We start from the raw sequence: 1051107 nt of genomic DNA, 5'->3' as shown, positions 1-1051107 counted from the left end.
GCGTATTCTAGTTATCGTAGAGGTACGTCCAAGTGTTTACTCGTAGTCCTATATACAATTTCGAACAAGGACGCGAAACATTCTAAAAACCGAGCACGGATTCCCTTCGAAGCGTTATATGTCGCGTATTCTTGCGGTCAGTAAATACGCTGCTCCGGTGACAGTGTATACATCGTGCTCGCTACACTCTGTTTTTCCCGAATGTAACTTCTCTCGTGTGTACTCTCGCTTCCAGGGATCACCGGTATGAAACACAACCGTATGCGTTTCACGAGGTGTAAATATTTACGCCGCTGGCCCTTGGATATATTACTTCGAAATTCTAGAGAGAACGGTCGCGATTCTTTTTGCGTTGCCAACTTCACCTCGAATGTACGCGTCGTATTTTCGCGACACGAGTTTTTTACGCTGTTCGCGCCTTAATATCGTACTCGTCGTAAATTTCGATGACACACCGAGCGTAACGTTCGTTTTTGACGCGATCGCGAATCTCTTTCGAATATATACGTGGACGCGAACTCGTGTGTACTGTTTGTGAGAATAAAAATTCGTGGACAACGATCCCGCAATAGGTATGTAAGCAAGCTTAGAGGTTAATTCGACGATTTTTAAATTTAACCAAGGTCGCGGTCGTCCCGTCTTTCTAACGTATCTGACATTTATTTTTATTTTCAGCGTCATTTTTAATGTCGCAGTCGTACCAACTGTTCGAGAAAGAATGCAGTCACACGATCAAATTTATTTGGAATCGAAACGCTATTCTGGACTTGTGACGCGATCACGTGAATACGTAGTCCGCAGCTGGTAAGTAAATACATACATACTTTCATACTTATTGGAACCACTCTAAGATTCAAGATTATTACGTGTAACGAGAGAAATCGCTCGGATGCTCGCATAACGAACGTCGAGAGCGCATCGAAGCCATCTTTCGACCAGTACGAAAACAGCATTATGTTTACTTCGTTCTGTCCGCGATCTGAAAATATCGTGAATGCGTTTATTGATAAATAAATCCCAGCTCCCGGTATCTATATCGTAGCCCGCGATTTATTCCGTTGCTTTCTGTCTCACTCTCACGGTGTTTATCGAAATTCTTGACAAGCGAATTGCACAAACAACGCGCAGATATACAACAGGCAAGTGTGTTGCGCTCGCTTCTTATCGTATGCGTCCCGCTTATCTACAGCGAAGGTCATTAATGGCAGAGATTTCAGTCGTTGGTGGGTGAAATAAGAATTCATCGATACAAAAATAAACCGTATGAAAAATCCGTGGCGTAAATCGTTGCCCCGCATCTCTACGTGGTTACCGAACTTTCTGTCCGGTTCCCTTTTATCGACGACGTCGCGGTTCCTACAAAAAAGTATATTGGTCACAGGCGAGAAATAAAGAGAAAAGAAAGAAAGAGGAGAGGCACGGTTATCGAGAATGCCAACGGCTGCGAATTTTTATCACCCATGTGCACGTGTTTGCGTGTGCACGCATATTGCGAGCGATTATCGACACCCACGCACACGTGTCTCCTGGGAAAGATCGCCGCCGCGGTCGAAAGTTCCTCATACTGATATTAACTAGAGATGGTTGGCAACGTGATTTCTAGATTCGCGAAATACGCATCCAAAGCTTCCCGAGATCTTAATTTTCTTATTCTCTTCGTTAGATAATGTAAACAGTTGTGGTGGATTCGTAACGTGAAATCGTTCCGATCGCGGTAAGTCGTAACAATCGAAGGGAGCATAAAATTTAAACGCAAACTCGATTGGATCGTTATTAGTTGGAAAAGGATATGCCACGATATTCTCGTAAATTAGCGGTACAAATTATCATTTACCTAGATTTCTAGAGTTTCAAATTACAAAAGTAGCACAAAGTCTGGCGTAAATAAACGTAACGTTAATACGTAAACTTGGTGTTATTACAAAATAATAAACTTGGTAATATACAGATCGATCGTTCGCATAAATATTATCGAGTGCTGACAAATCATGACCTCGATGTCATCGATGGGATGTAGGAAATTTTGTCGTAATTTTTCGAGCATTCCCACGGGCATCGACGTCACATCAAGAGAGGAACACGCTCTATCTGGAACACAATAACAAAGAGTCGATTTTGCCCGGCTGTCAGCTCGCGTGTGCTCGTGTGAGCGAAAAGCACGCGGCAGCGAGCTGGCTCCTGGGACACCAGCGAAACGAGATACGTATTAGATTACGTTGCATAATTTTATCGGCGATCGTAAAGCTGTTACGAAACGTGAGACTCCCAATTCTCTAACGACATGAGCCATAAATAACGCGTGTTGATCAAAATAACGTCAAGCAATCCTTAACTGCAGCTCCATGCTACCGTACTCGCATCAATCGATGTTCGAAAGATGCGTAATTTGATTTATATTAGTCATAGGTCTATCAATAATTTAGCAAAGATTACAGTGAGATTGTTTTCACAAATTACTATCTGCGTAGAGATATATGTGTTCCGGATATAGTAGCTCATCAAAATGATCACGAAGCCCGTTAGCACGACCTTCGAGGTAAACACAGTAGATTTCTTTGCTTCGTTTTCCTTTTTTTTTTTTTTTTTTTTGTCTAAACATTCCATGAGCGTGACGAGGAGGACAGGCCGATGTTTTACGACTATTCTCACGTGACGAACACTCAGCCGTGGCATTAAATAAAGCGTAATTGTAAAGCAGGAAGAAATACGACGTCTTCTCTTCTGTGAATCTCGAGAGCGTACATAAATATTCACACGATACCAGAGAGGTGAATTCAGTTCGTTTGTGACAATGCATTTCCGCTGTTTAGACGGAAACCGTGTAAATATTGTAGCGCGGTGGTAAGGGGCATAGAATAACGGGGAATCCAGGTCAGTCGGTGGTTGAATTTCGCCATGGCTTTACGCAAACTGCGTAGGGTAAACGGGGGACCATAACCGAGGGGGGTGCCACCCCGGTAACACGAGGTCGAGGCATCCGAAAAAGGATAATCCAGCATCCTCGAGAGGACCCCGCATGAAAAAGTTGTTTTGATCGTTTCGGGTTTCTAGGACGGTGACCGTGAATGAGGCTTTAGCTGGTATACGACTCGTTCGAGGGGGGCTTTCGGATGCAGGGAGAACCAGATGTCACTGAAAGGAACACGGCCTATCCCGTTTGGTTCGCGCGCTCGAGGAGTGCCAGGGTGCGCGATTAAAAAATTTGGACGGCGCGCCTGAAGGGGATAGGAACGGAACCAAGGCAGAGACAATTGGACGGAAGAAAAATTCCTTTTGTTCGAAAACCAACCGGCCCCCTGGCATTGTGTCGCCTTTCCTTTCTTCCGAGAAAGGAGTAACGAAGATTAATAATTTCCTCGTCGACTCCGCTGCCTTCCTTAACTAGCTTAAAGTCGCCCTGTAGACGTCTGTTACTCGTTGGCAAACAAATAACAATGAAATAGAAACGATATCGTAGGTTTCTGTTTTGCAATTCAGCGCGTCTCGTATCATTCGTCTGAACGTTTAAAAAATACCAACAACATTAGTTATGTATCTAGATTATCGTTAATTAATTTATAGCCAACGTTAAAATTAAACTGATATCGTTCGTTTCTTACAAAACGTTACTACGCTTATCTTCAAAAGATTTTTCAAAAATTTTCTAATCTATTAGCTTATTCGACCATGTCGTGTTAAAACACTCTTCTTTAAGCACAAAGTAGAGTATAATCACTCGGTAGGACAGTTTTATCCATATAATCAAGGCAGCCGGGCCTCTAAAACGTTTCATAACAGACGATATGTACATAAAATATTTCTATGAGTAACTGTTCAAATTCTTTCACGAGTACGAGCGTACGAGCGTACGAGCGTACGTATTCGTTCTTTGTAAATACGTGTAGCGGTGTAGGAGTATAGAAGAGCGCGATGGTACGAAAGGGTGACTCGCTGGCACAGGCGAAGATTCAAAGTCCCGGGTACACATACACATACAGAGAGTTTCATGCGGCGCTAGGTGAACGGGTGGAGGTGGTGGCGGCTGTTCGCGAGGTGGCTGGGGTTTTGAAGGTTGGGGGCACCAGGTTGACCGTGGGGTGCTGGAAAGCGGGGGTGTAGGTCTAGGTTCAGGGGCGGCATTGCCCGGGTGGGCGTGCACTTTCGGTTTCAAGCTGCGCATGCTCGTTGCATACTCGTTCTCTCCCTCTGCAGTCGTAGTCCGTATTCGCTCATAAAGTTTCTAGCCACGTAAAATTCACTACCACAACGTCACGCGTCGCCGCTCGTTGTTCCTGTACGAGGAACGAACGTGTTCTCGATGGAGCCGGCACGGCGCCTCCGTCTGGATCCGTCCTTGTCTCGTCAGAATCGAAAATTACAGAGCGTGGACGAATAAGTTCCAACTACCAACGCATCCTTGCCGATATCTCCACTCTCGAATTCCGCCGGTTCACCCCGTTTCTCGGACTTGTTACGCACCCTTCGTGCCTTTCCTGCGCCGCTAGCTCGAATAGTAAACGCGCCCCTTTAGGTTCCGCGAATTCAGGCTCGCGATGCTGACGCGAGAAACTTCTCTTTGGGAGAATAAAATTATTTTTTCGCCAGTTTGTCTAAAAATGGACGGCGGTAGTCGATACGTGGCTTACATAATTTTTTCAGTACTTAGAATAAGAATAATTTGATCGGAAACAAAGGCTTCCCGTACGTTTCTCTTCCATCTGTGATCAACCACGCCCTGTTTGAATAAACGTGGCCAGAGGACGGTTCTCGACTTTGGGCTCCTAAATATCAAGGGTTACGCGATAATTAATTTCACTCCATAATTCAAGTTGGTCCATGCAGACAATTAGTTTGCCGTTAGAAGGCAGTTACAAATGTTCCACGAGATGCCTTGTTGTCTGAGTTTACCGAGAAAATTTCGTTACTCGCGCCAAGATGCAATTTTCAACGCGAGTTTCCACCGTGCTTGATAGAACGCTGCAATTCGTAATCTCATTGACTACCAGAATACGTGTAAAGCTACGATTGCATTGGTCGTGTTTCCACCAATTCTTACGAGCAGATTCTTACGAGCGTATTGCAAAGTTTCGTGCAAACTTAAAAATTGCAAAAAGTAATAACGTATGCGCGCGGAAATATACATAAATATGGATATAAAATATCCAAAATACAGTGCTCGTTATAATATTTCATAGGTGAAACAGATAACAGGCATACGTTCAATTTTTCCATTCACGAAAGAAGAACAACTGGTCAGAACACGCATCCACTGTAACCGTAGCTTAATGGGTAGACTACGGATGTTCATGCAAATGCATGTTTTTACACAGCACAAGTAGGGAAATGAAACCTTGATAAAAATTTGTCACGCGACACAGAAGATTATAAAAACATGTTTCTTATTTTACATCTTTGTATATGCTCTGCATATTTATGTTAAAGAACCTATGCAGGAACGTATTACGTTATGTACGTATACTTATATAACAAATTGATACAATTCATCGGAACTGTGTAAAATGCTAATGCCGATAACGTAACTTACATTTCAACTAGTCTGAAAAAATTTGAAAATCGGATAACGACTGCAAACTTATACAAAGCGTCTGTAATTTATTATAACCATTATTATAGCTCCAATTATGCCAGAATAGTTGCAAAATTACAGTTAAATATCTATTATTAAATATCGTAGATAGTATTGGACATATTAAATTAATATCAATCATATCGCTCGCATATTCTCTATATTTCTCGTGCACATAGGTTTGCATACTTTTCACGTACAAATATCATATCTTTTTGTATATTTAAGACGCATAAACGTTCGCGTTCTACTAATGGGTAATAGCGGGAATAACACGATGAATCGTTGGAGAAATACAATGTTCGTGATTTATGAATCCCGCGTGCAAGGAGAACAAGGACCGTACACCATTGTCGTGCGGTGCGCTTCAAGACGAAACCTTTCCACGACACGTTCAATTTCTGTTAAACGCGATTCACAATAGCCTGGTAAGCTGCTATTGCGCAATTTTGCTCGTCCCAACGGCGCGCTTCTCTCACCGACTCTTGATTTTTGCGATTACAGCCAGCCGCACAAGCGAACAATGATAACGAAGTTAGCACAGGATTTATCCCGCTATTTTCTTTCATCGCGAGAATCTGCTTTTACGTATGAAGACTACGCGGAAAGGCCACGGTGAGTCGTATTTCGTATCTTTTCGGGAAAAATAGGAAAGCCCTTTTAAAATTCAACACGTTGTCAACCAATCTCGCGTTACCAAAATTGTCTTCTTAGTCTGGTTTGGAGCGAGACATGGACAAAAGTATACCTTTCGTGTTTTCCTCCTGGGATCTTCGTACGCTTTTGTAGAATTAAAATGTCGCGGCAACGGTCGTACTTTTTACGAGCGCGTTCTCCGCGAACGAGATGTAACAACAACGGATATATCCAGTTTCGTAATTTTTTCGCGGGTTTCAATTCCGCGGCCAGTCGTGTAACTATAAACGAGTTCGGTGCAATGAACGGAAATTGATATATTATTCGAGCATGTAGCGGAAACAGGTTTAATTAAGAGGCTTCGATAAACGAGCTGTTCTCCACGATGACCAATGTTATACGATCGTCGACCGATAAAAATCGGCAACAGCCACCAAGTATAAAGTATTTACTCGCCTTGAATAATCGTTGTTCGCGTTACGGCTTACTCACTTATGTGAAAACTAAATTTCCCGAATGACGAGTAATTCGATTATCCGATTTGACGTAAGAATTATCAGGTTGCTCCAAAAGTAACGTAATACAATACCGAAATAGAGAAGTCTGTATAAAGTAAAATTTGCGACTCATCGATTTACTGACATTATTAGCCGATAAGTTATCGCGCAAGAGAGCCACGGAATGTATACAGTTTTTTGAGGTTAGAATTTGTTCATGATAGACTGGACTTATTTCCGTCGCTAGGCAAAGAGCTATTCATAGCGTACCGACATGCAATTGCATAAAGCTAGTGGATACGTTGACCCTAAGTGTTACGTAACTCGCGTCTAGTAGCAGCTATCAGCACAACGATAACACAACGACTCGATACGCCGTAGTCGTTGTGTCGTCGTATATCTATGAGTGCATTTCTGCCTAGATCGTTGTATTATTCGCAATCTACCCATGCTGTTATCTTTCGGTAACGTCCATCGACTTTCGAAACAAGCGTTCCATTCGTATGCCGTTACCGAACGACCGCGACGAGGAGAGAGACTCGCACGTTCTTCCATCCGGAAACCTGGTACGTTTCTACGTGTACGTGAGAACGGTACGAGTAAATGACCTAGGAAGGATATCGATGCTTGCGGTAATATGGGATTGTCTTCGATAAATCAATAGATACAGCAAGTCTGTAGAGAATAAAAAATTCTGAGGCGGGCGTGTGCAGTTGGATTAAAGTCTCGATGTGGGTCATGCGATAAGAACAAGACTGTCAGATAATTTGGACGTATTTGTCGATTGCGATATATCAGAAAGATATAGCTTTTACGTGGAATAGTCACCGTTAAACGTAGATGATGTTTCATTATGGGGATTCGTCTTCTTTAATCTCCAGGGAGAGATATTTGTAAATGTATAAAGTTGATGACTCCTATTGGAATTTATAGGTATATCGTCTCGACGTTCGTCTACTTTGACAATTCTACGAAGGAAATTCTGCTACAGACGCTAACAGCGTTAAATTTAAAAAAAGATCCTTATTAACTTGGTCATGCCGTGTGTAACGTATCTCTTGGTGGTCGCGATTCTCGCATTCTGGCATGTGACAGCGCGTCGTAGGATTACGGAACGTTCAGTCGGATCGTAAAGTTTGCCTGCAGCGAATGGTAGAAACTGTCAGGCGTGGAGCAAAGTTTCCAACAAAGCCAACGACGGTTCGATGGCTTCGGTACGCTCGCCAAGATCGAAACTGGGTTACGTACGATGCGCTCCCGGCTTCGAAATAAGCGGACAGAGATCCCCGCGACGATCACGCGACAAAGCCACGGTCAACTCGCTTCTGTCGATGCTGCTGTTGCATCTTCCGTACGTGTGCACGCGTTTTATTTGAAAACTGGTCGCACGAAAAGATACGTGTCCAATCTGGATCCTTTTGTGAGCATCTGCAGGCTCACGCGCTGCCGCTATTCAGTCAGCTGAACCGGCATATCTCTGACCGCGAACCTCCTTTCAGGGATCTCCTCGGATAAAATCCGATTCAAACGGGACGACTCACTCTGACTGGTTCGCGAACACGTTTTTAAGGGTGTGTGTGTGTGTGTGTATATGTGTTTTTGAGATTCGTACCGTTCGAAGGGACACGTGCCTTCGTTAAAAATTTTCCACTGAATGTTTTCCTCCCTGATCTGTGTTTTAATCAAAGTCAGCGTATATCTTATTCTAACGTAATATACAAACGCGCAAATGTACGAAACAAATAAGAACAAGTACGCGAAAGAAAGTACGTACTCGTTACGACATTTAGAAGGTGAGATATAAATTCCTACCTAAATTCCATTTGCTCGGACATATTCGTAACGTAAATTTGCATAAACATTCGCAGTCTGGTAATTCAGACAGCTCCGTATCTTACTCACGATCAAATGGAAGGAATCGCGTGCTTTTCTGCACGGTTCTTGAACGAAATCGCATCCTTTAGCTGTCTGTCGAATAGATTCGCGTGCACGTACGCGCCGGCAGCTATAACCGCGGTGTGTACACGCTAATTGCGCAACGGTGATTCACGGCACACATTTGTTTCGCCAGTCCGAAGAAAACGGTCGCCTTAATTGCTAAGCGAACGGATTTATGCTAACGTCCGTGCACCTTGCCTCGCCGGGTAAATTTAATTACGTTCATATCCAGACACCGTGAGCGAGGGTAATTAAAATATTCGGCCGTAACGCGCGGTCGCTTCTTTGGTAACGAACCTCTTACGCGGTTAGAGAAAAGTTTGAATCTTCTCCGTTTCTGCCTTTCTTAGTTAAAATATTCTCTCCGATACGTTTTTTATCTTTGATAGAAATTTTTTAATTTGAGAAACTTAATCTTTCGATATGCCTCTAACAGGAAGAAAAATCTTCTAGAATTTGCTAGACCTACTTTGCCCGAGGAATACGTATCTTATCGATCTCTAGGATCAATCTGCGCACGTTAATTTCAGCGTCAAACACATAAGTTTAGTGTCAATTTACGACACTCGATAGTGTACGTGATCTCGATAAAACTTCGTCAAAGGGTTGCAATTACCGTACGATATAGCGTAGCTCGAAGCCATCGACTCGATTCGACTCGCAAGCCAAAGCCTTGACTCGATCTCCGCTAAATTCGAAAACGTGATCTTCCATCTTATCTAGCGGCACCGATGATTTACGATACGTTCGTATACACAATTCGACCGATAACTGGATAGTCCGAACACCGTGTTCTTCGTGCTACGAGAGACAGACAGAGAGAGAGAGAGAGAGAGAGAGAGAAAGAAAGAGAGATCCAAGTGTCGGCCGATCACCGATAACATCGGCCATCAAACTGCTTTCTAAGATCTCTCCGTGGGGTCAGAAGTGGGGCCAGCGACGATTTACGACGCTTATTATTGATAGAGCTATTCGACCCTCGGTACGAGGTTTGCGATCTTCTCGCGAGGTGTTATTGTTAGTTATCTCGTCTTTTGTATCGTGCGACACTAACGTGTCGTCGCGTAAAAACTTCCATACAAGTTTGAAATTTCGAGTTTCCTCTATTAGATTCGATGTAGACGAGCACATTCGGAATAACACGCTCTTTTACGAGGGTGTACAAAGACTTTTACGAGCCACTATATACATTTATCTACACTTGTAGGATACTCACACATCCGACAATGAGCGTTATTTCGTTGTTACGTACATGTATTACTCGCGCTGCTTTCTAACAGTGCGATAGCACGCGAAACAGAGAATCGCTCGTCTATATTTGGTGTTCTAACGGAATTCTGGATAAAAGAGAGTATGATACGTTTCACGGAGCTTGTTGTCTCGACGATTCGACCAGGTCGATGTTCTAGGAACATTCCTTACAGCGAACCGGCATTACTTTTCTCGAGTGGTTTCCAGGCTTACGTAAGCCACGTGTTCGCCGCGACTGATAGACCTCGTTCGCGATAATCGTTCGCTGTGCGAACGAGAAGGTACCATTAAGCCCTAATTAACGCGTCAGACAGGATGGCAGAGAGTTTCTGCGAACAGAAACCGCGGCGTTCGAGCTGCGACGAGGAATCGCTGCAATCGCTTTCTCTCCCACGTATCGAGCCGCGAGCTTTCGCGATTAGATATCGGGAATCGGCCGACGACCATTTCTAGCTACTAACACCGATTAGATAGGGGCAATAATTGCGGAACAATGACCGACCGTCGGCCGTTACCACCGGCACGTTGCGTCGCCCGCGAGAGAACGTTCGCGAATTCTCGTTCAGAGAATCGATACCAAGTTCGGTCTACCCCGCGCCAAGCATAATTTCCACGCTGCACAAACAGCAATTACGGACGTATACCTGTCTGCTACGTGGCTGCGAACCTGAAATTTACAATCACGACTTTAATACTAGTTACGTTTCCCATTTTTTCTCGTCTCCTTCGCGGTACTCTTGTTCTTTCCAACTGTTTGCTTTTCTTTATTACGTGAACTACGATTAACTTGTAACTGACATAGTAATCGTTTAATTACGCCAACGGAAATGTTAAAAAATTTATGAATAGTGGTACTGCGCGTGGAACGGGATAATCGGTTGTTTCGTAATTGACTTATTAAATAAAATTCACTTGTATACTTGCCACTTGGTAAGTTATACAGGGTGCGCCGTTAGAATCCGGACAAAAGAAGTTTTGTGCAGAAAGTTGTTTATTTAAGTCAATACACAAAAACACATGAAAATGTTGTTATATCTCATTTAAAGGGTCCTTGCTGAGAACTTTTATTCTATGTAACCACCCTCTGCCTCTATGACCTGCTCTATTCTTGCTCTAAAGCGCGAGCACGCTGACTTCAACTGGTCGCGTTTAATTGTCGCGAATTCTGACTCGATAGCAGCTCGTAGGGAGTTGACGTTGGGGTGCCTGCATTTATTAGTTTGTCTCTCGATAACGCCCCACACGTAATAGTCCAATGGGTTTAGGTCGGGACTGTTAGGAGGCCAGAAATCTTTCGACCAAAACATGTCCACATTGTCAGAGAGCCAATTTTGAACAAGATGACTTGTGTGAGCAGGTGCGCCATCTTGTTGAAATAAATACGGCCTTCCAGAAGCCGTAATTTCCATCCACGGCTTTATTACTGTCTTCAGGACCTCCAAATAAACCTCCTTTGTGATTCTTTCGCCTTTTTGGAAGAAGTGCGGAGGCATGACGTCGCCCTCACTTGAGACAACGCTCAAAACGTGAACACTTGCTGGAAATTTGGTTTTGCCCACAACAAAATTAAATTACCGTCGATCTTGGGTAGCTAAAGAATTTTATAATTTCGACCGGCGTTCTCCCGGCGCGAAGACTTTCTATAATCGCCGCTCTTCTATCGTATTCCGGGTTTTGCTTAACGAGTTCTGTCATTTTGAGGTTATAGAAGACTTATTGACATATTTAACTAACTTCAGAGTCAATCAGCACAAACATCTGAATTCTAATATGGTGGGAACTACAAATTGAATTCTGTCCGAATTCTAACGGCGCACCCTGTATATTTTCCTTGCAAACAAGATACATTGGTTTAAACCTATTTTTATTCCTTCGTTTATTTTCTTCGTACGCGTATTAACGAGAGTAACGAGTGTTGCTCGTCCAGCGGTAATTTCAATTTCACGGAGACTGCCCTGGAAGCTAAAACGAAATGCTCTTCTACCCCTTTACAACACTTAACGCTGTATTCAGCGTAGAATTTACTTTTCGCCAAAGTCGTTTACCATTTAAGCTTCTCGATTAGGGTCGATTCGTAGCAAGCTGTACGCGTCGGTCTATTGAAATTTCTACGGGATACTTTGCCGATATCGACGGATGCTAGAGACGTTGGTTTCGATATGGTAAAGAAATTCCGCTCGTAAACGAAGCTCCACGGTCTATAGAAAGAGTCTGGTTTGCGTACGGAACAGACGGTATTCGGTATCGATCAGGCTTCACGGGGAACGGATTGAAAGGCGAAGCAGACAGGTACACACGTTGTGTCGGCAGAACGCGTACGTAACAGTCGTTACGTTAATGACCAGCCGCGGCAAAGTACGTAACCGTGCTTTCGGCCAATAATGAGTACTGCGTTAGCAAACGAGAGGCCCGGGTCGTCCCGAAGCTAATCAATGTTGCTGCCCGGTGAATCGATTCTTTTTTCCCCCGCCGTTCGCGGGGATATGAACCCTCGTAGAAAAATTGATGCTCCTCTAACCCTTCCGACCAATTTCTCACTCGACACACTTAACCAACCGTCGTTCTGGCATCGTTCACCGCTGTCCGAATCGATACCAACATCCTACGTATAGTAGAAAAAAGAATATCCTATATCCTTGTCGAGTGTCCTTATTATATGAAAGAAGTTAGAACAATCTATAACTCGTAAGTTGTCATTTCGCTAATATTATTGATAAATTATTAGCGTAAAAGGGTGCAGGTGTATAAGAAAGTATAATTTCGTTTCGACATCGATTGATGGAAACCTTATATTTGGGCGCCGCGCCGCTGAAATTCGAGTGGCTTGTGAACGTTGTACACGCCGCCGTCACGCTATGGCTTTCTTCCTTCTATGAATTAGTGAAAAGGAAACTCTTCGGAGACAGAGACGATTCCAGGTTGGCCGATGGTTTCGTGCTGCTATTCCAGGAACGCGAATACGTCCCGTCGTTACGTGGGAACGGCCAGTATGATTTCAACCGAACCAGTAATTTTTGGAAACGAGTATCGTACATGATTCTTTGGGGTTATCGTTCTTCAAGCTTCGCGACCCGATTCTCTTACAATTTTCTTAACGCCTTCACTGCCACGCGAATTTCGCATATTATACATGTATATATCATTTTATCGAAATACGCTCGGTACACGGCGACGTTTAATTTTTGTCAGATATTCTATCGTATTTGCGCGCTTCTGCCGTGAAATTCGTCTTATTCCAATCAGGCTAAAAAAAATTTAGTAACGCGGCTTACCACTGACCTCAGCGGTGATCAACGTTAAGAATCCGCGATGCGCGAATGGATGCTCGTTCTTTACGAGTCGGATGAAAACAGTGACGTCATAACTTACGAAGTTATAGCGCTATTTTCGGTTTATGGCTACCGGCTGCTTCGACGATATCCAAGTTATTACGGTTACCCGAGAATCACGCCCGGAATTGAAAAGAAAGGAAGAATTATAGATAACTCTGCCGCGTTTGACCAGACTTTGTAACTTGTTAAATGGGAAAGACAAATCACGTAATATTTTCGTTCGAATTTCCAATCTGTCAGACGTAATAATTAATTAAGACGTAATAAAAATGTTAGTTTAGACGGTAATCTATGTCTGTTTCTCTTCCTTCTTTTTTTTTTTTTTTTTTTTTTTATCCAATAAAATGAAGAAACAGTCGAGTGTCTTCCATCTCTGTTCAGTACGTTTCAATTGTATTAACATAACATTTGTTTATACCGTATACACAATTGCTGTCTCTCGTTACGTCACAGAAGAATTGTGTTTAATTAAATCGTAAATATTATCGAAGAGTTAGAAGCGCTTGTGTTCGTTTAAACAACGAGCGAGATTGAGACAGGAAAATTCGAGAACTGCGGAGCTGAAGCGAACGATCGTGACGTGGAACGGCGAATCGTGGAATGACGCGTGCACACGAGGCTTCCTTCGAAATTCTTGCCAAAAATTACAGGAACGCGTTACGGTTACTCGTGTATTTTTACGCGCGCCGTAAAGGCCCGTTATAAATTTTCTGAAACAGAAGGCAGCGACAGACGACGTAACCGTGTTTCTCCTCGTTTCCATGAAAAGGAAGAGGAAGGCGAGGAAAAAAATAAGGAGAACAAAGATCATCGGCGCAACGTGTGCTGTTCCAGCTACGCTCGTTAAATCGCGCGGCGATTTTTCAATCGCACGCGTATCGTTCGAACGACTTCTCGGTGCCGCGTAGATAAAGAAAACGCCAACATTTACGAGCTCGTAAAAAGCGCGCGCGTTTCGTATTGCCAATGTAGAGAAGGAAAAAGAGAGAGACAGAACTCGCGGTAGGGTTCCCTCGTTGAGGAACTTTGTCGTTTACTCGCCCGTGCGCACGCGCACTATGGTTCGCACGGAAACCGAGTTCACTAGACCATTCACGCCGGCCACCAGGTTTGTTTTGGATTTTAAAACTAGGCCGATGGGTCGTTGCCCTCCGACAAATCCTTTCTGCCTTCGTCCCCTTCTTTTCCTCGGCCCCTCTATTTCTTTTCTTAGGTTAGCTTACCACGAACACATGCTACCTACTGTAGCGTCGATTAGTTATGCTACACAGCATCTATAGCTCTACCAATGGCACCAATTTGTGCACCAATACCGACCAACGTGTTTACGCGCAATCTCGCGTTTGATTGATTTCGTTGCCGTGATTTATCTGTTACACCTGTTTACGTTAACGTTGTTGCAACGAGTAATCGTATATATCGATAATAGGAAGGATTTCTTATTTCGATTTCCTACTGGCAATAAAGTTCAGTATAAAAACGTTTGAATAATTATCAGGTGCAGTTGTAAGAAAGCAGATGCTATTCCAGGTTAAGTAACGATCATCGAAATTGACGGAATATATTCGAACGGTCTGGTGGCTGTTTTTCGCGATCGTTCGAACCCTCGTGATGTTCGTGTCTCCGATCGTTGTATAATCGTCGGAACGTCAATACCATCGAAAACTATAGGATTATCAGTTGTAGATCGTAAACAAAATCTCCAATGATATAATCCGAATCGTACGATTACAGCAGAATGGGCTAGACGCTATTATAATGCCAGATGGATCAATATTTATTCTCGGGAGAGTTTATCGATAGACTACACTTTCAACAAAGATTCGTCTGTTAAATGTAAACAGTGATTCAGAAATCGGCGTAGAATTTATTTATGAATGGTAATAGGATTTCATTGTTTGTAGGAGAAGAGAAGTAGAGCCGGAGGTAGTCTGATTATGTAAATTACCCGACATTCATTGGACCGTATTGTTAAATATCGTTGGAAACGTAGTTCCAAAAAGGTTCGATCGATGAATCGGAACGCGTGTCGCCGATTTAACGAAACAATTTTGGCCGATTCGAGGGTGCTGCCTGGTCTTGCGTTTTTGTTGTTCCAACAAAAGGCGACTATGGGGCCCTCCGATGTGGGGCGATCAGGCCTGTGCTATCGCAGCTATAGGCTGATTTACTACCACGCGTGACACGCATTGACATACATCGCTTAAGGCTGACATTTATAAACAGCGTGCCGCGAAGACATACACAGAAGTCTCCATTCAACTTTCGTTTGATTACGCGGAACCCAACTTATCACAGAACCAGCTTGCGAAATAGAATGCGTTCGTTTCTCGCGAACGTGTCGTAAAAATAAAGAAAAAGCTACGTTTAACGCGAGTAAGCAGTTAAGAGAAATCTCCTCGCAGGTTTTGCTCTTGGTCTTGCTTGTTTAATATTTGCTGAAATAAATCTTTCATCCCCTACTGAAACGAAACTTTTCGTTCGAGGGTTGTTTTCACTTTGTAAATGCGAATTAGAGTATCGAAAAAACGATACGATCGTGCCAAAGAGCACAAAGCGTTGGGTCTCGTAACGTTTTATTATTTTTCGTTGTAACAAAGCGTAAACGTTCGATTTTGCTGCGTAGTTGTTACAATACATAGTCGTCTTAATAAACGGTGAAATGATTAAGATCTGCAACCACGAATTATCGATGTTCCTTCTTAATTTCCGCCCTTGACGACGTTTGAACGAATTCGAAGCTCGAAACGGTCGATCAAGAATAATTATGTCGTTATGTGGTAAGAATATACAATTTTTTTTATTTATGTGGGAGAATTTGACAGATTTTAAATTAGAATTTTTGGGACAAGTGGTACTATAAATTGGATAATAAGTGTTTATCGTATGTTTGATTCTAGTTGAATCTAATGTTTAAATCTAGAGGGTAATGTCTTTTTAGCCTGCGAATCTGATCCGTCGTGTCGAGTAATTGAGTAACTAGTGGGTTTTGGTGGTTGTTAACTCTTATGTTATATCTGTTACTGAATTTGGATATTTCTTCTTTAACTGTGGGTATCTTAAGGTCGCGATGTATCGTTTCGTTGGTAACGTACCAAAGTGCATCTACTAAGGATCTTAGAGTTTTCGATTGGAATTGTTGAAGAATTTCTACGTTGGAATTACTTGTTGTTCCCCCATAGTTGGATCCCATGGGACCAAACAGGTTTTAATATGGCCTTATATAGCATTATTTTACTCTGCACGTTTAAGTTGGAACGTCTGCCAATGAGCCAGTAGAATTTTTAAAATTTTGATTTAATTTGTTTGGATTTATCAACGATGCGTCGTTTCCATGTCATTCTTCTGTCCAGAATCATGCCCAGATATCTGACTGAATCTTTGTTTCGAATTGGAATATTATTTATGGTCACCTGCGGGCAGGTAAAATATAAAATAGGATAGGAACTATCGATACACAAAATCTATTTGGACGACCATGCACGGTACATCGTTCTGTCATAAATTACACAGGATAGGCAACAATTATCGCAGTGGCCCCGATCAATTATCGCCCGACGTCGCGTCAGGTACGTCGCGTTCTCACGATGCGAACGCAACTCTTAGAAAGAAAGTACCGTTTGTCCTATAACCTGATTCCTGTATTTATAATTCGATTTTCGAATCGTCGCGCTGCGTCGGTATTTTTCATCCGCTCATAAACGATCCAGTTTTGTATAATAATAATACCACCACGGAAGTTGTTCCTAGAAATATTCGTTTACGTCGACCGAAACTTCGCTATCACTGTCGTTCGCCTCTTTTATCGAGCTGGCTCCTCCAACCAACGAGTGCGTCCGGCTGTTGAGACCGTTTTCTGAGAAACTTTACGATCACGACAAGCTGCTAACGACTCTCGTTTCATGGTCTCGAACCGTTTTATATGGAAACATCTGCCGACTCGAACGACAGTGTTCGGTACAAGAGCGAAAAATTGTTAAACGAGGAAGGCGCGTGATGGCTGACCAAAATGTATCTCCTTCGATTCACTGATATTATTTCGAACTCTTATCAAATTGTTTGATCTTACATATCTTTGTAAACATCTGATCGTATAGACAGCACATTGATAGATAAGACACGATCAAAGTGGGAAACGCGACGCAACCGAGTAGCGCAAACGTACTTCGAAGCTTCCTTTGGCGAACATCGAAAGATAGAATCCTTATCAAGTTCAGGCTGAAACTTTAAATCATTCGGAATCAGTCGATACTCTGCTGATCGTTCTATATATTAAAGATTCTATCGGCACTACGACTTCGGCAAATACGTTCTCTTTATATAAACTATTCCTGCAAACGTTGCAGACTTTTGATCGATAGTTTCGAAGCATAAAACCAGAAACCTCCTAACAGTCGGCTATTCTAGCTGTCGTAGATTTTGTCCACGCGTATTTTCTTTGTCCGCCGAAGACGAGTGTACCTTTTTACACCACTGGACAACGTTTCAAGCTCGCGTGTACTCTCAGACGGAACGGTAAAAGCACGCTAATCGCATTAGCGTCTACGGTGTATGCAGCGTCGTCTTCGGCCTTGAAAAACATTCTGTAGGGTGCTCCAGAGAAAAGACTCGCCGTCTCCTCGAGTCGCGGAGACAAACGTGAAACGCTTAGTGGGACTTTGGCGGTTGGCGCGCCTTCTTTCGTGCAGGCCCTTCTTCGTGGTCCCTTTTTTCAGTATTGACGTCATCGTACGTGGAATGTAAATAACGGTCGGCCCACCTACCAGGCCCTCTCGACGTCTCTTGTGTTTTAATGTGGTAAAGGGTTGCGACAGATGCGACTGCGCGCGACAAACGCACGCTGGTCCCATCCGCGTCCTCTTCGACCACGTGCTTTTTCTTCCAGACATTGTTCCATATCCTCGAGCGTACAGCCTTTGTCTACCAGCCAAGTTCCTGGAGATTCTCTCTTTAGCTTGCTTTTTATTTTCGTCCTTGTTGTTTCGAGGGGATAACCGGTGAAAACCGTCATTTTTAACCCATGCGAGAACCAGTGACTCAGACGTTGAGTCACTGGATGCATCGTTTCAGCGAACAAAAATCCTGTGGTTGATCCGCCCAGAGAGGAATTACTTGCAGTTTACTCGTAAAACTTTGTTTACTTTATCGCGAAACTTGTTCACTGTTACGCAAAGATGTTGATATAATCGATAAGTTGCGGTTCGGTACTTGTAGGATGTTGTCAATGAGATTCATTTATTAAAACAGTAGTTACGATCGTGCAAAGCACTCGGTCGTTAAGAAAATCTTCCGAATTTCGAAATACACGAGTCTCGAATGTTTCAAGTAAATGGAATGTTGTAGTTCGTTGGTTATTTCTGTCGTAACTAGCGCTGTCAAGCTGCGGCTTTTACGATCGAAATTTTAAGGGTCTGATTAGTAAGTCTCGAAGAGTTAAGAACCATCCTGGCGGACCAATTAACTCGAATTAAGGGTACTAATTAATCGAGAACTCGTACGGTCGAAAAGAAACTGGTAGTCGTCGGCATCAATGAATCATAGGAAAGAAAAATTTCAGCGGTGCGGTAATTAACAACGAGTCGGTTTTAATCGATCGGTAGGATTATTCTCGTTGGTGCAGGAGAGCTACCGGTTTCGGAGATCGCGATCTAGTGCCGTTTTAATCGCAGACGGGCTCCAGCCGGGCGCAGAATCCAGTTCAAGCACCATGAAAACCAGTCATTGACGTTGAATGGAAGCCAAGATCTAGTCTCATCGCTCAAACTCGATCCCAGCAGATGCGTTCCTCCGACGCGTTTTACTCTGGTGCAACCAAACGAAAAAAGAAATCCGGAACGTTAGACCCGCCTCTACCGTTAGGTAATGTTCGGTTCTCCAGTTTGCGACCAAAACGAGCGTCACTCCTGTTTTCAGGCCTTCCTTACCTGCATCCTAATGAATAACCACTCCTTCCATCGCCTTTTTCGTATCCCGATGTAGATGAGAACTCTCCGCGTCGTATCTCCGGCTCTGACAATCGATGTAACGCGTGCGTGCGAAATTGTTTTCTTCGATTTTCGTTACAGCGATTCGTGAAACCGTTCCAACACTCGTAAACAATTTTTATTTTATTTTATCTCTTTCGTATTAGATATTGGATATTAGATATTAGATATTAGGCGCGTTATACATTTGAAACCATTTTGAAATTTCATTAGTTACGAGACTCGATTATTACGTCGTTCGTTACGTCGTTGATCGAGTCTCGTAACGTAGCTAATAGAATTTACTTTTATGTAAAGCAAACGTGCTTATGTAATGAAGCTGAGAGATCGACGTAAAGTGGAGTTGATCGGTTTGGTTCGTGAGAATATTTTATATGGAACCTTCTGTCGTCCGATGGTTAATCTCGATACAGATTAATCCCCTTATTCTATTTTTCCTCTGTCTTCGAATTAATGAAACGATGATCCAACGTTTTCTTTCGAGAGGTACATAGATTATTGGGCAAATCGATGAGGGGAACAAAGACGGCTTAATCGAGAGCGAGCGAACGTGGGAGAAAGCGGGTGAAAAGAGGACTGCTCGGTCGAAATGTCGGCGTGACTAACGATCCATGCGAAGAGTGGGTCATCGAATAGAGCAGTCTCGCGTAAGAAAGGACACGATCCATTCATACATCCCAAATTCGGTGAATCTTGGCTGTGCGATCGCATCTCGGCATTTCCTTGTACGGAACGGAAGATTGCGTAACGTAACGAAAGCGGGATCGTGTGTTGCGCGAACGTGGATCGACGAACGTGTCGCTGAAGAGACAGAGAGGGAGCGAAGGGGATCACGAAAACGCCGTTTCGAGTATATCGAACGATCGCGCATTTTTTTTCTCTCCTCTCTTTTATGGTCTCCGCTCTGGCAGTTCGCCGGTGGAATAAAACGGCGGGGCCATTACCGTAGCTCCAGGTACATGGATTTCGGATCGTTTCGTGCACGGACGTAGGAAATGAATCGCTTCGAAGCTGCTCGTAAATCGAATTTCGTAAGCGTCCACCACCGACACTCTGCTCCGTATTCTCAGGCAAAATTAAATTTCCATAGACTTTGTTGTTCGAACACCTTTGTTTCGTTAATATCGCGTGTATGTACTTCTTGCGTGTCTTTTACCTAGGAATATATAGATGTACTATATATATGACAGCAATTAAAGTGCGCGTTACGAAATAAAAAATTAATTAAAAAAGATCACGGGCAGGAAACGTTGTAATAACTCGCATCGAATACGTATAGTCGATAAACGAGGCTATATACTCGAATCTGAATTTTGTACGTAGAATTTTACGATATAGGAAACTAGGAAACTATAATACAAATGTAAAAAAGATAAAAGAAGCGGCATCGTTTCCCGTCGCTAAGAATTTCACCAGCAGCCACATGCGACGAAGCTCGTCGCAACAGTAAGAAAAGCACCGCGCCGGGCCGTCGCACAGGCGATACTCGAAAAAAGCGATCCGCTTTCGTGAGAAGAGTATCTTCGCGCCACATGCTGTAACGAAACGAATTCCAGCCTGACATGCACAGGTCCGCGTTCCGTCCACATTTCCGTCGAAATCATTTTCATCGAATCCCACTAGACGCTGTACGATCGTTATGGCGAATTAAGAGACATTAAACAGATGCGTTATTACTGGAATCCCGCGATATTATCTTAATTACATAATGATTAACGACCCAACACGAAACGATGATTTTCATTTCGCCTGCCACGAGAAACGAGCAACGTATTATATGCTTTCGCATCATTTATTACGTCCGATGGTAGTCGGTATTACGATTTACGATTATTATCGCGAACGAGCTTTTCGACCCGATGCAAAAATACAAAGGAGGTACTGTATGCGCGAGTTATTTATAGCGCCAACCTCGACGAGAAAGCGGATTTTTAAATATCTAATTCAGTCGGTTATGTTAAACAAGATATACGATTACCCACCTACACTGGCTCGCGAAAGTACTCCGACATCGCATAAAAATTATATAAAACGTTAGAAATAACTGCGTTCGTATTGTAACGAAACGTGACGTTCGTGTCCGTAACGTTTGGAACTAACCCGAAAATGTGTACAGGAAGTTTGAAAGTGCAAGATGGCACAGAACGCGCGTAATATATTTTTCTTTTTATTATTTAATTTATACAATTTGTCCAGCTGGACATTCGGTAAATTTTTCTACCTTAATTGCTAAGTAACCCGCGGGTGGCTGCCTCCGGCGGGATACCATCCTCGAGTGCGCGTAATGTGAAAAAAATATATAAATATCCATATGGTGCTTCAAACAATATTATACTTGGCGGATAAATTAATTTTTCGACCAGGTTCCATTTTCCCAAGTACATCCTCGAGGATACGAATCCGTGATTTACACGGAAATTTCAAAATGTTTCTCACAGCACGCATGGTATGTATGTTCGTAAAAGATGTCTACAAGCGTTGGAGCATTTTCGCGAGCCTGTACAGACGTTCCCCTCGATTATCTCGAGAGCGTTACGTTGCGAAGGGCGGTTCGGGGCGGAACCGATATAAAATATTTTCTTTACCGCGGCGATTGTTCGTCGAAGCGTAATCCAAAGTCGCGATAAACCACGTTTCTCTGTGTTCCTCCCGCAGCATTCGCGTTATCGATCGCGCAGAAAGAGGACACAATCGTCAGCTATGATCTACTACGGTCCCGGGACGATTTTCCTTTTTCCCCAACAAAATACATGCGTATACCTATACGTATACGTTTTCCCCGATACGTACGGCAAACACTGTAATTTCTTCCGAGCACGTTCTTATCGTAGCACCGTGTCGCGCGATGCCGGACGTGACGTCATACCGACTCGAACATTCTGTCAGTCACGATTAGGAAGCCCTTGTTGAAGCTATCGACCTTCGTCGACGACGTTCGAGATCCCGTTCCATCGAAACCCCGACATCTCGTAACCTTTTATTGAAGTGGTGGGGAAGTAACGTCGGCTTTCCATCGTACTAAGAAAAACAATTTCAATGGCTCGTACGTTACAGTTCGCGATAAAATCATTTTATTAGAAAGACGTTCTGCCTTTGTGAAATACTTGTCCCTCGTATAAGCTTCGAGATCGGCGTGGATCGGTGTAATTCCAATAATTGGACGTGGAACGCGAAAAAGTCTGTTTTTGGTCAATTGCGTTAGGAATTGGTACTTCGAGTTTCGGTGAATTTAAAGTAATTTACATTATATAAATGTTTTCTCGCGCTTTCTAACGTTCAGCACCATCGGACTGTCGTTATTTCGGGTCATAGGAAATGTGACCTATCGTGTTCTTCTCTTATAGTCGTCGTATATAGAGTCGATCGTTGAGCTCCAAGAAGGACAGCCATTTTCATTTCCGGAGGGGCACGAGCTGGTTTGGAAGTTACGCCACTGGGGCGCAACTCGCTTGAACGCATGCTCTTTTTTACATCCTCCACCTCTTTTATTTGAATCCCTTCCACGTGCTAGCACAGCCTGTCCCCTTCCATTGTGCGCTGTAGCTTGTTTCGACTATGCCAGCCTCTCTCCACGTCATTCTCTTTCCTTCTTTCCTCCCTACGTTTTCTTTTTTCGTCCTACCATGCTTCGCTCCTCTTTTCTCCCTTTCGGTATATACATACCTCTGGCTTGCACTGCAGCGGACTGCATCATCCAGAGACGCAATATATACGAGTTTGACCTTCGCTTTGTCCTCCCTGCCGTGACCGCACCCACACAGTAGAAGGCCGATTATAAAGGCCGCTCGATACTCGATACACGACGCCCTTCGTTCCACGCTGCTCTCGATACGTCGAAACTGCGTCGATTCGATTCGAAAACCCTTTAACACTCAGGTTCCCAAATGAGAATTGTTTCGCCAACTCCGAAGCATTTCTTTCTTTTAGTCTTTTTCGGTAAAATACGTTTCTCTATCGTTAACCGACCTCGGGGGTCGAAGAAAAGACGGACGTAATTTTTACCAACGTAGCAGGCCTCTAAAATCTATACGTCGTTAAAAGTTTCTTAGTTAAAGAGTCTTGAGAAGGTTGGCGCATAAAATTCGACGACTACGGTCGGATTAAATAATTGCATCGGCGCCAACGAGGATGAACATGTCGACCAAATGTCCCAACGTTTCTTTGATGTCGCGTTATCTCGCTTCGAGAAGCAGCGTCTCGCGTTCGAAAGCGCTAACAACGTCGGATCTCAGCTTCGTTCGATCGTCGATTATCGTCGTCACCGTTCTCTCGACGAACGTGTCAAAAACGGAACGTAGTTCGAAGAAATTCAATTCGATGGTGCAGCGTGACGTTTGGTTGAAAGGGCGACTGAATCGCGAAGAACGCTCGTCAAGAGGGAAGCTTTGAATCTATCGGCCACTCGAAGCTACGAACGTGGTCCGCGTGAGTGCAGTTAAATGTGACTCGAAGCATTGCTCAAGGTCGCTTCGAGGAGGTATGCAACGTTAATGGCGTCTAGAGCAAACTCGTTCCGTGGAGAGTAATGGCTTTGACCAGGCAGCCTTAATATGCGGACTTCGATTGAAAGATGGTTACGAGAGCCTATAATTCCTGCTGTACCAAACACAGCAGTCTTTTTACCACCGTGGCTCGTGCATTTAATTAAATCGTTCGACCGTCGTGCATGTCCGTGTCTGTGTTTTACATCGTTTTCAGCTTCAACGTTTCAATCCCTACGTTGTCCGATTAATTTCTTCCATTATTTTCCGGTAGTTTCGATCTTGACTCTTAAACGCACGATCTTTTCGACTCTTGCGTAATTTCTCTCAATTTTCAATTTTTTTTTCTTTTTTTTACATTTCTTACGTCACTAACGCGTTATACGGATTCTCTAGTAACATTCCTTTCTCGTATAAATAGAAAGTCACTAATTTGCTTATCTTCGAGTAGAAAACAAATTCGTTCTGATAAAACGACGAGTCGAAGGCGCCGCGGCGAAGAAAATAAACGAGCTTCTGGAACATTCGTCGTTTTGATCGATGATCGTCAAAGGGCTGACAACGTTTGTTTTCTTTGCGCCGATATCAACGTATTCGTGTACATTTTTTTCGTGTACTCGTTTATAAACGTTTTAAATATTCGACGTATCGACGATAAACTCGAGTAGGCAATACAAGGAGCAATTAGATTACAGTGCTTGCCAATGAGTTACGAGGATCGTCGATTGTTTCGCATAGTTCTAACGATGACGTGTCGTATTTGCGATTTTCCTTTCATGAAACGATAATAAGTTTCCTATTGTATTTATATTTATTACTATGACACGAATCTTAGTATCCTTTGGTAAGCCGCTAGGAAAAATAACGAGGCGAAATAATTATACAGATACGAATATCATATCCGAGAGTAAAAAATTCTCGAAGCTACTGTCAAATAAATGTACGATTTCACGGTAACTATCGTGTAAGATTCTCAAATTGAAACCTACATTTACATACAGCTATGCAACATCGCGTGGACATGCGAAACAGCGTGACAAATGTTGCAACGATACTCGGAAAACGAATTAAAAAAAAGAAAAGAAACTGACGTCTGTGAATCACTCTCGCATACTGAATGACTAAAATGACTCTAAATCCGGAATGGGTGTGTCCGTGTGAAACAGCAACGAAAGAGAGATAGTCGAGTCTGTCGTTCCTTTTTTCTCTTCCCAGAGAGTACACTGACTCGTGAAAATACGTATATGTATATTTGGATACTTAAAATATTCAAAAAACTTCATTGAAATTACGATCAGAACGAGCCACACGATCATATCGGAGAAATCTCGAAGCAGCACACGCGCAACGTATTTATTTATATTTTTAAGTTCTTACGGACGAGTTTAAATACTTTGGTGAGCCACTGTGCGATCGTGATTCACGAGCTGACTAAAAGTGGCGCAGAAGAACGAATTCGCGTAACGCGCGTGGTATCCCTCCGTGTGTTCCCTTTTCGAAATGTACGTAAGCAACCGCTTACGCGGAATCAAAGAAATTCCAGACTGGAACATGGCGCGTTACGCGTTCCACCATCACGTCATTAATAACCGATGTCGAGGGAACAAAGGTCAATCGAGTCAGCGATCGTAGAAATAGACGGGATGATTTACACGTCGCGCGAATCTAACGGCGATCGGCGAGCGGAAAAGCTGGTCGACGCGTGAGCAACGTGAACGGTAACTTGCTGTTCAGTTGTAACTAATTGTAACTGTAATTGTAGACTGCAAGCGGTATACTTATAATGCGAATAAAAGGCGGTGCAATCCAGAGACAAAGGGAAAATTCAGACGTGTCTGGATCAACCGATCGAAAATATCGACATTGTCGTTTGCGTGAAATTTTGTTGTCAAACTTTCGAGTATATCGTTTTTCTATCGTTGTATGTCGATCGGAGAGCATCATCGCACAGATGATCAAATTTTAGACGAGTAACCGCATAAAGCATGGCGGGCGGGAAGTCGTTTAGAGCGGCGTAAATAAAATTAACGACCATCTACCAATCAAATTTTCGTTCTCAGATAATAGATATCGCGTCGACTGGGTTTCCTTCTCCAGAAAGATACGAAAAGGGTCTGGATTCGACGTCACGCACGGGAAACAAAAGGAGGAGAGGCTCCAGGATCCGGTCTCTCTGATTAACGTTCGCTCGGTAGCATGGCCGTGTTAATTATCTTGGTTATACGTTATATCCGATTTTAGCGGCTACCGCCGAAAAGTGCAGGGCCGCGTGCAGCCGAGCGTGTTTCAAAGAGTATACATCGGCTTGTGTAAATTAACTGCCGTTACAATGGCCGACAGACGTGCCCCTGTCCGTTCTTTCCGCTTTTCTCCCTTCGTTTAATCGAACAGAGCACAGAGAACGTCAGCTCGCGTGATCGGCAGACGCGAAACATGCAAATTCGGGGGATTCGCGTTCGATTGGAAACGAAGGGGTTAAAAGTGCATCGATGTTTGCAAGATCCGGCGGAAAACATCAGGATTTCACGGTCCGATCGTTCGGCAAACGCCGAAACAACGAACGAACGAACGAACTCTGATGGTTTATCGATGTTAGCTAAGCACGGTGCAGCGATACGATGATGCGATCGGAGAGAAAAATGATTGGGGAATGATGATTCTCGAAGCTTCGTGAAACTTATCTTGCGCCACGTTGAGAACGGATGTCTCGTTTCTCCACGATGAGCTCCATAATTCCGATAATCCAAGGATCACTGGTTCCATGGAACTTACTCACTTTGATCGTTCCATTAGTCGCAAATCGCTAGATCTCGCAGATATCGCGACGTAATTGGTAGATTACGGCTACGAAGCAAATAAAAAAGATTTTACCTAAAGAATGGAAAAAAGAATTGCGATTGGGTAGCTTAACAGACGACAAAAAATGTATCACGAAAGTAAAGGTGGGATGTATACATAGCTGAAAAATTAAGAGGAGATAGGACAACTTTATCAAAGTTCGGGTATAAACGGAAATCTCTTGGCAATGCGTTGAAGGAAGGACGGAAATTGGGCGTGCATAGCGAAACGACGATTGCAAAGGGTTTAGGAAGAACGTAAAAATATGACGACAAAGCTGTGGAAACGCTCGATAAGGGAGAGGTTAATGCGTAGTTGTTTGATGTTGCTGACAGAAGTTGAAATCACAGTTTACATAACAAACATTAATCATATCTATTTTTTCCAACTGAATTTCTATCCCGAACGTGTGGGTATTGGTAACGGCGTCGCGTCGATAGTTGTACCAACTGGACACCCGTGTATTTTTCTCTTTTTATTGCAGCACCGTATTTCTTTGCTCTTGAGCCAAACCGACGATAGCCGATTATCACGAAATCTCCGATAAACGCGATGAATTCTGTTCACAGCGGCTCGTTTCACAGGTTACTGCGTGAAACACGATTTTCGCGAGAATGCAGAAAATTGCAAGGCGTCGCGGATACCGAGGTAGCTGAGCGAATCGCAGATGGCTGCCGGAGACCCACTGGCCCAGTTCCGCCCAGTTCGCTTCATCCCCTTGCATCGCTGCACCCTGCTGCATCTTGCGTGACGTCATTGCCCACCCTCGACCCTCCGTCACTGCAGAGGCTACCCCTTCCGCGGTGCTACCACCTCCACCCTCGATCCCTCTCGCCTCTCGAGCTCGTTGCTCGAGTCTGCTCGGTTCTATTCGGATCCGCGCCCCTCTCTATTCTTCCTCTTCGTTCCTTTCGCTGGAAAAACGCACTCTTTTGAATCAATGTTTTCACCGATCGATTTTATTTCATTTCAATTACGTTATCTGCGCCGTCGTGTTACGATTTCTCGATCTTCCGTCGCATTTATGGCGATTCCGAAGCCAGGATGCTTGCGTTTTTAACTCATCGTCGACAGGAGACGTTGTAAGGCTCGATCCTACCAAGTATAATGGAAAATGCATTGGTTGTCAGAAACGCTGCGAATTTTTCTGGCGCTCGTGCGTGTACAGAGTATGAAACGGTCTCTAAAATTGCAGAACTTTCAAAGCTCACGCAAACGGGTTCCGCAAAGGGTTTCCTTCGTACGATTATTTCATTTTAATTGGTTGGTAATTTAGGAGTTAGGGTAAAAAGGAGTGATAAAACGTGTTTGCCTCTATAGCTCGGCATCGTCCTAGTGTACATACATATACAGCAATAAGGACGTAACTGCGCAACTACGATACGTGCAGCTGGCGCGGAAGCGAGTATTTGAGTTGTGATAATGCGCGCGCGCCGTGATAAGAGCAACGACGAAAGTTCGACAAAGTATCGCACGGAGGCGCCACCGAACAGGAATCCATCACGATCCTATGGTACTAGTTGGAAACCGTTTCGCGATCAGCACAAAACGGAAATCGCGTTCTAGCAGTCGGTTCGATTTCACGCTACCTTTGATCGAACCTTTTCCAGGGGTCGAGTCAGCTCGTTTTAATAAAATGTAGATCATCGGGCCGCTCATTGTGATTTAAGTCGCTTCCCTGAGGGAAATTATACCGTCAACGATATTTCAAGCGCACGACCTTTCCGCCATCGTTATTTATACGTTCCCTAGTCAGCCACTTGGGACTTTCCCGGTTCCTCCCACGGTAACTCAAACAGCGTCCCGATCGACGTCCCTCGAAAACCGTTCCCCATTAACTGCACGCCCGTGATTCCCACACGGTTCACGACTCGTGAATAAGTTCCTCTAATGTACTCTAAAATTTCCATGTTAGAGCTAATCAAACACCGTTAGGAATTAGCCGCAATACGCGTTTACGGCTGAAACGTCCGACCGTATTCTTCCGTTTGATCGATGTGCCAGCTAACAGGGAAAGAGGAAAAAAAATAACAGGGATTCGCCGCCTTTTTAACTTTCTGCTGCGACGATCGTTAACTTGACACGTTGCGAATCGCGCGAAACAGCTTCAACGTTGCACCCTGACTAACTTTCTAGCTGTCGAATACTGCCAATGGTATTCTGTGCGCTTAACCGGTTGAAAAATCGCAAACGTCGCGAGAAGCTGGTTCCTCCGACCATCCTCGTCCTCGCTATTATTTTTCGAGATCCGCGCGCTCGGCTTACCTACGTGTTTCAACCGGACCCGATATATACGCGTGCGTTCGTGCACACGGAGCGAAATACACGAAGGGAGAAAGATAGCGGAGGAACGCGTTACACCAACGTTGCTCCTAATGAAACTGACAGGCTACGAGCCCGATATAGAGAGGCGAGCACTGCGTGCAAGGGAGGTGATTTACGATGGGACGCGTGTGTTTTAAGCTGGTTGCATACGGGAGAGCGGAATGTGCGCTTTTTATGGCCAGAAAAGAATAGGCCAAGTATAAAGGCATCGCGCAAGACCCATTGAAATTCAGCGGGCCTTTATGCGTTGCACGCCACTGGTCGAGTTCGTGGACTAGCTGGTTGCCTGCTACCGGTTCCTCGTACCACGCGGCCCTTTCGTGGGACTATCGGGGCCCATTGCGCATCACCGTAACATAGTCCAACCAGGGGAAACCGGTACGCAACCCGGTACGAGGTAGATATACACGCGTGTGCATCGGTGCAAGCATGTGGACAGGTCGAAGTGCAGCCCCCGGCTGCACCGGAGCAAGCACTGTGAATACGAACAGGAACCCATTCCCAGGATGCCTCTTTGGATCGTTTGATTTAAAGTTTCGCGTGCCTCCAAGTGGAATTCCGTCACTTCTCGCTAACGGGGTTGAAATGTTTTTAGATGGAATTATTCGAAGATGAATTTGCCTTCGAGATGCGGTAGATTAGGTTCTGGACTAGTCGGCTCGGTGTCTACAAAGTTTCTGACGTTTTGACAAGTTTATAAGGAAAAGGAAAATACCTCGCGATATACGCCTGCGTTCTCCGGTATTAGGAAACTCGGACAAACCGAGAATATTATTAGGAATTTATTAAGAATTTAAAGCCGCGAATAACGTAATTAAATTTTGTCTTCTCGTAAGTATATCTTTCTCTTCCATGTATTTTATAAACTGTTTCGCGAGCCAAATTCAAAGTTTTCGTCGAGTCGACGCAGAAACGTGCCAGGTGTCCGAATATTTATGAACAGAACCGAATACGCGGTAAATTTTGAATTAAAAAATTCGCGAGATATCTCAGTTATAGCGCTGTCGAGTGGTGTTACCTTCGACCGATAATCCACAGGAAAGAAACGATGTCGTAAAAAGATTCTGCACGGATGGAAACGATCGAAATTGATAGGACCGGGGAATGGCATCTGCGTGCACCATACGCATTAATACGCACACGAACCTGGCAAAGTTATAGCTGGGCGCCGGTGCAGCATGTGGCACAGAGTTACTACCTATATTTTATAGCCATGAATGGTTAAGCTCCTTTCAGCGGAAGGAGATGCACCGGGTCTATCTTTATTTCTCGGGCTCGAGCTATAAAGGGGCGACGCGATTTCGCAAAGCTCAGGGACGAAATTTAGGCCAACAAGGTCGATGGTACATCTGTGGCCCCGACTACTCGTCCTATAGATTACTGAGGGTAATACTTGTCTCTACAACTGTGTACTCTTAGCTTCGTGTACTCAGGTTCCTTCCATCCGATCGATAAGGGTGGGGTGTAGAGATCTACAACCGAGTAGATAATGCACGATATTCTGGGTACGATATTCAAGAAACAGGGAAAATGTCCGATCTCATCTTATTTCAAGCTATTTAACCCTTTTTGGGCACAGCACAGGTGAATTTTTCACTCAATTTTTCATATTTGGAAAATATCCAAATACTTGAAGAAATTGTAGCGATACGTGAGTCGTAGGACGATTGGAAGTGACTCTGTTGTTGTTTTGCCTCGAGGTATTGACACTCTTACGATGTACGGAATTTAAAAGTAAACAAACTCTGGACGAAACAATTTAAACTTCCCGGTACCCCGACCAGTGTAAATAGACGGACATGCTCTCTAGGAATTCAGTATTCGGTAATCATTGTCTAGCATCCTTATATCGAGTAGCATCGAGCAAGCGACGAATAAGACGTACTGTATTAACTCTGTATTCTGTACTCATAACGATTTTAAATACAAGTATTAACTCGTTTCACCATTTGGAGCAACCGTTTAATATCCGCCACAAAATTAACTCCGGAAGTATAATATTTTTTAACGGAGTTGTATCAATCCGTAAAACGTCGATGGTACGAAAACACAGTGGATCTGTGGACGCGCAAGTCGCACGATTGAGAAATCAACGAGTACGAGTTGACCCACATCCTATCGACAGATGCGTGTCCCCCCTATTCCAAGCTCGTTTCGTCTAATTTAAATTTTAAAAGCCTCCACTTTGTTAAATTATTCGAACAGCCTGTTACGTTGGCGTTTTCTTCGCGATTCACGAAACGTTACGCTCCAGTAAATCCGTTGCCGCTCATAATTTCGACTTTAATAGAATAACAAAACGAATCGGAAGCGTGGTCGATCGAAGAGCTTGAGAAAGCGGGAGAGCAAGGGAGAGAAGGAACTCCTTCGCGATGGAATGCGACGAAAAAAGCCGTCCCAAGAGGCTAGCCTTCTTACTTATAGTCCCGTCGATCGGGAATTTCATCCGTCGTTACTTACGATCGCGCGCCATCGTTTCGACGTCGGCGCCTTCCTCTTCTCCTTTTTTCTTCCCTCACTCGAAATTCCCTTCTTTCCAGAGTTGCTGGAAGGTACGCGAGCCAAGAGAAACGCGCCGCGCCCGAACAAAGAACGGACATAAATAATCCAGAGTTTCCAGCGAACGTACTAATAATTAGATTCCAAGGACCGCCTATTTTGGCCGGCAGTTACGCTAGAAAAAGAGTCTTCGACTGCGTTCAGAGTCGGTCGCCCTCCTGCCTCTCTCTCTACGTTCTCTTCGCCCTCGCTCTTCACCCTCGCTCTTCGCCCTCACTGTCACGACGTCACGACCCACTTTCATCCGACCGTCCTTTTTTTCCATCTCCGGTGTCGTCCTCCATTTTCGCCGCTCGTTTCCTCTTTTCGTGTTCCCTTCTCCGGCCGCGAACTTTGCCAGCAGGAGCAAACAAAGAACAGACTCCCACCCCTTGCAGTGCGCGTAGCATATTTATGGTCGAAAAGCATGGTACACGCTTATAGCGACGAACGAGGAGAGTTGGAGCCCCGACGACCGCAAATGGGGCACGAGAAGTGCCATGAAAAAGTATACGATAAACGTCCGTTCTATCGTCCGCACAATTGGCCACTGGTCACCGAAAGGCGAACCCAAGGAACGCTATATAGCCGGTGGATTTCTGGCCGAGAATTGGCACGATTTTACGACACTCACCTGTCCCTCGTTTTTACGAGCTCGAGAAAATTTGCCAACACGAGACGAATCGCGTTTCTCTTCGCACCGGAAAGAGACACGTCCCTTCGTCGTTTGAGAAACTTTTCCATGCACGGACTCCACCGTGAATTCTCTGATGAATTTTGCGATCGAATTTCTATCCAGAGTGGAAATAAGCAGGAGAAAGGAGACGACGGAGAGGCACGGTTTGACGATATAATTCCACGCCACTATCGCTATTTTTAACTGCGTATTTCTCAATAGACAGCGGGATCCGAGGGCCATACAAAACGTTATAGAACGACCTTTGCGGTACTCCATTGAACGAGGAAGAAATAAAGTGGAGGAACTCGAGAACTGCTCCACTTCTGCACAATGGGGCGCAGGTAGCCCGAATCCTATCCCTATGCCGTCGTCTCCCTCCGTTTCTAGAAACGTCTCTTTCTTTCTTCCGCGCGACAGTTGTAAAAAGATGCGTCCGTAAAAATTGTTGTGGCATAATGGCGCAGTAGCTTGGCTTGGCAGGGACCGCTACCGGTGTTCCGGTTGCGGCGTGGAACGCAATCGTCATAAATCCAACGTGCGAACAGTGGCACAATGCGCGTTAAATCATCCCCGATCGCTTTTAAAACGGGCCCTGAATTATTGCTACAGCGAAACGCGGCCATTTTTCAACCGATTGTGAGAACGCTCGTCTTTCGGTCATCTTCTTCCGGAAACTTTTGTTTGATCCATCGCACGACCAAACGAAATCGCGTAGAAGGAAATTTGAAATGAAACGCGTGGCAGTGGAAGTTGTTGTCCAATTTCTTCTCGGAGCGATTCGCTGTTGGCGAAGGAAGCTTCCGGATCTTCGAGTGGAAGCTTCGGGATCTGTGACAGAAGCGTGGAGAATAAAATGCCCGTAGATAAACGAAATGGCGGATTAAACGGCACGTCTCTCGTAGCCGGGTATTGATTTTCCTTTCTCTGGCACGAGCCAGCCGGGTGTAATAAAGGGCCATTAAAATCGGTGATTCTTCACTCCGGGTCCCTTCGAGTCTCGTTTCTGTTCCGCGGATGCTATCTCCCGCGCGGATCTACGCGAGTCGAGTATTGTTATCGTAATAGAAAAACTTTCTCCGCGAGTATATCGGTCGTGAAAGACAGGACCCTTGGCAGAGCGAGACGACGATGTCGCGCACACGCGTACGCTCGCTCGCGACGATATTCGAATACTTTCTTATGTATCATATATATTGCGTATCTTGTACAAAACATTCTGAGATATCATTAGCTTTATCGCCAGACACTGCTATGATAATTGCATCGATAAAATTTGAAGATGTAATATCGTATATAGAAATGCTTTACCATAACAACGTATGGATATTACCATAACAAGATATCCCCATAACAATTTGTTTTAAGTATTCGACTACATTGATGAAGCGTTACGCGCAGTTACGTACGTAATTAACGTGTAAACGCATTAAGCAACTGCCACACCCGTTTTAGTCGTGCCCCGTTACAATAACAATGAAACTTCAAATTGTTTTGTATATGTTAGAATTTAATCTTAAAGTTAAGATTAATAATCTGTGGAAGACACGATGTTTACGTTAAAATAATATTCAGCGATGTTTATCAAACAGAACTATAGAACCAAATGTATATAGACGAGTGATATAATTAACAAAGTATGCAAGAATTGTTGATCGTTAGCCAGTTACTTTCAGACTAGTCGTAGGTAGTGACCCACGATCCCTTAAATATTTTGAACCCCACTCTCTACACAGTAATGAGTATGATCTGTTCAAATGTGGATGTCTGTGTAAGAGTGTTTGCGCCTATGCGTGTAACATCGTTGTATTCCAACAATATATAAAGCACTCGATAAGTACGTAAGAATTTTCGATGGTAACTGTTGGAACATTTTGACTGAGCCACTGTAGCTAAAAGGAATATCGGCAAACTGATCAGGAACGTTCCATTCGTGCCGGAAATTTCCTTCGTCTGCCATCGGAGGCGCGGGTATTGGAGAATACACGGTGGAGACGGAAGAGCGAAAATATGAAAGGTGCCTGGAAAGTCAGAAAGAACGACATCCGACGAGAACGAAAGTGATTTAGCCATAAACATACGTGACACTCGGAGCTAGGGGTGGCTGCAGGGACGAGAAGGGGTTTGAGTTACACGACACGTCGCGCTTCTCGGGGGTTGCGCGCGATATTTCGCCGTTGGAACTCACCCGGGCCACATTTCTCTTGATTTAGCGAAACAATCCGAGCATCTGAATTTCAAATATGGCGTCTACGACCTTACTCCGTCTATGCAGAGACCTCATCCTCTGGATGACCCGCGACAGACTGCACGAGACGCTCGCGAATTAGTTCGCGGAAGAATTTACCCCTGCCGAACCTCCATTTATCCCGACCTCCCCTGTAAGCCTGGAATCGGGCAATTTCCACGGGGAAACATCTTTCTTGCCAGATCTCCTTTTGACGCCCTCCTTCTTTACCTTTTTCCACGCGATCCTCCAGGATTTTTAGGTTCATCTTGCGGCTGATGATCTTAGATGTTGGGATCTTCTGAAGGGGAGAAAGTGTAGGCGGCTTTACGGAATCATCAAGGGAAAAAGTGGGTATATAGTAAAGGGAGTTGAAGCATAGTTCTTCTTTTTTACGTGGTGTTTACAGGAAAGGTAGCAACTTGTCCGGAATTTCGTTTAAATGCGCTGTTTCTTGTTGTACGAGGTATAAGGTACGAGGTGATTTTGAATGCGCTCTTTATGCCGAATACGAGTGCGTAACGAGTTTTTTTCTACCTTACAAGATTCTTTAGCGATACGCTGTTTAACATTTAGCGCGTATAATCGCACGTAACTGCAAATTGTGAAACGTTATCTGCTATAAGAAGAGATAATTTATAATTTTCTGAAATGTTTGGCTTGGCTAACATCCTGTTTAAGGGTCTAACAGTACGAAATCAGCACATTAACATATCACTCGTCCTCGTGTTGCTATTTCATGCTCGAAATATTCCGATGAAATCGCTCACCGTGTTCGTCCTTTACAATTATCTTTTCCAACAAAACGTTCACGTGTAAAATTAAAATTCAACATGTACGAACAACGTTCGCTACGAATATTCACCGCGACAAAATCTTCGTTGACCGATATTGTCCCAACACAAACGTAATTGTTATATATCTCTGGGATCGAACGGAATCACGATATCTTACATTTTCCGGGCAGGTATCTCGTTCGAACGTCTACCATCGAACGAACCGTACAACCGCCAACAGACATCGATGCGCGCGACATACGCACGTGCTCGTTCCTGGTTATCCGCGATATTTGATCGGTCGCCGTCGTGGTTTTGACTCTGTCATATATTCGAAGCTCGCAGGGGGTTTACGAGCTAGCCGCGGTTCTCGCTTACTCATGCTTTTTTTCCCGATGTCCAGCGATTTGTCGAGCGAACCGTTGTATCCCGAAGAGCTGTCCCGATTAAGGGCAGATTCGTAATATCGTCGATCGCCGCGTGAGGGATTGCGGCCCATTGAGCAGCCGCCTCCCGTGAAAATAATGATCCAACGCCCCCGGGGTCCTTTAGAGGACCGTTCGTCGTCCCATAATTCCCGTATACCCTCGATCTCTCCAACTATCTTCGTCCATCGCCTAGCCCGAGGGGCCTCTAAGACGCATCGAAAACACTTTGCCAAGCGGGGACATCGCCAACCCTTCGTACTTTCCTTTTAATTAATTCCCTAGTAGCACGAGGTAACCGTGCTCTCGCAAAAATTAAAGCGGTCCTTTCGGATATTTCTTTTGTCACCTTTAAACGATTTCTTATTCGGAAGAGATCTGAATCACGTTGCAAAAGAGCCGTGGTGCGTAAAAGCGCCGTGGCTATCGAGCATGTCCTTCGACAAAAAAAAAAAAAAAAAAAAAAAAAAAAAAAAAAAACCCGATTCTTTTTTTATCCTTTGCCGTTTCAGATTCTACGCTTTTATTTGCTGTTTCCAAGAGGTCGCGCCTTGTTACCAGCGAACGACGATATAGCGGAGAAACGAAAGGTTACGGCGTAAATAAAAATTTGCGCGAACGAAACGTTACGGCGTAGTATATTTGAATCTATCGCGGCTATCAGGGGAAAATATATAAAACTGGCGTGACAGTGTGCGTGTTAAATAAGCTACAAAGTTTATCCAGCTAATGTGCAACACGTTTACAAGCTTTTACTCGCAGTCGATCTTCGGATTAAACCCTGAAAACGGGGATTTAAAATTCCACGCAGTTGGAACACGTTCTGGCATACAGAAAAGACCGCACGTGCAGTTCCTGGTCGGCCGTGGAGGATCCAAGGTCGCGATAATTTGCAAGGGAGAGGTAGAGTTGCGGTGCGTGTTATGCGCGAACGGCAGCTGGAAGGCAGAGCCAGTTAGGTTGGTTATGCGGGGCCCAAGGTCTCCCTCGCTCGCTAAGGGCCCCTATTACGTATCGAGTCTCTCTCGCACGCACACTTACACGCGCTTGCACCAACAATTTACATTCGTGCCTGCCTGGATAAAAAGGGAAGACGCGCGTTTCGCCTCGACCTTCCCGCGCGGATTCGCACACGTGCGCGTATGTGGGTCAAACCGCGCGGCGGAAACTAGTCTGCTCTTGGGCAGCCGGAATCGAAGGCGTAGAACAGGTCGTTCTTCTCGTTTTTTTCGCTATCCTCGTTCTCTTCCTCCTTCTCTTTCTCCAGCGTCCTTGGTCGTTTCTCGTTTTTGGTTCCATCAAAGAGAGGTGGTGGAAGGGAGGTGGAACCGAGCAGAGACAACAGGCGCCGCTCTGCTGAATTTCACCACGTGCTCGATCTCTCTCTTTTTAGTTCACGAAGATCGTAAAAGAGCTGGGAACCACGCGACGATTTCGCTGAAATATTTTACTCTCGGTCCCAAAGCGGAACACGTTCTTCGAAACAGATGCCTATTTACGATTCCCTTGACACCAGGCTTCCTTCGCTTATTATCTTCCAGTTCCAAGAATTATTATTTAACATGAATCTTGTTACGTAGCGGTCGTACACGAGCCGTTCTACGTATCTTTGCGCATTTAAATGACCCACGAATGCGCAAACATCCGCACGACTATCCGTCGCGATATTCCATTTGCCAATACCAAGATCCAAGAAGTAAACTCCCCGTTTGAAAAAGTTCGTAGTTTCCAAAATTTCCTCCTTTTTCTTCTGTACGATTCTTCGTTCGACTACGAGTACGAGAAACAAATCGCCCGATCGAAGACTCTCGTAACTTTGCAAAATTTCTTATCCGTGATTCTATTCGATCGACAAACATCAAAATGAAATGAATTATTCGTCCGTAGACTTTCATAGGCTTCGAAAATTTCTGTCGTTTACCGCCGCGTAGTCCTCGGCTGCCCGATACGCTCTTGATAAATTCCCGAGCCAGAAATCCCGGATCGGTTGCTCTACTTGATAAATGTCGGGATCCGCATAACGCGGGCAGATGCCTAATTTACCAGTCGTGATTTTTGCTCGCACCCTACGAGAAAGCGAGTCCCGTGGAGAACGATGGCGGAATATAGAGAGGCTCGCCGATGAATCTGTATATCCAAATCCCCTCGTTCCATCCGTGTACGTGCACACGTGTGTATAAGCTTTTTCCATATGACGTATCGTCGTGATTACCTTGATGTAGATCCGTCGCTGCGTTTCGAAGCCGATAACGCATCGAGAATATACGGGTCCCTTTTCTCTGTTCTCTCCTCGGTCCTGTATCGGCGAACACATCGATCATCGTTGCGCCCGTGATTTTTCATCGGCATTCCCGAGCACAAAAAAAAAATCAGTCCGACGAGATTGAAAAGCCATTCCGTCGTCTGGGAACACAAAACGGAACCTCTTTCTATCCTACCATTGCTCGTCATCGTCCACTTCCCCTTTGAAACTCGTTTTCTATGTCTGGACTCACCGTAGAATAGCATGTACCAACTATTCTACTATTGGGAGAGGAAGAAATGCTTTATCGTCGAAACGGAGATCGTTTCTTCGTACGAGTAATATCGCGCCAGTTTGGAAATTTCTACGGTTCTTCGTTTTCACTCGGCTTTAATACTGTTTCAAGTACTGTACAAATATGCTTAGATATATTTGTACTTGTTTCGTTTAAAGTAACAATTAGCTGATTTTCGTCGTTCAAACGGACTTTAAATTTAAAGCTTTCGAAGAAGATTTTGGTATAGGATGTTCAATTGTAAAATAGTAAAATAGTAAAATCGTGTACGTGTCTTCGAAATGAAGGTTTTAAAATTACGAAATCTCTCGGCGCGACCTAGTTTCGGCGCGAGTATTTCGCTATCGCAATATCCCTTATTTCGCCAATGATTTACTCCACATGGTCGATTTTATAGAAGACGGTTCCTGTTTCTGGTCGAGGGATTTCACGTTCCGGAAGCACGCGTCGATTCTCCTCAAATCGTCCGTGTCCAGGAATTATTGCCGAAAATTATACGTTTCGCGTGACGTTCCGTGCTACCTAGAAAAACGTACGTCACCCCCAATCACGATGCCACTCCCAGCGATCCCTTTTTCGATCATTGTACACCCTCTGCCGATTCGATGATCGAGCACGCGATTTTGCCCGTGAAGAAAGAGCCCGCAGGAAACTCGAGAGCTCTGCTTCGCCTCCTTTCCCATCCTGGAAACCAACGAATCGCTGTTCATCGATGGAAGTACGACAAACATCTGTCGTTTCTAAGTACTTTGAAAATCAACGCGGCTAAACTTTGTTTCAGAGCTCCTTCGCTAATCTCCTATTGTACGAACTGTCGATTGTGTAAACTGTTTGTCCACGACAAATTCAAGGAAACGCAGTTCTGCCGTATAATCGACAGACACAGCGATTGACAAAAAAGTCTATGGCGTTAGAACAAAGTTCGATCGTCGGACACGATTAGATCTTATCAAGCTGGCTGGAGTCGTAATTTCGTGATCTCATTTGCGAATACGCCAGCTGCTGGTACTTCGGTACGCCTCTGTTGCGATATCAATCTTAGAAATTGAAAGCGTACGCTGCTCAAGTATTCGGTGTAAGTACATCTCGTTGAAAATCGTGTCCGCTCTAATGATTTCGCAGCGGCGTTAGAAGGAAAGGAGAGAGGCGAGTGACTGATGCGAAAATTCAAAGGGAATTTGTTTCCCAACGCGTTCGAATCGCGATCGCAGCACGTCGTTTCGGGTTATGACGTCGCTTTACGGTTCTCCATATTTCACTTTTTCGAACGGTCGATTTGAACCGAAGAATGCCAAGGTATCCGGGTTCATTTGGCGCGCGGTAAAAAACGACCTCGCTTACGGGACCAGCTTTGATATATTCACTTCTTCCGAAGAGAAATACTCCAAGTTCACGCGAGCCGAAAGCTGCGTCCTCGTCGAAGCGACAATAAGGAACTTCTTATCGACGTCTCGTGTTCCTCCAGAAGGTTGTCGCTTGCTGACTCTTTCTCGTCTCACGACACACGTAAATTACCTACTAAAACAACAATCGCCAAGGACAAGGCGTTCACGCTGGATGACTATACGCGACTAAAGTATACGTTTTAGCGGCATTGCGCGTTTCGCGGCACACCGATCGAAAATGGCAAGGAAATTTGTTGCCTTTTGCGTGCTTTCGCTTGGGGCGTTACAGAGATCGAAAAGAAATAAGAAACGCGTGACTTAAACGGCTACACTTTACGCTGCTTTCAATATGCAGCGACAACAGCCAGCTAAAAGGTGCTCGAGCGAGAACGTGATCCTCGTGTCACATTACCGCGATCGGAGCATTTTCACGCGTTATCCGAACGTTACATATAACAAGAAGAAGGAAAAGGGATGCGCAGCGCGGGAGTTACTGGATGGAACGCGTCATAAACGTGGTTTCCCCCTTGCAAAGAGATTCAAGATGGAGTCATCTGTGTCGTCGGTCGTCAAAGAGACAGGAGAGAAGCTGTCAACGTCTGGCGAGATTGATGCCCCGGGCTTTGAATCCGAAGGAAGATCGAGGGAATCGCGCGACCAGAGGGATCTCGAACGAATAGAGAATAGAAAATTTAAACAAACTAAAGAACGAAGCTAGCGAGTAAGACCGGACGAGCTATTCGATCGGCGCGCGAAGCTAGTCAACGGTTAGACCATGATGCAGACAAATCGTTACGATCCTCTGAATCGTCGAGTCTCGATTTATCTCCGGCGGGCAATTCCATAAAGTGCTGCTGGCACGGCAGCCGGAAGAAAGACAACCACAAATTACAATGGTGCCCGGTAATGGAGGGTTACACGTCGCAGTTGCCTCCATTAAATTCATTTCGCCATTAGCTTCGATCGAGCGTTGCGTATGGCACGTTAGACGCCGAGGATGCTATACGGGTTATCGAAAATCGCTTCCGCGCGAGTTACAGGAACAAAGGGATAAGGTACGCTCGAGTTCGCAAGTATTAGGATATTTACGAAAACTTGCAAAAGTTATCTATCAGCTTTCTTCGAGCGTTACTACGCTGGCTTGAGAGTTTAAAGCGTAAAGGAATGAAATCTCTCTTTTATTCGTATCTGGTCTCTCGGTAACTGTTTGGAGTAGTGCTCGAAACACGACACTCGAATACTGTAGCGAATATTTGTATTATTTATATATACGTACTTCCGAGCGAGTGGGTGTACTTGTGTAAGTACGAATGAAATCGATTTCCGGGACAGATGGTCTCCTACTACTCGGTTCCACCGGTGACTCATTGTTCTTTTCCTCGGTTTCTTAGGTGGGCCGTTTTCCAAGGAAGCGCGCCATTAATTTCTGTATTACGTAGCGATCGGTGGACGCGGGCGCTGTTATCGAGAAGCCGGTCCTCGTAATTACAGGGCTTTCGCGTGCCGACAAATTTTTATTAGATCGCGTATGGATCGCCACGTGGCACCACTTTATTTATATCGGCAATGGCGTTAGAACTCGTGAAACGATCGTCCGTGAATTTTCGTGACTTAATGCCGTACGTTTCGCGAAGCTGCCAAGTCGTTTGCTATCCTGTTCATCTACCCCTGTTGTTTAGGCCAATCTATTCCTCCGGCGACCTCGTTTAACCGCCACGGTTCATCGCCGTGAAGAACGGCTCTGCATTCTTTACCGCGTGTTCACCCTGCGTGTTAACTTTCCTGTCGGCGTTAAGTATCGCTTTTTACCCTTAAGTGCACAGCCTTGCTGTTTGCAATATATATTCTCGACCATTGCTACCAGGACATTTTATTGGAAAATTCTAACACATTTTACTTTCTTTTGCTATCTTACGTTAGAAAAAACACGCGTTACTCTCTTTCGACAATTTACGCGGTAAAAAGCATATAGCGCGAGCGAAAGGGTCAAGAGGCAATCGTCTTCGGTACGTAGATGCGCACGGGAAAACACAGGATCGCGATTTCGATTAGGAGAATTACCGGACAGGAATCGAAGTAGCGGATGGTGGTCGTAATTTCTTTGGATTCTTCCCTTCGTTTCCACATGCACGCTCGAGTCGCCACCTGCGTAAACGGTTCTTCTTTTCGGGTGATCACGTGGTCGCCCAAGGGCGAAACTTTCCAGCAACAGGAAATGGAGAGGCGAAACGAGGCAGAGGCCGGCCCTTTCGCTCCCTTCGGGCGCCGACTTAATGGCGACCGATCGGCCATACCGTTGTTTACGATTAGGATCGTAACTGCTAGTCGAGACAGATAGGATCCAGGGGCCCTAACTTGACACTGGGGAGGCAGGCAGACAGGTGGAACGCTTCCTGGAATCTAGAATAGCCGCGTAACCCGTTTTATGGATTTCGTTATCGTCGATTCGGCCGGTTATTATACGCCGTTAGGACGAAACCGCGATAGCTCCAACCGATTGCGTTCCAACGATTTACGAGTCTAATAGAGGAGGCGACACGTGAAAATGGCGGCCCGGCACCCCTCCATTTTTGTTTCCATATCAGCCTTTCAGGCAATTTTCCCTCAAAAGGATTCCCCTCCAATTTTCTTCCATTAATTTATTCGCCTTTTACTCCAAACGAAGAAAAATACTGAAACGTATCGGCGTAGCAAATTACGGCGTAGAACAAAGCGCGCCATTGAAATTAAAAGACACTCTGGTCAGGCTGTTCGTCGCAACGGTGAATCTTTTTTACATCGGCACGTTTCAGGCTCTTTCGTCGATCCGACGAGAAAGTCTTTCGAGCAAAAGTCAGCGTTCGGGTGGAAACAAATCGAAGAACTCGCGAGAAGAACCGCGACAAGCGCGTTTAATCGATGTCCAGCAACTCGTTAGATTCAGAGATATAAATTTTCTACCTTGGATCGAGGCGATCGTCGGAGAATCGACAGAGAGAAAAATCAAAGCAAAACTGTGCATGCAGGCCGAAGCGGAGCGTCTCTTGGAAATTTTCATGCAAACGGTGCGGAGTTTCGAGGCGGTGATTTTATTTCTCGAAAGCCAATGCCGTTCCCCTGGCCTCTGGCCATGATTGACACGGGCCTCCTGGTACACGCGTGTGTCGTCCAGCCCCACGTAGAGCTCTATTGGGGTGGCGAGTAGCGGAGAAGGGGTGTGCTAGCAACGGTGGCAATGGCGACTCGTCGAGGGTTCTTCAACGTTGCCACCCTAGTCATTACTTCGGCATTAACGGGGGATGATTCTCCCTCTCTTCTTGGCGGATTCACTGGTTCATCGGGACAATCGGACAGAGAACGAACGAGTTGAGGGATAAAGAGTAAAAGAGTAAGGGCGACAAGGGGAAGGAAGGAGTTCTCCAGGGAACGAGCGTCGGCCAAAGTTAAATCGTTGGATTTACGAGTATGGTCGTCGTTTTCCAGTTTCTCGCGTTTCTCTGTGTTTTGCGCTTGTATCGCCGATCTTTGGCCGTCGAGCAGGAACTTCGAAGCATCGAGCAACGCTTAATTACGCAGTGTCGAACCGCGCTGATTTTCGCTAATTACCGTGCTAATGAGCAGATCGCTTTTTACGTTTTTATATACTTCTGCGTAACGCGAGTGGTCTACAGTCGCTCGTCGATTCAACACGTTCGAAAGTAAACAAATCGAAAGTGTAAACAAACGTATCGGAAAATGCGAGTATACGGATGGGTAATGTAAACAACCAAACGGAAAGTAACAAAGGAAGCGGGAAATTAGGTCAGCGAGACGCGTCATAACCGAATAAACAATATGAAAGACGATTATTTGGCAAGCAACCTACTTTTTCTGCCTCTAGACGGAAATTGCAGAACAAAGAAAACCGCGGTTGTGTCGGAGTTTGTCCTTCGATTAATTTTCTCCGAAGGCGGCATTAAAGCGGCGCCTGGGAGACGCGTGACGCATCGTTCATCCAGGAACCTTTAATCCGACACGCCGTGCTCGTCCTCTAATTCCGTCCGTGTCCATTGTTTCGCAAGAGTCTGCGAGCTGTCGCCAGCAGATCGTAGGATTCGTGGACGCATATTGCGTACCGGATCGCCACAGCTGCTGCGGTTTCCGGGCCCGATCGCCAGTTGGCCGAATCGTTGCCAAAATTACCTTCTTCTTTTCTTTCCTACGCTATACTTCCACGCAACACTCCCACGGCGCATCTTTCACTTATTCGCGTTTCAAATATTCGCGCAGCTTCGTTACTATCGTGCACGGTTTGGGAAACCTGCTTATCTCCGTATCGTCTGCATAGTTCTCGAAAACGCGGATCGAATAAGAAACGTTCCTCTAAATTTATTAACGCGTTACCGTGATTCGTTCGACCAGCTATTCCAGCAAGATATTTCAAACCAGTAGGTTATCGATCGAAGGAAATGCGTAATGAATTTTAATATACCGTTGGTCAATGTTTATACGAGTAATTAAAATTTATTAGCCGCTGATTCTAGAAAAAGCTCATGAATATTGCTTTCAGTCGTTGGTTTATTCATAGATTTTTATTCACAGTTTATTCATAGACTGGTTAATTCATAGATGTATTTCACTACTCGTAGAGTCTTGCTATAAAGAGAATCCATTGGTCTCGCCACTTCTTCGCGCTTTCGCGATCGCGATTCTGTAAAATTCGTTCTTGAATCGCGACTCGCATCCTTGCGATCCGTCCGTCTGCCAGCTACAAACAAGGATACATCAGCGTCCGTGGGTATTCGAACGTGTTTCCCTGGCTTGTTCCCTCGAAAAAAACGATCCAAGGGATCGTTCTCCTTTCACGAGCCTCTTCTCTTCTCTTCGCGCTCGCTCCTTCGCCGACTCGGAGAAGAGGCGATGGATTATTGACCGGTACGGTAATACGACGCTAGACACGCGCACTATTGCGAAATACAACGAACCGAGAGGTCCTTGGACTCCATTCTGGATAGAAATGTTCGCGCTCCTTGGACGGTAGCTACTGCTGCTACTGGCTACTACAGCGACCCGGTGAAAGGCTGCGAAAATGTCAGATCGCGAGTCGGTGGACACGATCGACGCCGACTTCCTTGTTTAGAGATAAATTGATCGCGATTCGCGTAACTTTGGCCCAATCTCGCGTCCTAATTGTCTTAGCGTATCCGGTGCTTTTACCTTTAACGCGCCGTGTACATCGCCTTTAGTCTTTGGTATTTCACGGAATCTTACGCGTTAAGTGTAAATATTTTTCGCAATTTGCTTAGGAGATCGTAGAAATCGTACTTTTAAGAATCGCGTGATTCTTAGCTTACCACGGTCAGAGTAGGATCGTAGTAAACACGATGCAAAAGTATCGAAAGCAACGGACGAACGGAGATAATGCTGCGTCAGAATATTAATGCGAGTAACAGTACACGATATTACAATGTAGCAGTCTTGTTACGAAGAATTTAATAAATCCTCGAAGCAGTTTAAAGCCTCGCGTTTACTAGATATCGATCAAACGATTACGCGAGCATTTGACACGCGTGTAGGTACCGTGCTAAAGATCCCTATCGTATTTACCATTAGCCTTGTTACAAACACGGAACACCGATAAGCGAATATAGAAACGGAGATCTGATTTTTCCGTGAGAAACTAAATCTGCAATTGTCAACATATCTTTTTTCGCCGACCTACGTACGTAAATTATTTATACGACGTTGTATCTATCTTCTCGCGATTGCCTTATCTTTCCCCATTTTTTTCCATTCGAAAACAAATATTCTCTAGCTTCTTCCAATATAAGTATCAAAATCGTACATAACGAATCTTCTTTGGAGGATGTATCGTTGCCGGTCGTCGAATTAGCACGACACCAGTTTCAGTTTCCTAATTACTATTGCGAAGACTACAGAAAAAAGACACGACGGGTCAGATTTTTCACAATTTTAAAATTTCCTACGCGGATTAAACGATTTTACATTTCCGATCGGATAAGTACGTATTTTCGTATAGCTCGATCGTTCTTCCGAACATTTCGAAACGTATCGAAGGTTCCGAGCAACGCTAATTCGTCGAACGTATCACGCCGTATTTTCCTTCGATGCATAAAAGGCTCGCGACTGATCCGACGTCGATCCGCGTGTCCATCGGCTCGCGAGAGGCAGGTTCACGAACCTCGAAGCGGCTCAAGGATGCACGTGGTTCTCGTCGCCTGGAAATACGTGCTGGTACGCGCTCGCGCGATTGCATCGCGAGAGGATCGAGCCGCGCGAGTGCAAGCGACGGTGAACGCTTCTATTCCGATACTTTATGCCAAGTGGGACGGTTCGCCTGGCGAATTCGCACGCGAACCTACGTTCGTAACTAGGTGTATCGTCCAAGGGAGGCCGAACCGACCGACTCCCGAGAGAGAAAGGCCAACGTATCGCGAGGAAGTGTAAACGAATTGCGAGTTTTTCCGCCAGTCCGTGTTCTACTCTTTTTTATAAATCAGACATTAAGAGCAAACGCAGACCAAGCCACGTCTTTGTAGCGTTAACTTATTCCAATAAGCTGTACGTTAATCGTACAAAAGGACAAATCCAGATAATATATCGAAATCGTTGTACCGGATATTTTGCGCTTACGTTTGTTTCGGTTAGCGAATTGGGTAAGTTTGCTTTACAGATCTAAATAGGTTATTTGCTTCGCGGAAGACACTTTTATCGGTGATTATCTGCTAGTCTGGAGATCGACCTCCGCTTCCATAAATCACAGAACTGTTTGCAGAAACAAATTGGCTAGAAACCGTTCGAGCAGATATAATACGTATCTTGACGAGTTGAACCTGTTACCCGAGGCGAATTCGTCAAGCTTGCGATCTCTCGTTGAACGAGGAGATTGGCAATAATAAAGCAAACGAGATGGGTGGTCTCAATTTTAATTTTAGCAAAAGTCACGCCTCGGGGCTTCATCCCGTAGAACTTAAATATAGAAGCGGTTAAGTCGAACAGTTGTTAGCGAATAATTAACGTTCCACGAGGTACGCGAATAGTCCCTCTCCCTTCTTCGTGTTCCATCGGCCGTGTACAGGTAGAATCGCGTGTCGCGAGTCGGAGAATGGCGCGTGCAACATTTTACAAACGTCTGGAAACGCGTTCGGAATTAACGAAGGAGAAACTGCACGCGTTAAGAGCGTACTGTTTGGTGTTATTAGCCGGATCTAACGGTGCGAAGCGACGTTGAAAATATACGTCGACTGCCTCCGAGCGGAAAGAACAATCGGACTTGCGAGCCAGTAATTTTCGCACTTGACGAACGTCTACAGTTTTCCTCCCTCTACCTTCAAAGTATCCGGACAGTTGCTTATCTTTAACGAGACGAATCTTAATCGCACAATAATCCTTTTCCTCTTTTAGAACGCTCATATACCTTGAAAAAGATTTCGACCAACATTTGCCGAATCGATCTCAGTCCGCGTCCTGAATTTCGGTACACGCGTATCACCAACAACGATTCTCTCGTCCCTCGACTCGTGTGCCGTCAGGAAAATACGACGACAGTTATCGTGGTTGCCGGACTCGCGAAAGGGGTTTTCACGTTCCCCTCGTAAAATCGTGCACATGTTTCCTTGGCAACCATAAATAGGTGCCTTGAAATTTGGCCCAGCATCGTCGCAGGTGGAGCGTTTATTCCGAACCAGCAACGAGCGTAACAGCGAACGCGTGTTCCGACGAGCCGTCGTTCCGACGAATACGACGGAGCAATCAAACGCGATGCACTGTCGTTTGTTCGGTCCCGCTGAGATCACATTTTTGTTCAGACGAAAACGATAATCGCGCGGCAGAAAAATCGTCGACGCGTTTCGTCATCGTTTCTTTTTCTGCAAATAAATCGTGCGAGTTATCCGATTGTTCTATGCGACTGAGAAAGAAGTCTGTTACGTACTACCCGTGTAACCAGTTTATTAACGCTATTACTCGATAAATCACACCGCAAGGAAGTCATGGATATCCGCTCGCTTAGAACGATAGTTCTATGTAATCCACTGTAATCGTAGCCTAATGGTAAAGTTTGCTATCTCGCGGATTTTTGTCGCAGCTTGGTCCTTTTCTCTCTTCGCACGGAGAAAGAGAGCCTGCTCGTGATGATCTTCCTAGGATCTCCGCGAAAGAAACTAGAAAGCTTTTTTGTACGGTTGAAAGCATCCCCTTCGCAGTCCATCGTGAGAAGCGTCGAAAGGACATTCGCTGAAAGCAGAGAGACGCGAAAGGCAATCGGCAAATCTACACCCTGCGTTCCCGCGCCGCCCCAGCGAGGAATCCAATTTGCCAAATGCTTTAATTCGTTCAAAGGCAACGCATCGGCCAGCATACGCGAAGCCGCCGCGTCCAAGGCTGGGTCGAAAGCGCGTCACGGATGGACATGCGAGAGAATCCCCTTGTCGATGCGGGCGCGTGCACCGGTGTTTCCCTGGCAACCGTAAACAGGCGTGCGTGATATTCTAACGGATACGATGGCCAGGTGAGGCAACCCTTCCGCGTACGCGAAATACAACCATCGCGTCTCTCATTTTTCACGGACGCGTCGATTCGCATTAATTCGCAATATAGTCGGTCGTATTCTCCACGCGAAAGCTTTCGAGGATACTTCGTATCGTCGGAAACGTAATCTTCTTGATCGACCGTGTTCGTCGAGGTTTTACTACATTTGCTATGTTACTTTCGCGCAGAACAAGCGCAATCTTCGTAATGGAAAGGAATCTGTCCCGCGACGCCATGGACACCGTCTCCTTCTCCGGAATGGGGATTGGGGATCGATCACGGATAGGGAACGATTAAACGACGATCAGAGCAGAGTGAACGAAAAGTCGTGGAAAATGGCCATTTAGAGTATTGGCTAGAGGGTTGTTTTTTTGGCCTTCGACTAAACGTAGTTCGAGAATTTCTTCTCTACGTACCGTGCGATACAAGAGCAACGAGTAAACCGTACATGTTTATGCAAATTTATACTTTTATTAATACGAGCAACAGATACTTATTTCCTTCTCTAAGCATCCTGACAAGTATACATTATTTTCAATACTTTGCGTGTTTTTTCACATTGCGCGTGTGTCCTTAGACATTTTAATTTTCTGTAAATGTATGAACATTCGCGGACTAGTAAGAAGACTATGTTTATAAACGTCGATGGATCTCTTTCAAAGTAATTCTCTTGAGAAGTAACACGTCCATGGAGATTTCTGAATCGGATTAGAGACAGATAGAATCTACAAAGTACAAGCCGATCGTGGCCTTTTTTCGTGCAATCAGTCTGGGGTCTCGTCGACGATAATCGTCGCGTTTGCTCGAAGAACACTGGCAGGTAATCGAAGCGCACCGACCAAACGATAAAGCGACCCCTAACAGCTAGGTCGATTCACGGATTTCACGATGATCTTATTGGAGCGTTAACGCGAATAGACATTCGCTAACTGGAATACGTTTCACAGTGTTCGAGGCGAAAGTTCGAGAAAGCTAGGAGGTTCGATTGATGATTCAAAGAAAACGCTATTTTACGGCCGCGTTTTAATTGAGATATAAATCGCCGGTTCTGCGACCCGAACCACGGTCCAGTTTTATTACGAAATTTAATGGTAGCCATCTACCTAACGACCTCCGCCTCTTTCTCCGCTAAATTTTACGTTTAATTCTCCTTTGATCCGTCTAGTCTCGGGAATAGCTAATTAGTCACAGGTGGTAATCAATGATTGTTAAAAATTTTATTGGTATAAATATTTCCTTAAGCTGCTTTCTATTTTCCTTTATCGGTTTTTGCTTCTTGCACGGAATTAACTTGTCGATATTGCACGGATTCATGTATTAATACCGTTAATGCGCGAGGTTATCTTATCGTTTATTCGAGTCTATTAAAAAATTTATTGCTTCGTGACACAAGTCGTGTAATCTGGACCACGATGTTTACATTTAGGTGTTATTTGCTCGTATCGATTATTTCGGTAGATAACGAGTTGGGATCACGTATTTGTACTTTATTCTCTTTTGCTAATATCGGTTCCTTTCGCTTTTAAAATCTATTTTAACGGCGAATGCGACGATATAATAGTACAGTTTGTAACGTAGTAAAAAATTACAACAATCCAAATATTTTCCTAAAAATTACTTTGAGACGTATGGTACGAGTAAAAGTTAAACAAGAAGTAAAGCGTCGGGAAAGTTCCTGGCGACTGGCAACCAGCCTAACACAGTCGTACACCGAGTCGTATTCGATAAGGCGTGTACCTTTTACCGACAGTGGTACGCTACATGTAATTAGACAAATGCTCTTCTACCTAATCGCTTATTTTCTAATTCGTTATATCGTTTTTGCTCGAGCACCTGTGTTTTATCATTGCGTAAATTTTCACCGATTATTTATCAACTGTAATATTCGTCGATCGTTTATTCGTTAATCAACGTTATGGACGAAATTCACGCGTAAAACGAAATAAAACAAAGTTTGATACTTACCATTCAGTGCCTAAGAAACGTTACATTTTTGGCGAGAAGGATGTCTAGACGCGAAATAGACGATGATCCAGCGAAAGATTTGTAACAACTCTGCTATAGAGATGTTCAATTTCCATAAATCTCATCGCGCCAGAGCCTCGTTCGTTGAGATTTTATGTGCTGCCGGTGCACTAAATTTTCGACCGTAAATGGACCGTTTGAGACAAGGATCCTTTATATCGCGAGACTAAATCTCGCAATAGAAGCAGCGCTATGAATATTTTTCAAATTTCCAATGATATATCCTTTTTCTCCTAATCTTAATCTCTTCTCCTTTATTTATCATTAGCTAATCGATCGTTGATTAACGATTGCCCGATAAACATGCTCAATAGCGTTAATAATCGAGCATCATCAGGATGCTTAAATGGAGGACAGTCGTGAATCGCTGCTAACTCGAGTTACAGTCGGTAAAATTCCAATTTTGAGAAAATGACTTGTAACGTAAATAAAAGACTAGACATTTGGTAACTAGAAATAGGTTCAAACGATCGATTATACTAGGAAGAGCCGCTAATATTCCTCCCAATAGAAATTATCGTATCCCTCGTTTTCAATGCGTTTCAACATCTTCGATACGAACACGCGAAGAAATAGAAAACGCACGATGATCTTTCTTTATCTTCCTAATCTCGAAATCTCGTTCGTCGAACAAGGAACAGAATTTGGCTATATCTTGGCCGCTCCATTCCGCGGGATCGTCGATCGAGATATTCCATTCGCGTTCATGGAACCACGGGATTCATTCGGAAAAGTGTATTGTCCATAGCCTGGCTGGAGTTCCGTTTTACCCGGATGGAACATATTGAATCAACCAGCCGGAAGGAAACTCGGTTTCAGCGAAATATGGCAGGAATTTCGGTTGCCTTCGATTCACCCTCGACCGCTTCTCCTGCTGCTTCGTCCGACGATTTCGCTTCGTCCCGAGGGTCCTCGAAACACGTTTCGAGAAATTCGTGCCGATGAAACTGTTTGGATCCAGATGCAAAACGTAAAATCCAAGTATACCGTTTAAAACTATATCACACATGTAACGCGTTCGTCCTTCTTCGGATTTCGATCGCGTTTTATCAGTAGTTGCGCTTTGTTCCGATGTTTCGTAAAGCCGGTTCGTTTCTGACAGAACGTTCAGTTTGCCCTAAAGCGAGTCCGAAGAAAATACCATCTAAGAAAAGTTGAAAGATGCGCGAGATACGCTGAAAAATGGACGCACACAATTCGGTGGAGAAATGACTTTCTGCGAGCAGCATTTCGCAAGTGGTTTTTCGGTTTTCCTGCTGTCTTTCGTTCGGTTCACGTGCAACCCATTTTCCCACCTTCTGGATATTTCCCATGGCTTTCGAACGTATGGAGACGGCTTCTCGTGTCACGTTTAATCGATCAGCGAGTTGTTGTTGCGTTTGACCGTCGTCCTCATCCAACGATGCTTGCAATTCGCTGTCTTGAAACTTTTTCGGTGGCCTTCCACGTCCTTCGTTCCTCGCATCAAAATTGCCACTTCCGAAATTTTTAAACCACTCAAAGCACTGTGATTTGCCAAGAGCATGCTCGCCGTAAGCTTCGACAAGCATTCGATGCGATTCTGCGGCAGTTTTCTTCAAATGGTAACGGAAAATCAATGCTGTCCGCAAATCGTAGTTTCCAGGCACAAAATTCGACATGTTCAACGCCATTACAAACTATGCTGTTGTATGAAACTTGTATCGTTGTAAGTCGAAAATGTTTGTGAGATGTCAACAAAGACTTTTGGCATCAGTGACGCAGTTTAGTGATAACTACATTATCAGCTAGGGCCATCTATAGGCAAATTCCGGTTTCATACTTACAGACCTGATATAACGAGCAGAAACACACGAAATATCTGCAGTATAATTATTTTTACAATATTTAGAAAACGAGCCTTTGCGTACGTCCTATTCGTTAGTCGTATTCGTAGAAATATAAATTTGAATCAACATCCTACTGTCTACTGATCGATGTAGGCGGATCGAGCGATTCGACGGCGTTTCCTCGTTGATGGAAATTGCTCGTTCGTTAAAATCAACGTCTCGCGCTTCGAAAATATTCAAGATATTCGAAACGTTTAAGAAGATTTTCCTTAATCACTAATCAAAGTTATTTATCGCGAGATTGCGATTTTACGCCAAGGGAGCGGCTGAGTTGTTAAAAAGTTGTAACGAGCTGAACGAAGCAAGACTTTTCGATTGTTCCAAAGGGTAAGCAAGTTTTAATTGGACCGGCGTGTTTTCACGGGCGGCCGGTTATACCTGGGGAATCGGTAATCGAGGCGATTCCAGAGCTTATTTGCCGGAGGCGTTAGTTACGCGAGAAAAGTCACGTTTGCGGGAATTCAATGCGATTGCGATTAAACGCCGCCTGTTTGTGTACACGGCGAATAGACAAGCTGCCTGCTGCACAGCCACTGACCACTGTACGCAACATTAGCCGCCCCTGTACCCCGATAATTTACCATCCGGCCCCCTTGATAAACGCCACTGCGTCAGAATGAACTTGCTCGTTATACAGTCGTTGCCGTAGTTTCCCGTTCCAGACGATATATTAACAGCCAATTAACCGTTCGACCTCTCACGCAGTCGACTTATCCTCGATAACTCGATGTTCTTCCGATTTGCTCGAATGGTTCACGGACGATCGAATGGTTCTCGACATCTTCCGACTACTCTTTCGTCCATTAATGCGATAAATCGCTTTTGAATATGGGTTGCTCGTTAGAAGACGCAAGATCGACGATTTAATACGCTTCAAGACGGAGATCGTGGATAAGAGATTAGCAGATCGAGATGCGAATACGCTGTTCCGAATAATCAGGGAATTTTTTAACGCCTTGCTTTTTATCTCGTTCTCGTTGCTCGCGTCTACGCATCTTTTTACACGATCCTTCTGAATTTTTACTACGTGATCGCGCGAACGATAGATACGTCAATTTATCAAGCTCGTTTTGCGATCTCGACAAATATTTTTTAAATTATTTTACGTCAGATCAAGATTATTTTTCTAGATGAGTATACGTACAATCTTGAGTGATTATTTATAGGAGGCGAATCGAAAGTAAAAGCGATAAGGGAATAATAAGCGGTTTTATCAGTTTCGAAGGACGAAGGTGTTGCTATAAATAAGCTTCTTTGAAAGATTACCTTACATTTGGAACTACCGTCGAGGAAAAGCATAAAACATGTCTCGTGTTATGGTTCTTCTCTTATTCGTCGTCGTTGTTTACGTCAGCTGTAAGTATTTGACGATCGAATAGAATTTTTTTAGTTCTAAAGAAATTTCTTAATTCCATATTATAATCGCTTAGCGATCAACGCTGGCATAATCTGTCCACCTAACCAGGTGTTCAAACTTTGCGGTACTGCGTGCGAGCCTCGATGTGGAATACCCCAACAACCAAACTGTATCAGCGTTAGTGTCTTCATAAAAGTTTCCTTATGGAGAAATTTTGTATGTAATTCCACGGTGAATTAAAATTCGTTTGTTTCTTTTAGAAATGCGTGACGGATTGTCAATGCATAGACGGATACTTGAAGAATTCGCTGAACGAATGCGTGTTGCCGGACGAATGTTGAGGTTTACGCGTCGTATAATTTATTGATTTATTAAATTATTGCCTGGCAGCGAAAAAGAAGTCGTGTAACTTTCCACGAGAGAAAATAAACGATCGCCTTTCTCGATAACCTACTGTTTGACTTTACTCACCCATTCCGCTAAAATCGACTAACCTCGCGGCTGCTTTGTTTGAGAATGAACTAACATTTGCTCGATTAACCGCAAGGTGTGTGACGCGTTATCAATGAACCTACATTATCGATGAGTCATTCGGTACGTATCAGAGACTAAAAACAAATTAGACGTATAGACTGAATCGCGATGATTCAACCTTGTATCTTTAATTTTCGAGTGGAAATATATCGAAAGTACGAAAAGGTAGAAAATATAAAACATCGCTTGGCATTGATCGATCGATTCGAACATCGACGTTTAATTCTTTAATTTTGTAATCGCGAAACATTTTTCCGTTTGGTTGCAATAGCGTCCGTGATTATGAATGATCGATACGGTTGCTTATTAGATATCACGTTATTGTACAAAGTATTGGTAAAGATACCTTTCGTAAAAGACTTTTATCCAGAGAAATAAAATAATAGGTGGGAATCTCTATCTACGAGCGTTAAAGAAATTAATTGGCGATAAGACTGATATCCGACGTATGTATAGGCGTGTAATCAAATATTTGTATATATCGGTTTTTATTCTTGGTTAACATCTCGATGCTTCTGTTGACACTGAATTGCGTCAGTCAATCTTTATTTTTGACCCTTTCGTTCCTAACGTCCACTGTAGTCTGTGATTACAAGTGTTTACTATAGTCGGAGCGCAATGTTTCCATCGCCGCTAATTATAAGATCGTAGGTATTGTTTTGATTCTGGGTTCGATTACATGCTACAAATACGGCCTTTTGGAAAAAATGAAAGGAGATGAGCTATTTGCGGATACAGTCGCTTCCAACGCTTTGAAATTAACTTTTTTTAAATTGGGTCAAACGGCTTAGGTTTTTTTTTCTTTGAAAAGTGAAGAGCATTAGTTTGCTGGATGATTCATGAAAAAATTAAAAAAAAGTTGCAATTGGAACAGCGAAGAAAGAAGCAAAGGTGGCACATTTTGATTTTTATTTTATCTTTTATGTAAAGAAAATTTCATCGATACATCGCGAACGTGTCTATCGCAACGTTGATGCGCAAACAGACGATAGATTTCGTTGGCTAGGTAAGAGACGTAGCTTTTAGGCCGAAAGTTACGTGATTTTTGCTATTTTTAACCCTTTATAGCTTATAGCAACGTTAACCGAGTTCTGAGTGCTAAACACCGATCGACCATGAATCAGTCGATAACCGAACTTTCGTTTAACATATTCTCAATGAGTTCTCCGCGTAACGCGTAGAGGAAGCGTTAATAACAACATTGATAAGTATCTGAGAAATATTCCAGATTTTTTTAAGAGACGTAGAACAGTCAAAGAAGTAGGTTCGTACATAAACAATTCAGTTGATCTACGTGATATAACAAAATATATTTGTTCACGGTGTGTTAATTGTCCTCGGTAATACGAAAAGTTTAAGTTCAAATTTTAATTAAATTTTAATTAAATACCATTCGTGAATTTGCTTGTTTCAAGTTAAATATAACTTAAACGTTTGTAGTTACGATTTCACCTAATATGATAAACACGATGTTCCTTCTTGAAAATTCTTTTCATTAATCGTTTGCACTGTTTAGCTGACATATATTTTCGAGTATAAAAATTTATCGTTGAAACTCCGTTGGTGTTAAAAAGAAGAATACGGGATTAATAAAGATGAAGAAGAAGAAGTAAATATCTTTACGTGTATTTCATTGGAAATGTAACAAAGCTTAACATAAATAAGCAGTACAATAGTTGCAGTTGTTCAGTGGGTACCACTAACGATAAGTAATAATACAACAAATTACGCAGGAAGCATTCTACCGTGCATAATTATTGCGAGCGTTACGTTGATCTTTCAACCAGAAAAATCGATTGCCGATTGTATTTCGTTAAAATTTAACAATTGCGAGTGAGCACACACTTGTTCTCCTTGTTCCTTACGAAACCTGGTTTACACTGGCAACCGATTACGCATTTCTGCAACAGAAAATTCGTGGAATCGTCAAGACATTGATCGCTTCTTCAAGCAATCGATGATATAAATCGAAGAGTTCAAATTTTATTCAAATGTATATATCACGAGACACTGACCATAGTGCAGATAGGCGATGCTGGTTTCTCACAGGTGTCCACACACGCGGATCCACAAGAATTGAACTCCTCGTTTGGACCGCATTCCTGATTAACCTCCGACCCTTGAGGATACGCGCCTGTAATTAATCGTTGAATGGATAGATTCGATAAAGTTTGATAAATAATCGCGGTGTAATCGTACGGCGAAATAAAAATTAAAAACTGAAGAAAATTCTTTTTACATTCTTTTCTTATATCTGAGATACTTTATTTTTCAATTTCTATTCTTTACATTTTATATTAATTATATTACTACATTACGTCAATGACACTACTTTATTTTTAATATCCAAGTAAAATATAATATTATTTTTAATTAAAAAAATTAAGAGACAAAGGTAAAGGAAAGGTAATAAGCCTCGCGTTGAATGAAAACGTAACGTAATTTCTGTTTACTTACTGCTGTACGCGACAGCTACGACGAGTAGGAGAAGAACTACTGCACGAGTCATGGCGATTATCGTCGTGGAAACAACGTTGAGATTTGAAGAACTACGATGGACCTACGTTGCGTCTGTTACGATTGAGTTGTTCCTTCTGTCGCTCGCGCTTTTATACAATCCGACGCATGACTTTCACACTCCACTCCCCCTTTTCGCTTACCGTGCTTCCAAAATTTTTGTCGTAACCGACTCACGCTATTCTCCCGATTCATCGTTTAACTACTTCGTCATATCCAGACTAGCGATAGCTCGTGGCAATCTTTTCGCTGATTATCGGTGCCGATATCTCGTCTATCGATGAAATATACGCGTAGCAAACAACGAACGAGGTGATGCAAATCTCACAGTGACACTTTTGCGCTTAATCGCTGAATCCGTACGATTGGAATCCGTGTAATCAGCTGTTCGACGAGAAAATCAAATCCTCTCGTGACTAAATTCTTGTTCCGTGCAACAAGCATTCTTTATTCTTTAAAATTTGAAACCAATTCGAAAATGTATATAGAAACTTATTGTAAACATATAATTGCGAAAAATATAATTAGCGTTAAAAATGGTCTCGTTAATTATCCCAATTTATTAATGTAACGAATAACTGACTGTCCGCACTTTGCCAGTTTCCACAAGCGCGATATTCTTTCGCGATCCGCTGCAACTATTCGGATAGTTTTGCTCGTTAGCGTACCTATCGTTCTCGCGTATCTTATTAGCACGTTATTCCGTTAGATCACCTGAGCGAGGTCCAGGAAAAACTTCAATACTTTAAGGAAATAACCGACGTCGTTTCCTACGTAATGTTATCGTTTATTTATCGAAGAGTCGAGTACCTGTTCGCTTCTAATCTTTGCCTGTACCATTAATCGTTGCTCGTTGATACGAACAAGCTTCTCTTTCGCCATATCGTCCCCGTCGTGATCTCGAAGGAAAGTTGGCGTCGTTTCGGTGAACGAAATCATTGGAAAAACCATATTCGAAATTCGTAAAACGAGATTACGGATAACGACCTTTGCCATCCAATTCTGGCTATTTCGACTCGTGTTTACCGTACAATCTCCTTTCTTCCAAGAAGTCGCCCGTGGCTGTCGCGTCTTTCCACGGTTCCCGTCGTTTCGCAAGTTTAGTCGCGAATTCGTTTCGCCTAAGCGTAACAAAAGAGATTGACGATCGCGCGCACCGAAATTTAGCAAGCAATACTTAGTCGAGTGTCGATGTTAGTATCCTTTCTGGTATTTTTTCTCTCCTCTTTTAATAGAATTCCTTTTGGTAAAGCAGGCAAGGGACGTTTTGCGATCGTCGTAGCTCATTTCATGGCACAAATATCGCCATTCGCCGTCGCTACGCATCCTTATCTTTTACGCAACGTTTTTTTGTCAAACTCCTAATTTCATTTCCGCAGCATTAAATTTTTGTAGCCATAGGAAAGTGGCGTGCAAATACTTATCGTGGTCGCTAATTTGACCATTTGCGTGCATCTTCGTACATCTTTATACATCAGGACAAGAAGCTGCGAATTTAGTAGGTTGTTAGGTCTTCGAACGATCGCGATAGTATCGAGAGAAACAGATCGCGCCTTTGATAGCAGTGGGAGTGCTTATCTTCGGCAAATGTCCTCGTATCCCTAGCTCGTCGTTGGTTGACTTTACGCTATTTGATCTTTGCCGAGATCTTCTTAGAAACGAACAGAGTATATTCGAGAAAGATGGCTGTTTTCTCTGAGCCATTTGAATTTTTCAAGCTTCTGGAATATTTAGAGAAGTCGCAGCAGTTTGGTCAAGACTCGGCTCTGCCGCAGAGAAATAATATTTAACGTTTAACAAAAATTTTTGTCTCGTCGTTTCTAAGTCACGATCTTTTCTAATTCTCCTCGAATTTAAGAAATATCCTAACGACAGAAATGTAGGAAAGAAAGAGATGTCTTTGAAAAAGCTCCAACTGGTCGGAGGATGCTTCTAGAAGCGTACGTTAGATGTTGATCGATAAATCGACGGTACTTGACCCGGAGTACCATTCGAAGTAAATACACCGTTGATTAGAAAATTGTCATGCGATTAGATAATTGTACAATAATCTTTAATCGGTGGCAAATGCACCTTGTTTTGGCAATTAAATAAATTTAAGTACAACGATTCCATAGTAAATATTTTCTTCGAATTATTCTTCGATGTAACGTGTGTTTTGAAAAAATAAGTATCGTGAGATAATATCGGTATCGTTCAAGACGAGCAATTAACAAAATTATAATCTGGAGAGGTCGTGGTCTTTGACATCGGTCAAGATTCGCAGAAATTCATACGACTGACTGTACTTCGCTTAAAGTATGTACATATGGGAAACATTTATATACATATCAAGAGATATACTGCGACAGATGTTATTAAAATCGAACAAGCAACAGCAGATAAATATTTATTTTTCTTCCCGAATATGGTACACAATACGCGTAATTCTCGTTCTACTTGTACACTTTAAACTTCCTCCTTCCAAACATGGATAAACACCTGTTCGATTTTAGCACCTTGGCTATGACGTATTCGTCGAAGAGGAATCGCTTCGCTCTGTTACCCGTGGAACTACGAAAAGAATAATTATTTCAGGAGATTTCTCATTTCTTGTTTCTTCTAACGATTAGAAACTGTGCATCCTTGTCTGTATCCATATTTTTCTATATTTTTATAAATAAGAATACAAAAGTGGAATCTCGTTTTTCATTCACCAAATATAACGAGAATCGTATCTTGCATATTTGATACAGTTCTGTATATTCTGCGTATATCGGTGATTACTCACTTCGATTTCTGATACTATCGACGATGCAAGCTATGATAGACACGCACACGCCCCCACTGTCCTTGTAGTATCCCGATTTACATTTACAAGCCTTTATGCAAGACTGAAACAGAGACAACGAATCTCCGTTTTAATTAATTCTTGCATAATAAAACGTTGATTTTCCAGTAACTTTGTCTTTTTCCTCTAATCGGTGTTCTGACGATCAAGATCCTGCTATATTTTATTCTTCTTGCTTACCTTTGACGAGCAAATTTCTCGAAAGGGATTTTCGCAATTTTTTGCACAAAGATCGCACGTCGTGTACTCTTCGTTCTGGCCACATTTCGTCGGTTCTTCTAAACAGAAACTAACGTTAACGTTGTAAATCGAGAAGCAAAAGATATATACGAAGGTTTAATTATTATTTAACGTATTTACCAGACTCGGTGTTTTCGTCGGTAGCGATGAAAATTCTATCGGGGGCGACTGAAAGAGTAATAACTCTAATTTCGGTTTCGTTGGAAATTTTTGAAAATGCCAGTGTTTCGCGTCGAATAGTTAATCATCTTTCCACACTAATATTTTAATCATCCTTTTATGGTAATAAGAGAGTGATAGCGCGCGGAAGTCAAAGAGAATAAATTATGGTTTATCATTTGACAGCGAAGATAAACGAATAGAGATTTAGAACGAAGATTTGGAACGAAATTTCACGACGAAAGAACCGGAAACTGCGACTTGGAGATTTTTCTAAGAAACAGCAAATTTGTAGATACGTAGATGCTCGATGAATTTTCCAGTCAAACAGACGAATTACTTTTTATTTAGTTTGTAAATATGAAAAAATAATGTTTCTTAAGAGCCGTTATATTCATCAGGTGAAACGTAGCTAATATCAAATACCTAGAACCAAAACTTAATTCGTTTAAATCGTCATTTTGTCTTATGGGTACTTTTTTCAAAAAGCTGCTCGATCTCACAAAGCAAACGCACTTACGTATGAGATAAAGAGTCAACGTGGCAAAAGTTGTTGTTATTAGGTCCATTTTGTCGATTAAATTTCTACAAAACGTAGATTAAGTAGAATAAAACATTGTGCGCGTGCACTGTGCAGCGATGACGATCATTCCTTTTATATATCAACACCTTGGCTCGTTCAAAGAGAGCGTAATTCATTTCCGACGTTTATAATCGTTGTTCAAGCGAGTTTGTGCTTATCTGTAAGTTTATTCTTCAAATGTATACTTGTATCTTACGCAGATTTCAACGACTTTAAATTATAATGCATTCGAATTATATTTTACGAATTTTCGATATTTATAATAACGAAATAACGTTATACGGTGACTTTTGGTATAGTTGTTAATGATATGACACGTAAGACAAATTATACGAGCTTCGGATAATTTGTAAATTATTCATAACGTGTAAATTTCTTCGTAACTTATAATTAGTGACACGATCGAATAAGCGTACGGCGAATACATTGACAAACGTAACAGATGAAGATAGCAATTTTTAGAAGGACGAATTATCGAGTATAAAAACAGCCCGCTGTTACGAATTTTAATCAGAAGCGCACGAAAATTTGTACAATTAGTCAAACAGTGATCGAAGGTTTCGCTCCAACATGTCTCGCACCGCTGTTATGTTTCTCCTCGTCGTCGTTGCTTATATTTGTAGTAAGTACAATTATATTCATCGTCTGTATAATTTCACTGTCTTTAATACGTACAACTATAGCGACGCGTGTATAGACAGAAATTTACATTTTATACTAAACTGAACCTACGCTTGATTCGGAATAATTATTTAAAAATAAAAATTGGAATAAACGAATGGAAGAACGGTAAAAGACCAAAATTCACCGTTTATAAGTAGTTTTAAAATTGAAATAGAATTGGAAATAGAAACAAAACTTTGTGAAATTTAAAAACTAAATTTGTAGAAGTAATACGATTACATAGTTGAGTAATCATATCCTATTTATTTATATCGTCGCCGTTACACGTATTGTTTGGACGGTAGAAGACCAAAATTCACCGTTTCTAAGTAGTTTTAAAATTGAAATAGAATTAAAAATAGAAACAAAACTTTGTGAAATTTAAAAACGAAATTTGTAGACGTAATACGATTACATAGTTGAGTAATCATATCCTATTTATTTATATCGTCGCCGTTACACGTATTGTTTGGACGGTAGAAGACCAAAATTCACCGTTTCTAAGTAGTTTTAAAATTGAAATAGAATTAAAAATAGAAACAAAACTTTGTGAAATTTAAAAACGAAATTTGTAGACGTAATACGATTACATAGTTAAGTATTTCCTATTTATTTATATCTTCGCTGTTACACGTATCGTTCGTTCGATCGTTGTTTTATTTCAAGATTTATTATTCTATGTGCATATAGTAAGTAGCGTCAGCTCTGCCTGTGGTCCGAACGAAGAATTCAAGATGTGTGGACCTTCTCCTTCTTGCGAACCTACGTGTGCTAGGCCTCACGTAGATTGTCCTGAGGTCAGTATACACCGTGGCTTCTCTCGATCGTGAAAATTATCTCGTCTTCGTTACTCTCGGTTTAATTGTAACGCGTTACTCGTTTATTCCCATCAGGAGTGCGTTCGTGGCTGCCACTGTGTTAAAGGACATGTGAGAAACGCAGCTAAACACTGTGTCCCAGTTAGCCAATGTAAAGGACATTGATTGGACTGGATCAACGGGTAATTAGTTCTTAAAAAATGCTAGTTTTTAAATGAAATAATAAAGTATATCAGATGTATGCGTATATCCTTCTTTATTCGTTCCTTCTTACATAATTATTATATCTCGTGATATCATGTGTGATTCGTGGCATTAAAACGACTGTTCGAAAGTAAATAACGAATGTCGATGGAAACTTAGCGAAATGACTCGTTATGAGACTATACTGATATTAGTATTAATAGTATCGATATAATAATACCAAGCATAGGACATATTCGCACTGTTGACCGAAGAAACGACACAAATTCATCGCGGTGTTTTTCACTGTATTTCCGCTCGTTTCAGTGTCTAATAATCGCGTGCTTTTATGAATAATTAATTACCTTCTTTTGTAATCGATTCGACCATGAGTCTGAATAGTTTACAAAATCGTAGGCTGATGATAATTTTAAATGGGCGAAAGATTAGACCGATAAATACGTAAGAAGCAAAGATAGCGTCTTTTAAAAAGACGAATTATCGAGCATAAAAGCAGGCAATTACAATTATAATTGCAGTCAAATTGTGATCGAAGGTTTCGTTCAAACACGTCTCGTATTTTGTTATTTTACTCTTCGTCGTCGTTGCTTATCTTCGTGGTAAGTACATTTAACGTTTTTAGGATTTCGCAGTCTTCTTACGGAGAATTATAACGACGAGCGCATAAATAGAAAACCGAACGTTTTACTAAAAATTGAACGTAATTTAATTTGAAATTATTACTGGAAATAAAAGTTTGAACAACGAGAATCTATGCAAATTTTAAGTGATTCGTTGTGCGACTCTATATGTGTGCTCATTTCCAAAAGATATTAACCTGTGTTTGTAACTTCAATCTTGCGTCAAGAGTACTCACTTACACCTAACACGACGTTGCAAACGACACTGAAATCTTAATTTCTCTTCTCTAAACATCGAATTTGCTTACCGAGAACGATCGATGAACTTTAAGTGGGTATTTAAGACACCAATTTGATAGTATCGTTATAGTCTTTATTTAGGTAAGCTTGTGACTAATACCAATCCATGAACAGATAGTGTAATACATTTCCATTTTGTATTTTCATTAAAAATTGGTAAAGTAAAAAAAAAAAAAAAAATAGCAGCGAAGAGATTGCAAACGCCAGCGAGAGAGTGAAGAATGGGTTTCAAATAAGTTAAACGAGGAAGTTAACAATTTTCTGGAAGAACGCACGTTCCTTCGCCGTTTCTCAAATATCCGCTCTTACATTGACAACCGATCTTACATTCCTAAAAAAATGAAAAAACAAAGATTAGTATACACGTGGAACAGAGAAAAGCATAAAAATGGAAGCAAATGAATGTAACGTAATTAAATTTACATAAATACAAATGAAAACCACAAGCGAGACACACGGTAACTACTTTTAAAACTCAACAATCTATTCCACGATACAGAAACTTTATTGGCTTTGGAATTTGTTAAGTGTGTATTTTCGTAATCCTATTGAATATTCCGAGAATGATTCTCTATTCAATTGTTTACAAAATTTCATAGATTTATTACGTGCTTTTAAGGAAGTTGCATTTGTAAATCGAACGAGTTAAGAAAAATCGATTCATCGTGTGCTTCTGACGCATTTTTCAAATGTTAATACTAACCATGGTACAAACGGTGACACGTGGCTTGGCACAAGTGGGCTCGCACGATCCACAGGATTTAAACTCTTCATTCAGTCCACATTGCTGACCAAACGAAGCTGTAGCAATACGATATCATTGTATTATTTTTCGCTGTATCTCCGATCGACCCGCTAACGATTAGATTTTTATATAAATTCGTATTTTTATGAAAACAATTAAAAGAGTAAAATCTAGGCGCTGAATCAGTTCATATCAATTCGTACCACTGACAAAACCGAATGTCGAAAGCGACCAAATTGGATATTTCGACGTATACAAGGATTGAAATATGCTGTTACAGAAATAAATAATCGAGTCAAGAAGCGAACGGATTCGTAGTGTGAATGAGCTATTCGTACTTCTTGAGAATTGAAAATACAGAAATATGTGACTGTACCCGGTGGAAGACTAAACAAAGAGAGTTGCTCTCTACAGTTTGAATAGATTCTATGTTTTGCTTTTAATGGCGTAAAATTATATGAAATATCGCGTTAATCTTTAACAGAAGTTACTTACTGGAGAAGATAGCCATAACGGCGAGGAGGACGAAGAGGATGCGAGACATTATCGATTCCTTTACGAGACAGCTTACGGCTGACACTACTGACAAACTTATCGAAATACTTGGCTTTATATACTACTGTTACGAAACCTAGATACGGCTTCTCGTTTCTTTCATCTGATCACGTCGATGATCTTTGTTCATCCTCTCGCATCTCCGTTTCTCTTTACGTCATTTTCCTCTTCTTCGCCAGCTCTTCGTCCGTTCGTTCGCTCGACGACGTTCGCAGATGACCCATAGATGCAGAGGCGTCGTCTCTTTGCGAACTATTTAACGGTATCTCGATTCGATTTATCCTGATAATTATTTATTTGTTTATTTTATTATCCGCGACCCAGTGTTACGTAAAAATTACGTTAAAACGAGGACTGCCGCGACGGGTCAGATATTAAGCTCTTAACTAGTTACGCAACTCTAAGAATAATTACCATCGTAATATTAACCGGATCCAATTACCAAGTACACATTAGAACGAGGAAAATATCTCTAAGACGAAGTATACGTATGGAAAATCTCCGATCTTGCTACGCAAAATACCAAGTTTCGCGAAGTACGACAATCGTAAATTGCACTAATCGCTCGTTTCCGAATGTTCGTGCAAATTCCTATCTGTATATTTACAGTTGGTCACGAGAATATTCGAACACTAGCATAGACTTTGACTTTGTCAGGAGCATCCCTTTTATTCGACAACGTGTTTTAAGCAGTTTACTATTTTTTAATTATATTTTTGTTAATAGTCGATCGCGTACTTTATTTCTCCATCAGTCTCCTCTAGTGTTTACTATTGTTTTATAGTGATTCTACCGTCTAGTTCATTGCATACGGATGGTCATACTTGTGTAAAAAGCTGGCAGTTTCTTTTTACTTTCTGACATCTATATACTATGGTTGGATACACGGCAAAACATTTTTGTTAATTTTCCTGTATTTATTTTTAAATTATAATTGCCAATTATAACGAATTTACTTTAACCTTATGGCCGTAAATTATCTGCGATATAAAATCGGAAAGTTAAATAAATACGCACAAAAGAGGTGCTATAGGAAAAGCTAACAGGACAAACGTTTCCTTTCGCGTAATCTCGATCTCGATGGGAATCGCTGCGTCGACTCGACGATTCTTGCCGTATCGATCGGTCAATCGCGAGGTATTGCGAGGACTCTGCAATTAGCGACGATTCGAACGGGTGAAAAGGGTCGAGGTTCGTTCGATTCGACTGGCAAATTTTAGAGTCGCGAGTTCACTTTGTCAAGCGCAGCGATCAATCCAGCCGAGCTTCTCCTATCGACGTTTGCTTTTATCTTAAATGCCATTACGTTGTCGGCCGAGACAACGAGCCAGGAATTCGAAGTTTCCTCTCTGTCGCGCTCGAGGGTCGAGTTCCTCTTTTCCCGCGTTTTATTCAGCGAAACCCAGCGCTTACGATCGAATATCCGACAGTCAAAATGCTATTTATTATTGAGCACTCAGCACCGACTTTCTCCATTTCGCTTCCTTTCTACGCTCACCCCTCCTGTCCAATAATTCGTTTTTCTAGAATCGAACGCCCTTTTATCAAATTTATTACCTCGTTTCTTTCTATTTCTTATCGATAATTCCTTTCTTTTTTTTTTTTCGTATCTCATTCAGCAAGAAAGCAACGGTACAGCAATTGTACGTATTAATCGCAGTTCCTCGCAACGTTTAACTTTAATCGCTCGAGGAGAACCATCGATAAATCCTGCCATTTTTCGATATCGATCCGTTCCATGTACTTAGCGTTTTCATTGGACGCTGTCAAGCTGAAAGAAAACCTGGTTTCTCGTCAGCAAGGACCGGTAGTCACTGACAGCGGAAAACTTGATTGAAATTGCTCGAGTTACCCTCCTCGGCTAGCGTTTCCCCTCTTCCTTGCACACCGACCTCCCTTCGTTCTTTACTCCACTTCGCACCCCTCTGTAATGTCACGTCACAGGAGGCAGGCATGGTTCCTTTGTACCAACCCGAGGACCACCATTTTGCCCCCCGTGAAACGCCCGCTCTGACACACTGACCTGGTATTAACGCGTCCAATCAGCGTCTCTCTGCTTCGATACTAAACGTTTTCTATTCATTCGAACAAGTTTTTCTAAACAACTTTATACGCCAGGCGTTTCTATTCCCACTGGATAGATCGACATCTGTAACATATACATATGCACGATTTTCTCTGAGAAAATAGCCTTGGCAGAGATAATCTCTGAACTTGGTGCGATAACGTTAGAAAAATTTCAATGACTCGCTCAGATTGAATTTATACGCAAAATATATGAATTTTCTACGTCGCTTCGGCTTTTTTTTTATTAAATTCTCTGTTTCGTTGTTCTTGGTTCCTTTGCGCGATAATTTACCGATTAAATTTTATAAATATGATAATAACAAGTTTCAAAGTAAATTATAAAACATAATTGGTACGCTCATAGGTGCGTGCTAATTGCTGTTTATCTGCAAACTTGCATGTTGTATCTATCGTGATTACTCATAATCATTCAACAGGATTTCCATTTTTTACGGCTTGAATTGTATCATTGAGGCGCGATGTCCTCCATGATATGACGCGTAAAGCTCGATAATTTATATATAATATAATAGATATTTATACAAACAGAGATCGTTCTGGTAGTGGTATTATTACGTCGTAACATCAGCGATTCTTTAAAAATATAAATCATCAACTTTAACGCGTTTACATCTACAGAAAGCCGTATCGTAGAGGACATCGCGATTCGAGCCACGAAAAAGCGAGTCTCCCTAAATGGTCATGCACGATAAATATGACAGGGAATTTTTTAGATAAAGAATAATTCGCCTGCATGCACGAACGTAGGAATACCCGACGTTGAGTTAAGCGGAACAATATTCGTGAAAACGATAAACGAAGCTTCCTGGTATTTTTACAAGTAAAAAGTAATGTCATTTTCACGACCACTTCGGACCTGTTATCTCGTTTATTTGGAACAGAAAGTGAGTCACTTTCGATTCTTACACGGCGATAGAGTGCGAGCGTTTATGCAAATTCATATTTGTAAATACATGCAAGAAATGATTATGAAAGTCACCAGCAACGTAAAATACCACTTAAAAATACCAAGAAAGGAAAGAGTTACGATGGTAGAAAGATAGAAGCGACGGAACGATAAGAGGAAAGAAATCTCGACAATAAAAAAGAAGGCGAGGTTATAATATATTTATATTTATATTATATTCGGGGGATTTAAGGGAAATTTATTCGCGCAATCAATTCGATGATTAATTCGTATTGATAATCGTCTATTTATCTATGTACGTGCATCAACTATTGCGACTGTATCTAATAGAAAGAAAAAGGGAAATCACGCACATAAAAACGTGAAGCCATACTATATTGCCATAGTTACTTTGTGTTTATCTCGACTGAATACGGTATGCGGGGAAAAACATATATGTAACGTGTATTATAATACGTATATAAGCTGCCATTGTCGCCTGTATTCGCCAGTTCTGAGTCGAATAAGATTACTAACAAACTAACGGTACATATTTCTCTAACATGTTTCGATTCGTTTGTGTATTGTTCATCGCTTTAACGGTGCTTTGTACCGGTAAGTCTTATGGTGTCTATTTATTTGCGCAGGTGTAACTGTGCTTAGTATTGTAAGTTTTCAATCTACAATGCTTGCAATAAAAAATAAATAAACGAATCTATCAGTTGAAAATTTTAAGAATTATTCCAATAATATTAGGTCGTTAGATAGAGGATATTTAATAACGATAATCAATTTAATAATTAATAAATTAATTTTTTTAGCTACATCCGCTGGAAAAGTAGCCTGTAACAGGCCACACGAGGAATATCGTTGTGGGTCGGCCTGTCAAACAACTTGCGCTACTTTAGGTCTACGTTGTCCCATTAAGAATATCGTGAGTTGAAATTAATCGAGAAATCAGTTTCGTTCAATGAGTTTAGGAAAATGGACCTCATCGATGTTATGTTTGTAGAGATGTAACGATGCCTGTTATTGCAAAGAAGGATACGCCAGATATGGCGGTGATACTAGCGCGTGTGTTCCCATAAGCCAGTGTAATAGCAGACGTTCGATGATCATTCAGGCTTTACGATCGGAAAAAATCTCTAGATATTCTGGCTTTTAATAGTGGCACTTACAGGAACACATACAGGAACCATCATCGTTGATTTTCTATCTAGTAAAAATGTAGATAACACGGTGCTGAACTTTCCTCTACATATTTTCTTGTTCTTCGAGTGTGAAGTTCGATTCGTTATAAAAATAAGAAAGCGTCATCGTGCGATAGACGTAAAGTATTGAATAAGAGTACAAATGTTGCCTTCTTTCTTAAAAAATTCTTAATTTCTTGCTTACATATATTATCTTAATAGTTCCGTCTTCCAATCAACGGATATTCGAATTATTTTTATTTTATTTGTATTAAAATAAAAAATGGATTAAAAAGTCAAACGCTAGAACTTTCATTTCAAACGATTTAGCTTTTGTGAAAACAATGTTGCGTTGCAGAGACTCTGATCAGAAGCGTAGGTACCGAGAACGATACAAATTATCGTGCGCATTATTGCCTGGCGGCGAACTCTCGATTTCTTCTAAAGATTGTAAAACTTCGCAGCTCGTTCCATCGTCCGGAACCTAACAAAAACATTTGCTTCGAGCCGTTAGCGGGAACAGCCATCGTCCGACTGCTGACGAGCCAGACGTTGCGGTACGAAAGCGAGTTCCGTGCGCAAGAACAAGTTGCAAAGTCAAACAGTTTGACCCGTCTCGAGGAGAGAAGAGGCGCTCCAATATTTGGACGCGTAATGTAATTTACGCACAAGTCGAAAACGCTCGGACCTCGTAACATCTCCCCCTCTTTCCTTCCTTTTCTCGTTCCGTGTTCCAGTGAAACGAGTCGCGAGATCGCGATAAACTAAGAAAGGTCCACCGATAATGTCAATTGAAATAAAAGTTTATCGCATCGTAGCGTTCGAGCCTCTGTCGTCTTCGAACGCTTCTCGTCACAAGTAGAAGGGTTATCTGCGTCAGAGACCGCTGTTTGCGTTTCGCTTTCTCGGACTCGACGAAAGATCTATTTACCATACCGCCATGGCGTTTTGTTTGCGGAGAAATCTTCGTTTAGGAGCGTTTGCCAGACCGATTAACCATCTTTCTTCCATCAGCAGGTATCACGCGACTTACGCACGATGAGATGGATGAAATACGTTACGATATAAGCATCGAATCTTACGTTTTACAGAAAAACATATTTTTTAAAACGTCCGATTATCTCGTAACGTTAGCGTCGTTATCGATATCGAGTTCAGAGCTTCACAGTTTCTTGTACGAAGCACGTACCAAAAAAAGCTAGAGGGAATATCTCCCGCCAAGCTTCTGTTATCGGAACTAATTTGGCCCTCGTTCTATTCTGATAATAAACCAAGTTCCATTTTATGTATTCGATTCTTTCGAAATATTCGGAAAATGCATTTGCCGTAGCTGCATCCAAACGATTATAAAACATCGATAAACGAAACGACATCGTATCAATATCAAGCTTCTTTCCGATAAGACGACAGTCCGTAAACGATGGCTAATTAGAAATGCCATGCACGTGCAGGCGATTGCACGCGTGTGGCAACGCTCGCGACGTACCGGCAACGATTCGCGCGTGTGTAACGCACTCGAGAGATGAAAGGCAGAGCGTATGTAAACGCATACACTGGCGAGCAACCAGCCTCGATTCGAATTTCGCATGCTGCTCGACACGTGCGCTCCGCCGATTCCCCTTCTGCGGTTGAACCAAGAACGATAGACCATCTGCGAGAGAGAGAGAGAGAGAGAGAGAGAGAGACGTAGCAAGCCTGGCTCGAGGGGTTGCTCGAGTTTCCAGCGGGCATTTGTTTAATTGGGAACCGACATGGCCGCTGGAGCTCACCCCTGCGTTCGACCGCCCCATCTGTACGATCACATCGTTGCGAAAATGCGTCGCATGCCACGTGCGCTCCGTTTTTCGCCCTGTGACCTTGATTCCCTTGTTGCATGCCCAACGACGACGCGTTGCACCGCATTCCGTCGATTGCGTACGCGTTTGCGTAAGATCGATGCGATCTACGAGGCTCGGTAAACGAGCGGTGGCAGTTTTGCGATTTTACAAATTTTATGCGTCGTGCGTAGATTTATTAAATTTATGAAATTTGAAGATGCAAAAGTACGAAGGATGCAGGAATAAAATTTCGCTAACGATCACGCTGAGAGAATTCGTGCGATTTCATGTTTTTGCAAAGATCTCTCGGTTCTTAGGCGAAAGAACCGTATAGCGGTTTAGCAGCGCTCTTGTGCCACAAAGCTGCAAAAAAGTTTCAACAGAGAGCTTACGTAGATTGCCGAAAGACCGTGGGCAGAAATTCCGCAGGCGAATTTCCAGGACGCAGATTACTCCCCTTTGTTAGTTCACTTGTCGTGCAAGCTGTTATCGGGAGAGGACCGACAAGGGGGTGACTGCGAAATTTCCGCAGCGAGCAACATGGCCGCGGCCGGATCAACTACGTCGTGCCAAGTTTCTCGTATCTTTGTCAGGCAGACGAAACAGAAAGAGGACGAGATACAGAGTCATATTCCGGTTGCGTTTTACGCACTGCGTATATTATTATCGCAGGCTTATTCCTTCCTCTTGGCCAACGCTCCATTTGCTCCAACGAACACTGGATCAAAGCGACATTCCGCTATGAAATTCCACCACCTATAATTCGGTCTTTGCGGGATTTCCTACCAGATCTACGAGGGCAACTGTCTCTTTGTTCCTTCTATTGTAAAGTATATACGGTTTTTGGGTGCGACATACGTACAATTACGAACCTATCATTTGAAACACGGACTTTTCGTTCGAGGCTACTATTTCGTTACGCGTAGTAGATTGACGGTTCGAATAACAGTCGGCAGGTAACGGGGGAACTTGCAGCTGGACCGCGGACGTTCGATCAAATTCATAGTTTTATAAGCACGAGTAAAGAAACGTAATCTAATTCGATTCAACCGCAGAAAGTTGTACTCGCCCGTTTTTTTTTTTAGGAAACGTTGGTATTTTTACCGGTGGACTTTGATCGCGTAATACGATACGATGAATATTTTGTCGAAGAGATGGAAATGCGGAAATTAAAGACGTTAGTTAAAATATTCTTTGCCGGGTAAAGACAAACATAGACAAGGGCCGTTTTTGTCGCGAACACTTCGATTGGAACACGATTTTTTATCGAACTGTAAAGAAATCCGAAGCGTGTGTTTTACGTGCTTAACACGGAACACGAGGGGATGTAGTTGGAATATAGTAGAGCCGGGCTAAAAAAGCTTCACCCCTAATGTTAGGGGTATTATGAAGCGTACGAGGATACTTTCTAGGCAAATGCTTGACGGTGGTTCCGGTGGATTAGGAAATACTGCCTGAAGGGCTTTGCCGTGGCTTCTTGGCTGAACGAGAAGGGGCTAGCGCGTGTAGAGAGAAGCAGGCTGTTCAATCGGCTCGTATTTATCCTGGGCTAATTAATGAAAAGGAGGGTAGATGGGAAAAAAGCCGGGTAAACAGAGGCAAGCAAACTCTCGCGAGGCTATTCGATCCAATACCATTTTGACCCGTGAAAACCAAGACTCTTCCTCTTCTTTCCATCTTACTTTCGCGTGTTCGCACAGGGTAATACTTACGAATTTCCTGGAACGACCTAAGCTAGAAAATTTCGTGATGGAATTCGGAATGGTACGCGTGTTTTAGGAAAATCCGCCGAAACGATAATCCCGAAGAAAAATTTTCTTTAAACAGCGGACTTTGTACGAATATTCGATGCGGGTGAAACGGGTACGCCTGTTTATTCGCGTTAACCGACCGCGTTAAATTATATAAAAACGTAATTATAGAACCTCTAAAAAGGTAAATTTATGGTTACATGGTGCGTTAAATATATTTGTACTCCGAGTTGTGTAACTTTCAGTACACACGTGTTAATGGATATACTTCATATTCGCAAAAACGCGTTAACGAATATGTTTCGTGTGTGTAGCACGTATTTTTAAGAGATATCTTAAAATATATATAAAAATAAAAATAAAAATATGTAGATTTTTCCAACACGTTTGTCCATTACGAGACTTTTCACTCGCTCTGCATGCTGCAGTAGATACAATGACACGATTATTCACGCGGAAGGATCAGGTTTACAGGTGACCAACACAGGACCAGCGAGGATATATTCCGCTGGATGTTCGTTATCGTTCGTGACTCGATCGCGACGAACGCGCGAAAGTACTCGATCGTTGCTCGATCTCTTAGCTGGCTCGTTACGGCGATCGAAGAACGAAAACCGAGAAGTTTGTCGAGCATAGAGATCCTTGTCGAGGCTAATAGAAATCTCTGTCGTTTCTTTATCATGCCCCCTCTGCCGAGGAACGTATTTATCTTGCTCACGGCCGTTATTTCGTTCGTCCCGCTCGACGGATCCGACGATTCTGTCCGACATGCCACCCAATCATTTTTCCAATCGATTTCCCGATCATTCGTACGAACGAACGCCCATTTCGGGAAATAGTCGATGGGGGTTCGTTCGGAGGAAAAAAGGGGAGGAAAAAAGAAGGCCCGAGTAACGAGCCACTTGTGGGCTCAATGAAAATTTCTGTCCCAACTCGAGGAACTCGACGAACGATCTCTCCTCGTGTTCTCCACCGTCTCTCGAATTCTAAGAACACTCTGGTAATTCTAAGAATAGAGTCGAAAGTGAGTTTGTTCCATGGATTCGCACGTAGGCAAATTTTAGGCGCAAAAAAGATGAACGCTCCTTTCCAGCAAGTTTGATAGCTTTAGTGATCGTTCGATGGGTTAACTTTAGAACACGCACGTATACGGTTTTATTTAATCTTTTATACATTGCGCGGTAAAGATTACTATCGATAATTTCTATCTCATAAAATTAAATTACCAACACCGCGTTTCTTTGTAATCTCCTGTAACTGTGGGATCGATAGCAAATAAATTTCATATACGTACAGAGAATAAAAAGTAAGATTAGATATCTTAAAATGAAATTTCTTAACCCAACGATGTCGGTCGAAGGTTACACTTGACCTAAATCCTCTTCTAACCTGAATCGAAAGTCGTCAAAGAGAACTCGGTTAAGAAGAACGATTCCTTGGACGTGAGCGAGAAGAAACGGATTCCGTTTCGATGGAAATCGATCGACTGGAAGGTACTTTTGCTCGACCCCGAAGCGCTAAGAGGATTCAAAGGGGATGGAAGGAGAGAACGTTAAGAGAATTCACCCTCTGTAAAGTGGACCTCGTCCGCGAGGATCGGCTGACGCGGGCGTTTGTTTGCGCTGGTATAGCGGAAGTCTGCGAATGATATCGATAGCTCGGGGCATCGACTAACCCGTGAGAAAAATGACATTCGCCGTGCCGGTCAAAGAAACCATCTCCGCTGGCGGAGATTTAACGGGCTCACGGCCCCTTTCGCCATCGAGATTCAACGCTGAAGAATTCCGGAAACAGCGCAAGCACCGAAAGAGCCCGTGAGTGGATATATATCACGGATGCTAACAAATTCGAACGAAAAGGAAGCGCGTGAAATAACTTGCTGTTTCTCATGGATATTTGCCGTGAAAAAAATACACCGCGATATTTTACGACAGGTACTTCCCGCGATTTATCGCCACTGTTTGCGCTTTGTTTAATGGCCGCACTCGCCTAAATTATTACCGCGCCTGTACGTAACTTATTATCGTTCGATTTTCCCGCTTCGTTTTTTATACAATCTTTCTTTCTGTTTGTTTTTCCGATATAACGCAGCTTGGTAAATCGTAATCCTAGAATCGATGAGTCTGCCGTTTCGAATCGCCGATTCCCCTATATTATTCCAACTTTTACTCGATATCGAACTTTCAACGATTTAACAACGACTTTAGTGTATTTTTTATCTTTATTTGCCCTATCGTTAGAAATGTAAATATCAATGGCCATAAATGATAATTTCTGAGTTTCCATTGTCTGCCTATACTTTACCAGTTACGAGGTAGATTTGTTTCTCATTAACATCGTCGATGTATCGAGTCTCGAGCGACGTATCCTATGTTCGAACGTCGAGATCCCGTTGGCCCTTCCTTATCCATCAATTTCAGGAAAATCCGTAGAATCGATCGTCCTTGGACCTTTGCCCGTCCTCCATAGAGGATTGTTCGCTCGTGCACGCTCGAAATCCCCGCGAGATCCATTCGCGGAGTCACGCATGCCGCTAACTACGAAGGGAGTCGGGATCGAGAGGAACAGAGGCGCATCGAGCGGGCCGAAAATCCCGGCATTGTCTCGACACCGCGTGCTTCGCTCCCCAATACGGATAATCTCGGGAGGCCGGTCGCGTTCCCTGCGGGAGACGCGATAACGTCCTGAAACAGAGAGAATGGCCTGCCGAAGGGTTGCCACCGCTTTTCGCCGCTCCATCCATGGAATTTACAGTCCTTCATCCTCCCGTTTGGTATTAAACACTGGCTATAAATCGACGAATTTCGGGTCGCGTCGCGTGCACAGGTATATTCATGATCGCTACGCTCTTCATTTCCATACATAGACCATAGTACGGTATATTTATCGTGAAAACATCGTTGTATACTTGTACGGACTATCGACGACTCGTATCAAAGGCATTTTATGTTATTTCATACACGTATAATATGCTACACGAATTTTAATATCAGCAAAAAAAAAGTCAAGGAGCGAGAAACACTTTCGACGCTGCTAGGAATTCCATGTGCACCTTAGGGATGCGCTACACCGATCGAAAGATGATCATCTTTTTCAAAAATTATTCACAGCAATAGCGTTAAATAAAATAAAAGCAGCGTCGAAGGATAAAAATTAACGCGCGAATATCTTTATTATATTTCCGTTTCGGTGGAATGTTATTCGTGCAAATATTGAAAAAACGATAATTGCCGAGTTATCTCAAGATCAAGAACAGAGGGTAAAAAAGACGAACGATTTGCCCGTGTATTTCGAAAATTCGATAATTCTCGGCTCACGTTCGCCAACGTTATTGTCAACGTTATTAACTTCTACTCCGAAGCGAATCACGCGTCTGCTTAATCGCATTAACGATAAACGATTCGCGGTAAGAATGCTCCTTCGCAATCGTAGTGCTGTCGGTGGGTAAATATTAGCCAACGATATTTTTCCTTCGTACGTTAGACTCGGCTGAGCAAGAACTCGCGTTTACGCCGGTATTCCCAGCTTCTCTGCGAACGATCCTCGAGGAACTGGCCTTTGTCTGTTTCCTCGAGCGACGATAAGAGAGGAGGAGACAGACGTATATAGCACATTAGCGAACGATTTGCCTGGCGAAAGTTACGTCACCGGCTATTTCCAAGCCACTCCGAAATCAGCGAATTTTACGATCAAACAGTACGTTGTTTTTCAAGGAAAATCCTCATCCTGTTTTACGATGTTTGACTTGGGTTTCGGTGTAAATAATTTCCAAGGAGACGCTAACATTAAGTCTTTCGTTGAATTATTATTATCGTAGAAGTATTGGGTTATAGGAAAGTTCCACGGAGAGTACACAAAAAGTAGACAAACTTCTAGCGAAGCTACATTGACCGCTAGAATATACTCGAGGAAAGCAACAGACGAATTTTTAAATATTTACAAATTATATCTTTTTACTCGTGCGTTTTTTCAGTTTCACCAAATTCTTATCTCTTCGACAAAATAAGAAATAATTACGCGTGGTCAGAGCATCGTTTTCCTTGTCGTTACGGTCGGTTGGAAACCGATGGTATTTCGATGGCAATTCGAACGATAACGCGACCTGGCCGCGACAGATCGGACGACGCCGTGTCGATAATCGCAACGAACCATCTAATTGCGACAATAGATAGGCCTTGGAAATCCTGCAATCCTCTGGCGTAGAGAGAACAGGGAAAACGCAGAATCGGAGATGTTTGGTCACGCTCGAATCTATCGAATAGCTCGAACTCCATCCCGAGAATATTTCCGCGGTGGAAGAGAGCAACGCGTGTGGATTATCGTAGCAAAAATTTAGCGGCCGTATATTGTCTTCGCCGTGTTCTCCTTCCAATCTTCCGAGGGCCACACCGATCCACGTGTACGCGCTTTATTTCTAACCTGACGCGAACGACTGCTACGGTGATTATATTACGTGCGTTGTTTTTCTTAAAAAATCGAAATTTAAGCAGTCACAGTGGTAAAGAAAAATCCTGCTGAAAAGGAAAGTAAATAAAGAACGACGTTTAGGGGAGGTTGGAACGAGAAAAATCAATGTCGAAGAAACGTGTCCTAAATGTCAGCGCCGAATCCATCGTCAATGGACCGATCTACGTGATCGGAATGTTGGGGTTGGTACCACCTTGACACAGACGAGCGGCCACGGGGCGCTAACTAACGCCATAATCAAGTAAGCAGTTTAGTCGAGCGATCCGGTTACGCCGACTTAGCCTTACGTATCGACGAGGCGTCACTGATTGGTTTACAGATCTGCTGAGCCGAACTCAGACGCTCAAAGGCCTCTCTAGTTAGCCAGAGACTCCCAGAACGAACCACCTTTACCCCATCCCTTTTATTCTCTCTCTCCCTCTCTCTCTCTCTCTTTCTCTCTCTGTCGCGCGCGCGCGACCCTTTCCTCGGTGTTTCATTAATTTTCCTCCGATTCCGCTTCGTCTGCGAAGGCTTTGCACCTTTGATTTCGCAAAGCGGACCTCGACAGCTTGGTCTATAAATAAGTTACGCTTAATTGCAAAGATTCTCCCCCTATCTTTTTCAATTTTTCTCCCTCTTGTAACTCGATTCCCATGGAGAATCGGAAGGGAAATGGCTCGCGCGGTGAATCGCGGCCTGCAATGCGGCAAATTCGAGACAAAAAGCTATCGCGTGGAACCGTTGCATTCGCGACGATTAATATGCGCCACCGAAGAGGGTGGTGCTCGAAAACGTAGGATAGGCGGTGACGAAGGGCGACGAATTTATCGGTGGCGGGTGCTCGCGACGAGAGAGAGAAAAAAAATGCTCGCTGTTGGCACAACATTAGCGAGGAAATTCACGGGGGTAAGTGCAAGAGTTATGGCGGACATGCCTGGATACCTGACTATTATTCTTCAGGTATCTACCGGTGTTTAGACACCAGGCAGAATGTAACGCATATAAAGAGAATTAACGATCGTCGTCCATGTAATAACGAGGCTAGATACGTACTGGTATCTTTTTACATATTTTAATTTGCAACGTTAATTTACGTAATTTCTTGAAAGTATTTGAACGCTTAACGTAGAACTGTCCACGTTGTATGCGTCGTATAAAAAATTTTGGAATTTCACTGGCGCTTTCAACGCGTTTCAACGAATAGAACAAAATGTTTATCGAACGTACGATGGATCGAAGTCGAGCGAAGAAACCTATCGTACTTTTACGTTTCTCAGGCGCAAGGGAAAGGTAAGAGAGATTTTTAACGAAAGCAACCGAGTTGTTGGTCTCGCGATTTACGTATACCTTTGCACTTGCGCGTAAGTGTCGAACTTTCTGAACCTCGAGAAGCGTAACCACGACACCGGGAAGATTTCGTTGATTTGTCAAGTGGACCCTAACCCCCGATATCTTCCTCCCTTGAATAAAGTAAAGGAAAAAATGCAGGAGCGCGCACTATTCGCGTTTTTCACAGTGGAAGCAGGTTTGGAGGGCGGTAATCGGTGGCATGGATCGCGAGAGACGGTTCTCTAATTTCGAATAGGGGAGCACCGGGTCGCGTCAGATTCTTGACAGACGTGAAAAATGTCACTCGTATGCAAAGCAAGTTGCGCCAGCCCGTTCGTTTCATTATTTCGCTGCTGCGTGTCTCTACACAGGGGATTTCCCTCTCTCGCGAAAAATTTAATTCTCAGCCGGAAACCACCTCGATCGTATGCCTACGAAATTCGAACCCTTCGTCGTTCCTTTCTTTTCTTTTCTCCGTCCCTCTCCTTGTTTAATATAAGATCACGAGAAGGGACACCTGCGGTCGGCTCTTTAAAAATGATTAACTTGACTGAAGAAACGAGTCGCGAGCCCATAGCGACGTCCTCGATGAAAAATGAACGTAGCTCGGCTTTTACGATGGCTAAAGGCGTCGTTAACTCTTCCTAACCGCTCATTTTTAATGATTTCACCCGTGGCTAGAATTACCCTTCTTAGACAGGCTGCTGGGGTACATACGTAAGCAGCGTCGTTGCGCTCTAAATATGGTAAATTAGGATTCCTGTGCCAAGATGGTTTTATTACGATCTACATTTTCCGCTATTTAAGCCTATGACTCCTGCGTTTAAAATGTACTTTCCACATAAATTATAGTCGCTGAGAAGTCCCTTAATGTATTTTACTTTTAATTTATTCAGAGGCACATCGCTACAGTAGTTTAGAAAGATGAAATCTTTCTTTAATTTTCATGAGGCATTAGAAACGTTAAGACGCAATATGGTTTATCCTCGTTTTCTAACATACGTTGAGATATCTTCAAACACGTTGAAGGTTCCACGCGTTTCCTATCTTTCGAGTAAAGTTACATTATAGGCGAAATAGTATTTTTCGGAACGATAGATAGGACATGTTCGCCGAGGAGGGCGACGTATCCCGTGATCTTTTAGAGGCTGATCTTCTGTTTATTAAACTCATCCATACGTGTCAACGTATCAAATTGTAATTTCACTTGGGCGTAGTAAAATGTATGTATCTGAGAGTCGATCGTCGAAGGTCGATCAATATAATCACGGAGACGAGGACAAAGGTTAATCCAAAGCATAGGAGGCAGGGAGGCGCGACACGTCGTCTTGACAAGCGATTTGTCACGTTAACGAGCAACCAGCGTTAACGATCGCGTTCTAAGCGGATGCGAAATACACGAAACGGCCACGTGCGTGTACAGTACGAAATCCGTTCGAAGGCAGGAATTTCCTGCGAATTAAATTCGAAAGTCGCGAGGGCGAGAGCCTCGAAGATCCAACCACGCCATCCAAATTAGCATTCCGAGGGGAAGATTACCGGTTGGCAAGAATTCTTTGACAAAGAGGAACTCCCGGTTCTTGCAGGCTTCTCGACTTCTGCGTCCTTATTATATTCCCCGAGTATCGATCGCTCATTATACGCGAGATACCCTCCGAAATGCGTTCCGATGCTCGTGTGTAACGTAATCGTTCGGCTCGATGTTAAATTGCCTCGTTAAGCTGTCGTCGGGATACGTTTTAGCCGGAAATTAATCGCGGTTTTACGGCCAGACCGATATCCCACGCCTAATCAATTTCCCAACGATATTCCATTTTAAAATCCAGCAGCAACAATCGGTGAAAATTCTCCTCTCGTTCCTCGAAAATTTTCCGCTTCGTTTTATTTCTTCGTTTCTTTATTACGCGCGGAAATTAACTCGAGAATCAACTCGGAAAAAGATCGCGTACGCGTCTTTTCTTCCAGAATTTTTACGACATTCTCCGAAATGTATAGGTTAATGAAAAACGAACGAACTTGTCGTTCGATTCGGTATGCGGAAGTTAATCGACTCCTCGCCATTTCAGAATTTTAAAAGTACTTATCTTTGAACGAGGAAATTGTACAGGTGATAGGACGAATGATAGATAGAAGGAGATCGATCGCAACGAGTGGTTGATCTTTAATCGGTCGAAGTTTCTGCCGTGATCGATGTCGAAAGTGGAAACGCCACGAAAGCAGCTTCCTCCGGTTGACGCACGGAACGCCGGACATTCGATCTCGGTTTCTCTCTTTCTCTTTTAGCCGCCGTTGTCCGGCGAGGCTTAATGAAAACCGTGATTGAAGCCGATGCAGTGGGGCCGATCGATCGACAGGAATCACGAAGAGGGTGTTTGGCAGCCAATCACCGACCTCTCTGCAAGGGACCGACACTTTTTTCCTCTCTCCCTTTGGTTCGATGGGATTCGTGAGTCGACTCTGCGCGGGACACGCACCATCGGACTTTACTTTTGTATCGGGTTAAACAAACGTTTATAACGTTGATACGTCCTACAAGTAAAATTTATCGTAGCATCGATCGAAACACGAGTACAACTACTTGAATTTAGATCTTTCGAGAAATAGTACGACGTATAATGTGCAAACTAATTTTGCTTTCCTTAATTACAGCGTACTGTCTCTTATTTCGAAAGAGTTTCCTGTCCGAAGAAACTGCGTATTTCTTTTCATTCGATTAAAGCTCGAGCTACGTCGTCGTTAAAAAGTACTCGAAATAAATAATCGACGATTGGAGTTGTACTCGTTAAACGCTTTGAGACACAAATAATTTCTACGGACAAGGAAGCTAAATTAACATACGAGGGACTATTACCGAGGGAACCTTAGTTTCTGATCAGCCCTTATAAAATGTTTATAAGGCGAGACTGTGAAGCGGACGAAAATTTGGTACTTTGAACAGGAACTTTAAAACGTAGCTCGTTATCTTCGAAAGAGCAGACTTTCAAAGGAAACTTGCCGCATTAAAGAATCCACGGTTGCCGGAGAAAGAAACGGTTGGAGACAAGCGGCGCGCCTGCATTAGTTAACAAGTTGATCAACAAGAGTTTATCGTCCCTGTGTTTTAAAGGGAGGCTTGACGAAAGGCTGGATAAAATCCAGCCAGAAACGGTGGAACCTGGGGAAAGTTGGAGGGTAAACATTTTTCCGTTCTCCTTCGAGAGCTAATAACCTCTGCATATTTGATAGGATTCCATTCTCCGCTCGCGGAAGAAAGAGATCGTTTCTGCTTGCGCGCGGTTCCACGTTCCCGCGGAAAGGAAATCTAATTTCTCTCGCTAACACGATACAATTTTGATCCCGTGCCGCAATCTGAAAGCTTTTATGTCCCCGAGGTGGGCAAACCTTGTATCCTCTATGCGTTTTCACCTTTACAAGGCTCGCTCCATACCGTTTTCCCTTTCTCTCTCTCTCTCTCTCTCTCTCTCCGACCCTTCGCTCCCTCTTTTCTGCTTCGTATATTAAATTGACCAACGTACACGGTCCTGTTTTGTCTCTGGAGCCGCGAGTATCGATCCTTTCGAAGGGCAAACCTTCGAGGGACCTTTTGTTTCGTCGAATAACGGATAATTTCTTCCTCTTCCACGGATCACGGAATACTCTGTCCCTCGAACGAAACGGAAACCGAACGATCCACCGCGTCGATTTTCTATCGTCTTACGGTTTATTAACTCTCGGCCGATTAGCCCATCCCGTGATATCCCGTTTCGTTCGATGGGTCCTTCGAGATTCACGCTCGAATTATTCTCTTCTTTCTCCGCCGCAATTGCCCGGCCTGGTATTTATGGGAATCAGTGATCGAATGGTTGTTTGGGGTTTCCTTTAACGCGCCTCTACTGACATCTTCTACTAAAATCTACATCGTAAATTTTATTCACCCTCTCCTGTTTTAATTATTTATTCGTAGAAACTCTTGTCGTCAGTATCTTACGAGTATTCAAGTTTGAAGCAACAACGCTACACCTGCCAACGTCCACTTTGCAGCCTTATCTTTGGTCTTCAAATTGAAAGTCCACACGTAAGTAGGTCCTCGAGTTCTCGTTTTATAAACAGGACACTCGTACATATTCCTCAAGTCTTGTTTATCTTGTGTAATCGCCCTTACGTTGATCACCGGCATCACGGGAAACAGTTCCTTCGGTTTCGAATCGACCAGAATGCCAGACTGCACGTCCCATCGTGCTCCCTCCATAAATATCCCATGAATATATGCACCGTCTCTGGGAGCTGCCCTGATGTATAAAAAAAGACAACAGTCAATGTTGACCCTTCGGAAGGGTGCTAAAATGACGAAGAACTTGAAATAAGCAATTTTAAACGTAATTGTCCGTGCAACGATCTCGTTCGGTTTCCGTTCCTTTCTTCTTCAGTCGTTTTTTTACGAAGAACGGTTAAATAATTTAACGTATTAAAAAATTGTGCCTTGAAACGATCAGATCGACTAACTTAATTCGTCGATAATTCTAAATTCCAAATAAATAAGATGAAATTCACGCACGTGAATTCCTCCTTGTTCTTCTTCGTCACGTCGCATTGCAAGCACATTTTATCGAGCGGAAGTTCCTGTCTCCTAGCTGTCGATTGCATGATGGCCGTGAGCAACGACTGAGGATTGAAGAATCCGGCCAACCAGACCGATGGTGGCAACTGAAACGATGATTCACTCGTAATAACGATAACTTAAAAGGATAACCGATACGTTAATTTTCCTATCTTACGACAAAGTCAGTGGACCACGTTTCCAATTCTCTGATCCGCAGTAACAGGTCGACGAACCAAGCTGCCAGTCCTAATAAAGATGGATAAGCCCTTTGAGCCCAAACAGGTGGCACTTGGTCAAAGAACAACGCGTTCTCCAAGTCCTCCATATCTGAAGTGATCGTTAGTTCTCCCTTCAGACCTAAATCCAGTTCGCGCAACGACCGTTTTATTTCCGTGGTCAGATGATTCATTCGTTCGCACTCTTGGAATGCTACGATCACGTACGGAGTCCTTTCTTCCACTTTGCCCATTATTTCGGTCATGTTGAACTCCTCTGGAAGTTTCTCCATTATTTCGTCCAGTGTTTGCTTCACCTTTCAACACAGCCAAGTTATCGTCCGATGATTAATATGGAACGGATTAAACGACTACCTTTTCTTCCCTGGTCACTGTTTGTCCTCCGGAGCTACCCGCGTCCCTCGGTTGCATCTCAAACACGGTTTTAAAGAGATTCTCTGCGGTCATCGTTAAGAAACCTATTTCTGCATTCGGATGTAGACCGTACAAATAGGGTGATTCCGCAGGCATCGCTTCGTCGATGTAGGCATGGTAACCGGCTAAATCTGTATTTGGTGGCGCTGGGAATCCTTTGCAATATTTAAATCGTTAATTGCTCTCCAATTACGAGAAGAACCATCGATAAAAATGTTGGAACTCTAACGGGAGTCTTGTTACCTGGCGCTAAGTGCAATTCTCCGTCGACCAATTCGGGTTGCATTAATTCCTCGAGATAGGAGACACACAGCCTTCTGTCCCAGTCGTCGGTTATATGCCCGCCGTACATAATTTCGCCGAAAAGATACCTTTACGAACGTGCACGAGTGCGTTGTGAAAAGAATGTGACAAACGACCGGTTAGAATTGCTCAGTCTGCTAAAAAATAACGAAAGAAATCGAGACGAACCTCAAATCCTCCCAAGGCACCTTCGACGTAGCTTCCAAGTAATTGTACAACACGCTAACACTGATGTGAAGATCGCCTACGTTGAAGGGATAGATTTTATTCCAGCCCTGTGGGCCGAATTTCCGGCGCTCCGCGACCACCGCGTGGAAGTAACAGAGGGAAAATAGAATGGCCTTGAACTCTGCCTCCTTGCTGCACATCTCCAACGTCTCTTGGGTGAAATTGTCCAGAGCTTTGTGCAGATTCGCCTGCATCCCCGTGGGTGGTTCGTTCGTAATCTTAATGGACGACTCGAGGATCCCCTAATTAATCTTTCATTAACCTCTTAGTATTCTACAGCATCGAATCGCATATCGTTGTGCCTCGAGCTGAAAACTCTGTAAACTTTCAGCTTTTTCTACGCTCTGGAATTTTATCTCCTACGATCCTATATTCGTACTCGAGGACGCAACGATATTAAGCATAAAATATTACTTGAGGAATGATGTGCCCTGCTGGTGTACTAGCTGGTTCCGCGCTCATAAACACCCTGTAATTCTCGTGCGAGCCCTCTGCGGCCATTTCTAATTTCTTTTCCAACAATGGCAGCCATTTTTTCACCAAATGAATATTCTGCAAAATCACCCAATGGCCGTTCTTCGCGGCCACGTCCATAGCTTCTTCTGCAACGGATTCCTGTCCCTGACCCAGCGACACGTTGTGGAAATTTTGATTATCCAACGTGTAACCCAAGCGGCGACCCAGGTCCTCTACATCCTGATTAAATGAAAATTCATAGGTTTGTCAGATAAAAGGCGAATGCTTTTATTCATTGCGGAAATGTTCCTTTACCTTCAGAGGATTCACGCCAGGAGAAAGGATAAAGAAGATGGGCGTAGAAGGACTAGTTTCTTCGTAAGATTTCGCGAACTCGACGGTTCTGCCCTCGATATACCTTGGACCAAGCTTCTCTTCGATGAATGCCGCGATTGCGTAGGTCATTCTATCGGGTCGCAGTGCCCTGAGCATGCACAGACGCTGAATAGTCGTTTTGTTCTTCCATTCCTGCGGGAATTTCTCTCGTTCCGGACATTCGCATTCCACCAACTTTTTCCATCTCTTTGCCGAACTCTCTATGTCTCTGTCCAAATTGCTGCGCAAAGGAAACATCGCCGTACGCAACCAGTAACGATATTTCCGCGCTATCGTATTTCTTTATCACAAAATAAAAATAAAAATAAAGCTATAACGCTACCAATCAAATGGAACTAAATCGCTAACATTGCTCGTTCGAGAGTTGAAATTTCTGATTAAATCTAAATTCTCTAAATTTTTACTCGCGTCATTACGATTTGTAACCTGTTACGGACGATTTAAGATAAAAAAAAGTACGTGAAATTTCGATTACCGAAATTCTTCTCTACTAGCGAGACTCCTAATTCCACCCCAGCTGATATTGGAAAGGAAATCAACGGGGGATGTAACGTGCGGCGTGATGGGGAACCGTAAGAGAAAGTCCAACTCTGCTGCAGTCACCTCGTTCCTAGCGAGTAGTATCTGAAACGCCATCTGCGACGCGAAGATCAGTTTGTCGCACTCGAACAACCCTCTGCTAGTGTACATGAACACGGAATAGGTGATGCACTCGATCAGATTCTTCACTCTCGCGGACACGTCTGGGGCGGGATCGGCCTTCGAGATGGCTTTTTGAAACACCACGCTGAAAGCTTTCAAGGAAAATTGATAGATTGGATTGATGGTGTTCAGATCGTTCAGGATGAAGTAGAGGAGAGAAGCTCTGGCTGCCGCTGGTCGATACAATTCTCTCGCGGCGTCGATCTCACGGCTGGTGCCGCGGGCTTCCGTCACCTTCGACTCGATTTCTGCCGCGGTCCTCTTCGTCGTCTCCAGATTCTCCACCAACGACGTGTCTCCTAAAACGTTGCTGCCCGCTGAAGACAATCTGTCCACGAAATTGTTATTTTATCGTTCAAATCGAATTGTATTTCCATCGCTGTAAATCCTTTGAAATTCGCTCAGAAACAAGACGATAGAACAAGAGGATAGATAGGCTAACTATAGAGTTCGAGTTCCCAACCTGTGTACCACTTTCCATAAGAAGATTAGAAGGGGGAATAAACGATAATGTTTCCTTTTTAATCGTAAAATGACAGTGAAACGAAGCAATCGATAAAAATATACTTATCGCGTTTTTATCGGTAATCTTGGTATATAATTACATAGAAGGGAGGGTTTCGGGTTATCTGGCTAATACGAAAGGGAGTGGTGACTGAGAAAAGGTTGGGAAACACTGACGCTGAGAGTAAAGGAAATGGAAATTGTTGTGAAAGGTCGAACGAGCAACGTACCTCGATAAAAGGGAATCTTCCAAACTGTTGAGCGTAATCTTGAAATCGTTCTGCTGTCTGGTGAGCTCAGCCTTCAGCTCCTCGAGATCCGGTCGCTCGGCTTTCACTACCTCCGCTAGTAATTGATCCTCGAGACCGTCCCTCGTTACGGTGAAATTAATTAGAGTAGTTTGAGCCTGCATCTCGGGTTTGTAATGGGGATTAGCCAGCTTCGTGTGCAATAATAATCTGAACAGCGGATTGTATTCGACCTCCTTGTCGCCGATCTTAATCGCCCGACCCTTCTTAATCAAGTTTCTGCCTAACAGTGGATCCAACACCGGATCGACCGTTTCGCCGATGTTCTCGACGAGCACGGTCGACCCGGTTGCTAGACATTGCTCGATGACATCCAAGTAACCCTTCTGCCCGAGCCTAATGACACGAAGTTCCTCCCCGTATTTCTGCTTGATCCATTTAATTCCCTGCAGCTAAGGAAAAATAATGATGGAGATCCGAGTGACGTTAGGCGACCTCGTGACAGATAGACCTATACCTGAGGGTCGATCATTAAGGGCCATCGGTCGGAACTCGTCAGAATAGTTGCGTTTTCCGTCGACATTCTATCGTTTGGAAGTCCTTCGTTGTTCCACTTGGCTATCTGTGTGTCGTTCGTCAGTAACGACAGAGGGTCCAGCCCCTCCGTGATTGGAATCGTCGGTTCTACGTTACGTAAAAACGGTAGCCATTGCTTGTGTAGCAGATCCTGGCGAAATTGTTTCGTGAAACATCCCACGTAAGATATGAACGATGTCACCAGGAGAACGTCACCGGGTAGGGTGGACGTTTGTTGCATGAAACTTTAAAAATTTTTCTTTAAAGGATCTGTACAATCGCGTTCGTAAGTGTTAAGATGTGAACTTTTAGAATTTGTTAAATTAGCTGTATATGGCTATAAATTTGGACATACTTGGCTACGGAATCCGCCCATCGTATATTTTCCGACGCCAAACCACCGACCAGCCTGTTAGCCAGAGCAATCGTAGCGTTGGTCGCGTCCGCCTCTTGTTGACACTTGAGCTTCTCGGACGTTGCCTGCTCGAAGTCCGCCGTCAGCTTCGCCAATTGCTCTTCCAACGACTGTTCCAGAAACAGCACTCTAACTAAACCTGTTTGGAATCACGTTTAACAGAGTTTACGTACAACAACTTTGCGTTTGATCACGCTTAACTTCTCCTGAGCAGCGGCCAAATCTGCGTTCGCCTGTGCCAACGCTTTCCTCTTTGGCTCCACGTCGCAGAACACCTCGTAAAACTTGATAATGTTGATCACCCAGGCACAGAGACCCGCAGCTGCCGCTGATTTCGATCTCACGAATTCTGGCTCGAATTCCGAGTCTTTCAGATACGGTTGAATCGCCTTGATTACTTCCGGATGTATATTTTCTTTGTCGTAGTTGATTAGTGAGTCCAAGAACGTGTCGACCTTCGCCATCATGATCTGAAGAAACAACGCGGATGAAATAATCTCACGCAGAGCGATATGATTCGCTAAAACTCGCAGTGACTGTTTTCCTTCGGTGATTTTCTCGCGTGTTTCCGAGCTTCTCTCGACACGTTAAATTAGCTCGGACGGTAAGTTTTCAAAGGGATATGGAAAACTAATAAAGAAAAAGACAGCGGTGATGGTGGACTAAAGATTTGCAGCCAAAAGATTTTGAGAAATCTACCATACCATAGTCCGTTCTATGCGTTTATAACTATCCAGTTTAGGTGTACGGTGGAGCACGGACTAGCGATGACCTTGTTCCAAGTACCTTGGCAGCCTTCCAGCTCCTGTCCTTGGGTATTTTGCCAGCTGGAGCCAAGAGAACCATCACAGCGGCAGTTACGTTCGTTACAGCACCTGGTGGCGAACCAAACGACTTCAATTCCGTCAGATTCGCCTTGTTCAGTGTATTCAGAGCCTCTTGGGCAGCCAAGAGAGCCGGTTCTGCCTTCATCAAGTCCACTTCGCAGTCCCTCTGTTTCTTCGATACCTCTTCAGCTATTATAGCAACCTTCGACTCTTCCTCGTCCGCTATACGAAACACGAAACGTGAAATACAAGCAAAAAGGACTGGTTTACCTAAAGGATTTACCTATAGCTTTCTCCTTTTGTACTTTGTCCGTCTCGATACCAACAATGGCGATCAGAGCATCGGCTGCGTCGTTCTTCTGTTGCAATTCTACCTCTTGCATCGCCAGTTTCTCTTTCAATTTATCCACCTGTACCGCGGTCGAACGAAGCTTTTCCAAACCGTTCTCCAGCCTAGCTACTCGACCACGAAGCTCGCAAGCCTTCGTTTTCAACAATCTAGTGTACAAACTGATCTGCTCGAGGAAGGACTTTGGCGTGGTATAGTTGTATCGGCGCTCGCTGGCCAAATAATGTCTGCTGGCTGCGTTGACGGTCGTGTGAGCGTGGGCCATAAATTTCGCCGCAGCCTCCCTGTATCGAAAGCATCCGTATATTTATTGCTCAGCATCCTCTCCGCTATTGAAGGCGCGTACCACGCATTTTAGGGGCGTCCCGATCGATATTCTCCGCTCTACCTGTAATTTTCCGGAAGTTCGTCCAACTCCTGCAGAAACCTCTTCGACACAGACATCAAAGCTTCTTGCGGCCATTCGTGGAACCAGTTTATCGCCGTGCAATTTATTATGGCCGGGAATTTCCTCGAGCGAATCCTTAAAGTGGATCCGACAGGGGAGAAGCAGAGAACTATCCGAAGCTGGCGGCGCACCCGGTCGATGAAGAACTTCCAACAATTCTCGCGGGTATCTAACATACCAGCGCCCTTCACCTCGTTACGAACTCCTGTGACCGAGTATTTCGATCGTCAAAAATACTTTAGCCGATTAAATCGTACGAATTTTACGTACGTGATAATCCTTATTGTAAAAAGACAAAAGTAAACGAATGACTTAGGCGTCGTGTTTCAAATAGAAATCCATTTGGAATGGTTTCAAGAGAAAAAGAGAAAAAAAGAACGAGTCGAATCACAGGGATTTTGAAGTTGATGATCCTTGTTCCGAAAGAAAAGACAAACAACCTGAAATATTCATCGACCTGCTATTATGTTCTCCACTTCGTCCTCGGCGAAGAGATCTGGAACCTCGCCAGAAGCAAGCATGTCGTTGATCAGCACGAGGAATTGTTCGTTCGCCACTTGAGCGTCGGTCATCAAAAACACGATGCCCAGATTCTTCAGACCCGACTTGTTATACAGGACGGCGAGCTCCAATTTCAGATCGACGATTCCATAACCCTTCTTCAACTGAATTTGGAATACCTCCAGCGAGCTTATGAAAGCAGCCAATCGTGACAAGCTTTGTTTGCCAGAACCTCCCACACCGACGAGGAGAGCGCTGCCTCGAGGCGACTCCAGGATCCTGTTTATCCGGCACACGTGCATCATGGCGTCCTCGAACAGCACCAGATTCATAGCAGCTACCAGATCGTTGTAGCTCACCATTGCTTCCGATAGCAATCGATGCAGATTCGACCACTCCTTTACCGGCATGTACTTTGGCTCTCCGACTCCACCTTGCAATATAACAAACTTATGCAACTTTTTCTTTCTCGTGGCGTGTTTGAGATCCAAGAAATATTTCCAAGCGTCCGCGCACCTGCAAAATGACAGTAGATATTAGGCTTCTCCAAAATGGCGCCCTCGTCAATTTCCTCCACGTTCTTCTTCAAAATATCCAATTGCAGTTTAGAAAAGCTCTCTATGTCCTTTTCATCTGTAAGCTTATCTCCGTAAACGCGATGCGTCTCGTGGAGCCATAATCTGATCAAGTCTATAGAAGACTGTAGACACTCGTTCCCACTGAATAATAATCCTTGAAAGCAGTTCGACAAGTCACGAAGATTGAAGATATAATGGAATTTCACTGCTGTTGGGAGGAACATTTGAGCGCAACGATGATGCAGCTGAATCGACGCTTGAACAATGCTGTTACACATTTCGACGACAGAAATGGGAAACCTGCGAAATGCGTTAATTATCATACAACGATCGAACAACGAAGATACTTTCATTTTGTTGTACCGCTTCGCTTCGTACGATAATTTATTTTCGAGGCTTACCTGTGTTCCATGTTGGACAAATGCTGCCTCAAGATAGACGAATAAATAGTCGTCAACGAATCGCTGTTAGGAAAACTGACCGCAAACACGGAAAAGTGCCTCTGCAGTCTAGGATTGACGGTGAAAGATCCAGCCGTAGGATTCATACAGCTAACGTATTGACAGTTGTGAATATCCTTCAGGGTTAGCTTCGTTCTGTCGTACCAGTGACCGTAATCCAAATGCTGACGGATCAAAGTATGCGGTTGGACAGTTCCATAAGCGTCAACTTCTGGCATATTCAGATCATCGATGAAATACACCAAAGTTTTATTCCCAGGTGGGCCGTAATTTCTACCAGCTTTCTTCTCCAGAGACTTCTCCAGAATCTTCTGCAGCATCTCCGAAGAAGTGTAAAAATTAAAGGGTACATTGGATACTGTGTAATTTTCAGGTAACTGTAAAAGTTTCTCTGCTACGAGAACGGTCTTCCCGCAACCAGCTGTCCCAACCAACATCACTGGATGTTTCTCGGCCATTAATAAATCTAAAAAGTACCTAATTCGAATAGACTCGGCGGTGTAAACCAAAACAGCTTGCAGAGGTATTTCAGGGTCCAATTCGAACTTTGGCAAACGCTGAGACCACGGAACGAAGTTCTTTGTCTCAGAGTCTATATAATAATCAAACACGGTGCCTTGCGAGGGAAACTTGATCTGTTTAAATTCATTTATCCACCACTTACTAAATTCCACGCGATAATCTATCGTTTGATCTTGGAACATGGAGGAACCAAAAGCCCAAACGGCAGCGAAAACAAAGTACAGTTCGTAATGTTCCTTCAAAAAATCAGCGGAGGTTAATTCTGGCTTGAGAAGACAGTGAAGAAGATGACATAGCATCTGTACGTGCGCCATATCTGCGATCGGTGTTATCTTTTTGAATCTTGTTCTTAATGTTTCCAAGCAAGCAGGGATGTACTTGTCGAATAACATAACCAGGTTGGATTTTTCAACCGGCGACGTTCTTTTCTCCACCCAGCTCGTGACGTAAGGATTCCAGCCTAGATCCTGAGGATTGATATACAAAATCCCTGCTCTGGATACGGTAGCTGGAGTAGCAGTTCTCAAATTAGAGATCTCAAAGAGCAGCCTCATCACGGGAGTCAAAGCTATTCTCTCGTTACTAGCTAAAGTCAGAACCTTGTTATCGTCCATGACAGTGTTCAACGACTCGATCCACATGGGATCGATATCGCCATCTAAAACTATCCACTTAGGATTCTCTCCGCCTAAGTTAGCCTGTTCTCTCATAATAACCGAGAACAAGCCATCCTTCCATTCTCTGGTCGCTGGATTAATTATTCCAAACAGTTCGTCATTCGTTACAGCTTTCGGATTCAAATCGTTGTACACGGGCTTTCTCTTCATGTTCTGATACGTTCTAAACAACGACTTCCAAACTTGAGTCTTTCCGGATCCTGCAGTTCCCACGATGAAAACCGAGTGTCGTACTTCTAATAGTTCCTCCAATTGAACGACTTTGAGGATGAAGCCGTCTTCCGGTTGCAGCCTCAAATCAGCTGCTGCCTGTTTAACCATTTTCTCGAATTCCACGTCGCGTTTTCTGGGAACGTCCAAGGCGGGGAACAGGTCGGCTATCAAACCCATAAACACAGGCAAGTCGTCGGAAACCACTTTGGGAATGTTGAAGTCTCGAAGAGCTCTCATGAGCACTTGTTCCTCCGGTCTGCCGGGGTCTCCTCTCTTCAGACTTCCGGCGACCACGAGGACCGACTTTATCGCGCGCAATCCCCAGTCATAATGGTCCTGCTTTGATAACAGCTCCTTGCATAGAGTATACAGCGTAATGAACTTTCTCGCTAGAATTCTCGCATCCTGCAATTTTGAGAACCCTATTTCGTATGTTTTTAATATTATAGAAAGATCAGAGAATGACCGGTGAGACGATAGAGGGGCAGGGGAAGTATACGCAGAGTTGGAAAGATAAAAAATTTAAAATTCTCCCTCGTGTAAAAAATATCTTCCAAGAGACCTCTTCAAGATCTTTAAAAGGTAACGTAGAAAAACTGTTATAAATAGAGCTTCGTTACTCTCGAAGTAGACGACGTAAATGTACCTGTACACGTGTATTCGAATAAATTTTGTTAGTGGATGCGGTACTAGTATTTATTTTTATATTTGTAACGTGGAAATGTTGCATAATCGTATTTTCCTTCCGCAAATTCCTAGCTTAACCAAAGTTCGTAGTTGTAGGAATCGCACGAATCAATATAATCACGTGAAATAATACAAAAGATGCATAGATCAAAGTATAGGCGTAGCTTTGGTACACGAATTTGTTTGATACAACATACGAAACCATGATCCCTACCTGGAATCCCTCTGCCACTAACATAATCTCGCAGATGAGTTCAAAATCGGGAACTACCATGGCACACGGTCGAAATAATGCTTTTAAATTCTCCGGTAACTCTGTTCGTCCTGCGTAACCTGGATTCATCGTGATGAATATGCCGACCGTTGGTTCCAGGCTGATTATTTCTCCCATGAAGTTGAATTTCTCTTTCTTATCTCGAATGGCGTCCTGAATCGATTTCACTTGGACAGCTACTACGGAGAGTACTTCTACCGTGATTCGGTTGAACTCGTCGAAACAACCCCAGGCGCCAGTTTGGGCTAATCCTTTATAGATGTTACCGCAGGATTTGTAGTCCATCTGCTCGGAACAGTTGAACACGTAGACCATTATGCCGAGAGCTCTGCCTAGATCTTTGGTGGTTTCGGTTTTTCCAGTGCCCGCTGGGCCTGCTGGCCCGCCACCCATTATTAAATGAAGAGATTGGGTCAGGGTTATGTAACATCTATCCGTCAACGGTGTTATGACCAATCTGCATAGGAAAGACACGATTTAGTGGGAATTGGGAAACTTTTAAGGAATCCTGTCTAATTATAATTATTAATTCTCATGTTATTACTGCCTGGTTATTGTTTCGACCGTTGAGAAGCCACGTCGATCTGCTCCGTAAATTGAAAAGTATAGATACTAATCGTGCACTTATGTATCTAATTAAAAGATTAAAAAAGAAATATGGAGACGATCAAGTCGGGCTTCTCAGGCACCGTTGCTTTTTTTTAATCATTTATGATATTTATCATAGCGTTTATGGGAAAATATTAGGCTATTAACTGAATCGATCTTTGACAAGACACTTCTATGATTACTCGATTAAAAACGAATAGAGAAAAATCGATTTTATCCGAGGAATTAAAAATTCAAACGACGAGTAAAATATGAAGCGTATAAGGAACAGTAATGAGCAATATTTTAACGCGAGTGTCAATGAACCAGTCGCTAGATTCCATAATCCCTACTGCGAAAATTAACAGAGATGCAAAGGAGAGGAGACGAAGAACCATCGGACCTGGGAGTATTTCCCAAGTATTCGTGAGAGTATTTAAACTGCGCGTCGCAAATATTAGCAAAGCAATCCTTCTCCTTTTCGTCCCAACGATGGCGAAGTTGACTCTGCCATTGGAACGCCTGCGACGTCTCCACCTTGGACTGCACTAGCTTCGCCACCACGTCTCGAGAATGTACATCGATAGTGCAGATCGTCATCACCTTTTGTCTCTCCTGTTTCGTTAGCTCTCCGATCAATAGCGTGATCAGTGTACTTAATTGAGAGATCTGTTTCTTTAGATAGTCTTTCAGAGAATTATCGTAACCCTCTTCCAGTCTGGCGAACGCGATGTTCACCTCGGTCGTCCACCAAATTTGCGTTCCACAGAGAGAAACTTGAGCTGGATAGTCGAACAGCCATTGTTCTCGGGACTTCTCCTCGTAAGTTATCACAGCCTCGCTGAAATAGTATCTTATTGTGACTCTCATCGCTTGTTGCAAACGATTTAACCATGCCTCCACTGCGCCCTCGCAGCTCATCTCGCAGTTTGCGAACTCCACGTACTCTCCATCTTTCGCGAACATACCTTGAAACAGGAGTATTTCATTGCATAAGATGTATGAAAAATTAAACGTTTTGGCGTAGTGGAATTTAATTTGTCGCGGCTCCCAGGGCGAAATATATAATAGTCGCGTGACGGTCCATGTGTTCGAAAGATACGAGACTTCTACACGGCACGAACTAACAAAGGTTTGTTACTATAAAAATATTTTGTCGCGCGTGATACGTGCAAAGAAGATCAGTGGTACGCTTAGAGCGACAGACGAAATTCTTTGAGACAAAAAGCTTCGTGGCTATTGTATGTTCTATGATAATGATATCTCCCAACATATAGATCTATGAAGGATCGAAAGTGGAGTTGAATAAATATGTACTTAAAGTCTCTTTACAATTTATAGTATAATTTATATCACGGTAAGTTTCTCGGACGAAGAATCTTCGAAAAATCAACTTTTATTCCTTGCAGAGATCTACTTACCCAATACGCGTTTTGGCGAGCCAGCAGCCGCGTCATCGAATTTCAATCGAGCCATGGAGTCGAATAGTTTTGTCAGATGCTTGGCCACGATCTCCGGCTGATTTCCATTCGACAAAATATCCAACAGATCGCTGGACGAAACGAAGTAGAATCTCGGGAACGCGAGACGCTTCGTTTCCAAATATTCTGCCAAGGCTTTCTCGCAGAGAACCAATTCCTTTTGGAGGATATCGAGAGAAGACACCAGACCATCTCTGTTCGTTGCTTGCACGACGTTTGGCGTCTTCGCTAGTTCCTCTGTCATTTGCTTGAATTCCTTGTCGATTCGATCGAACCTCTCGGCATCCACCGGCAATTGTCTTCTTATATCTTCCGAGGAGGTGAAGATGCTCTCGAGGTGCATCCAGGTTCGTTGCACCTCGAACCAGATTGTAGTAACTTGATCGGCGATGCTCAGCTTTCGTTGCCAGCTGGAGACTTCTTCTAGGAAGTGGGCGATGAACTTCGAAGTGATAAGGTTTTGTAGCTGAACCTATGAAAAGCAAACAAGGTGCCCCTAATCGAGTCGATTTTCTCCAAAATCGATCGCACTGTGCCTCGAGTCGCTATAATATCTCTCCGAACTTTCATCGTCGAATCGCTCGTGTCTCTTTAAATTTTCACCAAGTACGATCTCTGCTGGTTTGTTCTATGTAAAACGAATCACATTGTGCAAATCTAACTGACGAGTGCGATAAAAACCAATTCTGTAATTTGTTCAAAAGTCACTAAATCTCTGCGATTCTTGCAACATTCGTGCTCGAGTGCGTAACAAGCGATCCGTGTAGAAAGTACCTGGTTCTCTTCCAACGTTTCGATCAATTCCTCGCTGGCTCTTATTAGGGTAGCGCCAGTTCTAGCGTGAATTTCTTTCTCGAATTCCATTTTCGACCAGGTGGCGTTCAATTCTCTCATGTACTTTTCCATAGACATTTCTTTCACCGCTTTGTCCACGATGTTCTTCACTTCTTCCTCGCACTCGTGAAGATTTAGCTCCAGAAGATCGGCCAACGTGGTAGACTCGTCCATAACGAATCGTACCTAAGCGCATTCGTCTTTACTGGCTATGTCTCTAAGTATGTAGCATTTATAATTATGAATATCGTGTATCATTATGAATCATGTATGGTTTAAAATTATCGCGAACGTATTTGAGATTTATGCAATGTGAACATTGACGAAGAATCTGAAGAAATAAACGTAAAGCCAGGTGTACGAAGAATTAAACGTTTCGGATGCAAAATCAATTTATTCGATGAAATATATACAGTGAGTGATACATAGAACGAACGAAAAACGATGATAAAAATATAGTACAAATTATTTGATCGCATACATACGTGATACGTGCACTGATGAGTAACTAATAATGCATTTTTTGATTAATCGTGACGGTGATTTGAATATTCGTGCTTAAAAATTTCGGAAATAATTATTTAGAGAACAAAGTGCCAGTATTTACAGTGGACTTACGGTCATTTCTGGAGTCATGTCGCCCAGTTTCTGCAACACCGATAGCGTATATACAGCGGTGCAACTAACTCTAAACATCTTGGTGAATTTTTATAAAAATATGCTGATCTGAATTCTTATGTAGAACTATTTTTCGTATAAAATTCATCAAAAACTGTTTCATGTACAACGATACAAAAAATTCTTACAAAAATATATATATATATATATATATGTACAGTCTTTCATAAAAAATTGGATATCATGTAAAACGTAATATAAAACGTATCTAAATTATTTTCAATCCTTTTCGTAAACCTATTCTTCGTTTTTTAACCTCCGCCGATACCTTGGTGCTGTTCATTAATTGCCTCCAATGTCTTTCCCTTATAGCTGGATTCTGGAGTTCTGCTACGGCCCTCAAGGACGTCAACATATTCTTCACGGTTGCCTCCAACGATACGAAAGTGTCCCACGATCTCATTTCCTTGTCCAGGGCTGATTCATTGCAATTAGTATATTAAAGACACGTTTGGAAATAGCTTGCTCGTTTTAGTAACAAACGACACGGGTTTCTAATATTCTTTTTCCATATTTTGCTCAAACACGAGATATCTTTTAACGTGATAAAGATGCAACTGAAAGAACGCGGTAGAGTTAATATCGTGTCACCAACCTCGTATCTCCTTGGAAAATTTCTTGCACTCGATGTCCATGTTCTCTACGTCGATTTTCCTCCAAGGCGTAGTCTTCCATCCTTCTATACAGCTTCTAACGATATTCACGTAGTCCCATAGTTGCTTCAACATCTTCAACTCTCTTCTACATTGCTTCAACACTTTGAATTCTGGCACCATAACTTCGAACAACGATGCAGACTCTTGGATGTCCTTCATTTGACGTTCCAGCATCAGAATCTCCTTGTGTCCTTCGTCTAGCAGTTCGTAAGGATTCGAACAGTCGTGTTTGAAGAAACTGTAGCGTCGAAAAGCTTCGCGGTAGTGAGTTATGGTCGTGTCAAACGCGGAGATTCGTCCTCGTATTCTGGACACTTCGCCTGTTTTATTTCGTAGAAAATTAGCAGTTGTCCTAATATCTACGAATGTGGATGTATGTACCTGCTTGCAGGGGTGCCACTTGCTGTTTAACCATAAGCGCAAGTTTCTTCGTACTGGACCATTGCTCGGGCAGTTCTTGAAGCAGAACGTTTACTTCCTCTGGGATATCCTGATCGTAAAATTTCAACAATTCGATCGTCTCTTCCAACGGCTGGAACATTTCATCCGTAGTCGGTTGTCTTTCTTTCACTTGCAAGAGATAACCCATCACGCTAACGAGTCCGACGTAGTCACCTGGTTGTATCGGTTGAAGCAAACCCTCGTCTGCTCGTCTATGAATAAAATATACATTGAAGAATCCATCGAAAAGCGGCCCCTTCCTTTTTCCTTATATTGGCTCTCTGGGTAGCCATTTTTACTCTTTCGGGAAATTTCTCAATTTCAGAAAAATACGAAAGCCAGACGTTCCTTCTACGTGCGATCTAAGGAAAGAGATCCGATCTATAGAGACGAATAAAAGTAGCCAAGTACGCGAGTAGCCCGAGATTATGGAACGTGCAACGAATATCGCGATCGCCGGCATAGCTATCGATCTACGAACAGTTGAAATCGTTCTTCGTTTGCTCGTACAAAGAATAGTAACTCGTAAGAGAAAACACCTTATAAACGATCCCAAATCCGAGAGGCTGCTGGTAACGCGATCGACCAGATGTCTCTTGAACATGCTGGACCATTTGCAGACCATGTTCAGCACCGACTGTCTGAAGGGTCTGAGGTTTACCCTGAACCAGCCACAAAACACTTTCGATGGTTCCATTTCCTCGATCTCGAGATAGAGGCCCTCGTAAAGGTCGATTTGCTCGCGGAATTGCTCCATTTTCGGCGGTGACCGTGTCGGCCCCTTGGGATCCTGCGCGGCCACCATCTCCATTTCCTCCATCGTCAATTGTCGGCTATACTCGAGAAACTGTTGCATCACCATGTCTCTATCGTCTAACCAGAGATAGGCGTATCCTGATAAAATAAGACGACTAAGAACGAGGGTGGATCATAGAGTAGACCAAACGTAGAAACATTCTCTGATGTTCGTTGATTCTATTATAATTCGTAGGCAGTAGATTTTTATACGTTTGCGAAAGGTTTGAAGATGTACAACGCGTATTGCTATTAGTAAATTATTGTTATTAGCTATTAGCCCGCATTTTGCTATATTTTATGTACTTTTTCCACATTACGCGAATTCTATGCATTTAGATTAGTATCTCGTGGTATTTATACCTTCGAAGTTGCTGCAGAATTCGGTAGCTTCCTCTACCGCGGTCGAAACGTTATTCATAATTTCATTTTTCATCCCCTTTATATCCGGATCTTCCTCTAGTTCTTTGCTGTATCCTACGGCATCTCTTTTTAATCGTGGCACCAGTGCAGCCATCCCTATGATATCGTTCAAAAGTGCCAAGATTAATTGATCCAGACCATCCGGATCGTCAGGTTCCAATGAAGGCACGTAATAGAGATCTGGTTCCCTGAGTTCTAACTTCGCTTCTAACAGCGGCTCGGTTTCTTCGTTGGAATCCATATTGTCTACCAAATAGCCTGGTACGATTAAAAGAGAAAAGGAAATCTTACATGGACGGTTAACAGAATCAGAAGCAACGTACTTAAATAGAATCGTAACGATACGGAAGAAACGATTATAAAAAATCTGTACGTAAAAGTTTATTTAATTCTAGAAATCGCAGACCATTGATTCGCCGTTTGCAATGAATCGACTAAAACGGGAAACTTAAAGAGATTCCATAATTTGAGAATTTAAAGAAATGGCGACGAAAGCCTGAAACAATAATTGTACGAAAAATATCGAGAGCCCATTCACCTAACGAACACCCCACAGCTCTTCGAAGGGACTCCATCACGATCCTGTCGATGTAATCTACGTATTTTTGCCACGGTTCCTCCATTTCGTCGGAAACTTGAAAAAGCAGCCTGTTCTCTTCCAACAACGAATGAATCTGTTCGGCGGCCCTCTCGACCTCGCCGTAACGTCTTGATACTTTTTCTGGCCGCTCGTCGAACGACAATAAAGCGTCCTTACGACGATCCTTCCTCTCGATGAGAGGCGTCCTCGTCCAGGCGTCCAGCACCGCTTTGATCTTCTCGGCGTTCGTCTGGGTCGATTTGATTCGCTTCCACAGCCCCTCCACGAGTTCACCCAATTCCACGATGTACTCCAGAACGCCGTCCGACTTCCAGCATAATTCTGTTTCTCCTCGAGACACCAACGAATCGATCCTAGTTATCTCCTTCTCGATCAGCTGCAACTCCACTCGCCTGGTCGTCTTGCACACGTTGTTGTACGAACACACCGTGGCTGCTAGCAGCGTGCGGAACTTTCGGAACGTTTCTACGTTTTCCGACACCTACATATCGAAGACTATTAACGAACCTTGACTTGTCACACTTTGACAACGAAAAGAGCTGAACGACAAAATTGCCGCCAAATGTTTATTTAGTTCTTTCGAATGTTCTTTAGTTTTTTCGAATAGCAATTTTATTATGCCACGTTACACTGCGTTACATGCAACGGCTGTAACAATGTCATTTTGCAGTTAAATCAAGTTTAGCCTAAATACTTTGCTGTGGTGGTATACGTATAGAGATACATAGGAGAAACGTCAAGCGAATAGATACCTTTATTGCCTCTTGGGGAATGTCTGATCGAGACATTTGCTTCAGATAGTTCACTTCCTTTAAAACACACAAAAGTTGGGGATCAAAGTTGAGCAGTAACGTGGAATCCTTCTCGCGATAGAGAATATTGCGATTCAGTCCAATATCGACTGCGTCAGGTACGGTTCGTGCCCATTCCGTGAACAATTCAGTCTCTTTATCCTTAAAGATCTGGATAAGCCTCTCATAACGTTTTTCTATATTCTGGCCCTCTTCGCTGTTCACTATTCTACGATCGGTATAATTATTTTGTAATTAAATTGTTCTAGGAAATATAAATCTCTATTTAAACAACTTACGGATGTTGAATAGCTTTGAAAGATTGAACGGGAAGATCGATGCGTTGTCTGAGCATGCTGATAAATGTCAAGGCCGCGGCTAAAGGTGGAAGATTAATTAGAGCGCCTCTGGTGCCACGATTAAACAGAACTTCGACTACAGTCAGCTCCACGTTCAATAGATCCAAAATTCTGGTGTAGCGATTTGCGAACTGTTTGCTTATCATTGGTCTGTCTAGCACCGTTCCGACGATATTTATCAACTGAAACGAAAAATTTGTAAGAATTTTAGTTGTTAAAATTATCGTATAAAAATTAGTTTTTATTTGTTATAAAATATAGTTGCTTTTGTCGGAATACAACGATATTTCACGCATAGGCACGAATATTCTTACACAGGCATTTGAACAGGACACTTACACAGGTCATACTCGTTACTGTATAGAGAGTTTTTTTAGTTTATTTTGTTTTTTTTTACAATTTGTCCTGAAGGACATTTGGTAAAGTGTTATATCTCATTGGTAAAAAAAAAAAAATAAAATAAAAATAAACATAGCATGTGGGTGGCTACACCCAGAGGGGTGCCATCTTCGTGTTTGCTAGGTTATATCTTTTATGAGGTCTATTGGGTGTTTCCTTTTTAGTCTTCTTGCGATGTTTGTTGCGTTGTTCGTTTCCGCTGCCAGCTGGTTCGTATAGAGAGTGGGGTTCAAAATATTTAAGGGATCGTGGGTCACTACCTACGTCTAGTCTGAGAGTAACTAGTCAATAATCAACAATCTTCATACGTTGTTAATTATATCACTCGCTTATATACATCTGATTCTGTAGTTCTGTTTAATAAACATCACTGAATATTATTTCAACGTAAACATCGTGTCTTCCACAAATTATTAATCTTAACTTTAAGATTAAATTCTAACAGTTTTTATTTGAAGTTATGCGTCTGTCGCATCCAGAAACTGAGGAAATCTCGAAGATCGTTATTTTTGGAATTTGTTTTATTACACTGTCAAAGCAGATCGATAGAAGAATTGTAGTTTTTTGAAAAATGGCCCGTTCCCCCGCCACTTATCCTACCACTTATCCTACCACACTTGTTCAAGGCTACCAGATACGGTACCTTGAAAACGCTCTCGAGGTTGCCGCAATCGTCGAAAGCCTGGCAAAGAATGGCCGCCAATTTACAATCGAGATCGGTGATGGACTCGTTGAACTTGGCACAGTCTACGGTGAAAGATTCGTCGTCTGGCTCGAGCGCGTCGTTTGCCCGCACCGTGAAAGAAACGAACAGCTGCTGGAACTCTTTGTACACATTGACGATCCTGGTGCTGAGGGATCGGCCGAGGATCCCACCGATTTCTATCTTCTCCAGCTTCGAAAATTCCATCACGGTGTTAAATAGCCACTCGATGTCGCTCAGTCGTTTCAAGAAAGCATCCAGGCGAGCGAAAACGGCGCTGGAATTGAAGGTCCACGGTGGCGCATCGGGTTTCATCGCTGGCATGTCTTTCCTAAGTTCGAATTGTCGTTTGAACTCTTCCAAGATGCCTGCAAGAAAGAGCCTGTGATGCTTTTGATCTACGAAGTCTCCGAAAGAGACGAAACAAAGTCTGAAAATTTTATTCCAGCAGTGTCGATGCTGAAAAAATTTTAATTAAGAACAACGTTAAATTTAATTAAAACAACAAAGTAAAATTAAAAAAGGCTTACAAGTTGAAGAAATGGAATCGCGATAGAAAGATAGTGCTCGAACGATGAGAACGATCTTTTGATCGATTCTAACCTCGAGATATCTGCACACGCTGTAAAGCCTCGTCGACGTCGCTCTGGAAAATGGAGGTCGGGTCGAGGAATCGACGAGCCTCCTGTATCAACAGGTTGGAAATCTGTCGAAACATGATGATCACCTTGGTGGAGCTCTGATAGTAGCTAGATTTCGACCAGGCTAATCCGACCGAGTGTATCAGCGTGGCCATTAGCGGCTTAGCCTCGGAGAAGTCGACCTCTTCGACCGCTTTGAAACACTTGGCCAATGGAGATAGATACAGAGATATCTCTTTCGCCTCTGCCATCGAGGATACCACGTTATCGAAAAGGGTGCGAAAGCAGGGGAAATAGGCGCTGTCTGTCGTTTCCAAAATGCTCGCCATTTTCTTCACGCGATCCTCTTGCAATTGATCGTAGATATATCTGGAAAACGATCCTTCTTCTATAATGATCAACCTTTGGATACTGTAATTTGTTAGACTTGGAGAATATTACTACCCTACCGCTCAGGTTTCCTACATTTTTCGTGTCTGATAGAAAAAATACTTATTTTCAACTTTTTTATCAGAAATAAATTAATGCCGGGATGGACACTCGATATCCTCTACCTTAAATTAGCTAGTCTCGTGGACCAATAGTCAAGCTCGACATAGGGAGTGGGATTTTGACCATTCTCGAAAGCAGCGCCAGATTCCTGAGTGACAACGTCGTTCACCAAGTAGGCCCACTTTATCACGACACCCTCGATGGCGCTCTTCAAATACAGATCGACGGCTTGGGGACCTTCTGTTCGCACCAGCTTCTCCACTTCCGTTGCCCTCTCCATTCCGGCTGGCATTGGGAGCACCGTTCTGCCGTTTACCTGGCCTTTCACCTGTATTTCGACGGAAAATATTCGTACGATTTCGTTCTGCCAACACCATTGTGGAATCTACCATTTCGAATCTAAATATACAGCATGTCCCTTGTTCTTTCTTCCCGGTTTTTTCCAAAATGAAACAGAAACAAATAAATCTTATCGATATTCTACGCGCTCCCGAATCTCTGACCTTGAAATCGGGGACACCCTGTATATCATAAACTGAGAACACGCGTATGAAAACTAAATCTTTACGGAAGAGAAGGAAAGTTTACTTGATACAGAGTACCGCGAAGAGAATGAACGTGTCTACAGATGTCCTGAATCGCGACGTCAGGCAAATCCTTGTGATTCTCTGCTTTGCTCAACAGAGGCGCGAATAAATTGTCCACCAAAGTAGCTAATTGATCGACAACTCGAGACGACAGGTCTCCTAATATCAGCGACGATGAACAAACGTCTTTCTCCTTGGATAACGGCGCCTGTTCTATCTTCACCGCGTAAATACCTGAATAGCGATGGAGAAGAATTTTCAAGATTTTGCTTTAGGCGGATATTTTGGAAAGTTTTCGTTATCGTACTCACCTTTGGTTCTCTGGCATGGTATAGGGAACGAGGTTGAAGCCACCAATTGCGCGTTCGGCGTCAAAGCTACGAAAAGCGCAGCTGGCAGAGGATTATCAACAAAATCCAGCACAGCGTTTCTGTATTCCTCCGTGAGGAGTAACCTGGCCCACTTCTCCGGCTTCAGTTTCAGCGACTTCTGCACGAAACCACCGATGTACTCCAAACGAAAATCCGCTGGTCCATCGGGAGTAGCCATTTCTACTTATACAAATTCCACATAAGTTATTTAGATTCTCAGTTTATACGTTTAGATTCGGAATTTTTAACTCTCGACGTAAGATGTTATTTTTATATTTATCGCATTTATTATTTTCTCTATTGACATACTTGGGTCGAAAGTTTTGTATCCGATTGGGACTCGACTGTAGATTCTAAATCTTGACGTAAGATTTACATTTTTATTTGTTAATGACGACTTCGCCGTCGAGAAATTAATTTATCAAAGACGTTAAATCGTAGGAAACGTGAGAATTTGAAAGAGACGTCGGCTTAACTTCGAACGACAGGATTTCCTCTTCAAAGAACTACGCTAGGACTCTCGTGACGCGACCAAGCAAGCGTAACACAATGCTGGCGTATCTCAAAGGATGGAAAATATGTAAAAGGCTGACGTGACCACGAAAGGGGGAGTGGTGACGCGGGGTAAAAATGCCAATCGTTTGGTGGCCGTCGTGCAAGCAGGTCAAGAGACCAGGCACCGACTGAACCGAACGGAACTACGTTCTGGCATTGGAGGCTCGTGTCTTTTAGACGACCCTATGCCTTCGTTGCCTACCTATTGTCACGGGACGCACGGAATATCCTCGAGAACGACTGACATCGCACGCGATACCGCCTTTCGCGTACTGGCAGGTACCATTTTACTCTTTCGTACTCGCTGAGGACGTTAGTCGGAGTTTCGCGTCCACGGATTACGTTCGTTGTAAACTTTCGATCGAGCACTTTGTCGCGAGATCGTTTCACTTTCGACGTGGCTCACTGTGGACAATATGCAGCTGATAAAATACGACAAATAACTTTTTTAATATGTCGACGATCAATGATACTCATCGGGGATGTCGAAGCTCCTCGTCCACGGATGAATCGACCGAACGTTTCCTTGTGTGACATGATACAGTTTAGAAGAATTTTTCCAGCGATTGTGGTACTTAATTATCGTTTGAAGATTTAGTATTTTTCTTGTGAATTTCATTTCTTCCAAGTTTTCGAAATTACCTCTAGTTTTTTCTACGTTAACTCGATTCTTTTATCGAACGTTTTATATTTGTTTCCGACGTTGGTAGGTTGACGAGCATGTGTAAAATTATGGACAAAAGTGATAAATGCGATTCATTGGAAGAAGAATCTACGTACAACCTGTTCTTCGATCGAACAAGCGGATTGCGAGCGAAATCGTAGATCGTAATTGCCAGAGAGTCTTACGATTAGAAAATGGCAGCGATAAGAAGTGGCTTTCTGCATGACGGTGGTGAGTTTCGATAAAGTAAAAGACGTCGTCGATTGATCGCGTCGCTTACAATGCAAGAGACAAATTGGCCCGATCAGTTCGATCGATCGGTCGTAAAAACGAGGAAATTGCGCTGACGTAAAAATAGGAAGGCGCGGAAAGACACTGCAGCTGTTTGTCCTTGGATTTCAGCCAGTAAAAGCGGTGCCATTTGCTGGCAGGGGGATTTAGAACGCAACGTTGATAGCGCGAGTTCTTGAAAAAAGGACGTTCGTTTCGTTCTCTAATCGGCTTATCGATCAAGTACACGCAATATACGTATACGTATTGCTGCCATTGTTCGGTTGCACCCTGCACAATACGATCGAAAGCTGCCAAAAAGCTATAGAAAAATGGAAAAAATGGAGCAGCTTGCGAGAACATCTGGCCATCGAACGTACAAGAGTCTCGAGTATCCCCGATCAAACGTCAGAACTAATTTCTCTCGACGGATTAGCCGTCTGCCGTTTCCCGAAAGCCAGCAGATTTTCCGCTCCTCGAGCATCTCCGGAACGGCTTCCACACGCACCAACGAACCGCGCGTATAACTTGAAAAATTTGACCCATGCACGCTGCTCGCAAAGAGGAGGGTGTGCCTTTCGTTTCGTGAACGCTCACCCTTCGTTCGAATGAGCGAAGAGAAGAGATGAAAATTTTCGTAGCTGTACGAATTTCATCTTCGTTGAATACTCTATTATAGGGTGTAAATTAGATGTGACGCGAGAGGGGCGCAGTTTCTTCGATCTCTCAGTTTCTTCAATAAGAGCTGATTAGTCCACGTTCCGAACATCGAAGTTACATGCAAGTTAACGAAGTTGAATAAATTCTCTCGTATACATACGCTCGCTTGTAGATATCTTTTACGAATATAATACGAAATATTTCGAGATTTCACTAGACTCCACTGTCGCGATTACTTTAGGCAACAAGTTTGAAACCAATTTGAAAGTACGTGTTTAAAAAGATTTCTCTAAATAGTATTCGAGCATTTAGTTACCTGGATTACGATTCAATGAATATCGTATGGATAGCGACACGGGTACAAAAGTTCGGTGGCACCAAACATGTCGACTCGTTAAAACTCATTGGAAACGTTTAACATGCCTGATTCGTAATCCCTCAACAGGTGACCCAAGAATCGCCTGCTCCTTAATACATAATCAAACCTTGTCACCCTTCGTTCGAACGATCAATCCACAGCCGCGTTTCGGAGAATCAACAGCATTCTCTTAATCAATTCATACTCTCTAGAAGGCTACCCCTTGCACAGCGCGGTACTCGGTCGATCATCAATCACTTTTCCTTCGAACATCCGTCCCCAAATTGAAACGGTAGGGCGTAGGCGGAAAAAAAAGGAGACTGCCTTCGAGCTGCGTCGGCCAAACAATTTGCACGGGGTGTTGGTAATGATTTCGGACGTTATCTACCCCAGGGCGAAATTTGTCCTGGTTGCTCGCCATTCGTCATCCACTGCACGGCTTCTTTTATCGCGGTGCAAAACGCGGAGGATCGCGAGCGAGCAACTGCGAGCCGGAAGTCGAGGACTCCGGACTCTCGAGACGCCCTTTTTGCTGCGCGCTGACACGCTGAAAATTGATGATCGGCCGCGAGTCCCGCGGCTATTTTCGCTCTCACTTCGAAGGGTTCCAGCGGATGCGGCCACGATTTCTTATTTAGGGAGCTTTTCAAGCTCGTGTCATTTTTCACGCATGCCTCGTTTCACGATACACGCGTCTGACGTCCAAAGTCACAGCAACGTTCTTTCTTCTTCGAATGGCGCAACGTTTCGTAATATTTTTATACAGAATGCTTGAAGAAGTTGGGGTTAAGCTTTAAGGGCACGTAATAATCGTCGAGTTTTTGTAGCCGACGTATTTTTCTGCCCACGCTACCACAGCTAGTCGAAACAATAAATATTTAACGTCGTCATAGTGGCACCATTCGACTTTTAAGTATCTTGCCGCTTTATCTTTGCAGCATTCGTATACGTATAGAGTTATTCCACCGAGTTTTACTTTTAGCATTATTTAAACAACGATTGTACGAGGAAACGTGGCAAAGTGCTTTCTGCTTCTTCCACGAGTGTGCAGAGTATGCCCCTGAAGTTCAACTCCAACTTTTCATAACACCCTGTATAGAAAAAGGTGAACAGAAGTCGAAGGTAACGGAAACGATTTCGAAGGTGGAGAGAAGCCGAGTTTCTTAGGGGATCCGATGAACTTTTGACTCGGAAAAATTGATAATCCTGTCGGTTCCACGACGCTCCGATCGTTCGTCATTCTTATCCGAGGCTCGCTATGCATCGAGATAAACGATCCACATACTGAAAACGATTTGATATCCATCTCCGCTGAAGTCTACGTTCATCGGTAACCTCCCTCGTTCCATGGGAAATTTCAATTTGTTAGATTATTTTCAATGCGAGAAGCTTTCGAACGTACGGTCCATTTTCATTTCTCGGAATACGTGTGATTCGAATTCCAAATTTAAACGTATCTTGTATTATTCGTAAAGATGCTTTTATTGCGTTTTCCGATCCAAGACAGTTAGGACGTAGCCAGAAAAACTGGTTTCGATCAGGAGGCCATTCGGCGACTCTCTTCTGGAAATCCAAGCGTCGCGGGAACGCTTTTCGTAAATCTAATAGCGCAATTCCGAAAACGAGGCAGACCGTGAGATCGAATTGGCTGGTAGCCAGAAACGACGCAGAGCGTAGGCTCCGTTAAAATCTCTCATCCTCCGTACTCGCACAAGAATTTCCTTACATCGAAGCGAATGGCAACGCCCTCGTTGCCATTTATAATTCAAAGTATCGTCGTTTGCGGGCCGAGAAACGGGCAGTGTCGCGGCCTTCCGGCCGATGTGCCGCTAATTTCCAGCGAAAACGCGAGCTGGCAATTTATTATTTTAATCATGCGCGCGAGTCTGACACCATCGCGCCGGAAATTGCACGGAATGCACGTTCGAAGGCGCGCCGGAACGTTTCCGCGGAGGACGTTTAATTAAAGTTTGTATTAATCGATGCTGCGGCTACGGGGTTCTAACTAAACGGGGGCGCTGTCTAAACCAGATTCCAAGCTTTAAGAAGCTCTCAACTATCCCTGATATAAGCTCTACGTAATCGAAAGCCAAAATACAAAAGTCTTTCGATGCTCGTCGTACAAAACTTTTATGTTCGTGTCGCTTTCACTATATCATATATAAAACATTTTGAAGTTTCCTTAGAATTATAATAATACGCGATTATACTACGATTATGATGGAATTATATTGCAGTTTCTTGTAACGTAATTGCACAAACATAATTGTTTGAAATAAAATTATAGATACACTTGTGTGTTTGCAGATTTCGCATAATTGCCTAGCAATAGTAAAGATAAGGTTGCTTTGATTTCTTTTATCGTTTTTGCTACGTCGTTCTACAACCTTGACGTTACTTTCGGTCAATATCGAGCGATGCTTAAACCGAACGAATTAACCAGGCAAATTAAACCAAACTTGAGAACAAGTTTTTCAAGTAGGAAAGAATCGCGCGTAAGTAACTAAACCATGATTAAATACAGTGTCTGCGTGTTCCAAGGCAGCCACGAAATCATGTTTCCAAGATTTACGTTGATATCGCGTCGTATAATTCCGGGACCGGGTTCCGAACGTTCGTGTCGGACCCGGACGTTTTATGAGTTTAATTTGGAACACCACGCGGGACAACGGCGTTTCGGTTTCCACGGAAATTCAGCAGGAAATTTAGGACTGGGCCATCGAGAGGCCAAGAACTCGCCGCGACGACTCGAATTTGGCAACAGCTGCGGTTCGCTCGGAAAACATTCGCATCGCACCGTTACCTTCCTCCTGTTAAATCTACACGGTGTATCGTAATTAAACAAATTATCGTTAGCCTTGCACATCTTCGTGACGTTGCTCGAAGAAAGCTTTCGCGTTGTTACGGCTTAATTACCAAGTATACGAATGTTATGACGAGTACTATGGTGTGAGAATACTTTTTCTAGCCAATATGCGTGTGTACGTGTTACAGAGGCGAGCTACTCTACATAAGCGACAATGATTTTTCCCACACGCTTTTTCGTTTAATATACGAATCGTAACGAGCTTCTTGGTATAACAAGAACATGCTGGTATCGCCAGTGTGTTAAAAAGCGGCAGCCACAAACTTGTGTAGAAAACTCGTAAAAGATATAACTTAGAAAACACGAAGCTGGGGGTAGCCACCCACATGCTATATTTATTTTATTTTATTTTTTTTATTTACCAATGAGATATAACACTTTACTAAATGTCCTTCAAGACAAATTGTAAAACCAAAAAAAAAAAAAAAAAAACTTGTGTAGAATCACTCAGATACAGATACAAAGACGAAAATATAAAGATTCTGATATATTATATTATATTAAATATTATATAGAATATTATATAGAATAGCAATAGACTCTCGTATCGGTAAAAGTATATCGATACGTGGAATTTAGAGAAGGAGAAAGAACGACGCGCGAAATATTCGCAACTGAACGATGTCTGATCAAGCGCGTCCCATTCTACTGCGGCACCGGAGGGCGACCGCTGTCACGTCCAGTTAATATTTCGATTTCCGCGGCGATCGTTAATTCTGCTCGCGTACGCCACGGCCAGACTGCCCGCGGCTTTCTTCCGTGGAATAATTTTTCTACCCCTGATGGAGTTAATGTTTCGTCCGGCCGCTTCGAGCGATCTCCAGAGACCATCGTGCTTTCCCCAAATCGACGATTCGGCGGGCAAGATTAACAGCAAAGAAAAACAACGGATTCTCGTTCGAACTATCTATCAAGAATCCACGAAACGTTAGAGAAAAACATTGCCAAGTAATTCCACTCCTTCAAGAGCTTCTCGAATAAAACCCAACGTATTATTACAATAAGAAGCTCGTCAATTTGATATCATAAAATCTATACTTTTCTCCACTGTATCTGTCGCGTCGTTTCGTTATCGTTTACAACAATTTTGATAATCATGTTACTATCGTATTTATCGTTATTCGGTATCACGAACGCTACAAACAAATTTATAAGGTAGCTGATGGTACGTTAAAGTGGAAAAACTAATATTCTTGCGTCTTTCTCCGGTGATATCGGAACGCGAACGCGGTCGAGCAAGAGTCGAGAAAAAATCTTTCTGTCTATTTTTCTCCGAGTCGTTGGAGTTCACAACGACGTCGACAACGATTACGACGAGGAAAGAATACAAAAGCGAAGAGCTCCCGGCGAGCAAGTTCTACCGGTCGCTAATTTCCGGCGGCTCTGTCCAGCCACGAAAAAGATCATTAAAGTTCGCGTTACCATCTAGTTGCCGCGTGCTCGCCGTGAAAGCGGCAGAATAAGAATAGAAACTGTGGGCTGGGGAGATAAAAGACGAAAGCTGGTGAGACGTTTCAGCCGCGAGGCGGAACTTAATCCCCGGGGCCAGAGAAATTTCTTCGCTGTCGGAAAGCGCCCCGACTGCCAACCAACCAACCAGCCAGCCACTTTCCCTGCAAATGCCCTTGGCGAGCGTCTGGGAAATTCTCCGAGTTAAGCTGCATCAAGCTCTCCATTTTCGCCTACTCCAGGCTCTCTCAACAGGTTACCTGAGTTTCCACTGCGAAACTGCATCCCTTGGCCCTCGCCCTTTTCCTTCGTCCCTTCTCGTCGCTCCACCTTTTAGAAGAACGAGCCAGTGTTTCTCGGAACTAGGGGGATCCACCATAGACGAACCTCCCTTCTTTCTCTTCGCGTATCTTCTAAAACCCGACTACGTCAAGAGTCGTCGTCGTAACGTCGGCCCATCTCCGGCTGTATAACGAACCTAAGCCCAACCTAATCCCTGCCTATGCACAACCTAAATATCCCTCTTGGATTTCTATTCTAAGCAGTATTCCAGCTGCAGGAAAAATGGTCAGCATGCTTGCTGGAAAGTGATACGATAAGAGGAGGTCCTTTTTTAGCGCTACGTTGCTTTAATCCTGAATCTTATCGCTTTAGCGAATCCTAAGAAGCGTAAATACGTACGTAAGTCTGGAAACTTGTGCCTCTTAGTTACAAACCGCTGTACTTTTTGTAATCGTAAATTCTGGTAGGTTTTACGCTAAAGGGTGGAAAGTAAGAAGGGTTGGATGCTCGCGCAGAAAGACCTTTTTCAGAACGAACTTGGCGTTTTGTGGCTTACTCGGAAGCTTTCTCGAGGAAAAAAAAATGAAACGATAATTGGAGCGGGACGGCTTTGTTTTAGCCCCTGTCGGCATTAAGGGGTCAGAGTTAGCCCTCGGCAGAGTCCTCTGTGCATTACGATGCCCTTTCTCAGCCTTTTTCAGTCTCTTTCGAGCAAAAACGCTAAATTAAACGCGTCTTGTTCTACGCACTGGCAACGAATTTTTACCAAACATCCTGCAAAACACGCAGATTACATTTAAGTTTATACCAGGATATTCCATTCGCTGACTTTATTTTCCTATCTTTTCTTTTTCTCTGAGAAAGTTAAGCTCCGTTCAGATTAGTCAGATTACCTGACTTGGAGGAATTTGTACTGAAAACAATTTGTTCTTTCGCTCTTTCACGTTTCTACGCATACTATACGTATTGTACGAGTATTAGAATATCGCTTGGCCTGAAAATAAGTTTCGCCGTGTACTAAAATCGGCACGCGTTACAGACATCGTAGCGAACAAGGACGAACCTATCTTCTTCTCGATCTCGTTCTCTTCCGCTTCCTCCTCCTCCTCCTCCTCCTGCGACGGTGTGCGAGAAGGTAAAATCGTTTGAAGCAGCTTCTCGAATTCCTCGAGCTTGTCACCGTCCGCATTCTGCCGATTCGGCAGCGAGACGATCGTTTCCTCGCGCGCCGTCGAATTCTCCGAACCGCGGACGCTCTCCGCGCTACCCTCCGAATCCAACATCCTCCCCAGGTCGCCGGGACAGTCGATGGAAGTCTCGGGACGCGGCAGACCCCTGGAAAACATCCACCGGTACAATGCGACACGCGCCAACTACTCCGAAAGAGAATCGAGAGGAGAGAAGCTTCTCTTGCGGATACTTTTCTCTTTTAGGGTGCAGGGATCGATGAGAGGGTATATGGAATATTCCGCCACTGTGATTCGTCGTTCTAGAAGGTCTTTCGCGAAGATTCCGGTAATAATGTTTCACGGAGTTTGTTAAGAGAAATGGAAAGACATCTTCTTATATGCCAAGGTATAGGATGACTCGGGTTATTTCTGTATACAGCGACTCGCGAACGTATCCGAACGCCCTTCGAAAGAAAATAACTTTTTTTAAAATTGGACCAAACGACTTAAGTTTGTCCGACTAGATGACACGTACAAAAATTTACTGGAATCGCGAGGGAGAAAGGAATTTATCATACCAACCACGCCCATTCTGCCGTCTAAATTCGCAAAATCTATCAGTAGTGAGACAAACGACGAGGATTATAGTAATTCCGTTCCCGACTATGTTACCGCGAAACCATCTAATCATCCGTGGACCGTGTTCTCGTAAACGCGTATCAAACTCCGCTATCTCGTACCCTACGTCGCTTGGCGCAATAATTTTTAGCTCGTTTTCCAAGACACCGGATTCTCAGGGAACGAACTGTGCAGAAACAGAGGAGGAAAAAGTTGGTCGACAAAGCCGTCACGTCTTGGATGTTAGCGCGGCAGCCACGGAAAATTGAGCCATCCGCATTCATATCCGCGTGGGTTTACGAGCGCGCCGGTGTTCGCGTTCCGCCTTCAATATTCGAATATTATTCGAAGCTTGTATGCAGCCGAATCGTTCGTTCCCCGTTCTTTTTCCTCTCGACCTTTTCTAATACCCGCAGCCGTCGCAGAAAAACGGAACCTTCGATCTGCTGACGTCGAATCTCTCTCTCTCTCTCTCTCTCTCGTTTTCGCTTTCTTCGCTTTTCTTCGACCCCCGCGAGCTTCCCTCTCGTGTCTGCAGCCCCTTCGACTCGAGAAACACTTTGCCTACGACGTCCTCTTATCGCGTGTGACGACGACTTCTCGTCATGCGAGAACGTTCGAGAAACAAGCCGAGGCACATCGACGGGATCGAAGATCCCTGCCTGATGGAAGTTTGCAGTTCGCTTGAGTTTAAGGCAAGGAACAGAGGGAGACACGCGTGGGAGGATCGAAAAGCGAAAGTTCGCGTAGCTAGGTGCTTTCTTCCGTGTTACCGTGTATTTCTTTCACAGCAACGATTTATCTTTTTACGGAGACTGCCTTAACTCGGCACCTTGTCGCTCTTTGGCAAAGCTTCGGCTATTTACCATGGTCGCGCAATGTCGAAGAAACGTACGAAACACGCTACATAATTTCTATATCTGCTGCCGATCAAGAATTTGCTTTTACGTAGCTTTGTTTTCCGATAGAAACATTACGGCATATTTGCTTTTAATTTGCGTTTAAATTGCTCGAAACATCAAACCTGTTTTCCAAATGCAATTCTTTCGTCGGTTTACTCGCAAAACATCGCGATTTCGAAAAAATCTAACAAGTGGGAGATCTTCGTAAGAATGGAGTTTTCAAAAATTCTGGTATCCCTCTCCCCTTAGAATTAATTATCGTGATTTTCAGCCGTCGATCGACGAACCATCGAGAATACGTAGGTCGTCTTGATAAACAATCCCTAGCAACCAGGTGTTGCCTCGCGATGGCATAAACATTTTCCAACCCTTGTTCGCGAGGGTCTCGTCCATCGAGAAAGAAAAATAAGAATCGCTGTACTCGTATCGAGCTGTGGGTAATAAATACAAACTGGAAGCGGAAAACGGCCGATCTCGTGCCACTTTATCCCTCGTTCCAGTGTCTGACTGTCGTTTCTCCCCGTGTTGTTTACGTTCCATAAACCACGAGAAAGCTCGTTCGTCGAATTCACGAGAAGGCTGCTCGTTCAATTTTTACCCGAGTTTTTCCAACTTTGGTCGTTTCGTAAAAACTCACCCCCGGTATGTTCCTGTGTTTTTCTGTTTGTGGATAGTAGCTGCGCTGGACACCTGCTCCGCGAAACACTGACAAAACAGCGAGTGTCCCTCGTGGCGCCACTTGCCAACCCCTTTTCCAAACAGAAGGTAAAAAATGTTACGCTGTACTACGCCAACGTTTCCACCCCGATGAAATTAGCTACGATTATCTTGAAATACGAATCTCCATAACATCGTAGGGTTTTTTATTACGTTACGAAACAGTTTCGATCGTTTTAGAACTAAAAACCACTGTGACTGAAGCATGAAATTTAACGAAGTACATAGAACATAACATATCGCACGTAGTAAGGGGTTGTTTCTAACAAAACATGAGATTTCGCGTTATTCGTTATATTTTTATTCATTTTCATAACGATTCACTCAAACAATAATACATTAATTATTCAGATTAGAATTATCGATAATAAAAACGAGTGTAGAGCCACTTAGAAACCGACGTAAAGGTAAAATTATCATTTGGAAACGATACAAGAGCGACGTGGAAATTACAAACAAGACAGAAATTTCGATTTCGTATAACAATCATCGAGAACAACGAATGTACACTTTTTAAGAACTGAAATATCACAATCGTTTCCAACCGTCGGTTATCATAATTTACAAATAAATTAAACGAAGAGTAATACGTTTCGGAAATTCACGCAGCATTTTCGAAGAAAAGCACATAAAACCGTGTCCTTCGGCGAGGAGGAAAAGAGTACAGCGGCGAGTCGATAAAATGCCGCCTAATTAAAATCTGTCTAATGGAATCTCGGGGATTTCCACGAGGTCGTAGTATATATACGTCGTAAAGTTTCGCCAGTCGAGCCCCATGCATAATTCATAGCCATCGCGAGGATGCTGTTCGCTTTCCGTCGAGTTTTTCGCCATGGTTTCCGCGCGACATGCTCGAGATAACGCGGACGTCTCTCTTCCTGTCATCTTCCATTCTTTCTTCGTTCCCTTTCCGCGAAGAGTTTCCGTAGAGGGGTGTCTTGGTGGAACGATTCCCGTCGTCACGCTGCGTAATTTCTCGGTGGAATCGCATTACGAGGGCTGGTTTCTGATACAGAGACAATAATTCAGCCGCAGCCGTGAGCCGGCAACGAGGGAACGCTAATTCTCAGTTGGTGTTCCACGCACGGGGCAATAGATCGCACAGATTAAAGGATTAAAGGGATGTTCCGTGCGTGGTGCCACTCGGTATTTATCTTTTGTTTATCTTCAACGCGTCAGGATTAATCGAGTATGGTTTTACCGATTGCCAGAGTACAAAGATTTGCTTTAAATTAATTCCAAGTTCGAACCTTCGATATTCCCTAAACCATCGAGGACCATGCGGTGAAATAATTGATAAAGTAGAACAGTTTAGAAGCATCTGAAAGAGTCGGTTAACAGTCGAGTGTAGAAGAAAGTGCTGAGACGCGTGCAAGTGTGTATCGATGAATATATGAGAAATCGTCCGTGAAATAAATATATTATTATTTTAATATTAATCCTCAATGTATATTCAGTGTTCCTATAACATTATTTCGGCTCCAAAGATCCACAATTCTCAACGGTATTCCTTCTTGTATTTACGCTTCTGTATTAAAATATATTTTCTACCTTACAATTTATCCACGCGCTCCGTTGTTCGCACGTCTAACAACCTCAACGTATAATATAGCTATAAAAAGAAGGAAATATATAGAATATCGTATTAGGATAGGAAAATAACGTCGACGCAGTCCGACGTTCGTCGTTGAATCAGTGCTGCGTTGCGGACGACGAAAAATGAGTTGTGTACGACAATCCAACCAAACCACGGTGATTACCCCCAAATGAAACACCGAGAGCAACTCGAAAATCGAGCATTGTTCATGGAAATAAAACGTTGTCGCGTGTATGATCGAATTTGCAAGGAGTTATTCGTTTTGAGCTTTCAAAGCCCGGAAATGCCGTCGATGATGTCGTTTATCGTGAACAAACGACACGTTTGGGCGGTGCAACTGGACAAAAACGTCGTGCAGTTGCGAAGAAAAAGTAAAAGAATCGGAGAACTTGACAGGGAAACTTTGGCATATCCGCCGTTCTCTTCAAATTACCTACAGTACAACTTAAATGGCAAAAGATTTCCAAATTACTAGGATGTGAAAACTGGTTGAGAAATTATTCTAGCGCAAAATGAAAGAACCCAAGGTTTCTAAAAAGACGCTGTATCGAAACTAGTTTCCAGATGGCGAAGGCTCGCAGAGAATGATTCCAGTTCCCGTCTCAGCTATTAGGTGTTTCGCGTTTACGATTGGAAAAATTTCAAGAAACTTCGAAAAACGATTTTCCCGTCTTTGTTTCAAACCACTGCCACGTAATTTTCCATTTTTTCGATGAAATTGCAGGATCGGCTAAAGAGGCAGAAGAAAGGAAGAAGGAAGAAGCTTGGCAGAGGTGCAGAATCCGAAGAATGCTTCGTCATCTTGAAGAACCGCTCCAGAGATTCATGCCGGACGTAGACAAACGCGCGGTTACCGATCCTGATTCGACGATATAGCTGGCGAAGTCGGAAAGTCAGGAACGTCGATTACAAAAGGAATCCGAAGGATGGAGTGACGACGAGCCTCGCGGTAATTGGATTTTTTTCCCGCTTTCGAATAGCAAGCAATTCATTAGGGGTCTGTTTGCGCGGCGTGGTTCAAGAACCCTCGATCAAACCTCTTTCTCTGTCGCTCCGTCTCGACGAAAACGAGAGTGGAAATTTACACGTGCTCCTGGTCGCGAACTGGCTACTCAAACAGGCCCTTGTGTACAGCCGGCCGGTAAACACGGATGCCATTAATTGCCATTAATTCGGCCGCGTTATGGAGAAGTTTCGACGAACCCGCCCACTGAAAATTCAGACTTCTCCAACCCCTTGCACGCCCTTTCGTAGCCGGCGTTTAGATTGGATCGGTTCCAGGTACTCCGGGGTCTGTCTAAAGGCTACGTCGCGCCTGCCCTTCGACCGACTTTGTCCAAACGTGCTTCTCGAATTTTGCAACTCGAAATTTACGTTAGACAATCCAAATTTTCCAAACTCAAAATAGATTTGAGAATTCTCTGGATTTGTGAAATACAGTTAGAGAAACTGGGACATGAACAACGGGGATCCTTAGAGATCGTAGATTTAGTGGCAGATAATGAGAGCATTAGTATTATAAAATACGAGAGAGAACACTGTTGCAATATTAGAATTTAATCTTAAACTTAAGTGGAAGACGCAGTGTTTATGTTGAAATAATATTCAGTGATGTTTATTAAACAGAACTGCAGAACCAAATGTATATAAGCGAGTGATATAATTAACAACGTATGGAGATTGTTGATCGTTGGCCAGTTACTCTCAGATTAGATGTAGGTCACTACCCATGTTCCCTTAAATATTTTAAACCCCACTGTCTATACAGTAACGAGTATGACCTGTGTAAGTGTCCTGTTCAAATGCCTGAGTGGGTGTCTGTGTAATAATCGTGAACTATCGTTGTATTCCAACATGCCGTCAAATATATTTGGAATAAATTAAATAAATAAATAAATACCGTCGATAGACGCTTGTACAACGTATTCGCCAAGATAGAGTATGAACGCTCGCGGATAACTCGATAACTCGTATACTCCGTTAATCGCAGATAATAGCGCGGATAAGTAACTCGTGTAATAACTCAGGTAATGGCTCGGTAATAATTCGAGAATAATAATTCGCACTCGCGATCGTGTCCGTTTATTAATACTGGTCGAGGGGGAGTCGGAAGATTCGAATTTGTCTTAGAACGACGGTTGCCCTCAACGGCGACATTGTTTTTTATTGGAATGCAACGATATTTCACGCATAGGGATAAGTGCCCTTACATAGACACCCACACAGGCATTTGTACAGGACACTTACACAGGTCATACTCGTTACTGTATAGAGAGTGGGGCTCATAGTATTTAAGGGAGCATGGGTCGCTACCTAAGTCTAGTCTGACAGTAACTGGCCAACGATCAACAATTCTTGTATACGTTGTTAATTATACCACTCGCTTATATACATTTGGCTCTGTAGTTCTGTTTAATAAACATCACTGAATATTATTTCGACACAAACATCGTGTCTTCTTAACTTCAAGATTAAATTCTAACATTTTTGCCTAGAGATAATCTAGCGCTAATTTCGTGCGTCGAAGCAACACGAGTCGCTCTCGCTTCGCCTCGTCCTGCGACTCACGTGACGCTACAATTTTGTAATTTGACGGTATTGCAAGCTGTAGTTTACGCGAGAAATTTCCAAGTATCCGTTTAATTTACAAAATTTCTACTAACGCTGTGAAAGAAACTCTGATAGCGCTAAAGTCTGAAAAAATAAAAAGGCGAAACGGTGATGCAGTCTACCGAGATAACCATAATCGGCGAATAGCGTGAAATTAAGCACGGTCAAAGTCTTCCATCCCTAGCTCGTACGTTCTTTTTCGAGCTATTACGACGAACTGACTCCGACCCTGACAATAATAACAGTAACAATAACACGAAATCGTGGAGAGGTCTGATATGAATATGTATCAGGTACATCTGTTGCCTCGTAGACCTTTCGCCGTTATGAGACGAGAAAGGGTGCAGACGCGATTCAATATCAGTCCGGCATCTTCGCCAGAAGTTGCCAACGCGGGACTAATTTCCAGCCAGCGGAATTTTATCTCCGACTCGTCCAACCTGCATGAACAACCACGTCCCACCATCGACGTTTCGATCGACGTTCGATATCCTGCGATCGAAGGGACGTTATATAGCATTTAATTAAGCGATTTCGATAAATAATCACGGTGGGGTAAGCGTAAAGGGTGCAAGGGGTTCGTACTTCGTCTTTTACGCTTCGTATTTGGAGGGTGAGAACGAGGGCAATTTTGTCTTGCTGATATGCAAATCGAGTTTATGCAGATGCGGCTATAATCGCTGTCAATTTGTTTTCGCACGTTTCCACTCGTGTTCGAGCTACCAAGTGGTAAAGTAAATTTAACGAAACAGAAAGTCAAATCTGATTCCTGCGTTGACTATTTTTAAGATTCGTCGGATCGAGGAGGCCACGTTCATCGACTTTTCCCCTCCGAAAAATTATCTTTTTAAACGTCTTTCGACAAGGACGGAAGGCGCACCGCGGAAAGATTTTATCGAAGCGGGGGATAGGAGGCTTCGTCGTCGGCCTTTCGGCAACAAATTAAGGATTTTAAGCCGAAAGTAATTAGTCCCAGCGAACAAGGTGTCACTCCGTGAAAACGAGGAGACGGCGAGTCAGCCTTCATTGTTCTCGCCATAATCCCCAGGGAGGACGTTCATAAGTTCCTTCTTCTCTTAGTCCTCGGCGAAGAAAACGGCTGGAAAGGATGATTTCGCTTTCCGGCCGGATTAATCGCCCTATCGACCGTCTCCTCTTTTTTCCCCTTTTTCTCGTCTGCTTCCCGAACAAAGTGGAGGACGTATCTCGGCACGTTGGCTCGAAAACGACTTCTTATTAACCTTCTTAGTTACACTGGCTCCCGCGTTGCATTGGTCCGACACTCGTCTTAAAAAACGCAAACAACGCGTACTGTATCAACGCCACGACTTTAGTATTTCAGACTTTGATCTTTACGAAACGACGATCAACGAAAAATACCGATCGGTCGATAGTATCGAAGCTTTTAAACGTTCGTCGATATCTTGAACGAGCAATTAGACGCTCGAGTAGCACGGACGAATTTACTTTGGTCCATCGACTGGACGCAAAAGAGATAAGAATCGCGGAGAACAAGAGGATTCCGGAGAACCGTGCGATCGGTTACGCGTGGAGGAATCACGATCGATTACTGCGAAACTGGAAATTGAATTACCAGATACGATCTTTCCCTCTCTATTGTTCTCTCTTGTAGAGCGGCGGGACTTGACGCGATAATCTTATTTAGCCTTTCTACTCGGCCAAATGGATTATTTCGGCCGGCGATGAAAGCCTGCCGTTCGAAAATCGCGGATCCTCTTTAGTTACTCCGTCGACGCAGTTAGTTAATTAAAAGGTAAAGAGGGAGAGGGAGAAAACCGGCAACGATAGAGAGAAGAGGAACGAAGAGATAAAAGGCTGGCCAGACAGCTTGGAATTTGTATCCCGATCGCGGCGTACGACCCTTTCTGCTTCGAACCGCTGCGATTGCATCGGGACGGCGAGTGTTTGCACCGGTTTATTTGCGATTTCCACGTGTCCCAAGTTAATTCGAAATGCGCTCGTCTATCCTGCGCAGTTATTACCACCGCCTTTCCCTTTAAAGCCGATGGCATCTGTTGGAATACAACGATATTTCACGCATAGGCACTGTTACGCCACGAGGCTTCGTATAGGTCGTATTTCTAATCGTCGCTCGTGTCACGTCAGAGACGCAAAAGATCGCGAAATCAATGGATCGCCGGTGATCTCCTCGCGTCGCGGTTCGAACGAAACGATTCTTTCACGAATAGGGTGAAGAAAATAGAACTTCGTACGCGACAATGAGATTAATTGCAGAAATCTGACAGAGCGACGTTTGCAACAGCGTGGTTCGGAATGTTAAGACAGACTGACTCGAGATGCTGCGACGGACTGTTTTAGCGCTGGTTAGGAAGGTCCTTCTACCGAGGGTCTAGTCCCTTTGGAGGGGCCTTTTTAATTATTGTTTCGACAGATGTGGCATGCAGGGTGTTCGGTCTATCTGGTTACTGAGCGGATGGTTTTTTTTTTTTTAAATCGTTTATTTTGCCAAGATTTGTTTTTTTTTGATACATTTTTGAAATTCACAATAAACAATGAATTTGAGTAAAGTGTGTTAGGCAAAAGTACCGATACGCGACGGTACGACGTAGCCATGCTATATTATGTGTCGTGGTTTTACGGTTTTTGTGTTTATTTTTGTTTTTTGGATTTAAGCCGCAGGGAGCGGAGCTTTCGTGTATTCTTGTTTGTGTTGTATTTTTTGTCCTGAAACTTGGCCGCAAAACAGGACTCTTCGGTAGATATAATTAACAACGTATACAAGAATTGTTGATCGTTGGCCAGTTACTTTCAGACTAGACTTAGGTAGTGACCCATGATCCCTTAAATACTATCCCCGCTCTCTATGTAAGTGTCCTGTTCAAATGCCTGTGTGGGTGTCTGTGTAATAATCGTGAAATATCGTTGTATCCAACATGCAGCCGTCAAATATATTTGGAATTGTTGAAGTGATCGCCACTTCTGAGAAAACTCTACATCTGGTCTTCGGTTTTCTCAAGCGCTGAGGCCATCGATAACGCATAGACAAAAGAATGCGTCGAGGACAGACCATAAGCGGTACATGTGCGACGTTGGCTTCAGGATTCTTTTAGTCTCAGGGTAACGTTGCTAGCAAGAGGATCTGGATCGGCTTACATTGTATTTCACATTTTGTACTTTATTATTCACAATATATATACTTTCAATACCTTACAATTTACCCACGCATTTCTTTAATTCCATATATACCGAATAACCTTAACAGGAATAAATTAAATAAATAAATAAATACCGTCGATAGACGCTTGTACAACGTATTCGCGAAGATAGAGTATGAACGCTCGCGGATAACTCGATACTCACTGAATATTATTTCAACGTAAACATCGTGTCTTCCACGGATTATTAATCTTAACTTTAAGATTAAATTCTAATTTAAAGGTCGACATACGTACAGAGATTAATGTATCGCCCTTGTACGCTAATATACGTGTTTTTAAACGAATGTTTGTATATACCAGAGGTCGACGAGAAAAAGGGGGAACGTCAGTTTTGACGAATTTCGAGCTTAATATTTTTTTCGCACGCTCTTGCCTGCGCTCTTTGCCACTGGTTACGTCGCATTAATTTCAATCAACATTTTCAGGCTTTCTACTGTGGCTATAAGAAATTGAGGTGTACAACGTGCTTCTCATATTTTGCAGTTTAATACGTATACACGTAATATGATAATAATAAAATTTAAAATTGTTAAGGTTATTGGATGTATGTGAATACAAAGCAACGCGTGGATAAATTGCAAGGTAGAAAATATATATATTTTAAATATTAAAGTGCAAGTACAAAATTTAGAACACAATATGAGCTGATCCAGATCCGCTCGCTAGCAGCGTTACCCTATGATTGAAAAACCCTTAAGCCAACGTTGCGTGTGTACCGTTTATGGTTTGCCTTCGACGCAGTCTTTTGTCTGTCGATGGCTTGAGAAAATTAAAGACCAGATGTAGTTTTCTTAGAAGTGGCGACCACTTCAACAAAAATTTTTTTTTTTTTTGGTTTTTTACAAAAATAAAATAAAAATAAATATAGCATGTGGGTGGCTACCCCCAGCGGGGTGCCATCTTCGTGTTTGCTAGGTTGTATCTTTTATGAGTTCAACAAAAATAATACAGAATAAAATGTATCTTCATGTATCTACGAGGAAATACGAGATTATGATTATCTTCGAAATTACATATCGAAAAGCAAATTTTCGTTCTCTGGCAAGTGCCAAAATATGAAACCGTTCCCTCTGTCTCGCTGCGATAAAAATAAAACTCAAATCGATTCGTCGAGTGACTCTTAAACAAATTCTCAACAAAGTGATGTTTCCCACGAGCTCAAAAACATATTCTTCTTTAACGTTGACCAAACTTCGTTTTACTTTTTCCCATTTTACTCAACACTGCAGAATCGTTGTACGATCAAAAAATATTAATAATTTTACAAGAGAGGAATCGATAGAACTCGCGAGGAATATGACGAGCCATCGCGAGGCAACCCTTCGAGGAGGGCACCCTTTCAAATGCTACAGTCGAGCCGCTTAACTATGTATTTCACCCTCCCTAAAACTCAACGAATTTTACGAAGAATCCGCCAACTGTGCCTGCCGGTAATATATGCGGAAGCCTGACAAAGGCACATTAACATTTATATTTGCGAAGACGCGGCCGATCGCGAGTCCCCGATACCGTTACAACTTCCGTTATGGAATTGCTAATGATAAGCACCGTGGAAGGGCTGACAAACGTTTATTTCATGGGTGTAACACGAGTCGCTGTATTGGCCAAATAGCGCGAGTAAAATATTCGACGCCTGGAATGCCATGTTTTTTCTGAGGGAATAAAAAGAGGTATGGCAGTGTAGTAACGTAGCGATTCAGAGGAGTGTAATCGAATTCCATTCGCTATTTTCGCGGCTACGCTCGGTTACATGGTCGGTAATGGCTTCGGCAAAAAGCTTGTCCAACGAAAAGCAGTCTGAAATTAAATTATCTCGTGTCGAGACGCTAACGATGATAAACTCTGGGGGAATGAAAACTTTGCAGACATGACAAATTTTTTACGTATTTCGTATGGATCGATAGACGAGAATGTAAATTATAAAAATGAAAAATACAAAAAAGAAATGACACGCGAAAATATACGTAAATAAATAATAGGAATCTGCTGTAAGAAAAATGAAGGAGAAGGAGAGTATTGCGTATCGCGATCGACTCTTTAAATATTGCATAGGAGAATCGGTTGGATCGCAGGCGCGTGCAAATGCATCGGAACGAGAGTGGACGAGAGGAAAGAGAATGGCGAAAAAGGAATAGCAGGGCTCCGACGTTGAAAATAAGCGGCTGGTTCAAGGGATTGCGTTTATAAGCCACGGGCTTTTTTGTAGTGCAAATGAATAGGTCCGACCCTCGTTCGTCGTAGGGAGCCGAGTGTCCGAAACTTTTGCAATTTTACGCGGCGGCTGCTCGGTGCATTTATTTTCCTGAAAAATTTAAACTCCCTCTCTGCTGCTCCTACATATGTGTGCGAGAGGTATTCTGCGTTTTTTCTCTTCCAATTACGAAACGAACGAGACGAAAAGGATCTTGAAAGCAGATCGCGCGCGATGAAAGCTCGATGACGCTCGCTACGCCACGTTTTGTTCCCTCTGGAAAAGCCAGATCGTATCGCCAAGGATAATCCCAGCGGAGACGGATAAGACAGCGGGAAGACACGGAGGCTGCTTCTACATCGATGAGTTGCGAATCTATTTGGCTTATCTTTTAAACGGAGTATCGCATCCAGATAAAGAGAGAACGCCTCATCCATATCAATGCAGAGAAGTTGGATAGACGATGAAAAAGGAACGCCGACCCCTCGAACCGATCACGTATACTCGTCTCCCCCGGGTTTCGACCCTTTCGCCTTTGGGAATCGCTCTGGCTCCTCGTTTACTTTCGATTTCAATTAAACGTCGCTATTTTTTTACTATCGAAACTTCCTCGTCGTTCTCTGACTAGAGACGGTAAGGTTGGAAAATCAAGGACAACGTGCTTTCTTCTTGCCGGAATCTTTATTACAAATTTCAGCTTGCTAGAATAACAAGAATAATTAGTCTTATCAAATACAGCGAATGAAAACAGTAATGTGAAACCGTCTTAACAATTAAGCCGATGTATCTCGTTCGAGACGATATCTTTTATTATTTACGATCGTTCGAACATTTCGGTGACAATATTCGCTGAATAATGTTCTCCTATTAATTATGCTATGTAATAGTTGCTCAACAATTTGTAGAATATTCCTCAAAATAATTAGAGGATTAAATTTCAGGTATCAACTATAAAAAGTTAAAATTCTATTCTATTTAAAATAGTAATAATTACTATAAATAAAAGAATATGCAACGTGTAATACGTGGAGCAAAATTTTATATTCTTTCAATATATGTGTATCCACTAATTCGCAATAGCTATAATCCCCCAATTATTTTGACCTTAATTGTAACGATAAATATGAAACGAAACATCACGTGTATCCCTGATGCGATTAGGCACTTATTTCAATTGACTGGCATGATTATGCTGCATTATTGCGATGGAAGTCAAAATGGAAGTATCAGAAAACGCGATTCATTCGTGTTCTATACAATGTGTATAAAGGAAGCATAAATTTTCAAAGAAAAAAGTCACATACAAAGCGTGAAATTTGCGATTATATAAAAATTTGTATCTACAAAAGTCTATTAAATTCAAGGCGCTTGATTAATAGCGAATATCCGTTATATAAACTATAAGAAGCACTTTATGAAACTACGCAAGAACTCTTCGCATAAAATAAATGTTTTCGTGTGTATCTAGGAAGACGCTTAATCATTGCTCATGAAATATAGAATTACCAACAACAAAAACGTTTTCTCATTTGCGAATAATAAATATTTTCTCTTGTACTACTACACTGGTTTGTAAGGCACTACGATCGTTTGTTTCTCTGTTCGTTATCGTCTAAGACTCTTCTTTCGATGCTTAATTGTACAGAACAAAGAAGAAACCAGTCAACATTTCGCAGAACACGAAAGCACAAAACAACTCCCTACATGTACATATTTCTTTTCAGTAATATCAGTTTTACTGTGGCAGTAATGTCAAATTTCTGAGAACATAAATATTACTTTGAATTCTCGAATCTTTAAACTTTTAATTTAAGTAACAATCGGAATATCATTTTCGTAAACTTGGCAAGATTAATATTATAGATTAACAAGTCGAGTGAAATTGATGATTTCCAAATATACAAATTTTGCATATTATCATAATACATATAGTTACTCGACATAGCAATACTGATTTCTGTACAATATAGTTGTTAAATGTACTTCCAAGAGATTGTAAAGTTCCGCGTGTAACGAATTCATCTTGAAACGAGTCAATATATGCAAAATTTGTTATATATACACACCTATCTCTTATATATAACTAGTAAATACTCTACAATTAGGAACTACAGAACTAATAATATCATTGTGCATTTAAAACCTTCCGTGTAAATTCATTTTACGGATAATATTGTAACAAACGACACAGGTATTTCATTCGACATTAAAATTTAGTTATTCCGCTCTCCTTGGTCGCTGCTATATGTACTAGCAGTTTAACCAGTCCTTTACCCTGCATGAAGTTAACCATTCGCAAACAAACCAATTTCAATGTGGTACACGATTTAACTACTCGTTCTTTTCCATTTCGTTATTGCTTTGTCGATATTTTAATATAGCTTGCCATATCCTCAATTCAATTCCTCCTCTAAAAAGTTATAATATTTGTTAAATATTCTCTATATATAGTCTAAAGGAATCCTCTTATCTACCTGAGATTAAGTCTGCGAATGTCCTCACGTGTAACGTGATTTAAAACATCATCCAGTGTGTACTGCTCGTATAGGAACTGTAAAAAGTGATATCAGTTAGTACAATCCTTTATTCGCTAGGAGAAAAATATCAATATAAATTGTGCAATATTCACCCTTTCGATCGACATTTCATCCACCTGAAGACTTTGTAACCACCCGATAAGAGCTTGGTTACTGCACGAAGTTGTACTAGAAGGTGTATCGCTAATAACCAATGAAATTGGCTGTTGCACTATGTTTCCAGATATTGATGAATTATATCTATAACAGGGACGCAAGTTAATTGCAACATATCGTATTATGCATTCCAAATTAAAATTACGAACACAATTAAATCTTACCCTGATTCTTGTCTCATAGTTCGTCTATTTATACCTTCGCAAAGTCGTGTTAATGCATTAACCTGAGTTCTTTGTTCCTCAAGAACCTGTTGCAATAAAGCTTGATACGATTTCTGACTTTCGATCAGTTCTTGCAGCAATCTCAAATTCTCCATTTTTAAAGCCCCCATTTGATCTCGATATTCTTTCCAGTACTTGTTATCCAAAGAGTCACCGGTTTTCTGCGATTTTACAGAATTTACGGTCGATACACCGGATGTAGATCCTTCTTCTGGACCTTGATCACCGGTTTGTACGCGTTCTTGACCAAGTAAATTGGCGCCGAGTTCTGTAAATAATGTATTAAGAATTTCTGTAAATAATATATTAATGTATAAAATGATGTTAGAAATGTTACTTTACACAAAAAAATGACCATAATATTACCAGGGGAAAGTACAGTGATGGCAGCTTGTACAGCATTTCTCACTAAATTATCCAGTGCAAACATCCAATGAGGCTTTATGCTATGCATTCGTAGAACCTCGTTCACCGCCGTTTGAAATAAATAAATTGCTAAGTTGAGATGATTAATGGCGATAGAGTCAAAATCTAATTCTTCTTTCAATGTTCTAATGGCTGTCACGATCACTCCTTGATTTTGTTCCACGATATAATCTCTCAAAGCCCGCATTAATAATATTAGATGGTTCTGAAAACATAAAAACTCGGTATTAATTAAAATACGTAATTTACATTCATGGAAATTTAGAAATAATTACCATTTGAAGAACAGTTTGACCCTCCGCCTGACATATACCTCTCATCCATACTTCGCAAATTTTTGCCTCGTCTTGATTAAGAACTCTGGTTAATGTCATTCTTCTTTGACTATCTTTTTTCAGCAGATAAAAACCCTCTTGTTCTTCGCCAGTCTTCTGACCGGGTTGACCTATTAGTAATATAAGAACACGTTAAAGTTAAACGATTCTCAAACGCATTACAAAATTAATTATAATCAATCACCTCCTAATTCAACTTCTGGCGATAATAAACCACCAGAAGAACTTCTCCTAGTCATAGAGGCTCCTGCTGTGTCACTTTCACTTGTCTCTATAGAAGGTGTATTTCCTATTGTACTGAAAATATGTTAAATCGATGTTATATCTAAATGTTATTTACATTCCCATCATTGTGCTTTGAATTTAAAGTTTGCATTATACACGTGTCACAAGGGCAAGAACATTTCCTGGAAGATATTTTGATTGAAAATAAACCTGAATACATAGGGCAATCACTGATGCTATGAGTATATTCTACAAGCACTATCTCAAATTTCCTATCAATAATCTGAAGAACTTAAAGTTGAAAAGCATATGAATAGTGTTACATAAACCAAGTTTGTAATAAATTTCCATTGAACTTGTTTAGGACATCAAACTTCAGTTTTTACAGTATCATTAGCTTAAGACTAGTACAAGGAAGATTAAAATGACACAGGGATCTTAGTCTTCCTCCTTACTACATAGAAAAATATACCAAATTACACATATTACAATTAAACAGGAAGCTCCATTGCCCACAACACATGAACGTTTAGCAACATAAAGCAACACAAATATTAATAAATTATATAGCCTAACTACTATTAATCATAATTAATTCCTTGCTTGTATGAAGATAGATTTTTCTGTTTTTTGTCAATAACATGTATCACTATTATTTGTTACATTTTTGACAGCTATAACCATCTATAGCGTTAGTACCATACCTGTTAAAAGAAAGGGTTGCACTGGGCATTCTAATGGGGGACAGAAGGTGTGCTGGACTGCGCTCCCTCAGTGGGCTTGACTTTGTTAGCCCTCCACTGTACGTGACACTTTTCGATTATATTTCATCATAAGAAAATGGAATTTAATGACAAAATAGAAAATAAAGAAGAAAGAAAGTTAAACCGCTAACCACGTATTCAAATACATTGCGTGCAATGTATTCAGATTTATTACCCGAAAAAAGCTATTTACTAACTGCTATACATTTCTTTGAAACGCAAAATGTATCTCTATATAAAAATTGCTTTCAGCAGCAAAACAACAAAAATCAGACGATTCATAAATAAGTTAGAACATGAATATTTGCATATAAATACATTAATATAAATGACATATTTACGTTACCTATCGTCTGACTGTGAAGTTTGAATAGGAGAAGCGGAAACAATATGATTATTATTGGTTTTATCAGATTTCCCTAAGCGTTCTAATCTGTCGGCAGGTACTGAAATGCTTCTACTAAAATCAGGTACTGCGGCCAATCGATTGGTTTTCTTTTTTCTATGCACATAAAAAACAATATTATTGTATCTATTTACTTATGTAAGATGGAGTTTGTATGTTCGTGTGTGTGTGCGCGTGTGTGTGTGCGCGCGTGTATATGTAAATATATATATATATATATGTATCACGTACTCATTTAGAAATGGATCTTCTAATAATTCAGCTGCAGTTGCTCTTATGTCAGGATTGGGTTCAAAACAGCGTAATATAAAATTCTTTGCCCTTTCAGATAATTCTGATGGAATTTCAGGGTGCATTTTGTAATACCCAACCTGTTAGAATGAACTTTTTAAATATATATAAGATTGTCTTCAGTAGAAATTAACTCTAATATTTTACCTTAAACACTGCAGCTTGAGGGGAACCTAATTCAATGAACGGTGGTTTACCAGTCGCCATTTCAACTATTGTGCAACCCAAGGACCAAATATCTGCCTACATCGTATATCATAATATAATAATTTTCCTTTTGTAAATAAACAATATGTATAACTTACAGGAGCACCATATCCACGCTGTCCCTTATCAATAACTTCCGGTGCCATATATTGCAAAGTCCCGGTAAACGTTTCTGTACTTGGACATAAACCAGCTAATCGTTTCGACATACCGAAGTCTGAAATCTTTACTACGCCACTATACGTATTGACTAAAACATTATCGCCTAAAAGCAATAATTAAAGTAAAAATACTGAAGACTTCATAAATAAAATATTTCGTACATTATACTTTACCCTTAATATCTCTGTGGACGATTTTTTGATCATGTAGATATTTGAGACCTTCTAGGATTTGTTTAGTGTAATAAGCAATTGTAGATTCATTTTCTTTCAGAGGACCCCATTTTGACCTTAGTAAAGCTGATAAACTACCTAAGAGAATTAAAGAAAAGAATAAAAAGAAATATAGTAAATATATACTATTCCCCTTTATACTCTTTCATTCTATTTATTTACCTCCAGGGACTTGCTCCATGAAAATTTTAAAGTATCCTTCTTCACTTACAGAACCTAAGTATTGCACAATATTTCTATGCCTCAATTGGCTATGTAATTTAATTTCCTCGTGTAAGGGTTGCACATCTCCCAAATTCCGTTCTCGAATTTCTTTGACGGCAATTCTAACTTGCGTGTTTAAATCTCGAGCAGCATAGACAATCCCGTATGTACCTTTACCCAGCATTATTCGTTTGTTTTGGTCGTCCAATTCATATTCAAACTGTGAAGAAATAAATGTTAATGAAATAAATTTATTTAAAAACTGATATTAACTAACAATAATTTACAAACCTTCATCCTATCATCAGTCATATATGCATCCAAATCTGTAACCATACCCTCCTGATCCCTGGTCATCTCCAAGATTAAATCATAAAATCTTTGTCTGCATTGAACAGACGGGAAATACATTTGGAAATCATCGGAGTTTTGGTGGACGTATAAAAAAAGACAGCGTTCGTCTCTTTTATACAAGCTTACACTGCGTATCATGTTCGCGGTAAATAACCAATCGTGAACTTGTTTACAACTATTCTTCATATTGTCCAAGCAATGATTCCAAATTTGCACCGATTTCTCTTCTGCCCCAAGGTTAACGTTTACATAGCTCGGCATCAAGATCTTCGTTGGCTCCAACACTAAGAGCTAAAATAGAAAGATTAGTGACTAATCCCTCTTTTCACTGCAGAACATCGTAATAGAATCTTGATTCATTAAAGTCAGTCTAAGAACCTGCACTAAGAGCAGTTTTATATTGTTCTTACTTTGACCCAAAATGTACAGAAGTAAGCTGGATTGGTAACACAATATTATAAGCCATAGTCTCCCGAATTGGAAACTGGATCCTTTGTAGAACGATTCCATTTATCAACTTACTGGAAACCGTATACTATCTCCAACTTCCGATTTTGTAGCTTCAACAAAGTAGTCCATCCAAAAACTAAATATTTGCTCCTCTGGCGAAACCTCGGCTTCCTCATTCTTTTTACGAAACCTATCTATCAGCGATATGTTCCCTATTGTTGATTTCAGGTACCTAATTAAGAAACAATACAATTAATATTCTAACACTTTCTATTTTAACATACATATAGCTTCAATGATAACAAGTACATACCAGTTTGGCGGCTTCAGTTTAAACATGCACTCGGCGGCTTGAATAGCTTTCGAATAGTCTTCGGCAAGTACACTGATTTCAAAAAACGTTGCCACATCCCAATAATCCTTTAGGCTGGATAAGCTACCTTTCTTGCCAATGAGATTGTTCAATACCATGCCTATGTGTTGTAATTCTTCACTTCTGGAAAATTCGTTCCCTGCTATAACGAGTAACGTAGCAAGATTGATACCGGCATATTCATTTGGTTGCACCTGAATATAGAAGTTGTACTTAGAAGAAGTTGTGCGGTTCAAGTGTTTATTATATTACAAAATGAAGAAAATAACATACCTCGAAACCTTTCCTATACCAATGAATAGCATTTTTTAAACTTTCTTCGTCAGTGTGTCTACTTTCTACGAATTTATCTTTATATATTCTTCCACACAAACATAACATATCAGGAACATGGTTTTCTTTCTTCTCTAGTGCTTTTTCTATAACTTTTAATGCTCTCTCCCTATCACCTTCTTTATTTCGTCGATTTAACGCAAATGCGTATAGATACCGAATAGCTGGCGTGTTGATGTAATTCTTATGAGTCGGTATCGTTCTTAAATCATCAACTAATTGTACCATTGCATCGTAATCCTACACATACATAATTCTAATTAGTAAAGAAATATTTTTCGAAACAAAAATCATAACTGCATTACCTGTATTTCACGGAAGGAAATCAGAACGTTTAAAACAACCTCTCCAGACAAAACGTTTGGGTCATCTAAGCGTTTACGCATATTGTTCAAAGCTTTCGATAGTTCTTCTCCAGAATATGTTTCACGAGCTTTCCGCAAATCCGCGAGGAACTTTTCTTTCATATGTGCTCTAAAAATTGTATAATTTATTGTGGAAATCGATAATGAGAATGGCATTATTATCACACTATTACAATAAGTTCAAGTTCGTTGCAAACTGTTAGCAAGATTCTCAAATTATAGATATGCTCGAATGCTATAACTCAATTTTATGTACAAAATGATAAGATAAGAAAATATTCACTTTGTTACTATGACATAATTTGGGTAAAAAAATGATGTACTTATCTATAAAAATAAGATATGATAACAATGTAGTGAAAACTCAAAACATACTTAGATTGTACTTCAACATCTTGAAATAACTTTTTGAGCTTCAATGTAAGATGTTGCTTCGGGTCTATGACTTCTTCGCCAGTGATCCTGGTAGTAGCTGGATTAGTTGCCACACATGAACCGCATTCCACCACACGGTAGGATACAAATGTATAGTTACCACATGATAACTGCACATTGTGAAATTATATGTTAAAAGATAATTTTTAAATATAATGTATTAAAACAATATAAATGTACCTTAATTCTGATTGTTGTTTCTGTATCTATGTCATTATGTAATAGAATATTTTCTTTCATGCCGAAACTTTCTCTGACACCAAGGTGATAAAACAAGGCAGACTGTTGCAATTGAATACTTAAATCTACAACAGCTACATCTGCATTATAGAATGTATCAAGTACATTTGTTTCGCCAAAATCCAATTTTTCAAACTAGAAAAATAATAATAAAAAATATTTAAAGATTGTAACTTTTAGCAATAAAAAATATTTATACCTGAATATGATGCATATTGGCATTAACTAGATTGCAGGCTTGTCTAACTTCCTCTAAGGCTCTTCTTCTCTGAGCCAAATGTTCTGGTTGTTGTAAGTCTAAAACACAAGCTACATCCATTCTGGGTCTTCCTGAAATGGTGGTGTGCCCAGAAATATCACTATATGTACCAATGCTGTCAGTACTAGAAATACCTTCTGCGATATTTGATTGTGCAGTCACTGTAAAATGTTATTAATGACTAACAGTACCAAATACTTTCTTAATGAATTGAATATAACAAGAAATTACCAGTCATGTCAACTGTATCCCCACAAACCGATGGCATGTTGTATAATTGTCGAATGGAAATGGTATTCTTAATTCTTACTTAATAAGTGTTTGGAAGTATCAATGAACAAAAGACTTGTAAATTCACCTGTTTGAAAAAATAAAATACATAGCATAGTAATAAATTATAAATTTGTATTATTATACCATTAAACATATTTTAATTACCATAAAGTATAAATTTATAACTTTTCAGAACATTACGAATTATATGTAAAAACTAAAACATATGAAGTTTTAAGAAAGTTGTACAATTCATACAACTTTCAAAGAATGTTTTAAACAATTGTCGTAAAGAAACATTACTAGTCTACAGAAGACTTTGAACTACAACGAAACAACAAAACGTAATAAAATCTTGAACAAAAATTCGCTTGTGACATTGGCTTGCAAAAAACTAATGCATAGTGAAAATAATGCACGTCGCATCACGAACGCTACCATGGGATTCTCGTAAGGGAATTATTGTTTAATTGGACCAGGATACGCGAAATACCTTTTACACTGCACATTATAGATACAATCTTCCATTTCTTCTAGAACACACAAATCCGGAGTCGAGGTCGTGCTCGTGCTGTACAACTCACATAAAGAAGTTTCTTGTTAGTTCACAGATGGCAGAAAGATCAGTCGCTCTGCCGGTATAAAAATAGAAGCTCTTAAGATAGAACGCATTATAATAAGAATGAAATGATAATTGCGATTAGAATCGTGGAAGTAAAAATCACAACCACGCAAATCATTTAATAATCCTCGAACGCAATAGTGGAAATAGATACTAGAAGCACACAGTAATCAGGTTGACTTTAAGTTATTAGAAAGATGATTTAATTCGTGGAATACATGATATTTATAAAAAAAATGTGTACAAAATAAAAGAATTTAATTAATTTGTATGTCAACTATGAAACATCTTCCAGCATGGTTGCCAACGTGATATTAAATAAATTAATCTTCAAATGCATATCTTTGATGATAAAGCGTGGTCATTGTTCACGAGATTTATACTCTGTAGAGTTAAAACATCCGACACAAGATAGCCTGAATGCTACTACCGCAAAACACTTTTGTCGATCGACTAGAATCGACCATTTATTCGGAGAACATACTAGCTGAAGAGGTTCGGCAACACGTAAATGCGAATAATGAGTTTGTAGGTCTCGATTGGACTGAATGTTAAAGTACAGAGGCATAGTACCAATGAACTCCACACGAACAGGATATTAGAAACAGGAAGAGCGATCATAGTTACGTAGATTGTCGGAAGCCATGACTTTTCTACTCGCGTGCCTATGACTGTTAACTGCTGTTAAATAGAATAAGAGATCTCAATTTCGCTCCTTTATTCGTCAGAGCAACTTTGCCCATCAGATTTAATATCTGGGTTAATATGTAAAGACTACTTCTACTTGTTAAATATTAACTTCCTTATTCTTTACTTAATCACATAGAATATTATGCAATTGGATAGATCACAAATATGATCGCAATGCAAATAATAAATGCGTAAATGCATTCTTTATTTGCTCTATATGTATATTGTTATATTCTGTCTTAATTTATTTCTGACAAAATTTATAAATAAACTTAGTCTAACTTTGTCACTTAGTAAAAAAATGTTATATAATAAATAAAATAAAATTAATATCTAGAAATTTAAAAAGTAAGTAATTATTACTATCACATTGTAAGTTTCTCAGTATATAATCAATATCGACTTACTCGAATGACAAGAAATCAATATCCCCCGATAAACGGCAAAGTTGTAGAAACTACGTGATCCTATCGCTGGATAGTCGATTACGCGATCCGTATTGAATACCAAGAGTAACTACAATAACAGCAGAAAGGGTCCAAAAGGTGATCATGATTCGTATGTACGCGGTTTACGAGTGCGTGAAGAATAGTGGGGTGCAGTGATGCGCGGAGCGGCCACTCCGCAGCGCTCCCCTTTCATTAGGAACACAGCAAAAGCAAGAAGCTATTGTCATCTTAATTTAGAAGTATACATACCCCTTCTTTTCATTCAATCCGCGTAATAAACCGTATTTTGTAACTAGCAACGTAGAATGCAAGAAGGCCGCACGATGGCCGTACATGCGCGACAGTATTATTATACTTCTTCGTAACTTATGTTATTTTATCACGGGGGGACCCCAAGAACTGGCCTGCCCCACGATCGCGATCGACCGACAAGACAAATACGTCATTTCTTGCGATCAAGAAACGCTGAGATTTTCTCTCTTCGTTCCATATTAATTCTTCTTTATTATACAGGAATTCTCAGAAATAGAAATACAGAAGGAGTAACAACTGTTCTTAATCAGTATTATTATAATTATGGCGTATAAATATATATATTTATGATTATAGATTAAGAAAATGAACTATCCTATAACATTTAATAATAATAACCTAATGTGTATGAGCATACCTATTATAAGCTATATATACAAGTACATATAAATGTATAAATTTTATAGTATCTAATTTTATGTAGTACCGATTGAACAGTATAGATATATAAAATGTTTATGTGTATTGATATTCAAGTTTTCTATCAGCAAGTTTTCTTCGATAACCAACGTGGAGCCGTGTGTGAATGAAACAACGAAAGATATGTAATGGTCCATAGATATCCTAACTCGAGATACTTGCCTGATCATTGGGGAGCCTCGCGGTGTAGAAACCGCTCGAAGAATGCGTGTAATGCGTGTACATACACGTCACTTCCACTTATCGTCGCTGTCACGTACGAGGCTCATCGTCATGTATGTGCCTCTCTACCTGCATACGTACGCCAGTAAGTACAAGTACACTGTATGTGACTTTACGTGTCGATCTTAAAAATGTATTCGTTCTCGGACATATCTATATCGATATCTTGTACCAATGTATGCAAGTACTTACTCGCGTACACAAATTCGTGCAAAACAGTGAAAAAAAATGTCGGATATGTAGCTTCAGGGTATTAACACAATCAGATGAATTTATTGAATTAGCCTGTTACAATGAAAAATTGTTGTTATTTTATATTACATCCATGAATCTTATTAACGACAATTATTCGTATCAAATAATTGATCTCCACCTTTTATGCGCTATAATCGATTACAGTACACAACAAATTAAGGAGTCCAACGTAATTCTTTGTTAATACGATTAATTATGATTCGACATCTGTTCTAAGACATCGATGAATATTCTGTTTAAAATTAATTTCGAACTATTTCTAAAGAAATCTTAAGAGTATTACGAAATACTATGTAGAAATATTATTTTCCGAGGAGAATCTTTCTTGTTGCTCCAAAGTTTTGACCAGCTTGAGTCGCGCCCTTATTGGTACCAGCTTGAAGACCAATATAACCTTCGCCAGCTCTTAGTTGCTCTTCCGTGAAATTCCGCTTATTCTCTTCTGCCGGTCTTGGACCTAGCCATGGTCCGCGCCATTCTGGATGTCTATATGTCTGCAAATTTATATCGTTTTATTATTTTTCTTGCAATTATATACATTTAACGATAATGGAAAATAGGCGTATTTGATCAAAATTATTACAGTGCGGCCAATGGCAAAGATGGTGTTGGTCACTTGCGCGATATTTTTTCTTTCCATAAGATCAACTGCTTGGAACAAATCTACATCAGGTACTCCGTATTTCACGCAAGCCTTCTGGAATCTGAAATAACAATACATTATAATTACATTGCTTGAATAAAGTATGTATGTGTATATTTTCTCAGAATACCTAGGAATTAACACGTCTCGTGTCTTTGATTAACAGGACAGCAGGATAGCTTGATCGACTTTTGAATAATTGGTCTAGACATGCACGATGATCATTGAAATCTCTTTAATCCGTAAATAACCGTGCTACATCAAGCAATAATAGGTAACAGTTTTCCATGAAATTTACAGTCAAACAATTAGAATGCTGAAGTTAATAATGCAAAACAAAATAACCATATTTTTATTCGATTAAATATCATAAATTACAAGCATGAATTTAGCCCTATAGCAAACAATAAACATATGCTCAAAAGCCGCCATTTCGTTGGCTGTGATGCAACGTGCCACGTAACGCAAGAAACGTGAGGCAGGCCAGTATTAATGAACTCTCTGGGTATTAGGAATGTAAGAACGAAAGAAGCGCACACGATAAATATTCTTAACCTCTACGTTACTTATGTATTCCGCATAAAAAGGGAGTAATGCGGAGTGGCCGCGCTGCGCATCGTTCACCCCACTACTGAGGAAAGCGCTCTTAAACATTGAAAACGCGCCAATTGTCGACATGCGCACGCGATATCGTGGTCAGATTGTCAGACGCCGCAAATGTCATACATGGTTACTGTACTTTGCAGAAAGCCTCTTACTAAATATCTTCCTTATACGTTTCGTCTCTCTAATGACATTTTGTTTGGACATAATCTTGTTCAGCTCAAACAATAATTTCCAATGATAATAATTTTCAGTTTTTGTAATTTGTTCTATTATCTAAGAAATATAACATATACATATAAGTACACATGATAAACGCAAAGTATTCTTATCAGAATGTATTTGATTAATCGCGTTTATCATCAGTATAAACTATATATTGTTATGTTGTCGAAAATTTTGTGTAAGATGTCGAGTATAGGTAAAAGACAAGGTTCTTCGGTTTATTTTTATGAAATGATTGCGACGATTCCGACTTGGGACTTTCTTGATACTTATTTATCAGGCTTTCAGGTAACACGAGGAACAGTGACACAATCGAAATTTCGCGGCAATTGCGCTAGCGATTCCAAGTCAATAATCGCGTATCGTTTGATCTCTCGATCTCAACGACTCCGTGACTCTTCGACTTCGATAGATTCGAGTCGAGAATCGTTCCGTAGTAAAACACTGTCGATTGCGTAAACTTGACTGAATAACAGGAAAGCATGAGATGAAAGAAAGCTTGATAGTAGGTAACAAAAATTAGCGAGTTTGCCTTCTCTACAAGCATTTACGTTTTGTTCCATTCTTGTTTTATACACGGATATCATAATATGGGATGTGTTTACTAAATATTATTATTGTATATGCAATAAATGATACAATAATATTTAGTCAATGAAATAATACAGTTTACACGCAATCCACAGATAATGTTGTTATTTACAACTTACACACTAATTATGTATTCATGCGATATAAAAGCATTTTTTGCGATACATACTGATTAAGATTGTCCATCATCTTATAATCACCACCAGACGTATTAATTTTGGTGATGAGTCCCGGCTGCAGTTTGTTCATAAGTTTACAAAGCAGTACACCATCCCGCAAAGCATCTTCATAACTCACACCTAAAAACATATCATTTCCCTTGTGTTAATAAGCGTAACAAAAATGAGAACCTGTAATAAATATAATATTTATTTTGGTTATAAATCTCTTGATATAAAATATATATTTGTGTACGTGTGTTACACGAGGCATTAAAAGGTTAATTATTATGCAATTCCTTAATCCATCGAACCCAACCACCAATCATTCACGTAAGACCTAAATATCCCAAAAAATTCGTGACAAAAAGGAGAGCTAGTGAGCGAGCAATGAAAAGAATGCCAAGTACCACAGTAGCATCAGGATAGCAGAAAAATAAATCTGGCTTCCCTCGGGATAAAGCGTTGCTTCGAAAGTTCCGCGGTCGAACGACATGCGCACTCCATGTCGGCCATTGATTTTCATTGTCAGGTGGGCTATTATCGGTTCGAATGAATGGCAGCTGTCGTTTCTCTTGTTTTATTCTCCTCCTCCCTGTTCATCGCTGCGGACGAGATTGCCGCGAAATAATAACAGAGGCTGCGTGCACCAGCACTCGTTTATAGCGCCCCATTATGCCAAGAGGCGCGCCAAGGGGGCATGGCATTTTTTGTCAGTCGGTCGAAGGATCAGAAAAGACCGCCTCCGTCTTCCGTTGCTCGCTTTTTTTTCTACTCTTCAACTCTGGTGTTTCTCGATCAGCGCCATCATTGTCTTGCAGTCGTCGTGACTCGCGGCGTAGAAGCAATCCCGTCGCCATTCGAAAGACACGCTGCATCTCAAATTGCCAGGAGGCTAGCAACCAACAGGAGTTTAACATTGATGTCAAGCATGTATCGTTTATTGTCAAGTTCCTCTCCCGGTTAACGTTTCGATATATTGAACGTATTGACATGCCACGCACTCTGGCGAGCGACTTTATAAATTGTATCGATACGCGAGCCATGAGCGGAAGCGCTGCGGTCGACGTACGGCAACGACTGGCGCTCTTCCTATATGCGTATATCACTTACATATTTAATCATGTACATATAGATATTTTCAAAGCATCAAATTGTCAAAATGATTTATATATTGGATAAAAGGTATCTTGAAAGAAGATAGAAGTAGGAATGCCAGCGATGGATGTTTAAATAGGTAAGTGATTTATCAAGGGTTTCTCAGCCAAGTACAACTCAACGATTAATATATCATTCTATAGGATATGTTACGGTTACGCGTGGTTGTACCAATGGATAATATATGCAGCATCTATGAATATGAAAGTTACAGAGTTACTAAGAAAACATACTAAGCTTCAAGTAGTTCTCCAGTTGTGTCTTTTATATGGAACTATATAATTTGTGAAACTCTACGTACCAGGCTGAAACAGGCCATTGCAAAAAATTATGAATAACGATAATGAACTTATTTTCTAACTCTTGTTTTGTAGTAAATATTAGAATATAAATACATACTGTTTGTAACTATACATCTATTTGTGATTTGTTACATATTTGTTATAAAAACCACTAGTTATTTTGAAACATTTTTAGATAAAGAGACACGGACTAACCGTTCAAAGGACTACTATCCTGATCCTGTAAGGACGATATGTCACGTGGTTTTGCAATAGAGGGGATACTATTACACGCTTACCCCAAAATCTGCTCGCCTAATACAAAACTGGTCGTCTGCTTGAATTTTCGATTGACGAGTATTCGACAGCCGATCAACAGCAACTAATATATTCTTCAAGTAATTCTTTATTGATTCCTAACTTTCAAACAAAAACGACAGCTATCAATTATACGATTAGGAGAATAAGCATTATTTAGAACAATCATGAATGAAATTACAATCAAGCAGGAAAAAATTTCTAATAAACAGTTTGCATCCAACATTTAAAAAATTGACCTAATTTATTTAAGACAAGATATATAATTTTCTGTGGCCTAGATTATTATCAAAGTCGCTAAAGAACTAACTAACTTATTAAATAATTTCCTTGGAAGAAATGAAAGTAATATTTCTGTCTTGAAAAATATAGAAGAAACTCGTTCTTTACAGAAATAATTATATGACAGGGAGTGATACTGGTGTACGTGACTCAGCTACGCATGTCAAGCGGATCGAGCGAACCAGTTGCTTTTCCACAATATCCAGGCAACAGGCCGGAGGCTACAGCTTCCAGCATCCACCTCTGGATCAACGCGGGCATATGGAGTAAACAAGCGTGACATGGTATACATTCCTGGTAGCATCGAAACACAATGAGATGTCGTAAACGCAAGAAGATGACAGAAAATCGATAGAACGCCTTGCAGATCTGAACCGACTTGCTCCTTACGATTCTTCGCTGCTTTCTTTCGTGCTCGAGTAAACACAGTAACGTGATGCTGACCTGATATTTTTCAGACGTTGCGTGTCTTACTGCTCTCTTCCTTCGTACTCGATACTATGCGTCAAAAAAATATCGAGTCGCAATAATATGTATTGGTGAATCGGAAACTATTACTACCCTCGATACTATCCTGTTACGGTGACACGTCATAGTCGTCATGTCTCGACAATTTGATGTGAAATCGATAAATTGCTCGAGGCCTGTTTCCTTTACCAATACACATTGCACACATGTCATTTTTCCGTAATTCCGTGCGAGAATATATTATTGCGTTTATCAGACAGGTGGATAAAACCCATGCGAGACAGTAGTGCAAAGAACGCACATCTTATATATAATTTTTTCAAATAAATATCTTGATTAGCAAAGATTAAACAAATAATTTTTTTGGAGTGGGAAAGTACATAACATTACGTGGTACAACGATAAGAAGAAAAGAAATCTTGAGACGGAATGGTTCGGCCTAGCTTCGACAAACACGCTTGCGTGTCTTGGTATCGATTTCACGTCAGTTTCATGTCATAAAGACGTCAAACACACGGTTTTCATCAGGACAACATCCTCGGCTTGAATTTACGACCGCTGGCAAGCAACAGGTCCCGCGGGAACGAGTCCTCTTACACGCAAAGAGAATCCAATTTCCCTCCACTTTTGTCAAACTAAGACTTTTTTCATACAACGCATTTGTTTGTTAATGAACCAACACTCTGTTCCATATTTAAATTCCTAGAATTTAAACAACACCAATGAAAAATAGAAATTAAAAAATATGCGATAGAATTGATATTTCAAATAAAATTTCATTTTTAAATGTGTAAATATATTATAATTTTGTACGCCCCTGTAAATCTACCCTACTTTAAGCAACAAGGAGTTTACATGAAATTACAGGATTAACAAAAACAGAGAGCACACTCCTTACGGGCATCCCAAATGAAACACGACCCGAGGCAACAACTTGTTGCTTTCGGTCGTAAATCTACCCTCGGGCTGTAATCCTGATAAGCTCTTCTCAGAATGACGTCATTGACGATCTTTTGATGGACAACTGGCACCCGTTGACATATCTCCAGAACCTTTCGATCGTACGAATATCCAATACGCGATTTCTTCCGGAGGAAATGCTCTTATTCTTCGAACGAACACATCGAAGTCTACGCGAATAATAGGTGCTGCCCTTCGTCGGCAAGAAAGCCATAAATTCATCTACTGCCCCTCTTTGCTACCCTAGTAACTGCGAGCTTTCGTGACGTCACGTAACGTCTCGTGACGAGCAGTTCGACATATCGACATTCTATCGCGTAAAGTTACACCTCGAGAAGGAGAGGAGAAGACTACGAACTGTGAAAAGCTTAGGGTTCAAAGTGCACAAGGATCGATACGTCGACGTTGACGTCAACGTGGCGGGCAAGCCATAAATCCCTCAAACATCTGCTAGTACCCTGGTGCGAGCAAGCTAGTTGTGCCTCCGTGACGAACGGATGACTGACACTTGCCTCCCTCGTAACTCGTAACCCTTCTTCCTGACGAGCTTTAAGGAGCGTTCACAATAGCATACGGTGATAAAATTTCTGCAATTAGAGCAGGAAATTAATTGCGCTGTGGTTTGTTTAATAAATTTTGACGAAGGTCACTTATGCGTAGAATAAATTGTTTAAAAATATACAAAATATGAATATTATAAAAATTTTAATTAAAGTACGTATGTTGAATGAATAACACGGTGTTGGATATGTACAACTTTGTAAAAAATTGATCAGTATGATATTGGACATTTTGTTGCAATAAATCAGCCGAAACAAGAAAAATTTAGGCGGACGAATTCTTAATGTAATTCATTCCACGAGAAGGAAACCGGAAGGTGTGTAAGAAGGAGGAAACAAGAAATGACATAATGCGATATTTCACTTGACTATCCGGGCTCTCGTATGCGGCCCTGATACGTTGGCGTCCTTACGACGTAACATGATGAACAGATGACGCTAAATCAATACGTGTCGTCGGCAAAAGATTGCTAAAGACCGTTTGACGATTTCCTCAGCGGAGTTTTTTCCTTCCTACGGTATCAACAACAGAGCACTTCATTCTCACTCGTGTAAATATTTCTAATCTTATAAAGAAACTACTTTTGTCATCGTTTTAATATTTTACAATCTCATCTTTCACTAATTAATTCTCAATTTTTTTTTTAACAAACAACAAACTAATCAAGTTTCTCTAAAAAAAATTTCACTTAAATATTCAGTATCTTTTACTCAAACAGTCGTGAACGTTTCCAGAAATTGTATGTAAATGCGAATATTTAAATAAAATACAATTTCCTACCCTTGTCTAAGAAATATTTGGTAGTATGCAAACTGGTATACAAAGGTCGTGTCCAGCATGCCACGCGAGCTTCCAGGAACAGGCTAACATCCAGAATGGAAAGATTCGAGGATTCTGAAACGCATCGAATTCCAATTGCGCGTTATCGTAAAGGTGAGCGACGTTAAGGGCGAATCGGAAAAATAGGAAAGTGGGCGGTAGCGATCGAACGAGGCGGTAGTTCAAGTTCAATTTTAAATGAGTCAATAACATCAAAAGCTTCGTATACCCGGATCACATCATCGTGTAGAGCTGCTGCTTGCTGTGGGTGGAACTAACACTGCGTAACGCTCAAGGGATAGTCTGTAATATGACATAAAGTCTAACTATATGATGTTCCAAGTTTAAACACCCTCCACTTATTCTGACACGAAAATCTATCATAGAGATCAAACTCGCTCAATAAAAATTTCCACCGAGAGAATATAATTTTTTTAACTTTGATAGTGTTTCAATAGGGTGCTAGAGAAGCGCGAAGGATCTTTTAAAAATATTAGTTTGTCTTAATTCGAGTACTATTCTGTGTCGTTATACCATCGTTCGTTCAGCATAGCAATTGCGTCGACGCCTGGCGTATTTCACCAACCAGGGGTACACGTTGACGTAGGGGTCGCTACCCACTTTTCGTTCAATAGGGTGACTCGAATGACGCAACAAAGCGCGCGTTTTATTAGGAGAACATCAGCAGCAAGAGGATATAGCTACCCCTAACAAGCATCTGCAACCATTCACCCTCCGCACTCTACTCAGGATCTTACGTGCTTCGGTATCAGTTTCTCACAACCAATAAACGACCTTTCACTAAAATTTAGATTTATAGATATTAAGTATAACCAGTAAATTTATTAATTAAGTCGTCAAAATTACCACATTTATAAATATTAAACGTACCATTTTTATTATACGTGACAATATATCTAGTTGTCCGTCTTCTTCGCTCTAGTAAATTTTCCTCAAATTTCCAATTATCCTTTCCTTTTACTCCTCGACTTGTCGCCTCTCATTAGACATCCCAATAACTGACCCAGTCAACAAGCTTAACCTTTACGACATCACGCGGCCTGACATTCGTACCCGGGAATTATAGGATCGCAGCTAGCTTTTGGACGCGTTGCACTGGTCCTGAACGGGGGTGGTGATATTGACACGCTTTTCGAACTGCACCACCTCCGTAGAACAGGAGTTCATATACGAGAGCACGTGTATCAAAGGAGTAGGTAGTATCATCGATAAACTTTAATCGATTGTATTTATGACTGTCCCAGCCACAGTACACATTTATAATACGTAAATCGATGAAAGTCAAAGTTTAATATTGCTTCACGATCATACCTGAAGGAAATCTCTCTCCGACCACTTGCTCGATCCATTGCTGAGCCTCGGCTTCCTGGCTTGGTTCTCGTTTCCCAGCAACCTACGATCAAAGAACTATTTTAATACGTGTTTTTTATGCTATCGGCAAACTTCACATGTGGCACGCTAATAGCTGCTGAAAGTGATTAATGTCGGACAATATTTTTTGTGCAAGATGAGGTCTGGAAATAGCCATTACACATGTGCGCCGTATTCATTAAATTCTATCTTGAAAGCTCAAGTCCAGAGTCGCTACACTTGAAGCACTGATAAAGTTCAGAGTTCTTATATCGAGCTGATCGTGCGTATAACGTCATACTTCCTCGCTAAGGTTTAAAAATGAAGTTGAAAGTCTGAAAACTACTTTACATTACACTTAACAGCAGGGCTCTCTACCTTCAAGCAATGCCCCCCTAACAAAACTTCAATTCTGTCTCAAATAAAACATTTGAAGCGAAGCGATTTCTGAAATTCTTAGTTTTCGAGAAAACTTATCAGTTTCCGCAGAAACTTTCAAAAATTGCCGTAGCCGATGGTATTTCACATCGTCATGGCGGGGTATTGGTAAAAGTTTTCAACTAGCAATAATCGCACCTCGGTAGAACCTCATTGGTTACGATATCGCCACTGCGCAAAGCTGATGATACTATGTTCCACACTCCTACTAATAACACTCGCGTCATCTTTCGACAGTGAGAATCCTTTCTTCTTCGACACCACCTAGTGGCGAGTCGACGCACTAACGCGTCGAGTGCGCGTAGGTACAAACCGGTAGAAAGTAAGCTATTTTAAAAGTGAAATATAGTTAAATAAACGTATTAAAATCATATAAAATAAATAAAAATCTATTAAACGTTAAGAAATTAATAGAAACGCTTCTTATAATATACTACTATTGCAAATGTCCGTCGGATAAATCCACGAATCGTCTAGAAAGCGATGCTTTCTGGGAATTCAGTTTTCTTTTAGATACCACCTACATGTGAACGATATTTACAACTGAATGCAAGTAGAGATGCATTAAGTATTTGCTGGAAATGCATTATCGCAGGAAAACAGGAAAGTAAGAGGTGATACGTTAAGTACACGTGGAAGGACGCGACGTAATGAAGTCTTACTCCAGTCATTCCTCCTCTGCAGATAAGTATGTAAATACTTTTTCTATCTACTTGTTGCTCTCAAACCTTGATAGAACGAAGCGATTTAAACATTTATTAGCTAATTTCTAAAATTTCAGAGTCGACGATATTTGTATCGTTAAAAATAATTACGTTTCAAATGAAAATGAGATACACAAACTGATAAAAGATCGCTTCATCGATCGATCATCGACTAAGGATCGCGTAAAGGGACAACCTCCTCGTTGATGCGATTAATCTAATTTTTGTTACGTAATTCGATCTCGATGTATCGGATGTGAATACGTATTCGCTCCAGGCGTCTACGCAATTCCGCGGTGTTACGGTTACGATAAACTTGGAAACAGCGTCAATTGACGGAATCTAAACTCGGCGGTGGCCTCACCCTTCGAAGTGGCCAGCATCCAGAAATTACGAGCGTATTGCTTATCGGTTTCTTTCATCTGGCGTCCGTCCACCGACCGGCTAACCATCGTTCGTTAGAAAACACACCCACTTGTTCGAACTTTTCCACTTCGTCCACGGATTTCCCCCGTTTATTTGCGACGTCAGCATTCAACAATAAACGACACATAGCTGTGGCCAACGATACGTACATCCGCTTTTAACGTAACTGATCCGTGACCTATTTTTGACACCTTTCGTCAAACGCAGAACGAAACAGCTGAAAGATACCTCTCGCTAGAAACATCGGAGCTTTAATTCGAGTTCCAGACGATCCCCTCGCGTATTCACAAAATTGCACATGCTATTTTCGATGCTTAGTCACGTATTTTCGGAATTCTGTAATTAATTGCCTTGGGGATGTACGTAATGTTGCTCGTGGCTACGAAGGATTGTGAAGCTTCAAAGAGGGACTGTTTGTAAGAAAGTTAGGAGGTGAAGGAAGAGGAAGAAGAAGGTGCAAAAATAAGCAGTCTGCTCTTGTGCACGAGCAAAATTGAGAAGCAGTTATCATGTATGGCGAAACGGTCTTCGAACCTGAGGGAGAGGCCATTAGACGAATTATTATAGCTAGATCGCGAATATTTACGCAAATTGAGAAGCGGTTATCATATATGGCGAAACGGTCTTCGAACCTGAGGGAGAGGCCATTAGACGAATTATTATAGCTAGATCGCGAATATTTACGAAAATTCCAATTTTTCTGAACACGACTAAAAAGACAGAACCTCGACGAAAATTTCTTTCGTCTACTAAATATTGTTACGCTAACGTGTTTCCAGAGAGAATTAAAGTAGCGTAGACATTTAACCGTCGATAGTTTTGAAACACAATTACATCAGAAATGAGAAAATCTTTAATTTTATCAATGGCAAGGAAATTGCAAGCTATTATTAATTCTGACGATGAATCAACAAGATATTACTCTGATATTAAACCTATTTCTCTTTACTTGAACTAGATTTACTTAAACACGATTATGAAAATCGGATCGCCGGTGAACCTACATATTAAACCTGTTGATCGTACTTTGCAAACAAATTATAACTTACAATCGTATAAATATCTATTTAAACCAAAAGATCGCGAAACGCGTTAAAATTGCGATCCCAAAAAACATTCACGATAGCATAGAAGAAATTTTGCTCGTTTACTAAGAACGTTACAAGCACATTTCTTGTTTCTTTTTGTAAATAGGACTGCAGTGTCAAGATCTGGTTACGAGCGGGGGTGTGGGAATACCCACTGGGCACTCGGCCAAAAAATATTCGTTCTCTGAATGTCGGGAAATGATACGGCGGAGGGGAGACCGGCATATAGCGTCGCGATGCACGGCGTCCGACTTAGTCTCTAGTCAGCGTCATCGTTCAAAAGTCGCTCTCCTAAACTGCGGTAAAACTCAGTCTCCGTGGCAACGTCTACAGTGTCGAAGGAAAGAAAAGAAGAAGAAAGATGCCGGTACGTGTTCACTATCCCGTCGGAAATCAAGTGTTCGTTGAAAATAGCGATTAATGGACGCTTAATCGCCTATACATTGATCATACCATGCCAATTAACGATAAGCCAAGCTATACTGATTATAAATTTGATATACGAATAATTTCTTATCGCTACGTTAGCAGGCGAAAACCGTGGTTATTCGTAGAATCCTAATTACGATAGACCTTGGGCTATTTCGTTTTGGCGATTTTCCCAGATTGCTGGATTAATCTTGACACGTAGCAGTAACGTTTGAAGTTGCAAAAGAAAAGACAGATATTGGAAATAAAAGGAAGAAGGAGGATTTTGTAAGACCGTAGGATATTCGTTCTTAGTTTTATTTAACGAATGTCGGCCGGATTATTGACACGATGGAACTGGTAACTACGAAATGGCAATTTGTACCGCTGATCGACTTTGACGCGCATCTCCTCCCCCGTCTCATCCGGAGTCGGAGTATTTATACCCTAAGATAAATATCCTTACGTAATACATCTTGACGGTGTTTTCGAGAGGAAATGCCAATTCGAAAAATTGATAGATCGATTTCTGCGACAAGATTAATATCCTGCTATTAGATCTTCTTTCGAAAAGATTGAACCGTCGACTTACAATTACAACACTCTGCTAATTTCCCAATCATCGTCACCTATCGTATTCGCGTAACACTGTTTGCTCGTTAATTCCATTTCAAACATTTGACACGACTGAATATCAAATGTATTAGCGAAAAAATTATGTCATTTATGAATTTCCAAAAGCGAAATCTTCAGCGCAGGCGTTCGATTCGAATCGCCGGAAGGAAGACTCGAGAGGATTCGATCGGTTTAACTTTTAACTTGGTGAATCGTTGCACCAGGTGTTACGTTCACGAAACGTCCTCGAAAGTTAGATCTGAACGAAAACGTCACGTCCCTTGAGAATAGGTAGCTTAAAATACATCTCGAGAGCATTCGAGAAGGAACACATTGCTTCAAAAGGCTTGACATTTCGCAGATATGTTGAAAATTTCTCTTCTGTACTACCACTGATCTTTCACGAACGTTTCTCAACCAGACATAAGATAATGCACTCGTTGAAATAGCCGAGGCAAAACTGTATATAAATCGTGAAGTAAGAATTTAATAAAACTTAGAAACTTGTTTACGAACATAGAGTCAGATTTCATTTACGTCAATTGTTCCTTGGCATTGTAAATCATCGTAAAAGGAGTTTATAAATTACTTATGCTTACTACGAGGCAACACGTTCGAAACACGTTACGTGTTGATTCTCGATATTCGTCTACTTGTAAGTCGTATGATGCACTCGTTGAAATATTTGAGGCAAAATTGTATATAAATCGGCAATCGTAAAATAACAACTGATAAAGAAAGCTTCTTGTTACTATAAATACTAATTTATCGCGAACATAGAGCCAGATTTCATCTACGTCAATTGTTCGTTGGCATTGTAAATTATTCTAAAAGGATTTTATAAATTACCTATATTTACTACGAGGCAACACGTTCGAAATATGTTACGTGTTGATTGTCGGCATTCGCCCATTTGTAAGTCGATTCAAAGGAGAAAGATGTCGAATGAAATAGAATTACCTTTGCGATGAAAAGTAACTGTTCAACGATCCAGTCGTGATAAAAATTAAAATATGAGAATAGTTTACACGTTCATTGGGAGAGTTTACTCGTCGAGAATCATCGAGAACAATTCCAAGTTGACTCAGTTAAAGAGCACAGTTAAAGGTCACAGAACTACTATTTTCTAGTCGCCCTGTTTCTCTCGGCTGAGATCTATGAACTGTTTATCGATCAATTGTCGACAGCAGTTACATCCCGTATAACCTTCGACTAGGTCGTGAAAATGGGTCTCTCGGCTCATAAAAGTTTGGGAAACCCTACCCTAAAAGATAAAAGACGTGTTTCGTCGATACAGACGCCGCGAGAAGGAACTCACGGAGGTGAAAGAATTGTCAGGATGCCAGAAGCATAATTTCGTCTTATTGACGATTTTACTAGAAATCAGTAAAACTCGGGATTCACACGGCACGGAAACAGGTGGCCGAAACGTTGCTGCCTCTTGCCAGTTTTAATAAAAGCCAACAGATCGGTCGTCGTATTTTATTTTCGACGTTCGTTTTACGCCCGCGGTAACATAACACCGTCGCGGTCTATTTTCGTTCCTGACATTTTTAAATTCCCCGGCAACACTTTGCTGGACCATCCCTGACTCTCGAGACGACATCGAGTGTCGTAGCATCCACCATCCTACGATTCTAATTCCGCACCATGCAATTGACGAAGAAACTTCCGCTTTCTAGGCCCGAAACAAGGAACAAGAGACTGAAGTTATGGTCTGGATCGAGGCTGTTTTAGGAGAGAAACTTCCACCTGGAAATTACGAGGATATTCTCAAAGATGGGGTCATCCTGTGCAAGCTTATCAATAAATTGGCACCTGGCTCGGTGAAGAAGATTCAGGCCAAGGGAACCAACTTCCAACTTATGGAAAACGTTCAAAGGTATTTTATAAATATAAAAAAGAAACAAAGTTTCTTTAAGAAATATTGTAATTATCAATTAAAACGTAGCTAATTCTAAGAATCTAAAATTGCGGCAGACCTTCCAAATTTACTCGTGAAATTTACTCATCGTTTTATCTCATGGCTGTCTCTATATATTCCTTTTTCCAAAAAGCCTCTCAATTGTACTTTAGTCTAGATACAATTTCGTTTTATCAATTTGTAATTAGTGGATACTATTGTGGATTCTTTTTCGGACAGATTTCAAGCAGCCATTAAAGAATACGGTGTCCCACAAGAAGAAATCTTTCAGACAGCTGACCTCTTCGAAAGACGTAATATCCCACAAGTTACATTATGTCTCTATGCCCTTGGAAGAATTGTACGTATCATAAAATCAAGCAGAGATTTTGAAGTTTAAAGAAAGCATTAACAGAATTGTCGTATGTATCTCTTTCTTCCACACAGACGCAGAAGCATCCGGAATATAATGGACCGCGTCTAGGACCAAAAATGGCCGAAGAAAATAAGAGAATATTTACGGAAGACCAGCTTCGAGCCAGCGAGGGTCAGCTCAATTTGCAGATGGGTTACAACAAAGGAGCCAGTCAAGCTGGTCACGGTGGATTCGGCAACACTCGACACATGTAAACATTCTACAACACGTAAAACACGCGACATCGAAACTTTATATAGATCCAAATAATAATGTACTAAAGATTTGCTACCAAATTGTCGATTTCGAAGTACTCAAAGAACGCAACTATCGACCAATTCGAAGTATTCTAGTCACGAGTCTATGACGCTGAATTCGACCAAGCTATAAAATTGCTTTCTCATCGAATGTCTGCGAAAATGTATCCTAGATACACTGCGATAATGTAGTGACCTTTTTTTCCCTAGGATATGATACTGAAACGTCGTTGTACTCTTGTATACGCAAATGCGAAACCCTGTCGATAAACTATAATTAAGTCAAAAGCAAACACACTAAATAAATACACTACACGCTACGTTATAATCACACATAACATATTACGTACACACGTCACATTCACAAACAATTTATCTACACACCTAGTATACACACGAAAATACTGAACAATTTTGTAAGATAATGACACCTACACCTATACTATACATGACACGACAAACATATACTTACCTATATAAATAAAATGTGAAAAATACGTTTCTTAACGCATCGAATATCAATCTATCTTTCACGAGAATTTATTAAAGAAAACAGAGAACATGATATAGAATGCCAACAAAAGCTCATCAATTATGTCATATCGCGTAGCACGGGAAAGGTTTATATATAACAAGCAGGATTTTCTAGTTATTTTAACATGTAAATGTAAGATTTTATCCGAGTCTCTACGTCGAAGATTATTTTGTCAATTCGAACGAATAGTCTAATGCCTTTTCTAAGATTTGTAATTATCCTAGCACAATTTGCTAACATAATGTACAAATTAATAATGTATAAATAACAAATGTACAAAATAAAAAGGCAACGCTGCTATTTTCTATTATCTGTATTATTGTACATTGCTGACATCTGTAGTCAGAATTATTAAGAACAATGTACCTTAAATCGATTACAAGAATGGAACATTTTGACCATCAATTGTTACTATTTTCTCTAAAATATTAAAAGCAGAATGGTCGAAGTATATTGAAAATTCTACTGATGTTAAGTTCTTGGCAAACGTTAGCACAAATAATAAAACAATAGTGAGTGTATCTCTGAAATATGACATATGATGGTAAAGTCGATTGCGAATGTTTATGCAACTAAAGAAATGAGTCCTAAATAAAAATTTATTTCACTTACTAAATATTATGGGTAGCAGCATTACTATTATTACTGGTAGCAGTTTCAAATTTCATTGTGATGAAATTTTCCTATTAGTAGATATTTATTTTTCATATTTTATATATTTGTGTACATATGTGTGTGTATATTATGTACTATCTGTATTTACCTGTCATAGATTTTTATCATTTCACCCTAATGGAAATTTTTTTTAGTATTATCGCCCTCTAACAATATTATCGAATATTATTATTTATAACCTGTGCAAACAATAACTTTTTTTATTCCCCATTTATTATTAGGCAGTAACAAAACGTATATGACTCCACTTTGTTAACTGTATTAATCTTTTAATTTAGAAAAAATATGTTGCAGTGAACTTTCATCTGTAATAGTCTTTGAGGATAAATGTTGATTATTCTTGTTCTTAATTTTTAAAAACAGATAATTTATTCTGACTACTGAAACTGTTATTTAATTTGGAAAATCATTCGACTTTCCAGAAATCTTTTGGTGAAAATCATTTGAATCCGTTTGGTTTTAAGGAACTTAAACATAAAATTATTTTCAGATCAGATGCTAGAATATTCACGACTTCTTTGTAAATAAAGTTTGCACCGTACTTGATATCATCGTCATGACACAAATTCTTCTTTCTTTTACTTTTTCCTCCTTTTAATATGACCATACCATAGGATTCGATTGAAACTTTCGCTTAGCTTGGCAAGCCTTTGCGTTATTTTTGGAAGTCCACGGTATACCAGCAGACAGCCAATACTGGACTCGTGTTATGATATCGCATTAACATACCAAACATTTATACTTCACGTTACGATATCATACGAAATATTCTATATCGTCTAATTACTAAAAAATCCTATGAAAAATTATCTAGGCATCCAAAATTTGTTTTATTTAAAACGAATGATATAACGTGGAAATGTAATCTCGTTTACATGAAAGAGATATGAGTCAAATGTAAATTAAATTAGTGTAGATGACGGTGCATCGAATGATTCATAGTTTATAACCTGTACAGAATTAGAAGCACTTCAACGAAAATTTGGAAAAAGTATTGCAAAAATGTATCCTGAGTCAGACGTTTGAAATAGATGGATTTTCAGTATATAAAGCAGTCAACATTTCTTCTACGTCTGTCAAGATCATCGTCTATCAAGAATATTCCATTTTTCGAAAAAAATTATGTTTTTGCTATCTATTGATCTATAATGTCTTGCAATTATAATTCACGGTGTAAACAAATATATGATATTGAACAAACACTATGAATCACATTATCGCATGGCGCAGCATACATAGTGATTTTGAAATGCAGGTTAATATGGAGAATATACAGTTAAAAGAAGATTACCTTGAGAACTTTTACAACATAAGATATAAAATCACTTGATCGTTAAAAATCAATAGCCTAATGTGGATTACAATTTACAGGTTATACTAATTGGCGCGAGCAACTCCGTAGCGTCCATACTTTAATGGCGCGAATTTGTATAAGTATGTTAAATGCGCGACAATGTCAGTAGGTAAAAATGAAAATTTTTCGAACGCAATTTACCTGCCAAAGCGGACGTCCAGGCATGATGAACGCTGATTGTAACTGTTATTTTGCAATACCCAAAACGTAGAGACGTGAAGCCGGCAGAGCTTTAACCAACTCAAGCTCAAAAAGTGTGCGCCTCGGCCCTCGTGCTGCGTATATATGCGTGACAGGTGTGTGCTCGTGTTGGTAAATGTGGGGGCGCTTCTATATATGGACCACTTACTCACCACCCACCCTAGTTTACCCGCGAGCACCTCCGCCGGTATCTTTTGGAAAGCGTTCTTAAAAGAATCACGTGAACATGATGTTTTTATTAACTGAAAGCAATTCAACAAGCTTTTCTAATTCTCCATAGAAATACTTCCCTTTGGAGATACTTTTCATACATCTCTGTAAGATAATGATAATTGATCATTAAACAAATAATGAGAATGGTTGAAGTTTGATTTGTGACACATCGAATTTGTAACCTATTTCTTTCTCATATGATAGTTTTTGACAAATAGGGTGGAAAAATTCCAGTTTTAAAACACGAAGATCATTATTTTAAAAGCATATAAAGTTCACGCATAGTTTATTTGGTTACTACAATATATTATACTATAAATTAAACCTAACCCAAACCAAAATTACTTCTGTTAATCGAACTCCTGACGATGCATATAAATCATAAAACATGTATGTCTAAGATAATTGTATAATATACACCAACTTTAAAAGTAATTTAAAAGTAAAAAGTAAAGCACGTATAACCTTTAAAATGATGATCTCCTTAGAATTAGTATTTATGAATTCTTCTTGTTAAAGACTGTCATGTGTTATAACAAAAATTAACAGATTTAGAGTACCGAATGAAGACCAGCCACGGAAACATGACAATAACTTGATATTATATATAAAACATGACTTTATTTTAAGAAGGTTACTAAGACTCTTTATGAAATCTACGTAAGAATTGTGGGTATCACTGGTAGCGTGGCCGAGCGGTCTAAGGCGCTGGTTTAAGGCACCAGTCTCTTCGGAGGCGTGGGTTCGAATCCCACCGCTGCCATTTCTTTTTGCCTTCTTTTGTAATATTTTAACACGTGATAAGTTCGTGGATTGTATTTCGACCAACCTTCATAAATCAACGACGCGTAATTAATGAAGAAGACGGTGGTAGCAACTCCCTTGAAGGTCCAATGGGTTGCGTCGGCACGCGGCGCCGTGGTTCACACCTATTAGGAAACTATGTATTAGAAGGAGGTTATCTCCTCTTCATCACAGTCAGCGACACCTATGATTTCTCTCATGTACTTTCTTACTCCGGATAGAAAGATTACCTTTTATGTCATACGGAGTTTATTTTACCGATGTAACTAGAATGTGACAATGCTTCTGAATAATATGTTAGCCTAATAGATGTTTCATTCTGAAGATGCCACCACAAGCCACACCCAATGAATAGATACAAAAGATTCAATACCATTCCTTATATTTATACGCGTAGAATATAATTTAACAGAAGCTGTATACATAAACCCTCTATACTTTCCCTAAAAATGACAGCCCTCACATATTTTTATTATATTTAACTATTGCATTATATATTGTTTAACATTTTGTAAGGCTTTTTCTTACTGAAATATTTATTAATCAAGACATCATTTATTAAGAACTAATATTCAAATGATTCTCACAGTAATTGTATATAAAAGACTGTTATTCAAAAATCTACATAAACAAGTAAAATTTCGCTAATTATTAAATAATTAAAACACTTATTAGGTTAATGTTAATATATGTTGCGAATTCTCGACTAAAGAGCAACCGGTCAAGTCAAATCGATCGGTCGATATCACGTACCTCGAATGAATTAACGCTCAAGGTGGAGCAGATTTACTAGATCGAGTGTTAGATTAATCTAGAACTGTATTTGCACTTGTATACAAGTAACGCGTGATGTTATGAACACGGCGGTGGTAGGATCTTATTGGGATTGAAGTATTTCACTCGCATGGTACGAAGTCTGTTGATAAACTATCCTCCTATGTTGCTAATTCTCCCTACCAGCCGTTGCGTTTCGTCTGTCCATCGTGCCTTCCCGGTTAGAGTTTTTAACTGACCTCGGAATCCTTAAGTTTACAGCTCGGGGAGGACATGCACTTCGTAATTTTCTAAAGAAAGGATAAGGCCCGTACGAGCCATAAACGGACGGCCACTGAAAATTCTCAACAATATATTAATGCCAAGTATAATCAAGAAAATGTACAAAAGATTTTCCTTGCGTGATTAGATAAACAGGGATTTTTCAAATTTTATTAATTTAATTATTTATGCTGAAGTTAATTAAAGATTACTCGAGCGACAGTTAATTTTAAAAGTCATCGAGATCAGTTTAGCCTAGCGCTATTAGGCTGTGGAACACTTTTATTATAGATGCATATGGATTACATATGACTTGTGAAAGTACAAATGGGGATGAGTTTGCCTAAAAAATTTGTTAACAAACAGAATAACCATTAATATCACAATCTTATATATTTACTTTGAAAATATCAAATAGTTAAGTGTTTAAGATTTGGAACTATATCTCACCCGAATCCTCTGTTTACTTGAATAGTAAAAATCTTTGTAAAATCGTTTATATATGAAAGATCTTTGCCTAGCAACATGAAAAACTTTAATATAATACAAAAAAAATGTTGATCTTTGTTGTTATATACATATGTTATTATTCTAGTAAATAAAAGCGAGGCAAAACAAAGACTCCGTGGCGCAACGGTAGCGCGTCTGACTCCAGATCAGAAGGTTGCGTGTTCAAATCACGTCGGGGTCAAAAATCGTTTATCTTTTCCTTTTTTTGAATTTAAGTATAAATTAATCTACCTTTATCTTCCTAATAATTTATTTGAAATATTTAAAAAGTAGGCGCACAGTTATATCAATATATTAGAATCCCCATAAAATAACTATTAATAGAAATAGAATGAAATTTTTGGTTACAATACAGTCCCTTAAAAATTTCTATTCATACTCCCTTTTTATGTTCTTTAGACAATTTTGCTCTATTAAATTAGAGATATATACGTATACTACTTTTTATATGAATTCCATAACGTATATATAAGTACTTACGCATTTCCTTTACATCAAAATGCGGTGCGTGCTCACATCCCGCACACAAGACGTGAAATATTAGGATAACATGAATGAATCACCTTTCTCCTCTCTCGTACAGTTGAGCGACATTCGCGCGGGCTGTCTCATTTAGCCCCTCCTAAGATTAGGCTAACATGTTAGTCGAGGAAGCTACTTTACCGTGACCTACCCGTCTCCTATTTCCATATATTACACACTGCTTCCGTCCTCGAGTTTGATTTTTGGGTTTTCATAATAATAATCAATAAATATTTTTATACATAACTACATTTATTATTGTACAAACTAATTGCGTAAAAGTTGATAAATTATTTTTGCTTTTGATAGCAATAGTTTACTGCTCCATGATTATATGCAGTGGCGATCGCTACATGAGACCAGCTCGAGTTCATTTGTCACGCAAGTACTTATCGTATCGAACATTAGTTACACATGTATGTACAGTTGTATGAATGTTAAATTATTTACATTCATACTTATAATCCTCCAGTAAATCTGTAGTTAGTAGGTAGAATGGACATAATCAACAATTTAACCGATTCATGAACAGGAACGCATGATCTACGGTAGATGTCAAACGCAGTAGATGATACCTCTATGCGTGTTATGTTAGCCGCGGATTGGAAAGACACAATTTTGAGGAAGAGCCGAGCGGGCCTTAAGCACCTCTGTGACGTAGCAGTACTTCATTGGGTCACACAGCTTCTTTTCATTGTTTATTGATTCGTTAACCCTGTATGATTAGAAATTTTGGTAAATTTGTGGTTCCAATATGTCTCCAATGTCGATACGCATCTTACCGCTTTAGAATTTTGCTTGATAATGCATTGTGCCAATGTCCTAACCTTACCTGAACAATATAAAGTGGAATCACGGGACAGTGACACCGTTTTTCCCCAAAATTGGAATTAATAATGTGCTTCTTACGTGTGCGTGTACGTACAGACAAAATTCTTCTGTAAATCTTAATCATTTCTTCGTTATATTTCATAAGAATAATACGTAGCAATACTCTTCCAGCAGGTATTCGTCAATGGATCAAATCTTATTACGCTTTCCCCTAAAATTAACATGTGATTCGGAACACTGGTGGGGGATTTGCCTCTACATACATAGTTAAAGCTTTCAATATGTATATAGGAACCTGCGTATACACATATACAATTCAATGCTTACACTAGCGCTTCTATCGGTGGCGTCATGAAATTACTGTTGGCTGCATGCGTTCCTGTTGAAAAAATTCCTCACGGGCGAAAGTCAAGGTATGACGGAATATCGTAACAGCATATGCGCCGGTAACATTGCAATCACTGTATGATATCCTGATGCTAGGAGGGGCTTTGTGAGACAACCCGCGCGAAACTCTTTTCAACGTAGGGAGAATGGTAGCTTCCTGGTAGACATGTTTCTCGGATAATTCGAGGCTTGCATGCGGGATGTGAGCACAAACCACGTGCTTATTAAAAATTAATACGTGCACATTAAGAAGACGACATCAGAAACGATTGAGTTGTTTGAAGATATTTCAGAATTTTTTTCTTTGCACTAAAGATCTCTTCATAAATACATAAGAAAAACTATATTTCATTCCCATGTTTCGTTTTTATGTTTTCATTCATGCTTTAATTAATGATAATCTTCAAATCTGTTCTGTACAAAACGTGCATACTAGGTCATGTTCTATTTAATGCATGATATGTATAAATAAATAAATTATTATATCATATGTAATATTAATTGTTCAAAAAATGACGTATTCAATTTCATTTATATTTCAATATCAATTTTATATGAAAATTCAATGTTCTGTATATATATCATAAAAGATAACCTATTGTATTATGTATTGAAGCAATCGATGACACCAACGACTCCGTGGCGCAACGGTAGCGCGTCTGACTCCAGATCAGAAGGTTGCGTGTTCAAATCACGTCGGGGTCAAATATTTTTTTATTTTGTAGCAATTGTAATACAATAATAATATTTATATTATTAACAATATTTAAACAAATTTCAGTGTTGTAAAAAAAATACGATATATTTTGCTTTTATATAGAATTAAGTTTACAATATTTTTCGTCGATGGTAGTCTTCGGTCCCTTCAAGTCCGCACATAGCCGAAGGCAATGTCCCAAAAGAGAAACATGCTATTTCTATAAAATTTTTTCTCGTGATGGCGAATGGTCTGCATCGTATTGTAGCCAAAGATTAGCTGAGCGTCTTAAAATAGCATCAGGAAGCATAGTTGTAATTACACGTACGAAATACAGTACTTTGTAAAGCGTATATCTCTTACTCTTTAAATGTAATTTGAATTTAATTTTGAATTCTGAATCTTGACTTTTGTAATATAATAAGCTTGACTTCAAGCAGTCGTGGCCGAGTGGTTAAGGCGTCTGACTAGAAATCAGATTCCCTCTGGGAGCGTAGGTTCGAGTCCTACCGACTGCGTTGTGTTGTACAAAAAGTAAGTACTCTTTTTTGCTTTTGCATGAAATGAAATATAATAGTAACAAATAATAAAAATGAGCTCTTTCTATGTAAATTTTATATTAGAACGTAACATGATGTTATTTTGTTATACCTTTTATTCTATTTATATCGTAATTTTATTATATTTCTACACTTAAGCAGAAAATATAATTCGTAGAAAGCAATATGGAAATATTTCATTGTATTAAAAAAGAAATGAAATCAGTGTTTATGATAGAAATTCCCTCAAGCGTGGCGCCGTGGCTTAGCTGGTTAAAGCGCCTGTCTAGTAAACAGGAGATCGGGGGTTCGAATCCCCCCGGGGCCTTTGTAGTTGAATTTTTCTTTTGCGATTCAATGAAATTATTATAATTCTATAAAATACATGAGACCTATATAAAGATAATAAGATAAACGACAGGGAGTAAAAATGATTTGAATATTTTCAGATCAATTTATTTAGTTGCTGTAACGTACAAAAATGTTCATATTTGCACTGTAAATAAATAAATAAAATATAAAGATATAAAATATGGAACTTTTATCATACAATGCACTTAAGCCTTATTCAGATTAATCAAGTTATATGAATTAAGCAACTTGAAATCAAGTAGCTAATAAGGAAGATTATAGAAACTTAAAGAAATGTTTCAAGTCGCTTCAATTCACGTAATTTGACTAATATGAAATGAGATTTTACATATCTTAGAAATCGAATTTATAACCATTTCCGGAAACTTTTACCCGGGCTACCGAAGGTGCTGCGGAATAAGAAATTCCTAATAAATTCTGAGCTTGGTGTTGTTGTTCTTGCTGCAACTGAATCTGTTCAGGTACCTGTAGATGATTACTATTAAACAAAAATCATATTTAAATTTTATATAATGTAGGATTCGATATAGCTTTAGCATATCATTCTTACTTGTTGTGCTTGTGCTTGCACATGTTCTTGAACTTGCGCTTGAGCTTGAGCTTGTGCTTGAGCTTGAGCTTGAGCTTGAGCTTGCCGTAATGCAAGTAATTGCGCTAATTGTGCTTGATATGCATTAGGTGCAGGATAACCATGTAACTGGGCTTGCTGATATTGCTGTAACTGTTGATAATAAGCTAGTGCAGTAGTTGGATCAACTGAGGTTTGATAGGGTAGCGGTGCAGGTGCAGGAGAAACAAAAGTGGGTGCAACTGGTGCAGTTGCATAACCATGTGCGACAGGACCAACCGGAAATACACCTGATATGATAAATGTATGCCAGTTACAACTAGTTTCTAAAAGTATCTAATATTTTGAATGTGCTACAAACCTAAGCCAGGATTTTTGTAAGCAAGTGCATTAGCAACATTTGGAAGAACCCTTTGTGCTAAATGAGGATTTCCAATACTGGAACTAAACGATTGATGAGAGCTAGGGCCACTAAAAGCAAAGGCTGTTTGTGTTAAACCCGGTCTGATAAAGCTGAAAGATGCATGCTGATCAGAAGTGCCAAGTACATTTGTTGGTTTTACACCTTGAATGGGTGGTTCGGCACATACCGAAAGAAGCATAATACAAGAAAGTACTACGTATTTCTGAAAATAATAACTTTCATTAAAACATGCAATGAAAATAGTAACATAGCGGTACTTACCAACATTTTGCAATTTTATAAGAACTTTCAAAGTTTTTCACTAGAATAAACGATAGTATTATCACCGACGAAAATCAAGCAGCTATTCTGACGCTAAGATACTCTGTGGGGAGTTATATATCGCGGAAGCAGCCTGGTTGATACGTGAGTAGCATAGCATCGGCACATTTTGAATACGTTGAATCACACTTTCTCCAAAATACCGAGATGGCACAGTCCATGAATAACAATTACTCGATATAGTTTTCCCTTTTATAGAACATCGTAATTTTATGCAGTATACAATAATTAGGTTTGTAAAGAACAAAAGAGACAGGGAGAAAAACTTCGTTCAAATTTAGGCAATGGTCATTAGAGATCACAAAACATCGACGATAAAATTATTAATTCTTGTACATAAAATTTTAATGAGCACTTTGTACAGAAATATATACAAGATTTTAATTAAATACTATTAAAGCGAATACGTACAAGGCAGTAAAATATCTCTGTTTGATCCGCTTATGATCGTAACATTATTGATGAAAGTTACTTTCATCTAGCCTAACGTCGAACTGATACGCAAACGATTTATTAATTGTAATCAGTTAGTCGTTCGTCGAATATTAAATAGGTTATTTTACTGGCAGTGATTCGATTCATTTATGTCTCGTACTCATTCGGAAGCCTTACTTATTTTTAATTGTAAAACACTTTTAAATTCCTTTTCATTTTTTTAAATTTATAATACTTGGTATGATAAAATGTTCTAAATTTTTATATAAATATTATATATTATATACAGTATCCAATAAAAAAATCGCAATGCAAAGACGTAGTTATCTTAGATTTTATAATTTCGATATAGCATTCATACATATTATAATTGTAAGATTTTTTATTGCTATGCATATTATAAAATTTTTTTAATTAGTATTAACATTTCCATTAGACAGCCAGTATTGTGCGTACCTTAATGTAGGTACAATTTTCAAAATAAGTCATTTTTAAGATACATTTTTTAAATAATCCAATGGTCTTAGCATTGATAAACCAACTAACGACATAAATTTGTGCGAAGTGACAACAAATGCTGCCTGCCGTAGCTTTGTTTTACATATTAGAGAAGTATGACTGATAAAACATACCCATAGCGGTAGTTGCAAACAATGCAAAACAACTCCACCATGTTGCTAAACCAAATAACCCTCTATACACATCCACAGTGAATATCTGTTATATAAGAAATATTCTTAGTATATATGTTAACATTATTAACGTTATTATTAAAGTTAAGTATATATTAACATTACGTATATATTAACACAAGAACTACATTGCAACTGTTACCTGCTTTAAGGAACTCAGAGCAAGTTGAAAATCTTGCGCCGTTTGCGCAACAGTTTTTTCATAATCATGGGCATTCATTATGTTTGATAAAGATTTTGGTGGCTCATCAGCTGGACATTCTTCAAGTGATGGTCCTTTTAAAATTCCTTCCCATGTATAACCACCTGATATATAAAAGTAATTAGAAAATCATAATTGCAATTAATATAATATTCTATTGATATCTGTATTACCTAGAGTTTTATACATGAATGTAAAAAATAAACATATGATCATCGGAACAATAAACTGCAAAGCCACAACGCACAAATAGTAGAATACCGCTGCAATCTGAAATTAAATATAAAAAAGGTATTTCGTATTGAGTAATTAATTATATTTCCCCTTACTTAATACTTAGCCAACCGAATAGGTAGTCTCTTTTTGACTTTTGTAACGCGTTTTCCTTTTTTTTTTTTTTTTTTTTTTTTTTTCAGTTATTATTTACCTGGAATTGCTCCCGATTAATTGCGCCACTTTTTCTGCTTTTATAAAGTACAGTATATAATAAAATACTCCAATTTAATGGTGTTAAAATTAATTAAAAAATTACACTATCAGTTATAACTAAATAGAATATAATAACCACATTGTAAAAAAATATTAAAATGAATTATGAATTTTTAATTTCACGTTCAAGTCGTGCTATTTATCTTTAGTCATCTTTAATGTTTTTAATTTTACCTATATTTTTTTTATACTTTTAATATATACTTTTAATTTGATGTTTTCTATAAACAATATGTGAAATCGTTGAATAAAATCATTACCGCAAAATATAATTGACAATTTAAGTAATTTTTAGACTTCTTTGTTTTTTAAGTAGTGAATATTAGTCCTCGATACTTGGAAAAATGCGCGATGGACAGCGTATAGGTTGGCTAGTTCGAACGCGGTGGAAAATGTATACCTCACTGTGACAGGCGCGGTTGGCTAAGTGTTAATATTATATATCGCTTAATTTTGATACCTTTTTCTGCAAATCAACATTCGTAATTCTACCAGCTTCTTTCTTTTGATTCTCTAACCGTTGCACAGCTAAATTGAGATACGATTGCAAGTACATTGGCATTAATACAAATTTTAATAGAACTGCAACAATAATTGCAATTAATCTCATACTCTCAAAAGCTGAAGTTGTCATCCTGCAAAAATACATCTAGAAAGAAAAACTTGTATGGATAAGTATATTGTAGTAATCATTATTTCTTAACTTACAATGGTCCATTCATACCACTAAATATTCTGACTGTAAGATAATCTCTGCTTACAGGCTTAATCCATAAACTTACTAATAGAAGTGGGGAGGCATAACTGATGTTTGCTATTAACAACAACAACTTTTGATCTTTATAATATCTGAAATATATAATTTTTTTTTAAATTGCATAATTTAAAGATTTATTTAATTTTAATACCTCAATGCATCCCAATGCATTCTTGACACTCTCAATCCTGGGAAAGTAAACAAAGAACCAACTAAACCACACCACAAAGCAAGGAAGAACTTTACTACAATTTTTGATGCTGGTCCTCTATGAAAGAAAAGTTATTTCATGACTTTATTCAAATAAAATAAAAATATGATAATTTACAAACATTCTTTCATGAATTTTAAACTTACGTAGAAGAAAGACCTTGATTATCTAGAAAAAGAGACGCACTATGATTGAAACTTGCATAAGCTTTATCCAATCCAATTTCAAGGTTGTTTTCATCAACAATAAGAACCATCATAGCTATGAGAAGATAAGCAAATCCAGTTACAATACATGTAGACCTTTCACCTATACTCTCCTCTCCCTTAAAGTATTGCACCCAAAGAGAAAGTAACACTTTACTAAATATTCAATAAGGAACATACTTTTTGAAGAGATCTATGTGCTATTATAATAATATAAATCAACTATAAAAAGGATACAATGCAAAACCCAGAACTAGTGAGCACCAAAGCATGCTTAGATTAATTTCATCTTTGATTGGATATAAATAATTATATATCTGTGAAATGGCAAATAAATACAACTACAAAGTATCAATGGAAATACAGATCTGAAGGAAAAGAAGGTATAATTACCAACCTCTGTCATGATATAAACTGCAGTAGCATAGATAGAAAAGTCCAATAACCACTGACACTCTGTATAATATTTTAAATGCACTACATCTAGCGTAGTTATCTTAGCACTTTCAAGCGTGATATCCAAATTTCTAGGAACATGAAAAACATCTCCAACCTTCCCATTCTCAGTATGTTTACCTTTCTTGGGTTTCTCTTTAGGCACACCAGCAAGAGTTCTAAGCTGTTGATCAGTTGGATACAAGTAACGTGTCAACCTATTGGTTATAATATCTTTCGTTAATTCTAAATATCATATATAGTCAATATTCTCATTATTTAAAGCATTACCCAGTAGAACATAAAATCCATCTTGCCAAAGAAAAATGTGGAGTTACTTTTTGGATAACACTGACCATAATCAGTGTTATAACTAATTGAGCACCTAAGAGAGCCTAAAACATTTAATTATTTTGAATATAAAATTTGTACATATTTCTTAAATGTTGTATAATGACATATAAATTACCATGATTGAATAGATGAAAATTGAAAATAAAGGTGGAATCACCGATCTCACAAAAGTATTTGTTCCATCACGGAATTAGTAATTTCTTGGTAAATTGTTAATTAATGCTGAAAGACACAGCAATGAATTATCTTGTGTTTAACGGCGTTAATGTGTATTCGACCATTTTAAATGGCACATAATGGAATAGCTCATTTTATAAATAGTTGTAACCCCAAAAAACCAAAAACATCATAATCCCTTGCATAGGATATGAGGTTATTTCCAGTTTCACCTATTCTATCTATAGAAAGGGACAGTTTTGGTCAGTATTCGACGGTAGTAAGAACATCTAGCGGAGGAGCACCGAAATATATTAACGTTACCAAATCGCTCAGGACCGAATCGAACTTGTGTAATCATTAATACCCGCAGGTGAACATGAATTATGTAAATTGTTTGGAGGAAATGCTGGTCCCGCGATAACATAAACTAGAAAATGAGTAATCAAAAATGAGGAAATACTTAATAGCAGTTTTATGTATAAATACCAATGTACATATAACAATTTTACGTACAAGTACCTGACATATTTCACGTATCTCTATTTAACTAAAAAACATCAAATTAAACGCTAATTGAATGACTAATTTTGTATATTTTTTTACGAAACTTGATCTTTTTTTAGCATATGTAAATTAGATTGGTACATTGTCAATATTTATGCACTTCTGCTGATCGACATCATCGTATTAATGCGAAACAATAACACCATCAATTATCGATCTACGTATGTTTTCAGGATCTGATGCGATCTCGCGTCTTGGAATTTCCATTCAATTGATTACGTAATAACATAATTATAAATAGACGATCTTTTGTTGAATTTATCATTTACATACGTCGATTATATGATTCATATCGCATTAAATTTATTAAAAGAAGATCGCAGAAATTAATTACTTATTGCGTATTTTTTTATGATGTCGAGTATAAATTACTTTGATCGATAAGTTACCGTTTCTTTATATTAAAATAAAATACTCTGTATCACACAATTACTTTTAAAAATACATTTTTAGAGTATAATGCAATTAATTTGACACATACAGAGGTGCGTCAAACGGAAGTCTTATTTTGATCAAAAATACGCGCGAACCGTTTGTTTGGAGGAATAAAAGAAGCGGAGAAGCTGCTGATATAAAGAGAGACCATCGATTTGTGCGATCAAATGTGAACAAGTGTTTGCCGACTGCAGACTGTATACAAGATTCGTAAGTGTTCGCGCATATGTACTTACATACAGTTTTATAATATTCTCAATTCTTTTTTTAAACGAAAAAGGAGGAAAGCGAACAGGAAAAACTGGTGTTCGCGATTAAAAAGTGTTTCAGATTAATTAAACGTGATTACGAATGGTTGTATTTGTAAACGTAACACTATAGACTCGCTATCTTTGAAGTTTGTAAAAAATACTTTGTCCATAGCTGCTTTGTCCACTATTTTTGTAAAAACACTGTGGTCCATTGAAATTTTAAACACAACCATTTAACTAAATTAATTTTCTTATTAAAATTTCTATTATAATTATATACAATTTTTACGATATTGTCGATATTTTTGTACGATATTTTAATTGTCTCGAATGCAACTTAACGAATTCCAATTCCATTGTTATTCTGATTTTTAATTTCAAATCATTCACAACTTCACACTTCGAGGTTTGACACATCACGATAACTGTGGACTATCTCTTCAAAACAATTTAGTTTATTACACTATTCAGAGAAATTGTGTAATTTATAGTGACATATTATCACGAATGAAAGAAAGTTGAAGGTCGCGGTAATCAAATAGCATAATGCGATATCTCTGGAACATCGAAATTAAGACAAGTATTAAATACAGTTTGAATACTGCATCCTCTATCTATATTTTAACTTTACGATCAACGCGTGACTATCATGACTAATCGTGAAATTCTGACAAAGATAGCTCCATATAAGACGATCCTATGTAACGTTATTTATGTACTTCCTAAGATATATCATTTAAAACAATATCTATAATTGTAAAATTAAATCGTGCATGAGGAATGAAAAAAGATATCGCGTTAAAATAATGAGTACAGTCGATCCTACAGATAATTATTTTTATTAAATCATATGTGATTTATATATCATGTTGGATTTATTGTGAATAATAAAAAAAAAAAAAAAAACAGGAGATGCGTTTTCGTTGCAGGAGTCAGCGAGCAAAAATAACAATGATGACGCCAATTTTTGTGATTTCTGTTTTTTTATTCGCATTGACATGTCCCTGCAACGCGCAAGCTGATAGATCGGATGATATACGTTGTCAGAGCAACACAGAATGTCAACCAGGCCATTGTTGTACCATAGGTATTTATTGCTTTTCAATAAGATGTTAGTAAACTAATCAAAGGTTAGTGGTCAACGTGTAATTCTAGGGCCAATGAGGTATAGTATACCACAATGTAAAGCTATGCAAAAAGAGGGAGAAGTTTGTAGACCAGGTAACGTTTCAACACTTAACGTGACCCTTGGATATCCAGATGGTTCTCAATTGACATTAAAGGATGTCCATTACATCTTTTGTCCTTGCGCCGACGGACTATCATGCGATATGAAAGAAGGTGTTTGCAACAAATTAAGCGAAAAACGTGATCCAAATCGATTATCCGATGAAAATAAGAAACAAGATGGCTAATACAAAACTAAAAGGAAATATGTAATCGTATATTATGAAGAACGACTGCAAAGAGTTGACTATAGTGAATGGTGATGAATACCCGGGTCGTAAATTATCATAAACTGTATAATTAAATTATGTACCAAAGGATTAAATTATTTTTCTAATTAAAACTTATTGATAATTTGGAATTTCTTTAATAAGTGTAATCATAAAATAATAACTTTAAACAATTTAAATAATAGTATTATTAGTACAACTGAAATTGTTTTAAGTATCTTAATGTAAAAATGTTGGATAAAAATAAAATATGTATGCATTTTAGTAAATTTTGATACATAATATCCTCTCTGATAATACTACTTATTTCTTGATCGTGAAATCTTCTTAATCGACGGTAGCAGGCGATTGCAACATTTAGTATACGATCTTAGACATAGGGTTGGCTATCTTTATTACGCTATGACAGTGACAAAGATTATTCAATGTTATTAAATTTATTATAATTGATAATCGAATATATTATTTTGTTAGTTCGTTTTTATATAAATAGAAGAAAATATTGAAAAAATATTATATTTTGCGGTATGGACAGTCAAGTGTGCAGAGATGGTAGATTATTAGATTTAATTGATGAGATTTGGCATAAAGAGCGTTTGCCTATTGACGATATTGTAGTGCCAAATCAAGAGTTACCTGATCCTGAAAGTGACAACGGTGATTCTCATATGACACTGAAGGAATTAGAACAAAAGTGGAATAATCTAGCTTTAGGAACTCTCAGTGAAAACCATTTACATTCACCAACGCCGTCTCATAATTAAATATAGGCAATAATTTATTATATACATATAACGACTGGACACAAGTAACACATTACTAATTTATTTAGATTATTTTTCTGCTATAGTGTACGTATTGTACGTATCTTGTATTATAGATTTAAAAATGGAGTTTCCAAATGTTGGGGAGAGATGTTCAATCAAAGATTGCAAACAATTAAATTTTTTACCATTTGAATGCAATCATTGCCACGACTTATTTTGCAAGGAGCATTTTCATATAGGTTCTCATAAGTGTTTAGGTTTGAAAGATAAGATCACATATACCAAAATAAGGGCACCAAATTATACATGTTCAGATGAATCGTGCAAAGAAACTTCACCCATTGAAATGCAATGCATCAAATGTAAGAAACACTTTTGTCTACAACATAGATATCATGGCTGCCTGGAATATACTAATGAAGAAAAAACAACAAAGTTGAAAAAATGGCAAATTCCAAAAAAACAATTTGCTGAAGCAAAAGCTATAGTAGATCAAGAAATTTCAAATACTTTGAAGAAATCTAAAAATACTACAATGGCCAATAAAGTATGTTATATCATTTAAATAGTTAACAAAAAATGTTGCATATTTGTATATTTAATTATTATTTAATTAGGTAAGACTTATGCGTGTAAAGGGTTCTGCTGTTGGTTCAAAAAATGTACCATTAAATGAAAGATGTTATTTTCTTGTATATCCCCCAACTACAATATCTAACAAACATATAGGACCATCTAAAGGTATTTATGTGAACATGAACTGGACAATTGGGAAAGCTATAGATTCAATAGCTGATATATTAAAAGTATCCAACAATAATAATGTAGCAGGAGCATCTAAACTGCAATTATTTCATCATATAACTGGTGCACTAATATGTAATGAAATGGATACACCATTAATAAAATTGCTTGAAAATTCGGAACTTATAGATGGACAAAGTGTTATTTTAGAATATTCAGATAGTATGTTTGTAGATACTACTTTATATAAATAAATATTTACAAGAAGTAATAACAATTTCTTTTCTTTTGGTCTATACATTCTTAAAATATGATTTATAAGTATACAACAATTTATTGATAGTGGTAAGAACACAGTTTTAGAATAATATTTGTTTATTACAAACTAGATGGTTTTATATATATCAATTTTACATTTACTCTTGATAAAAAGACACGCAGATGTACTATGTATGTACTTAATAAACAAATCATTTACACCAGATTATTGTCAAGTTTGTTTCAAATAAAACAATGATGATACTTTGGCACTGGACGTTCATTCCTTTTTTGACTTACTTCAATTACACTAATATAGCATAATAAAAGAATCAACAATATCGATTTAGAAACAACTATATACTTACTAATATCTTGTAATATGCTTATATAAATGTTAAAAAAGATAAATATAGATAGCAAGAGAGATATTGAATAATAGTTTTAACCATGTGCGTGTTTTAACCGTATCATTATTTTATTACATTTTGGCGAATTGAGTAATTGATACGTTATGAAATTATAAAAGTTTCACGTAGTGACACACACGGTGAAATTTTTCACAAATAATTATGTAAATATATAAAAAAAATATTAATATAAAAATCATGAATCTCTTATGAATTGAATCTACTTCTTAAACTATTTAATGTAAGTCTTTCGTAGGATATTTAAAGGTTTGATATTTTTAATACTTATAATATTATTACATATAATGTGCGAATAATGGTTTAAAGTTTTGATGCAAAAATTACCAACATATGAAATTTTGTATTATAAATACATATATATGTAATAAATTATGTATAACGAAAGAATTAATATTTTTATAAAATCAATTCCATCTTATACATGATTAATAGTATTAATTTAATTAATCTTATGTCAATGTCTTCATATGTGAATAAGTTTTGCAACAAATTTTATATGTAACTAAATGTATAGATTGAATGATATTCACTTTCAGATATCCTACTTTAGGTTGAATTACTGTACTTTAAAAGTAACCAGCCTATGATTATGCAAGTTATATAAAATTTCAAGAAAGAAAATATATAATTATCACTTAACAATTTATCGATATAGATTCGATAAAGATATAAGATAAGTTAGTAATGGAGATAAAAGAAAATAGTTATAAAAATAGAATAATATATAAAAGAAAATAAAAGCTAGCCTTTGCTTAAATATACATGAAAATAGTTTTTGAAGTAAAGTACAAGTCTGATCAAAGAAAGAATACAAAGTATGTATACAGAGATTGCAAAAAGAACAAGTAAAGTCATCCGGACATTTACATTTGTTTCATTATCTTGGCCTCTCATTCGGCCACTGGCCACCTGCCTGCTGGGAGGAGAATGAATCTGATAGCGGTAGGTGGCCTGAAGTCAAGCTCAGGAATGCCAACGAGACTTTTGCAATTCAATTTGACCTTCCAATGTCTTGGCAAGATAAATGACAAAAAGTTGACTAAGAGCTATACCTAAAGCAATACCAGCTATTGTGTACAAATTGCGTTCTGCCCAACTTCGTACAATTTCAATGCAACCGCTAGTCCATACTTTCTTGCCTGCTTCAGATACTGGTAACATTTGCACTTTATAGCCACACATTATATTCACAAGACCACTCTAAACATTTCAATAATGTTTTAAATTCTAATATGTTCTCATTAACAAAATGTAAAAAATATGTACTTACTGATATGTCTGTAGCATTAATGCAACATGAAAATGGTGCACCACAACGTTCAACACTAGGACTGGAGCAATTAAAATATTCATTCTTTCCCCAATCCAAATATCCTTCTTGGCTTAAACCACAACATCTAAACTGTTCATGGAAATATAGATTTGTTAAATATTATTAATTATAATAATATACCTTAATAAATGTTTATAGGAATTTTTACTTTTTGTTGCCCAAAATCAATAAAATTTTGTAGATCAGGATCTTCCCTATATGTTTGTATGATTTTATCTGTAAATGACTCCTCCAATAATGATTGCAATGTATGTGGGAATACAAAACCAACAATTGCAATACCCATCTCAAGCAAGAAAAATACCAATAGACATAGTGAATACTGCAATAAATAAGTATTACTCGTGTGTTAATAAATTGCTTAATATAACGATATATCTGATAATACTAACAAATTTAAGAAGACAAGTATTTTCGCGTAATGCTCCAACACATCCTGCAAAGCTAACAACAAAGACTACTCCTCCAGCAATAACCATCACAAGTGAAATATTAAGGATCACATCATATACATTTTCTACTCTAACGGAACCAGTTGCTTGCCATTTATCCACAAATGCATATAAACCTACTCCAATTAAAAGTCCTCCAAATAACTGTACAACAAAATAAAACATTTAAAATTTCATTCACTTAAGATTTCTCTACATATAATAAGATTTTTTCATAAGATTTATCTATAAATAACAAATACATGTAATACATAATTTTCTGCTTACTGTTTGCTTATATTCTATTTATTAGTGATAATAATGATAAGATAATTAATAGGATGAGAAATATAAAATATTTACTAACCCAGAAAACAAAATTGAGCATAAATATCATGTACTTCACACAAGAACTAACATAAGTGAAGTTATTTGTTCGCCGCCGATTATTCATCATGGTAAAGTAGAAATTGTTTTAAGAGTTATTAATTGGTATATACAAGAAATTCTCACTTTTAGTTATATATACAAATTACATAGATTGCATTACTTATTTCATAATTTCACTTATTTAACGCATATTTGCTACCTTCTTACTTAATCTTCGATGAACTATATTTAATCGTTCATGAAAAGGAAAAATATAATGCACCATACTTTGACAGCTTACTTTGCATCCGCCATTACAATTCTGTTTCTCGTGTTCCTCGCATCCAAGTTTGAAATCAGCTGTCTGCGCATTCCACATTTCAATAGAATATCTACATGCAAAAGAGAACTCTCAAACGCAAAAAATTCTAAACGAGACAAAATTTCTAATGTTTGATTTGTTTAGAAATTTTTGATATTTATGCTATACATATTCGAAAATATAAGATACCCGTTTTAAAAAATATGACATCAGTACAAGACAGTAAGTTTGTTATTGTGTACTATAGTTCATAATTTAGAGGTTAACAGGATTATATTAATACATACTTTTATATTTAATTAATAATAGATTACTGTAGTGTCACATTATAAATATTTTACCATAATGATAAATGATGTAATATATTACTATTTGCTTTTATATGATTACATAAAAAATAAATCGTTGCTTCTTAACCTATATAATGTAAACAATCAATTAATACTTGAAAACATAAATATTACATGCTTACAATAGTATTGAAAGTGTCGATTATATAAAATTTAATTGATTAAATATTGTATTATTTGCAGGATTAAAATTAAAAAGATCATATGATACTTGGAGTACTCGTGAACAACTATGTTTAGCTTCTAGTGTATTGAAGTCAGGAGATCAAAATTGGATGAGTGTATCACGATCATTAAAAGCATTTGTTGAAAAAGAAACATTAAGACCACCTGATTGGTTTTCTCAAAAATCTTGTGCCATTCAATATGCACATTTATTGGAAAATGCAGATACTCCCAAGAGGAAGAAAAGGGAAAGTGGAGAAACTACTGGTGAATCGATAGTTAGAAGGTTAACGCAAGAAAGGATAGTTGAACTAGGGCAAATATTAGCTTTTCAAAGGGACGAATACCAACAGTTTAAAGCTGAAATAAATATGTTAAAATCTGGATCAATATCAGAGGACAAGTTACAAAAAATGTGGCTTGCAATGGAACAAGAAGAACGGGAACAAGAACAAAAGGCAAGAGCACATTCTGCATGGTTAGCAAAACGACAACAGAAGCAAGAATTAAATTCATCACAAACAGGAACTACTATAATTCAACGTAAATCTACTGAAAATACAATGGAAATTCAAGAAACAATGGAAAATACAGATGAAGATGAAAAGAAAGCTAGGGGGGGAAGGTCACCATTGTTAACAAGTCTATTGAAATCACCAAGTCCAACAACACAAATTCAAACCACGACTACTACAGCACAAGTAAGCTCTCCTACGATCACAAGCCTACTTAGTTCTAGTCCTAAAGTACCAAATTCTCAATTGACGCAAAATGTAACTCCACAATTGCACCAGTTAGTTACTTCTGCAATTTCAAATATATCATCAGAAAGACCATCAGTTGGTGCACCAACCTTATCTATGTTATTAGAAATGCCTGCTAATGCACATAGGGGTCCTCTACCTAATTTACAATCAACTCCAAGTGTGGTCTCTCAACAAAATGTTCCTACTGAAGTTCACAGTCTTCAACCGCAACCTATGCATCAAGTTACAATACAAAATGAAACATCTGTATCTGCTCAGCCTCTTGCAATTAGCACTCCAAATATGCCATCTACAGAAAGTATGGTACAGATTATAGATCATATAGATGATGTAATACGTAAAGATATAATGGCAGATGTAATAGACAAAGATGAAATCAATGAAATTATTGGAGATATAGAAGAATTGATAAAAGAAGAAATTACTGGTAGTCCACAAACTATAGATACAACTACATCAACAATTAATACCCTTACTGTACCTCAAATTCAAGAAGTACCAGTGGTAACAGAACGGCCAGAACCCAGAGATGTAGATGAAGTTGTATCGCTTTCTAATTCACCAGAAAGTGAAATGGCTATTGAAGAAATCGATTCCAGTACATCAAATATTGCAGAAATTATAGGGACAGTTGCTATTGAACCACAAGAACATAAAGTTATTGTTACGGAAGTATCTGAAACCATACCAAGTGCATCAGAGGAAGTGAAATCTGAAGAAAGTTATGAAAGAGTAACATTGAATGAAGAGCTTGTTCCTGAATTAGACACTCAGGATGGTGAAAATAGCAAAGATATTCCAATAGAAGAAAAACAAATCATTGAGGAATTTGATACTATGGATTCTACTTCAAATGTAGAAACTGAAGAAAATGATTCAAAAGTACCTACAAAAGAGTTAATAGAAGAAATGGCAGAAGATGAAGTTGAAGAAGAAGAAGAAACCGAAGTAATTGTACCAGAAATTAAAGAGTCACCTACTAATAAACTACAAAGAGTGTCCTCTGAAGAGTTAGAAAATAAAGGCAATATGGAATTGGATCAATTAGAAATGCATCTTGCTAAAATTACAGGTGAACAGCAAGATGTTCCATCAGCAGAAGTTGTTAGTGTTTCATCTGAAGTAACAAATGATCTTCCTAGTACCGAGGATACAGAAAAATCACAAGATATTAGTTTAATTTTAGAAGATGATGAAAGTAGTTCTGATGATAAAAAGAAGATAACAGAAGAACAAATAATAGAAAATACAATTGAGAGCACAGAATCTATTGACCTATCATTCAAAGAAGACCCTATAATTGTAGTTAAAGAAAAAACTATTATAGAAGTAAGTGAAGAATCTCCAGAAAAATCTCAAGAGGAACAAACAGAAGAAACTTTAGAAATTTATACAGATGAATTTAAAAAAGAAGATACAAAAGATTCTTCGGAAGATACAACAAGCTCTATTCTGCAAGATATAGAAATAAAAGAAGAGGAAATAGAGGAAACAGCAATTGTGGAAGATTGGTCAATCAAAGTCAAGGAAGATCAACTGGTATCTCCGGAAGATATAGAAACTTCAAAAACAGAACCTGCAGATCCTATTAAATCTGAGTTTGACATTTCCATTGTAAAGAAAGAAGAAAGTACATATGAAGACTCAAAAGGTGAAGAAGAAACGAAAAGTCAATTGGAAAATTCTGTAATATCAGAAGTTCAAAAAGAAGTTCAAATAAAAGAAGAGAAAGAAGAGAAAAAAGGTATAGATACTGAACAAAATGTAAAGAAAGAACTAGAATCTATAATAAGTGCTGGAGAAGATACTGCTGAATTAGATGAAGAAGAATCATCATTAAGCAAGTTAAGTGGAGGACGTGCTATGAAAACTTATTCAAAAAAACAAAATGTTTGTATTGATAGTGAACCTGAGAATGAAGGCACTGGAGAAGGTGCAGATTATAGGGCATGGAAGAAGGCAGTCATGTTGGTTTATAATCGACTTGCTACACATAAGTATGCATCTATATTTTTGAGACCTATTACAGAAGATCAAGCACCTGGATATCATTCAGTTATCTTTAGACCTATGGACTTATCCACTATTAAAAAAAATATAGACAATGGAACAATTAGATCTACGATGCATTTTCAACGTGATGTCATGTTAATGTTTCAAAATGCCATTATGTATAATAAACATGATACATTTATTTACAAAATGGCAGTTTCAATGCAGGAAGAATGTTTACAGCATATGCAGGTAAATATATAAATATAATATTATTTTCTATGCATAATTACTATTTTCAAGAAATCTAACATTATTTAATTTTGTTTAGATATTAGTACAAGTTACAGGGGAGGGAACACTCAGGAGAGAAACAAGAACTGCAGCAAGTAGTAGTAGTGAGGCTAGTGAAAGTAGTATAAAAAGAAAAAGAAGTCACATCACTCCAAGTCCTCATGATACAGACAGTCCACGTTCAAAAAAACGTAGAAAATCAGAGAATGATTAAGGACATTTTTATATTTATGTATATACTTATGTGTAATGTGATACACATTAAAGTTTTAAAGAACTTTACTGGGAAGGATAAAAGAAATGATAAATTTATCTTATCAGCATTAAAGGATGATACTGGACATCTAAGATATTTGAGACATATGAAAAGAAATACAGTGACTTGAAATTCTATCTGTTAGAATTATTTTTAAATTATAGTAAAAAATACAAAAATACATTTTGTATTAATAATTCAAAGGTTTATTCAATTTACTTTTTAAGACGTTATTACAACTATGTACTATATATACTATAGTATAATGAATAACAAAAATAATTATTTGTAATATATATTATTTTAAAGAAAATTTAACATTTTTATTTTAAGGAAGATATAATAAAGACATTTTATAAACTTACTTAACTTCCTATTAATATTAAAAAACCAAAAAATGTACTAAATAAATATTCCAAATTATAACTTATAATGCAACTTGTTCTACCATAATAAAAAAAGCCTGCCATTTATTTCCAATGGCTCTTCTAAACATTTAAATTTCAGACACAAAGTACAAAAAATCATCAGTGTAATCAAACATATGTAGAAAATTTAAATTTTATAATTGTATAACTTATCAAAATTTAAACAAAATTGATAATGGGTTATTATGCTAGCGGTGATACTCGTAAAACGATACAAAATTCCGAGGATGAAGGTTATGAAAATCAATCATCTTGTACCACAATATCTGTTGGGGTATTAAATCAATTAGATGTTAATAACAAACAATATTTTACATTTAGAATTTCTTAAGATATTGTAAGTTACTATTATCAAAAATATGCTTTTATTTAAAGAGAAATGTCTTTATTTTTAAGTCACCGGCACCAACAACACCACCAATATCCGATGACACTGATCGACCGTTTTGGGCTGAAGATGAATTAAGTAGTTCAGAATCAAAGCAGCAATTAAACGAAAAACAGAAACGTAGGCGCAGTTTGTCTTATCGTAATCGTGTTGTGATACACAGAAGCCGGTCTTTACTTTTTCAATCATCAAGTTCTAGTTTAGATTCGCTATCTGAACAAATTTCACCTGGAGGTACTTATTAATATAAATATTATACATGTATTTATATATATAAGTATTTTTATTTATTTTAATATTTTAAAGAAACACAAGAATCATAGGTTCTTTGTAATTTTAACATAATTATCATAGTTCTCAAGCAGGAACAATTTACGAGCCAATTCAGTATAGAACAACACGGCTACAATAATAGAAAGAAAAAATATACACGTAAAAGAGGAGCTCCTTTTTTAAATAACGATAAAATTATTTATACAAAATGTAAAACTTCCAATCGAAAATAAATGCAGAAACATCACCCATTTTTAATAGATAAAATGTTTCACTAGTAAATCGTTTAACATCACTTAAATTGTTTAAATTACTGCATATATATTTATCATTCTGTTTATTTTAACAAATTTATGATAGTAATGTTCTTTATATTTAATCTTTATATTTTTATAAGTATAATTATTATTCTATTTATATAATTTATAGTGATTATAAACGAAACTAATCATAGTACTTGATAAACCTGTTTGATTCCTATCACAAATCAAATAAGAATTGTATGCATAAAATTATTTTGAAATATATATATAGATAATTAAGAACCTGAACAAATTATGAGCTACTTTATAACCAACGAACAAGGAAAAAATGAGTATGGGAAGTTTGGAAAACTTCGAATCCGTAAGTTCTTTCATTGAAATTAATAGAATTTATTTTTAATAATTATCCGTTTTAATACTCTTTGCATAAATTATTTCTATACGCAAATAATATTGTTAAAATGCACATGCATATATATAGTATATATACAATATTATCGCCATATTGCATGTTTTATTACGCATGGAATATTTAAAATTTGAATTTCAAGTACGCCCAATAGATTACTTACACAACTATAATATCTACACGTTCATATTCTTCTTTAAATTTCAGAATCAACAATACATCCCACTTTTAGTTTGATTCTTCTGGGTTTTTGTATGATATTTTTAATATTATCAGCATGGAATTTCAATAATACGATAAACCAGGCAGTTAATAATCACGTCCTTCACTTATATTCAAGACAGCCACTTTTACACACAGTGTCAGACAAATTTTTGTCATTCGGTCTTGATACATCATTACTTCGTGATATGAAAAGTCTTCCAATAAAGGATAGCAAATTTATAAATTTAGCTCGGCTTCTTGAGCCAGCCTATGTTCGGGTAGGCGGTACGTCTGCAGATTGTCTACACTTTAATCAAGTTGGTATATTATTGTGTTATTTATGAAATTATCATATATAATATATATATACACATATTTATTTAAAAACACTTAGATAATAATTTATATGAATTATATTGCACAGACAAAAATAGTTTCCGAAGAAGTAATTAATCCGGTAGACGGCCAAGATATAAGTAATTTTACTATTAATGAGATAGACTTTGAGAATTTATACAACTTTGCAACAGAATCAAAATTGCGAATGATATTCGATTTAAATGTATTGATTAGAAATGTTAATGACTCTTGGAATGATGTTAATGCTAAAAATATAATCTCATTTGCCAAAAATAAAGGCATGACTCTAGACTGGCAATTAGGAAATGGTAAATGTTTTATTTACTATTTTTTTTTTTTTAATATCATATTTTATTATTCAATCTGCTTATCGTTTAAATAGATTTGATACATAATAATAATAAAATTTCAGAACCAAATTCTTTTCATCATGTATTTAATAGAAATGTTAATGCAACTCAACTTGCACATGATTATCGTCACTTGAGGGAATTATTAGATGAAATAGGATATTATAAAAGTCTCCTTGTGGGACCAGAAGTAAATCATGTAGAAGATACAGTTCATATGGGGGAAGAATATGCGAAAACATTTTTAGAAAATGATAAAAATAGTGTAAACTATGTTACTTGGCATCAATATTATCTTAATGGAAGGGAAGCTCAACTAACTGATTTTATAAATATTTCAACTTTTAATTATTTGCCAAAGCAAATTAAATCCATGCAAAAAGCAATTATATCATCAGGAGAACTTATTCCTATGTGGTTATGTATGTAATCATATTAGTCTCTTTGAAATAAAATTTCAAATTTAAGTGATGGAAAAGAATTTTTTTGTAGCAGAAACAAGTACAGCTTATGGTGGAGGTGCACCAAAGCTATCAGATAGATTTGTAGCTGGATTTTTATGGCTTGACAAATTGGGATACAGTGCCAGTACAGGAGTAAATGTTGTTACCAGGCAATCATTGTTTGGTGGAAACTATGCTATGATTGGATCTGATCTTATACCAAATCCTGACTGGTGGGTTAGTATAGTTTATAAGAAATTTGTTTCAGAAAAAGTTTTAAAGTTATCACCAATACCTCTTGAGTATTTACGATTGTATGCACATTGCACTCCAAGAAAAGCATGGACTGGCAGAGTTCCAGCAATTACAATATATGGAATTAATCTAGCTAACTTCCCTGTTCATGTTACTATTCAAGGAATTCCTGTATTTCACAGAAATGCTAAAGTTTATTTATATGCACTTACTTCTGACAAACTACAATCAAGGTATGTAATAATTACTTTACATGAAAATAGATTATGTAACATTTTATTTCAATTTTTTTTAGGACTATAAAAATGAATGGAGAATTATTGAAATTGGAATCTAATGGAAATTTACCACCATTCCGACCTATAGTATTAGAACCTACAGAACAAATTACTTTACCACCTTATTCCATGATATTTATTATAATACATAATGCAAAGGTTCCAGCATGTTATACATAGATAATATGCAACAACTTCAATTAAATTATATCATATATTATGTATACGTTTCCTATACATTAAAAATTTATATTATAGAATCTCATAAAACATTTTTACAATCATCACTAGCTAGAATAAAGAAAAATTAATAAAAGAATTAAACAACTAAATAATTTTTTATAAGATATTACTATATCTTATATATATGCATATATGCATTTGTGTGAGCTCGCGTGTGCGTATTATATATATGCGAACAATTATATTAACATTATTCAATATATGTATCTTATTACGATTAACGCATAATATATTATAATACAAAGCATGATATATAAGATTTTTTTTATAAACCTTATGCATGTTTCAATCAACTATCAATATATCACAACGTTGTTCTATTGTTGAAAGATACATATTTAAAGTACTTACTTATTTATTCACTAGTGCATAGTATTGTGTTCTTTGATAATTATAAAACAAAATTTTCTTAGAAATTATATATTGCAAATACTACAGAAAGAAATACTATAATACACAAAAAATATATAAATACTGAAAGCAGTATGATATTAGGTAAATGGAATGATTAAATTCACTATTATCTAATAGCAAAATGTTATTGTATCAATGTTATAATTGTTAAATGAAAAATTGATAGCATTAACAGCATTAATAAATTTTAATGTACATACATTCTACATGTACAAATTACCAACATAACACTGAAAATCTATTTGACAATTGATTAGATTACGGGATACTATGGTATGTATGTACATAATATCTTTAATAATTTAATATTATTATATTATTCCTGAGCTGAAATAGTAATTGTTTTTCCTTTAGGGTCATCAAATCTATCCATTGTACGAATATCCATAATCATAGTAAGAGCCCAAATCATAATTAAAGCTAATATTGCGGTAACAAATATTCCTGTCCAAATTGGAATTGTAGTAAAACCTACACAATCATATGCATCATTAAATGCAAATATTTTTGTGCCATTAGTCTTTTTGTCCGGTTGTGGATCAAGTTGCACTTGTAAACCTGTTATATTTAAGGCTGTATCGCCGTTTTTGAATGTAATAATTTGTGAACAATGATAAGAGAAATTAAATGGAAAAACAATATCTGTATCTGTTGTTAAAATTTGTGGATTGCCAGTAGAATTTACATTACTATAATGTGAGTAATTAATTTTTTTGAGTGTATAATATCCTGCAGTTCTAACTTTAAATATAAAAACAAGTTCATTTTTTATGATAGCACCAGATCCTGTAAATGTCATAGTTAAATTATATGTTTTTGGATCCGACTCTTCAGTAATTGTAGGCTTAAGTGGAAGATTTATTACAGCTTCGTCTTTATCAGGCTATCAAATAAAAGAATTATTATTCACAAAAATTAGATTAATTATGGTCATAAAGATCATTAGGTAAAATACTAATAATTAAAATTACCTGCAATGATAATGATCGATTAGCATATAATAACACTCTTGCTCCTGAAATGACAAAAGATGTAGTGGTATTGTCTGCATCAATGTCCCTTTTTACTCGTTCAGAACGTCTATAACTACAGGCTTTCCCTGTGAGCATAGCTATCAAATTAGGGCTAGAATCCTTTATTGTCTTGTATGTATCTGGGATAACATCCAAATTACTAATTGGCATAATCAGTAATTGTCCATCAGATACAGAATCCACATAATCATTATAAGTTTGGTTGTATAAAGGTAAGTCTTCAACAGTATTTACTGCTTTCTCAACAGCAGGAAAATAACGTAAAGAATCACCATTAATAACTTCCTGAAGATGCTGAAAGATTGTACAAATTATATTAATATTTAAGACAACAAGAAAATGAGTTCAACTATATAACATTATAAAGTATATTACAATAACCTGTTTGTATTTTACTAAATCTTCAATACACAGATTATCTTTTATATAAAGAAGAACTGGAGGTGAATTTTCTAATTTTTTACGCAGATAAAGACCAAATTCTTCGCTGGTAGTCTTTAAAAAGGGGTTCACTGCACTTGTTAAATCAGAATTAACTGACTCACCCCATAGCAATACAGGTACTGCATTATCAGCGCGTGAAGGTAAAATTTGAAATGCAACGTTTAAGATAAAAACGAAACAGAAAACATTACAAAATTGTGTCATGATAGTTTTAGTCAAACACAACTGGGCGAGTCAGATAAGTACTGATTGACTGCGATCGAGCAGAATGTAAAGTAACAGAGCACCTGACTAGGCTAGAATCATATGACAGACGTCACGTGATAACTTTGTTTCCGGTTTTCAAATAAACCTTCATTCCAAATTAAACCATTTCATTTTAAGAAGTTATTCATCAAGCCAAGTGAAATGTGAACAATTATTTCGTAGAGATAAAATTTTTGTCAGTATTAGTTCCTTTTAATATAAACTTGAACAATGGAGAGTACTAAAATTGAGGGACAACAAGGAACTATTATGTACTCGGTTTGTACTCGTGAATTTAAATAACAAATTATGCTACTAATTTACTATTTTAATATTAGCAACTTCAACCATGGACTACGGTGGGTGTTCTACCATGTATGGAACAAATTATTGGTCCACCGATTCCGGTTAGAGTTGGAGAATTTCACAAAACTCCAAAACCACATCCATGGCGTCCTACTTTAGGATATGAAATCGTAGAAGCATCTCCACTGTAATATTCTTATTAAATTCCATTCAATCTCGAAAATTCACTTTAAATCGCTTGTATCTTATTGTTAGTTTATCTTGAAAAATTATTTGTCCTTTTATAATTATTTCAGACCTGCACAACCTATGACAAATTTACTTGCTAATACCTGTTATATGCCAAAAGGAATGGCTACGGAACCGTTACGATTTCCTAATCTGGTAACTGGTTTCGATAGAAATCCTGCACATGCCGCACGAGCTGCACTTTTTACAAGATATGGCCCATACGAATGGGTGGAGAATCAGCTAAAACTTTATAATGAATCTGACAGCAACAGAAATTTCTCTGAAAATTTAAGAGCAGATACTGTTCGAATGATGCGGTAAAATGATTATAATATTTTGTTATATATATATTTTTTGTTACAATACATTACAAACAATAATTAATCTAATTTTAGAGAGACCGATGAGAAAGTACAGAATGGCCAAACTGAAAGCGGTCGTAAATTGGGAGAAAGAATTACGGATACTACTTTTTGGAGAAACGAAGTGGCTTCAGAACTGGAAAGATTAATAATAGAAAATACAAGAATGCAAGAGTGCCGTCGAAACTTACAAACAACGATACAAAGTTTAGAGGGTCAACTGCACATAGCGCAGGAATGTTTATATTATCGTGAAGCTAGGACAGGTTTATAATATTTATCTCCATAAATTAATAAATCTCACCAACGTTCATAAAATATCTTATATCCTTTAAAATACAGGTTCTGATTTGGTACATGACCAAGCTGAGCACGCTCTTTTAAAAGAGGTCGAGGTAGTCAGAAATTGTCAAAATAAGTTAGAACACTTTACGGACAAATGTATTAATCAGGTAAGTAGAAAATCATAATTTCATACTAATCATTGCAATCTCTTGCTTTATATTCAGCTTACAAACAGTAGAGCAGTACAAAATCAGTTAGAAATTGATATAAAAAATAAAGAAACTGCACTTGGAATTGATATTACTTGTCACCAAATGAACAATTTCAGTCGTGGATTAAAATATTACGGTGGTATTGAAAAATATGACCCAAGGTAAGTTCATATTAAACTGTGATTTACGATCATAATTTATTTCGTATATCTTAAGTGTTACAGAAGCCGAATCATGGGCTGAAGTTTCCAATAATATAGTAAAAAAATCACAAAAAGAACGGGAGAAATCTAATCAATTACGAAGCGATATAGAAGTCGCGATAGATGCAGTTGGTCATGAGATGTGGGAAGCATGGGGAAATACAAATAATGCATTAGCTAGGAGAGCTGCAGAAATGCTTGAAGCAAAAGAAAAATTACAAATACATTTACATAAAGTAATTAAAACTATCGTGATCTTTAAACTTTTTTTATATAATTGATGTATGCAACTGCAGATCCAACAAGAAATTTTTGCAATTGAAAAAAATCTACAATTAATGCAAAAAGCCATCACAGATAAAAGTTCTGCTCTTAAAGTCGCACATACTCGATTAGAAAGCAGAATACATCGACCAGCTGCAGAATTATGTAAAGATCATGCTCAACTTAGGTATAGTCAAGAAGTTTATGTAAAATTTAATGATAGTAATCGTAAACATCTTTAAATTTTCAAACAAATTTCCACTTACGTAGGATGATTGAGGAAGTAGAAACAATAAATACAATGATACATGATATGAATTTAAAATTACAAAGATTTGAAGCACAACATCAACAACTTTTACGCACTAGGTCTAATTTAGAAAGTGATCTAAAATCCAAAGTTGATTCATTATTTATTGATAGGGAAAAGTGTATGGGCATGCGAAGAAGTTATCCGATTGCGTCAGTTATAAAGTTTTGAATCATATATGCAACACGTTTCTAACTGTAAATATATCAAAGACGATGTGATTTATTTGTTCTATTTATTCTTTTTTATAATATCATACATAAAAAAACTTATTTTATCATTCGATGTTTTGTAAAAGTGTAATAAAAATAGCTTTTTACTCTTTTAAGTATATCTCTGCTTTTAACATTAACAAAAAAAGTTATTAGCACTGAATTTAATAGTACATAAGATTACTTTATTAACGAAATAAATCTAATATGTTTAATATATTGTAATATCACATTAGCCATTCTGCTATTGAATTCTTACATATAGTTAATAACCCAAATCTAAACTTTCTCTGTTTCTGCTATAAATTTTAGAACTATTTACGCAGAGCAATAAATATTTAACCTACATTTTTTAATGTATAAAGGGATTAACACGTTTGCTGTCAGTATCATATATGTATGTGTTAATTTAGATATAATCTTAACATGTGGGATAAATATTAGGTTGTACGAAAAGTTTCTTTCGTTTTATAAGGAAATTTAGACACACAATGTTTTTTGTTTTATATTAGTTTATTGAATTATGCACGAACATAATAGAAATATAACGAAATGGATCATACCTAATTCAATAAAATAATATAAAACAGAAATTATCTCAGAATTATTACTCATCTATTATCACCTTATGAAACTAAAGGAACTTTTCGGACAACTTAATAGATATATTATACTTAGCATGCTTGGATGAAAAAATTCGCAATTATTGATCAGTGATGGATGTTTTGTTCTAATGCACTATAGAAACAAACGTGTTAAGTGATACTTCTTATTTGTAAACCATTATTTACAAAGTTTTTCATAGCAAGTTATTCGTTGATATAAAAAAGTAGTACATTATAGACATTAATTCAAAATCATCTTTTTGTTTTCATTTATATTTTTAGTCCATCTGAAAGCTGCTATTGTATCATAGATTTTCATTACAGCTGAGTCTGTATCATATTCATCTTTCAGGTAGAAAATTTTAACATTTTCTTGTGGATAACATTCTAAGATATTCCATTTTTCAAATAATTTGAGGGCATTCTTTATCGAATCAATAGATATACATTCACCTATATCAAAATAAAATTAATGATACATTACTTTATAATACAATATATGTACATATATGTATATATTATAAAAATATAATTATTTGCCATTACTTACTGTATTTTATTATGCCATTATCTACATTCGTCTTTATGTCATTTAAAATATGTTGAATTAAATCTTTCTCGCTTAGCGATTGACCTACTAATCCTTTAAGAGACAAAATAGTAAAAGTATAAACATCTACTAAAGGTTGCAACATTGTGTGAAGATATTCCGTATGTTTTGCATATTCCGATATTAAGTTTAACTAGAACAAACAATTAAATTATATCACAATCCCATTATTAGAAAATATGTCTAAATTAAAGAGTAACTTACTTTGTACCGAATACTTTTAGAGCTATTCTTATTACGATATTCTTCATCTGAACTATCATCAAAATTTTTTGCAAATCTTTTACTCCATAGTTCTTCTTCTAAATAAGATTCCTATCAAATAATTTATACGAGTAACCTATTAGTAATAGTGATAAACAATAATAAACCTATTAGAATAACTTTATGTTAAGTATACACTACCTCTTGTAAAATAATAACCTCTTTATGTGAGAGATTTATTACAGTGTCTAAAATGACGCGTTCTAATTCCTGACATGGCTTGCAGAAAATAAATTCGTATTTAAAAATATCACAAAGTTTAAGTGATTTTTCTACCAAAAGATCTTGGGACACTATAATATTGTTTTGAGCAATAGCTATAGGATCATTGATTTGTGATTGTAATTCAGCATACAAAGCTGTTACTGCAAATATAGTAAACAAATTATTAAATTGAATAAATTAATATAATTTATGAAACGATATGTTCTCTTACCCACTATGCTATCCACAGCAAAAAATGTTACCACTGTATTACTATAATAAGATAGTTCGATTACATTTGGTAGAAACGACATAGGACGGATTACGGTAACGAATTTTGATTGAGTTAGCTGACTATCAGCTGTTTCTATAATTTTTTGATTTTCTAGTTTTACTAAATCTGGACCTAAGATGTCTAACTAAAAGAATGAGTCAATATATATTCTTTTATCATAATAAAATATTTATAACATAATTATCTTACTAACAGCATGATTTACGATATCAATAGTTTCTCCACAAAATGCAATGTTTTTAGTATGACGTTCTATCTGCTGTTTTATGAAATCAAATGCTTCAACTAATTCATCCAAGGTACAACCATCTCGAAATATATATAGAAGGATGAATGCAACAACGTTAGTCGACATTACTGGCATTGCATGACTACAATCTAAAAAATATTGTACATTAACATTGAACAAAGAAACAAATTAATGCTTTTAGAGGTGTTTTATCCTTACTATACACAACATGCCGCGCAAGACTGTCAACTAGTTGACGGTATTCTTCTGCAACTACATCTGTACCATATAGCGATGAGCTAGATACTGTAGACTTTAAAGGCTTTTCAACAGGAAGTGTTTTTACTCCATTCAATTTTGATTGATTTTGGAAAGACTTTAACATTTCCTTTTCAGAAAGCAATAAAATTATGAAATTTAGTGATAAATGTCATCCATGACATTAAAAAGAATTTAAATATCTTACCTTAAGTGAGAAGGGTTGACAAATATCAACTTTCATAACTCCATAATTTGTTAATAAAGTAGAAAACATGGCTTTCATTGTAGATATAAATGTTTCTTTCCTCTTTGGTTGACCTAGATGCTCTTGAACAAAATTCCCATCAATAAGACGTTCATAATTTGGTACGACAGGTACTATCATTGCATCTTCAATAATCCCCTCCATGTATGCATCAAGAATGACACTCAAAATGCCACCTTTTGGCATGCATGGTTTACCAGTTCTTGTACGTGTACCTTCTAAAAAGAATTCTATAATATGACCCTCTTTTAATTTTTGCACTATGTATGTCTGAAGAATGGCACGATAAAGAATATCTTTGCGGCCTATGACAGGATCAATTCGACGTTTTATAAAGAATGCGCCCAAACCTCGCAAAAGCTTCCTGTTTGACACATAAAATTTCGATAATAATAACATGGTATTGTAATAAGATTTAATACTCTATATATATATTTATAACATACCCAAAAAATGGTATTTTTAAATTATCCCCAGCTGCAATTAATGGACATTTAATACCATACATTACATGAAGGAAGGTAATTATAGAATAATCCATATGACTACGATGTAAAGGAAGTAATATCACAGGAAGACCAGTCTCATTTGCTTTCTTTAACATTTCTATTTGAGATGGTAATATTATAACAGATTGTATAAAACATGGGAACAGTACATAAGTAATCCATGCTGTAAGTCTAATGAAAAGATTGTTTGGTTTGCTTTCCATTTGTGTTAGTATGGTCTTGGCTCTCTCTTTTGCTTTTTCCAGGGCAACTGTTTCACTACAACCCTCATCCTTAATTATTTCAGAAGCAACCAGTTTTGTTGCTTCTTTTAAATTATCACTCTCTAGGATCTATAAAGGAGAAAAGTTATGTGCAAAATCGACATAAAATTAAATTTTTACTTCAATAAATGTAATTATTTTAAGATTTATATCTTACTGAATCCCTTGAATAATCGTGTTCTTTAAAAGAACAAACGCGTATCGCACGAGGTAATATTCTATGGAATAGCGATTGATGTGACTCCATTAATAGAACATTTGTACCAAAAGGCGCATATTGCTTACTAACAATATTTACTAATGAATTCTGTAAGAAATATAATTAAATGAAAAAAATATATTTAGTAAAAGCTTATACTCTAATTATTTATCGATATGCTTTAATTGTATGTATTTTATATATTACATTTCCTTAATATTCATGTTGCCACCACAATAATAGTTGCGTAATTAATAATTTAATAAACATTGCTTTTAATTATTACGCATTTGTGAAATTTATTTAACAGTAATAATCATTCATATATTAGCGATTACATTTAAACTTCGTTGATGTTTAGTACATAGATATCAAAATAATAAAATGATTAATTTAACTGTGAGGAAGATCAATTTTTATCATCAGAGATACATATGTGGCCTTCATTAATAACTATCATTATTCGATGAATATATATGGCAATTCACTTTATATGACTTCTTTTATCTAATTATATTAAAGAGAAACCAGTACCGCTACATGCAATATTTTCATATTTATATTAAACGGTATACAAAAATCATGTGGTATGTGCAACAATATGCAATAACTAAATTACGCATCGAAACTTTTGCATAATGGATAATATATCAATATCAATAAACTTGTTATGTAACTACATTAGTTATGTAAGTAATTAGTCTTATAGCTTCGCGTCTTTTTGCACAATATTTAATATTTAAAATATACTATCAGAAGATTTCATTTTATTGAAGATCACATAAAGATATAGATATTTTTTGTAGCCACAGATAATACTCTTCTTTTAATACTATCAAATTTAGGGTGAAATATATTGATTATCAAAAATATTACGAATTTTCTAAACAACACTACATATAAACCAAGCTACCACTGAAAAATACTTATTACAAATGGTTCTAGATAATGATCTAAAATCTATACTAAATAAAAGAATGGTTACGCGATCATCTTATGAGAAAGTTATGGCACATTAAACATACACTAGATATAAGCGGTACGTTGAATATTTTTGTTAAAGAACGAATAATAAAATCATTTTATTTTTCATTTACATCAACGTTAAAGAATATGTAATATATGCAGAACCTACTCTAGATGACGGAGTGCAATTGCTGCAGCAATAGTGTAGAAATAAAGAGCTCTCTGCAACAGTAGGGATTAATGGTTCAGACTCTTTGATTTGAAATAAAGAAGTTTCCCGAACTTTTCTTGCTTGTTCCTTGTCTTGTAACTTTTTTTTATACATTTGTTGACCAGTTCGCCGAAGTTCTAAACCATGTGAATATTCGATTAAAATCCTTTCTTAATCAGTTTTCTGCCTTTGATAGAAATGTATATATTTTACATCGTTTATGCACTGAATGAAAGTCTTACCTTTTATTGAAAACCGAGCTGTACTCGATTCTGGGTCTCGCTTTATCTCCGTTCTGCGGTTCCATTTTGCATACACTTCTTGCAAACGTGTTGCAACTATATCGATCATACTGGAAGCCCTGTTATTACAGATACTATTTAAAAATATTATTTTTATGAAGTGCAAAGAAATTTTCTTCCATAGAATTTATTACATTTTACTGCATGGTAATTAAAGGTCGCAGTATAATTTTTGGTAAAATCTATATTAAAGCAAGTAAATTCTATGGAAAATAGTATAACGTAGAACGTAGCTCGAAGCTTTGGAAAAGGGATTGATCAAACATCAGTCAACATTATGGTTTCAATAAAAATAATTCAATGTAAACTTGTGTAAATATTACTGAATGAAATCATAATAAAAATATAATTCATAATGTTGGTATATCACGAACATAATTTCAGGGTTGTTGGTTTTTAATGCAATCATGCACTATTTACGCTCCATTTCCAACGCGTTTAACGGATCGATGCAGTCGAGTGAAATTGCAACTAACGGATGAGATTTCCTTTTTTACAAACGTATCGCTTTAAATTCAGTATCAGCACATTCATACATGATTCAAGGATAGATAAATAAAAATATATTAATAAAAGAATTTCTCAGCTTGTTACAAAACAGATAATTATAATAATAATTACATAATTAATACTAATAAATAAAGTTTCTCAATAATACGTAAAAAATAAAAAAACAAAAAACGAAGACCAAAGCAGCTATGTGAAGTTAAGAAATTACAACCATTTATTCATCTTTCAGCTTATTATAATTCAACTTATGCCATTTTACTATTCAGCTTATTAATGAATTTTTCATTCATGATTTTTGGTATAATGGATTTATTTCTTTAAATTGTCAAGAAGTAAAAAATACTTGTAATGTATATGAAATAAATGTATGTGAATAAATAAATATATATGAACATACATTCTTTAGAAAAAATGTTTTAAACTTTAATTTGTAGATGGAAGTAAAACAAACTGATGATAAAATCAGTCCAGTTAGAAATTATAAATGTATATATTTAGAAATATGTGCCTTAATCCATTACGAACCAACGTTGGGTTAGCGTAAAATTTCACTTGCAACTTTCTTTTTACATTGTCGAATTATGTTCATTAAAATCGTAACTATGAAAAGGAATTCCAAGGATTCGCTTAATATTTTCTTCGTCATTATTTCTTTCATTTGGATTCTACAATTTTATGAAATTTAAAAGAGTGGAAGTATTTATAAAATTATGATAAACTATTGAGCGGTCTTTAATGGATTAAGAAATTTTGATACAGATAAGGGAACAGCATCACAATGCTGATGTCACATCGGTTATCGCCTCTTGATATAATAATTTACGATCTTTCACCATTTCATCATCAAGAATTTACATTCAATCGGAAAAAATTCAAGGACCCTCTTCATAACTACATATAAAGGGTAGACCATCTAAATTGCATCACCTACATGTTTGGCTTATTTTTTGCAATAGGAAAAATTTTCTCAAGACAAAATTTCATTTCATCCCAAGACACACGTGTAAGGATAATTTTTTCTCATGGTCATTTGTTATACGAGATTTCAGAGCCATTAGTATTTTTATTTATATTCGTCTTCGATATTCTTGTAGAACGTGAAAAAAAGAAATTCAATGACTTTAACAATCATATTATTCAGATTATTTAATCTTGAAATATTTGTGTCTGAAAAGAATTAAAGATTGATATCCAAAGATAAGCATTGGCTGTTATTTAAAATAGATAGGATAGCAGAAAATACTCAATATATGCTAATCATAATATATGATAATATGCTAAATATATGATAATAATCAATAGATACTCAAAATGATGGCTCTTTGGTTCAATACATAGTTGGAATCTTTGAACCTCGGCTAACGGAGACAGGTTCGTTTTAACCCAACGGTATTCGTTGCTCTGCTTTTTGTTTTAATCAATTCTTCATGCACATTTTCTATTTCCTGCGATTTTATGGATGTACATGCAGCTACAATTTTTTGCTTGATATTCTCCGGCGTTGTTGTTTCGTTATGATACGCTGTATATTTTAGTTTATCCCATTGATAAAAATTTAACGGAAAGAGGTCAAACAGCCAACAGTCCCACAATCTTCTGTTTAATCACTGTCTTTATACATATCCAATAATGTGCTGAATAGTCATCATGTTGATACCATATATCATAATACATAAATGGTAACATTCGACCAAGGTTGCAGTATATCATATATTACCTAATACATCATCCATCCACCTCAGCATTTCTTATACAAAAGTATTAACCTAATTACATCGATAATTTATTACTCTAGCAGATACTTCTAACATGTCTGTAATGTCGTACGAAAGGCAAGGAAAGATGCGAAGAGATACCCTTATCTTTACGTTTTAACGTATAAAAGACAAAGACAAACATTCTTCATACGACAAATTAAAACCAAAATATCTGTCAGATTAATAGTTTTTCGACATAAATAGATTAATACCTTTTTATAGACAATTCCAAGATGTATGGCTAATGTATTACAAAATATATGATTCCATTTAACAAAATAAAGTTAACTTTAAAATCCCTGCACTACTCTAATCTGTCAGAAATAATTTCAACCAGAAGATGTCATCTTTCGAATCAAGCAACTTTTGTTAAAACATTTTTTTAATAACCAACCCCTTATGAGATATTCCACTGTTCTTACTTAAACGGAACGCCCTGTATAGATGTTCTTACAAGTCCAGAATAATTTTCGAAAAAGGAAAAAAATTGCGATACTCGTTTCTGTTCCGAAAGTATAAATAAATATCTAACAAATGGCAACGCTATACAGTCTGACCGATGAACATGTAAAAACGGGCACGTAAAAGCGTAACAATAAGTCGAAAATGTAGAATAAAATTCTTTCATAAGGAGCTTTGTTTCCGAGGAAAAATTATTTGGAAATTTATCATACGCAAATTGACACATTTTATTCTACATTTTCAACTTATTTTCACACGTGGAACGAGCGTGGAACACGTGAAATATGCCATGTTCAAGAATACTTGATAAATCTTCAAACTTAATTTTCTCGAAAACTAAACTGAAAATGAAAAAATTTTATTTTATACTTTTTTCTTATTTTTACACAAGGAATCACATTGTGCTCATTTTTACATGTTATTCGGTCTGACCCTGTAAGCACAATAAGTATCCGTACAGGATATCGCTTCATAGGATAAAATATACATCGTAGATGTTTTAAAAAATAATCTACAGTAAAGCGCAGAAAAAATAACTCTGAACAACAATTTCATCATGATGTAAGATAACGAACCAAAGCATAATGTTACTAATACACGAGCGTGAATCTTACATAATGTTCGGAAACATTTAAAAGCAGCTTCATAGTCTCCAAATACAAATATTATAGAAAATGTACGGGGCCACCTGACAGAACAGATTTGTAATTATCATATTTCATCAAGAAATGATTTGGGGGAACTCTTTTAGAAAAATGGAAAAAATATTTCAAGTAAACAACATACAATTTGATAAATTCAATTCCACAACGGTTTCAAACTATAATAAAATCGAAAGAAAGCTCCATTAGGTATTAATATAATTAAACCTAGTGATTTCCTCTCCAAGATATTGTCTTATTAGTTTTTCCTATTAAACCGTGACTATACGAATATTTATTACACTTATATTTTTAGATATCCATCGTTTCATCGCATCCTCTAGGTATTTGTTAATATTTCCCCAAAGGATATAGATATCCCATTTTTTTTTTTTTTTTATGAAAATTATTTTGTGAATTTGTAAGAAAAAGTACATATTTCTTATTTGTTTAAATTTTGTTATTAAACGATCTATAATATTTTTGTTCAAATTAATTATTGTACGAACATTTTTTAAACTGACTGTATTTACAATTTTCACAGTTATACGTATCGCCTGAGATAATATAACTTTGTCCTGAGAAGATTTTTCATACAGCAACAGATAAGGCAGATGTTCAAGATCATTTAGCTGATCCACTCTGTATAAAAATCGTCTTGAATAAAACAAATCTAAAGTAACAAAGCTAAATAAATCATAACGTGCAACGTAACGCGAAACTTATTGTCCAGAAGGTTGAATATTATAAGCTTACGAAACAATCAAATCTTATACCACTCGAGAAAAGAGATACTTGCCACATGATCTAAACTGCACCTAAAGCCACACATGGACGTATCGTATGTCGGTTATATAAATAAATATTGAACGTTATGTTTCACGTTTAATATAAGTAATTTTACTATTTTGAATATTACGAGCACTGTTATAAGAATAGTGCATAGGTTTCCAGAATAAATAATTAATTCTATGTTGATAATGGACTATATTATCGAATAGTAATTCAACGATGGCATAGTTTTGGCTACTTTTTCAGGTAATGTCGCACCTTGCTCCGCGAGTCTCGCATTATATTGTAAATGTTATACCAATGTTAGATGTATATAAGAAGATCCAGTAATAATAATCCGGTTAGGTTATTTCAATTTCTTTTTACTATAATTGTCAAAGTCCATGATGATAAGATAGAAGGTCCAGAAACATACAGATTAATAAATGATTAATTCATCAGAATTATAATAAACTACGCACGAATGATTATGTGTTTTATCTTTTCTATACTTTTTGATTTGCCTCGTGTAATATGCTAATGAAATTCCAAATAACCAGCATATATATGTATTTCGCAACTATGCTTTTAAATTAAAAATGTTAGCAAAAAAAGATGAGAGATAAATCACACTAAAGATCTAAGAAATAACTTTCAAAGTTGAGTAATAAAACTCGGAATATCTTCACAAAAATACGTATTACGAAATTGTACGGCTTTTACATTATTCATACTGTTTTAATACGAACGCGAACATTTGATTAAATAATTAAATTACATGTATTACATGTCGTTATTATATTACATATTTTTATGCATTTATAGAAAATTTGAAAGTGAAGAAATGGATATAAATAATATACAAAAATATATAAAACACTTAAAATATAATACTCTTTATGGTGTTCATTAGACACTAAAGTTTTATCTTTTTAATCATATTACTGAGCAATACAAGAGCATGATTGATTGAATTATACAACGCGTACTACTGTAACGATAATTTACTTTTGTTATTCTTTCTTCGTAATGAAATTTTGAACAACGTTGCACATCCATCGTGATTCATTATATTATCGTTAATACGCCGAATTCTACAATTTATTCAATGATCGTTCTATAATAAAATAATTCTAAAAATATTTCTACAAAGATGCCAATCAAAGTTTCAAGATTAACGATAAAATTAATTAGATTTAGTCGATTTTATTTAGTCGATGGATCTCTTCTTTTTTATATCGTTAAACTTACATACGTATGAATAACTAGGTTTGCAGAAACAAACACGGAAGAAGATAATTTACAGGATGAAACAATTCCATAGCGTGCATGCCAGTAACAAAGAAAATATACGTTACCCGAAGTTGAAGAAATAGAAGAGGACTCCGAAAAAAAGGAAAAATTCAATAAGACCACCCATTTTCCGTGTGGAGGGAGACCGCGTGGCTCTTTTTCTCACCGAACCAAGACTTCAAAACAATGCTACAATTCTCGTTTAGATTGTTCCTAAAAGCGTAAATGATCAACTGCTCGTTTTCATGCTTTTAATCACCATTTATCTACTTCGTTTGATCACGGATGTTAATGTCGTGCAAACTTTGATCCAACACGTCAATTACCGTGAGAGGAAATTCACAGATCACTTCATCGAGATCCATAAATTCAATTAATTCGATGATTATTATCTTGGCGTCGTTTGTGAATGTTGCGCTTTGTCACAATTTGTCGATTAGAATTTTTGTCAAAAAGCTGTACTCTTGCCGCGGCAAACGCCGATTTTCTACTGCAACACGTTAAGTAACTGCGGGCAATATACGACGCTGACGACGGTTCAATGACTCGCTTAGCTAACGATATAGTACGTTAGGATGTTCGGTATGTTATAACAACAGAAATATGGTTTTAAGACCAAATTTAAATATCTAGTATTACATAAACTTGTAGATAATCCGCAGCATTTATCTTTCTACAAATAACTTCAAACGGTATACGTGTTTGAAGGCAACATGGCAATCGTTCATTCGATATTCTTTTCTTTTTTCTTTCTTTTTTCCTACTGGAAAATGTAAATTCTATATTGTACTAAAATAATAATTTAATAGTTTTTTTACGAATTTTTCGCTTGCGATCGCGATCCATTGAAGTAACAATAGCTTATAACTGCCTGCTTAAGATTCCTGATGTTCCAGAGCTATATTAAGATAATTAAACTGACCGGTGAACGAAAGAGAAATGATAATACCTGAAACGAACATCATGCAATGAAATTTTATCATCGATTATGGTCTATAATATCTATTTCCACGAATTTATGAGAATGGCAAAGAATAATAGAATGAGTTGCGAAAATATTTGGATACATACAGAAAACATTTATGAATATGTTATACGTGCCATACGAAACATTTTGAAATTTCATTAACGCTGTAGCGAGATATACTATCGTAATTATATTAGTAAAATTTGAAACAAAGTTGAAAATGTACACAAAAGCTACAAAATATTCTGTACAACTGATCATTCACTACGTCAATAAACTTCAATATTTAAAGATATGGGACATCTCTGACACTAATTATGCACTTAGATCGATTATTCATGGCATTACGTACATATGTATATTAATTTTTTGCTAAATACATACTTATTCATAATAAACATCTTGTAATTTCTATTTCAATTTTACTTTTACTTTGGTATAATCATGATGATCTGAGATTTAAAAATGTTTTATATAATACATAAAATATGCGTAAAAATTTTCGATGACAAGTATCCAAATACTTTTCTGAGCCGCTGCAAATGAACAAACAGACACTTATAAGGACATATGTCGTATTTTATGAGATGTAATCAACCTCGACATCTTCGTGTATATTTTTTCATTTTGTAATTAAGATTCGAGTTAAAAGTGGAAAATTAACTCGTTAATGCGTGTAGGAAGAGATACCTTAATTCCAATGACGTTCGTCAATTTTAATCGAAACAATTCGAATTTTACGAAGAGAAGTATAATTCCACTTGTTGTGAAAAAGCGTAATAACGAAGATCATATTAATTATCTCTTATAAAATCAGATAAATGTTCATGTACAGAAAAATATTACAAAGAAAACAATGAAAAAATATATCCGCTTCCAGTTTAATCACTGGATTATCCACATAGTTGCCGCAAAGGTCGATACACAATTCCATACATATACTGAACAAACACAGAATAATCAGTTTGACGGTACTGATTTTCTGTTTGCCATAAAACATAGTTGCTGATTAATGTTAATTTAGGAATGATAAGATTAAAATTTGAAAATATTACATAACGCCTATTATAATCCTCCATAAAATTGTAGATATAGTATACGATAGCTAGGGTATCTGTGGCGTTACTCTACAGCGGCCAATAGCATCTTCGCAATAATTTTACTATTCAAATTACGACATAATTAAAATATCGTTTAGAAATCCGCCACTCGAACTTTCTTTATTACGTAAATAAAACATATACCATAAATTACACTTGGGATGACTTCATGCACACTGATTTATTATAATCACATATTAGTTCGGTGAAAAATTTTTGGAAATTTAACAATTACATGTTTTAAGTGCTGATGTAATTTATAAATAAAAAGACACCCGATGTTGTTTTATGTGTATTCGGTACGTTTACACGATGCACTATATGATAAACAGCATCTTGAGCTGTAAAATCGGTGTGACCTAAGGTCCGGTTAGTTCCATGCAACTCATAAATTAATCCTATTGAAAGCCATTAACGTTTAGTGTTGGATTTTATTGTACATCAATTTGTAAGAGTGCATTAAGATTCTCTGTCTGTATATTCAGGGAGTTTCATTGGTAGTTCAAGTACTTACGAAAGAATGATTTCATGCGTGACTTATTGTTACACACTTTCTTTTTTGTAATGCGCGCTACTTTCACAAGATGGAAATAGCACATGAAAGGAATGGCAATTTTTATCAACATTTAATTATAAGCATTACCTCCTTTTCTATGTATTATTTTTGTGCTTTTTCGTGGTTTTTTCTTTTATTGTGTATTATCGTTATTATTAAGGTATTTTTAACTATTTAATAACATATTGTTGAGTATGCGTACATGTGCGCACGCGTGCTTACATGTATCTGTTTATATATAATTATGTAATTTAATACATAATAGCAATTATGTAATATATTGCTAAATATTACTTGTTGTAAATTGTTTTTTATATATGTAAAAAGTTGTATGCAGGCTAACATACATACATGCACACATATATGAATATATAACCTGGTATAACCATATAAGATTTATAGATGGAGCGAAAAATTGTTAACTTTATTTTAGGATTATAATAATATTTACAATAAATTATTAAAAAATTCAGATTTCATTCAGTAGTCTAGTCCACCTCATCTTTATTACGATCTTAGTAGAATTTACAAAACATAAGCTTAATTTGTTAAATACGTTGAGTTTAATTGATAACTACAAAAATCATAACTTACCCGATATCGATATATAAAGAAAGTCTTTATATTAACACAGAATATTACAATAATTACTTAATATACTAAAGTACAATATGCACGATATCGCACGCCACTACGCTATGCCATATTTGTATACATATTAACCTATTTTTTTAACTATATGTATATGATAAAGTCATTGTATATAAAAATGTAATGTTAGATATTTAAAGGTTCACTACTATAATAAAAACGTAATTTGTATTATTAATTTGTATTAAAGTCTTTTTAATAAAATATTTTAATTATAAACGCTCCATGTTCGTGACATGCTTTGTAACCACATGTATATTTGACTTTGAAGATATAATAATAAAATATTCAAATAAGAAGATTATTCAATAAATCGTAAAAGTTACATAAAGACAAAGTCATTTATTTAAAATTAATTTAATATCTATCATATAGAAAAGATTATTATTTCTAATACAATACATATATATATATATATATATATATGTATTGTATATGTATTGTATATATATATATATATATACATGCAATTGTGTTAGAAAGATATGGCCCGTCTACGTGCATAATGTACACAACGCAACACGTGTAACTTAAGAGGTTATCTTAGGATATCTTACAGGAATGATTTTTTGGTTGTAAGGGAACAATAATTGTTTAATTAATTTAACAAATACTTTCATTTGAAGTAGCCTAAAGTAATCAAAACTACAGCGAAATGGCGGTAAGTAAATATAGTTTTACTTAATTTAGAACTAATAAAATTGTTAAATTATGAACATGTATATGTCATATAGTATCATCTGTTTTAAATACAATAAAAAATATTTCCTTAATTATGTAATTCTGTATTTTTTAATTTTGTATTTTATAATTATGTATTTTTTAAATTCTTAATCAAATAGAAAAAACTAAAGATCAGTGCAGTTAAAAGAAGTAATCAAAAAAGAACCAAACTTACACGGCAAGGGAAACTTAAAACAAAGAGGCATAAACCAATGAAGAAACATATTCAAAACAAAATAATTCCACATGCAGAAATTGTGGAAGAAGAAGAAAGTGATCAGGGTGAAGATCTGATGAACATGGTCGAAGAAGATGATTTAAACTTTTTAGGAGAAGCCATTTCTAACAAATCATATAATTTGTTGAAACAAATACATTTAAATGAGTATGAATATTGTAATAGGTAATGAATATATTTTAATTCAAAATAATTTAAATGATATGTATATTTTTTAGAACAGGCGATGATAAAGTAAAATATAATAAGAAGGAAAAGAAAAGTAATGACACATTGGAAGATAGATATGAAAATAGTATATCAAAAATAGTTGAGATAGAAGGTACGAAAAAGGTTCGTATGTTACTTCCTATAAAAACTCAAAATGGAATTATAGAAAAAAGGATAATTCAAGAAAATCATGCAGAAGTTAATGAAAACATGCCTCATGAAGAACATAATATAGAGAAAAATAACATGGAAATAAAATTCAATTTTCAAGTAAGATTTCATTGAAATTTATGAAACACTATTGTAAAAAATCTTTTTCATGTATTAATATTATTAACATATATTAATTTTTTTAGAATGAAGATAAAGATATGAAACCTGTGTCTATGATAGAACTTTTAGCATTTCGTGAAGAAGTATTAAGATCTAAACGTTTAAAAATTGGATTGTTATCTAGCAGTCTTCTCGAAACACCAGAAACTAAATGTGATAATTTTAAAATACTATTAGAATTAATGGAAGAAACCAATCCAGAAGTATATATTACCGTAAGAAAATTGGCAACTATTTCTTTGTTAGAAATTTTCAAAGATTTGTTGCCATCTTATCAAATTCTTCAAATTCAACAAGAAGGAGTAAGATGTATGTACCTATAATAATATGTAAATATCATGATTATTGTAGAAATTATAGGTTTTTTACTTTCTTTTTAGTAAAGAAAGAAACACTTGCATTACAAAATTATGAAGCTACATTATTAAGATATTATAAACGTTATCTACAAAAGTTAGAAAAAATGACTAATATACTAAGAAGAAAAAAGGGAGATACACGACAAATAAAAGAACAAGAAAGTGAACTAGGAAAAGTTGCATTAACATGCATGTGTGATCTTCTAACAACTCATCCCTACTTTAACTATTCTATTAATATAGCAAATTTTCTTATACCATTGTTAGATAATAAACATGAGCTTATAAGGCAGGAAGTCTTAAAATGCATTTCCCAAGTATTCAAGGAAGACAAACGCGCTGAATTATCTTTAAAAGTGAGACATTTAAATTATTGTATTTCATTTAACCTGTATTCTAGGAATATAATGTTTATTAATAAATATTTTAGATAGTACGCAAATTAAACCAATACATAAAATTAAAAGCTCATTCCGTTCATTCTGAGGTTCTATCAGTACTTTTATCACTTCGTATAAAAGATGTAAATTTAGATAAAGAAAAAGAAGAAGAGACTAAACAAAAAAAGCTTACGTCTCATAAACAAAGAATTCTTGCCTTAAGTAAGCGTGAAAGGAAGAAAAATAAGAAACTTGAAGAAGTAGAGAAAGAATTACTTGAAACTAAGGCAGAAGAGAATAAGCAAACTAAACAAAAATTACTCACTGAAATAACAAGTGTAGTATTTACAATTTATTTTAGAATTTTAAAACAAGCTCCAAATAGTAAGATTCTATCTATTTGCTTGGAAGGATTAGCAAAGTATGACAGATTTTTACTAAATTTAATTATATATAAAATTATATGATATCTAACAACACTCAATTACAGATTTGCACAATGCATAAACTTAGATTTTTATCAAGATTTAGTAACTGCCATAGATAAACTAATGGAAGAGGGTAATTTAAATTTGAAAGATCAATTACATTGTATTCAGTGTGTATTTACAATATTATCAGGACAAGGTTCAGCAGTAAATCTTGATCCTTACAGGTTTGTATTGAAAAAGAATAAATATCGTAAATAAAAAAACTAAAATTAAATTTATAATCACATGTTATATTTATACAGGTTTTATGCACATTTATACAAAAATTTACTAAATATTCATTGTGGTAAGACTCATATAGAAATGGAAGTTCTTATAAAGATTTTACTTCAAGCTCTAATTCATCGAAGAAAAAGAATTACACAAAGGCGTTTTGTAGCATTTATCAAAAGAATAGCTATTCTAGCCTTACAATTGCAACATAATTCGATACTTGGCATTCTCGGTATTATAAAGCAAAGTATGCAACTTGGAAAAATGCTAGATATTTTGTTGGATACTGATAGTACGACTGGAGATGGTTTTTATCAAGCAGAGCTAGAGGAACCTGAGTATTGCAATGCACACTGTTCAGCATTATGGGAACTTACAGCTTTACAAGTATATATTCATATATTAAGTTATATAATCTTAATATTAATTAGTTCAACTAATTATTATTAAACATACTTTTATCTTTCATTACTAGCGACATTATCACAGTATTGTACAAAAGATGGCAAAAAACATAGCTTGGAATGTGCCACCAACAGGTGAAGGCAGTTTATCTCCAGAAATTGCTAAGCTGTAGGTTTCAATTTTTTGTTATATTTAATACAATCATATTTCTATATTGGTGATTTACTGCTATCCGATGACCTTCATTATAAAATATCTTGCAATAACACATTTTTTCATTGCTCACAAGCAATAAATGAGCTATGCTAGAATATATTTCTTTATTTGTTCCAGTTCTCCAGAAGAACTTTATACTGAATTTGATCCTACTGGTGTCGTATTTAAACCAGCAGTACCAGTTCCAAAAAATACAAATGCTAAGAGAATAATAACAACCCATCATTTTATAAATAGTGAATTCAAAGAATATATTAATACTATATATAATACTGAATTATTTGCAGATGGATACATAGATTTTTATAAAGCTTGTCATAGTTAATACTGTATGTAACACAAATTATAGAATGGATTGTAAGAATAAAACGAAATTTGATATAAAACATTAAACACTGTACGTATTTTCTAAATAGTAACAATTACTTCTTATAACCATTTTGTTATTTTAAATAACATATTAGATTTACAACGCCAAGTATCTTAACTATTAAACAGATATTCTCAAATGAAATGATTAGAAAACGAAATGTTAGGGTAATTACGATTTTTAACCAGAAAATGGATATCTGTATCTACAATATTTATCATTTGTTTTGCATTTACAATACCAAAAAGATTGTTTTTTTAGCACAGATATACATCTTCCATTAAGATAGAACATTTTATATCTGCAAATTTATTACATCATCGATTTCAGTACATTCTGAATTATCTTCTTTTGTTACATTTAATTTAACTTCAGTCAAACTTTCTTTTGCCTTGTCATTTGTCTGTGATGATAAGTCAACTCTTTGCAAAGGTATATGTTTACGCTCTATAATATTCATTTTTATAGCATCTTCTATTTCTAATGCCTCATCTACTATATTATCTTCATTCTTTGCCGTTTGCTTTATCGCGATTTGTGCATATCGATGCTCATTTTTATCGAAATTTAGCAACTTAGATGCATTAATTTTGTCAACTGTCTTTGTTACAATGACTTGTTCATTTTTATCATTTTGATGTACTGATTGAGAACTTCTCTTTGCAAGAATTATCTTGGTGTATTTAACAGTGGGTTGATTTGAACGAGTTTGTATTGGAATTGTAGTTTTAGTTTTAGACAAAGTGGAAGTTTGAGGGTTTGTCTGTAGTATCACATGATTTAAATTTTGTACAGCTACATTAGGACATAGAACAGCTTGGGTACATGGTGTTACAAATTTATTACTTTGCTGTAACTTATCTTGCTTGTTACTTATGAGCACAACTTTGGTATTACTGTTCAATTTAGGTATAGTCTTTTCATGAATATCTACAGCCATTGTCTGAGATAAAGATGTACTTTTCTCAATAGAGTTTAAGTTATCATCATCTTTTGCAAAAATTATTGGTATATCTAATATATTTCCCAATTCATCGTCAATCTCGTTTACAAGAGAATTCTTCTGTACTGTTTGAGATTTATGAATTCTTTGTAAATTAGACGCATTGACTGTTATCTTTGGCATAGATTTGGTCGATTTTTGAGTAACTTTTAGTTTATTAGACAGTGGTAAAATAGTTCCTGAATTATGATTGCTTAATGGTACTATTACGGATGAACAAGTAGGTTTAGTACTAAGGGAACTTTCAACCATGATTATATTCCCACATACTGTATTATGAGAGATATCATTGTTATTACAAGTTGTTACTTGTCGAGGTATTTGTGACATCTTGAATGTGTCCAAGGAATGAGTAGAACTGAGCATCAAATGTGAAGAGCTATTGGTTGTTGCCATGTTGTCCATCACTATAAAACACATATACATGTTTGAACAATTTTCTGAGATATAAATAAATTCAAATAATATTCATTGCGTTGTTATGAACATCATGTAAAAATAAACATCTTTTTTTCTACATGAGTTATGTGAATATATCTTTAAAACTAGTTATAATTATAACAAAAACCATGCATAAATCTATTATATGTGATAAAAAATTTGGTTTTTAAATTTCACTTTATCTATGTTGTTAAAAATAACATAGATAATTGATTAAGTAATTACATAATAAAAATTATAATTTATGTATTTTAAACCAAAAAGATTCTCAGATTATATTAATAATATTTAAATAACATTTTGTTTGACAATGTAAAATATGTGATAAAAAAACATTAAATGATAAATGTAAGAAATAAAAGTTGTAATATCTTTAATTTAATTCCAAATTGCTTGGACACAGTTAATATCAAACAGGATTGGGGCAAGGAGACAAATAAATTCAAATCACATGGAAAAATATTTATTTAACACAAAATAAAAGATAGTAGTGATGTATTTACAACATTATTTTAGATGCTTCTAAATATAAACTTATATTAATTGTAAAATAATATAAATACATGCTACGTTTGGACACATGTTACATCACATGCTAAACAAATACATACATTTACTGATGACTTAGTCTAATGACTTTTATATATAATAAAAATAATATATAAAGAATATTTTCTATATATACAATTGCAAAAGAGAATGCAAACAAGCTAGAAATAAGAAAAAAGTTCTATGGCTAGAAAACATAAAATCTATTAGGTTTATTAGACTATTTTAATTATTCTACAATAAAAAACATAATTAAAATCAAATTTAAAATCCATTATTATTGATCTATATAGTCTCAAAAATATGAACAAAATGATTTTTTTGCTTAGTGGATATATTTTCTATAAGAAACTTATTTTATCATATTAATGATATTCATGCACAATACATTTTGTTTTTGCATGTATGAATATGATCCACATGGTTCCATATAAAGATGCATGTATATTTTGAAATCAAAATAGCAAATCATAAAAATATGCTAAATACTAAGAAATTTATTTTGCTATTTAACATGTTATGCTTTGTTATTGTATTTATGTGTAATATCCTAATCTTTTTCTATCGTTTATTTTGAAATTTCAACAATCCAATATTTTTTCCACTTTTCACGTTTTTTATGTATGAATATATTAAATATATTTCAAATATATATATTACAGCTGTATAATTTTTATATACATATATATAGAAATTGTGTTACAAAATTTGGAAAATAGAATTAAGGCTTGTTCTATTTTTAAAAAGTTATTTTATAAAATACGAGATTTCTAGTATTCAAAATAACTTCCCAAAATAATAATAATTTGGATCAACTTAATAATTTCCTTTTTATTGGTGATGTACCTTTCGTTCGTAAAAATTATATACATTCGATCAAGAAGTAAAAAACGATTACGGTGTAGGTAAATTATTTAATAGCTGATTAGATAATAATATTCTACCTTTTGGTATTATCGATGTGGTTGATGCTGTATTAGTTGCCACAGAATTGTTTGGTGTTAGTAAAATGCTGGAAGCTGCCGATATACGCGCAGACGATGAACTAGTAGTGAGTGTAAGAGAAGTTTTACCATTTTGTAAAATATTTGATAAAGTTCCATTTGATGTACCAATCGTAGGTTTATTGTGCAGCGCTATAAAATAAAGAAAAATGTATATTATACAAAATATGTGAGAATAAAAAGAAACAAGAAGTAATTTTTCATGTAAAATGTACCTGCTGCAGTTGAAGTATTCACTCTAATCTGATTTCCTGACGATGTTAAAACGTTAACAAGTTTTGTATCTCCATTCTTGTCAGGAATATTGAGATGCCTATAATTGTTTGATATTACTTTAGAAAAGCCTTTACCTGATGATACAATGGCTTTCATTTTTGGCATGTTCTGTAACTGTACATTCGTTGATACAATTTTAGGCACTTTAGTTGACGCAATCGAAGATTTAGGAATATTTTTTATTGGTGTAGATACAACTTGACCTGATGATGCTGGAGCTAAACGTATTGGTCCAATTGGTGCTAAACTTGCCAATGACCCAATGTTTAATGTTATACCACCATTATCTGAACCCGAGTTTGGCTAAAAAAATGCATATATTATTAGATGCTTCCTTTTTAATAAAAATTAAGGTTGTAACTTACTTGTCCGGAAAGTCTAGATGTTATCAAGTGTTCCACAAAATGACTTTTCTGGTTATTAACAACTCGAGGTTTCCGTTTCACGCTCTGTACATGATTTGTATGTATTCCACTCACTGCGATTATATTCTGTTGCGTACTAAATGCTCCTACTCGGGAAATCGTAGCTGATTGTGTGTTTTGTCCAATAGATATTACTGAAGAGATTGGTGTATTTGGTCGAGACTTTTTTATTGTTGGAGAATTTGGTTCACTTTCAACAGAGCTGCTTGTTGAATTTCTTCGCTTCCGTGATTCTTTTCTGTTATTTTTATTTTCATAATTTGACAATGATGTTGATCTCAATGGTAGTGGATGTGGTTGCAAAAGAATAGTTCCCACAAAATCTCCGACTTCATCCAAGATACATCTATCTACCATGTTTTGTGTAATACCCTCTGATATCTTTTTAGCAGTAGAAATTCTTAAATGGTCATCAGCAGTTCCAACCACTACCAAACTTGTTTCAACCATCATTCTTTCTCTAAGATCCTCTATATCATCAGGTCTTACAAGTGTAGCATTTTGTCCAATAACAAACATAACTGGGCATCGAATATCCATTAATGTATCATCAGGTGTACCCCTTTTTCCTTCAACCGTAAGAAATGAAAACCCAAGACAAATAACTGCAGTTACATGTTCCATTTGTGCTACCTATAAATATCAAAAGATAAGAATGAATATCTCAAATCACATTAAAGTTTTCTAACTACTTCGAATTATACTAATAAATTTGCTCAGGTAAATTATACTAATGCGTTATACTAATGCTTATACTATACATCATGTGTATATATGTACATATAAATGCTATACCTGACATGCAAGAGCAGCACCAGTATTAAATCCAACAAGAATAATTGGTCTACCAGGACAATCACTTCTAATATCTTGTATCTTAGTTCTAGTAGCTTGAAGTAATTGATCAATGCATACCATCATGGTCATTCTATTAGCTGCTAAACCTAAGTGTGTGTGAACAGTAACAACCATTCCTAAAGCTCCTAATTGTGAAATCCATTTATGTTGCCTTGTAGACATACTAGATCCCACTCCAGAAGGAACTATTATTAAGATTGGATTTCCTGGTAATTTTTTCTGCAATACCAATAATTATCTATAAATAAATATATATATGTAAAATAATATTATAATAAATTATGCAATAAAATATACTTACAAGTCTATTACTATTTAAACTAGGAGTAATTGGATCCCATGTACGTTTAAGGAGTGATCCAAGTGTTTCCCATGTTATAGAACCTGTTTTTGCATTAATATTTGGTTGTATAGCAATCATTTTATCAATAAGTTGAGGAATTTTCAGTCTTAAAGATTGTAATATATCAAGATAAATCCCAAGATACTCTTGAGGAAGATGGTCAAACAATAAATTATGCAACCATTGTGCAAGTCTCCAATCCCACCCAACTGAAGCTAATGTTTCTCGAAACCTCCTTGCTGCTGTATCAACTGATGTTCTTCGATAAATTGGTTCTATTGAACTGTCTACTTTAGCTAATCTTGTAAGTCTTTCTGAATTTAATATTTTAAGAACTTTGGTGAATATTCGATTTTGAACCGGTGTCCATAAAATTTTATCAAGCTTTTCTTCCCAATCTTCATTTTCATCAGGTCTAGCAAAATTTGCTAACCTTTGTAATTCATCCATTTGATGTCGAACTCTAGTAAAATCTATTGGTGGTACTAATGGCTCGTTATTAATTTCTTCTATATTAATTTCTTCATCCTGAGCAACTTTTTCCCTAATATATAAAAAGATGTAATGTAGTTTTATGTTTAATAATTATATTTATAATTTACTTCTATTACTTACGTTAATAAATTTTTCTTTGAGAAAAACAACTTTTTTATTGGCTTTACATAAACATTCTCTGGTTTCCAATTCCATGGACGTGCATAACAATGATCTTTTGCAAGCACATTAATTTCAGTTTCATAGCACCCAGCAAGCTGATGTAAATATGTAGTTAATCTACTAGGATTATCATCAAATGTATCACTGATGGGACTTGGAATTCTAGAAGTGTTTATCGATGTAGATGGCATTGTTAATGTTGAAGTTGACATTACTTATACTCAATATATTTATAATTATAATTAATTCTTTCAAGACATAACACTGTAATCACTTATAGTTTTCCTCATATGGCTATCACTTCATATCTTGAATCTGTATCACAAAAATTAATAAGATTATTATGTAAGTAACAAATATGAATTATTTTTAAAAGTTGAAACTACTTAACATTTCACAAAACTATTTCTAACCCTTTGCGCTCGAGAGGCCACTCTCAATTGCCACCACATTTTGTGTGACAACTCCATTGACAAGTGAGAGACAACAGTCCTCATTTATGTTAAATTTCAACATCTCCAATTGATGAAACAGCAGTATTGGTTTGTAAATAGGTTCCTTAGCTCTTTATGGTCTTTGTTAGAAGGTGTGAAGTGTTACACTTTAAAATGGAAATAAAATATTTAATCCCAAATCCCTCTGTAACTATGGTTCTGACATCTCTAATGTTAGTTTGGATTTGACGATCATGGCAAAAGTATTATAGTTTAGAAGCCCTAAAAAAATGGCTTTCATAAGTGAAATTAGCTCAAATGAAGATAAACTTGATTTTGAACTGTTGAAAAATGAGATCAATTGTATTCAAGAATGCATTTTGGTAAATGCTTTATAAATTATCATACAAAAAAATACAGAAATTAATATTACAAAATTATATTTTCAAAGATGTAAGTATAGGTTAATTATTAGAATATAATGTTTTTGTAAGTTAATTTGTATATAAAATCATTTTACGCTACCTGTAAGACGCGCGTCACATATACGCTAAATCATCTGGAGTTGCTACTTCGCCCGACTGAAAAAGTCCTCGAACGCAAAGAGCTAACATATAACAATAATAAAAAAATTGCTAAATGATATATATAAAAATTAAACCTCTGAATATAAAATTTATACATATATGTATAAATAATTGTTCCTATTACATAAATTATTTCTATGATGAAACTAACCTTTAAACTATTCTAGGTTGTAATATCACAATAGTAATTATCTTGCAATGATATACAGCTCTGTTCCAAACAACAAAAAGTGATGTATTGCGATTTAATACAAGAAAATGGAAGAACACATGTGGAGCAAGGACATTGTAAATGTATAGATAGGTACATACAGATGTATATTGCATCAATTTTAGAATAATTATTTTATTGAGACAATGTGTTATTATGCATTGATTTCCATGATATGTAATTTGACAAAATGCAAGAAATAAAAGAAATAAAATTAATAAGATTAAATGTACCTACCTACCTGGTAGATACACAGAATTCCAATTTATGTAATGCATAGTATTCAAAACAATGAATGTCTAGTGACATCTATGATGCGCTAACCAATCAATCTACAATTGTAAGGTTAAGCTAAATTTTTACGTTTTCTTAAAATTTCTTCGACGATTCCAAAAATAATTTTACAAACAGCCTATAGGAAAAGAACATATTTTACATGGAAAATATTTTTAAAAATTCAAGCATTTAATGTGAAGTATAATATATTTTACAATAAAGTCCAATTTTCAAGAAACTTTCAATTTATAGCTATGTTACTATCATTACAAAAAAAATGAATATACCATAATATACATAGTACATAGTATATTCTACAGTGATATCAAATTGAATGTTAGTATTCAAATCGAAATAGTGTAATTAAAGTTTAATGTTTTATATATTGGGATTGAAATGTTATACAGCGTTAACATACAATTTAAAAAAATTAATGTCTTAAATTATCTGTAAACGATCGATTAATATTTACTTTTTAGAAAGAAGTGTCTCAGCTTCAATCCAATGTTGAAGGAGGTTGGCGATGAAACTGAATTGCTCATATATTTCCAGTGGAATTTCTGTAATAATTAGAAACATACACTTTTTTAGATAATTTTAAAACCAATGAGTATATAATAACAATTAATAATTTATTCTATTCAAATATACAACTGTATACATACACATTTGCATACTTGTATAATGAATCATCTGAATTTGTGTAATTTACTATTTGTTTGTACATATTTGTACAATATTTATACTGCATTCACTTTGAATTCATAATGGCTATGACACGTGGTAAAGATTTCTTAGCAGAATATTGGTTTGACATATTATTGCGAATTGTCTTAGTGGGATTATTTATGTAAGTTAAATTTAGTCTACTATAGCAATGTAATGGTTATACATATAAATGTACTACTTTTTTATGTGAACAGTGAATTAGAAAATGCCGAACCATTTACTAGGAAAATTCATGAAGATGAATTATGGTTGTATAAAAATCCAAGGACTGAATCATATGTTCCAACCACCATATTATGGGTAATATATTCCATATGAAAAAGCATTATTATACATATTTTAAAATTATAGTTATATTTTATATAAATTAATTTATATATTTATTTTTAGCCTCTGGTTTTTATAATGCCTGCTATAGTAATCTTATTTGTCTTTTCGGTTTATAAAGACAAAACTGACATTTATCAAGCAGTATTATCTGTAACTTTAGCATTAGGATTTAATGGTGTCATTACAGATATTATAAAACTTGTTGTTGGTAAGAATTGCGAAATGTTGATTCTGTTTTGAAAGTATCATTATTTTTATAGATAATACCTTTTGCTAGGTCGCCCCAGACCAGATTTCTTTTGGAGATGTTTTCCTGATGGACAAACAAATCCAGATTTTAAATGTAATGGAAATCCAGTTCTTATAAAAGATGGAAAGAAATCATTTCCAAGTGGTCATTCCTCATGTATGTTAAAAGATAAAGTATAAACTATCAAGTTATATAAACTATATAGAAAACCTCACATTTTATTGAAAAATCTATTTATCTTTCAGTTGCATTTGCAAGTTTTGGTTTCATTGCGCTGTATATAGCTGGTAAATTACATACATTTAGTTTAATGGGTAAAGGACAATCATGGAAATTATGTGCATTTGTATTACCAATTTGTATTGCTCTCTTAATTGCATTGAGTAGAACTTGCGATTATCATCACCACTGGCAAGGTAAGCATATTTATTTATTGCATCAATAAATAAATATTTTAATTCCAAAAATATTAGATGTGGTTGCAGGCTCAATAATAGGATACATTTTGGCATATATGTGTTATAGACACTATTATCCACCATTAGATTCACAGGTATGCCATAAACCATATGCTGCCCTTACTCATCAAATTCAGTTGGAAAATGCAAGAAACAAAAATGAACAAATCAAATGGATTTAATGAATAAAAGAATCTAAAGTATTAAAATTATTACAATAATTTAAATCACAATAATTCTATGATTTTATTTTTTACTTGTTGATTTTTCCCTTTTATGAGTTATTTATAAATACGATAAATAATATAAATATATACATTTATATTGTAAATATGCACCTTGTATCATTTAAAAATATCAATTTAATCAATAAAAAAGGACTTGTTCTAATGGAAATGAGGTTTATTTAAAACAGTTCGAAATAGTGTTTTTGAAATATGCGCGGGTACAACAGAGATGGATATATTGTGCATATGCGCCATTTTGGAAATTTTGCGTATGGTGCGCCATCAAGTTGATTTTAAGTTAAACAGAAGCAGTGATGAAGTCGGTGGTGTAAAGTGGTGTTAGTGCTTCTCGTGAGCTTCTTATCTTGATGGTTGGTCGTGCATATATCTTGATGAATTTTGGAATTCATTTGGATATTTCGTACGTTTCTGAAGGAGATTAACATTAAATTTCTCATATTGTTTACGTATAGGATTTTAATACACATTTTCCATATAAATTAATGGTTATATCAGGTTTCTTGGATTTGTGAAGTGACATAGTTATTTACGAGCTGTTGTGTTGGTGAAATGTTGTCTCAACTTCCTGTACATGGCGAAGACTCATGAGCGTCGTCAGTCGTGTTGAATAGTCAAACGCTAGTGTTCAAACGGTGTTTTATCCTTTTTACAAGAATTTTTCCAGCCAAATTGATCCGGTTGTATCGTCTGAATCAATTATATTGTGCCAGTTGCATGTGAAAATGATAAACATGGAAACGGATGAGATTATCGAAGACACAAACACGAATCTTCAGGTACGCAACACATAGTAGTATTTTTGACCTGAAACCTACCGCCATCTTATGTTTCCTTATGATGGAGAAATTCACTAATATTTTATGATCGACCGTTATTTTCTGCAAAGCTTATATCTGTTAATATGCACTTCCCAAAGAAAATTATTAATTGTAGAAATATCTTATGTATACGAGAGGTTATAGAATACGATTGTGTGCTGTCATATATGATCGTGGTCATTTCTCTAAACTCTTTTATATCAAGATATTTATGTACATCTAATGACAGTTACCTTATTATCTTGACGGAAATTAAGATTGCATCACTTTTAATTTCTTTTATTTGATCAAATCAATACTAGTATATATTATGTTATTTACAGAATATTACAAATATTTAAGATTTGATTAGAATCACAGATATATCTTAAACAATATGACTCGAAATATTTATATATTCTTATTTAAACAAAGTATAAATTATACTTACTATGCCATCGTATGATTATTATTAAATTTTACTATAAATATTTCAATATTTATTCGTATATTCGATTCATATTATTACTTTTGTTTGAACAATACCTTTTCTTAAATTTTTTATTTTTGTAAATTTCTAACATAAAATAAGAATATTTACAGCATAAAATGTAATGATTTTATTTTCGGATTGCTAGAAAATCGTAATATTAACTTGTTATTTACTAATTTATTTTTTAATTTGTTATGTTATTGTACAGTTGCCACATATATTTGATCGAAAAATTATTAGTTAGTTAATATTGAATAGCATAAACTTGACCGGACACGATTGTCTTCGTTGTCAGAACAAAGGATAGATCGTTTAAACATAATCCTAATCTCCAAGCTTTGCAGACTGGAAACAACCTACTACATGATCAATGTTTTAATTCCCTTTTTACCTTTCCTCTCTTGTTTCTCCTCTTTTACAATCTTTATTTTTTTTAGCTCCCCTTTTTAAATTTTGTGCTAAGTTGCATTACACTCATCGTAACAGTATTGTAAACGATTGAGTAGAATCTACAGTTTAATTCCCTTAAATTTATTTCTTTATACGAGTCACAATCGTTATAAAAATTAACGATTAATCTTTATTGTCCTTTTTTTCGTTTAATGTTACAGTGATATTGATTTGTACGTACAATTGGATATAAGCCAAAACTGTCTAGGAATGAATAGTTTGCAATTTTTATATTCAACTGCTGGAATAATTTTAAAAAAATTTGTTGTTTTAATATTTGTTTGATACGCATTATTTGTTACAATAATGATTAATTATCTTCAAGATAAAATATAAAACGATTAGTGTGTAGATGAATACAAAGATTTAACGATCCATCCGTGTATTGTGTTTAAGTTAAACTATAACACGTGTACTTCGAGGAGACCGCCAGAGAGAAAGAGGAATCGATTGCAATCCTTGCGTCAGATCTTGTGAATTTATGTAGTATCGTTTTTATCAATACATCTTTTACTTTGTATATAGATACAAATATAGGAATTTTTAAAGATAAATGTAAATTTTTTTTTACATATTTCACATATTTACATAATCTTTAATAGAGTTTATATTGATAGAAAAAGACATACGAGATAGATATACGAGTATATTTGTATTATAATTAAAGTTATATCTATCATTATCTTATTAAAGTACGTCTGTCGTTGGCCAATGTAAATGAACTTTATATTGTGTTGTCAAGTTATAAGTACGTGACTTGCCGAAAAAAAGTATTACTCTTCTATTTAGTGCTAGTGACTCATCATTCCGGTTTCACTCGTTACTACATTACCATGCGCATTTTTAATTTTCTTTATCGTTTTATTCTCATTCAAATGTGTATAAAAAAATAAAATGGTAATAACTACTTAAGAATAACGAGAAAGTGATGCATCGCGATTATCAATTTGCGATCTTTATAAAATTTTATAAACTCAAATATACGTGAATTTTTGTATATTTTATTCTAGAAACTTATTGTTCTTAGAACTTTCCTTTGTTTTATATTTATGGGGACAAAAAAGTGTTCTGAAATTTAATGCCGTAAGTATTCATAATCAAGGACGACAGGAAATTTCGAAACGTTCCCGTGATTCATTGTTACATATTTCGAAGTGTACATTATTTTTCATGGGTTTTTTCCACTAATAAACTTTATGTTTCTATTGATTGATGCGTCTCACTTTCACGTTTAAAAATATTTTTCTAATCATATGTGCATACACGTAAATATGTCATGCATCGATTTCAACATGCCTATGATATTTATTATTGATAAACGATAAAAAACAAAGCACTAAAAACTACAAAGTATACGAACATCTTTTCCCACAATTCATTCTTGATTGTCTTTTATTTATAATCTGGCGCATATGCGAATGCCAGTGATAATAAGTTAGATAGTATTTCGAAGAACTACCGACCAATATGCTTTGCTGTTATCGATATCAGAATATTATTTTTTTATCCTATATACGACCGTATTAATCTGTAAAAACTAAGAAAGGATGCTTTACCAGCATTCCAGTGCATGTAGGTATATTAGTATTAATTTCTTGAAAATTTTAAATTTATTATAATATTTGTATTATACATTTACTTGGAAGTTTTCGCGTTTTGCGTGACTACTTGCTAAAATGGAGAGAACACGTAAGGGGTACGAAGACAAAGAGATACAAAGAGCATAGATTCGACACGAGTTCGCGATCCCGTTATACTGGAACACCGTACTGAGAAACATTTTCAGATGATCGAGGTGTACTCCTCGGTCGCCAGGACTCTTCAATGTTGCTATGCTACCTTTTACAGTCGAGTGATCATGAGATCTCAAATCGAAGAATCATACTATGCACAATACACACATGTATATTTATATATATATAATAATATTAATATATATATATATATATATATATTTATATATATTTATGCATTTTATAGAGTTTCGTGTGTTGGTCTTTATAAAAAGACACATTGATGGATGTTTTATTTTTATCATTGAAGAAATACGAAAAATCAAACTTGAGTTTCTGGTGAATGATATTACGGGGATACATAATCTTGAGGCATCTAAAAATAACTTCAGATTGCGAATAATCTTTTTATAAGTAATTAAATAGTAAAAAATTCAGATTCCTGTGGATGATACAAATCTAGCCTTTAATTTTAGTTTGTAGTTTTTTTTTTTTAAATCTGTTGCAAAATGGTGAAGTTATTTGTCATATTCGAGACCTCTTCTGCTAGAACGTCGATGGCTAGCCATCACTTCGGGGGAAACAAGAACATTTAAAATAAAAAAATAATAAAGATAAATTTTTAATTTTTTCAGTCAGCTATTGGTTCATACAGCAATATCTCATAGTACATATGATATAATTTGAATTATATTTTCTTGTGGGAGACAAAAGATTGCCTTGATTATCTTATTTCTTTTACTTTGTGAAACTATTTTGCATGACAGGATTTGCCTATTCATCTCTGTAACTTCATCAGGAGCTTTAATTTTGATAAATTTTTTTGGCACAATATTTTACGTGCTTAAAACTCGAAGAAACTTAAAACAAAAAAGAAAGTTTCTTTTTCTTGAAACTATTAGAGTGATTTATGCCCTTAAAGGTAGCGAGAGATGATATATTTCTTCACTATTGCCATTAGGATGTTGCAAACGAGTTTCAATCGTTTGAATTTTCAAATATAAATGTTTAACTTCTATTGCGAAATACTTAATAAGATATGCGTCTATTATGAGTTTTCGCTTCCAGAAGTAAATGGCAAGCGCTAACAAGTAGGCCAGACACGAAATATTGGATTAGTGCAGGTCACGGTCCGTTGATACAATTTTCTTTATACAAATCGTTCGCTAATACGAATTAAGTAGCAAGCCATTTTCTTTTCTCCTCTTTTCTTCTAATTATAAATTTTATTACAAATTTCAAATATTGCAATGAATTATTTAAATCAAAAAAAATAACAGTATTACTGTTCCGTATTTTGCTACAAATAATTGTGTATTTAGTTAATAATTTCTAAGTATTTTATTTGCGATTTTATTTTAAAGCATGATCATCAATAAATTATATTTATAGAAAGTACCGTGATTCAAAAAGGACAACTTGCATGTTCGAACGTCAATTTCTGTGAGCGTTTAATATTGTTTTGTATAGTGTAGTCTATCTGAGGTCAAGAACCTGATACCACACTCTATCTTAAAATACATGTGTCACCTAATAGTTTTGCTGCTGTTTTATATAATACTTATAACTATTACGATTTAATTGTATTATGTATTAAACAGTTTTTAAATATACAATAAAAAATATATCTGAGTATCTTTATATGCATCCCTCAAAGTATATAAAATATTTACAGTATAATTGATCAAGGTATATCTTCGCATTCTTATCAAATCTGAAATAAATTTAAATAAAATAATGTTTTAAAAGTATACTTTTTCAATTAGAAAAATCTTTATAATGTGTACAATTTTTATAATGTTTTTACAGTATCCAATAACAATACTTTATGACCCTACTCGCAAGAAAGAACTGCCATCTGGGGTATCTGCACAATATAGGCAAGAAAAGGAAACTTGTATGAAACTCTTTGAGAAGTGGAGTGAACCCGAACAAGTTAACTTTGTTGAACAATTGTTAACAAGAATGTGTCACTATCAGCATGGTCATATCAATGCATATCTGAAACCAATGTTGCAGAGAGATTTTATTTCTCTATTACCAAGTGAGTATTTCTGTCGAGATAATTTTATTTAAATATTGGAATATATATATATATATATATATATATATATATATATATATATATATATATATATATATATATAAATTAGACCTTTTATAACTTATATTTCTATTATCAGAAAAAGGATTGGACCATGTGGCAGAAAGTATTCTTTCCTATCTAGATGCTGATTCATTAATTGCTGCTGAATTAGTATGTAAAGAATGGCTCAGAGTAATTAGCGAAGGAATGCTTTGGAAGAAATTAATTGAATGCAAAGTTCGGACTGATTCAATATGGAGAGGTCTTGCAGAAAGGAGAGGATGGTTAGTTAATACATTCTATGAAATCTCATTCTGTGGTATCTGCTTATTTATTAATGTTTTTAGGATTCAGTATCTGTTCAAGCCAAGGCCGGGGGAAAGCCACCCAAATCACAATTTCTATAGATCTCTTTATCCCAAAATAGTTAAAGATATTGATAGTATAGATAACAATTGGAGAATGGGAAGATTTAATCTTCAACGAATAAATTGTAGAAGTGAAAATTCAAAAGGTGTTTACTGTTTACAATATGATGACCAAAAAATTGTCTCTGGTCTTAGAGACAATACAATTAAAATCTGGGACAGAAGTACACTACAGTGCATTAAAGTCTTAACAGGACACACTGGTTCTGTTTTATGTTTACAGTATGATGACAAAGCAATAATATCTGGTTCCTCTGATAGCACTGTAAGAGTTTGGGATGCTAATACTGGAGAAATGGTTAATACATTGATACACCATTGTGAGGCAGTTCTACATCTCAGATTTAATAATGGCATGATGGTCACTTGTTCAAAGGTCAATAAACTTTTTATATATTTAGCTTATATTTTAATACATCATATTTCTATATTAAATTAACATATTTTTGTATCCCATAAATTACAAAAATAACTATTTGTTAATTTTATTTAGGATCGTTCAATTGCTGTATGGGATATGACATCACAAACGGAAATTGCATTAAGAAGGGTATTAGTGGGGCATAGGGCAGCAGTAAATGTTGTTGATTTCGATGAAAAATATATCGTTTCTGCTAGTGGTGATAGGACTATTAAAGTATGGAAAACATCTACTTGCGAATTTGTGCGAACATTAAATGGACATAAACGGGGTATAGCGTGTTTGCAATATAAGGATTGCTTAGTAGTTAGTGGTAGCAGTGATAATACAATCAGATTATGGGATATTGAATGTGGTGCGTGCTTACGCGTCCTAGAAGGACATGACGAATTGGTCAGATGTATTAGATTTGATAGCAAGCACATAGTTAGTGGAGCTTATGATGGGTGAGTAAAGAAATTTTTTAAATTGTATGTTATGTTGTCTTTTACGGTATTACAATAACATGTTTATTGCTTCATGTTATAGAAAAATTAAAGTATGGGATTTGGTGGCTGCACTGGATCCACGTGCTCTAACTAACTCGCTTTGTATACGTACATTAGTGGTGAGATATTTTACATACTTTATTTGATTCTGTTCTATAAAAAGGCTTTAATAGTAATAAGATATATCTGCAATATAGGAACACACAGGTCGTGTATTTCGTCTTCAGTTCGATGAGTTCCAGATAGTATCGTCGTCGCACGATGATACAATATTAATATGGGATTTTCTGAATTTTAATCCATCAAATGGATCTGTATCATCTTGTGGGCCTATAACAATAAGTGCATCAGGTGTGAATCAATCTGATACTAGATCTCCATCTCGTAAGTACGATGAGAAAGATCTTTTTTCCGTGTATTTGTTATTTTCTAACATTATGAATTATTTTTATAGCATTTGAGTGACGCATCCGTATAAATATTCCTTCATTGTGATATAATTGTAAGTTTAATATATTGTTTAAGATAAACTCATATATGAGTTTCTTTCTTATAATTTCTTTTTTATAATTATAAAATATTTCTTGCTTGTTACTATACTTTGTAGAGATATGTTATATTCGTATGTTTGTTTCAGACAAGTGATTAGTGAGCGAGTTCAATGTGTTCACGGTAGTGTACGCAGGAAATGAAGAATCAGTGTCCAGTGTGAACAGCGCCTAGAAAAAAAAGAAAATCTCAGCAAAACACGGTCATTGATTTTGGTTTATTATTTGCTGTGAAAAGCAAAAGAAATTCTCTCAATAATAGGATATATATGGGGTGACACATAAAACTACGAATTAATTTATATGCGCTTGACGCACTGCGTTTAGTAACGAACAGTATAATTAAAAATCACATAAATACATCCCATGGATGTAAACAATTGTTTGCTTTGGCCATATTTGGAATTCTTCTACGCTCTATGACATGATAGAAGTTGACCACTTTCCTACTACTATGAAAAAAAGACTTACGATACGTAAAGAAAATGAAAACGTTTTTAGGCTGGATACACTTAATAAGATGGTAGCTGTATTATAGTAAATTAATAATTTCTTTTTTTTAATGTAATTAATTTATAGTAAGGAGATTGTAAAATGCCGTTTGATTGGAGTACTTATCTGGTGTGAATGTGGACATTCAAGTCTTGATATGTGGAAGGATTATTATAACTATCATATTTCATTACTTTTTAAATCTAGCTAATGTGAATTACTATACCCATGTTTAGTATTATAGATGTACAGCCGTTAATCGAAGACATAGTAGTTTCCATGGACATTAATTTTATGAAATTTATATTATATATTGAAAAGTAAATGGAAAGCTAATAACCTCTGCACAGTCATTGATATAAAATACCATTTGCATTTAAAATATAAAGTTTCATTATACCGAGATGTAAATATTGATTCATAAAAAAGCAATATAGTGACTCTGAGGTAATCTTAGCTGCTGTGAAGAAATTATTGTGTTTTGACTAATGATCTCGGATCATATGTTTCAACTTTTGTTTAAGCTACATCACATTTTCAATTATAAGTTATAAGTGTGCTCTGAACAATATTATATGAGTTAAAATATAATTGTCATTTTCGAGATTTTATAAATGCTATCAACGACATTATTTTTATTCCTATAGTAGTAGTAGCACTAAGGAAAATATGTTTACTTATTGATATATTGAATAATAGAATAAACATGATATCTTCTCAAATTTTTCACGAAATAGTAATATATATATAAATATATATACATATATATTTCAGTAAATATTGCGACAGTGATTCGATATTTTGACCACATTGAAAAATTCAAAGCCAAGCTTACAAATATGTAATCCTTGATATTGATTTCAATACATATATTTTAAATTTTATACATCATAGATTTTGCATGAGAATTAAATTGTGAATATGTGCTTAAAAAAAGAAAAAAGAAAGGAATTAAATATCACAGATAAAATATGTCAAGTTACTTGACTTTTGCATTACATAAGTAACAGATAGTATATTTAGTAGTACTTGTACATTATTCTAATATTATACAAATTTTTACATTAAAAGTATAAAATATTATGCAAAATTATGAACTGCATGTAGTCAAATCGGGTACAAAGAATTGTGATTTTTAAGCTAGAATGGTGGCATGAAAAATTTTCTATAACTTTATGGTATGTATATATGGGACTCCAGTGCAAACATTACTTTTGTAGTATGCAGCATGTTCTCAATTCATAAAATTTAATGAAAAACATAGAGCATAATAGAGAAAAATAGTGTAGCTGTGACAGTTATTAAGATAATCTCTTTGTAAGCACATACTTCATTATATTACAGCTATCTAAATACGTACATATATAGGTAGTATTAATTATATATTGCTGTTTCTTGGATTCCATTTTGGAATGTAAAAATATAAGTATATATATTTTTTATTTAGATTGGGGTCTTAAAATACTTCAATGAATCCAATATGTAAAATTTCTTTATACAAAAAATTGTTTATTTCATAGAAATTATGATAATTATTTAGAGATAGAAAATACAAAGCCCTGAGATATTTAATTTCTAAAAGTTTCGTAAAGAGCGACAATGTGTCTTATACATAATTTAGTTTTGATCATAACGTGAATGTTACATTTGTTCAAAATAATATTATGACAAGAAGTATCTTTAAGAAAACATTGTGATGTTTATTGTTAATATTAACATAAAGTTTCATGTATGAAATTAATTACACAAGAATAATATGAAGGCTGTGGAAAAGCTATACTTGAAATACAATATCTATGCAAGAAGATGCAATTTTAATGGAAACAGTATCCATCATTATCCCTTAAATTTAACATACTTTCGTCAAAATCAGATTATGATTAATAGAAAATTTATTTTGAAATGTCATATTTTTTATAAACATATTGAAGCTGTAATCTTTTTGAATTTAAAAGTGCAAAGTTTACTGGAAGAATATGTACTATGCTAGTGTTAATGATCAAAGCTATTATATATTAATAAAATTAATATTTGCATTACAGATTTAGGTAACATTTTCAATATTTATGGTCGATCTGTTACCTGCATTTAATTATTTTTCGTTAAAACTAGTATTTCACGATACAGTTCCTGATAAATTTTGTCAGATTATTATTACTTACATTATTCCAGATTTGAATACATTACATATATATAATATTACAAGATTTTACCTACAGAATTATGAGAAAAGGTATTTCATATATATTTGAAGTTAATATATTAATTTTGTATGTAACAGCACGAAATAACGTATCGCTTTACCAGAGATAAAGTTTTACAAAATTTTGTGAACATTTAGAAATTACTTTGGCAAAAAGGGCCCCAATCTGAATATTATATTTTCATTTTATTATTTATGCATTATGTATCGTCATAACACAATGCTACATAGTATACAAAAATTAGATGCATAGTCAATCATAAATCATCATTAAGTCACTTTTTATCCAATCCCAATTGTTTCTTATTTCATGTCATTATACTATTGCAAAAAATTCAAGCTGAAACAAAAAATATATAACACAATTATCAAATTATTTATGTATAATTTTGTTAAAAAAGGAACAACGATATTTTATTATATATCTTTCTATCATTTAAAATATTGGAAAGTTGTTCAAAGAATTATTTAGTTTCAAGAAGTGCATTGTCTCACTTAATATGTTTCATGTTTTGTCATATTTAATTTTATAATAATTCTTGCAAATTGTAAATTTTTATTTTTGTAATGAACGTTTTATAAAAATTATTCAAAAAATTATTTATGATATATATATATCCAAACAATAAAACACTAGAAATCTTTTATAACTACATATTAAAGAGCTCCATAAAATTATTGTTAATTACAGCATCTTTTATTTGAAAAAATATACGCTTGTATTTTGTTTTTCATCGAAAATTTTTTTTAGATTTCGCGCGAAATAAGTACAAATTGTTGACTTTTCATCCTACTTTTTTTTTTTTATTATACCGAAGAATACTATAATGTCTATTATAAAATTTTATTCTTTATTTTATACAATATAAATACATTATAAATATAAAATTTTTATTATTTATAATAAATACTAGACAAAGACAATGATCAACGACAGAACTAGTTCCCACAGTAGCTTCTTCAATTGAATCACGAAACGTAACTAAATATATTCTAACGTAATATAATCGGTAATTTATCTGTAATTTCTACAATGAAAATAATGAAGATTTGGCTTAATTTTTCTTCCATCTTTGTAAGGCAGGGGGGTATGAATTTTGTTTCTTTTGTTAATAAAGGTGGCGTTGTTGATGCTTCCGATGTAGGAAAACGTCGCTTCTACATAACATGTTGTGGCAGTCGAATTTAAAGCATGTGATCCTGCCTTCATTGTAGATAATACAAAGCTGCGAAAATGGCGGACGAACAGGTGAGTTACCCATCAAAATAATGTGCAAACCTCAACCAAAAAAGTGGAGTTATTTATGATGAAGTGATTTCAAAAATCGTGTGGTAAGCCAGCCGGTGGTAAATCTGTTGCAAGTTATGTGGTGTCGACGTGTGTCCCAAACATTTTGCTGCTGGGAAACTTAAGTATTTCTTGGAAGCTACGTTGTTTGTTGCCGGACCATAGTGATAATTTTATCGCACTGTCAATAAAAATGCAATCATAAATTAACAGATTTTCCCGCTTTAGCTTTATTGACATCTTGTTGTACAAACAAAATCATGTAGCCGATATGTAAAACTTTAACCTTGTTTTCGTAAATACTATTTTGTGTAGATATAGTTCTGAAGTTTCAAAAGATAATTAATGGATGAGAACATCATCTAAATCTTGAATTTTAAGTTTGAATATTATTATTTAAAAGAAATTTTGTTTGTTTACATCGTAATGAAATCAAACTATTATTTGAAATTATTTACAAAAATATGGCATAACCTATCCACTTTAATTTTATAACATAAACTAAGATGTTTTTTCTGTTACTTTATACTTAGCTCGTACTGTTTATCTCACGTTAGTTATAAATGTCTTTTTTATTAATCACAATCTTTCGATTAAATAAAAAATAATACGAAAATACGTTGGTATACGTTTGTAATTTTTTTAAGCAAGTGGCGGTTTGGAATTCCGATAATTAATATGTGCTGTACATTTATAAAATTTAAATAAATGTGTAACCTCTAAAATACCTAAAAGTTAAAAACATTAATTATCACATTGATTTTATAATATGGAATAAAACTGTGATTATTATAATCCTATCTAATTTCTATTTATGTATTTAAAAAATGAAAATATCTATAGGTTTATAATTATTATATTTACTTGTATTGTTTTAGTTCTAAAAAATGTTAATAGATAGTAATTAGTTTAATATTTTTATGCATCTTTTTAAAATTTTAATTTGATACATTTTTTAAATATTAATCATGTTTGTTGATATTAGTAAGAAAAATATATTATAAATAAATTACATGATTTTAAAGTATTGCCTATTTGTTATAATATAATTGAGAAATATTTAAATGACAGTTTTTATATATCCAAAATAAGTGATTAAATTTATTAAAGAACTTGGGAAGTAAAATAATATTTTTGAAGTATATAAAATAAAAATAACTACACAGAAATATTGTTTATTTGGGATGAATTATATCATTAAGAATGGATCACATACAGGAAGTACGGCAGCTGGAGTTGCTATGCAAGCAGTTGTATGAATCACAAGATTCTACACATCGTGCAGAGGCTGAAAAAGCACTTGTTGCTTTTCAAAATACTCCAGATACTCTTACAAAATGTCAGCTTCTACTTGATCGAGGAGATTCTCCATATGCTCAATTATTGGCAGCTACCACTTTAACAAAATTGGCTTCCCGTTCATCAGGACTTAGTTTACGACAGAGGCTTGACATACGTAAGTGTATTTATTCTATCATAAAGCAAAACAATTAAACATACTTAGGTCTAATATTTATAATTTTATTTTAGGAAATTACATTCTCAATTATTTAGCAACTCAGCCAAAGTTACCAAACTTTGTAATACAAGCTCTGGTTACACTGTTTGCCAGGATATCAAAGTTTGGGTGGTTTGATATTGATAAAGAAAGAAATGTGGTCAGTGATGTAACAAAGTTTCTTCAGGTTAGTTATTATTTTCTTTGTTCCAAAATGTTTATTTTTTATAATTATACCCTATTTTGATATAATATACAGGGATCGGTAGAACATTGTATGATAGGAGTCCAATTACTTTCTCAATTAACGTGTGAAATGAATCAAGTGTCGGATGCAGATGCAACCAGATCTATTACAAAACATAGAAAAATTGCTAGCCACTTCAGAGATACACAACTTTTTGAAATATTTAGGTTATCATATACTTTATTAAGTACAGCTCGAGAAAATTGTAAAAACTTAAATTTTAATGATGAAGCACAGGTATATCTCTTGCTACTTTTTTCTGTATTTATGATAATATCCTACATTAATATTATTATTATTGTTTTATTTTTTTAGCATGGTCTGATCAGACAACTTTTAAAACTAGCACAAAATTGTTTGACATTTGACTTTATTGGGACTTCAACAGATGAAAGTTCTGATGATCTTAGTACAGTACAAATTCCGACCTGTTGGAGACCTGTATTTTTGGATTTTACATCACTGAAACTTTTCTTTGATTTATATCATAGTTTACCTAACTCACTGTCATCTTTGGCTCTTTCATGTTTGGTCCAAATAGCATCTGTTAGAAGGAGTTTATTTTCAAATCCAGAAAGGGCACAATTTTTAACACACTTAGTTAGTGGTATAAAACACATACTACAAAACCCTCAAGGTCTCAGTGATCCTGAAAATTACCATGAATTTTGTAGACTATTATCAAGGCTAAAGAGCAATTTTCAGCTTGGGGAATTGGTCTTAGTCAAAGACTACCCAGAAGCTATACAATTAATTGCAAAATTTACAATCCAAAGTTTACAGATGTGGCAGTTTGCACCAAACAGTTTACATTATTTACTAACATTGTGGCAAAGAATGGTATCATCCATGCCATATGTAAAAGCAGGTGATCCACACCTGTTAAATACATATACTCCAGAAATTGTAAATGCATATATTACTTCAAGACTTGAATCAGTTGCAATAGTAGTCAGAGAGGGTTTAGAAGACCCACTTGATGATTTAGGAATAGTTCATCAGCAATTGGAGCAAATATCTGTAATTGTAAGGTGTGAATATCAAAAGACATGTACTTTATTAGTACAACTTTTTGATCAGGCTGCTAGGACATACCAAGAATTAATGACACAAACAGCATCTCCAACACAACGAATGGATATCACTATACAAGAGGGTCAACTCACTTGGCTTGTATATATCATAGGTAAGTAAATTTGTAAATCATACAGAAAAGTAAACATGTTTAATAGTGAATTATTACATTGATATTTAAAAAATAGGTGGTGTTATTGGTGGAAAAGTAACATTTAACAGCAATGAAGAGTATGATGCAATGGATGGTGAATTAGTTTGCAGAGTACTCCAATTGATGAATTTGACTGATTCAAGACTTGCACAAGGTGGCTGTGAGAAATTGGAATTAGCAATGTTGAGCTTCTTTGAACAATTTCGTAAAGTATATGTAGGTGATCAAGTTCAAAAAAATTCTAAAGTATATAGAAGACTGTCAGATGTTTTAGGAGTTAATGACGAATCCATGGTACTTGGTATTCTTATCCGGAAAATGTAAGTAGGAAGTTACTTTCAGGAATATTATTTATACTATTTCAAGATTTATGATCTTAATTTTGCATTTACAGAATAACAAATTTGAAGTATTGGGGTCGCAGTAAACAAATTATTTCAAAAACATTACAATTATTAAATGATTTATCTGTAGGATATAGTTGTGTCCGTAAACTTGTAAAATTAGAGGAAGTACAATTTATGCTCAATAATCACACAGTGTGTATATATAAAAATATGTAAAATTTACTTACAAAAAATTAAGAATATAACTGCATATATTCTTTTTTTTTTTCACTAACAGAGAGAGCATTTTCCATTTTTGGGAAACAATGTTGCTGTAACAGAAATGCGTTGTAGATCAATGTTTTACACATCCTTGGGTAGATTATTGATGGTAGATCTAGGAGAAGATGAGGAAAGGTTTCATACATTTATGTTACCTTTAACAAGTATGGAAAGCTTTTTTGTATCCAAAATTCTACTACATACTTATTTAATATTTACACTTACGTTCTCCACCTATAGATGCATTTGAAAGTTTAGGACAGTTAATTGGGCCAGCTGACCCTTCACTTTTTACAGCAGAGGAAGCAAAAAAGGCATTGATCGGTTTAGCAAGAGATCTAAGAGGTTTAGCTTATGCATTCAACACAAAAACATCTTATATGATGCTCTTTGATTGGATGTATCCTTTTTTAAAAATATAATTTGATAAATGATTAAGAGTCATTAATACATAATAACTTGCCATAATTTTTGATAAATGTGAAGTACCTTAATTTACACATAGTTATCCTAATTATACACCGATTTTATTACATGCTGTGGAATTGTGGCATTATGAGCCGCAAGTTACTACACCCGTCCTAAAATTATTTGCCGAATTAGTACAAAATAGGAGTCAACGATTACAGTTTGATGCATCTTCTCCAAATGGAATTTTATTATTTCGTGAAGCTAGTAAAGTGATATGTAGTTATGGTAATCGTATATTAAACGTTGAAGTTCCAAAGGATCAAATATACCCCTTAAAGCTTAAAGGAATAAGTATATGCTTCAGTATGTTAAAAGCAGCTTTATGTGGAAGTTACGTAAATTTTGGTGTGTTCAGATTATATGGTGACGAGGCATTAGATAATGCACTCAACACATTTGTAAAATTACTTCTTAGTATACCACAAAGTGATTTATTGGTATGCATCAATTAACTTATGTTTATATTCAAAAGATGTAAAGATAGATATCTTACAACTTAATATTGCTCTTTTTTTTGTAGGATTATCCGAAATTATCTACAACATATTTTGTGTTACTCGAGTGTTTAGCTCAAGATCACATGGTGTTCCTTTCTACTTTGGAACCAAGAGTATTCTTATACATTCTATCAAGCATCAGTGAAGGCCTTACAGCACTAGGTGCGCAAAAAGACTACTATACAGGTCTGTGCGGCTGATTCTATTTTATTATCATTCTCTTATCCTCTATGCCATGCCACAGGATTATAAGACCCAAATCATTTAAAATTCCTTTTTTATAAGAAAAATGTTTGTTAAATATTTTGTATTCTATTTCTGTAAAATATTAGTAAATTATGAATAATTACTTATAATTGAAGTATAGTAAAGATTTCAATCGCAATTAAACAAAATTTAATAGTATATTTATATATATCGGATTTGTTTTTAATGAAAAAAAAAATATATACATAAGTAATCTTGTATCATGCATGTTCGAATTCTTATTTGGCGATATTAATACAATTTTATATATGAAGCATAAAAAAATCGGGAGAAATATTAGTTAATAAGAATGTTTAATTTTGTTTATGTTTATTTGCTTTTTGCATTGTTGCTTGGAATGTAAACCTGCATTTAGGTATATTAGTTACTGCTATAGTTTCGAAATTACAGAAACAAATGTATGCTGAGTAATATTTATGCATATAAGGAGAATGATTGAATCACCATAATCATATAGGCAATGAGAGGATTGGAGTTTGTAGAATCTAGACCCTAATTGCTATTGTTCTATTGCCTTTTTCGTTTTCTTCCTTTTTCAAATTTTTATTCCTATTTTTAATGTTGTATTAAACAACTTATGAATTCTTCATTTCTTTAAAATTAAATTACATAGCACAGATAGGGTCTAGCACACATAGTCAGCCGCACAGCTGGCATGCTACTAAAATATATTACTATTCATAGTCATAAGTTCTTAAGTTACTAATTTACTAATCTTTATGTGTTGTTTTCACATTTTATGCTTTATTTTCCATTCAATATATGACATGCAAAATTATGAACAACAAACGAATACTTCAAATATGAATGATTATTGTTTGTTCATTTACTTTTTCAAAATTGATAAAAATTATGTTTTGATTCAATAAGTCATCATTTATAATGACAGATTCTTCTAACTTTTTTTATATATAAGTAAAATTGTGTTTTGATAAATTAACTAGCCAACATAATAAGTGAACAAATAATTTTACAGAATTTACATTATTTTCAAGGTAGGTTTCTATATTAAATTCCACGATAGACACCGATTATATTTATATATTTTTTTATATTATTTTTTTAATGGTTACTTTTATTTAACAGTTCCTATTTTACTTCAGATAAATATAAAATATGAAATGTAAATAACAAAACTTCATTGCAGATACAATGGTCTGTACTGGTTGTTGCGCAACACTTGATCATATTGTGACTTACATATTTAAACAATTATATCAAAAAGGTATTTATCTCATGTATCTACTACTATTTACTAGTATTCAACTCATGTATCTACATTAATGTATTTGAATACATGTTCCCTTTTTGTCAGGGGGTTACCCGGGCAGGAAAAATACTGTAGTTCCAGGAGGTGGAGACTTATTCTTACAAGTTTTAAAGCAACACCCTGAAATTCTTCAACAAATGTTAAGTACTGTTTTAAATGTGATAATGTTTGAAGATTGTAGAAATCAGTGGAGTATGTCACGTCCTCTTTTGGGATTAATTCTTTTAAATGAAGAAGTAAGTATTTTTCATTTATTATAAAAATTATGCTAAGAGATCACAAAAATTTTATAATTTTACACTGAAATTAAATATTTATTGTTACAGTATTTTAATCAGTTACGAGAAAATATTATTAGAAGTCAACCAGTTGATAAACAAACAACAATGGCACACTGGTTTGAACATTTAATGGAAGGAATCGAAAGAAACTTACTCACAAAAAATAGAGATAGGTAAGAGGAATTAAAAAACAAAAGATACGAAATTATATATGGACATTTATCCATGTTTATGTATGTATTTTTCTTTTCTCAGGTTTACACAAAATTTATCATTGTTTAGAAGAGATATAAATGATATTTTAAAAGGACCTAATACAACTTCAAATCCTATCGGTGATATGATGACCTTAACCTTCAATTAGATTCTCCTAGGTTCTTGCCTGCCAAATGCTTGAATGTGTGTGCGAGTGAATTATAAATTATGGTGGAATTAAAATTGATTTTAGCTGAGTATAAAGATAATAAATTACATACTGTTATTTTACAAAAGCATTATTGTTTGGCTTCCTATTCTTTTATACTTTTAACTTTTGTTTTTTCAATTTTGTTGAATATAATTGTTTCCAAATTTAAGATATTGAAACCTATATATAAAGTGTATACAATTCATTCTAAAAATTCGTAAACAAAACAGACTAAATCCTTCTTATTACCTTTATACTCCAGTTGCTTTGATTTAATATAATATTGGAACATAAATATTCGTACACATATATTTTAAGTATAAAAATTCATTGGTAATAAATATATTAAATTTCATAAATCAACGATTATCAAGCAACTTTGTATGGATAAAAAATTGGATTTATTTCAATTGCCTTTTGTAAATGTTTATAATGTTATCAATTTAAGATTACAATATTTTTATCTTATGTTGATATTAAAGCATGTATTTCGGACATGAATGATTTGTTTCATACTATAATATAGTAAAAATTTAAGTTTCAGTAAAAAGAATTATCTTTTTCGACATATTATTCAATATATATATACATATATATATATATATATATATATATATATATATATATATATACATCCACATTTTATTTTAAACAAACAACAAACTATTATTTTGATTGCTAAATAATATGTTAAAGATACAGTGTAGAATAGGAAGCCAACTTCATAAACTATTATCGTAGTTTTTATTCCATTATTTTTACACGCAACCGACTTCCATTTATATGTTAAAATGTTTGATTATCAACATTTTTTATTGTAACATAAATTATAATTTTAAGGTTGTTTTATCAAATTAAAAAAAATTGATGAGGCATAAAAAAAATATTAATGTTCAATTATTAGTATTCTTTAACTAAAAAGTTAAATTGTTTAAATAAATATTATTGAATAAATCATTCATAATGTTAATGATATTAGAAAGAAATATGACGCTAATAATGCATAATTTACTTATAATAATCGGTATTATCATTATTATTATTATTATTATTACTATCATCATCATCATCACCATTATTATTATGAAATTATAATTTTCATTAATAGTTAATTAAAACAAGATTGAAAACTGTCAACATGCATTTTTAATATTCATTGTAGTTTATATGTTTTTAAATTGGAATGAAAAAGTTTCTAACAAATTTTTGTATTGTATTCATAAAAAAGATATATATGTGTATTATTAGCACATACATATAGTAAAAATATTCATCAGTCAACATTATATCATTCATTTAATAGAATGCATGTTAACAGAAGAAGAGATTAAAAAGTATCAATATTCTTAACTAATGTTAAATGTACTACACTTAAACTTTATTAATTTAGAATCTAAATTTTCAACCTGAACGTTTTAATCACTTTACGCATACAGTATTTTATATTTTATTACGATTTATCTTGTAATATTTACAATATATGACACTTTCAAAAGAGAGTTCGAAAACAAAAAATTAACTTTCCTTTTTTTATTCAATTTTTAAAATTATTTCAAATTTCAAAAAATTTAGTAATAATAACAATTATAATATATCTTGATATGCATATATATATATATATATATATATATATATATATATATATATATACACGTAAATGTGTGAAATTTTTATCAAAGCATCTGAAGTTTACACTCCCGATTAAATCAATCGTTAAACAAACATATATCATATTTTTTTTTTCTAAAAGCTATTTGTAACATTAAACAGTGAGAATCAAATGTATGAGGAATGCGTGTAAAAAATTTCATGTGAGAGTTATGTAATATTAGTCTGTATACAGTTAATAATAATTTAGTGGAAGTTATGAATATTTACAAACAATTTCGTTTAGATTGCATTTAATCATTTATATATTTTTTACTGTAAGATAGTAGAAAAAGTTGATATGAGGTGGTTTGAATCTTTTTTCTTTTTATAACAAATTTTTAGATATCTTATGTTTAATAAATACTTGTAAAAATGTTAGAAAATTACTTTTATTAACCGACTATCATAGTTGAATTTGCCGTAAACAAATGTATTGTATATACCTTTGGTATAGTAAAAATGTTATATTTCATATCATATAAGATATCCAAAAATATCTAGCGCAAAATTAGACTAAATAAATAAATTTAAGGAATGTATCTGTATAACTATAAAACAGGTTTTGTCATTCAATTGTGTTTTTGCATTCAGTCAAATTGTGCGCTAGATTTTTAAATAATTAATACATAAAAAGTTATTAAAGCTTTTATATGTACTTAATATTATTCATTTGTACAATATATAGGCACGAATAATTTCCTAGTTTTTTATATTCATGAAATAAGTAGAAAACTATATTATTATAAAATAGTTAATTTATTATTACTTTTCAGTGGACATTAGATGAATGAAAATAGAATAACAAAGAGCCATCTGCTAACTATAATATTTCTATTTGTACATTTATTGAACTTTGTTAAAAATATAATTCAACTTAATACCTTTTCACCATTTTTAGATGAGAACATTAAATAGATTTTTTTACTTAATTCTGGGCCAACTTTACGTACAGTTGTAAGAGGTCCAGCTGCTCTTCTAATCTGTAAAGTATTAAAAATATATTTATGAAGTGTAAGTAAAAATAACAGTATTAAACTATAATCATTCTTTAATTTATTGTATACATAAATTATTTTTTTGAAAGCTCATCTTATTTGAAACATTGTAATAAATATTTTTTATTTACCGGAATATCTTTCAACAAATTTACTCCTTCAGTATCTGTACAGTTCATATAAGCCTGGAAAAAAAGAAAAGAAAGATAGTAAAAGGAAATAATTCATATATTTGGTATATATCAATATTTACTTCTATCAAATGTACAGGGCTTGGATACACAGAACAAATTGCCTCTGCAATTTCAAGACTGCTCAAATTAAATTGACAAAGCTGCTGTTGCCATAATCTTTTCAATCCATTTCCATTTTTATCTACTTTAACAGTGTTTCTATTATCTCCCATTACATACCAATCAAATTTATTTGTTAAATTTTTATTCTTTTCTAATTTATGTGGTATCTCTGCTATAGCTTTTGTATATTGATATATCATTAATGCTAAATCTTGAGAGTTGTTAATTAATCTACTGCTACAATCTGTAATAATTTGTATTTCATTGAGACATGTTTCAAGATGTTTCCTTGATATTGTGTGAGGATATGTAGACATTTGATGATACTTTTCGATGTAGGTTTTTTTTTTTGTTCTACTTTCCTTTGAATTTCTTCTTTGTTCTTTACATGCAAAATAATACTCTATTCCAAAAATTACGAGTGTTATTTTGTAATCTGATAATGAAGATTTAATGCTAGAGATAGATGTACAAAAGCTACCATCTGTTACTTTTGTTACTGCTTCATCCCAATTCCAAATTATCAATATTTGACTAATTTTTTCAACATCAGTTACTGTACATATTTTATTGGTGTCATCAATATAGCTATTTTCAATACTTCTTTTCCATGTAATGCTATTTGAAATAAATTCTGTTTTAACAGTATATTTTACACCAGCATTTCTTAATGTATCTATTATATCTGTAATAGGAGCAACATTTTTAATATCATTGTCAAGAACAACTTCTATAAATTTCATACATTCACCAGGTTTTATATCTTTTGATTTTTTAACTGCAATTGCTTTCAGTGCTTTTTCTCTCATTAAGTGCTCTTGTTTTTTTAATTTTTCTTCATTTAGTTCAATTCTACTTTTCTTTCTTATAGTACCTTTACCTTTCCTTTGTCTTTCTGTATTGCTACTCTTTTCATCTGAGTCAGATGAATTAGAAACATCGTACGAAAATTTTCTAACATTATATTGTTTGAAATTTTTGCTATTGGCAGTATGTTTATCATCAGTCTGATATGATGATCCATTTGTGTTAAAATTAGATGAACAGCTTGCAATGTCAATATTCTGTGAATTATTTACATTGTCTTCGTTAATAATATGATAAAAATTTATTGCAGGAAATTCAAAATCACTTGAATTATAATTATGAGATAAAGATCTATTATTCGAATTCGATTGAACGGATAAAGAAGATTCGTTTGAATCACTTAAAACAACAACATCTGTAATCATTTTATTAAAGTATCTGTAAGAAAATTATACAAACTTTCTATAAGATTCAATTCACCTTTCTAGTTAAGATTCAAATATCTGTATTTCATAGTATATATCACACAAACACGCGTAACAGAAATGACAAAAGCTTATACGAATATACAGTGAATGTGTAAGGATAGATACAATCACCAATGAAATAATCTGACGATATATAACTCTGTGAAACTTCAAAAAAGATATTCTTTGATTGGCTGTTGCATTCTCACGGCAAGTTGCATGCACATATACATATATGTATGTATATGTATATATAAGTATCGCTTTAGTATTCGTGTTTCGAGCTTCGGGCGTAGACCGGTTCTCTGGAGGTGTCGTTCATTTTCTAACTTCAGCGGAAATAATGACGTCATGAATGAAGAGTAAATGGCAAATAGGTGATACATCGAAGTGATATGGGATTGTTTGTGTTAAAATTTTGATTTCCAATGTGAATGATTTTTCAAACAAACGTGTTGCTTTACGTGGATTTTATTAACGATCTATACATTTTCTTTTCAACTGTAAATTTTTCATGAAGGTAAGAAAATTGTTACAGTTAATGTATTGTATCGCGAGCAGGAATTCTGTACGCTATCTTCACCATTACTTAAAACTGCTTTCGTAGAGTAAGAGTTCTTGCGATATGTATGTAACATAAACAAATGCAACCGCCAGTACCGCCACTGACTCACTCTCACTCTATCCATCTATTTCACGCCGAGTCAGAATTCCTGGTATAGACCCTCCCTTGCATTCTGACCAGATTCGGCCCCGAACTGTGGCCAGAACACAAAGCAGTAGTGTATCTCATACTAAATATTTTCTATGTGTGAATCTTTTGTGAATAATCAGACCTGACGCACCCTGATTTTTTCAAATATTCATATCTTCTAATCAAAGTTATATCGTCTAGTCGCTTTCGTTTTATAGATAAGTGGAAAAGTGGAATTTTATTCTATTAGTATTATATATTATTTAAATAAATGTTACAAATATAATGATAATAAAAAAATAATTGATAAGGAAAAAGGTTTAATTTACATTAGTTTGATAAATTATCTGTACTATATTATAAGAGCACAGGTAATATTGTATTATACTGTAGAAATGTATTAATTATTTGTGTATTACTATTTTGGTTTACAGAATTAATTTGTTTGAAATAACAAAAATGTCTGATCACTTTGGTCCAATAACTTTGAAATGGGATCCCAAGAATTTGGAGATCCGTACCATGTCTGTAGAAAAGACATTGGAACCCTTGGTTCTACAAGTTACTACGCTTGTAAATACAAAGGGTCCTAGCAAGAAAAAGAAAGGAAAATCAAAAAGGGCTAGTGCTTTAGTTGGAACTGTTGAGAAAGCAACTAGCAATTTTATTGAGAAAGGTGAACAAATAGCTTATGAAAATCCTGACATTACTGCAGAAATGTTAAGTGCTGTTGAGGAAGTAAAAAAGACAGGTGCTGCAATGAGCATTGCTGCTAGGTATTATATTTGTTTTATATTTTTCTAGTATATACATAGAATGTTACGTAAATTTTAACGTTATTATTGATTAATTACAGAGAGTTTTCTGAAGATCCTTGTTCTTCTTTAAAAAGAGGGAACATGGTTCGTGCAGCAAGGAACTTGTTATCTGCAGTAACACGTTTGCTTATTTTAGCAGATATGGTTGATGTGCATTTGTTACTGAAATCACTTCATGTAGTAGAAGATGATTTAAAAAAATTGAAGAATGCGTCTTCACAAGGAGAATTATTAGAAAACATAAAACAATTTGGGAGAAATGCATCAGAACTTATGAATCAAGCTGCAAAACGTCAGCAAGAGTTAAAAGATCCTCAATTAAGAGATGACTTAGCTGCAGCAAGAGCTGTTCTTAAAAAGCATTCTACTATGCTTCTTACTGCCTCCAAAGTTTATGTTCGACATCCTGAACTAGCTGCAGCAAAAGCAAACCGTGACTATGTTTTGAAGCAAGTATGTGAAGCTGTAAATACCATTAATGATGTAGCACAAGGAAAGACTCCAGTTGATAGCCAACATCCTTACGAAGGACCTGGAGAATTAGCTGCTGCATTAGATGATTTTGATGAAAGGATGGTAATGTCTCCACTTGCATATAATGAAGTACGTACAAGACCTAGTCTTGAGGAAAGGTTGGAAAGTATCATCAGTGGTGCTGCATTGATGGCGGATTCTTCATGCACTCGAGATGAACGCAGAGAACGCATTGTTGCAGAATGTAATGCAGTTAGGCAAGCACTTCAGGATTTGTTGAGTGAATATATGAATAATGTAAGTACTTCGTGGATTTTTGTACTTCCATGACTTAACATATACTTTGTATGTATATAAGTTATGTATACATACAATAACACATATTTAAATAAATTTTAATAATTGAAGCAATGTAGAGAAATTTAATATTATATTTATTTTATATAATTTATTTTAGTTTGTATCTTACTCTGTAACATATAGCATTTAAACGTACAATACGTAATAATACATTCGTTATATGATGCATTTATAAGAAAATATATACAAAAACAAATATATCCAGAAACACATTTAAAACACATAAATAATTATATTATTATTTACCACAATTGATTTATGTATGATTGGTATGTTCATTTTACTCATTTATTTTTTATTTTTGATGACTGCAGTTACAGCTTGCTCGGGGTGGGAAACGGGTAAATATGAAAATCTTGTGTTATTATTCTTGCATATAATTTACAAATTAAGCAAGAAGTTTTTATATTATTAAAATATTGTACTTTTCCACACATGATTTATATATTATTTAACAACGAGCACTAATCAAATAATTTTTAATAACTCAGTGTACATTTTGCAGTTATCCTCTAAATTGCACAATTGTATATATTATGTAGATATATAAAATAGACAACATTACAAGGCACCAAATGTAATATAATTACATTTTCATAGAAATTAAATAAATAAAATAGTGTAGACAAATAGTTTATAGTTCAGACATAACTTAAGATTTGCAATGTAAAATTAAATAGATATAAAATTATTTTTAAGTTGATTTTAACTGTATACATATATATTTTTTATTTACAAGATTCTTTTCACAATGAAGCCAATCATTGCTTTCTTTATATCATACTACAATGTACTATAGTATATTACTATACTATATTATGTTTTTATGTTTGCTTATGTACATAGCTTCTTTTGAGAAAGGTTTATTTTCATTAAATTAAATAGAAATGTAATTTTCATAACTAGTATGTTAATTTGTAAGATATATATATATATATATATATATATTAAAATACTTGCATTGAAGAAATATAGATACATCTAGATTAGAATACATCTCCCAAATAATAAAATAAAATAATCTCTTAGCTAATTATCATTTATCCTTTTAACAATTATTAAAAAAAGAGTTCGATCTTACACTTTAATACTATTAGTAAAGAAATAGCTTAGATCTTACTTGAATGCTCATAAAACATTTGTTTTTATTGTTTCTATTTTTAATTGTACATGTATTTTAACAGATGGGTGTCAAGGAACAATCCGAAGGTTTAGAAAGAGCAATTGATCATATGTGCAGAAAAACTCGCGATCTTCGTAGACAATTACGAAAAGCCGTAGTAGATCATGTATCTGATAGTTTTTTGGAAACAAGTGTACCTTTATTGGTCCTCATTGAAGCTGCAAGAAATGGTCGTGATAAAGAAGTGGAAGAATATGCACTTGTTTTTACAGAGCATGCCAATAAGCTAGTTGAGGTATATTATTAAACTACATATATCTAAAATATTAATTTTATTATAATGACTTTAATATGATATTGACTGTTCAGGTTGCCAATTTAGTATGTAGTATGTCCGGAAACGAAGATGGTGTAAAAATGGTTCGATATGCGGCAGCACAAATTGGAAACCTGTGTCCACAAGTAATCAATGCAGCCCGTGTTCTTGCAGCTCGTAATCGATCTAAAGTAGCGTTAGATAATATGGAAGTATTTCGACAAGCGTGGGAGAATCAAGTAAGAGTATTAACAGAAGCTGTCGATGATATTACTACCATTGATGATTTCTTAGCTGTATCTGAAAATCATATCTTGGAAGACGTAAATAAATGTGTATTGGCATTACAAGAAGGTGATGCTGATACTTTAGATAGAACCGCGGGTGCAATCCGTGGACGATCTGCCAGAGTGTGTAACGTTGTTCAAGCAGAAATGGATAATTATGAGCCTTGTATCTATACGAAACGAGTTTTAGAAGCCGTGAAAGTTTTAAGGGAACAAGTGATGCCAAAATTTGCACAGAGAGTAGAAGTCGCGGTAGATGCATTGGGTAGTAATCCTGCTAAAGATGTGGATGAAAATGATTTTATAGATGCTTCGAGATTGGTTTATGACGGTGTTCGTGAAATTAGACGCGCCGTACTGATGAACAGAGTAAGAAAATGCAGTTTGTAAACTTGTAGTTTGCAAACTTCTAGTTTGTATCTTTATTACTACATTCACTTTATTTATATATGCTATATTTTAGGCGGATGAGGATTTGGATCCAGAAGACGTGGAACTTGATGAACATTATACATTAGAAACTCGTAGTAAATCGAGTGCTCAAACTGGTGAACATGGTGTTGATGAATATCCAGAAATTAGCGGAATTACTACGGCTCGTGAGGCTATGCGTAAAATGCCAGAAGAAGATAAACAAAAAATCTTACAGCAAGTGGAATACTTCAAGAGTGAAAAACTAAAGTTCGATAAAGAAGTTGCCAAGTGGGACGATGCAGGAAACGATATTATTGTTCTTGCTAAGCACATGTGTATGATCATGATGGAAATGACTGATTTCACTAGAGGTCGTGGACCTTTAAAGACAACTATGGATGTCATCAATGCTGCGAAGAAAATTTCTGAAGCCGGGACTAAATTAGATAAATTAACGAGACAAATAGCAGATCAGTGTCCAGAAAGTTCTACTAAAAAAGATCTGTTAGCATACTTACAACGCATAGCATTATATTGTCATCAAATGAATATTACAAGCAAAGTTAAAGCAGACGTACAAAATATTAGTGGAGAATTAATTGTATCTGGACTTGATAGTGCAACTTCTCTCATTCAGGCAGCTAAAAATCTAATGAATGCAGTTGTACTAACTGTTAAGGCTTCGTATGTTGCATCAACCAAATATCCTCGACAATCTACAGTAACTGTAAGTAGCTTTCATACATTAAAATCACTTCCTCGATTTCTCTATTTTACGTTCTATACTAGTGTGTATTACATATATACGATTCATATACTTAATTAATATTAATGTTAAAACTTTCTTACTGACTAACTATTGGATTTTGTAGTACGTAAGTATCTATGTAACAAATACATATTTACAGTTTTAAATATCGGAGAAACCATAGTTATTATCTTCCTCATACATTCGTAATTGATATTTTTTCTGTTTATATAGTCTCCAATTGTTGTATGGAAAATGAAAGCACCAGAAAAGAAACCATTGGTACGTCCTGAAAGACCAGAAGAGGTCAGGGCAAAAGTACGTAAAGGTTCACAGAAAAAGGTGCAAAACCCGATACATGCACTTTCCGAATTTCAGAGTCCTACAGAAAGCGTTTAAGATTTTATGTGTAAGTAATTTAATAAAGATAGAGTCTAGTATACAGCATCACCTTTAAAAAATTGTACGAATAAAATGTTTTATTTTCTACTAAGTATAAAATTAAAACACAAAATCTATGTTTATTGTTAATTTATTGTCATGAACAGGGTGCTCCAGCAATCGTGGTATAACCGGGCAGGAAGTAATTTCTCATATAAAAATAAATAAAAAGAGCAGAATAAGATTTTTGCATGTAAGGCTTCATTTTCAAGAAAAATGACCTAATTATACTACCATTGTTGGAATATCTTGTATTTTTTGCAAACGAAATTCACAATTTGAACATTTCTATAATATTTAATTGTACAATAAAATTTGTATTATTGACTAAGTATCAATTCTAGAGAAATGCTATCCTTTTTATTATTATTTATAAAAGATAAAAATTTAAATTAAACGCATAACAATTTTTTAATCAAATTTTATTAAGTGGTATTAAATGATAAGCGACGTATATATATTACGTGCGTACATACATACATAAGCTTATCAAAGATCTCATATTTTTGTTGTAATATCAAAAATTTGTATTGGACTGAAATTGGTAATTATTTTTCTGTTTTGTTAATATATAGATCACCCTATTCAACGATTTTATAACCAGCACACATTCTTATACATATCCAGCAATAAGGTCTCTAACAATAAAAAGATGTATAAGGCTGTTATTTTAAGTAATGTTAATAACAATTACAGGCCTTAAATTTTTGCTACTATGTTACACGGAGGTCAGTTTCTTACTATAATGAATTTTTTGACAATAATATTGATAAATACTTTGCTATGATTTTACAAAAAGAAAAAAACAACTAAGATACAAATAATAATGTTAGCATTCTTCCAAATGGTAATTATATTAATATTTCCAAGTAATCAATATGAGAGAATAAGAATTCATTTGTATAAATATATTTGATGTAACAAATTATATTTTTTCTATACATAAATCTTTTACTTACATAATTTAACTTTATATATCTGTCTTGCATACATGTTTTAATATATTTTACGTTTTCCTAGATAATTTGATTAAAAATTGGACTTTTTGTTATTCAATATCATATTCGTAATTAGGTGGAAGACGTGTTATTGTGTGTCAACAAAACTTGCATAAAAGCAATATAAATAAGACAGTATTGCATTGGAATAAAGAGACTGCAGATCAAAGTATTTAATGATTGTATATAAGTAAATATGATTATAATTATACATTTAAAAAAAATCTTCTTTATGATGATTTTATATTACCTATAGCATATAAGAAATAATTGTAAAAAAACTGATACCAATTTCATACTTTATATAATGAGTGAAATATTATATTCGAAAAACAATTGAAATTTATTACATTTACAAATTTTGTAGCAAATATTAAATAATGATTCTCTGGTTATTACAAAAATAACATGTTGTACGTATGGAAAATACACAATAGAAATATATAATTGCGCTTAACGTTATAATATGTATCGTTTTATTTGTATTAGTATAGTTATTGTAGTAAATGTTACATTGGAATATATTAAAAGGTTTGCAGAATATATGGAATAAAAACATTTCACATTTCATAGCTTTTAATGCAATATGTATTGGTATCAATTTTTTACTATTGTAAAACTGATACTAATTTATATAGAAATAATTGTAAGATTTAATTGTAGTTATATATATACTGATATGCTGCCAAATACAAGGTGATGCTTTTAACAAATGTTTCTTTTTTTACTATTACTAATATTTTATGCATTATATTCACAAATAAATTGTTTATTCCACATAAGAAATTATAATAATCACTATTATAAATCAATAGGAAAGGATATCATAAATGCAATACATAAATTTATATTTTATATAATTCATTTATATACTAAATATTACAGAAATAATAATACAATACAGGAAATTGCAAATGCAAATGATTAATGGCAATGATATAATAATACACACTTGCTTAAACAATATAATTATTTTTATCTTAATCCGCTACACGTTACTTTCGTAGTGGCACTTAAAAAAAGATTTATTGCTACAAAAAGTTTATCTGTATTTTTTACATTTTAAATTTTTTGTTTTTTTTCGTTTTGTATTAACATAAAATTGAAAAAAATATATATTCTGCACAACCACATAAATTAAATAAAAGCAAAATAGTATTTGTGCTTGTTGATCTAAATATTTAAATTATCCATACTACTGAATAGTAATTTTTTTTCATAATTTTTAAAGTATTTTTCATCGTACATAATATGAAATGATTATAATCGCTCACTTCTTAAAATTTAAATTATCTTATTATTATTAGTACGAATATAATGAAACACCAAATAAATACAGGTACTATTGAAATAACTCATAAAAAATGTGATATTTATTTTCAGACATTATTTAAGTTTGAGATAATTTAAGTGTTGGAAAACACGAAGTATTATGCAATAATAAGTTATATGGTGTTTATATAGTTAGATAGCATAACCAGATGAGTTTTGTTATATTTTTCTACTGATAAAATACAGTTTTTATTGATATACATGACACGCTACTAAAAATGTTAATAATATGATTGATATAAACATTGCATGTCATTTGAATTGACACATATTTAATGACTACAAGATATATATTTATATGACTATTAGTAATGTTTCATACTTACATTTTTTTTTCTTTTTTTAATTTTATCGCAGAAAGTGAAATTATATAAACTAAATAGGTGCTTTTAATTGATATATTTTACCGATATTATTTAACAAATTGGTAAAGAATTAAATATACATCAGATCCTGTTAAAGAAATAAGCTTATATCTAGAAAACAGTCTCTTTTCATACTAAAATAAATTTAAAAGTTAAAAGAAATTGCTGTTTCATATGATTAATGCACCACTAAATTTGAATCTTTTAAATAAATCTATAAGTATCTGTTTCTTCACTCTACTTTTAACTAAATATGTTATTCTGTTTTTCTTCTATTTTTTTTATTTTTATTTTTTTTATGAGGATCCATAAGTAGAAGAGATACATAGAAAAAGAATTAAAAGCATGTGAAACATCATGAAATCAATGCAAGGTTCTTTAACTGTGAATAATCTATATGATAAATCTATTTAATTTGCTTCATAATCACAGTTGCTGCATTTATAGTAAAGTATGTTGTGACTAAAGTAATACAAATTTAGTTCATGCAATCTTATAAAATCCTGACGGTATGTATCTATCACAATGCAAAAAATATTAATAGAATTTGTACATAAATACGTGTATCCAAAGAGCACATATAAGTGGCGTGTATAATTAACATTATTAAAATATAATTTTATTCCTTAAAAGTTTCATTATTATGGAATTTATAAGGTGGTTGACAAAATGTAAACAGATAACACGGTAATGAAAAGGGTTGAAAAATTTATACTTGTACCATTTGTATCAGCTGAATTTTGGTTAACAATTGAAAATACAATCACCACTTATAGTATTTTTCAATAATATTACATTTCATATCCATATCCTAATCAGTTTCAAAATATTATATTTTATAGAAATTTTATTACTTAATTAAAGTAAGTAATACATTGACTCTCAACATTATAAAAGAGAGTCAGAAAAATTGTCCTTCACAGCCTGTGTAAGACTTTCACTTGAGATCTTCAAGTCTTTCAAGACATATGCTGATAGAGGACGAGAATTATGACATAGGTATTTTTAAATAAAAGAACTGACAATAAAAATAAAGATTAAAATTGTTCTCGTATAATTAGATGCGTTAAGTATTATTTTATCAACGAAATATGTATTGGATGCAATACAATTTTTAATGCAACATTTTACTTACATCAGTCTTAACGACTTCAGTAGATATTCTTAATTCGTGTTAATGATTACAGAAGATGTATACCAGTATAAAATAAGTGTTACAAAAGGAACTCTTAGAAAAGTGTTTCATTCAGAAACGCATACTATAGTATATAAAAACTCTCAGATCAGAATAAAAGGAGTATTCTGAAAGTATTAAAAAAAAAAAGGTAGTGTTCACTTGGATGCAACAATTCATTGTTGAATGTGTATACATATAACTTATGAAACTTCGTATATGTATTCTTTTCTTCCAACCAAATGTATAAATTATATAGATCACATGTGAATATATTTTTCTTCAGTTAAAAATAAAAACAATAAATTGGAAATTTCCATAACAAGTGATTTTGGCATATCACGTTGTTCAGTATATCGCCGAAAAATATATATGTAAAATTAAATGTTTATAATATTATGCAATATCTCACGACTATAAAAATTTGAATATATATTTTTCAATTTATGGTTATGCAACTGACTTCATTACTCGTAAATATCATATAACAGCATTATGTATTATCTGCTTTGATGATCATTATACCTTTGTACGTGTAGGGACAGTCATTTAACTTTTAATGCAATTCAGTTAATACAACTGTGTTACTGAAATTGGTAAACATTAGCCATATATATAGCCTATGTTTTATTCAGTTAAACAAATGAATATATGGCTTCTATGATGATTCTGCAGTAACTTCTGGTGGTGTACTTACAGATGTTACTGCTGATTTGAATGCTGGAACAAATTCAGCTGCATTTGGATTCAATGTACTCTGAAAACAAATTACCTGTATGAAATTCTGTATATATAAAATATAGTATAATATTCTTTATCTATACAGTATTCGTATGTAATTAAATTTTTATTAAAAGATAAATTCAGATATACCTGCTTAGCAAGGTCATCATGCATTTTTAGATTGTTAAGTTGCTGACAAAGTTCCGCACCATTCTCAGGCATGCTCGTAGCTGTGGACCAAGCAATAGAATTTGTATTTCGTTCATGTTGTCTTTCATCTTCCCACATTGCTTTTAAACATTCCTCTGTCAACTCCTCTTCCATTAATTGTTGGATCACCTATGATTTTTAATTACTATCATGTTATCAAAATCTTATAAAAAAAAAAGTTTCATGTCTGAATACTTCAATCATTATTGAAACAATAGTTACAAAACCTCTTTATCAAATTCTTCCTCATTTTCCATCCAAAGATATTCAGAAAAATCGCTTTCTTCCGTTCCTTGTACATCGATTTCAGATTCAAAACTATTATCCATATAGGAAATAATCCCTGTTTCATTCCCATAATCGTTCCCCGAACGATTGTTTGGAATCTTCATTTTCATTCCAGATATGTGTTTAACAATACAGCGAATGATCTATAAAAATATCAATTTACTTTTTAATTTTTTATGAAGATTTCATATCTATATAGTTATATTTACATTTTCTTCATAAATAATTCTTACATATTAGTTTTTAATAATGAAGTTATTTAGGTAATTTTATTAGCTATTATTAGCATTAGCACAATATTTAAGAATTATAAAATGTTTATGAGAGAGAAGCTTAAACTCTGTTACATGAACGAAGCTTGTGAACGAAATAAATATACAATAGCTTCGTTTACGCATATGGCAGCATCAACTACGAAATTACATTTTATGTCGTAGAAACTGGTTAGTTCTTGCATCTACTTTAAATTTATCGTCGAACACGCTGACAACTAAAAATTTAGAGTTATGATATTTACTGCATCATAACGATCGGATACGGTAAAATATTGCTTGACAGATCTGTTACAAGGCGACCATTTTTAACTGTCTACTTTTAGTATCGACAAAGCAATATTTATTAATCTTTATTCATAATTATACCGCCTATCCGTTGTTATTACAGGAAGAGATGATAATTTCACAAATGTAAAGTATAGATATACCTTTTAATGGTGTAGTTTCGAACAATTTGTGATAGAAAATACGATTTACGCAGTTCATGGATAAAATACGTGTCGTGCAACACAAATTAACCCTTGAAGTAAAACTGGGATGGTGCTGCCACCACATATAAAAGGAGCAATGTGCTTTGTGCTCTAAAACTTGATAAATATATATAATTTTCATAATCTATTCCGATCTAAATGTTACAATGATTAAATATACTTAATCAGATCTTAAACCTTTTAATTATTATTTTAATTATTAATCTATGTTCTTACATTTTAGGTAATTTAGATGATTTATTATGATTTTATAATAAATTTCTAGCAGACAGACTAGATATAAGAGAATAATTTTATTTTATCAACAAATAAAACATCAATCGGATAAATTTTATTCTACAATTCATTTGTTACTTTTTGTTGGCATATGTTTGTATCGTATCCTATGAGAAAAAGTAAGCTATGCTATCGTATATGTAATCTTTAGTGGATGCGTAAATAGAAAGATTATTAAAATTTGAGTTTTCTAATATAGGTGGAAATGCGTACTATGAATCCTACATAGCTAAATTCAATGTTTCTTAAATTCAAATTTTAAAACAAATAACTCGGTTAATTTTTGTTTCAAATTTTTGAGATATTTGTTCAGAGTTTCAGCAGCAAACCAAGTGGTAAGAACGTGTAGTGAGTCACGTAGTGCTTGCTTTGACTCACATAGTTGTATTTACATTGAAGCCGCAAATCGCGTGATTGGTCGGCTTGGTTGACGTACGTGTGTTGATGTTCCATCAAAACAAAGCACAGTCGCGCGTCTCACCGAGCATTCTATCACGGTGATTCGTTGTGAATGCGTCGTCTTTCGTTAACGTGTCTCGCGAAAGTGTTGGCCGATCACTCGTGTTTGTTTTAATCGTATTCTAAGTGAGTTAATGTGTGGATCCCAATGTCGTCCACAGGAAAATCCAGCTCAGACGAGATCCTGGGCGGTAAGTAAATATTCGTTTCTTCGAACGACGCGAGCAGCTGTCTATCGAACGTTGCGGCCATTTCGCATGCCGCGGCTGACGCATAAACAAATACGATCTTCCTTCCTTTTACGCTGTAGGCGTATTTTTCTTTGCAAGGATACCTTATCTCAGATACTTTCTATAACAATAGCCGTTTTCTTTAAAACGAACGCGAGCGTATTATTGCATCATTATCAATATAAAATGATGTAAATTTCAAAGATTTTGGCGCCATCATCTGTTTGACTTTAAATTGGTCGTGCCGGTGTTTTATTACAGAGCATTATTCGTGCCTAAAAATTTCACGCGAGTCAATTATTTGCATTTATTTATCGTATGCTATTGTTTTTTATGATCGTAACTTGTAGCAATTTCGTCATTCGTAATTTTATTTTTATTTTGTTTAAAAAATTATATGAAAATATGAAAATTCTATTCTTCGGTGGACATCCATTGAAAATCGCTGAAAAATGAATCGCTTTGTAACATCTGGTTGGCTGCTCACTTTGCTGTACAAGGGGGAAGCACAAAGGGGAAAGAACGCATCAAGAAACATATTTATGTTTCACCGACGCTCGTGAAGCTTTTGAACTCGATTTGGCTATGTTTTAAACTTACTTTCAGAAGATACAATAAATCAATTTTTTAAAGCAATAAATTATAACAATTTAATTATATCAAACAATTTTGTAACAAATTAGAAGTCGTTAAGAATTTTGGTTTATTCTAACACGGTGTAAAATCCAAAATCACGTTTCCATCAGCTCCGCTTAAAAAGTGAGTCTCCTTGGTAATTCCCCAACGTCGAACCGCGTGGCAAACAATTGGGTCAGTGTTCTATAAAACGCTCGAGTCGTTTAAATCAGTTCAAAAAGATTCAAACGAATATGACAGGCGGTTAAGTTCAAGAACATCTCTTGACTACGTATTTTCTTTCTATTCGGAATCGTCCATCCATAAATATCCATATCATCCATCCATATCATAAATGCAAACAGATTGCTTTCGTATAATTGAAGAAACGTGAATGTGATCGATGTCAGGAAAGCGTCGTCAACTTATTATCGTGACGTAACCTGTTTTTCCCCGTTGTACGTTCAACAGGTATCTTTGTGTATAATTGAAAAAAAATAGAAATGGTTGAGACAAATATAGCGGATATAAGTTAAAAGAGTTCATGGGACGATTAGACACAAACCCAACGGCCGATACGGTATCCCGTTAGTGATTATCGCATCCTAACAAAACAGTCCTTTCCAAGAACATCGAATGGCTTCGGACTTGATGTTATAGTTACGTGATCTTCATCAGGAACGCAGCTATGTGACGTCAGTCGTTCGATGCCACTTTCCTTGAAGAAGGTTAACCTGCGTTAAAAGCTAACCTAACATTAACAGTAACGTTCTGGAACGTGACTCAGCTCAGGAGCGCATTGTCCCTACAGTGGTAGCGTGACTGAAACTTCGTATCTGGGAATTTATCTTTTCATCTAGGTAGGGCCGTCAGATAGGGCACCCTCGAATAGTTTTTCTCTTATTTTAACTCGTACATTGTTAGAAATATGATTCTTACGTTTTTTTAACGTTATTATGGAATTTTTTTTATTTTTTGTTTACCATCGAATTAAATTTCGTTTTAGATTTCTATGAAAAATATTATTCTAACAGATATTATTTTCTGTGCAATTTAGAGTCGAACAATAATTCGACGAAAGAGTATTTGAGGCAATCTAATGCAAATTTATTCATTCATGAATAAACGTGTTTACAAATGGATCTTTTATTCGTCCATATATAAACGTTCACTGTTAATTGTGAAAATAATAAGCATTATTGCACCCCGTGCATCAAACTTTCTTTCGAACACAGTCCGAAGGAGATTCGTAATCGAAACTAAGGGTCTGTTCGTATGTAGCGTCGTTTGACTTTGGACGTTTGATTAAAATTACGGACCGATGAAAGGGGGTCACGTTCGCTTCTATTTTTAACCATAACGCTCGTTGGTGGACTTTAATTCAATTCATTAAGTCCACCTACCCGTCGTGATTTCGTGGCACGTGACGCTTCCTGGCCATTTTCGTGCGTTCGTCGGGTCATCATCGGGATCCTTTTGTCGTCTATGTTTCATATAAATTGATACGTTGTCGACATATTAATTCACACTATACTAGTCGATTTTATTTTGTGATTTTCTTACTAGAATAGCAGTCTTTACTTTTAATAAGAATCCATCAGACATTAAAGGGAGCTGTCACGAAATATTGGAATATGGAATATTCATGGAAATGCTCTTAATTACAGAGCTTAAAACTCAAATGAGTATCTTACTGTGTATATATATACATTTATTTATTTATTTATTTTGTTATATATGTAATATTACATGTTATATTACACAATAAATATTACATTTGATATTAATTTGACAAAAGTATCAAATGTCCATAGACAAAGAAAGGGAAACTGAAACCCGTCATTTTGAGAGGTTCACTAGAACAACCATATGGCGGCTTTGTTGCTAGTGTTCAGTGTTAACCCTTGCATTGCTTTATTATACCTATGTACACGATGCGAACAACAATCTTATACCTCGATATACAAAAAATGTATTTTTTAATTTCAATAATTATATCAGATTAAATAACAAATCAAAAATCGTCATTCTTTATATATTTCTATTTCTATATATATTCTTTATATTAGTTCTCTACCATTGTTTCAATCTAATAGGGAGAAACAAATTAAGTTGGTAAAATGAGTAGGCGGATAAGGGTCAATTCGGAAGCCATCAGCGACTCTTAATTAAACGTTCACTCGTCTTACGGAAGTCGAAGAATGATATTAAACACCAGTCGTCCCGGAAACGAATGAGCCTTTTTAAACGACATTTCTCAAGTTGAATATTATCGCGTCGAATGGGTTACGCGCTAACAAACATTAAGCTGCGCGCGCACCATTTGATGATTAATGCGGTTCCCCGTGCAGATCCATCCGGAAAAAAATTAATTCACTATCTCACCTAATTATCTTATCTTTATTTTTTTAACATTATTTGAAGGAAATAGCATGACTGATTGTTTTATGACACGAATGTATAGAGCTTAAACGTTAAACGTCAGGATATAAAGTCGATAATCGAATGCATAAGTAAACGACTACGTCAAAGAGTTGCATTTGCTTATCGTGCTTTAACTTCAAGCAGCAGCTTGTAAACCTTATCGTCGACGTTTGTTGACAAAAAATATCCGAGTGTTTTATAAATTGATCGCTCGGAGTACGCTAACAGGCGTCTTCTTTCGGTCATTCATGCATCTTTTGCCATCGTTATTATACAATAGCGAGCATATAGATAGGGAAAGACCTTACACTCGATTCTATTTAATTCAATTTGTAATTATTCCTCGGGATACAAATTTCAAAGGTTTTTTATATTTATGATACTTTGAACTATTGTGAAATTTACAAGAAATGTATTTTTAAATATTATATTATAGAAATGAAATTTTTTATAAAGCAATTTCTTGAATTTACAAGAAATATATTTTTAAATTTTATCTATACAAATATATAAAATACAATAGAAATAAAACCTTTCGTAATACGATAATAGAATACAATACAACACGCTCGTTGCTGCGTCTTTCAACCATTTTTGGTACATGAAATTGCAGAAATTTCATTCCTTTCCGATATGAAAATTATCAAGCAACAAAAGATACAAGGTAATAAACGCATTAAAATTACCAGATGTTTGAAAACGTAGATACGAAGGATTATATAATTTCCATATTGAGAATTATTAAATTTTATCTAACGATTACGTTATTCCAACGCTTGAGTAAGGTTTCTAGAAAAAGTTATTCAGAGTTATTGTAACATAGTCAGATGATTTACATATTTAATCGCGTATTATGATTATTATTAATATTCTTCGTAAGTGAATGTATTTGCGCAGGAAAATATCGAGAAGAGAGGCGTAAAAGAACCACGTTATTCTTTTTTGCGCGGTACATTCTGTAAAATCATCGCGATGCATTCGTTAAGTCAACACGTGTGACCTTGCTTTGCACGTGCTTATTTATTTCGATTAAACAGAGTAGCTCCTTTATGGTACGTCTTGTAAAACGAATTTGATCGTTTCACCGCCTTCCTTGCTGTTTCTATATCTGATACTTGTCCCTTAAAGGGAAGCTTTCCAAAGTTTTTCAAATGTTCTGCACGAAACTATCGATCGTTCTCAATTGAGGCGTTTGAGGTAATAAATAGTCAGCTACGATATTTAAATGTATTTATTGAAAGAGAAAGAAAGATGTAGATTTGATATTTAAAAGTGTAGAAGTTTATCTCTAACATTATTTGACTATGAATTTGTAATGCGTTAAAAAGTAGTTAAATTTGTATCCATTTTGAATTGGTTCTCACTTCTCGCTTAAATTTGTGAGAAACAAAGTTACCTCCTTATTGCAGCAGTTCCTTTAATCGCGTTCAATGTGCTGGAAATTCTTGACGAAGCTATCGATCGTTCTCAATCGCGTTGGTAATTGATTTGCAGTATCAGAGGTTGAAAAAAATAAGTTAATCGTATTCTGCGACAGCAGAGCGATGCTTCTTATCCAATTTCTTTCTCCTTTTTGCCCGTAGTTCGCTTAACTTGCCATATTTCGCTCGAATCTGGTGTCTAACGAAGTTCGATAACTCGACCAACTGCCACAATCTGCTCATATTTATTCGGACCAGATCACGAGTATATACATAGCGACATTTCTTTATTTCTTCCAAATCCACCTTATTCTTATAACACGGTTTAATCACCATTTCCTCCCCCCTTTCTCTCTGTTTAAACATAAAAATTTAATTCCAATTAATTACAATCGTATTGACGTTTCAAGCGAACGGGAACGCGTGAACGTTGCGGAATAAAAGACGATAGGAGAACAGTCGTCGATTAAATTTGTCGTATATACCGAATGCAAAAGTTTTCGTTGTACACAAAGTTATCGTTATACATATTTGCCATTGATGATAAAACGGATTATGCTTACATTGGGTTTATACTTGTACGCGTTTATGTATGCCACGGTTTATCACGTTACCACACACGCCTGGCGCGAAGTTAACAAAACAGAGTAGTAAATGATGTCATTCGATGACCGCCAGCTTGCCGCACTTTTTTAACCTGATAATGAAATCAGCTGTTTAAAAATCTTGCCGCCGAGTCCATTTACTGTCGTTTTGATTTACACGTTGATTGAGCAATTAAATTTTGTGGATGATTTTTCTATAGCAAACCCACATTCGGGTAAGACGAACGGATGAAAAAGATTTTGCTGTATGATTTATATTTTTACTTCTCCTATTGATTTAACAGATACTTGAGTTTTAAGAGTTCGTTGATACAATGCAAATGAACGTTTAGTTTCTCCCTTCTAATCTCTGATCTATAACTAATTGGACGAAAGTTTTGCGCCATACGATACAGAACATAAGATTCTACTATCTTTGCTATTCATTTTTAGAACGTTCATAGTGTAATAATAATTTATTGAAAGCCTTTTTTTATTTTATCTAGGAACATAATTTAGTAGAATAAGAGGTTCCTCGTTATTGCGAATTCTGGTTCACATGGAACAATGTTGTAATTTGAAGCGCATAGAATTTCTCTTGTTTTCACACAAGATTTCCAATGCGTTATATTTCATCGGAGAAAATAGCTAATGACTTAGAATACTCTATATCGTGCAACTTTGCCAAATTTCAGCAATTTCCTTGGTAATTTCAACGAAACATTAATTATACCTATATGCAAATCGTTCGATATACGATTTATTTCGACGATCGATCGGTATTTCATTGTAATTGTCTACCATTACGTGAAGCGGTTGCGTTATTCAAGAGGTGTTCCTGTAATTCGCTTAATTGGCGCATGCGGAAATGCGGATGCGAAGGAGAATTCACTGTTCCTTGAAATTCAAATAGACGACCCGTTAAGCTGTTTTAAAGCGGATGCATAGCGAAGAACAAAAATGTTGGTCAAATATCGACTTATTAAAATCGACGCGTTAATATTGAGCTGGCAACTAAGTGATTGCGGATGTTGTCAATAACACCTAATGACAAAATCTGCAATCACTTAGTTGCCAACCCAATACGTATTCTCATTCATCGCTGTATGTTTGAAAAAGAAGGATTTTTTTTTTATTATTTGCGTTTATTTTACAATCAATTCTCTAACGAGAATTTTAAGTAAATTCATCTGGCGTGGTACTATGACATGGTTAATAAGTGTTCATAGTATGTTTGATTCTACTTGAATCTAGTGCCTAGGTCTAAGGTATGTAATATCTTTTTAGCCTGCGGATCTGTTCCGACGTGTCGAGTAGTCGAGTAATTAGAGGGTTTTGCTGGTTGTTAACTCTTGTGCTATGTCTATTGCTGAATTTGGATAATTCTTCTTCGACTGTGGGTATCTCGAGGTCGTGATGTATCGTTTCGTTGGTGACGTACCAAGGTGCATCTATCAGGGATCTTAAGGCTTTTGATTGGAATCGTTGAAGAATTTCTACGTTGGAATTACTCGCTGTTCCCCATAGTTGGATTCCATAGGTCCAAAGGGGTTTTAACATGGCTTTGTATAGTGTAATTTTACTTGGCGTGTTTGAGTTGAAACGTCGGCCGATCAGCCAGTGGAATCTTTTAAATTTTGCTTCGAGTCGTTTGGTTTTATCTATGACATGTTGTTTCCGTGTCTTCTGTCCAGAATCATGCCCAGATATCTGACCGACTCTTTATCTGGAATAGGTATATCGTTTATCGTCACCTGTGGGCAAGTTTGTTCTCGTAGCGCGAAAGTTACGTGGCTGGATTGGTTTTCGCTGACTTTGAAGCACCATTTGTCGAACCACTCTTTCATAGAGTCGAAACCTCGCTGGAGAGTAGAGGAGGCAATTGTCGGGTCTGAGTGCAAGGCTAATAAGGCTGTATCATCGGCAAATGTCGCTGTGGTTATATCTATCGAAGCTGGTAAGTCTGCAGTGTAGATGTTGAACAGCAGGGGTTCGAGAACACTGTCTTGGGATGTGTCAGCTTCTATTGGAAATGTTGAGGTTAATAGCGTCTAAGTGTTTTACCACGAAGAAAAAGAAAGATGAATGGAAAAATAGGACAGAGACGCTTGGCGTTACTCTTTGAAGCTGTGCAATTAAGCACATCGTGTATTTTACCATCTGATTTCTTACTACAGTGCGTACAATCCCCTGTACGAAAATCTATCGAACGAAAGCTGCGATTCTCGGACCAAGAAACTTTTATCTTGTATCGAATGTCGCGATTCGATAATTTTCTTTAAATACATAGAAGCGTGCTGAAATTACATTGATTCAGAATTGGAACGCTGCATATCGTATCGACGTTTATATATAATTTATGCGTAAATATAACTCCGTAATAAATATAAATATAATATAATTAGTTATATTACTAAATATAGCGTAAATAAATAGTTATATTACTAAATATAGCGTAAATAAATATAATTAGTTTTTATTTCTTATTTTCTTATTTGAGTCATAGATAAGGAGCAAACGAATGATGATGATGATTCATTAATTGGAAAATATACATACCACACGAGAATATTTCTTTATTCCATCGTGCACGTGACGTTGTCAGCTAATCGCGTAGAAACTAAATAGAAAACGTGGAAGAGAAACGTATTTCTAATGACTCACGAAAGTATCCGGTCATTTAGCATAGAAAATCTTTATCTGCATATTTAGTTATATAAAACATTTTAGAATTTTAATAACATTTTAATGAAACGCGATTATCATGATTATATCGATAAGTTTCTGTTTTATCGTTCGTTTAATTACCGTGCTGGAGCTTTCGAATACTATCCTATGCTCGTTGCGAAGATATTTAATAAATACAATTTTAATTGTAGACTTTGTTTTGAAGATAAGTTAAAACGTTAAGATTACAAACGCGAAGGAGAAGCCTAACATTGCCAACTTTGAAAATACGAAAGAAAAATAACGCGCAGTCTTTCCATACGTTTAAAAATATTTTGCTTTTTAAAAACATATTTCATCGTTTATTTGCGTTCAGTCACGTTCGCTGGAGTAGGTGCGTGTATACTTTATTCTTCGTAAAATGTCCTTCGTAATAAAAATTAGTAATAAAATTAAATTAAATAAAAAGATTCCAAGATCGAGTAGTTCAGTTCTGGATGATCATGATCTTTAAATGGTCCAACGAGTAAAAGTTAAATTATGCACATGTCCTGTCGAAGAGAAACGAGTTATTTAAATACTTTTGAACGACAGTCCACACACGATCCTAGAACTTGTTCGTGGCTTTTCATCACGGAATCGCTGTTAGATTTGCAAACAAAGAAATTGCACCCGGAAGATATCGTAGAGTCGTCGATTTCCAGAATAATTGATAATAAATTCCACGTTTTTCTCCGGAAATACGAAATAAATTTTATATTATGATTGCGTTAAGTCATTCATGTATTCGTGTTCTCTAATGACGCAGAACGCTCTATATATGTATATATATGTGTGTGTGTGTGTATACATACATATACGTTAGGGAACGTCAAAGCTAACGAACCTTGGCCGTCAACCTCCTTGGGTAATCGAGTCGATGATTCCTCGACAAATATTATCGCTTCATCGCGTTTTACGTTTATATAAACGCTGTATCGACTAGGATATGTTAGGCTTGTTCTCGCTTTTACCAGGAAATCCTGTTTCCTTTGTTTTTACTGTTAGCGTGCAGGTTTCCATGGAAACATACGATTCTACGTTAAGTATCCTGTTTTCAGACAAACTTTGATACTCTTTCAACGAATGTATCGTGTATCGTGCAAACGAACGTTATTATGTCAACAAATAACTACGCAACAAGGAAATATCGTCTTTAAAGATCGATACAGAGATAAAGCTATACAAGAATGCTTTACCGGCAAGAATATAGAAACAAACTGAACATTTAAAATGGAAGAGATTTTTTTATTTAATTTAAAATTAATCGGGAATATTTGAAATTCAACTCGTTGTCTTTCTATCATTTATTTATTTTTATACAATTTGGTATCGTTTTTCAAAAATAATTCTAGCTAATTTGATAGAACGATTTGGTAAATAATATGGTAAAACGAGGTGCCATCAAAATTTTCATACCCGTCACACGGATTTATTTCATGGTTTTTATTTGTCCTTTTACAGAGTCATGGGTGGAATTGAATCCCGTGCCCGACAGGGTGACACCGTTACCGTTCAGTAGTGGCGGAGAAGAATATTTGCGACTTCTTAGGGAAGCGCAAAGGGATTCTCTGCCCTCGTCCGCTAGGCATTCTTTGGCATCTTCCCGTAGAGGCACACCGAGAGATAGGTAAAATTATTTACTTTATTATTAGATTGCGGATTATGCCTATTTATATTTTATAATAGCCATATAAGACGCATTGTAACGTAAATTAGAACCGAAGCTAAAATTTCTCTTCGATTTATCGCGAGGCGTTTGAAAGCAACTTTCTAAAATTTATTCAAATTTTTCCATTCCAGCCATCGATATCTAATCTAATCTTACGAGTATCGTTCGACATAGGAATCGAACAAATTTGTAATTCGATTAAATTTAATCTAAAAACTCCGAAACGTTGCTCGAGTTGTCTAAAATTCGTGTTGCTCCTAATATGCTTCGAAACTCTATCGTGTTACGAATCTTTTTTTTCCGAGACGACAAATCTCAACAGCCTGCGCTTGAGTCCTCGAAAAGGGCCATTAGAACGAGTCTGGTTTATCTTGTTCCTCGTGTACAAGTACGATGGAGCTGAGGAAGAAAAGAAAAAAAGAAAGCATGAGTCAGATGCCGGTTCCGAAGAAAGCGAGGGAGAAGTCTTTTTCTGGCCAGTTTCTTTGTGCTCGTAGGCGTTGGAACGTCTCAAGGACTATGAGCTGAAAGAGGAAGGAAAAGTCAAACAACCGCGCTTTCATCGCGACTCTGATCTGACGTACAATACGAAAGAATCGTACAAAAAACGAATTTTCCAAATCTTTTGTACGTTTTTTCCCTGATGCCTGCGACGCTAAAAATTTGCACGTTAAGTCTTTTCAAACGATTTTTTTTTTTTTTTTTTTTTTTTTAGTTTATTTTAGTTTTTACAATTTGTCCCGAAGGACATTTGGTAAAGTATTATATCTTATTGGTAAAAAAAAATAAAAATAAAATATAGCATGTAGGTGCTACCCCCAACGGAGTGCCATCTTTGTGTTTGCTAGGTTATATCTTTTATGTTTCAAAGTATTTAACAGTATTTTTAGATTCAGAATGAATACGCGGTGGACATAAATAATGCTACAAATAAAATCAGGAAGTTTCTAAATAAATCATATCTTTGTGAGAAATAAACATACGTCCAGATACGTTCAGACGTTAGCGTGTTGCTTGTATCCTTAATCTTTACTATTTGCGACGTTTGATTTGAAGTGTGGCGCAAATATTCGATAAGCTCATCTATTATCATTTGTAATTCCGCGTGAAATATATAGAAGAAAAAAGACATCGTACGATGCGGAGGTCATATGATCGAAAGTGTTTTATATTAGTGTACATCGAGTTATATTAGCGATAAGAAAATCGGAGTCGAAATGAGCAAAGAAGATTCTTATTATTTTAATTTTCTCTCTGAACGACGCTGTTTGCTATATTTAATTCTTTCACGTTCGATATTGCGAATACATGACATATTTACTTTAGTAACTTTCATAAAGTTCATGAAATAAAATTTTTAGTAACATCTTTACTTTAGTACTTTAGTAAATCACTAATCGATTAAGCAAAAATATATGTCCATTTTCGGGAAATCTGCTCTGAAATGTTACTCTATTGCACACGAAAATCTATTTTTCCTAACTGATAAAGAAACAATCTTTTTTCACGGGCTAAACAAAAATTTAATTCTGCAAATTTATGAATCTGGTTTGCTGCTAAAACTTCTTAGCCGAAATCTGTTTAATGAAAATCTCGGAGCGCAAAAATATTTTGAACGCTCCAAAAGTAAAAAAAAAATGTGTGAAATTTGTGAAATCTTTTCTTACAGCCCAAAGAGTCCTCCGAACAGTCCGAACACAGAATTATCTACCGAAGATGAGCTCAAAGGAGTCTATATAAATTACTGCTGCAACAAGGTCAGTTTCATAATCGATTTCTAATACCGTGTGCCTGTGTGGTTCACCATCACATAAGATTTCACGTATTCGTATTTCGTTCGTTCAATTTATCAAACTACATTCATCGTGGAATCGAGTCGAGTGATCTTTGTTCAACAGCCAATTATACATCTAAACCTTGTTACGTGATATTCAATATATATCGTTTTAAGAATAGCACAGCACGAGCGAAAAGTCACGTAAAAGAGATCGTGTAATTGTTACACCATTTGCTCTATGGCGCATGCCTAAGTGAAGTATGTACTTGGAAACGGAGACCTGTGCAACTGGTTTTATCGAACGAAACAAAACAGGGGCTACATTTTCCATGTAAGGTCTATGGATCAACGACTCTTTTAGCGTGCCCCTCCTAGCGTGCATTGTGGGTCATAGAACACGCAAGGTGCTTTATGTGAATTCGTGGAAAACCGCGGTGTCTTCGTGCGCGGCGAATACCGAGCGATAATTTCGCATCGACGAAACTGCGAAACGTAGTCGAGGAGTTTAACGAGAAAGTGCTAAAGCTGACGGTTTTGAAAAAACTTACCTCATCTTCGAAGAAGATGTATTTATACCATTTCACCACTGAATTTCTCAACTATAGAACGCAATATGTATAGAAAATTTCAAGCCATTTACATGTTTATTGTTTTGTCCGTTCAAATTCTACGTATCTGCCCGAAAACCAACAAAGCTCTAGCGATTAGACAAGTCTATATTCAAATCAGTACGATAACTGCAGCGAAGCTCCTTCTTTTATTAATGGTTTGTGTGCTGGTTACTTATTTATCCACGTCGGTAAAGAGTCCTCGTGAAAGAACAGCTATTATCTTTGCTATATTTTTCGAACTACGCGCAACTCGTTGGAAAACATTGTTAAATGGACAGGTATGTTCGCTAATTCGTCCTTGAGGAGGGAAATCAGTGAGGTTATCAACGAAGTAAGATGGTGGAAAAATACGACGTCGACGATGAGAATGATAAAAACAATCGGTACGAGACAAGGGCAAAATGAGTTAGGTCGATAACGAGTCGTGAGAGGCGAGGATTTTCCATGAGTCAGTTGCCCGACCGTGTTTTTAACGCAAGCTCTCCTCCTTTATGTTCCACCGTCTCTCTTTGTAAAGAGACAAGGTCTTGAAAAGCTAAACTGTATTCTGGAGTCTTCTTTGAGAATCCTCGGTTTCTCGATTCAACCGCTTAGATAACGCATTAAAAATAGAATATCTTCAGAAGCTTCTGTTTTCCAGGCTCTGTACGTCTTATCTCCGATGCGACAGTCTTTTTCGTCTCTCGTTCTCCTCGCCGAGTTTCACGATCTCTGAACGTGTTGTGTCGATTCGTTCGTCTTTGCTTTATTTCTATCAACGATCGTGTTGACAAACGATAAAGTCAAGGTGAACGAACGACCTTGATATTCACAGCCACGAGAAAAATAATAGAAGGAAAGGAAATGGAAGAAAACATGCCTGTGTTGATTGATACCGAGTCGCTGAATCGAGACTCGACGGATTGCGCATTATCCGTAATCATAGGCGCGCGTTTTGCACCTAGTATCGCAATCCACTTATAGATACCCAAGGATACCCGGATTCGAAACACCGGTTATAGTTTCGTACTTTTGCAACTACGTATGTTTGTATGTGCCTTCGTTGGGAACCTTGGCAAACTTTTCATCGTGTCGTTATCGATCCTACTTTGCTTTTAAAGGAGAAACACGAGGAACGCATAGAAAGCATATCGCCAGTTTAGCTGGAAGAGTGACGCGCGTAGAAAATCGTCGCTTTTGAAATATTGCATAAAAATCAGATTTAAAAGCTGTTCTGCTATTTTTGTAGCTATTATTTGTCGCGTCGGTCGAATATGATTTACGCTGTTATTTCTTTTTTATTTAAATGCTATGCTTTCATGAAATTTGTTGGAATTGAAATACTTCATAACATCGTGTTAACTATTTCTTTTTTTATTTTTAAATTATATAACTTCTGTTTGTGTCTTCAGTTTGAATAACGAACTTCTGCGATACATACATTGTTTTTTATATCCATTACTCTAACATACCTTTCGTATCGTGACAGAACAGTAACTCAACAACAGTAATTGTTTGAACGCTTATAACAAAAATTTCAAAATAGAAAATTACGAATTACTCGATCATTTGACAGTAAGAAAATTTGCATAGTCGCTGAATCATTGAATAAACATAATTTTCTATTTTGAAATTTTTGTTATTTCAAACAATTTAATGAGCTATTACACGCAACTCCAATATAAATAAAAAGTTCCACGGTTTTACCAAAGAACGAACACAGAAGTATGCCGCTTTGCTGTGCTAGTTCGTTCACCTGAGTTTGTGTTTATTGATGTAACGCGCGTGTTCCGCTGTTACCGCGGACAGATCACGCGATCACGAACGAGCGAATCGGCGGCGTTCTCTACGGTTACGCTTACGTGTCTCATCTTGGGCAGAAACCGGTCCTCTCACGCGGTGCGCATTGCATTCGAGAAACGGGTTCCACTTCGCGGTGAGTTAACGAACGAGAAAAACACGAGGAGTAAGAAGGCAGACATTCGATATACGTAGCCGATGTACGATGCATTACGCTTCTATTGGATTAAGTCGAACAGCCGTTATGCTCATTCCAACCGAGCGCGTTCGCGCTGTTCCGTGGAATGCGATAAATACAGGTATAAACGAACGATTACGCATTACAGAAATGCTCAATGATGATCTGTCGTACGTAGCGTCGAACAGGTTCGAGCATGTTTGACTTGCAGTAGAAATAAACGAATAGAAAATTTAAATGTCGAATCCTTCCAATTATTGTTATTTTCCTTTTAGAAACAACGTAGGAAAAATTACTTTGTTTGTAACGAAGTTAAAAGATATTGGTTTCAAATAATTCCTTTTAGCTGCTTTATTAATTTTATTTTAGATATAACACAGGGAAAGAAATAGTATTTACATATGAGATACTTCCGACTGTCTCTCTTAACACGTTCGTCGCCCAGCGTGATTCGGCTAAGTTTCCTGCGGGGCCCAAATCCGACCGCCGGCACGCAGAACGTAAATAGAGCGACAAATTAATTAATCCTAAAATTCATCGTTTATCGCCTTCGATTCATTATAAAGAGAAGATTATTTATTTCCGAAACGGAGAAAGCGACAAGCCCCTCAGCTGGAGTATTCCGAGGGATCTCATGGCAGATATCTCAGATCATTCATTTAATCGGGAAGCATACTTGTGAGACGTACATCGGTGATTTTTTCATTCTCAGTGTTGAATAAACAGCGTGAAAATATATTTGAAATTGAGGGGAGTAGTCATAACGCAGTCTATTTTTCAAAGTGCCCAAAATCACCCCAGATGTGTTTGGAATGTTTTAACGAATACCATGCGACATAGGATATTGTAATATATTATCCAGAATATAAATTAATAAAAGTTATGGTCTAATGTGTTATTAATATTTTTATGTTGTATATCCTATATATAATATCGTATATTTAATTAATTAACTCGAACAAGAAGAGCGTCACCGTCATTTGGTGACGGGGCCCCCACGGAAGTATACGTCGCATAGATATGTGCGACGTGGCGACGAACGTGTTAAATTACATAATTGCTCATTAAGTAAAATGTCTGAACTGTTTTCGACAAAAATAAAAATTCCTGGAGGATGAAATTCGATGTTGAATCTGTTGCAAAGGATTCATGTTAAGACGAAAGCGCTTCGAAAGATCAAAAGTCCCAAGTTTCTTATTAGTACCTCGTTAAGTAAGTTTTCCTTATATATATATTCGATTGTTCGCAAAATAATTGCGTAGAAAGTTAGCATTCGCGAATTCTCAGGAAATATAATACGGAAACGTGACGCGAAAAGGAGAACGTGCGATAAAAACATCTCTAGAATCTGTTACGCGACTGTCTTATTGGTATGTCGATGTGTTTTACTTGCAAGTCATTTCCAAGAGAAATTACATTTCCGAATAGTACGATTTTTATCCAACTCCGTCAATCGTCTTTAAAATAAAATTCTAAAAGGCGTAAAATTCCTGTGTAGGTAATTCCATAAAAAGAAACAGAATTGTAAGTATTTATTTGGATATTAATGCCTAACATAAAATAGCAAGTGTTATTTCAACATACCAATCCGGCTGCTGAACCACGCACGTTCCACGGCCGTAGTTTATTTATATTTCTACTCTCGTTGATCGTACACGAGCAGTATCCGTTTCGCTTGCTAATAAAAACCATCTTTCTATCCAGTCACCCTGTTTCGCGAAATAACTCTTCTCGTGCTATGTTGGGATACCAACAATTTCGTCATGGTTAAACCGAAAATGCAAATTCAGATCTTTATAGTTACAACCAGGCGCGATAACCGTTTTAATTCAAATCAAACAAGTTGTATCTACCGAATTCATTTTTCTAATTTAAATAACCGTAGTCTTCCTCAATGACATTTTACGTAAGAAGTTTAAAAATAATTTATTCTTGGTTCCTGGTTTCATCCTCTAAATATTATAATTCCTGCATTCGTTATGTATTCTGCGCGATCTTGAACATTTAAATTTCCAAGAAATGCACAAGTATCTGCGGTCTGATGGCACCGCATGATATTCGATCGTTCTCCATCGACTTCTAAAGTTTCCGCAGGATAATTTTTAATGGAGGACGAATTAGATTCCGGTTTGATTCCCAAGAGATTGCCCCGGTTGTCACGATTAATATCAAGAGAGCCATTCCCAAGCTCTGTAAGTCGTTAATGTCATATTTCAGCGACGTTCTTTCTCCAACATCTTCTTGAAATATTGCCAAAAAAGTAATATCGTGTGAGACGAGCTTAGACGAGAGGAATAGGAGAGTGTCGATACTGTTTATAGTTTATACTCCGTTTTCTATGTGTATGATTTATTCTAAACATAAATTAGTTCTCGTCTCGTTCCTGGATTAGAACTATTCGATACTAAAGAAAAAGAAAAAAAAAAAGAAAACCGTTAGTGTTAAGGTCGTGAGAGTTGAACGTTAGTTATCGATTTCAGGATTATGTTTCTCGTATTCTACTACCATTTTACACGTTCTGTTGGCACGATATATGTACGTTAGAAAAAAAGGTAATAAAGTAAATGTTTGATTTCGACGTTCGAAATAGAACGACTTTCGTCGTGTATCTAAAAAAAAGTAGATGCTGTTTTTTTCAAGCTGTCGAAGATGAGCTGGATTTTACTCCTCTTAACAATGTTCCAATCGACAGTGACAAATTAATCCAGATTGCGATATACAGCAGATTAGTCAGCACAAAGGCGGTCAATTATAAGAAGGCGATTGGAGAGGAGGGATAAGGACCGTGCCAACTGTCACGTATACCATCCTGCACGATCGCATAAAATATTGCTACGTATGTGATCCCTGTCACGTTCCCAACAACGCATCGCTTATATATCAATGCAATGATTTGCATTTGATTTCTGATATCTTTTGTGTTTAACGACAAAGGAACAATTGATTTCGATAAACGTGCAGCGTTCATTTTAACGCTTTACAAAGATATATGTTCTCGTTACTAATAAGATCAAATATATTATACGTTGCCAATAGATGTAAACATCGACTTTGTAAATTTTCTATAGGTCAATATTATTCAAAGATTATTCGAAGATTATTCAAAGTGCATTTACTGTCGAGAGTTTATTGATAAGCACTTTAAGCTTCATTCGATGTAAACTACGAGCTGGGAGAAGCTAAACGGAAACGGTAATCCTCTCGTGATTTCTAGCTAAATCGACGTTAAATAATTTATCCGACGATTCACGATAAGTAAATTTTAATATTTAACGCGATTCACGGAAAATCAACTTGATAGTGGAATTAATCTGTAAAGTACACATTGAACTTCTTTCCATGACTACCTGTCGTGTTAGATTTAAACGAAGAAGAGCTAGCTGGTTCTTATTAGACTCTGAAATTGCACAGTCTCGAGACAGAATAGAATAATGGGGCTATATACAGAAGGCGTAGCTCGTCATTGACCCTCTCGAGCCAGCGCTGTAAAGCTACACAGTGAAATGTCGTCGGTAGCTGGGGGTTTCCTCGTTGAATGAATCCGAAACACGCCGGCAGTGGACGTAATTCGCTGTTATTACGTCCGCCAAAGGGAAGTAAGGGACGCGCCGAAGAAACTTACGAGCAATTGCAACTAGAAAAGACCGAGATAAAGCGTAGATCGCTCTTCAACGTCGCTGGTCAGTGGTTAGTGGTCTGTCCGTAAACCAATCCGAAACCGTTCCGACATAACGTGCTGCGTGATATCGAATGAATTCTTCGAATTTGGCCGAGCCAACTGCCGTCCACAGAGGACACAAAGCACGCGTGGCCTGCTTTTTCTTCGACCGTATCGTACGTTCGTATTGATCCTTTTTCCGTCCCGAACTTATACCTCAATCGTAGTGTCGAAGTCCGATGCGCAGTTGAATCGACTTGAATTTTTTTTTTGTGGAGTTAGTCTTTATTGAAATTATTAGAAGATTTACGAATGGCTACTTGATTAATTTGAATGTAGAAAAAATTAATTTAATTTAATTTTTTTTTTAATTAAAGAATAAAATTGTTTAATCGTTTTATTGTACTTTGCATTATTACTGCGACGTTAAAGATATTACAAACTGTTATTTAATTTATATATTTCGATTAATTCGCTCGTGGTCAGCCATGTTTTCTCTTACTTCGTAGCTTCGGTAACAAGTCAAATGCCAGTCGCCAATAAAAACCCCCATAATATTCAACGTGTTAAAGCAGGGGGATCGAAATACGTCAATTTACACTCGATATAGAACACGTTGAAGATTCTACAAATGCCGGAACAATGAAACGGAGTGTCCGCTTGAATCATGTTCTTAATTTTCAGCGATTAAGTATTTATGTATGCGAGAATGAAATTGGAGAAGCGAATATCTTTCGTTGCCACTTCTTTGCGAATGACCTGAATACCAAAGAGTATTGCGACTCGTATTCGTCTAAGCAGTACGGGGGCTGCCAGTCACTTATGGATGTAAATAAAATGAAATTTACTTTGGTTCAGTTTATTTTCATATGCATATAATCGCTCATAAATATTTAGGTACCTGACGTAATTTAATAAAAAAAAATTCATTACTATTACACTTTCAAAGCTATGGATTGATTGCAGAACGTTTCTCTACTGTTATTTTTTTATTACCTTTATCAAGACAAATTAAGTCAAGTTAAGACGAATATAATATTACAGTTAGTAAAAGTACATATCACATACTCGTTGAAATAAGAAACAACGCATTATATATGCCCACATTTTGAAATTAATGCCACCGTATATACCGTAAGCATTACAACTACTGCAAAAATACATGAAGTCTTTTATTACACAAAATCGTTATCCTGAAGCCCTGAAGTATTATTAGACATTGTTTGATTCGTCGATCTAGCTCAAGTCATGCGTGGGAAGATAAACAGTTCCGATTGCTTGTGCCATGCGATTATTTCTCGATGAAATCACCCGACGAAGACCCTTTTAAGGTCGTTCTTCGTGAGTCGTAACCTAGTTATAAGTCCTTGGTTCGCTTGTACGTTGCAATGTTTATTCCAAGTGCGTTGAACTCGCGAGTTAACCTCGTATATAATCATTTCTCTATCTAGATTCTATTTCTATCTTTAAAATAGAGTCACCGCGTTGTTTACTAAATCTGGCCCGGTTCACGATATGTCTTTTTTTCGTGGAGCAATAAAAAGATCAACGCGAAGATTCTACGAATAATTCGGCGTTCTAAATTAGTCCAATAGGAGGACAGAACACTAATAAAAGTGATTTAGAAGTATGCTACGATTTTTCTCTTAGCACGTTCACGAGAATTCGAAACTATCTTGTTTAGAGAGTAACAATGTCTTTGAGCGTAAATCTGGTTAGGATGAGTCGCGCTTGTTCACATTCGAGGTTTATTACGCATTACCTAAAACGCTATTTCGAGAAATAGAACAGACGGTGCTTAGCGGACTCGTTGACGAACTTGGCAAAACATTTGGATAATTTGGATTTTGGATCATGGATAACAAACGCAAAATATCTATTATTATCTAGTATCGAAATATCTACGTTTCGTCGTTGCTGTATGTTTCAATACTTTGTAATTTCATACGACACGTATCCATAAAAAATTGTTATTGTAAGAGTTCCAATATTTTCATGAGTCACTCTATGTTCGAATTAATTGTGACAATATTTGTCCAACGTTTGTTTGAGCGAGCAAATATGGATGTAGATATGGGATGAGCTCTTAATTTCAGAAGCCGCCTATGTATTTAAATTATCGTATTATATTAGGTTAGGTTAGGACATACTATCAATCGGGTCGCCGTTAGTCTTGAATTAAAGTACTAGTCTTTAACTCGAACTAAAGCTAATCTAAACCTAACCTAAACTTAACCTAAATCTATTTCAAACGTTAGAAACCTAATATACATTTGTACATGACTTGTCAAGTAAAGACGATGGAGGGGGGGGGGGTCATATGTACATAAAATACACGAAAAAATTACTGAAAATAGTATCGTTGATAATATACGTCGAGTCTATAAAAATCCGCGAGACCACATTTTTACATAATTATCGTAACTTATTGCCACAATAAATTATATATAATTATATATTTTGCCACAACATAATTATATCGATAGTAATTCACGTGGCATCCACTTTATTGCATGATTCATTCGAATGAATGCGCAAATCACTTTCCTTTTTAAAGTAGCTGAATTGTTTACAAACAGACGTACGCCTTGTTTGATACGCATTATAGTATACATATGTATATCGTAATATAACGATACGACAGTAGCGCTCGTGACGTGATTGGCTGATTGCCTGGCGAGTTATCCTTGGCTATTCTTCGAGTCATTCACAGATAAGAGGTTTATAAGTATTTCACTGAAACGAGAATCGTGACACAAGTACTCACATTTTTCTTTCCTCTTATATTTCAGTAATTCTATAATTTCTTTTACTCGTGGATAAAATCGTGGATTTTTAATCGAAGCTAAAATTATTCGAGTACCCGAGATTTACGATAGAACGACACTTTTTTGCTATTTTTTTACATTGATATATAATATCGTATCAATTACCAAGTTATTCACGACACTCTGGGAAAAAAGCGAACGTTATATTTAGTAATTTATCGAGCAATTTGGTTTCCGCGATGAACTCTGGTAAATCGAAGGCTTTTTGTCTTCTAAATTATCTTCGACGTTGTATTTCGGGCAATTTAAAATCAGGTCATACTGTTAGCAGTAAGTCGTATTGTATGAAACAGGTTCTCTCTGCAACAGATACGAATGTATGAACTTGAGAATATTCTATTCTGTAATATGTGTATGCAAATAATAGTTACTTGATCCTTCAAGGTGATTGTCTTCCGTCATTCCCGAAAAGCTTCTTATCTTCGATTAAAAATCATCGATAACAGGCAATCATTCTTTAACGCCTATCGCTGTTTATCCCTTGTCGTTAGAAGTTGTTTCTCACTAGATTATTTTCTCGCAGGGTCGTTGACAACGATCGTTCGATAAATATACTCTACTTTTTCATTTCCGCGATAACGATTCACTGCGATTGTGAAGCAAAAGTATTTGATCCGCTTGTGCAAGGAAAGCGCGATTGATTTACAGCGATTAACGAGTTCTCATACACAGACACAAGTCTGAGCTTGATGATTTTTGAGTTAGACACGTTGCGTAGTGAAAACCAAACATCTGGCATTATGTTGCTCGTGTGAAGATTCTCGTTTGGTAAACTGATCCTCGGCTACGATCGACGGTCAACGTAGAAACCGCGAGTATCTTCAATTTCACCATACGATAGAGGATTCATCTGTCTGCACTGCTTAAACACTTTTAAATCGGTTTACCAGGGATTACAGGGACAACTCGTAGCGAAGCCAGATACGACGCTCTTTATTCATAAGAATATTCTTTTCGTACGATCAAAAGATTTAGCAAATCGTTACTTTTTCTCTGCGCAGGAAGCCGCCGAGCTTTTGGAGAAGAACACCGATTGGATTTACGAATGGAGCTCGCGTCCAGATCAAGCACCACCGAAGTAAGAGAATATTCTACTTTTGACTCTTTGACGGTGTAATGAAATAACGAAGAATTTAGAATGAACTATTTATCTGTTTATCTTTGAGATTTCCTGCATTTAAGAGTATGACGAGAAGAATATACGGTTCTAAATAATTTCATGAGAAATAAAAGTATTAACAAGTTAAATAATTTCATAGGAAATACATAGTTTAGATATAATGATGTTTAAGATGTAAAGCTTGTAGTGTTATATTCGAGTCATTCTCGGGTTACATTGTCGAAGTTACATTGTCGAAGTTACATTGTTAATTAATAAAAGGACATCCGATCGTGCAGCAGGTTTCTTATCGATTCTTTTATTTTTTATTACAGAGACTGGAAGTTCAAGCATCCTCAGAGAGTGAATAAAAAGAAATCTTATAGCATTCGTACGGCAAAAGTGGGCAAGGTTGGGTTGTTCTCAAAAGAAGTCCTTTATACTCTTTTTATCACAAACATTCTTTCTGTCTTGGTCGGAGCTGGCCTGGGGTAAGAGAAACTTCCTAAAACATATATCTAAATCTTTTCTCTAAAAGTAAGGGTAGATAAATGGAAAACTTTTAAAACGATGTACCGTTGTTTCAGGGTTTGGTGGTCCAGGCGAGGATCGATAACGTCCAGCGTGACCATCGAATGAAAGAAAAGAACAGTCAAGGACGCAAGAGTCAAGATTGCTGCGCTAGAGTTTGCAAGAAAACGGAGTAATGGATTGTCGTTTATGTGGAGCCGCTAGAAAGACTGAAATGCCAAGAGATAAAGGGTCGATCGAGCCTAACGAAACACGCAACATATTGTTTCGATTACCACAATTTAATATTAGCACTTTTTATTCTATTCTTCCTTATCCGAAAGAAACTTAACGGTATACTTCTTGAAACGCCGTATTATTGTGTAAAGTGTAAGTCATATGCGATTATATGATTAAACGAGAAAACGACAAAAAAAAAAAAAAAAAGGAAAAGATACGAAGAAAAGAAAAAAAAATATAATATGATTTATATATTTAGTGTTGTTGAAAAGGTGAAAAATGTCCATTTTATACCGTTTGTAATGCGTTTCTATCAGTGATAGTCTATAGGTATAGCCTGGGTAGTATTTATCGATAATAATAATTATTAGTCGTTAATTGAACAAAAAATAAAGGTTTGAGAGAAAGAGAGAGGGAGAGAAAGAGAGAAGAAAGTAACGAAGAATGTTTGCGCAAGAAGAGATTTATCGTTTTATGTGTTTTATAAAATGATCCAAGAAGATTAATCTATGAAACAAAAGGGAAGCTTTTTACAGTGAGAGAACAACAATACACATAGCAACAGTTATACCTCCGTTTAGATTACGTATGCCCTACTGTATTGAGTTTTCTGTTGGTATATCGAATACCTTTATCGTTAGTATGAATCCGGAAAAGTCTCTTTTGCCATTTACTTCAGAGTGCAATGTGATGGAAAAAGTAGGCGCTGTATTTAATTAATGGAAATTCATCTTTTTACAAAATTGCAAGCAGCGACTTCTAATTTTAAGTTTTAATAACGTATGATACAGTTGTTTAAGTAACTGAGAAAGGTTTAATAATTATCGTTAGATTCTCATACCTTTTGATTTGTAAAGTTAAGATTCTAAAGATGGTGTATAGGAAAGAGTATAATACAGCATATTCTTAGTTTTTAATTTTTCATTCGTTACCAATTAAATGCCGAATTGATTACTTGAATACAATCACTTGTTGATTGGTATTTCTTTGATTTTAGGTATATATAATATATATTTTGAATGCTCGACGGAAATTTTATACGGCATGAATAATTTGATATTTAACAATGGATAAGGATTTTTTAAAAATTGTGATAAGCAGTAAAAATGAAAAAAAAAAAAGAATACAAAAAGAAAGTAAAGTGTAATGTCGTGTGATGTGATAAATTTTATTTGTAATCGAAGAAATCGTCTGTAACTTTCGTATTCCAAGGTCTTTGAATGAGTTTGAGTTTTTATTTCATTGAAAGATAAGCATATTATTAATTTATAATTTTATGTGTTAAATAAAGTTACAATTTTTTCGTATAGTTAATATACGAGTCGCTTTGCGTAATAGCACAATGTGTGATTTGTATTCGGCTATTACGAAATAAAAGACTCGATATTAATCGTACTAAGTTGACGATTTTCCGATATAACATTTTTCACAGAATATGAAATAAATATACATATGTATTAAGTGTAAGATGCTGTATATTGTAAGAATAATACGTAATCAATGTACGTAGAAATTAGAATTGCAAGTCTTTTGTATTTTCAATATAATTCTATATATTCTAAATGCAAATTATTGTTCTCGAAAACCCACAAAACTGAAATTACACAAGCATATGTTATTATCGGTATTTCTTTTTTTTTTTTTTTCTTTTGTAAAATATCTGTCACAATATGTCATCAATTACCCTCCATTCGTTAGGGTTACACCAATCAACTCTGCAAAATGTTACGGTAACAAAAAAATAGAAATTCCCCGAAAAAATGAATGTCCAGAAGAAAGCCTTTAATCATTCATAACTTCGCACCATCGACAAAATAATCGTAACGCAATAGCCTCAAACGAATAGCTTTCTCTTGAGCATGACGGATTACGACGATGCGAATGTTAACGAGAAAAACATGAAGATTTTCATCAGAATTCTTCCAGTTGAGAGACCGTGTAAATCGTGCGTGAGAATCGACATGGGACGCAAGGTAATGCAATTTCTCTTCCACCTGAGATATGACTATTCTTTTCGATAATTGGATATTAGAAAGGAACAATTTCTTCCTGACTCGATGCAGAAGGTCTACGTACGATGTCTACAAGAAATGCAACCAAATAGAATAGCCGTTTCGAAGAAACCAACTTACTGGTGCTTCCAAACAGATGGAATATTTTGTGATTCTTCGCAAGAGGAGGTTTACCATGTTACAACGGAAGACCTCGCGCCAAAGTAAAGAAAGATGTACAGCGGCTCGTGAAAGTATTTAGACACTTATCATAGAATCAATTCGTGAATATATTACGTGTGTTTTATAAAAACGAATAAAAGGTAAAATCCTTATAATACTTAATAAGCAAAAGAACCTTCTACTTAAATGTCATTTTTGTAATTATCTTTAAAAAAAAGTATGAAATTGCATGTAAATTACTAGTTTAGTGATCATGATAGTCGTATCGTGTGTACGTGTCATAAAAGTCTTTTATATAAGATACACGATACGTTAAAATAATGTTTCTGTTAATGTTCCAACGCTTTCACGAGTCACTGCGTTATCTTCTGGTTAATGCTGTTCCGGACTTCCGTTATACACCATCGAGTTAATAATTTTTCAAACAACGGAAGTCTTAAACGGTATCGATTATAAACAGGAAGCGTATATAATATATAGCCGGAGAACCGCGATTTAAGAATTTTAGACGGTGTGAGCTGTATTTTGATGGGCTACGGACAAAGTGGTTCAGGAAAGAGTTTCACCATGAGCGGTCTGAGAAACAACTGGGAAGTACGATTATGTCGAATATTTTGTATTTTCGATTTTAAGAAGCTCGTAACAACAACAATTCTTCTCGATGTTCATGATTTTTTACATAATTCTAAATATGACGAATTTAAAAGAAAGAAATCGAAGATCCTAGAATATTCTTTCTCTTTCTCGAAGAAGAGAAATCTAGACGAGGACCGTTTTTGCTACGAGTTCATCAATCGTGCAAACACAGTGATGACATGCGTTTTCTCAGCACAGAGGCCTGGTCACTCGACTTCTGTCCCGAATGTTCGCTGAAAAAGCGAACAGAACGAAAGTCAGCAAGATAGAGTACCGTGTCAGCTTCGTCGAGTTGTACGGGAAAGAAGCGAGAGATTTACTGGTCCCTGACGCGGATAACAATAAAGTCAAGATAAACGATCGAGAACCCTTCAAGGTGTTATAAAATATTTTACGAAAAAATGCGACGAGACGTCCGATAGAATTTTAGTGAGAAAAATTCCAGGATATCTCCGTGGTGTGCATGGATAACGAAAAAGAAGGTTTGAAGAGAATTTTCGAAGGGGAAGTGAGAAGATCGATCGCGAAAGAATCGGCTTATCCGGCGTCTCATTTAGCCACGTCTGTGATTACATTTCACGTGTCTAACACGAGCCTAATTACATCCTGGGGCATTGTAACCACAGCCAAAGTAATTGTTCGACTCGCGATCCGTCTACAAACTTTACGAGACGAAGCATTGAGAATCGTAGAACTCGAAATGCTTGCTCGTTAATCTCGCTTTAATCTTCGAAAGTCATCGTGAAAGGAAATCGCGATATTATCGATGAAATTTCACTGCATTTGCATTTTTTCATTTTAGATATCGATAAGTTCGATCGAATCCAATTATTGTGGTATTGAGATAAAATTTTCGCACGACGTAAAGTTTTAATCTGACGATAGTTTTTAATGATTAATTAGGAATTTGATTAAAACGTTAGGTACATATCGTGGAAGCAGCTGGCACAGGAACAGTGGGAAGAAATAATTGTGGGAAACCGGCCGTGGATGTAGGTGTGGCGAATTTAATGAAGACTGAGCTCGAGCAATTCTTTTCCTATGTAGGAAGATCAAGATCATCCGTCGTTAACGTGATACGCTCCAGTAATTTGTTGAAGATATTGGGCAATACTCTTTTGGTTTCTTCCATAATTCGGTAATCAAAATTTCATTTGTATCATAAATTTCAAGCCCCGGTACATAATGTGATTAAAATAGGTTGATATCTCACATTCGGATCACAAGAGAAGATCTTGACATCACATTGTCGACCTTAAAATTCACCGCGAAAATTGCAAGATTAAAACCGGTCAGGATAAAAGAAGATATTAAACATCGATCGGATTTGATAGTGCATAGGCTCCGGGAGGATGTTAATGCTTTGAAGAAGGAACTTATGTTGAACGATATGCTTCTGCATCAAGAAGCATTCATGAATATCTCGAAGGCTCGGATGGAACAGATTAATCGCAGTATTCTTCTATTTTTAAACGGCAAGATTTCGGACTTTACGTTGTTTAGCGTGTCTCAGGCTCAAGTATTGCTAAAGAATATCAAGGATCTATATAACAGGTTACACGATCTGTATTATCTATGAGATAATTTTGGGTTCGATTTCTAAACGATTGAATTGTTAGGTTAAGTGTCAAGGAAGTCGAAGTTGACAAGTTAAAGGAGACGTACGAGGGTTTAGTGAAAAGTATAGCGGAAGCTACTTCGGCTGAAAGTCTACTTAAGGTTTGATTATGAGATTAATGAGATTGCGAATATTTATGCAACAATTTATGTCTTTTAAATGTAACTAAAGAAATGAAAACACACGACGCGGAACACACAAAAACATGATGCGCGCATCCGTGCTATGTATATTGAAATACTTACAGGAAACTGAATTATCCGATGATGAAGTGAGTAAACGGAAACGAATTAGGAGTTCCGCAGAAGATCTTAAAACTGAAGAAGATACGAAAATGTTAGAAGAAAGAGTTGGTAGTTTAGATAAATCTAGTAAGCCAACACTTACTCGACTAATATAATTATAAAGAATATTCATAAGAAAAGTAAAATTTAACGTTGAATAGCGATAGGCGTGACTTTAGGCCCCTATGCAGATGCACTCTCTCCCGACAAAAGTTTAGAATACAAACATTCAGCAATGTATAAACAAATTCTGAAAATTGATAGCGAGAATATTACGACGGTTAGACTTTATTATATTATATTTCTCCGAACCATCTGCATGTGTCACTAATTTACATATATTGAAAAAAGGTTCGACGTTTATTTGACTCTTTCTTAAAAGAGGAACTAAAATATGCGAAAATTAAGGAAATATTTGATAGAAACGAAAAGACTCTTGTCGTTGTTCGGCAAAGATTTACAAACATGGTTGAGAAATATTTCCAGGTATATCGCAGTTTGCTATCAATGTTTAAACAAATTTTCTTCAAAGATTTGAAATTATTAATTCTTCGAAATTATTCGTTAGGCAAAGAGAAATTTAGACGATGCGCGTGATAAACTTAGCAAACATCAGCAAATTCGACAGATAATGAAATTAGAAAGTCCAGAGAAGATGAAAACAATATCCGAAATCGAAAGAACGATCGAGCGAGATATTTTGTGTTATCAAAAAGTGTTAATCAATTTAGAAGAAGAAGTCGATCAAGCTCGTAATGAAATTGTCACGTTATTCAATCAACACCTTGAAATGAAATCGAAATTAGAATCCGGTTTTCGAGACTATAGTGAAAGAAATGCCTATTTATTGCATTATACTGATAAATCGATGAAAGCATTATTAAAATCTGAAAAAAAATCTTTCGATGTGATTCGGCGCAAGTTTAACAAGTTTCAACGAGAAATATTGCGTAAAACAGAGGTAAATTTTTCATTCTAAATTCAAATATTTTGTAATTAATATTATTATTATTATTTTCAAAAATTTATCTTTTTGAATTTTTATAAATTTTTTAAACTTCCATATTAGGAAAGAGAGAAAAGGAAGAAAGCACGACTTGACAATAAAGGGATGTGCACTAGTACTAATATGTAGCTAACAAAAATATTATCTTCTTAGCAATAAGTACTAATATTTAATAAATCAATAAACGCATTTTTTAGTAAATTTAAACTTTATTTCGAACTTAAAACGAAAACGCTAATTTACCGCCAAAATGAACGAATACCATCTATCGATGTCATATTGAACTATGTCAATGATACATACCGACAGGAACAAACTCATTTTCGCCGGTTAAAAGTCACTGTTTACGGTGATCATCAGATTTTCATCGATATTGTGAAAATTACGCCATATTAGGAAATTTTCCGTACAGAAGGTAATTTATAATCATTTACTTTAATGGCGCATTATGTATAATTCAACAAGTACTACTAACATCAATTTAATATCTGTTTGTCTTCGACTTGATCTATAAGTTTTATTTTTTATATACAGATTATATCAATTAGAACTATCACGATCAATTCAGCATTTAGCCTAAAACTTAATAATCACGCGCACATTAACTGTCTCGATACATTTCTATTCAAATACAATTGATTACACGTTGTTATGTACGTATAATCACTAGGCATCACAATGTTTCTTAAGATTATACATTCTAAGATTAATCTGATCATCTAAATTAACCAATTTCTATAAGATAGAAAAATTTACTACGTTTAGGGCATTAACTTACGAGTAATAGGAAAAGGAACCAAGACACTTTACTAACATCGGTTTGATCTTCATATTTGTGGACCGTTGTTGGCCAAATCGTCTTATCCGACTGTTAGTGTCACGTTACAAAATTGTAAACAGAAATTCAGTTAACCGTTCGACAGCAGTCGGAGATAGATTTTGTTAGCTGTCAATTGTTTCAGTTGTGAATAGTGTATGAAACATTCCGAGAAAATCAAAGGCATGTAATCGACAGTGTCGGCTGTATCACTTGTTTTGTATACATTTAAGTTACTTTCGGTTTACGTGTAATTCAAAAAGCTTACAATGGAATTTGTGTTTCGTTTAGTTTTATAAAATATTTGGCTCTAGGATAAAAAGTGTGTGTACTTGGCGCTGGTGTCCAAGGATATTAACGAAAGTTGCCATACCTTACTTGTTAGAATGACAAGTAAAAAGGTAGTAAGTACGCTATATACAGACTGTCACAGCAATCATGGTATAATAGGCGAGGGAGTAATTTTACGTGGAAGACACATCGGAAATATAGGATAAATTATCTTCACGGCCCTCCGTTTTCAAGAAAATCGAATTTGAAAATTTATCAAGAATATTCTGATTTGACCTGTTCTTTGCCGGACAAGAATAAATAATCGACACGAGGTTATTCTACGTGTGAGAATTTGAAAAAATCAAATCAAAATAAACCTTAAAAATTTATCAAGTACACGTGTACCAGGTCAATTCTTAACTTCTTTTTTCATTATTGTAATTTCCGTGTGTACAATCTATCATACAATGATAATCGGCTCAGACTATGATAACTTAAATTATAATATAATAATATTATATATCATTATGATATTATTTAATTTATGTATTCTTAACCTATTTAAATGTAGTTTTTTAAAAACGATACCTTAGATGGAAAAATTTTATTCTACGTTTCTTACTTGCTTCTGCATATAGAACAACCTTCTGTTTACCTGTTGTTTACTAGTATCCAGTAATCAATTAACCAAATTTACATATGTTATAAACGAATACTATACACTATTATAAATAAATTTTCAAATTCGATTTTAATGAAAATGAAGTGCAATATGAACAAATTTTATTCTATATTTTTGACCTATTTTGCCATGCAGTATCGTTTGTCGATTGTATCATGATTATTACTAGGGTACCCTGTATAAAATCTTCTTTATCGATCCTTTTACATCGAAAATCAATTTGCGTGTTTGTAGTTAATACGGAAGGAAACATTTCTTGAGAGATTATTAAAGGAAGGAAAAGAATATTTATGTACAATGGAAGAATTGCACAACTGTTTGAAAAGACATTCGTACGAATACAAAAAGATGCTATTCGTTATAGATCGCTACTCTCGAGTAAGTTTGACGTATAAAATAATGTGCATTCGTGTTACTGGTACTTTTGTACATTTGTAGAAGATTCAAAAATACAAAACATGGTAACTGTTATAATATTTGCTATAAATAAGATAAGAATAATATAATAAAATGAATAAGCCATTCTTTGACTAAATTCCATTTTTTTAATTCCATTCATGAAAACATAAATTTTTAAATTCCATTCATAAAAATATTCACAGTTGTTCTAATTATACTCTAGTTATTAAACAATTCTTGAATACTTCTTAAATTTAGTATAAGACACAATTAAAGGAGAATCTGGAGGAATTGCTAGTGTACGATAGTGACGTTCTGGACGATGATGACGAAGATATAGAAGATGCCGATGAAGCGGAATATATGGAGATAGAGATGGAAGAATATGAAAATGAGGAAGATTTAGTACTCTTCGAAGAATATTTTCGCAATTTTGATAGCATTGCATATCAAAGGAATATCCTCGCTAACTTGGAGATGTTAATTTTGCGCATGTTATTAGTGGATGGATCTCTCGTAAATATTGAGTTTTCGGTGCATTCGAAGTTGAAGATCCTTTTGAAAGATTATTATCAAAGAGTTGAAAAGTTTTTGGAACGAAACAAGATGCTGGTAGAATTGCAGGATAATTTTGAAAAAAAACAACGGACCAAGAGCTTTGAAATGAAATACAACCAACTGCGGCAGCTTTTACTTAAGATTACCGAGGTATGGTTAAACTATTACAATTTCATTTGTGCTACTACGATCGGTGCTGATCGAACTTCATGATTGTTAAAAATAATTTTTTTGTAATATAGAAACAAATATTTCTTGTGGAAACTATGGTGCAACCGCGTGTGGTTAAGAATAACGGGGAAAACGTAAATAATTAAAATTCGTAACGTGATGTCAGTATATATATGCACAAGAAAAAGAATTTAATTATCGCATTTTTACATTTATATGAGTTCTATGTGTCAAAAATAAATACATTTTGATTAGAACGTGAATTACGTTCTTTATTTTGATTAGTATATATTTTAAACATTCAGTATGTATTTAAAAATTTGTTAGGACAGAGTCAACAAGCAAAGTTCTGTCACAGATGAGTTGCAAAATAGGCGTGATATATAATGCTTTTTCGTATCTCATGAATCTCCATTAGTGTTGCTATTGTCACTTCACCATTTTCGTGTCAAATGCGATGTTACCGATTCAGTATAGTACATACCGGATCTCATCTGTGTTACTGGCACAGACGAGTTTGCTTCGTCTGTGATGTCGATTTATCCTGTCCTTGGCCAATGGTCAGTAATCAGTGATTCAGTGCACAAACATATTTCAAATCGTACGTGCAGATAACACAAACACTCCGATAGATGTCTCCAATTTATTTTGTACTTGCGCTATAGATCGTTTAGATCTCTACCGACGTTCGATGTCGGCAGATCGCGCATTTACGATATTTGTTCTCTCTTGCTTCCATTTGTGACATATATGTTAATATCGAAGATGTTTGTTTAAATACGAAAAAGAGTACTAAACAAAATCTAATTCTTGGTGTCTTTACTGGCGAATGGCAAATAATTGATGTAATATTATGTCGACGTTAAACGAATATACTTGTCAACTATCTACCGAGGAGAAAGCGTACATGGCGGCTAATTTGAACGAAACAGACGAAATCAGGCCAATTAAAATTGCTGAAATAAGACAATGGATAACGGAGAATGAAGATTTACACGCACCTACTGGTATTCATCAATCGTTTTAAACATTCACCATTAACTTCTCCTTCTTTTTATTACTTTGTTACTAAGGAAATATGCATTTTATATTTTCATAGATGACTTTTTTATTCTACGTTTCTTGAGGGCATGCAAATTTAATATCGAGAAGACAAAATCTAAATTGTGGAATTATTACAAGCAGAGGGCGAATCTTCCAGAATGGTACAGCAACAGGAATCCATTTCTACCAGAGTTGCAAGAACTCTTTGATTTGGGGTAATGTCTATAAAAATATTTAAATATATTTTTATATATCTTCATTAATAATTTTTACATGCTTTTAAATAATATTTAGGAAATTAATATATTTCAATAGCGTCTTAACTTTCTTGAATATTGCTATTTCTAAAAATTAAATATAGTGAAAACAATGCTTAATATTTATATTACCGATATCTCTAGCCTTCTTGGACATATTTAGCATTATAATTGTGAGTATCTTTTCGTAAGCTTGAGGTTAGGTATAGCGCCAATGTTGATACCTTATCTGAGTATGATAAATCGTAACACGCGCTTTGCAATTGACTATTGTTTCAGTTTCGATTCTGTATATCAGCCATACTTACTTCAAACATTACTAACGATGTAATATCTATGTACTTCTAAAATCACTTCTTTGCAATATTTTTTGCACGTTCATGTATAACGTTCTAAAGTAATTTCTTTGTAACATTTTTTACAATTAACGTACACGTTTAACGTGCGATTTACATAATATAATTCAAAAAATTCACTTTGTGTGTAAGAAAAATTGTTCCTTTTTAAGCTTAATTTTTCAGGGTGTTTTTGCCTTTAAGAAAATTAGATAACGAGGGCAGAATGGTTGTGATAATACGTGCTGCAGCACATTCTCCTAATAGACACAAAATGTCAGACATGTTGAAGGTATAAAAGACATTGAATATTAGCGATGGTAGGGCGGAATTGCAGCTTGCAAATGAAATAACAAAGTAGTTGCATTTTGATAATTTTGCTAAATTCGTAGGTATAATCGCGAAGGAAATTTTTGCTTTGTATACAGGAACGAAATTCAAAATTAATTTATTTTGTGAGACAATAAAGTAACTTTTCTTTTTTTTTAGGCATCGTTGATGATTTTGGATCTGGCGTTACGAGACCACGAATCCGTAACGATTCACGGTATAACGGCTATCTTGGATATAAGTGGAATTACATATGAGCATGTATTTCAGTTACCACCGAATGTTATTAAAAATCTGGTTCACGCGTGGCAAGGCTGTTATCCTGTTAGAATTTACTCGTTGGATTTTATCAATACTCACAAATTCATAAATACAGTCTTAAACGTTTTCAGAAGCTTTATGACTACAAAGTTGAAACAAAGAGTGCATGTTCATGCACGTGATAAATTAAAGTTATACGAAACTTTGCCAGTGAATATGTTGCCAAAGGAATATGGCGGTATGAATGGAACAGTGAAGGAATTAAGTGGTATATTTTTATTTGACAAGGTCTTGGTATGTAGGTAGTTAAGGTGAATGATAATTGTGCCAGTTTAATTACATTTCAGAGTATTGGAAGCGTATGGTTATAGAGAACGGAGAATGGTTCGCCGAGCAAGAAAAATACAAATTGACGTTGATTAAGTAACTAGATTGAGACTAATTTGCAATAACGAGGGATTGCACATGCAATTGTTGAGATGGTTAATAAAGAACTACGCGATAGACATCTCGAAATATTTTTTATTTTTTTTGTAAATGATTTTTAAACAGAAAATAGAGAACGGAAAACGGAAATATACAGTGCTTCTGTTCTTTTGTTCTAAAACATGCTTCCTATGTATTCCTTGCAGAATAATTTTATTCAAACTAACCGCTTCTCTAAAATACGAATAAATCAAGAAGATCGATAAAGTATAAAATATAATTGCTATAATTTACATTCTACAATATGGTACATATTTCGTATCTTAGAACCGTATCGCACACTAGCGCGTATTAATTATTCTAATTATGTATATATATATATCCATCCGGTAATTATGTCGGTCAAAGTTTGCTTTTATACATAATTTCATATATACCTCTCGTGATATACGAAAGGTATTTCCATTCCACGCTTAGAGAAACATACGCTTTCTCCGTTCCCCGTTTAACTACATAATTCCTCTTGACGTCAGAAGATAAATAAAACATACATTTAAGTTATGGGCAAGTAAAACTGTCCTATATCTAATTTGCTATTCGTTAACTTAACCACTTACAACAAATTTACGACAAATACCAGGGCACATTGTATCGGATTTAAGTAAAGATCGTCTCATTCATCGCCAAGCAATCTGTACAGCATATTTTCTCTTAATAGGTGGATTTAAACGAGACGATGAATACTTGTGGATATCCATAGTAAAATGCATCTTCGTGCGAATAAATGTTATATTACAGACGTTGAATTAAAAAAAGAAGGATAAAAAGAGAGGATAAAAGAGAAGAAATCCCTAAGGATCAGATATACAGTCATTCGTTCCTGATTCACACGTAAAAGATACCAAGCGCACAAATAGCATCACATGTATCTGAAGATTCACGCACAGAGGGTACTACGAGATCGTCTCGAGGAAGCTGTTGAAGCGATCTTTCCTCGCTTCGAGTTTCCACCAACGCGATGGCTGACCGTGGTTGCTCGAGTCGAACCAACGTGTCGTTAGCTTGATTTCTCTCTTTCACGTGGTAATAACGATATGAAAATGCTACGATCAAGTCTTATCCGCGCTTCAGCCTCAGTACCACTATGCTTATCGTGAGGAAGAGGACTATCCAGACGATGGTTGCGATGAAGCCGTAATGAACATCCGATTCCGACATGGTCCAGCCACGTGTCAGCATTGCACGTAGCGATGTCGTTGCCATTGTCAGTGGAAGACACTGAGCTAGGATTCGAAGCAACTTTGGCATACCTTCTATCGGCCAAATCACACCTAAAATTCGGTAAATAAATCAACATTACGTGTTGCATGTAAATTGGATGTAATTGACACGATGGTAAATACAAGGAAAGTAGTTTCTTGGAACGAATAAATTGTGGAAGTTTATGCATGGGAAATTCGAAGTTCCAATTACAAACAGATACCTATAAATATTTAAATTATAGCGCTTGGAATATTCAGTAGGTACATCAAATTTCCAGCAAGGATCCATTTTCTATTATATAACATAAAAATATGAATTTGCACAAATATTCGCCGTTTAGTAACGGCGAATTACTTTTTAATTATTGGACAGTCAAAGGTTAACATACGTTGTACGTCGTATGTTTCTTAAATGTAAATGTACGAACCGAGCATCTTCGAGTGAAACATAATTAAGAATGCGAATAACTTTCACTTTTACCAGCTGACACTTGATCACAATGATCGTTGCTAAATTCGCCTGTTTTCTACGTTAAGAAATTTTCTAACGGAAATGTTGTGCTTTTCACTGCGACAAGAGGTTCCGCAGCTCGAAGAAAACATTTCATTGCATCATCGACTATATCTTTTTACTTTACTTGTTTTTATCCTATGCATTAAATGCTTTCAATTTATATAACACACGTACCGCTTAACAGAAGCGTTGGATAGAAACTGCCCAAAGCCAGCTGGATTGCATTCCTTTCAAGTTCGCAAATCGCTGAAATTACAAACCCTAGAAACAAGAAGAAAAACATAAATGAGTTCCGTTGACTTATCTTAAGGAAAAATCGATCAATATGTTTCGTAAGACGGACGATGTTGAAATAGAAAATGAAATACAGGAACGATTTTAAGACGCGAATAATCCTCTCAGGCTAGGCTGTACAAACTTATTTTTATTTGAGTAAATAGCGACCAAAATTTGTCCAAATCTACCTTTAACCCTCGTCTAGTAGAGGTTGAATAATCGTCGTAAATACCGAATGTTTTATTTTAATAACACAATACTTGTAGAAAGTAATAAATCTTGGAACGAGACGTCTGCATTAACCCAGCTTTTGTTATCCGATGGTTGATCTTTATACACAGAAATTCCAAGGATTAATTATGCACTATGAACTCACCGAAGCACATGCCACAAAGACCCTGAAGAATCGTCAATACGATCACCCAGCCGAGTTGTCCTTGACATTCGACGTCAAAGACAGCGAGCATGAAGATGAGTACCAATGCGGTTTGTCCGCACATCACCACGAATTGCGTAATCACATGAGAGAAAAGAACCTCTGCCGGTGTAACTCCAGCTACCCAGCTTCTATCCAAAAGACCCTCCATTCTCTCGATGATCAAAACAGAAGAAGTGAGAGCCACAGCCAAGAAGAAGACAATACTGCGAGCAAAGTATTCCGACGATGATGCCGATGATAAAATTAACAACGCGGTGTATTGATCTTTACTCACGTTAAAATTACTCCTGGTGCTACGAAATCGGTGAAACTGGGTTCTTTAGTGCCATAAATCGGATCCTTAAACTGAATCGGTACGTCGCCTAGCTTCGTGTTCTGTTTGCAGGATGATAGAAGATCTTTGGCAAAGTCTCTGTACGAATATTGAAATTCTCTGGCTAACATCAAACCTATTTGTTGATCTGTAATAATAAATCGTAGTAATTGGTTGCTTAATTGGCCTTAAAATTTGGGGAAATACAGCGATATGCAAAAGTTTCTGGCTAGCTATATTTTTCAGTTTGTATTTCGGAAGCGATATATCCGAGAGAATTTTCATTAATACTAAATTCACATTGATATAAAGTATAGCTCTTGAAACACGAGTAGTGCTGCATATCGTCGCAATGAAAACTTACTGGACATATCCAGCCAGACTCTGATCTCGCTTTGATCTAACGTCTCGTCGTCAGCTTCTCTTCCCAAGGCCATTCGCGCAACGAGAGCGTCGGTGAAGTTCTCCGTAAAATACAGAGTTCCCCAAGCGTCTCCATCGCGAACTGCCTCTCTGGCTGATTCCGGATCAGGATAATATTTCTGAAACATAAATGTTCCTTTTAGTAACTGCAAATTAAAACCACAAAGCCACTCATATATATATATATCTTACTATCTTTATCATATCTTCGTCCAGAAATTTTAGATATCGACAACTAAGATGCGAAAAGTTACAGTCCTCCGTTGTCGGACAAGATTTGTTTCCATAGACCATTTCGTGATTGACTATCGCTATTTGCAAATCTTTTGGATCCCTACCAATTGCCAAACAAAATAGGACCACTTGCATTACTGGCAGCGCAAAGATGAACAGCATCACTCTGTGAATATAAAAGACAGTTTTATTATCTTCGTCCAAGAAGCAGCAGAATATAACGTTGTCTTTATGCCGTGTAACGCAAGAAAAACTTACCCCACGTTTCTCCACATGCGCAAGAAGTTCTTCTGCAATAACGCTTTCATTTTGCCACTGTTCGTTATACCGTAGCACTCGCTTATGTCGGAGCAATCGTTAACAAACGACGAGTTCTTCATTCCGGATAGCGGCCTTCCGTTTATCTATTTCACAGAAAAAAAGAAGACACGCGATTCAAGGAAGTCGAAGGAAAACTTGCTTCGTATATCGTAGATACTGTAGACAAACAGAAGTGCTCTTACATCGTAGTGGTTTCCGATACCATTCGTCGAGTCATGAATGAGGATCTCTTTACTTTGGTGGAAGTTCAAGCCAACGACGCCTGACTCTTCCGTCACATACACCGGCTCGTTCTTCTTGCCCCAGTTCAAAGATGCCTGCAAAATACGCGATCAAGATCAGCTCTTTGCGTCTTCCGTGAAATTCCAAGGTCTTAAGTTTAAATCTAAAAGTTTGTCTAAATTTTCAAGTTTTAGGAAATATAGTATCTTTTTTCGTATGGCAAATAGTTTAGGTGATAATATTTTAGCAACGTACGATCTGGTCTTTCTTACCAGACTAATATTATTCGTGATATTTAATTCCGTCGGTGGTTGACTGTTTTGTCCTTCCTGTCGCGATAGTTTCAGGAAAGCTTCTTCGAGAGAAGTGCAGTTGAACATCGTGAGGAGAGCCCTGGGCGATTCCTCGGCTAGCAGGCGACCGCTCCTCATCAGTCCGATCTGTCGACAGAGAATTTTTACGGATACTCGTACGACCGAACAAAGTCGAATTTTCTCGAAACGAGTAATAACTTGCGATTTTCATTAACAGAGTCTGTGGATTGTGGGAAAATTGGAATATGCAAAAATGTACAAAATTCGTAATATTCGTGAAAATCTAAAATTTGCGTAAACGTACTATTTATCAAACGATTTAATCGTTCCCGCGACACTCGTCTAATTGTCATTTCCTCGATTTTACTTCGTCTCCTACGTATTATCGCTATGTTTATTTATTATATTTTATATTTGCTAATCGCAGCGTTTCGATCGAATTTCTTTTTTTAGGGTAAAGCCAAAGAGAGCTACGTAAAGCTATTGAAACGACAAAAGTCTTAGAACTTGCAATAATTATCATTGCAAATGATTTCATTGAAATTCTTTATTCGAACAGCGGCAATAGGATTTTATACTGAACTTCGATAAATCCTCGTGGATATTTCTTCTTCGCATAAATTATAATCGAGGTCATAAAGCTGTCTGTTTGAAAATGTAATAGGATATTTTTCAACGATGTCGAGAAACGTAAAATCGGCGATCAAAGAATGTCGGAAACTAATAGGCTTGTAATTTATATAATATTTAAACGAATCAGCTATTAATTAAGTAGCCATTGGGTGGACGTCGTAATATGTCAATTTTTTCTTCATCCTTGTAGAAATAATTGCAGAATTTTTTAAGAATTCACAAACTACAAAGCATCAACTATAAAATTCAACGTGCGATAATTTTACGGAAATTAATTTCAGATTACACTCTCGAGTTTCCAAAGCATCTTTTCCGCTTCCCGCGAGTCTCTTCTTTCCCTTCGATTTCCTCGATTTCTAATAATTATCGATTTAGCAGAAATTTACAAAATTTTACTAGTTTAGGTTTCCTTAAAATTGTCTTCTCTCCTTTCTTTCTTTCACTTAAAAGCGCGACGTACGATCGTCGAAAGGAAACCAGAAGATCGCGCAATTTCAATGCGCGATCGTTATCGTAATCGTCGGACGATTTTGTTTAGCAACGACTCCAGTTGCATCGCGATTTGTATTCCCACGTATGCACCGATATTGTGCTCCGAATATTTTTATTACGCAGCAACGATCGCATTACGTAAGTTTTGACGTACAGTGTGTGCCTGTCGGGCCTCCTCGATGTAGTGCGTGGTTATGATGACGGTCTTGAAACCATCCTTCGTGATTTGGACCAAGTGGTTCCAGATGCTGCAACAGAGAACACGTAGTAGTCGCGAGAATCATAATACGTGACGCGAATACAAAAGAATCAGCGATCGAATCGTTTTATAGGATCTTAACGACGGAACCTATTTTCTAAAAACCTACTTTTACGCTCTTCTGCTTAAACCTTCTCGTTAAACCTTAACGCTCCAAGTTGTGTCTCTCGAGCACCACCGATGCGCGGTGTTCTGCTCCAAATGTATTTTTGGGTCGTTATCGGTAATCGTTTACAAATAAAAAATAATAAAAATAATACTCCCCGGTTTGCATCCCAGCGAATGTTTTAAAAAATTCCACACATTACTCAATTATAATTAACATAAATATCGTAGCCAAAATTACATTACTTCCGAGATGAATAAACAAGATTGTTTAGAGTGACTTTAATATTATTATTTACACGTCGTGGTGGCATTTAAAATCTGACACTTAAAAACTTAAAAAAAAAGTCGAGGTATGACGAGAATAAGTTGGAGTTGCAGGACGATGTTCGGAATTAAAAATCGCAGCGTTAAGGGTCAACTATTTTATCCAATTACGATTATAACTAATTATCCGATAATTAGTCTACCGATTTACAAATACAAGCGATTATCCGATAGTTTATTTAATTACAACTATAAGCGATTATTTGATAATTGCTTTATTTAATTGTAATTACTTGGTTATTTGCCTTTCTTCGTTCCATTATTTTACGTTAGAAAACGATCGACGTTCGCTTCATCGGAGAAGCAAAGGAAACTTTCGGTGAGTTGGGCAAAATTTCAGCGTACGTTTTAGGAAGCCACCGAGAGAATTAATTCGCCGATCAATCGAGCTACTACGTTCGTACGAGAAAGCGCGGAAGAGGATCTCTTCTCCGTCGTTCGTTACTCGAATTTCGAGAAACTCGATTTTAAATAAACTTTCTCGCCGCTAATTAGTCCTTCTATTTGTCGTCGTTTGCTGTTCTATCGGAAAAAGAACAGGCAGATTGGACGGAACTATCGGAAGATGCGAGCAACGCGAACATTAACGGTAGTTGGCCGAGGTCTTTTTCTCTAAACGAGGTAATTGACTCGAACGGCGCATCTGCTGGAAATTTACGAGCATCTCCGTCGAACTTTAAGCTTCCGCGAAAGATTTGTTCGTAGAAGGACGAGGTACGATAAATTACGACGACAGTGGAGAAGATTTAGTTGACGTGGCGCGTCGATAAGTTTCAGTTTCTATCAACAGACTGATCATCTGCTCTTTGTTTAAATAAATGCTCGACCTTAAACGTCGACTCTTTGAAATAAAACTACGTATTTTTGTTAATCGTTGTGGATACGTAGCTTCGTTTGTCCAAATTCGTAAGGATTCAAAGTTGACCGTAGAAAACAAATTTTCCATTAAGATCAGAAATTTTTATCTACGATCGTCTCTATCTTTCTGAGCAGAACGAATCACAGGTAAATCTGCAATGCCATTATGCATGAAAAATTCCATGTAATCTGTGTCGTCGCAATGTGCAGGAAAGCGGTCGATCGTGGTTCGCTTCGATTTCCTATTTTTTTTTTAACAGATTAGCAACGTCGTTAAGTTCATTATGCTCGTATGTGCATAGATTGCGAAATTTTTGGAGTTACGACACGTGAAAGCTTCGAAGTAGATTAACGCGTTCCCGCGTATCAGCGCTTTGATTGTAAATATATTCTACCTGGCGTAAACGAGTTGTCTCTTAAAAGTATTCGGATACTTTATATCAACGGTATGTAAATTTACCAGTGCTTAAAAGAACGATGAATTATTAATTAGAAGCAACATTTAGCGCTCTTCCGAGAAAGAAAACATTTAGGAAACATTTTCATAAGCCATGGCAGTTACGACTCTAATTTTGTTATAGCATTTTGACTTTCAAGAACAAATTTAATTGTCGTATAACCTTGCACCTAGTAACGATCATTTGGAAGAAAATCGTTGCGCTACGACTTATTCGCGATTTCCTATAGCGTTTTGACTTTCAAGAATAAATTTAGTTAACTGTCGTATAACGTTGCACCTAGCTACGATTATTTGGAAGAAGAAAATCGTTGCGCTACGACTTATCCGCGATTTTCTGTAGTATTTTGACTTTTAAGAATAAATTTAATCAATTATCGTATAACGTTGTATCTAGCAACGATCACTCGGAAGAAGAAAATCGTTGCGCTACGACTTATCCACGATTTTCTATAGCGTTTTGACTTTCAAGAACAAATTTAATAAAGCTGTCGTATAACGTTGCATCTAGCAACGATCACTCAGAAGAAGAAAATCGTTGCGTTACGACTTATCCGCGATTTTCTGTAGTATTTTGACTTTTAAGAATTAATTTAATAAAACTGTCGTATAACGTTGCATCTAGTAACGATAATTTGGAAGAAAATCATTGCGCTACAACTTATCCGCGATTTTCTATGGCGTTTTGACTTTCAAGAACAAATTTAATAAAGCTGTCGTATAACGTTGCATCTAGTAACGATCATTTGGAAGAAGAAAATCGTTGCGCTACGACTTATCCGCGATTTTCTATAGCGTTTTGACTTTCAAGAATTAATTTAACAAACTGTCGTATAACGTTGCATCTAGTAACGATCATTTGGAAGAAGAAAATCGTTGCGCTACAACTTATCCGCGATTTTCTATGGCGTTTTGACTTTCAAGAATAAATTTAACAAAACTGTCGTATAACGTTGCATCTAGCAACGATTATTTGGAAGAAGAAAATCGTTGCGCTACGACTTATCCGCGATTTTCTATAGCGTTTTGACTTTCAAGAACAAATTTAATAAAGCTGTCGTATAACGTTGCATCTAGTAACGATAATTTGGAAGAAAATCGTTGCGCTACAACTTATTCGCGATTTCCTAATTAAAATTCATCGTGCCAGAGATAACTAATTGCCTGGATACGTTCGATTCTTAAAGACATCGGCTCTTAAAAATTAATCTGATTCGATCACGATATATCACTGTCGTACGTAGCTGTAGCGATTATGAAAAATAAACGCATTATCGTTTCACTGGATCGTAATGTCATAATCAAAGCAAAGAGCAAAGAACGATAGCGTAATTTTACAGCGAAATTTTACAACGAAAGTGAATCCTTTTAGCCCGGAGCTAACAAGATCGTGCAACATAGTTTCACGTATACGAAAGTATATCGAGCATCGTAAAATATCGCTGAGAATGTAAATTACGAATACGGTCGATGTTGGTGAGAGCGGTGGTCAGTAGTAAAACGAAGCCAGCGTACTTTTCCACGTTCTTAGCGATGGTAATTGAAAAGCGGCCTGTCACCGCCATTTCATAACGCGAACGAAATTCGTTTGCCTCGACGGAATCGTTTCTCTGCTCTTTAATGTTCCTTTCTGGATATTTATCGCTACAGCCGACGGCTTCTTGGCAGACCATGACGCGCCGTGAATTTTCCTCGTTAACTCAGCGAAGACTTGAGCAGCGAAACAACGTATAAAAGTTGCTTAAACGTATATCGTGCGAGAAACATAAGTACGATCTTTATACGTTGGTTTATCGAGACAGAAAAATATATCAGAATAGTAGAAAATATATCAGAATAGTAGAAGCCGATTGCACGAATCAGAATCAATTAAAAAATCGTTTGAAATCTATTTATTTATATATTTATCAATTGACTATGATTCTATTTACTCCTATTTAATAACAATTATTACCACGAATTAGTTTATCACAATGGTAGAAACACTTAAATTTCTTTAACACATCGATGCAACGTTTTATTTGTCATCTTTTTTAGTCGGTTAACGTTGTCGAATATATTTCGCGTTGCTACTTTTTCTTCCAGCCAAGTCGAACAATTTTACAAAATTTGAAGAAATCGAAGTATTCTGCATCGCTGTGAGAGACTATCTTTTTCGAATTACACGAACCCTTCTTGTACGTGCAATTTTCGTAACGAGCTTCTCTGACGCAACTATCGTTCTATATTAAATTTAAATTCCAGAGAAGCGGAGAATTATCCTAGAAAACGGTACAGAAAAATTCTTTTAAAACGTCTGCAAATTTTCGTTCGGCTGGATATTGTACGCGGTTTAAGAAGCGCGATCTCCCGAGAGGACAGATATTTAAGGAGATTGCGTGGAAATTAGTTCCAGGGGCGTTTATCTTTGCCGTGGCAATTGGCACGTGGAAACAAAAGGTCGTTGAGATGCAAAAGTCCGCGTTCAGTCACCTTCGCTTCTAATTTCGGCCAGGCAAACGGTACTTTCACTTAAAAGTGAATCCTAGAAGCGTATCTGGCAACGTTACAGCTCTCCTGTTACGCTCTATATACTCTTGCTATTGCACCCTAACCGACGAGGATAAAATTCCTGTCTATTCCCTGGTCCTTGCACGCATTTCGACCTTCCAAGACCTTTCCCGTTCAAGAAATTTCCAGACGCGCGAATCTGGTTTTACCGGGTATCGCCTCACTTTTATTCGTCATTGGGTCTTTGGCCTTGGATATCTTTCGGTCGAAAGCTCGGTTTAGCGATCGGTAGATTTTTACGAATTCATTTTCACGAATCTGAATGCGCACTGCGTGCAAAAATATTTTTAACACGAATTTGATATATCTGTATATAATATTTAATGTGTATAAATATTTAACTCTCTATAAACTCTTTAATTTTCTATGGAAGTTGTACCTTTTGAATTACATTCTCAAAAATATGAACTTGTACAAAGATCAGCAGCGCGTAGATTACGCGCAATCACCTAAACGACCTCCTACTGTACCTTATGGTAGTGATTTACTATAACGGTGCTCGGAATGGATGCGCAAAACCTGCGAGGCGAGCCTTGCCTATTGGATTTCATTTGAATTCACAAATACGCGATGTACTTGATCCCGTTACCGATACACATTATAAAACAATCGTCCAAGTATAGTAGCCCTGGTAACGGTATTCGGAAGGTGCGTTCAAATCCTGCGAAGCGAACCTCGATTGCCGGATTTTTGATATAAATTATGCGAAAGTCCTGTCGTTCGAACGAACAGATCCACTCAAATCCTCTCGATATACGCCGAGAGGAACGAGTTTTCGATGGACGTCTTCTTTCGATCTAGCTCGTACGTCGTCGGACACCCACCTTTGTCGCAGCAGTGGATCCACACCTACTGTTGGCTCATCGAGGATCAAGAGCTCCGGGTCGTGCATCAGAGCAACCGCGAAGGACACTCGACGCTGCTGGCCACCGCTGCAATCGGAAAACAATTCCGTCGTTAGCAAATGAAAAGTCGGACGATTTCGTAAGTGTCCGCTCTAAACGCAAGGAAAATGAAAGAACTCGTTGAACCGATCCGAAACTGGCGACGCATCGTGTGCGTCGTGTAAGGGAATTATTCGTCTTTGCTTTGTTATTATCGGAGAAACGAGAGTACGAAACGTCGAGGAGATGGTATCAGCTTTCGAACGAAGAAAACGGAACAGGTAGTTTGCGAGAAGGATCACAGACGATAACGATAACGAAAGTCGTTACCCTTAACTCGTTTACTCGCCAAACCGTAGATAAGCTTCTTCCAAATCGATAGATCAACCCGATCGACTCTAGTCAAGTTCTTTCGATTCGAATTGACGATATTTGGAAACGATTAACGCTTCTATTAAGCATCGCGGATCGAGCGCTTTGGCGCTAGAATTTCAAAGATCGCGGAAAACCCAGCTGGTCGTTTAGATAATCGTTTCGATGCGCGACCAGCCGACGTATCGATCGGAATTAATTACACTTACCTGAGATTCTTCACCAATCGGTTCTGCGTGGGTAGGTCCAGGAATTGCAAGAGGAATCGAAGTCTCTCTTGAATCTCCTCGGTGCACATGCCGAATATCCAACCAAAGTACATCATGGTTTCTCGAATACTGAATTCACCGTAGAGAGCAATCTCCTGCGGCATATAGCCGACTCTTCTTCCAGGAACTCCTGATCCTTTGGTGCCTGGCTTGCCACCGAGAACCCAGATCTCTCCGGCGTTCAATTTTCTTCGACCAACGATGCAAGAGAGCAGCGTGGTTTTCCCGCATCCGCTGGCACCGAGGAGTCCGTAGCTGATTCGGAGAAACAGCAGGACGAAAGGTATAAATAGGAATCAGATGCAAGAAGAAGTCGATACAAAGATTTGAAAAACGAGACGAGTACGAGAAATTGGACGAGATATCGCGGTACACGATGTTTACGAGTTTGACAAGTTTCTTCGTACACGTCTACAGGAAGCTTCAAAATAGAAACGTGCGTGAGATGTAGATAATACGAAGAAATACGCGACGTACGCAAATTATAGTTCATCGCGTAAACATCCGCATTGTAATTACGGTAAAAAACGCGTTTTATTTGTTTTTTAGTTCTTTACACGAGTTCAGCCAATAGCAAAGTCTTTCGAAGATTCTCGTTTCTTGGAATCACCGTAAAAACGTACGTTTATCTGTTTCGCAAACAGATCGATTTGCCATGAGCAGGCGTTTCTTTGGAAGAGTCGCCAAGACGTACGGTACGGCTCTGTCTAACGGCGAGATCGGCGCGACGATTTCTTAGGCGAGTTGGTTCGCGTAATCGGCCGCCAGTTACGTGCTCCCTTGGCATAAAGGCCGATATTCGTAATAGCAGCCAAGATAATGGCCAGCGTGCGTAATGAAATTACGCAACGACGATTTCGCGAATTTGTTTTATCCCGGAAACTTTGAACTCGATTAGAAATTCTCGCTCGAGTTTCCGTATACAAATAGAATTCTCTACTGGAGCGGAACGAATTTTACTCCGAAGAGAACGGCACGAGGAACGTCGAACGTTAACGAGAGATGGTCACGTTCCGTTGATTATCTTTGGCCGTTGCTTTCTAAGAAAGCTGCCTTTCGTTTAAGACTCTTCTCTAACAAATTCGTTCTTCGCCGGTTTGCTCTCGGAATTTTTCCCTACATTTTGCGAAAAATTTGCTCCGTCGATCGTCCAATTTTTCTGCATCGATCCGGAGAAGAAAATGTGGAAAATAACCAGACGCGATTGGGTTTGTCGTTTGATAATTCAGTCAATAACTCGTAAACTGTGTATAGTGGCGCGAACTGCGAATAGAAGGAATTTTATAGTTTATATATTCATAAATCGCGACATGAAATTCTATGAGTCGAGGTTGCACTGATTTCGTCACAGTTGCAGCGATTAACGCAATCAAGGATTACCTGTTGCCAGTCTTTTTTTGCGTAGTTTCTCAGCTCGATGAATAAATAATTCAGTATCATATGGTACGTGGAGTGTGCAAAAGATTTTCTAATATCGATAAGTCCTACCTATTGCTCGTAGTATCCCGATCGCTTTCACCGACGATTCAAACCGACAATTACGCCTTTAGGAAATGAGATCGACTTTGAACGCGTAGGCAGATAAGAACGAAAGCTTATTGTTCGGTGAAATTATTTGTAAAATTGCCGCGATCGTCTACAGGTGTACGCTGTAATTTCGAGGAAGCGATCCAAGTTCCGAGTGAATTTTTTAAAAGACGAGACATGAAAGATATAACTTAGAAAAAACGAAGCTGGCACCCCGCTGGGGGTAGCCACCCACATGCTATATTTATTTTTATTTTATTTTTTTTTTCACCAATATGATATAACACTTTACCAAATGTCCATAAGGACAAATTGTAAAAAATCAAAATAAAAAAAAAAATAAAGACGAGATACTTTGTTTTTCTTACAACGTTTTCTTTGTTCTTACTTACATGGATCCCTTGGGTACGGTCATGTTGAGATTTTGCAGGATGTGGTTTGGATTTTTACTGTTTCCGTAGCTTTTGAAGGCGTTTCTTACGCTCACTGCCTGCTGTCGGTTCCACGCCGGATTGTTCAAGCCTGGCGTGGCCAATGCCGGATTCGGTGGTATCGTCATGTCCACGCCGGTGTCCGTATTGTTCTGCATATTGTTCGCGTTTATTAGACCACCGTCACCTCCCGCTGTTGCGTCACTGAAATAAAAAAGAAGACGAAATTTTCGATAATTTGTCGCATACATTTTTCTAACTTATTTATTTTATTATTTGTTTATCGTACTCTCGCTTTCCAGTTTTACCAACTGCGTATAATCGAGACTAACGTAACGACGAATCAAACATAATACAAAGTTCCACTTTGCTTGGACGAACATAAACGACGAATCAAAAATATCCTTCGGCAAACTAAAGTTCCTGCGAGTTTCTATTCTCAACATTTCTCGCATATCTTCTAAATTTACGGTAACGATTCTTTGATCATTTTCAATATTTTCATGTCCGTTTAGATTTGCTGCATTCGAAGAAACAAATTAATTTATAATGATGCAAGTAACGCAGGTGAAAAAGTACGCATTTTAAAGGAGATAGCACGCAAATCGGAGCATTTATGACGCAAATCATACTAATTGTGCATGACGGATGAAACCTCGAATTGTTAGCTTATGCGATGACGTGCACCTCAACTTCCGAGCAAAGAAACGCACGAACCAGGGTCCAAAGTTTTTCCACTCAACGTTCTATGCAAATGCATCCACAGTTTTGCAAATTATCGCCGCTATATAATAGTTTCTCGATCGCGTTCCAGAAGCAAATTTTCAAACGCTGGATATTTGTACGATTTGCGTCTAACGCGGTGAATATTCCAAAATCAGTTGCGAGAAAGTTGCGTTCAAAGGAAGAGCAACGACAAAGTTTAAAGAACGTTGGAACGATACCGAAGTTAGAAGCTTTTGTCGCAGATAACGCAACAATCAACGGCACGAACTTGGCTAATGCAGTTACGTTCGTCTGTTCTCCAAAGAAACGCGAAAAAGTAAAGAAGAGATAGCCGCAACGCGGAGCCAACTCTATTTTCCAGTGATTCGAGTGAAGCGACGAAAACCGACTCGAAATCCATCAAAATCAGATCGCTTTTTAAAACTCGCCACAAATCGGTATTCGACTAACATTCGTAGTATCAAAGTTTTGTACCTCCGAATGCGATTTAGATGCCGTAGCTGCCTCCCGAATCCTCCGCGCTCTGAATTTTATTTCGATTTCGTTGGTAGCAGCGTTTGGAGCGTTTTATTTGAAATTTACTTTAACTAAAAAATAAGACGATTTAAATAAATAAAGGAAGAGATTCGCTCAAATAGCAGTTTTATTCGCACTATTGTTGTATTTTGAAATTCTTAAGCGTATGATATATCTTGAAACAATTTCCAGGATGCGATCCTGCTTTTCCTTCGCACGTTTCACAAAAACAGGTGGACGCGAAAAATGTCCAGCGGGACTCGACAATCTCTCGTTGGTCTTTCGAGCAAAAGTTTTCCATTTACGAAAGATCGCGTCGGCACGATTCGTTCGAGATAAAAAGGACGCATCGATCGAGTCGCTGTTGTGCGAGAAAAGGAATCTGGACGATCCGAAACTACGAAAATCTGCGACGGATTCGTAATCGAGTCACGGTCGTGTCGTAAAAGCGTCTGCTGCAAAGTGTTCTCGAGAATCGTCTGGGTATTTATAAAGGAATCATTGAATGCAGAGAAAAGCATGGAACGAGTCACAGGGAAGTCTCGAAGCAAAGAAAGGACGACTATGTGGCGATTAGTAGGTTCGCGTGCAGGTTAATCGGCCACCGAATTACGCGTCTCGTTCGTCCGACATTCTATCGCGACGTTTCTCTCCAGTTCGCGATTCTTCTCGGAAAATCTGACGTTTTTCTCAAACAAATTATTCCGCTAGACTGGCCGAGGTTCCGTAATTCATCGTTCGCAAGGAAAGTTACACGCGAGTTGCAACTTGAAAGTAATTCGAAATTGCCAGCTCCGTTTATTCGACGATCTGCTTCGACATTTTCGCGCTTCCAGTTCACGGTCTCTCGTCCTTTTCGAACGTTATTCATTTTCGAACAGATTTTAAACAGACGTTAACAACGATCCATCATTCCCGAATTAAAATATTCCATTTACCATTTCGAAACATTGGACAGAGTGGAAAAGGTCTTCCGTGCTATTTCTTTTTCTCATTCGATTAAAAATATTTCTTCCCTAACAGTTCGAACAACGTAATTTCGCTCGAGAGACAAGAAACAACACGGGAATCTTCGGTATTTAAATATATCGAGATACGTATGATTTTGCGTGCTAGATCAAATCGACTATGTAGTAGTGACACGCGTATGTGAATATGAGTGTGCGCGGCGTCTCGAAAAACAGACGAATGCAACTGTCCCGTTGGCGGTGTGGTATGGAAGATGGCGAGACGGAGCGCCGAGACGCGTGCAAATGTATATCGACGAATATCCTGGAAATCGTTTGTCGAATAAATTTAAAACTATTTTAATATGAATTCCAAGTGTAACCTTAGCGTTCCTTTGCTTTTATTTCGGCGATTGAGATCCCGAACAATTCTCAACAAAATACATCTCGAAACACGGGAAAATACAAAGTAGAACGTATTATCTAAGAAGGTTTATTACGCGCAAGTTGCCTCGATAGCAATTGCAAATTACGCGTACCATTCTCTCTTTCAGCAATTCCCTCCGCTTCGAGATTTTCCAAGGAAACTTACGCGTCAAACGCATTTTCCCGTTAAAATCAAATTCTATTTGCGAGTTAAAAAAAGAATACTCCGGAGGTGGGTGACGGCGACAAAATTGAAACTAAGAGGAATAGACAGCTGGGAGAAGCCGTAAGACGCGAAATCCGCGTTAGATGGCTTACGTGCGTCGCGACAGACTTGGGTCAGTCAGGATCGTTTAGAAAGAGCGAGTAAACTGGCTTACGTAAGAAAGCGGCTTTCTTTTCGCTTACGCTCGCCGGTTCATTGGGCAACGCGTATCGACGTAGATACCTGTTCACCGGCATGCGGCGATAATATGTCGTTTACACCGGCGAAATGTATATAACCCGTTTCTCTGAAACGTATCGCCGACCAAGGCCGTGCAAACATTTCTCCACGATCCGTTGACGTTTTCTCCGGATTTGCGAGAGATGCTTGCTTCGCGAACCGAGTGCTCGCACAATTTTTCTTCCTTTTACGGTTACGATCGGTTAGGACAGATTCGCACGGACAAAGTTGTTCGTCGTCGAACCAGTGAAATTTTGCATCTTAAAATAGATCGGAGTAAGTTCCACCGGATAGTTTCGTTTAGAGACAAAGCGTTCTTCCATGGCGTAATAAACTGACGAGAAATTCAGCAGATTTGCACGATCTTGCTTTTTCCATACGGAATAATCGAGCTGTTCCACGTTATTCGATGAAATTTTGCATTTGAAGATAGAAAATAGAAATAAGAACGAGCAGCAGATTTAGTTACATCTGGACAGAAAATACTCTTCGATGATGCAACAAACTGAGGAAAAATTCCGGCTGAACGATCTTGTTACTTACGGGATATGGACTAATTGATTCGTTTGTCGTTATTCCATGAAATTTTGGATCTTAAAATAGGTCGGAGTAAGTTCCACCGGATAGTTACGTTTGGAGACAGAGCGTTCTTTCATGGCGCGATAAACTGACGAGAAATTCAGCAGATTTGCACGATCTTGCTTTTTCCATACGGAATAATCGAGCTGTTCCACGTTATTCGATGAAATTTTGCATTTGAGGATAGAAAATAGAAATGAAAACGAGCGGCAGATTTAGTTACATCTGGACAGAAAATACTCTTCGATGATGCAACAAACTGAGGAAAAATTCCGGCTGAACGATCTTGTTACTTACGGGATATGGACTAATTGATTCGTTTGTCGTTATTCCATGAAATTTTGGATCTTAAAATAGATCGGAGTAAGTTCCACCGGATAGTTACGTTTGGAGACAAAGCGTTCTTCCATGGCGCGATAAACTGACGAGAAATTCAACAGATTCGCACGATCTTGCCTTTTCCGTACGGAATAATCGAGCTGTTCCACGTTATTCGATGAAATTTTGCATTCGAGGATAGAAAATAGAAATAAGAACGAGCGGCAGATTTAGTTACATCTGGACAGAAAATACTCTTCGATGATGCAACAAACTGAGGAAAAATTCCGGCTGAACGATCTTGTTACTTACGGGATATGGACTAATTGATTCGTTCGTCGTTATTCCATGAAATTTTAGATCTTACGACGGATTAATCGTATTTAGAGACGCGTGCATATACAGACATATAAATTTTATCATTATTTATTTTTCATTATTATCAATCCTTTAATATTTGGATAACTTGAGATGCAAGTAACCATCATGAGTTATATTATCGATTAATGAACGACGAATATATTAGCACTGATAAGAATCGCGTATCGGCACGAAAATCATCGAAGCGAAGAAGGAATTGAAAATTCCATTCAAATATTATCATAAATACACATGCTTTAAGAAAATTGATTTACGACGTTGTGTAAAGAATTTGTTTACAGACTGAGATACTCGTTAATCGGATACGTTCGACTAGTCTTTGATCGACGATTTCGATCGACGATCGACAAGATCGTGGAGATCGCACGAAACAAGATCGTATCGCGCACCGCCGTATGCACGAAGATCGCGTAGAAGATATTTTTATTATTTGAAGGAGCACGAGCTTGCACGCACGATACGTTTGTTTGTGCGTTTACGCGAAAAGAAGTGTTTGTTTAACCACGCGATGAAAAAAGTATTTACGCATAAATACACGATGAGTCGTGGAATAATAAAGCGATATATAGTCTGTGTCGATCGTTGCATAACGTTGTTGGACCATGTTTTCTTTAATCTGTAAAACCGTAAACGCGTGATCGTAAAACGATGCCAATCTACTTAGAAACGATCGGCCGTCGAACGGCCAATAAATAAATCAGCGATACTGCTTTCTCGCGAATTTAGTCGATTTCCAATGTGGTTAAATTACGAGAGACGGCCAGCTCGAGGAATTGCACGTGCTGGCGAACGAGGAAAAGCCAACAAACCGTTTCGTAACGTCTCTCGTGAGTAGACATCGACCCGAAGAAGAAAGCAACTGCCGCGAAGACGTTTCTATGACTTTTAGTAGCCTATCTTCGACAGTGACCGATGATCGTCGAAGCAAGCAATGCCGAACGTGCCACTGAAATGTCATCGAACGACAAACAGTGGATACGACGCAAGGTAACGCGAAGATGATCGTTCGATGAATACATGTCGCGATGCTTATAAATCCTCGTAATTATCGTAGCATTGCTGACGTTCCTCCAAGTGTTCAGACGTGACTTTGTTACCTCCGCTCTCGAATCGCCCAGTTCATTAACGCACAAACTTCCTTCTGTCTTTATCGGTGAACATTTTTCACGATAAAAATCTTTTACGTTCACGACTTACGTGCAGAATACGGAAAACGTATTTTTGACAAGATACGCGGATACTTTGGTATGTAAAACCGGCCGTGTTTTGTCAATTCGCATAAAGATCGAAGATCCAGCGATTCTATAGAGATCTTCTTCCTTCCGCGACGTAATCGCGAATGCAAGAGTTCTGCGATATATAATGAACGGAAACGAGAAGTAAAAGTCTCACGGACGAGTATGGATAAATCGCTGAAATCGTTCAAATTTCATAATTCGTCTTTCCTTTGTAAACAAATTGCCTCGTTATTCGAACGACCAACATCGTGAAATTTCTTGTCGGACAGCTGCTTTAAGTGACGCGATACAAGATAACGTGGATGATTATTCCAAGAATGCACTCGAGGAATATCACGATACACATGATCGTTCGCAATTATCGTAGCATACCTTTTGTCGGGATGTCGAGACGTGACTTTATTATCCGCATTATGCGCATTGGCTGGAATCGCGCAGGTACACGAACGCTTTCGACGTTTCACGTAACTTCCTTGGAGACGAGAGGAAGTCGACGAGGCGATCCATCGAGGAAACGGTTATCGACACGCGTGTGCATACAGTGGCTCACGAAAGTATTTGAACACTTGCCATAGAAACCTTTTATGTACATATTATGTTATATAAAGCATTTTCAGATTTTATTAACGCCGTAATAAGATACGACTACGTACGTAAAACTAGATGCCAATTTGAGAATTTACGTACAAGTTAAGATACGTAAACCGCGGACATAATTTAGAAAAAAATTAATATATAGCGTCTTAAACAGATAATAAGCGTCAAAGATATTTATTACCGAGCATATTTATTCGTACGTTACATTTATTTCAATGTAATGGATAATCGACGGTCTGTCTGTGCGATCTGTGCGAAACGTAATATCAGGTTGTCCGAAAAGTTTCTTTCGTTTTATAAGGAAATAAATTAAATTAGTTTATCGAATTATACACGAACGTAATAACAAAAATATGACCTATCATAAAATCATACCTAATTTAATAAAATAATATAAAAGAGAAACTGCTGTTCATCTATTATCGTCTTATGCAACGAAAGATACTTTTCGGACAACCTAATACTTGATCGTACGAAGACCGATAATTGCGTCTTATTACGGTGCTAGTGAAATGTAAAAATCGTAATATATCGATAGAAGATTTCCATAAGCATCGAAGAGCCACTGCGTATCTCACGTGCTGCCAGCGAGTAGCGGTTTAAAGCACGGTAACGCTGGGCGAACGTGCGATAATTAGCAGCCAGGAATTTGCCAAGAGGGAAGACAGAGAATCGGAGGCTCTGGCAGAAATTAAATAGAAAGGAGAAATGTTTCGCGGCTGGGAAAATGTTACTCAAGCCGTAAAAGCGTACGGCTCGTTGTTATCCAATTTCTTAGGAGGGTTAAGCAACGAGATAAGTATCGGACTTTTCGCTAATATACGCGCGTTTAATGGTCTGTCGTTCGATTACGAACTACCTCGAATACGCTTCACTTTGTTACTAAAAATAATTAATCCTTGTACGATCGTAAAAGCACGATCGTTATCGTCACGAGCGTCGACTATTTTGTTTTATAGCGGTAAAGTAGAACGAAAAAGGCTGTCTATCTGTGCGTAACGTAACGATCGTGAGGATTAAGCGTGACATATCAAGATCGACCCAGTCTTCTTTATTCGAGAGTCGATAAAAAGGATTATTACGTTAAATTATCGTAAAGAACGCAATTGTTGATTTTAGAGGACGATGCGCGCGCGTCGATCAACGAGGCAGGAACGTGACATTCGGCGAAGCAGACACGCAAGTAGATAATGGCCGTAGTAGTCAGACCGAGCAGCCTGAACTAATTTACGGTTAGATTACTTGATGTACCGTCGTTCCGAGGTGACGCGCGCATCGTTGTCGCGTATGCTCTTCGTCTTCGAACGTACAAAAGTCTAACAACCACGACGAACGGTAGTTGTAGCCACTGTGCATCTCGTCAACGCTATGAACGTTATACGCAACTTTCTATCACTCGAGACGTTGCGTTTAATTTCTCGAGGCTCGTCGTTCGTTCCACTTCGTTAATCGCATAGAACGGATCGTTGCAGCGACTGGTCAGATTCGTATTACGATCAACGGCCAAGCGATATCGTATATAGATAACGGCGTTTAGTATTCGAAAATCGAAGAGATGTCTCGACGCGAGCAATTGCGTAAGCTGGCATTCCAGAGGACGACGTACCGCGAGGACGCGTGTGGAAAGACCTGACCACGTGAGTCTTCGTGTTCTGGGCCATGGTCGATGATCCAAGCGCCGATTCTGCGCTCCTCCCATTTCTCTGTTCGTGCTTTCTCCAAAGCTTTCTTTCCTCTCGCTTCTTCTTTCCCCGATCGTCTTCTTTGTCGTCGTCGTCGATGCAGTTTCACGATATCGTAGACATTTACGACTCCAACTTTCGCACAATTTCCGAATAGTTTTGATCATTTCGTATTCAAATTTCTAACGTAGAAGACACGATGTCGGGTCTTGTTTCTATACTCTCGCTCGCGTGGTGCTTCGAGCATCGCGATCCTACGGATCAGAGGTACGGAGCGAAGGTCGCTATTAATCCCAGGACTAATCCCTGTTTGCGGCTGTCTTTGAACGTTGGCGTACACCTCGAGGTGCTGCCTCGTCAGTGATTGATGTTTTACGTGGTTGTATCTATTTTATATAGACTACTTTTTAAATATACAGTATACTTACACTCACGCATCTCGTTAGACAGCTAACAGAATTACAAAGTGTTTCAGGTGATTTCTACAGTAAGGGTTGGAGTACTTTCGCGGCCACTGTATATCCGGTAATTTAAAAGTGTCTAAACGCGTATACGCGGTAGCGTATTATCATCGTGACCTGTTTTCATGGCAAAATGCGAATTATTAATTACCGTTGATTTAATGTTGGACGTGTTTCCTAATCGTCGTTGTTACAGCAGCGTCTCTAATGGTATTACCGCACACCCGGTCATTTCATAACTGTATTCGAAGCCGTGTATCGTCATGCAATAGTCGTTCCGGCGATACCATCTAATCGGCATTAATAATAGGAAAAAAAAGAAAGAAAAATTATTATTACGTCTGCGAATTTGCACACGCGTTTCTCTCTTGTTACGGCCTTTTGCTTCCCTTCGTGTCTTTAGGGGTGATAAATTCTTAATTACACGTACTTGGATAATATCTACGGCAAATTATTCAATTTCAAAAATTGATACTTGACGTTTGAAATATGACGAATTTGATCGCGGCTGTTTATGCGTTTGTAGGAAATTTCAAAGTTTGCAGGCGTATAATATGAAAAATATCAAGAAGAAAACACCTTAGTCGTTATGATATCGAGCAAACGAAGCAAATTTTTATCTTTAGTCGTGAAAATATAGGTGTGTATAAAGAGTCACTTTTTACTAACGAGAATAATTAATTTCTAACGATTGCTTGTGTAAATTTGTATAAACAAGCGTAATAAACTTGAATCATTCGAGATGACTGGAGCTCGTACTTAATATGTGCATAATTTTTAGAGAATACGACCGGATAAATAGATAATTTAGCGAATTAACGACAAGTAGATGTAGCAAGCGCTGCGAAATCTGCACCGAGTTGGCTGTACGTACGTTCGATGCTTTAAGTCGATGGTAAAATAGTTTCCAAAGGGATTTCTTTGACGAGTCTTTCTTTATATTTCACTTTATAAATTGTTATGTATTTTTTCATATTAAAGTTCTACAATTTATTTCGTTAAATCTTTGATTATTCTTAATTATCCTTCGTATTTTTGCAATTTTCCCTCGTAAAATTGCAGTAAAAGCATTTAAAGCGTAAGAAATTACCGCGCTAGGAACGTAATTTTTCGATTAATTTTTCAAAAACAAAGTGCCATGCATTCGAGTGTCACTCGAAGCATGGAATGCACGTACATTCAAATTGCTCGAGATTTTGTACTTTTTGCTATATCCTTTCAAGTAACGACGGTAATAATAAATTTTATTTAACCGCAGGCAGTTCGCCGTACCTTGGTTACCAGACAGTGCTTCAACTTAATCATCGTAGTATATTTATGACAAGGATAAGAAGCAGCTCCGGAGACGGCGTAAGTCAGCGAAAATCGAGACGGATCAACGAGCTCCAGTGATTTCTCAACGACGCGTTAAATCGTATAAAACGACACGAAGCAACGTGTAGAGAATGACCGCGATTCAAATTAGAATTTTATTTCTTCTTTGAACTTTGCCATTAACACTTTCACGCCCTTTAGTTTCTTTTCCGAATTTTTCGCCAAATTTATCGACTAATTTTTCAAGTTTTTATTCTTTAAAAAGGGCTCGAATCCCTTTCTCCTTTTACTTTCTGTTACTTCCTTTCTCGATCATGTCGCATCAAATACGGCAGATCCTGCGTTATCCGAACTAACGAGGAGACAAAATCGTTCGGATAATGGAATTTTCGGATAATAGAAGAATCAGTTTCTTATGTGAAATTTCATTTATTCAAATACAGATTACGATTATCCAATTGACAGATTCTTTAAATGCTTATAGATCTTCTTGGCTGCTAAGTCACGCAATTTCTGCAACCAAAGTAACTGCGTAGTTACATTCTTTTCGTACTTTGAATCGTCGAAACTTTTTTTTCGAATGACACGAATACTTTGACGCGAGAACACACTTGCCCATTACCAGTTACGCGCGTATAAATTGTTGTACGTTGTTTCCATTTATGTAATTTCCACATATAATGTCCTCATTATCACCTTCATCGCATTTCGTTACGTCAGTAGATTTACAGTTTTTCTATTGTCGCTAGCGTCCGAGCGATCTACGCGCTTTAGATAATTTATCTCCCATGTCTCTGATCCTCACACTTTTTCCACGTTATGTATCATTGCTAAATTCCCTTCCATTTACACCGCTTTCCAGCTTTCTTAATTACGTCGTATGTCGTTTCGATAGTTGTTAGTTTCATATCAAATTCTTACGATCAGAATCCACTCGATCGAACAAAGAAAAGTATACGTCGTGCACGAGCTTACATATCCGAAATGGAAAAAGGGAAATTTGCTGGGAAATGCTACGTTCGGATAATAGAACGTTCGAATAACGAGTGTTGTCTGACAACAGAGACTCTATCGTATCTTCTCTCGCGCGTATTAAAGTCGAAATAATATCGAAAATGGTGTTGTCACGTCCATTGTTCGACCTTCGAGCGTGGCAGTTTGCCGAATAAATTTCAAAAAAGTTACGATATAAAATCGGTAAATGTAAGACGTTGGAATATAGACACTCGGATTTCTTGATCGAAGGAAACACTGGAATATTAAAAACGGATGTTGCTTGTTTATCTTCGCGACAAATAAACTTCATCTTGGTCGCGACATCTTACGATTGTCTATTACGCGTCTAATGCAACAGTAGCGTATAAAAAATGTTAATTATCTAATACGACGATAACACGTGGCATATGCGCGTGGCAACGCGCGTAAATTATCGATTGGTCGCGACATTCGTACACGTACGTCCCATATATCGATCGGCCTTGCGAGTCGAACGTATCGCACGCTTCGCCATTTCGAGGTTCCAACCCCTTTCTTGTTCTTTCCTTTTTTCCATAATCGAACCGTCAGCCTTCACCTTGACTCAATTTCCAAGTGACATCTGGTCGATCCGTCATCGACGTCGATTTCGTGCGTGACTCTCATGACAAGCGCGAGTCTTTGACAAACAATTCGCTGTTCGTTAAATACCTGACCTTCGTCGCTTCTCTTTCGCAATCGAGTTTCCCTTCGATCTGATTTTCGTGTCATGCGATTGGAGTTCCGTGCTACTGGATCTTTCCGAACGCATGATTATCAAACGAACCTTGGTGACGTTTCGCGATTCCGAAGTTGAAACGATAAAAAAAAAAAGACACAAAAAAGATAGGAATTTCCAACATAAGCAGTTGAATATTTTTACGAACGTAAATTTCAACTTTTATGATTTTTATCCGATCGTTATCCGATGAATTCATTGATTCGAGAAGAAGATTGAGAATTTTTAATCGTTACGGTACCGTTGAGACGGAAACGTCTCGTTGATGGTAAAAACAGTTTCTTTGATATTTCTCTTGAAACTATTTTTCTCGAGAGATTCGTCGAACGATAGAAAAGAATGCGATGGAGTAAAAGATATTTGGATCGACGAATACAAAATACAACGTTGCTTTTTACGCTTTCGTTATAGCTAACCAAAATTTTCCTCTGCTTCTTGCTTATTGAATACCAGTCGTCTATCTTTTATTAGTTATACAACGCTATTTTTTATATAGCCTTCTACGCGACACGACTATCGAGCAAACATGTTTTTGCTCGAGTTTTTCTTGTCTCCGTACGTAGTAAAACGCGCAAATCACGTAAGAAAGTCAAGATGTTACGCGATAAGACGGCCGCAACAGTGTTTCAACTTCCTCCGCGAACTCGTCGATTTATCGTTTCAGAGGCAGATGTACTTTGATCCTTGTTAGAAGAATACGACGATTATAGAAACTCAAGCAAACCGAATGCACCTAGTTTGCGGGAACGAAATCCACTTTTTCCAACAACAAATTTTTCGAATCACCATCGATATTGTCAAAGTTGAGCGTACATAATTAAATACAAAAATTATATAAACAATGGATGGGCACAGCCCAAGTATTTCTTAATAAAAATGTAAAAAATCAACGATAATTAACTTGAAAGCCACGTTCAAAATATCACGTAACTTCTTTCGTCCAAGTTGAAACGTTTTCAAATAATTTAATACGCTGCGTGAAATATTCGATTCTACGATAATTCGTAAAAAAGCTCGTGATGCGACTAACGTTTTCTTAAGAAGAGCGTGGAAAGAAGGAAGACAGTAGCGCGTTTCGATCGAAAGAGCGATCAAAGGGTGTCGATGAATAAATCGTGACTTATCACGAAACAATCTGCAGCCGTGGTAACAGGTTGAACCGCGTCGTTCAAACCAGTCCGATTATGGAGAACAATTGCACTTTAGAACCCGACGACTGCCACGGTTCGTCGATCAGCGCGATTATAGCGACCATGATTCATGTGGCTCGTGACGATTGTCGTTAATAAATCGTATATCAGCGATCTGATTAGCCGTAATGTACTTTGTAGATTGATACTTGAAGAGTATCGCTAGTAATTTAATAATGTTGAGAACATGGCAACGGAAATCTTTATTGGTTTAACTAGATTTTAGATCGAGATATTCGTTTTATAGATCATTGACTTTCTTCGATGGATATTAAGATGTCGCTTAACGAAATTATGTCACGTAGAAGATCAAATATGTTTGAATAATTCGGGTTATTTGATTTTCCGCTAATTCGATCAATTCTAATGTAAATTTTAGATTCATGAAATAGTATCGCTTTGAAAATAACAAAACTAAACTCGCGGTCGTTGAAAGCGACATTGCATTGATATAGCAACTACCGAACTAGTTAAAATCACTGGTTATTCAGGCTTCTTATTTTCACTATTATTCGAAATACGCAAGCGTTTGTTTCTTCTCTTTGCGACATTAATATATGTATATATATGCACTTTCATTGGGACAAAAAGTGCTTGCGTCAATTAGTCGCCATTTTAAGTGGTTAAATGGCAAGATCGAATCGCTATAAATAAAAGTCGCTTTAAGAAATTTGATCTTCTCCTGATTCGATTAACGGCAATAAAAATTTCGAATTCGTCGGTGCCTGATTTAGAAACAAAGTGACAAAAAGTTTCGCGATCGAAAGCGACGCAACGTTAAATTTATCGCAACTTTAAAGACAACTTAAAAGACACTTTAAAGAACGAAATGGTTCGATCTTCAAGGTTACTTGACTTTCTGTTCGCCACAGTTCATCAACCTGAGATTACGCGATTTTGAAATCGCGTACATCACGCGGAGAGATGAGAAAATCAGTGGACCTACGATCGAGAAAATGAGAAGAGAAAGCATTGGACGGCTGCGGGGCAAGTAAAAGTTAATAATGTTATAGGAATCGTGCGGCAGATTGGTTTTCGTGACTGCCTATGGAAAAACAAAGAAAAAGGGAGCAAGGAAACGAAGATCATCGATTTCACCGCGTTTCATTGTTATTAATCGTACGAAATATTCGCGTTGATTTTGTTATTTGTAACGCAAGCTTACCATGTTAGGGGAACGTAGGCGAACGACTGCGTAACCACTTTATGATGACGTTTCGATTTGCTTCTCCAGTAGCCGGCCGACATACTTAGTAAAATCGTTGGAATAAGCATTTCTTTTTTTCGCGGCCTCGTACCTAATTGTAATTGGTGCTCTGTCGAGGAAAGTCGACTGCCCGCCGCGGATTTACGCTTTTACTCGCTGCTCTATTGTGCGCAGTGCATTAACTTTCGTTGAAACACGAATTTCTTCTTCGATTACGAGCAACGAACGTTCAGTTTTTTCCCCCAATTTTAATTATTCTTGGAAATATACTCTGGTTTATTTACAATACTATCGTCGTATCGTTACACGCATCTCTCGATTACGAGGAACAAGAGCACCGACATCTTTTCGATTTTATTTATTTGCATACTATACGGCACTTGGATATACCTACCTACCTACCGTGTATCATACTATTTGCTACATGTTATACGTATATTTGTTTCACCACGGAGAATAAGAATGCCGGCGAGGATTGCCTCGAGGTGGCAAGAAATATATAGTTTCTTCGTAAAAACGATAGACCGAAAGAAGTTCGGATTTATCAATGGGATAATTAAGAAGCGGCAAGGCAGAGATTAATACGATCGAGATTTCTACAGAGAAAAGAACAATGCCCCACAAAATTCTTGCGCATGGAAACCTGGATAGTCAAGCCACGCTTTTTAATAACAAGCAAGAAGACTTTCATCCGGCGAGAGGGGAGATTCGATCTGCTCCGATACGCGACTACGTAGAATTGATAACGCTCGTAGCTGAGTCAAGAGAAATTTGGAATTTCAATTTGTAGAAACCGAACGAAATTGGAACAGAACTCGAACAAGACTATAAAGACGAACCTGGCAAACACGGATAACAGTCTTTGTTCCACGGAACCTTTGTACAGTTTCGCCGCGCTGTTTAATCTTGCTATTCGAATGCAGCCCGCGGGAATGCCAGTCAATTATCGACACGACGTGAAAATCCGCAGCAGGCGTCTATCGGTGATTTCGATGTTTCGATCGACGAAACGATAACCCGATACGATCGGTGGAGTCGTCGCGATACGCAAAAATTGTCCTATGAAATTCGCACGAAAATTAATCGATAGCAAATGGAAGCATCGTCGTCGATCGACCTTATTCGGACAAGGGAACATCAAAATAATCGAAGAATACCAAGAGAATTTACTTTCACTGACAGTACTGTCCTTTGGATTCGTTAATTAGAATATTAGAAGAAATTCGACTCGAGCCTCTTCATCTTCAAAAATGCAACTACACAGCGAAGATCGGCGATTTTAAAGAAAACGACACTTTCACTCGTTATTAGACTGCGAATCTTCATGCAAATTCACATTTTACGAACGCGGTCGATGAAATGAAAGCCGAATAAAGATTTGTTTCGCTCTTTGAATATTATAACGAGCGTACTATACTTTGAATATTTTTTATACGTTAAGATAGGGAAAGATACGGAAAGACAGATGTGAAAATACACTTGATATCCGTACGTACACTATGAAAAATTCTATAAAATGGTAATAGTCAAAGTACTCGTTATAATAATTTATATTCTAGACAAACACCACCTTCTTGGTATTCACAAATATTTGAATTTGAATAAACATCTGCAGTCTACTCGTTACTACCGTCCACTTTCCGACGATTTTAAAGAAAATGACACTCTCGCTCATTACCAACGCAACGTCGCGCTTACTTACTGATCGTGAGTGACTTCGACGCCCGCACAGCAGCTACAATTTCGCTTATGAGACGAAACGCGTCGCGCAATCGAAATCGTCACGGGAAAACATACGTACGTCTCGATTCGCTGATCTTTTCGTTCCTTCGTTACACAATATTCGTCGGTCCTTCGTAAAATTATGCGATTGCGCAAGCGAGCAGGACGGTTTTCCATCGGGCGGGGATTACGTTTACGATAACACGAAATTACACAACGATGGCGTGCGCGTCACGATGCCGAACGTGGCCCGAAAAGTAACGAGGTTGTCCATCCATGCTGTTTCATCCATCCGTGAGTAGCGATGGGACCGAGAAATTCCAATTGAATTTAATACCCGAAACTCGTCCTATAAATTTCGCATATCGCTGTAAGATACGGTGACTCACGCAAAGATTTGGATATTTGTCGTAGAACATGTTTGAAATACGATTATAAAATTACGTATTACTAAAATATTAATAAATAAAATCGTACGACGTAACTTGATTTTAAACCGAACCGCGATGTTGTTATTTTTCGTAATCGTCGTACGGTGGCTCGGGAAAAGGTATTCGAACGTTTATTACAGAAAATTTCCACGATTATATTATTACGTGTCGTGTGATGCTTCGAGTACCGAAGTGTGTAACCTTTTGTCTTCTTTTTTCTTTTTTTTTTTTTGTCATTTTCAAAATACTCGTAGAAGATTTAAATTTGTTTGGTCAACGTTCGAATCTACTCATCGCATACTTGAAGCTATCGCTCGGAGATTTTCAGCAGCTCCTTCCCTGTTTCTCGCTGACTTTTAGTCAGACTTTGTCGCGTTGCTGTCGTTTGGTTACGCGTTTGACCAGCTCGTTTTACTTTCTAGAATCATTCCGGATAGCGATTAATCTTTCCATCGAACGCGCGAAATTCGTTCTCTCGCGAAATTTATCGTCATTTGGCGACATTTGGCGAGAGAGTCGGCGCTCGATCCTGTATTTCGCGAGTTTCGTTTTCCCTTCCATTCGACAAACCGCCGAGATTTCACGTCACCGATCTATTCTCGATTTCACGTTGCATGGGATTACGAGGAACCTAGGTTTATACGATCTAGATAACTGGCGCTTCAATCCGATTCGAATCATAGGTATCAGACGAATGTGAGAGGAATTTTCTCTCGAAGAAGACGAATAACGAAAGATTAGCAATCGTAAGAGTAAAAACAGACATAACATCAAACGTCGTAATTGTCGTTTTTAAGGCAAATTCACAGCGACGACGATTCTTCGATCACGACAGTCCTATCGTTTTAGACATTTTCCTTTGTATCGTCGAGAAAATATATCACCCTAGCTACTATTATGCGTTTTCTTCCTACAAAACTGTTCTATAGACCGGTGACTGGTGCCAACGAAACGATGATTAACTTTTCCCACGCACCATTTGTCTTTTATCTGACAATGAGAACATCGTCGTTGAACTTGCTCGCGTTACACGGCGAAAGATTCATCTTGCGTGAACCTGGTGCATGAATCATAAAGAGAACAAAAGACGCTGCACCTTCTGCGTTCTACGCATTCCTTCCTCGATCTTGATCGACAGATACCGCGAAATTCCTATTTAACATTCGATCGTCAACTTTGGTACGAAAAATTCTTTTTCTTCTGGAATTTTAAAGTAGTCGAGATGGAAATTCGATTGGTCTCGACGAAGGTACATTTGCCGCATTCTCCATCGATTAAAGCAGCAAGAAATCGTTTGCAGACAATCGCGCGATGGGTTTTATACGCCGAGACGCGAGTTTCCGACGCTGATTCTTGTACGCTGGTCCGTAGAACACGCAGGATTCGTGAGTTGGAAGATATCCGAGGCGAGGAAAGAAAATTGTAGGAAAACACGCGTGCGAAGTAACGTGGGAATGCGTTCGATTTCACTGCGTGTGCATTCCAGGATTGTCAAAATGCTGCAATTCTTCCATATAACTTTCTATTTCGTGCGTACGAGGAAACCGCTGAGTCACTTTGAATGCTAGTAAAATTATGAGAAACGATCGTTTCTGACGGTCTAATAAAACAAGGAAGAACTAATAACGAATAATTTTGAAAATACGTAATTGTTTTTTTATTCTTACGATTTCTTCGATTTCTAATAGTATCGGATACGAACGGTACACTCAGGTTTTCAGAACAGATGAATATTAATGAACAAAGACTGTAGATAAGAAATTCTTATCTCAATGTAAATATATTTCTCGCTTTTTCTAGCAACGGGATAAGATTCGATGGATTGGAAAAATTGTTCCCCTATTCGATGTTGAGGATAAAAATGTTTTTTCAAAACTCGTTAGTCGAAGTGTCAAAGATTGTTTCGTCGTAGTGTTAAAATATTTTTTGTCTCAACAGTTGTGTTTTTCTTTTCTATAGAATTTTGTCAAACATACCTTTGCACCTCCCAGGACTTTGCACTTTTTGCTTTTTTATTTTGAAATTTGTTTCTTTGGTTGCAAGATCGTATTAACATGATATATCACTATGGTCGTTATGCGAATATTTAAAAAATATGATTGATATTTTTAAAAAATTTCACACGCATAAATGTATATGTAACAGACTGTTTAATCTGTGGATTTCAAGTAAGGAATTATAATAAATTTACCATTTCTCTTTCCTCTGTCAGTTTCAGTGTGTATACATACGTAATAACGTATATTTCAATAATTCACGATGTTTAAAACATAAATTTCATAACATCGTATTCGATACTCTTGTGCTACGCTGTGAACATCACGATCAATTCGATAATTGAACGTTGGTTTACGCGATTGTTTGTACGAGCAGGATGTGAACACGGCTGTATACTTGTAATTACAGAGAAAACAGTAGAATCAAATTTCTCAGAGCCGAAACGTAGAAAACAAAGTTGCTCCACGGGTGATAATTTCATGATCGTGGAAAAAACGAATCAGTCGCTGATCTCGCCGCTTTTTACTTTTCCTCTACCTTCGTAACTAGCGTGAAAGTAAGGATTATCGGATAAGTCGATGATCTATCGTTTCTTCGTCGTATCGTACAACGATGGATACGTAACAGTCGAATAATAGAAGAAACTTAGAAGAAACGTACGCACGTGAAATCGAATCACCGTACAATTCATGAAATTCACTATGGTTTACGTGGGCATCGATCGTGGTTGGTTAAGATCGCGATTTTGCCATCATCGCTTTCGAATTTCCTGCGGCGAATCCGGCTTTGCTAAAGTCCACGCGTTTTCTCACTTTTCAACGGAAGCGAAGGGGCGCCGGACGTTCGACTAATGGTCACCTTACGCGACCTCCAACTCTTTTATTCTTCGCCGAACGTTCTCGATGCCACGCGATCGTATCGTTCGTTGTTCCGTGATAAATCAAATTTGTTCGAGTTCCGATCGAATAAACTCGCGAGACGCGACAAATGCAAATGTCATACCTTGGATCGAACTCGGCCACGATCTGTCCTCTTCTCTCGATGTATTATTTCTTGTATTGTATCTTGGACAGAGTATCCTGTAGGTGTAATCCTGGCCAGATATCACCGACGTTTTACAACTAGGTATTATCGGGCGCGCATAAGCGAATTCGTATGGTAGATCTTTGCGACCATGTATAAGAAGAAGGTACGAAAATTGGAGGAAAATCGAAGAAAAAGTCACCAACACACAACACGACAAAGTTGTATCAAGATCGAGAGGCACATATACGATTGCACGTTCTACACTGGACGTTGATCTATGAGATGGATTTGAGCCGCGAGGACGTGTCAGCTGGAGAGGATGCCTAGTACTGTGGCAGGATCGTCGTGCCCTCCGCACCTTTCGAGTCCTGACGCGAGACTGAAGCGGTCAGAAGCGAGTAAAATCGAGCTCACTCGCCACTTAACGAGCCGACCTGCGTCCTTCTCTCCCTCTCTCTCGCTCTCACACACCGTTGTCGTGCTCCTCCACTCCAACATCCAATCACGAGGTCTGTCCTCGTTCGACCGATCGGCTTTCTTTCTTCCGTCGCGAGCTCACCTTCCCTCTACCTGTCGTCCTTCGACCGTCCCGCATTTTCGTTCACGCGTGCTCCTGCCTATTAATCCACGCCGATGGTATCCGTCAATCGTCCCTTTCTTGGATCGCTTGATCGTTCAATTTCCCTCACTACTTCCATGCCAATTCTCCTTTTCTTCTTTTTGTTTTTTCCTTTACACCGCGCTAAATGCTATTCTCGTAGACAAAATTAAGGCGCACTTGGAAGGAAAATTTAGACTAAGAAACGATACAAAAACCATACGAAGAAATATGCCACGGTATGAAATGGTATATCGCGCTTGTTCTCGCGATCGATGAAAAAGATCTGTCGATTTAGCAATTACGTTTCTTCGTATCGAATCGTTCGCCGATATTTCCAGCAACGTATCACTTTTTTCCAAATATAATCTGTAAACGTGTATTGATATTTTTACTTAATTTAGTCGATGTTATTTATGAAATAAAAACTGGAGAAACGACATTCCGTACGTAACTTTTTGTTTTTCTTTTTTTTTTTCTTTTTCACAAAGAATCTTTTCGACGACTAAATGGTACGCTATATATAACGAAAACATTAACAAAATCTTAGTTCGTTAAATCGTTTTGCAGATTCCTCTACCAATTTACAATCTAGTGGTTTTCGTGCACTTTGAGCTTTTTGTACGACCAAGCTTGCTTGCACGCAAGCATCGTACAGCTTCCAAGTATACGCACGAGTTCCGGGAAGAAACGCGTGTTGTAGTTGGTGATCGGTGACCATGAAGAAGTTGATCGTCCAAGTACTTCTAGATTACCATTTTCTTTCTCTGTACTTGTCCTATCATTATCAGACGAATCTTGTACAATTAGGCGCAAAAATCACTGGCTGGTTAATGGACCAGATGTCTTGGTGAGTGAGGACGTAATAGTCACGATGATTTCCACCGATTAACCGAGACAAATCTATCATTGTTCGATCGTCGTCGTTGTGATATAAAATGTGTATTTTGATAAATTTATAATTACTATCGTTAGTAATTATACTAATGAATCATCGATTGAAAGTATAATAGTCACGCTGATCTCTCGTGTCACGTTTCCAAAAATAACCTCGTTCGTCGAATACCATTAACGCTTTGCACTCCTATGTCAAGTGTGACTCGATTCAGGTTTTATCTCAGGAGCTCCTTTGTCGAGTTCTTCTCGAAATTCTTCCATGTCCACCTATTTTTGTGAAACGTGCGAAGGAAAAGCAGGATCGCATCCTGGAAATTGCTGAAGAATTACAAAATACAACAATAGTGCGAATAAAGCTGCTATTTAAATGAATTTCTTTCCTCCTTCATTTATTTAAATCGTCTTATTTTCTGACTCAAGTAAATTTCAAATAAAACGCTTCAAAGCGTTGCGAGCTGCTGGTAATGAAATTGAAATAAAATTCAGAGTGCAAAGGGTTAATTTTTACGACCTAATACAACGATCTAATACATAATATTCGTCGAAAAGTCGATTTAATTTACGCGAACGAAGATCGCGACAGGATATGTTTTACGATTGTGGACGAACGGTAGATTTTCGCGAAACAGCGTCATCGCGGAGGCGAGGCAATTGAGAGCAATTTTTCATGCAAAACGTCTCCTCGCGTCAACGCGTTTAAACGTCAAGCAAAATACGGAATCATCTCGTCGCGTATTACGAACAAAGACGCTTGTAACCATTCCAGACATTATACTTGCAAAATCCTCGACGATTTTTTATCGCGTTCACGCGATTTTACGCTATTTCTTGCGTCGGCAAATAGACAAAAATTAATTAGGACGAACAAACTGCCATACAATAGCGTCGCAAGTTTTTCAGTTCATGTCGATTCAACTTCGTACTTAGTCGTCGTGTTATTTACGTGCAGCTTTTTCTGTTGCTCAATGCAATTTTTTTTAACTTTCGCGCCATTGCAAATGTCCTTAGTTATTAATTCTTTCAGTATTCAAAGGAATTTTCCAGATATCTTTTTATAAAAGTGGCCAGAGCACAGCAGAAGCGTAACATTGTCGTTTTGTTTGCTTTCCAGGGTAAACGTTTGTGTTGCCACTTTGTTCGTAATTTCAAAAATATCGTCTTCTATAACGTGAAATTTCGAATAACAGAATAGTCAAGGCATCGTTATTTTCACCGATAAATTACCACGCGACAGTTTCCGCGAAAACGTGCAAGTGATTTGCGGCGAATTCACGATTTACGAATTCGTGGAGTACTATTTCATCGCATATTTATTTTCTTTGCTCGTAATCTCATTGTCCAGCTAAGCAAAGACTCTCGATAATCTGATAAATATAAATAAGACGTTTGTCTCTGAAGAAAACAAGAAACTCCACTTTTTTTCTTTTTATTTAGTAAATTATTTAGAATATCAAACTATTATTTACAATAGTAGACTATTTAGTAGATTATTTACAATCAATTATCATACAGAATTTTAAGTAAATTTTTTAGGCGTGTTACTGTAACTCGGATTATAAAAATTTATAGTATGTTTGATTCTAGTACGTTGAATCTAATGCTTCGATCCAAGGGGTATTTCCTTTTCAGTCTGCGGATCCGATCCGTCGTGTCGAATAATTGGGCAACTAATGGGTTTTGGTGGTTGTTAACTCTTATATTATATCTGTTTCTGAACTTGGATATTTTTTCTTTGACTGTATCTTGAGGTCGCGATGTTTTGTTTCAAAAAAGAAGTAAGAAACTCTACTTGAAAATATCGTCAACGATCGATCTCTTAAACGTTTCAATTTATCGTTGGACAAGCCGCGAGTCTGGATGAAAAACGCGCTACTCTTTGCAGATCACATTTTCTTCTTTTTGTTTTCATCGATTCAATGAAATGTCTTGCGTCACGATTCTATGAGACGGTAATTCACTTTGCTCGCAATTAACGTTCAGCACAATCATGTAAATGTATTCATGAGACACTACGTTCTATCGTACCATATTAGAGTCTGTATTTTCATTAACGAGAAACTACACTGTCAAGGCAATCGGTTCACATTCGATTCACCGTGTTTGATAGAGAAATTATTCGAACGTCTGCTACGTAACGATTTTCGAATTGAATTCTTCGTTAGAGATTTCTTTCCCTAGAAATTTCGTGCAACGTAATCGTCGACCATTCGAAAGGCGATCGGAGTCGTCACGCTCCATCGAACGTTTCGTTTTGTTAGTATAAACTATAGGATAGCGAATAAATCGTTTAATTAGTCGGCAAAGTTTAGACGAGATTGCCAATGGCTATCGATAAACAATTTTGTTCCATATCGAGAAATAGCAAGCGTAATAGTGGTCAAGACGGTTTGCACTTTCCCCAGCATTGCGTAACACGGCTACAGTTCCTGACGTAATGTAAGCCTGATTAAATAACAGGAAATTATGCATCTTTTTTCTCTCGAAAATTGCTGCCATGATTCTACGAATTATCGATACCTTTGAACATACGGAGCAAGCCTCGTTGCATTGTATTTATCCGACGAGACTATAAAATGCCAGTCTAACGTATATTTATATTATACATTTAAACATAAATTAGGAATATTGCAATGTTGTAGCGTATGCTCGTCGCATTGATTTTCCTTTCGATTTAAGGCATTTAAGGCTTTATTTTCAAATTTTTATAATCGGGATCGGTTGATTTAAGTTGCTGCAAACGTCACGAAATTTCGCATTCACTTGCAAGTACTAAGAAATCGCGAGGCCGGAGACCGACGATCGTACGATGAAAATGTTATCGTTAACGTTAGGAAAACTTCGATAATAGAAGGAAAATAATAATAATAATAAAAATTTAACAACGGAGAACGTTCCTTGGTACCCCGAGTCAGATCACGAGCTTTCAGTTTGTGTTGTTTAAGGAATTTACGCTGTTGAAATGCCGCCCACGAAATTCGTGATATTTTTAGAATATATCGGCAGGAAGAAGTACAGAGCAAAGATCGTTCCTTCTTTTTTACTCGTATTTTTGTATAAAGAGTTTCCTAAAGACGAAATATTCCAACGATTTCTGATAGAAACCTTTCTACACTGCAGAAATTGCACGTGGAACGCGATTAACGAATATTCTACAAATTTTCACGAAATAGATTACCGTAGAAAATTAGTTTACGAGTGTGCGGTAAAATTTAACTCGAGGAAACCTTTTGGGTTCTTCTTGGTTGGTTTCTTCCTCTCTTCGTTGCAGCCGTCGTTTACAAATTTTAGCCTGTTTACGTGGTTCGAGGGATCGTCGAATGTGCTTAGGTCTCAGCGATTTAGGTTTAGGACTAAGCCTTTAGATTTGGAACTGAAATTGCAGATTTATTACAGAATGTATTCGGTGCGTCCTTTGCCAAAAAATTGGCTCGTGCCAAACGCGTAAGAAACAAAAATAAAAAAGAATCTCCTACGTTGTGATTCTGACAAGTCGTACGATGATTTTTTATTTCGTCCCTCTAGAAGGCTAATTAATTAATTAAGTTTAATATTATCAATGACTCATGTACCTAATTATTAGCTCGTCATTAGCCTATTAGATTACTATCTGTAGAACGTAGAAAGCTGATTAATAGCTTGTCGTTGGATGGTACAATTTTTCGTGATGAAAGTCGTCGAAGATAAAACTCTGTCGATTCGAATCTTCGAAGATGAAGATTATTCGTAAAATCGCGTTTCGTTTCATTAAAAGCTGAAATATTTCATCAAGATGTATCTTTTCTTTATGCCAAGAAGCCAGAAATAAATGACTTGTTACGAGAAACCTATCGCGATATACGAAATATAAAGCTTAAGATTCTGAAATATAGCAAGTTTAACATTAAATTAGTCAATAGCGAAAAGAACAGCCGCTTCGTTTTCCAGTTGTTTCTTACGTTTTCTCAAAGTAGCAGCCTTCAGCCCCGATTCTCCACACTAATTACCATAATTCCGCAAGTGTACCGACGTTAAAGGCTATAAGAGTAATCGCAGAAAAACGAAAACGATAACGATCTGTCATTTTTCCGTGTCGATTCAGCTATCCCGAAAAGTGAAAGCGATTTACCGTTCTTCGATCCGTGGGCCATCGGATGTCAGAGTACGTCGGTTCCATCATCGACCGAGAATCGAGTTGATAAAAATATCTACCGACTGGAAAAAGGGAGGACGATAATCGAACAGCGTTACTTTACATAACCGTCGTTGCTAGCAAGAACCGAGCCATTTGGCCAAAAGTAGATGAAATACGATTCTGACCGATCCATTAAGTTATCGAAATATCAGTTTGATAACTTTCTACATTTTTTACTCGACTATTGTCATTACCCTTCGATCGTTTTCACCAGAGGCCGTCTTAAATTTTCCACTGATCTGTTCTTTAATAATCGATCGTTCCGATAACGAGATTCTACTAATGAAAAGATTCTAATTACCGATATCTAGAGACATTTTCTGTTTATTCGCTAAATAAGTTAAACAGACGCGTAAATGAGCGTCCTACGATGAGCATGTACATAATCAGTGTGACGTAACAGGTATGTGGAAAAGTGTATCCGTTAATGTCACGGCTCGATGCAAAGTGGACGAGGCAGTTGCAGTTTATTCGGTATGCGTAGTTCGTTTAACGCAGACACATCTTCTTATCGATGGCAGGTTAATCCAAGATGGAGGGGAAGGTCTTTGCAAGGTCTCGCGTCGAGTTAGTGTCAGCCATCTTCGCGGGCTTCTTCGAGTAAAAGCGAAAGTGTGGATCGGTGCGCGTGCACTCGTCGATCGCCGTTGTCGCGTTTCGTGCGTACAACGAGGTCGAATTTTATCCACTTTTCTCATCTATTTCCTACACGCTCTACGTAAGATCGAATCAAGCGCTCGATTTTCCACACATTTGTACCTATTAATCGACGCTAGATGAGAAATAGAAGCGTTATCGTTGGCCGACTCACGAACAGTGTTTGCAAATAATAGCGCGATGTTATTGCGGAACGATCGTTAGAAACGGAATTCCCATACAGTGAAATTTCACCTGTAGCAGCCTTTATGCGGTAGTATTCGAGCCACCTGTATTTGTTTTCGTGTTGTCAAATGTCTCGTTTCTGATTCTTCGTAAATAGGCAACGTTTCGTATAGTTGAATTTTATCGAGTTCGGAGGAATCGCGCGATCCACGTGCGTGCGTAGGCTGCTGTTAGACGCACTAGAATTGGGTAAACACGCTAATGATACTGTCAGAGACTGAAAACAGCGTGTGTGGAATTTTTTTACCGTAATCGCGAGACGCAAATACGATTCTACCCTTTGCGCAGAGTTTTCCTATTTTCCGCTATTCTTGGCGAAACCACTTTTACGAATTTTTGTGCAGTTGTGAGAAATATAAATCTGCAAAACTGCACACGTAAAAATGGTAATTTAGACGTATTCTTAAAGAACAGAAATTTTTGGAAAAATCCTGAATCCGTTCGTCGGATACCATTTGGAAATTGGAAAGATTAATTGCAAAAGGCTGTAACGATGGAACAATTTTTAATGTTAAAGGACTAGCGAGCCAGAGTTCGAAGGCTGAAGACGACGCGACAAGTCAAAAGTGTATTGGGTAAGCAGATCGGTGAATTTAACCCTGAAATAACCGTTCTGGGAAAGAAGGACGGGCCAGACTTGAGAAACCACTACGAGACATTATCGAAGCGGGTCGTTAAATGCGGCCAAAGGTACGTTATAGACGTGAAAGCGGTCAGTCCGGCTGCTGTGTTACGTAAATGCCAGGAAGAGCGTTCAAACGTTGATACATCGATGATCGTGCATCAGTCACTGAAAGACAGGGGTTTTCCCTTCGTGCGAGCCTCTTCGTTTCGTAGCCTTGTGCCACTTTTCGTTGGCCTAACTGCAATTCCGTCGATAGAACTCGGTGATTTTCAATTAACCGCTCGCGTGTCTTGTCTCGATGAATCCAGACGATCATCGTATCGAGGAGAAACAAATAGTTAGATCGGACCGTTTGCTTAACGAAGCTCGTATCGTTACGAATCGTTGAATCGCTGGAACAGCGATACGTACGAATGAAAAATTGAAAATTTTGAGATATTTATAAAAATTACGAACAGTGTTTACAAATAATAGCGCGATGTTATTGCGGAACGATCGTTAAAAACAGTGAAATTTCACCTGTGGCAGCCTTTATGCGGTAGAACTCGAGCCACCTGTATTTGTTCTCATAGCGTCAAATATCTCGTTTCTGATTCTTCGTAAATAGGCTTCGTAAATAAAAATAAATTGGAAGTTTGAATTACTTTTTATAAGACAGGTGTCGTTTCACTTGTTATTATCGTGATATTTAAGAAGAATGTCGTAACTCAAAAGTCCTCCTAATTCTTTCTTTAACGCTAGAACTATTAAATTGGACAGAACGACCAGTTTATAACTCCTAACAATAATTTTATTCTTCTACAACGATACATTGTATCGTTGATGAATTGAACGATGTTTGACAAATAAGGTTCGATAAGTTATATAAATTGTATTTTATTAGAAATTCTTGAAACTGAAATGAAATAAAGTAGCGATATAATATATATGCATATACATATAACGCACGTTATATACACTGTGTGGAATAAAACGAATAAGAAAATATCTTAGTGGCAAATGGTCGAGCTATTAATAATTTTCTACTTTAAACTTACTGTTTCTAATCGATTTCGCCAAAAATTTACTTTTTTTAGTTCCCTGTCAAGTTTCTGGCGAACCAACGTACGTTTCCTCTTCGCAATGGTACACGAGCTATAGAAGTACCAAAAGTTTGTTAACCTTAAACGAAAAGATTAAAAAATCGTTAGAAAAATATCAGGTAGATTTTGAGAATCGATTATCAAAGAAAGTGACTACGTTAGAATTCGTCGGATAATGTCAGATGGTAGTTTCGTAGGAAGTGAAATTAACGATTAAAGATAATCGTGACAGATACAGGATATTACAGAATATTTTGGCGATAAATTGTTTTTGTCAAATTCCACGAAACTTATATATGGTTGGCAAGTTGCGTTAAAAAAGTATGTGCGTGATATCATTCGCGATAAATATCCATAGAATTCTGTAATATAAAGAACGTCGTTATATTTTAATCTCTCTCTTTACTATAATTTATTTCAAGAATCTTCTCGCGACAGCTTTGTGGCGATTAAAATTCCACGGACGAACGTGACGTTGAATATTTTATTAAATCAATATCATAAAGAAGAATTTGCATTAAAAAGGAAGGCGAGCGAAGGAAAGATGTTCGAGCACGAAGAGGCGAGAAGATTTCGTATTTAATTGCGCTATCGATAAATGCATTCAACGAGCGTTCGTTCGTTTTGAAACGAACGTCGAAGCGTGGCACGCGTCGCGCGTGTTTGTCGCGTTAACAATTATTGCGATAATATTTTGCGAGATGCGCGAATCACAATCGTTTCGTCGAATTATCACATTTAGACCATCTTACTAATTTTTCTTTTCTTTGTTCCTCGATAGAGACATTTTATTCCTCGTTTTCCTTCTAACAGATTTTCTAACAGACAAGTCTATCGTTATACCATTTATCGTTGCTATTCATTATTTGCCATTCTAAAAGAAAAAAAAAAAAAAATAATTATGCACTGTGACTTCAATGTTCTTTGTTAACGTCCTCTGTTTTTTTACCATTTAATAACATCGACTTTATGTATTTATCGTTAAATATGTTGCTCGTGTTGTCCTCGTTTTATTTTCAATAAAAAGGGGGGTGAAAAAATTGACGCAGCTATTATAATTGATCGCGTAAAAAATGAAATTATACTTATGTAATGCTCCGATGCTGAGTCACCGGGCAACGTATATTGTCTCTTTAATAATTATTAGTCGATGCTCGTTTTCATGCAAACGAGACACCCGTGTCTCGTTGAATTATGCTAATTTCCCTTGTCTTTCGACACGTAACAGAAATGGCAAGCGTGGTGCCATCTCTCGAGGTGTCTTCAGACTTCCTTTCCTTCTGATTCTCGCGACAAGAATCGGTACATAAGGGAACGGCAAAACGTAATTTGCATTTAACAGTTTTTTAAATAAATGAATCATCTGGTTTAAAATGACTACGCACTTTGAAATTTAATGACGCAATATATCGCGTAAGTGATTCATTTATTTCTACCATCATTAACGAATCCAATTCTTTCTCAATAATAACTGAGTCAGCTCGTTCATCTACACGTAACCCTTTTCTCTTTGCTTCTTTACCGCGAGCATTTGAATCTGATAATTTTCAATGTGAAAGACGTTTCGTATTAACGCAGACTATATCTAGTTCAAAATATATTGCACAACCACTTGCCGCTAATTGCGATTCATAGTACAAGCGTAACTCGTCGATTTACTTTTACTTAACGATGCTACCGTTGCTCGTTAGTACGATAATTCCATTTGATAATTAATAAAATAATAAGATCGGGCAGCTCACGATAAAAACGATGTTCGTCGAACTTTCGAATCTCGACGAAATCGGTTCTGATTTATCATCCAATGAAAATGAAACGCTTCCAACGAAAACAAATTTTATCAGTTTCACGAGCATAGTTCTTCCAATTACCGATACGCTTACAGCGATCGTACGACGCGATGAATATTTTCTTACGAGATAAAAACTATCAGTACCAGAGTATTCGTTCGTTTTTCTGGGACAAAAAAGACAAACGCGTACAAAGATCGTGTTCGTTACGAGCCTGTCGATTCTTCCAGGAAAATAGGTGGAAAGAACGGATATCGTGGAAAATAATTCCGTCGAAGAGTTCACGATGGAAGATCCTCTACGAAGGAGAGATCGGTGTCAGGTCGATCTGACACAGCGTCGTATCGAGGATGCGTCGGTCGCGATCGTTCGTGTGTTTTGCCTACATTTTACCCTTTCACTGTGTAACGATAAAACGAACGAACCACGAGCGGACAAGTCTATTCACCGATACTTGCAGCTCCTCGTCAGCCACTTTCACGCGCGATTGCGAACTCCGTGGCGAAGCGAAGTGGTCTCGTACCAGCGCGCAGTGGCTCTTGCAAAATTTGCCTCGCGCTTGCTCGTTCGTTGGCCGACTTTTCCGAATCGTTCCACCGCTTTTCTCTCTCATTGAATATTTCTGCAAAACGGTACCCTCCTTCTTTCTTCCTTCTTCTTTTCGTTACACTTTTCTACATTGTTCCGTCGACTTACGAGGAAAAATTTCCAGTCGATTCGAAAGATTAAAAATACATAAAAGAGAGAGTACACGACCAAGTTTTCGAACACGCGTCGAAGAAAGAGATCGTACTTGGTCTTCCATTTTCTTTAGAATTCTTTCAATTACCAGGGGAATTAGAATTAGAATAGAATACAAGAAACAGATGGATGATTTTTTGAGAAAAAGCATAGGTCGAAGGAAAGGGGTCGTGATTTTTCGCCCGTTACGTTTTATGTTTTCTTAGGAAATCTTTGTTAGATTCAGAAATACCTGTCGTTTTTTGGTCCCTGGATGCCTAGCTTGTACCTGCTCGGTATTCTTCGTACGATATGATATAAATTTGCATAAAGATAACGATCTGTAGTGTAATGATTCAGAAAGAAAAACTTGATTCGTCCGCGTAGGATGAACAGAAAACTGGAATGCAAGTTACCATAAAATAGCTATATGTATTCAGTCGAATTGGTAGATTTCATGCAACGCTCACGTTCTTGCAACAGATTACAAAACCATGATCGTGGCTTTATCGCATAAACACGTGTGCTTTTTGTCGTGTCTAAATTACGATACTAACGAGCATTACCTTCTATTACTCTTGAAGATATCTCGTTATACTTTTAATGCCGTGCTATTGTATGGAGATACTAAACGTTTACTTTGCAATTCATCCTAGTTAATTGACTTAACACGACTTTCTTTAAATCCACTTTAATTAATACCTACATTCCCAGCTTTTTATTCCTCACTATACTCTTCGTATTAAAATAATTTCAGCTTCGAATCTCGACATAACGATAAGTTTAGCCTATTGCTTTTTCATTTCTATCTCTTACTACGTTATTTAGTATTATTTGTTTATACAAAACACGTGATGTAAAAACAGAGGGGGAAATTGTAATCTACGTTTCTTCGGAATTTCAATTTACATCGTGTTGTACGCTCCAGTGAACTTTCACCTATGACACTTTTTAAGTATTAAGAATGCCGGTATGTTACTCTGTACATTGTTCGTCGTAGCAGTATCAAATATAATTTGCATAATTGTTACGGTGACCAATATAATCGCAGGAGAGTTGAGCACGGAGCGAAGCCAGTTGGTTGGTTTCTCCGATAGACGAAAGCAAAGTAAAAGTGGAAGCGAGTACAAACAAATTTCAAGCGTGCTACTCACGGGGTCAGTCCGTCGCTCCAGCTGAACATCTTCTTGATCTTTTCTCTCGCTTTTGGGTCGCTTTTATCCTCCATCTTGATCGGCGTTGCTCTTGTCACTTCCGTACAAATTGGTCGAAGGACCTTGCAAAAGGTGTCTCTTGTTGAGATTCTTCAATGACGACGCATCCTCTTCGTCGTACGGCTTTAACGGCTCACTGAAAAAAATCGAATACGTTTGACAAATATGGGAGAATAATATTAATATGGACTTTAACTTGGAGATTTTCTTTTTTAGAGAATAAGTCTGACCTTTGTTTTTTCAATTCTCGTCAAAAATTCGTAAGAAAGATGATAAAATAAAAGCAGATTTACGTCACAGCACGTGTTTTGTAAGCATATCCCACGCCTTTTCAAATATTTCCGTGTAATTTGCAATGCAAAGCTGTTGATAAAGTAGTAACGTATACTTATTTCGATTTTTGGCTGTGACAATGATTCATTCAAATCCTTAAGACATTTTCACGAACTACGAAATACACAATTTAAATGCAAATGAACGTGCAATATTTCTTGAATTAAAAACCATACACAATTATTCGTCGATATGCACAATTTTATTATCGAACGGCGAGTTACACTACCAAGAATTTTTAAAACATTTTCATTAACCTCTAATTACAATTTACACGAAAATATATTCGACGACGTCTGGTATTTCGTGAGATTAAAATCAAGAGTACACATATCCCGATCATCGAATGACGATTATGACTCGCCGATAATCTTTACAACTTTACGCTCATCGAGTTGATAATTTGAACGTAAATGAATCTTTCGCGAGATTAAAAGATTTATCTCGACCATCAGGATGGTTACCACATTTACGACATCTTTTTCAAGAATAAGTTCCAACCGGATGGAAAGATTTTTCCCCAGCGAGAGAAACCTAAACGCTGGTTCTTTTAACCAAGATGTACCGATCTCTAAATTGTGTTTAGAAACCAATACTATTTCTCCACGCTTTCGCAGACCCAGAAAAGCGATCCGTTTCTTCGAAGGATGAGGCATAAGCCTGGTGGAAAGAGCCGCGTGCCCATTCGTGACAATGGCGGAAAGTGAAACTGTTTTACAGCGACTACGTATCCTGCGAACAACGTCGTGTGCCTTAGATCATTACGAAGAAAGCGTGCTGTATAATAATTTGTCAATGGAATAGAAAATGTGACGAGCCAAGAATAGCATGCGCATTTTCCTTGGCGCGCTACTGTCACGGAATCTTCTCCTCGTCGCTCTTCAACAAATAACTTCTAACTTCGTTCCACCAATGGCATTGCTGTTTGAATTATTAATCAAACTAAATATTGTTTCTCCTTGTGAACGAATATCCAGGCCATTAATTATGAGATTGATGTCAAGGTTAAGAAAAGAAGGAGATGATCTCTTATGCAAGGATCGGCAAATGTCGACCTCCGAGGTTACTGGAATGGAAAAATCGGCGTTCGAGTGGAGGATAGGAAAAAAGAATCGCAAGATCTTTGATCGAATCGAAAATATTCCAAAAATTCATCGAGCAAATCTTTCCAAGTAGGAATTTCGTTATGCTGTTGGACGATCGAGATCGTTACCACTCGATCGTGAAACCTCGGACGGATCTTCGATCTAAAAACGACGGAAATTATGAATCAAGATCTCCGCTTGATGTTTCTTCAACATGCGAGTCATTTAATTGGTACCGTACGGAGTTGTTCGTGCAGATTCAAACGTTAATTCTGTTGTTATTTATCGATATGCAAGTAGCAGTACAGAGATTATGTATAATTATTCCTGGAAATTTATGGAGATTTAATAAATACTGGATAGGTACAGCAATTCCATTGACATCTTTTTTGAAACCAAAGCAGAAGGATTGTTTTCGAGTTCTATTTCTTCTCGTGCAACTGGATTGTCTAACTGTTCAGATAATCGTCCTATTGTATCCACGAGCGGCGTACGCGTCGTTGACCGCGCAAGAAAGTGGAGCTCCGTCGATCTAAGCGGAAGTGCCACCAAAATGATCGCTGGATGCGGTCGATGTTAATTTCATTTGGTATTCAACATGTTGCATCCACCTACTCCATTAATTAGTTTCGTTTCATTGAGATTTCGATGCAGTCACGATTTTATTCTCAAAACTATGTAAAGTAAGAAGATCGTATTCCACTGTTTTTGAATATTTCGTATTTTAACGTTTGTAATTTACGTTTTAAAATCTTTAACGCGTAATCCTAATGAGAAACCAATAACGATTCTATAACGTAGCAAGATTAATAGCAGTATTATAATATAAAATAGCAGGTTAATAGCAGAGCGATTAAAAGACAATCTACAGATTAAAAAATGGAAGATAAAAAGTTGGAAGATAATTTAAGGAGACAAAAAGTATCCGTCCATTGAAAAGGCTCATAAAATAACCGTATTATTTGCACTTGTTGCGATTAGAATATAAATCTTCCGTTTAATATTCTCAGTTTGCTAATTCGTTGCAATAATATATTGTTAGAATAATGGTAAATTGCGATGACGCGAATAGTGTGGATAATTAAGGAGGTTTTTATTCGATGGAACGGAGACGTTTAAATAGGGGAACGAATTCTCGAAACGATTCGATTTCCTGTATAATAAATTTGTCCGAATTTTTTTTAAATCGTGAACGCAGCTGCGAAACCCGGTCTTCTCCGGACAACGATGCGTGTTCGCAATATAAAGCGAGTAATTGGCTATCGAGTCAGGTTAACAACTTCTGTTTTCAGGACAAAGAGTAGCTATATGAACGATGGGAGTTGAAATAAAACTGCGTAAGGTTAACAAGTTCGTTTTAATAAAATATGATATTTAATAAAATATAATGTTTAATGCGGTCTACGAGTTATACCTAAGTATCTAGATTACGAAAATCTAGAAAAAGATGTCGCTCCAGTTACGCGTGGACCATGTGATGCGGCGTTTTTCTACAGTTTACGTGTTCCTGTTATGTGAAAGTGTTGCGCGTGCGTCACTCGACGAGTTCTAATTGCTATTCCGTACCGTTCGGCAAATTCCCTTCCGTCACTTCTTACGTCTTATGTAAAACTGGTAAAAGTCGAGATTTCGTTAAAGTCGAAACCATGATCCGTTCTCTCTGTTGATCTGTGCGATCATCGACCAGTTATTCGCAAAGAAAAAAATAGTACCGTTAGAGACCGTGAACGGTTCTGAGGGATCTGCTATCGGCTCTCTCGGTCTGTCCAGCGCTATGTGGATAAACGATACGAATGACTAAAATACTTGATAGAAATGCACCTCTCGTGCTACACACGTAACTTGGATTATTCAAGTCTTATTTGGGTTGCTCGTGTCGTATGTAAAAAAATCGAAAGTGCACACCGATCTACTCTCATCGAGATTAAATCCTTGTCTTATGATCTTTCTTAGCGGCTAAAGTAACCGTTAATATCCCACTATTTTGGTACCTTATTAAGTATCAAAATAGCAAATTATCGAGTGCAATTATTGTACGAAATTAGTATTTGATAATTTTTAATTAAGGGAGCGAAAAATCTTTCTCTAGCTAAGACAGTGGTTCGAATTAAAAATGACATTTAGAAATATAACCTACTTTCGTTGAATCAAAGCCATAATCCGTGTCGCGAATGCCAGGCAATATTATAAGAGACTTTCGCATCTTTTAAAAATATTTTTCTAGGCCATTCAAAAACTTCAGCTGACCACGTGATCATGTGGCAGGTGATCTTCACACTTTTGAAATATACTGTACTAAACTGAGAAATATGAGAGGTCAATTCGAATGGATACCTGCTTCGTATTTTCAAATTAAATCAAATGGCAGTTGCTGATTTGCTTTCCATTAATATCGAAGATGAATATCCTTATACATAATGTATTATTGTACCAGATATACAACTTGTACGTACATACGACAAATACGTGCAACATATAACTTGGCTCATAGAGAAGTGTATCATAGAGTTTGATATAAGCGATGGTTTTATTTAGAGCAGAAAGAACGTATTTTTAAAAGAACGTATGCTTTCATTTACTAGCCTCGAACGAAAGTAGGTCAACCATAAAGGGTTTTGTGAAATATTATGTAAATTTCTACATTTCAAACTGTAAGATGTATACATACAACTAACGAGATTACACATATGGCGAATTGAGAATTTAATACCCGTACAGCTTTTCCATTGCTTCCTCGTTACACTTCCCCGACTTCACTCGTCACCTCTTTGATTTCATAAGACCGAGCACGCGTCTACATCGTAACACGCATGAAACCAGCGATACGTTGCTACCACTGGCATTTTTACATGTTAAAAAGGAAGTACTATATACAATACAGGAAGTGCACATATACATTTTGTCAGAAACTTCGAGAATCGAAATATAATACATGGTTACTCTTGCAACTGGACGCTTTCATAGAATCGAACGGATGACATGGGTTTCTCGCGCGATTTCTGCAGCACGGTATTACATTGCGCGATGCACCTATTTTAAAATGTTGGCAAAGTTACCTTGGCGATATCGTGTCTCCGCGCCTGATTTATATCTTGACAAATGCTTTAACGTACGACGAATAAGTATAATTGTATGTGTATTTCAGGTCCTTGCCAATTCTTGATAACACATGTACGATAAAACGATGTTGTTACTTTTGAACATGTCTGTTCACAACGTGAATCAAATCAGGTGTCTTCGCACGTAAGTGAGGAAATTGATATTGATACAAAGTTACTGTATATTTGTCACACTTGTCACACATTCAGTGATACGAAAATAACCTTGCATTCCAATGCAAGTTGCGAAAATGCGTCTGCGGGCCGTGTTCGGATATTCCTCTGTGTATTTCTAGGTTACATGAGGGGAACGGATGGACCGTCGCGAGATGAGACAAAGGGAATCAAACGAAATATGCACCGTGGCAGTTCACGGAGAAGGAAGGACGAGGTTTGAATGCACGGATGAGGACGCCCGAACGGTTTGAACGTCTTTCTCGCACTGAGAGACGAGTCCAGTTGAGCAATAACGCACAGCCACCGGCAGTCGAGCGTTCACGTACCAACACACATTCTCTAGGCCGACGCACCTTACAGGGGTATGCGCGCGCGTCTACCACTTGCCGGTAAATACATACGCTCTCCGCTGGTCAACTTATGGGCGACGAAGCAGTTGGCAACATTGCTAAAAAATCTCGACCCCTTGATCCTTCGTGCCAGATTCCAATGATCGTGTTTTTCTTTACCGCTTCCGCAGGTAAGAAACTTGTACGTCGACTTTAAACGATCGATTACTAGATTATTCATTTGCACAGGACTTTCAGATCGACGGTGATTCTGTCTGTAAGTGAACAATACTGGAGATTATTCGAACGACAGATCGAATGGCTGATTTGTCATTGCGCGCCATTTGGTTTTCGGTGAGTGACAAAGTTTAATCGTTTCTTTTATGGTAGAACTATCAGAGCGGTTAATTATGTAACACACTTGTTATACTTCGTAGGAATTTTGTGAATTTACAGTGGTACAGTTTTTATGAATCATTATTTCCACTATGTAGTTTTCGTGTACAATGGTTCGTGAAAGTATAATATTTGAATACTCACAATAGAAAGCTTTTATCGATAACATCATGTTATACACTTGTTCGTTTTATACACGTAACGAGGCATTGGTATCACGATTATATTGATACAATTTGAGGCCAATCTGAAAATGTATATGAGTAATTAGTAAAAAATTATAAAAATTATAAATATCCTCACTGAATATCGTGGCTTACTAATATATTAAATAATGGACAATTTAAATACTTTTATGATCTCTGAAAAATATGTATTTGCACTAAACATCCTGTAGCTTCTATATACATTTTCACATCTGTTTCAAACTTTATCAATATAACCCTACATATATAATAACAATGATGGGTGTGTCTTATCAAAGAACGAAAGAAAATTGAAAAACATTTTATAGAATACACATAGTACATACAGTCATAACAAGTTCTACAAGTGATGGTAATACTTTGGTTTCTTCGATATAAGTTTTATACTTTAATAAGTAGGCTAGTTTTAGTATTAACCAATCTCGTAGCATTGATAAATTATTCGATTAACAATTAATCTTACATTTAGTCTCGTATTTCTTTTACGCCGATAAATTTCAAAGAATTGCTGGAAATCTGCGCAAAAAGGAAGTCCTATTTTCTATTGTCTACACATTATCCAATTAATAATCAATCGTGTGACATGCCTCTATATCGATGAGCATTGAAAGATGGTTAGCAATGTACATAGAACACAGAAATTTCTTGCGAAACTGGATATTAACGTTAGGTTTTGAAATAAGTGTTTCCCTCTCGATCGTTTCTACCTTCCGAGGTTATTTTCAAATTCCCGTTCACTGATGGCAACGCGCGCGCACACACACACAATCAAGCATGTTTGTGATTGCACCACGAAACCATAAATGCGTTACGAACGTATACATCGATTCCGTGCTCGTGTGTGTTCCCTTACATGTATATACGTGTCAAGTAGCTTTCGATTCCACAGACCCAATGCGAGTGTGCGTGCATGTACGCATTTTTCCTCACGTTGCCCCGTAAATCGAAAGTGTACGGTCTGCAGTTGGTCGCTAGTGCCGTCATCTTCCGCATGCGAGGACCCCTTATGCACCGACCTGTTACGCAAATCTTTGCAATTCGAAATTAGTCGCAAAGATATTCGTCGCGAAATTATTGCATCGCTTGCGACACCCGTGCCTCTTGAGCGATCTATGAGAACCCGCCATTATGATACTATGCAACTAGCCACTTCAAGTTGAACGCATAATTTTTGTTGAGATCGATCGAAATGTTAACTCATTAAGGATTAAACGATAAAATAAGGTAAAAGTTGTAATATTATAAGATATTAATTGGACATTACAATATCAATGGGAAATGTAATATTTTTAGGAAATATAAATGAAGTGATTTACGTACAGTGAAGTACAAGAGTATTCGTACAATTGAAACGTAAAAATAAAAATGGCTGATATAAAACAATCAGGTGACTTGTAATTGTGGACGTACAATTTCGTTTGTTTTATTACCAAGCTTATTGTGATTATGCAAGGGAATTTAATAGTGTCGGTAACGTGTGACCTGTAACTTGTAATATCTTACTAATGATACTAATTCAATTGTGCAAGAGGACCTTGTTAGTGTTTATGGGATTTGGAGGATTCAAATTTCATGTTTAATGGTATACTAACAATTAATATGGATGTACATACGTACAGTTTATGGTAGAGCATATATTATTGATGTTAGGGTAATGATTAATTAAAAATTAATTTTTAAAGAGAAGTTATGATGAAATGTAGACTCCGAGAGAAGACTCTCCGCGAGTTAACTTTCTGCATACATAAAGAAGGACGTCGAGATAATTTCAAAGGTTCTGAATCATCGAATGATTGTTCTCTATTCTTCGCGACAGAATAGGCAATCCTTTCTCATACATAATTTCCAACGCGTAACATAGATTCCACTTATTCTATGTACTGTGAAACCATTACGATTTAAACGCGGATGATAATGACATCTGCTGAACTTATTGTGCAGAAGAATACGTTTGCACTTTAAGGATATTTGTATTAATATTACAGTGTCTAATCGAAATAGGAGATTATATTTTTATAAAATCACAATACTAGCATTTCACTTATTCTTTCATACAAGTATTTATTTATATAACTTACATTATTAATTTAATTTTGCTCTTACGCGCTTTTTCGTACCTTTAATCGTCGTATTTTTTCTCGATTTCGCACTTTACTGAACAGTAGATATTGCAATTTACGTTCAAACGTGATTCGACATTTTATCAATTTTTATTGAGATTGAAATTGATGTACAGACAATTTGAAACATCTTTTTTTCTAATATAGAGTTGTAAAAATTTTTTGATAAATATTCCATTATTCGTTAGTGTTTTTGACACATAGAATTATTGAAAGTGTTAATAAAATCATGAAAATCATGAAAATCGTATTCAAAAAACAACTGGAATAGTTCGAACCATTTCTTCTACCATTTGTTTGTCAGTCACCATGATACAAGTTTCTTTATTAGCGCCAATTTTAACTCTATTTGTACCATGCGAAGTTATCATCTTTCTAGCAGATGCATGAAATTCTTCCGCTCCAGATGCCATTTTTATTTTTAAGATATTATCTTTAGTGATACCAGAACCTGGCATCACAATAATTCTATTTTGAGCTTCTTGAACGAGCTTCTGTATTAATTCCAACCCCTCCTCGGCAGTATCCTTCTGGCCAGAAGTCAGAACCCTTTTAAAACCGAGGTTTATTAAAATTTGCAAGGATTTTAAGGGATCGTTGACTTCGTCGAAGGCTCGATGAAAGGTCACTGGTAATGGTCGAGCAGCAGAAAGAACGTCTTGACAAGATTTTACATCAATTTCGTTGTCCGGTGTCAATGCACCAAAAACGAATCCACTGGCACCGTGTTCTTTCAATAGTTTTAAATCCAGTAGCATAACGTCCATTTCTTCCTTCGTGTATATAAAATTTCCAGAACGTGTTCGAAGCATAGCGTAGAGTGGTAACGGTGAAATGACTTTAAGTAATCGCAAAAAGCCAGGAGTGGGCGTTAAACCACCCTCGGAAAGGGCAGAACAAACTTCGAGTCTCGTTGCGCCACCTCCGATCGCGTTTTTCGCTGATTCTATAGAATCGATGCAGATTTCCATCTGAAACGTCGATCGTGTTGCAAAAGGATACGTAGGAAGAACAGTTATTTAATCCATCAACGACCAAGCAATGAAATAATACGTAAAAATACAATATTACTGCACGATAACGAATCAAAAGATTTGAGAACTTAAAAATTTGATAATTAGAAAATCTGAGCACGTGAAAATTCGACGTAAATTTGAAATTTAGGAACTTTAGAAATTAAAAAGTTGGAAATATAATGCGAGGAAACAATTAATGGGTCTTGAATGGATTAAATAATCATAGTGAATGCTTACTGTTCCTGTTTGAAAGCGTTGCCAATTTCCCGCTAGAGGGTACAACGAAGAAAGTAACTAGCTGGTTGTACTTTGGTACTCTCTGTTTGAAACAAACAATGATAACAACCGAGAGGAAATTAGGGCGCTCACGCTTATTGTTCTAGTTGTTCCACGGTATAGGTGCTGCCATTGCCACGCAGCCAAGTGTCGAAAGTATTCCACGCCAGCATATACAAGAACCTATTCGATTCCACCATAAACGAGGTATACTAGGCTCCACGCTACAAGAGCCTATTCCGTTGTACGGTTCTACTGTTCTGTTCATGCTTTTCTATCCGAGATATATAGGTATGAGAATAAGAAAATCACGCGATAATTAAGGAACGCCTGAGAAAGAGAAATTAATTGTTTATTATAATCTTTTTAAGCGAGAAACGAAAATATTTTTAAACGAGAATGAAAGAGCTAGAGGGACTGAGAGTCGAAGCGTTCGGCAACATGTAAAGATCTGAGACAAGCTGAGATTTTTTACTCAAAACTCAAACTTTCTTTTGTTTTATTTATTACGGAAATGCAATGCGGTAACTTTAGAATACAACGAAGCGTCTTTACGTTAATCGTCATCGTTGGTAGTTGCTGGTTGTCGTCTTTGGGGTTGGTTCCCCCTGGCCGAACGCTGGAGTTTGTGAACTGTTCCCGTACAAATTCTCCAGTGGAAATCCTCTGTTCGTTTCCAGTTCGCGAACAGCTCTAAGGACTGTCGACGATTCGAGATTACAGAGGATGTTCCCACTGGCGGATATTTCCATTGTGGACATTGTGGATCTACCTTTGCCGACATATTATGACGTTGATTGGGGTTCGGAAATTTTAATTATCAGCGTTCGCGAGTAGCAGTCATAAAAGTTTACTTAAATGTGCAAGAGCATGTTCGTAAACAGCGTTCTTGAATGTTACTCATCACCGAGCTCTACTCGTGATACGTAGTCGTAACAAAGCAAATACTTGCTTGTCATCTCCAGTTGATTCTCATTATTGCTAGTTTGCTTGCACTCGTTGTTAGCACTCGTTTCAATAGCTTTTTCCCACAATAGTGGATGGTTCTTCGAGCTAACTGGTTTTATTAGTCCGCGGACTACTTGCAAATGACAACCAACCCCAAACGATCACATCATTCGATCAACCACGGGTGATGACGACCATGCGATTATCGAGAGGTTCTTTTTCTGCAGGTACATCACCTCAGATATGTTATTCGTAGCCTATTAATTACTGAAATTACTATTAAAATGAAATTTATTTCTAATTATAACAACGACATCATCGCGAGGAAAATAAATTTAATATTAAATCTAAAAACTTATCATGTATAGAGAAGACATTAAAGCTACTGCGTCATTCCTCTGATTTATTATCGTTTGGAAGGAAATATTATCTTTTTCCTCTAAAAAAATGTAATAAACAAATAATTTCTTTTTCCGAGGTAACTAGGTTTAATTATTGCGTCATTTTATTATTCTCATACTTGTCTATCTCGGATGGAAAAGTATGCGCTTTTTCGTAGAATCATACAATGAAATAGGCTCTTGTAGCGTGGAATCACAGCGAGTATACTTTGTTTGAAGTAGAACTAAGTAGGTTCTTGTATATGCTAGCGCGGAACACTTTCAACGCTTCGCCGCTGAGGGCAGTACCAGTCTGGGAACAACTAGAATCATAAACACGACCACTCACATTTCCTCTCTGATACCACGTTATCACTGTGATAGTTTCTTATTTTGAAAATAACACCGTATTATTTATGACGAAAGATTCATGTTGGAATTACACGGATTCTCTGATCATTTTCTTTAAGAAACACGATACTTAATAAATTGAGATAAACAAAAGAAAAACACAAAGATGCGAATAGTTAAGACACGTGGATGGTAACGATCGCTAGCGATGTGTCATTAATACGACTATTACGCCATCTGTAGAGATGCACTGTATTACTTGCAACGTTACGTAATCGTGAAAGATAATTAATAGAGTATTTTTCTTGCTGTCAGCTCGGGAGAAGAATAGACGGAAATAAAAGGAGACATACGACAAGTAATTAATGTTAAGATGTAAAAGTATGTAAAAGAAAAAGGTGCCTCAGGGCATTTCCAGGAAATGAAACGAGATAAAAGGTAAGCTCGTGGGGCAATGTATCCATTGGCCATTCGCCTGCCTCTCCGATGATCCCTGAAGCGCCTTCTCCTAAAAGGGTAGCTGCGTGCAATGCCGTGGAATATCTCTAAAAATTCTTATCCCAATATAGTATCGATTTATTTACTAGAACCTAGTTGAGAATGCGGCAAGGATTTCTGCGATTAATAAAATAATACATCATTTTGAAACAAAAATACCGAATATACAAATTTAAACGATTAATAATATGTACTGTTAAAATAATACTAATTGCTGTCTTAGATACGTAATATCAGAAATTATATTTTACTTAAGGAGGTACTTTTTGATTTTTCACGTGGAATATTAATGCCAAATTGCTTGGGTTCTGGAGGATTCGTTCTTCGTTCTTCTTCGGTAGTTGCAATATTCTATCACTCGTCGAAGTTAAAGAATTCGTTATACAGGACACTTACCTTCGCTTTATATACGAAAAGAGCACGATGTATGAAAGACCGTTTCAAAAAATCTTCAAAAGGTGAATGAATGATCGCGATATTTTATAAAGCGCAATGAAATTCTGTATTATACAACATATATAATAAAATAATACCAAGAGTTATACAAGTAAAAAATAATAATAATATTAATAATAATAATAATAATAATAATTTTAATAAATGTAACAAATATTTAAGCGGAATTTAAAATAGGGCATTGGCAAATAGGGGTGTCTACAAGTCTAAAAAATAAAATACTTAAAAATGACAGCAAGGAAATAGGGAGGACGATAGACGAAATGAAATCTTCGTCGCGAGTCTTGTCGATTAATAACGTGATTAGGACGCGATTAGTTACATAATTCGAAAGGAATCTAAAAACGATTCGCGGTCTGTTTGATCGACTCGCAAGTGGATGCGGCAGTTGTCTTTGGAAAATTCAAGTATCCATGGATCTTTCTCTGCTGCTGCCCGACCAATTCGGATCTTGCTTCGTTCGTATAAACAGCAGTTGTATAGCCGCCGGGGGCTTTTGTTTCATCGTTTTCTCCCTTCTTCTTTTAATTACAACACGCGAGAATCCGCGAGAAATCAAAGATCGCCGTTCGACACGGCGATCGGCGATGGACTCGTCGGATTGCTCGAGCTGGTCGTCCATTTATTCTTGTGTGGATCGACGCCGAAACCTTCGTCGTAGTTTCCTCGTGTGATGAACAGCTGCTTGAAGTGCGGGATGCAGTAGAGTTTACCATTATTTAAGGTGAACGTGTCCATCCTGTATGGAAAAAACGATCGTTTATTTTCCTTGTTCCACCTATACAGGGTGTTAAAAAAAGAATGGCCGATATTTATAAAATACGATTCTAGAAATCGTATCTTGCAAATATCGCCTCTTGTTTTTTTAACGTCTTACAAATGATATTATGGTATTTGTAATATATCGGTTGGTGCTGAAGGAGGAGAGAACAGAGACGGTGGAGGGGGTTTAGGTTGGTTACAGGGAGAAAAGGGAATAAGTTTCAGCGAAGATTGCAAACGTTACCTTAGCACGCAATTGCACTGCTGACACCGGAAGCACTGTTTGTGAAATATTTTGTTATTTGTCTCCACTTTTTCTAGGGGGTACACTTTCTTTTCGCAGCTCTCGCACACGTCCGTACAGCTCGCTTGAATCTCCTGCGTCGATTTTAGATTGGAAGAAAGCAAAATGAGTGGTGAACAAAAAAGTGCTGGATGAGAAGTGTGTGATGGATTAATGAGGAAAAGAGATGAACATGTGCATGTGATCGTTATTACGTTTTCGAAAGAGATCTTCGATAAGAAGAATTCCAAAGGCCGACTGTCGTTGATAGATGAAACTGAAAGAACTTAGGTATACATTTGCACTGCGCCTTTTATATAGAATATCTGTGAAAGTGTTTCTTCACGCAATTTCTATCACGCAATTCACACCATACGTATTTTCATTTCAGGATGTGCCTTTTTTATTTATCATTTGTAATATGGTCGTAATAAATTGTTACACGTGAAAGGTAAAGAACAAGAATATGATACCTCGCTAAAAATGATACAATCCAAAGACGCAACGAAAGTCTACACGTGAAAATCATCGCATAGTAGGCCGTGAAAGAATTAAGCGATCGATCGATTAACTAATTGCTTACATAAATATTTCTCTCACCGATTAACAACAAACAATCGCGTGTTTTCGTTCTCGATAACCCTTAAAATTATTGCACTTAAATTTCATCGTCGATTAAGAGAATCCCTCGATCGGTATATCATCAACGAAGGATAGGAGATATCAAGTCGCGTAGAGAATATATATACCTTTTCGATCTTGTTCTCTCTATTATAATACTTAAGTTTGTTTTTGATTAAAAAAAAGTTTGCTAATGCCTCTAAAACATTGCACCTCCTTCGACATCCTCTGATTGACGTAGGAAGAAAAAGGAATAGGTTTCCAGAGAACCCCAAAATTGTACTTCGATTCGCTTTTCACTGTTAATTCGTCGTTTCTTTCTCTCTCGCGCTTTCATTCTCTCTCGTTGCAATTCCTGTGGCGAACAAAGAATTAGAAAATTAAATCCTATTTTCACCTGGTCGTCTCTGGCCAGTCTACGTAACAATTTCTTTGCCTAAAAGATCCTTACGTTTTTACTTGTTGTTTCGTTTTTGTTAAAAATAAATGATATAATATTTACATTTGTGCAGAGATTAAAACCGATCCAATTGCAATTGATTCGTTATTTGTTAACGTTTAATTATACGAGTTACCGGTCAAAGAATAGCCTGGTTAACAGTCTAACTTAAACGCAATTTCATCCGGAAAATACCATTAGAATATCGACGAATGAAACGCCATGCGCCAACGTCCCGTTTCCAACGCGATCGAAATCAATTTCAGGGGCTGTTCCCTTTCTCCTTCTGAATGGGGTGCGCTCGTCTAAATAGATCATGGGGGATTCGATACACGTCGTTCTTCTATGATAAACATATATATATTTATATGTATACGTATATGAATGCGTACTGTGCGTCCGCGTTGGCAATGGTGAAGGAATTAATATTTGCCCTCTCTTTCCTTCTTTCTTTCTTTCTTTTCTTTCTTTTTTTAGCTTCGTCGTGTAACGCCATCGTACAAGACCCTAACCCTAACGGCTACGACGAGGCTCCCTAGTATCGTTCATCGACAGAACATTATAAAAATTATATAAAAAGCCTATTCGATAACGTTCGTGTGAGACTCGAGGTCGGTTTATCTCTTACGTAAGGAACGAAGATTTTCGTACGTTCAATTCACTGGCTGGATCGTACGATACGAAGCTCTGACGTTCGATTTTTCACACTCTCTCGTTGCACTGGAAAATCTGGAAAATTCTTCACCAATTTTGGAACCTTGACGATAGTACGTGAACCCTTTGAATGCAAGCGTTCAATTATTAGAGTCCCTTTGCACAATATTTTTTTTATTAACAATAGCATCGATGGATAGAGAAGAGAGTCGTAGATCGTGGATTTGTTTTTTACGATTCGACTATTTTGTGATAATCGGATGATTTATAATTAGCGAAATTCGCTTGTAATATTTCATTTAGTTTATGACGAAACGCAATACCACTATATTACGTATATGAGTATGAAATGTTTCTTCGACGATCGAATTTGGTGGAATGATGTCATCGATTCTAGAAAATTTATTCGTATCGGTAATTTATTACTCGTAGCTCGAGAAATTGTAAGAACAAGGTTGGTTCGATTATGCAAAAGGACTCACAGGCAGCTGATCGTATTATGCTAAACTTTTGTCTCGTAAATACGTACAAATGTATATATAATGTAAATTTATCTTTGTAAAAACGATACTACGATTTTTTGGGACGTATCGGTGAGAAGATCCGTCGAGTTCCAGGCAACGATGAATCGATGATTAGTTTTTTTCGTTCTTCGATCATTTCTATCGGTAGATAGCGATGACGATCTACCGCGCGACATGCTGTAAAAAGACTCGAAACTCTGTAAAGCAGTCGAAAAGCTCGTAGATCCTAAATAAGTCTAGCTCGGATCTTGATTCTACGGTGCAATCTTAATCTCTTGATTCGATGCTTCGAATTTGTATTTCCAGGATTCCTGTTGCGAATTCGCTGCTTATTGCGTTTCACTAGAAACTTAGATCGCACTGATACAGTACACGCGATGAAACGGCACAGATATCTTTCCCAAAATGCCATGAAAAACGTTCGTTACAATTCTCAAAGGCCGTCTTTCCTAAGGTCTTCGACTTTCTTATCCTATCGCCTCTGATTTTCTCTTGGCACTCGCAAAAAATGAGAATGTCGGTTAAGCGTGGAAAATGTAAACGATGCAGGTAGACAAGATAGAAATAGCCGTCGTTTGAATAAATTTGGCACCCTTTCTTCGTTTCCTAAAACAACGTTGAAACAATGTAAATTACTCGCTTATCGAACAAACGATAAGTTCCATATGATACGTAGGCTATCGCTCACAAGGGTACACGAACATCGGCAAAGTGGAAAATCAATGAGAAACTAGCGGCTAAAATCGATACTTGTTTCCTTATAAGATCAATGAATACTACTCTTCGGTCATTCGTTTAAAAATGGACCAGCAACAAGTGATCTAACGGTGCAATTCGAACCTCCGTTTGGCACGCGATACGAAATGTTTCGTTGCTATTGTTCTCGTTTCTACCTGCATCGAAGATAGAATATCACCGGCCAGCCACGTACATATTTCTGTCGTACAAACTTTCGTATATCCGTCGAAAAGTATATCGTTTGGTGTAAAAGTTTGACTGGAAGAATGCCACTTGGTAACCGAGCGACAACGACACGTTCATGCGGCGGGGAAACGAGTTAACGAGAGCGTTAAAACGATCGTCAAGTATTTCATGGACACGTCGAGCACATGGATCGGAGCGCACAGGTAACTACGGAACACAGGCGACGCTTAAAATAATTACGAGTTTCAATTCCATCGATCGATCCGCTTAAATTACTTCGCCAGGCCTAGGTTTTTCTTTTAACGCACGCGGTGTGCTCGACGTATCCGATATCTTTCGTTCGTTGCCTCTCGCGATAATACGATACAATATGATACAATCTACGCTAGATTCACTAACAGAACGCTTTGTTAGAAAAAGACTTCTAAAAAAACGTAAAAACCGCACAATGATCCGAACAACGAAGCTGTCGACTGTCATCTTTTCCATTGCAGCGCAAGATTTCTACGAATTCGTGATCCACATTGTGTGTGTAATCGTGTGCTTGTTTCGCGTATCCTTTAATTCTATTCGCTCCATTTTTCTCAGGCTCCTCGGTCCATCCTCTTGGGCCGTATCGATCCTCCGTTTCCGCTCCACCATTTACTGTTCGCGTTCAACAGAGAATAGTATCACTAGATGATAGTCGAATGAAAGCTTGGTCAACGCTTTGCAGGCGGCAATCTCAAGACCAAAATTACCAGACACATCGGCACACGTCACAGGTATCACGCTAACTAGTCATGCTGTGTAGAATTTGTTTTTTTTTTTTTTTTTTTTTTTTGTGCGGTTACCATTCTTGGGAGGAATAATTGTTATGCTCTTTTTTTTTGGCTTGCCGAGGTCCAGTTTCTATGTTTCCTCTTTTAGATGCTTTTGTCAGCGGCTCGCGTTAGTTCGTGTAACTACTGATAACGAAACTGAAATTCCTGATACACTGCTCAAGCTGATTAGAGGATATTACGAATAGCTTTACCATATCGATTAGTAGAATACAGGTGGATAATTGAATACAGATGGAGAATTCGAGCAAACAAACGTTTTATCGATACGATCTCTTTAAACAGAGATTGATTTTAAGCTATTAAAACGAAAGACGAGTCGCTTTCGAATCACTTCGAATCGTTACGTACGTTTCAATCTCGTTCTTTGCTCAGCTTTGTCAATTTCTAATTTTATGATCCGTAGAAGTTTTTGATTAACGATGCGATCGATAGATTTAGTTAGTCGATAAAAAAGATGTAGAAACGTCAGAACGAGAGGAAAAACGATCCTCTAACTGTTTTTGAACAGTGTACGGTATATGTTGTGTACGTTCAAAGAATCATCAAATATTTCACGAGGTATAAAACGAAGCAGGTTATTTCTATCGCTGGACATTCCGGTAATTACTATAGTTGATAAATTCGTTGAGCGTACAGTTATATTACAACGACCCATACAAAGTAACTCGTCGTGGAAAGAAATTAAAAATAAAAATATCGTAACTAAACATAAATAGCGTTATGTTGCTGTCGTCGTAGGACAAGTAGATCGTGCTTTGATAGAAAATTCACACATTTTACGCATACAATGGCAAGAGAAAATAAAAAATATACCAAGGTTTTGTACAAAATTGGGTAACAGAGAGAATCGACCCTTAAGAGCTATCATCGAAGAAACTCGCGTCTACGGCTACGTTTGTGTAAAACTTGGCAGTCTAATAATTACAAACAGAATAACGTCGTGACGTTTTTACTGCGTGGCGATAATATTTTCAAAACAAACTTCCTACGGGCTGTAAAATTTTACCCATGATAGCTTCCAAGGGTTAAACAACGATTATCAAGGCACACCATGCGATAAACGAGCCACGCTTCACACCAAAAAGATAATGAAAAAAAAAAGAAAAAAAAAAAGAAAATTATACATCGAACACGCAGGAGAAAAAGAAAAAAAAAAGTGGTTTCTATCATATGCAGTGCGATTGGAAATCAAATGGATATTTTTGATACACCAAAAGAGAGAAAAAAATTCCACAGCTGTCATTCGAGTCTCGATCAATGAGCTGCTCGGATGAGGATGAATGGATATGAACGAAGTAGTCGCTACGAAAGTGTACTCACCACGAATCGATTGACTTTGACCTTCGGTGTGCGCGGCGACTCGTTCGTTTGCGAGCCGAGCGACTCGAAACGGGCTCTCAGACTGCTGGCAGACTCTATGCTCTGCTGTTCTCCGGTGGTGTTTTGAGCAATTTCCATCTCCGCGATATGTTGATTACTCGACGTCGTCTTTCCGTCCGTTTCCTCCCAGTGCTCGAATTTCGCGCACAAGGTTTTTGCGCGGGCTGCGTTCTGCGCTTGCTTCAGAAACTCGTCTTCTACCTGAAATACGTGTTTCCATAATTTCTACGTATAACACGATGCCTGTGGTATTTCGTTAGTTAATTTAGCTTGACGTGTTTATCTTTCTTTTGGATTTTGTCTTGTTAACGTAGGTTGTGACGTTAGATCAATTCATCGTGGTCCCCTTGCAATTTTTGCTAACAATTCAGCGATCAATTTTTTCTTTTTTCTTTATAAAGACACTTTTAAACAAGCCGACGATAACTCGTCGATTGATTTAATAGAAAATCCTTCCTCGTTTTCGCGTTTCTATTAAGAGTTTCTAGACGATATTCTTTAGAAATGGACAAGATTCTCGCGACAGATTCACGATGCCTCTGTCAATGTAATTTCACGTTATTCGAGAGGCAGCGACAGGTGTCTTTCATCCGCATATCTGCGTCGCTATCAGACGTCTTACAGCCACTCTTCCCACGATTCTTCGTGCATATTCATAACGTAGGAATCTCAAGGACCGGGTACCTTGACCTCGTGTTAATAAACGCTACCATTTATTGCGTTCGAGAACAATGACACCTATCCACGTATACCGTATACGAACCTTGTCGGAAGCTCGTACGTAGTTTGGATCCCTTTCCTCGGTGCTGTCTTCACCTTCGGACTCGTCGCCATCTTCGTCCTCTACCTCTTCGGAGTCCGAGGCTGTTGGTTTCGCGTATTTGTCCTCTGGTGGTGGTGTGAAACGTTTCAAAGGTTTGGGTCCATTTGGAAGCTCTTTCTTGCACGCGTTCTCTTCCATTTGCCGGAAGATCGACAGCATCTTTCTGGCGGTGTCCGTGTGCACCACTTCGTTTACCCTGTCTTCAGCTCTGACTACGTCCGGGTCACGATAGATCTCACGTTCCGGGGAGTCCATCTGTCGAAACGAATCTTTTATAAACGTTGAGAAAACACAAAGATCTTAAGTTTCTGTGGTTCTCTGGCTCTACGTTGAACCGAACTCGACGCTATCTTTTTCACGTTGGAATTCCATTCGATAAAAATATGTTAACGCACTGTAGCGTGCAAAAGTGCTGGATCGCGAACAACGACGATTATGATAATGGCAACTAATCGTAGGTGTAGCTATTCTTCTTCGGAAGATCCCACGTTGAAGTTTATATTAAAAAAACAAAAAAAAAACTGCAAACTATCTAAAGAATGAAAAACTAGAAAACTGATTCCTCGATTATGAGCGAAATAAGGGAAAATATCAAAAATGCAATTGGAACCACATAGGGTTAACACACCGATGGTTAATTCTTGTCTAACTTTAGAAATCAACAGAAAGAAACGTGTCGTCCATGAATAAACACGAGATACGACTGCAATAGCTATTACTTGCGTTCGATTGTTATTGGCTATTCAAGTGGTTGGTTAAAGCGAGAACACGCGAGGCTAGGCAGGAAATCAAGGGAATAAAGGTATTTCTTTCCACGAATCGCAGCACCTCTGAGTCAGCTCGAATGGTTTTATACGTGTACAGCGTCTCCGTTGAATTTCTACCTGAGCAGCAGGTAAGCCGAAGACGCGATGACAATGCAGAATCGACTGGGGTTCTGTTGGCCGTCCCTACGATGCACACGATTCGCGGAGGAACGTGTTTCACGGGATATTACCTGCCAGACACGTCGACCAGGAAAATACCAGAGTTGCGAGATAGAATGTTGCGAGAATAAAGAAGGAAAAAAAAAGAAGAGAATAGTCGCAGCGACCACGTATCTTTCGTTGTAGTTACAACCGATGCAAAACGTGAACAAGAGTAAGGTTTCACCGTGCAACGATCGGAGATTTATAGGTTTACGCCGGGAGAAAGCTAATTAGTTCGAGTTGCCCCGTACGAATCTTTATTAATGACGTTTCGCTACTTTTTATTTAAAACAAGATGGAGCATCGCGTTGAGAAGGTGATTTATTTCGCCTTTCGTTCCATTCATTTATTGCCTCACGCGAGATAACACGGACAATGACGACAATTAAAGAGCAACATTTTTATCGCTTCGTACGGGAAGATTCAATAACACGGTGTGTAATTAAGGAGACATTTCGCTTTAAACGATCTCGTTTGTTTTCACACTGATTCGCCCGAGATATACAATGTCTACGTGTGTTTTCTATACATTCTTTGACGCGTTCCTTTGTATTCTACCGGTGGCCGACTAAAAGCGTAGGCCACGAGGCGAACGAAAAAGAAGAAAGTTTTTCTTTCGCAAACCGATCGATAGTTCTGTTCAAAAGGAAAGCGTATGCATTTGCATTGCACGTCAACTATATCGACGGTGTTTGTACCGTTATTGCGGATAAGTGGATTCGAGAAAGCGGGCAATTTTCTACACCGATCATATATTTTTTCAATATTTCATGCTATCGGTCAGCGAACACCGGCAATTTGACTACCGCCGATCGCGCAAGCTTCGTTCAACGTTTGTCTCAACTTTTTCAAAGATCCAGCGGAAAACTCGATGATCGATATCGTCGTTTCATAAACGGCCTTCTTCCGCGAGTTCTTCTTAATCGCTTCCCGTTCCATTACCGAGTTCCAACAACAAATCCCATTATCATTTATAAAGCGGCGCAAAAACGAGAGTCGGACGACGAAGGAACATACCCGGGAACCAACGTTTGCGAAAAACGATTTTTCAGAAATTCTTCTTGATCGCGTTACGTCGCGTTACGAGATATTTGCGACGAGTAAGCTGTAACACGTATAAAACAGCGCAAAACGAGAGCCGGAGAATATTTAACCGCTTCTTCCTGTTCGCTTGCCTATCCCGAGTGGCCTTGGACCACGGGACGTCGAAACATAAAAACTAACCGTGTAAAAAGCGGGTTTAACAGAGTCGAAGCACGAGAGACGCATAGCGGCTCGTAAAAATATATGAGAACGCTTACCACAGGAAACTTTTACGGGTATAATACGCGCGTTATGCAAAACATCGAACAATTTCATCGGTTAATTTCAACAGCCATCGTAAATGCATAGTTCTAAGAAGTCTAATTACCGAATATCGTGAACACGCTAGATAATTTCGTTAAACGCGTATTTGCGCCAGATATCTCGTAACATTTTCAAATTTCTTTGCTAAGGTAATCGCGATAACGGTACCTTCTTACAGTTCACAGAGTTCCAAAATGTTTCGTAAAACACACACGATGCGTTCGTATAAAATTTGTCTAGAAGCATTGGAATATGTTGGTGCGCCACGGCGTATCCATCCATTCACGCGTACGTTCTACAAGTCGTGCAGCAATATTTCGTCGTTCTATCGCACGTAACGCGATGATTTTACTCACTTTTAATTTTCCTTGTCCCTGGGACGGCGAAGCAATACCGGGAAAATGCAGCTTCCACGGCGACGGCGTCGCGAACGAGGGAAAAAAATGGGAAATGGAAACGAAGAGACGAAGAGAGAGACGTCGCGAGGGAACCTTTTGTTTCGTTGGCCCCGGCAAACTCCGAACTGGCAGCGGCGTGTCGGCGGTTGCTATGCCGTTCACACGAAGAGGACGCACGGCTCTTACTGTGTTCCCCCTTCGTGAGTTACTGGGAGGGCCACACGGTGGTGTGCTCGCCTCTGCATCGGCCTGTTCTCTCTCTTCACGAATGGAAGGATGTAGGAATACTAACGGTAAAAGTATGGCTGCTGACCACTCGAGGGGGTTCAAGGACAGCCATGGAATCAAGTGGCACTGTACGTTGTATTCGCGGGCTCCGAGCTTTCACGAGCTTCGTCGGCCTCTTTTATCAAGCACCGATCTCGTTAACTACGATCCCGCCGTTGATAGTTCGAAGAAAGATCGATAAGCTCGAGAAAGTGAAATATTTTTCACGCGAGATAGGTTGCGTGAACGCGGACGAATACGCCTGGTAATTCTTGTCGCGATTTTACATCGACGAGTGGCAAGCGATCGGTCGAGCGACTACGGTTCGATGATTTAAGGAATTCGGAGATATAGACGGTGATTACGTCGGTGATTATCCATGCAACGCGATTTTTATCGAGGTGCAGAGATTCCATGCGATAAGCTGTTGAGTCACGTTACGGGGATATTAGTCTTTGAATGGAAAAAATCACACGCTAGAATTATATTAACCCTTTCACCATGAGTTGAAACGTCGTGGCAAACGCGTTGCGATAACAGCGTCGAACGATTTGCAACAAAAGTAACGCGTATTCTTCGTATGTCAGCTTTTAAAACGGTGAACACGTAATCGTTAAAAAATGTGTGTCATCGCGGTAATTATACGACAGAACTCGATCAGTTTTTTTTACGCGAACCTGTCCGGGGATAAGCAAGTTTATACAACTGCGGTTCGCCAATAAACGCTCTCTGATCTTCTACCTGTGGCTTTTCGTTTACACGATATAATTTCAATAATTTCAAATAATCGTTTCGAATAATCGGAATGTTTCTACGGAGAAAATTTTACCGCAAACCTCGACACTCGGCGAGTAAATGAAATTCGTATGTAACGACGTACGAACTCAGCGTTGAAAGGGTCGATAAGAATTAGAGTTACTTTTCACTCAACGCAATCTTCGTTAGAACATTAAGACACACTCTTCGATCAAGAACACTTTGCACTCGAGAACAGCCTCGAACCTTAACTTGACCATCGCGCGGAGGGGTAATTCGGAACTGCTTGCGTTGTTTTTCCGGTTCCTTGTAGGACTCGAAAAATTTGAATTTATTCGAAATGTCCGAGGTCTCCACCTGAACTTCCTCGGTGGTGTCCGAGCTGCGCACCACGTCATCCGAGACTTGTCGTCCCATGAATGCCTTCGTTCGGAGATTTCAAACCGTTAACCTTGTCGATCACGAATTCAAAATGCGCGCCCCTCCCCACCACCGGCAGACGTACAACATCAAAAATCGATCACGTTACTTAACGCTCTTGCAAAGTTGGACAAACATCTTCCAACTTACCACGTAAGGATAAGATGTTTCGAATCGACGAACGTCTCTACGATTACGAGAAAGACATATTCTGTTCTACGGAAATAACCGGTCGTTGTAACGTTAAAAGTCTTCTTGTTCGTCGAAACAAGAGCGAGATAAAAATTTGGGAATTTTAACACATTCGAGACCGATATGACTTTGAGCGATACTCTCTCGAATGACCGAAAGCTTTTCTACGTTTGTGATGAAAAAAAAAAAAAAAAAAATACGCGGTTGATCAACGTAAGAATACAAAAATCACGTGCTAGACAATTTTTATTTATAAATACGTCGTGACACACACTGTACAAGTACGTCGTCGGGTGTCCGCAATAATTTTGACGTCGAACGTTAAAAATTAAATTAAAATTCGAAAAAGACAAACGCACAATAGCTAAGGATATTTATTTCAAAAATGAGAAAGTTATGTAACAGGTACGTTATAAGTATGAACGTTATCTACGCTCGTAATTGTCCGAGAATTAACCAAAGATACAGATAACGCGCGTACGTAGGTTGTCGTCGGTCATTGCGACGAGATATCGCACGGCATATGTACTATACCATCGGTTTCGAACGTGTCAACAGAGTCGATCGACGAGTAGAAACGAATAAAAGGAAAACTTACGTCTCTGGCACGTCGTGGGGCTTCGGCCGGTGTCTTCGGATTCACCGGAGTCACCGGTCGCCCAGTCTTCGCCGCCGTGGCGTCCAGTTCGAGGAACAGCGACCGAGACTTCCTGCTGATCCCTGTGTAACATCGATCGATTTATCTCGAAACAGTGTTCGCAAAGTATCGGTTCGCAAGAGCAAATAACAGATACAGAGTAAAGAAGATGCCTAGAGCTAGCGCACTTCCACTTATACGACCTATACGATATCTATCTTGAGAGCACGCTCTAGGTACGATCTTTCTAGCGCACATGGTAGCAAATTCAGCGGTCAGTCGCCGCTGGCAGTTTTCGACCGCCGATCCATGTGGCTAATTACATTTAACGGGTTCTAAATATACGTTGGTTCGCGGGGCAAAATGCACCTGCTGCGATCACTTCCTCGTCAGCCTTCTCCGGTTTCGGTTTGCTGTCCGTCTCGTCGTCGGACGCAGCGATGGGCTCGCCTCGTTCGAATCGTTCTTTGATGGAACGAGCGTGGGTCGAGTGTTGGATCTCCTCGGCCGCATTGATCTTCGTCACGCGTTCGCTTCCGGCTACCGCTTGCTGATACATCTCCTTCATTTTACCCTGTTTGCCCTGCAACAGAAATCGAGTCTTCCGTTAGCTACACGAAATACCCTTTGATCTCGTTTCTCCGAGACGATGATAAATCTTTCCACAAAGATATATTATAGTACTGTTCAAAATTGTCCGGACACTCGCGTATTTTTGGCAACGCGTAACGCAATTACAGAATCGCGGGTAGGAATTACGCGTTGATAAACGATTTTCTCGCGCGTTTAGAGATAGATATTGACAATTTACGCGTTTCGATTCATACGTTTCACCAACGATTCGTACAACGTTGCTACAAACCTATCAAAGCGTTCGAATACTTACGAGCGATACCTTCTCTCTTTGTATGGAAAAAATTGTCAATTTTCACTTTCTACCTTCTTTCTATCAGTTCAGACTTTTATTATTTCTACGTTCTCTTTATCAACCGATCACCAAATCGTTCTCTTCCTCCATCGATAGCTAGTTTCCTGTTTCTCTGTTCCTTTTCCTACTTCGCTGCCATATCGTTATCTTTCCTCTTGTTAATTAATCGTCAGCTTCTATGACTTTTCGTCGATCGATCGCTAGGTTGTCGTTTCTATTGCCTCTTGCCGATCGTTAAAACCAATCGTTAAGTCGATGGCGCTTCGTCTCGAAGATATCGGATCGACGATGGTTCATCGAGCAACCGACCAAACGAGCAAATCATTCGCAGTCGCGATGCGTTCCTCCGTAATCGTTACAGTGCACATGTTACTCGGCGTTAAAGCGCGTTGTAAAGAGAGAATGCGTGCGCTACATTTCCTTCTCTCCAAGTTTTTCTGCGTCTACGTCTAATGGGCTCGATGCCATTACCCCCGCACTACATCGCCGACGATTTAGATGCTCTGGAAACGATGTCGAACGCCCCGCGCTCATCGCTTCTTCCTCGAAACGCGGAATTAAACGAATGGTAACGGTTCAACGAGCCCGAAAACGAACGCGATTTTACCATGAACAATCTCGAACGAATTCCAGCGATCTCCTCCTTCCTCGCCTCCCGCTGTACTTCGCGTCTCCCTTGCTGACTGGTCGTCTCCCAGCGATTCTTTATGTCGTCCATTTTTGTGAAGCTGATCGGACGCTCGCGGGTCGCGCGTTTCGCCTTCACGATCTCGCTGTCCAGCTCTGTGAAACACGAATAATTTGAGAACTTACGCTTCCGTTTGCAATTAATCGCACGCTATTGTTCGACCTTACAACTGCGAGTTATACTTTGACGTTGTTATTCGAAGATTGCGATCGAATGTTGTAGTTCGTCGTTCGAACATTGCGATGGCACAATAAATGATAACTCGGTGTTATCATTGAAACTTGTACGTAATTCGTAGTTATAATTCGAAGTTGTAATTCGTCGTCGTGGTTGGAACTTGTCATTCGAGGGAGAAGATTATACGTAATGCTTTCAGGATTGTTGGACGTTGTTTGACTAATTCAGATTCGTTAAATTCGTTCAAGCGATTGGAAATTTCCAAATACTGCAGCAATTAATAATTCCGACGTTAATATCGTGGTAAATATTCCAATATCGTAGACACGAACAGAAATGTTTTTCGAATTCGATAAAGAGTTTAGAGAAGGTCGTATGAAGGAACAATACGACTAAGGAAGGAAAGATCGTATAAAGAAAATAATTTCATCGGCTAAGGAATTCCTCCACCGATCGAATTTAATTCGCTCGATCTTATGGAAAATCGCTTGTAGCACTTGACTTATAAAACGTTATTTCGTAGCTGTGAAACCGCTACTCGAAGCTTTTCCGATCACGCTATTTCCATCGAGTACAAGGAGAAAGCTCGCAAAAAGAGCTGCCTCTCTCGCGGAAATACAGCAGCCTTACATCGAGGCAAAGGGATCGCGGTGAGAGAGGGGAAAAAGCTGAGAGAAGAGCTCGAAACATCGGACTACGTAAAGTCTCGATTTCAATTAAACGTTTCTTCGTTTCCTCACCCTCCGTTTCCTCCGCTTCTTCTTCCTCCTCGCTCTCGCTCGACTCTTCGTAAGGGATTCCGTTCAGAGATTCGTCCGCTACTCCGATATCCATGCCCTTGGCTTGGAATCTGGACAAAAAGACGTACAAAGTAGTCACAAACATTCCGACGAATTTTAATTGCCTGGCGCACGAACAACGCCGACACACGTGCCTGTTCACCGTGTTCTTTTATGCACTGGCTTACGGTCACGAGAAAAGATCGCTGATCGATCAAACACGACTTGTCGCAATCACGGGCGCGTTAGCAAATTCGCCCTACTATTTTACGTTCGTAAAGTCTGTGCTTGCACATTCTCCAGCGATGCAGATATTTAGCAGATATTTAGTACGTTTGATATTTCATCGCGTTACTTAATCGCCAGTCTTTCGCGTTTGCGATACTTTCTTCGGTTAACGAGCTACGTCGTTTCTTTCTTCGATTCTAGGAATTCTCAGTCTATTGGAACATCGAGTCGTATTTACGATACGCGTTTCCAGTATCGGCTTTAATTTTTCAATTAGTTTCGATCGTTTAGCGAGGGACAAATTGCACGGAGAAATTCTTTCCGACGTCCGGCTTCTAAACGAGAATGAGAAAGGCCACGTTAAAGGATATTTAAAAAGCTACAATGCTGCACGTACTTTTATCATTTGAGCCATCGATCTTTCAAGCTACGGATAATATTTTTACGTACTTTATATCTAAATAGCTTCGTCTAACCAACTCGCTATCGAGACGAATCGTAAAGTAAAAAGTTGGAAACGCGAAATAAATGAAAAAGAAGAATTCGATTAAAAAGAAGGATGATAAGTTGAAAGATTATCAGCGTTCCGAGAAAAACGTCGAGTGGTTGGAGTCACAGAGTCCTCGTTGTGTCCAACTGGTGGAAACGAATGTGTGTCACGGCTGAGAACCATCTCCTCGACCCACGATGCCATCGTATATGGTCGTTGGAACAAGAGAGGAGAGAGTGAGGTCGGGAGAACGATACGACGAGCTGAATAACGTAGGTGACTCTACCGAAACGATGGATTACTCACTTGGCGAGCTTGCTTAAGATACTGGGAGACCTCTTGACAGCGATCTGCGACGGCGACCTTTCGATCTCGTTGGTCTCCGTGCCGGCCTTCTCGAACACTTGAAACCGGGACTTCACGTTCAGGCTCGACAACTCCTCGAGACCCAGGTCCGGTTTGTCTGAGGCTGTAACGGAGATTAAATAATATTTTTCTTTCGTCCGATATTCTCGTAAGACGGTAATCCCGCCACTATATTTCGCGTACATCGATGATACGCTGTTGTCGATGCGATGGTTATGATTTCTAATGGCCCGGTAGGCGACTCTGTTCTCTGAATGCGTTCGGGAGTCTAGTCAAGCTGTGATAAAATCGTTGAGTTCGCTCTAAAGAGGTTTTACCGAGCGAGTTAGTCGTTTGGCAACGGAGTGAATCGGTTCACGACGATCTCGCGTCCGCTGTGCTCGAGAAACAACTCTTATTCGTCGATCGTACGTGTCTCGTGACGCATTCGCAGCTAATAATTTGAATCTTAATAGTTTCAATGTCAAGGAATTCTCGTCGTGGAAAGGCAACGTTTCCGCTGTTAGGATAAAGACGCGATAAGACAGATACGAGAAATTCGTCATCCTCGATCGATAATCGAACGTATGCTAATCACGAATTCGCTTGATATTCGCATTTAAGTATTTTTTACGATCGTTTCACCGCGGACTCGAGATCGTCGTCATGCAACGATGATTTTGTCTCGCTACTCGACGTTACAGCATCCTCGCACTCCACAACGAAATGAGGAATTAATCAAACCAAAGAACCGATTAGGGTATGAAAGAAGAAAAACAAAATAAAAAATTATGATTATACAAATGCGTATGTCGTTGTTAACGATAAATCAGCGGTATTAAAATGGGTGCAATCTGCAAAACGGTTAGGCAAAAAGGTTAGAAAATCCACTCTTGGACGACTTTAGTCGTCGCTTGGTCGCACACTACCACCAGTCAGAACTATTACCTCTGACCACATCAGGCGGCAGCTCTTTCGGCTCGTTCTCCCGTATGATCAGCTCCGGCTTTCGAGGTCGCACTACGAAGTTCACAAGACATCTCTTTGTTGCATTAACGATCTCTCTGCATTTACGTGTAATTATATAGAGGGAGGAAACGACTGGAGGAACGGGAGAATAGAGGGGAAGGAGAGCAATTTTCAGTGACTACGTTAAAGAGGGGGACCCGAGCGTTGGGTGCCGCGCGCGATATACGAGAGTTTATTTCACCCATTCGTCCGTAACGTCGATCGTATTTCCTTCGACCAAAGGCAAACCCTCTATTTTTTTCTCATCGTTATTTGCTTTACGACGCGTGATCTATCGTTTCGTTATTCTCTGTGGAAAATTGGAAAAACAGATCTCGTTCGTTCCTGTTCTTTCAATCCTTTGACGGTACGATAACAAAGTAACCAAGAGTTTAGAACGAACCACTTGGAAATAAATAACTCGTCCTGTTGTTCCCGTGTGATTTTCCTACGATACGATATTTTTCTTTTTATTTGGAAGTAGTTTACAATCAATTCTCATTGGGAATTGTAAGTAAATTATTCCAGCGTGGTACTATGACGCGAATAATAAACGATTCTAGCTGAATCTAACGTTTAAATCCAGAGGGTAATGTCTTTTTAGCCTGCGGATCTGATCCGTCGTGTTACGTAATTGAGTCACTTTCATGGTTGTTAATTCTCACGTTATATCTCTCTGAATTTGGATATTTCTTCTTTAACTATAGGCATCTATATATATATAGCGCGATATTTGTATCGTATATTTACTTGCTGTTGAAGGGTTAACCTCGCGAATCTTTAAAATCTACAGCGACGACGCATCGTAAGGATCCGTCTGTTACGATTCTCTAAATACAACGTTCGTGTCACGAGTGCAGGGGAAAAAAGAGGTACGCACTTAAGAGGAAAGAGGAAAGAAATTGTCACGTAGTGGTGATTTCGAGCGAGGGGAGGCGGTGATATCAAAGCGACGAGAAAGATTCGCGGAGATTAGATCGGAGGCTATTTTAAGGCGAGTTCCGCCTACGACTAGCAGAGCTTGAGGTGAACGTGGCGTAAACGGTGTGGTGTGATCGACTTACCAGGCTCGTCGGACTCTTCAACCGGTTTCGGTTGGAAGAGTTCCTTGAAGTGTGGCTTACAGTAAAGCGTGCTCTCGTGGCTCTCGTAATTGTCCACGTTAAGCTGCTTGCTACACTGCACGCACCGGAAGCAATTCTTGTGCCAAACTAGACCCTCGGCCTTTGTCTGTTCCATTTGGAAGACGACCTTGCCGCAGCTACGGCAATTGGGATTCGTGTCGCCGTTTTGACCCACCTGCCGTCAAATTCCATTATTCCTTTACCGATCCTCCGCTTTTTCCTCGCTCTTTTATTTTTCATCCGTATCATCATCTCGTTCCCTTTAACCGGCCAGTTTTCCTTGTCCCAATTATTCCGATCGGAGCCGAGCAAACTGGCAGATCGCGGGAACGAGTTGACAACTCGAACGCGATACCACAGTCTTTAAAGAGGATATTTACATCTTTATGCTCTGCGTTGTATCATTTCTGAGAAGCGTATCGTGCCGTTACGCGTTATTAAAGCGACAATTTTCCAATAATTCGAGTAAACCAACAGAGAGACTAACCAAAGTACTTGCTCGGACGTGTCGTAAACCGAACCACGGATATTCGCGGTAAGAAACTTTTGTACTTTTCGATACGAGATCGATAGATTTTCTTCTCTTCTGGCAAGTACGATCTAAATATTACCGCTTCGATTATCTACACTTTGGTTAAGCCGACGATAAAGATCTTGCTTTGAGACGAAGATGAAAGAAAGATGTAGCCAGCGTGTACTCGTATATTAATAGCACCGGATGCCGTAACTTCCTGTGACAAACTAATATTTCGAAGAAGACAGTGGTAGCTTTTTATAATTAAAAAGTTAATCCTTCAGCCGGGATTTTCTTTTCGACCGATCAGCTCCTTTGTGTTTGCTCGGCTATGAGAGAGGAAAAGTGGGCGAGCTGAAACGATCGATTCCACGCCAACAGCTCGAAACAGGAAGGCTATTTACGCGCTCTTCGCGGCTGAAGGGTTAAGTACGTCAATGTTAAAGTATCCAGAGGAAGAGAGAAAGAGAGAGAGAGAGAGAGAGTGTGTGCGGGAGCTTACGGCGTTCAGCTGCTGTTGCACTTTGCCCGCGTCGATCGAACGCACATGCAGCACCGTCTTCTTGCTGAGGGCGTCGAATTTATTGAAGCTCGACTTCTGTAAACACAAACAGTGCACGCGTCAAACGAGAAGTGCTCGAAAGCCTTCAGCCCTGGTCTTGTCGTCGAGGGAGAACACCTCGTGAATGTGTGCGCGCTTCGATCTAGTCCGAAGCTTGTTCAGCGTGAGCATGAAAGCGTGTCTCGCTGATCGGAGAAAAGTATAAGCGGAGTTTCCTTTATTTCGTTTGTTTTATGCCAATAGTTTTAGTTTTCTGCGAATTTAAAGGATATGCGAATTTTCAAAGATAAACCGTGCCCACGGTGAACGTTCTTATTACGTGGTAAAACTAGGACGCTTCGTGCGAGTGTTGGGTGCGCTCCAAAAAGCTTCCCAAACGGTACAGAACGAGAGGACTAAAGGTAGTTTCACACGGAGACAGGCTACGACACTCAAAGTAAAATACGAGAGTCTGCTGTTCGTCGTTACAGCTACCGTCAAAAATATTCGAACAATAAAAAAATTGAACTACGACAGCATCGAGCCGTGTCTTTTTTCGCAACGTTATTTGTCACGTTTATTTATACAGCATACAGCGTGACATAGATTAAACGAAATCGCATTCCGTTGTTCCACGCCTTCAGAGCTAATACACGTGCCATCTGTATCATACGCGAATCACGATCCACGTATCTCCGTGTGAAAGTAGCTTAAGGAATCGTCCAATCGTTCGCAGACCGAGCAGATTGAAACGAAAGTCGCGGAAACATCTAATTTTTACAACGTCTACTACATATCAACGCTACGTCGAATAACAAACCGAAATGATAAACCGAACGAAATAAAACTTTCGTTTCAATCGAATCGCGAGATAGACTCGAGCAATCTGTAAGGGGCACTACGATCTTGTTCAACGAAATGATGAAAAGTAGAAGCAAGACCTGTTTGTCAAACATTTGGCGGAGAAATAATAATAGATGGATGCCGAGAAGTGAAGCTGCGTTGGAAGAACGGCGTGGCAGGCGAGAAGCGTTGGAGAATAAGAAGAAAAGTGAGGATAGATAAAACCTTGGTGCGAATCGACCGTATTTGTGGTTACGTGTTTCGGGGGTCTTACCTCGAGCTTCGGTCGATCCGTGTCCTTACCCTCGCTCGTTAAGTTTGCCAAACTACAGTAGGAAGCCCTCTGTCCCGAGGTCGGTTTCGTAAGTTTTCGATTAAGGTTTCATGCATTCCGGGGCCGGGGAAGGCACCGAACAAAAAGAAAGAAACAGCACGGGCTGCGGGTTAGTGTCGTGTGGTAAATATTCGAAGCGCTACCTTCGTTCTAGAGTTGGAGAGATTCAGCGGTTGGCGGTCTCTGCAATTCCCCTTCTCCCCTTTCTTTTTTTGCTTGCCAGACGCAAGGCGAATTACTTGAGCTAATATTCTACAGCTGTTTACCTTCCACCACGCTTCCTATTGTTATCTCTTTGAATTCTTTACTTTTCCAGATATTTTCTGTTGTTCTTTCTGCTTCTTTCTTTGCTTTTCGTCACGTCTCCTTCTTTTATCTTTTACATTGTATTTGCTTTCGAAGATTTTATTCTTGAAGCGTGGTAGGAAGCAGGCGAGTATACGCACATCGATACAAAAGTAGCGTAGACGTAGATTTTCGCGTTTGAAAAACGTTGTTGGAAGAGACGCGAGTATTCTATAACGCGTAGAGATAGCTGCGATTTACGTTTACACCGCGCACTCTTATGCGTTCACGCGAAAGCGCAGAAATGCACGCGCCGCAGGTGATATTCCCGGATCGCGTGTAACGTTCGAGTATAATACCTTTTGCAGCGTTTATCGCGTAAAACGATTCTCCAACTGTGTTTCGTATTTTTAACTTCTAACTGTGTTTCGTGAAAATGTGAACGCGCGCGAAACGACCGCGATCTACCAAGCTCCATCGAAGCTGCTAGATTTTAAACTTGTATCGGATCTTCTTTTCTTTTCGGATCCGACGGATCGACTTTTCTTTTAGCTTTACCGTTGCATCGTTCGGTACATAGAAGATCCATAGAATATTCTGCTACTGGAGAAAAAGCGTTGACCGAAGGAATTAGACTGAGCCAGCTCGCAGACGAAATCTTAGCGTACCACAGGCCTGTGTTAACTAAATTTCCAGTCGAGAAAGAGAATCGTTAACTGATAAACAAACCACAGCGCCGGGTACGCGCTAACGTGACCGAATTGGCAGAGAAGCGCCTTAAAAGGTTGTCGGTCGCCAATTGGTCGATACAAAATCGTCGCCAACCGCTGCATCGCCAAAGAGAAAGAAAAGAGGACGAAGGAGAGAGAAGAAGAAAAGAAACGAGAGGGGCGAACCACGGAGACAGCTGGAATTGTTTCCCGGGCTTGAGCTTCGCTCGAGTAGCCTTTCTTTTTGGCACCGACCCGGCCCGATGCTTTCTCCGACACGACGCGAATACGTCCTTCTCGTCCGTTCTCCAGCCGGATCTATGCAAATTGAAATTTCAAGTTTCTCCGCCAATTTCGTCGACACGCACTGTTACGTAGTCGATAATCGTAAATTATTGAAAATAAGAGAAAAGAAAAGACGATAGAAATCTATGAAAGAATTAAAAAACGTTATTGCTTCTTGGTGCTCGTTAAAAAGAAAGAAAAAGAAAAAAGAAAGAGCGATAGAACGAGTCGGAACTGAGACGATTTCACTGAGTATGTGCAGCGGAGGCTACGATGCCAAGGAATTATGTCACTCGTCTCGAAATCCGTAACCGGATAACCGATAAACGACGGATACACGCGGCGAAAAACTCGTAAGACCTCGATTCTCGGCCATTGCTGGCTGCGCAAAGTGGGGCAAATGAGTAGTAGGTTATTATCAAAGCCGGCCCTCCCTTAAATGGAGAGACAGCATTCGCGGCGTTACGGCGACCGACTGCACGGCAAAACGCTTCGGTATCTTCGACGACGGCGCGGCGTACTCGAGCGAATCGCTCACGTGCACTCGGGAAATTCTTCGATCCATCCTTTGCACGCGTTGCTTATTTTTGGCACAGCACGAGTATACGATGATTCTATAACATTATAATTACGAAATCGTAAAAGAGAAAATTAAACGTCGAACTGTAGCGACGTTATTCTCTGTACCCGTCGTACAGCGGCGCATGAAAATATTTGAACGTTTATCGCGGAGGATTTTCATAGATCGAGAATTTCAACGATCGAAGATAATCTGTAGGTGTACGCGGTATCGGGTCGTTCTTTTTAATTTTTCTCCTTTGTGTTCTTTTTGTTTGACGAGAATAGCAAAGATGAGACATTCCAGCAGTCCCCGATGTCGTCCAACAGGTTCACGAAAGGTACTTACGAGGGCCTTGACCGACACCCCGGTGAAGACTAGCGCGTCTTTGGTGAACTTCGAGTAACCCTTCTCGCATACTCGCAGATCACCCAGCGACCTTGCTTTCTACGATCGTTGGGAGCGTCAATGGGAAGTCAGATTAGCAGCGAGTTGCGGATAGTTTCGCGGAGTGGCGAGCTTCGTGAATTTGTTTATCTCGGAAAACCTTCTCGTCCGTGCATCTCCCAATTTTTATAAATTCAACCCCGAAACTTTATCACGCGGCAAAGTTTTGCTTCGATACTGTCATCTTGCAACGATACCATCGCAACGTTGTTCGCGGTGTTAACCAAACGATAACCTTGCCATTTTTCTAACAAAACGTGTTATCGTATCTGTTCGACGTTATTGCATTCCGAAAGAGATACAAACGTACCGAGACGAAACATCATGCGCGATAACGATATGTTACGAAAGTTTTTCAGGATTAAAGAGACAGAGAGGTTTTAACGAACGTCACGAAGCTCGCACTCGTTATGCGATTAGTATGCTGTTACGATAATCAGGATAAATTATTTGTTTGTCGTTCGGTTAATCCTATTGCCACACATCGCGAAGCGAAATAACGGAAGTTCGAAGTAGCTCATGCAGTAATGACTGTTAATAGGGCTGTCATTCCTCTGTCGTACCACGAAACATCGAATGCCGAGCAACATGCTCGCGAACAACTCCAATTACGCTCGAGAGCGAATTGAATCGATTCAACGTTTCTACTTTTCCATCGACGCGGCCAGCCAAAATAAAAAAAAAGAACTCAAAAATAAGGGCTTATGCTACGTAGCGATTTTTCAGGGAAGACAAAAAGAAAAAAAAAAAAAAAACACGAAGAACTTTGTCGATCTATCGTTGCGAAATTGACCATGGGTTCTCGTTACATGCTCGTTAACCCTCGACTACGAAGGTTCTTCTCTCGGATACCGAATCATCTTTTCAAATTAGCCACACTATCTCGGTCAGGCTCGCCTTCCGTCGTTCCGTTAGGAAGTTAGAAGGTTAACAAAGCGAAGGAAACACCTGACAAGTGGCAACGGGTTATTTTCCATACGTGCCGCGAATATTTTTAGGCAATTAGAGTCCATGTGTCGAGGGTTAAAGCTGCTCTCTTCCAAGTGTATTACTTAAGGCAGTAGTTCACACAGAATACGCGAGATAATACGCGAAGCGAGTCGAAAATTTATTTGAAATTTACGTCTGTGGTATCTAACAGATTCTACGATTTTCTACGTAGATGCCACCGTGTTAATTCTGTGAATGAAATTTGCGTAGGAATATCCGCGATCTGATTATAACTTCCACTCGCCAGGGGTGAACTACCCTCTTAAAATGGTCGCTTACGGATTAATTATTATTAACGTCTGAGCTAGAAATAACGAAAATCGAGACGCGAAAATGGGTGGCAAGATGATAAAATATACAAACCTCTTCGGTGTCCATGGCGTGATTGGTTTTCCCGTACGCAGTCTGATCGCCGTCGCTCATGTTCGAGATGTCGCCAAAGCTACGACACTGTTAGTGACAAAATGACAACTGACAAAGTGTAATTCGACAGCCATTAAAGCGGTTTTCTTTTGTCGTTTCAGCCGCGCGAACAAGCGTTCGTTATATAAAAAGACGGTCGTTAAAAGAGTGACAACGAGTAAATCTGATAAATGACGCTAATTGTCAATCACGCGACATAAAATAGTCGATTAGAAGATACGTACGAAAAATTAGAAAGACTAAAAGTAAGTGGTTTAATTATGGGTTTTTTTTTTCATACTTACCAACTGTTTGATCGACACGCCAGTCGCGATCTTTTCCTTCGTACATCGATCTTGCTCGTTTCGAGTCGCCTCCGATACATAATTCTGTGTCTGCATGCACAAAATACAATGCACAGGGTACAAAGCTAATCACATGCGACTGGATATACGGTGATTCATAGTCTACTTGGGCTATTTCGATCGGACTTCTACTATCGTCGTTGCAGAGAAACCTCGATATATCACGATACTCGTGGGTGATTACATCGTTACATTCGCTATACATGCAGCATAATTTACGAGTAACAATTTAACAAAGGAATTGATTAGCAATTTCTCTACCTCTGCTGTTTCTATACCAGAGAACGCCCGAAGCGTTCTCTTTGTACTTTTCGATAGGATCGATAAATCAATGGTACTATTATGCGAATAAATACTTATCGACAAATTTATACAAGATTAATCTTCCTTGTTCCTCGACTATGTATCGGCAATAAATTAAGCTACGAATTTTCATATTTCAACTTTCTTAATTTGATCGACGTTTACGGTCTCCGTTCCTACGACCGGTTCTAATCTGACGTTCTTCGTCGCTATACGTCGATCTCGATCTCGAACAAATCGTAAAAGTATCTCGTCGAGTTTACGGTTTTTCCACTTGGGACCGCGTTTCCTCGCTCGGACGATCACCGAACGAAGGAGAAAAAAAGACGCGAAGAAAGAGTGGACGCACGCGAGACGAATTCCTCTTTGGCCGGTCGCGTGAACGGGACACGCGAGCCACGTGGCGAATTTACGTCGATCGTGGCTCGTGTAGCGGCCAACCACGGGCTGAATCGAATCCGATCACGGACGATTTACCGGATCGCGACCGACTGTGCGACGAGGAAAAATTGCAGCCACTTTACGCGCTCGCGTGGAAAGTGTCGGAGACTTCACCGTCTTGAGTCCCTGGCCGACGAAACTTACCAGAGATTTCACGTTCACGTTCGATAGATCGTCCTCGTCGGAGAAATCAAGGGTTTCCGGGTTCGTCTGCCGGGGACCGGGGTGCATGCTCGGCTCTTGCAAGTTAGAATTCTAACAAACAGACAAACACGCGCACACTGTACATGCAACACGGTTATACATTATCGTATCGTAGACAGAAACGATACAACGTGTTCCTTAGATCGTCCGAAAAGTTTCTTTCGTTTCGTAAGACGATAAAACGATTTCTGTGTTGTATAATTTTATGGAATTAGGTATGATCCATTTCGTTGTATTTCTATTATCATGTTCGTGCCTAATTCAATAAACTGACATAAAACAAAAAAACATCGCGCGTCTATTATTTTCTTATAAAACGAAAGAAACTTTTTGGACAATCTAATACTAGCGCGACAAGTAGTTGAGATATTTGTAGGTAGATCAATTTTCCAAAGCGTACCACTTTTCACGATTAAGAATTAATTTTTACTAATGCGAGTATTGTTACTAAATCAAAATATTGCATATACGCGTACGAATAATAACTACGATATAAAAGTAACAAGATACAACGTGTATACGATGCGATATAAATTATTAGTCGGTTAAACCTCCCATTTAAAACTACGTTATATCGTTTCCATCTGCTGTGCGTAGACGGTTAGAAGGATCAAGCTTGGTATTTCTGTAAAGGAATACTTTGACTTTTCGAGTCTTTGCGCTTCGAAAATCCCCTTTCGGCATTCCATAGTTGGACAAGTTCTCGCGAGCGTCGAGAACTATCGGACTTTATCAGAAGGCAAAGAAGAGGCGGAACTTTAAATATCGATCTCCGGAAATGTTCAACTTCCGAGGAGCTTTCCTCTTAGAAGGAACTTTTACCGAAACTTCTTTGCAGACGGTCCATGTTCTTCGTCCGTGGACAACGAGCGAGTTGTTTTTCGACTTGGAGGAGAACTTTTCCGTGGACGAATCGAATTACTCGGAAACTCGCGACAAAAGGATACCGAAAAGGCTGCTCTTACGAGAAAATTCTTAGCGAATGCTCGAAAAAGAAATTCGTCTCTTAAGAATGTCGTTGCTTGGAAAGATAGACCGATGCGAGCGGAAAATGTAAATGGAAAACGTAAATAGAAAATGTAAATGGAGAAGTAGAGGTACCGTTCTCGGCGCCGATTAAAGTGAAAAGCCTGGAAACTATTGCTCGGAATCGGAAGCATGCAAATAAGGATTAAACAGGCACTTCCGGTTTCTGCCAAGACCATCGTCTATCGACGTGGATGCTTCTTCGACGTCGCTAATTAACACGACATAACGGTTCATGCACATCGTGTGTTTCTACCGGGTTTCTTCGTCAGTCGCGGGTTCCTCGGTCTCGATTCGATCGTCTCGACATCCGGCTGGCACCTTTTCTCGTCCGCAGGAAGAAAGAACATGCTCGCGAGCGCGCGACTTTTCTCGTTTGCGATTCGTCGACACAAGGTGTTAACAAGAAAAAAAAAAAAAAAAAAAAAAAAAAAGAAAAAAGTGGACGAGACGAATGAAAGAAACGAAATTCAATGGCCGAAATTCTATCGTTACTTGGTTCCTCGGTACGTGAGAAATATAAAGTACGAGCGAGATACAAAGCCGACTCGCCTATTCACGACAATTGCTAGTTTATCGGATCGTCGGAAAAGTTCGCGCAGAGTTCGCGTTATAAATTTCTATCGAACGTTCACTCTTTTTTAACACTTTGTAGATGGCTGTACGGCGTTGTAGAAAATTTAAGGAACACGCTACGGTGCGTTCACTCACCACAGAGATGTTCTCCTTTTCAAGCTCGTTCTTCTTGCTCTTTTTGGTCTTCTTTGTGCGAGGAGTGAGATTCGGAGAAGCATCGTTACCGGCGACGCCCTCGATCTTCTTCTTCTTCGTCTTGGTACCAACCTTCGTGCCCGGCGAGGTCACCACGCTCGTGCTCGTTGTTATCGTTTCCTCTCGGCTTTCGCTCTGTGTTAACAGGCAGAAACAGATTTTTATTGCTTTATCGGTAGGGTTACCGACGGTCATTTCTATTGGCTGCGTCCACGATAGTACGCGTATCGAAATTCGCATCGAAATATCTACGTCTGTATCCGTATTGGAATAGAACGATCGTGTTAACTATAATAACTTCTTCTGCCTCTATCCACGCATCGTCTTGGTTTTCTCTTAATACGCGTCCTCTGGCGGATAAAAACTTCGCGTAATCTGTAATCTCGGCTAAATTAGAGGATGTCGCTCCAACAGTTCCCCTAATGATATCCTGCGTGTTCCTTCGTGCGTCTTCTATCGACGCGCATCCGCAGGGAGAAACTCGAAAGTTACGAAATATCGAAAGTAGTATCGTTAATAACGATGTTCCGACGATACTGATATATACTCGCGCGGTAATTCGATCCTGTTATTCTTTCGAAAGTTTACAAATAAACGAATTTCTGATCAACAGTCGTAAACCGAGCAGCGATCGAGGAGCTTCTTTTTTTTTCTCTAAAAAATCGAGTAAATTGCATCGGATTTTAATCGGTAGTCTGATGGCCTACTAATTTGCATAGCGGAAAAGCAACGCCGAGGATAATTTCGAGGCTCGAAAAATAGCTAATCTTGGAAAGTGGATCGATCGTAAGTGTAACAGCACGCACATTCGTGGAAACCGCTTTCCTTCGATCTCAGATAGTTTATGGAGATCGAGGATCGCGACGACGCTCCTGCCGATATCTCTGGAATCTTGAATATTATTACGAATATCATTAACGAGGATATATGGAGATATATGGTGGTGGATTTTTTCCCGTAAAATTCTTAATGTATTCTCTTAATACGTATACGACGCGCAGCAATGTGCGTTGCATGGCGATCAATGAGCAAACTGGACGAGGAAGGGCGAATCCTCGAGTTAACTAGATATTAACGATCGGCCAGATACGAATCGCGCAACAGAGCGATTTTACCGTGTAACAAGCGAATCGTGAAACAGGTGCACGAACCCTAGGAAGCGCTAGAACTGACAAATCTTCTCCGCGAGAAACATTCTGTAGAAACTCGTTGGAACGTAAAATTTATTTCGTACGCGATTTGACGATAGTTTGGTTAGAAAGAGATGTTAAAATTAACGTGGTGGGCGTATTGGAATCGAAAGAAAGAATCGTCGGGTTGTCGTATTTTATCAGAAGCGGATCGCATTTGCGTCTTGAAGTTTACGTTTACGCTTGGCGTTATTACGTGGCAAATATTCTTCTCTCGGGACGTAGGCTTATCGAATAACGTAATTGAAATAGAGCGAACCCGATGGAAAGATTCTGTAAACTGTGGCTGCCATAGTTTCGAAGATAAGCAAACGACACGTTTACTGGCGTTTTAAATACAACGCTGATCTTCTCACGGCAATTTGTGTTCGCGGTCGTTGTGTCTAATGAATTTCCGGTTCTCGCGCCCGTAGCTCGCCACTGTCCTCTCGGTAAATCGATAAGAAAATCGTCCGAGTCCAAGCATGCAATTTACGAAGGCTACGTTTTATGGTGATTTTAAGGAACTCTGCTTTAATTGACACGACTGGCGGTACAGCAATTAAATCTCTGATAAATATTCATAGACGGAGCCGAGCGGATCAGATCAGAACGCTATCTTAAACAAGATGTTAGTAAACATCGCACACTTTCCACACGATTAACATCTGATGCGTAAGATTCGTCCGATGTTCTCTTCTTCTGCTTTTTAAATCCATTATAAATCTTTTTCAAACAGATATTCGAATTCCGAATTGCTAATTAAAGGAAAGATACATAGGAGTATAATTTAACAACTTTTCAAACATCATGATTAATCGATTCATGCCGCCTGAAACGTTCCCACGGTTCCTTTTCATTGATCCTTCGATTACAAAGACACAAAATCACTTCAATTTTTATGAAAGATACGATTCTACGTTTAACGGTCTCTCGTACGTAGTTCTTTCTCCGTCGAACTGTCAGAACCGATTTAAATATGGCAATTTATCCACGAAGCGTTGCGTTTTACTTTCAAAAACGATATCCAAACAGATGGAAATTAATATTCGATACGAGGCCAAGATAACAAATAAACGCTGTTACGTATGCGAGATTAGTTAGAATTAAAATTAACTCCACTCAACGTACAAATTTCTCGCGATCATTTCTCCAACTGTCCGTTCCGATTCGATAAAATCTCTGTGAAATCTTCATCTTCTGTCTCGTCGAACATCGCATAAATAATTCTTAAAGAGGCAGTAGCATCTCGATTTGTAAATTAAAAACGATCCAGGCTTGCGAAGAACTGGCCATATACAAATTCCTCGCGATAATACGCAAACCGCTCCTTCGAATCTCAATCTCGATCAATGCAGCGTTTAATCGCGCACGATTGTTAATTACGCGAACAGCGAAAGTAGCAAGGCGAACCTCGACGATTCCTTTTGCTCCGGTTGCCCCCGGTGAGCTTAATGAAGAGATCCCGACGTGAAATTAGTTACGACGATCGCGGCGCGTTCTCCGCTGCCCCGGTGATAACTTTATCGCGATCCTCTTACTAGACGACGCTGATCGACGCGATGCTTCGTTGCGAGCGTCGCTCCGACCCGACACACGTAATTACACGGTCACGTAACTCTCGCAAACCCGATTCAGCCGACGATTACGCGGCGTTCACGCCGAACGCAACCAGCAAAGATCTTTGGAAAATCGCGCGCCAACGTTTCCCGGACTCTGACTATATCTCTTAATTAGCACCGCGACGACTGGTGACGATGCGGCAACGTCACGCGAGTGTTAATGACTCATATATATACATATAGAAATATAAATAGAAAAATTACGCAAAACGATTCCTCGTCGGATCTGTCTCTACGTTTAATTTTGAATTTTTAATAATTTTTATCAAGCAGAGAAATATTTTGCGACGACGATGACATTGGACGTGCGAACGATCGAGTTACGTACGACGATGATTTAAAAAGTGAAATGTATAATGTTGTATTCGCGACGATACGCTTAAATCTTTCTGCAGCTACAGGTTAATATCTTCCTCGTTTTCTCGAGGATCGAACGGCGAGAATAAAAATGGAAAAAAGGCGAGCCTCGCGTGATCGGCAAATTCGATGAATAATAAGATGGTCACGGTGAGCGGGAACAGCGACGAACTTTCGTAAACCTCGAGACTTTCTAATTCGGAGACTTCCGATTCACTTTCACAATTTTTGGCTGAAATCTCTCGATCTTCGTTGCCTTCCGATCGTCCCAGCACGCGATCGTTCGACCGACACACCGGCTATTTTCTCGTTAAGAGCAGCGAAGATGCGAGGTAATTTTCAGAAGGAAAGGAACGTTCGCACGTACCGTGGAAAATCGTTGCTTCCTTCGCGCGAGTTTCTTTCACGCTGATCCTAATCTGCCTCACTTTCTCGCGACCACCGAGCAATTCAAATTCGTTCGATTTAGAAAGTAAACGATAAACGTTCGTTAAACGAGCTTCGAAGATCACCACAAACACCAGTAATAACAATTTCGATAATTCTCGTCGAAAACTTTGGAAAATTTCGAAGAAATCGAACGATTCTTCCTGGACGAAGATCGGCTAGTCGCCGAGGACGACGACGCGCGTCTACCTTGGTAACGAGGTCGACGAAAGCTGACGGAAGAACCACAAGGAACAGACGAGAGGGAAGGAGAGAGTGCAAGGGAATGCAAAGAGAAGGGGAACGCGTTCGTGGAGCGCCCTGGGGCCGGGGCTCCCTTAGCGCTAGAGCTCGGGCAGACAGACATCGCGATACCGATCAGAAAAATTCTATGCAAACGGGAAACGTTCAGGAAGAGCGTGGTCGCGCCTGATAAAACAGTAACCGCGGGATAAATCACTCGAGGATGCAATTAAACCAACGATACATCTCCCCTTTCGGTAACAAAAGTCCGGCTAAGTATTGGCAGATTGGATTTGTGCGACGATCAAACGTATTTTTTGTTACAACAAAATTCAAACGGATAAGAGAGACAGAAAAGGAATACGTAATTGTAGGACGAGGAAATTGCAGGACTTTGAGTTGCGCTTAAATCGAGATTGACTTTACAAGAAGACGAACGTTGAAGATCGAAAAAGTTGAAAAAGACGAAGAGACAAGAAAGTAGATACGATTAGATGTTCTATTATACAGCTGTATGTAACTATCTGAACGATTTTCGCGCGTATTGGTCCGTGAATCGCGAGTTGTATAGATCGAATTTACGCGATAAGCAAAGATAGTACAAAGAACAAAACCCCGAACAGACAAGAGAGACGCTTGAAAGATGTTAAAGAGATGGAAATAGACGAAGAGGTAGAAAGGTATAGCCAGTGATTTTCGTTGGATGACCTCGTAGCGAGTTGACCCAAGTCCTACCTGACCGAAGATCATCCTCGTGGAGATTCGCAGCGAGGATCGAGACGTTTGAGCGACCGCTAGATCCACGACTCTAAAGCTGTCTGGCAACGTTTGGAAGAACCTGACCAGGTTCAGAAAACTCGGTGCTCTCCAAAGCGTGGACAGCGAGGAGGAAACCGTGGGGATACGTTGGATTTCCGCGATTGGCCGTTTCCACCGGACACGGGGAGACGGTTGGCCGCGTATGGGTGGCCAGGTGAAACACGAGGGGAGCAGACGGTGTTCAGAATAGCAGAACGAAAGGTAGCAAACCGATCCAACAGTAAACAGAGTCTCAGGATTGGCCGGTGGTTCTTCGTCCAAGATCGACCTCGATCTACTCTTCGTCGTGCTTTCGATGTAACGCGTTCGTTTGGTTTTTTCAACGTCACTCGGCTACGTTTCACGCGTATCTACGCGTGTTTCTGTGTGTGTGTGGGGGAGTCGTTTCGTGACACGTGATCGAGGAAACCGGTATTCGAATAGCGATAACTGGAAACTTTGGTCGCTTGACATATAGGAAGTATATCGTGATCTTGATCGAGTGTGGAAATTATGGAAGTTGCGCGTATGGAAAAGACCGACCTTGGTAGCTCGGTGTCCGAGAGTTGCGACCTTGAAAGTTCAACGTACGAGACTCGCGATGTTTGAATTTCGACGTAGCAATTTTTAAGCGAAGGTATTCGTTTAAATTTCATTCGGACGCTCGCAACGACGAATTATCGAAAGTTTAAAGTTGAAAATTCCAAAAGGTTACGCAGAGAATTCACCGTCGAAAATAACGTCGAAACGCTCGTTGTCCTAATTTGAGTGCTCCGAGTTTGAAAGTTCAACGACGTTAATAAAAACTGAGATTTCTAAATTTCAGCTTTAAAACTATTCAACCGTCGAACATTTTCATCTAAATTCGATTTCACAGTCTATTACGAGCTTCGAAATTTCGTGGCCACTGTCAAGGAATTTTCACGCAAAAAATGGGAAGAAGCTCTGCTTTCTGAAACTCGGTCGAAACTTTTAACTGGAATTTGTCTGAATTCGATTAAAAAGTTCGTCATGGCCCCGATCTCGGTCGTGCTCGTTCCTAGCGGAATAGGTTATACGGCATGGGCGGTAGTCGTTGAACCGGCTGTCCGATAACTCGGTTTCGTAGCGTCGTCTTGATAAACGAGCGGATTGCTTCCGGTACGCGTTCATCTGTTCACGTGAAGCCCGTGAATTATCGTTGTCGCTTCTATTCGTGTCGTCGAGGTACGTTCAACTCGTTGTTTCTCGTTCCACCAACACGCAACGTTATTTCCGGAGCCCTGCACTTGCTAATTAATTTCGGACATACAACGAGTTTGGTCGAAACACGGCTGTACGCTTTCTTCTTCGGTGCAGTCGATGCTCTTTCGAAAGTAAAAGCCCCGATAACTTTTATCTCGCTGTTCGTAAAAGTGAATCGTAAAAGCGAAATTTATGTTTGCAAGCAAGAAATATCCTGATATTTCGGATCTAGCGAAAGCACTATAGGTTTGTTCACGGTTTTCGTCCGAGGATCTAAAAATCAAATCCGAAAAGTCGATTCCGAACCGGTCAAACGCTAGATGCGAATAAAATTACGCGACTTGGAGAGAATAATGTTACGACTTGAAATGGGACTGTTTTTGAAAATAGTAAGCGATACCCACGAAGATAGCGAGCTGTTGACGAGCGGATAGCAAGATGGAATCGTCGTAATTATTCGGTGAAATTATTCTATTTAACTAGGATTACGCGTTACCAAATTCGTTGCACGATTGTTCGTCTTCATCAGGTAGGCCACGAGTTTCGATACTTGTCAGGAACGTGATTTATGCGGCGTATGAAACGCGATTTAATTGCCGGCTTGTCGAGTTTCGGTTCGCGTTACCAGGTAGTCGTAATTCCGTTCATAGCCGTGAACTACATTCGTTCATACTCTCACTGGACCTCGTCGTGGAATAAAGGAGCGCGGGCTCGCGTGTCGTATTCTTCGCCGGTGTCAATGAAGAGAAATAACGGAGAATGAAAGTGGTTACGCATCGTTGCTCGGTGTCAACGAGCCAATTAGGCCTTTGTTATTTAATTAAACGCGCCAACGTTTACGCTACAACGCCTTGCCGCTTCGACGTTTCCTTTTCATCTCTGTATTTGTTTTTTCTTTAGCTTTCAGAAAAAAAGTAACACAAAAAAGAAAAGAATAAAGAAGTCAAAAGCGCGAAGAGTTTTATGGTGAATCGAACGGAACGTCGGCTTACCTGGTTAACGAGATTAATTATCACCGCCACGAAATATGCGTGGGAGCAGAAGCAACGGTGTAATTAGTGCCGCGGTGTACCGGCAGGAAAAGCGGAATGGCTCGTTTGCAAGAATTACTCAACACTCGGCAGGAACGCGAATAACACTGCCTCTTTGCAACGCGACGAGCTGGTACCATCGGTTCGCTACGAAATAGCTTTGCCGGAAACAACGTAGCCGGCCAATTACTCTCAAGCTGTGTCTACCGTATTTTCTACCTTAAATTCCACCTAATAAAATCTTCTCTATCAACATTCCGCGTCATTTATCCGACGAAAAAAGGCTAAATACCGATTACTCTCAAGCTGCGTGCTGACCTTTTACTCGAAATTTAATTCAACTTTTACTTCAGCTAAAATTCTTCGCGTAAACGTGTCGGCCGCGTTATTTGGTCAGTGAAACACGACACACATCACTCAACGTCAAATAACAACAACGGAATCATTCCTTCTAACGTATTATATAATATAATATAGAAGGTACCATTTAGTTGACGATAGAATCGCATAGATTTTTCAATATGAACCGGAAGAGTGTGTGCTATAAAGGTAAGTTACACCGAGCTACGCTGGAATTATATGAAGCGAATCTCTGCGATCTCATCGTCGATTAAACAACATCCTTCGTACGAACGAGTATCAAGCGTTTTGTCAGAAAAGTTAGAAGGGTTGATAGAACTCTCAACGTTTCAAACTGTCAAGCGCGTCCTACCTTGATGTAGCTCGCTCTTACGTCTTAACAAAGGTCCGTGCGGTTGATTAGTCGCAAACGAAGCAACACTTACGTCACCCACGTTAGAAACGTCGCTGGTCTCGTCGTCGGGGGTTGCAAGAGGTGCGCGAGCCGGTGACTCGAGCTCGTGGTTTCGAAGTTGTTCCTCGTTGACTGGTTCCGCGTCGTTGTCGATCTCGAGGCACTGCGTCTCGGAGACTATCTTCACGCTGCTCTCGGATATCACCACTTCTGTTTTCTCGATGAAAGTGGGCTCCGATACGGACAGTTCGCTGGACGATTCCGTTATCGCGTTTTGCTCGTCCATGTTATCGTTTGCTTCCTCTTTCGTTTCTTCCTCCTTAATTCGCCCCTCATCCTCCTCCTCCTCCTCCTGGTCCTCCTCTTCCTCCAGCAAATTCCCAATCGAAGGATCGATCTTTTCGGTCGACAGGGTCTCGCGAGCCTGAATATCTTCTGAAAGATATTGGTCGCAATTTTCTTCGCTTAGCACTCGACGTTCCGTGTCCAGGAACTCCTGAGTACTAGCTGCATCTGCCGAGCTTTCCGAGTGGCTCAACGTTACGTCGTCGAAGCTTCTGAACTGCATCGTCGGCGTGCCTCGGGCCTCTTCTTCCGATTCCTCGATCGGCTTCCCTGGAACGGATAGTTCCTCGACATCTTCGGGAATTTTCTCCTCCATCGAGGAGGAAGATTTATCGTTCGCCGATACCTTCGACTCCTCGTCCACCGAGAACTCTTTCACCTCCTCCCTTTCCCTGTCACGCTCACTGTCTACAAGCTCGAAAGTATCAGCTAGTTTCTTACTCTCCGGTACGGTTTCTTTGGCGAATTCTTCGGTGGTACGAGGCCCTACGTCCTCCTGACACAAGGACTGATCGAAATTATCAGAAAACTGACCAGTTTGTCGATCCTCCGTATCGACCATCTGCTCTGACCACGTGTCAATCGCGTCTCTCTTTCGCGAACGGTTCTCTTCCATCGTTACAGCGTCTTTCACGATATCTGTTTCCGTAGATTCGAAGATCATGCCCTGAACCTCTTGCTCTTGTTGGTACTTGTCCGCGTAACTCGCAGACACGGTTGTGGTTACCTGGTCTTGCTCGTGTTCGTAAGACGACTCGAACGATTCCTGGTTCGTAGTCGTCACTTCCGATAGCCTCTCGGTGACCTCCGTGGGTCGAAGGACGGGATAATTTGGACGCGGGTCTTCGTCGTCCTCGTTCTGCGGGAATTTGCCATCGTTGGACGTGTCACGCGCCAGCTGATCGATCTCACGAGTCGTTGTTTCTTCGACCAATATCGCGCTACCAACTTCCGACTGCTCCTGCTCCTCCTCCTCCTCGTCCCGAAAACCTGTGATCGGTTCTGGCTTCACCTTCTCCTCGTACGAAGAATTCGAGATTTTCGTCTCCGGTGACATGTGACCATTTTGATAACTGTACGACTTGTCGACCAACGCGGAATGTTCCGTTTCCGCCACGATGAATTTCGCGTTTACATCGAGGACGTCCTCCTCCTGATGTATATCCAAGACGATCCTCTTGACCGCTTCTGGCTCGTTCATCGTTTCTTGTTGCTCGTCAGACTCGATACCGGCCTCCTCTTCGGTGCTGGAGCAAATTCTCAAGGCTAGCTCGCTCTCGATTAATTCCTGAAGACTCTTGTCGTCGGTGTCCAACTCGTTACGCGTGTTGTTAGTCAGGATTAGGTCGTCCTCGTCGTCGTTGTTGTCACACAACGAGATTAGTTGCTTGTTACTCGCGGTTAAGTTATCCAACTGGATCAAACCGTTGTTAGATTGAACACTACACACCTCGCTCTTTTTGCTACTTACGACGTTGATCGACTTCTTGGTCGCCACCTCCGCCATCGTGGTGCGCCTGGATCGTCGGAAAGTCGCACCCTGGACACCTGCGATCACAAAATTGTATTATCGTTATTGTTACGCCGCGCATGTTTACGCAAATTTCTAATTCCACAGACTTGGCTACGAATTTGAAGATAAACAAAGATACGCGTCTTTTCTGTCCTTTATGAAATATCAATACGCACGCAGTGTTTCATGGCGACTAGAGAAGTTATCAGGCGCACCGTTACGTTTCTCATAACACTTAATTAATTAATTAATTAATTAGCTGCGCGTATATTAAATTTCGCATCCGTATACTGCGAGGATCGCGCGTAGAATCGATGGAAGATAAAGATGCGTAGAAATATTTTCCATAGCTACCGTACGCGGAGGAAATAGAGAACGAAATAAAGGGAGATCGCGAAGGAAATCGCGAGTGACCTGTGAACGCTGAATATGCCGGTCGAAGCAGCCGGCAGCGGTAGTTTTATGGTTATGCGAAGGCAAAGCTTGCTTTAGTAGCCCCATAAAGTGAACGGCCGAAGAAACGCGTTCGTTGTTCGTCGACTTCACGACGGGACAACGAGTTCGACCTCGGTCAGGAAATTAACGACGAGAATTCGAGAGAAACTCCGCGCCCTCGCATCGTGACTCGCCATTGATTTACGCGACGTAAATAACAGATTAACGTTCTGTTTGGTAATTCGCGCGCTCTTTCCCGTCGAATTATCTCCTGTCTGTACAACTGGATAACCGATCGACGTTGCGCAGTTTCGTGCCTCCTTTGCGAGCCATTCGGAAGAAGGTCACTGGGTATTTCTGGACCGACGATTTTCCTGGTCTTATTCCAGGGACGACTAGGAAGAGAGATTCGTTTAATTCCACGACAGAGTTAGATTACACGACGATCGTGTTTTCATTTTGGACGCGAAAGCAGACGCGCCGTGCATATCGCTAAAAATCGCCAAGTACGTACGATGCCGCGGAGAAGTAACAAGAGAAATTTCCCTTCTCGAAACAGTTACTCGAAATATCGTAATTACGAAAGACCGAATTGATTTGTACAGTTTTTCTCAAAGGCTGTGTTTTTGTTTATCGTTCGTGTAATCGTTCCCAAGTAATCTCTTCCGGCACTGTGTATGATTTCTTGCGCGTTGGATCGTCCTTTAAAAGCCAGCAAAGGTTATTAATATATCCGTACATTTGGATGTGTTCCCCTCGGTATAAACATTCGCGATCTGACGATTACGAAAATATGCGGGGGCAAACCGGAGATGGTAGGTCGTAGCAGAGAAGAGAAGGCACGCTCTATTCTTAGATTGCTCCGAATTCGGTGAACAACGAGATCCGCTGTCCTTCTGGGAGAGACGCCGCGTAATTCGCGCCACTCCGTACGACCGCAGGGATGCTAACCAGAGAGACCACTCCCTCCCTTTGGCTCTAATTTCCGTGATGTCCTCTCGGTGCGCGTGCATCGAAATTAACGGAAGATGCGGCCGTATGGAACTCAGGAAGCGGTTGCAGCGCTGCCGCGTTGTTGGCTGCCAACTTGAATCCTCCTATTATTAGCTATTCCGTGCGTTCGCGTATTTATGCCATAGCGACCGAACGTATTTCGAAAATGAAATCTGAAACTGCTCAAGGATACCACGCTGGCTGCTTCCTGGAATCCTCTTGTTTCGCAAATTGAAAGATTTTTCCGAGCCATCGCGAAACAACAAATATCGTACTGGTCGCGCCAGTTTGCTACAGGTTTCGGTTTGCTGCGTTTCGAGCTTCTATTTTCGCAAAAATTGATCCTAAAAGTAAATGACGCGCTAAGAATCAGATCGCTGAAAGAAAACAATCTTTTACAACTCAAAATATAATAGGACTGTTTCGGTTCTTCGTTAAGTATCGCTAAACCATACGTACAAGCACTGTACAGCGAGCTAGTTCCTAGGATGATAGGTTACGTTCTCGAACTTCAAATTTATCTTGAGGCAACGTTAGATACGTATTGGTACACGTCAAAGTTATTAACACTCTGACGACTTTGTATCTACTAGGCCATACTCGCAAGAACTTTAGACGCTTCAAAGAATCACGTTCCACGAACATATCCTTGAACAGTATGCAAACAGATGACAAAGTGGCAACAGATTGTTCACCGGTGAGAACGCACCTTTAAAGGCTCTGAAAGATTCTGTTTGCGTCACGTCTTCTTGTTGCACACGTTTCTAAATTCGTCACGTGCAGTTTATTCCGGGAGCATTTCGTGCAAAAATTTATGGCCACCGAAACGAGCGTTAATCGATGTTCTTTGGCTCGTTAAAGTTGCCGTGGGTCAGGCTTGTGTTTGGAATTAGAAAGAATAAGACGCGCGTGCAGATACGGTAAATTATATCAACTACGAATTAGTCGAGTGCGATGATCGGACTGGGCATGATCAAACAGCTTCTAAACGTCTTTTTAATAGTCACAATTATTATTCCGGTCGGTGGCTGCGTCGCGTGGATGTTTTTAGCGAATCACGCGGCGAAACGACGCGGAACTCTATGTATATTGATTTAAAGTGGTCGTTAAGGAATTCCTAACTGTCTCGTCCGCGTCGATATATCGTAACGTTGCGCGTATCGTAGCACGATTTTATCGATGCCGCACACGGCTCTGTATTTATAAGCAAATGTTTCAGTGCGATCCGCTCGTGCGAACGCGAACTCTTACTCGCTAAATTCGTAAATTGCGGACAGAATTAAGTGGACTCTTGTTACGCGAGCGACTTATTCGTACGTGCGAACCTGCTTCTTCTTCGTCAAATCCGTACAAATTCGCGCAATCTGTACATCATATACACGATATATGATGAAAGGTGTATCGAAATCGTACTCGAGAGACTGGCAATGATTGGATGGAGTTGATTTATGTTCACCGATTAACGGATTAATTTTATCCTTTATCCCTACCGAGAAAACAATCCAAGCAAACTACCGTCAAAAATTGCTTGACAAATTCCAGCATATCGTGGCCCGAACAGAGCACGATTTATAAACAGAGAAAGAGAACGGTCGGGCTGACTCTAACATAAACTAAGTCGCGCCGCAGTAAAATTAGAAAGTGGTTCGAAGCGCGCATGCGCCCGTGCTTCGGCGTCCCTGTAGCGCGCATGCGCGTTCGCCAGTTTTTCCATGCTCCACGGCACAACGTGATATTTAAAAGCGCGCAGAACGTTTTCAAGTCCGTGGTCGTCGTGCTTCTCAAATCTTTCGCGCGCTGTCTCTTTAATTCGATCTTTCTCCCTCTCCTCCTCCTCCTCCACCTCCACCTCCTCCTCTTCCTCCTCCACCACCTCTTTTTCCTCTTCGTTTTCGTTTTCTCCTTCTAGGTTCGCTCGTATTCTCTTTCTTCCCTACCCTTTCTATCCGTTCGTCGATCTTTTTCTCCCGCTTTCTCGATCTCTTTCGCTCGATCCAGTCTCTTCTTTTCTCTCTCGTCCCTCTCGTTGGCCGGCGTTTCTCCGAGGTCGTTCTTCGGGTTCACGACCGGGACTATAGGAGATCCCTTCTCTCTTTCTCCCGGATCGTGGCTAACTCTCTCGTTTCAACCTATCCTCTATTTTTAGAATGACACACTACCGCGATTCAACGACGCTCGCACGCCACGAGACTCGCCGCCGCAGCCGGGAAATCCTCTGCCCAAAAGCGGTCGCGAACGAAAGCGACAGCGCCACTTTTCGTTTCGATTCACGCGACGTTCCCGTGCCGTTCCACCTTCGTCGATTCCTTTTCAACCACGTCCGCCGTGCACCATGATAAACCAGACTCGTTCGCGATGAAATCGTCGCGTCTATCTACGTTTCATAAATTCTACGTCATCCAACTTCTGATCTACGAATTTCCATTAATCAAAATACACTTTAAATACTACTAAGCAACGAATAATACCAAAAGCGAATAATTTTACGATCGTTAGTCCGTAGCAAACCGAAGGAGAAATGAACGAACAAACGAATATTCTAAAACTCTCTGTGTATTTTGATACTATTCGTTTTGCCTCGTACATACTCGACTCGCTTGACGCGAGTAAATTATTTTCTCTTTGTGTGAGAAGCGATTTACGAAAGGTTTCCCAGAGAATAAAATCCGAAGAAAATTGATGACAACGTTCGCGCAGCAAGGGCTGTTCTCCTTCGTTCCTTAGTCACGATTTCTTGAATTCAGAAAGGGAAGAGGGAAGAGCGTCTCGTAATTAAACCACGACTTTACGACGATGATTCGCGAGACGGGAGAGCACCGGAGCCCGTCCAAACGAAAGCGCAAGGTTCACCCGTAAATTGCAGTATCATGTAGTATTTGCACAATCATTCCGGACGCGTAGTACGTGCTGAAGTCAACGGCGAGTGAACGTACGCGAGGGTGTGCTTTTGTCTTTCGCTCGTGCACCCACTTGCACTGTTGCGACAGCCTCGATAATTGCGTCAATTTGCGTATCCTGTGCGTTTATCGATTTTCCACCGTCGTATCATTTTCACCCAGTTCGTGCTTATCCCTTTAGACTTGCGTAAGAATTTCTATTTTTCTTGCATTTTACAAAGTATCTTTTTTTTTTTTTCGAATTCCTAAACGTTTCCGTCTCGGTTATCCATTAAGAAGTCTTCCGACGACAAAGGAATACAATTCGGTCGAGAGTGAGACAAAAGACGCGGCAGGGTTCAATTTTTGGTAAACGCGCGAGCGCTGTCAGGCAACTGTCGTAATTACGGTGAAAGATAGATAAAATATTATTCGAGGAAAGATCGGCGAACGAGGTCCGATTAATGCGTGTTAATCGTCGAATTTATGTAACGCGAATTGATGTGACAAGTGAAAGGGATCGATTACCGGTGTCGTCGAATAACCGTGCGTCGTTCCATGGGTTTATAACCGCGCAGAGACCGCGCTCGAGACCAACGAAGACGTAATCGATAAAGGAAACTTTGCTTCCTCGATTCGCGTCCACGCCTCTTGTCCACGATCTCGATAGATTCCCTTCTTCTGTATTTCTGAAACTATCGGTCGAAATAGAATCGTACGATAGTTGGGGTCGGGGAAATCTCTTTCCGGGTATTACACCAAATTCGTATCGTTGCAATTGCGGATGAGACAGCGGGGCGCTCGTAAGTCCTCGACGGATATACACTGGCGAAATTGTTGCGTCATGATCGCTCTATTGACCCTAAATGATGGTTTATAGTGTTCGGGAATATAGCCAATTGAAATCTCTCTGTACGTTTGCTTTCAGGAATAGCAAACCTAGTTGGTTAATGCCAGGCATTAATCAACGTCGAATCTTTTAGAGGTGGGATTGAAATGGTTGGATTCGTGCATTCTTGGGGAAGATTAGATTCTAAACAACGTAAGTGGCTGGTAAGTGTAACGATGTTCGATCGAACCTGATCCAATGCCTCCGCTTCTAGTTCGTAATACTTTTTCAATGTCTGACAGGGACGAACCCTACCGACGTACAATACATCGTACTTGAAAATCGAACGAGGAGATATCTCCGAGATGGAATCGTTAACAAACGTATGGAATTTTAAAATCGATCTTCCATGAAAGACATCGAACGTAATTTATCAAACATTTGTGTCTCGTGCAGGCGATTATTTGGAAAAGAACGATTGGCGTTCCTCGTCATCGAAGAGCTAAGGATAGCGAACCAGATTTTTCATTTGCGAGAGGAAAAAGGAGAAAAGATTTGGTCGGAAAATAAAGGAAAATACTGGGAACGGGAGTCTCGAGGTTTATCCGGAAGTTGCGGCGGCGCACGCACGCAAGCGTGCACGCAAAGAATCTTCCGCGTGCGTGCGTGCGCGCGGGCGTCTGTCGCACGTTTTCACTGCAACCCGAGTTGCCGAAGGCGCGGCCCGATCTGTCGCGGTGTCCCCTTACAGATTTCTATGCAACTATAATTAGGTAACTGACACCAGTCCCCGTAGGAATCCCTGTTAGCTGCGAAGCTATGCCGGCGCGGAAAGTGGCGCGAATATTTTCGGCGCGAGGAAAGCCGAAATTAAACGCGGCGTCGTACTTTTACAAGCGCGCTCACAGCCTCGTATACTTAACCGGTGTTACTCACGGGTGCTTCCTCCTCTCGTCTATTCTCCTAGTAGTTACGCTTTGTTTCTGTCTTATTCTTTTCTTCTGGCCAGCCAGAGAGGTGTTTCTTCGTTTTACGCTCGCGCGAACCAGAGGTCACGCCTGGCTTTCTGTCACCGATGCCCCCCACTCTTTCCCGTGCTCTTTCAACGAATCTTTCTTCCAACTCTTCCTCCACACACGATCGTTAAAATCAATTTGTCACGGTACGAACCATTCAGACAGAGCCACGTTGATTAAGAAATTAGAAAGTGGAGCTGTGACGATGTTGGGATTATTATTTGGCAAATTTACCTTCCGATTTACTATTATTCGTATTATTTACTATTATGCGTCTTTGAAGAATTAAATATCAAACAAAATTTCAGATTTACGAAAAGTCGATCAACTTGACTCGCGTCTATTAAAATATGGAAGTCGTGGTTGACGTTTTATTTACACCGCGATAATCGATTAAAGTGGAACTCTGCTGCACACTCGTTCCGCGTGTGGCTAAAATTAATTCTTCATTGCGGGGATCGATGACTAACGAGGTACAGCCTTCCTCTTTTCCCCTTCTAGGATTGCAAAATCTCGAGAATATAAGATAATATAACGAGCAAGGAACAATCGTATTGATCGCTTAGAATTTTGATTTAAGATCGGTAGAAATGCGCGGAGATAACGGAAAAATTAGAAATGTAAGGTTGCAATGCTGGTGCAATAGTATTTCACCAGCGACGCGTTAATAATATCAAGATGAAACATGGAGTCTGTGGATAATAAAACGAATGATTTCATAGTTATTTACACCTGTCGTCGGCCGATGTTTATTCGAGCGCGTGCATGGAAAATATGGCCGTTTACATTCCTGCGCCATTTTTACCACGACCCTAAGCGTTTCTTCATTCTCCAAATACTTGACTCAACGCCAAACGGTTTTCGTTAGTCTCGCTGCTGCCGTGCGAGCTTTCCATTGGTTTTATATAAATCTGGGCACAGGTTGCGCTTCGTCTCGCCCCTGCAAATAATTAATTTGTTCCTTTGTAACGCGAACAAAGTTCCAGCGACGAAACGGCGACGAGAAGATGACACTTGTTATCGAAACGCGCGTGTCTTTCGTTCGATAGTTGTTAGACAAATCTTGAATATGTTCGCTGGTGATATTTTATCGACGACACAGTATCGAGTGAAAATGAGAAAGAACGTGGGAAGCGGAGAATCCGCGCGGTAGAAAACATCGAACCGATGGAAATGTGCCAAAGAGCGTGGTTTCAAAGGCACCATTTGTCATCCTTGTAAGCCGCAGGAAAGTGACTCTTTCCATCTGTTTCCCTCGGGCAAAAGTCATTCGAAACCGGTAACGTTTGCATTCGAGACGTTCCTACGACGGTCGTCTGTTCATTGTGTGGAAAACGAGAACAAGGGACGCGAGAAAGGGCGGAAATTATTTCGCTACAGTTTAACGATAAACGCTTGATTCCTTGTGTCAGGAATTTTCAGGCAACTCGGTTAAACCAGTTTAACGAGAGTTTCTAAAGAGGCAAAGCTTTCGTAGTTTCTTCTACCATTTCTTTTATCAAGTGCTACACACTTCACTTACGTAGCATCAACCTTTCGCGATCCTTCGAAACGTCAGTAAATGATACAAAATTTAACGTGTTTAAACCTAATTAACACGGTGAATGCCACGGGGGTCACCGTGACCGGCACTCGACTTGGCCGTGGCGCCGTGGGGGGCACCAAGATTAGTAGAAATACATAATTTGAACAAATGTCAATAGTTATAAATTTTTTATCATTACCATCGTTACTACGATGGTGTGGCGAAATTAATGCGGTATAAAAGATGTAAAAATAGTTTTGTTTATACATGAGATATAGATCTACTATGTGCGCCCCTCACCAGTGGCTGTCGAACATGGAAAAAAACTGCCTTTTTCGTGTTTTATCTTAACGAACAATAATATTAAGGAACGTTTCGAATTGAAGGCTGTTCGATGACAATTAAGGGCCTTGGCAGTAAAGTGAAAAACGCTAAATCTTGTGACGGTTCTTTAGGATTATTGTCCGAATAAGTATAACCAAGACATGGATTATGGGTTATGGTAGGTCCTGGGACGCAATAATATAGAACAATTATTCAGCAACGCGAAGAAACAGTATAAGATAATTGCTAATCGCAAAAAATAAGCGAATCGAGCGAAATTGTACTAAAGCGCCATGGGGGTCACCGGTGACCTCGTTGAGATAAATTCATTAATGATGATTATACACCGTAACGTATCTCTTGTAAGTAACATTTCAACGTTATATATATCGCGTAATAAAAAATTCAGGCCAAACTTTGTAAACCTAGCGTGCCATTCATAGCGTGTTAACTATAATTGGTATTACAAATAGCACTAATTATAATTAATTATAACAAGTACAACGATGCGCCGATACTTTCTCCAACCATCGCGTGTAAATTGGCCGCTCGCAGCTCGTATTATTAATTCGAGTGAAGCGATTTTGACAAATTTTCAGCCATCCAAAATTTCCATTTTCCCGTCTTCTCGAAGCTACAGCGGCCAAGTACTGTACATTGTTTGTTGGCAAGTTACGGTCGACGGAGCAGTAGGAAGAGACGGCAGGCTTAATGAAGACGGAACGTTGTTTCGCAGAAGCGTGACAAATTTATCCTACGGCCACGCTGTTCGTTATCGTGATTAATAATGGCGCAACAATGATCGCGAACTGTCGCGCGAGCTACCAAGAAAGCAGACGGGGCCTTGTCGTTCGACAATTGCCTTGGCAGACGGCAGACGTCAGCGTGTACGCCTTGCCCGATTCCTCCATATGCCTGCGTCAGGTCAGCAAACTGTTCTTAACGAGAACGAAGCGGAGAAACTCCCGCGAGACTCTGCTTTCGCATCCATCGATTTCATCCAGCTTCTTTGTTTTCTCTAGGGGGATGTTGACGAGAGCGAAAGGATTTTACGATTTTTCCAGAATTAGGCGTTGGAATGCCGACTGTTATTTCCAGGCCGTGCAACTATCGATTTCTTTCGCTGAAAACCTACCGTTCCAGCATTCAAATTTAGACGAGAATTTCTCACAGGCTAAATCGATTAAAAATTTATACCACAGTTCGAATTTACGTTAAAAATAACGTTCGATTAATTCGATATTATGCCGGAAAATTATATTATGTATACCCAAGTTAGTTAGATTTGACATGCACGCGTATAGAATTTTCTGTACGATATTACGGTTGAAACGTGGGTTCCATGGATACCACGAAAATAACATTTGGTAAATTCTACTTTACATTGTAAATTTGTATCATGTACGGCAAATTTAACGAAATTCGATGCGTCTATACAATATCGAATCACCGTCTCGTTTTAATCCACCAAACATCGAGCGAGATTACGTATCCGTCAGTATCGAAAAAGGCCTGATCGTTTCTATCGTGGGTGGAGATTTACACGGATAATTGAGAAACTTTCAGATATTTCTCGCCTCTGAAAAAGGTGGCTGATCTCGAACCGGCCTGTCTCTCTTCCTCTTCAAACTACCGAATCGACCTGTTCTTTCTCTTTTGATACGTAAATTTCGCGGGCCACCGCTTGCTGGAATCGCTGTATTTGCATTTAATGGACTCTCGTATTTTTCGACTACCCAGCCCCGCAGAGAGTGGCTTCCCCGTGGGTTCTCTTCCAGCTACCATAACCTACAGCCAGCAGGCCAATAAACGTGCAAATATCTGCCGCTAATGTCGCGATTACAATTAAAAACAAGCTTTTTCGATCGCGGTATCGACGTTAATTCCACTTCACAATGAGAGACCTCCGATCCCCGTCTCGAAACCGAGATTCACCGGGAACCGCAAGGGAACCAGGTAACCGCAATTAAAACAGGCCGATCGACTCGATTTCGCTTTCCACGCCTTCCTTCCTTACTCTCGTTGTTTTTTCATAACCGTGCAAAACACGAGGATCACCATGATCTACCGGTTCTTTTCAAAACTTCAGACCTGAAAATCCTCTGCGACGTCTCTCGCATTTCCACCGATATCGAAGGAAGAGAATTACAATCGATGGAACGATCCTTTGGATTATTATTTCTATTACTTTATAGAGTATCGTCGAGTCAGCTTCTGCCTTTATTTTATAATATCGCGTGGTACCCGTGGCGTGGATTAAAAGGGTTATACACAAATGTACATGTCGGCGTAGAAGATGGTAAATCAAACGGTTAAACGCATCGGCCGCATTTTGCGAAAAGAGGCTGGTAATTTATCCAAAGACGTGGGATGAATTTTTGGAAAGGAACACGATTATAGAACGAGTTCTCGGTTTTCTACGAGGCCGAGGCGAGCAAACAGGAACGAGGAGAGAGTGGAGTCGCGGAGGGCGGGTGAACGACCTGCGGGGAATCGGTATTTGCGGCATTCCGGCGAGAACGATGAGGATGACCGAGTGCTCGCTCCCCCGATTATCCTCTTCGCTACCCTGCAACACAATGAATGAGAGAGTTTGCCTCTCGGTTTCTTTCTTCGTAAGTGCACCGGTAGCCAAGGTCACCGGAAGCCCCGGGAAAATTAACCTGCTTCTCCGGCTTCGACCGAGAACCCCGGCAACACGCGATCCTCGGATTCCTTCGTCTCTTTTTACACGCTCCTCATCCACCTTTTACGACTCCGACAACTGCTCTCCCTCGAACTCGTTCCACTCGATGAAAACTTCGCCTTGCAAAACGGTGATTCCGATCTCTCTACGATACAGGCAATCCCTACGAAACTGTATATTCAAGGCTGAAGATCTACGATCGATGAAATTTTCAATTTCACCTACGATTATTCCGAATTTATGAAAGAAACCGCGAAATGAAAATTTCGCTTAGCCAAACAAACACGCCTTCGTAGCGAACGTGAAATAAGCGAAATAGAATTCGATGGAGACGATATACGTTCAACCTCGCTATACGATCTTGTACAGGTTCCTACGATATAGAGTACGGTGTCATTGGCGTTTGAAACACGGTTATTTCGCAGTTGGAAGGCGCGAAAGTATCGTCGACCGTTTCGTTGGATCGCGTAATTTCGCCTGGCACGTTTGCCGCAACCTTTGTCGGCCCGTTGCTTTTTAAATCGTTGTGCAAAATGGCAATTTACGCAGGAAAGATCGGTTCTCTGCGCTGCGTTATCGGATGTTGCAACGTGCTCTCTGTTCGGTGGCTAGCCTGCGCCAGGACTAGAAGGAATATTTATTTTCATCGGCGAGATCCGCATGGAGAGAGAACACAACGGGTGACCACGTGTTCCGTTCTGCAGCTGCAGTTCACATGGTCGGCGAGAAAGTCAGCGTTGCGTTGCATTTGTGCGTGACGCTCGATTATCCTCCTACTGGTTGCAACACGTTGCCTCGTCAGACCTTTCTTGTTCGTTCTTCCATCAAACTTGGTATTTTCCGTCGTTTGACAAAACTTTGTAACAAATCAGCTGTTCAGAAGCGACATCCGTCAACTCCGTATATTGGAAAGTAGAGAAAGAAGGTGGTACTATAAATATTATTGTTTTTAGTTTACGCCATTTCTCCAATCTATCCTTCGTATTGCGAATTCTTATTTTGTACGAAAAAATAATTCTAACCAATGAATCTCTAACGATCTGGATCGCGTATCTCAATTAGCGTAAGATTAATTTACGAACAGGGGCTGTACATTGTCACAAAATGTTTTAATTTCGCACTTTGTGTCAGCTCGTGTCTTTTTACGACGTTTCAACTCAAAACGCCGCGCATTTTTCTATCATTTTCCATTAGTCTGCTCAATGGGATCAGGTCAATTTCAATTTCTCAGGACGTTTAGCGTTTTGTTAAGCTTCATCGAAATTCCTGGAATTTTTCGGGGATTGGGGTTGGTTTGGCTCAAAGTCGCACGGTTATGCAAATCAGCGCCACGTTTGTTTCTCTAAATCGAGCAAATTACTTTCTTCGCGGGCCGAAGAAGGCGAATCGATCAAACCGCCGGAACTCGGAGAACTGGGAAACGCCAGGCCGGAACTCATTTCCCCGGAACACTGGCGAAGAATGCGCGCAAGATCGTAACTACGTCCACCGAAGCAAAACGCGATCGTTACATCGCTAGGGGATTTAATGAAGCGAGATATTCGGACTAACGTTGCACTTAAGAATCCGCCGTAAAGTGTTTCACGATAAGTGCGCTTGAAACTAAAACATTTCGCGTCGCGCCAAGCTGTTTCGTAAAGTTCAAGTTCTCGGATGGAAGAACATCCGATCTAAAATATGCAAATGTATTTGTTATTTTAAGTTTGTAAAATAAATTCGTTCGATCGTTATAGGTGCCGTTTAATCGACAAATTAATTATAATTTACTATGTAACTAGAATTTTTTCAAATAATTTTACACACATCGATTAGAACGTTCGAACATCATTCCAAAATTCTAATTAAATAAATTTCTAGCAACTTTAATAATAGTCGTGACAATAGTAATTTAGCTTTAATATACTAAAACAAATATCGTAACTGATTTTTTTTTTTTTTTTTTTTTTTATTTTATTTTGGTTATTTTACAATTTGTCCTTGCGGACATTTGGTAAAGTGTTATATCTTGTTGGTGAAGAAAAAAAAAATATAAATAAAAAATAATATAGCATGTGGGCGGCTACTCCCAGCGGGGTGCCAGCTTCGTTTTTTTTTTCTAAGTTATATCTTTTATGAGGTCTATTGGGTGTTATATCGTAACTGATGGACGTATTTTTCTCAAGCAAGAGACAATAAACCAAACGATTTCGAAATTTCACTAAATGTCCGAATAGGCATCGAATCGCGACTTGGTTAATCGTTTTCGACGTACATTATTGTTACAACGTTTCAAGCTATGAAATTGACAGATGTCCTAATACATATGAAAAGCAGTGTACCCTAGATGGAATTCCATAGAATTCTTCGTTCTTCCAAGCTTCGTTTACTCTTCAATTGCTATGGAAACGTGTAAACCGTTAAGCGATTCTCCGTGAAATCTCACGAATTCTATTCAACTCCGAAACAGGATACCTGCGTTTACTCGCACTTAAAATTCTCCAACGTTTCAACGAGACGACGAAGGGAAGTGGCATTAGCGGTTCTCGCGAAAAAAAGGGCCGCGAAGGCGGACGGCTGATACGCGCGCGAAATCGATGCAAAAAGAGCTCGACGAAAGCTTTGTATGGAAAGCGAGGCGACGCTGAGAATTTTCCCGCGGCTGCCAACTCTTGCCAGCCGGCCGATTTCAGCGTTCGGCTAAATAGCTGCCCATATAAATATAAATAGCCGCCTGTCCTCGATTTCTCGATGGCCAGAACCAGCCGGATGCCGAGTACTACTCGACGTTCTCGCAGATGCCTTCTGTATACAACAGTTCGATTCAGTATCGAGGCGAAAAACTTTGCGGCGTTCACCCACTTGTCTTTCGGCCTCTTCATCGTCCTTCGTTTCGCGCGACTCGACGACTTGTTTGTCCGGCGAATCTCGTCGATCGAAACCGCGATACGATCGAACGAAATCAATGCAGCACTTTGTGCAGAAGCCGCTTTTTTCTTGCGCAAATATAATAATCTAAAAGCGATACTCGATAACTGTCGCGCACCGGTAATTTGTATTTCGCGAAAAGTGCCACGAAACTGAAACATTTCGCGTCGCGCCAAGCTGTTCAAGTTCTCGGATGAGAGAACATCCGATCTAAAATGTGCAAATGTCTCTGTTGCTTTAAGCTTGTAGAAGAAATTCGTTCGATCGTTATAGGTGCCGTTTAATCGGCAAATTAATCAATACAAAATATTCGATAAAATATTCGTACGACTAAGACGACACGGAAACAAGTCCCGGTTAACCGTGCAGCATCTAGGAAGAACTCCAAAAGCGGATACGGAGGATTTTACGCGCAAAGATCGTCAACCTTGCATTTTCCTTCGGCGAGTGGCCGAGTTACAGGACATGGCAGAAAGGATTATTAATATCGGAGCGGGTTAATGACGGCGCGACTCGTTCGTCGAGACGGTGATTTATCAACGCCGTAAACACTGCCCTGGAATTTCCCTGTTTGCTCCGCCGTCTCTCATTAGGCTTGTAACGCGTGGAAATCGTAGCTTGGTGTAAAATTAGATTTGCGAGGACGAGTCGCGAGCGTTGTGCAATTCGGCTGACGGAGGAGAGAGAACATCGGTGTAGGGCAACCCGATATGTCAGGATCTTCGAGTTTCGTTGCTTCCAAACTCGGAGTCATTGTAAAAAATTGTAACTCTTTAGACACCTTGTTGGTGATGTCGATTCTCGATGACTCGTTCACGTCGAAAGGATCGAACAGAAGCGGTTTTGTCGTGCTAACGATATCGATTCAGTTGCGCGATAATTTCCGTGTCTAAAGTTAATCGAAAGGAACGTTGTGTCGATAGCGTTACGACAGAATTACAAGATTATACAAACACAGATATAATACGACAGGATTGATGGAAGAAGGTAGAAAGCTTGCTGCGTTAAAAGTAACCGGGATACGTCAACACCTTATGCGCCTTGCAATTTACTCGGAACGATAGAATCAGCTTCGTATATGGTAGAAATTTGACGCGTTCGTATCATCGTAAGATCCCACGCGGTTATTTAAGAATCATAAAAACGAATCGCGCGCGCGTGGGACGATACACCGGAAACGTTTCGCTCGCCGTCCTCACCGTCTATCGTTCCGATGAATCTGCAAATTCTCCGAGCTCGTCTCGATGGAACAGGTTCGCGATCTTCTCTCGCCTACATTCCTCTCGTTACGACAATCGCGTTATTTGACGTAACTTTTCCATTCACGGTACGTTGCACGAGGGCCGAAGGTTACAGAATCCATCGGAAGAGAATAAAACGCCAACGAGCAGAACTGTAACACGCGCGTCGAGGAGAAAACGAAGCGTGGCAAAAAGTCGGCGACGTGAATTACGAACAAGTCATGCGGTGTAAATCGATTTGTTCTAATACGAATATCGAAAGTCGTTGCTAATTGCCTTGCCTCTGTTCCGCGTCTTTTTCTGTCTTTTCCATTTGATTTCGCTCTGTAGAAATTCAATTTCGCAAGCGCACAGTACAAGAATTGTTGATTCGATGAATCGATATATCCCTGTGAAGTCAATGTCGTTTTAAAATTAGAAGAGCTTTCGAGTTAGAGTTAATCGGAGACCGGCTAATAATAAAATCGTCGAACGACGACCGACGTTGTATCGAGTGATGCAAAACCAGCGTAATCCCATATTTCGACACGCGAACGATACGGAGAGATACTTTTACAGAACAAGAGTCGTTTGATCGACGTATCGCGAACATTTGTTCGGAGAATTTTCTTCTTTTAATCCAACGATAAAGTTTCGACTTGGTCGTAACGAAATTATTTCATATCCGACGAATAGCAGGCACGACATTTGGCATTTTAGCTTGTAAATCTAAAGACGTACGCGGTTAATGTATTTTGCTGTTGCGTGGTGTACTCCTTTACGATGTTTCCACGCGAATCGAAACGATACACGAGACAAGAAAGAAACGAAAGATCGTTTTCCACGAGGCAAGGTGGAACGCGAGTGGATGGAAACGCGGCAGCGTTCTTTGTGAATCAATTGCGATCGACGACGCTGATTGTAACAGTAAAACGATGAATTGCGCGCGTATCGCGTGCACGCAGCTTGGAATCGTTTGAAAGGCGGCGATTCGCAATCGCCACACCAATTAAACCGGCATCTTCTCTTCGCCATTCCACATCGCTACCAGCTTTATCCCGTTTGAAATTCGCACCCGCCTCGATTCCGTTAGAAAAAGAGATTCTCGAAATACCGTTCTATGATATTTTCCCGATTTAATAAATTTCAGCTCCGCGGAGTAATAAGTTGTATCAAAATCAACGCTCCAATTAGATGAGTAATTACGCTCTAGTATTTAGTTATAGCGCAGTGAATGAGTTCGTTACGTTTTCTCTGTTTAGCCAGCCATTGCTCTCCGAATTCCTTCGGTTTTTGCCATGTAAAGATATTTTATTTCTTACGCACTTGCGGTAGAATCGGACGAACTGGAATTCGTTGCATCGAAAGAAGAAATTTTTATTTATAAGAAAACTTTCTATCGAATCTTTCCGTTTAAATTCCGAGTAATTTTAGCCGCGCGTTACTTCCAATCGTCTTTGATAAGCGTCGATATTGCACGCGAATCAGAGAAGAAGACCACTGCAGGAAGTGAAACGACACACCGGTGGATTACTTCGTTGCAACTTCGCGGGGTTATCGTCGATAAGGCGCGCGCTGACCCACGCGACACGATAATTTCAAGATGCCGCTTCGCGTCCAGTTAGTTTCCGTGAAATCTTAATCGTACACGCTTAAAATTGATTTATACCCCTTTGTTCCGCGGGAACGAAGCGAAATCTGGGTCGTGCCGCGTAACTTTTTACGAGCGTGCTGCTTTCGATTCTTTTGCCTCCCTTAATGCTACATTTACTTCGAACAGAGAGCACGCTATATTAACTATGAGAATTTTCAAAGACACGAGTCATCTAGCTCGGTTTAACCGACGGACGTTGGCGCAAACGGTTCGGACAATTCAATATTCTTGCTTTAACGCTTGCGTAACGCACGTAATCGCCGTCGAGAACGATCGTAAATCAACGGTGTGAACGAACTTCGATCTCTAACGATCAACGTTTATGATGCATAGATTGATTTCACGGTCATATTCCGATTAATATCGTCGTGTTTTCTTTAATAGAACTTGTTCATCGTCCGGTTCGAAGAATACGGACGGAATCGTACTGCTTTCAGCCAAAGTAAACCTGCAACGGAAGTCTCTCGTTTCCTCCGCCCAACTCGTTTAAGTCTCCTTGTTTTCAAGATGGAACACAGTTCGCTGGTCGTGTCTTGACACCCGAACATGCTCGTAAACGCATGATTCGCGTGGCCGATGAACGATCAGCGCGTTAAGCAAAACTGCTCGCCAACTACTCGCGCAACATAAAACATATAACTTAGAAAACACGAAGTTGGCACCCCGCTGGGGGTAGCCACCCACATGCTATATTTATTTTATTTTTTTTTTTTTTATTACCAATGAGATATAACACTTTACCAAATGTCCCTCAGGACAAATTGTAAAAACCAAAATAAACTAAAAAAAAAAAAAAAAAAAATCTACTCGCGCAACGAACGTGAACAAAAGTAAATAACATCGCGTCTTGAACCTCCCGAACGGAACACCAGCAGCGGTTACGTCGAACAGTTCTTCGATGTTTGAGGCTGGATGTTCGATGAAACGCACGATTTTTAAAGTATTTCCGACAATGTAACTAAAAAACGTTTCGAACGAAAGTTCGCCTGTTTCGAATCAGCTACAAATTGCTTCGTCCGAAGATCATAGTATTGCACTTGGTATCGGTTATGATTCTATGAAATCAAAGATACGCCGTTTAAAAAAGACGAGACGAATTGTTAGAGGAAGAAGAACTTTCTGGAAATTGTAAGTGGTTCAATTTGTAGATTATTTATTATTAAAAGTGCCTTAAAAATCGTGCATACTATCTCGCTGTACGGTATGAGACAGGATGCAACGAGGTTTAAATTAAATCATTAAAACGTAATATAAGGCTGGAGGTCCGTTTGGAAAAGTATATTCTGTTTTAAGATTCTGCACGATGTAAAAGATAATAATTTACAACTAGACTGTGAATCTTTATGCACGGATGAGGAATTCAAAGCGCTGTAATTTTTCTGCTATTAGCGTTGTTGTCATAATTTATTATTATAAAAATTATCTAAAACGCTTCGAACGCGATAAATTTCTACTTCTGTTGCGTTTCTAGATTGTGTTTGTAAAAGTAGGAGTTTGCACTAACATTCATGGCCTACTTATGATTAACAGTATTTCACTCGCAAGTAGAAAAGCTGGAAATGTTAATCGCTGTCTTAGTATGTTCGGTTGGAAACGGCAAGGTACAAACTCTTCTTTCCATATTCCGCACATGGAAAATTTCGTTCTATGTCCATAGCTTTGCCTCTATAGCTCGTTGGCTCTATTTTCTTTGTACCAGTCGATGCTTCGCGATTTGCACGATATCCTGACTACGCCTGGACCATTTCTTTGCTCGTCAACAGACCATAGATTTCTATGCAGCTATTGGAAATTTGAAGATGCAAATATATACAGGACGCACGTGACGTAGAGAAATATACGAAATTTTTAGGGAATAATACTCGTTCTAAATAATACTCGTAAAATAATTCCCCACCTGCATTCCATTTTTCTAATTATCTTCGTAATTTTATCATTTCATCGCACAAATATCCGCAGCCTCCTAACGAGACTGACCGTCGACGAAGGAACTTTGCAACCCATTCGTACGCATAGTAACGTTGGCAAAGTATAAAACAGAACCATCGATCTCTTTTGAAACTCGATCGAGGTGAATCGTCCACGTGGCTCTGAATAAATATATAAAGTTAATCGGAATCGATAGCAACGTTGGTTCGCGGCATGGAACCGATTGCAGGGGATCGTGGAACGGGAAGCTTGTTAAAAATGTTGCTGATCGACCGCGAGGGAACCGAGGCGACGCAAATTCCTGGGAAAAAGACGAGTCGAACGAAGCATCTTGCCGCGCCGGGATTAATTGAGAGGCCGGAGGAGAACAATCCGTTGGATGAATATCCTGATTGTTGAGCGGAGCCACAGCCGCGGAAAATGATATTCCCCGGGTAATGAGACGAGCCAACGAGTGATTTAAGTAAATCTTCGGTGTATCCTGAAGGAGGAGAGGTTTGATTATCCGTGAAGAATAGTTCCTTTGAATTTCGCGATGGATTTGATGCACGACACGACGAATATAATTTGATAATTCTCTAGAAAGTTAGGAAATTAAGGAAATAAAATAATGACTCAGCGAGGGAAATCAAGCGTTTAAAAGCGAACAGTGTAAAGAGGATGACTCATATGCGATACGATAAAATAATTCGATAATTTTCGATAAACGTTAAGAAGTTAGCGGAAGGGAATAAAGATCCAGAGATAAGATCGATAAAACGGCAAGTATTTTTAAGTTGACACGCTGCACTGATAAAATTTAATCGTGAAAAATTTCTTCCAATTTTGATATCGACCTGCTACACGATACGACGACATAATACGTACGATAATTCAGGATAGAACTAAGAAATTGGCCAAAGAGAGTGAAGATCGAAGAATAAAATCGATAAATCGTGGAGATAGGCGCGAGCCGTTCTATCGGAAAAGGAAACTTCTACTCTAGAAAATTTCTATTCATCGACCGCTCGTGAAATTCCATGCAAGAAGTTCTCCATTGAATTTAGGTCGTATCTTTCTGAGGAATCGCGTTAAACAAGGCTGATTATTCGCTGGGACCAGCATTCTTCGAGGCTGCTTCCGCGGTCTCGTAATCGCTTGATGGAGCACATGCGCGAGCGCGTGCATACGTATGCGCAACGGATTCTCCGGACAGCCACGTACTCGCGCTCTATCGAAACGCAGCCCGAGGAATCGGGCGGCCGTGAACGAGGCAACGATCTCCGAGGCTGGTGAATCGAACCGAGGAATGCGAGGGAGCTGCTCGATTCGAGAGTGTCGCCTGCCGAAGAAAGAAACGGATGAAAAAAGAAATTATCTTTTGGCCGTGGTGGAACTCGATCGATCGACTGAAAAGCGTCTTTGTGGCCAGCTTTATGATCTTGCCTCGATTTATGATCTCGATCGTTGCTTCTCGCTCAGAAGTACTTGCTCGAGATAAGGCTTGAAACGTGCGAGTCGCGATGTTTATACGACGATTTATTATTCGTGCTTTGACGCTTTGAGTTCTGGATCGCGTTAAGTATCGTCGTTCTTTTACAGACATCTTACTTTACATTTAACGATAGCAGAAGCTCTTCGTGCAATTATACGGATTAACGACTTTCCTCGGCTCGAACTGTTTCAGCTTTCCAGCATCTCTTTTACGAGATAGGGACACGTTTGAGAAACGTAATATTTTTCCACGTTAATCTTGACTCGATGCCCAAAATTTGCCAGAAGGGATCAAGTTAGATCGGATTATGTTTGGGTGAACAAGCTCTTAAAGGGAAACACCGCTAAAGCGATTACAGTTTCTCGTTAAGGTGTGACCCAATTAGCAGTTTGAACGCTTAGATCCGAGGTAAGAATTTGCGGTAAGCTCTTAAATATCGTATCAATTAGAAAGTGGATATTAAGCAGTCGGGAAAATGTTACGAGCAACGCGCATAAACGCAAACGTTGGCCAGGTATGTAATTAGCGGTGCGTCCGGATGTCTTTAAGAAACGCTTTAGGTCGCAGGAATTTTAAGTACACGAAGTAATAAAGCGTACGTAAACGACGCATAATGAACGAACCATAGTGACTGGAATATTTTGAATGGATGTGGGCTTGGTTCGCCACGAAAATAATGAATAAGCGATTGAACGAGTCGAACATAATTTTGGAAAATCCAGACACGTACACTTCGACCCAAAGACAACGTCGTTATAAATTAACCCGTTGCTCCCTAACGATATTTCTTTTTCAGTTTATTTCAAAGTGGTCACGTTAACAATGGAATCATTAGCGACCACTTATACCACTTATCCCCGTACAGTGGTTACATGGGTGGATATTTGGTTACTAAGCGTTCATAATCTTACGAACATCTAACCTATGCGTATAATTTGATACTCGTTATCGTTTATAAGGAGATTTCCTATTCCGATGTATGTGAAGATGTTACTCTTGGTAAACACGTTTTATTTCTATCAAACCTTGGAAAGATTCGCGGAAAACGATGCACGTTACCCACTAAAATAGTTATCGAGCGTTAAAAATAGAGCATAAATTTAAAATACACGTGGAGAGGAAAGTATAATAGAATTTTTAATAAAGTTAGAGTTTCGAATTAAATTACGAGCGATAGGTAATTCTTGGAGAGAAGTCGGTACGCGTTTAGCCAAGTGGTTAATGGGTTAAAGCGTGGCGAACCGAGACGCGTAGCAGCCTCGTGATTCCGTGTGCCTAAATTTACGCACGGCAGATGTAATAAAGCGTGTGCACGCCGTTTTACGGTATCCTCTATCCGGGATTCCGAATAAGCAGCGACGCAACCGGCCGATTACGTCGCTTTGAACCGATGCCAGCCACCTTTCTGCGATTCTCCGAACGCACCAAGGTGCGACCGCGCCGTGGAGGAACGTTCCTGGGGCAACGTTTCTCGAATCGAGGAATTCGCCTCCCCGTCCTTCGATTCTCTGCATTTTTTCCCCATGAACGTTCGTATTATCCGAATACTTTGACGTCTATACTCCGATATACAACGTGTATCGCGTAATACGATTTTCCGACTCGTTTCAACGACCACCTCGATGTAACAAGAACAGAGATACGTCGGTATATCCCGAAGAAAGTAATTATCGAGAGATTTGGAATTCGAACGACGAACGAACGCATCCGTCTTGGTTTCTTTCTTTCGTTCTGTTGTTGGATCGGAGCATCCTTTACGAGTGACGAACAAGATGCAGACGTAAACTTTTACGAAGTGAAATAACAAGCGAAAATGTCGATTACGCTGAAACGTTGGAGGTATTTCAGGCACAAAGAGAATGTAACGCTAGAGGTTTATTTGCGTTAAAAAATTTAGCTAATTCAGCAGTAAGAAATATATAGAACTCTGGAGTACTAAAACAAACTGACAATACGCTTGATCTCTATTTAAATAAATGAAATTTAATACCATCAAAGTACCAGACATTTTATTCTCCTATTTTAGCTCTAGCGTATTTTCAGAAGACTCTGTCGGTGGTTAACTTAGGCTACGTAACCCGGTTGTTTCATTCGTACATAAAAAAAAAAAAAAACTCCACATTCGCAATCTAGAATCCTTTCTCGTTCGGCTTTCACTGGGTATCGTCGTTTCGAGTGTCTGAAATTATACCCTGGGACGAAGATTGCTTGTAAATCGAATAGAAATTGAGACAACTGGGTGTTCTAGTCTTCTTCCACGGGATAGAAAGCCGGACGAATGTATCCATAACTCACCACCGTATCAATTCCAACGGAACTTGTTTCGCCACTTTTAATTTTCCTCAAACTTCTATCGACCATCGTATCGTTAAAACGTAGAAAAAATTTAATTAAATTTCCTGCTGAAAATAATTATCTTCAAAGTCATCGTACGTCCTCTCGTCGAAGATCGAGAAAGCGATGGATCGTGTACGATGCGTCAGAATGTACACTATCGTCCATAAGTATTTAGACGTCGAATAACTACAGAAATACGTATTTCTATCATTCGAAAACCCTAATATCGAAGAAACCTAGTGTTTGTCAAAACTTGTTGTTAAGTTGATTATTGTCACGATTATCGAACATTATCAGGCAAACTGCAAGAATGCGAAAGAACACGTCCAAAGAAATCTGAAACATTCGTTTGAACGTATACAGCCCTAATTATTTGGCTAGCTGAAATTTTATAGAAAGTTGAAAATGTTTTCTAATAAAATACATAAAATAAAATGTAATACATAAAATTCACTGTATTTGCAGTAAGCGTGCGAGTATTCAAAAGTCTCGAATACTTATGAACGGTAGTGTATCACGAGTATGTGGCGGAGCACGTCGTTGCTTTCGCGGCAGATCGAGCCTCGTTCAAGGCTACCAGCTTCTAACTTCGCGTGTTTACCGACGTCAAGTCAGGACCAGGCATCTCCGCAAGTAGGCTCCATCGGGTGAAATTCGAGAGAGGAGATCACGAACGGGCGAACGGTTATTCTCGATGAATGATCGCAACTCGATGTGACTTATTGCCAGCAGATTCTCGCATTCGACGAACCAGCCAACGTACAAACCGAGTAATCCTGTCGATTCATACGTTATCGACCACCATTAGCGATTCGTCCTCGTCCAACGAGAATTAATGACGCTCCTAGACCGCCACGTGTCTTTTTAGTTTCATTTATTCTTCGCTTATTTCCTTTCGTTTACTCCAACGAAACGTCGCTCCGCTAACGTCGTCGTTCGTCATGTACATTGACGCTCGTAAGCAACTGGACATTTCGGTAGATTCGTGGCGATAGCGTAGATTTCAACGAATCTCCAAAGCAACGACGAGTTAACGACTAGAAATAATCATACGCTTATTAGCCGCAACCGGAGTTAGCGATTTATACGTTCAGATTTCGTTAAAGAAGATTAGAAATATGCGCATAGAACGTTTCAGACAATTTGCTCGAAGCTTCGGTAGAAGATGGAAGAAAGTTTCGTCAGGCAAAATCAGATAAGAAGCGAAGAAGGTATCTTTTTATCGGTATTAGTCAGAAATAGTTGAAAGGATTAATCGCGTAGCGTGAAAGTACGACGTTGCCGAGGGACAAGCAGTAACACGTTTCGAAGCAACGGATTTCCATAAACGTCAACTCGCACAATTTTTCGTGATTTGTTGGCAGGTCGCGTCACGTTTCCGGTCGGTCGCTTCGATGGATTCTGCGGAATGCTCGCGTGACTCACGAGGAATACTAGTTGGGCTTCTGGTAGTCGGATTTCGGGCTCAGCAGACTACACGGTGTCTCGAAATCGAAGGTTATGTGGTTCTTCGATTCGTTCTGGGTCAATCTGTTCCACGAGAAATAGTTAATAAAAGACCGAACGCGTATTCGATTGGCTTCGAGCTTGAAATTAACGCTCAATAAGCATCATTGGAGGAAAAACCTCGCACACTCGTAATTTGTATATTTCCACATTATCCATACGCTCTGACTTTGACGCACGGAAGAAAGCAATTCTTAGAAAGATTTAAAGGACGATCGAACGGCGCTAATCTGAGGAAATCGACGTTCGATGATTTACCTACACGCGGACAACGCACAAATTGTCGTACGTTTTAAATTAGCTACTATTCCGCGGTTGGTCGAGAAGAAAAAAGGCTGCAAAGTGTCTTCCCTTATGAATAATGCAGCATCCATGAATCTCCGGTCGGCTAATAGGTGATCCCGGCCAAGAGCCGCCTTTCTACTCTCCGAGAAGCTGGTGTCGTGACGAGAAACCGTATCTTCCTGCGATTTTATCTGGACGGTGGATCTTTCCACGCGAACAGACGCTTTCGATCTATGCGGGCATGCAAAACGACCGGCATCCCGTCGCTCGCTGCCTACGAATCTACCGAAGAGGATCGTTCCGAGCTTAACGAACGTTCGAAATAACCTTAGATTTCAGTAACCGACCGCCTCCCGCGGTTCTTACGTCGTTTTTCAACCGAGCAAAGGCAAAGAAAACAGACAACCTTCGCGTGGGTGTACTTTTAATTCCCTTTGAGTCTTTCTGGAAATACAGAATTTCTTAATTTCCCGATATAGAATCTACAGGGTCGAAACGTTGGTGAAGTTGAAGCGTACGATCGAATGGATGCGAGTAAATTAACTTTCGGCTAAATAAATTCTTTCTATCGTTGAAAAGTATTTTTAAGCGTCGTACGGGCCGGTTAAAATCAACTGTTTACGAGATCCAACCGGTTCCAATTATTTGGCGTGAAATTACAATCTTAGAACGTGTCGGTTCAAATCCATCGGAACGTGTACGTCGCAGTTTTTGAAATTTTACGAGCATAGCTCGAGCTACGAGAACATCGAGCGACGACAGAAATTGGACCTGTTCCTGTTTTGGAACGATCCAAGCTTAGAATAGATCGTCACGGAACAGCTTTTGGTTGCCTGCCACTGGCGAACAAGCGATTACGTTTTCCTCTTTCTCCGCTATTCTCGTTGGAACGCGATCCTTCGCGAGTTTACACCGTCGTTCGTTAATCCTGCTCGTCCGTAGCCTGCAGCGGCTTCACGGACGTTTCAATGCTACGACCACTATGATCGGCTTTCTTAAGTTTCATCGTTGATCGACGGTTTTCGTCGACAACCAACGACGGAGCTTTGCTACATTCACAAAAGAAAAATTCCGTAATCTCAAACTGTAGTATACAAAGCGACAGGGAAGACTAAATTATAACGTTAAGATTCTCGCAGAATTGGATCACGACGAATTTCAAACGTATGTTGCAACACGATGAGAACGTGTTCTCACAATGTTTGGCCAACACCGAGATCCTACACGCACAACCGCCAGACTAACTGTAATTAATTGATTAAATTCGTTTTCCTAGATTGTACGGCTCCGTTGTTCTATTCTATTCATTTTCGAGTAGACGGCGATAAAATCTCGGACAATGGTTGACGAAACGAGGGCTCCGAGCTGCGACGACCACCCGGTGCATGCAGTTTCGGGATTTCGTGGTTGACTCAGCGCGAAATACTTCCTTCTGACGAGAACCACTCGACCCGCCGAAATATATACGAGCTGAGTCACCCCGTGCCGTGAGCACAGGTACCCTCTCCTTTAAGCTGGTCGAACAAATATATCGAGTGAACATTCGGTGGCACTATGCGCCCAAGGAAAATAGACCGACCGTCAGCCGGAAGAGACCACAGAATGATCCATTCGGAACGTGTTACTTTAAAACGAAAAGTCTTTTTCCTCTTAGGCATTCTTGTTCATCTTTTCGTTTTCAAAGCGACCCCGGTTAAAAATGTGGTCGTCGAAACGGAGAACGAGTTCAGCGGTTTTAGATAGTTTAAGGTATCCAGTTGGTATCTGGGCAGCTCGGAAGCCATACGGAACCTATAACGTGATTAGGGGAACTCCGATATCTTCGTTTCGCCACCTACCAATATTGGATTCGTTCGTTTCATTGTGTCGTAGTCGAGTAAGACTGGTCCTATGTTTCCGCAAGCTCTTTGCAGCTACGTCCAAGTCTGTTCTTCTTTTTACGTTGATATCACGAGTGTACGATTCGTTGGATTATTACGAAAAGTCAGAATTGAGTTTGGAATAATCGGATAATTCTGACGACGAGCGAAGCTCGCGGTATTAGGCAATACATTCCCATCTAAAAATAATCGAACTCTTTTACTGAAAAAGTCAAAATTTACAGATTTATCTCCCTGACATTACTCGCGCCACAAAATTCGTTCATTCTACGCGTTGTTCTAATTTCAAGCTAATTTGAATGCTATATAGCGTGGAAAGACGTCAGCGAAAGTTTTCCAGAATATTCGCTTTGCAATAAAAATCCATACGTCGAATATCATAAGACGAATAAACGACGAGGGCCGTTAACGATGGCTAATGTTCTAAACTCAATCGATTCGTTTATCGATAGTTGCAAACGATTAAATAACGCGATCGCTTCGTCATCGCGAGAATGCAACTACACAGACACGTGTAGCTTAAGAACAGGAAGTCAGAATTGTCAGTGCCGTCCCGTCAATTGACAGCTCTCTGCGCAACATTGGCGCCATGCGCAACTTGTCTCGCCTATTTTATCGAACAACCGTACGTTTGCCAAACGACTTAACGATTTACAGCACGTTTGCTTTCCTTTAAACATTCAACGCTATTTCTCTTCCACGAACTTGCGAATCTTTCGTCGTGGAAGATCGACGATAAGAAATGTGAAGATCATCGAGATCGAAACGAGAGTTCCTCTCTTCGGACGTTATTTCGTTGTGAAAAATCGACGTTGGGAATTCGAAAGGAATTTAGAGGAGAAGATAATCGAGATTGAAACGAGCCACAGAAGGATACGAGGCACATGGCGCGCCTCTGCCCGCAGCATGTGCTTCAATAAGCTTTTGAAAAAAGATCAAGCCGCCCTCGAACAGCTGTCTGATCCACAGCGCACGCTATATACGATATAGCTTACAGTGTATAGTATGTATAGCAAGTAGGAAAATCTACGAAACTTGGACATTGAACTTTATTCGGACCAAATTCATATAAATTTATATAAATTCGTGTTTCCAGAGAACGATATTTTTACCGATTCGTGCAACGACTCGAGGAACGGTAGATCCAACGGCGGACGGAGATAAGGCAAGGCACTTGGCTCGGTGACCACCTAAACCACAAATTCCTTCTAGCTTTCGTTTTCGTCCACGCGCAAGACGCAAAACCATATTTCTGCTACTAACAAGGAAACCTGCTTCAACCAGGAATATGGACTTTTATAAATTGTCGGTTTGTTTGGTCTCCTTGCTTCGTGCTTTGCTTCCTCGATTCCACGAACGCGCTGATTAATTCTAATCTCAATCAACACGCCATCGTTTCTCTCTTTGCTTAATACTCCGCTTTTGTCTCAACACGTACCGATGTTATTAGCGGAAGAAAAGCGTTGGAAGAATCTTGACAAAGTTGACATTTCGAACAGTTTCGTCGAAAAATTCGACCAATTAGTATCGTTAGCTATCTCTTAGGTGTATCTGTCAAACTCTCAGCTTAAATTAGTCCTTGATCGGTATATGAAATCGTAAGCTAAAACGATCGATCGTGAGACGAGATCTTCGTTCGATCGTTTCTAATCCTTGCTCAGCTGTCGATGTAGGCCAGTAGGCTCTTCTCGAGGATTTTCTTAAAAATCCAGCTTCTCTGTAGTACGCGAGGCTTTTTATCAGCGACGATCAGAGCCGCGTTTAGTCGGATGCAAGCATGTCACGAGCAGCGTACAGCTTTGACGTGATAATTTGCATAAATCTTTGATATCCATCCATGGGATCGACCGGGCAACTGGAGGAAGAATACCGTGTCAACCAGTCACTTTCTCCGCTTGCAGCATCCATCTCTGCGTATGGATTCGCTATTCTTCTGTCGTTGCTTCCAGCCGATCGATGATTACAATAGCGAGCGATCGTGAACGATTAAAAGGATAACGTTAACGTGTACCGAGGTACGAACGTTCGTGTCGATGCATCGATAGCTGAGACATAGATTTATCTTGTTCCTCGAACCGAGGATAATTTTAAGAAATCGACGAGCATCTATGAATGATTTCACTTCCATAACAGTTGCGGAGTAGTGTTCGGTTAACGATCGAAAACGTTACGAAAGCAGCTTCGAATTATGACACTGTACGACGGAAATATCGCACTCGGATAAAAGTAATTACAATTCTGTGAGAAACTGTCTCTTAAATATTATTATAACACGTGTATATCTCAAATTTATGCAAAAAAAGATATCCGAATACAATGCGAAGAAGAAGCTTAAAGAACAGCAGGATTAAATAGAAATAAATTTCGAGAGTTATCGTATAACGAATTATATGATAAAAGGACATTGCTAGCGAAAGAAAATTAGAGGAAACGCTGCTCTATCGTATCTTTGAATTCCTGTCAACAGAGAATCGCGTATAACAACAGGTTATAGAGAATTCCTCGGAAAGAATTGAGAAAGATACGAACCGAGTGGACGAGAGTAACGCTTGCGGAATAATTGCAGGGCGAGTCGCGGTACTCTTCCAGTCGTTTCGTCGGCAGTAATTTAAATGGTCTCGCGCGTGCATGTGGGCGTTACATTAACGCTTCCGTGGCAAATTACACGAAAGAAAAAGAAAAGAAAAAAAGAAAACAAGAGAGATAGAAAGAAGACGCGAGCTAAGAGGAAACAATAAGAGCGGAGTAATTTATTAAGAATCAACATCGTGCCGTCCTTCCTTCGTGGAAAATTCCAATTTATCCCTCGAAGAATATCACCGTTGGTTTTTACCTTTCCCTTTTCCTTCGAATCGCCGATCGTTCGTAAGAATAATAAAAATCCTTCTTGTCGAGTAATTGGATACACGGATCGCGTGAATCGAGGCAGATCTTGTCGGTAACGTTGTTGCTCCACCTTCTACATATGTCTGACCTTTTCCGCGAATGTACCGTTCTGAACACAAGAAGAAAAGGCGATTCCACAACCAACTGGCAGACTTTCCTTCCTCGAGTCGCGATTACGTTCCCATCGATATATTAACTCTTAAGTAGCACCGTTTGCCTCAGCTTTCGAGCATATATAATACCTCAAGAGATAAGTCGCGATCCTGGGCCACGCCCATTCGCTATCCTCTTACTTCCTTACTTCGAATAGGATCGTTAACGATAGTATTTTTCACGAAATATTTCCCATCTGGTGCAATTACTGCGAGTTTGGCTCGTTCGGTAATCTCGAAAGGGCTAATCTTCGAAAACGTTGTTTCCTCTTAGCGATGGTAAAGCTGTCGCAGCCAATAGAACGGATCAATTCGTATTTTTTACAGACGATATTTTTTTAACAAATAAAATTACTTTAGTCGAGTTTTAACAAGCTATCGGTATATAAATATTTTATCGAACAGGCTATCATTCGCTGGAACGTTTACTCTTTCTCCGATACCGATAAAACTATCAGAGTATCGAAACGATCGTAATTTCTCATTGAAATTCTATAGATCTCGTGGAATATAAATTTTCATAGAAATTTCATAGATCTTTTAACGGTGTAGTTTTACCGGTTTAAGTGGCTTCTCTGTAAAGTACATACATAGATAAGGGTGTGTTTCTCCCTTGCATTATACAGGGCGTGGCAGCGCTCGTGGTGTAACTCAATAGAGCAGGTTATTCTATACGTGAAAATAAGTCGGCTATGTAGAAAGAATTTTATTTTTTAAATAAAGAATCGTTTTAAAACGTTAATTATTTTAAGGACGAGGGCTTAAGTTTTGCAAGAACGAATCTACCAGAGTCGGAAGTAGATAATTATGTCGTGTTGCTCTAAAAGTAAGAGAAATAATGTACACGCATGTTAGTCATTGATCGAAAACTACCTCTGAAACGCTTTTTGCCTCGATATTTCTCAGCAGATTAAACGTCAAACTTTCGTTGGACATTTGTGATTGATTTTCGCAAGTAGAACAACTTTCTGTCAATCATCCATTCGTAGAAAGCGAATTAAATTCACGTGTACTCGACAAGTTTTTAAACCGAGTTCTCTCGAAAACGAAGCTTCGTTTTTAAAATCAAAGTTTTCGAAGTATCGTTGATGGTTCTAACATTAACATTATCAGTAAGCAATCTTTTAACGACTCGTGGTCGATACCCGATGGATCGAAGTTTTCCATGGAAACGCAATTACAGCTCTCGCGATCGGATCTGCCTCGTAGTATAAGCGTTTCGGTCACAGATGGTTTGTCGTTTCACTCGTCACATTTTCCCTCAAACATTCCATTCTTATCGACGGTCGAAATCTATGGGCCATGGTCGTTAACATAATGCGACGCATATACGTGGCAGTCTCACATTTTTCCTCCCTGAAACGTTCCAACGCGTGCTCATCACGGCGAGGTATCTAGCGCGGATACGACGATAACGTAGAGCGCAGATAACGCTCAATTATTTCGTGGTTGATTCCTCGAGGTCGTTTCGTAATTTCCGTGAATCACACGATCCTCGAACTTTGCTCTGGAAAATGGAAATTATTGCTGCGGTGATCGTACGTATGTTCGTTAATCATCGTTCGGGAAAGCCAGGATTAACGCGCAAGTTGCTACCAACGTATATATAATCGATTACTTAATTAATTAGTTACGTACGTGTGTAGCTTAGTTACTAGACTTTCAACGATAATGTAATTACCGATGAAATTGTTCGGTTTTTGCCCTCGCGCGTTTGAAAAAGTAAAAGTCTGCTTTTGTGTGTTCGTTAGAAATCCTTTTTAAATATGCAATCACGTTCTACAGATCACGGAATCGAGAATAAAGGAGCGCTAAGAAGCTTGGATCGCGGAACGGCTGATCTCACGAAGGAAAGTGTATCGTGGTAGCCTTTTACTGTTACCTAGGAGCACCGTGTCCCTTCTTCCCGTTCGTTCGACTCGCTATCGACGCGTTACTTTCACGGACGTAAGCGGTCGAGCAATTCGCATCGATGCCAATAGCCCAGGCATTGTTGTCGAAGCTTTTTATCGGGCTGATTTCAGTGCTGGCTCCGCGTCGTTCTATTTTAGCGTCGATGATTCACAACCTCCGTTCGTCACGACACGCTGCATTTTTATTTCCATTTCTCGCCGCAACGTAAGACGACCTGGCTCGGGGCCGCGGTTCCGATGATTCGCGCGAAAGTGATTCAATATTCGCGAAACGTCATCGTACGGAGTTATTTCACCCGCAGAGATCTTCTGTTCTTCTTCTTCTTAGCTTCTGCTTAGATTTCCTCGCTCGAACGCAAGACGTAATAGCGTCGCGTTAATTGGTTGGGAGTTTCGCCTTTTTAACCGACCATTGCTATCGCCATCGGCTCCTTTGCAGTTGATTTTCCGGTGCGTCGTTTTCAAATTTTAGAAAATCAACGAAATTTATTTGCGAATCATAAAATTTCGTACTCAACGAAGAATAAAATCTCGTAGAAATATAAATACACGCTCTTCTGACCAACTTGCTACACGTAATAGAATTCTTCTCGATATTCTTCTCTGGAAGAACGCCGGTTTCGTATAAATCCTCCTACACACGCCAGGAACAAGAGGCAATCTTCTGGGCTAGATTCCTGGGAAAGATCACCGCGATTGCCCGGATCGTTTCCTTGTAATCTGCAGCGTTGCGTTTCTTCCACATCCTCGTGTCTGTCTGTTTACAATTAACATCGAACAGTCTAATGCAAGATAATGGTCCGATCGGATGAAAGTCTGGTTCGCAGAAACCCGAGGATGCCTTATTATACTTTCATGATTCCGCTGGGAACCGACGAGTTCGAGTTGCACGCTCGCGCGTTGCCTAGCTTCCTCGCGACACGCATAAGCGTACGTACATCCATAATTCGTCGGCGAAAATTAACGCGGTTGTCGTTTATTTATCGCCCTTTAAGCACGCAAGCCAGAAAACGAATATGCGATTCGCTAGCCGGGCTCCCTGGCGAAATTAAACTAATATCAATAGCGAAATTTACGAGACACGAGTCGACAAATTGCCGGTACTAATAGATTTTCTCGTATAACTGTGAGAAATTTTACTCGAAAGGCGCGATTATTAGAGAATACCGTGAAATATCCGAGAAAGATAACTTTCTAATTAATTAATTTGTAGAATCCCCTCGAACAACGATCTATCGACTAATAAATCTACTTATTTAAGTTAGCGCGTTGAAGAAGGTTTGAAAAATCCAACAACGTTGTTTTTCACCCTCTCTCACCCTGTTTTTACGCGAGTCGACGTCGACTACGAACAAAGGCAGCACTGTCTTTCTCTCGGTCTCTTTGACATCTCAATTCTTTCGGAGAAACGAGTCTCGTGGAAAATGAAAGTCGAAAACGAACGAGCCGATTTGGGCTCCCTCTCGCTTTTCACCAGGCATAATCGCCCACGCAAGGCTCTCCTTCGTGAAAATTCCCCTTTGCAAGACGACGCGAGACGACTTCCGCGATTAGGATGTTTATCCGAATGACTCTCCACGCTCTTACGTTCGCTGAAAGCTAACAGAAGAAGAGTACTTCACAGAGACGATAGGACGATCGCTTGTTCCTACTTACACGCGTTGCAAATTACATCTTTCGTTGATCGATTACGTTGTTGCAGCTTAGTTCATCGACCGACGAAGGAACTTTCGAATTATTATGATTGAAACTCTGACTAAACGTTCCTCTGTGATCGAGGTAAGTCGACTTGAAGAGTAATTATCATTGTGATCGCGAGGAGACGAGAATCTATTCGACGATGATCGATAATTACATCAACGCGATATAATCGCTGTAGCACTCGAGAGCAAGCGTTTCAAATTCTTGCTCCTTTAATCGCAGAACCTTATTATTTCGTTTTTCGATAAAATTATCGACTAGGACAGCGTGTCCTAACGTCAACCGCGTCAACGGACCACCAATTTTAAGAATACGCTTTTACGTTGAAAATTGTCAGAAGGAAAATCGGTTCTCGACTACGGAGCGATCATCCGCATCGATCGAAATTCTCGCCTTATCTTAATCGCGGAACCTCGTCATTTTATACTTGCAGCTTTCGATCGAATCTAACCGCACCTGTCCAAACCTAAGCAAACTTAATCCGACGGCGAAAGAATACACCGGTAGCCCTAAAACTGCCACACAGCCTCTTAAAGCACGTTCGAACCCATCCGATATCGACAAGAAAAATCAGTTGCCTGCTGCAATAGCTGACTCGACCGAGAGGGCCTCGACCGTGTTCGATAGGTTCGAGTGCGCTCCAGGTGATCGTCCGCGACGCGAAAGTGGCTAGATCGGCCGGGGACGTTCTCTCGACGGGTTCCCTCGATCGCTTTGGAGAACTCGGCGTTCCAGCCGCGAGCGTTCAATAATTCATATTCAATCTATCGATAGCAGCTGCCCCCGCGGTGAATCCGATAATTCAGCCTCTATCTAGTCCCTGGTGTACTTTCATCTGTCGCGAGCATCCTACGGAAAATTTGCGACCAAACCAGCCAGAGAAAAGAAAGGGAAGGGAAGAGAGAGAGAGAGACGGCGATCGTCGTTCGGGTCTTGGGTCTTGGACGAGTCACGAGCGCGTTATAACGTGGCGAAGGACACGGAGAGAGCAGGAGAAACGGAAGGATCGCGAATGCATCGGGCCAGGACTCGACCGGCTACACCCTTGTCTGCCACCTACCAGTCGAGGAGCTACGTTTTCAGCACGCGCAGTATCCAATAGGAGCCATAAATTCAACGATCCTGTTTCGGACGTGCACGAAAATATTTCACGAGCACGCCGCTACGTTATTGATCAAAATTCTGGAATCGGTACGTGTTTTACCAAGTTTGGCTTGGAATTCCGTTACCTTGGAAAAGTTGCATCTCTTCGACGAGCGAGCGTAGGATAAATTAGCGTAGGAGTGCAAAAAAACTCGATCAAGAAGCGTCGAAGAGAGCGGATGTTTCTAAGTTTGACTGGTTGCATCTTCCGTTCGGTTCTTCGAGCAACAAAGTTGGTCGACTGTTAGAATTTACAATACCTATTAAAATAGAAATATGGTAAAATAATTTACCTTGACACCTCGCCTATTCAATTTTTCCCTGATATCGATACGGAAAATTATTCGATCGGTAGGCACTTTGTCAGAGCGAAGAATTTGATCGGTGTCTTTCAACAAAGTATTTCTACTTCTGGTTTAGCATACAGTAACTCAAGATAGCGATACGATATTCAATCGTTCGCGAAACACATTTGCAATGCTAACGCGTGGTAATCGTCACTGGGTAAGAACAATGAACGCAGTTGGCGAAAATTCGTCACCGCCGATCCTCCTTAATAGGATTGTCGATAAAATAAAATAGAAAGAATAGGAAGAAACACGTCGATGGTTAATCTCTTCGCTGATGGGTTCGCAAAGACGAAAGAAAGCCAATGGGCCAGGCGGAAATCGAATTTTTTCACGATGCTTTTACACGACACGTTGCTTTCTCCGACGATTGGCTCGTTAAGTCGTAACAGAAGCCATTTGACAGCAACTGGGACAATAGTTCGAGGTGACTCCCGGCTTCGAAGCAGGAAAAGTGTCCGACTCGAGTGAAATCGATGCGGGTGCAGTCGCTAGAACCGCCATGGATCACCGTGTCGCGTTATTCTGCCTACCGAGAGGATATCGCGGGATTAGAGGCGGCGTTTCGCAACGAAAAAGCGACACGCGGAATGCGTGTTTGCATGGGCAAACGGTGTTTGCAGGCTGTAACGTTGAAATATTCATCGGCCGGCTACGTGTGACTAATACCGTATGAAAGCATGGCCGTTCGAGGTCGACGATTCGTGCTTCTCGATTTCCAGGCTCGCGTTCGAGCCAAACGATAAGCGCGGACACGTATTATACCTGAACGAGTGGTCGAGTTAAACGAAACGTATCGGATCGAGCAAATGCATCCGAGCGATATTTGTTATCGCCGTACGTGAACAAACAAGCCTTCGAGTACGTGATCGAATGGGTCTTCCCACGAAAATATCGGGAAGCGCGAAGGAAATTTCGAGCTTCGTGGTCGAGCACCAGTTTTCGAGCGGCAAAGTATCGCTTCAATGTCTACGTATGGGAGAAAAATTGTAGTTTGTTAGGTACAGTAGCGTTGATCACCGAATCAGGACGATGAAAACCTCTCGTTCGACCATGGCATTAGATACTTACTTTTGCAGCAGACCGAAAGTCTCGAAAACGTCAATCGTCGTAACTTAATTCTCTGCGCCGAAGAGACGCATGTGGACTAGAAGCAGCATTTATATTATTCGCTATGATTTCACAGTAAAAACGCTATGAACTTTCCGAACGACCGAATAGAATTTTATCTTTACGATGCACAAACACGGAGAACGTCTATCTGTTAGGAGAAAATTTTCCCAAAAGGCAGGATTTCCTGCGAAATCCGAAATTTTATCCCTTCGGATCCACCGTGTCTTCTCTTTCTATTTAAACGCTCGTTCAAAGCAAACACTCTTGCTTTTACAGCACTGGTAAACAGAGACGCGTGCGAGAAGACGGAACAACCATGGTTTCTAACCGTGTAAATAAACGGTGGCCTGTTTATAAATAGAGATATCTTAATCACGTCGCTTCTCGTACGGAAGCTACGATATTACAAACGAGCGAAGAATGGAGCTGCGAACCGAACAAGGAACATGGTGGTTTTTTGGTCGGTCGATACCGGAATTCGACGTTTCGAGGCACACCGCGATTCGTGATCGTATTCTTAAAACCTCTGGCCGCGTTTCGACGCCCCTGAACACTGTCGGGACCAGCCTCGAACCGACAGTTCCAGCAGCGTTCAAGGTTGCCAGAGTTTCGCGTGAAATTACGCTGCAGCGTGCCGGAGAAACTCGTTCCTCCGCTTGCGCGCTTTTCGTCTCGGCCACGCCACAAACGCGAAGAATCGACGAGTTCTTCTGGAACTGTGCAAACAAACGTTCTTCGACCCCCCTGCAACGTTTCGTGCACCAAAACGCTCACCCTGCGTTCCTTTTCCAGCCAAATGTTCGGGCTTCGGAGAATAACGAGAGCCTCCCCACCCACCCATCCTTCTACTACGTACACGATGCTCTTTTTTTCCTTTCTTCGACTTTTGGTTCGGATTTTCGGCAGCCACGACATATCACACACTTGTTAGTCGATTTGCGAGAATCGGCGAGTACGCATTCGCTGGAATTTCGTTCGATTTTAAGGGCTGAGAGATTGCGATCGTGCGTACACGTTGGGAAGGGAAGGGCGAGCGGCCGGCGCGAGAGAACGGGAGGAGGAAATCAATGCCACCGTCTGCCGCGGGAGAAGAGAAACTCGTCGCGTATCGGTGAGTTTTCGCCGGTGTCTGTTGCGCGTGACACAAGACACAGGTCAAGCAGAAAGATACACGCGACACGCGTTTTACTCGTATGGTCGATCGTACGACAAAGATTATGGACGCGCGCAGGAGAACCGATAAAGACGAGCTGATCGAACCGGAACGAGAGAACAGGGGCAAAGAGAAGAGGGCAGAGTGGAGGCTCGGCGAACTGTAATACTCACTCGACCGCTAGCGTAGCGTATCCGCCACTGTCTTCGGTTCTTTCTAGGGGATTCTTGCTCGGTCTTATCGGCAGAAACTCCTTCGTGACTCCTTCCTGAGGCAACTCCTGCTTTCCTTTCACGCCGCTTCGATCGTTGGCCGGTCTCTCTACCAGAGTACGTAGCTCCACCGATGAATTTGCTTCGAACGCGGCACAAATCGAAACACGGCGGGGGTGGGGGGGTTGCGAATAGAAAATACGAAACACCGGTCTCTGCGAAGAAGGGAAGCGAACAGGCGGACCAATATACTCCTCGTACGACACTCTGCGCGACACTGCCTCGATAGACGAGACTCCTGTTAGGTAGGCAGGGGGTGATGGAGGGGACACATTGAATGTACGTACCGAATAAGGGAGGCAACCACCGCTCCGTTCTCGCGGGTGTCTCGAGCCTGACTGACGCACCAGCCAAGCCTGCCGGCCGACCGAATCCCCTACTATTCTCTCCTTCTCTTTCTCCATACACCACCACTCGTCCCTTCTTTCTTTATCGCTCTCTTTACTCCTCGTTTCTCGCGACGTCCCACCAAAGCTTCGCTTCGTTCCTCCTTCGATCACTCGGTGCTTCTCGTCGCGTTGCCTGGCCTCTCTATATCTCCCTCTCTTCTCTTTCTTTGCTCCGTTTCCACGTTTCTCCTTCTCGCCTGCCTTCGTCTTCTCCGTTCTCGCTGCGCGACACTCTGCCGTTCGTTTTCGTTCTTCTTCGATTTTCACTCTCTCCCCTTTTCGCCGTCTCTCCATTTTTCTAGCCTCTCTTTCTAATTTTATCTGCTCGCCGTCTCTCTCGATCCTCCATGCCCTCCCTCTCCGTGTAACCTCCGTCTCGAGTAGCTTTATCTCTTTTATGCGAAAGGTTCGGGTTAGGTTCGCGTTTCTCAGTCGATAGCTGGCTCTCTGCTCCTCCAACGCCCACCACGCACCTATACACAGGGTGGCATCGCCGAGACGGCGCTCTGCCCTTCGCCAGGACCTTCCACCGCGAGAATCGTAGGATCGCGAGAGTCGTGCTTTTCGATTTGTCGCGGTCAGCTATACCTGCAACCTTCCGTCCAAAATACGCTCCCTTCGTCCTCCTTCCAACTATTTTCTTCCTCACCTTTGTTCTCCGTAGTACGCTCCGTCTCTCTCTCTCTCTCTCTCTCTATGTAACCATCTCGACGCGACCGAAATTGCGGATAATTCTTCGGGTGTGCCGATCGATCGTGGTCGCGTTTCCAGACGCAGAACGCGCCAACCGTATTATTTTTCCAGGCCAAACCTTCCTCTTCGTTGCATCATCTGACATACTCGACCTTGTCTTCCGCTATATTTTCGCGATAACCGACCATTGCATAACCACATACCGATTCTATCGATTCGTATTCCCTTCGCGTTATTCTCTCTGCATCCAGTCTAGCGACGCGACGTCAATTTTTCGAAACGATCGCAGAAGAAACAACGAAGTACTTGTTGAATGGAGTACGCGTTCTTACGCCGATGAAGTCATCATAGGCTCCGACGAATGCATAGGCTCGAATGAAAGCCGCTCGTACGAGTCTTTTACGAATATGTTACGCGGGTTGTACGAAACACAGCGAAACCTTTCGTTACCGTTGTTACGAGACGCTTCTAAAAGTAAAAGTTCTCTAGCGATCAAATTATTTCCCGAGACTCTGTAGAATAAGAACGAATAGCGTTATCTATCGTTAGCGCGACTGATTGATCGTGCCTGGCAGATATTAACGAGAGGCTATTCGATAATGATAAGGATACGACGCATCGTTGCCTGATATCGTGATTCGGCACCGCTCCTCTTGGCGGAGAAAGGAAACGCGGAAGAGCAGGCGCGAAAAACTGTCTACGTCTCGCGGCGTGACTCTTTATTACTCTCGTAAGAAGCTGACTGACCAGGATAAACTTTGAAATTCACCGGGCTTTCTCTATTCTATCTCTGTTACTCCGCTGTGATGATACTTGACAGCGTTACGCTAACGCCGTTGCTAGTTACTTCTTGCAAGGCGGTATTTAACCGCCTGTGTTTTATTTGCCGAAGATCGTAAGTTAAATCCGCGAGTTTGCTACTTATACGACTAATTACCGATTCGTTTTGCTCCAGCTGCTACACGTTCCTATATGTTGGCTTTTACTTTTATGCTCTCGGCTTGTTATTCCCTTTTCTACAGCTATCGAATGACATTAAAAGCATAAATTGTAGCGTCGAAGGAAGTTGAAAAAGGGACGAAACGTTGGTTTTGTCGCATATATTCTTTATTCCATAGTATTGGATAATTATAGGACGCTATTGTACAAACGATGGCTACGGGTGAGATCTGCATGCAGTTTTGCTAGAAACGAGTTTCTCGTCGAACGATTCGCTTTCGTTTAGCTTGCAGTGGTGATCGATAGCATCGGATTCCTAGAATCATTAACCTACTTCAAGTATGTCGGACCGTTCGTTTTAACACTTGCCAAGATATCATCGTTAATCAGCCTATCATCCTCCGATCGTTCTTTCACTCTCAAAAAAAAAAAAAAAAAAAAAAGGAAAAGAAAGCCTCGTCGTGCTGCGAATATACTTCGTCTCTGATCTCTATTTCAATTATATATGATAACTTATTGCTTCCAACGACGGTAATTAGTACCCTCTGGAAATCTCTCGAGCATCTAAATACACGGCATCGGACTATAGAAACAATTGAATTCTCGATAAAAGAACAGAACATGTTAGCATCTGAGGATTATGTGGTTCCACCGTGCAAGTTGAGATTCTCTGGTTGAACGTTAGCCAGCGAGTGTCTGATGCACCCACTGCTCCTCGGTCACGTGTATCGTTTTTCTAGCTGCTGATCGGCTTCACCTTCTCCTCCGTAGTGTCCTCCACCTCCAAGTTGTCCGCATTTACCACCTTGATCCGGTCCACGGGCTTCGGTCGCATCAGAATGAACGGCAGCTCCGCGGAGAGCTCTCCGCTCAGTGCACCTAAATACAGCTTCACCTTGACAGCGTAAGAAACTACAATGCCAAAGGAATCACGGACATCGGGTGAAACGAGCAAAGTGCTCGATGCGAGTTCGCTTTCCTCCTTCTTCAACCCTCCGTCCAAAGCGATGCCTCTACGATGCTTGTTGTTCTCCAATTCTGGCTTCAGATATAGAACTTTGGTTAAATTGGAGCCAGGGCTAATGGGACAGCCGTCCTGCGTCTCTATCGCGTCAATCACCGTTCTGAACTGGCCATTTTGGAAAATTACCACGTCGATACCCTGCTGTACCAGCGCTTTGATCTTCTTCACCACCTTGTTGCTGTTGTTCCTCACGCATACGTTCACCGCTATTCTCTCTCCGTGATGGTACAGCTGTTTGTCCAGGGTCACCTCGAGTTCTAGATCGCCAGGGCTGAGTAAGAAATCCTTTCGTACCACGGTGCAAGGCTGTCGACCTTGTTTCGTCGGTGCGTACTGAATCTTCCTGATGCCCATAGTTATCGTGCTTCTCTTATGAGTAATATCGGTCTCCGTGTCCCCGGAGTAGATCTTGACGTAGTACGTCACTCCGCAAGGTTCGCCCGTTTCATCTTCTCCTGATTGCAGAATCACGCTAGACGGAGCCGTCTGGGGGAACTTGAAGGTAAACGGAATCGCGTTTGGTCCTAGTTTTCGGAGCAGTCGTTCCTGTAGCCTGGTCAGGCTATCCTCCGTTTTCTTGGTCGTTGGGAACACCTGTTCCGAGACCAGGTACAGATCCTTTTGAAAGTTCAAGCCCATCACCTCGTCCTCTTCTCGACCGTAGCGAAAGCTACACACCAGCTGTCCCCATATTTTCCTACCGGTGTCCACGTAGTTTTGGTCCAGAAGAATTACGCCGTCTACTGGCTCGATTCCGGATAGATAGTCGATGTAGTCTCGTTTACCCAGGTACAACGAAATTTTGCCGTTTGGCGAGCATTTCTTGAACACCTTGAAGTTCACCACCATGTCTGCGTGAGCGCAACAAAGTATCCTTCGATCTTATCACCACCGGTTGTCGACTGATTTGAGAGGGTAGTGGTCGACGGTCTTATATAGGAACGCGGTACCAGTGACGTCAAGATTTTTCAGGGCTTCCGAATCCGCTCAGCGTCGCGGATAAACCGTGCCTTTCTGCACGCCTTTCGATCCTAACCGTTTCGCGATATTTTTTCCCAGTTCTATGCCAGAGGGGATAGGGGTGTGTTGTTTCTTCGACGTAGGAACACGCCATGCTTCTGACACGCTGATTTTCGCGGGCTTCGTTTTGTCGTTACGTATAATCTGCCTATCGTGTCTTGCTGCTTCAAACCCTTCTTTACGTTCGAGGATCAGAAATAAATGTTGTGGTATAAGCCACTTACGAGGAAAGACGATGGATGGATGGACATGATGATGCGAATTATTAGATTCTTTTATCGCTTCATATTTCTCATATTTCTTGTATTTGTGTTACTCTAACTTTAACTTCCAGATCCTTTATTTTCGTAAAAGAGGTGGGAGAATTTATTTCATGATTCGAATATCCTATTCTGTGCTTTTATCGTGCGGAAAATATTTATTTAATAATTGTAGTCGTATAATCATGCCAGTTGATTCAGTATTTATCAATACATAATTTTCATTTTTAATGCTAATACGTTATCATCGGAGCACAAAATATATTAATTATATTTTGATCCACCTTTTTTTTAGCTGGTAATGCAGAACAAAGTTGATAAGGTAGAAAGCTGTTTCTAAATCGTCGTGACGCCCCTGCATATATCGTATACTCAGTGGTTTTACGTTAGGCGAGATTTCGATCTGCTACACTCTGGTTCCTTCTAGAAATTTTAGAACAGAGCGACAAGTCTTGAGAGACGCGAGTGACACTATTCGAATTTAGAAATGTCAGAATGTACGAATACCAAGCTTGATACGGTAAGTGATACCTCGTTTTGGCATAGTTATTTTATTACGAGTTTTCTTTTATCCTATACTAAAGGGGCTTTGTAACGATGCTATTCGCAAACAACACATAGAATACGTTAGCAATGTTGTCTGTCGTAGAATCAAGTCAACGATAAATTCATTAGGTACAAATGTGATGTTGGAATTTTAATGTGACGTATTCGTCAAACTTTTAATTGTAGGTCAAGCCTATGCCTGTGGCCATACCATCTGATTCATCCAAGAAACCAGTCAAGTCAACCGCCGTTGTAAAATACTCGGTCGTCCAAACACCAGCAACTTATGCTCAATTACAATGCAACACAGACTTAAATTTACCACCGAGCAACTGGCTCAGCAGTTCTGCAGAAAGTTACGGCCTGCAGAGTGTATGGTCTCAGACCTCTGGATTTTCCAGTTTTCGTATGGCACACATGTTCCCTGATTGCGTAGGGGAAGTTGATGTTGTGTCGGACGCAGAGAATATAAAGAAACTGCTGAAATTGCCTTACAATCACGGAGTCATATCGATGGTGGTACACAGAATAGAGAACACTTTGTTGCTAGATGACTTTGATATTCACAAGTACTTACTTAGACAAGCGGAAAACGACTGGGAATGGTTAAAGAAATTTTTTTACGAGCATATTTTCCAGAATCTGGGAGATAAAGAAAAGCGTCTGTTTCATAAGACAAACAGTAGAAATACTTTGCAACAGAGGAACCTAGTATCCAAATTTTTGTATCGCTCGATAGTAGTAGCAGACAGCAAAGAGCAACATACTAAGCCGCAGTTACCTGTGAAAACATTGAAGCCGTGCTTGCCAGAACCTTCTCAGGAAGAAAAAGTCCCAGATCCTAATTATAATCATAATTTTGCGAGAAATATCGTCTGGACCTTTGAGAACATACAGATGCTAATTGGTACTGATATGCCGATATTCGGAGGGCAAACTCACCCATGTATAAGCCTTAGATTAAGAGATATGACTAAACCTATTAACGTGTTAACTGGTATAGATTATTGGCTGGACAATTTGATGTGTAACGTACCAGAAGTGGTAATGTGTTATCATTTGGACGGTATTGTACAAAAGTATGAATTAATTAAAACAGAAGATCTTCCTAATTTAGATCACTCTAAGTTCAGTCCCAAAGTTATCCGAGATGTAGCGCAGAATATTTTAAGTTTCTTAAAGAACAATTCGACCAAGGCTGGGCATACTTACTGGTTGTTCAAAGGCAAAGACGACGATGTTGTAAAGTTGTATGACTTGACTTCTTTGTGTAATGATGTATCGGATGAAAAGGGTCAGAATCCGTTTACCGTACCTGTTGCTATGTTACTATATAGAGTGGCCCGTAACATGAAATACTCTTCTGATTATCGTAGGCAGCAGGGTACTATTAGAATGCTATTAAGAAATTGCATACAACTATTGACTAAAGAAAAGTACCCACAGATTGTAACATCCGCACATTTTATGCTGTCTGATTTGTATATACCATCTGATACCGATCCTGCTAGTCCAGCGTTGTCGGATCAGAGTGACGAAGAGGATACGCAAAGTGAATCCAGTATAAACAACGAGAACGAGAAGGATTTAACAGACGAAATCGAAGAAGCTGCAATTAAGTCTTTAACGTTAGCTAACAGTAAGTCAAGAATATATTTTAAATACTTCGATATCTTTAATATATAAATAAGTGAACTAAATAATATATATATGTATATATATATTCTTTTAGTTAAGGAGCACGCAGAATGCGAAGAACCTAAATATAAACCGCCACCAATTTCGGGCACCATCGAAGAAAGATGTTTAGCCGCTCTAGATCACGTTTATCACGGACTCGAATGTCTACAGTATTTTCCGATCGAAGATAATTCCGAAGATGAACGGAAGAAAGAGGAGGAAGAAGAAAAGAAGAAAAGAGTATACGAAGAGAATCATTTAAATATGGCTAAACCATTCCAGGCAATTCCTATGCCTTATATTTCCTTGAAGGAAAATAAGAAAGAAGTTGACGTCGAAGTGAGTTCAGCAAACAATAGTCCTATGCATAAAAAGAAATCCAAGCAAAAGAAGATGAAGAAACTTGAAAAAATTATTTCAAAAATGGGCTCTCACGAGAACGAACCAAAAGCACTGTTACGTAAGCTTAAAAATGAAACCTTACCTACATGGCAGGCACCTCAAAAAAGTGATAATATCAGTTGGAACGTTCATTTAAAGACATTATTATACGAAAAGGCCTCGTTGATTTTTGCCGTGCTCGCTGAAAATGAATATGCCAATAGAAATTACGGAGCGTCGTTAAGATATATGTTAGCAGTCCTACGTTGTCAGAAGATGTTGGAAATATTTTGTGATATACGGAACGATAAATCAATAAGCTATTTATTGGGACGTGCTGGAGACTGTTGTTTCATGGCTGTACAAGACTGGTGTAATGTCGAGAAACACAGGAGAGATTACGAGATGAAGAACGAAATTGAAGAAAACATTGTCGAGGAGATATATCGAATGGAAGATATAGACATGAGTATGTTTATAGCTAAAAAATATACAAAAGACTATCTTGTTACAGTTCTCTATTTAAAATACTTTGATTTACAGATATTGAATTATTGCCACAACGTTTAGAAAGTTTAGAGTCTACCTTAGTAGCATCTTATAAGTGCTATGAGAAAGCATTGTCGTTAGAACTGATGGATATGGATAGAAACAATCTCTTGAGGCGATTAGGAAACATTCATAACGAGTTAGGTGTACTTTACATGAATCAAGCTGGAAGTAAGTATTTTTTGCATATTATTGTATTTGTAGAAGGTACTTGCTTGGATGTTAAACCATGATACACCTTTACAGCGCGGTACCAGCAAGAGAATTTAGCGGAAGAAACATCAACCTCTTCGGAAGAGGTAAGAACACTACTTACACGGTCGCTAACTCATTTAGAAGCAGGTGTGAAAGCGTTCGAAACTGTCCATGACGAAGCAAATTTAGCACTTTTACATTCAAATACCGGAAGACTTATGCGACTTTGTGCACATATGCACGTTAAACAGAACACTCAAGAACGTCACTTTTACAATAAAGCGCTTGCAAGTTATCAGAAAGCCTTGCAAGTTTTAGGTTCGAAGAAGTCAAACCCCGTAATTTGGGATACTATTACATGGGATCTGTCCACTACTTTGTTCACTATGGCTACATTACTACAGGATTATCCTACAACTGGATGCAAAGTATGTTCATTTATATTATTGATAGAAACATTTTGTTACATACATTTGATCGTAATTTTAGACTGAAGAAGAATTGGAACGGGAAGTCGTCGATATCCTACAGAAAGCTCTGAAGCATTGTGATACTGAAACTGCCGGGCCAAGGCAACCGGTATATCAATTTCGCGCTGCAATAATTCAACATCGACTCGCATCGTTATATCATCGTGTGTATAGAGAATATGAACCGGATACGGACAATATTAAAAGAAAAACAAGCTTGCAGCTTTGCAAGCTGTATTACGATAAAGCTGCGAAGCTTTTATTAGCTTTGGAACAAACTACGGAGTTTTTGACGGTGCAGATGGAAAGAGTTGCTTTAGCTGAACATCAAGCGCGTTGTACGCATTTATATTCAATTTAATTTAATAGATAGTTTCTTAATTTCTTTTCTTATTAATTAACATCATATTTCAGGTGCCACAACCTTTAACAGTAAATTAAAAGCATATCAGAATGGTCTTCATTTAATTCTACAATGTAGACCGATTATCGATATATTATGCGATAGAAACAATTCTCAGAAACAGAATGCTATTAGCAATAAGATAGGGAAAGAAAGTATCGAGGAAGGAAAACCAACTGATGAACAGAAATTGATAGAGGATGAAGAAAGTCTAGTGATATTGTTGGAACAGCGATTACAATTTATCTTGCGATCTTTGACGAAATTATTCGTTACTAAGAATAGCAACAGTAGCAAAAAAGAGTACGTTTGCTTAGATACATATTGCTTTGATATATTTTTCATATTGACATAAAATTTATCGTATTTATCTATACGTTTCAGGTCAGAAACACTTACCAATTTGTACAAACAGTGTTACAGTAAAACATTACGGCCGGTCACGATGTCTGGTTTCAAGTTAATACAGCATATTGTACAACTTTTGCGGGAGTTGGAAAAGATGTTACCACCTATAGAAACTTGAATGGTTAATTGTATATATTGTTTGTGTGCCAGTTTAAAAATAATTTATAAAGTTTCAACCAACGAACACGAGTCCTTCCCCGAGATCGATGGAATTTGGTCGACGTTGAATTATCGATTCTCTTGGCCCTCTAAAAGGTCCTTCGTAATTTGGTTACTAACGCTGGTCGTTGTTTCATTTACGAGATAAAGCTTTAACGAGGGTAACGTTCTTTAACTCATGTATGAGATAGAGACTTTTTTTTATTCTAGTGTGTACATAGTGAGATGGAAGCTTTTATTTATATATGATTTATAAGCGAGAAATAAAAAGCTTATACGAATCATATTTTCGATTTGTTCAGTGAACCTCCGTACACACTATAATGATTACAAAAAATAGTGGCACCATTATTTCTCAATAAAGAGTATTTTTATCCACATTTGATTTTTTGTAATTTGACACATCGATCGAATCAGTTTTATAAATTTTCATAAACTGAAAATGCTACTAAATGATACGAAGTTTAATATACTCAAACCTAATTATTTAGTACATAAACGTAACCTATAATGACGCGCTAATACCTTTTATAGCCGCTATAAAATATATTCTCATTCCCAATTTAAATTTGAAACACGCTTCTTGTTCAATAAATCGCTCACAGATGGCGCATAACTTCGCTTTAGCACGTCCATAGATCGAACGACGTGACGTTTCAAACAATCGCATGCTTGTCTATTAATTTTGAGGAAGCCGCAGAGACATTTGACCCTGTTGTTTCTTTGAGAATCGAACGGTGTTCAGCTGTTGGGCGTATAACAATTCCAGCTGTCACTTGCACCTCACGTTCGACCGGATTTGTACCCTCTTAAGGAGATGGGGTAAGAAGATGTGTCAAAGACAAAACAAAGAAGCGTAAAGAAAGGTTGGTCTCGATTCCTTCCTCTTTATCTTTTTTCCTGTCCAATTCCCCAGTGTTGCATCGTCCCCTCCGGATATCCGTGGTCTGACCTTTTCATTTTATCCTCCAGACCTCCCGCTACGGCGCCGGACGTTTCTCGACAACTGCTTCCTCTTACAACGTCCCAAGGATGTCATTTGACGGTTTACATCTACCCTGCTTCATTTGCTGTCCACCATTTTGGACCAGAAATTTCGATAAGTCTAAAGTTAATAAACATTAATATTTTAGTTAGTAGAAGATTATCTCGAAACTGAGATAAAAGTTCTTCAATTTTATGCTCGCAACTTTTAGACTCTTATATATATAGGGTGATCGTTAAGTTAAATTTTCCACACCAACATGTTTATAAGAGATACGTAAAAATGAAATTTGATCAAAGGTAGGCAAAGTAATACTATATTATTTAACAAATAACTACCAAATAACTTTTACAGATATAATATACTTAAAGTCGAAACTAATGTCTGTTACGAACACAATTTGCCTTTGTTAAATCGTAGCCAAATTCCGTATCGCGAGTATAATACGATAATATGAGGTAAGAGGTTAACTTTTATGCCCGTTGACTTCCATATTCTACACTGTGATTATCGAATACATGCAAGAGTACGATTTGAAAGGATCACCCTATACACCTGAGGTTGGCAACGTATCACTAAATAACCAGCTTCTACCGGGGAGGAAGTTCGGGCACGCCTTTAATAAACAATCTGAAAAGTAGCCCGGGGCGGCATTGAAAAATTTCAAAATCAAGGGTCGGCTCGCTTCCCCACGGTTGTATCCGCATTTTTCCCTGGACGTATCCAATATCCACGCTCGTATTTCCAGCCGAGTTGCAAGACGGTCGGGTCTGACTCCGCTGCGGAAGCATTTTCTTTTTTTCAACAACTGTCGCCGAACCGCGTTTCCGCGGGGATGTCGCGTTTCTCGGGATTAAATTCACACCGCGTGTCTGCAACTTGGTCCGTTATTTGCTCTGCTCCATCGAGTAGTTCGCCATGGATTCTTTCGATGGTGGAAATATTAATTCGTGAAAAAATTCGCCAAAGGATGATCGAACGTTCTATGTACCATCGTTCTTCTCTTCTATATCCGCCTATGATCTTCCTTCGGTCGATGACTTTCCGACTGTCCGCAAGTCGATAGTCCACTTCTAGAACCACTTGCAGAAGTTCTTGATCGATGAGTACGAAGTTTCCATCCGAAGAAGTAGTTAAGCGTACTATTGGTTGTTTTTGCGTTTTTAACTTTGAACGCAGACTATTCGTGACCAAGTGAAGATGAAGCAATCTGATCAGGAAGAAGACAGGATAAAAGAAGAAAGAAGTAGAATCTTCTTCTCTCGTTGTCAACGAAGAACAAGTTGCTAAATAAAGAACTAAGTAGAAATAGTTAGAAATTCCATACGATTGTTTCTACATCTTCAACTTCAAATTGGCCACGCTTTATTATCAATGGGGCGCAGATGCAGCAACGCGGTGAAAGAAAACTACAGAACGTAGCAACAAAGGGTTACGATCTTTCTCTCTCAATGGAGAGTGCGTCGTTAAATAAACAAAAAGGGCTTGAATGCGCGAACAGTGACGGTAGAAGGTCGGATTTAATAAACCGTGAGCGTAGACACGTTATAAAGCCAAGGAAGGCCAAACTTGGAAAAACGAGGGAAAGCAAAGAAAAAAAGAAAGAGGATAGTTCTTTCCGGATTTAACCACGGCGATACGCAGTCTCTTGCAAACTACGCAATAAACGAAATTGCCAAGTAGAGTAGCCGCTTTGAAAGGTCGCCGTGGGAGAGAGGTCTGGGTATTATTTTCTCTGGTCGCTGGCTCCCGTATAGCCTGGCTTCTGCCATAGACGGCGTCTTTTGCGCCAGTTTGAACACTCACTTGCGGAGGACGCACTTACACACGTGAAACGCTCACACATGCAGCGTGTTAAAAGAAGAAGGTAATATTTGCTTGTAGGTGTTCGGACGCTTCGACCTCGACGCTCGATTTATAGCGACCATATGTAAATTTGATCAAAGTGTACGAATTAACGACGAGTTAATCGTTAGAAGCAACGTTAGTCTTTTATGGAATAAACAGACTATAGGTTTAAATTATCCATAAAAGAACACAGCACTAATACATTTTAGCACGATATTAGTCAGCATCGACTTGTTCGTACAAACGAGGTTCCACAAATTAGGTTTTAATTTCGTGCATTCGTCTGAGACTGAGATACGAGTAAAATAGAGAGGAAGGTTCGTCAGTCGATTCCTTGACCTACGCAGCTATCGACGTATGTATTCCTAAAACTAAATTATTTATAATTCTTCATTGTCTCGATGTGTAAAATCACATGTTATATATATATAAGATACGATATACGTAATTTATATATATACACATTGCTCACTTATTTTTGACCAACCTGTATAGGAGAGGGATGGAGGGAAGAAGAAAGTGACATAGGAGAAAAAGAGAAAAAGCTTTCTTTTCTCACCCTCTTCGGTCCCCATCGTCGCAGTTTCCACGACTTTGAAACAATTGAATTCCGAGACGTCTTGAGAAGGGGTGGCTCGATGAGGCCGCCATTACGCGAATTACATAATGAATCCGTCAGACGTGAAAGAAAAGGAAAAAATACCGGTTGACAGTCTAGGCTCGTCCGAAGTCGGTTGCCTTTTCTTTGCGGCGACCGATGGAATTTCGGCTCGAACAAAGAGAGAATTCCGCGAGGATGCTTCCCCCTCCTCTCTCCTTCCGTTCGTCCCCCGACTCCTTCTCGCTTTCACGTGTCTTCGAGCCGTTCGAATTCAAGCCGCGTTCCTATCTCCTTCGAGCCTCTTATCTGGTTATATCAATTATGGTCGGTGCCTTTCTGTTCCAACCGCGTTTGCATTCTTTTCGTCCCCTCGCTCGAACGCGTTCCTCCACTTGGGCAGAACCAAGTCGCAACGATTCGAACTCGTCATTGATAGTTCCCTTGAACTGGACTCTTAGCTCGAGACGACAATCCGTACGTATCGACCGTCGTCTTCTTTTTTAAATTATGTAATTACTACGCTCTGGAAGTGGACTTGGAGAAATGTACATTTCATAAGGAACGAATTTTAAAAGATGGGAGAAAGTCCCATAATAAACGTGTAAACGTAGTAAGTTTGAGAATTAAGGACTTATACTTAAGGAAAAACGGCACTTCAGCCGTAGAAGGAACGATCGAACGATATTGCAAATGAGAAAAACTGAGAAAATGAGAAGAAAAAACGAAGAGAGGATAATAAGAAAGTATAAGAAACACTTAAGTATATTACGATACTTCCAAACGCAAACGATCTTATAATCCCTATAATATTCTATAGGATTCCAAGCAGAATATGCGAGGAACGGAGCCAGGAAATATTTATTCGCCAAGTTTTAATTATATATCCTGTGTAGATTGGAGTTCGGGTCCGGAGTCGTTGTGGAAGGTTACAAAGCGAACGCGTGCTGTGTTTCGGTGCACATCGCGAGTGTCATAAATAATCAGGTGCATATTCCTGTTCCCGAATGCCCAGCGTGTTCATGGGACCGATAATAAATTACTGGGTATGCAAACACCGGCGTGAATTATATTTGCTCGCCGGAGTTATTCCGTGACTGTCGATAATCAGCTCTTGGTGACCGAACGGCTGCCAGAACTCATCCCGTCGAGTCACGGGAACAACCACGATTTCTGTAAACAGAATTCCTTAGCTCCGTTATCCTGATCGATCGATTTCACCGTTCGTTGTTCGCTTGGACGACAGAAATAGGATCGGCCGTTGTTAATTTAAATCAAAAACTGTACAAGAAGCAATTTAAAATACGCTTCGTTACGTTTTAATAGTTCTCCTGTTAGAAGAAACTCGTTAAAGAAGAATGTAAATTTTATTCTAGAATTTCAACGTTTTCAATTGTTTCATTATCGATGAGCGCTTTTTATCGGCGTTCCAATATGCTTTTTATGGAAATGACGGAAGAAGAAGAAGAAGAAGTAGAGAGATTTGTGGCGTGGACGTGCTCTCCTTCAATCGGTTGCGTGTATGTATTAAATGGTTAATTCATTATTTTCCAAAATACCAAAATTTTGTCAAATAGTTTTCTTACTATACAATTTCGATCGTTTTCAATCGTCTCATTATCGATGAGTGCTTTTTATCGGCGTTCCAATATGCTTTTTATGCAAACGATAGAAGAAGAAGAAATGGAAAGATTTGTAGCGTGGATGCGCTCTCCTTCAATCGGTTGCGTGTATGTATTAAATGGTTAATTCATTATTTTCCAAAATACCAAAATTCATTGAAATAGTTTTTTTACCATACAATTTCGATCGTTTTCAATTGACTCATTATCGATGAGTGCTTTTTATCGGCGTTCCAATATGCTTTTTATGCAAACGACAGAAGAAGAAGAAATGGAAAGATTTGTAGCGTGGATGCGCTCTCCTTCAATCGGTTGCGTGTATGTATTAAATGGTTAATTCATTATTTTCCAAAATTCCAAAATTCATTGAAATAGTTTTTTTATCATACAATTTCGATCGTTTTCAATTGACTCATTATCGATGAGTGCTTTTTATCGGCGTTTCAATATGCTTTTTATGCAAACGATAGAAGAAGAAGAAATGGAAAGATTTGTAGCGTGGACGCACTCTCCTTCAATCGGTTGCGTGTATATATTAAATGGTTAATTCATTATTTTCCAAAATACCAAAATTTTGTCAAATAGTTTCCTTACCATACAATTTCGATCGTTTTCAATTGACTCATTATCGATGAGCGCTTTTTACCGGCGATCCAATGTGCTTTTTATGGAAACGTCGAAAGAAGAAGTGGAATGATTTGTAGCGTAGACGCGCTCTCCTTCAATCGGTTGCGTGTATGTATTAAGTGGTTAATTCATTATTTTCCAAAATACCAAAATTTTGTCAAATAGTTTTCTTACCATACAATTTCGATTGTTATTTTATACAAATACAAAATTCTAGTCGATCGCTTATTTTCCTAATGGTTGTAAATTGCTATGCAAAACGTATCAGTTGGTGTCCTGATACTTAGAATCAACATATGTATATGTACAACAAGCTGTGAAATATCGAATCGATCGCTAGGCAATCATGTTACGAGACGCGAGAATCGAGCAATATGAAATGGCCTAGGTTTCATATGCGGCGGAAGTTTGAACAAACAGACGCTACGTGGCTGGTTTTAAAGATCACCCTGTTCTGTGGAGGAGGACGAGAAGGACACGTCGCCTAATCCGTCGAAATTCGCCGATGCTGGAAAAGTTACGGACGAACGACCGGAACCTAGGGTGTATCGATCATCCAAGATGGATTTGCAATTCAATTTCGTGGGTCATCCTGGAGCTCCGCGTGGCTGGTCGAGTGTTTGCGGTGAACAGAACGGTGTCAATAAGGAACGAGTTGTTTGAGTTACAATTTCGGACGTTACAGTCTGTTTCACATTTAACGAACGCTCGAGATCATTTTCTGCATCTTTTGATATATAGTTTTCGATCGATGCTGACGTTTTTACTCGCGTACAATTTATTCTTTCAACTCCCATATAATTTATTTATTTCTTAAAACAACGAGTCGACGTAGAAGCAGATTAATCTCGCAAAAGAGTCGTTAGAGTAACAACTACAAGTACCACAGTGTTTGAACGCTTATTGTGGCAACATAATCTTTATACACATCTCTATACTTGTTTCAAACTTTACCTATACAACTACGATAATCGTATTTCGTTATAGCGCTAATGAAATTTCAAAATGTAACACACACACACAATATATCTATTCATAAAAGGTCTCGAAAGTGCTGCAATACTATACGTGGCCCAAATAATCCAGAATAACGAAAACAGAAGAATAAAGAGCCGATGAAAGATAGGTATTGCGCGAGATACCTCGAAGCAATCTTGCAGGAGATAAGGAAGCCACGGTAGTAGCAAGTTCTCGATACCGAAATCTAACGCGTTTTTAACGAGTACATCGGGGCGAATGATTTATGCCTCTAGTCTCGGGATTGCCGCAGCCGCTGTGTACCATTTCGAGGTAAAACTTGGAAGATTACCGCGGCGAGACCGTAAAGCTCGCAATGTAAACGCGGAGGGAACGTAAAATCGGGGATTCTATTTGCTCGGCCCGATGCCTGGGATATTTATACGCCGAGAATCTCATCGTTGAATCAGGAACGTGGCTTTTTAATAAACTTAAAAGCTCCGTCGCCGTCTAAAGAAGGATCGTCCGAGCGAACTTTCGGACGTCCCCTAGCTAATTGCACTTGTAATTTCGCGTCTGTGTCTTAAACGCGCGTGCCCTTATCAACAGCGAGTTCCATCGTTTCCTTCGTCTCGCGATTTATCTTCGTTTCGTGGAACGTGAAAACCGAGCAGGTTTTGGAAATTTACCTATAATTACTTTGATATTTGAACGAATGTAAGCTTTTATGAGCAGTAATCGAATCACGAGCATGAAAGAGGCATTGCCATTCCATTTATTTATGGAAAGTGAGAAAGATTTGGGAAGATTTGATAATTCATATTGAAGATTGTTTTATAGAATTCCTTAAACGAGAAAGATTTAATTCTTTGGACGTCTTGACACCTACGTGTAAAAATCTAAAAACGTTTCAAAAAGATGGGATTCTAAAATTACCAGAATACTGGTCAGAGGTCATTGAACAAAACGGTACATTGTATATTGGAAGTAACTTGTTTTCCAAGATATAATCTTTTAAACGAATCGTTTAAAAATCTATACGAATCCGTGAAACGAAATAATACATTCTCGTGCTTCTTAAAATATCAAATTTTAATTCTTTGTCCCAAAGCTGCAGTTCGACGGCATCGTGATAATTCTTTCTGCACGGTGTATTTGCAGAAGGATCAATGACGTTACGGTTCCTTACAGTTGCAGTTACTTTTATTGGAACGTGGCCGAATTTTCGATTTACAATGTAGGATTAAGAAGCTTTGTTCTTGGTCCCTATTTTAGCACGACCGGTCGGCTAGATTCCGATTTATATCAAGCAACGTGGAAATCTGTTTGCTCAGGGGAACGTCAACGTATTTTATCGCGACGGAACGTGATTTGAGGAAGACGAGAAGGATCAGGTATGAAGGCTGGAGACATCGTGAAACGAGTAATTTGGTCAGAAGGGAAGCAATATCGTTACTTTACAACGAAAATCGCTTAGAGAATTAGGAGATACAAATAACACGGGTATCGAGATACCTCGACTGCTATCGCATCGTTGCTGGCTTAATTGCAATTAACTATACGTAAGGTACAGGAGTACACGTAAGGTACAGCAATAAAAATTAGGTTTAAATAGCTGAAAATTAAATCTATCTCGAACTCGTCTAGATCTAACGCAGCAGCCTGGTAGCAGACATCTATGACGCAACGATTCCAATTAAAGATTAAATTAGCGATACACGATAAAGGAGTCGTAACTGGGACGGAAATCCATGAAATTCATTAATATAAATCTATTACCAATGCGAGGCTAACTGGTCGATGAGAAAATACGAGAAAGTCCTCATCCCTAAGGAGGTTCCTTCGGGTTGAACCCATTACCGTACTTGCCCGGACCCGACCAACAAATTCTAATTTCCAAGCCTGGAGAAACTGGAATTAATTAATAACCCGAACGAGGTCGTATAGTTGCTTTTTCGTTCTGCGTAGTTGTACAGTTGCCCATCCGTCTATTTGCGCGCCTATCTACCACGAATATCTCTCTTGGGAATGTTTCTGTCGCGATAAAAGGCCGAGGATGAAACGTTCCCGCGTTTCAAATGCAACTTGATGTTATGCCGTCTTCGACGACGAAGAATTTCGAATTTTTCCGACGGGGACAGACATAACGCGAGGGCGCGTCGAAACGACGCACAAAGCAGCGATCGCGTGTAACGCTACGTTTCTCTTAAATTTCAAAATTTCGTTACGATTAGCTGACGTATTTCTGTTTCTCCGGGCTTCGATCGTGTCGCTTATCGATACGTTGCCCTTTGTTCCGTGTTGAAATTTTTAGATACTGATGCAACATGTGCGAGGACGCAAAAACGTTTTATGGAAATCTAAATGACGGAATTCTCAAACTGTTGTATCAGAATAATAGAAAGGGGTGAACAAAACGGGAGCGTATATATTTTATTGAAAATAAATCTATTTTCCAATACACGGTATCGTAAATCATCCTGAACGCCCGAACTTGTCGAACAACTCGCTGGTATATATCTGTATTTTTTAAAACGTTACATTTGATTTATCTATTACAAAACTCCGGATTTTAGCGATGTCGTGACGATCAATTTCACAGCTATCTTCTCACGAAATCATTCTGAAATCGAGTACATTTAAACCGTACTTGCATCGATCGAATGCCTTATCCATCTTGTATTCACCGTCGTGTTTGTCGTGCCTAGTGGATTCGCCTCGATATCCACGTTTATAACTCAGCCTCCTTTCCTCCTTCTACGTAGGTCGCCTGATTCTTCGCAGAATCTACGTTTCTTCCTTCGTTTCTCACCATATTATCGAGAAAACATTCCCCTTTCAAGCACAGTGTGTTTGACAGTTTCTGGTCGAATTAGAAGCACACGCAGACATCTCGTTTCTCGCGATAGCGCGTTAAATTCGAAACTTCGAAGAAGCACTACGTCTCGTATACACCATCTTAATACAACGCTTTCGCAATTGACGAGCTTTGCTGTTTGAATTTCCTCGCGCCTCTCAATTCTGCCAAAGACAAAGACGAAAGTGACAAATATTTATGACGTGGAAAATATTTAAACACTTCGGATGATCTTCGTTCGACGAGAATCGGGATAGAATTGACTTACAGCTTCTCCGAGGTTCGGTAAACATTCGAAAGGTCGCAATTTCGGACTATGCGTCGCGCGTGGAGAACAGGAATCCTCTCGACCAGTTTTTTTTCCTTCGGTGGCAGCAATTATTTCTCGTTTAGCACGTTGCCGTATATCAGATCGACGAAAGCGGCCAACTGGATACCGACGGTCACGTACAAGCGTGCCCCGGCAATATCGTCGACCAGGATCTTTATTCTTTCTTATTACTTAATATCCCCGGTAACGAGGATAAATGTGCTGGCCCGGGCCCTCGCTAATTGCCGCGATACCGCACACTCTCCTCTCATCAATCTATCGCCGAGGCCAGTCCTTCGAAACGCCACGTGGAACAACTTTGAAATAACATCCGCCGGAATATACATTCCGTTCACTATTACTACTGTTTTCTGTTTCCTTGGTTTCTCCAAGGTATCCTTCGTTGTATATGGATTTCTGGGCTTCCTTTTATTCCAACGCCAGCTATAACGTATTCTTTATGATGTGTACATTTCTTGTATAAATATTTTATTCTATAGCGAAGCCGCACCTTTATCCCGTTTTTTGGTCCGCGTCACCTATATTCTTTGAACCTTGGTTTATCCCATCTTTCCTATCCCGTCTGAATTATTTCCTAAAATTGTTACCAAAATTTCGGGTTATTTACATATACATATATATAGTTACATCGAAATACTTGGTATCGTTTTTCTTCTTTTTGGTAATTTTTTATTTTCCTTGTATCTTTGTTTAAATATTGCTTCGTTTAAAAAAATATGGTAACCCGTGGCAGTAGAAACTATTGGACGATATTCTGGAAACTTGGAAGAGCATTCAAGAATTTTTGGGGAAGCTTTTAAAACAGGAACACGTAAAATGAACTATTGCATGGATTTAAACGACCCAGTACACAGGTGACGTCGTAAAAATAAACGTAAAACGTAAAAATAAAGTTGCAAGCGGAGGATTAAATAGAAACGTGATTATACAGGTTATCACTAAATTTATAAAGGCGATTCGACACGAAGTACGAGCGAGAAAAAGAGAAAGATTCGTCGGTTGATTCATTGACATCGATATATTTCGAGCGTAAAATACTGTCTTTTGTAATGTAGAAAGAGCAACGATGAATCTAGAAATGCAGGCGTATTATTTTTAATTTAATTTTAATTTTAATCGTTTTAGATACATCGATTGCTCGGAATGTTTTTTTTTTTTTGCAATTGCAAAATTGCAGAATAAAGGTATTATGATAATTTGAATTAGAACGTTAACTAATAGTACATACATTAAAAATATTGTAGTCCCAGTGTCGTGTAATCGAATGTCAGTAATCATCGTGGAGACAAAGTTTGGATAAAAAAATTTGAGCTTTCCATTTTAAACTTGCTGGTAGTACTTATCGAAACGATTATGCACATAAATTCAAAGTTTCTACGTCACTAAGTCTCTTAATTGTTGGAGTACCCAGCAGAGTTGGTAGTCTTTGTTCGCTTAAGTTAGTAGTTCGACTCTCGAATTTGTACTTCTTTTCTCTAGTTCATTGCCACCATAATCCATATCGTTCGTCAGTGATCGAGACATTTTCTAGATGTTGCACATCCTGCAATGGAACTTCAATAGGAAAATACCGACTTTGCAACACAGAATAATAAAAACTACAACTGCACACGAAGCGCGCAACAGTTCAAAAGCGAAAAAGCTTCTTGCAGGTGTATTTTCGAGGTTTATTTACAGCGTTTCGAAACAGCTACGTGGCCGCAAAAAGGTCATCGGATACTCTGCAGATTAGAATACTACAGGACAGGTGACTGTCACCGATGTGGTAAAAAACTTCTGCTACAAAGATTATTAAAATTCATAGCGTAGCCGTTTAAACTTTCATTTGTCCCTGTGTACGTAACAAGAAAATTGAAGACGACGAAATCGAGGAATAACGACGATCGAAACATTCGACGTTTTGTAGACGCTGTGCTTGATAGATGTTGGACGACGTTAATGTACGATCGATCGTCGGAATTTCGCGAGATCGATGACTTCTCTGCCGATACGCGCGCGTTCCTACGAGGTATTGGCAAAAATCAAGCGTGGTCCGATTGAATGAATAAACGGGACAAGGGGGGAAGGAGTTTCCGGTTTCCGGGGTAATTCGTGATCGTAGAGAGAAAACACGGGGCGGGACCGGTTGGTTGCGGTTACCAGCCATTCGTACAATGTCCCGAATGAGAGGCCGCCTAACTAAATTATTCCACCAGGCTGACATTCAAACGCATTTACATTCGGCCGACCGTGAACTCCCTCTTCCTTCCCTCACCCCAGCTCGTTCTAACTGCTTTATAATTATTAAACTTATGGGGTGCTAAATAAGAGCCGACAAGCGGCCGCGATCGGGAATTAGCGCGTCGAACGAAATAATCTTTCGACCTCTTCCTTTTGCTCCCATTTTCATAATAATATTCGATGTTGTATAGAGAGAATATTATCATCTATGCACTCACTACGCACTTTACGCATCTATTCGCGTAAATTCTATTAAATCTCACAACATTATCATTATTATTATTATTGTTGAGGTTGTTAGATGCGTGAACAGAGGAACGCGTGGATAAATTGAAAAGTAGAAAATATATTTTAATACAGAAGAGTAAATACAAATAGGAATATAATTTGAGCTGGTCCAGATCCTGAAGCCATCGTCGTCTGTCTACTGTTTTTGGTCTGCCTTCGTCCCAGTCTTTTGTCTATACGCTGTCGATGGCTTCGGTGCTTGAGAAAAGTAAGAAGACCAGATGTAGAGTTTTCTTAGAAGTGGTGACCACTTCAACAATTATTATTATTATTATTATCATTATCATTATTATTATTAGACCATGCATGTTCGTGGAAGATATTTATGAACGCAGTCAATTATCTTAGATATTGATCCGGAACCGTTCGAATGGCGCCAAACTCCGGAACAAACACGTCTTATCGATAACGCATCGTCGTTATAACAACGCTCGTTCTTTCTTCTTTTCCCGTTCGTCTTCCTGCCGCTCTATCATTCAGTAGTTAACATACGCGTATGGTCAGCCACGAGGAGCCGCGTGATAAATTCAACCTGCCTTCTAGCCGGACGCGTTCGCTTTCCCCAAAAATGTTACGATCAGCCGCGCGAAATCTCGTTCTTGTCGAAAACTCGCGTTCGTGTAAATTCGCTCGTCGTGTCTTTTCACCCGCGGAAATTTATCTTTGATAATTACACAGCGGGTATAGCAAAGGGCACGTTCAAATCATTTCATCGAACTTGACGCGCATCGTCAAGATCACCGAAAATTGTTTGGCTACGCAAGACAAAAGCTGAGCAAATTGATCGACAGATGTTAACGAAGACGGGTACGTTTGGCGATGAAGATTTTTACGAGCGAAAGTGAAGGTTCCTTAAGAGCGTGGTTTCCTGATATAACGATCGTCCCTAGTCATAGTTTCTGAAGCACGAACGTATTTCGAACGTTTCGTTTAATCCAATTATACAGCAAGTTGCTAATTTCATCGTAATTTCGTCTAGTTAAAGAGTTGGTAGAAAAAAATTCCCCTCCTCTCGTTATTACCACCGACACGGTAGAAAGAGTGGAACGATCGATGGTAGTAAGAGTTACCGAAGGCAATCGCAAATTATTTCAGGCGTACCTGAGCTCTTTGATGTCTTGGCAGGGATTTTATTATGAAAATGATGTCGGGGCCTCTCTGACGAGAGCTCTTTCATTTTCACTAATACCAGCCAGGTTTGCTTCTGGTATTCGTGCTCTGATAATTTCTGCCGCTATTCACGCCCCAGTTATCGCTGCTTCCACGCGGAACGCTCTAAATCGTTATCTTTTCCCGAGACGCCACAAAAGGATCCACCGTGCTCGCCAATTTTTAATTACAACGACCGAATTTCGAAATTGGTCTGCTCTAATCTTCTGTTCCTCCTTGTAGATTTTAGTCCCTGTTTATTCCATTTTCCAAGGGAAGGTTTTAGCATCGTTTATCGTTCTTGAATATTACACGACCGCGTATATGTCAAGTTCAACGAGATGGATGAGGTTCCGTATGAGTAGCTTCGATGGACGTCTAAAATTCTTTCGCTAATTCGAACGACTACACTCGAGATGATGAATTTGACGACGATGAGTGATCGTGTAAATTCAGATATCGTCGCTAGAAATCGACCAAAAGATTCGAATACTTAAGCGAGCAATAACGAACGTTTAGAAAATATACGCATCGCATATCGTTATGTTTAATGTTTCTAATTTATCTCACGGAATCTTTAGTTTGCTCGTTTCCAAAATTTTCTAAGACGACACTCCGAAATCCTTGGCGCGAGGATCCCTCCAGTTCCGTCCCACGACTAAATCGCGATAAAAGTCATCAAGACTGTTCGTCGAACTTTTATAACATTATATTGCTTTAGAGGGGCGGAGTAAATAGAAGGCAGCACGAAGCGCTGATAGATGGTGTTCCTAAGTGTGTCTTTCGAGTTTTCACCAACTTGCCTTGTTCTCTGTCTACCATCCGTTTACATTCAACCTTCTCTTCTCTCTCGTCAGGTAGTATACTCTTGCCTGGACCACCGACGACGGTGCTCGTCCCTTCTGCTCCCGGAACTTCTCCCTCGAAAATAGTCCACGTTCTCCCGTTTAATGTTTAATCGGGCCCAACCGCGAGTCAAGATAATGCTCGGAGAAATACAAGCGGACGACAAACAGGCGGGAAGAGAGCGTGCATCAAAGAAATTGCAGACCAAGAAGAACAGGTGGAAAACGCGAGCGATATAGGAAAAAAGAATCGCGAGCTATGAGAAGAGACGAGAAGCTAGTTCGAATTAGCTACAATTCTCTTTTTTCTCGTGCTCCTTGCGTTCTTTCTGTAATAGTTTTCGTCTTTCCTTCTCTGTCACACTGCCTCATTTTCTTACTGTCGTCTCCATGCACTTAGGCCACGCTCCTTCTTTCGATTTCAATTTAAACGCGATACGACCTTCGTCTTCGTTGGAATACTCTCGTCGCAAAAAAGATCCTCTTTCGTTCCTTCGTTCTCGTTACGGATGTACAATGTACAGCGTATCGTGAAAGTATACGAACATACCGTACCATAGCATACCATAGAAAATGTATATTATTTGTCTTATATATATATATATTACGTATTATTATTATGTGTTACGTAAAACATTTCGAGATTTCATCGTCACTGTAGCGACGTACGGCTGTCACGATAATATCGGTAAATTTGAGAGCAGTGGGAAAATGTACGCAGAGATTACAAGATGTTTAGCGCATAACATTCAATTGTCATTTTATGCACACGAATGTCAAATATGGTACTTGTCGATGTTCTCGACGGTTAATTGATTTGTTAAATACTTTTGTGATCTTTATGAGACATAAACCTACAGCAAATATCTTGTAGCTTCTATGTATACGTCTTCGGATTTGCTTAAAATTCTACTTATGCGATCATCATCGACCGATACAGTTGTTGCGAATTCTCAACTAGGTGACGATCAGTTGATATCGCGAATCGTGAACGCTATGAACGTACAAGGTGGAGGTAGGTTCAGATTATATTCGAATCGTTTCTTGATCACTTTTACATTTTCTCGGAAGCCTCCCGCGCAGCAAAGAAGCGCGAAACTTACGTGCCACCGATATTCATTACGAAACTTCGTATCCAGACTGCTTTAAAGGGTACGTTTAGGTTGACTAATAATTAATCATCGTCAAGGTGAGTTTCTAATTAATTTCGAGGACCAATCTGTCAGCCGATGACTGGCTGGCCACATCCTGGTAATACTACTTCCTTCGTCGTTCTTGAGAAATGCGTTCTTCCGGCACGACAGATCGGTCTTTCCTCGTCTCAGCTACCGTTCCGTCGTCTCAGCTATCTTCTTCCGTCATCGCGTTGTGTCAAAGACATTATAACCAACCTTAACTGTGAACCCTTCTCTCAAGCGAATCTGCCTCGAAGCAAGCTCAACGGCAGCCTCTGATGACGTCGTAAAATATGCAAGCTTTCAGCAACGGCGCGGTTAGTTAACCTCGGTCTCGTGGAGTACTCCCTGTGTTTCTCCTGTTTCTTGCTTTCCGTCGCGACTTCGCTGCTCGCGGTTCGCTTTTCGCGGAAGAAGAAAGTGCTTCGATCCTTCCACGTGTCTTTTCCTTCCCGAGCATCGAGTAACCTAGTCTGCTAGCTTCGAATGTTTATTTGCGAGCGAAGAGGAACAGAAGTGGTAATTTTAATTTTATAAAAGAAGATTACTCGAGTCTTCGACGCTTGACGATCAAACGCGCACGAAGAAATTATATCCGAGCTACGAAGATGCCTTGATATTCGATCAACGTTTAACGACTAAACGTTCGGAAGATATTTTCTTGTTTGTTCATGAGCGAATACAGTGCTTTCGATGAAGTTGGACTTGCGATATCTGTGAAAAATGATTTTAAACTATTCTCGAAACACGGATATTTTTATTTTGCCCGTGCAAATCGATAAAATTAACCGCGGTTGATCCATGCCATTCGAGCAACGGTTAAAATTTCCTCGCGTATTATCTTGGATAGCTTTGGAAAGAATTTGTGTCGTAAAGTTGAAAGCAAATCGATTAATTAAAGGATAAGATGACAGAGTTCGAGATTCTTCCGAGATCTAAAGATTCTTTTAACATTTTACGACGTCTCGACGCCTAGCATAGTGATCCATGAATATATCCAGCTGTTCTTTTACGACCGGCATCGTAAAATGGGAAGCTATAGCGAAATAGAATTGTCCATGGTAATCCCCGTCGTTGTAAATACCAGAGAGAAAACGGAGAAATGAAAGTGGATCTTACTTTGATTTTCATATTTCTCCTCGGAAATAGAGGATTAAGAAGCAGAATAATGCTGTTATCGCATTAAGTGTGGCAGATTCCTTGCAATCCTGATACTCGATTAATTCCTTAGTACCGTCCGTGGAAGCGATCTTCCGATTGACTCGAGTACTGTATAATAAGCATTATTTCCTACATCATAGCGTTATTTATTTAGTTTTCATGACGTAATTTAAAGCAGACTAAAGCAGCTTGTTAAAGAGACTTTATTTAGAGTTTCCTCTTCTGGGAGATGGAATGGCGGTATGAACAAGGACATCTTGTCTTTACAACCAGCGTGAAATGATTCAGTTTTCATAAAAGTGCTTCAACATTGAACATTTATAGAAACATTTTATGAATATATCGCGCGCACTTATAATAGTTCCACGCGTTTTACATTCAGTTCTGAGACTTTTTATTATTGGATGTATATTCGGATATTCTCTATATTTTCACACGTTTAATTGCATTCTCTGTCTATAGTTTACTCGCGTTATCTTCACCGAGATGGATGCGGCTGACTTTTGCACAGTACTCTGGTCTTCAATTCGCGCTCTCCAAAATGTGACTATTTAACTAAACGAACGTTTCACGCAACGTTTCTCGTCGAAATGTTTCAATTTCACCGAGGTCATTAAAATTCGTTCGTTCCAAGCGACTTGATTACGAATGCCACGCGAAACCCCTCGTTAAACGAAGAACCATTGCATAGGGGGACCGTCAAGCACACGCACACTTTCGTTCTTCTCCCTTTTGCACGGTTTCAAACTTGGCGACAAACGAAGAGAAACGAGAGATCTGCGTGAAGAGATCTCGACACAATCCTTCCGACGTTACGCAAAAATTGAATCTCTTTTAATTGGACGCAGTTTCAATGGACACTCGACGTGCAAAGGAAGAAGATAGGAAGAAGATGGTCGATTTATCATCCTCTATTTCCAGCAATGCCTTCGTAATAGGTGTCACCGCGATGAAAGATCGTTCTCGATGAATCTGTACTTAATTCAGCTGAAATTCCACGATTCCAAGAGCAGATTCTCTCGAGAGATTAAACGATCCGACGGGGCGCGATCCGTGGATTCTTCGGCTATCCGCAACCGGGCTCTATTCTTCTTCCTTTAACCTACTCCTTTCCTTCCTTCTCCCTCTCGTTCGTTGCGCGAAACTTTTTCATTCGATCGCGATAATGGCAATCGTCGTTGTCGAACCTTATTCGAAAAACAATGACTTCGTAACCTCCATCTAGTTATTAAGCCGTTCACAATCACGTTCTTTTAGTCCTTTTAGATAGTTTCTTGGAATTCTCCGAGTTTCATCCAAAACGGGATGCGCGTTGTTGCTTCTTCATTCTCTATGCGATTATCTTATGTTCTTTGGTCGATGAAGGCTTGGTTGTCGTCGTTGGTAGATCAGATTTTCAATCTACGGATAGACATGAAATATCCTTACGATTAATCCAAATTATTTCAAGTTATATTCGCCCAGAAAACTGTTCTTCGTTTGATCCTCGACTGGTGGAAATCTACTTAAAAAGATTGTCTCACGGAAATCAGAGGCCTCTCTTTCCGTGCTCTCCGTTCGTCCTCGAGATTTATTCGAGCAAAGAAAACGGATGATGACTGGAACAACGAACATCTTCGATGGTTCGTTCCAATTTCGTCCCGTCACGAGAAGAACGGCCGAGAATGAAAAGGTTCGAGGATCGAGGTAAGATCGCGAGACATCGCACGAAATACACATACTCAGACGTGTCTGCTTGTCAGGGTTGAAATTCGCTTCGTATAACCAAGACAGAAATCCTTTGGTTTCTTCCTCTTCTTCTTTTCCTCTTTGCCTCTGCCGAGCCAGCACTTACGAGAATTATAATTTTCCTGATTCGATGAAAGTTTCGTGACTAAGCTATCGAGGAAAAGCTCTGCCCCTATTCGTCCTTTTCGGAGCCGATCCGTCTCGAATTCACTTGGTTTACCTTGTTAAGACTGGTCGTCAGCCTCGACAGGTCGTTTTTTGATGAAGATGAAAGCAGACAGATGATAACGGGTTTCGAGTAAGTTTTAATTATCATCATCTAACATATATAAAGTTCAAAATCCAAACGGACTAAATTATACGAAGATTATAAATGAAAAGTCTGAGTCTGAAATTCGGTATGTTCGTAAGCAATTTCACGTAGAAACTATCGTTCCGTTTAAATACCTTGAATACTGTAGCGGAAAAGTTAATTAAGAATTAAGTCGAAAATATCGACGGACTTTCGGTGTACGTATGAGCAATTGTTTCGAGTATATTTTTGTGGTATCTGTTCGTAACTTGTGCCGCGAGATGTACAACAACCCTCGTGCAAGCTTCCCAAGCTACGTATATTGGTGATTCGCGTTAAGCGAATCCTTACTGTCACACAATCTCAATATTCTTATTCTTTCCTTTGCTCTGACTTTTACCACCTTTCACTCGAGTCTACCCCCATTTTCATCAGGACTTTTTTACGATAAGGCGTGTAACTGAACGGACAGTAACTTGTTTCATACTGGCGCGTTAATAAAAGACGTTGTAAAACGTAGGTAGGGGTGCCACACGATCAGTCCGGCCAGCCTTCTTTTACGCGTACCGGGAGCGTAATATTGTGCTGAATTATATCTAGGCTCTGACACTAGCCGGGGATGCGTCGCTTTAATATTTTCGCAGCTCGTGTCGGCGCTCACGGGGTGGTCTGTGTTGGGCGCTGGCTCGAAACCGCCCGTTAGGGGTGAGTTTTTCCATGTTTCATCACCGAGGGCTCGAGGCCGTAGCTGCTCCGTTAACTTGGCGTGTACAACCGGCCGCGATAATGAACGTCGTCCCGATCTCTGTATTCTCATAACAATCGTCCCTGGCGGCGAGAGCCATTTCAACCCATTCCAACGTAAATATTAAAACACAGGGTGTTTGTTTAATCCATTTTCAGCGCGTGTCCGGAATATCGTAATGGAAGCGAGCCGTATCCTCGAAAGGCAAACGAACCGCTCTGATTTCCAAGCTGAATCAATTGTTCCGGACGTTAAACGCGTTATTTCTATTTATTTGCTCGATACATCCGGACAGGAATTATGTGTACTGCAGTTCGAAAGTATTTGAACGTTCGTTTGTCTCTGACGTGGTATAATTTAATCACCGGATTATGGACACAGGATCTGTATTGCTGCTTGCGATTGTGACAATCGTGTATGATGGTACATTGTAACGCGATGAAATTAATCCTAAATGCTGGATGTGTTAGCACGATAAAAACGAGCAATTCACGAGTCTTTACAGTAGAGTTTCGATTAACAGAGTACTATCGTTAGTATCTATCGTGAACGATTAATTCTTTAACGCGAATGCCCGTGCTAGACACCCTCAACCAACTGTTTCTTGTATCAATAAACACAATCACGTTTTCGCTTTTGTTTCGTTTTTTTATTTTTGTTGTTCGCTTCGTACTTTATGTTTGGCTCCTTTCTTAGCTTCTCGTTGTATCAGGGACGTAAGATGTAGCACTAGAATCGGTTATTATATAGCCAGAAGACGATTCCTTCAAAAACAAAATTCTTTGAAAAATTGTACGTTAAGGTGTTCAACCGATATTGTCGATAAAATTTGATTAAAGCGATAGAAACGAGCAATTCGTATAATATAGTAGTAATTCCATTCTTGTACTATTAAAGTAATATTACCAGTGAAATTTTTACGAATTATAAATTATAAACATTACAGATATTGATAGATTCTTTTAGATAGCCGGAACAAGTTTGATCATAAAACAAACGAAATTTTACAGATAAAATATTATGCTTCTACCCTATTGGAACGTTTGTCTAATGTTATCACGAATCCACCAAAATATCCTAATATTTATGAACAGTAGCGATACCCGCACAGAGCGCACACAGTAGAAACTGACGATCGCAGTCAGACACGGTAGAATCGTCGAATTCCGATCGTGATAAGGAAAGAGACGTAGAAATCGTAATTTTTCCATGTGAATTCTACGAAATCGAGTATCGATCGTAAAGTTTTGTCGTTCGAAACCCATGGACTCTCGACGAATATTTCACGAATGCGTGGGATATTTTTCCTTGGTAAGTTGAAAGCATCGTTGCGGTTGAATGTACACCGGAAGGCAACGAACACTGTTCGTGAATCGAGGCTGTGTTTTGCGGTGGCCTCTGTGTCTCCGTAGATATACAGGAGGGATGATACTCGCCAGGCCGAAGTACCTGTCCTCCATAAAAGCTTTAAAAGCAGTCCCATGCCCGGCAAAGAAGTATCTATGCGACACCGGAGAAATGTTTCATTGTTCTCCGACGGCGATTCGCTAAGCATTAAAAACTAACGAAAAAAAGGCGAACAGAGTCTCCCCCGTACTGCGCTCCATTATCTCGCATACTCTTGCGCTTTAATTTTCTCGTCGTTGGTGGCGAATATTTTTTCCGCCCCTCTAGCTGTAAATCTTCATCGCAGGAAACGTTTAAAGCGATGAAATTGAAAAGAGACAAATCACCGGATGATTTTCCTTGGATTATCTTTCTTAATCGCCTCGTCAACCATTAACGAAGCGTCCATCTTAAGATCGTCGTTTCGCGATCGTACTCTGGAACAAATAACGAACCAAGTCCTTGAGTAGGAAAAAACACGATGGGCATGAAATAACGTAACGAGCTTTTATTTCAGATACTACTTTTTATCCAATCGAGTTATTAAATTTTGTATATGGACCATCGCGGATGGCGAAGGAAACGAATAACGAGCTGACACGTTTCGCATCGATTCTCGAAGTCTGTAGCGCTGCGCTCGCGTTAATGATCCTTCCCACGGGCACCTCGACCTGGTTGCTGTCCGACAATCGAAACTTTGGCCTGCTTTTTGCCAGAATGCGCCGCAAATGAAGAGGAACTCGCGCATATTTGTAGCCTTCGTCATAACCATGCAATCCACGTCGCTGCTTTATCGTCGAGAAATCATCGGCGTAGTACCCGCCGTTGTTGCGAAAATAAAAGAGAAGAAAAAAAGGAGGTGGAAAATTACAAGTACGAAGAGAAAAGAAAGAGGAGAAGAATGGGAAGAAGTGGAACTGCAAAGACGGAAGGGCGTATATTCGAAACACAAGCGAAAGAAAGTCACTGGGAAGCCACTTAGGCGGCTTTCGCCGCTGAAAGAGAGAAAGTCATACAGAGGGTGGAATTCCGGTCATAAGAGGACCCTTTCAACTTTCAGTTGCTCATTGTTGCATCACGCATAGAGACTCGCGGAGTCAGAAGTAAGATATTAGCCGCGGAACAATTCGCGATCTTCGTTCTTACGGTGGATCATGGTGAAAGTTCAACAGGAAGAATCGAGGGCGCAGATTTTCCGCGTGCAACGCCTCTTGACGAAGAAACTGCCTTTCGTTCGCTTCCGAAAAACTGGCTGCTCATCGAGCAACTTGTTTCCTCGTAATCGCGATATAACAGAAGCCAGAAACGAACGCAAGAAAATCTTTTCGAGAGAAGATCGTTTGCTTCGTTCGAATTTCAGTTAGAACGTTCCATTTTCGCTCGGCGTCGATTGTAATTTGTCCCGTTCCATTTGAAATCGTTTCATTACGAATGATGAAAGCTGAAAAGGGATCGTGTCTGGATAGAAAGTTGACGCCGAGCGTAGGACATTTTGTAGAGGGTCGTGACCTCCTCGATCGGGGTTAGATCGCGTAGGTGGCCATAGTAGGGATCTGAATAGAGTTTGCCCCGGTGAATTCAATTTCGCAGATAGAAAGAACCACGAACGCTTGGCTCGATCGTCTATGCACGCATGGGATGCGACGCGATCAACACACTGCTATGGTCATGGTGAAATAGGGGAAATCGATCCCACTCTTGTTCGATATTATCGACACGAACGAATAGCCCTGGCACGTTTTTAGCACGCGATATACAAATAAATACATCCGATTGACGAATGTTCGAACATACAGCCGATAAACAGTGACTATTCAGGGCTATTGTTATTGGAATTTGCTGGTGTAGTTGGTGGCTGACCTTTATGGCCAAACACGAACGATCAGTGTTTCACGCAGATAATAAGTTGCTCGACTCTAATGGCTATCACTGATCGGGATACAGCACATTGCGTTTTTCGAATTTTCGAACGCTTTTGTTTCCGTACGATCGTTTCACGATCCGATTAACTGTCATTTTGACGAATGAAATCTGTGAAAACAGAAATGCAATCAAAATCTACGTCGAGATTTGAATTTACTCTGACGTATTCGTATTCGCCAGGACGAAGGTTGTTACCTAGAATTAAAATCCATTCATCCCCTGAAAGGGACCACGATATCCCGCAGCAAAGACGCACAATATGGCGCAAATTAAGGGACAGCCAGCCAGACAATACAAGTGTGAGATTACATTTTATCAAAAGCAAAAGCGTTATGCGTCCGCGGGACTCATTTAGTCCGTTGCTACGTTTTATCAGCGAAACGAGAGAAACGGGCGTATCTTGGTGGACAAGCTTTTCCCAGAGAACTCGCTCGAGAGATCAGCTCGATATTTACCTAGACCGGTGAACACGCTGGTCTGTTAATTCGTTGAATAAACTTTTTCCATCGCCATTGGGCCAGAAAAGGCCACTTTGCCGCGGGGAATTGGAATCTTGCAAGAACTTTCGATCGACTTTGCCACGAGAACGCCGCTTCTTCGCTCGTCGCCGCCTCATTCTCCAGCATCCTTTGCTTCTCCAACGATTGTTCCGTTCAAAAGCGATTCCACTTTGAAGGCGCCTGAATTACTTGCTGCTAGTGGCCGGCTAGTGGCGTTTATTGATTAACAAATGACATAAGCATTTCTTTGTTCAAGTCGCTCATCGAGTAACTTCGTACACCTGAAAGTAGGGAAAAGTAATTACATCAAAAAACTTCTTTTTCGTAATTTTACTCGCAATTTAGACTTCTTTATACCGTCTCATACGTCACATGCAATCAAATATCAAAGTGAAGTAAGTAATCGTTTATTCTCTAGGAAATTGAATCGTCTGGATAAAAGCAAAAAATGCAGTATGGAACTGGAGTGTTTGATTATTGATATTATCGATAAAACAAAGGTTAGCAATAGGAATAAAAAAAGCAAAATTAAGAGAATAGCTAGAGCGAGTACGTCGTATATTGTACATATATTTTTCTGATACTATTATAGCTAATTTTAATTCTATTCTAGCGTCAAATCATTATCAAACTTTGATCGCTACTGGAACGTGTAGCATCCTTCATCGAGAAACAATTGTTTCCGAGTTTCCGGTTAGCTAGCGCAGACAGGAAGCGGTAACACGAGGCGCCGTGTTTCTTCTTGTTCTATCTTACACGGTTTTTAACGCGACTAGCTTTTAATAGCACTTAACCCCTGTTAACGCGCCAGTGCCTTCGAGCTTATCGACGTATTCCTTTGTCGCGGGACACGTTAACGATTCCATCGATTCGAGCGATTCCCGTGGCGCTACGCGTTTACCAGTCATCCATTAACGTCGATGATTAATCGGTAACGATTGATCGATGTCTCGTTCGCGAGCCGTCCAACGATCGAACTACGCGGCGTATCCCTTTGTTAAGAAAATGTTTAACGTTTAATTATCTGATCGATCGAGCAATAATCGGCCTAGCTAGTGCAGTGATTTGGAAAACGACGTTTCGTGAACAAAAATCAATTCTTTAACTTTGATATTAGAAATCGGTTTCGAATACAGCCTTGAGAAGGCAAAACTATGAAATTTTTCATAAAACTAATTAATTAAATTATTTATTATAAAATCGGAATACAGGTTTTGAATTATATCGTTGTATAGATGATTTGTACTGTTTTATAGCTATTTGTATAAGTCATAAGGAGCTTTTAATTCACGTATAAACAGTGCAAAAGATTGTAATAGTTTAAGCTGTGAGAAAGTGTAAGAAGGAAGACAAATGATTTCTCTGACACTCGGAATTCAATTATTCGCTACAAAAAATCGCCAAAATCTCCACTCTCATCTTATCCTTTTAATCTTCTTAAACATGCTTCGATGGTAATCGAAGTCGAATGAAACAACGCGCATCGATTCACTCGGTCGGCTTGCTTTACGAGCGGAACAATTAAAATCGACCCTTTGCGTATTCCGCTCGCGCGTTCTAGCGTCTGCTCGCGAAAGAAACGATTTCCGTAACCATTCGTGCGCACAGGATTCTTCCTCGGTGTGGAAAAACGTGTTCCTCGCCATGATTCTGAAAAACACGTAGCTGACGAAAACCATCCCGATCTCTTGTCAACTTTTTCCTTATAATTCTTGGAAAGCAGCCGGAGGAAGCGGCTATGACCTCGAGAAACCGACGAACAGACGAGAAGGGGTCGAGGGTTGAACGAAGCCAGCATTGACATTGACTTTCCCTCGAGGGTGAAAGGCACGAGAGGACGAGGTCGTAGAGGAAGGTGGAAAAAGGGGATATTCTCGCAGGTGGCAGCCGTGGAAAAGGTCCGTTGGACGGAAACAGGGATATAACGCGAAGCGGCCAATTGCGCGGAAGAAAATTATGACTGGCCAACGTGTACCTTCGTAGGGGCTACGTAATTTCATCGGGAGAACTGCTGCGACATCGCTTTGCTAATAAGGGGACAATGAACCAATATCAGGGTAGGTTCATTGTCTTCTTCGTAGATGGAGTAACAGATTCTTGGGAAAAGGGGTTGGTAAAGGTTGTTAGGTAGTTGAAGGTACTCGGATGTGTGGGACCAAGGAAAAGTGAAAATAACGAACGGAGATTAGTTTAATTAATCGTGGAGATCGAAGTAGTTGATGTTGTGTGGTTTCTTATTATTAACAATATTTATTGTTTTGCGATACTTTAAGACTGGTTAAACGAAAATAATTCGACGCTAAAAATGTATGAATTTATCAATATAGGGGAAGTGGGATATAATGGAATAAATGTTGTAATAAGAGGATCATCGCTGTTATAGAATCGCAAGGACGGATTTCTCGTTTACAACAGGCTTCGAACGTCGGAGTAACAGAATGGAGGCGAATTGGTCGTTGAGTGAGTCGCGTTATCGGTTGTCTTGATTGGTCGATCGTCGAGTTTTCGAGGATATCGTTCGGTTTAGGATCGGCTCATCTATCACTAAAGAACGATATAGGCGCAACATTGGAGATACCCGCGAGTATGTCTCTAGTATGTATCGATAATTCATCGCGTACCATGGGATACTCGTTCAAGATGAATTTCGTGCTTCGCGACCGATAATCCATCATTCCAACGAAATTCGATAAGCCGGCTATCGTCCAACCAGGTGATAAAGTTTGTCCTACAGCCTGAGTAATCTGTCTGCGAATGATGCTGGTCGGTCTGCTTACTATTTTGTGAAAAAACGAGGTATGGAATTGGAAATGTAGTTAGATACGAATTCATGAAAATTCATGGAAAATGTATAAATGCAAAAATACAAAAAACGTGCAGATTATACAAAAATATGTGACATATCTAGGGCATGATAGGTACTCGTTATACTATAGCATACGCGTGAAATCTTTATTTAGATTCTATTTCTCTACTTATATCTCTAAAAGTATGAATTTGCATAAACATACGCAATTTAGTCATAAAATAATGAATTTAATTTTTTATTTGAATTTTAATCCATCATGACTGCCACCGCAAATACGTTTTATTGGGAGAAACGAAGCGCAAAAGTATGCTTTGTCGCGTGTCTTTCGTTCTTCAGTTACATCTAGAGTTCTGTCTCCAATGCGTTTATATGGAACGTCGTTGGGTTTAATTGCACGCGCAGATTACAGCGAACTAGATGCGTTTGTAAATAATTAGAACTGAGGTGTATATCGAGCGGTTCGATACAGAGAGCAAGAGAAACAACAGTCAGCTTGTTTAAACAATTATATTTCCTTGGATCTCATTAATACTCATGCTCTGCGAGCGTTCGAGCGCGTTATCGTTCCCGGAATTACCGAAGGAGCCATTGTTACCTGAAAGTGTTTATTTTCACTCAACAAGCTTTAAAGTAAACAATTTGAAGTAAATATCCACCTCTCCTTCGCTGAATGGTTGCTTTTTGAGAACCTATTGTTGGATATTATGCTCGTACGAAAAACAGGATTTTACCTTTCGAAAGCGAATACCGATTTAAATCTTTATTTTATGGTTTCAACAAAGAGCAGAGAACGAACGATTGATAAAATGTTACGATGAAAATGTTAAACGTATGGCCATGTGTCCTGTAAAATCTGAAATCCGGCAATCACGCCAAAAATCTACTTATCGTGTTTTTCTTTCGTGACCTTTGTTTGATAATACAGTTCTTATTTCCCCAAGTACTCATACATGGTTTGAATCCATTTACGACGTGCTTGGGCCTCTTGCTAGCCCATCGAGGATAGGATCGAAATCCGTTTGAATTTTCTAGGCCATGTAACTTGCAAATTATTCAGACATTTTTACATAAGTGCATCAATTCACATCAGCTGCATTGCGCGTCTCAGCTGTTTGGTTCGTCGTTGTGCACTTCTCTGTGGATAGAAAGAACGTTCCACGTGCTCGGTCAGGGTACAAACACGGGTCTGAGAGCAGTGACATGCACTCATGCTACCGCATGAAATATTCCAGTGGCCCAGCTACGTGATATTCGCAGACGCACGGAATATTCCTTTGTATCTTTGTCTACAGGTGACACGGCTAAAGTGCACTTTTCTCCGAGCGACGAATGAAAAATGAGAGGACCAGCGGACAGATAACGGAGAAGAAACAGCCAGAGACGCGGGTCGCGGATACAAGTTTTTCCTGGGCAGGAAGAAAAGAATTAATGAGGCCGGGTCGAATGGTTGATTCTCATTTAAAAAAGAAGGAAAAAGAAGAAGAAGAAGAAGTGAAAAAACGATGGTTGGTACAAGGAAAAAGAGAAATATCGAGCAAACGAAAGTTTCTCTTTCAACTGTGCAAGTGCATCCTCACGGTTCAAAGTCACGTGAACCGTTCGACGACTTTTTCCTCTTTCCTCTTCCTCTTCCTCCTCTCTTTGAATTCTCCGTTAGTAAAGAGGAACAGCCAGCGTTGTTTCGTGCTAACTTTCTAAATTTCCTTCCGGAAATTTTCTTTCCAACATCCGTTCTAAAGAATAAAATCGATGTGAGTAAAACAAATATTCTTTGTCCACGAACTTTGGTTAAGATATTTTCACGACATTGGTAGTTCGTCCTTGAAGGAATTTATGTTCGTTTTCACCTACCCTGTATATTGTTTTGCATATTCAATCTTCCACACGATTACATAGCAATAAGGTGTATTTACGATCAGCTACAAAACGATGAATTGGTTTCGAGCAACCGAACTCGATCATCGTTAGAAAGCCTTATCATCGATTGGTATCACGAAACACTCGCAAATCAAGATTACGTGCACAGCGTCGTTCTCGACTCATGATCGTTCCTCTTTCTTGCCACTCATCTATGTCGGATCGAGTAATTTCGGTTAAGTAGCCCCGTGAAAAACGATCGAGGCAACCGGGTGTTCCGTTAAACAATGCTATCAACGTTATCCGATTCCTTGGGTTTGTAACATCGATCTTGTAATTTCAGCAAGAACGTGCGAAACGAGCGCGAACCTTCGTCGAATTACCACTCTTTCTTTTTCGTGTGTGTCAATCCCCTCTTCCGTTTCCACTCCGTGCTTTTCTGCTCTAGTTTCATCAACAAAAATCATGGTACAAAATAGTGAAGTAATTGTTAAATATCGGATGTAACAATCCTTATTTTTCTTTAAGCAATTATTAAAGAAATTTGATCTCTCTTCTGTTCTATCAAAATTCTAGATAGGGGAATTCAAAATGATAAAAAATTATTAGTTACGTTAATTTCATAACATTCGATTTAGCGTAAGTCAAAGAGAATTGAAAACAGCGAAGTACGTTCCTTCTATAGTTGGTATGCTGCATTTGAAATAATAAAAAGTCGTTAGTTAATTTTATTTTGTTACGTTTAATCTATACACATAAATCAAAGAGAATAGATTTAACAGGGTGTGCCCGAATAGAACAGCGTCAACAATAAAGGGGTTGGGTGGCAACTAGTATTATAATTGTGTCTGGGAAATTACACTCTCGAATGTAGTGCCGTGCCGCTATAGAAACGTTTACAATTACCGCAGACAGAGTCGCAATTTCATTTTGCATAACTGAGCTCTGCCCGTGTTACGTTCGCAAACTGAGCAAAGAAAGGCGCGCATCTTTTATACAGTGACATGAATCGTTAATACAGCCATTGTGTTCTTTATTAAAAAAACGAGGATATTATTTATCCGCCTGATTCTCCGCCGCGTCGTGCTAAGTTTCAAGCGGAAGTAAGACGCGTGCGCGGCTTCGAACCCACCAATGGTAGCGCGCGGCGCGAACGTCTCGGCCAATCGGAGCGCTCGACTGTGAACAAGCAGCTACGCGATGCACGAGTCAAGCGCCGAGTGGCGCGGTGCTCGCAGTACCGCGGCAACCCTCGAGCTAAGAGCATCGTGTTCGATGCTGTCAGTGACCCGTGCGTGAGCCGTGTCGTGAAACGTGAGAAGCTCTCCTTCCCTTTTCCTTCTCGTGGCTCGTACGCGCGACCAAATTCGTGCGCTTGCCGTGTCTGTGCGCCGCCTCTCCCTCGATATATCTATTTCTCTCTCCGGCTTTCGTTGTCGCACGCCCGGAAACTCGCGTGAATTCCGCGGTGGAACGTTTAACGGTCTGAAAAACGATTTCGCGCCATTACGTGTTCCCCCTCGTACCACGTTCGTTTTATCAACGAAAACAATCCCTCTCACGGGTAATCCTTCCGACCACGAGTTTCCCCACGATGCCTGTGTGTGATATGTGAGTTGTGTTCTCGCCACGTTCTTTACCACTGACACTGGTCGTCCTTCTCGGAAGGAGGGAGGCAGCGACGAGCCGAAGAAACGTCAAACATCACGAATAAGGTAAGAATGAAACGATAAATTCTTTATTAGATGTAATTGCAAGAGTGGGAATTAGAGCGTAGGTGGCTGCGCCAGGGGGCGGGGTGTCGTGCATTTAGGACTTTGTAGGTTATGTATTCATAAAAATACGCGTGGAATATAGGTGGCATGCGGATACATATCGGCAGACCGTAATTAATGGTATGAGAGTAAATAAGATGAAAATAAGGAATATTAGAATTACGTTGGATGTTTCGTTTCAAAAGAATATAATTCGAAAATTCGTCGATTACGTGTATAATATTTTTAATTAAATACGTTCAAATGCAAGTTACTTATCGCAAATGAAACCTTAAAGTAGAACATATATGTTTGACGTATGTTCACATGTAACATAACCTTCTTCCAATCGTCTATGAAAAATTAATCAAATTCACGTATACTTGGGAAGTTTTAACATTCGATCTTTTTAAAACGAAGTTTCCAATGCAATATTCTTATCTTTGATTTTCACCTTATTTTGAGTCATAGAATCAGCCAGATTTCTTCGCGTATGCTTATATTTTATATAAAATATCCAAGATATAGTACTCGTTACGATATTTAGTGAGCGAAACGAGTCTCTATCTGGAAATACGAATTTGTGCGAATATTCACTCGATTAAATTCCATTTCTTTAGTTGTGTTCATAAAAATATGAATCTATACGAACATTCGCAGTTTACTCGTAACACAAGGACGTAAATAACATTATAGAAATTACGAGCAATTTTGATCTGAGATACCTATGTTGCTATACGGATTGTTGATATCCGAATTTCGTTCAACTCTGTTATACCCAAGGAACATTGAAGGGTGGGGCAAGTGTTTACGAACGTGTGTATATTCTCGCTGATTCTTCTATATATGTGTTTCTGTATTTTCACAATAACACGGGAAATCTGGTTGTTTTTGTTGACTAGTCGGCACGTAGTTCGTTGCGTAATATTTAACGCACTACAGAAGTAGGATACGTTGGAACACGCGTAATGGAGACTATGTGGTCGCAAAAATAAAAACCGATACGCTTTTTATGACTCGCGATTCTTTTGGTCGTCTTTCACAAACAATGCGTTCTATTACGTCAATAGGAGCTTTACGTAATACGTACTAGATTGTTATACACGAAAACTACAGCAAAAGAATATTTTAAGTCACATTTTAAGAAAACCATCTTTTATTTGATCTTCGGGTTAAATATATATGCCTACCATTTATTTAATTTTCCAACATTTATTCTACCGCATAATTTAAAAATAAAAATTTGAAATTTCAGTAGAAACTATTCGCTATATATTATTTTATTACAGACCTCTGGTGTACATCCATTCAATGCTAACGAATTATAATGTATTTAAATTTTAGACTCGAAAGTTAAATCCCATAAAAATTTCCGCAGATTTATGCAGGACGTTGCAGAAGAATTTGCGTCAAAAATAAAAATGAATATTTCGGTGATTTTAGTGGGTCCATTTATAGCTATGAAATATACCTTATTTATAGTCTCTAAATCGATCGATGCACGCGTGAAAGTAAAAAACAACTAACTTGAGAAAATAGCCCCAGTAATGAATATCATTAGATGAAACACGAGCGAATAGCGGAAGTGTACGGGTGCGCGTGATGTTCTGCGGTAGATTTGTGGATTTGTTGCCGGAGGTTTGTAACCTGAAACAATTACGCCCCAAATGGGGCGTCCTACGTGCATGCCTCTGTCAATAAACTCTACAGTTACCGTATTATCGTCGCGTATGAGGCGCTTACGGTTCGAGATTCAACAAAAGAGAATCCAACAACCTTAAAAAAAAAAAAGAAAAAATCATTAACGGCCGAATAGCTCTACTTGCAATTTTCGACATTTTTCCTCGTAATTGTTGGGTAGTCCAGCTTCGAGCAACATTCTTCTTTTTCCTACCCTCGTTTTCGAAAGTTGGGAGAGCGAAAGTTTGTTTTCGTAATAATTTTCATGCCGCTGGAAGCGTAATTGCCCCAGTTTTTCACCCTTTAAATCGTTTGAATACACAACAATGTCGCGAAACGTTTCTCGATTGTCCATGGAAAAACGAACGTTGATCGTTGGTTACGTAGGCTTTAGACGATTATCGAGCTTTGATACTCCAAAAAGGAACACGAGTGGTTTCAGGAACCTGGCATATTGTGTCGATACAGGGTGTCGAGGGATTTAACAGCCAAGCTTTGCGAGTGTAGTTGCTCACGGAAATATTGGTGCGCCTGTAAGAATTTCTTACGGATATTTTACGCGTATTATACGAAACATTTCGAAATTTCATTGGCATTACAACGAGACTCTCCTATCGTGATCGTATGGATAAAGTTTAAAACGAATCTGAAATTGTATATAAAAGTCAGAAAATACAGTACAAGTATATACTTCATAGAGATGAATTTTGATTTCTCTTTGTTTCGGTGCACGAATCAGCTATTAATATCGTGATATCATTACGTGTATTAATGACTCGACATACTTCCACTTAAAAGTCTTACAATACCAAACTGGTTTTAACAAACCAAACTTCTATTTCTATAGAACGTACAAATGATAAACTTTGGTCGTTACACTCTAGGACACCCTGTACACGTACGTATCGTGAAAAAGTATCAGAGAAATTGAGAATTTGACGAGACGAAAGTTGATTAATCGAACGGAAAGCACAGAGTCGAGTTTGAACGTTTTCTACGAGTAGCGCCAGGTTAACGCGATTGTTAATGCTTGTGAACAACGATCGATCATTTTATCGTGGAAATAACAACATTAGAGATACGGCAAGCTTATAACTTTAATACACGTTCACCAATCAAACCATCCATCTCGATATTTTTCAAGAGATATACTGCAGGCGTTCGATTTCACGTTAACGTGATTATTAATCGATTCTCAATCAATTATTTCCCTATTGGAAATTATAATATATTCGCCGGAATGCAACTCTCCGCTGTGGCTCTCATTACCATTTTCCCATTTAATTATCGAGAATGTATTAATTAATTGTTATCATTGTTAATTCATTCAGCCGGTCTCCCATGATTATTCACGTACGTTCACTCATCTACGTCTTTTCATTTTTCCTATCAACGATATTATATCTCATTATGAACAATTACGTACGGTCATTCGTACTGCTCTTGCAAACTCGTAGAAATTCAAAAAATTCAGCCGGCAAAAAAATACTTGTTCGTATGGTAAATTAGTGGAATAATTAGCGAATAATTAGCGAATAATGTTGCAAAAACCACGGAGGGCTAACTGAAACCGCACTCGTCGGACATATCTCTAACTCTTATAATCGCATATAACAATCGTGAAAATTTGTCTCCTTCGATTCGTAGACCGAAACTTTCCTAATACGAAGGGGTTTGGCGGAAAGATAACTTCTTCTTCGGAAAGAAACGTTTCAATTTGTCTCGGAATTCTTCGAGAGTCGAAGGAAGCAACGATACTTCTTGGTGCGCGGCATCGCTTTAAATAATGTTTGAATAAAAAGCTCGAAAAAGTTTTTCGGTTAGACTTACTGCTCGAAGCAGGATTTACAACGAAGGGAGAGAATAACCAACCATTCACTGGCTCGTCTGCCATGTAGTCGAGGCAATAATAAAGTGAGACGTCGATGAGGGTGCGGGAACCGGAATCGAGAAGTGAAAGGAACAGCGAGGAAGACGAAGTTGCTCTCTCTCTCTGGATATTCAATTTCAATCGGATTCCTTGAGAGCTTCATCCCTAGAATCTGTTACAAAAGTTCGGTTTGCGACGTGGACGAACGAAGCAGACCGATTTCGACCGCTTCCACTTGGACGGGGGTGTGTTTTAAAAGTACACGAGAGGAGGTAGAACTTGTTTCCCCTTTTCTTTCGACGAGTCGTTAACTTTGCTCGAAAGCATAACCCATCCTCGGTCTTGACCCTTCTTCTTCCTCCTCTTCTTCCTCTTCTTCTTTTTCCTATTCTAGTTTTACTCCGATGTGACTGCTGTTTGTCGGGGAACACGTGTTTAGAAATGTTCGGAATGTTTCTGGATGAGCTACACCGTGACTTAAAAGTATGCGTATACTTGAGTGGATTTTTATTAACGACATATATTATGATTGTTACCAAAGAACGAATATTACCAAGATACGCGAATTAATTAAAAAACGACGATCAAAAGCAATGGTTAATATTTTCTCGTGAAATCGATAAATCGTAGGAAACTTGAATTGCTCGTTCGAAACGTCAACTCGTATCGTAAAATGGTACGTTAAAAGTGAATATAGAAATATAGAAATCGAAGACTTAAACAATTTAAAAAATGTACGATGGTATCTCTAGTGGTCCAAATTAGAAGAATCTTTTGTATCTTATCTGCAGCTTGTCGAGCAAATGAGCTGTCCAGTTATGAAAACCAGATGCTTCCTTTTCCACGATATCTCGGATATATCGGTTCAGGATTTCACTTTTACTATCGCGTTTTTTGAAAAGTTCGCATAAATCAGCGCTGACGATGCATAAGCTTGCGGCCAAGCTGAAATATCGTGTTCCGAAGAGCGTACGAATACACGTAGTCTCGATCGTTTTATGACCGACAGAATGGTGCCAGAATTGTGCCAGAATTTTTCGTTTTATTCGTTGGTAGAAAAGCGCCGTCGTCTCCCGGAAGTCCGCGCGTATATAGAGCTGCGCGCTGTCCTGGAGCACAGAACCATCGTTTAAATTTATGTAAAATCTGCTCGCGGCCAACGCTGAAAGAGAAAGAGAGAGACGTTGCAGCTGCTTTTCATTATTTACGAGCCAACAAGTAATCGCGTTCACGACAACTTGTTGCTTACTAGAAAACTCTGAACTTGGCGGCCGCGGGACCATCGGTTCGTTTGTTCGCCAAGGTAATCGCGTGGTATCGCGCGCACGCGAGATTTCCTCTTCGATTTGCGCGATTAACCGTGGGATTAGTTTTCGATTGCACGCCAGAGAACAATTCCCGCGACGAGAACCGACTGATACTCTGGTAGAAAAATCGTCTGTGACTTCCATCGGTGTAACTCTCCTTCGTCGAGTTTATCTTTTCCAGCGTTTAAACTTTTAGCTATTTACGCCCGTGGCATGTACAGCTACAGCGTTCTCGTGTTGAGTGAAAAGGACGTATCTGCAACTTTGTCCGGTTGTTAAGTATTACGAGCCATTTTTCTTCAGCTTTCGACCAGATACGCCTATTTGAATTAACCCAATATCCCACAGTAGTATCCCTGCTGTTTAATAATTTCGTGATTTTAGCTATTGATCTTTATAGGCTTAAGCAACATTTTGTATTAAAATATATGAATATTACAGGGAAGAAATATGATTAATTATACCTTCGGGTTGTTATAGAAAAGCAATTATGGTATTCCGCTATTTATTTATCCCTGAATATTTTAAAACTATCGATTGTGGCAACGGTACTTTTACATATTTCATACATTTCCAGATTGATTGTTAATTCGTCCAGTATAATTACGATTATCATATCTCGTTACTGTACTAATGAAATTTCAAAGAGTTACGCACAATGCGTATAACATATTCGTAAAAATTGTCTATAGTAAATGTTCAATTACTTTTATAAGCCACTGTGCGTATAATATTTATAAACAAAAAGAGAGTATGAATAAAAGATGAATATGACGATAAAAGAAATCGTAACAATGTCCTTTGGCGTGTTATTCGTCGTCTGTTAGCAAAATAAATTTCCTAATATCGTGATTATTCGATATCCGATGTTCCCCTTGACGCTGATTCAGATTGAAACAAGCGAACCAAACGATCGTCTTTGGATTGAATTAAAGACAAATGTTGGATGATAAATTCGAACGGGGAGCTGTTTTCGTTCCTCGGGCTTTTCGTGCGTTTTCTCGAACGTTCTTCTTCGATATAAGTTAAGGGCCAGAAATTGGGTCAATGGTGTCGACGGACAAACGGTCCGACACGTAAGCGAAATCCGGCTCTCGTCCGGCAACGTTCGCGCTACGGAATATTCCAACGGCAGAGGGTAATGAGACGCAAGGAAATGTGAGGAAAAAATACGAGGGAGAGGAAAGCGAGCCGATGAGAAAGCCGAAAGCGTGAGAAAGAGGGTAGTTTTCGGTTAGGTGGATCTCTGTAGCAAGAGTCCACAGTCGTGGGAACCTCTTTGTCCGGTGACAGTAAACGACGTACGACTTGGCTGGTGAAATAACGTCCTCGTACTTTCGTTTATCCTGGCACGAAAATGTTCTCAGATGTACAAATAACGCAGAAACAAGAGCATCTCTCATAAATTTCCAAAACAAATGTTAATTTTTTATTTTTCAGACACTCTGCGAGTTAACGTTAGATCAGGTTTTGCATTTCCGAGATCGAGATAAACGATATAAATGTGATTTCATTTTTAAAACTGGTGAACAGAAAAAAATGAAGTTTCGTAAGGTCTTGAGGAAATAATAGAGTAATATTAAATGAACGTTTAAAATTAACGATCACATATGTACATTTTAACGATAAAAATTCATACCAAAATTCTCGGGTTTGATCTCGGAGAGACGTTAAAATCAAAAAATCAACAAGGACCAGCTTATCGTGTTCTTCTCGCGTGATTTTCCTGCGCTACTTGTATCGTGTCTGTACATGTACGATTCATACTACTGAAAAAGTTAAATAAAGGAAAACTAACACGCAAAGAATTATTCTTTCGAGTAAGTTTTTTAATTCTGTAATTGATAATTCTTATAAATCCGAAATAATGGAACTAGTTAGTCGTTGGAAGATCGCATTGAATCAAATTACTTTGATCAACTAAACGATGTTTGAAAGAAATGAACCGTGCGCGGTTCAACTTTTATTTGAATAAACGACACTTCGTATATACCAAGCTAATACTTAAATACATTTTTCCTTTATATCAGGAGAAGACTTTTATAATTCATATCCCGCGGAGAAGAAATAATTTTTAATCAGCGTGGCCGCATAACGATTATCGTTCGATTTATCAGAGCAGCCGGATTTTTCCGCGACACGGCAAGGTGCATTTAATTTGCATCCCGCTGGGAGAGTTTCATTATCATTTTTGTTCCTCTATTAGCCGGTTAATTAGTGTTCAATGAATATTTTTAATAACGTGGAATCCGTTTGGAACTCGGTGAACCGTTAGCCTCGTGATTTTACACCATTTTAGTTTTATTCCCTGTTAACGTAAAACGAAATTCATTTTTTCTTTCGTGATATCGATGTTGTTTAGATTATACCCTCGTGGATACAGAGGTTTCAATGTCATCGTTACTTTATTATAGCTTTCAATACAATATATTAACTGTAAAACCATCCAAAAATTGTTAATTTTTATAAATTACATATTTATAACATATATTCTTATACCTTAATGTATTAGGTTGTCGGAAAAGTGTCTTTCTTCTACAGACACGTCTTTTACAACAACGTATCTTTATACAAACACGAAACCTAATCCGTCGAACGTTGCGATCTTTAGTTTGATAGAACAAAATGGATTATACGTGATCGGATAAAATAATATAAAACGAGAAACGTTGGGCATCCATTATTTCCTTATAAAACGAAAGAAACTTCTCGGACCACCTAATAATAAGAAACAAAGTCATTGGTTAAAGAAAAGCGCACAACGAAAATCATATTCGAAGAGTATTATTGCGTTTCTTGTTAACAAAAACTTCGTCTGGAAAAAGTCAAATATCGCGTGTACACACTTGCAGAGACAAGTCGCTGTAGAAAAAGTTGCCTCTGGCAGTGGACAAACGCGTAGATAGAGACGTCTCTAGACAGCATCGAGGACCGCGTCAGTTTTATTTTAGTTTCTTAGTGAGAAAGTAATTACTTAGTTTCCTCTGATTTGGCAACTGGTTGCCGGGAAAACGTGGTGGAACTTTCGGATGTATGCGGTTCGTTAACGAGTTGTGTTAATACGCCAGCCGCTCGGTCACTCGGTTTATTTGTGTTTGTGAAGCGAATTAACACGCCAACCAACTCGTTTCAAACTTTTGCTACTTGCACGACCGACAGATAGAAAGATTTCGTCGGTTTTTAATACGAACCATCCGACTTCGAGATCCGCTTGTAATCCTGTACACGTAGTTTGTTTTCCTGTTTTTCAAGGAAATCTTATAATTGCTTCAAATCGAGTATTCCGATATTTAAAATCCGATATACATCGTCGCACGTCGACCATAAGTATCGCAGCATCTGCCCGTTACATTTATTGGAAAACTCTGACGAATTTTATTTTATTTCGCACTGGATTGTTGGTAAAGTTTTATAACGCTTTTGATAATTACTATGTGCGTCCTGTAATTGATTTTTGTATTTGATATTTGAATTGTAAGAAGATTATTTTATTATGAATTTTAGCAAAATGTAATCTCTCTCTCGTTAAACTGAAATAAATTTTGTCCCTAGTTAACGTGTTTTATTCGATAAAATATATTCGATAAAATATGGAAATATTCGCGTTCTTTAAATACACGTAATAATTCGAATAGACTTTGGTGAGACACTATGCAAGTACGTATTATACTTGATCCTACAGTTAAACGAAATACAAAGATTTTCCTCTTGGTTTATATCGGACGGTTTTTTTGAAAGCGTTCCAAACGTAGAATTTGCGTCGATATTAGTATTCTATTCGGTTTTAGTAGTCTTACGAGAGGTATTTAATCGCGACTTGATTACGATGTTTAAGCAACGTATGCTATGGCGCGAGATTGAAAAAGTTTTGCGAGTGAAATGCAAACAGGACGATATGCTTTTTTTCCGGTAATTAAACATGGAAAACCGTGGATAAATTGAGCGTTGTTCGTTCATCTTTTCATTTTCTATTTATAATAATCGTACAAACCATGACGCGCTATTTTGCAAATTTTCCGCGACCTCGTTGTTACTTTGACTCCTAGAGCGAAATAAAAGAAAAAAAGAGAATAAAAAAGAAACGCCCGAAACAGGAAATTGTAATTACTGTTCCGGTTTAGGAAATTAAAATATTTTCGAGAAATTTCCGAACGCGCGATTGAAATTTCCATCGACGTTTATTCACTCGTAAACGTTACTGCATATTTTCACATTGTCGGAATATTCGCGATTCTGCTTCTGACAGTGTATTCGTGTATTTTGAATACTTTAACACGATGTCCGTGCTGTGAACGCCGAAATCACGCTTTAGCACTTCGAAAAAGAAATTACTTTGCAAACAGGCAGGCTTTTTAATTGGCAGGATTATTCGATTTTCTATCAACTTCGCTATACCAACCGCGTGGAAACGCTTGTGACACGATCAACGGGTAAATGATGTCTCTCCTCCTAGTGAAACTATGGATGTTCCATTTCATCCGGTTATTTCTTCGCGTTGCTGACAAACTCGAACGCCTTCTCACCTAACTTTTATAGAGTAGCTCTGCTACCCTATAAAATTTTTCTGAAGAACTAAACTGAAAAAGACAACTTAGAGTAGTCCTCGAATCCCTTTGAAAAAAGTTCCAAGTAGCCTTTATTTGTTCTTGTTGCTAGCGCTTGACAACGCTTATTTTTCAATGTTTCAATCGATGTTCGGAGAAAGTTGTGTTTTGACCCAAGATACGACGATCGTTCACACGTGTGTTTAGTAAAAAATAATTTCCAAAAAAATCGTATCGTTATTTAGTAAAAAGAATTAACAGCATCAATTACTATAGAATTATCTTAAGCGTAATAAACGTCAAACGCGATGTCCGCGAATATCGAGATTCATTATCGTAACGGATAACCGATTGTTTAAACACTTTTGTGATTTCTGCGAGATGTGTACTCGCACTAAATATCTCGCAATTTCTACCTACGTTTTCATGTTGAACGGTACTAAACTTTGCCGATATGATTACGACAGTTTGCTCTCGTTACGATGTTAATGAATGTTTAAAATATTTCGTATACCACGAATAACATACGTGCGTGTAAAACGTATCTACAAGTGTCGGAATGTTTTCACGAACCTGTGTACAAGAGGGTAATTACTGGAAAATCCATGAGTATTTACAGCAAGGTAGAGTAGGGTGGCGTGGACCGGCGGAAAATCACACGTCGTGAAATTTGGACGAGTAGCAGCGGCGACGAGCGATCGGAAGCGAATCGAATGCGATTTGAATTTTGAGTACACTCGCGAATCTGCATATGTAAACACCGCGGCCGCGTCGCTGCATACCGGCCTGCGATAGCATCGCCGATTCCAAAACGTTTTCCCGCGCGTACGTGCAATCATGCCACCTATACAATGTGCCCCGTTCGTTGAACGAGACGATTCCGTAGGTGTTCATTATTAAAGCAGCGGCGCAAGCTCACCGAAAAAGCCCCGGTTACATTCGCTCGTGTACCGTGTAACGGCCGATTTTTGGTTTGCATTCACCCTTCCCCCGCCTTTGTGATGCCGCGTAGCTTTATTGCACGAACGAATATCATCGCGTTGCTCTCTCCGCAAACCCCTAGATATTGCAATTAAGAGCGAAACAAGCTGCCGTAATTATTATTTGTAGTTCGATTAATGACGTGAAATTATCTCTCTTTCTCTCGTGAAACGTTGCTTGGTTTTGTAATAACGAAGGATATTTCTGATCGATGACGAGTTTCTCTGTACAAGGTTCCACCGGAACCAACATCCTGCGTCAATTTCACGTAGAATTTTCCCCTACGTAGCAATATATGTATACGCTCGGCACGCGAGGACAATTCGTTCGCTACGGTGTAATTGCGAGAAACACGTCGACTGATCCATCCTCCGATCGAAAGATCGTCGGGATTGAGAGCCACTTGAAATTTACATCGCACGTCGGACTTTGCGACCGTGTGATTCCGCGCGCGTATGCTCGTCCGTGTTCCTTTTTTATCGAACGTTATTAAGCATTTAGTTAGCGCTGGCGTGGGAAATGGGTAGTCTTTAGTAAGTTTTCTTAGTAATTCTCGATGCATCGTAACGAGTGTTTGATATTTTCTTTATGATGTTGATAGATGTTTCACGGGACGTGGCTGCAGTGGTCGACGCTGCTGTTGCTGCTGCTAGGAACGCGGCTGCTGTTCGTGGTCGCACAATGTGGATCGTTCGCTCAGGATAGACAGGAAAGAGAGGACAAACAGGATAAACTGGCGCTGTACAAAGTCACTTTAAGGACTTACTGGTCGAGGGTGCGATTTCCACGTCATTATCCGGAATGGAAACCACCGGCGCAGTTCGGCAAACTAATCGGTGAGTCAATTTAAACGTGTTTTCTAACGGATATTCCAAAATATTTCTCCACGTCCACGTAGCCTATGAAAGATTCGTAGTAACATTTTCATAGCGTAGCGCAAAGACAGTTCTGCCAAGCTGTCAAATATGATATTACAAATTGTATGAAACCAAAAAGAATAGAAGATGTTTTATCATGTTTATACGATAAATTTATCATTTACGTATTCAATTTACATTTTTAAATTATGGAAATACTTTTTGTTCCTTCTATTCGTATAATGGGCTCGTGTAATATGCTTTTTAATTGATATCGATTTAATTGATTTTTTTTAACTCGACGAAATAATAATTTACCGTATTTGTAGTTTCTTTAATAACGTTGCGTTTACCCAACTTTTACACGTTATTCCGCTGGAACGTAATGAATTAAGGAATGTCCCGATTGTGTTATTAAAAAATATTTTAACGTGAAATCTCCAGGATAAAGAATCAATTAATTTTTAAATTGTTCGTTCTAAATTCTTCGTGTTGTCGCATTGCGAAACGACTCAACGCGATACAAAACGAAGAAAAGAATTTGAACGCGATTCTATTAGCAAAAATACCATTCTTGGAAGAATCAATTAACGAACGAAGACGTTCGAACTTTAGTCGAGATTCGAGAAAATTCGTAGAATCATCTCGACGTCGAGACTCCTGGAAATTCGTTCCGCACGGTTTCGATGATCGGCGAATACTTATTTCTGAGCCGTGGCGCATTTCGAGCAACGTCAGCCAGCGGAACACGCCATTTCCGAGGTTTATTCTCTTCGACCTCCTTTCCCAGCCGACGTGAGAAACGATAATTGGAGAAGTTGGAAATTATCGGACGTCGACGCGTATGTCGTCGTTTCCAACGATGTCGGAGCTTTCCTCTGTCGCCTGATATACCGAATCTCGTAACAACGCCGCGTCATCTACCACGCTTATTTCGTATTTTCAAAGACCATTATATATTCTTTCTTTTTTTTTTTTTTTAGAAAAAGAAACGCAAGGTAGACTTAAAAATTAATTTTCATCATATTATATTAATATCGCTGTGTATGTTTTATCTTGTAGACCGTAATTGTTGCAACATCTTCTACGCTGTTCTTTTCTTTGAAATAATTTTTGAAGAATTTTTATTCAAATAGCTTTTTATAACCATTATACGACACAATTTATCCAACAAATGTGTCGACTATAAATACCTTTATGCGTAATGTAGTCTCCACGTTCTCTTATTTTCTAATTTACAAGATTATATCGCGTATATCGAATGCCAAATTACACGATGTTTCCGCAGCAACAAGCAGTTATCGAATAACAAATCAGGTGAAATTTTCGCAATAATAGCCATATCGAACGACAGGTTACGTAAAATTTTCCCAACAACGCGTTAAATAAATCTCCAAATACCTGTTTCTTCTATTCGCTTTAATTTCCCAGAATTCCACCCACGGATACCTATAACACTCGCACGTTGTAAAATTCAACGAGACCGTTTCAATCGCGACGCAATCCACCGTTGAGAAAGAAATTCTCGTCTTTGTGCAGGTTGGTAGCGCGATCCAGGGGACGGAAGGGCGTTGTAGTAGGTCCATAAACAAGGGGAATATTTCAGATGGTAATGCGAGCGCGGGAACAGGTGTCGTGACTCCCTGACGGTCTATAAATTTTCCTGGCGCCTCGTAACTCCGCGCGGTTTCGCGCTTTCGATTCGTGGCTGTGACCACCACGCACCATCCAACGAGATCGAGGGTGGTTTGGTAAGCGTAGCTGGTGGGTAGGAAATCGAGGGTCGAATAAATCCGCGAAGCACGTTGGTTCGCGAAGGGAAACGTCAAATTCGAATTAGAAAGGCACGCGGCGTTCGGGGAAATTCAATTTCACTTTAAAGACCGTCCTCGTATTCACGCTGAGTAAACGTCTAGGGTTTGGAATACGGGGGATGAAGCGAGCCATGGGTCACGAAAGCGAGAGGAGAGCGACGAGGAAAGCGAAGAAAACTGAAAAGAGAAAAGGCGAGGATATGCGGGGAATGCGAATGCGCGCGGCATTTTGTTTTACGCTCGTAGAAAGAACTCGTGAATCGTTAGAACTCGTCGAATTTCCACCCTCGAACGGATACGAGCGTTTCGCGGAAAGTTGCCGTGTCATCCGCCGAATTTGCCGCTTGTATTCGTTAAGACGACGACTCGTCGATTTTACGCGGAAATTCGACCGGTTGACTCCGTGTCTTCTCCGTCGTTGTCGAGCAGGCTAAACCGTCGTGTAACGCGGTTAAGAATCGCTGCGATGCTCGTACAACGCGTTGAAAAATTGCTGCGGCTTTTGCGTAGCGTGGCGGGTATTATGAATTTCAGAGTGAGGCAGAAATAGAAGGTCGTTACTCGCGTAGGAATTTTTCTCTTGATAAGTATGCTTCATACATACGTGTACTTCCGTTCGGATATTTGGTTACAAATGAAGACGACGAGTGAAAAACGTAATAAATGATTTTGTCTGTTTCTTTATGCAAGAATAATTCAGATATTGAACACGCTGTGGATCGATTTCACGCGAAAACTATCTTTCCGTTTCCGACAACGAATTAATTATGCATCTACGCGCTTGATAATTCTGCTTCAGTTTTTTGCGCTCGTCCTAATAATTTATTCACGAAGAAGAGCGACGAGATTTAGTTTCATGCTGGCTGTATAAAATCGCATGCAACGGTATACAGTCAACGTTCGCTACATTGTTGCAACTACGATTCGGCGCGTCTGACCACGAGCGTCCACGACTACTGTCCCTCCATTCTCCAAGCGTGCGATCAAAGCGAGGCCTATTTTCTCTTCGTTTCCTGGCATTACAAAAGCAATTAAAAGAAACTTCCGGAAAGGAAGCTGGAACTGGGTCACGTTTTCCTTTGCGGACGGGCAGAAGAGAAAATAGAAGGTGCTAGCGGTAGTACGCGACTAGCGATAAACATCGAAGAGGTTGCGAAGGATAAAAAGAAAGGGAAGGGGAGCGAAACTCGAAGTCGTTGCGAACACGGCTACAAAACGTAATCGAAAATCCTTTACGACGATTCGTCGTACGACGGGCATTTTTAGCTATCAAGGAAGGTTCTCGCTCTCTCTCTCTCCCTCTTTCTGCTTTCCGCATTCCGCAGAAACTCGACGAGAAAACCTTTCCAGGATATATCCTGCGTATACAGACGAACGGGCACGTTCGATCGTTAACGGGCGACTAATGGAATGGAATTCGCATCCAGATCGTCGGTTCCATCTCTCGACCTTCGACTCCACCTCCGCAATGGGGTTGCTCTTTTCTTTCTCCTCTCGTTTTCCTTCACCCCCTTGCTACCCGAGAAATCGTAAAATCGGCACCGACGTTCGCGTTGTTTTCCTCCCTGCAATCCCTAGCCTGCTAGACTTAATTCGATTTTTCCATTCCTAATCCTTCTCTTTTTTTTCTCCTCGTTTTCTTCGATCGGTTTTAACGTGTTCCAACTTCTCGTTCGTATTTTATTTGTTTTTTCTTTGTCTTCTATCGCGGAAGAATGTGTCCTTTCGTACGACGGTGGTATCTTCACGCTGGTTGAGGTGGAAATGATAAGAACGTTACCGCGTGTCTGTAATGTAGCGATCTGGTTGGAAATATCGACAGTCACGTAGACTATTGCTGTATTTCTTGGGATATTGTCTTGGTTAGATAGAGGCCGGCTCTTGCATTAGCCGAGATATTTCGTCGAAGCGAATTCAGGAAATTGTCGTTGCCAGAAATACGCGAGACGCGAACACCCAAGTTCCTCTGTACAGAAATTAATAAAACATCCCTCCGATCCGTGGCTAGTCTTTATTTAATCGAGAGATCGTTGGATTCTTTTATCGGAGTGTGTTCGATCGATAACTCTCAGCTTGGAAGAAATAATTTCATTCCAGATATCCCAGGCGCGAGAGAATCTTTGTTTTCTAAATCACTCTTGTTACCAGATCGTTATTAGATCACATTTATTTTACATTTCCCGTGTCAATCTTCTGCAACCTGGAATTCGCGCAATACCTTCTCCATTTTCCATCAGCCAGTCAGAGTCATGTGCAGGAAAATCCAAAAATCGTTGTCTCGTTAATCCGCTGCATACGCCTGGTGGCGGAATTCTCGAGTGGTTGAATTCTAGCTGGCAAAAAGGCTCATCGCATATTCACGCGGGTTTCCGGATCGAAGAAATCTTTGACGACGCGAGAAAATCTAGACACACGGTGGAAGAGAACGTAGAGAAGAAAATACAGAGGCTAAGGAGAGGAGAGAGAACGCTTTAGACCGAGGAGTTTTCTCTTCTGTGGACGCTCCAAGGGCCGCTTCTAATTATTCTTCTCTCGAGACACCCGCAGCGCGCACGGTGTTCTCGTTATTTTTTTTTTTTTTTTTATTTATAGCCGGGGAGCGACGGTTTGGAGCTAGCGCGAAGCGGAAGGACAGAGACGGGTGGATAGAGCGAAGAGTCGAGTAGCGAGCTAGTGGAAAGAGACACGTAGAAAGAACGAGAGAGACTCAGGGTGTGCCCGAGAGCGAAGGAGCCGTAGGTAAAGAGGAGAGGTATTTTTAGCCTGAACCGAGAGAGTCGGGCTTCTCGTTTTGCTCCCGTTTCCTCGTCTCTCCTTTCTCGTGTACCAGCTGCGCTCGAATCGACGCTGAAAAGCAACAGAATCGGGAAAAAATGATGCACTTAGCGGCGCGTTTCGCGACGCTGATATATCCGTGTGTTGCGCGCTCGTCTCTCCCGTTTAATTTTCACCGAGACCCTCGTTTTTCTCGCCTGTGTAAAATATTTCGATCTAACGAACCGCTCTGTTCTTTCTTTTTTTTCTTTTTTTTTTTTTTTTAGCCTTCCTTTCCTTTATCGACAAAATCGATCACGCTCGTAGATCGTTAGAATAATTGTTTTTCGATATATGGTAAAACCTGTGCGACGAACGGTGTCGTCCGATTCTACTTACAGTTGGAGAATACTCGACGGTCAGGTGTTATTGTTGCTGCTTTCTCTTTTATCCAGGAAATTGATCACGCTCATAGATAGACTAATTGTTTCTCGATATACGATACAGACCGTCTGCCAAGGTAGCATCCGATTCTACTTGCGATTCGAGAATACTTCGCGACGAGTTCTATTATAGTCGTTTTTCTTTATCGAGAGAATTGATGGTTCTCGCGGGTCGTTGGAATAATTGTTTGTTAGTTTATGGTAACGACTGTCCGACAAGGTATCGGCAGCTTCTACTTGCAATTGGAGGATACTACGCGGCGAAATATATTATAGTTGTGCGCGTTCTGTAGTCGGTCTCGAGCTCTTCCACTCGAGAATCGAAAGTACTAAACGCGTGACAAGTTCCGTGGGCGGGAAAAACATCACCGGGCAATTTTTAGTCCACGAGATTCCACGACCCTCTTCCTGTTTCTATGAGAAGATACATCTCTGGTTATAGTCGTATACAGGGTGGCCGACGAATTAGTCACCACGATATTGCGGCTGGATTTGACAAAACCGATTACGTAGGAACTAATTTATATCGTTGTGTTACGTATCGGCGATGAAGTTCTAAATTACAGTTCAAAAACAAGTTATATTTATTTTGTATCAGATAATTGAAACGACGCACGTTATTATAACAATACCGAACTCGTCTTCTATTTTAAAATTAATTAAATTTTTATTTTATAAAAAGAAAAGATAATGGGCTTTTGTTCGAAGAATTTTCTTACTAAAGGCACGATTTTCGGAATAAAACTAGTATTTCTGCGGCACGTGGAGGTCAGAGTGCGATCCTTCCACGGAACTACGAGTCTCTGGTTCTTCTCGAGCTCCGTGTTTTCAGTGTCGATGGAACGATTCCCCGAGCATCCTTTTTCCCTTAGTGAAATTCTCACGTGTCTCGTATCGCGATGCAAAAAGCAAAAAGAGCTTTCGAAAAGGGTTCTTTGCCCGTCGCCCTGGTATTCTTCGCGATTCGTTCCTTTTCTCGCGATGACACGTCTCGTCCCTGCTGTCCTCTTGCGTTTCTAGCGCGTTGGTCGACCGGCGAATGAAAAACCTCGGTCTTGCAACGCAACCGGCCGTGCACACGTTTATTAGGCCTCGTAGTTAATTAAAGCGAAGCGCGCAGGGTCCTTGGAATTGAAATTCCAGGTAATATGAATAGCAGCGTTCCTCTCGTCGTCGGCTCGTATCAAAGCGCTACATCTTTCCGGAGCATCTAGCTGTTTCGTAATTGCGCGCCGCTTGTTGTCCACTTCTTCTTGCACTTTCCGTTGCTCCCGCTTCCTCCTTCTTCTTCGCCCTGGTTAACAAGCATCGCTGATTTCTTTAATCGAGCAACCAGCCTCGCGTTGATTTCTTCGCCGCGACAAGCGTTTCTTCGTACATGAAGTTTGCTTGAAACCTACCAACGTAATTTTGACATTTAATTTCGATTCTTTGGAATTTCTTTCGATAAAAGAATTATCTTTATGCCCTGAAATTTCTCTTTTATCAATTATCGATACATTTTTGTAACGATTCACAAAGGTGCATATATATTCAAATGGATTTAACAGTAGAACTATCGCACCAATCAAATCGACTGGTTTTACAATTTTATTTTATAATTCCTACTTTTTTTATTTTGTTTTTTTTTCTTTTTATGTATTCAAATCCAAAATAATTTTGTGTCAAAGCTACTTATAACCAATACCAGTGAAAATGCTCAAAATTAACCAGTTTCCTCGTTTTCTACAACTTGCCACACGTTTTCAAAATTTTTACCGCCTATCATTCTATATGATGATATCAGTTATCAGGAAAATTCCGGATCGATCGCTAGCTGCTAACACTAAAAATACCACACCAGTCTGACTGGCTCTACAATTTTATAAATGCGTCAACCTTCGTTTAGGAAGGTATTTATGCGTCCCAGATGGATGAATAAAATTCTACTATATAACATGAAATTGCTTCTGTAAGAAAGTTAATATTCTATTATTACGTATTTTTTAAAGACCAGTTACTTTCACTGGTTTTGGTAGAAATAGCTTCCTGTTAACTATCGGTGGTTCTAGTGTTAAAACTCATTTGTAAACGTTGTTTGTCTTAACTTAAATTCGTTTGTTGCGCTATACTAATTATGAGAAATATCTACGTATAAAATATACGTAGAGTTTTGAAGGATTTAGAATAAAAATGTTAGTATAAAATAAAATAATTGAGGGCATAACAGGTTGAAACGATAATAACGTAATGTGACTGCGCTATAAAGGCGTTCCAATATTTTTAGCCGATAATAAGGATCCCATCTGGCTCGTTCCATCCGTCTTAACGAGTCTCCTCGAACGTCAGACGCATTAAGCCCCGGTCTTCTTGTCCCGATCGGCTCGCTTTGCGGTCGATTCATCTTTTTAGACCATCTCGATCCACGTCGTTTACGTCGTGTCCGCTTTCCCGTTTGCAACGCCTCGTTTGTTTCCTTTGGCGATAATAACGAGAGAAATTCTGCCAGCCAAGACCGACTTCTCGTCACGTTTATTTCAAAGACCAAAGTCAAAGTATCGAAACTCAATTTTAATTAAACCCTTCTTGATCTAATAGCGTTGGGTAAAAACTCAAATGTTTTACTCGCTTAAATAACCCTTTCTTACTGTATAGGTCGTGTGACTTTCCAGCCGATCGATTTTAATCGAAAAGCTGTGTTTTAGAACGTCGAATTCGATCACGGCACGCGTGTCGCGTTTCCTCCAAGAACGTCGCGCGGAATTGAAATTGAAATTTGTTTACGCGCACGAACTCCATCGATTCGCTTTGATTGCGCGGTGTAAACACATTCGGCACGATTCATCGACGACGCCACGAATAATTTGCGGCTGCGCGAAGCGGTGGCTGCACCAGACGCAAAATGCTCGTTATTTTTTTTAATTGCTTCATTGACGGAATTTCATTGTTTCCGCGATCTGTGACATTTCGCAGAGAAATATACCGCTGACGAAAAAATGTGACGCCGTTATACGTCGCATAAATTCGAATAATTTAAAAGAAGAGGAGATGGCTTTAGAATTGTATTACTTTAGAGAATCGTGTAATCAAGATTCTACTTTGAATCGGATGAAGAAAATTGCCACTGAAATCCGAAGTGTAGCATGTGGAAATCTGAAACGAATTGGCAACAAAATTGGTAGGAAATTTAATGTATTAATTCCATAGATTCTAAGAATCGAACAAAAATTCAACTCCGAGTGTTATCACTTAACAAAATTCTTTAACCAAATATCTCTTGAAAGAAAGGACATTACTATCGAAGTCGATCTTATAAACGTTCAACCAATAACAAAATTCACAAGGAAATTAGTATAAATACACGTAAGAAGATGATCCTAGATTTCAAAGTCCAAAGTGCGTTAAGATACGAACGATTTGATTCGTCGATATCTTTCGATCCATAGGCTTTTCAAAATCGCGCAATCGGAACAGACGTTTCACTTTGAGCATGCGAAACGATGAGCCTGGAATATCCGTCGTGGACAGATATCGTAGATCGTAGATCTTTAAAAGGCTACAGAGACTAGTGAACCGACGAGAATTCAGCAGATTCAATTGGGCAACAGATAAAGCTGGACGAAGCGAGGAAGAAACAAGTTGCAAGTCTCTCAAAGACGATCAACGTTCCGTCTAATTTGTAGTTTGATCCGCGTAGCTCCGTCGATTTGCTTTAAAATTAGTCGCGTTTTACCTACTACGCGATGTTCTGCGAAACAAAACCACCCTCTGCATGCATCTCCCTTGAATATGGACTTTCCCCTGGTGTCATTATCGCGAGCACAGGCAACGTACAAGCCACAATGGGCGGTGAGCTGGAGTGGCAGGATAGAGGCAGATAAATAAATAGAGAGATAAAGAGTAGGAGGACGAGTACGACGGAAAGCTTTCTGTAGCGGATGTACTGCTCGCGTCTGAAAACCATCCCCCGTGGGGCTTTTGTTGATTTAATAAACGCGAACCCTCAAGCTCACCGCTTCGACTACGCATTGTCGTGCACTGGCTGCACCCCTCTGTTCGTTTTATCTCCTCCTTGATGTCTCCTTCTATCCACCTCCGCCACTTATTTACCCTCTTTCCTTATGCGCGCGTCTCACCTTCCTTTTCTGTTCAATTTATTTGCCGCGCTTTCGTCTCGCCTTCTTATTGCTCCTTTTCTTTTTCTCCTTTTGTCTCTCCTGAACTACGCGTGATTTGTTCGACTATGGAACGTTCTTCACGCGATTTCAGAACGAGCACGGCGAGAGTAATCGTAAATGAAAGCGAAGGAAGGTGGAGGAACTAGGCGGAGGAAAATAATCGTTGATGATACAGGGGAGCGAGAACGCGGTTGCTTCCGGGTGGATTCGCGGAATAAAAGTCGAGAAAGAGATGGAGAAATCGTGTTGCGTGATACGTTACGCTCGTTCGTACACTGCTCTTCGTGAGTATTGGACATCTGACGGTGTACACAACGTGGCAATCGGTGGTTCAGATTGTTAGGGAAACATCGATCGATCGCTTGAAATTTTCCATTCGTACAAGGCGAAGAAAATATATGAATTTGTCGTAAAACGATCGATAGTCGACGACTATTTTCGCATAATTGGTTCCCAACTTTTCTTTCAGGCCCGAACAGTGTCTGTGCTTCTTTCGCTTTTTACCATGCTGCTTGTTACGTAATTTTTGGATGTTTCGTAAAACATTTGAAAATAAAGAAGATGCTGGTCACAGAGTCTCGAATGTCGCTGAAATCGCAGAGTGGGAGTATCGGAGAAGGAAGGTCGCGGAGGAACGTTCAAGGGTATCCGGTTTCGCGTCAGCATGTCCCATGGAATGTGTAATTTCGTAGATGCCCCATGATTTTATAGAATTTGCCGCACTTTGCCCGTAAATCCGGATCCGTTTGTGAATTTCTGGTACGCCCAGCATGGTTCAAAGGTGAAAGAGCAACCGGTGTCAAACGCTAATTTCCTGTGAAATTATTCAAATACCTTTCTCCGTTCGACCATTTGATGGTTCTAGCGTTTTGCTCGTCTCATCCGGCGCGCTCCTCCATTACCGTTATAGGCTTCGTTCGCTTTAAAATGTCTTGTCGCTGCTCTCGAATGTCTTTCCTCGTTTAAAGTCGATTCAACGCGTAACAGTTTCCTAAGAGTTTCCATTTCTAGCCAATTCCTTGGGAAATTTTTACACGCCTTTGCCTCTCTGTGTTGGGGTATATAATCGTTCACGATGACGCAAAGTAGACTATCAGCGGCGATTTAGCGGCACACGGATAGAATTTCGTATCGGCGATTAACCAGGTTATCTGCCCATCCGCGTCGCTACCGGTTCGATTCGTTGATATCGACGGGGAGACAGACCGGGCAGCGTTAAAAATTTTCCACTCTGTTTTCCCCGGGCACCGGCGTGCTCCGAGCACGGACATACTGGGAAAGTAATTTGCCAGAGAGGGAAAGAGAGAGAGAGAGAAATAAAAATTACGTTTCAATGTTCGCACGGTGCCGCCAATTATTGCAATTTGCCCCGGCATTTCGCCCGGCAATCTCGGCAAATTGGAAAGCTAGTTGTCAGGCGAAAATATATAGCGCAGCGTACGTGTACCAGCAGGTCGAATAAAATGGTACCAACTATCAGTTTGTATAATATAAATAAAAAAAAAAGAACATGATAAACTATCGAAGAGACAGCGACAAAATCGAGAGCGAAATAGGGAGAATAAGGGTTCAGGTGTGGCTGTACCTGTGACGATATTCGTTACGCTAGTTACCAATGTACAAAGGTGTTGGTTAGAATTTCACCAAGTTCTTCGATTATATTGGGTTGGCAACTAAGTGATTGGGGATTTTGTCATTACCATCTAATGACAAAATCCGCAGTGACTTAGTTGCTGAACCAATATATAGATTACTAGTTCAGGCATCGACTTCTCGAGGCTTCGAAGGTATAGTAACGCGTTGAAGGGAAAAAGAAAATTTCAGGAGGCTGAAGAAATTCAAAAAGTTTGCCTGTGATGACAAAATTCTCTGTTGCAACGAAGAGATTATTTTCCAAAATATACAGAACTTGCGAATTGTGGGAAGAAAGGGCGAATAAGTGGAGGAGTCGCTTGCAGGGCAAAGAAAAAGGGGAAATGTATGTAGCAAACAGAAAGAAAAATCCTAGACACAAGGGAGGAATGGAATGATTAGGCGTGAGAGGGCGTCGTGTGTTCGCTGATGAAAGGAGAGAAAAATAGCGTATTCAAATAGAAAAATATATAAGCATCGGGAAACGACGCTTAATCGCGAAAACCAGTAACACAGTCGAGTAAATACGAAAGTACGTAATCCGAGAATCGATCGTAACACTAGCTGCGTTTCAGCATCGGTGCGAAAATTTACAGGGAAGGAAAAACAAAATGTCGTTGCATTTCGCGTCACGCGGATTATTCATATCCGATTTCGTCTATCCTTCGAGCTTCGTACCGTGTCGTTTCTTCCATCGAGCAAAACGTGTACCATTATAGTTTGTTTCAAAAGGAAAAGTCCAAATCGTATACAACGCCTCTGAATACGTGCTATTCCATTCTATATGCATCCGTGCGTACATTTTTGAAAATTGATCGACTGTATTTACAGGAATATTTTTTCCCTCAAATGTTTCGGGTTATATATCACCGATTTGAAAACATTGTATATATCGCTGTGTATTAAAAGATTTGTAATCGCAGTAGCATAACTCTATATCGCTTTCAACCCACACTCCACACAATATACATATAGACGTTCTCTGTGGTAAATGTTCAAACACGTAGGTAGTATTCGTGTACGATACGTTTCTTGAAAACGCGACTGTTGTCAAAAGGATCTGACGCGTGTGAGTCGCCACTGTACTCATCCGTGTGCGATACGTTTCTTGAAAACGCGACTGTTGTCAAAAAGATCTGACGCGCGTGAGTCGCCACTGTATTCATCCGTGTGCGATACGTTTGTTGAAAACGCGACTGGTGATCTTGCGAGTTCGAGTCGCATAGGAACAAACGAGCAAAGTAAGTCGCCTAACTGCAAATACTCTTTGGAATCTTCGGCGATACCGCTAACAAGTATAAAGCTGGACTTGCTCCATTTGCCGAAGCTGTTTTCACGTACCGACCAACCAGCGGTTCGCAACACGCTGCATCCGAGAATTTACTTTGAAAGTTAAACACCTAGACTTAGGTGCAATCGATAGAGGGTGTACACGATGCTTGTAATGTTGATGCCGATCGTTTCGTACAGCCAGTTTCCAACAGACGGTTCGTAAACGAGTCGTAAAATTAAAGTACGATCGTAAGCAAAGCACGATCCCTCCAGACTCGTCTATATACTTCATTGGCTTCTTATTACGTTCCTGCGTGTAGTTTTAAAAGAACACGGCGTTCTTCGGCGTTAGATCGTTGCCCTGTAACCTTCGTATGGAATGATCAATTTCATAATCGCACGAAACTCGAGTTTCTTTCAAAACTCGCCCATTTCATCCGTAACAACCTGATAGTCGAGTCTTCTTTACTTTTCACGCTATAAACACTCGAAGGAGTTTACGCCAGAAGAATCGGATAATTTTCGAGGTACGAGGTTTATCTTAACAGGTTCACAGTTGTGTCTTCTATATTGCACTTTCCTTTCAAACCAACCCCCTGGATCCTTTCTGTATACGCAACTGAGAATCTTAAGTTAAACGGAGAGTTTTAATTAGACCCTTCCCTGCACAAGCTCCGGTACACTGACCGTACTCGAAGGTCCACTAAAATTCCCGATTAACATCTTCCTGTGAGTCTTGGAAGCAGGAGTTTCGGTAGGGCCGTTAACATTCTCCGCAAATCTCTTCGAGGTCTCTTCTCGAGGATTAGCCGAGCTTCCTGCAACCCTATGTGTCGTGCAACGTTTCCCTCCCGTTACAGTACCTTTCGCGTTTGAAAATTCGAAGCAACGTCGCCTGTCACGACTCGAGATTAATCCTTGCTATTGGATTTACGCAACAGCCAGATTTCGTTATTTACAGCATGGAAATAGAAAAACTATAAAACCGAGAGGGGAAAGCCTGGCGAGACGTTTCGCCGTTACTTTGAAAGCGACTGACTTTTCCTGGCGGCGTTTGCCCGTGTTTCTCGCCGGAGTGCCGCGCACGATTTCATGAATAAATTGCGCGAGGGGTTGCGTCGAGACGGCGGAGCCAGGTGCGGACGAACAAACCTGTAACGTCGGAACGCGATCTTTCGCCGTCTGAGTAGCGGCTTCTTATTAACCAATAACAAAGCCTGGAAAAGCTAAGCTAGAAATCGCGATGGATGAGAGAGGGGGATAGGAATCGCGAGAGCAAAAGCGGGCAAACTTAAATTATGCAAAGTGGTTCGATAACTCAACTTCCTTGCCTTCGACTTCGGGACCAACTTGGCTTTTGCTTAATATTTCTTTTAAAAGTTCCACGAGCCAAACGCTCGTGTTTGCGAGCTGCTGCCTCTGAAAACCACTTTCACTGGTAGCCTCGTTGAATGGTCGACTGCAGGGGCTCGGTGCAGCCTCGTTTGTTTCAAAAGCTGGCCGAGCACGCCGTCTTGAGACGAATTGCCAGCGAGTAATAGGAAACGGAAGAGGGAAAGTAGAGAATGACCGCGACCAAGGTGGAGAAACGGTTGGAACTTTCTTAGCGTTATTCCGGTGCGCATAGACGCAAGTTGAAAAGATTTTCCTTCGTAGTAGCCCGTTCAGTGTTATATTTCTACTCGACGGTAAGAATTTTTGGTGTTTATTCGAAGAAAGAGAAATTTCTCAATTCTCTCTTTACGATACACCGAGTAATTCTCGATCGATTTTCATAGCCGCAGAGTCGCATCGATTACATTCGATTTACTCACTATAGGTACATTCTCTTACTACAGCCTTATACGAATATAGAGAAATAAGAAATTTCTCAGCGAGAAAGAGGATCTTTGACCTTTTTCGCGATAGCGCGACGACCAATGCTCGATGGATTTCTGTAGTTTTCGCAATATATTGTTGAGATGCGACATCTCTTCAATTAAGGATCTTCTTGTTTATTTAAATAAAAAAATGTTCGATTTTCATCGCAACACGATTACCAATGCCGAGTCGATTTACGTAATGTTTAAACCGTGTTAATTGGGCGTAACTCATTGAGAAACGAAAGGTTGCATCACGCCGATCGAAAATACAAGTTTCACAAATGATGGGTCGTTCCATGAAACTTTCCTTCTCTTTTCCTCTGCTGGCGACGCGAGAGCAATTAAAAGTTTTATCGACGTAGCCCGTCGTTCGGCCCCGGAGAGAGCCAAGACGGATACCATCCCCTTGGTGCAGCAGGCGAGAAGATTGCCGGTTAATGTAGCGTTATAAAGCGGCCCGGTTTTCGCGGCTCGTGCGAGAATTTCTCCAGGATCCACCCTTCCGTCCCTCGCCTCTTTCGCCTTCCTTTCGCAGAGGAAGATCGTCCCATGCTTCTGGGATCGAGTTTGATCCCCGTGGCTCAAATAGTCTGTTCGCTACGTGCCTCGAATGTGGCCCGCGTTATCGTCCAACTTTCTCCTTTCTAGCGATTGGCCCCCATCGTGTCGTCCAGACTTGTGCGAAATTAGTCAAGCAACCGGCTAATTTCGTGCGAATTAGGTTTACGGTTATTAAGGTCTGCGTTCGAAGCGTTTATTTGTTTGTAGTTTCGAGAAATATTCGAAACGGTGTTGAAGTTTCTGCGAGAGAAATTTTGTCCGATTATGAGAGAAGAGATTCCAATCTTTTGCTCTTATTCCGGCACGAACGAACGCGATAGAAGTTCGCGGGAACGATATTTTCAAGCGAAATTCTATTTTCGTAATTGAAACGTTAAAAGATATGGATAAGTGGCGTGTAACTTCTCAATGAAGTTGGTGTTATAGAGAAGGAGGATTGATAGCTTATTTGCTTCGGTTTACTTGTGTTTATTCTACGCGAATCTCAGAGTCGAGGAATAATATCTGCAAGAAGCCTCGGTCTATGATACAGCGATAAACTGCTGTTGAATAAACATACGAAATCTGTTGGTGCAACCTTAATCGAATTATCGCCATCGTCTAGGAACCCTGGCAAGAGAGAATAATAAACACAGAGACCAGCCTCTAAAATAGCTTCCAGCTGTTCATTCCCGTAACGGATCGTCCAATGACTCTAATAAAACACTGTAGGAGTCTTTGTTTCGACGATAATATTCCTATTACTCTTTACGTTCTAACATTCTTGTTATGTTTATTAACGTTCCTCGCGGGGATGTTCTAGCGACGAAACATCGCGGTAATGTCCGTCGGCGTTACTTGAAAATGAATATCGATCGGAAAGCTGTTAAGGCAGCGCGGTTTCGGGATCGAAGATTTAAAGAGGAAAGTGCCGGAGTGAGAAAAGTTTAATGCACGGTTCCCGTAGTGTGCAGGCTGAAATTCACAGCGCGAGACAAAGATTGCTCTCTCAGATGGGATCGTGGCGGAACATTTGCATAAGAATTGAACGGGCTGCACTCGCGCGCGGCAAACATTTTTCCAAGGCGAAGCGGGGAACCGAGCGGGTCGCGACACAGGCAGATATTAAAATCGAATGTCGCAGCGCGATTGTCGAGACCGCTTAGTAATTTCGGCTAATTACCAGCCGCCACGTCCATCATGCAAATCAGCTTCTGTCGCCGCTACGTTCCCCTTCTGCTATGCTTCTCGTTGCTCTCGATAATCTGCTTCGTCGTTCGCGAGTTAAAGTCTCTTCGTCGTACGAATAAATCGACACACCGAGCGTTTTCTTCGTCGTAATCGATCGTCGAATTAAAACAAATCGACCGTTCTAACAATTGCGGGAGTTTCTCGAAGACCAGAAACTCGCAATTCTTGTTCTCATACGGTTCTTGTTGCATCGTTTTGAAAAGTTCCGATACATATTCGCACGCCTACTCGAACGTTTTAGAGCAGTCGTTTCGTTTTGCGGAAATTCGATAGAAAAAGGAAGGAGAAAGAAGAAAGAGAAGGAAGATGGATAAATTATAATTGTTCGAGTTTGGTGACAGTAACGATTTCAAGTAGCATTTTAATTCCACCACATTAAGGAGTAAGAAGGGCATTTTCCAACGACAGAGAAATTACTTAAATATCCAAGGATCTTGCATAGACTTGGAAGATGTCAGTGGACCGACAGGAGAATTTGCATGAAAATATTATTGCACCGAGCTACGGCACATAAATTATGGCGCATCTGTTCCTGGTCCGCTTCTGTCTCGCTAGAGGGACATGCGGCAAGGTGTTTCAACCGAGGCGAGGTCAGGTCAGCCAAGCACTAGAAATTGTATCCGGAGCATGGCCCATTAGTCGAAATCACCACGTTGGCATCGTATCCCCGTTGAATAACTACGACGATTTGAATGCGGAAACAAAGAGAGGCTAGTCCAATATTTTCGCGTTAATTGTCACCTCGATCTTCCCTCTTCTTTCTCGAAGGAAACGGCGTCCCTCGTTGGTCCTTCTCTTCGTCTTTTTGTGTTTCGTCTCTGGAATAAATCGTTTCTTTAGCGGCTGGTTAGCAGGATAAGATGAACAGTCGAGAATTCGTCAAAGTCTCGGCGATACCGAGAATTTCGTATTATACAACGAATGCGTTGAACGAATCGTCTGGTTAAATTATTTTGTTTTTGAACGTTTTGACTCGTAGCCGAAGACGATCGAATTATTTTTGATACGTGAATTTTTCGGTTATATTTTATGGCATTGCTTCATTGGATAATTCACGAAATTACAAATGTATAGTTTGTGATTTTGGTAAATAACAAACGTTAAAGTAAACGAACAGTTTCGAAAACGAGAATAAAGAAAAATTCTTCTAATGTCAGGCTTCCTCGGTCGAAATGAAGCTTTACAGACGATTGAGAAATGTCACGAAACTGTATTATTACTTCGTTAAAAATTACAAAATGGAATCTTGTACTTAACGTTCGCCCCTGGTTCTCTCGTTTCGTGGAAAGTTGGCTGCTGAAACGACCCAGTAATAGACAGCCCAGGGCTAAAAACATCCTCTTATAGGTAGAAGGATTTGGATAAAGTTTGCAGGTGTTCAGGGTATGATAATTCGAAAACCTAACGGGAGTTTCGCTTTAGTATGCGGGCCAAAAAGCGCCGATAAAATTTCTGCCGGCGAATTTATTCGGGAAACTATCCCACGGCTCCCACGTGCCCCAGAATTATCGGAAGTTTCCAACTGTAAAATGTCGACGTTCGCGTCGGTCGTTCTTCTATCCCTTGCACTTTGAATGATGGAGAAAGTGGCGCGAATCTGATCGATTCGATTTCGGAAAACACGCTGCTCGCGCGCCGAGAAAACGGTAGGAGTGTGCGACCTAAATAAATTAGAAGTTGAAATCCACGAGATGGATTCGTTTTTACTGGAATCCGTGTCCGATATCGGACTTTTATTCGCTCGCTTTCGACTCGGCTTATCGATATCACTCGAGGCATCGTCAAGTTGACGAACGACGAAATGTAAAAAAAGAAAGAAAAAAAAAAATAGAAGAGAAAAAGGGAAAGAAAATTCAGTGAATCGGTTCGTTGAATTTAATGTCGCTACTAAGTGGCAGGAAATGGTACAGCGATGTTAAGAGGCTTACGTTTGATCGGGAAAATGCCCAAATTGCTTTGCCTCGTCCACTTGTAACTCGTATCGATTTCGAACTTGAGAATCGAAAAGAAGGCTCGTTAATTACGCGACATTCGTTGTCCATTCGAGGATCATCCAGTGCTGGTTACGTTAATTAATTTTTTTTTCTTTTGGCAATAACATGAAAGATCGAAGAGTTTATTTTAAATTGTACGTTAAATTTAAATTGTACGTTTGAATATCGCGATGATGGCGTTGATCTTGTTTTATCGTATATATTGAGTTGATGTAAATAATTAAATGGCAAACTTCCCGGAGAAGGGGGATGGTACGATAAATTTCGATCGGGAATGAAAGCTCCTATGTAAGTCGGGGATCGTTTCGTGGCTACGTATTAATCGTCGACGCGTAAATTACAGATTTAATTAAATTAAATTTGCGGCGTGTAATTGCGTGGTCGAAAATGCCGGCTCGCGGAATAAACATTCGAATACAAATACCCCGGAAGGGATTATCGTAAGAAGCATGGCGCGTTCGATATTATCTGTTGCAATTTAGAGTGTTAATCTCTCGTATTTGTATCAGTCTCAGTTTCGTTGTTAATTCGTGTAATTTGCGAATTGTGAACATTAAAAATTACAGAGATACAGCGACAAAATCCTTTACTCGAAGTAAGGTAGATTAGAATAGAATAAATATACATTTAATAAGTATATAAAACAATAATAATAAAATTAGTATCTTCGATATATTCCTCCTTCGGTATGACAGCTCAGGTTCAACGTTCCACGAGAAATAATTTTTCATCTCAATCGGGTGCAGTCGTTTTTATTTTCTAATTTCCTTTGGTCAACCAAATAATACCGTGTCCAACATAATCAAAATTTGCTTAAACCCTAACAATTCCCCTGCTCCATACAAATATGCAAACTCCTACTCATCCACTACACATTTTCAAAATATGAATCGTTCCCTGTGAAACACATAATGTATCCATACTCGGAAAGTTCGTGTACTACACTGAAAAGGCTTGCTGAACCCTTCAATTTCAGAGGGAATATGACGTATAATTCCTGCGAGGAGCGTGTGCGCCATTGACTGTTGAATTTCAAAGGGCGGTTTTGGATGAACTTTTCAAAGGGTGGCTGGTTTTCAACCCTAAAAAGAGACTCGCACAGATTTGCCTACCATCCGTGGCGTAAATAATAGAAGGGTCAAATGTACTCCCTTTACTCCGGGGGTTTGAAAGCGTGATTCGTTTCCGAGTTACTTTGGAAAATTTGCGCGGAAACTTGCCCGATAAACTATGTCATTAAAGATGTAGATTAGAGGCCGGTGATGGTTGCTGTTGGATCTCGTACGCCGTTCATCGAGTAGATCTCTTCTCCGGTGGTAGCAGCTGTCACTTGTTTTCCCTTTGTCCCTCTCCTCCCTCTTTCTCTTTCTCCCAAGTGGCAAGAGGAACTTCGTAGTCGTTGCAGCGAGTGTCGTTAGAGAGGCTGTAATAATAGCGATGAATTGTTGATAGGCATCGCGCTACTCTGTATTTATGTACAGAGGCATGCCAGCATCCCCCGAGTCGCTTCACCCTTCGCGAATTCCTCTCTCATCACGTCACGCGGCTGCCCGCTATGTCTATCTTGCTTGCATCGTAGCTATGGCTCACGATGCTTTTCCACCCGTAAAATATGCAAGGAACGATGCTCTCATTACGACGAATTCATCCTCGAAATTTGTATATCGACACCCGAGCGCCACGCGCCAAAGGGTTTCCTGGAAGGGTGCATTTTTGATGGAGCTACACGACCGTGAGACTTGATTAAGTTACTACCGGCATAAACGAACCTGCGAATATTTCGTCGGTGACTGGCGTCACGTCCTTTGAAGATTTCATAGTCCCTTGAAAACATCTGAGTGTGGGAAAAATGATACAGATGGTAGAATAGCGAGATGATAAAAATGGTTAGAAATTGAAGTTTACATGTTTCGAGAAACCAGACAAATAGGAGAGAGAGAGTAGGATTTTGTGTTATTCTTGGGCCAGAGTCGGGAAAAATCAAAATTTAAAAAATGAGTTTATAGTACGAAAGGAAGTTAACAAGAGGAGGGAAATTAATTTTGTGAAATTCGATAATAGGAATTGATAATTTGCAAGAGTAAAAATATTGTAATTTGTAGTGCCGACCTACTCAATTAGTAGATTTTTTGGTCTGAATGATTAATAATATTAAGGAAAAAAAAAACAGTTGACGTTAGGATACACATTTTTGTCCAAATTTTATCTTTACATATATCACAAGCAAAATAATTGATATCTTCATGGTCTGTGTGGATTCGGCGTGTGCCAAGCTTTCACATTCGTCCTTTTTGGAACATTGAAAGCCTGAGCAGCCACAGTCTCGTTCAAAGTCTGTCTCTGGGTCATTTTATCTTCGAGGAATAGCTTCAAAGCCGCATTCATGTTCTCCTCTGTCCATTTTCCTCCTGCTTGCTTTAGAATTTCAGACATTTTGCCACGAGAAGAGGTAGGAAAAAGATTAAATGAACGTCTGCTAATTCAATTTCAATCGCTAACAGATTAAATTTACACATAAAAGAATTTGGTCTGCTCTGGTCGACGGCTGATTGTTAGTAGCGGACGATAAAAGTAGTGGACGCTAGTGGACGATAAACAAACGCTTTAGATTATAATGCATGTAATGTACGAAGAAAATTGCAGAACTGGGGCTGATAATTACGTTTAATAGACTAGACATAGTGTACATAGTAGGAAAAGAAATCATTTACTTACCCCAGGAATAAAATATCTCTAGAAAATAGCTCTTAACAGTCGAAATATCAACATATTCGTCTAACCTGTCAGAAAAGCGAAAACAATGGAATAAACAACGTGGCTCTGAAATTGTTATATTCAGACGTTTCCACAACTAATTTCGTTGGTCGGTACCGTATGCCAGTCAGTACACTGCAGGACTCTTCGTTTGTGAGGGACATAAATATCCAGAGTTTCATCCAAGATCATATAATGTTAACTGAAGATCATTTCTTCTTTCGCGGTATAATTTTTTACAAAATTATCTTTTCTTTCCATTCCATCGTCGCTATCAATGAAATTTCCTCGTCTCTGTTATTTCTCGCGCTACTATTACGTCCGAAATCTACAAACACCATGGGTGTTTCCATGACAGAAGGAGATTACGTGTAACATCAGTAAACTCTGCCTCATCGAAAGAATCGATTAAACGAATGAAAAATCACGATATAATAAGCTACTGTATATGAAAACGGTGGTTTTTATTATGTTCGAATTGGAAGAAGCAATATGAAATATCGAACAGGATGCTAAATATGCAGTACATGTTTCGTATCGAAATTCCTAAGGGAGATTTGGCATCCAAGCAGACCACCCTACACATTATACGCGTAGAGAGTCGGCAAGCAAGGCAAATAGAGAGGAGTAGACGCGGTCCAGAATTCGATATCATAATCACAATAACGAAACCCCACAGGTATTCCCTTTATTCTCTGGTTTAAAGGGTAACCAGCGTGGCTCTTTCGAGTTACAAAGAGTATCAAAGTCGAGTTTAAACAACGCAATGGTTTCCTTCGGTCCATAATTGGAAACACGAGCCACAGTCTGTCGCTAGCAACACAACTCTGTTCATCAGCATCGAATTTCCACGGGCGTCTAAGTAGCTTAAATCGCGACGTTAATGCCTTCTCCGTTCTGTTTCCAGTTGTAGCTCGCGTCTACCCCGTACAGAGCACCGATAATCGATCGCGATATCGATGGAAGCTAGAGATAGGCTCGAGCACATAGGCGAACGCTTGTACACAACTTTTCGCGAATATGATACACGCATTGGACGAAACGTTTCGTATTGTTACCGCAACGAGAGACGATTGTCGTGGAATTATTGATAAAATTAGAAAGAAATCTGAAAATGTATGTAAAAAGTTGCAAGACTTTTGCTGGAAAAGTAACAAGCGTCAAAGATACCAGGTATGTAAATATGAAACCGGAATTTTTATATAGAAAATACACGGTTATTGTATGAAAATGATTAAAAATATTTTATTCGAAGTATTGCCCATCGCTAGCTATACATTTTTCCCACCTGTCTGGCAATTGGTGGATGCCACGCCAAAAAAACTGTCTCTCTTTTGAGGCAAACCACTCATCGAGCCATTTTCGTACATTTTCGTAAGAAGCGAGTGCTGTTCAGAAAGTGCGTGTCCCATCGATGCAAATAAATAGTAAGAGAGAGATAGTGAGATAGAGATAGAGATAGAGATAGTAATAGCGAGATGTCAACAAAGACTTTTGGCATCAATGACGCAGTTTAGTGATAACTACTTTATCAGCTAGGGCTATGTATAGGCAAATTCCGGTTTCATACTTACAGGCCTGATAATCACAGCGAGAAATTTATTTATCAATATGATATACCTGCAGCGAATATCTATGCAGCGAACCTTGCCGAATTTCATTCAAACTTGTAAATACACGTTGAACTTGATCCTATCGCTAATGTACGCGTCGTCTCTTGGTTCGCGATTCACGTCTTCCAAGTATTCGCGTGTCACTACTAATGAAATTTCCTCATCTCTGTTATTTCTCGCGCTGCTATTACGCCCGAGATTACGCCCGTCGTCGAAACTATAACGCACGAACGTGCGTTCCGGCTTATGGAAAATTCAGGGAGTTTGACAGATTGGACGAAACAGAGATTAGATATTCCGTAACAACCACAGAATTCTGATAGGAAGTTTCGAATAGCGCTTGCACGAATCGTTCTTGACAATGATTTTTTATTTGCTTTCGGACCTGTTGCTTCGACTCGGTTCTAAAGCTACGTTTCTTTGATTTATCAAGCCTGTCCGTGTCGCGTGTTCCATTAAGAAATTGTACGGGACCCGCGTATCGCAGTTTTTAAAATTGATGCACAAATACAGTCATATAGTTCAGCGTTATCGATTTCTTGCACGTACAAAGAAAAGTAAAAACTGAGTAGAAGAAATTAATTCTCAGACAAATGCTGAGAGAGAATCCGGTTTCTTTACCGTTAATTGAAAAAATGGGAATTAAAGCGCGAAGAGGGATTCAGAGACATTCCAGCTGGGAGAATCTCGAGCGGACGAAACTCGACCGAGTATCGTCTCTGATTTGCGCGAGTAAATCGGCTTACGTGACGTCCCGTCCTTCTCCTCCTGTGTCGTCGATGTCGTCCTCGTCTCGATGGATAATGCGAACGGTACACAACGTCGTCGTCGAGATGAGTTCCAAAGGCAGTTAATGCACCAGTAACCCTTTAAAGGTTCCAGTGCCCCTTTTCTCAGGTAGCTGTTTCTTGTGTATATCTTGGGTCAAAAGCGCCCTCTCAAAACGAAACGTTCGATGAAGCTCTTCCAATTATGGATATACAGCTCTAGAGCAGAAGAGTTCGTCTTTGACGATACCGTCCCAGTTTGTCAATTAAACGTTGCATCAACGCTACTATTCAGCTCCGCTCTGTCTATTCGGCTGTGTATTTTTATTTTTTATTTCTTTACGCGCGGTCAATGGACGTGCAAAGAACGCCGCGTATTCTTTCAAGGCTTCCTTTAATCCCTTAATCGAATAGAGGTAGATCGTGTTGCTGTCTTTTTTAAGCTGCCTGAAAATTGGCGGAATTAATTAGATGCTCAAGGCGTTTAGATATGAAAGAAGAATCTGGGTCAACGCTGCAGCAAAGGATTAATCGCCCTGGTTTTCATTTTTTTCCTTTTTTTATATCTTAGCAAGTTAAAGTGTCTTCGTTTTTCACGTTACCTTGGAATATCTTAATTACCAACCGCAATACTCCAAGACGATGACGAATTCCGAGATAAGGCGAATCTGGGTCGATCCTCTCGTCCGCAGAAAGGTTATTTCGCGTAAAGTGATCTCGCGACTATTCGCGTATCTCGCACTGAAACTAGGGACGGCTTGATATTGTCGGGTCCTTTGGAATATCTTGATCGATCAGCGTAAAATCTTCCAACGTTTTGTTACCGTGCACTGAATTTAATCACCTAACGTCACCAGTAAGCACGTGAACACTTTGCGTTAACGACACGTGAACGTGGAAAATGTAGGACGAAAAGCAAATACATACAAACAAAAATTTCTTATCTCAAACCTTGTCAACGACGTCTCGAAATTGAATAGAATTTGTAAAATTAAAGACAATTTGTCGAGCCTGTTGAAGTTCTAGGAATTTCTAGGACAACCCTACTTTTCTAGTGTTTAGTTTTTGGCACAACGATTCTCTTCACAGCGGCTTCTTTGGTCTCTGTCATAGTACCGCGGAAAGATCGACGATATACAGACAATGTCGACGATAAAGCGCAAATGCCGACAAGCCGAAAGGGTAGGAAAGCTTCAATAGGCCTAACGGTTATCGATGTATTTCAGCACCGCAGCAGTTGATGTTCAGTTAGCCATTGAAGAGTCAAGAGTCAAGAGCCGTTAATCGAGAGTTGTCATATCGCACTACTGTATTAAGTTCAAGTTGAATAATCATCGTTTTCTGTTTAATCCACTGTAACAAATTCATCTATCGATACATTATCATATATAATAGAAACCATTGGAAATGCTAATTTCTAACGTTTCTAAATAAAGAATTTCTATGATACATTGATCCACGCGTTTGTTGTCTCTATTCCGAGATATATAAAACCTCAATAGAATCGTTAATCGGTTTCAAATATTATCGCTAAAATAAAAAACGACCGCCACTCGATATTATCGGAGAAGTAACTAATGAAACCGAGAAATATTTCTATTAGAGTAACTTTCTCCTGTCTCGCACGTTCTACGTAAATTTTTTGCTAAGTAAATTTTTTACGATAACCGGAAAAAGCGAGAACGTTACCCAAGTATCTGCGGAATTCGCCACCGCGTATTACTCCATAGCGTCTTTACTCCTTTCATCGTTCCACAATCGTTGGTCGGAAACGACGATTCCCTTCCTCCGTCGACTATTTCTCAGTTTCTACTTTCTTCGAGTGTGCCATCAAAATTGACCGCAATTTCGCGAAATCCTAACCGACTTTCCAGGGATAAACTTGGCGAAACGATAAACGATAAATGGTAAACTCGGCAATCAACGGATCGACGCGGATCGCTGGAAAATTATACAGGGGTCACACGACCGTAAATTCACCGTGTACTATACCATAGCAACGTGACCAAAATTGCGAGCGAATTACCTCGGCAATGACGCGTTCCGCTTCCCTCCGCGTCGCGGCTACCGTTTCCCGTTTTATTAGATAACTTCTCCTATAAACGACCACCGCTCGTTTTCGGCTGGATATTTATTATAATTTTACAGCCGTGCACGCGTTCGTGGTTGGCCGAGAGTGCCACTGCAACCTGCTCGAGGATGCGACGAAGCGAACGACCGATGAGAGAGGTCGCGAGCTGAAAACCCGTGGCTTCCATTAATTTCTTCTCTTCCCATCGGAAATCTTCTCTCTTTTATCGCCATCTTCGCTTCTTTACAGCGATCGCTTTTCTCGAATTAACCCCGAACACGAATAAAATCGCAGTTATAGACGAGAAATCGTAACGAAGGACTTTTGCCTTAAGATTCGTCGTAAAACTACCAACCACAAATGCATTAAAAATAAACTAGAATAAACGGAACGAGATGCGCTATTTCGACTAGATGGCCGAGCAGCTAATTGGCCCAGACGATCCGCGAGGGCCAAGCAGCCTAATAGCGAGCTAATTCAAAGTTCTCTCGACGACAGTCGTCTAGTTAGCGTACGGTACACTATTCGTGGAACACGACGCCGACGTCGAACTATTTCACCGACAGGGGTGAAAGAAGCACGCGTGGGATGCTGGTTGAAGAGGGCACCATGGAGTTCCGCGCGGAGAGTCGTTGAGAAAGTCGTTAGACTGCGAGAATAGTCGAGTAGAACGTAGGTTTAAATTCGGCTAGTCGTTGAAGGCGTATGATAAAAGGAAAATATAAAAGAGAAGAAAAACTGGAAATAAACGAACCGCGAAAAATATAAAAGAGAAATCGAAAAGGAGGGACGGGGGAGGAACAGAAAACAAACGAAATTGTTACAACGATTCGGTAAATTCTATCTTCCGAGGAAATTTATACAAACGGCTTTGGTCGTAATAGCGTTTTGCTAAACCTCGACTAGCTCGCACCTTTACTGTTTAACGACGCGTTATTTGTCCGGTTACGAGGTACTTGCGAACTTAACTTATCCAAAATGCACTAGATACACTAAGGTTAATAGTGTCCGCGCCATTCTACAGTATCGTACTTGATATATTCGCTAACGTCCGGGTTAACAGCTATTGCGATAGCCATTGTGGCTACGTAATGTTCCGAGGATACTAGGAAGAATTCCCAAGTATATCGTATCTGTCGTTCGAGCTGGAAAAGAGATCGATGGAATGGACGCGGATTCTGATCGGTTCGACGACCATATTTTGTCGATACAATTTTTAAAATCTTTATTATTCGTCCAGACGATCGCATTTCAGAATTTGTCGTCTATGTTTAGAAAATGAAAAGAAGATCTTTTCGATTGTTCGCTATAGAATATTTATACTCTTACGAACGCAATTAAGAAAAAAGAACCTAGGTATGAATTTGTTTCGCGTACCAAATACTCCGCCAACATCCACAGTTTAGCGATTAGCGTTTCGTGATGAAAACGCAGTTAGCATATAGGGTAACCAATTACCACAATATTACAGTTTCAACGTGTTATTGGATCCCCTGAAAAAGCTAGCCGCGATGTTGGAAAACGGTTTTATACTCGGAAATTTGAAGTAGTAATAAGAGTAGAGTGTCGATTAACGAGTAAATACGTACCAATAGCGCGAGCGAAACCAGTAGAATCAGAAATATGTCGTGGAATCAGAATTTTTATTGTTGCGTTGCTCGTTCGAACGTTCCTCGATATCGGTCAATTAGGAGGACTAAACGACCACGAAAGATTCACGAGACTCGCGAGTGAAGCACTGTCTAAAACGACGAACGTTGCCGGTAATTCGAGGCAGCCATACGATTAGTCAAGAGCAACAACTTGTTCCTCGAAGGATCCACGAAACGTTATCGCAACAGCCTGTGTTTCTAGCCGTGCGATAGATCACGGGTAGCTCGAAAGATCTCGCAGCAAGAATCACGGCGATTTCCACGAGGCCAAGATCAACGGGACCGTAGTCGTTGGCCGCAACCTCGAGGAATACGGGAGCCATGTTGGTAGCGTAAAGTACCGCGTACACTGGTGTTGTTGATGTAAAGTTACGAGGATCGTCGCGGGAGAAGCCTTCTAGAAACAAAGAGAGAGAGAGAGAGAAGGGAGGAAGGAGAGATTTTGCACAGATGTGCAAGCGGAATTAATACATAGAGAGGATCCAAGAGCTGTGCATAGTTGGCTGCGTGCAGATATGGTTATGGCGCGTGCGGTTCGAAATTGGTTACATGCATCAGGAGATGCAACACTACCGCAGCCTGGCATCTTCCATTCTCTTCGTATCTCTGTCCAACGCGTAGCACACTGACGATAATACCGCCCCTCCTTGTCGGTATCGATTAAGCATTATCTCTTAACTATAACGTTGGAAACCCACGTCTCTCGTTAGCCTACGCCTGGTATAGTGGCCGAGTCTCTCCTTTGCTTGGAAACCTAGACATCTCCTGAGACAGTCGGCCAGATTTCGTCGTAAGAGACAGCGCAGTTGAATCCACCAAGACCGCTATCGATAAACCTATTGAATATGCTGTCTCGCCTAGTTCGCGTTGATCGGGCCTAGATGCGCTCTCCTTAATTAGAAACGTTTGGTTTTGAGAATAATAATAAGGAGAATAATAATAGGATTGGCGGATTTGAGTAGGTGGAACGTGTTTAACTCTCCGGAGAAAGATTTTTAGTAGTATAATATCGTAGTGTAGAGTATAATACACTTAAGTTTGGAAAAATATGTAAGTTCGTTATAATTACTAAAACACGATTTATAATGGAATTTTATGGTCCAACCGGTACTGATAGCGCTAGGAAATTGTAACTGTTGAAGTGATCGCCACTTTTGAGAAAACTCTACATCTGGTCTTCGGTTTCTCAAGCGCTAAGGTCATCGATAGCGTGTAGACAGAAGAATGCGTCGATGGCAGACCATAAGCGGTACACGTGCGACGTTGGTTTCGGCGGTTCTTTTAGTCTCAGGGTAACATTGCTAGCGAGAGAATCTACTTATAATACCTTGCAATTTACCCACGCATTTCTTTAATTCCACATACACCGAATAACCTTAACAGTAACAACCTGGCAATTCATAATTTCTACGTAGGATACGTAATTTTCATCCCTGATGAGTTCTTACGTAGAATGGCCGTGAAATGTATTCACACGCCACTGTATTTGTTAGAACATTTACAGAGTAATCAATTACGTAGGCGAATTAAGACGCACGCCTTGAATCTCCTTGCGAAAGTATCTTCCCTCAGAAATCACCACCTCAGTTCACACCAATTACACGCGCGTATTCACTTATAACCTAGCACCGGTTGCACAGTTTCGCGAATTCACAAGGACGCGTGAAAGAAGGAAGCAAGAAGCTTACCGGGCTAACGAATCCGTGAGTCCTGCCACGCACTCGAATTTCGTTTCCACTCTGACGAACAGTTTTCCCTCTGGTCCGCAGACCTTATCATCTTCATCGTCTTCGTCGTCGTCGTCGTCGTCGTCGTCGTCGTCGTTGTGCTCACTGGGTCGAGTGCACGGTTAAGAGGACCTCGTTTATGTATAATAAGCTCAGGTTAGGTATCCACGTCTCTTCTAGGCTCCACTTAAGTACGACTCGTCCCTTCTCTATCTTCTCCGTCTTCGGTTATACGAAGACCCGAACGAAGAGATAGAGAGAATAGGCCGAGAGATCTCGTTGCGAAGAGACCCTTTAACGAATAGACCATAAGCACGAGCACTCGGAAGGAATAATTTTAGCTTCGGATGACGTCGATGCTCGGGGCACGTGCCATCAGACTTGTTAGCAAAATTTTCCTTCTGTCCAGTGCTTTATCTTTTGATGCAGCGGGATTTGTTGCATCACTGTCAGCTTTTTGTTCGTTAAATATAAAATGGATAAATTATATTTAAAAACGAAGAGAAAGAGAAATATTCTATCAGTCATATTCGATATTCAATTTCCGTTTTCGCAATAATAATCCGCAAAAATAGTGGTCTCCTTTTAATCAAATAATTTCTTTGGCCAAATTGGAGATACTGGCGAATGACACGCGAGCAAGGACAAACGAGTATGAAAGAAGGTCGAAATTCGCTAGGTAGTCCGCTAGTTTCCCGAAAGAAAGGTGGATTTGAATTCCACTGGATGGGATTATTGGTAGTCCTCGAAGAAAAACGAACCATTGGTTGGATTAGAATTCCGTTCGGTGGAAGCTGCTCGAAGAGTAGAGTCGGACCATTTCGGTGGATTTGAATTCTGCTCGGGCTTCGTCGAGGTTACCGGGAAAAATCGACTTCGGATTCATTCCTGTCACCTTCTCTACGAAAATTTTACCTCCGAGTTTTTCCATCGGTGTTATCTTTTTCTCCTTTTTTTTCTTTTTTTTTTTTTTTTTTTTTGCTTGTGGACTCTGCGCCTCCCAAAGTCCTATCCCTCTTTACTCCCGCAGCTGGGAACATTTTCTGGCAATGTCAGTAGCAGCTTCATGGTATTTTCATGCATCGTAAAAATACGTAAGCTCCTACTCCCTTTCATCCCCGTTCCCTTCTCAGATTTCATAATTCAGGGCGACTGCTGCGATCGAAGTGCGAGCTCGTTTATTTTTTATCACGTTCGATTACGCTTCGTCCTTCTTTTTCCGTTTCTATCGTCTCTTTCCATCTTTGCTTTTCCCTCATCTGCGCATTGAATTATTAATTCGATCTCAGTAACGTCAACACTATTATTTTCTTCCTTTATTTTTACGACGATAAACGGTTGGTCGTTGTAAGTTATGGACAAAACGTAATGAAAATGGACGACAGCGTTTCCTTTTTATAAAACGCATTGTTTCCTTATTCAGATGTAATTAACATTTCCTCGACGAAACAAAAATTTACGTACGACTGTACTAACTGTTTCGTTTGATATAAAATGTTTGTGCGATAGAATTCTGCGTCATAGACCTGTCGCTCGTAAATTCACTTTCGATATTATTCAAATTATTAATCGTTACTAATAAACTCATTAGCTGGTAAATTATTGTGCAATGGGATTCAAGTATCCTGACATGTACGGACGAGAGTTTATAAAAACAAATTCACCAAATCACGAAAAATTGAAGATGTAGGGCGAAATTCTCGAAGACGCTCGCTCGTATGTATCATTCCCCTTTTTCATTTTCGAACGATGGAAACTCTTCATCGATCGTGCAAAGCTTACGGAAGTTCTCGTTGAGCCTTCGCAAAGTCCCGGAAGCCTGGTCGACGAGACAGCTTCCTGGATTCGTTCCTCGTTGGCCCACCATGATTGGAGACATCGTGGCCGTATCCCGTAAAAGCGACAAACACGGGAAGGGTTTCGTAAGGGTTTGCGTAAGTCGAGATTTTCCTCAGACATGCTTTCGGAAGCGAGTAAATCAAAATATCGGCAAGCTGCGAACAGCATGAAAAAATGACGAACAGATCGATCTCGCTTTGGGTCCATAAACGTCTGAAAGCTTTTAGGGGTCTTCCTGTTGATGACGTCCTTCGCCCAATGAATGTTTATCGATTCTTCGATACTGGATACCATTCCTTTACTCTTTTGAAAGAAGACGAGCGTAAACAATGATAATTCTTATCACGAGCACTTTAATTTCACTAAATTTATTTCTAATTAAATCTGAAAGTCGTTAAAGCCAAGAAACGCATAGGACCGAGTGCGAGACTAAGCGTGCTGGCCATTTTTGCCACGAGAACAGCTGTCGCGAAATTAACTATAACACGTTGTCCCTAATATGCTCTTGAAAATAATTCATGAACGAAATGACAGACGCGTCGCGGTTATGGACCGTAATACGTAATATCGCGTAAAGAAAGGAAAATAAAGCGGACGAAGGAGAAAATAAAGCAGGGACAACGGGACGACCTATCGGTACGCAGTACCGGAGGGAAATATCGTAGGATCGGCGTTATGTTGGCGGGAAATGCCGTTATGAATTTTATGCTTATCGATCCGTAGGATATTGCTAATAAAAGGTACCGGTGTTACACTCCGCCCTGCTCATTCCTGCCTTTCCATCTGGTTTCCGACTGTTGTTCGCACCCCGAGCCATCCATGCGTTCCACGTTCGGCTCTTCCGTGCTTCATGGCGGCTCTTCTCCCTCTCATCGATCTACAGTGGTAACACGTTTCCATCCTGGTCCCGGGAAATCTGCGCCTCGTCACCTTTACGTGCTATCATGTCCAGAATGTTACTTTTACGTTAAGCCATTTCCACCGTACGATTAAGAAGAATACTCCCTTATTGCCAAACGTTTGTTTATTATATTTTTGTACATGGTCATTTATACAGTTTAACAATACAATCGACAACAAACAATACAATAAATTCGACAACAGCGAGAATAACGGCAATACAGAATTCACAATCGACGATAACATAGAATTTTTAGTAACCGGATACTTTGATGACTAACGATAGAATTAAAGTATTAGGTCGTCCGAAAAGTTCCTTTCATTTCGTTTCATAAGGAAATAGATCACAACGTTCGACAGATTAGGTTTCATGCTTGTACAAAGTGTTGTAAAAGACGGGTCTGTAAAAGAGAGACGCTTTTCGGACAAGCTGATACGCTGGTATTTTACAAACAGTATTTTAAAAGTTATACACATAGTTCATCTTATACATAGACGATATTTTTCCAATTTATCCTACTTGAGGATAGAAAGAATTTTTCAATCGAAAAAAGCCTTACTTTTATACCAACTTTGCTAATGTCTAGTGTACGAAACATCTTTTAAAATATAAAAGTAGCATTCGGTTTCCGGTACTCGAAACGAAGTGCGAGTCTCGTCTGGAAGAAAATCGTGTCGCGTCGAATTAAACTCAGCAACCGTGTTGCCCCTTAAGAAACTCGCCAGCGACGCCAGCTCGAGATTCGTTTCTTAACTAAGTCAACAACACGGGGAATGGCACTCGAGGCAAGGAAACGGAACGGTTAGACAAGAACATCGACCGCGAACAGGCGCGAAGAGTCGACCCCCTCGAAGAAGATGCTCTTTCTAGTCGCGAGCACGAATATACACGTCCTGTTCCTACCCTCTGTACACCTGCTTCCCTTTTTCTCTTCGTTCTCTTCTTTCTTTCTTCTTTTTCTTTTTTTTGCTCCGCCTTATTCCGCCCGAGACGTAATGGAACTTCCAACTAGAACAGGCGAGTTGGACCTGTCGCCGAGAGAAAACGCGAGATTTCGTCGTCTCCGGCATAGGAGGAGGACGAGGAATCGAAAAAGAGACGCTCGTACGCGCTCAAATAGCTAGAAACTGGGTTTCCAATCTGTGAGTGGCGACCTTCAAAGAGGTCGTGCAATTTATTGAAAGATTTTTCAAATATTAGCGAAACGTTAAATTTAAATTGCAGTCTTTGGTCATGGAATTTAGATTATTCAAAACTTGCAACTATTTTCACGTTTTTGTAAGTGAGATTGCGAGCTACGAGCGAATTCAAGCATCAACATTTATTAACTTTGCAACACGGAAGTTGTTAAATAAATTGTGCAACGCAGATATAAGTTCGTCGTGGGTTATCCGATCGCTGTAATAGCAGGTGGGAACTTAAGAAAGATCTGAGAAAGAGAACGGTCTGCTCGTCTTTTTCTAAGATTCGCGTTGGACTGTTTTATTTTATAATCTCACCGGGGAGCAACGCGTTTGTGCAGAGAAAGTGTATCTAAAACGAGATTCAACCGGGAAAGGAATCGATTCGATTCTCTTGACCGAACCTTTAATTCCTTCTACAACTGAATTCTCTTGAAAATCCCTGCTCCAATTATCGCCAAGGAGGTTCTCGTACCAAGCGTTCCAGTCACCTCTGATTTCTTCTTTTCGCATAGAACACTCGTTACAATAATCAGAACCGATCTGTTTCGAGAATCGAAATCAATCGAGAATCAAATGTGGGGAAAAATGTTACACTCCGTTTCTTGCATTCTTTTCCGTACTCGCTCGATTCTCTTGAAATTTCCGTTTTCTCATTCGCCCTGATTCACCCTCGATCTTTCCAGAATCGCAGCCCAGTTCCGAAAGACACGACGAAAGCACTCGACGAAGATCGCGACGATCGTTTAATTCCATACTCATATCCCTTGTTTACTTTCGAATTCCCCTCGGTTTGTATCCAGCAGATCCATTGCATCGTCCCAAAAGCGTTCGACAAGAAGCCATTCGGTGCCAAAGTCCTCTATCTTCCTTCAACCCTCGCTACGTATAGACGAAAAGGGAACAAAGGAGTGGAGCAAACATCGGACGAATAGAAGAAGTCCCCTCGCGGTGTCTCGATGCTTGGACAGCTTTTCTCTTCCGGGCAGCGCGAGGGTGCGTTCTTTCAATTGCATCCCTTCTCGTCGAGTATACGACTTGCGCACGATTCTGCATCCTTTGGACCCTTCGCGTTTACCCCGTTGATATCTTCGGCTTAATCAAGCGTAGATTCTCCCTTCAAACTCGCCATATCAGTTTTGCCCGCTGTGCTCCTTCCTCTTTCCTGCTCTTCTCTCGTTTCCTGCTTCGGACTGTTCCTTCCGCGATCGTATACCTAGACTACGACTTAAGAATCGCGCTAATCCTGTTTGCTGTTCTAACGGGAAATTCCAGGGATAGCGTTAATTCCAGAGACGGTAGTTAAAGAAACACGCAGCTAGATTGATAATTAAAATCGCGCAGACACGATAAGAGCTAGGTAGGTTGTGCGATTAACTCGTTAACTGGGTTATCTTTCAACTGAAAATTTGTATAGATACGGAGATGGATGAAAGTTGATAAGGCACATCGGTTTCGGTTAGACAAGTCTCAGCGTTGATAACATCGATCTTAAAAGAAAATGTCGAATTTAAAGCGAGTAGCTTCGGAATCTGCGTCGACTTTAACTTTAACTTTATTACCTGATTTCCACGTTTCCACGCTATCGCCAAATTCCGTGTCCTCGGGGCTGCTTTACCGAGGTGAAAAAATATACATCGTTCGGAACTCCGGAAAGCTCCCTAAGGGAGAGAGACGGTTCGATCGTTTGCATTCGAAGGGAGGCCAATTTTCCTTTACGTCCTGGTGGAACGTGCTTAAGAAGGTCGACAAGGTACGCGTACGAGGATTCGTTTGTCGCAGTTCCGCCTAACAAGCTCATGAAGGGGGTGGAATAAGGAAAAAAAGGTCGAAGAAGGCAGGAGAACGTGTACGAAGAGTCGAAAATAGTGGGCTATTTTTTGGCAAACCTAATTTGGCGGAGACAGACGCTGCTCTGGCTGGAGGCTGCCCACTGGGCATATTTCGCGTACAGTCCAGAAAAGCTAGGAAAACAACAAGAGCGAATAGTGGAATACGAGGATGATAACGAAAAGATGAAATACAACGCAACTACGCTTGTTTATTATGACGAGACGTAACTTGATCGTGGAATCGCTGACAAACAATAGGGTTATTTGGATGACCTGAAAAATTGCTCGCAATCGAATTTCGCTAAAGACACTGGTTTGCGTTTGGGGTTGAAAAGAATGAAAGGAAGGGAGAAGAGAGGAGGAAGGGTGGTGGTGCGAAATAGGACGAAATCAGAATCAGGTGGGGTTCTTCAAATGCGTAATTGAAAATTTCGTTATGGAACGGGCCGACTCTATTTATACAGCGTTGCAGGATTATTTTCGCGGAATTCTCGCGGCGCCTGCGTCCCCGGGACACCTTACGTAACCACGAAAATTGCATTACTCAAAACGCATTTGCATTTCAACAGGAATTACCCGGCCGTGTCTGCTCGGAACAACGGCCAGGCCACCGCTGTATATTCTTTTTTCCCTTCTCGCCGTTGTTAATAAACGTAGACGGACGGAAGAAAAGATGAAGAGGGTTGGGTACCGGTATCAATTTTCTGGAATAGGAGATTACAAATCTTCGAGAATCTCGAATAATATTCGAGCTGCGCGCCGTAGAACATTTCAGAATTTCACGCTTTGATCGACGATCGAAAGATTTTCCGTTTGACCCGAGATAGTTCGCGTTAGCTTGGCGTAACTTAGGCTTAACTTCCGTTAAACCAGCCGTCTCACGTATTAGGTAGCAGGTACGCAAAACTGGCGAATTAACAGCTCCTTTTAAAACAGTAAGTTTTGCCTCGCAGTCGTTAATTTACCGTCAATTTGTTCAGTTTTTGATGAAATACAAATATGACGTTACTACTGATCGATGAGAATGTACTTCTGCGCTCTTGGCTACTCGGCGACAATTTATCATGCGACGAAGATTGCGCGAAAAGGAGCAGCTGTTTTTCCTGGCAGTGCGGTGTGTCGTAATATATTCGCGCAGCGTGCAAACGAGCGGGGGAAGGATGGCACACGGTTTGCGGCGTTTTTAAAAATTCCGCGTCGTCGGCAAAAATATCCGCGCGGCATGGAACGTAAGTCGACGGTGTGTTGGCGCGGACGGAAAAGTAAAAAAACGAAAAACCAAAACGTTGTCTCGCGTCCGGTACTATCGTAACGGGGTGCGTCGTACGAGAAAAACGGATTAAAAACGGACCGCGGTTTGCTTGCATGGCAATCCATTTCGAGAGCCGGATGCCTCCGCTCCGATCTTTTTTTTTTTCACCGCATTACGCTGATTCCGTTAAAAACTTTCTCGACGGCCAGGTCATTTGAAATGCAGATACGGTGTAACGTATGACGTTCGTCCTGCAATTTCATCTGTTATGCTATTTAGATTTCATAGAGGGGAATTTCAGCGTAGTAGAAAGAGTCAGAGTGGCGAGCATTTCGTTCTGTTCCCTTTCTTGCACTCTTAATGTGTTTCGTGCGCGAAACCACGATCGGCCGACATTTGTCTGTTTGTAAAGATTATTATCGTATTTCCGGATGAATCCGAAATAATTTTATGTATATGAAATTTCCTCTCGTCGCTATCGTCTCGTATTTCTTTCCTTTCGTAACGAATTTGAAATATCTGAAGCAGATGATGCGTGGCACAGTATCCGTAGCATTTTTCGAGTTTTCGAGCGACGATGTTCGACGGGCGTGTGTCGAAACGATACGATTATAAACAGAAGTTGGAAACCGGCCACCTCTCGAATCGCGATATTTACCCTACGGGAAAATATATTTTTCGTCTCTATTCTCATCTGTGTTTTTTTCTTCCCCTTTTTGGGGTCTTTTTAGCTCGTTGCCTGCGCATTTCTATTTTGTACCGACACGTTTCTCGGAGACCGATGAAAATTTAACGACTGATCGATCGATCGAGCGCCGTGTCGCAAAAGTTAACGCAGTTCCGTCCGAGCCAGCTCGCCTTAAAGCTTGTCATCTGCTGGACCAGTTTTACCGCAATCCCGGAAACGTTTCGTTCGGTATTTCCCCTCGGACGAGTTTTCTTGTTACCTGTGGCGCGAAATTAAAAACGAGAATCGACGATTTTAGAAGGGGCTTTGGAGGAAAGGAAAACGAGAAGGTGTTAAGTATTCCTCGATGGAAATCGAAGAAAATATTTTCGACCGTTACGAGTAAACGTTTTGAACGGAAGTTGGATGAAACGTGCCACGTGTTTGCGAACAAATCGGAAGGAAAATACCGGGGCAAACTTGTTCCCCGAGTTTACCCCTAACCAACCCTTTCCCCAAACGCAAACTATCGTCCCAGGATCGCCCACTCTTTCCCATAACCCTAAGCGCGTTCTCTCGCGCAAGATCGTACACAACCGCGATAAAACAAAGCGATATGTTTCGAACGATATGCATCGAACCAACCAGCGATAGCGATACGATCGATGTTCCTTGTTGAATTTAATGCCGATTAGAATTCTATACGTTTAAATCCGATAAGCAACGATCATAAAAGCATAAACTAATTCGAAGTTGAATTTCTGACGATCTTACAAACTGGGTATCCCATAGACGTAATAGCATTTTACGAGGAGATGGCTTCTTTTTTCCCGATCGGCGACAAAACTACCGGTAGAAGAAGTGTCGGAGGTCAGCGAGGGCCGAGAAAAGGGAGAATAAATTTGAATGCGGTGTTCTGGCTGGCAGAAGCAGCCAAGGTGGCAGCGTAATCGAATGATATTCAAATTTAAATGGCCAGCGCAATAAAGTGTTTAAGAATTTAAAACTTTATTTGACTTTCAAAGTGACTTCTTCCCGCCCCTACGTTGCCACCCCCTCGGCCAAGACTCCCCCCCCCCCCCCCCCCACGCCCTCCTGCCGACTTACCCACCGACCCGAGAACGAAGAGTTCCCAGTTAATTTCGCATTTCGTCGCTTTTACCGGCTTCCTACCACTCGTTCCAAGGCTTCTTCTTCTTCCTCTTCTCCTTCTTATACAACGGAACGTTAATGGGTCCACCGAGCGGAAATGGCGAGCTTGTTCTTGCGAGTATCGTGTTATTTCCTTACCTCCGCCAGACACTGTTCCCCCTCGGTCTTACTCGATGCGTTCATGATTGTTGTATCGTCTGGAATTTAGTTGGAAACTTGTTAGCCGACTCGTTTACGACCCCTCCGACTTCATGGTAATCTATAATCGTAAACTCTGGGTAGTAGATTTTATTAGGCAGTTTTGTCTTTGACTTCTATTCTACGCTCGCGTTCCACCGAGCCTCCGATTATTCCGAAAACAGATGTTTTGAAATTGATCAGCGTGGTCGATCAGCTTCCCCTTATATTCTTAACGTGCTTCGTCTCCGTTAGTGAAATGTTCCTATCGAGGTATATATAATTTTGTGTGCTAGACTAGATTAGCCGCGTAGTAGTGACACACATATATGAGTATGAGTGTGTGGAAGTATGTACGTGCACAGCGTCTCGAAAAACAAACGAATGCAACTGTTCCGTTAGCGTTGTGGTATAGAAGATGATGAGACAAAGAGAGCGCTGAGACGCGTGCAAATTTATATCGACGAAGATCCTGGAAATCGTTTATTAAATAAATCTAAAAGTATTTTCATATAAATTCCAAATGTAATCTCAGTGTTCCTTTACTTTTATTTCGGCGATTAAGATCCACAATTCTCGACAATTCCATTTCGATTTTATAAAACTCCGGTAGTATAAAACTCGGAAAATGTCATTTTTTATATGATCGCCTAATATATACCCAATCTATATATTTAGATTTGAATTTTAACCATTTTAACAACCGCTTCTGCAAAAAATATCTCCGATTTATTTCCACGCTCGAGACGCGTAAACTATAATTCCTTGCTGATTTTATTCGCTGTAGCAATACCTCTGTCCCTTCAATTTTCAGAAATTTTACCAATTTCCTAGAAATTAGCTTTCCTTCGCCCACTATTACGCATTTATAGCAGCACAATCGACGTGGAAGAGGACACGCGAAACTCTGCCGCGTGAAATAAAATTAGACACGTGGATGTCGGCGTTCGGACGTGACGATATATAGACGCAAATAAAATTATTCCTTATTACGTTATCTCTACCGTAGTCCGGGGCTGGATGCGTCTGTCGGAAAAACTCGACGTGGACGTTGATTGGCTCCGGCTGCAGCTTTCTCCCTTTTACTTTTCACCCCGTCGCCGGCCTCGGCCGCTTTCCTTTTTCGCCTCTTGAGCGAACTCCGCGGAGATATTTCCGCGTGCTCGACGAGAAGAGGAACGCGGCCTTGGAATTTTTCGACGTCTCTTCCCGTCTGCTTCTTCCCCCTTCCCCTCCCCCTCCTCCAGTTGTGTTTCTGAGACCGAATCTCTCGAAAAATGCGTTTCTTCGTGGGGTGAAACTTTCCTGGTCGTTATTGTGACGGATACCTCGATTACGCGGCGTCCACGGGAACCAGAGAATTTCATTTCGCCTTGGCTCGATTGGATCATCCTTTAAAAACTGTTCTTTTCAAAGACCTCGACAATTTTACTTCCACCACTCGAATATTCTTCCTGTTTCTTCTGTTAGCTTCAAACGATTCGTGGATGATCTTTGAACGTTCGCTTGTGGAAATTATTGATAATTTTGGATCTTAATCGCCGAAATAACGCTATAGGAACACTAAATTTACACTTGGAATTTATATTCAAATAGTTATATATTTATTTGATGAACGATTTCAAAGATATTCATCGATACACACTTGCACGCGTCTCGCCGCTTTCTTCCATACCAGACTCTTAACTGAACAGTTTACATCCCTTTGTTTTCGAGACGTCGCGCACACACATACTTCACACGCTCATATTCACATACATGTATAGGTACTACGCGGTCAATCTTGTAGCACATAAAATTGTACGTATCTCAATAGAAATATTTGCACACGTAGATTGACGTGTGACTAATAACGGCCATGATAAAAGAAAGAATGGCGAGCAGGAAATTGTATTTCGTCACTAAGATACTCTAAAACTGTAAGAAGACTAACTCGAAACTGCATACGTACATTTATGTCGCGAAACTATTCGGGAACCAATTCGAAACAGTATGCAGCTAAAACTATTCGTGCTCTGAAAGGAAGAACGTCTATAATTACATGGATGCTGCTGCGTTCACTCTTGTTGATCTATTCGAATTTACCGGGAAATAGAGCTGCCTCCTTACTACAATGGCTCTCACATTCTCAATCGTTCCAACCGCGTGATAATTCAAAATCGAAATCCTCGATATCGATATTCTCTCGGTACAACGCGAGGATCAACGAGCTCGTTCCAAGCGAATCTTCTCCCTTTACTTTAGAGAAATTCTTGCAACACGGAGATCTAGAAAGAAAAAAAAACATCGACCGGAAGTCTCGATGAGCCAAGAGGGGCGAGATAGCAATCTCGAGGACTGGGTTGAAATAAAAAGTAAGAAAAAAGAAAAGTAAACGAGCCGGTAGCGCCTTATTACCGACTCGAGACAACTTGGTCCAGACGATGAGAGTTGATACGCAGAAGCAGAGTGGATTTCGAGGTGAAACGAGATCGCAACCGAGTCCCGCGGTGCATCTCGAAATCCCGCAGGAAACAGACACCGCGTCTGCCGTTTAATTTCACTTCCTTATCTCGGACTCTGTATAATCTGAAGGTCAGCGCAATATTCCGAAGATCCTCGAGATTTCTCACAGCAGTGCATTTCGTTCGAAGGTTGTGTAAGGGAAAAGTGTTGAAGCGATCGCCACTTCTAAGAAAACTCTACATTTGGTCTTCGGTTTTCTCAAGCGTTAAGGTCATCGATAGCGCACAGACAAAAGAATGCGTAGATGACAGATCATAAGCGGTATACGTGCGACGTTGGCTTCAGGGTTCTTTTAGTCTCAGGGTAACATTGCTAGCGTGCGGATCTGGACCAGCTTACATTGTATTCCACACTTTGTACTTTAATATTCACAATATATATACTTACTGTTAAGAATTGTGGATCTTTGGTGCCGAAATAATGTTACAGGAACATTGAATATACACTGAGGTCTAATATTAAAATAATAATATATTTATTACAAGAAGGATTTCTCATATATTCATCGATTCACACTTGCACGCGTCCCCGCACTTTCTTCACACACGACCGTTAACCGACTCTCTTTCCAGATGCTTCCAAACTCCCGCCGATCGTCATTTGTCCTAACAAAAGCCTGGACGCTCTTCGACGCTTACACACATGTATCCGCACACTGATACTCACACACAAGTAACTCTAATACGCATTTAACCCAGTCCAGCACGGAAAATTATACATACCTCAACACTTACAATACCTTACAATTTACCCACGCGTTTCTTTAATTCCACATACATCGAATAACCTTAACAAGAAGGATACGAGCGTCGAACGTACAAGGCGGAAGACGAAGACGATACTTCACTTCGCACGATTAAATGCTGGTAAAATGCCTGTGGACTCGTGTTTACGTAACCCGGTTCTCTTATCCGAGCTTATGAATATCGTCGAGTTTCTTGGAAGTCGTCGTGGTGAACGTATCGCAATTAAAGGATCGTTGGAAATCGACTTGGATAAGTGGAAAGACTCGGTACGTTGCTACTGCACTTGCGAGTCCATTTAAGTTAGTGTCGTCACGATTAGCCGTAAGTCTCCAATATGTAAAGATCAAAGTTCTTACTGTTCCATTACGGATCTTTCTGTCAAATATCTTTTATATGTTAACACGTTCGAACCAACGCGATTAACGCCATTTATTCGTCCAATTTTAATTTATTAAAATGACGAGATTAGGCGCGTATTAAAAAGCACGCCGGCTTGAACGTGTTAAAGTTGGTCGTACAGGATTAGTCTTTCTTCGATTGTTTATGGGATTGTACTTGTAAAATAGAACGTAATACGTCGCGAAGAACATAATACCATTAGACGATCTACATCCTACGGATAGTCAGTTTCCGACTGACCAAACGATCGAAGATTATCTAATTAACTTGAAAGAGGTGGGTAACAAGGCACGGAAGAATTTTCTAAATTTCACGCGAGTAGTTTGATCGAAGATCGAGTCGATACACCGCAACGTCTCGTAAATATCGAATCCACGGAACGTCTCGTCGATACCGAGGGCGCGAGGCGTGACTTAAAAACCAAGAGATAGATTGAAAAAGCCCGATAGGTTGGTGGCGTTCCCATTTGCTCTGTTGCGTAGAGCGCGACCGAAAAACGAGACTCGAAGAAAAGTCGACGGAAGAAATGAAACGTGGTTGCCGCGTCTGTTGAAACGTCGAAGGCGGAGGAAAAGGCCTTTGCACGGAACACAAGGGATATACTACGGGGTCTGAAAGCGGCTTCCGGGTGAAATCGAACAGTATAATAATGGCTACCCGAACGGAGGGGTTCAATTTCGAAAATGGATGTGCTTACGATTCTCCTCGCCTTGCGAATCAGCCGCAAAAATATATAGAAAATACCGTCGTGTGTGGTACGAAAAATGAAAAAAAATGTCGAACACGTCTTTCTTTTTACGAAAATGTAAGTTGTACTCGCGAGAGGTTAAAAAAGACAAATTAAGAAGATTCGTTAGACGTCCGATACGACGACTTAAATTAGTTCGCTGGAATTCGATGGAACTAAAATCGAACTGATTTACAGAGCACATTCTCTTTCTCCCTAACGATGTTAGTTAGACGGTCGGTTGGTATTCGGCTGGCAACGCGACGGCCACGATAAACAAATTTAATCGCGGCTTACACATCGGGATTACTCGGGGACCGCGATCGCGATTCGGTTTTCGCGCGCGAGATTTGTCAAGAGGCCAGTTGCAACGTGCGCAAATCCGCGTCGTTCCGAATCGAGTTTATTCGCGGCACAGCCGGGATCCGTGGATTTTCGGAAAATCACGCTCAGCCTAGAGTTCCCCCTGGATTTCGAATATTACGACGAATCCTTGCGATTATCGTCCCTCCATGAACGTCCCTTGTGCTTTGCTTCTCCATTTCATTTCCGTGGAATTATCGTTCGATAAATGGCGATACGACGTGGAATTATAGAACCTTCACGATGGAAGACGTTCTGGGTATTATGTATCTCCTCGAAAACGTTAAACTGTTCGAAGGAAATTGAGTCTCCTTCTAGGAGATGTTAACTTCGGTCCACGATGTCTGGAATCGATGTTTTAACACGGTTTTTTTTTTATAGAAAATCGTTTGATGTTATAAACTACCGATTGTAACGACAGATTGGATTTATTCGTTTGAAACTCGCTAGGAAAGAACGATAAGAGACATAGGAACACAGAAACAACGTTTTAATAAAATATCGCTTCCTTCGTATTACCATCTACATCGAAATCGACTTCAAGTAGATTAACTCGACAAGAATCTCGAAGTACACTCAGTCTGTATGGGCTTGAGGTGGATCGTGTAGAACGTGTAGGGTGCCAAAGCAATACTTGGCGGTGTTTAGCAGTATATTTACTAACAATTCTCGTTTTCGACTTTTTACGTACGACTCTCCGTTTCGACCGATCAATCTCGCTTCTCCGTCACAACTCAACTGTTTTGTTAATCCGATTCGTTTCCTTTCGTCGCCTCTCAATATCCCAACTACGCACGCGTTCGTTAAGCGACCATTTCCACGTGCACCTTCTTTCAAGTATTCGGCGGAAGAATCGTAAGGATATCGATGGCTCATTAAGTGCTGTCGGCACTTACGCTTCGGTAATATACTTTGTCGTCGAGTGCCGCTACAGGCTTATGAAATTCTCATATCTGTACCAATCTGCCAAACGTAGAAAATTTCACTCCTCGCGACATCCTCTCAAAGGCAAGTTTCGTCCATTCAGACATTTTGCCCGGTCCATTGAATCGCTCCGTTTAGTCAGTCGCGTACCGCTCTACCACCAGAAGAAACAGAAACAGCGAGGAGCTCTCATAAGAGATATTGAGACAGAGGTAATTTTGTGTGCTAGACAAGATTGGCTGCGTAGTAGTGACACACGTATGTGAATACGAGTGTGGGGAAGTGATATGGAAGATGGTGAGACAAAGAGAGTCCTGAGACGCGTGCAAATGTATATCGACGAAGATCCTGGAAATCGTTTATTAAATAAATCTAAAACTATTTTAACACGTCCGTCGTCACCAAAGGATGGTGACGCTCTTCTTGTTCGAGTTAATTAAATATACGATATTATATATAGGATATACAACATAAAAATATTAAAAACACATTATACCATACTTTTTATTAATTTATATTCTGGATAATATATTACATTATTCTATATCGTATGGTATTCGTTAAAACATTCCAAACACATCTGGGGTGATTTTGGGCACTTTGAAAAATAGTTATAGACTCCGTTATGATTACTCTCCTCACTTTCAAATATATTTTCACGCTGTTTACTGGACATTTTGAGGAGGAAAAAGTCACCGATGTACGTCTCACGAGTATGCTTCTCGACTAAATGAAAGATCTAAGATATATGCCATGAGATCCCTCGGAATACTCTAGCTGGATAGCTTATCGCTTTCTCCATTTCAGAAATAAATAATCTTTCCTTTATAATGAATCGAAGGCGATAAACGATGAATTCCTGCTTGTCACTCTATTTACGTTCTGCGTACCGTTCGGATTCGGGCCCCGCAGGAAACTAGCCGAATCACGCTGGGAGACGAACGTGTTAATATGAATTCTAAACGTAACCTTAGTGTTCCTTTGCTTTTATTTCGGCAATTAAGATCCACAATTTTCAACAAAAGAAACACTATAGACGAGTGTAGCGAGCACGTGATCGAATGTACTATTCACGGTGGTACGAAATCTTCGCGTCATCGCACGATGGTCGAACCATGCTCGTGCAGTATTGTCGCGTAAATTCCACGATTCGTGTTTCATTGCACGAGTGTTGGACGAAGAGAGCGCGATCGTAACACCGTCGAATAGAGGTTAATTCGAGAATTCGAGACCGGTATGGATCGGAGGCGAGAATGAATACGCCGTTGGAGGATACCAATGCGCGAGCAATTCCGCATCGTCAAGCAAATTGTACGCTTGTTGACGGCACGTCCGTTTCCGTCGTCGGCCGATTGTTACCGCTTTTCAATGATAGCCGCCCTTTCGGCAGCCATTCGCCATCAGGAAACGCCACACCGCTTCCGATCCCACACCCCCTTTTTATTTTCACCTGCTTATTTGGTGGTTTAGCAGCAACCTATCCTACTTGTATTTCCTGCCATTTATCGTTAGAAAGTCGAATACTTTGTTGCTGCAGAAATTCACCACGAGACTTTGATAATTCTTATGAAATGAATATTTCGTTAGGAGCTCTCTGTGTATCGAAGAATTTCTCGCCTTTTCCAACGATGAATTATTCCAACCTGTTTTTACAAGATTATAAAATATTCTGTTGCGTTTAATTAAAAAAGAGTTCCGTAAAGGTTTCATACACACGTACATAGGTACAGGTGGATGTAGAGCACAGGAAAAATGTTGGACCTGAGCTGCAATGTACGATACAGCGAAAGAAAAAAGAATTCTTACGGTCGAGTTGTAGAAACGGAAAAACTATAATATTTTCTACGTTATTACTCTTATATCGTATGTCGTGATATATAGTTAGGTGTATCGAAATACACGTACGAAATACCTACAGTGATAATGCCACACAGACGAAAGTAAATTACGTTGTCTGGTAATTTGCAACGAGACAAGATTCGCACGATGGTAACGTTTTATCGAGACACGAGTATTTCTATAAACTACGTTCGACCAAGTAACGTAGAACGAAGAAGAAGCAGCGCTCCGAGTTGATTTTTAAACAGAGTCGTTTGGCACGAGCCAGATAGAAGTTGAAATAATAACAAGGGAAGAGGCTCGTAATAAGAAGTTATCTCGCCCGCTTAAAAATTCTCGGCATTCTTAGAACGCTAGCGGAGCAGGAGGCGGTACGGTGGTTTCCGGCGCGCCGTATTCTTCGCTCGACTCTTGATCCGCCCCGTTTCCCTTTTTTCGCGGCATTCCACCGCCAACAAAATCTCGTGGCTGATAAATTATTTCCCCTCTGACAAATGTACAGCTGTAATCGAATTAAGGAACCGGTGGATGAAGTTGCGATTCGGTTCCCTCTGTAGTCGGTTCATTATCCGCAAAATTAAGTCTCTAGACGAGGAGATGATTCTGTTGCGGTTACGTCGTTCCGGTATAGCTTCCATTGTTCAAGTTAAAGTCGCGAAGATCTCGCGGACACGCGTTATTAACGACTTGGAACGTCTCGAGTTCTTCCTCGCCCACCGTTTCGCGTTTAATTAATTTACGATCCTCCCCTAATTAATTTACGATCGACCAGGGTGACTAATCGAGACAGATACTTGACGTCTACTTTCTCGTGCTACTTCCATTATGTTCGCGCTATATTATGCAGGTGGTCTTTGTGATTACGACGCGATAGGCACGAGAGGCGACTCTAAGTAAAAATAAATCGAAAATATCAAGTAAACTTCGTACGACGTTTCATTTTCCGAGATTAGCGTATCCAACGTAAATGTTTTATATCTCAACGAAGCAATCTTATCTTTGCACATTTATTCGCCGTAAGACGATAGCGAGAGACTGTAAATTTTAAGGAAAATTAAAAAGAGAAGTAACGTATATAATTATCGTTCATTTATTCGTTTCGCTTAAGCGCAATCGATCAGCGTATCTTCTAAACGATTCAATTGCTGCTACTATAATAATAATTATTATCGCTGTAATAACAATTGATTCTACGATTACGAAAGTTTCTTATAATTATGAAACGACTCGGTTAACAGGTTAAATCTCTCCGGTTTCTCAAGATTCGTAAGAGACAATTTAGTCACCGTGTGGGGAACAGAGAATAGCAGATAAGGGTGAAATCTAACGAGCCGCTAGGCCGGTCGACCTCGAATGAAGATAATTTCCATCTCGGGACACCGGCCACCCCTCTACTCAGTCGGGTTTATGAGATTTGCAATTCACTTTCTCGCGCGCGCGGCCTGGCTGCCACGGGCCAATTTAATCTGCACGCGGATATCTTGGTCAATTAATGAAAGCTTGGAATATTCAAACCCCGAGGCCGGAGCGCGGGGCGGGGATCGTTAAGTGGCTCTCCCTTTCCCGTGCCACGATATCAGACGTTACTTTCGAGATTCAATTAATCACCGGGGCGAAATTTATCGTTCCGCCGTCTTGGACCCGCCGCGGAAAACCTCGTAATGCCGATGAAGACGCTCGAAAGTCGAATTCACCCTCTTCGCTATGAGGTTTCTCGATCTCGAGGAACTCGATCGGTTTATATATATATATATAATATATATAATATATTATATTATATATTATATATATTATATATATATTATATTATATTATATTATATTATATTATATTATATTATATTATATTATATTATATATTATATTATATTATATATATATATATATATATATATATATATATATATACATGCGTTTGTTTCTACCTTTAGGAAGAATCTTGTAATATTTCTTTATCCCATGAAATATATTATGACAGGTGGAGCTCCGTAAATTGGAACGTACAGGAAAGCGACGATGTTACGAAGGCTATTTCGTAAATTTATCTTAAGAAAATTCGTAGAATTATTTGTCATATACTTGGGACTTATAAAAGTAAATCGTATGTTTCTCGAAGATGGAATATCTATCATCGTCGGATGATATTAATCGTAATATCGTCTGTGTAAGGAATAGACGTAAGAATATGAACGTAAGAATGGAGGATGGAGGAAAAGGTGTTAATGATCATTAGGAACGCGACTTACCTAGTTCTATTTTCGCGCCGTGAAAGTGATTCCACGTAGCTATAAAACGCGGGCTTGAAAGAGCGAATTAAAATCCATGTTCTCTTTTTCGAATAACAAGAGTCGAGTCCATCAACTATGGAGGACTATAAATCGAGTCGAAATAGCCGATAAAAGTCGAACAAATTGCCCCTGTATCCGCAACAATCGAGGCTGGGCCGGTATTCGACGAAAGGAAAGACTCGACGCTGGTCGATTCCGTAATATTTTCACGAGGGGGGTGGTTGGAATCGGTGTTGGTAAGCCAATCGACGTGTTCCCTTCGTAATTGGTCGGTTCTGGTGCCTTTAACTGACAAATAAATTTACCCTGGACGGTGGAGGGTCAGCCTCTCGGGCTTCTTTAATTGAAGAACGTACAATAAAGAAGTCAGTCGTCCCGTGGCGATTCTTTTATTTACGATCTTCCTTCGGCATCGTTGATAAAAAATCTTGAAAGTTGAAACGAGGTAAATAACGAGGCCCCCGTGTCTGCCTCGGGCCTCAAACCAATCAAATTATGTTTGCTCGTTCGATTCGGAGGCTAATCAAAAATATTTCCGGCATATCGATTCTAACCAACGTTCGGAATATTTAAATTGAAAAAGTACCCCGATCTAAGTTTTTTGAGGTACTGGGAAAACGAGGCAATATTCGTATTGGACGAAACTTATCGCCCATGTTTCTGTTTTAACTCTGTGATTCGCCAGATTTTTATATCTCAATCTCAAATATATTTATTGACATACGTATAGTTTTATGTGCTAGACTAGATTAGCTGCGTAGTAGTAATACTTGTATGCGAATATCAGCGTGTGGAAGTATGTGTCTCGAAAACAAACGAACGTAAACTGTTCGGTTTTAACAGTCTGGTATGGAAGGAGGTGAGACGCGTGCAAGTGCGTATCGATGAATATCTTTGAAATCGTTTATCAAATAAATATATAATTATTCGGATATAAATTCTAAGTGTAAATTTAGCGTTCCTATACCATTATTTCGGCTATTAAGATCCAAAATAAGATCAACAATATTTTTAACGTTTTAAGAATATGTCTAGCGTACGATTGAAACAATAAACCACGTATACTTATTTCGATATAACGATTCTCTTACATTGCCCGTAAAAAGAGGCTTCCCGATGATAGAAAATACGACTCGGTGGAAAATAATGTACAAAACACAGCGGGGTTAAAACCATTGGTAGAAATCCAAGGGGAACAGGGGCTCGTTTTTCTCTCGTTCGCACCACTGTTTTCCAACTTGCAGACTGGCTTCAACCCTCGTCGAAAACCTCCTCCGTGATCTCCTTAAGCGAAAACGTCTCACGCATTCCTGAAGATTCTCCCTCCGTCTTTTTTTCACCCTTAAACCTTAACCTAACCGTTTCTCGGTTTTCCCAGTTGGCTGAAAATTTTCGTCGAATACAGCAACTGCATCCGCGGACAGAATTCGAAATCTGCTAACAGATCGACAAATTCCACTCGTTTACGCGAGAATAATAGGCGGCCAGGGGAAACTCGTCGCTTCGTTCCCTTTTAATTCAAGCTTTTCCATTTCCCTCTTCGTTCACTTTCAACTTGGACTTTTGTTCCATCGAAAATCACGTGTCGCGGGATTGTAGAAAATTACCATAGCAGTTGTATCACGAATTTTGCTTGTTTACAACGACCACGGAACAACCGGCACCACCTGGTGCGCCATACCGCATTCTGTTTGTAGCTAGAACGAAATATAAACGAAAAAGAATAAAGAAGAACCGGGGTCGTTATTTCAATATGATTCTACGGAACTGTAACAGCCAGTGGAATTTACGAAAACGCGATTTACGAGGAAAGATTTTTCGAAAAGTTTCGAAGATCGATCGAAACCATAAATCGGCCGAAAAAAATATATAAGAATTAAAAGAAACGGTTCTCCGTTTTAATTATTACAGTTAACATTTACTTTTTGGCAATAAATAAAAAACAAGCTTGCAGTTTGTATCTCGAAACATTCTGCATGCAGATATCAGCTGGAAGAAGGGAACGAGAAAAAATGAACTGTTATTCTGCCGTGGAATTTTTGTGTAGCAACAACAGACTAGCTTTTTGTAAATATCATTCGACGACGTAGCAGTATTTTTTTAAACGGCTCGCAGCGCCGGTAACAGGGCAATCCGGTCCTCGAAACAAAATCTATGGCGTACTGTAGCTTTCCCGAAACACAATGTCGTGTCGATTCGCTTGTTTATGGAACAGTTTATCCAGGAGACGACAGCCGCGAGCTTGCAACGCGAATTTGATTTCCCGTTTTGTATATTTCATTCCAAACTCTCTCGCTCTTTCCACGGTACGTCGACCCTTGTCCCATCGGTGGCACCGACAATTTCGCGCTTTATTCGTCGCGCTGCTCTCATATATTTTCGGATTAGCTTAATGAAAATCGCTTCGTCGAGCGTATTAATAAGGTTACAAGCGTCATAGGCTTTGGTCCGTTGGCTCGGTTTGAATTTTCCATTTTAAATCATCGTCCCCTGACCCAATCCCCTCTCGCCCCTGCCCCATAGTACCATTATCAGAGGCTGGCTCTGGCCAGAATGTCGAGATAATTACAACGATCGAAGCATAAAACGAAACGAACGCGAACAAAGGGAAACGGAGACAGCGAAAACAGCCGAAGGACAAACATATTTCGAATAGAGGAACAGTGCGATAGACACGCGGTGAAACACGCCTCTGTGTAATCATTTTTACCCTGCCCCTTCCCTCTCTTTGCAATGTCCCTTTATTCCTTCGTTTATTTAATCCGCCATTGTGCATCGATCGACGATAAATACCATAGAGATTCGTTCACAGTGACTCATAGCGGTATTTGGATACTTATCATAAAAAAACTTTTACGCGTACGTTGTTTGTGTCGTATAAAGCATTTTGAAAGTTCGTTATTACTCTTGTCTCGTTACGCTGATGATAATAACGCGCCTGATACACCCACGAAAGGTTTCTACGGGCGATCCAATACTTTCGTAAGTTGTTGTACGTATTTGGACAAAAGAATGGAATATTTCTACGAGACAGAATGATCGGTACGTTTTTCTACGGAAGGAAGTAAATTACTAAAATAATATGAAATAGTTTGGCGATATCGTCGCACCGAAGTAGCTTTTAACGTTATAAAGCTTACTTTATACCACTGGTCGGAAAATCGTTTGGAAAAGTGTAGCACGGAATTTTCCAACGGATTGACCCGGTCAGATCGATCGTTCTTTCCCTGGGAACTTTCTCTCGTTTCCACGAATGGTCGCGAACTTTTAAAAGCATCCGCCACTAGCGATGGGATCAAGCTCGATACGTAATTACAAATCCAAACCAGATACAACGTTCAAGATTTATTTCTGCAGATTTGAACGTTACTCGTAAAATATAGCGACTCGTTCGTTGTACTTACAAGTTTGTTGGCTCTTACGAGATTAAACGCGAACAAACGATCGTTCGTATTACTATTTGCATAAATGGAGAGAATCGTTTGTCACGAATAAACAGTAATTGTTATGCGGATAAAATATTCAATGCTTTGATCATAACCATAACACCGACAGGCAATCATTCTGCACTGCGTGGAATATGCTACGCTCCGGAAGAAGCACACATTGAAATCCCTCGCCACGGACAAATTGGATGACACAAGAAAAGCCACGACCCATTCAACTTTTTAGGAGCAAGCAATTTGTTCAACGGAATATCGCAAAGAAAACAGAAAACGCCTCTTATGGCGTCGCTAATAACGTAGCAGTCGATCCGACGTTAAACTCGTAAATTAATTTTAAGAATCGTGGATCTTAATCGCCGAAATAAATGTATAGGATCACTTGGATTACACTTAGAATTGATATAAAAATAGTTTCAGATTTATTTAATACGCGATTTACAAGATCTTCGTCGATATACATTTGCACGCGTCTCAGCGCTCTTATTATCTCACCATCTTCTATATCACACTACCAACGAAACAGTTGTATTCGTCTGTTTTACGAGACACTGTGCACGCATATACTCATATATATGTGTCACTACTACGCGGCTAATCTAGCGTAGCACACAAAATTACACGTATCTCAATAATTAAAAAAGGGAATATTCGACTGAAATAAGTATTTATTGAAATATGTATAATTTTATGTGCTAGATATTGAGTTAGCTGCGAAGTAGTAATACTTGTATGTGAATATCAGCATGTGGAAGTATGTGTCTCGAAAACAAATGAATGTAAACTGTTCAGTTAACAGTCTGGTAAAGAGGCGTGCAAATGTGTATCGATGAATATCTTTGAAATCGTTTATCAAATAAATATACAACTATTTGAGTATAAATTCTAAGTGTAAATTTAGCATTCTTATACCAATATTTCGGCTATTAAGATCCAAAATTCTCAACAGTATTTATTCGAAACAATTCGAATAATGCTGAACGCCGACCGTAGTCATGGAAATTTGTGCTCGTCGCTGCTCGCGACGAGGGGGAACGCCCTTTATCCGGAAAATTTGGAACTACGCGAATTCGGATTGACGGGAAAGGACAGCGTATCCATCGAGAAGACACCTGCAGCCCGTCGTCATTTTTTATAATAATTGTCAGGCAACACATACGCAGCCACGGTTCGTGTTCCCTTCATCGTCACCGACGTCGAACCAGCAGGGAGATTGATAGACACGTTCGAAATGCGTGTGCTGCTTCTGCGAAGAAATAATCCGTCTCCTGGGATGGTCCCGGGATATTTTTTGGTAAAGGACGAGGGAACAATGGAGTCCCCCGAACGACGTCTTCTAGAGTTGCGCCACGATTTCTTTCAGACGACCTCGAAGCTAGATGGATCGATATTGCGGATAAGATAAGTTCGAATTCGTCCGTGGGAAGGCATGGAGAAATGATTGGATTTGTGGCTCGACGACTGTCCCATGTTGTAAGTCGCGATACTATTATCGGAAGATTCCCAAAGATGTAGCGAGTTAAGTCTGTCGTTTTAACGCTACGCTTGTACCGAACCTGTCAAAACGATAAAATCTTTCAGCTTGCTTTTTTAAGTCTGTTGCTTTTACAATTACTGAAAGCGTACAAGCGCGCTTGGCAAGATTAACGTTGATTTTTATTAACTCGTCAGAAATCAAATCGATACTCGTCACATTTTACATTTACGCGTTTCTCAATTCCTATTACCTAGGTGATATAATTAACATTTTATTGAAATATGTATAATTTTGTGTGCTAGACTAGATTGGCCGCGTAGTAGTGACACGCGTATGTGAATACGAGTGTGTGGAAGTGCCTACGTGCGTTGTGTCTCGAAAAACAGATAAATGTAACTGTCCCGTCGGCGATGTGGTATGGAAGATAGTGAGACAAATAGAGCGCTGAGACGCGTGCAAATGTATATCGACGAGGATCCTGGAAATCGTTTATCAAATGAATCTAAAACTATTTTAGTATGAATTCTAAGTGTAACCTTAGCGTTCCTTTACTTTTATTTCGACAATTAAGATCCACAATTATCAACACATGTAATTTTTGAAAACAGTATCAACAGTAACAGCGCGAGGGTGGATCGAACTCGTTCAGTAGTACGAGCCGTGCGTGTACGGCCCGGTTTGTGCAGACCGAATACAGTAGAAACGTACGTAACTGATCGTCCACTCGTTGATCGCTTCGTCTAATTATTATTCTTTCTTTAAGACTAAACGCAATACATTTTGCAGCTTCTGCATACATCTTTGGACGAGTTTCAAATGTTAGCAGTATAATCCTGACGATCGTATCTCGTTACAGCGACAATGAAATTGCGAGATATTTTATGGAAAATGTTCAAATAGTTTCACGAGTCGTTATATATACATTTGTAAAGTCCGCTTACCATTCGGAATATTAGTATCGTATTAAAGGGCCTTGAAATATTACGCGCAATTTCTACTTGATAATCCACGATCTTATTAAGCGAAAAGCTGAAATACCTGCGATGAATACGATATTAAACAGCAAGGGATTAAGGCGTATTCTTCGAGTTACTCGTTAGTGGCGAACATATAATACTGTGGATCGATGAAAGCACGGAAGAGTTGTGAAATCACGGGCATTCATGTCGTTCGATGATCGACTGTTTTCTGATGGAATATTCGACACTCACCAATTTCTTTCGCGCAATCAATAGCCATTGTTCAGAATTCGCGTACAATTCGCCGCATGCTGGCGTGCCTCGTCGCGGTCGCTATTGATTTCTGCACTCTCTCCTAGAGAGCCTCTCGAACCAATTCGTCCGTGCCCTTCTCTCAACCTTCCTACTTTCTTCCTTCTTTTTACCTCATCCGCAGGAAATTGTGAGTCTAATGCCGCGAACGTCCTAAACATGTCATCGTTACACGATTTGCCTACGAAACGTTGTTGATCCAAACGGTTGAAGCTCTCGCGCTTGCCTGGAATAAAAGATAGAAGGGAGAATAATTATCTAGAAATATTAAAAATATAGAAAAGTCGGATGTTAGCAGCAATCGCTGTGTATACTTGCTGCTGCACGACTGCTTTTATTATCACGCGAAACACTTTATTTACGTAAATTTAGTTAGGTAAATCCGAATCCTCGAATCTCGATTGTTCACGCAGAGCGGAAAGCAAACTAGGAAATAAGCGCATAAAAAGATTAAGAATTGCGCGTGGAAGGCTGAAATCCTAGCAATGAAAGTTTCCTTCGTAATGATCGTTACGCAACCATCGTCGCGCCGTGAGTCGCGTTTGAGGCGCACCCCAACTTCCGCACCGACGCGTCTTCCTCTTCCTCGTTGTTTGTACAGCCGTGAAAATTCGCCACGTAGGAAGAAGCAATTAGAAGCGTATTCGTAAAGCGCGACGATTGCACGGCTCGGTCCATCCTCCCTGTCTGCCGTGGCGCTCCTGTTGCAGTTTCACGGTGCGCGTAATCTGGCCGAATGAAATGAATTATTCATCGACTCGGGACACGACAAAACTTGGTCCTGACGAGAAAGCGGGAGCGAGGTGAAAAATACGAGCAGCTTGTTTGTTTCGTAAAATCGAACGCATCGCTCTATCCTCCTGTACAAGGTACCCGAGTGATCATGGCGCGATTCACAGACAGGTGATTTTACAGGTGGAAAGTTTAAAGTACAGAGCAACATTTTTCGCACGGTGCTTCGTTTTCGAGAAAATCGTACTTGAACATTTTTTAAACACGATCGAATTTGGTTGATTTCTGATTGGATGGCGGTAAATAATAAATAATAAAAATTGTCTGGAAAAGGTGAAACCGTACGAAAAACTCCTTTTATATTTTCGGTTCATTTGCTTTTTTCTTTTCGCGTACAGTCATCCTTCTTTTATCAGTTTTATGGTTGCAATCTGTATAGTCAGCTTCCGTTTTCTGCTTCTTCCCTCGATCGACCGTACCTTGCAATTAAACAATTTTTTAAAGGTATAAGCGAATTCGAAATCTCCTTCTCGCCGGGTAATGATCAAACACAGACTTACTTCTATGGGATAATTCCGCTGAAATCAGCGAAGGAAGGAACAAAGGATGAAGTAGCTGCGCTCCAGCGAGGAAATTGGGTCTGTTTTTGTTAAAGGGAGAACGATTTTTAACGAGAAAACGGGCGCGGTGTTCTAGTTGCATGCGCTTTCACGGTTAGTTTCCAGGTGGCTGGAGATGATCCAGGAAAGAGTAAAGAGACAACTCGTTCCCTGGGAAAGTAATTCGCGACAGACGGTCCACGGTAAATTACCCTTTCGAGGTCCGCGGGTTAGACCCGGTTACTGGCTCGCTTCGCAAGAAACGCGCAGATATAATTACGGGAACAATTCTGGCCGGTTAAGCGGTCTATTATCTCGAATCGAAAAACGATCCTTTCTACCTTGTCCCCGTTAACATCTCGATTAACGTGCTTCCCGCTGTAAAAATTCCAACTATTGTCGGAGATAATGTGTTACACCGGCGTATCGTGTTTCACAGTCTGAACTTTGATTCTGGCTTACGAAAGTATTTGTATGAAAGATCTTGTAATTAGAGGAGAAACGTGAGGTGGAGAAAAAGCGAAGGAGCAAAGGAAAGAACGACGGAGAAGGAAGGAAAACAAGAAGGGGAAGAAGAAATAGCTGTGGGAGAAAAACAGAGGGAAAAAGGGGGGACGCAGCGAGCGAAAGAAGAACGCGGAAGAAAAGAAGAAAAACAAGGACAAGGATGACGTGGAGAAGAAAGAAGAAAAAGAAGAAAAGAATGACCACCGTCGCTTTGATCCTGTTTTTAAGCACAATTCCAGACAGAACACGGTATTCGATTCGACGTTAAAGATCGGCGACTTAAAAAGAAAATCCAGCCAGGAAAGATTCCCCAGCTGAAGGCAATTAGGGTGTCAGACGGTTTAACGGATAGAACGTTTCTTTGGCAATTAGAACGGAGATCTCACAGGCCGTTATCTACGGAACCTGAATCGATGAAAAAACTACTTGGTCCGATCCCTATCCTGAAGATTTCTCCCTGATGCACTTTCTACCCCTTGGCAAGGGGTTGCTTCTCCTCCGGAGTAACCTACGAATCAAGAGCTAACCACCACCGAGGATCTCGAAAATCCCTCGAAATTAACTACTTCCAAGTAATGAGCATTCCACGAAGCGAAGCTCTCCGTTTTTCGAAATTATTTACGAGCGTTTACTTTGATCGTGGCGATAATTGGACAGCGAGCGTTTCAGTCCTCTGCTTATCTTGGACGCAGGTTGATTCAATAAGAAGGAGTCCAATAAACGTAGGTTTAAGTCGTCGCGTGAAAAAAAAGGGGACGTAGAAATATGGGTTCGAATTTTCTCGAGGTCCAGGCGACGCAATTACGTCCCCGTGAACGAATAGGGCTCGTAATTGGACCGGATGAAAAAAGATGCTGCGTAGAACCCCCATGACGATTAAGTTGTGGTCAGTTGCAACTACGCCTGTATATTATTTCGCGGAGAAAATGCTCGTGTTCGCGTTCATACGTGTACGAACTTGTGTAATAGCTCATAATTAATTCCAAACAGTGGGTGGGGCATGTAAAATGTCCACGTATACTACCGTACGTAAATATCTGGAAACTTTAACCGATTGGTACGAAGCAGTATACGATACGTTTCGTTAAGCTATATCTATAAATTAACGAGGAAATTAACGAGGAAATTAATGAGGGGATGCGTAAGTAGCAACAAAGTGCCGGTATTTCTAGCGACTCTGAAAAATATAATTTTGCAGCATCCTATCCTATCCTGGTGTCTAAGGTGTGCAGATCCTGGACGAAACCCCCTGTTCGTCTTTCCTCATCTATTAGGTTTCTTTCGTTTTATAAGGAAATAATGGATGCACAACGTTTCTCGTTTTATATTATTTTATCGAATTACGTATGATCCATTTTGTTCTATCGAGACAAAGATTAGGTTTCATGTTTGTATAAAGGTGCATCGTTGTAAAAGACGTGTCTGTAAAAGAAAGACACATTTCGGACAACCTGATACATCGTCTCTTTTGCTTCTAGCTCAGTCCCCCGCGTTGAGCTACGCGGGGTTAACGATGATCAAATAACGAAGCACAATGCTGGCCAGTTAATTAATGTCCTTGCTCGTGGTAGTATTCAGAAAAAAGAGAAACAAAAACGGGGGAGTATAAAAATGAAACGATGAACTCTTGCAGTGCAGAAGAGGACCCACAAAGTTTCAAATTGCAGCCAGGCAAACACGGTAACAGCCCTTGCCCGCGAAAGCTTACGATTGATAATGTTAAAAGCGAGCGGAGATTGCATAAAATGCATTCTTTGCGGCTGGGTTGCATCGCGCAGCTCGGGACGGTGTATTCTCAACCGGAAAGCAGAGGAGGTCGTTTCACGTGCATCCTTTGAACTACATAAAACGGCAACACATCGTTCTCTCTCTCTCTCTCTTTCTCCCTCCTTCGTTCAGGGTTCTCCTCGAACGGTTCATCGTGGAAAGAAACCACAAAGGAAACTGGAACGTTAATCAATTATCAAGTCTTCCGATCCTTTGGCGTCCTCGAGTTTGGCTGCAGATCGTTGATCACTGCACGGCAGTGTGCAGTTGCTCGATCGCAAACTCTCCTTTGGAACCTACGTTTTTCCCTCGTCCTTTGGACGTTTTCAATTATCACGAGTGTCTTCGATACTCGTCGTAATCCGATGTTCGCCCATCAGAAGAGACGGATTTCGACGGATTAACGTGATTAAGAGCTCTATATACGTGGTTTATGATCGGATATAGATTTCGAACGAACACTTCCGACTGTTCCGGCCTTTTGTTCTCTCATTGATTCTTGACTTGTCAGACGAAGAAATTGTAAAACTTATAATTATTAACCTATTGTCTTTCTTTAACTGTTGCAGGTAAGTTTTCTACATGCTGCTGTGTCTACTTCGGATCTTTGACTTGCAGAAACGAAATCCCGATTCGATTAATGCTTTTCCCGATAACGTAAGTTCAAATTACCAAGTTTCCTAATGCTCGCGAAAAAGGCAGTAAAGTAATGGAATAATCGTATCGGGTATACAAGTGTCCCATTTGTTAGAAGTGTATTCCCGATAATTAGTCGAATGAAATTCCGATTCTTGGTAGAATTAACAAAACACTACGATATTTCCAGCGCGTATTGTTTTACGATTCCCTGCTTATTTTGAATGCTAATTACAACCTACGTTTCGTTTGATGTAGTCATAGATATATCAGAAGATATACCGGTAAAGTAATTATGGCAATTATTAAATGTAAAGTAATATTTAACGCAGAGTAATTACCAAAAGAGTAATTAGAAGTTTCAAGAAACCGAGTCAAAGTTCGGAAACTGCATCGAGAAACAAGGTTTTCATGGCGTCTCATTCCCGATGCTTTTAGTCCACTGAAGTATTTAAAAGCTCGCCAACGGAGAAGTCGGTAGAGCTACGATGAAAAACCAGGCCGCTAGTTTTCACTAGATTTTTCGCTGAATATTTCGCGACTCAAACGAACCGATCAACTCGCGAGTGTCTTCCTAAATCTTTTATCCGCGTCGAACGATACAATGGCTCGCGAAAATATTTAAACGCTTACCATTATGTATGTATATATTACGCGTGATATATCGAACGGTTATTGATCGAAACATTTTGAAATCTCATTTGTATCGTGGTGAAATACGATTATCGCGATAACATTGGCGAAACTTCGAACGCGTGAGCTTTTTCGTCTTCCAAAAATTATCATCGAGATGCTTGGGCCCTCCTGCTCGATCGTTTATTTAAAGGATGACGAACGGAACGTGAAAACTGGAATCGCCGGACGATTTTTTAACCGATGCCTTATTTCGTCAGACGAGCCGTGACTCGATCCAAACGCGAGTTCTTCCGAAGCGAATAATAGTTTGACGGTGACTCATGGCGCCAGAGGATTACGACTTGGAGTTATTTTCGCTCTCGATTCGCCTCTATTTCTGACCCGGTTCCTCTCCGCGATCGCCACCTCTCGATCCCGGAAAACGCGTTCATCCTTCTCCTCGATATCTCTGACAATTTAACGATCTGATGGGAAACTAGGAGTGGGTGGACGTCATGGAAGAAGAAGCATTGTTTCCGCTACGGTTTGCCGACAATGTCGAACAGAAGGTGACACCTGACGCGAGAAAATCAACGAATAATTTCATTTCTTCTGTTTCTTCCTCGGTATTTATACAGTAGCTGAGAAAAGTATCTAAATGTTTGTACAAATGTTCATGATTCTGTCGTGTGCGTTACGCGAGACATTTTCAAGCCTCGTTAGTACAATAACGAGACACGAATGTCATAATTCTATTGGCAAAATTTGAAACAAATTTGAAAATGTCTGTAGAAACTACAAGATATTTGGTGCAAGTAAACTACACACAGATCGCAACGATAAATATTTCACAGAGAGATATAAACGGTCAGTTATTCGTTACATTAACCCTTTGCACTCGCATGTCGAATGTGACTCGACATCAGTTTTTATCTCAGGAGCTCCTATGTCGAGTTACGCTCGACGTTCTTTCAGTCGCAGCTTTTTTCGTGAAACGTGCGAAAGAAAAGCAGGATTGCATCCTGGAAATTGTTTCAAGATATATCATACGCTTAAAAGTTACAAAATACAACAATAGCGTGAATAAAACTGGTATTTGAGCGAATTCTTTCTTTATTTATTTAAATTGTCTCATTTTTCAGTTAAAATAAATTTCAAATAAAACGCTTAAAAGCGTTGGTAACGAAATTGAAATAAAATTCGGAGTGCAAAGGGTTAATAAGCATCTTTAACGTTTATTATTCCATGCCTAAGATAACTATTCGTGCCATATACTAACCGTTTACCAAATACGTGTTCGCAGTAAATATCTTACAACTTCGAAATAAGAGAAACGGCACATGAAAGCAGAGATTACTAAAATAGGAAATTTTAAAAGCGCTGCTAAGTAGTCGCAAATGTGACGGTGGTTACCTAAATGATTCACTTGCCGCGTCTAACTCGGAACCTTTGATATAATTAGTCGTTGTTGTCCGTATTAATAGGTTTGCTTACAGACGTGGTCGAACACGAGTCCTCAGGGTGAACGCGTTGATCGTTAGTCAGCGCGTGTTGCAACGAACATGGGTTTTTCGAGCTGGTCTCTAGTCGCACCCTTTGGCTGTTAATTTTATCGTATCGAACGCGGAAGGTCACCCTTTTACGATCATTTCCCTCCCTATATAGGCACAGATCATCCCTCTGCCCCGTACAAGCGTTTTGTTCGCGCTCGTTACAAAAGCGAGACGGACAAAAGGGTTGAACGAGTCGCGCAGTGTGTTATCGCGACAGTGTCGATATCGATACGATAACGTTATCGAGTGGCTGCGTAACGAGACTGAAGGGGGCTCGTTCTCCAGCCGCTTTGCGTAATTCAGCGAAATTAGCAAAATTGCTGCCGATCGGGCCGGATCCACTCTCACCATAACCTTCGTCCCTACCCATTTTAGTAGAAATACGTTGCCATCGTCCCTTCCCGATCAGTTCCCATCCCACGACTGACGTGCTGGCGCAGATTTTCCCCATGGAGCTGACTAGAATCGACGGGAACAGATGGAAACGGATGGAAGTCCAGGGGAATGGTCTTTAGAGTCAACGTGGACAGCCATGAATAAATCACGCGGGTAATTAACGAAAATAAGCTTTAGTTTAGTGTAATTGGACCAGATCCATTCGGAATGAGAATTTTCTGTGGAAAATTATTATATGGGAATAATAATCCATAGTTTCTGAACGAGGCACGTACCTAGTTTCTATTTATAATAGGATCCTCGATAGCGAATAGTGGCCGCGGTAAATATTGCTATGTCATTGTATCAAATGTATTGTTATAGCATTTACGTACTAATTAATTGGATCTATTTGTATGAAATTTCGTATCTAATTTATAAATCTCGTATTTAGTTGGTGGTAGTTTGGCATGGCCATAGAAAAGAAACCTTCTGAAAAGCCAAACTAATTAATTCTATTTTTAGTTGTATAACAGGGTTCGTATATACGTAATTGCTGTTTGTGTAAAAAAAAAAAAACGTGCTAATTGTCTGCGATTGTCTGCAAAGGGAGAACGCAAGTGAATCAGCGAAGTTGTTAATAGTCTGCTTCGAGGTAACTAGATTAACGGAATGCCGAGCTATTAAAGTTCTAGCGATCTTGTAGGCTGACCGTTATCGACCGACTAGCGACTGGTGAATGGCCTTGTTCATGAAATTATAATTCTTGATAATTAGGATCGATCGGCTGACAAGCAACCGCCGCACTGTCCTTTGCGCGCGTGTATCTCGAGTTACGAGGAGAACGTGCGCACGCATATTATTATCCAAGCTGTTTATCTCACAGCTAGGCTGTCTTTGTGATTTTCCATGAAATATAGGAGCCTCTGTTTTAGAGGAAATTTAACCGAGTACGAGTTTCTCGATTTTCTTTGTTGAAACTATAATTTAGATTAAGTTACCGTGAAAGTTCCTGCTGCTTTTGATAGACTGCTGCTTTAAAGAATATAATTGCAATGAAACTGAATACTTTTATTCAACGTACAGTTCATAGCATTTGACAGACTTCTGTCGATGTATTACAAGTACTTTAACCCCGAGTGCATAAAATTGAAATATTACAAATATGCCATTGCTGCTGTTTCCTAAATTCTTTTCTCGTAAAGAATCTATTAAGCGAATATTATCGAAAAGAATAAATCGGCTGGAAATAAATTTGAAACGTACAAGCGATGAAACAGAGTTTCAAATATCCAATCGATACAATTGTTTATTATGTTTGTTGGATTTTTCAAATTGTTACGTTTGATCTTTGAACTAGGATGTGCTCACTGGTCGACGAGATTCAAGCGTATTACATTTCGTACCATTTAATGGCACTTTCATCGAAGTACAAAAATTCGATTCTCTGCAAATTTGATACTTTGAATGAAATGCAGCATTTGATTTAAAAACGTTCTATTAGAAAATAAAGCTATACACAAATATCTTTTGTAGCCACTGTTTGCAATTTGTTCCGGTGAAACCACCTTGCATATCATTTTCAATCACGTTTATGACGCTTGAAGCGTACGGTATGTCCGTTTCAAATGTATGCGCGCAATTATTTCTGTAAATATGAAAACGGGGAAAAATGTTTGAGATAAAAGTTGTAAGATATCAAAGGAAATGTAATTTGATGTAATTAGCCTTCTTTGTAAGTGGCCAAGTAAAAGTTGTACAAGGTGATGTACGTAATTTTACATGGAATCAGTTTTATATGAAATAGTTTTAAATACAGTAATCGATCTGTATATTCTCTAATTAAAAGCATTAACCTGTTTATGTCAAAAATCATTACTTTAAATTAACGTAAATTACGTTATGTACGTAGAATACGTTTGTCTCTCATACGTCAAATTTGATAAATTAAAGTTAAAATATCTTGTAAAGCAATGATTTTTCGACATAAATAGGTTAATGCTTGCTTGTAGGGAATACCCAGACGGATCAATCATTGTATTTAGAACTGCGTGTTTCCATTGAAATATCAACCTATGCCATCATCGTACGACTTCTGTCTAGTCATCCACGAGAAAACTAATCGCTCCGGATTATGTCTCCTTTGCTACCATACGATTTTCGTCTGAAACATTTAAAACGATCATACTGTATATATAACGTTAATCTCACAAACAATAGAATCACCCAGTACAAGATAGAGTCGCGGACAGAAAATCAACGCGCGACCAAAGATCTAAAGCCTGGAGTTCCTTTAGCCTGTCGTGTTAGTAAAATCTATCTGAGATAGAACGAAGCGAAACGCTGTTGGTGATAAAAGAGGAAAATAAAGTTTGGCGAAACCGCGATCGAACAAATCACCGCAGCGGAACTCGCATCCGCGCGCGGGAGTCGACGCGCGAAACGGAGGAAAGCGACAGGACACGGGTTCTGGGTGGCCACGGTCGAGGCCATATCTCTCTTACACTCGAACGCGAGCGAATCCCCACAAATTTATACGAACGGTTAGTTCCGGACTAGTTTCGAGCGTAACCGGAGCTTTCCATCCCTTTTGGTCGTGATTCGAAGCGCATGGCTCTTGCTCTTATCCACGATCGTGGCTCGACCTAAGCGAGTCCGGTGTCTCGAATGGTTCAGCTAGGTCGGTCGTAGGTTAAGCCGGGATAAATACAGTCTCATAACTCGCTGCAGCACCGTTCCTTCCTTCCTTCCTTCCTTCCTTTGCCCCCTCTCTAACCATTTCTCTTCCCTTCTCGTCCCTGCCAAGAAATCGTTCGATGGTCATCTTCCTTCAATCCCATTCTATCCGAAGAGATTTCGATCGGTCTTCCAGATTCTCCGTTGGTTTCCCTCCAAAGCGTCGTATCCTTCGGCTTCCCAGATTTCCTCCGGTCTAATTTCTCTTCGTTGTTCTTTTGTCGAGCTTGTCCAGCTTCATCGCCATTGTTTGCAAGACCTCGAGACTTCGATCACCTGTCCGCTCGGCGGAACTTCTCCGATGCAATCTCCGTGCCTCTAGCTCGAAGAAACGCCGTGTCTCCTTTGTTCCAGACTTTCGACCGTCGCCGCCTGATTTTCTTTTTTTCGCTTTTTCTTCTTTTCTTTTCTTTTTATTTAAAGCAGACTAAACTTAGCTTGCTTTGCAACTTACAAATTTCTCCGATAGAACATAATCCTCTTTCTCACGTTTGCTGGCCTACGATCTTCGTGCGATCGTTTCTTGGATCTTCTGAACGCACACTGATTTTTCCAATTCAACTTGACTTCTCGTCTCGGATTTCCAAGCTAACGGTGGGATTTTTTGACAATTCGAAAGTTCGTGTCGCGTGCACGAGTCGGAGCTCGATCTGTTTCCACTGTGGTGTCCTCTTCGTCGCTCTGGCAGAGGCCAGCGGTGCCAACTCGGACGGATTTCCTCGTGAAGATCTCTAGGGCGCGTTAGGGTGTTCTTGGCACGGCGCGCGGGCCGCTCGAGCGGAAAAGTGGCGTTTGAGGCGCGCAACGTGCTCTGCGAGACAAATTAAGGCTGGTCCGGAGGCTCGTAGGAAAACGAGCGAGGGGATTTAGCGACGTCAAAGTGGCTGTCGACCACTCGACCGTGAATTATGCAGAGTTTTCTTGAGACTTCTTTCACGGTGAAGCTTTAGCCGCTCCATCGGATCGCTTCCTTTGGGATTATGCTCCGACGATTAAAGGAGCTCGCGTATGTGTGTAACACGCGCGACTTGCTACTCCGGAAGAATATTTTTAGTATAAAATCAAAGAATTAGGGTACACATAGCAATTTATATCTTTTACAATTTTTATATAGTTTCCTTATTATAAGCAATTGCAGTAAATACGAATAGCAGCATATGTCACGTCGATGCAAGTATTAGGTCGTCTGAAAAGTTTCTTTCGTTTTATAAGGAAATAATGAATGCACAACATTTTCCGGTTTTTTTATTATTTTATCGAATTACGCATGATCCATTTTGTTCTATCGAACCAAAAATCACAACGTTCGATAGATTAGGTTTCACGTTTGTATAAAGATACGTCGTTGTAAAGGACGTGTCTGTAAAAGAAAGACGCTTTCCGGACAACCTAATATTACGTAAAACCAGGGAACCAGATAATACTATAATTTATGTTATTAATAGCCAAAACGTGTTTCCACCGTTCATAATGATCATCGATAAACATAAGCGACTTCCGTCATTGGTAACGATTTAAGGAAATTTAACGAAAATGATCCAAACGTAGAGTTAATTACACGATTGTTCGTGGAATCACATTCTCGCGAACGTTTCTCTGCGCGGACAAAATTACAGGCAAAGAAAATTCGTCGAGCAGCCAGTGGAGGAATAATCGAGCGTGCAAGCTGAAAACGAGACAAAGAAACGCGTTCGGGCTGCAGCGGTTTAATTTCTTCGGGTTTCAGGCGCCAAGGAGAGAACGTTGATGGAATCGCTAGTCCGGAAACGAGGCTTGTTTCTTTGGCCGTTAAAACGTGCGCAGCCCGTTGTAAAACCGGAATAATTCCCGCGTTTGAAATTAACGATTCCAACTCTCCCCTTTGCTCTCATCCTCCTTGCAACCCACTCCGGTCATTTACTCTTTTCCTTTCTTGGTTCCATATAAAATAAAAGATTTAGCCTGGGCAAAACGCGTCAAAATTTTGTCGTACCGGGCAAATTCGGGCTGACCTATAAACAAAAGGCTGGCTACGGCGAGGGACCGCGTCGCACCGCCAGCAAACGAACTATTAAATTATTTAACTTCCGCCGAATTAGGTCTTACCGCTGGCGGGACGCGTTTCCCGCTTGGAACTCGACGCTGCCTTTTCCCTCGAATTTCAAAGAGTTTTGCCTCTTCTCCGACAAAAATGAGTCGGTTCTCGGCTCGCTTGGGAATCAGACGAACCTAATTTACTCGCCAAATCCTTGGCCCTGCGCAATTACCGATGACAATTGCGTTTGGATTCGTTCAATCTGTAGGCTGAAATCAGATATTTTTTGGCAGGCGGGGGGCAAGTGTTAGATGCACAGGGGGCAAGTTGTACACACGCTCTGGTCTATAAGACAGACTCGATGATTTTAAAACAAAATTTCGAGCGCCGTATCTTTCCGCGCGTACGACAGAGGACAAACTGTGACACCTGTAGAGTAATCGTCAGGTCTTCGTGATAATGAGAATGGTCTATCGAAAGGAGAGCTTGCGTTAGAGATGATAAAGAGACTGTTTAACAGGATCAGGAAAGGCACAACACCAACTTAGAAGATGGGACGTGCATGATTAAAGACTTGGAGTAGAGAAACTTCGAGGAAGCTCGCAATGCACCTTGACACCAAATAAGAGACACGGTAAATCTTATTTAAATTAAATTATTCCCTTGTCTAAATTACCGATCGAGAAACTAATCAAACGCGAAAGAAAGCAGATGTTAGGAAGAAAAGAGAGAAGAATAAATTGGTTTAGCCATATGGGTATAGTAGAAGTGATTTTTGATCGTTAGAAGGGGGAAGAAAAGCTCGATGGCCTGGATAGTTCGATTGCTGGAAGCAAGATCCGGCTTCGAATTCTGCTTCGTAGTCCGACAATCCAATCGACTGATCCTCTTTACAAAAGGAATCAATGGAATTGATTGGAAGTTCAAAAGGGATGGTTCGTAGGTGAAATCTAATGGTCGAATCTAGATGATCGTTCGGAGAATATTTTGCACCGTATCTAACGACAAACTTTTGTACAATCCGTGACAAGCATTCTCGCTCAGAAAGTTTATGCTGCTTACAGTAAATGTTTCAATTAAAACTCTTAATTTCTTCGTTTTAAGACTGTTTTCTTCGTTCATTTTTATATCGACGTACGAAATTTGTAACAAACTTTGCAAATTGTTGTTCAATGCTCGAGGTCTTATCAAGCATATCGTTTTTCTACTGGCGTCGCTGCAGTTTCCAAATTTGTTATTTTTATCTCGATTTTGGCCAACGAACGAGAAGACGTTTAATATTTCAAGAGATAAAATTACGCTACTGTGTGATATATAACCAACGTAATAAAATTACACAGATGTAAATAATTTTGTGAGAAAATGCAAGTTTCAGTTTCTCTGATACGTTAGATAAACAAAATTAGATAGCCGTGTTTAAACTTGCGCGACTGACTATGCGTATATTTACGTATATGGAAGAAGGATGCCTAGCAAACGACGAGGGAAACTTTCGTTCTTCGCGAGAACGATGTCGCGGTAGTAATCGCAGCTGCATCCATCCGGAAACTTTGGCGGAAGGATCGCATTGCTTCGCAAGATGACGAAGGAAACTAGCGGGATGGTGCGACAGCCGCGGATAATTTCTGACCTCGTCGGAATCTCCGGCGGCGATTAAATTAAACGCCGCCCTAGCATACCGAACCCGCCCTTCCTCCATTTTGATATGTGGCTACGTGTGCACGGAATGCAACAAGGTGCTCGTTCGCGAGCCGCGCCATGTTCGACACTGCGTTCGCTAAATGCCATTACGGAGGACCAGATTTCTTGAGGTGCTCGGAAATATCCTTTGTAAAACTATCCTTTAAGTTACTCTATGTTACTACTATGAGTTTGCGCTAACTGTGTCAGATTTATGTGTATTTTATTTGTTGTACATTGTTGTACATTGTTCTTAATGATATTTGAATATCGCGATGTTCGCACGCATATAGAATGTATACAGCGACGGATAAAATAAAGTTAAAAGTTAATACATTATGAATTTTAGCAAAATCTTGTTACTATTAAAAATTCTTTACCACATTGGTAACATCTATTCTATATATATGTCGGGTTAGCATTGGGCGTATAACGAATCTCCATGTGAATTGGCCATCGTTGTTGTATACTATAGATGATATATATTGACACGAATGTGAGTATTACAGAGTTTAACAATAGCGGTGATTGGATAATCGAGATGTCGATGACAATGAATTTAGGTTCGATAACGAATACACGGTCAATCGGATGACGAGTGTGATTTCATACAGGATTCTGGTGACACTCGACGTACTTGTTCGCTGGACTAGTCGAACTTATCGAACTGAACCTCTGTCCAAGTGGAACTGCCCTTATATATCCCCTTCGTACCTCTTTGTATCCCTCGGGTCAATCTTTGTTTCTAAGGAGAGCTATTTAATTACTAAATACTTTTGTTAGGTACACGTCCCTCCCGTGACCGTGACTACGTTCAGCGACCCGTTATGTCACTTCGAGTCCAAGCCCACTGCCATAAATCTCGGGCAAACATAACTGGATTAAATGATAAACAGCTATTTCTCAGTTTTATTATGTAAGTTCGGCTATAATAAAAAGTCTGGACTAAAGTATTGGGGACCTTCCCAAACGTTCCAAAAGAAAAACCCCGATGTCCTTTCATCTCCGACATATATATATTGTATTTATTTATTGCTCTTGTTAAACGTAAATCCATTTAGTGGGATTATGGCGTCTTTTTATATTTATTTTATAAACTTTTATCCGCCACTGTATAACTTGCATTTACGTCGACGAGTCCTTTTCCTTTTCTTCTATCCTTGTTTCTTTCCTTCCCAACGCTATAGAGTATCGTAATATCAACCGAAAAATCCATATTTACTTCGGTATCAGTCGTTCGACCGATCTTTTAATCGATAATTCCAAGATGTTCGCTTTCGTTTACCTTTTATCGCGCTCAAGAACTCGTAGTCTTTACGACGAAGCCATTCTGGCCACCTAAAGCGAGCAAAAGGACAATATAACCTATACATTCTTTATATTTCGGCGGTGTAACTAATGTTGGCTGGTTTTACGACGTCCCTAAAGGGCGGCTACATGTTCTTCGAGGTGGCTAGCATCGGTAAACTTTGGGCCACGCGCGCTAGGAAAATATTTCACGAGGCAGCCGCGTTCTCGTTCCCATGCACTCGAGTTCGCGATGCCAACACGAAAAATCGGCTGGTTCGCTGCCTGCTTCGCGAATATTTCATCGTACGCGCGAGTATTCTTGATATCTTCCGGAAAACACATCTCTTCTTGACCGAGCGCCTTTCGAGTGGCTGGAAAAATTCTGTTTCCCTAAATTATTTCCAACACACTAGCTCCACACTGTTGCGTGCATCGTGTTAAGGTGTTTCCGAGTTTACGCGTGTGATTTGCCCATTTTCCTCGTACACTCGTACCTTGTATATTTTATGTTTTCTACTCGAGACACTGAATTTTTGGCTCCATTCTCGAAGACACATTTTTCGCCATCGTTTTTAAATATTTTTTGTCACGGTACATGGTATCTTTCTTCACTGAATTCGGTACAAAGAATCGAGAGAGTATGCTCATACACATCAACGTTTCACAGTTAAACAAACTATTTCAATGTACGAGGTAATTACGAGATAATTATAACGCATTGTCATTGCCAGAACTTAACTTGCAAGCTGCACAGCTGAAAAATACTATACACGGGAGCTGCGTACGACTACAGTTAGCTACGGGTCGTTTCCAGACAAAGTAACGAAATCGCCGCGACCTAATTTTCGCCTGGAAGTTTTGGCACGCAGCCGGTGATGTACGACTTTCCTCGCGCAGCCCTTCGCGGCAGTTAAACGGCGAATTCCTCTCGTACCGCGAAGGTCTTTCAACTGGCTGGATAACATTTATGAGCTTGGTCGACCGGAGACCTCGCGTTCGATCCTCCTGTTTCCATGTAACTCGCAGTAGTCGTTGCCAGACTTTGATCGGACAATATTCTAGCGCCGCGTTCATCGATCCGCCACCGGGTTCATTTTACGGTGAATCGACGACTCGCCGTGATTCACGGTGAAAGAGTCGCGTCGAACTGTTTCTCAGCGAGAAACGGGTTCGTTCAACGAGTTTGCAACTACCACGGTCGCGAGATTATGGACTTTAACGGATATGGAGGAATTTTTGCGACTTGAAAGGAAACAAGAGACCTGTCTGGTTTAGACGTGTACACGAGTTTCTGTCTACAGAGTCCTAGATCGCTTTGGGTCTGTAAAAACGTGATTATTTTGGCGAATATTTGAAGAAAGAATGTTGGATATCTTTGACAAAAGCGTTTACGATTCTGCGTAAAGCTGTAAATCTATTCGAGCTGGTGCTGTAAAGGGGCATGTTTTGCATTCTTTATGAAAAATCTCTTCTCGTGTAATACGCGTTAAATGTAACTGATTTATGTATCGTATATAATAATTTAGTAATTAATAATTGTTATATAGGAAAATTATTATGTGCGATGGGAATCATTTCGAGCTTCGAATTGATTTAAACTCATCACTGATTAAATATGACCCGTTACAGGGCACGTTCGATTTCCATCGCCAAGTATCCACTAAAAGCTTAATTTGAAGCGACAATTAACTTCCATCACGACGGAGAATGTATGTGCTACGGAAGAGCCGTATAGGAATAATAAGATGGGCAAACGTAATATAGCTGTATTAGTAATTATACAACGTTTAGCTGAGAGTGCAGTAGTAATGGTCAGGTTACAGTCAGGCTAAGGTTAGCCAGAGCAAAGGCTGTCATCCTAGAAAATTGGCTGCAATTCCATGGCCATACCTGAAAGTTTACTCTCACGTTCCCTTTGCGTTCTCTCGGTGAATGTATTTTGCCCGACTTGCTAATTAAATCTGACTTCGACTCGTTGCTAATGTAAAGTTACTGCCGAGAGAATTGGCTGCAGCGATCGACCTATTAGCACTCGAAGATTTTATGCCTCTACCCTAATCTCGCGTGTTCTCGAAAAATATTACCTTGCAACGCTAGAAATTAAATTCCGTGCCATTAAACTTGTCAAAATGACGAACTGCTGGCTCTTGCTTCTGGAATTATTAAAAATGCTCGCTGTTGACAATTCTAACGTTGACTTTCGTTAATATGGAAACGCGACTATACGTATCTACATTTACGACACTATGAATTATCATTTTTCATAAAAATTCTATAGATTTTTCCAACAGAAAAACATTTACGTATCCTTCGTTCTAATTTCTACGATGCAAATTCTATGCCTCTATCGGTTCTGACAACAAATACGTCAATAGGTCAGTAGTTCTACCGATTGCAGATATAATTTCACACCGTGTCGAGAACAGGAAAGCACAGATGGCGATAATTTCGAAGATTTTCTTTGACATAATATCCAGTGACGTAAAAGGCCCCTGTTCGCCACCGTAAATGAAACGTAAACCCTTGTACCTATCGAAGGATCTCTTCGGGGATGCCGCACAGACTCGGCGTGTGTTTTATCAGAGAAACGGTCACAGGGTGCTAACTGTTGGGAGAAAGGTATAAAAACGATCGGTTAATTATTTAATCAAACCGGAAAAGAGGCAGTGTCCCTTTGGCCGCGGTGATCTGTACAGGCCCGATAACTTTCATACCCGGTTGGCTGGCAGTGTAGCAGAATTAAACCATTAATCGATATCGGAAAGTGCTTGGGGCAATATTGCCTCGCAGGATATGGCGGGAACGGTCGTTACTCTGTCAGACGTACCGAGCAGAAATCGCGGCAGTTTCATCCAGCCAACGGTGGCTGCTTCCCTGACAATCTCTTGTAGGCATTGTGTTAAGAATTAAGTAACGTGATCAGGAAATGGAAACGGTGATCGACGTTACGAGGACCTAAAGAAAATCTATGGACTTCTCAAAGCTTCTTCGATGCTCTCGGTTAGGCGTATCGTTGTAGTTTCGAGAAATATTCTTGAGACGAACGGTAAGACTGGACATCGCGATTTTAAAGATGTTTTATTCGTTACAATCTACGATGGTCGTGTCTGTTTGATACAGAGACACGGACTTCTCTGAAATATTTATATCGTACGATATATTACACCGAACGTTTATATTAATCATTAGATACGCCAGCGATGGATTATAAACCACCGGAATATTTTGGATCGGGTTGTTAAATTTTCATTGGCATTCTATGTTTTATAGGATAAAAGCGATTAACTACGATGCGTGTACGGTAGGAAACAAAATTAAACGATACGATCCGAACGATCCTGCTCATCTACGATCGAACAATATCAATTTAGGATTAAAAGGAATTTCTCTCGAAGAAGATTATATCGCGGGTCTATCCTCGGTCCTTAAATTCCAACAATCGTACGAACGTCGAAGCAAAGAGAGCAAAGCTCGCAGAAACGGTATATTAGATGGTGGTACTGCTTTAGACCCAAAGGAATAATTACGCGTCGAGTAATACGATTCTTCTGTATCCACGAACTGAAAATCCCTATCCTCCGCGCAAAACGACGAAAAAAAAAAAGGAAATAGCGGGATAAGAGCTGAAAGACAGGAGCCAGTAAAGTCGAAGAGGTCAGATTGGAAGGTTTAGCGATCTAGTAGCGAAGGTGAATGGTCGAGCAGCCAAGCGTGTGAGACTCCATTTTGGCTGGATATCGCATCGGCACAGCATCAGTTAATACCAGATCCTCGATTTCGACGTAGGAAATTACAAGAGAACGTCGGTCGCGTTACCTGTGACCCACTTGCGAAACTGCCGATCTCCAACGATTTTGGGCACAAACAAAGTGCCGGGTGGTTGCTGGCGAATCAAGCGAGCTATCGGCCGATTAATATTGGCAAGATCCTTGTTTTCGCATAGCCCGCGATAAATCAAACAATCCAACGGCCGGAACGACTTCCGACCGAAATTTCCGCCGATTCTGCGGACCCAAACCCTTTCTTCCGACTGGTAAACAGTCGGCAACATCTGGATCGGCGATTCTCTGTACGAAGGCTTCTTGTTTGCACTTGCTTTTGACGACGACAATTTCGAACTCTATTGGATAGATGGAACAATAGAACCACGCTCTCCTTAGTATATGTTCCCTTATATATAGCTTGTAATAGAATCGACGAACGTCCTTTGTCAACCATATCGTGGCTGCAGAAGGTAATGCATCTCCATCGCGTTGTTTACGTTTCGTGTTTGTTCATCGAATTGTTTGTTCATCTTGTCTCTTATATTTCAACTTAGCACTTGTTTTCGACAAGGACAATTTGGCGCTCTATCGGGCAGATGATCTTGATCTCTTTGGTATACGCTCCTCCGCGTATAGTAACGGACGAACGTTTTTAGTGAACCATATCGTGGCTGTAAAAAGTACGCACCTCCGTCCCGTTGTTTACATTTCTATCTTGTTTATTTGGATTTACATCTTGTTGTTTACTCTGGCAGTTTATTTAAAGTTCCATCGCGTCGTATACGTTTCAACTTGGTGCGTTTGCATTTCCATCTGATCCTTTGGACTTCGATCCTCCTTATTTACGTCTTTATCTCGCCGTTTACATTTCAACTTTGTCCACACACATTCCCATACGTTGTTTAATATCATCGAAAGAACATCATCCAGAAATCCCCGAGATAAGAGGACAAATCTCCCAAGAGAATTCTGCGACCCTCGAACTTTTCAATTACAGTTTGTCGCTGGATTCGAGTTTCGGTTACGAGCTGATCCTCCGTCAGCTTTAAAAGACAGAACGAAAAGAGGCCGGAAGAAATGCCACCAAAGGGTGGTACAGAGAGTGGGGAAACGGTGGACGGAGGCATGTAAATGCTCGCGACACCGATGCTTAAGGCGAACGTCGGGGATGCTCGAGAGCTCATACGGGGGTGACAGGCGACCCTAATATTTTCTTTGGATGGTGCTTTAAGCCCACGCCTCGCCACGGCTGAAGAGTTGAAGTGGCGGTACGAGTGGCACGGCAACGATACGCGAGACTCTCGGGCCTTGCGGATAGTTGAAGAGTTACAGAACGTTTCAAAAGGACCGACTCGTCGAGATGCTAAAAACTGTCGCGGACCTTTCGCATCTTCTCTTTGGCCCGCGGCACGCGGCTTTCGTAACTCTATTCAGACATCGCCACGCTAAGCGAACCGCCCTTTCGAGAAACTACGAAAGCGTACCGGCAACGAATTGGGAAAAGGAATTATTCCACTCGTTTCGCGACCACTCCGCGTTTGTTCCACTTTTTGCACCGATCCAATAAACTTCTCTCTGGTTGAAATTCTTTTTTCTTTCATCTTCGATCGGTTAATTGGATACGTTTGAAACGCGTTTACAAAGCTCAACTTATCGGTGGAATCGACCGACTAGTTTATCTCGAGTTCGTAAATACAGCATAAAACTGACCGAAAAATTTCGACTCTTACGTAACGCGATCGACATGGCAAACTGGAAAAAGGAACGCTATGTTCGAAATCGCGTGGAAAAAACATTTATCCTTTTCTTTTTCGAAAAAGGGTACAACGGTGGATACGATAAAATGGAATTACAAGAATGACCTAGTAACCCTATTTGCCATAAGTTTAATCGCTTCATTTTTTATCGTATATTCTCAAATAGATTTTGTCGCGTTGTATCTTGAACCACCGACCTGTGTATTGGAAATTTTCGGGCGATTCTACAGCTATCGATCGATCGATGTACCTACGATTGAATCTACTTAAAAAAAGAATGTCGACGATCTTGGAAATTCGAAGAGAGAAATGATTTTCAAGGGAGAGACTGACGAATCACGATACGAGGTATGTAAATATGAAACCGGAATTTTTATATAGAGAATACACGTTTATCGTATGAAAATGATTAAAAATATTTTATTCGAAGTATTGCCCATCGCTAGCTATACATTTTCCCCACCTGTCTGGCAATTGGTGGATGCCACGCCACAAAAACTGTCTCTCTTTTGAGGCAAACCAGTCATCGAGCCATTTTCGTACATTTTCGTAAGAAGTCAAGTGTCAAGTGTCTTTCGTGTCAAGTTCGCTTCGACGAAAGTTTCTTCTATCGATCAAAGTAACTAACATATTCGGAAATCCAACATGGACGAAACGTTCGATAGACGCGAAGACGAGAATGGTGGAAAATTGAGATCAATGTGTTTTTCTTTAAAGCAAAGCGAAGCTTTTGAGCCGAGCTATATACTTGGAAGACGCCAAGTGCCATCGAGGCAAAAACCACCGACGATGGTCCGTTTGCCAGCGTCTCGTTCTTTGAAGCAAACCCTCCTATCCTCGCCTCTCATCACTTAGTCCGTCACGCAAAAAGTATTTGCAGGCATCATCGTTTACGACTGGCCATAGCCACAATCGTTCACAGTAGACACTCGATTTTTTGCCACAGTTATCTGGAAAGTCGATGGTCGAAACGTTTCCAAAAAAAGAATCCAATCAAGAGAGTCTCACACGTGTCTCACAAAGTGGCAGGGTGTCGAAAAATCGCTCGAATAGGTCCACTCAAAAGTTCATCGGATCGGACGTTCTTCGAGTGCCAATTGAATTTATCTGGAACTCTGGAACTGAAAAATAGTCGAAAGTAAACTCTGGGGACTAATTCTTGCAAGAGCGAATCGCCAGAATTATCCGTTGTTGGATTATCGCTGATTTAGAATTCGTGATTAGCCTTGCTCCATTATGCAAATAATAAGTTACTTTACTGTTACGTTACAAAAGCTATGTTAATACCATCTATTTTTTTCACGTTTTTTTCATTTGAGATTTCGTAAAATATTTTATATTATAAAATATTTCTAAAAATTCGAGAAGCTGAAGAATGTACAATAAGCGACATTTGCCATTGAATTTTCGAAGGATTCGACTATGAAGCTTTCGATAAACCGATGATTGGTCGAGAGTGTCGGCTGGTCCCAAAGCGGAGTCGAACCTGTAGAAACGCGTATCTCCAAGCGGATGTGCGTTTGACGCGGTTATTCAGGAACGAATGTCGAAGCGAGTGATATTTCACGTGGAAAAAAAGAGTGGCAGCTTCGAAACAAACGATTCGTCGCGTCGCCTCCGCCTCCATTGCTACATTGTGCTCTTTTCAGGTTGCTTTTCAGTGGTCACGTCCATTGTACATTCGCAGACTTTGCGTCATATCCCACTTTTCACGAAGAAAATTTCTTCGGTTATCGTTTAACGAGAAATCGCGATCTCGACTCAGTTTAGAAATTCGTCGCATCGATCGCTGGATCGAACCAAGCCAATGGCCTTGTCGTAACTGAAATTCTGTTTCTTGAGACTCGTCGATTCGCCAACTCGGCGGTCAACTTCGAGCTGTCAGCGTGTTAAGGAGAAACGTAAGAAATTGCGAGAGAAGTAGAAGATGATGATGTATACGTGGCATCGGTGCGTGAGTCACGGCTGGATGGCTGTATTTTGGGAGAAAAAGTGGGTTAACGAGAGACGCTATGCAATATCCGCTATTGTTGGATCGCTCAACTTTTCTAACTCCGTCTTAAATCACCGCGAACTCGTGAAATAACGGTAACAGACTCGATCGTTAATTAGTAGTATTGAATAAAATAAATGAAACAGACCAGCGACGAGGTTAAAATTCTATTCTTAGTTGAATTAAAGATGTCCATGAAAAATAGATGTCCGTGCTACTCCCGAGAAGAAGCTACATTTCAATATGTACGTTTGAGTAGCAGCGAGCAAGGCGAATACATTTCCATTAAATTTGCGACGCGAAGTTTGACATCAGCGTGTTAGAAGATTGTTAATTTATTATACGCTTTAATATTCAACGCAAAGAAAGAAAAGGGAAGCTGTACAACGTGACGTACGACATATAACGAACAAGTATCTGGTTACGATCTATCCTTAGTAGGAAATGAAAACCGCAAAAGCTATTCACCCACAGGCTAACATAATATTAACCGTTACTGTTATCAATATTTATGGACCAATGTATCGTACATCGCAGCAAAACCAAGAAAATGATGGGTTGTTAGCCACATTTGGAATATCGATTACATACTGGACGCAGTTAGTCCAATTTCCATAATCTTCAAAACAGACGTATTCGATCGATCGCTACTAAATATTCTCGCATTGTAATTCATTTCGTCGCGGCACGCTATTACGCGTCGCATCGCGATTTTTCTATTGGATTGAGCGATGTTCGTGATAAAACAATGCGAGACATAAATTTCCGCGATTTTGTACACGATATGCAAATCGCCGGCGGCTGGGGCGTTAATTTTATCGTCATATTTTTCGCGAGAAGATCACTGAAAAATTGAGAAACCGAAGAAAGCGCGGGAATTTTCAAACGATTCGCGCGCAATCCTCTCGCAAGAGGGTTAGGCAGAGTAATAAATTCGCAACGACGGAAAGCCGGGATTCGGCAAGGGTCACGGGCGACCCTCGTCCATCTGGCCGATAGTCCCTTGGATTTTGCCGAGGACACGAGTGCGGGGGACGCCGAGAGCGCGATTGGTCGTCGACGACCGCAACGCGACCGCCATCACCGCGATCATCGCCATCCTCTCCGAGTTCCAGCACGTTAATGGGTATTGCGATTGGTCCGGAAGATCCGATCCTGATTTCCCCGAGCCTACCACCAAGGCGAATTGTTCGCTGGCAATAATAACGAGGATATGTGGCTTTAAAGCCGATCCATCCAGCCTCCACGCGTTATTGTGTGTGATAGATAATGGTATGTCAGCTGGCAACGTTAGATGGATGAGAAGAGGGATTCGAAATTGAGAATTATCATCCAGTGGATTCTATTTGTTCGAAATGAAAGAATCGTCGAAGATCGCGTAGCCTCTTCTGCTCGCTGGAACTAGAACAGTATGTGGAATATTTTTGAATGGTTATGCGAATAGGAATTATAATTGTAATTCAGATACGAAACTGGCATCTATACGTGGCACGCTTTAGGGTATCATAGGATCAGCGATGTTGCCTAAATGTCCATCGTTATGGCGGCATTTAATGGCTAGACGGCATTGTTGTGTAAATACAGTTTGATGGTTGTCTTGTTGCAGCTAGTTTATTAAAGGCTAACAGCATAACTGAAACTCTTAGGTAGAACGCGATCATTGCTATTATAGGAAGTTCATTGTTCTGCGTTGTAAATAGGATGTTCATGGAAATTCAGACTTTTACGAACGTTACCTAAAAGAAATAGAGTTTGGACGCGTCTTTCAATTTATCTGCACGAAAGAAGTAAAAGAAACGAGAGGAAGAAGTCGATAAAGAAGACGGGAAGTTTCGATAAAAACTGTCCACTAATGGAATTCGCTCAAAACTCTGCAAATATCCTCGTACCAATCTTTCTGATTTTTGTCAGTGTCGATTCGACGCCACATTTTCCGAATATTCGACGCGCTTCTTCCTAGCTAATCACCTAATCGTATCGACGAACGTAAAGGTATCCCCGCAACCGTGTTAACGCGATTTTTAACCCGATTCGTCGCGGATGACGACAACCCTCTGCCAAGGGAATAGATCGTTCATTGGCCCCTGAAATCGGCGTGCATCGTCGAACGCCTATGGGATTCCCAAGATTCTTCGTCTACTGTTAGTTCCGCGCGCCAGGCTCGAAATTTCGCGAGGAGATTCAGCGGTCCCGCGGCACCGATTCGTTCCGCCCCTTAGAGGCTTCCACCCCCGCGTAAATAATTTCCAAGAAGCCGACGGGGTTTCGTGGATTCGTGCAACGAGCCAGGAATCGTCTGTCGTTCGAAGACTCGGTTATTCGTGGAACACGATCGCGAAGAACAGTCGACTCTCGATGAAATCATCTGCCTATTTCTGAAACTTGGTCCACTTTTTTCCTCTCATCCGCTCGCTGTTCTGGTTATTTAACAATTTAACCGACGTCTACATCGCGAATTGCAGTCTGCGCAGTTATTGGAAAATTGTTTTCCCGCTGATTAATTTAACGTTCGTACAAACTCTAAAAAATGTATGAAAGATAGACAAGCCGGTGGTTTATCTTCGTCTATAAAGATAGTCGACCGATCGATCGTCGTTTGCAAACAAACATGTTAAGGTTGTTCCATGTATGTGGAATTAAAGTATAAGTATATATATATATATATTGTGAATATTAAAATACAAAGTGTGGCTGTAAGCTGGTCCAGATCCGCACGCTAGCAATGTTACCCTGAGACTAAAAGAACCCTGAAACCAACGTCGCACGTGTACCGCTTATGGTCTGTCATCGACGCATTTTTTCGTCTATGCTCTATCGATGGCCTCGGCGCTTGAGAAAACCGAAGACCAGATGTAGAATTTTCCTAGAAGTGCCAACCACTTCAACAAAACAAAATGCATCAAATTTAGCATCGTTTGATATCACGAACCCAATGAGAGAATTCTCTAACGTTCGTTATATTTATTTTACTGCGTCCTCTTTTTGTGTTGAAGAGTCTTTTGTTACGACAAACTTAAGGAATAAAAATTAAAATTCCTAGTTAATTGGTACTTATTTACGTTATTTTCATAAATACTAATTATTATTTCTAATATTTTCCGTCCTGATCATGCTACATACAGTAATGTACCTATAAATAAGTACACTACGTCTTAAAAAATGTTAAAATTATACCAACGACAGTAAAGGATAATACTAGTCGGCGCATCTATAACAAAACTATCAAATAACCAAAATACACCACGTTGGATCACGCGAATCACGAAGAATCAGCACGGTGCTCTTTTAACTATAACGTCACAAAGCTACGAATCCTTTTATAACGCTCTATATTGGGTAAATACAAATCCACGATACTGATCCGAAACAGAAGCAAAGAATCGAGAATCGAAATATACTACGAGGAAACATAAAATAAACACCACGTCGATATCTCAACAGAACAAGAAACCCAGCGTCTTTTTCGCCGAATCTCCAGCGTCCCGTATCCAGTGCGCGGCCAATTCCAACTGCAATCTCTCCGCCGAGGAAACTCCATTTCCCGAAATTCTCGCGATCCCAGCTATATCCGTTTATAATGACGCCGCCTAATGTTATTCATGAGGGAGTCGATCGAGCCCGAGTAATAAGTTTCCCCTGCGATCCTGGAGCGTCGTCGTGGCGAGTCTTGGCGAGAATCGGAAGCAGTTTGTCGCGAGGGGAACCCGCCTCTCGACGTTCTCTCTCTCTCCTTCTCTGTCTCTCATGCAGTAGACGAAGTAGATCGAGTTACCTGTGTCGGCCGGCCATATTGGAGGTGGCAGAATTTAATAAAGCCAATTGGTAAATTGCCACCGAGAACCCAGAAGCAGAGGCGTCCTCATGGAACACACAGAGACCCATGTAACGACTCGACTCCACGACGACACTTGCGTACAGTCTTGCTTATAAGTCTCACGGTATGTTTGCTAGTTTCAAGCACGAGCTTTCGTAACATAGATCTTTGATACAATCTTCAAAGGATAGGATTTAACCAATAGGTATATTCTGTATTATATTTGGTAGCATTGGAAGAGTTATTATTCACGATGAATTTTCGTCCAATACGTAGATGTTACGTCCGAGGCAAGTAATTTGCCTCTTATTGGAGAAGGAAAGTTGGATTAATCGATTAAAACGATTACGTTTATTTACGGGATGTTGAAGAATATCCGGAGTATTCAATTGCATTTGCACCATTCGCTAAATATGGTACGATGTCGCGATCGTTTGTTTTCTGTTTCTACCCAAATTTTCGGTGATAAAAGATGAAATATTTGTGAGATCCCGAGGGAACTCGTTGTTGAAGAAGACGAGTAGTTTCTTTAAAAAAGTAAAGCTGCCCCATACGTGGCGAGAAGTAATGGAAATTCGATTAATAAAACGAAATATTAATTTTATAAAAATACATTGTCTCGTAATCTTTGCGTTGAATTTCACGCGGTTGGTAAACAACTTCGCTTTTGTTCGCTTCCCAACGTTCGTTTATGCCTATCCCAAGTGTACTAATAATAAGTGTGCCGTGACTTATGGACGACAGCGTACAAACACGTACGTTCGACCCTTCGACCAACGATACACAGCCTCCAGAAAAGAGGAATAGGGTCGTCGCTTTACCCTAACGGGCCTATGGTAATTAGCAGGAGCCGTGAACTCGAGGCTGGGGATCTTTTTTACGTAACAGCTAACAGCACGTGATTAGTTTCGTCGTTGCGGGGTGGAGAGCTCAGTTGACTCCTGTTTGATGTTGGATAGCGTTCGAGGGGCTCGCCTCCTTTGAATTCATCGAAGGGGAACCTTTGCCAGAGCGTTTAGGATGTATTAGGTGATTGAGAATTTGAGAATGCTGGTGTAGAAGGTAAGAGTTCCTTCTATTTTTTGAATTTTCAAACGACGAATGCACGTACGTGGTCGAATTCTTTCGTTCGATCCTGTGAAACGAACAACGCGCTGTTCAACGACTAACGACGTTCGTTCTAACGTAATAATTAAAAATGTCGAAGTGGTAGTCACTTCTAAGAAAACTCTACGTCTGGTCTTTGAGTTTTCTCAAGCACCGAAGCCATCGACAGCGTATAGACAAAAGATTGCGTCGAAGGCAGACCGTAAACTGTAGACAGGCGACGATTGCTTCAGGGTTTTCAGTCATAGGGTAACACTGTCAGCGCGCGGATCTGGACCAGTTAAATTATATTCCGACTTGTATTTACACCTCGGTATTTAAAATATATTTTCTACCTTGCAATTTATCCACGCGTTCCTTTGTTCACATACGTCTGATAACCTCAACAAACAAGATCAAATGCCGTGACCTATAAGTAGAAATAGATCTCGCGTAGCGTCAAAAATTATGCGATAGAAGACCGTACATCTTGCGTTTCTTCTGTTTCTAATGGAAGATCCATGTTGGAAGGGAACATTGGCAATAACGTAATTTAATATTTCGTGGTGGATATGTAGGTTCGGTCGCGAAATAGACAGCCGATATAATAATTTTGACAACGGGACGGTAGAGAGAGACTGGTGGAAACGATCGAAGGCACTCGGCCACGAAAAGAGGCGAAACCGCAAATTGGTCGAGCGTAGCAGGACGCCCGACGTGGCCGCGCGTGGTCTGACACTCGAGCACGCGCGCGTTCCGCTCGATCGATACCCTCCAGTTGTATCTAATCGGCGATTTGCAATATACGTATTACGTACGTACGGACGATTTCGAGGGTGTGCGATGCTACAAATTACGCGAGTACTCCCTCGGTGAGATTATCTTCCGGTCGGGCGATCGATGTTTATGAAAAACCGGCTACGATAGTGGAATCCGAAATAGGGTCGATTTACATGCTGGCTCGTATGCAAACTACGTCGTCATGCACGATTAACTATCGAATTGCGCACAAAAGCTCCATTCGCCTCTGTTGTTTTGTCTTTGAAGCCGCCGATAAATTACGATTAATTTGCTCTTTGCGTAATTGCCTAAATCTGTTTTAAATATGTTTGAATTAATTTGTGGAATTGATCAATTGGAATTAGATAATTTTGTTCGACTAATAACATTAATCCTGATTTAATTTTACGTTTCGCTAGGCCGAAATTGTATGTTATTTATCCGGCACTACATTCTGTCGGCATACGTTGGAAAAGAATCGATCAATTTGAAAATTGCCTATTAAATACGTACGTTTAAGTTCGTTCACCCGATTCTTATTCGAATTTATATTTCATACGTTTCTCCGTCTGTAAAATATTGCCGTAGTACTAATTGAATAAGTTGATATAATATTCTAATCTTCTAACTTCGTTCAAATTTGCTCGAGCAATTTCACGTGGCAAAACGCGAATATTTACTGGCGAAACACCCTGTATAGGGCAGGTTAAGCATCCACGGCGTCTTGTCGGCCCAAGCCCATCGGGAAATCATCCCCTAGGCCTCCGACTCCAGCCAGTCACCCATTCTACCTCCGATATTCACTCCTCTCCCCCTTCTCGTGAATTGCTTCTCCAGCCGTGCTCGCCCTTCGGCGATTGATACACGGAGCTTAAATTATACATGGACCTGATCCCCGACGCGCCTTAGGCGGCTATCGTGCGCGGCTTCGCGTTGGATTCCGCGCGATCATGCGAACGCCGCTGCGATTCTGATGCGTCGCCACTTTTCGCACCCTTCGACGAACCTTGGACAGCTATCGACAGGTAACGCAAATAGAAAATCACAGACATCTATAAAAGACATGGCCCCGTAATTCGAGAATCGATAAAACAAAGTGATCGGTGAGTGGAATCACGATTTAAAAAAATCGACAGATTCGTAAGCAGAAATAAATCGAAATAACGTTGGTAGATTTAATTTTGGTAGACTTAATGAGATTCGTTAAGGATCGAGGTTGGAAAAATACCTAATTGTCACTTGGTGACTTTTATCGTTAAAAAGAGGATACCGTTTGCTCGGAGCGTTCGATAAATAAGTTGAAAGTGGACGATGTTGATTGTATTTTCGATGCGCGGTAGTCGATCATCGTATATGGGGATCGGCGATGCTCGTAATTTTGATACGTTGCCACTTTCCACGTCGTGGAATAAATCTTGCAGCCGCGATCGATACGTTGGCGAACGAAAGATCGAAGAAATGCATAAAGAAGATGGAATCGCTTATCGTCTAAAACAGATCCGACGGAGTTCGCTTACGAGCTGAAGATGTAAGAAACGAATCGACGATTTATAGGATAAAGTTGCGCCTTCCTCGAATATCCGATAAATAAATTGAAACGGGGATACTTGGATTTTAATTTTAATATCGTCCGGCAGACAATCAGAAAGAAGTATTAACAGGAAAAAGAAAAGACGAGATTCGTGCCGTCGGATATTAAATTTCTGGGATAAAATATTGACAGACAGAGAAAACGCCCACGGTTGGAGCAAGTGCACGGAAGTTCGGACTTTGTTCGTGATTATCGTAATCCTGGCAAACGACCGTCGGTATCCCGCGGTACTTCATCAAAGAGACTGCATTCAACTGGAAACCGCTAGGTACACTCCAATCGCTCGAAAGGAGGCTTCCCTGGAGACATCAAACCCATGGGCAAACTAGAACCTTGGCGCTCGAATCGGCGAACGTTAGACTGCCGAATAATCCTCCCTATCATACTACTTGAACGGATAAATTTATTATCTGACCGTCTCTGACACTGTTGGATATCTCCGCGTCTTCGCTATTAATCTGGAAGCTCGAACGGAACATTCGCTGCAATCACCGAGTAAAAACTGATCGTCTCTTGGCTGTACTTTCGGATGCTAGTAGATCGATGGTATGATTTCCGTGGTGCGGCTGGTTCGCGGTCTGCAAGACAAGGCTTTGTCCTACATCCGTGGGAATTGGGTAGATGCTTGAAACTTCTGTGCCGCTGCAAGAGCCCGAGGAGAGTAGAAGCTTCGTTGGGATCAACGAACGCGGTCTGCTTTTTCCTTTCTGTCCTCAAGGCACGACGTTAAGTGGAATTGGACGGTATTTGGTTGAGCTTTCGTCGCGGGAAATTTAATAATACGAAATGCTGTATGCCTGCTGGACGTCAGCTTGGCACGAGCAACAGATACGTATCTGTTCGCTGTCTATCGTTGAAAATTCCTTTGACAGCGACTCTGCGTCTAGGCGAAGCGTTAAGCGGAATAGGTCAGTGTATAGTCAGACAACACACGCGGATTATTTAATCATGTGGCAAACCTGTAAGTCCAATAACAGATGCTTATCCATTCCTTATCTGCCATCGAAAGTAGCTTTTACAGCGAATATAGGTTGGAACAAAGCGTTCAGTGGAATAGAACGATATTTGATCAGACACTCTGTGCCAGAAATTTAATAACGAGAAATTCGACGATAATATTAAGCAGAAACTTGCCTATTCGCTATTAGTTGTTGAAACTGTCTTCCTAGCGAATCTAGCTCGAGGCAAAGTGTTAAATAGAATAACGTAGTGCTTGGTCTGGCACTCTTCTCGGCAAATTTAATTACTTATCTATTCTCTATCAGACGTAGAAAATTCGTCTAGCAGCGACTCCACGCTATATAAATTACAGCGAAGAAACAGCTTTTAACTAATTTATCAACCGTGAAATTGCAATGGCTGCCGACTCGAAGGAAAGTAGAAACAGCCGTTGACGAGGTTGACGTCGCGTAATTTGACATTCTGAGTGATCTTCATAGCGTGAAAATCCTAGCTGAACCGTTAACAGCGATGACTGACGACGCGTCGTCGTCGACGACGACGACGACGACGACGACGACGACGACGACGAGAGGTCCTTTGCACCTTTAACTGCCGATGTAGACGTCGCCGGCGTCGCGTCGTTCCGGTGTTGTCGCTCGAGACGCAGCGGAGGAAGAGGCCTCATCTGTTACCTGGCATCGACTAGACGTCGAAGTTGGCGCGTACGCGCACCCATGGCGTTGGACGTGCAGCTAATTTCACCTGTGCGGATCGATCGCAACGCAGCTTCTGCTTTAACCTTACTTTACGTAACGCGTTACTTCACCGTGGCCGGAGAACCTTTTAGTTCGTAGGAAAATCTCGATGCGAGAATCGAGGATGCGACTCAAAGGCTCAAAGAGAAACGCTCAAAGAAAAATGTAGACGTAGAACGTAAACGTTGCATAAATCTTTCTCGAAAAGCTGTTCCTTCGCTTTCGCTAGCGCTGCTTTCCTATCATATTGTAAGCTATATTACCGACCAAAAGATTAGAATCGCTACGTGCTTCGTAGATTTCGCGTGTTCCAAGAATTTAAAGGCAAATTAACTTACAACTCCGTTATCGTGAAGAACACTTGTTGAGAATTGCGGATCTTAATCGCCGAAATAAACGTATGGCAACGCTTGGATTACACTTGGAATTAATATCAAAATAGTTTCACATTTATTTAATACGTGATTTACAAGATATTGTCTCATCATCTTCTATACCACACTACCAACGAAACAGTTGCATTCGTCTGATTTACGAGACGCTGTGCACGCACATACTCATATATATGTGTCACTACTACGCGGCTAATTTAGCGTAGCACGCAAAATTACATGTATCTCAATAACGCTGTCTTAAAATAAACGGTGGAAAAGCGGATTCGCAGATTCCAAGAATTCGTCTTAGAATTCCTTAGAAAATTCTTTAACCATAAATCTGTAGGGATAAAACAGATTACCATTGATATTCGTAGAATTCGGATGAACAACGAAATTTTTAAATCCAGAAGATTGGACGTTAGTGAAAGTGGAACGACGGATGAAACATTTTTGCCGGAACTGTATAACGTAAGCTCAACAAGTAGAAGTTGCCAGTTTCGGTGGGAAAAGCTTTGGGTTTAATGGAACTAGTGGAGAGGGTGTCAAGGTGACGATTTGACGATGGACGATAACGCATCGATTCAGAGGCCGCGAATTCGGCAGCCGTAAGTTAAGACGATTAGCTGCGGATTACGCGACCCCTATCCGAATAGACCCTCCTAATGGATGCATACCGAAGCGCATCCCTTGAATTTCGATTAAGAGCAGGCCATCGAAATCGCGAATGAAGCAGAGAACGCAGCGGCGTTTCACGCGCGCGCATGCCGCGCCGCTTCGATTACAACTTTAAATTAGTTTCGTTAAGTTCATTACGCGATTACATATCGCGACGCATTCTTAGTACGCGCTAATTAAGCTGTCTTGCGAACCGAGGCTCGCAGCCGTTTAAAGTTTTTCCCGTTACGTTGGAACGCGTACTTTAACGTCGAGATAAGTTGCCTTGAAAGCAACGTCCGTTTGCCTTGATAACGAAGACTGCGTATACAAAGAGATTTCCTTAACCGTTATGTTGTGAAACGCGCTTATTTTTGCTTTTCCTTTAACAATTTGCCGGTACGTTGAGTTACAAGCTTTTACTCCTTGATTATAAACTAAAACAAACGATGTTACATCTAAGAACTTGAAGCGTATTATTCAACGTAAGTCGTATAAATATTTGCTATATAATTTTACCTCGCTATACAAATAGAACAAGTGAAACTAATTGTATGTATAATGTACGGAAGCAAGACGTTAAACAAGCGTGAATATTTTCCTTGTTGACATAAGGGTTGAGAGGAATTAAATTAAGCAACGTCTAATTCCATTCGAGTAGAAGAGAGAAGCTAAATGCAAGACTATTGGATTTAGTGTATTAAATTCTATCACGTTGAATCGGAAGGGACACCAAATTTGAAGCTCGTTCAAGGGACCATTAGGCCATAAAGAGAGAAGGGTCGAAGGGCTGCAGTTGAACGCGTCAAATATAAAGCGTAGCAAATTTACCGAATACCGAGTTACGCGAGCTCGATTCGAGGGTTCCAAGTCAACGAATACCGAAGCAGGCTCCATCCATCATTCTCGTCCCATTGAATCCGTTTTGTTCATTTAAACACCTTCCACCTTCGGCTCATCCTTCCTCGTATCGACAAAAATTCTCACTTTTCCAAACATCCCAAGTACCACGCCCGGACGATTATTAAAAGATCCATTTTTATTTTGTCGCGCTAAATTATTATCAAACAATTACCTAATCCACTAGCCGTCTAATAAACCTAACTCAACGACCAGCCTAATCCAACCACAAACTTTGTAAACGCAGTCTTAGCCAATTGTAAACGCTGACCCTCGAACTATCTAACTACCTTGCGCTTCGATAGCGCTAGGACTCGTCGAAACAAAAAACAGGCAACAGCTGAACCAATCCATTGAAAGCGAAAGCTGATTCGCCAGGCGGAACGTCAAAGTCCCCGGCCGGATTTTCGATTAAGCGAACTATCAAAATCATGGAGACGGCGTCGCCGTTGGCCTCGGATCAGAAGTTTAAATTAGTTTTGTCGAGTTGGCCGCGCACGGCTATACTCGCGCGGCAACCCGAAGCCCTAATGCGTTGCCTGTGATTTTGAATTATTGGATGTACATAATTCCCCCGGTGATGGATGCTGGGAAAGGAGAGGGGGCAGGGCGAAGCGTCATAAGGAGAGGAGAGGAGAGCGGACGATCTACCTCACGGTCCCTCCTAATGGATACATACCAAAGTACATCCCCCTCAATTTCGATTAAGTGCTCCATCAAAATGGCAAGCCCTGAGAGGGCAAACAGTTAGAGGGCACCGTCTACGTAGCGCCTTGTAATTGGTTACCTTGGTCTTGGCGAACCGGTCCGTCCGAGGTGTTCTTAATTGCGTGCCAGTGTAATTTTTTAATTGATCGAATTAGAGGTGACGCTGAGTAGAGGAGGCGACTTTTGTCGCCTTTTGACGCCTTCTTCGCTGTTACCTTTTGACGTTGCGCAGCTGTTAATGACTTTCTTTGTTAGCTCTCCCAGGGCTAAAAACTCACTTTCCGACGTTTGTCGAGGTTATTAACAATACCAGGAATTTGATACGGTTATTGAATTCTGTTGCCCGCCACGATTCGATCTATTTGCCGTAATACAGCCATACAGTAGTATTGGAAAAGTAGTCAGACATACGAAGTCACGCAATAGGAACGTTGTGGAGAAAGTTTTGGGAAATTGACGACTGATATCGATGGGCTCGTAATACGGAAAAATGTGACTTGCCCCTAATCGATACCGAGCCGACGCTTCAAAACGATGCTTCCGGAAATTATGTTTATCGAATTAGCTACTTGTCATACAGAGCGTTCATTATCGCACGACGTTTCTCTTGAAGTGTATTAGAAAAAGACGAAAGAGGAGATGGTTTTGCAGTTGTCTATGGCCAATGCGATACCGTATGTCATTTTCTCGAAAAACGTTGACTGGCAATAGCGTGTTGTTATTTCCATTCGTGGACATTTCCGTACTGCAACTAGAAAAGTCATTAAGTTGAAGAAGTAAATTGTAGAATAAACGTAAAACAGCAGTTCCGCTGTAGAATGAAATAAAAAACGAGCATCCCGATGTGGAAACCTCGTCGAAATACGCAAACCAGTGTCAAAAATATTGAAACAAGGTAAACTTGGCGATTCACGAAAAAGAAATACGGAAGCAAAGTTAGACGTACGTATATATCTCGATTTCTTGAGCCTCGGCTTTGCTTCTCGATAGTTTGGATATAAATGAGCGACGTTGTGCTATCCTCGTCGGGATAAATAGCCAAATGACGGGAAACGAAGGAAGAGGGAGAAGAAAAAAATATGGAAAGGCCAGCAGCTTTGCTTTCGAAGCTTTTCGGCGTGCTCTTTTTACCGAGGAACCGCAACGAGCAACGTCTTTGGAGAAAATCAAAGGGAATCTCGCTTCCGCGGTCTGACCTAGCCGCCCTTTCACAGATTTCTCAAACTCCCCGCCGAGTTCTGATTTACGATCGCCTATCGACCTCCCCGCGGCGCGCACCGTACCGAATACAAATCTCAAAAAATTTATATCGCAACTGTGCTTGCGAGGGAATTATTCCTGTCGATCCGGATATTGGTCGACGCAAAAATCATATGTACGTAGTATCCAGGCAAATCTACAGGGAAAAACTTATATTGGAAAAAATGTAATGGAATAAGAGGATCGTATTTCTACGATCGAATCGTTAAAATTTTCGTACGAGCGACGTATGGATCCCGTGATACTGCACATTAATTTCCGGGCTTTCCAATCTGGATATTTGTGGAGGAAAAATGTCTTGTAACGTCGATTAGACGTTAGAAATATTATACGTTTCTATTCGACGATATGTTATATTATATATACGGGTGAATCGTGAAATATCATTGACGAGATTGCCCCTTTATGGTTTAGTCTGATAGATTTTTGCGACATTGTTAGACCGGAAAAATATTTTTCTACCGAAAGCGAAATATTTGTCGAAGATTCTTGCCTGTCGTAATAGCGTTCGTGTCACGACTGTAGAATAAAAACAACCCGAAAATAATCCTTCTGTTAATTCCTAGAAACGAAATATTTCTCTTCGTTGGATAATCCAGTGTTTTTCGGAGTACCGTGAGTGTTTCTCGCTCTTAAATCCAGATATCTATCGTCCCCATGCAAACAAAGATGAATCACGAATTCCCAAGACTCTTCGTTCGAGCTTCTTCTTGAAATTCAGCTAAGAAAGCGGGTTCTTTTCTAAGGGCTCCATCGTTGATCCAGGATCTGCAGGATCAGCCGTGAAAAAAGAATTTCGCAAGGATCCAAGAACTGTAGATGCTCGCGCGATTTCCCATTCGACGTACGCAGAACGCGACACGTGCCCTCGTAAGATCTCGCAGCAAGGGTCGACCTGTAATTATTTCTTCGGCAAATATTCCTGTCCGCCGGTTGGCTAGCCCGACCGCGCTTGTTTCGCTTTTATTAAACTCGCGCTCTGCCGTCGTTCGCTCGTTTCCTCCTCCCGATTCAACGTCACCCCTCAGGCTTTTAATAAAAGCCGATATTAAAGGTATTAAGTGCGGAGTCATCGTGGCTCCGGCAAAAAGACTCGGACTAGTCGCGACATTCTTCCATTTATCTTTTCTCTGTCCCACTACAATGAAATTCATCAAATTATTACCATTTTTACGGTTCGTTAAATCACCTCTTTCTTTCGATGCTTTATTTTCACCTTGCTAATCGCAAAATGCGAAAACCACACAGGAAAATACAGCGAATTCACTTTTAAAGATACCAACTTTTATTCAAATTTATTTTGTATCGTTATTTTATTTTTGTTTTGTAGCTTAAACGCATAAAATGTTCGTCAACACTGCTAGCGATGCTGGAATTTTTATATCTCGATCTCTTGCTCCGGTCTCGGCAAAAAAGAAAGGAATTTGTAACGTTTGAAGAACACGTTTAACATAAAATAACATTTCCGTACAATGTGTTAGTAATTGAGAAGCTTCGCTGCTAGAGTTGGCTCGCGCCTTTCAACTTGGCGAGAACGGTTAAACGTTATTGGAAGTTCTAAGCGATCGCGATTCAATGACCAAAATCTGTATTTATTGCTATTACGAAGGTCTCTCTTTAAACTTCGAATTTCCAGCGCATTATTTTCTTCCACGATACGAGTTCCAGTCTGTATCACAGTTGAACGAGCCAGAAAGCCTGCACCAGGTGCATTCCATCCCTTGAGAGCTCCCAATAGCTGCCCACTTTCCAACACTGTCGAGTCGATCAAAATGCCATCAATAGCCACTAGTTCGGTCGGACAATTTCAAAACAATCATCGAGCACAGCTGAAACAACGAGATATCTTCTATAAGAGAAAATCGATTCGTTCTATATCGTTTTCCTCCGATAAGAAGAAAATCCTGGTTCTTACTTTGAAAAAACATCCGACTATACACCCTGTTCTTCTTCTTTGACCTGAAAATCGTCTCGCGAAAGCATAGCCGCTGGTGGAACTCGTCGACGATAAAACGCCAACTCTTTTTGCCTATCCTCGAGACCAGGGCCAATCCTCTTTCTCTTCTATTCTCGAGTCTGTAAATTTTCGGCTGGCATCTTACTTGGTTCGATTGCACGTCGTTAATATCGGAACTGGGAAGATGGAGAAGGTTGGGATTAGATGTATAGCTTGCTCGGGGCAAGGTTTGATAAGAAATCGTGGCGAGGATCGGGTTTTCTCATCCAGTTTTGTGCTGTACACTTTTCTGCCTTTGAAGCACGAGAATCTACGTTATACATACTCTGTTTGCGGCGATAAACGATTAACGATAACTGTAATTTCCAAACATCGAGCGATTGGAAACTTGCAGCTACAGGGAAGACACGTTTAAGTAGAACGGGACGTACTTGGTCAGACGTCCCGCCGCTCCAGGACAAGAAATATCGCTGTCAGTTTTAAAGTGCCGCGGGAGATAGAAACGCTCGTGACCAGACACGAGAACGTATTAGGTTTCATACATGCTGCATATAAAGAAATTTTTGTTATTTTAAATAAAATTTAAGTTCCGTATAGTTCATTTATAATATCGTACATGTCACAGCGTGTATTCAATCAAAGTAGCTTGCGCACGATTCGATGCATTTCTGCTTAGCTTCGTTATTCTATGTTTCAACTATTGGATCTGAAATTAGAAAATATTTGCAGCGAAAGTGTTGCGGATTCTTTTAACATTTACCGCGGAGAAAACGTAGTAGTCCTGACAAAGCTATTTCTCAAAATTTATTTTATAGCGTAAGATTCCGTATACTTGGAAACATTCGACGCTAATTATGCAGTCAAGTAGAAAGAAAAATAATGCATTTGAGCGATTTACTTTGCGAAAGGAAAACTCAATCAACGATCAAAGTTTAACGGATGCTATGCACTCGTCAAATTGAAATTCAAACGTTTCGTATGCACCAGTCTAGTACTTTGGAAAGTACCTCGTCTTTCACGTACTATCATTCTTGACAACGACCTATCAGGCTTACAGACGCCGAATTCCATTTTCATGGAGCAATTGCAGAGAGGCGGATCAAGGACCGCGTTAATTCCCCGCTCGAAGATCTCGATTAGAAACTAAACGCACGCCAGTGTGTACACACTCGGTCGCTGTTAATGATTCGGTTACAAAGCCTGTCGAAGGATCCGCGGCTCAGACGGAGCGCGGCAACTAGCTGGCTCCCCTGCCGGATCAAGGGTTATATGCGTTCGACGTGCACCGACGAGCCATCGGCTGAAGGGGAAACCCGTAGGCCCAGAATCAGCCAAACGAAGAGGAATTAGCGAAGAGGAAGGATCGTTAAAGAGGCGCTCGAAGAATTTCGAATCGCGAGACCTTTCTCGTCGTCGTAAGATAATACACGCTGTGGATCTAAAAGATTAATAAGGAAACACCGTGCGTTCCGTACGTTTGGAGAATTTAAAAGAGTTCGCAGAATACAGAAGAAGAGATAGTCGAGAAATTTGTTATTTTAGGAAATGGTATTTTAATAAAGCGAAGAAGATTACCATTGATATTTGTTTCGTCGATATTTAGTATTTATTTTGAACTCATAACAAAGATAGTAAGAAATTTAGTGGTGGTAGCTTTGATTAGCTTAGAAGCTTTGATTTAAAATTCAAAAATTTATCGACAATTCAGGAAAATAATCATCGATATCCGTGGCATTAACTTCATATCGGTATCGAAACGAGAAAAACACTTTCACGCAACTACAAATAAAAGAGTTACTGTAAATATTTGACCGGTAGCAGAGCTACGTGAATGTGGAATAGCGAAAAGAAAGTACACAGAGGATTTAAAATTCCAAAGAAGAGAAACGAATATGAAAATGCGACAAGTAAATACAAACTTACGGATGCTACAAATCAAATTTCGACGAGCTATTATTCGAAGAGCAACTGCAAATTTCCAGAATGAAAAGACAACTGAAAAGACAACCGAAAAGAAACAAAGGAATATTGAATGTGGAATTCAAAGGATAAAGTATCTAAATGAAGACAAAGATGGATAGAGAAGGGGACGAAAGAAATTTTGAGTTGAAAACTTACGGATGCTACGAATCAAATTTCGACGAGCTACTATTCGAAGAGAAACTGCAAATTTCCAGAATGAAACTGAGAAGAAACAAATGAATATTAAACGTGGAATTCAAAGGATGAAGTATCTAAACGAAGACAAAGATGGATAGAGAAGAGGACGAAAGAAATTTTGGATTGAAAATCGATGGTAAAGCGCGAATAGATAGGAAGGGAACGGTGCAACAGGAAGCAGACTGCCATGAATCACTTAGCGGGAATTGACAATCGACAAACAAAACTCGTTTTGAAATCCCGCAGCGCCGGGGATACTTCTTTCTTGAGCCGATTCACGCTCTTTGCTCTTGTCTGAGTCTCGTTGTTGGCGGCCTTGTATTTTCCTCGTCCTATCCGTCTATGTATTCGTTTGTCACTGGTGCTGGGGCTGTGTCTCTTCTCGTATTCCATCGTCGTTCTCGTGGACTGCTTTCAAGAGTAAAAATACGTTTCGAGCGGCTCTCCTCTCATCGTGCTCTTTTCTTCGCCATTGCAAATGGCTAGAAGTCTATTTATAAAGGTGATCCTTCAAGAGTTTCTACAGTCAGCGCACGACATGCAAATTTCGCTGCAAGATCCGGCCAGTCGCCAAATCAACCACTGCTATTAACGGCCCTTTGACATCGATGCCACTTCGTTATTCTCTTCGTTAATGCTATTTCCTCTGTAAACACCCTGAATCCAAGCGATATTTCGCAAAGGCCTGTCGACCGCGACAGTTTCAATCTCAAAGGAAGCAACGCCTATAAAGAATTCTCTGCCTGTGCCGTGACGACGAGCGAATGAATTTTTTATAGAAACTCGCCGGCACGCAAAATGCAAGAGGATGAACCACGCGCACGTCCGAACACACTCTGACTCGCGATCTTTTCCTTTCCAGGGGATCCTCTTTTTCCCATAAATTCCAGCTCGTCTGGTCGCGTCACGGCACTGTTTCCATACCCCTTTTTCGTCCCTTCTGTCCGCGGAACATGTCGTCATAAATTTTCATCGGCGTTCCCGCACGCCGAGAGTCAAGGCCAAATAATTTATTCGTCCGCCGCCACCCCCGTCCAGGGGTAGAGGGGCAGAGGGGGAAGGACAGAGAAGCAACCCCGCGATGCTAGGCCAATTGTTATGCAGATTGAAGTAACAGCAGCCGCCGGTTACCGCGGCAATTTCGACCGATACTTAGCTGGACGAAGTTAGCCGATTCAAGCTGACCCCGTAAATAATGACGTTCCCGACTGATGAACATCCCGTGCAATCCGGTCTTAATTACTCCAACGACTCGTTAATTAGCTAAAGGTGATTAATCGTGGAACACCGATTAACTGCGTACGAACTGGAACGAATTGGAATTCATTCGCCGGATTCGAATAAATTGTTCGACGAAGTGTGATCGCTGGATATTGAATTGGGATCACGCGAAATTTCACTTTTCCCACTGTGATACCCGTTGCTCGATTTTGCCGAAACGCTGAAAAATATCGAAAATTTCGAACGATAAATCGGATAGCCAGCTACTCTGGCCAAGGGAATATCCTTATTTCTAAATAATTATCGACGGTGCGCGATACAGTTGACGGGAACAACGGAACATCTGAAAGCTAGGAATAGGCTAGGTCGCCGATGTAATCCACGTTTCAGTTGTAATTGCCAGGATGCTTATTGTTAATCAGCACAAAGACGGTTACCGTTGAAGATGCAGAGGGTTCTATTGTTACAAGGACGTCGGTATACGTTTATATAATCACGAACCTGTAATAGCTGGCAGTGTTAATTGCAATTATATCAGCGAACAGTTGCAGTCTGTTGCGATCTTCGTATCCAATAAGTATTGATTTCTCTATTATTCGACCGTCTTTGTACCGGCTAACAATAGTACTTAATTAATTAGTTCTCTCATTCTCATGAAATATAATGCAACGTTCGATCGTGTCGTTGAAAATTTCACCTGATTTAGCCTTCCTTTAAGCTGGTAATTATTTCTCAATAAGCGTCGGTCTGTTGGTTAATCAAGGCTAAGAACGATCATTTCCATTCTCAACGACGTCATCGTTCTTCAAATTGAAGCAATCAGCTATCTGGACTTACATCTACGTTCTTTTATTTTGTCTACGCAAAGAATCCAAGAATGGTAATAAATTATTATCCTCGTTACTTACATTTTATCGAGCGATTAATTGCACACAATGTCGTAACAACGATTCGTCGAATGTCCCTATCGGAGAAACTATAAATCTCCTTGGCAACGATGAAAAGTTGATTGAAAATCGAGAGAAATAAAAAAAAAAAATAATAAAATTGACGGATAGTTGAGACTCGCGCGAGTTCGTTAAAAAACAGAAACTTCCAATTACTCAAAGATCGGATCTTTTTCTTCGTAAGACGATAGTGGACGTGGACAGCGAAGAAAACAAACTTTAGAGTGTAATAACAAGGCGACAGTGATTATAACAGGATTAATTAGGTTCCATGATGAAAATGGACACCGCGATAACCGTTCACGACGTCTCGATCGGATCGCGTTTCCGCCGAAAGAAACGTCCCTCGAAGAAGAGCGAAAGAGCCGAAGGGACGAAGATTAATGACGACTTTCGTCAGATTACGCGTAATGAGCGAACCTTCCACTGGTGATCGCCCCTCTGAAAAACTGTTCGATCCATCGGCCAGAACTGTGGCCAGAGATTATTTCGTGTCCCTTAAAATGGCACTCGAGAGGGAAGCCGGACTGGCCAATGTCCAGATAAACGTTCCATTTACCGGACGCGGTTTTTCGTCCCCTCGGCCTTGCCCGCCAAGGAACGATATCTACCTTTCCTCTAGTTCTTTCATAAAATTTCTAGGGCGAGAAAAAAAGCATCCTCCGTTCGAGGGATATTAATTTTGTGGAAACATGACAAGATTACAGCTGCGGTAAAATTAATTATAAAAATTAAAGGCTTCGTTTGACTTTTTTTTCTAAAGTATTATCTAAAATATTACACAACTTAGAGGGCGAAACAAGTCTTTGTCCGGGTTCTATTTCTTTAACTCTGTTTGTGAAAATATTAATTTACATAAACATCTGTAATCTACCTATATCGTATTATGCATATAGATGGATATAATGGGAGAAATGGCGTGATTTATGGTTTTCCGTGATCGCGCTTGATTAGTGGAGAGCATAAATGTTCTTTGCACGCATCGTACAACCTGTATATTTTATATTAACGTTATCAGACGCATATTACGACGAATATAACATTTCAAGATACAGATATGAAACGAAGAAAAGAAGATTGAATTATTTTTCATTTCTAACATCGAACAATGTAAATTTGCTGGAGGTATTTTTATGCAAACCACGTTGCAGTATTTCATAAGAAATAATTCGATGAAGAATTACGACCGTAGTAGGCAAATTCACTCGACGTAAAAATATCGCGATCATTGCGATAAATCACGGTCAGCGATCCCTGACACTCTTCGCGTTTTCTTGCAAACGATAAAAAAAATCGTTAGAAATTGATATTCCTCGCGATCTATATGGAAGATCACACAGGTGGAAACACGCGTAAGCTCGCACCTGAATCGCGAAAAAAAAAGACGCGGAGTCCGGTCACAAAGGAGTCGAGAGGGGCAGGGGTGGCCGTAGTCGCTCAGCCGATGGGATATTAATTACGCGGCGCGTCTGTGCACGGGGGTGGCAAGGAGAAACGATGAAAATCGGGCCGCGTTGGTGCGCGTGCAAAGGGTTGCAACGCGTCGACAGAGGGCCGTTTGGCCGACTTAAAAATAGCCAGGGCTCGGGTTAATTTTCCAGCAGCCGGAAAAGGGGCTGGAAAGGAAGGGGTGCGTTTGAAGAGTCGGCTGCGTATGCCGCCGTTTAAAGTTCCGGTGCAACCTCGAGAAGTCAAAGCCCAACGCGACAGGGCTTTGACTGGAAGCTCGACGGGTCGCCTGTCGGTCGGTTATAAGGAACGCGCGTTGAAAACGAGGGACGAAAGCAAGAAGGGAGAGAGGGTTTGGTCCTCGGTTTTCGCTCCGTCGCCTCTCACGTTCCCCGGGGATCGCGTCGTTCAACGGTGACCGGCCGGCCAACTGACCGGAAACGCCTGGAAATCGATCAGAAAAAGGTGTTACACGCGTCCATTTTGCCACCCGCTACGACGAACTTTCGGCAACCACAAAAAAGGCTGGGTGTTGCTTTCACATTCGTTATTCGTCATATTTTTGGACGTTGTAGGAGCTGGCCCAAGCTCGCGGGAGTCGATGGCGATTCGATGTTTCTGTCGAGGGAATTCCTCGTCGCTGCTTGACACTATGGCCATGTAGAGCGAAAGCTTTATAGAGATCGTTCTTTGGTAGTGACGTTTGGCAGGGTGACGCGCGATGGCTGTTTCGCAAAGGTAATTAAAATGACAAAGAATTAATGCAGATGGTACGTGTGACGGACGATTCGCAGCAACTCTTTCGGCTTATTTATCTTCGAATAGAGAAGCTCAGACTCGTCCATTACTCTGGCAAGACACGCAACGAAAACGAAAAACAAAGGAACTAATTAACGAATTCACGAACGACCCGTACCACGCAGACGATCGTCGTTGACGGAGAAATCCGTTTCTATTCCCGAAAGGTGGGAAGATGGATTGGATAGAGGAGGCAATATTTAATTGTACCATTGAAAACTCTACATCTGGTCTTTTAGTTTTCTCAAACACCGAAGCCATCGACAGCGTAAAGACAAAAGACTGCGTCGAAGGCAAACCATAAACAGTAGACAAGCGACGATGACTTCACGGTTTCAGTAACACTGTTAGCGTGCGAATCTGGATCAGCTCATATTATATTCCGACTTGTATTTACTCCTTAGTTTTTTTTTTTTTTTAATTTTATTTTGGTTATTTTACAATTTGTCCTTATGGACATTTGGTAAAGTGTTATATCTTGTTGGTGAAGAAAAAAGAAATAAAAATAAAAAATAAATATAGCATGTGGGCGGCTACCCCCAGCGGGGTGCCAGCTTCGTTTTTTCTAAGTTATATCTTTTATGCGCAAGGACAAATTGTAAAATAACCAAAATAAAATAAAAAAAAAAAATATCTTTTATGAGGTCTATTGGGTGTTTCCTTTTTAGTCTTCTTGCGATATTTGTTGTGTTGCACGTTTCAGCTGCCAGCTGATTCGGGTGTGTTTCTATTCTTACTCTGTATCTTGTTGCGAATCTGGTAATCTCTTCCTTGACCGTTGGTATTCCCAGGTCCTTCCGTATGTCCTCGTTTCTAACGTACCACGGGGCGTTTACCATTGTTCTAAGGATTTTGGCTTGGATTGTTTCTATTTTGTTTATATGGCTCATTGCTGCTGTTCCCCATAGTGGAATTCCGTATGTCCAGATTGGCTTTATGATTATTTTGTATATTTTCAGTTTGTTTTCTGTGCTTAGTTTGGATTTTCGGCTTGTTAGCCAGTTTACTCCTTAGTATTTTAATTTTCTACCTTACAATTTATCCACGCGCTCCTTTGTATTCGCATACGTCTAATAACCTCAACATGTACAACGAATCGGAAAGCATTCGTAAGATGGCGAGCAGACTTTATCGACTCACCGTCGACGAGAAGGCAGTAGGCTCGCTAATTACGAACCTCTGGAAAACGATGTTTCGCCTTGCACCGTGCCATTGTATCAATGGCACGCTCGTCGCTTTCGCTTAATCGGAGAGCCGACTCGTAGCTACTGTCAAATTTAGCGGCGAGATGGTCGAGAAATTAATCTCCATTTCGATGCGAAAACAAGCAACCCTCGCGGCCTGGACGAAGCTAAATCGATGCCACGAGGTAAATTGTAAGCAACGATCTCTGCGATAAGAACGTGGCGATATCGCGTGGCGAAGAATTGTCTCGCGAGTGTAATAAATATCGTGGTGTTTCGTGAGAAAAACGAACGAGAAATATGAGATACGTTGCTCGGATACGGTTTGGCTCAGTGTTCGTCTAGTGTATAACCGAAGTGAGGATGTATAGGACGTTACAAAGGTAACTAGAGCTACAGATTCCATTATAGATATAGATTAGGCTGTAGGACTGTTGTATTCTTTTGTATTAATTGTCCAAGTTTATCTGGTTTTCCGAAAGTGTTGGAAACAGCGGTGTACGGCGTGCTGAATCAAAACGCAATCAACTCGACCGGAATTTTCACATTTCCTAATATTCTCTTGCTACTTTTAAAAACTGAAAATCGCGTTATTTCTACAGCAGCGAATTTTCTGTTTCGATTATTCGGTTCGAAGTTGCGAAGAATTCCATCGCGCGTTGCTACGAAATCCTTTACACGCGTGTCAAGAGAAAGTTGACATGGAAAATAAAAGAGCGGCTAGAATACACAGAAACGTGGAGTTATAAGTGAGATAACCGGAGAATGTAGAAACAGCAGGCCTGAGAGGTAATTTGAAACAGTCGCTCCAAGCACGGTCGTAGGTTCTACAATGTCAGGTAGACAAAGTTCACGGACGTCTGCCAACCCGAACCATCCCCGCTGCGAAACATGGAAAGGGCTCAAGGGCAGGAGAAAAGAAGAAACTTTTCCATTCGGCGGAGGATGCCTCTGTGGTTGGCTAACGATAGAAAACGAGCTCGACCTTCCGTCGTAAATCCGTCGCGCCAGGAAACCGGAAGCTGAGGGTAACCGAATCGTCCTTGGAATTGCTCGAGGAAGAAGAGCGCGAAGCAATAAAGAAATGGAAAGAGAGGAAGAGAAGATTCTTGTTAATCCGTGAGTGATTTTACCGTGAAAGGACGACAGGAAACAGTGGACGATGCGTGATGCATGAACCGGAAGTCGGGAACGCGTGTCTGACGTTTCTGGCGGCTCTCTTTGTTCTTCGATCGTTTAAAGACAGTAAGAGATACTCGTCGTTTTTCTATGAGAACGTGAAACGAAGATCCGAGTATGTGCCACGAAATCGATTACCTTTGCCATCTTTTTGCTGCTTAACAAAAAGAAAATGTTACGCGCTTTTTTCACTTATCGTTGGTTTATCAATATTTAGCGATTTCTTACCATCGTAAATCCAAATCAGCGTATCTCTATTTCTCAATTACTGTCAGACATACTGCCGATAGATTCAAACTTTTAAAGATTTAGTTATTTCATTTGGAGGATTTTCTCTCTATCTCGAGGCAAATATCGCGTCTTAATTTCACTCGATCATTTCCGCAGTACACTTTCTCCCATACTAATTAATGACGGTAACGCGAGATTCCTTTGTACGGTGTACATCGCCGGATAAAACGAATGAAAAATCACGTAACGTTCTCTGCGATACTTTTTCTATGCCATGTCGTAACATCGATATATCGCCGACTTTTTCCAATAATAACAAATAACCGTAACGCGAACTGCTTTACGGGGCGCACGCGACGCGTCGCTAATTAAATTTCGAATTTCTAACGTCAATTTTCACTCGATTGAAAAACATAATCCGTAGAAAGGGAAAAGAGATAGGAGCGAACTCGATGGAACAATAGGAACTGGAAGGAGCAGTCAGGAATTACAGCATCGAGGATCGGTATTAAACGCAAACTGCTCGAAGAAGTTGGAATCGGCGAGATCAGACGAGAAGCAGGAGAAGGAGCGAGCAACGAGGGATATCTGGATGGTTCCCGCGGGAAAAACGAGCCGATCTCTCGCGCACTGATCAGCGGCGGATCTCTTTCCTCCTCGTTTCCCTCGTTTCAGTCTGGTAGTTTACCCCGACTTCGAGATGCGTGGAAAATTGACCGGAAAATGTATTCGGATATCCCGCAGAACTCTCCTAGAATACCGAGCCGATAATAGTTCACCGATACGTACATATTTCTATTAAACAATCTATAGGGATTTTATTTGTATTATCTTTGGAAGGCTGGCAAGCTATCGAGTAATTTCGACGCCAAAGTAAAACTCGAATTAGTCGTAAGTCGTGGGATTTAACTTTAGCTTCAAACATGTCGACGTTGCCTGATAGAATAACGAGCGGATGAATTTGTAATAGAAAAGTATATTGAAATAAATAAAGGTGTAAGTATTAGTGTATAGCGTATGCTGATCCAAATCCTCGCTCTTACAGTGTTACGATACAATAGAATTGTGATAGGGAGCACGTTCATATATTTATAGCAAAGAACATTAGCATAAAGTGAAGGCTACAAGAAACAGCAATAGAAATCTACTTGTAGCTCTTTTGTTTCTAGACCTTGTAACCCAAAATATAATTTATATTCAAGGGCACGATAGAATATGGACCTCTGGTTATTTCGAATTTTTTGGTTCGTTAAATTCTATTCTCTTCGTAACGGCGGTCAAGGATATACAAAAGTAAAGATGTAGAGTTTTTCTTGAAGCAATTACTCGAACAAAACGTACGCTTTAATGAAATAAATCTGTAACAAAATGTTCAAGAGAAAGTACGATCTGATCGTTCGTGTAATTCAATGTCGTTTTGTAATTGAAACATCAATTTATGCCTATCCTACGTGTGTACTATGTGTTTTATGATCGTTTTATGATCGTTTTATGATTTACGAATGGCGGTATCTAATGCTCGCGATACGATCGCTGGAAAATTCAGATGAAATTCTGAATACGATAACACGACAAAATATCTGAATTATTCCCTCTCCATAAAGATATAATTGCTGCGCCATGAGTTTAAAAACCGCACGCCGCGCTGTGTTCCCAATTATCGAATGGTCAACTTAAACGAAACTAATTGGATTTATTAATTGTACGAACGCGTGCGCGAGTGCGTTGACCGCCATTAACGGGCACACAGTGCAGACATAGAAGAGACATTTGGAGACAGAAGTTTGTAGAGTGGCGGACGAAACAGGAGTCGAGCCGGCATGGAAAACCATTAACGCTAAGGGGTTGTTGCCTGAGGATGTCCAGGACCTGGATCGGGTTAAGGATGGACAGGATGTCTAGTTGGCCGCTTGTCCGCTGCATAAACAGCCAGCGAGTCAATTTACAAATGACTCGCCTCGCTTTGCTTCTATATTTACGATTCGTTGCACACCCTTGATGGATCCAACGCTCTGCTAACAATTACTTTAATCAGGAGGCAGAAATTTATCGCGAATGGAAAAAGACCGGAGTAAATGGAGTAACTCGACTAGTAGAATAATCCAATGCTGCTCAGACCGAAGTTGCACACGAGTTAAGCGCGTGGTTTACAATTAATTCGTGTCTCTAATTTCAGAATGCTGTCAAGAATTCCCTGTGTAACGTTCTCCTGCGGGTATCTAACCCCAAGTATTTACATATTTACCGCAAACGCTAATATTTTACAAGATACCCAACAACGAAACGCACGCTTCTCTGTGCGACGAACATTTCTCCGTGTAAAACGACTACTCTCGACTCGGTTGCCATTTGTCAAAGTTTACATTTGTACGAATTTAAGAGAAAGATCTATACAGGCGCTTGACAATAACCGAACGAAGCTTAACGGTTAAGCAACAATGTTGAATATATCGTTACACTTTTAAAATGTTTCTTTTTTTTTCAAATCTGCGCGAAGAAACGTAAAACGCTATTTTATGGAGATTTGCGCCGGATCGAATCACGTCGCTATAATTAACAATCATTGACACACCGGTTTAACTGGTTTAAGCTGCAACAAATTCGTTGAAATTTCTAAACCAATGTCATGGATTCGCGACGTTCCTTTATTAAAATTTGTTGCTTCATCGTGGAAGAGGGAACGAGAAAGGAAAAGACACTTGCCCTTGCAAGAAAGGGGCGGCAGGTGGTTGCGATATTTCTCGTAGTCTGACGTTCCACCTTTAAGAATTCACCTGAAACGATCGAGACGAGGAAACGCGCGTAGCTTCTCCTCGTCGTCTGCCTCCACGTAAATGGGATTGGACGAGGGGAATTCGACGCCGAACAAACCAATTTGTGCAAGCAAACAATTCCGCGGTGATGTAAGTAAGCCAGCTGCACGGGGCGCAGATTTCCTTTTAATTCGTCTCTGAGCCTGCGAAACTAGGGATGAGACCTTGTGTTCCGCGAAAGAATAAAAGAATCGTCGGACTGGTCGTTGAAATACGATACAAACGAGCTAGAACCATCCCCTCGAACAAGTATCTTGCGCTTCGTAGCTGTGTGCGTCTTCTAATCGACGCCCTCTCGACGTTCCTCCACGTTCTTCCACGTTCCTCCACGTTCCTTTCCTTTTTCCTCCGTTCCTTTCCGGGATATTTGCTCGCGAAGTTGGCGCGCCAAGGGAGCACGGAGAGTTCCTTAAAACTTGCGCTTGTTTCCCCCCCGTAGTGACTCGAGATTCCCCCGAGACTCGCAGAAAGAAACGCGTCATTAGCGCCGGCGCGGCAAGTTTTGATCACATTCCCGTTGGAATTCCCTTTCGTTTCTTGTTTTTCTTCTCCCTCAGCCTCGAAACAAACCACCCCCGTCCCTCCGGCGAATATGTAATTCAATTGTCCTCGGAGGATTATGCAAAATTAGAGGACTCGGGTTCTTTGAAACCGGTTCAAACAGTTGGTTAATTATTATTCGAAAGACTGGTCTAGCGTGGATGAAGAGCAGGACTAAGTCTTCAGCTTGCCTTGATCTTCTTCGAGGAGATGACTGGCTTCTGTGATATCTTCTCGGTGGAAGCGAGAGCGTATCCCTTTGTTGGCCAATCTTTTACGTGATTGCTTCTCCACGATGTTCGCGACTTTTCACGTGAATTAATTTTCTGCGCGAAATTGTCCTGGTATACGAGAATATCGTTATTATTTGTTTAGTAAGTTTCGGGTAAGTTCCGATGGGAACGGACAAAGAAAATACAAGTTTTAGGTTGTACAGAACTTGTAAGAAATAAGAATGAACGTTTTCTCATGAAGGGAACAAATATTTTGTTCGTCGATGTTCAAAAAATTGCGAATTATTCTAATAAATATCGTAATATAACGTTATTCGACGTATAGTACTACAACAACGATATTAAATAATTAGCACAGTTAAATTGATATTCTGAACATGTTATTTACCTGTAATATTTATGCAGAATTCTGAAATCGAAGATAACTGTTTATTTCAATCGCTGAAAAAACCACTACATTGGAGTTGTTGCTTGTAATCGTAACATAAATTCGATGACGCGACACACGTCTAAGGCAGTTGGTCCTTGACGCGTTACAATTATGCTATTCTTAACGCGTTATCGTCTTCAAAGGCGCATTATATAAAAACTCTCTTTAACAGACGCGCGCAAAGCGTCGATAATTCTTTGCATGGGAAACAAAGCTTAAACGTGGTGGAGTACGAAATGGAGCGCGACCTCGTTTTCTTTCAACGCCACTTCCGGCCTTTTTCGCGTTTCAACGCGCCACGCTTGCAATCGCGCGAATATCGCGATCGCTTGGACTTGCTCGTTTAGGCCGGCGGCAAAATCATAGTTAGAGACGCGATGATGGATAGGCACGACGATGACAGCTCCGGGATGTTTCTCGCAAAAGGGGGACGACCCTTTGCGCGGTTCGACGCAAAAGCTCGGTGAACAGGAGACGAACAAAGAATTGTACGCGCCTGGAGGGTGCTTGGCGACCTCCCCGCTCGCATTACCATGCGAATTCGTATATCGATGCGCATACGAATAGGCACCCGTGCTGGGTATCCTCGGCCCTCGTGCGCTTCCCCATAAACGCGACTGTGTCGTATACAGTGTGTCTGTAAAATATTGAGTTACTCTGAAAGTTCGTAGAGTGGAAGAAAATTACAGGCGATATATTTTTATGCAGGACGCTGCGAAAACAATATATTTCTGTGTAACATGACATTTGTTTTAAAATGTATATATTGTTTCGAACATTCTTTTTACATCATCGATAGTTTTCGAGAGATTTACGTGTTTCCGGATAAACTGTACATTTCCTTATCGATAATTTATCGAACAATTTCAATTACGCGTAAACAATGACGTCGAAACGGCTATTACCGCTTTGCGAACGCATAGCCCATCACTGACGTTTCTCGTAACATTTTCACGTATTTCTTACGTTTTCCAACGCAGTTGTCTCAATCTCCTGACGAATATAATCCACTTTAGTTTTGAGTTAGGTCTACAAGAGCGGAGAATATAAGTAATTGGCCTGATTTCTCCCCTGTGGCCACAAATCGTTACGTTTAATGTCCAAGCAGGATCGTTGTTTGTCTCGATTCGATGTTTCATTTGTCTGGAAGTTCGTAATAGACGATTAGCTATCCAGTCTCGAGAGATACGCGATAGAATACACGGACGGTGAAAAGGGCGATGAACTGTCCGAACAGGCCAATATCTTCTCTGGTAGGAAATTTCCGAGGGAGTTTCTGGTAGCTGAAAAAGCAGGAAACTTTGCAGGGTGGTCTGCACGGCGTGAATTAGATGGCACTAAGGTTGAATAGGAATTGCGGCGGTACAAACAGAGAAGAATGAAAAAATAAAGAAACGTTCTTTTGTTTTCTACCAGGTACACCCTGTAGACGAACATTGGCGAGAGAAAAAAAGATGGTGGACGCGACGGACGCAACGCGGCCTTCTGAAATATACAGGGGGATGCCTATAAACCGCGACTGGAGTTTTCAATTGCTTCGTTCGCTCTTTTATGACCGAGGAGGCCAGCCAGCGTCGCGCCACGTGTGTGGAAAAATTCAAACGTGACCTGCGAGACTGGCCTCCGCTATTGCGGATCGACGTGCGTGCTTTCATTGCCTGAAAGTATCAATCGTGTTGAGGTTTGAATAAACGAGACGCGCTAAAAATCACGATTTCTTTTACGTCGAGCTCGAGTCTCGTTGCCTGCATCGGAAAATAAAATTCTATCGCACGTTGATATTTCCGTTGCCTCCAGTCTACTACTTTTGCCTCTTCTTTGACAATTTTCCATCTACCTATATATCGCAGAATTAATTTGAATTGCCATTCGCGACAGTTTCTTCAAGTCGTATAATACGATTGAAAATTGTTTATATTTCGAGAATTGTCTTATGTAGAAGCGTTAAATTTAAAAGAATTAAAAAAGGAACGGGTAATTTGTTAATTAATCAGTTAATTAATTAAAATGTACATTATCGACGAAACCACAACGTATCGTCGATCGCGGACAATGTAATTGAAATTCCGTGTCTGATTTATGGGAGCAAATATTAAAGTGAACAGCCAGGATAGCCGAGTAACCCAGTTATTAATTAAGCGTAAATATCGTGCTTGCCAACGTGTAACGTGGAAAATTCGACAACACACTCTTTCGTAGCGAATCGTAAAGAATTCGTCGAGTGTCGCAACCACGCGATCGATCGACGTTGGACGCATCGAGCCGAACGATATCGTAACACTAACAATTTTATAATAATATATTCGATTCGACATACGCTGCATTATCGTTAATTGCGACGAGGACCGATCGACCCGTTGCGTCGAGACCGGCATATTAATTACATAAATGGAATTAATGCGTTCGCGTACGATTTTCGACAGCAACAGTAGCAGCCTGATGCAATTAACAATTACGGATATCGGTTCTATCGACTATCGATCGTTTCGCCCTTGTTTTTACGTGACTATTCGAAAAAGAAGCAAGGAATTTCCAATGGCGGTTCAGTTCCTGTAGAGAAAGCGTGCGCAACATGTTACAAATTTGAACGAAATTGCAGATTTTGAATGGTAGACGATATTTAAACCTGCTTAATGTTCCTTGAAGTGTGTGATGGTAAGTTTCAAGTAGAAATTTAATTCAGAAAGATGCGTGTACGATATGAAAACATTAGATAAATTCAATCGATCCGTTACATCTTTTGCCATTTATCTTCCCTCTAAATTTATAGAGATGATAAATGCCGAAAGTTTATCGCGTTGAAATGATAAATGACGTAAATGCAATTTTTATTTATATTGTAAATCATCCGCCGTTTCTATCGTCTACGCGTTGACTCTACGATTCATCGAGCGTTGATAACCGATATAAATCGCAGAATTAATAAATAAATTCTTCTCCGTGTTAGAGATCTTTCCTTCTGTGTCTCCCTCTCTCATTTGCCATTTCAACGCCACGATTCGTTAAGCGTTCCGTGGAAAATATGAAATTACGACGAGGTTTAAGAAACGTGGCAACAGCCGTCTACGTAGTAACATCGAACGGACACACGAGAAACTTTCTTATCTTCGTTTGAAAATGGACGAAAAGCAAGAAAGACGTCAGCTTTCTTCGCGGCGAGGCAACCAGTCCGATGCCGACATTAGAGAACATTGCGGCACCGCATGTGATATTCAACTGTCTAGTCTCACGTGTCAAGGGAAGCTTCTCTTTACCGAAACTTCCGCGAACTTGCGCAATATTACATTACACATGGCTGGGTACCGAGTTTCCCGCGATCTGCATTTCCAGCAATTCCCTGACGTTTCCAGGGAACTGTTGTTTGCAACTTGCTGAAAAATAACAACTGTGACAATGCATCGTCTACATTTATCTGGGTTAAGAGTGCTCAAAACAGAGAAGTTAACTGCTTCTCGGGTAACCCACAAACGTCTGAAATTACAAATAATACGCTACCTCTCGAAACTATCCGAACGATTAATTAATTTAATTACTAAATCGTCCATCAACCTGTCTGCGTTCATCTGTTTCTTTTTCTCCTTTTCACGATGTTCTGACAGATACTTGTGCGTTCGTGGAAGGTTTAAAACTGAGACGATATATAAAATACTTGAATCGTTGTTCTTTGGCAACTTGTTAGAGGAATCTGCGAGGAATCCCTTTTTAGTCTCTAAACGATGTGTTTTTCTTGGACTCTCGCGGAAGACGCTGGCTCCTCCTAAGGTTCACAAGTATTTCCTGGACGAATGGAGCTGCAGCTACTTCGTTTTCCAAAAACTACGCAAAATTGATTCTTTTGGTAGGCTTCGTCGCGGGTTCGCGCTCGTTGAGAATCCCGGAAGTTTTCGAAAAATTATGTTTGTGCCTCGCTATTGTCCCAAACATACACACGCACGACGATATGAAAAAATATGTAAAACATTAAAAAGCATAGTACTATGGTCGGCATTGCTATTCGACTTGAGCTGGAAAACGATCGATATCGATGGACGATCGATTACATCGTCGAACGTGGCGGAGCGTCGATCGACACACGCTGAGAACGTCGGTGAAGCGAAAGAAGGGTCGTCCAGTGATATATCGTTGCGACGACTGTCCATACCGGAGAAAGAAGAGAGCCGTCGACATAAATCAGTGTCTGTCGAAACGGTCGATGAGAATGTAGCGACAAATTGGAGGTCGAAGGCCTCGTCTTGGATTTCATTTCGTAGCCACGGCCACGCAGAAGCTTCGTGCTCCTCGTGACGGAATTTAATTTGCCCGACCGGAAGTAATCCTGCGGCACGGCTCGATCCTTCGCGTCAACCGTCGGCAACACGTTCGATCAGACGTTGACTCGATCTACTGCGCGGCCGCATCTTCCGCGTGATTTATAGCAGCTTGGTGCGGTCGTACGAAGTTGGAAGATACTACGAAGCCTCGTAAACGTATTCTTTTGTCATTTTAATAAGATTAATCGTTTTGGCGATTTATTTTACGTCGGTAAAACGTATGGTAAATACAGTGGCTGGAAAAAGTATCCGCTCGTAGCGTTATTTTTCAACGAAACGTTTTCTTTTCAGCAGGTTCTGCTCGATCGTTGCGCGAGATCGCCATGGCGATTTTATTTTAATGGAACGATATATTATTCGCTGTTACCGGCTGATTTTATCTCGCAAACTCGAAATTTAAAACGAGAGACGAAATTACTTACCGAACAGGTCTGATAGAATTGAGGTTAAATTAAACGAGTCTTTTATACGCGGGAAAATTGCCTTTGGAAATATGAAGTTGCATTACGATTCTGACATCCGAACTCTATGTTTCCTTTTAACGAGGAGAGTATCCGCTTTTCAGCCAGCTGGCAGCATTAATCATAAATATCCCAACGAGACAAGCGTCCGTATCAAAGGGACGTCGGCCAGAAGCAGCCTGAGAAAAATGATCCTGCACGCTCGATTTTTTAAACGCATCCTCGGCATACAAATTATCTCGTGTATTCTTCTCCACGCGTACGGTACTGTGTCGACGATCGAAGGATGCGTACAAGATAAAGTGTCTCCTTATAGCGCCGATAAAATTTCAAAATATTTTATACGACACACACGTGGCGCGTTACGAAAGCTCTCTATGGTACATAGGTTTCAACACTTTCGTACTAGAAAAGCTACCACGAATACTAATTCCGACGACAAGCCGCTCGTGCTCGTTCGGTGTTATCGATACAGCTGCATCGCCTGTGAGTCAACTAGCCGAAGGATGAACCTGTATCAGATTCGAGGATTCGAAGAGTCGTTCCCCTCGACGACGACCATCTAGGAAGGGTTCTGAAAAATTTGTGAATCAGTTTCACCCTTGTAACTCGTGATCTCCTCGAGGATAGGGTGACGCGAATACGATAATCCTCTCCCTCTGCCGAATCAATCCCCGTGATCCTGTTGCCGGTCGTTGTCAATCAACGTTGCATTATTCATCTCGTGGAGCGAATTTATGAGTCGCGAATTGCCCCGTTGTAATCTCGGAATCCATTTAGTCGATTCCTTCTCGTTGGACGCGAGACAGGGAGAAAGGGGACAGCGGGGACGATTAATTCTGTCCGGTTTTAATCGATTTCTTTTTAACCGGCTACCATTGGAAAATAGCGGAGGAATTTCTGGTCGATTTCTTTTATTTCGAATGACCGCGATCGAGAGAGATTGCTGGATGCCAAGGGATACACGGACTGAAAATGGAATTTAAAATTAACAAATACAGAGAACGAATTCCAAAGCGTTGCGAATCATCAGATTTCGTCTTGTAGAGAGTTTAATTGAAATTCTTCGTTTGAGAAAAGAAGAAAAGTCGAGCGTATCTCGCGCGAACGCTCGTAATTCGATGCAATAACATTTTGTACGCTGCGCGACACTCGATTATCAGCAAAAGTTGCTAATGCATGCTTCTATCGCTAACAACCGCTACAACTGGCATCGTCGTTTGATTATCGGGAAAACCAGACAGTACCGTTATATGCCGATACATCGAACGTCTCTTCCATAGATAAATTACCGATCGAACGTAACAAATCCTTTCGCGTACCTAAATTTGTACCCGCTAGTGACATTTTTTCCGCTATTTGTCAGTCCATGCAGATTCAACCGATCGATTCTCGAAATATACCTACCGACGTACGGTGCGATACGCGCTACACACGCGTACCACGATCGTCACAGTCGCGAAGATTTCGCGTTATTTCGTGAAAGATTCTATCTTCGATGTTTTCTTAACATCGAAGCTACCGACGAATCAGATGGCAAACTCTTATCGAAAGAAATCGGAATGAGAGATACGCGAGAGGGTGCGTGATACAAGCGAACATAGTTGGTGAAAAATGATCGAAATCGCTAAACACGCACCGTTGTAAATTCATAAAGTTTCTATAAAGATACAAAGACTTGGAAACGCTCGTACGACGTCAATTTCTAAACTAGCGCGATATACTTTTTCGCTGTTGTTTGTAACATTGAGAAGAGTGATCCGATAAATTCATACATATAACCGTGGTTGACAATGAAAAGAAAGGAACGAGTGGCGGCCAGGCAAATGGTTTCTCGTTTTCAAATATCTAGTCTGACGTTTCGCGTTACAGTCGCATCGTACACGCGTGCATGGGTGGAGGGACACGCAACAAAAGCAGCCAGGAACCCACGTCCGTGCAAATTCCCCAAATAACTCGAAAAGCGAACTTTTATAATCCGACGAAATTCTTGGCAGAGATTCCACGCCGAGAGGAAAAACGAGCCGCGTTGCAACGTTGGCTGATATTTCGGGGTTACGTGGGGAGAAAAAAAATACTCGAGCTTCTCGTCAGAAATACCTTTCGGGGGGGCTGACCGGGGAACCGGAACCAGCCCCGGCCTTCGAACGATGTTTTTTCGACCGCGCAAAAATCCGGCGGTTTCAGGCTCGCGTCCAAAACGGTTCGATTTGAAGTCTGTTAATTCGCCGTGACAGGTCGGGGCCAATCGATCCGCTCGCCCGGAATTAATGCGGTGTGCTCTCGCGTGTCTGGCAGATGTTTCGCGAAAAATTTCCCTGCGACAGCCGTACCTCGGACTAGTTTTCGCGTTCGAGCCGGTGCACGTGGATGGCAATCGATTTTACTGTTCACGAGCGAATCAAGCGATCGTGTACACCTGATTCCTCTGATCCCCTTGCACGTTTCGATTGATACTATTAGTGAAATTTTGTAAGTTTCAAAACACAAGCATCGAATGATTTCGAAGCGGCGCAGTAGATAAGAGCGTTTATAGTCAGACACGAGAACGTGCCAATTGGATCACTGAGCATCTTCTATATGCTGTCTCGTGTATCTTCTTTATGCCGTTGAGTACGAAATGTTCCACCTCGTTGTATCGATTTTCTTTTTTTCAACTTTTTTCAACAAACTCGCTTTTCCTTTTTTTTTTTTCAACGAATATTTGTTTCCTTCTGTAAATCACTTTATATATTGTTTTAAAACTGAAACCTTCCACTTTCACGTACAAATTGATTTGTTAACTTTTGAATTTTTTTTTCTTTTTTTTTTTTTTTCACAGACCAAGAGAGGATTTAAAAACTCGATAAATAACATTGGCTTTGGAGAAACTTGACGCGTCGTTTTCTATCGTTCGTTATGAATCTTTCTTAAAAAGTTGAAACTAAAGTTACTTTAATTCTGCGTCGTCCTTTAAAATAGGCACGGTTACCGAACCTCGTAGAAATAAAGATCTTTCGACTATTTCCGTTTAAAATTAAATTTGCCAGGGCGCGGGTAAGAAACAGAAGCGGAGATCGCCGTGTAACGGGTGGTACAGTTTACTCGCCTTGATGGAAGATCCGTGACACAGTAAACTGTCCTGATTCTCGCGGCGGTCCGAGGCCGCTGCCGAGTAATCTGCAAATCAAACACTCGAACGTTTGCCGGCACGGAGTTGCTGCGAAAAATCCTGCGCTTCTCCGACCTCACGCAATAAAGCAATATCAATTATCGAAACCGACCGACCCATTTTCGACTGTTTATGCAGCCGGCCGTTTCAATTACTCATTGCTACAGAACTATTTCGTTTGATCAGCTGAAAACATGCTTTGCTCGCGATATATTTAAAAATCGTCAAAGAATTCTCTTGCGTTATTCAAACGAGATCGTTATACAGACCGATCGTTATAATCAGCGAGATAATTGCGTATAATACGTGGAAAATATGTATCCGCGTGTCGTATCGATTCATTTTAATGTAGAGTCGAAATCTCGAATCGAGAATCGAAAGCCACGTTTCATCCAGATAAAGTAAAAAGGAAATACAACGTTAACGCGCGCTTTATTCGCTGTCGTTTCTGAGTAAAACGATTTACCGTCATTTTTTGATTAGGCCACAGACAAAACGCTGAAAAAGCGCCATTCGTAAATTTACACACATAAATTTCGAAACTTACACGGTGAATTTTTGCATACTGAAAGATCGGTCGAGATTAACCACGGACTATAATACACGAGCACTGAGAAACCACATTGATAAATTTCAAAGTCGAGTAGAGAAAAATGATAATACAGCGAGCGTTATTTTTTCTAATTTATCTCGAAATATACCGTTTTCTTTGCGTCGTGTTTCCCATAAACGAACTTACTTACGGTCAGCGTGTATTTTCCTGCTTCTTCGAAGAGAAACCTTCGCCTTATGATCAACCGTGTCCCTCGGACCTTATGAAACTTTATTGCTCGACAGGCGTATCGGGATTAATTCGAGGGAAAAGAGTAGCCAAGTAAACAGGATGTCTACGCGATACGACGTAGGTAGGAAGGTATCGAGGAAAACGACGTTCCCTCCGAGTATCCTGTATCTCGTCCACTCGTGTATCAACCCTTGCTAACGATACATAGGCGGCGAACAATGCGGAGGAATAGAACGTTTGTACCGAACGATAGACGTAGGCGGCTCGCAATGTGACTGTACGCGTACGTTTAGCTCGCTGTATGGCCGAGAGGAAAGTGTTCGTTTATATTCGTGCACGAGAAACGTCGGAGAAATGATGTATTGCGACGTGGCCGCCTGGCCAGAAGAGAAACGAATGATAAAGCTGTGGCTGCGGCGAGGAGCAAAATTTGCCCAGCCATGCTGCGTGGCGCCCATGATTCGAACTTTGCTCTCGTCCAGCGATTATCTTCGATCGAACGAACGGCTCCGTCGTTGAAATTTCCAATTCGTGGAAGCGAAATTTATGAATCGCGACCTTAACGAACGTTCGACGAGTTTTCGCTGATATTGGGTAACACGGTGAAGTTGAGAGGCGAAGCGCAATGCCGAAAAGAGAAACGATAATGTTTTCAGAGGCGCGAATTTCGGAAATACAGGGAAAATTGCTCAAAGGGGACATAATCAAGCGACGTGACGCGGAAGGATAAGGTGGAGTATATAGGTCCGATAATGAGCGCGCGAATAAAAAATTCGGAAAAAATTGAACGGTAATTGAGTTTCGCCTCCGTTGCTCGCGGAACGGTGGAAAAAAAGAAGGAAGAGGCCGGAAAATTGCTGGAGTCCGGGGGAAACAAACGTGACGAGCTGGCAGGTCGGCTTTGTCGTTGCGGTTTCAATTTACTTCGTAACTCGACTATCGACCCTCTCGCGTCTCGTCGAGTCGCTTCATACCGTCGTCGTTTACAGCTTACAACCGGAAGAAAGGCCGACAAGCAGTCGACACGTCGGGAAATTTCAATAATCTCTCGCGAGACTTTCTTCGCATCGACGTTTCCATCGTGTATTCGTAAAACGTGATACCTTTTCACGCGGAGAGCTGCGAGTTCTCCTCGTTGATAATTCGCATTCGTTATCGGCTAATCGATACCGTTTCTTGTCACGGTAGAACTGTTCAAATAAAACGCTTAAAGGCTATCGTGCTGAAGTAACGGTATATCTCTTTTAAATTAAACAATTAACAGAATCGAGCAAATGTTACGTGAAAACAAGTAAGCGATATTTAAAATGTACTCGTCAATTTCTTTTTTTTTTTTTTTTCTTCTGTCAGCTCGAAACAATATTATCGCGAATGAATGTTCTGTATTACGGAACGATAATATCGAAAGAAAATTAAAATTCGTATGGGACGAAACGATAATACTCTTCGTGCACGACGAACTTCGGAAGGTTAACATCCTGATAAATCTGTTCATACTTATCCTTTATTTATCCTGCTAGGAAATTGGACTGTCCGAAACGCGTCGAATTCCTATTTTTTCGAAAATTCCGGCTGATGCGCGTCGCTGCTCGGAACCTATCCGCATCCGTGGTCTCTCTTTCCACGGTTCTCGTTAACGCGCGAACAAAAGATTGATTACCCTAGTTGTGTATCGCAGCGAGTTGCACTCGACCAGGCCTGCTGGCCTCTGTTCCAACCAGCCGATTCATCGAGCGTATTGCGACACGGCTGTCGAATTACACACGATCGGCCACTTGGTCGAATGTTTGCCTCGCTATTGCTGTTTGCGACCGATGAAAAGACCTTCGCTCGCTGGAGTACGATTTCATTGATTGCAAAATTACGTTCGTTAGACCGCTCATAACGTGCAAGCGACCATAACCTCCAAACGCGACCTCGTTCACCGTCACGACCTTCAAAAATCGCATACCATGGAAATTCAGGAATTGGCAAAAATGGAAAGCAGCGTATTTGAACTGCGATCGAATCGAACGGTCGATTTAATGTCAAATGCAAATAGTAGGTTTACGTTTCATCTATCGCGAATACGTTGTTTTAACGGGAAAAAATCGGCGACGACGATACGCGACGAGACTCGGTTATAGTCTCTTCGATAATTCGACGAGACTGGCTGTCGAGTAATTACTATAGACGCAGTCGACTTCCGCCTACTCTCGATACAACCGACTTTTGCTATTCAGACGAACGCTCCGTCAAGCACACGGCCCATCATGGATGCTAATGGGCTCGAGTCGACGTAGTCTCATTAGTTTGAAGGAGGCACGCGCACAATGCTCGTGATGCGTCTGTTGACCTCGCGAAACGCTACGAAGTGTTATCGAGCTTAACAACGGCTCACCGTAGACACGCTCGCTCGTTGCCTGTCCACAATAGACGCGCTGCGCGATCGTTCATTGAATTACGATTCATTGAAACTTGATATTTGTCAATGAAACCGCCAACGGAAATAGTAATCTTCGACTGATAACGCAAGTTGAGTCGCGAGTGCCCTCGACAAATCGAACGTCGGATTTATTATTTACCCTGAGATTTATCCTGATTTATCCTGAATATTTTATCAAGTATCCTTTTTTATTAAGATTAACTTAATCTCAGGATACTTGATTTGCTTTTAAGTGGAAATTCGTTCGAACGGTAGGCAAATGGATTATGATAAAAGTGATAAAAATTTGTAACCACGAGACGTTCTATAGTAGGAGCCAAGAGGCCGAGCCAAGATTTTGAAGAAACCCGTTAGCTTGGAATATCGTTAGCTTACAGAGTCTCTTTCGTCAAACTTAGTCTCGAATTAATGGTAAGATCGACAGAACGTTCGTCGTTTTACGACTAATTAATTCCACGCTCTTCGTCGTTCGTGCAATCTCTTTTCTTATTTCACATTCTCTGCGTGGAAGAAAGATGAAGGTGGAAAAGTAGCCAAATAACGTCTAAAATAAGAGACGTAAAACACGGTTAACGTTCGTCGTAAAATTCCAAGCGAAACGTTACCTTTACCACTGCTGTTAATTATCGATATCGATCTATCGCCGGACTGTTCAACGCGAAAATCTCGGCGAGATATTTTAACGAGAATTTTAAACGGACCGAAGGAACTCGTCCATTGTAAAAAGTTAGAAGCCGTAGAAACGACTCTGGTAACTAGGATGGAAGGTTGTGCGAATATTTACGTTCCGCGAGCGGAACTCTCGTAAAAGTGATGTTGATCTTTTAACTTTCAATAATCGAGCGAAGAAAAACGAGGAAAAGGAGAGAATGGAAGAGGTATCCGAAATTGTTCTCGGTTTATTAATTTCCTAGCCGGAAAATAATTCGAGACTTTCGCGGATATACGCGGACCGCAGCCGGGCAAGTGTTTATCGAGAAGCGCTGGAAAAATTCGTGGCGGACGAGAACGAAATGGCCGGTGCTTCGGTTTATCGGGCAGCGAGCGCGATGAAGTGCTTAATTGAAAAGCGCTTGTGTCGAAGCTCGGTACGCATACCGCAATATCAATTGCTTTGTTCAAGGTAGATCCCCTGGTCAACTATATCGAAATAACCGTATCGGTCATAGTAATGAAATTCCCAGAGAAAAAGCTACCGCTGTTGTACGAATCATCTTCCGTATGCTTCCATCTTCTGTTTGTCCGAACAATCGTAATCTATCTTTTTACATTTTCGTACGAGAAACACACGATGGATCGACGAACTCGGCGGATGATACGTAGTTTCTTAACGAAAATCGTTCATTCTCTGCCATACTGTGCTCGTCGACTTTCCGAAGCTGATTAGTTCCGTCGTGAACGATAAGAAATTCTACAAAGGCGGAATCGAGAAAATATTGAGCTTGTAAATTATCCCTTTAAATTTACAGCGATTAGCTATCTTACACGCAAATATTTCCTTATCGTAGGTTCGTTTCAAAGGAACGCAATTTCATAAAAATTCGAAATTACTTTCACCGTGCAAACACGATACAGATACGCCGATATCCTTATTTCCATTTCGATATACAAATATTAATAGCAACGAACAGAGGGAAGAACTATAAAAAGCGACAGCCGCGTTGCTAGAACGGGAAACATTGATACGTTAAATATCTCGGTTAATCGATAGACGTGCACAGGCGGCCATCGTGATCGACAAATTGAAACCGCTTTTCCGGTTGTCCGGCTCGAACTATGACTGCCGGAGTGATGTTGACGTTTCGACCGACGAATACATATCGCAGGAAAATGGAGACCATTTGTTGGCCATGCCATACGTTCGAGCGAGTCGCTGATGATCCATGAACGCTGGCTGTGTCGTTTCTGAGCTCGCTTTCCTGGCTTTGCCGTCGCCACGACCAACTTTCCGACAGCCACAACGAGACGCGTTGCTCGATCATCGCGACCGTATTCTATAAATTGAAAGGTTCGTGAAATAGAGCAACGTTGGAAGAAGCTTGTGGTCGTTTCACGAGACGTAAGATGATCGATTAAGAGGGCACAACTTTTTGTCGTTTGATCGATCGGTCGAAGAAATTGATACGTAGGAGGAGTTTAATTACATAATTCCGGGACTTAATCTCAGAAAGTCGTTAAATACAGTAATCCGTTGCTTAATTAGTCCAACATTGACCGATAGTTGGCTTGTTTCTCGCGGCGATTAATCATCCGTTGGTTTGGACAATCTCCTACCACGAAAGTGTGTCTTTCGCTGCGAAAAACTTGCTGCACGATCTTAATCGCCATTAGCGTCCGCCAATGGAGGAACGCGGCTGATTTGTGTAGAATAATTTCCTTGAATAATGCATCAAAAGGGATAGAAGCAAACGTAACGAGGGTTGGGACGCGAGGTAAACTCGTCGGTGAACAGGAATAACGACGATGGAGAGGGAAAGGGGGAATAAAGGGTCGGGTAGAGTGGGGGGAAAAAAGGGGAAGAGAGAGAGAAAGAGAGAGTGAAAACACATCTGGGAGTTCAAAGGAGAGAAAAAAAAACACGTAAAGTCACGCTGCCACGTTGGGAACAAGCAAACGAAGAGGAACGCCGGAGAAGAGAAAAAGGATGCATGCAGTGCAGCCTGCGGATGAAGGAAATTGAATCAAGCAAAGGTGTCTTGAAGACCCGTACCTTCCGAGGAAGAACGAAGTAGAGGAAATCGATAAGAGAGCTCTCGCCGAAAGGAAAGGATTGTGTAAAAAATGATGGTGAGTGAAAATTAATTTCTTGATGGAAGAATGTATTAAGGTAAAAGAAATATGGTTGCTTTTTTTCCTTTCTTTCTGAGAAATAACTGTTGTCAGTCACGAACATCTTCGTACACAACGTGGAAAGATTATTTTTATTAAAATAGCGTTGAGTCGTGAATTTCACCGCAAAGCTAGCGTGTACCGTACCGCAAGGACCGTTTAACAACTACTTTAAAAAAGGAAGACTGCTGAAAAAGATTAGTTCTGCGAAACAGAAATTTAACGACGGAGGGAGAGAGAGAAGAGGCGAGCTATCGACATTGTCCGAAGACATATCCAAATCGGCAACTTTTTCAGCGTGAAACCTTTCGAGGAAAGAGAAGTTTCCAGATGTCATAAAGTATATTTCCATAAAAAAAAAAAAAAAAAAAAAAAGAACCAAAGAGAACAGAGACAGTCATAAAGCTTCCACACACGGATGGCAGCTTCTTCTCACGATCCGAGCATTTCGGCTGGATCGATGCCGCCATTACGTGTCCCGTCTTCTGACCTTCCTCCGCTCTCTATCGACAGTTCCGCCGGAGAATTGGGTCGTTTTAGGGCGGAGGGAGCTTGGTCTCGTTATCCCGAAAGCTCTCTGACAAATACACAGAGACGTATAGTATAGTAGGCCGACCCGTTTTTGCCATTTCTGGTCCGTGTAAAATCTTTTCAATCTTATCGTTCCGTGCAATGGCGAACGGATGAAACCGAAGATTCCAAGGTGTGGAGAATAAAGGTGCGGATCGAAGAGAAACCGGATCGATCAGGATGGCGACGTGTCTTCGAAGGAACGTGCGCTCTCTCGTCCGAATCGATTCGTCGGCGAAAATTTGTTTGGAAACGGAAACGAAGACAGAGAGGGCTGCGATCAAAAGGATTCGCGAGCGATCAGTCGCGTTACAGCGAAAAGAAACTATCTGCCGCTCCATTTGCTCGCTTTCAAAGTCAAACGAAAAAGCAGTCGGAGGCCGGTGCACGACACGGATAAAGGTAAAAAGGTGAAAGAACTCGGGTCCGCAGACGCTCGCTGTCTCGCAAAAAGCAACTAGCGCGCGTACAAATGACGGCCACGATAACGTCGTGCACTGCCTATGACTCGGGTTAATCACGTAACTGGCATATAACAAGCGAGGTCGGGCGAATGGCGATACTGCAAAATCATTTCGCAAATGGGCTCTCGCGAGAGGGGTCGAGGCTTTCAGTGGAATCACAGGCTCTTTTGAGACGCAGACACGAGCTTCGCCTGGCAATGCCAATGGATAATCCGACTCTGTCTTTGTCCGGATGCTTGTCCAAGAGGTACGAGAGGAAACATGAAATTCCCTGTGGCATTAGTTCCGGCGAAAGCACTCGTCGATATACGCCAACGATTGTTCCACGAGCTCGCGTTCAGAGAACAGAGTATGAAATAGGATTCGATGCGTTCTCCAGGCGTTCTAGCCTAACGTCGGACAAACACATCCGCAAACTGCACGGGTTTCCGTGCGTTTTTCTAATTGCAAGCCGCGTATAGGCAAAGGACGTTTAAACGACTCGATACTTTTAGATCGACGAAGGATAAATTATTCCGTTGGTCGCTTGGAATGCCGGATCGAAGCTGCGGAAGAAATTTATTCGATTCGAAAGAGACTGCTCGCGGTGTTGTTCGTTGCAGGGGATCAAAGGCGCGATCCGACTGCCATCGCGAAACTAAGAAAACAGAATGCATAATCGGATGTCTAGCTTGGGTATCGCGCACGATTGGCTAACCTAGTAATGCGTTTGATCCGGGCAAACACGTCCGAGGATAATTCATCGATCGGTGGAAGTTTCTTTGAGGTCTGTTGTGACGTGCGTAGAATCGATCGAAAGCAGGATACGTACACCTCGTACGGCGTGAAGAAGAGTTTCCATCGATGGGAAATAATGAGTCGAACGCGACAAACGAAATTCGATCTGCCGTTGAAATCCTACTTCTTCCAATTAGCTAACGAAATATGTAGCTACAGCGAGGATAAATCCGCAGCTTCCCCTCCGATTCAATTATCGAAGATAAATCACGGTTTCTCGCATTCGGGATTTAGCCAAGATAACGAAGTGACCTAGTTCGACGCCGGTTTCTCGTGGCCAACGTCGAAACGACGCGAAACCACGAGGCCAAACACGACGAACGATCGAGGATGAACGTTTCATAGTTTGATCGCGAGTAAATAAGGTAAATAAGGAACGAAGGTAATCGGTCGATTAATTGGACGTCGGGTTCGTGGAAGCGTAGTCGAAGGATTTCTTTCGGCCATCGAATCGTTCGTCGTTGGAAAGTGGCCGTCGTTTCGAGACGATCGTTAAACGGCAGTCGGCTTATCCCTCGAGATAAGGCGATATAACGTCGATCGAAACGGGCCCGACTATTTACGTTTGCTCGTTTCCAACGAGACAACACGATCCGTGATTCCTTCCTCGCGACGTCGTCCTTGTCGAAAGTGATAAATTATCGACTTTCGATCTCGTTCGGTACTCCAACTACGGTCGCTTATTTTCACCTGTTCCACGCGATACTTTCTTCGCACGATGCACGTGTTGCGAGTTCATTCGTTTTCCTTTTCGTTCTCCGTCGCGTTCTTAGGTTATTTATTCGTGATTTTAGGAAACGTCGTAAATAGAAATGCGAGAAGAAAAACATGTTCGTGTTAGGAAGATCTGGAAATTGAGTAATTGTAATAACAATGGCGCGATCGGATCGATAAAACTTGAGAGCAATCTGGAAATGTATATAAAAATTGCGAGACATTTAGTAAAACGTCGGTATACGGTATATAGTAGCTGTCTTAAATAGGTATAACGAACTGTAGTATCGTGGACCAATGGTCTAAGAAATATCGGGTGAACCATAAACAATGTTGCGAGAAAGCCTAAGTGCCGAGAGGCCTATCAGTGTGTCATCGGTCCTTCGGTCGAATAGTTACGCGGAAAAAAGGCCTATTTACGTGGTGAGGTTATGAGAAAAGACAAATGGATGCTCAAGGGAGAAAGACGAATTAACAGGCTGTCGTGAGTTGAGGAGTCAGAGAGTGTGGTCAGCGTTGTCGAGGAGGGAGGCCCGCGTGAAAGAGAGCGTTGGAACCGTGGTGACGAGAGTTATAAATTAACTATTTAGTTGTCTTAGTTATAGCAGGTTACTGTATTTAGTTCACGTTACATCGCTATCGCTTCCTGTTTAATTCGTTCTAAATAAGTAAAAAAAATCCTACAGAATGTTAGAGACAGTCTCGCTGAATATCGAGGCTTCTTCGCATTACGAATAATTAACCGATCAAGTAATTTTATTCTCTATGCGACCGTCTGTTGCGCCGAATATCTTGCAATTTCTACGTACATTTCCAGATTTGTTTCAAAGCTTCGTTATCACGCTGTTAACGAAACTTCAAAATTGTCGAGATAACACACGTGGCGTATTCGTAAGATGTTTGCGTAAGTGTTCAGAAAGTTTTCGCAAGCCGTTGTATATTCGTTGAAAGAATTCGCGATTTAAAGAGATAAATAGACACGAAGAAGAGTACTGCAATTTGTCGGCCCCTTTCGTCGCGAAATACCCTGTTGAGACCCGGTCTGAATGACGAATACAAAAATGCTGGTTGCCAAAAGCGACGGTTACTCACCTCTGCGCGTTAATTTTGTCGCTGTCGGACACGGGCTGGGAAAAACGAACCCTAGAAACGCGACGACGCATTCGCGAAAAGCCGTGGCTCGAGGCTAGCGCGACCTCTTTGCTCCTCCTCGTCTTTTCTCTCCGTCTGCTCAGCTTGTTTTACAATTTCGCCGTGAGATTGGGTCAGCCTATAAATACGAGGCGCCAAACTGACCGAGTCGCACGAAACTGACCGTTCAACGCTACCGTTGCGTAATTATCGAAAACTTCTTCGTTCTCCTTTTTCACGAAAAGTATCTCGAAACACGAACATCGCAGGAGAAAAACACGATAGGTACGTTTTTGTCGATTCTCTGATCCTTTTTATCGCTTTGCGATTAAACGGTAAATTTTAATACGACGTAATTGAGAACGAAGATAATCCAAAGATAGAACGAGAGATACGAATGTCTTACAAATATCTGATAAATCGGCGAAGTTTTATGAAAGCGAAAGATGTAATCGTTAAGAGGAGATGTACTTTAATAATCTTTGGTATTGCGATATTACGAGGAGAAAAATATCTTCGAAATTTTAGAGCGAAAGACGCGTGCTTAGTTGGGAAAACGAATATGAAAACAGCTTTCGTAATACGAGATCGATGGACAAGGTGAATGAATCTTAAAACTGCTTGCCTGTTAAAAATAGGAAACGCGATGTATCGTGTTCCTGTTCTCTTTACATGGAAACGGGAATTCCTATCGGTAGTCGGACGAGGAGAAATGTTTATCAGGTATTTCTGATTACCTTGAAATCCAATAAAACGCGATATTGATGGATGAACGCGGAATGGCCACTCGATTTTACCGATAACCCAAAAACATGCGAATTTTTTCATTATTCGTGATCGAAGCAAACGTATATTTTTTCATAGTATTTACCTTCGTTGTTGGAACCTGTGTTTCAGCCGCGAGTCTCGTACGAACGTGTTTCAATTTATCAAAAACGCGATGAATGAGATGGATGTTGGAAATGTTCAAAAATAGGAAAAATGAAAATGTTTTACTGCATCGAAACGACATCACGAGGAATTATTTCGATTTTGCCAGCGACCGTAAAGAGGCTAAATGTAAATCTGATTATCTCGGAGATTATTGACGAAGCGAAAAGGCAAGTTGTGCCACCGAGCACCCAATATTCTCTGAATATTCACAGACGCGTCATATATAAAACTTACTCGAATGTCCAGTCTCGACAATATCATTTTAATCCATTGTGCGAGCACTCACTCGCGGCAACTATCAACCGATTGCATTCGCGAGCGTATTCTCGACTAACTTTATCAATCGGCCATTGTCTGTGCTCGAACGAACCGAAAAATGTGCTCGATGTTTCCAGCGTTTTCTTCGGCTACGATTTCGTTTCCTATTATCGATCGCACTTTCTTTCGATCTGTCGTCTTCCGTTCCCTTTCTCTAGGACGAAACTTTAATTTTCCTTGATCATCGATAGACTACGAATCTTTATCCGCTTGTCAACAATCGAGGGATGCGAAAATGCATAAAATACATCGGAAATGCGATATAGTAATCTTTGTAACATTTATAAATTAACATTCGACGAAACAAATCTCTGCGTAGATCGTATCTGTTCAGTTGCGTTCGTAAAAATTCCAATTGGCACAGACCCCCGCTGTTTATTCATTGAGAATCTTTTTCTTTTTTCTTTTTTTTTTTTCAAATTTCTGTTTTCAGTCAAAGAAGAAATATTCAAATACAGTAATGGATATAGCATAAGAATTAACAACCACAGAAACCTACTAGTCGCTCATTTACTTGACACGACTGATCAGATCCGCAGACTAAAAAGACATTACCCTTCAGATTTTGTTGAAGCGATCATCACTTCTAAGAAGACTCTACATCTGGTCTTTTAGTTTTCTCAAGCACCGAAACCATCGACAGCGTATAGACAAAAGACTGGGTCGAAGGCAAACCATAAACTGTAGACAGGCGACGATGGCTTCAGGGTTTTCAGTCATAGGGTAACACTGCCAGCGCGCGGATCTGGACCAGCTCAATTATATTCCGACTCTGTATTTACACGTCAGTAATTAAAATATATTTTCTATCTTACAATTTATCCGTTCCTTTGTTCACATACATCTAATAACCTCGATTTAAGATTTAAGCACTAGATTCAACTAGAATCAAACACACGATAAACACTTATTAAACACGACATAGTACCACGCTAGAAAAATTTACTTATAATTCTCAATGAGAATTAATTGTAAAGTTCGTCCAAATAAAAAAAAAAATTTCTGTTCAGAGGACGCTTCCGCAGGAGTACGAACTTTAGTTATACTTTTTTCGTTATCGTTAGGCGCGACGTGTGCCACCCTTTCACTGGCTCATGCAGGGAAGCCAAACTTTCGTATAATATCCGCGATACGACGCGATGGAAACAAAAGGCGTATATTCGCCAATGGATAGGCGCACCATAACGCAAACTGCGATGACTATATTAAATAAACCGTATCCTTTATTTCGCGATGAAAAGCCGACTCGATATATCGATTTGGCGAAACAGAAGATCGCCTTCAATTCTCTGGAAACGGATTTTGCAGTTAATGACTGGTATATTGTGGTATAATATTGTAGTATCGGGAATACTACTTAATAATTAATAATTTATTTAAGAATATATGGATCGATACAGATGTTGATTAGACGGGAAACGATGGTTGTTTAACGTGAACTAATCGCAATAACGTACTACACTTTAAACAACTCAATAATTAATTTGCAACTCTCGTCACAGCGGATCCAACGCCTCTCTCTCTTTCTCACGCGGAACACGCTCTCTCGACAACGTAAAATAAAAAAGAGAAATCGAAGAGGAAAAATAAAAGACAAAAATAAAGAAATAAAAAGAGAGAAATTATTTCTTAGCAATTTGTTTACTACAATTCACTTCCCAACTCCAGACGCGACTTTTCAACACCGAAGCTCTTACAACTACTTGACTTTCGGCGGAATCCGATTCTTTATCTTTGTCATCCCTCGATATCCCCACTATCCACGCGTTTGTTAGGCGTTCTCGAAGATTCGGCGAAAGGACCGTTGGGATATCGAGGGTTCATTAAGCACCTCGCTCCGGCGACATACATCGTCGCCGAGTGCCGCCACATCTTTATTTTCGTCATCAGCCCATCGGTTCCGAAACGCGGCCTGGTCCCCGATGCGGACTGGGATGTGATTGATGTTACACTAGCAACACTATCTCGACAACGCAACTCGCACCCTCTGACTTCTCCACTGACACTGACTGTCAATTTGTCTCTCTGCCTTAGCATCCCTTTTGTCCCTTTGTCTTAGTCTCACCACGCACGTGTTACGCAACCGCTCGTGGCCAGAATCGCGTAGGCTTTTTTTCTATGAAACTCATCAACCGAAGAACCGACGACACATTGATGGGCCTGTCGGCACCTCGGCTCGCGACACTGTCTATGGTTTGCCCCATAATTTTAGGCCTTTTTGGCCGATATTTTTATCCACGATACCACAATATCGATTATGATTCGAAAAGAGTAAAGTCGAAAAGAGTAGACGAAACTACGTAACGTAAGAAGTAAGTATATATGAAGTTTAAAAAGAGATACAGCAATTGCTGTTTCCAATATCGAGGTTCGCAAAAGCGTGGGCGACTGTAGATTTGTCAAGATGAATTTTCAAATGCAATTGCTGAATTTTCGATTTCCTGCGACTACGAAAATGTTCGAGTCTGGCTTGCTTTATCGACTATCCCGTGCTCGAATACTTGATATGGACAGCGACTACCCAGTGGTTGACCAATGGTCGCTAGTGGTCACTTTCTCCAAAATGGTTGCTGACAGCTATCTGACCTGTATCGGGCGTTTCTGGTGGTTCCTTTACGGTTCATTATTTTCCTGGACGTTAACCATTGCCGATCGATAGTGGGAACTAACGTATCATTGCACGGTCGTTGTTTCGAAGATAGCTGCACTGTGATAAGATTGAAACTTTAAACAAGGCAGCATGCGAAGGAGGAATTTTCTAAGAGAAAAGATTCTATCAGGAATTCTAGTAACGAGGAAAATTCAATCATTTCGAGGAATGAGAAAGTCCAGCGAGAAGCATGCAAAGACGGCAGAAAAGAAATTCCATCGATATACACGGCTATTTGAGAATGCCAAAAGAGAAAGCAGCGTACAATAATGAACGAAGGAATTCCATTATATCAATAAAACAGCAGTGTGCACAGAACGCTAAAGGAGAATTTCCAACGACTGATGATAACTCGGGATATTAAAACATGGAATTTCAATAATTGAAAAAAAAAAGACAATTCACAGGGATATTGAAACAGTACGCGATATAAAAAACGGTAGATGGAAAGTAAAACTAAAGTTAAAGTACTGTACAACGATCGGAAGGAATATGCAAAATGCGATAGTCAAAAAGAAAAGAAAATAAATAAATTCCAGCAAGTTATACGACTGCGCGAAGAAAAAATTCTGGTAGAAAGAGAAACGCAGCGCAAGGGTATCAAACGAGAGTCCCAGCAACAGAAAAAAGCTTTCCGTGAACAGGAAACTGCGGTAATTTAAACAGTTGCACAACAGATACTAAGAAGGAAAAGTCGCAACGCCGAAGAAAGGAGGAATTCTTGGAGAAAAATATATAATACCTCGAGTTTCTCAATGATATCATATAACGGAAACGTAACGATAAAGTCGAACTACAAAAGTATCTGTATGAAAATGTGGACTGAGATAAGCTCAACCACACCACGATTATTACATGCAGGATGCAATGGTAATTGTAGTGCGATCGAGAAAGGGGTGATTCCATGCGAAAAAATGAGAAAAGTTACTGGATATAACATTTGTTTATCCGAGACTTGATCTTCGAGAAAATCGACTTTAAAGATTCGACAAATGTACCTTAACTTGGCCTGTTCCGCACCGAACAAGAGTAAATAATCGACGGTTTTAAACCAAGGTTTTAACTACGTTTAAAAGTAAATCAAAAAGGTAGAATAAGAATTTCTCATAAGATGCTTCATTTTCCGGAGAAATAAATTTGAACGTGTATTAAACATGTTTGAACTTTCTTGAAAGTGAAATCGTAAAGGAAAAAGTTTCAAATTTTATGTTACGTTTTCGCCTCATTTTTACACGTGTAACAAACCTTCTGTTTATCGTTTACTCAAACTTAGTCGGTACTCGGACGAGTTAGTGCGTACTTTGCAAATTTTCAAAGTCAATTTTCTTAGAAACAGAACGTCGTGCGAAAAAAAAGTTATTCCATATTTTCGACTTATTTTTTCGCGTAAAATCCTTCGTTGCCTGCGCTGCGATTACCGCCCTACCCTGTATTACGATAGGAAGAATGTGACACGGCCTGGAATAGGTCGAGTTTAAGAGGACAATTCGGTTGATCTAATTAAAAATAATAATTAATAAGGCCAAGGGAGAGAAATAGTCGACGAAACTGCTCGAGTTTCGTAAGCGTTGCCTGGAAAGTAACCAGTGGCGGATACGACTTGCAAGAACCTTCGTTTCCTTCGTCACAGCGGAAGTACACTTGACCCAGAAAAACTCGGCACCGTTATCTGGCCGAGATGGAGAGAAATCTTGACGAATCGCGGGCACGATCTCGCGTCTCTTAGCGAGGAAAAATTCGCCACGAAAACGAAAGCTCTAGCGGCTGCCGTGCTAACGTAATTTCACGCGGTCGCCTTTCTCTTAACAAAAGAGTTCGAAATTCTGGTCGGGCGAAAAAGCTTGCGCGATATTGAATCGAATTTGCATTTTATTAGCCGCCGCGCTTCGTCGACCGGCTACGAGCGAAGCTGCCACGATTATTTTCGAACGCCATTTTGAATATGGAATTAGGAATTGCTGCAACAATCGTGCCTTCTTCCCTTCAGTTCTAACTTTTTCAACGCCAATGATATAAGAATCGTTTAAAAATCGATCGTACAACTCGAATAAACCACCTTCTTAACGAGAATGTAAATTTCCGATTTGCCCTGTGTATCTAGCGAGAGCCATAATTCGTTGCTCGAACACGTACGATCGAGTTCTATTTCTTTGGCGATGAGAATTTGAAAGTCAAGAAGAACTTTTTCAACTTATCTTTATATATAGAATAATATATTCTTTCTATGCTCTTGTAGTATCGTGAACGAGGGGTCTGGGGAGTTGTCGGGCGAATTATAAACAAGCGGTTGCGGAGCGTGTGTGTGGTGAGGCTAAGACGAAAGACAAGTGGTTGCTAAGAGACATAAACGAATTAACAGCATTACAAGTTGAGAAGTCAGAGAGTGCGAATTGCGTTATCGAGACTGTTGAGGTTATTAGATGCATGTGAAGAAAGGAACGCGTGGATAAATTGTAAGGTAGAAAATTGTTGTAAAGATTTACAAACATTCTTGTACGATCGACGATCGGTCAAATTCACAAACACTTGACAACGTCGGTTTTCCTAAAGATGAAGCTTTCAACGTAATTTCGACATTCTCAATTTTCGTCCTATTTGTAGTTCCAGTATAGCAAGTTTTCCTGGCTTCGTTCGTGGCACGAGTCGCGACGCGACGACCACGATGTATATGGGGAAGCAAGGGAAGGGAAAACTGTGTCCTTAGGCGTTGTCGCCAGTCGCTACTTACAAAGTGTATCGAGTTTCGGCCCCGTCTCATGTAGCAACTTGCGCGGATCCATTATTTGCGAAGCCATTTTGCCATCCATCGAGCTGTCCGTCGTTCGTTGACGATAACGCGGTCCTCGAAGCGGAACGAGGATAGACGGGTTGGCTTTTTGTCTTGGAGAAGTTGATCTTTCCATGGACGAAGGACGAGACAGGATCCTTCTTCAGGGCGGACAGGGTAACGAAGCGTCGTAATCCTGCCGCGACGCTGTTTGACTTTCAGCTTGAAAAGCTGTGCTAACGAAGTGCTCGCGACTTCTGACCCCTTCCGTCGAAGCTTCTCAGGCGAGTACGAAATTTCCGCGTCGCGTCGCGCCAAACGAACCTGCATCGTTTGCTTAATTTCCGCGACACCCGTTACTCGACCAATACGAAACGCTAAATTACGCGATGCTTTTATATCGCTCTCGGTTTATCGTATTACGTACAAGGTAAAATAATAGTCGATTTACGAAGCTGCGGATTTAGCAATAACGAAGTAAACGTCGAGGAGATGATCGTATATTCCGAAGGTCGACGATTAAAAGTCGGCTATCGATTGGGACGTACAATGGCTCTCTTTTCGATCGTTAATCTACAACTATCGAAAGCTCTCACCGACACCTTTTACGACCCTCGAGTCTCTTCGCTCCGCGTAACACCCTGTGCGCGCGCTACGAGCCAGCCAAGCATTTATTAGCCCCTCAGGATGGAGTTCATTTTCAAACGGTCGGGTTGATTGCAAAAATGTCAAGTGTTCCCGATCTTCCTCCTCTCCCTCTTACATCCCTCGTTCTCGCTTCGGCTGGTTCGATAGCGTCGAGTAGTACGTATGTTGGGGTGTTGTTCAATGGAAGACCTTGAATGAAGAAACACGCACGGTGCAACAAGCTTACGACGACTCCTCTTACACTCGTCACTCAAGAGTCTTCCATTGATTCTTCGTTAGAGTCTCCCTCGCCTTAACGAGCTTCCAGATCATCCAGGTTCAAGGAAATTGAGTATCGCAAACTATCCACGATCTTGTCTATGCAAATTCTCCAGCAACTTGAGCTCTCGCCGTACCACGTCTACCCGATACTTCGTTGCGCGAAACGCGAACGAGCGACGCTGGACGTTACACAGGTGCGCGCGTGCCCTCGAAACGCGTGAATCGCGCACACAACCGCCGTGAATGGAAAGCTTCACGCACGAGGAAATGGCCGCTCACGTGCGCCAACGCCAGGGAATAGGAGTTATTCGCGGATGGCGTGCACCTGAATATAAATGGACGTGCTCGCTCGCGGGCCATATAATATCGTGTACAAGCTCGATTCACCGGGCACAGGCTGTTGGAAGAATCTCTCCGCGGTTTTCCACGGATGAAACGCTCTCAAAATACGATCGTCGAAAGTGCTGCGAATAGGATCCCGTGCACGACGGGACGAAGGAACGTCGATTGGAAATTTCACGCCAGCTAATCCTTGGACAATGAACGCGGCAAATTTGCCATGGCGAATCCCGAAAAGAACATGCTCGTCCGGTGACCGCGAACGTTTGGCTTTCCCCTCTAACAGGATCGTGACAAGAAGGGGAAGGGACGTGGTTGCGGGAGTATTAGGGCAAAAGTGGCCAGCGCGGGCGAACAATCCGCTGGCATTACCGGCCGGTTACGTTTCAGCTTCGAAATCCTGCGAAATGACCGGCAGGAAGCGTCACCGCGGCTAATGCGTGCCATTTAAACGTTTCACGGTACATTGTGCCGGAACACGGTACTTGGCGCGAACACGCTAGTTCGTTAGAGCGCCGTTTGTTTGCACGGCTTCGAAACACTCGTTTCCCCGACTGCAGTCCTGAACGATCCTGCTCCGGCCTCGTCCACGAATTTTGTGTCATCCATCGAACGTCGAGAGGCCAAGTCGAGACGCTTCAACGAGCTATCAAGCGCGTTGAATAGTTTTCGGCATCGTAGCACGGCATTGCGTGGCTAATGAACGTTCGTTTGACAGCGTATCGCGTATTAAGAATCCTCGGAATTGCCGACCATTGTCTCTCTTCGGTTCGTTTGCTTCTTGCTAAGCGTATCGCAGGCGACGCGACGGTGAGAAATATTACGACTCGATAAGGTAGAAGAGGAAGGTTCGACGTAATTGTTTCAGCCGATGCGTCGTACACCGTTGTTCGTAGGTTAAAATTCGGACGATCATCAGCGCTTCTTAGGATCACGAGCGACTCTTATCTCGCTGTAAATGTAAATCTTACGCTACGAAAAATTCATCGTTTACGATTAAATTGAATTTCTTTCTCGTGCGTATTCGCTTCGTCCGCCGATGACGGCATCGACGAATCTCTTGCACGAGTACTGTAAATACTTTTATAAATTTCGATGCAAACGTTTCCAACGAGCTTGGACGCGAGAAATTACGACACCGGTGCATAATTCTTAATTCATTAACGTTCCTGTAACTCGGACGGACAGTTTTTGCCAAGTACGGTTATTTATTCACAGATCGTAGACGCTACGTACGTATGTATGTATATTAGTACTATTACTAACAGTTAACACCTGCATGTCGCGTCACAAATCATTCTGATATTAAAAAAACGATACTATACTATCTGCAAATTACGATCGAAACTTGTCAAAAGACAATTTCTGTGTGTCATAAATATCAAATATTTCTCCTATATGGAATTGGAAAAACTACGCGTCTATGTTGGTAAATAAAACCCTGTGCGCCATACATCAAGAGATATCAGAGAGAGAAAAAAGGGGAAATAGAGTGCGGGTGAGACGGAAGGGGAGAGAATCGAAAGGGACGAGGGTCGCACCGAGTTATCGGGAAATGGAGAGCGGCGGCATTCATAATTTATGCGGCTTTACGGCAAATTAGTTATTGTTCCCAATAAATCCGACGGCCGGTTAACTGCATTACGTCGCGTTTCGTTGATGCCTTCGAACGTTCGGGGACACAACCCTCTCCCTCTGCCTCTGCTAGGCTGTTTGCTGATGTTTGCGGTCCACGTTAACGCGTGCACGAGCGCGTTAATACTTCATTGTAACGTCACTTTGCCTATCTTCTAGCGGTTTGTCCCGTCTCTCTGGCAGCTTTGCGCCAGCCCGTATATTGCCGCTTCGATTATTTCACCGATACGCTCGTGGATTTACAACCAGACGATTATACGACTCGAACATTTGCGAGTATGACGGAATAAAAGTTATTTTTAGAAAATGGAAGGAACGTTGAAACGTTCGCTTTTCGTTTAACGGTAAAAACTAGCGACGTAAAATGTTGCACAACGCGACTAAATATACAGACTAACTAGACACACCTTGGACCGCACCCTCTTTGACGCAAAATGTACCTAATATCAATCGCCGATAGCGTAGAGCAAGCGACATTTGATCATTATGTATATTACCATAGTAGTTGGGACCAGTACAGTAGCCAGCACGTGTTGGAGTTTGTTTTTCCTTGGGCGGCGATATCGATCGGCCGGTTCGATGCAAACTAATTGCCGTTCCCGATAAATTCATTAGTAATCCAATTATATCTCGTGCGACCCCTCGACTCCAGGAAATCCACCGGTCCTCCACTCTCTGTGTGACGTACCGTTCGGTTACTTGTCCAATAATCACTCGTTTCCCGTGGAATCTGGCCAAGTGAATTTTCATTTCCTCCCTCGACGACGCCCCCTAATCCTTTCGCCGTGTAATTTTCAAGCTCGAAAGTGTCACTGGAAACGATGTTGTTCCATCCACTCGTTACCAAATTCCTATCCTTCGGTGAATTCCAAATTTCAAAAGAGAATTGAAATATCCCGTATTTCTGAATACATCGTGTTAGTATCGAAATACTGCGTTCTATATTCTGGCGCATCTTCGATTGATTCTCGTAAAATATGGCAACAAATGTAAACGAAAGAGCGTTCCATTCGCTACGTTTCAAATTTCAGATGGTAGAAAATTCTCGATCGCTTTGCAGTTTTCCAGTACAGCGTTTAGATTATTCTAATCTTTCTGGAATAGAGAAATACGAAAGCATTGGGATGGGAAACTTGATAGCAGAATTCCTTCGAAAACAATCGGCTAAAATTTTGATCTCGCGAAAGGTAACAGTCTACACAGTGGGACGGTTCGCGGGAAATCGTCGGTGAATCGTAGCGTCAAAACAAGGAAAGGTCAGCGACCAGAGGTTTTGGCCCGATGTGCACGCGAAACGACGTCAGCACTCCCTGTGCAACAAAAGCAGCCCGAGAAAATTGGGTTATCCACTTCTCCGGGAACACGTCTCGGTTACTCGCGTTTCGAGCGACTGCCAGCAGAGCTAAGACACTGGCCAGACTCTCCACATGGAAACGCGGTAACACGTGCTATATAGGCAACTCGCGGTTGCAGCAAGTTAGCATCGACTTGTTACGAAAGTTCTATTAAGTTGGATCACCGAGTACAGAGATTCTCAGCTATGGTTCAGTGCCTACGATGTTTCTTCGTCTGACCCTTTCAACGCGTCTTTCGTCGCTAGTTTTCTCTTCCCTGAGATTCCGTCGACACTCGACGATCTTATAAACCGAGTCTCGTTTTATCCCGTTTCCTTCTTCCTATTTGTAACGCGTTCGAAGTACGTTACTTGCGTGTTATCAATTTATAATTACGATTAAATCGCGAATAGCTTTTGAATTCGATCTGTTAAATATAATTGTCGTAGGAAGTTAACATTCTAAAAGGACAAGACCAATTAAATTTTTAATATATGTACCAATCGATAATGCGGGAGTAAGCTATCGCTATATATAGAACATCTGCTATCCATAAACAATTAAACGAGTAACTGGAAGTCAATTATCGACCGTCTGACAGCTTCAACAATTCATAACCACGAAGCTCTTCGCGACAGACACGCAATTTATTTAACGCAACGTTTGATTAAACTCGAGGGCGTGTTCCATAAACACGATTCAATTTCTGGTCGATCCTCGTGCAACATTCATCCTATCGATTACCCACTTACACAGGGTCAGTCTTCGATTATTAACGAGCCTCGTATCGGCGAATCCACGTGAAAATTTCAGTAACTATCGTCTAAAGATCCGTTTAGATCAAACGAGCAACAACAGTTTGCTCGTACTCGTTCAACGTAAATCGCCACCGAGCAATCTGTTCGTAAACTCGCTTGCATCGAAAAATCTACTATATTTCTTTCGTCGTTTCCTTCTTTGGCTATCTAAGGAAAAGTGATCACTGCGCTTGACGAAATAGGAAAAAAATATATATATATATCTGTCGAGTTATCATCGGGGTTAGGGGCGTTTAACGAATCTTCATTTGGATTAGCCATTGTTGTTATACAATATAGATGATAGTTAATGGTACAAATATGATCACTACAGAATTTGATTAGATACTCGAGATGCTAATGACAATGATCTTAGATTCGATAACGAATACACGGTCAGTGGGATAGCAAATGCGTTTTCTTCCAAAGTCTAAGTCGAACTGAACTTACTTGCCCACGGTACAAGCAGAGCTCAACTTACGGGTCTCGGTCCAAGTGGTCACTCTTCTCTGTACCTCTCTGTATCCCTCGGGTCAACTATATTTTTAAGCAGAGCATACAACTACTCCATACGTCTGTTAGGTAAAAACGTGCATCCCGTGAGCGTGGCTACGTTTAGCGACCAGATGTGTCACTTCGAACCCAAGCCCACTGTCATAAATCTCGGGCAAACATAATCGCATTAAATCATAAACAACTAGTTCCAAGTGTTGTTATTTAAGTACAGCTATAATAAAAAGTCTATACTAAAGTATGGGGATGTTTCCAAAAATTGCGAAAGAAACATATATATATAGATATATGTGTGTGGCAGTTATAGAGCATTCGGATGTTTGATTTCCCATCTGACGAACAAACGCTCGTTTACGCTTTCGTTTAACTAGAGTGGAGGAAGAAGGAGCATTTATTCGCTTGATGTAAACGCACATTAAGGGTCGATCGAACACATTCCGTTCGCCATTGAACGCGCCTACACGTGTGTGCGGATTTGTCGGTATTATCCTCGATAGTTTGGCATCTGTGCCGGAAACAAGAGGTTCTACGGAGGTCCATTAAGTTCCTGGAAGACGGCTGTACCGGGAGTTTGTTGTAGTCGAGGCCGGATAAGGCAGAGTTTCCCTTCGCGCGGACGAGATATCACGGCACCAGTGTAAGAGGGAACTTGTTCTCCCTGGGACTTTGTCGGCGGACCAACCGGCTAACGGATGTGACTTTCCTCGGCTATTCGTAAAAGCTCAACAGAATTTGTCGACTGGTAGCTGGACGCGTCCCAGTTTTCCGCAACTTCGTCTGGACCATTCGCACGATCGTTTATTATCCCCCACTTTCGCCGAAAACCCGTGTCTCTTCGATCGAAAAATCGAGCTGATCGTAAACTTGTCGCTTAACTTGTTTATGCCATATGTCGGTGTGCTCCATCGTTTAGACAGAAACTCGTAGATCTAGAAATGATACGTGAGCAAGAATCCATGTGGACTGATTTAACAAGTTAGTGGTAAATTATTGCAGCGTGTTCTGAAGGTTAAATGGAATGAAAAAGGTTCGTACGGACACATATTTGAAAATGATTTATCGTGCAGTCATAGGGAATGGAAGGATCCTTTTTCATAAGAAGTCTATTATGGCAAGACCGATATGTGTATAAATAAAGAAGATTTCACCCCTCGTAGATGGCCTGCGTTCCTTTCTTCGAAGCGAACTTTTATTTTTCCTAAGAAATCTATTAAACGTTTCGTGTAAAAATTGATCTTAGAATATAGGACGAGAACAAGTCCAATTTGTAGGTCATCGGGCTGAAACGAATACAATGCAATGCGATATCTATTGTACAACAATGTAGAAGAAGCTGCAGTGGGTATCGCACAACTTTCTCAAACCTTTTTACAGCAAAAGACAGCAGGGAAAAATTAGACGTTGACAAAAATGTGCCAGTTTGTCCCAGAATGTCGTGGAAATACGCTAGTCGACGGAAAATTTAAAAAAGATTTTATAAAAAATTACTTCTCCATAGACGGATACTCTGTCGAGTATCGGTTGTTAATTGTCGTCGATCATACATACAGCGTTACTCAAGGAACAATTATACTTCCATGTCTTACGACTCCGTGATAAACCGTAATTTTCCAGCGTAGATTCGCATAAATCTTTTCCATTCGCTCTAAACACCGTATCAATTTAGTATCGATCTATGGAAACATCGGATCGATGAATACGTTATGAAACAAAAAGCACGTTGAAGGTGTAAAATGCAGCAAGATCGTATTGAATGATAATGGCTGGCGTGCAACATCGGAACTCGGGGAAATTCCACGGCCGTGAGATATAAATTTCTTTGTCGTGTGCAGCCGGAATGCATAATCGTCGAACGAGCCGATGGCGGGACCGATTCGGTCGAAGACAAATGGTTCTGGCCTGGAAAATGTCCCACGGACGATTTGTCAGAGCGGACTCCGTTGTTTCACGCTCTCGATATCGGGAGCTGGGTGAAAACGAAAGGGCCTGAGCGCGTGCACCGACACAGCTACTAATTAAAAAGGTTCGGTATTGTCAACGACTAGCATTGTTCGGGTCAGATCGAGGGTAGTGGAATTCCCGCGAGCCAACGGTGAAAGCAGCTTTGTTCTTGGCACGTTGACTCGCCTGGTCTGATGGATTTAGAGCGAAAAGCCTCGCAGCGCTGAGCCTGAATCCAGCGTACGTCGTAGCTCCTTTGAATTCGAACGCCGTAGGGAGCTTAATCAAATTTCTTACTTCTTTAGGGAGCCGCGAGCCTTTCCCAGCCGTAGGAATTGCCGAATAATGTGCGTATTCGACTGGCAGCCGCCTCCGCCAGCAAGTGGAAACTTCGGCAGCTGAAAGTTTGATCGCGAGAGCGAAGATTTGTATAGATAACGAATAGACCGGATTTTGACGTGCTTATAGGAAATTTAAAGGTACGAAATTTCTCCAAATGCACGTGATACGAAAGAACGTATAAAGCGTGCAAAATATAGCGCTTGTTGTAACGTTTGGTAAACGAAACAATTTCCTAACAAAGTTCAACGCTCTTAATTATTTTCTGAAAAGCGTGAATTTGCATAAAAATCGACGGTCTAATAACGAGTAACTGGTAAAATGTTCATGCCGGAGTGTAGAGTCTTGTTGGACCGGCGGAAAACTCATAACGATAGATAGAATTCAGTGGATAGAAGCAAACGGCCACTGCCGAGGTAATTAGCTTGTTAATGCGATTGTTCGCTTCGAAGCTTCGATTAAAAAATGGAAGTTGTTTATTATCGGGAATATAGAGAAAAAAAAGAAAGTATCTGTGTTCATTTACGAGAAAATTATATTCGCCCGAGGGGTGGAGCAGAAGTAGGGAGGGGGGAGAGATACAAGAGCGAAAAAATGGTCGGTAGAGGGGAATAATGGCCAAACGACGTTATTAATTAATCTAATGAACGGAACAATTCGAGCGACACGTTGACACGACTGGCTCGCTTCCCAGGATAAACGATATTTTTTTTTATTTTTCCCAGCAAAATAAACTCTCCAGGCTGCAGCATAAAAAGCAGAAAGGAATAAAACAAACTGCGTAATCGTTTTCATCGGGACCGCGAACAATGAAGAGACGCGGCAACGGGGAAACGGGAAATAATCTGAAATTTATGAAGCGTGGAATAAACGCGGTATCTGTTTTTTCTAGTAACGTTATAAAATTCAATGATACGCACGGAAACGGAATACGTCACTAACGAACATCTCGCAGTTAAAACAAAAAATGTGCATCCTCTGGCGATTCGCTTTCCTGACGAAAGCTTGCTTCGCGGTCCAGCCTCGCCATCGATTTATTCATCGCGCATACGTGATCGCGGAGATAAACAACCGAATCGATGAATATTCGAGCAAGTATTCGCATCCACCGATATCCCGATCGAAGTCCAAGGATCCTCCGACTAATCCTTATTTTCCTTTGCTCCTTTTCTATCGAGAATCTCTCGTTGTTTCTCGTTGGTTGCTTCCAGATCGTTTATTTTTATCTTTTGCCTGTACCAACGGTGGCATCGATTGATTTCTCAACTCGAATCTCACGCGGTGCTAGACAAAGCGTTGCAACGCTATCGCGTGGAAAATGGTAGCGTTTCCAATTATCGAAAATTCAAAAGTTAAATAACTTCGATCTAATTGACGCAATGCCCCCAAGGTCCTGCGACTAAGATCCAAATTCCCCTTTCGATAGTTTTCCGCGTGACAACCGCGAACAACTTCCGGCGTACGGACCATTTCTCCCGTGGTTTTCGCTAATTTTGCAACTAATTAAGTCACTCTGGAACTCGATAGAATTAAGGGTGGCAGCGTGTGCGACAGATGATAGAAGGGGCCAGAGTACCCTTTGAAAAGCAAACTTTAACCAACCAGACGGAGAAACCGCAACCACAGTTGCCGTTTTGTCGGATAGCTTGACAAATTGAAAACGCATGTTGAAAACGCCGACTTTTTCCCGGCGTCGTCCGCGTGATCGTCCTTCCACGCCGGCAAAGCTATCGTTCGTCCACCTCGAAAATGGTTGGAATCGAAGAATCGGTTCGATTCCGGGCCGTATTAATGCGTGCGGGCACGTAAAAACGAAATTACACGGACGGTCCTCATGAATTTTAATGGCGGTCTGTGATCCTGAATCGCAATGCCCGACGGTGTACACACCGGCCATTTGAATAACGTTTATGTCGTCGATTATACGTGTGTCTACGAGCTTTAATAGGTTGGCGGCAGCGTTTCTCAAACTGGAGCACGTGATTCGCCTGTGTACACAAGAATTTTTTGGAGCGACTGTTGTACACGACGACGCTTTGCTTTTGCATTAAATGTATTCCCTTGTAGAATAATTCAGAGAGAAACGGACCACCCTTTTTAACGATCGAATCATCTGTCTATAAATTAAATTATCTATCTACAAATAATACGGCAAACTTTTATTCAGTCGTGGTATTTCAGTCTGTTTATTTCTCATTTCAATGGAAATCGCACAACTTTTGCAAAAAATTATAAAAAGATTCAACCAGTTTATGACTTCCTGCGATATTTCTCAATTGATATTTTTACGGCGTAAAACAAAGTATATAAATAAAATGTATAGCGATCAAATTGACATATTTGTCATTCGAAAGTTATCGACGATATTTGACAACTATTTCTCACACGTACTCGCTGACACAGCGATTCCAGCGAGCAAACTCTCACGGTTGAAAGTTCTCCCTTTCTCCAAGCGCCTAATGATTCTCTGAAATTTCTGTTCCTGGGCTCCTTACATCAAGATTTCGTTAATCCTCTTTGCGACTGGAAATCGTCGACGCCGCGAAGTTTGCCAGACCAAGGGATTGAATTACGAACGCTTGTAATCGAAAGTTCTTCGAGCCGAAAAATTATATTCCATTAAACAGCAGGCTGCCTCTTCCGGGAATGAGCTTTAACGATACCATTGGCAGAACAACGTGGTGTTTCGTTGTTCTCAAACTCGATCTCAATTAAAGCTCCGGTACTTGGAAATGAGGAAGTTGAATAGAACGATGACGTTAATCCTTCCACGTTCAACTTCCAACTAGGAGCATTCCAAGTTCAATCCTTTCGTCCCTGCTTAACCATCGAAGGCTGTACTTCCGACACAGGATTTAAAGTTTGCTACACGCGACAGGATCAACGAAATATATCGTCTTAAAAATATCTGTTGATGGTCGTCAAAGTGGCGCGACTCGGGCCGATGATCGTCACGAAAGAGGTAAAGTCTTGAAACTTGATCTATCACCGTGACGTATCAGCAGACGTGCAAACAGCTTTCTACTCGCGAACAAACGACATTCCTCTACGCTTTACTTGCGCCACGTTACGTGAAACATTTGTTCGGAATGACGTCTTGACGAATATTGGTCAACGAACGCTTTCTAACTTCGTGGACGTGAAAGTGTTTTAGCGATCTTTGAAAAATGCAAATCGCCGAATAGAATCATCGTAGAATTATAGTTTAACGAAACATCTCGTATTACAAAAATTATTGTAACGGAAACACCAAGTTTCGAGAATTTGAAAGGAACGTTTAGTTTTCGGATTTAGAAATTTTATAAATTCTGCTCGATCGGACCCTGTATGTTCGTTCGGTTAGGAGTAATCCAAAAATCTCTGCAAAAATTAAAAACCTTCGATAGGAGTTTGTGCATCGTTGTTGCAAGTTATTCGCTAAAACAATTCGAGTAGTGGCATGCTGATCTGTGAAAGATATTCAAATGCTCTGGAACATATTAAAGCCTTTCTGAGCAAAGAAGAAAAAAAAAGGACGAACGCAGTTCGGAATCATCGTCCGTATTCTAAGAATCCTACCGCTCCTACCTGTGTTGTCGAATTCTTGATAAAACGAGAACTTATAGTCGACGCCTCGGCTCAACCTGAGATGAGAAACGCCTTCCTGTTTTCGCGCACGAGTTCCGCAAAGAAGCTACGTGCCCGGCATGCCGAGCACGGCTTTTATATTTTATTATGCTTTACGATATGTTCTTATCTTATTTCGTCCACGTGTCGAGTACGAATTCACGCCGGGGAATTTTTATCGACGTCGATCAATGAGAAACTCGTGGTGGCATGGGATGCAGAAAATCTCGATTGCCCGATTCGCTTTTTGATTTTGCTATTTTTTTCTTCTTCCGTGAAATAAAAATACCAACGTTTCGCGCAGCTTGTATATCGGCTTTGAAACTGGCAGCGGCGGAAATTTTGAATACGTCAGACCCAAACGCGAATCAGTAGCTTTGTCGACGGACGCGTTCATTGACCATAAATTCGCTGTCTCGTGTAAATTTCACCATTTCGTCGAAAGGGTTGCTGTTAACGATCCCTATAACCGTTTAGTCCGATCCTCCACGCTCGCCACAGACTGACCGATGTGTTTCATAAAAAGAGAAAAGAAAAAACCGTCGATGTACGCGTATCAAGGACGACGCGTTTAATTGCCGTACTATGTCAATTAACTGTCCGTTATTTCCTTCGTTAATTAACTCCACGTTGATCAAAGAACTCAGTCGTGAGTCAGTTGCAGCAAAGCTGCAGCAAACACGCGATGATTGGAATCCGATAATGTCGTTAAATATATTTTTCCTGTTTCTTGTTACAGGTCGAACGCACGACTCTACATATACGCTGTACAGATTAGGAGAAAGGCTTTCCAGTGGAATAAGATTGTACGTGGAAACGGGAAGAACGGATGGAATGGACGCGGATGGAGACTCGCCAAACAGTCTTCACTCGTTCACGGGCCCTCCGGTGCCACAGGGAGAGGGAACGAGTATCGCGAGAGCATTTTTGGATGGAAATCACACTCTAATAAGCATCATGGCTCGTATAAACCCCAGCCCCGACTGGTTCGTTGGGGTCGATTCCTTCCAACTGTGCGTCGAGGGTAATTGGGTCGACACAGTAACCGTTGAGGTAATTATCGTCGACAGGGATCATTGATTTCGACGTGTACGGTAGAAATATATCGGCTTGCTTTCTCCGCAACGGCCAGCCAACAATTTCAATCGGACGCGCTTTAATAACGACGGCTCGAATTAGGCCGCGCGCAACATATGGAAAATTAGATCGAAGCCCCGGCTGGATTTTGCATTCATTCTCGTCGAAGCACCGGTCTATCGAACAAAAGCTAGTCCGGCTATAGAAAAGAACTTTTTTACCATTCGGATACACGGTGCGCCGTATTAGCGATCTTTCGCTCGTTAAAGCGGCTGGTAGTTTGGCTGCCAAAAGGTTTCGAGAGAGAGAAAAAATAAGGTGATCGTGAAGCATGACGAAGGCTCGACGATCGGAGAAGAAAAATATATAGGTCGCGTTCCATTTCAACAGCGAGGAATTTCGACCGATCCGAAGCATACGGCTCCTCTGTGCCATCTCATTAAAATCCAACGAAGGCCCATTGAAAGGCCGACTCATCGTCTATGTTCGTCTCTCTTTTTTCAGCTGGATCCGCTGGACGGTGGAACCGATAACGGATTCACATTCACGGCTGCCAACTGGCCGACGCAACCCCAAGGAATCGCCTACAGGATCACGTCACGGTACCCGGCACATCCCGCGGGAAGCTTTTATTATCCGAATCTACCTCGTCTGCCACCGATAGCCACCCTCACCTTCACCAAGGTAACCGGCCGCTTTCTTTCGTGAATGCGATCATTATCGTTCGATCGGTTACTTGGCAATGGCTTTTGGTCGATTGTCGTATTCGACTGGGAGGAATATGTGCCATTTAACTTTAAAACAACGTGTCGCTAACGCGTCCTATATATATATATATGTCGGAGATGAAGGGTCGCCAAAGCCTTTCTTTCGGAATATTTGGGAAGATCCCCAATACTCTAGTCCAGACTTTTTATTATAGTCGTACTTAAACAATAAAACTGAGAAATAGCCGTTTACGAGTTAAGTCAATTTTGATGGTCCGAGATTTACGACAGTGGGTTTGGGCTCGAAGTGACGTAATGGATCGCTGAACGTAGCCACGGTCACGGGAGGGACGTGTACCTAACGGAGGTGTAAAGTAGTTGAATAACTCTCCTTAAAAACAGGGATTGACCCGAGGAATACGGAGAGGAGTATATAAGGGCAGTTCCACTTGGACCGAGGGGCAATCCGATAAGTTCGACTAGCCCAGTGAACACGTACGTCGAGTTCCTAATCGCAATCGTCAGCTCGTTGACCGTGTATTCGTTATCGAACCCAAATTCATCGTCATAGACATCTCGATCACTCGATCATCGATGTCGCTTGTTAACTTTTGTAATACATTCCCATAAACGAACATCGTCTGGTATAAGACAACTATGGACAACTAGCAGCAAGACTCGTTACACGCGCCGTTTTCCAAAAATGATCCGACATACATATTACGATCTATTCTAATACAACGACTAGTCCAAGTATTTCGACGATCTCTGCAAAGTGTTTGCTTGCGATAAATATGATGTAACTTCTGTATACGTTTTCGCTTGATTCGCTTGAAAATTTTACCGTATTGATCGAGTTTCGAGCCGTTTTCTGTGTAAAAAATTTCTACAAGGGTCAATTAGATGTAAATCGGAACTTTTTACTACGGTAGAATGTTTTAAGAAGAAGAATCTAGTTACTTTTCTATATATTTTCCGTTTCTCTCTATATACTTTTGCCAGCGGATTGGTCATTTTTTTATACCAGTTTCGTAGTAAGTAGAGGGCTGAGTCAGAAGCTAATTGCGCACAAATTGCTCTACTTCTTCGTTGCTGTTGGAACATTGTGCTCCTAATGCCTCTTTAAGTGGCCGTGATTCTGCGGAATTTTAACTGCTTCCGAACGATGGAAACCACGCTTCTATAACTAATGTTAACTTTCGAGCAAATTTCGTCGTTTGTTATGCGTCGATCATGCTCGATCAGTTCTCGAACAGCTTCGACGTTCGCTGACGTTACACTTATCTTGGATGCGATGTGTTTTAAACGTCCATCGACGTCCACTGGAAAATGATTTATACCGCGCAAACGCTTGGATTCCTGATAATTTTTCATCCCCAAACGGTCAGTCGCGACCCATGCAAAATTTCAATGGATTTTGTGGCCTGAACGGTTAAAAATTTAAATAATCTTCCTCGTTCATCGCGTTATCTATCGAAGAAACGATAAGTAGAGCACCGCGTCTTCGAGGCACGTCTATTTAAACACCCACGCAGTGTCCATCTGAATAAACGACACTACGAAGATGTACCAGGCTCAGTCCGGTTAATGTTTGACCGACGTGTAAGCGTTCAAATACTTTCACGAGCCACTGCGTATCTCGTTAATACACGCGGAGAAAAATTAATACCTTTAAAAAATTATCTCTAATACTTGAACCGGTAAATTTGATATAAAAACGTGGTCTGTGTAATACGGGTCATATCTCCTGCATCGTCTATCTTACTTAAACCGTTGTTGCGTGGTTACTCCACCGATTCATCGTGTGCGGAACTTTTCTACCTATGCATCCGCGTGCTTCTTTGTTACGAAAATTCCTAACTCGCCAAAACCTCGACACCGCCGTTGTTAATCTAGCAAAAGAGGCTGGAAGTGGAAGCCTCGTCGATATTTATTCGCTACGGCCTCGTCGAGATCCTCGGCAACTTCTACTTTTACCGGCCAGCTGCTACTTCCGCGAATTTCAGCCATCTGGAAGAAACTTCTTTTTCCTCTCGGTGACTTCATCTCGAGGAGGACTCGATTCTCTCGCGCTACGATGTTCGAACGAAAAGCGACAGCGGCGGTAACGAGATTCGAGAGACAGCGACTCGTGTTAAACTTGCTAATTATGTCTTCCCGACTTCCTGTCCTCCTTTCTCTCCAACTTCCTTTTTGGTCGTGACTGCTGCTCGCCCATTCGCGTCCCTACCTCGTAGGATCTTCGTCTCAGCTAGTGACAAGTCGCTTTCACCATCGCGACAGTCGCTGTCCCCTGTCCTCCGTTCATGCGATTCCTCTTACCGAGCAGGAAAGCCTGACCCGCTTACCGTATAATTATCAAACTTTCCTCGCTAATCCCATAGACCCGTCGCTATTCCTCGCCATTTTTCCACTCCCTTCCATCCCATTCTCTACTTGCCACCTTCGCGTAATCCAGGCTAATTTGTTTCCTGGAAGATGCCTCGTCAGCTGTTTCAACGAGCATCTGCTCCAACAATTTGTCCGGTTTCTCGAAATGTGCGCAGAAAATACATATTCGTGGGCGAGATCTTTCTTCCGTCTTCTGTCTTCTTGGCACGATCTTCTTTCGCACGAATCGGGCAATTTTTAACAAATTTTCCTGGGCATGTACGACTCGTTACTTTGTAATTAATCGTATCGGAATTTACGCGTTTCGAATTACCAATGTTCGCGATGGTTTTGATTTTCAACTTTTGAAATTCGATCGGTAACTTCTGACTCGTATTTCGTTACGTTACATCGCCATACACTTTTCTTTTTAATTATAATTTTATTCCAATGTCGAAACCAACCTGCTTTAATTACCTTGTCTCCTTTTTTCTTCTAAAGGTAATACAATTAAAAAATTCATACGTAACGGCTACTTTATCTAGAATATTTTCTACGTTTTATGCGTGTTCTGTGTGATTTCGCACGTTTAAATTTCCCATAAAAATATAAACATCCGCAGCCTCTAGATAACTCGACTACCACGAGTCTGCCTGTATCGAGGGTAGCTTACCTGGGTTACACGATACACCTATGCTCATTAGCAAAGGTACTGTGTTCCATTGCCGATAAAATTCTCCGTTAACGCATAACTCACCCTGCCAGCTAACGCGATCCACCTCGACCTGTTTTTCGTTCGTACGTGTGTTTTAACCAACCGTGGTAAATTCGACGGACGTCGATGCTGGTCGTATGATTTTTCAGAAAACCGGTTCGACGTTCGATCGGACACTTTTTCACAGCGAACCGCGGTTTGTCGGCCAACGATGTCACCAGTCGCCGGCGCCACGACGTAATTTACAGCTGATTAAGCTTGGTCGCGCTCTTTCCACCACTCTACCAGACAGACAATCATTTCGCGCGTTTATCGAGCCTGTACGCAATCACCGAACCGTGCAACGTTAATTCACCGCTCTTCTGCCTGTAATTCGCGGCCACCATTACGGTTAATGGGCAACGACGACGCGTACTCTGTGTTACGACGATAGAAAAAAAAGAGAAAGAGAGGGGGAGGAAGGGAGAAAAAAGAAATAGAACGACCGGAGAAACGGTTCCATTACGACCGAGCATCTTAGGTACTCCATTAAGCTGGAAATTGGAACGCGCAGCGTAATGTTCGCCCCGTATCGCGACGACCTCCATTGCCGTGTACCGATTCCTAGGATCGATAATGTTTATGTCCTCGGACAGGATGGAAAACGCGCCACTCTGTGCCGGTTCGATTGGTCGGCGAATACTCTGCAACGATTACGAATCCTTGTATAAATCCGTGTCGTCTGTGCTGATCGAAACGAGGAAGAAGATGAGTGGAACAGCTGGCAGTTGCTAAATTATTTCCAAACGAAATTAAAAGAGCGTACGGGATTAACGAAACGTTTCGCGTTATTTGATATTTTCGTGCATCTCAGTGGAGACGTATACGTCGTACAATCGTACGTTGCGAGCTCGCAGTGTAGTCGTTGACTCTTTCGCTGAAATAACCGAATATTGTCGAGAAAGATATTCAACGTTTCGCGCATATTTTGATTTCTTTTACCGAATCTACTCGTCTAAACGCGGACACCGAAAACACGAAGAAGAAAGATCACGAGTCGCGAAAAGAATCGGTGAATTCGTATCGCGCGTACTTTGTTCGGAAATTTTGTATAAATAATGTTATTAAAGTTGTCCTGCTCATTTCGAAAAATATCACGTGCCTGCGAAGTTTGAATTCGGCTGTTTAAAATACCTCGTAGAAAGGATAATTGGAGATTTTGCCTAATGTTCGCGCGGATTCGTTCTCCATGACCCAGTTGCTGGGACGCGTGTGTACAACGTTCTGAATATTAATATCGTAAGAGCTGGCGGCATAAATAGCGGGCGTCGTGGTTGGGAATCAGCCGCGATACGCTCAGGGACCGTGGATTCGGCCGAGAAAACCTACGTTATCATTTATGCCAATTAAGTTGGCTCGGTGTAATGCGACGATATTAGCCTAACAAAGTGGCCATAGTCGCTCGCGCGTTTGTTTTCTCTCGTGCCGTTTAATGCCTCGGACGGAATATTAAAGTGGCGTTCGCGGGAACTGGAGAACATCGGAAACGCAGTTACGGCACATTAGTATTAGGGGATTGCCAGCTCTCCGCGCTGTTTTCTCCTCCGTTCTCTATTTATTATTCGTACAGTCTCGTTTGTTACACAGCCTGCACTCTGCGACTATTTAATTCGGCGCTGCGTACAATCGTCAAAAGTAAATAATAATTTGCCAACGTGTTTGAACAGAACTTGGTGTTTGTTCGTCGAGTAGAGGGCGGTTTAACGAAATTAATCCCCTGCCTTGTAATTTTTTTCCGTGTATATAACGGCGAGCGCATAAATAGCACGAGTTCTTATAGCAAGTTTAATTTAGTTTAAAATTGTATATTCCTATAATCCTGTTTCTTATCTGTGTCCTTTCGTTCCTACGTTTCTAGTTTTATTTTATTTACGTTTAGGATACGTGGAAATAAAAGAACAGCTAGGAAATTTTAGAAACTTGGATCGACGAAGCTCTACGTTGTTTTTCAAATTCTTAAATAAACTCTTTGCGAGATGTTCGAGTATGTAACTCGGGCCGCGACGAGTCGAATTAGAACCTCGATATAAGCACAGATCATCCTGATAACGTTTGATTCGCAATATTCCATCGAGTCTGTCTCGGTGTTTTAACGCGAGCGATGAAAAATTGAAGAGTTTAAATTAAGCGAAGCGCTCGATAACGCATCGAACATGTCGATCGTTGCCGATTATAATTGTTCCCCGGAGTACAGGCTGGTACCTCGCGAGGCTCGTTATCGTTCGTAACCAGTGAGTTAGTATCACCGGTGGAAGATAAAGGGGGAGAGAGTTAGTTGGCAAAGCGGCGCCGACCGGATTATCCCAAGTTGGCTGAAAGCAATAGGGCTTGGTTAACCGTGACACGAACGCATACAGCCGCATATTTCGATGTTCGCGCGTACTTTACGTAATTACCAACTATTCATAGCCGGTCGATTATCTCGGCTGTTCTCGATTACTCCCTTCTGCTACGGAGTAATTTGTCTCCTCAGCACGGGGGATTCGAGGGACGAGATCGGGCTGCGAATTAATTCGAATCGACTCTCTCCGCTAACCTCTCTTGCCCCGTGAATACCTGTTAATTATGAATGCCCGAGAGAAACTTTCGTCTACCTGTGCTTTCGCAACGAAAGAACACGTCGTAGGTGCTCGAGAATTTTCTCGTTGCGTCGAACCACGTTCCCCTGGAACGTTCGTAACTTCCACGCCCGTGTTAACAAACCAACCAGGAACAGTCTTCGTCGACTAATTTGAATTAAAGAAGAGTTACGGACAGAGTCGGGGCAAATATATACGAGGGTGGATTATTCGGATTAAGGCCGAGGCAATTGGGATGATCGTGACCAATTCGACTCTGAGATGCCAGTGTCAACGCGATGATGCCGAGATAAGCGACGTTGTTTCGAAGACGAAGGCGAGAGGCCAGCGACTCGGCTCGCCCCTAGAATCTCGATGCGGCTGTTTATCGACGAGACTGTTTATTCGACGCGTATCGCAGTCCTGAAGTCTGTTCCACAAAGATAAGCGTATCGATGCTTCTCGTCTTCCGGCTATCAATCCATATCCGTCCGCGATGATCCTTCGACGTCCTCGATCCCGATTCACCTTTCCATTTTGGCATCCTACCAACTTTTCGCTCGCAATTTTCCTCGCACGATCTGCCCCGAACGATCGTATCCAGCTAAGAAGAAATGCTCGGACCATCGTGTCCGCTTTCGATCGACCAGCTTCCGATCGATTCGACTAAAAGGATGCGCGCAACCAGAAAATAAAAAAGGGTTCGAACAATATTTTTCCCTCGACCGCGTAATACCGGACGAGATGTTTTGTTCCGGTCAAAGTGTTCCTCGCTCGAAACCCCACGGGGATTCGATTCCAGAGAGGAGAAAGCGCGTGCACACGAGTAGATAGAACTACGAGACGAGCCGGAAGATAGAGCAACATTTCATTCGGCAAAATTAAATGGTTTTTGATGTAATGTACAGCGCTGCGAATGATCGCACAGTGCTTGTAGAAAGAAAAGACCGTAAGTGGCAAGAAACAAGTTTTCCAGGAGGAAAAGCAGACTTACGCGTCGATGTAATCGAAATTGATGAAAAAGAAAAGTTTGCGCGTCGAAAATTCTGCATTTGCCACCTCTCGGTTGTAGAGGAAACGCAATGTTTCGCTCGTTTGGATGGATGGCATAGTTACGATCGGGAGAAACAACTTATAGAAAATATCATTGAACTTTTAAAAAAGGAATACGATCGCCGTAGGCGGAGATTATCCAAACGAAACTTTGAACGACCTACAACACGCAGATTTTTATACTTGAAGACAAAGATTACACCGTTTCATAACTAAAAATTCAGCGTTACGCTCTTGGTCTAGCCGATAGTGTAGCCTGATTTGGTCACGTGCAACAATCTGTATACACGTGTGCGTGCATGTGAAAGAGCAGAGGATATGAAGCATAGTAAGTATTCCGAGCACGCAATTTTGAAGTAAACAGCGACGCTCTCGCGTCGAAAGAGTCTCGACTTGGGTGCTTTTCGAGGGCCGTGAAAGGGCTCGTTATTATTTCGCCTCCTCGCATAGGTACGTAAATAAGCAGGTATATTAGATTTGGCCGGGTGAATGGCAGGAAAAGTGTGTGCCTCGCGTGAAAATATCGGAACACCTCCCATCCTCGGCGAGAATCTTATTTTCCAGGCCAATTTCCGAAGAATTCCATCGATGCTGAATATAATAAAAGGCGGCTAAGAACGCGTACGCTATATTCTCGAGGAGCTTCAGCGACGTATCCGTGAATAATGAGTCGTCGCGTGGCTGAAATCTTACATCGAACAGACTCAAGCGGATATCTCGTGGAAATACGAATTTCCTGCGCAGAGAGAATCGAACACATTCAGAGAGTCGTGTTCCATCTCGTAATCGAACACGTTCTATCTAGGTGAAAAAAACAGTCGGACGAAAAGCGAAGAAACTTGGGTGTTCCTCGGCAAGCTCGTTCAAAGCGGATCTAAGCGCGATCAAAAGATCGCTCGTCATTTCGAGAACTAACTGGGAAGTTGCACGAGATGCCGGATCCAGCCGAGAAGAATTAAGATTTCTCATAGCTGTAGAGCGATTTTTCAAAGAAGACGGATGAAACTGCGGATAGAAATATCCTGCAAGAAGGAAATAAAATGCATCTTCGTAATAACACCGGAAATCGATGAACTGCGGATTTTTATGCGCGTTGAAAATCTAATGTTAAAAGATCGACCTGAATGTCGATTTCTTTTACCTGCCAAATATTACAGCGACTTTACTTTGCCTTTGTCTCTTATAATCTCGCGTGTTATGTGCTTTCTGTACATTTTTTCACATTTCACGATAATCATTTAATATCGAATATGTATTACAAATCGTAGATTCGCTCCAATGAAAATTACGCGTGTTCCAAGAAACGATGATAATTCCGACGATGCCGATTACTTGACGATAGTTGATAATAATCGACCAAGTAACAGAAGCAAAGATAATTTATCTTTCTATCGAGAGAAAGGTTAACCTTTGGAGCGGTCGATGGGCGGGAAGATGAAGATGTGGAAAAAATTCGCGGGAAGAAAAATTGGACAAATCGTGGACTCGCTCCAATAAAAATTGTGTGTTCCAAGAAACGATGATAATTCCGACGATGCCAATTACTTGACGATAGTTGATAATAATCGACCAAGTAACAGAAGCAAAGATAATTTATCTTTCTATCGAGAGAAAGGTTAACCTTTGGAGCGGTCGATGGGCGGGAAGATGAAGATGTGGAAAAAATTCGCGGGAAGAAAAATTGGACAAATCGTGGACTCGCTTCAATGAAAATTGTGTTCTTTCCAAGAAACGATGATAATTCCGACGATGCAAATTACTTGACGATAGTTGATAATAATCGACCAAGTAACAGAAGCAAAGATAATTTATCTTTCTATCGAGAGAAAGGTTAACCTTTGGAGCGATCGATGGGCGGGAAGATGAAGATGTGAAAAAAATTCACGGGAAGAAACATTGGACAAATCGTGGACTCGCTCCAATGAAAATTGTGTTCTTTCCAAGAAACGATGATAATTCCGACGATGCCGATTACTTGACGATAGTTGATAATAATCGACCAAGTAACAAAAGCAAAGATAATTTATCTTTCTATCGAGAGAAAGGTTAACCTTTGGAGCGGTCGATGAGCGGGAAGATGAAGATGTGGAAAAAATTCGCGGGAAGAAACATTGGACAAATCGTGGACTCGCTCCAATGAAAATTGTGTGTTCCAAGAAACGATGATAATTCCGACGATGCCAATTACTTGACGATAGTTGATAATAATCGACCAAGTAACAGAAGCAAAGATAATTTATCTTTCTATCGAGAGAAAGGTTAACCTTTGGAGCGATCGATGGGCGGAAAGATGGAGATGTGGAAAAAATTTGCGGGAAGAAAGTTGGTTCGGCTGCGGTATAAAGAAAGATGAAATCTCAATTCCCATGGAGGCGGTGCTCGAAGGTGGAAAACGGGTACGCAAGAAGCCGAAAGAGGGTGCAGTGACAGAGGACCGCGAACTCCCTTCCGTTCACCACCACTATTTCAAACTGCGGCGGAAACGTAAGAATTTATAACTGGTGACACGTTATGGGCTTCTCCCCCGCGAAACCCGGTCAAAGATTTATTTCCCGCGGCCGCTTTTTCATCCACTACCGACGCTTTCCAACCGGTCGGAAAGCCAGTGCACCGCGACTTTCTTTCGTCGCCAGGTGGAGAGGCGGGCGCAGAAAATGCATTTCACCGCTCCTTTCTACCGCCGTAGACAAACGCGAAATATCCTCGTGAAAGTATTTCTTCTGCTTTTTTAGAAGGTTGCTTGAAAAGAGTTCTGAAACGACCAATACAATCTCTCGATACGAATATTCACTGCCACGACCAAAGTATTGCGACTTACTTGTAGAAATCTTTTACGAATACGTCGCGTGTTTTATACGAAACATTTTGACATTTTATTACGTTGGTGAAGTTTCGAACAAACGTGAAAGTGTACGTGGAAGGTACAGGTTAGTTAGCGTGAGCGTATGTACTCGAACGACGGAATAATCCGTGGCGTGTATTGCGCTTAGCGTCGATCTTCGATGTCTGGGAACGTTTGCAATATATCGATGAAAAATTTCTGCGACAAGCGTCGGTATTCTTTCGCGAGCCTATGCACAAAGTGAAAGATTCGACAGAGAAGGAAAGTGAGACGAAGGATCTTACGAAAGAAAGATATCGAACACAAAGGGATACTTGCGATTAATAAACGACGATAAATATTTCATAAGCACGCGGTCGTTTTCGAGGGGATCAAAGAGCTCCTCCCTTGAAAATTCGAGATTCGTCGCAATATTCGCAAAGACACGCTTTCACGACACGTCCTCCTTCTCTCGTTAAAGTTTGAGTACGAAAGAGTTCGTGGTTTTATTACCAAGGGCCAGAAGTAATCTCGTCGTGTCTCAGAGTGTCGTAATTTGACTTATTATATCTGTCGTTTCCCGACATTTTAACCTAACGTCTCGTCGCAGAAGAGCTTTCGTTTACCTGAACACCGTCGTGTTATACAACTTGGACTACAAAATTTACGGACACTCGGGATACTTCGTCGACATCAAAAAATGAAAGTTCCAAGTTGCGTCGTTAACGATATTATAAATAAATTTCCAAAAGTAGAACGCTAGTTCTAGCGGTCTACCGCTGTGTCCGACCATGTGCGCTCCTCTACTACTTAACCGTATCTGCAGCGAAACTCCTTTCGCTCTAAGATCGCAGTAGAATCGGAACGTTTGAAGTCAGACTTCGTTCCTTTTGTCTCTGCGTTTCGTAAATTTTGATTTTCTAAAAACCGGTATGCGATCATCGCGGTGCAGCCGCGCGTGATATCCAGTTTATTATATTTAGAAACCACGGAAACGTATCGATGCGTTTCTCCCCTTGTGGAATTTCACATTCACACGAGCTTGTGAAATACGAGCGGGACAACTGGCGTAACTCTAACGGTGAAAAAATTTGTGGAATCAGCAGAATGTTGTTCTATTTCGTTGAATACTACGGTTCGTAAAGAGCGAAACGTATGTATTCGACGGAGTCGAGGCTTCGAAGCCCCGGAAATCGGAATAGCGAGCCGACGTGTATCCACAGGAGCTTTTTATCGTTCAGCTGCAGCTGTACCGCTCGCAACGCCGGAACAAACTGTTAAAAGTTTGCTTCGTTTTGCAACGAACTGCAGTCCGGCCGACAAACACTGTTCTATTCTTTCGCGAGTCGTTGTTTTGCTTTTCCACGGTATCGATTAATCCTATCAGTCGCCCTTTATTCGAAAAACGGAAATGAAATACCATTGCGCTCGCGTCTTTTAACGATAAACAGCGTTAATTATATTTAGTCTCGCCGATAGCTTCTACAATGACAAAATTTGTTCTATCGTATAACGAATCGGTGAGCGAAGAAATTATTGTAAAATTCGCGTTTAATCAGCGAGCAGACCGACGAGTTCATCAAACCGTAAATGTAGAACTTGGAAAGCCAATCCTCCTAATATCGATGAACGCCTGAAATCATGTTTTAAATCCGACTGGATCCGGGATAATCTCCCGACGAACGCGATTCGCGGAAAATTTCTTCAATGGCAAAAATTTCGTACCATCTATTTTCAGATTAATAAACCGTCGCACAAAGTAACTTGGCTCGTTAATTTCTCGCGATTAAACGCGTCAGACTTGCGATTCCTCGTCGATCGCGCGTTGTCCTCGATGTCTTTGATTCTCGGTGGATCGATACCAAACCCTACAAATTAACAAGGTCTTGTCGAATCAGTCGTATAACATAATTATAACGAGCTCCAAGTACCCTCGATAGAACCACTTACGAGAACACCTGAGACTACTCCAAATAATAATGTTCTCGTTAAAAGTCAAAGTAACCGATCCATTCGTCCCACTAGACGAGACTAGTTCGTTCTAAGTATCAAAGTGTAGCAATTTCTTGTACAAAGTTCGTCAGCTTTTCTCATCTCTAATCTCGTTTTTCTTTCGATTCTATCGATTTAACCAAAAGAGGATTCAGATAAATTTCTCTTTCTACTCTCGTCGAGTTTCATTTACAAATATCAGAACCAAATTCTCGTTGGCATTTAATATCGACATTCACAGCCTACAGCATTTTCAAAACGAAATATGAAAAGCCAATTTTTTTAACTTCGTTTCACCTTCTTTGCAATTCCATCGGTCTGACCCGGCACAAAATTTGCTCATTTTTCCTGGCACTCGTGTTGCGGCTTCTTCATTGACCATATTCGCTGTCCCCGTCTCTATCACGTGGACAGGCCGAGTCTGTCCCGGCATTGGTTTGTCACGCTTGTCCGATTATCGACGGATTAACCAGCGGCTCGCGGTGGTCGGTGGCGATGCAAGCGATGCGGTCGGCCACCTATACGTGCCTCTTGCCAACGTAAAACGACCGGCCCGTGGTTCAACGGTAATTATAAAATCGCGATAATCAAGCGAACGATCAGTACTTTAATTACTCGTGGCCGCATAGCCGTGCTCGTTTTCATACCCCTTCTTCCGGTTTATCAGAGAATTCAAAGTCAAGTGGAATCGGTTGGGACTGGGAAACGTTGGGAAGAGACGGCCAGACGAGGAGAGAAAGGATCGCTGAAAATTTCATTCGGCAATCGGAACGTTGATTAAATCACACGATCGACTTTCCATCGGATCTCGGAGCTATTTTCCGCCGTATTTTCTACCGATCGAGTCTCGCAGAGGAGAAAAAGTCTCAAGACCGCGTTACACGATGGGGCGTTTTTCTGCTAGTCGAGCAGAAATCGAGTTACGCCGCGCAGTCTGCCTTATGAAGGTATCGATATCAATAACAGGATAATCGAATTCCTTCGCTCTGTCGAGCTCGTCCTGAAACGAAATCCTGCTCGTCGTCGGTTTAAACGTTGCCGGGAGATCCTGCTGGAATTGATTAGCCGCTATAGCGAAATTGATCAACGATGCACGGCCTCGAAGGAAGGTAATCCGCAGTTTGTTCACCGTGGAACGCGAACGCTAACGCGATAATCCGAAGAAATATCGATCGTTCGCCGACGGGGCATAGCCGGTAAAATATCATCGAGCCAATAGCGGCGTGCACACGGGTTGAGGATAAAACGAAGCGGGCACGTTTAACGCCCGGGCCACCGGGCTTCTAATTACAGGCTGAGCGGAAAAGTTTCGGTGTAAAATTAAGTTGGCGGTTTACGAGGTGCTCGTGGAAACTATTCGACGTGTAACGGGCTAATAAAGATGAGCATTCGGAAGAAAAGAAGTCTCGCGGAGGAGAAGTTCCAGCGTTCGCGCTGGACCCCCAGTATCGATCTGTCGCGGTACTAAAACACGTGGCTGAACCTGGCCGTGTTGCTGCGGCACAGCGAGCTAGTTTAAACGAGAGTAACAACGAAACGCAATTCCGCGGATGCACCTTCGCGCAAATGTTTGCCCTTCGCGCTTATACATTCGTAATCGCGTATTACGAACTACCACCTTTCGCTCGCTAACGAAGGCAACGCGAGCAACGATCTTGTAAAATTGATCTGGCGAGCAAACTGCTTTAAAAAGGCTGGCTAATTATGGAGCAAGCTTGTAGCTTGATAACAAAACGTGACACGCGTTTCTTTGTGTTTTTGAATAATTGTGCACACTTGGATTTCGCGTGAAATTGCATAAAGTACGATATTCTTTTAAAAGAATGTAATTAGAGCTTCGCCGTCCTTCGGTCTTCCTAACGAAACACCATCCCTGAATTTGTCCTCCACGTTCATCGATAATCCATCATTTTATTAATCCGTTGATCGAATACTATGTAACACGCGATAACATTAACCCGATAATCGAGAATCTACCGTATCCTTGTTTATAGCGTCGATGATCAAAGTTGTTAAAGGTTGCATCGATTTGTCAATTGGTTATTCCGCAAACACTATCATCCTCGGTTGGACATTACCCTTGCCGTGCCATAATATTACAGCGACAACAGCAATAACATCTCCGCCGCGTCTTATCTTAATAAAATCCAGGAAATAACGAGATTGCAAGGGGCAAGAGTAAAGGATGTCGTGGCTCATTAACACAGACGATAATAACGGGACCAGTAAATCTTGTCGCGTGTAGCCCACAAAAAAGAATCGACTTAATACACACTCTCCGCTGCGGTATCCCATGCGTATCTCTGGCCGTATAATTGCACGTCGCAGACCCCTCTATTCCAGTGAAATAGGTAGGGATTTCGCGAACACTCTGCACCACCATGGCAATCTGTAAATTCCCTGCGGAGGAGAGAAGAGCAGCGCGTATCGAGAGAGAGAAAGAGAGAGAGAGAGAGAGAAGTGGGGTTGGTTTTCGAGGTTCTCGATTCCCGAAAATTCGCAGCGAGCGATGTTCGATCGGATATCGAATCGGCTGGCCGGTCGCAATTTGTCACGATTCCCTGGCCGTCGATCGTATTAACCAGCGACGGAGGCCAGCACGAGGACACCCCCCGCCAGAATTTCTAGCGCGGAAGTAAACGACACGAAATTACCGCGAATTATTAAATTACTGCGACGACTGTCGCGGTAATTATCGCTGCCAGGATTATAGATTTTACGCCGGATAAATCCGTTTAACGTCGACCGAACGCGTGTACGTTCGCAGCATCCTGTATCCTGCGTTCCTCTCTTTACCCTCGGCGAAAAACCGTCATATCGATCGGCCAGGCTCGTTACGCGCGACAAAAACGAACGATATCTATTCCTTTTTTTCCCTGCGACGAGGCATCGCGCGTGCACTCACGACTGCACCGTAATTCCAGCTTGCGTCCGCGTCGAGAAGCGTCCTGACGTTCTTTATTAACGGCGTAAAGAACGGTATTGCCCCGAAACCTATCTCCGGCTGCGAGTCGAAATGAATTACGCGGTTCGCGTATGCTAACGTGAAACTGGACAGAGGGGCGCGATTAACGATTATTGCGAGGAACGGGCGCGAGCGAAAAGCACGAAGCGACCGATTTAACGAGATCAGAGGTTTGTATACAACGCGGCTTTCGCCTCGTTGCTCTACGCAACTATCGTATCGCGTTATGAACGAAGTAATTAACCGGCCGCGTACTCTACGATTAGCCTGACGGTTACAAAATTTTGGGAAATACGAGCCGCGCGATCGCTCATCGATAACGTTACGATGTAGCTACTTTAATTAGTATGTACGTATCCAGTTCATTACGAGTTAACAAGTCGGTGAATAGCCACTCGGCTAATTGCATCGCGCCTCCTGGCGTCCCCGTTTTCTCCAACGAGACCTCTCTCCTTCGTTGTCTACGTTTTTTACGACAGGCGACCCGAGAGCCTCTGATTAATTAGAACGTATTAATTATTCAAGGGCTGGGCGGATAGATTCGTACGCCTGCGTTGCGTCACTTTCGTCCTCGGATTGAAACACGGATACAGCCGACCATACATTTTCCTTTCTCTCTGCTCGCGTTTTCTTAGTATCTGATCGCGCGAACGATCGTAGGTCGCGTATAATCGAAACGCTTAATTTGGATATCCATTGGAAGGGAATATACACGCAGAACAGACGACGACGCGGGAATAGAAAAAAAAAAAATAATAAAAAGCTCGAGATCCCCGCGGCGGCGAGCAATTACTTTTGCAATTATTTTTAATAAACTCTCGAGAATTAATTGCGCTAACCCGCTGGGCCGGCCGTTAACGAAACACGACCGGGTCGCACAAAGCATTTCCACGCGGTCGAATGTGAGGAATTCTCTTGGTCCACACCGTTTTTCGACTCCTGCAAATTGCATTCGAACACCTGTCTATCGCGTTCACCGTTCCACTTTGGCGCAAACCAATGGAACGAAAAGAAACGGCTTGTTTATGCTTCGGTAATTGAACGATCGTGACGAATGGGACGCGTCATTATCGTGGCATCGCGTGCGAGGATCGAGTTTAATGAACGAATTATCGAATCCGATTCTCAGACTCTGCTCCTATCGCGTTAATCGTAATATGCCAATTAAATATATTTATGGCCATGGTGGTATACGTAATAATAGTCGAATACAGACGCTCGTAGCGATAAATTGGCCACAGTTTCCCGTAATCGATGGATCGTTTCTCGCTGGCAGATTTTATAAAGTCACTTTGATTTCACGTAGGTTACGAAATTCGCAAATCGTCGGTAGTTCGATTACGATGAAAGATGGCGAAATTATCGGGATAGATCGTGCAGAACGAACCGCGGATTTGGTCAGGACGGAAACCACGGCCACTAGGCTAGGTTTCCGCTGTCACGTTTCTCTCGGCGAGTCAGCTCGGGACACGTTCGCGGCACAGCTGCACGTGGATGCACTCGAAAAGAGCCTCGCAGCGAGTTATTGGTTTTGAACAAATACAATAGACGAGCGCGATTGACATAAAGATACTCGATCCTCTTCTTTGCCTCCTGCTGAACAAATTGCGAGGCAATTCCAAGTTATTTTTCCTTCAAATTAATGTTAATTTACAAACAGCGAATTACGAAAATAAAATATACCTTGTTATTTATACAGACCACGCGTGATCGTTGTAAATGTATACAAGTGTTTGTATAGTATCTATCATAATCGACAAGTATATCACTTTGCTCCACCTTCGTATTTCTTACTTACGAATATTTCTTTTCCATATACGTATGTACTTATCTGTCAGAGATTTACCGTTTTGTCTGGTCAGAACGCGATTTATCTACTTTTATGCATCGCTCACAACGGACACGTACACGTATACGTGTGTGTTATACGATGTGTACGCTACGAAGTAGCAGGAAAGAATATGTAAAAAGCCAGATATCCATCTATCGAACCCAAGTCATTAAGTGTTCGTGCGTTGAACTTATCGCAGAGGAAAAATCCGGTGCATTTAAATACCAGAAACACGCAGCCAGTTTTTTATTGCATCGATACATCGCGATGGAGTAAAAACCGTGCCGATGAACGATAAACGAGCAAAACGGCAAAAAGTGAAGCAGTTTGATCGCGTACATCGGCGAATCCCGACTCGAACATCGACGAATAAAATCGACGCTCTGCCTTGCATATATCCGAAGCATTAAATTCTCGCGACGAACGCATAAAAAGATCTGCAACCGCTATTTACGTGCATTGATAATGATAAACTCGTCGATCGGTAGAACGGACTTCCAGAGAATGAAACTGACTCGCGTGTACGTTCATAATACTCGGCGTGTTGTGGCCGTTGCTAGTTTCACGTTGTCATTCTAATCGATCGAGGGTCGTTCAATTATTCCACCGGCATCGATGTAATTACACGGCCGGCTTCGATCGTTCGCTACCATTCTCTGTTTTCGTTATTACGGGCGGTGATCGCGTTGTTCTCGCCCGTTCTACCGAATCGACGGCGTTTCGTGAAATCGGCTCGCCCCTGGGCAAAAAAATTCAGCGAAACCTTTATCGCGGCAGATGAAACGAACAGTTGGACGTCGAACTGCTGCTTGACACGCGAGTATGGTAATAATAAAAGGAAACCAGACTAAACGAAAATTGCGGATAACCAAATGTATAAACGAATATAGGTGGAAAAAAATAAATACTGAATTTTAAAATTGCTTCGCCGCAAAATGAAGCAAGAAACGTGACTTACCGTATTCTTTCCCCGTAGTGCTCATATTGAATCCACCGTACTTCGTCAGCTTTATACCACGCTAAATCCGTGAAAAATCTGCGGAAAATGGAAACCAGGAAACCCTAGATCCGTAGTTTTGACTATAAACGAATGTAGGGAGAAAAAACAAGAAAAAGTATCAAGAGCATTCGAAAGTTTCTAAATCGGATCCACCGTACTTCGTCACTTTCGCATCGCCCTAAATCCACGAAAACTCTTCGAAAAATGGAAACGAGAAAAAACATAGATTCAGAATACGGTAGAAAAAAAATAGAAGCATCAAAAGAATTCCAAATTTTCCAAATCTTTCAAAAATACACACGTGGCAAGTTCATAAAATGTTTCCACGAGTTGTCGAAAGACTCGCGAGCCGCTCTAAAGTTAACGAATGTGTATAAATATTCTCCAGTTGTTTCGTCGACTGACGACCAGTAGCATTCCCCCCATTCCTCCTCGGTCGCTGGCCACTAAACCTTCCAAGCCTCGTCTTGCTAGCTGGTCGCGAATTCTCAGAAACGTGACGCGTAGCCTTCAACTAACAATGTAATATAATTATTCCTTATTTTAAACTACAAATGAAACAACATAATTTCATCTGCGTTTTAATTCGGCATAGTTTCTCAATGTTTTCATTGATCCTTTCGAGTGTCTTCTACCCAGTGTCGTCTCTCAAAATCGCAAAAGACCATTCGACCTATCGTGTCCATAGCGCGTGAAACAGGTAAAAACGCACCGTGTTATACGAAAATCTGTCATTTTCTCGCTGTATTCTTCCGTAAAACGTTTCCAGTTGCTTTGTACTGTTTCATCGTTAGCCACTCGGTAGCCGCAGACGGACGTTATTTTCGAATCAATTATCCGCGAAAGTAATTAAACCGGCGACGCGCTCAAGCACACTATTTTCCACTGGTAACGCCGCAAAACATTCGAAATTCTCGTCGTAATGGTGAACCCGGTCCTCATAAATCTGTGGTCACCCAGGTCCACCGAGTGTCCTGCGACCGCCATTCCTCTTCGGACGAGATCCCCCTCGGCATTGCAGTCTGTCTGCAGATTCGCGTATGCACTTCCTTCGAAAACCTAACCCACCCACGCGACGCGCTCTCTCTCTCTCTCTCTCTCTCTCTCATTCTGCACGTGTTACATGTTTCCGACGCCCAACTTGCCCAACCAAAGATACTTCCGCCTGATGGTTCGACTAATCGTCCGCCCAGCTGCTGGCCTCTACCAGATTCCATCCGAGGCAAGAACATCTATTCGACTGGATGAACTGTTGCGAATAAACAGCCGTTCATAAATATGTCACCTACTGATTTCGTACGAAACGCGACAATTTATCTAAATTATGAACGAAACTACCAATCGATTAAAATGTTAAATGTAATTATATAAGAATGGCGTAAAAGGTATAAATTATATAAATTATTAAGCTTGATACAGAGTAGCTGATACAGCTGAAGAGTTTCTATAAGTTTCAGAAAGAAAGTTTATGCAATGACACTTTTCGTTTAATTGTCAGCGACAGTGTAACCAAACGTTTATATTCGAGAGAGCCGACGAGGATTTGCATCGAAAAGGAAAAATCTCATTGACGCTGAAGCCGCATTAACCGTTCCGCCAGGCCGAAAGAAACAAAGGAAAGAATGATTTAATCCGCAGACGCAATTAAAAAAGAAAAGTTATCACGTTCTTGCCACAAACCGGTGGTATCCAAAAGGCAGAAGCCGCGAAACTTTAGCGCTTTACTTCCACTTCGTATTAATAGGAATATTAGAATATCGCGATATTACGAGCCAAAATTCCTTCAGAAGGTAAATAGAAGCTGGTGGCAAAAAATGTTGTAGAATTTGAAATAAGCCTAAAAAGCGACACTCCGAATCAAAAGGCTCTTTAAAATATTAAATGGAAATTCCGCGATTTTATCTCCTGGAAATATTATGTTTCCTCTAGAGTTTAGACTAACTTTGGATCAAAGAGCTTAAAATCAAAATCAATGAGCCTAGCTAGGCGAAAGTTTTGTCGAAACTAGTTATCTGCAGCACACGATCGCACGTGCATCGACTCTATAGAGGCGTATTCGTCGAATCGTTCGTCTCATTTCGACTGCATATCGCATTTTCCAGTTGGAAAACTAAAGCTCGTGACCGGTGCAAGTTCGGAATAGAAATTGTTAATGTCAGATGACCGACGAGCGTGTCCAAAAACCGAACGGGGAAATTTATGCGAGTTATTCGAGTTATTCGCAAACTAAATTTTCCACCAGCTGTTCTACCCTCCGTCCCTTGCGCTCACGTTCGTGATCGAACTTTCCGATCACAGTCGCCGCCGTTGTAACCGAATCACGAACCTTTTTTTCCTTCGGTGAAAACCTCTGCCAAAGGGGCAAAAAAAAAACATTTCTCGAATAATCGTGTTCGCCACGTGAGTTGTTTCGATCGATTAACTCGCCTCGATAGACCTCGGAATTGCTCGTCTATCGTGAGTCATTCAATCGCCTGTACTACTGTTCCGCGGTATGCCGACACGTACTTATTTTTGACGCGATATACACGTTGCCGACTGTTGAGAATTTTGGGTCTCGATAGCCGAAATAATGCTATAGGAACGCTAAATTTACGCTTAGAATTTATATCAGAATAATTATGTATTTATTTGATAAACGATCTCAAAGATATTCATCGATACGCACTTGCACGCGTCTCACCACTTTCTTCCATACCCGACTGTTAACCGACTGAACACTTCACATTCGTTTGTTTTCGAGACACATACTTGCACACGCTGATATTCACATACAAGTATTACTACTACGCAGCTAATCTAGTCTAGCACATAAAATTATACTTATCTCAATACCGACAATGCGTAAAACGCTTTAAAAATCTAATGTAATGTAAAATAAAAATAAATTATTCGAACGCCGTAAGACCGATACTAACGCATACGCTGTCACGGACGTACAATTATACGTAGAATTCGGTGTGGCGGTGGTAGTGACGGCGTTTCCCGAATATCTCGGAGACTAAGACGTAGGAAAAAGTTGTTCGGAATGTTGAATTTTACAACATACTTGAATTTCGTCGAAATCAGCGAAGTGTACCCTTTTATGCACAATTACCGTCCTTTTCTTTCAGTAAGAAAGTCTCGTGCTTTACTTTGCATTTTACTTCTTTTTCTAAAGGCTTTTTCATAACTCTCTTCTCGTACTTTGTCTAAATATTACTTCTCGTTCTATATATTCTTTAGGTATTGTATATACAATGCCTAGGGAAAAAAAAGCTATAAAATATATTAAAGTAGCACGGACGTTTCATGCTTTAGCGCACGACGTATAAAACGACGCGCATTCTACAAATTTTCTAGGCATTATATAAAATTCCAGTATTTTACACTGCACGTTAAATTTGATTTAATTGAATCAAATCGTAGAGAATCTGTAATGGTAATCCAAATAAAATGATTTAACTATCTCAAATATATTATTACCGTCTTTCAACTGGATAATCTAAATTTACACCGATTCGATGAAAGGGTAGCAATCGCTGCTTCTAATTATTAATTCGCCATTAATCCGCACGCTCTGATCAAATTCGAACACCGTTGCTACAAATCAACCGAAATTCTCGGTCAATCACGAGCAACGTAATATATTCCATCGCTAAATAGGTTGCTCAACATCGATAGTCTCCTCTTACAAAATTAGTTCTTCCGTCGAAACGGTAAATAGGACCATTCGTCAAAGAGAATGGAAGTTAAATGGCGTGGTAAAAAAAGAAATCTACGATACACGACACAAGTTATGAAAAAAATGCGCCCGAGTTGGTCCCAGAGCCGCGTGCACGGAACTTTGTGTGCCAGTGAAATTTCTTGGGAAGTTGGTTCTCGGAGAAAAATTCATTTTCGAAGTGAAAACCCATCGCGAGAGGCGGCGAGGAATTATGCAAATGAAGAGCAGCGAGGTTGATTGCGCTAATGCAACGTCGTTTTCTAAACGAAGCGGACCGGATTAGCGAAGAGCGGAGAGATCGTATAAAAATTTTTTACGACATCCAGTTACTTGATGGATTTATACTTCCGGCTTATAGAAACTCCTTATTTTTACATTTGCCTGAAGAACTCGGTCGCACGATCGTCTACTTATCCGCTGGCAGAATCATCGGCGCGAAATCGAATAAAAACTTTTGAGAGACTGCGTTCCATGCAATTTCGAGGTATTCGATTCGAAGTTTCGTAACGGATCTACAGTCGATGCAAGCACGAACGAATGGAAACGAATCGAATCGACATTTGTTTAGCAGGGCACGTTCCAAAGTTTACGACACGGATGAAAATATTTCCTGTTTTTTGGAAACTTTGATATTTAGTTTATTACGGGCGTATTATAGCTGACGAAAATGTACGAACGATTACCATAAACGTTTCCGTGTATATAGCGTATGTGTTACACGAAGTATCTGGAAATTTCATTGACACGTAGAATAGCGTGGAAGGGTTTAACAACATTCGCGAAACTCGTCCTTATTATTTCGATTACTCTGCGTCATCGAATTCGATCATCGACTGCAGCACTTGGTTATGGTAATTATCAGTAAAAACACTCAAATATTTATCGATAATAACGAGCCATTATCGTTGCATGACGAAAGCGTTGTCCGTAACGCCAGACGAGCGTGTTAATGCGCGATTGCGCGAAAATTAATACACACGGAAAGATAATTTTACAGCAACGGCTATGGTAAAATACGAAACGCTCGTGTAACCATTTACTGGCCATTTCGTGTAAAATTGTGTAAAACTTGACACCATACGTAACTATTACTTACACGAGGGAACATAGGCGAAGCTTCTCTTTCAAAGCATCGACCAACACGAAAAAGCTTCGATCTCTAAAATACGAATTCTCTTTGCATTCCTCTCGTTCTTTGCTTAATTCCTTAACAACTAAGCAGCTTACTCGGCAAGTTAAAAATCCGACTACCAAAACCTTTGAAACCGCCAATCAGGACGAAAGGATTTCGATCTGCAAAATACGAACTCTTCGCATTCTTCTTGTTCTTTGAACAATTCTTCGATAGTTAAGGTACTTATTGCAAGATACACGTTGCAGTACGAAAACTGGAAACTTGTATAAGCCCCCGTATGTAGTTACATTATGTTCCAAGCACCAACAAAGTTGGAGTATCGTTACGTGTGTATCGGTTTGCATCCAACTCCCACGAATATGGGAAATAACTCTCGTTCCGCGGATAACACGATTAGCCTGATCGAAAACGTTTCAACTTTGCAAGTCAATCAGCCAACTATTCGGCCTGGTTGAAACCGCCACGAGAACCATACAAATTCGGACCGTCCCATTGGAGACGATTCCGGTGAAAGTCACCGCTGCTAGATCACGCCAATATCGAGCGACTAATAAATTCATATTACTAACAAATATAGTATGGTCGTAATGGATGATGTACATGACGCATAGTGTATCAAAGCCTTACTGGCAATTTTCATGGGCAAACTACGGATTTCTATACAAATTCGCATTTTTATGAATATAACTTTAACACTAGAACTACCACACCGGTCAAATTGGCTGGTTTTACAATTTTATTTTAAAATTCCTACTTCATGTTATATTTCTGATGTAATGACTTTTGCAACGATAAAAATAATATAATGAATTTTATTTTGTTTTTTATGCATTCAAACTCAAAATAACGTTGTATTAAGGCAACCAGTTTCCTCGTTTTCTACAACTTGCCACACGTTTTCAAAATTTTTCCCGCCTATCATTCTATACGACGATATCAATTATCAGGAAAATTCCGGACCGATCGCTAACACTAGAAACACCACACCGATCAAAATGACTGGCTCTACAATTTTATAAATTGTTAGAATTTAATTTTAAAGTTAAGATTAATAAAGACACGATGTTTATGTTAAAATAATATTCAGTGATGTTTATTAAACAAAACTACAGAACCAACTGTATATAAGCGAGTGATATAATTAACAACGTATGGAGATCGTTGATCGTTGACCAGTTACTCTCAGACTAGACGTGGATAGTGACCCATGATCCCTTAAATATTTGAACACCACTCTCTATACAGTAATGAGTATGACCTGGTAAGTGTCCTGTTCAAATGCCTGTGTAAGGGTGTTTGTGCCTATGCGTGAAATTCCAACATATGTATAAACATATTCCAATATAAATGTGTCAACTTTCGTTTAAGGATCCCAGATGGATTAATGATACAAGAAATCTACTGCATAACGTGGAATTCCTTCTGTGAGAAAGTAATAAATGAATAAATATAAAAATATTCTATTAATACGTATTTTTTAAAGACCAGTTATTTTCACTGGTTGTGGTAGAAATAGCTTCCTGTTAACTATCGGTAGTTTTAGTGTTAAGCATGCAACTTGGAAGATTTCAACGTCGTTCTGTGGCGTACAGGCTGGAACTGAGGATGGCAATTACTGACCTTAACTTTGAAATTTTTGAAAACTCGAAGAGCCTCTGTCGATTTACTGTAAACAGTGGTTCGCTCCGTTATTCTCAGCTTCTAAGATTTGTCAACCTGTACGCAGCTGTAAAATCGCTCAGAACCTGGCAGTCCTGTTACACAGATATAACTCAAATTTCTCTTTATCTGACTGCGTTCATCGAGTTTGCAAAATCGCAAATGCTCTCAGTGGTGATTCGAATTTGTTCGCGGGTTCTATCCATTTTTTTAAAATGTAAATCCACAAAGCTCTGGATAATAACTATTGATCTTGATTTCATATATACGTCCGCTATACACGTGTACCCTGTATTATGCATTATATGCTTCTTTTTGTTCATTTTTATCTTGCATATTAATGGGAATTTTTCTGTCCAATATATACAATATATACAGGGTGCGCCGTTAGAATCCGGACAAAAGAAGTTTTGTGCAGAAAGTTGTTTATTTAAGTCAATACACAAAAACACATGAAAATGTTGTTATATCTCATTTAAAGGGTCCTTGCTGAGAACTTTTATTCTATGTAACCACCCTCTGCCTCTATGACCTGCTCTATTCTTGCTCTAAAGCGCGAGCACGCTGACTTCAACTGGTCGCGTTTAATTGTCGCGAATTCTGACTCGATAGCAGCTCGTAGGGAGTTGACGTTGGGGTGCCTGCATTTATTAGTTTGTCTCTCGATAACGCCCCACACGTAATAGTCCAATGGGTTTAGGTCGGGACTGTTAGGAGGCCAGAAATCTTTCGACCAAAACATGTCCACATTGTCAGAGAGCCAATTTTGAACAAGATGACTTGTGTGAGCAGGTGCGCCATCTTGTTGAAATAAATACGGCCTTCCAGAAGCCGTAATTTCCATCCACGGCTTTATTACTGTCTTCAGGACCTCCAAATAAACCTCCTTTGTGATTCTTTCGCCTTTTTGGAAGAAGTGCGGAGGCATGACGTCGCCCTCACTTGAGACAACGCTCAAAACGTGAACACTTGCTGGAAATTTGGTTTTGCCCACAACAGGAACATCTTCGAGATTGTGGGCCAGCCAACGGTCGTTCCTCCGATTCACTTTGGCATCCACCCGGCGCGAAGACTTTCTATAATCGCCGCTCTTCTATCGTATTCCGGGTTTTGCTTAACGAGTTCTGTCATTTTGAGGTTATAGAAGACTTATTGACATATTTAACTAACTTCAGAGTCAATCAGCACAAACATCTGAATTCTAATATGGTGGGAACTACAAATTGAATTCTGTCCGAATTCTAACGGCGCACCCTGTATATATATACAACGTATATAATTATTGATAATAAAATAGAATTAAATAATATACATTAGGTTGTCCGAAAAGTTTCTTTCGTTTCATAAGGTGATGATAGGTGAACAACAATTTCTCTTTTATATTATTTTATTTAATTAGGTATCATCCATTTCGTTATTATGATCGTGCATAATTCAATAAACTGATATAAAACAAAAAACATTGTGCGTCTATTATTTCCTTATAAAACGAAGGAAATTTTTCGGACAACCTAATATACATATATAAAATAACGAATTATTATTAATGTTATTACTGAAATTGCTCTACTTGCTAAACGTTATAAAAACTACTATACTCTGGATACTTTGTACATCTTTATAAATTATTTGCATCCCGCTTTTCACTTTCAAATTTCTCATAAGCGCGTAAAACGTGCATAGTCTGTTAATGAATATAAAAAACCGTTATCATGGCAAGTAGGTTAAGATGATAAAACGTAGCTGAAAAACGCTCTTTCTCCCTTCAACACTGGGGAAAATCATCTTACTACCGTACTTAATAAGCTTCTGTTTACTTGCTACGAAGTTCCCTTTCTCATCAACCATGCAACTATTATAAAGTCAATGGTAGAAGCAGTTTCTACGAAAGCCAAGTTTTTCCCCGTGTAAATAAATGTCTGGGAATGCGGTGGGCAAAATTCGTTACAGATACCTTTATAAGCGAATAAGTTTCCGGTTGACGACGACGCAAACAGTTGTTGGACGAACCAGCGGAGGATACGATGGTAGTTCATCCGGGGTGAGAGAGAGAGAGAGAGAAAGATAGAGAGAAAGACAGAGACAGAGAGAGGAAGTTCCGGAGAGATGCGGAGAAAGCTCGGGAAAAGACGAGTTTGGCCTCTACGTTACACACGTGCGTCATCGTCTAATTCTGAATTCTCGAAGCGCAACCGAGGATCACGTGATCCAGCGACATGCACCTTCGTCGTTCGAGCAGAGCAAACCACCTTTCGAGGAGCGCGATACCCGGCCGCAACGCGTTGCGCCCCTGTTCCGGAAGTAATAACACTGCCGAAACTCGTGTTGCCGCGTACCATGAGCTTGATTCACGCACACCCTCTCACCCCCGTAGTCAGATTCTGAAACGCGGGACTGTTCGGGGCAGATGGAAATTCGCGGTCGGACAAGCAGAAAAGGGTTGTTTGCGAAAAGGGAAAAATGAAAATTCACGAGCATTCGTTCGTGCTTAAAAAAGGGTGGCCCTTTCAAAGGGATATCGTTCAAATGGAGGGTACGCGGATTGGTTGATAGCGTTGGTACGGGGATTTCGCGTGATTGTTTAGTGCAAACGACTAGATTTCGAGCGCTACAACTATCGGCTTGTCCAAAAGTTTCTTTCGTTTTATACGGAAATACCAGATGCACGATTCTTCCTATTATTTGCTTCATATTGTTTTATTCGATTACGTGCGATCCATTTTCTTCTATTAAGACAAAGACCGTAACGTTTGACAGATTAGGTTTCACGCTCGTATAAAGATACGTTGCTGTAGAAGATTGCAAACAAAATTGTATATTTAATTCTATTGTATTTAATATCATGCTTTTGAATAATTTTTCCATACTGTTTTATCTTGCACTATATCGTACTGTATATTTTAAAAGCTACTACGGCAGTTTTATTTCGCGGTCGAAACTGTTCTATATTCTTATCATCCACCCTTCTGTATATTGTGTATGTATATTAAAAATGGTTATGGTTAGCGGTTATAATAAAAATTCCTACAATAGGGGAATGAACGAGACTAAGAGCGTACTAGAGGCTGGCACAATAACATTGATATACATAAAGGATTTATCCCTGGGACGCTTAATGACGCGATAAACAAAACAGTAGACTATCGCCAAATTAAGCAGAATCCTACAGGCACGAAAGTGGTTTTCGTTTTTGCTCAGCAACAAATTATTAATTCGTTCTAGCAGAGACAATAGGACACGTAAACTGCATAATTTATAATATTGCAGAATTCCCTGTATTTGAACAGTTCGTACAAGCCGTATAAATGCCTAGTAATAGTATTATTACGTAAACCCTGGTCTGGCTGCAGGTTCAGCGTGCATTGAAAATTCATCGGGCGAAGAGTGGTCACGTGTTGCACGTTTATTACGAATTTCCGGAACACGGTGTTAAAACAAACGAAACGTTCTCACCCGCAAAATCCGAAACCGAGCACAGCTTCGAGAATTACCCTTAGAAGCGCCATAGTGCGCATACCAAACATCGTATCTGCATCGCGGTTCATACGGAATTTCTGTGTCCATTCGATGGACTTCGCGCACGTCCATACGATAGAAGCGAATATCGAGAAGTGGAACTTTATGAGTGCTGAAATCTTCGAGTGTACGCTGCGCGAAGAAAAATTCAACTTTGCTTTCGCGAATTTCACGAACAAAGGAATATCGTCGAGTATCGGAAGCTCTCGTAAAGCGAAGGGAAGAGCGGAATATTAAATGGTTCGTGCGCGATAATAAACAAGTTAGCTCCGATTCGAAAAGGGAACCTGCTAAAAGAAAGGTTTATAAATCCATCGGTGGCTGGTGTTTAGCATTTTTCATGTATAGAGCAAAGCTGAACTGGCAACAATCTTCAGGTATATCTTTAATCTTTTCTTTCTCTTCCCATAAGTACGATCGAAGTTGTCTTCTCAGTGAAGAACCCTTCAATTAACCCTTCGATTAAGGAAACGCTTCGATCGATGAGAAAAAGCCACGATGATCGATGGATCTCGCTTCGACTCGAAGATGTCTCAGTACGTTCGAACAACAGCCGTTTTAAGAAAAGATTGGAAAAAATTTCAACCAAATAACCGTGTCTCGGGGTTGATTAAAAGAGAAAGAAGAAAAGGCTGGAGCCACGAATCTGGCTAAAGCAAATATCGCGAAATTCGGATAAAGGGGGCTGGGAGCAAAGCAATTTGCATTCCAATCTCTCACATCTCCGGTGCTCGTCGGCAGCTGAAAAAGCAGCAACAACGAGAAGGTTACAACGAGAAAGTAGCACGTGGAAGGGTCATTCGCTGGGCGGCCGCCGACCCAAAAACTGATCGTCGAAATTTATGCGAGTTGTTCGAGTTGCTGAGGGGTAAATAGCGGTACAACGTTACGCTTTCTCTCTCTCGTTTGTTACAACAGGATGAGCCGAGGCCACCTGCACGATCCATTGGTTTTGCGTGACCGTTTTTGTGTAGCCGATGTATATTCGTGTAGATTAGGTTTCGCGCGACACGGAGCGTTAATGAACGAGGAAGTGTCGTTTGCACGGGACCCAGGAGGGGAGAAAATTTTCAAATTTGTGTTTACGCCCCGAAGCCAACCAACCCCTTGCTCTCTGCCCTCTACGTTACCAGTTCCTCCGCCACTCTCGTTCACCGAAGCCCCGAGCTAATGAACGCGTAAATGTACCGCTCGCAAATACGCGAGAAATTTATACTCCACGCGCTTCGTCCTCTTCGATTCTTTTTACTCTGTCTATTTCGCTTTGGTCCGCGCTTTTTTTCGTTCTATTCTCCTCACTCTCACAGATCAACCGGTTCAGATCAAACGCAGGATACAGCAATCATCCTCTGTTCATGCACGCGTTACATTTTGCCTCGTGATTTCTACGTGTTCTAGAGATTCCAAGTCTTCGTTAACGCTACGCTGATTTTGATGTTATTCGATCGTTCGGCTGTACTTTGATACAACATGGTTTTAAAAATTCGGTTCAAAGAATTAAGGATGTACCTAGCAGATAAAATATAACTGCTACTTCTGAGAACGATATTTCTCAAGAAAGTGGAAATCAGAACTTTTGCAGAGAACTCGACGAGCCTAATGAACGAAGACGCGGTTTTAGTAATTCACTGATCAATTGGATACTAAAATTGTTTCTATATGAAAGACGAAAACAGTTGGCAATGCTTCGTCAAAAAATCAAACGTATTTTTCCTTACGTTTCGTAGATGACATTCTAGAAAATCCGATAGCTAACGAGCATTTCTCTCGAGAATTTTCACGCGCGTTACTCCCTCATTTTAATTAAAAAAAGGTATTCGACTTACAATAAGCGTGAATCGACTGGCTTCCCTGGCGTCGAGGCGTCTCCACTTACGAACAGCTGCGCCGAAAGAAACCCGTGCATTTATTGTCACGTCGTTCCTCCAAAGAGACGAAAGGATCACGCGACGAGAGAAAGGGACGAAGAAGGCGGTGGATCGAAATAAGCAAGCGAGAGAGCGAATCGCGTGAAAAGGCAAAAGAGAGCATCGGTGTGTGCAAAGCATAGGGAGAATTGCATATAGAAAAAGATATTACCGCGAGCCATGCAATGTATATACAAGGTAATTTTCTCAGTCGCACAGATAGGTACGTTTCGGTTGGGTGCGACCCGCTGCCACCAGCCACAACCTCCATTCGCGGCTTCCCTTTCTCCCTGACCAGCCACCCTTAGCCTTTCGGTCCGTCGAACCTCGTTCACTTCCGACCGTAACGGGGAAAAAGAAAAGCACGGGCGAAAGAGAGGAGATTCGGTCTCGTAACAAGAAAGCGCAACCAACTTTCGTCCATGCTTTGCTTCTGTCTACCAAATTCGCGCGAGTAAAGGAGAACCGATCGAGAAGTACAGTTTCTCTCTTTTTCTGCTGTTCGTTACTACCTGACTGTGTACCGGTGTTGCGGTCGAACGAGACAAAGGCGGAACAAGTTCTTTGTTCCGTTCTTTATTCACCTGCGAGGCTAAGGGTCGTCACGACACCCGTCACGTTTACAGTCGCGTTAATTCGACGTCGAGTCCTAAAAAGATTTACGCGCGACGCAACTTGCGACGACGAATTCGAGTCATAGTCGCTCTCGACTACAAAAACGATGCACGCAGCTCGCATACAACGGGTGTGAGGCAACTGAAACCAGTCGATGGTACTTGTTTGCGTGGGTTGAGTCGCGCGTGTGTATTCGGATTTCAAAAGACTCGGTGAACTGGGATAATGGATAGCTAGCGAACTCGATCATAGGATCCCAGCCATTATCTATGCGGGCGAGTTATCCAGTGAAATTGGAAATTTTCACGGCTGCGATCCACATTCCGTTACGTACATATTTCCAGAGAAAGTAGAACTCTGGTAACGTGTGTTCCCTGAGTTTACGGAAGAGGTTTGTTCAGAACGCGTTCTCCAGTACCTAACGTTATTGGCGACCCCGAGTATAACGCTTTATTAGATTCTTTTCCGCCGAGTATGAGATATCCAGGCAGAGAAAGTTGGCGCTCTTATTGCAAAACTACGCGAGTCTGACGACCTACTCGAGCCTCGTTACCGATTAATTAGACGATCGTCTTTCCAACAACGATGTTAATTAGAGATTATTGCTAATCGAGCGTCCTCGTTTTACAAGGAGAAACTGGTTGATCCTAGGAAGTATCTTGAGAAGCGTATTAGAGGAAGGAAAACGGACTGGTCTCCTCGTTCCTGTTTCGGTCTAGTCTCTTTCCAACTATCGAGCTGTCTTATAAGTTCGCATAAGATCTACATATTTAATCAACGAAGCGTACTTCCGTTCGCAAGCATTAGTATACGTGCGGAAACTCGGATAAAGCTGCAAAATCGTTAAAAGACTTGTTAAACCCTTCGTTATCTTGTTTGAAACTACGAGCTATAACGAATCCATATATTCTACGTTATGATAAGAGTCTCGTAAATAATCCTTGTCGGATTATTAAATATTTTTATCGGTCGATGCTCCGTTGATCATCTAACCCCTCTAAGTAGCTAACGCAAATGACACATCCGTGATTGTTGAGAATCATGGATCTTAATCGCCGAAATAAATGTATAGGAACCCTTGGATTACACTTGGAATTGATATCAAAATAGTTTTAGATTTATTTAATATGCGATTTACAAGATATTCGTCGATACATGTTTGCACTTTCTTTGTCTCATCATCTTCTTTACCACGCTACCATCGAAACAGTTGTATTCATACGTTTTACGAGATGCTGTGCACACACTCCCACACTCTCATACTCATAAATGCGTGTCACTACTACGCGGCTAGCCTAGCGTAGCACACATAATTACACGTATCTCAATAGTGATATTTATAAAAAAATAGCTAGTGGGAAGCGAGCGATGTTGTTTGAACAACCTGATAGATTCGTCCATTCCCGAGGACCGTGAAATTCTTTTCGCTTCGTTTTGTCCTTTTCTTCTTCTTCTTTTCCTTTTTCGCTATTAGCGTTCGTGTTTCGTTCGATAGAAACCCGGTACTTTTGCCACAGACGCTGATAATCGATTGGAAACCATAATTGGAAGCTGCCACCGTACGTGAAACAATTAATTAGACCTTAATTAGCGCTCGGCCCAGTTTCAAAGCTCCGACAGTGGGTAGGTTCCAGAGGAAGCTGCAACTTCGACATCGTATTACCCTCGAAAACTCGCGAAGGAGATAAAAGAACAGGTTTCGTCGCTATTCTATTTGATCCTTTTCTGTCGCTCGTTGACAAGACCTTATCGGTGTGTAATTATCTTGCCGCGTTCTAGGATACGATACGGCTCTAATTGCCCTTTTGCGATAAAGTTAATTCATTTAATCTACGCGTCACCTGGACACGCGCAATTAGCGTGTATCGTGTTACATTAACTTCCAGGTTCCACGCTTACAATCTCACGATATCGTAGAATTCAAATTCGTTTTTCTACGAAGATATCTTGAAACGTTTGTACCTTCTTCCTTTCTCTCTTTAACTTTCCCTCTCTAAAAAGAACGAAACTCTAAACCCTTCCTACAGAGGGGACGTATAAAACGACGATTGTGTTCAAAAAATATTTCAATTCTATATAATCGTGTATCTTCGCGTAAGGATATTACGTAGCGATGTTCTAAATGCAAGAAAATAACCGATAAAGAAATCCGATTGCACGACGACGATTTAATTTAAAAGTTTCGCTGTATCGTGAGAGATATCAGCCTTATCGAATTGCCATTTTCCAGCAGCACAAAAACCCAGAAATATTTCATAAAATCGGATGTCTACTCGCTTCCACGTAGGAAAACACGTGGCAAGAATACTCTGTCCCATATCTATCAGCCCTAGTAGGATATGGAAGGCGTTCCGATAAGATAGAGAAAAATATTCAAAGTTATCGGCGTGCCAGGTACCGTCTTTTATGCCGTTCACGGCGTGCGTTCACCTCGATAACCATAGCGAACTTTTGCCCGCTTTTTGGTCGGCTTCCGGTATACATTCGACAAAAGCAGCCTGTCATCCGGCTCGCTTTTCTCCCGCTGAATGAAAAAGAAAGCGCGGACGAGCCACGGAGAATGGCAGAGCAGAAACGTGGAAGCAGAATGAAGGCACATGCCCACGGAACCGCCATAAAGTCTCGTTCCCTTTAATCCGGTTGAACCGATCGACCTGATCAATCGCGACTGTGGACCCGATACTTCGTCGATGTACGTCCCTCGGGATATCCTCCGCGGCAGAGAACTAATCACGGAGTGGAAACTCGACGCAGTTCGAGACTGGTGGCTCGGTTGGATTGTCGCGTTTGAAAATTTCATTCGACAACGTTGGCCAAGCATTTCCGCGACCGACGCGCGAAATTGAGTTTCATACGTACTCGTGAATCCGAATGAATCGGACGCCAAGGCATTGTCTCGTATCGAGATCGTGTAACGTTCGTGAAAATCTGCCATTCTCGTTACCGATACTCGGCACACGCGTATTAATCGTATCGAACGTGGATATTCAATTCAGAAGTATTCCACCAATATACCTATCGAGTTTCTCAATTTCTCTATAACGTATGCGAAATGGAATTTCAAGGACGTTTATAAAACGTCGAGCAATTCGCCATTCGTGTTCCGTTTATTTCGCCTAGCTATTACCCGACGTTATTATCGGCTAATTTAAACGAGCTTTGTCGCCCGAGAATGCCCAAGTTTGACGCTGAACCCAACTTGAATCCGGCTATTGGATCCCGTTGCGTCGATACGAATTTCTGAACCGATAACGAAGCAACATGGCGCGCGCCAGTTGCACCAGCTTCCAACGGCTGCTTTAGCGGCACTGTAACCATATTCTCGTATATCTGACCGTGTCGCAAATTTATTACGAACCCGCTTTCGAAGAAATAGCAGCGAAGCTCTGTGGCGAATCTGCTTCGCAATTTGCTACGTAATACGGCGTATACGCGATCGTGAAGATACAAACGACAAGCTTAATTTGGAAAAAATGAATTTTCTCGCTTTTCCTTCTCGTCGATTGATACAGCTGATCGAAATACGCTAGTCGATACTATAAATCGACGTTCGTGGAAAGAACGTAGCTTGGTATTATAATTCCACGTAATCGTATCTCAGGACGTTCTTCGTACTCACCACGTTCTTCGTGCGTTACAGCTGCGAGAGTACACGCTAACCGAAACTTATCACGAAGACGACGTCGAGGTGGAGTTCGTCAGCAACGACAATCTACTAGCGAACAGTCCGACCCCTAGGGGGATCGACCCGAACAGGGACCTGAACGAGGCCATCGCCGAGGAACGGAAGGAAATGGACACTCAGAGATACAGGTACGTTGCTCGCTCGTTCGTTTTTATCGAATTCCTCTTCTCCAGTTGTCTTAGCAACGCGAATAGCAAGGGACCAGGAAATACGAAACACGAGGGACAATTTCAAAATTTCGTCACGACAATGAAAATCCTTCGAGTATATAGTTGGCGATAGAGTCGGACAAGAGAATCTAGTTGATGGCGAAAAACAATATCGACAGACGTACCGACGTTAAAAGATACGAAAATATGACAGTCGAGTTTGATACTCGCATAAATAACGGTCGAATCTGGTCGACTAACAAACGCGTGACGGTGTCCAGACAGGATAGGAGAACTTGAAATAGCACATCGTAGAGAAAAAGCAAAGAGTGGGAAGAGATAGTTTCTTAACCTTTCCAAGGTTCTTCATAGATAATATCTATCTTACGTTCTTTTGGCTTTTGTAACTGCGATTCTGCTCTACCTCTCGTTCCCATTCGTATCATTACGAAATCCTTTGGCCTTCCTTTCCACTTTTCGTTTTTCGCTCTATTTCTCTCTTTAACTTTTACGATCAAGCTGGGCCAGTTTCATAGAGGAAGTTCATCTTTCCCCATCTCTGCAATCCCGCTGGCGAGCTGGCTTTGTGCAACGAGAAATGCACGCAGAATCGTTATTTCCCTCTACTTTCTCACGTAGCGCAGGCATTTGAAAAACTTTCCTGAAAGTTGGGCAAATTTTTCACTGCAACCTCCCTTTTAACCCCATTGAGAAATCTGACCTGGTATTTCTCTAGGCGCTTGCTGAATTAGAGTAATTGCGCTGTGTAAACACGTAAAACGCGATCGACCGGCTACACCCGCGTTTCGCTGTTTTATCCGGAATGCGTGCGTTAACACTCGACGAACTCTTGCAACGCGAAACGAAAGCTATACACGCTTTAACGTGTAACTGTACAGTCTGGAAACACGCCGGAAATCATAAACATCCTCGTAACTTTGTTCTCAAGTTGTAATCTGCGAGTCGTAATTCTAACCGCGATATTCGATAATTTCCAGACGTATCTGATAACGAGTTTCTGTTTTATCAAACGCTTCGATATGATAGAAAGTAATATCTCGAATTAATTATGTTGAAGTGATCGCCACTTCTAAGAAAACTCTGCATCTGGTCTTTGGTTTTCTCAAGCGCTAAGGTCATCGATAGATGACAGACCATAAGCGGTACACGTGCGACGTTGGCTTCAGGGTCTTTTAGTCTCAGGGTAACATTGCTAGCGTGAGGATCTGGACCAGCTTACATCGTATTCCACACTTTTTACTTTAATATTCACAATATATATACTTACAATACCTTACAATTTACCCACGCGTTTCTTTAATTCCACATACACCGAATAACCTTAACAAATTACGAAGATAATTTAAACTCTAATTCTAAACGAATTTTCCAGCTTACGACTACCCAAAAGTAAATGTATTTTCATTTGTACGATACCAGTTAAAAGCGAGACTAAAGTAGAGTGGCGAACGAATTTATCCAAGTGCACGTGCGAAACATTCTGGTATCGATTTACGAAGACGATGCACACGCTTGTGAAACTATTTCGTAACAGGTAGACCATAAGTCTCGTACATTTTCACGCGATCCGTTTAACACACGACCGCCAACTTCCATCTTCTATGCCGGATATTATTCTTGCGGATACTATTTATCCGCCGTAAAACGAAACCCATGAAAATGCAATAAGAGACGACCGCGAATCAGATGCGCTTCCGGCCGTCGATTCTCTTGGGTCAGCGTATACATTTGACATCTGATGCTCGATAACGATATTACTTTTCGCGGACTTGGCAGATTCTTAGTGGCAATTTCTGCGATACTCCCAGTACAAAGTAGAGTGCCCTTATCGTCGTAATATCCGGCCCGGGCCAGTCCGCCGACACGATCATCTCGAAACGAACGATCTCGTCGTAACTTTTCCCTTACTTTATACTTTCCCCTATACTTTACCTCGCTTCCACTCTCCTCCATCTTCGCTTTCCTTTCCGATCTTTCGTTCGCTCCACCGTCCCTTTTTCGGGGATAGCAATTTTTATCGAATCAAGGTCTCCGTACGACAGGCACGACTAGAGTCTTTCGTCTTGTCGAATCGAATCGCGACCACTCGACATAACGTTCCACGTGGAAATTATCGATTTAAGTCGATGAAATTTCATTTTTACGAAAGCACAGGTCCGTGTTCCCTTTTCTAAATCGCTAAGTCCATGCGTATTTAAGTTTCCTTCTTCCAGGATTTGAATTTCCCGGGTCGATAATATTTGTTAGATTTTGTTCTGTTAAATACGTTATCGACTAAGAAAGTTAGGAAGATTTGTAATAAAAATATCAAAATTCTGTTATCCACTGTCACGAATAATCGAAATAGCAGAATAATTTTCTCGTATAAGCTTAAACTTGGCAAGGAATTTTCACCTGTACGACTTTTTAAGGTGTAAATTATTCGCGATGAAAAGTATAAGTGGGCAGACAACTTGATTCCAAGAACGTTTAATTCTAAAATAATTGTTCTAAATTCGAGATAACGTGTGATGGACACTCAAATCCTTCGTGACAGTGAGAACGTATCGGTACCTGTTAATCGGTTGACAGACGGTAACTGACTTTCCCTTCTTCGGTCACACCGTATCGTTTAGATCTACAGATCGGAAAATGTCTATATCCTTCGCGTCTATGTCAGCAGTTCAACACCCTTCGTCCACCATGCGTCCACGTATCGCGGAAATCTCAAAACAGCAAGAATTCGACAATTAGATCGACTGGAATCAATAAACGAGAGAATCGCGATACAAACGTTATTGGGAGGAAAACGCTGTATCGATCGGTGGAATAAATTTTTCAGCCGAGCTGCGGGCAATTGTTTCAGCTCCCCTCGTCGAAACAGTGTGATACCTGCGACCAACGTCGCTGCAGACCAACGACAAGCGTAAAATACGTTGCTTCGGGTGCGAAACTTTTAACCAAATTGGAACAACGTGCAGACGAATTTACTTTTTTCCGGCGTATACACGCAGCTACCTTGAATTCGATGCCTCGAAAACGTGAAACGCCTGATCAAGCTTATGCCGTACTGCACAGCCTCGAAACTTTTCAATCTACGCTGTGAAAAACCGATCACCGATCTTGAACCAACATTTTTTCGCAGTTTGATCGATCGGTCGTGAAAGCTGCCCTTTCGTCTCGCTAGTCTCGGAACAAAAATACCGAAATTGCCGAATCGTATTTTAAGAGCCGCTATCTTATGTATTTTACTTGAGCGCGTGTTTCTGCGTGTACAGAACGTTAATGACAAGTTCCATAGAGAAGCTGTCACGACAGGTGCAACAGCTCATCGAGGAAACAGCTTTAGAAACGTTTCTATAGACGTCGGCTACCCCGAACAATGTCGCTCGACGTTGAAAAAGAAGTGTGTCGCTGGCCAACTACGACGCTATATTGAATAATACTGCGTACAATATCCTAGATGCCATTCACTCGAGTGACCCACTTTCCTTTTTCAAATGTAATCGCGAAAAAGAAGATGCTGCCGATTATTAGAACGACGAATTCCAAGCGAGTTATAGCAGGTGAGCAAAGTATAGCGAGATCGTAAAATAAAGCGTTAAGTAGATTTCTGAATCGGACACAATTTAACAAGAAGAATCGTCTTGCTATCCGTATCTCTTTAACGTGCTTAATTTCCGTGCAACGCATTTAAACGGTTTCTTAATGTTGATAATTTTGGATCTTAATTGCCGAAATAATGGCAAAGGAACACTGAGATTACACTTAGTATTTATATTAAAATAGTTATAGATTCGTTTGATAAAGGATTTCAAAGATATTCGTCGATACACACTTGCACGCTTCTCACCACTTTCTTCCATACTCGACTGTTAACCGACTGAACAGTTTACATTCGTTTGTTTTCGAGACACGTACTTCCACACACTCGTATTCACATACATGTATCACTACTACGCGACCAATCTAGTCTAGCACACAAAATTATACATGTCTCAATACTTAACAAAGTATTCGAAACTAGAAAAAGTCAAGTAATCGTTAGACGATACGAAGGAATATCATTTAACTCGATACCTTATACGAGAAAAAAACTATCCGCTGTATGAGATACGTATTTTGAAATTTGTACTGTAAAATACGCGTAGTTGAAAGTTCGCAAACCGCGTTAAACTCTGAAGCTTTATTAAAGATAAAACGTGTTCCAAGCTTTTAGCGGTACTGTACAGCGTCATCGGAACGAATCTCGGATATTTTACATGTTAGAATTTAATCTTAAAGTTAAGATTAATAATCTGTGGAAGACACGATGTTTATGTTAAAATAATATTCAGCGATATTTATTAAACAGAACTACAGAACCAAATGTATATAAGCGAGTGATATAATTAACAACGTATGCAGATTGTTGACAATTGGCCAGTTACTCTCAGACTAGATATAGATAGTGACCCATGATCCTTTAAATATTTTGAACCCCGCTCTCTATACAGTAACGAGTATGTGAGTGTCCTGTTCAAATGCCTGTGTAGGTGTCTGTGTAAGAGTATTTGTGCCTATGCGTGTAATATCGTTGTATTCCAACATTACAGTTTTTACTTTTACAGAGAAATATATTTATTTTTATTTTATTTTTTTTTTTCTTCGCCAATAAGATATAACACTTTACCAAATGTCCATAAGAACAAATTGTAAAATAACCAAAATAAAATAAAAAAAAATTAGCGATGCGCTTAAACCAAAGTATACACAGTAGGTACGTTTAAAGCTTCTCTAGTTCGATCCTGATCAAACGTTACGGATCTCCACTCGTTACGCTCCTCTCGAACTAGATTCCAAGTGGAAAACGAACAGTAACTCGTCGACTAACCGATTCTCCATATCTTGCATTTTACTGGTAATAAAGTAACGACGTGTACGCACCGTTTCCAATCGAATGGGAGAATAGACGCTGATGAAAACAGAGACGAGAGAAAAATAGACGAAGATGCAGATTACGGTGATCGTCGGGATACGGTTGGAAGGCCGGCGATTCAAGCCCAAGGGTACGAGGCCGATTACCAGAAACGACGATCGGCACTCGAACTCAGAGTGGCCAGATAGCACCGTGTGCGATCGAATCTCGGACGTTCTTGCGTTTCGTCGACTCGCGTCCTTATTGATACGTACCTTTCTCCGCCCCGATTCGATAGATCATTCGTAAGACTACGAAAAGCGCGATAATTGCAAACTCGATCGCACTTATCTTCCGAAGGAACGTTGCAATTACTGCGATCGAGGAATGTTGCCACTCTGCGAGAAATTCTTGGAACGAATGATAGTTGCGGAATGTTGGACGATTTTGGGAAGATATTTAAATTAGGTCAAACGTGGATGTGGAATTTTTATTGCTTTCGGGTGGGGGAAAACGAGGCAACTTTAAAACGATGTCACGGATAGATGCAACGATTCGTAGAATTTGAACGGTTATTGTAAAAATGTCTTTGCGGATATGGAAATTTATGCGCGTTATTAAAATAAAATGGTTGGAAATTTCCTCGCTGCCGTAATTGGATACGACAGTGATGGTATTGGTGAAACGAATTGAGAAACGTAGCTTTTGGTAAATGTACTTTAAGCGAATTTACCGTCAATAACGTTAAATGTCTTGTAACTTTTACGTGGATTTTCCGATTTGTTTGAAACTTTATCAAGATAACAAGGATAGTCGTGTCTCGTTATATCGCTAATGAAGTTTCACCAAGTTCTATGAAACACGTATAACGTACCCGTAAAGAGTTTTCCAAGGTAAATGTTCAACTACTTTTCTAAATCGCATAAATAAGCATTGACACCGTAAAGTAAATATTATAGGAATAAATAAAAGCACAATAACGAACGAACCGCGGTTTCGACCGTGCGTGGCAGCTGTGGTGGTTGAAAAAAAATTTCAGGCACCGACGGTTGTCCCGGCTTCACGCTCCTCGCATTCGAAGATCCAACATAAACAAACAGCTTTATTTACTCAGTTCCCAGAGAGAGAGAAAGAGAGACTTTTTTTAAATTAGAAAGGTTGCTCTTTTTCCATGAATACAGAATGAAACTCAATTACTTCGTAAAGAAGAGCCAGCTTTCCTGCGAATGTTCGATCAGATTACGATTAATTACTACTCGTGATGAGTGTCCTTTGACGATGCAGCAAATCAAATATCGCGAATATCGTATCCGTTTCTGTTATCAAACGTATTCCGCTTTTTCGCAGAATTAACATTAATTCCGTAGCGTGTTACGTCACGTACGAATTATCGCTGGAATTTCAATAGAAAAAGACGAGAAAAACAAAAAGATAGAAATATTCGAGCGAAACAGCAAACAAGGATTCGTCGATGGGTCGTACTAAAAGAAAAAATTCTGTAAGCTTCGCGATGGACTACTTTCCTCGACATATCCACCGAACGTCCTCATATTTTTTGCAGAGTCGTCGAAAGCAGCAGAAACCGGAATTTAGCGTCGGCTGGCGGACGCGAATTTATGCCTCCGTGAGCATTTGCATTTTAAAATTGTCAAGCTCCGGCTGTGCACGGTAATGAGCTATCTGAATTGCAAATTCAGATATAATAACGCGCTTTCGTAAATATATTTTCAATTACCCGCGAAGGTGACGTTACGCTTAATTGACCTTTCCGTTTACGCGAGCAAATCGCCCATCGAGTTTTCGAAAACGCTCCCCTGGCTACATCGGCCAATTTTCCTATCAAACGGTCGGTTCAAACTTCCGAACAGGCTGTTGCGCGTCCCAGCCACCGGCTGTAATTTCGTTTCGCGGATCCTACGTGAAACGCTCACCCTGTTTACAATCTTGCTTTTCTACATCAAAGTCACGATCATGGAATTAATTTTCCAACTAAAAATCCCAGAACATTACTATCATCGTTGATATAAAACGAGAATGATTGGAAACGATAAGTTGCCCGTAGATGTTTGCGCATTTGTAGCCACTTTAAATGAGAACAAATTTTACGTTCCACTTTTAAACTCGACGCTCGTTGCGTGTCGAAACTTTGCATCATTTTTTTCCTTTTTCCTTTCTTCGTACCGGTTGTGCGATCCTCAGACATTTTGTCATTTTTTGATCGTCGTTACACGCTAATGTTTGCAATAACGATGATTTGCACGAATATTCGCAGTTTTACGATAGAAAATTACACCTTACATCCATCACACGGTGAAAAATAACTGTTCTTTCGCAGCCTATTTCGCCTTGAAGTAAAAGATGAGAAACTTCCTAAGCCTAACGAGCCACGAAAGCTTCATTGTTGACGTTAGCTGGTTTTTCCAAGAAAATGCAAAATTATCGCCCCTCTCAGGATGCTTCTATGCCAAAAGCTTCTCGGCCCGGCTTCTTACATCCCACGGTTTAATGTGCGCGGCAATTAAGACAGAGGGTAAGATTATCGTGCGGCAACGCATTAAAAATGTTATAACCGGCGAGAAATTAGCGAGAACTGGGTCAACGCTAATGTCGCGCGGATGAAACGATTCTCGGAAAAACGAGAGGATGGATCGTGTTTCGATGCCGGTTAACGTCGATAAATACCGCGAAAATTTCGAGCGTTTTCCTCTTCGTTCGTTCGTACCTTTTCCACCAGAGCGGAGAGAAACGGGGGAATAATTTAATTCTGACGGAACGCTGGTCTTATTTTCTCGCTGTGTATCGCGACAAGTTCTTTTTTCACAACCTTCGGTGTACTGCGATGCTCGGCGGAGATTAGGCGAAAAAAGGCGTGAAAAATAGTCGCGCCAGATCCACCGTGACTATAAATAATCGCGCAAAGCGAATAACGACGACGTTAATAAATTTGAATATTAACGAGACCATTAATAGCAAGGACGGCGCAAATGAGCTTCGGGGAATCTTCCTTTTTCCCACGACGAGCAGCGGTGCTTTTATCGAAATAGTTATCTGGCGACGTACGTCGTGTGAAAAATTCATTTTCACGACACGATCGCTTCGTCGAGACGTCGAGACTCGTCGACCGAGAAAATCGCGTCTCGATCGATCCTCCGAGGACTGCGCTGCGTCGAAGTGCTTGCCTCAAAAGGCGAATCTCCGGTTATTTTCGAGCCTTCTGACGAACGAACGACTCGTAACTCACGACGAACGATCAGAGAAGGAATAAACCGGCGAAACAAAAATCTCAGGCGAGATTTTGCCACGAGAACCGTTCGCGAGAGCCAATTCGCCGGTGTATCCCGAGGCCTGGCGAGTGTCTCCACGGCGGAATTGTCGGACGAAATTGAAATCATGCAAATGCTAGGGAAATAAATTAAAAACGTACACAGCAGCGCGTCAGCCTGCCTGTCTACCTGATCCCCGTAAATTGGAAAAAGCTACGCGGTGGACTTAAACTTCTCGGGTTAGGTTTATTTTCCGAATGGGCAACCATCGGCGAGTGAGATTGCACCGTCTACTCTGGTCGATGAGGAGAACTCGTTTCGCCGATGATTTTCAGTTCTGGGTTGCTCGTCGGGAAACTCGAGCTCGCTCAAGACCGACATCGTCTAATACTAAGAAACACGAGAAGATCGAAAATTCCAGAGCGCAGAGTAGAAGGATAGGGGAACGAGCAAAGCGGGATGAATAAGTTTCGGTTTGTGAAACAGAAATCTCGCTTCTTCTCTCTTCTCTCGACACCTTTTTTCTTTCTCGACCTCTCTCTCTCTCTCTTTCTGTTTTTCCTGCGGACTAAGGGTCTCGTCGCGTACAAACGTAGACACGGCATTCGTAAATCAACTCTCGAAATTGTTTTCGAGTGGGCCACACCTCCCACGCTTCGGCAAACTCCGCGTCTAGAAATCCAAGCAACGACCGATGGACTGACTACGTGGACACGCCGTTTCCGATAATTTTCCTCCTCGTGGGAAAGTGTCCGGCTGGCGACCGATGCGTTTTGATACGCGGCGAGCATCGCGGTTGTTTGAACAGATCTCGTACTGGAACGCGATGGAAGAAGTTTGTGGGAATTTCGATGCGTGTAAACTTTTCTTTCGTCCGTTGGCGTAAAACGCGCCACTTTTCCAGCGGCGTTGTAACACAGAAAAGCTCGTCGGTTAATTATCGAAGTTAAACCACGACATAATTAAATACCTTCGTGACCGACTTGGAACTGATGCGCCGGATGACGAAAGAGTAAAGCGATAGAAAAGTTAGTAGTTTTTTCGCAGGCACAACTTTTTGAAATATAAGCAAGTTTCGAAATTGTAAATTTATATGATGCCACGAGATGGAGGACAAATATTTTTGAACGTGCGTTTTTTCCGTTTGAATCTTTTTCTTCGGGAAAATAGGTTATAACGTACATAAGCAAATTAAGTTTTTTAGTTTTCTCAAGCACTGAAGCCATCGACAGCGTATAGACAAAAGACTGTGGGACGAAGGCAGATCGCAAACTATAGACAGGCGACGATGGCTTTGTCACGTAATAAATAACGAAGTTTTATAAAAAGGCGAATGAGCAATAGCCCATTCGTATACTTTATTAACTGCAGAGTACAGACTGACTTACCGACTAAAGGACTGGGGTTTTTATCTACTCATTGTGACTCACATATCTTATTGGTGGGAGTCCGGCTATTGTCTTTTCTTATTGCTATCGCATGACTAAATGTTATTGGCATGTCCCATATCCCCAGATGTCTGGATCTTGGGTGGCGTCACAGCTCCAGGGTTTTCAGTCATACGGTAACACTGCTAGCGTGCTGGATCATCTGGACCAGCTCAAATTATATTCCGACTTGTATTTACGCTTCTGTATTAAAATATATTTTCCACCTTACAATTTCCCCACGCGTTCCTTTGTTCACACATCTAATAACCTCAACGTTAATACATCGAAACGGCATATATACTTTCGTATGTAATTCCATAGAATTTCGTAGAATTCGTAAGAATCTTGAATTAATGTAACAGATGAAACAAATTTCTGTGCAGATCTCATTTTTCTAATCGTCTTTACAAAGATACGAATCTGCCAAAGTATCCGTAGTCTGTTAACGATAAATTATAAGAATCTATAGAAAAAAATTCCATAGAATGTTGGAATAAAACGATCGATTCTCGTATATTACAGATATTGGACGACGACCGGAAGTGGTCAGATGATAACCGAGCTTCCACGAGACAATAAAGCAGCGATCATGGACAGCATAGCTTCGTCGTATGCGTTACAAAGACCCAGATTCAATGCGACACCTCCGCCCAAACTTTCGAAAGTCGATGGAAAGATCGGCTGGCCTTACTATCAAAAGTACAAACAAACAGCGGAAGCGCAGAAGGCACAAATCTTCGAGGATATTCAGAGGAAAATGGCAAACGCGACTAGCGGCAACAATCTCGGTCGTTCGTGGAATTCCACCGACATCACGACCCAGCGTCAGCACAGGCTCAGAATGAAACATCATCGACTAACGTCTAAAGGAAAACGCTTGAGAACGCGTGAGTAGAAGATCTTGGTCCTGTGTATTCAGCTTCTCCTTGAAAACCTTTCTCAGCTGCTTCAAAAGCGACGTGACACGGTTCGTGCCAACAATGACTCGACCACGTTGATGCGATCTTTTCATTCGTGGAAATTAATGATAAAACAGAGCTTAACAACGATGTGTTCCGCGCAAATGCTCAAAGAACGTTCTCTTTCGCGCCTCTCTGACTCGCTGCATTTAGAATCGCGGTCTTTGTCGCCGCGTCGATTATCTTTTTATATTTTCCGTTTCGTTTCATCTCTTCTGTTGCGTGTAAATACCGGTCTAACGCTTGTTTTCCGACGACTTGAATTTATTTAAAACCAGCGACAAAGCTCGTCATAAACGGACACAAGCGCGCATTCTGTTCTAATCTCTCGGTTCTCGATTACGCTCGTTCATTTAATCCCTCGCTCTACGATTTTTCCCGAAACTATTTCATCCGCGTCTATTTCAATCCATAGATCTTTATATTGCTATCTTGCTTTATCTCGTCGAATCTCTGTTCGAGTCTTTTCCTTCGCTACGTTTCATTTTCGTAGCGTCGAATTTTCCTATTCGTACGAAACGATGCATACGTAATCTGATATGCTAAAGTCTAACGCGTAAATAGATCGTATAGCCATCTGATGACTCATTTGCTTGGCAAACGCTGACAAATGTCTCTTAAACGAATAAATTTGCAAATGCCCATTTTCGACCAACTAATTTCCACGACAAACCCAGTTTCCATTTAATCGAGACGATCGCACGATGATTAATGGCGTTGTTCGATGATCGTAGGTCCTCCGAGGGATTGCAAGGTCGGAGAATGGGGTCCATGGAGCGCCTGTAGTCGTAGCTGCGGCGTAGGAGAGACGCAGAGGACGCGGAAGATCACGATAAAGCCACGCCGTGGCGGATCAGCGTGTCCGCCTCTGAAAGAGACCAAGTGGTGCGGCAGCGCGAGCCCTTGCTCCGACGGCAAATCCATCGTGGACAGCTATCAATGGTAGTCGTGTGGTCGTCGGTGAAACGATCCCGTGAACGACGAAGCCGTCGACTCGAGATGATTTACCCTGAACGATCGGAAGGGAAGGATTCGAGGGACCCAGTGGGTCTCGACGAAATAGACGAAAACGGCTGGATCGTTAGCGGTCCGCTAGATTGCGTCAATAACGTTATCGTAGTCGTAGCACCAAAGATTTCGCACGGGCAGAGACGGCGTCGATAATATCACGATCGATCGTTTATCGATCGATCGAGTCAATAATTATTTGTCTATCGGCAGCTAAATATCAAACGTAACGAGAAAAAAAAATGAGAATCGCGCCGCGTGTCGGGAAAATAGAGATGCAAAGATAGAGGAGTAGGCGAGTCGTGCGTTACCGTGTAAACGGATGCGACATGGGAATAGAAGAAGAAAAGCCGCGCAAGGAAGCTCCTTCTGTCTTTGTCCAACAAGGCACTCACAATGCGCACCGATGCAGTTGGTTTGCACGGTGTTGCACTTACGTATTTATCGTACGAATGTGAATGCGTTATTAGACAAGGACACGAGGGATTTCTGCGCAGCGTTCTATCGCTATGTCGCTTTTTCAGCTCGCTCTCGCGTACACGCTATCCTTGTATCTCTGTGGCGAGAAGAAACATCGTCCGTTCCGAACCTTGGCCTACAAACCGAGTTTCCTGCTCTGCATAAAACTCGTTCGTGTTCGACCCTCGGTCGGATCGACATATTTTCTGGATAGAGCGTTTGGAAACTCCGTTGGAAAGGGGCCGAAAGGACGAAGGTATAAAAATGCAACACGAACGAGTTAAGAGGGATCGTTGGAGCGTAGAATGGCGCTTAATTTTCGACGACTTTCGCGCACGGACGCTTTTCAATACGCCGTCGATCGATCGCCAATCGACGTCGCGTTTCCTACGCTATATTTTCTGCGTTAGTTCGCAGCGCGAAAAATTCGTATCTCGATCTAGCTTGCTTCTCGGTTTAAACGTCGGTCGACCCAGCGTCGTATCGACACGCGGCGATAATCGTCGCAACGCGTTTTCAAACTTGGACGCGCGGAAGAACGAACGAGAAGGGAGGAACGCCTCTTTCTGTCGACGACCACATCTGTCCTTGTTGAAACGTCGAGGCGTACGCGTTTATCATTCGTGGACTCGACCGATCGGAAACGAGATAAAGGTTGTCGCGATTCGAACTGTGAAATTCCACGAGAATTCGAGCCGGTTTACGGATTATCCTGGCGGGATAAAGCGAATTCCCGAACGCGATCCGCTGAAACTCGGATACGGGCGTCCCAGTTCCCACCGTTGTCGGATATCCCGTCGACGCGATCCAGTCTCGTGGTTTGGCAACGACCGAAAAAAAAAAAAAAAAGAAAAAAAAACGAGGAAAAAAGGAGAAGAAGAAGGAAACGAGGGAAGTACAGAGTTTTCCGAAGGTTCGAAAAATTGCCGGCAATTCCCCGAGCGGCTAAGGCGTTGAACGCAATTAGTCCACTGGTCTTGCACGATGGAACGTCGTCTCCAGTATGTATGTGCTAGTTACTGTGTGTATGTGTATGTGTATCGCGTGTGTACGTGCGACGAACGAAGAAGCCGGTGGATGAGAAAGTTTCTCGGTAGAAATCCAACGGGTGGTTCGCGTGTCGATCGACGGTCTTAGAGGGACTTAGTAACCGGTCGCCGGATATCCTACCATCCGAAACTAGCTTTGCATTTCTTCGCGATTCGTGTCCGGGACACGTATCCCGGAACCTGAAAGCGTCTATTGATTCTACGCCAGCGCCAGTAGTTCAGAGTGAAGGGAACATCGAGGGGATTATGGAGATGCTACGTTTGAATTTTTTTAAAGAGAGAACCTGCATCTTGTGACTTATAATCAGGAAAAAAGCATCTATTACTTGTACGTGTGTGTATCGAGCAAAGTGAAATCGATAGTTGCGCTCTCGAATTTATGGACGACGTTGTATATTTCCGCGTTTGCATCGCTTCGCTGCTGCTACGGTTCTATTAACCTTTTAACCGAGTGCACTTCTCGTTCGAGTGGTGTTCGCGTTTTCATTTGAACGGTGCAAGAATTTATCGATCCCAGCCCCTCTTCCAACGTTTCTACTTGGCAAATGGTGTATATGAAAATAGCAAATACCGCGTGCTTCGGTCTCTATTATCGCTATAAAATGATTAAATACTCGGTTAAGGGGTTGAAAGTACGCTCTTCGACGGATCGATACCGACACATGCAACAACATCTTACGACGCTCATCTCGCCCTGTCGAATTCGTAAGAGATTTACAAAGAGAGAAAAGGGAGAGCGCGAGAGAAAAATAACGAGAGAAAATGAAAGAAGGTTCGTTCCGCGAAAGATCTTTCCCCCGCGCCAATGTTACGGTATTCGTTCTCATGGCGTGATAGGGAAATTTTTATAAAAAAAAAAAAAAAGATATCATCAGGTACATACTTAGGTGAGTGTATTATATCTTAGGCGTAAATTTAACGATAATAATTAATAACTAACGTTTAATCGTAATTCGTTAATTAATAGGCTCTGGTATTACGACGCCCGTCGAGGGCTGCACGCGCAACGGCTTGTCCTCCTCACGTAATGTAATGTTATTTCGTAACGGGCAACGCTGCAATTATGCGGCGCGCTATCCGTCGAGGGACACCCTGTCGTGCGTAGTCAACTATCGTTTCGAGTAATTAAAACGATCGAACGTGGTAAAGGGTTGGAAACGAGGGGAAAGAACGACGTAACGTAACCGTATTCGTTTGAATTTCATCGACTCGTTCTGTAAAAATAGAATTCTAAAAGAAACATTTCGCTATTGATCTATCAGGTTATTCCACGAGTAATATCGTCCCTTATCAATCGCCGGAACTCGTAATTAGTCGAAAAACGAGAACGATCTGTTAGATGTAGAAGCGTGTTCCCTCAAAAATAACCGATGAATCGACGAAGTTTCCCGAATGTCGGATATGTATATAGCACGATTATTAAAGCAAGAGACATCGTAATATTTCCAATATTTTCATGCTACGATCAACGATCGTAATTAATTTGAAAAATTAGATCGTATAGAAAATCGTACGTTTAGTTTCAAAAACAAATTGCAAAATAGGAAACATATGTCGCGCTGTTCCTCCCTCCCTGTAGCTTCCGTGTACAGGCACGGAATTACTTATGGAATGTCCGAATGAAAATAGATTAAAAAAGAAAGAATCGATAGAGTACAAAAAGAAAAAAAAAAAGAAAGAAAGAGATTCGTAGCCAATTTCGACTACGCAAGATACGCGTAATAATACGCGAGATAAACAGGAGCAAGGTTTCGCTTATATCCACGGAACGAGAAAGTTGTTCGGTGGATTGTAAAATTTCTCGCGGTACAATACGCGCATTACGATAGAACCGACGAAAGGGAGGGCCTTTTATTTCAACCGGGAAGAAGGACCAAGCCGTCGCAGTTTTAGCAGCATTAAGAGAAAGGGGATGAACGTTTTATAAACTAAACGCTCGAGGGGACGCTTTCTTAACGAAAGTTTCAACGACACTGAGAGAGAGAAGGAGTAGCCGTACTTTGCCTAAGAAATAAAAGCGCGAGATAACAAGGAGAGGAGACGTTACCAAAGAAAACGCTCGTGTAAATGTATATCTTATCCTTTCCTGTATTTCCCACTTGCCAACCCCTTTGCATTTCCCCTCGAAAAACTTTTTCCTGCCCAACCTCCTCTTGAATCTTCCGTTGTCCTCCATCTTTGTACCCACAAGCGTGTCTGTGTCATTTTTCTTCCTCCCTCTTCTTCAAACCTGTCGCAGACGCATAAACGCTTCTCCTCTCTTTCTCTCTTCTCCCTAACGCGTGAGCGGCTCACGGAAGACAATGACAAATCAATGAGAGACCGACCGAAGGGAAGGAAGGAGGATGATTCTGTACAAGTCACTGTGCATTCTAGCCTCTAAGGACCTAGCCGATAGGACTAGCCGTTAAGCAAGAATATGTAGCAATGTATAACACATAAGTTTATATTACATAATAAAATCTGTCGATAAAATCCGTTCGAACGATATTTTTCACTTGTGACGTATGATGAATGGTATTCGTATCGTAATAAAGTAGCTATTATTTCAGGAATGGTCGTACGATTTTCGTATCCCGCTCTGGTCTCCTCAATCTGTAAGATTCGCAACGAAACGGACAACCGTCTAAGTCTAATCGAATTCCATGAACGAACGATCGAAACGTCGTAGGTTTCGTTCGATCCTCCGTGAAATCGTTTGCTATCACAGTCAACCACTCGTTGCAGACAAACATACTCGAGCGACGTTTACCTTGTTTTAATTTAATCTTCTGTACGAAATGTTATCAGCTGATTGAACGATAAATGTATTCTTTTTCTACGTTCTGCAAGACCGATCCCATCGGTGTTAACGCGTTATATTTTTCTTACAGAGAAGTAAGAGAAGATGGAAAGGATTAAATTTAGCGGACCATTCGATGGCAGTTATCGTAGCAAGAGGTAAAAAAACGTAACGGTAGAGAAACATTCTTCGATCGTAAGGTGAAAATGCAACAAAAATATCGGTCCTTTGATCGAATCGCGCCACGTATATATGTATCTCATGTACCTTGCGTATAAGGGGTAGTGTACACGTTTATACTAGCGGTAGAGAAGCCACGGTTCAGCCATTGTTCCCTGGAAAAATCAGCAAGCGAAACCTCGTGGATAGAACGCTTTCTGTTAACGATCCGATCCCTCTTCGCAAGCCAACCGACAATATTAATAATCGTCCCGGCGGAGCAATTCCAGAGTCGGAGGGTAGAGAAAGCTGCCACCGTTGGTTGTTATCACGCAACATTACCCGAAAATAAAGGACGCGGTGCGGTTTGCTGGGAGAAAGACGAGTACGAAGGACAGGTAGCCAGAATACAATACCTACAAGGCGTACGGATCTTGGAACCCCACAGTCAGATAAGAGGGTGGAGGCAAACCCACAGCCGCCCTTTGCTCGACCCTCGACTTTCGAGGACGAGCCGAGTGCAATGATGCTGCACGAAATCCAACCTCGTCCCCCTTTTACCCATTCAGCCGCACTTTACCGAACCCTTCTTTATCTCTTCGCGTACAGTTAATCGCATTAACGTCGCCCGTTTCTTTCGCTCCAGACTTTTTGCCGTTGCTTACTCGAACGTAGTATTTATTCCCGGGGAAGAGAAATTAATCGTGGAGTGCTTTTCAAAGAGACCGTCTGTATACGATGTCGTATAACCAAGAAAAAGACTGGAATTGCCTATGAGAGCGATATCGTGGGGAGAATTAATTATATTTAAGGAAATATTTTCGTAGAATAACATTTTCCTATTTGGGGCTTCGAGAAAATAGCTTGAACGTGTTTAGGTGAGAATCAGCCTGGTACGCGCGTATGATAAATTTGTAAACTTCCTTTTCTCGGAAGCAGAACGTCTCGTGGAAAATTTGATTGTTCGTTTTCGACTTATTTTCACACGCAGAATGAACTTCTGTCGATTATTTAGTCCTGTCCAACCAAGAACGACAAAGTTTTATTTCGTATCTTTTTCTTATCTTTACACGTGTTATTTTCTACGTGTTATTCGGTCGGACTCTGTGCGATATAGTTTGCTCTTAGATTTCCCGAATTCACAAATTTTGTAGAGATACTTTTACAAATAACGCGGCGAATGGCGGGTACAAAAAGAGTGAACGAACAAATAAATCGTTTGAACGACGATGACCGTGAGAAAAATTTTCAAAATTTTCTTCGCGCCAACTATCAACGTGTCAGGTGCCAAAAAATCGTCTCGATGCAGGATGGATTAAAACTCGGAATAAATCAGGTCACTACGAATTCTACTCGTCAAAATCCACGAGCCTATTGTTCGCCGGTACCTGAGGCAAGTTCCGAACTCGACAGTGCAAATGTTTAAACGAGATAAATCAAAGGACCAGTGGGTGTCTTCTGGCTTGTTAGACCAACCCTCGACGCGTAAACGTTTCCAAACGAGCGAGTCTTAGACCAAAGATACTCTCTCTCTCTCTTTCTCGCTTCCATCTTGGAGAGACGAGCCGTGGATTAATTATATTAACGTTTCAATTAATCAAGCTTGGACCTCGAGAAGAGAAAGAAAGATAGTTGTACGATCTGGAGGACTTGAAACGCCGATTGAAACGAAGCTTCTCTCGTTATCGTGTTTATCTTAGTTTCGTCGATCTTTCGCCAAGAAATAAGCGTAGCTTTATTAGAGAAACTTAAAGAAAATAGGCGCGAAAGTTCGTTGGTTCTCGTGCTTCTTGCTGGTTCGTTGAGAGAAAACGGTTCCAGTCAAGGATTTATACTGGCCGCTCTTCGAAAGTTAATGAAACAGAAACACTCTACAACGATAACGATGAAGAAACATTTTCCTTCATTTGGAAATGTAATTAACGAAAATATTAATCGGTACTGTATCTGGGTCGTTGGTCGATAAAATTGAAACCAAAGGCCATGAATGATTTTTCTTTTTTTTTTTTTTATTTATCTAACCTGAAATATTTTCAGACCATCGGAGAAACATAATTGGCCGGAAGAATGCAGCCAGGTTAAATTAATCTCTTTTTAAGAGGTAAAAGAACGGATTTAAAATAATATCAAGCATTGCCGTGTTCGTTCGTGAAACCAGAAAGTGACCTCGTTCACCGCTGACGCAAAAATAATAAAGAGCGATTCTGAAGCGTTCCACGTTCTGATGTAATCTACGTCGTCTCTCAGCAACCAAAGATATATCACCAAGATTCTCGAAGCATTTCAATCTTACTCTAGCCATCAAAATTTACCAGCCAAACTAATATCTCGGAAGATCCGCAGCTTCTGTCGCGCGTTTCAAGTAATTCGGAGCAAGTCGAAATGAATGCCAGCCAGTTTCCCACCGACTCCAGACACTGTAGCAATTAAAACGATGGTTCTCGTCATGTCGGTACTCGTGCACATCGACCGTGTATATGTTCATGGAAGAGACCGGTAAAACCGCGGTTCAAATGAGAGATAATTGAGCGTGAAGAGCGGAGAGATGACGATAATATAATGGGAGAAGACGTGTAAGGCGTATCTGGTCGCACGGCAGATCGCTCGTAGTCCGTTGTAAGTGAGATATTGTTAGTGGAACACGTGCGCCTGGTTAGAGGCTAAGACAGTCCCGGGGTTCATAAAATTAATAACCCATAAATCCAGGGGAATATCACCGAGAAAATTGCCCGAACATATATTACGTCGTCGTGCCGACTCGCTTTCGCTCCGCCCTTTCCTGTCGCCGAAATTCGACGAGGGGACGTCCGCTTTGAGGGTTCGTATAATCAAAGAAAACCGCCCTTTTCTCTTGGAATACGTCGATACATCGAAGAGAGTTCAAATACTGCTGCTTTTCAAAAGCGGGATAAAAATAACAATCGAATCACCGAGAAATTTGTTTTTTAAGAAAAGACACCTTGATCTAATAATAACTTAGCTTAACGATAATCAGAGGACAAGGACAGCGAGAAAAGAAATTTCTATAAAATAACACGTTCTGTCCAAACAGAAGCAGTAGAATTTCGGGTTAGTATAAACTAAAAGTAAAATTAACAGCGGGGATTGTAAATGGCGCGGATATATCGGTTCGTTCTACTTGAACCGGGCGGAAGGAACGTGAGAATCAATGTTTAGTCTGCAAACAAAACTGTACATGACTGCGTTCCTCTGTTAGCAGCGTGCATCTGTTACGATCACATTGTTCTAAACAATGCCCAGAGGTCTCGCTGCTCTCAATCACACGGTGTGTAACTATCCGGCAAGGTTACTTCCTGCCCTGCTGAATCTCTCATTTTCCACCTCCCACCTTCGCCACCAACGTTCCCTTCGGTGCGGTGTTTTCGAACCAGGGAAACCGCTACGCTGTTTATCCAACAAAGAAAATCTCATCTTTCTCGTATAAAACGATCTGCCGCTCGTCCAAGTAGTTTAACCTCGTAATGGTCAGACATCTCGAAACTCGACTTATCCGAATTTATCGAGGGACGAAGAATTTATACGATAGAAGTTTACCACTTTTTCCATTTATCTACGATTTTTCGTTCGTACAAATAAATTCGATCGGCAGAGATTTTCTTGCATAACTGAATTAATATTATCGGCGAAATCGTAAGAGTTGCCGATAAACTGCAATGCGCTAGGCAATTACGCAACTCGTGTTTGATTATTTAGAACGAAAATACGAGAAAGCATCGACGATATATTATTCAAGCCAGTAGATCTTGATCTCAAAGTTCCCAGCAAATTCCTCAAGATTCTAGACTACCTTCAATCAGTTAGTAACTCTTTGGGTTGCTAGTCACGATCCGGTAAACCGTACAAGACTCTCGATACTCGGAAACTGCGAGGTAGAAACCATACGTAAAACGAAGAAAAAGAATAAATATGGGAGAAACGATAGTTTTTCGAAAGCTAAGATCAACGAAAGGCTACACTGTAGACCAAGCTTCCGGTAAGACGTTCCAAAGCACCAACGTCGAAGCTTCCATAGATTAGGATTAGTCTTTGCAGCAGCTTCGTTCGTGCGCGCAACACGAGCAACTCGTTCGTGTTTTATGGTACGTTTACGTGGTTAGGTTTCTTGTTGTTCTCTCCATTGGTGTTGCGGCATTGCAAGTAAGTCAGCTAACGGCTAACGATAACGCAGATATACCAGCCCCGTCGTCGCTACCTGTTCCGTTGTAGTTAGACTTTGCATTCCTCGGATTCGTTCGCGAATGCCTTTCGAAGACTAGACGAACCGGGTCAGAAATCAACAAGCGGAGCTATCAGAGAGAAGAATCCGACAAAGTTAAAGACTTTGCGTTTAAAGATATTTAATCGAAATTTCAGCGGTACGAAGGTGACGTAAAGGGAGAGCGACAAATGGCAGAATTTATGAAAGAACGTGGAACGACCAGCAAGTAAGTCAGTTTCGAAATATTAATAATTATTCTCACGATGCTACCTGGTAGGATAACACTGCGAATATCGAAGGAAGAAAATGAAATAAAGCAAAGGTAGCGAGGAATTCCGAAAAAATAGAGAATAGAAAATTTCGGGACTGCAATCGAATGGACTCGACTGTACGTTTGTCTGAACGCGTCTTCCTTCAAATATTTGCATCTTTCCCCTCGCAAGAAAATACGAATCGAATCGCAAGCAGTGGCCTGAATTCCCTTCGATAATCTTCCACGTCGTTCGAACCTCGTCATTTTACGATCGTCCTCGGTAAACTTTCCAATCGACGTAACCTCCTACCTAGAAATATTCCGATAGATATTTCAGCCGCTCGCGTGTACATAAACGCACGTGTGTGTCGCGTTCCAGCGTAATACGTCGTCCTTATAGGAAATTCATAAGATAGTCGAAGAGCCGTAAACAGTTGCAAGGTATTTCCCAAACACGCAATATACCCGCGCATATTGAATATCGCGCGAACGGAGGTGACAATCGCAAAGGAAATCGCTTCGACTTGCAGCCATCCTGTTACCAGACGAGCCAAAGCTTCTCGGTGACAAGCAGGGATTAATTTGACGGCTCGGTTGAAAGTAATATCGGCCCTCGTGAATAATGAACCGAAACGCGGTCGCACGTACACGGACGAAAATACACTCGATTTAACTTTTAATTAATGGATTCGTTAGGGTAATTGAATCGACCCTGTACCGGTGTAACTTTTATCACCGCACCGACAGACCCGACATTCAGCCTGACTTTGCGGCTTTCAAACTTTCTACGATGTTTCAAACAGTCTACGCTGCTAGTTACTATACCGTTTCCAATTATTTAGTCATTTTTCTGCACGAGTGAAATATGTTAGGAGACAAGTTAAATTTGACGGTATTACCTAAACGCTAACCTTTCACTTTGCTTTACGTTTTTGACCAGCGGAAACTTATTCGCCGACCTAACGTTCTTAAACACGGCATACGAGAATTAAACGAAAGAACAGAAGGACGAAGGATATAATCGACCCTTGCAAGATAGAGAAACGAATCGACGATTGTGTGTTTCGCAGTCGGAGCAGTGATCAATATGTCGAGGCGCAGAATCGACGGAAATTCGTTGAATCGGCAGGTACTGCGGATGAGTAAACGACAAAGGCTGGCTTTGTCGTGTGCCGTGCATAGCGCCGGCCGGAAGAGGAAATCGAAAGTGTGATAGACCCTCTGGGATGCAGCGAAGCCTGTATGTAGTCTGTCTAGCGCAGTCGGTGCATTAATGCGGCCCGATCAGCGAAAAGCTGAATATCAGACCAACTTCTCTCTGATCTTTCTCTTTCTTTTTCCATCTTCAGGCTAGACAGAGTTTATCGTCGTGTCAGCATCTTCCTACCTTTGCTCTTCGACTAAAAAGCTTCAACACCTAGTCGAACTCGTGATTACTTTGTTTTCTCGAGCTTTATCAATCGTCAAAAGGTGGAACCGATTAAATCAAACGTCAGCACAGTCAAATATAAATATTTGAGGTAGTAAGAGCAAAGATGCACCGAGTTAAATTGTTTTCTAAATCGGTTCATAGCGTTGATTTAGTGCAATAAATGGGTAGTAGTCGTGCAAAAGACGAAGAAATTCGTTTATGCAAGAAATAATACATTTTATTCTTCATTTTCAACTTATTTCCACGCGTAGAATAATTTCCTCTCGATTAGCTTGCCACGCTCGATCCAGAATTAACTATTATACGTTCGAGTATACTCGATAGATTTTCACGCTCGATTTTCTCGAGAACTGAGCGAACGAAAAGATGTTATTTCCTGTCCATTTTGTTACTTTTTCGCAAGGTATCAGTTTGCACATATCTTTGGACCGCTCGAAATTCAGCTTATTAAAATTCATTACGACGAAATGAAATCACGAGTAACACATAGGTTTTACGTGTTTCCAACTGGTGTCAGGTCCGCGTGTCTCGCACTGTTGCATCATATATGTAAAGCTACTTAAACAAGGTACTTAAAAGATTACGCAAACGCGACGCTAATCGAGTTTTATTAATTCATCGAATCAACCGAAGACCAATTGACCGTTACAGTGTTATTCTCGGCAGTGTTTCTACTATCTTTGATTATAACAGATCCTCTCCGTGAATATCGTCGAGACGCGCCACCCTTTAGTCTCGATAACCCTTCAGCAGCCTCTTAATCAACGCGATCCAACGAGTTGGAGGATGGGAGATGAAAGAAGGAAACGAGAACGAAAGCGAACAACGAGCGATGACACGCGGAATGAGAGAGAAAGGGAAAGCACGGCCGGAAATGAAATCGAAATTATTTTTCTCTTTTTCCCTTTCTCCCCTTTTCTCTCCGTTCTCACACGCACACGCACGTACCCATACACACACACACACGTGTACAACGGATCGAATGGCTGGAAAATACCATCGAACGAGAAAACAGCAGTAACGAAAGACAAAAAAAGACGAGAAAGAAAAAGGGGAAAAAGCAACGAGCCGAGAGGCTGGAACGTTAGCCGTTCTCTTTTTCCTTTCTTTTTTCCCTTTCGCAGCCGGCAAAAGCGCGTTATGTAACCACTCGTGGAATCCGGACTACTCCGGGTTATTCTGCGTGACTCGGCTGCGTTTCATCGGCGTGTACGCTTAACCCACGAATAACACGCCTCGAACGAGCGAACGGCGCGTACACGCGTTTACGGACAGGCGGCTGTGGGCCATAACATGCCATAAAGATGCAAATAGCCGATTGCCTCTCGAAATGAGAAGTATCGAACACTATTCGGCCCGTAGCCCGTTCGATCGCTAGACCTCTACCTCTCGATCTGTGAAACAATCTCTCTACGATGTAACCGAAAAGAGTGTGATCGAAGCGTTGCGTTCTTCGGCCAGAGATTCGATAATATCCGCGTAGATGTTCAAAGGAAAATATTCGCTAAAATATTTATCGAGCGGCAGAAATCCCTGTTTAAATTCCGTTGCTTTATCTCGCTAAAGATACGAATTTGCATAAACCTGGCCAATCTAGCGATTACGAACCAACCATTCTTCATCTGTGGATAATACATGCAACCCGCTCACGCGCTTAACAAACTTCCATTACAGTAATTGCAACGGATACACGTAGTTCAGACTTTCCCTTGTATCTACCGCAGCGTTATCCGATATGTTGTTAACGTTATACCTGTAGAACCACAATAACGAAGAAGAATGGAAGCAGACGTTTATCGAACGGATTTAACGAACGTACCGTCTGGAATAAAATAAAACGGTGGTAGAACGACCTCGAACTTGCGAAGCGAGTTGAAGATAGCGACCATGACGAGAATCGATGGATTACAGCGACGAGTATATGGACTTACGATCTCCCAGGAAGGCCAGACAAGAAAAGAAACTCGGCGGAAACAACTTTTCCTCGTAGTCGAATGCAGTTTCACGCAACCGAGGAAAGAAACGAGGGGAACCGTTGCCAGGATACGATATAGCGAAAGGCGAGCAAGCCAAAACGAGATCTCGCAGCGAGCAATGTAAATTACAATGAACTATGTAAATTACAATGGGCTGGTGGCGTTCGCCATGGGAAGTACGTCGTCTCGTGCGATTAATTCAAACTTACGGTAGATTCGGCTGCTTCCCGTCAAATTTTAACGAAACCCCGAGGAAAGAATCTGATTCGTCCGGTGGCGAGTCACCCTCGCTGATTTTCCGGCACGCGCGTAAACGAACGCGCTTTAAATATTCCCAACGCGGACACTTTCATTTCCGACCGCTTCCTGTCTCGAGAAATATCATCGTAGGAAATTGTCCGCGAGCGCAACGGCTAAGAATAAGCCGAAGCATGACCGAGTTTCGCTCTTATCGTCAACTTGTTCCCTGTGTGTACTTTCGGTGGGCTCGCGACAAACGTTCCAAACGCTGCCAGACACTCGATACCACGGAATTGAATTTTAAAACGTGTAAATTCCACGTTATTAACTCTCATGGTACGTTTGACGCGTTATTTTCCATTTTTGTGTTCGCGGAACATGGGTAGCATTTTACATCGGAAGAGAAATTCTGCTCATCTTTATGATATTACGAATATCGTAAACGAATTATGTTAATAATTACGTTAATAAAACAGCCTTAAACTTTCGTGTATTCTTCTAACAGAACACAATGTGTAAGGCTCCAAGTTTTCTAAAAGAAATACGACTTTTGCGTCGTCCGTGGAATCGTACAGACCGTGGCAATTAGCTGGATAGTTGATTACTTGCTAAATAACAACGCTAACTAACTGAGACAACTGTACCAAACTAAGCATATAAACGTTAACATTTATATATATTTGCAGAATACGTGTAACTGAATGTCACTGATGCCTTACCAAGGGATGGTGACGATAAACGATAAATAAAAATAAGAAAGCTTTAATACATTGTGTTTTCTTCGTAAAAACGTTAGAAAAACTGTATTTCTGTTATTAACATCGACGACACAGTGGACGAAAAATATATTTTTAACGCGAGGCGAAAGAAGGTCAGACTTGAAAGGGGTAAAAGCTCTGTCATTAAGGGAAATGACGTTACCGTGGAACATTAAACGTTGTTTCTGGATTGAAACTAAAGCCAGATTGGGACATAAAATGTTGGAGGGGAGATGAGATATAAGAGACAAGGGTTAAAATTTTCATCGACATCTATAAAGCAAAAGCATCGTACATGGGCATCGAAGCAGTAAAAACGGTAGGAAAACGTAAATAATTCGTCGATTACGTTCTTAGAAAGATGTTCCCGGCCGTTTTCCCTCCTTCTGTTCTACCCTCGAGAATCGACATGACAAAGCCACAGCCTTCGCAAGACGTACCGCCCTATTCCTGCTCGCATTGGCAGCTCATTTAAATAAGAGAGACATCTCTGACGAGATAGAGATAACATGAAAGGGACCGAAGCAAGCCCTCCTCTCTCAATTCTATTGGGTGATAATCCTCCTATCCTGAATTTTTCCCGATGTTCTTCGATTATCCCATAAAACATTGCCGTGTATAGTACACCATAAATAATCGATAATACTTTCAGGCCTTTTCTTCCCTCTGATCTAACAGTAGTTCGTCATGGAATATGTTTTGTGAAAAAGAAATATAAATCTAGTTTGAAAGCTTCGTAGCGTCTACTATATTAATAATAATTCACCTGGTTTGTATCAAATTTCGTCACAACTACCAAGCGTTGTACTAACAGTTATTTAGACGTTACGTTGTTACATAGACGTTATACCGTTCCAAGAAAATATACGAACAAGTCTGGGAAATTATATGAGAGGAAATAACATTTAGTACATAGCAAGTTAGTAAATAGAAAATTAGCGAGCTCGAAGACACGAGTCGTAGGCATGAGACAGGACAGAAATTCGTTACTACCACTTTGTAGGAGGGTGCTAGACGACGAGAAGGACGAGAGATACTGGTTTGGCATCTACGCAATTTCCTTCATTAGCATCGAATTTCCGCAAGATACCCTTCCCTGGCTTTAACCCATCCCCTCTGATTTTACAGCGAGCTCCTACCAACAGCTCTTTCCCCTACCACGACTTATCCCTTGCGTAAACCAAATCTCTAGTTGAACAGAGATACGAGGTATCCACCAGGCTGCCACTAGTCATTAGTAAACCAAATCTTATATAAATCGATCGATTGACCCTTGATTGGGGATCATTACGTAAATGCATCGAGCGGCCTGACAAGTGCAATGATATCGCAGACTAAATATTAAAGCTGCATGGAGTTACATCGACACACGGAAGTATTATACGTGTCGCGTGATACTGTTTGAAATTTCAATGAAACTTGCCGAAAATATACGTTTGAATATCACAGGGGAAAATATGTACAGTTTTGTTGATCTTCCGATTTGTCTGTTATTTCATGGTTAAAGCGGTAAACTTTGATACAACGTAACTAAAAAGAAATTCGATCCAAAGACGCACTTAAATACATTTAAAGAGATTTCTATGAATGTTTGAATACATTTGCGTAAATAAATTTTCAGACTGGTTTCAAATTTTACCAATTTAATCATAGCGGTGGAGCCTCGTTACGCTGCTGTTTCAAAATGTTTTGTGCAATGTATATAATTAATATATCCACGAAAAGTTTCTATAAGTATGAAATACTTTTGCGAGCCACTGTAGTTGGACATCGTCTCTCTATACCTTTTCCTATCATCCACTCATTTCACATCGGTCAGCGAACAAAAATAACGCGCTCTTACAATGCAAATACGTTCTATATATTTTACGAATTCCATGCCGAGCCAAAATAAACGAACTGCCGTGACCGTCGATATATCGGACATCAAGCTGTCTCGTCCAAGACAGTCGCGGTGCATTTCGACGTATACTCTGATCGCTGTTGAACTTCCTTCTTTACAATATTGTTCGTCCAACGGACATCAAGATCTAGTTATGTACTCGATTAGCTCGAAAGAACAGTTGAAGAGACTGGAAAAGTAACGTCGATGTATCTTCCCTGTAAATCATGTCGTCGTTTCCATATTCAACACGCAGGACGCGTAGTTAACCCCGTTGGCTATCCTGTTCGCGATCAAATTTCATTTAGCTCGATTCTCAGCAAGCAAAATGTAATTTCCATGCAAACTCCCGACCAACAGCGTAAACTTTCCTCGCTAACTAGAAGTCGAGCAGAAACGACTGGATCATCCGGGTGTACCACGAGCCAGGATAAAGGGGTGAAAGTTGCATTCGGCCATCAGCCTTTTTTATCGAGGCTGGAATGACGGCGAATCAGGCCGAACCAAGATAAAGGTCGCTATAGACCGCAACTTTACAACTTTATGGCTGGCCAGGTAACTAAGCAAATTTTACGCTTCTGCACTTTATGTGCCAAGCGACGAATGATACTTTTTTCACGATCTCAACTTCGCTCAGATCGTAAAACTCCGCTTAATCACTTTGTCCTCTAATAGATCGGCTAAGCGAGTTATCTGCTTAATCCAGCTTCGTTCTGATTAAAAGTTACCCATCCTTCATCAAGAATCCAACTACATTTTGTTCAGTCTTCCCTGCTTCGTTTCCTTTAATTACTCGACGGCTGGCAAATTTTTAAATCTTAAAAATAACCGTATAACGTATAAATACATTAAATATTTTTCATGTTAGAGTACAAAATACTGCTTGCCTGAATCGTTCTAACATATATGCAATTTCCAAGTTCCAGGTAAAGTCCATGCTGTTTCACGCAATCCTAACGAACGTAGTTCCTCCTTTTTCAGACAACTACAGCGGTTGACCAAACGATATTTCCGTTCGAGCCATCGATATTTTCCTAAACTTTTAACCGTCGAATCATCCATATTTCCGTAAACTTTCTCCGAGTTAGCCTTTTCGAATTTAAACTGTGTTTGTTAAAATCCCCGCTACAGTTTTAAGTTATATAGGTAGCAAGACAGCAGAAACGCAAAGTTTAGTTTTTACAATAGCTATTGTTGAGCATCTACACATCCTTACTCCCACTTACACCGGTTACACGCAGTCCAGTTACTTGTCATAAATTCTCCCGAATAGCATCGGACTAACTTGTTCTGGTTATCTTTAAAAATACGTCGTCGCTAATAAATACGCTTTAGCGATATCATCCTTTGTGCACAGACATCTCGTCTATGTTTTATGGTGGTAGACGTTGCTCTTATCGGTAGAAAACTTCTATCGATCTCTATTTCCAAAAGTTCTAGTCATTGATCCTTGCTAAGAGTACTTTGTCCTATCGCAAAATGCTCTTACACCGAAAGTGCGGATCTAGGAAGTACTGCAGCTAGCTATACCGATAAGCTCGGTATTACGATAGACCAGGAATGACATCTATATTCTCTGATTACTCGAATTCTCTTCAACGACTGCGTTACCTTTCTTTCCGCTCACACATATCGCAAAACTGATTTAATTCGATATGATCTCCACCATATTGGGTAATACTAACCTAATATTATTGTAGTTCAGAGTGAACGAAATTTAGGAAGGAATATTTAGTGAGTGACACGATTAAGAGTGACTAGATACACGTTTGAAGAGAAAACAGTATGTCGAGAGTCATATAGTGACAAATTCCGAAAAAGCTAATCCTAGAGGGATCCAGATCGCGAAAGGAGCATTTACTATTAAATAATACGCATATATCAATTATGTATTGAATGCTTGTTACCTATGGTCCATTTAGGAAATAATAGAAAAAACGAAATAGCAATTTTACTCACGTATGTACATCTGCCTCAGTTATCAAAAATCAGACATCGTCAAATCTGCATGAAAAACTTTCCACTAGACCATTATTAATTGCCATAGCCTCCATATATCTCCATTGTTTGAAGTGATATCCGCAATCAATCAATAATCTGCAGAAGAAGACCAAAGATTCAAAATAAACGTTAATAAATCTAAGACCGGTTATATTACAATGAAGAAACAATAAAACTCAAATTTTGTCTCAAAATATTGCAATACAAGGTATTGGTGATGGTCTAACAGTGAAATAAGAGGCCAACGAAAACCGATTACGAAAAGTTCGAGACACTGTTTAATTTTGTTATAAATTCGTCTAACAAATGATTAAATAAACGTACATTGATCAAACGAATCTAATAGTACTCTAGTAGAAAGTGAGAAAGCACTCTATAGTTGAAATCTTGCTGTTCAAACAGGTAATACGTCTTGACATCACGCTTTTCGACACTACAGTAATTCGTCATCCCGCCGAAAGTTGCCTAGCTGCTTTCTGATTGGCTGAGGCGGCGTGGCGCGTTTCTTGCAAAATAATTCGCGCGAAATTGAAATGTCTCTAGTAAACGATAACGAACTCTGAAATTTTAGACAAGATAATAATGAGAAATTTTTAATGTTTTGTCTTTTACTTAATAAAAGGCACGTACATTTAGATGAAGAAATGACTTTTTGTAAAAAATCAAGGGTTTACGAATCATTCTATAAATCTCGTCGCTCACGCCACGGATACAGAGTTGTCATTACGCCGATAATGCTCGAGTATACGGACGAACCTGGCGCGAAGTCAGCAGTAATGATCTGCACCTTAGAGTGTAAGAACACTTTGATTAAATAATCTTTGAATAATTTATTTATCTTTCGTTAATCTAGTAGAATTTTATATGGTGACTAGAACAGGCTCGTAGAATTACGGCCAACATTATTTATTTTTGTTTCTAATCCATCAGTAATTGTACAAACAGCACACATCAAACTTATTATATCAAACTTTATAAAACTTAGGATAATAGTTACATACATAGATAATAAAAAGCAATGAAAATTTACTTGTTGACTTTAATAGTGATAAAACGTAGTATCTATATTACTTTATTGAATTTTTATAATAACATTGTAACGCGCCGCAGATTGTGTTACAGAGGTAGATATTCGAGAATATGACGATAACTTAGACAACCGGTGTATTAACATGTGAATGTGGAAGTTGGACGGAGTGATGTGAAGCGGGCAGTGATAACAAATGTCCGCGTTCCATCTCATTTACTTCCTGCTGTTCGGTTCCTCCTATTGAACCAGTGGAACGTGCAAGACTGTTTCGTTGTCTGCACATGTATGGTGTTTCTCCAGGTGATGGAGTTTCACGACCCTGTAAGAAACACAGATTATATTCATATTTATTACAAGAAAGTATACCTATAATCTTTAATTTAAAGATTATAACATTCGATTCAAAATATATCAAAACATAGTAAGTATCTGGGAGTTTGGAAACCCACTCCATCTAATGCCATCCTATACGTATATACATATACGAAATAAATAAATCGCATATCATGTTTCATTTTATAAAAAGGGGAAATTATATTAGGCCCATTGATATTTTTCTGAATGCATAATTATTTTAAAAGTTGACGGTAAGTTTTTGGATGACCAAGTAGAAGCAAAAAAGAAGAAGATATAAATAATTAAAACTTTTCTATCAAATTTATTAGCGCTTACATTAAGAGCTTGTTTTTCAATATTCATAGATATTCTTACGTTACATAATATTACACTTTCAAGAATGACTTTGCTCCAGTCCAATAAGAAATGAAAAGATCTCACTATCTCTAACAGATAATTACCATTTGGCTGTATAATATTAATTGCATAACACTGGAATAATCAAACATAAGCAGCAAATAACAGTTACCTATAACTGTATTTGAATCTGATCTAATAGCTTCTACGCATTGTCCAAGACATTTTGATTTAGGGCAGGCAGAGCGGGAATTTGTATCTCTCTTCCAATCAGACTGCAGAAGGGATGGGTATATTTTAAATCAACCAAACGTACATCGAAGAACAGAAAGCACATACCTGTTTAGAAGGACCACAACATGTTGCATGATTACAAGGCTTGTCAGTCTTTGGACAATCTAGTACACAATCTTCCGTCGGTGTTTCCTTGACCTCGCTGTTAGAGTGGTACTAGAATATTAATAATAGTTCCTCAGTCAATTATCAATTATATTTTATATCTTTTTATAGTTTCGTTATTTTATTACCACTAAAATCCTACATTTATCCAATTTTTATGTAGAATATACACTCACGTTAATACAACAGTATAAAAAACGTCAAATTAAATAGATCACTTTCTGTATTGATCACTAATACGTAATACTTATATGTACGATGCAAATTACTTACATCGATAAATTCAGGCTGAATTGTTGTAGAATGTATGCCCTCATTATGAAAAAATTCTTTCACTTGCTCAGCTATTTTCATATATTCGGACAAATTTCTGCATTTTATATGCGCTGAAGCGATAATACGATCACCAGCTAATTGCCACACATGGAATTCATGTACAGCCAAAACACCGTCTACGTTTTCTAGTAAACGTTGCTGAATAGCATCCACCTAAAATAACATTTTCTGTTTAGATTTGTAACAGCTAAACAGTATGAAAATTAAAATTACACCATGAAAATTAATCAACGACCAATTAGCTAAAAAATGCGATAACAAAAATAGCAAAAACCTTTTTATTTGATATAGATCCTTTTATAGAAATTTGAAAATCCCGGTAACGGATATTACTACTGACGCTATTCTTATTACTTCTCGTATATTATTTAGAATCTAGAATGATTCAAATTACCTGAATATGTGTAGGTACAGTCTGCAATAAAATCAGTGCAGATTCTTGGAGTAATGGCCATACCGATTGTAAAATAAGAATAACTATTAAGAGCGAGAGAGCTGGATCAATGTAAAATCTGTGAAAAGAAACAAACATTAAGAGTACTACCGAAGATATTAGATCGTAAAATAGAAATAAAACTTTACATTAGTATACTATTTATATTATATCTTAAGTAATTTATACGATATTTACCTGTATTTCCATTCTGTCAACCAAACAATTAAAGCAGAGACTATCACAATCACAGATCCTAGTGCATCCGAGAGTACATGAAGAAACACACCGCGCATATTCATTTGACTCGCATCGTGTACATGACCGTGTGTCCTTTTGACTTGTGGCGTCGATGGCCTATAACTATCATCATTTTCATTGTCATCCGTTCCTACTAGAGTACTCAATCGGTTGTGACTTCGAGATATACCATGCGAATGTGCATGGGAACTCCTATGTTCTGCAACCAGAATTATATGACTACACGTAAGGAAAGATATTAATTTCTTAATAACATTTACCATGAAAGAGACACAGTCCAATAATATTCACTAATAAGCCAAGTGCTCCAACCCCTACAAGCAATTTCGCTTCATGTATTTCTTCTACTTCGATAAATCTTTTACACGCCTCCACGGTAATACTGAAACACAATGCGACTAAAAAAACGGCGTTGACTAAAGCTCCTAAAACTTCGGCTCTGGCCCAACCAAATGTGTTTTTGGACCATTTCTTTGGTGACATCTGTAAAAATAATGGAATTTCTAAAATAATGTTCTCAAATATATTCAGAAAAACAATCAAAGGGAAGGATTTGAGGAAACGCACGATATAAAATTTATTATTGCGATGAGCTTTATAATGTTAATTACAAATTAGCAAATTACGATGCTAAATAAATTCTTGCCGAAAGTCGATATAATTACTTGATATTTATCTTGTTCTACCTACCTTGACGGAAAGAAATGCAACGACCAAAGCTGCTACGTCAGACAACATATGAAAACTGTCAGCTATCAAAGCCATACAGTTTGTTAGGTAGCCCACAACTATTTCGACTAGGAAAAATAGACCGGTGAGCCATAACATCGTTAATAAACGACATTTCTTTCCTGTATAACGACCCATAGTAACGTTGGTACCTAAAAATAATATTTCAATTTTATAGAAAAATAACTAAACAATATAAATTTGTATACAGTCAGAATTATTACACGATTATTAACCTAACTTCTTTGTGTCAAAAGTTCAATCTAGAAAAACATATAGTAAATACAGAATAGAGGGAAAAAACACAAGATTTTTAATATACAAAGTGTGAAAACAATTGAGAAAATGTAAAAACTGTATTTTCAAAATTCATAAACAACTCTATTTTTTCAATTTGCTTTCCTCTTTAGATATCATTAAAGATATACTTTGATCGTAATATTAACGCGTTCTTGCAATACCTATATTTATCGAGTATATTCGTTTTAGAAAATTTATTACCGATTAGAAATCAGCAATAGGCATTCTAAGCATCGACGATACTTTCCACAGAATTTTATCGGTTGAAACGTCTTCTATAACTAAAATTTCATCAAAACGTCCCTTACAAATATTGCATGCTATTATGTTATACTCAACAGTGGATACCAACGACAGAATTTTATCCCGCGTTGAATATAATTTTAACGAGGTAAAAGAATCAGCTATGTTTCGCCAAATGTAACTATATTTTACTCTTCGAAAACGAGTTATGATAATAAGAAATTAATTGACAATTTTTCATGTAGTTTATCCTCCAACGTGATCAACGATGTAACATCGTTAAGGATAAACGTCTGCGGTATATTTACGTTATATATATACGTTATTCTTGGAAAAAAAAATGTTTTGCTAACTGACCCGCCACGACCAATTTATTTCTCGTGAAACTTATTATTAATCACTTATTATTATTAACCGATTCCGAACTAGTACGTCATAACGAGGAGCAGCGACATCATGTTGAAACCAGAGATGTTGCCTTAGTGTTATCGACGTGTCGTCTAAAAAATATTAAATAAATACACGTGGTCCTGAAGAAACGTCGTTGCACGGTGAAAAACACCTGTGTTCTCTGTACAACAATTTTACTTAACAGGTTCAGAACACGCTATATGGACTTGGAATAACAAGGTTTGATTTCGACTCACGCGAACTAGCCTCTGATTTTCTAGTTCCTTGAAACTCCTATAAATGCTCCTATTGTTCCCTAAAATTGATGGAAATCAAATCATTAGGAAAGAATAAGACGACGCGACGCAAACACTGAAAGGCCTAATGTTCATTCTTATCTTTTTGAGCACAAGGTTGCGCTTTTATCCCTTATCTGAAATGGCGACATCTAGGAAAAAATTTAAGGTGCATAGGTAGGCTGGTTAACAACTCTGCAAATCTCGATTGTTATTTCTATCTAGATTAGCGCGTAAAACTACGATCCGGACATATCCGGAACCAGTTTTTTACGCGTTCCGATCATAAACCATTATCAAATGTAACTCACCCTGAAGTACAAGCAACTCGTCAATAAAATTTTATAATCGCGAAAAAAAGCACTGAATTATTAATTATTTACAAATATCAGATGGTCCGAAAAATTTCCTTCGTTTTATAAGGAAACAATGGATGCACAATATTTTTCGTTTTGTATTATTTTATCGAATTACGTACGGTCCGTTTCGTTCTATCAAAATAAAAACCATAACGTTCGACAGATTAGGTTTCACGTTTGTATAAAGATACATCGTTGTAAAAGACGTGTCTGTAAAAGGATACTTTTCGGACGACCTAATACTAATACGTACACGAGAGCACACGTAAGTACAACTAAGCACAAGAGAGTATGTAAATACTTTTGTGAACGCATAATAACCATCGTCCTTCACACCTGTCACTGTAAAGTAACATTGATTGTAACTTCACAAAAACAACGTATGTGTAGATTTCGTACGTAATTCTTCGCAATAAAACTTCGATGTAATGTGCAGAGATACATAGAAAGATATATGTACGATCTACACGGTTCTCTTCTCACGGTCTACAATTTTCGCCTTATATCGTGCGACGAGGAAAAACACTTGCGAATAATAAAGCTATTCTAGTCGTTTAATGTTATTTATCTTTCTGTCCAACTTTACTATCAGCAATGGTCTGAAAGTATTTCACTGTAGTAACTGATTCCTATCATTTAATTGAGTCCTGTTTACTTTAGGTCAAGAACTTATATGTAACAACTTTCAATACTAACATACCACTTGACCAGGGATAACGGACACATGATACAATGCCAAGGGAACAGAAAAGAACATATTCGTAAGAATTTCGTTACGTTTTTTGGCAACGGTAAATATTTCCAAGGAAATAAGAACTCGTACAGTCGTAAAAAAGCGAAAGATCGCAACACGGTTATCACCGAGATGTAAAAATTACTTTTCACTAAATCTCCCACCGATAGCAACATTTTTCTTTGTTAAATCACGCGCATTCACCACGCTAACAGTCATATTTTATAATTAATACGTGTACTTTGTGGAGGAAGAATGAATATAAAGTGAGCAAACGAACCGAACGAATATCGCGAATAAATTCAATGAAACATCTTAAGCCACCAGTTTTGCAATAATCCTCTTCTCCTTTTTGTTCCAATATCAAACGAAACTTGGTTCTTCAACTTTTAATTATCGAAATATCATCAACCCTCAAAATCTAAAAGCCTAGTACCAACTTATCGCTACTCGCTCCACACTAAATATTCAAAAAGTACTAAGCGGAGTAATTAAAGCCATAAAAAAGAAAGTAAACAGACCTTAGTCGCCATCAAGGATAACACGGTATATAATTTAAACGAATTTAAAGAAAAACAATTATAGAAGCATTCCTAACCACGACTGAAAGTATAAAAGAATCCTCCGTGGTAGAACGAAAAATATAAAACTGTAATTAAAGATATTAAATACACGTATAATTTGTATGCATATTATGTACGTGTTTATGTATATATATATACACTTGTATGTATATTAAGCATAACACATAAGCAATCAACCGTAGTACGAGAGATTAGGAATGATATATTGCAAAATAATCGAGTAAAGCAAATAGAGCACGTCCAGACAAAAGCTTGGACGTTTCAGTAAAATAAAGGATTATATATACAACGTGTCCAACATTCGAAATAAAAGAAACAATGTTATATCAGATTTGCAACAAGTCACTAACTTTCCTGCTCACACTTTCGTCAAGAACTAGAGCAATTGAAATTTTGACCGAGATTTCCTCAAGGTAAAACAGGAAATAGATGGACAACAATGGCACAGAACTTACAGGCAATTATTAAAAACAATTACATGAATTAATCTCAAGTCTAAGTCTATGCAACATATCAAGTCCAGATCCGAACGAAATAGATATATCAAGTATGTTGTTATTAAAAGATTATGTACCAGAAAAAACATGAAAATACCTGCTGAAGCTATATAAGTGTATATGGAGCAACATTTTCCCAAACAAATGACATGAAGCCATTGTAATACCCATTTTGAAACCTGGAAAAGAAAAACATCTCACATACAGTTACCGGCCCATCGTTCTTACATAATACTTATACGAATTAATTAAAAGAATATAAAAGACTCCGATGATACTTAAAAAATATAACATTATCGCGAATTACCAAAATGGTTTCAGATCTGATCGATCGATAACCACGTAACATTAATATCCAGCATATGGAACGATTTCATCGACCAGCGTTTAATCGATAATAATTTATGCTGGTATCGAACACAGAACAGGCGAATATAAGTTTTAAGAAATTATCTTAACACGAGATATAAGTTGGAGTAGTGTTAAAGGATCTTCGTCCGATTGCTAAGAAATATTAAGAGGAGCCTTATAAAATTCAAACCTAAACGTTGCCACGTTCCCAATGTTTCATAGTCACAGACGATATTGTAATGGCTACAAGTAAAGATCTCCAAATATCAATAGCATCGCTTCGAAACACATGGAACAAACCTCAGAAGTTTGCAAAGAGAACTGGGTACAAATTCTTACAATACAAAACTGTCGTTATCGTTGGGCTAAGCCTCTGACTAAGAATACAAACGCTATCAGTCTTAATTGAAATAACAATTTCTGCATTAATATCCAGATAAGCTAAGAAAATATTGTCTTACTTCCCAGTTAGGATTTTCGAGTAAAGAGAATTTGGCGAACGAAGACGACTTGAAGAGGCTTTGTACAAGGATTGATATTCTTCGAATAGAACTCAAAAAGAAGCAAGTTCAACTTTTAAAGGCATATGTTCTATCTTCGAAGAGAAATTGCTGGACCAACCTGTTTATCAGTGCTCCGAGGTATAGTTGCAAATTGTGTTGAAAAGAACTATACGTAACAGGAATAAGAGGACAATATTGAAGATTCTATGGCTGCTCCAATTGTCAGATCTCGATGCTACTAAACATTTATGGGATCTGGTGGATAAGAACTAAAAGTAAAACCTCTTCTTCTACAAAGGAAAGCATGTGAAAGAAACTGCAAGAAACACAAGTTACAACATCTGCGAAACGCTCGAAATCATGCTAAATTGGACAAATGAACACCAAATATGCCAAGCACCAATCAAGACAAGGAACTAAAACACAATCGATGAAACAAACAATTAATTTGCGAAATATATATGGTTATTTTTAATAACATTTAACGATATCAATAACATAAAGGGAGAGGAAGAGAATAATTTGGATTGATAAATATTTTACTTACCAGCTTTAACGCCCTATTTATTGAAATTATAGAATACGTCTAGGGTACCTACAGGAGTGTACTCTTTAAAGAAGTCTCCTTAGTGTAAGATTCTTTTGGAGATTAACTTTATAACATCTCGTATGGTCCATCTCCATCTCACTGATCTAAACCTCGTTAAGTCGGGATAGAAAGTTAGAGTAAATTGTAAAATCTGGAAAAGCGAAGGAAGACCGATGGAATTCGGTGAGGATACGGTGACAGGAACAGCTAAACAGAATTTAATTGTTAGAGTCTCAAAGAACCGATCGAGAAACTTAGCTCGAATCATTCTATCGTTCATTGGTGCCTGAAGCGTCTGGGAAAGATATTGTACAGAAAATATAAAAATGATCTCATACGAATTGTCCGAAGAAATCTTCAGAAGAATTAGTGCGTGATCTTCTCTCCTGATTCATCTAACTCGTGTGTCATCTTTGATCGGATCGTGGCAGCGATCTAAAGGAACTTCATAGAACATTATCGAACATTGAAGGAAATAGGAACTGTAGGAAATAGAAACTACTGGTATCGATGATCTGCCATAAATATAAAAGAAACCTGGCATTTCTTATGAGATGTCCCAATATTGAAAATTTGGAGAAAAATCTCGAAAGTTTAAGTCTCTGATTAAAATAATAGAATAATTTGAAAACAAAAGACATGGAAATTATGTTTTTCTTATTATCAGCCGTTGTTAACCGAGATATCGGTGATGACGCGTAAGAGATAGCAAAGACGCTCGCTCTGACGAATCAGTTTCGGCTAATGGTGGGGTTAACTCTGCATCTATTAACGAAGCAAGAAATGCATCTATTAACGAGGCAATACTATACTTGACATAATACAGTAAAGACTACTCAATGCTGAGTTCATCTGCAGTGAAAGGATACTTTTGTGAGCAACAAATAACGTATGACGAACTCGTCAGCGAACACAGCAGCTAGACGTTCCATCTAAAGATTCACTCGCAAAAGATCTGCTCGTATCTGGCTCATGAATTGTCAGCTCTAGTATGAATACAATGATATTTCTGTTTATGAATAGTCTGTAGCAGCTCGCGAATTGATCGTGAACCGCTGGCAAATAGTTCTGGCCAATTGTGGATCCAATATATCTGCTACGGAACAGCCAGCGAGTACGAGTGGTAGACACAACTCTTCAAGGTCTTTATACTTATTTTGTTGACGGTTTGACAAATGAAATTAATGTAACTAAACTTTAGGATAATATCGAGCTTGATTTTATTTTAATCGGAAGGATATCATCAAGATATTGAACAATTCTTTGTTAACAAAAAAATAAAAATTAAAAATTTTCTATCGTTACTTTAATATTGTCTTACCGATGTGAAGGTGTTACGGATCTTGAAAAGGAAAACACTGGCACGTCAAATTACTCGCTTGACTAATCCCCCCTTGAGATAGCCCCCACCCCATTTATGGGGATGCAACAAATAAAATACAGTCCTTTGTAAACATTTGTGGAGTCTTGTTGATAATATTTATGTTATAAAAAGATACTAACATAATATTTTCTAGAATACTACTTTTCATATTAAAATGCAATACATGTTTTAAATATAAAAATAAACTCTTCTTTTAATTAAAATACTTAGTACTTATGTAATTATTTATAAATTATAAATTATAAATAAATTATAAACTATTTTATTAATTTTAATATTTTTAATACATCTCGATAACTAATAGCAATACGGTTCTACTACCAAAAATATAATAGATGCGTGACATATCTTCTCATTTCAGATTATTAATTTAGATTAAATTAACAAGAACTAGTTATGATATCAACGTTATACATAAGTACCTATATACATGATGCTATAAGATGATGTCATTGAGTGGTTCGTGACCACATGAAAATATTGTCACTTTTCTGGTGATAAGTACAGATAACAAATAACACTTCCAAATTCATTTTTGTTATCATAGAAGGATCACATCTCTGGATTTTTCAACACGAAATATCAATAAAAGTATCTATCAATGTCTTAATAAATTGAGGTATTAATATTTTGTACATTGTGATATTTCTTATATGTCCTACTTTGTTACATCCTGAATAAAAATGTGATAACTGGAATCGTAAATTATGATTCAACGTTGCATTCAATAAAACTACATTACACTCATTCTAGAAAAATGAAGGCTATAATTCCAACTTTTTATAATGTATAGTGCAAAAAAGCAGCAATACATTTCTAGAATGATCGTGGTGAGTCATGAAATGTCCTATCTAAAACAGATCTTATACACTTGACATGAACAACCATAAATTTATGATTGAAGCAATTTTTCTCAAAAACTTTAAAAATATCAAACACGTTGTTTAGATCACAATTTATATGTTAGATCACAATGAGCATTCTGTATACACAAAATGTTCTTTTGTAACTTATAACATTCATGCATGTACGTTAATATTGTTCTTAGATTATTTACTATTTAATTTTACGTGTATATTAAAATGTTAGTTTCAAGTAACATAAATACACAATAACAATGTAGTTTAAGATAAAGAAGATCAATAGATTAGTAAAGTACCTTGCAAATACATGGTAACGAATGATCATTATTTTGACATTATATAACTAAATAAAATCGCTTAGACTAGTTGTATTAAAAACATGTTATTAATAAAGAAACATTTAAAGACAAGTTAGGTGGTTCATCTTATCTAGGTTAGATAAAGAATAATTTCCTGTTTCTTTGTGAATAACATGCTATTTGCTTTATATCTGACTGTCAAATGTAAACCTACTGTAAGTAAAATAAGTGTGAAAGCTAATGGTTCTTTAACATCATTTTTAACAGAATGGTTCAATGGCAATGTATGATTTCTTTGATTAATTTGGCCCTTATGATGATTACAATATAGGTAAAAAGATTTGGCTATTGATATTATATCACATGTAATACTTTTTATCAGTAGTATTTTTGAATTATTTGATAATATTATTGTTTTATATAATTTATTAATAATGAATTATATTTAATTGTACAAATGTTTTAGTAATAATGTTAAACTTTCATAAGAAAAACATCACAATAATAAGATCAGCAGAAATAATAATATTCTCAAATATTTTATGCATTATGTGAATTAATAGTTGTTTTAATATATTCTGTCTCTCCACATAAATAGAACATATATATTATACAATTTATGAGAAATTAAGGATAATGTTGTCACATACAACATTCATCTTTATTGTAACATTTGAAATTATATTTTGTAAAAAAGTTTTTATTTTACGAATGTTGATGATTGCCACTATGTATTACAAACATGATAGTAAATATAATCACAAAAATTAATAATGAATATGTTTTATTATGTTATTAATGTAACATATCAATCTGTTTTACACATTTAATAATAATAATAAAATTTATAATCTTTAGAACACAACCTTATTCAACAACAAAAAATATTATTACATATATTTAGAGAGGATAATCGTAAAACAATATTTAAAAACAACATTTAAATACTTCATAAGTTAATAACAACATTATTTGCTCCATTCTTATGAGATTCATTATAAATATTATAAACACGATATTATGAACACAATAGTTGTACTTACTTTATAATAAAATATTATAATTCTTGCTATAATGTATCAAAATTGCATCGAGTAACACCAACACGAACTGTTTATGGACATGTTACACAGTACTGATGTGTATTCACGAGTACAAGAACTAATAAAAACTGACATTAGATTTTTTTTAAATACTCCAAAACACTAACTATTTCAATTCATTTTTAAAAAACTAATGTGTACGAAACATTCACGTCTAATCCCAGTTTAACAAAATTCTTGTATAACGTTACGTTACAAAACCACTAACAAAGTAACAATAAAGATAGATAATCAAATATCACTATACTTTTTTGAAACTACCAACAGTAGCCATAATGATACATTATGTTCTGAAATTGACTAGCAAAAATGAACTGAGTTGTTTCTTCTTTAATCTATGTTTATATACTTTGTATAGAAGGTAAACTTCGCTTGCTGTTGTTTCTAAGCATATATATGTATATTTTCAAATCTCTAAACTGCAGAATGACATAAAAAAAACCTACCAAAACCAAATTTATTCGTTTAGAATTAAGTCAAAAATTAACTCACAAAGTATATGTTTCTTAATTGCGTAAACATTTTATTTATTTCAAATATCGTAACTTGTATTTTGAAATTTGAGATTTCTTATACCATAGACAAAGCGATACCAAGAGATGGTTAAATAGATATAATTTATATTTTTCTTGCATATTGTGCGTGAAATATCAATTAATACGTTTAAGTTATGATAACTAGAATAATAATAATAATTGCATAAATATTTTAATATTTTTTACATATATAATATATTGACAAACAAGAAATTCAGTTTCTTAGATATTAAAATATTTAGTAATACACAAATGTTTCTGAAAATTACAGAGAAGAAAACTGGTTCTACATTTATTCCCTAGTTACTGTACTTATTCCCTATGTTCCTTCCATTTTTTAATTTTAGTTCCAGTTTCAGTTCCGTACTTCTACTACATATGTCTTATCTTGTCTTCTCAAAGTAAATTTTTGGACCAGTGATAGTAGGTGGTGTTTACATTTGGGAAGTGTGTGCTTTTCATAGTTTATAATGTATACAGATTAAATACATAATTATTATCAAATTTACAAGATGTAATTATTAGTTACAGACAGTTAAACAAAATTAAGATAAAATGAATTTAATTACCGCATTAAAATTTTATATTACTCGTATGACAGAAGAAAGTGGACCTGGCATGAAAGTTCTTTTGATGGATAAACAAACGGTAAATCCAAGATATTTTATAATAAATAATATTTAAAAATTACAAACTGAAATATAATTACATGGAACAACTTGAATTATGAACATTTATAATATATTTATTCATCTTATGTATGCAGATAATAAAATACATTGTATTATTGTTTGTAAAAAATGAAAAATGTAAATTTTTAAAGTTACTACAATTGTATTGAATTCTCTTTCTTTTTTTGTTATACTTATTGAATCTTATAGTATTTTGATTTCTATTAATATTAATTTTAATTGATATATTTTCCTTCTTCGTGGAATTTTTTCTTTATATAAATAATTCAAGAATTCTATAAATAAATTTTATCTACATATAAACAAATCTTGAGCTTCTATGATAGCATTGACCTATATGGACATTTTCATTGACATACTTCTAAGAAATGAAATTTATAGCGATTAGATTATAAGATTTTGATCATTACTTTAAATTTTTATTGAGATAATGTTAGTTAATTATAAAACTGCTATTATGTTAAATATTGTTATGATTTACCTATTTTAATATTTGAGTAAAACATCATGTATTTTCTCTTTTTTTGTCTATAAATTCTTTGCTAATGGTTGAGATCTATATGTGTATATTTGTAGATATGTTGATTTTATATATTTTTATTTATTATAAATTTGTTGAACATCTGCAGTTTATGAATAATATTGATAAATACATAATAATAGTAATAAGAAGAAATATTCTTTTTAATTTTATATAAAATATAACCCATTATGTATATTAAATCAAGGTGGAATATATGGCAAACAATATTACAATTAAAAAACATAGCAACAAATAGTTTTTATTAATAAAATTATGGTATTACAACAAATGTTGTAACGATTGCAACTTATCCCTTCTTTAAATGTTAGATTATTCATGGCTTTTGTTAGAAAAAGTTTATTTATGACATTAATCATGACATTAACATGCATAGAAAATATAGTTAAATAAATTGATTATTTTTATTATCTACATGTTATTTGTATCAAATGATAACTTTGCCTGGAGTGGAATTCCCTTAAATGTATATATCAATATAAATATTAGAAGATTCACATACTTTATATATACTACAATGAATGGATGCTGTAATAAACAACCAACATTCAGCTTAAACAAAATCTAACACAAAGTGCATAATAAAACAGTATTTTATGAGAAGCAGGAATAGACTGACCTAGGCCACTATGATTCTCAGTCCACCATATAAAAAATATGTTAAAGACAGAACATTTGATGTAGAATTTAAACTGGATTTTAATCTTTAATATACTTAAATTACATTATTTATTCATATTCTTGTCTACAAATATTAAATTTGAAGTATACCTTAGCCAAAATATATGCTAGAACTGTGAAATTTTTATTTACAGTACAGTCTACATTCTGTAGTTAGTAGGAGATCTTCAACGTTTGTCTAATCATATAGTTTCCTCTGTATTGTAACTTTACTACTGCATGTAAATATGTTAAAATTTAAATTAACAATGGAAGCTCCAATTTTTTAAAGATTAAAATCCTTGTTTGAATATTGATAAATTTGACTTACTTTCCTCAATTTCAATGACTAGCAAATAATTTGGTTTGAGATATTTTCACTCGCTAATTGTTTCATGTCTTTATTACAAATAATATAATATAATATAATAAAATTCATTGGTCGCTTAAACAGTCACAATTCGGAACCGAGCTTTACTAAATAGTCGGACAGGCGAATTTTCCTGAATTAGTCACCATTATCTGATTTTCACTCGTCCTGTAATAAAAAAGCAGAGAATCAGATCAAGATATAGGAAAAGCATGTGAAATATAGCAAAATGTATACAACAAATAGAAAATATCATTTTAATCCTAAAAAACCTTAACAATCTGATTAAAGCAATCTTACAACGATTTATTAGTAATTAAGTAATTGATGATACCCAAGATAAGCAAGTTACGTAAAAACAAATACATATATAAATTCAAAGGAAAGTTTATAATTTGTATATTTCCAGACAAGTATCGTGAGTTTATTATATAGTCAATCGGAAATATTTCTTAAAGAAGTTTATTTATTCGAAAGGATTGACACAAATGTTCGTAACGAAGGATTAAAGCATTTGAAATGTATAGTTTTCATAAGGCCAACCAAAGAAAATATCGAATACCTCTGCAACGAATTAAGGTGTCCCAAATATGGCACATACTATATTTGTAAGTAATTACAAAAAATTTTGTATCCTTAAAATCAGTATTCCATTATTTTAAAATGTATCAAATTAAAATATACCAAACTTATCAGCAGAATATACACATCAAAGCATATGTATTAGAACAGGAAGTAAAACTATGTACCACAGTATTTATATAGCACTTGTTAAAATTAACATAATGCAAGAATGATTTATTATAGCATTTTTTGATTTTTAGATAGTAAATTTTTTTAATATCTACTGTTCCATGCATGTATTTCTCGTATTATTTGACGATATTTCTCGTATTGTTTTGTGTTCTCACCTTATTTCTCTACAAAGTGCTAATCTGTATATCATACTACTTTAGATGACCTGTAACTAAATATAGATAAATGAAAAGAGAGGAGATTACTCGTTATTATTTCCATAATTCCCAATTATTTTGAAATTGTAAAATGCTAATAATAATTATATCAATCAACTATTAGGCTATAATCGCTATATTGTCATTTAGATTTCAGTAATATTATCGCAAAGGCTGATATCAAACTTCTAGCTGAAAGTGATGAACAAGAAGTAGTAAGAGAAGTTCATGAATATTACGCAGATTATTTAGCTATCAGTCCGCATTTGTTTTCACTTGGAATTAATACATGCTCGCAAGGTACCGAATTTTTTATAACAACTAATTAATTAATTGAGAATCCTTACGTGAAAAAATGATTAAGAAATCTATTATAAAGTTTCGGATAATAAACATTGCACCAAATTGGTGAAATGAAAGCAAAATAAAGAGCGAAAAATGTAAAAAAATAAAATAAAAATAATTTGTTTTTCTAAGGTTTACTATGGAATCCAGTACATTTACACAGAACCGTCCTAGGCTTAATTTCAGTCTTATTATCAATTAAAAGATGCCCTTATATACGTTATCAAAATAGTTCTGAGATGGCAAAGAGATTATCAGAAAAAATACGCGAAGTATTAAGTAAAGAATCGAATTCGTTCGAATTTAGACAGGATTCTAGTCCGATTTTACTAATAGTTGATCGAAGAGACGATCCTGTTACACCCTTATTAAATCAATGGACTTATCAAGCAATGGTTCATGAATTATTAACTATTAACAACAATCGTGTTAATTTATCACATGTGAAGGGTATCTCGAAGGAATTAAAAGAAGTTGTTCTTAGTGCAGAACATGATGAATTTTATGCAAGTGTAAGACTATGTCTATTATCGTTTTATTGATGATTTTATATATGTGTATATAGATACATATAATAGGATTCCTTATGTACGTTCAACGAAAGGTACATTCCGCGTTATATGGGATTCCGCTATATGTATAATAATAATTTTCTAATTGTTATTAGTATAATTTATATTTAAAACAGAAATATTTTTGAATAGAATTTATATCTTAACTTTGGCGAAATTGGCCAAACAATAAAAGAATTGATGGATGAATTTCAAAAGAAAGCTAAGAAACATCAGAAAGTAGAAAGTATAGCCGATATGAAAAATTTCGTAGAAACTTATCCGTTATTTAAAAAGTTATCTGGTACTGTATCGAAGCATGTGACAGTAGTTGGCGAATTATCATCCCTTGTGGAAAAACATCATTTACTGCAAGTATCGGAATTAGAACAGGAACTTAGTTGTCAAAGTGACCATTCTATGCAGGTGTAGTAAATTTAGCAAGTTGTTAATTGTGCTTGCAAATTATTATGCCTTTATAAAGGTTATTTAACAATAAATAATTATACGTTTTTCTTTACTATCAAAGCTACAAAAAATAAGGGAGCTTATTAATAATCAACAAACACGAGAAATCGATGCTGTGAGATTGGTCATGCTTTATGCGCTTCATTATGAGAAATATGCAAGTAATGATATCAATGGTTTATTGAACTTATTAAAAAGCAGAGGTGTTTCGGAAAGATTTCTGAAGGTATATGAAAATGAATAGACTTTTATTAGTGAGTTTGGCATAAGCTTCGAATCTATTGTAATTTCAAAATGATATTGCAGTTAGTATACAACATACTAGAATATAGCGGAATTAATGCAAGGCAAAATAACTTATTTGATCGAGAAGCAGTAGCCAAGATTACTAAAAAGTTATTTAAAGGTTTAAGTGGGGTAGATAATATTTATACTCAACATACGCCATTACTGAATGAAACACTTGAAGATTTAATAAAAGGAAAGTTAAGTTTGCAAACATTTCCGTATCTTGGAAATACAATGATGTCAAAAAGGTAAATTGTATGTGATATATTTTATGGAATTCAAAATAGAAAATTAATTAATAAATTTATAATTAGGAATTTGTGCGTGTGTATGTACGCGCGCACTATTGTGCATATTAATAACTGTGTATTTGTTATTCCACAGGCCACAAGATATCATCGTTTTTATGATCGGAGGAACAACATACGAAGAAAGTTTAACAGTCCATAATTTAAATAAACAAAATCCTGGGATAAAAATTATTTTAGGTGGCACTACTATCCATAATTCTACAAGTTTCTTAGAGGAGATTCAACAAGCTACTTCAGGCATTTTATCGCGATACAAGAACAATAATAATTGAAACACTGTTTGTACATAACTTGGTTTTAACTATTTATTTATATAACTTGGGATCATTTGTAATAGTTACAATCATATTCCACTGGTAACAATATTAAAAACAAATTGTAGTATAAAAAAAAATAGGGAATTATATTAATGTTAAGTAAAACTTGTGTTTCCAATGAAGTAATTTTCCCGATTTCTTCATTTTATTTATCGCAGGTAAAAGCATCTTGAACAGGTACGTTTGCAATTTCATTCTCCTTTACCGGTACCTTTAACATATATAACGTTAACATAACATAAATGTCAATAATTAAAATTACACGTTACAATCTGCTGGAGAGAATATCTCTGATTTTTATTGCATTCAGTTGTATAAGTAATGAAAATGAATCAAAATATTTACATGATTAATTAAAATTCGGTCTTATTTTACATACGTGTAACTTCTTCTTATCTTAAACTCAAATCCATGAATATAGAACTTCTGATATTTTATTCCCTTATATGTTTCAGAGGAATTCTTACCAGCTTCCATTTCTAAAATCATTTTTACGATAAAATACACTTATTTTTACTAAATATTGCATGTCTTAAAATAGTAATTTATTATAATCGTTCAAATAAATAGAATGTAATTTATTTATAGAACTTTACACATGTATGTATTATCTTACTTATAAACAGGAAAAGTGCAAATATCTTACTTGTATCAAATTTTTAAAATTTGTAAGTATAATTAAAATATAGAGTATTATTTGAAAACCTTTTATAAATACATCATAATTTGTTTCTTATATATATATATATATAAATGTTTTTAAAACTGTATTTAATAATTCGTTCGTGGAAGTTTACTGAATCTCAAAAATATTTTAATTAATTTTTAAATTTCAGCAATTAAGAAAGGAAAAACCCAAATGCAATTTTATATTTTCGTCTTATTTTAGTTTATAGAAGCTTCCCTTAAGTTACCTATCAAGCACTTTTCATAAAAAATGTTTCATACGATATACATGTACTTTTTAATTCTATAGATAGTAAATATTGCTTTTGATAATTGGTTCGCTATTAATTTACGTATTTCCATAACATTCATGCATTATTAATACAAATCGGCCAAAATGCGCAAATAATTACAGCAGCAAAGTAAGTACTTACTTACCTTGAGCAACAAAGATGTATCAATACGAAATATCCGTTGGTTAACCGCCTAATAACTTCAGGCTGGGTTTTGAAAGAAACGATACGAATTAAACTTAACAATACGAGTATATTCTAACAAAGAATCAAAACTACAATGTAACTTAAAATAATCTAAGTTACAAGAATTATAAAGCCTCGATTTAGCGATGATTCTTGCTCAATTTTACGTAATGAGTGACGCGGGGTGTTCTTCGGCACTTACTGAATATTCGAATACGATGATTCGTCAGTACGTTTGAAAGGGAATATAACCCGTACATTATAATGCCTGACACAATACAAAGTACGAAATTATTCAAAATGTACGTGAATCCGAACGCAATGTTCTATATTAATTTGAGGAATTGCATGTAGAATTTCAAAACGCCGCTCCTTTTATATCCTAGAATTCCATAATTTTAATTACGAAGTAGACTATGATCTTATACGAACTATTGCGATATATGTACTTGCATATTACGTTGTGAGTCAACCACACGAAGGAGATACGCTAGTCTAAACGTGCATTTTGGCTCCGTGCAGGATGCGTATGTACCGCTATATTATTAAAATAAACATAAGTATATTCCACTTTCATAGCGCATATTCCTCCTAATAATTAATTTCATAGTTTCGCAAATGTAAGTTATACTGTATAAATATATATATTATTGGCCCATTAGATCTGAAAGTCATGTGAAATAGGTGCAGTAATTATTGTAATTATAGTTATCTTCTGACTATCGTTAGCGCTTATTATATTCGACGTCACTGTGTATTATGGTCGGCACTTTCTTATACTTTCGTTTTCAATAATCTAAATGCTGTAGATATATTACTTAATTTATATATGTATATGCATTTATCTTTATTTATCAAAAAGTGGTCCATTAGATGAAATTTAAAACACTGGCTATAAAAAATTATATGATCTTATTTAAAAAAGTGAGTGACTTTTTCATTGAAAAAGCGCTTTCTACAATTTTTTATATTCGATCTATTTTTAAGTAATTTTTCTTAAGAAAATTTTTCTGTCAGATTATCGGTAATGTTTAGGAAATCATGATTGTCATTATGACAAATACCACATGTATGTCATCCCTATAACTAAACCTTAGCTATACATAATTAGTGTAAATATTATGATCACGATTTAGAAGTAAATACTAATCTTTGCTTGAAGAAATGTATACAAAAAAAAATAAGTAGCGTAAAATTTCGTCAGAAATAAAAATTGTTTATGAATTATAATTCATTAATGATCTACGACAATACGGAAACTACACATACTTACTGTATTATGCAAACCATTACCGCTAAAACACAAATATCTACTATATTTGTAAAGAAATTATTGCTATCTATGTTATTCACTGTATTGCGTCAAAAGTATTTACCTCTAATATTCCAGTTGAGAATGCGTAAGTTGCCATCACCAAAGTAGCAAAAAATCCAGCAAAGAACTGATTTCGTCTCTTGTTAGGAAATTCATTTTGTGCATATTTTTTTATACTTTGAGCACTTTCTTTGGTTTTATATTCGCAACATTCGTTCGAAAAGTATCTTTCCGATATGCGGGACGTGTACGACATTAGGTTTGTGCAGGCTTTTAAATGATTTTGTAATGCTGGATTTGGTAAAGGAGCTTTGAGCAATGGTGCTAAGTAAGAATATACAATAGCATCCAATAGAGTAGGTTCTTCACCCAGAAAATATACTGAATCCCCAAGACTTGTGGATAGCAGTGTCAAACATTTCTGTGCTTCAGAATAAACCTATTACATATATAATATCAGAATCATATATAAGATGAAAAATCCTGTACTTTAAGTAATTAACAAAGATATATACAGTTGACAAAATTGATTTTATGCGATAACTTAATATTTATCACTATAAATATTAAGAGTAGTAAAGAATAACTACCACAAATATGCAGATTTATATTAAAATATTGTATGTATATATAAGTATATTAAATTCACTTATTAAATTTTAATATTAAGAGTGAAATGTTAGTATTATCATTTGTGAAATCAGTCTACTTAATTTATCTAACTACCTTATTTTCTATGATGCTTATATTATCTTCTACAGGATACAAAGTTTCAAATATAGCCCGAGCTTGTCGTTCAAATTTTCCTGGATAGTAAAAATTTAATGGAAAGGGCAGTGTTTTACAATACCACGGTCTTATTAATTCATTCACATTTTTCTCATCTATCCACCTGAAGGTAATAATATTTCGTTGTTAATTAATACAATTCAGTTGTATTTTATTTCACATGCTCTTGCCTTGTAGTAAGAGAATGTACATACCAAATGAACTGCAATGCTGGGAATAATTTTTCTTTCAACATTGTATCATAAGCCATAATTTTTGCACATTCTTTTCGACTTAAATTCTGTTCTGTATTATAATTCTTTCCTCTAAAATATTCTATTATATCCTTGGTTTCATTAAATGTACCATCATTAGTTTTTAGTATAGGTAAGTTGCCATTAAATGGATTATTAGTTGCATTAATTTTCAAAGGTATATCATTAAATTTGGCATAAACCTAAAACGACAAGAAATATGGTACCGATCAACATATAGAAATCCATGACTGATAAATGATAATAAGAAAAAATTATTAAAAAACTAAAGTAAGTTCAAATTATCTTATTAAACCATTGTGGCTTTTGTTATGAGCAGCCGGCGAGAAGTATTTTATAGAATATGATCGTAAATGTGTTAACAAGCACGAAGACCGAATGCTCAATACATATTTATAAACAATACTCAAATAATGAAAAATTAAGTATCATACATATTGTTTATTAAAATACTGAAATTACCATCCATCTTGTTTACAAGATGTAAGAGTAATTAAAATATTCCATAACGTTTTCTGACAATGAGAATATATTATAACCTATACACAAATTACATACCAAAACCTGCAAACATTCCGTGTCAACTGAAGGTAAACCCCAATCACCTTTCCAAATAGTTAATTCAAACGTGTCCATTGTCAAAAAATAAAAAAAATTAATCACTTATTCCATAAATTAAAGTACACTATAATCACACGTGCTTCTTCTCACTATACAGTAAACAAAGATTTTTGTCGTTATCGAACCAGATATAAGATTTGGTATGCTTCTCAGAAAATAATCAATGAATTAATTTTAAATCAACAAAAGAAGATTAACTCAAATTTACTTATTTATTTGTACGAATATTTATATATATACACATTATATATATTGTTACATATATAGATTAATATAATATAATAACAATTACTGTAATAAATATAATACTTAATAATTATTATATATACATATGTTACTAATTTATGAAATGAAAATTAAATTTTCATTGAAAGACATCTATAGGTATTTCTGTTACAAAGAAACAGTGTAATAATGAGCGGTTTGGGTAGTATCTCCGATTTTTTCAAACTTTAATATATCAACAAGGGAATTATTGCTATTTAAATGAGCAAAATATTACAAAAAAGTATCTTAAACAATTATAAGTATTCTTAATCTTACTTTACAACTAAACCTAAACCTAATTCCAATCTAACAAAAATCCTAGAAAATTTCGCTATTTTTATTTTGTGATTCATTTTGAAATATGTCGATACATTTCATAGATTTTGAAATATGTCATAAAGCTCAACACTTTCAATGACTTTTATCTATACATATAACCGCCGCTCGACCTTGGTTTTCAAACTGGATTGGATTAATACTAGTATTAAGTCGGTTACCGTGAAGCGGTTGGACAGCATTTCACTACTTAGTTCCTTTAAAGAATAACTGAATAAATTCGTTGGACCTCAGTTAGGTAAAGCAGCGGAATGCTGGCCAACCGCCACACAACGGCCGAATTAAGACGACTATTCACCCGACCCAGTTTGAATGATTGAGAAATGGTTTACGTTAGCGTTAGATTTAACTCTAGTAAGCAAACTACGAAATAAAAATGATGAAATTTTCTGGGGTTTTTCTACATTGCGGATAGGTTAGGTTTAGTTCTAAAATACAATTAAAAGTAATCATAATTGTTTTACGTAACTCTTTTTTATGATATCTTGCTTATTCAAGCAGCTTTCTTAATATATTTAAGTTTAAACAAAATCGTAGGTATTGAACAAATTGCTCACTATTATATTAGTAAATCAGTTAGTAATATTAGTCGCTGATCACTTCTAATATTTATTTCTAAATAATAAGAAATGTACATTTGTTGAAATTAACAATGAAATTAGAGCTTATATTCTTTTTGTTTGCAAGTATTATATATAAATAATATTTAATAATACCTATTAAAAAAGAAGACTGATATTTCTTTAAAGAATAAACCGCACCGGCATGAGAACTTAGATGGCGGTATGTACATACTACAGATGGCGCATGTAGTCTTCTTCGATTGCGGTTGCAAATATTACTACGTATATTCTACTGGAACCAATTACCATTCACATACTTCTTGTGAGAGAGTTCACTTGATTTTACGTATAAAATACGAAGTAAGTAGACTTTTATTACAAAGCGAAAAATTATAATTGTATGCAATTGTTATTCTAGGGTAGTATTTATATTTAATTCATTTTGGAATATTTTCAATCGTTATTCAGTTGTTTTTATAAATACTTTAACAATATTTGTAAGCGTAAATTTAATAATTGTTAAATATTATAAATATTTATAGATAAGCATTAAGGATAAGAATTATATTTTATTATTCCATTAAACTTAGATTGAAATGGTTTGTATTTGACTTCTTTTTGCAAAGATCTATATATTCTGTTCCTTCCTTCGGAAGGTTCTCGATGGTTCAAAATCATACAAAAAAGATACTGTAGTAAGCCTTGAATATCGACGTTACTACTAGAAATCAATTCATTAGTTTCACAGGTAGTATTTAATTGTATTATATGAAATATGTGCTACAATATGTATTTCGAAAGGTCGATGATTGTGTGGTACTTGCATAAAAATGTTATACTTGCAAAATAAATCTATAATCTTTTACGTTTAAATCTGGACAGTCAGCATAATTGAAATAAAGTTTTCTTTCGAATGTAAATATCTAATATAGACTATTTTACATAATTGTGCCAATTTTTAACATTTTATAAAACACCTTAATTATATGTTTATATTTTTTATAATTTGAAATGCTTGACCTTACCGGTCTATTATTTCATCAGTTCTAGAAGATTCATTGCTTTTAATAATCAATCATGTTATTCATCTACTATTATTCAGCTAATTTTCAAATACATTAATTAGTAATAACTTTTGATATTTCATTTTCTAAAATCATTTATATATTAATTTCATAAAAAATGTGAAATATTACGAAATATATTTTTTTCTTATTTTTAAACAAATTTATACGTAATATTTAGATAACAAAGAAGGGAATTCGAATTTATGTAATAGCGATAAGCCGAAGGTTAAAGATATAACGGAAAAAATTCGTTACTCTTCTTTATAGGTAAGATAAATTCGACTATAATAACGTTATAAAATTTGAGACATACGATAAAATGATCTTTAATTAAAAATATTATATTATATATATTATAAATTCTTATTTATATAACTTTACTATAAGTAAATAATTGCATCATATTGTTCATACAAGTATATAAATTTGTTACACTTGTTTTGTTAGATTGTGTTGTTTTGTAGATTGTGTTAAAATATATTAATATTATTTTAAATCAAATGACTTGGCTATGGATTTTGTATACTTAAAGGTTTAAAATACAAATATTTACAACTTTATGAATATCTACATTTTTCATATATTTCATATAAAGAAATAATTGTTATATATAATTTGTTTATAACAAGCCACTATACAGAAAAACTTTCTTTTTTTTACAAGCTCAACAAAGTTCTACAATTTGCTCCATAAAGTAATTTCAATATTATTGATAGAAATCTTCTTTTTGTCGCAGTAATACAAAACATAATCATGCCAGTCCCAGCACTTCAGAAACCTGCTCCTGCTTTCCATGGTACTGCAGTTGTAAAGGGAGAATTTAAAGAAATTTCCCTTTCTGACTACAAAGGGAAATATGTTGTACTGTTCTTCTATCCATTGGACTTGTAAATATATCATTTTATAATTTTTATATTTGGCATTATATGTATAGTTTAACATGTCATATACTGATACGTGATCACTTGCTTTGCAGTACATTTGTTTGCCCAACTGAAATCATTGCCTTTTCTGATCGTGCCGAAGAATTTGAGAAAATTGGTTGTAAACTCATTGCTGCATCTACTGATTCTCACTTCAGTCACTTGGCATGGGTAAATACACCACGTAAACAGGGTGGTCTTGGTGAAATGAACATTCCCCTTCTTGCTGACAAAAGCACTAAAATTGCACGCGATTATGGCGTGCTTGATGAAGAAAGCGGAATTCCATTCCGTGGTCTCTTTATCATAGATGACAAACAAAAGCTACGTCAAGTTACTATTAATGATTTACCAGTTGGCAGGTAAAATAGATGTGATAAAATAATGTTTTTATATATAACATATAGTTTGTAATGCTGTTCTACATAACAAATTCATATATTTGTAGATCTGTTGATGAGACTCTGCGTTTAGTTCAAGCATTCCAGTATACTGATAAACATGGAGAAGTATGTCCTGCTGGTTGGAAACCAGGAAAGAAGACTATGAAGCCTGATGTGGCTGCTTCTAAGGAATACTTCAAGGATACATAAATGCATCAATTAAAAAGATTCCTACATCTTATTAAAGCTGTCATTTGTGTATAATACTTTATCCGTACTAAAACCCAGTATATTATTTTGTAATGAATAGGATGTTATTTAAATATCAATGCTAATTATATTTTCAATATGAACTATTTTCATTCCCTATAATAAATGTATTTCATATATTGTGTACTTAAATTATTTATTTAGTATTCTCCATTATTTTTGTTTAATGTTTCTATGTGTATAATTGTGTGTCTTCAAAGTGAAGATTGTTATTTTCAATTATTAAATAGTTTTTGTTAGCAACTTAATTTTGAAAGTATGAATTTGAAATTACTGAATTGATGTTATTACGGTAAGATGATAAATGTATGTCTCAATAACTTCTCAGTGTAGCAAATGGAATTCTGTAAATCAGTATCTACCAAATTCTATAATATATGATGACTAATAACTGTGAAAAGGTTATAGCTAAAGCAGGTTAAGAAATTTAAATAATTCATTTATTTACTATGTTAAAAACTGATCAATACATAATTTACGAAATATGTTCTTGATGGAGCACTGAATAGAAATATTTCACTTTTTCATATCATATTTTTCAGACTATTAAGATGTTTTTGATGTAAATGTATTTAGTATTATATCATAGCCTACAAAATAACGAATTCAATAATAACGTTTTGAAATTATTATTAATCTTAAAATATAGAGAGAATGTATCAAGAATAACTATAATTTATTTGTATTTGTACAATACTTTCTATTATGATGGTACAATATTTTTTGAAATTAGACTACTTCAACATTTCTTTATTATAAGTTATTGAATTCTTTTTATCGGCTGCAACGTAACACTAGAAAATGAGAAACGTAAAATTAGAAAATGATTCATTAGAATGGTTAGGAAATTCAAGGCTAGCTTAATAACTCAAGGCACAGAAAAAAAGAGAAATCTTTTTATTCAACAACCAATATGGAATAAAACATTAAAACATTATAACTATATTCATAAAATTTGATATTTAATTACAGGATGTGGGCTTTGTCATTGCTTTATTGTTGGATTATGTGGTATGTGTGCATTTGCAGAAGCTTGCGTTCTTCCAATTATTTTAGTTATAATTCCATTTATGGCATGTGATTTAAGCCTAAATACAAGCCAAGTGACTACTGTGTATGCTATGTTAACTTTAGGTACATATACATACATATATGTATAAAATTTTACGTATGTAAATACAAGTAAATCAAAATTATATACAATTGAATAAGGTGAAATATGATTCCAACGCTATTTAGTACCTCTACTACCATAAAAACAAAGATAAAGAAATCTCATAAGTTAGGCAAGATAGAAAAAGAGATTATGAAACAATGATAAAAAAAAGCATATTGCTTATTAGATAGGATTTATCGGTGTTGAGAAATAACGAAGAAATCTTGAATAAGTGATCATGAAAGGGGTTCTTCCTTACTATTTTTTTTAACAATATTAGTAACTAAATGACGTCACAGGTCAATTATATGTAAATATAAATTACAATAATAGTATAACCAGAGTTGTACCAACTAACCAAATTTCTCGTCTGGTATAACTAATTCAGTAAGGTCATCAAGCGAAGTTCTCTTGCCATTACTTTAACAATAAACGGAAAATAATCTGATCACATATCAGGCAATTACTGGTTACATAAACCCTGTAGTCTCCTTGGTAGAATGAAAAATAACTGGTTAGCAGAGACCGTTTTAAAACCTCATTGATCCTAATTCAACGATGTTATAAATTTTTTTACTTTGTGTCTTTACATTTCCAAATAAAATATATTTAAAATAAATGATAAAATATTTTATATTTAGATAATTTATAATATTTTATGAAAATAAGATTGTGTATAGGAATGGCTGTAGGAGCATTTGTATTCGGAATAATAATCGATGCAAGTGGACGTAAAGGATCGATTCCCGCCACTATGATCGCTGTGTTTTGCGCCAGTATCAGTTTATCCTTTGCGCAAACTACTTTCTTGATATACCTTTCAATATTTGTACTTGGACTGGGGTAAGTCCAATTACTATCTATGAAATCACATATGTAATTGTCATGCATAATAAATTAAGTATGTATACACGTAAAGCTAAATATATCTGCTCGTTACATATGTATAACAATGTATATTTTTTTAGATTAGCTGGTAATAACGTGGTTTTAAGAGTATATGTAATCGAATTTTTGCCCATGAAACGAAGAGGCTTCTGTTTAGTTGTTTTGGATGTATTAGGAGTTATTGGTTATGTGTCTGCTTTAGGTAAAGATTATAAAGGAGTACGAAAGTCTTAAAGTCATTGAACGTTTTTTGAAAATAGGATTGTCATGGCTACTGATGCCTTCGATCGTGCGATTACAAAATAAAAAATTTCGACCAAATTCTTGGCGAGTCCTTATAGGATTAGGAGGTATACCGAATTTGATCATGGCATGTGCGACTAGTTTATTACCGGCAAGTCCTAGATACTTGCTTTATCGGCGTCGGTACGAAGAAGCGCTAACTGTGTTACGGCAGATCTATGCAATTAATAATTCGAAGCATGCCGATACTTATACAGTACGATTATCTTATATTAAATCATCTCTCTCTTTTTATAAGTGCAGCTTTTTTCAGTGAGTCAAATTTCAGATAACAACATTGAAACATTACAACCATTTCCAAGCTGCAAACCTTTTATATATAATGTCAGCGACTGAAATATATAATATACAGTAATACATTTTATTATTCCAGTTACGTACTTTAGACAATTGTGTTCGACCAGACGAGGAAGATGAAGAAGATACAGGAAATGTGAGTAAAATAGTACGGACATTCTGTATAAAAACACGCAAACGAATCCACAAGATATGCAGCACACCGTTTAAATGTACCACCATATTAGGACTTTGTATCAATCTTTTACAATTTCCAGGGTAACATATCGTTTTCTATTAAACGTAATCGCGTTAAATACGCTCTATCATTTGTTTTGATAATATGATTACGATAACTAGAATCATTTGGGTTGCTCTTTGGAATACGCAATTGTTTCAAGAAACAGAAAACTTTAACAAATCAGCAAAGAAGAATTCTACATGCGTTGTCGATATAGAGAACTTGGCATTAGGATTTTTGCAAAATTGTCAAGAAATAGACACGGATCGTTTTAGAATTCTTTTCTATTTATCTTTGAGCTACATATTAGGAGAAATTTTGTTGCTAATTGGCATCGATGTTATTGGTAGAAAAATATTTCTAGGTAAGCGTATCGTTAGTATACTATTCATTCTAACGTTGCTGTGTTATTAAGGACAAATCTTTTCGATTTTATTTTTTAGTACTTTCAGGATTAGCGGGAACAGCCGCGTGTCTTGGTTTATTATTTACAGTTCATAATATAGTACAAATCGTTCTTTCATTGATCATACTAGCAGCTTACGCGATCGGTCGTACGACAGCTTCGATACTTTTACTGGAAAATTATTTTACCGGCGTAAGGTTAATTATGAAACAGTTTCTGTAATTAGACGCATATTTTTTTGTTAGTAACGTATAGAAAGATATATGAAATTTTTAGTGAATTTAGTATAATTTCAGGGGCACGATTATCGGTTTATCCAGAATGTTTCCATACTTGGTTGGTAGTTTTACTAAACTCTTTCTAAATATACAGTGTCTTACCAGTATCTACATTATGTCAGGAATTTTGTTGAGTAAGTAAACTGGGTGATTAAAAATGTTGAACGAATTTAACGAGTTAATGGTTTCAGGTGCTGCTGTTGCAGGGTCACGAATGCCTGACCTAACCCGATTACCGATGCAAGAATAACTTCTTAATGTTCATATTTTTATAATCTCGATAAATTATAAATAATTCTCTATGGACTATAGTTGTGTTGTAAAAAAACAGAGCAGATCGTTATTCATATTTCGGTAGCAGTCATAAATGTTTCTATAGTACATTATATAGAGAATTAGGCAAATTTCTTTCGTGTATGGTATGGTAGAAAATATAATAAAAAATATGGCGGTAAAGGTGTAGGAAAAAATAGTTGTATTGCAATCAGTGCATGGCATGCAGACGCATATAAATACAAACGTGGGCGGCTATTCGAGAGTATACGCCATAGTCTTTCCACCGTCTATTTTCGACGAGAACAGGAAGACCGTCTCTTTTACGTGGTTATCGTGGACATGCTCTCGCGCATGCTCTTCGAACGTGGTGGAAAGCCTCGTCGTCACGAATACGCTCTTGTATTCGTTGTAAATACGAATGCCGAATGCTCGCTACCGAAAATAATCACGCGAGGACGTTGTTGCGATTTCAGGCCGCTTCTTCCGCGGCTCTCTTGACGCCGCCAAACGTAAAAAATGCATTCCCACCGCGAACCTTCGAGATATTCGCCGCAAGACCTAGCGATATCCCTTAACACGAATATTTGTAATAATATCGGTTTCATTAATAATTAAAAGTACGGTAAAATACCATCGGTCGTGTGTTTACTTCGTGTTGGATCAGCGATAGAGGATCAACCAAGTAAATTGTTACTGATGTGTAACGAAAGAGTGATACAAAATTTGGTGCTGTTCGTTGTTCGTCCCCGTTACCTTGACTTCAGCATCGAAGATAAAAGACATTATAGTTAAATACCTCAGCAGTGACTGTCATTCTGTATCGTGTTAATTTCAAATTAAATAAATAGATGTTACAATTTCTAAATATTCCAAACTTTGTTACCAGAGGTGTCTAAACTCGATTCGGTGCTACGCCTATAATGTCCATGAAAAAAGATGTATTCTAAAATTAGAGTACTCTGATATATTTAGAATATTAATAATTCAATTGACAAACCCGAGAGAAAGAGAGAGAGAGAACAGCTTAAAACGCACATGTAAAACGCGTTGGTAAACGTATTAGATAAAACTAGCCAAATGGTGGATAATGAGAAGTTCACTGATCACAGCGGTCAAAAGACCGAAAGGAATATCGGTCGACCATGCACGAGCCGTGTTAACGAACAAAAGACATTATCCAAGGCTAAACACAAAGTGGATGAGAGTGATTTACCTGTACCTCCACCGGATCCATGGGCGAGCCTATGGCGTCTGCAAAATACGCGAAATCAGGCGGAAATAGGACAGAGTCGAAACGTCGATGAAGACGAAGACATAATCGCCTACTTGACGGATTTCGGGACGTTGCCGTTCGAAGGTCAAACCTCGGAGTGTCCTTCGAGAAATTCTGCTATGTCTGCAATGGCTATTTCAAGTCTTTACGCGGAAGACGCCTTCGAGCAGTTGGATCGTCTGTATGCTTTCGCCGAGGAAATTCTCGAGCTCAGGGATCGCAATTCCAAATTTTTTAGACGCGTCAGGAATTTAGAGCGGCTGAAGGTACTTCGTAATGCCAATCAGAAGTTGGAAAATGCTTTCGAGCGAGACAAGGACGCGACGATCAACGTTTGCGAGGAGGATACTGGATTCGCAGAATCCTTGTTAGACGCTATGTTGTCAAATTGCAGGGATTCGCCGTTTCAAAAGCGGAATATCCGATCGTCCTCGTCCAGACAAACGAGAAATAAATTCGACGTCGATAAGCAAACGTCGACGGATGAAATTTCTGGGAGCGCACCGAAAGTTTCAAAGTGGACCAGGGTTAAAGCTGCTTTCAAGTGGGAAAGGGCTTACACGAACGATACGGAAACAATGGATCCATCGATGACAACGAGCACGTCATCGACGACCACCGCCTCTCCCTCCACTCCAACGACTAAATATCACAGAAATGCAGATGTTGAAATTAAGGAATCGAACAATACGGCCACTTCGTCACCCGTTAACGAACCTTGTAACACAGGCCCGCTCTTTGGCTCATCTCCATCTTCTTTCAACGAAGGATTTTATGACTGTACGAAATTCGTAAACTTTTGTTTACATATATATATATATATGTATATATATGTATTCGTTACAAATATTTTTGCCATTACAGTTGGTCGAATATCATCTTTTTGCAAATTAATCGTTTAAATGAAAGACACGAGGATCATTTGTAACTAAATCACTCGGACAAATTTTGAAACTCGGTCTTGATAGACGATCGTATATCCATGTTCTTTCGTAATTCGTTACGTTTTTTTAGGTTCACAGAAAAGTGCTTTAAGTCATTTAGATTATCAATCCTTAAAGAGAAAATCTAATAAAGAGGCAGATTATGGAAATTGGCACAGCAAATCTCTCGACGATAATATCCTTATACTGGACACTTTGCAAGTTAATGAAACGGGTCTAACAAACGAGGTAAATAAAATATTATCGTTACTTATTAAATTATATTTTATTGTCTATTATCTTTACACATTTGGATGCAGTTTAATTAGCTAAATATCCGCTAACTTTTGTTTTCCACATACTTTATCTTTGCGATATATGTATTTACGAACGTAATATTTACTTTCGTACACCAATTCTCACAAATAAATTTTACTCGAACAAAAATCATTAGCTGTTATCGTATCGATAACGACAGATACGAAAGTAATATAATATAGTTCGGATCGTGATTCGCTTTACTATAAAATATTTACTCGATATAAATCTTTCCATTATCAAAATACAATTTTTATACAAAACTAGATCGGACAAGGAAAACCATTAATTCGGATTACATCGGATAACGATCACGCGATGTTATCGTCGAATAAAATAGACGAAAAAGATACAGAATCGACATCAAAGAGATCAACGCCAACTTTAACTATCACGATACCTTCACACGATGAGGACAACAGATACGTATCTTCCCCGGAATCAAACTCGCCACTCTTTTTCAATACGAACACCTCTGCCGGAAATTCTCCACAGCCCAGGAAGACGTACCGAGACCTGTCTATAAACAAGGATTTTAAACGACAGGTTAATATTGTCTTCCTCTAGAAATGAAAAATTAATCTCTTCTTATATTTCGAAGATACATTTTGTCCACGAATTATTTACCTTAATTATTGATTTAGTTAATTTCGATTAATCAACTTTTTAAACTTGACACGTTTTTATTACAATGTAACAGCGATCATACGGTGGAGAATCAGCGATTCTTTCGTCAAAAGCACAGAGGTCAGACTCCAAATGGAACAAAGTCAGACGAGCGTTTCTAACGAATTCAACTTCCAGCATCTCATCGAATTTCATCAACGTCGTTTCCAGACAGATGCTTTTTCAAGACGGTAATTTAATAATTTACCTATTCGTACAACGATATTTCTTTCAAAGAGGACCACTTTCACGATGATCGCCGTTTCTGTTCGTTTTTAGCAGCAGCGACACAATTGTTTAGGTGTTTCAAGAATGCTTCGCCCCTTTTGCGACACGTTTGCGAAACATTCGTTAACGATGCCTTGTGATATTCCAAAATTCCACGTTGCAGCGATTCGATTTTATCCAAACCAGATTGCGCGTTCTGAGACGTTTTGTCCAATATCTTCCCCGCGTAGACTGCGTTTTCTTCGATGCATTTGGCCAACGCTTGCGGAGTTTTGCATTTGCGACAGGAGAGTATCAGAGATTTGGCACGATCGATGCAAACTAGCACGTCGCGTTCTAAATACTCGATATTTACTTTTATTCGTTTTATTCGGGGTACGACATCGTGTTCCACGTTCTCGAAAGCCTGGCGAACCTCGTGATTCAGCGACATAGCAGATTTGCGTTTCATAGAACCGAACGATGGATCCACTGCCAGCAACTTCTGAAGCGTTTTCTTGATGTCGTGCAAAATTCCTTTCACCATTACCTGCTCGTTATTTTTCGATATTTCTATATCTTTCGTTAATTGCACGAACATAGATTTTGATTCGTTTTGAATGTTATTCAAGATAGCGTTGGCCTGTTTCGTAACATTCTCGTACGCTTTCTGATAAACATCCACGACGCTTCTTTCTTTGCACTGAAATGTAAATTACAAATCGTTGTCGACGATCATTGCGTTAACGCGATAGAATAATGTACGCGTTTATTACTTTTGGTGGAGGTTTTGCAAACAGTTTCTTACAACATCGCTGTTCCTTAGATAGTTTTGGACATTTAGCAAGTTTCTCTTGATATTCTTTACATTTCGGTAATATCGTTTCCTTTTTAACGTTTTGCGGTCTCTTACATAGTGCCTTGCCGCATTGCTTACCCTGTACAGAATATTTGATAATATTGCTATGAATTCTACGAGTGACAGGGACGATAAATTTTGCGACCAACATGCCAAATATACGAATAGAAAGTAATCAAACAGCCGATCTCCGTGCGACAAAAGAAGACGATTTTTGATATTGGAATGGTCGAAAAGTTCGTAGTAGTTCTGATAATCGATATAAACGATAATAACACAAAGTCTTGCTTTATATTCGACGAGATCGAGAAGAGTACAATTTATTATAAACTTTTGCCAATCAACGAATCACTAAGGTCAGATAAATGCTGTTTTTCATGCATTAATTAATTAACGAGCACTTCCATGATCGATTGCACTAAAATTCAACATCGATGACAATTCTTTTTCTTACTCACCAGGACTGGAAGCATCGATCGGCTGTAATCATAACGACAGCGTGGAAAATATCGAGAAGGCAACACCATCGAACGCACAAGTGGGCGCACGACGAGATTACCGAGTTCTTAGGGAAAAACTGGGAACCGAATTCTATCAAAAACTGATCGAATGGGAACGTTTAAAAAATCTTCCGCCTCGCGTTGCCACGAAAGAAGTTCGCGAAATTTCGCCCAGTTTGCCAAGTCCCCGAGAAAGTTTATTGTCTGAGGAAAGATTAGCTCCTGAATTTAGGAAGAAGCTGCAGGACTGGAAACGCGCAAAGAAAGTACGACGAGGAAGTGCTCCCTTTGAACAACAGAGGATCAAACGACGTCGTTTGACCGACTGGCAGCTTTGGAGATCTCCTTCGAAAACCGAGCACAGAAATAGAGAGATCGCGACTCCGCAAGTTAACAGTGAATGCGGAGACATCGTTAACGAGGGGAAGTCTCAGCTCTGCGAAGATTTTGCACGAAAAGTAGAAAATTCGAAGAGAACGAACGAGACTGGCAATCATGATTCCCAATACTCGATACGATCGAAATCGCATCAACATAGAATCGCGTCTGGGATAGATGAGACCGAATTTTTCGTTCTAGAAAGGTTACTATCATTTTTTAATAATAATACGATTAAGGAGAGACGGGGGTGTGACGCTCAACGGTTGGAAGAGTGTTTTGATGCAGATTCAAGGTATAACGCAAATATATATTTCATTTATTAAGATTGACATTAAATGTAAACTAACCGTAAATAGAAATTCTACTCTACTCTTTTCTTCTAACATTTCAATTAAAAATAATAACGATAATACCAATAATTGAAGAAATATTCACAAAAATGTGTAAGTCTACTAATTTTCATGTTTACGTGAAATCAAACAGCCTGGCAATGGCACGCATCTTACTAATTTTTTTTTTATAGTTTATTTTGTTTTTTTATAATTTGTCCTGAAGGACATTTGGTAAAGTGTTATATCTCATTGGCAATAAAAAATAAAATAGAATAAAATAAATGTAGCATGTGGGTGGCTACCCCCAGCGGGGTGCCAACTTCGTGTTTTCTAAGTTATATCTTTTATGTCATCTTACTAATGTGTATATTTTATTTAAGATCATATGCCGATGGAACGCAGAGTCTAAACGATAGCAACGAAGTTTTCGTACGAACGTCCGTCGGATCCTACCGATTCGAAGGTATTTCACGAGAATTCACAAGAAAACTATACGATTGGGAACGGTATCGTGGAATATCGCCCACGTCCTCGACCTTCCGCCTCCTAGGACCACCTTATATACCTTCTCTGAGACGATCGACTATCGAAACATCAACGAATTCACCCACAAGTAAGATTCTAATTTATCGTTCACCGATAGGGCAGTTTTCTCCATACGATCGTTTCAATAGGTAATTATTCAGAAGTTGGAAGCAACGAACCGGTATTGTTGAAAGGTGGCTGTTTGAAGAGATCGAAATCTGTCGGCGCCATGATCGAGAAAACTGATCAAACTGCGTTTTTTGTACGCCGTTCGAACAGCTTACGGTCATTGGATCGTCTCACGAACAGATCGAAAGATTTGGATCGCGTCGATATCTTGCCAGATACTAGTAAGTATTATCGTTTATAGGTGTTTCGTTTCAACAGCCGTGTTGACACTAGAGCTATCAAAGTAATCAAAATGTACAATTTATAATTATTCGCAGAAATTTTATAAATTTATAGCGATGCATCTTTAGGAATTGGAATGATTTTTGGTGAAGTATGCGAATAAAGATTTTCCTGTACGTTACGTACATATACATGTATATTTTTATATACTCGTCATTGGTAACTCTGGTGTGAAAATAGGCGTAGCCTGTTAATCAATATCGTCGTAATTTCAAAATTTCTTTTTTTCAGTCGATTCTCGGAGAACAGAGGACGTAGCCGAAGATATAATGGATGACTCCGAACCGGAGGCGATGATCGTAGACATCGAAGACGTTATCGAGGAAACTGCGAGTCCCCTGGAGAGGGTGCAACCTCATCAAACGCCGGTATATTCGGTTGCAGCGAGCGAAACCACTAGTATCGCCGTACCACTCGGTACAGTCACTTCCAGTCACGAACCATCCCCGGTATTTTTGATCGAGATCGAGGAAAATTCCGATCACAATCTTTGGAAATCTAACAAGTGGAGTCAAAGGAAAAGTTTCTCGAGCGAAGACAGTCTGAGTCTGGAACAATCTGAAACGACGAAATCTTGGAATAATGAAAAAATCTCCCCGAACAACGAAGAACCAGAGCATTGGTTCTCCGCGAGTTCAACGACTAAAAAGCAGATGTCTGGTATTAAAGAAGAGTTGGACAAAGATTCTGTCAAATCAAGTAGTTCGATTTGTTCGACAGACGGAGATACGGAATCTAACGTTATGAAAGAAGAAAAGAAAATAAAAGATCAAAGTCGCGTTAATTTCGAAAGGTACATGAAATCAACGTTTGTTCTGCAAGAACTTGCCGTACGAAGAAACGAATCACACCTTCACAAATTTTTCCATTTTTAGAGAAGACGTTCCTGTAACATCGGCAGTCGATAAAGAAGCAATTGGAAGAGACGCCGAGAAGCACGTGTCTGATGGTAAGTTTAATAAGGTAATTAACGAAGCTTCTGATAGGTTTTGAGGTTGGTGACGAAAGCCAAGTAAAGAATACCTTGTTTTCCGTTCTAGAAACGAACGAAAACAAAACTATCCGTGAATGGAATCTTGGAAATCGTTCTATTTTTGGTGCAGGCATAAAAGAAACAATGGTAGATTTTGTGAAATTTTATAGCGCAGTTTGTCATTCTGCCTTCCAAATATTTTTTATTTTATTTCGTTACTTGTTTTCCTTACGATTGGTGACAAATTGGTGTAAATACAACTTAGAGAAAATTCAATGTGAAAGCTCGAAGATTAATTCGTTTAAAAAATCTTAGTTTGTTTCTAATGTTCGAACCGATTCTTCGAGGGAAAGTAAAAAAATGAAAGTAACGACGAAAGAAAGATCATTGTCTTCAGAATAAAGTTTTATCATAGAGCAATCAAAAATAGCGACCTGTCGGTACAACCAGGAGTTATCGAGCGAGAAGGAGCACGAGCAACGATCTGATAACCAAGCGGTAGGAAAGGATGAGAGCGGCAATAGTGGAAAAGACGGTGCTGAAACAACGAATAAGCTCGACAACGAATACGAGGAAATAATCCTGGCAACCAGCGATCCTCCTCGTTGCTCTTTAACGAATACGCAGTCAATGGCGAATTGTAAAAAAGAAACGACCCCAGGTTTACCAAAAACACCGAACGTTTGTGAATTAGGTACGTTCCAATTGGTTAATAAATATAATAATTAACATTTGTAATTTAATGCGCAATTTATTCGTGTCAAGTATTTTAAGAAATTCTATAAGCGTGGTAAAAAGGTTCAAATCAGAGATAAAAATATCATAATTACTCTTAGATGAAGTCAAGCCTGCCACGCGTGAAGTAGATCTTTTTTACGCCAATCGGAGGGACGACAGTTTAAAGAAAATCGAAGAAAATTACAGTATAGTCGAGGAAGAACTAGATATCGGTCATGATTCGTCCGAGACGAAATTACACTTAAACAACTATAAATCCTGCAATTCATTCGTCGAGTATTCGAACCGTGAGAAACAAGATTGTTCGATAGACGCTACAACGAGCGCACGATCGGTTGAGAGAAGAAACTGGCGAGAGTATCGTAATATGGAAAACGTTTCGACGTCTTCACAGTCATCCAGTACAAATTCCTGCACACGCGAATGTCGTCGCGAACCGACCATCGAAACAACAGCTTACACGGTCGCGCCAAGCAGCGAGGAACGTTGTTTCGAGAGAATCATCATCAACGAGGAAACCTTGAACAAGATAGTCGTGCCCACAGCTAGTACAGGCTGCGTCGAAAAAACGAAATCCTCGAAGACACCGGTGGAACGTGCTACGACTGAGAATTCCGAGAGCAGTCGTCGATCGAGCAGCGATCACGACGTTCCGACTAATCAAGAATCGAACGTTAAAAAACAAGTTTCCAGCTCACCGACGCGAAACGTTTTCATTAGGACGAAACGTATAATATTTTCTCCGTTTCGACGCTCGGAAGAGCATTCGGCTAAAAAGGAGGACGCTTGCGAGGACGATCAGGTATTTACGAGGAAAAGCAAAAGCAAATCCAGATCAGGATCCCCTAAAGTAAATCGTCAAGATGCGCTGTTGAGGATGTCCCTTTCGTTGCCTTGGCCTCTTCGCCCATCCTCGAAGGATCGCGAAGCCAAGGAAACGAAGGTGGAAGGAAATGGCAAGGAAGAACGGGCATCTATCGAGAAACCGAGCTTCGAACGGTGCAAATCCGTGGAGAGCTCGAGAAAATCGTCGACCAGCGAGAGCAACGCGTTTCCGAGAGAAACGAAGCGAGATAGAGCTTCGTCGACCGAATTGCCAGGAAGAAATGGCGAGTTTAATCAAGCAGCCGTACAGAAGAGTCAACGAGCAGACGTCTCGGTGCAAGCAAAGCCAGGCGAACAACAAAATCAAGCCTCTTTCGGAATTAGCTTGCCCAGTTTGAAGACCCAGGTCGACGAGAAGATCAAAGACGCGTCTTCCTCGAAATTCGATCCGCAGTCTTCCGATCTTATTCATAAACTGACGATTCTGTCCAACGTGGTAGCGAGAAGAGACGGTCGAACGAACACGATTTCCGAAGATACGTCTCTGGAATCGCACTCGTTGAGGGTACGTCGTGCGAAGGAAGATTTCTTGTCGCGTCGCGGTGGCCCGCTTTGTCATTCCGTGCTAGAACCTCCGTCGATCAAACATCAAATTTCTCCAAGGACGTTTCCTCATCGTTACGAGCAGATCTCGGAAAATCAAGAGAAAGCGACGAACAAAAGCGTATCGGATGTAAATCGTACGCCGAACTCGTCGTCGAACGAGGCATCGGACGATCGTGGTGCACAAGAGGAAGCAACGAACGAGAAAAAGGTGGAACAATTTATAAAAGAATACAATGCGAACGAGTTGTCGAACAGTCCAGTTTCTCGTCCCGATCGTGTAAAATCTGCCAGTGCCGGAATGATAAACGTGGATCCAGATACTTTCGTACGTCTCACGGAAACTAGTCGTGGATGCGAGTCTCTTCCGAGGTCGATCTCGAAGCAGCAACAGCCGTTAGGATCGTTCGCGAAAATCGTTAACAAATTTAAATTTACACGATTGATACGTGGCAAGGATATACAGGAGGAGAATATGAGCACTATTTCGAAATTGTGCAGACAAAGTTTGTTGATCGACGTTCGAAACGATTTTGATAAGTGCTGGGAATCCAGCGATCGTGAGAAGGCTTCCAAACAGGATAGTGTAGGGAGAAGTAAGAAAAATGAATAATTACGGCTTCGAAATTTCATTTTCCAATTAGTAGGAAGACAGACGAGCGTTCGAAGAAAAGAATTTTTCGGATAGGATTGTCATCCTTTCTTACAGCGATTATCTTAAATACCATAAATAATTCAAATCGAGTTTCAACTTTTGCGACACTTTTACTGCCTTCTAACTTTCAAAGTATCGCTTATTTCGTGTCAATAGTTATGTCTTCTTCTCCATAGTATTATACAGAAAATGATAACACACGCGATAACAGTATCGCGTGAAACTAATAAAGAAAATATACGGTGTTAATGATAATAGGACGTTTAAATAGTTGATCGTTCGAATAGTAGCCTGTATCAAATACCGTTGATGGATAGTTATAGTGCTAAAGGAACAGTGTACGTTAGACAGGATGTTGTTAAATGTTATAAAGCATCGTAAGATTAACCCATTTACGTAAAATGATAGCGACGAAATTGTACCAGAATTGCTACGTCACAGTGTATTAGATAGAAGGAACAAAACTATAAAAAATTTGTTCATACAAATGTGTAATTAAATATATTTAAAAAACAACTAACTTTTGGTAAATATTATTCGTTAAATTTATTTCCCGCGATATTCGCCTGTTTAAAAAATGCATTATGTTTCCCTTTGTGCCTATTAGGCAACTTATTACTTGTAACTTTCTATTCGTAAAGTAATCTGTACTATAAATTAATTTCAAGCAAGGTACGCGTAAAATGGCAATTAATTACCGTCGGATTTGATCCAACTCGCAGCAACCCCGAACAAATAAAATATTTTTTCCTATGAGAACTCTCACCATCTTAAAAACTTAAACGTGTACGTATCGCGCGTAATTGAAGAGTAAGAGCAAACAAAAACGGAGGGTCGTTCCAAGTATTAGCGTTGTTTGATAAAATGAAATTAATACCCCTGGGGTAGTTTCGAGTGGTGTACGGAAACTAAAAGTAAGCTCGTGTCGTGTGCGTCCATGCTGCCCCTTTTCTTTCTCTTGCCCTCCCTTTTTAACTTTCCCATCCTGTTTTCTGTTTAACCCTCGCACCCGCTTCGAAGCTTCCAACGATCCTTTCACGTGTTTTCATACCCGTGATACCTCTCACGGACGCGAAAACTCTTCGATCGCATTAAGCGGATTTCACTCGATCACGAAGCGGTCGAACAAACAAATCGGTCGAGCGAGCGCATTTCGTTTCGTTGTCTGTGATTGTGTGCCGTTGCCATTGTGCTATCGTGCCGCTCAAGAATAGGTCTACCTTGGGAAGAGTTTTGATTTATAACGAGTTTAAGCCGGCCCAGATCATGGGATATCTGTTTTCTTCCTGCGACTGAAGAGTTTTCGTTTTCTGTTTTCTTAGTAACGCGAAATCACTGTCTATGCGATAATATATGATTAAAATCTAAAAACAACCTGTTATTAATTTCTTATAAAATCTGTCCAAACGTCGAAAGTATCTGCAGCCTAAAAACAAATAATCTTTTAAAAGAAGAAAAGAGGTTGGCAGGAAAACAATAAACAAAACAAACGATACACTTTACGATAGACTGCTTTAATTCTTTCAAGGTGTAAAAATATCAGGACAAAGCAACGTGCTTTCTCAAGATGTTTCAAAGAAGAAAAATTGTTACCAGTATATACATATACATATATATATACACGTGTGTGCGCGTTGTGGCAATGGAATACGTAAGATCTCTGAGTCTTGGAAAACAACTTGGGAAAAGTCAGGAACGTAATGTAGCGGATAGCCTGCTCTTATTCCGACATCCTGATCACAGGTAGGGGATCTTTTACCGATTTACGAGCTGAACGTCAAGCTCGCAGGATCATCGAATCCCTCACAATGGGCGGTCGTGTTTTTCGTTGCATCCACCAGGATCGACCACACCTTTTACCTGCGCTTATAATCCGGAAGCATTCGCGAGAGCACGCACCAAGGTTCGAAACATTAAACAGATATTGTATCGACACCTTTCAAGAATATAACAGAAATATTCCAATACGATTCTCTTCTCATCGAACAATTCGGCTTATCGTTAACATCGATCCTCCTTTGAATCTACGAGAAATCGTACATCCGACAATAGGCTAAAGTTTTAAAGATAATATGCAATTTGTGATTAAATTTTGCGTAAATTTTCTTCTCTCGATTTCAGGAAATTTGATTTCTTATTTATTTTCTCGACTGGTGCTCGTCTCTTGCTCTTTCCTTGCCTTTCGAATTCATATATGCAGCTTTACCTCTCATTGTAAACCGATGAATATTTTGATATTGCCTTGTAAAGAGGACCGATCTCTTGAATAAATCATGCATCTGCAACTTTTATATTGGACGTATGGGCCGAGTTGCACAAGTTTGTCACGCGAATGAGTCGAAGCGACTGTCGCTGATGGAACGTCATTGATTTATGCGCACCAGTTTATATTCGACGCGATTTTCGTACGGCGAATAGCATAAATAGCCATGCGTTCTACAAGCACCAAGCTTGCTTCATTTTTATGTCTCAATTCTGATTTCGTCGAATAGAAATACAAATAGATTATGTTTCTCCGTCTGTAATATCGATAAACTTGAATTTTATAATACCAAGATCGAATATAGAAATTGCCATATATCGTATAAAAAGATGTAAAATGTAACGCTCGACAGCGCAGGTTCGGTAGTAAAATTTCGTCTCAATTTGTCGAGAGTCGATTCGATACACGTTGCCTCTCTCCATATAGTTGCAGCATACGTGTAATTAATCTTGATACAGCGAAGGTACACATCGGTGCAGCGAATATATGCAGCGGAGTGCTCGTCACCTGACAAATTTCCGCCAGCCGATTATATTTATCGCCTGATTTCAGCCGGCAGATTACATTATTTTAATGCTTAATGCGTTACGCCTGTGGCTCGGCTTCCATGGCAAAGACGGGTGGTTGCATGTGGTAGCGGCTACGACAAAATATTCGGCAGGGTTTCGAGATCTCTACGCTAAATGTACTCAAATAAAGCAATCTCCACGATCAGACAACGACAACGCGGCGGCGTTTGTCTTTTATCCTCCGTTTTACCCCTTCCCTTTACCTCGGTCAGCTTCCTCCCCAACCCCATCGAGTATTTTGATGACAGTGGCCACTGGTCACTGCTGGCGGTTCCAGCTTCCTCTTCTTTGTCAAGGCAAACCCTTCTGACAAAGCGAAGGTGGTAGTCCGCCGGAGAATTAATTGCTTTGAACAATATTTACGTTCTCTCGTCTAAGAGATTCCTTCCTTTCTTTTATTCCTCAGCTTCATTTTTGTTCTTTACGAAGGTCTGACCGAGGATACCCCAACCCCTAACCGCCAAGGAAGATGTCGCGCGATTTTTATCAAGTTTCCGAGGAATCTCGAGGAAGCCGGCCCTCGAGAGTACGAATCCTCGTCCGCTAGCATGAGAACGCGGACGAGAAGGGTCTCGCGAGACGAGTCAACATCGCCACGCGACATCCATTCCAATTTTTATGGGATCTTTACGCATCGTTCGATGATCCAATCGTAAAACGATTCTTCTTTTTTTTGCGTTTTTACGAAAGACTTGACGACGTTCTTCGCTTTCGAAACTGTATCCAACATTTGCAGCGAGAACTGTAAAAATGTAATACAAACGTAAATCTTCATCCACCGAGAACGAAGAAGGGGGAGGAAATAAAAACGGTCAAAGTGATATAAAGTAAATACAAAATGCAGTGTTTATAAATATTTCAATTTCTTCAAACCTCGTAGTACTAACTGACGAAGGAAGACGTCAAGGAGAAGAAGCTGTTACACGATAAAAGCGTTACATTAGGGTCCTTTCGAGCACAGTGTATTTTACTACCGTTTCGTGTATCTTTCTACTTTTTATGTAAAAAAAAAAAAAAATACGCGTTGTTTGTATACTCATGCTCGACAAATTTTCCAGTTTCCGTACAACAAGGGTTCGCGCAACATCGCCCTTCGAACGTTCACGCTAACCAAATATGTAGTGCTAATCACCAGGATGATGTCACGTCCCATCCTTCTTCTCTCTGCACCGTGTTAATTATAGTTTATTCGACGTTGAACGTGCTAGACGATGTTTGTACGGATGCTGGTCGCGCGCCCATATTTTTCACAAAATATCAAACGTTGGGCATAAAATCGTAAAAGAAACGGTAAAAGTAAACGAGATTTTCGTCTCTTAAGGCGATGAAAGCAATTCTTCCGCAGCGAATTAATAGCACGTAGGTGAATTATTTTATCGCTGTTTGCAAAAGATGCGATCGCCCTTGGCTATCTATCTAGCGATTAAATGCTTTTACGTGGGAAACAGTAGTGGAATGAAATGGAGCAAAGTGCGATGACGATGGCAAAGAATCGAAGGTGAAAAGAGCGAAAAGAAAAATAAAAAGAGAAGAGTCATCGTTAAAGAAAGGAGGCTGCAGGTTCTCAAATTGCAATGAAACCGGGCACCGACGCGTCGCGTGGGTTTCGTATGACGACCAGACCACCGATGACGATGCTGTTTTTCTTTCGCCCCGAATATACTTTTCATCCCTTATGATACAACTTTGTTCGTTGAACGAAATTAAACCCGATTCAAGCAATTACAAGGAAACTTTATTCCATTGCGCGACTCTTGGAACAGTCAAGTAAGGAACGTTCGAAGAGTAGACGTTTATAGAGGCGAAAAAATATTCTACTATGCTCCGAAGAGAGCATCGAAGTCTCTTTGGAGTTTGGAGTTTGAGCTAAACTGGCCAGGTCCTCTTGTAAGACTTCGAATTGTAAGACTTCGCTTTACGAAATTTGGCGAGGGAAGGATATTCGAAAACTACGAGAATGTATAAAATAATTATATTTTTCAACACATGCAGTTTCAGTCTCAAAGAGCGCATTGATATTTATAATACAATAAATTATAAGTACGTAACTTGGTCCGCCTTTATAATACAATATCGAGTTAACGATTTATCCATTAAAATATCGTTACTTTACAAAATTTACAAAGTTTCTAGTATTTACAGAAATCTTGGAAATGCGTGTCTAAACCTTTCTCGTTGCGTTTCGCACGATAAATATTACGATAATAATACTAAAACAATATAAACTATAAGACGATGGTCAATATCGTTTTACAAAAGATAAACGAGCGAATGGTACGCAGTTATAAGAATCATCGGATAACTCAAATGATATTCTGTAATTACAGCTGTAAATATCTACAAGAAAATGATAATGGATCGTTCCTACGTTTCAAACGCAATTCCTATAATTCGACTAAACAACGTAAACGTGATTCGTAACTCGTACATTTGGACGAAACATCTGTTTTATACACGAGCCAAAATTCGACTATTTCGGTCCTCGGGTTAATTCCACTAGACACTTTCGTTCAATTTCAACGACCGATTTTACCAGTTCGTTGACTAACACGATCTTCGGAAAAATCTTAAAACAAAAAAAGAAAAAGAAAAAGAGAAAAAAATGTTATTGCAACAAATCGTACAACGCCGTGATGTAAGACTGTGCCATTTGAAGCGTTTCGTATTTCGAGAGCTGCCGGTCGTTACCCAAAGACGGAAGATACGCTCTCAATCTATCGAACGCTTTATTCAGGTTCTGCATTCTTCTCCGTTCTCTGGCGTTCGCCGCCAGTCTGCGTTTCCTCACGATCGTCGAGCTAACGTATTTACCTCTCCTTCTCACCACGTTTCGATCGTTCCCGTTTCCATCGATCTCGGATCCTATGTGATCGGCACTGTCGCTCATTTCGGCATCGTCCTCGCTGTCAGCGTCTACGATTCTGTCGGAGAAACTGCTGGAATTGCTGATGACACTGCCTCGAGACGACTGCGCCTTTTCGTGCTCCGTTTCAGCCTCAGGATCCGCGGTTCCATCGGTATCCGCGTCCATACTGTTTACTTCCTCCGTCAGATCGATCATGTTCATAGCGTGTTGCGTTGCCTCGCTGTTGATCGTGGCGAGGCTCCTCTTCGTAGCGTACCTCTTGTTCAGTTCCTCCATCGAGCCTAACAAACGGTACGTAACCGGAGTACTTATCGTGTCAGGCTCCGACGATACAGACAAAGTTGTGGCAGGACTAACCGATCGTAAACTCGCGGTTGGACTCGGCGTGTGCCAGCCATCGCTGCGATTTCCGTCGTACACGATGCACTGCGGTATGCTGATACTGCTTACTGGTGGAAGATCGGACTTGCTCTTGGAATAAGCGTAGCTCGGTAAATCCAGATACGTGCAGGATACGACCTCGTCCTCTCTCGGTGGGAACATGTATCCGTATCGAAACATCTCCTGCAGTTCCATGCCGGTAATTTTTTGATCGAAATAGTACACAGAATTTGGAAATGGAAATTCCTCACTGGATCGGTAGGGTCGATAAGCAGGCCTCTTACTCTCTTCGATGTCTTCACTGAATTTCCACTGTATTTTCACGGAAACACCAGTTGCGAAACAAGCTCTTTTTATCGACTACGATGTGCGTGTATGTGATTGTTTAGAGCAGTTTGTGATGCACGCACGCCGACTCCGCTGTCGGGGTGATTCTAAAGTCGACTGGTACACCGCCGAGGGATTTATGCGTTTTTGGAGCGAGGCACCCTCGTGCAGCACGTGCCGCCCGACCAATGAAAACTCGCCGTCGGTCCCCACTATTTCTGCGGTGAGGTAAAGCCAACCAGCCCCGAGTATGCGAACGGCTAGCGTAACAGGTGGCATCGGCGCCTCCATCCTATACGATCGCGTATAAAATCGCACAGCTATTACCTGGCCCTTCGGTGACATACGTATGTATTAATACTAATACATATGTAAGTGCGTGCGTGATCATATACCAGCTCCATTCAATGCATATCACGTACAAGTTTGTATCATTTACTTAGGATTCACGGTAAACACAGACGCGAGACTCTCTTTGATCACGATGCACCGAAACTACCTGTTATTGAGATACTTGGTTGATAATTTACGACGGTATTAAAAAGTGGCGTGGAACACGCGGAAAATGATATTCAACGAATAATAATAATAAAACTCGCGATAATGTAACTCGACGACGCGATGTGATTTACGAGTATATTACGTCCCCTAGTATTTTTAAATATTATCGGATTAATCTCTTTGCCACTATATCGGGCTACATATTTCTCTCTTTAATTCTCCTTGTGGAGGATTGACACGTATTTCGACGTTGAGGATCAACGAAAACGCGTGAATATACTTGCACGAACCAATGCTATTTTTTGACGAAACGTAAGGGCAAGTGGGAAATCAGATAAGAAAATGAGGGAATATTATTCCGTGTGAATAATGCGAAGTTATTTAAATAAATAATGGTAATTTGGAGTACAAGCTTAAGCAATCTGACCGGGTAAACCGATCGGTTGAAGCGATTGTGGAACGAGGAACGCGGTCCAGCGCAAAATCTTGGGAAAAGAACGGATCGTATCTTGGAAAGGGTGCAAATACCTCAGGGGCGTAAGGTCCAGTTACATTTTTACTCGCTCAATTAGCGAAAACAGGTAGGATAAAGTTTGCGGCGAGCACGAAGGTGGTCCGAAGCAACCCGATCTCTGTCATTCCCTTCGGACACAGCCGTCTTGGATTTCGGGATCGTCCCGCCATTGCCTTAAAATTCTTCCTAAGTAGCGACACGATAATCCTTTGGTCGAAAACCTTTGGTACTTTTCGTACTTTTAACGAGAACAACCGCGTGATCGGAGTCCTCTCAACTTTTTTAGGAACGGGAAACATCGTCTTTCAAGGTCAGCGGAACTTCCGTAAATTCTCTTCGTTGGCACAACTTACCGTGAACACAATTTTGGGAGAAACATGTTATCGCGCTCTTACGAAACAGAATTCGAGCTTATAAATTGATTGGAGAAAAATACAGACGAAACGTTAGCCTAACGCGCGGCGTTGAATATGACATTAGGTCGTCTGAAAAGTTTCTCTCGTTTTATATTGTTTTATCGATTACGTACGATCCGTTTTATTCTATGGAGACAAAGATCGCGACAGATTAGGTTTCATGTTTGTGTAAAGATGCATCGTTGGAAAGACGCGTCTGTAAAAGAAAGACACTTTTCGGACAACCTAATATAACATAAAGTCTTTCGTTAGGCATCGAGTGTCTGAACGTGTTTACGAGAAAGTTAACATAAAAATGAATATAATTAAAATTAATCGATGCAGAATACGTTCTTCTTTACATCTAAATATGTTGGCCATTTTCACGCGAGAATATTCTTCCGTCGAATTGGGATGTAATTTAAAAATTGATTGCTTCCATTTATTATATTCTTGTTCCAGAACGGAACTGGGTCGGAACCAATAATTAGGGCTACGAAATGTACGCTTGTCTGTGTCTATCCTTGCTCTATTCACCAACGGCATTACCTCTACCTTCTGCCTTTTGTTTTCACCTTTTTGCTTACCTGCTCACCCCGTCGGTGCATCGGTTCAACCCACTCATCCTGTCTTTGCTTGTCAAAATCTTGCCAAAGAATTCTCGATTTTTCTATTAATTACCCTTGGTGAAACGAAAAACGAACGAAGAGACTCGTTAAATAAATAACATCGCCGATCGTTACTCCGCGAGGAAGAAGAAATAATCGACAACAATTAAGAATAAAAATATTACAAAAAGTATTTCTAATTGCGGACGAAATAAAATATCGTTCTTCGGTAACTAAACAACGTAATTATTAATTGCTGCAATTAATCATATTACTTACGAGGAATAAAATATGGAAAAAAGATATAAAAGAAAAAAAAAGAAACGAGGTGAAGATTCGACAAGGTAGTAAGCGAAGAGGAGGGAAGAGAAGAAAGTGTGAGAAAGGAAAAATGGATCAACAGAAGGGATATTCCTTGGGTAAAAATGATCTGAGGTAGGCCCGTCATGAGGATGCGCCCTGGGCGTGAGTCGAGTAATTAAATACAAAGTGCACTCATTTGTGAGCTCAGTGGCAAATAACATGTTATCCGACTAGTGGTAATTTACGAGAGCACCGTATGACGCTGTTCGTCCGACCCTCCACGAAGTTGACTCCAAACGATATCTATATAGAATACACATAGATATATTCAATGAATATGTATTTGGAAATAGAGACGTAAACTTTCGCAGACAGGCTAAATAACGAGGAATGCAGGCTTGGAGATCGACTAATTATCATTTGTTTCATCTCATTCGCTATTCTTCTCCTCCCATTTTCCCTTTCGTTTCTCAACATTTTCCGTCTTATTAATAATTCATCGGGAGGAGTATTCACGTTCGAAATCGGCCGGAACGATCGATCGATTCCCGAGCCGAAATTCTGGCATCAAAATTTGAGAAGATCGATCGTAGAATGATTTATTATTCGATATTAATAATTTCATTGCACAGACACAATTATCTAGAATTTTTAACGTTTATTTCATTCGCTTATCGCTGTGTTATTGTACTCTGTTACATCGTCGTAATGATTATTTTATCTTGCCGCGACAATGTCAATTTCCCACTAGGTTTTAAGTTTATGTTGAAATCTTATCCATCGTATCACGAGCAGAGTTAAGAACGTGGAAAACAAAGTCGTCGTGATAACATCGATCGATCTATTTTTCTACGATCAAATAGATAGTCAACAGACATCGCGCGCTACCGTATGAAAATAGAATTGTTAAAAAAACAGAATCCTTAGTTGGTATATTTTTCATATCCTTGAATCGCAATAACCGTTTCCTGAAAATCGTGACAGATGACAAGTTAGCGAGTCGTGTTAGCAAGACGAGCTCTCGATGATAATTGATCAGCTCGGACGTGACAGCCGTGACTCTGACACCTGTGCTTCCGAAAAGAAATCACGCGCTATCAAAAAGATAGATCCGAGTATTGTATACCACAACGAACTGACCGTTCGTCTATGCTGTTCAACTTGCCGTGTCTAGAACCAGACAGGGGAGCCGCGTCGAAGCTTGTTAAGGAGTGCGTGCCGAACTGATTCCCAGAATACAATTACCACATTATCCGGTTCCGCTTTCGAATTCCTCATTTTGTCCTTCCAGGCTGGCCCGACGTCGTCCCGCCGCTATTCGTGTTTAAGCATCATCGACTATTACGAACCGCCCGGCTTACTCCTTGAAAGGCGAGATGAAAACCGCATCCTCCTGTTTCATCCAAGAAACGGTAAACTTCGAAGATGTGGCTTTTACAATTTTTACAAATTCTTTCAGATATTTAATAATGTTTACGCGCGTCCGTGGATAATACTCGATAATTTACGCGATAATTTAGAAAACTTTCCATCCGAAAATTCACCTTCTTCTTTTCGAGGTTGCTACCGATCGCCTTTCATCTTTTTCGCAGGTACTCCGTTTTGAAATTGCACCATGACGGAAGATTTAGAAATGTTAGGATTCTTAAAGGACGAAACTTTGATTCTTGAAAGAAACATCGGCGCTAATGGCAAATGGTAAAAGTCTTGATAACGTTAGCGCTTGAAAATTTGTCATCGGTAGCGCGCGTGTATCTAAACGCGTATATCGAGCATATGGTATTAAGTAACGATTGCGTAAGAACGTTCTGAATTTTGTCAAAGGACGAAAATTGCGATTTCCTTGGAGAGGGAACGTAGTTTCGTAGAAACCGTAAAATCAGCCAACAAGCGTAGTTATATAGAGCTTCGGTGGTCGAAGCGGCGCATCCCAAAACCGAAGTAACGTTCGAAACTAGTCTTTATTTGTGACTTTGTCCCTTTCTTTGAAATCGGACGAGTGATTAGCGATTACGCTCTGGAAATGGTATATCGGAGGGTGCTCAAATAACTAGGCGGCGTGTCGGTATGTTCAAACGCCAACAAGTAACAGAACCTGGAGCCAGAAGAAAATAAAGTTATTGTCCGTAATCGTGGTCGCAAGACAACAATAGGTTCGTTGGTGGTCAAGATGTTCTACGTATTAAATTTACAAATCTTAACTTTAGCTACTTCTATGGTAATTTATAATTCATCTCGTAAATAATAATTCAGAAGCCAACGAAGAAGCCAATATTTTAAATATTGCCATAGAAAAATAACGATACTTATTGCCGTTATCTCTTAGATGATATCGTTGAAGTAATTACTCGAAGAAAATCTCTACACCTTCTCTTTTGCATATCCGTGACCTGGAGATAGTCGTTACGAAGAGAATAGAATTTAGTGAATTCTAGTGAATTTAGTGAATTAGCGAACAGATTGAAAGTGCCCTTGAATATAAATTTTGTTTTAGGTTACAAGGTCTAGAAACAAAGGAGCTATAAGTAGATTTCTATTGTTGTTTCTTGTAGCTTTCAGCCAGAGCTACGCACCAAGTTTAACTTTTTGCTAATGTCCTTTGCTATAAATATATGAACGTGCTCCCTATCATAATTATATTGTATTGTAACACTGAAGAAGTGAGAATCTGGATCAACGTATGCTATATCTGTACTTATACCTATACTTATTTCAATATATTTTTCTACTACAAATTCTATTGTATTGTAACAGTGAAAAAGTGAGGATCTGGATCAGCATGCACTGTACCTGTACTTTTGCCTATACTTATTTCAATATATTTTCCTATTACAAATTCTATTGTATTTTAACAGTGAAAAAGTGAGGATCTCAATCAGCATATGCTGTACCTGTACTTATACCTATACTTATTTCAATACATTTTTCTATTACAAATTCTATTGTATTGTAACAGTGAAAAAGTGAGAATCTGGATCAGTGTACGCTATACCTGTACTTATACCTATACTTATATCAATATATTTTCCTATTACAAATTCTATTGTATTGTAACATTGAAAAAGTGAGAATCTGGATCAGCATGTGCTGTACCTGTACTTTTGGCCATACTTATTTCAATATATTTTTCTACTACAAATTCTATTGTATTGTAACAGTGAAAAAGTGAGAATCTGGATCAGCATACACTGTACCTGTACTTATACCATTACTTGTTTCAATATATTTTTCTATTACAAATTCTATTGTATTGTAACATTGAAAAAGTGAGAATCTGGATCAGCATACACTGTACCTGTACTTATATCATTACTTATTTCAATATATTTTTCTACTACAAATTCTATTGTATTGTAACAATGAAATAGGGAGGATCTGAATCAGCATACACTGTACCTGTACTTATACCATTACTTATTTCAATATATTTTTCTATTACAAATTCATCCACTCGTTCCTCTGTCAGTCAACCTCAACAGATATAAACGCGTTGACAGTAACAAAAAAAAAATCTCCTATGCTTTTTATGATCGTCGCTTGTCCAAATTTAATGCAAAAGCGGTTGGCATCGTTAAGAACGTAATATATGTACCGTAATATGGTAACGATCGCGTCGAACCAACCCACAAGAAGGTAGTCTCGTAATTAACTTAAGCCTAATAGAGCGTTTAGTAGAAGATACTTTGAGGTAGGTCCATTGTATTAGCATAAATCATGGAGGCAAATCTCGGAACCGTAGATGAGCAGCAGTTTATCATAGTTCACAAATGAAGGGGTTACCACACTGTTATAAGTCGCTCGTAATTACGACAGTCGATGTTTCAAAGGTTTTTCCGCCGTGACGGTCAGTCGTAAACGCGTTAAAATTTTTCTACGCGCCGGATACCTGAACTCCGTTGAATCTCTGAACGAAGAAAAAAAAAAAAGAAGGAGAAAGAGAAAGAAAATTCAGAGTAGTGGAGCAAAGACTATACATATTACGTATAAAAGAGAACCTTACGTCTATAGGTTTAATATAGGTTATGATACTAATATATAGAAATCGACATTGTAATTTCGAATATGGTCGATAATTTCAAATTGATAAATATGATTGAGAACATCGTAATTGTCTTTGCTAGGTTTGATCGTGAGAATATAAAATTCGGATAAGGATTGAAGCAGTTACCGGTAACATGATACGACGCTGCTTAATATTCAGTATAAAAATTGAATATAGCGTTACCATTGATTGTCGGTAGAATCTGCATGCAGAAGTTAATATGCCTCGGCTACCTGTGTGGTCCTGAATATAAAAACATTACTTTACAGTAGTTTTCAAAGATTCGATACGAGATGAATGGAATGCATCGTTTATTACCTAAGATTATCGTATTTATGTTACGTTAGATTCGCATAATAGCAGCAAAGTGTGTTACGATGAATTTTAATTACTTAATCTTTTATTATCTACCATTTTGTCCAGTATGAAAATTATGAAATTACGATAGACTGAAATTTACATAGATTTCGATAACATTATTAAAATATATTCTATCGATACGATCGAAATAATATATTAAGAAAATTACTCTAAACAATATCGGCATATTACTATAGAATTACATAGAATGGCCACTATCGCACGGGTGAACCAGATCGGACCATTCGAAAGAAACAAAAGTTTATAGAAAAATATATTTTCACGTTACCGCCCCTTCGACTGTTTATCAAATTTCCTTCCCTAAAAACGGATTTTAACCCTAAACGTAGGTAAAACGCAAAGGGAACGCTATTTGGATCCTATGAGATTTCATGGTATCTATTTCCGTAGCATATATCTATGGCCAGCTTCATCTGAGCCCATAAAACCCTCGTTTTTAGATTAAAATCGTTGCGATGGGTAACCTGGTTTCCAGGTTTTGGAGAATACTTAATAATTATACCGAAGGGCAGTCACGGTTTTTAGTAGAAGATTAAGTAGCAAGGAAGAATCGGTGATTAAAAATGTATTAAAAATTTGGAAAACTTTGATGAAGAAAAGAAGCAAGGCAAGTAACTAGGATAAATTCGTTGTCGAACAGATTATTAAGAAATTAATTAGAATAATTTCTTCGTATATTTATATCGACAAATAGGAATATAAGATACTCTGTACACATATACACGTGCATCGATCATATTACGTATAAGCGTGACAAACCAAATTATATGGATCCTTGCAAAAGATCTCTGCCGAGGCCGAAATCGCTCTGATTAACGTCAATGACGAGATAAATGGTTAAACAGGCCAACGTATCCAACAAACGTAACACAATGGTGACGCGATACCAACGATTTTTGGCGCTTCGGTAAAACGGACCAAAGCAATTCAACGCCATAGAAATGCTAACGCGCCTTAGGAATTATCAAAGAAGCCGCTCTTGCCAATAATCTACCGTGTCAGATGGAAAAAAACGTTGGCGTATAGCCTCGCGTGCCAAGCAATTCATTCTTGCAAACTTTCAGAATGTTACAAATTAGTACTTAAAACGTGTACCTTTCTTCTCTTTTCTTCACCGTCTATTCCTCCTATTTTCTTTTTTCCCACAATATTTTAAGAAATCCATTTTACCTAACAACGCTTCACAATGGCAGGTCTGTTTGTGAAAATTGACAAAAGGCTTTACCTTTCCATACGAATATCATTATATCGATAAACGTTACTACGATAGTTACGTGTATCGGGATATTTTTAATTAATTCGCGACGATAACGAATTTTACGTTAAATAAGGTATTTCGGATGGAGTAGCTTAGAAGAGAAAAATATTCGTGACGGTGAAAAGTGAATAGTTAAAAGTTGCAAATTAGCGTTATATCATCTTCTGGTTGGTTCGAAAATCACTGTGTTTATGCAAATTTACCGCCGAAAGGAACAAACAACTTACATTTCAAATTTCCATAATAATGTTCCAGCATGAATAACACAAATTTCCACTTCTGTTATACATAAACAGTTTCGTCAAAGCAATCAACGACGATTCTATTTCCCTTACCATCGGTTTGTTTCATTCCCTTTCCCCATAAAATCTATCAAACCGATATTCCAAGAAATATGTCAACGAATATCGACGTATAGAATGTAAGCATTCGATCTAAACATCTTCGATATAAAATTAAAAAAAAAATTGTTTAATATATTTTACGAAGGAAATAAACGGAGAATTGCGATTACGAGGAATAATAAGGCTGGAAGTAAGAACAAAGAAAATAAGAACGAAATAAGAAAAAAAGGGAGGAAATACGATACGATTTCCGTGGGTATGAAGGCATGAAAGCTCGCCTCGCGTATTTAAAAAGCGTGACCGTAGCTGTTGAGGTGGTGGTGGCGGCGGCAGTGGTGATGCTGATTATGGCAGACAACGATCGGAAGCAACTTAAGGGCGGGGAAACGGAATCGGGGACTAGCAGCACGCGCCAGCCACACGCCTCGAGTCTTCTTGGGCCTTTTGCCTTCATCCTCGGACACGTACACCTGGGACAGTTGGCAAGCGAGAGACAAAACCCGGGAATGTCTACTAGACAGTGTCTGCTTTTCTTCGACGAAAACCGAAAGAATCGAATTAAAAAAAGCCAAGTCTTTACACGGAACCATAATATAAAGACAACAACAACGACGACGAAACACGGTATTTCTTATGTTTTGCCGTATTTTACAACAACGAACCGCACTTTATTTCACCCGTAAACAAATTTGAAATCCACGAACGGACATACAGCGTATCGATAAGTAGAAACAAAGTCGAGTGTTCTTTCGCTAAACTAATGGGCCTCGTGGTACCTATTCTTATGCGGTAAAGTCAGTAATAACGGAAACGTCGTCACAGCGATCTTTCGAGGATACACGATTTCCTCGGATGGTAATTTGGCGGACGGTAGGTAGATTAAACCCTCGAGGCAGCGGGTGCAGCAGCCTGCTTACCGTATGCTCCCCATATGGCTCGTCCTCCCTCGAAAAAGCGACCCGCGTAGGCTCGAGCGCCTTATTCACCCTGCCCCGTTGGCCCACCTTCTCACTACCCTTTACCTGCAAATCGTTGTAATAGGTGCAACCATATTTTCACTACTAATGCTCGTGATTATGCCAAATCACGCTATCATTCGTCCACCACGATAATTCGAAGATCAAAAGCGGATCGATTCGATTTCCAGAACCTGAAAAGGATAAATAAAATAAACCTAAACGAACCTAAAAATAAACGAATAAAAAAAAATAAGACTATAGGTATTACGTGGTAATTGAAACGCGATACGCGTGCATATTCGTACATAATATACACGATGATGTTAATGTTACGCAAGCCTAATGCATATCGAATAATACGTTACAAGCGTTAGATATTACGAACTGTACGAGAGTATACAATTTTATTAAGTATAATTTTCTACTCTTTTCGTTCGCATTATGCATGTTCCAGTTCGCACGCTGTTCGATCGTAAGTCACGTTTATCCGAAAATTATAAAGTCGGACAGAATTTATAAGGACGACCCAATTTACGATAAAGGTTCAGATCACTCTGGATAAATGCGAGTTAAGTAGGTAAAACCAAGGAACGCGTTACACCGATCACTGATCAACCTGATCGCACCACCATCGCTAACAGTATATGCCTCCTCCGGATGTGGGCGGCGCTGTTTTTGGATAGTCTCGTCAGACGTTATCGTGAATTACTCGTTAATTCGTGAGAACTGCTTAAATTTCCGTTCTTACCTTGTATCGATTTAGTATTATAATTTATATACCGGAAACAAACATCCGTAAGACTTTGAACAAGTACGCTGCGCGGTACGGATCCTTCGATCGAACGAAAGTTCTTTTTAAACGTTCGTCCAATTTATTAGAACGGATTTAGATGAAAAATGTATCTGGTGTTTATCGTATCGATGCGTAATTTGATTCGTTCGATATTCAACGACCTGTAACAGATCGAACGAAAAAAGCAATGTAATTTCCGATTAAAACCAACCTGCCGCCGATTCATTATACGTTTTGTTTCCAACGCGTTTTCTTCCTACACGACAAATAACTCGAGATGCGAATCAGTGAAAAATGCTAGACGAGAAACCGTGAACTGTCGTTGGAAGTTTTTGTTCGAAAAATAAATACCTGCTGATCCGATCTCTCGATAATACATGCGCGTTAAAATAGGTGCGAAGAGCATTTCTGAGACAACACTGCGAAGATCGGCAAACGATTACAAGCTTCTACCTTTCCTTTTTCTTCTACCGCACTACGCGCGTACTTTTTCCTTCCATTTTGTCTACTTTTATCTCTGTTTTTCTCGTGGGAATAGGTACGATCAGATTGTCAACGGCATCAGAACCGAATCTCGAAAAAGGAGAAAAAAAGTTTAAGGAAATTTACTGGCACCTACCTCTTCTAGTGAGATATTCCAGTTAGCTGAAACACACCGAGACAAAATTCACGGCCTTCCTCTGGGAATGCATAGTCAATGAGAGGATGACGGTTCGCGATAAGATTTACTAAGCTTCGCCTTAGTTGTACTTTTACTTCTTCTTCATTAGTAAGTTTCTGCTCTATTCACGGAAAGCGTAGCCTCCAAAGCTCGTAGCGATTGTTATCGTCTTCGTACGAAGTTCCATGCGATTTTAATGGGGCGTTTTATTTCTAACACCATTTCGAACGATCTTGCTCACCGATTAATTTCTAGAGACGATGATGACTAATTTTTAACGATGTCTTATCTGTATCTAGAACCATTTTTGGAACCATTAGGAATTCTTACCTCTGTTATCTTTCTCCACGTGTGATAAATTGTTGTTGGAATTTAATCTTAAAGTTAAGATTAATAATCTGTGGAAGACACGATGTTTATGTTAAAATAATATTCTAGAATAATATTCTAATGTATATAAGCGAGCGATATAATTAACAACGTATAGAGATTGTTGATCGTTGGCCAGTTACTCCGACTAGACTCAGGTAGCGACCCACGATCCCTTAAATATTTTGAACCCCACTCTCTATACAGTAACGAGTATGACCTATGTAGGTGTCTGTGTCTGTGTATTATACGTGAAATATCGTTGTATTCGAACAATTGTTGTAAATAATTGTAATGAATTCGTAACGTAAAAACTAAAAAAAAAGTGGAAAAATCGAACGTATTCTATCGACAGTCGTGCTCAAGTTGCCATTACCATCGTGCGTTGAGACCAACGCGCAACCTGCCACTGATTCCAATGTTCCATCAGCGCTTACAGGTGTCAACATTCTCGATGAGACATCCGACACCAATGTCATGGTTCTTCGTGTTCTAAATAGACCGGGTGGTCCTCTCACCTCTTTTCATCCTATCTTCGGACGATCTCAGACCGACAAGCTTACCGCTACTTACCGAAACGACACACGGACGAGGAGCGGATGACTGCGGTGAAATCGTCCGCGTGTAACACGAAAGAATTACACGCCTCGCAAGCGTCCCGCGAGTGTCTGATACCAGTTATGCGCTTTTTATGGAAAGAAAAGAGAAGAAGAGAAAAGCGAAATCATAGGAAGAAAGAGAGAAAGAAATAGTTTCTCTTTCGCAATTTCTTTCTCTGTAAGATGAAACAAAAGTACAAAACTGAAAGTTGTTTGCCGAATTTTTTCGCATTTCTACGTCGAACGCGTTTACTCGTTGCGCCTGAAGGGCAACGTCGGTGGACAAGAGGCGTGTAACGAAGTAAAACGGGACGCTTAATTTTACGCGATCGTCGTTCATTCTGCTTTTCGAATTATTCTACCGGTTACCAGAATGTTTTTACAGCCTTTTACGTTCTCATCGCTGGTACAGCTATAACCGTTTCGAGGGTCGTATTGTAAAGTCATGCCGCTCTCGAGCGGTCACGTGCGCATTGAGCCATCAAGACAAATATATTGAGGAAGAGGCGGTACGCTTATTACAGACGAACGACTCTTTCTCGGCCACAAATCAAATAACATTTTGGTGTTGGTTACAACAGAGACGTAACGTTTATTCGACGATCTTGCTTACGTTTATAATTTCTAAAATAAATGCACGTTTCGAAGATATTGAGAGGAAACGGGAAGAATCGTGCGACAGATTCGATACAATTCAAAGATACCCGATAGACAGAAACCTGATAAATAATCGTCGTTCCGTTTGTTATTATCGTCGAGAGAAACGAATCGGAATTGTAGTAAAAATAAAAGATCGGTTTAGGCAATCAGACTACCTACTTTTATACGATGCCTCTGGAAGGATGAACGAACGATATGGACGGTGAAGAAGGGATAAGCCAGAAGAGAAAATTATCCCGTCAGAGTAGAAGGTGAAACGTGTCTCGCACTTACGTCCGCCCACGCTTGCAACTCGTTACGACTCTAAAGGAATTCACAATACACGTTTCGTGACCCTGTCAGCGTTTTACCACCTTTAGTATCTTTACATTGTAATCTGATGATAGCAGACCAGGCCGTAATGTTAACTGGATTGGACTTTAACAAGATACGGTTCCCTCTTATTGCGTACGGAAATTGTATAAAACAAGAAAAAGGTTGGTAATAGTAACTAACTGCGTATATTTTGGCTGTCAGTTAAAGTATTAAAGATTAAGTCATTCGTAATTCAAAAGCATACTCGAGTGAACTTAGTTATACGGATTTTTTACTCGATTAATATTTTAGGAAATTAAACTCGTCGTAAAATTCTCGAAATAAAAATTATTTAGTTTAACTTATAAGCTGCAAACTTAAATTATTATGTGTATACATATTTCTTTTTTTTTTTTTTTTTATAGTAAAGTTTATTTCAATCTGTAGGAATTCATTGGTATTCTACTAAAATATGATTTATCGTTTCTATTGGTACTATTAATCGATTTAAAGGCGGAGGAAGGAAACGATTACGGCGAATTTATACCACCGATTCTCCGCCTCTCGACGCATCTTCGGTCGCTTAATCTAATAAAGCAATTAATAACTAATAACTTAATACCGCTCGTCTTCGATAAAGTCCGTAATTACATACTCTTTAATTACGTGTATCCTGTGTCCGATCGATTCGGCGTTATTTGATTATCGTTTCGAGAGCATGCACGAATTAACGAAGAGGCGGAACTGTTTGTTTTCGGAAGACTGATTAACCTTCAGCGAGAGTAAATTTATAACTCTGAAATTCTTGATCGGCGTTTGATCAGCCGTTTAGACATCCATGTACGTATCTGCCATAGCCTGTGTAGCAAAAGTATACGAATTGCGAATCGTTAAAATAGAAGAACACGTATGATCATTGAAATAAAAATAAATCAAATTCCTTTTACCACGAGGGAAACTCTTACCTCGCTATTTCGAATTTATTTTACCGTGAAATAGCGGAGAAGAAAATAAAGAAATAAAGAAAGATGGACAGAATCTCGCGTATCTTCTCGACGATACAAATTGACGACTTAAGAATAAAGACGAAGAGGAAGAGAAAAGTTCGAATCTGTGATCGACGAATACGTGTGCCCGAAATGCAACCATAGGTTTGTTGATGCGGATTCTCTCGAAAGAATCGTTCGATATAAAAATCTTCTGAAACGTGAACGCGCCGGTTCAACGTGACTCGAAGCACAACACTCGAGCACCAGGACGAGTTCGATCGATTCTCCTTCGAATTTCTAGCCGTACCCTATATATTTAGCATATCCCCCATAACTGACAGCATGTTATTTCACCAACAAATAATACGCAAGAACCATTGTGTATCCGGCGAAGAGCACTTGAGATTGGAGGGCACCCTTAAACGCTTTTAAATACACGCGGAATGGGTAGAAAGGGTGTTGGAGGGCGTCCAAGAGAGAGCCGAGGACAGAGGGTGAACATGGCCACGTAGAAACGTGCGGTCCCGCTACCTGCTAAATTACTACGAACAACTACAGCCGACAAGGAACGAGAAAGAATACTTTCCTCTCGGGACTCCAATTATCGCGCATCGAAAGGTCTTGCCGATGACGAGAACACAACAGATCTAAAGACGTACACGGTATTCGTCCTTTCTTGAACATTGCGATCGTTGCATAAGCGGTTTCCTGTATTTAAAATGCAACAAGTAAAAGTAAGTTTTGCTGGACAAGCGATGTATCTACGAGTATTGAAAATAACTATGAAAGAGAGATATAACGCGACGAATGAACGTCGATATAAAAATATTTATAATTTGACGCGATCGAAAATTATATCGTAATATTTAGCAAGTTGGACAGGAATTCTGTTATAATGTTATAATTATACAATTTTATGATTATTATTTGAAATTTCTATGCTTCGCCGAATAAACAACCGTTTCATTTGTAATTATAATTTTATACGTTGCTATAACGTTGCGAGTAAGTAAGCAGGTTGTAGAGAACAAGTAGTTAAATACAAGGATACGTCGTTAATCGATGTTCGTAAATAGAAGAGGATATACATCGAATTTACGTTATTTGGAATGAAAACGCTCGCATTGTATCACGAATTTTTGCTTGGAATCAGAACCAACGATCTCATCCCATCGTTCAAACTTTGCTCGGCTTTACCTTCCTTCGCTTTCTTCTCTTTTCTCTTTTGTATCTTCCACCAAGATTCTTCGTTTCCTTCTCCTACCTTCCTACGTCGTCCGTTCTTCTATTCTATCAAAACGGTTCCCACGACTTTCGACTGAAACCGAACTACCAACACTTTTGCTTTTTTATCTTTTATCATATCATATACTACGATCGCGTTTGAGTTATATAAATTAAGTTAAGTTGAATTAAGCTAAGTTACATAAATATTCCAATTATATTCTAATTAGTTAACGTTAAACGAAACATGGAAGGAACGATCGAATGGAAAAAGAAACGAATTTTGTCGTCATTTTACAAAGATCTCTGATCCGTTAAACGTTAACTGTTCGATGCTAACTATGTTAAAAGATGATGAAGCTGCGTGCGTGATAGCGTCAGATTATGACATTCTAGTATATAAAAGAGTAAACGTCACATCGAAGCATATCGTCCGAATGAATAGGATCGGTATTAGTCGCCATTTAGTAGATATTAGTCGGTAGGATAGACAAGGATAATATGTTTTAATTCAAACGCACCGTGGCCGTCGTGGCTCGTTATTCGCGCATATATTTCACAAGATTAGGATTCATCAAAACTCTCCTAACTAGCCGGTATCCACGGTCTATCGTGATTTAAGCTTTTGTGCGACTTTCGTCTCGTCGCGACGACTGTGCATCAATTTGTTGAAAAGGAGATAAATAGGTAGAAAGAGAAAAAGATAGTAGGCACGTTTTCCTGGATTCAGTCAACTAAATGTATATAAGCCGATTATATTCTTCCCATCGTATTGAATGGAAGACCAAATTAGAAACTTCAGATAAATTCACGATACTTCTACGAATGTGTCTACTAATAACTTTGCTTCGTTAAGATTTACGATATCGTTACTCCGCTATATCTGTTCGAGCAGACTTTGGAAAATAGAAGATAATATGAAAAATAAAAGTAAACGAAGCGTTTATTTAAAAAATATTTCAAGCACGAGATAACTAAAGAGAAAATGCATTGTTTTAATTCGTTTTTTCGTCGTTGATACGATAATAGATCGTGAGAATGAATTCGACAAATTATATTGGCTGAGCTGAAGCGAGGAAAAAGGAAAACGGAAGGAGCGATTAACTTTCCCAAAGTTAAAGTTTGAAACTACCATGCGCCGAAGGACCTACGTCGAAGTTGAGAAAATTCTGGTTAATTGGCGCCAGAGGGGAAAAATTGATTTCCAGAAGCCTCGAACGACCCACGTAGAAAATAGCTTCGAAATCATGGTGGCCCGAACCATCCCAGTGATTCGTATTACGACCGGGAAAAACGATTTGTGCCACCATTTCGTTGAAGAATTTCTCGAAACGTAAACGACAAGCAGCAGAAATTGAAACAATTTCAAAAATGACCATCGTGCGACTGTCTCGCAAGATGTTAAGGAACAAGGTGTCTCGCGATTCTCGCTGAAAGGTAGGATTCCGTGCATTTCCTTTCTAAAACTTTCATTAACAATTTCATAGACTCTTAATAGCTGTACATTCGATACGCTACTATCGGTAAATAGCAGAACATCAAAGAGGAGGAAGCTAAAAAAAAAAAGAAAAAAAGAAGATGAAACAATCGTGCTTTCTTTTTGAAAACAATCCGCGCATTGAAATAAGCGATACAATAGGCCGTCTGCCGAGGCTAAAGAGTCCTCGTAAAACAACGGTTGATCCAAACCAGAGGAAAAGATTATGGAAGAAGAAAGAAATAAAGAAGAAGAGAGAATGGTTAGAACGTAACAATATGGCACCCTCCTGTGTGATCGAGTGGCTCTCTGATTGAGAGTAAAATTTCATTTTCCTCCTACTGTTAGGTTGCTGCCACTACACCAACTCTGTCAATTTTCGCTCATCGATAACCTTAATCTCCGATACTTTGTTTTAATAACGACCAATTAATATTAAATAACATCTTGAAAGTGAAAAATGTACACGTGTCTTGAGATTACGTATAGGTGTAATTAAAATATACGTAAAGATTTGGAAGCCTTAGGAAAGGATACCTGTAGGAAATGCACACGTTAGAAGATTTCCGTATAAATATAAAGGAAATTAAACGAATCTAATTCTTTGACTAACATAAAGAAATTTAACGAAGAACACGATTGTTCTTCTCGCGATTGAAGCACGACGCGATTATCGTATTACGATAGGTTGAAATTTTTATGTGGAAACAGATTATCGTGAAAAACTCACGCAAAATAAATTCGAAATTCAGCGTTAAAATCTACCGCCAGTATCCACGCGAGATGTATACATACATTCAACATAAATTACATGGTACGCATTGACGACCTGGCGCCCCACATTCTGACGCTTACCAAATTTCAACGTTCAACGAACAGTTCGCCGATTCCCAATGATTATCCACTTAAATCCTGAAGTCGCGAGTAATTATGTGAGGGTGCGAGGGTCAATTTGATAATTGCGTTATTCCGTTGCAAATAATTACCACCTTTCTCAAATGCAAATCTTACGTGGCCAGTTTCTACGTTCTTCTTCTCTTAATTGCCTAAAACAAGGCTCATTATTCTCTTCGATAACGATGCTTGCAAGAGCTATTAATTTGCATTATAAAGGCTTCTCTTTTTTGTCTCTTCCATCATTTACGCGTTTCTATTTAACCTTAAAGCGACTTGGATCGTAAAGATCTATGTTTATCTGTGTTTAATAGATACTAAGTGATTTGTTCCATCCACGTTGCGTCTAAAAGATAAATATTTAAAGTCTAAACTATATAACAGAAAAATAATATATAGGAAAACGAAATTAACCTATTTGTCTGTGAAATAAACGTTCTCGTATCTCAGATAACTTTCAGGATCTATTTCTTCTACAAAGATCTCGAATCCACTTGAAACACAAATGAAATTTCCCAGGCTGTATGATATTTATTTTAAATTATTTTATAGCACATATATTAATATATATATACATAGAAAGAATGAAAAAGCATGAGAAAGCAACTGCGTTCGGCTGAGGTTAAAGAGGGGAGAAGCACGCGTCTGCCACGCTCCCAGTGTACACACCTGGGACCAGTTGGCCAGCGAGAGAAATCTTTTTCACCCTAAGTACAAACAATATCCAATTATTAACAAATTACGATTACGAAATTGGAAATATTTCAGAAATCTACAAACCAAATCGTTATACGTCGATTAGAAGTTTCTTGTTATAAACAAACGTGCTTTGATCCATCCATCGGTATGTTCGTACTCTGCTGTATTCAGCAAGTTTATGTTCTTATCAAAAGTATTACTTTCACGGACAATATACTTCGTTGGCACTGAAATCGATCTCGCTTGTCAAGGACGAACTTCAGGCTATTTGTCACAAAGTCAACCATAGAGATTAGACACATGGAATCGCCAGAATGATCCAATATTTCGTTTTCCTAGTTTTGTGCGTAACAAGGCTCGAGGGAACTCGTACGAATTCATACCACGGAGGAAGTAAAATTATTCGAGCGAATGTCCTTTGAGTTTCGGTGGAAGAGCACCCGTTCGAAGTTCCTTCCTCCACGGGTTTCAAAGATATCGTCCTTAAAAATATATACTTATTATATAGTGTAACGTAACGTTTCACGGATAGATCGCATATTATTGAAAAAGTAAATTGTGAAAGACGAGTAGGAAATAAGGTGTATACTTATTTAACGATATAGAATTTCACGGAACATTAGAGAATGCCGAAAACACAGGGCAATGCATAAGCTTAACCATCGAGAAGAAAATCGGCAAACCGCTAATTGCACCGCAAGGTAAATAAAACGAAAACGCCGACAGGAAACTGAAAATAGGCGGAAAACCCGAAATGGTATTAAAGTCGCATTAAACACATCGGTCGTAACTTCCGGTACATTTCTGAAAATACCGATTTATTCGAAATTAATATATAGGGTGTTTTATTTTTGTCCTGCCAAACGATGTTAGCATATTGTACGATTAAAAATAAAAAAAATATGTTACGTAAAATGAAATAAAAATAATTAATGGAAAATCTTAATTTATCTATATTTTAATACAAAAGCAACGAAGTTTCTAATTTCCTTTGTGATTTTACGATTACGAGATATAAAACATATAAATTAACGAAGAATATAGTTTTGCATAGTTTTGATGGAGGTAGTAACGAAGCTCCTTTGAGTAAACAACTATATTAAAAAAGGAAATAAAAGTGAGCAGCAGGCTGGTGCCGGTTTTGGCGCTCTCTAAAACGCCTGAACCGATGATCATATTCCCAGATAACCTGGTTAACCCCTCTAGCCCGTTATTATAATATTTGCCAAGCCAAAACATAGTAATTGCTTATTTGCTCGAGCCCAATTACCACAGCCTCCATATACATCCATGAATTTTTCGTACTACGTGACGAGAAAGATATCTATAGAGCTCGTCTTTATTATTCATTTTAGATGTCTACATCACACTATCGTGATATCTGTATGCTGCGTGTATCTTCTTTCTAAAATCTTTAAACATCTGAATTTCTACTTTTGTGTTACTTCCCGTCGGTAATTTTATCGTAATCGTAAATTATAATTTTTTATGAACGAATAAAGTATTATATCGTATAAGTTTCAATAATCTATAAACGTAGACACATGTATCCCTATATTCACATCGTTCTAAATTTAATTTTGTTAAGCGCGTAATCTTCAATGTACTCATTTAAAGATGATAAGTATATTAACGCATTATAGAAATAGATAAAATAACGTAAAGATTATGGAATCGAACGAACAAATAGTAGTAGTTTTATCTATATTCCATTGCTAACATAATGAGAACCGTAACAATTAACTATTACTAATAATATAATGTTATTTCTCATATAAATAATTTATTTTATCTTATTTTATTATACGATAAAATTGAATTGGTAGTTTCGGATGCGTACTTTGCTAGCCGCGCTCGTATCGTTACCGATAATGCGTATTCCTACCTTATTGACTATTCCTACCTTATCAACGTTATAGCAGTTCTGTTTTAGCCGTCGCTTCGTATCGAAAATACGTTCCCTGTTAATTGATCGCGCCTGATCAAATTTACAGAATTCATCAATCAATCATCGAATATCGTATCAAGTATGTACAACATATATATCTGTTCCTGTTGTTCAGTATCGTTATCCTTGCCACACAGTAGCATTCTCTTTGTGCAGCACGATACATATGTATATCTGTCTTTGTCGTACATAAATACATTCCTTGCCTATGACTAAATCATGTGCTGCCATCAATTGAAGACAGAAAAACATCGACTTGTAACATGTGAGGATAGATGGCAACACATAGCTTACGTTTGAGCAAGAGGTATACGCTCTTGTGTTGAATAAGGAACGCAATACTGTGTGACAAGGACGGAGATACGAGCGGCGCTAGACAGAGAGGGTGACACTGTGCGACAAGGACGGAGATACGAGCGGCACTAGACAGAGAGGGTGACACTGTGCGACAAGGACGGAGATACGAACGGCGCTGGACAGAGAGGGTGACACTGTGCAACAAGGATGGAGATACGAGCGGCACTAGACAGAGAGGGCGACACTGTACGACAAGGACGGAGATACGAGCGGCGCTAGACAGAGGGGCGACCCTGTGCGACAAGGACGGAGATATAAGTGGCGCTAGACAGAGAGAACGACACTGTGCCACAAGGACAGACACACGAGCGGTGCTAGACAGAAAGGACGATAACGTGTAAACTGTTTCATATAAATCTATGCTATCCTAAATCGCGGCGACAGATCGTCGCGGTGATGATGCTGCCACAAGCCTATTTTATGCACCAGACCTCGAAGTATTTATTGCAGATAAAACCGGTATTCTCAATGAAAATGACTCCTGGTATGGCTTTGTTCGTTTCAAATATGTAAAGGAACCATACACGATGAATAATGCATTTTTATCCTGCAGTTCATTGACTAACATATCGTTACAGTACGGGAGGTCATTCGTGCAAATTATTATTCGACTGTTTCGAAGTGCAACTTAATGCAATTGCAAAGAACCAGAATAAACGCAGACCTTCAGAAAAAATGCGTATTTAGCTGTTGAGGTGTTTCTACAGATTGATACTGGAGAAAGGTTCTGAACGAACCATGAGCGACATTCGAATGTCCGACTTTAACGATCCGCAATAAAATAATAACACGCTTAGCTTAAGGAAAAAAGGAAAGATATGCTTTGTCATAGATTTTGAAAAAATTTCTTTAAATTACGGTAATTTATCTATACATTGAATCTTTGTGTTGCATTTAGAAATTATTATGGCATTGTAGTTGATTCACGTAGAGAACCAAAACAGTCGTGATTGTTGATCACATGTATAAAATATATCTAAGATCACATGTATATGTATAAAATGTTACATTCGAGCCGGTTAATAATATTTTAATTGTTCCTTAAATGGCAATTTTAATTTGCATCATTGCATGCTTCTTTATCGTCTATGCATCAATTTTCATTTGTAATAGTTGCATTCAGATGGCGCAATGATATCCATCAGCTGATTCACATTTGTAAATTCACACGTATGCTCTCTATTGAATCTTATAAAATACTTAGTAATTTAATAAACAACTTCATACACTATTTAAAATACTAACTTTGCAACAACATAATATTTCTAACAATATATATAATAATGTTCACTAATCGTTCACTCGAAGCAGTGAGTTTCAACTCACAATTATCTACTACGAAGTACGTGCCTAAAATTTCATATTCTTTCATTTATATGATCACAATTTTTTTTATTCATTTTAATTGTTTAATATTTTCCAGATCGCATCAATCTACGAACGTTCAAACAACAGAAATTGTTTATAATCAGAATCCCGTGCAAACCGTCGAAACAAGAACTGTCGAGGTATTTGTAAATATATCTTAAAAATATGACCAAATTTGATTTTAATAATTTTGCATTGTTTAGACTCAAACTATAACCGAAGAGAAGAAGAAGCCAGAAGTGAACTATGAAAGACTTGCCCAATTTTTAAATAGAGTTACGCCTTGTATATTAGAAGCATTAGATGAATCTTATGGAACCAATGCATTTGAAGATTATGAACCAAAAATTGACGAAGATTTATTGACAAGCACACAGCTTCTGCAAAAAATTCATAGCACTGAATCTGATTCTCAGGCATTTATTGTCTTTTATAGTTATTACTTCCTTTCGTTCCCTTGTGTTATTTAATAATATTTTTAGATGAAAGTAAGTGATATGAGTTGGAGTATTGGAGGAGGAACATTGGCAGTTTCTTTTGGTATTCCTTACCACGAAACATGGTGTGACCATCTGTCTAAACTGCAATTGTACAATCAAACAAAAGAGGGTAGTTTTACAGATAATCCAAATAAAACACTGGAAACAAATGCCTGTATAACAACGTTGGCTTATCATCCAACTGAACCATCCATTATAGCTGCTGGTTTATTCAATGGTAGTTTACTTAATTGTAAAATTTCTAGAAAAAGCATGTTATTTATAAACTAAGAACTAATTGTAAATATTATTTATACCAAGGTGATGTTCTTGTATGGAATTTAAGAGACAATGTATCAGTGGCACCAACAACAATTTGTACCCATGGGGATTGTGTGTCTCAAGTGTACTGGAAAGCAAGAACTATAAATGATGTGTCTTTGCTTGTAAGCTCCAGCAAAGATGGATATATTTTTATACACAAGATGATGGCTAATTTTACAGTTGCCCGTGAATATAAACGGTAATTCTTTTAATACTATCAACACGTTTTTACAAACACTTATTTATAATCATATATGTTGTATATTTTTAGACTGAAATTAACCAAAGAATATAATCCAATAGAAAATTCAAGGCCACGCAGCGCAGGTGGCACACGTGAACGCGCTATGGAATCGGGATTATGTATTACTGCCTTTGATTTTTCCTCCAGGGATCCCATATTTTTTATCGTGGGTACCTTATGCGGTGGAATATACAAATGTAGCTTAGATCGTGTTGCTCCTATCGAAGGTATGGATTTTTCTAATAAATTCTTAAACTTTATTTTATACTATGAAAGCAATAATCAATTTTTAATTTTAGATGATGAAACTCTAATGGATCCTGTAGTAGACGAGTATGAAAGGCACGAAGGTAGTATTACGTGCATTAAATGTTCTCCAATGCGTAATCTTTTCGTCACTGCTGGCACTGACAAAGAAATTCGTATATATCACTTTGAAGAGGTAATAATTTTACCGTTTATTTTTGTATTTTGAACGCCATAACAGATTAAAATCTTTATATAATCTAGCATACGAACTTGAGGTCGATCTCTTGTGAAAATACAATCGTGGGTTTAGCATGGATGTTCGGAAATCAAGACATATTCGCAACTTATGGTGCTGGCTCGGAGATTAGACTGTATAACGTCACTGATGGAAAATCTGTGACAAATATAAATTTTGAGACCACCGATAGACAAAACACTAGCTGCTTACGTGTGAATTTAAGAAAGTAAGCATTCGTAGTACATATGATTTGTGATAATATGTAATTTGCATTATATTGTTTGTAATACTTGTTTTATAGAAATATGGTAGCCATTGGTGACACACATGGAATTATAGAAATTTGGAAAATCCCAAGGCAATTATTATAAAGATATTAAATAATATGCATTATAAAATTGCTTTTTTATGTATTCATTGTATTATCAATGTTATTATCTTGTAACCCACATAAAAACATGTATATATTTATTGTGTAACAGCATATATTACTTTTATAAGAAAAGGCAATCACGTACGCACGCATTTTCAATATACACTGTTCTATTTCCGACTTCCTCTTCCTAATAAATATAATAACATGCAACAAAATTAGGCACGATATTAATAGCATATGATTATTACATCAGATATTCTATGATTTAAATAGTTTAACACGTATTTTAAACTAGACTTCGTTGAGTAAAAATAACTTGAGAAATTTATTGCGAAAATGTATGAAAGAAGCAATAATGCCTCGCATCCGATTATAAGTTAATATTTAAGACGGCACCAATTCAAAACACAACGAAACTAAAATATTTTAATTTTCAGATTTAATCACAAAGTGCAGTTTTTTAAATTTTCGTATAAATTTAACCTTTTTCTATTTATGCTATAGTAACATTTTTCGATAATTTAGGGGGAAATAAACAATTCAGAGAATTGTTTACGATTGTAAATTAGAGTGAATAAATGAATACTTCCACATTATATAAACATATATTTATTAATATTATACAATAACCAAATAAATACTTGAATTCACTCAACAAATTATTTCATAGCTATTTACTCGGTTCCTTTAAGTTCCGTTACCTTTTATTTTGCTGATTCATTCAAATATCTGACATCACAACCGTGTGTAATTATAAAATTTAAAAACCTGACTAAGTCAACACAACTAAGTCAACATGACTAAGTGCAAACCGTGCGTCGTCGTATAAATCCTCTTATTTGTATCTTTCAAATGGAAAAATAAAAGACACGAATTTCCATGCGTAACATAACAATCTTTCATTTTGGTACGTAAATTCAAAGTACATATACACAATCAGATTTGAAAATAACTGATATAGGACAAAGATTACGGCCATAATAAAAAAATTAAGTGAAGAAAATAAAAATAATCATGTTTCACTACAAAGAAAGAAACATCACTTCGACTAAATAAATATAGACAAATATAATTCTCCTTCTTGCCTGTATCTTCAATAGGTTATCTTATTTCATTTAAATTCTTGTCATTCTGTTGCTTCATACTAGTGAGGAATTAGATAAATAGAAAGAATGTCACGCAGAGAAGTAGAACAAACTTGATTTGTATCTGAAAATTATATTGGAATCAAATTTCTTATTTTTAAAACGTCTTGTTCATAAAATGACTTATAATTCTTTCGTATTTTACATGTGTACAACAAATTTCAATTATGAAGTCTCTATTAACACGTTCGTCGCCACGTCGCACATATCTATGCGACGGGTATACTTCCGTGGGGGCCCCGTTACCAAATGATGGTGACGCTCTTCTTGTTCGAGTTAATTAATTAAATATACAGTATTATATATAGGATATGCAACATAAAAATATTAAAAACACATTATACTTATATTATATTTTTATCAATTTATATTCTAGATAATATATTACATTATCCTATATCGTACGGTATTCGTTAAAACATTCCAAACACATTTGGGGTGATTTTGGGCACTTTGAAAAATAGTTAGACTCCGTTATGACTACTCTCCTCACTTTCAAATATATTTTCACGCTGTTTACCGAACATTTTGAGGATGAAAAAATCACCGATGTACGTCTCACAAGTATGCTTCCCGATTAAATGAAAGATCTGAGATATCTGCCATGAGATCCCTCGGAATACTCTAGCTGGATAGCTTATCGCTTTCTCTATTTCAGAAATAAATAATCTTTTCTTTATAATGAATCGAAGGCGATAAACAATGAATCAAAGGGGATAAACAATGAATCAAAGGGGATAAACAATGGATCGAAGGCGATAAACAATGAATAGAAGGCGATAAACAATGAATCGAAGGCGATAAAGGATGAATACCTGCTTGTCGCTCTATTTACATTCTGCGTACCGGCGATCGGATTTGGGCCCCGCAGGAGCTTAGCCGAATCACGTTGAGTGACGAACGTGTTAAATGCTCATAGATTGCAATTGTTCAGGTCAAGATTACATTTTTGTGAGTCATTGGCATATAGTGAAATGTACAGTAATAAATTTAAAACTGCTAGATCTACCATTTAGATATGAATTTGTACTATTTTATTCCTATTGCATATCACGTAAACGGATACATACGTCTTATGACTAATTTTCAAAGAAGGTGGTTCATATAAATAAGTATATAATTCTTTGTTGAGAAATAATAAAGTGCTTAAGGATTATTTCAACACACTTCTTTCATAATGAAATGTATGACGAAGAAACCAAAGAAATCGTAAAATTTATTTGCTTTTCTAGTGAAACGTGACACACTTAATCTTCCTGAACGTTCTATAGCGGATTTCTTCCATAATCTTCTTCGATACTTATGCAGATACATTGAACAATACTTTACCGGATGCTATACTTAAAACATAATTACTCTGCAAACATTATGTTAATGAATATACATACCCAACACAATTATAAATCCAAGTAAAATCCAATAACGTTGCAATAAAATGAAAAACAAGCTGCTAATAATTCAAATGTTTTCAACCATACATTTAGGGGTTTCTCCTGAAAAGAGGTGTGGCATTTTTGTACTAAAAAGAACGGTTTTTAATCTTCCTTCTGAAAATAATGGTTCTTAATCTTCGTTCTGAAAAGAACGGTTTTTAATCTTCCTTCTGAAAATAATGAGTTTTAATTTTCGTTCTGAAAAGAACGGTTTTTAATTTTCGTTCTGAAAAGAACGGTTTTTAATTTTCGTCCTCAAAAGGACTTTTTTAAATTTTCGTCCTCAAAAGGACTTTTTTAAAATTTTCGTCCTGAAAAGGACGGATTATCGTCGATGTTTAGTTCATCCGAGAAATAGTTACTCCATGATTGAAACGTTTGCGGGCCCTGAAAAGGGCCCTAAAGAAAAAAGAATAATAAAGAGGAAATGTGGACGGGATATGCGCAATGTGTGTATAGTATAAGGTAGAAACGGGATTAGTAATATTATCGTCGAAGAGTATTGGAGAACAAAGCTGAGCGCTTCTTTGCTGCATACACTTTCGGCCGGTAGTTCTTCGTCATTATTAAAAGGAAAGGACGATGAAAGCGAAAGAAATTAAGGGGAAAAAATATAAAAGGAAAGAATAGGTAGAAAGAAAAGACAGGATTGTCTACGATACCAGGAAACGTTAAAAATTTTCTCTTGCTGCTCTACTTTCTTCTTCTGACTTTTTTTTTTTTTTCGAAGGAGCAGATCCATTCATACGATAGATGGAGATCAAAGAAGCTTCAACTTGTGGTGTGTTTTTGTATACACGTGTGTATGTATATATTCGTCCTCTGAAGTCTGGTGAAACGGTATATAGGTTTTCGGTTACTGAGAAAATTTTCAGGCGTTCCGCCACTTATCAACTTTTTTCCTCGTTCGTTTCAATGTATCTTCACATTCATTCTCTCAAAGGTTCTCGAACTTTTGCGTTTACTCTCGTTAACATATACCGCGTGATATACAGATAGTAGCGGTGGTAGTAATAAATGTGCGTCCAGTGTTCATTCAATTCGAATTTTACACACATGACTCACATAAGCGCGCATTTTTTCTGACCTTAAACCTCTTAGTTCTGCTTCTTTCGTTTTCTTCTTATGTACATATGTTTGTATATGAATGAACTATATGCATGTATATGTATGTATGCTTCCGTGTGTGTAGTGTGTGTGCCTGTATTTGTGCTGTATCGAGATACTTTCCAAATAAAGTCAATTCTGACTTTTATCTCACGAATCCCGTCAGAAATTTCTGCTTCAAAACTTTCTACAAAAAAGATCCTCACATCAAATCCTTGTCTCTAGACGGAAGAGGATTCAAGAATCTTTTTCTTTTTCTGTTTTTAAGTCTTCTCGGCTTGATCTTCACCTTCCTCGACGACTATTGCACACTAACACTTTCAGTTCTACGTGTACATTTTGCTTTGTCTCTTGATATCATCTGCGTTCATTGCTGTCTTTTGTAAAATTTGCCTCGCGTCGATACTTCCTTACTTTTATCTTCAATCATTCTTTCCACTCGCACTGTTTCTCACGCATACTCTTCACTGGTTGTATACATTGATTTTTTTGGCGCTTTTTGTTCTCAAAAAGACATTTTTTCTGATGGTTTTTTAGAAATCCTCTTACATTCGCTCCAATCTCGTTCAAATCCACTTTCTCGCTTCTTCTTCATCAATAATAATCAATCTTGAAAGACATTATTATACTTCCTCTTTTACTCGTGATTAATCTTCCATTTCATAATGCAGCTACGCTCCTTCTTCTCCTTCTTCTTTCTATTATTTTATTATCGTCGACAACCTTTTCCTTTTGTTTCTTCGTACTTTCTACTCCTCTTCCTCCTCCTCCTCTTCCATTGGTCACGCGTCTACTACACTTTCTTCGAAAAAAAACGCGTGTATACGTACTCGAATAACAGTACCAAAACTACGATATATAAATGATTACGCTTTAGGTACGACTTGGATATATATTCCTTCGCCATATTGTTCTCCAAGTACTTACTGGCTATCTGTTTCAGTATCTTTTAGCTTTCCTGGAGGATCATCGTTATATTATCATCATCGCCGTTCGCAATAATTATCTCGCTGTGTCGTAGCTGGCCCATCGCTCTAGCGATGAAACCTCGAGATGTTTCTTTCTCTGATAGGAGAAAAAACGGCAAAAAATAATTGTTCCTCTGTCGAACCTCATAGTGGACGATTATTAATTATTTATTATATCATCGAAAAAATTTCGAGTCTTTTCTTTACCCGCACGAGAGCCTGCCTCTCGTGTACGTAATATCCTGATTTCTTCTTCTTCTGTTTCTTCATTACAAATAACAGCCCTGGTTTTCACGTCGGACGCGCAAACACGAGACGATTGTTTCGCCAAGGAAACAACGGGATGCGCGTCGAAAGGTGGCCAATCGATAATCCTTATCTATTCTGGTCGATCGCGCAATCGTTAAATTTCCCGTTATCCCCTTGCCTCGATATTATTTCTCCCTTGTTTCTTCTTCTTGGTCCTCTCTCGATCTTCGTCTTCTACTTTCATTCGTTCGAAGAAATAAAAATTCGACAGGAGTTGCGTCCAGTCGAGATTCTCTCTCCTCTTCGGTATAATATATACCATGATGCGAATGATTTGTTGGTAAATCGTACAATCGCCATTTTGAGAAAAATCGGCGATTTATTGTGAACCGGAATGTACTTTTCTTTATGATTCTTCTTACTTTTTAAATATGAAAGTGACCAAGTTATAAGTCCATCTGTCGGAATGATAAAGAAATCTCGTTCCTGCGCGTAACGACGCCGTACATTTTGCTTCTTGTTGCCACCATTCTTCTTTCCTACCTTTCTTCTTCTTCTTCTTCTTCTTCTTTTTCGTCTTCGTCGCTTTATTCTTCTCTACAAGCTTGAGGCCGCAAAAAAGATTCATATGTATATCGATCAGACGATAACTCGAAACGTGCGTTCGAAAATATGCTGCAGCCACATTGTATCCCAAAAATGAATCTCTCTTCTTCTTCTTCTTCATCTCAGTCGTTTTTTTTTCTTTTTTACATAACAAAATATTCTCTTTCACGCGCTCGCCATGGCTGGCACGATCGAATTTCGCTTCACGCATTTATATACAATTGCTTGCGGATCCTTATCTTTTTTCCCTTTCTTTCGCTTAGATCCGTTTTTCTTTTTCATCGATCGGTCCTCGTCCAAAAAAAACTTGTTATTTGCGAAACGGTCATTCTTATTACGATATTTTTATAATACAGTGTTCCTTATGTATGCGCACGATTCGAATCTTAAACGTACTGCTTCTGCGTGTTTTACGTACAATAATAGATATATATATATATTATATAACCTCTATTTTCTTATGTACCCTAAAACTTGACAGCAAATTGCATCGTGTCCACGACGGAGTTTTATCAAAGAGACACGAATGGGAAATTCCATCGCTTTATCGTTTTATACATTGTTATCTTACGTCGTTTCTATCCCTGCATCGTTCATACGACTCTCATCCATTTTTTACTTCTTAACTTCGTTTAATCTTATCGTCTTGTATCGCAGAAATCGCGACTCGGTGAAGTTTGCTTATACCTATATAATTTACTGTCTAACGATAAACTCGTCGCCACTATTTCGTTGGGGAACGACAGAACAAAAGTTCTGATCTTCTGTGTTTTTTTTGTTTTTTGTATAATCTTACCGGACTCGCGAAGCTTGTACTCTCGAACACGACAGGTTGATAATCCATATTGTTCATCGATTTTTCGCTTCTTTTCTTTTTTATGCTTGTCGCTCTTTCTTTCTTTCTTTCTTTTTTTTTTTCTAGATTCAAAATATATTTTTTAATGCTGTTATCAAGAAGATGAATTCGAAAAAAGGTAACACGAGAAAATCGTAGATTTCTCGTGAACGCGAATAAATAAAGACCTGTCGTTCCTTGAGTACAAGCTTCCTCGAATGGATAGTGCCCTTTGGTGCACCGTACAAGTCTACCTCGTTCGTTTTAGCATTTTTTTTTTTAAATACTTCTACATTTTCATTCGGTTTAAAGCAGACCAGAGTTTCGTAGAACAATGCTCTGTACAGCGATGCTCGGTTGTAAAATTGTAAGCTTACGATAGGACAAAAAAGAAAAAAGAAAAAAAAAAGAAGGTAAGAGAAATGATTCGAAGAAGAAATGCCACATGGTTTGTAGAACGCAACTCTTAAACGGAGAAGAAACATTTGCGCGATAGAGAAAGGTCATTTTCGTTAGATCTTATTTATTCTTATATATCTTCGAAACAATTTCTTTTGCGATCCGAAGTACTAGTTCCCAAAATCTTGGAAGAAGAAAGGAAGAAACGAAAATCCTCCTGCTTGAAAAATTTAGATCGCTTGTAAATTGCATTTAAAAGATGATAGAGAGACTGCTGCATAATTTGCATAACGATAACTTAGCTATAAGAGCAGCTGTCACTACATCAAATTACTTAAATTTTTACAATAAACTAAAATACTGATCATAGGTACAGCTGTAAAATTCATTAAAATAGAAAAAGGCAGTCAATCGGTTAAACAACATCAAATTATGATACACAGAGTCGATCTACTCTTACAGTTAAAATTTACTGGTAGTTACTAAGTTGATGGTCTGAGTAGCATGGAAACTAGGTCTACGGCTCAACATGGTCGCTGATCAAACATGGAATGGACATCTAGTAGTCCCGTTAATTTAGCAATTGACTAGATTCGAAACGTATGTGTACGAGTAGCATACAATTTTACTTCCTACGCAGGAAATTTCTATCTTGCAAAATTTCAGGATTTACCGCGCAAACGTTATTCCCCTCGTTGAGTCTTGAAACAAAAAGGAGAAGAAAGAAACTAAAGTTACTTCGCACACCGGCTATACGTAGGAAAAATTATTGTCGCGCACGTGCGGGCGATGGCATGATTATCTTTCTAAATGCTTCTTTCTTCAAACTACACACACACACACACGGTTATATGCCAATATGTGTGTGTTGCTTTGCTTTCTCCTTAGTATCGACCGCACAATGACGCACAAACCGCTCTGCACGTGCGAGAAATCGAGAGAAGTTGAACGGGCGCGTTCTTCCAGGTAAATTCCTTTTATGATTTTTTCGTCGTTTCTTCTCTTTGTTTAAACTATTCGTTTTACGAATCGCTCGAATGATTATAACCATATACGAGGTTTGCGTTAACAATGCACAGGATAAAACGCGTCCGTTTCTCTTCTTCTTCAAGAGCGAGAGTCTCTCCCTCCTGTTTCGTATATAATATATTTAATATATATATTTTTATATTTATTCTGTCTCGCACGTTCTTAAACTCACACAATTTTTCTTTTGGCACGCTCGCATACACGCACACGCTTGCATTCTCGCTCTCTCTCTCACTCTCTCTCACACACACGCACACACACAGTATCACCGACGCACACATACTTTCTGAAAACACGCTCAAGGTATATATCAAGGTACATGGTCGAATCTCGATTCGCTAAAATAGTCAGTGCGTTTTTCTTTTACTTGCCGCTATTGCGACCAATCCGTTTCCCCTACTATTTAATAGTATAGCCGCACATCAGAACGACACGGATACTTGTTCTATCATAATACGTAATAATTTCATGCCATTTGTTTTGCGTCGTTTACCACGATCCGCGTGATTTTTGCAATTACATATTTTTTTTCAAGCTAGTTTCCTCAAATAAGATATAAGAAAAGAAAAAAAAAAAAGAAAGAATAACGTTATGTATGTTTTGTGGTCACGCATAGCGCTGACGTACGGCTGGACTTTCACGAGCAGCAGCAGGAAGAAGGATAAAAAATATTGTCATCGACAGGCTCGTCAGAGATGCGTTATGGAATTTACACGAGTAAACAATCGATAGATTACGAGAAACTTCTCCTTGCTACCGTAGGTAAAAATCGTACTCTCCTTAACAATGGTCTAGCTCTTCGAAAATGTCTTTTTTCTTTTTTCGATCGATATATAAATACGTGTCGTAGAATCACGCAGTTAACGTGATCTTTATTTCTTTTCTTTCGTTATCATTCGGTGACATGGAAGAGAATGTCGCCTCGAATTCGATTCAACTCTATTCGAATGCAAAGCGACACTTAATCTACCAATCCTTTACTATCGAACAGCGAATGAAAATGATGGATTTCGAATGATTTCCGCGTGATTCTACGACCACTAGATTCCCTTGGTATCGAAATAAAACGAAAAGAAAGTGTTTCTTTCGCAAGAACGGTTGAGATCAAAGCGCATGCCTCGAATTTTGACGATTATTTCAACGAGAATGATTTAAAAATTGTAAATGAAACACGAACAATCCCCGAATACGATATATATACGAAGTTGAAATGAAAGAGAAAAGGAGGGACGATTTAGATCAGAATAATAACATCAATCGATTTACCCACTAAAATCATACATGTGTTTAAAATATATTGATTCGAATATATAGTCATTGATCATGGCGCTTCAAAAAGACAGAGCTTTCTTTCATTTTTCTCCCTCTCTCTCCCTTTTTTTCTTCCTATCTCTGGTTTTTCATCACACCTCTCAACTTAATTCTAAATTTAAGGCTTAATTAATTAATCGACATAGTGTTTCGTGTGGTTGTGGTTTGTGTCCCTGTATAATGATCAGTGCTTCGTATGAAATCGATGAGCTGTTGATTTTCACTCTCTTGCATAAAAGATCAATTTTTTAAAACGACATTACATCGTATATTGGTAAACGATGTCGCGCTTCGAACTCACCTCGTGACAAAATACTTTTGAGGCTAAAACGATTCGATGCGCGACACACGACTTCATCGTTCGTTTTTTCTTATTGTTTGACGTTGTCGTTCGAAGACGTTGGTTCCATTTTGTTTTCTTTTATATGTTTCTTCTTTAATTATTCCGATAAGCGGGTTCATTCTCATTTTTTCCCCCCGATTCATTGTTTTATTTACGAATTTTCTTTTTTTTAAGAATGGTTCGCCGGTATTCTTTCCCTAACGAGAAGTAGTACAGATATGCAAAAATTCGTATCGATTCATTTTTTTCGTCTGCTCTTTAACATCACTTTCGCACGTGAGAATTTTTCAGATACACATGACAAAAAGAAAGAAGAGAACTCTAAAACATGAATAGAAAAAACTCTTTCCATGTACTTACATAAAATTTCACCCTAAACCAAAAACATACGCACACCTATGAGGACGAATTATTTATAAAGCTACATGAAACAAAGTAAATCATGAACCATGGAAATAGAATAAGTAGCAAGCGGTTGATATGTCCTTCCTGATGTCATTAACCTAAAAGTACGTAGACTTGTAATTTAAAAAGAAAAAGAAAAAGGAAAAGGAAAAAAAAAAGAGAAAACGAGCACAGCTTTATTAATCTAATTAAAACTTAACTTTTAAAAAAAGAAAAATATGAAAATAAGAAGAAAAAATATAACATTCATTTTTCAAAAAATAACAATTTATTTGCCTAATTAATTAATAATATTTAAATATGCCCATTGAACATGCAAAAGAACCTTCCAAAGAAACCACAACCAGAATTATCTAAGAATTCGTCGTTTAGTTGGAAAAAGAAAAGAAAAAATAAACGAAATTTCGATCGGAAGAATCCGAATGAGTGCTTCTCCTCGCATAAGCTTCACCGAAGAATCCGATAACACGTCGAAGAGACGGGGTGTATCCCGTCGGTTTTCATGGAAGCTCAAAAGCTGATTTACACATCCAGAAAAGATACAACACACCTAGTCCGATGCAATGACGAATGAAAAAAATATTTCTTTCAAGGAACTGATCAAAACAGCGAACAAATATACAATTTCGACGCGTTTCCTTTTTCTGTACAATAATTATTATACTTTTTCCTTCCCATAACGTTCAGTGTCCCTACGTTAGAGTTATGCGAAATTAAAGTAGAATTAGAATTATTAATTGCGGTTGACCCTTTCCTTTTTCCAAAAGAGACCAGCAAAAGAAATTATTCAAAAGGTATAAAGATATACGTGTGTATAGATTGAAACAGGACATGCGACGGCACGTAGCTATTTTCTACGTACATTCGTATGTCACACGGTGTTCGTCGAAGGATGCATCACGGTGTATAAGTGGAGTCGATGATGCCGCACTCGCGTTAACATATAAAGAATGACTACTTTTTACGAAACTTTTGTTCGTGAATATTTAGCGAAAAGTTTTTCTTAGTAACTTAATAGTACAATATGTACAGAGAACGAATTTCATAGAAAATTTCTGGAAAAATAAAGATAATTAAACGTAAACTTTTAACCTAAAGCGATTCTACTCGAGTTTCCTTTTTGCACAAATCTCGTTAAATAGATATCTGGAGGTATTGTTTTATCCTTACAAATAAGTATAATAAAGGTCATAATGTCATCGACATTAAAATTATTAGCTATAATCTAACCCAAGAAACAAACTCCTAAAATTTTCAGTAAGAGTGATATTTTCTTTTACAAAATGAACGCGTGATACATCCATAAAGTATTCACGAGAATCTTAATTTTGTCTTATTGATTATACTTCGATTTTTCGTGTAACTCGCGACGAACGATTTTGTACGTTACCATATCACAATAAATGCCAGTGGAGAATGGATCGCCTCGTATTATTCCTGTGTTGTTATCGGCATTTCATGCCCTACTTTTACCATTTGTCATAAAAATGAAAACGAATTGAAAACGAAAAATAAAAAACGCTTGCAACTTCTTTTCGTTTAAACTGTACATTTTAAATTGATCGCGTAGAAAATATTCGCGAAAATCTCAAACGGAAAGAAGCGTATCTAGCTACGTTCCCGCGTCTCTCGGACCGGAAACGCGTTCGAACATAAAATTCCCGCCCGACCTCGATCTCATTTTTCGAAACGATCCAAGTTCTCGTTGGCTCTTATAATTAGAACTACTAGCTAGCTATATTCTCATCTTAAAGTCACGAAGGTGGATTACGACACACAAGATGGACGTACTCGAAAGAGTTCCTAAATAATATTAATTTCTTTGCTTTTGTCACGAAAACATTGCACCCTACATTTTATTTCTCATTACTTTTCTATTTCCCATTTTGCATTATGCTTTCGAGCATTGTTTCGTTTTATTCTTATTTGTGTTCCACGATCGCGCGCACGTACATCGCTAATTACTAAGTTTTTTGGATAATTAATAGCAATACGTCGGAGTGCGCGGCAAACCCCGCATTTTGTGACAAAGAAAAACATGTTCCTTCTCCCACTTATGTTCTCTTATCCTCCCGACTTGATATACAAATCACACACAGCGTGTACGTGTGTGTTTAATATTTCTCTCGTATCGGCATTTGCGTTTTTCTCTCTCGAAAAAGGCGGTAATTATCTTGTTTTCATATATTCATCGTACTTGCACGTTCCTTAAATTATCCCACCTTATCGTTTAATCATATACATATAATATATAATATATATATATATATAATATATATATATGTATGTGTGTGTGTATATATATATATGTTGATCAATTACCAATTAAAAATTAGTAGTACCTATAGAGTCATCATCACAGCTAATTTCTTATCATCTTTTAAATTAATATTATCGATTGGTTGATTATTCACTTTGTAATTCGTGCCCTTTTTGCTTTGGCGCCGCTTTCTTTTCTCGGACGCCGTATTTCTTCTCCTTTCATATATTTTCTCCCACTTTTACCACGCAATAGCGTTCTTTCTTCTCCCGCTACATTTCGTTCGTCTCAAACATCGCTTCAACCGAGTCTGGCAACCTTCAACTGTTTACTTTTCTTTTTTTTTTTTTACGTTTTCTGTATTTTTTTTTTTTTTACGTTGCACTTTTGCACATACTGACTATTTTTTGCACTTCTCCGAGACTCGAGCAGGTAATTACTCATATTGCTGTTACTTGAAGTTTCAAACTTTTTTCAAGATTTATGCTCTCAATCGGAACGGAACAAAACGCCGTTAACACCGAGATATTTCGATTAATTTACCCTTTATGTATATGCGATATACATAATACACATCGTCCGTCTGAGTTCTCTTTCGCCGTATATACACTAATTCCTCTCCCTCTTTTTTTTTTTTGTTTTTGTTTTTACAATACATTTACAGATGTTGTTTGAGATTTACAACTTCTTTGTCAACGTTCGTCTGTCTATTTACACGATTCGCAAAGGATATCGCGTCTGTGCGATAATCTCCATACGTTCCACAATCCCCAAAGCTAATCGATTCCATCGATCTCTCACAGGACGGCAGTGCTTAATTCGTTTTACTTCACGCCCAATGAGGTCTTAAGAAAAAACTCGTACCGAATTTGAAAATTTTCCATTCGAATCCTGGCACGTATTTACAACTATCGTTCGAATACCATATCTAATATAATTATAAATATACAATTAAAAGCCAATTAATAAAATAATAATCACTGGACTAAATACTGAAATCTGTGTAAAACAGATCGTTGTACTTTCTCCTTCGAATCCAAAACACCAAACGAACGAAATTCGAAGTATTTCATTCAGCGAAGACCCTCAATAGAAAGCCCTTTCCTTAAAAAATCTTTGGAACTTATGCGTATATTGCTAGCAACGAAACTATGTATGCGATAAGAACGATTCTCTATCGATGCGATCCTATCTCTGTATTTGAGATTGCTTCTTCTTCTGACCAATTACGACAATTCCTCTTCCGTCGAGAGCAGAAACTATTTAGCAACAAGTATGCCGACCAACCTTTATCTTCGAGTTTAAACCTTATCACACATGTGCTATCATAAAGAAACAACTATTTTTCTCTATGGAAACTTAGACGAACAGAAATTTGAAACTGTCAAAAAACCTTGAACAAGTACGATGAACAAGTACGAAGAAAGGGAGACGAATTCAAAGAACCTGATCTTACTGGAAACATATTTATACCCATCAAATTCTTATGGAATCTTTATGGAAGTAAAAGAAATGAAGAATGGATATTAAATAATATAATTATTTCCTTTTTTCTCGGAACTGTAACTCTCTTTCGCTTTCTGCGAATCGCCACGCAGTGACGATTCCCAAAAAGGAAAAAGAGAACGGATCGAGATAGTGTTCATTGCCGACCGTTGGTAAATTCGCAAACCAATGAAACTTCTCTCGATTTTATATCAGAATTTCTATCAATCAATCAATTAATCATTCCACTCATCAGACACACACCGCTGTTAGATGCTATAGATACGATTAAAAATTTATTTTGCCTTACGAGACTATAAAGATGGAGAAAGTAATTGAAAGTTCGAAATTGCACATTTCTGCTATCTTTTCTCTCTTTCTTTCACACTCCTTTACACAGGATATATACATTCACACGCATGGATACACTCTATAGCTTTTTCTTGAGATCTGCATATATATACACCGAAACATACTTCGTAATTCATCTTAAAAATTAAAGTAATTACTAAAGAAAGAATGAAACTAACATAATTTAAGAAAAGAAAAAAGAAAGAAAAGAAAAAACAGTGCCTCCTTTTAGATAAAAAGAAAAAAACGTATTAGTTAAAACACCACTTCAAATAATTTGGTCAGTCTACTTGATTAAATATATGATCGTATTTTAGGTAAAAAAAAAAAAAAAAAAAAAAAAAAAAAGAGAAATAAAAATAAAAAAAAGAAAGAAAAATGGAAGAAAAATTAAAAATCATTGTTACTATCTTTGTCATGTAACGAGTGCAACGTTAGAAAGAAAAAAATCATTTATAACAGTATAAAATCAGCAAAAATTTTACTTTTCAGATATATATGTTTAGAACTGAACCAAAAAATTGTGTTAACTCATAATTTTAGTATTAAATAATAAACTATATCCGATTCTAAATTTAAATAAAATCACTTTATAATGATATCTCATGACAAGCTTCTGACCACATTTTTTATATTAGATAAAAATTAAATTTGTCACTTAAAGGAAACCTTCGTAAAAATTTTGTTAACTTAAGCAGAAGCATTGCTTAATCTCGAATTTACTGAGAAATAGAGAACAAAAATTAATAAACACTCATCAAGCATATATCAGATTATTTTCACTATCATTCATTTTACATTTTCACACAATTTAATCCCATTTTTTCATTGATGAATTATGGGATCTCACCTGTATGCACGCTGGAAACACGTCACTTAAATCTTACGTAATGCTTTGCAGAACTATTGCAAAGCTGCGAAATGAGTAAGAATATCTTCGATAGCAAAAGAAGATAAACAGAAACCAAAAAATTTTGCTCCGATAAATCTTTAAAGGATAATTTCATTATGTCCTTACGATTCATTGAACATTGGATTCTACCAAAACTATCGACAACTTAACTGAACCTGGGAGGCAAGCAGTTACATAGGAATAATAATTAGTCTGATATACACTTAATTGATACTTAGGTTTATGCTAAAGAGCAGTAGATGAATATATATATTACTTAAAGTTTACCACTTATGTTGTAAATATAAAGTATCTTTCAATGAGGGAAAAAAAGCAATTAGCATACATCTTGTGTAAAGATTTATATAACTATTTTGGAAAGAATTCCGGGTTGCAATTGAAAAAAGAATAAAACATACTGTCAATAATCAACAGTGCTAGGATGTAGCAATTTTGATTTAAAAAAAAAAAAAAAAAAAGAAAAATAAAGAGTATATAGCTATTGTTTCTAAAAATAGCTAATGCAGCTTTGCCTATGTCTTCGTACCATTTCGTCAAACAGATAATATAATAGAGTTTATGTGTTTGTGTATGTGTATGCGTCTCTGCAAGTTAATCATATATAATAATAATCTAAAATACATACGTTTATATCTTCATAGACGGCGCATAATAGAATTGTTACAAGTTACCATATACTTGAATCATGGTTCTGGGCAGACGCACCTGCGTCTTTCATATTCAATGTTCAAAGGTTTGTATAGTTTTAAACAAGGAATCCTGGTTTGTTTTTTCTTCGTCCTCTCAGCATCTAATACCATGAAACTGAAGACGCTGGTGCCCTGTTTTTCTTGTTGCAATATTAATCAAGTATCGTTCTTAAGAGATTGTGTTATCGCGCAGTTATAAACACTTCTGTTCTTTTGTTTGTTATGTTTAAAACGAACAGCTTGACATCACATACAAGAGAAAAAATACATCCTTAAATCCAAGAGTAGGGCAACGATAATATCGTACCTGTCTCTTTGCTTTTAGCAGTTGGTAACCGTTTTTAGCGGTTTGTTGGTCTTTACGTATCAGGCTTGGACGTTTAGTATCATCTTTAGATGATTTGAAATATCGCAACTCCTGTCGGATTGTTGACAACTGCTCATCAGTCTCTTAGTCCAATGGCTCGGTGGTTTCGGAAGGCTCGCAGGAGATGGCGGTTCGGAAAACTTTGCACCAGCATAAAAACTACTTGTTGGACTGCCGCGCGGACTGTACTCGTATCGCAACGGCGAATTTCTTGAACCCTTTGACAAACTGTGTGGGCTGCAGGATAGTCTGCCGGTTGAATTTCTGCCATGAAATCTTCCATTGTTGTGGAAATATGTTGATGATTTGATTGCACTTGAACGGTGATGATGATATCGTTCCACACCGACATTCGGCGAACACTGCCGGTCTACTTTGTTTTTCATTTTCGGTACCGAATTCGTCATGGCTTCTTTATAATACACTTTCGTCTCTCCTATTACTCGCAAAGTCAACCAACCCGTCTGAAAAATTAATTCCACTATTAGCTTTTTAACGCTTCAAAAAATGTTATTAATCGTGAATTCGATATTTTTAACATTTATCAGCATACAATTACGTCAACATGCAGTATTTTGAAAAGAAGATAAGAAAATGTTTGATTTTATTTTATGGCAAAACAATTTGGTATGCGTCATTCGAAGATATTACAATTTTATCACCAAGCAATATGAAACATGTTTTACTCAAATTCAATACGCAACTGCTATAAGTCTGACCCCATACTGATCGATCATAAAAGTAACATACATAAAACATAACACTGTCTAACTCCATGTCTTACCATTTTTTGCGTAAAAAATATATTTCTCTACATATATATTGACATCAGATGATTACTGTCTCAATGTCATATTTAAAATAAAACTAAAATATATACTGAATTTGTACAATTCTATAAATTAGACTTATAGTTTGGAATTAAAATTAGGGTTAAAATTAACACATTCTGCGCCCGTTCCGGACTTTCCGTTCGAACCATTTTGGTTATAAAACGAAACAAAAGTATCAAATATTTTCTGACAACATCTGACGCTAAATTATGATGTGTATACATTACGATAGTCTATATATTAGGCTTTCTTCTTCAATAAAAATTTAATTTTTATAATTTGGTAACAATAATGGAATATAATTTAATTAATAAATATATAATATAATAAACATAGTGCTTGTGTGAGTCACTGGAGATTCCACATAATATATTGATAATAAAATTGACGCGGCACAGAGTATCTTAAACTCTGATATAAATACAGTTTCCTTTCGTTGTATATAGCTTGTTAACCTACGCTACGAATGTGACTCGACACTATTGTAAGGCAAGAAGTTGTTACAAAAATTGATTTTATTATTACTGTTGTAATAAATAAAGATATATATATATAATAAATATATATATATAAATATAACAAATATAGAAAAGTAAATAACAAGAAAATAAAATCAAACACATTGCATTGAAATTACAACAGCAAACATAGGAGGGGGCGATAAATAATTAATTTTGGAGTTATATCAAAAGACTTACCATATAATGTCCGCGGGCCACTTTCTAAAGATGCAACCAAGTTTTCGGCGGTCTTTATATTCAATGAATTTTCTAACTGCGCAATAATCTCGGGATTCAGGGCAAAAGGGTAGGGGCAATAAATGGTGGGGTGCCCTACGAACCTCCTTCTGAGCACAATGCTACCTCGCCTGTCTTACTTCGAGTTCTTTCGCAGTCCTCCCTATTCGTGTATTTTGCGAATTTGACCACATTCGGTGACCGTTGGTCACCTCTGCTTACACTTTTTTTCTCTCTCACCAAATAAAAATCACACGCGTCGCTCCCCGGAATTCACACTCACTCACTCCTTCTCTCTCTTTCTCTCCCTCTCTCACACTCTCACTTCCTTTTTTTGACGCAGCTGGAGAGGCACAAGATGGCGGACACGAGTTGTTTGTTTTCGCTATTCCGCACGGATTTTTCACAATACAATCACCGTTCGACAGCGAAATTTTACATATCCGTACCTTCGCAACGCGCATGCGCATGTACACATATGTTCATAAAACGTGAAATTAACTTTTATCAGCAATATCTCGTACGTTCTGTATACATACGCGCACTCAAATGACGTTTATTCTATTTTGAAAACTGATATTTTATCATATCCGTGTTCAGCAACGTCTGTCAAATTTCTGGCTCTCTTTTACAATTCTTTTCCTTCTCTCTTCTTCTGTCTCACTTTTAAACTCACATTCATTATTTTACTAATCCACACTAAACACTCGCTGAAACCGGATATGTACTGCGATCGAACTCGTAAACTGTGTCCCTAAGAATGATCCTTCTCCCGTTCTCTCTCTTGCCTTTATGAAGGTGCAAGCGAAACTCACGGACTATAAATGTCCCCCACCAGAGTCGTCTGAACCAATAGTTGACAACGTCACATGACTCATCAGCCAATCGCGTAGCTTCTGTCTCGGCTTGTTTCGGCTTTTGTCGTATGAGTCATTAGGTTTCTTTTGAAATCTTTACAGAATGAACAATTAAAAGCCTTCTTAACATTAGAAATTTCTATGCCTTTTGTGAAGTCGGATACTATTAGCGTTTTGTATATTTTATATTGACATTACTAAATAAACTAATTTGTATATAACGATCGGAAGGTAGGGCACGCTGATTGGTGGAATACAGCGAGGCACGACCACGACAGCTCATAATACTGAATTTAAGGAATGATTTTACACCCTTTATTGTTTCTCTCTTTGTTTATCAGATCATCTTTAGTAAAGATGAATGGAAAATTACAAAATGTAACGTTCTATACCTTGAAACGAAACACGTAGGGGAAGATGTACATAAAAAAATGAATGGTAATGTCGATAACTACAATTTCAAACCACTTCTCCATAACTTACACGCTTATAATTTGAATTTTTGAAAAATTATAGTAGAATTTAAAAGTAATGTTAAATAATGCAAAATCTTATAATTGCAATGTCTTTCTATATATATATGTAATCTCAAAAAAAATGAAGAATACATGTAGTCTTTAGATGGAATCCGATGAAATCTGAAGTAAGTTATAAAACATTACGACGCAAGAACTGAAGAAGAAATAGTCTATGGAGGTGGTTGGTGCGGAAAGCGATTAGCGTGTTCTCCCACCGTAGACATGTTTTTAAACTTACCAAAGTCTACATGTATCTGTACACATTTGTATACACCGACAGCGCGCTTATACAAAGTCCAAATGCTCAGACATTAAGGAAAACAAAAACAAGCTTATTTTTATAATATCAATGGAAATTTGTTGTGAATTATTGGTCAAAGTTTCAAAGATAAGCGGTATTAAATGAAAAGAGAAAATAGAATAAAATTATCATGGATTAGAATGCGACGAAACTATGTTATTTAATCGAGGCTTTTCTCCGTCGATATTGGTGGATAACAACGCGACCACTATGAGGCAAGCAAGTGGTGCCGCCATTAACCTACGGCGAAATAAGCGAAGTTCGTGAAAGCGTTTGACTTGACGTCAGTGGCCAAGAACGCTGATAATCTTACGACGTAGATATTGCTACGCGGAATATCATACAATATTTTTGGTGGTTTACGGGCGAGATTAATTAAACATATGAACGTACTTGGTGGTTTATGGTTTAACATACGGCCTCGAGAATATCAGTAGGCCCATAATGGGCGGGGTCGTGGCTTGGGTCGAGTGAGAGACATGGAGCGACCTCAGTGTTCTCAGTGGTGAGCTGCACGGCCATCGCCGACCGTCGGTTTCGCCTAGCGCAACCAACGTACTCTGCTATGACATCGCTCTGAAAATCCCAGATTATCCCAGTAAAAGGTAGGAGTTTTCCCTCCGAAATTTGGATGCGCGCTGTCTCTCTCTCTCTATTTCTCTCGCTCGCTCGACCCCTGTCTTTATTTCACCCCCGGACGGTGTGCTGTTGCCAGACATTTCCCATTGCTTTTTCGTAGATTTCCCAAATGCGTTTCTCCGATGACTGAATACACATACATATATATAATTTTTCTTAACTTTCCCTATCCGAAAAAGTTTTCTGTAGCAGTCCACCGTGATAATCCTCCCCCTTTAGATTTCCTTTCGCGTTATCCTTTCTACGTCTCCCACCATTCGATATACGCATTTGCCCAGCGTTCTTTGTTCGCTCGGTTTCGTATTTGGCTTTCATTGTGGTATACCACCTTCAATTTTCAATAAGTGCCCTTTCGTAAACAGAGGATGCACACAAAGCGTGGAAACGTGCCCCTTACTCGCACATGGAAAGATAATTATATATGTATAATATATTAATATATATATAAATATATACATATAATTATACATATGAAACTGTGTATAGATATATATATATATATTACGTTTGTTTGCACTGATATGCACCTATGATATAGACTTTTTCAATTTTTCTTCCATTACGCCCCTCCATGTTTAACCCACCTTCTTTTTCCTTTTTCCCGTTCATATTCAGATATGTGTATATATTAACATGTTACATGTATGATCATACCGAACGTGTATCTGTACACATGGGACGCAAGTTTGTTTGTATATGTGCGTACATCACTTATACGTGAAAGTACGTGTACGTAGCAAAAGCTTTCTTCTTAAATTTCTTAAACTGAGCTTCGCTGTTTCGTTATACTTGCGCAACATAGCCACGGTACGTTGTACCCCATATACGTACCTTTATTGCTAATAAGTACAGATCAGAAAGCGACAATCATCAAAACTGGAGAACGTATAAAAACGAAATCTTTTCTTATTATTGCATCCCTATGTAGTTACAAAAATTGTTATGATTATCATCGATTTCTCATAGGAAACTGCCTGTCTTTTGAATTTAAACGCATGTGACATGCAATTGATTATTCGCTTAGTTTATATGTACATATGAAGCAACACTAGTTTTCCATACATAGTTGATAGTGAAATTTCGTAGCTTCGACCAATATACGCACGTATAATGATACAATATAACAATACCAACATCATAATAATGACGCTTTCTTCGTTCATGTGTTTTTAACAAAAATGCGAAATCAAATTGCAATTTTCTCGTTACATTAAACTAACTTTACCGATAAACCAATATATTTAAAACTTTTTAATTTTCATGATAACATGTAGATATATGTAAAAATTAAAGTGCGTTTCCTTCGTTTACTCAGATGGCCAAAAGTTATAAGCAACAATCATGGTTTTCTTACGGTTCCATAAAGTCCGCTCATAAACGCATAGGATTTTGCAACATTTCTTCTAACAGATTCTACTCATACATAAAACTTGGTACGTTGGTGACTAAAATATATTACATGCAATTACAATTTTATTAATTTCAATGTTAAATAATATATTTTTGTATAATAAACAAAACTATGGTACTAAAATAAATAATCGCATGTTAACCTAAAAATTATTTCATACGTCATATCCTATCGAACATTGTCGCGCGGTATATTTAAAGCATCGTGAAACCGATGATAATTTAGACATATGGATATCTTCTGCGGCCAGCTTATTTGATTATAGTCCAATATAAATTTACTGCGTGGAGAACATCATTCCCTGTAGCTCCGCGGCTAACTCTATACTTATACAAGCTTTTAAACATCGGATAAAAGTTTCCTGAAAAATAGGTTTCTAGAAGCGAGAGAAAAAAAGCTTCAATGAAAATTTATAAGAATTCCACAGTGAATACTTCTTCAATAATGTTCCACAGGAAATTACAAGTGAATAATTGAATATGTCAAGACAGATATTAACTCGAATAAGATATATATGTATGTTCGAATGATATATGTATATAACAATTCACAGGTGAAGATTAGAAAACGTCTCCAATTCATGTCTAACTCATTTCTATTTGTTCTGTTTATCATTTGCACAGTAATTTCTGAATCATCAATCCCCGTAGAGAGTTGACACCGACAGAGACCCGATTTCGTCAGGATGAAAGACCCAGATTTTGCGAGGACGGGGCGGACCCGCAGTATGGGAACCGTATCGACGATAACACGGGCCGTCGCGTCATGGCATTAGGGCTACGGAGTTCTCTCGAGTTCTTGTGTCAACACATTCCCGACGCCCACGATGAGTGACGCATGCGCCCTAGACGTCTGAGTCGCTCTTCTTCCGTTCCTTACTGACGTTCGTTCCTCTCCGTACTCTTTCTCGCTGATTCACTTGCTGGTTCTTTCGGTTTCTCTCACAACGTGCACACAAAGATCCTCCCATCCTATTCCTTGGATACGCCCCTGCTTTTTGTACCGAACATCCCTTCCCTTTCGCTACCAGGTTTGGCCGCTACGAAATTCCTAATTCGGCGAGGGTGCATAGACGATGCAGGTCGTTAAAATAATTTCTGACTTTAAAGGATTCTTCGAAAGGCGAAATTGATGAAAGTACAAGAACGAAAATTGTATCTGAACTAATATTCCCTGTATATAGTAGCCCCTACGTCGACCCTTTGATATGTACGCCCCTAGCAGGCGCGTAAACCTAATCGTTCTTCCCCCACCAAATCGAGTTGAACGTAGTCGAATCCCCTCCTCTTCCGCTCCCACTGCACACACCAATTTTCCAATTGATAAGGGTGCACAGTTGATACAGACTAACCCTATCCCTCCATCCTCTCTTTCGTTGTCAATCCCTCTTTATTTCTTCACTGGCTCCTGGTCTGTTCGGTGCTTTCGTTGAAAAGTTAACATCGCTGCGCCGAGATAACGTTAGTTTGTTTTTCGAACACACCGTCGCAGTCTGTACCGCAACTTGTTTCAACAACAAAGAGAGGGAGAGAGAGAGAGAGAGAGAGAACGAAGATTATGCTCACGGAGAGCGTGAGAATTGCAGCGGGAAATTCAAAAGAAGCACATAACCTCGCTTTTTTATTCATCGAGAAATTACAGTCGAGAAAATTCAAGTTGGATATCGAACGGAGATCTGGGTAAAAGCAGGAGGGGAAACTTGTTCCTAGTGAGCAACCGAGTCGTACGTTACGTAAAATTAACAATCATGTTCCGAAACTCACTTTCCCGTCTGGGATTTCGGGAGAGGGAAGTTGATGGCATGAGAATGTTACGAGGTAACGCTGGGTAGCCCCAAACACAGAGCCAGTAGCATGTACTCTGACCGTACAATGCTGTCCTTTAACGGAGAAATGATTTTTCCTACCGATCAAAAAGTCGGACAAAGAGCGTGCAACTTCTTCCCAGTCATAGTCGTTTTCGTTTCGTATCGCGTAACGGGAGGGACAGATCTCTCCTCGACCAACTCTTATAAAACACTTATGTAGAATAAGTTGAGCTTTGACTCGATGCGTGACGTGTATGACAGCTGTAGCGCGGCGTTGCCACGTGTTGACTTTGGCTTAACCTAAGCGACCAACTCGCTAGCCAAGCATGTGCATTCTGATTATCTTACGTTCAAGTATTGTTATAATATAACTGTTATGACACAGGCAAATGTGAATTTGCCTTAAAGGCAAGGTGAAGATGTTGCACAGTAAAAACGTAGCGCAACTTCGTCGATATTATGCAAGTGTCATAAGATTGGAGTAACGATTTATTCGTTCTACGTTTTTCGCGCTTTATACATGAAAATAACCTATCTCGACTTAATCTATCAATTTACAATTTTGAAACTTTTTTCTTTACAATTTCCAATATATATTCTGTTCTTATTGCGTGTATTATTTCGTTTCCCATAATGGTCGAATCGAAAGGCTTTCTATGAATTTACATGAGTGACCAGCATTCGTGTTTCACGAGGGATATCCAACCTTGTGGAAAATGTTCGCTCCATGTTCAAGTACTAGAACTTTGGCGTGTTTACTTACACGCTCAGGGCTGTGCCAGCGGGGACCCAACATGATCTTCAAGAACTGCGTGGGTGCGGCCTTTCCCTGGTCTCGAAAGAAGGGGGACCGGATTCTCTTTCCTTTTCTTTCTCTCTCTCTTGTTCGCTCGCTCGCTCAGTAGGTCCTATCTTTTTTTTATTTGAAGGTCCCTTCATGCTCGCGGCTTTAGCATCAGCACTCCCTCGCTTTAGGGTCGTCCCTATCTTCCTTCCTCTCGACTACCCTTCACGATATTAAACCCTGTAGGACCCAGGGATGTACATACCTGAATCCATTCGCTATACGTGGATGACTAATTTTCCCTTTTTTATTTATATTCTTTCTTAACAAATAACTGATATATGACGTATCGATATGATTCACGATCACAGTGAACAATACGTAAATTATACGTAGGAACTCAATCTACTTACCTACTAATACAATTGCTGTACAGTTTTACATTTAATGTCGATCGATAGTATCATTATGTATACGAGTGTGCATTGGTTACGTGGTATGAAATTCGCAATTCAAAGCATGTTTGCGCTCTTTTCCATCGAATGGGAAAAGTTACACGTTTGCTAGACACAATAGCCAGTCTGATTTGTACCTTCATTGATTTTCGATTGATTTTAATCGCGTGTAAGCAACCTTATATTTCTTTATGGACATATCGTAAAAATAATTACTCAAAACATATTGTCTACATGCTATCTTCTGCGATTATACTATACTATACTATATTATACTATACTATATTACTGTGAATAATACAATTGTTTCGTAATTTAATTCTCCTGGGACCCCGTTTGTTCCGTTAATCTTTTAAGATAATAAATCGATCAGTATCCTTTTGCTAATATTTAACAACGTAATCTTCTTCGTTCACGAATACAGATAAATCAAAATAAAGGAAAAAGTAAACTCTTATCACGTGGTCGAGAGAGCACGTATCGACCGTATCGCCGCAAAGCGAAAGTGCGGGGCCCCTTTGTCATGGTGTACATCTATGCGGCTGGTCTCCCCCACCACTGCCAATTTTTCCCACCACGCGGCCAACTCCCCTTCTAGTCTAGCGTGAGCCGCGTTTCGCCTCAGTCTGTCGCGCGCCACGAACGGGTGAATTTCGCATACGTTTCGTGTGTGTCACAAGCGGTGGTGGTTGTTTTACGTACGTGCGTGTGTGTTTCGACAGTGCGCGCGTGCGTGCATACATGCGTGTGCCTTTTACGGTGTCACACACAGTGTATACGTGCGTCTGATACTATCATCGTGGTCTCTGCTTTCGAACGCTCGAACACAGCAACGGTGACATCGAGCATGACAGCGACGCGGGAGTGTTACCCCATACGGTAGGAAAAACTTTCTTCCACTGTTTTTCTCTCGATTACTAACGTTCGTCTCTATTATATCTCAGATACAGCCTTAGTAGAAAAAACGTAAGCCTTGGAACAGTTACTACTAGACATACTAGGACACGCTCGGAAACGTATACAATAACGTCGCGTTAGCTGTTCAGAATTCTCTCTTTTTAACCGACCGTCGCTATCCCCACCGCTTCTTGGAACTGATTTCTTCAACTACGATTAAGATACTAATATTTGGCACATTTGTTTATTTTGCATATATAGGTGACATCAACGATTCGTTTCATTAAGTCAGTTCTGATTGGTGGGGATAACTACAGTCAGTTCACAAGGCAAGACTGTACATGTAATTCGACTCAGATTTAACAGGAAAGAGAGATATTAGACTTTTTCTAATGATACATACATGCATGTACCTGCCTCGATAATTGACCAGATAAGATCTTGACCTGTGGCCAGTTAGCGAGAGCATTACTGTACTTGGCCACAAATGTTTTGTTCGAATCGATACGCCCTCCGGCGGGCATTTCGTATCTCGTAGAACGTACACCGGAAACGCTTTTCTCTGTACACACGACTTGCAAGCGATTTACGGAACAATGTATACCGCTGCTTTTTAATCTGATAGATAGGCGCTGTCAGACCACCTTTTCCTTTTCCGCTGTTATCTGCTCCGATCGTTTCGCTCGATTCTTTCTCGGCTACGTCAATGCTTCTCTAGCGACTCATGCTCGTCACGCGTTCGGAGTGAGCAAACAGGGACTTTAATAGGGAAAATCGTGCGGTTACTATCTTTCGCACGACTACGTGGATACTTACGTATATACCCGTGTGACGATAAATAAGTACTTACGTATTTTTCATATATCTAAGGTCTACTGGCAAGCTATTTTGCCGACTGTCTTGTCTTCGTACGTCAAGGTCTCGCGCTTTGTATTGCAGTAAAAACGTTACGGAGAAACACCGATACAAGTGATACACCGTATTTAAGGCTACCTTCGCACTTGTATCCATGTATAGCTCGTTCCTCTTAGTACAATTACAGGATAAAATTGCGATTTAGGAATTTAATACTGTTCTAAACATAGTACACATACCAAAATTAAACTTGTATAGAAATTTTCTTAAAATTGACATATCATTGTTATTTATGAACAAATTTTTTCAACGATGACAAAGAAATTTAACAATTTTAATAGTTTTTAACGCCATCTTTTCCCTATTATACCGATACGATACGATGCTACATAGATAATCGCAGTTATTTTGAGGTTATGTATTTTCTTCTCCTGTCAGATGGCAGATAACGATTTAAATTTCGTTCGATATCCGGTTGACTGTACACACAACAGAATTTAAAGCCGTATTCTGTTAAAATCGAGGAAATTGACGTTGTTGGCGATCGTCCTTATTTCTGCCGATAAACCAAGCACTGAATCGAACCGATCGTGTGCGTTGTCGACTGACATGGAGCTGAAAGGTTAGTTACGACTATATTCCAGCCCGGGGTATTTCCATCATCTTTGAAAATGCTTCGCCGAAGGAATCGTAACCATTGTTCTCACTAATGAAAAACAACCGCGATTTAGATGGTTAGGTCCGCTTGGCGAACGAAATTATCACGAAACATATTGTCGAAGCTGTAGCCTGTAACCATCGAATAGCGTAATTTTTAACGTATAGAAGTCGTTCTATCTAACGTTTGGAAACAAATTCGTATTAATCGAATTAAATTTTGTTGCCCAATATTATCGAGATAATAATATGAAGATGTTAAATACTAAAATACGTAATATTGTATAATATTTTTCTCTATCCTTTTCTTTGGAGATTTCTTCTTTTCGTTTTTCTTCGAGAAAGATTTTACCGAACGATAGCCTGTCCATCCAGCATCTACCAAGAGAGAAATGTGATACCAATGCGATAAACAATATTTTTCTTTCTTCCACTTATTGTCTTTTCGTGTCGCTCTGTCTCTTCTGTTTCGCATGTCGTCGTATTTGCTAGATTAGAATCTTTTTACTGTGGCGTTTCGTGTTCGTTCTAGTAACCGAGAGAAGGAGAATCACAGAAAAAGACCATTTCTTACTCTATTCAGAAACGACGAATTTGTGCACAATATTAAAGTGTATTTCTTAACGAATAAAAGATACTATAATTATTTATTTGGGAAGCGGACGAGTAATTTAAAAAATGAAATGTCACATTTAAATAGTAATAACGTTCTATGGTTGTTAAAAGGTATGCTTTAATATCTTGATCAAAATTTTTTGTTTTTTGGCCTTGAAGTTAGAAAATTTATTTCTTTATTCGTAGTAGAGAATCGGAAATAAAATATAAGGAATAAATTGAATCATTGTTGCAATAGTTTCGTACTATTCTTTTTTTCCTTACTATTTTTCAAGAAATGTAAGGTTATGTTTGCTGCTTCGACGTAGAAACGTTTTGTTTAGCTCATCAGTTTGCTTTGGTCACTGGTTACGTTGCAACCACCTTGAACTCGAAACTCTATTGTATATCTTATTTTACGTTTGTCTTAAAATCTATTATCATAAATTAAAGTTACATTTTCAAGTAATTTACTCGGTTTCAATCTTTTTATAAGAAATGTATTATTCCTACATGAATTTAACATTGTTATACAGAAAATATTGATAATGAAAACTTCTTTTTAATTAGATAAATACATATCAGAGAGAAGAGTAAAATAATATATAATCTAAAAGATAAGAAAAATTGAGTTACATGGAATATATCACGTTCCAAACATTAATTTCCGGAAACGAGGAAAAATTGACTTAAGCCTCGTTTACCTTAATTTTTTTTATCTTCAGAATACACATTTCACAATCCCAATAAGAAAATGTTAATCTTTTTTACGTAATTTTATTTCATTCTTTCTCAACGATTTGAAAGAAAATTTATTAACTTTAAATTTTGATTTGAAGTAGATATAGCAATGATTAACTTTAAAGTTTTGGTACGTACTACAGATTTGAAATATGTATTTGAGATAATAAGGGAAAGTTTTGAAATTTCGTTTAACAGTTCGCAGTCCTTCAAATTGCATGTAGGCGGAGTCTTAAAATTTAGAACATACACCTATATCCTATGGAAAATATAATTCGGTGTAGAACTTAACCTAACTTTAGACATTTCTACAGCAATCATCTTTTTCTATTTCTAATCGTTAATCTTTCATAAAAACAGTCGAAACGGTTATTGTTATTATTATCAATCAAATTATTAGGGATACCTAGAATACAGCGAAAGCAAAGAAGCTGTTCAATGTTATATCCTGAATATAATTTAAAAAAAATATGATATATATTATACAAAACCGAGAAACACAATGAATCATCAGAATTTCTCAAGACGTCACGCGATGCATCGTCCAACTCGATGTTTCGTTACATCCGTGCGGGCACCGTTTCCGGTCGTCGCTTTCCGTAAAACGTCGTTGGAATCGAAAGCTTCGTTTTCTTTGCGAATCGCATGGAATTACGGCTCACGTATTCTCGTTTCGAAATCAACCAGCTAAGCCAGCCTACCGTTTTTCGCTGCTATCTACCTGAGAGTATGTTCAGGAAAACGATGTATGCGAGGAGTTCAAGACTTGTTGCGAGGGACTGAAACCAGCCAGAGGCAGGTGGTGCCTGAAGAAAGGCAGCAGGTCCACCTGGGTTTTTTCAGGAAGTGCACTTCGCCCGTACACCGAACGGTACCTTCGTATATCCTTAGTTGGAAGGGTCCCTTCTATGGAATTGTACTATATATAAGTACTGTATCGCGAATGATGGGAACGTGGCAATTGGTACGAGGGTTGTAAATCAACCCTTACGATACTAAGAATTTTGTTGGCATAAATATTGGACTATAAAAATTGTTAATCGTTATTGTTACAGAATTCTATAGATTTTTCATGGTTCTTCGAGGTATACAGTGTATTATATTATACATAAATATAATATACTACATTTGATGGAAATACAGCATTTTGTAATTTTAGAAATCAACCCTTACGATACTAAGAATTTTGTTAGCATCAATATTGGACTATAAAAATTGTTAGTCGTTATTGTTATAGAATTCTATAGATTTTTCATGGTTCATCGAGGTATGCAGTGTATTATATTATACATAAATATAATATACTACATTTGATGGAAATACAGCATTTTGTAATTTTAGAAATCAAACATTACAGTAGTAAAAAGCTTATCGATGAAGATGTTGGTAATATAAGAATCGTTCGTCGAAATTATTATGGAATTTTCTATTGATTTTCTTTTGGGTATTTATTTTAAACACGTAAGCGATGAGTATAGAGGCAGAGGATTTCACTACGGTGCAGGGACGACATATTACTGTGTGCACTAAAACTTTTCTGAGGATTAAACGGTATATAAAGTAAGAATTCTTAAATTATATTTAATTACCGTTGCACTTTGTAGATATTTGTTAAATACAATTTCGAAGGTTTTCCGTTCTCGACAGCCTTTATTATAGTAGTCTAGATAGACCAATTCTAAGAACTTTTCTATATTTTTACCGTTGCTGTTTATTAATCGAGAAGAACCTTTCAACCTTTCGTATTGTTTTGTGTCCGTAATCTTTTAATTTTCCATGTTCGTAAGCGTTTCCAGTTGATTTCATATCTTTTGAAACTAAGAAATGTGAACAATTTGAACAAGCCTGAGTCAGAGTCATAGCTCTCCATCGTTCCTAATTTTCGACGACGACCCTGCGGAAGTGGAAAAATTCCCTTGAACGCGGTCGTTGGACTTTGGGTCTTTCCATGTACTTCGCGGTCTTGTTTTTCGTGAAAGTGACGTGTATCGTCGTTGTTCGTGACGTATTATTAATCTTGCCGATGACGTGACGTCTTTCGATCCTCGAAGCGGATCGAACGTTCGGGGAAGAATGCGTGTTCTTCTGTGGAAAGCTGATGAAATCGTCGATATAAATCCGTGAAATGGTCGTTTATATACAGATCCATACGTATACGGTTTGTCGAGGATTTCCCTTTTCTTTTCTTTCTGATTTCTTCCATTTTGATCGAATACCGGCGAATAGAAATAGGATTTAATTACAAAATATTCAAAAAGTGAAATTGAAAAATTTGCGTAGCTAGTATTTCACATCGTAGAGAAATAAGTTGGAATATTATCGGATTGTAGATTCACGTTTGTAACTAGAAGATAGAAAATAGGCAAAGGTGTTAAAGTAATTTTAAAAGTAATTTTAAAAGACATCGTAAAGAAAGAAATTAGGATATTATATATAGAATTGCAGATTTAAATTTGAGGGAAGGATTAAGAATGAAGAATAGGATAAAGTCTAAGTAATTTACGAGCTTCGTGGTTGTGGTAAGTGCAAATTTGACTTGAAAAATCGATAGAGTAACTAACGAATGATAGTTTAAATTACACGAAGACGAACCGTAATGAAATTGTATCTTGGAATTTGAATAAAATAAATTTACGTGTTTGTGGGAGAAAATTAACGCAAACAATTAATTAATAATTCTTTTTCCAAGTCTAAACTACAGTAGACTTTTCAACATGAAATTTAATTTATAGACGATCAATGACGGCGATGTTTATGCAAATTCGTATTTTTTTTTATTCGTCTAAGGAAACGAAGAAATCTTCGAGAATACAAATAAAACAATCGTTTCGTATGTTGCTCGAACTTGAGACAAGTTTCAGTGTCAGAAAAATGCAATGGGATAGAAAAAAACCGATAGAACGCAGATAGAAATTGTAGTCGAGTTTGATTAAAGGCAAATGGAATTTAAATAATGAACAAACGAATATCATAACGGTATAAACGTAGAATACGAATAGAATATTCGAATTCGATCGAGTATCTTGTAAAACAGCTTCGAAATATCCTTTGATAAAACTCTGTCCATACCTTTGATAAAAATATGCAGAAAGACGTAAAAGATACGATGGCATTGAAGGAATCAAAAAGCGATTTCGCAAGGTAATGCTTTGTTGCAAAGGACAATGTTGATCGATCAAACGTCGTACAGAGTTGTACGTTGAACTTGGATGGATTTCGTATAAGAAACATTTGTTTTCAAATTTTCTTCGCGTCCGTGATCAATTTTTAAAAATTTACGTCACTGGAATATATATCGCTGCTTTATTGCGATAGCGGCGCAACTTAAAAAATGCAAACTTCAAAGTAGAAGCGTTTTAACACTTACAAAGAAATCTTCGTGAGTCATTCGAACGACGGACGTTACGAGGCTGACTTAACGCGAGATATGCCACTATTCGCGAAAGCGGTACGAGCTTGCACTCGAAGCGTCGCAAAATTACCGAAGATGAGCGAGTGTTGTAAAATTAAGGCCAGGTTTATAAGTAATAATTTTGCTCTGTGACGCGAAACCGATGAACTTACGAATATACCGTTTCGCGTGATAAATATAGAAACACAATGTAAGCCTTCTATCGAACGAAAGCAAATTTCAAATTTTTTTATTCCTGTTACCATCGAAACAAAGAAGCTATATATATATAACTAAATACGTAACAGAATCATGAAAATCCTCTAGTAATAATACGTACATTGTTGATACTTGGTTAGAGAAAAAGAGGATTCCTTGTTTATTGTAATATAATCATTACGAACGATATATACATAAATAATAATTGTACGATATACAAAACTATAAATATAAAATATAACTAATACAAAAAGATTAAATTTATCGGATTGTTAAGACGATCGCAACAAATTATCGTAATGAAATATCTCGGCATTTTTTTTATTATGTATATCGAAGGAACAACGAGGCTAGGTTAATACACCAGCCTTCCACGGCCACATATTCTCATCGATATGGAAATGAAGCAGTTCGTGTATTTCTACGCGTCGTAGTATTGTCATCGAAGATCTTGCAGGAATCGTCTTTTGTCAATGCGTCACGTTCAAAAATAAGTACTCTAGATTTCTTTTCGTTGCAAAGGGAGCTGTATACAACAACGTGCATCGCGATTTGCTCGACAACTTTTGCCGCGTACGATTTCTTTACCTCGAAATCTCTCTACGTCGATTCTACAAAATTCTTCATTTTTTTCCTCTTGTAAATTATATTCGTCGTCTTTAATTTTATTTTTCTTCGTTCAATCGTGATATTTCCTAATCTTAATATAGAAAAATTCCTAGCAGCGTTGATAATTATTACAACTTTACGAACGTTAATAGCTTGATCCATTGAAATCTGTTGTAATTTTCTTTGGACTATCGCAAATATCTCCGTTCGATGTTTTTCTTTAACGAATTAAATCGCGATATTCGTATTATTTTGTTGTACCGTGCGTATTGTATTTCTCTTTGGGATACGCGCGTGAGTTCTTGTACAAGAAATTCGTTTGCATCATCGTTCTTCCACTGGTAGATAGAGATACCGTGGTATTTGTCAATAACGCGATAAAAAGTTGCGCTGGAGTCGGCCATTAACGTTTCGTGTTTCGATCAAGTTTCTGTGGATGCGTGGATATGGAATTGTTTAAATAAGTCATGGATTCCGGAGCTTCTTCTTCGACTTTGTCGGTCGTTCTCAAACCTTATTTTTAATCGGAAATTGGAAACACAAAGTTCGGACGAGGATAGATTCAGTGATACTTGTATACGCGATACGAGGCATATAATCTTGATTTTTTTATCAGACGAAGTATAGTCTAGAGTTGAGAAATCGACTATTCAGAACTTTACTAGGCTACGTACATCAGACGTTCGATGGAATTCTTCGATTCAGAGTTCATCATTTTTTCTCTTTGAAGTTTATTTTCATATAGCTACATACTGAATTTAAATATATATATATATATATATTTATATCTTCAAAATTCACAGTACTATATTATAAGATTCTATCGGTAGTTCGATCTTTTAAAAATAAAGAAACAATTGTAATTTGTAATATTTTTTTTTATTTTATTTTGGTTTTTTACAATTTGTCCTTATGGACATTTGGTAAAGTGTTATATCTTATTGGTGAAAAAAAAATAAAATAAAAATAAATATAGCATGTGGGTAGCTACCCCCGCGGGGTGCCAGCTTCGTTTTTTCTAAGTTATATCTTTTATGATAATTTGTAATATATATATATATATATATATATCTTTAAAATTCATACTACTATATTATAAGATTCTATCGATAGTTCGATCTTTTATAAAATAAAGAAACAATTGTAATTTGCAAAACGCGTAACGTTATGACGGTTGAAGTCATTCGTCATCGTTACACATAGAGGAAAGGCAGGCCACTTTCAATTTTTTGTTAGCTATACCAAGTTGTATCTAAAATCTTTTCCAACGGATTTTAAAATCCTTAGACAAAATTGTCTAAGGACAAAATTGTGCAGCAATTGTACGCCTATTTTACAGCCGTCTAGTAAACGTATAATTCGTATTGTATCCTAATATCAATCCTATTATCTCGGGTTAAACGGTCTTCCATCCCTTAGATTTATTACTTACGCAGCACTAGCGTTCAATTTTCTACTTTCAAACGTACAAGCTACGTACAAAGATAAGAATCTTTCTGAAACTGTCAAAAGGACTTAGGATCCATTTGGTACAATGTACGTACTTGACGTGTAGATATAAATAAATTTTTGTTTATTTTACTGACATAAAATATCTATAGCCCATCTCTTTAGAGGATTAAAAGTAAATTTTTGAAGTAACTTGGACATCTGTGTTGATTTATAGTCACGAGTTGATAACCAGGGTCTTATTTCTATTCCAATATGAGATACGACAGTTTCGCTTAAAAAGTGCACCCGTTTTTATGATTCTATCGATTGTATCGAGCGTATAGGAAATAGAAAAGATCAGATCTACGTACCTTTGCTTATCCATTTTCTCATCCCTCTATGAAACATTATGCGAAGAGGCGATTTTCCAAGTCTCTCTTCTAATCTCTCCTCCTTACCTGGCTACGATTGTGGATCGTCGAGAGATCGAGTTCCCTCGGGGACTGGCCACAATATCCATCATTACAGGGGACGTTAGAGGAGGTGTAGTGGCGAGGAGGGATGGTTGTAATTCGCCGCTGCGGTATGCGGGCACGGTGACGCATACGGGCTCTCTCTCTTCGGCTCCGAGAACTCCTCCGCTGTTGCCTTGCGTCGGTTTCGCGAAGAAAAACCCGCGGGGACGAAAAACGATGGATAAAATACTCCTAAGCTCGGCAAAAGCCTGCCCTCGACGCCATATGCGGGCGCGTGCACGCGTTTTACGAGTTTACTGGCTAAATTGGCTCGGATCATGGGTGACACGGTTAATAGAGGTTCGTTAACCGCTTTTATATCGACGAATTATGCCTCGTATAGAAAATTACACGTAAAGTGGGTAGGTTTGTTATTTTCGTGGTTAGGGCTCGATTTGTTTGGTTAATATGACTTTGATAAGATTTTGATAAGATGGTTTTTGTATTCTCGTAGAATCTTCCAGAGTAGAGAAAACTAACCTCAAAACTGGCGTAGCGTACTGGCTTTGGCGTGCAGTGATACAGGGGGCACAGCCACGCGCTTTCAAACCCCATTATGTCAAAAGCGGCAGTTGCCAGGAGAAAAGACTCGCTGCTGCATTTTCTACTTGCTTTTCTCGCGAAGAATTTCGTGCTTCAACCTGATCTGTATACCTTCCGTTTGTCTACGCTCGAAGCAAGATTCCCTTCGCGTTGATCTACGACAAAAATTCGAAACTTTTCCTTATATTATTGACGTCTAGCACGCAGCGATTACAAACCGAATCGCGATGATTCAACGGAAAGCGAAAAAAGCGAGAAATACGAAACCATGGTCGTTGGAGTCGCACGAACAAGTCATGCGACTAATTTCTCAAAGCGAGACAGGCGAATATGGACTCGTTCGTTAGTCATCGGTTTGTCTGTGTTTGCCAACACCGACTAACAATAAGAGACCAGGGGCAGCACGGCGTGTACGGATGTTGTACGCCAGTTTTTCGTCCGTGGTCCTCATCGTTGTGTTCGCATAAACAAACGCGGATGCACAACTACGAAGGCCACGGTATAATACCGTACGATAGAGGCAGAACAGGCTCCCGTTTCCGGATTGTTGCTTTTAATTCTATTTGTTTATTTCGAACCAGTAGGTCCAGTTCAGCAGGGCTAAGCGTAGGTACCTGTTACCGTACGTACGTACGCATAAATTAAAGCGTCGCTGGTCGTCGTCGTCGTCGTGATCTACGAGGAAAGGGTTCGAGCGAAGGACGAACATGCCCCAAATACAGAGCAACGGTGGTCGATTAAATTTCGATACAGTAGTGTCAGCCAAATTCAAATCTTCTTCGAATCTACCGAACAATCCTAAATTTAAAAATCAAATCCTGTCGATAGAGTGCGAGTCTTTACGCGCTTTTGGGAAGATATACAGAACGTGGACAATACGCAAAAGTCTATAAAATATCCAACGTATAGCGCGCGTTACTTATAATAACGAGACTATTTTGACGAATCGTTGAGATTATACCGACGAAAAAGCAGCCAAACGTACGTCGTCTTTTAGCATTATTTTATTTTTTTTTAGTATCGTTCTGGAAGGAATTTTTCAATTTCTATATATGTACACGGATTATTTGAGCGCAGGAACTAACGGAATAAATGGAATAAGGTTAAGAAGAGGGAGTTTATTCGAGAAGCTTAGTATGAAGTGAGAATATAAGCTATTTTAGAAGGTTGGCGTGGGGTGGTGAGAAAATGAAATGGGCCATCCGAGGAAGGTTTGTTAATCCTTTAAGAATTTTATTTGCGCCTGTACTGGATACTGTGTTTTGTTTTTGTATCCATTTCGCTAGCATACTTTTAATATAACAAAATTGGTTGAATTTATGAAGGTATATTTCGTGGTTTAGTATGAATCGAATTATTAACAGCTTAATACCAAGATATATCTTATACGAAACTATAATCACATAATGTTCCATGAGATAATTAAATTCAAAGTTTAATACAAGTTGAACTACATCTCTGATATAAGATTACGATCAAATTGTGGTCTGTTTTTGGAACCTGGAGATGTATTTGAAGAGTTCCTTGAAGATTTCTACAGGATTATTTCTACGTGTAAAATTTCTCCATAAGATTTCTTTAATCTTACTTACTATTGAATTATGGTCGTGAAATATGGTATTGTGTCCACACGATACATTCTTATAATATTTTTAGAAAAGCTAAGAAGAAAAATTCGCCTTCTTTTTACGACCGAAGAAACAATCCGGTAAACTTTCACCGGTATCTAAGCTCGATTATTTCAATGGTCTCGTTATTTATCGATACGTAGCACAGTTGGATTTCGCGTCTCTCTTATTAGGGGTTGCATCATAGTAGCGCTTGTATCAAATTAACCCCCTGTGTCTTACAAGTTACACTTGTCGCGTGGAAAACACAGTCCAGAGGTGATAACGAGTCACACTCGTGATGCTGGGTGCGCTCCAAATGTAAATATACAGGGTGTCCCAAATAGCACGTTAATCACCTTACGCGTTAACTAGAAAACCAAACTATAAATTCCATCGTCGAGAAAGATAAATTCTAATATCACGAAAAATCACTATTCTCCATTTTTATTACATTCTAATCAAATTATCCCACCCATAGGATATATCATAGTATTTTTTTTTTTTTTTTAATCAGAGGACATCGAATGTTTTTTTCACGAGAGTTCTCTTCGATAATTTATTACGGCTATTTATTAAATTATACTTTAATTTTTGAAAGCATACAGATTTTTCTAACCGAATCTAATTTTATCCAGAAATTCCTTTTTGTTTTTTCTAAAATATATCTTTCGTATAACGTTACGGTAAAATTCGCGATATTCGAACAAAATGACAAAGCTCCTAAAATATTACTGAAAATACATGGCATCGTTGTTTGATCGATTCCAATCCACGATAATAATATTTTACGTAATAAGAATCGAAATAACTCTATCGAAAGTCGAAATTATTCAGACTGAAACGAACGTTACTCGCTCCCCGGAAACTCGTTAGGTCTCTTGCATCGCGAGGAAACGCACCATCCTCCAGAAGTCGAATGTTCTTTACCCAGAGTGGACCTTGAATATTTTAACGCATCCTCGTTTCTTCTCGAAGGCTGCTGGTCGATCGTTCCCGCTTCACAATCGTTCGCCTCTGCTATCTGTTCGTCTCATCTTCGTTCGAAAGCGAAAGAACTTGTTCATCTAACGCATCGAAACCGACTCCATTGTTATTTCTTTACCTCTTTTTTTTTTTTTAAGGAAATAGAAAATTCTAGAGACTTCACTTTCAGTGTTATCGTCTACCTAGTTACTCGGTTTCTCAAAACGAATTATATTAATTAATTAATTAATCAGAATTATAAGTTACGGTTATTTCTCCATAGCGTTGGTATCATAGTCGTTGGGAGGCTTTGCAATTTTCTACTTGATTCATTTACGTGTAGGTATAAAATAAGGAAATAAAACAAAGAAGAATGGTGGAACGAACGATTTAAGAGCGATGGATACTTGAGCGAATCGACAAATGTAATACAATGTCATAAATGTCACATATATTGAATCTTATTGTACGTTGTTAATAATTTGCCATAGGCAAATATATTTTTTTGACATTTCGATTTATATCCAAGCTTACATTTCTTTTTATTGTTCTATGCTTTCAAAATATACGTGTGGAGTTTATAAAATACCTATCGAGTCTCTGCTATATTACGTAAACTTTGATCGAGTCAAGCGTTTGAAACCTTTTTCACCAAAAATAAAAATCTCCCAGTCTCTCTTTGTTTATATCGTCGACGATCCAATCTGCATATAAAGAGTTGAAATTTATTATTGATAAAATGCTACAAGTATATATGTATATGTATTTCTTCTTATATATAGCGTGAGAAATTGGAGAAATTTTATTGAGAAAAAAACAGTTATATTTGAAATCGTTCGTTCATTTTCTTGCTTTTATTACATCGTGAAAGGGCTGTGCAGGTCAAGTATGTACCTCGATTTTTATTAACTGTACGCTTATCTTTTAGTTGTTTTACGTGTAATAAATTTCGACAATTATATATGTGTACGATCGTGAATCGTGGATCGCGTACCATGAAAGAGTTAATTCCGATTTACTACCCTATACTACTCTAGACTAGGTTACCGAATACTCTTCTCCTCTACCGGTACTTGTAATTTCTCATAACATAATAAATAACATAATAAATCATTGGCCCTACAAGATGCAAAAACAACATCGAAATAAAACTCGTTTTCGACCAGTCCATTCACTATCAACTCCACAGAGAAAAAGAGAGAGAGAGAGAGTGAGAGAGTTGTCTGATCGTTTCCAGTTCAATCAATAGCGGCCATGTTGCCATAAATCCGAACGAACTGTACACCTCTGTATCTATTAGATTGCTTCATATCAAATGTCCCTTTTTTCGAAACGAAACTTTAACTATACGTTCTTTGGAACAACAACGTGTATTTGATCAAAGTTGTCTCTACACTACGTCCAATTAATACGCGTTTCCCATACATTTGTTATATTCTTATCGTAGGAAAAACGATCGTGAAGGAAAGTATCGATAAACTCCATCTTTTTCTTAATATTTCGGTTTTAGCAAGGGAACACGCGATGGGTGTAATTCATCAGAAAGTAAGCGATCAAAAATGTTAGTAGCTCGATTGACGATAGAACAAAATCGAACGAATCATCAAGAATGACTGTACACGTTTCGATCTGCCAATCTGTTTCTCAGAGTAGAACGCCTGAGCTAATATATAAAATACACGATCGAACGTATTACGATACGTAAAACGTTGGAATAACAATCAGCGGGAACAATAACGAGAAAAGAGAATTGGTCCGCGAAGAAAGTTCGATAGAAAATAGAAAATCCAGCGAGTCCATCCCGTGCATCCTTTGAGGAGAGCGAAGTGGAAATTTCTCTATCCCTCTTCCTCTCTATTCCTCGTTCGTTCGCTTCGTCTTCCCTCCCTTTCGTCTCTTGGTCGCTCTCTCCAGGGTGCCAGCCAGTTTCGTGATACGAAGCGGCCTGGATCGATAGAGAGCAGCTCAAGCTCCTTGGTGCTCCTCTCTCTCTCTCTCTCTCTCTCTCTCTCTCTCTCTCTCTCTCTCTCTCTCTCTCTCGTTGAGTTCCCTGATTCCTCGAGGACTCCTGAAGGTGTACCAAAAGCATTTTCTCTCGATTCGAACGAACAGGAACCAAGCACGTAGAAGGAGAAAAGGGGTGATACGTAGAAAAGAGAGAGAAGGATAAAAAGAGGGAACAAGGTCTCGACCTGTACTGCCACCGCCCTAGGGACCACCTTTTGTGCGTTTCGGCTTTTTAAGGGCTAGTCGAGTGGACGAACGAAGGTCTACGGCCCTGCCCGTGAGACACCGTGCCAACAGCTGGTGGAAAAATCGAAAACGCAGCTGCCGTCTTCTCGAGCGGCATAAATTCGAGCCTTTGTACATACTCTGGTCGACGCTGGCCACGTCTTCCATCCGCCTTGATCATCAACCTCGGAGTTTTCGGTCGAGAATATAATCGTGGGAGGCTTTGGTTCCTACGTTACAACTTTGCTCGCCCGGAACTGGTTGGCTTGCTCGCTCCGCCATCAGCCGCTCATCCTGGTTCGGCCAGGTTGCTAAAAAAATGCATCGAGTTGAGAGTTATGAAATGGAGAATGAATCTCTTGCAGTCTTGCGGTTTTTAGTACAGGTGGTTTGGCTTGAGTTTTCGCTCTTTGATGTCTTTTTATTCTTCCTCTTTTTCTTCTTCTTCCTCTTCCTCTTCTTCTTCTTCTTCTCGAACCTTCTTTTATTTATTCGATATTTTGGTTGTGCGTGGCAAAGTGCCGCCGAGTTGAGAATTTTGAAACGGAGAATAATTCCAAGAAAATTGTGAGTTTAGCTTCTCGAATAGAGAACCAGGCCTCTCGAGAATCCCTAACATAGCGTCATTGGATAGAAAATTAGAAAAGACACGTGGAAGCTTCGAAATGAACGATTGGAAGAAACGGAAAATGAAAATCCTTACGACAACAATCTCCTATTTCCAAATATAAGAAAAATGTGCTTGTAAGTTACCGGCCATAACACTTTCAACGCTTGATATGATATCGAGGTAACCTTCAAACTTCCAACCGTTTTCGAAATAGACGAAGATTCACTTTATGCTCTTACACGTGTCACGAAAAGAACAGGTGTTTTGACAGTAAACTAGACGACTTCAATGTACATACACCTACGTTTATGGGTATTACAACGCTTATAGGAAACGCGACGAAGTTTAGAAATTATTAGAAAATTACTGTATCCTTCGTACAGTGTATATATACACCCACGTTCGTAGATGTTGCGTGAAAATACTTAAACCTTTGTAATTCGACGATCGGATGTTAAAATTTGTCGTAGAAAAAATATCAGCTACAATTTCTACGTACTCTAAACTTGGAAAGTAAATTTAAAAAACTGTCTACGCCTCTGATTCGATAATTAAACGCAGGAATAAAATTTTCCAAAATACCTCGATTCCTTTCTCGTCTTTTACATCTTCCGTTTAAAAAAAGAAAAAAATTAAAACGTAAAATTTGCGTTAGGAAAATATGGAACGACGTTTACGCGCATCCTACAAACCTAAATTTTTAAGAATACTTAAATCTTCGGACCGTCGATTAAAAGGTAAAATCCATTAGAATTCCATGGAATCGTGATGGTCCGGGTATCGTGACCCCGTTCACGCCAGCTTTTGATCACGTCGCCGCGCCGTCCGGAACGGTGTACGCGTTTCTCGCCGCGATTCCTTCGTCCTCGTCTCAGACGGTTTTTGCGTCGGCCGCGTCTCGATAGAGTCGCTACCACGAGAGAGGAGTTTAAAGGTAAACGGGTTTCTCGCAGACGCGCACATCGCCACATCACCAGGAGCTCTGGCCTCTCTCGATCAGATCCACCAGCACTAACGTACGTGTACGAGGTTTCAGCGACCAGACACTAACGTTTGAAATTTTGAACTATGATTGCCCGTTTTGAGAGAACCAACCGCGATTCAACTCTAATTTCACGCATATATCAAAGATCGGAACGTTTAAAAACGTAAACTGTAATTTAAAAAATTCGTACGGCAATTTTAAAGAGTCTAACGAATTTAATAAATCAAATATCGGCAGATTTTTACAAAGTTACAATCTGTGATGTATAGAGGGAAATTACTCTTCGAGGCAAGGCCGAATTAGAATCTGTATAAAAAATTTGTTGAAATTGAATCAACATCCGAGTGCTCGAACGTCGAAGGTTACATCCTTTGTTCGAAGCATAAGCGCCGTCCCTCCTCGTCTAACGAAAATGGACCTCTGCCATCGCCGGCTACAAAGCCACCGAGACGTTCTTATTATTGCGTCAAAGAGACGTATTAGACGTTAAGTAGCGTTTAATAGCACCTGTTACGTTACTTCGCCCATTGCCTTACCTCTGTTAATGATATACAACACCCAAGACATAGTAAATATCCAGCATATGGTACATTTACAGTAACTGCTCACCGGTGCACGTGCACCGTTATCCCTTTAAAGGAAGGAATAAATGCCAGTGTAGTAGATAAAAAGAAAGATATCTGCCGCAATAAATAATAAATAATTACGTAAATAGCGATAAAATGACATTTTTGTGCAATTTCATGTAAAATATGAAATAAATATTTTAGTTTTGAAACGAATGTTCGGTACAGGATGATTCAAAATATGAAAGATGTGTTTTTACTTATTTCGTGGAGTAATCGTTTATGGAACACATGCTTTTTTCTTGTAAGATAATATACGATTATCCTATGATCTTATATCTGTAGTTGATTAAATATTGGTTTAGTAAGGGGTATATAAAGTGCAAAATTTTCCATCTTTATTACTTTATCTTCTGAAAGATTCTTCGTTATTCCATAAGGAAAATTTTGGGTTTGCTAGTATTAAAGCGGAGAGTTACTTTGTTTTCCTCTTGGATTAACTATTTCATGAATTTCGGTTGTTAATAAGAATTAAAAGATCAGACAAAAATTAAACGTATTTGTTCGCTATCTTGTATTAGATACTCTTATCTCCCCGCGTGACATATGGCACGTTCACCTGGCGCCCTTGTGCAACCCATCTACTCTCTCGATACCAAGATCGACGGTTGTTGCTAAAAATTCTGCCCGACCAACAGATAGTTCCATTATTCATTTTTATTTACAGTTTAATGCATCGTCTACCTTCTTCGGTTAAATATCTATTTGGAGTTGTAGTATTTCTTTAAATACCCCGTTGCAAGGTCCTTTCTACTATCCTGTCGAAAAAATACGACGAAATTTATTTATTGGTCCTTCAGAATTTACATTTGAAAAATTACTTCACGTATGACATAAATTTTGATTCCAGAAATATTTTAAAAATATATTAAGTTCGACGAACGTTAGTCCAAAAAGAATTACGTTTCGCAAAATTTGCAAATAATGTACTCCAATTTTAAATTATTAAAAAAAAAAAAAAAAAAAACTACCATCTTCAAGGTAGGATGTTCGTTTTAACTCTTAAGAAATATGGTCCTTCTTCGACGACATGATAAAAATTTCTTTAAACGTTATCTATCCAATTATATACTCCGTATAAAATGAACTGTTCTATTAAATTTTCTTCTCTCAATATAAAAACATTGAAAACGCGCGAGCGAGAATTACATGCACTTGAATCGCCATATTGTATAGCATAAACTTTACCATCACCTAACCAGCCAGTGTTGACATAAATTCCATGCCAAGAACATCAATTCCACCATCGTATAACCAAGTAATCGTTAGCTATCGCGACATTTCCCGTCCACTCGCTAACAGAAGTTCCACGAGCGCTAGCGCAAGGAGAACATGTGCCATCAGGCTCAGGAAAGCGAAGAGACTCCATGTCCGCTGCGATGCACGTCCAGCAAAACTATCCTCTTCAGTCCCAATGTCTTGATGATACTTAATTTCATACTTAACATCGTTCCAACAAATCTTCTATATCTCGACTTCAATGAGAATCTTAAATCCTATAAATGAGAATTTTCGATACAGAGAAGCACGGTATCGAAAGTTTATTTCAAAAGACAAAAAGCAAAAACCGTATTTGTATTTGACTACGATGAGAATTTTCGGTAAAAAAAGCCTATTCCTGTGTTATGTCGGACTTGCATAAAAACCTCATCTACCATCGGCGAGAATCTTTTTATAGAACGCAGAACTCCAGAAGAAGGAATGGTATCCTTGCTCAGGTCAAAAATTTGCTACAATCGGAGGCTTATTTCCAGTCGTCCAGGATACACATATTTTTATTTTGCCTGGGCTGTGCGGGGCCATGGCCTGCACAAAAGCAAAGAGAGAGGTTGGCCCAAAGCAACGGGGCCTGGATATTCCGGTTCATTTAATCGTTTCTTCGGACTTCGTGGTCAGGACCCTGGTCTCTCGTTCCTCTCTGGTTCTTCACGAGATGAGAAATCGAAAGAAAAAAATGACGACGATGTGCCGTGGGTACACAAAGGAACCAGAAAATGGTACCTCTAGACAGCGTCATAGGACGCTACCACCCAAATTGCCTCTCGATCCCATGAAATATCTTCTTTCGACGAAAAGAAACGTGTTTTTTTTTTTTCGAGTTTTACGAAATTCGACGATTCTTGTAACGATATATGCAACGATTAACACGTCGGAAGTATTATGAGATAAAAGCCATTAATGGCTAATGTTGTGCTTACTTAAAAGAACTCGTTGTTCTCTTTTTTTTTTTTTTTTTAATCTTGTAGCATGCCCGAATCTTTTGAAGGGGAATGTACATGCTACAATTTCACGAAATACTTGATATATTTTGTATATTTTTCCATATTATGTGCATTCTTCCATCTCCGAATTTCTCATAAATGGATAAAAATTGCCAATCTAAGAATAAACTATTTTCTTTTGAAGTTCTAATATATTGTTTGTACGTGGACGAAACGGTATATTGTTACTCTAGATTTTAAATCCGAAGAGCCACAATTATATCGATATTTTGTTATGTAGATAAAGCTATGTATAATATATATTTATTCATAAATTTCCCAATAATATTGCGTAACTTTTAAAAATTATTTTACAGTTTGTTCCTTAATGGATTGATCGGTAGCATTGCTGTTATCATAGAATCCATCAGAAATCCACGTCTGTTAACTATTGTGCATCCTCTGTGCTCTTTGCATGAAACGCTTCTCCTTCTTCTTCTACGCTATTCTGCTTCCAGTATTTACTTATCAAATCAGTTTAATCTCCTTTTTTAAAATTTCCACTGCTTCATGGACAACTAAAAAATAGCTAATTAATGATTCTTAATTATCGTAGTGTGTAGGTAGCTTTGTATGCTTGATGAATTTGTTACCGTCTGTTTCGTATGCTCCTGTAGCTTTTCACGCTTGAACGTCAGAACGTGGCTCGCGTGTCGACGGCCCATCGAAGAGGAGCGATTTCGACGAACACATTTTTTCCTTCGGAACGTATGCTCAGGCTGATTGAATTGATGAACGACAGGAGAACGAGAGAAGAGGACGTCGTGGTCTCGAAGGAGGCAATGACTTGGTCGTTGATCGTCAACGTTTAACGCATCTGGACCTGTCGTAACTTTAACGAACTCCGAATCTACAGGATGTTTCAAAATTTAACGCTACATCGAAATATTTATCCTTCGAAAACTGAATTTTCCCCACTTTTAGTCTGCGTATAAAATTATTTTTTTATTAGTTACTAGTAACAAAGGCATATTTTCTAATTTGGCATGATTTTGTAAAGAAGACATTAATGTACTAAAATTTGAGTCTAGTTTTACAGAGAACAAAGTACATTTCTCGTTTAGTTAATTAATGATTATACTCGACGATCTTTTTTTCTCGCGAAGTAGCAAAATTAATAAAAATACGGAATAATCTTACGGCGAGTGGAAAAAGGAACCAAGATTTTGAAACACCCTGTATAAAATCAAGCGAGTAGTATAACGTCGCTCGTGCATCGCTAGACCAAACAGAGGTTAACAAATGATAATTTAAATTTCAATGATTATCAATTTTCATCTTAGCATCGAATCCCGCAATTCTTTTTTTCTTTCTCTGCCCCTTTTTTCCCCTCTTATCTCTTTTCTTGGATTTCGACGACAACGTCAACGTGTGCATAAACGAGCAATAAAATCGACGAACGGTGATTTCATAAATATTCCTACGGAATTATTAAACGCGATTTGCATACGTTGCAAGCGCGAACCGCGATTCGCTCCTTTTCATGACGGGATACGCGAGCACGATGACGAGAGCGTGAACGTTTGCTAACGGCGAGCGAGAGAAACAAACATCAATGGCAGTATTATCCTTTCACGAAAAAAAAAATAAAAAAAATCAAACAAGTAAACGAGTAAAATGAAAGTTTAAAAAAATAAGAGAGAAATTAAGATCAACGAGATCGTGGTTTTTGTAAAGAAAGAAATTGAACACACAAAAGAGTAACAAAGATTAAACTAAGCATAAGAGAGACATAAAATTATTTTTAGCTTTGTTACATAGATATTAAATGACGCAATCTAGACCAGAGTCGAAAATTAACAGTTCAAAACCTTAACTGAAATAATTAAAGTTTGAAAGCGTCTTTTAAAACTGTACTGCTGTGTTATATCGAGTAGCTTGAATTCATTGAAACGTAATTAATATTATCTTTCTTGAATCATTGAACCGCTGAAATTCGATTCTGGACCAGTAGGTGGCGGGGAGATTTTTTTTCTCACACCGGAAACATATCCGAACTCGTCGCCACTCGGAGCTCTAGTTGCTCGGAAAAAGCATGCGAATGTTCATTCAAACTTTGCCAACAAATACGAGCACGTAGTTTAACAAAGATGATATTTCGAAATAGAAATCGCTGTGTTTCTATCGTTAATTATAATTGAACTATTTCAGTCGCGAACTCCGCGAGATTCGCCAGATGTAGCTTTAGTAAAACAATTAATTATTCCTCTCGTATATATGTATATATATATATATATATATATATATATATATATTATATATATCTATACATTTTCTTTATTCTTATATACAATTATCACAATGTATTACTGCATGGTATGTTTGTTTCTAAGACACATTCTCTGTTCTTATTATCGGCTGTTACTACTTTGTACGTGACGAAAAATCATTCCGCGATATCATACATATTTAGATCACGTCGCCGCTTGTTCGTCTTCACACTACCTATCGAAAATTACACATTTTTTTTTCTTTCTTTCATAATCTGTTTTATATTTACGTTATGGTTGCAACGTTAAAGAGATAAAAAATTCGCAATTCCATTTCTCTTCAAAAACAAGTACGCGACGCGACAAAAGTACGGGGCTCCTGAGATCAGCGGCGTCGTCTCTGGCGTTTCGAGCAACACTCGAACATGGCGGCGAGCTCGGATGTTCTCTCGACATTTCGAAAGAACGGCGCGCGAGGTGGAAATCGCCTCTCGATCATCTAGCCTCTTCTCGCCGTGTAACGTTCGAATATCTCGCCAGGTTCTCTCTCGATAGCCGGAGTCGGAGGAGTTAACGTGCGGCGTGCACGTTTCGAACTGAAGGGGGCCAGAAACGTGTACGAGGTCGGGCGAAATCACGAGGCGAGGTTAACCTCCTCCGCCTTGCCGTGTCGTGTCCTCCCGTTTCAACCACGAAAACGAAACCAGCAGGGAGAAAAAAAAGAGGTGGAGCGATACCGTGTGGCTCTCGTTGTGAAAGAGAGAAAACGAAAAGAAAAAGAAAAAAGGAAAAGTAAGAGTGACGGAAAAGGAAGAAAGAGAACGAAAGGGTAGAATAATAGGATCGAAACGAGACAGAGCAAAGGGGGAGGGAATGAACGGCCCTGGGAGTCATCAGCATCGCGGCTTGGGCATGCAGGGACGTTATAGGGCCGTAGTAACTGCTGGCACCCCGGCAGGGCCCCACTCTCGACCCCCAGCGCCTCCTCACGCCCGCGGTGGATGGCACCCTCATAATCAGCACCCTCAGCACGCCCAGATACCTCAGCAATACACCGGCAACAAGGAATACCCGTATCGACAATGTCCACCACCACGCTTCCATAACGGGTATACCATTGCAATAACGAACCTGGTGCACCTTCTGTGCATATTCTCTTATATCACAAAATTTTGCAATATCATTCGTTTTTTTCTTTACATGTTACATTTCTACATAAACTTCGTATTTTGCAAACATCCTTCTGCTTTTTCTTTAGGTTTTTGTGAAAGATATTTTTCTTTAGATTTTCGTACACCTAATCGTTATTTTATTCTGTACTATGTTCGTGCGACTATCTACTACGTATAGGACATTTCATAATATTGGAAAACTAAAGAAAAGTTCGATATTCTAAAGTTATTTTGTACTTTACTCTCTACAGACGGTTTAAAATTTCGCGGGGTTGATGACTCCACGGTCGACTCTACAGCCAAGTTAAAAATTCTCGAGAAGATGCGATAGAGTCTTTTCAGAGTTAGCATCGTATGATGCTGCGCAACCCATTCGTATACGAAACTACACTTTACGAAGTAATCGAAAGTGTTACGATTTGTTATCGCTAGACTTTTTTTATTTGCCTATATGGTTACATAACTGTTCGTAACGTCGAGAATTACGTATACATCGGTGTAATTCTTGAGAAGGTCACTTTGTTACGCTATCGATCGATCGAGAATCGAACATTCGTCGATAGGTTTTCGCATTTACCAACGTGAATGATCGATATGGAAGGGAGTGATCGTCGCGAAAGTTTTCTGTTCGAGTTACGCGTTACGCCTAGTAAGTGTGTATTTAATTTTCAGAGTAACCGACATTGAAGAGTCGACCATTCTAATCGACGATAATAAACGCGCATAACGTTGTCCTCGAGTTGCGACGCTACAGATGCAACCGTGGTGCTTTTTCGTTTTCACATGCACGGTTTAGTGTCCGTGTCAGTCCGTCGAAACTTTCGTTTTTCTTTCCCTCTCGATTTCATCGAATTTCGGGACTTGCCTTTCGAGTTTGTTACTGTGATTAACGTTCCGCGAGTTGGAAATACGGTATCTCTAGTCTATAGACCACGCGACACATAAACACACGTGTGCATGCGAAAAATACAGATGTTAGCTTGTTCGATTGAGATGATTTTGTGATACTGCTCCTGTACATACACCCATGTTGTACGTATGTAATATAGAAGGATGAATATATATCGATTTGCTAAAAGAACGACACCAACAAATAGTAGAAGTAAACTTTAAAGTTTAAAATGGAAAATTATTAATTACATATTCTAACACTCGATAATGAGAATATTTGCTTTCTTTTACAAATTGATCTTTACGTAATTATGATACTCGTACTCTAATAAAGAGCTAAGTAATTGCTCGGCTAATTTTATAAATATCTCGAAATTGATAATCTTTTTATGTGTTATTCTTGTAGTAAATCGACGATATGTAAACATGACACATGTTCACACAAATAAATATATGGCACGATTAAATACACTTGTAAGAATATATTGCGCGGCTAATTATTTTTCTTCAATATGATATCTTTCCTGCAAAATTTATATTTCGCGAGTTTGTGATGAAACTGTTCATAGCTGCATGAGACACCATACAGCACGCGACCTTGAAGGTATTATGTATATACAGATCAATAACAATCTTTAGCATTCGTTAACAGAATATGTAACTATGATCTTTTTCTGTGCCATAACGAATGCTTGTTCTTGTTTGAATTATTATTTTCTTCTTCATTCTCCTCGTTTCTATTTTCTCTGTACTCTACATATCATGTTTAAATCTTCTCTTCACTGGTTATCTTGTTTAGCATGCCACCGAATGACTACTATTTTTTAAATAATTATAAGTATTGTCAACTTGTTTGAAAAGTGACACAATTATTTTAATATATTCCTTTTCCAGCAAATTGACGATATATACAGTTCGTTACTTCGTATTGCGTATACTTGGTTGTCACGTGTTTTTTTTCTTTTTTTTTTTTTTTCTTTTTTTTTTATTATCTTGTCTAGAAACTTCCGTAAAAGTAAGACTACGTTTTACAATGGATTCGTCCCATATCGCTATTTTATTGATATCGTACACGATTCATGTAAACACGCCCATAATATGGAATTTATTCAGCTACGCGTTACTAACAATAATATTATTCCCGTTTCGTATCTAGTCAAACGAACATTGTTTTATTTTAAATCGGTAAACGTATTAGCATTACAGATGATATCGTTGATTAAAATATAAACCTCGTATATGTCGAAAGATCAAAATGGCAGTTACATAAAGAGTATATTTTAAAATCAAATATTGCTTCGTATAATTTATAAAAACTCATCGAAATCCGTAAAAATGCAAATCCAATTCTTTGCAAATCTACGAAAAAGATTTATGAAATTTCTATAAAGAATTGTAATTTGTTATTTTGACGACTCTGATAGCTCTAGTATTAAGATTGATACAGCAGGTGTGTTGTCGTCACGATTGTAATATTCTATATTCTACAGTAGAATAATTATTATTATTACATCAAATTGTGTCATATATTAAGGAATCGTCCGATCAGCAGCACTCGTATTAATTGTTCGATAGATCGATACACGTGAATGATCAAGAGTTGACGTAAATCGTGATCAAGGAGGAAAAATGAACTCCAAGTTATGCGTATATCGACGTTACGGTGAAAGTACTTGTAATTCAATGTAATGTAATTCAATGATTCTAAACGATCTATAAGAATTTCTGTGGAATTATTGGAATTGTTAATTACTATAAATTTCGAATAATTCTAATTATCTGCATTAACTCCGCTACGATCTTGAAATTTTTCTTTTTCAATTTTCAAATTGAATCTAATAAATGTAAGGAAAGATCTAGGTCTAATAAATTGTAATTCCGATCTACTACGAATTAATTGTTATTTATTATTTATTTTAAATCTGATATAAAACTTTACACAGCTATAGTCTAAGAAATGTTCAAAAAATATTTTCCAAAAGTTCTGCAGAATCTTATGCACCAGTGTCTTATGCAATGCGATGCCAAACACCTCGATTTCATGGTAACGTCGACACTCGTCGTCCTTTCTAATATGACCGCTAACAATTTTCTATGTATTTAGGGATTGTCCTGGAGTCGGTACATCTTCCGGGCCAAACGGCAAGGAAGTTTCGTATCACGGGAACGTAGGCGGGTCTAGCGTGGGGTACAAACCACCCCCGCAGCACAGTCCACAATCAAGAGGTCCACAGGCTCATTTTCCACAAGAGTCCGTGGGCCCACCGGCCAATTCTCCACCGTTGCATATTAACATTTGCGGGCAAGTAAGTACCCCTTCTTCTGTCCTATCTACGAGTCAGTATCTGTGTGTTTTCTTTCTTAAAACATATATGTACTCGCAGGAGAACGCAATGCGTGGTCCATTATTGAACATGAGTCCAGGTCTTGGAGCTAGCGGCGTCGATATGGAATATCGTAGGAGTTCTCAAGGTATCCTTAGACTTTCGATTATACATAGTACAAACATATATTATTATATATGCTATACTATATGCTATACATGCATATATGATAGTATGCACATATAAAGTAGTATATACACACATATATGCATGTATGCATTAAATATTGCGACACACGTTGATATTTAGTACAGATCGAATTTCTATGTTTTTATCTCTCAGTTATTCCATTATTAAACTGCGAATGTTTATGCAAATTCATATTCTTATGGTGCAACTAGGAAAATAAAATCTAAGAAGAGATTGAAATTTCAACAACTAAACGTCGTAAGGGCTACTATTTTGTTATGTTATGTATGTTTTGTGCATTTTTACACCTTTCAGTTTCTCATAAATGCATAAACATCCGCAATCTGTTTATCATAAATCTGTGTTCTATTTATGATACGAAATATTAAATGAAATAAAATTTATTAGAATCTCCTAATAGATGTAACCGGTAGGTGTCTTATTACTTCTGGCTGTTAGGTAGTGTGCTGTTTATAGATTTTTGATGTAGTGTACGACCATTGTATACATATACATAGCTTCTTTGACCCTATGGCTGAAAGTGAATGAGAGGTTATTTCTTGTATCTTTATTTCAGCAACAAACCAGCTACCTCTGAGTCCTGTACAAATCCAGCCATCGCCGCCATATTACAGACAGCCTAGTCAAGACGATGGTAGAAAGGTATACGTCCGTGCACTTTACCAAAATTTCCATTCGATCGTTCCGTCACAATTTTTTACTTTCAATGCAAAATCGATATCGGTATAATTTTAGAGCGAATCTCCTTCGAGGAAACGCCGTCGAATATCCCGCAACGGTGCCGTCTCTGGAATAGAAGTTCGTGAAACTACGCCACCGTCGCCTACACCATCGTTGCACACTACTCCGCCGCCATGGGAATTCTCAACGGCGCCCCAGAGGCGATCACCTCGAAATCACATGTCGACACGCGGCAGTCCAACTATCAGAAATCGTTATCAACGATACACAGACTCGTTCGGCTTGTCTTATCCTTTCGTACCCGGTCATACCCCTCATCCGCCCATTCACAACTCCCACCATGGGATTCACAATTCTCATCACAACATTTCGCACCATAATATACATAATTCGCATCATAATATGCATAACGCGCATCAGACACATCCCCATCATCCACCTGGTACGGGACACCATCCCGCGCAAGGAGCAAACGGACCTGTGGTCGTAGACGTTGGGCAAGTCGGTGTTTCCGGTTTGGGGGTTGCCGTTAGCGGGGAACCAATCTGGCATCCTCAGGCGACAGGTTACAGGATCCCTTGCCAGCTGCACGGTATATACACACCGACCGGAGCACACGCGTTCGCACATTCGTGTCAGGTAAATGTTTTATAAAATCAATATCGCAACTAATTTTATAATAGTCAATAATCTTGAACAAATTCAGGAATTAATCCTCTATAAAAATATGACATCATATTCCTTCTGTATGATCTTCGTATATATTATCCATTGCAGAAAAAACGTAAATTTTGTTGTGTTTAAACAATTTCAATTTTTATGGTATTTCTTGTTAAGATATTAAATTTATATGTATATAAAATTTGAGTAATGATATATATATAAAAATCTAAACATTTAATTTAAACTTTAATTAAATGTTATAGCATTTTTGTATTAAATTCCTAAACGAGTTTGAGATACTTAGAATGTTATAATAGATGAATTTATATTTCCCCAGGTTACCCACCATCATAGTCACTATTCAGCGGCTCATCCGACCCACCCAGGCCACAGTCTGGTCGGTTCAATAGTTGGCGCTGCATCCAGAGGATACCCAACACCAACCGGAGGTCCTGTAGCGGCTCTTCATCACGCTCACGCGCCTCCTCCACCCGTCCATACTACTCATTACACTGCGCACCATCAACTTTCCCAACAGGTACGATTCAACGGTTCAGACAAATTATTATAGTATACAGGATATTTTATCATTGCTAAGAGAAAACATTTATCTAACGTTCTTCATTTTTTCTTTGTTACAGCGAGAAGTTGAATTAGAGTTAATAGAGTCCCATCATCATCATAGAGTGGGAGCTACAGCCGGTGCCCCATTACCATTACCACACTCGTATTCACCGCCAGCTCTGACTCAAGTTACCACTCCTACTCCTACGCCTATATTTTTATCAGAAACAAGGAACAGTCAATTGGAAATGATTCAAACCAGAACTCGGCGCACACCGTCCAACGTTCATCACACGCTCAGACGACCAAGGTCGAGTAGATGGAGAGGTACGCCTCCGATAGCACCGGCTACTTATTCAGGATTCCTGTTACACTTTTTGTAAGTATCACTTTGTCGTTACTATTGATACCAACGCCAAAATGACCTTTAGTTTTATATATATATTAGATATAATATAATATCCAAAGTATAATGCTCTCGGGTTCCATTATTTTAGTTGCAATCACAAAAATATGAATTTACATCTACGGTCTATTGATATTAATAAAAGATATAGACTAAACAAATAGAAAAGAATTATTATAAGATTTGTAAAAAATCTCTACTATGAATAGTTATGATTCAACCTCATTTATGACGAGTTGGTCTAATTTACAAAATTTTGCAATTTACAGCGCAATGCTCAGCAATCCACCATTATCTCCGTACAGTCAGGCGGAATTATCCTCGCCGGACTCGGCGACCGAAAATTACGAAGCACTGCTCTCTTTGGCAGAGAGACTAGGAGAGGCTAAGCCACGAGGACTGACTCGGGCTGAAGTGGAGCAGTTACCCTCGTATAAATTCAACGCGGAAACGCACCAAGGAGACCAAACTAACTGCGTGGTCTGTATGTGCGACTTTGAAGCTCTGCAGTCACTGCGTGTTCTACCGTGCTCGCACGAATTCCATTCTAAATGCATCGACAAGTGGCTTAAAGTAAGTTTATTGAGAATAATACGATTCTATATAGACCATTAGCGATCCACTATATACATCGAGGCTGATTCTTTTGTGGTGGATCATCGATTTATTCTATTACATGCTAAACTAACGGTTGAAGAGCTTCCTGAAATTAATTATTATATAATCATCCATAAACTAAGAATACCGTTTGATGTTTGAGACTCGCTTAAATGAAATTTTAATTAACTATAATTTATTAATTTTTTGATTACAGTCAAATCGAACGTGCCCAATATGTCGCGGGGATGCCGGAGAATACTTTGGAAACAGCGGGACCGGTAGCGACTGACGCCAAGCCGCTCAAGTACACTAGCGCCAACTGTCACGAATCTCAGGGACGCTAGTCGACACAGAGCTTCCAGCGATCACGTTGCTGGTTTGTGTAAATTTCTGTTGACAAGCATTTCTCGCCTTTTCTCTGACCGAGTCGTTAGTTACGTCACGGTTGATCACCTCGATTTTGCGAAGAGGAGAGGATTGGGAATGAATGAAACACTTAAAATAAAAAAAATATAACGGGGATAAAAAAAACATAGTAAAATTCAGGGTATGTTGTCAGGGTGTTTGGTGTCGAGAAATGGACCACACACACGCAATAAAAGTACACGATTTAAAATTGCAGCATGCAACATTTTTACAATGCGAATTAACGTTTCTGCGTTTATTCCATTATTTTTTTTCTCGAGAATAGACAAGTCTGACAAGTTTGAGAAAGAAAGAGTGTATAGTAACAAGTAATGAGCAAATCAATCAAGACCGAAAGCAATTAAGAAAATTTCAGAGATTTGTTAAAAGCTATGAAGCATTTCAGATCAAGATTAAAGTCTGACTTAATGTATTTGTTTTGTTTCATCGATGCGCTTCGAGTTTAATCGTGTTTAATGCTCGTTTGTTGTTTTTTCCTTTTCATATTATTACTTTGTCAAATTGTCAAGTTTATTCTGTACATAATTACGTAATACGCAAAACTATAATCGCTACTTTCCATTAACGTTCCAATTTTTATTACTATTACGAGTACTATTATTATTATTATTATTATCATTATTATTATTATTATCATTATCATTATTATTATTATTATTATTATTATTATTAATATTAATATTATAGTGATAGTTGTATTTTTAATCCTACGAATTGTACATATATACTCGCATAAACGCGCTCCTATCTCAATGAAACATACACTACAGCCAATTTGATTTTGTAAGTGATTTTTTTTTTTTTGTATTTTTTCTCTTTGGGCACATAACCAAATGTAGCGTGAACATTCTTTTCTTTTCTTTTTCTCGCGGCAAACAAGTTAAGATATATCATTATGTGGAGTAAACCGATTAGAGGAAAGAAAAGATTCGATCTTTCTAACCTATATATATATATATGCTTTACGTGTCTTTTTACGTAGATCGGATAATCACTCATTTGTCACGTCGAACTCGTAAATGTTTTTCTATAGCGACTAGGGATTGTAGATAAAAAAAAAGAAAAATTATTAAATTATTTTGTCAGATGACGTAAATATTTTGTAAATAATCTGGCGAAACATTCGATGTTCGTTTTGAGGAACACAAAAGGTAGTAGATCCGTTTTTCATTGTACTCACTTCGTCGCGGATCGTTTTCTTTCGCCCGAAAGATAAGTTTCCCTGATACTATTACTGATTCACAGGCTATCGTAGAACGTAGGATTAACGGGGGGAAGGGAAAGGAAAAGTAAATACATCAAATATTGTTCGAAACGTGACGAAGATTTAAAAAAAAAAAAAAAAAGAAGAAAAGTCAGGCTCTTCAGCAATAGTTTTCATGCAAAAAAAAAAAAAGAAGGAAAGAAAGCTGCGTAAAGAAGATACAAAACTGAACAAAAAAAAAAAAAGAAAGATAAGAACACTGCTTCTGTTTCCTGTGTATCTACCTCTAAATAGAAGAAATGAAACGATTCATATTTTTTTATACACACATCTCATAAACAATAAACGTACGTACGCTAAGAAAACCAAAAAAAGAAAGAAAGAAAGAGAAAGAGAGAGGGAGGGAGGGAGACAGAGAAAGAAAAACCGCTGGATAGAAGAAAAAGAGAAAAACGAATTGACCGCGATTTTTCGAATTTCCACAAATATTAACCATAACTAACTAAATTAAAGATTAAGATTTACCTGGTATATAAAAAGAAATAAGATAACTTGTATTTAGAAGTCTCTAACAGAAGAAAAAACAGAGTTTATGAATTAGAATACTATTGGATTAGACAGGTATTTAAAAATAAATGAAAGATTGATTCGTTTTGGAAAAAAACGTACGTTCCCAAGGTTTTTCGTAAAGGGCTTTCATATTAATCTCAGCTGAGCGATACCACGTGGAAAGAGAGCGATTTTGTTATCGGAAAATTTGAAATAATCTTTCTCGTTATTCATGAGGCTCTTCATACTTGCACAGGTATGATCAATTAGCAAATTTCTGTTGCGCTTTATAGTTAAATGAAATTGTTATGTAAAGAGTTTCTTACGCAATTGCTATAATAATCTATAATAAAATTTACTTGTAATCGATTTGTTCTAGATTAGTAAAAATTTTCCGAACTTAATTCTTTTTTCTCTTCTTGTACTCTTTAATAATCCGTTCTTTTGCGAAAGATATACATAGTAAGTAGTTGGTAAATAATTATATTAATTAAAAATTCTATTTGTTCTCGGTTTTTTGCGTTAGTTAGTTTTTAATGTAATCGATCGATGAGATAAAAATCACGTGGTGCGTCGTGCAGTGAAAGGTAACGGTCGGACATCATCAAATGTAATGGAAAGGCGGAAAAACGCATGACATCGCGATCATGTTCGTACCTCTTTGACTTATCCTTCCATTTCTTATCGCGTGCCTTTACTTTATTGACCGTGTATCGGGAAAAAGACTATGGGAGTTCTCATGCGAAAAGTCGACGAAGGGAAGAGATATGGGTTATTATCATAAAGGAAAGCCGAATCGACGCGAATCATGTTCGTTATTTCAGAGAAACAAATGTAAAAGAAAAGAATGGAACGACTATCGAGCGTTCCGAAAAAGAAGTTTCGAAAAAGCGGAGAAATATGTATTTAAAGCACAAAAAGAAAACCATGTGGTGACAAACGTGTCTGATAAATCGAAATGCTCCGTCGTTGTGCATCTGCTGCCTATAGTTTACTACAAGATAGAACATCAATAGCGCTTCAATATTAAAAAATCGTTCGAATATAGTTTTTGTTAAATTTTGAAACGTTCCAATTAGAATTCGATACTGGAAAGAATTTCTCGATTTATTTGAATATTCTATAATTTTGTTTTTTAAATTTTATATCATCTAAATCCGCTGATCTATAATTCGTTCTCGGATGAACACGATAAACAGTTCGATTTATCCATAAACGAAACTCGTCCGTGCAAACGCATATACGTAAAACATGTACTTTTTAGTAGCTTTGTACAGGTCTAAGGCTGCGTTCGCGAAAAGTTACCAGATGCAAGTGACGTGCGTCGGAAACAAGCAACAGCTCGTTTAAAATTAGTAGGCCTGCACGAGGTTGCCGACATCTCGTTCCTCCTCTATTCGTTTCGTTATTCCACCACTCAGCTTCTATCTTCTTATCAATTTTCTCGGACAGAGAATCGAAATCAGCAATCGTATATTCTCTGTCGCTTTTAAAAAGCAAAAATAATACCTATAGAACGATCGATATACACATACTCGTATATAAATATAGAGGGGAAAGCGGCTTTGTGCGGCAGCGGACGTCGAACGAAGCGATGCAAATCAAAAGTCGATTTCCTTACCGGTTACAATCATCTCTCGTTCAAACTGCGTTTCGTTTCTATCAATCGCGCGCTTTTTTTCCATCCGCGTCATTTGCATCGATGTAACGCGTCGCGTAAACCCAGCTCATTATCGAACACAATATCAAAAGCTCGTGTGCGTGTGTGTGTTCGTGTTGCTGTGTGTATATTGAAAGAGGAAAGAGAAGGAAAAAGAAAGAAGAGCGAGGAAGGTAAAGACAAATGAAAGAGCGTTGGTTTTTCCTAGATGCGTTATAAGAGAACACATATCACTTTTCTCCATCGTATATCCACGCGTCTCGCACGCTCGCCCTCTTTGTCGCATTTTACACCCGGGAAGGAGAGGAAATAGGAAAGGCTCACATTTTTTTACTAGTTTAAGACCACGAGAGTGAGAACGAGATGAAGAGAGAAAGAGAGAGAGTGAGTGTGAGATTGTCAAAAGGGACGAGCGTTCGATTGGAAGGAGCTGATGCCGAAGATATCATCTCTATCAAGGGATTAAGAATATTTTCCATTCCGATTTTCCGTAATGTTATAATCTGAAAAAGAATTATGAACTTTAGCATCTCTTTATCTTACTTATGAAATATTATATTATAAATACGACCGTTAAACGTTAAATCTGTACAACCCGTGTATGTATATAAAATTTCAAATGGGAAAGGATATAACCAAATGTTGTAGAAATAATATGAAACAGTATCAGAATTAAACCATACTTGTAATCGCTGTTTCCGTAGAGACGAGTTTCTCTTCTTTTCTTTTCGGCTTTTAAATCGCCGATACGATAACGTCGATTTTCGGCTGTAGTAACCTTGGCCCGTCCAACGCTCCGTCCCTTGATACGCTTAGACTAAGGTAGCATAACGAAATCCATAATGCGTACCTTAAACACACCCTGAATCCTAGTGTACCAGTTGCAGCAGAAAAACCTATGATCGGTTCCTGGAACGTCCTGTATCATCTTAACGCCAATAGTTAAATTCAATTCGAAGAAGATGCTCTTTGAAGCATCGTTTCCTGGTTAATTACCGAGAGGCGATTTTTTAATAATGCAGAGCATGAAAAGAGAAAGAGATGATGAGAATTTTATTTGAATGCATGTTCGAAGAACCGGTCACGAAACAGTACCAAAAGTAATTGTTCCGACGTATGAGTTCGCCCAAGTTGCTTTTAGATATAAACGATATAAACCCTTATATCATTTGTATATAGAAAGAGAAACATGTATTCGTTTATACATACTGTACATTAGACACGTATCACGTGTTGAAATCGCAGAAAGAAAAAAAGAAAAAAAAAAAAAGAAAACAAAGGAAGAACGTGCAATACGTTGCTTCGAGTCTCAATTACTTGGAGGATGAAGAAAGTAGCTGGCTTTAAAACGCGTAATATTGAAGTTGCGCGTTAACTCGACTGTTGCGTCGGCGTTGCTGAGGCCAGCTGCGCGTTCAACTGATTTATGCATATCGAAGGCCGCCGTTGAAGAATTCATCTTCTAAAAGCCGAACGTGTACTGGACGCAGCGGTGTGAAAGCCCTCGCTCAAGTAACAACGATCGATTTCGGCCTCTTTTTCTTCCCCTTGTTTCGCCTTTCGCGTTACTCTTTAAAACGAATTTCTATTTATCCTGCTTTTTCTGTTTTTCTTCTGTATTATTTTGGAAAAGTCAACGAATTCGATTCAGTATTATAATAATAATAATAATAATAGATTCGCGTTACCCGAGAATCGTAATAAGTACGTATAGCAGTTTTCGCACGGTTGGCCCAACAGCAGACGACGTTTCATGAATCAAAATATCATTTTTAAAGAATGTCGTGATCCAAACCGAAAACCATATCCAGTGACCTGACGTCTTGTTTCCAATTGTCGATAAATCCGGAGAAACAGCAATAAATCAAACGATCTATAGAAAGAAAAAAAAAAAATACATTGATATTTCGCATTCAAAATGTACGAACGCATAACTTCATTGTTTGCGGTTTACCATTCGTTTCATTTAACAGCTCCTTTGAGACAACGATGAAGAAGCACAATACGTTCACTGAATCACTTCACGACATATAGTACAAGCATGCCATTAGTTTAGAATAATTTGTTTCTCGTTTCCATTTTTTTTCTTTTTTTTTTTCTTCACGACGGGAAAGTATTCCCTCCTGCGAGTGGTGCTCTCTTATCGTACGTTTGTTCGTTTTTCCAAACTTATGGGTAGCGTATATAATTAACCTAACATGGAGATTTCTGAAATGAATCGCCACATTGGAAAGAATTTGGAACGCGCTTAATTTAAGAAATAAAAATTAATTGTATTAATTCCTACTTACCATGATATACATATTAAGTTTTCTAATTTTTTTATGGGAAAGATTTTCCTCTCTCTTTTCCTTCTTATTTATTAATATTAATTTCCATATGTTATCATTTTTCAAGAAGCACGTGGCTAGAAGCATTTTATACGTCTTCTTCAACGACGCGTTAAGATTATAAATCTCGTTGAAAATCGATATCGTCTAACAATAAAGATTCTTTTTCGCTCCTATACACGATGTACCACAAATAACTATATCACACTTAAAAAATACATTAACGTCCCTCCCTTAGCTCCTTCGTATTATTTCTTTTTCATTTTTCTCTTTTATTGGCGTGGCTAAGTAGATTTCTCGCTCTGTTAATAAAATAAATAGCGTGTAACAATTGGGATAGTTGAAGATGTTGTCCTCGGCAGCGCGGACTTGTGTAACAATTTTTATATATTTTATTCGTAGTATTGAATATGTCGCCGCTGCAACTGCTGCTGCTGCTGCTGCTGCTGCTGCTGCTGCTGATACCACTACTTCTTTGTTAACATATACGTATATACCAGAAATACGTTAGACGCTTTTATACGAACTCGATTTTTAGTTGTACTCGATTTGTAGCAATATTTAATTTGTTCGATAATCATTGTTGTTATTAGTTATTATTATATATCATTACCATTAGCAATATTATTATTATTATTATTATGTTATTATTAACTTACCGTATCGGTTCATTAAATTTATCGATATATAGATTGTAATATCGCTAATATCGGAGGAGCACATTGTTAAATAACCAAAATGCGACACGAATTTCTGTATACGAATCAGAAATGGGGAAGTTTCGATGATTAAAAAACATCGAAGTGAGCTGTGTATCGGTAAACTATTGTACAGACGCGAAGATAACGATGCCAAACATTATATATTATTAATACGGATACTGCTGCTACTACTATCGCTATCGTCTACTATCATTTTCATTATCATTATCATTATCATTATTATTATTATTATTATTATTATACTTATTATTATTAATGTTAATATTATTATTATTATTATTATTATTATTATTATTATTATTATTATTATTATTGAAATATTATCGATCATTATTATTCTGAGATTACACGATCTTTTTTTTCACGTTATACTCCGAATGAATTTCTTTTCTCCGTTCATGCGTCTATTCATTCATCAACATATCCTTGTTATTTGTCATATGTAATTTCCATGAATCGTTAAGTACGATTGTCGTAATTGATTCGCTCTAACATCGTATTATGCGTTTCGAGTGTATCGGCAGGATTTCCAAGCGAACAAGTACGCGGTTTCTCCTCTTGTAAATTGCGAACCTCGGTCGATACGCCGAACCACATCCGTACACGTTTATCTTTTTTTCTCTTTTATACATTATACAGTCAACACTATACGCGAGCAAATTTTCTATTACTCGTACGTAATGTGGTAAAAAAGCTTCGGGACCAAGTTACGTCGACTAGAGCGTTAAAAAAGTCTTTCAGAATGAGAAACGTATCAATACCTGTACGTTTTTGTCTAAATAAGTCGTAAAATATCCATAATTACAGATAGTATAAGGTTTGAAACCATGCTTTGGTAAATTAGAAAGTGACATTTTTTACTTCCACCAGACAAGTGCTATCGAAAGAAAAACAGTGGGCCAAAAATTTGAATTGGCTGCTTTAAAACGAAATTTAGTTGTAAGTCCTAAACTCGTAACGGTTCGTTCTCGCTGGCATAATATTCCATCGGCTTCGGTTGAACGTTGCGGAGACGCGTTATCGATCGCGGTATTACTGATCGATCCGTAACGCTGCCGTGGTTACCAGGCCCCCCTTGATCATGTCGCAGAATCCCGTAATACAGCATTGCCTCAGCCAAAGGGAGTAGCCTCTAATTTGCGACGATGCCATTCCCATCGACGAGGATCCCTGCAGCGTTCTCGACACCCTCGGTGTTTGTGCGATTCGCGAGCATCAGAGACGCGTCTCTACACGAGGGTCGCAAGGGTAACGAGAGAAAAGAGCAACAAAAAGAAAGAAAGATGAAAAAAAGAAGGAGAAATTGCACGAAGAAGATGGGGGTAATCCATGAGGGTCTGTACGAGATGCGATAGAATTCGACTTGCTTTAAAGCGAGATATGCTCATATCTTCGTGACCCTATAGGTTAGGTTGGAACGTTCCATCCAACTTTAAGTTGCTCGACAGAAACACTCCCGCAATGACAGTTTCCCTTTAATGGAAAGCCCCCTAGCTGAATTTATAGGGGGTGGGTTGTAGGCTTTAGAACACAAACCTCTCTGCGTGTTCTCTCTATCTCTCACGTACCATTACTTCTCTCTGTTTTTCCTTCTCCCACCTTGTCTCTATCTGTTCGCATTTTCATTCCTCCACTCTATCGTTTTTTACGTGCTCTCGCTCTGTTAATCTTTTATTTTGTCTTTCGCTTTTCTTTATTTTCCATTTCGCTCTGTTCCTTTTGTCCGCTACATTCACAAATGTCGTTTTCCTTGTATAACTCTCGAGTCTCTTCCTATCATGAAATATAGAATCGGAATGTAACTTAGTAAGTACTTAGGTGGGAATAAAACTCACCTAAGAGGGTTTCTAATCATACTTAATCAGTTACTTCTCGATTAATTGCATATTCTGTATCGCAAATTATCAAGGACATTAGTCACAGATTAACACGAATGCCTAGATGTTTAAATCCTTTCTAAAAAAATTGCTCTTAGATGATAATACTATTAAAATTTATAAAATTTGAAAGAAAAGATTCGAGTATAAAGTAATTTATGTTTTACGTTTTAAATAAGAAAAATGAAGCATCTTTCGCTTTCACTGTTTATATTCAGTGTTTTGTAATAGACGATAAATGTATACACCTACGTGCATTACAAACAGTTTCTAATAAAAATTAGGCACAATTTCCTCGATAGACCTATCCTACGATAATTTACATGCTAGGTCTCTGTATTCCTAGGTCCAAGATACCTATCTTCTATGATATCTATCTATATCTTCTATCTTCTCCTTTAAATTTTTCCACTAAGATCTCTTTTATTCTTCTTTTTCAATTCTCCTTGATTTCGTCTCGTTGTGACTGCGTTTGGTCCTAGTAAAACATCTTTCTCGTTCTTTTTTTCATTTCCATTCGACCTGTACGTTTTGTTTCTTTTCTCTTTCTCCCCGCCCCCATCGTGCAGCCATAACCTCTCTAAAGCTCACATAGCTAACACGTTCCCTTTAAACCACGTATCTCTCTTGTTCCCTCCCTCGTTCTCCGGCTCTCGTTCCTCTTGCTGATCCCGGGGCTCTCCCTCTTGGCGGTTCGCAACTTCGATCTAACTGGGCAGAGTTAATGCAGGAACGGGCTGCGACTGCGAGAGCGAACGGCTATAGCCATGGCAGGGTCAAAATCAATTCGCCTGGCAAAATTAACGCGCTCCAGAGCCGGCGTGCTTTAAGGGTGGCAAATTTACGTGGGGGAATTTCGAAATCTTGCGTTACGACAGTTAAAAGTACGGGAACTCTTTCTATTCTTTTTAAAGGTTAGGAGAGCTGCAAGTATATACGATCGATCTGGTGGAACGGCAATGAGCAACGGGCAACGGTTAATAATTTGGAGTGTTTCTTGTGTTGTCTATCGAAACAGGTATTTTAAACCAGACGAAGGCAGACGAAGGACATGATAAGTTACATTTTGTTATTTTTATATGAAGACCACAGGAAAAGAAACAAAAAATCAGATACATTTCTCAGTTTTTAACGGGGCAGCAATTTTAAAATTCAGTATGTTATTACATTAATCCAAATGTGTCTTTTTATTTGGCTTCTAGGCTAAACATGATTTTTTCGTGCTTTTTATGACCTTAAAAATATTGTTCGTTGGAATATTAAAATAGTATTTATGTTAACAATCACAAATTTAGCTTTTGCAAAATATTATTAACTATATCTCTGAACTTAAGAGATACTCTCTATCTTTTGCTATTTTATGTTGAAATATATCTTTTTAATTATTAAATGCCATAAAAATAGAAACGTCAACAAAAATGTACTCATGTTTCTTCCTTATGATCTTCATACGAGAGCAATTTTAAAATCAAATATCTTGTAAACCATTTACATATTATCAAATCTATCTTTTTATTAAATTTAGTTACAGGATTCTCAAAAGATATTTACATCGAAAATATTAGTTTCAAAAGTACTTTCAAGATATTTTAGCCAAATATGCCGTTTCTAATCGTGTCTAGTATTCAGTTTTGTTAAACACTAACATACAAATCATTCACACTTTCTTTAACGATCTTCATCTGTCTCAAAGCTTGATTTATATCGATTATGAATTTAAATTGAATTGCAAGTATATATTTATATGAATCGACTGGATCAATGACGTAAATCAATTTTAAAATTAAAATTTACTTTTGATTATGTTGTTTCATAAAGTCTGTACAAAAAGGAGGAAGGATTTCGTAGCTGTTAAAAGGCACCAAAACCACAAGGCATAGTAAAACGACAAATGTAGTGTTATTCGATTCAAGAGAGAGGATTAATTGAAATAAACTGTGTAGAAATTTGTTAAATACCGCGGAAGGTATGATTATTTTCAGGTCAAGTCGTAAGAAGCTAAAAGAGCAACAAATTATTTTTCGCCCTAGTAGTCACGATCAAACTCACATGTATATGTATATAGATTCCGATTAAGTTGTGACACTGTTTGCTAATTTGCGAAACGATAATCGTACCGTGACTAATGAACGGAGCCGTGTTAGTAGTTGGACAAAACAGAGCATCATTATTATATATTCATAACGTTTTTGTAAATCATCGCTTGAGATTGTCCAAACTGCGAATTAATCGGTGATTCTTCAGAGTAAGATGATCCTTAAGAATAAGGTGAAATGTAGCATGTAAGTTCACGTACATGTGTATACATACCACGATACAATGTACAAAAAGCAATATTCATTACATATATATACACATATACATATGTGATTGTTATATATATATAGACACACAGGCACACAAGTGCAAACACATAAGCACATACATATGTACTATGTACACGCGAGATACGTAAGAACTAAACATATACACCTACTTTTGATTAAATCGCAATTTAAATGGTAATTTATTTACTCGATTGTAAATTTCGGTAGTAAAATGCTTTGTAAAATTATAAATGCTGTGCATAGTGTATATACAGAATGAAGATGCCATTAAAAAAGAGAGTAAAGAAGAAGGGAGAACAAAACACAAGTTTAAAAAGAAAATTATTTGTCCGAAGGAATAAAATGTGTCTTATATATATGGCAAATAACGGGAGGTACTTCTCGAAAAAAAGAACTTGCTATGAAGTAATAGGTGTGTTCCTCTTATTAGATGGAGTAAAAGTAATATAATAGTTTCATAATTATCTGACGACAAGAAAAGAAAATGGAAAGATACAAGAAAAATATAATTATAAAATCACAAGGTCTGCTTCGCCTTGTTATAATCAAATACTTTATATTATGTAGTACAGGTTATCATTAAATGTGTGAACAAACCTACTTCATTCAAATCTTTTTTTATTATTATTATTGTAAAATTATTGCATTAGAAGTAATTAGAATCTTTTTCTTCTCATATATTTCGTGTAATACGGGGTCTTTATGTTCTTATGGTTTATTGCGAATAAATTTATAAAAAATGTAAGTTTTTCGATTATTATTTTTATATGTTTGATATGTATTCGTTTATGACAAATAAGGGATATACATACGGTAAGTGAATCATTCTTTATGATATTCAAATGAAAATAATTTACAAGAAATTTCAAATTTGTCCATTTAGAATAAATTGGAATATTTTTTTAATTATTTTGTACAATACCATGTCATATTTTGTTTCTATAGAGGTTTACAATTTTTACATCAGATATAATATATATAATGCTTAATTACTATTGTAGCATACTTATTTAATAAATTAAATGTATCATACGTACATAAAACTAATAAAATATTAACAAGTTCTTACTAAACATTTTCATTGGCATGTGTTACAAATTCTTAATGATATCAAAAACATGGAATGTCCTTTAAAAAACAGAAATTTGTATAGAATAATTAAGTAAATAAACAGGGGTTCACGTGAAGAACAAATGATTTTTACACGTTACAATACAATGCCAATATTTATCAAAAATATTCTATATTCTGCATTTAACACTTTAATGAATTCTTTTAAGTAACAACATTTTTGACTAGATATAATAAAGCTGTTTTTTTATACTGAAACACAATATCAGTTGTAATGGAAATCAACTATCAGTTAAATAACAAAGGAACTAAAATAATATACCAAAGTACCTTTTTTACAATATATATGTGATAAAAACTACTATATAATACATGAAAAATACATTAAAAGCATTCAGATGAAAAAGTAATCACGAAATTATTATATCCATTTTGAATTAAAAAAGAATATATCTTTCAAATTATTTTGAAAGATTAATTTTACTTAAAATGATGACTTTTTATGTGTATTTTATAGAAAAAAATGTAACTTTATGTATATTCAGTATAAGACATTAAAGTTAATATTAGTATATGTATATATATACCAAGTTTCTTAATCGATAATTTGCCTATCTCCGCGTTTTTAACACATGCACTTGATATTTCGTTATCTTTACAATATAAGTACAAGTATGTTGTCCTAATATACTTTTAGTGTGTATTTTGCCTTTGTTGGTTCTGCATCGTTAACCTTGCTATTTCTTCACCGAGAGTATCGATATTATCCTAAAAGGATAACAATGAGTTAGAATAACAAGTTCATTTATAGATATAATATGTCGTACATTTTTACATTTACCTTTAGAGTAATATTCTTAAATAATGCATCTTCGAGAACCGCTTGGAGTTTTTGATTTATTTCTAGTGATAATTCAAGAGTCATATTATCATCCGAGACTCGTTGATTGTAGACAGAGGCCATTATTCCTCCATGTCTTGCTAATTCAGCCTGCAATTCAATAACAATTAAAACTAAACGAAACTTATAATTATTTAGATTTATAAATTACCACGAAAGTTACAATGATAGTTTAAATTTTTCTTGTTAAACTTACTGCATTTCTCCTGCTCTTGATATGCTTGTAAATAAAAAGTGAAATGTAATATAATATAAAATTCAGAATATTTATAATGTAGTATAACTCCGTTTATATAAACCTGTTGGGAAACAAATTAGTCCATATAATCAGATCGTTCATATAATAGGAAATGTCCTATTTTTGTTCACTACCTATGACTTTTCATACAGTTAATAAGAGTTCATGTTCATATAAGAAGATTCCACGAAACATTTGTTCTTAAATACATAATAATGTGAGAATATACCACAAAATATGGGAGTGTGCCACATAGCTAAATTTCAGTTAATCAGGCACTATTAAAATTTCGTTTATATAAATGGAGTTCCACTGCATCTATAAGATTCAAAAGTCTAAAGATGAAATTTACCTTGTATTTATCTCTCTCGTTGCCACCCATGGCACCAATATTCTCATGTAAAATATAAGTTTGTATGATTTTCTTTTTCTTCTGCAATTCTTCAACTAATATTCGAGTATGTTCCTCAAAAAAATCTAGTTTCTCTGCTTTCCTAGCATTACTCTCTTGTAACTTTATAATACGATCTATTAACAATTGTCTACTAGGCTCTGTAGGCTGAATACTTTGGTCACCATTGATACTGTTATCGGATAAGGCACCATTTAAAGCATCTCCTAAAATAATAATAAAAAATAAAGTAATAATAATAATAAATATTAACACAATAACATGTCAAAACATGTATAAATATTTAAATCTCGTATTTAAAAACCTGTATTTAATGAAATATTTGATCCAGTTCTAGATGCAACACTCAACGAATTATAAGGTATTGATGTTTCAAACGCATCTAATTTTTTCCGACACTGTTGAAGCTCACGCGTCATTTCCTTCATACTTAGTTGTTGTTTCCTCTTTAACACCGCATTTTCTCCTTGACTATCTTCCAATTGCTGAGCAAGATTTTTCGCTGCCTGCGTTTGTTCCGTAAGACACCTTTCTAAAACTTCGCTTTCTTCAATTCTCGCTTTCTTTTCTCGAGCAAGATTTTCTTCCAATGCTTTCACTTTATCAATTAATTCACTTATACGTTGATATAATGGTCCATGCTCTTGTTCTAATTGTTTTGCTTTGGCTTCAATGGCTGTAAACTCCGATTGTAGCCGTACATTTTTATCAGTCAATTTTTGCGTGAAGTCCAGCATCTCCGCTTCTTTCTGTTGGCATGCAGACATATCGGCCTGTAATTCTTCATTAGCCAAACGTAAATGTTGGATCTCTACTTCCGTTGATGCTAAGTATTGATTCTTGCTATGTTGAAAAAAAGAAACAAATTACTAATAAGATAAACATAAAACAAACTAAAATCATAACTTTACAAGAGTGATACCCACTGTTGAAGCTGAGTCTTCAATGATTCTAACTCAGATACTTTACTTAATAGTTCTGTAATTTCTTTTTGACGTTGATCTGTTATAATCTTCAAATTATTCAGATTACTTTCATAGTTTAACCGGTTTTTTTCAACATCCTGTATCTTTAAACTAAGCGTGTTGTTTTCTTCAATTAGAACTTGTTGTCTGTGTTTCAATGTATCTACTTCCTTTTGTAATTGAACCCTCAACATTTCTTTATCTTCAGTGACGTGTCTTTCTAAAATTAAACGTGCCTGTTGTTCCTTTAATTGCTGATCTAATGTAACTGCTTTATTCTCTTCCGATTGTTGAAATTTTCGCATTGTTTCTTGTGTTTCTTTGCGGACTTGTTCGCATTCTTCCTTCATTTCGTTAATCCTGATCTACAAAAAGAAAAAAAAAAAAGAATAGAACTGATATAAAATTATATACAAAACAATAAACTGCCTTCTCTTAGCGTTATTACCGTGGCTTTGTCTAATTTTTGTTGAGTTTCCTTCTGCAAATCCATTTCTGTTTTCAATTTGTTCTGAGTCCATTGTAACTTTATATCCCTCATCTTTACATCTTCCTTTAATTTTTCAACTTCTCTCTGAAGATCATTTACTTCGCGATGTTTTCCGGTTAGAATATTACATATTCTACCTCGTTCCCCTTGCATTTCTCGTAATTTACTATGCAGTGTCTCTTGTTGCATTGTCATTTCTTTTACTTTACGTTCTGCAGATTCCTTCGCCCTAATGACAGTAAGATAAGAAAAGGAGATATTAAATAATTATAAAATATATTGATAAAAGCTATACAAATTTCGATGTACCTTTGTGTATCAATAAGTTGTTTCTCACTAACTGCGTATTTCATTACCATGCTTTCCCTTTCTTTATTTGCAGCACTGTACTCTTTTTTATACATTTCTTGTGCTTCTAATGATGTGTGCAATTCAAGTGTAAGTCTGTTTATTGTCTTTTCTAATGTTTCTATTTGCACAGAAAAGATCTCTCCTTTGTTTTCTGCTTCCAAAATTCGATTCCTTTCTTCCAGGTGTTCAACTTTTTCTTGTAACTTCAAGTGCTTAGATTTTAAATCCGCATAGTCTTTTAATAAAGTAAGATAAACTGGATGTTGCAATAAACTCTGTTTTAATTCTTCAAAATCAGCACTTGCTTCTTCTTTTTTATATATTGTATCAGTAACAGCTTCCTCTATATTGTTGCCTCCAGGATTTGATACTACAAAATTAAGATTGTGATTCCTATTTGTATTTGCACAAAATACATTATCATTTGTTTTATTAACATTGTTACTGATGGAAGAGGATTCTGACTGTTTTGAATCTTTTAATTTAGGGGAATGATCAATGACATTATTATGATCAAAGATGTATTCATTTGTAATTAAATATTTACTATTTTGTTCAATATTTCCACTTATAGTTTCATTCGAACTTAACATGAAAGTGTTTTTATTTTCATCATTTTTTACATATTCATTTTCTACACTTTGCGCATCCACTTGACCTTTGGTTACATAAGAAATATTTTTTGTTTTTAAAAACGAATCTGATGTATTATTAAATGCTGATCCTGTCAAAGAGGATTCCATGCCAGAAGATTCTTCTGTATACCTTTTCTCATTACAAATATTATCTACAGATTTCATTACTGAATTATATCTCATTGCTATATGTTGTGGTAACAGTGCTTTTTCCATGATGTTTGTTGATTTTTCTGTAATAAAATTTAAAAAGTTACGACTTTTGTTTAGAAACTGAGCATTTGATTGCATTATGTTAATTGGATTTGTTGGCAGTGAAATTTTCACCAATTTGCTGTCATCGACCAAAGTTGGTCTAGATATTACATTGCTCTGTGTCTTAGTATCCTTGATAATTTCACATAGTTTTTGTTCTTTATTAAAATTCTTTTCATATTTAACTAAATTTCTTGGAGTTTGACCATTATTTACTAGTAATTTTCCATTTGCATTAGAATGATATACTTCTTCTTCCGTTTCTCCAATACTTTCTTTAACTTCACAGTTTTCATGTGTGTCTATACCAACAATATTTTTCAACGATTTTGTTTCATGTTCCTTCATATACAATTTGGTATTAAAAATTATTTCTTCTTCATCATTACATATTGTATTTGGTGATATAGACCTTACGTTATGATTAGAAATTTTATCTGAAGATATACACAACAATGTATCATATAATGTTGTTGAAGATAATCTAATATCATTACAGGAAGATGATTTCTGAAGACACTTTTCTTGTGGAAGGATTGTATCAACAGATGTCTGACATTTTATAAACTCATTTGTAAAATTACTTAAAGAAGTGGAACTTTTTACAGTTGTGTCAATATTGTTTCTCTCTATCAATTGATATTTCCTTTCATCACTGTTCTTTACTAATACTGAATCTCCTCTAATTTCATCAGTACTGTCTTGTATAAGCTCCTCATGAATCGGCATTGTTTCTTCATGTATTTTTATATCTTGTTGGGTTAAAGGATTATTATCTAAAAATGTTAATCAAAGAAGCAATATTAAAAGTTTTAAACAGTTGCCATTTGAAATATTTTTATTTAGGCAACTCGAGAAATAATTTTTATTAGATTTTCATTAAACAAAACTCCTTAAATCGTACCTTCTGCAATCGAAACATCTGATTTTACACTGGAATCGGCCTGATTGACATTTTCAGAAAGGATTTCATCTTGGAAAGATAATTCCAATTTCTTTCCCTCCATTTCACCAACTGTAAATTCCATTTGTTTCGGATCAACTTGACCCTATTTCGTGGTGTTACATTTTCTGACGAAAACTATAGGAATTGAGAAATTTTCTCAAACCGACAACAAACTCGCGATTACAGCATTAAGCAACAATCGTGGAGAAAGAAATTAAAATCAAAGAAAATAACATAAAAGCTGAAAAATTTGAGAGAATCTATCTGTCATTCTTTGGATTGTTTAGTCTGTTTCTAATTTTCTAACCATTATTACGAACATGATTAGTGTATCCACGAACCATATATCACTGGAGCTAAAAACATCGACCAAGAACGTGTGTAGTTGATGCGAATGTAGTAAACTCAGAGAGTAAGATACACTTATTCTAATGTATTGTATATGCATTTAATTAAAATATTTTATCCAAGATTATTTCAATATGTCAAATTTACCGATTCGTAATATAAACAAATTATCGTATTTATTTCAACCGACTACATCTACGATCTCAACCAGTAAAAAAGCGGAACTTTCTTCGAAAAGCTACGAAGTACTTTTTCTATTTTATCGTTTGTTTTTATTTATTAATTATAATGTATATTTTTTATATCATTAATTGCAGAACTTAATTAAATATGGGTTGATTAAACAAGTTAACAGTGGAATGTACGCATTTCTACCTTTAGGTTTACGTGTTTTAAATAAATTAATAGTACTCGTTGATACCGAAATGGAAAAGATTGGAGCTCAAAAGTTATTACTTCCAGCTTTAACATCTACACAGCTATGGAGAAAATCAAATAGGTTTAATGACAATATAAATGAATTGTTTAAGTTACGAGACAGATCTCATAGGGAATATATACTTAGTCCAGTGAGTATAATTATTGAAGATATCAGATAGTAGATCAATAAGTTGAAGAATAAAAAATAATTCAATAAATTTGTCATGTCTCTATAGACACATGAAGAAGCAATTTGTTCTGTAGTATCATCAGTAGGATCATTATCACCAAGAATGTTTCCTTTAAGATTATATCAAATTTCTAACAAATGGAGGGACGAAATAAAACCAAAATTGGGATTCTTGAGAAGTAGAGAATTTATCATGAAAGATTTGTACACGTTTGATAAAGATTTGGACGGAGCAAAAGAAACATATGCACTAGTATGTGAAACTTATGAGAATATATTTAAGAAAATAGGAATAACATATATAAAAGGTAATGAAATAAATAATGCAATTTCATGTTTCTTTTATTAATATTATTCATATTTGCAGCTATTGGTGATCCAGGAACGACTGGAGGTTTAATGTCTCATGAATATCATTATATAAGTAGTATTGGTGAAGATAATGTTTATACATGCTCATCTTGTCAGTACAGCATTAATAAAGTAATGTCCAAGGAATCACAATGTCCGGAATGTGGGAGTGTACTTAAGCAAAATAGAACTGCTGAGGTAATGGGAAAAATTAATTTTCGAACTAATCTGAGATTCTATAATAAATGATTAACTTTTATTCAAGGTGGGACATACATTTCTATTAGATACAAAGTATACAATACCTTTAGAGGTAACATTGAGGGTAAAAAACGAAACAAAACCCGCAGTAATGGGTTGTTATGGACTTGGTTTGAGTCGTATTTTTACAGTCATGACTGAATTATTATCTACCAAAGAAGAATTACGATGGCCAAAAAATTTAGCACCATATACTGTTTGCATTATACTACCAAAGGTATACACTATACAATATTTTTTACAAATAATAAATATTAAAAACTCATTATAATTTACAGGTAGGTAGCAAGGAAGAAAGCGCATTACAATATGTGAAAGACATAATAGAGATTTTCAATCAATTAAAAACTGATATTATACTTGATGATAGAACACACTTAACTATTGGAAATCGTCTTATACACGCCCGCATAACAGGATTCCCATATGTTGTTATAATTGGTAAATCCGCAATACAATCTCCACCTTTGATTGAAATTCATGATATAAATAGTTCGACAAATTGTCAAATACCTTTGGGTGACATATCTAGTTATTTCAATAGAGAAGGTATTAACATTTAAATATATGAAATACGTTATACTATTGTAAAAAGCACATTTATTACAAACACATGTTTTGTAATGAAAAAAAAATTGTTATTTATTTCTTATTATGTAAGTTTTTACCGTATTGAGTTGTTATTATAACTTCTCTAAGTAACTCTAGTGTTCTAATTTAACTTTAACTCTGTGATATGCATTACAAAGGAAACCTCGTAAATTCCAGATATTTTTGAAACTTTCTGGTTGGACATTATATGATGCATCTACAGCTTTTGCCCAAATTTCTATTTCTTTACTTCCCTCTTTAACAGGGAGATCTATACTCCACAATGTCCAGCTCCAATATCGACCTTCTTTAGCGTTCTTATCTTCCGCATTTAAATCAGCCGTATACCAAGTTTTACCTTGGTTATTTGTTATATCAACCCGAATGATTTTTCGACCCCCTCCTGACCAAGCATATCCTGCAAAAACGTTTTGGTCAAGGTATAATTACAATATTAGTGTTGTAAAGATAAATGAAATCTTAAAAACTATACTTTACCCTTCACATTTATCTTTCCATTTACTACTTTGATTGTTTCTGCATGTTCTGGTTTGCAAATTGCAGAAATTACAGGCATTTCCTGTATAGCAGGCGCCTTAGAAAAATCTACATTATCCCAATCAGTACTGGGAGAGAAACCTTTATAGTCACCTTGTTGCCATTGTGATGGGCTTTCATCTTTCGAAACAATTATTCTGGCTATAAAAATTACAGACAAGCTTACAAAATTATTTTACTGTTTGATTATAATATTTATTACTCAGTACCAAGCCATTTTACATTCCTAGCACCCACAACACCTGGCACAATTACTCTAACAGGAAAACCATGATCTCTTGGTATTGATTGTCCATTCATTTCATAAGCTAAAATTATATCTGCTCTAGGGTCCATAGCTTTGCTAATGGGTATACTTGCACCATATGGTGTACCAGAAGGATCTAAGTCATACCCTTCAAACTTGTTCCATGAAATTATTTATATTTCTAAATATTTTTTCATAACTTTCAATATTTAATAAACCTCTCTTTTTCGCTTATACATTAATACCTGTATATGGTTGTAATTATCCTCATTAATTCCTAAATCTTTCAATACATCACATAGCCTTGTACCAGTCCATGTAGCATTACCAACAGCACCTACACCCCAACTAAGTCCTCTCAATTGTCTTTCCTGTGATAAATTAAAAAATATATAATGCATAATAAAAAATATTTAAAAAATACCTTTTTAAAAAAGGAAGAATATGTCAACTCACTTGTGCCATTTCTGATCTTCTATTTCCTCCACACATTATAGCGCTTGTTATTGTGTACTTGGGATATTTCTTTATGTCTTCAAATTTGAGAGTCTTTTTTATTATTTCTTCTATAGCTAATTCTAAACTATAAGTCTTCAAGTCTATTTCAGGAACAGGAAGATGATTTCTTACATAAAATGTTTCCCTAAAATGAAATGATATTTTGAAAATAAATTTTTTGACACATAAAATTTCTAAAAATTATATTCAAATTTACTTTGGTGTAATGAAACTTTCTATTAATAAAGAAGGTGGTGGTTCAGCACAAAAGGGTTTCTGTCCATTTATCTTTAAAACTTTGTGCCTTATGGGTTCTTTTGAATATGGATCATTTTCATTAATTGCATTAGAGGCAGCATCATCCTTAGATATGTTTCCAATTCTCATTGATTCAAGGAGCTCATATATTTCTTCTGTATTATGGTTAGCAAAAATTACCCAAAATGGTTCGATTGAACTGCCAGCTGCCATTATTATTTTAGAAGGACCGCCCGGATGTTTTTCAATAAAATCTGTTATGTCATATACTCCTTGTTTAAATGTTACCCAAATCCGATTTTGTTTATTATCATGTTTGCCTACTTCTTCTAGATTGTATGTCTTTAAATCTGCTCTAAACTCTCCGCATAAAGTAGATTTCTTATCCAAAGCTTGAGCTTTTTTATAAAATATGTAATAATGTAAACCTAATATAGATGTAGCAACAGTAATATATGCTGCATATTTTGCATAAGAATTATATTTGACTCTATTTTGTTTAATATACTGTTCATTATAAGATGAATATTGCCTAAATGGTTCAAGATAGTACTGGATATAAACACTTGTCGCTGGTGACAAAGATCTAAAATAATTAATATTTTTATCACATTTACATAATATTTTATTTCATTATAAAATAAGATAATTTTATTTTATTATTTATTTATATAGAATTATTAATATTTTTAACGTATAAATATTATTATATCACTATGAAATATAACAATGAAATTCAAAGTAATAAGAACCTATTTCTTAGATGATTTAAGATCCTCGAATGTAAAATCATAGTTCGAAATTTTTATGTTTTATAGTTGACACAACAGTATGCAAATAGTACCAGAAGATTTTCTCATAAATTAGATGAATTGTATATACATATGTGTGTAATAATGGATTACGTATTTAATCGTATGTTAAGGAACCATACGTTAATGATTTATATAAGCAAATCATTATGTATATATGAACTTGATTTTATCTTTAAGATGTAAGTTTTGAACGGAGATATCACAATAAGTATAATGTGTATAATGGACATATGTTCATGATGTGTATGTTATGTATATATCAATTTTTTATTCCATGATGGCTCCCTGTCATTCTTGTGCATGGATGTTTTCGTAATTATTTGCGTCATTATTTCATTTTCAGTACTTAGAGTCTCGTCTCAATGAAACCCAAACTCAAAAATTAGATAAACAAGAATAATAGTTAAAACATACATAAAAAAAACATACTTTTAGTATTGCCTTTTCAAATAATACAGAAATTATTTATATGACATCAAGAAGTTATCTGCTTTATTAGTAAGTAAATACTTGACGTCCCTCTTTCCAAAATTTTTATTGTTATATATTTTTATAGTTTTAAAACGTGCGATTACATAAACATTTTTATCTGAAAGATGTTGTATCTATCAAAGTATTATTTATTCATTTAAAATCATTGAAAATTCAGTATAGAGGTTATAGGTATGGTGTATGGTGTATAGGTGTATTGAAAGATAAGAATTTACGAATTTTAAATAAGGCAATATATTGTTATATAAAACAATGTATCTAAAATTTATAAGATTGTATAAATTCTGGATATAATTATTATTAAAATCAACGCATTTTTTTTAGTTAAAGGAAATGATAAAAATTGAATAATCAATTATGGCAATGGCTATGAGAAAACGGAGCGGTTCTGGCTCCAAACGCCAACATAAAGGAAAACTTGTACCTATTTATGAGAGCTTTTTCAAAGGAGAGGATTTAACACTGGCTCATCCAAATTTTTGGAATGAATTGTTCTTAATTAAACCTATGGTCAGTACCTTCATTATTTTCAAATATTAAACGTTATTTAATATTTTATACAAATACAATTAATAAAAGATAAACGTTTCTGAAACTTTTTTGTAATTTTGAGAGAATGTCGCAGAGGTTCCAAACTAAGAATTCTTCTAATCTACCATGAAAATCATTGAGCACGTTTTACCTGCAATTAAAATTTTTCATTAAAAGAAGAAGAATTCATTAATAGTAAAGATTATAATTAAATTGTACTTTTCTTTCTTTCTTTGTCACATAATCTTCATGTATAGGATATTTGTTATTTTCTTGATATCCCTTCTTTCCTTGCTTTTTCTGCTTTTTTGAATCTATTAATTCATCAATAATGTAATTATCTTTTAATTTCTTGAGTGAAGTTGGTAAGCTTTTATGATCCTTTGCATTATATTGAACTTTATCTTGCGATTCTGTCTCAGATGACACTTTTGGTTGTTCTTTCTGTCGTTTAGACTTACTGCTAACTAGAAATTTATTTGTAGTTATTGTTTATAAATAGATAACTTTATGAAAAAAGTAAAATATGTATTTCTGATTTTTAACATGTACCTTTGGGTTCAACATAATCTTCACATTCTATTTCTTTACGCAAGCTACCTGGCATAAATTTGCATTTAAAATTAAACCATGCTTCACTTGTTTGAACTCTATATTTTAAACATTTTAATTGATATATACACACTCTCCCATAATATTTAGTTACTTCCCATGTTGGCAATGACTATAACATTAAATAAATACAAACTTGTTGAATTATTGTTGAATTATAGATATACATTTGTAACATGCTTTTACACTCACTTGTATTAATTTTGTAACAAATTTACCAAACATGATGTATTAAGACACATTTATATAAACAAGAGTCAGTTTTTAAATATTGGAATCATAAGTTTGGAATATCATTCTTTCAGTGAAAAAAAGTTTTTAGTAAATTAAATAAAATGAAAATCTTTAGTACTTCTTGTTTACAACAAATTTTCTGATGAATCCTTTCTGTCAAAGAAAAAACAAATGAATCATTATATTAAGTACCTTGTGGTTAAATTCACATTCAGTATTTAATTGTTTTAACAATATATGTTCTTTCCTCTATTTTTAGGTTCCACATATTGAAAGTGAAATTTTACATATGACTGCAGAGCAGTTAAATGCAAGCAGAGAAAACTTAAATGCTTTAGTCTGCCATTGTGTAGATACGTTAGTTGATGAACATCCTTTCAGAGTTGTATATGCTTTACAAACTTTAGCAGCTGTTATTCAGTCCATGTATAAAAAAGCTAGTCAAGGTGATTGTGGATTTAATTTAATAGATATTTTAGTAGGTTTTGATTCTGCAGAACAGAGGATGACAACATTAATGCAACATTGTAATAATTTCTTAACAGGTATATGCATTTTAATACATAATAGGTAATTACTAATTCATTTATGTTAAGAAATCAAAGATTCAAATATACATTTAACATTTAAATAATCTACAGTTTTTCAAAAGATACAAACCGATTATTAAAATTTTCCATGATTCTAGGTGAATACCCTGATAGTTTAAAAGCTTTGTGCTTGAAATTGTTGTTAATTATTGTAACTGGCATGGACAATGTTAGTCAGAACACTTTGTTGGAATATGTTATGCTTAATAGTGTTTTTGAATCTCTGGTTCAAGTAGGTGTTACTTTAGTATGACTGTTATAATTGTTGACAATGATTCCCATTAAGCATTAATGTTTTCTATTTTTTTTTTATATAGCTTTTAAGAGATACAACAGCTAGAAGCCGTCACGGACATGACGCAGTGTTACTTTTAACACTTCTAGTCAATTATAGAAAGCATGAAAGGGCAAATCCTTATATTGTTAAGTTATCAATTTTAGATGATGAATTAGCTCTTAATGGCTATGGGCAAGTTATATCAAGTTCATTGATGGACTTCTGCAGACAGTTTGTTCAACAAAGAGCAGGTATATAACATTCATAATTATATTTTTAAATCATTTACTATAAATGTATTAATAAGAATTATGTTATATAGAAATACAAGCATCCTGGTTATCTTCCTTAACTAGTATAGTCGGAAGTATGTTCGTTGGAGAAGAAGAAGCGAAAACGCAACAAGTCCGTGCAAATAATGCATTGTTATTAGCACTTTATGAAGCAACACATTTAAATCGTAATTTTGTAACAACTTTGGCATATACACAAAGTGATACTAGTGCACCACCTTCTCCAAATAATACATTGGGACCAAATGCGGTAGCTCCCGGAACACAACTATCTGACGTGATGGCTCAGCCATTTAATTTGCTGGCCACATTCTTACAGTATTGGTGAGGAGCAAAGTATTGTTGTAAAAAGAATAATGCGCGCAAATGTGTTGTATTTTTTATTGTAAGAAACTTGAATTATTTCAGTTCAATAGTTATGCAGGTGATCAGAACAGAGGCAATAATGAATAACGTTAAATTGTGCTTCCTCATATTAAGTTGTATTGCCGAGGATCAATATGCAAACAGTTTAATGCATGATGCAAATTTGGCGTTTAGAGTACAACTCCATCGAGTACCGATGCATCATAGAAAGATACAAGATAAAGCAGCACCAGCACAACCATTAGCAGCTACCTTACTTGGTATTTATAATTGTCATATGTATCTAGTACGAAAGTTTGAATCGTTTAAATAATTATCACAATATTGTAGATTTACTTGTCGAATTTGTTACATCGCATATGATGAAAAAATTTCCATTGGAACTTTATCATCAATGTATTGGAGTTCTACAGAGGTTGCTTTGTTACCAAAAAAGATGTAGAGTTAGGCTTGGATATCAATGGAGAGATCTTTGGACTGCACTAATTAATTTACTCAAATTTTTAACAACTCATGAGAGTCACCTTATTAAGAAAATGAATATCTTTCCATTAGCTATTCAGGTAAATTAATGATTTATTTAATTTTCGTATCAAGTATAAATTTAAAAAATGAATTTAATTTTTTTAGGTTGTGAATATCTTAAATTTGTTTATTACGTACGGAGATACATTCTTATCCTCCCCTAGCAGTTATGACGAATTATTTTACGAAATAATACGAATGAGGCTTATTTTCACAAATTTGAATGCAATGGGTATATATTAAACAAATCCTTCACATTACTTTAATTTAATTAAAACTCATATTTTTTATTGTTTTAGTCATATAATAGTTAATAATAAAAATACTTTATTTATATGTTCAAGCTCTCCGTTATTCAACAAGCGAATCTTACGAGTATAAAGAACATGCATTAAAATTAACAAATTGTTTGGTGAATATGAGAGACATAGTAAATCATTTTCCACCAAAAATAGCAGCGTGGTTAGCTAGTGAAAGTTTGTCCACTCCAACAGAACAACAAATTTTAGCTATCATAATACAAAATTATGATAGTCTTACTTTAAAATTGCAAGATAATTTAGATCAATATGAAAGATATTCTGAGAAACCTAATCATGTTGCATTCTTCGAGGAAATGGTAATGCTCAATTAAATAAAATTATGATTCTAAATGTTTTTGTCATGACATGATTATCTTTTAGGTAACTGGAGTTGTAATTGATACTCGAGGATCGATAGATTTGAGTACGTTAGACACACAGGCTATATTACAAGAACTATCGAATATTTCGTAACATAGGTTCTACGTAAAATGTGAATCAAATACTGTGTGTCATTCTGTTGTCATGTATTATAATGTATTTTTTTTAATAAAATCAGCTTTATATGTATGTTCTTAATATCACAAAGAACATATAGCTAGTTACGAAAGTAACACATTGTAGTGTGTTCGATCGTTGCGCCATATTTCTATGGATTGTGTATACAAGATTAAAAAGGATCATTAAAATTTAAGAAGTATAAGATAGAATCCTTCCATTACTATCCATGCTTTTTTTCACAGATTCATATTCTTCGTTATTCTACTATTTTTTTTTCAAGGTATTATTAAAACAGTTACGGTCTTAACATTTTTTTGCTAAAATCGCAATACCTGCTTTGGATTGATTTTGTCTTTGAAGCTGACTACTGATAAATTCTCCTATTTTTACTATTTCATTAAGATTTATTCCAGTTTCTAAACCTTGTTCATGTAAAAGATAGAGTAAATCTTCCGTAGCAACATTTCCAGAGGCTCCAACTGCATATGGACAACCTCCTAGACCAGCTACAGATGAGTCAAAAATTCTTATTCCATGTTCAAGGCTAGCATAAATGTTTACTAGTGCCTGTCCGTAAGTATCATGACAATGAATTGCAAATTCATGCATGTCATTTGATACATATCCCAATTCATGTAATACATTCTTTATTTTGTTAGGTGATCCTACACCAATAGTATCTCCTAAAGAAATTTCATAACATCCACATTGTAACATGAATGTAGCTAAATTGGCTACAACTGTTGCTTGAATTTGACCTTCGTAAGGACAACCAATGATACATGATATATATCCTCTGACTTTAATATCATATTTTAAGGCTTCTTCAATAACTGCTCTAGCGTTTTTCATACTATCATCAATGGAACAGTTGATATTCTTCCTTGAAAAAGTTTCTGATGCAGCCAAAAAGATAGCTATTTCTTTTACATTTACTTCCAATGCAGCTTTCAAGCCTTTTATGTTTGGTACCAATGCTGGATAAGAAATATCTGGTTTCTTATTAATCTTTTGGTATACCTCTGCATTATCTGCCATTTGGGGAACCCATTTTGGAGACACAAAACTGGTAACTTCTATATTCTTTAATCCAGTTTCTGATAGTTTGTTAATGAACTCAACTTTGACTTTGCTTGGGACAATATTTCTTTCATTTTGTAATCCATCTCGAGGTCCAACTTCAACTACTTTTACAAAGTTACTAATTGATCTCATCCTTTTTACAGAAAAATTAATTACATTATTGTTACTGATAATTTTAAACATCATTAATTTAAAAATGTACATATCAATATATTCTACTTTTATTTTCTTTTTCTTATAAAAGAAATGCAATACTATACTTAAGAGAAATGTATTTAATATGCAGTGAAAAATATCCACAATACATTGCTCAATATAGAGTGATAAAGTGTGCCGATAAAAAAATTATGATAATAAAGTGAGGTAAATTCGTAAAATTACTTGAATTAATGTTCAATTACGTGAAATATTAAAATACAAAACAAATCAAAGTTGTATTAAAATAATATAGAACGCACAATAAAATAGTGTTCAAATTTCTGGGAATTTTTATTTATAAATATATAGAATTTCTGTTTTTCTCATTGTTAAATCTGTTATAATGGCGCTAGTCTCTACCGCGACACCATTTTTAAAAGTACTTCGTAATAGCGTGAGAAATACATGTGTATGTACTATATATTTAAGTAATTTCGAATATCTTTGATATCAACGTATTTTCCAAAAAGAGAATGTGAATTATATATTTATGTTTAGTGAAATAATATTTGTTCTTCTTATCATTCTTTTTGATTGATATGTCTCGTGTAGTGTCGTGTACATTTTAATTAATACTTCATCGTTACACATCGAACTAGAAATAAAACCAGTCTGTGCTAAGAAGAAACATGTTTCCAGCTTATGCCTACTTGTCAGCTTATGACAGACACAAAAAACTTATAAATGATTATTTCACATTGTACGGAGGTTCAGTGTCATCTTTGAAACGGGATACGTATGTTAAATTTTTTAATTGGTTTTCATATGTTATAACTTGATATCATAACCATATTGTATTATTAATATATTAAATTGGCGTCTCATAATTAGTAAGTTAAAGTTAACTTACGTTTATTCAAAATATGAAAGTTTGGTAAAAAAAGCATTTTTACCAAATGTTATAAATATTAATATTAGAAGGGTATTTAAAAGAAATGTGCATTACATAGAAATAAACAATTAAAAAAAATGAAAGCTTTGTAAACTCTAAAACAAGCAGTTCTTGATGTTTCGGTCTGTGTTTCGAGGTCCCGAGATAAGACTGACTATGACGTTATTAGAGAAAACCATAGATTTCTGTGGGATCAAGATAATGAACCAGAAACATGGGGTGCTCGTTTGGCAAAGAAATATTATGACAAATTGTTTAAAGAATACTGTATAGCTGACTTAACATATTACAAACAAAATAAGGTAGATTATAATATACATTTCAATATATAATGAAGTATTCTGAAATTAAATCCTGGAGGTCAATATTAAATAGGTTGCCTTAAGATGGAGAACAGAGAAGGAAGTTATCGTTGGTAAGGGACAGTTTGAGTGTGGAAATAAAAAATGTAAAGAAAAGGAAGGCCTTAAATCTTGGGAAGTAAATTTTGGTTACATAGAGCATGGTCAGAAGAAAAATGCTCTTGTCAAATTAAGTAAGTCGTTTTATAGTTTGTTTAAGTTGTTACATTTAGAATACAGGCTTATTATTGATATGCACTTTAAGGACTGTGCCCTGAATGTTCTATAAGGTTGAATTATAAATCTCAAAAACGCGAAGCAAAGAAACATAAAACATTAAAGAGATTAGGTACAAATACTGAAACACCCAGTAGTATGCCTAGTACATCAACAGTTTCAATTAAAATTGAAGAGGATAAAGGTGCAAGTAATGTTGGGAAACCGATTGAAGATACAGAAAAAGATGAAGATGAATCTAAAATTTGGAAAGAAAAACCAATTGAAAATCTGGAAAAAACAAGAGAGGAGGAATTTGAAGAATATCTAGCAGATTTGCTAATGTGAGAAACAAAATTAAAGTTTCTTATAAAATCATCTGTTATGAATAATGTTTAAAAAAATACGATAATTTCTATACACAACAGGAGTCATGTTCAAATAAATATAACATTTGCAGTTATTGTATCTTTATTTTGATTGATGCGTAACTCATGTTCTATCCTTATATTGCATGATAACAAGACTTAGTACATATTTTTTAACTTTTACACACTTAGATAACTGTTGTTATTTTTTACTTACATTTACAACAAAACCTTGTTGTGAAAAAATCTAGCACCACAGGTAATAATGTGTATATATATACATATATGTGTATATTGTATAATAAATACAACTATTTATTTTTATTGCAGTCAAATATTTTCAACAACCACGTACATTATTGACAATAAAGTAAATTTTTGAGTTAGCCATAAGATTTAAATAATTTTAATGCACAATTTTTATTTCTTTTATTATTGTTGATATATCCTATTTCATTGAGAAAAGAGTAAAACTTCCATTTTTATACATAATACAAATCATTTCATAAATTACATTGATTGAAATTTGCAAATGAAAGCATAAACTGAAGTTTCTAGTTTATAATATTTATGAGTTGTACAAATTATATTATTCTTTGATTCGTATATATGTATATAATGAATATGGGGGTTTATCTTTTGTAAAACAGTTTAGTAATCTTGTACTTCTAAATTTTGTTTGATGGTAATAAAGTTATACATCTATATAGATACAAAAAAAAAGCACATTTTATATGCATTCAATTTATATAACAAAAAATGAATAACAGTTCAAGTCAATTTTTTTACTTTAAATTTTACTATATCATTCTTTTTGTATAATTAAAATTTCATGTAAAAAGACTAGCCTACTACTCAAACTTACACTATTTTCAATAATTACAACATTTATATACAATACATAACAGGTTTATAATTATATCGTATAAGATTGAACTTATAAAACATATAGTACACACATTACTAGAAAAATTCAATATTAGGATATATTTCTTCAATATTGTGTCTATTTAATATCTCTATAAACGCCAATTTCTTGTGCGAGAATCATTCACGTTGAAAATAACATACAATCAAAAAACGTTATTCTGTTGTTAATAATCAATAAAACACCAATTCTATTGTCCTTTATAAAAAAATACGTTATTGATATAAATAGATGAATAACTATATTATATTTGAATAGGTTCTAGTACAATATACAATATACAGTAGAACTTCGTTTATCCAAAAAAGTTAATGCTGAACCCCAATTATCCGAACTACGGTCGAGCGTAATTTCATAATACATATAAACACTTATTCTTATAACGAATATACGTGTGAACGTCTATTATTGGAACTGTTTGGTTATCCGAACTGTTATGTCCTCCGACATGTTCGAACAAACGAGGTTCAACTGTACTAACTTATGAACTTGTATACGAGTACCTAAATCTTTTTGTTATACCTTGTACTATTTTACATATATTTAAATAAATATTGAATTAAATCAACGAAAAAATATATATGTGTAAACTAATTTACACTGATATCTATAATAATTTATATTTTGTAACTTCTCGACTCGTATTTTGTGTGATAATAAAAAAAATTTAGTTTCCATAATGATAAGGGTAAGAAACGAGGAATGTCACAAAATAACTTTATTGAAAAAATTAAGTTTTAATATTTTAGTCCACTAGAGAAGGAACAATGTTGAATGAATTAAGTTTTTATCTTACTTAAAAATCATAAAAAAGAATAATTAATAAAATATTCATCATTTTTATCCATGTTTCATTCTAATACAGAGTAAACATTTTCTGTGTTTAGCCAGCATATCAAATTGTTAATGCTATCTTATGGAGACATTTTGAACATTATAATTTTATGAGAACTGGGGCTACAAAACTATCAAATCAGAACAATGTGTTATAAAATGGAAAATCAAGAAAAATTAACATTCTTCGTTTTTTACCCTTTCTCTTTATATGTATTAATATTATATATTATAATCATTCGGGAATATATATTTTATGAATGTGATGGAAACTTAATGCAATTACAATAATTTTTCTCATGCAAACAAAGGAATGAGATATATTATTGATTAATTTCAATAGATTTGATCAAGATTTTTAAACATAGATGTTTATATAGCAAGATTCTACTGAATCCTTGCGTGATATTAGTAAATGGTCAAAAAAGAATGCAAGAACAAAATGTAACCAAATGAAATGTCAGTGAAGGTAATTCATTTACAATTAGAATTCCTTGTACACGATCTTATGTGGTTTGCTTGTTTCTGAGAATCACTGTCTTCATCACTACAATCTTCATCGTGGGTATGCGTTACATTACGTGGAGTTTCTGGCCTTGGGTGTGGTATTTGATTATTCGGACAATCCACGTACAAAGTTTTCTAATAATTAGTAACATAACCACTTTAAATTGTGTTCTGCATATACATATAAATAATATTAAAGTAAAAAGCAAACTTTTCAACACATACAGTAGGTTTATTCTCTTCTTCTTCTTCATCAGTAAGTTTGAATGTCCGAGATCGACTAATCATTGGCGTTTCCATAACAAATCTCTGTTCATGAGCAACTGTACTCTCGTGAGGCATCTTAATAATATGAAATAGAAACATTCAATCAAATAAAAGTTAAAAAATTTTACAGTAATAAATAAAAGGTCCTAATTAACTTACCAACATAGCAGGAGCTCGAAACATGTATGAAAATGGATAATAAATGAGGTTTAAGAAGGTTGCTGCATAAAGATCAGCATACCTTACTACTTGACTACTGAAAAATGTTTGCCTACTTCCGCTGCGGAATAACGAACCCATCATTCCATAAGATAAATCCATTTTGTGCGTGACGTCTCTTATAGATGCTCGCAACTTGGAAATATCAGGTTTTTCTTTTGTGCTGCTATCTAAATTTCTGTATAGAAAAAAGGAATGAAATTATGATCCATAAAAATTATTATAATCTTAATTACAGTAATTTTTTCTTACTTGTACATTTCTCCTAGCATAACGTCTAAATTCTGTAACTCGGCAAATAATTGACATTTGTCCGTCCAAACATGAAGCTCTTGCACCAGTTCAGGCACTATTAAAAATGTTCGCCATCCTCTGATCTTCTTACTCTTCAATATATCACCGAAGATATGATCACCAACATATAATACGTCTTTACCCTTTGCACCTATCAATTCGGTGAATACGTCACAGGAACCTCCTGAGTAAACTTCTCCTGTTTTACATAGAACGTTTTATTATAATTTTTTTATCAGATTGAAATATTAATTTATAGGATATATAAATTAATTTAATAGCGTTGATTTAATATATATTAAACAAAAATAATTCTTCATATTTTATAAAAACATATTTTATCAAATACCTGTATGAAGTGGGCCCTTGTGTGTTCCAAGTTTCAAAGCTCCAGTTTTGGTATCTACTTGCCGCAAAATGGTACCCTCGCCAAAAAATAATGGTTTCCTAGCATCTACTACGATAGTATCAAAATACGTTTTCCAATTTCTATGCGGTTCATCAGGCTTTGAAAAAAATTAACTTTTTAAAATAACTTATGCCTATTAAAAAATAGACTTTTATAAATTAAAATTAAAATTAAATACCTTTGCACCATGTGGAAAATCGAAAAGATAAGTCATAATTTTATCAGTAAAGACGTAGTCGCTATTCGTTAAAAGAAATATTTTTGCTCCACTTTCTCTGATTCTATTAAGAAACATCGGCAATCTCTTGTCTTTCTTCACGTATTCGTCCAAATTCTCGATAGTTTTCGTTTTTAAATTACCGTGAAGGTGTATCCAATCTACAGCGTTTCGTACATCTTGGAATATGCTTTTAAAGCTCATTGTAAGCTCTCCCTCTTTTACCCCTGTCTTTTCTCGCGTGTATTGCGGTGAATTCGTGAAAAAGTCTATCAAACAGGCTAATAAATATGTCTCAGGAAGATTGAACAATGTATTGAGCACGTATACCCTGGACTCGTCTAATTGTAAAAATTTATTCGGATAAAGTTCGTATACTTGTGAACTAAAACATACAAGGAAAAATGTATTAAATAATTTACGTCTACTTTTTCAAATTACAAAATTAGACTGTGGATTTTACATGGGAAATTTGAAGATGGAAAAATACAAAGAATGTACATAACACGCTAAGATATATAAAATATCCAAAATAAAACGTCTGTGACAATATCAAGTAATGTTATATGTCATGTTTATATGTATATAATCCTCAGTTTACAAATAAGCTGTGTGCTAGGACTTACTGTTTCAAAAATTCAAAACCATGAACGCAAACTAGGATGTTTCCATAGGCATCTACTTTAAGGAGGTTCCCATAAAGAGTGTCGAACCAAAGTCCTCGCACCGGGAAACTGGGATCATATTCGAATGCTTTAATTTCCTGTGGATATCCCAGGGACACTAGACGATCTTTCAACAGTGTAAAACCCAGTTGTTCATATTGTGGCGACTTGTATTCTAAAATATTTCAAATAATGTTTTAATAATATTACAACGTAACAAAAATACGTTTTTAATTTTTCTAAATATATTTCCTTAAATTCGATTATTATACAAGAAATAATATATGTTTTTATTTACCTGCTAACGTGTAATCCATGTCGAATCCATAGAACTTGATATTTTCTAAATGAAGGCTACGATTCACAAAAATTCTGCAACAGAAGTAAATGATAATAAATTTTTATCGCTCGTTTTTTTATTTTCTGCGTGGTTACATTTAATGAATTAAAGCATTCATTTATGAAGATATGAAAAATATATTTTTTATTAGTATGTCACAGTCGTGAATTATAAAAATGTGATATGTCAGAGCTTAGAAGAACGAAACTTCTTCCTTAAATCTTTAATTAAAAAAAATTATTCAGAAAATCGAATTTCTTCGAAATTGACTTAATTTTTTTATTTAAAATTACATCAAACCTGTTTACAGCAATTTCCCGAGCCTTAAGAAAGATTTCTGAAGTGGCAACTAATTCGTCTGAATAAATTGACACGCGTGGAATTCTCATTATATCGGAATCGCTAATTCTCCTCGTTGCATCTATTTTATCTTCTGAATCATTCATTTTTGCTTTAAATAAAAGCTTTCTTATTAATGAAATATTCTACGCCCTTTTATCACGAACATACAGAAAAAGATTTATTTGGAGGCTATGAATAATCCATTTCAATTGTTATTACCGTTGTGCTATAGAAACGTTTTCTTTTATTTCTTTCTTTTCTTTTTTTAATTTAAAATAAAAAAGAATTTCGTCACCGATCTGTTAATATTACTCAATTCTGTATATGTTATCAAATCTCTATTCTTTGCAAGTATTTTAACAAAGATTCTGCTTTTATCGATTGCAAATATTTTTGCGTTGTATAAAAATTGCAAAGAAAATATACGCTTGACATAAAAAATAATGTAAAACTAACTTCCTTCATAGCACATAACAAATATAAATTTATGGAAATATTATAATTAAAGGATAGGGGACGAAGTGTTGAATAAGTAAGACAAGAAAAGATTTATTATATACATCAACTCAGTTTTATAAAATAGTGATTGATGTTATCCGATCGATAATCGTATCTATTTATATAAGATTCACAACTTCAACGACGGTGCACTTAATTACAGTGAAAAATAATTTATTAAATCGATGATAAAGGTTAGCGAAGTAACGCAACTTGTTTTTGCTTCGATATTTTTCACATAATTTATGCAAAATATATGCAATTTCAATTCTTTGAATCGAAACCTTTCGATTACATAAAGTCTCTTTAATAACAAAAAATGGATAACAATGTTATTAGATCGATCTGAATTATGTATTTTCGATCTATATTAAATACTGTTAATATCAATGAGAGTAAAGTAGATACATCCCGGATGCGTGATAATTATGTCTATGTTAGACAACATTTCTGGAAGAAAATTATAAAATAAATCTATGATACATATTATCAAGAATATAAATACCGTCCAATAAAATTGTTGCTTTAAAGTTATTTTACGGTGTTTTTTGTACGATGTGACCAAACGTGGTTTAATTGGACTTACGAATATTATTACACGATTTTCACAAAAATAAATATTTTTAAATATTTGTATGTATCTGTTTTTTTTTTTTTTTTTTTTTTTTTTAATAATAGAATAGTAGATAAAAAAACTTTGCTTTTATGTTCTGATCTATATCATATTGTAACAGTCGTACGTACACCCTAGCTGGATGATAACCATAAAAACACATATTGAGAAATAATATTATGGAATAAGCGTAGTCACTTTGTTAAACAGTTATCTTTGTAATGCTAATATGTACCATAAGTGACAAAACAAATACAATTATGATTTACTTTATAACTTCTCACTTCGAAAGTTGTCAATGATATCAATAATTTTCACGTGTCTGAGATGAATTACCCTCTTAATTAAGTTATACCAAAGTGTGCCTAGTTTCCACTTGTAATAACTGAAGTTCATTTGATAGAATGATACTTTAGAAATTATCAGGAGCATTAAACACGATGAATGTTCAATGTAACATTGGATGAGGTACGTTAAAAGCGAATAAAAATCGTCACTGGTGTATATTAATAATACTCAACATTTATTCGTAAATTACTAATACTAGTTGTGTGTTATTATATCTCTTACGTTAACGATATAGATGATAGCTTATAGACTGATCTTGATAACGGACAAATTTCTAACACAAGAGAAAAAACGAGGAACTTACTCGTTTTGGACGCTGCGTCGCGAGTTCACGAAATTCGCAGCCAGTAAGGCGTCGTCATGCACATCCTTCAGCCACATTTTTTCCTATTTTCAAATAATCATCAGCACCTCGTGATAGATATGCGTACCTGTTAGTCGGTAATAACAGCTTCGATAGAATGGGAATCGGAAAAAAATGGACATACGTGTGAAGTATAACGAACTTAAGTCGAAAACAAGACATATCACCTTCGTTTCGTAAGTTTATCGCGAGACATCGGCTTCCTTTCTAGTCATGACGCGATTTGTGTGTTATTTGTGAAACAACACTGTTATTAAAAGTGTTTTATCGCTTATAATAGAATTAATTCTTTCATAAATACAAATCGATACAGTTGTAGAATTTATGAGGTTTTAAAATTGTATTAGGTATAGTGACGATTATGTCTATTATTAAATTACAGAGAACAAAGGATCCGTTGCATTTCGTTATTCCTATGAAAATTCATTTACTGGAAGGTAAATAGGTAATGAATTATTCCAAACAACCGGTTTTCCATAAGAAAAATAATGCGACAGTTCAATGAACAAGAATACATCGTGGGTGTACAAATGAAATTCGTGTTATGATTGAAGTTAGGAAGATCCTATGGCTCGAAACAAGACAGAAATCAATAATAATAATAATAATAAAATTATGTTGAATACTTTATTAAGTCTTCACTGCAATTTTACTACTCTTGATCTCTGTTCTTGATCCGTTTTTCGAGCCATAGAATTTTGCTGACTTTCCTTGCACTACGAATTATGATAGAAAAATGATCGAATCATCGGTATGTTGATACGAATATCAAGAAAGATAGCAGAATAATTCAAAAATATATATCCTACGACATGATCATCGAATATCATTTTGAAATAAATTATCATGGATTTTGTTTTAAATAATTTATTATGGATTCAAGTTCAAAGAATGATTTTGGGAATTTCATTTCTTTCGAATGATAATAATGATTATAAAGAATAAAATCATTGTTCAATTTAGCCACAATTCTATTATTAAAATACATCTTGTAAAAAATCATTAAACATTTAGATACTTCGAAACGGTAGTATAGTCGACATAAAAATAATAATTAATTGTAAACAATCTTGTATAATTACGCGTGAGACATGTAATTTATGTTATCAGTGGCACGATGAATGCATTAATTCCAAGAAGCGGTATTTATAAAAGCAGCGAACTTTATGAACGCTATTTATTCGCATTATCTCGGTTAAATGTGCCTTTTCAAGAAGATCAAAGGTTCCATTCAGATCAAACTTAAGAATGCATACACGACGTGATAAATATTCGTTAAGGAACTCTTGGTGAGCAATTTGACTGTTAAATCGGAATAAAAATTACGCTTTAATTAGTTTTATTCGAAGCAATCTTAATAATGTATCCGGATCATGTATATAACGGATAACAAAATGTTCGATTCGAAATTCGGTGCCAATAAGAAACGAGAAAAGCAGATCGTATACATTACGAGAGATACATGTGTCACGTATACTAACTCTGAAGAAAAAAGAAATTAAAGTTTCGTTACTTGATAAAAACAGGCTTTAATTATCGTTTAATACAATTTTGATAACCAAGAATATATCTTAAGTCCACATGACGTCGTATTATACTCATTTTTTTAATTAATCGAGCTTTAACGTAGATAATATTAAGAGTTTCTGACATGCACAATTTTTAGTTGGCTTTACCGTATCACTGAAGTTTGTACTTGAAAGATAATTCACCTTAATTATTGTCGTAATTATTTATCAATTTTATTGATCCACTGATTTTATTTAATCGATCTTTTTCTTTTTAGAAAAATTTCACTAATTTAAAGACCACTGTTCTTTTGTTAAAAATGTTACACGCGTAAAGGCACGGAAAAGATGATCACAGTAATTAATAAAAAGAAAAATATAGGCCTGATAATACACGTGAGAACCGCGTGGCTAAAACCTACGATCCGATCCCCACGATGATAGAACGTTAACTGATCCTTGACTTGCCGAGTTACCAGTTAATACGCGCAGATAGCAATTGATTCACCGACTTCCGGACAAAAATCCGGACGAACACCTCACTTGCTGTCGTTCTAGTAAGACACGAAGATCTCTTTAACAGTACAGAGTAGGTATAACGAAACACTTAAAATAGGAATGAATATCGTTGCAATTAAAATTTCATGGTCACACTCGGTATTTACATATATATGTTACCTCATACTGATGCCCGGTATTTGGGAATAACTATGAATAGTAACTATCTTAATACACAACTATGAACTACCATCTATCGTTATCACGTAATTAATAATACTGATCTCAATAATATTGTTTTTACTTAATTAATTATTGGTTTGTTAATATACACGCTGCATCGTCTGTATCGCCTATATTTTACAATATAAGAAACAACATTTTTGTCATGATCCGGTGTTTCGAAGCTTAAATAAATAAAAGAAATTCATTATAAATTTCAAAATATGATAGGATAAAAGATTTTTAACAATTTGTCAGAGTAATATATTTTTCGCGTTTCGTTCATCACTTTTTAAATATTTTACAGAATTTTTACATATTTATCGGTCATGAAATTCTCCTAAAATTCTGTTAATTTATAGACGTTACTGTGCATGTGGAATTAACGTGAGATTTAACGAGGAATGCTTGTTTTATCTTGCTGAGTGTCGCAATGCTGTATAACAAGATTTATTGCATTTCTATACTATCATTTATACTTTATGGAGTAAATCTATAAATGCAATTCAAAGAGCAGGGTGATCCGAGCATCACAGCTTGGAGTACAGCGAGTACCAGCACGATCAAACCTAGAACTTTCTTGACGGCTAGTTTTTAGAAAAATTTCATCTCTTGACTAATTCAAGACACGTACAAATAATCCGTACGTGAAATGTCCTTACCAATTGAATCTTTTATGCCTTCTTTTAACAACCTTCTTTGCTAAAAATTACTTGAAACGTGAAACGTTATTTAATTTCTAAAAAGAAATGAATTTTTTAACGATATATACGAGTTTGTTATCAAACAATCATTTATGACTATCATAAACTTTATGTTAAATCATTTTTATAGGATATGTTATGATATGTACACATTATAGTATTCCTGCACTCAAAATACACGCTTATATTTTTTCAAACACAATCTTACTCAACGACCATACAAAACAGTAAGTCGTACATTCATCCATCACCGTACCCAGTACCCATGCATCATGAGTCGCGTTAGCCTGGTTCGTCGTAGTATATAGGAGCCGCTTTGTTACTGATCTAGACCCAACCTTTACCATGCAATCTACATTTTGTTGAAACTTCCAATCTACCTTATCATCTACCTTATATATATATATATAACACACATACATAGATAAGTGTACTAATTGTTACTACGTTTCGAGGAACTCTTTCAGTTATTCATCGATTGTATAGTCAGATTGTATACTCGGATAAAGCATTGTATACGGACTACAGCGCCGTAATTGAGAAATTCCAACTGGTTAATCATCGTAGCTGGAGAATATCGTAGGAAATTAATTCCTCGTGTATTTCATAAGATGAAGAAATATGTTATTCGAAATAATGTGAAAACATGTTGTATCGTTTCTAGAACGATTAAAATCGAAGATCGTTATTCGCGTGAGTCAATCGAGGAATTCGTATTATATCAATTTTTGTCTTTTTCCAGAAGAAAAAATTTTTTATTTTTACTGTTAAAATATTCATTAAATATTCATAAAAATATAAAAAATATTCATTATGTTACGCAACTGCTTATTACATTAAATATATTACATTACGTACATTAAATATTACACATTAATTAATTACTTATATCGATTATTTTTTATAATACTAATCCGACAATGTTGTAAGTCTAACATCTATATCTCTATAAAATGTGTTATTATTAGAAAGATTGGAAAATATAATATCTCATTGTTTACGCGATGAACCCTTCGATTCTCGACCACCATGAAGGTTTAAGATCAACGTAATTCAACGCGGACTTTAATTGTTCTAATGTGAATTTCTTCTGCTGGGTGTTTCGCATTATCGACTTTCGGTTAAGTCGGTCAAGCATTGTACGAGGATCCACGTATCTATATGTGTTTCTGCTAAGGTATGCATCGTTCACACTTTCACTCTACTTATTCACTGTCTGCACCATCACCACAGAGTTAGCCAACGAAAATGATGTGACTAAGCGATTTAGGAAATTCAAAATCTAGACAATAAATTCCTCGTAAAGGTGGGACAAATTTCTTATTAAAGGAAATTATGTTTTTTAAATAGATACGAATAACGTATAAAGAGAGAAAACATCTCTTTTCTTAGATACTTTGTTTTTAAGTTTTACTACATTCCAATGCAAATGAAACATTTTACGCGCCAGGTATTATGTTATATATATATATATATATATTATTACATAATATAATACATTTGCGTTTTGAGTAATAGATATTTTCACTTCGTCACTTTATCGATACAAAATGTACAATATCGTGTAAAGTAACTCACGAAAGTATTTAAACGCTTATCATAAAAGATGTATATGAATACATTATGTATTTTATACGAAATTCTTTAAAATATTATTTTACCATTATAACAAATCGCGAGTATCAAACAGTAAAATTTAATTAATAAAATGAAACATTTGAGATGCACATAGGAGTTACAAGATGTTTATTGCAAGCATGTCTTTGATAAAAAATTAATATATTATATTAATATTATTATACTGTAAAATTATTTAAACCTTCGTCTTTTATATGAACAGAAGTACGAAATACTGCAGTTATAAAACTTACGAATCGTTGGAAAATTGAACTTCTAAGAACAAATTAAGAAAAGAAAGATCTTAATACTGAATGTAATAAAGAATAGCGTAAGCTCCTTCCACTGAATGTTTCAAAGAAGATATCATATACTTAAATCGAAACTTGACTTGTCACTGTACTTGAACCATGTACTTGTGGCGAGAAAATTGCTTAAGAATTTCTGAAAATTCAATTTCCACGAACAGATGAAAAAGAAAAGAATCTCGACAAAAAATATGATAACGAAACGCACCTTGATAATTTTGCTTCATCGAATGATTTCATATACCACTGATAAGAAAGAAAATTGATTAACGAGTGGAACATCACGATACAAGCTTCTATTATTCTTATTGAAAAAAATAATTTCACACGGGCCGAAATTAAGATCTCTGTTTCGATCGTAATTCAAACACGCGTGCACGCGTTCGTCTACTTATTTAGTTAGATGTGCCAGCTAAAATTAAATTCTAAACATAACTAAAAGCGCATTTCCCAGTCGCATTTTGCTTTGTTCGAGCAACGACTTGCACCTGATAATATGACATACATGTACGACGTTGCGACATTTTAATAATTAATGCTAATTAATATTATAATGAAAATTATAATTAACGTATATCGAAATCGTAATTATCATGTCTTGGTGAAAATTTTTTAAATAGATTGCACCCGTGTCTTAATGCGATATACTTAGAATCTATTGGGACATATCGAATAGAAACAATGAAGTCTAACGCACTTCGACGCGTATACTATCTATAACATAGGCGTGAATCAACTGCGTAGTACACATCATTCAACACGGAACATATTTTTGTGTATCAAAGAAACGCTCGTGCATATGTTTGACCTGCTTATGAAAAATGCATGAGACCTCTCTCTCCTAAATATGGTACGTAATATGGTCGAAGAACTCGCATAAGTCACGATACAAAAAAGAGGACGGTTGCCTCTTTGTCCCAAGGTAGCTTCAACGTGAGAATAAGCACGTATTACATATAGCTATGCTCTTCGAATTTCTTTTTCAAATTTCTCTACCCGAGGCGCTCCGAAGCTTGAAGCACGTTGTGAATGGCACATAACACACGGTACGAAGAAGAAGAGTATTTGAACGATCGAAAGAGACGAGCAAACTGAATCGAGATCAGAGTTCCACTTCTGTAACCTAGTCGAGGTCGAAGTCTTATTATAAGATCTGCACTTTGCGGAAGTTTCAAATCCTAAGACCTGAAACGAAATAATCGATGAAATATCGAATTAGGTCGAGTGATGTAATTTTTTGGAAGTTAAGCGAAGAACTCCGACTAGAGGAAATTTCCGTAGGTGGAACGTGGCATTCGAACTGAGATAAAAGAACAGGCCACACCGGACTGACTTAATGAGGCATGGAGGGGCATTGCGAAATATCGTATTTTGCAATATATTTAGCGTTTCCATCTTGCATTCGGAAAGATATCGGCTAATGGTACGATGGAATTCGTTTTTAGCTTATTATCATAGATATCTAAACGGATAGGAGATATAAATAGTATTTACTATTATATGGATATATATGGATATACTCATATATGGATGTTTAAAAAACGAAGTCTGCATAAATAAAGATAAATAATTCTTATCACATCATATTTTGATAATTCTGATCACGTATCGTCGATACAAATTTTATCCAGTTATGGAATAAAGGTACTATATACATAATTTCTTTTTATTCAAATTTATAGAGGTATTATAAATTCTTGTATGCTTTCGAGCATTGCATCATCTGCATTGCAGTGAGAAGAAGTTAAAATATAGTCTACAGATGCGAACAAAGAAGTTTTCCATATTTACGTAAAAATTAGTGAATAGATACATACGGGTAAGAATCGAATGCTTTAAAAATTAGCAGTCCATCTTTTAAATCATCTTGCAGGAATTATACGACGAGATGCAGATCGTTGCAGATACGCGCGCGCGCATTATTATCATAGTAGAGAGAGAGAGAGAGAGAGAGAGAGAGAGAGAGAGAGAGAGAGGGGGAGGAGAGGGAAACACAACACTCAAATCTCGTCTCTCAAAAATGATTAAAAACTTCATCAGTAAATTAAATCTATGAAATCTGCAAACGCACACATTTCTGAGATTATCATCGCTGACATTGAAAATGATTAATATTCTATCTATTAATAAAATTTGGTAATGAATATTTTTGGAAAGTAATGTAATCGCAGATGAGTGATGAATTGTAAGAGATACCACAATCGTAAAGTAGATATGATAAAATATGAAAAGAAATTTACCTGTGACCTAATTCACGCTTATCTGTTCGTAGGCCACTCTCATTGTAGTTATCCAGGTCTTGTTCGCTACAATTGTTCTTGGTCATTTCTATACCGTGATTTAAAGGGAAGCCAAGCACTGATCGATAAAAGGATTCTTCGTAAAAGATGTTTGACTCATCCGGCAATCGAACTTTGCACCCTGCTTCAGAACATTCGAATGCTGGTTACTGGTCGAAGAAACATCGTCACGTGAGTAAAATTGTGTGAAAAATATCATAAAAAGTATTTAATCCGTGATTATTAACAAAGTTCCCGTCCTCTTAACGGTCCTTTTCGTTTCAGGGAAATTGGACAAAATAGAAAATAAATAATGATTCGGTAGAAGACTGAAATTTCACGAAATCTAATTTTAGCCAGTTAAACACGTTCCGTTGGCATATTAATAGCATATTGTACTTTATTGTTCGATTAAAAAAACGCACAGTACGGTGTACCATGCGTGTAAGCTCGATAAGAGGTACAAATAGAAATAGGAGAAGAATTACCAGTTCTGCCTGGCGTAATCAGCACGTCCACATTTTCACAGCTCATAACAGATCGATTGAAACTGAACCGTCGGAAAATCGATCATAGAACGTTCCGAAAAGAGAACGCAGGGAAAGAGAAAGAAACAGAGAATGAAATCCAGAGTTATTTACGCGGCTCATTAACTTACCAACGCGAATGACAACGACGTACTGAGTTCAATGAAAATTCTCAAATCGAGTTACACGCGAGCAAACAACACGAAAATATGGCGAGAATAGCAACGACGATAAGAAGGCTGCAGGGGTCATTCGCGTGACGATGATAGATTAGAAGGAAAAGTACACGGAGAAATTTGATATAATCAAGAATCAATTAAACTAAAATATCCTTTACAGTTTCATGAATGAAAGAGAAAATATAAATTTTCTGGAAAAATGGATTTTTATCCTATGAAAGAGGATGATGGTAACATTACAATTTCAATAATTTATCATTTGAATTTTTATTTTTTGTATCACTCTTTATAAAACACTCATTCATTATGATGCGTATTTTATAAATTGCAGAGTAATCTGCGTTATATATTAGGTCATGTAAAGTTAATAACGATTAGAAATTCCAGATATAAATTTAATACAACCGATGACAGACCATATACGTCTTAGAAAAAAATTGTCCACAACATGTTGGTAAGAAATTGGCCAATTAAAAAGATAACCTTGTATATAAAAATGAAATAATGAAAACAATAGAAAAGAAAATAAATAACTGGAAATTAACATTTATGAATTTAAGAAGACGATCCTCTGATTTCAGAAACAATAATAAAAGGAAAAAAGAAGATAAATGAATAAAGATTGATGTGGAATTAAAGTATAAAATAATCTTGAATATCTCTATAATAAAACTCGAATTTGAAATAAGATGGATACTTCTTAATCCACGGAACCAAATAACTCGGGACAGATAAAAAGCGATAAAAAAGCTTTTTAATCTTGAAATATATTAGCTCCTTGGTAATGATTAAAAACACAAGTCTTTATGACAGAATAGGAAATATACTGTTATCAGTAAGATGTTTTGACAGTCGTTATCTATGTAAGTCTCGATAGCATGGATGAAGGAAGTGTATAGAAAAATATCACACGCGATTCTCTTGAGTAATTCTGATCAAACGAGCATCAAAACATAAACTGTAATCGTTCAAATGTGAAAAACTATGGTACAACGGCGAAAATGCAGAAGTTTACTTTTTCAAGACCCTAAGAGCACTAACGATCATCATGGAAATATATAAAGTTGAACCAGTTATTTTCACGTAGTATGATCGAGCCGCCTCTGATAGTGCGTAGGCTGTTAGTACGGCCTTGGCGATCTTGTGAATACCGTAAAATTTTGTGCTTTAGGATCGGGTGGCTCGTCTGAGATAATAATAAGTGAACTGCAGATGTTCGTGCAAATTCATATTTCTGTGAATACATATAATTAAAAAAAATAAAAACTAAATACACATTCATTTCATCAGTTACATATTGTAATTATCTTGAATATTTTATGTATTTTTATATATCATGTGCATTTTTTACACCTTTATGTTTCCCATAAATGAATAAACTTCCACAGTATAATAAAGCACTTCATTTATTATAATATATTAACCATTATAAGATAGTGAATTCTACATATGTTTCATGGGCATATTGCGTATGCATTTAATGATACACTGCCTAAAATAATTGGACAATAATTTAGTCTATTGAAAATAATTAAATTTCTTATAACGACCAATAATGCTTTCCAATAAGTAAAATATACGATAAAATAAACAAATTTAAAAACATTAAATATACGTATATAGATAGTAATTATAGAGTGAAAATAATCTTTTATTATTAAGAATTAAATTTGGATAGAAAATTAATTATTATTCTATTAATATTTTTCAAAACATTGCTCTGGTTTATCAATTTTTTAATCAAGCTTTAGCGAATTTTAAACGTTTGTCAGATACAGTTAACCAGATATTAATCACTAACCTTTGACTAGCTTGTCGATACCACTTTTTATTTCCACTAGGATCATTTTCGTGTTGAGGTGTAGTAGGAACATGATCCCCGTGCGAATTACAATTCTCCAATTCCATGATTAACTAGAAAGATAGAAAAAAAAAAATTTGTCAATTTATCGATAAAATAAATTTCTAAATATTTTCGCACATAATAATCTTTTACCACGATAAATTTTTATGCAAAATATTATTTTAAAAACTATGACTTAACATATCATCAGAATTATTATTGTATCATTGAATCATTGAATCATTTAATAATTAAAAACATTTTTAAAAATGAAATTAATCCAAACATATTATAATTAAAATTTCTTTTTGATAACAGTGAACATTTGCGTGTTATACAAAAGATATACTTTTAAGCAAATTGTAAACAGCAAAAACTGCAAATAGTTATAAAGCAGAAGATAACAATAAAATAATCATGTCACGAAACAATGATAATTATCAGTTGCAATAATATTATTTTAAAATATCAAATTGTCACCTGCTAAATTGTTTTATCGATATAAAAATCCAAAACAAATTGTCGCAAAATAATATTATTCGGAAAAATGATAAAAAGTTATTCAGCCATTGGTATCAAGTATCCGCCAATCGAATTCGTTATCGGAAGTTTAAAGAGAACGTACCTAATAAGCTCGAAATTTTCAGTGCTATATTCAATGTTTTATATAAATACAGACACAGAATAATTTTGAAATATTCTTGTTACTTAACTTGAATACTAACACACAGCACGACAACCTGTCATTCGAGTACCAATTCCACACTATCACCACAATGCGAACCTCACCGCAAACTATAAGATCTATTCACTGAATAGGGTTAACGTATAGGCAGGTATGCCAATGCAGAAAATCAAACTATTCCTATGCTGGTTTCGGCTACTCATATATTCATGACGAGACTGCATATGTTTATACATTTATAGGAAATTTCAACGTGCAAAAATGTACATAATATGCAAAAATATATAACAAAATATAGTATTCGTTATAATTAGACTGGATACTTAAGAAATTAATTTATATTTTATGAACAAAAGAAACAGAATCTATGAAAGATTTGATTCATCTACTAAATATTATTACTAGACTACGGATATTTATGTATTTAATATTTATGAAAAATACATATTCAAAGACTATGTATACTCGTAATTTTACCATAGTATATATTGTAATATTTAAAATATTATATCATTATAATATTTGACACAAGAAATCTTTGTTTAGGCTCTATTTCTTCAATTATATTCATAGTATATGAATTTACATAAACATATCCGCAACCTATTCATGACACATGTGCCTAAAATTCATTTAGACTGAAATATTATAAATAGATGAGATACATTGAAAATGCATTGCAATTTATAATAAAGTAATTTCTTCTTTATATAGTGAATAATTTAACAATGGATACGATACACGATTTACAATGTAATAGATTTAAGTCAAATTGCAGGATGTGCAGTATTCAGTGATGAGATTCAGAGGTTCAGTTGAGATGAAAATAGTTAAGATTTTAGTATTCCGTAGCATCTATTAATAATGAAAATCTTTGTTAAGTGACGTATATGAAAGAAAGTGATTACGTAATATCATCGTAATATTCAAGAGAACAACTATAAGTCGGTGCGCGCGCGTGTGTTTGTGCATGCATGCGTGCGTGTGTCATAAATATTTAATGGAGCTAGATCGATGAATTTGAAGGTTTATGTAAAATTGTAACAGATTTATTACGAGATTTTAACAAAAAATTATAGAAGATTATAAAGTTACTATAAAAAATATAAAGTTTCCAAATATAAATGCAAACGTTAAGTAAAAAAGATTTAAATGCAATAAAGTAATTTTGTGCGAGGTAATATTTTAATACTATTTTTATGCTGATAATATTACAACAACCTATTTTCATTTTACGTAGATTATATATGCATAAAGTATTACAATCGCTAAATAAAGAAAAGCAACATAAATATTTGTCGAAAAAAAAAGGAAGACCAAATAATAGACATTAAGATAATTTTAAGGAACTATTTGCGTATGAATTTTTAAACAATTTTTAAAATTATTATAAGAAAGTTGATAAAATTACACTACATACTTAAAAAATCGCTGATTCTGCGCTACATTTCCATTTTTCGTATCAGCATGTGATGATCGATGATTTTTCAATGGGAAGGAGGTAACAAGGTAATTATCAGTAAATGATGCACCTGCCGGATAGTTGAGTTGTAAGTTGTATGCGAATCACTTTGACCTGTAAAGGCGGCGAACGAATTCGTTCGTAGCGCCGTGCGTAACCCGTCCGTCCGCTGTCGCCTGAACGCCATAATTCGAGGTAAAATCCCGTAATTCGTAAATTTCGCTATTCTCCACGCGTCCGCGGTACACATCGTGTAACTAATGACAATTAAAACGCAGTCCTGAGTCCCCTGTGGCCAAACAATTACGTTGCATTCTCTCTTATTGCGTAAAATTAATCCGATTTAGGTGACCTCGACACGACATAACCTCTAACAACCTGTCGTCTGCTGACAATTCCCGATGACCACGGCGACACAGGTCGTGTGTATATTTGCTCAATTCAAGTTCCGTTAAATGCGCGTATGAAATATTACGGTTCGGAGTCTTTGGAATGCGTCAGGTAGTGCATGATCATCAAGTGCACCGCCAGCACACGAATATTTCATCGTAGCCCAACCCATTTTCTTATTCTATGATATATCGTTTATTACACCGTTCCACGAAAATGTGTCATTCGAATCAACCTTTTTTTTTATTTACTTGTTTGCTAGCTTTTAACAGAACTTTAGATATTATAACTATTTATTTTTTTCTCATTTTTTTTTGTGAATAGTGTTTTAATCCGTACATAATAAAAGTACATAACCTTTACATCGATGTTGAATTTGTTGTATTTTGTTAGATTCGTTTAAATAAACAACAGCGCGTTCGTTTTTTGATTTTATGTGATACTGATGTTTATGGTTACTTAATGATTTTTCGCTATTTAATTAATTTTTATTCATATTCTATGAAATTATGTAATATTATATTTTCGCACTGTATTTTTTTTCTGAAATATAGTTACGAATATTTATTGATATACAAATGTGATTTTATATATTTTTTTAAGTTGCATATATATCTTTTTGATTTGTAATTAGCTTTTGCATGTTAAAATATTAATGTATGATTTTTTGTATCCATATATTTGACATTTTAATAAATTTCATTTTTATATGGAAACTTTGTTTTCTTTTCTATAATACCATCAACATTGTTGCACCTTCTATTTACATAAAGATCATTCATGGAGCAATATCTTTTATTCAAGTATAATATAATTTTGTATTAAATGTTTATGCATTCGAATATCATAAAAGAATATTTTTAAATAAAGTTGTATCATTTTCTTGTATTGTATAATGAGCATTTCATGTTCATATTATCTGTAGATTAATAATTATTCTAATCATTTGATATTAATTATTAAAAGCAATGCTGTGCTAAGACATCAAACTTTCTAATATTTCTGGCCTAAGTGTGTGAAAGAATTAAATAAATCAAGAAGATGAATAATCAGGCATTCAGTTTAGCTGAAAGACTTATTCCTTCAACCTATGTACAACAAGGTTTAAATGCAAAAAAAGCACGTGAAAATCTTATAAGACACTTCATCGAACATGTAAGATTTCAATTAATATTCTGACAATATCATTTAAATACTAATATATTAATATAATTGTATTATATCATTTAATTACTAATATAAATTGTTTTAAAATAGCAAAAATGGCCAGAAGAGGGTTGGGATGATGCAACAATAGAAGCTTTTCTCTCAGATCTGTCACAAATGGACAGCAACAATTTTCCTTCCAATTGTAGTGTTGGAGAACGTGAAGCAAGAATTGTATCAAACATTGTTGCAAGGCGACATTTTCGAATGGGTCATGGCATAGGAAGATCAAGTGATTTAGAAGAAGTACAACCAAAAGCTGCAGGAAGTAGCCTAATGTATAAATTAACCAATGCTTTAGTACTTGAAGTCATTCGATATATGGGTAAGATCAATAATTTTAAACTAAGATTGCTCAATTTTATTAAAGCTCTTAAAATTTTTGTTATCTACGTGCTACATTAAACATTTTTTCATTGCAGGTGTAAAAAGCATAGCAGGTTGTTTTCTATCACCAATGGCTACAGGCATGAGTTTGGTATTATGTATGTTAACATTTAAACAGGATAGACCACGAGCCAAGTATGTCCTGTGGCCTAGAATTGATCAAAAATCAAGCTTTAAATCGATAATCACAGCTGGATTAGAACCGATTGTTATTGAAACCAAGATAGTTGGAGATGAATTAAAGACAGATATGCAAAGACTTGAATCTCAAATGGCAGCTTTAGGTGAAAGTGTTGCTTGTGTGCTCACAACAACTAGTTGCTTTGCACCCAGGGCATGTGATTCTATTGATTCTATTGCAGCGCTTTGTACTCAATATAACATTCCACATTTAGTAAATAATGCGTATGGGTATGTTTGTACATTATATATATACTATAGCATTTTAAACATATTATATTTGAACAGATGTTATATTATACTTTGTCAATAGCTTACAGAGTACGAGATGTATGCATTTGATTCAAGAAGCATCGCGTAAGGGCCGCGTCGATGCTTTCGTTCAAAGCACGGATAAAAATTTTCTAGTACCAGTTGGTGGTGCAATTATTGGCTCTTTTGACAAAAATCTGTTAGATCGCATATCAAAAATGTACCCAGGTCGTGCAAGTGCCAGCTCCATTATGGATGTAATGATAACATTACTAAGCTTAGGAATGGCGGGTTACAAACAATTAATAACGCAACGTAAAGAAATGTATTCATATTTAAAGGAAGAACTTGGCAAATTAGCAACAAGACATGATGAAAGATTGCTAGACACTAAAGGAAATCCTATATCAATGGGAATGACTCTTCAGTGTTTAAGTCATCAGCATGATAATAAACAAGTTACAATGTTAGGTTTGATGTTATTTCTCCGCAATGTTAGTGGTACAAGAGTAATAACAACAACAGAAACTAAGCATATTGTTTCATATAAGTTTGAAGGTATGTGACCAAAAGTATGTATGTGTCTAGTATATTTTAATGACACTTTCAAATTCATTATATTTTTCATTCATTTAATTTAAATTAGGTTGGGGAGCTCATAATAGTAATTATCCAGTACCATACTTAACTGCTGCTGCAGCTTTAGGTATGAAGAAATCAGATGTGGACATGTTTATACAACGATTAGATAAAGCTCTGACAAAAGTAAGGAGGCGTTCAGCTCCAGTTACACCGACAGCATCTCTTGCTGGATCCAGCATTAATGGAGATGCAGTAGGTACTGGTGGTCCTGGAGAATCAAGTACAGCTTCAACTAGCCGAGCAAGTAGTAAGGATAGTTTGAGAAAATGAACCGTAATCAACGCAACTGGCCAGTTGAATCAATACATTAATTTGTAAGTAAATTATTACTTGCAATTAACACATGTTGCATATTTCTGAGGAACGTTTTACATCTTTATTTTTAACTGAAATAGTTAATATTCTTGTAATGTAGTTACTCAAAATTTTTATTGAAATATTTGAATTTAATATATAATTTTATTTCTCTAGATTAAGTTAAATTACTTCTTAGATATTTATTTATATGTTTAAAATAAAAAAAATAATATTTTATAACAAAAATATATTCTAAAGAGATACGCAACAGCAAAATGTGCTGATTCGTCTGTCCATTTGCGTTGTAACAGTGTCAATTGTCATGAAATAAAGGAAGAGAGTTCAAACAATATTAACATTGGAATATCTAAGCTAATATTCGAGGAGGAAGCAAATGTTAGTGTATTCTACACATTCATTAAAAGATATTAACTGGTAAGCGCTGGCCACAAGAATATCTGTTATACTTGTTCTATGTTACAATATATACGTAGTTACTTTTTAAACAAAGCATGTCTCATATATCTGATAAATATCTGTTGTTTATCTTTTAGAATATCATTGCAATACAAAATTAATTTTCTGTAAAAGCATATTTCTGCTTAAATTCATTATTCCACAAATTACAAACTGTAATCCCACTAAAATTAGTTTAATATTCTTATGCTGATCATTTGTATGTTTTAAAGCAATTACAACTTCATATTTTAAATTTAAAGTCACCAGTTAGCATTCTTTTGTGTAATTTATTTGTGCTAGAATATTAAGATACTATAAAAAAATTCACTTCTTTTCACTTAGAAATAATATAATTCTATCAATGATCATAGAAAAAGGACATGTTATTACTAAGAGAGATTTATAGTAGATACAGTATTTGCTTAATCACACTATTATAGAAAGTGTGTACAAAAATTAGAAGCACTATATATGAAAAAAAGATACTCCATAACCTGTATAAATTGAATACAGATATAAACATGCTATTTATGATTTTAAACTCTTTTTGTTATTTATTTTGTGAATGTTCATTTGTAGATTACATTATAATTTCCTGTACTAATAATATCTAAACTTTATTATTATCAAATGCAATATTTTGCACAAAACAACAGTATTATCTTTTCAATATTTTTAAAGAAGTAATGAATATAAGTAAATTTAAACAGCATATTATATTACTAAACACAATCATTTTCTAAATGTCTATACAAATTTTTGTGTGCATTTGTATTGCACATAATAACTTGCATATGCACATTTAAAAAAAGGCATGTATTTGAAGATTCACCTTTGGATAAATTATTTTGACAGTGTTATCTTTTGATATGTCAATATGCATATTGCTTCAAATATAGTAAGATAAGTCAATTAATATTTAGTACAATATTTAATAAAATCAGAGAAAATATCAAAAATTAAAAAACAATTTTAAAGCATTTAGATGATTCTGATAATTATTTTTAAAATATTACTGTTGACAATATTATTTATATTTAAAAATTATTTATTGTTGACTTTTATTTTAAAAGTTTATAAAATACAATATGTATTTTAATAGTTGCAAAATCTTACTATTTAGCCACCTGTTGTATATTTTTTAATAATATAATATAATGTTTGTTGGTAATATATTAATATTAACTCAGAAGAAAGCAATATAATGTACAAAATTAATTGTCAGATTATATAGGTTGTTAAATCCACAGAAAAAGATCAAAGATAGAAAATTGATACAGTGTTATTGTACTTAGTATATTTATTATATTTGTTAACCTATAAATGAATTTTGAATAATTTCAGGAAAATGGATAATTTCTGAATTAATGAAATGTTATAAAAAATGTTATTCGGGGTGAATCATATATGCTACTATAGGATGTATTATCATTATAAAATTATCAGTAAACAAAGGTAACATAGTAAAGATTATAAGAAGATATACATTATAGAATAGTACATTGTATTTTAGTATCGTACTTTATGCTAATGAAATTCCTATGTATGTACATACAGATGTTTCTCATTTCTGTATTATGTACTTTAATATTAGTTGTAGCATATGCATTATTTTATTTCATTAGTTTTGTATATTATAATTTTATATCAAAAAGGCCAGCTCACATATACATATATATTACAAAACCTGCCTTTTACATGAAACAACGATTTTTAAGGTCCTACTTTATCAATATTTTTTAATTATTTTTGTATCTATACCTTTCAATTTTGGTCAGTCATTGTATGAAAGAAAAAAATCATATTTCTAAACAGACACAATAGACACATTATTTATTAAAAGTGTCTCACTATCAAAACAAAGTATTACAAACAAAATTATATAAAACTTATTGAGTATGTCCCACCTGTTACATTTTTAAGTTTATTGCAGTTAATGTGTACTATTGGCTGTGAAATATTTTACCTAATATATGTTGTAAATTAAGGGAAAAATTAATTATTCGCAATTTCATTTGAGTTACAATTTTGAGAAGGAATATTTTGTTGTTTACTCTTAATATTCAAGAAAAAATCTATATATTGCTGATATTGTATATACATAATTGTTTTAACATTTTTAAAAATAAATATATATATATATACATATAAGATATTGGAGATACTAAATGTAAACAAATTATACACGTCTTGAATTATATATAAGAAACCGCTAATCCCAATGTTACATTTTCCTGATCATGATAGATACATATGTACTTACTTAATTATGTTGTATTATCTAAATAACCATTTTACACTTACTTTACTTGGTTAAAATTCAAATGGAAATTAAAACACCAATTCTACTTATAAAAGAATTGCATTTATCTTACTTATTTAAATATTTATTAAATAATTTCCATTTGAAAATTTAAACAACGTACACCAATATGGTAGTATATACATACATATGTACTACTAATCAAAGGTATATGTAGGAATGCTTTATTTGTAAAATATGCAACTATTGGGTAAATAAAAGTAAAAATGTTAAATAGAATTGTTTTATTCAGTTCATAGTATTACCACAGACGAGTCAATGGTATTACTAGGTATAAACTCAGACGACTATACGTGCTGTGACATTATTTTCAAATATGTATGGAATGCTTTTATCATTCACTGATAAGGTCGGTAAAAATAAATGATGTAACTTGGGAGCACTGTAGCTTTATTTTTTGCACAGGATTTTTTAATATATAGGTGTGTTTTATATTCTAATTTTTATTTAGTATCTAATAAAGGAATCATTAAATATAACCTGTAAGAATTCAAATATACCGAGTATAGCGATGAATTGAGAATTAATGTATTGTTTAATTTTACTGCTGTTTTACATCAATAGAAATTATTGTTGTTACAATAAAACACATTTATTGTTGATTAAGGTATTTATTATCACGTTATCATATTATCTTTTTAATGATTTACGTTTGCAATTCTATGAAATTATAAACATGGAAATACCAGAAAATAATAATATTTATGATTTATTTCAGAGTACATAGAATGGCAAAAAATAAAATACAAGATAAATTTACAAAACCAAAACCTAAACCTGTTATTTCAAAAAAAGAAAGTAAATTTAAAATGTCCATGTTAAACATTTCAGTTATGGTTTTATGTATTGCTGTTGCTATTTGGTTCAGTTATAGAGGATACTTAGAAACAAGAGTGAATACTCCATATGATGTAAAAAAGGTATGTTGTATTCTTTTATTTTTATTTATTATTTTGTTTCAAATAAGTTATTAAAAATATCTTTACTTTCATACAAAAATTCTATCAAAACTAATAATGGCATTATTTACTTATGAAAAATAGCTAGTTACAGCCTCTGGATTGGATGTTGCAGACAGATATTGGGGTACCTATAGATCAGGTGTTTATTTTGGATTAAAAACTCGAGATCCACATTCTTTAATAACAGGATTAATGTGGTATTTCCCACATTTATTGCGTCAGGATAGAAGTGGCCTTAGACATTGGTGTGAACAAAGTGACAGACTAGATAGGTAAATAAAACTTATTTCATTCAATGGTATTTTGACAACTTTTTGTATAATAATTGTTATTTAATTTGTATTTAGATATGCATGGATGGAACATGATGGAAGAACATTTGGTGTTCAAGAAATAGTGGATAATTCAGTTATTTTAACTACTACATTTGTTAAAAGACCTGGTGGTAAACATGGTGGAGATTGGACTGCAAGAATTTCTGTAACTTCTAAGGATAAGATACGAGATGGTGAAGAAATTTCATTACTTTTCTATACTGCCATTGAAGAGAATGTTAAAGGATGGGTTAAAGTTAATCTTGGTGATGGAAAACAGTTAACAGGTGTAGAGGGGAATACCCAAGGTTTAGGTTCATTTACTATAAATCTTAATATGATACGTGGAACTGTAGAGGAGCACTCTTTTCTAGCAACTGTTGCCCCTGGCTTAAATGCCTTGAAAGAAACAGTTCTCCAAAATCTAAGGATAGCATTTCATAAAGGATCATCAAAGGAATACATAGTTCTAGCGGGTGAACAAATACCATTATCGGTAGATGGAAAAAGAAGAGATGCAAATTTTATTGCAACACAAATAACAGGAAAAATTCCCTTTGAAATTGAAATTAGTTATGAATCAGGTAGTTTTATTAACAGAATCAACAAATTAATTGGTCAAAATTATGACCGTACTTTAGAAATGCACCGAAAATTATTTGATGACAAGTTTGAGAAGGTGTTTAAATTAAAGTCGAAAGGTTATACGGAAGAAGAAATTAAATTTGCAAAAATGACGCTATCGAATATGATGGGCTCTATAGGCTACTTCTATGGAAGTTCACAAGTTCAAAGTCAATATACTAAAGGTCCTGTGCCTTACTGGAAAGCACCTTTATATACTGCTGTACCTAGTAGAAGCTTTTTTCCACGAGGATTTCTATGGGACGAAGGTTTTCATGGCTTGCTTATATCAGTTTGGGATTTAGAAATCGAACTAGATATTATAAATCATTGGTTCGACTTAATGAACGTCGAAGGATGGATTCCGAGAGAAATGATTTTGGGTCAGGAAGCTCTAGCAAAAGTTCCAGAAGAGTTCATAACTCAAATAAATACAAATGCAAATCCACCTACATTTTTTTTAACGTTGCATTTTATACTTAAACACAAAAAAGAAGAGGTATTAGAAAAACATTTCCAATTTTTTGATAATTTGTACCCTCGTCTTCAGACATGGTTTAATTGGTTTAATACTACGCAAATTGGAGATATACCGAGTACGTATAGATGGAGAGGTAGAGATGGAACAACTAACAAAGAATTAAATCCAAAAACGCTCACATCTGGATTAGATGATTATCCAAGAGCTTCTCATCCAAATGTCGATGAACGACATGTCGATTTACGTTGCTGGATTGCATTTGCCGCTGATATTATGCATCAGATCAGTGAAATGTTAAGTCACTCTAATAATAAATATCAAGAGACCTATCAGTACTTATCTGATAATAGTTTATTAAATAAACTACATTGGTCACCAAGTACACAAACGTATGCTGATTTCGGATTGCATACAGATAAAGTAATTCTACGAAAAGTAACTTCGTCTTCAAGATCACGTCTACAACCGTCGGAAACAATACGAGTTGTAATGGAAGATCCAACTCTAAGATACGTTGATTCTTCCTTCGGATATGTCTCGTTATTTCCATTTATTTTACAAATTATCAATCCTAGTTCTCCACAGTTAGGCAAAGTACTACAGGATTTAACCAATCCTGACCTATTGTGGACTAAATATGGCTTACGATCACTCGCAAAGATATCACCACTTTACATGGAATATAATACTGAACACGATGCTCCTTACTGGAGAGGAGCTATTTGGATGAATTTGAATTATTTGACAGTACGAGCAACGCACTATTATTCTAACATTGAAGGTCCATATCAAGACAAAGCGAGAAAAATTTATCAGAATTTAAGAAAGAATTTAATACAAAACGTTATTAAGCAATATAAAAAAACTGGATACGTATGGGAAAATTATGGAGATGTTCATGGAGAAGCAAAAGGCAGTCATCCATTCACTGGTTGGACATCTCTAGTTTTATTACTTATGGCAGAAATTTATTAATCATAGAATCGTATTGTAAATAGTTTCATTTATAAGTATATCATTTGACTACAAACAGAATCAAAAGATATTACTGATATTCATATATGGTAAATGCTGTGAATATTGACTATTTTGTTGTTATGCATAAAAATGTGATAATATCTGTAAATTATCATAAACATTTATAGGAATGTATACTTTTTTATATAATAGAATGATACTGATTAAATACAAACATAAATTTTAAGAAATAACAATAGTACAGAACCCTTATCTACATGTATTGTAATCACATAAAATTAATTATGTACGAAATCTATTTTAATAGAGATCTTAAATAACATCAACAATTTACATATTTTTAGATTAACTTCCTAACTATTTCTACAATATAGTGATTATAATTTAAGTAAATAAGAATTAAAATAAATTTTCTGTTCTTATCTAGATTATATTTGATTTTTATATTTTATTTATAATTATTATCTTATAATATCCCAACGTGGAATAATCAAATAAAACATTCTTCAAGGTTGACTATGACTAAATGAAACAGAATATACTTAATTATTGTTAATATTTTTGTTGTATACATTATATATCTTAACAAATATTTAATAAGATTTATATATGTATATATAAAAATGTGATTTACGATAAGTAATCGATAAGAATGATCACATTTAAATATGTATTTTCAAACATGTCAGAAAAATTGAATGAACAATTGGTAAACCTGTTTGTGACTAGTAACAAGTAATTTTATTTCGCTAAGCTGTCAATAACTCCCTCCAAAACTCACCAGAGGATAGGTGTGCAACTGTGGGGTTACAGTTGTGAATTTCCAAAGTTCTTACATAAAATAGTACGATTTTTTAGATAACTATGGAACCGTACGATGTGATAATTAATCAACCCGTAGTTATCGATAATGTAAGCAATATATCAAAATATCTAAATCTTCAAATAATTTTACGTTCTTTAAATCAGTGTGTCAAATTCAATTCTACCATAATGTCGGCTCCTAAGCAACGCTCAAAATTTTTCTCCTTTTCTTTAAAACTATGAATATTGTGTTATATTATGCGATCTTCTTACATTTTTTCGTGTCATTTCTGTTATTAATATTTTATTATATAAATAGGTTATATATAATAAAACTGGTGACCTAATAGAAATACAGTAATTTTTGTAGTTTAAAATCGATAATGATATTCAATGATAATGTTATAATGATCTTTTTATTTCCTTTTTTAGGGTTCTGGTGTAATTAAAGCAGGATTTGCTGGCGATCAGATACCAAAATGCAGATTTCCAAATTAGTAAGTAAATCTTCTGTTACCACCTAATTAATATTCTTGACAGCTTTCTGTTTGCTTGGAGGTTATTGACAGGCGGTAGAGTATAAGATAATTTCAAGTTCTTAAGATTTATATTGTTCTATAGTTTTTTAGTTTGCCTAACGTTACTAACTGTGTTAATTATACAAGGTGTTTCAGAATATGTGGGCACAACTTCACTGGTGGATTTAATACTTCAGAATAAGAAAAAAAGCTCATATTAACATAGCTCGATATGATCTTGTTTCCATGATACAGCCATATTTGTATTATATTAATTATTTACCTGGCTTTACAGAAATTGCACAAAATAACCACTTTTGGCATGAATACAAGCTTATAGATGTCTCAGCACAACATTCAGCAAGACATATATTAAATGTGTGTCTGCCATTTTTGTATTTGTATAATCTGCCATTATTGTCAATGTTGTAAAATGCAGGCACTCAATAGATATACTGCTATTATGAATGATACAATTGAATTGATTTAGGAACATTAAAAGGGAATGTTCACATAATACAGTGTTGTATAATATTTATAAGATCGTACATAATATATTGAATGTTATTTGTAAACAAATAAAGAACTTAGTTTATCAAAAGAATTTTTGGGAAACAGAAATTTGGCTGTAACTCAGAAACAGGATCATATCAGGCATATGTTTATATGAACTATTTTTGTTATTTTAATGTATTGAATTCAATATGTGTTCATTTAAGTGAAGTTATGTCCATGTGTTTTGAAACACCCTGTATATTATATTAATAATTTTTTGCAGTATTGGCAGACCCAAACATGTGCGTGTTATGGCTGGTGCTTTAGAAGGGGATCTTTTTGTGGGCCCAATAGCAGAGGAACATCGTGGTCTTTTATCTCTTCGTTATCCAATGGAACATGGGGTTGTAACAGATTGGAATGACATGGAAAGAATTTGGTCTTATGTTTATAGTAAAGATCAATTAGCAACATTTAGTGAAGAACATCCAGTTTTGTTAACAGAAGCACCGCTTAATCCAAGAAAAAATAGGGAAAAAGCTGCAGAAATATTCTTTGATACGTTCAATGTTCCAGCTTTGTTTGTTTCAATGCAAGCTGTTCTTAGTCTGTAGGTATTCAATTTTAATGAACTGTATTTTTTGTACAATACCATTAAATTGTTAATAACATTCTCATTATTTAAATTTAATTTAAAGATATGCCACAGGGCGGACTACAGGAGTAGTTTTAGATGCTGGAGATGGTGTCACACATGCAGTACCTATTTATGAAGGTTTTGCTATGCCTCATAGTATTATGAGAGTTGATATAGCAGGACGTGATGTCACAAGGCACCTCCGGCTTCTTCTACGTAAAGAGGGTATTAATTTCAGAACTACAGCAGAATTTGAAATTGTTAGAACAATTAAAGAAAGAGCATGCTATCTTGCTAGTAACCCTCAAAAAGAAGAAACTATTGAAACAGAAAAATTCCAATATATATTGCCTGATGGAAGTTACTTAGAGGTAATAATATATGTTGTTTCCTTAAAATTAGTTATTACTTATATAATTTATGTGTATGTCAACATATTTTAAATTTATATGAAAAATTTTATTATGTAATGTATGCAAAGTATGGTATTTATTTGCAATAGATTGGACCAGCACGGTTTAGAGCTCCTGAAGTGCTCTTTAGACCAGACTTAATTGGAGAAGAATGTGAAGGACTTCATGAAGTATTAACATATTCCATTCAGAAATCTGATTTAGATTTAAGAAAGGTATTATTCCAAAACATTGTCTTATCAGGAGGATCTACATTATTCCGTGTAAGTATAAAATTAATGAAATATTTTAATATATACATATTAATACATATCAAATTAAATTTTATAAATATTAAATATGTGTACCTTGTATATTAGGGATTTGGTGATAGATTACTATCTGAGATTCGTAAAATGGCACCGAAAGATATAAAAATTAGGGTATGTATAATGTGCAATAAATACTATTTGCAACTCGATATTCGTTTGCTAAGAATGTTTAAATTCTAATATAGATATCAGCTCCTCAAGAACGATTATATAGTACTTGGATTGGAGGTTCTATTTTAGCTTCTTTAGATACTTTCAAGAAGATGTGGGTTAGTAAAAGAGAATATGAAGAGGATGGTATTAGAGCAATTCATCGTAAAACATTTTGAACTTAATTTAGGAAGATTTATGATGTTATGTCAAATAATTTAAGTACAACACATAAAGAATGGCACAGTCGGCACAAAAATCGACATGTACCGTATTTACCATGCTCTTTGAATGCTTTTAATACTGCAATTTTTAAAAAATGTTGCTTTAACTGTTATTTTTTAATGAAAATATATTCCAAGGGATCATAAAATGTCGTATTTAACGAATTAAAAAGAAACGTAATGCAAAAACAGTGTAATATGATTTATTTTATACTTCGAAAGTTTATGTAAAACTTTTAATATGCAAATATTTATTTAGTCATAGTTTTAAAATAAAAATTTTATTATATTTTTAAATGATATCTATTTATTAAGATTCCTTGGAAATGTACATAAAAATTTCCAATGCTAGATACATTTTAACTTTTCTAGTTAAATTTACTTGTAAAAGTAAACACTATATTACTTGTAGATTTGAATGGAAATCTCTTCTTTTATAAAAGTACCATCTTTCTAAGTTATTATATTTGTTTTTATACTATTTATAATTTTATTATATTTAATACAATAAAAGAATAGACTATTCTATTAAAACATAAATGAAATGCTTTGGTTAACCAAATAATCGTTATAAAGAAGATAATGTAATTTCTATCTCTAGTAACAAGTTTGCAAAGTATTTGTAAATATGTATGCTTTGGTAAAATAAATCTATAAACTCTTTACAGATATGCTGATTATGTCAAATTTTATAATCAAGTGGTAACAATGGCAAATTCCACAATTTCATATGCAATAAAAAAATTCCAATATATTAAAACCGCAAATATTAAAAATTTGAAAATATTTAATAGTAATTTTATTATAAAGATACCAGAAATATTTATATTTGAGTTCGTATATTTTTCTAACGATAATAGAATTATTGAACGCCAGTTAGTTGTTCGAGATCATATTATTTACTTCTTATTCACTTATGTATAAGTACATTTTTATAAGTGTAATAATTATTTTCATGATTGTTGGAAATTGTTATTATTTGCTACATAATTTAACTTATTAATTAAGTTATTTTGAAAGCTATATTTTATTTATCATAAATTATAATTAATAATCAGTATTGTAAAATTAATATTGTAATATTTATATTGTTTACTTTAACAACTTAACTATAATTTATAATCAAATGTATAATTATATAATTTATAATAAAAAGATTAAATTAGTTATTAGCGCAAAAAGATTCTATTATTTAGATAAAGGAAGTACGTTATTAAGTAAATATAATTCTATGTTAAATACTTATCCAATATATTATAGCATGAAATTTATGTCGTTATGTACTTATATATATTCGAATATGGCGACGTCCATAGTGACGCAACGTTTAGCAACATTGTATTTGCACAAATATTTTCAAATAATTCTAAGAAACAATCTAAAATAAATACTATCGTATTATTTACCTAATTCTTAATAATTAGATTCTGCAAATCTGGATGAAACTAAGGAAAAGATGATTGCCGCCTCAGAACCGGTGGTAAGTCAAATATTTTTTAGGTTATGATATAATTAATAAACACATATAAGTAAATTATGTAAGGTATTGTTTTCCATTAATATTGAACATTTTTTTCAATTTAAACTGATATATTAATATATTGAAAAATTATAATTCCAACTCTGTAACACAAAGGAATATATTCCTGGTGGAAGACAAATAATTTTACGACATCCTGAATCAGTGACTAATCAACAACTATTAAACAATCAAACAGTTGAAGGAGAAAGTATTTTGCTACAAAAATTTAGTGAAGTAAACATTTCAGATACATTGCCAGTAAGTATATAAATAATTTTATTTGCATTAGTAAGTATTTAAAGTTTCTAACATATCAATTATATACATGTAGAAGGAATTTTGGATTGTGCGTGAAAATGATACATGTGGTGAAGAAGAATTATATTGTTCAGGCAAAATTGCAATTCATTCAAAGGGCAATCAAACTGCAAAGATATTAGAAACAACATATACTTGTGAAACAGATATTAAACATGCACTATGGTGCAAATTTCATACTAATATACCTGATCATTTAGCAAGAGGAAAAGAGACAGATGAAGAAGATAATTCTGATAAAACGATAGAATGTATTTGTTTAATTGATTCATATACTCTTAAAGTATTTACCAATCTTGGAGAAGATTATGTATCTAGTTTACAATTTCAGGTAATATTTTAATTAAATATGATATTTAATTAAAGACTTATAATTACATTATAGATTTTTTATCTTATAATTTAGGTATCTGCTGTATGGTCAACAAGGTATGGAATTTTGTTGGAAAAAACACAAGTTCCCATATCAGAAACAAGGTATATTTTTTGATCTTTAAAATGTTTGTATAATAACAGTTTAACATGTGCATGAATAATATTATGATCAATGTTTGTAGATATACATCATTGGAAAGAAATAGATTACAACTACATAATGACACAAATTTGCCAGTGGTATTTTCTCTTACACATCCTTTAGATGAAATTTGTCCCGTACTTATTAAGCATGGTATCATTATAAATTTTTCTATAATACTTTAGGTCAAAGAATATAATTAATATATGATTTGATTTACAGGAAACATATCATACATGTATGATTCAAATCAACAAATTGTATTTACTAGTTCTGAACCATCTTTGGCTGTGATATATGATACAAAGACTGGGTTGCATTCTGTATATAAAATACGTAAAGCTTCAACAGAAGAGTGTCAAATGGTTTGTGGAAATAGTGATACTACTCCTAGTATGTTTAATCAATCTGCAAGTGCTTCACCTTTAAATATTGGGAGTAATCTTTCCTGTAATAAAAGTACAAATAAGGGACATTTAAGTATATTTGGTAAACACAATACAGTCGCATAGAGAAATCATCTAATTTGGAAGAATTAGAGTTTTTCATTTAAAATATACATATCTGCGTTTTAGGGGTACCAAATCCGCAATTTAATATAGGATTAGGAATGTCAAATAGTCCATTTGGTTCTCGAACATCTTATACTACTACATGCTCAGGAGGTCCATCACCATCTCAACAGCAACAGCAACATTCAAGATCTCAGAGTCCAATGGCAACTATTTCACGTTGTCAATCTCCTACCCATTCTGCTTTCTCACCTTTACTCGGAGCACCTGCAAATTCGATCATTCATCATACAAGGTTGCATCAAACAGTAATGGCTTCTGTATTAAATCAGACACAAAATAGTCCTTTTGGTAGCTGTAGTAATATACAATTACAGGACGTTATTTCGCCAAGTAAACCTTTATACCCAGAAATATGTCTTGATCATGTATGGACTGAGAATGTTGGAATTCCAAAGTATGTATAATATTTTCATATAAATCTTGTAAATTTTTTTCATATCTTCTAGTGCGTCCAAACAGTAAAACAATATTTTTTTAAGGGATGTTATGTCCAGTCGAGCGTCAAAGGTTTTTTTGTCATCAGATTTTGTGGGGCAGAACTATTTATGTTACTTAGTTCCACATAGATCTCAACTTTCTTTAGTAAGGCTTGAGAAAACAAATAAACAACAACAAATTATTTTTGGCATGGTAACAAACATTGTAGCCAAGGGTGCAGTTAATATACCAGTCAGTACTTACTAACATTTCGTAATATAATATTTAGTTATTAGAATAAAAATATAAAACGTACCATTTTATATTTCAGAGTTTACATATAATAGCAATAATGGATCTATCAAATGCAGTGGTGTTATATTCAGGAGTGACTTGTATTGGAAAATTACATGTAACAGGAATACTTCCAAATTTAACCGGATATAACTATTTTTTATCTAATATCAATCATAAATTAGGTTCTCCATTTCCTCGACGAAGTTCGTTGATTTCACAAAACTGTGCTGCTTCTCATGATATTAAATTTGAAGAAGGATTACACTTGTTAAGTCCTGTAGGTGGTAACTGTGCAAGACCACCTATTTTGTTAGAGAATTCTTTGATAGAGAATAATTTTATTATTTTAAAAGAAGCTGTCGGAAATAAGATTACTTTAGAATACGGGAGTAAAAATTATTTTCGAATAACGTTACCAACATCTAGTACCTCTCCCTTGGGTAAGCATACATATGTTTATAATTGTATTTGATTTAATAGCAAATTATTTTTATTTACAGTAACTAAATGTTTACAAACATTAAGAAGTGTTTTACAAAAAGACTTAGCAATGCAATTATTGGTAAAATGGTATGGGGCACGAAATGCTCCTGGACCTCAAGATTTTTCATCAGAACAGGAATGGTATCTCTTTCTTGTAGTTTTATTTACATTATTGGGATATGAAGTAGAAAAGTTACAATTAATTCAGAAGAATGAAAAAGATCAACTCAATGAACGCAGTAGTCCTATAGTAGTATCAAAGAAACAAAAAACAAATAATTCTGGTTCAAATGATGATTGGAAATACATGACGAATTTTATGAAAAATGGAAGTTCTAAAATTTTTATTTCAAATATACTTGGCCTACAAAAAACGTCTAATATATTTCAAACATCAGTGCCACGCATTATAGAATCAAACAATACAGGAAAAATAAATACGCAGTCTATTTTATTTCCGTATTTTCCGCTCGTCCTTCTTTCTTTACATCTTTTATATGAAGAATTGAAGCTGAATTGTGTAATGTCAGAAAGCTTACATCTGCTTGCACAATTATTGTACCAATTAAGCTTGGATTTAAAATTCGATGTATATGCTCATCATTATTTTCTTGATTTTCAATCTGTCTATTACTTAAAAAATGCAGCGTCTCAAATGAAAGAAGCAGATTTGCAGAAGATTACTATGCCGAATTATATTCCATTAAAACCACCAAACATATTTGAAACGTTAAATAATTTGTTAAATGGAATGGAAGTGACGCCGTTCCCGTATTTAAGTCAAGTAAATTTAAAGACGAAAAATATAATTTATTTAATAGCACTCATAGCAAATGAAAATAAACCTATTGTGCTAGAAATCGATAGATTTATAAAGCATATAATACCAGTTGGAAGTCGTATAGATTTTCAAGAAAGCGGAAATAAATTCGAAAAAGAAATATGTAAAAATATTGAATGTTCTGCGATAGATAGAATAGTATTATTATATCATGAATTAGGTAAGTTTTTAGTACTTCAAATATCTAATTGTAATCATGAATTAAAAGTTGAAACATTTTATTCTTAGGCATGAACAAGAAAGATCTTGAAACATTACCTCCTGGTGTATCATTGCTGTTAAAAGATATAATGTACAGGTGTAGAGAACGTCCTCCATCAAATTGGCCAATGCAAGCGTACGAATTAGTTGATCGACAAGATTTATCTGCATTAGGCGAACATTTAAAATCATCTGTATCAAATCACTTAGAAAATGAAGGAAAAAATTATTCTATTAAAGATCCTGAACAAGATGATGGGATGGAATTTGATGATGCTGTATGTTTAGATAATATTTATAAATACGAAAAGTATTCGGGAGGTATTATTTGTTACACATATTAATTATGATGTTATATAGGTATTAAAGTTGAGATTTAACAAAGATCACAGAATAGCAGAAGTTCGAAAACTTCTAAATTCGTCAAAACCGGTAAGGATAGCAATAGTTCAGAGGCCAGATGTAAGTGACCATGAATTTATAGAAGAACAGGAGAAACATTTACATGCACTATGCACAAGAACAATGGCACTTCCAGTAGCTAGAGGCATGTTTACACTCAGAACTTCAACTCCTATTATTACAGAGCAGTTACCAATTCCTCGACTTTGCTTGACTGGTACGAACCAACAATAGTATTCGTATTTCTAGAAATTTTTAACAATCGTAAAATGTCCTTATATGTATAGGAAAAGCACCTCCTCGTGGAACAACTGTAGAACTAGCTCACATAGATGTCCCACCAAATATGAATTTATGGCCATTATTTCATAATGGTGTAGCTGCAGGTCTTCGTATTCATCCAGATGCATCTAATATCGATTCTACATGGATAGTATATAATAAACAACAACAGGGCGAATTTGGTATTGAACATTCGGGGTTCTTAATGGCACTTGGTCTAAATGGTCACTTGAAGAATTTAGCACCTTATAGCATGTATGAGTACTTAGTTGAATGTCATGAGGCTACCAATGTTGGACTTCTATTAGGACTGTCAGCAACTCACCGTGGTACAATGAATGTTTCTATGACTAAATTATTATCTCTTCATGTGGAAACTCTGTTACCTCCGACAAGTATTGAATTAAACGTTCCACAGAATGTTCAGGTTGCTGCATTGATGGGAGTTGGTTTAGTGTACCAAGGAACCGCTCATAGGCATATTTCACATGCTTTATTATCAGAGATTGGTAACTATTCAATATAAAATTATAACTTGTAGTTGTATATAACTTTACCAAATTAATTAAATTATTTAAAGGCAGACCTCCAGGACCTGAAATGAAAAACTGTATAGATCGAGAATCTTATTCTTTAGCAGCAGGTCTTGCATTAGGTTTGGTAGTGTTAGGATGTGGCGGTGGGCCAGATTTAGCTAATATACCAGACACTTTACATTATTACATGGTTGGAGGACATGTTAGACCTTTTACAGGAGCACAAAAAGACAAATATAAATCACCTAGGTAAACATTTTGTATTTAATTTTGTAAAACATTTTATATTTTCCTTTTTTCTTATAATTTCAGTTATCAAATACGAGAAGGTGATTCCATAAATATTGATGTGACAAGTCCTGGAGCAACTGTAGCTCTAGGTCTTATGTATTTCGATACAGGAAATAAAGCAGTAGCAGAGTGGATGCAAGCGCCTGATACTCAATATTTATTAGATTTTGTACGACCTGATTTTCTATTATTAAGAATATTAGCAAAATCACTTATTCTTTGGAATGAAATTGAACCAACCAAATCCTGGGTTTCTAGCCACGTTCCTAACATTGTTTATAAATACAGATTACAAAAACCAACTTCTGAAATAGGGCAGAATGTAGATTTGGAAACCATGAAGTTAGTATATAGAATATACTTGTATTTAATAACATTAACGTAATATCTTCTTTATACTAATTAATATTAATTAAAATATAGCCAAGCTTACTGCAATATAATTGCGGGTGCCTGTATGGCTTTGGGTTTAAAATTTGCGGGGACCGCCAATAGAAATGCTTTTAAAACTTTATATAATTATGCCCAGATGTTTACGGCATTATCACATAAAACTATTGCCGAACTAGCAGGAAAATCAACCATTGAAACTTGTTTAAATGTCACCTTACTTTCTGCTGCTGTTGTAATGGCGGGAACAGGAAACTTAGAGGTAAATTTAATACGTGAATTATTAGTCATTAATGAATTATGCATGTTTTGTGTTTGTTAACTTATTTATACTAAATTGCATAGATTATGAGAATATGTCGACACATAAGAACTCGTGTGGGCCCTGCGAGTAACGTTGTTACATATGGATCTCATTTAGCGACACATATGGCTCTTGGTCTGCTTTTTCTTGGAGGAGGGAAATATACTCTTTCTAATAGTCCTAGTGCAGTAGCTGCTCTTATAATTTCCCTCTTTCCAAAATTCCCAACACATAGTAATGATAACAGGTTAATAATAGCATAGCTTATTTATAAAGATTGACTTATTATCTTAATAATTATTCTTACTAATTATTAGGTATCATTTACAAGCTCTACGACATTTATATGTATTGGCTGCTGAACCACGTGTAATTTTACCTAGAGATATTGATAGTGGTCAGTACTGCTATGCAACAGTGCATTTAACATTTGAATCTGAAAAAGATGGCGATGGACAAGATTTAATACTTCAAGCACCATGCTTACTACCACAACTGTGTACTATTAAAAAGATTGAACTAAAAGACGATCGATATTGGGAAATCATTTTTGTAAAAGATCATAACTGGCAACAACTTGAGAATATGCTCAGAAAGTGTGAAACATTAGATGTTAAACAGAGAGCTGGTTGTTTACCATATATAGAGGATCCTCATGTAATTATCTTTTGATCCTTCATATCAAATTACAAGTATTACTATTACTTTATTATTTATTGTAATCCTTGCTTCTCAACCTAGGATGGCTTCTGGATTACATCATATAGTATATAAATATAAATATATAAATATATTAACATTTAATATTATCTTTTTTCTAAATATGTTTCAGGGTTTTAGAAGTTTAATTGCTCAAACTTTAACAACAGAAAATGTTATCGCGTGGGCTGCTCGTCCTGAATGTGTAACCTCTTTTACAAATGATAAAACTATTTTAAATATAGTAAAATGTTTTTTGCAATGGCCCAAACAAAATAAAACTAAAACTGAGATTAGCTTCAAGATGCAATCTTGTGGTAGTTTAGCTAAAAATAGTTCTGGGTACCTATCACAAAGCTTGAGCAACACATCTGAAAGAATAAGTGGTAGTTGGAATGAGCAATCAGATTCTTCTAATGAAAAAATGGAAATTGTAGAAACATTATCTTGTTCAAAAGATGCAAGTTCTTTCTGTAAATATGACGGACAACATTCCGAAATGACAGAGTTCGAAAAACAGTTTCTACACACATTTGCTATAATTGTGTATGAATGTGTAATAAAAGATAAAGTGAGTCTCCTTCCTTTATGGGTGAATTTAATAAAAAGTATGGAAATTATAGAAAAAGAACCAAACAGCTTCTCTATATGGCAAATAAAACTCATTTCATCTCAAATGTTAAAAAGGTCTTACATAGAAAGCAAAAATCCCGTGCTTGGTACAGAAAGTATACTTGCAATTAAACAAAACATTTCATATATTATGGATAGCTGGGAACGTGGTAAGTACTATATGTTTTTAATATTAAATGTATATCTTTTTCAATATTTAACAATATTTTTGTAGAATTAACACCTCATATAAAGTCTTATTTAACAAGTGGAAACATTGAAGAAAATATACCATTGTTGCAAAGAATGTGCACATATTTCGTATTTTATGACATTCCATATAAAATGGATTACCAGACAATCTGTAAGTTTACCTGTTTACTGATACATTTCTATGCTGATTTATATTTGTTATGATTAACCTCAATATATTTTTAGTGGCATCATTATTAAACACAGAAGTAAAATCTAAAATACCTAATGTAACATTGTACAAATTATATAAAATATTAAAATCCAGCTAATCGTGTTAATGTGAATAATTGATACAAGTTTTGTATAAAATATTTGGAAAAAAAATTGATCATTAAATTAACTTATGTTTATAATTCATTATATATACATATATTGAAAAAATATACGGAGATTGTAGACTGATAATTTTTATAACCTATTATACATGAACTAAATTTTATTGCATATGTAATTTTCTTTCTCATGTATCATAAAATGCATAAAAATATATACAATCCATATTCGTATAAACAAAGTGTTAATAAGATAACAGATACAATTAACAGAAAATTAATTTATTATCCTATCTATTGTAATAAATATTATTTACAATATTAAACAATTTAAAATATAGCTTCACAGTTATATATATATATATATATATATAATTTGTAAATAATTTTAATATTCTTTTAATTATGGCCTGGAGAAACTATTGTACAGACATTAGATTGAAAAGAAAACTTATACAATTAAAGAAAATATTCTGTTTTAATATCCATAAATATATATATATTTAACGATTTGTGTAAGTTGGAAGCATGTGCTGTTTGGAACTTAATTTGTATCAGTCAATCAATATGCAGTTATACAATCTTTTAGGTGAATTTTTTTAATATAAACATTGGAGTTCTTGGTAATAATAATTTAATATCTTCTGTTATTTGAAATTTATAACAGTTTCAATTTACCTAAATAATGAACTACGTCTTCTATAAAATTGTTCTTCATGTATAATAGGAGTACCAGTTATGGCATATATCATGTTATCAACTATTTCACCAATAAAAGTATAACAATATAAACAACCAACTAAAATACCCCCAAGATGTCCTATAAATGAAGATTGTGGAACTAACAGATGAATTAAAATTAGTTCAACCCAAACAGCAATTTTACTGGAAACTCTAAATCCTCCAACATCCTGAATTCTATCATACTCTTCACACACTACAATTACTTTTAATGCAAATAAAATACCAGAGAAACCAATAGCACATTGTGTATAATATCCATAATCCCCTGTTAACTGCATTAAAGCATAGCCTAATCCTGCATACATAGTACTGCATCCAAACGAAAGAATAGCTAATAGGATGACAAAATTTATTGTTCCATACATAGGTTCTAAATATGAACCTTTCAAAATCAAAGATACCATATTATAATACAAGTGCATATCTGAACCATGTTCAAAATTTGATATTAAAAAAGAATTCCAATCACGGTATTTAAATACTTTTATCGCTGATATGCATACTTCCTCTGCATTCCATGGAACTTTTATCAAACCAACATATAGTAAAACCTGTAAAATGATTACTTTTTTGCATAAAATAATAATTACTTTGATTTATTAACTTTATTCATGTAAAGATTACATTATTATTCATTCACCTGTGCGATAATTGTAATTAAAGTAGCTGGTGGAATTTTATCAATACCATAGTTTAGAGCTTGCATACATAGCAAATAAATGCCGTATTGCAAACCCTGTTGTCTCCTTTGAAAAGGTCTCATGACGTTGTATTAATTTACGAATGTGAAATGTTCTTTCGTTTATAACTTGTATCATAAAGTTTAAAATACTTTTGTGTTTTTAATATAGGTTATGTTTCACATAGGTTACAACACATAAAAGCAAAATGGATAAACATTTTACCGTATAAAATATTTCTACTGTATCACGTAACTTTTATGCTTCATAATTACCAATTATAATTTGTTGTTATCACTATAGTGCAACGATTTTATTAAAATCAAATACAGCACTTTGACAAACGTTTACTACGTTAGGCCGTCAAGAAATTTAGCTTATTCAGCATTATTCAGCACCAACTGGGAAAATTTGTAAATTTCACGAATAAATAGATTGTGAACATAAGAGGTCAAACCAAAAAGCTTTCTTGTTTTTTCTAATTGTGAAAACTTTACTTCAGTTGTATGATCTTTATGATGAACTTTCTGGTTTTGAATTAGCAACAGCTCTTTGCAATTACTATTCTGTGAAGCATAATCATCCCGAACTTCGTTGATGGAGAGGTTTCAATTCGAATCCAACGTGTAAAATATATCATTTACAGTGCCATAAGCATCGGCAATTTTCCAATTCATTTCTGCTTGTATCTTGTATTACATTACATGCTTTCCTTTAACATGTTGTTTTACTTACGTATAAACTTACAATAGTATGCATAAATATGATGATTCAACCTTCCAAATTATATTATCAATATCCTTTTAAAATTACTTTTGGTGAAAAAATTACGGAATATCAGCATACTTTTCTTAATTTTGTAAAATTTGTTTAAAAGGCTTTTATTTATAAAATAAATATACAAATTACATGGAACTTTGCTATTAATTTTCGTGTATTAAGTTATAAAATCAATAAATAGCAAAAAATGTGTTTTCGCATATTACAAACCGCATAATATATATGCCTAACGCATATATACATATATATATATATATATATATAATATATATAAACACGTGAAACGTAATATATATGTATATGTATGCGTGTATATATTTTATATATATATAGCTGGTCAGCCGCTTTTTTTACAAATTAGTATCTAAATAAGTACTAAGATAAGTATGGTTAATAAATAGGTTGTAAATAAGATTAATAAAGAATAGTTTAGAAGACTCAATCAGCTTGAAAAACCAGGGTTTGTGTGTTCTATGATGCATCTACGGCAATAACGTTTTACTGCTCGGTATCCAACCCATGTAACCCTCGGGCATTCGCCAATATTGAGCTGCCTCAATCCTCGTACGTAATACGCTAATGCTTCTAATCCAGCATCTGTGACACGCTCACAACCACATAAGGATAATTTTTTCAAATTTGGACATCCAGTAGAAAGGGCTTCAAGAGTTGCATCACCAATATCACATTTCCCTATATCAAGTGCTCTTAAACGCGGACATCCACGTGCCAAAGCTAACGTAGCACTGTCACTAAGTGCTTCACAGCCACGGGCATTTAAATATCTCAATTTGTAACAGTGTCTAGCAACAACCAACAGACCAGCATCTGACACGCGATCACATTTTCCCACTGAAAAGTAACGTAAAGATGGACCGAGACGTGCTGCCAATTCGCGTACTCCATAATCTGTGATTTTTACGCAATCAGAAACAGATAATTGACGCAAATTGCAACAATAGGAAGCAATCGCTATAAGACTGGCATCAGTTATACGCACACATCGTCGTAAATATAAACAAACAAGATGTGGCATGCGAGACAGTGTCAGTACCAAGCCAGAATCTTCCATACCATGACAATCACTAAGATCTAATGATTGTAACTGTAACGTTGTTATTCGACTACACGCTCTTGTAACGCTGACACATCCTGTTAAGTCCAATTCCTTTAGATGTATGCAATTATCTAAGATAGCTGTCACATTTGTGTCTGATACACGTCGGGAATGTCGTAGAACTAATGAAGTTAAACTTAAAAATGATAATTGGGCAAAAATCCCAGCTAAACCAACAGCACCTTCGAGCATTAGACGACGGATATAAGTGTGGCATCCTCGTCTGGTTAAGGCATTCAAAGCAGCTGTTGCATTTTGAGGATAACGTATTTCTACTTCTTTCCAAAGAGATGGATGCCATGCTATTTCCCAAAGACGCCTGCAAGTTTGAGCAACAGAGCATAGATCTCTGGTACCAAGCCAACTAAATATCTTCAATAACAAAGTATCATCCAGTTGACACAAATCCACGACATAAATGCACTTCTGTTGTAGTAGAATTTGTTGTCTAATTGGAACTGATATAACTGCTGATGAAGATGTAGAACGGCAAACATTGTTATCTAATGTATGATATCCTAGGTCAATTGCATCTGATGTTGGTCTGTACAGACCAACCTTTTGGGATGAATATGGAGTTTCTCTTTCAGAGCTGTCCTTTTCCCCAAAGGATGGAAGGAGAAGTGGACATGATCCATCCATTCCATGCTCTATTCTGAATTAAAAAGAAATAAAAACGTATCTTCAAACTGTATAGAGATCAAAGAAGTTAATTAAAATTATATTATAATTTCTTTATGTTTTGTTATTTTAATATTATTCTTGGATCTATATTCTATATATATTTTAATAATATTTACACTTCTAAATAAGACTTCAGAAAAAATGCATTGTTAAAAAATGAAAATAAGTTTTAGAAATTTAAAAAATAGCTTTATATATAGCATTGGGACTTAAATTTCGCGGGTATATCGATAGCTAATTAATTAGATTATTAAGTAAATTAAACATCATAATTTAGAGCTGAGCAAATTTTAAAAAATATTTACTTACTATTGTGCGACAAATAGAAAAATTAGCAACAATACGTAACATTGTGGAACAATATCGATCTATTTGGCACTGCCTCCATTTTGATCTTATATTCCAATTCTTGAACCAGCTGGAAATCGTAGCTATTTCATATAATAAAATTACAACATATTAATATTTTTTGAAATATTAATTAATACCTGAACTTTAAAATTACTTAATTACATACTCAGAATTACAAATCGCAGCTAAAATGTTAATTTCAAAATATGCTTATTTATAAGGCCCCAATATTGTCGATAAATCCCCACTTTTTAAATAGACCTTCTTAGGGTGATTTTCATCAATCAATTTTATGATATTAAACATTTTTTTATGCAGTGCAAATTCAATATAAATTTTTATTATTTGCAGTTTATAATAATTTGTACTTTCCTTTACATTTCACTTCTCTTAAATAAATCACGATATAAAATAAAGTAAAAATGTACAAAATATGTACCATTGTAAATGTGAAATTGTACCATTAAGTTAATTTCTTATAATTGTATATGAAATGTATATTACAATTTTTATAAAATATGTATGCAATATAATTACGAAATTGTATTGAAAGAAAACATTATATAATTATCGCAGGTTTAATAGGTTTAATTTCGCAATTAAGGAATTTTGTAAATCTGCCTTGAACATTTATAATTCTATACACGATTGTATATTGTGTATACATCATACATGCCTTATGCGACATGTGTACGATCATGCTTTAAATATAGTATGTAATTTTATTATACGTATAGATTACTTTCAACAGTTGTTTATTATAAAGTTAACATTAATTTAACTGTAACTATTTTATCAAAATGACTAATACTTCAGCTAATGTAATTATGTCAAAGACCGTAAAGAACAAAAGTAACTTCGAAGATGAAATCAAAAAAAGAAGTTTAGAAGATTAGCGAAAGATTAAAGAATTAGAAGGAGCAAGAAAAGTTACCAGCTGCTTTTTATTCAGACTGATTTATTATTTATAAAAATGTAATGTATAAGAAATGAACAACGTAGATATTATGTTTTATATAGATTAACGTATTTAATGAAACGCAAACAAAATTGTTGTATTATTTTTTGCGAATTATAATTCATCAGGTTCTGAATAATTTAATAAATAAATTTTTATTGCAGTCTTCAGTTAGATTTTCTTAGATTAAACATAGCCTCGTTTAACAAACTTTATCTTTATGAATGTATTACCATATTCAAAGCTATATGTAATATATATGTACTTGGTATTACTTTCAAATTTGAATTCCTATGCGACAATAACCAGTTTTAAACATATGTGTTTAAACTCTGATAAGTAGAGTTTGATAAGTTGATAAAGATTGATAAGTAATCTTTGAAAGCATAATTTGGCATAATTTTGCATAATTTGTTACTACTAAAGCAAAAGCATTAAACAGATATGGGAAGATATCTGGAATGTGGAACTTATATATAACAAATTATGAACACAAAAAAAGATTTCAATATATAGAAATTAATTCTATCAATTAGTTTGATTTATTTAATTCTTTATTAAAATCATCACAAAAAACATTTTGATTTATATTATTAATTCAAAATGTAAAAAAAATGTATTTGATAAAACACACTCCAAATTATTGGAAGTAATAGAAAGTTTTTTAAATAGAATAATAACTAGAATAATAACTAGAATAACTAGAACAATAAATAGAATAATAGAATAATAAATTAGAATAACATAAAAGTAATAAGAAATATGGGAAACAATAAGCTTATAGCTTATAGCTTATAGAAATAGCAGAAATATCCGCTAAAAATGGAGTATTTATAGGAAAATAAATATAAAGTTGGAAGAAATAATTTTCCAAATCCACTTAATCATTTGAACTCATTTGAATGTATTTAAACTATTTGTTTGTTTGTAGTCCTTGAAAATTTTTGCTATATAAAAAATGAGTAAAGATAATGTAATATATTTGTTTTAAATAACAGTGCTAATTGCAGACTTTATCTACTGAATGACAAGAAGTTGTTTGTCCTAATAGTTCAATAATACTTATTACATCTTGTCTTCAATTATATATATATATATGTGTGTGTATGTGTATATAGTTAGTAATTTGTATTACACGATAAGTAGAAAGTTTATTTTGTAAATGCACGCGGGATTCAATAATTTAAATAAATGTATATACGACTTAAGCGACTTATATGCAAATGTTTATTACAAATGTTTAATATTATAACTTTAAAAATGCAAAAAATCGTATAATGCAAAAATATATAAATATCCGAAATAAAATACTCATAATATTTAGTAAATGAAATAAATCCTCATTTTTTTTTAGTTCATAAAAATATGAACTTGAATAAAATTAAGGCTATATATCTGATAATTAAATTATACAAAATATCTAATTTAACATTAATTGTTCGATAGCTCAAAAAGAAGAAGAAAAAAAAACATTTTGCTATACAATAGAACTACAATTGTTTTTTGGAAACAGAAATCGCTTGGCTATTTTATCTTTTAGCGGAAAAACTTTTTACCGGGAGCAAACTTTTAGGTGAGATCACTAAACGGAAGTTGGTGTCGCCACACGAACATGCTACACGAGGCATTAGAGTCGCGAATCTATAACATAAGTGACCAAGATATCTATATAGATATCGTATCTTTCTAGCACAGTGTGTATACGTTCATGCGTACACATACATTCGCATGTGTACACACAGATATATATATATATCTATATAGTCATACGTATATATATCACACCTAAGTGCTCTCTTGAACAAATTATGGCATTGTCTTTTATCAGGAGTAAGGGTTTACAATACGGAAAATCGCAGTTACGTTTCTTATCTAGCATTTCGACCATGAAGGTAATTATAATGTTATTTATTCCTTAATCGAATAGTATTCGTTGCTATTATTTCATTAGATAAGTGGTATATGTCTATTTTACGAAGAAATTGCTGAAACGAGGAATTTTCAGTTTGGTATTCAGCATCGTAGAAGGAGAAGTGGGAGAAATACTTGATTGAGATATACAAGTTATTAATAGTTTTATTGAAAAATGTATTATGAATTTTCTCTTTTCGCTTTATTCTTTTCTTATCGAAAGAAAACTTTTCGAGAGGAGAACGAATGAATTTGTTTTGTGAGGCTATGATTCGATATATGTACTGTGTCGTATTCTAAAATTTCTATACTTCGATACTTAATTTCTGATATCTAAATTTCCAACAGAAAGGATTGGTGCTCGGTCTATACGAAGCAGAAGATGAAAACAACGTTTCATTGACTCCGGCAGCGGCTAAATATGATGAACTAGTTAAAGGAAAACTGCAAAAACATATTTTGTTGTAAGTTAGAAATTTTATTAATGATCTATAACATATTTTGTACCGTAATCAGATCTTTTTGTATCACATATTTATGTAAAAATCTGTGTTAATATTCTTTTTACTAAACATATTTTTTTTTCATATAATATGTGAAACCAGATCATAGATGTGTGTCCATAATTCAGGTATAAGTACCATATACCTAAGATTGAACCGATTTCCTTCAAATCAAGCAAGTACTTTTATCAATTCATGATAAGTCAAATGTAAATAGTAAATGACATTGATTTATGATAAGTGACTATGCAAAGTACAGTTTTACATGTTATTATTTCTATAGTTTTGTTTTGCATATCATATGGATTAACATTAATGAATATTAAATCTTTTATTCATAGTTCCAGCCTGAAACAATTGTCATAATGCTGCCTGAGCTTTTATATATAATATTCAGAATTGCTTTTCCTTTGTTCTTTTGAAAAGTTTACATAAAGTATTTTCTTTTAACAAAATTGAATTTAAATGAAATTTATGTCTTATGAGCTCACTGGCATTATTTTCATTGTTTCAGGAGAGACTAGACTGAGAGACGATATTGTACGCATGATATGAAGCAAAACTCGCTGCACAGAAGGAGTTACCAGACACATATTTTGTTATATAAAAAATTTTAACAGTATATTATTTGTAAAGCAATTATTTCTATAGATCGGTTATTAATCAAGTAAAATCATCTATTGGAAGAGCTCATACAAAACTTTGAAAAGTATGAGATTTAAAAAAGCAGATTAAAATTGCCAGATGTATCTGAAAATAATTAAATGTATTCTAAGAAATATTATTCAATTGAGGAAAAAGATGTCAGCTATCAATGATAGTAATTTGGGAAATGATATTCCTGGAAGCAGCGGAGGTATAGGTGAATGTAGTGGTAGAATGAGTAAACAGAATCACTCAGCAAATGTTCTTCATAGAATTAGTGGTACACTTGAAGATAAAAATAATGATTATCTATGTCCTATTTGTTTTGAAGTAATCGATGAAGCTCATATCACACGTTGTGGTCATACATTTTGTTATCGTTGTATAATAAAGTCTTTGGAAGCCAATGGCCGTTGTCCAAAGTGTAGCTATACGTTATCTCAACAAGATATTTTTCCAAACTTTCTATTACATGAATTGATATCAAAATATAAAACTAGAATTAAGGGTCTTGCTGAATTAGGATCTTCTTATGCAGCTGATGGTAGACACAGAGTAGTAAGTACAGATTTATCTATACCACCACATGATGGTTTAAGAGATATTATAGCTGCAGAAAGTGCTAATCTAACATTACCAGATGTAAATGTAATGCTAGAAGTACTAACACAAAGAAAACATTTACTGGAAGCAGAAACATGTACAGCACAAAATAAATTACTACATGAATTTTTGAAGCATCTATTGCAGCAAAAAGAAGAACAAAAGAATCAGTTACAAAAAGAGATAGCATTGATTAAGAAGGATATGGAAGAAGTTGAGAATATTCTAAGAGATGTTCAAAATAAATGTCCTAAAGTAGAAGATTTGAAAAAATCCAGTGAAAATGATACTGCACAGGTATCAGCTATAAGAAAAGAAATGATTGGTCTTATAGATATAATTGATTCAAACATGGTAAAACCAAATGAAAAAGCAAGTGTTGTTGGAAGCGAAACATTTATTAATCCTACAGGAAGTAAAAAACAAAATGATTATGCAGTAGGATCTACTTTAGCTGTACGTAGAAAGAGGATGCATGCTCATTTTGATGATTTTGTTCAATGCTATTTCGATTCTCGTGCTAAGGAACTACTTCTTGGGCATAAATCTCACAGTCAAAGTGATTCATGGCAAGGTACTAGTTCAGGACTTGATGTTTTTAGAGAAAACCTTGTTAAATTCTCCAGATATAAAGCATTACGTCCATTAGCGACTTTGAATTATTCGTCGGATATTTTTAATAATTCCACTATTGTTTCAAGTATTGAATTCGACAAAGATAATGAATTTTTTGCTATAGCTGGAGTTACAAAACGTATAAAAGTATTTGATTATAGTGCTGTAATAAGAGACACTGTAGATATACATTACCCCTGTGTTGAAATGGTATCTAGCTCCAAAATATCATGTGTTTCATGGAATTCCTTTCATAAAGGAATGCTAGCATCATCTGATTATGAAGGAATTGTAACAGTATGGGATGCTGCAACTTGTCAGAGAACCAAAACATTTCAAGAACATGAAAAGAGATGTTGGTCTGTTGATTTTAATGATGTAGATACTAAACTTATAGCATCAGGGTCAGATGATGCTAGAGTGAAGTTATGGTCTTTGAACAATGATCATTCCGTGGCTTCTTTAGAAGCAAAAGCTAATGTGTGTTGTGTAAAATTTAACCCACGTAGTTCATGTCACTTGGCATTTGGATCTGCAGACCATTGTGTCCATTATTATGATTTACGTAATATGAAGGAAGCACTCTGTATTTTTAAAGGCCACCGTAAAGCTGTTTCATATGTTAAATTCATTAACAAAGAAGAAATAGTATCTGCAAGCACGGATTCGCAATTAAAAATGTGGAATATCAATAATCCACATTGTCTACGTTCATTCGTCGGACATGTAAACGAGAAGAATTTTATAGGTCTTACTACCGACGGTGATTATGTAGCATGTGGGTCAGAAAATAATGCACTTTATGTGTACTACAAAGGACTTTCCAAACAATTGTTCTCATATAAATTTGATGCTGTTCGAAGTATATTAGAAATACAAGAAAGAAGAGAAGAAGATCTGAATGAATTTGTGTCTGCAGTTTGCTGGAAACAAATGTCCAATGTTGTGGTAGCTGCAAATTCTCAAGGGACTATTAAAATATTAGAATTAATTTAAAATTAGTTATGAGTTCTATAATCTTTAGCAGATATATATATATATATTTTGAAATTTATTCGATTAAGTGCTCAGACACAAATAACAACGAGAAGTGGAAATTTATTCTAAATGTTATAGTAATTTGTTGTAAGCAAAATTGAGAAAACTTCTACATGTAGAAATTGTTAGAGACTGATTTATTTGAGAAAGTAATACTCTGAATATCAAGCAGCACAAATACTTTTCTCTCATATTTTTATTAAACATATGGGTACTGTTACTTGTATTACACTTATTTAATTGTTTTGCAGTTTAGATATATTTTAACAATAGACTGAATTTTAATAATAAATAGTTCATATAAATATATTAATGACGTACGCGTGCATCTAATAATTTTTATTATAGAAAATGGCCTTCTAAAACATAATTTAGTTATATTTTATATATCCTTAAATTAATGTATTTGCACAGTAATTATTAGCACAATTTTAGTGTAATAAAACATTTTTATTAGGTGAATTTCATTACCATTATATTATTATTAACCGTATTTTTCACTTTTTGTTTTTGGCCATAATTAATCTTATATAGTAATAATATTTGTTTATAATTAAATCTTATAAGTTATCTAATATTTAATATAGATTTTTTTAGTTTAATAAGTATGATTTATAAATGTTAAATAAAATATAAAATTTCATTATTCTAAACACTTTACGATGTGGAAAATATTTTTGTGACTTGTAATGATATGTAAAAAGGAAAAATATTTTAAATTGCTTATAATAATCGTCATATAAGAATGTAATTTTGATCACATGCAGTGTTTCTTATAATAAATCTTGCCAAAGTAGCCTAATAGATTATTAAATTCAGAACAGTAGAAATGTATAAGTTGATATCACAAACAATGTTGATACTATCTGTTAAATTCAATTTAATGTGTGCCAAGAACATCACATCAGTAAGGAAGTAGTAAATGTGCTTGAATTGCATTAAGTTCCTACTATCAGTGTTACAATCACTGTTCTTATATATTAGTATCAGAGCTAAGGAAAGACAGAATTTATGATGAAAAGTAGTAGATCATTAATATTTTTTAATTATAAAAGCATGTTCATTATTTTAGAAATAAATAAATTATACATAGTTGCAATTAATGATAACTTCCGCGAAAAATAATACCAATTATTTAATGTAATAATTCTATTGAAGAAAGAAGAAAAATTTATTTTCTATTAAATGTTATTTTACTTAGCTCTGAATAGTATGTTTAAGTAAATCTATAACATGGCTCATATTTCTAAATATCAATGTATCAATTTTTAATAGGTTCTTTACAATTTACATAATAATATTTAAGCAAACAATGTTACAAATATGAAACCCCATGGAAAATCTACATATTTAAATCTGTATATATACATAAATGAAGAATCAAATTTTGGTAATAAGAACATAGTACTACACTGTACTGCATTATATTCGAAGATAATTCTTTACTGTTATAAATTCTTATTAATATCAAAATACATTGGAAATGATTGTCATGCCTACTATTAATGTATTATGAGTGCAAATCAATTGTCTCCACTATAGATCAGAGAATATAGTTGTGAGTTAATACATAGTTATAATATCGTGAAAAATAATTGTAATTTTAATCTAATTAATAATTAGAACGACTATTAGAGACATTAGAATAATTTTAAAGGACTATGTTCTAGGATATATATATATATATATACACATGTATACATATGTGTGTTCATATATATATATATATATATATATATATATATATATGTATGTAAAGAATAGTATATTTTCAGATTGTATTTTAAAATTGCAGATGCTCTAGCATGTGCTAATAGATGTCCAAGATGCCTAGAATTATTGTAAGAAATAAATTCATGAACTTGTGTCTCAGTATGTCCTTCAAAAATTTTTTTAATTTCATATATACATTCCCCCTCTTGTCTTAATATATATTTTATTGGATAAATGATTTTAAATAATGTTTCAATACTTGTACCACTTCAGAGCAGGTCCAAAAATTCCCAAAGGTCACGCTAGAATATTTTGGGATTTGGATGAGAAGGATTACGTTGGAATTGCAGTTGTTGGTCTTGGAAAAAAGAATCTTGGCATTAATCAGCTTGAAGAAATACATGAGGGAAAAGAAAACATACGTATAGCTGCAGCAGGTAAATATTCTTTATATAAAAATCAATGTGTTTACATACAGTGATAGGAACATCCTTTTCATTATACTTTAATAATAATGTTATAATGCTACATTAGCTGGATGTCGTGCATTGGATGCAGTTGACATAAAAGACATACATCTAGAATCATTAGGAGATGCTGAGGCTGCAGCAGAAGGAGCTACATTATCAACATGGTTCTATCAAGGCTCAAAAAGTAAAGAAAAACAGAAAATTCTTCCAAAAGTTTCATTATATGGTGAAGAAGGAAAGTAAGTAATACATTCTTTCATTCTTTTTTGTATATTTATTTTTATGGTAGTGTAAAGAAAATTATTTTTTCAAGGGAACAGTGGCATATTGGGACTATTAAAGCTCAGGCTCAAAATTGGGCACGCCAGTTAGCAGATACACCAGCCAATTTAATGACACCTACAATATTTTCGAAAGAAGTAGAGACAGTTCTCACTAAATTAGGAATTACTGTAAAAGTTCATAATAAAGAATGGGCAGAACAGAAAAAGATGGGTTCTTTCCTTAGTGTATCTCGCGGTAGTTGTGAGCCACCGAAGTTCGTTGAAATTTGCTACAAAGGTGATGACAATCACCCACCGATTGCGTTCGTTGGAAAAGGTGTTACTTTCGATGCTGGCGGTATCAGTCTTAAGGTAAAATAATTGTAAATTAATACATTTAGTGTAAATAACATTATATAACTTTAGCCTGCAGCTGATATGGACGAAATGCGTGCTGATATGACTGGTGCTGCATGTGTAGTAGCTACTATTCGAGCTGCTGCAGAACTTAAATTAAAATTGAATCTTATTGGTTTGATACCACTTACTGAAAATTTGCCATCTGGAACTGCGACTAAACCAGGAGATCTTGTAGTTGCAATGAACGGGAAAAGTATTATTGTAGATAACACCGATGCGGAAGGCAGACTTATTCTCGCGGATGCACTTTGTTATGCTCAAGAATTTAATCCAAGGTAACTGTTGCATCAATTAGGAAATATATAACAATTGATACAGTAGTATAGATATTCTTATTAAGTACTTTTCATGTACAGTTTTATCTTGGATCTTGCAACACTAACTGGTGCGATGAGAATTACTTTAGGAGGAGCAGCAACTGGAGTTTTCACAAACAATAGTTCACTGTTTGAAAAACTAAGAAATGCAGGCACCCTTACTGGTGATAGAGTATGGAGATTTCCACTTTGGCAGTATTTCACAAATGAAATGACAAGTAAGAAAATAATTCAATTATATATTTAACTTTGAAAAGTAATATTTTTAACAATATTTTTAACTTTGAAAAGTAATATATCGAATAATATGGTATCAATTGCAGAAAAAATTAAATCAGCTGATATAAGAAATGTTGCGAGAACGAAAGGTGGTGGTTCATGTACAGCTGCTGCTTTCCTACATGAATTCATCTCGAACAATACACCATGGATGCATTTAGATATTGCAGGAGTAATGGGCCCTGGACATGACAAGTCACCATATGTACCAGCTGGAATGGCAGGTCGTCCGACCCGCACGCTGATCCAGTTTTTGCAGGCATTGTGTTAAAATTTACAACTATTTTAAGTTGTATGATGCAAGTTTATCTATTTTTATATATACGTATACATATATGTATACACGCATGTATATATATGTATATATAACTTTGTTCTATATATACATACACATATACACAATATTATATATATACATATATTTTATCCACGCTTACCTCCCGTTTGACATTCTGACATTTATACAAAATGACTAAAGTCGATACAACGAATTAAGTACATGCATCGCAATGTACAGAGTTATGTATCCACTTATCCTGGAACCCGCGCTCATGAGAACATAGTGTAACGTATACGTTTACTACTACTGCCAAATATCGCTCGCAATCTACAAGGTGTTGCTAGAAGTACTTTAAATTTGACATTACAATAAAGACGGTCGCTGAGAAAACAAGTGTCGCGATTTTGTCTGACGATTTCATGTCTCTATGCGCCCTCGAAACTTCGAAGCAAGCAAGCGTATTCACTTCTGTCCTACATGTAATCAACCGTTCTTTACCGGTTGATTATTATTATTATTATTATGCTCACCTGAAATTTAACTAAAATGTAATTTTTTTACTTACAATTGTATTCATCTGCTATCAGATTCATCTAACATAAACAACTTCCAATTCAGGCATTGCTGCGAGGTAGAAAATAATTTCTATTTTTTTAAAATACTCAGTCTAAATATGAATTCCATAAGATGTTTTGTTGTATCTCAATCACTCACTTTATTCTTATATTCGACAGCAGAACAATTAAAAATCAGACAGTAATCGTCTTCTCCTTATTGCGACGCAAAATTTGAAGTCCTTCGGCATTTACCAAACCGCATTGTCTCTCGCCTAATTATACTTCTAGCAACAGCTCATAGGTGGCGAACGACATTTGATTGTAATAGTAAATGTAAATATATAATGTTGCCATTCTCATATGTTCTCGCGAACGCGGTTTTCGACTTAAGTGAATAACGTTGTATAAGAAAATCGAATCACATGCCATTTATAAAATTCGTAGTCATTGTATTTGTGTACAGAATTATATCTTTACAGTACAGCAATACCTAGTACAAATATGGTGAATCTTCTTTTGTACAGCTTGCTTTATTCACATTATATAAGGTGTGTTACATTTACTGAAACAATTAAAGACAGTGTCAGTGACTATCAATAATCATAAAGAAATAGGAAAGATTTAACAATATCAAAAAGGTCTGATTGTACGACGTCGTATAGAATAGAATACAATATACTAAATTTGTACAAAGTATAGCTTAATATAATAGAGATATATCTATGGGAGGTATATTAAATTTTGGGCAATTTATACTTTATTTGTGTTGCATTTAAAATACATAATTTTGATCAATATCGTGTAAACTATTACACGTAATTTGTAAGGGTGTTAATAACTATTTGAACTTAATATAATAAAATACAATATGACTTATTGTATGAAAAGTCGTACTTCTAATTTTATGTACATGTAAAATTTATTTTAACGCTTTGACCATTGCAATTTTCTTATGTACAGTTTCTGCTGCTCATCCCCTTGAACAGTTTAAAAGGACATATGTACTGATTATTTTATTTCATGAATACACCATATATTCTTTATGTAATTTTCCAGTTATTATTACATAAAGAGAAAATATAAAATACCAAAGTAAAAAGTCAGCAATTTACAGAATGAACACAAAATATTTTTCCAGAAATAACTGAATGGTATTATATGTTCATTATTTATACTGATGTACGATTTAATAAAACTGGCATTATTTAATTATCATTTTTTAATTAAAATCCTGTTTTTTAAATAATTAATTAAGATGCATCACGCATATTTTTTAATGTACATATTTATATAACCATATTATAAAATTGCGTACTAAACATTAACTTAACAATGCGCTCCGCCCTTTTACTAAAGATAGTATAAACCTATACGATCGAAAACAATTTTCTGCGACCGCAATAATTTTAGTTATAGGAACGATATCTTACAATAACAAATTAATTTGTTGTAAACATATTCATGTACAAGATGGTGGAGGCTGCTGCTGTGGAGAGGGAAGGGGCGCTGCCGCAGCAGCTGCAACTGCGGCAGCAGCAGCATACGACGACGGGTCCGAAGTATCGAGAAGTGGTGGTGGCGGAGGTAAACTGCCTCCTCCGCCTCGTCCTCTTCCTCGGCCTTTTCCTCGACCCCGACCCCGGCCCCTCCCCCTTCCGCGTCAACTCCGCCTTTCGGGCATTCCTATATTGCTCGTTGTCTTTTCCAGGAAAGCGAGAGGACCCTGGAGAGCACTACTTCCTACACCTGCGACGGGAAATCCACCCCGTGTACCAGTCACACTTACTCCTCCTTGTGTCATGAACATTCCTTGTTGTCCAACTGAGACCCCAACTCCTTGAAGACCCGATGTGGGAGGTGCACCAGACCCTTGTTGTACCTGCAATTTTACGTCACATATATATTCTATCATTATATTCTTATCAATATAAATTTGATATAAACAATTTTTTGAACATAAATTTTATTGTATCATAGAAAATGATGCTAAATAAAAACTAAGCATTTAGGAGGATCAAAGATAGCAGTGAAATGATTAAAAGATGAAAATCTTAGAAATGCTGTACACAAATGAAACACACATGCAATATACTTGAATATGTAAGTCTATAGTGAAATTAAGAGTTCCGATCCTTACAAGCCAGTAGGATGTATTAGGAACAGTAATTAGGGAAATGAAAGAAAGCACAATGTTTTTTGCCATGAATAGAGATTTATTCTGCAAACATCTACTTGCATGTGAAAACATAAGTAAAATGGCATAATCTTTTTTCGCTTTTACGAATAGCTGCAATATTTTAATTCAATACTATGTCTAAACATTATATTAAAAAAGTACATGTCAATTCATAAAATTTTTAAGAATAAATAAAATAAATTTTTTGACATGTAATTTTCATAATTTACTATAAATTAAGTTTTATATGTCTTTCCTTGGTAGCTCTTACATTGATGCAAAATACATGCATACATGTTTACATGCAGAAGATATTTATTGTATTATAAACAAGGAAATTCATAAATATTGAAAAATCTGTCAAATTTATAACAATTTTCAATATGTGACATAAATAATTATACTATGTTATATGAAAGAAAATTTACAAACAGATGTGTACATATTTGTGGGGTATATAGTTTAATTTTGAATAATTATGAAATGATATACTTTTGAAGTATCACTACCTGTTCCTAATATGTTTAAAGGTAGTAGGGATTATTAGGTGTGCTATTAATGTTAAGCAAAAGTAATATGCTTATTTTTCTTTTATTATTGCCATTATCAGATTTATTATATCAGTTTTTGGCTAAATATTTGTACACATTTTAATAGCAATTATTTTGGCACCATTTTACAACATATTTATGTAAGTGTATCTATTTAATACTTTCCTTTCTTATAAATGAAATTTATGTTTTTGTAATTTCATATCGCAGCTACTAAAAGCACTTCAAGTTTTTAATTCTTACATATTACATTTCTGTCGATAGGAATTATATAAGGCACTGATTATATGCAACACTGGTACACGTTGCCTTTGTGCAATAGGACTGAATGTTTTGTGTCCTGAATAGCCGTTACTTCAAAAAAAAAAGGAGCAAAAATAGTTTCTAAAATTCTGATAAGTATTTCAATCACAAAAAGATTATTTCATAATTTAATCTATTTATATACATTTTATCATTCACACACACATGCATACACACAGATACATACAATCATCCAACATTAATATTCATTCAGTTTTAAATTGTAACAAATAATATAGAAATCTAGTAATAATAAATATACCATTTTGAAATGAGAACATTACGGTGAGTATAAATAAGCTTGTGATATACGTGTATGTGTAACTGCAATACTTTGTATAAACAAATTCAATAATTTACAGTATTGATAATGTTTGAATTCTTTTTACAACTAAAGTGAGATAGATCTTAAAGACTGATGATTTAAAATGTAACTTCTAACTATAACTGCTACAGCAAAAGTAGCTTTCTGTAAATATACAATTTTCGCTGCTGCACATTTTTTTCTTTTTAAATTGCATGTGATATTTTAAAAAAAATTTTTCAACGCTAATTTTAGACAGCTGCCTGAATACAGGAGTTTCAGCTTTGCTCGTAACGGTATTACTTAAATACCTGTTGCTGATGAAGTTGTTGCTGTTGCATTTGATGTTGTTGTAGATGTTGCAACTGTTGTTGTTGCTGTTGGAGTTGCTGCTGATGTTGTAATATTTGCTGTTGTTGTTGCATCGTTGCATTTCCACCTCCATTGGCACTTTGTTGGTTCTGTCCAGTTTGAGTACCATTTGGTAAACCTAAAGTGCGTTAAAATTATTTACTATATTATCATTCCGTAACATTTTTTAATGATTCTTACCATTAGGTGCTGGACCTTGAGCTGGAGACTTTGCCCAGCCTTGTAGATCTGCTAATAAATTCTGCCATACTGTAATTTTGTCATAATGCCTTTTTATGAGATCTTCTTTACGTGCTAATTCTACTCGAAGATCATTGATATCTTCTTTTATTACTAATTCTGGTTTCAATGCAGACAACAAAAATCGTTTCTGCAGAAAGAAAGCTTCCATCTGTCTTGCCAGATCTATAAATCTTAGCATGACCTGTTCAACTTCACTACGTGCTTCTTCTTTATCCACAGTCAAACCACCTGACACTCCAATTCCATTGTTTCCTAACCCTTCGTCTTTCGTTATTAATATACTCAAACATTGCTGCAAAGTGTATTTTATATTAAAACAAAACGAATGAAAGAAAAAACAAATCTGTAATTTTAACAAAATATCGTTTTAAAAAATTACATTAAGAGATATTACTTATATCATACCTGAAATGCTTCCTCAAATTCGTCGATGAGATTACCGTTACCGTTAGTGGGTGTCGCCATTATATTCGTAGTACTTATATATAAATATAATTTATTGTCAATTATAATTAATTAATTTTTAGGGTACGTCCATTATAAATATTTGAAATATGTACAATTAAGAAGTCCACGGTAGATATGCACATGTGTCAAGCAAATAAATATAATAATAGAACTCCATAATTAAATAAAATTTCACGCACAACTGTTAATAAATATTACATTCGGCACAGAAAGTTCTTGATAATTTTTTCAATTTTAAATCGAAATAGTGAGAGTATCGAAACATGTTACTAAATTTGTCGATCACTCATCTTATGCACTTGTTTACCATGCATTTACATCTACCACGTTAGTCAAAGCAAGTTAAAGTAACATTTCAAGTACGCGATAATCGATATATCTCGATTTCGATCATCAGTAATTTCATTACATATTACATTTTTCACTTTTTTATAAGTATTTTATTGGTTATCGATGATTAGCTATATTTATCAATAAATTTACAACATCGGTTATGCATAAATTTAGTTGAAAAGTACAAGCTATAAAAACCTATTTCACGTATATATTAATGATATTACACAAACATAAATTTATGAATGACTTTCATTTTTTAATTAATAAAAAATTTTATGTTTAACAGCTTTTATTAAATATGAAATTTTGGTGATTACACATTGCATTATTAAAAAATAATTATCACTATTATTATTATTTACATGTGTGTAGTAGTTATACATTATATTATATATCAATATTTTACAACAAATTGTTATAAAAAATTGTATATGGTAAACTTTAGAAACGTATTAAGTCAGATTCTTCAAACTCTATTAAATCTGGCATATCAGGTTCTGGAGGTCTTTTGTACCATGGGTCTTCCAATTCCCACAAGTCAGGATGTAAATGTTCTCTACCTGGTGGTGGCCCACATTGTGGGCAAGGTGGATAAGTTTGAACATCAAAGAATTTTTCTAATTGTTCTGGTTCAAAGGGTTCATATTGATAAGGTCTTTGTTGTCTAGGAATAGGAGAAATTTGAGCTTTTATTCTAGATGGACGAGGCATAGCCATGCCACTTTCATCTTCTTCCCAAGAGATATCTCTCTCTTGGTAAATTTCTTCTTCAAAAGGAATATCTAAATCTAATTCATCTGACATATGTTCTGCTGCTGCTATTCTTTCAAATTCTTCTTCCATTCTTTTAGCTGCTTCTCTTGCTTCCATGTCAGCTTTAAATTTTTGCATATATTCACGTGCAGCAATAATATCTGGGTGATCGATAGTATATTCAAGATCCTCTAACTCAGGGACTCTATAGAAATACCATTATTAGATGTAATAGCTATAAGAGTTTTATTTAACTGTACTCTACTTAAAATATTACCGTATAATCTTTTTTTGTGGAGTGGGTTGATGTGGAGGGGATATACGAGCAGAATCAAGAACAGTGGTGGGACGACTTTCATCTTCAAGATGAAGAGCATTTCCACCAACATTTGCAACTGCAATAACAAAATCTCTTCTAGCTTGTTGTAATTCTGTTAGTCTATTTTGTACCGCTGCAGATTCAGCAGCATCTTGCTCATCAAGAGTTTCACTATCAATGATGAAATATGTCATGTTATCATTACCAAAGGGAAAAGAATTTTATGAAATCACCTGATCACTTGAATCGAACGATTGGCCACTTGTGATACTATTTTTGATTCAGGATCCACAGGTGGTTGTGATATATTAACAATGGTAGTACGATCTTCGCTCACTATTCCAGGAGGTATTACAATATTACTAATTATTCCTTCACCAATTGGATCAGCCTGAATTATATCAGCATTCATCATTTTAGCTAATTCAGTAGTTTTTCTAGGTAGAGCTTTTGCAGGTAATCTTGGTGTCTTTGGAGTTTTTATGGGAGAAGGTAAACGACTGGCTACAGTTTCAAATTCTCTTCTAGGTGGTGGGACTCCTCTTCGAGGAGTTGTAGCTGGTGTTATGTGCGGAGTCTTTCTACCTGGTGTTCTTTCCTTGCCCATCCTAATTTGAAGTAATTTTATACATAGTAATTTTATACATTAAATATATGGTAATGAAAATTGCAGAATTAGTTAATTTATTTTTTGTTATATTATTTAATATTTTGTGAAATATTTTATGAAATAAATATGATATGAGAAACATAATTCAAATTAAAGAGAGAGGAACTTGTTATCCATCATGTTGTTTGTTACAATCAAATTTAACTATCGTCGCGACCTGGCATCACCTCCTATTGGTGCAGGTGTCCTTTTAGGTGTTCGAACTGATGTAACTGATTCTTGCTTACGTTCATATTCTTCTTTAAATTTCTCAGCATGTTTTATTCTAGCTAGCATTGCTTTAGTCATTCCTGGTTTAGCGAAGTCTACTTTTTTTGGCTCAGGTTTAACCATCCTCCTGCGTACTTTGAATGGGTCTCTTTGGTGTTTGGATGCTGCATCTTCCCTTAGTTCGATATCTCTTACAAGTGATGCAGTTTTAGCCTGACGAAGTTGTTCAGTTTTTGTTAACTGAGGCCGTCGAATCATTTTCTCCTTTATAAATTAAAAGTAAAAAGTATTAAATATTAATATTAATATAACATAACTACTTTTTGTACAACGAAAAACACAGAAAAATATTTCCGTTAGAATACTCTATATGCAATAACCTGTTGAATAATTTATTTCCTTCTGTTAATAAATATTACTTTGATTGATATTTTAAAAAGAGCCTTTTTACATCTTCATACTACTAAGTGTTTTGTAAGACTTGTAATCATGATCCATTACGATGCGATTAAAAATTGTCACATATTTAATGTCGATTAATTTAATTGTTTATTAATTACTAAAATTTTTACTATTAATTGGTCGGGACGTCATATAATTTGGCAGGTAGAATAAAAGTTCGTAATAAGAATTGCTTTTGTTTTTTATAGTATATACCTGTTGTCTAAAAAACTAAAACTTTTACAAAATACAAAATAATACATATTCGTCTGTGATTATACATAGGAAATAAAAGATAAACTTATCGGAATATGAAGGAAAAGAAAAAATTGAAATAATCCATTTCATAAGGCAATACTAAATCTTTTACGTGCACATATACATATATTTTTATTTAATAACTTGTACATTATATAAATGTGTCGTTATATTATACGCATATATATATATATATATATATATATATATAGATAACCATGGATTAACTAATATAGATAACAAAAGTTTTAAATAAAATATAGTAATTGAAGAATATTAGAAGTATTGCCTTTTGAAATATTTGATTTAAATTAATTTAATCGATTGTTGTGGATTTTGCGATATATTTAGTTGATATGAATCGATATGCAGTCGATATGTTAGAAACGTAAGTCCACATGTATATCAATTGAAATTTTTGTTGAAGTTACTTCATCTTCTTTAATAATGCCAACTAGGGCAGAACGCCCTAATTTGATACCTTTTCAGGATACTCAGTATAGTTGGACGGATGATTTGCCAGTATGTAAACAATCTGGTGCGTAAAAATTCAATAACATAACCTAGAAACGATCTTGTTTAATGTTTATACCTTTCAAATATTTTATTAGGTGTAGGATTTTCTACGAATATAATTTATCGTGAGGATGGGTATAGACAGGAGGAACATCCATTTGAAGATCGTAGCTTTCATTGTCGCTATGACGATTCAACGTTCCTTTATGGAGTATTTGATGGGCATGAAGGCACAAAAGTCGCAAATTTTGCTATGCAGCGAATGGCTGCAGAGATTTTACTTGGACAATTAAATGGTAAATCAACAGATGAAGAAGTTAAAGAAGTTCTTAGGTAATAAAGTAAAGTATAGCTGTAATGAAGATTGTAAATTATGGCTATTACATTTTTGTAAGAAAAGTAAAGTTGTGGAATATATTAATATAGACAGGCGTTTATAGCTGTGGAAAGAGGATATTTAGATTCTATTGGAGACCTTTTGGCTGAACGGACCAGTTTGCAATTTGATATACCTGATGGATTAAACTCCTATGAAACTTATCAAAAGTTCCCGCATTTGGTTGGTTAAGTATGTTATATTATACGAATTTTGAAAATATCAAATATTGTTTACATCTTAAGATTTTATTAGGTTGATAAGTTAAATGCTTTAAACTGTGAGCTATCAGCAGGAACTAGTGCAGTTGTAGCTCTTATATATCGTGGAAAATTATATGTTGCTAATGTTGGCGACAGTAGAGCTTTATTATGCAAAACAGATGCTAATCAAGTGTTGAGAGTTGTACAACTAAGTGTAGATCATGACTTAAGGAATGAAGATGAATTGTTAAGATTGTCTCATTTAGAATTGGATATTGATTCTATAAGGCAAGGTAATTTTTAAAAACCATATTTAATTCCAATATAATTCTTCAATTTTTGGGGTATTTAATAATAATTTATGTTAAAGGATCTCGTATTGGAAATCAGGAAACTACACGTTGTCTTGGGAACTATCTTGTCAAAGGGGGATACAGAGAATTTGAAGAATTAGCATCTGCCACAGCAGAACCTGTCATTGCAGAACCAGAAATTCATGGTGGCATAGAACTTGATGACTCCTGTAAATTTTTATTGCTTATGTCTCGTGGTCTATATAAATCATTAGAGGAAGTAACTGGAGTTGATCAAGTTAATATAAAATTAATTAATTTTGCAGTTCAAGAGGTGTGAAATAATTATTGACTATACATACAGTAATATATTCTTATTCTCATAAAATAAATTTCAGTTTCAGGCACAGTCCACTTTAACAGGAGTTGCTCAAGCTGTTGTAGATAAAGTTGTAAGAATTCATCATGACATTAATATGAGTAATTTACAAAGTACAGTAACAACAGGTAAACGAGATGATATAACTCTTCTCGTACGAAATTTTAATTTCCCGCTTCCTCATGCATTGAAAAGTCCAACTAATCAATCAGTCAGATTTAACCCAATTGTAGAATCTGCTCAGATTACAACAATGCTAGAGAACGAGTATTCAAGTACAAGCGTTACGGAAGAAAATTCCGATTTTTCAACAACTGAAACTTCATCAACATCAGATATATATCCTTCTGGTGCGAAATCGACAAACAAAAACTCTAGAATTAAGCCTTATGTTAATTTTTCTGAATACTATGAAAATGTTGAAAAGAGACGGCGAGAAGGAACATTACCAGAAGGTATCAATTTTTGAAAAATATTAAGTGTGCACTATATCTATAAATTAAAAAATTACATTTGTATGTATATATATACGTAAATATTACTTTGTCTCTTAAATAAGAATTAGAAATAAATAAATTATTTATTCAAATTGTATGTGTATAACGAGTGATTCATAAAAACAAATTTCATGATAACAATTATAAGTCTTTGTTGTTCATTTCATTTTTTTTCTACGCAAAAAAGATATTCACGCAAAAATTTTGTAACACAAACATTAAGGTAAAAGACCTTTTCTATGTGCAATGAGCGTTAAATGGTGTTACAAAATTTTATAAGCTATATAATTTTTACATATAGATTATAAATATTTCGTTGGATTAGATTTAAGTCTTTCAAATGCAGCTTTTTCGAGACATTCTCTATGATCAGGATGAGCAATTTGAATCAATGCATTTGCTCTTTGACGTAACGTTTTACCAAAAAGATTTGCTATACCATGCTCAGTAACTATGTAGTGTGCATGTGCTCTCGTTACCACGATACCACCTCCTATGAAACAGATTTCGATCGTATTTAGATGATGACGATATGACTCTTTTGTATTTACAAACTATTATATTAAACATTCATTTTAATCGAAATAAATGATTGTTTTTCATAAGTGGTTGATATAAAATTCGTTTTCATACCAAGTTTGATTACTGGCTGAATTTTACTTTCTCCTTTACTTGTTACTGAAGGAAACGCAATTATGGCTTTTCCTCGACCATCCTGGCCCAATGCTGCACCTCGAGTAAAATCAAGTTGGCCACCAAATCCAGAGTACATTTTACAACCTAAACTATCTGAACATATTTGACCAGTAATATCCATTTCTATACAAGAATTAATAGCTGTCATTTTAGGTTGCTGTAATATTACTCGAGGATCGTTTACGTAATTAATTGCAAGCATTTCTACATAAATGCATAAATACTTTGTTATTTGCAGAATTAAGAAATTTGTATATATTAATAATTTAAAAAAATTACGAGTGTACACACCTACAAATGGATTGTTATGTAAGAAGTCATATACTCTTTTTGTACCAATTGCCAGAGAACTGACCGTACGTCCTCTATGCTTTATTTTCATTTTGTTTGAAATATTCCCTCGTTCTGCTAAATCTACCATTGTATCACCAAGTATTTCTGTATGGACTCCCAAGTCTTTATGATTACCAAGAGAACAGAGAATAGCATCGGGTATGTTACCAATCCCAAGTTGTAAGGTTGCTCCATCATCTATTAGCCTTTGTGCAATTATCTTGCCAATTTCTTGCTCAATCTCATTTGGTGGAGTACTAGCTACACATGGTAAAGGACAGTCATATTTGACAGCCCAATCAATATGACTAGAATGAATAGCAGTATCCCCAAATGATCTTGGCATATGTTCGTTAACTTGAGCTGAATGAAGAAAAAAGAAATTTTTATTGTTATTCAAATGTAGCAGTTATCTATTGCCAAATGCTTACTAACCAATAATAACTTTGGCTGAACTAATCGCAGCACGCGTACAATCCACGCTTACACCTAAAGAACAAAAACCACGAGCATCTGGGACACTGACTTGAATTAATGCAACATCTGGAATAATTCTCTTCTCGTAAAAAAGTTTTGGTACTTCGTGAAGAAATATTGGAATATAATCTGCTCTGCCTTCATTAACAGCCTCTCTAAGATTAGCACTGATGTAAAAGCTTACAGATCTAAAATGTTCTGAAAGATAATTATATTTTTATGAACATAATAAAGCGTAGCAATTATGTCTAATATTTTAAGTTATAAAATACTGTACTCTCAAATTCAGGACTTCCAAATGGTGCATCACCCTCGAGACCCATATGAATTAATCGTACTCCACGTAAATTATTACAAACACCATGTTCAGTCATAGCACGTATTAATTCATTAGGCGTTGCTGCACCTCCTTGTATAAAAACAAGATGCTCTGAAATAACATGAATTTAATGTATGTCTAGTCATAAAATAATATTTATATAAACCTATTTAAGTATGGAAGAAAGATAATCATACAATATTAAATACCTACCTGAATTGATAATTTTCACTGCATCTTCTACGCAAACCCATCGTGGACATCGTTTTAAAGGTTGTAAGGGTTCTCGTATATGCCTCACACCGCACATATTAAAGGGTTTTGTTGGTAAAATTTTGCTAAATGTTGACTCCAAATTTCGACGAAAATTAAGTCCAAACATTTTGATAAAAGAAAATATATGAGACGTCAAAAAATATATAAACGATTAAAATTTGCTAAAGCTTGTTGATACAGTAGAGTATATACGGCAATTACGTCGAAATTTGGATGACACATAATCTAAAGAATTTCTTTAATCTTAAATGTCAGTTTACGTCAAATCACATTAGATCCGTTACCATCTCCACGATTAGTATTTGAATGTCGGATTTATCGGTATTCGATTTTTCAATTTTCTCGATATACATTCAAACAAACATTTTCGTTTTATGCTTTATTCAGTACAGATGGAAATAAGTACAACGAAATAATATATATTTTATATTTATTTTATTTTTAATTTATTGTTTCAAATGTTATGTATTCTCAATTACAATAACGTTAATTTACACAGGAACATCTTCAAATTTCGTGTAAAAATTATTCGTTATTATTATATACTATCTTGGTTATCATCAACCATATTTCGATTGTACTTTTAATGTTAAATATCCGGTTAAAGTAAAAGCTTTTTTATTCCTATTTCTTAGACGAATATATTTTTGACTTATCTAAAATGAAAGTCTTTACATAAATATTCAAAATGCAATTCGCTATAACGTGATGTTGAAACTCTATTTTTGATACTTCTTTTCTTAAGTTCACTTTTACCATTCTTTTAATAAGATGACATAAATTTTAAAAATCATGATATAATTTATCATAACTTTCCTCGATGCATACAAATGTTTATGCTTATGAGAAACAACTATCACAAAATGCTATTAAAAGAAATCCTTCGAATATTGTTTTCAATCTGCTTATGGCGCTGGCATCACTTTTAAACGTGCAAATGCCGCTTTTTCTAACGCTTCTCTGTGATCGGGGTGGGCAATTTGAATTAGTTCATATGATCGTTGTTGAAGACTTTTACCGAATAAACTAGCAATTCCATATTCCGTGACCACGTATCGTGCAACTGCTCTGTTTGTAACAACACCAGCACCTTACAACAAACAACAAAAGTAGAGGTCTTGATTGAAACAAGAATACTTAATAATAATAATTACATACCTGACTTTAAGGCGGGTTGAATTTTACTTTCACCCTTCGAGGTAACTGATTGTAATGCAATGATAGGCTTTCCTTGACGATCTTCGCTAAGAGCGGCACCCATAATGAAATCTAATTGTCCTCCGAATCCAGAATACATCCTAGTTCCAATGCTATCAGAGCAAATTTGACCAGTAATATCAACTTCTATACACGAATTAATAGCCGTCATATTCGGTTGTTTGGCTATTATTTTTGGATCGTTCACGTAATCCACTACCAACATTTCTATAAAATCCATCAAGTGATATGTTTGTTCATGTTCATTACAAAAAGAAGACAGTATAAAATATACCTACCTATAAAAGGATTATTGTTCATAAAATCGTACAACTTCTCTGATCCAACACAGAAGGAACCGACGATTCTACCTTTGTGCATTGTTTTGCGATTATTCGTTATACATCCCTTTTTCACTAACTCTACTACACCATCGCTAAACATTTCACTATGAATTCCAAGATTCTGGTGACTCGTCAGAAGCGATAGAACCGCGTCTGGTATGCTTCCGATACCCATTTGCAATGTGGCTCCGTCTACTACTAAATTTTCGGCGATATATTTACCGATTTGTTGTTCCTCTTTCGACGGCGGCTTCACGGGATGCACCGGAAGTGGTTTGTGATGCTCCACAGCGAAATCCAAATGGCTGACATGAATTATAGCATCGCCAAATGTTCTTGGCATATATTTGTTCACTAAAGCTGCAGATAACGAAGAAGAAGAATTAATCATAGGACAATTCTAGTATGTTGAGTGAGTTTGAGAAGATTCGAAAATTTACCTACGATGCGTGTAGAATTGCTCACAGCAGATCGTACACAATCTACGCTAGTACCAAGTGAGCAATATCCATGTTGATCAGGTGGGGTAACATGGATAAGGGCAATATCTGGTTTTATATATCCTTCATTAAATACACGTGGGATCTCATGCAAGAAAATTGGAATACAGTCGGCATGACCCGTTTGAACAGCTGATCTCACGTTGCCTCCAATGAAGAAGCTGATGGATCTGAAATGTTCTGCATACAAAGCGCTATAATATGTAATCAAATATTCTTAACAATATGATTTTTGTTTCGATTTATTATATTGGATCGAATAACGCGAAAGAAATCACAATATCACTTACTTGCATTTTCTGGCTTAGCGAACGATGCCTCACCCTCAAGATGCATGTGAAACAATCGTACATTTCTTACGTCACATCGGGCACCATATTCAGTCATCGCCCTTAACAGTTCAGTAGGTGTAGCTGCTGCACCTTGGACAAATACGAGTTGATCTGAAAAATATAAAGAGGCTGTATAAAGCCTGCTTGGACTGGGAGTAGTAAACACTTCTAATTCAGTCGCTGCTAAGAACATACATACATATGTATAAATGTGCATACACGACGTATTCTATTTCAATGTTCTATTCGCTATAGAATACAATTATGCTTCTATAGTACTGTGAATATCTATAGGTATAAATAATAACGTTTATTGTAGTATTTCAAAGATGACAGTCGTTTGTAAATGATTTATCTAGCATTCTTCCTTCTTGAGAAAAGAGAAGTATATGTTCCATATCTAACTAAATTAAACCAAATACACTTTTATTATTGTTTGTTTAATGTATACTCGAATGGTTATAGTTATCCTGATAAAAATTTGCTATCGTTGTAATTTATGTAAATTGAACATCATGTGAGCTTACTGTGTACGTATATTTTGATTATGTAATAACCTCCAGGTTATAAATAGGAAAATGCTATATCTTAATAGGAATGATATTGATAAGTATTTTTTCCAATTTTGATAATATAATTTTTTATTCTACGCAATTCATAGATGATGAAGATTTTATAAATGAAAACTAGAACCACAAGTACAATAGATGAAATTTGATCTATGCGTGATTGCGCGCTTCATCAAAACTAATAATGTTCGTCGATCAAAATGCATATTTGCTTGATGAATATGCGTGTCGGGGTCATCATTTTATATGATATTCTATACTTGACAATTGTAACTCTATAAACAAGCGTATTAACTATTAATATTAACAGACTACATATGATATGTATATGGTATTATATATACAGTGGTTAAAGAAGATATTTGCACATACCCTTTGCTTTCAATGACGCGTTTTTTATCAGATTCTTCATTTTATTTCCATAATATCAAATTTTTAGTCGCATGAACGTATGTAAATGCTATAATAAATACAATGGGTAAATTATTTTTTATACTGCTTTTTATAACTGCTGTATAAAGTTCTTGTAAAGGTAAATAACAGGAAATATCAGATAAGAAATTATGTCGAAGTGAAAATTCCAGAGAAACTCCAGAGAAATTCCAGCTTTAGAATTACATAAATAATGATAATGAGGTTATATTCTCATTATACCGAACTATAGGTCAAATTTTAAGTGATAAAAGTTATTGGCTAACTACCGCTAATATAGCAAAAATACTTATAAGTTATTCAATTTTAAGTTATAATAATAACGTTTAAATAATAAAGATCTCATTATTGTAACATATTTTCGTATATTACATTTCAATTTTATTTCGTACAATATCTGAATTGCATAAATATTCGCAGTCTACGTATAACATCCCACCCTTGCAGGGTTCCGCGCCGAATGACAATCTTGCGCCGCCCTAAGTGATCATAGGGACCGACATGTCAAGGAGGATCTGAATCTCCTTAGACTTGCACGACAGCCCAGGGGATAGCGTTGAGAGGGGTGGTCCCTCCTAATGCCAGAACTAACCAAGGAACGACTCCTTCAGACAGGAGAAGACGCAGGAGTGCTCCGGCAGTAATTCGAAAAAGGTTCCGGGACATCCCAGCTGAGCGTCAGGCGGTCCACTGTGGGGTTTTAGTCGGTAAAGTCCGACACTACCCCGCCGCTTCCCAGAAGAGCGGGGGGGAGGTGTCCATGAGGATTTTCCCACGTACAAAAGAAAAAAGGAAAAAAAAAGAGGTCTACATATAACATATACATATGTACATATTTATGTAGTATGTACATCAACATAAAAATCATGTTTCTCATTTTTCATACTGTAATTTTGATGACGTTCCATAAAATAATAAAAGTTTCATTGTGGGAATGTTTAATTACAATCGATCGATTAATCGATAGAAACGTTGAAAATTTCTGATCGGTAATGAATGTGTAACATGAGCTCTGTCTCTTTCTATCTCTCTCCCTATATAATCTGACAGCTATCAAATACGTCAGTATTAATCTGCTTAGATGACCCTTGAAACGCTGGTATGAAGCGTTCGTTGAAGTGTTCGTAAATGAAACATTCATATAAAATTTTAACTTATACATGGGAGTCTCAAACATAACAAATATATTAACTTCTTATATTAAGCATAAGCATAGGCATTATATTAGCATAAGCAACCTTTTTGAAAAAGGACTGAATTTAAAAAAATATATTTGCAGTTGATTTTAATGTATTGACAATTTGGTGTTGTAAATCTTATAATCCATTATAAGAATAATATTTTGAAGAAGTGTTTTATATACAAATATGAATATGACAACCAATAAGAGCATAAGAGTAATAAATAATTACTAAAGTTGATGTGTTATTTAGATATGAGATAATGTTTAAATTTATAACCTGATAAAACGAACCTGAGAAAGTAATGTAAAAGATATCAGATGATAAGAATAAACTTTTACATAATTTGATATAAATTATTATTTACTTAAACAGAAAGATAAGATTAAGATCAGTATTGAAAATTTGTTTCGACATTTACTCTTCTTCGGAAACAAATATATAAATCTAAAAAATACATTCTTTTTTTTATAGATAAGATAAGCGAATAATTATGTCAAAAAAATTGTTGACATCTGGATTTACTCTTACAATACTTTGAGGTTAGTTTTTGAAAAGTATAATTTTTTCATTAAACAGTATGGCTTTAAAAAGGGAATTAAATAATGAAGCAAAATATCTAATGTATTAACGTACATGTAATGTATTACGAGAAATAATAATTACCAGAATCTAATTCTGCTTTCTCGATCGCTTCATCGGCAGTTTTGAGCCAGCACGGTTCCTTGTCTAATATTGGCATAGAGGGTTCGTTCACGTACGTAAAATAGGTCTTCTTCGATGTTTGGAAACAGCACAGACGAGACGTAGTCGTCATTGTTTTAAGAGTTTTAGATAGATTGACTATTCGTTTAAGAGCCGCCATGGTTCAGTATAGTATTTTCCTGTCAGTGAAGCACGAGTACACAGTGTCGATTGGAACAACGATAAAAACTTATTTCTATAGATCGAATATACAATGATATACAAAATTTGAGTACTTAAAAAAATAATGTTAAGAAATCTTTTAGAATATCAGCTTAAACGAATCAACCTTTTTAGATTCACGTATATATCCTCGAACCAGCCGTCACCGTGTCTCACTGCACACTCGCACTTTCTCGGCGCGAAATTATTGCTGTCAGGTCCGCAACTAAAAGCAGTACCATTAGGTACACATAATGAATTGGGTCAAGGCTAGAAATGCACAAATTTTATAACATCTTGTCTAATTAAAAATGGACACTATATTTTTCATCAAAATATATAAAGAAATTTTAAATAACATGTTTGCGACAATTTTTTTCTGTCAGATGGTTTTATGGATTTTATATTTGTAATACTTATTGAAATGTATTTGTTAAAATATTACTCATTTGAAAAATTGAAGTATATAAATAAAAGATCGAGAATTAAAATAAGAAAAATGTATATAAAACTCTTTCTGTCTCTCTTTAATACTAATCTTTCTGAGATGAATTATTAAATATTAAGATTTCTATTAAAGTATTCATAATTGAATAAACCGCTATAACATGTAACGAATAGTTCTTAATCCAAAGAATATACATGTATTTGATAAAAGTTTACGATCTTTCTTTACAAATATCGCTTAATATTTTCTTTATGGTACATTTATTTATAACACATATTTTTACAAGTTTTGTTGTTAATAAATATTCACTGAATTACTTAGTATAAGCCACGTGATCGCACGTGCCATTGCTTCTATCTTTGTCAGATACTTGCTATTTATTATATCTATCAATTTATCAAAGTAAAATTCACTTAACTGGAAAATTTCCTCATTTAAAAGTCCTCATAATTAATAAAAAATTTGTTCTTTACTCGTGTTGATGTATTTGATTAATTTTAGAGAAAATATTGGTAACATTTTAGTTAGTTTACATAGGATTTTTGAAGTTATCCCCACCCTTAATATTTAGTCCGTCTTCCTTCATCGAAATAGTAGCAGCAGTACCTTCTGCTGTTTGACCGACGTAACATAGCAAGAAAATTCACTCGTCAAAATGTATTCGAAAAGTATTGGGGAACGTCAAGCCACTAAGGAACATGTTTTAGCTATTTCAAGAGATTTTATTTCACAGCCACGGCTTAGTAAGTAAATACGTTTATTTTACCAAAATCCAGAAATAGAAAATTTCGCAAAACGCAAAGTGTTCGACGTAAACTGGGCGTAGCAGCAGATCGATTTGCCAGTAGTCAGCTGATTCTGAATATGTTTGGTTTTTAATTATAATAAATGAGAAAAAATGATTCAGATGCATAAGAATATTTTGAATGACCATGTATTTAACTTTAGTAGATTAATTCGAAATTGAAACAAGTTCTTTATGCGTATCGAGATATGTATCATGTGACTATACATACAAGCACAGACATAATAATTCAACAAAATTTTTGTATAATATATATCAACTCTATACGAAATACACATTTGTTTAAATGAGATTTTATACTGAACACTAGATCTTCGTTATATTTGAAATATATATGTGAAATGTACTAAATTTAAAAAATGTTCTTTTTTATTTTTGCAGCGTACAAAACTGTGTCAGGTGTAAATGGGCCATTGGTAATATTGGATGAAGTTAAATTCCCAAAGTTTGCAGAAATTGTTCAATTGAAGCTTGCTGATGGATCCATGAGATCTGGTCAAGTATTGGAAGTATCTGGGTCCAAAGCAGTTGTTCAGGTATTTGAGGGTACTTCTGGCATTGATGCAAAAAATACTCATTGTGAATTTACTGGTGACACTCTTCGGACCCCTGTGTCCGAAGATATGCTGGGCCGTGTCTTTAATGGATCTGGAAAACCAATTGACAAAGGCCCTCCTATTCTTGCGGAAGATTTCTTGGACATTGAAGGTCAACCAATTAATCCATGGTCACGTATCTATCCTAAAGAAATGATTCAAACTGGCATCTCTGCTATTGATGTTATGAATTCTATTGCTCGTGGACAGAAGATCCCTATTTTTTCTGCTGCAGGTTTACCACATAATGAGGTAATTAAATTTATACTACTATATAATTATATATTATATAAATTTAGTTATTATATGTATGAAGTTATTACAACTGATATAATTGAACTTTATACAGATTGCTGCACAAATTTGTCGTCAAGCTGGTCTTGTAAAATTACCTGGGAAGTCAGTTTTAGACTCTCATGAAGACAACTTTGCTATTGTATTTGCTGCTATGGGTGTGAACATGGAAACTGCTCGTTTCTTCAAGCAAGATTTCGAAGAGAATGGTTCTATGGAGAATGTATGCCTCTTCTTGAATTTGGCTAATGATCCTACTATTGAAAGAATCATTACTCCACGTCTGGCTCTGACTGCAGCTGAATTTTTGGCTTATCAATGCGAAAAGCATGTTTTAGTCATACTTACTGATATGTCCTCTTATGCTGAGGCTCTACGAGAAGTATCAGCTGCTCGTGAAGAAGTTCCGGGACGACGTGGTTTTCCCGGTTACATGTATACCGATTTAGCAACTATATATGAACGAGCTGGTAGAGTAGAAGGTCGTAATGGTTCCATCACTCAGATTCCAATTCTAACTATGCCGAACGATGATATTACTCACCCTATTCCTGATTTAACTGGATATATTACTGAGGGACAAATATATGTTGATCGTCAACTTCATAATAGACAAATTTATCCACCTGTTAATGTACTTCCTTCATTGTCTCGTCTTATGAAATCCGCTATTGGTGAAGGGTGGACGCGAAAAGATCACTCTGACGTGTCTAATCAGTTGGTAAGTTTTATACCTTACATGTGGTTTTTAGTAAATAAAAATATAACTAATTTTTAAAAATAATTTTATTTTAGTATGCATGTTACGCCATTGGAAAAGATGTACAAGCTATGAAAGCTGTTGTTGGTGAAGAAGCTTTAACACCAGATGATTTACTATATTTAGAGTTCCTTTCAAAGTTCGAGAAGAACTTCATTTCTCAGGGAAGTTACGAAAATCGTACAGTCTTTGAATCACTGGATATTGGTTGGCAATTATTACGTATCTTCCCTAAGGAGATGCTGAAACGAATTCCTACTAACATTCTCGCTGAATTTTATCCAAGAGACTCGCGTCATTAATTTCTCCAATGATTAAATTTTTTCTCTTCTAAATTCCATAAAAAAAGTTGTAAATGAAAAAGATGGAAGAAGGTCTGACCTTTTTATAATTGAATTGAAAAAGCATTAAGTATTTATAAAATTTCGAAAACACATATTGTTAAAATTACAGTATTTTTGTTAATCAAATCTCAAATAAAATTGAAATTAGTATGTTTTGATAAATTAAATGGCTGGACAATAATGATAAATATGTATTGGTATAGAACTTAAATCTAAAAGGTCAGAACCCCGTTGTACGATTTAACGTTAACTCTATATCGTTGAAATCAAATTTTAACAATGTATTGTGTTTTGTGCGAATAATCACTTATGAGAAGTGATTGTGTAAAGTGTAATATATTATTCAGTATTAACATAGAAAAAGAAATATAATTGTATAACACTTTATATTTTTCGGTCCTACATTCCAATATCAAGTTGTCATCTGTAGAAATGTTATTACTCAATTAAAAGAAATAAATATTAAATGTTATTTAACGTTGATCGAAATATTCAATCTTTTGTGCACAAGATTTGTTTAGTCCACACTTTACAAGTATCTTTGTTATTTTAAGATTGTATAAAATATATAGTATACTTATTTTAAATGAATATATAAAACAATATAAATATGAAAGTATGTGCATTTGTTTGTTATATGTAATTATCATATTCAATGCAAATACGTGTTAATAATATAAAAGAATAGAATATGTATAAACAAGAATTTTTTATGTTAAGTACAAAACACATGTTCATGTTCAATATGTTTTTTATTATTTTACAAGAGAATAGAATGAATCAAGAAAACATGGTTGTAGTAACATCTTATAAACTATATATGTTCATTCTGTGCAAAACATCATGTTACATATTTTTAAAATCTGTGTAATGTTTCCTTTGATGAATTAAAAATATTATTTTATAATTAATGGTCAGGTTTTAGCTGCTAATTGATGAACTGCTAATTGAACACGAAGTTCTATACAGGCATCCTTTTCTTCTATGATACTGCGAATTAAAGTAGTCATCTTTTTCTAAAATACGAATAGATTACTAATTTAAAACAGAGAGAGTAAATTACAAATTTCTCATAATTACCTCGAGTAACTGATTTTCTTTGACTAATTGAATCATAGCTGTCATCTCTGCTTCATTCGGCGAATGTACTCTTTCCTTTGGTTTTTTCTTTTCTGGACCACGTTCCGTTAACATTTCCATTAAACGTTTAATTTCATTTCTTTCTTGATTTATTCGCGATTTTAGTAATGCTTGCATATTTAATAATTCTTCATAAATTAAACTTTCTCTCAATTTGTCAATAGCATTTTCAGGCTCAGGCTCTACTGCTGAAACTGAATAATATAATTAAAATAATAAATTATACACATTCTAAACTAATTTTAATCGTCGTCTGTACCATCTTCATTTATTCTAGATGAAGTATTTTCTTGGTCATTATACTGCGATGCAAGTGTAGATGCCTCGCCAGAGTCAACAATATCCTTGTCATGTGTATAAACATTTCGTTCATTTTGAGTAATATTTGTACTTGCTGGTTCTTTATTGTCTTCTGAAATATGTGCCTTATTATTCTTTTTTAATGCTAAAGTAGATATTGCTTGAACTTCTGATTTAACATGTTCTACGTCTTCCTCTTCTGCTTTTGTTTTTTGTACATTTAATTCTACTACAGTTTCGTCATTTGATTTTACCTCTTCATCTAAACTTTTTTGCGCTGCACCTTCCATTTTTTGGACCGTTTTATATTTCCTCTAAAACGAATAAATAAAAATTTATATGTGATGCAATCATTTCTCCATATATACTTGTTTAAATTAAAGAATAGTAAAGTCAGACCTTTAACTGCGTTATCATACGTTGTACTTCCCATAATTGTTCCTCGCGCGATTTTGTAACAAAACCTGCGTTCATTTGCATATGTATTTGCGAGAGTAACGATTCTTGTTTAGATAATTCAGCTGCTATACTTTGTACAGAATCTGGAAGATTAACGCTACCGGACGAAAGTGGCGGCACATATTTTATTAATTGTACGTTTGGAAAAAGAGCTTTGCAATGAAATAACAAAGCTAATAATAGCCTATGACTCATTTGTAATACAGGACTTAAAGTCATTGAGATGGTTTGAGCATTCATTTTAGTTGTTTTTTCCTGTAATGCAGTTTTATGTAAAATAGATACACATAGATTTTATGCCCTAACTTTTTTGTTCTTTTTTTCAACATACTCGTGCTGTAACATGATCTAAGTGTAATATGACCCATGCGAGAAGAACTTTATTACACTTAGGAAGCTGTTGAGTTAAGTGTATTAGTTGTGCTTCTCTTTGAGCAACATCTTTTGTAGACGCTGCTTGTTCAAATCTTGATATCATTTCACTGCTCTCTAGAACAGGCTCTGGTAGCTCCCTATATTATCAAAATTTTAGTTTTATATTTTTTTATTTTCAGATATACGTTTAATCTAATATTGTGAAATACAAACCTAAGGAACAATATTAATAAACTTGTGGCTACTGTAGGTTCAAATTCAGATAAATTTACTGGTTCTCTATGGTTGTATAATTTTTTTAAATATTGAACTTTTGATTTCACTCCTGGTACTTTATACAAACCCTCCACATTCATTCCATGCTCTTCTATAAAATCAATGCAGTCTCTTACGATTAAAGGAAGTTCAACACCATCGTGACAACGACTTCTTTCCACTGCTAAATGCAGGCTAACACCAAATATTGGTTGTTCCTCTACATAGATGATCAAAGATTAGTGAAATTACCATCAGTTAAAGTTAATTAAAATTACTATCAAATAATTTCAAAGAATACATATACATGTCTTACCCCCAATATCCAAGCCATCCTCCCCTGTGTGCTTTCCTTTTTTGCGATCTTTTAATTTTTGCTTTGCTTTATCCTTTTCTTTCTCTTTACGTTTCTCTTTTTCTATATCTTTCTCATCCTTGTCCTTTTTCTTTTTGTCTTTTTCCTTTTCACCATCCTTCTCTTTACCCTCTTTTTCTCTGGATTTTTCACGTTTTTCTTTCTTTGATGGAAATTTGAAAGCTTTGGTTTTTTTTGACTTTGAAGGACTTCTGTGAGTTAAAGCATATGCTAATTCAAGTAATAAAGTAGCTGTATATAATATATGAAAAGGTACATTTACTTTACGCATTATAAAATCTAATATTTAATTTCTTTATTTTTCCTTTGAATTTATAATCTATCCATCACTTCTTTGTATGTATATGACTAATACTTTCACAATAAAGTATATATTTACTATAGAAATAAAGACTAAAATAATCAACAATATCAAATCGTAAATATTCGTAACAAGTTTGTTTTCCATTTCAGGATGATTATATTTAAAACGGTAACTAAGCAGACACATAAACAGTCCAATCAATACAACTAATTTTAGATTAATATGAAGCTTAATTAAGATATCAGTGCCAACAATATGTGAAAATTAAAATAACTTGATGATACTAATTTATACCCCAATATCATTCATTACAAGGAACGTTATGTAAATATGAAATGAATGGCTTAATGAGCATTTGTAGTTAAATAAACAAAACAACATATGGAAGTAAAATTAACACAAATCAATTAATGTTTATAATTTGTAAAGAACTTTGTAGAAAAACATTACTTTGTTTCCTGATCTTCATCAGGGGAACTTTCACCCTCTAAGGTGGCATATCCTCGATCCTTTCGATCTTTCTTTTCTTTTCGTTTACCGCTAAGAAGTTCTTTTTTAGAATGTTTTTCATGTCCACCTTCATCACTAACTGGAAAATATATACATATGTACATATGACAACTAATTATTCAAAATATAAATGCAGTATTTTTAAGCACTTAATTAAAACATATTCGTTCAAGAAAAAATTCGCTGTTTGACTAGCGAGCTTTATGACAGATGCATAACCTATCCGTTAAAATAACTGTCATGCGAAAGAAATTAGATAATTCGATAAACGGTAATACGTACAATCGCTTTCGTTACTTTTTTTCGCTGATTCCGAAGCGTACAATCCAGGAAATTCTTTTTCTACATCTGGACTTTCGAAATCCATTCTCTAGTACTTACGATGCTATAACAGACTTAAAAATCTAAGCATCGTAAGTATCGATTATTTCGTTCGAGCTCTTCTTCTCGATTGTCCAAAAATTACTCGACCATTCAGATCGATTATTTAAATATGAATTTCTGCGAATATTTTTATTTTACTTTCTTTAATTCATTCCGTGTACTTCGGAAGGTAGCCACGGTTTAAAAACATAACCATCGCCTTCTTTGCTAGCCATATAAGTAAAATACGCTTGCTTGAACGATACCGATGGGAATTTTCCATACTCCATCGAATTCCACATCGATCGTGAATATAAAACCCGTTCTTTACGAACTCGACTATAGAATATAGCTTTTTTCAGCGCGATCTATAAACGAATAAAATATTTGATATAAATAATGAAATTAAACGCTTTTTTGTATCTATACTGTGTTAGAGGGAACCTTTGTTTTTATTTCTTGCGCATCATCATAAGTTAATTTTCTAAGTTGAATTTTTGTCATTTTCAGTGATGGTACAGCAATTTTAGATTTAGCGGCTCCCATATCTAACGTGTTCCACATTTTAATACTGTTGCGTATTGATTTGTCTAAAAACATTATAACAAGGAATTTTCATTCGTTGTTTTGAAGATGGTTCCAAACATTTGCAAGAAATATCTCTCACAGAAAAAAAATAGTGCAATGTATTGAAAGGTATAATGCTAAAGAAGTACCCAAAACTACTGGTTGTGAGTTCTTCTCCAGTAATAATTTGATCTCAATATTAGTTCCAGTACTACTCAGTAATTCACTAATATGACCAGTAAGTAGTTTATTCCCCGTATATTCCCAGTTTATTCCCAGGTTATTACTGACCAGTACTAAGCTCTTAACCCTTTGCACACGAGAGGCGATTCTCAGTCACCACGGCGTTCCGTGCTGCAAATCCAATGGCGAGCGGGAGGCGACAGTCCCTGTTTATGCTAGATTTCGAAATCTTAAATTGATGAAAGTAAAATATTGGTTCGCAAATTGGTTCCTTAGCTCTTTATTTATTACGAAATTAGGAAATGTAAAGTGTTAGACTTTAAAATGGAGATAAAATATTTAATCCCATATCTTTCCGAAACTATGTTTCTGACAACGTCTCCAACGTTAGTTCGAATTTGACGATCATGACAAAAGTATTATAGTTTAGAAACCCTAAAGAAATGGTTTTCGTAAGTAAAATTAGCTCAAATAAAGATGAACTTGATTTTGAACTGTTGAAAAATGAGATCAATTATATTCAAGAATGCATCTTGGTGAATGCTTTATAAATTACCATAAAAAAAAAATACAGAAATTAATACTACAAAATCATATTTTTAAAGATGTAAATATATATAAATTATTAGAATATAATGTTTTTGTAAGTTAATTTGTATATAAAATCATTTTACGCTAGCTGTAAGACACGCGTCACGTATACGCTAAATCATCCGGAGTAGCAGCTACGTCCAACCGAAAAAGTCCTCGAGTGCAAAGGGTTGATAGTACAATTATCAGAATGCAGTAATACACCACTTAGAATCAGTAATGTATTACTATTACTACTAGTAATATTCTCCTATAAAGATTTATATATTATTATAATATCGTGGAAAAATTGCCTAAGAAATATCGGGTGAACTATAGACAATGTTGCGAGAAAGCCTAAGTGCTGACAGGCTGAAAGGGTCAGGAAACTTCAATGGACCAAGCAGCCTATCAATGTGTCGTAGGTCCTTCAATCGAATAGTCATGCGGAATAACGCGTAGTGACCATGATCGCGGACGGTTACGTACGAATACGTACGTGGTGAAGGTATGAGAAGACAACAAAGGGATGCTTAAGGGAGAAAGACGAATTAATCGGCAATAGTTAATTGAGAGTCGAGTTGTGAGGATTCGTTAATTGAAACTCGAGTTGTGAGGAGTTAGTTAGTTGCGACTCGACAATTGAATTGAGAGAGTTTAGTTGAGAATTATCAATTTAGATGTTCTAGTTATATCACATTATTGTATTTAGTTCACGTTAAATAACCATCGTTTCCTATTCAATTCACTGTAAATAGATCCATCTATCAGTAAATTTATCATATAGGATAAAAACCATTGGAAATCCTAATTTCTAATATTTCTGAATAAATAATCCTATAATATTATATGAATATTATAATATAATATGCATATGATACATTACGTGAAAATACTTTACTTACTTTTAGCCGCATCACTAAAACTGAGCCCTTTTCTATACATCAACCAATATTGCAACTGTGGCATTAAAAAACACTTGGGTAGTTTTGCAAACAGAAATCCTTCTGCCGCCATTTTTTTTAATTCGATCTGACCGCATTTAAGAATTTTCAAAATTATAATATATCATCCAAATAAATACAAAGTATAAAAAATAAAATTATATATTTTACCTTCACTACAGCCATTAAATAACATTTAGAATCATCAGAATCTTCTTCAGTTTTTTTATCCCAAATATCTATATTCTCTACATTTAATTCAATAGGATCATTTTGAATATCGCCTCTAGTTTCTCTATGTAGTTGTTTCTGAGAAACATTTACATATTTCTGATCTCTTCTTTCAATTTTGAAGTCTCTATCTTCTTTACGTGAACTCTTTACCTTATTTTTAAAAGTCTTTTGCCCTATCACATTTGTATCTTTATTTTCTTTATGCGAACTTCTTGCTTTAGTTACAAAGGATTTTTGCATTGGTAAATTTTTAATCTCAGTTTTAATTTGAGGATCATCAATATTTGATTTAATATGTCGAGCGGAATTTGTTAATTTTTCTTTAATACTAGCAGGTTTTTGTAAATGAGATGCTATATAACGACTGTTATTCTGTACAGCTTGTTTGTCTTTTCCTGTATTTTTGTCATTTTCCATTTCAAGATATCCACCACATTTTTCTTTGCAACTATGATCATTATGTATGTGATATGCTGATTGAGGAGCATAAATTTGGCGGAACGCTTCTTTCACAGCTTCTTGTCTGTATTTCTTTTCAGCAAGTAAAATTTCTTCAGGTTTTGGTAATGGACCAGGAGTAATCTTCATAGGCGACCAATGTCGATGCAAACAAACACATGATATCTCATGTTCGCTTGGTTCAGGTGTCTGAATAGGTGTAGCCATATGGATACCACCTACTATTTGTTTAGGTGGTAAATAGTCATAGTTTTCGGCAACTCCAGTTATACAATATTTAATATCGTCTATGTATTCATCTTCTCTTGGAATTCTTTTTACGTCTGATATCATTAATTTTGTATTTGGTATCAATAGTTTCGAAATGTCAGCTATGTTCACATACGGTTGCTTTTTCAAAGACTTCAATCGTTTTTGACGCTGCTTCCATTTCACTTTTTCCTCCTTATGTTCGAGTATTTTTCTTTCATACTTACATTCACATACTGGTCGTTTTGTTTTAAGTTGTCTATATGATATAGGACAGCCAACTTTATTAAATTTGGCACATCTCAGCCAACAAGGCAAACTGTCTCTGCATCGTGTGAAATAATCTATCAAGCCTACATCTTTAAGCGCCAGATTCCAGCGGTCTTTGGGTGGTTTCGCGGTTATTAACTTGTCTCTGGATTCAAGTTCTTTCAACAATTGAGCTTTCTTTTCATTTTCATCTATAGTTTGAATACCATATGTTTCTACGTATTCGTTACAACCGCAAGATTCTCTGTTTTTTGAAACTTCAGATATTTTCGGTCTACCATATTGATCGATAAATTTAAGATTTCGGTCTTTACGTTGCGTAAGACACATATCATATGGAGATTCATAAAGATCATATTCGGGTACATATTCATTGCTTCTACGAGGACTTGGTGGTGGAGTATAATAAATGACTCCATCAATAACTTGCATCTTTTTGTCTTCGTCCTTCTTTTTTCTTAATAACTTCTTTTCTTCACCATTTTTCTTTCCACCTATAAGTCCTCCGATATTATATAATAATATTTTCTTTTTTGCTCTATTGTCCCGACAAATACATGGTTTTCCACCTGGCCTTACTGATACTGTTTCTGGAGGATAATCTGGATCAGTCAGATATATCAAAGTTTTCTTTGTTGGTAATTGCTGTTCTGACTTCGTCCTCCAACCACAAGGACCTTTAGTTGGTAACTGTATACCTCCATCTTCTTCAACTTGTATAGTGTCAATCGTAGTTTCTGAATCTTCATATTCTAGTTGACATTTTGCTGGAGGATCATCTGGGATCTCTGCTGGTTTTATATCATATGGATAAAGTTCAGAAGATTTCATCATATTTTTCAATTCATTTATCTTGTTCCTATAAACTGTTTCAGGATCTACATCTTGATTAATCACATCTTTCTTTTTATCTCGTCTTACTGACTTTCTCGTACTCAACTGTTTATTTATCGTTTTCTTTTTTATGTTTGATGATGTAATAGATCTGTGATTTAATTTCTTTGAACTTATTCTTTTCTTATGTCGTTTATCAACCTCACTTACATTACGCATGTTTTGTTGAGACTTAATAGCAGATGTTTCTTTACCAATATTAGATCTTTTCGGATTTGATCCATCGCTTAGTTTTTCCAAATATTTAGGAGGTGAAGGATTTCCTATAGATTTCATATTCAACTTTTGATCGTGTTTATCTTTTACTAATTTTGGTGTACTTTGATCTTGTACCTTATCCTTTGTTGTATCACGTTTCATTACTTGATTGTATTTTTTTTTGCTTTCCTCGCTTTTTCTAATCACATTTTTATCCAGCTTTTTTGATTTTGTCTCAATCATTCTTTCCTGGCTTTTTTTAAATCCTTTCTTATCAGATTTTTTAAATCCTTTTTCAATTATTTTTTCTTCGCTTTTTAATTTTCCTCGATTTCGTTTTTTCGAAATTTGTTCTGACGTATTTCGTGCAGGATGTGTAGGAGATATTTTTCTCGACTCTTTTACAATTGGGTGATCTTTTCTTATCTCTGATTTAGAAACATCTTCATGTAGTGCAGATTTTGCAATTTCGTCCATCAATGCCTTAGATTGTACAGGCGTACTTGGTGGTTTTGGAGAGCTAAGTTTTAATAACTTTTTAAAATCAGTTTCAGATTCTTTTTCCGATGGTGCTGTACGAAATATATTCCATGGATCATCGTAACCAGGATAGCTCGGATCAGGAACAAATTTTTTAACCTTTTTCTCTACTACCCTTTGTCTTCTAGCTTCTATAGCTTCTGGACTCATGCGACACTTCTTGTCGCGTTCCTTTTCTTTTCCTTTTACCTCAACTGGAGGAGGCTTTATTAATTCCTCTCCTTCTACTTCTTCTTCTTCTTCTTCAATGTCTTCTCCTGGAATTTCTTCTTCTATAAATATTTGCTGTGGTTTTAATGGTATTCGTTCTCCAAAAGGACCTTCACAGACAGCTTGTCCAGGTCTTTTTCCACATGAAGGACCCTAAATAATGAATTTTATATTACATTATTGTAATTTCCATAATAAATTTATAAAAATAAAACCTACTCTTAATATTTCTTTCCGTAATCTTTCCTGTTCTTTTAATTCTTCTGATGTTAGAGTATGCAAAGCATTCCAAGGTCCTCCACAAATATTCATACCATGTTCATCCCCACATGGTTGAAAATCTGCGATACTATACATTTTCTTCTTCCCTGTAGCTTCATCTCCTTGCTTTTGTTTTGCCATTTCAACTCTTCTCTTTAATCTATTTATATCATGTGTAAATGGACTTCTTCTACATGACTTATTACCTGGATACTTTTTACAAGAATATGCAGGAAATTCTTGGGGTCTAAACTTTTTTCCAAAACACAAACCTTCCTCTTTTGTCCATGGTATATTGTCATGGCTTACATTTGGAAACAAGCCTTTAGTAAATATTTGTTGAATTGCACATATACAAGGTGGAACATTTCTAAGCGGTCTAGGTGGTGGACGTTCTATAACTCGTGCTGGCATGTGTATTACTTCTTTCTGAGAACCAGTAATAAAATACTGTGTTTCACCTGTTTCATTTGTGACACCACTTATTATAAGGTTGTCAGTAAGGACATCTTCCGAAGCTATAACTTCTAATAAATTCACGGTTGATTCTGGAGGTGTTAATGCAGGAGAATGCATTGCCATTGATCCTACAATATATTTTTTTTTATTGTCGTCTTCAGTTATAGTATCTATCACAAAATAAGGCGCTTTCGTTTCTTTTGCTTTTAAGTATGATTTTCTAGTTTGTCTACAGGAACAACAACTGTCACATGTTGGATCTGGAAATACTAATTTTGTTATAGCTTCTATATTTTTTATCATTTTGTTTGCCTCTCTTTCTATTTTCCGAAATTCTTCATCCACATTTTGCAGCCATTCTTGCCAATGACGAGATAAATTCTGCCTTCCACTTGGATAAATCTTTTTAGGTCCATCTCCAAGTTTCAATACTGCAAAGAATTTCTCGTTGCTGTTAGAGGGTGTTACATTTGCAACACCAGTCATTTCATACGTTACAGGGCAAATTGGTGGTTCATCTGAAGCACCAGATATTATGTAATGTGCATGTTTCTCGCCAAGCCAAGATTTTTTATTTGATTGAGGTGGTTGTAAAACTCCACATATTTTATATTCTACAGGCCCTGGTTTTTCGCTAATTCCATTGATTGTAAAATCAAATAATCTATTTTCACCATATAAGGGTGAAACATTAAGACCAGTAGATATTTGTGAGTTATGTGGCATTCTTTGTTTTGTACTGATCGCGTTACCTATTAGGCTCTTAAATTTTTCATTTTCGTTATTTTCTGTAAGTTCGTTCGCTACAGAATTACGTTGATCTTGATTTAATTCAAAAGAGTATGGAAAATTACCAGATGGATTATTCCTCCTAATTCTGACTGGTACATCATCCTTTTGTTTCGTATCAATAAAACTATATTTTTTCTGTTTTGTACTAATGGAAGTATCTCTTTCCTGATTTGTTTTGGTAGAAATATTATGTGGTTGCTTTGTTTGAACAGAAGGATTATTTTTAATTTGAATTAACTGATAATTTTCCGAAACGTTTTGTACTTTACCGTGTTTGTTTTTTTCGTAATAAGCATTAACTTTTGCACTGGAATAATTATTTAAAAGACAATTTTTGGGAGGTAATATTATATTCGGAATTGGTATTAATCGATATTGTTCTTGCCAATCTTGTAAGTGATTGTAAAAAGTTGCCCAATCTGCTCGTATAAAAAGTCTTTCTTTATAAGGCGATTTCATCTTTTGCCTTATTGATAATGTTGGTGGAATAGCTATATAAATGATATGTAATGGAATAATAAATTAATAACATTACATAGTAACATGTTAAAATATAATAATACATAAATTTATATAATATAGAAGAAGTTACGTTTTGGTGGAAATTCTGGCATTGTTACAGGGGGTAAACGTTTATGAAGCTCTATAATAGCTTCTGGTAAAGTAAGGAATGCAATCGCTGATAAAATTATTCTTTCATTACAATCATAAAAGTTTTCTAAAAATTAAAAATAAAATTAAAGTAAAGATGTAATAAAAAAATTTACAGTAAGAAAATACTGCATACTGTATCCTTCCTCTTCAAAATAATTTCCAGTTAATATCTTATAAATTTCTCTTAAAAATTCGATTACATTGCAGTTACAAGATTCTTGCAATCTTTTAATAACATCTGACGTAAGTGTAAAAAATGTAGATATAATTCCAATTGATATAAGGGTTCTTTGAGTACGTCCTGTTACCATTTCTTCACAATCTTTCTGCATTATACACTGTAATATCCTTAAATTTTTAATCTATAAATTTAGAAGTATTTCATATTTTAATCGTGGTTTAATATTATAGTTGATCAATAAAAGATGAATATTATACTTGGTTAATAGAAAAATCTTGATACCATCGTGGATACATGTCTGTTTGTTGTTTTAACATATTTTCTGCTAGAAAGGAAAATCATAATATCTTAAGATTTTATTACATTAATGAAATTATAAGATTATTAAATAAATTAGAATTAAAATATTTACTTTTTTGCTTTCCAATTTCAACATTTTTATTCATTTTTTCATTGTATGCTCTTTGTTTCTGTTCCCATAAAATATCTTTTGCTCCAATAATTTCATCTTCTAAATACCACTCCAATGGTCTTTGAAGAAGAGACGTAACCTTTTTATCATGTAAATCTTCAAATTCAAAATCATCATCAGTATCTTTTAATTTATGTTGTTTATGTAATTTCTTTTCTTTATACAACTTCCTCAGTCTTTCTGAAATCTGCAAATTTTTCTTATTTTTGTGTCTGTGATCCCCTATATCAAATTGTTTGTTTTTAAGGCTTTTCCTTCTCAATTTACGTTCCATATAGTTAGTAAATTCTGTTCGTAGTTTCAAAGTTGGGTTTTCAGTTATTGTTTGTAGAGACATCAATGGTGATCTATAAAGTGATCTTAGCCTGTCATATTGCATTAATGGATCAACATTGTCAACTGAACAACAAAAGTCGTAAGGTTTCAAAATGAGTTTTTTTGCATGTTGTTTTCTGTATAATAAAAAGTTGATATTGTATTATTGCAATATTTATTAGGATTGTTTCATGTATACCTTCTATGATGTAATCTTAGTCGTGAGCTGGTTGTTTTTGACCTCAGGGAAACTTTGGACATTCTGGCCAAATGAAGCAAAGGGCAATAATAATTAAAGAGTATATTACTTATTTTCTCAGTTACATTGGAGCTGTGTTACTATTATACTTGTAAATTTATGGGATGTATGATGGATGTTTGGTGTTGATCTGATGTGTGATATTTGATTTGGAATGAACATATCTACATTTACAAATTACATATAGAATATGTGGTTAAAATTTTGTTATAATCGTTTCCTGGTATAAATTCGTGTGTGGAATTTTAAAAATTTATTTCATACATTGCATACACTATAAAAAGTTTTGGCTGCCTATTAATTAATGCAAATAAATGATATTACACAATTACTAAAATTAAATTTAATAATTATTCAATAATGTTACACAAAAAAGATAGGAGATACGAGAAGAAATATAATTTGTGTAAAAAATGAGATATATTAAGCAATTATCGCCATTGTCTTGAAAGCAACTTAACTATACATTTTGTGTGTAATTTCCATTTAGCATTTTCAAATATTGTTTTTACATATTTCTTACAAAGTAATATTTTATAACTTTCTATTTATTTATTTGTTATTATCTGCTATTATTCAAAGAAATGTAGAGAATCATTTTAGTTAGATGGCGCCAAAGATATTAGATGGCTCGTGTAACATTAGAGTAGAGTATCTTGGTATACTAAGTTTATAATGAAAACTTCAATATATTCTATGTTGCTTGGTTTGCGGTTACTCTAAGTGTCGTAAGTGTCTAATTGAAAAATTGAAATTTTACTGATAAAAGTGTAAAATAACATTATTTTAAACTTATATTTCTATTTTTTGGTAAGTGTAACACATTCTATCATAAAAGCCCAAACTTCAGATAATTATTGCTGAATTAAAATTTAGTTCATGATATTACCGAAAAGTTGTTAGGTTATTTCTTTTATTTTAATTATTATATTAATTCATTTATGTTACTAATTTATGTCACACTAATTTATCCATTCGACTTGTAGATCCATAAATTACTTCTTATCGATAAATCGACATTTTTCAAAATGTTAATATGTTGTAATAAATGTTTCTAGAATACTTTTGAATGGTTTTATTCCTATGTTTAGACATAATATGGTACGAGGTGGTCGAGGTGGAATGATTAGAGGAGGTAGAGGTGGTATGGGACGTGGAATGGGATTTCCTAGGAAACAATTCCTTCCACGCCATCCATTTGATTATACTTTGTGCGAAGCAGCATTTCCACGTGTTAAACCCGCACCAGATGAGTCAGATTTTCAAATGGCACTGTTAAAAAAGAATACAGATATGTGTCCTACACCAAAGGAACAAACTTCCATTTTAAATCTAGTGACTAAACTACAGACTGTACTGGATAATTTAATAGTTGCTCCAGGCAGTTTTGAAGCTTGTGTAAATATGAATTCTTTGTATAATCCAACTACATATTTTGTAATTTTTATTTATTCAATGAAAGTAATGTTTTATAGCAATTGGAAGAAGTGAGACAAGTAGGTAGCTTTAAGAAGGGAACCATGATCAAGGGTCACAATGTAGCTGATATTGTTGTGATTCTTAAAACATTGCCTACTAAGACAGCAGTTGAAGCACTTGGTACAAAAGTTAATAATGACTTGAAGAGTGTTAATCCCAAAGAAATTTTCAGACTGACTCACACGGAGCGTGGTTTTGATATTGCTAATAATGAAGCCACAGTACGTGTATTGATCACTACTCTACATCAGAACTTGAGAAAATTAGAATCAGACCAGCATTTAGATGTAAAGATATGTCAAGGCCATCTTGCTGCAATCAGACATTCTCGATGGTTTGAGGAAAATGCTCACCATTCCAGTATAAAAGTTCTAATAAGATTACTTAGAGATTTGAGAAGTAGATTTGAAGGTCTAGAGCCATTATCTCCTTGGATGTTAGATTTATTGGCACACAATGCTATAATGAATAATCCTAGTAGACAAGCATTACCAATAAATCAGGCATATAAAAGAGTACTTCAGTTACTTGCTTCTGGACTCTTTCTTCCAGGATCTGCTGGTAAGATTCATTGTATTATTACTTATCATAATTCTTGTCTTTCGCCTTCTGGCTTACATCATATTTACAAGTATTTTTACTATATATTAATGAAATAATTCTATAAACTCTATATATAATATTCTATCATGGTTTCATTAAGGTATTTCCGATCCATGCGAGGGTGGCAATATACGTGTACATACAGCTATGACATTAGAACAACAAGATTTGGTATGCCTTACAGCCCAGACACTATTACGTGTGTTAGCTCATGGAGGCTACAGGCCATTACTTGAGGGTACTAATAAACTTGCTGTAGAGATGAGTGTATGGGCAGGTGGTGTAGTTGCTAGTCCTTTAGACAAAGCATATGAACCTCCTACAGAACAAGAGCAGCAAGAAGATATGGAAGAATGTAACGAAGAGATGATAACAGAGAGTGCTTAGCTTTTTATTCATTGTAGTTGTGTTTTCATTTAATGTCCTTGCTACTATAGGGCAAAAGTTGTGTACTATTTTCTATAATGATGTATTCATGATCTTGATCATCTGATAGAAAAGTTAATGTATTCAGTATTGCATACGAATTTCAAAAATGATTTTTTTATTAACGAATAGTGCCGATAATTTTACGTGATGAGAAATGTGTAGATTTGTATATGACATTTCAAATAAAATCCGAATTATATCTATCTATTATTAGTATAATGCATAATCTAAGTCCCTAAATGTTTTCTAAATTTATTCACATGAAAACATATTTTTCTTAATTTACTTCAAATATTTCACTAATATTCGATAATTTAAATAGCAAATTAGCTATTGCCTTTTCAATTTCGTACACTTGGCAGTGTTGGATATGTTAACGAGATTGCAATAAAAAACTAGATGCTTCGATCCTATCGTAAGCAAGGATCGTTTTCCGGACTTCGATTGATACGAGCACAATTTACTGATCGACTGCTGACACCAGCACGAACTGCTACTTTGAAGAGTTTTCCTTGTGGCATGCAAATGCAAACTTTATATTGTTCATGACCAGATGGATTTTGCAGAAACAGTGGTGCAACTGGTATGTTTTCTACATCGATAGAGACACCATCTTTGGCATCAAGGATAATGCTTCCGTTGACGCTTCTCAAAAAAATATCTGTATCCGCGCTCCAAACGATATCTTTGCTTTCCATGCTAGCGCCTTCTGCGCCTTGCATAGAAATTTGATCATCCGAATTTACGGTGAGACTTTCGTTAACTGGTGACGTGATTCTGTGCGTTTCTGCGATTTTTACGTCGATTTTCTTCACTCCTGCAGGTAATCCGAAATTGGGGAAATCGGTAGTGAAATAAATAGTGCCGGTTCTGGGGTCTTTCACTTCGAAAGATTCTACTTTTGACATAGTGGTACCGTTCGACAAAATCGTTACTTTAGCAAGCGTTTCATCGTCTGTTCTATGGTTATTCACATTCACGCGTATTTGCACACCAGCTTCGTTACCGGATATTTCCATCGGCTCGTCTCCGTAACTCTGACAAACACCTGATTGTAAGCATACCTACGAATGTAATACATATCGTTAATTACAATCTTACAAGAATATTTCTGGTATATTCGAATATCTGACCCTGTCTAAGTCGGTTTTCCCATAAAACTTTACAAGATTCTCGTCAGGTATCACTTCCATTGCTTCCATTCCTTGACTGATTCGTAGGACAACGATTACGGTGATGTTTAGAAAAAGGTTACAAAGTCCAATTATAGCGAGGATAAAAGTTAAGGTCCACAAACAATACCGTCGTTTTATTAACTTCTCGTTGGATGCCGACATGGTATAGGATGACACGATTGTTGTTCGATTAATGTTTTCGGAACTAAAAGTATTATCATTGTTGTTATAAGTGTTACGAATTCGATTATCAATATGAAATGTTCATTTATACCTTATTTGAACGCTACTGCAACTATTTTGACGAATGCAGCCTCTAATCAGTGGTCCGTCGCTGTTGGATAGATTATCCTCAGCCTTTGATATCGAGGGGGATCCAGTATCATTTCCACATGCGTCGAGAATGGCAGACATTGAATCTGTGCTACGTACATAATATCTCTTTCACTTATACAATTACTTTTTAATATATCGCATATGTATTTCGTAAGCGTTGTAACTTCAAATAATCCAGCTCTATGTCAGAAGAACACGCGTTAAAGATGAATTACAAAGGCTAGTTATTTTTCTATAAGCCTACAAACAGTCACTCGCTTTCTTAAAAAATTTGTTGAGTTGCGTTACTTCTGAAATACATGTGCGATATGTTTAATACCTCAACTGAATATATGTAATTATATATATGAATCAGAAACGTATTAATACGACATACCTAATAGAATATCATCCATCTAACGATACAGAACGAAATATACATATCTTAAACATTTTTATGTGTTTTGTGTTTGTATATGTGTCGACAAATGTAAATCATGAATTCTTAATTGACGAATATTTTTCCCTGGTACAGGTGGTACTGGTGTCATTTACGTTCAGACTGGGAGTAACACAGTGCAATTGGTTTTTAACCTTGATAGTATTTACGTTCACGTTAAGAATTGGTTCTCTCATTTATGTTATGCAATAGCTGCATTATGTCACGAATTTGTAAAACAACGATCCTTACCTCGGCAGCTTCGGAATTCTGGATGAAAACGAAAATAGATGATCACCTCGGTTTCGACCGCACGCGTATATGGTGTCACGAAAACTAGGTAAATCTGCCGGGTGGCGCTTGCGCGTCTAAAGATCGATGCCGAATATTCTTTAAAATTTTTACTTGCAGTACGAAGATCACAAGAGAAAAACATAATAAATATACTTTTGTTGATTTTCTAACTTTAATATATAAGCAATAAATATATATAGAGCATAAATATACAGTGATACTTAATTGCAAACCTTCATGGGAAGGGAATCTTTGGCCCAAAATTGGGGAGTGAAGGATAAATCATGAAATAAAAGAATAAAATATAGAGATACAATTTAACATAAAAGTATCATTACATTTATTGTACTTCTGTGTCACGAGTCTGGCCAAACTTTGTTTTCTATCCAGGAAATATAATGATGAACGCGAGTATATACACCGGGATCAGAGTGACCACAAGATTTTCCAATGCTTGTTATACCGATTACGCTGTACATGCAATCGTAATCATTGTTGAAGATGACGAGAGGGCCCCCACTGTCACCCTATACATGGAATAAATATTTTTATGAAGAATGTAAAGTAGAATAGACGTACAGTAAGTCACGGAAGTATTCGTATCTTTGCAATTATTGAATATAAATGATTAGAATTTTTTAACGATATATTCTGTGCAATGCTTACCAATAGGAATATATAGTATAATAATTAGGCCTTCTTAACTGATATATCGTTTATCGAAAAATAGTAATTTATTATTACACAAGTGAAAATTTAAATAAATCATCGAATTAAGAGAAAAGAGAGATTGAAAGAATACATAAAAGATTCTTGTGATGAACGTTGGGGGTGGACTGACGGACGCCAAGGTATAATTTGCGTGGGGAGCAAATTAAGCAAAGATAGGAAGAAGGTGGGGAGCTTCCAAAAGAATGTTAGAAAGAAAGTAGAGGAAAAGTTGTTGGGGCCAAAATAAGGGGAGGATGGAAAAAGGATATGATAGGATTTATTGTATGTTAACAAGAGATATAGAGTCACAGTAGATGACAAAGAGAAGATAAGATATTACGAGGAATTAGAAAGGTCGAATAGAGAAGTTAAGATATAATAAATAGTATAGATGGATAAAAGAAGAGGAGGTTCCAAAGTATACAAGGGTGGAGCATAAAGAGGATGAGAAGGCTGGCCAAGTTTAGATTAGGTAATGAAATGAAAGAAGGCAAATATTGAATGAGCAAGGAGGATAGAAATTGCAGATAGTGCGGTTTGAAAGAAAGCGTAAGAAAGAGAATGTTATCGATCAACTGAGTTTGCCAAAGTTATCGATCAACTGAGTTTGCCAAAGTTATCGACCAACTGATGTTGCCAAAGTTATCGACTAATTGATGTTGCCAATGTTATCGACCAACTAACGTTGCCAATGTTATCGACCAACTGACGTTGCTAAAGTTATCGACCAACTGATGTTGCCAATGTTATCGACCAACAAATGTTGCCAATGTTATCGACCAACTGATGTTGACAATGTTACCGATCAACTGATGCTGCCGATGTTACCGATATCATAGCTCATGTTGGAAGGATTCTAGGCGAAGAAGAAAAGGGAGAAAAATGGATGGAGCTGTTAGAATATGAAAGAGAAAAAGGAGAGGAACGAGAGGACGAAGAAGAGACTGATTAGTATTAATTAGTGGTTAATTTGTTCTGTTAATATTAAATTTTAAAGATTTAATTGGGTTAGAAGGCATAGTAGGATAATAGTTTATTATAGACTAAGTTAACAAGTTTAGATTTACGCAATATATGTAGATAGTCATTAATTAGTATTAAAGATGTGGTATAATGTAGGTAATAAAATATGACTGTGTTAAATCATGAATAGGGAGCAGAAATGTGATATGTAATATGATAATGACTAATTGCGAATATAAGAGGAATATATAATGGCAAAAGCAAACCAAAGACGTCATATCTCTTGTAATCCGCAAGAAAAATAATAAAAATGTTACCTGTCTAAATAAATCGTCGAATTCGATAATTATAAGGATACGAATACTTGTGTGATTCGTTGTAAATATATAGATTGCGAATGTTTATGCATTTATGAAAAATATAAATATGCTCAAATATATAGAATAGAATATCATGCAATACATAATATGCAAGAATATAGGAAATATCGAAAATATAAATATTTTTAAAGGATGAAAGAATCTATTTAAGGTTCTATTTACGTTTTACTTCGTCAACGATAAAAATAAAAATTTGAATTTGTATAAATATCCGCGGTCTAGATATAAATTTCTGAAATATAATTTTATTATATCTTTACCTGACAGGTGTCTTTTCCGACGTCACCGGCACAAATTTGCCACTCATCCACAACACCACGTATGAATTTACTTTCGTACATGAATGATCTGTTGCATACCGGATGAGATATCAAATTAATGGTAACTTTCAACAAATCTTTCGATGGGTCCTCAACTAGGAAAGAATTAAAGATTGAAATTAAAGATCGAACGTTATTTTATTAATCCTTTAACAGTGTAATAAAACGGCTAAGAATTCAGAATAGAGGCTTTCTTAAATTACACTGTTGAAGAGTTGAAGTAAATAAAGATTCCTTGATCTATCGTACTTACGAAAATCAACTCTTCCCCATCCGGATGCAGTTGCTTTACCATCGGTACCAATATCCGGCAAAGAGTACGGTAAGCAACTGGGTCTTATCCACGCGTTAAATTCCACGTCTTTTTCTAATTTTAGTAGCGCGATATCATGATATGCGAATCGGCCCTGGTACTTATTATATTTTATCCGTTCAATAATACGGTAATTTTCCGGTCTCGCATCATCATCCGTTCTCTCGAGGTTTAAGTCACCTAATCGTACCCAGCGTGCACTACCTCTATAAAGAATTACATCTTAATAATTAAATGGCATGCGCATATTATTTTATTTTGTTGTTTATTTTATTAGTTCTTATATATTATCTTCTCGCTGACTTATTCTATCGTAAATAACTTTATAGTAATGATATTCGCATTATTCTCTCGTTTTTAATACTTTTTCTTGTTGGGTCTAAAGTACATGATATATCGTTATTCTTCCGTTACTATATTAAAGACTAACGATATCTCATGAGATACAACAAGTTTGATTATTCCATGCGAAAGTTCAAGATTGAATTTTAAGGTGTCGAAGTTTGGATGACTCGAATAAAATTTGAAATTCTTACACGTAGACACTGTAGGTACAATGTGCAGCTGTTAGAACGAATCTTTCGGAAATTAGCGTGCCTCCGCATTGCCAAACGATACCATCGGCGGTATCAAATCCAATCGCAGCCATATGCGGGAATTCCTTTGGTTCAGCCTTTGTACCACCGACGATCAGCTTGCGAGTTTTAATCGCGCATACAGATATATTGATTAGTGGTCTGTCAATTGTTAAAGTTGGCGAAGGTACGAGCTGATACACGGATTTGGCATATTTTTCACACACTGCAAAAACATGAGTTTTAAAAGAGTCGAAGAAACTGAGTTTCTCGAAAATGAGAAATTTAATTCCTTAATAAAATTGAAAAAATTTTAGAGAAGAAAACCTACTTGCTTTGGCCTTGGCCCCTTTGGTAACGACTGATCCTCGATCTGTTGTAGTCGGGGTTATGTTTTCGGTTGTGCTTGTGATTTTATTTGTAGTTGTAGGCGTGTTTTTTGGACAACACACGATCGGATCAAAATTTTTGTACCCACATAAACTAGATGGAGATCTCCCTTTCAATAATTCTTGATAAACCGATGGACAATTCTGTGGAGAGAGGGCTATACAAATACCTGGAGAACCATCGATAGTGCATGAATCGCCTGAAAATAATTATGAACGTTAGATAAAAAAGACGAAAACATCCTGTCCGAGAAAATTTAATGACTTTATCTATATATACAAGATTATCTGCATTTACCTACAGGGCTCGGTCGAACAACAATGTACAAGCGAGCATGAGATGTTTCCTTATGAAAAAATAAGAGGAAAATATAGAATAAAGTTTTCCATATGTTACTAAGTTAATTAAAAATAATCAAACTTGATTTTTTCAAAAACTAAGCTACGTAAAAATGTTATTCCATATTCTTCCTACTTTTTCATAATCTTTATTCGTAATTATACGCAGCTGAAACAGGTTCTCAAATAAATGTACAAGTATATTTATACTCGTGACCTGACAGAACTTTCTTCCGCTTTTAATTAATATTCGAGACTCTTTATCGTCGTAAAAATTTTCTCAATTATACGACTATTCTAGCATTGTGTTAATGATGTTTAAGCTTCCAGTCAGAACGGGAAGATAACAATAAGTCGGTTTAAACATTTCTTAAAAGTTTTACGTTCAAATGTTATATTATAAATATCATTGAAGCGCGAAATATAGAAATAGCATACAGTGGTTCACGAAAATATATATAGAAATATGTCATGAATATTTATCATTTCATTAAAACTGTAATGATTATATTGGTAAAAATTGAAACGAACCTGAGAATGCATATAGAAATTATAGAATATTTATTGCATGTTTTATATTAAACTTCATACAGGTTACTGCATAATTTGCACATTATTTAACGAAATCATCTTTATCAGAATTATGTTTAAAATGTTTGAATAAAGACTTACTTACGAGGATATCTTCTTTATATATTTTTCAGATTGGTCTCGCATAATACGTTCATAAAAGTTTTCTATGGTAAATGTTTGAATATTTTCGTGAATCGCTGTGTAACAAGCTTTTATTGTTATATCCTGTTATTTTTATCGATCTAATCTTATTAATCTTTCGTTTTGCTGTCTGAGAGAAAGCATCTTTTTACCTTCATACTGTGCATTACAGGATATCGAACCGCACAAAAGAACTGAGAAAAATATTATCGATGTTCGCGTTGATAATCGCATCGTCGTACTTTGCGCACAATCTTATTCCACTTCGTAGCCTTCGAATTCTACACTTGTCTCCATTCGACGACTGCTTCGGGTCTTCCTTTGTCCGTCGTTTTTGTATGCCCCTCCATATCTCTATCATAGTTGGTAGTGGGACGAGCAAACGATCCATAATTCTTCTCGAATACATACTAAAAAGTTCACAAACTGGTTAAACGAGGTAAACTAAAATCTTTGTATTCGATCAATTTCCTTTCAATATAAGATGATCAACGACACTAGGAATATTTTTCAGTTCGTAGTAAAATATCCGAACCCATTGCACGATTTACAAATGGTAACGGTATGTGAATTTTACAAAATTCTACTCGCTTCTACTTTGTGGAATCGTCAGTGTTCAATTGTCCATTAAAAATTGTCTATTTATATATATTTGCTACTGAAACGTTGGTTCTGTTAATATCTGTTGATTTAACTTACAGTTTAAAAATTCGGATATCTGAGGAGCGTGCAAAGTAACAAAATAATTCTATATGGTTTGACAAGCATAAACGCCGGTTTTATTATTGCGTATTGGCTTTTGAAAATTAATTTAATCGGGTCATGATATTCTATCACTAAATGTATGTAATTATGATGATTGGGAAGAGTGATCGATAAAGGACGATTGTAAATATTGTAACCTGCTTCATCTATAATTTTGTAATTAAAATGAATCATTTTGAGCGGGACATGATATACGCGTCGTACGTCGCTAATGCAATAATCATTCTTCATTTTTAACTCGTGTGACAACTTCTCTGGAGGAAACTGTGATTGCGCGTGTTATGTCCAGTTTTAATTGTTCTTGTAGACGATACCATCGACACATTTGAAACAAGTGCATTACTGATATAATTACACTACGAATAATATAGGAAATGTAGATATACAAAAAGCGCAAATGCGTTCAGTGCAATAATATTAAAAGATGTTAATTCGATCCAATCCAATCTATATCTAAAATGCTGTATATAATGTAATATTAATAAATGATTATTCTTTTATCATTAATTATTATATTTAATATATGTTACATAATACTTAATCTGCTAACCGAAGGAAATTCGACGGTTAGATTCACAAATTATTTATTTTATAGAGCTACTATTTTCTTAAATAAAAAGATAGTTATTTTCTTCTAAACCTAATTCTTATTATTCTTATTATTATTAATTATATTTTATGATAAAATGTTATATCTAACACATGTTTCGTTGTTATTTTTGCTGCATATTCTTTGCTACATAATTTTTAAATTGTCGAGGACCCGACTTTCTCGAGAATCTTAAAATTCTCGGGAATCCCCCATATCCAAAATATCCAAAAATATTTTGAACAACTCGATCCGATCCTAAGCGATATTTTTTCGCACGCTTCTACCGATAATGTATAACAAGTAGCTGGAAACGAACATAAATAAAACACGATACTTGGAAAACAATGACGACAAAGCATCGTGCTTATGCAGAGAAAGTCATCTTTAATCGTCAACAGCTTTGCTCGTGAACAATTTTAAATAGTCAACCAAAGAAGCCGTATCGTTTGATTTACACGAAAAAATTTATTTTTGCTTCAATTTTTGTATCCATTATGTTCTTAAGCGTCAGAATTAGGAAAAATAATAAGAAGCAATAGTAAATTTTACAGTATATTTTAATCCAATACAAATCATTAAATAACAATTTTTCACGGCTATCTATTTAGCTTATAGTACCTTCCATTTCGAGGATATAATTACTATTACATTTCTCTTTCAGCTGAAATATACAAATAATAAATTTCACGGTACGCAGCGATGCCGGCTTAAAAATATTTTATTTCTAAATATCGTGTATTCATATACATAATAACACGATAGCATATTTACAATTCAGTATCTGATATATATGTTTATATAAAGCATCTTACGCTATACAATAAAAAATCTAGTATGTCCATTTTTTCATATAGTCAATTTGCGCAGTCACGGCATCAAGCATAATAAAAGTAATATTGACAAATAATCGATAACCATAACAATAATGATACGCGATAAAAATCTCATCTCGAGTTACGAATGCTAAAAATTAATAAAATAAACTAAAAGAGGAACATATATCCTACCTAAACGAAACGAAACAAGAATATAATGTGATACAGCGTTTGAGAATAATTACATATATAATGATACGCTGCACACTATATCATGTTCATATGTTTCCTACGCAAAAGAGTAATATATATAAAAGCTTGAATCAATTTTCACAAGCGAACTCAACGCTACATCTACCGCGACAAAGAGGAGAGTTTCGAAAAAATTACCGTCCAACCGGTTTGCGCGTTGTCCATGAAAAACAAAAAGCTTGTATACATAGGATGTATGTATATATATATATATATATATAGATTGCAAGAAGCGCATCGCACATTTGCAAGGCAAATTGTATCGAAACTCAAACTTGTGTCTTGCAACAATTATTATATGTACAGTCTCTGTGTATCCGTGTTAAGTTATCAGTCTTACGGCTCTCAAGAGGAAATTGTACATTTTTTCTATATATTACAGCGTATGTGTTTCACATGCATGCATTTCTTAATCATTTCCCTTATAATGTACGTATATATAACTAATATCGAGGCGGTGCGGTAGATAGAACGAACTTTAACCAGTTCTATACACTTTTCATCAATAACGGACAACCATATGCGCGATATTTAATATAAATTAATTATACTATAATGTAATGTTGCTAGGATAACTCTGGCAATTGACGTATCTAGTGGGTCGAATGCATTAGCGTGTTGAAACATGAGCTTTCCATTTGTCCATGGATACTTTTTCGTGATATTAACTTTTTAGTATAGTTAAAAACTCAACTTGGAGTTTTAACTATGGTAAGAATTTAAGCAATAAAAGCTTATTTACGTAGACGAAGGACTTCTTCAAGTTCTTTCACAGGAATACTCGAAGATCAGGTACACGAACGCTGAAACAGAATTCGTTTGTACCGACAGTTTATGAAAGAAAATTATACAAGCTTAAATTACCTCAAGCTATGAGAGTGCTCCCATGAAAGAAATCGCGATTTTCATAAAATGTGAACGCAATACGCAAACGCAAACACCTATACAATTTGATTGCGACAGAGATATCCTCGCGACATTCTTCCGAGCTCTATCGGACTAAACGCGAATTAAACACGGCGCAACATCACGGTTCGTCGAATTCACTGAGCTTTATCTCTGTGTTGCTATTCATACATATATAGTATAGCGATCGTTCAATAAATATATATATACAGAAAACGGGAAAAATCCTAACTGCACTCTGTAGAGTATCGGTAAATGTATTTTGCTTGGTTTAATCCCATTTAATATAGCTGCATAAAACTTAACATATAATTATTTATATATTATACGTATATGTGAAAAAAACTTCACCTTCTTCGATTTTCCTATATTCAGTCGTTCGATATATTCTTCCGTGACTTAATTTTTATTAATTGGCAATCGTTTGTGTGTACAATATCTGGAATGAATCAAGTACAAGATATAGTACAAAAAGAAGAGTTAAGGGAGGGGGCTAATTCTTGAGGGGTTACAGGTACAACGAGGAACAATAATGTATAAGTAGTCTGTGCTTAATTTTCCCTTTGCCTCACTGGAATTAACAAAATACTAGATTAATGTTTAAATAAAAGTAGTGAATTTTGTTTATGTGTATAAAACACAGATTGTCGAGAGCTATGAAGAGTTGCTTCTTATTACAAAATAGAAAAGAGGTGTTCTTGCCTTTCTACTGGATTCTACTTGCTGGCAGCCTATTTGCCGTAATTTCTGCTTACAGAAAATAAAATAAAAAAAAAAAAAGAAGAACGTGTCAATAAAGTGAGTATCATATCAGACAAGATGAATTTGTGACCGATCAGTTAAGTACAAAAAGGAATTGATTCGTCAGTGAACACTTTGGGCACAAGTAGATCTGCAAACATACATTTTTACAATGGCATCCTATCCATGACTTTCTTTTTTATATCACATATACAGAAGATACGTCTCCAGTTATCGTCTCTAGTTGTCCTCCTATAGATCGATCATTAACTATGTTACTAATAAAAAGAAAAAAAAGAAAAAAGGGAGAAAAATGTTCACAAAGAAGTCACCGACTCTTTAGGGATCGTTTCACACTATACATTCACAACCAATCATTTAAAACTCTAGGAAGAGTTAACAAGTATAAAAAAAACTTTCTCTCTCTATATATATATGTATCAAAAAATACAAGGTACAACTTGTAAGTGTATATTAAGGACCTAATACGAAATCAAACGATAAAACCTCAAAGAGTCACGCGACCCAGATACATGAAGAGGTGAAGAGGATATTACAACGATGTTAAGAGAAAAGAATAAACAACAGAAGAATATGTGTTTGAAGAACAATAATCATTGTCAAGATCTGATATATAATGTCTAACAAAACACTCCGACACTATCGTGCTCTACATGGAAGGCGATATCGAGAACGAAGAGGCCGTCCAGTCCTGCGGAAGGGGAAGGTCGATGTCGATAGCCAGGAAGAAATCGACTAAAAGATGATCATCACGTGCAAGCTGGATTAAAGCCAGTGGTTGCCAGTTTGTCAGAAGTATTTCTAATTGCACCCAATGTTATTCTACAAACTCGACGGCCTCGCTGCTTGTGATTTCACGATCGTCCAATCCTGCAGTCCGTTTCTTCGCACGAACTGAAGAAGATGTACTGTCATCATCATGCCACACGACGTCCCTGCAAAGAAAATCTCGTTTCCTGAATACTTGTTTCTCTGGGTGTTATGCTTGGGGCATAAAAGTCAAAAAGATTACAAATTATGTTTTGTTTTTCTTTCCTACGCACGAACCAGTCGTACGTAGTGCATATGTGTTACGTTGGCATGCATTAGATGTGTATATATATATATGTATATATATATTTCTTGTCATGCGATCGTAATAACGATATACGTGCTTACTAGTAGAAATAGCAATGATAGTATCGGTAATAATAATAATATAGTCTATTGATTTGTACTTCATGAAAAATAATAGAGAAGAAAGTAAGAAAGAATATGGATCGAATTTCGTAGCCGAGTGTAAGGTTACACGTGCACGAAAAGAATTCGTTCTGAGAGTCAGGTGAAGAAACATCGATGCGGGACGCGATTCTTCCAACATACATGTTTTTCTCGATATCAAACCATGCCATAGACCTACACGAACGGAATAATATATCTTTAGTCGTATATTACCTTCAGACGAATTCTTTCCTTTTTTCCTGTTACTGTACTTTATATATGCACGTATACGCGAGTAACAGCTTCGATTCCAATTGTAAGGATGCATTTATGCTTTCATAATGGCGCATACATCACAAAACTGTCGAGATCAGAATTTTTTGATTCAATTTCGTCTTGAAACATAAAATTTGCTTGCGATATTATTCTTTAAATGTTCGTTTTTTTTTTTTTTTAAATTGAATATCAACAGCGTCCCAACAAGAGTGCAAGAAGATAAAAAAGAATCTATAGATATATAAAGACATATACACAATTACACGAAAACGTATATGTATATGGGATTAAAGATATTTTATAAGCAAAGAGTATATATATGAGTATCGACGTGCTAATCGTTGGGTAATTTGTCGTGCAGAAGGCGCGACACGTTACGAGAGTATTCTATACGCGTGGTAACTGATACCAATTTATCGAACGATAACAAGCAATACAGGATTAATACGAACAAGGTTGCGTAACTTTGGTCTCTTTATAGTTATTATCATGAATTGTTCGAATAAAAAAGAGAGTAGAGATAAAGAGACAGTAGCTAGCACCGGTCAGACAATAAAGAAGAAATATTATTCCCCGATCGGAAAAGAAGCAACTGATCTTTTTCTCTTTCTCGAAATTACGCTCTTACGTATGCTATGACAACGTTCCAGAACTGGTCAACTTTGAAGTTGCGCTCGAGCAAATTACGATTCCTTCATAGTTAATTTCCCACTTTAAGCGGTTAGGACTGGAACGTATCACGCGATATCGAAACTTTTCCACAGAAAAATAATAACGTTAATTTCGAATAGAAGTTTCATGACAAATAGTACAAGAAAACTGTTGCATATCGACTATTCAAGATAGCGCGCACGATTGCGACTGCCATTCCATTCAAAACCGCTAAGCGCGCATCTAGTTTCGTCTTTTTAATTTTTTAGAATTTATCATCATTTTCTAAGCTACACTCTTCGTTATATCTTGCGTTACTTATTTAAAGCCCCTCGATTCACCCCAACTAAAGAGAAAAACCTCGTTAAAAGAATCTTGTAAATTCGTACGGACATTTGACGTGAGTTCAAAGAAACGAGAGTATTATACAGAAAAAAGTTAGAGAGAAAATAAGAAAGGATACGCGAAAAGGGAGTGGTTATTAAGAGAGAAAGAGGAACGGACGAGACCAGCGAGATTTGGTCAACTCGAAGGTGGAAACTTATCTTGACGGACATCCTCGGCTGATGGTAGCCAAGTTCCAGGAAAGAGGAAGAGGAGGAGAAGGAAGATGACGATCGTGAAGAAGACGTATTGACGATCTCCAAATTGGTACAGAGCTTGGGGAAACTTTGGAACGAACATCCATCATATCTTGATTCCTGATCTTCGAATACGTTCGGTAAACCCTTAGCCTATGAATTGTCTCTCTCGCACGGTTATTCTGTGTGTTTCTATGTATTGTCTGTTCTGCACGTTGCAATCTGAAACGAGAGGAAACAAGAACTGTAGTCAAACAAGACTGTTAGCTTCATAATGAATTGTTTAACGAACCATGCAGTGTAAAGGTCACCGCTACGGTAGGCCTACGACACTCGATGACGATTGTTATTTTAGCTTCTCTGACTTACGTTGCTGACTTCAAAAAATTGGATAAATTTGTTGATTTCGATAATATTGTTTATGTGACAAACGCGATACAAAAATATGATAGGCAATGTGTTTTCCGTTGCAAATGTACGATACAAAAACAGGCAAATTTAATGCTTATATCCGAGTTTGTTTTTAGAATCCTTATAAATCTTTATGATTTAAGTGCTTTGTTTACTCGAGTATATGCAGATGTTTGTAGTTATGTCTCTGTTATGACAAAGGTCGGAATATTTATCAGTGACGTAATTAACTTGCATTATCATTGAATTATGTCCTTATCGGTACCATTAATTTTCGACGGATAAGCAACAAATTCATGACAGGGTACATGCATAATTACTCGTAATTTTTCAAGTGGCTTGTTGAGATTTTTATGGTAAAATATCTATACTGAAATTAGGTATTGACCGCGTTCGCAAAAATGCACACCTTCTAAAACGTAAATGTAGTGCGAACAACAATTCGGTCGAGATGCAGGGAGTCGAGATTATCCAGTCAACCCACGCGTCTAGACGTCTTAAAGTTTTTACAAAGCTTACGAGGCGTGGTATGGCATGACTACAATGCAACGCGAAGCCGATACGGTATATGATCCTGTGCCACCACTTTTCAACCGCGCCTCAACCGGTGCAAGTGTGTATTAGCTTGCATTTACATCGTATTAGGTTGTTCCAAAAGTTTCTCCCGTTTTATACAGGAATAATAGATGCATTTTTCCATTGAAACCAAACGAATCATACTTAATTCGATAAAATAATATAAAACAAAAAATGTTGATGAAACTTTTTGGGACAACCCAACAGGTATTTAGGTATGTACCTAAAGAGCAAATTCGAATACAGGAAGATGGAAGGGCGGCTTTTAGAACAAATAATTTATAGTTGCTAGAATTGTTAACAGTATTTTAAGAAACGCGTGTTTTTGCTTTCGAACCTTGAACTAAATTTTTTTATAGCGATCACTGGGTTATTTTGATTCGTTGGCGAAACTGTAACGATCTTTTAATTTATTGTTCGACGTCACCTGTTCGCAAAAAGCGACTCGACGTTATGGACCGATTTAACTATAAAGCGAAGTAGGTTAATATGCGGGAACAGGGTTCGGATTTCGCAAGCTTTCTTACAGGTCTCCGGCTAAGTTGAACACAGCCACATTTTGCCTCGTGTTTACGTCCAGTCTACTCGAAAGATTCACAGGAATGAGGGAGGTATATTTCCAATGTACAGACTACTTTATGCTAATACGTATGTAGAATGTGTTCGCATTTGTCGGACTGCTGGCAGTAGGCCAAGGATTCGGCTGCCGATTCTTTTGACCGTGAAATAATTCGCGATGTATAAAGTGTTCCAAGGCATTCTTAAATTGTCACCTTGGTGAAATACTTAGAAAGGAACACGGAACAACTATGAGTAATATTAAGGCGTTAATGGGAAGACTTTACCAATAAAGTTGAGCGTGTAAAAGCTTGCTCCTATTTACCCTATGACTTTGATGTTATACATGTTTTACGTAATGGTTATACACGCGCAAGAGAATAAACGGCGAATTAACACTTGATCATTAAATTATGGCCAATGTTTTTAAATTAGTACGGATTAACCGCGGCAAATTTGTTGATAACAGTATCTTTGATTGAATTCGTGTGACCTGAAAGAAGTTCATTCGCACTCGACGAGGCAAGTGTCCTCCGCTTGTGCAACTTACGACTTAAAGGGACTTTCACATTTGCCTACACTAAATTTCAGACAATCAAGTACGTATACCGAATCTATTTAAAAAATATTATAATAAAGAATATCGCTAGTTCATAGAAATATTCGTAATTTAGTACACGGAGTAACTGTATTGTACCATTGCACTTAGTAACTATTTTATGATCTACTCTACCGAAACATTAACTTACAAATATTCGTATCTCTTCTAATTATGAAAGCTGATATATTTTCTATTACTATCACTAGTATCTAATACCACCTCGAGGAGGTTTGGTGTGATCGTGTATAAAATTGACTTAACGAACGAGAAGAAGAGGAAATGAAGCGAAGACGAAGAAATGAATGTATCTTGTCACGCGTGGTAACAACCTTTAGTTAAGGCGATTAGAGTCAGGCGACTCGTCGGTCGCGGTTGTTATCGTCGCACCACGCCAGATTGTTATTTATAGAGAGAAAGTTTTAAGCGTATATATGCTGTGCGTGCAAGGACGGAGAAAAGATACATGCTATCGCGGCATGCTAATTCTTCGCAAATTTTCAAGACAGTTTAGGCTTTAGAAAGGTTCTCCGACACGCTATTCACGGCTCGAATCGCAGAATTATGCTGATTGCGGGGCCAGTGGCATTGTCGCTAGTTTCCCTTTCCTTCTCCTTCGATTCTCTTTCGAAACACACGCAAGGACGTCTTTATAAAAATACGCGCGTGACCTGTACACGTGTATTGGTAGCTCTATAAGTTACCTTACACTTGTTCTTTCAACGTGACTTTGCGAAAGTTTCGCGTTATCTTCTGGTATTAATAAATTGTCAATGAATCGATCTATCGATTATCGCTTATCAATTGGTCTATTATTTATCTTCCGCATCTTCATTAATAACAAGTAGATTTCGAGCTTACAGAACCGACTGTGTTTCTGATCTTGCTTTCCTATTAAGGAAAATTCACGAATAAAGAATTTTCACTCGCAAAATTAGCCAAATATCGTACACAAATCGTTGGAGGATCATTATACATGTATAGTAAGGTGTGCAAGATCAACTTACCATATATGTAATGCGACTAGTGCCTCCTTTCTCGCCTGTTCCGCGCTATCGACCTCCGATTCTCTGCCTTCTATGCAAGCATGTCCTTCCACAATTTGATCTCAATTGTAGTCCATCGCTTCCCTCCTTTTACCATTGTTCTCTTCTCCGTTCTCTTGTTCCTGGTGCTCGTGTACACTACGCGCTCTCATATAGATAGACACGTAATTCGTACGACCGTTTTGTGTATGTCGCGTGTGTTACATGCGGTTTTCCCCCTCGTCTCGCATGATCTGCGTCTCGTGATCATTAAACCAAGCAGACTGGAAGAATTCGTACGACTTTCGTACATCGTTTGTGACCAGTGACGAAAATTCACCAGTATGGAGCGTCGTTCGCGAGATGCTGCCAGGACGCGAACTCGCTCCACGTACGCACGTTCACCCTAGTCGCGTCTGTGATTCGAGATATGCTGTCTCGCATGCCGTTGCTCGAGAAGCCGTCGCAGGTTGTCGTCAGGATATCGTACCGTTTGGCAGGTGCTCGTGGCTGCGATGTGCAAAGTGTTTTTTATATACTATATTCGTTTACCGTAGATCAGTACATAGTAGAGTGCACGATGGTCTAGCTGTTATACGAGTTATGTACTTTCTAATAGCCTTGAATCATATATTCGTAATAATAAAGTAATTAATAGTATAATAAGTGACATAGGAAAAGAATCTACACTATTGGCTATAAGTCTTAGAACATACAAATTGAATGGTTTTTATTATTTTCACTTTCTAGTTGTTTTATTATAAATTTGTTATTTCATATGTAAAGTACCAAAAAAAATAAAATTTTTTAGAATTTACTAATAAACGAAAGTTGTAAATATCTTGATACTTATGATCGCTAATGTAGATTTACATTTCTATAAAAATTTAAAAATTTAGATATACATACCTCCAATTTTTTGCGAACGATAAAGTTCTTTCCATCGTTGTTGTCCCAGTATTCCTTTCCATCGGTACGATATCGTACACAGAACTCTATCATATTCGATTTTAACGGTAGAGTTAATCGAAAGCGGAAAGTGTCGTATAAGATCAGCGCGGGCGAACCAGGTTGTTCGACGTAGGTGCAATGAACGTCCTCGTGCGTCTTCCAGGAGTCATTGCTCGCCCTGACCACGACTTCCTTGTCATACGCCAGATTACGTACCTTGATGGTGCCCACTAGACACTGATCTGTTTCTTTCACTATCACGTTTTCCAGGCTGACATTCTCCTGATCAAGTTTCTGGCGAAAGGCGAGGTAATCGCTAGCTGGCTGGGGGAAAGTTACTTGCCAAGGTGACACGAGTTCTGTAAATTGATCATTCTCAATTTTCGAATTTAAAAATCGTCCAGTTAGTCCAGCCAGGTAAGTGGTACTCCACAGAGGAGGTACGTTGCTGGGCTCTGACATCACTCGAACCTAAAAATCATATAACAGAAGCACATGAAGTATCAGTAACAGACACGTAGATTTTTCAAAATATAAAATATTGTATCTTTTAAACAATCTGTAATATACATGAATAATATTATTAGAGGAAAAATAGTCGATGCATAGACGGAGTAAATTTAAATTAACTAAAAATAAATTATTAAGTTTCCGTCGAAACGCTTGATCAACGCTTTATTAACGTCGAACGAACAAAACGAAAACGTGTACAAGTTTTATAGTATAAAAAAATATTTTAAAAATTAGGTTGTTAAAATTTTCTCTATCATATTTTTTATATATATAATATTAATAAAAATTAATAAAATAATTGGTTTGCAAAGATATAAAAGATAATACAATATATCTCGAGAAAGTTCAAATACAAATGGGAAGTCAAGTAAAGCTTGCGCTACAGACAAGATTATTTTATTTCCTTTCACAATTAGTCAATACAAGATAGGAATTAAGAACGAGTACCTGAGTAAGAGGACGGCCACGATCATCGGCAAACACTACCCTCTTCTTCTGCTTATTACTACCGCCATCGTTGCTGTTGCGAATGCTATCTATGGCCAAGGAACCAGATGACAAGCATGGCCTTATTCTAGGTGGTACCGATCTGCTGGCAATCGTCGGTGCTACCAAGGGACTGTACAGAAGCGAGCTGTACACTGGAGGACTATGCCCCAGAAGTAGCTCAGCAGGCATCGCTATGGAACACATTTAGATCTGAAAAAGAATTGTTCGTTCTTTAGAATATTAAAATATTTTCTACTTTGGATTATCTGGAATATTTTTTATTTTAGAATATTTTTAATCGACCCGATCCGTAAAACACATTGTACGATAGTAGACGAAATAAATTAAACGATCTAACTTTTTAAATTTATTTCTAGCAAAATTTTTACCGAATATTCGCTCGAGTAAAATACAAAAATGTTTACTGAAAATGTTCACATAAATAACAATTACATCTATTTCTTACTCAACGTTAACAACACGTTATTAAAAATTTCCCTTTGGTATCTACGATCTAAATACGTACGGTACGTGTTAATATCGACTTTCTAAATTAGCATATAACACTCTCTGATAATAGATTACTTGAAAATTAAGATCGTTGTCGTATTCGTTCATCGAAAAGTTTTTCGGTCGCGAGTTGGAGAATGGGATCCAATTTCACATCGCAGAAAGCTTTTGCCGAGCACTCTGTCGAAACTGGAATTCGTGTTGCATGAATGATCAAATCGCCAAATCTCTAATAGCAAGGAACGTGCGCCGTTCACTGCCAAAAATTTCGCCAACAATATTACAAGACCGTGTGTTCGAATCACGTGAATCGTCATGCGCGATGATTTATCAAACAATCTCGTCTAAATCCGAAATTGTTCGACAAATATTTACAGATAGACGTAAGCGAATCTTAGAGGAAGATATAGAAGAAAGGAAACAAAGTTCACCTACCTATCGAAACTTTATCTTGCCTTGCAAAATACTCTGTTGACTAACTTACGAACAAATATAAATTTTTCCTAATAGAAAAAAATAAAAAAAGGAAGAAATATCATCGTGACACGGAATAATTTATAGAATTCGAATTTGAAAACCGTCAGTCAGATGCGACATCAAAGCTATTCCTTACTTTCGTCGAATAGCTCAGCTATTTTATTATTGATACTTAATTAATGGAATCGAGATATGATAATTCAGTTGTTTCTATCCGAAGGAACACACACTGAAAATTGTATACAACTCCATCACAGTGGAGTGTTTTGCGCGACAGGGTAGACGCATAGTGGTCATGTTACTCCCGGAGTGGAATTACGATTTTTAAATGTAGCAATAGTCTCTTCTCTCGTCCCTCGAGACTCGCTCTCGAACCAGACTCGACACGTACCAGACCGGAACCAAGCAAGTACGCGTGCACAACTAAGAAGCGTTATAGCAATGTCGTAAATCCGATGTTTCGAGTTTCAACCATATAAACTTATCGCGCCTTGTCTCTTATTTCTATTTCTAGTGAATTTTCTCTATCTCTACCAAATGTCACAACAATAGGGTTATCGTATATCTTCCATTCGCGAATATATTTAATTTCTAGCAATATTAATAATGACAATAATAATGATAATAATAATAATAATAACAATAATTGCAATTTCTAATATCTTTTTAGGAAATATTACGTAGCCACGATTAATTTGAAGAAAGTGCTTGCAAAGAATTACTGGCAAATGAAATAAAAAGGGAATAAATTAAACGCAATATGACGTACAATACTGTCCACTGGCGTCATAAATAACAAAAGGTCGAGGTTAAAGTATACATTCTTTAAGCATTGTTTATCATTACGCTAACAAGGCGCCAGGGTCGAGCGCTGCAGTATAAGAAAAGTAACTTTGAAAAAGAAGGGAGAAAAAAGAGTGACAATCTCTTATCTCATTTACTGTATATGGTCCACTTGGTGACACTTTCTACAACGGTTGCAGCGCGCATGTTATGACGATTTTTGAATTTTATTTTATTTCTTGTCGATATAAGACTTGTGTCGCAAATATATAAACAACAATATATTTTCAATGTTCCGGGATAAAATTTCCAGTTGTCATTGAGTGTCGAACTCCTACAAATCGTTGCACAATAATTGTTGTTCTGCCGATAACTGATTAATTTAAGAAAAAAAGTTCGTACGGCGTACGAACCGCTAGACGAGAAACTTTCCATGTTTAGATTTCATGCGATCTATGCTCTTGAAACGACGAAAGTCTCTGTTTATGTAAGATTTTTCGAACAAATGGAATTTCTTGTAATTTACAGTTATCGTGGCTTGCGAAACTATTTAAACAATCCTGAGACGCGATACGATACTTTTACTTCAAATAATACATCGAAAGATATAAATACCTTGGAAAACCCGAGATATTTCGACAATGAAGTACAAAAGATTGATCTTCGGGAAATATCGACTCGAATTTTTGGTCGATAAAGTATCTATCTATCTGTTAAATTTTATCCTGCGTTTATCAAAATTAACTATGTACGCGTGTATTTTACTTGTTTCAACCTGATGACACAGAAACGTCCAAATTAATTGGAACGATTGCTTCGTTTTCTTTATCACATAGAAGCCGAAATATGGCGATATGAATTTTCCAAGCGCATAATCTTAATTCTGATAAACTTGCGTGTCCTCGATACATCGGGGCACCACGCCGCTGTTCTCGAAACCGATTGGAAGCGACTACCGCCAATTCCGTATTTACCGTTCCGACTACTAAGGGAAAAATCCATAAAAATGCGCGTTGGAGGCGCAACATGTTTTCGTGGCAGATCTGAAACCTATCACGTGCTATTATCGATTTATAGAAGACAATATCACAGGAAACAAACACGAAGATTACAGGGAACATCGATAAGTATACACGAAATATGATGTCTAAGATACGATGATCAATAACTTTTGAGATCAATATTTTTGATGTAAGTATTTTGTAAGAGAACGCTACAAGCAAATATAATAAAAAGATCCCTTTGATAATATGTAATTGTTTGGTAAGGTATTGGATTAAAACGATTACGATTAAAAGACTACGTGTCGTGTCTTTCTCTTGTATAGGTTTTTATATTTTTATAACGAAAGAAAATCGTACGCGTTAAATCAGTAATGTTTATAAGGATTACGTGAAAGGTCAGAGAATGATGCAACAGTTGCGTGAAGTAACTATACGCTTAATGATGAAATATACAGAATTGATAGAAAATCATCTATTTTTGTAGAAGAAAAAGTAGATGAAAAATACAGGCTCGATTAGATAATAATCGACAGTCATGCTGGAGGCGATGCATCGCGTCATAATATTTCATAATTCGCCGTTGGGACTTTATATTGTAATAAGCGAATCGCGTCCAACGTCTCTTAACCTAGTCCAGACAGTCTCTTAGTTCGACTATTTTGAACGTACATTCCTTTTTTCTACCATTGATAAGTATTCCGTACCTACCACCGGTAAACACCGTTAGACCGGTTTTATATATAAATAGCAATTCGACATGTTCGATCGGATGGCATTAAAAGGTGAGTAAATTTGGACGAATGGTGTTGTCATGAATAAAGTATGTTCACATTTCGTGTCTCGAGAAGGAAAAGTGCGCAGTCGTAGTGCTATTTCGGGTAGACCGCGATTAAAATTAGCGTGGCGCATCTTCAAAACGCTACATGCAACGAGACGTGTTCCGCCCTTGGAACAAGTCCAATTGTCTGACTTCTATGATACAGTAGGTACTATGTTAACTGGTTGAGATTCTGCTTCGTTATCTAGCCATTGTTCGCGATTTCTTGGAAATATAACTCCTTCAGTAACCGACCACATAACGTTATAATGTCTTACTAGACATTCGTAATAATTTCGTTATCGAATCTTACCGATAATCTATCTTACCGATAATTTACCAACTGAGAAACGATTTATTATATCGAACATAATACAACCAATAAGCCAGTTAAGAGAACTACGCGCGAGTACATCACGATATAACCTGTAGTGAAAAGTATAAAAGTCAACTAATGTAAACTCGAATGCATTTTCGAGGAAAAGGAAGATACGGTGTTCTGTTGAATCTACGAAGTTATTTTATCGATCTGTGAATGTACAGCAAACAATACACAGTCCTAAAAGGTCTATAAGGTGGGTTATGTGAAAGCTAGCTGTTAGACACACGTGTGTATACAAATGATCTTAGCTTGTGACGTTTGGTCACAGGCTAACGATTGCTTAAAATAACCGACTGATGGATCGAAAGGTAACCCGAACTATGTTTAACTATGTCTTTCTACATTGTGTTTATTTAGTGTCGTATTTAATCTGAAGAAACTCGAATTGTTCATGCATAGTCATTGGTTACCAATGCGCTGCTTTTGAACTATAGTGCACTGCGCATGCGTTATTGATCCAGACGTATTTATCCCACTTAAAGTATATTAAAACGAAAGATGTATATATTATTTGCCAATGAGTTTATACAAATATTTTTGTATAGGAATTAACGATGCAATGACATATAGATCGTCGTTAGAACAAACGAAGAACCACTGCAAGGCATACACGTTTCTCAGTCATTAATATTGATAAAATATTATTTTTAATCCTCTGTGAGAACGATTACGCGGAATTTATATTGAGAGGACGTTATCTAACGAGCCAACCGTTACAAAAAGTAACGTATTTCAATACGATCGTTTCAGTTATAATGAAACTTGCTTCTATTGTTAATTTGCTATCAATCGGCAAAGATAAAAGAAGGTCGTGGGTTATTGCGAGTCACGTGTGGAATTAGACTACGACTAATCCGATAAAGCTGGAAAGTATACGAGTCCTTGACTCATAGGCGACAAGAATTTCATAAAATTATTAAGTCAGAAACATCGGTCACCGATAACACGACCAACGATAAACCCTTTTATGAGACAATTAATCAACATATAATTACTTAATTAATAAATTGTTAAACAACGTATGAAACGTTTGCAGTCTCAGCAAAATGGCATCAAAATACGTATCTACGAGTTAAAATCGGAAATAACATGAGACTTTTAACGCTACAACGATATATTTAATAGAATATTGAGGCAAAAATGTCTACTGTTTGAAAAACATTGTACGATTCTGTTTATCGGCCTGTAACAAGTTAACGCTCGTCAGATAGAACTTTGACATTAATTCAACTTCGTTGTAACGTACTTACTTGACTGTTAATTAACCGAGCCGCCTAATTAATTTGTGTGCAAAATGTTTATGCCAGCCTAAGAACTATGTTAATAGTGTCATTAAGCGTTACGTTAACGCAAAGTAATATTGACGCTGATAACGAGAGAAACAATCGAGTATGCAAATAATTTCTGTTGATAGCAACTTGTTGCTTCAACATTTGCATGTATATTCTTTTAATAATATATCGGCGCCAATTATGCAAATCGTCTCGTTGCACAATAGATCGATAACGTGGACCTGAATATACGTAAAGATAGAGAGCGAAAGAAAGGGAGAGAAAGAAGAAGAGGAAAGAATGTATAATGGCGAAACCTTAATGATTCCAGAGAATGGGATCTCTGAGAATGCCTGACCTATGATAATGAGACAACAGCCATATACAAAAACAGAAACTGCTGAAAATGATTATTAATGAAAATACGTCCGATATTTGGCCTATCTTTTTGTTATGAAGTTTTTCGTCAACATAATAATTTTTTCGTGTATAAGAGAATTCGATAAATTGATAAAAAAAAAGATGCTGCTTTTACAGATAGAAATTCATAAAAATTGTTTGCTTTTACGAAATGTAAACATTCGATCGGAGGAAAGGATTCTTCGCAACCGGTTCACCCTTACGTGTACACAATACAAGTAAAAGAGAGAGAGAGAGGAAAAAAGGAGTCAAGAACCGTATACACAAATCGGTAGAGAAACCAGTCGGTAAAATTTGAATATCTTTTTTTTATAGCATCAGCTTCTATCACGTGTTACGGCTGTGTATCATTGAAGATCAGCCTTGAAAAATATGTGCTAATCCTACTCATCCTTGAGTGATTTCTTATTAAAGAACACGTACAATAAATCACTATCTGACGCTACGATCACAAAACAGGAAAGAAATTGATAGACAAGGTCAGGATCAAAGGATATTAACGACCGTGAAGGAAAGAAAAATATAATTTAAGAAATGAAAAAAATAATACTTAATACATTAAACAAATAGACACGCGAGAGTCTCTTGGTAACCTAAAAAGTAGTAAAACACAGTTAGAATAATGAAATAGTCCATAAAACTTTCATGCAACGTCACGTACGTTTTTACTATTTAGGCCACGATCTAACAACGTGCTTAAGGAGTGTGTATTTCTTAAAATCTTATCAGCCAATTCATCATTGGCGCTACTAGTCTATTACAAGCTACTGGCTGAAAGCGCTAAGATTCTCAGACCGTAAAAGTTCTCGTGAATCGGTATATTTCAGCGATCGAAGGCGCCGTTGAGGTCGGTCCTCTGGCTGTTATCACCGTCGCGTTTCTGGTTCGAAGCAGCCTGATAACCGACATATCCTTGCCGCCTGTACACCCTCAAGTACGGAATTTTACCGGACAAAGTTTAGTGGCCGAAACCATAAAGAAGAGGCGCACGTTATGCTCGCGCGTAGATTTCGCGAGATGCTTTTCTATAACGATAAAAAAAGGGAAAACCATGTGCCGAGATAATTGGTTCTGACGCGAATGCTAGCTGGGCATGAACAGTTCGAATACGCGTGCCTTATCTATAACGAGAATTATTTATAACTTGAGTTCGTAATTTTTCAGCTCTTTGAATCCTCAAACTTTCGAATTGTCAAATTTCTGAGTTTGATAATTAGTATTATATATTATAGATGATATACTGGGTTATCGAAGTCTCAGATTTTTTAATCTCTAAATTCGCAAATTTTCGAATTTTCAAATCTCTGAGTTCTGAAACTTTTAAATTACAAATTTATTTCAACGTTTCGTTTAGCTATTCTTTTTATTCGCGCGACGTAACATTCTCTTGTGATGAATGATAGTCCACGATCGATCGATGATCGATTTACCATCGATCTGAATTCTTTTCAATTGTACCTTCAAGAGTCACTAGGAATTCGATTTTATCGATAAAGCAAATGTCATCGAATTGCGCGATGAATTGTACAGATATTCTCAAAAAGTATGACGACTGGGTCACGTTCTCTTTCCTGATCGATAAAATTTGGGGACCGTGTAAAATTTAGGGATGTGTAAGATATCACGATTGACGATTAAGATTCGTACAAGGCAACAATAAATCTAAATTTATACGGTCGATAAGGTCATGCCATGTTTAGAATATAATTATATTCGAGAAACATTGAGATTCGTTTAAGCGAAGATAGCCTTTTAACTCTTGCTGATTTATATGTGGAACAATAAACCGTGAAAGACTGATACAACAATGTCGATGCATAAATCACATAACGTAATGCAACAATAATGCGTACGTAAATATGTAAGTATCTTCATCTGCAATCTGATATATTTCTTATTAAGCAGGTACTCCACTTGAAAACTGAATTTCAACATCTAAATAGCACAATTAATTTTGTAACGCTAATGTCGAATTTAAAAACATCATATTCAAAGAATAGCACTGATCTACCACAATTCGAGTTGCTTTACGTCATTAAATACATATAAAGTAGAAGGGAATACGTAAAGTTAATACGTGGCACAATAGCACCTACGCTAACCTGACTCCTAAAAGTAAATAGCGTACGCTTTTAAAACGATCAAGTGTTACGTAAGTATCAGAGGGGCGACAAACTCTATCGTACATTCACCGCGGTGCATGCTACTTCCTCTCAACCTTATCAACCGTACAAACTCATATTCCTACATTTTGAAAGTATTAAAAGAAGGCAACTATCTCGCATAGAGGTTATTTCCGATATATCTACATATAATTCTGTCACCAGGAATTCTATTATTCATTATCACCTATAATGTAAGCTTCGTTATAGTATGGAACCCTAATTGTTCAACGAATTTCAGTATGAAGATTACAGGAGGAAAATACATGATAAGTACAATTTTGTTGATTTTCTGATTTTTGATTTTTACTTAAAATCAGTGTTAAAAGGCAGTGGATACAAATTGCAACATTTCTCTCCACTTTCTCCGGAAATGCATGGTGTCGTGGTACACGCGTGGGAATAATACGTGCAAACAATTCGTCTTGTGTTCATACAACTGTCTCCCGGGTAGGCGTCCAAGGAGAGACGAGTGACCGGAAAACACGAGTACTTGGTGCGGGGGCACTAAGCACGCGGGCATGCGTACGTAAAAACGAACAAAATGCATTTTAAGAGAGCAGTCAAGCCGGTTACGAGAAGAAATCGGCTAACAAACCTCGAACGCGATCCTTGCGAGTCACTACTTTCGTTACGTTATTACATTTAAATTGTTTCAAGACCTTTTCATTTTTCAAAATTAATACAATGACGTTTTTTAAATTTAAAACAAGGATAAAATGTATATATACATATGTATAATATTATATTAAACAAAATTTGAACAATAGGTCATAATATAAACATTTAATTGATTAACACTGTTTAGGTTGGCAGAATATGTACTACGTCAGTCAAATATAGAGTCCAAGTTCGTATTTTTTAAAAGTATTTGATTTTTGAAATAACTAATCCGAAATCGAGTATTAAAAACACAATTATAATCAGTAATGTATAAAAAAAAAGGCAGTGGAATAAAAATCGCGAGCAATATTTATTTATTGTTTCCGTCGTCGTGAGGTCAGGAGCCAGCTAATCGATCCCTCCTTCGCGTCATTCAAAACGGCGGACATTAAACAATAAACGTTGCTAATAATGTTCTTCCCAACCATAACTGCTAATCAGTCGTGTCACTTTCCTTTCTTTATTAACACGATAAAAGCATTTCTTTGAAATGTAGACCCGTAATCGCGCTTTCTGGCGCTCTTGTCTCTTCTACGTATAATGCAAATACAAATGCGTATCAGAACTTTTTCAGGTCGATTATCGCGCGCACGTGTTTCGCTGAGCAGTGTACATACATCTCGCGCATCTAATATGGCTCTGATGGATAAATTTAGAGCGATATATGTGATATATGTGATACATAAGTGAGATAATAATGCCAACCAGATAAACTCTTTTCTACGTGACATTCGTTACGCATTTCCAACGAATGTTATCTCACAGTTTGTTTGTAAACAATGTGGTTTGGTTCTCGCGAATGATAATACACTATTATATGCTTACTATTGCAGAACGCAACTATAAATAAATTTTATCGAAATTTTCTAGTTGCATAGTGCTGCATATTGTAACCAATTGTATAATCTTACGCGCTTCTGTTACATAAGAAATTGTAGTCAATGCGCAGCCGAATGTTTTCATTCTTATGTGGCATCGACCGCGGTACGAATCAATTAATTCCGCAGGTTACACAGAAGTGCTTTCTATGTTTTTCTTTCAATGGAGATAGTAGATGATTTGACACAAATTGTTATTTGATCCATGTTAACATATTAACGACCGCTGATTGTATTATGGTTTTATATGGTTTTTCATACGGGTCAATTGTTAGTGACTCTGAGGAAATGAGAATTTCTCATATTGACTTTAATTAATAATAGTTATATAGCGAAAAACTTTTCAAATCTTTGCTCTTGTTTTAATTACAGAATTTTATGGTTTTATACTTCAAGATTTTGCAAAAATCATTGGTCGTGAATGTGTTGAATTATAAATGAAATACTGTGCTATCAACAATGCGAAATAAAAAAATTGTAAAAAATTACAATGGAATAACGAAGATACTACTTACGTATTTTTTGGACTGGAGAATAGTACTACTTAAGATTGGAATGAAACCAAAGAACCAGATTGTCCTCTTAATTCTTCACGCCTCAGTTCTTCTTTTGAACTTCACAATTTTCTATATACTCTTTCCAAGTACTGTCACGTTATCTATTTTTTGAGATCGTTAATGACAAAAAAGATCTTCGAGACGTACGTATAACGCAATATATAGATCTCTTCAAAACATGTGAAATGAGCACATCGTAATACGCCGGTAGATTTTTTTGTCTCGCTAGGTATTTAGTTTCTTCGAGCGCAAACAGAAGAAGCGAGTCGCAAAGTGTCGAAATTTACACGAGATGCAAATGGATGAGTATATACTAATTACTAGCGTATGAACGACAGAAAGATTTTCACGTGGCGAAAACGATGCAGTGCATCGTTCGTGCCAACTTCTCGAATGTCACGAATTTCGCATAATTCTCTTGTTATGTGTATGGGGTGACACTTACGGATTTACTTCCGTGAGATTAATAGTTGGGACACTTAAGTTGACTTAAGAGGATGATTAGGTTCCTTTAACAGCAATAGCGACGGTCGCGAATCGCGCGATCTAACCTACACTTTCCGACTGCCTCCGAGTCTAAAATCTGAAAGCACCGGCGCGGCGTGAGTGTCATAGTGTCATCCGACGGCACGTCTCTGACGAGCCGGTGTTCCCTTACTGCGCATGCGCCGACTCAGCCTCGTGGCCTTCACGTGATTTCGATGAAACTACGAATCAGAACGCTCCTAAATCCACGTGCTTGCATTCTTACGCTACTGGGTGACAGAGCTGCTTCGTAGAGCGGGGTAGCAATGTCGATTATCGAGCAACACCAGTTTTTACCTGAACTTTGATCGTACCTCGTCCAAATATTCTCTGAAAATAAAATTTGGAAGTTATTTTGATAACAAGAAATCCTGCGTGACTGTTCCACTGTATGATATCCAAATGTATTAGATAGCGTCCCGACCCACAAGAACACGTGATACCTTCGTTCGCATGATACACAATACGTTTTCAATTATAGACTGTAAGAAAAGTTAACAAATTCGGAACTATTGGTAAAAAGATTTAATCCCCCTCTTCTATCACTGTAATTGATATCGTAAAATTTTTACTTAAAAATAACCTTCCTTTACGATCGTATTATAAATCTTGCCAACGAAAACTTCACGTGTTCTTTTGTACAGTAACTTTTTGGAACATATTTTCAAATGCAATATTATAAAATATAGAAAACTAATATATAATCGGATTTTGTTATTCTGTATCATAGAAATATCATAGAAAAGTTTTAGATTTGATAATTATGTGATATACATATGTACGTTTAATACTTTTGTTTGAAATTGAATTTACAATAAAGCCGGAAATTAGCGTTGCGAAAAAATATTTATATATGTAACACTTATATTACTTAGAAAAATATACGACAAAAATATAATACATATTAAGGAATTGGTATATCATAGTACGTACTGTTTACTTCTAGATAAGATTCTCGGTTCTATAGAGCCGGTTCACTATTTGGCCGCCATATTTAAATTTCTTTAAGACATCTTTTATCATAGAGGATTGATTGCATAGGTCATAAATACCCAAAAACCATAAATCATAAAATAAACTAGGGTTATGATTGACTACTCCATAAAATTTGTAATAAGTAATTTACAATATTTTTGATAAGAATAAGTATGAAAGCTTGAAAATTACGCGATTTGATAAAATAGAAAAACTAGTAATATCCCATTTTCTCAGTAATGTAACAGCATCGATGACGTATAATTTGTGAAAAAATACGAATTATGTAACGACTGTACGTGGTAGAAATGAAACAGAGTCGTTTGCTTCTTCATCATTGTCTGAGACATGGATAAACGGAGATATAAATGAGCTCCCTTGGTAATACGACACTGTCGCATTTCTTTAATGTAAAACTTTCTATTATACTCTGGCTTGCTCCGTTAAGTCTATTGTCATTAACAACGAAAGATTACAAATGAAAATCTAATATAGCTAACAACACGACAAAATATTAAGAAATTAGTGCACGAAGAAAAAGTATTAATTTTTTATGTTTCATTATTTTTCTTTCGCATATTGCTATCGTCTAGTTACGTTTATTGAAACATTGATGTACGTGCTTTTTTTAAATTATGAAATCAGTAGTAAGGCGAAAAACGAAGAAAAGAAAGTATAAAATCGGATGTAACAGTAAAACGATTTTTTTCTTTCTTAGAATCAGTCTATCTTCTTACAGTCAAAGCATAGAAGTTGAATACGTCGTCGACTGTCGAATACAGTAAATACAAGGACAGAATTTTTTCATGTGTTAGTTTACAATAATTGGTTACTTCGTGTCTTCGTGTAAGAGCGCAGAATTAACAAATGTTGATTTGTTGCATCAGTTTCTTGAGCACTTATTTAACGAACACATATATTCGATATATACACCCATAAATAAAAACCGTCACCTAAATAATTATTAAGAGCATGTTCGAATATCGTAAAAACATCTGTTTTCTTGTACTTCACATACGTACAATTGTAAATTCGCATACTTCTTGTTTCCCATTAGTATTAAGAGATGTGATCTCCATATTGAACGCATATGTGTACGAATAATATCGTGAATTAATTGAAGCGCGGTTTATTCCTATTATCTAAAGAGATCTCTTTAGCAATTTCATTAAATAATAATGAAAATAGTTTTTTGTTTACAGAACATTACAGTTCATCTTGTTTGATATTCTTTCTTTTTTTTATATAATAGAATAAAATATACAAAATTACGATATATTAATTAGTTCATACGATTCACATTAAAATATTTGTCGACTTTTTACTCGTAATTTTAATGTTTATACGGCTATAGACGTACAAGAAAAGAGTGGCTTCGTTGTGTAATTTGACAAATGAAAGTATAAACCTGCAATAAAAATTGAATGGAGAAGTGTAACATATATTGTTCATCACCTGAGAAAAGAATCCAAACTTATACATAGAAGAGTAATAAAAACACGATAAAAGAATGTAATCGAAGTATATCGTGGAGAAGAAGAAATGTACGTACAATAAAATGTATATTTATGTACAGTATTTGAAATTGCTACGAGCTTATAGGAACCCTGTTGATAATGTTGACAACACGAGTGAATTTATTCTGTGTCCGAAATATCAACCGAATATATAAAATACTCGCTTACGTATATACATGTTATAGGTAAAGTCCAAACTTTAGTTTTATGTGAAAGTTTGAATTGAATTTTATACGATAAAACGAAGATTTATGTGCGAACGATACGAATACTAAATATAATACCATTCGTTGTATTAATCATTTTAATTAATCTACCATGAACGGAACCATTTGTGAGATTCGATTCAATTAATTAATCTTTATATTAGGAAGATATACCTTTTCAGAACTTTGTCAATAAAAAATTGACTTTAGTCTGCAGATTGTGCTCATGATTATATTATGAAGACTTACAACGTATTTCTAGTTATTTACAAATTAAATATTTGCTCACGGACTTTACCCATAACTCATGTAATTGAAGTAATTGCTTTAACCAGCACAATTATTTACTTTGAAATTGACAAAGATATAGAAATACTATACTTTTCTTTTTCACCAAATTTATACGATCTTTTTTAAAGATATTTTACATCACGCTGCAATCAATCGACAATTAGATGTGATGATTGAAACATCGTTTCGTACGTATGAATATAAAGATAAACACGTTCATCGACACCTAAATTTACATAAAGAATCATGCTGGTCTTCGATATATTCTAATCCATACTGATATATGTACACTGCAGTCAATATACATCAATAATCAAGCATGTATACGATTGCGTGGTCTAATTAGACCAGTATATTATCACAAAATAAATGCTAAAAATTAAATGTCCTATCAATTGTCTTCTTTCTTTTCAACGTTGAACGAATAGATCCGATATATATACTTATATATCGATAAAATTTATCTATCACTGTATTGTAGATTCATTCGAACAACCCTTTCCTACTTCAGCTAAAGAAGATAAAAAATGGAAGAATTGATTCCAAAACGAAATCGTAATTTGTTTCAACCAAATTCAAGACAGAGTGTTACACGTTCGAGGTCTCTGACAACAACAAAGACTTCGAAACCTTGCCGCTGGGCTAGACTCTTCTGATCACCGTTCTTCGACACTTTCATTTCCACCACTTTCTTGCTGAGGTCTCGCGATTTGGTACGTGATAAGGTATTCCGGATATGCTTGCTCGCCTCTATAGACAACATATTCGGGGAAAGCTAAACCACCTTGGGACGGTCTACCCATTACACTATGGTGTCCTGGTGGTGCGTGAGCCATTTTCATCGCGGAAAATTGCAAAAATGATTTTCCCAGTGTGACACGACAAAGTAATAAATGTCTGTAAATGATATATATATAATATTACAAGTGTAAGAAATAATAATAATGATTTTAGAATAATTTAAAGTTCAAAATTTATTCGTTTCTATATTAGCTTACCTATGGCAGATGTAACAACTTCGGTCCTTATGAGCAGGACATCCAGTACCTCCGCATATTCCATACACATATTGATTACTTTTACTACTGTGCTCCGCAAAATAAATTCCGGCGCCGAACATACCGCCGATATACGCATGTCGTTCATCGAAACCCTTCTGAACGATCGCATTAATAAATGGACTACCATGAAATAACATCCTCTCGTTCGCCTGTGGCAAGCTCGATCCAGGAGTAGTCCTGGATCCAGTACTCGGAGAAGAAGGCGCGGCTGCACCAACTTCCTCAGCAACTTCTTGTCTTCTATGCGCGTAACGTTCCCATAATTTACGATTTTGCACTTTCTGTATCTATTTTGGAAAAATCATAAATGAATTATTAAAATTGTTAGCTGTTGTTCGAGTATACATGTTACAATGACGTATAACAAACCTACCCTAACTATGTTATATCGAGAAAATATACCGCCAGAATGGCCATTATCTCTATGTTGTCTAATAGTACTTTGCATTTCTTCCTCAACAGCTAGAAATTCTTTATCCTCAGCTAATAAGTCTACTAATAACGTCCCCGGTGTAATAGTCGGTTGCCACGGAGTACCGGCAGTTGTATTTAAAAGTTTTTCCATGCCTTTGATTAATTTGTGCCTATAACCATACGCGGATACCCCAACTTGTTTCAGATCTTCGTGAGCCATCTCCGCTAATATATCTAACGTAATCTGTTCACGTTCAAACAATTCTAATAAATGTTCTAAACCAAGGCTCTGAAGAAAACCGGCTACAGTCGTAATATTCGAATTATCTTTAGAATCTTTGGAATCTCTTTCAGAACACGTCTCAGATGGCGGCATTGGACTTAAACAAGAAGATGGTCTAGCAAGTGGTACGCATAGAGTCATAGCTGTTCCAGAAGGCATAATGACGGTTTCTTGAGTAAGTGGTGGTGGTGGCGTAACTGGAACTGAACAAATTTCAATGATATACACACGTATACACACACGCATCTATATGTATATAAACATACAAATATATTTGTAATTGTAGATGTTTCATTGAAATACATTTACCCGCAACGATACTGGGTGGCCTACTGTTAATAGTATTATTACCATTACTATTTAAGTTAATGGCAACTCCGACGCCACTGTTACTAGATGGTATCGACGGTACTACTTGCTGTGAAGCCATAGCATCTTGCAATAAGCATCTTACATCGTCAGCGCAAGCTAGGTCCAAAGGAGTTTGTCCTTCTTGATTTTTCGAGAAAGGGTCCGCGCCATGAGCCAATAAAAGGGCACATAGCTGTGTCCTACCTTTCTGTGCTGCTTCGTGAAGTGGTGTAAAGCCCCATTTGTCAGTAGCGTTTACTACGGTATTATATTTGATGAGTAATGCAGCAATATCTAAATGACCGTAACTTGAAGCATTGTGCAAAGGTATCAATCCTCCTTTATCTTGAGCATTTACGTCTGCTCCACGTTCAAGCAAAAATTCGGCTACTTCCAAATTATTGTATCCCGCTGTATTAAGGTATTAGCAGGTTATATTGCGTGAATCAATACGAAAAAAAGGAAGATAAAAATTAAGAGACTTACCGGCTAAATGTAATGGAGTACTATTACGACCTTGTGCATCCCTACAATTAATATTATCTTGTGTAACAAGTCGCTGTACTCTTGCTAAATTTCCTTTCTTTGCTGCATCTAAAAGTGCACTATTCCCTCGTAATAAATCGGCTACATCTTGATCACCATCTCTTACTAAATCTAAAGGTGTTGCGCCGTCTCGGTTCTTTTTAGTGGCATCTGCACCGTGTCTCAGTAACAGGCGAACTATTTCATATTTTCCTTTAGCTGCAGCTTCATGAAGTGGAGTGAATTTCCACAAATCCGCAACATTTACGGATGCACCATGTTTTACCAACAATTCCGTTACTTCATAATGACCATAAGAGCAGGCATTGTGTAAAGGAACGAGTCCACTAAATATATAAAATTAAATACTTTCTTTGATTACTGTGTTTAAATGACTATATATAATAAATTGTATAACGAACTACTAACCCTTTATCTTTGGCGTGTACATCTGCTCCATGTGCCAATAAATATTCAACTACAGGCACTCTATTAAATCCCGCTGCAAAATGCAGCGGTGTGGAATGCCGACCATCTAAGTCTCGACAATTAACAGCCAATGGATTCGTCCGTAAAATTCTTTCTACTGCCGCTAAGTCGCCAGATTTACTCGCTTCTAATAGCTGCGCTTCCGCGTCGTCTGTCCCACTCGGTGGATCTGTAAAACAAAAATGAGAATAGAAACATTCTTCATGTGGAAAATATTTGGTATCTGTAATGAATTAGTTTCGAACCTTGTAATATTTTAAGGACATTTTCTGCAGCTACTTGTGCTGCAGTATAGCCCTGAAGTGATACTATAGATGGATCAACATTGTATGATAACAATATTCTGCAAGCTTGCACATTGTCTTCTCTAACACACCTGTTTATGCAATAATATTTTTTTTAAGTAAGAGAATCATATATTTTCTCATCATAAAATAAAAAAATAAAAAACTTTAAATGTTCTAGACAATTCACGGTACCTGTGTAGTGCAGTTTGCCCTAATCCATCTAAAGCATTGACTTTTGCATTATGTCTAAGAAGCACATCCATTGCATCATAATGAGAATGATCAGTAGCAACATGAAGAGGTGTAAGAAAGTCTTTATTTTTCTCATTTAAAGCAGCATTTTTCCTAATTAAAGATTCTATTACTTGTTTTCTCTTGGGATAAGGAGATGCAACGGCACAGTGCAGTGGTGTATCCCCAGTGTATGGGTGTTTAAAGTTTAGAACTTCTTGGGACAGGTACTTTTTTAATTTAGTAAGATCTGCCTGCCTGCAGGCATCCAAGAGGCAGTGTCCCTTGTATTCGTCTACAATTAAAGTGTATCTAACAAAACCATGTTCTGTGTGCTTTTCTAGAAGAGTACTATCGACATAGGAAACATACATGTCAATCTTTCTTGTAATTCCAATGTCGGGGCTACGTCAATGGCGCTTTTACTGTGGCAGTTTAATTGAGTCGGATCGGCGCCCTCGCTTAAAAGCAACGAGCACACCTCAACCCTGGATTTGCTAGCAGCTTCATGTAGCGGAGTAAATGCCCACAAATCGCTGGCATTAACTGCTGCACCGTGTTTAAGAAGTGCTTCAGTCACTTCAAAGTGACCATACGAACAAGCATTGTGAAGTGGAACAAGACCTCTATAACATAATCATTGGAAACGAATTATTTCATATGCCAGCTTTTAATAATTACATTAGATAATGCTGGAGTTAAAGAGAAATTTACCCTTTATCTTTTGCATGCACATCTGCACCATTTTGCAATAAAATTTGCACCAGTCTTGACCTATTGTATCCAGCAGCTAAATGCAATGGAGTAGATCTTCTGCCATCACTCGCATGACAATTTACATTTAAAGGATTCAGAAGTTGTAAAAGACGCTCCTCATTTCCAGATCTTGCTGCTTCTAACAATTCATCCTTCTTATATTCTCCTGTTAATACTGGTTTAGTTGCAGGATCTGCCAATTCTAATGCTGTTTTCCCTTCTGTATTTCTTATATTGGCATCTGCTCCATGTTGTAGCAGAGCAATACACACGTCTATTTTACCCTGTTAGAATAATCGGTATATTAGATTTAGTAAAATTGTCTTGAAATTAAATGAATATTAGTAAATCAAATGGAATAAAATCATACTTTAATTGCAGCTTCATGTAAAGGTGTATAATTCCAATTGTCTCTAGTGTTTGGATTAGCCCCTGCTTCTAAGAGCAGTCTTACAACATCAGAATGTCCAAAAGAACAAGCATTATGCAAGGGATGTAGACCTCCATCGTCACGTGCTTGAATGGATGCTCCAGCAGACAGCAAAAATTCTACTACATCTATCCTACCATAACCTACATTAAAAATAAAAAATAAACATTAGAAACACAATATAAATAACAACAATTTTCTCAGTCTTTTCTTCTTATAAAAAATATATTTATCTTCCATTATTTCAAATATCATTATTTAGATTATAAAATGACAACATTGTAAACTAAGTGTTCTAATTATTTTAACTTTTAATGTAACAATGAAATCATACGTTGCCAATCATAAGTGATGTAATAAGGAAAATTCTAAACTATATATTAGATATTATCAATATAGAAGAATAAGAAAACTTGGTACAAAGATTATATTCTCCATTTGCAAAATATAGAAAATATGGGTTTGTGTCCAGCAATAATTATTTTAGTTCTTTTATGCTACAAAATATATTTAAGTTTCATTATAAATATATTCGATTTCGAAAGAATTATTCAAATGGTAATATGACAACATTGAGAACTAAGTGTTCGAATTGTTTTAAGTCCGCGACATGACAACGAAATCTTATGGTTTCAATCGGAGGCTATGAGTCGAAGGAAATTCCAAGTTGCATATTGGATTTTATCAATGCGAAAGAATAAGAAAAGCTAGTGCAAAAATGATGCTTACCAGCTGCAAAATGCAGAGGGGTGGACTTGCGTCCGGCAGTGTCTCGAGCATTGACCGTCTTCGGTGTAACCAACGCCTTTACCCTTGCAAGGTCTCCGGTTTTACATGCTTCGAACAATTCCCTCAGAGGATCGGTGTTTCCAGATCCCGATAGGGAATCGGCATTTGTCAACGTCGATCTACGTCCTGCCATTTTACACCGCCATTTTCACGCCACTATCCGACAGATACACTTCACTGTGTATGGCTCATAGTGTTGAAAGCTTTCACGACGACACCGAGATGAGTTGCTATGGTACAATCTAGTGGCGCCGCCTTACACCCAGAAGTGATCATTTTTTAAAAGTCCCATAGTATGAAGTACATTAGTATTAGTAATTAGTACATAATTGTATTGTTGGATCTATATGCAAGAAAAGGCCTCAGTATCCAAAAGTAACATTCAAAGAAAACTTAAGGCATTATAAAATTAAATATTTTTTTATTCATGATGGTATTTCTTGAGAACTGTTTATAATGTTTAAAAATGTAATATTCCTTCTTTGTATATTTAGTATTATAATAGTATTAATGATATAAGAAGTTAATGAATAAAGATACTCATAGCCTTATCTCCCTATATAAAATATTCTCTAGAATAGAGATGTTGTAAGTGTTTGATAAAATTATATTATTTAACAAAGACAATATCATAATTCAAAATCCTGTTTGTAATTTTCTTCTCATATATATGTATATATATATATATATATGTATGTATATATATAGTATATAGTAGTATATAATAATATATAATAGTAAGATATATGCAATAAAATAACATTTATTAAAGATTGTACAATTATTTTCCTTAGTTGTCACTCTTCTGATAAACTAACAATATATATTTGTGTGTATATATATATGTATAGGAAATCCATATTTTGTACACAAATATTTTTTTTGTATGTCTTTGGAATGCCTTTGGAATACAACTTATGTATGTTTAATTTATGATAACAGCAGTATGTTGTATGTACAGTTATAAAATAATATAATTAAAAAAATAGTACAGTATGATTAATGAATCGTTTTATAAAAATGTATTTTTACTTATGCAAGTTGTACCCGCAACCTATGAGTGTACAATACACTTTAAAAAGGTATTATTAGCAAAATGAAACCTATTTATACAACTACCATCAATACTAGTATTTTTAATATAATACAATGTATAGGGAATGTTTGACAAACCAAATACCGCAGGTTTTATTCACATTTCTCATTATCTCTTATCTGTGCATAATGCAAAACGATTTAAAAAAATGGTTACATGGCCAATTCTGAATAAGATGGATGAGAAAAGATACCGTATGGAAATAAGAGAATATTTTGCAGTTTTAGCAAATGAGAATCCAGATATAAATTTTCCATCAGTGCTTATGTCTCATTTGCTACAAGCAGGGGGAAAAAGGATTTTAACTCTTATGTGGAAAATATCAGAAATTAGCTTAAAAGCTTACATTAGTAGAACATGTAAATTTTTATTTTTGATATCATCCATAATATTTGCTAATACATTGATGATTAATTTTGTGTAGGTCAAATTGAATTATTACAAGCTCCTAATATCGGTGATGGTAAGCACATAGTTCAAACATATTTTACCATTAAAAATATAGAGAAGGATAATACTATTTTTAAACATCATGAAAGCACAAAATTAGGTTTGAAATCCTTTGAACAGTACATGCGGTAAAATATATATATCTTTATTTTATATCTCAAAAATATTATAAAAATCTCAAGACATATATGTTGGATAGAAACTTTGTTTTTTTAGGTGTAACGCTATTGAGTTAATAAAAGTACAGACTGCTATTTTTGAAGTAAAAAGTAACATAGAGAAATTAATACTTAAGCTTCCAGTAAATTCATTAATTGCAAAGCGATTAATAGATATTGATGATACAGAAATTATAAATTGTTTGTATTTGATATCATAACATTTTATACTAATAATTAAGCTAATTTTAAAACTGAATTGTAATATATACGAATTTATAAATTTTCAGCATGGAAGAGGAGTGTTGCTCAAAATATTAAATTTTTAAACCAAAAATATTTAAAGCTTAAAAAGCTAGAGACTTTTAGTAGCACATTACAAAATTTAATTTCGAATTTATGTGTAAACTGCATATTTCTTGATGGGAGAAATCTTCAAAAAATAAATAGTGAAACACTTTCGCTGTATTCAAGTAACAATATTCAGGTAAAAAATATAAAATTTAAAGTATATTTCACATGAGGACTAGAAAATTATCTAAATAATTTATAATGCATTTAACTTAAAGCTTGGTAATGGATTATATATAAAAGGATGTTTAGTATTTAAAATCCTATTATCAATATTTGATCAAATGCTAAAACAAATAAAATATTATTTAAAAGTGGATAAGTCATCAGATTTATTAAATTGTGATAAAGAAATAATACAGCACTGTAAAAGAGTTAAATCTCTAGAAGAATCATTTGAAGAACTTACGAAACAAGTTTCTAATAACTTATATGATGTACAACATAGTTTACAAAAAAAAACTATAAATTATACATTAGATGAAGATATGTTAAATTTTGTGGGTTTAGACACAATTTTAAATTCACCAGAACTTAATTTATCTACTGAATATATATGGGAAGAAAAGATAGCAAATCAAATATTGGTCTCTCCAATAAAAGGTAAGGTTTCTTACTGGATAAATAATATACTTTAATATTTAAATAATTATTTTTAGGGAAATATAAATACTTGTTTAAAAGACACAAATGCAATATTCCGTTTCGAACATCAACAAGATATCAAGTTAATGATAGCCTAGAGAGTGTCACATCAAGCTGCGAATCTCCGCAAAAACAATTAGTATACAAAGCAACCTCTCTTAATAGACTCAATATTTCTCCAAAATATTCTAGATTATTTTCCACTAGTGATAGAAAAAAAAATTATTTGAAAAGTTTGTAATAATGTTCTCAAAGAAAAAAAACTAATATGTTAATATATCTAAGCATAAAAATTTTACATATCTTTTCAGATAATAATGCAGCATCTACTCCAAATAGAAGCATAATACCAAAACAATCTAGCATTCAAATTCCAAACACACAAGTGGTAAACATAGATGCTGCGATTAAAGATATTTTTGATCTTTCTTGTAAAATTGCGGATGTTGTAGTTTCCATATCTAAATCTTAATTCAACTTACAATTAGTAGTTCCACATTACAAGAATGCCATGCAATTTGAGAAAGAGTAAACACCAAAGTAATTGGAAATAATGTATTTGTTGTATAATATACGTACATTTTAAATTAAATTAATGAAAAATCTATTTTCACAATAATTTGTTTTTCTTACATGTTTTTCTTGGTTTAATAATTCCAACACTGCTTAGAATACTGAAGTAAAATGTGTATATATAGAGATAAGAATACCATTTGTGTCTGTTACAAGATACATATCAATTCCTTTTTATAGGCTTTCCTTTTTAGATAGATTCGTGTAATTTCACATACATGTTTATCCTTACATACTCTCCCATACATATTTAGGGAGACCAGTTACATATTACCAGATATTACATACATGTAATACGATGACCAATTGACGTACATATATAAACTATGCCATGCAACAGAGGAAGAACGTGATTGGTTAAATTTCATTCCATCAATTAATTTGTAGTCGCTTGTATTGTGTAGTATAACTACCTTACTTTAAATGCAACTGTTTTTTGGTTATTATACACCACTTATCCCTCATCGTTTTTATTAATTTTTAGCTTTGAATATCAGTTATTAGTATTTGCAAAAAACTTTCAGATTTTAGGTTAGGATTCGTTTGTGTGTAATTTTACTTGTCCACATTTATCATTCAGTTTTTATAAAAGTTTGTATTTGTTTAAGAATATTTTTTTCACTAATGCAATGTTATCTTGCAAAGCACAAGGTTGTCTTTCAAATGAAAATACGAAAATTGACGGTAAAGATATTTTACTATTTTGTTTTCCTCAAGAAATTGAGTGAGTATTTGTTATTTGATTATCTCTAATTGCTCCATGTTTGTAATGCATAACACTTATGTTCGTTATTTGATATTTTTAGTCGAAGGAACGAATGGTTTAAGAACTGTCAATTGAATGAAAATACCGAAAGTGATAAGATGCTCTACCTCTGTGAATTGCACTTTGATAAAACATGTTTTACCGATTCAATGGAATTAATTCCTAATGCAGTCCCAACTATTTTTAGCAAATTAGATGGTAAGTGTAGCTGTAGTAAGATTCTTTAATTTGTTTCAGTATCAATACTCTTAAAAATACTTCTGTTATACAAGGCCAAAGGAAACGTAAAATCGAAGATGAACCCAGATGTACGTCACCTTCAATTCCATCAATAAAGCAGAAAAAATTGGATAGCGATTCTCATAGCCCGGTGACTCCGCCACAAAGTCCTTCTACTCAATTAGCAAATGTAAACAATTTTATTATTTTCTTGAGTTTTATTTGCTGTGGTTAATATTTTATTAAAGAATTATGGTGTTTTAGAACGATAAAATAAATGGAAAAGAGAAAATGGACATATGTTCTGACCATGAGGTATCGTTAAATGAATCTGTTGATATAAAACCAGAATTGTATCAGAAAGTGGCAATAGAAAAGAAGCTGTATCGTTTAACAATACAAATAGATAAAATATATGGGAAGCCATGTCCAAAATCAAAAAAACTGAGAATGCTGGCACAGCTAACAAAAGGAAGCCAACGATTCTCAGAGAATATGTATAATATTAATCAAAGAAATCAGTCTCTAGAAAAAGTTAGGAAAAAGGAAATTTGTAAAGAAGGTGGATGTAAATTGAAAAAGTCAATTTATGATTCAAAGCCAGCATTTCAATGTGAATACTGTGATAAATATTACGTAATGAAACAAAGCGATGACCAAATGGAGAGAAATATCTGTACCATGTGTCATCAAACTTTTTCATCTTCGCAATCTCTATATCTTCATACTAAAACTCATTTTGTATGTGATATGTGCCAAACAGAATGTAGCTCGCAAGTGACTTATGATAAGCATATAAGATTACATGTCAGTACCGATCCATTGCATCCATATAAGTGTCATCAGTGTACAGAAACGTTTGAACTAAAGGAAGATGTGAGGCAACATTATCTAATCGTTCATCCTACTATACAATTACAAAACGCAATTCTGCAAGTGACTGCACCATGTTTGACACAGCAAATATCTCAAAGAGAACATCGTTGTATTAGTTGTAACATTACATTTAGAAATGAACAAGCCTACAGGTAGCATCTGCGATTATAAATGTATAATCAATAAAACACTATAATATCTAACGTGGATTTTAACGTGGAAATATTTTTATAGGAATCATATAAATTCCCATAAAAAGAAAGAGGGACTAAGGTGCAACATTGGTGATAGTACCAACAATGTATTTCCAGTACCTAATCCGTTAACTGGTAGCCAAATAGGTATTCTTCGAGCTGTAAAATTCAGTTGTAGAGTATGTTCAATGGAATTTGATAACGTCGGTGAAGTTGATAAACATACTAGAACTCATTTGGAAAATGATAGTGAGGAAGAGCACAAGTGTAATATCTGTAAAAAACTATTTAAAACGAGCATACAACTCAACGAACATTTAAAGTACCACCTGTCCCGTGCACATTCTTGTCCCGTATGTTCCAAAACTTTTATTAACAGAACTACCTTAAAAATACATTTAAAAACGCATGGTGAATCGTAAGTTGCATTTAATTTATGAAATCGCGCGGATCTAATTTAATTTCGGTTCCCGGTTGTGTTAGAAATCAAATATCATCGTTTTCGTGTATTTTGATGTTTATGGTGATACGATATCGGTAAGGTTCCTATACGTGGAAACCTTTGTATAACGTGTACAAAGTTGTTTTATCTATTAGACTTTTGTAGCCAATGATGAGGCAGAGAAAAGATATTAAGTATGTTTATAAAAGGATTATTAAATTCTTCAGTAACAATTCTCGCCTCTCTTTTTTTCAAATAATCAATTGGGTTTTATTTCAGTGTCCATAACATAAACATAGCTATAACACGGCGACCGCTTTTTTTAAAAAAGAATATACAATGTACGAACGACCTAGAAGGAAGAGCGGATTTAATATCAAGATCAAATTCCATCGCCGCAACAAAAAAAGAAGAAAAAATACTTCATCGTGGACACGAAGCGAGATTGTACAATTTAGCGGCGAGTATCGAAGACGAATATTACTCTTGACGTCAATGTGTCTTGAAATCACTACAAAGTTTGGCCGGAGAATGAAAATAATAGCAAGCGGATTTCTTTGAAGCGTTCCGTTGTGCTCGAGGCTGGCGAAACGCGCGTAGAATGATCTTTCCAAAAGGAACATTCAACGATCATTGACAACGCCGGTGAAATAGCGGAGGAGGAAGAGAGAGAAGGAAACGAGGGCAAACGAGCCGATCTTGAAAGGGAGCCGACAATCCATGGCGGAACAATCGGCTCGATGTTCACGGTCATCCTGTCAACGGGAACCACTTCAAACGTAGCCGGCCTCAATGTGTTTATTTGGCTAACGTCAAATTTACTCGTGGAAAAAGGAGAGCTGCTTGTACCCTAGCCAACACCTTGCTACCTCTGTTCATAAGCTGCCGCTGTTTTCTTCGCGTCCCGAGCAAAATCGGATCGTTTTGTCGCGCTCGATCATCGGCACTTGGGCGTGGCTCGTGTTCCCCTATTGTCAACCTTTGACTTTTCTCGAGTCAAGTACTTTCTGTTGGCTAGTTCCCGGTAACTTTGCTCGCATCTCTACTTATGTCAAGGAAATGTGTAATTCACGCATTGACTCGCATGCAGATTCGTGGCGAGAGAAATTGTTTTCGATATAACGAGGATTGAGTTTGAATGGCAAAGTTCTTGTTTGTTATTCCACATTAATGGAAATACGTTTTTAAAAGCGAGAACTGTTTTATACGACTATCTTGTTCTATAATTATTGGAGTTATCTTACATATCAATCGAGTTGTTAAAAAAAAAAGAAAAAAAAAATAAGATAAAATAGGACAGAAAGATTTGTAATTGATAAAAGAAATAGTTTGAAATTCTATATATTTGAGTTAATGACAGAAGAAAGAGTGTCGATGTATTTTAATTCGTATTAAAGATAGAGATATATGTATGTCTACGTATTTAGTAACGCTTTGTCATTGGCATAATGTGGGACGACAGCCGACCAGGTATCATCGAAATAAAGAGAAACACTCTATAAATTCGCCATGGTTTTCCACGGTAGCTAAACAGTAGATCCTGCCTGCATGTATTTCTACCTAGAGGTTCCGTGAAAATTAGGGACGCGGAGGGTTGTCGCGTAACAAATCACGTGATTTTCCGTGAACGACTAAAGGAATCTTATATAGAGAAGAGGCACGAAGTACATTTTAATCTCCTACTGTCAAAAATATATCGAACTTATCTCGATAAGTTACTTCTGTTAATTATTAGAAGCAAGTTTATATAGAGGAACTATAGAATATGAGAAAATTAATGTAAAATAAAGAAATTCTCAGATATTGTAACAAATATATAGAATGAATTAATCTTTGACAAATCTATCATTATCAAATAAATTGATCTTATTGATAAAGTAAAATATACGAAGTTTTATTTAACCCATCTGCAAAATTAAAAAATTCAAAGGTGCAAAATTTAAAGATTCGAAGATCGTCGAAGAATCAAAAATTTTAAAACTGAAATTGAAAAATTCTCATTTCCAGAAATTATATTAAATCCTGCGTTATACTCCAAGTACAAGAATTTCAATTGTACAGTCCAAATGAGTATATTTTGTAAATATTTAATTCCTTAGGCTACCCGCAAATTTTCCGCTACTCCTATCGCGAAATTTTAAGATCATCGACACGATGATCGATTCGTCGCGTATTTTAGAGATTTTCACGCGGTTCTACTTTCGCAAAGGCGTCAAAGAAGAAACTTTGAAAAGAGACGTCCCGTTGTTAAATTTGCACGCCACGTTTCGTCAAATATTCTTTGGCGAAGGGTTGCTCGGCCGTCAAACATGCTAATTCAAAGTCGTGTTGCGGCGACTGGTATTCACAGTTGGGACGATGTTTCCCGATTGTTCAATGGACGTCGTTTATGCGGCATCAAAGTGCCGACATCGTAATGCAGCTGTGTCCACGCTTCTCTTGGTATCACTTTTAACAATCGCGATACGATTTCCTTAATCGATCAATTTTTCCATACTGTTGTATTTTTTTTAATTCTCTTTTTAGAACTGAAAAAACGAAGGTACAAGAAATTATTGAAATCGACGATCCATATTATAGATCAGATGAATTTCAAGATGTATCGTTCAATATTAGCATCTATAAGGTCTACGTTTAGTAGCTTGAACGAAGAAATTCCTTTAATTTTAATATCGTTTATTTTGATACCAATAATTGTAAGATGTTCTTCTCATACACACGTAAATTTATGAATTTTCAATGTAATATTAAATTCTAAATTTTGTTATATCCATTCTGTTACAATTTCTCATTACTTTTTATAATGGCAGTATCAATTGTATCGAGTCCAATTGCTTTTGAATTAATTCCAACATTTCCATATCAAATGTAATGATAAACTATGTACATAGACTTACGTAATGACTTGCAATGATAAACTCTAAAACAGAGAGAAAGAATAATAAGAGAAGCGATATTCTACAAGTATCTACAATGTAGAAACCGCAGGACGTGTAAGGACGCGCGTTTTTAAGGCAGAAAACTACGAAAGACGTCGCGCTATGGCTATGATATGGACGAAGGAAGAGAAAAATCGAGGAAGAGAACAAAAATGAAAAGAAGAGACAGGATGACGGAAACACTGTGTTAGTTGCGGGCACGGGCCATCTGGCAGAACGAACTTTTATAGGATCTATCTATCCCGTGTTCTCTCTTCAATGAAGGAATCACTCGCGTGGAAGTTCCTGGCCCTTTTGATTAATGGCTGACGAGATAAACTGCGATCAAAGAGGATCGACAGAGGCTTGGCAACTTTGCGGATATTCTTTGTTTGATTTTGTTGCGGGAAAAGTCGAGGCGTTGAGCTATTGAAAGTCGAATCCCTGTCATTGCGACGACCGCAATAGCAACGTATGCAAGGTTTACTGTTGCGGCGCTTCAGCTATTCTCGAATTCGCGTCTTACATACTTGGTGCGGTATCCTATAAAAATGTTAACTAAAATGTTAAATAAGACAGCAAAAAGAAGCTATAAACGATGCTATAAACGAAACGTTATAAATGTGCTTTTTCATTACATGCTTGAACAATAGGGAACCGTAATCGATATATTATAACATTGGTCGCTCGGAAAGTTCGTTCCGATTTTTAAGGGACTTCATAAAATAGGAAACTTTGCTTAGTCTACGTCGGAAAAATTATTTTCAAGCGTGTCACGCTTAGTGAGAGACGTTACTAGAAGTATCTTTAAAATTATGCTCGTTCGCTTTTGATAAAATACTAGGCTCGTTAAACGTTGCTCGGAAAGTTCGTTGCGAGTTTCAAAGAATTTGCTCGACACGAAAAATCATATTGAGAAGTTTCTCGCCGAAAAACCTGATAGGTTCTGCAATGGTGGAATATTCGAGTTACACGAAAGAAACGAACGTTTGTGGAACAAAATGGTACCTACATACGGAGATGTAAGTCGGAACGAACTTCTCGAGCGGCGAATCTTTTCCAATCGCTGCAAAAATACGCGACAATTCAGGCCATGCGCTTGTCACAGCATATACGGTCCTCGGAGGCTGAGATTCGAACGTTCGTAACCTTATGGTCGCATAAGAAAGAATTTGATTACGATAAGAGAGATTCGACAGAAGGCTCGGTTGATCAAATTCACACGGCAAGTCGATGGCACAACGGCGCGACGCGTTACGTCGTGCGCAATCCTGGGCTCGCTACACGCTCGGATGACCTTCACGAGGGTTGAAGTCGTGGCAAACCCCATAATAGCCCTCGAACGGGTCCCACCCTCCCTGGTGAACAGAAAAGCTTCGAAAGTGTGCACAACCGCACAGTCGCCGCCCCTTGCATGGCGGCTCGAAATTTGATTATGCCCCTTCCACGTGGATGAATCCAACAGGATTCATCGTTGGTAGTACCCGTCTATGATTTATACCGCGTCTCTCTCCCATTCTTCCCTTTTTCTTTCTTTTTCTATTTCCCCTTACCGCAACGACAAGTTCTCTTTGTCGTTGCTCGGTGAAAGAGCACGTGCGTTTTACGCGACTGAAAATCATTGTTTCGATTATTAAACAATTTCATTTTAGCTACGTAGCTTGCGAAAAACGAAGGTAATTTGCAACATGACGGTCCTTTTAATTTTATTCGTGTCATTACATCGCATGGACGTGAGATCATGCTTGTCTCTTCTCTTAGCGTGGAAAATTGGAACGTAAAACTTGGAAGTTGGAAGGATCGATCGAAGATCGGCGTATAAAGATTCGAGTAGTCGAAACGTTAAATTAACTTTTGCAAATTTTGACCGTTTCGCGTCATGTGCAATTTCTCTTTCTTTAAGCTATATCGTCCACTTATTTTTACGAAGTTTTTATACATCACTTTTGTAGGTATTCATTGATCTAAAATAGTTCCGAGGGTGCGCGTCTAGCATGATCTAGAATAAAAAGGTGTAGATGATCGATGGTCATCGTAGCTAGTCAGAAATTTAGTTTCATATTGTTCGAGGACAATTGGAGGATAATCGGTCAAGTTTAATCGCCCACGTGTGGTCCACGTCTATCGTTCCACCTCGAAAACATTCCTTCTTTTTTGCGCAGAGATCGCAGTTTCGAAAAATTGGGATAAAATTCTATGCCGATCGATCGGTCATGTGCTCGTGACAGCGGTACAAGAAGATCCGACGAGGCATGCGGCCTGATGCAATGTTTTTTGTGTTTATCGAGCGATTGACCTTTTTCATTTACTCGCGAAACTTGCAGAAAAAATTTATTAGGTCAAATCAGAAAGATATTCGCGAACGTGTTAAAACGAAGATCCTCCAAAGTTCAGGCGCAACTTCTGTAAACTCGAAGTTGAGCGATCTTACAACAAAGTAAGAAAGTAAATTAGTCAAGATTTCATATTCATCGATACTTTTATGAGTTTTATATTCCATAATTGTACTGGAAAGTTTCTAATTCCGTTGAAATTCAAATTCGAACAGCCGCTGCTATTCACCGGTGATAAAAACAGCTTCCATGCCATGAGTTGTTCATTTACCGCTAACACGTTCGAAACACGGTGACATTCAAACAAGAGAACAATAACCAGTAAGGGAACTACTCGTTAGATAATACGGGCAAAAGGACAAAGCTTACTTACCCGTCTTAAAATTTCTGGGTCGTTCAACTGTCAACAGCTCTTTAATTAATTAACGACAACTGTAACCTGCGCCAATTATAATGCAAATTCCTCGGCAACGAGGAAACTAAGATATTCGATGTAACATAAAACTCCCTTCTCGTGTATGTTCCAGCTATTGAAATAAAATATTCCTATCGACTATCGTTATTATCATCGTTGCAAAAATTATTCTATTATTATTTTAAGTTCGTCGAGTTTATCATCAGCCGGTTTGCTGTTGCGACCACTTTGTAAGCTTCGAGTGGCGTGTACCTAAAATGCGTTGCAAAACGCAAGGGAAGACGAGTATACTCGTCGAAGGCAGAATACGTGCGGCTGCTATAACAGAGAATCAAGTCGTAACGAAATAACTAAAACGACAATAAAATATTGCCATTTGTTCCGGTTAAACGATAAATAAACGTCCCTATCCTTTCGAACGTTTTTCTAAAAAATTTAAATTCGAAAAAAGTGGTTGTAGAAATGTACGTATACGTATCTGTAGAGGATAGGAAGAAAGTTGTTATTGTCGAGCGAATTTGTTTGCGCGGGTAGCGCGATCAGGCGGAGCAGATCGATTCGGTGAAAATCGGAAAATCGAAACGGAAAGGAAGAACAAATTTTTCGATGAAACGGCTCGAAGGCTTTTCCACTTGGTTACGAGTCGTTGTTATGACGTTCAGGTTGAAAAGTAAGACGGATCGAGGGATTCTTAGAGAATTCTCGTTCGATCGGCCGATCCATCAAAATCGCGACAGAACGTTTACGTTTTCTTAGCGAAAAAGGTTTGGGTAAATATTGCCAGTCGCTTTTCCGGTATTTCTTTGAGCGTATTCTTACAAGCAATATCAAGAGCATTTCTGAAATAATCCTTTTTAGAATTTCTCAGCTTCGAAGAACTCTTAGCAAACTTTACGTAACTTTTATTTGGCATATTTCCTGTCGTTAGCGTCTTCTTTGATTGCTTTCTTAATATTTAACGAAAAATTGAATTTTTGCCACGAGTCAGCTATCCGTAAGTCCGCCAGGTAGATGTAATTAGCAAAATGCAGTTAAAATCGGTAAGTTGCTGAACGGAATTTCAACTTTCACGGATTTCATTCGGCAAAAACAAGTCACGGATTAACAAATATCGTACGTTTCTTTCGATGTTTTCAAAACATTCACAGCGTATTCAATAGCTATCCTAATGTCTCCGGATTAGCGTATTACCTTTGAATGTTTTGCTACTTTTGTAACGATTAAATTTTTGACACTGTGCTGCTATTAAAAATTTCAGACGAGAGATCCTCTTAATATTTTCGTTAAACCAATCTCTTTTTCTCTCAACTAGCTATTATTCGTTGTATCCATTTGCAACTACTCCAAGTTTTATCTAAACGATCGAAACGATCTCGCCTTCGTTCTATATGTAAACATCTGTTTTTTCATTATTATTTAATTCGATCCTATTCGTGGCGGTAATAATATCGTTACCGATTATTCGTTAACGAAAATAATAAACGTACCATAATACTAATCGGAATTTCCTTTTGTTTTTCGATCATCGACTATTCCCTTAATTGTTTCGTGTACTTTGTTATTGCGCACGCCGCAAGGGCGTGCAATTTTTAAAACTGAACTCCTAACGCGGTCAACCGGTCAAATCCTCTCTGATCGTCTACAAATATTTATCGTAAAAATCATTCTAAATGCTACCTGATTAGCAATGGAAAAATGTCTCATATTCGTTTGGTAAATCGGCAAAGAATCGATAATCCTCGTATCTGTGCAGCGAAGAATTCGAATTTCCCCACACACGTACATTTCTTCCAATCTACTGGAACTTTTAAAAAAAACCCTACTCGTTTTTTCCTTGATTTACCTATACGTCGATCTATATAACGATGTCGTATTTACGCAAACCGGTATATCACTTACTCGGAGTTGTAAACATCGTGTCGTGGAATCGGTGGTAAAACGGTCGCGAAAAATTCCCGAGGCCGGTTTTGTACAGGAGTATCGTTTCGAACAGAAGGACGAACTTGCCGCAAGTGTAACAGAGATAGATAAAGCGGGAAAATAGGTGGCAACCTATGTATGGCCTATGGCTCGTTCTCGCGAAGGGTAGCTTAACTTGGAGTGTTACAATAAATCAAAGACGCACTTTTGCGCAGCTCCACCCTCGTAACTTTTGCAGAATACCGTTCCATAGAGAACACGACTATCCCATAGCAGAGCCGACTGTCCTGTTTCATTGTGTCTAAAGTGCCTTCTCGCCGGTTCCATTTCATCGTACGTATAAACAATTTATCGTTGCTTCCTGTCACGCATCCATAGCAATCGGATTCGATATCGAACGTCGAGAGAAACGATTCGAAGAGAATTGTAATACCTTTCTAGATTTTTTAATTGCGGTGTTTAACGCGAGCTATCGCAGCTTCCGAACTTTCGATTTTTTAAAGTTTAATTCTTTCAACGTTCCACCTTTTAACGTTTCACGCGTTCCAAATGTTTCTAGAGCTTAGATCTCTTCGACGTTTTAAACTTTCGAAAAATCGGAATTTCAGAGCCTCGGAGTCTCGCGATCCTTCGTCGTTCCCAATGTACGAAATTTTCTCGCGATGATCTTGATCTAATCCTTTCATCGGTCTACCTTTGTTTACGGGTGTCAGAATTTACGATTTTGGATGTAATTTGAAGAGACAATTTTGTACGGATTTTCTACTTGAACGTTTTATTAGCGTACTTGTGGTTTTGGGTATTGCAGTTCAAATTATGCAATAATCTACCTATTTTTAGCTATAATTCTTTATTTGACATTTTTCTTTATGACTTTTTAATTCAAATATATTGACGTTGTTTTTATTTCGTAAATGTCGTACTTTTATAAAGTAGTTGCAAAAGAAGGATTAGACAAGGATATTTCGTCAAACTTAATTCAACTATGTCTAATTTATTTGATAATTTACTTTAATATATATTGTACCATTTAGACAAGCAAAAGTTTGTCTAGATTACAATTTCGTCCAACGTATGTTTTTATTATACATCACAACAATTCCGATCGAGTTATTCAATTTTACATTCTGATACATTTTACATATGTTCTTTTCACATATATTATCTATAGAAATTATTAATCGTTTTTAAATAATTTGATCCGATTTGCGCTAAAATTGCAATCAAATATTAAAAAAGTATACAGCGATCTTTTTTTTACATTATATTATCATGAAAGGATTGTTACGCTTTTTGTACTTTACAATTATTTATCGAGAGGTGATAGGTATCGTCAAAAGAAATTTATTGAAAATTTGGAAATTTCTTTTGAATTCAATGACTATCATATAAAATTTCGCTTTTGAAATTTCAAAAACGATATTTTAACATAATCCTCTCGATCCAATAATGTAAAGTTATATACCTTAATTTAAATCATCTATTATGATCGATAAAGACAAAGTAATTCGCGACAAAATAGATGACATATCTAACGAATAAAATTAAAGGTATATAGCACAAAGGTAAAGATAGGCGTCGAGCACGGAGAGCTTGGAATCGACGATGCAATTCTTGTTGATCCGCCGAATTCGCCTCTCTTTCTTTCTTTATTTCCTCTTCCTCTCGATCGGTTGACTTTGTCAAAAGGGCAAGAGTCCGTGGCCGTGGCGACCGATTAATTTCCGACAAAAGGGGCTGCGTATCTCATAGCCCTCGATCGGCCCCTCTAAAGCCTACCTTCGCCCTTCGTGGAGAAGCGTGTGTCCCTTTCTCCTTCACCCTCGTGAGTGGGGCAAGTTACCTTTTATAATGAAACCATCCAATCCGGAGTGGAGGGTGGGCACACGACGTTACTATATTACCGTAGGGTGAACGCTGTCAGATCTAACAGTCGCTCTTAGAATACCGTGCTCCGAAAGTGCACGTTGCAGGAAGTTGGTAAAAAAATATCGACGATTTCTCCAGTAACGAAATTTGAGCATCGTCCAGTCGTTACATAAAATCATCGAAGAAGCGTCTCGTGGAAATCGAAGAACTTTTTATCAGAGGCCATTTTCAAATTCATCGACATGTGCGACGAATTTAGCTCAAGATTGTTTCGGCCTTGGAGCAACTTAGATTCGCGGGACCACTCGAAACATATTGAGGTACCTGTTGGTCGAATTGCCACAGCCGATATCGTTAATTCTTCCGATGTAAAAGAAGAAACGGGGTGTTACAACATCCTTATGATCCGTGGTAAAGCGATCGAAGCCACTTCCTCGACACTCAACGCTTCGTCTTTCGACTTGCCCGAGAGATCTTTGAGACTCAATGATAGGCATTCCACCGAAGATGACAGGCCCAGTGGGGAAAATGATCATCCGTTGAACGCTAATTCATCGCGTATGACCGATCATATGAGAATGCCGTTTGTACAGGGTACAGTAGATCCTGTTTTTCATTCGATATACAGCCAAGATTCGTTCCGCAAATTTAATTCTCCGCACTCCACTTCGTTAGACGCTATGACGGGTATCTGTTTACCAACACGGGTGGGAATAACCTATCCACCCTGGATAGATATTAGAAAAATGCAGATTTATAACGTGCTTCATACCTCGTACGATATTCGAGGCAATCTCCATGCAGAGACTATGGATCGTGCCGCCGTTCAGATGTTACAACAGCAAGTGGAAAAACCGAAGAAATTACGCACCAGGAGATTTAAATGCAATCAATGTAACGTCGCGTTCAGCAACAACGGGCAGCTCAAGGGACACATCAGAATACATACTGGTAAGCTTCTTAATACATTTATATACCCGGAAATTTCTTAATATATTTACCTACCGGTTATTTATAAATACTCTGATATCCAATTATTTAAGGATAGGATAAACTTCTAGGTCGCTTCTTAAGTAAACTTTAATCGAAGAGTTGTGCTTGTTTTTGCGATTAAAAGCCTGTATACTTTAGCCCTAGAAACTTTTAAACCGTCGAATTTGTGAATTTTCGAACTTTCGATATTTCAGTGTTTCAAAACATTAATCTTTCGATGTTTCGGAGTTTCAAAGTCTTAGATCTCTAAAGCTCTAGTCTCTCGATTTTGGAATTTTCGTATGTTTAAATTTCCATGTTTTCAAATATATTCGGATATGGAAATAATCCAAATTTTCAAACGTTCGAGTATCGAAATCGTTTAGCTTCCAAATATTTACGATTTAAGTATTCAAACACGAGTCGTCGCGTTTCTCTTTTTTTCTATAATCCTCGTTTAAATTCTTCCTATTCTTGACATCGTATAAAAACAATTTCTAAAAGAAAATATTTTCTAATTACAGGAGAAAGACCATTTAAGTGTGACGTGGAAAATTGTGGTAAAGCATTTACAAGAAACGAGGAGCTAACGAGACACAAGAGGATTCATACCGGACTTCGACCACACGCGTGTCTCGTTTGCGGAAAAAGCTTCGGAAGAAAGGATCATCTGAAGAAACACATGAGAACACACGAAAATCGAGATTACAGATTATCGGCGGCTGCATTGGGAATGTTTACACCGGGTCATATTCTGTCGTCACAAGGACTTATATTTCCACATTATAATTTTCCAACATGATGTATTTATTCTTGACGACTACTTTAATTATCATAAAGCATAAATATATCATATATAATGTATAGATATTATATTGAATATCAATTTATAGATATTGATATTCAATGATATCGATATTGATATATGTAGATATTGAATAATGGTTGTTATCTTGATAAAATAATTCTTGATCTTTTTCAAAAATTATTTATCAAGGTTGTTTTATAAATCGTACTATATTTTTGATACAATATCCTTTATAACACGTTAGCGAATAAGGATCGGATCAATGCTAGTCGAATGTACATACATTATGAAATATTTGTAAAAGAGTTTATAAGAGAGTTTACAATTATTTATACATATATTTATGACAAATAAATTGTTATCTATTTTCTCAATTGATAATTTTCAATTTTATTCTTGTCAAATTCGCACGTTCCTTAATCGATTCAACTTATAACGTACCGAATCGGTATACGTAACGTTTAGCAAACAGTAAAGAGATTTTTAATCGAGTTCTCGATTTTCGACAATTCTCGACAAAATTTATTAACTATTTTTCCTATTTTAATCATCTGCTTCTAAATTATTAAGTCTCTCTAAAACTTCGTGGTCCAGTTTTACCTATAAATCTATTAGAATTGCACGTGTAGAATATTCTATCACTGTGCTATTGCGTTTTATGATATCGATGATGTTATGATCGTCAGTTTTCAAAGCAAAATAGGCGACTGTAACGAACGACGATTCTTATGCTGAAAACAAATTCTCGTTTACAAATCACTCGCCTCTCGGAGCAACTTGAATTGTTATTTACTCCTATTAAAATCTCTGAAGAACTTTACTCCCTCTTACTATGCACCCAAATATGAAAAACAATTAACAAACAAATTCTATATGACACAGTGATTTTTAATAAATAAAATGGCCAAGCAATCTCAGAGCCTACAGCGAAGATATAAACCTAGATGAAGGATTAAGAGCCGATATCCATTCGCAAATAAGTATTTACAAATAAATTAAAAAATAAGCGTTTAATAAATACGAAACGTTAAGGATCAAAAGCGTCGAATATCGACACCACCATTTTCTCGACAATTAAATTTAAGATGGCTGCACGAAAATCCAGTTCGAGGGGTAGAAAAATCTCATTCGTGTTATAGGGTGGCTGGCGGAGAAGGGCTGGTACAAGGGAGAACGAGGGTTGCGCCCTTTTGCTTTCCGGAAGGGTCGGTTACCGCGTGTAAGTCTATCCCTGCCCTTCTTCCGTTTTTTTTTTTGTTCACCATCGTTTTCGTTGCAATACGTTCTTACGCGACAGTTCGTGGCCGCATACGTAAATGTTTCGGTGGATTGTGGGGTGAGTAACCGCGAGGGGTAGTTGGCCAGATTGTGGCGAAGAAAAAAACTCGAATTCAATTAGTTTCCCCTCCGAGGAGATTATTGCGCGGCTATTACATTAGGTCTGCGGCGAAATCGTTGATCGTTTAGCGAATCGTGGGGCAAAGAAAATTTAATACGCGACGCTATATTTCAGAAATTATACCTACGTCGACGTTAAAGAGCACCTGAAGTACGTTAATCCGCACTGTTGCTACGAATCGTACCGCGCGTTGTAAAATTCTAAAATTCCAATAGAATTCTTTCCTACATAACGATATCGTTGTTTTAATGTAAATTTATATCGCGTTGTAACGTTTATATCTTTGGCGTAATCTTAAGACTCGTTGAAGCAGAGAATTTGCAGGAAAAATTGATTTACGTGAGATGAGAAAATCCAGTCAGCTTAGGACTGCGTTTTTATACGAGAACATGCGGATTTGTGGTTGTGCGTCGGGTAGCAGCATCCCTGCTGAGACGTGTCTTCGAGCTCGTCGACACCTACCTGCTCATTTACTGAAATACGACAACGTAGGTTCTTAATTTTTTCACCTGTTATAAATCAGTCTTTTATTTATTTACTTCCTTTCGGTATTCGTTACACGTAAATACCCGCAATGATACGAAATACGTTTCTGCTTCTATAGTTTGTTCGCAGACACGAATTTTGCTGCCTGGAGAGACGAGGTCTCGATTTTGTGGTGTTGAACGTTTGCTTGAACGTAAGCCAGATTACCTGTAATCCGATTTTATGGTCCTTAATCTCGGATTACCACAGAACCTGTGACGCTTCGATTGTAACGTCAGAATTTCGGAAGGTGTGTCTTCAACGTCATTTGTAGGTACTTGACCCCAAAATAAGCCCTAAATACGCCCAAAATGAATTTATTTCACAATGCTGATTGAAACTCGAGCTTTCCTTTGCTTCCTTCTAATGTTTATATTTACATTTTTCATTTCCGAATACCGTAATAAATTAATCGTACGATTAATAATCTGCGACGAGAATTCATCGTATAATTTATACTTCAACTATGACGACAGGATCGTTACTACCCAAAAAGTAAAGGTAAGATATTTTCATTTAACACGGTGCGAAGAAATAACACAGTTTGCGCGTATGTTGGGACGAAGAAACGATTTGATCTCGATTTCTGGCAAATGCTATTACTCAACAACATCGGGAACGCTATTCAAAAGTTTGTATTCTTTACTCGACACCCCATGGATATGAGATACGATTATCGAAAGAATACCGAGGGAACAGGAAGAACACCCGGTGCGAAGACACCATTGATTCCGTTTCGACGACTCGCGAACGGAGCAACACTTGCTCACGTTTCACGTGCAATTCGTTTCAGTTTTCCATTGAAAACTAATTGCAAGTACAACGATCAAACACTCTCGCTACTTTTTCTTCTCGTTGCCTAATTTAATTGTTTCGTGCCATAATCTCTGAATTATTTCCTTAAAAAATATTCCACGATATGGAAACGTGGCTCGATTGGTCAACGATAATCCGACCGATGTAACAAAGTTAAAACGATATTTTCTAACAAGAGATGCTTCCGACTCTCTCGCTTCTTGCTCGCACATTGTTAAAAATTATCAACTGTCAAATTTTCTCAGTTTCAGCGATTCCTTCGCAGTCCAAGAAGCATTCGATCTTTACTGTCATTCGCATTCGCTCGATTCATAGTCACTGACGTGCATCTCGCTCCCCGGGTGGTCCTGTATATCGGAATGTTTACCCAAGTCATTGTTACGTCTCTGACACTCGATGCGTTCCTTTTCCCGTTTAAGAATCGTTTAGCCCCTAATAGACGTCGAGGCCTCGTCGCCCGGCGCTTTCAGGTGGCCATCGACGACTATCCCCGTGCTCTATAGAGTGCACGACTCCTGGGGCGCGTTGACTCGCTGATATATGGATCGTTCGCGATCACAGAGTTCACGCACGACGAATATCGGGACGTTTGGTTGGTCGTTTTCAAAGAGGAACGTTAGCGAGGCCGTTGTAGAAGAATATTTCGTGAAAAATAGGAAAAGAAGAGACGCACGGAGTCAACTGTTGCAGCTTATTTATTTTAGTTAATCGCTATTTATTTCCTCTGTGCTGTTTTATCTATTTTAATCTATTTGGTATTTTAATCTGTTTTATTCTATCTATCTGTCGTAAACGGTCGAGAATGGCGCGGGTAAATTCACTTCTTCTTTTTCCTCTTCCTCGAAATACTCATCTTCGTATCTGTTTCCTCCGTGGGAGTCTTCTCCACAGGTTTCGTCAACATCGTCTCGTACTCGGCTATCTTCTTCATCGACCAAGGTCTTGGCGTCTTAAACTCCAAATCGATATTAAACGCCCTGTCACCGTTGTTACTCTTCTTCTTCACTTTGAATATAAATATATTCGGATTTTCCGCCTTGGCGGTCTTGTCGGTAGTTTCTTCCTGATCGCACACTTTTTCCGTCACTTTCTCTTCAGATTTCTTCAGTCGAGGATACAAAGTAACCGTTCTACCTCCTGCAGCCGGAGGTTGATCAATTTCGTCCATCGCAACAGGCCGAGACTCCTCGACGCAATCGCACGGAGGATCGTATTGCTGTTTCACCTCCTCTTTCTGAGTTCTAATCACCAATCTGTTATCATTGATAGTAACTTCCATCTCCTTGTAAGGCAATCCCTTCTCCGCGATCTCTGAACGAAGTTTATGAGGTCTCTGAAACTCTTTGGAATCAGACGGCATCGTGGGACAACACGGTGGAGGTTTTTCGATTTTCGGTTTGGAAGCAACGGGTCTCAACGAACAGATACTCTCGGGATAATCTGCAGGACTTCTATGCTTGGCCACTCTTCTTCCAACAGCGGAGGATTCGCAACAGGGTGGACACGGTGGCTTCTTATCCGACGGGGGACATCCACATTTGTAAGTTGCCAGCATCATATTTTATAATTCGTATAATTCGTGCTTGTTGCAAGAAGATAGAGAAGGAAGAGGAAAAAGAAGAAGGTTAAAAGACAGGGTTTACATGGGGGAGGGTTAATTCACGAGTTTGGTTAACGAGAACGGAAAATGGATGGATGGATCGGTCGAATATTATGAACGTGTGCGATTTCTCCAATGTCTTGAACTAGTTGCAATAAAAATCGATTTTCAAGTCCGTTTTAATCTGTCAGAACATTTATTAACCCCACCCTTCTTAAAAATACCTATAAAAAGTAACTAATATCTAAATTACGAATTACAGGTGTCAGATAGTTATGCTTTAAAATTGGTCTTCCGGTTTGCCGAGTTATTTAGCTTGTCGTTATTAAATTTGTTTATCGGAATCAGAGATGTATGCCTGCCCGCCTATGCCTCCTGTACCCTGCCCACCGGAATGTCCACCCTCGAAACCGAAATACGATCCTTCTGCGAGATATTACCGAGAAATCGGGACTGCGGTGATCGGAAATCATTTGATAATTCGTATGGAAAGAGAAAAGGGAAAATCGAAGAAGTTGAAAGGTTGGGATCCTCCGTGCGATTGTGACGTGATAGAAATACAGAGGCCGACGAGCACCCAAGGGCCGAAAATATTGAAGGGGACTGACAACAATCGGATCCTGTTCCGTGTCGAGTCGAAGAACGCCGCCGCGAAAATAGACGAGGAAGATACCAAGCCTCAAGCCATTTCTTACGAGGTACAAAGGTTACGTAGAAAATATTAAATATAAAATTCAAGTATAGAATTAAACACTCGGCCATTAGTTTCGTATACGATGGACTGAAAAATATTGATTACACGTACGTCGTGTATGATCTTTCTACAAAGGTTTGAATTGTAAAAAACAGATAAATTGTTACTTTGCGTGCGAGTAAATTATCGTATCATTTGGAATACGCGATAGGTAATAAAATACTATTGACTATAATATTCAAGGTACTTGTATAATTACGTACGAATTTAAGACCGATTTTTTGCACAAGTATAAAGAATGTAAACAAGTATAATGTACAAATGTAAAACAATGTAACAAGTATAAAGATGTAAAATCGAAAAATGGATAGAAATATAGTATAACAAATGTTAATGTTACGCAGGTTGGCCAATGTAGAGGAGGTCCGAACACGAATAATCAGTGCAGGACGTTCACTATTTACCCCGTTCTCGATGGTTCCGATGCCCAGGAAGTCCATACGGATCGCGTGACCGAAGGAAACGAGAACGTGTTCATGTTAAAAGTGAAAAAGAAGGGTATTTCCGTTGATGAACCGAGAAGAAACGTAGAACTCGAGTTGAGAACGCCTAAACCACCGACACCACCGGCACCACCTCCGGAAGAACCGATACATCGACAACCGACCCGAAACGTTGATTTTACGCAAGACGAAAATGATACAGCGACGACGATGTCAAAAACAAAATTAAGAAAAATTAAAAAACGAGGGAAGAGGGGAAAGAAATAATTTAGAATCTGTAAGAAACGTTTTATCGTTTGAAAAAATTGAAAGCACGTAGAGAAGTAATTAAAGGCCACGCTGTTTTGCATAGTAAAATACATTTAAAGGGAAAGTAACTTTAAAGAATTAAAAAAGCTCGTCCTCTTCCTTGTAAGGATCTAAGAGAAGTTTTCTCCAGAATCATCAGAATCGTTGTTACATCGCCAAAATTTAAAAAGCGGGACAGCTTCTAAAATATCATCTACAATCCGCAGAAAGTCGCCTCGGAATTATTGAAAATGCTACTAACAATTTTTCTATTTAAAAAGGCCTCGGTATTAGCATTGTCAACACTTACTGAGTCATTGTTACAACGAACTCGCAGGTACATCGTCGTTCTACGTATTTACGGCGAGACTACCGAACGATTTCTGAATGAACTTGCAGACGGGATTCCTCAATGAAGTTCGCAAAAATGTAAGAACAGGTCTGTGATGCGTAAAAGCGTGCGAGTCAGCGTGCCACCTTCCTCATTCATCTATAGCACAAGCATCCGTAGAAAATTGTTTCGTTACGGCCGGACGAATCGTCCTCGATGCTCCGCTTTCCCGAAGAGGTCCTTGGATTGTCAACGAGGAATCGTCAATGAGGACGATCGATGATGCGACGCCTCTCCTGGGACCTTATTGTAAACCGTTCGAATTAACATTGTGATCATCCTTGTAATTGCCTCTAACGCCTTCTTTCCTTTTGTAATCGTTACTTCACGACGATCCTTGCGAATGACAACGGGTATTCTGCGTAGCGAAACATCGACAAACTTCCCAGAGGAATATAGAATGGTTTTTTTTTAAATAATTCTTCTGATTGCACGCTGCGATTACGGGAAATTTCGGTGAATCGGATAGCTTAACATTTTTAGAATATTATTGTAATTTGGAATCTCTTGATCATTCTTACGGAGGTCTTTGGTTTCTTGGTATCTGTACCGAGCTAATGACGATGCATGTGCGTTAATTACATAAGAGTAACAATAGTATTGAATCTTTGATAATCTTCTCTACGATCTGATGTTTGTAACTTTTCTATATTTCCAACGGCAGAAAAATGATCAATTTCTACGGAACAGGTAATAATTCTTTCGTTGAACAAGTCTAACGCGGAGAAAATTAAACGAAAAGGTATGAAGGAATAAGTAAGAAAAGCGTGGCGTGTCCATAATCGCGATCGTGGTGGCAGTTTATAAAACTGTCGTTCTATCCGTGTGGTCGGCTAGTCTAACAAAAGTTCTGGTCAATAAATTAAACGAACAACGAGAAGGACGTGCTCCCGATGTACGAAAAATAGCGTGACACGTATGATCGCGGCGGTAGGTGGAAGAGCGAACGTCTGTTCCAGTGGCAGCCTGTCGTAAAGAAAAGTCTGCGGTCACCGATGAATGGAACGACAAGTGGCCAAGATATTATACGTGGGACGAATCTCTTCAACGAATAGAAAAGGATCTTCTCGAGGGAGGAAATTGTAGGGTGAAAAAATAATTGGAAACTTTAGTAACAGAATGAAGAATTTTCGTATGGTTCTACGTAAGCTTAAGAATCTCTTGTAAGATGTACAAACAAATCTTTAGACCTTCGAGATACTAAATGGAATAATTTTTCTAACATTAAGAAGATTGTACGAAGAACGATTGTTCTAATATTAGACAGTACTAAGAATTGTTCTAACATGAAGAGAAGACAGTAACTAGTTCTCGAAAGAACGTTAAGAATTTTGAAAGTTCAAGTTCAAGTAAACCCTTAGCTCGGGCAAGCTGTGGATGGAGATCAATTAAAAGGCAAATCTTTCTCTTGATTTTATCAATCCCTCGCTCGATGCTTTAAATTAAAATTCCTCTGTATCGTAGCAGCTACCTATGCTCAAAGAATCGATAGAAGATCCTTCAGTTACGCCCATAATCGTTCTTTGGAAGCAACGTGGATCGTTTCATTTTTCATAGAATGGAATATCCTTCCCATGATATCCACGATGTTACGCTGAAATATCGTCTTCATTCGGTGTTCTCCATTGTCTGCGGGTCCTCGTATTTTTTTCTTAATTCTCTGACACTAGAAACGGGGCTCTGGTGGGCGGGTGGCTATTCCTGCTGCTTGGAAAAAGAGTGAATGGCGTCCAAGTCGAGGTCCATTCAGACGAGCACCTGACTCCCGACTTTTTCAATCGTGAGAATCGGTTCGAAGATTTTTCGGGGTCGATTCGACGTTATGATGAAAAAACGAGGGAAACCGAGAAGAATCCGTGGCTCCTCCGAGCCCTTCAGACCAGTGTTTAGGGAAAAGTGGTTGTGCTAAACTTCTGGAGAGTAACTTAGTAGAAGAAGATGTTCTTCAGGATGGTCGAAACTTTTGTGCATTTCACGGCGAAACTTGTACGCAATTTATCAATTTTCGAATTTCAAATTTCCAATTTCGACTCTGACAGAGATTCTGTAATTTTTAAAAATGATATTAAAGGGACTTCTTACAATCGAAGGAAAAAGACGTCGCAAGGTGGACGAAGCTCTTGCGATTCTTAAAAGAAACTTTGTATTCTCTTCTCAATTTTTAGCTTTACTAGATGTTATATTTGAAGATATTATATTTATCGAAAGCAAACTTTACTAAAAAGCTATTCTGCAAAAGTTTCTCAAGATTTTCTTTATTTTCCCAATTTATTCTTCTATTACCATATTATATTTTACACGAATATTATTCGTCTCTACTGTATTGCTATTAGAATATTGTTCTTAAGAATATACTTCTTAACTGGTTACCTAATAGTTACCCTAGTTACCTTAACTTCTTAGTGGAAGAACGATATACAATTTATTTTACGGTAACTGTTCTAAAAGGACCCCAAATTCGTTGTGGCTTGATCTCAGAGGACGTAAATAAGAGTTGTTTTCCAGCCAACTTGTTAACATTAGATGCTGTAGCTTTTGTGATGTTGCAAGTTGGGACACAATAGGATTGTACAACCATACCTAACGTTTTACTGGTAATTATATGTCAACCGAACAAATAGCCGACGTCGACGAATCAATTGTTAAGCGGTTTTCAGGGAGGAGCTGTTCGCTGTGAAAATAAATCAGTAGTCAAGGATTAAAACGGCCACGCTCAGAAAAAGACGCGGTCGCCACTTGTGGATTCCGTCTGAAGGTAACGAAATTTCTACGGAATATACCTGATCTAGGACAGTGGGTCTGAAAGCTATTTCAAGCCTCTGAAAATTGTTTCAATGGATCTCCCATAAATTTCTTACGTACTGGAATACTCCCGACCCGATAATTAACGAGTTTCCTAATGGCTGCGAATATCTTTGATCGAAACAGCTTTCCACTGTCTGTTTTCGACCGAATCACGTTGCACGATCGTCAGAAAGTTGCTTAAATTCGGCGAAAATATAAGAGAAAATAGCATTGTCCTTTTTGAAATATTAAAAGTCTCCCTAATAGAGACGTAAAACGAGATTAAGAAGATTAAGCTCGAACGTTAGTTTCGAAGAATATTTCTATCGCGATCCTATTTTAATGATACATTTCTTCTTTCTTTTCTGATACATTTTATTCCAACTTGTGTGTTCCTGCAAAAATGGACAATTTTAAACGATAAATCAGTCTTTGGTGATCCGCGCGAAGAGAATTAAACGGAGGAATGAAAAATAAGAGTGGCGGAGGTTTTACAATCGCGATCGTCGTGGAAGTTCATAAAAGTGTCGATCTCTCTGTGTGGTCTATCGGTCTAACAAAAGCTTTGGTCGATAAATTAGACGGGCTACGAGAAGAACGACGCTCTCGATGTACGGAAAATAGCGTGACACGTACGATCACGGCGATGGAAAAGTATACGTCTTTTCCAGCGGGAATCGATGGCAAAGAAAGGTCCGTGTGGTCAGCGATGAATGGAACGACAAGTGACCAAGATATTATACGTAGGACGAATCGCTTCTACGGATAGAAAAGAATCTTCACGACTTCTTCTATAAAACACGTTCGACGTCAAAGACTGGTAATATTTCATGGAATGTTATAATCGAGGATTTTCACACGGCTGGTCGTGCTGAAAAAATAACAGCGTTCCTGGTATTATTAAAAAAAAGTATATTTCTTCTTTTAATTCTCTCTTCTTTTAATTTGTACGTAATTCGACGCATTTTCTTCGTTACTATACCCATTGTCGATCATCCACTACAATCTCCGTTCCCACCTGATGATACAATTTCCCCTCAATTTTCTCTCAAATTTAAGCTAAACCTCCCCTATCGATATCTCCCTGCCACACGTGAACTCCAATTCGCAATACGTTCGAGAATAAATAAATAATATATATGCAGGACTCATAATAGACAGCTAAATGCACGCATGGCAGGTAGTGGAAAACGTGTGATTTCTCCTCGGGTGGTCCGCGCCTATTTCATTCGGAACCGCAACGAAAAGTCACCGACATCCAGTCATTCACGAAACGTAATATCATCATTATAGATCTCGTCGCACAGATGCGTCTCTACAGGGATGCATAGATTTCGTTTTTATATTGCGGTTACCGCGGCCATTGTGCTTGGTCTTGACGAAAGAAATGGCTGGAGAACCCCCACAGAGAAGAGGATCGCATCACTGCGGGGTTGGATCACTCGTTTGCTACCCCTGTCGACAGCTACTGTAATCTGTACACGCTTCCTGCGCGGATTTCTCACTTGGCTTCCCCTCTTCCGGGACCATTACCTATCCGGGACTGTGCCAGATATGCAGCCAACGTGTACGAGAATCTGCGACAAATTGAGCTGCTCCTCTTGGAACGAGTTTAACACAGTTCGTCAAAGAGACGGCTGGTTGTCCTGGGGTGAATCTGATGTGGTTATTAAGGTTGAGATTTTTGGACGGATGTCGACATCTTTTCCAACAAGATATCGTCCAATTTTTCTTCAACGAGTTTTGATCGTAGGGCGGAAGTGTGGAATGGAATGGAATCGTAGGAAATTTGCGTTGAGATGCTTAGGTAAAATTGATAGAAGTTAATCGGAAGTGAAGACACGGCTTACATGCGATAGCTTCAGTTTCGACGATCTTACGCTATCGGTGCATGAAAATTTCTAATTTAAGAAAGATGAGAAAATTATTCTCAGAGTATTAATGCGTGTCGAAGCTGAATCAAAATGGTGCTTGTTCGTATCGTTACATCGAGTTAATCGTTCGTTATTTATTTCCGAAGCAAGCAGAACCTGCAACTTCAGTGTCTTTCGATCGACGGCTGTTTCCAAATTCACGATTCATCGTCAATCATCATCGTCATTGGCGTTGTTAAAAATTCTCAAACTCGATTCCGAGTCCCTATCATGCTGGAACCACTGATCGTACTGACAGTATTAAATTGTTTCTTCATGTTCAGCTCCACTGTCACAACTTGCGCGTTATGGTAAACAAAATATCATAAGCTTCTTTGCTTCTTGCTTTTCTCTTAATGCACGCGTGTTCGGCAGGTGGCAATATCGAACTCATCGGTGCTGTTTCAAGAAAGATCCCATGTCACAGAGCACCAGGTGGAATCCGTCCAAGTCGAAGAATAATCCGTCAAAGAACAACAATTCGTCAAAGAACAATAATTCGTCGAAAAACAGTAATCCGTCGAAAAAACCTGTACACTCGAAACAGGATAACCTTGTAAATTCGGTCAGTCGCAGCAAATCGAATTCAACGATGAACCGTGAGAATAAGAACAGGAAGAACTCGAAGCACAAATTGAAATCGAAGTATCTGTCGAGGAGCAAGACACCTAGCGACGAACGACTGTCATCCATGTAAAGAATATTTGTTAGAATTCTGTTAGAGAAATTAGAAGCTTGAATTAGCGAGGAACTTTTCTGGGTCGGCTGTTCGAAATTTTATCAGTATTTTATCAGTATCGCTAGAATTCCTTTCGCGATCTTAGAGATTTTAGAAACTTTACCAACTCTACTAAAATTAGTAAATTACGATTATTCTAAAATTATTAATCGTAGATTTTATACCTGTAAGGGACGAGAGACTGAAGGATACAATTGGTTACGTTGCAGGGAAATGATAGGAAACTGGGAGCTGGAAGATAGAGCGAGAATGTCAGAGGCGTCGCAGACTACGAACGACCCAAAGTCGGCGGTGGTGATGGAATATTCAACGGTACAAAAGATCGTCCAGATTTTAGACAATGACGCGGATCTTATCGCCACGAAAATGGCCATGAAAGATCTTAATGCTAAGCAAAACGTGGAAGAGAAGAAAGTACCGATTTCGAATCTGATGGAATCGCAATTTGATCATCAATCTATATCTGAATACACGCCTCAAGAACAGTATAATTGAATTTTGTGAAATAAATCTAACAGATTTCTCATATATTATTATCGGTTTACATTCTGTTATAATCACGAGCATATGGATGATATTTATAAATTATTCGAAACATTTCCTATTAACTATTTTATATATTTGGAATACATATTTGATCTTAACGAGATTTTTATTTTTACTTCGTCGTAACGAGACATTTTAACAAATCCTATCGACGCTATAAATCTTCTGACGGATCTTCGCTTATGGATACTCGATATTTATAATTCTTCTGAACGTCGTTGAAACAGTTGTTTCCTCCGTAAGATTTATGGCGCAGTAGAGTTTCCGCAGAGCTCAAACAGCACTGAACAAGTCGTGACATCTTTGCTTTCTCACTGGGCTTTTTCCAACTGCAACGTTCGCTAGAATCGACTTCCTCGAGGCTGATGGAATTTGGGAAGCTGTAATACGATTAATCGATGTTTGCCAGAGGTTAAATTAATGTAAGAACGCGATACTTTTACCACTTTGAGAATAAACAGCACCAAATGCAAGCCACGCAAATGGTATCGCATACAGCGAGACCATCAAACATTTCGCCAGATGTCTCAATATTTTCACTTCGACGATTTTACATTTTCGTTGACATTTAAAGGCTTGTACGATTTCCAGTTTTCTGGGCTGTCGAACACTGCAAACTTCCGGCGACTGACATGTCGTCTCTCGATGGTTCAAACGATCGTGGTTTGTATTTTTACGATTGTGTATTTTTACGATATTCTCAAGAAATTTGTACACAAACGTCAAGAATAAACGATCTTTTCGTTATCGTGCGATATTACAAATTTTTATGAATTTCAAGAAACTTTCAGGAAAAGATTGGAAGACTATTTCTTAGGAAATCTTAAATGAAAATAGGAAATAATTATTTCCTAAACTATAGCAAGATTCCGCGAATAAATCTTTAGAAATTGTAACGTCAACAAAGATAAAAAGAAAAATGTGGGAGGAGCTTCAAGCTAACAGCTTTAAAAAATTCAAAATTTCCCTCCGTGAGACAATTTTCTTTTTCGTTCCTCACCACGCGAAAACCGATCGCGTAATGGTTAGTTTATATGGTTTCCGTTTCAAATGTTTCGCGTATACAGAGAATCTCGAGACGATAAGAAAAAAGAGAAAATTCAGCGTCTAATTTCTTTTCCATGTGAACCACGTTGCCCCATTGCGCTTCCTGTATTTTACGAAGGTGGGGAACACATGGGCCAGACTAAAGAAATTGCTCTTCTCCGCACAGATAGCGCAGTATCTTGTCGACTTCCATAGGTTGAACACAGCTTAGTGGAAATTTTGGATCTCGTATTGAAACAACACTTATGACATCTGCTATCTAAAATTCGGTGTGATAATTTCTGGAACGATTCATTCCATTTGGAGAATAGTTTGGTAAGTAAAACTATCAGTCAAAATACCTCTAATTTGTTTTTAAATTTTGTATTTCTATTATCACCGAAAAAATTCGTTTGATTTCTATTACAGTTTCTATTACAAGCGAGTAAATTACGTAAAGAGATTATTTTTCGCGTTAGGAGAATGCAAAACGGTAAAAATAAATTTTAGCTGTGTGCAATTTAAATTTGAAGTAAAATTAGAGTCGATGAACGCGTGGTACTAATTCTGAAAGGGATATATAATTTTATATTTATCTAACGGGGAACAATATCTATTATCTCGTTAAATTATCGAGTAACGTCTAACAAGAATCAATCTGCGCGTCTTTTCCTGCAACTGGTATAAACGACCAGGTTCAAGGAACCACGAGAAAAGAAATATCGAATCAATAGCACTTTGACTTAATCACTTTTCAAGTGGAAACTCGTTCGCTTCCCACGCGTGACAACGCTCGACATAAATACGTGGTCGAACGTTCTCTTATCCTGTCTCGCTAATGGGAGTTTAACCAGAAATATCTTTTTACAAAGAAATATCGATTCGTCTTACTCGGGACATTTTTACTGATTTGGTAAAAGTCGATTGGTTCCGAAGGATCCGTGGTCACGAATGTAAAACTATTCTTTTGAATCCTCTGTTACCTCCTCTAGCATTTAAAATGGAATTATCTGTTGAAAGTAGCAGAATTAGAGATTCTTGTGTGAAATGAATTCAAAAAGCTAAGAAACATATTCTATTGAAGCCTTCTTTAAAATACCAATAAAGAAAGAAGCGAGAATGAGCGAGGGTAGGAGAAGAAAAACAATTTTATTAAATATATATTTAATTAAATTAAATATTAATTTAAATATATATTAAATATATATTTTTATTATATATTATTTAAAACAAAAAACAAATTTTATCCGAGAAGAACAGCAGTTTTTTTCAATAATCGTAATTATCCGTGTATATTTATGAATTTATGGAAGAAAAGTTAAAGATGCGATGATATGGAACGCGTATGCAAAAATAAGTAAAATATCCGAAGCATTGCTCACGGACATCTCTTCATTTTCGTTCTCCTAAAAATACAAATAAAGATAAAAAAAAGTTTCTTGCGAGATGAAGATGTGAAAAATATGAAATATGGGCGAATACGAGATTTTTTTAAAAAGTAAACATTCGCTGTCGAATCGTAATAAAATGGAAGAAGGAACGAATAAGAAGACATGGAAGAATCGAATTCGTCGATCGAGAATGCACCTACAATTGCCTTCTTTTCGTTGTTTACATCGATCGCGCTTTCTCTTCCACTGATTTATGAGTTTTCCGATTTTTACGCCGATCTAACTAATTTTGCTCACGTTCGAGCGATCTTCGACGACATGGCACTCGATTTCGTGGCAGCTTTCTCCGATCGAGTTACGAAAAGAAACAATTGGCTACACCTAAGATTCGATAATGATGCAATTCACCGGCAATGTATAATTCCGATCACGTCCAATTTCTTTTTTCTTTTTCTCGCGTTGTCAGGTGTTCCTCTGGACGATCGTTTCACCTTCGAGATTCGATGGTTTCTTTAATCGACAAGGTCAAACGTCGCGTGAATTTTCCTCGTTCTTCGTCATGTTCGTGACATTAGGAAATATTACTATTGTAATAATTGTAATTGATAAGAATATTCAGCCGAAGATAAAGGTAATTAAAGTTTCAAAAGTCTTGTAAATGTTTCCTTGATTTGGATGATTTAGAGAAAACGATTGGATAAAGATCAAGAAAATGAAAAGTTAAGGAAATTTTTCTGAAATGCGTTTCGTTTTGTTCGAGGTTCGCGTTTCTTAATTTGACAATGCGCTAGAAATTTCGGTGTCCAAAGTATGAGGAGACACTGAAATTACATCAAACAATATTCTCTTTCCCTTTTTGCTAGAATTCTAGAAAGTTTAAAAAATGTATAAACATGCATTTCGCGTTATTTGTGATTATTATTCCTCGATTCAACGATACTTCGTTTAAGATATCGAGTGTATTCAAAGTGTTAAGTATTCGCTATTATATTTAAGTGTTCAGTACACTGAGGATATCGCGGGGCGCCTATGAAGGTTTCCTCCACGAAAAAAAAAAAGAAAAAAAAGAAAAGAAAAATACACTGAAGATATTAAAAAACGTTGGAATCACTAGAGGCAAAGTAAAAACAAAAATAAAGTATTTGAAAATAGTCTTGGAACTATGCTATGCAGTTAAGAACAACATGCTTTTGAACTGGCAAAAACAGTCATGGATATTCATTTCTGATGTTTATGACATAATCATGCTAATTGAAAGTCCAAGTCCGGGGCCTGAGTAAAATCAAGGATTCTCAGTCCCACTATAATTTAGCAAGTCTTCGTAATTGAAAGCTTGTTAAATGCCGTATTAGTTAGTCAAGGACTCTGTCGAATATAATAATTTTACATAATCTAACGAGATTTAATGTTTCGAGGACAGAAACAGAGCTTAAATTTCGTGTAAAAAAAAAAAAAAAAGAAAAGGGATCGAAGGGGCGACAATGAGTTCTACACTTTGTGCGCAAATATACTTATCGAAAGAGCGTGACGCATGTCAATACCGATTGTTAATGCGTTGTTCCCGAGATAAATCGTTTCCCCTGCGTGAAAATTGTGTGCGCAAGTGAAAAGAGATAACGTTCCATGGAATTCGGACTTGGTCAGGTTTTAACGCGATTTACGATAACGTGGTCAAGGTTCGAGATTTCTGTTTGAGGCGAATGAAAATGAATTTGTTGTATTGTAGCGCGCGATGACGTTGCTACCACCGACCGTAGAACAACAGAAACGGATAAACGAGGCAGTTCCAACGGATCCTGAAGCGAAGAAACGCGATGTGGCCGCCATACGCGAGTGGCTGTCGAAACAACCTCATCTACCTAATCATATGGGTCTGATTTTATTTGTATACTTTAAACGAAGCAAGGAAAGATGTTATTTTGAGAAAAATGTTCTTGAAAAAGCATTTCCTTCGTCCATCATTATAAATCTCTCTAAAGATCATAAATTACTTAAATTTAAAGACTGAAGATCTAAAGATCTAAATTTTAATTTGAAAATTGCTTGATCACAGACGATGCGAGGATTGAAAGATTCCTATTTGGTTGCAAGAATAGCATAGAGCGATGCAAGATGATTTTGGAGAGATATTTCAGCGTGCGTACCGCGATTCCAGAATTTTTCGCCGTTCGAGATCCGTTTGCGCGAGAAATTCAAGAATGCTGCGAAGCAATGTAACTAATTCGATTATTTCATTTGGAATTTAATTTTTTCTAATTTTCCCCAAGATTAACTTAATATTTTACCAATTTACCATTAGCCATTATTTCGTCTTACCATCATTAACCAACGAAGGACACCGCGTAACTATCTTGCGATTAAAAGACACTAGTACAGAGAGGTTTTCCATCCAAGCTATCTCCAGGAGGATTCTTATGGTTCTGGATACTCGTTTAATGGAAGAGCGTTGTCTATCAAACATTATGGTTATCGATCTCGAGGTATTATTTCATAAAATTAACATTATACAGTATTCTATTTTATAAATAAAAAATCATTTCATGAAACTTGTATTATGCGATATTTCATTGTTTAATTTTCTTTTTGATTTATTTAAGTCTTTAAATTTTTGATTAGGGATTCAGCATGATTCATTTTACGAAGTGTAGTCCAACGCAGAGCATCGTCCGGAAGTCGATGTTGGCAGTGCAAGATAGCATGCCATTAAGACTGCATAGAGTCCACTTCCTTCACGCGCCTGCTTTCATTGAAAGTATTCTAAATATATTTTACCCTCTATTAAAGGATCGACTTGTACAGAAAGTAAATGATCGCTAAAAAATTGCTTTGATTTTCATACATCACAATTTTATTTTATATTATAATACGAATGCACTCTTCGTTTTTAAGTTTTGCATTCATACCGGTGGTGGTGAGGAATTGTACCCTTACATGGACAAGGATATACTTCCAAACGAGTGGGGTGGGAAAGCAGGCACCCTGGATGAATTAAATGGTTGGTGAAAGATGTTCACTTTTTACAAATTTCTTGGAAATTTGTTGTAATTAGATCGCGGCTGTTTACGGAAATTTAGACAAGTAAAAATGTACAAAATGCAGACAATACGTAATTTTTCTAAAAGTGGTTATGATCCTTCTCTCCTTTTTTAGACGCGTGGAAAAAGAAAATTGAGAAAAACAGAGATTGGTTTTTGCGAGAAGAAAAGCTCAGCCGGACAAACGAAAAAGCCAGAGTTCCAGAATCTAAATCAAGACTTCTGACGGAACTGGATGGATTACAGGGTTCTTTCAGACAATTAAATATCGATTAAGATCTCTCGAATCAAAAATTAACTTTCTCTATGATTATTTTCTCGTTTGTACCTTATTTTCAATCTGATATTGTACCGTATTTAAGATTGTTTTTGTATAACAAAGACTATCTTTTACGTCTAAAGGAACAGTTTGGAACTTGTTCGATTCTTAAATTAGACTTGGTGAGAACGCTTCGCAAGTTCTAATTCAGATAGCGCCACAGGACCCTTCCGAACTTTGGAACGTGTTCCAGTTGGTATATTTTTGTTTGAGTAGAAATTGATATCGCTTATCTTATAGAAGTAACGTATGAAATAATGTTTGAGATGATTAATCGAATGATCTTATCATTGATGTATCCAAAATATACTGTTCTGCTATTTTGTAATGTTTACTCAATATTAACAATAAACTATTTTTTTACATAAATATTTTATATGGAATATCCTTCAAAGGTACATTCTACTATCTAAGAAATGCACTGAACTTTGGAATTTTACAAACATATTTAAACAAAATTACGAAAAGATAAAAATTTTGTAGTAGAAGTTAAATTATATGGAATTCTTTTTGAAATTGCCAATTACTACCGTGGCACGTATTATTATGAATAGCAATAACATTGTTGCAAAGATATTGGATGATAGCCCAATGCAGAACAGAGATTGCTAAGTGAAACGCAACTGCTTGATGCACATCAGACAACTCAATATCGTTTGCAATAAAATTGTAGAAAAACTAAGGCACTACTGACACACGTTTCAAATTTTCTGTTTCCATATATGCCAAAAATTATTCTACATAATCGATTGTCATTAAATAATTAATTAATATTCCAATATCTATTATCTAACAATGGCATCTAATAATTTAATTATAGGAACAAATGATCAATTAATATACCAATAATTCCAATTATCTTAACAAATTCTAAATTAAATTGCAAGATGAATGCTCTAGTGATCTGACACAACGTCAGTCAGATATTAATGCGTTGCAGCGTGCACCAAGTCGTTGCGCTCATCAGTCTATACACGGTTTAAATTGTTACTTAACAATTGCACGAACAGCTCCAGACACTTAAGTCCGCCTCGTTCGGCGTCTCTGTCTTCTTTCGTGTCCGTTTAACGGACTTGATGAGCTAATGGTGGTCCAAGCCGAGGCACGGGACAACAGCAATGCAGAAATCCCTTTCGGTTGCAATCTTACGGATTGTTTGCTCGTAGCTGAGACACGATCGCGTCAGATCTCGAACGCACCATCTACGGCGCGAAAGAAAAACAGTCTTTATTAATTATCATGTGAAACAGTTTGCTTTTCCGAGATCGACAGTGGGAACTAGTCGGAAACGCGGATAACAGGTGAGTAATTTAGAATATAGAGAGGATAAGAAATCTATAAAGCACAGAGAAATTAAAAAATATAAAAAAATGATTTTTTGAAAATATAAAAAGATATCATACATATATGTGTATATCTTTTAGCTTTCAAAACTCTCAAAGAACTATTATTGAAAATTTTCAAAGAATTTTACGCTGGAAATCCACCTTTGATTTTTTTTAAGTCCAATTAGAAAGTCGTCACATTTGTGAATGTATATATTTGCTTAATCGTAGAATCGCTGATCTATATTTTTTAAAATATCCTAAAATGAAATATAAAGATATAAAACGCGTTACCTCTGAGTCATTGGTCGTTGAAATGTCCGACGTCAGCACGTCGATTCGATTACTGTGCGAAGGTGCATCGCGATTGGATCGGAATAAAGTATTCTACAATTAATAAAACTTGTTGAAATACGTTTGCCAGCGTTTGTTAGCTTGTATATCGCGCAACCTGGGATTCGTTTGTGCATTATGGAAAAACGATCAGTCGGTGTCCCTATCTTCCAAAGTAACGTCTTGCATTACATAAGCATTATTTCAATTACATCGGCGTGTGTAGTCTTAACGAGGTGGAACGGACAATTAATTAATCGATTAAATGGTGCTGTTTGAATGGATTGCGTAACGAAACGTTTCACGATGTGCAAGCTCTACCTATAGCATCTTATTGTCTTTTTGATCTGGATCTGTTTATTCTTAAAATTAATAGAAATTATTTGAACAAGATGAAATTATTGATTAATTTCAATTTCATAGTATCGTGGAAAAATGTTCAAGTATTTCAAAGAAGTTGAAACATCGTGATCTTGAAAATGTAGCATGTTCAATTCTAATATTGAAATGTTAAATATCTATATGGTAACTTTGATATTACAATATTCAACATTTGTGTACATTCAATCATAGTCATCTTCATTCATTATTGAGTACATTATGTATTCATACTTCTCCTAAACTCTTCCTAAATTCCAATTTCATCTCAGTACTTTCATAAATGAGTTTACAAACTCAAACTAGAATACTACTCCAATCTTTTATACAACTTCCTTGTGGGACTTCTTGCCAAGTCGAGCCGCGTAACAACTAGGTCTCCCGTTTCTTTCTTTCCATTTTTCAGTTCAAGCAATCCCAGCCACATTTCGTATATTAATATCCTCTATCTCCATCTCCGAGGCTCTAAAAAATCTCAATCTATAGCTATCTACACCTCTACCTCTTCCTCCCTGAAAACTCATTTCGAGAAAGCAAAACATTAATCACATTCCAAGATATCAACGATCGACAGAATTCTAAAATTGCAAATTAGCCCAAGGGCGATCGATTAGGCGAACTACAATTAATTCGGCTAATTCAATGACGGTGACCATGGCGGCCAGATATACAACGTCCCTGTCCTGCCGCACTGTACAGGGTGGATTGATTTTTCGCTCTCTGACGTCACGAGCGAGGCTGGCATGCGCGTGGACGAGGTGTCGCCGTCCCGACGCGCTTTATTTCCCCGTCTCGACTTCTGTTTTGCGTAATCCACCGACTATATCCCTTTTGCGATATCCCTTTATCGAAGTCCTGCGATTTCGATGATCAAAGACAAACGCTCCTCCATCTCTCTAATCCGCCTCAAAACTACTGACTCGTTGATATAAAAGTTCTAGATTTTATGATATGATTTTCTTAAGAAATGGGAAAAATAATTCTTGCTGTTCTTTGTACTTGATACAATTAGGCTGGTAAAAAGAAAGACGAAAGAGATATTGAGCGATGCGGTTAATTTGTAATAGAAAAATAATCGTGCAGAACGTCATGTTGTGAAACTAAGTTATTTGAGAATAATTTCTTTGAAGAAAGGCTGGATTACTTAGAATGCAAGAATACTTGCAATATAAAAAGAGGAATAAAATGATCAGAAAATTCTGAGTATTCTAAGTATTCTAAAATGTTGGATTCCAAATTGGATAAAATGGGTCAGAGCAAATTCCAAATATTACATTTCAAATCACCATCGAATTCAAACTTTCTTAATAGCTACAATAATTAAGTTTTGACCATAATCATCGGCAAAGATGAAAAATCTCTCGCGATAAAACAGACATTGCGAAATGGAGGAAAAGGCGGAGAGGTGGTAGACTGGGGTTGTCGTGGCTCGGGAACGAGGCAGGACAAGTCGGGGTCAGAAACGAGTTCATTCAGTCTCACGCGGTTGGCCGACTGCTGATCGTTTTCTCTTGTTCCAACTCTTGCCAAAGCTTACATTCTCCTCCTTTCCTGTCTCGGTGATTCTCCCTTCCTGTGGCGTTGGTGATTCCCTCTTCCTCCTGCTGATTCGCGGCGTTCGGAGCTCGAAGGCACAACGAGTTCGCCGTCGACGATCGAGCTGCTTGTGTACATCTGAACGAGTACACGTGCATTGTCGGGACGACGGGACGCATTTCTAGGCGGCTTAACACGGTCTAGTTTTGCGACCGCGCTTTCGATCCATAGAAGAAACTGTCATTGGTCAGTTGTGTATAGTTTTTCCATTTTGTTCGTTATTATTTTGTCGGAATAAAAATTGCACGTTTCTTTCATTTACTTTAAGTAATTTAAGTTCATTCATTTTCTTGATTTTTCAAGTAACCTTTTGATCCGACGTGTTTGGAGACGAGAGGTGCTCAATGCGGTAGTAATCACTGTGTACGAATCCACAATATCTTTTGTTTTAATATTTCACATTTTACATTCTGCATATCCCAAAAATAAAATCAGTAATATAGGAATATATTCGTTTGTTAGGAAAAAAAAGAACAGTTGGTGTACCTACAGGCATTCATAGGTGTATTATTAATATCTGGCGAGTGATTACCTTTAACCTTCTATAAGCATTGACTTCTATCACGTACAGGTACCAATGATAGTCAAAGGGTTGCAAAACATAACCAAACAATCCCTAATTCTGCTTTCCCACTTATGCTTCTCCTAAAAAATTGAAAGATGTCCGATAAAGTTCCAAGATATTAAATATAAAAAAAAATTGTTGTTGTCACAAACTGTTACTATCGGATAAATTGGCAATATCGAGAGAAGCGATAAGCGTGACGAACTTTCGAGCCACGAGGGCCGATCTAAGTCCATGAGGGCTGTCCACCACACTTGACTGCTCCGTTCCCTCCCCACTTCTTCGATTCGCCAGGACGTCAGCTGGAACTTGCGTGGTGCGTCCTGGGTGTGCAGCGTGCCGCTGCAGCTTCTAGTCCATTGTCACGATCCGAGAGACGGTAGGAACAGAAAGAAAGGAGAGAAATCTGCTGTAAAAGTCATCGACTATCAGACTGCGTCTCGATAACTCGTGTCATCGAGTCTGGACCTACGTAACCTCACTTTTGTCATTTCGTTCAGCTAGTTGTTTCATTTCGTCTCGCAGAATCTCGCTGCACGTTTGTGAAACGCGAGTTTATGGACTCGTCTTCTGTCAACGAAGACATTATCCGATCTGAGTATCACAGTGCGTGTGAGTAGACGTGATTTCGTGCATTTATGAGACTCGTTTCGTCTACGTAGCTGTTAGTATACGTATACGTCGCGGACGTAGATGGTTCAGCCTGTTAACTTTCCTCGCGTTTCAATATTATCGCGTGTTTTCGCGTTTCATCGTGTTTAAGGGAACCAGCGTTAATCTTCGTATTAATTGGATTGGTGATCGTTGACAAAACATTGTTCTCGATTTCTTCATGTTGAATTCGTAGTGAGTGTACCTCCGAAGACCTAGAGATAAAAAAGAACACTGCCAGATTTGAGAATCGTTTGTCAAATAAATCAACCATCTTCTAACTTGGTAAGTGATACAATTTTGAATTTGTGTATCGCGATGACGTTTAATCGTTCAATCCTCGTCGGTTTAATGAACGCACCATTGATCGTTAATAGTTAACTATCTATTTGATCGTTTATGAAAATTTTGAAAGGATCACTTACATAGACAGAGCTTCGTTTTCTGATGAAAACCGATATCAAGTGAAAACATCGTGTCAACTATTCATATCGGTCGAACGTATTCTCTATGCTTCTCTTTCTAACCTCTGTTCTAACTTATGTAAGAGACCACACTGCGTGCAACCGTGCAGCCCGTGTCCCTGGCGTAATACTGCTCCAAGTGATCACATATGAATTTTTCCTCGTTATATGCTCTCTATACGATTATCTAATTTCATCTTTTAATATATAAAAATTGCACGAGTGATGATACTCTCAAAGTAAATTGTAACGCAGGCCCAACACTGTTCGTCAACAGCTGATGGAAATACTTATAGTTAGCGGCTTCCGGTTAACACGTTCCATGCCGAAAGAAATGTGAAATTTTAACAATACTTTCAATTAGAGTAAAATGATTGATGTAGAAAAATAGTATCTGTGTTAAACTATTGCCACTTTAATCTCTTTTGATTAATTTTTTTTTAATTTAACAATTAATTTTCTTGCATGATTCTTTTTTTAAATCTTATGTTAGCGTTAGATTTCCGTTATTCTTTAACACCTCGTGATTGATTATATTCTATTAATAGGCAAATAAATATGTTCGGACATAAGATTTATTTACATATGCTTATTTCAGTTTACATTTGATACGCATGTTATGCACGCATGAATTTATGCATACAATTCAATTTCCTGTTGGTATAAAACTGTCGGAGAGGAGCTGAAAAATATTTTGAATATCGAGATGTAAGAATTAAATAATATTTATTACGTTGTATATCTTTGAAGCCTGCAGAGGTATGGACAATAGCGGCAACAGAAAGGAAAACGGAGAAGTAAGAATTTATAAACATCGTTCTTTAATAAAGATTAAGAATGTTTAGCAAAAAATTAGAACAATCGTATTTTCTAAATAGTATCTAATATAGACATTCAATACTACTGGACTACAGATACTTATGCAAATTCACGTTTCTACGTTTTTAGGAAGCTTTACTTTCGTTATCCTGGAAAATTGATGACACAAAATCTCTGAATTATTAACCAACTGTCGTCCAATTTATGAAATATAAAAAACAAACGGCGTCAGAAATAAATTTCTGGATATTCGTAGTGAACGTAATCGCACGAGCGTCGAAAGCGATTAGCCGTTGAAAGAGGTCGGCAATAGGAGCAGCGTTTACTTAATTAATGTGGCCGCTGCGTGGCTCGTTGACCCCGCCGCAATTCTCGCACTCTTAGATCGTCCTTCAACGAAATTGATTTACCGGCCGAGCAGGGACGAATGCTGTTCTCCGTCGGTTCAAATGCGCCACCATTTTTTTCTTTCTTTTTAATTTTTTTTTACATTCCTTTTTTATGCACTGTTCTACCTTTTTCTCGGTCACTTTGCTAACCTCTCCCGATAATTTTGTTCTTCTGCAATGCGTCAACGGATCTTCCACACGCAATACGTATCCATGTCACCTTGGCGTTTACGTTTAGGCATTTCATCGACCTGGTCTCGATAAAATCGCTCGAATAAGACGAAAATTAGCATAATTATTGTAATCGTGGGTTAAAGTCAATACGATACTCACGAAAGAAAAATTCGTAGAGTCTAGTTTGAAGAAATAGACGTTTCTGTAGATGAATGCTAAATGGCAATTGAACTTTTCAAGAGGAAGTTGAAGATAGACTATAAATAAATTTGTAGGTTACAAATCAATCAGACGGATATAAAGATATACATCAATTTTTTAACGAACTTATTTAAATACCAATTAGTTAGATCTAAATATGCTAAGCTTTCGTTACTTAAACGAATTAATAGGTTTACTTAAGTTTAATTAATCAAATAAAATTTACATTTTTAAAAGAAAAATGCGAGTAAAAAAGACAAAGAAATATCAATTCCCTAGAATTGTAATTCGTGATAAATCAAGTTTTAGGTTCGTGTTTTATCGAGGGAGAGTGAAAGACGCGTTGAAAGATTTGTCAGGAATTTTTCTTTCGTTTTATGAGACAATGACGGCTACATAACCCTATCCTTCAATTTACTCGAATTCACTCTACCTGTCTGGAAAGGGAATTGTCAGTTTCTCTAAGTATCGAGGATATTCGAGAGTTTAAATGCTTTTCGGACGAAATCATTTTCTGATACCTTCCGAGCCTCGACCTAGTTGCGAAGTTTCATTCAAAGCCGTCGCGTAATACCCGAAGTGCTCTTCGTCGTGAATGAACCGTCGAAATTAACGTTCACCCTGCTGAGATGAAACGAAAACGAGTAGAATAGTAACTTTCGCGAACTAATGACGCTCGTAAACAAATTTTAATCAGTAATATAAAAGACTAAAAGTAATAGGAAGTTAGTACTTCGGAGAATCGTAAAAAGCACGTTTCGATGCAAACTAAGTTACTCAAAAATACAAATAATTCTCGACGAGAATATTTATCGACGTTATCGTGTAATTTATTATCAGGGAATCTACGTTCGATCGATTGGAAGCTCGACAAAATTCGTATTATTTCCTTTGAAAAGTTCAATAAATATACGTTAAGAACGATGATTTTTAAAATATGCTATGTACTTTCATTTATAACGGTGATCTTACGAGACGACAGATTTCACCGATGTCAGAAATGCTATAACGATCCAGTCAATATTTGCATATTTTGTATATCCTTGCACGTTCTAATTTCGCGTAGATGCGTGGATATTTGCAGTCTATTAATAATTAGAATGTCTGGATAAGTCGACGTGAAAATCAATGCACTTATTTCTAGGTCGCGTTAACGATCGCGCGATAAGTTCAAGTGCAGCGGCATCGAGTATCCTCTTCGCCCTACGAATCGTTGATCGTTTCCGGTCGCTCGGTAATTCACCGCAAACAGTGGAAATCTTCATGTGCCACGTAATCGTCGAGCATCGCAGATCGATAAGACCTTGTAAAAAGTCGACGACAATTCGCGAGCTGCAACAGAGGAAACGACGTTTAATTGTCGATGCATAAGTAGTCATGCGATTCGCGAACGTTCCGCGATTATCGATCGTCCGACCCTTCCAAACTCCATCTCCTTTTCTTTTTTCTTCTTTCCTCTCCCGCGGTGAAAGAAATTTCTTGGGAAGTTCCTTGACTGCAGAGGCTTGGCTAGCGTGCGATGGCCGAGCAAAATTGCTTCTTGTCGGGGAAATAGTCGGCCAAGCTGCTCCCTCGAAACGTTCAAACCCCTTGGTATTCGCATTTAATCATGTACACAATACGATTTGCGTTTCATTATCTTAATTCAATTAACAGGACAAGGTTGAGTTTTTCGAAAAATAATTAAGAAATTAGAAACTTGGAAGAAATAGAGTTGATCGATTTGGTTTCTGAGAAGCTCGTCGTATGTACGTTGCTCGCTTCAACGATCAGAATAGATAAAGATAGATAAAGATAAATTAATTTAAAGGCTCGGCATTTGTCTAGAAAAACATCGTTTTAGCTCTGTATCGAAACGAGATCATACCGATATTAATATCCTAATTAAAGCTTAAAAATAGATTTTAAACGAACTTGCAAATTAGGTAGCGAATTTTCCTACGTCTGCGTGAACGTGAGAGATATTTCGTCTTCCCAGCAATCGATTCCTCGGCGACGTTCGATGAATAAACTGAGATTCTTATTGTCGGAGTAAATTCATTCACAGAGTCGGATCACGAAAGGAAGAGGCGCTCGGCACGGGCCAATGTATCGAGCGGGCCACAGTTTCGACTTTCGCGTTGTGACTCATTCTGATTGTTCTGCATACACCTATAGACGCTGTCACCTAGCACCGGTTATCGACGTGTCCGCTTGAAATACAATTTTATAGCCTAGTCAGGGATAGCATAAAGTTGTTCCTCGCGTCATGCGATTGTCTCATCTGTCAGACTCTCGTTTACCTTCCATAGTAATTGTTTTACTGATAAACACAGTCTCTCTATTTTTTTAATGCACTTTTTATGTCCGATTTCAATCTGGTTTTCTATTCGACCGAATATACGTATAAAAAGCGTTTATTTCGAAAGAATAATTGATAGCATGAAAGAAGAAAATCCTTGATTGAACGTATCAGAAAGAACACCTTCTCAAACGTAACGAAGGAAACTAACTCTCGATCGATTCAACGATCTCGTGAATTAACAAATCCAACGATTTCCACGTTCAAATTGATATCCACATAGCCGAAACGAGCGTCACGCATTGCTTAGAAAATATCTGACTTTGGTGCTCCGATATAAATACATAGTCTGGTAAGTTTCGGCGAAATTCGGTGCAAAGCAGATAAAACGAAGGTTCGAAGTTCGTTTAAAAGCGGCTGACACGATCAACGACGGTGTCATCCTGTTGTTCAAGTTCGTATGAACGTGAAAATTCCTAGTTAGTGTCCATGGCTTGGTTCAGGGTTAAGGTGATAGGCGGGGTTGAGGTTGAAGTTACGAACGTTCGATACTAAATATAGAGAAGCCGCTTACGGGGTCAAATCAATAGGCATTCTGCGTATACATGTATATTTACGGTGCCTGGACGTCTGAACGTTGCACGTAAGCTTAAAATACCTACGCCTACGTGACCGATCGACATCGTGTCTGCACGTGTCCGCATCGTTGTCTGCATCGTTATCGGCGACTTTTTAACTTTCTATCAAGGAACATATCGTGCATCGAACTGTCCAAAATGTCGAGCTTCGTCGTTCGAGTATTACAGATCCTTAGCTCGTGTTTCGTCGAAAGAACATCTTTTTCTTAGAAGTTATGGTGCAATTTTGAACTGACCAAAAGAAGAACCTGATCACAGAGAACCCGCGTCGAACGAAAGATCAAACGCACTGTAAGAGCGCGGTGAATTACAAGTAGAATTCGGTCTGTCACGCGACGTAACCGGTACCAAGTTTGTTCTCACGTGAAACCTCGCACCTTTTCCCTCGTGCCAGCACCATTTTTTTCCTTGCAATTTCCAAGCAACGATTAGATCGTTTCTAGAATTGTTCCAAGGACATCGCGTGCGTAGATCCATTGACCAATCGTATGGTTACGATTTTCCTTTACGATTTCAGTTTCAGCATCGTTAAGGGGAACAGACCGCCAGGATCAACGCGGCGTCATCTTTCACGGTGAAGATCGGATGTGGACGTTGTGCCATTCGACTGACGAAACGGTAGCAACGGAGGAAATCGCGTTTTCGAACGACCTGGCACGTGAGAGAAGGGCATATTGGATGAACAGGGGAGATTGTCGGTGATGGACAATGAGCAACCGCATCAGGAACTGGTCAAGTGCGTGGTCGTCGGCGATACGGCAGTTGGAAAGACCAGGCTGATCTGTGCGAGAGCCTGCAACAAACACGTGTCGCTGTCGCAACTCTTGACGACTCACGTGCCCACCGTCTGGGCCATCGACCAGTATAGAATCTACAAGGACGTGAGTTCATGGAGTAGCGTTCTATATTATTCGCTAGGTCGTAGTCTCTAACTTTGGTTTAGATCAGATGCGATATCCTTCGTTGTAATTTTTATCTTCCGTATAGATTGGGTTTGGTAGAATTTGTGAATCGTGGCCTACAATTTGTTAGTAGTAATGGTTGTTTTAATTTTGAAAAGACAACGCAAAACGCTTCGCACGCGATGTAGCGTTTAACGAGGAGTAAATGTCGAAGTTGAAAATTCTTAAGTTGGGAGCAAACGTTTGCATCGGTGCTTACCCTCGGGTCATTTAAGAGGCGTTCAAATACCTGTACTGTATTTTCACTTTCATCGTGATCTCTGCGTAGATTTCTAGTTTAGTCAGTTTCGTCTGATCGCTTTTGAGGAACGTTATTGCGTTTTTGGTCGGTGCTCGATGGACTGTTCGACGAATTTATCGTTTCTTGCACACTGTAGATCAGTCGTTAAATGTAAAAATGTAACTAAGATAAAAGACTTCAACTTGCGTCCATTTTCTAGGTCCTAGAACGTTCCTGGGAAGTAGTCGATAACGTGAATGTTTCCTTGCGACTTTGGGACACGTTTGGCGACCACGAGAAGGATCGACGTTTCGCGTACGGCAGGTAAGATAATCGTCAAATAAATCTTCTCATAAATTTCCACCGTGTTTGGCGTACCATCTAACATACAAACGGAATATTCTTGTATTTTCTTCGATCGTAGTAAAGTTGGCACTTACAATTTTAGCTTCATCTTACGATAGCTCTAAAAACTAATATAAATTATTTTAACACTTATTCCGTTTGCCGTCATATTTAGTATAGAATTTACCTCTTTTTCCTCTAAGAAAATAATTTCATATATTTTGATATGAATTTTTTATACGTGGTCTATCGTTTAAACGCTTTAATTATTCTTCTCTCCTTTTTATTATTTCTACGCGAACCACTTAGAAGCCAGTACTGATCAACCATAAATCTCCTGAAACTTATAATTTTAATATAAGAATACGCAATTAGTATATTTAACTTTTCAAAGATCAAACAATTAATCTCTACGTATGTTTAAAATTAGATCGGACGTTGTGCTACTATGTTTCTCTATAACAAATCCAGTATCTCTACGGAACTGCAAGGCGATGTGGTACCCGGAAATACGACGATTCTGCCCACAGACTCCGGTACTGTTAGTGGGCTGCAAGAACGATCTACGTTACATGTACCGAGATGAGACTTATCTGAGCTATTTCCGTGACCGCAGTCCGTTCGTGAGGTACGATATTGTTCCTTCGATTACATATAGTCAGTTTCCTCTTTTCCACATTTAGAAGCAACACACCCTTTCCTGAATCGACTTCTTCACCCTATATCGGAGTTCGTTTAAATGCATCGATGCTTCCTCAACGACAGCCTCTTCGACGAAGTATGTCAAAGTATCGATTCCGCGAATGCCTCGTAGACACTTTACCGATTGGACGACTCCTTCGCGCCTCTTATCAAATAGAAACTATCCTTTCTCTGCCATCTTGAGGATATTATCGACGCGGTCCATCGCAGCCAACGAGTTCTGTCCGATTCTTAGCATAGTAAAATGCAACGATCGACGTTCTTGAGTAAAAGAGGTCCTTAAGGGATCCTGCAGGGTTTATCGATAGGCAGATTACCGAAAAGGCACGTTTTGAGATCTTGAGTAATCATCTCTTGCTATGCTAATATTATACTGCTGACCAAAAGTTCGCAATCACTATGGGTTCCATAAAGTTGAGAAATTTAGAAGAAAGCTTGGAATATTTTATTGTAGGAAACTTCTACGATGTTCCTGTAAAAAGTAACCGAAGAAAATTACTATTGATATCTGTAGTATTAATTTCGAATTAATCACATTATTGAGAACTTGAGAAAGTGGCTAAAAAATTTTAGCCACTAGCGTAAGCGTGACGGATCGTAGAGTCAATAGATTCCTGATAAAAGCACTTTCCGAGAGACTTCAGCCACTTTGCAACGATATTCTGGAAAATATGCTTTTAGTGTATCTTTTATTCTATTAAAAATGTCTTTTTATACGTAAACACGAAGGGAAAACTGTAAGTTGGGAAACACTGGTTTATACGGCTAAGCTAATATGGGATTGACATCTTTCTGTGACCTAAGTAGAGTAGTAGCTATATATGAATATGTATATCAGTTTTAACAGAATTGTAAATTCGCAGGTGGAGAAGTTACTCACGTTAGGATATTTAATCGATGAAATACCGCATTTATACTGAATTTTTGCACCTATATCGCTTGAACGGTATAGCGGAGAATATTTTATTTCGATGTGCCACGCGATATAGAACGAGATTCCGAGCCTTGACATATTGGAGACTCCCAAGGGATTTTCAAAGTTCATCGTGACTTTCAGTATCTTCTTTACGATCATTTTGCAGAATCCTATTATATAAAGATAGCTTTATGAGCAACAGCCTTTTAGCTTCAGATTGTATTAATTTGTATAATATAGTATAAAAATTAAGCTATTTGAATATTATTATTAGTACTTGTATATCATTATAAATTTATAAATCTATTATAATTTTACAATGTATTAAAGTATTTAATATACTAATTTTTTAATATTTTGATAAATTGATTTTCAGAGCCACGAGGAAGAGTGATCTGGTAATGCCTGATCAAGCTCGAGCTGTTGCACGTGAGCTTGGCGTTTGCTATTATGAGACTAGCGTCTTCACGTATTACGGTGTTAACGAAGTCTTCGAGAATTCGATACGCGCTGCCTTAATCGCGCGTCGTCAACAACGATTTTGGATGACGAACTTGAAGAGGGTACAAAGGCCTCTTCTTCAGGTAAGCTTTCCTAGATAATTCACATGTTTATTAAAAAACTAGTTTGGAAAAAGATTAATTTAACAGAGGATAATTTAATTAATTTAAATTAATAGAGCATATTATATTTCAGGCACCGTTTTGTCCACCAAAACCTGTACCACCGGAAGTGTGTTTGGCGGCAAGCACTTACGAAGAAAACATGAAAACGTTGTGGACAAAACCAGTTCACACTGACGTGACTTTGATAGCCGGAAACTGCACATTTTCCGCTCACAGGTGTCTTTTAGCCGCAGCATCGCCCGCGTTCCATCGACTTTTCTCTATGGAACTCGTTCAGGAACAAACACCTCGAAGCTCTAGCGAATCTAGCATGGTATTCTCCGTTTCTTATTATTCTTTTATTCTTTAAATTATTGTTTATATTTTACTTGCAAACATTTCTAAAAAAATTGTATTAAGGTGAGTACATTCGGCGAAGCAACGGTCGGTGACTTCAACGATGACACCGAATGCCTCATTCGTATCGATCAATCAAAACCTGCAAAGTGAGTTCATTGAGCAAATCTCTTCAAATTATAATATACATTATCGTCTAAAAATTTTTAATTTTCTATTATTCATTCTAATATTTAAAACCAAATCGTTAACTTTATATTTGTATTTTAATAACAACTTTTAAAAGAATAGCAAGTATTATTCCATATAGATTATTCACTCAAAAAAGGATTATTAATATCTATAAAATAATATCGCATAATGATGCTCGATAGTTGATAACTTATCTTGAATAATTTCCTAAATTTAATAAATTTTCAAGCCTCTTGCGTGGTATTGCAATGATTTTATACACAATTAACCAAATTATGAAAATCATATTGTAGAGTTTGGGAACAACTGAAGCGACGTTCAAGCTTCCAAGTACTGCCCACGGTGGACCAAAAGAAACCACCTGGAGCTACTAGAGAACTTAATCATCCTGCCTTCCAGAACATCCGTGTATGCTTGGTAAGTCTCTATAAATATGAAAACCAAAGTGAATAAATTAATAAGAATTTGTTTATTCGAGTTACATAATAATAAGATCCTAATTAGTTTTCTTTTTTTGTTCAATTAAATTATAGACTGAAAATACAAACGGAATGCAGCAACCAACGACCGTGGTGATGCTGTCTAAACTAATTACACCCCAGGCGATGCAGCAGTGCTTGCAATTCATTTACATGGGCAGCTTGGATAAACGGTATCACGATCTACAAGTACGTTGCGTCGGTACAATTACCTGTGCGGGCAGGTACACCCGTGGGCCATCTAACATTTTTTTTTTAGTTAATATAATAGCTTCTATACATCCATTTTCCTTTCGACGTCATTATTGCATTAAAAAAATAACTTAATATATGTAGTAATTGATCTTATGCGTGCATTTCTTATGATACAAATGTAATAATGGTAAACCTATCTGAACAGCTTTCGAAGCAACTGGTTAATATTTTTTAGGAAATTGGATCGATGCTAGGGATTCCAGAAAATTATGTAAATAGAGTAATTATGTAATATTTGTATACCCAGTAGTAGGTTATATTATTTTGCATCGGAGTTAAACCGTAGAGTAAATGTATTTTTTTTTTTGTCGAAGGGATACTTTATGCAAATAGTAAGTTTAAAGTTTAAACACGAGTTCGGTATGCGGGAACTAACGCGGCTCTATTCTTTCAGACAGCTCCTATCGGGCTTCTACTGGTTAGTACAATGTGAAATACGTTTGCTGACACAAGCACACATATCCACACGAACACATATTACACGCACGAACCACAACGTAGAGACATTTAGCTAAATGGAAAATATCGATTCACCGATTCCTAAAGTCAATTTGTTAGGTCACTGTCATATTTATCATCGTTTTAGCATGTTTCTTTTCTAAAAAAAGCCTTGATAAAGACATTAAGTAATGAAAATATAATTTCTATACGGTAGTATCCAATGACTCATAAAGTATTATGCATAATTTATGCAGAGGATTTGAAAATACATATTTTTAAATACGAGGATCATTAAACGATTGAGATTTCATCGATCACAGGTGCATGAAAAACATCAACTTTTTTTCAGCTGACAATGTAAAAATGGATTCTAAAAATCTCATTTCATGCTTATTTTTCTATTACATAGGAATATCCATTCATTCCTCTTTCTTTCGCATATAGGAGATTAGACAGGCGGCGGAATTCTTGGAGCTTCCGCAATTATTGATGGTGCTTGGAACTTTACAAACAAGAGATCAGTTTAATAATGATCTTAATAATAGGTATAAGCAAGTGGTGAGGCAACGTTTGGAAGACATTTGTCTAGAACAAGGTACGGTATTAATGAAATATAATAATCAAAACATCTGCAGTCTAATAATATTAAAAATTAATTTAAAATAATTTTTCTTCATTTTCGATGACAAAATATGATTTCTTTTAGGACTCTTCGCTGATGTGATATTTGAACTAGACGATGGAAGTGTTCCAGCCCACAAAGCGATACTCACTGCCCGATGTGATGTAATGAAGGCCATGTTCTCCGGAGATTTCCGCGAAAGTAGCGCAAAAGTGGTAAATATCAGTCTCCTGAAGCTTTTTTAAAAATATTTTATCACAATAAAATTACAATAACATTTAACAGATAGTGTTTCCCGGTGTACGCGAGTACACGTTCCACAAACTACTCTGCTATCTCTATACGGATGAAGTGCCAGCAATTTCCTCTGCCAGGTGCTTGAACCTCTTAGAATTGGCAAATCGACTTTGTTTGCAACGACTGGTAAACTTGGTCGAGAGCAGAGTGATCGAAGATCTCGGGAGATTGTCTCAGAACGAGGGAAACGAGGCCGTGGAGAACTGTCTGAGACTGCTGGAACCGTGCAAGGTCAGCTGTTTCTTCAATGACCTGTACATGATCGATGAATCTAACATCTTCTGATAGCTTACTCGCCAATTTGCATGTCGCAGTTGCATAATGCCGATCAACTAGCTGACTGGTGTATGAACCACTTGTGCGTCAATTACAACAAATTGTGCAAGATGTCTCCGCGAAGCGTACGCCTTCTGCATCCGGAGAACCAGGAATATTTGAACGAGCATCGATGGCCTCCAGTATGGTCTGTATTTGCATATAAAATCTAAAATTAGCGATTAATTATTTAACTCTTCGAAGCGCAGAATTTTAAAACTAAAAAGAACTTTAGTTGCATAGCAATTTTATTTCAATTACAATCGTTCTGGATGAGAGTTATGAACATATTATTGATCAAATTAATATATATTTTTTCCTACTCCATCTATTAAAGTTTAGTCATATATAGTCGTATCTGTGACAAAACGAAATTGCTAATCTAATAAAAATAAAAATTAATTAATTATTTGCTCAACAGGTATTTAAAAGACTACGATTACTACCAAAAATGTTTGGCGGAACGTGACCGCGAAAATAAGCCGACGTTGAAGAGAAATCGCAATCAGTCCGGTTGCTTATGCTTTTCTGGTACGAGCAAAACCAGAAGAGAAAGTTCGAACGGTGGTGGAGGTACAGCATCGTCGGCGAACAACGATCCGCAAGCTGAACGACCCCTGTTCGACTCTATAGAATCAGGTGAACAGGTTGTATGACAAGAGCCTAGCGGCTTACGCCGCTCAGTCCGATTCATTCTGGTCCTACCCGTGCTCATGGTCTTCATATGCAGCATTTTTACTATTTTGATACTGCTACAGATTTATACTTAAGGAACGTTAAACACGATCTTTGCACATTTGAAGATGCCTATGAAAAAATCCGGATATAGGTCATCCAGTCCTTTACCAGCCGTACGTAATGAGAATGAATTTCTTGGTTCTTCTTCCTGTTTTTCTTTGTCTTGGAAAAAAGTGTCCAGTCTAAGAAAAAAACGACATATGAATTACAATTCCAAGAAAAATTGATGCGATCGTATCTTTTGTACAACTTCAACGGAAATGAATCCGAACATCCGTATCGTCATTTAAGAAGTGTATTTAAAACAAATTCTCTGCTGTCGATTCTTTTAGAATTTCACACGGGCGTCCGTCGTTTGTAAGCAAATAAAACAAGATGGTGCCTTTTGTTGACGACTCGTCGTTGCTGCCACAGCGACCCTAAAACAGGGTGATGTCGATCACCTGGGACATGTTTTAACGTCTTTTTGATCGTATCCGTAAATATGAATTACAGTGAAAAAAATGAATCACGATATAAGTTGAAGAATATCTTGCATCCAATTGTCCGTCAATGAGCACGGCACGTTTTTCTATGGAGAACGTGAATGCTTCAGATTGCTCATCCACTTTGATCACGTAACAAGTGATTTTTATACAAGAGTTACTTCGGTGGTTCTTAACACCCTTGAGATTTTTTCATATTTCTCTGGTTAATATTGTTCATGATTTCTGTATATTCCTAAACCAAAATTTCTACATTAATTTCATGGTGAATTTCAGGACGCATAGAAAACCGAATTGCATTTTCTACCGAATCGTTGTGCGTCTAAATACTGGGAAATCTTGAACAGTATTTACTTCGATAATTATTGTAATTTCCAGCTTCCCCTCCGCCTCAAATTACAACTTAATTCTACAAAAAAAAAAAAAAAAAAAAAAAGAAAAAAGAAGGAAGGGCAAGAGGAAAAGGGCTGGAAAATTTTTTAAATCGAGCCACTGAAGAGAAAAAAAGAAATTTTCAAGAGACGATTAAGATTCGTCGTAATTTTATCGATGCGTGTTAGACTGAAGAAAACGAGCAATAGCTTTAGTCCATAGTAGAGCGTGACTATACTAAGGGATACACATAGTTCTATAAGGAATAAGTAACTATTAATAATAAATCGACGCGGATTTTTACATTGTTTGTACAGCATCCGACGACGCTTCATCTCTTGAGTTTCCGTTCGACGAGATTACGGTTTCTTCGAGTGCGAGAAGTCCTCTCGTATTTGTACTATTTTGTAACGATTTACGGCTAAATGAAATAGCTATTCTCGTCAATCGTCGATTACTATTAAGTAATGGGGATGCGTGCAGTTCAATCGACATAAAGTTGGATCGTCCAATAAAAAAACTGCGACATATCGATCACGGTAATGGGTTACTGCTAGAATTATAAATTACGATCACATTGGTAAGAATAATTTAATAGGATAGATAACGAGAGAAAATGAGGATGAATTGATAATTAATTCGTAACGACTATAATTACGTATATCGTAACATTCGTAAGGTATAGAGCGATGGTCCGTTAGAATGTATCTCTGTGTAAGAGCGAATCCTCGCGTATATTATATATTTTCTTAGCGACTTGTACTTTGTAAGGCACAAATTGATTCTCGTACGCCGAAGAAACGTAATTATGTATCGTCAAAGTGGGTCATCAATCACATATATAAATCCTCGTTTAGATATGAAGCAACCTGTTAATTATTAGCAGTCGACATCACAAATAATTTAATACTTGTTAGATCATCCTTTGCCGTGATCGTCGTTCAATCGATTTTTCATACATCATCGTGCAATGAAAGTATGTTCGAATGAGTGAGCGAATGGGAAGGAACAAAAGGGGAAGAAACAAAATATAAACGGAGAATTGTAATTTTACATTATGTATGTATATCATATACGGTAATATCTTGTTAACTGGCCGTTTATTAAAAAATTAGAATTTTGCTCCTAGAAGAAACTTCCAAGGAACGGTGGGGATAGCAATGGTCAGTTAATAAGGCAGAATTCCAGCCAATTAACAAGACAGTACTGTATCTAAATAAGCATTTATGTAACCACGCGTGACAATGAGGATTCTTTGACTGGTTATTCGAATTAAACAATTTCAATCTAGATATTTGAAAGAAGTCGAGGAAGAAGTAAAATTAAACATATATACAGTCACAAGATGTATTACTGCCTGGTCTGAGAGAAATTAACGGAAACAATGTACACGCAAAGAGAATATATCTGTTCCGGCGAGGAGAGGGTGAGAATAGCGTCCCATTTGTACGCTATGTCAATTTTAACGTCAATGTTATCCTTTGTCGCTCCTAAGTGTATATTTTGTACTGAAATCAGTAATCGTAGGAATAAGGAATACAGTTACATGTAGAGCTATAGGGGATCAGGAAATTATAATTTTCAAATGCATTTTAGCCAGAATTCTCCTTAAATTTTTATTAAATGTTTTTCCATGCGTACAAGGCATTTGCGGGCATTTAAAACTCTAAACGTGACGATTGTAAATGTACAGTTTAACGTAAACTTAATTTACGTTGATGAACAACGATTATTTTCTACTGACATTTCCTTCAAAGTAAAAATTTTTCAATTTCTCAAAGTATTTACATATTCGTTTCGTTTTTCTTATTTTTAATTTTCAACTTACCACGCTCGCAAAGCCTTCGATCCTACGCCGAGGAAGATTATTGTGATTGCGACCTCTGTTTTGAATCTTACAGTAGTGTCTGGTTAACTGGCTATAGCTATTCCCACCAGTTCTCAGAAATGACACCGTGGAGTGTCTCTATATAGTACATAATTAAAATAAATGTATCAGGCCAATTAACAAAGCATTACTGTAACCGATTCGTCGGAATCGTCAGAATTTGGTCGGATTAAGAATTTAAGCTTAGATATCGATTAAGAAATCATAAAGTAATTTTGAACATTTCATATTATAACGTTCTGTATTAATGAACGTCAAACGTATAAATTTTTTCAAAACATACAAGTCAAATCTTATGACTTATTAATATTTATTATAATATTATAATATTATAATATTTATTATTAATATTTCTATATCGAAATCAATTCGCCCCAGCACGATTTACGTTTCAAATTTGTAACTATTTCATATATTTAACTTTTCTATTGCTTTGATTATATCTTACGATTAATGAGTTATTTTCAATCTTCGTATTCATAAACATATTTTCAAATTTAAACAATTTCAATATTTGAACATGTCAGGATTTAACAAACGTATGATGGATAGCAAGTGGATAGTGCTATCGAACTTTGACAAACATCAAGTTTTGTAATTACCTTTAAATATTATGTTAAATGATATTTTGAGGATCACAGAGAAACTAAAGAAGTAAAGCGATTGTTCGAAGGTCTCAATTGACAATCCATATTGATTTTCGGATATCTTGATGACCGTTAATCGAAATAATGAAATCTATGGCAGATTTAATTTTACTGGTCTAAGATAAAAGCAAAGCTGTATATACATATATATCCATACCGCTTCGAGAAATATGATTTTTATCTTAAGCTAAATTTTAATATTCTATTTTCAAAAATGCACAGGCGATAAATAAATTTAATTTTTAACTAAAATTTGGATTTTTTAGAACTGTATCTCAAACAATTATATATCCTTTTCATTGAAGGACAAAAATGTAATGTCTAGTCCTCAAATTAAAAAATGTTACATTAAATTAGATTATTATTATATAAATTAGATTATAATTAGAAACTTTATTTCTATTTCTTTTTTAGATTCTTTTATTCTATAGTGATTTGTGTTAAAAAACTTGCCATCTATATAACAAATTGGTTACATCATAATAGTGAAAGATATTTGTATAAAAAGTTGCAGTCTCTGATACAATACTCTTCTCTCTCTTAAGGATACATGGATCTATTCTATTTACAAAGTGATTAAAGATATAAATTGTTAAAGATATCTATATCGGTGTTGATAATGTTATCATTGCGGTTTTAATTTCATTATAAAGTTCTTTATATTCTTCGTGTTCCTTAATAAGTACCATAAGACTGCCTCTTTTCACGCCCATAGCTGTACCAATGTCCTGTCTCGAAGGTGTGTAGCAGTATGGAATATTTTTGTCTTCGCATACAATTGGTAAATGACACATGATTTCTATTGGAAATACATCTCCGGCAAAGACTACCAATCTAATAAAAATACACAAATACTTTCAAATAAACAGTCTATTGATTATTAAAATTATCAGAAAATCTAATTACAGTTATAAATAAAAATTTATTTCTTACCCTTGTTCTCCTTTGCGAAGATGCTTCTGAACATCCTTCAAACCATTTCGAAGATAAGATTTATGCTTTGCAGCTGAAATAATTATATCACAAATCATAAATATAAATGATTCACAAAAATGTTTTACTATTCAACTGTTTTATGAAAATACCTTTTTTAATACACTTATAAATTTTTTTGGTTAACTTTTTTGAAGCCATGGGTTTGGCTATAAGACTTGTGTATTTTAATTTTTCTTCGTATTTAATTTCTGTATTATCACCAGTTTCTGTTTCTTTCATACTATCGTCAATTTCCTGTTTTATTTCTATTTGCTCCATTTTTACAATAATATTAACGATTTCCAGTTAGTAACTTTACTATATCTCGTCCACGTGCTTTATACTCACTTAGAGGTTAGACACTAAGCTTCGCTGTACACAGACTAACCTTCACTACTTACAGACTAGCCTTCGGTAACCTAACCTAACCATAAAGTACATTGCGACAACAGTAGAGGTCACGCTGTTTTCAAAACAAAAATGAAATTTGTCTTGTGTTAATAGAAAATCTTTGAAGCATGTTATATGTATTTTTAAAGTATAAGAATGCTTTTCAACTTCTGTGATCCTCGTTTAAGACCAGAAATTCAATGCAGTACTGTTAGCACAGAAGGATATGAAGTCACCAATTTAATAACTGGTATTGATAAAGGATTTTTAGCATATGCTTGTATCAAGCCTCCTATAAATATCGACGTTACTTTTATATGTAACATACGTATTAATCACATTTTAATTTGGCCACAAGTCGGCTCTCAAAAGTCATCAGGCTTTCAATTATATGCTAAGACTAGTAACGATGCCAGTATACCGTACAGTTTACTAGGCACTGGATTTTTAGACACCACACATACTGGATTATTGTTTTGTCCAAGTAAACACGAATCAATTCCTGCACCAGCAAATTTTTTGAAATGTTTTACAAAATCTTCCTTGCAATACTTAACGACGTGCATAAATAGTTTAAGAATTTGTATATGTAAAACAAAGAATTCAGTACCTGCATTAGGTAAGATAGAAGTATGGGGAACAGTGTCACCACGTTGTGGTAAAGATACTGTAGCCAGTATTTGTACTTTATGGTTTGAACAATCTTGCTTAAATGAATCTATGGAAAGATCTGAAAATGCTGAACATAAAACACCTGTTACTAATACAGATAATAAGTAAATGTGAAATTATTTGTTAGTATATATAAAGTATATTATTTATTAACTTTATATATCTATTATACTCGTTTCAGGGAAATATTGGAAACAAATTTACAAGTTCCAGAAAGTTTTCTAGATGCCATTACTTACGAAATCATGACACAGCCAATTCTCTTGCCAAGCGGAAAAATAATTGATCAAACTACATTACTGAAACTTGAGGAAACTGAAGCAATATGGGGAAGAAGATTAACTGATCCTTTTACTGGTTTACCATTTAGTGAAGATCGAAAACCTGTTATAGCAAGTGCTTTAAAAATAAGGATAGACAGGTTTTTGCTTGAAAATTGCAATAATGAAGAAATAAAAAAATTACCGAGAGTGTTAGGTCATGCATTGCCCTCTGATGGGAATGTAACAGACAAAACGGTAACGGAAGTTCCTAATTATTTGTTAAGAAGAAATATAATTCAAGCTTCAAGCAATGTTAAGCCAAAGTTTCATTGTTCTATAGTAAGTTCTGTAAAAGCAGAGAAAAAACTTTGTCATAAATTGCCAGTTGTTATAATGTCACAAAAACGAACTGTTTCTGCTCTAACTAAACCAGCAAAGAAAAGAGTGACTGCCAATTCTTATATCTCAACTATACCTCTGTCTAAAAACACAGAAGGGGAACAAAAAAATAATTGTACTGATATAGTGGATCTAACTGTTGATAGTGAAACAGATTTTGATATTAATATAGCAGTACCTAATTTAAAACGTTTTAATAACATTCCAAAAAATAACGAGACAAATTCGAAATTAATTACGTGTTCCTGTTGCCCTAATGGCATTTTTTACCAGCTTCCATGTAAGCATGTTCTATGTAGAAATGTCTTAACATCGATTGAAAATAACCAATGTACATCTTGTAGCATGCCTTATAAAAATAATGAAATAGAACGGATTTATGAATGAATTGTTTAGTAAACTTATTATTATTAACGTAATGCATTTTATTTAAATAAATTAACTTGTTGGAATATATTGTGCACAATTAATATAACATACAAATAATATGTAATGATTACTTTTAATAAATATATAAGATATAAAATATCTAATTGCATCCTGTAAACTTCAGTTCGAAAACATTTGTACAATATTATTCCGATTTCCTATATAATTAATGAATTACATGTAATTAATACAAAATGCTAATATAAAGTACTAATACAAAATATAGTCCTCTCTGGTGGTAGTAATAAGTAAAATCTTTAACTGATAGATGGCGTCATTATGTTTAAACTACAGCACTGTGTCAGTCTGTACCAATGTTAATAGTTCTTAATTACATTTAATTAATAATTACGTAGGAAATCAGAATAATATTATACAGACAAGATTTTTAAGAATTAAAGCTTTGATTCAATTTCTGAACAGTTCAAAAATTCACCTTATAGATCGAAAAGTTTTATTTTTTAATTTCGTGATAGAGATTAGTTTTATCATTTTACCGCTAGATGGTCATAGTGTTTCATTGTCCACCGATTGATAAATTTTTTTAATTTGTTTAAACCAGGGAGAATATTTTACATAAAACTAATCTGAATTAATTCTTTACGCCCTAATCTTTCATTTGAATTCTTGAAAGCTAAAAAATTTTATTTAGGAATCAAAAAATTTGGATTTTTAAAGTTTTGTCAGCTGTCGATTAAACATAAGTACGGACATACAAAAATTTAGATAAGGCTTCAAATTTTGTATCTATATATATTTATATATGGTTCTTAAAGTCATTAAATTTGTTTTTTCACGCTCTACAAGGATATCGACAAATAAATATATATATTATTTTATTGAAAAAGATACTGATGCTCTTAAAATCCCATTAAATAAAAAAAGATTATAAAAAAATCTATTTCCACTGTTGCGTGTGATACTTAAAATGCTTTGTCCTAAGAAGCTTTTTACACAACAATAAATAAGGCAGATATTTAGATGATCTCATTTAGCTGGATTAATCTGTATATTAATGAAAATGTATCCACCATACTTAAATTTGCACACATACTTTCATGATTTTTCTACGATATGTACATTATATACGTTATTTAATAAACAAAGTTTGTGGAGAATTTTTCATGATACAAATTTTCATATAAAAATTGAAAAAGCATTTCTTATGTAAGAATATTTCTTGTGCATATTCTTTTTCTGTGCAACACATTATAGGATATTTTTACGAAATAAAATTCATAAATTTAAGTCCATTATCCCGAATAAGATTAAAAATGTTATCAGAGATATGTACATATAGATATCGCATAATTCGGATTTGTTTCGGACATACATTTTTCAAAAAATTTCTAAATCGAAGGCATAATACTATTTTATCACTTTTCATGTTTTGTAAGCGTCAATCACTGTTTCTACTTCTGAGTAAAGAAAATACTTTAAAATACTCTATTTATTCATTATAACACTGTAAACCCGCTACCTTGACTCTGTCGTTTAGCAATGTTAAACAATGATAATAGATAGTTACGTGAGTCCGGAGAAACGTAAAATGTAAGTGTACGATCAGAATTGGGAGTGGTATTCTCAAAAATATCGGACTGTACATCGCTATTTGTAGAAACGCTAGCTAAACCAGTACTACTGGTACGTACATATTCCGCCACTCGTGCTCGCATTTCTCGATCCATCTATAAGAAAAATTTTAAATATAAATATTATACCTAATTATGTAATAGAAAAATATTTATATACCTAATATAAATATAAAAATATATCATACCTCGTATGGCGCTGGAGATATAGATCTATTAGTTTGCGTTGTCTCGGGAGAGCAGTACAAACATATTGTTGATTCCAAATGATGATCAGCACTCGTTAGATCTTTCAATAAATATATCCGTTCTACGTTATCTTCAGCTGTATTAACTAATAATAACGCATGTCGTGTTAGAACTAACGTTATAGCACGACTACTGCCTTGTTGGATCACGTAATCTGCATTAGTAACATGCAGGATACTCCCGTGATTATTTTCAAGTAAGGGTAACAACCACCAGGCGTATCTAATAATTGCATTATTATTTCCGGACGTGTATTGGACTACTGGTCGTTGTCGAGGCTGTAAAGATGTATTTATTATCAATTAATTTCATTAATAACGTCTGAAATAAATTCCGTGAAATTATTTACCGAAGGCAAAGAATTCCAGCCAGCTCCTTGAAGTAATCCTTGTCCTGTCAATGCAACTAGTTCTGCAGCCCCACTTAAAGGTTTCGTAACTACTCCAACTAATCCAAGTCCAACGCCAGTCACGATACTTTTGGTTGTTATTTCTCCTGACCAAACTTGCTGCAAAGGATGATGAGCCAAACCAGCAACTGCGGCTAAAAAAATAAAGAAGAAATTAAACAACATGAAGTACTGAATCAAAAAGGAATATAGTTATATATATATATATATATATATAATATATATATATATAATATATATATATATATAATATATATATATACCAAGAAGACTCATTCCAAGTCCTGTCAAGCCTTGGTATAATCCTTGTGCCATTCCTTGAGGACGCATTCTTCTAGATTCTTCTTGCCGCTGAAGATGTTCCTCATCGAGTGTTAAACGATCCAAATTTCGTGCCACGCTAGATGCTAGTTTCGTTACAGAGTTTAACGTACCTGTGTAATATAAAATTATAAGTGAATTTTGTAGTTATGATAGATGTTTGTATTCATTAATACCTGCTGTAACATGTCTCATCAAACTGGCAGAACCATGCGTTATTCCAACGATAAAACCCCATGGTCCTTGCAACAGGCCTTGGAATGGAAGGGAAATAAAATCTCTAAGTCCTGAACCAAGAGCTTGTGCCAAGCTGCCAGGAGAACCTAATATTTCTAATGATCCTACTACCCAACCTAAGGCACGAATATTTTAATATAGTATAATATAAATTAAAAAGTAATATAATATTAAGAAATTTGAATAATATTACTTTCATACCTGCTCCGAATATAGCACCAGATAAGTAATGCATTGTGAGAGCATTGCCAAGTCTATAAGGTGTAGTTAAAATATTTTTCTTTTCAAAAGTACCAAAATATAAAGGAGAATGGTCTAAAGCCACGTATAAACGTACAGAGGTATGAACACTTAATAAGATAGATACCGGATCTATCTTTAAATTTTGTAATCTTAATGGGGCGCTTAATATTCTAGCGTAAACCATTATGTAATCAGGAATGTATACTCCAATAGTTGAAACTAATGTTCTTGTCTTTTTCATGTCATCTGGTAGCAAAAATCGAGGTGGTGCCATCGAAGTTGCATAATTTAATAATTGTGTTATGTATGTATCTTCGATGTAAGCACTGATTGGTGCAATTTTTATATGAAGATCTTTTGATGCTGAAAACATTATTAAAAAAAAATTAATATTTGTAAAACAAAAAAGAGTTTATTAAACACATTTAAAAATATTAAATACCTTTTAATTGCCCTTGATTTTCTAGTATATAATCAATCGCAATCAACGAATTTTCTCTTATTTGTTCTATCTTATTCATTAAACAACTGCTTGTATAAAATGTTGTTTCTTTCATCATAAGCGGACTTTGACTGATGAGTACTACTGGAAAATCGAACCCCCCTTGATCAAATAGCTGATTATCTAATTGTAGATCTCCTATGAAAGCACGTAAATTTACAATTTTAGATCTTGCATTAATAGCGACTATAACATCGGTCATAGACAAGCTGGCCACTTCAATCTTTTGAGCATTTTCATTCATATCATGCATGATGATAATGGTAACTCCTCGGAGACAAATGGTCGCAGACCCTTCTTTAGAATTATTCTCCTCAGTATCCTTTGTATCATCATTTACGTTAGCTTTTACATTTTCTATATCAGTTATTAACTGTCTTAAATTTAGCTGTGAAGAAGTTTTAGTTTCTGTAGCTATAGTTTCGTCTTGTGCCGAGAAGAAGGTTGTTACCGAAGTCGAGCTCTCAGAACTCTGTACATTTATGACTGGCTGATCATCTGGATCAGAAGTAAATTTATCATGCATCGCCACCATATCTTTCATTTCGCTTTCTTTTCGTAAAAGTCGACTTCTGATGTCCCTTGCAGACACTTCCACTTGAGATATTGGTACAATATTAATATAGGTAGTATAACAACGATTCTGCATGATTAACTTTACATCTCCATAGGATGGTAGTCGTACATACTGATCCACTGGTGCACTTGATATGGCGGATAAATTTATACCTCTTGACCATCGTAATTCTTTATTTCTGATAGTCTGGTCATTATAATTGTGTGTTACAGCAGAAAACAGTAGTATATTCGATACATTAGTAACTGGTGCATCAGGTAGTCTGTTACTGATAGATGGAATGGAATAATGACTTGTTGCATTGCTTTCTATTTCACAAATCCATGTAAAGTGCAATGCATCTGGTATTATTCCTTCTGTTGTTTCATTAGCTTGACCCAATAGGACTTTAAAAGCACAGGTGTTCTCAATCAATAATTGAGGATGATAATCCATATGAATCATTATGTACATTGTACCCTTATCTTCCTGTATTGTAATGACTACCGGCATAGTGCTAGAGCCATTTGGTATAGCAACGCATTTACGACTCATACCCTGGTCAACTCGAATTGGACAAGACCATTTGTGCCCTACGCTCAAAGATATATATAGTACAAGAGGTTCTATAATGTCTTCCATGTATAATGTATACCACTGTGTAATCGGAATACCTTGTTTTTGATCTTCGGATGGTGAAATATTAAGGCTATAAGGAGTAAGATCATTGGGCAATTCAAGTCTGGTTGCATCTTCGTGTACCGCCAATGTTGCTATGCATAACTCTTGAGATGTTAAATTACTAATAACGTGGCTACTCATTATACGCACAAGACGCATATCTTCGTGCATACTCGAATTAATGCTCATGAGTGAGACACTTGAGCCGCAGTCAACACATGATTTAATGTTTCCTGTGGCAGGAATGAGTCCACCAATTCGAGGCATATAGAAACTTTGACTCCAATCAGGTCGATCTAGCTGTAATGCTTGGGATGTGTAGAACGTATCACCGATACCGACGCACAAGTGAAATGTGCCTTCCAATTTTGGTGGTGTTACGATTCCATAATGAGGAATCTGGCAAAGTTCGATGTCCTCTGATACAAGAGATAAATGACAGCCCATGGAATTTAACATAAAACACCAAGGCTGCAATTCTAATAATAAAGTACTCGAAACTAACCCAGCATCTTGGTATTTCACTTGTACATGTGTTTGTGGTTGTTCAGCGGATATCCATTCCTCAAACTCATCTCCTTGGAAGGGCCATTCCGTTTTATCTTTCTGATTCTCAAGATCTTGCAAGATACTATCGATATCTTCGACTTCCGGTCTTCTAAAGAATTTCCTTTGATCTACAGAACTATACGATAATGGCACATACGGATTAGATGTAGAAACTCCGGTTTCTAGTTGAAATGTTAGTTGGTGGAAATGTTCAAACGTTCCAGGACAGTATAGTTGCTGTCTTTCACCCCGACCATTTACCATTGTGCATAAAGATATTTTCAACGAAGGCGTATCCATTTGTACCCTAGCTGGCACTGGTAAATGCGAGCGAATCATGTAAAGTGGGCTAAGTACAGCTAGTACCTTGGTCTTATCTTGAATTATTTGCGTTATTATCCGCACCCAAATGCTTAAAAATTGGCCACGTTCTTGTAATGGAACTTTAACAAGCCATGGTTGCCCCCACTTGGCATTTGGTTGAAGGGGAATGTCTCCTGTCCAAGATAAATTTGGAACATTGGTAAATCGTAGACGTATTGCCATTTTCTTGTTTCCATCGAGTATAACTGACGGTGGTCGAGTTTTACCAGAAACGGAATAAATATCTTTTAATACAGTCACCTTTGATCCCACATCAGCTTCGTACTTGACTAATCTCATTTCGAAATTGTCTATTAATTGATTTGAAATTACAAGTTGACCAGAAAATGTTATAAGCTTTTGTGTAGCTGAAAGTGACGTAACGCTTACGAATGCTGACGCTTTTGTAATAGAATTACTGAATTCGACGGCTTGAATTCCATCTACACCAACAGAAAATGATTTGCTCCATAACCAAATATTTTCTTCTATTGCTATTCGTAACATTTTGTTGCCAATATTTCTCCATGAGTAAAAGATACATTGTCTACTTTCCAATAATATGTTGTCTCCTGTACCACTTTGACCAAAGAGGATAGGCACATTGCTATCGTTAGCTATTACATAGCGTGTGAATAGAATAGTGGTTTTATTTTCTTCTTCTAAGGATGCATACCATAAATGCATCGAAACTACAAGCGTATGAGCTATTGTTGGACTCAACTTTAACGCAAATGGACTACATGTGAAGGATACATCCGTTTTATCAGATAGCGATAATTGCAATCTTGCTTCTAGAGGATCTAGTATTTCTTGCATGGTTAAATGACCATAATCTAGTATATGCACTCCAAATATTCCGCTAATATCAATGAGCACTGAGCCGTCAATCCATCTATTAAGTACGAGTATGGCTCCTTTATGTTCAAAGGTCATAAAACATTGCGTTTCGGGTATTGTACCTTTTAAAGTATAATTCTTCAAAGGTGGTTGTAAATTGTTATACGTAATTGTACTAACGTGATTGTACATGGATACATGAATAGTGCCAATATTAAGTGCAGCTTGTATGTTAGGTATAATTGAAGAATTGAAATATGAATCGATGCGTAAACAAGCGGCAAGAATCCGGGCCGAGATTATGGTCTTGGAAAAAGGTCGATTATTGTTTGATAGTAGAACTACGCGCCATATACATGCCACTGCTCTTGCTGGTGCTTTTTCAGGAAGTTCTAAACGATAGGAATCTGTTTCTGATAGGTAGAAGTCGGCATATCGCTGATAGGACATATGACAGTCACTCCAATATTCAAGAGCGCACAGTACTTTATCGACGTACCCACTATCAGAATCTAGTGTCTAAAAATATAAAAAAATTGTTTAAAGATTAAACTAAATCCTGTCTGTTTAAAATATTACTTTTGTGAAAAAAAATGTTTCGTTCTGCTTACTTCAAATGGAACTGGAGATATATGTATTTTAGTTAATGTTCTTGGTTGAGGATATCTCCAAGCCATTGATTGTTGGGGATAAGTGAAGAAAATAACCTGGTGAGTTAAATAATAGGTCAAGATATTAAATATCCCTTTAAAGATTCTACTGAAGAAGCAAATGATATGAAACTTACTTGATACGGGAATGGTAATTCATCTGCATTTCCGTTTACAAATTGGAATGCACCTGCTTTGAGATCATCCTTATAATGTTGTTCAGTTGATAGAACAATTTGTTTCTCATTACCTCCACATGTCGAAGATGATCTTGTCAATTCATTTAATAGTAGTTGGAGATCATCGATAACATTTTTTATAATTTTTATTTGTTCTGGTCCAAAATCTAAATGGAGACTATCACTGTCTGCTTGTATTTGTATTTGAGGAATAGAATCGACATTTAACCAAGTCTCCCAAAGCAAACACACTGTAATATTACAGCACCATGGATTCAAGAGTACTTTTATGTTTCCATTAAGAATTGCAGATATGATAAAGGAGTCTACAGATGTGTTAGAATATATTCTATCAGGTCTAAGAAGAGATGAAATATTTCCGGATAATGAAGCTAAACTAGTTATTATTTCGGCTCCGGAATCGGTTTTAAGGGATACTACAACTTGTTTTGTACATACATTCATATCAGGCCAATTTAATTTTTTCAATTTCATTGTTGGAGATATTTTCACATCGTCATGTTGTTCTGATATTGTTTCATACTCTTTTATAAAGCATGACAATATTTTACTTTTTATAATATATATCTGATTTAGCCTTGATAAAGAGAAATAAATTTTTGTAGGTCTACCTACATCTATAAAAAATTGTGGATTCTTCCCTATAGTTTTTTCGTATTTTATTGTTATAAAAGATGGGGGAATGCCTGTATCTGGATGTAAATCTCCATTTTTTGTTTCAATCATAAAAACTTTAAAATCCTTTTCAGTTGGTATTGAAATTAATTCTTGTTTGTCCTTGTCGCCAAGTGCCATTGTTACATCGAAACAAGATACTTGCACCTTTTGCGATGGATGCTGTTGTGAAAAATAAATATTCGGCTGATTAACCATTATGTAAAAAAGCGGTTGTTTCTGACTTTCACCCTCATCTTCTTCAACTTCATTTATGTCTACTTCATACTCTGTTACTGCTTGATGAATATCATACAGCACGAATGTTATTTTTCCACAGTTTACCAGAAATTCAAATGGTAAAAGTATTGAAGTATCTGCAGATATTGGTTTGCCAACGATTGTGGAATTTATGCTAGATGTTTCAAAGTCTATACCACTATCCTTGGTGACATCAACGTCTATGTCATCAGAAGATTGTTTTATCCAAGTAATTTGTTTAATACTCCCTACAGTCGAAAGAGGTTTCTGTGATGCATTGATATATGTATTTGCACTTTTATGTCGTTCAAAATCTCTTAATAATAAATTTTTTAATTCATTATTTAAGATTGAAATCAACTGAATCTGGTCTAAATTTATTGTTACTTCAATATCTGTGATACAATTTACTTCAATTGCACTTCCACATACTGTAATATCTGGTTTAAATAGAACCGGCGGTGCAATGATTAAGCACAAATCGAATTTCGATAAGAGCGGAAGCGTAGAGAACTGCCGCTCTAAACTACTTCCATGTCCAAGTTTATTCCATTCTAATGCAGGATTTTCGTTCATGGTATATAAATATGATTGGGACATTTTCTTATTTATAGTCATTTGATAATTCTTCCAAGTAGTTGTATGGGCACATACACTTTTTATATTAATCTGATATTGTCGATCTTCTACAGCAGAACCTGGTATACTTAAAATATTTGCTTGAGCTGCGAGTTGATATATATCTAATCTTAAAGGTGTTCTGCAAATCGGATTTTCTGCATGGGGTGTGATACGAATTCCGTCCAATTGAATCATTAATAAATCATGTTGGGGTTTGAATTTTGTTATGTTTGAAACTGGTAGCATCAGTCTAAGTCCTTTAAAGTCCAGATATATTAATGGTAACATCTCATTATCAAGACTAGTAATGCTGTTTAAGTGTGTTGTTACATTTTGTTCAGAAGTTTCCATTATATCTTTTTCAACAGATTGGTAGAGACCCGTAAAAGGTTTTATTAATTGTATATATTTACTAACTACGGTAAGCGGTAAAATTATGTCCACCATTTGTATTTTTATAACTACTTCGGAAATATAACTATTAGCAGATAAAGTTGTTTCTGTTATTATGTCTTTCTGAAACTGCAAAGAAAAATTAGATATTATCAAAATATTATTTGTTTTTAAGTGTTAAATACCTTCTGACTCTTATGCCGTTTATAGGTACCCCATCGTGTATGAACATTCCCCGATTTTGCTCTAGTGAGGGTAAAACTTAAAAAGCCGGAATCGTCACCTTTTTCTAAACTGTCTTCTCTTCCACAAAGAACCGCACCTACATACTCACCGACATCCCAAGTTGGTGAATTCAGTGGTCTATTAAAACATAAATTTTAGCATTTGTTATATAAAATTGCATGAAGTATTTTTCCACGTAATGGTGTACCTTGTATAATGAAATATAGTGGCTGTTGTAACTTTATTTTTTAGCTTAAAATAAATAGGTTGCAAGTCTAAAGAAGTAATAATATCTTCCAATTCAAGTACTAATTTTAGTGAAGATAAAGTCTCTTTCTCCGTCACGTATAATTTAATCGCAATTTTTGTTATAGTCCATTGAATCCATGCTGTCAAAATTAATTCGTCGGAGTCTACAAAATATACGATATTATATATAAAGGTACACATAAATATACACTTATTTATAATGTACCTGGTGTACTCTCATCTTTTGAAGTTGAAAGAGTCGAGTTTGTAGTTGTATCTTCAGGATATAGTAATTGTGTTGGTGTAGATGGAGTTTGCGGTACAATAGGAAGAACTACTTGTGCTTCGGTATTTATTTGAGTACTAGCTATAACACTTTTATTATTACTAGTTGTAATTTGCAAAGCGTTTAAAATACTCGAGATGATTTTACTAGTGAAAACTACCTAAAGTAAATATTTAATTTATACAATTGTATAACAATATGCCAATATTTTATGTCTTTCACGAGTATCGGATAAAATGATTTTATACCTGTTCTTCAGAGATCGAAACAATAATAGGAGAATTATCAATGTGAACACAAACACCCAAAGCAGCTAAAGTATTTCCTCCAGATGGAGATGTTACGATTTTTGTTGTAAGAGCAACTGTAGCATTTACTGATACTTTTTTAATAAAGTTTTTTTGCGTCTGTTGTTGTAACATGTAACAATGGAAATCAACAAGGCTTAATGTCCATGGGAAACTTTGCAATTCTGAAATAAATCACTGTGAATGTGATCATCACTGTGAAATCAAATAGTGTTTTTTGATGTATTGTTTATTACTTACTATTCGTCCACATTGATTTCGGTAATTTAACAGGTAATTCCTGAAGGTAAGGTGCGAGTAATTCAAAATTTATATTAGACGAATGAACGAGAAGAGAAGGTAATTTTATGATCAATATCTGTAACTTATTATCGCTTTTTAATGCTTTGTCTTTGGCTTCTTCTATACCTAAATTGATTAATGAAGATTAATATTATAAAATATACAAATATCTAATATTATAAAGCTTGTATATATATTTACCATATGCACCAATACCACTCATTGTGATTGATGGTATGTAAATAACAATATGTCCAACACATCCACTTAACACAAGACCACACCACCATGGATACATTTCTGCTAATCTGGCCAATATTCCCAAATTCTGTAAGTTCTATCATAGATTAATTCTTTCTAACTAATAAAAACATTATGCAAATAATTAACAAAAAAAGACGTTAATGTTTATTGGACATTACTTGAAACTTCATCATTATCAACCAAAATAATAAGCAATGTACCTGTCTTTCATTTTCGGATTTAGAATCATGTTTTTTTTGGATTTCATCATTTTGTACAGTTTTTGACTTTTCCGTGGCTATGACGGATTTTCGTTTCTCTTTGTCTGAGGAGCTATGTACACTTTCGTGTAAACTGGGAAATGTTTTTTTCTTTGTACCAGTATCTGAAGACGCACCTTCAAACTGCTGGACTTCGGGTCGAGTGGTACATAAGGTACCTAAATTATAATACGTAACACGATATTCTAGCCATTTAAAAAGTAATGGATCAAGTGAAGCCCTGATATCTGCCATTTGAAGCGAAATCAAAGGTGGATGCGTTTGTTTTTCAATACTTTGCGGAAACTGTATTACAACCGTTAGTAATGATTTGTTTTCTACATCACTAAAATATAAAAGATATTATCAATTTGTTTATAACCAGAATATTTAAAGGATACTAACCTGTAAATATTACTTTCTGGTCCTGAAAATATAAAGGCTTGCTGTGACTCATTGAGTGCAAACATTTTTACTGAACTTATATTTAATTCATTTGATATTGTAACCAAAGATGACAACTTTTTGCAATTTACGTTTTCCAGTAACAATTCTAGATATACAGGGTCTGAAATGTTTGTAATATATAAATATAATGTTTAAAAAGTTATTGATTAATTGATATGGTAGTATAGCACATACTCGTTTCTTGACAAGCATCATTGAATAAAGAGGAACAGACAAGAGGATTAGTTGTATCACCAGCATCAAAAATTGAAGTTAAGATAGATACAGCAGTCATTAGCTTTGCTTTTGTTCCAGTAATTGTAATGCTGTCAATATGTACCGCGTATATCTCATGTATTAAATCAACATTTTTCCAATACTGTGGATACAATAATTTCTTGATTTCACATTCGATGGAGTAGGGCATTATTATTGATGTATGGCAATTTTTCGTCAAATAAAGTTGGCTTCTGGTTCCATTTACCTAGTTAAACGCGTATTTTATTATATAATTATATATGAATAAAATAAAAGAGAAAAAAAAGAAAAGAAAAATAATTGTGCATACAACATTGAAATAACTTCTCTATTACCTGCAATGTAATAATCTTATGACACTGGTTAAACATTTCAGTCGGAAGATCAGTCTGTTTGGATGCACAAGCTGCAAGCCTAAATGGATATAAAGGTTGAAGCATAGTTACTATCGCTTCATCACATTCAATACTCATAAAAGGATCGTCTGTAAGAGCAGGTGTTAAAGGCGTCGTCTAACAAAATAATATGAAAGGAATAAATAATAGTAACATAAAAATTACTTATTATATGTTTATGTATATTAGACCACTTACTACTTACTCGACTTTCAACTATCTTTCGTTGTCGTGGAAGTCCAGTAATAGAATGATCCGCCAATTGCAATTGAAGTGAGGCTCTAACTATTATTAATTTTGTCTCAACCATAGATACATCTTCTCTTAATGCTTCGTATTCTTCCAATGTAACTGGGGGGAGTTCATCTACGAGTGGATCTGCAATTTATACATGATAATTTTCTAAACAAGTTTTTTTTTTTCATATAATTGTAATTGAATATATACCTGGTTTTGTAACGAGATAAGGATTGTAATCATAATTTGCAGCAGCTTGTTTTATTGTTTCAATACGGTGAAAAACACCCGAACATAATCTAATAGTTAAATCGCCTATAATATATCTCATTACTCTACGTTCATGGAAATTACTGAAAAAGAAATATATATATTTATATTACATTTTTTTAAGAATGTATTTAAAAAGAGCGAGAGAGCGAGAGAGAGAGAGAGAGAGAGAGAGATAGAGAACTCAGTTACCTATATTCAAAATTAGACCCAAACTCTGCCAGTTTTTCAGGTGTTATGTCATCTGGCAATTCGGTGCAATGAACGTAATCCATGGAGAATGCGGGACATCGTTCTATTAACCGCTCCTCTACGCATGTTTTATAAAACTATTTATTATAAAATCTAAAATTATGAACATAGATTCAAAGTTTTATTACCTGAAGCTGTACATAGATAATAATATATTCCTTGTTTATATTCCCGTTTTCTTCCTTTATTCTCCACTGATTCATCATCGAATAATGAATCTTTTAAGTACCGAGTATTAAACTTGCCAGCTACTAAATACAAAGGTGGCTAAACAAGATAGTTTATTATATTATTCGTTGCAGTTTGAATAAAATATACTTAGAAATTATAGTATAAAATATTACTTGTGCGCCATCGACTACTTCAAGATGACCACAACTACAACTTCCTCTTGGATATACGCGTATGCAACCCATTCCAATTTGAAAACTAGTCATTGCAATTCCTTGGAGCAATGTATCCACTACCACACCATTTAATCGCAATGTTAAAAACGATTTATATCGAAGTTTACGGGATTTATAAAACAATTGTTCTTTAACATTTTCAGCTGTCTATATACGTAAGAAAAAATAAAAATTATTTACTTATATTTTATTTTCCCCTCTTATTTTATTGTAAATAAATACCTTAAAAGTTAAAGTTGCATCTTGTACATATACGCCTAAATGAATGGTATGTCCAGAATAAGCCATTTGCTGCTCTGTAGACCAGTCATTTTCCCAATCAATAGGTAACAAAGATGACACCATGTTCCAAGCCCATCCACCCCATCCTGTACTGTCTGCAGCAGTTCCACTCACATGATCTGTATCATCTATAATATTAAATACCAAAGTATGTATATAGAAATGATATCATATAGCTGTATCTTGTATGAAGCAAAATGAAACAAAACCTTGTATACTGTCCTCCCTTTCTTCTACAGAAATTAACGATTTTTCTTTACTAGATGGAAATTGCTTTGTTTGCAAAGCCATTATCAAGGCAGCTAATCTAAGTAACATTGGTACTTGTTGTTCTGTTATACTGAATTCCATTTTTTGACAATGAAGATCTAATCGTGTAATTGAAGCTTTTCTTGCAGTATTACTATGGTAGTTTATGATTAAACGTATTATAACCGAACATCGATATAGAACAGGATCCTAAATTACAAAATAGTATATTTTTATATTCTTATCTTATTGCTCAAAATTTTCAGTCAATTGTAATAAGTAGTTAATACCTGATATATTTCTATTTTCCCAGACGCATCCATTTTATCTAAACATAATGTTAAATCTTGAATAGTAATAACTTTCCTAAGCATAACTTCATACGTGTTAACATCTGAAAGGAAATATGTGTATGTATTTAAAATATATTGCTAGAAACTCTTAGAAACATAATATGGAATATATACCCGTAAATGCTGGTTCCCATTTGTTATCAACAGTTTGCATGCTTAAAAATCTGACATTGACACTAAGAACAATATCTTCTTCCACATATTTTAGAATTAAATTATTACAATTAATTGTTATGTTATTTACAACTTTTGTTACTATGCTTTTTATGTATCCAGGAGGAGCTTCTTCCCTAGAAATTAAATAGTAATAAACAAATAGGAATGATTATAACACAATATGTGGTTTTAGTAATAATAATAGGTTGCATACTGCGGTATCTCTTGCCTCCTTTGTAAGGTGGTAGGATTGGTATCCACTTTATTATCATCTTTTAATTTTAAAATGCATTCTAAAATAAAGATTAAAGTTTCACTTCTATGTATTCAGTTTTGTAACGAGTGTCAATTATGTTATCCGATACTTACCTATTGTATTAATGGTAATCACAATTGGCTCTGAAGTAATTTTTACCCAAGGAACATGAATAAGTAATTCATGTATATGACCACTAACAAAAACAAAGGGAAGATTTAGTTGTTCTTCCAAAACTTCTAGCCGTAGATCAAGGTTTTGAAATGATGCATCACCACCCCATAAGGAAACCTGAAATATAAAATGAGATAATACACACACGTGAAGAAAATAAATATAGACTCGTTATTATATAAAACATATATACATACCTGAGATTGTTCTGGTTTAAAATTTTTCACATACTTTTCAACATAACTGAGAATCACTGGTGTTATATATGATTCCAATTTGAACATTGTGATTGGTAACTCAATACATTCCACATACTCTTGTAGGTTTAATAAATTTATGTAAATCTAAAACTCTCTAATAATTTATTTTTTTAGTCCGTCAATTGATTAAATACGCTTACCAAATATATTGGTAGAAGAAGTAACAGGTATAATAATAAGAAAAAATTAATATTTGACCACTTATAATATTTAAAAATGTAAAAGTTTATCTGGAAATGGTAAAATTATTTAAAGATTAAAAGTAAAATATAAATAGCAAAGAAAGTTTAATACAAATATTTGACAAATCTACTAACAATACATTTTCATTCTTAAAGCAATTGAATTTTGAATATATTTATGAGGAAAGTGAAGTAGGGTTAACAGAATCAATAGTCGCTTTGAAAAACATATTTTATTCTTCTTTCATATTAATACGAAGACGAATATTATAATATGCTATTATTAAGTGTGAAGAAAATACATATTAACCTTACTAAATATCGGCAGTTGACCATGCATTAAATTCAAGTATAAAAATATATTTTAAAAATACATATCTTGCATATTTCGTAATGAAATTTTAGTTTAATAGAAAAAGAAACAATGCCACTTTGAATGATTTACAATTGACTGTTTTTGATCGTAATTTTATGCCTTGTAGAGATAGTTTTATTTATGCTGTCTGCTGTAACCTTTCTAATTTGACGTGCACTGCAACTGCATGTGCACAGTAACTCTAATGCGCATGCTTATTGTTTTGAATGCGCATCTCCGAATGAAATTTTAAATTGCTTATTTATTTGTGCATAATTATCTAAGAAAACTTCACGAAATTTGTATCAATATAAATAAATAAAAGGAAAATATACTAAAATGAATTTTCTTATCTTTTAATATTACGTAAGTCCTCAGATTTTTTTATTTTAAATTTACAATTTTGCATAATTTTTATATATTCAGACATTTTTTTATACACCCGATAAAAATTGCTTTTTCCCCTTTATTCAAATTTTTACACATTCTTTGATGTTCACTTTATACCAAATGTAATGGGACTTTTTGTCATGTCTTAAGATAATGGCACACATAACTGCATATTTTGCAGCTCGAGATTATACAAAACCTGCGATTGATCGTCGCATTGCTGAATTATTAAAAAGAAGAGTCGGTTTAGAAGAATTACCTACTGAAAGTTTAAAAGAACGACTTGTATGTAAAGCATACAAACTACTACAAATTGTCAATTTTACTAGAAAATATAAATATTATTTAGTAGACTATTTCATTTAAATTTTATTACTTTATTGTATACATAGGCCAAATTTAAGGAGAATCGAAATGCTAGACAAGCATTGCTTAAAGCAACCCATAGACAAGTCTTGGAAGTTGCTGCTTTTATTTTAAACGTAAATCCAGATACTTTAGAAGAAGGAATCATTGATAAAGACGAATATATCAATGTTCTTGATAGTTTCTTCCTTAAAGATGGAAAGCGTGCAATTCTTATACACTATCAACCAATGGAACCACCTCCATTTGGTATCATAAATTATTCTTTTATTATACATATTTTTCTAAATTTTAATCTGAATATATAATCAATATATATATATATAAAATAAAAAAAAAAAAAATTAGAGTCAGGAAGATGGAATCCACAATATGAGCGTGAAACTGAAGTAATACGTTGTTGTGTTACTGATGGTTCTACAGAACAACTTTCTGGCAAATGTGTTATAGTTTATAGATTGAAATCAGACATTGATTTTGAAACAAAGCATCTTCATGAAGTATGTTTTCAGTATGGTTGTGCAAAACTATTTTTGTACATTATAATGTATTCTCAATCTGAATTCTTGAACAGGAAGCATATTATGCATATGCAGAAGTTGACCCAGTATCTCGAAGCGCACTTGCAGCCATATCAGATTTAATTTTAAGGCTAAATTTACCAGCAATAATTGCTAATAAAGTATGGGGTGAATTGTCAAAATGTGAAACTGGCGACAAAGTTGTGAACAATTTTATTTGTGATTTTAGAGACTTTTGTGAATTTCTAAGCAGTAAGAGAGTACAACTCATAATTATTTAAAGTCATATCTATGTCTATACAATGAAACTACTATTTCTATATTTTGTTTAGTGACTAAAATAGATTTAGAAAATACAATAAAATTTTACACCGATTGGGAGGCCTATCATAAGTATTTAGAATTACCAGAAAATAATAAACAAAGTCTTATTAACCCAGAAGCTATAGAAGCTATAGAAAATAATCTTAAATTATGGATGAAAAGTATGGAACGGGTAAAGTTTATGAGTGTAGCCTTTTATTTTAATTCACTAAAAAATTATACGTATTTGGATATACAGGCCATTGTCCAGAGTCAACAATTACGTAGAGAAACAGAAACAATGGGGCCAAATGCAGAACTCAGTTATTGGAGAAGACTGCTAGCTCGTTTTTCATCAATTATTGAACACATTAAATCTCCATTTACCCAAAAATATATAGATTTTTTAAAAAAAATAAAATCGAAACATATAAAAGTATGTTTAATTACAAGATATCCTTTTTTATTTAAAGCTTAGAAATTAATTCAGAGTTGATATACAGAAATGGAAATTGTTGGAAAAACACGTTCAAATGATCCAAATTCTCGCACAAGATAATGTAAAATATTTGTATGCACTAGAAAAATTTACTCAACCTTTGTACAGGCTTGATCCAACAAAAATGGGAGAATATTTACCTCCTCTCATGTATGTTATACGAATGATATACGCTACTTCTCGATTCTTTAATAGCAGCCGAATGGTCACAGCAGTTTTTGTAAAAGTACCATCGTAGAAACATAATAAAAATGAAAATGCGTATTTCCATATATATTCTATAAAGTTCCAACGGTTTGATTATGAATTTTCCAGATGACGAATCAAATGATTTTAGCGTGTAAAGCATACTTAACAGAAGATGGCAAAATAAATGTTTGGAACGATGCTAAATCAGTCATGATATCCAAGATAAAGGCAAATATTAATTAAACAAAATTATAAGTAAATTGATTTATTATGAAATCTTTTTATTATAGGATTGTATTAAATTGTGTGAAAAATACTATGAATATTACAACGAAATGTGCAAAGAGGTGAGAGAATCTGCCGATGAAAAACCTTTCGAAGTATCTGAAATGTATGTTTTCGGAAAATTTAATACCTTCAAAGCGAGAATAATAAAAGTCAGTGATAAAATATTTAAATCCGACTATATATTATATTAAAATCCTATAATACAATCCTATCATCTTGAGCAAAATCATAAAAAGTAAATTAAATATATTTCAGATCATGGATGTTTTGCAGACAACTTTAACGTATCTAATTCTTTATAATTCTGCAATAGAGGGAATAGACGTATTCGCAAACAAATTCTCGAGTTTCTTTCAGGAAATTTCGTCCAAAGATTATGATCCATTAAATCATAGAAAACCATATTTTGATTCTGATTACGATAACTACAAGAAAAACGTGGCAGAGACAGAGATAGAATTAAGGAACTTCTTTTATAAAAGCGTGTCGGAAACGCCAAACATAACGGAAGCTTTGAGAGTAGTGGCAAGGTATCATTTTATATAACATAACGTATCAAAATTGAAGATTTTTGGCTGATCTTATAGTTATGGGACGAATGGTATATCCATGTTAATAGTGTCGGCAAAATCTTTAATTTGATTTATGCTAATTATTAAGACAATGAAGTATTTACAATTTTTAATAAAAATATGAAAAAAAATTTCACATATTGTATTATAATCTAAGTTAGTGTTAATCGTTATTACATCACAAATATACGATTTGCATAGATTCCAAAAATTGAAGTTTAAGCATCTGAGAATCGACAGAAAGTATTTAGAACTTACAGGGTTGTTTCAAAAAGAAATCGAGGATGTACGAGATAGATACAACGAAGACAGATCGGATCCTCCGATACCACGAAACGTCCCACCTATTGCTGGTCGTATTTTATGGATTCGACAGCTTTTCAGACGTATCGAAGGCCCGATGGAAATATATAAAGAATGTAGAAGAGTAATTAGCCACGATCACATGCAGAGATGCATTAAAATTTACAATGCCTTGATCAGCGTCTTTATACACTATGAAATGATATATCATAAATCATGGTATGATTCTTCAGAAATTGTAAGTATAATCGTCGTATACGATAAGATGAATAAAATTATGATTAAATTATTAAATGTTTCAATCGATAGGTTCGATTGGCATTGGCTTCGCCCTTGATAATAAGACATCCAGATACGAATAAGTATCATTTGAACTTCGATTTGTACATCCTAGAGGTGATACGCGAATCAGAACACATGGCTAGGTTTGATTTGGAAGTGCCAGATTTTATACAGATAATAACATTTTGTAAAGATAAAATCTCCTCGTCGTATGAAACTGTGAAACAGTTGGTCGATGAAAATAATACATTAAGGTACACTGCCTCGAATGAGAGGTACTCTGCTGACTATTAAGTCATCTAATCGTTATATTTTCATTATACATTTTTAATCAAGCTTTAAATGGCTTATTTTTATATAACATTTTCTCTTTGATTAAAATATACGTAAAATATACATTTTGATAAAATATACATTTAATCTGTACTAGATATAGGATATTATATATATAATAGGAAACAATCTTATATCCCAAATTTTTCTTCTACGTTTCAGACGAACAATACCGATATTATTTTTGACTTTGATAAAAATCGTTCTCGTTAATCTCGAGATTGCCTTTCAACCTTGTCTATCGGTAATTACATGGACGTCCTTAAACATTGGCGAAGTATGTGACGAAATAAGGCAAGCGCTTACGTCGGTGCAGATTTTTGTTAAAGAGATAAAAGACATGAAAGAAGCAAGGGTTGACGAAGTTTTCGAATCCATATCAGAAGCTGTTTTACTAAAACTCGATGACCATGCAAAAACTCCTACACAATTATTAGACGATAATATCGCCTATGGGCTTACAGTAACGGCTGATTTGGAAATTAAATCATCAGCAACAGAGAAAGCTGTTACGGCTATTATTAATAAGTTTATGGATTTTATAATCGATGAGACTGTTCAGGATGTTAAATATAATTGGATGGATCCGGATAAAATACAAAGGCATATCTCACAGACGAAATTGACAAAGGGAAAATATGAGCCAGGTGTCCATTTTTGATTAATTTTGATTATCCTATTACATAATTAATCCTTTAACAATTCCGTTGTATTTCGATGCACATGTTACAACAATTTAATTATCTTGCTGTTGGATTTTAATTGCAAGTAATTATTGTATTTTTATTTGCGCATTTCGTCTAAAAGATTTAAGAAGAAGAACAGGATAGCGAACATTATGTCAAAAAAATATTAATTTAAAACAAAAAGTTTTCTGATAAAAAGATCTTATCCTTTAAGAGATTAAATACGATCTACGTAATGTTACTGTAAAATTTTAGTACTACAGGCATGTAATTTGTGTAGAACGTAAAAAATATCATATTAAGGGACTAAACATCTTGTATGATTCGCAAGCATAATGATCCATATCAACTAATCGTAGGTTTTGCCCCTATCGAGAGAACACGTAAAGTCCATATAAACAAGGTGCACAATGATTGCATGGAATTATTTGCTTATTTCCATAATAAGCTCGTAGAGGCCTTGGTAAAATGCACCAAGAATTCCCTCGAATTACTAAAGAGAAAAGTCACTGATATAAGGTTCATTCGATTGCATCTATAATTTGCCGATGAGATAACGTTACTAAAAAATGACCTGCGTTCTGTTTTTTATACCTACAGCCATCTGATAGAAGATAACGAATCGAATCAGAAATCACCGATACTTTTAACAACATTTGTCTTGCAAATACCAAACATCGTGATAGTACCCCCAATAGAAGAGTTGCAATATTATTTTGGGAAATTAGTAATTAGTTTATTGGAGAATCACAAACGAATTATAGCATGGGGACAGCGTTATGCTACTAGTCTAAAGACTGGAAGTATCATAACAAATTTCCAAGGTTTGTTTTACGCGGTTGGAACGAAAATAGTAAATTGAAAACATCGTTAACGATGATCGTGACAGTATCATCATTTAACAAAGCTGCATATTTGCTGTTACTTTCTTTTTTTAATTTAATATTTTTTTATTGTTACAAATTCTTCGATGTTTATAATCGTATATACATTAATGACTTATTCATATAGGAGACATTACAGATTCTGGGAAGAATTATTATCAGATCATATCAGATCACAAAGAGATAGTTCGTAGCGTAATGAGCTTGCAAGGTGCAATTTTCGCCATGAAGCAAGACGTCGATGAAATTGCCAATGTACTACTATTCTTCTTTTCATCCAATTTTAAATATACAAACAAATCTCGGATAACATCAGAGCTACATCGATATTAAATAACAGGTTAAAACTTCGAGAAAACTCTCGGAAATTTCTGCATATCTGAAATTTGCGCGTATCCTGAGTCTCGAATAGCACATTTTAATATCATGAAAGCGATTGATCAAGTTATTCGAGAGATGTCTGTATGTGAATACGTACAGCTACAAAGGATGACACGTGTGACTCAATTTGAGTTATTTAAATCACTTTTCGAGCAGATCTACTTGCAGTATTCCTACATATGGTCCGAAAACAGGGATAATATCGTTCAAAGTTTCGTCGATTCCGAGCCCATCACTCAGGTGATCAAAGAAAAGTTCGTGGAGTATGACAATTTAGTCGCTGAAATTCAAAATCTGCCAAAGAAACACGTAGTTGGGCCTATAGAAATTAGCATGGGTAACAATCCAATATTTTTTTCGTCATTTTTCTTGTTTGGCGACGAATAGATAGATATTTATGGGAAATTTGAATTTTTAGACAAACTGAAATTAGCATTCCTAGTGGAAGCACGCGCATGGAAGATGTTATTGGGACAGAAGTTATCTGCGACTTATAAAGAGAAATTAAAAAGGATCACCGAATATATAAATGAAAAGAATAAGGTGCTGGTCAGAGAAATAAAGGACCTGGAAGACGTGAGGATTGCAATGAAATGTTTGAGCGAGATACGAGACGATTTCATATCGTTGGATATAGAATTGATCTTGATCGAGGAAACGTATACGTTAATGGGCAGGTTCGACATCTCTATTTCGAAGGAGGAACAGGATATCGTGGACAGTTTACGGTACAATTTTACGAACATGTTGAACACGGTAATAATTTATGAAAAATTATCATTCATCGTATATCGTTCATGTTATTACGCGATAATATCTTGAATAATGAATCGTTCGATATTATAAGGCGAAACAGGTACAAACAAAGATATGTGAAATGCAAGAGCCATTGAAAAAGGAACTGACGGATGGTGTTGCGATATTTAAGCAACAAGTGATTCAGTTTGATCTCGATTTTGAGCTGAATGGTCCTATGGTTGAGGGAATACCGGCTAAAGAAGCTAGTGATCGGTATTATTTATGACTAATAGATTATCGTAATTAGAACACAATTATATCAAAGATCGGTAGTTCTAGCGCTAAATAAATAGGAACGTTAATATCATTCCCGGTTCATAACTGCTTTATTATTATTATTTGATTTTTCTAGGCTCATATTCTTTCAAGCTCTTCTCGAAGAGTTATGGGAGAAGTACGAAACTTACAGTAGCGGGGAAAGTTTATTCGGCATTGAAATAACAGACTACCCTGCTCTTCATCAAAGGAAGAGGGAAATTAATTTACTGCAGAAGTTATACTCCTTGTATTTGCAAGTGATACGAACGATCGACGGCTACTACGAGATACCTTGGTCAGACATCGATATCGAATCTATAATGACCGAACTAGCCGATTTTCAGAACAGGTCGCTACAAGTTCTGGACACTATTTCTTGATATTTTGTTCATTGTTATGTAAGCACAGTATATAACTTGACTTTACAATTTTATGTTAGATGTCGGCGATTACCAAAGGCTATGAGAGACTGGCCAGCTTATATCGAGCTGAAAAAGAAGATCGACGACTTCAACGAGACTTGCCCATTGTTAGAGATGATGGCTAATAAAGCGATGCAAGAAAGACACTGGGAAAGAATGTCGAAGTTGTGCAAATACCACTTTGACGTCGAGTCGGAGGCTTTTACTTTGGCTAGCGTGATGCAGGCACCTTTGTTGAAGTACAAAGATGAAGTCGAGGTATAATTTCAATCGAAACACGTAATATCTATCTCTCCTAATTAATTATTATTTATTATGTATTACGTGTATATTAAAGAATTATTTACGTAATTATGTCATTTCATAAATAGAGGATTCCTGAGAGTTATGTTTAAAGCAATAAAACTTTTTATGATGAGAATTCTATTATATTATACGAAATATTTAATAGAAAGACGATAGAATGATTTAACAAGACCATGGTAATAATCATAACGATAATAATTAATAGAATTTTTAACTTTTCATAGGATATATGCATAAGTGCGGTGAAGGAGCAAGATATTGAGAGTAAACTGAAGCAAATTATAGCAGAATGGGCTACCGTAGATCTACAGTTCTCCACGTTTAAGCAAAGAGGAGAATTACTTTTGAAAGGCACAGAAACGATCGAGATAATATCTCAATTGGAGGATAGTTTAATGATCATTAGTTCACTCCTGGCAAATCGGTATTTAATAGATTGTTTAAATTAGACGAAAAAATATTTAATCTCGAGTCAATAATATTACTACAATTTATACGATATAATTTAGATATAATGCGTATTTCAAAAAGGACATACAATTGTGGCAAAATAAGCTCAGCAACACCTCCGAAATCTTAGCAAAATGGTTGACTGTACAGAATTTATGGGCTTATTTAGAAGCGGTGTTCATTGGCGGTGATATATCGAAACAACTCCCAGCAGAGGCGAAACGTTTCAATGTAAATAATCAATTCATCTTTGAAAGCTATTATCGAAGAAAATCACGTCCATGCTATTATGTTTGAAATTTCACTCTAATACATTTTAAACATCGATCCTCTCTATTTTAGACATCGATAAAGTCAAGTCTGGACGATGGTATTAAAACAAAATTCACATTGGGTGATACTTCTTAAGGGTTAAATTCCAAAAATCAGAAAATCGTAAATTACATTTTAAATATTCTAGAATATCGATAAAGCTTGGGTGAAGATAATGTATCGAGCACGTGAAAACGTGAACGCAGTGGAAACATGCACAGGAGACGAAACGATGGGACAATTCTTGCCACATTTATTGGAACAGCTGGAATCTTGTCAGAAATCTCTCAGCGGGTAACAAAACAGATTCGAACACCTCTATTATTAACCCAGCTTCGTTTCTAAAATCTTTTATGTTTCAATTACCATTCAGTTTCGATCAAAGAATCGACCTTTCTCGCATAATCTTTTTAGCATAAAATTCAGATGCCTGCACATTTTTCTCAAATTCAAGAAATTTTCTAACAATATAACAATACGATCTAAATGGTCTAAAGAATGCAGCAGGGTTAACACGAATCAAATTAATTAAAGTAAAATAATATATGATACTTACACAGATACTTGGAAACAAAACGAAGCGTATTTCCAAGATTTTGCTTCATATCAGATCCCACGTTGTTGGAAATACTTGGTCAAGCAGCAGATTGCCATACCATACAGAAATATCTCGATGGTTTCTTCGACAACACAGCAAGAGTAACGAAACTGTCAGATTATTTTCTCTTCTTCCTACAATTAGATTCATAGACACAACTTAGATTTTCTCAATTACAGTTAGAGTTTCACGAAAAAGAGTATGAGAGGATTGTAGCTATGTATTCGCGCGAAGGCGAAAAGGTACTAATGGAGAAGGATGTTATATGTTCAGGGGGTGTAGAGAACTGGTTGAACACTTTGTTAGCGGTTCATCAATTCTCAGTTGGCAGTGTAATCTCCCAAGGGCTGCAAGCCCTCACCCAGGAAGAGTTTGACGTTATACAGTTGATAGACAATTCGATTTTACAAGTAAAATTTCGATTATTTGGATAATTTAACTCTTAAGAAATAGATGAGATTTTTCCTTCCTGTTTTTCTCGATTGTAAATTATACTACATCTTAACAGGTAGGATTATTAGTCTTACAAGTTTTATGGACTCGCAACTCTGAGATAGCTCTCAATACAGTAAGACGAGACAGAACCATAATGAAACGAACGAATCAATGGTTCCTCGAATTATTAAACAGTCTCATTGAAGTGACTGTTAAGGATTTGTCGAAATACGCGAGAGCAAAATACGAGGCCTTGATTACTATTCACGTGCATCAGAGGTGTGTCTATCGTCGTGTCCCATATTACGAGAAAATTAAAACTATGATTGGAATTTTCGAAGAAAATTAAGAATTTACTTTATAGTATTTTACACCTTGCTCTTCTTTTCTATTATATTCTTTCGTATCGAAAATATTGAACATTAAAATATCACGAATAATATAACCCGCTATTCGTGTACTGGAGAAACGAGCCGATAAATATCCTCACGAATTTTCCAGAGACATATTCGACGAAATGTGTCAGATGAGAGTTCGCAATGTGAACGACTTCGAGTGGTTGAAGCAGTGTAGATATTATTACGACACCGAAACAGAAGATGTTCCTATAAAAATCACAGACATAGATTTTGTTTATCAGAATGAGTTTCTAGGTTGCACTGATCGACTCGCCATTACGCCTCTTACCGACAGATGCTACATAACGTTAGCTCAAGCTGTAGGTAAGACTATCGTTAAAGTGCGGGTGAAGTAAGTCTCTTTAATTAATAACTATTTTCCTTAGTCGCAATTATACAAATATGAGTTTGAAAATTAAAAATATTTTTAATAAGCGATATCGTCATTCTTAAATTATAGAAGAATACTTCTTCTCAGTATGTCGAGTCTGTTCTAATTTTCAATTATTATCAATCGTTTTTTAAACTTGATACTACAGGTATGAATTTTGGAGGAGCACCAGCGGGACCAGCTGGGACTGGCAAAACAGAAACCACAAAGGATATGGGGAAAGCCCTTGGAAAGTACGTGGTGGTATTTAATTGCTCGGACCAAATGGATTTCCGCGGTTTGGGCAGAATATTTAAAGGATTAGCCATGGCCGGAGCGTGGGGCTGCTTCGACGAGTTTAATCGCATCGATTTGCCGGTTCTATCCGTCGCTGCTCAGCAAATAGCGATCGTACTCACAACAAGAAGGGAAAGAAAAACAAGTTTCCTTTTTAGGTATTCAGTAATATCAATCAGATTATAGAGTTTCAAGGATACATACGTACAGGATAGTTTCTGTTTTAAGTAATTTTATAATTTAAATTACTAAGGAAATATATGTATCATACAGCGACGGTGAAGTATACAAATTAAACTACGAGTTTGGGATCTTCATTACTATGAATCCTGGCTACGCTGGTCGCCAAGAGTTGCCAGAAAATTTAAAGATACAATTTAGAAGCGTTGCTATGATGGTTCCCGATAGACAAGTATTATCGCGTAAAAATAATACAGCTATAATATAAATGTTCGATATAAATTATCACATTGATAATTATTCGTTCGTTTAGATTATTATGCGTGTAAAATTGGCAGCCTGTGGCTTTAAGGAGAACCTTTTACTAGCACGAAAATTTTTTACTTTGTACAAACTATGCGAGGAACAATTAAGCAAACAAGTGCATTATGATTTCGGTCTGAGAAACATTTTATCCTGTTTGCGAACTCTTGGTGCGCAGAAACGAGCGAATCCCACCGATTCTGAAGAGACTACCTTAATGAGAGTTTTAAGGTAAAACAAATCCATCAGTTACTGATACTGGAAAATGTTTCAACGGAAATCAAAGCTTTGGCCTTTATCGTACAATAACAAAGTTCTATCTTCACTGTGATATTGCAGAGACATGAATCTATCAAAGTTGGTGGACGAAGACGAACCCTTGTTTATGTCTCTCATCGAAGATATGTTCCCAGGAATCAAACTCAGAGTTCAAACGTACAAGGACCTGCAGAAAGCAATTGCAAATGCAACTGCCGCTCTTGGTATAATGAATCATGCAGAGTGGAATTTGAAAACAATTCAAGTAAACTTCGCAATTGAACATCAAGTTATTCGAAATAATAATACTCCTTATATCTCTAGTTATACGAAACGTCTTTGGTTCGTCACGGTTTGATGGTGCTCGGACCAACAGGATCCGGGAAAACCATGTGCATGTGGGCTCTTATGAAAGCTTTAACAGAAATGGGCATGCCCCATAAAGAAGTCAGAATGAATCCCAAAGTTAGCGTCTTTCTTTACACCGACCATAACTTTAATTACTAATCAATCAATCAATTTTTTCGTTAATGTCTAAATAAGATTCTGAATAAGTTACCCGTGCAACAGCGGACTACCATTGCACGTATTTTTGATAAATTCTACCACTATTCTAATCGATGAATTACACGATATAGGTATATTAAGAAGTTGAAAAAATCTTATAAAATAAAATAATCGAGAATATTCTATGAACAATGTATTGGCGTCTTTAGTAAGTAATTTGCAGCAAGCGAACTAAATTTGCTAACGAAACAATTTCCTTAGGCCATAACCGCGTCCCAGATGTTTGGTAGACTGGATGTAGCGACGAATGATTGGACAGATGGAATTTTCTCTACTATATGGAGAAGATCGACACAGACGAAGAAAACAGAAAATTTATGGATGGTTTTGGATGGCCCTGTGGATGCTGTATGGATTGAGAACTTAAATTCGGTGCTGGATGATAATAAGACATTGACTTTAGCGAATGGCGATCGCATAATTATGGCGTCGAACACTAAATTGGTCTTTGAGCCAGATAATGTCGATAATGCATCGCCAGCCACGATATCCCGCATGGGAATGGTGTTCATAAGCGCTTCTGTTCTAAAATGGACCCCCATTCTACAAGTAATTTCAAAACTACATATTTCTTATTATTTCTTGTATCTAAGCTTTCAACAGTTTTATTGTTGATACATACTTTCGGCTGCGTTTTAAGATCTAACAGTATTCAATATCTTTTTGTTAATACTCAGGGGTGGTTCAAGACACAACCGCCTGCGCAAGTAGAAGTCTTGAATAATTTCTTTAATAAAATTTACGACGATGCTCATACCTTTGTTCAAACGAAGCTTCCGACAACAATGCATCTCTTGGAAGCTCTTTATATAAGGCAATGTATCGATCTATTGGATGGCTTGCTTGGTACAAATAAAGATACGGCTAGTACGTATTTTTTTATCCATATACTATATATCATAGCTCATATCAAAGCTCAGAGAGAAGAACAATATTTCAATTTACTCAAAAGTTAAAAAGTAATAACCAATTAATAATTAAAAATAATACTTTTTTATGGGATCGGTAGGTTATAAATTCAAATTAAATATCTATTAAAAAACATAGGAATAATACATTTAACTATTTACCACGTATGTATTATGTATATTGCTATATTTATTTTTTTTAATTTTATTGCCTGCATTACATCGAATCTTTTTCTATCAGAAACTTCTTCGACTAATTTGTAATTCATAAAGTTAGTAAGATAGGTTTGTCAACTAACAAATTGGTTTTGTAAAATTCGACAATTACATGTAATTGAAAAATCTATCGGACGGAAAACTTTTACATACCTTTGCAAGTGTAGTTTGTTACGTGAAGGGATTTAATTGAAATGTACGTGATTCAGAAACACTACCAGAGTATCACATTGAAAAGATATTCCTATTCTCGTTAATGTGGAGTCTGGGAGCGGTATTGGAATTAGACGAACGTAACGCATTGCAGGAGTTCCTACTTAATCATCAATCGAAATGTAATTGGCCAAAATGCAAGGTAGTACTATGCACATGGGATTAATTGATATGGAAACAAGCATAATTATACCGTGAAATAATGGTTATCGTAGGAAGATGAAACTATCTTTGAATATCTGGTGTCAGACGATGGCCAGTGGATTCATTGGTCCGAAAAGGTCCCAGAATTTATCTATCCTTCGGACGAAGTTTTAAAATATTACACTATTTTAGTCCCTAACATAGACAATGCAAGAACCTTATTTTTGATCGATATCATTGCAAAACAAGGAAAAGCAGTGCTGCTAATAGGTATCAATCATATCACTGTCGCAAGCTTGCTTTTTAAGAGATTAGTAATTTATTAATCATTAACTATGAAACGACTCTATTAATCATAGGAGAGCAAGGAACGGCAAAGACAGTCATGATCAAAAGCTTCATGTCCCATTACGATCCAGAAGAACACCTATTTAAATCTTTTAGTTTTTCTTCCGCATCAACCCCTAATATGGTTCAGGTAATTAACTCGAAATTCGGAAAATTAGTATAGACGATAAGTCACGAAGTAACGGAATACGATTCGTAGCGAGTGTTCGAGAGCTACGTCGAGAAAAGGGTGGGTACCACTTACGGACCGCCAGGTGGTCGGAAAATGACCATTTTCATCGACGATATAAATATGCCTGAGATAAATGAATGGGGTGATCAAATTACAAACGAGATAGTTCGTCAACTGATGGAGTATAAAGGATTTTATTCCCTGGATAAGCCAGGCGATTTCTGCATTATACAGGATATTCAGTTATTAGCAGCTATGATCCACCCTGGCGGCGGTAGAAACGATATTCCACCACGGCTCAAGAGACAATTCAATATTTTTAACTGTACATTACCATCCAACAAATCTATGGACACGATTTTCAGTAAGAGCATATAATTAGCGAAGTAATATATAAACAGATACTCTAATTAAACATTAAAACAGCTATTAATGAATTTCTACGTTCCATGCAAATCGCTGTTTTCTTTTCTTGTAATAATTCGGTAATATTCAATTATAATATGCAATATAAATATAATAACGATAATGGCAAGGTTACATCGCGTAGATTACATTAACGAGTTTAAATTACAAGACAGTTCATTTTTGATGGAAATGATACGACGCATTAAAAAATAAGAGATTTATAAATAACTTCTTTATTTGTAATTTTTGTTTCAACGTATCGTATCATTCCTATTAAAAATAAACGATATCACGTTTATAATTTACAAATACGTAGATTGACTAAACTGGGATTAATTAACTTCTCTTTATTAATTATTGATTCTGTAATTATCGAAGCTTTGGTTAGGAAATTACCAGGTTAATAAATGTTTTGAAAAAATGTTTAGGAAGTATTGGACAAGGATACTTCTGTAGTAGTAGATTCGACGAGAATATTGTAAGCTTTCTGCCAAAATTAATACCTTTGACGAGAGTTCTATGGCAGCAGACTAAAAGTAAAATGTTACCAACGCCAGCGAAGTTCCACTATATTTTTAATTTAAGAGACTTGTCACGAATATGGGAAGGTATTCTCAGAATAGAAAGAGCTGAATGTGATTCTAGAAGCAGATTATTAAAGCTTTGGGAACATGAATGTACTCGTGTGATTGCAGATCGGTTGGTTATCATACGAGTAAACCGAAAAATCTTTTCAATAAACTACAAATATAATTATATTCTTTATTGCTATTAGATTTACGAATATCGAGGACACCCAGTGGTTCAAAAGTACATTAAGAAAAACTGCGGAGAAAATGTTGGGTTCTGATTTTAATTTCTATATACCAGTCGAAACATATTTTGTGAACTTTCTACGCGAACCGCCTGAACCTACTGGAGATGAACCGGAAGACTTCGTCTTCGAGGCGCCAAAGATTTACGAAGAGATTCCAAGGTTCAATTTTATTTAAAAAACTTAATTCAACAGTTCAGCTTACTCCAATGACACTAATCAAGGATTCGAATGTTAACGAAATGAAAACCTCTTTATAGTTATGAGGATGTGATTGTGAAAATTCGACAAAACATGGATCAATTCAACGAATATATACGGGGGATGCACCTGGATCTAGTATTCTTTCACGATGCTTTGGTGCATCTGATTCGAATATCGAGAATCCTGGGTGTTCCTCGAAGTAACGCGATGCTGGTAGGTGTTGGAGGATCAGGGAAACAGAGCCTGACTCGGTTGGCCTCTTTTATTGCTGGTTTTAGTTTCTATCAAATTACGTTAACCAGGTATGTAATCGCAGCAAAAGAATTTCTAAATGATTTTCAGATCAGGGTCCTCTTGTACAACTGAATTAATCAAACAAATTTACAGTCTATAAGTATAATTATAAGTATAATTTACATACTGCTCAATGACTATACCATGATAAATCATGGTTTTTTTACTATCTTATCCTTGTCTATTATTGTTTCTGTCTAGGAGTTATAGTGTTACAAGCTTATTGGAGGATTTACGAAAAGTGTATAGTGCAGCTGGTGTAGGAAGCAAAGGACAAACGTTCATATTTACCGATAATGACATAAAGGAGGAAGCTTTCCTGGAGTATATTAATAATATCTTGAGCGTTGGGGAAGTTGCAAATCTATTTCCAGCAGATGAACTTGATGAGATTCTGACGACGGTAACGCCTATGATGAAGAAGGAGGATCCAAGGCGACCACCCACTCCGGACAATCTTTACGATTATTTCTTGTCACGTGCGAGAGATCAGTTACATGTGACCTTGTGTTTTTCACCAGTGAGTGATTTAATCTGCAAATTTATGTAAAATATAATGAAACCGTAAAACTTACTAACTCTCTAACAATATAACAAAATGACAAAGAATTCAGAATGAACGAGTTAAAAGATAATTGTTTCGTTACCGTCAGGATTTCCTGTCTTTTCTGGTATCAGATATAAAACTTTCAACTTCTTAGAAGAAATAGATATTAATAATTGTATTAGGTACGACGACGATTAAAATGTAAAATTTATTTTACTATTTTCGGACTACGCTATTAAAGGGTTAATCAAAGAAGGAATACCATTTGTGTGTTTGTTAAAAAGTGTATTCGTATATGAATTGCAGGTTGGTGAGAAGTTCAGATCACGAGCATTGAAATTCCCTGGTCTTATATCCGGCTGCACCATGAACTGGTTCTGGAGATGGCCAAAAGATGCTTTGTACGAAGTCAGTGATCATTTCTTAAAAAAATATAAAGTAATGTGCAGTGCAGAGATAAAACAACAGTTGATAGAAGTTATGGGAGACATACACCATGATGTGAATGACGTTTGCGCGCAATATTTCGATAGGTAATGTTACGTAAATTAATCTTAATTCATTTTCATATAGATATACATGATCCTTTTTCTGAACAGATTCCGAAGAGAAGTATACGTAACACCAAAATCATTCTTAACATACCTAAGCGGATATAAAGTACTTTACAAACAACGTTTGGATAATATTAATATCCTCTCGTATCGTATGAGCAGTGGTTTAAGTAAGTTAATCGATGCTGCAGGCCAAGTCGATGAATTGCGTAAAGTTTTGGAGCAAAATCAGCAAGAAATCGCTGAGAAGAATGTGCAAGTCGAAGCTGTTCGTATATTTTTATATTAATTATAAAACTTTAATAAAATGTAATAATAAAATTATTATTTTCTAGATTTTAGTTACCGTGAATGAAAAGAAGAGCGAAGCGGAAGCGGTGAAAGCACAAGTGCAGGTTTCTAAGGACGAAGCAGAAGCTATCTTGAAAGTGATCGCGAAAGAAAAAGCGGTAGCAGAACAGAAATTGAAAGCTGCGGAGCCTGCTTTGTTAGAAGCAGAGGCTGCCTTGCAAGTTGGTTCCTTTTATATAAATTTAAATTAATTAGACACTTTAGGTTTTAAATGACAATTTTGTGATATATTTCAGACTATAAAAGCTGCTGACATTGCCACAGTAAGAAAACTAGGAAAACCACCATATTTAATTACTCTTATTATGGATTGCGTGTTAATACTGTTTGGAAGAAGATTGGAACCAGTTAAACCTGATTACGAGCGACAATTTTTAACTCCTTCGTGGTCTGAAGCTTTAAAAGTAATTCCATCGTAATTCCATTATTTCATTATTTAATATATATAAATTCGTTATTACTTTACTTATTACAGGTGATGGCTGATACTAGATTTTTATACAATTTGCAAAATTTCCCAAAGGATAATATCAACGCCGAAACCGTCGACTTAATGCGACCATACTTAAATTATCATTTGTATACTTACGAAGCTGCGAAGCAAGCTTGCGGAAACGTTGCTGGTCTCATTCAGTGGACCATCTCGATGGTTACATTCTACGGAATAAATAAAGATGTTCTTCCACTAAAAGTACTTACTTTTTACTCACTTTTAATTCAAATCATCAAGGGGAAAGAAACAAAATCTCTATAAAGAATTTTTAATTCACAGGCGAATTTGGCAGTGCAAGAAAGTAAATACGAGAAAGCGAATCGAAATTTAATGGAAGCTGAAAGTGTCTTGAGAGAGAAAGACGAAGATTTGAAAGTGGTACAACAAGAGTTCGATGCTGTGATGGAAGAACGTCAAGTAATTTATACTTAAAATATATATACTGCAAAAACTCTTATGATTTATCTTTCCTTTTGATCTTCTCTTTTAGCACGTATATTTCTTCTATTTTCCCCCCTTCTCTGTTTTTTTCCATCCTTTCTCATAATTGTGTGTTTCTTAAATAAAATTTATCCCTTCAGAAAATAGTCGATTTAGCAGAAATATGCCAAGCGAAGACAGACACAGCCACGGCAATGATCGAGGGACTTTCTGGCGAAAGAATAAGATGGACGGAGCAAATTGCTATCTTTAAATCGGAAATAGATCGTCTAGTCGGCGATGTATTGATTCTAATAGGTTTCTTATCATATTGCGGGCCCTTCAATCAAGAATTCAGGACTCTATTGCAGAGACAATGGTTTGACTTTATCCAAGCCCGAAAGATTCCAATTTCCCTCGTAATAAATATTACGGCTACTTTGACTGATACTGCTACTGTAAGTGTAAAATTAAGTTAACACGTGTTAATTATAGAATGTCGTTAGAGTATGGTATATTTTAAAGATCGGAGAGTGGAGTTTGCAAGGTCTTCCAACGGACGATTTATCCATTCAGAATGGAATTATAGTAACGCAAGCAACCAGATATCCCCTGTTAATTGATCCTCAGCTACAAGGTAAAGCATGGATCATGAAGAAAGAAGAAGAATTTCAATTACAGGTGAAACTTTTTTTTTTATGTTAATCCTTTCACATTTGATTAATTAATTATTAGATTGTTCGAAAAATTCAATTCCGATGAACGTGTGTATTTGATTTCGCTAAAATTCATCCTAATTTCGTGCAGTATGCCTTCCCTAGAAAAAGTTCAAGAAAAATGTGTTTCTATTATCAGTAACTGACAAAGTGAATTTTTTTTTCTAAAATACATGAATATCCTAATCTTGAAATGATTTGTGTAATTTACTTATTGTAGAATGTTAATGCATTTTGATGTTTGATTTTAGGCAACGTTACTCACACATAAATATTTTAGAAATTATTTGGAAGATTGTGTTTCTCTGGGTCGTCCATTGTTAATCATCGACGTAGGAGAAGAATTGGATCCTGTTTTGGACAATTTGTTGGAAAAGAACTTTATAAAGATAGGAACTTCTTTGAAGGTAAAGCACTTGCATTCAAATTGTTTTAGAAATGGTCTGGACATAAATATATATCGATAATTTTTATAGGTAAAGTTAGGCGATAAAGAAGTGGATATTCATAAGGATTTTAGACTTTACATTACTACGAAGTTACCCAATCCATCGTATACGCCAGAAATATTTGCACGTACTGCTATAATCGATTTTACTGTCACTATAAAAGGTAATTTTCAAATATAAATAATTAGATATAATGTAACATGATGTCCATATATTTATCAATATTCTAAATAAATTTGCATATAAATTCGCAGGATTGGAAGATCAGTTATTAGGAAGAGTCATCCTTACAGAGAGAAAGGAACTTGAAAATGAAAAAACACAGTTGATAGCGAATGTAACTGCAAATAATAGAAAGATCAAAGAATTAGAAGCTAATCTTCTACAAAAATTGACGACCGTAGAAGTACGTATCTTATTTTACTTTACTTGTAAATGTTAATAACTGTATCATATTTTGTTCGTTTTCAGGGACCTTTGATAGAAGACGTAGAACTAATGTCTGTACTAAATATCACGAAACAAACAGCTGCCGAGATAAACGAGCAGTTAAGCATCGCAAAGGATACGGAATTAAGAATCGATTTAGCTCGAGAAGAATTTCGACCAGTAGCAACACGTGGCAGTGTTTTGTACTTTTTAATTTGCGATATGTCTTTGGTTAATTGCATGTATCAAACGTCGCTCGTACAATTCTTAGAACGTTTCGATCTTTCTATGGAAAGGTATACGTATAGAGTATAATTTAATTTAATTTAAAGAATATATATTTTAATTTGTGAGGAATTATTAAAGTTGAATACAAAATTATTCGATCGATTTAGATCTGAGAAGAGTCCAGTTAATCAACGAAGAATCAATTTCATTATCGAATACCTCACATATGAAATCTTCAGGTACAAAGCAAGAGGCCTTTACGAAATTCATAAATACATGTTCATCTTATTGATGACGTTGAAGATTGATTTACAACGTGATGTTATTTCTCACGATGAGTTCCAGTATTTTATCAAAGGTGGTGCAGCCTTGGACTTAAACACTGTTGCACCAAAACCTTGCAAATGGATTACAGATGTTACCTGGTTAAATTTGATTGCACTTTCTGCCTTAAGACAATTTCAATACATTCCGTCTCAAGTACCGGCTTCCGAAAAGGTTTGGAAGCAATGGTTTGATAAACCTACTCCGGAGGAAGAAGTGATACCTGATGGTTATAACAGTTTAGATACTTTTCGACGTTTATTGTTAATTAGGTTGTCCTAATGATCATTCAATTTAGTTTCACGTATACAGATTAAAAAGTATCGTATGTAATGTATTTAATGAATTTTTAGGGCATGGTGTATCGATAGAACACTATCACAATCAAGAAAATACATATCAACTTCATTGGGAGAAAGATATGCAGAGCCTGTAATTACTCTTTTGGATGTAATGCACAGTGAATCAAGACCAAATACTCCCATGATTTGCTTCTTGAGTATGGGTTCTGATCCTACACCCAGTATAGAACAACTTGCTAAAAAATTGGAGATTATGTGTAAAAGTATCTCAATGGGACAGGGACAAGAAGTTCATGCAAGAAAATTGATACAAAGTGCAAATACTGAAGTTAGTTTTTATGAAAAATTTAAGAGAGATTAAGTGAAAATACAGATATTAATGTGTGATGCATTAATATAGTAATTTATAGGGTTACTGGGCATTGTGTCAAAATTGTCACTTAGGTTTGGACTATATGCAAGAATTAGTTAACTTCATTTTGGAAATGGAGGAACCACATCCAAATTTTCGTATATGGATTACCACAGAACCACACAAGGACTTTCCAATATCTCTTTTGCAAATGTCCATAAAATACACTTATGAGCCTCCACAAGGTAAAGGAAGAATAATTCTCTAATTTCTTGTTTCTACATTTTCCTTCATCCTTCGTGTCAGGTGTGAGAGCAGGTTTGCTTGCCACATATAGTGGAATGAGTCAAGAAATGTTAGATCAATGTGATGCTCCACAATATATACCAATTATATACACAGTATCGTTTTTACATACTATTGTGCAAGAGAGAAGAAAATTTGGACCTCTTGGTTGGAACATACCATATGAATTTAATCTATCAGATTGGTTGGCATCTTGCATATTCATTAACAATCATTTGGGTGATTTTGATATAAAACAAGGAATAAGTTGGCACACAATAAGGTAATATAAGAGAAAAAATTCTTTTAAAAAGAATTTTAAATGAAAAAACAACTTTAGATACATGATAGGAGAGGTGCAGTATGGAGGTCGTGTTACAGATGATTATGACAAAAGGTTGTTGAACACATTTGCAAAATTATGGTTTTTAGATGCAATTTTTTCAGAGGACTTTGTATTCTACAAAGGATACCCTGTTTTAGTTTACAAACAAGTTACAGACTACCTGAAAGTAATTGACGAAATGAGTTCCATAGATCCACCACAAGTTTATGGCTTGCATCTTAATGCAAACATTACGTAAGAACATTTTCTCACAATATTCCAGCTGTAACTGTATTGAAAGAAATTTATGAGGAATTTATAATACTGCAGATATCAAGGTAATACTACACAAGCTGTTTTAGACACTATAATATCTGTACAACCAAAGGAAGCAGGTGTAGGTGGAGGTGAATCTAGGGAAGTAATTGTGTCTAGACAAGCAAAGGAAATGTTAAAGAAATTGCCACCAAGTTATGATCCATTTGAAGTAAAACAGAGGTATACCTCAATAATATTTCTAAATGATTGTTTCCATCAACTGATTCAGAGATATTACTTTGTAGATTGCGAATATTAGGTGCCACTGCACCAATGACTATTTTCCTGAAACAAGAAATTGATAGAATACAAGTAGTTATTACATTAGTGGAGGTTATTTTAAAAGATCTTTTACTTGCTATAGAAGGTGTTATTATAATGAGCGAGGTAATTTGTTTTATTAATTCCATATTAAACATTATAAATTCATCTCATGCAAATAATGTTTAGGAATTGAGAGATGCTCTTGATAATATATATGATGCTAGAGTACCAAAAGCATGGAGAGCAAAATCATGGGAATCTACCTCTCTTGGATTTTGGTATACCGAACTACTGGACAGAAATAAACAATTTTCTACTTGGTTGTACACTGACAGACCTGCAAAATTCTGGATGACTGGATTTTTCAATCCTCAAGGTACATAATAATTTACAAATGAAATTTAATTGCAAATAATTGAACTTTAATTACATAGGATTTCTAACTGCAATGAGGCAAGAGGTAACAAGAGCTCACAAAGGATGGGCTTTGGATAATGTAACTTTACATAATGAAGTTCTACGGTATACAGCAGAAGAAATTAAAGTTGCACCTCAGGTATGTTAATCGTCTTGTGAAGTCATATATACATTAACGAATAACAATTGTTTTATGTACTAGGAGGGAGTTTACATATATGGACTATTTCTCGAAGGGGCTGGTTGGGACAGAAGGAATAATAGACTATGTGAATCAGCAAATAAAGTTCTATATGTATTAATGCCTGTCATTCACATCTTTGCTTTATATAATATTCCCGATAAAGATCCAAAATTATATCAGGTAGATATATTTGTATCAAAACCTTTACATTTATTAATTATCTTTTAATATTCACAGTGTCCAGTGTATAAAAAACCACAAAGGACCTACGTGCTATTGGTTACACCACTTTGGTTGCAAACAAGCAGACCACCAGAATTCTGGATCTTGCGTGGGGTAGCTCTATTATGTGATATAAAATAAAAGTATTTGTATCTCTCTTCTTAAATTAATGTGCTTCAAGTGAATATATAACATGATGCAAATAATTCTATGAGATTTATGTGATGTTTGTTATTGGACAATACTTCTTATAATTATTTGATTTTAGAAACTACCAGAAACTATAAATAAGGAATCTGATGGGAAAATATAAGTTCTATATACATTCCAGAGTGATTTCAAATTTTAGCAGTATAATCATGATAGTTGTGTCTCGTTACAGTGGAAATAAAATTTCAAAATGTTTTATATAACCCATATAATACATACATAAAAATTTTCTACAGTAAATGTATAAATATTTTGTTAAACTATTGTAGGTATGACTAATACTTACGTTCTACATTTGATCGAAATCGTCTCATAATTATCATTGTTAAAAGAATTACCGTTGGAAATTTATCCATGTCGAGTCTCGAAAACTCGTGGTGGCACCTCGTGTTCTAAATTTTCTGAAACGTGCGCGAGCGCGCGCGTAAATTGTGGATTTTCATTGATTTATTCGAGAAACTTCCGTGAACAGTGTAACGAATAAAAATGTTGGAAACTTTCGAATCGTTGAAAATTTTCAAACTCGAAATGGCTAGTGAAAGCACACTTCGAATTCGTTGATTTTCGACATTTTTTCGATATTACGTTAAACAATAAATTAACGATATAATGAGGTGGAATAAAATATCAAGAAAATTAATCGAGACAACAAGGCATAAAAGTAAAATAGTTATCAGTACTCGCGGCAGATGTTTACGACATTTCCCGCGCGGCAAGAGCTAACATTATAATTGAAAGTTTGTTATTTGTTTCCACTAATACGTTTTGCTTATTGTATTTTTAATATCGTGATTTTAATCTGCATTGTCAATAAGAAATAATTTGAAACGAAATTTATTTGCAATCTGCATATGAATTTAAATTTTATTATTTTATTGTATTTGTAATTGGCGCCAATTATTGCTTTAGGAAACGATTACATATTAATATATGTTATTAATTGAATATAGATGGGTATATAAAATATGATTTATTTCTATAGTAAACATTTAACTATTTTTCATAAATAGAAAATTAATAAATGTATTAAAATTTTCTAATATTCCCCATTTATTTTGCATCTATTTAGTTTTATATTATTACAAATTCAAAGTTATATCGAACCGCACATCCCTTACCTTTCGACCAATCACGTAGCACCTTACATATTTGAAAATCTTGAAACAGTATCGTGTCGGACGTGTAATTAATACGACGCAATGTGTGGTGATCCCCGTTTGATTTATAATATAATCGTAAAATACCGTAGTTTACTAAAAGTATTTCAATTTTATAACGTTTGTCTTGCAACCGTTCTGTTTGTTTCCCTTTTATTCAATGAAATTATGAGATACAATCGGATATTCAAAAAGTGTTCTGTACGGTTATAAATGTTACATTCGTTCGCAATCGTTGTATGTGTTTACGAGAGCATACGTGTTACGCGAGTGCGAAAAGGTGCTAATTCGAGAAATTTTTTCCGCGTGCATTCGATTGCATTCGCCGGTTTTCAAAGTATCATCGTGTAATCCGCTCGATATATCTCGTGTCTCTATCCACCCTCGTGCCTCCGTTAATAGCAGGCAATTTCGTGTTCCCTCGGCTAACCCGTGTAATTGAGCCAATGTGTGTTAATCAGGAGGCGCCTCATTTGCCACGGGGAATAGTCTGAATTGCTTTTGTTACCTGAAATATCTTGCTGTAGTGTACGGTTCGCGTATCGATTTTTAGAAATCCTGGCGTATCTGCAGAAAGGAAAAGAATCTCGAGGAACAAAAGACCAATTAAACAACGTTCCGTTCATCATAGAAATCATCGTATCATCGTTTCTGGTGAGTTGACTTTGCCACGTTTTCTTATTTTAATCTATTTTATCATGCGTTTATACGGATATAGATGCTTCAATTTAAAAAATATAAGAATATCCTAATTTTATAAGTAAGATACTCGTATTCACGATTGTTCTCGTATCTAATAATTTCCATAATGGCGTATTTGTATATATATTATTCTAACACACAGGGATAAATTCAAATGCGCGAACCAATAGGTGTCGTTAGTTATTTCGCAAAAACTACGCTAGCTGCCGCCACTTTCTATATCTTGGTTAAAAACACATATATGGAAAGAAAAACGTATTATATTTGATTCACGAGTAATTGTGATTTACGTTATCGAGCGGCAGAAGATGTAAAACTATTTGATAATAAAGAAGTAGTGAGGATTCTATTTATAATACATATATGCTGGCGACAGTAAAGATTGTTATTAAAATATAAATGATTAAAATATTATTACAACATGAGTCAGTATTATATCTTACTGTTAATCATAATTTAATATCTAATTTAAAGGGAATAGAGAATTCTATAAGTTATGACAATGCATTGAAATTAATTGGGACAAGGATAAAACTTTCAAACGATTCTGTCAGATTTATATACTAGTTTAGAGATATCTTTCAATAAACACATATTAAATGTTGTTAGTCATTGAAGATTGCGCGAATGTCGTAGAACTCGCACGAGCTTAAGTTCGTATCAGAGTTCGAATAATCATATTTGAACATTGAACTCATTACCAAAGGAACCAAATCGTACGACTTACCAATCGTAGCACGCATGATTGGATGAGTAGATCTCGTTGCCTTTGATTTGATTGCACGTGCTTCCTCGTATCCGTGAACGCGCTTTGATTCCTTGGCTTTGAGAGGACACGAAGAGTTAAATTCCATTCGTGTCACTCAACAGTGCGGAAGACACTGCGTTGACACTGATTTTATACGTAGTAGTCAAATAGAAGATGTATTTATTATTATTAATATAATTAACATAAGATTTATTATTTTATATCGATTTATACATTTTCTTAACCTAATTCTAAGCATACACCGATTATTTATGGTTACTCAACAATTATTTATTAAACATAAATTTTATATGTTTTTACACACACTACTCTGTAATATAAAATTACGTTAAAGTATTCAATGTCGTTATTTTTTTATTTTATCGTTTTTTTATTTAACAACGTCCGTATACAATTTTATATTTAATTCGATAAAATTCCATTTATTTGAATCTGTCGCGAAACAAACACTTCATATAATAAGATCTTACTGATCTTCCTTATTAACATCGTTATACTACTCTTGATATTGTTACTGCTGTACTTGGCAAATGGCGGAGAGTTTAGGGAACGTTGTGATTTTTTTCGAGGTTGGCATCTCTGAACGTGAGACACGAAATTTCATACAATCACGGATCACGTCAATTCTATCCTTAGCGCGTGCCTTACGCGTATACATAGTCAGTATCTACATTTCCTGAAGCATTGTCGCTTATTAAATGTTCACGGAAACACATAGAAATTCCATTTGATGGAAATTGTGTACAAGTTGGTCGCAGCCTCGTCACACGCTAGCCAGGGAATATTAATTTTACTTACCTGGTGCGGTTTGCGTTACGTTGGTGACTCGAACGACGAACTTTAACTAACAGAACATGATTGATATTGTGTCGTAGAACAAGTCCAGGCCCGTAATCCTGGCTTACGGACCGCGGTTGCATTGTCGTCGCAACCGGTAACCGACGGAAGTACGCGTGTTAGCCTAAGACACGGTTGATTTTCAAATTAGACTTCCCGTAAGCGACGAACTCGAAATTGAATGGAAACATGTTGGAATACGAATTGGAATGGATGGGTTTGGCTAGATTATGCGCGGTCAATAGATCCGTATGCGAGTTGTGCCATACCGTGTTTTGAATCAATTAAATTCCCCGGATCCGATAATCCTCGTTGGTGTTTGTTCCTACGGTAATTCGTAATTCGTAATCTTCTTGTTCGAAACGATTGATACCCGCATCGACGTCTAACGTCCAAGAGGAAATTTCAATTTTCTTCTTCTTTAATCTACACGGTCGAATAACGTATTCTTTCGCGCGTTATCGATGTCGCGCGAATACAGCAGTTGTCTTTAACGAGTTTAACGATGTTCTATTTTCACAAACAGCTGGAGATTTCCTAATTCAAAGCGACTGCTTGTTTCGTTCGACGACGTTCGCTGGACCCACCTTCTCCGGTTGCAAACATCTCCGGTAAATAAGTCGGGTAATACCTGTGTCCATGGCGCTTTCTTCCGTCGCACTCGTATCTCGTTCGAGTCTTATCTTTTTCTCGGGCAGTCGTCTCGCGTGCGCCATAAATCTCGGCAAACTTACGTATGCGGGACGACCACTTTTCCGGTCGTTCTCTGTCCAGCGCACGAAGCTATCGTTCGAAACTTCCTCACACACACCAAATACAGCCGCCACGAACATTAGAAAGCGGCTCTCGAGCGAGTTCCGCACTCTGCTTCACGATATAGACATAGAACTTCTCGAATCCGATTCGAGAGTGGTTTCCAGTTTTCCGCTGGTACGTACACACGGCCAAACAGCGCTGGACAATAATCGTGGCGACCAAGCAGTGCAAACATCGTGCATGCATGCATAGGTCGCACAATGCATGCCACGAACAGTGGACTGGTTCGAATTCGTCGTCAGACGCGGATGTTCTACACTGGCTCGTCAAAGCAAATCCCAGAACTACGGTTAGAGATTCTAAATAGTTAAGCCGGCGTTGATCGAACTTGGGTATGGATGAACTCGATAACTCGCAACGGAGCTGCAGATTATGTCACGTGGACGGTCCGAGTATGCTTCAGACTCGGGTAAATAGATTGTTGGACCGCGTGCGTAAACGATTGCATTCCACGTTGTTGATACTGTCGTGGATTCTAATCCGCAAGTATACGGACACGATGTGGGCTCGCCTTGCTACAGGATATTTGCTTTAAGTTTCGAAACTTCGTGTTTAAGGATTCGAGGAATCGTTTTTGTTGAAGCGATCGCCACTTCTGAGAAAACAATACATCTGGTCTTTGCTTTCTCAAGCGTTAAGGTCATCGATAGCGCGTAGACAAAAGAATGCGTCGAGGACGTTGGTTTCGGCGGTTCTTTTAGTCTCAGGGTAACATTGCTAGCGAGAGGATCTGGATCAGCTTACATTGTATTCCACATTTTGTACTTTATTAGTCACAATATATATACTTACAATACCTTACAATTTACCCACGCATTTCTTTAATTCCACATACACCGAATAACCTTAACAGTTCTGTACAACGAAAGACGTCCGCAGACGTAATGGTATTATTTATAACGCGCGTGGATAAGTTGGATTCAATGGCTAGTAGCTCGAGGATAGAGATCGATCAGCGTGCTATTTGTATCTTTCATGGCAGAAAATTGAATTAGTTTGCGGTGGACGATTAAACGCGTTGGTGTATAGAGTTAATACTTTGCATAGTCAAATGTATTTAAACTTATTCGCAGTATAGAGTTAATCGTCGTTCGCTCGGTATGCGTATACAGGGTAATGCTTGCGTTCTATAACTATAACGATGCTCGATACCGATTGTCCTAAAGATCGTGTTCGTTGATGTTAGAATTTAATCTTAAAGTCAAGATTAATAATCCGTGGAAAACACAATGTTTATGTTAAAATAATATTCAGTGATATCTATTAAACAGAACTACAGAACCAAATGTATATAAGCGAGTGATATAATTAACAACATATGCAGACAGTTGGCCAGTTACTCTCAGACTAGACGTAGATAGATGGTATCCCTTAAATGTAGATGTCTGTGTGAGAGTATTTGTGCCTATGCGTGTAATATCGGTTTATTTATATCGGTCGGGGGAGTAAGAAAGTTTAAATTCGACTTCGGTCGAGGGTTACACGTAGCGGCGATATTGTTTTGTCCGGAGTTTGTTTATCGTTACGTTTCGTGCGTTAAGACGATGTCAGTGTCAACACGAGTCGCTCTCGATTCGCATCGTCCTCCGACTCGCGCGCTGCTACAAGTTCGAGACACAAAATCGGAAAGAATTACGAGCGAATTACGTTGTAACGATTTATTTAACTCGATACGCGATACGATGAAATGAAATTAATTCAGCATACCTAACTTAAACCTAATAATTTACCTCTTCCAATCTCGAATCTTTTTCCACGCCCATCGAATTAACAAGCGGATGCGATCTAGTCGCAGTTGGTAAACCGTTTATTCATCCACTTATCTTCATCTCGAAAATTTGCAAAACGTATCATAAGAAAAACAGGGTTGAACTGGCAAAGTTTTTCTCGCGGATAACGCTAATTGGCTGGCTGGCCAACAGTGTGTAGAAAAGAGCAGCGAGAGAAGGTTGGGAAGGGGCACGCGTCGGTCCTGCATACGAAACGAGTCGAGATTAGCCGACGCTGTAATTTAGCTAGCATTCACTTTCTAGAAATCAGGATAGACTGATTCAGGAAGCGAAGGCGAACCACCCATCGACGACCGTTCGTTTCTGCTTTGATAGGTCGAATGAATTTTTTCGCTCCGCGTGTAGTTCGATTCACCGTACCACGGAGAACACTTTCAGAACGTGACTGTGCTGTTGAAATAAACGAGTTCCTTGATTACTTGGTTCCTTTCAAAAATCTATGTATATAACGCATTTATGAGCAGCAACGGTTATATCGTGATTACCTGAATTTAAACGGATATTCACCTGTTGGTTTGTGTAATCTTTAAATCCTTCACGAGATCGTCGAACCTTTAGTACATGGAACTTACTTACCGAAGAAATCGATTTTGTAAGAGGATTTTCTCGTATCCCTTCTTTAAAATATTAGCTTGTTGCATAATAAATGGCATCTTCCAACTACTATTTTCTTTTCTTATCGCGATAGCCAGCCTTCTAACTGCCATTATCCCGTAACATTCGTCCCAAAGAGGCCATTTAAGAAGTTTATCGAAGGTAATTCTAGCGTTAAGAAGAAACAAGTAAGAAAAATCCCGATTCTCGTAAACTCTCGCCGCAACCTGGTCGCTGCGAATCTTTTTCAGCCTCGCCTCGTTCGTTATCAATCACAAAAGTCGGAACAGGAACCGGTGTAGTCCGATGGCGAACCGAATGAATGCGTTGCTCTCTATCGTTGCATCTCGCAGCCAGCGTTTCTATTCAACTCGTCTACCGTATAAACTCACCGCTCGTTCCAACCACCCCTTTCTCTCTCTTTCTCCCTGTCAGCGATATGCCACGAAGTTTCGATGCGGCCAGGGCACATGGAATAATTTTGCAACTGGTAGCAACGTTACCCTCGATATCGGCATATATACCAGTGGCTGCAATATCGGGTAGGGTGCCGTGGGAAAACGTTTGCCTCTTGCGCCTTTGCACCTATCCTGGTGTGCACTAGACTGTTCATTTAATGCATACGAGCCAGAGGGAGTGTGCGTTCGAATATATGCCGCTAATGGTCCGCATCGTGGACAGTGTTATATGGTTCCATTGTGCTACCCTTCTCGAGCTTGCAACCGGCTTCTCTTCTTGCTTTCGCGTTCTCTCTCTATCTTTTTCTTCGTTAGTTGGCGATTTCTTTCGCTAGTTTTACTCGTCCTGCGTTCTTTCGACTTTTCCTCTATTTATTCTCCGTCTCGTTTGCACGTTTGTTCGCCACCATCTCGTTTACACCGAGCGTCGCAATTTTCTCTCGGTGGGTGACGACAACGGGCAGACGAAGACAACCGCGAACGCGCCTTTGACACGTGCTTCCCTTTTCGAGTCGACGACGATCGTTGGTCGGCTTACAAAAGCTTCCACGCGCCACTCTTTAACGAAGAAAGCACGGCGGATACGCCTTCCGCGCGTTGCAGTTTCGTCGACCTGTTTGGCCTGATTCTCCATTTTTGTCCCTTTCTTCGAGTGCGTGTACGATGGCGACCGTTGAAAGCGAGTTCGACGATAGCGACGTTAGGACAGGGTAGCGTGAACCTCGCGTTGTATCAACGAAAATCGTTGTAATAATCGAGCTCGGCTGTTAAACCAATCGATTCTGGTTTTTGAATTTTTCTAACATTACAATATACGACCCCATGGTACGTTAGAAACGAGGACATAAGGAAAGACCTCGGAATACCAACGGTCAAGGAGGAGATTACCAGATTCGCAACAAGATACAGAACAAGAATAGAAACGCACCCGAACCAGCTGGCAGTTGAAACGTGCAACACAACAAACATCGCAAGAAGACTAAAAAGGAAACACCCAATAGACCTCATAAAAGATATAACTTAGAAAAAAAACGAAGCTGGTACCCCGCTGGGGGTAGCCGCCCACATGCTATATTATTTTTTATTTATATTTTTTTTTCTTCACCAACAAGATATAACACTTTACCAAATGTCTGCAAGGACAAATTGTAAAAGAACCAAAATAAAATAAAAAAAAAAAAAAAATTACAATATACGAGTACCTACGCGAATCTTCTCTATACACTTCCTTTTTTATATCAACGATTTTTTACCGAGAATTTTTACCGAGGATCCGTTAAACTTTCAAATATCAAATTCCTATTTAACACCTTGCTGATAATTTAGCGACTGCGTAACGAGTCGTTCTTAAGAGGCCACGGCGAAGGTTCGTTACATTCAGCTGCTCGTATTGCTTTCGTTGCATACGAACGAGTTCGATATTAATTTCGAGGAATCTCCTGTATCTCTAACCGGGCCTCTATCCCCTGATATTGAAATCGAGCCTCCTGCACAGCACGAACGCGTCTTCCGAGCACGTGTTAGATAAATACGATATTCTCGCGATACGTTCGCGCTGCCGTAACGAGCTCTCAAGCCCTCGCAACGAATGCAAATCGACGAATACAAATAAGCACGATCGGCATCGTTTTCGTCGATGCAATTTTTCAACTCTTTATAGGTCACGTAGCGCGAAAGGCGCCGTTGCATCGGTTTACGATGCGTCGCGGTTGATTTGAATAACAAATTATGGGATAAAAATTAACACTACTTAGAAATTTATTTTATATATTTTAAACATCAAGTTCGCGTTCAAATATGTTAGATCGTTGCAAAAGTTTCTTTCTTGTTTCGCGTTATTTTATCGAATTACGTTTGATCCGTTCTATCGAGACAAAGACCACAACGTTTCACAGATCGTATTTCGTGTTTGTATAAAGACGCATCGTCGCAAAAGACGTGTTTGTAAAAAGGAAAGACACTTTTGCCACAACCTGCTGTGTTATTCGAATACTTTTGCAAACGCGATCTTCATCAACGTTCGAAGACTTACAAGTTTTGAATATACCGTGCATCTTTCGTCTTACGATGCGTCGATCGAAGAGCTTCTGCGATGATCAATAACGTTGAAACCACGGTTACATGTCTCATCACGTTGATAAGATATCCGAT

At 37.5% G+C, this 1051107-nt stretch overlaps 88 protein-coding genes, 12 long non-coding RNA genes and 6 other non-coding genes across 238 annotated transcripts; 53 read left to right on the top strand and 53 right to left on the bottom strand.

The window, feature by feature from the left end:
- Window positions 1-27034: 27034 nt before the first annotated feature.
- On the bottom strand, window positions 27035-27663 carry LOC132912089 (uncharacterized). Its single transcript, XR_009659142.1, has 2 exons — window positions 27501-27663; window positions 27035-27437 (listed from the first exon to the last, which is right to left on the bottom strand). It is a non-coding gene; the product is annotated as an uncharacterized LOC132912089 (long non-coding RNA).
- A 21489-nt stretch (window positions 27664-49152) lies between these two features.
- LOC132911784 (uncharacterized) lies at window positions 49153-53190 on the bottom strand. Its single transcript, XR_009659075.1, has 2 exons — window positions 53080-53190; window positions 49153-51120 (listed from the first exon to the last, which is right to left on the bottom strand). It is a non-coding gene; the product is annotated as an uncharacterized LOC132911784 (long non-coding RNA).
- LOC132911783 (chymotrypsin inhibitor-like) lies at window positions 52914-53619 on the top strand. The gene is made up of 3 exons (XM_060968709.1): window positions 52914-53169; window positions 53244-53347; window positions 53431-53619. The coding sequence occupies exons 1-3, from the start codon at window positions 53118-53120 to the stop codon at window positions 53509-53511; spliced, it is 237 nt and encodes a 78-aa protein (XP_060824692.1). The 5' UTR covers window positions 52914-53117; the 3' UTR covers window positions 53512-53619.
- Window positions 53620-55314: 1695 nt separating this feature from the next.
- On the bottom strand, window positions 55315-56318 carry LOC132912112 (chymotrypsin inhibitor-like). The gene is made up of 3 exons (XM_060969226.1): window positions 56162-56318; window positions 55720-55838; window positions 55315-55605 (listed from the first exon to the last, which is right to left on the bottom strand). Exons 1-3 carry the CDS (start codon window positions 56211-56213, stop codon window positions 55525-55527), a joined length of 252 nt encoding a protein of 83 aa, XP_060825209.1. The 5' UTR covers window positions 56214-56318; the 3' UTR covers window positions 55315-55524.
- A 2276-nt stretch (window positions 56319-58594) lies between these two features.
- LOC132912110 (uncharacterized) lies at window positions 58595-60193 on the bottom strand. 4 transcript variants are annotated; one of them, XR_009659147.1, is made up of 5 exons: window positions 59971-60193; window positions 59412-59459; window positions 59232-59329; window positions 58918-59094; window positions 58595-58774 (listed from the first exon to the last, which is right to left on the bottom strand). XR_009659147.1 is itself a non-coding variant. In XM_060969223.1 (5 exons), exons 1-5 carry the CDS (start codon window positions 60017-60019, stop codon window positions 58725-58727), a joined length of 345 nt encoding a protein of 114 aa, XP_060825206.1. In that variant the 5' UTR covers window positions 60020-60190; the 3' UTR covers window positions 58595-58724. The 4 variants fall into 4 exon arrangements, 3 of the variants coding, with proteins under 3 accessions (XP_060825206.1, XP_060825205.1, XP_060825207.1); XM_060969223.1 differs by having other exon boundaries at window positions 58992-59094; window positions 59232-59326; window positions 59971-60190; XM_060969222.1 differs by having other exon boundaries at window positions 58992-59094; window positions 59971-60186.
- A 303-nt stretch (window positions 60194-60496) lies between these two features.
- On the top strand, window positions 60497-61761 carry LOC132912113 (cysteine-rich venom protein 6-like). The gene is made up of 3 exons (XM_060969227.1): window positions 60497-60655; window positions 61387-61493; window positions 61590-61761. Exons 1-3 carry the CDS (start codon window positions 60604-60606, stop codon window positions 61677-61679), a joined length of 249 nt encoding a protein of 82 aa, XP_060825210.1. The 5' UTR covers window positions 60497-60603; the 3' UTR covers window positions 61680-61761.
- Window positions 61762-62689: 928 nt separating this feature from the next.
- Window positions 62690-64038, bottom strand: LOC132912114 (chymotrypsin inhibitor-like). Its single transcript, XM_060969229.1, has 3 exons — window positions 63879-64038; window positions 63342-63439; window positions 62690-62969 (listed from the first exon to the last, which is right to left on the bottom strand). Exons 1-3 carry the CDS (start codon window positions 63925-63927, stop codon window positions 62889-62891), a joined length of 228 nt encoding a protein of 75 aa, XP_060825212.1. The 5' UTR covers window positions 63928-64038; the 3' UTR covers window positions 62690-62888.
- A 3329-nt stretch (window positions 64039-67367) lies between these two features.
- LOC132912111 (inducible metalloproteinase inhibitor protein-like) lies at window positions 67368-68403 on the top strand. Its single transcript, XM_060969225.1, has 3 exons — window positions 67368-67527; window positions 67734-67846; window positions 67925-68403. The coding sequence occupies exons 1-3, from the start codon at window positions 67476-67478 to the stop codon at window positions 68075-68077; spliced, it is 318 nt and encodes a 105-aa protein (XP_060825208.1). The 5' UTR covers window positions 67368-67475; the 3' UTR covers window positions 68078-68403.
- Window positions 68404-80905: 12502 nt separating this feature from the next.
- Window positions 80906-103060, bottom strand: LOC132912222 (dynein beta chain, ciliary). Its single transcript, XM_060969463.1, has 37 exons — window positions 102823-103060; window positions 102513-102745; window positions 101987-102252; window positions 101395-101801; window positions 100732-101159; window positions 99630-99871; window positions 99292-99559; window positions 98477-99020; window positions 97879-98196; window positions 97260-97614; window positions 96661-96932; window positions 96219-96599; window positions 95892-96040; window positions 95564-95593; window positions 94886-95131; window positions 94052-94583; window positions 93034-93598; window positions 91983-92499; window positions 89610-91486; window positions 89147-89508; window positions 88587-89063; window positions 88070-88334; window positions 87616-87965; window positions 87292-87554; window positions 86679-86975; window positions 86446-86615; window positions 86032-86335; window positions 85497-85966; window positions 84536-85090; window positions 83980-84280; window positions 83623-83904; window positions 83149-83450; window positions 82921-83048; window positions 82618-82832; window positions 82203-82559; window positions 81983-82131; window positions 80906-81716 (listed from the first exon to the last, which is right to left on the bottom strand). Exons 1-37 carry the CDS (start codon window positions 103058-103060, stop codon window positions 81422-81424), a joined length of 13410 nt encoding a protein of 4469 aa, XP_060825446.1. The 3' UTR covers window positions 80906-81421.
- A 20592-nt stretch (window positions 103061-123652) lies between these two features.
- LOC132912223 (mitogen-activated protein kinase kinase kinase 15) lies at window positions 123653-133532 on the bottom strand. Of its 4 annotated transcripts, XM_060969464.1 has the most exons (25): window positions 133438-133532; window positions 132736-132874; window positions 132201-132327; window positions 131910-132130; window positions 131651-131845; window positions 131411-131580; window positions 130976-131144; window positions 130611-130910; window positions 130278-130531; window positions 130037-130196; window positions 129452-129805; window positions 129119-129380; window positions 128897-129034; window positions 128660-128826; window positions 128502-128597; window positions 128295-128434; window positions 128004-128159; window positions 127598-127705; window positions 126853-126965; window positions 126609-126778; window positions 126274-126538; window positions 125848-126175; window positions 125620-125767; window positions 125465-125541; window positions 123653-125400 (listed from the first exon to the last, which is right to left on the bottom strand). In XM_060969464.1, exons 3-25 carry the CDS (start codon window positions 132235-132237, stop codon window positions 125322-125324), a joined length of 4107 nt encoding a protein of 1368 aa, XP_060825447.1. In that variant the 5' UTR covers window positions 132238-132327; window positions 132736-132874; window positions 133438-133532; the 3' UTR covers window positions 123653-125321. The 4 variants fall into 4 exon arrangements, with proteins under 4 accessions (XP_060825447.1, XP_060825448.1, XP_060825450.1 ...); XM_060969465.1 differs by lacking the exon at window positions 133438-133532 and having other exon boundaries at window positions 132408-132987; XM_060969467.1 differs by lacking the exon at window positions 133438-133532 and having other exon boundaries at window positions 127598-127693; window positions 132736-132985.
- A 1676-nt stretch (window positions 133533-135208) lies between these two features.
- On the bottom strand, window positions 135209-152766 carry LOC132912245 (muscle-specific protein 20-like). Its single transcript, XM_060969516.1, has 5 exons — window positions 152610-152766; window positions 143612-143693; window positions 137444-137573; window positions 135796-135916; window positions 135209-135706 (listed from the first exon to the last, which is right to left on the bottom strand). Exons 1-5 carry the CDS (start codon window positions 152631-152633, stop codon window positions 135515-135517), a joined length of 549 nt encoding a protein of 182 aa, XP_060825499.1. The 5' UTR covers window positions 152634-152766; the 3' UTR covers window positions 135209-135514.
- Window positions 138519-140212, top strand: LOC132912250 (uncharacterized). Of its 3 annotated transcripts, XR_009659168.1 has the most exons (4): window positions 138519-138669; window positions 138734-138963; window positions 139068-139269; window positions 139582-140212. It is a non-coding gene; the product is annotated as an uncharacterized LOC132912250 (long non-coding RNA). The 3 variants fall into 3 exon arrangements; XR_009659166.1 differs by lacking the exon at window positions 138734-138963; XR_009659167.1 differs by having other exon boundaries at window positions 138519-138963.
- Window positions 144131-144271, bottom strand: LOC132912366 (U4 spliceosomal RNA). The gene has a single exon (XR_009659198.1). It is a non-coding gene; the product is annotated as a U4 spliceosomal RNA (small nuclear RNA).
- LOC132912246 (myophilin) lies at window positions 146515-150749 on the top strand. Its single transcript, XM_060969517.1, has 4 exons — window positions 146515-146673; window positions 149012-149211; window positions 149473-149593; window positions 149680-150749. Exons 1-4 carry the CDS (start codon window positions 146668-146670, stop codon window positions 149860-149862), a joined length of 510 nt encoding a protein of 169 aa, XP_060825500.1. The 5' UTR covers window positions 146515-146667; the 3' UTR covers window positions 149863-150749.
- A 797-nt stretch (window positions 152767-153563) lies between the features above and the next one.
- Trnal-aag (transfer RNA leucine (anticodon AAG)) lies at window positions 153564-153645 on the top strand. Its single transcript has one exon. It is a non-coding gene; the product is annotated as a tRNA-Leu (tRNA).
- Window positions 153646-155340: 1695 nt separating this feature from the next.
- Window positions 155341-155412, top strand: Trnaw-cca (transfer RNA tryptophan (anticodon CCA)). Its single transcript has one exon. It is a non-coding gene; the product is annotated as a tRNA-Trp (tRNA).
- A 572-nt stretch (window positions 155413-155984) lies between these two features.
- LOC132912106 (uncharacterized) lies at window positions 155985-156726 on the bottom strand. The gene is made up of 2 exons (XR_009659145.1): window positions 156586-156726; window positions 155985-156468 (listed from the first exon to the last, which is right to left on the bottom strand). It is a non-coding gene; the product is annotated as an uncharacterized LOC132912106 (long non-coding RNA).
- Window positions 156570-157422, top strand: LOC132912107 (uncharacterized). The gene is made up of 3 exons (XR_009659146.1): window positions 156570-156670; window positions 156756-156997; window positions 157068-157422. It is a non-coding gene; the product is annotated as an uncharacterized LOC132912107 (long non-coding RNA).
- Window positions 157423-157604: 182 nt separating this feature from the next.
- Trnaw-cca (transfer RNA tryptophan (anticodon CCA)) lies at window positions 157605-157676 on the top strand. The gene has a single exon. It is a non-coding gene; the product is annotated as a tRNA-Trp (tRNA).
- Window positions 157677-158104: 428 nt separating this feature from the next.
- Trnas-aga (transfer RNA serine (anticodon AGA)) lies at window positions 158105-158186 on the top strand. The gene has a single exon. It is a non-coding gene; the product is annotated as a tRNA-Ser (tRNA).
- A 275-nt stretch (window positions 158187-158461) lies between these two features.
- Trnat-agu (transfer RNA threonine (anticodon AGU)) lies at window positions 158462-158535 on the top strand. The gene has a single exon. It is a non-coding gene; the product is annotated as a tRNA-Thr (tRNA).
- A 176-nt stretch (window positions 158536-158711) lies between these two features.
- On the bottom strand, window positions 158712-160504 carry LOC132912242 (uncharacterized). Of its 2 annotated transcripts, none has more exons than XM_060969510.1 (4): window positions 159833-160504; window positions 159509-159773; window positions 159130-159437; window positions 158712-159044 (listed from the first exon to the last, which is right to left on the bottom strand). In XM_060969510.1, exons 1-4 carry the CDS (start codon window positions 159836-159838, stop codon window positions 158913-158915), a joined length of 711 nt encoding a protein of 236 aa, XP_060825493.1. In that variant the 5' UTR covers window positions 159839-160504; the 3' UTR covers window positions 158712-158912. The 2 variants fall into 2 exon arrangements, with proteins under 2 accessions (XP_060825493.1, XP_060825494.1); XM_060969511.1 differs by having other exon boundaries at window positions 158919-159057.
- A 143-nt stretch (window positions 160505-160647) lies between these two features.
- On the bottom strand, window positions 160648-164113 carry LOC132912232 (transmembrane protein 161B). 2 transcript variants are annotated; one of them, XM_060969489.1, is made up of 11 exons: window positions 163789-164113; window positions 163611-163714; window positions 163282-163537; window positions 163122-163225; window positions 162825-163040; window positions 162619-162735; window positions 162419-162559; window positions 162171-162345; window positions 161395-161491; window positions 161162-161325; window positions 160648-161044 (listed from the first exon to the last, which is right to left on the bottom strand). In XM_060969489.1, the coding sequence occupies exons 1-11, from the start codon at window positions 163789-163791 to the stop codon at window positions 160925-160927; spliced, it is 1497 nt and encodes a 498-aa protein (XP_060825472.1). In that variant the 5' UTR covers window positions 163792-164113; the 3' UTR covers window positions 160648-160924. The 2 variants fall into 2 exon arrangements, with proteins under 2 accessions (XP_060825472.1, XP_060825473.1); XM_060969490.1 differs by having other exon boundaries at window positions 163122-163201.
- A 138-nt stretch (window positions 164114-164251) lies between these two features.
- LOC132912244 (uncharacterized) lies at window positions 164252-166573 on the top strand. Of its 2 annotated transcripts, XM_060969514.1 has the most exons (5): window positions 164252-164270; window positions 164570-164615; window positions 164880-165041; window positions 166012-166169; window positions 166238-166573. In XM_060969514.1, exons 1-5 carry the CDS (start codon window positions 164267-164269, stop codon window positions 166495-166497), a joined length of 630 nt encoding a protein of 209 aa, XP_060825497.1. In that variant the 5' UTR covers window positions 164252-164266; the 3' UTR covers window positions 166498-166573. The 2 variants fall into 2 exon arrangements, with proteins under 2 accessions (XP_060825497.1, XP_060825496.1); XM_060969513.1 differs by lacking the exon at window positions 164252-164270 and having other exon boundaries at window positions 164545-164615.
- A 595-nt stretch (window positions 166574-167168) lies between these two features.
- Window positions 167169-168577, top strand: LOC132912241 (AN1-type zinc finger protein 1-like). 2 transcript variants are annotated; one of them, XM_060969508.1, is made up of 3 exons: window positions 167169-167309; window positions 167390-167853; window positions 167924-168577. In XM_060969508.1, exons 2-3 carry the CDS (start codon window positions 167428-167430, stop codon window positions 168302-168304), a joined length of 807 nt encoding a protein of 268 aa, XP_060825491.1. In that variant the 5' UTR covers window positions 167169-167309; window positions 167390-167427; the 3' UTR covers window positions 168305-168577. The 2 variants fall into 2 exon arrangements, with proteins under 2 accessions (XP_060825491.1, XP_060825492.1); XM_060969509.1 differs by having other exon boundaries at window positions 167172-167309; window positions 167420-167853.
- Window positions 168408-176023, bottom strand: LOC132912240 (tetraspanin-33-like). Of its 3 annotated transcripts, none has more exons than XM_060969504.1 (5): window positions 175865-176023; window positions 170465-170668; window positions 170221-170394; window positions 170010-170141; window positions 168408-169939 (listed from the first exon to the last, which is right to left on the bottom strand). In XM_060969504.1, the coding sequence occupies exons 1-5, from the start codon at window positions 176021-176023 to the stop codon at window positions 169703-169705; spliced, it is 906 nt and encodes a 301-aa protein (XP_060825487.1). In that variant the 3' UTR covers window positions 168408-169702. The 3 variants fall into 3 exon arrangements, with proteins under 3 accessions (XP_060825487.1, XP_060825490.1, XP_060825488.1); XM_060969507.1 differs by lacking the exon at window positions 175865-176023 and adding an exon at window positions 171174-171266; XM_060969505.1 differs by lacking the exon at window positions 175865-176023 and adding an exon at window positions 170871-171248.
- LOC132912224 (bromodomain-containing protein 8) lies at window positions 171264-175378 on the top strand. The gene is made up of 3 exons (XM_060969469.1): window positions 171264-171416; window positions 171728-174720; window positions 174800-175378. Exons 1-3 carry the CDS (start codon window positions 171398-171400, stop codon window positions 174974-174976), a joined length of 3189 nt encoding a protein of 1062 aa, XP_060825452.1. The 5' UTR covers window positions 171264-171397; the 3' UTR covers window positions 174977-175378.
- Window positions 175942-179174, top strand: LOC132912231 (heparanase-like). 2 transcript variants are annotated; one of them, XM_060969488.1, is made up of 7 exons: window positions 175942-176068; window positions 176642-176731; window positions 176987-177300; window positions 177408-177651; window positions 177756-178115; window positions 178186-178624; window positions 178687-179174. In XM_060969488.1, exons 2-7 carry the CDS (start codon window positions 176665-176667, stop codon window positions 178847-178849), a joined length of 1587 nt encoding a protein of 528 aa, XP_060825471.1. In that variant the 5' UTR covers window positions 175942-176068; window positions 176642-176664; the 3' UTR covers window positions 178850-179174. The 2 variants fall into 2 exon arrangements, with proteins under 2 accessions (XP_060825471.1, XP_060825470.1); XM_060969487.1 differs by lacking the exon at window positions 175942-176068 and having other exon boundaries at window positions 176540-176731.
- A 142-nt stretch (window positions 179175-179316) lies between these two features.
- On the bottom strand, window positions 179317-181113 carry LOC132912238 (V-type proton ATPase subunit S1-like). Its single transcript, XM_060969502.1, has 3 exons — window positions 180742-181113; window positions 180298-180654; window positions 179317-180209 (listed from the first exon to the last, which is right to left on the bottom strand). The coding sequence occupies exons 1-3, from the start codon at window positions 181006-181008 to the stop codon at window positions 179643-179645; spliced, it is 1191 nt and encodes a 396-aa protein (XP_060825485.1). The 5' UTR covers window positions 181009-181113; the 3' UTR covers window positions 179317-179642.
- Window positions 181114-181281: 168 nt separating this feature from the next.
- Window positions 181282-183448, top strand: LOC132912072 (tektin-3-like). The gene is made up of 9 exons (XM_060969180.1): window positions 181282-181329; window positions 181389-181543; window positions 181653-181904; window positions 181983-182215; window positions 182292-182401; window positions 182459-182607; window positions 182663-182885; window positions 182946-183100; window positions 183184-183448. The coding sequence occupies exons 1-9, from the start codon at window positions 181282-181284 to the stop codon at window positions 183392-183394; spliced, it is 1536 nt and encodes a 511-aa protein (XP_060825163.1). The 3' UTR covers window positions 183395-183448.
- A 135-nt stretch (window positions 183449-183583) lies between these two features.
- LOC132912225 (glycerol-3-phosphate acyltransferase 1, mitochondrial) lies at window positions 183584-197577 on the bottom strand. Of its 7 annotated transcripts, none has more exons than XM_060969471.1 (14): window positions 197270-197577; window positions 194118-195001; window positions 188559-188677; window positions 188275-188453; window positions 187098-187247; window positions 186615-187009; window positions 186109-186532; window positions 185862-186030; window positions 185607-185791; window positions 185351-185537; window positions 185056-185279; window positions 184855-184965; window positions 184591-184783; window positions 183584-184493 (listed from the first exon to the last, which is right to left on the bottom strand). In XM_060969471.1, the coding sequence occupies exons 2-14, from the start codon at window positions 194177-194179 to the stop codon at window positions 184282-184284; spliced, it is 2610 nt and encodes an 869-aa protein (XP_060825454.1). In that variant the 5' UTR covers window positions 194180-195001; window positions 197270-197577; the 3' UTR covers window positions 183584-184281. The 7 variants fall into 7 exon arrangements, with proteins under 7 accessions (XP_060825454.1, XP_060825455.1, XP_060825453.1 ...); XM_060969472.1 differs by having other exon boundaries at window positions 194118-194265; XM_060969470.1 differs by lacking the exon at window positions 197270-197577 and having other exon boundaries at window positions 194118-194265; window positions 194379-195723.
- Window positions 197578-197828: 251 nt separating this feature from the next.
- On the top strand, window positions 197829-201294 carry LOC132912203 (nucleolar complex protein 3 homolog). 2 transcript variants are annotated; one of them, XM_060969425.1, is made up of 10 exons: window positions 197829-197987; window positions 198169-198434; window positions 198506-198767; window positions 198854-199139; window positions 199211-199545; window positions 199620-199990; window positions 200060-200224; window positions 200303-200660; window positions 200749-200846; window positions 201012-201294. In XM_060969425.1, the coding sequence occupies exons 1-10, from the start codon at window positions 197982-197984 to the stop codon at window positions 201217-201219; spliced, it is 2355 nt and encodes a 784-aa protein (XP_060825408.1). In that variant the 5' UTR covers window positions 197829-197981; the 3' UTR covers window positions 201220-201294. The 2 variants fall into 2 exon arrangements, with proteins under 2 accessions (XP_060825408.1, XP_060825409.1); XM_060969426.1 differs by lacking the exon at window positions 197829-197987 and having other exon boundaries at window positions 198330-198434; window positions 198511-198767.
- Window positions 201295-201426: 132 nt separating this feature from the next.
- Window positions 201427-207948, bottom strand: LOC132912198 (KAT8 regulatory NSL complex subunit 3). Of its 4 annotated transcripts, XM_060969412.1 has the most exons (10): window positions 207780-207948; window positions 207212-207536; window positions 206779-207135; window positions 206122-206707; window positions 205758-206039; window positions 204903-205595; window positions 204612-204840; window positions 204477-204512; window positions 204202-204393; window positions 201427-202674 (listed from the first exon to the last, which is right to left on the bottom strand). In XM_060969412.1, the coding sequence occupies exons 3-10, from the start codon at window positions 207030-207032 to the stop codon at window positions 201560-201562; spliced, it is 3387 nt and encodes a 1128-aa protein (XP_060825395.1). In that variant the 5' UTR covers window positions 207033-207135; window positions 207212-207536; window positions 207780-207948; the 3' UTR covers window positions 201427-201559. The 4 variants fall into 4 exon arrangements, with proteins under 4 accessions (XP_060825395.1, XP_060825394.1, XP_060825392.1 ...); XM_060969411.1 differs by having other exon boundaries at window positions 204477-204840; window positions 206779-207128; window positions 207204-207536; window positions 207780-207945; XM_060969409.1 differs by having other exon boundaries at window positions 204477-204840; window positions 207780-207945.
- Window positions 207949-208028: 80 nt separating this feature from the next.
- Window positions 208029-210491, top strand: LOC132912213 (phospholipid phosphatase 5). Of its 4 annotated transcripts, XM_060969449.1 has the most exons (7): window positions 208370-208664; window positions 208808-209178; window positions 209252-209357; window positions 209448-209595; window positions 209665-209793; window positions 209883-210053; window positions 210111-210491. In XM_060969449.1, the coding sequence occupies exons 2-7, from the start codon at window positions 209096-209098 to the stop codon at window positions 210275-210277; spliced, it is 804 nt and encodes a 267-aa protein (XP_060825432.1). In that variant the 5' UTR covers window positions 208370-208664; window positions 208808-209095; the 3' UTR covers window positions 210278-210491. The 4 variants fall into 4 exon arrangements, with proteins under 4 accessions (XP_060825434.1, XP_060825433.1, XP_060825432.1 ...); XM_060969451.1 differs by lacking the exons at window positions 208370-208664; window positions 208808-209178 and adding an exon at window positions 208029-208145; XM_060969450.1 differs by having other exon boundaries at window positions 208366-209178; window positions 210123-210491.
- Window positions 210492-210638: 147 nt separating this feature from the next.
- On the top strand, window positions 210639-220084 carry LOC132912205 (beta-TrCP). Of its 2 annotated transcripts, none has more exons than XM_060969431.1 (9): window positions 210639-211119; window positions 215626-215860; window positions 216000-216186; window positions 216250-216706; window positions 216824-217197; window positions 217280-217358; window positions 217437-217590; window positions 217694-217741; window positions 217877-220084. In XM_060969431.1, the coding sequence occupies exons 1-8, from the start codon at window positions 211066-211068 to the stop codon at window positions 217702-217704; spliced, it is 1551 nt and encodes a 516-aa protein (XP_060825414.1). In that variant the 5' UTR covers window positions 210639-211065; the 3' UTR covers window positions 217705-217741; window positions 217877-220084. The 2 variants fall into 2 exon arrangements, with proteins under 2 accessions (XP_060825414.1, XP_060825413.1); XM_060969430.1 differs by having other exon boundaries at window positions 217437-217623.
- Window positions 220085-221513: 1429 nt separating this feature from the next.
- Window positions 221514-231234, top strand: LOC132912199 (exportin-7). Of its 2 annotated transcripts, none has more exons than XM_060969414.1 (15): window positions 221514-221731; window positions 222989-223226; window positions 223301-223455; window positions 223528-223752; window positions 223831-224701; window positions 224778-225063; window positions 225138-225282; window positions 225368-225515; window positions 225592-225751; window positions 225857-226259; window positions 226343-226505; window positions 227734-227811; window positions 227902-228092; window positions 228183-228310; window positions 228393-231234. In XM_060969414.1, exons 1-15 carry the CDS (start codon window positions 221717-221719, stop codon window positions 228499-228501), a joined length of 3315 nt encoding a protein of 1104 aa, XP_060825397.1. In that variant the 5' UTR covers window positions 221514-221716; the 3' UTR covers window positions 228502-231234. The 2 variants fall into 2 exon arrangements, with proteins under 2 accessions (XP_060825397.1, XP_060825398.1); XM_060969415.1 differs by having other exon boundaries at window positions 221518-221731; window positions 226343-226481.
- On the bottom strand, window positions 221890-222317 carry LOC132912221 (uncharacterized). Its single transcript, XR_009659162.1, has 2 exons — window positions 222229-222317; window positions 221890-221951 (listed from the first exon to the last, which is right to left on the bottom strand). It is a non-coding gene; the product is annotated as an uncharacterized LOC132912221 (long non-coding RNA).
- On the bottom strand, window positions 231008-232963 carry LOC132912207 (crossover junction endonuclease EME1). Of its 3 annotated transcripts, none has more exons than XM_060969434.1 (4): window positions 232230-232963; window positions 231442-232169; window positions 231320-231373; window positions 231008-231173 (listed from the first exon to the last, which is right to left on the bottom strand). In XM_060969434.1, exons 1-4 carry the CDS (start codon window positions 232714-232716, stop codon window positions 231063-231065), a joined length of 1380 nt encoding a protein of 459 aa, XP_060825417.1. In that variant the 5' UTR covers window positions 232717-232963; the 3' UTR covers window positions 231008-231062. The 3 variants fall into 3 exon arrangements, with proteins under 3 accessions (XP_060825417.1, XP_060825418.1, XP_060825416.1); XM_060969435.1 differs by having other exon boundaries at window positions 231442-232491; window positions 232564-232963; XM_060969433.1 differs by having other exon boundaries at window positions 231442-232963.
- A 94-nt stretch (window positions 232964-233057) lies between these two features.
- Window positions 233058-240144, top strand: LOC132912200 (catenin alpha). Of its 5 annotated transcripts, none has more exons than XM_060969419.1 (9): window positions 233058-233278; window positions 233887-234228; window positions 234309-235041; window positions 235419-235445; window positions 236289-236522; window positions 236597-237199; window positions 237294-237971; window positions 238227-238401; window positions 238541-240144. In XM_060969419.1, the coding sequence occupies exons 2-8, from the start codon at window positions 233912-233914 to the stop codon at window positions 238389-238391; spliced, it is 2757 nt and encodes a 918-aa protein (XP_060825402.1). In that variant the 5' UTR covers window positions 233058-233278; window positions 233887-233911; the 3' UTR covers window positions 238392-238401; window positions 238541-240144. The 5 variants fall into 5 exon arrangements, with proteins under 5 accessions (XP_060825402.1, XP_060825401.1, XP_060825399.1 ...); XM_060969418.1 differs by having other exon boundaries at window positions 233059-233278; window positions 239009-240144; XM_060969416.1 differs by having other exon boundaries at window positions 233059-233278; window positions 238227-240144.
- Window positions 240145-242159: 2015 nt separating this feature from the next.
- LOC132912219 (polyadenylate-binding protein-interacting protein 2) lies at window positions 242160-244360 on the bottom strand. Of its 2 annotated transcripts, none has more exons than XM_060969460.1 (4): window positions 244227-244360; window positions 243463-243666; window positions 243176-243364; window positions 242160-243059 (listed from the first exon to the last, which is right to left on the bottom strand). In XM_060969460.1, exons 2-4 carry the CDS (start codon window positions 243631-243633, stop codon window positions 242961-242963), a joined length of 459 nt encoding a protein of 152 aa, XP_060825443.1. In that variant the 5' UTR covers window positions 243634-243666; window positions 244227-244360; the 3' UTR covers window positions 242160-242960. The 2 variants fall into 2 exon arrangements, with proteins under 2 accessions (XP_060825443.1, XP_060825444.1); XM_060969461.1 differs by lacking the exon at window positions 244227-244360 and adding an exon at window positions 243985-244111.
- Window positions 244361-245022: 662 nt separating this feature from the next.
- Window positions 245023-268925, top strand: LOC132912218 (BCL2/adenovirus E1B 19 kDa protein-interacting protein 3). The gene is made up of 6 exons (XM_060969459.1): window positions 245023-245215; window positions 254469-254634; window positions 256346-256433; window positions 266509-266585; window positions 266942-267097; window positions 267194-268925. Exons 1-6 carry the CDS (start codon window positions 245173-245175, stop codon window positions 267243-267245), a joined length of 582 nt encoding a protein of 193 aa, XP_060825442.1. The 5' UTR covers window positions 245023-245172; the 3' UTR covers window positions 267246-268925.
- A 4588-nt stretch (window positions 268926-273513) lies between these two features.
- LOC132912215 (uncharacterized) lies at window positions 273514-276912 on the top strand. 2 transcript variants are annotated; one of them, XM_060969453.1, is made up of 4 exons: window positions 273514-274295; window positions 275081-275224; window positions 275504-275953; window positions 276046-276912. In XM_060969453.1, the coding sequence occupies exons 1-4, from the start codon at window positions 274278-274280 to the stop codon at window positions 276118-276120; spliced, it is 687 nt and encodes a 228-aa protein (XP_060825436.1). In that variant the 5' UTR covers window positions 273514-274277; the 3' UTR covers window positions 276121-276912. The 2 variants fall into 2 exon arrangements, with proteins under 2 accessions (XP_060825436.1, XP_060825437.1); XM_060969454.1 differs by having other exon boundaries at window positions 273515-274292.
- LOC132912212 (retinol-binding protein pinta-like) lies at window positions 276815-278781 on the top strand. Its single transcript, XM_060969447.1, has 5 exons — window positions 276815-276981; window positions 277074-277233; window positions 277797-277902; window positions 278100-278469; window positions 278549-278781. The coding sequence occupies exons 1-5, from the start codon at window positions 276828-276830 to the stop codon at window positions 278626-278628; spliced, it is 870 nt and encodes a 289-aa protein (XP_060825430.1). The 5' UTR covers window positions 276815-276827; the 3' UTR covers window positions 278629-278781.
- LOC132912201 (ABC transporter G family member 20) lies at window positions 278706-323181 on the bottom strand. 4 transcript variants are annotated; one of them, XM_060969423.1, is made up of 14 exons: window positions 322986-323181; window positions 292071-292313; window positions 290092-290406; window positions 289451-289558; window positions 284225-284318; window positions 282904-283071; window positions 282592-282726; window positions 282347-282492; window positions 282047-282254; window positions 281796-281973; window positions 281393-281579; window positions 281056-281321; window positions 280578-280664; window positions 278706-279958 (listed from the first exon to the last, which is right to left on the bottom strand). In XM_060969423.1, the coding sequence occupies exons 1-14, from the start codon at window positions 323057-323059 to the stop codon at window positions 279744-279746; spliced, it is 2424 nt and encodes an 807-aa protein (XP_060825406.1). In that variant the 5' UTR covers window positions 323060-323181; the 3' UTR covers window positions 278706-279743. The 4 variants fall into 4 exon arrangements, with proteins under 4 accessions (XP_060825406.1, XP_060825407.1, XP_060825404.1 ...); XM_060969424.1 differs by lacking the exon at window positions 322986-323181 and adding an exon at window positions 311043-311546; XM_060969421.1 differs by lacking the exon at window positions 322986-323181 and adding an exon at window positions 307592-307803.
- A 2659-nt stretch (window positions 323182-325840) lies between these two features.
- Window positions 325841-687509, top strand: LOC132912217 (peroxiredoxin 2-like). Of its 3 annotated transcripts, none has more exons than XM_060969457.1 (4): window positions 325841-325852; window positions 686544-686694; window positions 686784-687092; window positions 687179-687509. In XM_060969457.1, exons 2-4 carry the CDS (start codon window positions 686561-686563, stop codon window positions 687321-687323), a joined length of 588 nt encoding a protein of 195 aa, XP_060825440.1. In that variant the 5' UTR covers window positions 325841-325852; window positions 686544-686560; the 3' UTR covers window positions 687324-687509. The 3 variants fall into 3 exon arrangements, with proteins under 3 accessions (XP_060825440.1, XP_060825438.1, XP_060825439.1); XM_060969455.1 differs by lacking the exon at window positions 325841-325852 and adding an exon at window positions 684951-685100; XM_060969456.1 differs by lacking the exon at window positions 325841-325852 and adding an exon at window positions 686005-686074.
- Window positions 330040-334587, bottom strand: LOC132912214 (copper homeostasis protein cutC homolog). The gene is made up of 3 exons (XM_060969452.1): window positions 333759-334587; window positions 332043-332124; window positions 330040-331760 (listed from the first exon to the last, which is right to left on the bottom strand). The coding sequence occupies exon 3, from the start codon at window positions 331758-331760 to the stop codon at window positions 331041-331043; it is 720 nt and encodes a 239-aa protein (XP_060825435.1). The 5' UTR covers window positions 332043-332124; window positions 333759-334587; the 3' UTR covers window positions 330040-331040.
- On the bottom strand, window positions 334737-407798 carry LOC132912196 (uncharacterized). Of its 15 annotated transcripts, XM_060969393.1 has the most exons (22): window positions 407657-407798; window positions 371161-371237; window positions 369376-371103; window positions 361661-361855; window positions 359864-359974; window positions 358916-359005; window positions 358572-358658; window positions 357120-357218; window positions 354873-354941; window positions 353717-353812; window positions 352641-352875; window positions 351517-351588; window positions 350530-350692; window positions 349467-349576; window positions 348469-348644; window positions 347303-347516; window positions 346895-347016; window positions 345931-346107; window positions 341889-342203; window positions 341066-341326; window positions 335721-335854; window positions 334737-335453 (listed from the first exon to the last, which is right to left on the bottom strand). In XM_060969393.1, the coding sequence occupies exons 2-22, from the start codon at window positions 371194-371196 to the stop codon at window positions 335270-335272; spliced, it is 4674 nt and encodes a 1557-aa protein (XP_060825376.1). In that variant the 5' UTR covers window positions 371197-371237; window positions 407657-407798; the 3' UTR covers window positions 334737-335269. The 15 variants fall into 15 exon arrangements, with proteins under 15 accessions (XP_060825376.1, XP_060825374.1, XP_060825382.1 ...); XM_060969391.1 differs by having other exon boundaries at window positions 369376-371237; XM_060969399.1 differs by lacking the exon at window positions 345931-346107 and having other exon boundaries at window positions 369376-371237.
- Window positions 409927-411720, bottom strand: LOC132912210 (arrestin homolog). The gene has a single exon (XM_060969440.1). The coding sequence runs from the start codon at window positions 411647-411649 to the stop codon at window positions 410513-410515; it is 1137 nt and encodes a 378-aa protein (XP_060825423.1). The 5' UTR covers window positions 411650-411720; the 3' UTR covers window positions 409927-410512.
- LOC132912197 (erythroid differentiation-related factor 1) lies at window positions 412442-417157 on the top strand. Its single transcript, XM_060969408.1, has 8 exons — window positions 412442-412600; window positions 412813-414265; window positions 414359-415156; window positions 415231-415407; window positions 415483-415859; window positions 415921-416239; window positions 416316-416607; window positions 416689-417157. Exons 1-8 carry the CDS (start codon window positions 412568-412570, stop codon window positions 416828-416830), a joined length of 3591 nt encoding a protein of 1196 aa, XP_060825391.1. The 5' UTR covers window positions 412442-412567; the 3' UTR covers window positions 416831-417157.
- LOC132912206 (uncharacterized) lies at window positions 445980-647816 on the top strand. The gene is made up of 7 exons (XM_060969432.1): window positions 445980-446489; window positions 457512-457746; window positions 597516-597829; window positions 598358-598537; window positions 632083-632255; window positions 642389-642753; window positions 643560-647816. Exons 2-7 carry the CDS (start codon window positions 457512-457514, stop codon window positions 643769-643771), a joined length of 1479 nt encoding a protein of 492 aa, XP_060825415.1. The 5' UTR covers window positions 445980-446489; the 3' UTR covers window positions 643772-647816.
- On the bottom strand, window positions 662075-673720 carry LOC132912092 (proton-coupled zinc antiporter SLC30A1). 7 transcript variants are annotated; one of them, XM_060969203.1, is made up of 9 exons: window positions 673359-673720; window positions 669728-669920; window positions 664886-665076; window positions 664456-664678; window positions 664133-664394; window positions 663896-664013; window positions 663439-663654; window positions 663106-663216; window positions 662075-662392 (listed from the first exon to the last, which is right to left on the bottom strand). In XM_060969203.1, the coding sequence occupies exons 3-9, from the start codon at window positions 665060-665062 to the stop codon at window positions 662195-662197; spliced, it is 1305 nt and encodes a 434-aa protein (XP_060825186.1). In that variant the 5' UTR covers window positions 665063-665076; window positions 669728-669920; window positions 673359-673720; the 3' UTR covers window positions 662075-662194. The 7 variants fall into 7 exon arrangements, with proteins under 7 accessions (XP_060825186.1, XP_060825189.1, XP_060825184.1 ...); XM_060969206.1 differs by lacking the exon at window positions 669728-669920 and adding an exon at window positions 668424-668505; XM_060969201.1 differs by lacking the exon at window positions 669728-669920 and having other exon boundaries at window positions 673359-673719.
- Window positions 674317-679555, top strand: LOC132912204 (vacuolar protein sorting-associated protein 45). 2 transcript variants are annotated; one of them, XM_060969429.1, is made up of 9 exons: window positions 674317-674403; window positions 674480-674602; window positions 676627-676825; window positions 677321-677470; window positions 677648-678027; window positions 678220-678492; window positions 678596-678760; window positions 678841-679070; window positions 679207-679555. In XM_060969429.1, exons 2-9 carry the CDS (start codon window positions 674510-674512, stop codon window positions 679403-679405), a joined length of 1689 nt encoding a protein of 562 aa, XP_060825412.1. In that variant the 5' UTR covers window positions 674317-674403; window positions 674480-674509; the 3' UTR covers window positions 679406-679555. The 2 variants fall into 2 exon arrangements, with proteins under 2 accessions (XP_060825412.1, XP_060825411.1); XM_060969428.1 differs by having other exon boundaries at window positions 674324-674602.
- On the bottom strand, window positions 676233-683808 carry LOC132912211 (metaxin-1). 8 transcript variants are annotated; one of them, XR_009659161.1, is made up of 7 exons: window positions 683512-683807; window positions 682894-683135; window positions 682637-682802; window positions 681972-682349; window positions 680798-681905; window positions 680555-680616; window positions 679425-679661 (listed from the first exon to the last, which is right to left on the bottom strand). XR_009659161.1 is itself a non-coding variant. In XM_060969443.1 (5 exons), exons 1-5 carry the CDS (start codon window positions 683587-683589, stop codon window positions 676377-676379), a joined length of 873 nt encoding a protein of 290 aa, XP_060825426.1. In that variant the 5' UTR covers window positions 683590-683807; the 3' UTR covers window positions 676233-676376. The 8 variants fall into 8 exon arrangements, 5 of the variants coding, with proteins under 5 accessions (XP_060825426.1, XP_060825424.1, XP_060825429.1 ...); XR_009659159.1 differs by lacking the exons at window positions 680555-680616; window positions 680798-681905 and adding an exon at window positions 679830-679929 and having other exon boundaries at window positions 683512-683808; XR_009659160.1 differs by lacking the exons at window positions 679425-679661; window positions 680555-680616 and having other exon boundaries at window positions 680643-680977; window positions 681045-681905.
- A 105-nt stretch (window positions 687510-687614) lies between the features above and the next one.
- On the top strand, window positions 687615-691301 carry LOC132912208 (putative metabolite transport protein YncC). Its single transcript, XM_060969438.1, has 9 exons — window positions 687615-688517; window positions 689220-689382; window positions 689508-689629; window positions 689688-689926; window positions 690104-690285; window positions 690367-690611; window positions 690691-690850; window positions 690950-691065; window positions 691123-691301. Exons 1-9 carry the CDS (start codon window positions 688397-688399, stop codon window positions 691179-691181), a joined length of 1407 nt encoding a protein of 468 aa, XP_060825421.1. The 5' UTR covers window positions 687615-688396; the 3' UTR covers window positions 691182-691301.
- A 155-nt stretch (window positions 691302-691456) lies between these two features.
- On the top strand, window positions 691457-701916 carry LOC132912195 (uncharacterized). Of its 4 annotated transcripts, none has more exons than XM_060969388.1 (12): window positions 691457-693260; window positions 693495-693652; window positions 693989-694267; window positions 694422-694578; window positions 695915-696626; window positions 697047-697279; window positions 697353-697541; window positions 697834-698395; window positions 698478-698551; window positions 698643-698722; window positions 699026-699269; window positions 699412-701916. In XM_060969388.1, the coding sequence occupies exons 1-12, from the start codon at window positions 692285-692287 to the stop codon at window positions 701352-701354; spliced, it is 5607 nt and encodes a 1868-aa protein (XP_060825371.1). In that variant the 5' UTR covers window positions 691457-692284; the 3' UTR covers window positions 701355-701916. The 4 variants fall into 4 exon arrangements, with proteins under 4 accessions (XP_060825371.1, XP_060825370.1, XP_060825373.1 ...); XM_060969387.1 differs by having other exon boundaries at window positions 697341-697541; XM_060969390.1 differs by lacking the exon at window positions 698643-698722 and having other exon boundaries at window positions 698991-699269.
- Window positions 701917-706210: 4294 nt separating this feature from the next.
- Window positions 706211-707905, bottom strand: LOC132911673 (protein atonal-like). Its single transcript, XM_060968446.1, has one exon. The coding sequence runs from the start codon at window positions 707668-707670 to the stop codon at window positions 706834-706836; it is 837 nt and encodes a 278-aa protein (XP_060824429.1). The 5' UTR covers window positions 707671-707905; the 3' UTR covers window positions 706211-706833.
- Window positions 707906-729234: 21329 nt separating this feature from the next.
- Window positions 729235-731567, top strand: LOC132912209 (cytoplasmic dynein 2 intermediate chain 2-like). The gene is made up of 9 exons (XM_060969439.1): window positions 729235-729413; window positions 729495-729579; window positions 729643-729855; window positions 729922-730156; window positions 730240-730441; window positions 730514-730713; window positions 730786-730928; window positions 730997-731199; window positions 731275-731567. The coding sequence occupies exons 1-9, from the start codon at window positions 729355-729357 to the stop codon at window positions 731342-731344; spliced, it is 1410 nt and encodes a 469-aa protein (XP_060825422.1). The 5' UTR covers window positions 729235-729354; the 3' UTR covers window positions 731345-731567.
- Window positions 731568-735278: 3711 nt separating this feature from the next.
- Window positions 735279-749581, bottom strand: LOC132912220 (proline-rich nuclear receptor coactivator 2-like). Its single transcript, XM_060969462.1, has 2 exons — window positions 748776-749581; window positions 735279-747708 (listed from the first exon to the last, which is right to left on the bottom strand). The coding sequence occupies exons 1-2, from the start codon at window positions 748776-748778 to the stop codon at window positions 747244-747246; spliced, it is 468 nt and encodes a 155-aa protein (XP_060825445.1). The 5' UTR covers window positions 748779-749581; the 3' UTR covers window positions 735279-747243.
- A 1146-nt stretch (window positions 749582-750727) lies between these two features.
- On the top strand, window positions 750728-787086 carry LOC132911639 (E3 ubiquitin-protein ligase RNF38). 7 transcript variants are annotated; one of them, XM_060968380.1, is made up of 11 exons: window positions 750728-751095; window positions 775943-776115; window positions 778076-778644; window positions 781703-781904; window positions 781983-782070; window positions 782689-782774; window positions 782868-783452; window positions 783814-784014; window positions 784118-784419; window positions 784716-785019; window positions 785261-787086. In XM_060968380.1, the coding sequence occupies exons 3-11, from the start codon at window positions 778409-778411 to the stop codon at window positions 785333-785335; spliced, it is 2079 nt and encodes a 692-aa protein (XP_060824363.1). In that variant the 5' UTR covers window positions 750728-751095; window positions 775943-776115; window positions 778076-778408; the 3' UTR covers window positions 785336-787086. The 7 variants fall into 7 exon arrangements, with proteins under 7 accessions (XP_060824363.1, XP_060824366.1, XP_060824362.1 ...); XM_060968382.1 differs by lacking the exon at window positions 750728-751095 and adding an exon at window positions 756078-756465; XM_060968383.1 differs by lacking the exon at window positions 775943-776115 and having other exon boundaries at window positions 750728-750995.
- Window positions 752590-754115, bottom strand: LOC132911664 (uncharacterized). Its single transcript, XR_009659059.1, has 2 exons — window positions 753682-754115; window positions 752590-753590 (listed from the first exon to the last, which is right to left on the bottom strand). It is a non-coding gene; the product is annotated as an uncharacterized LOC132911664 (long non-coding RNA).
- Window positions 787087-797130: 10044 nt separating the features above from the next.
- LOC132911636 (coiled-coil domain-containing protein 186-like) lies at window positions 797131-802708 on the bottom strand. Of its 2 annotated transcripts, XM_060968370.1 has the most exons (9): window positions 802364-802708; window positions 800528-802235; window positions 800177-800447; window positions 799690-800093; window positions 799068-799606; window positions 798704-798969; window positions 798310-798333; window positions 798054-798203; window positions 797131-797980 (listed from the first exon to the last, which is right to left on the bottom strand). In XM_060968370.1, the coding sequence occupies exons 1-9, from the start codon at window positions 802485-802487 to the stop codon at window positions 797906-797908; spliced, it is 3561 nt and encodes a 1186-aa protein (XP_060824353.1). In that variant the 5' UTR covers window positions 802488-802708; the 3' UTR covers window positions 797131-797905. The 2 variants fall into 2 exon arrangements, with proteins under 2 accessions (XP_060824353.1, XP_060824354.1); XM_060968371.1 differs by lacking the exon at window positions 798310-798333.
- A 29-nt stretch (window positions 802709-802737) lies between these two features.
- Window positions 802738-804539, top strand: LOC132911653 (probable proline--tRNA ligase, mitochondrial). Its single transcript, XM_060968422.1, has 6 exons — window positions 802738-802998; window positions 803071-803322; window positions 803410-803671; window positions 803731-803912; window positions 803980-804192; window positions 804254-804539. The coding sequence occupies exons 1-6, from the start codon at window positions 802888-802890 to the stop codon at window positions 804536-804538; spliced, it is 1305 nt and encodes a 434-aa protein (XP_060824405.1). The 5' UTR covers window positions 802738-802887; the 3' UTR covers window position 804539.
- Window positions 803944-807142, bottom strand: LOC132911645 (sulfite oxidase, mitochondrial). Its single transcript, XM_060968405.1, has 7 exons — window positions 806880-807142; window positions 806087-806713; window positions 805828-806014; window positions 805617-805742; window positions 805334-805526; window positions 805065-805265; window positions 803944-804984 (listed from the first exon to the last, which is right to left on the bottom strand). Exons 1-7 carry the CDS (start codon window positions 806918-806920, stop codon window positions 804680-804682), a joined length of 1680 nt encoding a protein of 559 aa, XP_060824388.1. The 5' UTR covers window positions 806921-807142; the 3' UTR covers window positions 803944-804679.
- Window positions 807143-807242: 100 nt separating this feature from the next.
- LOC132911641 (armadillo-like helical domain-containing protein 3) lies at window positions 807243-811734 on the top strand. Its single transcript, XM_060968387.1, has 11 exons — window positions 807243-807440; window positions 807759-807944; window positions 809071-809356; window positions 809500-809633; window positions 809719-809929; window positions 810001-810295; window positions 810380-810597; window positions 810668-810900; window positions 810968-811094; window positions 811207-811481; window positions 811546-811734. The coding sequence occupies exons 2-11, from the start codon at window positions 807792-807794 to the stop codon at window positions 811636-811638; spliced, it is 2025 nt and encodes a 674-aa protein (XP_060824370.1). The 5' UTR covers window positions 807243-807440; window positions 807759-807791; the 3' UTR covers window positions 811639-811734.
- On the bottom strand, window positions 807941-809076 carry LOC132911662 (uncharacterized). Of its 2 annotated transcripts, XM_060968437.1 has the most exons (4): window positions 808770-809076; window positions 808518-808689; window positions 808185-808432; window positions 807941-808116 (listed from the first exon to the last, which is right to left on the bottom strand). In XM_060968437.1, the coding sequence occupies exons 1-4, from the start codon at window positions 808800-808802 to the stop codon at window positions 808099-808101; spliced, it is 471 nt and encodes a 156-aa protein (XP_060824420.1). In that variant the 5' UTR covers window positions 808803-809076; the 3' UTR covers window positions 807941-808098. The 2 variants fall into 2 exon arrangements, with proteins under 2 accessions (XP_060824420.1, XP_060824419.1); XM_060968436.1 differs by having other exon boundaries at window positions 807941-808432.
- Window positions 811475-813088, bottom strand: LOC132911658 (hydroxymethylglutaryl-CoA lyase, mitochondrial). The gene has a single exon (XM_060968431.1). The coding sequence runs from the start codon at window positions 812950-812952 to the stop codon at window positions 811969-811971; it is 984 nt and encodes a 327-aa protein (XP_060824414.1). The 5' UTR covers window positions 812953-813088; the 3' UTR covers window positions 811475-811968.
- A 135-nt stretch (window positions 813089-813223) lies between these two features.
- Window positions 813224-814858, top strand: LOC132911661 (protein FRA10AC1). Its single transcript, XM_060968435.1, has 4 exons — window positions 813224-813682; window positions 813975-814140; window positions 814214-814373; window positions 814445-814858. The coding sequence occupies exons 1-4, from the start codon at window positions 813576-813578 to the stop codon at window positions 814741-814743; spliced, it is 732 nt and encodes a 243-aa protein (XP_060824418.1). The 5' UTR covers window positions 813224-813575; the 3' UTR covers window positions 814744-814858.
- Window positions 814849-833708, bottom strand: LOC132911643 (cytosolic purine 5'-nucleotidase). Of its 14 annotated transcripts, XM_060968402.1 has the most exons (11): window positions 831252-831364; window positions 828706-828886; window positions 821549-821675; window positions 819402-819475; window positions 819065-819278; window positions 818400-818823; window positions 818162-818318; window positions 817771-818011; window positions 817459-817696; window positions 817258-817374; window positions 814849-817167 (listed from the first exon to the last, which is right to left on the bottom strand). In XM_060968402.1, the coding sequence occupies exons 3-11, from the start codon at window positions 821623-821625 to the stop codon at window positions 817000-817002; spliced, it is 1710 nt and encodes a 569-aa protein (XP_060824385.1). In that variant the 5' UTR covers window positions 821626-821675; window positions 828706-828886; window positions 831252-831364; the 3' UTR covers window positions 814849-816999. The 14 variants fall into 14 exon arrangements, with proteins under 14 accessions (XP_060824385.1, XP_060824373.1, XP_060824374.1 ...); XM_060968390.1 differs by lacking the exons at window positions 821549-821675; window positions 828706-828886 and adding an exon at window positions 833511-833708; XM_060968391.1 differs by lacking the exons at window positions 828706-828886; window positions 831252-831364 and adding an exon at window positions 833511-833708 and having other exon boundaries at window positions 821549-821631.
- LOC132911663 (uncharacterized) lies at window positions 828812-831357 on the top strand. The gene is made up of 3 exons (XR_009659058.1): window positions 828812-828936; window positions 829030-829680; window positions 829838-831357. It is a non-coding gene; the product is annotated as an uncharacterized LOC132911663 (long non-coding RNA).
- On the top strand, window positions 833378-839795 carry LOC132911646 (O-phosphoseryl-tRNA(Sec) selenium transferase). Of its 6 annotated transcripts, none has more exons than XM_060968412.1 (6): window positions 833378-833487; window positions 834797-834985; window positions 835088-835361; window positions 835459-835834; window positions 835917-836413; window positions 836502-839795. In XM_060968412.1, exons 2-6 carry the CDS (start codon window positions 834872-834874, stop codon window positions 836765-836767), a joined length of 1527 nt encoding a protein of 508 aa, XP_060824395.1. In that variant the 5' UTR covers window positions 833378-833487; window positions 834797-834871; the 3' UTR covers window positions 836768-839795. The 6 variants fall into 6 exon arrangements, with proteins under 6 accessions (XP_060824395.1, XP_060824393.1, XP_060824390.1 ...); XM_060968410.1 differs by having other exon boundaries at window positions 833470-833487; window positions 834756-834985; XM_060968407.1 differs by lacking the exon at window positions 833378-833487 and adding an exon at window positions 833544-833635.
- On the top strand, window positions 839785-843366 carry LOC132911637 (uncharacterized). Of its 4 annotated transcripts, XM_060968375.1 has the most exons (5): window positions 839798-839925; window positions 840028-840183; window positions 840295-840496; window positions 840620-840810; window positions 840886-843366. In XM_060968375.1, exons 3-5 carry the CDS (start codon window positions 840305-840307, stop codon window positions 842930-842932), a joined length of 2430 nt encoding a protein of 809 aa, XP_060824358.1. In that variant the 5' UTR covers window positions 839798-839925; window positions 840028-840183; window positions 840295-840304; the 3' UTR covers window positions 842933-843366. The 4 variants fall into 4 exon arrangements, with proteins under 4 accessions (XP_060824356.1, XP_060824358.1, XP_060824357.1 ...); XM_060968373.1 differs by lacking the exon at window positions 840028-840183 and having other exon boundaries at window positions 839785-839925; XM_060968374.1 differs by having other exon boundaries at window positions 839884-840183.
- A 325-nt stretch (window positions 843367-843691) lies between these two features.
- On the top strand, window positions 843692-846784 carry LOC132911657 (actin-related protein 1). Of its 2 annotated transcripts, none has more exons than XM_060968429.1 (7): window positions 843692-843847; window positions 844172-844236; window positions 845036-845362; window positions 845451-845760; window positions 845892-846065; window positions 846162-846224; window positions 846299-846784. In XM_060968429.1, the coding sequence occupies exons 1-7, from the start codon at window positions 843800-843802 to the stop codon at window positions 846440-846442; spliced, it is 1131 nt and encodes a 376-aa protein (XP_060824412.1). In that variant the 5' UTR covers window positions 843692-843799; the 3' UTR covers window positions 846443-846784. The 2 variants fall into 2 exon arrangements, with proteins under 2 accessions (XP_060824412.1, XP_060824413.1); XM_060968430.1 differs by lacking the exon at window positions 843692-843847 and adding an exon at window positions 843935-844096.
- A 988-nt stretch (window positions 846785-847772) lies between these two features.
- LOC132911635 (anaphase-promoting complex subunit 1) lies at window positions 847773-855769 on the top strand. 3 transcript variants are annotated; one of them, XM_060968368.1, is made up of 21 exons: window positions 847773-847967; window positions 848124-848267; window positions 848341-848658; window positions 848734-848804; window positions 848885-848997; window positions 849067-849333; window positions 849420-849813; window positions 849899-850088; window positions 850168-850573; window positions 850634-851617; window positions 851686-851936; window positions 852019-852090; window positions 852761-852851; window positions 852923-853127; window positions 853191-853511; window positions 853593-853821; window positions 853905-854110; window positions 854181-854520; window positions 854696-855344; window positions 855410-855538; window positions 855613-855769. In XM_060968368.1, exons 1-21 carry the CDS (start codon window positions 847944-847946, stop codon window positions 855696-855698), a joined length of 5490 nt encoding a protein of 1829 aa, XP_060824351.1. In that variant the 5' UTR covers window positions 847773-847943; the 3' UTR covers window positions 855699-855769. The 3 variants fall into 3 exon arrangements, with proteins under 3 accessions (XP_060824351.1, XP_060824350.1, XP_060824352.1); XM_060968367.1 differs by having other exon boundaries at window positions 852019-852277; window positions 852348-852851; XM_060968369.1 differs by lacking the exons at window positions 847773-847967; window positions 848124-848267; window positions 848341-848658; window positions 848734-848804; window positions 848885-848997 and having other exon boundaries at window positions 849193-849333; window positions 849420-849651; window positions 849734-849813; window positions 852019-852277; window positions 852348-852851.
- Window positions 855770-855967: 198 nt separating this feature from the next.
- On the bottom strand, window positions 855968-857663 carry LOC132911660 (rhomboid-related protein 4-like). Its single transcript, XM_060968434.1, has 3 exons — window positions 857401-857663; window positions 857086-857276; window positions 855968-856996 (listed from the first exon to the last, which is right to left on the bottom strand). Exons 2-3 carry the CDS (start codon window positions 857206-857208, stop codon window positions 856376-856378), a joined length of 744 nt encoding a protein of 247 aa, XP_060824417.1. The 5' UTR covers window positions 857209-857276; window positions 857401-857663; the 3' UTR covers window positions 855968-856375.
- A 305-nt stretch (window positions 857664-857968) lies between these two features.
- On the bottom strand, window positions 857969-860326 carry LOC132911652 (F-box/LRR-repeat protein 7). 2 transcript variants are annotated; one of them, XM_060968421.1, is made up of 4 exons: window positions 860224-860326; window positions 860016-860137; window positions 859205-859677; window positions 857969-859117 (listed from the first exon to the last, which is right to left on the bottom strand). In XM_060968421.1, exons 3-4 carry the CDS (start codon window positions 859662-859664, stop codon window positions 858348-858350), a joined length of 1230 nt encoding a protein of 409 aa, XP_060824404.1. In that variant the 5' UTR covers window positions 859665-859677; window positions 860016-860137; window positions 860224-860326; the 3' UTR covers window positions 857969-858347. The 2 variants fall into 2 exon arrangements, with proteins under 2 accessions (XP_060824404.1, XP_060824403.1); XM_060968420.1 differs by having other exon boundaries at window positions 857969-859677; window positions 860224-860324.
- Window positions 860327-862764: 2438 nt separating this feature from the next.
- On the top strand, window positions 862765-871838 carry LOC132911638 (E3 ubiquitin-protein ligase COP1-like). 2 transcript variants are annotated; one of them, XM_060968378.1, is made up of 8 exons: window positions 862765-862907; window positions 863275-863390; window positions 868317-868480; window positions 868578-868752; window positions 868827-869148; window positions 869203-869471; window positions 869553-869731; window positions 869837-871838. In XM_060968378.1, the coding sequence occupies exons 1-8, from the start codon at window positions 862824-862826 to the stop codon at window positions 870061-870063; spliced, it is 1536 nt and encodes a 511-aa protein (XP_060824361.1). In that variant the 5' UTR covers window positions 862765-862823; the 3' UTR covers window positions 870064-871838. The 2 variants fall into 2 exon arrangements, with proteins under 2 accessions (XP_060824361.1, XP_060824360.1); XM_060968377.1 differs by lacking the exons at window positions 862765-862907; window positions 868317-868480; window positions 868578-868752; ... (2 more) ...; window positions 869553-869731; window positions 869837-871838 and adding an exon at window positions 863944-868205.
- LOC132911659 (mediator of RNA polymerase II transcription subunit 28-like) lies at window positions 871058-875394 on the bottom strand. Its single transcript, XM_060968433.1, has 4 exons — window positions 874984-875394; window positions 874516-874870; window positions 874275-874453; window positions 871058-872508 (listed from the first exon to the last, which is right to left on the bottom strand). The coding sequence occupies exons 1-4, from the start codon at window positions 875041-875043 to the stop codon at window positions 872290-872292; spliced, it is 813 nt and encodes a 270-aa protein (XP_060824416.1). The 5' UTR covers window positions 875044-875394; the 3' UTR covers window positions 871058-872289.
- A 362-nt stretch (window positions 875395-875756) lies between these two features.
- LOC132912071 (uncharacterized) lies at window positions 875757-877595 on the bottom strand. The gene is made up of 4 exons (XM_060969179.1): window positions 877270-877595; window positions 876688-877098; window positions 876413-876625; window positions 875757-876340 (listed from the first exon to the last, which is right to left on the bottom strand). The coding sequence occupies exons 1-4, from the start codon at window positions 877590-877592 to the stop codon at window positions 875824-875826; spliced, it is 1464 nt and encodes a 487-aa protein (XP_060825162.1). The 5' UTR covers window positions 877593-877595; the 3' UTR covers window positions 875757-875823.
- Window positions 877596-878311: 716 nt separating this feature from the next.
- On the top strand, window positions 878312-880394 carry LOC132911650 (TGF-beta-activated kinase 1 and MAP3K7-binding protein 1-like). Of its 2 annotated transcripts, none has more exons than XM_060968418.1 (7): window positions 878312-878421; window positions 878492-878571; window positions 878645-878882; window positions 878976-879108; window positions 879181-879421; window positions 879499-879755; window positions 879820-880394. In XM_060968418.1, exons 1-7 carry the CDS (start codon window positions 878390-878392, stop codon window positions 880267-880269), a joined length of 1431 nt encoding a protein of 476 aa, XP_060824401.1. In that variant the 5' UTR covers window positions 878312-878389; the 3' UTR covers window positions 880270-880394. The 2 variants fall into 2 exon arrangements, with proteins under 2 accessions (XP_060824401.1, XP_060824402.1); XM_060968419.1 differs by having other exon boundaries at window positions 878384-878421; window positions 878497-878571.
- On the bottom strand, window positions 880362-882707 carry LOC132911647 (4-hydroxybutyrate coenzyme A transferase-like). Of its 2 annotated transcripts, XM_060968414.1 has the most exons (6): window positions 882336-882707; window positions 882081-882233; window positions 881762-882001; window positions 881285-881689; window positions 880931-881197; window positions 880362-880790 (listed from the first exon to the last, which is right to left on the bottom strand). In XM_060968414.1, exons 1-6 carry the CDS (start codon window positions 882502-882504, stop codon window positions 880600-880602), a joined length of 1425 nt encoding a protein of 474 aa, XP_060824397.1. In that variant the 5' UTR covers window positions 882505-882707; the 3' UTR covers window positions 880362-880599. The 2 variants fall into 2 exon arrangements, with proteins under 2 accessions (XP_060824397.1, XP_060824396.1); XM_060968413.1 differs by having other exon boundaries at window positions 880931-881689.
- A 104-nt stretch (window positions 882708-882811) lies between these two features.
- On the bottom strand, window positions 882812-888055 carry LOC132911649 (4-hydroxybutyrate coenzyme A transferase-like). Of its 2 annotated transcripts, XM_060968417.1 has the most exons (7): window positions 887620-887723; window positions 885713-885800; window positions 884730-884882; window positions 884380-884619; window positions 883895-884299; window positions 883557-883823; window positions 882812-883488 (listed from the first exon to the last, which is right to left on the bottom strand). In XM_060968417.1, exons 2-7 carry the CDS (start codon window positions 885750-885752, stop codon window positions 883304-883306), a joined length of 1290 nt encoding a protein of 429 aa, XP_060824400.1. In that variant the 5' UTR covers window positions 885753-885800; window positions 887620-887723; the 3' UTR covers window positions 882812-883303. The 2 variants fall into 2 exon arrangements, with proteins under 2 accessions (XP_060824400.1, XP_060824399.1); XM_060968416.1 differs by lacking the exon at window positions 885713-885800 and having other exon boundaries at window positions 887620-888055.
- An 803-nt stretch (window positions 888056-888858) lies between these two features.
- Window positions 888859-891583, top strand: LOC132911648 (V-type proton ATPase subunit B). The gene is made up of 4 exons (XM_060968415.1): window positions 888859-889050; window positions 889494-889960; window positions 890058-890723; window positions 890798-891583. Exons 1-4 carry the CDS (start codon window positions 888963-888965, stop codon window positions 891062-891064), a joined length of 1488 nt encoding a protein of 495 aa, XP_060824398.1. The 5' UTR covers window positions 888859-888962; the 3' UTR covers window positions 891065-891583.
- A 256-nt stretch (window positions 891584-891839) lies between these two features.
- Window positions 891840-895262, bottom strand: LOC132911642 (ralA-binding protein 1). 2 transcript variants are annotated; one of them, XM_060968389.1, is made up of 9 exons: window positions 895108-895262; window positions 894766-894904; window positions 893952-894221; window positions 893594-893855; window positions 893337-893517; window positions 892946-893260; window positions 892506-892860; window positions 892187-892440; window positions 891840-892122 (listed from the first exon to the last, which is right to left on the bottom strand). In XM_060968389.1, exons 2-9 carry the CDS (start codon window positions 894782-894784, stop codon window positions 892021-892023), a joined length of 1758 nt encoding a protein of 585 aa, XP_060824372.1. In that variant the 5' UTR covers window positions 894785-894904; window positions 895108-895262; the 3' UTR covers window positions 891840-892020. The 2 variants fall into 2 exon arrangements, with proteins under 2 accessions (XP_060824372.1, XP_060824371.1); XM_060968388.1 differs by having other exon boundaries at window positions 893952-894202; window positions 895108-895249.
- An 83-nt stretch (window positions 895263-895345) lies between these two features.
- On the bottom strand, window positions 895346-903972 carry LOC132911634 (uncharacterized). 4 transcript variants are annotated; one of them, XM_060968363.1, is made up of 10 exons: window positions 903840-903972; window positions 903266-903777; window positions 903111-903178; window positions 902806-903034; window positions 902611-902736; window positions 900726-902509; window positions 897624-900659; window positions 897414-897540; window positions 895633-895778; window positions 895346-895556 (listed from the first exon to the last, which is right to left on the bottom strand). In XM_060968363.1, the coding sequence occupies exons 1-10, from the start codon at window positions 903899-903901 to the stop codon at window positions 895353-895355; spliced, it is 6294 nt and encodes a 2097-aa protein (XP_060824346.1). In that variant the 5' UTR covers window positions 903902-903972; the 3' UTR covers window positions 895346-895352. The 4 variants fall into 4 exon arrangements, with proteins under 4 accessions (XP_060824346.1, XP_060824347.1, XP_060824349.1 ...); XM_060968364.1 differs by having other exon boundaries at window positions 903111-903175; XM_060968366.1 differs by lacking the exon at window positions 895633-895778 and having other exon boundaries at window positions 895388-895556.
- LOC132911656 (interleukin enhancer-binding factor 2) lies at window positions 903622-906613 on the top strand. Of its 3 annotated transcripts, none has more exons than XM_060968428.1 (4): window positions 903622-903740; window positions 904991-905297; window positions 905375-905939; window positions 906082-906613. In XM_060968428.1, exons 2-4 carry the CDS (start codon window positions 904998-905000, stop codon window positions 906366-906368), a joined length of 1152 nt encoding a protein of 383 aa, XP_060824411.1. In that variant the 5' UTR covers window positions 903622-903740; window positions 904991-904997; the 3' UTR covers window positions 906369-906613. The 3 variants fall into 3 exon arrangements, with proteins under 3 accessions (XP_060824411.1, XP_060824409.1, XP_060824410.1); XM_060968426.1 differs by lacking the exon at window positions 903622-903740 and adding an exon at window positions 903827-903939; XM_060968427.1 differs by lacking the exon at window positions 903622-903740 and adding an exon at window positions 904559-904709.
- Window positions 906354-908695, bottom strand: LOC132911654 (uncharacterized). Its single transcript, XM_060968423.1, has 4 exons — window positions 908592-908695; window positions 907860-908004; window positions 907544-907790; window positions 906354-907474 (listed from the first exon to the last, which is right to left on the bottom strand). Exons 2-4 carry the CDS (start codon window positions 907997-907999, stop codon window positions 906821-906823), a joined length of 1041 nt encoding a protein of 346 aa, XP_060824406.1. The 5' UTR covers window positions 908000-908004; window positions 908592-908695; the 3' UTR covers window positions 906354-906820.
- Window positions 908696-908949: 254 nt separating this feature from the next.
- Window positions 908950-913670, bottom strand: LOC132911655 (serine protease snake-like). The gene is made up of 6 exons (XM_060968425.1): window positions 913490-913670; window positions 912227-912484; window positions 911857-912121; window positions 911261-911526; window positions 910948-911102; window positions 908950-909160 (listed from the first exon to the last, which is right to left on the bottom strand). Exons 1-6 carry the CDS (start codon window positions 913569-913571, stop codon window positions 908990-908992), a joined length of 1197 nt encoding a protein of 398 aa, XP_060824408.1. The 5' UTR covers window positions 913572-913670; the 3' UTR covers window positions 908950-908989.
- A 1563-nt stretch (window positions 913671-915233) lies between these two features.
- On the bottom strand, window positions 915234-936395 carry LOC132911998 (protein phosphatase 1 regulatory subunit 3C-B). 3 transcript variants are annotated; one of them, XM_060969068.1, is made up of 5 exons: window positions 935628-936395; window positions 925217-925468; window positions 924215-924727; window positions 923288-923815; window positions 915234-920359 (listed from the first exon to the last, which is right to left on the bottom strand). In XM_060969068.1, exons 2-4 carry the CDS (start codon window positions 925460-925462, stop codon window positions 923642-923644), a joined length of 933 nt encoding a protein of 310 aa, XP_060825051.1. In that variant the 5' UTR covers window positions 925463-925468; window positions 935628-936395; the 3' UTR covers window positions 915234-920359; window positions 923288-923641. The 3 variants fall into 3 exon arrangements, with proteins under 3 accessions (XP_060825051.1, XP_060825049.1, XP_060825050.1); XM_060969066.1 differs by having other exon boundaries at window positions 935141-936392; XM_060969067.1 differs by lacking the exon at window positions 935628-936395 and adding an exon at window positions 925844-925987.
- Window positions 936396-937370: 975 nt separating this feature from the next.
- Window positions 937371-947661, bottom strand: LOC132911995 (poly [ADP-ribose] polymerase tankyrase). 3 transcript variants are annotated; one of them, XM_060969059.1, is made up of 13 exons: window positions 947495-947661; window positions 944253-944567; window positions 943464-943666; window positions 943052-943377; window positions 942710-942963; window positions 942299-942632; window positions 942065-942195; window positions 941760-941988; window positions 941292-941677; window positions 940764-941216; window positions 940131-940657; window positions 939695-940044; window positions 937371-939593 (listed from the first exon to the last, which is right to left on the bottom strand). In XM_060969059.1, the coding sequence occupies exons 2-13, from the start codon at window positions 944443-944445 to the stop codon at window positions 939353-939355; spliced, it is 3627 nt and encodes a 1208-aa protein (XP_060825042.1). In that variant the 5' UTR covers window positions 944446-944567; window positions 947495-947661; the 3' UTR covers window positions 937371-939352. The 3 variants fall into 3 exon arrangements, with proteins under 3 accessions (XP_060825042.1, XP_060825043.1, XP_060825045.1); XM_060969060.1 differs by having other exon boundaries at window positions 941010-941216; XM_060969062.1 differs by lacking the exons at window positions 942065-942195; window positions 942299-942632.
- LOC132911996 (uncharacterized) lies at window positions 945062-947619 on the top strand. The gene is made up of 8 exons (XM_060969063.1): window positions 945062-945394; window positions 945470-945767; window positions 945833-945986; window positions 946075-946217; window positions 946307-946503; window positions 946586-946970; window positions 947027-947245; window positions 947324-947619. The coding sequence occupies exons 1-8, from the start codon at window positions 945308-945310 to the stop codon at window positions 947482-947484; spliced, it is 1644 nt and encodes a 547-aa protein (XP_060825046.1). The 5' UTR covers window positions 945062-945307; the 3' UTR covers window positions 947485-947619.
- A 266-nt stretch (window positions 947662-947927) lies between the features above and the next one.
- Window positions 947928-951221, top strand: LOC132911997 (zinc finger protein 423). Of its 3 annotated transcripts, none has more exons than XM_060969065.1 (6): window positions 947928-948309; window positions 948392-948549; window positions 948624-948760; window positions 948835-949598; window positions 949681-949993; window positions 950362-951221. In XM_060969065.1, the coding sequence occupies exons 1-6, from the start codon at window positions 948215-948217 to the stop codon at window positions 950368-950370; spliced, it is 1476 nt and encodes a 491-aa protein (XP_060825048.1). In that variant the 5' UTR covers window positions 947928-948214; the 3' UTR covers window positions 950371-951221. The 3 variants fall into 3 exon arrangements, 2 of the variants coding, with proteins under 2 accessions (XP_060825048.1, XP_060825047.1); XR_009659134.1 differs by having other exon boundaries at window positions 947930-948309; window positions 949681-950276; XM_060969064.1 differs by having other exon boundaries at window positions 947930-948309; window positions 949681-951221.
- An 8981-nt stretch (window positions 951222-960202) lies between these two features.
- On the top strand, window positions 960203-961382 carry LOC132911874 (zinc finger protein 677-like). Its single transcript, XM_060968883.1, has 2 exons — window positions 960203-960488; window positions 961034-961382. Exons 1-2 carry the CDS (start codon window positions 960218-960220, stop codon window positions 961309-961311), a joined length of 549 nt encoding a protein of 182 aa, XP_060824866.1. The 5' UTR covers window positions 960203-960217; the 3' UTR covers window positions 961312-961382.
- Window positions 961383-963726: 2344 nt separating this feature from the next.
- Window positions 963727-967044, bottom strand: LOC132911957 (uncharacterized). The gene has a single exon (XM_060969023.1). The coding sequence runs from the start codon at window positions 965613-965615 to the stop codon at window positions 964875-964877; it is 741 nt and encodes a 246-aa protein (XP_060825006.1). The 5' UTR covers window positions 965616-967044; the 3' UTR covers window positions 963727-964874.
- On the top strand, window positions 966008-967358 carry LOC132912070 (uncharacterized). The gene is made up of 2 exons (XM_060969178.1): window positions 966008-966355; window positions 966756-967358. The coding sequence occupies exons 1-2, from the start codon at window positions 966008-966010 to the stop codon at window positions 967119-967121; spliced, it is 714 nt and encodes a 237-aa protein (XP_060825161.1). The 3' UTR covers window positions 967122-967358.
- Window positions 967359-972346: 4988 nt separating this feature from the next.
- LOC132911958 (BEACH domain-containing protein lvsF-like) lies at window positions 972347-974101 on the top strand. Its single transcript, XM_060969024.1, has 3 exons — window positions 972347-972541; window positions 972606-972923; window positions 973179-974101. The coding sequence occupies exons 1-3, from the start codon at window positions 972462-972464 to the stop codon at window positions 973462-973464; spliced, it is 684 nt and encodes a 227-aa protein (XP_060825007.1). The 5' UTR covers window positions 972347-972461; the 3' UTR covers window positions 973465-974101.
- Window positions 973567-974511, bottom strand: LOC132911964 (uncharacterized). The gene is made up of 2 exons (XR_009659122.1): window positions 973959-974511; window positions 973567-973895 (listed from the first exon to the last, which is right to left on the bottom strand). It is a non-coding gene; the product is annotated as an uncharacterized LOC132911964 (long non-coding RNA).
- Window positions 974512-974739: 228 nt separating this feature from the next.
- On the top strand, window positions 974740-979655 carry LOC132911955 (alpha-tocopherol transfer protein-like). 2 transcript variants are annotated; one of them, XM_060969016.1, is made up of 8 exons: window positions 974740-974877; window positions 974971-975034; window positions 977659-977803; window positions 977986-978145; window positions 978232-978412; window positions 978549-978734; window positions 978822-978927; window positions 979083-979655. In XM_060969016.1, exons 3-8 carry the CDS (start codon window positions 977665-977667, stop codon window positions 979241-979243), a joined length of 933 nt encoding a protein of 310 aa, XP_060824999.1. In that variant the 5' UTR covers window positions 974740-974877; window positions 974971-975034; window positions 977659-977664; the 3' UTR covers window positions 979244-979655. The 2 variants fall into 2 exon arrangements, with proteins under 2 accessions (XP_060824999.1, XP_060825001.1); XM_060969018.1 differs by lacking the exon at window positions 974971-975034.
- Window positions 979656-980443: 788 nt separating this feature from the next.
- On the top strand, window positions 980444-1000190 carry LOC132911951 (rho-related BTB domain-containing protein 1). Of its 5 annotated transcripts, XR_009659117.1 has the most exons (16): window positions 984279-984419; window positions 989618-989981; window positions 990503-990606; window positions 991058-991255; window positions 992622-992829; window positions 992942-993184; window positions 993271-993356; window positions 993693-993816; window positions 993933-994067; window positions 994528-994551; window positions 995019-995169; window positions 995281-995411; window positions 995482-995724; window positions 995808-995956; window positions 996230-996659; window positions 996879-1000190. XR_009659117.1 is itself a non-coding variant. In XM_060969011.1 (15 exons), exons 2-15 carry the CDS (start codon window positions 989802-989804, stop codon window positions 996462-996464), a joined length of 2211 nt encoding a protein of 736 aa, XP_060824994.1. In that variant the 5' UTR covers window positions 980444-980587; window positions 989618-989801; the 3' UTR covers window positions 996465-1000190. The 5 variants fall into 5 exon arrangements, 4 of the variants coding, with proteins under 4 accessions (XP_060824994.1, XP_060824995.1, XP_060824993.1 ...); XM_060969011.1 differs by lacking the exon at window positions 984279-984419 and adding an exon at window positions 980444-980587 and having other exon boundaries at window positions 996230-1000190; XM_060969012.1 differs by lacking the exon at window positions 984279-984419 and adding an exon at window positions 983760-983862 and having other exon boundaries at window positions 996230-1000190.
- LOC132911965 (uncharacterized) lies at window positions 982593-985060 on the bottom strand. The gene is made up of 3 exons (XR_009659123.1): window positions 984560-985060; window positions 983689-984349; window positions 982593-983563 (listed from the first exon to the last, which is right to left on the bottom strand). It is a non-coding gene; the product is annotated as an uncharacterized LOC132911965 (long non-coding RNA).
- On the bottom strand, window positions 985948-987023 carry LOC132911970 (uncharacterized). Its single transcript, XR_009659128.1, has 2 exons — window positions 986615-987023; window positions 985948-986075 (listed from the first exon to the last, which is right to left on the bottom strand). It is a non-coding gene; the product is annotated as an uncharacterized LOC132911970 (long non-coding RNA).
- Window positions 990057-991062, bottom strand: LOC132911968 (uncharacterized). The gene is made up of 2 exons (XR_009659126.1): window positions 990815-991062; window positions 990057-990755 (listed from the first exon to the last, which is right to left on the bottom strand). It is a non-coding gene; the product is annotated as an uncharacterized LOC132911968 (long non-coding RNA).
- On the bottom strand, window positions 998367-1001250 carry LOC132911959 (H/ACA ribonucleoprotein complex subunit 2-like protein). Its single transcript, XM_060969025.1, has 3 exons — window positions 1001024-1001250; window positions 1000872-1000944; window positions 998367-1000772 (listed from the first exon to the last, which is right to left on the bottom strand). Exons 1-3 carry the CDS (start codon window positions 1001190-1001192, stop codon window positions 1000541-1000543), a joined length of 474 nt encoding a protein of 157 aa, XP_060825008.1. The 5' UTR covers window positions 1001193-1001250; the 3' UTR covers window positions 998367-1000540.
- Window positions 1001251-1001338: 88 nt separating this feature from the next.
- Window positions 1001339-1003025, top strand: LOC132911953 (RING finger protein 37). Its single transcript, XM_060969014.1, has 2 exons — window positions 1001339-1002079; window positions 1002157-1003025. Exons 1-2 carry the CDS (start codon window positions 1001460-1001462, stop codon window positions 1003022-1003024), a joined length of 1488 nt encoding a protein of 495 aa, XP_060824997.1. The 5' UTR covers window positions 1001339-1001459; the 3' UTR covers window position 1003025.
- Window positions 1003026-1003451: 426 nt separating this feature from the next.
- Window positions 1003452-1019057, bottom strand: LOC132911949 (intermembrane lipid transfer protein VPS13B). 2 transcript variants are annotated; one of them, XM_060969005.1, is made up of 32 exons: window positions 1018729-1019057; window positions 1018174-1018466; window positions 1017916-1018093; window positions 1017761-1017839; window positions 1017505-1017680; window positions 1017328-1017431; window positions 1016998-1017247; window positions 1016729-1016916; window positions 1016444-1016653; window positions 1016228-1016366; window positions 1016040-1016157; window positions 1015788-1015930; window positions 1015546-1015718; window positions 1015281-1015457; window positions 1014883-1015171; window positions 1014646-1014808; window positions 1014202-1014586; window positions 1013939-1014065; window positions 1013696-1013863; window positions 1013396-1013619; window positions 1013088-1013307; window positions 1012821-1013025; window positions 1012573-1012750; window positions 1010396-1012516; window positions 1010220-1010315; window positions 1006560-1010127; window positions 1006076-1006480; window positions 1005814-1005990; window positions 1005580-1005750; window positions 1005257-1005450; window positions 1004847-1005185; window positions 1003452-1004754 (listed from the first exon to the last, which is right to left on the bottom strand). In XM_060969005.1, the coding sequence occupies exons 2-32, from the start codon at window positions 1018258-1018260 to the stop codon at window positions 1004524-1004526; spliced, it is 11283 nt and encodes a 3760-aa protein (XP_060824988.1). In that variant the 5' UTR covers window positions 1018261-1018466; window positions 1018729-1019057; the 3' UTR covers window positions 1003452-1004523. The 2 variants fall into 2 exon arrangements, with proteins under 2 accessions (XP_060824988.1, XP_060824986.1); XM_060969003.1 differs by having other exon boundaries at window positions 1013939-1014074; window positions 1018729-1019056.
- Window positions 1019058-1020163: 1106 nt separating this feature from the next.
- LOC132911963 (dynein axonemal heavy chain 8) lies at window positions 1020164-1042157 on the top strand. The gene is made up of 61 exons (XM_060969029.1): window positions 1020164-1020789; window positions 1020857-1021078; window positions 1021168-1021269; window positions 1021332-1021478; window positions 1021585-1021859; window positions 1022103-1022442; window positions 1022514-1022740; window positions 1022982-1023466; window positions 1023865-1024024; window positions 1024106-1024308; window positions 1024520-1024644; window positions 1024927-1025107; window positions 1025189-1025526; window positions 1025618-1025781; window positions 1025921-1026175; window positions 1026266-1026506; window positions 1026779-1026978; window positions 1027064-1027235; window positions 1027465-1027610; window positions 1027877-1028015; window positions 1028094-1028324; window positions 1028423-1028628; window positions 1028851-1029071; window positions 1029287-1029572; window positions 1029688-1029826; window positions 1029908-1030128; window positions 1030237-1030420; window positions 1030480-1030620; window positions 1030924-1031271; window positions 1031400-1031589; window positions 1032056-1032201; window positions 1032275-1032473; window positions 1032563-1032681; window positions 1032751-1033087; window positions 1033560-1033830; window positions 1033907-1034107; window positions 1034206-1034451; window positions 1034645-1034963; window positions 1035297-1035523; window positions 1035590-1035812; window positions 1035880-1036056; window positions 1036132-1036299; window positions 1036371-1036586; window positions 1036668-1036805; window positions 1036970-1037266; window positions 1037334-1037489; window positions 1037776-1037931; window positions 1038001-1038136; window positions 1038228-1038379; window positions 1038445-1038698; window positions 1038798-1039226; window positions 1039308-1039584; window positions 1039667-1039853; window positions 1039915-1040176; window positions 1040234-1040473; window positions 1040549-1040716; window positions 1040782-1040923; window positions 1040987-1041176; window positions 1041235-1041356; window positions 1041420-1041581; window positions 1041639-1042157. The coding sequence occupies exons 1-61, from the start codon at window positions 1020529-1020531 to the stop codon at window positions 1041762-1041764; spliced, it is 12993 nt and encodes a 4330-aa protein (XP_060825012.1). The 5' UTR covers window positions 1020164-1020528; the 3' UTR covers window positions 1041765-1042157.
- LOC132911961 (uncharacterized) lies at window positions 1034871-1046683 on the bottom strand. Of its 4 annotated transcripts, XM_060969026.1 has the most exons (5): window positions 1045260-1046683; window positions 1044420-1044515; window positions 1040723-1040821; window positions 1036485-1036552; window positions 1035268-1035412 (listed from the first exon to the last, which is right to left on the bottom strand). In XM_060969026.1, exons 1-4 carry the CDS (start codon window positions 1045379-1045381, stop codon window positions 1036546-1036548), a joined length of 324 nt encoding a protein of 107 aa, XP_060825009.1. In that variant the 5' UTR covers window positions 1045382-1046683; the 3' UTR covers window positions 1035268-1035412; window positions 1036485-1036545. The 4 variants fall into 4 exon arrangements, 1 of the variants encoding a protein (XP_060825009.1); XR_009659121.1 differs by lacking the exons at window positions 1035268-1035412; window positions 1040723-1040821; window positions 1044420-1044515 and adding an exon at window positions 1034871-1034977; XR_009659120.1 differs by lacking the exons at window positions 1035268-1035412; window positions 1036485-1036552; window positions 1045260-1046683 and adding an exon at window positions 1039285-1039492 and having other exon boundaries at window positions 1044420-1044733.
- Between the last annotated feature and the right edge of the window lie 4424 nt (window positions 1046684-1051107).

Source organism: Bombus pascuorum, chromosome 11 (assembly GCF_905332965.1).
Source record: "Bombus pascuorum chromosome 11, iyBomPasc1.1, whole genome shotgun sequence".
In the NCBI taxonomy this organism is placed as follows: domain Eukaryota; kingdom Metazoa; phylum Arthropoda; class Insecta; order Hymenoptera; family Apidae; genus Bombus; species Bombus pascuorum.
The sequence above is the reverse complement of the archived record's forward strand: the minus strand, read 5'-3'. Positions and strand labels throughout refer to the sequence as shown.

Coding starts and splice junctions, on each gene's coding strand:
- LOC132912201 (XM_060969421.1), bottom strand. CDS start 307,788: ATGGAAAACCGTCCTGCTCGCTTGCGCAATCGCATAATTTTACGAAGG. Junction 282,493..282,591: donor GTATCGGAAACCACTACGAT/GTAAGAGCACTT, acceptor TCTGTGAAATAG/ATAAACGGAAGGCCGCTATC. Junction 282,255..282,346: donor CGCATGTGGAGAAACGTGGG/GTAAGTTTTTCT, acceptor TTATATTCACAG/AGTGATGCTGTTCATCTTTG.
- LOC132911955 (XM_060969018.1), top strand. CDS start 977,665: ATGACGTTGCTACCACCGACCGTAGAACAACAGAAACGGATAAACGAG. Junction 978,146..978,231: donor CAAGAATGCTGCGAAGCAAT/GTAACTAATTCG, acceptor ATTTACCATTAG/CCATTATTTCGTCTTACCAT. Junction 978,928..979,082: donor CACCCTGGATGAATTAAATG/GTTGGTGAAAGA, acceptor CTCCTTTTTTAG/ACGCGTGGAAAAAGAAAATT.
- LOC132912212 (XM_060969447.1), top strand. CDS start 276,828: ATGTCGACGTTAAACGAATATACTTGTCAACTATCTACCGAGGAGAAA. Junction 276,982..277,073: donor AGATTTACACGCACCTACTG/GTATTCATCAAT, acceptor ATATTTTCATAG/ATGACTTTTTTATTCTACGT. Junction 278,470..278,548: donor AACAGTGAAGGAATTAAGTG/GTATATTTTTAT, acceptor ATTACATTTCAG/AGTATTGGAAGCGTATGGTT.
- LOC132911659 (XM_060968433.1), bottom strand. CDS start 875,043: ATGGCGACACCCACTAACGGTAACGGTAATCTCATCGACGAATTTGAG. Junction 874,871..874,983: donor AATTTGAGGAAGCATTTCAG/GTATGATATAAG, acceptor TACACTTTGCAG/CAATGTTTGAGTATATTAAT. Junction 872,509..874,274: donor AACAACTTCATCAGCAACAG/GTATTTAAGTAA, acceptor GTAAAATTGCAG/GTACAACAAGGGTCTGGTGC.
- LOC132911650 (XM_060968418.1), top strand. CDS start 878,390: ATGAATCGATATGCAGTCGATATGTTAGAAAC. Junction 878,572..878,644: donor GCCAGTATGTAAACAATCTG/GTGCGTAAAAAT, acceptor ATATTTTATTAG/GTGTAGGATTTTCTACGAAT. Junction 879,756..879,819: donor TTAATTTTGCAGTTCAAGAG/GTGTGAAATAAT, acceptor AATAAATTTCAG/TTTCAGGCACAGTCCACTTT.
- LOC132912218 (XM_060969459.1), top strand. CDS start 245,173: ATGTCGTCCACAGGAAAATCCAGCTCAGACGAGATCCTGGGCG. Junction 245,216..254,468: donor CTCAGACGAGATCCTGGGCG/GTAAGTAAATAT, acceptor GTCCTTTTACAG/AGTCATGGGTGGAATTGAAT. Junction 254,635..256,345: donor AGAGGCACACCGAGAGATAG/GTAAAATTATTT, acceptor CTTTTCTTACAG/CCCAAAGAGTCCTCCGAACA.
- LOC132912219 (XM_060969460.1), bottom strand. CDS start 243,633: ATGAAAATGAAGATTCCAAACAATCGTTCGGGGAACGATTATGGGAAT. Junction 243,365..243,462: donor AGGAAGAATTTGATAAAGAG/GTTTTGTAACTA, acceptor TAAAAATCATAG/GTGATCCAACAATTAATGGA. Junction 243,060..243,175: donor ATGATGACCTTGCTAAGCAG/GTATATCTGAAT, acceptor ATTTGTTTTCAG/AGTACATTGAATCCAAATGC.
- LOC132912208 (XM_060969438.1), top strand. CDS start 688,397: ATGTGTGCATTTGCAGAAGCTTGCGTTCTTCCAATTATTTTAGTTATA. Junction 690,851..690,949: donor AATTATTTTACCGGCGTAAG/GTTAATTATGAA, acceptor GTATAATTTCAG/GGGCACGATTATCGGTTTAT. Junction 691,066..691,122: donor TATGTCAGGAATTTTGTTGA/GTAAGTAAACTG, acceptor TAATGGTTTCAG/GTGCTGCTGTTGCAGGGTCA.
- LOC132911653 (XM_060968422.1), top strand. CDS start 802,888: ATGTCAAATTTACCGATTCGTAATATAAACAAATTATCGTATTTATTT. Junction 802,999..803,070: donor TTTCTTCGAAAAGCTACGAA/GTACTTTTTCTA, acceptor CATTAATTGCAG/AACTTAATTAAATATGGGTT. Junction 803,672..803,730: donor AGGAATAACATATATAAAAG/GTAATGAAATAA, acceptor TCATATTTGCAG/CTATTGGTGATCCAGGAACG.
- LOC132911660 (XM_060968434.1), bottom strand. CDS start 857,208: ATGAGACCTTTTCAAAGGAGACAACAGGGTTTGCAATACGGCATTTAT. Junction 856,997..857,085: donor TAATTACAATTATCGCACAG/GTGAATGAATAA, acceptor ATCATTTTACAG/GTTTTACTATATGTTGGTTT.
- LOC132912205 (XM_060969430.1), top strand. CDS start 211,066: ATGATAAACATGGAAACGGATGAGATTATCGAAGACACAAACACGAAT. Junction 216,187..216,249: donor CTTGCAGAAAGGAGAGGATG/GTTAGTTAATAC, acceptor TAATGTTTTTAG/GATTCAGTATCTGTTCAAGC. Junction 217,359..217,436: donor TTTGTATACGTACATTAGTG/GTGAGATATTTT, acceptor TCTGCAATATAG/GAACACACAGGTCGTGTATT.
- LOC132911638 (XM_060968377.1), top strand. CDS start 864,174: ATGTATCTGAAAATAATTAAATGTATTCTAAGAAATATTATTCAATTG.
- LOC132912092 (XM_060969203.1), bottom strand. CDS start 665,062: ATGGGTCGTTATACAGGAAAGAAATGTCGTTTATTAACGATGTTATGG. Junction 664,679..664,885: donor TTGCATTTCTTTCCGTCAAG/GTAGGTAGAACA, acceptor TTATTTTTACAG/ATGTCACCAAAGAAATGGTC. Junction 662,393..663,105: donor GTTGTGGTCCTTCTAAACAG/GTATGTGCTTTC, acceptor TGTTTCTTACAG/GGTCGTGAAACTCCATCACC.
- LOC132911661 (XM_060968435.1), top strand. CDS start 813,576: ATGTTTCCAGCTTATGCCTACTTGTCAGCTTATGACAGACACAAAAAA. Junction 814,141..814,213: donor CATATTACAAACAAAATAAG/GTAGATTATAAT, acceptor AATATTAAATAG/GTTGCCTTAAGATGGAGAAC. Junction 814,374..814,444: donor AAATGCTCTTGTCAAATTAA/GTAAGTCGTTTT, acceptor ATGCACTTTAAG/GACTGTGCCCTGAATGTTCT.
- LOC132912072 (XM_060969180.1), top strand. CDS start 181,282: ATGGAGAGTACTAAAATTGAGGGACAACAAGGAACTATTATGTACTCG. Junction 181,905..181,982: donor GATACTGTTCGAATGATGCG/GTAAAATGATTA, acceptor ATCTAATTTTAG/AGAGACCGATGAGAAAGTAC. Junction 182,886..182,945: donor TACAAATACATTTACATAAA/GTAATTAAAACT, acceptor ATGCAACTGCAG/ATCCAACAAGAAATTTTTGC.
- LOC132911997 (XM_060969064.1), top strand. CDS start 948,215: ATGTTATCTTGCAAAGCACAAGGTTGTCTTTCAAATGAAAATACGAAA. Junction 948,550..948,623: donor TATTTTTAGCAAATTAGATG/GTAAGTGTAGCT, acceptor CTGTTATACAAG/GCCAAAGGAAACGTAAAATC. Junction 949,599..949,680: donor AGAAATGAACAAGCCTACAG/GTAGCATCTGCG, acceptor ATATTTTTATAG/GAATCATATAAATTCCCATA.
- LOC132912238 (XM_060969502.1), bottom strand. CDS start 181,008: ATGACACAATTTTGTAATGTTTTCTGTTTCGTTTTTATCTTAAACGTT. Junction 180,655..180,741: donor ATTTAGTAAAATACAAACAG/GTTATTGTAATA, acceptor ACAATCTTTCAG/CATCTTCAGGAAGTTATTAA. Junction 180,210..180,297: donor ATCGATCATTATCATTGCAG/GTAATTTTAATT, acceptor TTTATTTGATAG/CCTGATAAAGACGAAGCTGT.
- LOC132912198 (XM_060969411.1), bottom strand. CDS start 207,032: ATGTCAACTTCAACATTAACAATGCCATCTACATCGATAAACACTTCT. Junction 206,708..206,778: donor TCAAAGAAAAATTTATTAAC/GTAAGTAATAGA, acceptor TTTATATATTAG/GGAAAAAGTTGCTCAGGATG. Junction 204,841..204,902: donor CATCTAGACTTTCCGGACAA/GTAAGTTACAAC, acceptor GCATTTTTTTAG/CCAAACTCGGGTTCAGATAA.
- LOC132912213 (XM_060969449.1), top strand. CDS start 209,096: ATGGCTATGACACGTGGTAAAGATTTCTTAGCAGAATATTGGTTTGAC. Junction 209,596..209,664: donor TATTATAAAACTTGTTGTTG/GTAAGAATTGCG, acceptor ACCTTTTGCTAG/GTCGCCCCAGACCAGATTTC. Junction 210,054..210,110: donor TTATCATCACCACTGGCAAG/GTAAGCATATTT, acceptor CAAAAATATTAG/ATGTGGTTGCAGGCTCAATA.
- LOC132912200 (XM_060969419.1), top strand. CDS start 233,912: ATGTCTGATCACTTTGGTCCAATAACTTTGAAATGGGATCCCAAGAAT. Junction 235,446..236,288: donor TTGCTCGGGGTGGGAAACGG/GTAAATATGAAA, acceptor GTATTTTAACAG/ATGGGTGTCAAGGAACAATC. Junction 236,523..236,596: donor ATGCCAATAAGCTAGTTGAG/GTATATTATTAA, acceptor TTGACTGTTCAG/GTTGCCAATTTAGTATGTAG.
- LOC132911658 (XM_060968431.1), bottom strand. CDS start 812,952: ATGTACATTTTTAAATTAATGATGTTTAAAATTATCAGTAACAATAAT.
- LOC132912114 (XM_060969229.1), bottom strand. CDS start 63,927: ATGTCTCGCATCCTCTTCGTCCTCCTCGCCGTTATGGCTATCTTCTCC. Junction 63,440..63,878: donor CGTTATGGCTATCTTCTCCA/GTAAGTAACTTC, acceptor GTATTGCTACAG/CTTCGTTTGGTCAGCAATGT. Junction 62,970..63,341: donor GTGTCACCGTTTGTACCATG/GTTAGTATTAAC, acceptor TCATTTTTTTAG/GAATGTAAGATCGGTTGTCA.
- LOC132911995 (XM_060969059.1), bottom strand. CDS start 944,445: ATGGCAGGACGTAGATCGACGTTGACAAATGCCGATTCCCTATCGGGA. Junction 941,217..941,291: donor TACTCCATTACATTTAGCCG/GTAAGTCTCTTA, acceptor ACCTTAATACAG/CGGGATACAATAATTTGGAA. Junction 940,045..940,130: donor CTCGATATAACATAGTTAGG/GTAGGTTTGTTA, acceptor TTTCCAAAATAG/ATACAGAAAGTGCAAAATCG.
- LOC132912112 (XM_060969226.1), bottom strand. CDS start 56,213: ATGACTCGTGCAGTAGTTCTTCTCCTACTCGTCGTAGCTGTCGCGTAC. Junction 55,839..56,161: donor CGTAGCTGTCGCGTACAGCA/GTAAGTAAACAG, acceptor GATTAATTACAG/GCGCGTATCCTCAAGGGTCG. Junction 55,606..55,719: donor CATCGCCTATCTGCACTATG/GTCAGTGTCTCG, acceptor TTTCTGTTGCAG/AAATGCGTAATCGGTTGCCA.
- LOC132912232 (XM_060969489.1), bottom strand. Junction 162,346..162,418: donor AGTGGTATGAATGGACCATT/GTAAGTTAAGAA, acceptor GTATTTTTGCAG/GATGACAACTTCAGCTTTTG. Junction 161,492..162,170: donor ATGTTGATTTGCAGAAAAAG/GTATCAAAATTA, acceptor ATTTAATTTCAG/ATTGCAGCGGTATTCTACTA.
- LOC132911646 (XM_060968412.1), top strand. CDS start 834,872: ATGAATAATCAGGCATTCAGTTTAGCTGAAAGACTTATTCCTTCAACC. Junction 834,986..835,087: donor TAAGACACTTCATCGAACAT/GTAAGATTTCAA, acceptor GTTTTAAAATAG/CAAAAATGGCCAGAAGAGGG. Junction 836,414..836,501: donor TGTTTCATATAAGTTTGAAG/GTATGTGACCAA, acceptor AATTTAAATTAG/GTTGGGGAGCTCATAATAGT.
- LOC132911963 (XM_060969029.1), top strand. CDS start 1,020,529: ATGAAAAGTATGGAACGGGTAAAGTTTATGAGTGTAGCCTTTTATTTT. Junction 1,032,682..1,032,750: donor CAACCCCTAATATGGTTCAG/GTAATTAACTCG, acceptor TACGATTCGTAG/CGAGTGTTCGAGAGCTACGT. Junction 1,035,813..1,035,879: donor AGAATGTGCAAGTCGAAGCT/GTTCGTATATTT, acceptor ATTATTTTCTAG/ATTTTAGTTACCGTGAATGA.
- LOC132912222 (XM_060969463.1), bottom strand. CDS start 103,060: ATGGCTACTCCCGATGGACCAGCGGATTTTCGTTTGGAGTACATCGGT. Junction 96,933..97,259: donor GATTTGGGATCGTTTATAAG/GTGTTTTCTCTT, acceptor TTTTATTCATAG/ACGAGCAGACGAGGGTTTGC. Junction 87,966..88,069: donor GAACTTCCGGAAAATTACAG/GTAGAGCGGAGA, acceptor CTTTCGATACAG/GGAGGCTGCGGCGAAATTTA.
- LOC132912071 (XM_060969179.1), bottom strand. CDS start 877,592: ATGATTCGACGGCCTCAGTTAACAAAAACTGAACAACTTCGTCAGGCT. Junction 877,099..877,269: donor GATGCCAGGTCGCGACGATA/GTTAAATTTGAT, acceptor ATATATTTAATG/TATAAAATTACTATGTATAA. Junction 876,626..876,687: donor CGTTCGATTCAAGTGATCAG/GTGATTTCATAA, acceptor CATCATTGATAG/TGAAACTCTTGATGAGCAAG.
- LOC132911648 (XM_060968415.1), top strand. CDS start 888,963: ATGTATTCGAAAAGTATTGGGGAACGTCAAGCCACTAAGGAACATGTT. Junction 889,051..889,493: donor TATTTCACAGCCACGGCTTA/GTAAGTAAATAC, acceptor TTATTTTTGCAG/CGTACAAAACTGTGTCAGGT. Junction 889,961..890,057: donor CAGGTTTACCACATAATGAG/GTAATTAAATTT, acceptor AACTTTATACAG/ATTGCTGCACAAATTTGTCG.
- LOC132912214 (XM_060969452.1), bottom strand. CDS start 331,760: ATGGAAATCTGCATCGATTCTATAGAATCAGCGAAAAACGCGATCGGA.
- LOC132911643 (XM_060968390.1), bottom strand. CDS start 833,690: ATGTGTACCGCGGACGCGTGGAGAATAGCGAAATTTACGAATTACGGG. Junction 818,319..818,399: donor ATTTTCCACATGGTGCAAAG/GTATTTAATTTT, acceptor TTTTTTTCAAAG/CCTGATGAACCGCATAGAAA. Junction 818,012..818,161: donor CAAGGGCCCACTTCATACAG/GTATTTGATAAA, acceptor TATGTAAAACAG/GAGAAGTTTACTCAGGAGGT.
- LOC132912204 (XM_060969429.1), top strand. CDS start 674,510: ATGAATTTAATTACCGCATTAAAATTTTATATTACTCGTATGACAGAA. Junction 677,471..677,647: donor AATTAATACATGCTCGCAAG/GTACCGAATTTT, acceptor TGTTTTTCTAAG/GTTTACTATGGAATCCAGTA. Junction 678,761..678,840: donor TTTCGGAAAGATTTCTGAAG/GTATATGAAAAT, acceptor ATGATATTGCAG/TTAGTATACAACATACTAGA.
- LOC132911639 (XM_060968383.1), top strand. CDS start 778,409: ATGAACGGCCCTGGGAGTCATCAGCATCGCGGCTTGGGCATGCAGGGA. Junction 782,775..782,867: donor GTCAAGACGATGGTAGAAAG/GTATACGTCCGT, acceptor GTATAATTTTAG/AGCGAATCTCCTTCGAGGAA. Junction 783,453..783,813: donor CGTTCGCACATTCGTGTCAG/GTAAATGTTTTA, acceptor ATATTTCCCCAG/GTTACCCACCATCATAGTCA.
- LOC132911998 (XM_060969068.1), bottom strand. CDS start 925,462: ATGTGTTCCATAGCGATGCCTGCTGAGCTACTTCTGGGGCATAGTCCT. Junction 924,728..925,216: donor GTGGCCGTCCTCTTACTCAG/GTACTCGTTCTT, acceptor TATGATTTTTAG/GTTCGAGTGATGTCAGAGCC. Junction 923,816..924,214: donor TCGTTCGCAAAAAATTGGAG/GTATGTATATCT, acceptor TGCACATCGCAG/CCACGAGCACCTGCCAAACG.
- LOC132912246 (XM_060969517.1), top strand. Junction 149,212..149,472: donor CTTATGGAAAACGTTCAAAG/GTATTTTATAAA, acceptor TTTTTCGGACAG/ATTTCAAGCAGCCATTAAAG. Junction 149,594..149,679: donor TCTATGCCCTTGGAAGAATT/GTACGTATCATA, acceptor TCTTCCACACAG/ACGCAGAAGCATCCGGAATA.
- LOC132912242 (XM_060969510.1), bottom strand. Junction 159,438..159,508: donor TTACAAAAATCCTGGCTTAG/GTTTGTAGCACA, acceptor TTATCATATCAG/GTGTATTTCCGGTTGGTCCT. Junction 159,045..159,129: donor TGCAAGCACAAGCACAACAA/GTAAGAATGATA, acceptor AATCATCTACAG/GTACCTGAACAGATTCAGTT.
- LOC132912217 (XM_060969457.1), top strand. CDS start 686,561: ATGCCAGTCCCAGCACTTCAGAAACCTGCTCCTGCTTTCCATGGTACT. Junction 686,695..686,783: donor TTCTTCTATCCATTGGACTT/GTAAATATATCA, acceptor CTTGCTTTGCAG/TACATTTGTTTGCCCAACTG. Junction 687,093..687,178: donor AATGATTTACCAGTTGGCAG/GTAAAATAGATG, acceptor ATATATTTGTAG/ATCTGTTGATGAGACTCTGC.
- LOC132912225 (XM_060969471.1), bottom strand. CDS start 194,179: ATGGGTGGTCTTATTGAATTTTTCCTTTTTTTCGGAGTCCTCTTCTAT. Junction 186,031..186,108: donor GTCAACCCTTCTCACTTAAG/GTAAGATATTTA, acceptor CTTTCTGAAAAG/GAAATGTTAAAGTCTTTCCA. Junction 185,280..185,350: donor TGCTGTGGATAGCATAGTGG/GTAAGAGAACAT, acceptor CTATATTTGCAG/TAACAGCTTTGTATGCTGAA.
- LOC132911645 (XM_060968405.1), bottom strand. CDS start 806,920: ATGATTTTACATTCGAGGATCTTAAATCATCTAAGAAATAG. Junction 806,714..806,879: donor TTAAATCATCTAAGAAATAG/GTTCTTATTACT, acceptor TAATTATTTTAG/ATCTTTGTCACCAGCGACAA. Junction 805,743..805,827: donor GAAGATCAGAAATGGCACAA/GTGAGTTGACAT, acceptor AATTTATCACAG/GAAAGACAATTGAGAGGACT.
- LOC132912199 (XM_060969414.1), top strand. Junction 223,456..223,527: donor ATGTAACAAAGTTTCTTCAG/GTTAGTTATTAT, acceptor TATAATATACAG/GGATCGGTAGAACATTGTAT. Junction 225,283..225,367: donor TTATGCTCAATAATCACACA/GTGTGTATATAT, acceptor TTTCACTAACAG/AGAGAGCATTTTCCATTTTT.
- LOC132911649 (XM_060968416.1), bottom strand. CDS start 887,818: ATGGCGGCTCTTAAACGAATAGTCAATCTATCTAAAACTCTTAAAACA. Junction 884,883..887,619: donor GAAAGCAGAATTAGATTCTG/GTAATTATTATT, acceptor TATATTTTTCAG/ATCAACTCGTATTTGTCCAA. Junction 884,300..884,379: donor CAATTCTACACGCATCGTAG/GTAAATTTTCGA, acceptor CGTTATCTGCAG/CTTTAGTGAACAAATATATG.
- LOC132912203 (XM_060969425.1), top strand. Junction 198,435..198,505: donor AAACAAATACATTTAAATGA/GTATGAATATTG, acceptor TATATTTTTTAG/AACAGGCGATGATAAAGTAA. Junction 200,225..200,302: donor GTAAATCTTGATCCTTACAG/GTTTGTATTGAA, acceptor ATATTTATACAG/GTTTTATGCACATTTATACA.
- LOC132912244 (XM_060969513.1), top strand. CDS start 164,560: ATGTTTTCAGGATCTGATGCGATCTCGCGTCTTGGAATTTCCATTCAA. Junction 165,042..166,011: donor GCAGACTGTATACAAGATTC/GTAAGTGTTCGC, acceptor TTTTCGTTGCAG/GAGTCAGCGAGCAAAAATAA. Junction 166,170..166,237: donor AGGCCATTGTTGTACCATAG/GTATTTATTGCT, acceptor GTGTAATTCTAG/GGCCAATGAGGTATAGTATA.
- LOC132911961 (XM_060969026.1), bottom strand. CDS start 1,045,381: ATGCAACCGCGGTCCGTAAGCCAGGATTACGGGCCTGGACTTGTTCTA. Junction 1,044,516..1,045,259: donor CGTAACGCAAACCGCACCAG/GTAAGTAAAATT, acceptor GTCCTCTCAAAG/CCAAGGAATCAAAGCGCGTT. Junction 1,040,822..1,044,419: donor AATCATGCGTGCTACGATTG/GTAAGTCGTACG, acceptor TTCTTGTTTCAG/GAAAATAGTCATTGGTGCAG.
- LOC132912245 (XM_060969516.1), bottom strand. CDS start 152,633: ATGCCTGGACGTCCGCTTTGGCAG. Junction 143,694..152,609: donor CTGGACGTCCGCTTTGGCAG/GTAAATTGCGTT, acceptor CTTTGATCGTAG/GTTGCTGGGAAACGAGAACC. Junction 135,707..135,795: donor TCTTTGCCATTGGCCGCACT/GTAATAATTTTG, acceptor ATAAATTTGCAG/ACATATAGACATCCAGAATG.
- LOC132911634 (XM_060968363.1), bottom strand. CDS start 903,901: ATGTCCAAAGTTTCCCTGAGGTCAAAAACAACCAGCTCACGACTAAGA. Junction 900,660..900,725: donor TACGGAAAGAAATATTAAGA/GTAGGTTTTATT, acceptor TTCATTATTTAG/GGTCCTTCATGTGGAAAAAG. Junction 897,541..897,623: donor ATTTAATGGCTGTAGTGAAG/GTAAAATATATA, acceptor AAATGCGGTCAG/ATCGAATTAAAAAAAATGGC.
- LOC132911635 (XM_060968367.1), top strand. CDS start 847,944: ATGATTGCCGCCTCAGAACCGGTG. Junction 848,268..848,340: donor ACATTTCAGATACATTGCCA/GTAAGTATATAA, acceptor ATATACATGTAG/AAGGAATTTTGGATTGTGCG. Junction 854,111..854,180: donor ACACATAGTAATGATAACAG/GTTAATAATAGC, acceptor ACTAATTATTAG/GTATCATTTACAAGCTCTAC.
- LOC132911655 (XM_060968425.1), bottom strand. CDS start 913,571: ATGCGATTATCAACGCGAACATCGATAATATTTTTCTCAGTTCTTTTG. Junction 912,122..912,226: donor AGGGGCCAAGGCCAAAGCAA/GTAGGTTTTCTT, acceptor ATGTTTTTGCAG/TGTGTGAAAAATATGCCAAA. Junction 911,527..911,856: donor TGTACCTACAGTGTCTACGT/GTAAGAATTTCA, acceptor AATTCTTTATAG/AGGTAGTGCACGCTGGGTAC.
- LOC132912111 (XM_060969225.1), top strand. CDS start 67,476: ATGTTTCGATTCGTTTGTGTATTGTTCATCGCTTTAACGGTGCTTTGT. Junction 67,528..67,733: donor TTTAACGGTGCTTTGTACCG/GTAAGTCTTATG, acceptor TAATTTTTTTAG/CTACATCCGCTGGAAAAGTA. Junction 67,847..67,924: donor GTTGTCCCATTAAGAATATC/GTGAGTTGAAAT, acceptor TTATGTTTGTAG/AGATGTAACGATGCCTGTTA.
- LOC132912195 (XM_060969387.1), top strand. CDS start 692,285: ATGGTGGATAATGAGAAGTTCACTGATCACAGCGGTCAAAAGACCGAA. Junction 697,280..697,340: donor ATCAACGAATTCACCCACAA/GTAAGATTCTAA, acceptor TCGTTTCAATAG/GTAATTATTCAGAAGTTGGA. Junction 699,270..699,411: donor ACCGAACGTTTGTGAATTAG/GTACGTTCCAAT, acceptor AATTACTCTTAG/ATGAAGTCAAGCCTGCCACG.
- LOC132912223 (XM_060969464.1), bottom strand. CDS start 132,237: ATGCCATCGGTTTGTGGGGATACAGTTGACATGACTG. Junction 126,779..126,852: donor GCCAGAAGTTGAATTAGGAG/GTGATTGATTAT, acceptor TATTACTAATAG/GTCAACCCGGTCAGAAGACT. Junction 125,401..125,464: donor ATTCGCAGACTTAATCTCAG/GTAGATAAGAGG, acceptor ATAACTTTTTAG/AGGAGGAATTGAATTGAGGA.
- LOC132912197 (XM_060969408.1), top strand. CDS start 412,568: ATGTCAGAATGTACGAATACCAAGCTTGATACG. Junction 415,157..415,230: donor AATGGAAGATATAGACATGA/GTATGTTTATAG, acceptor TTTGATTTACAG/ATATTGAATTATTGCCACAA. Junction 416,240..416,315: donor AGCTGAACATCAAGCGCGTT/GTACGCATTTAT, acceptor ATCATATTTCAG/GTGCCACAACCTTTAACAGT.
- LOC132911654 (XM_060968423.1), bottom strand. CDS start 907,999: ATGTCTGCCATTCTCGACGCATGTGGAAATGATACTGGATCCCCCTCG. Junction 907,791..907,859: donor TGCAGTAGCGTTCAAATAAG/GTATAAATGAAC, acceptor TAATACTTTTAG/TTCCGAAAACATTAATCGAA. Junction 907,475..907,543: donor GGAAAACCGACTTAGACAGG/GTCAGATATTCG, acceptor TTACATTCGTAG/GTATGCTTACAATCAGGTGT.
- LOC132911641 (XM_060968387.1), top strand. CDS start 807,792: ATGGCAATGGCTATGAGAAAACGGAGCGGTTCTGGCTCCAAACGCCAA. Junction 809,357..809,499: donor TTGTAATAATTTCTTAACAG/GTATATGCATTT, acceptor CCATGATTCTAG/GTGAATACCCTGATAGTTTA. Junction 810,901..810,967: donor TCTTTCCATTAGCTATTCAG/GTAAATTAATGA, acceptor TAATTTTTTTAG/GTTGTGAATATCTTAAATTT.
- LOC132912211 (XM_060969441.1), bottom strand. CDS start 683,589: ATGGACACGTTTGAATTAACTATTTGGAAAGGTGATTGGGGTTTACCT. Junction 682,803..682,893: donor CCAGCATTGCAGTTCATTTG/GTATGTACATTC, acceptor TATTACCTTCAG/GTGGATAGATGAGAAAAATG. Junction 679,662..681,971: donor TCTCAACTGGAATATTAGAG/GTAAATACTTTT, acceptor TATATGTTAAAG/GTACCGGTAAAGGAGAATGA.
- LOC132912110 (XM_060969222.1), bottom strand. CDS start 60,019: ATGGACCTAATAACAACAACTTTTGCCACGTTGACTCTTTATCTCATA. Junction 59,330..59,411: donor CGACGAAAACACCGAGTCTG/GTAAATACGTTA, acceptor GTTTCTGTTTAG/AAGAACCGACGAAATGTGGC. Junction 59,095..59,231: donor GAGAAATTTGCTCGTCAAAG/GTAAGCAAGAAG, acceptor TCTCTGTTTCAG/TCTTGCATAAAGGCTTGTAA.
- LOC132912207 (XM_060969433.1), bottom strand. CDS start 232,716: ATGATTACAGATGTTGTTGTTTTAAGTGATTCAAACGAATCTTCTTTA. Junction 231,374..231,441: donor GCCCTGTACATTTGATAGAA/GTAAATATTGAT, acceptor CTTTTTTTCCAG/GCTTATATGAACTGTACAGA. Junction 231,174..231,319: donor ATTTGTTGAAAGATATTCCG/GTAAATAAAAAA, acceptor AATACTTTACAG/ATTAGAAGAGCAGCTGGACC.
- LOC132912196 (XM_060969391.1), bottom strand. CDS start 371,196: ATGGCGGAGGTGGCGACCAAGAAGTCGATCAACGTCGTAAGTAGCAAA. Junction 359,006..359,863: donor ACGTGAACGTGAAATCTCTG/GTAAGTTTCGTC, acceptor TTGTGCATGCAG/ACACAGAATTATGTATCGGA. Junction 346,108..346,894: donor CCCCACGACGTGCCAGAGAC/GTAAGTTTTCCT, acceptor CTCCGAACGAAG/GCATTCATGGGACGACAAGT.
- LOC132912215 (XM_060969453.1), top strand. Junction 275,225..275,503: donor TTATAGATCGCTACTCTCGA/GTAAGTTTGACG, acceptor TCTTAAATTTAG/TATAAGACACAATTAAAGGA. Junction 275,954..276,045: donor TTTTACTTAAGATTACCGAG/GTATGGTTAAAC, acceptor TTTGTAATATAG/AAACAAATATTTCTTGTGGA.
- LOC132911951 (XM_060969011.1), top strand. CDS start 989,802: ATGGACAATGAGCAACCGCATCAGGAACTGGTCAAGTGCGTGGTCGTC. Junction 993,357..993,692: donor GATCAATCAAAACCTGCAAA/GTGAGTTCATTG, acceptor ATCATATTGTAG/AGTTTGGGAACAACTGAAGC. Junction 995,412..995,481: donor GCGAAAGTAGCGCAAAAGTG/GTAAATATCAGT, acceptor AACATTTAACAG/ATAGTGTTTCCCGGTGTACG.
- LOC132911656 (XM_060968426.1), top strand. CDS start 903,911: ATGAAGCAAAGGGCAATAATAATTAAAGA. Junction 903,940..904,990: donor AGGGCAATAATAATTAAAGA/GTATATTACTTA, acceptor TCCTATGTTTAG/ACATAATATGGTACGAGGTG. Junction 905,940..906,081: donor CTTTCTTCCAGGATCTGCTG/GTAAGATTCATT, acceptor GGTTTCATTAAG/GTATTTCCGATCCATGCGAG.
- LOC132911673 (XM_060968446.1), bottom strand. CDS start 707,670: ATGGAACTGCAGGAGATGTTTCGATACGGATACATGTTCCCACCGAGA.
- LOC132912210 (XM_060969440.1), bottom strand. CDS start 411,649: ATGGTGGTGAACTTCAAGGTGTTCAAGAAATGCTCGCCAAACGGCAAA.
- LOC132912241 (XM_060969508.1), top strand. CDS start 167,428: ATGGAGTTTCCAAATGTTGGGGAGAGATGTTCAATCAAAGATTGCAAA. Junction 167,854..167,923: donor ATACTACAATGGCCAATAAA/GTATGTTATATC, acceptor TTATTTAATTAG/GTAAGACTTATGCGTGTAAA.
- LOC132912113 (XM_060969227.1), top strand. CDS start 60,604: ATGTCTCGCACCGCTGTTATGTTTCTCCTCGTCGTCGTTGCTTATATT. Junction 60,656..61,386: donor CGTCGTTGCTTATATTTGTA/GTAAGTACAATT, acceptor ATGTGCATATAG/TAAGTAGCGTCAGCTCTGCC. Junction 61,494..61,589: donor CTCACGTAGATTGTCCTGAG/GTCAGTATACAC, acceptor TATTCCCATCAG/GAGTGCGTTCGTGGCTGCCA.
- LOC132912231 (XM_060969488.1), top strand. CDS start 176,665: ATGAGCTACTTTATAACCAACGAACAAGGAAAAAATGAGTATGGGAAG. Junction 177,652..177,755: donor AGACTGGCAATTAGGAAATG/GTAAATGTTTTA, acceptor ATAAAATTTCAG/AACCAAATTCTTTTCATCAT. Junction 178,116..178,185: donor ACTTATTCCTATGTGGTTAT/GTATGTAATCAT, acceptor ATTTTTTTGTAG/CAGAAACAAGTACAGCTTAT.
- LOC132911652 (XM_060968420.1), bottom strand. CDS start 859,664: ATGGATGGATCATGTCCACTTCTCCTTCCATCCTTTGGGGAAAAGGAC.
- LOC132911647 (XM_060968413.1), bottom strand. CDS start 882,504: ATGTTTGGACTTAATTTTCGTCGAAATTTGGAGTCAACATTTAGCAAA. Junction 882,234..882,335: donor AGTGAAAATTATCAATTCAG/GTAGGTATTTAA, acceptor ATGTTATTTCAG/AGCATCTTGTTTTTATACAA. Junction 882,002..882,080: donor TGGAAGTCCTGAATTTGAGA/GTACAGTATTTT, acceptor ATTATCTTTCAG/AACATTTTAGATCTGTAAGC.
- LOC132911642 (XM_060968388.1), bottom strand. CDS start 895,192: ATGGATTTCGAAAGTCCAGATGTAGAAAAAGAATTTCCTGGATTGTAC. Junction 894,203..894,765: donor GATGAAGATCAGGAAACAAA/GTAATGTTTTTC, acceptor TTTAACTCACAG/AAGTCCTTCAAAGTCAAAAA. Junction 893,261..893,336: donor TAGATCATGTTACAGCACGA/GTATGTTGAAAA, acceptor ACTGCATTACAG/GAAAAAACAACTAAAATGAA.
- LOC132911949 (XM_060969003.1), bottom strand. CDS start 1,018,260: ATGTTCAAATTGGAATCATATATAACACCAGTGATTCTCAGTTATGTT. Junction 1,016,654..1,016,728: donor ATGCAACTTTAACTTTTAAG/GTATTTATTTAC, acceptor TTACGTATATAG/ACAGCTGAAAATGTTAAAGA. Junction 1,005,751..1,005,813: donor GATGAGACATGTTACAGCAG/GTATTAATGAAT, acceptor TATATTACACAG/GTACGTTAAACTCTGTAACG.
- LOC132911657 (XM_060968429.1), top strand. CDS start 843,800: ATGGAACCGTACGATGTGATAATTAATCAACCCGTAGTTATCGATAAT. Junction 843,848..844,171: donor AACCCGTAGTTATCGATAAT/GTAAGCAATATA, acceptor TTCCTTTTTTAG/GGTTCTGGTGTAATTAAAGC. Junction 845,363..845,450: donor ATGCAAGCTGTTCTTAGTCT/GTAGGTATTCAA, acceptor TTTAATTTAAAG/ATATGCCACAGGGCGGACTA.
- LOC132912070 (XM_060969178.1), top strand. CDS start 966,008: ATGTATGCCTGCCCGCCTATGCCTCCTGTACCCTGCCCACCGGAATGT. Junction 966,356..966,755: donor CTCAAGCCATTTCTTACGAG/GTACAAAGGTTA, acceptor AATGTTACGCAG/GTTGGCCAATGTAGAGGAGG.
- LOC132911874 (XM_060968883.1), top strand. CDS start 960,218: ATGACGGGTATCTGTTTACCAACACGGGTGGGAATAACCTATCCACCC. Junction 960,489..961,033: donor ACACATCAGAATACATACTG/GTAAGCTTCTTA, acceptor TTCTAATTACAG/GAGAAAGACCATTTAAGTGT.
- LOC132911958 (XM_060969024.1), top strand. CDS start 972,462: ATGCTGGAACCACTGATCGTACTGACAGTATTAAATTGTTTCTTCATG. Junction 972,542..972,605: donor GTCACAACTTGCGCGTTATG/GTAAACAAAATA, acceptor CGTGTTCGGCAG/GTGGCAATATCGAACTCATC. Junction 972,924..973,178: donor GACGAACGACTGTCATCCAT/GTAAAGAATATT, acceptor GTTACGTTGCAG/GGAAATGATAGGAAACTGGG.
- LOC132911953 (XM_060969014.1), top strand. CDS start 1,001,460: ATGCTTTTCAACTTCTGTGATCCTCGTTTAAGACCAGAAATTCAATGC. Junction 1,002,080..1,002,156: donor GTTACTAATACAGATAATAA/GTAAATGTGAAA, acceptor TACTCGTTTCAG/GGAAATATTGGAAACAAATT.
- LOC132911662 (XM_060968436.1), bottom strand. CDS start 808,802: ATGTTTGGTAAATTTGTTACAAAATTAATACAA. Junction 808,690..808,769: donor TTGTTACAAAATTAATACAA/GTGAGTGTAAAA, acceptor TTAATGTTATAG/TCATTGCCAACATGGGAAGT. Junction 808,433..808,517: donor AGATTATGTTGAACCCAAAG/GTACATGTTAAA, acceptor ATAAATTTCTAG/TTAGCAGTAAGTCTAAACGA.
- LOC132911957 (XM_060969023.1), bottom strand. CDS start 965,615: ATGATGCTGGCAACTTACAAATGTGGATGTCCCCCGTCGGATAAGAAG.
- LOC132912224 (XM_060969469.1), top strand. Junction 174,721..174,799: donor AATGTTTACAGCATATGCAG/GTAAATATATAA, acceptor AATTTTGTTTAG/ATATTAGTACAAGTTACAGG.
- LOC132911959 (XM_060969025.1), bottom strand. CDS start 1,001,192: ATGGAGCAAATAGAAATAAAACAGGAAATTGACGATAGTATGAAAGAA. Junction 1,000,945..1,001,023: donor TTATAAGTGTATTAAAAAAG/GTATTTTCATAA, acceptor TAATTATTTCAG/CTGCAAAGCATAAATCTTAT. Junction 1,000,773..1,000,871: donor CTTCGCAAAGGAGAACAAGG/GTAAGAAATAAA, acceptor TATTTTTATTAG/ATTGGTAGTCTTTGCCGGAG.
- LOC132911783 (XM_060968709.1), top strand. CDS start 53,118: ATGTCTCGTGTTATGGTTCTTCTCTTATTCGTCGTCGTTGTTTACGTC. Junction 53,170..53,243: donor CGTCGTTGTTTACGTCAGCT/GTAAGTATTTGA, acceptor ATAATCGCTTAG/CGATCAACGCTGGCATAATC. Junction 53,348..53,430: donor AACAACCAAACTGTATCAGC/GTTAGTGTCTTC, acceptor TGTTTCTTTTAG/AAATGCGTGACGGATTGTCA.
- LOC132911637 (XM_060968373.1), top strand. CDS start 839,897: ATGGAATGCTTTTATCATTCACTGATAAG. Junction 839,926..840,294: donor TTTTATCATTCACTGATAAG/GTCGGTAAAAAT, acceptor GATTTATTTCAG/AGTACATAGAATGGCAAAAA. Junction 840,497..840,619: donor CTCCATATGATGTAAAAAAG/GTATGTTGTATT, acceptor TATGAAAAATAG/CTAGTTACAGCCTCTGGATT.
- LOC132911636 (XM_060968370.1), bottom strand. CDS start 802,487: ATGGAATTTACAGTTGGTGAAATGGAGGGAAAGAAATTGGAATTATCT. Junction 802,236..802,363: donor AGATGTTTCGATTGCAGAAG/GTACGATTTAAG, acceptor TAACATTTTTAG/ATAATAATCCTTTAACCCAA. Junction 800,094..800,176: donor AAAAATTAGACAAAGCCACG/GTAATAACGCTA, acceptor TTCTTTTTGTAG/ATCAGGATTAACGAAATGAA.
- LOC132911996 (XM_060969063.1), top strand. CDS start 945,308: ATGATTAATGAATCGTTTTATAAAAATGTATTTTTACTTATGCAAGTT. Junction 945,395..945,469: donor GTACAATACACTTTAAAAAG/GTATTATTAGCA, acceptor TACAATGTATAG/GGAATGTTTGACAAACCAAA. Junction 945,768..945,832: donor AGCTTACATTAGTAGAACAT/GTAAATTTTTAT, acceptor AATTTTGTGTAG/GTCAAATTGAATTATTACAA.
- LOC132912240 (XM_060969504.1), bottom strand. CDS start 176,023: ATGATTGAAAAAGTAAAGACCGGCTTCTGTGTATCACAACACGATTAC. Junction 170,395..170,464: donor ATACTTGTCTTCTTAAATTT/GTTAGTATTATC, acceptor TATTTATTGCAG/TATTCACTATGTCTATTGGT. Junction 170,142..170,220: donor TTGATTTTGGGCAACAAAAA/GTAAAAATTCCT, acceptor TTCCATGAACAG/TTTAGATGTTGTGGTTTAAG.
- LOC132912209 (XM_060969439.1), top strand. CDS start 729,355: ATGTTCACTAATCGTTCACTCGAAGCAGTGAGTTTCAACTCACAATTA. Junction 729,580..729,642: donor TCGAAACAAGAACTGTCGAG/GTATTTGTAAAT, acceptor TGCATTGTTTAG/ACTCAAACTATAACCGAAGA. Junction 730,442..730,513: donor GTTGCCCGTGAATATAAACG/GTAATTCTTTTA, acceptor GTATATTTTTAG/ACTGAAATTAACCAAAGAAT.
- LOC132912206 (XM_060969432.1), top strand. CDS start 457,512: ATGTTTCACGGGACGTGGCTGCAGTGGTCGACGCTGCTGTTGCTGCTG. Junction 598,538..632,082: donor CCACCCTCACCTTCACCAAG/GTAACCGGCCGC, acceptor CGTGCGTTACAG/CTGCGAGAGTACACGCTAAC. Junction 632,256..642,388: donor ATGGACACTCAGAGATACAG/GTACGTTGCTCG, acceptor CGTATATTACAG/ATATTGGACGACGACCGGAA.